General features: G+C 42.3%; 14 protein-coding genes and 1 long non-coding RNA gene across 59 annotated transcripts; 10 read left to right on the top strand and 5 right to left on the bottom strand.

The window, feature by feature from the left end:
- The first annotated feature begins 1,819 nt into the window (after nucleotides 1–1,819).
- Nucleotides 1,820–8,657, top strand: LOC135329958 (uncharacterized). Its single transcript, XR_010391665.1, has 2 exons — nucleotides 1,820–1,982; nucleotides 4,314–8,657. It is a non-coding gene; the product is annotated as an uncharacterized LOC135329958 (long non-coding RNA).
- Nucleotides 8,658–46,022: 37,365 nt separating this feature from the next.
- BOC (BOC cell adhesion associated, oncogene regulated) lies at nucleotides 46,023–105,745 on the top strand. 5 transcript variants are annotated; one of them, XM_064520510.1, is made up of 20 exons: nucleotides 46,177–46,461; nucleotides 68,549–68,700; nucleotides 79,512–79,685; nucleotides 80,318–80,596; nucleotides 89,459–89,605; nucleotides 90,229–90,372; nucleotides 90,704–90,997; nucleotides 91,839–92,111; nucleotides 92,848–93,146; nucleotides 96,140–96,299; nucleotides 97,262–97,372; nucleotides 98,557–98,763; nucleotides 99,583–99,764; nucleotides 100,938–101,043; nucleotides 101,241–101,363; nucleotides 102,058–102,279; nucleotides 102,663–102,889; nucleotides 103,494–103,573; nucleotides 104,237–104,430; nucleotides 105,037–105,745. In XM_064520510.1, the coding sequence occupies exons 3-20, from the start codon at nucleotides 79,589–79,591 to the stop codon at nucleotides 105,219–105,221; spliced, it is 3,330 nt and encodes a 1,109-aa protein (XP_064376580.1). In that variant the 5' UTR covers nucleotides 46,177–46,461; nucleotides 68,549–68,700; nucleotides 79,512–79,588; the 3' UTR covers nucleotides 105,222–105,745. The 5 variants fall into 5 exon arrangements, with proteins under 5 accessions (XP_025949786.2, XP_064376580.1, XP_064376573.1 ...); XM_026094001.2 differs by lacking the exon at nucleotides 68,549–68,700 and having other exon boundaries at nucleotides 46,023–46,461; XM_064520503.1 differs by lacking the exons at nucleotides 46,177–46,461; nucleotides 68,549–68,700 and adding an exon at nucleotides 65,923–66,116.
- A 1,366-nt stretch (nucleotides 105,746–107,111) lies between these two features.
- CFAP44 (cilia and flagella associated protein 44) lies at nucleotides 107,112–151,805 on the bottom strand. Of its 7 annotated transcripts, none has more exons than XM_064520446.1 (35): nucleotides 151,667–151,805; nucleotides 146,786–146,875; nucleotides 145,903–145,995; nucleotides 144,771–144,948; nucleotides 143,670–143,832; nucleotides 142,768–142,870; nucleotides 142,216–142,432; nucleotides 140,552–140,666; nucleotides 139,868–140,032; nucleotides 138,457–138,612; nucleotides 138,018–138,065; nucleotides 136,831–136,930; nucleotides 135,473–135,567; nucleotides 134,046–134,255; nucleotides 132,993–133,103; nucleotides 131,396–131,548; nucleotides 129,313–129,534; nucleotides 128,679–128,824; nucleotides 127,437–127,707; nucleotides 125,290–125,345; nucleotides 124,657–124,819; nucleotides 124,200–124,330; nucleotides 123,021–123,232; nucleotides 122,515–122,686; nucleotides 121,355–121,532; nucleotides 117,725–118,228; nucleotides 116,127–116,330; nucleotides 115,636–115,828; nucleotides 114,528–114,638; nucleotides 112,867–112,997; nucleotides 111,641–111,757; nucleotides 110,506–110,707; nucleotides 109,613–109,773; nucleotides 108,104–108,238; nucleotides 107,112–107,544 (listed from the first exon to the last, which is right to left on the bottom strand). In XM_064520446.1, the coding sequence occupies exons 1-35, from the start codon at nucleotides 151,680–151,682 to the stop codon at nucleotides 107,266–107,268; spliced, it is 5,601 nt and encodes a 1,866-aa protein (XP_064376516.1). In that variant the 5' UTR covers nucleotides 151,683–151,805; the 3' UTR covers nucleotides 107,112–107,265. The 7 variants fall into 7 exon arrangements, with proteins under 7 accessions (XP_064376516.1, XP_064376527.1, XP_025949779.2 ...); XM_064520457.1 differs by having other exon boundaries at nucleotides 115,636–115,804; XM_026093994.2 differs by having other exon boundaries at nucleotides 115,636–115,831; nucleotides 151,667–151,804.
- An 865-nt stretch (nucleotides 151,806–152,670) lies between these two features.
- On the top strand, nucleotides 152,671–171,871 carry ILDR1 (immunoglobulin like domain containing receptor 1). 2 transcript variants are annotated; one of them, XM_026093992.2, is made up of 8 exons: nucleotides 152,671–152,770; nucleotides 155,881–156,051; nucleotides 157,609–157,758; nucleotides 158,846–158,965; nucleotides 159,109–159,255; nucleotides 163,753–163,884; nucleotides 165,687–166,510; nucleotides 167,591–171,871. In XM_026093992.2, the coding sequence occupies exons 1-8, from the start codon at nucleotides 152,716–152,718 to the stop codon at nucleotides 167,630–167,632; spliced, it is 1,641 nt and encodes a 546-aa protein (XP_025949777.1). In that variant the 5' UTR covers nucleotides 152,671–152,715; the 3' UTR covers nucleotides 167,633–171,871. The 2 variants fall into 2 exon arrangements, with proteins under 2 accessions (XP_025949777.1, XP_064376498.1); XM_064520428.1 differs by lacking the exon at nucleotides 158,846–158,965.
- Nucleotides 171,872–174,726: 2,855 nt separating this feature from the next.
- Nucleotides 174,727–176,436, top strand: LOC112979641 (apovitellenin-1). Its single transcript, XM_026093993.2, has 3 exons — nucleotides 174,727–174,787; nucleotides 175,188–175,350; nucleotides 176,050–176,436. Exons 1-3 carry the CDS (start codon nucleotides 174,727–174,729, stop codon nucleotides 176,150–176,152), a joined length of 327 nt encoding a protein of 108 aa, XP_025949778.1. The 3' UTR covers nucleotides 176,153–176,436.
- Nucleotides 176,437–191,095: 14,659 nt separating this feature from the next.
- Nucleotides 191,096–193,875, bottom strand: GPR15 (G protein-coupled receptor 15). The gene has a single exon (XM_026093988.2). The coding sequence runs from the start codon at nucleotides 193,834–193,836 to the stop codon at nucleotides 192,733–192,735; it is 1,104 nt and encodes a 367-aa protein (XP_025949773.1). The 5' UTR covers nucleotides 193,837–193,875; the 3' UTR covers nucleotides 191,096–192,732.
- A 7,189-nt stretch (nucleotides 193,876–201,064) lies between these two features.
- On the top strand, nucleotides 201,065–209,976 carry CLDND1 (claudin domain containing 1). Of its 6 annotated transcripts, none has more exons than XM_064520394.1 (7): nucleotides 201,065–201,145; nucleotides 201,958–202,139; nucleotides 202,245–202,455; nucleotides 206,279–206,577; nucleotides 207,800–207,907; nucleotides 208,250–208,387; nucleotides 208,486–209,976. In XM_064520394.1, the coding sequence occupies exons 3-7, from the start codon at nucleotides 202,421–202,423 to the stop codon at nucleotides 208,704–208,706; spliced, it is 801 nt and encodes a 266-aa protein (XP_064376464.1). In that variant the 5' UTR covers nucleotides 201,065–201,145; nucleotides 201,958–202,139; nucleotides 202,245–202,420; the 3' UTR covers nucleotides 208,707–209,976. The 6 variants fall into 6 exon arrangements, with proteins under 6 accessions (XP_064376464.1, XP_025949751.1, XP_025949754.1 ...); XM_026093966.2 differs by having other exon boundaries at nucleotides 206,276–206,577; XM_064520389.1 differs by having other exon boundaries at nucleotides 201,094–201,159; nucleotides 206,276–206,577.
- Nucleotides 209,977–210,113: 137 nt separating this feature from the next.
- On the top strand, nucleotides 210,114–245,553 carry LOC112979629 (phospholipase A2-like). 3 transcript variants are annotated; one of them, XM_064520412.1, is made up of 8 exons: nucleotides 210,114–217,778; nucleotides 217,904–217,997; nucleotides 228,594–228,708; nucleotides 229,996–230,063; nucleotides 232,020–232,148; nucleotides 235,486–235,651; nucleotides 241,873–241,979; nucleotides 245,317–245,553. In XM_064520412.1, the coding sequence occupies exons 5-8, from the start codon at nucleotides 232,103–232,105 to the stop codon at nucleotides 245,478–245,480; spliced, it is 483 nt and encodes a 160-aa protein (XP_064376482.1). In that variant the 5' UTR covers nucleotides 210,114–217,778; nucleotides 217,904–217,997; nucleotides 228,594–228,708; nucleotides 229,996–230,063; nucleotides 232,020–232,102; the 3' UTR covers nucleotides 245,481–245,553. The 3 variants fall into 3 exon arrangements, with proteins under 3 accessions (XP_064376482.1, XP_064376487.1, XP_064376479.1); XM_064520417.1 differs by lacking the exon at nucleotides 229,996–230,063; XM_064520409.1 differs by having other exon boundaries at nucleotides 229,996–232,148.
- A 15,529-nt stretch (nucleotides 245,554–261,082) lies between these two features.
- GRAMD1C (GRAM domain containing 1C) lies at nucleotides 261,083–318,972 on the top strand. Of its 6 annotated transcripts, none has more exons than XM_026093962.2 (18): nucleotides 261,085–261,205; nucleotides 262,932–263,060; nucleotides 282,891–282,975; nucleotides 287,108–287,211; nucleotides 289,122–289,217; nucleotides 290,504–290,584; nucleotides 296,748–296,866; nucleotides 297,974–298,094; nucleotides 302,030–302,192; nucleotides 308,977–309,120; nucleotides 309,952–310,070; nucleotides 310,675–310,817; nucleotides 312,542–312,645; nucleotides 313,429–313,608; nucleotides 315,142–315,199; nucleotides 315,734–315,844; nucleotides 316,679–316,784; nucleotides 318,358–318,972. In XM_026093962.2, exons 1-18 carry the CDS (start codon nucleotides 261,203–261,205, stop codon nucleotides 318,433–318,435), a joined length of 1,944 nt encoding a protein of 647 aa, XP_025949747.1. In that variant the 5' UTR covers nucleotides 261,085–261,202; the 3' UTR covers nucleotides 318,436–318,972. The 6 variants fall into 6 exon arrangements, with proteins under 6 accessions (XP_025949748.1, XP_025949747.1, XP_064376421.1 ...); XM_064520351.1 differs by having other exon boundaries at nucleotides 308,974–309,120; XM_064520365.1 differs by lacking the exon at nucleotides 261,085–261,205 and adding an exon at nucleotides 261,261–261,386 and having other exon boundaries at nucleotides 308,974–309,120.
- A 937-nt stretch (nucleotides 318,973–319,909) lies between these two features.
- Nucleotides 319,910–365,097, top strand: ZDHHC23 (zinc finger DHHC-type palmitoyltransferase 23). Of its 2 annotated transcripts, XM_064520341.1 has the most exons (10): nucleotides 319,911–320,290; nucleotides 321,047–321,754; nucleotides 322,417–322,584; nucleotides 353,231–353,286; nucleotides 354,007–354,083; nucleotides 356,882–357,091; nucleotides 358,026–358,225; nucleotides 360,920–361,071; nucleotides 362,641–362,758; nucleotides 363,704–365,097. In XM_064520341.1, the coding sequence occupies exons 1-10, from the start codon at nucleotides 320,184–320,186 to the stop codon at nucleotides 363,963–363,965; spliced, it is 2,058 nt and encodes a 685-aa protein (XP_064376411.1). In that variant the 5' UTR covers nucleotides 319,911–320,183; the 3' UTR covers nucleotides 363,966–365,097. The 2 variants fall into 2 exon arrangements, with proteins under 2 accessions (XP_064376414.1, XP_064376411.1); XM_064520344.1 differs by lacking the exon at nucleotides 356,882–357,091 and having other exon boundaries at nucleotides 319,910–320,290.
- Nucleotides 329,959–352,419, bottom strand: CCDC191 (coiled-coil domain containing 191). 2 transcript variants are annotated; one of them, XM_026093974.2, is made up of 17 exons: nucleotides 352,239–352,419; nucleotides 351,775–351,813; nucleotides 350,838–350,979; nucleotides 348,490–348,621; nucleotides 347,772–347,950; nucleotides 347,042–347,265; nucleotides 346,050–346,206; nucleotides 343,618–343,808; nucleotides 342,595–342,844; nucleotides 341,190–341,665; nucleotides 340,567–340,661; nucleotides 338,892–338,974; nucleotides 337,370–337,471; nucleotides 336,023–336,166; nucleotides 334,644–334,796; nucleotides 334,120–334,274; nucleotides 329,959–332,595 (listed from the first exon to the last, which is right to left on the bottom strand). In XM_026093974.2, the coding sequence occupies exons 1-17, from the start codon at nucleotides 352,305–352,307 to the stop codon at nucleotides 332,463–332,465; spliced, it is 2,724 nt and encodes a 907-aa protein (XP_025949759.2). In that variant the 5' UTR covers nucleotides 352,308–352,419; the 3' UTR covers nucleotides 329,959–332,462. The 2 variants fall into 2 exon arrangements, with proteins under 2 accessions (XP_025949759.2, XP_064376403.1); XM_064520333.1 differs by lacking the exon at nucleotides 351,775–351,813.
- Nucleotides 365,098–373,461: 8,364 nt separating the features above from the next.
- DRD3 (dopamine receptor D3) lies at nucleotides 373,462–390,456 on the bottom strand. Its single transcript, XM_026093991.2, has 7 exons — nucleotides 390,350–390,456; nucleotides 387,705–387,996; nucleotides 380,577–380,689; nucleotides 379,147–379,289; nucleotides 377,858–378,054; nucleotides 376,603–376,948; nucleotides 373,462–375,725 (listed from the first exon to the last, which is right to left on the bottom strand). Exons 2-7 carry the CDS (start codon nucleotides 387,984–387,986, stop codon nucleotides 375,529–375,531), a joined length of 1,278 nt encoding a protein of 425 aa, XP_025949776.1. The 5' UTR covers nucleotides 387,987–387,996; nucleotides 390,350–390,456; the 3' UTR covers nucleotides 373,462–375,528.
- An 18,302-nt stretch (nucleotides 390,457–408,758) lies between these two features.
- TIGIT (T cell immunoreceptor with Ig and ITIM domains) lies at nucleotides 408,759–414,953 on the top strand. 2 transcript variants are annotated; one of them, XM_026093983.2, is made up of 4 exons: nucleotides 408,759–409,351; nucleotides 410,951–411,265; nucleotides 412,658–412,764; nucleotides 413,966–414,953. In XM_026093983.2, exons 1-4 carry the CDS (start codon nucleotides 409,282–409,284, stop codon nucleotides 414,200–414,202), a joined length of 729 nt encoding a protein of 242 aa, XP_025949768.1. In that variant the 5' UTR covers nucleotides 408,759–409,281; the 3' UTR covers nucleotides 414,203–414,953. The 2 variants fall into 2 exon arrangements, with proteins under 2 accessions (XP_025949768.1, XP_025949767.1); XM_026093982.2 differs by having other exon boundaries at nucleotides 412,655–412,764.
- Nucleotides 414,937–933,395, bottom strand: ZBTB20 (zinc finger and BTB domain containing 20). Of its 19 annotated transcripts, none has more exons than XM_064520252.1 (13): nucleotides 933,317–933,395; nucleotides 841,868–841,927; nucleotides 841,683–841,779; nucleotides 812,450–812,570; nucleotides 807,409–807,530; nucleotides 761,116–761,191; nucleotides 607,283–607,381; nucleotides 559,401–559,455; nucleotides 525,135–525,276; nucleotides 476,158–476,254; nucleotides 468,315–468,502; nucleotides 447,715–449,322; nucleotides 414,937–442,961 (listed from the first exon to the last, which is right to left on the bottom strand). In XM_064520252.1, the coding sequence occupies exons 12-13, from the start codon at nucleotides 449,300–449,302 to the stop codon at nucleotides 442,543–442,545; spliced, it is 2,007 nt and encodes a 668-aa protein (XP_064376322.1). In that variant the 5' UTR covers nucleotides 449,303–449,322; nucleotides 468,315–468,502; nucleotides 476,158–476,254; nucleotides 525,135–525,276; nucleotides 559,401–559,455; nucleotides 607,283–607,381; nucleotides 761,116–761,191; nucleotides 807,409–807,530; nucleotides 812,450–812,570; nucleotides 841,683–841,779; nucleotides 841,868–841,927; nucleotides 933,317–933,395; the 3' UTR covers nucleotides 414,937–442,542. The 19 variants fall into 19 exon arrangements, 16 of the variants coding, with proteins under 16 accessions (XP_064376322.1, XP_064376304.1, XP_064376350.1 ...); XM_064520234.1 differs by lacking the exon at nucleotides 933,317–933,395 and adding an exon at nucleotides 903,235–903,587; XM_064520280.1 differs by lacking the exon at nucleotides 933,317–933,395 and adding an exon at nucleotides 873,476–873,742.
- A 139,145-nt stretch (nucleotides 933,396–1,072,540) lies between these two features.
- Nucleotides 1,072,541–1,129,325, top strand: GAP43 (growth associated protein 43). The gene is made up of 3 exons (XM_026093990.2): nucleotides 1,072,541–1,072,884; nucleotides 1,105,243–1,105,864; nucleotides 1,128,573–1,129,325. Exons 1-3 carry the CDS (start codon nucleotides 1,072,855–1,072,857, stop codon nucleotides 1,128,659–1,128,661), a joined length of 741 nt encoding a protein of 246 aa, XP_025949775.1. The 5' UTR covers nucleotides 1,072,541–1,072,854; the 3' UTR covers nucleotides 1,128,662–1,129,325.
- Nucleotides 1,129,326–1,153,433: the final 24,108 nt, after the last annotated feature.

Below are 1,153,433 nucleotides of genomic sequence, written 5' to 3'. Positions count from 1 at the left end.
CAAGTAAACCTTGACCATCGCCAGTCACTTGCTCAGGCTGCAGAGCATTTTACTATTAAGAAGAACTAAACCTACCTTTCCCATAGCATAAAGTTTACTCACCAGTGCTGTTCTGTGAAGACATGGTGGCTGTATTACCCCTTTTCACAAGACCTACAATCACTTACTGAGAGATGAGGCCCAGAGGAATCTTTCCTAACCAGACATCAGTCAGGCCTTAACTATATGATCTTACGGCTCAAGGACAGCAGTTTTACTAGCACATCCAAAATAAACCTCTCCTTTGTCCAGATGCAGAAATGCACTAGGGCTGTTTCATGAAGGAGCCATTCTTTGGCCAACTTATTCCTTTGGTGGCCTGGGAAGGCTGTCAGCCTCTCTTGAGAACTATTTGCCACCTCTGTCCTTTAATAATACCTAGTCTAATACCTAGACTTTTTGCTACCTTGTTTGCTCCTCAGTACCAACAGCATGAAAATACATCCAATTTAAGCTCTGCACAACTCCCCCAGCATTCTCTGTTCATCATAAATAAGCCACTTGGGCCTGGCCAAATGTTCACGGATGTTCATGGATTTTTGCATTCTGAATGAAGCAGGGATGCTTTAAGGTTTCTCATTCTCACTGTAATGTCCCTGGGGCCTGTTGTCTAAATCTGATTTTCAATTAGGCAGAGGTTCATAGTTCCATATTGATGCCAAGTTGTGGGTGGGAGCAGAGAGAAGGATTTTTTTCTAGGGACTTGAAATCTCTTACTCTGTTTCTGAAAGATTTCATCTCTCCAGGAAGCAGAAGTCTCTTGAGATGAGCTGTTTGTGCAAGATCCTGCCATGTGGGCTTTAGCTGAGAACTTCAAATGTGGCCAAACCAAAAGATCGCTCTTTTCTGAGTTTGGTCCAGTCAGTATCCAAATTTCAGGGAAGTATTTCAGTCCAAGAAATTGAATCTGAGCGGCTCTTATCTTTAAGTGGGAAGTGTTTCAGATGAAAGAATAGTTTTAGTCCACAAAGGCATGCAAAACGCAGTCACCCTGACTTAGTTTTGCCTTCAGGCTGAAGACAAAGCAATTGGCCAGTAAGTAAGCTGCTCGTGGCTCGAGTGGGAGGTTGATGGAGTGACTCGACAAAGGACACACAAACAGTCAATAGCAGAGACAAGAAAAAAAATCTTAATACTGTTTTGTTATCCCTCTTTGATCCACAGAGACCAGTCTGGGTGGGCCAAATCCACAGCTGGTGTAAAAGCCTCAATGCTATCCAAATGAAAAACCAATTTGAACGATATGAAGATAGAGATCAGGTTAGGAGCGAGCAAGCCTGGTATCTAAATGGCATTACGACAGGTTGCGAAGCTGGGGTTCATGTGAAATGCATCCCTTTTGAGATCACCAGTGACGACACCTGGGGTGGATGTTCTTCTGCACCCTGTATTAGGGCTGAGAGCGTGGGAACGCTTTGTCTTGAAATATATCTTATTTCCATGGTCTGGCTGAAGAAGTCTCTCACTCCCAAACGATTACAGCCTTTGTTTCTTTCCTAAATTTCATAGCACAGATGTTTGCCATGAAATTACTGGATCAGCTTCCCCCTCCTTGTTTATTCCCCACCTCATCCATAAGCTTGTGTGTTACAGTACTTCAGGTGGGTATGTAGAGAGATGAGTTGCACTCTGCTAACACCGAGCAGCAGCAGTGGATAAAATGTTGCTATGTGAAAGCCACACTTGTTGCAGAATCACGTTTTAATCTTGCCCCATGCCTCTCCTTCTGCAAAACAAGTGTGGGTGGGAAAGGCGGGGAGGAATAAGATGTTACACGCATCCCAGGGAGCTGGGAGACAGGGATTTGTAACCAGAGCCTGGGGCCGAGGGCAGAGCAAGAAGGTGCTGACAGAAGCTCGCTGGGATATTGATGACCCCCTATCTCCACGGATCACCTTTTCCTGGCACCGCTTTTGCAGTGCGTTCTCATCCCTCAGCACAATGTACGTGTACGTGTGTGCGTGTGTGTGCATGCGCGGGCGAGCAGGGCAGCTGGGGGCTGGGGAGCCCTCCGAAAAAAGCCTTGCTGAGAAAGGTATTTCTTGCGGGGAAGAAGGGGGGAAAAAACGAGGGCAGGCCCCTCGCTCCCCACTGAGCCCATTTCTCCTGCTTTGCCGGAGCTGTCAGCCTTGAATCCCAGTGGCGTCCCGTAACTAATTGACAGCAATGGGGGCCTTTGGGAGCTGAAGAATACGGGGCCTTGCCCAGCAAGCGCTGGAGCAGGGGCTGCGCGGGCAGCTGCGGGCGAATAAAGGGGCCCTTTGAAATCCTTTGTGCATGCGTGCGTGTGTGCGAGCGCATGTGTGTGTGCCGGTTTTGTTACGGGGGCGAGGGGATGCCGCGCGGGCGGGGGGGCGGCGAGCCAGAGCGAGAAGCGGCCGCAGAGCAAGACGTTTCGCCTCGAGGGAAGAGGAGAAGAGAAAAAAGCCGTAAATGGAGCCTCGCGCTTGTCTGCTCCCCCAGGTCCCCGCGCTCGGCCGTGGCCGGCTCGACTAGGAGGGAGCCGGCTGGAATTTCTCTTTAAAGATGGGGAAAGCTAGAAACCAGCTCTCTGTTTTTCATCCTGTCCTGGCCCCGGCTGTAAAATACGACCTGCTGGCACTGCCGCTGAGTTGCAGTTCCTAGAAACAAACCCCTGCTGTGTTTTCGGGGCTTCAGAAACCCGCAGAGAAAATCTCCCCTTCCAGGTGTAACCTGGGATCTTTGTCCCTATATTGGTGGGGGGTTTTGTTTCCCTCCTTCCTGGCAACATTCAGATACTTACTTGAAGAAGGTCTGGATCTTTTCTCCTTTGTTATAAAGGCAGTTGCACAAAGATATACCAAAATGTTGTCCGGGAGACATTTTTATGCTTTGGTTTGACTCATGTAAAAATGCTGCATTGTCTGTGACATTTGCAGAGACAATCTGTTGATAAAAGTGCTCGCACAGTTACAGCTGGGAAGAAATAAAAACCTATTGCATTTCCCAAGGGTCTGTCACTGTGGAATTTAATAACAGAAACAACCAGACATGGACAAGTGTAGGAAAAAAAAAAGCTCCTCAGGCAGTTGGGCCACAGTGTAGCTATCAAACATGCAGCAGCACAATGGGACTGGAGCTGCAGGACACTGATATTTTATACCTAATCTGCACCCCAGCTTTCGAAAGAGAAAATGAGTGCTTGAAAGATGGGGAATCAGTTCACAGATCTGAAGGCCAAAAGAGATCATTAGACCATCTAGTCTGATCCTTTGTGTTATAAAGACCCTAGAATGACACCCAATTACCCTTATATTGAGCTAAATGACTTGTATCTGACCAACAGCCACTTTGTCACAGTCTTTTGTCTCTATATTTCAAGTAGACTCTACGCAAAAAAGGATGGGCTTAGCCAGTCCCGGGGCCCTAGGCATTTGGAGAAATAAATGTATTATTCTGTATTTGCCTCACCTAAGCAGATGCTGTATTTATGCCACCTCCTATGTGTGACAATACGTGCCTGAAGTCCAGATCCTGAAAGGTTTGCTTGCCGAGCAAGGCTAATGGCTGGCTGGAGAAATGTGGTGTGGGGAGGAGGTGTGTTAATCCCCACTCCAACTAAGCTGGGTTTGTGATGGAGATGGTGCCCACTGAGGTGGGATAGGCAGAGCACTGGTTGCAACTTCAGCTTTCTTGCATGGTGAGAGCAGCCTAGGGGCTGCTGTAAATTACACAAGCTAATTGTGGCCCTTAAGATTTGGCCCGCTTTTTCCATGGCTAGTGCCAGCACATACCCCCTGGGTTCAGGTGAAGCCCATGCCCTCCTAGCAGGCCTGCCACTGATGCCCCACCACCCCTCCTCAGGTGCTTAACTGAATGCAGTGGGCGAACAGTTAGTGCAGAGGTTCCCTGCAAAGGAGGGAGATCTCTCTGCAAATAGCAGATTTTTGTCTGGCATTGTTTGGTTGCTGCAATCCCTAAGCCGTGGATTAACTATGAAGGTTTCTTTAAGAATCCAGAATGGGAATGTGCAGAGATTAGTGCCTGGGTGTACTGTTGGACAGAGCTGCTAGCCCCTCTTGTACTGACCCGGTAGGTAACTAGTGCCTCTGCTCGTGTGATTTAATGGTATTAGAAGGCAGCTGATGAATTTGTACTGTAAAAGAAGGAGAATGCATTATCTAACAGGCCCTCTGAAAAGCAGTTCTTAATAGAAGGATTTTTTAAAAAGAAGCAGTGAGAGAGGAAGTAAAAATGTATACTCATTTATTAATATTTTTTTGAAACTTTTCTGTTCTGTTTTTTTCTTTTAGTTACACAGATTGTCGTGTTGCCTTCTCCATGCCTGGAAGACCCAGCTGCTAATTCAGCTCACTCCATCTTCAAAAGATGAGGTTTGGTCCATCTCACAGTCACCAGGGTTTGGCCTGAGTTCCCAGTGAACTCAGGAAAAAGATTGACTCAGCTTCAAAGGAACATGACCTTAGTCTGTACTCTGAACAACAGTTCAAAAATGCCTGCATGGCCGCAGGCTGTACTGACCTGCTGTTGCCTGTAATAGTTGCGTTGTGAGTTCGTTGGAGCATGGGCCATCGTTAAATCCTGTGTTTGTACAGTGCCTCGTGCAATGCAATATTAATTTGTGACTGGTGCTCCTACATGTTACCACATCACATACCCCCCTTCTGTGAGGGTATGTGTGGGGATGGCACTGCTTTTATTTTTTGTGCTGTGTAATTTCAGTGAGCTGCCATTTTGTTCACAGAAGGGTCACTGGTTGGTGTGGGAAGAAAGACACACTGTGATTCCTGGTGGAAACATCTGCTCCAGCCTTGTAGTTGCTCCCTCTCAACTGGCAGAAAAAATAATTCAATTTCAGATAATACTGTGCTGTTCTTTCCATGTGGAAAGGCATGCAAAACTATTCCTCTTTTGCCTGCTAATTGCCTTGATTTCTGCTTCTACACTCCCAGCTGCCTTTCCTCCTCAGGTTGCCCTTTCTGACTCCTCGATTAACGTCTTTGTCCACCCATTTAGCACTCAGGACGTGGTGACCTTTGGATGCAAATCTGGGCCAACATCCCTCCCGCTCACACACTTTCTGGGGGGGCTGCCACCTGCAATGCTCCTTGCAGCAGAGGCAGGAGGCAGCTGGGCAGAAGCGGGTGCCAGGCAGTGCCCTCCTCCGCCAAGGCTGCGGGCCCCCTCCACCTTCGGCATTGCCTGCTCAAAGCTCAGCGGCTCGCTCTGCCACGAAAGCCCAACAGCAGGTAGCCCAGGCAGCCAGAGGTGACCGTCTTCGGCTACTAGGTGACATGTCAGTGTAGATGTACCTATGCCCTCTGGTTTATGCTGGCTCGCTAGCTGCCTTTGGACTGCCTGTTGTCACCACCTCAAGCTTTGGACAGTGTTTCTTCATTAGATTAACTTGGACAGGTGTTAACAGGCTGTGCTGGCCTCTCTTGGTGACACTTTGGATAATTAGGGGCCAAACTTTCACAAATTAACTTTGGAGCTAAACTGTACTTTTGAGACAGCACCTGGGGAGTCACTTCTAGGGTGGAAACAAGCGATCCTGACAGGGCATGGGACTTGTTTGGAACTGTCATGTTATACTGGTGTTGGCTCTCAGGGGGAGCAGAAGCTTCCACATGTGCCAGCCCACATCAGGATGCTTCAATGGATGCCGGAGCCACTGCTGCATGAAATCGGAGGCACGTTCATCTTAGCAGGCAGGTAGAGGGGTCTGATGAACCCCTCTAGAGCCAGCACAATGCATCTGCTCCTAATGTCACCTCAAGGTGAAACAGGTTCTGTCTGCGCAGGAAATGTTTGACAAGACTCACAACTGAGAAGGGGACTAGAGGCTATCACAGAGCCTGATTTTGCATCTCAGACCAGATCTAATAGGTGAGGTGGCCACAGGTCTATAGTACCATCTTCCAAGAGCAGGGCCTCTAAACTTCTGAAGGTGATATGCAGCTCTTTCCCAAGCGAGGTCCCAGGCTAAAACAGAAAATCATTATTTGCCCAGAGATGGGCTTTATTCTGCATAGAGTCCGACTCTTGTAATGTGGAGCTCTGCCTTCCCAGTCACAAGGATTTTCGAAGTATTTCTCAAATTCTTTTCTGCAGGCCTCAGCATACACCCAGCCTCCACCAGGGATCTGAGCCACCTGTTCACTTCTTGCTTCCTAACACCCACGTAAGACCTTTGGCTTTAATTACACACACAGAGTCCCCCTGCCCCAGCCTTCCTTTGTCCCCAACACAATGGGTTTAGACACCTGGAAAACTAAGGTTTAGCTGAGGACAAAGGCTGAGGTGGGGAGAACATGGCTGGAAGGCAAGTGGCTGCTGAAGGGGAGGCCCAGCCGGGTCCCTGCCCAGGGCTATCTCTGTGGCTATCCCTGCCCCTTGCGCCTCTCTTCCATTTAATGCCCCGTTCACAGGCATCAGGGCAGCAAGACTTTGACTAAAGCCATTCCTTGTGGTCCTCGTAAGGCCTATTGGCAGCAAGCAAAGTAGTTTCCCCTTGAACCCTGTGGCTAGTGCCACTTCTGCCAGGCGAATGTCCCTGCATGTGCTCCTTGCTGAAAGCCTCTGTAAACAGTTGAGGAAAGTGGCCTCATTTGATGTTTATTCATTGAGCTCTGTTCCTCTGCTCAGCATTGTCCAAACTGAGCAAAAGAAATTTACGGAGGTTGAAATAAATGAGGTCTCCTCATTGGACCCATAGACACTAATGATGGGCAACTAAAAATCCCAGCTTTGATTCACTTGGATCATGGCCTTTCTTGTTGCATTAGAGGGGCACTCAGATGACGTTGCCATTCTGTATCTGGCTGCTCAAAACATTTGTTTTGATTATTTTCCTGTACCTTAGTTTCCCTTAACACAAAAGGAACCCTTAACACTGCAACTACATAAAGTGAGTGATATGATGTTGGAGCTACATGCTCAAGGGCTCCCTGAGCTTTATGGAGCACTGTAGGCAAATGGTTTTTAATGAAATCATACATGATTTGAGTTTAATCATGGTTTTTATTTGCTTCTTTCCACTGAAGTGAAAACAAAATGAAAGGATGTATTTTTTCTTTTTTAAATGATTTTGAAGTATTTAGAAAGAGGCAGAGAGAAAAGAGAGCAAGACTAGTAATCAGGTGAGCTACGTTCTGCCTGCAGTTCAGCTGTGGATTAGTTGTATGGTTTTGGTCTGTTCCCACCACTGCTCTGCTCCTCTGTGTTCCCACATGCAGAATGGGAAGAAATATGGTAAGTAGATAAGAAAGTTAGGATAACAGATAGGGATGAGTAGGTGGATGATGAGGGGAAAAAAATTAAAAGGGTCATCAATTCTTATGCATCAGGGTTCAGCTCAATATTTAAATATTAAGTTTCAGGAGGAAATCTGGGAAGCTGTATCATATAAGTGCTTCCAGCAAGATTTCTTGTGCTTACTTTTGACATTGGGCAAGTGAATCTCGGGTCTGATCTAATCAAGCTTTCCTTGTATTCCTAACAATACCCACTAGCACAAAGCACTTCTCTGGGGATAGGTAAAAAGCACTGTGTGAGTGTTATTCTTATTAGAGATGATGGGATGGAAGGGCAAAGCGAAGTCTCCACCCTGTAATGGTCTGCAATGGGGCAATTGCAAGGCACAAAGTTAAGCATAAGCTTCTGTCACTTTGGGTTGAGGACTTACAGTTTAGGCTCTCCTTTAAGAGGGGTCTATTCTACCCTGGGAATAAGAGTGTCAAGTTTGAGATCTTCTTGCTCGCCCTCGTGTTGTGGGAATGCTGTTGGTATGCTGCGGGGGTATCGTACCTCCCATCATCTCTCCCTAGGTACAACCCACTCTGCTGCCTCTTGGGCTGAGAGGTGGTGGTTAGGGGCAGGGATAAAGGTGGGGGGAAAGCTGATGAAGAGGGGAAAGGAAGCAACTTTTTAAATAAAAAAATAAGTGATGAATAGATCGGCTAATCCCGGGAAACCTTGAGAATATAGAGCAGTGTCTGTGGGGCCTCCCTTTTTTCTTTTCTTTTTTTAATTTTCTTTTCTTTAATTTCGCTGCAGCACGTATAATCAATTATGGCTTGAATCGGGGATAAGGGGAGGGAAAGTACTTCAATTCATAAATCAATTTTATACGGTCATCAGTCAGGTTGTGAATGCAAATACCTCTGTCGGTTTAGGTTATTCAGAATTAATTGACTCCCACCGGGCTGGGCTGCAGATGGAGAGAAGCTTTCTCACAAAGTCTACTCGGGCTCAGCATGGGGGCAGGCAGGCGGGCCAGCTTCCTCCTCCTCCTCTTCCTCTGCTTTGCTCTCCTGGAGGATTATACTATTGGTGTTGGGGAGAGTTTTGTGTGCATGTGCGTGTGTGTCTGTGTGTCTGTCTGTGAGAGGGAGAGATGCTTGAAGAAAGAAAGGGATATGCAAAGATTAAAGTCACAAGCCCCCTCTTCAGCCCCGGCCTGCGCAGACACTTTTATGTGATTAGGAATGCTTTGCTTTCAAGGGTTTGCTTTTAAGCCTTGAGCTTCTCTTGAACTTCTCCAATAAGAAAACAAACAGCAGTGTCAAAGCCTCCCCCTGTGCCTGGAATTTGAGCTAGAATCATGTCATTAAAAAGCCACTTTGCTACTGGGACTTTGGCATCTGAGTCACTGTTTCAAAAGCAGTCTGGGGGCAGGAGAGATCGAAAGTCATTAAACATCTAGTGGTTGTTTTGGTGGCCTATTGAAAATGCGTTTTGGAGGGCTTTGGGCCACCAGGAGGACTCTGAACTAACGCTGCTGCCACCTGAATTGCCCGTGTCCCGCATCTTCTCTCTCTGGCAGATTGTGCATGCTGCAGAGGGCAAATTATCTGGCCTGGGGGAGCATTTACAAAGAGCCCGAGAGCTGGATATGCTGCAGGAATGAAGAAGGGTGTAGCTTGTAGCCCCTCTATTCCTCTTCCATTAGCTCTGCCCAGCTCAGCCTGTGTCCTGGGCTAAACAGTGGGGCAGCTCCATAGGTCAGACTCCCTCGGACCCCCCTACATCCACCACTTCCAGTCCCAAGGCCACCAGTCCCATGTGGCACCCCCAAGGCAGTCACCCTGTGTGGCACCCCAAGGCCAGCAGGTTGGGGAGCTAGCTGTGTCCTGTCCGAGCTGGCCCGGGGCGCCGGGTGAAGAAAGACCCCCCATCCCTGTAAGCATCGGTCTGCCCCTTGGGCCTCACTGTCTCCTCCAAGGGCATTCTGGCAGGCACGGCCGGGGGTCTGCCTTCGGCATTTCCTTCTGCATCTCCTGCCGTGGCCCTGTGACCCCTCCACTCATCCGTGAGGGCTCCCTTTGTCTCATGGGATTAGCTGATGCTCTGGTCTCTGCTGCGGGTGCCCCCACCCGAGGGACGGTCACTCGGGCGTAGGGCAGGGCCTCACCAGCCAGCCCAGGCTGCAGGCTGGTTGGCATGTCCCCCATGCCACCAACCCTGCAGTGGAGGTTTGCACATGGCATGCCCCTTCCCAGACATTACACCGACAGCACCCATGGCAGGCAGCACGGGGTAGGCAGGGGACAAGTTTCTCTTAGGAGGGGGGAGATACTAGAGGGAATTCCTGTTGTACTTGGAAAACCCATGGGAGAGGGGACATACTTGCCCCTGGCTTTCTCACTCACAGAGGACAAGAATTGTTGTTAATACTCAAGTACAGATCTCTCCCTCTTTGGCCCAGATTGTCACACCCAGGACTTTTCAGACCTGGACATCTCAACTTCAAACTCCAGTGGGTCATCTAGAGAAGGAGGCTATCAAATATGCATCTGTAAAATAGCTAACCCTTTTCATCAGCAAGTATGAAAACATTTACCAAAGGCAGTCAGAGCATTTAACCTTGTTTTACAAATGGGGAAACTGAGGCATGGAGTAGAACGTGGCTAGGTACAAAACATCACCCTTTGAAAAGTATTGTAACTGGGAATAAAGTGTAAATCCTGTTATTTGCACTCCGTTATTGTATCCACCAGGACATGGACAGTCGATGACCGGAGTGCCAGCTGAAGAGTTCTACCTATTGCAGAGTAAAATATGGGACACCTTCAAGCCCACTTCTATACAGATTGAGTGCATCAGGTTTCGGCAGGGTGGGAGGAGCTGGTGTGTCGAGGGGGTGCTGCAGCTGAGGCAATGGAGCTGATCTGCAGGATCCTGTGGAAACAATAGGTCAGCAATGCTGACCGCTCTGAAGACACTGTGGAGGTAACAATAACTGAAGAGGAAGCTTGGCTACACTTAAAGCACCCCAGGAGGAGAAGACTGCAAGGGAAGATGAAAGGAGCAGTCTGTAGCTGTTTTCAGTTAAGTGGGGAGGTGGAAAACTGCTTTGCAGTTCTTCAGCAGAAAGAGTGCAGAGCAGATCTTGGCAAGGGGAAGCAAAAGGGAGATGCAGAACAAAAGAGCCATGCAACTAAATTCTTTTCCCCATTTTGAGCAAATTTGCTATTCTAATGATAACCAAAGAGCCAGGTGCTCTGGACAGCCTTCTGCAAGGCTCTGCCAGCTTCACAGCACTCCTTACCTACAAAATTCTCTGCTATTTTTCACACAGGCACTTTTGTCAAAGCCCCTTGCCATTCCCCACATTCCCACTCCCTCCATTGCAATGCTGGGCACCCCTACGCACACTGTCCTGTCAGACCGATAACAAAGTCTCTTCTTTTTTTTTTGCCTTGGTGGTTCCCATTTATGCTGAACAGCAGCAGCGTGGTGTACAGTCACTGATGAGAATACAAATACAGCAAATTTGTCTTCCCTGGTCTTATGAAATGAATTTGTGCCATGGTGTAGAGAAGCAAAAGATCGGTTCTTTAGCTCCAGCACTGACTAAAAACTCCAGTGAATTTACTGTCCCTGCTGTATGCAAAAGTACAACCTATTAGAAAGAGCAGGCCTGGTATTTGCAGGTTGGCCAAGTCTTTCAGACTGAAAATGAAAATCAAACAGACACTTCAGGCTCCCTTCTGCTGGAGTTGTTGCATCTTGCTGTATTTTCTCTTACCAGCTTGGTTTCTCTGCTGCTCCTTGTCCTTAGAGCAGCCCCAGCTGGCTACACAGCTCTGCTTCTCGGTGGTCGTCAGTGGTTGGCATTGCTGGGCCCTATGCAGAGTCTCCTGCCTTTCGGTGCACTGGTGCTCGGGCACAGCTGGTCCCTGGGTGCAGCTCAGGCTGCCCGGCTGCATCTAGCCCACATCTGCCCCATGGGGTCAGAGAGTGGCAAGCAGGCTGTGATACAAGATGTGACATACAAATCCCTCTGCTGAGGCAGGAGCCAGTGGCATGTTTTGTGCTTGACGTGCAGAGTGCCATATGGCTCTTCATGTGGAAGCTGTGTGTGCCCCCTCTCCATGCCAAGTGCCAGAAAATTTATGCAAAAAACTATTATGGCCTGTTTTACTCTAACACCCTGCTCTGCATGCACATCTGAGTCCCATCTACCCACTGGACTGAAAATAAACAGGTTTGACTCCTGCTAACTACACAGATCCACAGCGCCAAGATCTGGAAGCTGGGCCGTCTCTACCAAGCCCTTCAAAACCCCCTGCTGAATGTCCCTGAGAAGATCTACTTGCAATTTGTCAAGTTGGAAATTAGCTAAAAATCTTAAAGATCTTTATGCAAATCCATAATATGTGAGAATTAACCTATTTTAATGCACTGCCTGCTTTGCCCCCACTCCCGTGCTGGCCCGAGGCTCGCTCGTCTTTCAGAGCCGAACAATGCTTCGTGTGTTTCTGTTTGCTCAACAGTTAGAGGGGAGGCCTCCCGCTCTTCAGAGCTTTCTTAGCATTTTTAATCATGTTTATAAAGTCAAATACCTAAGTGACCAAGATCTGCGAGAACTGCTTCTCTGCTCCACAGGGTACTGAAATCTCTTCTTGAAGTCAATAGGGAGAACGATGCTCCGCTGAAATACTGATCAGAGCCGGAGCAGGAGCAAAGGGGAGGAGTGAGCGCCTTGTTTTACTACATAGCCCCTTTCACAGAGGCCCAGGAAAGGAGGGGGAAAGCTTTACACCCATGGTGGGACTTCTGAAGAATTTACAGTCATCTTTCCTAGCGACACTAAAGATTTTATAGCCTTGGTACCAGTGGTTACAATGCCCTATGGAGCACAGAGCTGAGCGTATGCCAGGGACCCCTTCATCTCGCTGGAGGCTGGCCGGCAGCCAGGCGCTTCACATTGGGAAGTTTATTTCAGAGAGAGAAGGGAGTGAGGAAACGAGAGAGAGAAGTGGGGCGAGAGGCCGAGCAGAGGGGGAGAGAGAAGGGAAGGCAGAAGAATGTGGCACTGGAGAGCTATGGGAAGGGACACGACGGAGAGCCGCGGTGGGGGAGTGGAGGGAGGTAGAAAGGAGAGGACGCGAGGGTGGGAGGAATGAGAGGGGAGGCATGGAGGGAATAAACAGAAGTGAGGAATGAAAGGGAGGCAGAGCAGATTTTAAAAAGAGGCAGAGGGAGGAAATGTGAGAAGAAGGAATAACAAAAAATGAGCCAGCGAGAGGGAAAGGAAGAAATAGCAAATAAGAGCAGAAGAAAGTTATAAAGCAAAACAGGGTCTGAATGCAGGCACAACAGGGAGGCTTAGAAACTGCTTACAGCCCAGTCCCCACAGAAAAACTCAACAGCAAAAATGAGGCTTTTCAATGATCCTCTCCCTTCTATTGCCAAGTCTTTCATCTTACAGAGGAGCTAGGGAGCACTTCTGCATACCCAAGTCTATATAAACCTGCAAAGCCAAGCTCCTCTCAGACAAATATTTGCCAAAATGTATATGTTTCTATATGTGTGTGTGCGTACACACCCCTTGCACAGACACCTGCAAACATATCATACTTATAAGCATCTGTGACATCCATGCTTTCCCTCTCTTCACACTTCTGTGCACCTGCTGTGCATATGCAGCCTCCCACGTGTACCTTCACCTGCCTCCCTAGCCACCCACACATGCCGCTCTAGCTCCACTCTCTCCCAGGCTGGCTGCAAAACAAGGCTTACACTTTGTGAAAAATGCTGAGGTTGGGCCATTTGGGTTCATTCCATGCTTGGGAGAAAATGATCCTTTAAGATTTTTTTCCTTGGGGGAAACAATCCAGTAGAAAAATATAGCCAGCAAAGCGCTCTACCCCAGAAAATGAAACATGGACACAAGTTTAAGATATGGTTTCTATGACAGGGTGGTCTCTGAATGTGAGGCCCAAATTTAGTGATGCCAGTGGTCTGTTAGAGCCCCATGAGGCTATGGAGATGGCCACTAGACTAGGATTTACAGCACTGCCAAGTGTGAAAGACTCAGCTTTATGTTCTGGTTCTTGAATCAGGTGCACTGAGCCTGGTGGCATTTCTCTGGATGTTACAGGGTAATTTCTGACTATTGCATCTGCTTGGTTTGCAAAGAATGGGGAACACTTGCTGGGGGTCCCACATGGTGGTACACCTCCTGCCAAGGCAGCCATGGCAAACCTGTGGCTCTCATGCCAGGACTGACATACAGAACTACTGCCAACGACATATGCCCAAGCTGTTACGTTTTTAAAGCACGATATGCCGACTTACTTTCAGGGACAGTCAGCCACAATCATAAAGTTTCCTTAAAGAGAACAGTACACTCAGCACACTTCTCTCTAGCTATAATGGACAGAAACTGGCTTGTAATAGAGACTTTCTAGACTTTTATAGGCATTGCCAAAGCCCAGGAAGGGTAGGGAAGCAAAGAGAGAGTCCTGGCAAGTGTACTGGGATGAAGAAGCAACAGTGGTTTAATTTTCTGTTAAAATCCCTCCCCACAAGCTGCGTAAATGTTCTCCTGTTAAGCAAACACTTTACAAAGGCCTGGGGTACTACATTGTTAATGGGCCTCTCCATACAGATGATAAGCACAGGTCTGTACGAGAGGTCTCAGCAGGCAGCCGGAGGAGGTAGATTTGTGCATACACCTTCGCAGGAGCATGTCCGGATGTCTGAGCATCATGGTAGAGTCAAGGGGGTCCCAGGAGAGGATCCTGAGTGTCATGTTAATGTCAGGACCCCTGTGGGACAACAAAATGTTTTTGGAAGCCCAGGGCCCCACTGCCTCCCACCATAATTTGACCCTAGTGGAGCCTCTGACTTTAGGGTGGAGACACGTGAGACTTAGAGACCCAGATTCTCTGGCTTCAAGGGCACAAATGGGGCAAAATCTAGCCATATACAGCCAGGAACTGCTTTTGGGGAAGGAAGTGCCCCTTTCCAGCTACTCCCTGCAGCCGCGAGCTGGCAGAGGGAAGGCGATGAGCCGTGGGGAGGGCTGGGCACCTTTGGGCCCTGCTCTCGGACTGCCCTGGGAGCGCATCCTCCAGCACTTGCACCAGTGGCCAGATGCCCACCAAGAGCTGCAGAAATTGGGAGTTACTGCCAGGTTCATGAGAGTCTGCCACCAGCCCCTTGCCTGGTGTTTGTGCTGGCACCAGTTGCAGTCTGTAATCGCAATCTGTATTCCAAAGCTGGAAGCCACATCTCCTCCTTGCCCCAGACCCCCAGGTAAACGACTGTTGGGGAATAGCTTAAGAGGTTGATGCCATTATTTCAAGGCCTGCCAGGTACACATTTCCTTCAGCTTATAATTCAGCCTTTCACCTGTTTGGAAATGCTTTACACCACTGGCTTTTACAGCCTTATTTTGAAACACCATCACTTCAAAAATGCTCTTGTCCCCTTTTTCCCCCCATTTTCTTTTAATTTTTTGCTTCCCCATGGAATAACCAGGAAATGCATAGGGTGGAGTACATGTGTCAAGGGGCAATTAATATAAAACCAATGCAAAACAACAGGAACACACGCTGGGCCCTCTCTCTAGAACGAGCAACACAAGCAGTGAAGATTAAATTGAAACTGTTTTTACTATTTAAGCCTGTGCTTGTTTGGTCATCATAGGTGGCAGTAAAGTCAAGGCCATCGACTCTGAACAAATGTGGTCATTTTTGCTAGGACAGAACCTAAGGATTCTGCAGGTTACGGTAGGAAGAGGGAACTGGCTCTTCTGTCAAGACTTGCTTGTTAGTCCAAGAAATTCACCCTCAAAAAAATGCTAATGAATTCAAACTATAGTCCAGTGGGGTCCTGGAGACCTGAAGCCATAAACAGAGAAGAGAAATGGATCTGATAAAAAGCAGCATTTCTTGTAGGCTGAGAGGAAAGTTCAGTGCTTAGTACAGGGGAGTGGGAATCAGGATTTATGAGTACAGATCTTTACTCTGGGGCTGACACACGGCAGATTGTGTGAATCTTTTACTCCCTCTGGTGAATAATTAGCCGCAAGAACTGACTGGTCCCAGCAGAGCCAGTGGGACTATCCCATTAGTGACTTCTCTCCAGGCAGAGTAAGCAGTTCCTGGTCTGGTCCCACCTGGCCTTAGGCGAAGATACATGGTCCAAAAGCTTCAGGTCTGGGTGCTGGTAGACGGGCACCTGGGTGCAGATTTAGTGACCTGTGCAAGTGACCTGATTCCTGCAGGTCCTGAGAGCACTCGGCTCCCACCGCCTCCCATCAGAAGCGCAAGAGCGGAGCACCTTGGGAGGTGTGGCCCACGGCCTTCATTCCTGATGTTATTTTGTTCCCCAATTTTGAAGAGTGTAGTGGAAACAATTAGGTGTCTTAATTTCTCTGAGACAAGATCCAAATACAGAAAAGAATACAACTCCCAGGCAGGGAGAAGCAGGGAATTAACTGCCTTTTCTTGGATGAGATCAGAGAAAGCTGAATTATGAAGCAAAGAGAAAGCAAAGTGCTTTTATGGGTAAAATGTTCCCTGCTTATTTCCTTTCTGTCAGACTACGTACCTCCCACGCTTCTGGCTGCAAGTTTGCTCCTTGGAAACCTATTTAAGCATTTCAGCATGTGCTGATTTAACTGGGCACGGATTCTGACAGATCGTTGCAAATAACATCGCAGGAGTTGCTGGAGGTGACTGCCTAATACTGACCTTGGGCACATGCAGGAGGACAAGGCTGGTGAGCAGAAATGCAGTCTGTCAGCCTCATGCACTTGTAGCCTTTCCCAGGGCACCACTAGGCATCGGACTCTCAGCAGACATTCGCTGTTGTCTGCTGCGACGGGGTGCACCTCGCAACCTGCTTTTTCCACTCTCCCTCCCATTAGGAGTGAGAGAGGAGCCCAGCCTATGGAGACAGATGCCAAGGGCTGAAGTCTTATAGAGAGCCGGGGCATTGGGTTACAGCTCAGCTGCAGTGGCCCCAGCAAACGAAATCAGAACAGGCGAGAAATTCAGGCGGGTGGGTGTAGAATGAGAAATTTTGTGCAATTGATTTTCCACACATGAGGCTTTCAGCTTGTGCCAATGTACGTACAGGACTAGATGAACTCAGGGGAACTCAGAGAGGCTTATGTGTACCAAGGGAGACTGCAGCAAGCATCTAATACTGAGTTACAGGATACCAGAACTAAGTCTCAAACATTAATGGTCTTGGTGTGCTGTTGGCTCACTGCAATGTGGTTCCAAATGGCAGAGTTGTCTGTTAACAGCAGACATGGGCCCTCGCAGACTTACCTGTAAAGATGCTTCTGCTGCATCTGTGCATCCCATCCATTCAAGTCTAATCCAGTTTTCAATCAGATGGGTGCAGGCATCAATATTGGTTAGACCACCCAGATAAAACACAAATGGCACAGTGTTGGCGATTTGCGGAGCATAAATATGGAGCAGTTTAATGCATGGGTACAGCGTGTTTTGCACACACGCCAGGCCTTTCTGCAGGTGTGACAAACAGTTTTGGTAGGACTGGCTGTTCCTCCCCTGCTTAGGCACCACTGCGTTGATGAGCTCTCGCCCAAAAAGGACTCCTGAGTACCCACAAGGACGCTGTGAGGTACAGGAACAGGAACAGGAACTGTCTAATACTTGACCTACCTTCACAGAATAAAACTAGCAAAGGAGCTGAAACAAAGTTATCCCCTCTGAAGTCAGATAGTACAGTGAACAGAATATATTGTAATAATAATATCAATAATAATAATAATGAGAAGACCCTATCGTCAGACCCCAAACTGCGGTAGGTTTGCAGGGAGGAGGGGTGGACTGGGAACTGGGGTAAGGAAGAGAAAGCTGTACAAATTGACCTCTCTCCCCTGCTGCCCCCTCCTCTTTCTTTAAAACCCCACCTAGTCAGGAGTGCTCATTAAGGATGGCTTTCGTTTCCCTAATTAGGCTGCCCCCTTCTCTTCGCAGGGCTCCAGACCTCTGCCATTCAGCAATAACAAGAATAACAAGAAACTCGTTATTTTACAACCTGGGCCGGGGAGGCAGCGGGTGAGAGGGAGAAGATGGCTTTGTAATGGGCTGCCGGGAAGAAAACAAGTTCAGAAGAACCTGGCAGCTAGGGAGAGGGACAGAGGGAGGGGTTGTCTCTGTTAGTAAGACCTTGTCTGCTCTTAAAATGCTTTGCTGTCTGAATTTTGTATCCTGAATGTCCCTAACTAATGAGCCCCTCTCGCTCAACATCCTGGCAAACTTATGTAGTGGTAGATGTTATTCTCACAGAAATGTGGGGAAAAAACCCATTATTTCCACTTTAGAGACATACAGGGTAAGTGAAATTGGGGTTCCCTGACAGACTCTTTTGAGTCCCTGCTAAAGGATCTTGCAGCAACCTTTCCTCTGGCTGATGTGCTTCCTCTGAATACCACGCATATACCATGTATAGCATCCTGCCCCTGAAGTAGGCATGCTAAGCCAGCAAGGCCAAGCATGCGTTTAAGTGTTTTTCTGGACAAGGAAAAAAAATGCTCACCACCTTGCAAAATCAGACTCTCCCTGGCCATTTGGAATGAATTTTGTCTAAAGCAGCTTATCATCTCCATAAATTGCCACAGATCTACTCTGTTTTGTGGAGTTAAACATTTCAACATTTTATCCCCATTAGCAGTTAAGCCATCTTTGCTCAATTTATGCCTCATTTAAATAACTTATTACATCAGATATAGCTTTTTTATAGTTTGGTTTTAAGTCTCTTTCTCATACTCTCTTTAAGACTTGTCTAAGTCTTTCAAGATGTTCTTTAAAGCCCTCAGACCAAATTAAAACATCATTCACTGGAGCTTCAGCACTTAGCAGTTTCTCACAGATCTGGCAGTTACTTTGAAATACCTCAGGAGCAGAACAAATGTCAAATTGTGTTTGCCTCAACTTATACATTAACATTTTCAAACATGAGTGTCCAAAGTTATGCCTCAAAAATAAGGCATGAAAGCAAGTGGCCCCAATTTTTTTTTCGAGGTGACAAATGTCCTGCAATGATCTGAAGGATTTATGATATCAATTATTTGGATTTTGCCTCCCAGCCTTTCTTACAGTGATGGGTCATATTGTTTTCTGAATTCAAGTTCATGCCTTAACTCAGTTAAATCTGTTAATGGGTTCAGATTTTCCAGATTGTAAATAGACGAATAAATAAGTATCTTCGGGGACTGAGATTCACTGTGCCAAACCCTCTTTACCCCTCTTCCTCCCACAAAAAAGAGAAAAAAAGGGAAAAAAAAAGACAGATTTAAAGCAATGCAAATTGTTTTAACTGAAACATGGTTTTCTCAGGGTAGTTTTTTTGTGCCAAACCCCACAGATTTGGGTCACCTGAAATGTTTAGCAAATTCACATCAGTTTTGCTGAATTGTCTTGCCTGAAAGAAAAAAAAAAGCCTTCTCCACAGGGGTGAGAAACACTCAAGCCCTCAGTACACCAGGGCCATCTTTGTGCAAGGCTTCCCAGCAGATCCATCAGACTTAGCAAAGATTGTTATTTTGCCTTTGGTTGTCAACAGTTTTCTCACCCCAAGAGCTGTTTCGCGAGGCCTCAGGTTGGAGTGAAGGCATGTTACACTTCATGGACAGCCGGAGCCGGCAGAGCCTGTTCCAGCCCATGGAAATGTTCAGCGTGTTTGGGACTTTGTGTTTTGTTGCTTGTAAAACAGAGCTTTGCCTTTCCAGCTACCCTCACCCTCCAGCCAAGAGAAGGTCTGGGACGTTTTGTCTGGGCTGACCCTCCACCTGGGACTGGGAGATGTCTTGGCCACAGCGGGAGGGAAGAGACTGCCCCAAATCACACATCTGGTTTTACATCTCCTCTCACTTCTCTGTTTCAAGCAGAAACACATGGCAGGTATCTTTATAAATACAGTATATCTGCATTACACCACGTGTATCTGCTTTACATTTGGAAGGGAGCCCAGAAGTTGCTTTCAAAGCCAGACTTCTTGTCTGGGCTGATGGTGGACAAGGCAAGGTGGTCGCAGGGAGCCTGTGGCCAGGAGCCAGCATGACCCAGCAAACCTACTGCCGTAAAGGCACCCGTGTGCCTGGGCAGCAAATGGACTCGCAAGCACAGTGTTTGCATCTATGCCAGGTGGCTCTGCTGAAGCAGGCAGCGTAGCTAGCAAGAGGCATTCCCTCACGGTCACTCCTGTGCTAGTCACACACTGCATTTGCTCATTAGTTCGTTCATTAATTACGTGTTGCAGGCACAACTGGGCAACTTGGTCAGGACCACAGTCCTCTCCGCACTGCCTGAGCAGTGGCAGTCCCTGCCCTGAGGAGCTCATGTCTCGAGGAGGTGGAGTTAGGGGGAGATCTTGGCTGCAAGCAATTACACGACTTGCCCGGGCCCCCCACGGAAACATGTTTGGCCAAGTGGAAACGTGCATCTGGGTCTCCCAAATCTTCCTGCACTGTCCTTGCAGCATGGCTCCTCTAAATGGCCATGTAGACCCAGGTGCATGCCCTTGCGCCGCTGCCCCACTCACGTGGGCACGCTCGCCAGGGTTATGCATGTCCCCCATCCGTCCCCAAGCCCACACGCTGTGACCTTTGCTGCGTTTCCTCTCCCACACGCGAACACAACAGGCGCAGACTGGCCGACAAGGAATAAGGCAATCCCTGCTAGGAAAAGGCCATTTGCAGCTATTTGGAGTCTTACTGGTTGGATCCCATTTATTAAAATAAACAGAGAGAGATGTATGTGGTAGCTATTAACTAGCACTTCTGGGAGAACATAGGCTTTTTTATTTGTTTAAAGGGAGATGGAGAAAAAAGACTGGAGATTTTTCACCACCCTGTTTGTCCCTGCTGTCCCGGGTGCACTGCCCCACTTTGTCCCTGGAGAAGCACGTGTGTCCGGTAGTGCAACAGTTATTTTTAGGCCAGCTTGGCCAGCTTCCACCATGGTGGTGGCTTTGGTGAGTCTGGAGAAGCCGACTTTTCTCTCTTTCCCTTTCAATGTTTGGAAACATGAAGGCTGCCAAGGGAGCCTGTCTCCTGCTCTGCACTTCCAGCCTCTGGAAAGTGAGAGTAAGCCCTGCGAAGCCTGGCAGACCAGTTGCGGGAGCGTGCCAGCAAGCAGGTGATGTGGTGCCAACACCGACGGCCTTGCTCTGTGACCGGCCAGCGAGAGACGGGGAGAGAATGGGAAACAGAGATGGAGCGAGAGCCTGGAAAATTACATCAGCCTCCTCAGGGAGAGCCTTTTCATTTCCTGCGCCTGCCTCGCTGTGTGCTGCATGAAGGCAACCAGGGCTGGGGCAGTTTTGCATAAATCAGCCAGCGCAGGCACTGGGGAGGTGGGGAAGCAAGCAGTATGGAGTGGATTACATATGGGGTTTCTCAGAAATTGCTGTGGGACGTGGCTGATTTTACGGAGGGGAGGAAAGTGGAGAGAGGAATTGCGATCATCTGCCAGGCTCAGGGACCTCAGTACAAGGGCCAGTTGCTGGCCTGAGCAACTTGCAAGTCTCCCTTTAGCCTTGCAACCCCAGTTTGGCCATCCCTAGTGAGAAGTGACCAAGGCATCCGTATGCAGGTCAGAAATGAAGAGCTAAAGGGCTGACATACCAAGGGGTCCTGCAGACTGGGAGTAAGGGCACTGGTGGCCCTGGGAGTGGGAAACCTAGGACCTGAATAACAGTTACATCTGTCGGGCTGGGATATCTTTGATGGAGCAAGGGGCAAATTTAATGCAGCCCTCAGCCTGCTCAGCCAGTTGACACTGGGCTATTGCTATTGCTATTTTTGCCCCAGACATTCAAATCTCACTTTTGAACAAAAGCAATTAAAAAAAAAAAAAAGGAGCAGGAGGTAGATCTGTCTACCAAAAGTGTTACAGACACCCCATGCCAGGCTAAGGAAGCACTCAGACCATCACAGAGGGAGCAGTGGCAGATGGGACCGAGGGACAAATCTTTCCAAATTCCTGGCATCTGTGTCACTGCATGGACTCTGTTCGCAAGCCTGAGCCAAGGGGAGGATGGGCTGGCAGTCTCTCCTCTCTCCTCGCTGCATGCCAGGACAGAGGGCCAGGGGCATCGGGATGGAGCCCCCTTCTCCTCTCAAAGCTGCATCATCGCCAGGCCAGCTCTGCACCATGCTACTGCTGAAAAGGCAAAGGGCTCCAGCATACAAAGGGGAGGAGGGAGGAAGAGGAGGACCAAGAGGAGGTGTGAGCGTGCATGTGTGTGCCAGGGGGAGGTGGGCATGCTGAGGGGAAGAACAGACCAGCTCTCAGAGCTTGGCTAAAGCCCTCTCCAGCCTCTTGCTCAGTGTACTCAGGGTCCCATGATCTGAGTAGCCGCTCCTCTCATGCCATTGTGTGCCTGACCTGCTTCAATAAACGGTGTTATTTTAAGCAAGGGCAGTCGAGCATTTGCTGAAGATCCTTCTCTTTTTCACTCCCTCTCGCTCTCCTCTCTTCCTCCTGCCCCCCCCCCCCTTTCCCGGGGCTCCCATTTCCCCTCCCAGCCCACTTTCCTTTACACAGCGGGATTAATCCATCAAACTGAACGGGGGGGGGGGGGGGGGGAGGAGGAGGAGGGGCGATGAGCCCGCACTCCACTGAGCACTGAAGAGGCCCCCATTCATGGGTCAACAAAACCAGGGAGGACTCTTGGACTTAATCAGCCAAGGAGCGCTCCAGTGCTTGGGACAATTAACATCAAAGAAGTGCAGGAGAAAGAGGAGACGGGACAGAGAGAAAGGGAGAGCCTGGAAACCCATGTCCAAAGGCTGATTAAAAGAAGAGGGAGGTTAAGAAGGAAGTGGCAAGGAGGAGGATGCCCCTATGGCGTGCAAGAGGAGTCTATCCGTGCCTGGCTTCAGAGCATGGGAAACTGAAGTGTGAGGACCTGGAACAGCTTGCCCCAGGCCACTGTATGGGGCAGCGGTGTGGCCTGACTGGGGACAGAGTTCGAGGCTCCTGACTTCTGTGCAAAATGTCTTGCTGATGATTAGACCCTAAAGTTGGATTCTGCACTGTCAGAGGCTGCAACATGTATCCCATACACTGACTGAAGTCTTATTAATGGCAATGGGATTGGGATTAAGAGCAAGCATGTGGATAGGTGTAGCTAGCTTCCCCCACTTAATCTGAGAAAGCTAATTCCAAATGATCTTGTCATAGTATGGCCATGATCTGCATAATTGCAAAAAATTATTAATACTTTATTATTACTTTTGGCAACTTCATCAAAGGCTGGGTATGCCTAAAAAATGATAATCCTATTTCACCTTCTTGATAGATGGACACTTTACTGATGATGTAAGCTAGTAGCAGCCCTATTCAGTTTTAGGAAGGCAGCAGGGGCTCTGCAGCAAGGACCTGGAGTTTTGGCTGAACTGCCACTGGGGAGGAAAAGCCAGGGCTTGAAAGATCTCTTGCACTGGAGCTTGCTTTTTCCTTGCAGTTTCTTTTGGAAATAAAAGTGATAGAGGTAAATGGAGAGCAACTCCTGCCTTCATAGTTTTGGGCCAACTATGCATGAACTTGTTGAATTGAAAAGAAGGGGATGACACTCTTGTAAGGGGAAGGGTATGGTGAAGAAGGGTGCAGGGCAATTTTCTGAAACATTTGCTGCATGCTTTCCCCCTTCATGGGCCTCACTCTGCAGAGATCTTTCCACACCTCATGAGCACCACAAGGAAATGTTAGACTGCTAGTGAGCTGTTTCAGTTGTAATTTACCGTCTTCTGAGTTACTCTGTGGGTATGAAAGGAAAATCAGATCCATACCATGGCTTGCCAGTGTATTCCCTCCTCTCAGCCTCAGACTGTTTAGACTTCCCTCTGCAGAGCTTTGGGGCAGGTATTCCTGTCACTATCCTGTAGATGTAGCTAGGTGTTGCGCTAAGGTGTTACGGTCCACATAAAAGCTTTGTCTATAGCAAGGTTTGCATAACCTCCCCTGCTATTGCATTGGCACTGACGAAGCATCGCTGTGGACAGCGAGCAGTCAGTACCTTCCTGGAGAGGACCTGTGGCTCGTGTCCGCAGTTGGGGTTGGGCGAGTTGGGTCTCCTGGCCTTCTCCAGTAAATACTTGCACCTCAAGTGCTCAGTAAGCAGAAAACACTATATACACAGAGATGGAGGCTCTGCTCCTAATGACTTCTGATCTTCATTTCTCTGTGACTGTTTTTCATTTCTGCTCTTCTTTGTTTGAAAGAGTAAGACCTCCAGGACTGGGACTTTCTCCTGCAGTGGGAAAACATAAACCCATGGAGCTCAAATGCTGGAACCATAATCCCACTTGTCTAAAGTGTGTGTGTGTGTGTGTGTGTGTGTGTGTGTCAATGACTGGTAGACTTAATTCCTGATTTGGGGGAAATCTGGCTAATGGCTTTTGATGAAAATGTTTGGAGATACTAGTCCATTAATGACTGTGAACAGAAACGAGGGAAAATGGAGTATAAAGAGTATAGAGTTGGCTGAAGACACTGTGATCATGAGCTGCCATCTATAGCTGAAAGATGAATTTTGTGTAAGGAAAAAATGGAAACAGAAAATTTTGCTGAATGGCTAGCTAGCCTAATGAAGGGCTATGTTTTCATACCAGTATCTAGCACAGACTATGTGACCTGATGCAGAATAACTTTTGGAGCATTCTAAAAAGCTGTTATTATTTTTTTTCAATGAGAAAATGATAGCTACATTCCATCCTTCTGCACGCTTCAAGGACTGATCAGTAGTCTCACTGCTCAGGTGCAGGTGGTTCACAAGATTTATTTCCTCTGAGTGTCTTGATTTTGAGCTCCAAAGCTGTGAACTGAGAGTGGATAAATGGGACAGGGAGAGGACTGTGCATATCTCTAGAAAAGAGGGATCCTGAGCCCATCACTCAAGGTCACGGCCATCCTCGCAGCCTGCCCAGTCGGGTGCAGGACTGAGCAGTGCACCTGGTCCCGTGGGGTAAGGGCTCCTCACAGAGGAGTTGGGGCTGCAAAGGCAGCAGGTATCAGATGGGTCCAACTGCCTCGTGAACACATGGGTCATGGTGTGGGCAGGCCCGTGAAGCCTGGCAATACCCAATGGAGAAAGAAGGAATTGAAAGCGCTGGGCTCCACTGAAACTTCCCTTCCCAGGGATTGCTTTAGCTAGGTCTGGTAGTCGTGGCACAGCTCTGAATGGGTGGGTTCGTGCCTGGGCAGCCACTGTAGTGCCCTGGAGCTAGGCAGTTACCATAACTGTGGGCACATCAGGGTGGGCTGACGGCAAAGGAAGAAGTAAGGGCACGCCAGGTCAAGGGAGCAGCTCTCAGTATATCAGTTACATCTTAATTGCAGCTGTCTGGACTCAGGGAAGGACAGGAAGGGGAGCACAGGGCAAGCTTTGGCTTTTGTTTCATGTGCTGAACTTTTGGGCTCCTCTTTCTTTTCTTCCACCCACCCACTTTTGCTCAGATAGAGCCACCCACACAGTCACACCATGTTTACTCTCACTTTCTCATTTTGTCCCCTCGTGGCTCTTCTCCAAGAGCTGTTTCTTGAAAGTGGGAAGGGGGGAGCCAGGGTAGCGCTGAGGTGAAACACTGTGTAACGCATTCCTTCACCTTCCCGCCTCCTCCTCTGTGCTGTCTCCTGAGCATCCCTCCCTCTTCCTCAGCAGGTACCTGTGAAAAGTGACCCTGTCAACAAAACCCCAGCAGGACCAGCCTTTGGTCTTGCTCTGGCCGCTGGTTTCTATTAAATGTTCTCAATCACGGAGAATTCTTTCTCTCTCATCTAAAATATTTTATTACTGCTTTTTCTTTCTTTCAGTTTCCTAAGGAGGAGTGTGTGTGTTTGTGTGTGTGATGAACTAGAGAAAGAGAACTTAGAGCTTGATCTTATCATTCCTGTATGGAAGTCCTATGAGTTAGCCAGCAGCTATGACATTAATTCCCTCTCTTATGTCCCCATTGAATTATTCCTCAGCTCTTCATTCCTCCCTTGCCTCAGGTAAAGAGTTTACCAAGGATGAGAAATGCCACTGTTTCTCTGAGCACGTTTCTCCATCTGTCTAACTGCAGCTAAATGAGCTCAAGATCTAAAACAAGTTGGATTACTCATGACAAAGGCTGAAAGGACTAAATATGAGCAACTGGGTGATGTGGCACTCTGGCTTTTCCCAGGTGCATGTAGCCCTCCTGAATCATGCTGGCCTGCCTCTAAACTCATGAAATGTGTATAAGCCACGTGCTCACTTGGACATGCAAGCTCTAGGGAAGCCCAGCAAAGCTGTTAGGTGAAACATCCAAAGTATAAGAGAAGACACATGGCTTTGCCTGGCCACCCCCGTGAGTGTGTGCCTCAGGATCTGGGTGCCTTTCTTTACACCTGAGCCCCTGAGCTGGGGTGGACCTGGCAAGATTGCCAAACATTGCCAAAGACCATTGGGTTTGTTTGCATTAGAAGATATTGAAATGAACAGTAGGCACTAACAAAGAGGCAAATGTTTTTGACTCGCTAGTATTGGGTGGGAGTGCTCCTCCTGAAGAAGAGAAGGAGGTATGTGACTGGGTAAAACCACCATGTCATCACGACTCACTCCTGGGTTCAATGGCATAGGTGATCCTAGGGCTTGTTGCAGAGCTGCCATCACCCAAAATGACAAAAATGGATATGTGCATTTTCACAGGTAATCTTTCAACCTCTATTACTTTTGAAAAGACAAAGCAAGTCTCTATTGAGCCAATGCCTGCACTTGGCTTTATCCTCTGGAATTTCAGCTGTTTGTCATTGCTGTTCATTTCTACTCTGGTGACTGACTGTGGCCTAATGTGATGCCTGCAGTCTCTCTCCTGGGACAAGACACACATTTCTTCTCACAGCTCATTAGTAGGAACTGTCATATTATCTTCAGCCATGTGAGAAAGGGTCCCCTCATCTCCTTGCTTGCAACTGGCTTGTGAACAGCTTCCCCGTAGGGCTGGATGGCAAAGGACCTTGCAACTCTCCTGTCTTAACATGGATACATGAGAAAGAAATCAATCCGGAGTGGTTCACAGTAGGGATGTAGTGCTGGAAGGGATCTCCTGTTCTACCAAGTCTCATCCATTGCTATTGTCAGTAGTCACATAATGCAATCTTTTTCACAAATGTGAAGCTCCAAACAATTCTAATGAGTATTAGGATTCTCCCACTACCCCAATTAGTAGGCTATTCCAGAACTTGACAGCTCTGAGGCTTAAACCATTCTTATTTTCAGTCTCAGTTTATTCCTGGCTAGAACATGCCCACTTGTTCTTGTGCCAACATTGTTCTAAGGCTTAAATAGCTCTTTTCCCTCCCTGGTGCTTATCCCTCTCATGTGTTTACCAAGAACAATCATAGACATTCTCAGTCTGCATTTTGCTGGGGTAAATAAATCAAGTCTCCCATCCTGTAATAGGCACTCTCTTCCCCTGATCATCCAGCAAGCCTTTTTCTGCATCTGCTCTATTCTGAATTCTTCTCTCCTCAATGGGGATGGCAAGAATGGTAGCCTGTTCTCTCTTAATGTGTCCCTTGTGCAGTGTCCTGAGTAGCACTCAATTTTTGCTAGCGCCCCAGTGGTCAGAAGGTCTGAGTGCAGGGCTTTTTATAGGAACAGACTGTTTTTCCAAGTGGATTCTGTTTTCAATCCTCTAGTTCTTTGTGGAACTCAACCCTATCTCGGGTGGTTTCTAGAGGCTGCTTAGGAGTAGTTAGCAACCCCGTTCTGCTCTGAAGCTGTTGTTGCTCTGGTTCCGGTAACGCATGCAATACCTGTTTGCAGAACTGTAGGTATAAAGTTACTCTTGAGGTTTTGGCTCATTTGGTGGCATTGGCTGTTAAAGCTGGGTCTCAGATTTCCCAGTGTAGTGAGGCACAGTGAGTTTTATCACTGAAGGTTCTGTTTATCTGGTGGTTTTCTGACAGAGCAAAAAGTCTACGTAAATTTTTCCTGTGATGTTCTCCTGGACAGTCTGAATTCCTGTCAATGGAGTATTGAGAGACCCAGATGAATTTAAGTAAGTGTACATGTGCTTTTTATATAATTTAGCATGTATCTGACTCTCTACCTCTACTGTAACACTTCATTTTTATCTTATGAAAGATGTGCAATTTTGGTGAGCAGATTGCAGATGACAGACTTCAGGCTAGGATACCCTGGACTTGCGTGAGATGTTGATTGCAGCAGGAAGAAACAAATGGATCTGACTTTTCAATCACACCAAGCTTGGGCTTCAAGGAAAAAAACAAACCAATTTCCGCTCCTCAAAGTGTGGGTAATCAACCTCTCTCCTATTTTTTTTTCCACTCTGTGACTTACTCCCCATATACAAGGTGTTCTGTTGGTATCATACGCTTTAGATTTGAGAAAGGCAAACTGCTCTGGAAGTATATTGCAATATTATTTTAAGAACTGGAGTTAGAAAAAGTCACTTGCTGAAAGGGAGAGAAGCACATTCTGCAGTCCTTGGGGCAGAGTCTTCCTCTGGATGCCTCTCACCACTTCGTAAGTTAATCTTACACTCTCACATTATTATCCGTGTTGTTATGAGGCTGTCATACAGAAATCATGTTTTTTGCCTTACATATCCTCTTTGCGCTTGCTATGGACTGTTCCGGATAGATGACCACACAACTACTAATTTATGCAGATGTATCAGCATGCTCTTGGAGGTTCAGAAATAAGGGGGTGTGACACAGGGAGAGGGGTGCTAAAAGGCAGCAATAACCTTTCTTTCTGCAACCTTTCTGCCACTTGAGAAGCTGTGGGTTACAGAAGTTTGTCCTTACTGCTAACTATCCGCCACATTCATTCACTTCTATTTTGTAAATCTGTAAAACTGCTGCTTGTGTCTTGTCAAACCTATAGTCTGATTTTTCTGGGACCCAAGATCTCAGCAAACACTGCGCTATATAAAAGCAGCACAGAGCACAGAGATCTGTCTCTTGATGGATTGACTCCATGCTCAAAAAATTGGGACTCTCTAACTGTGCACCTGCAGCCCACACTAGTTTGAATCTTCTCTGGTGCTAGAAGAAGTCCTGGTTTTGCACCATGGCGTGCTTTCTGCCTGTGCAGCAAGGCTGAGGCGTAACAGGAAACACCTCCTCAAAAACCTAAAAGGCTTCCTTTTTTGTCTTAAGGTCTTGCGTTCCTGAAACCAAAGCACCAAGTCAAGGGGTCCTGCCTTAAATGATTTTGAAGTGCTCTTGGAAAAAAAAAAAAAACTACCCCCAAAACAACTAACTCTCTAAGTCCCCAAAAGGAGGAGGAGGAGGACAAGATGGGACCTCTGAGAGGATTCATAAATCACATTGCGATGGACCTGGTACAGATGTTCCTGCCTTCAGCCCACCACACAAAGCAGAGCCCCATAATGGGACTGAGCGGCCACATGTGAAAGCAGACAGAGTACAGCTGACTTGGACGAGATATGCTCCCTCTGGCACATGTAGCACACGCTCAGTCCCTGCCCTGGCCTCCCTCTGTCCCTCCTGCCAAAAAATAAACAAGCCAGATCAAACCTGTCATGGTCTGGAAGTCTTCAGCTATCTCTTTATTTTAACATGGTGTGCTTGGTCTGGTTTCCCAGTGCTTAATGCTTTGGCATAGCACTGAAAAAACTGTCAATTCTCCAGTTTTTGGATTCTGGCTTCCCACCTGGCTGCCCCGGGAGTGCCGTGGCCCTAGGCACCGAAAACAGGAAAGAGAGGAAGGAAAGGGCTGGGCATTTCTCCACAGCCAGACCTTACACAAATTATAGGAGGGAAGCCCAGGAAGTCCTAGCCCTGTGCTGCCTGCTCTGTTCCTGACACCGCTGCAGAGGGCCTGGGCACCCCAGAGCAGACCTGGTCCCACACAGCTCCAGGTGCAGGTCAGGCTGTGCACCCTTCTCCTCAGGCAGGGGCTGCCTCAAGCTGCTGTTGTGCTGCCTGCAAACCATCCATGTATGTAAGAGCACCCTGAATCCCAAAGTGGCCTCCTCCACATGAAGGGGTTTTGCAGCTCCTTCCCTAGTTCTCCAAGCAACCAGAGGATCACAGGTGATGGAAAAAGAAAGCCTGCACATCACCCAGAAGCCATGCACTGAGTGTGGGAACAAGCGGAGTAGGTGGCAGATGAAGTTTAAGGGCAGGTTCTTCTGCGGGTTGCCTCACCGCAAAAGGCCAAGGTCGGGCACTCTCAAATGTGGCAGTTCTTGGAAATGGCCTCAGGAAGGTTGCTAGGGTTTCCCTCAGTGTCCTCTGGTGGGTACCCACAGCAACAACATTGGAAAGAAAATGAATCTAAGTCTTACTTGTGTTGCAATTAGCTGTGAAGGGATTATGCTTTTCTTTTCTGTGTACCAGGCCATCCCATGTGCCAATATCCCAGGGCTCTGATGTATGCATAGACAAGCAGCTACCTTGCCTTTGGCCTTTGAGAGGCACAGAAGCAGAAAAATGTCATGTGATTTGCACATACCAGTTTGGGATATGTTATTTTTCTTCTTTTTTTCCTTTGATTTGTCTTCATTTCAAGAAGAAGGAATCATTCTCATTGGGAATATTTTGTTCTTTGAGTGGGGGGAGGAAAAGACACATCAGGAATTCTGATAGGCTTTGGCATACCCAACACCTGGGTGGCGTATTGTATTTAAAATGGTCTCCAAAAATAACCAGGACCACAAAAGGGGAAAAATTAATAAAGATAATTAACTAGTTTCCATCTCCAAATGCTTTGGAGACATGAGCTAATCAGTCTGTAGACACATACAAGCACACACAATGTCTGTAATTAGTTTGCTCTCCTACTTCCTTACTTCTTCCTCCAGCAGATTGCCCACAGAGATCACTATCAGGCAGAACAGGTCTGTTTTTGCCCCTTCTGCAGAGGCCTGACAGTCTTGTCTCTGCTCGAAGTGCACTGTGTCTCTTTCAGTCTGTCTGTCTCACTACTTCCCTCCCCTGCTGGCCAAGATCAAATTTCACTAAATGAATCACAGTCTAGTGGAAACTCCCTCTGATCTTTGCCAAGAATTGCAAAGTTGATGAAAATGGGACTTGCAGCCAAAGGGAATTTAGCACAGTTCCTCACTGGCTGAGACCGACTGGGTTCCATTGCAGTTGGTTGCTTCCAGTTGTCCTAGTGCTGCTTTCAGCCTGGCACTTCTCCTCCACTTGGAGCATCTTTCTCAGCATTATAATGTTCACTACTAGGTGGCACACCACACCTCTGGGGCCCTCCCTGGTAGCCACAGATCATTTGATTGTTTCCTTCCACCTAGGTGTTTCCTGTTTGCTTTTTTTTTTGCAATGAAATGAATTCATTGAGACCAAGTGTCCATCCATCCAGATCACCAGTGTGGATTTAAACATCCTCTGTTCCCATTTGGGAATTTTTTATCTGATATAGTTCTGCCATTGGACCTTAGTTCCCTCTCTGATGACTTGATGGGTCTGCTGATTTCAGTGCGTGATCTAGCTGGTGAGGTAACTTCTGATGGAGAACTTTGAATCCTATCCCAGGTGGGCCTGACTCACTATGTGACCCTAGGAAGTGTTATTTTCACCCTCATTTTCTCCGCCTGTAAAATGAGTGTAATAAACTCCCTTTCGTAAAATGCTTTGGGAAAGACACTGGATTTAGAGTTCAAGGGGTATCTTGTGATGGAGAGAAACCACTGTGTGGCCTGCTGGGGTTCTCCAGCACACAGAAAGGAGGTTGCTTCATGCTACCCTCAAGCTAAACCCCAAAGAAATAGTACAAATCTTTTCCTCAGCTCTAGGCTGAGATGTTGAAGAGGAGGTGCTGTGGATCGTACAATGCTACAGAGTTACTGAAAGAGAAAAGCTCCGGTGCTGTTAGCCTTTAAGCTCCCTCTAAGTGATCGCTAGGATGTTGCCGTGGAGTGCCATCTATGGCCCTGCAGGTGAGGATCAACCTTACTCCTGCCTGCTTGTGCACTTTGCTCAAGGCTCCTTGTGTCTGTGTTGTTCACGTGTCCAGAAACAGACCTGCACCTCTAGAAGTTCAGGGCAAACCATTAAAGAGAAGCCCCTAAAGTCTGTGGGGTCAATAGGAAGCTCTTCACCCCCGAGTCTCTGCATGGTCTCCCAGGTAGGACAGCCTGCACAGTCCCCCTTGGACTCTTCTGGAAGCACTCTCTCTGCAAGAAACAGAGAAGCATGGGGCTGCAGCTTCCCTTTCCATTAGGCTGCTGATGTAGCTCCCCAGGCAGCACCACGGGCAGTGTGCACTCAACAGGGGCAAGATGAAAGCACTGCACCCCCATCTCCTTATTCTTCCACCTTCACCTCTCCATCTTGCCTTTCCCCTTCTGCCCCTTCCTTCATCCCCTTAAAGTACCTCCTATTCTCTCTCTCTCTCCTCTCAGATCCTGTTCCTTTACTTATCCTGCCTGCTTTCACTCCCTCATTCCCTCACCTCCCATCCCCCTTCCCTCCTATTTTCTCTCCTCTTTGCTCCACCTCCAATCCATGTCTCGTCAGCCTATCTGGCTCCTCTTCTCCTGGAGGCTGTTGGTGAAGTGTGATGAATGCCCCCGATTGAGAGGGAGAAACAGCTCGGGTCCTGCTTCCCAGCTTTCCTCAGCCAGGCCTCTTCCAGCTCCACGTCAGGAAAACTGGCTCCAGCAGCTCCAGCCAGCGGAGGCCCTGCATGGGCCGAGAGCTCATAAAGCCCAGGTGTGTTACAGCTCTGCCTCACCGCCAGCCTGAGAACATGAGCCTCCCCAGGAGCAGAGCGCTCCCTGCCCCAGGAGCGGAAAGCAACGGTGAGGGCCAGCCGGGCCAGGGGTCAGGTTTCTGCTGGGAGAAGGCGATGAGCCTCTGCTGCCTGACATCCCACACGCATAATTTTGCCAGGGAGAACTGCAAACCCTTATCAGGATTCAGCCTCTTGCTGTTAGGAAGAGTGATCATTTTCCTTTCTTGATCTCCCTGCTCTCCCTCTAACACTCTGCTCTTTCTTTCTCTCTCATCTATTTCCTTTGACACTGGTCCCAGGCCCACTGCCAAGTCTCAGATCCATTAGTGAGGTGCCTTGCTGACTGAAGCACAAATCAGGACGGATCCGGGTGCAATTAGCAGCTTCTAGCACCTCATCTGGAAGGCATTAACTTAGCTTTTGGGGGAGGGGGCTATGGGTTGGGAGGAGAAGAGAGAAATAAGAGGACTGGATATAGATGCCAAACAGAATAAATGAGCTATTTCTACCATTCTTAGGAACCACCACCCAGCATCTGACAGCAACATACAAACAGATGTGTAATAGCGATTTGCAGGGACCATCATTCGTGTACCATGTCAATGCGCCCCACAGATCTCTCCCCAGAGAAGGTGGTTAGTGGCCCAGGTAGGTACCAAGATGGCATGAAGGTATGCAGTAAGCCACAGCCTGCAAAATGATGTCCCCCTTGGGTTTCCCTCACAAACCAAGGCTAGTGGTTATGGTATCTGTAACTGCACTTTGGTCTACCTTGCCCTCCCTTTCCTATGGTGCTTTACTCCATCTGGCTCTCAGTGGGCTAAAATGCCTAAGAGCATGATGCTGTGGCACCTCCCTTACAACTGAAGAGCCAAGACAGACTAGCATATATAGGTTATGATGGCCCATATGCATGTTGTAGACTACGAAGCCCCAGATAGTATAGCTCTCATCAAGCCAGGACTCTCAATAAGATATATTGGCCTTAGTTTTCTTTACTTGGCTATGTATATACTTCTAAGAAAAATCTGGTATTGCTGTCAGTGGCCTCTACTCCATTTGTTAGCTCAGCTCATAGCCACCTATGAATCACGTTTGTGCCGTGACCTAGATGATCTCCAGAGGTCCCTTCCAACCTCAACCGTTCTGTGATTCTGTGTGATACCTGACTCAAGGCAGTTGTATCTGCGCTGTCTTTGGAGGCAAGGGTGAAGTTCAGGTCAGCGCATGTCTCATCCCTTCTCCCGCAACATCCACCCTCCAGGCCCAGGTTTCCCTGCTCCCTGGCTAGCATGCTCCAGTCTGAAGCCAGGGGCCATAGATGTACAGGCGGCTGGGGCTCTAGGCAACTTTCAGTCTTGAGTCAATGGGACAGAGCAAATATGCTCATAGTATGACCTTCGTGTTCACAGAAGGAGCCCGCTGTTTTTTGGGCACAAAGATGATAGCATCCTTGTGAGCATGAGAGCATGTCTCTAAGGGATGAAAAAATTGCTGACTGGTAGAAAAGGTGACTATCAGAGTGAGTTTGACAGCATCCTTGTGCTCCAGACTAAGTGTTGGCAACCCATGTACATGTTCTTTGTCACCTCAGCAGAAAAATAGGCTGTGCATTTTCCTTTAACTTGTCCTTTCCCTTCCTTATAAAAGAAGCTTGAACCAGCCTGTTCATTGCCCCTGCTTTTCCTTTCCGTCAGATCTCAGCCTTGGGGGGAAGGCAGTGTGGGAATGGGGAAACGTGGGGCTGCCCTGGGCCCCGCTGTGGTGATGGAGCAGTCTGCTGGGAACCAGGATGCTGAGCGCCATCAGGAGCCATCGGCAGCAGGTGGCTGGCATGTATCAGAAATGGTGCGTGTCGAGCAGGGAGTGTTCAGGGGAAAACTAAACACAAACTGCAGTCTCCTCATGTGGGAGAGCCCACTAGCCAGCAAAGCAAGGGGGTCCTGCTTTCGTTTATTCATCTGGGTACATTCTCAGTACCCAGATGCCAGTGCCTTGGTGCTCCCAGATCCCCCTGGCTGTAGCACACACAGGCTGTTCCACCTCCCAGGGCCACCTGCTGATGGGCCCAGAGGCTGGGGAAGCCAAGACTTCCTCTGAGCCAGTGATCTCATATTATTCCTACATAGGCAGAGGCTGGAAGTAGCTGGAAACATCTCTAAGAGTAATTTTTCCTACACTAGCTGTTGCCAAATGATGGTCTGTGAAGCACTGCTGATTAGTGAGCTTATGGCAAGTGAGCTGCACCTGGGCTGAGAGGCCATCTCACTTTCCTGGTGCTTCCAGCTGCAACAGTGGTGATGCACGTGCATGGGTGCCTAAGCAAAATGTTGAGGGCTGTTAATATTTGATCGTTCAAAGAGTTTAGGATGTGTTGTTATGTACTGTGTTCCCTGTTGTTTTCCTGCCCGTAGATATGTGTATGGCAAGGCAAAGGTGGTGATGGTTTGTCCTGCCAAGAGAAATAGGTCTGGCACTGGTTTGTGTTGGGATAGCTGAGCAGAACAGTGAAATGGCTGGAGGGATGTTGTATGACTGCCCACTGTGCTTTTGCTACAAGGGGGCAGAAATGTAAGGCACGAGAGAAAACCTGCACTTCCTCCAGCCCTGTCAATGCCTGCTAGCAAGCCGTGGCAGGAGAAGCTGTGAATTCCCCAGAGCCACGGCCACTGAAACACTTTCTGTGAGGGCGGAAAGCAGGACGTTCATCTTTTCTGTATCCTTGTTCCCTGGCCCAGTATCACAAGAAGGCTCCCCTGTCGTACGCTGCTTTTCCAAGCATTTGACATTCAGATAGGCAATTCCTGGAGAACAATGGCACAAAATAGCATCCGAGAGCCTCCTCCGGCTAGGGAGTGCCCAGCAGATGGGAGAGGGGCAGAAAGTGGGGAGCGGTCTGCAATGACTGGCACTAGCACAGTGCTAGTGGGAAGTGCACCCGGGGCCTGTGTACCACCATGCAGGCTGTAGTGAGGTGAGGAGTAGGTGACAAGGAAGGATGCATAGCCCCAGGAGGCTGCGGGAGTGAGCATCTAACCTTCCCCCTGGCTGTGAGCAGTTCAGCCTTGCCTACATATTTCACGACCGAGGGGAACACACGCACACGCTCTGTCGGCGGCTGCCTGCACGTACTCCCTTGTTTTCCAGGCTGGGATAGAGGGAGAAGGCCTGGTTTCGGTTAAGCCCTCAGTCACACGAAGATGCCTTTCCTATTACTCTTTTGTTTTTCCTTCTAAGTAACATTCCCAATTAACTCTTCCAACTCTCTCCCGTAGTGCAGCCTGCCCTGCCTGAGGGCTGCCCAGGCCAGAGCCAATTAGGGAACAACAGGGAGTTGTTCAAATCAAGGGCTGGAAACCCCCCAGCCATGCACACTGGACCTCAGCATGCTGGAAGGATGACACCACTGAGAAGAGCTGCAAGACCAGGATGAAGACACTCCAGTACTACAATGCTGAGCATGGTAGAAATACCTAAGGAGTCAGTCGTGGCATTATCATGACTGAATCTGGCTCCAAACTTCAGATCTGCAAAGGAGGAGGGAAGGCGGAAAGAAAACATGCAAAGGCCTTTTCAAAACCAAAGACCACAAGAAAAAACTTCCTATAAACAAATCAAATGGAAATATTTTTTTTAGTTCTATAAACATTCCCCCTTGAAGCATTCAACCCAAATATTGCATCACTGTGCTAAGACATAAACAAACCTTACAGTGAAAGAGATGCAAACCAACAATCGACTAGCCTGTTTGCCTTGTCCAGGCTGTGAGAAGTGCAAAAAATAAACAAACAGGGCAAAGAGTGACAAGCAGAAGAGAGATGGTTGAGGAATTCTGGTTTGAATATTCAAAGGAAGGGAGGAACTCCCCAAATGAGGGTCAGTAAGGAAACTGAACTCCTTCAAGGAAAATCATGGCTCTGGCAGGTCATAGGACACCGACCAGATTTGTCTTTCAGCATGCAAAGTAGTTTCTTCCCGCCACCCCCCCAAAAATATTAACCCTTTGTAATATCATTTAAAAAATGCATTTGACATGAATATCTCTTGTATTTATTTCTGTGGTGCTTGTAATGGGGGTAGCACGGAGAAAACTGGCCAAACCCTGCTGCATTTCATATTTGTATCGTGCTTTCCCTACGGGGAGTTCAATCATTTGCCCACGAGAATGGTGTTGCCCTCTGAGCTGCAGTTACTGGGCTTTCAGCAGGAGGCAGGGGTTTGGGTTCTGTGCTTTGGTTTGTAAAAATCTTTAGAGGCACTCCAGAAGGATGAATCTGGCACCAGATTAGAAAATGTGAAGAACCTCACACACCCAAGAAACAGCAGCATAAGGTGATGCTGGGGGCTTCAGGGTCCTCTTTTTTCTTGCTCTGTTTTTCTGGAGTTCCCTTAACTGGCACTACCCAGTTTCTCACATTTTTGGGGCATACTATGATCCTGCACACAGAGTAACTCTGTCCTGGGAAATGACAAGACCTGCCTCCAGGCCCTCGTCCTCATGAGGGTGAGGAAGGCTCTATAGGCATGGCCTTGTACGTTTTCAAGCTCAGTGGCTCTGGCCAAGCTATCTGCAGCACTGTACATAACAGCAAAACTTCTAAGATCATTTGATCTCCCTAGACTCACTACAAAAGCTTCTCAATGCATGCTTTGGTCTTGCGAAAACAACTTCAGGTGCTGCTAGAGGACCTGATTTATGAGGGGAGACTAAAAGAATAAGGGGCCTCACACCCTTCTCAGGTCACACTGCATCTACATTGGTGTGAATTCAGGGGAGTTTACAGCAGGGTAACTGAGGGATAATCGGGCCAAAACCGAGTATATCTGTCTGACCAGCAGACAGGATCAAAGGCCTGTAAATACTAAGCAGGGGTGGTCCAAAACAGTAGAATCAAAAGTAATGAGATGAACTAAAGCAGAGTAAAATCTAAGTTGTACAGAAAAGATTGCAGCCTTCACCCACTCCCTAAGCCATTTTTCTGCTTTTCTACAGGAAGCTTCTAGGTTTGGCCTACATCAGTCAGGAAAGTGGCTTAAATGGGTCTTGGATCTAGTACAATCTAGCACGCAAGGAACAGACTAGATCATGAGTATTTTGAGCACTGATGCCTTGCAAGACTTCAGAAGGTGGTCCACAAGGGGGTTACAACATCATTCTCCAAATTCCCCCAGTACACTCACACCTCATGCAATATTCTCACACATGCAATCAAACGAAATGGAGGAGAATAAAAACAGCTAGTAGAAATTAAAGATGTAAAACTTCAAAGCTTAGCCTGACTTTTATTTGGCTGTAACTGCAGGCTGCTGTGTGGTATCACTCCACGAAAGAATCTGTGGATTTTCTTTTTTTTGCCTCCCCCAAAAGGTTAGTTTGCTGTTTGGATTAAAAAAGGATCAGAAAAGCTAAGCTACACAACCTTTTAAGGTTGTTCTCAGAGACGGTAAACTCCTGAGTACCATGGCCTTGGTATCAGCTGTGATTCTGTTTTCTAAAAGAGGACCTGGTTTCTAAAGTTACAAATAAATGAGTGGTAGATTCTTTGAGATCCTGATCTTTAAAATGCAGTGGAACTGTGCGTGTGCCCAGCCTAATGAGAAGAGAAAAGAGGGCACATTCAGAGAGGCACAGAGCTGTAAAAGGAGCTCTTTTTCTGCCTTTTACACAGTCTCCAGATTGCAGAGGGGTGATGGCATTCAGTGGATATGCCACATAAAAGTAGCGTTTCAGAGAGGACAGTACTAAAAGGATACTGTGGATAGGCAATGCATAGCCAGACTAAGCCAAAGGAGAGGGACTTAAAACAGTTTGGAAGTCAGTGCCTGCAAGTCTTAACACCAGAGAAATGGAGATACTGCTCAGGACAATATTAAAGCATCACACAGTGTGGGTTTAGGGGCTCCCAGCCTATGGCCACTGGAGCTGGAGGGGTGGCTAGCTAGGTTTGGGGGAGAGCCAGCAGCCAGCGAGAGAGGCCCTTGCGAGCCTCATCCGAGAGCAGGCAGTGACAGGCATGAGAAGGGACGCTCAAGGAGCATCACCGTTTGCTACTGTTGTTTGCCACTGCGGTGTTTCGGGCCGCAGGGTGCAGGGGTCCCTCCGAGATAGACAAGAGCACACCAAAGAGTAGCCTGGCTTTCAGGCAGTCTCCCAAGGAAGCTCTCCTGGAGGGTCCCCCAGGCTGGCCAGCTGCACAGGCATAAATGGAAAAGGTAAGTTTATGGAGGGTGACACCTCTGACATTGCTTTGGGAGGCCAGGAATGGCCTCTGACCAGCTGGCCCTTCTGGACAGAGAGAGGTTACCCCTGGGATACCACCACCAGAGCCAGTGGCTTGCGCCAGCCCTGACTTCAGCCCCATGAGCTCAGAGTGGATCCCAGTACTCCCAGGAAGCCCCAGCTGCTGGGAGCTCATGTCTGGGGCCAGGGGCTCTTCCACGGGCTAAGCCCAGAGTGGGACCTGCCAGCGATGCAAGTGCTTCCCCCCACTCCCCCCGCCCCCCCCCCCCCCCGGTGCCTCGCTGTCTCGAGGCCCCAGACATCGGGGCTGAGATGTGGGTTAGCAGATTTTTTCCACACTGTTTCTCTGGGATCCCTGACAGAGCCCATCAGAGCTGCCTTTTATCAGCTCTGCACGCCTTAGTGAGCCCGTCATGACTCACACACACAATGTGCTCCGCGCTGGATTAACCCGGCCGGCTTTTATGCTCAGGATGTGGGCGATGGGCAGGGCGGGGGGGGCACGGACGCGAATGCAGGGTGAACGGGGGCCGGAGGGACTGGATCCCAAACCCTTTCACTTCTTGAAGATCAGGACTTGTTTGAGGGCTATTCAAGGGGGCAAGGTGAGAACAAGCCATAGGCAATGAAAAAGAAAGAAGTAAAGGCAACAGGTGTGTGGGAAAGTGGTGGAGGACAAGGAGACATTATAGATTAATAATAGGTGAATAAACAGACTACAATAAAGACAGGAGATGTAAATGGAAATCTGCATGCCTTAAAATGTAAGGTCCTTTGCTGATAAACATGACAGCTGGCTACTTAACATAGATGTAATTACTCAGGGACTAAAACCAACTAAAGGGATCTTTTCACTCTTCAGCATTAACCTGGATCACCTTTGTGCCTCCCCAGCTTGACTGTTGATGTATGTAAACCCCTCAAGATTCACTTCATATTAAGGGAATCAGTAAAAAGCATGAAATCCTAAAGCCAGTGATGGGAATAAGACTCTCATAGACTAGTGTAGGTTTTCATGCAAAGTCTGGTCTGCAGAGGAGAGAAGTGGTTCATCTAATATGAGAAGAAATGACCTGCTCTTTCTGACAAACTTCTACAAACGTAAAAATGGACAGCAGGGGAAACAGTACAGTAAGAGTCACCTAACCTGATACTGCATAGATACCTCACCTTCCCTGCCATGATTCCTAGCTGAAGGTGTGCACACAACAGAAAAACCCTGATTTTCCATGAGCTGGTCATGTTGTGTGTGTGTGCATGCATATGTGTGTATACACATATTTCTGTGTGCATATATATATGTATATATATGTATATACACGCACACTCAAATTTGAGATTCACAAAGTTCTTTTGATATTACCCATTCTACTTATTGAATATGACCCATGAAAGCCTTGTTTTCAGCAGGTATGGCCTAAGTTCCCATCTCCACTTAGAAGAGTGAACTACTAAATAGCATCTTGTCCTGTGTATCCACTGCACCTACATCCTAAAGTTTCCAAATCTTTTTCCATTCAAGGACCTGAATAACCTTGCCTACTACTGAAATTTCACCTTCTCTGGGGTAAAACATGACCCTTGTTTAATAACGCATAGCAATACTGTCACAGCACAAGAGGAAGTGCATGGTCTTGTTCTTATGTCTTGTCCATCAAGGCAGCATCTCCTATCGTTACTCTGAGATGGATTTTGGCACTGATTCCAAACGCAGGAGAACATTTGCTGAATAATCAGCACTACCTCTTTTGGTGCACAGCAGGTTCATGATGCTCTTGTATCCAGTCTCAGGACTTCCCACATCCAGTGTGACAGCACTGGCAATGAGGTGTGTGGTCGTAATCACAAATGTGATTGCATTCGCTTTCACTGCATGAGAAGTTTTAAACTGTAGAAGTGTTGTTGCTAAGTTCTGAGGAAGGAAAGCAGGATCCTAGAAAAAAAGACCATTTATTTCAGGGCATTGATCTGAGCTCCTTACTCAAGCAAAACAAAAGGTTTTGCCCACTGGGTTTGATAATTTCCAATTAACAAAACCTTTTCTTGAAGACCTTGTCCTTAGCCTGAAATGTTGAGTGACATTCCGGCATTTGGAAAGTTGAGTGAACTGGGTCATCTCATAGACTCAGGAGCCCATTGATTGTCCAAATATTTTTTATCAATGAACAGACTACAAACAGAGCGGTAGTTCTTTAGGACAGCCAGCATATATACAGTACAAGACCTAGAGTATAGGCACAGCTATACCTGTATATAAGACATTTTATACCAATATAGCTACCACTGCACAAAAAGAGAACAATGGCTATGTGAGGGTATGTCTATTTTATATTGGTTTGAAAAGGGGGTTGTACCAGTAAAAGTATACTTTGTTAAACATGTCAGAGCTAGCCCTGGCGAGCCCAGGCCCAGGGCTGAGTGGTCTGAGATGGGTACAAGATGGACCACAAAAAAGGAATTTCATCTCTAAAGTAGGACTTAAGTTTTCCCTTCTTGGCAAGATCTGAATGGGTATAAAGTGTAGGTTATTTTCAACAGCATTAATAGGACTCTCTCCCCTTGCCCTCCCCTTCTCCTTCCCCTTCATTTTTATGGGGAGCTGACACAGGGTCCTGGCTTCCTCATGGTGGACTGAATACCTAAAAGCGAGATGTTGCAATGTTCCCCATTTCAGTGCCTAAGGGACTTTGACACAACCACAGCAAGTTCATTTCCTCCTCCACTTTCTCCTAGTTTAATTTACACCTTGTCACAGTGTTTACTAGTTTCTCAGCATAAAAGTTTCACCCATTGGCTTTAGGGTTGGGTTTACACTTGAGGTTACAAACACACACAAGGGGTAATGTATTCTGAAACAAAATCTCAGTGAGCGTAAAACATTTCTGTTTGACCTCAAGGTAAACTTGTCATAATGAAGTCTATGTCCCTGACTTGGGTCCTAGTGGTGAAACTAAGCTGACATCAAGTTGGTTTAGTTTAAACCAGCAGAGATTTCCTAATATAGACAGGCCCTACCTTCTTGTCCCTCCCGTCCCCTTCCCAATTTAGCTTTCTGAGTTTTGATGACTGAATCACTTCCTTCTTTGTTTCTCTGATTTCTTTCCTAATCTTCTACCCCTGAAAGATGCTTAGTTCCCGAATCCCTGTACAAATACACTTTCTTCTCTAAGCTTCTCACCAGCCAAACAAGGTTTTATTTGTTTATTTAATTTGACATGCCGAGAAAGAAATGATCCCATTTCCTATGGATTATCGAAGTAACAAATAGCTTTACAAGAGGGTAAACAAAGTAAAACTCAAGCTGAAATTCCTTTGAACCAGGGGCTGCCCATTCACTTCACTTCCTAATGTGACTCTTTTTGCCTCTCCACCCGACTGCACTCAGGATGACTTGCTGGCCACTTCGAATCAAAGTTGCACCCCTCAGATCAGCCTGTTTCTGGGGATGAGCTAATCCTGGCCTCTTTGTATTTCCCTTCATCAAACTGACCATAAATTCCCAACAATACGGCCGGACAGCTTTGTTCTTGCTTGGAGAAGGAGGGTTTTCTCCATCTTGTCTTTGACTCCGTAGCCCAATGCCTCCATTCCTTCTTCCTTCCATATGCCATTTTCGCTAAAAGTAAGAGCGAGAAAAAGCAGGGGGGCAAATCCTGGAGTCCTGATGGAGGCACAAATGCTGTATTAATTTTGCTGGGAGTTTTGCATTGACACCTGAAAGTGTCACTCTGTGCACGCACCTCCTGCAATGTATACTTCTGAAAAGAAACGGGACTGAGTCTGGGCTAAAATTTAAAGGACTCGGAGCCAGAGACCCTGTTGAGCTCCCCGCAGGATGACAGACCCCAGCAGCGAGCAGGTCACAAGCAGTGCTGAAGTTTTTGGGGTGCTTGGACCTGGGGGCTGGGCCCTGCTCTGCTCCCATGCCCCCCCAGCATCCCCTTCCGTTTATTAGTCCTGCTGTAATTGGAAGGCATGTGGGGATGAATTAAACATAGCGGGATGGATGAGAAAACTCTCCTTCTTAGCTGGCTGAATGAGCAAATTTAACTGAGCCTGTTACCCACTGAGTATCTTGCCGAAATGCCAGGGTCCGGTTTCCTTTGAGCTCGCCCTTTCATCTGGAGTCCCTCGATGCCCCCTGCCTTGCTCCACACAATATCACACAGCTGGAGCTTCAGCAGCCCAAAGGAGGAGGCTATGCATTGAAAGGGAGCAGCAGTGACAATTTTGCCCAGGACTGGAGAAGGCCAGGCTCGCTCCAGCAAGCCGGTAACAGGGGGTGCAGCGGGGCTTGGGCACCTACTGAGGGTGACAGGTCACCTTGCTGCACCTTATGCCTGGTCAGCCACCCACGGAAAAAACTTCCTTATGGCAGAGGGGTGCTGCGTTGTCCCAAAGGTGTTTCAATGGAGGCTGTTGGGCAGAGCGGTGCATGAGGAGCACTGCTGCACCCACATTCTTCCTCCCAGGGATAAACAGGGAACACAATCCTGCAGGGTTACAAATCTGGCCGCTTTTTCCCTAGTGTTAAACAAACCCTGGGGCAGGTCTTTGCACAAGGTAGCTCTAGTTCTCCCTCCCCTCTTTCTTCCCACCTCTCCAGCCCTAAAACTAGTCAGGGCTAATTCAATTCCTGTTTTAATTTAGGATGGTTTACGACTGCTCTAAATTAGCCACTGTTTTTCTGACCAGACAGGTGCTAGAGGTCTCAGCACTTGTAAAAATTAGGCCACTTAGTGAGGTGTCTACACATGGATTTAGCACCTAAGAACTGTGTTACTGAGCAATGAAAAGAAAATATTGGAATTTGGGAAAGTTCTTTAAATGATAATTAGACAGTGAAACTAACATTGTGGAGGAAGGAAGCTTGTGTTTAACTTGATAAGCCTACTTGCTCGAATGTAAGTTTAAGGGCCATCAATACGTATTTCCTAGGAACTCAAGAAACACTTCAGAAAAATCAATTTTGACATTTTCAGTACACCTATCATAAAACAAGGAAACAAGAAACCCAAAACCAAGCATAAAAATCCAAATCCTTGAAACCATCTTTGTACATGAGAAATGGGTAAGCCGAAAGCACAGGTTCCTCTTATAGTGCAAGTCAGTAGGAATAACTCTGAAACCTAATGATGAGACAAGGATAAACTGTAACTGTTTCACCACCTTTTTTGACCGAGGGACTGCAGATTCAGAAACTGTAAACCTTGCTTATCATCTATGCTCCATGCATGGTAAAGGTGTGAGAAACCTATCCATGTTTCCTTTAACAATTCCCTTCTGATCTTTTCTTTCAGGGATGGCAGATTATTTTAAGGTAGTCCTGATAGACAGGCCTCAAAGGATAGATGATCCCCTTACAACTCTGGGTAAATTTACTAGCCTGTATGTTGTTGGCCATGTATTCATCTTTGGGGTAAGGGGAGGCAATAAGGAGGAGTTGGGTTGGTTTAATTCCAGACTGGTGTCTTCACTTTTTTTGAAAAGTTGAGCCTGAAACATTTTCCCTGTGCGCAGTCACCTGCCGGGGGGTGGTTGTGAGGAAAAAGGAACCAAACAGTGCCAGGAGCACATGGTGGTAGATCTGGAGAAGATGGGAAATCTAGCACGGGGTAGAGACATATGGAGAGATGCTCTGTGAACACCATGGAGAGGGAGTACTCCTGCTCTGCAGCGGTGACATCATTTCATGAGAGAGGAGTCTTCGTTCCTTCCTTCCTGCCGTGATTTACTGACCACACGACACCCTCTTGTCCCTGAGTCTTCCACATTTGCCAAAGACTCCTTGCATCCTGATCCTTTACTCCTACAAGAAGGAGTGGCTGGCAATGGCAAGCTTTGGGGAAAGAGTATTTCTGAAGCCTATTTCCATGACCCAGAGAAAGGGCAATTTCACGTGGGAATGGAGAGCTCGTGTGAAGCTCCTAGGAGGGTCTCCCTCACTCAGAGGGAGGGAGGACTGTCTCATGACCTGCTCAGCAATGCCTCAGCCCCCTTTCCCAAATGGGACAGAGGATGGGCCTTAGCCCCAGGCCAGGCATGGGACCAGGCACAGCCCACCTCTGTCTCCCCTGCTGCACGGCTTTGTGCTCGGGCCGTTCTCCCTGGGAGGCTCCATGCACATGCTCTTCTTGCAGAAATGAGGGCTGCAGTGGCTGAGTCCCCTGCTAAGCACAGTCTCTTCCTTCTTGTCTCGCTTTTCCCCATGTCACCTTCAGAGAAGCTGTACTTCTCACGGGTTAGGTGGGAGAGTCGGGCACCCTCCTTGAAACCAGCTGGCTGAAATCCTACGTACAAAAACTCCTCCACTTCCCCTGGAAGGTATTGTCTTCATTTAGCAAAATATTAGCTCCAGCACTTCAGGGGAAAAACTGTTTACTGAAGTAAACAGTTGGGCTCATCTTATTTCATGTGGGTCTGTGCAAAGCATTGCCTCTTACATAGTCATTTCTCTTCCTTCCCTGCCTACCTTTTTCTTTCACACTTCTTGGCATGCTGCTCCAGATGGCCTGTCTTGGGTCCCTTAACAGCACAAGTGGGATGGGGATTGTGTCCTGGAGGGAGGGAGTCTGCAGATGATGCCAGCCAGATAAAGTATCTCAGATACCTTCACAAACATTGATTATGTCTGCGAGGCAGCTAAGCAGATGTTTGCACTTCAGTGTTACAACTGGGGAAACTGAGGCACGTAGCGATGACAGTCTAACTGCACCCAGCATGCCATCACCACAGCCCGGACGTGGGACCTAATTTTCCTGCAGATCCCAACGCAATACACAGCAGTGAATGGACTGAAAAGGCCCTGCAAGGCGCTTGCTTGTTTGGTGAGTTTGGCAGAAAGACCAGGGATGGCTGGAGAGGCCACCCTGTTTGTGAAGCTCCAGGTCAGGGTATGTAATGACCTATTGGTGATGTATACCCTTATTAATAACCTTCTGGAGTTCATTAGAAAATGTTCCCTCCTCCTAAAGTCATCAAATGCTCCGGCAGGGTTTGATAATGATTTCTGCTCACAGAGCCGTCGGCTCAGGCAGGTCCAAAGCTGCAGATGGCCGGGAAGCAGGATGGATCGCTATAAGCGACACCTGTTTTTATGCCCTTTCCCTAAGCGACGGCTACCCGCCAGCACAGGAGGCAGGATCCTGGGCCAGGCAGACCCATGGTGGGGCTCGCGTAGGACTGTCCCCATGGCGCGTACTGAGACCTCCTGCTGAAACCTGGGGGCTCCCGTGGCACAGGGGCAGCCGCGAAGGCCAAGCCGGGAAGCGGGCGGCCGCCCCCGCTGCCCCTCGCCTGCCGCTTGCCAGCCCTGGGGGGAGCCAGCAGGGCGCCACAGGCCTGGCCAGACACAGGGCGGCCCCAGGCCCCACCGGGGCGGCCTTTGGGGGCAGCAAGGCCTGGCGGTGGCGGCAGGGGCCCTACCCGGGCATGCCCCCACAGCCCCATGGGGCATGAGCGGCCCAGGCCGCACCCCGGCCCCGCTGCAGGCCGCCCCCCGGCCGGGGCCATGTCCCAGCGCCCGGGACAAACTTTTCGGCCCAACTTTGCCGCTTCCGCTCTGCCAGGGCATCGCGGTGGGAGGGAGGGAAGGCGGCCAGGCCCGGGCCCCGCGGGGGTCACTGGCACCCGCCAACTGCTGTTGTTATTGGGGGGTGGCATAGGGGTGTGGGGGGAGAGGAGTGCTGCTGCCTCCCTTTTGGGGGGTTATTTTGTGTTTTCTCCCTGCCGTGGCTCCTCCTCCTCAGGGGAGGGGAGGAGGCAGAGGCTGTGGGGCAGGAGCCGCAAAAGACGGGAATTGTTTGGGAGTTCAGTCATCCAAAAACCGTCTCCCATATGGAGGGTCGGGCTTCCCGCATCCCTACGCCGCTTTCCTCCTCCTCCTGCTGCCGCTTTCCCCTCCGCTCCTGAGCTCTGCAGATCGCATTATACCCCTACAAACAGCTCACGGAGAAGTACCACCAGCCCCCAAATCAAGGGCCCCCTCCTTCCCCCTCCCCCCAAAACAGACTTTTCCCTTTCTTTCTTTCTCTCTCTCTTTTTTTTTTTCTTTTTTTTTTTCTCTCTGTGTGTGTGTGTGCTGAATTCCCTGCAGATCCGGCCTGGAAGTTCCCAGCTCCCGGAGTTAAGCCTCTTTGTTGCTTCCCTGCGTTTTGTGCATCTTTGTGTTGCTCCGTCCTGCTCCATCAGAGACCCGGGTGAGTGGCACAGCTGGGGAGAGGGGACGGCGCGGGGGGAAAGCCGGCCGGAGAGGGGGCCGCAGAGGGGAGCTGTGGCCGGTGTTGGGGTTAAGGACTCTCCTCCCCTCCGCCGGCTCCTGCCTGCAGCAGCAAATCTTTGTGCCAGAGTTTGGGAAGTTGCTTTCTGGATGCTGGCAAGTGGCTCTGCCTGCAAGTCTGTGTGCTGGATGCAAGAAAAATGACAAGAGCGGTGTAAACTCCCGCTGAGCCCCTCCAGGCTGTGATTTGTTTTGCAGCGGGCAGGTGGGATTTGGGGGACTCTGCCATTTCTTTCCGGCTCTTCCTCCAGGGTTAGGCAGCGTTAATGGAGGGCCCTGTGTATGCACACACCGCCGGGCTCTGGCGCTTGCTGAAATCTTCCCCAAAGGTTTGGTTGGCAAAGTGTCCCCATCCTGCTCGCCGCCGGCTGGATGAGGAGGGACCGTGCGGTGGAGAGAGGGAGAGGGAAAAGCAGCATAAGAAACACTCATTTTCTGTTGCCCCAACTCTTGTCAAAAACTGATGGGAGTTTGCAGACAGGACTTGGCTCCCGCAAATGCAGAGGCATTTCAGTCGGTGCTGTGTTTGAAGGGGCTGGTGCTGCTGCAAAGAAAGCGTGGGTGGGTAATCTGTGAGTAAAATTTTTGTCCTCTTCTTGTGCAGTTGGAGATTTTTAGCCCCGGTGCAAGGGCCATGAGTGATTTGGGTTAGGGGGAGTAATTTTCCGCTCTGCAGTGGGATGCCGTAGGATCTGTGCATGTGCGCCTCGCTCTTTGGGCTCTAACTTTGGCAGGTCCTCTTGGTGCTGCCTGTAAATAGAAAATGTGCTGGAGGACAAAGTGGGATGTGGAATGTGTAGCTGTGTCCAAATGAAGCTTTTTGAGATGCTCTGAAGATGTTGATAATTGCACTGAAAAATAATACTAGATTTTTACTGTTATCCACATCTGGCAAAAGTTGCCTAATACAAATCCTGTATTTTTGAGTGCTGCCTCAACGAATTCTAATTCCCCAAGTATCTATTTCACTGACATTGTGGAAAAGGCAGCTCAGGTCTATTTTTTTTTTTTTTGCTCTTGTTTGTTTTCAAGAAACTCTCTTGACCTCTCTGCAGCATTATGTGAGTGGGATAACAGGATTCCACACGCACAGTGTGTGCGTGCGCATAATTCCAGGCATCTCTTAAATTGGTTGCTTTTCTTGGTGTCCAATGCTCTTAATTTTTACATTGCTACCACAGTGTCTTTTTGATATGTTCATTCACAATCAGCCATTGAAGTTTCTTTTCCCATGGGCTCAAAAACTGTCATGGAAAATATTATAGAATGTGGGCGTTTGTGAGTAGGATTTTGTCTTAGCTTTCTTTTCTTTTGGAACTGCCTTAATGTGTCTGGGTGTAGACGAGGGTTCTTATATATATATATCTGCATATATATAATATACATACGTACGTACACATCCACACACCTTTTTTTCTAATGGGTTGGATATTGAGGTTTATGGCTCTTGGAAGGATTTCAGCAAAAGCATTTCAAAGGCTTGCAGTGAAGATTTTTTCTATTTAAGTGACCTAGAGAAATGAAGGTGAAATAACTTTCCTTGTTAGTAGGAATCATCCTGGAACAGGAAAATTAAGAGAGTTGTGAGCTCCCTGCTGGGTGGAGGATACTCTCTGACGAGAAATAAATAGAGTTTCATTCTGTGTACTTTTTTAACCCTCCCCTTTATACACAATTAAAGGGATTAATCGTATGTGTAAAACACAGACAACATCCCAGTAAGTGTTTGCTGTTAGAGCTGAAGTCAGATATGGAGTGGTCCTCCCTGCTGATACAGTCCCAGCTGGGGAGAATGAGGCAGGTTCATCTGAAGGACGCACAAGAGTCCCATACAGATTTGAAAAGCAGGTTCAGTTTTCTCTCCCTTTCTCTCTCATACACATACACACCTGTGAGATCTTTCTTTGAGAGATCTCCCAGTGCAAGTAGCTGAATCCACACACATTTCTTCTCTGCTTGGAGCAAAGAAGAAATTTTACAGGTGACTGTACGTGCTGCACACTGAAATACAAGTCTTACAGATGGTCTATTTCCCTATGGTCTGCAAAACACAGCTTTTCCGTATCTAGTACTGGTATGATATCCCCAGTGAGCACAGAGCGAGAGCTCTGACAAACATTGCAAAGTGAAACTCGGTGCTTGGTATTTGCAGAGGTCTTCCTAGCCCTTTGGGTGTGAGACTCTTGGCTTTCACTTTGGAGTTTTGCTCTTTCCAAGGACAGATGAATTATTGCCTAGTCCCCTTCACTTCTTGAAATTCTGTGCTGTCCTCCAAACTGACAGCAGACTGATCCATCCAAGCCCTTTGATACTGAACTTCCATCTTTGCTGTGTTTTCAAGCTGCTGATACAGCTCCTTCCACCTGACCAGGAGCAGCAGAGTTGGGCCCCCAATTGTGGCCTTCTGCCACGCAAGGAGCATTGCAGCTGCGGTTGTGAAGCGAGCAGCCTGCTTTGTGCCCATCCTCCCAAGTGATGCAGAGAGGAAATTTCTTTTTCTGAATTAAGAAATCTAATCATTTTAGAGCAGACCTGAGTTTTTGTAGTTTCTGTGTTACTGAATGATCACACCTGACTAAAGTACCAACAAATCTAACTGCCAGTGCTTCATGGCCTTTTCCTGAGTCACATGCCCTCAGGACTACAGAAACCTGACAGTATGATACCACGCAGAGCAAAAAAGCCTATTACTTCTACGCTGGCTCTAGGAGAGAAGATCAGTGATGGGGAAGAAAGACATTCTTAAGGTTGAACCACAAGTTTGAATGTCAAAATGTCTGTACTATAGTCTTGGCTGACACACATGCCCTGTGTGAGCCTAAGCAATTTCCCGCACAACCTGGTGCCTCAGTTTCCCCATGTAGAGAACCAGGCTAATACTCAGCACAGATGGGGTAGAAATTGTGGAGTGGCAAATTTGCTGTCCACATTGACTCTTCCAAGGTGACAGGCACAGACCCTTGTTTCTCTCAGATCAGAGCTTAGGCATGAAAGGGAGGACCTGCTGGACTCTGCTGAGCCTCTGTTGTGCTGTTAGAGGGCTGGGGAGGCATCTTTCTGCCCTTAAAAACAAGCCCTTTTCCTACGGTTGCTACAGCTTAGGGAGAGAGGTGGGTTTCAATGACACCGATGGCACTGCAGGAGTGGGTTTGCGTCCGTGGCTCCACCAGAGGCTGCCAGAACCCGAGCCTCACCGAGCTGTTCATGGCACGTCATGGTGCAATGCCAGGTGAGCTGAGGGGGGCAAGGCTGGGTTTTGCTGCAGTTTTTACTCCAGCCATAATTACAGCTCAGGAACTGTGCATGTGATGGGAGCATTGTCCCAGGAAGGCAGGGTGGAAAGAAGTCACTTGACACAGACTTTGCTGTCGTCTTCTGTGGCCCTGGCCCTTTGGAGTGGCGGCCAGTGGAGGCGACAGCAATGCTAGTGGCCTGCGACCTACACCAGAGGTTGGCATTTTTGGTCCTGGTGCAGGTGTGATGTGGCGCTGTGGAAGTATCTTGCATTTCCAGTGCTTAGTGCCATATCTAGTGTGGTAAAGTTAAGGTTGGGCAGGCATGCGTTACGGCAGGCTTCAGATTAATTCTGTCCTCCTGGGTTTTCAGGCTTTAGTCTCAGTTAGTCTCAGTTTAGTCACTCAACCCACAAGAAATTAACGCAGGAGTAGGCCATGGTAACTCCAAGTTAACAAAAGTTTCTTTGGTAGGAAATAATGGTAGATTTGTCATATTCATGCCTGACACTGAGTGCCTCAGAGGAGGCAAAATTCCCTCGACTTCTTTAATGTGCAAAGAAGATTTGATGTATTCCTGCTAGCATATTATGGATCAGGACTGCAAATCTCTTGGTTTAAACCATTACCACCCAGGCTAAAAACTTTGCGCTGTGAGGAGTACTGTTGGGATGGGATATCCCACAAGGAAAAAAGCTCTCTTGCAAAATCTTTGGAGACTTCCTGTTTCTGGTTAGACTAAAAACATCCTGAGGGAAAAACCTGCTGTTGTGTATTTTGGTGTTCCTGTGGTCAGTCTCAGTTTAAAGGGTTGTTACATATTCCAATTCCTAGGCCACGAGAATAATTTAAAGAGAATAATATATTCAGTGAATTTCAGGTCCTTAGGTAGAATGCTGGTGAGTATCGCCTTCCATTTTCTACATGGATTTTGGGTAATTATTCAACAAAATGTATCACAAACATCTTTTTCATTTCCTGGTATTTGCTTTAGTTCTTCTTGGCCCACACATTTGGTTTAGTTCTTCTTGGCCATACAGCATTGTTTCTGTTGCATCGTTGGCTGAACATAATGCTTGAAGCTGGTTTTCTGGAGGGAAGGCTTGCAGGATGGGAAGCTTTTAGAATTTGCTTTGTATGCATACTTGCACATAAGAGTTTTTAAAATCTACTTTTCATAGAAATTGTGTTTCTGCAACCCAGCTGTATGAATGTTCGTGGAAAGCTAACACAAAAGGAGTGTGAATGCAATGGAAGCAAATCGGCTGAAAAGCTCAGAAAGCTATTTGTTGCAAGGGAAAAACGTTCAATGCTTGTGCAGTTCTGAAGTTGCCGCAGGCAGTGCGGCGTTTTATACATAAATAGGGAACAACAGATCCCTGCCCTGAGGATCTTGCATGCTCCTTTTATTAAAATGGTCTCTTTTTTTCCCTGCGAAAGGACAAATGGGATCAGAGGCTCAATGTGCCTGATGGAGTTGTTAGCACAGCACCTGGCACAATGGAGCCACAGTTGCTGAGAGAGGCTCTCAGGGCTGTTGTTGTGTGTTATAGGAGTGCTTGAGTTAGAGGCAGTGCCAATTTATTTTGGCTCTGGTGGGATCGATGGAGGAAAATGTGCTTCAGGGAGCGTGTGGGACGTGCTCGAGCTTCTTCGCCTTTTTTGTAGGCAGCGTGCCAGCACAGAGGTGAGAGCCAAACTTTACCCTTGCTTTCTGCTCAGCTACTTCGGGGAGGCTGCTGCCCTGTAGCTGAAATCCATCCCCGAGCTCCCACCAGATGCGAGGATTGTGACTGCACCCTGTGATGATGCAGTGGGACAGGGGCCTGTCAGGCTAAGTCCAAATCGCACAACAGTGTTTTGCCCCTATGAAAATACACTGTTGTCAAGATCACACAGGATCTGGGCTGCAGTGTCTCTGTGCATGTGTCTGTAAAACCGGATCGTGGCTTGGAAACCAGTCTCCTTTCCTCCTGAACTTCTGTGCCCAGCATAGGCAGTAAGTTACTCCAAACCCCGGGTGGCAATTCCATTTTGGCACTTCAAGGTCTGGTCTGGCACAGAGATTAGCCAGCAAGTCATACTCCTATGCAGAGCCAGGGTCTCGGGGTCCTGCCAAATGCTAGGCTGTGTTCACTGGCTGCAAGGTCAGCGAGCCTAAACAAGCTTGTGCATCTAAAGACTGTGTATCAGGCCCTTCTGTTATTTTAATCATGAGAGTGGAGAGGGAAAGGGCGTGAATGTCTCTGTCAGAAATGTGCTGCCAGCTTTCAAATATCAGGCCAAGGTTCCTTTTTATTTTTTTCCCTAACATTAACAGAAGAACAGGTTAGGCAGAGCCCTGTGAATCAATATGTTGTGCTTAGTATGGCTGAGAAAACTTGTGCTGGTATAAAGTTACTGAGATGGTCTCTGAGAAAAAAACCTCAAATGTGGATACACTGGCCTAGGATATAACATTTATGTGCAAAATGCAGCTTCCTCAGATAATGTCACTGTAATATATTCTGGTACTTCTTTTTTTAAGGCAGAGCAACTACCTCACTTAGTGATTGCCAGAGTTTTAGGGTGCCAGCTTGGGATGTGAAGAGAGCAAGGTCTGAGTCACCTCTACGCTGCAGATTTCCCTCCAAGTTAAGGCAAGTTGCTCTTTTGCCTCAGCTCTCCACCTGCACAACCTATTGGTGGCACTTCCCTGCCTCCTTGTGGTGCTGAGGATAGGTCTATTGGAGATAGCGAGAGACTGTGGGTTTGCCAGCCGCCAAGAAAACCTCCCGGATAAGGACCACTGCTCATTTCAGTGGAGAGCCTCTTGGGGCATTGGCAGCCTGATGGGAGATGCCCGTGGTTCCCTTTGGGGGTATCCACCCATGCGTGCTAGGTGGATGTGGGCTCTGTAAGGGCTGTGTGATGTTTTTGATTTAGAGGATAAGCTGGGTGTCCAGCTGTAGAGGAGCCGCTCTCTGAGCATGACCCTTAGGGAGTCTAGCATAGGTAGTAGCACTACAGCTGCAACAGATTTACGGCTCCAGCCAGCGATGGTACAGAGAGGCCATTGTAATCTTATGTACTGTACACTGTATATCTCAACAAGCAAAGTGGCTCCTGGGCTTTTTTTCCCTTCTTTCCATCACTTCATGTCTAGCTTTATGAAGTTCCTCCCCTTAAATTGCAAATTTGGCCTTATCATCAAAGAAGCGCTTTGGTGCCAAGCTTTTAAAGGTAGGTAGGAGGCAAGAGCAAAAACATCAAATCCATTAACAGCCCAGCTGCCAGAGAAAATGTTTTTTAAAACAAAATGTGAAACCTTAGTGTTTGAGATCCAAAGGCGAGATTGAATACAAGTATGGGCCTTGTCCCCCAAGAGTCACAGCACTGGGAATATGCTGGCAGGGACCATGGAACGAGGATTCTTGTGCGTGCATGCACACAAATAGACAATTATTTGGAAGCCAATAATATTCTGGATGCCGAATAATAATTTACTTCATCTAGTGCCTTCTGCCCCAAATTGCTCCCTGAGCTGCAGCTGACGTGTATGGTGTTCTCGTCACTCCAGCCCTCCACTGGATGGCAGTCCCCTCTGGGGCAGGAAGGTAGTGCTTAGTTGCACGTTGCTCAGCTGTGGGTGGTAAAAAGGACTGGTTGGCCCAACTTCTTTTAAGCCTGCTGCTGTCAATGAGTGATTCCACTGGGCCCCCTGAGTCTAAGGTGATGGGAATGTGATTTTTCTTTTATTTTAAGAAAGCTGCTTGTTCAACAAACTCGAGCCACACAAGATTGAAGGGGTGGGTTTGAGTCCTAACGTCAAGAGATGCCTTCAAAAATGTGCTTGGTGGGATTTTTCAAAAGCACTTGGGGTGACTTTTTGATGACATCGTTGAGAGTCAATGAGACCTCTGCATTGAAGTCTCTCAGGTGTTCTGGACGGACCAGCCTGCTCTCCCCTTCTTTTAAGTACGAGGTCACTCTTGGTAGATCTGTGGGACTGTCCCACTGTCACCAGTGTAGTAACTGCCAAAACTAGTCCCAACCACCATTTCTGCATGTCAGTAGCTGCTTCTGAAATAAAGAGTCCATCAGGCATGTCTTGGCCTTGCAAGGAGTTGAAGTGTAGCTCCCAAGCCAGAGCTATCTGATAGAAGGAGAGCACGATGGCCCAAATCCCCAGATGTAGGGGGAAATGAATCCAGCAAGGAGCACTTTGTGGCCATCTCTGTCTGGATCCCAGCAGTGGGACTCTTGCGAGAGGAGGATTTGATAACTACCAGCCTTTGAGTCACTGTGGGAACTTCCCTACCCCTCAGCTGTCCGAGCAGGTCATCCAGCTTGGAGCTGTCAGCCATCTGTGGAGTTTGTAGGGTGAGACAGGGCTATGAGAAACTGGAGCATGGAGCGCAGCTCAGAGAGGAGTGGTGACTGCTTAGGACACTAGCGACTGCTCAGGATGTCTGCCATTTCATCACTCTGGTGTTGGTCTTCAGGTGGCTGAGGCTGGCCTGAAGGGACAAGGTCCTTTGCTTCCCAGCAGGTGAGGAGTAGAGGTCCTTGTTGTGTATGGACTCGTGCCTGAGCTCCTTCGTAACTTTGAAGAGAAAGCGTGCAAAGCAGCTCAAGGGCTACTTGCTTTTAAGGACCTTGCATTTCTGGCAACCTGAGCTCTGGTGAATGTTGCGAGGATAGTTTAAGATTCTGGTATGCCCAGCTCCAGGCCCTATCAGAAATCACTGCCCTGCCAGTAGAGAAGGAGAAGGTCTCAGGATCACAGTCAGCTATGCTAGGTGACCATACAGCCCATTAACTCAGAGAGGGCTGCTGAGGAAGAGGGGTCAGTACCAACATGTGGAGCTGGAGCCTAGCTGTGTGTTTGGTGACCCTATTTCCTCTTGGCAGAGAGGCAAGTAGCCATTTTGGGGAAATGTTAGGGAAGAGCAGCATGGTTTACATTGCTATGGCTATTCACAAGCTGAAGACAAGCCAGCCCTGTATCTTTTAGCATTGGCACTAGTCTATTAGAGTAAGCTGTATTTGCCTGGTATGCAAATATGCAGTTACAAATCTGCTGATTGTGTTATGAAGTCTGATGTCTTTTCTGGGAGCAAGTGTCAACTATTAACATAATAAGTTAGGCAGGAACATACTCACTAGATGTGCAGTTGTCAGGTTCTCATCACAGTTTCCTGGATTGCTGATTTGGGGAGGAGGGAAAATTGGAGCACAAATAGAACAACATCTAGAGCAAAGTATTAAGTTGTGTTTATCATTGACATCTCACCACCTAACATGTGCTCTGCCCTAAAATCTGTATCCCCTGGGATGACTTTGGACATCCCTAACCACTGAGCCACTTCAAAGAACCACCTTTAAAATTTTTTCCCAAACTAGTGACCAAGCAAACAAGCAAAAATTTTAGCAGTCACAAAAATGTGAGCATAACCCACTTTTTGCAGAGCTGAAGCATTTAACAAACCTCTACTTATCTTGACGTTGACTCCCCAGATGAAGGCCTTGCGAAAGACCTGCCACCCCATCTCCGTCCATCACCATACTCCAAAACCTAAGTTATTATTTGTATTACAGTAGTGTCCAGAAGTTTTAACCAAGACTAGGAGCCTGCTATGTTAGACACTATGCTAATCTGCAATGGAAAACAGTTCCTATATCCCCATTCAAAATAGTAAGACAAACAGAGTATAGGAGATAAAAACAAAGCATGAAGAAGGATGCATGTGCCCTGGGGTCACTCAGCAGGTCAGGGTTAGTGCCTAGTGCAGACTCCATGTTGTCTGATAGGCAGCCCCATGCTTTATCCTCCATCTGGGCCTGCTCTTCAAAAGAGGAGGTCAAAACCAAGCATTGCTTGGATTTTACCTAGAGCTGCTCTGCCTTGAAGCTCTCTCTTTAGCTTAGAGTCATCCACAGCAAGGTCTCATCTTCATTAAGCCCTCAGCTCACATCAGTCAGTAAAAAGTGGTATCTCCAAAGGTCCAATAAGTAGTTGCCTGAATGGGGGCACTTGGCTCTGCAGACATTGTTCGTAGTGTCTTGCTGCTGTGGCATGGCTTGCAACTGGGACAGACTGCTTGTCTCGTAGGATTGAAACTCATGTCTGTCTTCAGAAGGCAAATGAACAGGAGGTCTGCTGGGGTTCTGGGGGATGGCAGGTGGAGAGCAAGAGCGCATGGCTGATGGGGAAGGAAAGGAGCCAGTAACGCCTTTAATTTTCTCCTGTCAGCTAGTTTTCAAGTTGCGGCATCATGCTTTGAAAGATAGCTGGGAGAGCAGAGAGCCAGTGTAATAAATGTGCATGCTGCAAGCAAAACGTTCTCATTATATAAATATTGTGTACCTCCTTTCTCGGGCAATCTGGGACTGTGCTCTTCCTGCCCTGGAGGCTTTTACTACATAGGCCAAGGATGAACTCTAACAGATGCTGCTAAGAGTAGGTACAAGGCTCTCACGGTGGCCCAGGCACAAGAGGACAGGATTGCTCACCTCTGCACGGTCAGTGCAGAAGTACCTTAGGCTGTGAAGAGGAGGGATGAGGAGCTGTAGAAATACAAAGAGCTGCTCTTCCCGAGAGCTTGAGACCACGTTGAACATACCGCTGAGGACACACAGGGGTATGCAAATGCTAACCCAACCCTGCATATAGCCCAAGAGAGCTGCTGACACCAACGGCAGGACATGAGCACAGCTGGCCTGAGAGGCCTGCTTGATGGGATAACTGGGAACCGTCTCTTGGGGGCATAGGGTTGCTTTACCAACATCTGGGTGAGTTCCCACTCCTCTCCTTTCTACCCTTTGACTTAACAGCGCTGCTTTGGGAAGCAGGCGGAGATGGGGCCTGCACAGTCTTCCTCCTCTGGAACCTGCTTGTCTGCTGCGAGTTGCAGGCAAGCTCTCCTGTGGGACTGCTCGTGGCTGTGTCCTGCTGCTGGATGAGTAACAGCCTGAACTGCAGTCAGAGGGTTTTTTGCATAGAGGAATGCTTTGAAACACATTGTTTTAATGGCATTTTGTTGCCAAGGGCTCTTTGTGGTTGGATGAAGGGATGACTCCTTTCCCTGCTCTGTAGGGAGAGGAGCACATTTGAAGCAGGACTCCTCAGTTTTGTGAGTGGGTTTGATCTGCCCTCTGCAAGCTGAAGAATTTAATTACAGAGGAGATGTTAAATGAGGTGTTTGGGCCCTTCCGGCTTCTCCCGGGCTGAGTAAGTGCCTTTGGAGTGGAAGAGCAGTGGAAGACACCAGCCAGCTGCAACAGTTACGGCTTTTTCTTCTCTGCTGTCTGGTCCCAGCTTTCTCCCCATGCCTGAAAGACTGCTGGATCACACCAACTTAGCTGTTGCCTTCACTTTTGTCCAGCTGAATTGGGTTGTGGGATGAGAAAGGTGTCAAAAAATTGGGTTGTGCATCCCCCTGCCCTATACGTAGTGAAAATAATCTCTCCCTCCCGCTCAACATGCACATCGCTCTCCCTTTGCCAGCTGAGCATTTTCGTGAGTCTCCACAAAGGAGAGGGAGACCTGCATTATAGTTGAGTCTGCGAATGTGCACCCATTCCCCAAGTGCGTGCTGCCTCCCAAAGGATGTGGGGACTGCCGCTGGGGGCTCGCGCCTCCCCTCTTCCCAATTTTCTGGCTTGAATTTACTCTCTCTGCCTGCCGTCCCTGTGCTGCAACAGCAGTTGCTGGGGCTGGGAAAGGCTTGTTGGGCCTGTGCCGAATGCCTCTGTCCTTACTTGTTCTGGGGAGGGCTGATAAGGAACAACTGGAAGTGCCTCTCCAGGCGCCAGCCCGCTGCCGGAGAGGTGCTCCCAGCCCTCACTGACTCGGGGGCGAGCGCACGGCACAGGCATGTTGGAGCAGGTTCGGGGAGCCCTCGCCTGGGCAGGATTACTGCCTGCCATTGCAGGCAGGGTTGCAGCCTCCCCAGAGGTTGCCTTGGAGAAATACAGGCCTACCCCAGCAGGAAAACCATGGCTCTCCTTTACTTGTTCCCCCCCATCTAGCAGATTGAGGCTCTGGGGTTTGAATGCAACATTTTCAAATCTCTGCCAATGTTTCCGATCTCCCAGCATTTTGCAGTCTCAGAAGTTTTAGTGTTGACCTGTGTCCCCACAGGCACCCAGAGAAATGCCTCAGTGGGGGAGGGTGGACGCGGTCATGGCATGTGCTGGGGTGTCCGTGTGTGCAAGGGGCAACTAGGCAACAGGCCAAAAACCCACAGCAGGCTGTTAAAGAGAGCCACAGCAAGGTAGATTTACCTAGGAGCTCCAAGCTTTGCACTTCCACAGTTTTCTGCTAAGCAAACACATAAATAAAAGTTGGTAATGGGTAAGGTAGAGCTGGGGAAGAGGAACCCAAAATAAAGACCCTTAAATAGGCATGTCTGGGGTGGACCTCAAAAAATTGCCTCCTCTAGAAGCTCCCCACATCCTGTTTCCAAAGGTTGTCTTTATGTGAGGGCTGCAAAACAAAACTCATTTTCCATGTAACACCTGTGCAGTCAATAGATATGACTGGCAGAGGTTTCTCTGTGGCTTTTAGTGGCCAGCAGCAGAGACTCTCCAGAGGCTTTATTGGGGGTACAAAGGCCGAGAGGCTGCCCTGGATTTGTCCCCCTCTTGTACAAAGAAGGATGCTCCTAGCAGTTGTTTGTTATCAGCAAAGCAAATGGGGGGAAAACAGACAAACTTCAGCTGGCAAGAGATGCAGAGGGAAATTATCATTGTTTCCCTGTTAGGCTTGCAGAGGGAATTCTGCAAGCTGCTTTTTGTTCCATTGTTACGGTTTCTGTTTATATAGCTTATCTCTTTAATGAGAGACTATTAAATCCCAAAGCACGTTGTAGATGTTATTCTATCAGAACAGTTTGCTTTACCCACTGCATGGCAGAGTGTGGCAGCTGTGGAGCTGGATTTAAAATCATGGAACAGCATTTCCTCAAAACTGACCAGTTTTTTCTTTTTTTAATCCTAAAAGAGTTCATGATATTTTCCATGCTAAGAAATGGTCAATAACTTCCCTATGGATAACTCTGAGATTGGATTTCCTCTATATAGCTTACTGGTTCCCATTGCTACAGGGGAAAAAAAAGTGCTTGTTTCCTTCCACTTCTAATACTGCATGTGTGGTCTGTAGCAAGTGACAGTATTTAACATAATCTATAGAACAGGATGGTGTTCAGGTAGGCACTGACTGAGCTGGTCTACAGGTCACTTTCACTGAATAGTGAAAGTGTCTTCTGGGGGCCTTTGGTGCTATGGGACTGTCACAGACTTCTCTTCTGAAAAAAAGCATTGACAACCTCTGCAAGCAATTAGAGACAAATTCCTTGAGACAGAGGAGGTCTTCCTATTGTACTTCTGTAAAGTACCTAATACTAAGGTCTTAAAGAAGTCTCTGTAAAAAGTAAGAGAATAAAATATTCCTTATTTTCCTTTACTGGACAGGTAATGTAAGGGCAAGCTTTTTTGGGAAAAAAAGAAAACCAAGCTTTAATTTTTCTTTCCCTAGTAGACAACTGAGTTCATACCAGAGGCTTTCTGTGTTCTCCCAAGCTTCTGAAGCCTGTGAGTCTTCAGAGAGGATGATCTGATCTTTTCTGTGAAACACTTGCTAGCACCTCTCAAGCATAGGCATCTTTTGCATTAAAAAGGTGTTCTGGTTTTATAAAGCAATTCACAGCACAAAAGCATCTTAGTCCATTGTGAGAGAGAAGAACTTTTTGGCTAAGATCATTGCTAGGATTTTTAAGGATTTCTTGCGCTGAACAATATACCCTAATAAATGAATGGTTGATTCCATTCTGTTCTGCTTCTCCTGTTATCAGTCCTCCAAGGCCAAACGCTTGGTGAGTGATTTTGGTGTGTCACTGTGTCTTCCTGGACCCTTCGCTGGATACAATTTTCTCCAAAAGTGACTAAGCATTTAAGTCAAGGGTTGGATTTTATTCTTTTTTTCCTTCTCCTAATCTAGTACAGACACTGACCACAGTCATGTATTTGTTTTGCTCCCTTACTTCCAAATGCAGTCACATAACAATAGCCTGGAAAAAATAGTGGAAGCAATTTGGTCATGAATTTGTTTCCTTTTTTGGGCTGGAAGGAGTGGGTTAGCATTTGGGTGAAGAGGGTGGGAGCTCCAAGCCATCCCTTCCAAGGCTGAAGGGGGTTTAAATGGGCCCCATCTGGGGTAAATGAGAAATACTGTAGAAAGGCATCCTTTGGGGCAAGCAATTCCATTGCTCTGTGGGCTGAGCTTCATGTTTGGGGCCCTCTTTCTCAGCTGGCCCAAGACATTATTTGTTATTTATATAATACTAAAGTCTTGTACAGACAGTGCTAAACAAACTTTGTCTGCCGCTGGCAGACAGAGAGGGCTAGAAGAGAAGTGTTGCCTCCTGTACCAAACTTATTCAGCAGTAGGTGACTGTTTTCTTTTCTTCACAGAGCGCTAATAGAAGGTGGTGGCTGTTGTTGTAATAATTATTTTATGCAGGATGCCATGACAGATGGCGATATTTGGAATACTGTCCACAGCTGTAGAAATTGATTACTTCCTAAAGCAAGTTGACTATGATGGAGGAATGAGAGATGATGAGACATGGCATGATCTGTAAAAGAAGAAAAAAAATCAGAGTACCAGTTGGCTGTGTTGTTTTCTCTCTCCTGAGGAGCAGGAAAAGAAGTATTCTGCAGACAAGTTTGGGAGATAAGTTTTCAATGTCTGGATCTTTTGGTCTTGGGAAGAGGAATTGCCTCTTAAGAGAAAAATGAAAGGTTGGTGAGCAGGACCAGAATGTTACCACACTGGTCAAGAGGGGTCTTTGGTGTTAAAATCTAAGACAACACAGGCAATGAAATCTTGAAAAACTATCCATGGTTCGATGGATTTTGTCCTTATAGGAGAGAAAGCGAAAGCAAGTGGAGCTTATGCATACCAAAGAGAGAACACCGTTTGATAAAGGCTAGACCAGTAGGTGAAGTTTCCAGATCACAGGAAATTTCCTTTAAGTATTTATTTACTTATGGCTTTGCGGAGAAACTTTCAACCAGCTGTGTTTAAAAATATAACAGTAGTGAGATACTTAAAAAAGGAGTTAATCTCTCCCTCTCTCTGACATGCCACAGAGTGCCAGCTGTAGTGTAAGCAAACCCTGGGGAAGCAAAATGACATGGCCCTGCTGCCTGCAAGCCGAAGTTGTGTCTGGGAAAGCCAAACCATGGAGAGACCCGCCGGCATACGGCAAGAAGCTGAGGTGCCACAGGGGTGACCCTTCTGCCACCTTCCCAGAGCAGCAAGCTCGGCCTGCCCACCTCCTCAGGGCTTCCCAAATCTCCCTGGTTCCCAAGGGGAGAGCAGTCACCTCGGCTGGCTGCCCACCCTCAGGGCAGCAATGCTCAGTTTTGCCGGTGCTATTGCGAAGCCTTGAACTGTCTGTGACACCACCAATGGAGAAATGCTGGAATGAGGAGGAGGGAAACCAAGGGCTTTTGTACTGAGGGAATACTGAGGGAACAAAAAACATCCTCTGCATGTCCATGGGTTCAGTGCTGACAGGCTCTCAGATTGGACTGGTTACTGTTTTGCTTTCAAATGCTTCTTTAGCCAATATAATTTTTTTTTCTTTTTCTTTTTTTTTCTTTTTTGGGTGGTGAGGTCTCTTCTGGGAGAGCGAGCCAGTCTGGGCATCTTCATTTGGCCCACCTAGCCTACTCATAGACCATGTACAAACAGCCCCTGCAGGCTGAATTTCCTCTAGGATTTCCTGCAGTTTTACCATGGCCAAGCATTCCTGTTCAGTAGCGGAGGCAGCAATGCTGGCATGGGCAGGCCAGCTGTGCTGTGTCCTCCAGCCCTCTGTGGGCAGGGGCTCAGAGAGTGGTTTGGTGCTGAGGCAAGAAGAGGTGCTGCATTGTGAGGGAAGTGTTGCCTCCCATCCCAGAACACTAAAAGTGCAGCCCTCAGCATAGCAGAAGTAAGAAAGAGCATTTGGTCTTCTCTAGCCCTGGGAGGACACTGGCAGGGAGGGATAACACTAGGAACGTGGGTGACGAGGAAGGGTGCGTGCGTGGTTGTGGCCGCTCCAGCGACAGAGCAGCATCTGCATTGAACAAATCTGAAAAAAGGCCACTCTAGCTGGCGGGCCAGTGACTACAGGCCTGCCTGGGGCACCTATGCAATGCCAAATGTTGCTTTTCCTTGCACTAACAGAATGAGCTGGGGGAGGGGAGTTGGAAGGGATATTGGGCTGCTTCTGAATGCCTTCAGCTTGTCCTTGGTCTGTGGGGAAGCGCATTCTTGCTTTTTTTCTAACTTCAGGAATGATCAGCAGAGGTAGCTGTGCCCATTCCTGGCTCAGTGGGTTGGGGGATCAGTGTGGGGTGGGGGAGCACTGCTTTTCTGCCAGCTAGGAGAGCTGCAGCTATGAGAGTGATAAAAAATGTGTGTAGGATTGATAGGAAAATGTTTTGAGGAAGGTGGTGTCTCTTCTGATGATGATGGGGTGGCACGTCATGGACCGGAAGGGTAAAGCAAGTTAGTTTTGGCCCTGGATGGAGGATTGTGTGGAGACTGACTTGTCTCCTCTGGCCCCTTGGTTTCAGATTCAACATGACATGAAATATCACAAGAGAAAAATTTCCTCTCCCCACTGTTTCCTTTCTCCACCACTGGTAGCTAATCAAGATTCAGTTTTAATGACTTCCCTCTACTCTCTCTCTGCTTCCTCTCCCCCTGCCCCACACATGCCTGTTTTTATATTATTTTTTTATGCATTTCTTTTTGGCAGGAGTTAAAACGCAACAAGCATTTGGACCAAGATGAAACCAGTTGAGGAACATGTTGGGCAGTGCAATGCTTTGTTCTAAGCTCGGGGGGAGAAGAGGGGGAAGTGAGGGGAGGGAGGGATATCATTTCCCAGATGGGGACCCTGCCAAAGATAGTCTCGCTTCAGAAAGCAAAGAACATTTTGAGGCTATCCCAAGTTTAACCCTTTGTCATCCCCCTTTTGTCATGCAGGGAAAATCTTCGTCCTAAAATGTGGATATGTTGTGTTTTGTGGCCCAAGTGACCTGAATGGTACCAAGCAAAAGCCTGCTGTTCTGACTAAACACTGACAACTGTCTGAGGTTCTTGTTGCTGGAGACCATAATGAATGGATAAGAAATCTGCATTCGTGTATCTGTGAGGATCCAGAATTGGTGTGGTTGCTGCTTAAAATAAGTCAGCATTTTCCTCGCAGGGAGTCGGGCCTGCTGTGCTCTGTTTCCTGCCCTGCCAGAAGCACCTGGTGTGATTTGGGATGGGGCTCAGCTTTGCTTTGGCCGTCCCCCATCAGGGGACAGAGAAGACTTTTGCCTCCTGATGTGTCAAACACTTGGGAAGCACCTTGTCCTTCTGTACCTCCTGCCAAGGGAGCCTTGTGAAAGGGGCCACTGCTGGGACCTGGGCAGCAGCGAGCCCCAGTCCCCAGTGATTTGGGGCATGGGTTGCTGTGGACTGGCTGCCCAACAGCTTGGCTAGCTGGTGGGAGTACTGGGAGGTCACACTGCTGTCTCCTCCACTCTGTTTCCAGCCAAGTTCTTGTGCTACAAAATTGTGTTGTTGGGGGGGCTGGAGGAGAGGACCCTCCATAGGCATGTTCTGCTGTACTGGTGACTGCCTTGGGCCATAAATACTGCACGGTGTGTAGGCTGCTGATTTAACTGCCCCGGGGCTACTGTACGGTAGCAAACTGAGGGTGAGGATACAACAGGGGAACGGAGAAGGGAAAATTAATGCAACAGGATCTCTTTATTAAGTTGTTTTCCAGGTTGTAAATACTTGGAGCACTTATGTCAGGACTCCAGAGGAGCTCATGCCCTTCCCAATTAAAAAACCCAAGAGCTTCATCCCTGGCACTGGGCTGTTTGCTGGTATGGAGATCCAGCCTCCTTGACCTGGATGGGAATCTCCTGGGAAGGCCACCCCGCCTCCCTCAGAGCCCAGATGTTAGGGGGAACCAGTGCTTCATACAAAAATGCATAAAGTCCCTTTGCATAAAACCAGGCAGGGTCACTATTCACTGCCACTAAACCTGGGAAGCCCTCTCTTCATGGGGACCAGCAGCCTTTCTGGCCCTCCAAATTCTCACAATCCCTTTTGTTCAGTTAGAGGGAAAACAGCTTTCTTAATGCCCCCACAAACCCCCTGAACGTAAACACAACCTTCAGCTCCAAAGAAGGTGTCAGTGACCTCAGGCTGCAGACAGTAAACTCCTTCCTCTCCCCAGCAGCTCCTGCTGCAGCATGTGAAGTTTTAGCCTCTTGCACTAAGTGCCGTTGGCCCCAGACATGCCAAGGGCTGGCTGCCACAGCACTACTGCAGGTGCATGGGGTGGCTAGTGACTAAAAGAGGAGCGTTGCATCCGATGCTCGCCTTGAAACATGCCTTGTGTCTTGCACACTTCTGTCTAGTCAGACAAGAGGGATCTGATATGTGGAGGCTGAAAATAACCACTTCAGTATCACTTGTCAGGATGAAGTGGGGGAGAATAGGGGCACATGGACAAAAGATGCATGTTTGTGATCCCATGCAATGGATTTCAGCTTTATTTTTTGACAATGTGCATTCTTAAATACTTTCCCATGGACCTCAGTAGACCTTGTTGGAAATTTCATGTGCACACCTCACTGTACCGCATATCTGAACTTGGGGCTTGGGGTATTTTTGGTCACTTTTTATAGACCCCTTAAGTCATCCACGCACCCTTTCAGCAGTCTGATAGACCGTAGATGGAAAGTGCTGGCCAATGGATAGGTACCTGGGTGGGAACTGGAAGACCAGTTTCCCTCCCTTGCTTCAATGCTGGGGACTGTTGACTTAAGAGAAAGTTCCTTTGCTTTTTAAGGTTCCCTTTCCTTCTGCTCTTTGGCTCTTGCCAACTTAAATAAAAAGCAGCTAGAGTGGCCATGGCCTTTGTGCAGCCCTGCAGCACCTAGTGCACCATTCCCCATAGCTGGTAAATCCACGTGGCCCAGCATGGTGTTAACTTGCCAGCTTGGGCCAGGAAGCACCATAGCTGTCGGGTACAGCTCAGAGTAAACTGCAGCAGCACTGCCTCCAGATCCATGTGGCTTGTGTCCAGTCAGTTTGGGTGCCACCAAGCACTCCTGGTTTCATGGCTGTGATCAGTGGACATGCCCTTAAATCTGTGGTGTGTTTGGCCTGGGTCTCTGGCTCCTTGTAAGCACAGTAACTACCATCACAGAGCTTTTAGGTGCAACTGGACTGAAAAATAAATATGTGATACATATAATTGGGTATCAGTCACTATCATGGAGGACTCCCTTAAGCCTGGAGTTCAGCTCTATTTCACTTGCTGAAATTGGTCAGTTTAGTATGAATATGCTGCAGGAGAATCCCCGTTGTACATGCATATACACAGATCTTGTGTTGGATGAAGGTATTTTGAAGGCATGAATTGCTGCTTTTTCAGCTAAGCTTCTGCTGGGTCTTCCTAATATAGCTCAGACCCCTGGCTTCGTTAATGCCTGTGGACAGGCGTAGCTCGGCTCTGACAGCTGACCATGAGACATTTGCAAATGGTGCCACATTGACTCTGTTGCTGCTTCTCCTCCATTTACTTAGTTCTTGGCAGCTGGGCATTTCAATGTTTGCTTGACAAACACTTTCCCTGGAGTCTGTGATTAAGGAGAGTTTAGTCTGACAAACCCCGCTGAACTGTCCTGTTCTCTGTTGTCAATAATCTCTTGGTTGCTGTCTCCTTTAACCACAATATTTTGTGTGTGGTGCAAATTCTGTTCCCCACCACCACCTCCTTCTTGTAGTCAGCCTGCCCCTCCCTGCTTGATTCAGTTACTGAAGCTGTAAGCCCAGGATGCTGACATCTGTATTTTACTAATCCAGAAATCCTGGGGCTACCAGGAAGCAGTATAAGTAGTAAGACTGCATACCTGTCTAGCACTTTTCATCTGAGAGTCTGAAATTGTCTGACTCATGTTCATCTGGTTACTGCTTGTACAGAGTGGGGGTTTGGTTTTCCTGTTTTTGCAACCTGGGAAGCTGAGATACAGCCAGGGGTATGCTTTGTCCAACAGATGAAGAAGTGATTCCAGACATGTGGAGTCATAATCTTCATGATTATGAGTCTGGGCCTCTTCCTTTTTTTGTGATAAACATAGTTTGCCACCAAAAGTAAGGACACCAGAGCTGGTTGGTTGGCTGGTTTAAAGCGACACCTTATTTCGGGTGATCCATGGCTTTTTGGGCACCCCAGTGAATTCCATCCGGGGCGGGTGAGGAGGGAAGAGGAAGCTGCAAGGTTCCTCCAAGGTAAGGTACATTCCTTGGCTGCAGTCAAGTGTCCATAATATGGTTCATAGGAAGGATGATATCTAAATATTATCTCTTGTCAGTTTTGTTGTGGTTTAGAGTGATGCTAAGGCACAAGTGTTCATGGTGGGTCTGAAGAAGGGAAAGCTCTTGCTGTGTTTCATGGATGGTAAAGAAGGTGAAAATGTGTCTTCAGGTGTGTGAGTGGTCTGCCTGGACTGTTAATCTGTCCAGCTGCTGGCCTGTTTTGGACAAAGCCAAAGGCCATGTAGGACACTGCTGGTTTTGGTACCACCTCCAAACACAGCTGAGGAACCTTGCAAGATAGCCTGGGCTGGCTTATGGTTTTGGGTGGAAACCATATATAAATGACAGAAATCGCTGCATTCTGTCCCCAACTGGGCAGAGTGCATGGGCTTCTGTTTACTTTCACGTGGAGATGACTGGGAGGAGAGAGATGGAGAAAAAACCTGCATGGATCCAGTGTTGATGTAAGGCCATAGAAATTCTGCTCTCAAAGCCTGCGGATGCCATTCCCATGGCTAGATTGTACCAGTGAGAGCAGAGCGATACCTGAACTGACATCCTCTGCGTGCTTGGGTGCAAGAGGAGGAATATTTTGCCTGCTATCCTTTCATACAGGGCCAGTTGAGAGGGAGGAGGGAAGAATAGAGGATTTGGGCAACTACATGCCCTCAACATATGTATTCTCAGCTGAGGGGATAGGGAAGCTGGGTAAATGTTTCCTGCACTGTGGGGCATACCCGCCCCCCCCCCCCCCCCCCCCCCGGGAGCATAGGGAAGGAGATAGTAGAAAGCTTCAGAATGAGATGGGAGAGTTGCAGGCACAAGAAGGTAAAAGTGTATTTATTTTCCACGTGTTGCATCAGAACATGCTAATTTTGCATGGGAGGGGAGGCAAGAGTGTGCAAAAACAGCTCAGCTGCCTAGGAAAGAGGTGGGGGAGCATGATGCCAAATAGCTCAAGAAATGTTGCTTTAGGTCTGTCTCATCCCTCTGCATCCATGCAGAGCACAAGATCTGTATCCGTATGTACTGCCCCTCACATGTGTGTGCTGGGGTTCTTTAATATACTCACGTTCCTCCCTAGAGGCAGCAGCACCCCCAGCTCCCTCCATTCTGCTCCCTTCTTCCATGCGCCTTTATGCCTTTTGCAAAGAGCGTATGCCAAATCCAACTTCACAGCTGGCTCAGCTCCACATGTTTGTTTTCTGTGCGTGCGTGGCGCTTGCCGGCTCCGATTGCGCTGTTGCGCTGTGGTGGAGGCGGGGGGAGAGCGGGAGCGGTGGGGAGAGAAACAGGAGCAGGCCGCTGCTTTCCAAACCCTTATTTGTTTAAAGCTTAAGCCTGTTTGAGAGAGCCTTTTTGGAGTGAGGGGTAAGTGGCAGGGGCGGGATGCAGGGGAATGGAGAAAGTAAACTGTGTGTCAAGGAAAGCAAACTCTGCAGCTGGAGCTGCTGCTGGTGCTTATTGTGTGAAGAGCCCGGGGAGGTGCCTCTGGCGCCGCGTCCACGCCCTCCCTCGCTCTCAAAACAGACGCAAGTGTAAAAGGGCAAGGAGGAGAGCACGGAGACGGTGACTAGCCTGTGCAGAGCCGTAGCATTGTCGGCTGCAATCTGCTTGTGCCTGCGACCGGGTCTGTCTGTGTGCACATGCTCCCGCCCGGCCAGCGCTGTCAGCTTGGTCGTGGCAATGGCAAATAGGAGAATAGCCACTGTCCATGGCTTTTGCAAGCAACTGCGTTTCATAGCTGTTGGCTTGGGTGAGAGCAGGTGAATCACGCTTCCCAGACTCAGGAGTAACACCAGCGTGTCATTACAGTGTGTTTACCATCTTTGTTACCATGGAGCATGATGCTCTCTCAGCTTCCCTGAGATGCTGCCGAAGGTGACATCTCATGGTGTTTCACCTCCGGATGGTTCCCCATGGGTTTTCTGAGCAGTGCAGTGCAGGGCAGAGCATCAGCTGCTGACTGCGACACCAAGCGAGGCCTATAGCTCAGCCCAACCAGATGCTGGTGCAGTGCTGGCCGCAGAGCTGCTGCTGCTTCAAGCCTGGGTGGCTCTGAGCTGTGGTCCAAACTCAGCCCCGAGCCTGGGAGGGTTGCCCCCGCACTGCACCTCGGCATTTGGCACTGCCCAGAGCATCTTCTGCAAGCAGTCATTTCTGTCTCTTCATTTAGCTGGTCTTCAGCTTCATTCTCCCCCCTCACCCCCCCCCCTTTTTTTTCCCTGTAGTGACGTATTCCAGGGGAAACTTGTCCCAGTAGAAAGTCCTAGAGGCTTTTGACCTGCTCCCATAACAAAAGTGATTATTGTTAGTGAAAAGCATTTAAGTGACAGCTATGGAGAGTAAAAACTCCCATTTATTCCAAACTTAAAAACCAAATCTTTTAAATATGATCTTCAAAGGAAAAGAAAAACGGGCTTGTGCTCATTTGCATCCCAGCAACAAGTCATTGCTGAAAGGAGTTCAAACTGGAAGGCAGTTTTTCTTTATGGTGGTGATGGGGATGTCTCTAAAGCCAGCCATCTGGGGATTAAACTTTGTATTGATGTTACTGGTGAGTACTTTGTCCTGTCTCTTTTGTATGCTCTTCTGGATTTTGATTTTTAACTATGTTAAACTGGTCTTGCACTTGTTAATGCAATTTCTGAGCCTGCTCCCATTCAAGTCATGGCAAAGATCACGTTGATTTTAGAGGCAGCAAGATCAAGCCCTCTGTTATGAGCTTCTAGATGCCTTATTTCTTGGAGATAATCTGCTGTGGGACTGACTTATAATAAATTTGGTTATTTTCTATTAACTCTGCAGTTGTTGTAGGTGCTTCTGCTCCCCAAATAAACACTGCAAGAGTTGAAAGAGGCCTCAAAAGCTTTTTTTCTTTTTAAGAAAGAAAAAAAGGTCTCTCCGCTCCACAAGGAAAATTTCTCCATTGAGACAAGACTTGATAGCTTGTCATTGGCAGAATCTCTAGGCTTTTCTGGTTTCGTGTGAGTTTTTTTGTTTGTTTGTTTGTTATTTTCCTCCTTCAGACTTCTGTCTCACTCCATTACTGTTCCTAGTTTGGCATGATCAAACCTTTTCTGTTGTTCCTAGACAAAGATTTTTGAAAATTGGATCTCAAAGGAAGGTTCCCTAGCCCATGTTTTAGCATATGAAGAAGTGGACTGATTTCAGGAAGCCTCAGTAGGGGCTGTGCCTTTGCTTTGTGGTCTGCTCTGAGGTCAGGAGCTTAGGTAACTGGCTCAGAGCTGGCAGTAGCAATGGGTACCCAGTGCTCCCTTCTCATCTAGGTGATCCTGCAGTGTTTTCTGCATTTGTTAACCAGGGGTATTCAGCTGGTACACCACTCTTCTGTGGTCTGCTTAATATTACATGAATTTTGCTCTCAGAGAGGAGTATTATTACCCATATTATTATTACCCATAGGTACTAGGATGAATAGATACTGTGATATTTATTATCTGTCCCATTGTAAGCTTGAGCTCTGTCACGTGACAGAGGCAATAAAATGGGGATCAGTCTCTTCGGGACAGCACCTCATCACACCTTTATCATGACTTGTAGTCCTCCTTCCCGGAGACACCTACAGCCTAGGGCCGATTGCTCAACGTGGCTAAGCTACCAAGAGGCTGCAGGGTGATATTAGATGATGTAGGCTATGGGATTTATAGCGTTGTGGCCACATCGGTGGCAAAACACTTGTCCTGGTCAGCGTGACGGAGCACTGCGGTGAGGCAGTGCAACACCTCCTCACGCGCAAGGGTGAGGGCCAGGTAGCTGCGCATGCCACCCTTCTCCCCAGGGAAAAATACTATTTCACTGGAAACGGAGCATGTTATGGAAGTTCAGCTGTCGATTAAGCTTTCACTGTAGACCAGGATGGAGTTTCTGGTGAGAACAGGGGCAGTTTTCCTTGTCTGATGAATATCCAACATTTAGACAAGGTGGAGCAGTGCTGGATGGAGAGAGTGAGATTTGCTTGGGATGTGGCAATCCCAGGTCACGGTCCTGCTTTGGGAAAGGCAGAGCAAGGACTGGAGCGTGGGCTCCCGCACTGCAGGTGAGCCCTGTTGTCACTCAGCTACAGCGAGAGATTTGCCCCGCAGCAGTCAAGGACAAATGCAGTATAAGGACATCATCCGAATTCCCGGCTCCCCCATTTCTCCCACCCCTCTGACCCCTTCATCTCTATCTAATTTTCCTGGCTTTTCCTTTCTGCCACTTTTATTTCCCATTTTCCTTTGGTACCTCACAGAGCTTTTGCCCTGTATTATTTTCCCCACTTCTGTCGAGCTTGCCTCCTCTCTGACCTCTCCCTAACCCAGCAGGCAATTAAAGCCTCAACCTCAGACTTCAAGTTTTGTTTTTTTGTTTGGAAAGCACGAGAATGGAAAAACAAAAGCAGTGCCCTGACTGATGTAAACTGGCCACAGGCACATCTGTGTGGCTGCGGTGATGGCTCCTGGTGGGAGCTGCCCATCCCAGCCGGGCTCTCCTCTGCTGCAGCTGGTGACAGGGAGGGGAACAACCTGACACCCGGTGTGGGTTGGTGGGGGTTGAGCGGCAACGGCACTCAGCCCCACGCCAGCAGCGTTGCAGGGCTCTCTTTGCCCGTCCTGCAAGTCCCAGTGCATCAAACCCTGCCAAGCCCAGTAACCCAAACTGGACGAATGGGCGTTGCTCAGGTGCATACCCTACTTTATTCCAGTCTTCTTGACCTGAGGTTACACTGATTTTTTTTGCCTCCCTTTTTTTAAAGGGCTTGTTTCTTTCTCACTAATTCTTCTTTTCTAAGGCCAAGAGGGGCATGAACAAAAGGGAGGTTTAATGTTACCCTTACACCTTCCTGGCTTGAGGTTAGTGGTTAGTGTCTGGGAGTGGCAGAGGGAATTGCCTCTGGTGTTACCTATGCAGTCCTTAAGTTGTCTCAACATCTCAACTGTCTTGTCTAGGGCTACCCAGAGTCTCTACAAAATGCAGGCCTGTCTCTTACACTGCCTCTGAGTGAATTTAGGGAATGCAAAAACAGAGGGCCATGAGCAGGCAAGAACTGCTTTCTTTGCCCCATCTGTCCAAACAGAAAAAGATGTAGACAGGTAAATTTTGTTACCCCTTGTATCAAGCGTCTTCAACGGAGGGTGATCTTCCTAGCCTGTTGTGCAAACTGTCTAGGGCATGGGCTGGTTTTTGCTCTGTGTTTAGTACAGCACCTGTCACCATACAGCTCTGACCGCATTGACAGTGATCTCTGGGTTTAATTGCAATGTGAATGATAAAGTGGGTAGTGGCAAGAGTATGGCAAAAGATGGGATGCTTGAGCTGATAGGCAAGTAATGCAATGCAGGAAATCACCTGCATCTAAGATTGAAAGTGTGTTTTACACATCATATTTGTGTTGATGAGTGACCCCTTTCATGCTTCCTCCTCTGCGGTGTTTCTCATCACAAAGGTGCAATGTTGTCTTGTTGCAAAGTCCAGATATGTCAGACCTTCTTGCTGTACCATGAGCATGAGGCAAATTGAAAACTCTTCAGAGTAGGTAACTGATTACAAGCATGTGGCTACCTCATGGTTTTACAAGGTGATGCTGACCTGTTCTCTCAAAGCCAGCTTTGGCGTGCAGGGTAGGTTGAGCTATAAACCTGCGTGCTCTTGCTTGGGATCCCACAGTGTCTCAAAACTAGGAATTCAGCAAGGTTTGCTGATTCCCTGACACTTGCTTCTGTAAATGCTGGAGATGTTCACTCTTTGGGGGAGTTTCCAGCTTTTTAAATTAGGATGTTCGCTAAAAGGCTGAAGAGTTTTCAAATGGGTCAAGGAAGAAAAGGAGAGGGAATGCAGAGGAAAAGTTAATCTATGACAGCTCTCCCAGGTGGGGATTGAAGTTGGCTTGAATCTTGGATAAGGGTCTTGACCACTGAAACGTCCTGCCCTGGCCCCAGGGGGCCGATCCAGTGACTGCTACGGGACTGCCTCCCCCCACCCCCCGCCCCCCGTCGTGCAGTTTGGGGAAGGCACCAGAGAGAAGCCAGGAGCTCCGTCCGGGCTTGTTGCAGCAACAACATCTGTTTCCGAGGTGCACTTTGCTTCTGAAGAGGCTGCGCAGCACGCTCCATCTGCGCCCTTTTTGTCCCTTGTGCCGCGTTTAGCAGACGAGGACAGAGGCACTCGGGGGAGGCAAGCGCGTCCCTGGAAGGAGCCCGCGGCGGCCACGGTGCCAGCGCTGGCTGGCGCTCTGCACCCCACGCAGCGTTGCGAGTATCTTGACAGCTGGCCTGCTGCATGCTTATTAGTGGCTGCTTTCCTCTTGCCCTCCACCTCTCCTTCGCCTCCCTAACCGCCTCGCCTTTTCCCTGCCCCCTTCCCGCTCCTACCCCCATGTCCCTTCCCGGAGCCCCCAGCCTCTCCAGATTAGAGCTCTCCAGGGACTTCGTCCTTTTGAAAGGAAGAAAGACAAAAAAAAAGAAGGGGGGGGAGGGAAGGAGGGAGGGGAAAAAAGAGAAAAGAAAGAGGGGGAACAGAAGAATGAAAACAGACCCAAGGGGCAATAGTCCCTCGAGCCATTTCACTGCATTACAATGAATATGGACTCTATTAAGCTCCGTTCTGCCTGTTAGTGTTTCCCAGGGCAACACAGCTCCCATATGGCAAGCATGCAGCAGATTAGGGTAGGCCTCCGGGCCGCATTGAGGGCCCGGGGCTTGACTGGCAGTCGCACCCCATCCCCCCTTCTCCTCACACTTGACACTGCCTGTGTTTATCTAAAGCAAAAAGGGCCGGGGGTGGGAGACGGGGGCATTTGGGGGGTTATTGTCCCGGGCAATGGGAGAGGGCAGGGAGGAGGATGGAGGCCGGGGGGGGGGGGGGGGGGGAGAGGGAAGGGATGGGGAGGGAGCAGAGGATGGAGGGAGGGAGATGGGACGGGGAGGGGGGAGGAGGGTTGGAGGGGGGTGCAGCCCTCATCCATATTCAGGAGGGGTCTTGAATGGGCAGAGGAGAAATAAAGCAGATGGAATTCGTGTTAAAGAACAGCCACAATCGCCCTCCAAAAACAAGAAAAGAAAAGCCAGCGGCCCTAAAGGAGCGCAGGGAGCAGCGTTTATCCAATTAGCAGGGTTGTCAAATTGAATTTACTCAGAATGGTGGGGGGGAATGGGGGAAGGAGGGAAATTAAGTGTCTAGGGCATGGGGGAAGCACTATATTGAAGAAAGGACGTGGGTTTCCTTTCTTTCCCCCTACACTTTAGCCAAGGAGTTTTATCTTTTCAAGGGCTGGCGCTGTTTTCAGGGCGCGCTGAGGGGCAGAGAAACCCAGCAAATTCAGCTGTAGCGCGCGGCCCCTCTCCGGTCGCCCTGGAAGAAGGGAGGGGGGTCCCCAGAGGCGCAGAGCCGCACGGTGGCGGGGTAACGCCACCCTCGCAGGTGCGGCAGGGATGTTTTGGGGCCCCGGGGACAAGGCGCACTCCCGCCCCACAGGCAGCAGACGCGGGCGGTGGGTCTGCAGGAATGCGAGCGAAAGGCAGGCAGGCGAGGGGAAGGCTTTGCAGCCTGTTGCGGAATCGAAGCTCACACAGCCAGTCCCTGCCCATGAGGCCATGGGCTGGTGTAATGCCCAGGGCAATAGCTTCACGTTAAGGGAAGCCAGAAGAGAGGCACGGAGGTGGCCGTGTGTTTTGTTTTAGTCATTGCCGGTCTGGTTTGCATGGGTAGTTCTGTCAAGCAATGAGAGGTGTTTTGCTTGCAAGCTTACTTTGTTTTTTAGAAAGGTATTTATTACCGCACAAATGCTCAGGATCCACTTTGAGATAATCTCTCGTTCTTTTTTAGGGTTACCAGTGCCCAAGCGTGATTTGTAGTTTACAGGGCAAACTCACTCTTTGGTACAGTGGCGATGCCCTGCCAAGTTTTGCTCCGGACGTTTTATTCCTCCCAACCTTAAGCATGAATTTACCCTGAGATTTCTCTGTTGTGGCTTCTCTGTGGGGTCGCTGAGCTCATGAGTGGCCAAGACTCATAATGCCCCTCTGCCTGGACCTCTTCGGCTTATTCTTAAACAAGCTTTATTTGGCCTAATCGCTTAAAAAAAAAAAAAAGTTGGAAGGAAACTCCTCACACCATGTTAATCAAGGGCCATGTTCACTGAGCTAAAGCACTCCCTAGTCACGAGCTGTCAGTGTTAAGGAGGAAACCAGGCAAGCTTTTATCCTTGTTTGCATGTACAATGTTATACGTCCTTGACTTTAAATACAGCAGTGCAGTGTTGGATGCTGCCCCTCTCTGCCCCCTCCCGACACGGACCTGTTTCTGCTCAGGCTCCTGGCTCTCCCAGGGCAGTGAGGCCATCCCCCTCCCCATGCTTTCATGGGGGAGAGGGAGCATCTGTCCTGCTCCAAACCCCTCATTTGCCAGACCCTGTCAGAAAGAGTGAATGTAACTAATGGTGTGAAATTCTGAAATAAAAATTTTGGATGGTGGTGGGTTGAGGTTAACTTTAGCCTCTCATATGTTACTGTTTGATGTGTTTTTGGAGTAGCAGTTTCCTTCTGCGGTTCCCAGATGCCGTCCATGCCTTTAAGGTCAGCTCAGCCCTGCAGTCTGCGATCCACCTTGAGCACAGCTGAAGTGCTCTTTTGTGAGTCAGTTTGAGTACCCAAAAGCCAAGAAATGCTGGGGTATAAAATGGAAGAGGTGCCTCTCACCTGCAGGCTCTGCTGGACCGGGGTTGTCCTGGCACCTGGGCCCGTTGCAGAGCAGGGCGAGCGTGCAGGCGTCCCTCTGCTCGTCCCAGTGCGTGGCAATGCTTGGTGCTGCCCTTGCACTTTCCCCTCAAACTTAGGGGATCTCCGGGCTTTCCCCTCCCGGCCTGCCTTTGCTTTTCCCTGCTCCTGCCCTGCGCCCTGCCTCCGTCCCTGCAGCGCTGGGCTGTGCCGCTGCCCTGGAGCGGGGGTAGAGGCTGGTTTCTGTTTGGGAGCCCTGTAAATCACGAACGATGTGGCAGTAACAAGGGCTGAATGGCCAGGCCTTGTTAAGCAGGAGGGGGCTTGGGGCTGTGCGCAGCATTTCCTCAGTAAAACCTTCAGTTTCTAATCAGCAAACACCTCTCATGCTGCCTGTGTTTAATTCAGGCCACTTTTTGCTTTCCAGCTTTATCTCCCCCCCCATAAACACACACACTCCTTTCTACCCTTTTCATACCTTCACCCCCTTTTTTAAATTTTTTTTTCTTGCTCCTCTCCCTTTGCAGTCCTCTCCATCTCTGCATCTGGGTGTACATGTGGACTTAGGTGTGTGGCGGGAAACCGAACTGACAAATTTTACACCCACCATATCTGATGAAGCTCTCGTTAATTTTATTCCCCTAATGGCCTCTCCTTTGATTTACTGAGCTGTCTGAAAAGGACTTAGAGCCTTCACTCCACTGACAGGAAATTGTTATTTTAACCTGACAGGAAAGAATTAAAAAAAACCAAATAAATAATTTTTTTCTTCCCCTGCTGAAGCTCTTCAGATGATCTTAACTCTTTCTTTTCCAGAATAGCACTTAAGTGTGAGCTGTTGAGACTCATGGTCTCAGTGGCAGGAGGAAAAAGGACTGTCAGCAACCAGGCGTATTGCTTCGAGGACCTGCCTTGAGGAGAAAAGGTAGCAGAGCAGGCTCCTGGTGCAGGGCAGCCGGGAGGCTCCCGGCACAGCTCACTGCCCAGCAGCACTCGCTGTGGGAGCGCGGTTGGAGCGCCTGGGGCGCCCTCTGCTCTGCACCTCTGCCGCCTTTCCCACTGCCGTCAGCTCTGGGGCTGCTTACAGGGACGCTGGGCAGATCAAAATCTGCTTGATTAATAAAGTTCCTTGCTTTGCACTATTTGCAGACTGCTTAAGGGCAACATTTTCAAAAGAGGTCAGTTCCCATTTACGCATCGAAATAAGTTGGTTGCCTATTCAGAAGAGCTCAGCATGTCAAGAACTGAATGCTTTTGAAAATCTGGCTTCAATTGTGGAAGCTGAGAATTTCGAAATCTGGCCCTGGATCCTAATAGTTCTTTTGGAATTGATGTTTTCATTCATTTTCCTCATTATTTTTATGCTAGCCATTTACTTTTTGTACTTCACTCAGCTGTGAAAGAAATGGCCACATGTCCCTATTTAGAACTAATTCTGCCTGGAGTTTTGGGGAGGTACCATACACTTGTTGCAACACACCTTCTCTCCTCAGTCTGTGTTCAATACTGTTTAATCTGCCTAGTGCATTGGCCAAATTTTTTGATCTCTTTTTTTTCCCACCTATTGCCCTTCATCTTTTTACAGAGCTGGGGACAGCCAGTTTAGTCATTGCGTCGATGTGCCTGGGTGGTCCTAGTTCATGAAGGGTCCGTTACACATTTTTGCTCCTTTGCCCTCCTGGCCAGAGGTTCTGCACCACGGAGAACTGCAGGGAGGTCTGGTTGGGAACTTTTTCGCCTACCCCCTCCCCCAGCATGGGCTCCAAGAAACAGCTCTCTTCTCTGTCCAACATTTTTCCATCCCTCTGCCAAACCCATCCAGATAGGGCAAATGAGTCAGCTTTACTCTGTAGCCTTCCAGCACTGGGAAGCAACACTCAAATCCTACCCCAAAAAGATTCTTCTTCTAGTTTGGTGGAAGACTTTTTATCTCCAGGATATCTTATGGTGTAAGGTGCAAACAAGGCTCAGATTTTAAGCCTAAATTAACTCAAAGTCTTTTCTAGATTAATGTAATTAGTGGTGCATCAGTGGTGTTGATAGTACATGTTCTGGCATGAATAGAGATCAGGCACTTTTGCTGCTGTGGTTGGTGGTGGTTTGCCAGAGACGGCTACAGTGTAAAGTGGGCTGCTTTGTTAGTTGTCTTATATAGGAAAATGAACTTCAGTAACACAGATGCTCTCCAGGCTAATAGCTAAAGGATCTAGTCCTACTGTGTGTGTTGGTTGGTGGAGAAAACTCTTCAAAGGCAAATTGTTGAGACTTTCTTCCATCATCTGGGGAGGAGAGTGGTACAGGGAATGATGAGGAGCATGGGAGGGAAATCACTTACTATTGCTTTGGTGCTAGTGGTTACCAACGGAGGACTTCCACATGTAACAGGGCTGTGGGCTGCAGTACATAGAATCTAAGTTTACGTAATCTTTCTGGGTGTCTTCATGATACGCATCAACCTGATGCCTGAAGGAAGGGAGCTCTGTCCATGTTCCTGGCCATGTCGAGCATGACCAAATTTACCCTACCTCTCAGCAAGGCTTATTAGCTTGGGCTCACAGCCACACTAACTATGGCTACGTGACTTCTGGGAAAGAGCTGGCTTGCATCTAGCCCACTGGAAAGGTAGGCAGAGTGAGTGCACATCAGCCTTCAAAACACCATGTAAAGATGTTCTTTGTGGCATTTGCAAAGCTCCAGCTGCAGGTCAGTTTATTTGGCATCTCTTCCTTTTGAAATTCCAACTCAAAGGTGGCTTTTCTTTTTCCCACCTCCTCTCAACTTGAAATGAATGTCTCCTCCATGAGTTGTCTCCCAAGCAGTGCTCTGGACACAGAGGGGCAAGGGGCCAGCTTGTGGCACTGTCAAATGGACCGCACAGCTTGCAGAGATGTACTCAAACTGGCTTTCTCAGTTTCCCTTGTAGCCATGTGGAGCTCAGCACAGCCAGCCACAGACATTGCTCTGGGTGCTGTGCTCTTGCACCTTTGCTGTCACCAGTGCTCAGGTGAAGTCATTTGAGCGTAGCCAGTTAGATCTCCATGAGTGCTGTCATTCCTTGCTAGTAGTAGATCAGCCTTACCTTGAACAACTCGCCAAGTATCTCACAGGAAGTCTGTGGCAGTCCCTACTTCAGGACTCCCTCTTTTAGCTGTTATGTCTGAAGAGATTTGTCTCCCCTTTCTGACTGAGATGGATATGGAAAGGACATGCTCAGACCAGTGATGGCTAGAGCAGTGACCATAGCGAACGTAGGTAATACTGCTCTGCAGGATCCAGATATTCCTGAGGATGGTGATTGCTATTAATGAGCTGACTCTGTATCTGCAGGGGGAGCAGGAAAAGCAACTGCTGTTTGAATTGGCTGCTGTGATAGGTTTGGTTTTCGGGCTCTTCCAGTGCCAATGTGGACATGCCATAGGAGCAATTCTAAAACACCTTTAGACTTGCAGGTCATCTTCTTAGGGCTGCTCCTGGAGGGAGCTGAGAATACTGTAGCTGTATTACAATTTCCATAGGGCGATACCTCTTCTTGCTCTCAGCCCTTCACCCTTGGTTGAAGGTGAATCCCATCTGACATCAAAGGCATATTGGTGTCTTCTGGCTGTAGTCACTTAGATTTTTAATTCCCCCCTACCTGGCTTGTCTGGTTTAGGGTTTGTTCATGACAGGCTCTCCAAAATAGCTGCTGGGGTGTGGAGCTCTTCACAGCAATCTGGGTTGTGACAGGTTGTTGGACTTTTTATCTCCAGGATATCTTGGACTTCGAGATTTTTGAAGATTATTGGTGCTTTCAAATGTGAATCTAGTGGTTTGTCTAGACAGGGAACTTCAATTCAAAACAGATTGTGCATTTCAGGCAGAATAGTTAATTTGAATTCTTTCATACATTGGATCTCTATATCTAGAATAAAGGTAAGGTATGTTAAGCCAAATTAGCTTAATCCACCTTTAGCCCAGGGCATTAAATTTAAACAAATTTGGAATTGGTCATTTCTTTTCTCCCAAAAGATGTGTTCTCTACTTCAGAATAATTCCTTGTAGAGAAACGTTTAGATCACATAAGGAGTCCTGTCTGAACTGGAATGTGGGTATGCTGAATAGTGACATGGTCAAAGTCTCGAGAACACACTGTGAAAGTGTGGGATCAACTTTGTTTTCAAGACTAGGGCTGTACTTGCATCTCCCCTTTTTTTTCCTCTGTTTTTCTTTCTTTTTTTTTTTTTTTTTTTTTTTTTTTTTTGCAATTAACCTAGAGTATTTTCTGCAGACACAACCAAGAAGTGGCAGCAACACTTAGTGAATATCTTAAGTAGCATTTTGTTGGAAATGTTTGTGTTTTGCTCCTGAAAATTGCATGATATAGATTGCTGGCACATTACAGGCACTCACGTTGCTGAATCTGAAATGGTGAAAGGGAGTATATATGTGTGTGTGTGTTTGCATGCACGAACATGTAAATTTATACTGAGCGCTGAGGATATGATGTCTTGGGAGACTAACGACCATGCTCAGGGAGAGGCCAGCATCTTAAGCCTGCTCAGGCTACAGACTTGATGAATCCCTGGGAGTTTGAGGGATATTGTTAAAGAAGCCAGGAGAAAGCAGAGGGAGTCTGAGAGTGTCATGCCATCATCTCTCTTGTCATCCACAGGAAGCTGCTGCCACACCTCTGCTGCATCCTCTGAGGCAGCTTATGGGATCCTTCCCTGGGCACCTCTGCTCCAGGACATGCTGCATGGGATGGCAATGACACGCGGAAGGAAGAGACCAATGTCCCCCATCCCTTGCCTGATCTTCGCAGCCGCTAGCTGCTTTGCCAAACTGAGTGAGTTTCCTTTCTTACTCATCTATTCCCTCTTGTTTTATGTTTTGCCTTAAGGCAAATAAAGGCTATTAAACTCCAGACAAGAGATCCCCCTTCTCTCTCAAAAGGTTTGGCTTCTCCCATCTGCCTAAGGAACATCCTGCCATGTCCAATCCCATTCCGGAGATGGTACAGTAAATCCTGCTGCCTCATTTCCCCTAGGGGAAGGGGGAAATCCCCACTAGCAAAATCCCTGCTTGGGCAGGCAGTGCTCCTCCCTGGCTCCACTCACGCAGCGTCCTCACCCTGCTGCTCCCTTTGGGCTGGTTAGCATGGCCGTGCCTCAAGCACAGGTTGATTTCTCTCTCCGTTCCTTCCTCAATAGCCTTGACTGAAGGTCTGGTTTCAAACACTTCCCAAGAGGAGAAGGGGTTGCAGTTGGAGTTGCACATCTCAGCATGGTAGTGCCAAGGAGAAATGGGGCTGATGTGCATCTCCAAGCAGTAGGGTGGGTATGGGGGGCAAAGGGGACTGTGCAGCACAAGTATAGGCAATGGGGAATGCAAAGCATACCAGCACTAGAGTTTTTCCCATCTTTTGTTTTGCTGAGACTCAGGGGGCTTTCTTATTTCCTTTTCTTTCCCTCTGTGCAGGTGAATCTCTGCAGGTCACTGTCCAGCCTGCCTCCATTGTCCAAAAGCTGGGGGGCTCAGTCAGCTTAGGGTGTGTGGTGGACCCCGTCAGGGTGAACCTTACCTGGCGACTGAATGGGAAAGAGCTGGCTGGATCAGATGACGTGATGGGTATCCACATCGAGCGAGGGAAACTCGTCATCACAGCTCTCAACAACCACACCGTGGGGCGATACCAGTGCATTGCTCGTGTGCCTGAAGGAGTCATTGCCAGTGTTCCTGCAGTGGTAACGTTAGCTAGTGAGTAGTTTCAGTCTTCTGCTGTCCCCCTCATTGCTCGGGCCTCCACCTATGCATGTTGGGAGATTCATCCAAGCTCACTTGTTCCCACTGGCACCAAGGAAGTGCTCCCTTGGCCTGGGCCATTTTATAGCATTTTCAACTGTAGACTGATTGTTGTGTTACAGTCTGGCCATGACCTAAGAAGTTCTTCTGCATGGCAGGCTACAGACCTGTCCTGCAGTGAGTTTACACAAGCCCACAAAGAGCAGGAACAATGTCAGCTATGAATTTTGTGTGTGTGCATGTGGTTCCCTGACTTTATGCTGCCTCATCCAGTTGCTGAGTTCTTATCTGAGATTGCCAAAAAGTACCTGCTGGTGCTGATCACCAAACCACTGCCTGGGCTGTGGGGCTGTTGCCAGGCAGGGGACAGTGTCTGCAATCTCTTACTGCCTGCCTGTCCCACAGGAAGTGTGAGTCTCTTGCCCCACTCATGCTGTGGTGGGACCTGCCATTCCTGTGCTGCCCTGAATTCATATTAGGGTTGTTCCTTGCTGGGGAGAGGGAGAGCTGAGGGACGTGATGTCTTGACTCTTAAGGAGGGCCTTGAATGCGTGGGGCCAATGAAGGCAGAGGCCTGCATGCTTCTGGTTTGATAAGGCAAGAGCAGAAGTTGGCAGGACCCAGATACAGAGCAGCACGGTATCTAGAAGCACTTGTAATGTGATTTTTATCTTTAAGGGACAGGACACTGTATTTGTTACAACCACTGGGACCCTGGTGGGGCAGGCTCTCCTTTCCTAGAGGTTTGTCTTCTTCATATTAGGTTGCAATGGCATGGTAGCAAGGAGCCACCTTGCTTCTGAGCCACAGCTTTGAGCATGGGACTTTGCTGCTATCTCTGAGCTTACATCCTCCTCACTGCTGCTCTCTCATGTTGGCAACAGACCAAGAAGATGTGTGTGCATAGTGGGGAGTGTCTTAGCATGGGGAACTTCTCTTACAGGGGTCTGGTTTTGGCCAGATGTTATGCTCAAATTGGAGAAAGTGCTGTATTTGGATGCATCTGAGAAAGGGCAACCCACGCCTGCTGGGAGAAGGGGAGGCAGTGTATGAATCACCCTTCTTTGGCGGCAGAGAGTCTGATCCTCTCTGAGACCTGTGCAGTTTCTGACAGAGCAAGTTCACGCAAAGGAGACAGCTACCCCCCAGCACTGACAGCGCTGTCTCCCGGCCCCCTCCTCTGGCTTGGGGGGGCCTCCATCTTCCTGGAAAGGGGGAGTTTGGGGCTAAGCCTTAAGAAAGTGAAGGAGTGAAGATGTTTGTGCAAAGTGGGGGCTGGCTTTGCTTTAAAGCCAAGAGCTATTGGCTTGTCACTGATACATTAATCAGAAGTGAAATGTTTAGGCCGGGGTGGGTAGGAAGAGGAGAGGGAAAGCGAGGGAGAGTTCCTGAGCTCCAATGCAGGGTGGGAGGGGGGTGTCACCCGGCTGAATCCGTCGGGGAATTTGGCCTGAGCTCTGCACTGAGATTAAGTTTCGGAGAACACATTCCAGAGCAGAAAGGGGGCTGTGTGCGCTGGTGGCCTGATAGAGGAAAGGAGAGGAGGGGAGAGGTGGATGGGATTACCAAGGGCATGGTTTGCATTTAGGAGAGCAGGGTGTGCTCCTCAGCCTGATCATTTCATTCTTAGACTGAAATTTCCCCTCACACACGCATACTCCTCCCTGCCCCCCAGTTTTTTCTCCTAGGACCAAGCACTACTGTTTCGCCTATCTATCTTCTCTGGTCTAGAGTCAGTGGCAGAGGGGAGACAGGTCCCTAGAGCAGGAGGTCCTACCATGTCCATCAGGACAGATCCAAGCTATAACCAAGTCCAGCACTGACCTGGAGCACAGCACTTTGTTGATTTAAGTCTGTTCTTTCTTCCAGCCCACACGGGCCTGGGGAACATGAGATGAACAGTGGTGCTGAACTGGTCCGATTAGAACTGACCTGCCCTGTGATTATTTGCACCTTTACAGACTTCAGCCCTCTCCAGGAACCAAGTGTCTTCAGCCACTGAATTGCAACTGGGGCCGGGGGTGTAAATGAGGGGGACTTGCCCCTTGGTGCAGCATCTGCCATGGCAAAGGCACTACTGGTAAGGGGAAGCCACAAGCACCCTTCAGAGGAGTTCACAAAACTGAGGCTAGAGGTTGGCTGAATGAGCAACTAATCCATCACGGAGCCTCCCCTGCTGCCCTGTGTGGTTTCCCTGTCTTTGTACAGGAGCTGGGGAGGGTAGTGGCTGGGTCCCACACAGATTTTGGCAGTCTTGGGCAATAGAGAGCCCTGGGTGGGGGGAGGCTTGGCAGCTGATGAGTGGAGTGAGAGGCAAGCCCTGGAAAGATGGGGGACTGAAGGTGTAGGAGGGAAATCTCTCTTCATGCGGCCAGAGGGAGGGGATCAAAGAACAGGTTCATGTTAGTGAGCTGGAAGCTGCTTTCTGAAATGGCTTTGCATAAGTCTAAAATAACAGAGTAGACACTGATTTGTAGTGGGACTGAGTTTGAAAGCAGTGGTAGCAAATGCACCATGGGCTGTCATTCCAGCTCTAGACCCTGTCTGCAGGGCCTTGCTCAGAGCTCGTTTGGTGAGACCGTCCTCTCAGGAGGAAGAGGGAAGCCCCTGGCAGATAGGCATAGCAGTTGATCTTCCAGGTCACCTTTGGGGCTGAAAGGGAGGAAAAAAGCCCTCTGAAAGTTTTAGCCCCATCCAAAAATGTCTTAGGTGGAGGGAGGGAAGTGACACTCGAGTGTGATTGAGACAAACAGGAGAGACAAAGTGTTTACGAGGTGTGTTTTAGAAGAGGGCCAGGGTCACCAGAAAAGTTGCCTTGCTAGGTTTGGAGGGAGTAGTTAACATCTTGTGGCCAAATTTTAGGCTATTTCCACTCTTTTTTCTCCTCCTCCTTTGGGGGAAACACCCTAGAGCATCCCAGACTGTGTGTGCACCATTTCTCATGGCCTCCTCATGCTTTATTGACAACCAGCAAGCAGATAATCATCTTTATCATGCTGACAGCTGTGACCTTGGGACGGATACCTACTTCTCACATCTGTGGTACAGCGATGCCTGTTGGCATTCCTGAGTCCATCTCTGCTCTCCTTGCCTTGGAGGGCTAGTCGAAACTAGCAGTTCATTCCTCGAGCAGAGATGAAATAGCTATTGTAGAGCCGAAGGGTCAAGAGAGCAGGGATTTGCAGAAGGGGGAAGTTTTCTTAAAGGAACAGCACTTCGGCCATTACTTGAGCAATTTTGAGTCCAAGTAGAGGTAGCTGGGTGCCCTGCGATGCCAAAACCCAACACTGGCAGCCTGTGGCACATCAGTGTGGATGTCACTGCTGGTCACTGCTGGCCATGCTGTGTGGGGTAGGTGCTGCATTGCTCAGAGGCAGTCCTTTGGCCCCGCAGTGATGGGCCGGAGGCTAGGGCAGCTTGAATATACTGAGCAGGGGTGGCTGGTAGTCCTGATTTTTCTCAGCCTTCATATGGTTGGGAGGCACAAGGAAGAGAGAGGCTTTTTCTCTGTCCACTTCCGGGTGGCAGATTTGCCATCACATGAGAAGCTCTGCTCCAGCCCCGTTCCTGAGTTGTGCGTTGAACTTGAGTGCATTTCGCACAACAGCAAGCCTGACCTGGATAGATGTGACATTAATTCAGACAAGGAGGGAAGTAAAGGGCATCAGCTGCTTCGGCGCATCCCTGTGCTATCCCCTGCCGTCCTGGGGCCAAACAGCTCGGTCACGAGCTAGAGCTGTTCCCAGTGACTTTGGGTTAGACCTACGCAGGCCAAGGCAACACTTGATGCCAATCGAAGGATCAGCTGCAACGCCCAGCGAGGAGTTTCCACACTGAGTTTTCTGGTGGCAGCCAGTGGGGCAAAGCCAGGCATTCCCACACGGTGCCAGCGAGCAGTGAACCCATGCTGGGCCGCGCTTGGGATCCCGCAGGAATTTGCAGCTGCTTTCAGCAGACAGCCCCCTCCATTTTCCTCCTGCCGGGGCCTCTCTCCTGATAACTCCCCCAACGCATGCACCAGCGGCAGGGCGGGAGGGAGGATTTCAGCTGCACGTTGGAAAAGCATTTGCTCACCCGGCAAGCTTCCCAAGGGCCCCGGCTCTGGGGGCAGAGGTGAAGCGAGGAGGGGAGCGAGGAAAAACACAGGTGGTGTTTCCTGAGCTGGCCTGTGGAGGAGAGAGCCTGTGGAGACGTGGCAGCAGGGTTGCGAGGTAGCCTGGGGCCAGGGAAGTGAAATGGGAGTGAGGGGGAGATCCTGCCATGGGGACCTGGCGAGACAGGTCTGCCGACTGTTTCCCAGACGGAGGAAACAGAGCAGCGGTCGCGGTGCAGCTTAGCACAAGCAAGAGCTGTAACCCCAGGCTGCTTCGACAGCCAAACAGGGGATTAGCAGGGAAAGCTGCCCCCCTTGCCATTTGGGCTGGAGGACCCTCTGTCCTGGCCATTTCCTGCTCTCCAGGGCTCTGCCTTCCCTCTCTGACCTTTCCCTGTCCTTGAAGTGAAGGCAAGAAGGAAGACTTTCACCTTGAGGGCCTGCTTTTATTTACTATTATGTTTTTTGTAGAAGTTATTTATGGTCTCCCATTCATTTAATCTGATCTGTCTAGTCCGTCTCGTTCCTTGGCCCCGGGCCCTGGCGTTCAGCTGGTTTTGCTCCCCGATGACAGCGGCTCGGCTGGCCGCAGGCCTGACCCTCCTCGCGCTCCCGCTCACAGGATCACGCCTGTGAGCCCGGCGCAGATGGACGCAGGCAATGGCCTTTGGTTGCACTCTCTTAAAAAAAAAAAAAAAGAAAAAGAAAGAAAAAAATTCCTGTTATCCCAGCGTGGCTGGGATTTGCCATGCTCCGTCTGTCCGCGGCACGTCCTGGCTGGTGGATGAGGACTCGCAGCCTCCCTGTGATCAAGTATGTCTTTTAAGGACAAGGGCGTGTGTGTGTGTGTGTGTGTGTGTGTGTGTGTGTGTGTGTGTGTGTGTGTGTGTGTGTGTGTTAACCTCCAGTATGGGCTGGCGCGCTAAAGCACGGCTATCGTATGAGGAAGGAAGCCCAGCCAGTGGATCGAGGAAGTGGTTTCTCCCAGCGGAGGCAGAAGTTAGGCCAGTGGTGTAAACTGTGTGATAGAAACTGGGTAACACTGCTCCAGGCTGGGCAGCCGGAGGGGGCGAATGCTGGACCCTCGCGCTGGAGGTGTGCTTCATTTGCCCGTGTCCACCCCATACTGCGCTTGCACATGCCAGCAAGGAGAGGGGCAATGGGCAGTTTCCTGGGCCAACCCCCCTGGCAAGCACAGCAGCGTTGTTCGCTGCGGGGGCAGCAAGAATTCATTGGAAAAATTTGGCAGGAAGTTTTTTACGCTTGCTCATTGGGAACAGTTTATCCCTGTGCCCACCTGATTTTTCCCCTCTCCCTTGCACCTGGGTTTGCCTCTCCGCTGCCATCCTCACTCTGCTGCTCCTGCTCTTGTGCTCCCACAGCTGCTCCCGGCTCTCTCCAGTTCCTCCAGCCCTTCCTCCTCCAAGCGCAGCCTTGCCATTCATTCCCCCGGAGACCAGGCTGGCTGGCGGGGCGGCGAAGGCAGGAGGAGTGAGGGGGTGCCTGTCTTCCCCGGTGGGGCCGGAGGAGCTGCAGCTGTGAAACCAGTTGGCTGAGGGTTTTGCACGAGGGACCCCCCATGTCTGCCCCCAGGCATCGTCCCCATCCCTGGGGTCCCCGCAGCACGGGGACGCAGCGCTGCTCTCCGAGAGGCGAGTTCGGGGGGAGCCGACTCGTGGCAGCTCTCATGGACGGCACGGGCCCAGTCCCTCATCTGCGAGTTTAATCTTAGGGGCATCCTTCCCTGCTCTGCACCCAGCGCAGAGCCGGAGCTGCCATCTCTTACACAAGCGGGTCTTTTCGACTGTCGAAATCTCGCAGTTATTTTCCATCCCGGGGAGGCTGGTGTTGCCTGGTGGGCGCCGCTGCAGCGGAGCCCTTGGTCTGTTCTTTCTCCTGCCTCTCTGGCTCCTGGGCCCCTTTACCCTCTTCTGGGGCTGTGTGTGTGTATGTGCAGCTCCCTGCCAGCATTGCTGGAGCCTGTGCCTTGGCTCCAAAGTCTTAATTTGGATGTGATGAATTCAGACCACCAAGGCGCACATTAATTTTCCTGATGCTCGTTTATATTTTGTTGCTCGGAGAAATATGTGTGATGTGGGCAGGCAGACACTGGGTTCTCGCCCTTTCTCCACCTCTTTCCATTTCTGTGGCTCTTACTATTTTATTCCTTGATCTAATAGAAAAAGCAAAGAAGAGAAAATAACCAGCACACTCCCCCTCCCTAGCAGTAACTTTCGTTGGTGGAGGAGCAAAACATGCTGCCAGCTTCTCACAAGTTACGAGTTAACCTTCATCTGGCTTTAATACCCCATGGAAACATGGCTCCCCTCCTCAGCTTGTCTTAAAGGATTAATCACATTTCTGAAGTTCACTCTTATTCCTTCTTTTTATTATTATTTTTTAATTGAATGATGCCAAGAAATTCCAGAAGTATTAAGCATGTTCTCTGCAAATCATTTTTATGACATTGCAAAACCTCCCCTTCTCTTCTCAACCTCCTCCCTGTTCCTCAAATCTGGGCACTGGAACACTCGCTCTCCCGATGGCCCGGCAGCCTCTCCAGTCGGCGTTTGGGGAGGCTTTTGCGCTGCCTTGCCAAGAGAGCTGGGTTTTATTTAAACTTTATAAAGGATCTTGCTTTAATCAGAAAGTCTGTTTGAGAAATTTCATGTCACTTTTCCATGACTGTGGGTGGGAGAAGCTTGGAGCCAGAGCTGCCTTTTGCTCTTGGAGAGCTGCTACATTTCCCAGAGAACAAAAACACATTTTTCTGCTCGCTGGGGCTGCCAAGGGAGGGCTGTGTGTAGTCCGCTCTCCACAAACCCTTCTGTTTTCCCCCCGCTCTCCAAACTGCCCAAGGTCACGGGCACCACATATTTGGATTGGTTTTGAGGGGCAACAGAGCTGTTGACAGTGCCTGGCCTTGCCATATCATGGCAATGGATGTAATGTGTTGCCTTAGCATGGAGTTTCAAAAACGAAATGTGGTCTCATCCTGATTTAGTGGCGCTACTCAGAAGATGTGTGCTAATGCTCCGTCCTGTGCAGTTGGGCTTTGTCGAGCCTTGACGCAATAACATAACTTATTGCTGCAAGGCGCAGAGTTGTCACTGGTGGTCAAGTGGGCTGGTGCATGGCATTATAAAAATGCGTAAGTGGGACTTTTTTCCAAGTAGGATGGAAAAATTCCAGGAAAGGATGCACAGTTTTTCCATTTCAACTGCCAGTTGTCACTCCCCAAAACTCAGTGCCCTTTCCCTTGTTGATGGCAGGGCCCTGGCACAAATCCCCCTCCCTCCCTGCACAAACTGACTCAGACAAACTTTGGGCTTGTGGGCCCTAGGAAAGATTTGCCAGTGTATCCAAGAGCAGTTGGCTGGACTGCTGTGAAAAAGCGATTTGGGGGCTAAACACACACTTTAGGCCACTGAGGACACCTCTGCTCGGCTTGCAAACTGAGCACCCCCAGGCTGAAATGCTCCCTGGCCTGGCAAATCCACGGGGCTTCACCACAGCCTTCTGCTCTTGCTTAAAAAAAAAAAGAGAAAAGAAAACAAAAAATTGGGCAGACCTCCCCCAGCCTGCACTGCCATTCCTGCTTCCTAAATTGGCCCCACGAAGAAAACAATCCCCTTAAAGCTGGTGCAACCAGGTACAGCCATGTGCAGAGGCAAGTGCAGGGACAGCAGGTGTGCAAGGCCACTTGCAGCTGGTTTTGGGAGGGGATGGCTGTGCGCCACAGGGCAGACGTGGGCACAAAGTCAGTCTGCCCCTAGGGCTGCAGATGGGAGCCCTCAAAGCATTTCGGTGTCGGCCTCCTGCTCTTCTGGCCAGCTGGCTAAAGCGTGCAGCTGGGAGAAAAGGGGGAGTGAAGGGGAAGGGGCTGAGCTTCAGGGACCTTAAGCCTGGGAAAACATCCCCCCTCTTTGATGGACTTCCCAAATGGACCAGCCAGCAGGTGCCTGGTCAGATGCCTCTCATGCCCAAACCCCATCCGTTCCTCCTGGTCTGCTATTCTCATTTATCGCTTTTTTTCTTTTATTAAAAAGCCCCCTTGACTGGCAGTCTCGCCCCAGGAATGCAGTTCAAAAGCAGGGGACCCACTAGCCATCAAACAAAGTGTGCCAAAGTAGCTCCTGTATGCTCAGGGATGGCCTCCTGCCCCTTGCCTCCTGTTACCTTGAAAAACCTTTTTAGCTTCTGTGAGCAAACCTGCTGAAGGAGACTGCTCACTGCCCCCTGGTTTCACTCGCAATCCTCTCGCTCTTTGAACTGGGGTGCAGGCACTGTTCAGACATACTAAAACTCTAGTGGTTAACCAGTCTTTGGCTGTAAAATATTTGGCCAAAGCAAGAATTCCGTGTACGGAGATGTCAATTGTTCAGGCAGTGGGAGAGCTGGAAGCCGAGCTTGAGGTCTGCAAAACACGTGCTGAGAACGCCGCCTTTCCTGCTTTGCGTTCCTTCTCCTGCACTTGCCTTTCAGAACAGGTATTTCCCATTTGCTAGTCAAAATAAGTCATTTGGGGGTCTTTTGCTTCTAAATTTTGTTGCCTGATCCTCCCAAATTTTGTTTGTCTTCACTGTCGTCTGCCTTTTGATGCTAGCTTTATAATTTGGTTTCTCTGGAAGGTTTCTGAGGCAGTTTTCTGAGACGGTCTCTCTGGAGCCAAAGCCGAGGTGCTGAGTCAGCCTGTGAGATACTGTGCTTTGCTCTCTTTACAGATCTCAAAGATTTCAAGTTTGATGGCCAGCATGTGATCGAGGTGGATGAGGGGAACACAGCTGTGATTGCTTGCGATCTGCCCGAAAGCCACCCTAAGGCTCAGGTCCGCTACAGCGTGAAGCATGAGTGGCTGGAGGCATCCCGAGGTGAGCCACCAGCAGGGACAAGCACCAGGAGGGCTTTTCCCTCCTGTCCTCTTCCCACAGCCCTTAGTTTTACCCTTCCCTAGCAGCAATAACTTTCTCTGTCTGCTGCCTCCTTTTTTCTGTTCCTTTTGCACTGGCCTGAGCACAGGTTATTTTAGAGCCTCTGCCAGGTCTCAGTGATGTCCCCCACTAGCTATGCCCGGGGAGCCACATTTAAAACCAAGTCATGAAAGGGGAGAGGAGGCAAAATTAGCTAATACACCATGTTGCTCTTCACTGGGCTTCTTCATTTGTTCATGAAGTATTCCTCTAGTCCAGTCCCTCAATAAAGATGACTCTGACTCTGAATTTGGAGGAATTTTTTAAATTTGGATCTGAATTTTGCAGCATCACTCCATTTGTTGCATGTCAGTTTGCTTCATGTGAGGCTCCATTCCTTCCCCTGTTGCTTCGTTGCCCCCCTCCCCCCAGTGCTGGAACCAGAAGGGATCATTTCACTGCTGTCAGTGTTATCCTGTTCTTTTCTCCCTTCCCATTTGCCTATGTTTTCCTTCAGGGCACTGTGTTGTTTTTGGAGGGGTATTCCTTATGACCACACATGCTCTCCTCTTCTCTCCCTATAGACAACTACCTTATCATGCCATCTGGGAACCTTCAAATTGTCAATGCCAGCCAAGAGGATGAGGGAACTTATAAATGTGCTGCCTACAACCCTGTGACTCAGGAGGTGAAAACCTCGGTCTCCAGTGAGAGGCTCCGTGTAAGACGTAAGCCGTTCTCCTTTCACTGCACATCCTCCTTAGTGCTTCGAGCCCTGGGAATGCATACCAGCATTATTCCAGCTGGTTTTCTGTGTGAACTGACATTATCAGCTGCTGGGAAAACTCTGTTCCAGCAGCAGAAGGCCGTGAGGTCTGCTCTCCAGGGTGTGTTTGTGCAGCCCCTGTGATTACTGTACCTCCTCAGGGGTTGCACATACATACCAGTGCAAGGGAACTGCATTAACCCTACCATTTCCCCTACCTGTACTCTGTACAGGGCACTTTCCCACTGGCCACCTTCCTTCCCACTCACATCCCTTCCTCCTCTCCTCGCCAGGCTCCACAGCGGAGGCAGCTCGGATAATCTATCCACCTGAAGCTCAGACCATCATCGTCACCAAAGGGCAAAGCCTCATCTTGGAGTGCGTGGCCAGTGGGATCCCACCTCCACGGGTCACCTGGGCCAAAGATGGTTCCAGCGTCTCCGCATACAATAAGACACGGTTCCTGCTCAGCAACCTCCTGATTGACACCACAAGTGAGGAGGACTCTGGGACCTACAGCTGCATGGCTGACAACGGGGTTGGTGAGGCCGGAGCTGCATTTATCTTCTACAACGTGCAGGTGTTTGGTGAGTGCTGCAGTAGCCCTCGCTCGCCTTGTTCCGGGAAGGGCTTGGACTTTCTCTGCTATGTTCAGGGGAAAATACTAGTGCTGCTCTACTATTTCTCTCCCTGGCCAAATCATAATGCAAGGAAAACCCCTACTTGAGATTTCAGTTTCTAGGATATAAGATGAATTCTTCCTTGAAGGTGCTGGTTCCTCCATCCTGGCATCCCACTGTGAATGGGAGACGATGGATTCCCCCCTTTCCTCTGGGCAATCCCTTCTCTTATCATTTATATCACTGGGTTTTCACTTAACATTTGCTGGTGCAGGACTTAGCTGCTTCTTAGACATATTTGACATTGCCATAGGGAGCATGTCAGGGAGTGTCTTGCTCTCTGCTCTGCTCTGTAGGGAAGCTCTCTGTGGGGTGGGAAATGTAAGGGACAGTATACCTTAGATATTTCCACCACACATTTTTCCCCTTCTGACAAGCATTAGGGAAGATATGCGTATGTTTTGTTGGAGTGCATTTTGTCCAGGTGCTGATCTGTTGTTGGCACAAGCACAACTTTTGCAGGGTGTTATTTCAGCTAAGAAAAATGGAATTTTTATCTGCCTGCTGTCACCATGGGACTGAGAGGAGCAGGTGGCCTTGGACCACCTCTTCTTGTGGCTCATGTGGATGCTAAAGGGGAGGAGTAACAAAGCAGACCCCTGTGGGTCCCTGTGAAGGGAGTAGGACTGGGAGGGCCGAAGATCCGTGCCTTTGCCCTCATCCCCGCCAGAGAGGATAGTCCAAAGTCATAACTGTGCTGTGCTGCTTGCAAAGTCATGCTCAGCAGCTATATTTTTTCCCCACACAGAACCCCCAGAGGTCACTATGGAGCTGTCTCAGGAAATCATTCCCTGGGGCCAGAGTGCAAAGTTCACCTGTGAGGTGCGAGGGAACCCCCAGCCCTCCGTCATGTGGTTGCGCAACGCCGTACCCCTCTCCTCCAGCCACCGACTCCGGCTGTCCCGCAGGGCACTGCGGCTGGTCAGTGTGGGGCCTGAGGATGATGGCATATATCAGTGCATGGCGGAGAACGAGGTCGGCAGTGCGCAAGCCATGGTGCAACTGAGGACAGCCCGACCAGGTAAGTCTGTACCCAGTCCCTTTCTCCAAGCTTGTGACTATTCAATCACAGAGCCTAATGCACAGGGAAGGACAAGAGGGGAGCAGGAGAAGAAAGTCTGTGTGTAACTCTCATGCTTGTGTTGGAGCTGCCATGTTCTTCCCTTCCTTTCACCATACAGTCCTAGGGTTTCTCTGACTGGGATCTCCATATCTCCCTGTAGGAACGGATGATAGCAATGCCACATGTGTGTACCTGAGCTAGCTCTACATGAGAGGCAAAAGACATCTTGGTGTAGTGCCTTACCGAGGCTTGGATTACCTTGGTTTATTCAGCTCTCTGTATCTGAGTTTGCACTGAGCAAGAGCATAAACACAGATGTGGGTGGACACATCTGGGGTAAAAGAAGTGCCATCTGTTTACTTGGTCCGTGCTGAGCCTATCCAGGGTGAGAACAGCTTCAGAGGGGTAGGAAGCACCATGTAGCCATGGGCTGTTCTGAAAGATGCCTCAGAGAGGCATGTTACATTTGTACTGGGAGAAGGAGAGCCCGTTTCCAACACCTTTTCAAGTGGCACAGCAGCCAGCACTGCCTGGGACCCCATACCTCTAAGATACCTGTGCCACAATGGGTGGGCACCTTCGGGCTTCTGAGAGAATTAATTTAAGGGGCTTCTCACTGCTCTGCCTTCACTGCAGACTTGAACTGGCATTTGCTCTGCCTGCCTCGCTCATTCACTCTGGGCATCTTTTTTAGGAACTACCCTGAACCTTGGGCGAGATGCCCGGCTGGGCTCAGCTCAGCGTCCGACACCACCTTCCAGGGACAACGCTCTAAAGCTGCCCCTGGATAAAGCTGGACTGCCAAAGCCTGGGACGACCCCTCTGGCAGCATCTCCACAGTGCACAGCCAACAGAGAATCCATGTCTCCAGCTGAGGCCCCCATTATCCTCAGTTCTCCCCGGACATCCAAGACAGACAGCTACGATCTGGTGTGGAGACCTCGTCCTGACAGCAGAGCCCCCATCCTCTATTACGTGGTGAAGCATCGCAAGGTATCGCTGTTTTGCCCTGCTCCCGTCTTTCCTCAGCACCCATTCCATTGGCAGCCTGGCGGCCTTGTTGCACGTTTGCCCACCCCATGGGCAAACATGGGGCACGGGCACCCATTGCTCACTGGCGGTGCTGATTGGTGTGACAGCCTCAGCTGCAGCCTCAGTCCACTGAGGTATGAGGAGGGCAGGCTGCGAAAGGTTTGCTGAGCTCTCCCAGAGCAGTGCCCAGAGCATCACGTGTGTCTGCATGAGCGTGTGGAAGGTGTATGCACACCCATGTGTATTTCCAGCTTAAAAGGCTTCCACTTCCAGTTCCCAGCTGTGGGCTTGCACAACCGGGAAGTCCTGAGGGCAGGCTGTGCCGTGACTTGTTCTGTAACGCTCTTGTCTTGGCTGACTCTCACAGTGGTGCGAGCCACCAGGGGTGGGGGGGACGCGTCTCCCTCGAAAGGCTCAGGCTGCAGGACGCAGAGCAGCAGCCTCTCCCAGCCGCACATGCCTGCCTTGCCAAATGAAGGGCGCTGCTCAGCAGCGCTGAAGCCCCCATGCTCGGTGACGATGAGGAGCAGGCAGAGAGCTGTTATAGCAATGCTAAATCTTCAGGGAGGTCCTGAGCCACCTGTTTCTCAGGGTTTTATTCTAGAAGATGAAAGACAGTGTGCTGTCAAGCATGTCTCTTGGGTGACGGCGCAGAGCAAGCCCCTGGTGTGCCGATGAACAGCCCTGCCGGGCCCTGGGGTTCCTGCCCTTTGCCTGCGCTTCTCAGCATGGCGGGCAGGCTTCACAGAGGGCTGCAACCCAGCGGTTGCTCTAATATATCAAAGCACCGTTGAGGTAAAAATTCTGCTTGCAAGGTGTAGAGCATCTCTTCTCATTTTTCTGGGGATTCGGGGGGAAGAAAGAGCTTGGATTTATCTGTTTGCTTCTTGTATTTCTTTTGGGTATGCAGGGAGTTGCAGTTGAGTGGTAAGTTTTGTTCTGGAGTTCAAGTACATTCCAGATCTGGTATGTTTTGGATTCCCAGCCACTGCAAGGCACCATTTTCAATTATGTGTATCTATTTTCCTGGAATTTTTTGACTTCATGAAAATATTTGTTATAATAGGAGGCTTTTATAACCCCTGCACACATCCTTGATTTCTTTCTAAACAAAACTTAAACTGAGGGTTTCAGCTAACCATCTCTTTAAAGAGCCCTTTGAAACAAAGACATGAGATGCCAAGACAAGAACACAACAGGCAACTTTAAATAAAAAAACAAAATATGCCAAAAGCCACACCAGACTTTTGGGTCTATTTGTCTGCCAGGAAGAGATGTGTCCCCCAATGGCATATCATGTAACAACTAATTCTGCACGTGATCTTAACTCGCAGACTGGAGTTTGACCATATTTTATTTGTTTTTCAGCGCTTTACCTGGAAGGGGCTGTAGGGCAGTGGAGGTCACCATGGGTCACTGCAGCTTGCAGTAATATGTTTTCAGTGTAGTCCAAATTCTCAGCTGGAGACTCTTTCTTGGGAGGCTTAAGGATTGTATGGGAAGGGCTTAGTCCCAATAACCCTTAAACTTGTTTAGAAAGAGTGACTTTCCATCAGAGATGCTTAGAATCAAGTTATATAATGATCTGGGTTTAACACCTCTGACTGGAACTGCATGTATATAGAGAGGGAAGGAATCAATTCAGCCACAAAAGAAAAGGCTCTCTGTGTGAAAGATGGCTAAGGAAAGCAGACTACTGACAGGAGACTTAAATCTGTACTGTGCATGGGTCTGTCTCTCTTCTGGAAAATATCTCGGGATGTTTCTTTTGCCTATTCCTACACTGCCCCTAAAATCTCAGCAGCCTGTGAGCAGTCAGATGCTACACAGCCGTTATCTTTGTTTCTTAAGAATTTCTCTTTCTTTTTCTGGATATTAGCAGCCTTCAGAGCTCCCCTCCTTGGCCTCACAGCTCTACAGGCTCAGGAATAAAAATAAAACCGGGCAGGCATTAATCAGTCAGTGTCAAACGCTTGAAGATAAATGATACAGCAGAGTCTTGGCATTTCCGTTTTGTTGCATTGCCTGCATTGCTAATGCTCCTTTCGGCACTGGGTCACTTCGGTGTCCTGCATGTTTGCCTGCAAAAATATTATCCTTGCAGATGGGGAGAAAGAGGAAGGTCCCACCTTCCCTCCCCCTCTGTCCGGGGCATCAGGACATCACTGAAAAATGAACCATTTCCAAGCCTTTCCGGGGACCACAAACATACACGATCTATTCCCTACTTAAACATTAGGGTTCCTCAGTTAAGCTAGGAAATCCTGGAGGGGAGGCTTCATAGACTTAACTCTGCCCCCCTCCAAGTGTCCTGGGCTAGGGTGCAGCTTCCCCAAATCCCACAGGATAATTTGAAGTAGCACAGCCTAAGAAGGGGTTGAACTCTCCCTCCCTCCCCCCTGGCAAAGAAATGAGAGCAACGAGGGGATGGTCAGCCTCCCCCTCCAGTAAAGCTAGCCAATTAACAGAATAGGCACTATATAACTGAATAAAAAGCCATTATTCAAGTTATTTAGGTCCAGATCATCAAAGTGGTTTCCAGGCACCTCAGTCCACAGAAATGGGCAGCTCAGGGTTTGGGCAGTAGAAGAGATTTGGCTCCTAAACCAACTAGATCCTTTAGCTAACTCTGCCTTTTGTGAGCGTAAATACTCCAGAGCTATATGCACTGCTGCGTGTATTGAGGAGCAGTGATAGCAGAGGGGAGCAGCAGATAAAGCAGGGGTGAGTGAACCTCTGAGACAGCTTGGTGACTTGTCCAGTTTATACCTGAATCCCTCACCTTTGTAAAAGCAGGCTGGAAAAATCTCCCTGCTTTGCAGAAGGGGAACGGGCATCAAGACAAGGAAGTTAGCCTAGTTGCTACAACCTGTAACACAAGTTTCAGAGCTTGGTGCAGGCAAGAAGCCAAGCTCGCCCACAGCTTTGCAACATGCACATTGGTCTTTCGGCAGGTCACTAATGCCTCGGACAGCTGGGCAGTGAGGGATGTTCCAGCTTCGCAGCACCGCCTGACCCTGACCAGGCTGGACCCCGGGAGTCTCTATGAGGTGGAGATGGCCGCTCACAACTGTGCTGGCGAGGGACAGACAGCCATGGTGACCTTCAGGACTGGTAAAGGTCAAACCTTTCCCTGGGCGTTTTGCTTTGAGTCGCTAGGAAGGACCCTTGGAAACATCGTCCTCCAGCCTTGAAGCGCAGGCAGCTGCCCAGCCCTGGCCCCACTCTTACAGCCTGCCATGGCCTTTGAGACAAAGGGGTTGTTTCTTCTCTGGAAATGCATCTGCCCTTGAGCTTAGACCACCTTGTCAAAAGAGAGAGTGGAAGGGAAGAACGGCATGCCTGAAACAGGGGAAGCAAAAATAAAGTCTTCACTTCTCCTTGGGGTGGAGTAAGTCACTTCCTGTCTGGGTGACTCAGTTGGACACCTGCAGAAACATAGGAAGTAGGTCTGGAGCGAATGTCAAGAGGTCACTTCATCTATCTTCTGCCCAAAGACAGGATCAGCTGTGCAGGGGTCATTCCCGACAGGTGTTTATCTAATCTGTTTTTAAGCGCCTGTCCTTCACTAACGGAAACTCCAAGCCTTCCTACAGTCTCCTCAGTATCAAGCTATCTTTACCATTAAAAAGATGTTCCAAAAGTCTAAGCTAAGGCCCCCTGCCCCCTTGCTGCCTTTCCTATCCCCAGTGAGCATGAGGAATGGCATTCACTTTGTAGCAACCTTCCGCATAGGGGTGGACTTGCCCCCGTCTGCCCTCAGGCCTCTCTCTTGTGCTAGTTACCACCTTCTCAGGCAGAAATCTAACAACAACTTTTTCAGAAAACCAATTCAGTTTTAGAAAATAAAATGTTAGTGGGAGGAAAAAGCTATTAATAGTTTGACAAACCTGCACTTTAGTGCAGCTTTTAGTTCCTGTCTGCAAGCAGAGTGCTTCGAACCTCTAGGGCTGCTTTGATCCAAAGAGGACTTATCCCAGCAACCTTGCATGGGAATATTTTTTTGCCCATCACAGCAAAGATTAACTTTCTCATGCATCTCCTTCTCACTGATGCTGCCTCTCCCTTTTGCATAGGCCGGCGCCCAAAGCCAGAGATTGTCGCCAGCAAAGAGCAGCAAATCCAGAAGGATGACCCAGGCACAAGCACTCAGAGCAGTAACCAGTCTGACAACAGCCGTCTGTCCCGTAAGGCCCTGCCTGAACTGGGCAAGAAGGAAGGGGGAAGGGTGCTGGGTCTGTTCTGGGTAACAGTGGTCAGGCTGTGCTGGGGTTAAAGTCTCCACTGGGTAAAGCAAGTCTGTGCAAGTCTGAATGGGTGATGTCTAGCTCCTGACAAGGACCGGTTCTTCTCAGACACCCCTGCTATCGCTCTGGTAGGCAGTCTTAGGAGAGCAGGTTGATGCCCGTGGGCAAGGAACCTCTCAGAAGCTCTGTCTCTTGCTGAGTTTCACATGAAGGGTTCAGAAAGCCCCACCACAAAGTCTGCAAATGTGCTGCACCCAGGAGGAACAAGCTCTCCTGCACCACCACAGGCTGGAGAACAGAAGAGAATCCAGTCCCTGCAGGTCCTGGAGTCCTCGTCTCTTAGTCAAGCCCTACAAAGGGCCCACTCTAGGGATGGAGCTTGCTCCACTCAGCCATTTTGTTGTACTGGAGAAACATCAGTTCCTGCCTGGTTAATCCAATTCATTGTATTCCACCTTGTGTCTGCCATTAGTATTAGTCACTGCTGCCATAATGCTTTATGCAAATTTCTCTGTAGTCCTCCTTCTATCTCCCATTCATTTCTGTGTTCCCTTTTTTTCTTCTCCTCCATAGCTCAGTCAGTCTCTTTCCCTCCCACTTTTCAATTGTCTTCCTATCTAGCTGTATTTCTACAGTTCAGAACTTTTCCTTATTTCCTCCTCATCTGTTTCCTCTTAGTCTTTCCTCTGTTCTCATCTCCTTCACCCATCTGTTCCCGTTCTTTCCCTACTGTCATTCTCCCCCTACTCACTGCTTCCACATTAGTCAAGCCTTCTGCTCTGTCATCAACCCTTCATCCACACCTCTCACTGCTGCCTCTCACATGACATATGTATACACACCACAAACCTTGTCGCTCCCTACTTGATTTGGGAGAGGAAAAGGAGCGAGTTGCAAGTAGGAATAAAAGGAGGTTGGAGAGCACAAACTAAAAGAAAAGGAGTGAGGGTTTGGGGTGCTGGGTCTAATGAAGAGACAAAAGAAGAGAGTACTCATGATTTAAAAAACACATGTGGGTGCAATGCAAGTAGTCCTTCACCTACATACATCTGAGCTACAGGATTCTCCAGACATGGAGAGATGAATGTGTATCATGTCTTGACGTCCTTCTCTGCCCCGTGCAGCTCCAGAGGCACCAGACCGTCCGACCATCTCCATGGCATCAGAGACATCTGTGTATGTGACCTGGATCCCCCGTGGGAATGGCGGGTTCCCCATCCAGTCTTTCCGTGTGGAATATAAGAAACTGAAGAAGTTGGGAGACTGGGTGCTGGCCACCAGTGACATTCCTCCCTCTCGTCTGTCTGTGGAAATCCCAGGCCTAGAGAAAGGTAAGCAGGTGTTCTCCTTCTCACTTTCCAGAAAAGCTGTGCAGTCCCTGTAGAATGGTTCGCCATCTGTCACATCATGCTTAACACTGGGATGTGTGAGCAGAACAAAGCCTTCTCAGCTCCAGCCTTAAATGCAAGGGGAAACTCCAATTTCTCCAGCTGCATGGACCAGCATAGATTTGACCTCCCTCAGGGAGGCTTGCACATGCTTTTCTGTATTACAGGATATAGTTAATAATAGCATAGGAGTGTCTTGGTTTTGCCCCTTACTAGACAGTACAGATCCTTTCTCTTCCTAGCCAGAGGCAAGGCATATTGACAAACAATTCCCATTGCACTTCGCATGAGGAAAGAAGGCATCACTGAGCTGGCCAGCTTAAAAGGGGAAAATATCTAGTTAAATTTAAAGAACAAAAAATTGATGTTGAGTAATTTAGACTCAGAGCTTTTAACTCAGATTTATGTACCTAATTTCCATGTAATAAAAGAAGGAAGCCTTTCCAGACCTGCTTTGGCATCATGATGTTTTTTCATGCATCTCTGAATCCACTCACACACCTTTCAGTACAGAATTTTGCTAGCTGACCTGTAGACCTTCCAAATAGGAACGGGGAGGAGGGAAATAACAGCAGGTTCAGTCTAGAACATGGCTGAAATCTGGCCATTCAGTATTTGTACTTCCATCAAAGTCTCTCTGAAGGCTCTCTCTGCCTTCTGGAGGAGATGTAGCTCCTCTCCAAAAGCCTGTGCTGACAGTGGAAGTCACTGAAGTCCGCAATATTGTCTTGGTGCAACTCTTATTTCCAATTTCTCCCCTAGGCACTTCCTATAAGTTCCGTGTCCGTGCGCTGAACATCCTGGGAGAGAGCGAGCCCAGTGCTGCATCTCGGCCATATGTAGTGTCTGGGTACAGCAATCGTGTTTATGAGCGCCCTGTGGCTGGGCCATACATTACCTTCACAGATGCCATCAATGAGACCACCATCATGCTGAAGTGGATGGTATGGCTTGGGGCTGGAGGGGGGGTGTAAAGGGAAGACCTCTGAATGTGCAGGTATGTGGGTGCTACTTTCCCAGTTCACAAATCTCCCAGGTTACCATATTGGAGCCTATCACCAGTGCAAAGGGATCTGTGATCCAATAGCTCTCTCCAGCAAAGGAGGCCTGGGCTTGATCCAAGAAGGAGCAAGGAAAGTCTGAGAACCTAGGAAACCCCTTTTTGTCTGAACCCAGCGTTGTGTGCAGGAGGCATTTCACTGCATAACCTCAGGGTCTTGACCATTTTGTTCAACAAGCATTGCTGCATGGGGTGGCTGCTTGCTGTCCTGGCCAAATTCTTGGAATTCATTAGCACCTCGGACTGTCCCAGAGATTTCCGGTAGATATGTCCTTCACTTTCACTTGCTGGGTAGTGGTAATCATTTACAGCAGTCCACCCCAGAGGATTTTTAGTAGGGGGTAGCATCTCTTGGATCACAAGCCCAGATTCAAGCATTTCCAGCAGCTCAGAGCTAATTCAGAGGGATGCATCACCCTCTTCTCTGCCACCTTCTTGCCAGAAATTGCTACATGGGAGGATGGGCACTGCTGTTCCTTTAAACACAAACAATAGCTAATAAGCTTTGATAAGGAGGAGTGCTCACTTGCCAACCTCTGTGGTAAAATACTGGGTGAAAGACAGCAGGAACAGCTAGGCCTGGGACAGGACAGCCCCAGGTGGGACAGGAGCAGATCTGTCTACAGAGACATGAGTCTTCTGTGCTCACTGGCTCATGGCAAGAAGTAGCTTGTCTGGAAGCCCTGAGCCTGATGGAGTGAAGGTGAAAGAGCACTTGCCTTTGACCAGCTGAGTCACTGCGGCTGAGGAATTTTTTTCTCTGAAGCATTGGCTGTGGGTCTTGGGAAAGAGCAGGATCCTGGATGCTTGGGCTGACAGGCCCAAATTCATGGGTCTTCTGTTACTGGAGAGAAGCAGGGTGTGAGGGTATAAAATAGCTCTTAGCCCTTGGAAGGAATCCCTTGCTGTGCAATCCAGTGGCAACACTGGGATAGTCTCTTTGCTGGATCTTCCTCCTGTCCCATCCCATTTCTACTCCTGCTCCCCATCCAGCACAATATGGATCTGACAGTATGCCATCTCTGCTAATTTCTGCTCTCCCTCCCATTCTCTGCAGTATATTCCAGCCAGCAACAACAACACTCCCATCCATGGCTTTTACATCTATTACCGCCCCACTGACAGTGACAATGACAGTGACTACAAGAAGGATGTGGTGGAAGGTAGGCAATGTTGGGAGACTGGTCCCAGCTGCTGGTTCCTCCTAGGAGAATCACACAGCCAGAAGGAGGCATGTGCACAAAAGGCAGGAGACTGTCGCAGCTGGGTAGTCCTGCTTTACCTAGCACTGTTGCAGAGCTGGACCAGCTGCATGTTCCCAGAGGAAGCTAGTGACACAGTTTGTGTGTTGCCTCCTCAGGAGATCGGTACTGGCACTCCATCAGCCACCTGCAGCCAGAGACCTCGTATGACATTAAGATGCAATGCTTCAACGAGGGTGGTGAAAGCGAGTTCAGCAACGTGATGATCTGTGAAACCAAAGGTAATGAGCTCTGCAGGGTGCCTCTGGGAGTGCAACCCTGCACCTTCCCTGCCTGCAGATGCCCAGAGCACAGCAAGGCAGGTACACGTCCCTGCCTGATGTACTTCATCTTGGTTCAGGAAAGGAGACGGAGGCAGCTTTGGGGCTGGGAGAAGAAAGGAGTGGGTTTGTTGATGCTGTTGCTCAATATGTGTATATACCCATACCAGTACTCGCAGCGCCTTTGTGCAGGGTCCTGCAAGTCCATTACGATTTCCCTCAGAGTGGTAGTTACCTTTTGTCTCCCTTAGTGTTGGGTAGATGGTGATTGCAACCAGGAGGGCTAACTTTCCCTTCCTGTTCTGAACTGCTATATTTGGCTTTAAGCAGTCTTTGAAGCAGCTGTTCTGTCATGGTAGGAACAGCATTAAGTCCAAGTGGGTGTTTTGGAGGAGCCTTTTCCTTTTTTCTTTTGCTTTAGCAGTCTAAGGGACTAGCAGATCTGTAAGCCATGCACAGAGGACCTGTCTATACTGCAATTGGCAGTATCCTAGGAAATCCTCTGGCATCCAGGAGCCCTCCTTTAAAGACACTGTAGAAGTCTGTCCATTCCACAGCAGTGTAGACATCCCTGGAGTGTCCTGCTCTTCCTCCTGCTGTCTGTCATCGTAAGGTGACATGCCTATGTCTAAGTCGCTGTCCTTTTCCTTCACAGCTCGGAAGTCTCTTGGTCTGCCGGGTCGTCTTCCACCCTCGACGGTGCCCCCCCAGCAGCATCCCCCACTTGGTGGTGGGCACAGTGGCCTGGGGACAGGGGCCATGGTGGCCCGTTCCAGCGACTTGCCATACTTGATTGTAGGGGTTGTGCTGGGCTCCATCGTACTCCTCATTGTGGCCTTCATCCCCTTTTGCCTTTGGAGAGCTTGGTCCAAGCAGAGTAAGGATCCTTTCCTGAGGGCCAGTATACAAGATGTGCTCTGCCCTCTGGGTTAGATCTGACCCTGAGTGTAAATGGGTCAAACACCCAGAAACACAAGGGCCACACATTCTGGGAAGCAGGGAGGGAGTGGGCAGAGAACAAGTCCCACATGTGTTGTGGTATTCCATCACAACAAAGGCCACCATTTGCCCCTTGTCCTGATTACCTTGTTGAGAAGGAACCCTGGGACTAGCTGAAGAGAAAAAGGGCACCCCCTTCTCCTCTGCGCAGAGGACCTTCCCATCATCTGTCTCCAAGGATGCTCTGGGTGGCCAAAATGGCTGCCTGGTAGGCTTCACCTCTGCTCCTGGCCTTAGACTTCCTTTTTCTTCCCATTGCAGAGCAAACCATTGACATGGGCTTCCCAGGAGCTGGGCTGCTGGTATCATCCTGCCAGTACACCATGGTGCCCCTGAGGGGCATCTCTGCTCCACGTGCCAACGGACATCCCTATGTTAATGGGCAGCGCTATGCCAATGGGGCACATCTGAATGGCATCTGCCCCTCTGCAGGAGTGGGCTATGCAAGCACCAAGCCCCGAGATGACAGCCCAGATGACATGCAGCAGGTATGTCCACACCCGGGGTTAACGATTGGTCTGACGTGATCTGGAGGCTGTGGTTGCAGTGGGAGAGTTCTGCCAGCATGCCTCGCACCCTTTGCCATGTGCAGAAGTAGGAAGACTGGCTTCTTCTTAAGAGAGATTTCCCCTTTGCAGTGGAGTCTGAGACATGGGATGAGCAGGAAGGTCTCCATAATGCTGGTGAAGAGTTGATTTCTTGGGGCAGCGGCTCTAGGTATAGAGAAGGCAGAGATCAAAGGGATCTCTTCATGCTAACAGCTCCTGGTTTTGCTGAGCAAATCTCACGGGGACTGACAGTGTTGAGGACTCTGTGTCTGTAAATAGGAACACAAGACAAGGGAGTGGCATAACTAAGACCATGAATTGATTATCATCCCTTAGTGATTAAGCTGTAGGTGAGAAGCAAGATTTTCAGTGCTCAGTCCCACTCTGTCCTCTGTAGCAGAAGAAACCATTTCAACTTCTGTCTTCTTTCATAAGAGCTTCCCCATTCTGCCCCACAGCTCTGGTTATATATACCAGATCAGCACCCACCTCTTAATGCTGCCCTGTGGCATTGCTCTGCTAAGATCCTCCTCTCATTTTCCAGCCGCATGAGGAGACCAACACCTTGCTGCAGGCGAGAGTGCTGCAAAATGGGAATGCCCAGCAAGACTACCAGTCCTCCAGGTTAGTCCTGGCTTACAGTGGGGGAGGATGGGATGATCCAGTGGGGCCCACAAGCATACGTGCTCATAAACACTAGCCCTCAGTGTTCTCGATTTTCTGTCTCAATTCACTTGGGAAACAAATCCATGCCTGAGCACTAGGCCTTCTTGGTCTACACTTTTTTAATAGAGCTCATTCCTCTTAAGGTTTGAGGGAAGGATAATTTCATTTTTAGAGATGGTCAAGACCTACTTTTATTTTTTTATTTATTTTTTTTCCTTTTTCTCCCTCTGCTCCTAAGTAGGATACTAAACAGGAGGACGAGAGAACTGATGTCTATAGCTGGATGCTGATAAACAGCTGCCCCAGAATCTGGTGACAGTTCAGTTGCAGGTGCATGTGTCTTGCTGTTCAGATCTTGAGTCATTACTCCTGTGCTCCAAGGGAAATACTAGTCCTCCCAGCTCCTGTGACACACACCAGGTTTTGAATCATGATCAATGATTCATGACCTATCACCTCACTCCCATCCTATAAGTACATCCCAATTTCCTGTCTCTCTGCATTTAGGAATGTTCTATGTCATTGCATTAATGCAGTTGGCTATTAGATAGGTTGTATCTCTCAAGGAAGATCATCTGTGAATAGTGCTGAACAACCTTGTCTGTTTGTCTGCCTCCCCAGATTGTCCAATTCAAGACCAGAAGACAGCTCTTTCCTCTACAGTCTCCCAGATGACTCCACTCACCAGCTTCTCCAGCCACAAGATGATTGCTCTCACCTTCAAGAGCACTTTGTTGGCCTGCATCATCCAGTGATGGGCAGCAAAATGGGAGGCCCCAGCCTGGATGCTCGACGGGATCCCATGTTCCACCGAGGTCAGTGGTCTGGAAAGCTCAGAGCTTGCTTCATCTCATTGTTTTAGGCTGATCTTGAAGGGAAATCTCATTGTAGAGCCTTTCTGAAGGCTATGCTAATGCTCAGTAGTGTGGTGCAAGGGGAGTTCCTTAATACTGCACAGAACAGCAGCATGAGAAGACCTCACTAGCGGTTGGAGACTGTTAACTGCCTGGGTCAGTTTTAGAGGATGGATTCTCATTTCTCCAAAAGCTTGAACTATATGCAGCTAGAAGGCACATACCCACCTCCAGTTGCAGGGACACTGTTCCTTCTTAATCTTCCAAGACTGCCAGTCAAACACAAAGACCAATGAACAATTACTTGAATCCAGTCCCTGAGGACTTGATCCAGGCTTCCTGTAGCATGAATCATGTAGCATTTTTTTTATGTATGTACATTTAAGATTGTAGCATCATGTGAAAGCATGGGAGCAAACTCCCATATAGGCAGGACTTTTAGAACATGTTTCTTTGTCTTTGGTCAGTGTACCTATCTTCATAAAGTAGGCCGTTGACTAGAAAGCTGCCACAGCATCTCCCATTTCTATATGCATTGTAATTGTCTCTTGCGCCTCTGTTTTTCAGGAAGCCCTTGCTGCCTTGGCCTGGTGCCAGTTGAAGAGGTAGAAAGGTTAGATTGCTGCCAGTCCAGAGGAGACATCCATCCCCAGAATTCATTGATCACATCTTTGAGTCAGGACCTACCAAGACATCTGAACAGCAGCCCGCCACTACTGAGGCCCTTAGAGACTCATTCTCCTACCAGTTAGGGACCAAGCTGCCTTTTACAAAAGACTTATTCTAAAGAGAGAAAGAGAATAGGTATTTATTTTTGTATAACACCTCTATTTATATATTTATGCACTTGTATATAGATGTATCTGTGCCTTTTATAATGCTATGGAGACAGAAGGCATCCTCAGCAAAGCAACAGGAGGGGCCAAGAAACAGGGCAGCAGCCATCTATGGCACTAAGCAGTTCGTAAGAACAGAAGACTGAAACAGAGCAGCACAAGAAACACTGTGGGACATGGGCCCAAGCAGAGCTGCTATCAACATCTAGCACCCTCTTTGCAGAGGGCTCCATGAAAGATGATGCTATGGAAAAGGTTTTTTTCCTTCTCCCCCACAGGAAGGCATCTCCCAGGAATGCACTCATATGAATGGACTGGAGTTATGCACTCTGCCTAATCAACTTTAACAACCTTTCACATACACGCCATCTGCAGCCGCATATCTGTAAAGACAAACCCACGCTTTAACATCTAAAATAAAGGCTTTAGTCTTTTCTGTGGCTAGCTGTATGCTAAATCCTCCCATAGAATGAGCCTACTCTTTTTCCCTTGCGGAAACATAGCAAGCAGGACACCTGGGGGAAAGGTGATGTTTTTCTGCAGTTATAGTCTACTAGGCCATCCAATGCTTAGCTCAACAGAAGAGGGAAGGCCCCTGTGCCAGTTAAGTGACATAAAACCTCTAGTGAGGGGTACAGGTGGAGAAATTCTCATTTGTCTCTCAGCACAGCTACATGGTTTTGAGTGGGAAAAACCCAAACCTCTGCAAATTCTTGTCTCCTTACCCCCACCACCCTGTATTTTTCTCACTTCAAAGGCTTTCAGCATCGAAGTCTTTTTTTATTTTCTTCTTTTCTCCTCTCTTAAGGAAACAGGGGGTGCTCAGTGCCTTCAGAGGGACCCACTGAAGAAGCAGGCAGCAAAAGCACCATTCATTTTATTATGCTGGGGCCAGCAGGAACAGTTCTTGTGCCTGTCTGGGCTATGGGTGGATCCCAGCTGAGCAAATACCAGAGAGAAGAGGAAAAAACAGCGGCAAAAGGCAGGGAGTGGAGAGGAGAAGACAGAGTAGGTGCAGGTTGCACATTTTGTTTAATTAAAAATAACAACAAAACCGAAACCTCTCTATGCTCAGCAGCTTTGCACTGAAAGAACACTGCAATAAAACTCATCCACCTTGGGGTTGAAGGAGCTTTTCACAGAAAGACAGGGTAAGTGCTGCTACAGATGATCATTTACTGTCAACATCCTAGATGCCAGAGGAAAGAAAGACTAAAACCTGAAAACATATAGAGCCTGGCTCTGCTCTCACTGTGATCAGTACAGGCAGGTGCCAGTCAGTGGAATTATAGTCCAACTTCTCATTTACTATAGCTTCCTAATGCGAGGTAAACACCGTGTTCTGCACTCCAGCCTCAGACCTTCACTTTAGTGCTGTTTCCCACTTCTATAAAGCAGAAGCAAGTGGGAAACTCTTTGACTGGGCCTATACCCTTCTTAACACTGTAGGCCCTGAAGAGGAAGGGCCCTTTGCTTTTCCAAACAAATAGCACTTCCCTTCTCTTTTCACAAGGACTTTAACTAGGTCAGTGAGCAGAGAAATGCTCTTACGGATAAGAAAAGTGACTCTCAGCTGCCATTGCTGCTGGGATGGTCAAAGAATAACAAAATTCAGCTTTAAGGCATACCCCTTTTACTATTTTTGAAAACACCAGTGCCAAAACTAGATTTGCTATATGAAATTGTTTCTCATATCCAATTTTCAAAAGCCATTCTCTTGACCAAGAGCTAAGAACACACACCCACACACACACCCCATCTGTCCAGGGCAAATCTCTGCAATGGATTGATAACAGTATTTACTGGTTGTATTTGTTCTTTTTATTCCCTATTTGTCACTACAATCATATTTTGCAAAGGGAAACAAATATAAACCTTTACCACTAAACCCCTGCATAGCCAAAGCAGTTCCTTTCACACTCACGGGGAATATTACCTCCACGGTTAACTATCTCCATGTTTAAGGGGCACTCTGACCACTAGATATCCTTTCAGGTGTAGAAATAGGGAATGTTTCAGTTGGTGTCTCAGAGTCCTGTGAAGGTGAAGGCTGGAGAAAGAGGTACCCATTTTTTCTGCTAAGGAGAGCGAGTTCTTCTCTTAGACGTACATCTTTTCTGCTTAGGAGAGTGATTTCTTCTTCTAGGAGTGCTGTCTCATAAGCCATGCAGTTGAACACTGACTGCAACCTGTCTTTCTCCATGGTGTCAGTACTTCGGGGGCCCTGAAATTCTGCTCCCTGTGAGGAGAGAAAAGATAGCTCCTATAAACTATGAGAGAAGGGATGGTGGGAATTTATTTCAAGTGGGAAAGGGAGGCTTTCTCAGAGGCAGATCAGCTTCATTACTGCTCTGCTCCTCAGTCAGAACTACTCAGAAATCACTGAGTGAAGGACCATTAATTCAGGCTTGGATAGGTGGCTGGCTCATTCCCTAGTATAGAGCAAAGAAAACATCCTAATTCATTTGGCTGTCTCCATACAACAAGGGAATAGCTGCAAGACTCTTTCTAATTATAAGTAGGTAGGAAGGAAGATGGGTTTGTTTCAATATTAGAAAACAGCTAAGAAAGAAATTAATAGAGAAGCTAAGGTATGGCCTGCTTCAGGATCAGACCATCCATCTGCCTTTCTGTAAGAACTGGAGCAGCCATTCAGGCTGTACCACTAGGCAGTATTAGACTGAACTGCTGACTGCAAAGCAAGATCTTAGGCCAGAGAACCAGCAGGACCAGATAAATGCTTATCCATCTCTGAACAGTCCCAAACCCTAATGTGGTACAACAGCTAAAAAGCTTACCAGATCATTCTTTAGTGAATCCAGCTTAGTTTCAAGTTGCTGCTTTTCAAGGCAGAACTGGTTCAGCTGCTGCAGCTTGCTGGTGTTTTCTTTTGTCAGCATCATTAGCTGCTGCTGCAGGTCTAAGATTTTTTCCTAGAAAGATATAAACAGGTAAGCCGAGATGAGAAATAATAAAAAGTGCGAAATAGGGAAGAAGTGCCAGGCAGGAATATAAGTGTCACAGAAGATAGGTAGACACTTGGACAGACTCTGATCCTGAACGCACCACATGAGCCTGTAATACCGTTAGTACAAAGGTTTTCCTTTTTTATTATTATTATTTTTTATTATTGCAAATGACTCAGCAGTTAGGCAAAGGGTGGGAAAGAGAAAACAGATACATTGTACCTCAGTATGCTGTTAGATATCAAGATGGTTCCTATGCCTGTTGCAAGCCAGCATAGTGGAGGAACAGAGAAGGCTGAAGATATGAGTTTCTGCTCTGAAACAGGAATTCTCTGTAGAGCTATGAACACAGATGACCAGAAGAGCAAGGAGTGGCAAATGTGCCTGGGCACCCCACTTTCCCAAAAACAAACTGTTAGTGTCATGCTGCACAAACCTGCAAAGAGCAGGTGCTTCACTACAAACCTGCTTGTGTCCTCACCAAAGTCAATTATAAAAGTTTTGAGCCAGACCTAGATGTATCCTCTGTTGAAGGACACTGTACCCAGTGAGGCTGAGCCCAGAATGTGTTGCCAACTAACACAAACAGGAAAAAGTAGAAATCAGGAAACATATCAGATATATGTATAAAGGTGATGGTGTTTTACCACATGGAAAAAAATTCTTAATCCGCTTAAAACAAGAAGGTATGATACTTGCTCATAGATTTGCTGGATCTTTTGTGATCTGCCCCAGGCTGTTTTCTAATTTCCTCTCTCCATATGTATACAGTGACAGACAACAGCAGTGCTTTGTGAGGACAGTGTAAGACTGCTGCCTGCTCACACCATTGTAGCAAAGCCTTAGGCCCTCCAGATAGTAATGCACTTTTCATACTGCCAGTTAACTGGAGTGTTGCACAGTCTAACATCCCAGGCATGAGGCAGCACTGCTCTGCATTCAGAGGGGTTATCACCAGATACAGTGGGAGGAGGCAGTAGATGCTGAATACCAGCTGAAAGCCAAAGAAAGCACTCTAGTAGAACCTGACATAGGGACTGAAGAAGAAGGATGTATTCGAGGAAAGTAAAAACAAACAAAAACAAACAAACAAAAAAAACCCCAAACAGGTCAACTATCTCTGTGAAAAAATAGGCTGTGTTGCAGCAACTGGAAGAAAGATATGAAGGATGATGGGAAATAAGAGTTGAACGTTATGGTCTGTTGATGACAGGTGAGAAAAAACCCAAACACGAACACGTTAACCAAAGATTTTAGTGTGGCTATTCAGCCCCAGGCAAATGAAGCCTTAATAGAACAGCATTGTGATGCATATCCCCTCCTCCTGTCCTTGTTCCTTACCTCCCATTCTTTGAGTTCCTGGGAGTGCACATACTCTTTCTCCATCATTTGCACCTTCAACTCTTCCAAGCGTGTGTTAACTGAGTGTGCTTGGAGTGCTTCTAAATCAACCAGCCGGCCAAACTTTGTCATCATCAGCTGATTACACTTCTCTTCCAGTCCTAACAGAAAGGGCATGGCACACATTGAAGAACTCACTTTTGCTCGTTAGTAAGGATTTGTGGCTTATTCATAGCTCTTTTGTCTGAGCTCTTTGGTACTTGCTCTCTAATAAATAGTTCATACAAAGCCATACAAAGCTTACAACCGAATATTGCCATTTGTCCCTGCCCCTGACCAAGCCTATGCTGCCACCAGGCCACACGCCTGGCCAGTCCTGGTCAGTCACTCCTATGCTGAAGGCTATATAAAGCCTTGGCAGTTCCACAGAGGTGGGTTTGGCAGTACCAGATACCTGAACATCTTTGGGTTTGGTCATTCAGGAATTGCTTTGAATAGGGCTTGTCTTGTTCTTCAAAGGAAGAAAGAGGAAGAAATTGCTAAAAAAGCTTATGTGGCTTTAGAGAAAGTACTTTTTCCTAGCAGTTCTGACTTAGAGCCAGAAATAGCAACTGTGTGTCCTGATTTCCAGTGTCTCATCTCAGTCAGCTGTCCTTTTACTAAGTTCTCAAATTATTTAACACAGCCAAATGACCCTGGAATGCTGGAGCACTACCAATATTTCATCAAAACAGTCCACTCAATCTGTTCTTTCTGTTTTATTTTCTGCAATAACCAGCTGGGACATCTGTATGAGCGTAAAGATGACAGACAGCTGGTGAGTTACCCAAACCCAGGGAGGGACACAGAAAGAGCACTCGCAAACTGTGTTGTTTAGAGTCTCTGTTACTCACGTTGAATCTTTGTCTCCATCTCCTTTTTGTCCTGGACAAGCTGCTTATGTTGCTGTCGGGCCTTCTTAAAGATCTCTCTCTGCATTATATTTTCATTCTGTAGGTCCACAATTCTCTTCTGCAGATACTCCAAGGACTGGTTGGTAAATACCAAAGCTTGGGAGAAGTCACTGGGTATCCCCCCGTTAACCAAGTACTCCACCTGCCAGAAACAGCCATAAGCAAGGCTGACTTTTACTTTTTAAGGGTGCTGATGATCTCTCTAGATAACAAATGTGCGAGTGTTAGAGAACTATCAAGTGAGGCAACACTGAACATAGGCACAAGTCACATTTTGGGCCAAATAATCACTACCACGCAGCAAAGCTCAAAAGCTACTTAGAGCCGCATGTTGATTCTCTCCATATAAAGTTGTCTACTCTTCCTCATACAGCATCTGGAACTGAGGGGGAGATAGGAACTCCCTACCAAATGTCTGTGCTTTTGGATGATCTGGGAGCTGCAGAATTGCGCAGCCAAGCATGAGACTCTTCTGTCTTTCTTACCAATGTTTTAATGAAAGGAGATAAAGCAAATGGAGAGGGCTGAGCTTGCCTCAGAAGTATTTGAGCCAGAACAGGCAGAGGCAGATGAGGCCTATCTTCTTTCTCTGAGGAAAACATTCAACCCTGAAGAAATAAGAACATTATCTTGAGTTTTCCTCTTCATTTTCTACTCATCATCCATGGAATAACAGCTGTGTGGATGAATGCGTTACATCCAATTCAGCATTCTTGAACTAGGCAAAACTCCAACTAGTTTCAATGGGGATTTTTTTTTCCAGGAGACTATCAATAGGCATAGACCTGAAGAAAAATCCCACACCAGACCTGTAAAATGTTTGAAGGCTACAGACATTTCAGCAATGGGCCAACCTGCCTGTATGTATCCCTTTTCTGTCAGTATAGAAGTAGAGAAGGAAAAGTCTAGCATAATAACAACATGAAGCTCAATTCATAGCACTGTCACTCCAAGGACAATGCAGCGAATCCAGAACTAAGGGCCCCCCAAACCAGCAACACTATTGTCTAAAGGTACACAGGCTATTTTGCATCTGCCAGAAGTAGAAGCGATAAATGCAGAACGTGTGAATTACCTGATGAAGTTTCAATGGCACAACTACATGCAACTCATTCAGTCTCTGCTGCTTTTCCCGTTGAAAGGCCTCCAGTTCCCCCTCTGCTGTGTCCAGGCTGGCTTCCACTGCTTTTGCCTGCAGAAGGATAAATTGTGGGCAAACACAAGGGAAGGAAGCATGGAAAAACAATGCTTTTTTTTTTTAAAAAAAAAAAAAACATGCTATGATGGATGAGTTTCGCTAACATGAGATTCAGCTACCTATTCAAGCAAGACTATGCTGAATACTTCTGCGCACATGTACACACATAAATGCCTCTTTACTGGAGAAGCCCTGTATGTATCAAGAAACAGCTGCTTTGTTTAGTATCTAAAACACTTCTAGATCTACAGAGCCTGCAAGATATATTTTATTGTGTTATGCCTGGAAATGCTTATTGATTCTGCATGAGAAAGAAACAATTCGGACGCAAATGTCAGACCCCAGGGCGAATATGTGGCAGCTGGCACTTAGGAAAGCCTTTAAAAACAAAACAAAAAAAGCTGTAAATTAAGCATATTTGATGGGACATTTTTGAGACACAATAAAAGGGAGCCTTGCATAATGTTATTTTGGCAGAACTCTCTCTCAATCCCAGATAACCTTTTAAATTGAGATATTTTTGAATTGATACAAATCAAATACCTCAATGAATGTAGAAGCTGAGAAAAAGCTAAAAGAAAAACTTACACGTGAGTTTATTTTATGATTACTGTGACAAAGAGCAGAAGAAAATAACTAGAAGCAAAAGAAATAGATGGAAGAGCTGCATTTTTTATTCTCCACTTATTTAAGCACACATTTGTGTTAGGACAAGGATGCTCTATATGTTCCATCCCCATAAACATGCACACAGGATAGACCAGGCTACACCAGGTGTTGCATCTGAGCCAGGGAGTCCAAATGCTGCTGCTACATAAGGATTAGACAGTTGGAAAGGAGCTGGACCTAAAACCTGGATCCAGCCCCAAAGCAGCTGGGGTTGGACCACCTTGATTTACCCATTTCAAGGTGACCCATGTTGAACCTTCTGCTGGGGCTGTGAGGCTGCACCCTGCCTCCACGCTAGCACGGCTATCTCTCCCTGAATAGAGGCCCTTCGAAAGGTTAGTATTTTGGTTTTAAATCTCAGCCAAATTCAGTATCATGGTGTTCTCACTCTGCTGGAAGCAGCTGATGCTTGCTGAGAAGAGGACACACAGTACCTTTTTGGCCAAGGCATCATATTCCTTTCTGAGGTTATCAGCAACTTTCTTCTGCTCTGTTAAAGCATCCTCAATGTCTAATCGCTTTTCACGGAGCTGGACGGTGTTTTGGAAGAGTGCCTCATCACAGCCTGAGAAGGAAAGGGCCATAGGACAGCTTAGTTTCATTATAACTGTACTGTAATTACAGGTTTAAGCTAGTTGCTTCTCCTACTGTGAAGGTTGCCCGTTGCCCATAATAATACCATGCTCTTGGTTCCTTAGAGCTTTGTCAAACTTCAACCATTTGGGCTGAGTATTTCCAAGATGGTGACTGAACATCTTGGATGGATCTTTTTTTCTTGACATTCAGTCCAAACAGTTTGTTTCCAGAACTAAACATGCACCAAAGGCAATATTAAATCCAAATGCTCAAAAGTTAGGTTATGTAACTAATTCAGTCCCAGAAATTAATGTGTGTTATAGTACAATCTTTAGGTATGTGAACATGTAGTTATTTATCCATAGCACCTTTCAGTATAAACGATGGACTTGCTATAGGGATCATTTATAGCTCTACTTGCAAAGGCAGCTGGGGTTCATAGGACCTGTTTCATTTGTTTCATACTAAGATCTGTGAATTTCTGTCTGACGCAGTGACTTCAGTAATACTTTTCAATACAGCGTTATCAACCCAAATCAGTTGGCATAATAAAAAGAAGTCCAATAAAGGACAAGACAAACGACACTTAAAGACACAAATATGAAGGTGTAAATGTAGCTTATTATTTCATCACTAAATTAGTAATTTGGACTGTTTCAATAAAAAGTACAAATCTTTTCTATTTCTTCCTAACATTTCATGAAAAAAAAAAGAGGTAGACAAGGAGTTAATCAAAAATCCAATTTGTGAAAATGAGGGGGAGTTTTTTAATCCAATTTTAAAACAATATGATAAGGCAATTTGATGGTAAATTCTAACTGAAAATAGAGCAATGTTGTTAAGTGGTCATTGATATATCACTCAAAGATTAAAAAAGAACCCTAAAGTAGGGTTTAGGGGATTAGTTTAAAATAGTTTAAACACTATTTAAGTCATACCAAAAAAAAAAGTTGCTTGCCTTTGTTAAACAAATGAATGAATAGGATTTTGCAAAATACAGCTCCTAACCATTCTGTTACCCACCAGAGACAAGCCTAGCAACAGGCAATTGCCACAGAAATCCACGAGGTGGTAACAAAGAGCTTAATTTAACACTACTGAAGAGTTTCCCCAGAACTCCCCTGTGCAGACATCCAGCACAGGGAGGCAGCAGGTTTCTGGAGAGCATCTGCAGCCTTGCTGCAGCTCTGCTCCCAGGAGGAGCATCTTCTCTACAGAAAACAGCCATGAAAGGTGAATGGTCCTTTACACATAGTAATTAATTGTTAGCATTCAGCTAAGTTTTACTTCTTCCAAACATTTTAATTAAGGTATTCTATACCACCAGTGGTTTCATTATCTTCACTGAGATTTTCTAAGGAGACAGGTCCCACTCAGGAGAAGTGAACACATTCTGACCCTTACTAATGGTGTTAATGTGAAACAAATAATGAGAAAATCTGTGTCTTCATTTTAAATGCAAAATATTGCACATAAAGCTAAACAGATAATCAGTCCAGGGAAATGATGGCTTAGGTACTCTTCGGGCAGACGGAGTCATCAAAGACTTCATCTTCAGATCCTGAATCTTCTTCATCACTCTCCAAGCTGGACTCTTCATCACTCTCCTCTTCACTCTCATCTTCTTTGTCTGGAAGAAAAGGATAGTACTGCTGGCTTGCAGAAGACCAACAGATCCACTAGCTGTGCACTATGCTGATGTACAGTGAACACATCCCCAGTAATCCAAGAAAGATCACCCTAGTAATATGTGGAGCCAGGCACCTTTTGCCAGCCCATTGATTTGATGATTTTACAGAAAAAAGCAAAGGAGAGAGAACACCCAGTAGCACCATATGCACAAGTAAACACAGGCACATTTTGGGGGACTTTCTTCAAGGATTTTTCTTCTCTTTATATGTGCTAGGTATTTGGAATTTAAACCTTGTGGGTTTACTTTTCTATTACAGAGGTTAAGCAGCCAAGTAAAATGCACAGAAGAACAAAAACTGTCACAAAAGCATCACTGTTGTCTGTACTTTTGCACATCATGTCACCCTTGAAATCAAAAATAAAGTCAGAGACAGTGAACATATATTTTAGCTCGATAACACTGCCTAGCCTTAATAGTTTAAAACCTAGTCAGTAAGATGAATGAAATCGTTTCATAATATGTTTAGTCCAGTGACTAATGGATGATTGTAGATTGGGTTTATAATCTCTCATTAGTCAATGGACAGATTAAAGGAAAATGTCATGAACATGGCAGATAAATCACTTATCCATAGCTCTTATTGGTAGCACACAGGAAGTAGCTATTAAAAGCTTGGCCTCTTCTTCCTACCAATTATCGATGTATCCTCAATACCGACATACAGGAAGTAAGTTTTAAGGGCTGTCACCAGACCAAATGTAATCATGCCAGAGACTGAATTGCATCACTTTTTATAATTGAAAATGGCTGCCACAAAATGTGAGTTTGCATATAAGCAAAAGCTGGGTAGGTCTGATCTATTTGGTTTTTTGAATGAAGCTGAATGTTGCATGTATCTAGGACTCCAGGTAGGTTGAGAGATGTTTACTTGATAGCAAGGAAGTATGTATAACAAATCCATAAACCAGGAAAAAAAAAAAAAAGTGTCTCCAACCTGCTTCTCTTTTTACTTCTTTCTTTTTAGTGCGCTTGATTTTTTTCTTCAGAACTTTGGTCAGGAAACGGGCAAACTTGTTATTTTCTCCAAGGGATGCTTGGAAGGTGGCATAAAGAGATTCCTCACAGTCCTGAAGCTTTGCAATCTCATACTTTCTATCCTTCATCTGTGCAAGGTAGCTATTTAATTTCTGCTATATATATATGTATATAAAAAAAAAAGCTCTTAATTTAAAGTATATGATTTGTCACTAATTCCACATCACTAAGTACCCATTAAAATACAATTATTAACATTTAGAAAAGTTTAACTATTTAAAGTTACAAGTGACCATTATTGAAAGCTTCTTATTTCTCAAAATTAGCATTGGACATTGGATCACTGCTAAAGGGAAGCAAACAGATGCCATCATTTATTTTATGGCTTGCTTTTGTTTCAAGCCACTCATTAGCAATATTATTAAATCCAGACACATGTGAACTACTTACTTGCATGGCCTTCTGCTCACTGAGGAGAGTGTTAACACGCCCCTGCAGAAGGTCCTCATGTTTTTCAAAGTTCTTCAGGAGAAGCAGCTCTTCAAACCACGTGATGTGGCACAGGTCAGCACATTTCATCTGCACATCCAGCTTCAGTTTCATGTGTCGCAGGAAGCGTAGTTCGGCATCAAAGTTTATCACCAGCGCATTGATCTGGAGCATATGAGAAAGGCAAACCAGGGCTAGGGAAAGTATTAGGAGTAGAGCTAAACATGTAAAGTTAGAGAAAGGAGCAGAAGGCAAAAATCCTCTTTGCCAAGTCAAAAATTTGTCCATGTTATTTACTATGAACTACTGAAGTGTTTAGAAAGACAAACCCAAACATGTCTCTGTTCTCGGCATAACAACACAGAAATCACTAGAACTTCAGAGAAATGTTTCAGTGCCTTCCACCATGCTCAAGAAAATATTTTACTCATCACACACAGTGTTCTGCAACAGCCTGACGCAGTTCATTGAGCAATCCTAGATATAGCAATAAACACATTACCATCTTCTGCCTTGACACGCTTCTCTCAGAATATTATTTACCAGATTATTCCACAGGCATTTACAGCTAAATTTGTACTAGCAGCTGCTATGTATATGATGGTCAGAGCAGCATTTGGATGTTCTCTCAAAACCTTCATACATAGAAACACAAAGGTGTCTGTGAGGGGTTAGACCACAGACTCAATGACCAAGAGAAGATGATTGAGGAAAGAAGATAAGAAGCAGAGCAAACCACCGAACAGTGACACACCTTCAGCATGCTTCCCTCTATACCCTCCTAAACTCTGACTTTAGAGACATCCTCAGCCTAAAGTGGTATGGTTGCCTTCAACAGCTTTGAATGGATTTTTTTTCCCCCTGAGTTTACCAAACTGTAGCTTTCCCCCATCCCAAAGTTAAAAGTGCCAAAGTTCAATTATTGTTGGATAGGAAAACTACTCCCATTTGCATGTTTTAAGCCTTCTACCTGACCATTTAATTTGATATCTCTCCTCTTTTAAGAGGTGATTCTCACTCTCCTTTTTTGGCAGTTCATGATTTTGTCATCTGTGTCACATCCCCTCCAGTTGCCTCATTTCCTAGCCAAAGATGCCCAGGACATGCCTTTTAAAGAAGCTTTTCCATGACTTCAAGCATTCTTGTTACTCTCTTCTGTACCTTTTCTAATTCTACAAAATTAGTTTCGAGATCAAAGGGCCAGGACTACATCGTATGTCTATGAAGGTACACTTTGGTGATACTTCATTTTTTCCCCTTCATCACTTTCCAAATAATTTCTAATATTCTATTTGTCTTTTTTGACCACTGAGCTCATGCTTTCACAGAACAATCAATAACAACTCTAAGATCTGTTTTTCAACTAACAGTAGTCAGTACAGTAATCACAGTTAGGGATTTATATAGATTTACACTGTAAATGTACTCTAGATAACATTCTCCTGAAATTCACAAAGGCAAGAGTAGCTGCAGCACTGAGTCAGAAGGAAGAGTTTTTGATTTAATTTCTGATAGAGTGGGATTGTTCAATCTGAAAAAATTAACTTTTGGTTTCCTACCCTTTTAATCAAGGTCTCCTGTAAGTATATGTTTCTTATCTTCTCTCTCTTTAAAATTTCCAGTTCCGTTTCTGTTGGTTCTGCCTTCTCAATCTCAAAAACCTTCGGCTGCTCTGTGACCACAGATGATACTATTTTCATCGAGCGCACACTTGCGGCCCGTGTCACAGGCTCAGTCTCTCTGAGGGAAGGACCATGAAGAAACCTTTCCCTGAAAACACCAAATGATGGAGACCCTTCCAACTGTTCCTGGAGCTTTGCCTTGGCCTCCTGCTCATGTTTGAACTTCAGGAGGATGTCACTGTCAAACTGGAATTTTTTTTCTGGAACTTCATCTGGGTGTAACTGAGGGATTGGGGGAAGAGGGAGCTGTTCAGATAAATCCAAGGCTGCCTGTATGGATTTCAGTTCTTGCACTAAACACTTGATTTCATCAATAATAGAAACCTTGAGATCCCGCAAAGACATGATCTGCTTGTTCATATTCGCTTTCTTCTCATGGATCTGCAAAGAAAAAGCAATTTTAGGAGGATTCCCCAGGGACACTTACATAGTACGCGATCTCCCTGAACACAAGTAATGGATAAGTGGCTTGTCATACTAACTTATTTTCTTTCCATATTAGCTTTCTTTTCTGTATCTTCTCTGCATATTAGCATTTCTTAGACAGCTGTCCCTCAATCAGTAGTATTAGATTCTTTGGGGCCCCCTCCCTTCTTCTCCTTCACAGAGGATGGCAAAGGTGTAAGAGGGAAAACAAGGCTCCCCCCATCCCTCAGTTCTTGACTTGATTGAGAGTTTATTGACATGAGATGCTGAAGCAGTGCAGAAAATGACTGAAAGTTAGCTGTGGTGTTTTATAAGATCCGTCATTTGGGCTGTCTCTCATTAAAAACAAACAGTATCTCTGGCTTTGATATGTGGCCCTCTATTCAGGCAGAAAGTAATAGTCTAACAAAGAGAAAATGAGATATCTACAGTGTTTTGTAAAGCAACCTTTATCATTGTGGAGAACAGACAAGGCACTGTTTACTCCAAAGGCCTGCTGAAGAGGGGAAGGTATCACTGTTCACAGATGGGGAGTGGGACCGGGCGTAGGCCGGGTAGTCTCTCCCTGCCCATGGACACACGCCCCAGCTTGTGCAGGATATGATAACAATGCCTTTGTCACCACCTCCGCTATTATCTGCTACCAACCACTTGCGGCCTAAACTAATGTCAAGAGCCTGACCCACACCAAAGCTGCCTCATAAATCAAGTGAAAAGGGGAATTAATATCTACAACTACATGCTGATCAGGCATGAGAACCCATGATGGGGGGCCTCCACTATTTAGTTCTCTAAATCTGAAGGGTGGAAACCTTTGTCACAAGTTTTGATTAATTTCTTTTCCCTTCCCTTTTGAAAACCCAGTCAGCAGGTTGAGCCCAGAGGAGTGTGTCAGAGTGACATAGGTTCTGGCTACTGATAAGGACGTCAAGAAACCTAATCACAATAGACATGCGCCTTAGAAGCATATAGAATGTGATAATAACAGCAGCTCTTTGGAGGTCCCTCTCAGCTGGTCTGGGACCCCCCCCCCCCCCCTTACTGCGTCCTGCACACTTGAGACCCTCGCCCGACGTGGAACAGGTCGTATTACCCCTGCTTGCTCTGTGTGTAGTGTACTGTGTTATTTTTACCCTGTTAAATACGGAACTTGCTATATTGTTTAAACTCTCTTGCTTAAGGATACTGGTGTACTTAATAAATATCTGAAACCTGATAACCGCCTGGCTGTTTGGTCAGTGAAGCATTAAAAGAAAAAAATACAAGTCACCCCGCTGGCCACGAGTGGTGTTTGTGACAATCATAACCACTACCAAATGCACAGTTGTACAACAATTCAAACTTCTTCGACACAGTCTTTGAAACAAAGCAGTTATCTCATATAACCTTGAAGATACGAGCAGTCCTCCATAAATGTAGGTCTGGAAGATGAGATCAGATTGTCTTTTATCTGTGAAGCTGAAAACACAACTACTGTAGGCCATTAGAAGTGGAACAAGTGTCTGAATTTTCAAAGTGTAGTAGATAGCAATATTAAATGCAAGAAAGTTGCATTCTGCAACCTTTTGCAATCGGATAAAAAACACTAGATGTCCAAAACAAATTCTCTCTAGGCCTTCCAACAATCCAGGGTCCCAAAGTCAACTGAGAAAACTTTGGGGTCAGCTGAACATTTTCCTCCAACTTGAAGATAAATATCCACTAATCTGAAGTGTAAGAGGCAAGAACTAAACAGCTGAGTGCAACAAAACCTATTAGTAACACCTTGTTTGCATCTTGACTGACCTGTAGACAGATCTCAGTAATAAAGGAGCACTGTATTCATTTACTCTCTTCACATGAATTAACAATAGAATGTGACCTAACATATTAATACATTTGTGAGAAACTTCTCTTATCTTGATAAAAGAAAGCAACCCTATACACTAGCCATCTGAAGTAACTGTAATTCTGCATCTGTATAAACCTGGGATTTACAACAAGAACTATTCCCTTTGTTTGCATTGGCTTATCCTACCTAATTAGGCTAACCACTGGGTACCCTGTAGCATCAGCACACAGTGAAGTACTGAAGCCTGGGCATTAAACTGATACAACAAATCCCCTGAGATTATAGCATTGCCTCTGTAATTCTGCGACCTCACTATCAAAGCAACTCAGACTAGAAGGAGCCTGAGATTAGGCAAGAAGTTCGCAAGGATAGGACTGGGGAAGATTCAAGACTTTTTTTTTTTTTTTTTTTTGAGGAATAGAGACACTTAGAGTACAATTTTCACATTGCGATACTTAGACAAACTATGCTGAGAAGAGGCTCCTTTGTCAGTAAGCATGGCAAGAAATAAGTCTCCATACCAAAAAGGAACTAGACAACACCAAGTCCAATGGGCATACTTCTTCATTGTTCTTTTAGCTAAAGAAATTTGTCCTCACTCTTCTGCACACTAGCTAAATAAAATGAAAAACCTATGAGAAGAAGGAAAATAAAAAAGTCACAAGGAAACAAACAAAGGTACTGCACAACATTTGAGCTTATTATGTCTTAGTGGTTAAAAGGCACGTAGTAACTGTGGGGGTACTGTCACAGGGAGGTAGCTCCAAAACATCTGGTTTCCCAGGAAGATTCCACTGCTCAGCACCCAGGAGCAGTGATCCCTCAAGTGCAAATATGAAGAGGCTACTCTAAAAGGACCCATCTTTGCTCACATCCCTGTTTTCATATAGGCATTTCATAACAGGGATTATTTAGCTCAGTATTTTACAGAAAGCATATCAATGAGTAGATGATAGGATTTGTCTGAAAAATTTGAAAGACTGATGTTCCCGCTGAAGTGCTGGAAAAGGTAAGTTCTCCACCAGCTGAGAGTTACTCTGGATTGATCTGAGCTTGAGTTTCATGAAGCACTAACAGTTCGCAAGAGAAAAGTTGATTTGTAACTAAAAACTGACTTGACACAGCCTATCCTTCAAGGCTTCCCACATCCAGTTCGATCTCCTTTCAAAAAATGTCATCAAGGACTAATACGCTATCCTCCCTCTTCCAAAAAGGGGGGCATTTTCACACCAGTGAATCAGTTTACATACCAACACTTCCAGGGATGCAAGCTGCATCATCTTCTTCTCAGCGTTCATACGCTTGTGTTCAGGGACCCTGTAGTCAGCAGCAGTCTTCAGCTTATAATCTCCCATATTTTCCTGTGCTTCTTCAATGTCCTGAGCATCTTTGGGATTCTCATAGTCATCAGTAGGTTTGTTCTTGTATCTGGTAGGTACAAAACAAAGCAGAGCTTTAAGACGGTAAGCATATAGATGAAGAAACAGGGTCATTCGATACCTTCTGACTTGTGCAGCAAGGCTTGGGAGGTGAGTTAGGGATCAAGAGGGAATCGCACACCTCTTTCATAAACCAACGGTTACTTTGAGAAAAATAGCCTTGCATATTTGAAGGAAAACCTCAGGTAGATTATTTTTCTACCCAAGAACTCTTGTAACATAGACCCGCCATGGGACAGCTTAAACCCTGGCACTTGGACTGAGTTCTAGGTTTAGAGAGTACATGCTGATCCTGTTCTCATGGACCCATGTTTCAACACTCTGCCAAGCTGCAGCACAAAATACCTGATACTACTCTCTTTATTGTTAAATTATTAATAGCTTCAGAACAGCTTGTGCACTGACACTGCATTGGTTCCATTTCTTGTGGTTCATCTCCTAATGAAGAGCTTCTGTACTTCCATGAAGATTCAAAGATTTCTTGTCCCCTTTTCTTGTCTCCCAAGATGGGAGCCAGCATGGAGTGCAAGGGCATGTCACAAACCCACTCTCAAGTAAGGGTCATGATTTCAGTGCAACTGATTTATCCCAGCTGTTGCAGCATCTGCTGTGTGTGGCACTGGTAAGATTAACTGAGGGTTGACTGTAATGGTCTATTGGGTCCATAAGGCATCATCAGTTTAGACACCCTCTCTTACTTCCTATCTGAAGATACAGCTATCTAGCTGAACCCGTGATCACTTCAAATTGTTTAATGCTTTAAGAAGACGAACCATGGTAGTTAACTGAAAGATTTTAATCCTCACTTGAGACTCAGAGGCACATAAAAGCTCATCAATTTTAATTATATCCATTACAAGAATAAGAAACTAGGCAGCGATAGGATAGCCCTGTATGACAGCTAAATAGAATTATTTGACCTCAGACAAGAAGCAGAACTAAAAGGGCACAGATTCTGATTCAAGACTCACAGTTCTTCCCACTCCTCCTTCCTCTTCATGATCTTAGCTCTGACCTTGTCAGATTTCTCAACAATTCTTTTGATTTGCTCACGCTGGTTTGCTATAAGACGTGTGGTCACCGTTCGTACCTCTGACTTTTTCAGCTTTTCCGCCTCTGATTCCCCCTCGACAACTCTAGCAGCTGGACCAAAAAATAACCACATGAACATGTGAGTACTGTGCAACACAGTGCAGTCCCAACTACTGGAAACCCCTGGGATAACTCCTATAGAGCTGGCATAGATCAGGATGCTCCACCACAGTGAATGTTCTGAATGCATTCAGGTTGTTTGAGTTCACTCTTAGTCACATTCTACCCACAGAGTTGACAGACTATTGCTGACATTGACTCAAATGTGGAAAACTATGTATGTATGTCACTATGTAACATACTATAATTTCTTTAGCTTGGATTCAGGAAAATAAACTGAGATGAAGGACAGAAATCATATTAATGATAAGCTTTAAATGATCACCAGTAGTCCTTTGCATATGCTCTGTCTTGCTCAAAATCTTCCTTTGTTCTGTCTCTTTCCATTCTTGTTTAAGTACAGTCTTCTTCCATGTGCTACGTTGCTTATCTTGGTAGCATTTCTCAGAGATTGCTAGGAGTCTATAGGTAGAAATCTTATGATTGCTTTGAATAGCATGAACAATGACAGCGTCAAATTCCAGTGAGTCCCGAAACCTGAAGAACCAAATTAGACAGAACTGTCTCCTGTCAGCAGGAGCAACTACCATTTTTCCCTCTATGACCAAAAGGACATGGGTAATGCAATATACTAATTACACACACAATCATTACAGGTAAATACACAACTCAGTAACTAATAGTGCAATGACATCTGATACTGTCTATAAATTTTCATCCAATCTAGGAATGGAGATGCTCAAGAATGAACACATGAACTGTTCTCTCTGCATCGAAACTTGCACCTGGTTCTTCAAAGGAGTATCTTTCATTCTCAATTAAGGAGTGATTAAAACAGGTTCATTGAAATGTCCTCGTCAGTGGAAGACCCAGTGTTACATGCTCTATGTCACTAAGGTATTTTTGTTAGCATCTATGATTTTTATTTTTATTGTGGATTTATTTTTATAAATTCATATTTTGCAATAATGCTTACATTTAAGAAAACAAACCAAAAGGTACATCCTGCACTTAAACTTGTGTTCTTGGGAAAGTTCATTTCACATTTTTAAATTGTATAGAGTACATCATGTTTTCAATGACACTAAAATATCTGACAGACATGCACCATGCCAGAAGAAGAAGGGTTCATTTCATAGATTATTCTTCAAAGTTTGAATAAGAGTTTTTGGATCTTACTGAACTCACTGGCAAAACACAGACAAATTTATTCTCTGAAAAAAAAGTTTTATTTGTATAGAACTGAATCAGAATTAAGTTACTTTCTTGATCTGCATATCCGAATTCTGACCAAGAATTCAAAAGAAGTAAGCGCGCCCAGATATCAATGCATATTCTAGTGTATGTCCCAAACCAAATAAGAATAGAATCGTAACAGAAAAGGAGAAATATTGATTATAAAAGAAAAAACATTGCATTCTTCTTCCTTCTGGCACATACAACTTAGTAGACAATAAGCCTCATGCAAGGTCAGCAGGAGAGGTAGAACAGAAGTGGTACTTACCGATTCTGTAATTTTTGCAATCCAGTCAAGTGTTTCTCCTGCTCCCAAGCCATCTCCTTTTGCATCAACTGGATTCTCTGTGCTATCTGCCTATCCAGCTCCTCAAATATCCTATGGTCCATCTCATACTGCTGCAGAAAGACAGAAAACCCAGCATCACAGTACCTCGGCTACAAGGTTTTGGTATGAAATGTTTTTGCCCAGATACCAGAGTTCCACACGTAACAGTCATCTACTTCAGAAGCTATTCTGTCTTCATGGAGAACTAAGTTTTTTCCATATGATTCTTAAATGGCATAAATTACAAGCTGTGATTTAGAACTCCTGGCAAATTATATATTCATAGGACTAGCTTGATTCACAAGGTTGGACATCTTTGGCTCTAACACACTGGGTAGCAACATTTTGGAACAAGGAGCCTCTAAAGGTAAATGAACCTTATGAAAACCATATGTACCTCTCTGTGCAGCTGCATATGCTTTGGCAACTCCTGATTCTTTTGAAGCAAAGAAAGAAACTCATGTCTCAGTGCACTTAACTCTTCTCTTTTCTTGCTTTTTTTGTCTTCAGCTTTCTTCATTATCTGTTCATACTCCTTTTTCTGCTTGGCTTTCTCAATGCTGAAAATTCATGAAAAAGGATATGGCATTATCTCAGTGGAAGAGAATGAAGATCACAGTTTGTGTAATGTTTTAGCTTTCCTTGATAACCTTAAACTCCCAGTGAACTGAATAGTTCTGAAGGTAACTTAGAATGCAGCACTAGCCTCTAAGCCTTCCAGGGAGATGCCAATAATCTTACTATGTATTTGTACAGCCCTAACATCCTGGGGCTCTGACCTTGGCCATGCGTTGTCTCTGTAGTCTGAAGTTAAATAAGTCTCAGAATATCATACTTGAATTACTTCCACAGAACAAGGACATGAAATGGAAGGAAAAGCTGAAAAGACCTTGTGTATACTGAGGGAATAACCCAAATTCAGGGTGAACCACTCCCCACCCCTCTTAGGAGGCAAGAGGAGATATGTGGTTGGAAGACAGAGCTACCAGTGCTTGGAAATCTCTTTCTTCATTAACCAAGCACTTCTTACCTGTAGGCATTGGGATCCTCAATGTCTTCAGCAGCCTTCTCCTTCTCAAGGCCACTCTGGAATAAAAACATTGTCTTGCCTTTAAACAAGCAATAATAGTTTTAACAGATAAGACTGTTACAAACATTGAGAGAGAACTCCCATTGTTTCTCACAAGTCAGACGATGCTTGGAAAACCAAAAGAAACCTTCACAATCCAGGTTGCTATACAGGTCTTAAAAATTAGGTTTTAATGTTTCAAGAAAAAAAGAAAACCAAGTTGTTCTACATATAAAAGAACTAATGAAGCCTAGTTCTTATGGGCAGAAAACACAAATCCTGTATCCTCCCCATATACATTTACCCCAATGTGACTGCATGTCCCAACTTCATTCTGTCCCCTGAGATCTTTGGTTCTCTGCTCCCCCAAATCCAATACTCTACTCTTCCATCACTGCCAGGTTGACAAGAGACAACACATCCTGGGCTAAATCCAAATTACATGTGTAATTCATCTGGTTTGCTTCTGCTGAATCCAAAATGGATTCCCAGTTATTAGCTGTGAAGAATGAGATGGATGGACATTGCAATTGCACAAGGCTCATTTCCTTAGGAAATCATGCTCTAAAAAAAAGAGGTGGGGGGCTATCATCCTACAGTGAATACAGCGGTACTAAATTGATCTGTAATATAACTCAATTAGTTTCAGATGATTTGTATTTGATTCTCTAAGAATCTCATTAAGTTTAATGATGATGGAATTTTAAAATTCTTCCACATGACTTCCAGCTAGAATAGATACTTAATGAAGATTTACTTTGATAAGGAAAAACTCTGTTAGGATGGTCATTAAGCAATGTTGCTAGCCTGAACAATAGAAATTGCAGCATAAAGATCTTAATATAGAGCTACTTACATATTAAAAATGATAAAATTACATATATATAGCTTTATAATTGTATATTAATCACTAGTTGTGATACTGGAGCTAGCAAGGAGCTGATACCATGGTTTTCAATCATTCATTTAGTTAAGAAAATCATTGTTGAGTCTATTCTCAGTGTTACATATTCCTGATATTGGTAAAAATTCCAATTAGTCATAAGCAGTTCTAACTAAATGACTAAAATCACAGCTGTCCTTACATACACAATTTCATCTCTGCCTCGCTTGCTAAGCATCTTTCCAAAAGTACTTTCCAACTAATGCTGAAAATATTTAAAAGTTGAAATTCATTATCTTGACACTTTAAAGAGTTTTAAACTACATTGAATGTAGATCATCTCCAAAATTCATTGTGCATTATAGCACTTCCTTACTCAACAGCTCTTACTGCTTCTTTTGAGTTAGATTTACTTAATCCAGTGATTCAAGGAATTTTTAAAATGTGTGTAATTTTGAGATGATTCAGTAAAGTTAGAATATTTTAGAGTGGATAAGAAAAGTCTTGCTCTTCTTATGTTTTATCAGAAGGACTGTTATCAAGCTGCAGTGTCATCTGTTCAAACCTGCTATACATAATGAGCTGCACAGTGATTACAGAACACATGTAGAATCATTACTCCTGATGCCATACAAGACTGGAAGAGCAATAGGATCAGCATCATGCTGTGCTATTTTGTAAATTTTAAAAATCCAGCTTGTCAATTGTATATTTATTGTACCAAAACCATTGAGGAACTATATATTTGGCATTCTCCAACACTGTGTCTAGATCCCCCACCCAGAGCAGAATTGTATTTTACAGAAATTAAATTGAAGACAGATATTAAATATGCAAAATCTTTGTGGTACTTTCATCCTAGGAACATGCATGATTATACCTTTGAGTGGGAAAAGGATAGTAGAATATTACACACGAACAAGACAGACTTTGCATATTTGGAGGGAAGCATAAAGCATACAGAAGGAGCAATTCAGACATAGGGCCTATATATTAGGAAATGTTTTGTATGAGCTCTTTTTTCAAGTTGCTTTGGAAACAAGATCTGCAATCCAAAATAGTTGAACTGGGTTTTGCCCATCTGCATCAGTTTCATAGTAAATTGGCCTTATTAAGTGAAAAAAGGTAGCTAGGAATGTATATATTTAGAGTTGTTCTGGAATCAGAGCTGCAGGTCTTCAAACCTTCCAAAAAGAGTTTGGGGAATCTTCATTTAGTGACTTACCCTTGGAGAGGGGATTTTGGCTTTTAGCTCTTTGTGAACATCCTCTGGAGACAAGATGTTGAAGGCAAAAATGTTTCCATCTCCACCACAGGTAATCAAAAACCTGTCATCATAACTAGAACAGATCCCCTGGATCTGGCCATAATCATTGTCATGTACACTGAAGGACCAGTATTCCTTCAGGGTATTTGCTGAGAGGTCTTTTTCTCGGAGAGGATAAACACGCAGTGCACCATTCTGCATCCCACAGAACATCAACAGTTTGCTGGTACTGTAAAATAATTAACCAGAAACAGTAATAGAAGGTGACCTGTGACAAGCAAGGTCACAGCTCAAAACATGCTGCTTCTAAAGAACAGCTCATCTAGCTGAATAAATGAAACTTTCCAAAGTTTGTAAAGTGGGAGGAAAGTATTTGGACCATTTAAAGTAGGCATGATGCTACTACAAACTTCTGGCAAGCTAACTGGCTGCCCAGGAATACTCCAACACCTGCTGGGCATCATGGAACTTGTCTCAGCCCTGAATTGTGCAGGGTAACAGAGAGTAAGGTCAGAGATGGAAAAAAAAAACCCAAACAATTTCCCCTCCCAGTTCTCCATCTAGTAGGATTAGTGGAGAATTAGGTTGTGGATAAAAGTTCTTCTGATCTCAACCTACCTCCTTAAATGCAGATCACACCTGGCCTTATAGGGAATATAATAACTCTCAGAGTTTGCAAATAGTTCTCCTTTTCATTTGTACAGTTCACAGTATATCCTGACAGACCTGTATTCTCTCCACAAGAGGGATGAACTGCTCCCTCCATGTTCTCCTGGAGGGCTAACTGTGTCTTCTCTTTGCTGAATAGTGAAGAGAACTGGTGCTCTGGGGATCATAGTTTGCAATCAAATAAAAAGGGTAGCAAGACTTCTAATGGTTCTCCTTGAGACTGACAATGTAAGATGTTTGTGGCCTAATTAGTACTTAATTATCAAAAAATCAGACATTCACATCTTGGAGGGTTTTTGAATGTATTCTGTTAGCTATAGTGTGCAACTGTGTCCATTAGGAATTCTAAGTAAAACTCACTCCCAGGAAATTAAGGAGAGCTCCTGCATACTGGGAGTATTGGTCCACAGTTAAAAAAATAATAATAATAAAAAAAAAGAAGACAAAGCAGTGTACCATCCTCTGTCCCAAGTTCAGTTTCACTAGGATCTATCATAAAGTGATCTGTTACACTTTTTTTTTTTTTTTTACCAGAAGGAGATCTGGTGGATGGGATTGTCATCAGTGTCCTCCATATGAATCACTTCAAAGGGTTCATCTTGCCTGTTTTCAAAGTTGTCGTGGTACTCATCTGAGGAGAACACACAATGATAGAGGAACCCAGAGTCATACCCGCCCTGAAAAAGAGAAGGACCAGAAAGAAATGGTGAGAACACTGAAGCAGCTGACCAGGTAAAAGCAATTTTATGAATAATTTTTCCTTTCCTAAATGTCATTTTAAAAAAATGGGTCTACTATAGGTGAAAAATCGTTACTTCCAGACACCTAGACATTCTATTTAGCCACAGAGAAAATCAATCATTGGCATTACATGCCATCCTACCACTAAGTTAAGATTCTACCTTCTGCTAGTGAGGGAACAGGTTAGTCTTTGTGCCCATTTAGGCCTCACTGAGAAGACTGCCAATTGGAAATTTATGGACAATCTGAATGGAGTACACTACTGATTTACTTCAGACAGACTACTGAAACCATCCAATCAGAAGTCCAGTCCTATGCCCTAGAGATGGCAGGTTTCAGTTATCTGTTTTCTAAGATATCCAGATGTGAAGGGAAGGTTGCCACAATATGCAATCCCATAAACATGAAAAAATAACTGATTTACCAAGGAAAGCCAAAATTTCCCTGGTGTTGAATAAAACCCACAGAGGATGGGACTGGGCTCCTCTGGTATGTAGAGAGGCGGCAATGGCTCCTCTTCTTCAGGTTCCTCTTCAGGCTCTTCTTCTACCTGCTTTCCCATCTCCTGTTGCTGCTTTATCCATTCAAGCTTTGCTTTCTCCTTCTCCTGCTTTTTTTTCTCTCTACGTGCAATCTCCTCTTCCAGCTATTACAGCAAGCAGTGAAAGATGAAATCAACACTTCCCACACATTACTGACTGAAGGGGTCTCATAAATAAAACATCAGGTCCTAAACTTATTTACAGAGAGTATCTAGAGAAATCTCTTTTCCTTCAGTTCAGCAGACAAACAGAGCTTACGTGAGTCTCCAGTGGAAATGCCCCTGTGTTTCCCTCCTCCCAAGTACTTTGACTCATGGTCCTTTGAAACAGAAAACATTCTGCATGAGAAGCAGACTTCAGCATTTCTTCAGACAAATTATTCCCAATACTAACCACTATTAACATATTACCTCTGCAGAGCTCCCACACTCTATGCTCTGCTGGCTGAAGAGAAAGACTTTAAGCTGGAAAGCTGAACTCAGATTCTCAAGTTCAAATGTATCATTGATGCAGAGTGAAACAGAGAAGTTGTAAAGGATTTTCCTTCTGAACACCAAATGGAAGATTACTGACATTGGCAAATTTACACAACCTTTAAAACCTTCTTTCCATTCAAGCCTACCTTAGCATAAACAAATGTCAAACATTCTCTAAAACAGACTTTTCCCAAGAAGATATTAGATAGAAAAGCATAGAAAAAGGTCTAAAAAGGCTCTCAAGGGGTCATTCTTTGGCCTCAAGCAGGATCACCTACACCTTAAATATTCCTGGCAGATGTTTGTCTGACCTATCCTTTAAAAAAAATCTGTGATGGAGACTCTATAGCTTAAGTAACCTATTTTAGTGCTTTACCACCCTTACTGTTAGAAAGTTTCCTTATCTAAAACATCCATGTTGCAGCTTATTAATTACTGATCTATTCCTAGAGGAAAAAGAAAACAATTAATCATCTTTCTCTTTGCAGAAACCTTCTCTGTTTTTAAAGACTTGCAGTGTCTTGCAACAGTATTCTTCCGATTAAAAAAAAAAAAAAAAAAAGTCAAGAAAACGCCCATATTCTTTCAATCTTTCCTTACACATCATGTGTACTAGCCTTGTGATCACTCTTGTGGTTCTTCCTGCCTTCCTGTGAGGAAACTACGAAGAACTCTTTCTCCTGAATACTGACCTCCTCCTAGTTATAATGAGAAATGAGGCTTTGCCTGACATTCATTAAGGTGCCACTCAGAACACAGGAGCAGTTGATAGAGAAAGCAGTGAAATCATAGGTTAAGAATGAAACCAGAGAGGCTGCTGTGATCTGGTGGGTTGAAGACGGTGAATGAGACTGGAGCTCTCCTCCTGAGCCTAACACCACGTTGCTCTCCAACTTTATGAAATTAACCATTGCTGAAAGCTGGCATAACTCTTCCTTTGGCCCTGTATTTCTTCAAAAAAGCTAGTTCTCATTCAGAAATGCATAAATTTCAATACTGAAGGTTATTCTTTCACACAAAAATTGCCATTTTTAAGGTGTTAAAGCATGCAAAAAAATCAGGAATATTTAACTGCTGAAAAAGAATGATTTTTCTTGTTTACCTCAAGGTAACCAAATGGGTGTTTTATGACTCTGTGCAAACGAATTTCCTACAGGGCCAAGGTCAACCCCAAGGAACATACTTTTTTTTTGAAAATTACCAAAATGAAAATATTTTAAGAGCTAATGTCCTGTGCTGTCCTTCACTATCACTAATGTTATCTTCTAATATTGATTAAAACGCACATCATGCTTTCAGTGTGATGTGCTTGCTATTTCAGTGAAAAAACAACAACTTGCAATTTGAAATGTTGAAACACAGCCACAAATGGACTGTACTTGGCCTTTCCCTCTGAAAAGCTTACCAAAAATACCATGCTGCAATACAGAGACTAGAAGCCCTCTGGTACATGGAGAACATGAAATTCTTCCACAGAAGAATTCTTTACCTTGATTCGGGATTTAATGCTGTAAAAATGGAAGTACTGTGTGGGCAAGTTTTTGATTTGATAGGTGGACATGGGACCCTCTTCCTCAGGGTGAGGAGCAGGAACCTGGAGAACAAAGCCATTCTCACAGAGGACAAGCAGAGTACTCTTCACCTGCAGAAAAGCACATAAAAAACAAGCATGGGAAAGATGTATAAATAGAATTGAGAGAAAGGATAAAGAGTTAGTCAGAAGATGCACATGCACAAAATCAAACTCCAGCTAGGAGGCATTAACTCTAATTGTATTCTTATCTAAATGGACACATCTAAATGGACACCAGAAACCAGGGAGCTTCTGCCATACTGTGTATCCTAGGCAAAGTTAATGAAGTGAAGACATCCTTGCCATATACAAAACAGCTATCATTCTGACACTGTTTAGATTGGAAACAGCATGATGATATTTTAGGAGTTTGGTTACTTTAAATGATGGACCTGACCCAGAAGTTAGGGGATGAGGTTTTGTTTTGACCAGTGCATGAAAGTTCAGATGTTTCTAAACTATCTAAATCCTTTATATCTTCAAGACTGGGCTGGGAATCTTGCCAAAAGCTATTTTACCTTGGGTTTTTGTTTGTTTGTTTGTTTAATTGCTGTACCTGCCAGGTCCCTTAAAATGCAAACTTAGGAAAAACAATTGAGGTAAGGGGAATAATTGGTGTTTTGAGATTTTAAAAGGCAAGCCTGTATTTAGTTTCAATTTTCAGAAGCTACCTAGAGAAGAGACATAAGCTTATTTTATCTGACCCCTGATTAACAAAGTACAAAGGTGGCATACTATGGGAACCTTAACTAGGAATAATATTATTCTTGTTTCTCTAAAACCTCAGTCTTAAAACTTAATTAATTAATTTAATGTGTAGTCTTTAAAATAAACACCTCGATCATTAAAGAGAAAAAAAAAGCAGTATAAAACACTCAGATGCTTGAAGTATGTTTAGTAAGTGCTCACATCTAGCACTGGAGACCTGACACTGGTAGACAGTCATATGACTGTCTGACATATCAAAGACATAACTGGTGCTTTTCTAATAAATAGGAATACCTAGCAAGAATCTATTTGAGTAAGTGACTGACTACCTTCAGACACAGAGTGTGAGTTCAGAGAAGCACCCAAAAGTTTTCTTTATATGCTTTGAACACTTTGCGTACAATTGCAAGCGCATGTTTCAACGTTGGCAAGAGGCACATGCAATAATGCTCAAGTAACCCTTACCAATAAAATTTAGACATTTAAAAAGCTACAGCACAAACTTGTTCCTTCTTTGAAGAAACTCAAGATGGTGACCAGAATTTTGTGGCTTACATATGATTCTGGTCTTGATTATCCAAGGTCCGAAACATGCCCAGAGTGACTAAATTGGAGATACAGCTAAACAAAATCTGTCATTCTGAAGCAGCCTGAAGAACACAGTAGCAAAGAGTCTTCTACACTGTACAGGGAACATGGCTAAGGTGATGCATCTTTATCTATTTTGATCAGAAGTTCTTTTCAAAATGACATTCTATTACCCTGGGGGAGGAAACAAACAAACAAACAAACATTCAGTACTCACATGGGAAGGTGGAGACCACTGTAATGCCTGCACAGGCCCAGGGACACAGATGAATCCAATTGGCTCATATTTGTCTTCAACAGCAAAAAAGAAAACTGTTTTGTCTTTACTCTGAGAAGAAAAACAAAGATGACTGAATCAAAGCTTATCAAAAAAGTCTGACAGATTGTAGATACTCCACGAAATGCACATACTTCAAACCATTTGTGGCTAGACAGGGGAGTCCTCCACATGCCTTGGGCACTTAGAATTGCACTTCCATGATGATGCGGAAAAATCCTACTCACCTTGCTCCAGGGCCTTGAGTGCACCCAAAGGCCTTAACTGCCCTGATGGGCCTCAGTTGAGAATTCCATCCATGCATGTTCTGCCCACTGCCCCAGAAGCTTCTTTTAAGCTTAGGCCCAGGCTCAGGCCTGACCTGAGTTATGTCATACGTGCACCTGATTCCAGTCCTGTGTCCAGCTGTTCCTGAATTGTAGTTTGGATTTCCTGGATTGACCTCAGATGTGACTTGTTACCTTGCCTTTGTCTAATGATCACTGGACTGCTGGTGGAACTGGTGGCTGTCAGCTCTGCTTGGCCAGCTCAGGCCCTGTGGGACTGTGCCTTGTCCATGGGAACACTGCCCTTACCTGTGTTGGTGTCAATGTCACGGAGCAGCCCCACTGTTGCTGCTCCCTGGCAGTCCTCATACTAAGGTTGGATCTCTGAAGTACAAATGGACTTGCTCCTACTAATTTCAAGCTACTACTAAACTAATTCCAAAATGAAACAAATCCATCTTCAAAGGGGATTACAAAATTCACACTAAACTCTTCAGTAGTTCACAAAATGAATTGTATCAGTTGCATGGTTGCTTTCCTTCAGAAAACAAAGGTGAGAGCAAACAGATCCTTTTCTTCCCCCAGGACTACAGAGAACTATAACAAGCAATCAAAAGAAATACTGGAATTATGATGTGTTGTCAGCCAATAAAGTTCACCTTATCTATATAAAAATAATCTCTACAGTTGTGGCTTGATAAAAATAACTGACAGAAGTGTCACATACCCCTGTAGCAAGCACATCTCCATTTCGCTCATATGCCAAGGCTGTAACTGCAGTAGTGTGAGGTTTAAAAGCTTGTTTCAGATTCATCTCTGCCTTCCCTGTATTTGTCCGTCCTGCCACAATAGCCAGTCCTTTGGGATCATAAACTTCAATAATACGCACAACACCATCTTCAAACCCCACAGCAATTAGACCTCCTTTGGGATTTACCTTTAAGTGGAAGAAGGAAGAAAAAGAAATTGCAGTGCATGTCAGAGGGCTTAGACTAAAAATCCGTATGGCACGTACTCTGCTGTTAATCTGTAATCCATTTTATATCCCATGCTACATAGAAGTGGTGATAATTCACAAAGAATGTTCCATACATGGGGAATGTTGTTTTAATTCATTCTATAAAACGGAGGGAGAGGATTGGGGATTATTTTTTGTGGGTTTTTTTTTTTTTTTTTTTTCTGAGGGAAGGAGGGCCATTAGACATGCCATGTCATAGGGACTGGAAGTGTTAGTGAGGATGTGGCTACAGCTCGTGGGGAACAAGTGGTTCATACCTATACATATCAGCAGCTTCTTACAGAGAAGAGCTGGAACTCTGGAAGGAATTATTATACTACTCTCAATGCAATACTGGGCATCCGCTGTGGGTATGATTTTTGAAGAGGTCAAGGCATAGACTTAGGTCTATATGTAAAGTACAGGTGTCAACAGGGACAGCAACTTGAGCTGGAAATAGGAGGCTATGGAGTCAATGGCATTTATCATGACAATCAGCTTTCCTCATGAATGTATACCTCATCACCTCCAGCGTCGCTGCAAGTCTGCGTGGCCAGAATTATAGTTCTAAGTGCACTGTCCCAGTGTTACCCTCTGCCTTGGAAATTCAAGTAAAGCACTTTCCTCCATGAATTTTTGTATAATGAACCCACCAGGCCTGTTATGTTTCCTCGAAAACATAACTAGGCACTATTTTAACTACAATTGGCAAATATGTCTAAAAGAGATAGACTCAACACTCCACAAATGATCAGTTCTGGCCACAAGTTCTTATGATTTATCTCCAAATGTTTGTGGATTGTCTGGGCTGTCATTTCAAAATGTGTTAAGTAACTCATGTTAATTGACAATAACTCTGCTTGGCTTAAATAGGAGCTGTTAGTTTATAAAATAAGATTCCTGAGACTGTCCACCAAGGTCTGTTTTTAATATCTCAGCAAGACACAAAGTAGGAAACCTGACAATCCATGGTAAAGTCAAACTGTACACATACCTTTTCTATACATATTAGTATACAAACTGTACATATGCATACTACAATAAATTCCAGTATGGCCTAAACAGTGACTTCTCTAAGATTTTGTATTGTGAGCATCTTTCTTGATTTTCTCATAGACCCTTTGTGAATTCTTATTAACACACTAGCAAAAACTTACTACACGAGGTGCCCATGTCAGTGCTGTTCCTCCTTGTTTAAACTTAATTTCACTCAGTTGACTTTTGCTGATGAAATCATAGATACGCACTGATCCTGTGTGGAAAGGAGACCGTAGGAACTTATTTTTTGCTGTGTCACTTACTATTGAAGATTTATGGAGAAATTGCTATTTATTTTAATGAAAAGCTGGACAGAAAGTTATTAATTTTTCTCTTTAAATATCAAACACCCATCTAGTCAGCTGATGGTTACACAGCACCACAGCTAGCATGGTGCCCATGAACACACAAAACACATGAAACATAAAACACATGAAAACATAAGCTTTCTTCACTCTTTAACTTAAACACTCCCAGAGTTGTAAGGGCTGAAGGTTGTCATAAGAAGTCCCATACCTACCACCATGTGAAATTCTCAAGTAATCACAGAACAGTGGCATACTCTAAGGGAAATCTGTACTGACAACATAGGAAAAAATGATATGCTCTCGCTTGGAATTGCCTAGGGAAGAAAATATTTAAATGGATGAAAATGGGAGAGCGTCCAAAGAAAAGCCATCCTCACCAGAGGTGAAATTAACAGATTAGTAGACACACATATTGGTCTGCATAAAAATCCATTCCAGCTGGCATATATCCTAAATGTCATTTGCTCAACTGGTAGGAGTTTATCTTCAGGCCAGAAGTGCATGTACATTGTGTAACACAGACAAATGACAAGACACTGCTGACAAGCAATTCTGTTAAAGACTTTGTAGCATTTTCTCAGCAGCATAAATGATGTTGTTAACGTTCTGGCCTGTGGCTCTCCGAAAACACGGTAAAACTAAATGTGAGAGGCTTAAATAGCAGTATTTATATATGTTACATAAACGTCTGTAAGTGCATGTTAGCTTTTGAGAGCATTATAGCTATTGCATTTGCTAAGAAAGCCACAAATTTTAATATTCACAATGACTTATATAATGCTAGAAATATGTCATTTCTAACAAAACAAAAAACACAACACTTACCAGTCTGGAGCCTTGAATACAAATGTTGTTATTCAAACCAAATGTCTCATCTTTCCAGTCATTCCTTCAGAATGAATAGAATTTACAAAGCTTCCCATAAAAATTTCTCCCATCAAAACCCAAGGCTTTCAAGATGAAGCAATCCTAACACATTATTTCACAACATTAACGATTTGTCTTAACTATTAAAGAATAGATCCGAGGAATAACACTTGTCTGGGAAGCAACTTTACAAGAGCAAATATGCATCTTCAGTTCAAAACAGAGTAGTCCCAGAACAAGAGTACATGTTACTTTTCAAAAACTGTAATTAAAGGGCAGAGAGAAGGGAATAGCGTACTTACGGTCAAGAGCAGTGGTGGCCATAAGATACGTGACAGGAGAGACGCTCACGGCCTCAATCTTTCCAGAGTGAAAGGTATACAGGCACTCTGGATCACGTGTCTGCAGTGCAAAACAGAACAAAAATTCTGCTATATTCTGGAACAGCTCTTAAAAGGTATTATTAGCCATACCCACAGTGAACCTGAAAAATCTAGACAGGAGCTGGTTGCATGAACAAAATTTGGGGTGCGTTAGGTACCCATATGCAATTATATTTTATTTTTTCCATGTAAATATCCATTACGAGATCATGAGTGAGTTAATGTAGGAACATTAAGCTTATTTTAAAATCCAGCATTTTCTATGAAAAAAATAAAGGACAGTGCTTTTCACTAAGTGATTTCAAGCCTGGAGTTAACATTTTTAAGAAAAAGCTATTGCTTTTGCAATGAAAGCTGTTGTATTGGCAAAGAAAATGCTCTTGCACTTAGGGCTTATACTGCAAGGGAAATCTTTTCATCATATAGTTATAGATTTTTCCTATATATTTCTGCTATTAGTTTTTATAGCATGCTTCACACATCTCTCTTTGCCATAAAATTCCTGGAACATCATTTATCTGTTACCACAGAACATTATTCCAATCAAAGGGTGTGTTCCCACTTACTTCAATACGTTCTAGAGCAAAAATTAAATGCACCCATTTTACCTTTGTCATCTGATTCTTTATCTAAAATGTCTGCAGCAGTATTACTAGTAGTCAGTTTGATAAAACATAAAAGGTGCATTTCATTATCTTGTTTTCCTAGTTCTTTATGTCATTTAGAAATAACAGTAATGACTGTTTCAAATACAACCTCTCTAGATAGGTTATGTCAATACTCTTTGAACTCATATCCTCCATTTAGGCACCTTGTATTTCCAATTTATGAGACTAAAACTCCTTTAGAGTATCTTAAATTTTTCAGCCAAAACTTCAGAAATCAAAAATCGATAATTACTTCTGATAATCCTGTGCAATCATTATAATCAATAAGGTTATGAAAACAAATTTTTAAGAAAAAAGTATCTGTTTCAATGCTAACATTTTCAAACTGCCCAACTCTGTAAAAAACAAACTGCATTGCAGAGGCATCCAGTATATTTAAACGAAGTTATTGCAAGGGAGTTGAAGAAATCAGGAGAAAGAAAAAGAAAATAAGCTTACAATATTTGAAAAAGTCAAATCCAGCTTCCATAGTGCTCCATTGGCATCCTAAGGAAGAAAAAACAAAACATGTAACCTGAATGTTTTCAAACTCAATTTAAAAATAAAACCACCCTCTGTGATTCCTTAAAAATTCCTTAAAGATTATCCTTGTGAAATTCAAATGACTGAATGTGGTCATGTTGGTCCTATCAGTCCTACTCATTATTCCAGGATAAAAGAATTCAGATAATACATTTTGACATTCTCCAACTCCTATGTAGTTCTGACTGTGAAAGCTAGAGTAACACGTTATTGTACTCTAAAAATAGATCCAGAATACGACTGAATTCTACAGAAAAAACCATATTGACTGGTAACAGACTCCTGCTGTTACATAACATCATCTTCCTCATTCTGTGTTTCTCCACAGAGCTGTATGTACTTGAGTGCATCTTACCTGAGCATACCAAATGGGCTGTCCATGATCATGAACTTTTGCCATGAAACTCAGACTGACATTCTTGCCAACCAGAAGTTCATTCATAGGCTCCATCTCCAGTAAACCTGTTTCATCCACAGTATCAGCAGCATCTACTGTCTCGATGTCCCACACCTTCATGGAGTTGCAAACAAAAGAGAAAATGAGTATTCATTAGGCCAACATGTCCAAATCATGTTTTCATATATAATTAATATAGAAATTCAAAATTATAAGAAACCAGGGAAGGGTAGACCTTCTAAGCAGAGCATGAAACCTGTCACATCTGCTTCACTGGTTTGAATATAACCTAGAACAACCAGCTACTACCATCTGATACAATGGGGTGTAAAGCAAAATACATTGCAAAATATCTCAATCCAATTCTGAGACAACAATGCCATAAGTCTAGTCCCGGCACTGGAAAATTATACATGGCTGTCTCAGAAGTATAGAGAGTTAATGATACCTGCCTGCACTGCACATTGTGCATATTGAAGCATCATGGAAGAAAGAATAAGAAATAATTTACATTCATGTTCTGCTGTGTGGGATGAGGACAAGACATCAGCTGGCACCCTTATACCCTGGGTGAACTTTCCTAATAGGATTACATCAATTTATAAAACACAACCAAAAAAAAGCCAGAGTGTTTGAAACGCTCTGTTGTCTATAACAGTAAGATTCAGCTTCCTGCTGGTTATCTGGGTCTTTCACATGTCAGTAGAAGGCACAATTTGTCTTCTTTTAAAGAGCAGGTGAATGAAATTGCAAAATCCTTGATAATTAGCAGATGAGATCAGAGATGGGCATGATTAAGGTAACTACTTTGACCTTAATTTATAGAATTATATGTTAACTTCAGGATGCCCATTGCTTTTTCTTTTAATTGTTACTCTATTTCAGTGCATGTATCTCTGAGATATTCATTAATATCTATGCGATTTTAACATAAATAATCTGAGCATTCACATAATCTGAAAATTAATTTCAAATATTGCCATGTTTACCTTTTGAAATAAAAATAAATGTAATAATAGATCTGAAAATTATAAAGATTAACCAAAACTACACATGCAAAGAGACCTATTAGAATGCAGGCAAGAATAAAACTTTTAGAGAATCACTGAAATTTGTTTTGATTTATTAAAGTAAATGGTGATTAATTTACTACTATCAAACAAAAAGGGTTATGTAAACGCTGCTTGATTCAAACACCTACACTGTGGAGAAGTGCTCTTACTAAGTTTGTTCTAAAAGTTCATTCTCAGAAGGCAACTGCATTGCAAATTTGCCTTCACAAATAAACTCTGAGAAAGAAAATATGTAACATTTACCTGTTGATTACAAACTTGCACACCTAAACGCAGAACACTGAAGAAAAACTCACCCGAACGAAGCCATCTTTTCCAACAGTCACAAGCTCTCCTTCATCCAGAATTAACTGGCTGACTGGGCCACTGTGACAAGGCTTGTGTCCAGCTCGACAGAGCTCTACTTTGATGAGGCCTCCTTCCCAAAGCAGCAAGTTGCCCCACTCAGCCCCTGAGATAACCTTCAACGCAAACAAAAAGAAGCACGTAAGTACCTCCACTGAACCATGCAGAAATACTGGCAAGAATCTGGTAATTACTTGTGGCTTCTTTCTATGAAAGCATTAAATTCATAGCAATGTACAGATATTTGCAAGAGAAGGAAGGCATAAATGGTGAGGAAATTCAACTTTTTAGGAATGTAGCTTATCATTTACATGCATTGAAATGGTGAAGGATGAGGGATAATATTCTTTGATTTCTTTACTCTTAATGTTTTCACTACTCCATTATAGGAGCCTCAGGTCTAAGCTAACACCATTCTTTCATCTGGGAATTACAATACTAACTGTACTTTTCAATTATTACAAAGCAAGCCAGTTTTTTGACAAATTAATGTCAACATTATCTTATCACAGCAGTGCAATGAAGATCTAATTCATCTCATTTTGAAGCAAATAGTAACTCTCCAACTCACTCAGTAGACTTCATATCAAACCCTGAAAGGGAACAGTAAATCAATCAAACTTTTTCTGACTTACCTTCCCATCAGGCAGCTCCACATACCCTATAACGTCAGTCACTGCCGTTTTTCCAAACCTGCCCAAGGCTCCTTGTAACTTAAGCCCAGTGAATGTGAGAGCCATCTTCCAGAACCTGAGTATAGAAAACATGCCCCTCTCCAATACAAGATTTCCTAAACACACTCTTCATTTTCAGACATTGAAATAATCTTACCAGGGATACCTCTGAGGTGAAAGCTGTTAATTTATTATTCTTTTTCACAGGAGAACCTGGGTTTCTCTCTCTAAAATGAGATAAAGCTTTGTAACTACAGTTACAAAACTACAGTTTTTCTCTATCCTAACCCTATGAAAAGAAAACTAGAAAAAGGATCTGGCAGGGGCAGAATGAAGATTAAACTACTATTTCAAATAAGTAAGTATAAAATACATAGCTATATTCTTCCTGCTATAACCGTTACATGTACTTGTACATGTACCTATTTTACCCTTGCTATCTCCAGTGTCTGATACACAACTTTGTAAGTGCAAGGGACTGTGTCCTCCACTGAATTTCATCCAAATACCTCCAAGGACTCAGACAACACTGTACAAATCTCAGTGAGTGAAAAGTTTTATCCTAGATCTTCACAGCTATTTCTAGTTGATCATTATATTTATAGCAGTATAAAACATAACTTTAAACTACAGTATTGCAAAAAAATTAACTTCTATTGCAATCAGGGATCCTCTGTGTGCAGGAGGCATATCACATTGAAGACAGGTGTTGGAAATCAGAATTTGAGACTAAATTTAGGCTAAGGCTCATGTGTATCTGTTACAAAAGCTTGTATTCATAGTATTGTAGCTCAAAAGAAAGACTATAAATGAGCTTTTTTTGTGTGATTTCCATAACTAATATTTTCCAAGCCACATTTGTTCTGGGTCTAAATAAGCCATTTCTTATTTCAGACCCACCCTGAAACCAAACTATAGAGATCTGGAGATTTTGATCCGATTCCTGTGTAAAATCCAAAAGTCTTTAGATGTGTTATCATTTTAAAGGTATAATTTCTATTATGATAGCATCTAAGTCATATTTCAACTCCCTGGTGTGTTAAGGTTGAACACTGGACACAAAGCCAATCCCTGTCCCAAAGAGCTTAGAGCTGTGATTCATTTTTCATTACAAAAGGTTCCATGAACTTACAAGAGAAGAGAGCATATGGAAGCATATTTTTTGTAAGGGTTTCTTGCAGGTTTCTGACGGTATGATAGGTGTCCTGAGCCATGTCTCGGCAATCAGTTCTAGTGGCTGCCCAAGCAGCAGCTGAGCTTAACAGACCAAAAAGATCTCTTGAAAGTCCCAAAGGCAGAGGAGGCATGCATGCTATGCTAGAAGAAATGTATATATAAAAATTTTTGATTAATTCTCCACAATGCCTGTTGGAATTACAAGAATGGAGCCAGTGGTACAGGCATTCAACAGCAAGCATCATCCCTTTTGGACAGCAAAGGTGTTAAAAGAATTGGCTGACTAGCTGAAGAAATTAAAGAGCTTTCTCCTCTTTGTAATTGTTACAGCCAGGTAAAATAGCATTCCTCATTGGTCCATGTTTTGCTAATCGTACTTTTCTGTTAGTCACCTTCTAGATATTGTGACTTTACAGCTCATGCACGTTAATCGTAATCAGTAAACCTACTTGATGTGTCCTGTTCCGGATGTAGTTAGCTGCTCTTCATTATCAGGAGAAAACGTGACCTTGTAAACATCCTGGGAAAAAGCTTTTGACCTCAGCACAATCTTTTCCTGTTTCCAGTCCCAGATCGTCAACATGTAGTCAGGATTGCTACCAACGCTGGCCAGCAAAGTGCCAGAATGGTTGAAATCAGCAGAAACGTAGGCTTCCTCTGTTCCACCTGAAGAGACATAAAAGCCCCAACCCACGTGCACACACGCATACACACAAACACACAGAAAAGAGGAAGAAACAACAGGAAAAACTGCTTAAAAAGGAGCTCAAGTTTCACTGCATTTTTTTTCACCAGCCAAAACTCTCAGTTGATTATTTCTACTAAATAAAAGCTTTTTACCAACAGGGAATTTAAAAGCTTTTAATCTGTGCCTTCTGTTCTGCTGTTAAGTACCAAAAGGTTGTATGTTCTTCTAAACTTAAAATGAACCGTTACTCCATCTGCTGGGATCTATAAACGCCGGTCCATTTGAGTAAAATAAATAGTACTTTTTACACTACCTCGTAGTATTCTGTAGGGCCTCAGTGAAGGATACTCGTAGATGATGAGGTTTGGCTTCTTTCCTTTTTCTCCTACTGCAAAGTACTGCTTAGTAGGGTGTGCCTTGAAAAAGCAAAAATTCTTTTACATGCTGTAACAACACCTTTGTTGTATTCAGCTAATTATTGAGTTATTGTATTTACTTGTTCATTAGTCAGAAGATACTGTGGTTGACAGACTGCACTATTCTATATGTTTATTCTCAGCAACTGCCAATCTATCGCTCACTACTGGAGATAGACCATTATGCATACAAAAACAGTATATTGCACATATACTGCAGAACCATGGCAAACTGTGGAACCATATAACAATTTGCTTCATCATGCATTATTTTACTGTCTCTGCCTGACTCAACCCATTAGCTGATCTTTTCCTGAACAGCACTTGGGTCAACAGCCATCTACTTTTTCAGAGGGTAACGTAAAAAGAACAGCCCTTCTGAATGCCACTGCTGTGAAAACACAAGGATGTAATATGATTTTCCACAAAAGGCTGCTTACAGTGGAGTAGAACAGCATGAGGCTGGGATTCTGAAAGCCTTGCTCATGTGAAATATTACTGAGAGCTGGTAGAGCCATTCACATGATAAGGGGCTACAAAAGCAGAGAAAGCATTTCAGAACCCAGGCTCTTGGTAGGAGATTACTAGAATTAAACCAGATACTTTCGTCTTCATTTATCTAGGCACTTGATTTTCTAAATTTTAACTACAGACAGAACACTAAACTAATATCAGTTGTGACTAGGAGAGATGAAGTGTTGAACATAGGCAACTGTAGAAATCTCCCATCAAGCAACCAAGTGACCATTCCACTTGTAGAAAGGGACTGACGTCCTAAAGCAAAAAACATAATCCGTACTGTGATAACCCCAATTCCACCACCACTGCTGCTCCGGAGGTAACTCTGAGATTTAGTTTTCAGGTCCAGGAGCACCACGTGGTTGCCTGCAATATAGAGCAGTGTTTGGCTATCCATCATCAGCAGGTTTACAGTTCTCATGCAGTCATATCCAAAAGAATGTCTGAGAAAATTTAATAAGGAAAAGATTTGATACTGAGTTTCTAGAAAACTTTACTAGGTGGAAAGAAACAATCAGTACTTAAACCAAAACTGAGATGGGAATATTGGATTCTTATAAATTTTGGGTTTCATCCTTCCAGCTCTATTACAGGGCACACTTCATGCCTCTGCTAGATCCTTTGAGGCTGCAAGGATTTATATTCTATCAATTCAGTGTTCTCTTTTCAAATAAAATGTGAGATGTGCCTCAGATTATTAGGAACTGTGCTACAAACAAGCGATCAAACCAAAGCAATGCTCAGGTTCACTTCTTTAATGTTTATATACAGATATCGATAAGGGAAAATCCAGTCTTCAGTAGCAACTTGACCATGTCTGCAGAGAAAACCACAAACACTTCTGAAAGCCATGTCTCCTGTCCTAGTCAACCATACCTATCAAAGGTCATCACTTACTGGTCATCACTTTTTTCATTGTACCAGTTTATGTCTTCTGAGCACAAAAGCTAAGAATCTACCTAATTTCTTCCCCACTTCTCCCTAAGCAGTTCTGTAAAAAAATATGAGGTACACAGCTGCTCTTCTGCCCATGCCCTCCCATGAGCTCCTTCAGGAATGCCAATATAGTTACACAGAAAAGGAGATTTACTTGCAGGGAATATTCTTACCCTAGTCCTCTGCCTGATCACACTAATTTGGTCATAATGTATTTATGACAGTAAGCATTAAGTCTAATAAGAAATTCTTATGAGGTCAAGATCATGTTTAAGATAAATTCACCCAGGACCATAACTGGCCAGGATTCTTATCTGTGTCTCACCCAGAGGTATCCCACTAATGCCACATAGGGTACTCCAAATTAGACAACTACCATTTTAAGAACATACCTTAAGAAGAAATCCCTAGCTCTAAATTTGCACAGCCTCAACAGAAAGGATACTCGAGAGTAAGAAGGTTAATTGGTATCCCAGAGTCTTCGGTGACAAATGGCCGTGAGTATAAATCTTCATACTTATAGTAGAAAGTTTCTGAGATTTTCTTTTCTACCTTCTCAGGCCTTTTTTCTGGCTCTGAGCGTACTTCAGGATCATGCTGCTCTTCCACATCTTCTTCTGCATCTCCAAAGTGGGAATATTAAGGAAAGTTATAATTGCTGTAAATCTTAGGGTTCTTGCTGATACTTGCACAGATTCCTTGCTTCCTTAACACACTAATAGGCACTCCATAGCAGAAAACAGGTGTACTACATCTTTGTAACAACTTGTCCTGGAGCAGTCTATAACAAGCCCTCCCTCAGGTTTTTAAAAACCTTGCTGTGAACACTCAACATTGAAGAAATTAAAGCAAAAACATTTGAGTGTGTTTTAAAGACATTGATTTTAAAACTCAAGACCTGAAGATACTGAAAGTAGGTTCAGTTCAGCTTTGCTTGGTGCTTAGGTCTTAGCTTTGGAAACCAAATAAAGTTTAAAGTGTCTCTTTTGAGTAGCTATTGAATATACATCATTATACAAAAGAATAAGTAGGAGCACATACTCTTCGCTCTTTCCCTTACAGCGGACTACGATAAGATGCCATTGTCCCAGATAAGACATACTGCTAATGTGTGACTCAGCAAAGTTCTTCACTGGACTGCAATGCAAAATACTGTCAACTTGAATTCCAATTAGTTATAAGCACTTGTTAAAAGTACTTTCAAGCTTGATTCCTCAGACTGAATCTCCATTAACTATTTTGTAAGTTTATCACCTTATGTTAAATTTTTTTGTCTCCTAGAGGTTATATGAAAAATACAACAAAGATACTGTTGTATCAATAACAAAAAATACAATACAGCCTCCCAACACAGGGGTCAGAGACCAGCCCTGGGAAAGAATGAAACAAAACACACAAGGTAAGCCAGCTGAAAGGAAGAAGAGAAACTCAGTAGCTGTAACTTGGTAGCACTGGTCTGAGATAACGTTCATAACAGTAACAGGCAAAAAAAAAAAAAAAAAAAAAAAAAGGAAACTGGAGAGCAGGGGGATTTTTAAGTACATGCCAATATGTCCTCAGCGGAAAGCAGTACTCACGAATTTGATCAACGTCTGATTCCACTTGCTCCAATTCTTCCTCTTCTTCCTCTGCAATTAGCGATTCCTTTGGAAGGCTAGTTTTGCTTTCTTCTGCAAAGGATAATTGGGATCACTTTAAGTAGGAATACATTTGACCACTTTGCTCATACATGCTAAATTTAAATAAATATATAGTTCCAGAGTAGTAAAAAAAACAAAATCCCTTCTATCCATCTATGAATTTCCTGTTGTCTACAGAAAAGTCTGCCTTCAAATAACCACATTTTAGAACTTAGCGGAAGGAAAGAAACACATCCTATAACAGAAAAAAATGTATTATAGGAAGATCAAAAAAATGATAAAAATAATGTGTCAGCATAAGCCTTGCAAATTCTGCAAAGGAGTCACTAGTGGATTCTGTTATCTATGCTATTTAAATCTAATATGTTAAATGACATGCTGAATCTCCGAAAGAGACACTGTACTCAAAAGACCTAGACAGGCATCTCAAGATGAAAGCAGTGTTAAAGAAGACATACAGGCCCTTGTGACTGAAAGAGACTGACTGAGTTTACATTCAGTAACCCAGAGCACCAAGAAAGATGAATTACTACTGAATTAATTGCAGTACTGGCTATGGAGACATTTCCAAGAAGCAAGAATTGTCAGGGAAGAGACTTTGTGGGCTGAAGGACAGCTGGAACTGCGGACACAATGGTCAGCCCAGAAATTCTCTGTAGGTAGGTAATCTTTGACTAGGGTCAAAATTAAATTTGACAGCATTAAGAGTAGAAACTGAAGATTCACACTTACTAGTAAGGAATGGGTAAGCTGTAGGAGAAGCCAGAAGATATGGTAGGCTCAGTATTGAAATCACTGTATGACAGCAGGAAATACTCACGGACACCACTGTGATCTGCCTGGGCACCTTCTGCTGGCTTCTCATCTGCTCCCTCCTGTTCCCCTGGAGATGATGGCACGTCCTCTTTACCTGGTGGTGATGGAGAGACACTCTTGGTATTCTTGCCTTCTTCTGCTATTTAGACTATTTTCATTTCCTCTCAAATGCTCTGAGATTCCCAAACATAATATTTGTGTCTTGTCTGTAGACTACAAGTACAGAAAACCCAGGGATATGTCCAATTCATGGGGTGAATTCATTGGCTCAGTTTTCGGGAACCCAGGGCTCTGTGTACTTTTTCAGTCTATTACAAAGACTTTCATCTAAATATTGTGTGACAGTGGAAGCTGAAAAGAGATTGTATGTTTTGGGTTTCTCTGGCATATTTAGGAGAGATTTACTTTTGAGTAAAAAAAGCTATTCCTCCATCTTTCTGATGGACTTCAAAAAATCTCAGGGAACTGTATGAGGTCATCTGACATCTTCAATGGAGAAACAAGAGATGAATCTTTAAGAAAAAAGAACTTTCTTCAAAACATTCAGTATTCCTTGCAAGTAAATTAATAAAATGAATGAAATTAAAGAACTTTAAACAGCTTAATCCCCCCCCAACAATTTTTCAGCTTTCAGAGTGCTATTATTTCACGAGTTACCACTGTGCCCTGGAGTGGAAGAGATTTGAATTTTTCAAACAAAAATGAACACATTGATCTTTTATATAAACTTTTTTGCTTTTTTGTAAAAGAAGGAGAAAGGGCAAATATTGGTCTTATTCTAAATTTGCTCTGCCTTTTGATTTCATATATGGTCTCCATTTCCAAAGAAAACACTTTAAAATGAACACTGGAGCAATTTTCTACAAATACCACAGCTATAAAAAATAAAAAATCCAACTTAAAAATATTCAGAAATTGAATGCAAAGAAATCTAAATATTCAGAAGAACAAATATTGCCAGAATTAAAATGAATTTCCTTCTGTGTGTAAGCTGGACCTTGATACCAAGAAAGTCCCTAAAAATACATTTTTTGTTCTTGGCATTGGGTCAGAATCCATTTGGGAAAAGAACTTTTGATGCATTTCAGAACAGGGAAAATGTCCAAACATATCTATGTATTAATGCTGTCTATCAGAAAAACTGAGGGCAAATGGACATTGTACATTGGCCATTATACAGTCAACCTGTCCTACTTATCTTCCTCTGATGGTTCTGAGGCTTTGCCAGAGTCTGACTTTCCCACATAGTTTCATTTAAGAATTAAAATGAGTTTTTACCCCTCAGGAGTTCTAGGAAAATTTGAAAGTAGACATTCAGAAATTTTTAAATTCAGAAAACAAATCAACAGAAAACAATTCCAATATATCTCTACATAGTTAAATAAAATTCATGAATTTTTAGTGGGATAACAGATCTGATATCACTGAAGTTGAAGAGATAGTTATAGACTAGCTGCATAAACATATGCTGGAGCATTCAGAGACCTGAATTCTCATTCTAGACCTAGAGATGACATGTACAATTTGTATAAGCCATTTCAGCTCTGGCTGTCTCAGTTATCTCTTGTGAAAAATGTGATAATAATACTTACCCATCTTAGCAAAGTGTTTTGATATCCATAGAGAAAAGTGCTATAAAATTTCAAAGTATTGTAACTAATTAGCAATCATTTATCTTCCAAAAATTAAGACTATTAAGACTAGTTTTCATTATAAATTAATTCAACTTTGGAAAATGCTTTAGGCTGAAAGATGGTATGAAAATTTCAGACTGCGTCAATATGTGGGTTCTAGTGATAGAAGGTTATCGCAATGTTCATTGTTCTTATTACACTGATGGTGTTCAAGCACTGTGCCAAAAATTTTGTATTTATAGACTCTGAGGAGGTTCAAAGGGGGATGTCTAGTGTGGTTGCAGATACTGGGTTTCACAGGTCCAGAAAACTTTAGCACAGGTTCACTGTAGCAGAGGCATGCATCTGTGTGAACACTGATTTTCTCTCTCTGTATATATTTTAGAAGACAGTTTTCCTGAAAAGATTAGAATGAAAGCTTTTGATATTGAAAATTGAGTGCAAAGTAAAACTAGTGTGACAATTCTCATGGGAAAAAAGCAAGTTGGTTATCAGAAAATTTTGTCAATTCCAATTTATACAGTTTGCCTGACCAGGGCATTAATGTTCTTTTTTTTTTCCTCTAGTCCTAGTAGTTCATGATATTGACTTTAAACACTGTACCAAATTCACATCAGTCCCTCTATTTAGCTTTCTAAGAACTCACCCAGGAGTGATTTCATGTTTTCTTGTTTCAGTGACCCAGGCTATAACCTGTGAACTTCAAGGAAACCATTTTCTCTCAAACTGCCTTTCCCTTAGCTATGTCCTCAAAAGCCACAGCTTAACCCAGAATGGATAAATATGTTCATTCAGGTATGTTGTCTCAGTCTTTTCAAAAATAGGATGTTTGTTAGCAATTTTGCTGCCATGCAGAATTGTTATGTATAGGGGCTTCTCACAGATTCTCAGCAAATTTGGACATTAAGAGATCTCTCATGTGAACAAAGCGACTCATTTATTCAAAATACATGAAAGTTGAATCACATGGCTGTCTATTTGATAATGCATAAACAATTCACTAAGAGGATCCTCTTTCTTTATACTATGCTCCTACGCTTTTCCTCTTTCCAAAAAAAGGGTGCTTAAATGTGTAAAACTTCATAAACACAGTGCCTGATTCCATAAATCCCATGACTGACACTCCAACTGCATAGAAAGCGTCAAATTAAAGAATGATCATAATATAGCCTACAGTTATACTTCAGAAACTGAAAAAATCTAGTAGTTACTATGAAAACTGTTTCTGCCTCACAACTGTGTGACCGTGCTTAAAAGGCATGGCCTTTTTCACCTCAGCTTTTACATCTACGGAAGGAGGACAACATCAGTTTTGTCCAGTACTTCAGAATGTGTAGAAATAGGGACTATTACTGCAAAACATAACTACAGCACTTTTACTACTAGTAATAAGCAAGAGGTTAAAAATTTCATCTCTATGCTGTGTTACTTCTTTAGGATTTAATTTTTTGGTTCACACAAAACTGTTACACAATGGTGTTATCATTCACACAACTGTTTAATTTTTTGGTTCACACAAAAAGTCTGCAAATTTTTGTAGAAAAGCTTTGGGCATCAGTAGGTTGAACGAAACTCAAAATGTACTTTCACCTACATGTTCCTTCCTCAGGAGAGACTGTCTTGTATGCAGTCCCTTTACTCGGCTTTATTCCACACAAGGTTATTCAGTTTATCCCAGGACTTCCCTTTGCTTTATTGTTTCCAACCTGGCCTGTTTCTAGCACAGTAACTATAAGCCTGACATGCTATTCACTGGTATCTTTCTGGCCTCAAGGTAACACTGGCCTTGAAAAGTGACTGAAACAGTTTTCATGAGGACAGTCTACCATGAGGAGTTACATACCAATCATCTGTTCCAGGCGGAAGCACCTTCTTCAAATCTAGTTCTGTTTTGGAAGGCTCAGATTTTTCCCCTATCTGCCAAGTCCTGATGGTTTAACTTTTCTTCAGGTACAGTTCCCTCAGCAGTTTTTTCTCCGAGTCTTTTCTTTAAGAATGAGGGCACGCCACCGAACAACTGTTTAAGCATCCCTTTTATCCTGCAGACCACATCACAGTATTTTGGGCTGCTGCTGGGCACAGCATGTGTGAGCAATGAAGTTTTGAAAAAATTATTTTCCTTCAAAAAATTTAATAGCTTTTAGCGCTCATATATACAAAGAGAAATATCTAAGTGTAAATCAATGTGCAGCTGTGTGTACCATTGCTAGTCTGTGCCATCTGTGTATCATTATTAGTCAGCATCACAATGAAATTAGTATTAAATATCAGTTTTAGGCATATAACCCAAGAAAATATCTTTTGCAACAGACAACATATCTTTCTCTCTTACAATGGCTAGAAGACTCAAGAAAGAGAAGAACAAAAAATACCAGTTGTTGCTGCAATTAAGGATAAATATATAAAACATCTGCTAGTCAGTCTGAGACAGCAAGGATAAAGCTACAAAGTAGGATCCAGACACAGCATCTTTATCACAACCCCATAACTCTTTTTGCCTCAAGAGAGAGAAAAAAGGTGGACAAGAGTGCCCATTAGAGTGCTTAGAACCCGACTATTGCTTGATCTGTTGCACACATTCAAAATATTTTCCTATAAAATTAGGAGAAATAAAACCTGACTCTGATTTCCAACCTCACATCTAAAATGTATGATCTAGATGTCCTAGTCCTGCCCCATGCAAGCAAAAGCTTTAAGCCCACTAAAGTCTGCATCATGAACAAAGGTGAGTTACCAGGTTTTTTATTAAGTGGAAACACTGAACTGGTCACATCACCGTAGTTACTTATTAACTTTAGGTATAAAGGAAAACCATAAAATTGAACTTCAGAGAGCAGTGACGTATGCCACAGATGCAGCAGGCAATGAAATTAGCCGCCTCACACGTGGTAACGCAAAACGAGCAAGTCCCACACCGTGGGCTGCTGTGGGGCACAACCCGGGGGCCGGAAGGAGACAGCCGTCCCGGGGGGTCAGAGCGATGTGGAGGGGCTCGGCGGCGGCGGCGCCACAGAGGGGCCCTGCGGAGCGGCCGGGAGGGAGGGGCGGTTGGAGACCTCCAGTAACGGCCAGGAGGAGGGTGCCGGGGAGGGGGCGGCTGCCAGGGGCAGATCCGCCGGGCACGGGGAAACCCGGGGGCGTGCGGGCTCCCCCTGGGGCGACGGGGCAGGTGTCCCTTTCCCCCCCCCCCGCCCCGGGGTCCGTGTGGGGCAGGAGCGACCCGTCCCCGGGGGCGCCCGCCCGCTCCTTACCTGGGGCCGCCTCCATCGCTGCTTCGCCCCGTCTCCAGGCAACCGCTCCCGCGGCGCGCAGAGCGGCTTGGGAACCGTAGTGCGGCGGCCATCCGCGCGCATGCGCCGTGGAAGTGCGGCGCCGGCGCGCGGTGTTGCGGGGGAAGGTCTGCCAGGCAACGGCGGGCGGGGGTCGCGCGCCGGCGGCCGTTACCCGGTGTGTGGGCCGGTAGTGTCGCTTTTACGATAGATTAAGGAGGCCGGTGGGGTTTTTTGAAAAATAAAATCCGTTTTGACCACCCTTGCGATCTTCAGGTCCACCCCTAGAGTTAAGAGGGACGATGCTCCCCATTGTGAAGGGAAGTGTCTATACAGAGCATTTTGTTCGCGTGTAATACAAAGGCACCTGGCGCTGCACAGTGCTGGGATGTATGAGGACATTCAACGAATAACTGATCTGGTCCTTAGCAGGTCTATCAAGGCGCCAGTCAGTAAAGGCCCCGCAATCATAACAATGGTTCAGTCAGAAATTATAATGGCCAAGATTATGAAAATTCTCTCTTGTACCTTGCTGTTTCCATGAAGGGCTGAAACTTTTCAAAACTTACATGTGAAATTTTCTACGTTTTCTTTCCCCCCGCCACGCAGAAAAATTTAGCAAACTCTCACCAGTCAGTCACCCTTTGCGTTCTGCATGCCTGAAAAAGCATACCTGCGAAAGCACGCTTTCCCCCCGCCGACTCTCGGACAGGGCTTTGACCCGGGGAGGTGCCCCAACGCCCGGTGTTTGCGAGGGGAAACGCGGTGTTTTAGGGGCCCCGGGGGGGGGCTGCCCTGTCCCGGCCCGGCCCGGCCAGGAGGGGGGAGGGAGCAGGGGGCTCCCCCGCGGGCGGGCGGGGAGGCAGGCGTACCTGCAGGGGGTGACGAGCACAGGTGCGGGGGCAGTGGGAGGGCGCGGACGGCCGCGGGAGGCGCCCGGGGCTGGGACAGGTGCCACCACGGGAAGGGGAGGGCCTGTGGGCGCGGCGGGGTGGCCCGGCGCGACGTGCCCGGGCGGAGGAGGCCGCGCCATGGCCCCGCGCGGGCGCTGGCGGCGGGCGTTGCTGCTGGCCTGGCTGCCGGCGGGTGAGTGGGGCCCCGGTGCCCCCCGGTGCCGCCCGCCCCGGAACACCTGCGCGGCGCCCGGGGCCCGGGCCCGGGAGGCGCTCTGGGGCTCTGCCCGGGGCTAACGCGGTGCAGCGGAGGGAGCGGCGGCCCTGCGGCCCGCGGAAGGGGTGGCCGGGCCTCGGCGAGCCTCTGCGGCGCCCCGTGTTGTTCCCCCCGGCCGGGGGCAGGTTTGGGGGGGGGGGGTGGTCCCTTCTCCGTAGCCCCCAACCGCCTCCTGGCCCTGGGCGGAAGAGCTGGACTCTCCTGAGCGTGGCACCAAAGCCATGCCAGGAGGGCCACTCTTACAGGCGGAGGAGTATAATCACCTGCAAAGGTGCTGCTCACTCCTCTCCTAGGTGGAGGGGAAAAGAGTTCCTGCTTCCCCGCAGCCTCCTGTATTGCTTGTGTGTGCACCCAGGCTCGTTTGGGCCTGAGTACCAGGAAGAAGCACAAGGACTCCTCAATGGCTCAGTCACAAGTGCTCACCTCAGCTTTTGCTACTGGCTCCGCACCCCCAGCTGCTTTTGAGATCTGGCATAGTTGCATTGCCTTGGTACTTGGTAGCTACATGCCTGTATGGAAATAGGAGCTCCCCTTGATATCCACAGGCGGCCTTCAGCAAGCAGTCATTTCTTTTCCTCCAGCTTCTCATCTCCTCCAGGGAATGATCATTTTGGTCTTGGATATCTGGGTCCTTGCTGATGATTTAGCTTTAGATGCCAAAGTTCAGTTTCTTGCAGAGAACCAATAAAGGAAGGAAAAAAATAGGGAGGCATGCGTCTTGGTTATCTTGCTTGGCAGCCACATTCCCGCATGATGTTCTCGCAAGCTAAAAATTGGCTTCACCTGGTCTGAAAGTCAGTGTCTTTTTCAATACAAAGTCACAGATCTGAAGTAGCAGTAACTTATTAGATTGGTAGTGCCCAAATTCATCCTTTCCAAGCACAAAAAAAGGGCAGCAGAATTCAGTAGAGGAATGCAGATCAAGTTTAGGAACCTTCCTTATTTTCACAGCTTTTCAGTTGTCTTGCATGATCTTGGTTGAGGAGGTTATTATGAAACATCAGAAATGCTAAGACATCTGGTTGCCATCCAGTGGGACCACTAGGTTTTTAACCTCTTCAAAAAAGAGGGAACTTGTCTTTCAGCTCTCACTCTTTTGTATAACAGAGGTAATGACAATGAATACCTTTCATAAAGAGCTTTGGTTCCTGTAAGTGAGAAGCACATGGTGATTTTTGAGTATTTTATTCTTGTCTGAGAGATGCTGCTGTAAGAAACCCATGGAAAATCTCTTCTGTTTTTATGCGTCTAGGCAGTTTAGAATTCATATGAGAAAGACCTCTTTGCTTGCCAATGAGATCAAGGTTTTGTCAGTCTTCTGAGGGTTTGCATTTTGGGTTCGTTTCTTGTGTTTCCCTTCAGTAAGATACTGAATAGATAATGAAAGCCTCAGGTGAAACAAGATGTGTTGAAGTGCAATGTAGTTAAATAAGAACCACTGTAACCAGCTGTCACCAGTCTTGACCTTGCCTTGCTACAGCACTGTAAAAACTAGAGAGCCATGCTTTTGATAGAATTTTGCATGGCCATTGATATTTCTGTGTTTACGTGTGTGTCTATATGTTATTTTTTTCAGAAAAGCCTTAGATTCAGAGTTTACCCAGGTCTTCTCTTTGTTTGTGTGTGTGGCATTTTTCAGGCAAATGAGTTTGCTCTGCCTGTGCTTTGAGTTGGTGTGCCAAGAGAGTTTCAAACCAGAAACTGAGCGGTACTGCGTTGCTATATCCTACTGCAGAAATATCTGTTGAGGCAGTCTTGCACCTCTGCAGCTATATAGTTTCCACCCCGCACAGACTGTGGACGGGTGGAGCTCATATTTGCCTGGAGACACACTACTATGGAGACACAACCTAAAAGGACATTGAAAGAATGGTGCTTGCAGATGTGATTCAGATATTACTGCAGTGTCCCCGGTTCCCTTGCTGTCATCCTGAAAACATGGAATGAAGGGAAGATTTTAAAGATGCAATAGAAATAAGTGTTAGTTTGTGATGACCCTTTCTACTGGCACTTTCCAAACCTCCCTCCTTCCTTTCCTCCTTTCCCACTGTCATGCACCCCAGTTAAGGGCCGTTCTACCATGGCACTGCAAACCCTGTCCTGTTCTCTGGGGTATACTCCAGACAGTGTGTCCTACACTTGCTTTGCACTGTTTGCATTGCCTTATCGAAGGGGAACCAGTGATAACTTTGCTATTGTTAATGACAAGCACAACTTATTGTGTTATCAAAGTTTAAACAAGATAGAGGTGCCACTGGAGTGTGGCTAAACTAATGTATAGCTTCTCAGAGGCTTTGTAAAATCTTGCTCAGTGGATGCGGCTGCCTGGATAGAAAATGCTGTGGAGGCTGTTATGGATGAGGTCAGAAAGTAAAAAAACAAGAGCTTTATGTAAAGGAAAAAAAAAGGGGGGAAATTGATGTGTGTTGTTCTAATGAGATAAACGGATTAAGTAGAACTATAATGCTAAAGCCCAAAAGTAGTATTGTCTTCATCCTAGTCACCACTAGGTAACATTCTGAGGGCTATCCTAGCAAGATCTTGACAAAATTCGTTAGATGTTTGTATGAACAGATGGCACTGCAAAACTGATCTGGTTAGGATGACAAAGCAAAGCAATCCCATCCTGTGCACTTTTGGGCCCAAAGAATTATATTCCACAGCCTGGAGGGACAATTCTACCATGCAGAAGTAGAGTATGAGTGATGTGCTACATAATGGCTAGTAACAGTTGCTTCAGAGGAAGGAATTCAGTATATAAGACAGGTGGATGGCTCAAGCTGTACTCTGGCAGGGAGAGACAGGACTCGCACCCTAACTAGGATTCATATCTCTGCACAGCTTCACCAGAGGAGTTGTGAGACATCCCTTCACACACTGTTTGTGAAGCACTGTGAGGTCCCTGGGTACAAGTTCTATATGAGGCCAAGGGAGATGTACTTCAGTTGTTGGTCTGGTCCGGGTTGAAAGTTGCGATGTGATGTCTGTTCCTGCCAGCCAACTGTCTTCTGTGTTCTTGTTTGCAGGTTGCCTGTCCCTGCTGGTAACAGTTCAGGATGCTGAGCGTTATACCACCTTGTTTGCCAATGTGGTCCTCAAGTGTGACTACAGCACCTCAGCGCAGCTGCAGGATGTGGTGGTGACCTGGCGCTTCAAATCCTTCTGCAAGGATCCCATCTTTGACTACTACTCAGTCTGTGAGTGTCAGGCTTGTTCTCCAAGGAATTCCTCTTTAAATGGAAGTATGGGGAAGGTAGACTTACTGGGGAATATAGGCTTTTGACCTCTTTCTGCTCACAAACCAGGTCAGGTGGTGGTACTTCCCTGGGCTCTAAGAAAAAGAGGGCATGGCTGTCATTTCTTTTGCAGTGTCAAGGCTTTATGACACGATATCGGAGAAATCCCAGCCAAAGCAGCCCATCTGTCCTCTTTGTCATCAACTCGGAAGGCAGGGAGCTCTGCCATATTTGGCACCTGTCAAACTTGGCTGCCCTACATTCTGCCAAAACAGAAGGCAAGGGCCCTGCAACAAATGGATTTTATGATTTCATGGGGCGCCCGTGGTTGGACCTAGTGGCCAGTGACTGGGTGTTACTGATTTTGGGAAATAAAAGAAACACCTGCATTTTGGAGGGCAAAAAGACCTGTAAGTGATAGCACTTTGTGTGCAGACATTCTAGTGTGTGCGGCCTTGTTTCAGGAGTGTTTAAAATGGTTGTTCAGGTATATTTAGGCTGCCCTACCTTAGCTTAACTGTACACTTAAGACAGAGCTCTAAGTGGGGAGCCTGGGCTTGTTTGGTGCCATAGTATCCAAGCTCTCTATCATGCAGTCTAGAGGGCTCGGGGCAGGCATGTTACCAAGTCCATGAGCAGGTCGATCCCTGGCTCTGCTGTTTCCAGCACAGAGTGAGTGCTTTGAGCTCAGGCTACACTTGAGCTAATAGCCACAACAGGGATAGAAAGCACGAAGGTCAGAATCTCAGCCTAGCTAGGTCTGCTGTTCACGATACATTGTAGATACAGCTGCACATAGGCCTTTAACAAGCTTTGTCCTCTCCTCTCTTCACTGCAAGTGCTTTAAAGACAATGCTGAGCTTTTGTATGAATTGTCTCTCCAAATTTCAGCTCCCAAATCCCTGGTGATTCAATGTTAGATTTTACTGCAAGTCTCTCATAGCAGTAATGGACAATAATTGCCTCTAATCCTCCATTAATTCTGTTGAGTCTCTACACATAATCATGAGGTGGAATCAGACGATGTGTTCTTTTCTGTCTTTATGAACAACACAATGGGTAATGGGGCACAGGAGGGAAAGGTAGACAGTTCCTACACCAGTTCATATGTGTCTAGAGATTTGGTTTTGAAATAAATACACTTTTGGTATTGCTCCAGTAGTCCTAATGAGTTGTGTGACTTTTTTCCTTGCTGTTCATCTTCATACTGGGAGCTGCCCTCCTACCTACCATCATCAGCTTCTTTCCACTGTCATTCTTTCAGTTGTGAGTGCAGGAGCCATCTCCTCTGCAGCTTCTGCATTCTCAGAATCTCTTGTCATTTCTGTGGCTCAACCTCTGTTTGCTTTTAAGTACTCCAGAGTTGCTCTTGCTGTTTTGAAGCCTTGGTTTTTATTACTAAACCAAAACAGATGCACGTGTGGGTTTAAGAGTTTCTCTGCTGTTTACAAGGGGATAGAAACTGGGCCTTTGAAAAAACTTTTGTCCTGCCTCTGATTTGATGATGTGTGTTTGTAGCATACCAGGCCAGTTTAGCTCTTGGCCAGGATCCATCTAATGACTGCAGTGACAGCCAGCGAAAGGTGCGCATTGTCATCCAGAAATATGGACAGAACGAGCCTGTACTGGGCGTCGATTACCGGCAACGGAAGATCACCATTCAGAACCGTAAGTGACATAACTTCTCAGGCAGGCAGTGAACCTAGTAACTATCTAATACCTGGGCCTACTGAGTGAAGAGAAACATGAACCTGGCTAATATCATCTGTAGCTTACATATTCTGTGAGGTGACAGTGGAGCAAGAGTCGTGAGGGGCCAAATCCCCTTTCCCTGGCCTGAGGGTGTTGAAGGCTCTGCCAGCTAAGGCAGAGTTGAGAATGCCTGAGCATTTTGCTGAAGAGTGCAGAGGTGAGCTGAAGAGCCCAGAGGCTAGAAAACAATTCTTTCCTTTAAGAAATACTGAATACTTGCCCAGGTGCAATATGTGCTCTCTGCTGTCTCTGGAGAAATAGCTATTGGTACTGCCCAAAAAGAGTTATTAAACTGGCTGGCTTAGTGCAGTACAGTGACCCATATTCAGTGTGCCGTGGCCTGACCTGAAACAGCTTTAAGGTGTGAGGCTGTGTTACATCCTAAGAGTGGTAAACATCCTAGGCATGTTTCTTCTATTGTATAATTGTTCTATTCTATTTCTCTTTTATTTGATGTGGTTCCCTGAAACCCTTCTGCTCCAGCCCCTTCCCATGCTAAAACAACAAGATGATTTCTTGATAAGAGGAGAGGAAGGAGGGAAAGATTATGAAATGTGAGCTCAGAAAGAGGTGCATACATTGTAGTGGTTTCCTGGTCTTTCATGGAGTTAATGAGGCGCCCTGCTTGCCAGTGGGGTTGACAGTGCTCTGAAACCAATGTTAGTAGTTGGCAGCAGCAGATTTCTGTTAAAATCTATCACCCAGCAATGCTCTGGTATTTCATTCCACACAGAATTAGCCCTGCTTGTAAGTAATGTTGCTTTCCAGACAAAAAGGGGATCACACAAAGAGAAAAGGGATTGGCAGTTAATGCCACTTAACAGGAGTTCTCCATAGACTAAAACAGGAGTGTGTTGTTTTCATTTGAAGGGGATGGCTGCTCATTGGAAAAGGGGAGGTGCAGTACAACATGTCACCTGCAAGCACAGGGCATCTTAGAGTGAGGCCTGAAAGCAGTGCTAGTCTTAAAGAGCCCACTGACCTTTGTGTCCCTCTCCCACAGGGGCAGACCTCGCTATCAGCGAGGTCATGTGGTGGGACCATGGCGTGTATTATTGCACTGTGGAAGCACCAGGAGATACATCAGGTGACCCAGACAAGGAAGTTAAGCTAATTGTTCTCCGTAAGTGCCTGTGGTCTGTCCTCTGGGTGTCCCCTGTCCTCCTCCTCCCCACCCCAAGATGTCCTCTGGAGTGGAGAGGTGCTCAGTAACTTACTAGTTACTGGTACATCAGGATCCTCTATCTTTCTCTGTATCTCCCATAGATTGGCTCACGGTGCTCCTTATCATCTTTGGTGGGCTCCTCCTTCTCCTGCTGATTGGAGTGTGCTGGTGCCAGTGCTGTCCCCAGTATTGCTGCTGCCACATCCCATGCGTCTGCTGCCCAAAGCGGTGCTGCTGTAACGAGGAAGGTGAGGTGTGAAAAAAATGTATGTCCAACCATGGCTTCTGTCAAGACAAAAGTCTGACATACAGCTTGCTGTGCTCCAATTTCTCCCTGTGCTTCAGTGTCATGATTGAGACATTTCTCTGGCCAATGTAACCTTCATGTAACCTGATAGAGAAGAGGAGCTAAGATATGTGGATCCCACCCTGCTCCTATGAAGCTCTGTGTCCTAGTTTCAGAAGTTGCTCCCCACTCACAGCTTACTGCCAGCTTCCCTCACATTATCCAGTGCATGGTCACTTCCCTTATGTGAATAGCTCTGGACTGTTTTCTTTCCAGTCCTACTGTGGTTCTTCTGCCTGTGCATCTGAGGGAAGCAAGTGAATGCTTTGTCCTTGGTATCATGGTGCTGCTCTCCAAACTGGCCTAGCCTTGAAATGTGCAGCTCTGAGAGGTACCTGTGTAAAAACTGGGACTTTCCATCTTCTGGGTATTTCAGACCTGCTCCTTCTACAAGCAAAGGGTTTTTGTTTGTTCCCTTTTTGTTGGTGAGAGGACTGAGGAGAAAGAAAGGAGGAAGATGGTCTGTTTTGATGGTCAACCCTGCAAATGCTTTCTGAGTTTTTGAGGGTCAAGACAGACTTTGTTATGCATCGTTTTCAGCAGTAATAGAGATTCTGAAGTCAGTGCTTGCCCTGTTAATAGGGCCAGCCAGGCATAGCGTTTGAATTCTGTCTGCTGGGGCTGTTTAGCCTCTGTGTTCTTGTACCTGAAACTGCAGTTCTGCAGTGACACAAGCTGGAATAGCTCTCTGTATCTTACATGCTCTGACAGGAACAAAAGGCAACAAACACATTTACTTGTCACTGAAATCACCCAGTTCTTACTAGATGCTGCAAGGAGAGGATTTGTGAACAAGGAGCTGTGGTTTTGGTGTCCCTTTGCCTACAAAGAGTTTTGCGGTATACCTTGGTGTTAGCAAGCTCTGTAAGAGCTGAAAGAACCTACTGTGAGAGTTTTAGATTTAAGATTAATTTGCTTAGCCATTGCAAAGGGTGAACAGAGTATCCCTCTCATTTGCTAAAACCAAAACCAAACAAAACACTTTCTGGGGACTTTCTGCTCTCTCAAGTGAAATGCTTGGTGGTGAGGAGGCTCTGGAGACTTGGCAGAAAAGTCAGTTTCCTTGAGGGAGAGAGAGGTGACGGAGGTAGAAGACTCATATGCCCAGGCTTCCTGATTCTCAGCAAAGGAGCATTCAGAATATGCATGAGCTCTTCTTTGTTTTTCTATGCTGTAGGAGATAGCAGCACACTCCAGACTGTTGTTGTCTTTCCTGCCTCCTACCAAGGATAGGTAGGATGGATTCTTGTGGGATTCCCAAAACCTCTCCCTTCTCATGCGAGAAGTTACAGGCCAGTCCAGCCTCATTGACTGGCTGCTGGATTCTCTGGCTGTAATTTTCCTCCCAGCTACTGCCCTCTCTATCCACTTTGCAAGGATCTGTGTGACTGTTCCCTTACTCTAGTGCACCTTCTTCATTTCTGCCTGCCTCTAACTTGTTTTTTGGCCTCCAGGAAAGGAATAGGAGACCTTAAAAAGCAGAAGAAGATTGAGACAGGAGGTATCTTAAAAAACAATCGTGAGGAATAACCATTCTATGCAACTAAACAGAAAGTGGAAATCCTCTATTAAATGTTAGAATTAGAGTGCAAGCTGAATGTGTCTGATTTCTTCCCAGTTATTGGCCACTAGAGGGTAGCCTAGATCTACTGAACGGGCAAAGATGCCACTGGGGCGAGGTAACACTGGGTGTTTTACAAGTCAGGTCATTAACTAACGTGGTTTTGAATCTAGTAATAAAAGGAGTGAATTGTTTGCATAATTTAGAGTTGGTGTTACAGAAATATTAAGTATGCCCCAGGGCAAGCCAATTACGTTCCCCATGGAAAGCTCTGAGAAAAGTCCACTGGTACAAATACCAGGCTAAATATATATATGACCTCCTTCTGTTCTTGTTAGCTAGTTCCTTCCTGTGGACTTCTCCCATGAATGAATTGGTGCAAAATACTTGCACCTGAGTCTGACTGGGTTGGAAAATAATTTTTTTTATAATTGGATTTGGCCCAGCAACTGTAAAATCTGACAAAGGTGAAGAACAAACTTTCTCATTGGGGAATGGGTGGAGCAACAATGAGGCATCCTCCCAAACTTTTATAACAGTTGTGAATTTTGGAACTGGGAGGAATCTGACATTCTTCAAATCAGTATATTTTCAAGAATTTCAAAAAAAGATCTGTAATGTTACCTTCGTTTTGCAGATGAGGAACCAGAGTACTGAGCTCAGTGCTCTGTGTATCAGGTTCAAACTGGGAGGCAAGCTATCTGGAGAAGGAAGGGAGGATGAGGGAGTGTAGGAAGTCCAAGGATAATTATGCATTTGTTCAGCTGTAAGGAGAGACCAGAGAATCCCACAGACGTGAAGATTTAGGTCCCAGCGACTGCTTTCATACCCTGAGGAGGGAAACCTGTAGGTATGCCCACCATTACTGGGCCTTTTGCTCTTCGGAGATGACTGCAGTCAAAACCTAGAGATGTGCATTCAGCAGGTAGAACCTGCAGGTAGGACATTCTCAAGGTGATAATGGGAGGAGAAGAAGAATTGATAAGGCCTTTCCCTTCTTTTTATCTCTCTTCATTTTCTTCCTCCTCTCTTTCTTCCAAGCGTCAAACCTGAACTCAAGGAAAACCCCTTAAAAAAAAAAAAAATTTTGACATAAAATGCTTGAAAGATGATACCTCTGGCCACAGTGCTTTGAAGAAAAGTCACAGTATTAGGATTAAAACCCTGAAGTTTCCAGCTCTGTTTTTCAGTCTGTTTGGAGCCAGGTTGGAGAGGGGAGGGGAGTTTGGAATGGAGAACAAACAGGAGCTGGCTGAACTGTGGATAAAGCAAAGAATGTGGTGGGATGCAGGGGCAGTCCCTCTTCTGCTGCAAGTCTTGGTCTATGTAAATTCAGTGAAGTAGCTGAAGGACGACATGGATATAATCTGCTTAACAGCAGGGGTGCTACATGAAATGAAGGGGATGGCTCAGTCCCAAAGAGCATACAGTCTAAATACTGCCTGTTGCAGAGGAACCCAGGGGACAGAATTAATTGGAGCTTAGCTGTAGCCTGGTTTCTTAAAGAAGCAAGGTTTATGCAGTCAACCCGTCTGTCTGTCCCCTGTCTCTTCCAATCCAGGAGCTTTTAATTCTATCAGCCAAATTCAGCCAGATTTATCAGAGGGGTAAAGGTGTCAAAGGCAATGACGTTACTATCTGTCTCCTGAAATGTATCGCCACGAATGTTCTGTTAGTGCCTGACATGAGAAAACACAGCAGTAAAAGCCTGCCTCTTTTCAGACTCCAGAGAAGCCATATAAAAGAAACTTTGCAAAGGCCTGAGCTGCAGAAGAGCTTCACACAGCAATGACAGACATGCACAGTCAGATTTTGTAAGGTCTGGGGCTTTCAGAATTTACTTGTTTGTAAACTTGAGTTTTGATTGTCTGTGGTAGAAGGAGTAAGTTTCTGTAAGGTGATGCTTTTAGGTATTCCCAAAACAGAAGCAGCAATGAGGGATAATTTTGCAGACAGAGATGGTGATGTTGTCTTTGTAGAGGAGGTGAGATAGGAGAGCTGAAAAAAGGGAAGTGGGCTTTGAGCCTGACCCCGTCAGTAGGGGTCTGGAGTTAGCAGTGGAAGAAGCCAGTAAGAGAGAGGAATTTCCATTGGGTTTGCTCCCTCGGTACACAGGACATTGCTGTTGAGAACAGGAGATTTAGTTTGCTCACCCGTTTGGTCATGCTGTCATAAGGGATTTAATTTTAGCACTCACACTGAGATAAATTAGAAAGAGACAACAAGAGTGATTGAAAGACTAGCAAGGGAGAAGCTGGACAGTGCATCTCTGAGTGCTTTATTTGTGGAAAAGAGAGGAAAAGATGGAGGCTTTTAACTACGATGTGGAAGGCATGATCTGGACAAAGCCTACATGAAAGGCACAAGAAAAGGTCTTGTTTAGCTACAAATCAAAGTCAAAGGGGGAAAGGACCGATGGCGAGTTGAAAGAGTTTTAAGAGGGAGAAAGCAATGCAGTATATCTTGCTGTATGAGATGTTATCTCCCACCTTTCCTCAGCTGTACTCATAATGATAGGGCAGGTGGGCAGTTACAAGTCTTCCATTTGGTTATATGCTAAGTACTTAATCATAGTGCCAGTCGATCCCAGTTGCTGGAACTGTACCCTGAATGTCTGGTATTAAACCTTTTCTTCTGTTTTAGATATCTATTTGAAGCTGTGCAACTTTCCCTTGCTCTATTGTATGTTTGTCATGGGATGGAGAGCTTTTCATTCTGTTGTTTTCCAATAACGGATCACATCCAAAAGATACAATGTATCAAGCAAAATGATACTGTATGTGTTCTGCTGGCTGTGCTGTAGGGATAGCTGCTGTAAGCTTGCTGCTTCTTTTCCAGCACTGGAACAGCATCGGTTCATGAAGCAGGCTCGTGCACTTGCACCTTGGATGTCACCCAACATGTTCTACAGAGGTGGTGATAGGAATTCCCAACTTTCTTCTTACCAGCTGAACCCTCTGCTGCAACGAGGTGAGACCATGGGCATCGTTTCAGAGGGAAATCAGGATGAGAACTGGTAACTTCTCGCAGAGGTTCGGCAGAGAGTCTTTAGCCTCTCTACCACAAAAGCAAAAAGGTATTTCTCCAGAACACCAAAGAACTGTTGGCTCTGTTGTATCTGCAGTATGCTTTAGACTCACCTGAGTGGATAAATACTATATATCCATCTGAAGTGTCTTCCTAGTCTCAGTGCTGGGTAAAGTAGTTTAATGCTAAGTGAGGTGTATCTGTGCTACACCACAGTGACTGCAGGGTAAATATACCCACCTTATCTCGCTTCCTGTGGTAGAGGAGGATACTGTCTCTTTGTTCTGCTGTGCTGGTCACGGTCAACTCCATATAGCCAAAATTGATATGACAAGTGAAATTTGTTTGACTTCTTATCAAATGTCTAGCCTTCATATTTTTGAGGGCAAATGGCCTTCTGTGCAATAGCTCTGTGCTGCATGCAGCAAAGAATGAAGGTCTCATTACTGAACCGGGAAGGATTTTCCAGACATTTCCCCTCCAAATCACTTATATTAGTGGTATTTATTTGTGACTTTAATGGAGGAGGGAAGATGGAGTGTCTAAAGTTCTAGAGAAAGAAGTATTATCAAACTAAAAAAAAAAAAGCTTATTGCCAGTAATATTTTTAATTGTCCAAGGAAAACAGGGGAATTCAGCATAATGACTTCCCAAAAAATTTTAACAAATTTCCATCTGAAATGAGCTTTTCATCACTATCCAGCAGTCATAGATTTATACTGTGTCTGGTTAGTCTTAGCTGTTGTTTGAAGCAATAGTTTGCAAACATGTTGAATGCTGGATTCAAGGTGTTTGAGCATACACTTTTTTAGCCTGCTGGTTAATTCTACAGTTAACATTTTTTTCTATCCAGGACACCAGTTCTCTTTTGGAAGATCTGGTGACTGAGCCACCATGATTTAAGATACTGGGGTTTCTTAAAGACATGTGTGCACACTAGCAGAAAACAATAGGCAAAGTTCTTCAGGCAGTCTTTTTAGCTTGTGTTTTCATAGTCATCAAATCTTTTGTGCTTAAGTTTCCATTAAATTTATATAAGGTCAGCTTTGAAGCTGTAGAAATGTTGGGTAGAAGGGACCTCTAAGGTCATCTAGTCTAAGCTCTTGCTCAAAGCAGGACTATCACCAACCTAGATCATGCCAGCCATTGCTTTGTCTAAAAAGTTTTGGAAATCTCCAAGGACAGAGATTCCGTGACCTCTTCGGGTACCTTTTCAAGTGCTACACCAGCTTCCTAGTGAAGAAATTTCCTCATTTGCTGCTTAATCTGTACGTACGTGTGTGTATGCATTTATATATACAAAATTTTCTTCTTTTGTAGTATTGACTGATATTGCTTCCATTTCAACAAGATATACAGGAAAGCAGAACCCTATGAAATTTCTGATTTTTTTTTTAATTGAAATTTGGTATCAGTGCTGTAGGAAAAAAAAATCCTCTCTCTGAGTATATCAGCTAGATTTCCTGATGTGCTGGGTGACTGATTTCTTACTACTGTGCTGCCCAAAACACAGATAATGCTGCAGCTTACCAGTAGCTATGCTTTGCCCCTTACCTTGTGCACTGCCAATGTGCTGCCTGTGGTGCTTGAGACTTGCACAGCTCTTGCAGAGGCCTATTTGCTCTGAGGAAGAGGAGGGGAAGAGATGCTTAAAAGGTTTTCAGCCAAGATTATCTATGGAGAGGGGGCCATCTCTTCATTGTTTTGCCTCGACTTGCTGCATTGTCCTGTGCTCTCATCCTCAGATGTGTCTCTGCAGAGCAGTATTCCACTGGTGCAGCCACAAGGTCAGCTTTCTTCTAACAAGGGTGTCTTGGACTACCTGGAGTCTGAAATCCAAAACCTTAACCTGTCCCAGCCCCTGCCACCCTCCCACCAGCAGCAGGCTGTGCCGCACCCCAGCATGCTCTCCTCCCTGGGCTCCGAGATTGTGGAACGCAGGGTAATACGTCTGCCTCCTCTCATCAACTCTGTCCCGTCCTTCCACGGGAGCAGCAACTCCACACGCCCCCAGAGAAATGCTCACACGCCCCAACCCTGGGATTTCCCAGCAGAGAACAAGAGGGAAAACCGGCAGTGGCCCCGGCCTCCCAGTAGGGATTCTCACTCCACCTACAGTCGGGAGCCCTGGGACAGGCAGCAAGAGGAGCATCCTCCAAGGCAGAGGACAGGCAGCTACAATGGTAGGCCTTGGCGCTCCAGACAAGATGTCTCACCCACGCGCCATGCTGAGAGGGGCAAGAGCAGCAGCAGCAGTTTCTACCCAGAAGAGGCCAAGGAGCACTCTAGCCACCATCGTGACTCAAGACAGCAGCCCACAGAGAGGCGAGACTACCAGCACCACACCAGGAGGAGCAACAGCTCAGGTCAGCGGCGGCACAGCTACTCTCCCCCTTCTCGGCGAGGGTCATGGAGCTCCTCCGAAGAGCATGTCCGTCTCCCAGTGGCAAACCGCAAGCGTCACCGCCGGTCTCGGGACCGGCCAGAAGATAAACCCCCCAGTTATCGCTCACTAGAAGTCATCCCAGATCGGGACAGCAAGCGTAGAGACAGTGTAGGGCCACGCTCGGTAAGTTAGCTGCTTTTGCTGCTTCCCCATGCAAGGGAAGAGGTGGGTTCTTGGGGGGTGAGGGTGGATGGTTGTTACTTTCTGCAACCTGTTGTCTTTCCAAAGGAAGGTAAGGAGTGCTGGATGCCCTGTGCAGCTTAGTTATCAAGAGGCTGTTGAGTTCCCTCCCTTCAGACACATGTTGCATTGCTATAGTGTGTTCAGGGACAAAGTGAGCAGTCAAATAAAGTTTGTGGGTTTTTTTTTTTGTTTCCAAAACAGTAAGGGGGTTACCCTTACCACACCCCACACCCTCCAGTCCCTACTTAGAGCCTCTATGCACTGGTGTCAGAAAAGCTGTTCTCCTAGCATTGCTTGGGGATGAGCACATCCAGAGTAGGCAGCACTACTGAGAACCCCTCTACAGCCCTCTCTGGCTTTGGTTTACTTCTGATTTCTTTTGTTTAATATGTGCATAATTCTCCTATTATCAGTCTCTGCCATTTAATGTTTATAATGTCTTGGTGGTATTTCTGAGATGGTTTATATGGAAAAGCTTCCAGGTAAGATGCTTAAAGCTACATGAAATGGGCTTTAAGATTGTGGGCGGCCATAGTGGTGAAAAATGTGATCCTCCAGGCCAGGGTGGAAGAGGATGATTTACTTGTTGGGACTGCTGAGCACTGAACATGCATTATACAGCAATGAACAACCATTGTTCTCAGCTCATCTTATTTCAGTTTACACTGGGGCTAGATATGAAGTAGCAACCTAAGTGTGAAAAGCTTCATATCCAATAGCTCGTTGTCAAGTTATAGCCAGTATATTCCCCCTTACCATTCTTTTGTTTTTAAAAAGATCAGGTTTTTTTAAGTGTCTGCATATCACATACATGCAGAATTTTACCAGGTGAGACTCTTCTCAAAGAGCTGTATTTTGCAGATTACCATTTTCCTCTTTGAGTTTTGGAAGGAAATGCAGTTCTAGTCCCAGATGGAATGTGTGTATGAATGGTTTTGCTATGATTCTCAGAGCAGGCAGGAAGACATACAGTTTCTATGCATCCTTCCATGTTCCTGAATCTCTTATTTTCTCTTGCAGGATAGAGGAAGTTCCCGCAGTGGAAGAAGCATAGTCATTTAATGCCAGTGCTGAAAGAACTGAGATTCCCACCAAACTCCTTTTTGCTGTCCCACCATGTAGGCTGGGATGGCTGCTTTTGATTGGACAGGCAACAAGCAAAAAAACAGATAAAGCTGCTTCCCGTGAGACTTGTGACTCTAAAGAATCTATGTCTAGTGCCCATGAAAGCAGTACCTAATGCCTTCATACTCCTGCTTTGACCTGGAAACTTAGGTTTGCAATGGGCTGTAATCTGTTGAAAACATTCTGTTGGAAATGGTGTACTTTTTAGTGGCATTGAACAAACAGTATATTCCCAACTTTTAAAGAAAGATACCAGTTGTCCTTGTTAGGTGCTCTGGCACGGCAAGGAGCCCAGTCTGTAGAACACTGGTCTTTTGCACACTGCTCACTGGTGAATGGCTCAAGTAATCAGAGTTGTAGAATCACAGAACAGTAGAATAATTCAGGTTGGAAGAGACCTCCGGAGTTCATCTGGTCTGGCCCCCTGGGAGTGAGGTGTAGTGAGGCACAGCTTCCTAGGGTCCTATGTTGTGCTTGAGAATGTGTAAGATTTGCTTCTTCTGCCTTGCTGTTTGGCATAGTTAAGGGACAGTCGCTTCCTTTCACCCCAGTAAGCCTGTCTCCCAAACAGAAGAATCAGAATGTTGGAAGGATGTTTGACTGCCTTAACAAGGGCTCACTAGCACATCTGAAAATTGCCAATTCATCTACCTGTCACTGACCGAACCACCCTGCCCTGCTTTAACCAGTTGTGGTTAAAGGTACTTGTGCTAGCCTTTAACCAGCCTTGCTTTTATTTGTAAATTTAAAGGGCTAAATTTAACAAGGTCTGGCTGTCCTCACAGGGCCTGAGCAAGGTATGACTACTGCTCCTGGTACTGTGGACCAGAATTTCCTTCAACTCTAGGAAGCATGACTTTGGTGGATATATCTTTCCTGAGACATGTACTCTTTTGCATGCATTTTATGTTCTTCCTTTGCTCTCTGTGCCATCTGTTGTGTACATGGGGTAGGGTAAAGGGCTCTGTGAGAAGTCTTACGGTCACCACTTTTACTACTGCCCTAACAATACTACCGTCTCCAAATGTGTTGTGCATCTGAGCCGTAGCTAGATTGCCAGGTTTTCCTAACTGTTACCTTGCAACTAAAACAGAATTTATCTGTGCTCTAAGAACAGTTGCTGAGGAGAACAACTTGCCATTTCCCCTTGATACGATTCATCTACTGTTTTCATTAGAATGTGCTGAAAAAGCAGAGATATTCCCTGTGTCCTTCTAGTTGGATGCTGGCTGCCTCTATAGGAAACTGGCTTTCCAAAGATACTTCTTGGATTCATAAGACTCAATTGTTTGTGAGGAACTTCTGGGGCATCTTGTGAGTTATTTTGTAACCCAGAGGCACTAGTGATTGGCCAGGATCAATCATTATACTGCCTAGGTTATTTCCCAACCACTACCAGATGGGACACCTTCTACTATTTGTTCTTTAATGTCCCAGGTGGTGATGTGCTTACAGTTTCCCTTGGAAGACTGACTTGGAGATGCTTTCATTTTCTCCACCTCCCTTATTCTTTTCTTTGGACAACAATGGGAAAATTCCTGCTGGGGGGGGGGGGGGGAATACTTCTAGCTGGATACCCGAAGCAGTTGCTGGTTGACCAAAGGCTATTATGGGGAACACTCACTTTCCTGCAGTTCTTTGGTTGATAGTGCTGATTTCTGCCTACAGAGAGAGAGCAGGAGGACTTTACTAGTCGCCCGGTAGACTTTGTTTCAGAAGTGGAGACCTACTTTCTGGAGGCAGAGGGGCTGTTGGACAGTAGTTGATGGCTAGCACAAAAAGGAATGAAAGAGCTGAAAGAGCAACTCCAAAGTTGGAATTCAAGAAGGGGAAGCTGTAATAAGCTCAGTCCTTGACTGCATTAGACCCAAACTGTGAACGTGAACTGACTCATGAGTTACACTTGAAGTATGGGGTATTAAGTGTGTTTGCAGAACTTGCAGAGCTGCTGAGCTCACTGGCTGTGGATCATTTTTATTCTTATTTAATGACATGCTGGTGATGGGACTTAATGTTCTGAGGGTTTTATGTATCCCTTGTTTTATGGCTGGAATTTTTTTTAATTTCGGAGGAGTTTATGGTGACTGCAGTGATAGAAAATATGGGGCTCCTTCTTCCAAAACTGTCATCTTGTTTTGACTTTAGCATTGCCCTTTGCCAACTAGTAGTAGATCCAGGATCTGGAAGATTTTTCCCTGGGAAGCTGAATTAGTGGCTTGGAATTTGACTTTCTCCTTTGCTTCCCATAGATCTATGCAGAAAAACCTCTTTTTCCTGTCATCTCAGCCTAACCCAAATGTCCAGGTTTCAGGGAAGGACTGCCCCTCTCTCCATCAAGAGCAGAGTCTACTGACACCAGCTGAGATCCCAAGATGGCAGCATGGGAAAGAGTTTACTCTCTTTCACATACAAATGTGTATAACCCAATATTTGTCTAGCAATTTTTTCCAAGATCAAGGACCCCCTGTCACAGCAAGAAACCCAAAGATGACTTTGTGTAACAGCAGCAGCTATTGAAGCTTGCCACTGTAGTATGAGCATACTAACTGCAGGTCCAAACTTTTTGATCTAAATCCTGTGAAGGAGCTGTCCATCTTTATTCTTTTCTCTGGTCCCCATAATTGAGCTAGGGTAGCTAATTGTAGATTGTGTAAATTTGCACAATATATGCTGTGTGAAGTCTGAAGAGTTTTATCGTTACCATGCTTGAGCATCTCTTCAGTCACTTTGTTCATATTTATGGAAACATCAAACAAAACTCTTCATGGAAAATTGACTGTATCTCAGACTTAATTCTGTGACTTCTTAAACTGCAGACAGAAGTAGATTAGGTTATCCAGCAGGGAAGCAAAAATGGTACAAGGTTTACTAAAATCTGGTCCACAGACCACTATGGTTCATAAAATACCAGTTGGTGGGCTGTGAAATAATTAAAAGGGAAATTTATACATGCATGCTTCACAACTGCAAGCAGACAGAAAAGTGAGAAGAAAATAGGCTATACTTTGAATGCTTATTTCTATTTTTAATTGGCTGCAAATGAAAGCCATTGTGACTGCACTGCACAATACTAAATGGACTCTTTTCCTCCAGTAAGATTACAGGGTCTTTTGACTTTCAAAAAAGAGAGAGAGAGTGAATCAGGCAGCTCAGATACTACACAGTGAAAAGAAATAACAGTAGGAAGTAGCATAGCCTAGTTCTTTCTATGCTGTAATATAATCATGTTTGATTTTCAGCCACTGCAAAGAGCTGATGTTCACATGTCAGCCCATGTGTGGTGAAAGAAGCTGAATATGTGTTGCATTTGGCAGTTATTGCCATTCCAGACTTTTGTTGTTCCTGTCAGGCAACTGAAGGAACATAACATACCTTACCCTCGAGAATGAATTTTTCTATACCACTGAAGATAAAGTGCCTTGATAGTAACTGGGACTACCCTAATTAAAATAATAGTGTAATGAGTAAGGGACCATGCCATGTGGGGCAGATAAGGACGTCTATGTTGCTCCTGGCAGCTGCTTTCCACCAGAGATTTGTAAGAGAGATAAAAATCATGTAATTTTTCTTTGATTAAGAAAGGACTTGCATTATCTGGCTTTCTTGCTTATTTGCAGAGCACCCTGCCATTCCAGAATGCCATTCCAGGAATGGAGGACAAGGGCTGTTTCTTGTGTAATCATTGATCTGGTCTTGGCAATTGTCTGTTTGGCAGTAGAAAGTGCTGAAAAGCCCAGTTGCTATCTCTGGGATTGTATTCATGATACACTAACTTTAGCACTAGCTAAAGTTAGGCTAACTTGGGGGTGGGGGGGAAGTTACCTTGTGATAGCAACCACAGTGCAAATCTCCTCAGCAGTACGTATTATTGCGTAGGGTAGCTAAGTCCCCTCTGTGTTACTACCTCCAGCAGCACATCAGTTTAAAACACCACTTAATATGGTTAGAGACTTTAGTTTGTGGACCTGACGTAGGAGAGAGATGACACTTGAGATTATATTAAATTAACACCCGCAAGTAAAGACTGCTCCTTGCTATTTCTGTAAAGTTTAATGCCTATAATGTGACTTGTACTGGTCTTCCAAATGTTATTCCAGCTGTAAAAGTAGATGGCAAATGTGTAGATTTTCTTCAATGATTGTCAAATGTGTAATTAAAATATATGAGAACTTTCAACCAATTGTTCTTGTGTGTTCTTCCTAGACCATAAATTGCTTTTTAGTGTTTGCACCAGAAGTGGAATTGAATATTCTGTGCTTACTTTTGGAATGAACCTTGTTAGAGATTAGTAGGAATTTTTTGTTATTTTTTGGACAAAAATGCAAAATGGTTTGTTTGTATGGGTTTGGAGGGGGATATTTTTCATGTTATGGAGGGCTTTTTCTTTGTTTTTTAAGAAAACAGATAATAAATTGTTCAATGAGAGAGTGGGAAAATGGCTGGGAAACCACTGGCAGCCCTCCTTAATGACCTGACCTCAGTTTTGTCACTGAAGCAATCATTGACCTGGCTTCCATGTCTGTAAAATGAGACTGGTCACTGTTTAGTTTTATACTACTTTGAGCTCTATGAGAGTAAAAGTCTAGAAAATTTTGGATAAATGAAGACACTGGTTGAGCTCTTCACGAGGCAGTAGCCTAATAAATGAGTCACTGTCATGAATATAAGAACAGAGGTCTGTTGAGTCTCGTGTAATAGGCTTAATTTATGCCTCAGGTCTTCCCCTTTTCCCTTAGCTAATGCTATTTGTAATACAGTGTTGCATCCTTTCTGTCTCTCCCTCTCCTGCTCAATGGTTTTATGTGCCAAACACAGATGGCTGGCCTGACTGAAGACCCAGTGGGCACCTGAAGCTCAAACTATGGGAAGCATGTGCCCTTCAGCGGCACTGCAGCCACTTTCTGGTTAGGTCCAGTTCTCCGGGGAGCCTGGTGAGAAGTTATGTTTCCCCTGTGCAAGTTTTGACAGCTGGCTCAGGTATGTGCCCATCTTGTGAGCCTGTATAGAAATGGTCGGACATGGGAAAGGAAGAAATCTGAGAGGGGTTTGTGCATGTGCACTTACCCACATACACCATTTTGTTAACGTGTTTGCTGGAAACCAAGAGCAAAATATAAATAAGCATAACAGCCACAAGTAAGTCCAACCGTCAGAGTTGTGAGGTTACAGAACAGGCCTTCCCACAGGAACAGCAGGAGCAAAACTAGACCCAGCTACTGCTCATGTGGAATTTGGTCGGCTTATGAAAGGGGCCTCTATGACATGGTTGCCAGCAAAAGCAGGGGACTCAGTGACCCAGAAGCTGCCTTCCATGTCTCTTAGGCTCAGGTCAGGCTGACCCTCCATTACCAAATCCCAATAACAGGTTCAGAGTCCTACATAACTTCTTGCCCATCCTGCTGAGCTGGATCTACTTGCCAAAGAGCAAATGGGGAAACAAAATAAGACCTTTGACCCCTTGCTATCTCTATATTAGCTTTGCATAAATGACGGTGTCTCAGATCAGCATCTAGCTCAGCTTCTGCCTGTGAGACAGAGAGAAAGCAAGACAGGTAAGAGCTGAACTCTCCATTCTTGGTGGTGTGGACTTTGTGACTGGTATATCTAGACCATACGGAAGTAAGTGGAGGTGGTCTCCTATTTTGCCCCACCTTTTCTTGCAAGGCAAAGTGTGAACCCTTCTCAGGCTCCCTAGCCAGGAATACTGCTGAAATGGAGTAGGGTGGGAGCACTTGAGTAACCTGGACTGAAGTCAAGTGATGGATGCTCTATAGGACACTTATAGGAGGGTCAAGCCCATGATAGGTTTTGCAGAGTTTCAGTGGTGGAAGATACATAACTTCTTCCAAGCTGCTCCAGTTTGGGGACTGCAGGCTTTAAACCAGGTAAGATCCCTTCTTTATGTTCTTTGGGAGCAAATTTATACCTTGCATCTACAGAAGGAGAAACTGGCTCTGGGTTTAAAAAGCAAGGAGGGATGGCAACTGAGCAACTGCTGCTGGTCAGCAAAAGTCTAGTTAACATGAAGTGGTAGCTTTTGGAGGTAATCTGTGTATAGTAGGAAGTTAATATGGATGGAAACTGCCTTACTGTGGAATAATAAGGAGCATTAACTAGCAGCTACCTGGCACAGAATTTAGCAAAGCAGTCATGTGTAACAGGCTTGCAGCCTTTCTTTCCATGCAATTCCTAGCACTGTGATGTTTTGTTCATGTTGCCCCAAGTGATGCAGCCCTTTACTCAGAGCATAAATCAAGTTTAAGTTCTAAACACCTTTTTAAATGCACCATGTTTGAAAAGCTTATTTAGATACAATGTCATGCTTTTCAGCTACCGGTGCTGACTCTTCAAGAGATCTCTAATTTTGGCTTTTTAAATAGACAAAGGTTAGGTGAGGGTAAAGTTTGCATTTATTCCCTTTTGAGAACTTGTTCTGCATGGGTTACTACCTGCTAATCATAATGCAAAAAAAAGAAGAGAGAACTTCATTGGCTGGGTCTTTTCTCAACTATAGGAAGACAAAACACTCAGATCATGGGGTCATTAAGATGAGCATCTTATATGCTACACTGATCAGAACAAGATTCTTCAAACCAATTAACAAAAAAATCAAACAAAAAAATCCCACAATGTGACTTCTTCAGTTGTACCTGTGTGTGGAGGAAACCTCTTCCAACCTATGCCAGTTTTAGTGGTTTGCTCATACACTGAAAAAGGGGGGTTAGATCTTATATAAAAGAAGTAACTTTAACTGTAACATATTTTGTGGAGCTCTAAAAGCTATCATCCATTGTGGATATTTACAATTATACAGATCAAAGGATGCTTTCATTTTTGAACTATCTTTTCGTCACTTCTGAAGAGGAAATGCACCGTGATCTTTCCTGTTTTCTTTTTCTTGTATTGGTTTGATTTGTTGCACAAGTTTGGTGTTTAACAGACATGCTTTATTTTTCTAATAATAAATGAACCATTATACAGTGATTCCAGCTGGTCTCTTGGTGTACAGGGCTGAACTGGTACTGCAAGCCATGCTGCAATCCAGGGCTTTGGTGCTAGCTCTCATTTTACTCCTTAGCACCACTTTCCCAGGTAAGTCTGAAAAGCCTTTCTGTCTGCCTGAGACAAGGCTCTGCTTTACAAGTTCTCACTTACCTCAAGGTAGTCTATCCCAACCGTAAACCAGGACTGAAGCCCAGTAACACAGCCTAAGACCATGAATTTACAGTACGAGTGAGTGTGAATCCAATTGGTAGGAGACTTGCATGAAAATCTTCCATAGCTAGCACAAATACTCTGCCATTTAAACCCTACAACCTTAATGCCTGAATATGAGAGATGAGGTGCTGCTGGATGCAGGGGAAATATGGGAGGGAGGGAGAGGCTTTCAATCTGTGAAGAATTTCTAGTTTCCTCCCACTGCACCTCTGGGCAGACTTCAGAGAGATGAGCGATTAGGAAAACCTCATAGTTTTTGCTTCCTCCTTCTCAGAAGTGCACTCAAAGTCCATCTTTGAGAGAGATAACCGCCGTGACTGGTTGGTCATCCCCGATGCAGTTGCCGCTTATGTCTATGAAACTGTGAACAAGATGTTCCCTAAAGTCGGTCAGTTCTTGGCGGATGCTGCCCAGATTCCAGTAATTGTTGGTACCAGGTATGGAAAGGTTTTCTGTCCTAGTGTTGTGATGGCCACAGATGGGGAAGGTGAGGGAGAAGTGGGAGGAAGTACAGATTAATCCAGTTTCTACATGAGGAGATGCAGGGAGCAATGAAAAAGCGAATGAAGTCTGATTTGAATGCAATGGGAAGGGGCTGTTGTGGGGGCAAGATGATTTCACATGAAAGTGCAACGCCTTCCAGGGGTGCATATTGAACAAGGTGATGCTAGGGTGATAGTGGATATCTCTTTATACATGAGTAGTGAGGGAGGCAGACACTGGCTGGCGGGGAATCAGCTGCCCTCGAAGTGTCTGTGCAGATGCTGTGGCACCGTTTGTGAGGGGCTGAGTACTGAAGGTGCCAGGAAACACTGGTGTCACTGAGCCCACATCACAGAACTGGCTCTGGCTGTAAATTTATATTCCTTAAAGAAGAGGGAAAAGAGTTGCTCTCCTCCCAAAAGGAAAAGCATGATGACCCAAGAGACGCAGTTTCATATAATTCATGGCAAATACAGATTGCCTATTCCTGCTTTCTGAGGAAAGCCCCTCTAGGACTGCTGAGAAGCTTTGTAGTGACAGGCAGTGTGAAAGAAGGGTAGCTTGATAACTACTGCAAACAGAGATTACTCTTTCTCTTATTTGTGTATCTCACATATTGTGTATCTTACCACACACGTTGTTGTCCCCTGCAGGAACTTCCTCATTAGAGAGACATCTAAACTCAGTATACTGGCTGAACAGATGATGGAAAAAGTAAAGACCCTGTGGAATACAAAAGTCTTAGGCTACTACTAGTCAGAGGAAGACAAATCAGTGTTTCCTGATGTGAGTTGGTAGCATCCTGCAGTGTCCTCTTTCCCCCTGCCCCTACTACGGACCAAGATCAGTCAATAACACAGAATCAAAGCTCCTGTTAATGCCACTAGAAGGAACCCAGCTTCAGAGACCAAAGCATGGAAGACATCTGCTTAAGTCTCCCCAAAATGAAACACTGCTGGGTATGAGGAAGGCAATGAGATTGCAGAGCTCTTCTGTAGCCAAATCCTGAAAATTAATTCCTCCTGAATGGCTTGGTCATTGCCCCTCTAATAAAAAAATGTTGGTTGTTACACTTCCTTAAGTTTCCTACCTGTTATTGAGTGTTATAAAATCCCATTCACTTTGGCCTCCCATCCTGCTGAGAATGAAGCTGTGATTCACAAGAAGCTGTTACAGGCTATGAAAATATATCCTGACTGCTCAGGCACATTTAGCAAAGCTCAGGTTCTGCTCTCTGTGGGATTACTTGAGCATCTTTTGGGGCGGCCACAACATGGCAAGCACAGCAGCGATTGTCTCAGATCAGGAAAGACCATGAGAATTTGTAATGCTGAGTCCTACTGACTGTGCTCCCTGGCTGGGTCGGAAGCAAGCAGGTGCACCTGTACAAGTGTCTGAAGACTTCAGACCATTTAGGAAAATAAGTGCCAGTAAACCAAACTGTGCATTAATTTGAGCAGGACCTTGAAAGTATATTTCTAATCATTAGACCAGTGAGGTCACTGAACAGACTTTTCAGAGGAGAAAGGAGGGGAGTATTTCTCACTAGTTTCAAGATGGAGGTTGACCTATGCCCAGGACTATCTATGAAGGCCTGGAAGGTCCTTGCCAGTCCTGTGTAACTGTGCCTCATTTCAGATGTTCACACTGGACACAGAAATCCATCTACTTCATCATTAAATAAGCAGAAACAAGCAGAAAATTTGTCTGAAATCATACTGGGACACTGCAGTAGAGGCTCAAACAAAACACTGCTAGCCTGAGTTCTAGGAGTCATCATCTCTTCAAACACACAGGGGCAGGGCTACTGCTTAGGAGAGAGAGCATTACTACAACTGACAAAAGGAGATTTTCCTTTTGAGTGCAAAGAAACACTATTGAAGCACATCTCTACTTACTTTCCCTTTATTGAGGTTTTAAATCTAAAACTTTGTTTTGCTTCAACTTTAGCATTAACTGTCTCTCAGGGCTGGAGGGCATCAGTTGGCCATAATGGCTCTGACCAGCATCACCTGGGACCCCCACCCACACACTCTGCCCATTGGCCCAGGAGTCCCATTTAAGATTATTGGTTTTTCCTAGGTGGATGCTAGACCCATGTTGTAGGCAGCCTTGTCTCCAGTCCCTCCTTTGGCTCTGCCTTCAGGATGAACCTTGGACCTATGCTATAGCCTTGCCTCTAGCTCTGTCTCCTGCTGTCCTGGTTGGGCTCCCTGGATGACCCCTGGAGTGAGCTTGTTACCTCATCTTCTCTGGGGCTGTTGAAGGACCCTGTCACTGTTACTACCTTGCCTCTGTTTGGGTACTGTGGAGCTGCCTCCTGGGGGGGAGGAGGGGTCACTACCTGTGCTGGGGTCAGCCTGGATTCCTGGCCTGCCCTCCCTCCTGGAGCAGTCCTGCTCTTGCTGCTCCCTGACACTATTTCTAGATTCTTAAGTGGCAATTGGGTAGGGGAGAAGCAGGAGAAAGGGGGAAGCACAAGGAGGAAATGGGAGCCATTAGTGTTTGGCCCTTCCCTTGGATGGATGCGTGGACAAAGAGGAAGAAGAGAGATGGCAGGTGACAAGGAGGAGGGAGAAGCAGTAGACTGAAAGAAGAATGTTAAAGAATAGTGAATTGAAACTGTCTAGAAATGGCTGCTTAGCACAACTTATATAAAACTTGCTTAGCATAAGTGGCTAGATTTGCTGAAGCCTTAGGCCAAGCGTGGGAAAAGTAACGAATCTTTACTTAGTTTAATAAAAAATAGTGCCTCAGAGCTTGTTCAGGCTGGGAAGATAAGGGAGCCACACGCAGTCTGCGCACCTGTGCCACCGACTCTGAGAGGGAAGACGCCAAAACAATGGGGAAAAATAAGACCTTGGGAGACAACTGCCAGACCCAACAAAAACAGAGGTACAACCGTCATCAGAGACTGCAAAAAACAAGAATAAGGAGGAAAAACAGCTTGCCTCAGAATGATGATGAGACCCAATGAGGAGCAGGAGACCCCAGACCAAAAAATTATTATTGGTCTAACTATCACATGAGGGGTGGGAAATGTAAGTCGAAAAGACTATAATTACCCAGGATTTGTTTATGTTAGGGTCCCTCTTCGGAGGCACCCAGCTCGAGCTGTAATTACAGCACGCGCATGATTAAAATTATCTGATTTGTTTTGATTTGACTCTGAACTTTTCTGCGGGAACCTAGGGTCGAGCCCTGTTATGGTGGCCGACAGGCCTAATTTCCATAACACCTGATTCTCCAAAGCTTCCTTCTTGCCTCAGTCTGAATAACCTCTCCTAAGGTCTCTGTTCCTGAGAAGAGCCTGCTTTATCACAAACCTGAATGTGTTCTAGCTGCTGTCCTCTTGGAGCAATCTGGTAGGCTATGAATAGTGCAGGATAGTGTTCTTCTGAAGAAATGAGACTCCTAGGTCTTATTCTTTTGATAATTACAAAAAAAATTATCAGTTATCAAAATAAGCTTTCACTTAACCATTTGTCTGGAATAATAAAGCTCATTCCACATTTTCTATATCTCAGCAGGTACTTGGTACCATGAACAACTGAAATGAAGTCAGCATCCCTATGCATGGCAGTAAGTGTTCTTCTGTCTCTAGTTATTTCACCACCTCTGCAGACCTCTTTTGCAGGTTTTTTGTTTTGTTTTGTTTTCTTTTGGGGGGGGGGCTGTTGTTGCCATTACTGCCTGTTTTGATTAGACTATCTACAGTGCTTCCCTGGTCATACATGAATATGCACACACATAAACTGGTACTTAAAAGAAGGTTTAGAAAAGTGCAGTTTGGGCTCATAAGCATGTTTACCACATGAAAAGGCCAGAAACTTCAGCTCTTTCTGCTACAGAAATGATTTCCTACCTGCTTGTTTTGCATGTGTCTACTCAGTCTTTCTTCCCTTATGTAACCTTTGTAGGAAAAGCACTTCAGTCTAAATTCATTCTTGCCCTACCAAAGCAGTTGATGTTCTGAGTTTTCTCAGGATAGCGTTAATCCTCATTTGTCCAGCATTTCAGAAGTATTTCTCTCTTTAAGAGTGATAAATTCATGAGCTGTACAAAGGAGCCTGAACCTGTCCTTAGAGTTTGGTGTCCTCTGAGTCATTGCTTCAAAATTCGGAGTCTTTCCATAGGTACTGCCAAAAGGGTAGGGAAAAGCATGGAAAGTATAGGGGATTCCTGCTGCACTTCAAGTTCATTACGTGACTTCATTTATGCAGCATGGTAGTATTTCTCTATTGTACCACATGCTTGTTTGCTTCAGTTATGCAGTGATATGAATACCATGCTAATATTTATGAAGTTTTAGTATTTTTTTAATGCACTTAGTTACAGCCCTTTAATTCCTCTACAGTGTAACCTCCAGTGAATCCTAGCCAGCCATATGCTGACTAGCTATGTGTGATGTTTGACTGATTTCAGTTTATGGGCAAATCTGATTCAGCTGGTAGACCTCTGTATTTGGTCCTACTGAATCCCAAGATGGTGAAGTTATTTGTGCCTTTGTATGCTTTAAAAGAAATAATTTGAAAACTTCCCAACTCCACAAACCTGCTGGCTAATTTGTTGTATGATCTGCAGCATAGAGCAATCTATAAAAAGCACTACAGGAAACTTCCCACAGCCACTTTTGACCCTCACATTATTGGCATCATCCTTTGCTAATTTCCTTAAAGGCAGAAACTACCAGGTGAGCAACTCAGACAGCATTCAGGCAGAGGCAAAGTAGGGGGGAAAAAAAAACAAACAACATTTTATTCCAAAAAGGATCCTGGGGCATATTCATAAGACTCAGGATGGGGGGGGGAGGGGGAGGAGGAGTGGTCTTCTGTGTTACACTTGGAATTAGAATATGTCACTCACACTTACTCCCACTTTTCAGTAGGAAACAGCTTAATCCTTGCATTTTTTTTTTGTTTTTTTTTTGTCTGTAAAACAGGGATGGAAATTGCATCCCAAGTCATGGCTGTGAAAGTTCATTAAGTGGTTCAAGATTCTTGGAGAGACTTAATTAGTGAAATGCTCACTTCGCTGATATTCATTTTACAGAAGCTTTCTTTGTGAGTAATCATCTCTCGTTTACCAGCTTTGAGAAAGCTTGTGGTGTAACAGGTTCAACTGAGTCCATTGACATGAAATTTCCAGAAGTGTCAGTTTTCTGTTGTTTCTGAGATGGATGAATAACATCTGATGTGCTCGTGATTTCTGCAAAAACACCCTTTATTGAAAACTACCCACTATGCCGAGTGTGCTGCAAAATCCTCAGTGTTTTATACTGCTGACGTTACTCCTCAGCTCCCCTTACCCGTGCGGGGTGGCTGTAACACTTGGGAAAACGACGCCCCGCTGCCTACTCCCCCCCCCGCCGCGGCGGTTGGCGGCCGTTGGCGCCGCGCGGCAGGGCGGCCGTTGGAGGGGGCGGCGGGCCGCGAGGCGCTCCCAAAATGCCCGCCGGGACGAGAGGAGGCGCGGGCGGCCCCCGCCGCGCTTTGCGCGCCGTCGCTTTCCCGTGGGGGTTGTCTCTATAATCCCATCCTTTCGGCTTGGCGCGGTGCTGCACCTGCCTCCACCGGCCATCCCCGTCTCCCCGGGGGCAGGAGGCAGCGCTTGCCCCCGGCGCCCCGGGAGGCTCCCGCTGGCGTGACAGGAAAGCCTTGCGTGCCAGGCCTCCCTCCCGGTGGGCGACAGAGATCAGTCAGCGTCTGTCTCTCTTTTGCTCAAAGCCCACAGCTCTCGCCGCGGCGGCGAGCACTGACTCAGAGCGCGCCCGCCGGGCTGTCCCGCTTCGCACGCGATGCCGGCGATGCCGCCGCCGCCGCCGCCCCCCGGCCGGGCGCGGCGCGGCGCGGCGCAGCCCGGTGCCTCCCGCACTCCTGCCCCTCCGCGGGGCACGGGCGGCGGCGGCGGCGGCAGCGGCAGCGGCAGCCTGGGCGCGCAGGTAGGCTCGGGAAGCGAGAGCGCTGGGGGGAGTGGGGAAAGGCGGGCTTAGCCTGAAAGCACCTCCTCCGCTTCAGATAGCCTTGTTATACATTTATACGCACACACGCGCGCGCGCGTATGTATAATGCACAATTTATTTATTTATTTATTTGGGGGAGGGAAGGCGGGGGTCTTCATGTTTTGAGGTGCCTGAAAGGCTTCGGTGCCACAGCCCTTCCGCAGGCTGCAGTGCGCCTGCTGCTGCCTGTGGAGCAAGGCCTGCACCTGGCGGTCTCCAGCTTTTGCGCCCCGTGGGCCTGCGCTGCCCCTCGTCAGCCCAAGCAAGGCCTAAGCAGCACGTGGGGGCTTTCCTGCCTACCCCCAAGGCAGCCGAGTATCACCCCAGCTCGGAAAGGTCAGGTGAGGTTTCCCAGCCTGGGAAAGCTAATGGGGTCCCTGGACCTTTGCAACCTGGAGGCTATGCTGGCTTTGAAGGGGCTGCTCTGGACTTAAGGAGATGGGGGGCAGAGATGCCTCAGGCTGGTGCTCCGGGGAGAACTTGGACTGGCAGAAGGGGTAGCTTTATATCGATAAAGCCACGTTTTAGGAAAGGTTGCCCCTGCCCCTGTGCGATGCTTGTAGGGTGTGCTGCAACTGGGATGGGTAAATCACTCCCCACTCGGGCTAGCAAGGGTCTGCCCTTGCAGAGGTGCATGTGTGCAGAGATGAAGGGGAAGAGTTGTTTTGGCATGGGCTGAGTTAGAAAGGTTTGAGAAGCTGTAGCTGAGACAGTGTTGGGTGGGGAGGGTTAGAATGTTATTTCCGCAATATGTAGAAAGACTGTTTTTCGGATATGTTTGCCCACTTACCTGCATACTTATTAGCGAGATAGGCGTCCCTTTAATTTTGATGTATAACGAGTACTCTGTGCTTTACAGACCCTAAACTTTGGGGGTAGGAAGGGAATGCCAAACCTTATTATATTACAGAATTCTTCTTTCTGCTTGCTTCTTGCTGAGGGAAGTGGGCTAGGTAACTTCCCTCCTCAAAAAATGATTTAAAAAACATTTCTGTTGTCCGTTTTCAAAACCTAGAAAACTGCAGCATCTGTGATTGCAAGTGTAAGCTAACCATTTTGGTAGTAGCTGTGGTAAAACTGGCTTTATGTGTCCCTGCATCATAAGCACTACAGTTTCTAGTGTGCGCCACAGCATCAGGTACCATCCAGATCTTGTAGAACGCACTAAACTTCTCATTACCAGGCCGGGAGAGTCTCTCAAAATGGTTTATAAGAAAAGTTCCCATCTACCCAGAGTTCTACTGATTACTAAAGACCTTAATGGCAGAATAAATATTTACAAATATAGCTGTGAAATATGTCAGTGAAGTGTGCAGATCTTCTATTTTCAAAGGTGCTTATCTTCAGTTACAATAGGATCCCTCTTAAACTAGGTCAGATTGTTTTTGAGGGTGCTTTATTCACAGAATCCACTTAAGAGACTAGAACTGCAAGATTAAGGGAAAATGTATAATAACTTGATGTTTGAAAACAAGCTGATTAGATTTGCAGATGAGAACAATCACTTCAAGGTTATTTGTTTAATAGTAACACTTTCTCTTCTCTCAAAAGGCTGGCTGGTCCCTTGCCATTCTGCAGGGTAATAATGCTGAAGTCCTACTAGGGGTGAATTTCTCCCCATGGAGCAGGGTATGGACCCTGCCAAGTAACCCTCACCACAGAGACATGTTCAAAATGTCGTTAGGTTTGCTTTGCTACTTGAAGAACACAATACTGTAAAGCAGCCAGTCTGGTTGCATGATCCACAGCACTGTTTTTAATTCTGTGGTCAGTAAAATGCGAAGGAGTTCTTGTCTCCAAAAAAAAAAAAAATCTTTTTAATAGTAACAAGTCAAACTCATACTTTTTGTTTAATGCTGTCTTTTGTCAGTTAAACTGTCGCTGTGTTTGTTAGCTAATTCAGCATTTTACGTTTCCCATGATTCTAGCCTCTGAGAATCTTTACTTAGTACGAAAGTGGGAAGTCTCTTATTGTTCTCCTTTTTGAATATCAAAAATTGTTAGTTGTATACAAACACAGTTATGTTAGCAAATTATACGCATTAAATTTTTTTGGCAGGTGAAAGCTGACAGTGGTTTTATATTTAAAAGGAGTTTTCAGTATTCTAATAACAAGATCGACTCAATAGAAGTCATATTTTGTAAAAATAACTTTGGTAGATATTTCTAAAGGGAGAGATTGCTAATTTTATTTTGTTCTGAGTTACATAGTTTCCCAAATACTTACTTGATACCTCAAAAAAGTAAAGATCTACTATATAAAATCAATACACACATACATAGTATTTAATACATCAATATTTAGAAGCAGTGCTTCATCTAAAAATAGTCATGCACCTGCTTCCAGTAATTTTGCTAAATGACAGCATCACGTGGAGAGTATATTCTTGTTTTGTCCCTAGTGTTTGAGCTGGTATTTATCTCTTAAGGTGTACTGGGTAGCTGATGGAGTGGGGAAAGAAATATTTCTCTATTGAGTTTACTCAGTATAGGTCAGTAATTTTTGCCAGCTCATGTGCAATGTTAGAAATATGCTTCAGGCGATTGCCATCTGTCAACCTGGAGAAAAATGCCTGTGGCAAAAAGCAAAATACAAGAATGCCAGCCACTGTTACAAGTCTTTCGGGCAATTCATTGGCTGTCAGCCACGATAGAGGGTTGACAGGTAGTACAGGCATTGCTAACTCATGTTATTTCTTAACACATGAAATCAAAATACTGAGCATGAACGTGCAAAGTACTTCAGTACTCAAGAAATACTTGTTCCCACAGAGTACCAGTGTTTATGGTTTACTCCTGTAACTGCTTAAATCACAGCCATTCGTATACTGAAAAACAGTTTCTGAAGTGCCTGAACTGGCATGCAGGAGTGTGTCCCTTGTCAGAGTGAACTGACAATCCGCTGATGCTAACAACAGGTTATGTCCTCAAAGCCCTGACAGCTTTCTTTTTAAATGAAAGTTCATTTTCCCTCCTGTTTGCAAAGAAAGGGAGTGTTGTTAAAGGGTAAACCTGCAAGTTCAAAAGCAAGTAAAACAATCCTTGGAGTAGATTTGTATAGGCTGTCACAATTTTATGTGAATTTTATGAATTTGAGGAGAAATGATGGTCTACCCTCATGTATTTTGGCAGATGTATGTCAAGAATAGTTTACCTATATTTGTTCTTTGTGAACTAAATGACTGCCTGAGGTCTTCTCCAGCTGTGCTGCCCTGGTGATTACCTCTTGTGTTAAAGCATGAGTCAGAAAAGAAAGCTTCCTTTCTTGAAATAAAAAGTAAGAAGGTTACATGTCACTATTTGGCTTTTCTGTCAATATGAGATATTCTCCAGGCCAATAACCAGTAGTGTTATTAACAGCTGTTAGCAGACACCTCAGCCTCTCTGTTTTTACACTGCAGTTTTTCACCTTCACTGTGCATTTCACACGCTAATCAAATCATGCCCATCTTGGGGCAAAATCCTTGGCTTATTTTTCTGGCCCATAACCATGTGGACACTTCCTTGCAACGGCTGAATTCAGCGAAAGGACAGATCGATGGCTGTTTTCTTTGTTGTTATTTTGATTTAATTACAAGACTTAAAATGTATACCTTGGTCCTTGTTCACTATGTGCAGTGTTTTGGAAATCCTGTTTTCATTGTGATCTTCCTTTTTCACTTCCTCTGGACCTTTTCACGAGACTTGATTTAGAGCAGATGCTTTCCTATCTGATCTTATGCCAAATGTAGATATTGGGGGGATCTGGAGGGGTGGGGGATGAAATTGGCCTTGCTTTCTACCTCTGGCTTTGAGTGTGGGTGAAGCTGGCGTTGTCTAGGGCTGTGGACTAGGGGAGTGTCCCAGGAAGGGAACAGCACGCTAGCTGTAGTCCTGTTGCCCACTCTGCCTGGCAGATGTCTGGAGAGCTGGGCTGGTGGCTGGCTGCTCCAGAGGGCTGGGTGCACGAAGGAGCTGCTGCCAGGAGAGGACGGCGTTCAGGCCAGCGGAGCACGCCACTCACTTCCTTGGGGCTTGCTCCCTGCTTCACCCTCCTCACTTCGCCCCTATCTGTGGCAGAAACTTAGTGACCTGTCCTGAACCCCACACTGGAGAGTGACAGACTCAGTTCTGCCTGACCTTTTGGAGGATGCCCATCGTGGGCATTCCCCACTGATGATTTCTGGCTGGCTGCTCGGTCCTAGGGGAAGACGCTGGCCTTGTCTCTTGCAGAACAGAGGAGGGAATCGGCCTTCAAACACATGAACCACTGGTGGTAGTTTTTAGTCTAATACACTGGCCTACAGTTCAGGCAGAGCTATGACAGCCACGTGGGCTAGGATACCTGAGCTGCTTTCATTTGACTAGTTCAGGTGACTGGTGTAGATGAAAAGGTGCCACATGCACTTCAGTGTCAACTAGCAACCCAGACATAGTCCTGGTCCCCAAGGCTTGTTCACCCAGTGCTGCCGTTCCCATCACTGTATCTTTGCTGCCCTTCTCTGTCACAGCTGCATTCAGCTGAGTGGGGTTACAGCTTCCGGTGTTGCAGTTGCCAGTGTAAGATGTGGTGCAAATGAAGTGTAAACCAGGCACAAGACTGCAGAGCGTAGCTATGCTGTTTGCCCTGTGGAAATCTCATGCCTGGCATTGCTTTCTGGCAGTGCTAGCTCACCTTCTTATGAGCAAATGAGAAGGGCATACACACCTTGGGGGAAAATGCAGGTGCCTAAGTGGGCGTAGTCCTGGCCTCCACTTTATCCAAGTTGCTGCAAGGCAATTTGAGGGAGGTGCAGCTAACAGTATCAGGGAACACAGTCCAATAGCAGAGCTGGGAACATCCATTCAGGCGGCCTGTCTCTATATGGATCAATGGGGACATACAGGAATTTCATGGGTCTTCAGACCTTTTGGAGATTAATTATCAGCATGAACTCTGAAAGGAGGCACACAGATCCCGCTGTGTTCACTACTGGTATGCAGTCTGTGGCTAGGCTTCCAGTTTTTTCTTATTCAGCCAAACCCCAACTCTCTTGAAACGAACCATATAAAACTCCAAGTGATTTCAGGGAAAGTATAAATTTCCCCAACCTTCCATTGGTATTTCTTTGGGTGGCAGTGGAGGTAAAGACCTATCAGCATCATTAATCTGGTTGCTCAAGCTTTTTAAAAAATTAGTATAGTGGGAGGGTTACGTGTCTTCAATGGTTCAGCAAGGATCTCGGGCATTTTTATTAGCGTCAGGATGGTTGCAGCTTCTAAAGCAGCTAGGCATATTAAATGGGCTGCGGCACCATCAACTCATGCTACCAAACCTCCAGCCTTAGAAGCTCTTGGGTTATGAGGGTTGCTCAAGATTTATCCTCTGCTCTTCTGAGGCTAGATCTATTCTCTTTTTTGTGCAGGGTCTCTGCACTAAAATGTTCTCTCTTTTCAAGTGCCAGCTTAATTTCTCATGGGTGCCTTGCTTTAGCATATTTCATTCACATCTGCCTTGTACTCTTTGTTCTACCCTTGCGCAAAAAGTGGGTCCTCTCCAAGTCTCTCAGTGTCTTTATTCTCTTGATTTTTTCACTGCACCTTTCTTCCCCTCTCCTAGTGGGATGTCCAGAGGGGTTTTTCAATTACTACACTGTTCTAAGTGGTCTGAAATACGATGTTCTTAGAATAGAGATCAGAATGTCCGGGGTCCGTTCATCTTGTCTACAACTGAGCTGCTATCAGATCTTGGGCATGCCATTGCACTTCTCAGGGCTTTTTTCTGCCCTTCTTTGCTTCTTAGTATGCCTCCGTCCATAATGTCCTGATTGGTTATGAGGGGAGAGCAAGTTTATATACATGTATTTAGTGTTTCTTGAGAGCTGTCAAGCTGCTACTCTTACCTACAACATTTCCTTAGGTGATTCAGAGCTGTACCAAACTGAATGTGCATCTCTCTCTCTCTTTTTGTTTTCTCTTCTTTCTGTAATGGTTTGAATGTTTTGCTCTGTGTGAGGTGTGGGTAGATGTTTCTGTGGTTCCCTGAGGAGGGAGGGTGAGGAGTGGGTGACAGGGGAAACGGGTGGTGACGGCTGCATGTGTGTGGTCATGCAGGTGTTTAGGCAATGCACAGAGGGAAGTCACATGAGTGGTCAAGGCAGGTGCATATTACTATGTAGGGCAAACATTTGCTGCATATGTATTTATACATGGTGTTCCACAGTGGAAAAACTACTCTTTGCATTTGAAGTCTGACTTTCTGGTTGTTTTGTGTGCCAGTTTTAATGCTAGACTGAAAATTGGAATTAAGTTTAAAACCACTGATCAAGTTTCATTCTCTAGCTGAGCAGAATGCCACACAGTTTCACAGTCTGGTTTTCTTTGCCTCAAGTTGAGGGTAGAAGAAAGGGCATCCTTTGAGTAACAGCTGTTCTTTTATGGTTCATATTAACTAGCATTATCAGCGTAGAAAAAAAGAACATCAGGCTCTGAGAACTCAGTTGCATGGTAAAAGACCGTGAGTTTTTTCCAAATTGACTGGTGACTTTTGGAAGCAGCCAGTTATTTCCAGTTATTTCCTGATATTATCTAATTCAGCTCTTTTTGAAGGGCCTGCTGTTTAGAGAGTGAACACTCAGCCCTGTCTGGAAATCAGTACTTTGTAAAGCATCTGAAGATAGGTATTTACACAGGAAAACCTCTTAAGTCAGTAGTCACTTCGTGGCAAGCATTTTCTTTGAACAGATACTCTTACCTTACCTTACCTCCCCTGTGCCCCACCCCAGTCCCCCCAAACAGCAAAATGCAATTCAAATTTCAAGAGAAACATCAGGTCTTTTCTTTTTCTGAGATCTCTGGTTGGAATGCTTCTTGTATAACCCCACGTGCTCTAGAAAATGTGAAAAGTAAACAGTAGAGGAAGTGTATTCACTAACTAGACTCAGTGGGAGCTTCTGACTAAGAATATGCTGTCTTATTAATAAGGAAACCATTTAGAAGTTTAAAAAGATGTATTTTGTTACAGTGCATTATTTAGATAATTAGTACCGAAAATATTGCCTGCTCTCAAAACATGCAAACATTTCCAAACCTCATGTTTACAAAAACATAGAGGGATGAGTGGGGAAAATAAAACCTACAGTTCATATTTTTTTTAAAAAACATTTGGCCTTTGCTAGGGCTTTTCTAGTGTTGCTATGTTGACCTTGTGAAAGGATGCCTTCCTTCTTGAAGGTCGCTGGCTTCCCACCCACTTTGCTTTCTCATATCCCGTATTTCTTGTTGTTTTACTTTATAATACATTCTTATCCTATGTGTTTGGGGCTAAAATCTGTCTGGCTTTTACTGAGAGAAAAGTACCAAGTTCCTTTAGTGTGCTTTCCAAAATCTCCCATCTCTTGCAGTAGGACACCAGCAGACTGCCAAAGACCCATGTCTGGAAACTGCGCAGGTGCTTGGGTTGTTACTGAAAGCTACAGCACACTAATTGCAGGCTTTGTGGTGTACTATTATAATGTTACATGAGAGGATATGGACTACTACTGATTCTCTAGGGCTAACCCCACCACCTCTGTGTGTGACATTAGGTAGCATAGTAATTGCCGTTGAATCCGCGTAATGCACTGTCAGTACATGGTTCCATTGGTTATGAATTTAGTTAGCTCTTTCTTTTTTTTATTATGAACCAATATCAGTTTCTTTGATTACATGCAGAATTCTGATATAATAAATTTCCCGTTGCAGGGTTGTCTTTAAGGCATTTGTGCTAGCTAACTTCTTGCATACTGTTATGTACTGGTAGAAGTAGAGGGATGGTAAGAGACAATTCAGAAGAGATTATTGAGACATCATGCTCCTGGAGTTTTTGACGGTAACTATCAAACGGTAATGGTAAATATCAAAATTTGAACTGATGCTCTTATAATTTTCAAACATTGGAATGTCTGAAAATGCAGTTGGAAATGTTCTTTATGCATCTGTGAACCTGAAAAAAGAATTTGGCGGTTAGGTGTGGGAAGAGAGATGTCTTATGTAGAGGAGAAAAAAAGAAAATCATTTAGAAGAGGTAGTAGGGAATAAAGTATGCATGCAAAAAAGTTAAATCTCATTTCTGTGCCACTCCCTTTGTGACCCATGCATGTATACCAGTATCTCACTGCATGCCAGAGAGCCTTTAGTGTTACCCACAGTTGCTGAAAGACACTTTTGCCTCTGCTAACACCTATAGTGCCAGCTCTCCACCTGGCTGATAGAAGCTCAAATGAGGACCCACTCTGTTAGACTTTGGGTACAGCAGAGCATGGGCTGGGGTGTTGAGTAAGAGGTTTCTTGCCTTGGTATATAGGTTTGCAGTGCCCTTTGAGATATGTCTTGATTTCTGTACTTAAACACCACTACAGCAAGGTTCCAGGAAAAAATGCAAATACCAGCATTTATTCATAACATCCAAAATAGTCAACACTATTACAGATATCTATTTTGCACAGAAGTGTAAAAAAAGAAAAGAAAAGAAAAGCTATAGTGAATATACTTACACTGCAGTTAAATCTGAGACAGATCTCTTCCAGTGTTCGGTTTACCTTTTCTTCTTTGTTTGTTTGTTTGTTTTTCCCACTTCTGACCAGGACCTGGGCTTTCCCCATGCCTCTCTGTTTTTGGTGAAATATGCTAGCTGATATAGCTGTCTTCTCTTTGAAACCTTAGAGCAGGTCTAGGTGTGTGACTGTTCACCCTGAAACTCACTGTGTCATCTCCTCAGGTAGGAAATAGTCAATCTTTTTAGTTAGACCACTCTAATTAGAATAAAATTTACTTACTTTCCATCGATATGTAAAGTGTCTTACTGCTTCTAGGAATAATCTCAATGTATTTAATTGCCTAGAAACCAACCCTTAGCTTCAGTGAAATGTAGAAGTATCTCCCCTCTCTGGTGGCTGCTTGGCACTCTTCAGAGGGAAATGTCTTTCACTGAACCTAATGTACCATACTGATCTGTACATTAGAGCATGCTTGATACAAAGATCTAAACTGGCTGTACTGGTATGTACCACCGATGACTGGCTATTGGATGAAACCAGACACAGCGGTATCCAACCGGGTAGGGGTGATAGCGGGAATTTAGGGTATCAGATTCCCAGTTTCTTCTTAAACTTCCTTTTAGATGTAATGGTAGATCACTGAGCCTTTTAAAGTGGTCTAGGAACTATTGCTGCAGATCGTTTGCTTGTGAAAGACTTTTGTCTGAATTCTTCTGGACAGCTACAGTATTGATTTGGTTGCTAGCTTATTTCCTCCATAGCAAAGTTGGGAGAAGGGAACACAGAACCAAACTCTTAAAATTTAGCTTTAAACACTGCTGCCCAGTAAAACGATAAGAGATTTGCTATATAAAAGATTGCATGGAAGTTGTTACCAACTTTTTTATTTTAAGAAACCCTAAGATGTATATTTGCTGACTGTTGTTTTCATTGGCAGAATTGACTTTGCTTTATCTTACAGGGTTATCATTATCATGAAAGATCTTTTACTTATATGGAAACAAATCTTGAATTGCAATATGTTGTTCTATCACTTAGTGATAACATGACTCCTGCTGCTAAAGTCAACACCACTGTGGGTTTCATGATAGCTAGTTCAAAATCTAAAAAGGCTAAGTGCAAGAAAGAAGAGAGATAGAAATCTTAAAAAAATAAATAAATAAAAATAAAAAAATCAGGAAATAGGAAAGTTTCCAACAGTCTTCTAACTCATTCACATTACACATCCTGGATGTTTTAATATAGATTTATTGTATCTATGACAAACAGTAATGTATTAAGCTAAGCATTTAACAGGAGAGACAACAGAATATGGGACGTTACAATATGACAAAGGTGTCAGTGCTGTTGGAAGTTTAACTCTTACTTTAACTGTGCACTTTAAAACACTGTACTTGGTTTCTTTGTTTTAAGCAAACATTTCTATCAGTGGGATTTAGAAGGAGATGGAAGATTAAAAAAAATGCATGTAGTCAGCTTTATGGAAGTCCAGTAACAGTTTTCAGTTGAGCTTCTTAACTCCTTGTTCCATATATGTTCAGCTTGTGAATCTATATTGTCCTACAGCTGTTCAGAATGTGGAGCTTTCTCTGTTTCCTCATTCTATTTGCTGTCAGACATGACACCAGTTAGGCAAGCAGTATCTTCCCCACAGCAGATGAAAAGCAAGACCTACGTTTCCCAAAGACTGCTGGACAGGAATAAGTCACCATGGAAGATTAGAGACGGTGCTTTGTAAATTCCAGAAATCTTTTGAAGACATATTCGACTCCATAAATGATCTAATATGGTGGTCTTTTTGAATTCCTTTTCTGTGAACATTCCTGCACCCAAGATTTCTCAGCATGCATACTCAGAGAATCATTCACATGTTTGTGAAAGTCATGCTAATTTTGCTTTTCAGGCACATTTGCATTCAATTTTTGACTCCAACTGGAGAAAATAGCCCTACTGTATGCATCTTTACATAAACCCATTGCAGCTAAATAAAGCAGACCTGGACTTTGAATGGCACACAATGTCACACCATCAACCCAAGCAGCCAGAAATTGTGTCAGATCCCCCCAAATTATGTCTTTAAAAGCATGAATGAGTTTTTTTGTGTTTTGGTTTCTTTTTTTAGAAAAGGGTTAAATGCAGGGTTTCTTTTGCTTGTCTTCTGGTTTCTCTGCCTTCAGGTTATCTTTCTTCTGAAATCACAAGGGCTAGAAAGTTATATTAATTGTTATAATTAAAACTGAGATTTAATCCCGTAATCAGGTAGCTGAGACTTCAAGAAAAATGCACAAGGCAAATTATCAGAACTGGTAGCCTACAAATTCATTATTATGTTGAATTTTTAAATTCAGAAGATCTCCAATAAACATAACTGATCAGGTTGTTTTGAGGGCATTGTGTTCTTGTTGTGGGTAACTAAAGAGAAGAAACACTTCTTGTGTTGTGTTTTTCTTCCTCTGGGCTGAATAAAAACCTATGCATTTCAGGTCAAAGCTTGCCTTAGAGAGGCTTTGACTGTGAATCGGATGAGTTTTTCTTTAGTTTGTAGTCAATTTTACTGGGGTTCCAGTGTAAGCATTTGTGGATATTTCTTGGTATGAGGGTTTCAAATTTACACTGTGCAGTGATACAGTGATCTTTGTGAACTGTCGTTCTGTGGTTAAGGTTTACTATTCTGCATGAGATATCTATATTTAAAGTGAAACAGTGTTCCTCTGACCTGAAGTGCTGACTGTATTACACTTGCCCCTCTGTTGCTTATTTCTTTTTTCCCTTTTCTTGCTTTATTCTTTTCCTGCCATCTCTTCAGTGAGAAATCCTTCCTCCACAGCCCCAGCTCCCAATCAGAGGGACACAGAACGCTTCCTCTTCCTAGTGGCATACTCCCCCGCAACAAAATTGGATAAGGAATGGCTCAGGCGAGTGTCCAAAGTATCAGAATTGTTGCTGCTATTGCTTATTTTCACCCATGGACACAGGCACCTGAGCATGGCTCTGCGAATGTAGTTGTCAAAGCAGTAGTAAATGAAAGGGTTGGCACAACTGTTGGCAAAGGCAAAAGGGCTGCTCACCTTCATGCCCAGCTGGGCAACCAGGTCAGGAAAACAGTCAGGTGGCTTCAGGAGGCCCAAAAGGACGGCTATAAGCTTGAAAAGATTGAAGGGGACCCAGGAGATAACAAAAGCAGCCACTACAATGAAGACGATCTTGATGGACTTCCTCAGCTTCTTATCATGTTTCCCAGACTTTTGATAATGCATACACAGTTTCCTGGTGATGGAGCAGTAAAAGGTTAAGATGCTTAACAGTGGGAGGAAGAAGGCCAGGATTAAAATCATCAGTGATGCAATCTGCTTCGGCTCTGTCATCTCTTTGTCAGTGCAGTACATCTTTCCATAATGCTCCTTTAGTTCTCTGGACAGTAGGGTTGGCATCCCCAAGCAGCACGATAATAACCAGACGCAGATGCAGAGCCCACTGGCGTAGGATCTTGTTCGGACCCTTCTAGCTGTAGAGGGATACATGATAGCAAGGTACCGGTCTGCACTCATACAAGTGAGGAGGAGGATGCTGCAGTACATGTTGACTGAGATGATATAGGAACTAGCTTTACAGAGGAAAGAGCCGACCCTCCAGCTCCCGTCTGACGCCTCCTTGTCCACCCAGAATGGCAGTGTGATGAGGAAGATGAAGTCAGAGGCAGCGAGGTTGATGATAAAGACGTCAATCAGCCTCTGGATTCGTCGCTTGAAGACCAAGGCTACTATTAAGATGGAGTTGCCGATGATGCCCACCAGGAACACAGCAGTATACAGAACAGGGAGGAAAGTAGACATATGTTGCAGATGGTGATACTGGCAGTTGTCCTCATAGTAGTCATAGTTGAAAGTGACTGCAGTCACAGGCGAAAGCTGAGTGAGTTCCATTTCTGGCCAAGCTGTCCTCATCCCTGCTGCGATGAAGGCTCTGAGCTCCCTCCACCCTTCCCCTCAAGATCGTCTTTAAAAACATGTTAGCAAGCAAGGCAGGGGAAGGAGGAGAAAAGTGGTTTTGGGGGATAACGTATATACTCGTAGCCAATCGCATAGGACACAGACAAGTGACGAGAGTTTCTGATTAGTCGAAACCCTGTCTTCAGAATAAGCAGTTGGATTTTTAAAATCAGATTTAGTTTTAGTGATTTCTGTCTTCATTTTGCATTTGACCATATAAGCAAACCAGGTTTAGGTTTTGGGTTTATTTGGGGGGGAGGGAAGGTAGTTTTCAAGATTCTGATCGGTTTTAGGACGGGATATTACTGATGCAAAGGTTTGAGATTGTGTGAGCTCGGAAGTCAGAGAATGGTGAATTCAGGTGTCGTGTTCTTTATCTTTGCTCAAAATTTTTGTGTAAGTTGCTGTAAGAGGCACGTTCAGCTTTTCTGAGGCTTGCAGGTTTATGCTCATGCTTTCTTTGTTCATTTATGACTACTGTTTTCTGTTGAGAGCTAATTCTCTCATACAAACATATTTAGGGAAGAACATTTAAAACATCTTCTATACAAACATACTTTGGGAAAAATTTCTCCATTCTGTTCTTAACTTAATTCTTCTCTATCAATCCCAGGCTCCCCACAGCTCTGCCAGTGCCCCCCTCCTGCTCTCCAGCCCAGGGTTCCTCAACCTGGCTTTACTAATGTATTTGAAACTTAGAGGACAGCTTACCAGTGTGCCATTTTTTTCTTTTGCAGTTTGAAACCTAACTTCCTAACCTAACCATCTTCCTTATCTGCCACGCTCTTGGTCTCCAGAACGGTGGTTTGTTCCTCCTCCTTTTGGCTGCACAGCCTGCATGGCTCTAAGTCAGTGTTATGTACCATTCTCACTTATCTTAAGAGCTTTGATTTCCTTCATCTCTTATTAGCAGTATCCCCCAGTGTTCTAGCTGTGACTTAGCCTACAGATAGCCCTTTCAGTATTGCATAAATCAAATGAAAAATCTCTGTTTTTTAAACCACTGAATTTATTGCAGCTTTGTCAGTGCATGCTAATTTGAAACTACTTCTACTACCGGTCTTTATCATCCTTCCTCTCTTCTGCAGATAAATTCATCTTTTCCTACCCCTCCCTCCCATCTGCATGTTTACAGATCAGATGTGTCTTCAGGATTCTCAAAGCTTTGAGCAAATTGGTTATTGATGTGTTCCCTAGCCCCAAACAGATAGATCACATCCATGTATGTCTCCACAGGCAAAGAGCAACTCCAGATTGCATGTACAGCAAATTAATCCCATCCATTGCACTGTGGAGTCACTCTGCTTATGCCACTTACCTGCTCCTGCACAGTAGGTGCTTGGTAGATTTCTTGGCACCTGGAAGAACAGCCAGCTACTAGGAGACTAGTGGCTGCTGGATCAAGGGACTTTGAGAAGGGTGTGGATTTGCTGATGTCTAATAGGGAACAAGTTTTGTATTACAGCCTTCCTTTCTGTAGGGCATTAGTGGTCTCTAGCTGACTGTTTTTCATGAAACTTTTAAGGCTATAATTATCTCTGTGTTATCCACCCATCAAAAATCTCTTTGAAAAAGATCAAGGTGTATAAAAACGTACTGCTCTAGATTTACCCATTTGTATTCCACAGATGTATGTATGAACCTATAAGGAAGCACAGGCTAGAAATCATCTTCTAGCTATCTTTGCTGAGCATCTAGAGATTATGGTTACACCTGTTTTTCAACTAAGTGTTGTATAAAAATGTTCAACTATCTAACAGTTTAAATAAATAGTTTTTAATGGATTAAGTGCTAAGGTGAGTTTGGTGTCATCTTTGCTTATTTCTACTTCCGGGAATGTATTTCAGATTTTTTCTTCCCACTTGGAAACCATATCATGGAGACATTCTCTTTCCATCAGTACTGGATTAGAAGATAAGCTGAACCCTACAATCTTCAGTCTAAAAGTTTGAGCTCTCCTGCAAACATGGGCATACATGTTATTCTGCTCTTAGACCCTAACTTCTTATATGCAATCACAAACTTTATAAATCAGGCACAAATTTCTCTCCCTCAATCTGTCAGTAGATAATCCTCAAAATTCATTCCCTCCCTCTCCCCATCACAGTATCAACAAAAAATGATTTAGTAACTTTTAAAAAAGCTTGATGGAGCCATAAACATAAGCACATGCCCACCTATTCTTATGTTTGCTGTTTCTCACTTTATTGCCTTACTGTAGTTTAATATCCTTGCTTGACAAAATAAAAAATTGGATAGACAACCTTTTCCAGCATGGATCACATCTGTTTGTTCTCCTCAGTATGCTCTGTATTTCCCGAGTGTTCTAGAGTTGTGGATGTTCCTGTGAGTTGCCGTATTACAGATATGACATTTCCTCATCTGGGCAAGTTATGATATAGGAGATTTGCAAAGCTACCATGAAGTGTTGTCACAAATAATGAAGTGGTCTGCAATTGTCTGAGTGAAGTGGCAGCAGACATTTTCGTTGGTGGTCTGAATGCCTTGGGTTTTTTTTGTTTGGTATTGATTCACTTAGGGCTTACCTTCATCTAGGGTCCGATTCTTCCAGAGTTCAGTTCCCTGAACGAGAGACAGGTTCTCAAAAATACTCAGCACACAGAAATTCCCTTCAGACACTTCTACACAGATATTCCAGAAAGCTCAGAACGTGATGTGCTAAGATCCAAGAAATGTGAGATGTTTTGTCACCAGGAGGATACCCTCCATCCTCTCTTCACTCCCCTCCTAGATTTCTACAACACTTTCTTCCTCCTCCCAGCCCTTGCTAGACAGCTGTAGACCCTTTCCCTCGACAAAATGCTCTGCTGAAGCCTCTGGCTTGGCTCCAGTGTATTTTCGTCCTTTTAGGATACCTATCTTGTCCAACCCTTGCCACAGCTTTGCTGAGGCAATCTGGAAATAGGAACGGCCTGTGGGTGCTGAGTAGTTTTGAACCTGACTATGACCCTAAAGATTTTCTTAACCACACACTCGTAACAGGTATTGGGCTATGCGTTCAGCCAGTTCTGCTTTAGAAGTGCATGTTTCTCAGATGGTTGTGCTTTCAGAAGTGCACTTCTGAAGTGTGCTACTTCAGTATTTGTACCATTCCTTAAGGCTTCCTAACAGGAAATACTGAGGAGTTGTACCCAAGGCAACTGTTAGGTATCACAGACATAAATTAAACTATAATCATACTTTCCAAAAGCCTCAGCTGCTTTTCAGATAGCAGCCATGGAAAATATTTCATATCATTGCTCCCAGTTCTGTAAAGCTTGTGTGTGATACATCTATGATGACAGTCTTCTAATTTTGTGACAAAATCAGTAAAAGAGATCTGCTCAGGAAGTTTGCAGGGTTGTTGGTTTAATTTGTTAAGTCCTCCTTCCCCTTCCTCCCTTCCCTCCCCCCCAATACACACAGATTTCTGCAGTTGAACAATTCTGGTAGCAAGTTAGCTTTTTTGTTCTAATTGTTTGATATTCTCCATTTTACTGTTGAGTTAAATGTGGTTTTATTCCAATGTGTACATGTGCTTCTATGTAAGTACAGGCAGTTATATAAAAATGAAATATGTATCGGTGAGTTATTGATGATGATAAATGCTGAGAAGGAACGGAGGTTCATTTGGGCTGTAAAAGAAAGTGTAGTAGTTTCTAAATGATTGTGCTTCAAAAACTTTCAGTAAGGAATAGAGATTTGCAGAGCTAATGAAGAGAAATCAAATTGCCTGAAACTCTGCCTCTCTGTGTTACAACCTTGGTGAAAGCAAGGTCAGAGGCAACCAGATGAATGCTAAACAACAGAAGTTTCATCCTGGAGTAAAGAGGGAAGAGGTAACCAATTCGAGTAAGATTTTGGGCACTGAGATAGTGCATGGTGATGGGTTGGAGTAGTTTCATACCTAGAGGATGAGTGGGTGTCATTAAAGTGAATCTGTGCTAGTCATCATGCTAGTTGTCACGGATTTGGAAAAAGGACTTCCAGAAGGCCTTCTCTCCATAAAAATTATAACTAATGGGTAGGATGTCCTTTGTGTAGTGTGTTCTGTGCCACAGGTATAAAAACACAGAAGGCAGAAATAAAACCAGGCAGACTGTATAAAAGGTTTGAAGAGAATCCGTTGGATTTTCTGCTGCATTCTGACTATGAAATGCTCATAGATTGTGCCTAAAACTCAAAAACTAAAACTGCCCTTTTTTATTATTACAGAGAGAATGTTTGTGGGGAGAGGTATCTTTTAGTAAATTAGCTGGAAGAAATGGGCAGACTTTTGAGTGGCTTTTGAGGTCAGAAGCAGTAATTCAAGAAGGGAATGTGATACTTGAAGAAGGCTTCTTCATTTCTCCCCCTCTGTCAACTTAGTTTGATAATGCTTCATCCTACAGCCTTTGTTTTACTTATTTCCTTAGAGTGTCTGAGCTAAAACAACACATTTTATATAAAGATTTTCTGTTAAAAATATTTTGTTTGTTTGCAAAACAGTTGCTAAACTCTTTATCAGTGCCTGAGAACTTCTATTAGCAATATTAGCTCATCTTATACATGATCCAGGTCTGCTATCTAATAAACTTCAGTTCTGCAAAATGCAGGAATAATTTTAAGCTATAGATATCAGCATTATTCACTTTATGCTTTCATGTGCAAACTACCACAGTTTCTAAAACAAACTTTTACTTTGAAAACCTGAAATAATCCTGTTGTGTAGCTAAACTGATCAGCAAGATGTTCTGTTGAAGCAAATTGAGAGAGGGTGAGAACAGAAGAGAAAATCAGAAAAGAATTACTCTGTTTGCACATCTGTTTATAACATATTAATTGGGTTACCTTTATTATAATGGAGAGATTTTTTCTAAAAAGAGAAAAATTCTAGGTGAAATCTGCTGAGGGTATTTTAAAATTAAATAAATAAAATGAAAATGCATCTGTCTTCCCCTGTGGCTATTTTTGAGCATCTATACACATCATATTGATCAGGGCAGATGATGAATAAGAAGAAGCCACTATAGTCTCATTCAGTAGTCTAAGTAGCAATGGCTGTAAAATTTTCCAAAATTGATTCTCACTTCCATTAGATGAGAACTTTTAGAGAAAAGCCTTACAGACTTGCCAGTGGTAGATAATTAACTACTATTTATAATTAATGGTTCCAGTTCTCATTGTCCTCATGGTTTAAAATATAGCTGGGGGGGTGGGGTTCCCCTTTTAGTATTTTTTAACTTCAACACAGATAGTTTTGCCACGTATACTGAAGAAACCATTACTGAGGTTTTGCTCCCTTTTGTCATTACTTACATGATATAGTCCTGTAACTCCTTAGCTCTCCCTTCAATAAAATAAATAGACTGGCCTTCTGTGATATTTCATTGAAAATCATTTTCTGGTTGTTCAGTGATTTTCATGTCCCTTTTCAGACTTCTCTCTACTTTATCAACATGTCAAAACTAGACACTGTAGTTCAGCAACAAGTGACAATTCAAGAATTGAAATAACTTCTTTCCTCCTTGATTTCTCTGTTTATACAGCTGAGATTCCAGGAGGACTTTTTGGTCACAGCACCATATTGGCAGCTGGTTATCCACCATGATTCATTTGTCCTTTGCATTTTGTGCTTCCCAGGATAAAGTCCTCCATCGTGTAAGTATAGCCTCCACGCATTGCTCCTAAATGAATGACCTCATAAATGACCGTATTGAAATGCATGTTTATTTGCCCCCACCTTACAAATGATCAGGTCACCCTGTACCAGTGCCCTGTCCATTTAATTATTTACCCTTCCCTCAGGCCTTGTGTCATCTGTGGAGTTTATCAGTGATGATGCTATGCTTTCTTCCAGGCCATCAATAAAAATGTTTAATATTTTAATGTTTAGTATTTTAAGAGTCCAACATAAATTGCAGTCAGAATATTTCCTTGCTTACAGTTACAAGTTGAGATTTTAGTTAGCCAACTGTCATAAGGTGTGGCATAGCGGGAGGGCTTTTTAATTAAAAATAGCCTGTTGCGCCACGTCAGAGACATTGCAGAAGTCTATTTTTATCACTACTGTCACCTTTACCATCCCAACTTGTTATCTCATTGAAAAAAGGCTTCCTGGCTGCTCTGGAAGAGCAGTTGGATGAGATCACTCCACAGAAGTTCTCAGAGACATGAAAACCTAGGATGTGATTCTATTTTCAGAATATTTGTTTGTTAGTTTGGAGGTTGGTAAAATCAAAACTGGGTGTGGTGGTCTCTGAGCAGAAGAGTTGTTAACTGCTTTTAGAAGTCCTCCTTTAATCTGTATGGGTATGTGTACCAGGGAAGGGGGAAATGTCCAGTTTGGGGCACAGGGTTCAATGTTACCAATTTTTGCAATTTTATAGAAAATCTTTTTTTATTTGGTGTTTTCTAAAATCACTGAGCGAGGATATCACATCACCATTTTTACAAGCAATCGAACAAAAATTAAAAAAATTATGAGCCTTCACGGCTGCAGAAGGAAACCGAATAATTGAAATTGCAGAAACAAGCAGGCAACTGTTCACAGTTCAGAGTTGTGTACATTTGTTTAAAATCTTGTGGCTTTTAAATCAGTTACAGGCTGTTGGGATCAGGACTCCTGATTTCTAAGTGCCAAAGTCTGCCAATACCTAAATCTCACAGTTCTACGGCTTTGGTATTACTGAGCATGAAGTTGCAAGGTTTCCAGGTGCATGCAGAGTGTGGCCTCGGTGGCTCGAGGCGCAGCTGCGGGCTGCGTGTGGCAGCGCTGGTGCACACAGGGCCAGAGCTGTGGGTGAGCGGCAGGGCTGGGGCGCACTGGGGGGTGAAGGGGCCCTGCTATGGGGGCAGAAAAGGGGTGCTGAGAAAGAAGCACCTCGTGCAACAGGGCATTGCTCTGAATGTGTCTGTGGCTGAGGGGATGCAGCGAGGTGGAGGACGTGGCGGGGCGTGCGCAATAGGCAGTGGGGTTCCCAGCGAGCGTCGAAACTGGGGGATTGGCACGCACCCGCGGGAGGCGGCCCCGAGGGCCGGGAGACTACAACTCCCAGCAAGCGTCGCGGCGGCGGCGTGTTGAGCGTGGAGGGGGCGCGTGGGGAACTACAATTACCGGTGCGCCGCGCGGCTGGCCGTGCGAGCGTTGTGCCGGAAGGGGGAAAAGAACTACATCCCCCAGGGTGCCACGCGGCGGGGAGGGGTGGGTCGCTGCCCTGGCCCCGGGCTCTGCGGGGGGGTGGGGCGGAAGCGGGGCTTGTGGGGCTGCAGGCGGCCATGGGCGGTGGGTGCTGCGCGGTGCGGGCTGTGGGCGGGGGCGCCGGTAACCGTTGGGGGCACGTGACTGAGGGAGGGAGGGAGGCGCGGCGGCAGGCGGCGCGGGGGGGCCATTGAGTGCGGCCGCCCCGCGAGAGGGGGGCTGCCGGGCTGGGCCGTTGTGGCGATACTGTCCTCGGGTTTGGTGGCTGTCGGCGACCCCCTTCCCCTGGGGCGGCGGCTTTGCGCGGGACCCGGCAGCCCCGTCGCGCACGGCCCCGCGGGGGCCTTAAGGCGGCGGGGCGGTGGCTGCTCGTCACTGGGCTCTGCCTTGCGTCCCCGGCTGCCTGCGGAACCGCTGTGGGGTCGGGCCTCGAGCAAGGCGGCCCGGCTCGCGTCTGCTTGTGTCTCGTGGGGTTGGGTCCCATCGGCCCGGCCGGTGTCTTGCTCTGGTAGCAGGGAGGGGGTTACGCTGTTGTCGCCAGCATGTCAGCACGGCTTAGGCAGCTGCGGCTCATACACGTGCTGCTGGTCCAGGGCAAATGGCAAAACTAAACCCGAGCAGCTAACCCCTTGTGGGACTCTGCGTTTGCACGGGACAAGATCCATTCGTATGGTTCCTTGTCCAGTCTACTGGTGACTGTAGCTTCTTCATGTGTTTTGAATTGATGATAGTGATGCCAGCACTGTGGGATGGATGTTGGCATTGTCCTGAGAGCTCTTGTTGTTATTTTTTAAAATTATTTTTCTTTTTTTTTTAATAATTAACATTGGGTTATTTCTTTAAGATAATTTCAAAGTAAAATGGTAGTTTCTATTTGACTTGTTTTCTGCCTCTAGATCACTTTTTATGGACTGATGATATTGAAGAGGAAAATGAATGAATGGAACAGTTAGGGCAGATAGGATGTTTGCACTTCATGCTCTTGGCCTACTACAGAAAACAAATAACAGTCTATCTCTGAAGTGACTGAAATCATTGGAGCCGTATGTGCTGAGGAACAGCTCCTCCTTCTTTGAAGGTAAGAAGTGTTTGATGTTCTCCACTAATCCTCTATTATCTGAGAGTATTAGAAGTAGGATCTTGTTTGGTAGTGTTCTCACTATATGTTTACATCTTCTTGCAGGCCTCTTGCACTCTCTGCTTTCCCAGAGAGCATTCAGATTTGCAAGCGTGTTTCTGAGAACATGCCAACATTCATCAGACTGGGTGCTCTTTTGTGATGTAATGTAAAATGAGTCTCTTAAACGTGATGGCCTGCTGCTGGCCAAATGGAGTTGGCATTGTAGCAGAATAAAGAGTATGCCTGTTTTTACATGTTTTACCTTTTTGCTAAGGTACAGTTACTACTTAAAATGCTTTCTAAATGTCTGATTTTTACCCATTTTCCAGGTATTATTGTGTGTTTGCTAGAACGCTTGCTTTTGTGCAGCTATAATTGTGTTTGTTATTTTTCAGCTCTGCTGTCTTACCCTCTTTTCCCTTTCTGTGAAATACATGCATCTCTTTCTTTCTTTGAATATTGCTGCTAGTTTGGCCTTTGCCTCCTCTTTTATGAACTGACACTTTGCAATTTTTTGTTCTGAGCTCCTTCATCCTCTCCAGGTGCATGGCTTTCTTTTGTTTTGAAGTTTATAATTAATGAACATCAACGTGCCTCACTTCTTTCAAAAGCAAGTATAGTTACAATATTCTGTGAAGCACTTCTGCTTGAATGCCTATGTGCTATTGCCTTGTGTTGTTTTATGTTCACTGTACATCTTAGGGTCAGCCATAACTTGTCTGAAACAGCTTGTGTTGTTAAAGCTAAGTGTGCTGGTACTGTTGTATGAACATACCTTTTGTAAAACGATTAAGGTCCTTACTGACAGGCTGTAAAGACAGAAGATATTTCTATGTTGTATCAATCTTTATGTCTTTATAACTGCTTTCATCTTCCATACTAGTTATGTTATTTTTGTAGTTGATCTTATTTTAAAGCACGTCCTACGTATTTTTGTGCATAACTAATACTATGAAACCTTCTGCAAAGTTTGGCATCGTCTTCTAAACTTGCAGTGTCTTTCTTCTTGGTCTCTCTCTGGTAACTATTTTTCACTGACTCTGCTTACTAGTCCTGTTGAGTTTTTGCCTGGGGCTGGAAGCGTGGTTATATCTTTAAAATAGCAAAGGTCACCTGGTTTAAGTGTGCGTATGTGCATCTGAAGATGCATTGAGCGTACATTGTAAGTGGGCAAGGTAGTCAAGTCTACTACAGTGCCTGTGGCAGGAAAAACTTCTAATTCAAAAATTGCCTAAAATGTTTGTGGAGTTCTTCATCCCTTTGGTAAGTAGCTGAGATGTTAGGCAGAAGCACGGAGTGGATCCGCATTACAAGTGGTTGGGTATGTGCTCTTGCCCTGACACACACTTATCCATACTGAAAATCGCAGTGTGTTCTTCCACAGACAAATGCAGTACATGCCATGTGCTAGGGTTTGGCTGCTCCCTGCTTATCTCTGGAGCTGTGCATTACAAGGATTGAATATCATTGGATGGCCATGTCTTTTTTGCCTTGTAGGTACTGAACACTGATCACTGCCTTAACTTCATGTTTGATGTTTAACCCTTCATTTTTGCCTGTGAACTGCTCTCAGTTGCTGACATTGACCCTGCCAAGCCTATGGTGTTTTCCCATGCATAGCAAGCTGGTCAGAAGTGCGTGGTTGCATTTTAATGATAGTCTGGAAAGAATATTCTGAGCACCAGTGTTTTAGACTTGGCAGCAGGGGTATTGTACCTGAAAGTACAATTTTCTAAGCCAGCTGTTTTCTTTCAGTATATTAAGTACCAAGTTGATACGATTTTGTCATTGTAAGCATGTGTATCAAAAGGCAATGGCTGCAAACAAAGGGCCCATTCACGTCCCAGTCACATTCCACTGGCACAAGGTACTACTCTGAGGATGGAGCTTGCAGCTTCTTCTGATTCCTCCTTCCAGAGAGAGCCCTTTTTAGAAAGAAGAGTCTATTGTGGAGGGTGGTTCTTGCAGTGAATATGACTGCAATATAGTGGCAAATCCAGACTAGCCTGTTCTGCTGCATATCCTCAGAGAGAATTCCCAGGGGACCTGTTCAGGTGTGTGCCCAGCTGGGCAGGAGCAGGGCAACACAGCTTTGGGCCTGTAGATGCTGCTTGCCCTGTTTGCCTTGTGAAAAGTTTGTAAAGGGGAAAGGGTCCTTGAATGAACTCAATTAGGAAAAACTTTCAGCTCTTATTCAGCAACTTGCTCTTTCCCTGTTCTGCTCATCCATTGCCCTGTGTACCTCAGGTTCAATGTTAGGGTGTCAAGGGAGAATATAAATACATATCCAAGGATTAAACACTGCCTGGTATTTGCTTTTTACTAATTCTGGACTTACTTCATTCTATGTCTTTTAGATATAGTTAAGTACATGCATATACACTGTTTTCTCCCTCTTAATTTGTTGTCCCAGTTTATAAAAGTTAAGTTTGTGGATTATTTTTTGACTAGAGTTGTGGTGTTCAAACTTCACAGTACTTTAAGGAGGTAGTTTGTCAATCCACCACAAATTAGTTCTGTCCTTGCACATTTTAGAGTATTGCCTCATTCAACATCCCGACTTGAATATGAAAATGAGGCATAGGGGATGATATGACTGGACATCATCTCTCATCTCCATCCCTGTTAGACAGTTCAAGTCAAATAGAGGAGGAGATGGGAAGGGAAAGAAATGGGAAGGTCATTGTTAGCAGCAAATATTGGTGCTTTTGAAACTCTCTGCTTTAATTTGCACCTTGTTTCATAATGCATATTTTCTTTTTCATTAGGTCTGACTTGAGTGCTCATGTATTTTTCCTTACAAATGTTGTTTTTAGGCATTTGCTGTTTCCAGTTGCAGTCCATTCAGCTGCAAAGAAGCTAGAGCAAATTATTTTGATCAAAATATGTGAGAGAAGCCAGGTAAAACAACCAGTTGATAAGAGCTGATTAAATACAGCCTCCTGTCACCAGACTAGCTCTAGCTGGGTTAACTTAAATTGATATTCTGTTTGGCAAATACATCAAGCCTGATTCAACACAATCCGTAAATTTTATCAAGCATAGAAAAAGCATGAGCACAGTAGGCACTTGAAAGTCCTCTGACATAATTACACTGAGTTCTACTGTATTTCACTGTCTGCAAAACATTACATGTATTATCAATCAGTTACTCATTAGAGTGACAGTATTGTCATAAATGTCAGCATGCTTGACATCTCTATTTTTACGTGCCTTCTTTGACCCTTGAACTTGCACTGTTTATGAATACAGCCCTGCAAAGGCATGCATTAGTGACCCATGTTCTAGGGAGCCAGAGCAAGGTCCTCATGCCAGTCCACGAGCACCTTTCAATTTTAGAAACTCTTGTTGTCTAATGTATAAGAGTTTCTAAAAGTGGCATGGCACTCCCACTGCATTGTTCTAGTTCTCTGGAACCACTGCTGTGTGCATTGTGGTATTACTGCAGTGTTTGTCACAATCTCCAAATCTGTCTTTGGTGCTTCCTTTGTGTTCTTTGTCTCTAGTGCCTAGATACATTTCTCTGCTTTCCAAAAGGCATTCCAGCATCTCGGCATGGCTGCCCTTCGAACGATCAGGAAAAGCTTTTTTGACCCCCTTCTGGTCTTTATCTTTCCTATAAACACAAGCTGTGAAAGCCGTTGGGGATGGCAGGCTAAAAATAACTTCTGCCCTCAGTAATCTCTTAAGGAAAGATAAGTCTTCTGACTGGGCACTCTAGATGGATTCTCTGTGATTCCCTACCATCAGGATCACAAATGCCTGTGAGCTGTGCCATCTGCTTTGGAGTCAGAATCGCTGTTGCTTTGACAGTTGCTGTCTCTTAGAGCATCTAGCTCTGGAGACAGTGAGAGTGGGAGAAGGGAAACTTCCTTGCCTTGAGCTCGCAGATCCAGTCAATGCTAACTAGTACTGTAGACTTACTTGATGCTCCTTTGCTTCCAGCTTGTTGGAAAAGGAGGAGATGCATATCCGGAGGGGGAATAGGGTTAGAGGAATGGTGTTAAGAGTTTCACACTGCTGGGATAACTTTGTCCTTTGTGTCAGAGGAGTTATTCACTTCATCCTTTTTCTCATTCTCTCTTTCTTTACAGCAGCCAGGGCACAATGATGGATAACCGTTTTGCTACAGCATTAGTAATTGCCTGTGTTCTCAGCCTAATCTCCACCATCTATATGGCAGCTTCCATCGGCACTGATTTTTGGTACGAATACCACACTCTGTCCCCAGCTGAAAATGTTAGTGAAACTGGCAAAAGCATCTGGGAAGAATTTGTCAGCGAAGAGGCAGATGAGAAGACCTATACAGATGCACTCTTCCGGTGCAATGGGACAGTTGGATTGTGGCGGAGGTGTATCACTGTACCAAAAAACTCTCACTGGTACAGCCCACCAGGTATTTCCAGAGCAATTAGCACTTTTGCTGCTTGTCTCGGATGGCACATGCTAAGTATCTCACAAAAACATCCAAGCTACTTTGTTCTTCCAGAAGAGCTATTTCTAGCTTCTGTGGTTTTTGAATATAGACAATCTAAACTTTTAAAGAAGCGAGGGGAAGAGTGTTCTGTGTCTGTCAGTGCCACAAAATCTGAATTTGACACGTTATACTTGATTTAAATTTAGGATGTAACTTGTTTTTATCTCCCATCTGCTTTCCCACTGGGAATACAGTTACTCTTGCTCTGCCAGTCACTGTCTTTTTAAGAGAGGTTGGAGCATCCAGTAATGGAAGAAATATACTATTTTGTCAAAGGGATATTCACACCTCTTAGCTAGTCATTCATTTTGCTCGCATGTCACAACTGTCCCATTGTGGCATCACCCCAGTTTTTAGTCCTTGTACCATAGTGTTGGATTTCTTTGCAAGAGTGCAGATTTAGAATGAAATGCTTTGTATTCTGTTTTCACGCTGACTGGGGATGGGGGCTAAAAGGAAGTGTGATGAATGCTTGTTTTAATCACTTCAAAATAAGTTTTGAATACATCAATACTATGTATGTGTGTGCGAAGCCCTTCATTTTAACCCCTCTTTTGAAAAAAAAAATTACTTTCAAACACTTTTTCTGAAGAAAAAGCTTTATGTGAAATACTTTTATTTTTTTAAATGAAAACACCTTTTTGGGAAGAAACTTAAATCAGCTCTGCTCAATAACGTTCTCCGTAAATGGGGGAGTATAAAAAAGCAAATATTTCTCTTTTTGTAAATGATCCTATTCTCTCTCTTTTTTAAAAAAAATGTGTTTAATAAGGTGTTACATTATCTACATGGAGATAAGCACAGCTCCATTATGGAACTCTGAGTGCAAGGATATGTAACAACATAGACAAGTATCATGTGCTGTATTTTTTTCCTCCAATCTGTCAAATATGGTACAGACCTCTAGATTATCCATGTGAACTCAAAAAGTCTGCATGTTTGAATGCTGTGCCTCACTGTAGTAAATGTGCAGTATATTTACTGTCTGATAAGGCATCCTACAAATCTGTTTTGAGAGCTTTTTTCTTCTCCAAAATTTAAGTCAGAGGAGCTTCTTAACTGAAAAGGTTGAGAGAAGAGGAGTTGAATGGAGAGAGGGGGAAACAATCTGACAGTAATTGTTGGGGTTTTCTTATTCCAGAACCTGATATGACCACAAATTGCATCAGTTTTTCCCTCTCTGATCAGTTCATGGAAAAATACATAGAGCCTGGAAACCACAATAGTGGCACAGATCTGAATCGGACTTGTAAGTATCTTTTGCTTCTGGCAGGGATTAAAAAAAATACACATCTCCCAAATGCGGTGACTAATGAGGGAGGCATCTGTATCTTTCTCTGCACTTTTTTTACAGTAGCACTGGCAATAGGTTAAAGTATAAAAGGAAAAGTAGGTCCTGTGTGGAAGGTTTTGCTTGTGAATGTAGTGGGAATTTGGGAGTTAACAGATGAAGTGCTACTTTAGCTGAGCCTTCAGTCCTTTGTGGCTAAGCCAGTGAAGGTGTGTGTAGGAGGGAATATAAGAAAATGGGAGAAGGTCATTTTCTAGCACATCTTGCACAAACCTGTGACTCTTTTTCTTTCATGTGCAGATCTCTGGAGGTTGCAGTTCCTCCTGCCATTTGTCAGCCTTGGCCTCATGTGCTTTGGGGCTCTGATTGGGCTCTGTGCTTGTGCCTGTCGCAGCCTTTACCCTGCCATTGCCACTGGAGTCCTCCATTTCCTTGCAGGTAGGTCCACTTCCACCTACCACTTGCCCTCCCTCCTGAAGAAGCCGATAGTGTCAACCATGAGTGAGCTCATTGCACTTTATTGCTTCCTTCCCTAGGGCTCTGTACACTGGGCCTGGTTGGCTGCTATGTAGCTGGGATTGAGCTGCTCCACAAGAAGCTGCCCCTGCCTGATGATGTGAGGGGTGAATTTGGTTGGTCCTTCTGCCTAGCCTGTGTCTCGGCACCTTTGCAATTTATGGCAGCTGCTCTTTTCATCTGGGCAGCTCGCACCAACAGGAAAGAATTCACTCTCTTGAAAGCGTACCGTGTAGCATAAGTGCTACTACCTAAGCATTAGGTTTCCATGTTATAGCCTCTTCTTTTCCCAGCCCTTACCACTTTTGTTCTTCTTTTACTCAGAATTTTGCCTTGTTACTGCATGCTTCTTGACAGTTGAGACAGTATAGCCTGCAGGCCCTGAAGACAAAAACTTCTGGGCTAAATGAGCAAACTGTGCTGGAAGTCTGCAGAATTGAATAGGTTTTTTTACATTTTGAAGACAATCCTCTTTTTTCACATTTTTGTTTTGAACTTAATTTGGTTATTGAATAGCCCCCTTTTTAGGTGTTCATGGCCCTTCCTAATTTTATTATCTTTTCAGCCTGGAGGAAATAGAAGAGGCATTGTGGAGTGAAAGAGGGATAGGAGAAGAAAAGGTGTGGGTAGGTAAGAATAGGCACTGCAGTGCACAAATAATAAGTAATCGGGCATTGTCTGCTATGTGACCCCACAGGCAGTACCTACAAAGAGCACCCAAGAGATGTGGGTGAACATAGAAACCTCTGCGATGGAAATGTTGTAGCTACATCAGTGCTGTAGCTTAGCTTTGAGTCTCTTACTCTCACTTGTTTGCCACTTTTTGTGGCTTCTGCCAAGACTGAAATAAGCAGAACAGCTTACTGTGGGAGCATCTGCACAGCACACATCCCAAACACAGATTCTGTGCTTGCTTTTGCCAAGGAACAGAGTAAGTTGGCCTATGTGGAGCTTTGCGCTGCTATAGCTACACTGCTTCCAGGACCCAGGCTAGTTTGGTATCTACAATGCAAGTGAGTGTGCACTGTGATCTGAACTTGTGCTTTTGCTTGCTGTGAAATAAGACTTTCCTCTCTCTTGTTCTGTTGGAAACAGTCCCTCACAACTTTTCATTTTTAATTTGGCTTAGCGTATGTGTGTATATGTATATAAATTAACTTTTTTTAAAGCTCACCTGTTTATCTTATGTAGCATACAACAGGGTTGTGGGTTTTTCTTCTTTTGTAAAACGGTGCTGCTTTCTTCCCACCTTGCCCAAGAACTATTGTTTAAATGAAATAAAAACAGAGTAAAAGCTCAAAAATTTTATGAGTTGCATGCATTTGGGAGGGTTAGGGAATGATCTGAAATGGATTTTACTTGGGGAAAGAAAAGCCAGTGTCCATACTAATTTTACTTGGGAGAAGAAAAGCCAGTGTTTGTACAAAATATCTTTTTCTATCTTTAGGGAAATGTCATGAGAAACAAGATGTTTGGTTAGATTTCTTATTAAACCGTTCAGCTCCTGCTAACTGTACGTTTTCCTCTCATCATTGTTGGGGGTGGGGGGACAACACCCTGTAATTCCTAATTATCTCACAACCTCTGCATATGTCTCTTCTATACCACTGCAGATCTGCCCAGGCTGGCATGTCTTATTAAGAAAACAGTGTTACAAAACTAAACTGTGTAATTTTGAGACCTTAAACTCCCTCATTTCCTTGCTGCCTGTTTAATATAAGAAATATATTTTAGAAGAAATGAATCCTGTCAAAGTGACTGACTGTGGTGGCAGGAATTCTATGAGAGGCTATCGATGAGACTGACACAAATAAGCATTTTCTCTCTGTTATTTTTTTCTTTGAATAAGTGTTTTTATCCAGGCTGCATTTGCTGGGTCAGCAAACCACCCTAGTCAGTATTTCACTGAAGATGAGGAATCTCTGTTAGTATTGTTTCTTCAGGTTTATCTTTATCTTTGAAAGGAATCAACCTACTTCTCCTTTTATTATCACTGTTGGGATCTTTACAGAATGAAACAAGTTAGACATGTCTATGATGCTAAGAAGCCAAGCTCACCAAAAAAGCTGCAGTATGCACTGTTCATTCAAGCTAACCCTCTTTGCCCTGGTGTTTAGTAATTTTTCACATTTTTTCCTAAGATGTCTTTCTTCCTTCTCTAAAATATCTGAGCCAATTCTAAGGCTAAGAGGGAGGAGATATGCTGCTTTTGTGCAGTATCTGAGAATAATCAGAAATCCTTGCTGCTGATAGGTCCTGATGTAGTGCTTTTTCAGGCTCATTAGGTATCTTATCTTTGACTTATGTAGATAGAGACAAGCTGAGCAGCTGGGCCTTCATTTGTCAGAAATGCTAGGACATGCAAGCCTCAGCTTGGGTCAAAAGGGATGGGAGGTGCTATTCTGCGCTTTGAGAGACAAGAAGAAATCCTATCAGTTATTTTATCTAGTACAGTGATCATTTGTCTTTTGGGTGTTATTTTTAAGCAGCTGGCAGGATAATCTTGTCCTGTTATTGTAATCTCAGCAGTGAGAGCCCTGCTTGCTGTCACTTGGTTGCTCTCTTCCCCCTCTATGTTGTATCAGAAACCTATTTTTCTGAAGTGTAGATCTGAATTCTTGAATGTTAACATTCTTGCTTACAAAAGAAGGATTGTCATGGATAGAAAGGGGAATGTTAGAGGTGCTGTCAGTCCTGGTGTTGTCCGTCCTTTCTTGATCATTTAAATATTAGCAAAACTAGGATTCCCAGCGTTTCTCTCTCTCTCAGGTAAATGCTTGTGGTTTTTCTGAAGTGAAGAAAACAGGCTTTAACTGATAGTTGATTTGAAGCATTTACTTAAAATAATGGCCATTTTTAAGGTTTTCTTCCCCTCCTGTGAAAAGATTTCTTTATCAGAAGGGATTTCAGTAAGAGGGAAAAGCAGATTTCTACAGAAAGAAGGCTAGCTCTTTCTGGAGTCTGGGATGGTGGATCTGCATGTAGCTGTCTTACTTAGTAACTGTGTGCCACGCTCAAGGTAAGTGAGTATAAAGAGTTCTTGGACTGCCAGGTCAGGTGGTCTTAATGGCGTTGGAGGACTGCAGAACAGAGTAGGCACTGGCAATGGAGTAGCTCTGTGCAAGAGAGATGATTAAGCACACTGTGAGATGGATCTTGACCCAGGGTTTGCAGTACAGGCCCTTAATCCTGTGATATAACACACTGGCAGATTCTCTCATCTTACCCAGAGCTTGTCTGCATTCAGAGAAGCCTCTATTCATGATAACACACATATACATGAGTGCAGGCACCCTCACTCAAAAGAGTGAAGAGCACTCCAACTCTGGAAGAAAGTGGTGGTGAGATCAAAGACAGATTTGTGTCCCTCGGCATCTTGTGGTCTGACCATGGGAGATGTTTACTGATATTGGTTCAGTGTTCGAGGGATAAAGCAGACATGTATAGTGAGATGGAGAGACATTTAAAAAGAAAAAGTATGTATGTATGTGCATGTGGGGGAAATGGCTCCCATCTCTAACACTGTTGTATTGTCCCCCATACCTGAGGTGAGCAAGTTGCATTTGTCCTTCAGACATGTCCCATGACCTTACTGCTAGGGATTTAGAAAATGATGGGGTTTTTTGTTTTTTCTAAGACTGTTTGTCTTCCTGTCAACACTGAAGAGCCACTAGGAAAACAGCTCTAGCAGAAAGCTGCACAAAGCAGTGAAGTGATTAGTCTAGATAGTAGCCTCTTACTTATTTTTCCCTGAAGTGATGTTCTCCCTCCACCTCATTAAAATAGCTCAGAGGAGAGGCTGGCTGGCGAGACTGTAAAGATGGTATTTATTATTGTGGCTGTGAAGACAGTGCCCACTGGTATTGAAGAGAGACTGCTAAAAATAGGAGAAGTAGTCAATTCCATTCACATTTTAAATAATGATTAAAAAAAAGCTATAGAGAGCAGACCCAAAAGACTGTTGTTTGAAGAGGAGAGTTCCCTTATGAAACGAATATGTTGCAGGTACTAATGATAGCAGAGCCTTGTGGTGAAGGACCCAAGAGGCCCTTCTAATCTGATGTCATGTCAGGAGTGATGCCCGAGAGTCTAATTTCCCTTTGGATTGTGTGCTGGTTAGGTGGTCCTTTCCTCATGGAAGGTCTGTTGCAAGTTTTCTTGCTACAGTGATAGTGGATGTCCCTTCTACCCTCACCAGAAGAGTTCTTAACTGTGAGGGTCTGAGATTATTTTTTAACTTTTTTTTCTGTTCTTTGTCAGCTATGGTTGGCACCAAGTTGTGTATCACCTTGTAGCCTCTCTCTTACTGTGTTCTGTCAATTCTGTGATTCAAGGTGATGATTTCTGAAAAGCTATTTCCCGTTCATTAGCATTGTGTGCACTCAGCTAGCACCTGCTATTTCAAGAGAAAATCTGAAATGTCAGCACCTTGTCATCATTTTATCTCAGGCTGATTGCCCGTCTCTCTTTGTGTACGTTTCCTGCTTGATTTGATTGTCTGTCTCAACAGATAGAGGATAACGTATTCTTTTGAATCACCTTTTTCATTTCCTCTGGGATAGTCAAAGTTTTGTCTTATAGACCTCTTTATATAGCATGAAATCATCAAAGTTTGTGTTAACTGCAGACTCTGTTCTTGTGACACTATTCCTGCCCTATATTTCAAAACTACAACTTTCACACCTGTAAAGTGAAACCTTTGTTCTAGTTAGTTAGATGTATTGCAGTTGAGGAATACTTATGGCCTGAATGGATATTCTGTAGCTAGAAGTCCATATAGGTATGTGGATGTGACAGTAATAGCATATGCAAAATTACAGTTAACAAGCACCTCTCTGCCTGATACTAAACCTGTACAGAAACCAGTGGCTACTGAAAAAAAAATCTGACGGAGATACTGTGTTTGATTTCTCTCTCCCCTCCCCACCATGTAAAATTGCAACTTTTAAAAATTAGCCAAAAATTAATCATAGGGACAATGTTTTATTTATTGATCAGATTAAAGCAATTGGTTTCAGCCATCTCTCTGTGTTCCCTGCTTTCTGTGCACAGGCAAAGCAGGGTAAAGTGGCTGGTAATTGATTTTTTGCAAAGGATCCAAGCATCTGACTGGCATCAGTTTTCTGAGGTGAAGACTGAAATTTTTGAAGAAAGCTAGAATCTTTTGTTTAATCAAAGTTAATTATTGTTTAATCAAAACCTGCCTTGAAAAAAAAAGTTGGTGAGATTTTTTTAGTAGCCTTCTTTCTTTTCTTTTTCCAGCTTCTCAATCTTTATCTGTCTCATTTTAAGTGTCTGTTATATTGAATGGTTGTAGAATATGATCTCTTTTTAGCTTGATGTTTGCAAAAAAGATAACCTCATGGTGTATTTTGTATCATTGTACATGGGAAGAGGAAACCCTTACATATTTAACTTTCTAATGGACCTACCCTTTGTCGTCTGTAATTTGGGCTAGTTCTCAACATCGGGCATATAGTTGTTGGTTTTTTTTTAAAAAATATTTGGAATATCCATTAAAATAAAATTGATTCAAACAAGCTTAATAGCCTTTCAAAAAAGTCTCTGAGGGAGCATTTCCAGAGGATCGACTTAGCAAGGATCCCTTCTGTCCTGTGGTGCAATCTGCATGCATCTGGAACTTTACTCTTAGTTCTCTTTCCATTTAGCTTCCACAGCTGAATACATGTGAATATATTTTGCTGTGCGACAACAGAACATTAACATGAGCCCCAGATGGGAAACATTCCTATGTTGTGTGTCACCTTTATTGTCCTGATTATTAAAGGGTTAAAAGACAGTGCCCTGCTTCTTAGAAAGGTGGGGGAAAAAAACAGAAAAAAAACATGTAAGGAAGCAGCATGTGTTCTCTTTGTGGAAGGACCATGCTCTGCACAACTGTATGCCTGGAGGAACCACGGGCAGATCCTTTTCGGTGGTGGGAGAGTCCCCCCTCATGTTCCCTTACCTGTAAGTGCAGTGGTGAAGACTCATGTTAGCTGTAACTGTCCAGGTAATATAAGGTGCCCTTTGCACTGTGTAAGCTGACTGTGGTTAAAGCCTTTCCCAGCAGTGTCCAGTGCGATGTGCCATGAGTAAATTCTTGGGCTAAGCTACTGAATTGATACTGCATTGAACACTTTCTTTTCTTTTCTTTTTTCCTTCCTGTGAGGCCAAGTGCAGCTTGTACCTTTAGCTAATTTGGCTCTTTGAGAGATTTATCTGCAAGGTCTGGTCACTAGCACTGTTGGCTAAGTGACCACAGTGGTAGCTTTTTAAACCAAAATGGTTTCTATGTGAATTCACTGAGAAACCTCCCTCATTACCAGACAATTTGCCTGTGACAAACACTTGCAGGAAGGGCTTCAAAGGCATCGGCTGATATATTTATACTGACATTGATTTAGTCATTGATTGACTCTACCACTTAATCACCAAACTGACATAGTGTGTTTCAGAGCACTGGCTGGATGAGACCATGAGATCTGCTGAATGTGCAGGGGAGAACGGATGATAATTTTCTGTGATGCCCCAGCTCTGCCAGCGCGTTTCTGCCTGTGGGCGGTGTTGCTACCAGATGCTGGAGAACTGGTTCCACAGCCTCTTGAAATGGTTCCTTCCACCTTCCTGGGGCTGAGTTCTGCCCTGTAGCCTACTCCCTTAACCCTTCTGATTCCCTGATTTAAAGTACTTGTGTGGGTGATGTTAGGATCCCTGTGACTTTAATGGGGGTTGGCTAAATGGCTGAAGTGAATTGCTTTGTTTGAGAAGAGAGTGGGGTTCATTTTCACCAGAAGTGAAGTTTTCTGAATGCTTTCTGGGGTTGTTGCAGTAGTGTCTCTTGCAAGCAAGTCTTTTTTTGCTTTATGCTCAGGTGACCCTTTTAACTAGCTAGTTCTGATTTGTATTTTGATGTTTACTTCCACACCAGCAAAACAACAGCAGCAGCAATGACAACAGAAAACCACAGCATCCATCTAGTACTAGAACTGCCTGGGTTCTGTAAAGGTTTTCAGATTCTGGAAAGTGGTTACCTCATCTGCAAATGATGAGGACATCACAAAAGGTGTCAGTAGCAGGATGCCCTGGAGAAGTTGCCCCTAACTGCAGAATGCTGAGCTGGGAGGTGAGGGAGGAGCTGGTGAGTAGGGCACAGGCTGAAACGGGAACATAAGTAGTCCCTGCGAGCAGATTGCAGGTTCTGCTACAGCTCTTAACCATTCTCCTTGAGCAAATGCAGAGCTATGTCCTGGAGCAGCACTCGGAGAATTGCATCAACAGCATGAGAAACAGCATGTAAAAATATAGTGATTTCACCTTACTGGCTAACGGGTGCTACACAGGCAAGCGTGGGACTCTGGATGGTGCAGCCTGTAGAGGGGTTTGCTCTGGGGTGCTCCGCAAGAGTAAACAAACCCGGGTGCACCGCGGCCGGCGCGCCACCACACTGTGGGGTTGCTGTAGCCTGGGGGCACGCCTTCTAATGACCCCATGACTGACAAGTCCAGACAAAGGCGAAATCACACTGCAGACCCACACCATAGACATCTTGATGCTGTGGAGCTATTCCCCACAGAACCACCCCCTAATGAGCGTGTTGTTATCTGCTGGGCAGTGCTGTGGGCTGAGCACGAGGTCCACTGCTGATGTACATGCTGTTACTGACTAGAGCTGTGTCGCCTTGGTATGGCTGTGGGCTGGCATTGTTCTGACTGGGTATAAAAAGGCAGTAAGCCACATATGCTTGTGTGGACTCGGACCCATGGTGAGCTGGCCTGCGGACTCGAGGACCCACCCATCAGAAGGGATGCCCCTGATGTCAACAGCGTGGTGAGGAGGAACTGGGGAAAACTATACTGGAGGGGTGGCCCATAAGGGGCGAGAGTGGTTGCTATACTGTGCACCCATTGCTTGAGAATCCAGGGAAAACTATACCAGAAGAGTGGCCCTGGAGGAAAGGGCGAGAGAGGTTGTTGTACTGTGCACCCATGATTGAACTGTAGAGCTCTGATATGTATATATTTTCAGTACTGTCATATTTCTAGCTTTGCTATACTGTTAGCTTTGTTATAACCTCTTAGCTCTAATAAATTCTCACACTTGACAAATTATGATCTCTTGAGTTCAGTACAACTAACCTTGGGATCCGAAAGAATCCCAGACACCCCTCTAGTGGCGTGTCACACTGGAACGAGGGTGAAGAGAAGGCGGTAGCAGCCAGAGCTGTTCCCTGCAAGGAGCAGAAAGAAATAAGTAGTGTTATGGGAAGAGGAAGTCAAACCTGTTTTGGAGGAGAAGAGGTGTTTTATCTCCAGCTACCTTTGTGAGCTGACAGCAGTGTCATCTTCCAGGCAACAGAATTTTTATTCCCCTTTTCTGTCTCCTTGCTTCCTCCTCCCAGCTTCTTCATTGATCCTCCTTCTCTATTCTCTCTCTCTTTCATAGCCTTTTTAACCACAGTAAGTAAACAAGCTACTCATTTCAGAAGTATGTTGGGCCCTACTCAGAGGCCCAAAGTCCATCCACATCCCTGTTAGGCACTCAGTTAGGTGCTTCTGGAGGCCTAACACCAACAAATTGAAAATGCTAGGCACAGGAAAGTTTGTTAGGCCCTGTAGCTATGGCCCTCAATTCCTTTGAAGTACTGGAGCCCTTTTCAGATGGTCTGGATCCCATTGACTCTGCTCTATCAGATGCTCAGCTTATAATTAAATTCTCTGCATCCAGTGGTTACAGAATGAGAAATAACCAGATTAATTTGCAGCAGAAGATTTAGGTACTATATTCTGGGCTAGAGGAGCTCTCATTCCTTCCAGCCCTCTATTTCTATTACACTCCCTACCTTGGGCCACCTTCACCACAGGAGAAGCAAGTATGAAGTTGAAGGCTGCTTCATGTTTGGGCATTGTCAGTGTTCAACACCCTGGCAGGGATGCAGGGCTCAACTGACTGAGGAGCAAAAACCCTCTATAGTGAGATAATGCACAAGAATGCAAAGGTCAACTGGTGATGACAATTTGTGTGTGTGTGGGGGGGGGTTCCCCCCTCATTTTTCAGGAGCTGTATGTTATATTAAGCTCAAGTTATCCTTTATTTCCAGTACTTTTTAGATTAACTTCTAGAGTTCCTAGAAATTATGCCCGTCTGCTTTGCCTTCTGATGGGAAGGGAAGATTCTCAACAAAAATATTGCTGATTCCTTACTCCCCTGGCTCAACAGAAGATTCTTAAGTGTTACTTGCAGCCATGAGAAGTAAGTGGAACCGAAAGAGTCACCGATAATGAAAGTTTAAGAAGATGAATTTCAAGCAAAGGTAATGTTCCCTGTCAGTTTAGTATTTTTGGGTGCAGTAACATAGGAGATGCATAAAAGATAAAAGAAGTAATTGTTCACTTGCCCCTGTTCAGTCTTGGTTGGTGTTGTGTGTCCTTGTTGCAGGTGGAGAATAATGAGAAAGCTGTAGACAGTTGGGGAGATTCTGAGAAGAGTGAACAGCTTGACCAACGAGATAAGGAGGACCTGGAACCATTAGGTAGGAGGAGGGAATACGATAATATTTTACAAAAAGCAAATGATTAAGACAATGGCCAGTTGTTCTTCACATCCACTGGTGACAAGCCAGGAAGTTTGTAGTGAAGTTTCAAAGTGTATATAGCTTCATTTGTAGTGAAGGAGAAATAAGCTCATGAATGGAAAAATCTTGGTCTAGGCACTCTTGTTCCTGAGCTAGATGATTATTCATCCCTTCCAGCCCTACCCTCCTGTTATATTCCTTGCCCAAGCCATTTCCAGGAAAAATTCCACCTACTTAAAGGCTCACCTGGTCAGTGTCACTAGAGTTACAGTTTCTCATGGACTACTTTGACTAATTCTCTCTTGGAATTTATGAAATGCAAGTGCCAAAAAGATAATTAAGAATGGGCCCTCAAATAAGTTGTAAAATTCAGTGAAGCTCCCACTATTTGCTTTACCTGAGATGTTGGCTCAAGGTTTGTTCCAAAAAGTCACGTATGTAGACTTCCTAATATTTGTGGTTTATTTTATCTCACAAGCTTGGGCTATATTTAATCTAGTTTCTGAGACAAGCCTTAGGAAATCATGATGTCTGCATATTTATGACCTATCCTTCCTTCCCCTCAATAACTTTAGAACTTACTGGCAAGTTCAAACTGCAGCTGCTGAAACACCAGTTCTTACAAATATCACATAAATAGGCCTCGCGGAGGACTGGAATGTTGTTAACATCTTCCCTGAAGGAAACATTGCCATCCGAGTGCTTACTAAACAAAATTGTCCTTTGGCTGGATTACAATTCATGATCATCTTACCCTCAGTTTTACCACTGCTACCACTGCTATAAAAGAAATGAGAGGTATAATGTCAGTCACTTACTGATCCCCTCTTCATAAAACTTCTCACATTATATTCCTGTCCTATTTATAAAATTTGCTGCAGGGTCAAAATGAGTTGGCACCTACCTATAGTTTGTGGTTCAGAATTGCTCCCTTTTATTCACTGATGAATTAATTCATAGAGTGACATTAGAAATTGTCATAAACAGGTGAATAAAAGTAGAAGTCTGATATGTGGTGAAACTTCTTGACATTCCTTATGCTGAGTCAGGCTAAAAAGAAAAAGATCAAAGGAGACCATCAGATGTGAGAGAGAAGACAGGACTTTCCAAAAGCAAGATTCAGAAAATGTCTGAACTGCAAATAATAGTTGATATCCCTGATAGCCTTGCATTAAAAAAAAGAAAGAAAAAAAACCCCAGTTTCATATTAGTGATGCAATAATAATATCTGTTCTGAGATAGTGTTGTTCTTGAGCTTGTTCATGCAGTAATACTTGTCAGCTGGTTCTCCAAGGACTTTTTTGAAATTTAGTTTCTGGAAATTAGGTTAATTAAGTAAGATTTCTTCCTTATGACTGATTTCTAAGACAGAATTAATCATCTTTCAAATAGCAGATATTTGTTTCTGGTCATGCTTCTAGCAATAGATTGTCATATCTGAATTCGTTACATTTTATCAGTGTTGCTTCATTCTTCAGCTACTCTTTGTTTTGTGTGTCTTTATTTTTCTAAAGTAAAGTTCTTTCTAATCTACTCCTGGCTTCTCTCAGATGAGTTCTTTGAACTCGCTCCAGCTCATGACATTGAACACACACAAATCGTCTCACGGTGACAAAACATAGCAAACGAAAAAGACTAATGAAGAGCTAAGTACATTCAAATCATGAGCAGTTAAGCCCGGAGAGAGGAGAGAAGGGTCCAAATAGAAATAATTAATTTTCAAGTGAGATCGTAATATCTTGCTACTATGGTAGTGGACACTTCACATGCTTTGTGGGTATATGAAGCTGAGGAGATAATGTAAGTAGCTCTTATATTCAGAAGTTACAGGGAATTGCCCTGAGTTCAACTTTGGTATGACTGGGTCCACACATTTAACATCTTTAAATATAAATTTAAAGATTTTATCATTAGGTGTACATTTTGTTTCAAAATCTTGCCCCAAGTCGTGTAGAAAAGTAAGGAGAAACTCAGGGCTTTCTTGCCTACCTAGAGCCAGTGGTATGGGGAATTTGTTTTGAAACTAGGTTGTGGTTTTCAGTTTATGGGGTTTGTTTTGTCTTGGGTTTAATGTTTGTTTTTGAAGCAAAGAAAATCTTAACACATATTTCTAAGAAAAAAGCCTCCCCAGAGATCACTGCAGCAACACGTTTAAGATTTCATCGCATAGGACGTTGTCATAGTACATTGAGGTTGACAAGTTATCTTGTTTGAGGCTTCATCCTGCAAAGACTTGTAAAGATTTTGGTGAAGGGAAAGAGTCACTCAGTTGGACATTTCAATACTTTCTTTTTCACAATGCATCCTGCCATTATCCTGTTCATATCAAACTACTTCTTAAATCTCTGCATGATGGTACAGAGATACTTCAGCATGCAGCACAAGGGAACCATGAATATACAAGGAAAATAAATGAACATTACAAAACCATGGCAGCAGGCAAAAACTCAGAGTTGACTCCCTCTCCCCAATCCTATACATGCCAAGTAAGAAATGTAAATTAGGAAATAGGTGAAGTACAGTAATTAAAGCTAGAAAAAGTAGGCAGAAAAGAAAATGAAAGAAAAAATATCTTTTTCGAAGAAAGTAAGCACTGACTCAGAAAGCAAGATTTTGTGCATACCAGGCATTAATATAGTGCGGATCAGCAAAAATAAATACTGTAGCTGTCTCAGAAAAAAAAAACCCACACACAAACAGGAAACAAAGCACCAAACATGCTATTTGGCATTGGTTGAATGTGTGAAGCTTTGCTCAGATTCTGCAAGAGAGGATAGCAAACTTGTGGTGAAACAAAGCCAGATTTAAACTAGACAATGGCCTAACTGTCCTTTTTGCAGAGAAAGGCAAACTACAATACCAAGTAAAAGTTAAAGGCTAAAATACAAGGAAATATGGACATTGCTGAAAATATGTTTTGACTGAGATTGTATTTATTGACAATTAAACAAGGGACAAATAGAAACTTACTAAACCAGTGACAAATGATGCACTTAGTAGATCTACAAACAAAAGAAGTGCTAGTGGAAGAGCAAGCAAGAGGATTTTGGCTTTCCTGTAGCAAAGATGCAAAAAAAATATGGTGATGTTTTTGAAAAAATGGTGACATCTTCTGGGTAGATTACCCCAAAGACTAGACTCTGTTTTACTCACTCCAGCAAAGCTTTGTAGAGTACTTACTGAAGCACAAAATATATTTGTTAAAAAAAGGGGTTGGGTGGATTAAGCAGATAGAATCCTTATCCTAAAGTACGTAAATCCAGGTAATCAGTTCTCATGGCTCTACAAAAGTCACCCAAGATGCTTGTTTGCCTAGGCCCAAACAATTTAAACAAAACTCCCTAAGGAGCTGACTTGCCAGATGCATGCAACTGAAGAAGTATGATTTGACTGGTGAAGAGCCACTAGGCTTACAATCTGGTGACAAAATGAGTATAAGCAATTGTGACTAGAGCATTCCCTTTACATGTTAAGAGCACAAGTAACCAGAGAGAAGGGTTGAGGATGCCTCTAGGGTCCTAATTTAGGGTGACTGGACAGCATTTGTTAGTGATTATTTTCATGGTAGATGACATTCTAATGTACAATTGTAGGGACGACAAGTTGGACACCTCTTGTGTCTCCTAGAAGGAGCTAACAAAGCAAATCTAAAATGTTCCAGAAATGAGCTGAAAGGAGGATGCTAACTGTAGCATCATGCAAGGGAGACTTGCTTATCTCCAGGTTCTATGACCCAAGCCTGGAAAAGCGACCACAAAAAGCCTACATGTCTGTAGCTCTTGTGCGATAATCTCACAAAATTACTTACAACCTCTGAGATGTGGATGAATTCAGGAAGTGACTTTGCAGAGATGCCATCCATGAGCTCTCTGGAACAGACCAAAAGTTCATCCAGCCTGGTAACCTGTCTCCAGCAGTAGCTGTAAGCAAACACCCAGGGAAGAAGAGTAATACATCTGTTAGCTGGGAGTACTGAGAGCTACTAGTGCCTACTAGCATCTCTTGCTGGCCCTTAGGTCTTGTTCTGGAAGAAAAGGTAAACAGTTGATCTTCATCTCTACGACATTCATGATTTTGTAAAACTCTCTTATATCCCTCCTAAATTGTCTGTTTTCCAGGCTAGAGGGCCCTAGCCTACTCTATTGTTCCTTAGACAGAAGCCACTCCACACAGTGGTCATCCTTGCTGCCTGTCTCTGGCTATTTCCTATTTCTGCTGCATCCTTTTTGGAGCTGTGGGCCAGGTCCGCATGCTGTACTGCAGGTGCAAGCCAGTCTGTTTCCTATTCTCTGTTTTAGTCTCTCTTCTTTTGCTAGTAATTTCTAACGTTTGATTTGGGTTTTCTTTTTTTTTTTTACTGCTGGTGAGCACTGGAACTGTCTCTTCTGACACTAAGGTCTCAATCCCATGTGACAAAGGCCAGCTCAGAGCTCATTTTGTATGTGAGACGAGGATTGTTCTTCCCCATGTGCGTCACTACACTTCTATCTATGTTGAATTAGATCAATTTTTCATTGCTCAGTTGCTTGGTGTGAGGGCTCTGAGGGTAAAAATAGGCTGTAATTGCCCCCACCAGCCTCAGCTGGGCCTTCTGCTCACCCTGTGCCTGTTGGTCTGGGAGCTCCACGTGAGCTCAGGTCTGGGCCTTCAGTCCTGGTCTGAGCTGCGTCATAGGTGTGCCTATCTCTGGCCCTGTCTCCTGGATGGACCTCAGACCTATACTGTAGTCCAGTCTCTGGCCTCGTCTCCTGTTGCTCCTGACTGGACCTGCATGGATCCTGGGGCTGATTCATTTCTGTGCCACGGCTGGGACTGTCAATGGGATGGTCCCCCATATTATCAGCCCCCTGCTCTATCCACCCTACTTGGATACTGTGGGACTGTGCCCTGGTTGGTGAGGACACTGCCCCTGCCTGTACTGGGGTCACTCTTGATACCATCAGCTCATTCTCCACTGCAAAGCAGCCCTGCTCTTGCTGCTGCCTGACACTCAGTCTTGTATGTGCTCAGTTCATCCTCTTCAGTTCTTTACAGTTATCTCTTAACTTTGTACTATCAGCAAATTTCTTCACTGTATTGCTCACTGCTCTCCAGATCTTTTAGAAATGTGTTGAACAGCACAGGTCCCAGCACAGATACCTATGGAACATCACTGGTGATCCCTGTTCACTGACCATTTGCTCCTACCCTGTATGGAAGCATCTCATGCTTCCTATCTGTTAACTAATTGTTTATTCATGCAAGGATGTTTTTTTCTTAAACTTTGGCTGCTTAACTTCTTTAAGCTTTTGGTAAGGGACTTTTGAAAAGCCTTTTAGAAATCCAGGTAGACTGTATGAACTAGATTATCCTTTTCCACATGTTCATTGATTCTGTCAAAGAACTCCAAGAGGTTTGTAAAGCGGGACTCCTGTTTAATAGAGAGAGACATGATTATAGGATGCAGCAATTACCTATACAGAGGATCTAGTGGCTACCTATTTGTGCTGAAATCTTTCAATAGGAGAGGAGCCATATAGTATGTTACTAATGAAATGGGGCTTGGATTATCTCTTTTAGAAATAACACAGCTTTTAGCATACAGCTGAAGATTAGCAATTGCTAACAGAAGAAAGGAATGTCTTGTAGCAGTATTTGCAGATGACTTGGGACCAGTATGCCCAAAGGTAGGAAGCCATTTGAGTAGAAAGTAATCATATGCCCTTGGAGATCCCTTTAAAGAAAGCCACTGCTGGGAATTCCTAAAAGCTTTTAAATGCACTGCACTGCAATTGCAATGCCACTGCTTAGATGTATCCTTCCATAAAACCAGCAAGATGAGTAACTAGCTTTCTGCCCACCATGAGAATTTGATAACTGAATGGTCCTCAGTCTGTTAGAAATAGGAGTAAACATCAATTAATGCACATGTGAGCTAATTTCCAGACAGAAGCCAGAAAGAAACTAGGAATGGCTGGTGAAGTGGCGTAAGTTTTACTAATGCTCATACTTGTTCTTCTGAGAGGAAAAAAGGGAAGCCCCTTCTTCTCATGCATCCCAAAATATCAGTATGAATTGAGTGCCCAATATGACATCATATATAAAGATACTCAAATCTTCAATACATCTTATGTCAGGGTGTTCAGGAGCTTATTGCAGAATGCATCAGAGGTGTTGAGACACAAAAGAATGTCTTTAGGCAGAGACAGATGTTGCTTACCACACAAATACAATTGTAATAGATAGGAGGGACTTTATGTCCAGCAGGATACGTATATGGGGATGAGGAGCAAAAAGAGACGACGAAGATATAAAACTTCCAAATGGAGAGTGAAGCAAGCTAGGAACGGATTACTGGCATAATTGTGGGTAAATGCACTTAAGTTAAAATTAAAGTAGTTAAAATTACAGGTACACAATGTGTCTTTCAGTGGGATCTTAAGTACAAGGGCTGGTATGATAAACGGGCAAGAGGGACAGGCAAAGTTTGAAAGCTTCCTGTACAAGCAAGCTAAAGACCTATGAAATCATAACCAAGACACCCTGTTAAGGTTAAGTTTTGCTCAGCATAAAAGATCCCATTTTACTGGGAGTTGAGCTGATGTCTACAGGCCTGGAGCTTTCCCTATTAGCACTGCCTCGCTGTGGCATGATTGCTGTTGGTCACACAATGCATTAGGCTGTACCACATTCATACCACAGGGCATCTAGCCTTCATCTAATCTGTCCTTGGGATCAAAGCTACAGGCTTTGATCAGATAAATCCTTGTCGTGTAAAGGAGAAAGGGACAGGCATTGGGGCGGCAAATGTGCTCAGTCACCCACTATAAGCACACAGCTTGAACATGAAATGTAACACCCAGCATGCCCTCAACTGAGCTCTGGTCAGCAGAGGAGCACAGTACACTAGGTGACCACTGTGACCAGCTTAGAACAGTGCCTCCCCAGCTGAACAAATCACAAAGCTGCCTCTTGTTTTCCTCCTGAAAGGTGGAGCTCTTTTGACTGTCCTGATATTTTCTCCTTTACCTTTTTTCCAAACCTTTGTATATACCAAGGTAGGGAACCCAGAAGAGAATAATTTCCAGAGGAGTCATGAAATAAAGCAAGGTAGTGGTGGTAGAAATGAGTGTTGGTGCAGGGATGTGTGCATATATAAGAAGGGAGAGGTTTTGAAGGGCCAATGAAAGGATATTAATTGTGTAAGCAGAGCACAGTATTTGAACTTGGGTTTGCTAATTCAGATTGTGGTTGGAAAAGTAGTAAAGAAGAGTTTCTCAGCAGGGTACTTTACAGCATAATGTGTGTGTGTGTGTGGGGGGGGGGGTGAACACTATCCTGGTCTGACTAAAAGCAGAGGGATCCAAGAATGCTTAAAAGTTGCCATATCCAACACCAGTTGATGTCAAGACAGGAGAGCAGATAAATCCTGGTTCTGCAGTGTCCCTCCTAATAAATCTGCACAAGTAACTTTGAGATCATGGCCAACTTTCCAAAGTGCTACAGGAAGGCAGATCATGATTATCATAGTAGCACCTTCAGGGAATGGTTAATTTCACATTTCCTCTAGGAGTAGGAATAACACCTAAAAATCATGAAAGACCTGAGTGTGCACAGGGGATACAACCTTATAAAGCAAGCTGGATAATGGAGGGGAAGTAGTATAACATATATCTCCTTTTCTTCATACGCTCTCTAATTGCCTTCCTCTTAAGAGTGGAAGATTCAGAGCTCACAAGTGCTGTAGAAAGGACTGACTAGTGCTACAAATGGAAGCTTTCAATAAACAGAAAGGTACTCTCTGTGTCTGTTGGCATCTGAGACTTGAAACTGTCCTAGTGTTAGTCTTGAAGCTATTCATGATGTAGGTGAAAGTGGTAGGTTGAACAAAAAGTAGGAGAGAGGAGCAGGATGGCATATGTAGAAGCAAGGAAACTGCTAGCAATTGGAAAAAGGAAACTGAAGCTTGAGCTATGGGAAAAGGAGAAGCTAAAACAGACAGCATTTGGTGGAGAGGACTCAGTGCACAGCAGGACTACAGAGGCAACCAGCACTGGAGAAACAGATTCTTGGGGTCAGGTCTGAAGCATCCTGGCAGAGCTGAGAGAGGATGGCAATCTGGAGTAGTAAAGATTGAAACGCAAAGGTGGAGGAACTTTATGTGCTCCCAATCTTAGTTATGTCTTCCCCATCCAGACCATCCCCTCCATCTCCCACTTTAATTTCAGAGGAATAGCTGTGAACACACCTCTGTTTACATTCTTTTACAACTAGAAAAGAAAAATGTAGTTTTGCTCTGTTGAGGACTGTTCATGAGTTTAAATAACAGTCTTCCAAACACTGACACACCAAAGCAAATCTTTTGATGGGTTTCAAAGTTTAAACGAGTATCAAGAGTCTTGATGTCATTGATATCAATTGGTATCATGAGTCTTCCAGCTTTGTCTCTGACATGGGTTCCTGTTAAATGGACGCAGGCATTTGTTTTACACGTGCCTTTTCTGGAAACTCAGCTGGATTTCAGGAACTCATCTTGGATTTCAGTGTGTACAGTCATCTGGTGTCTGCATTCCCTAAGCCCTCGATCAGATCAAGCAGGCTTGCATCGTGGTGGATCTCATATAAACTAAGCAGCCTGAGGTGGTGTCGATATTTAAATAAGGAGCCTTTATTCAGCCTGTTCTGGTTTCAGAGGTATTGCCTTTGTAGTAATATTTCCTCTCTTTTAAGTGGGAAATGTCATGGGAGCTTTATAATGAGAGCCAGCTGTCTAGATGTGCCTAGTTTATAAAGTATGCTTGTTTTCAGCTACCCTTGCATTGCTCCAGGCAGTGATCAAGGTGGCTCCTAAGAGATGGTCTTCTCCCTCCTTTGTACTAACTGTAATGCCCCCAGGTAGTGATGTTAGGATGTGCCACATTGCTGGGAAATAATGCATTTTTTGATGGAAGAAGTCCTGGCTACTTGTGGCTAAGAGACATTTCAGTCGTGGAAACCTTTCAGGATCATGGCCCCATTGCCCTGACAAACACAAAGTTACATGATGTCCACTGAAGCCCAACAGTTTCTGGAGGACATGAGGGTCTCTCTGTTTCTGAGCTAGCCTGTCCTGCAACCCTTGTTTGTTCTGCCCACATGGCAGAGTGACTGCTTGCTCTGAAACAGAAAAGGAATCACAAGCAGAGCAAACCAGAAATTGTAGATCCCTGATGATCTGAGTATAAAAGATGGTGTCACTAATGATTGGGATAATAAGACAGTTAAAGTCAGAAAAGTCTTGACTTTTCCAGCGATGAGAGAATGAGGCAGCTGGGTAAAAGGCCAGAGAACAGCAGCTGGGCCAGTCACTGTGTCCCCGTATCCCAGGAAGGTATATGTGAAGGGATGCAGCTCTAGGTCTCATGCTATGAACAGAGCTTGAGTGGTAACAGATCTTTACAAGGGCTGGAAGCAGCCATGACGAGGGAAAGGGAGGCTGCTGGGTACAGCTATTCCCCCGTCATGTAGCCCATGATGTTTACATTGCATCCAGCAATGCTAAAAAAGAGGTAGCTGCTGCTCCCTCGGCATCCACCACTATCTACCTGCATGAAGTACTTCCATGGTTTCCTTTACCCCAAGCACAGGACATGCATGCTCATGTCAGCGCATCCTGCCTGTTTCTGCAGCTGGTAGGAGACCATGAGTAAGGTCCTGCATGGGAGGAATGCAAGCAAGTGTGCAGAAGGGGCACATTTCATGTGGGAATGACTTGTGAGGGGAAGATTCCCCTCAGGTGACAACACCGTCCGAGACCACAAATTTAACATCATGCTGGGAGAAAGCTTGGACAATGACAATGAAAGCCTGAGAAATGTCTCTTCTTGTTCGTCACCTGAGGTATATGTAAGTGTGTGTGTGTGCGTGTGTGTAACTGTAGAAAAAAGCAGCCACTGACTTTGAGAGGGTGCAGCAGGTTGGGACTATCCGGCTTCATTGTTCAGAAATGCCACCATCAAGCTGTCACCAAGGTGTGACCCAGTGGCTCAGCAGTAGTGAAACTTGAGGCAGATACATACTGGACACTCCCAAACTAGTAGCCACTTTTAAAGCTTTTCTCTTGTGTCTGCATTATAAACTGGAGATAATAATAATGTTGTCTTTTCCCATGAAAATGTGACTAGGCTGTATCATCACTACAGCATGGACAGACATTCCATACAAGATATTAAACAAGACTGTTTGCTTATTATGTTGCTATATTAATTCTATTGCTTATACTACTGGTTACATCACTAAATCATAGTGGTAGTCTTAGACATGGGTCGTTGCTCTTTCTTGTAACAGGTAATGTGGAATTCGTTTCCTTCTAGAATTGATTTTCTCTTCTAACCCAAACTGTCATTCTGTGTTCTCGAGTCTCTTTATTCTTCCTTCTATAACCAAATAATCTTTTGGAGATGCAGTTCCTTTAAGGAACTAACATCCATAGTATTGCAAGCAAACTTCCTCTCCCCCTTCTGGGAAAAGCTCTTGGCCTGGGCAGTAGAAGTGTCATTGAATCTGCTGGTGCTGAGCACAGACCTCTTCTTGCAGGTGGTGGTGACATTCACAGAGATGGCTGGGTATTTCACTTGAAGAATAACAACCTCTATGGGATGAAGGACAGCCAGGCTTTTATGAGAATATCTGACACCTTGAACGTCATCAGGTAAGCATTATTAAAAGCTTGTAAAGTCCTTGTAAATTCTACTACCATTCTGCCAGGAGTTTTCCCTAGTAGCTCCTTTCAACAAGAAGCCCAAAACCATGAAGGATTATCATCTCTGCACCCAGGGGGAAACTGAGGGCCAGCTGCTTTGGTGGTGCAAATGAAGGGAATGCTGTTTTCAATGGAGCTAGCTCATCCAAAGCACTCGCCCTCAAATAGTATAGTTTATCCCAAGCGAGTGACCTGAAGATCAAAATAAGTTTATTGCTGTGAAGTTATGAAGAGCTACTAATCTGACTGTATAGCTCAGTTTATTGAGACCATATCCCATACCTACACGTGGTGCCTTTTGCTAGTAGTGAGAAGTGAAGCTCAAGTAGATAACATGTAAATACACGTGAAGGAGCAAGATCAGAGAATTTATTTTATTTATTTCCCTAAATGGTAATAACATGCCCTCATGATCCCAGTGCATTTACCATAACATAGTAAGGCCACAATTAGCACTTAATACTCTTTAATAAATATGCTAATTAATCTAGGCAACAGCAATCAGTAATTGCACAGATAAAAAACAAACTCAACCAGTCACCAGTATGAAACAATAACAATGAAACAATACATCAATTCTGCTTTTCCATTTTAAGATTGAATTTGGTCATCATTCCCTAATATCCTAGAGAACTCGTCTTCAAACATTGCACATACGTTTGGCTATCAAAGGAGTCTGTATTTCTTTATTTTATATTTATTGCTGAACTGGGAAAAAAAGTCTTATTTTGGGAAGAGAGGGCTGTGAGAAAGTGAAAAATAGAATTAAATTATGGTCTGAAAATTTATAGTATCTTTTTTGGTCAGGTTTGTAATTCAGGAAGGCTTTGAAATAAACACATTAGATATAGGTATTCAAACCCGAATGACTCAGATAAGTCAAAGCCATAGAGGAGACAGTTTGGGCACTCAGTGACTGGCTTTGAAGGTTGGTTACAGCCATGGATAGGCTGTCAAAGTTAAGCAGCAGGTTACTGCCCCTACATGGCAGCTCATTTTCCTCCCAGAGGTTCAGTTTCTCCATGGGGTGTACATTCCTATTTTTGCATCTGAATTTTACCTTACTCCTTGCTCTAGGCTCTGATTTCCTTGCTTAGAGAGTTAGCTAATGTACTGCAGACTAGAATCACAGTGCAAGCCAAGTGATAGACTATGTAGACAAGGAGACCTAAGCTTGAGCCCCAAGCTAGTAGGACTAAATATAAATTTTAAGCTATCTTCCTCTCCGTCCTTTAGGCACTGTGCAGTTACCAGTTTGCCCTCTGGCTTGAGGACTCCAAGAATCCAGTAAAACATCCGCAAAGGTTCCTCACACCTTCACCTTGATCCCCACTTGAGAACAGGGCCTGGCAAATATCTGTCAGTGATAGTGCTTGCTCTAACAATAGTGTCTTGGTCAGACAGGCCCCATGCTATTCTTTAAAGCCTGCCTTCTTCACGCTTCCCATTTTGACAATCCGCAATCACACAGCCCTAGTGTAAAGCACACCTGCCCTCAAACAAGCACAACACAGTTGTGTTCTTAGGGGTTAAATATTAACCAGCAACAGCTCAAATAGGATTTGGAATTATTATTTCAGTAAATGTATAAATACTAAAGGGAATTTCCAGGGGAGGAGGTATAGTCGTACAGCTTTTCTTTGGCCCCTCCTAAATTGCAGAGAAGCTGCAGCACAACAACAGGCAGGAGCACATGCGCCTGTGCACTTACGTGGTGTGCTGACCTTGCCTTCCTCCTCTGCCTTTCTCAAGCACATGGCCCATCACAGGGACAGTGCTGGGTAAGGGATCTCAAGCTATGATTAGCCTGATTGATAACAATATGGTATATGGTTATCATAAAGATTGTACTCATCCTTCTGAGCTCTCAGGAGTGGAAAACACCCGAGCCGTGTGGCTGTTGTAGTTCTAGCTTGACACCTCTGTGATGGAAACGCTTTAACCAGCTCTGTGGTCTAGTTTGCCCTATATCGTTAGAGGTGCCTAATATATACTGTTTCTTGAAAACGTGTGTGATAAAGAATGCCTGCTGCTGCAGTCAGACTCTTCTCAGCAGAAGGCAGCCCTATAATGACTTGTTGCTGACCTTTGATTCGAATAGCAATATTTAGCAAGCAAATATTTAAGAACATGTCATTAAACAGGGAGGCACGGCTTTACCGTGGGGAACTCTAGCAAGGAGTGCTGCTGAGATAGGCCCACACTATGCAAAGGAAGGGACAAACAGCCTTCTTCCCCTCCTCTCCCTCTCCGGCAGAGCAGCCAGCCGTGACCATGTACCCATGCGCTGTTGTCTCAGCCTCCCCTGGAAGGGGGAGACGGTTAGACTCCAGCAAGGCAAATGCTGCTCTGCCAAGCAAGGCCCCTCACCAGCATGGCAGAGGTTTTAAAACCGTGGAGGGCTGGCTGTAGCTGTTTCACTGCCACAGGCAAAATAACTGTGGCCATCCCCCCACGTTCATATTGCCTGCTGCTCCGATAAGGCAAAGGGTGTGTGACAGGGAGGCTGCCTTTCCAACCTGGCTGCCCACAGCGACTGCCCAGTGTGACTAGAGCACAGGCTGGCTCTGGGGAACTCTCCCTAACCATTAGTGGCTGGGAGCTACATGCTGACGAGTCTTCAAGAAATTAATTAGTCTGGGTCAGGTGCAGCCATAGGTCAAGAGGATATTTTCCCCTCTAGAGTGGCCCAGAATTAGCTCAGCTGGTCAGTTTATAATTAGATACGTGCATCTAACAGTGTATTTTCTGTTGGATTTTTATAGTTTTGTCTCTTATTTTTTAAAAGTGGAAAATAATCAGTCTTAAAATAAAAAAAAAAAACTGAAAGGAATTATCTATAAAAAGAGAAAATCTTTGCCAGGTCGTCACCACAGCAGAAAACCTAAGCCACAGAAAGCACAGGGCAGGCTTCCCTTTTCCGAAGCTACTCAGAGGTTAACCAGGGTCTGTAAGCAAACAGCTTAGAGAAGGAGCCCAGCTTAGTGCCTGGGTGTCTAAGGCTGTCCCAGGGACTGCCAGCCTAATGCCCTTCCAGCAGCCCCTCCCAAAGGCAATGATATGCAAATAGAGGCAGCCCTCCACCTCTCAGGCACAGACAGGAGCCCATTGGGAGGAAGGACTGGGCCTTGACTCGGTCTCAGAGAGATCACAGAGGAGGGTGTTTCACATTTATGCACACACTCACACGTATATATAAACCCTGGAGCAACAGTGCAGGAAGATTGTTAAGTACACCCACACGTTGGTTCACTTGGCAGTGTGGCTCAGTGAAGCACTGGTGGGAGACCTGGCTGCTAAAACACAGCGTGCGGGAGAGCGTGTGTACGGGAGAGATCTTCGCATGGACTCACGCCCGCTGCTGCTGCTGCTGCTGCTGCTGCAGGCAGGTGAGCACTACTTCTGTACCACTGTGGGGTGCTGGGCCTCAGGGAGGACCTTCAGCTCTGTCCCTTTCCTTCCACCCACCAAAAGTAGAATAGCTTCTTCTGTGTCTTGGTGGGACAGGTACTCTGTAAGCTTTGCTTAATTCACAACAGACACATCTGTATAATTTGGCCAAGTGAGAAAAAGCATTGCTCATTTTTTTCAGCTTGATAGTGAAGGGCTGTTTAAGCAAGCTGCGTGCCTGCTTCATTTCCATGGTGGTTTATGTAGCTGTTGCTGTATAAACACAGGTCATTTTCTTTTTGGATAGTTTGCTGCTGCAAAGTTGTTGGTGCTTGTTTTCCTTTACAGAAGTGCCCCCTTTTTATACCGGTGACTTTGGAGTAAGCGGTTTTCAATTCATATAAAGTTCAAACAAAGAAAAAAAGACTTTAAAAAAAACATAGCTGTCTGCTACCATAAAGCCCCTACACATAGAGGCGACGCTATGCTAAACTGTCAGGTTTGAGATTATCCCTGCAGTACAATTTAAAGTTAGAAGGGAATGTTACATTAATCTAAAGCAAAGGCTGCCTGTTTAACAGGAAGTGGAAAGTTTAAGTTGTCAGATCCATCTCCACTCACATCTCTGCAGGTATGTTCTCTGCTACGATGCCCCACTAGTAGTATAACTAATGATTAGAAATACTCTTAATGGGAGATGTGGCTACATTCAGGCTGCTGTAGAGAGTCAGACTCTTTCAAGGATTTCACAGCTGTTTTGGGTTGGCTGCCCACCATAGAAAAAGCAATTTCAGTTCTTGGTCAAGTTATTAGCTGTGCACCTGAATATTGAAGCATACTTGCTAGGGCTGACCTTACAACTGTAGCAACGCAGTCAACTAAAAACCCAGCCAGCTTTCAAAGAATGAAACAAAAACATCAGACACTGCCTGGATGCCTGAATTCTTTTAAACTCATAGAGAATGCACAGCCTTAAGAACTTTGTTTGCACTCAGTTCCCCTTGAATCTTTTTCTCTCTTCTCAGGAATAGCTCTGCGTTATAGTTACAGTTCCCTGATGTTCAGGGACACCTTCAAAAGAGAAACACTCTTTTTTCTTCTGGGTGAGGTACAGTTATCTTACACTAGCCTCAACCGTGTTCAGCCAGTGGCCCACAGAGACCACTTGAAGTCCAGCCATTCTCAGAGGTCTGTGAAAGATAGCTAAGAAATGCAGATTTCTTGTCAGGAGGTTTAAATGTCTACAAAGAAGTTTTTGTTTCCATTGAAACATTTTCAAGGTCTGCAAACTGAAACAGATTGAAAAAGCATGTTTCTACCTGAAATCCAGAGTAGTTCACCAATTCCAATGGATTACCCCTGGGATTGCTGAAAGCTGAGCCTGCCTCTAGCTCTAAAGTGCCCACTATTTACACAAGGGAAATAGGTCTTCTCTTTATTTTCTAGTAACACAGGTGTCATGTGTTTTTAGCACAAAATCAGAACATTCAAGCACTGTTTAGAGGAGGGAAGCTGTTACTTTTTCAGGAATGTGCATTTAATCCCCAAGGAATGTCCTGAGAACTATAAGGAGGCTATGTGAAACACGAAGACAGAAGCACAAGGCTCTGCTCCCTTCAGAGTTTGCTGCTGCCAGTTGCCAGTCTGAAAATGATACAGGAAAGTGCTCATTTCTGCTTTGGGCTTGGGCTGCGGTTCCACATTTAGCGGAGACGAAACACTCCTGGCTTGTCATTAATTGGGATAGACCCTCATTTCTTCAGTGGGTTTTTGGAGCAGGCTCAGAAAGCAAGCCAGAGCACAAGATGAGGGGAGAGGCTCAAGCAAAGGGATTAGAAGGCTAGGTTTTGAAAGGAAAGCAACTGCTTTAATAATAGTATTGAGTCCTCGGGTGGTTTAGGGATTAATTAGTCCATGTTTGCACAGCACTTTGAGGAGGCCAAGTGTGCTGAATTAGCAGGGGGCAGGTGGCAAGACAACTTCACTGAAGGATTCCTAGCTCTGAAACATGATCTCCCTCTTGATCCAAGCGTGCTGAAAAGTCCATCTGTTTACTCAGACTTTTCTTTTGGCATGGGAGGATGGAGTGAATGCAAATTGATGGAGATGGATGGAAAGAATGGATCAGTTAGGCAGTCAGTCTTGGGGTTTTAATACTGCTGGTGAGTAGCTCGTTTTTAATGAGGACTGTTTGTGATGCATGTTAGAGCAATGGAAAGTGCACTTGTTACCTCACAATAAAGCCAAGCAATAAATGCTATCTGTTGCTATCATTATCATGATAAGCATCAAAGTTTGTAGCTGAGCTTCAAAGTGGTTTGATGATTAGGGTCAGGGTATTCCTCGTTTCTGTAACAGTTACTGCAACTTAGAGTCTGTGGTTTATAAAAAAGTTGCAAGTTAAGGTTTGAAATCACAATGTTGTTTGAAAGACTTGTAACTCAAAGATCTCCAAATCAGTTTAAGTGGCTGTCTGCACACTTCAGCTGACACAATACTTTTTTCAAATTAATGCAGCCAAGCTAATGTTATGACTTCAGTGGAGAGTAATAATGGAAGCAGATGTAAATGTTCCCAGCACTTCAGAGTACTCAAGAGGATTCCAATATGCATATATCTTAGCTAACTCAGGCACTCTATTCTTCACCAAGATATACCTTACAGCCTTGGGGACTTGTAGCTATTCCTATAACCAAATTGATAGTCTGGTCAGCTTTTTACTGTCCAGAGAAGGGGTTAAAATATCCTGAATAGTAGGCAAAACTCGGAAAATATCAGAAGTCTTGGGAAACATAGACACCTGATTTGCTCTGTTGAGTCCCTGTTAGATCATGTTGTGTGCTGATCCTTTGCTGCTTCTGCTCCACTTGGGACTGCAGTTTAGCTAACAAGTCTTCAGAGCTTTGGGAGCTCTGGGATGCAGTGAACCCCAGCTGGATCTGCATGGAGCTGGCTTAGGCCCCAGCAAAGCTTACCAGCTCAGACTCTGTGATGTGCAAAACTAGCCACACTATTTTCAGATGCAAGGTAGCCCCAGATGCAATATAGCTTCAATCACACACTAGTGCACCAGGGCTAGTAAGCCTTGCTTGAATTGAGCTGCCTGTGCATGGAGCCTGCTTGAGTATTTCTGCATCTGCTTCCTTGTTAGCCCAGCTCTCAGATAAGTCTGAGACCTTTGCAGGGTGTCTGTAATGGTTCATTAGATTGTCAAGGCTGCACCAAAACAACCAGTCAAGGCCAATATCTCCCTTTAAGGAATTCAAGAAAATCAGCATGAGGCATTCTTTAAACTGCTGTTTAATCTTTGTGTCATGCTATGTCCTGTCTTTGCAGTTTGGAATGGTGCTCTGGGAAAATCCCATTCATTGCACACCCGAGCAATCATTGAATTGGTGGAAGTCATATCATGTGGCACGGGACGGTCTCCTTTAGCATATGTTGCCTATGGATGCTACTGTGGCCTGGGAGGACAAGGCTGGCCTAAAGATAAAACAGACTGGTAAGAGGAACCTCAGCTCTGTGCCCCAAAACAGCTCAGCTCTCTCCATTCTTCCCTGTTTGTGCTCCTGTGACTCCATTGCCTTGTCATTGCCCAGGGAAGAGGGAACTTAGTCTATATAAACAGCACTGAGCAATTGTGAGTGAGGACCCATGTCTCACTTGAGCTTTGAAAGAGTATTTAGCCACCTTCTGGATGAGAGCAGAGTTCTTTGGGACTTGGCACTATGAAGGGTGGAGGGCAAAGGAAGAGCCAGGATACGACTTCATGAAACAGCAGCATCTTTATGCATTAGAGAGCTAGCCCTGCCTGAAAAGAGAGAACTGACCAAGATTTTTGCAGGGTCATTTCACCCTGGTCCTGAAAATGGCAGTGATGGAAATATTCTTTATCCTCTAGAAGAAATCCAAATCATTGCCAAGAGTAATCAAATCTATTGCCTTTATTGCCTGTTAGTTCACATTAAACCAAGCAAGAACAACAGGGTAGAGCATGGTGTTATTTCCCTTTTTCTCTATTAGTAGGGAAGATTGTGCTTTTTATTTCGAAGACTAAAAGCAATGAGTCTATGAGCTGTTCATTGCAAGGTTTCTCTCTTGTACTTTGTGATTAGCATACATGTGAATTATAGCATTATGGACTCTTGTGCACTCAGCCCTTTGCTTGCAATCTTGTCTGGTTTTAAACCTCAGAGACAGAGCACACAAGCCTCTCTGTTTATCTACAATCAATAGGCAAAGTGTCATTGACAAATAAATAAGTACTGCTTTTGCCAGGAGTGAAGGCAGCATGTAGTTCCCTGGCAAGGAACCTGGCTGAACTTTTCTAGAATATCCAGCTGTTGGAGACATTTCATATTTCTACAGAATCAGACTTTGACTGCAGAATTGGCAGGACAAAATGTGAAAAAAGGAAGAGAAGATGCTAAGGTTAGAGGCCAGCTCCTCTGTGGCTATAAAAGAGCAAATGTCCCTTAAAGCTGGTGGAGCTGTCTTCATTAATGCAGTGAGAAGTTTCTCTCCCAAAGGCTTCTCTTAATGTCCATGGTTTATATGAGCATTTCATCAATAAAACAGTCAATATAGGACTTACAGATAATGAGTAAATGACTACAAAGTGTCATAGATTTCTGGTCCAGGAATTTTTTTTAATTTTCAGTAATATCTCCTGATCTGCTCTTAGCCATCTACAACTGTGTCTGTAAATGTGTTTATAATTTTTGTTAGCCATTTACTAACTCTTACAATCAGACTTTTAAAGTAGAACATGATTTCACTAATTTGGAGTGCGTCTTTTACTGAAGGCCTGAGTTGAGTCACCTAGAAGCTGTTTTTTGGAGATGTTGAGTGACCCTAAGTTGAGGTGCCTCTGGAAGATGACAGTGCTTAGCACTCTTAAAAAACAGAGAGAGTAAAATGTTCACTTGTTCGCCAGTGGGTGTTTTTGCTGCTGTTTGATTTCAGTGGGGTGTGGATTTTATCTTAATGGCAGAAAGTAAGGACTCTACAACTGGAAATGCCTCAAAATGCCAGTTTGTAAAAAGGAAGCTTGATCCTTTAAGTGCATTCACTATTGTTCCTTAGCTGCAGTGCTTGGTACAGGAAAAAAAAAATTAGTTTGATTCTTAGCTAGGAAGAATCAGCAATGCCCCACTAGATCTAGTCCTAAAAATTACCATTTTATGTTTGCTAGAGGAATATTCTGATATCTTTTACTGAGAACTACTGCAAAAATCAGTGCGGTTGAGTATTGCACACCAATTACAATGGCCACATTACTTTCCATATTTTTCATTCTAAAAAAGAAAGAAGTGGAGTGGTAAAACTACTGGCCTTGTGTAACAAACACTGTTCAAAATGACTCACCACCTTGGCACTTCTACATTTGTTACTGAGCCCCTTACAAAAGGAGTAATTTTCTTGTGAGTAATTCAGTCAATCTGTCTGGACAGGGCTGGAGTGCTTCTAAGCACTTCTTTTCTGATGGAAAAAAAAAGCCATCCAGTGGGTAATCCTTTTATAAGGTTTATTCCACATACTGGCTTTGATGTGGCATCTTTAGTAATTACCTTTTCCTTTTTGTTCCACTCTCACAGTCCCTTCACTTCAAGACATAATGACATCTCTTCCACATAAAGTCAATAGATTTGTTTCTCTTTCCTTGTTCTGTTCCCTTGGATTGCTGCAGCACTGTTAAGATTGCTATAATGCCTTCCTTTCCCTGGACTCTATTCCTTTTTTCCTCCTGGAAATGTTGTCCAGCCAGAACAAAAGAAATTTGGCCACGTCTGAGATTTTGAGGCATTTGGCAGCTCAGCCAGAGAAGTAACAGTTCCTCTGAACAGGACACTGGATATCTGCAAATCCCCAACAAACTCTAGCTCTTCTGGCCATGTGTGGCCAATTAATTCAACCTGGCTGTGCCATACTGGACTCAATGTACAGCACAGGAAATGCCTCCACGCCTCTGCCTGGGATTTTCCAAAAGGAAGTATGAGAACCCTCATTAATGTGAAGCAAAACTTTTGAAGGCTCGAATAGAAATTCTTAAGTAGGACCCAGTACTGGACCAGGCTGACTGCACAGAGCATCCATGTTGTAAAACAGGACCTGAAGGTGCTCAGCATCTCCCTGGAAATACTGAATGCCCTGAAAAGCAGGGTGGCATATATGGCTCATCTAAGTCATGGCAAACACGTAGGGAAGAGTAAGGTTTTCCTCACTTGCTGAGTTAAAGCAAAACAAAAGGACACACAGTGGTGACAGTGCTGTTAACATGACAAACAGAACATGACCAGTTCTTGCCTCAATGGCATTTACTCATTGCAGTGTTCTGGGTAAGCTGATCTCTGCTGGCCAGCCAGAGCTGTCTGTAGCCATAAGAGCTGTCTTGTAGCACAGATGTGATTAATAGGTTGTTTATTAACTAGATGACACAGTTGTATTTGTTTTTTCATACTTGTTGACCAGTGCTCAGCCAGACTGTTGGCTGATACTGTTTGAATTGGTCTAACTAAACATTACCAGGTTATTAAAAGCTTAACACTACATTCTGCCTTAGGTGCACGAAAGGGCATTTCCAGACAGGACGTGACCATCTGAGCATGGCAAAGGACAACAATAGGTTTCTTCACTCTTCAGGCCAAGGCAACTCTTTAAGAGCATCTAAAAGAGATGTTTGCAAAATGTGGACCAAAGTCTTTTTGCTTTATGTTGGTGTAAGCTAGGTGCGATTCTGCTGCAGTTGGGGGAATCGTCAGGAGGAAATGGTGTAAGTGGCAGCAGAATTGTTCCCCAAAGCCTGCAGTCCTCCAGAATTTATGCAATCCCCCTGATTTTGCAAAGCCAGCAAAGCAGCAGCTAGTTCTCACAGCTAGCTAGCACACCTCTTTAGTCCTCACTTAGTTGTCTTTGCCTGATTCACAGCCCATCTTTTGTCTCCTCCAGGATCTCTCCTCACTACTTCTTCTACCTCTTTTTCTGTTCCTTTGCTCTGTCTCTCCATGCAGAGCAACTCTATTCCCTTGGCCCATCGGCTTTTAAGTCCTCCCTTTGTCTGTCTACTTTTGTATCATTCCTCCTCCCCACACTGCTTCCTCACTGACACCAGCTTCATTCATTTGACTACTGATTCACTCCTCAGACCTAACAAATCCAATGGTTTCTGCACCTGACACTCTCCCTCAGCTCAGCCTGATTTGTGGCACCCACCTTGGCCTCTTATGCTCTGTCTCACATGCTAGACACAAATGATTGGCCTGCTCTGTGATCTACCACCCTGATGATGGTTGGGGCTGTGCTGCAGCTGCAGATATTAGCCAGGGCACCCTGGGCTACAGCAGACACATCTGCCAGCTGTACTTTAGTGCTGCTGTCCATCCCGGTCGTATCATTGACACATTGCATAGGGATTCCTACATTAGAGAAAGCCGAGACTTTCAGACTTCTCACAAGGCTGCAAATTCTCCTCTCCTTTGGCCTTTCAGTTCGAACCTCTTCAGGACAAGTCACAGGAGAGAGGTGTTACCAGACCAATGAAGATCTAACCCACAGCCTGTTACCACCATCATGAGTCCAAGAGAACCTGTTCCATGGGCTGAGTGAGCTCTTCTACTCAGCCATTAGCAATTGCTGTAACTCCTTGCAGGAAAACTTCTGAATACATATATCCCTTAGGGCTTATTCCCATTCTAAAGTCCTTTGAAGAGGTGGCAAGGAAGCAGATGTTAGTCTGCTACTGTTAAATTACATTTCTAGATTTCAGAATGCAGTGAATAGTGTGGTCATAATCACACTTGTTTCATCTTTGCAAGATGAGAAAAAAATGGCATATATTTTGAAGATTAATCTGAGGGATGAAATTGCTAATTAAACTACTAAATTAGGAGTTCAGTCAGTAGGAAAAGCATACTAGGCTAAATTCAGCATGTCTGTAATCGCAGGGGATACATGAAGGCTGAATTTGATCTGACTGGCCTGACTCTCTTATCTCTTTTGCATGATTTACCTGATCTAGTTCCAGTGATTTTATTAGGGTTCACATCAGTGGGTAGAATTTCTTTTTTCCTCTTCAAAAATCAATTTTTTCTGTGCTTTATAACCTCAGATGGCACACCAGCCCTCATATCCATGAACCAGTTTCTAAAAGGGCAAAATGTTCTTGCAGCTCAAGGTGATTAGGTTTATGATGTTCCTGAACTCTCAGGTAAGTTAATGATAGCTTTCAGCTGGTGCCTGGAGAAGCCCTAGTTCCTGCACAAGGGATCTTTATCCTTCTTGCAAGATTGTTCCATTTTCCAGAGGAATATAATTGGGATCTCAGAGTGCATCCCAGATGCTTTCATTGGCTTTTCAGATACACTGGCCCCAGCCTTGAAGATAACCAAGAGCTTCAACTTGACTTGCTAATCTGTGGGAAGCTAGTTCGGCTATGCTGCCTTATGGCCAGTTCAGCAGCTTCTTGGGGAGATTCATATCTAGGATTCAAGAACTTCTCTAAAAGCTGTCTGCTCTTTATTCCCCCTAGTGTCAGCCTGTCTAAACTCCATAAAATTAGTAGAATGGTTCCTCTGTATTGTCCGTGTGATCCTGCAGAGACAGCTTCTGGAAAAGCAAGAGATCATTCTTCTCTGGCTCCAGCCTTTGAAGAAGAAATGGAAAAAATCCAAATTTTTTGGAAGAAATCCAAATCACTGCCAGGAGTAATCAAACCTGTTGCCTTCATTGCCTGTTAGTTCACATTAAACCGAGCAAGAACAACAGGGTAGAGCATGGTGTTATTTCCCCTTTTCTTTATTAGTAGGGAAGATGCTGTTGTCCTTGTTGAAACAACCTTTGTTATCCAAAAGAAAACTTCTGTAAAGTCTGAATTTTTTCTCAGTGTATTTTAATTCACTAAACTACTAGAATAAAATATGAGTGGGGTCAAGTCATCCTATAAATTCTGAAGTAAACAATAGCAGGAATTATCTCACTGAGTAGTCTGTAATACAGATATCAACAGCTGAGCTAGTCACCTGCAGCAGCCCCCTCTTTTGTCAACGGAAAGCAATCAGTACTTTTGAATGCAATATGTTTTGCTTGTTTTAGACCTCTACATTATGACGATATGAACTGTGCACCAGACATGCTTAATGGCAGTCTAAATCAATACCTTAGGTGTAAGTATCTAAAGTTAATTGATATGAATCCCACCTTTGAGGCTTAAGAGTTTGTAGCCAGTCCCCAGAACCCAGCTAGGCCAAAGAGCCTTGAATTGCATCTGACAGATATAGCTGAGCAGAAGAACTAAGCCTGCTTCTTACTGTAGAGGAAGGCAAAAACCATCCTGGCCCCAAATTTTGAGATGGGTTTAAGCCTAAGCCAGTGAGCCATGATCACATAGCTCATAGTAATGCTTTTACTCTCTTTCAGTAAGTGGGATTACCATGTTCTGTGGTAGACCTGTGCAATGGCCATGTGGCATTTCTGAGGGCAAAATCTTGGGGGAAGCAACATGGTTGTCATGTGAGCAAATATGGTGTTAATAAGTTCTTAAATGTTGTGAGCTTTTGCAGTGATGCCAGGACACTCAATTCATTAATAGACCATTTACTGACAGGCCAGGGCAAACAGATGCCAGTAGCTGTGTGTGAACAGAGCATTCCTAGAGTTTGTGGAAACACCCTCAAGAAAAGCATGCAGAATGTCTGAGCCCAAATTCTACCTTTTTGTCTCTCAAAGGTGCTGTCACAGGCATGACTGCTGCTACGACAAGGCAGAGAGGGAAGGCTGCAACCCCAAGGCGCAGCCCTACCAGTGGGCATGTGAGCAGAATACTGTGCAGTGCGGTAAGGAAATGACTCTGCTTGCATTGAGTTCATTTCATTCCCTCCTCCACAGTTTCACAGGCTGGCATAAGAGCTTTGTGTGCCACAGAGGTAAATCTGTGCACGCTGAGCTGGTTTTAAAATTGCTTTGGGCAACCTCCATTCTCCCCTGAGCTCTCTTTTGATTGCTTCCCTGTATCGCTAGACTTGCTGGCCCTAAGAGTCCCCAGCTGGAGCTGGGAGGAAGGCTGGAGCCCCAGCACTGTCGGTTCCAGGTAATCTGCATCCTCCTCAAACTGAATAGCATAGGTAAGGCCTTGGAGGCCACAAGCTGTCTTAGTCTGGCAGGGATGCAAATGCCTCTCTGGAGGATCTCCTCCTGCATTGACCATGCCTGTTCCTCATTGATGCCTTTCTATAACTGTGAAATAGTCTGTGACAATTTCTACAGGGGTGGTGTTCCTGTGACAATTTTAGCCCTCCCTCCGGATGGACTGTTCACTTTTCCACTTACCATTATATACTCCTAGAAAAGAATCATGCTGTTTTGCACATCTTTAATAAGACACGTTAAACAGGGCTCTAGCCTGCAGCTCTGCCTCATGTGGAACTCCAGCCTAAACCTCTGAAGTTCCAGTGGGGATTTTGAAGCTTGCAGAATTGAATGCTCTAGAGTGCCACAGCCATGCAGCAAGTGTAGGCTGTGCTTAGCTCTACAGCTGGTACCCAGGCAAGAAGGTGTTCAGTTGCACAGTCACAGCCCATCGGTGGCATACACCAGTTTGTTTTGACATACACCAGATGACTCGAATCCTAGAATTTGTCACTTCGATTTCTAAGTCTTCCAGAAGTCTCTGATGATAAAATCCATTGTAGAACAATTTGAAAGCTCGACAAGATCATATGAGACAAAAACTTGTTCCGTCCCATCATAACTACTTACCTGAATGTTACGAGGTTATTTCTACTGTGTTAGAAGATCGTATTCTACTGGTGCAATCCTCTACCTCTCCAGCAGCTGAAAGTCTACTAGCAGATATGAGACATGGCTCAACACAGAGGCAGTTTCTTCTTTCTGAGTGCTGGCGCAGCCTATACTGCTCTGTATAGCCTATAAAATAAAGAGTGCTGGCTAAGAAATATATTACTTCAGTTCATAACTGCACTTACTCTAGCTCTTACCCGTATTTCCACAGCTGACTAATATATTCTGTTAGCTATTTTGATATTTTAAAAAATCCTATTTCTTTTTGCTATGAAGGAACAATCCTAGCTGTAGATGTCAGATATATGAGGTGCATGAGACACATGCAGCATATGTCCTATAAGAATGCACTGAGCTGCAGTTGTTCCAACCTGGCTAACAAGCATTAGTTAAACAAAATGTCATTAATTGCTTAACTGATGTCCAGGCAAGGCCTGAGGAGAATTCATCAACTGTTCTCCGGCAAGTACTCAGCAGGCTTTGTTTCCTCTCACATCCACCATGGAGAGAAACAACAGAAACATACTCTGAAGGCAAATCTATCCTAGGCCAGAGCACAGCAGGTTTACTGAGTCATGAAGGTATAATGTCTGATTCCATTCAAACAAAAATGAAGAAGAATTTAATTCCAAGACACGTTTGCTGGGTCTGGAGGAATGATGTCCAGAAAAATTAGAAGCAGAACTGTTTGCACTGTCCATTCCATGTAAGATGAAAAAAATGCCTGTCACCTGGCACTGAATAAACACAGATATTTTCAGGGAAATGAAATAGAAACTTGTTTTACTCCAGACTTCTCCCCATCTTCTGTTACTATTATGTGGTTTTGTTTGTGGAATGAAAAAAATTGGCAACACCATATTTTTCAGTTGAGATATGCCATCCACATGTAGGCCAATTCCCTCCAATAAATATCTGGAATATAGAAAAAGCTGTAAGTTGTGGGACGTCATCAAAGAAATCTTTCTGCTCTAACAGAAAAGACTGGCAAGCCAGGCTCTTGTATTCACATTAGACTGACACTGGCTGGCATGGCACAAGGAGAACTTAAGGAGCAGACAGGAAAGAGGAAGTCAGGCAGGACTGGCAGCTAAGAAAAACTGGACTTAGTGTTGACTCCTCATCAGTGGAATCCAGGTTGGCCTCTTGAAACACCGTTTACTAGTTTACTTTTCAGAAAAGCTTAAGAAATATGGATTCTTCTTACTTACCAGATGCAAGGCTGATCCAGCAGAGTCCAGTGAAATCTGGAAAGATTCTTACTCAGTGCAGTTGGCTTTGGAGCAAAGCCTATGTGCACTGGCATGAAGTCACACTTTAAACTATGCCTAGTGCAGGGTTTGGAAGATGTTAGATAATCTATAGTAGCAGCCTCAAATAAGGCGCTGTGCCTTTAAAGATTATAAATATACCATTTATGTATAAATACAGATAGGTATATAAATAAATATAAATAAATACAAATATATTAAAGTATATAATGATATATTAATACAGCCGAATGGCTGTATTTAGGCCATCTATAGGTGAGATGGGATTTGTTAATCCAAGATCAGATATTTGTAATGTAGCCATCTGAGCTAGTCTCTTTGATGTTCTTTATGGTTCTTACATAGTCATGTAGTTATATAGTTAGCTATATATGACATATATAGTTATTTATATATTATTTTGATCAGCTGCTGTAGTTTTGCTGGCTCATAAAAATCAGGTATCTGACCCTACTGAGGAGTTCCTTGGCTCCTCTGCCTTGAAGAAAGAGGTATAAGCACTTCTGAGAGCAATTTGTAGAGCATGAATGAAGGATGCCCGCTGGTGCTTCTATGCCCTCAGATTTCCAGATGTCACATCCTCTCCTGAGAATGGTCCTTGTGAGATACTCTTCCTTTCAAAGCAGCATTCTTCTTTTGAAATTGGTCTGATTTGCAGAGGTAGGGGGGAAAAAAAAAAGTTGGCTGACTTCAGGAAAGCTCCAGCTAAGCTAAAATAGTTTTCTTTTTTAGGTTTAGTCACTGAACCCCTGGCTCACACAGCTCTAGAAGCAGGCAGTGCTGTATACTGAGCAGATTTTATAAGCACTGCTGATTTACGGTTAGCTGCTACTTTCTGATGCTCTTGGTAATAGTTAAGACTAGACCCATGGACAGAGAGAGGACAGGGAGGATTGGATCTATGCACAAAATTATGTGTTGGTCCTTTTCTCTGCCTGTTCACACAGTGTGTGATTTTCTGCTGTCATTTACTCTTGCCTCCTTTACCTCCTCCCAGAGCCTGCATTCCCTAATAATTGCTTTATTTGTTCACTCTTAAAACTGTCTCTGCCTTTAGTCCAGTATAGAATCTCTCATCCTCTGTTCACATTTTCTTTTACAGATAACCTGACAGACCGATGTGAAAAAATGGTGTGTCTGTGTGACCAAGAAGCAGCCAAGTGCTGGAGAGCAGCCCCTTACAACCCACTCTTCACCTTCTGGCCAGACTTTTTATGTGGACGGACTCATCCTACCTGTCATTTTGGATATGGAGGACCAGAATAGTCTTTTTAGGACCTTTTTTTCTAACACTTTTAATTAGAAGACTTTGGAATAAAATTATTCCTCCTTTACCAGAGCTAACGGTGGTGTGAGAGAATTATTAGCCCAGGGTTTATGGGGAGGAGAGATGGGGTAAAATATATGCCTTCTTCATCTACTGAAGGATAACGTCCTACTCTGATTGTTGCCTTTGCAGAAGGTAAGGACTTCTGTGGCACACCACAGTAGATCTATGGTGCAACTGAGGGTTCGATCTGGAGTGTAGTGAACACTGGGAACACTTTCGAGGAGTGTTCGAAGGTGGGCAGAGAGTTACACTGGGCTATTTCCATTGTAAGGCCAGCAGGAGTTTCTGACTTAGCAATAGGCACACAAAAACTATGAGACGCAAAAGAACGTACTCACCTGCCACATGCTTCAGGCCCTGATCTACTGCTCTCCAGTACAAATACTGTCATGTTCCCTTTCACTGCCTGCCTGGGAATCAGTTATTATCACGTCAGGAAACTAGGGCCGTGGAGGGCATTATTCATGTCAAAAATCTGTCATCCCCCCTTTTTTTTAAGATTATTTGAGGCTTATATTAAAACACTATATTTTCATCTGAAAGATTAAAATAAAATCCCATTCTGTCAGCCAGGAGTAGCGTTCAAATGGGCCTTCTCTGCTGTTCTGTTAGAAAACGATAGGCTGGAACAAGTCACCATGACAAGAGCCTCTGTACTGAGAAGTGCAGACAGATAAGAATGATGGCTGCACCCATGGAAGCAAAGCATTTTAGGTGAATAGCATGAGATTTTCTAGGATGGGTCTTAGAAACTGGGCAGCCTGGATAGGTCACACAACCATACTTCTGTCGCTTTTGAAGGGTAGCTGACAAACTTGGAGTACCACCTTTTGAAATAAGAAGTAAAGGAAAAGACCCAAGATACCTCATCAGAGTCTAGATTCTGAGACCAGACTAAGTGGGGCTTCAGTGGATGATAATGCAAACTCCTTTACAAAAGGCTGTTCTGCTCCTTACTGTAGGAGGATGTTGAATATGTCACTGTGGTTGTTGGAGCTGCAGGAAAAAGAAACATGCTTTAAAAAAAATCCCAAAGACAATGTGTACTGAGGTGAAGGCTTTTATTACATCTAGAGATCCCTCTTGGCTTTTGAAGTGTGACAGGTTGTTCCAATTAATATACTGTTTAGTCTTTGCATCTTCTAGTGATTCCTGTAATACTGCAGATTGAGCTATGCTGAGCAAGAAGGAAAGGAGAGAATGAGTGATACAGAGTTAGCACAACACAGCAATAAACCCTTCCAAAGCTATCTGGCAATTAAAGATGTTTGTTAGTGAACTCTGTTCATTCAGAGGCTTTGTATAAAGGGATGTTGTGTGGGAAAAATCAGCCTGCACATGTGTGTGCTTCACTCAGCAAAGGTGAGAAGGAACAGAGCCACCTTGCCATGCCGATGTCCCCAACCAAGCTGGCCATTGGGTGGTGGCAGCGCTCTAGTGAATACGAAGTGCAGCTCCTAATCAGGAGCTTCAAGGATGGGATTTTTTTCAGGCGGTTGAGTAAGATTTTGAGTGCCACAAGGAGAGGTCCAAACAGCATGGCTCCCCTTTTTAAAATCGAAGTGAACTTTTCAAAAAAGCTCCATTTAAGAAATCTTGCAGTCAGCTGACATCCTTCCGAAATGCAGACCACATCCTGGGCTGCACAAAATGGGAACTAAGCTCATTTCAAAATCTGGCCTTTGGTGTCAGTGTACTGTTATTAGATCAGCTGATAAAGCTGGAAAAAACAAGCAAGCTTTCAGGCAATCAGCTTCTCCTCAGGTCATTACTTTGGCTCATGTGTGATGAAAACATACCTATTTTTCCCAACCAGACCAATTGATCTAATAAAAGAAATTACTGGGCTTTACAAACCACATCTCATATGTATGCTTAGGCCGTCATAGCTTTTTTGCATGCAAGCATTGCAAGAATACTGATATAAGTATTCCATTGTTGTGAGGAAGAATGGTCCTTCAGAAGAAATCTAAAAGAACCCAACATGACCCAAGACATTAAAAGAAGAGTGTCTCATTGAACCACTCTCTGCTGAAGGTGGCAGCTAAAGAAGATCCTATTATTTTATTTATAGGTGACTCTTTAGGTCTGTATATCAAACTATACGCAACATAAGCAAAGAGAAATGGAATATAAAGCCAGCCCTGTTAAAGTTTCATGCACATTGCTTATCTCCTGAATCACATCCCTTAGGTGACCAGAGGTAAGTAAATGGCTGATTTCTACTTCAGTTAAAAAGATATATTTGGGAATAGGTTATTGGGTTTATCTTTCTAGCAAGTAACTTCGGATTTCGTTGTGTGCTCCCTACCTTGACGAGAGCCTTGTTTCACACAGAGAATACACTTCCTTAACTGAGGGGTTAAAATGATAATCAGAGCCACCAGGCCCCCGATACCAGCAGCCACAACCCCAATGATGGTTCCAATTGATTCTTCTATACCAAACAAGCCTGGGGGAGGAGGAAAGGCAGAGACAGTAACATATGATATCTTCCAGAGAAGTACACGCAATGCAGCTGGCACATAGTTTTCTGCAGTGTCTGAAGAGGAAGCTACTTATTACGATATTGATTATACTGGTGTCTTGTTTGACATGAAATCATGGGCTTGTACAGGGGAGAGAGTATATTACATGACAGTTACTGATTTATTGCATTCCTATGTAGGAAGCTGCTATACTTTATCGGGATTTAAGGATAGGACAGCCCCTTTTCTGTAGCAATCTCCAATAACAGCTTGGAGCTATGGAATGGCAAAAGATGTTGCTGCCTGAATTAAAGGGACTTATACCTGTGTGCTCTATTTTTAAATGGAAAAAAAAATACCTGGACACATTTTGAGAGAGTTATGTCTCCCTGTCTATCTCCAAAGGAGAGAGCACTGAAACGGGGCAGAGCTCTCAGAAGTTCTTTGTTTGATTTGTTGCTAGTTGGGACTGTTGCATGGTAGAGATGGGATGATCCCTTTTTTCTTTCAGATAAGAGTATGTGAGCATCCTTCTGACTGAAGGATGCCTCAGGAAAAGCCCTGGGTTGGATGAGCACAGTAGGATGGAGCCAGCCCCTGTCCCTAACTGCGCCCCATCCTGACTCCACGTGTGCTTCAGAGGGCCCTCAACAGACCTGGGATGACAACTGGGGAGCAGAGCATGCTTTCTCCACAGCTGGATGCAGCTGGGATGCATACCCTGTGACCTGGATTATGGGAATTTTAACTAGTTTCATCAGTCCTTAGCCCAGGACACCTATCCTCAAATTCCATAGGCATGACTAAGTAAAGGAAAAAAGGACCTGTACAGAACATGGCCTTAACACAGTTTTAATCTAATTGTTCACTCTCTTTTTACAATTACAGACAATTACACTGGCCAGGGAGCAGACTTTGCAAATGTACTATGAGCTACTGAGACTATGAGACCAAGCCAATGGGAGGTCTCATAACAGACAGTTTAACTCAAGTATTCAACACAGCCTCACCAATACTTGCAGCTCCATGACCAGTCGTTGTTCCTAATCAGAAGTCAAACCTATTGCACAGGGGCTAAAAAATTCATACATATAGCAACTATTTGTCTCAGATTTCCGAACATCTGGCCATCCATTCACAGGAGTAGCTACTCTGTGCTGCTTAGTTGAACTGATGAACATCTAGCAGCTCACCAGTAAGAGAGCTGCATGTAGCTCCTCCTCAGTAGAAGGAGCACTGAAAGGCACATTCTGCGGAATACCAACTCTCTGCTTCCTGAGCCTACAAGTGGTAAAGGCAAGTTATCTGAGCTTTTGCTACATTAAAGGCTTTCATAGTGAACCTGCCTTATCACTTTTTGCTACCATGTAAAAAAGAGACAGAAGGAGCACAGAGTCCTGGAAGGATTTGTTTGAAGGGACAACCAGAAGGAGTATTGCCTGACTCAATGGGAGACACATAGGAGACAACACATAGGACAGCTTCAAAAAAAAGAAAAATGTCTTCACAAGGAGATCTCTTATAGTATATATCTCCCACAAAGGAGGAATAAAGCTGTGGCTTTTCAAACAAGAATGGGCAAAGCCGAACCAACCCCATCCTCCCACATACAGGGAGGTAGCCTGTAGCTGAAACCTATTTGTGGGGCTGCTCATTCCATCCAAAAAGTGAGGGCAATGTAGGTGCTGTAGAACAGTTACTTACCTTACTTCAAAATATATGTCATTTGCTTCATATAATGGACCAGTTAATGGAGTCATCTAATTTCTCCTATTAATTTAGATATGTTTTAGGACAGTCTGGATTTGTGACATAAAACCATTCTTTATATTTCTTATATTCTCTTGTCTGTTAATTCAAGCATAATGCAGAAATGATATATTCCACCTTCTCAGGAACACAGAAAGGCAATTACACTGGCCAGGGCGCAGACTTAGCAAAAGTGCTATGAGCTACTGATACTATGAGACCAAGTCAATGAGAGGTCTCATAACATACATGATTAAGCCATTGCAGGGGCATGATTTGATTGCCTCTATAGAGCTATGGTTTAAATTGAGTAGTCCTATAAAAACTAGTAAAAGAGGAACTTGGGCTCAAAAGGACAAAGGCCTAGTGAATCTTAGTGAGCTAGAAGCTTTGATAATGAACAAGGGGGAAATGGCACAGGCATGATTTACTATTGACACAGAAGGCACTGTTTATTGTTAATTAAATAAGAAGATAACAAACCTTCTGATGTGTTATTTGTTGGGACTGGAATATGTTCAGCCTAAATGAAAAGGAGAGCTGCTTTGACACTTCCAACTGATAAAGGCAAAGCAAGTTACCTCATTACTTAACAGGTCACTGTCTATGTGCAAGGCTAAGAAAAAAATAGTGTGGCACATTTCATGATATTTTGATCTTAGTGTGAATGAAGTTAAGTAGAATCAATACAATGTGATCCTCATGTTTATTGTGGGATTACTTATGTCATCTACAGTTAAGGAATGAATATATAAACTATTCGTCTGGAGAGAAATAATGTCAAAAAGGGGAGTTTGGAGCTGTTTCCTGGCATGATATGAATGACACCTGTCATTCATGTGGGTTCTGCCAAACAGAGCTGTGAATACAAGAAAACTTGCCTGACTGTTTAATTCTTGGCACTGACTTTGATTTTTGTGATAAAATTATTCCTTCTCTTTTTGGTTATAGATGCCCCTCCTTATAATAACACCTATGTGATTGCTTATAGGGACAAGCAAATTGAAAATAGCCAGCCAGACAAAAGGCATGAGAAATAGCACTGAGGAATTACACTCCATGAAAGTGTCCTCAGAGTTTTGCCAGACCATATCTGCTGGACGTCAAACAGGCCAACTTCCCTCTTTCTGCAAGCGTGTATACCAGCTTTGGAGAAGGAAGAGGGAGAAAAGAATAGAAAGTAACATCAAATATTACCCAGAGCCCTCCTGATCCTGAGCTTTGTACCATCTCCTGTCACCACCTTCCCATCTGGAAGTGTAATCGCACAGAAATAAATACCATGGTCACTGGTCGTCACATTGAGGATCACCAGGGAGGCATCCCCCTGGGACAAGTCTCCACTCATGAAAACCCTGTTGTTATTTGGCAAGACGGTCACATTGTTCTCTAGCAGGTCCATCTGCCCTTTTTCATCTTCTTTGTACCACTTCACCACCAACTCAGGCAGGGAAGGGCATTGTGGACTGTTAAAGTGGCAATTTAAGACCACAGTTTCACCCTCTTTGGCTTTTTCCTTGGCTGGTGTTTGAGTCACAGAAAGGTGCCATGGCTCTGGTCTCGTTGCTAATGGAGGCTGTGCTGTTATATGGGTCACAGCTGCATTCTCCTTGCTTGTGCTTCTGCCACTGACACCAACATCTGTACCAGAAAAGAGGAAGAAGAAAAGGGTTGAGGCTGATAGGATAATAAACTGTCCAGCTGTTCCTGATCTGTAACCATGGCAAAGAATGGCACCTGGAATTAGGACTTGGTGGTAGTCACTGTTATTATGATACGGACTTTTTCTTAATTCCTGCTTAGATTATGTTCATGTGTACAAATGGGCCGTTCCTTGAACCTATTGCCTTACTAGAGGCAGATTATTGTCATTGTCCAATGGATTTGGGTGAAATACAGAGAGTACATTCAGCACCATTTCCACCAAGAACTCTGACCTGCTCCTCTTTCTTCCCACCTGAACAAGCCTCTGAGCCCAGTGTTCCTATCTCAGCTGTTTTCAAGGCAAAACAAAAAATGCATGAACCCCTACACACGGGCGGCTCTGTTCTGACAAGTACAGTGAATATGTGTGCATCCTAATGCAACTGCCTGCATCCAAAAAAAATATCGTGAACTTCTTGGGAGTGTTGGCATGTGGCTTCCAGTTCAAGGATAGAAAATCTTGAAACTGTGGAAACAAATCTCTTTCCACGGGCTAAACACCCAGCAGATGCTATCAGCAGGCTAGGGAAGGCACCTTAGTGCTCTGCGAGTATTGGTACTGAGAATATTGGTGCAAATGAGTTTCTCTAGTTATAACGCTCTCTGCTGATGAAGGCTAAAAAAGATTTTATAACACAGGGAATCCTAAAGACCATGTTTAATCACGTTAAAGAGAGTATCTGATTTTCAAAGAGGCTGAAATTGATGAGAGTTACTAGGTTCTCAACACATTTGAAAATAAAGTCATTGCTGACATGTCTGTAGGAGAGATGCCAGAGAGGGAAAAAGGGAGGAGAAGATATGGCTAGCAGAGCCAAGGGGAGATAGTGGTGAGAGGCACTGACTGAAATACATTATGCATCTGCTTTACAGATAAAGCTGGAAAGTGCAAAGATGTGACTTGATTTTCTGTTTGACTAGCAGAAAGGTAGTTAAGTTGTTCTGCCTGGGCAGCCCACTTTCTGAAACTGTTTTTCAACAGCTCAGACTTTGAAAACTTGTAGCATATGAAGTAGCCAACTCCATTTTGACAACTATCACCCTGCAAGACATAGAAGATGCACCTGAAGACACTGCCTGACTATCATATTTTAATTAAGAGGACTCCAAACAGTACACTGGGTGACGTCTATTTTCTGTGAAGGAACCATGTTATCCTGCTACTCTTGGTTACAAAAATACAGACAACATGCTTGTATAGAGATTTAAAGCTGCCTTCTCCCATGTAACTGCTAATCATAGTATCAAACAGCCTCAAGCTAAGGGTAGTATGAGTTTATCTCATTTCTGGAAACAAGCCTGGGCTCAGAAGATGAGAGGATTACTTGCTTTCTCAAATCCCCAGCTGGAACAATAAGAGGTGAAAACAAACTCTTAAAAATAAACCAACAGCAGTCACCAAGAAAGAGTTTAAAACAATTCTTGGTAAAGTTTCTTCTGTTGTTTCATCTTCTTTGAGTAAAGGAGCCTCCCTTCATACCAGCTGGTGCCTTCTCAAGGATTCCAGGCCATTCCACAGTGAGGGTCTTGATTTTCCATTGAGCCTTTTATGGCCTTTCAAAGGGTTTGAAATGCTACTGTTTGTGTCTGGTACTGCTTTACAATCACAATAGCCTCTGTATGCTCATGGGTAAATGTCCCAAGGCAGTGGAAAATCAAAACCCTTGATGATCTGTTTGCAAGTTGCTTGAATGGCTCCTCCAGCCATGCTTCTGTACAATGCTTCTGTACAAAATCACAGTTGTATTCATAGTTATTATTATTTATGACTTGTATGGGAGTAGCACTGATAATTTCTGACAGACAGCAGGGCCCCAGCTGTTCTAGATGCCTTATAAAAAGATAGTCTCTGGTTTACAGAGCTTACAGTTGAAATATCAGACAAGAGAGAACTCATGGATGCAAAAATTTAGGAAGCAGAAGCTGGCCATGAAACCAGGCAACAACATAGCACATAATGTGCCTGCTGTCCCAAAATGGCTCACAAGAGGTGCCCACAGAAGTCACATGCAGCACCACCAAAACCCAAACCTGGCAATTTTCAGCAAAAAGCTTTTTTCATCAGAAACCCTCTGGTTTGCCAGAACAGAACTATTTGATGGTCACAGTTTGCACCACCCTTTTGTCAGGAATGACTTTCCAGTGCCAGGCGGGGATGTTGGTCACAGTGTGAGTGTGAGAGAGAATAGAAGGAGGAGAGCTGGTTACCCAATGCTTCTCCCCATGCTCCCACGAGAGGATACAGCAGAAGCCAGTCCCTGCATGCAGTTGACAGAGACTTGTGGGAGGGATCCGTGTCAGCCAGCAATCTAAAAACACAACAAGAAAGAAGGTCTGGGAAGTGCTACACAATGAGAAATTTCTAGTTTTCTTCTCTGGACTGTAAACTGCCCCATCTCAGCCCAGACACCTGAATGTGAGCTCCTGAATGGCAAAACTGAGAGGCAACAGATGCTCTTCAACCAGCTCAGAAGCAGTTTCAGGAAGCACTGCCCCATCAAATCCCTGAGTGGTTGAAAAGGCAAGAAACAGTCACACAAAGTCTCCTATCTTATATACCTCATGCAAAATCCAAATTTAGTCATATTCTCTGGGCTCAGGGGAGCATAGGAACTTCCCAAATTCATTCTAAACAGACGAGGGGAAAAGGAATGGCACCAGCTGACTGCCTCAGAGTCAGTATTTTGGCTTAGTAACAGGAACCCTGATCCATGGGTACTGGATGCCTGAGAATTAGGGACCCAAATACTATTGTAGTTCTGGATGCAGTCCCCTAAGATGAGTAGTCCTAATTAAAGACACCAGAAGAAATATTGTCAAGCTCACACATAATCTTACTGATGAGCCCACTGGAGCTACTCGGGGGAAACTGAGGTTGAGATTTTGCCTTTCCAGTTAAATTACAGTATAATGACGCAGTAGTCATAAAAGTTGAAGTAATTTGACAAGGTACTTGGACAAATTACAAAGAATAGTTGAAGTATTTCACAGAGTTGAAGGTAGTTTGACAACTAACAAACTTTGTGCATCAAATATTCTGATATGATATATTTGGTGACTTGTTAGCATGTATTTGTGAAGGTTTTGTAAGGAATACTCTTTTAAAATCCCTTTTCATCAACCATTGTCTTCACTGGATACTGCTGCTTTAGCCAGAGCAGTAAGTACACTACTAGCTTGTTTTGAAGGAAAGACAAAAAAATTTCTATTTAATTGTCATTTTTTTTTACTTCTTCTCCACTATAAGTGTTATAATATAATACAGCCTTATAATACACACCCTCAGAAATAAGATTATGTTTTTTATTCCTTTTAAAGATGTAAAAGGTATCATTTTACCCAGTCACTTATTGGCATAGAGAACATAACAGTGCAGAAACAATGTGCTCTCATGTTGTCTCTGTTCACCATGAGTTTTATTTGCACCTCCTATGATAGGATAACTGGCCTTGTCATCTGTGTTATCTCACATCTTGGATTCAATACATACCATGTAACTTACAGCTAATTAGGAAAATCAAAGTGCAAAGTTTTAGTGCCAGCTCTATTTGGAGGTTTCACTGAGAAGGTCACAGCACAACCTCTATTTTTCTTTTTTTGTTCTTTTTTTTTTTGTTAAGGTTGCAAAACTGGAACATACTACTTCACTGATATTTAAATACACAATGCCCTTATCATATTGGCATCTGGGAGTATAGTATGCCAAATGCCTTGTTGACTCTGCTTCAAAGCCTTTTTAATGTCGATTGCTTCATCAGTAGAGCGATGTGCAGGTCCCTTGTTATGTGGGTAGTAAGGCTTAATTCCCCAATGGGGAGGAAGACGAGTTTTTTTGGTGAAAGCACTTAAAGTTTGGCTAGAAAGAAAACTGAGAAATACAGCAGGGATGAGCTTGTCTTGACCTGAAAAAAACAATTAGATGATCTAATAGGTCATTGTCATATAAAGTCGGTAGTTCAGGCCAGTTCTCAGCCATGAGGGGGAAAAGCCCTCTGGGGCTCCCTGTAATGTAACAATGTGCTCTGGACTTGACAGTATTAATCAGGCATTTGCTAACCCATAAGCCAATACTTTAAATAATCCTGTATGAAGCCATATCGTTGGCTGTGACTTGAGAAATACACAAGGCAGGCTAGCAGAGGTGGAGATGACAAAAATGAAAGAATAAAATATATGTGTGCTCTCTCCCAGTCCTGGAAGCTCTAATTTACTCTTTGGTCCCTGGAGTAAACAAGCACAGCCCGCAAACTTCTTTTGCCAGCTGCCAACAGCATCGGGGAAGCAAAATGGTTGCTGGAGGTCAGTGCAAAGTTTGATCTTTCTAGTTATGTCTCCTCTCCTTTGTTCACACTTGGTAGATGGAAGAGAGGTTAACGGTAAATAGGACTCAATTTCCAACTCACAAAAAATCCTGTCATGCTGGAATGACCACCTTTTGGATGGCTTTAGAGCTCAACTTCACACTCAACTTGTGCCCTGAGGGTGATTTACAAGCTCTAACCAGCTCCCAACTGTCTATGATTGAGTGATCAATGACTCCACATAATTCATCTTTATTTATATGACTTTTGCCCTGAGCTGAGATTGGCTTCCACAAATGGATATGAATAACTACTTTGTGAGGGTAACTGGTTGCTAATACATCAGAAAACCAAAATAGAAACAAAGCTTCTCCTAATGACGGTACATAGCCTTTCTTCTTGAAAATATACTCTTTCTGGAAAGATAAATTCCACCTGGGGGATCCAATTCAAACAAACATTTATATTAGCTATACAGGAATGTATCTACAAACAAAACAGTGTTTTAATGCAGTGTACAGCACTGGATATAGTTTTCCTGCATCCTGAGGAAGCTCTCAGGGGAAAGTGGCTATTTGAAAAACAGAAAAGAACCCCTCAATCCAAGCTCTAGAAATAAGTTACATTTCTTAAAATTAAGGAAGGCTTTTTTGGTACTCACCCAGCAGTAAGAAGAAGAGGAGTGAAGACACTGCAGCCCTACAGAGCTTTCCAATGTGCTGGTTCATGGTGCTGAAGTATATGGTCTCACTGTCTTTCCCTCTCTCTTCAGTAGTATGGGCAAAAAGTATGTGTGTTGTTGCAACAGGAGCTCACATTCTGCTCAGTGAATGTCACACTTACTAAAGTTACCACAGCTTCAAGTTCAGTGCTCTGCTTGCTGCCTGGATGACAGTCACATTTTAACTTACAACAATGGCTTCCAAGGGGCTGTTCTGATCTCTTGCAGAGAAGATGCTGAAAATGCTCTAAGAGCAGAAAGAAAATAATCTGTTCTTTTTTGCTTTGGCCTTGTATAAACCAGAGTACAGAATAATAACCAGCTGAGTACAGAATATTCAGGTATTCAGGAGAAGACCTCTCTCCTGCTAACCCCTCCCTAGAAAAAGTGAGAAGAGAGCGAGCCTTGGCTTCATTTTCTGAGCAGCTGGGCTCCTATTATTCTTACTGACTGTAAAGGAAGCTATGGGAATTTAGACTCTTTGTGACTATATTCACCCTGTGTATATACCTAAAATATATTCCCAAAGTTTTGGGATTTTTTTTCCCAGAAAAGAAGAAATCCTGATTAACCAAAAATTGATTACTTAAACTCTATTATAAGTAAAGGTTGTCTATGCCACCCAGGTGAAGGGCAAAACAGCTAAAACAGACGGCCTCACTGCAAAACTAGCTTGTGTGTTCTGGAGATGAAAGTGAGGGTTCACACAAAGGTACAGGCACAACGCTCCTTGGTGGGAACAGCTCCAGCAGCCAAATTCCTCTGCTGTAACATCCAGTCCTGCCAGCAGTGTTATAGCTGTACTGAGCATGGCCCTTTCCAGCTAGCTGGCTGACATCTCTTCCCTCAGATATGGGATTAGAGATTATGGTAGACCTTTCTAGAAGCCAGCTGGCTTTACCTAATGATTTTGCTTATCTTACAGGACCCTTCAGGTAAATCAAATTGTACTTTAATATCCAAAGACACCATTCCACTTCTGTTGAAACACAAACACAATACATTTCTGTTAGGAGAAGCAGGCATGTTACTACTTTTCTTGTATTTAGAAGTAAAAAGGACCAAAAAAATCCCAAACCCCCACCATGAGGGAAACTGTCATAATGCCAATGTTGTATGGCTTTCTTGAATACTCTGTTCATTCATTCAGTGATTTACATCTTGGTGTGTGGATGCTCCATAATAACTATGTATTTCAGGAAATCCCACTTCTGGCTTCCAAAAATCTGCTGACCAGGTGACATTGAGAGGCACAACACATTCTCTGGGTGGCCATCTGTTGTTCTGGCTTTGACATGGTGACACCTGTATCAGAGAGAGTAGGGTAGGCCAGAGGGGAGGACGGCTAAAGAACCTGAGAGGCAAGGCAAATATTTCTTCCCTGTTTTAAATGAATTGAAAGAGTGGGAGTATCCAGGATTACCAGGAAGGGATCACTCAGAAATAAAGTATGTGTGAAGAAGGGAATTGGGATGAAGAGCAGAGGAACACAGCACTTCAGCACAAAGTTGAAAGGTGGATCATGAGGCTCTTCTGAAGGAAATACTGAAGAGATCTATGAAAGAAATAAGTTAGCAGAGTCAAGAACAAGCAAGATTTTGAAAATTCTGAATAATTAATGAAGTCAAAGGCACTTGGCAGATCAACCGAAATGAGGGTGATTTAGTCACTGGCTATGACTGCATATCAGAGAAGTCAACATGGGAAGATGGCATTGGATCAAAGGAATTGCAAACAGCATTTGGTTTAAACACCAACTGTTCGATGCAGTCCTAACAAATCCTTAAATGTGTCCTGATGGACATACTGCAGTTACTCCTGCAATTGTTGGCTATATTCATTTCATCCTGTAATAATAATTCTTTCATGAATCTTCCATTAAAAAGGACATGTCTGCAAAATTGTCAGTCCAGCCAACTTCTAACCCAGGCAATATGAAGGCATTTTTTTGTGTTGCTAGCAGTCATCATCTGAATGTGAAGCTTCTCACACTTAGATAACACAGTGTGGTTAAGAAAGAATCTCAACTTTGGGATAAAAAGAAAATTAATCTCATCCCCGGAGTGTTGTCGAGAAAAGCTTGCAAAAAAATTTGAATTTCAGGGGTCCAAATCAAGAGAGCAAACAACAACATAAAGAAATAAAATGTGCATTCTTTTTAGCACTTTTTTGTAAAACGCAAAGACTTACAGTTGGCAGCGTCACAACGGTCCTGTCTGGGCCCATGGCTGCGGGGGACCTCAGTCACGGGGACTTCTGTCACCTTCACCAACGTAGCGGTGGGCTGCAAGGCCCAGTGCTTCCCGTTGAGGAAGGGGGAAGGGTCTCGGCCTGCTTTCTGGGGCAGTGGTGAGAGAAACCCACTGCTCATCCTAAGACAGCCTCCATGCTTGGCAGGGAAAGCAGTGCTGCCGTGAGGCCTGGAGGGGGGCTGCACTCAGGAGCCCGACACGAGGGGATGGGCAGGGGGGCGGCGGGACCTGGGGTGATGTGGGAGGCTGGGCAGCAGGAGGGGAGCGGCATAAAATGGTGGGTGAGACCAGGAGGGCCAAGTCGCCTCTGTGGGCAGCTAACAGCCACCTGGGGGGTGGGTGCAGGGAGGGCGTTTGCGGGCCTGACACAAGGGGATGGGTGAGAGGTGCAGGGGGAACTGGGGCGATGCGGGAAGCTGGGCAGCAGGAGGAGAGCGGCACAAAATGGTGGCTGGTGCTGGGAGGGCCGAGGCGCCCATGGGGGCGTCTAACAGACCCCTGGCGCCCCAGCCATCTGAAGCAGCCCTGACCCAGCGCACCAGCCCTCAGCTGCTCCTCCCGGCTGGTAGCACTGCACTTCCTCAGCTCTCTGTAGCCCCACATTCAGCTCTGGGCACCATATTTACCATGTTAAAAGAAGCGATGCTCTGGGTGAGCCACTAAGTTCTCTGCCCTGCCTTACCTGCAGTGCCACCAAGGCCTGCTGCATCCCTCCCTGCTGTACCCTCCCTCCACAGCCCTGTTATCCCTGCCCTTTGCCTATTAACCAGCCAGTGAGCAAGACAGGAATTTTATTTTCATATCACAGTGCTTTTATTTCCTGTGATATGACTCAAGAGCACAAAGGTGCAGGTCATCATAGCTTCAGTTGGGTCTGCTAATTTGAAGGACACTATTTGGTTGAGGAAAACTTGAAGCCCAGCATTCAAAATCTGGAGCGCTCACACCTTTGACAGAAAGTACTTGGAGCTGCTCAGCTGCTTTACAAATGCGAGCTTGAGTTTCTTGAGACAAGTTCCCTGAAGTGGAGATGGCTGAAATCTTGTCTTCCCTTTCTAAGCAGGCTAACTGCCTGAGATATATATAGATGTGTTAATACAGAATTCAGTGGAATGGCATTTTAGAAATCATTCACTCTCTTCTTACTGTGTGTTTCCTTTATTTTATTCCCTTCCTTGCTTGCATCTGAAGACACCCTGGACTGCAGGGCAGGTCCCAGCCTGCTCCCTGCTGTCTCCTTTCTGAGTTGGTGATGATTTCCCTGTGTTTGTTCACTCTCTGGCACAGACCTGGTTGCTTCATATCCTCTGGGCAATGCCAGGCGCACTGGAGACACGTAGAGCAATTCATGAGGGGCTGAGCAGAAAAACCCGAGCTCCCGGCCCTGTTGCACATGCCTAGGAAATGCACGCACATGATGGGGATGGAAATAAGGCGTTTGACCTTCAGGAGGTCCTCGGAAAGCAGCTTTCCTCAGCAAGGGGGTAGTTTGAAAATGTTCAGGTTTGGCACACCTTACACACTTACACTTGCAGGCGGGTTTTCCCTTGTTTGTCCTCTAGGTGGCCCTCTGGAGTAGCGTTTAAAATGTGTTTTCCACTTAATCCCAAACCTCATTGTCAGATTGATGGATTACATAATATCTTGACATTAAAAAGGAATCTGGTATCTCTCCCCCCCCATATTTGCTGAGGACTTTTTTCTCCAAAGAACTGGCTGCTTAAGAGACTTGTTAAAAAAAGCCTGGGATCAATTCCTTTTGCGTCACCGAACCACCACAAATAGCACGACTGAAGCTGCGTTTTAATTATTTTTATTGATGTTCCTTTATTTAAATAGGATTATGGGAAAGAAGAGTGAAAGATGAAAGAGTGCGGCAGGTTGTGAGGGCCGATTTGGGAAACCTCTCACTCTGTTCCCGTAAGAGCAGTCCTGGGTGGTGGGGATCAGAAATACCAGTGCGGATTTTCTTGTGGACTTTTCCACGGATCCTGCTGTGGGGAGGGAGAGTGGTCGCAAGGTTCCCTCTAGCTTCCCTGCAGGCAGGAGTTTTTCTGCTACACTTTTCAGGGTTTCCATCAACTCTGAGACTTTTTACTCTTCCCCAGCAGCTCTGCGACCTTTTTTTGAGCCCTTTTGGAAAGCCTCAGAGGCATCTCCCAGGCTGAGGGTGCCGCAGAGACGCGCCCCGCCCGGAGGTCATCCCTCTGCCCACGCCAGCGCCCTGCAGGCTTCCCCTGGGGGCCGGCGAGCCCGTGCCCCCTCCCGGCGTCCCCCGGCCCCGACCCGCGGCACGCGGTCCCTCTCCTCCGCCCTGCCGGCAGCCGGCCGCAGCCTCGCCTCGGGCCGGCGCCCCACGCCCCTGCGCCCCGGCCGGCGCCTGCCCCTTTAACTGGCGGCCGCGGCCCCGCCGCGCGCCCTGCTGAGGCAGTTAGCGGCCGCGCGCCGCCCTCGCCCCCCTCCATGGTAAGTGCTGCCGCCTGCCCGCTCCGGGCTTTGCGCTCCCGCGGCTTTCGGCCCTCCTCCCGCCCTTCGCGGCTCGCCTCAAGCCCTGCCGGGGCGGCTCCATGCCCCAGCCGCTGGCCCGCTGCGGCCCGCCGCCGCGCTGCCCCTCGGGCGAGCCGGCCGGCGGCGGCGGGCTGCGCAGGTAGGTGGCGCGAGGGGCAGCGGGCAGCCCCGCTCCTTCCTGTGCGCGCCCCGCGGCGGGGGCAGCCGGGCCGGGAGGGGGGGCGAGGCCGCAGCCTGGCCCGCGGAGGGCAGCGCTCGGGAGCGGGCGCACCGCGGCTTCCCCCGGCGGCGCAGCGCCTCGTGTCTGGAAGCTTCTGCGGCCGCGGGGGGTGCGGCTCACCGCAGCCCCCGGGGCGCTGGCGCTTGGCCTGGCCTGGGCGCTGGTGGCCGTGGGAGGGGGACGCTCAGGGCGAGCCGCGGCTAGCGTGGGGTGCTTGGGAGCCGGGGGCCTTACCCGGCCGGGCTGCCCTGCCCAGAGCCGGGTTTGGGCCTCCTGGTGCCGGCGGCTGTGCCAGCGAAGAGCTGGCAACTCCCAACTGTAACCGCGTAGAGGGTTGGGAGGGCCGCACTTGCACTGACAAGTTGGTGCACTGTGTGGGGAATGGTGGTGAATAAAGGTAAATAATAGCTGTTTAAAACTGTAGTGAGTCTGTATATCTATGTAAGGAAAACATCCAGAAACTGGCGTTTCTTTCCCACCCCACAGCCTGAAGCATCCCTTCAGAGAGGTGAAAGCAGCTCTGCTTTCTGCCTCACCTGGTGGGCAGGGTTGTATCCTGTCACGCTCTGACCCGCAGATGTGTCTGAGCTGCCTTGTCAGAGCATCCCCCGGTCTGGGCTGTTTCCCTGGCTTTGGCTTTAGAAGAGCCCTGGAGATGTGTTCTGCACCCCTCTCTGGCCTTTGGCACAAGCGTGTCGACCTCAACTCAGTTTTTCGAGCTGTTCTGAACTGGAAACACAATTTTGCATTTCTTACTGACACATTCGGTAGTATGGGCAGTGTTAGTTATTGGTCAGGACCCTGGAATGGTTTTGCCTCAGTTTCCTGGGTGATTTGGGGCAAATGTCTTTCCCTTTCCATGGCTCGGTTTCCCTTAGTAAAGCAAGACTGATCTGCCGTATGAAGAAAATTTTTGTGTGTCAACAGAAAGTGCTACAGAAGAGGTTTTTATAACAAGTAATGTTAACAGAACTGTTTGCCTCTGGTGTCTGTTTTCATATTTTTTCATAAAATATAATTTATAGTATTTAGCATAACTTATTTAATATATCTCTATATAATACCATATGTCAGTCTTCAGGCAGGTGTTAGATGTACATGACTTTGCTCAATTTTTGAGAGGTCCCTTTGATTCTGGAGCTGTCATGCATGTTATAAACTGATGTCTTGTGTTTACACTACTCTAGTTTTAAACGTCTATGCAGTTTCTATGTGCAAGTTGATGTGCTACTGTGGAAATAATATACTCTGCAAATGTGAATAATAAATATAATATACTCTGTAAAAAGTGTAAAATTGGTGAAAAGGCTGTCAGTGGGAACTGTTTCCGTGGCATTCACCTCTGTGAATCTAGCACTTAAAGTTTTCATCTAACATATAGTTGGTAAATGGATTAACTGTCTTTTTATTTCAGCACCTTTCTTCTCTGTTGTCAGATTACATACCTTGCTTGTCTGTTCACAGGAAGTTCATGAAGTGGATCATGGTCTTGTTAGCCAGCTACTTGCAGATTCAGAGGAGACTCTTGGTTTGTGCACAGAGAAAATGCAGGTTCCTGCTCAGTATAGTTGGAGTGCTGACTGGAGCTTTTGGGTAACGTGTCTTATCTTTCTTCTAATTTGTTGTTGTGGTGGTGGAGGGGAGGGAGGGGAGTTGTACATGTGTATGTGCTAGCTTTACATCCATAGCTCTCAAATTGCTTTGTAATAATTAATAAAGCCTTCCCTGCCCACGTTGTGTGGTAGATAATTTATCATTATCGCTTTACTGAAATGTAAGCTGAGACTGAGAGGGGGGAAGTTCTGTACCTGATGTCATGTATCAAATTAGTGGCTTAGGTACCTAGTCCTGTCTCCCAGTTCCTTGTGTAGTTTGTTAGCCTATCCAATATGTCTTTATGCCTTTAGGAAGTCACTGTCGGTGCTTTTTCTCAGTTAGAGCTGAATTTTGATTCTTACTGTTGGGTAGCTCTTCTGGTGTGCTTTCCTAGTGTCTGCTTTTTGTCAAGCAATCATACGCATTTTCCTCAAAAGTAAATAAACTTCACATGTCCTATGTAAAGAACAGGATTTGAGACTAGAAAGAGCAGAAGGAGGGGTCTCAGTTTGCTCCTCTTTGGGATGTTGTCCCACTCAAAGTGGAGGGTATAATAGTAAGCACTGTCTCAAATATTCTCCCAGTGCTTTTTGATGTGTTTTTTGCTTTGCCATGAGAGAAGGTATGAGTGTAGACCTAGGGTGTGTGTTTTGCTGTTAGCTTAGTGGATGGGTTGCTGCTGTTAAATAGGAGTTGGGAACACTTGTGCGTACATAGACAGGATAACACCTGATCTTGCAAGAGGTTTGGGTTCTGCTCATCAGAGTTTTGACAAAATGACTCATGTTCTGCATCATGTGGCATGCTTCAGTCTGTGCATAGGAATGTCATCTGGACTACCCTGTCCTCATCCTTGTGAGCTTACCAGAGTGTGTTCATTGTGCTTAGCAGGTAAAAGATTGTCATATATTAAGTAACTTGGCAAAGGCCGTAGGGAATCAGTGGCAGATCTGAGAACAGAACTATGGAATCAGATATCCCAACTCCATATTTATAAACCTAGCTTCTATGTCTTTGTTTATCTATCCTGTTCAAGCTAAATGTATAGCTTAACGATCAGAATGTTGACTTTGCATCTCAGGTCCTCGCATAAATTTCCCCCAGAACGCATGTATGCTTTTAAACTAAACAATAGTAACCTGAAGTTAATAAAGGGAAAGGTGGAATGTATCTTAGTAGTAGATCTTAGAATTAGGTTGCTAGGGAGTATTTAGATCATTCAGTGTTTCTCCAGTGTTCCTGCAGTAACAAAGACTCTACGTATGGCTGTTCTGCCTGTGCCCAACTGCATCTGCGTACCTGAATCGATGGCAAATCAGGTTGGACAGACGTAGTAACTGTCAGCTATGCTCTTGTTAGAGGCCAAATTAGATTGTGTAAACTGGCTTCCCCTCAAAGGTACATCTACATCCATTAATGCAGATTGTAGTTCATGTGAGAAAGAAACCTGCTAAGATCTTGGGGTCAATTTGTTGGACTGGCAGTCTGCCAAACTTACCAAGGAAAGGCTGGGTTTTGCTACCTGAAATAAAGTTAGTGAAGTGTAATATATGCAGGATGTAGCTGTGCTATTGACTTCTTAATTTTAGGATTGAGATGCATGCCTAAGGTTAAAATTTTCTTTGAATAGAATTTTATATGCATATGCAGTGCAGCATATTGTGTGTCTTTATGGTGCTGTTTTCTGCTTCCAGTAATGATGCATGCCTGTAACTTCTAGAGGGACGAGATTCTTCAGTGCAGTGAAAGTTACTGTGAAAACGTAAGGTGTTATCTAGTGTGATTAAAAGGTTGCCTTCTGCCTATGACTTGTACCTCAACAACCTCAGTATTTGTTTGTAGTTCATGTTTATCTAGTTCTGTAAATACGACCTTGTACTTAAAACAAAGGAACTGTGTAAACACTTGCCTTTTGTGAGATACTGCTGTGGCTTGTAAGGTACTAACTGTACCGCTTATATCATTGATTAGTCTTAAAAACCTCTATTAATCTATTTCTGTGCTTTTATTTATAGGGAGCTGTGGTATTGAGGCATTCACTTCCTTAATCTTAAGGGGACTGAATGCAGCAGTGGCAAGAGGCAGAATGTCACAGATTAGAGGCAAAAATATTTGAATCTTCTAATTAAAATCTTATGTCACTGGTGCTTTTCTCTACTCTTCTAGATAGAAAATGTGTTTTAATAACTTACATGGTTGATGAGCAGCTGCTGAGTATATAAACAAATCATTAGAATTCCCTAAATACTGAGTCATAATAAATGTATAGGTGGTAACACACAAGGCAGCTTGTTCTAATACACAAAGCATGTGTCATTAACATTTTACCAAGGATGATCTTAGTGTCCCATGGCAGGTACGGATTTGTTGTGCTCATTCCCGCTCTTAAGTTAGTATAACTGAGGAATTGCTACAGCAGTAACACTAGCCTGTGATCTTGTCTGGATGTTGGTTTTGATTCCTGGGCTGTTAGCTTTGAGAGGCTGTGTGTGTCTGAATATTCTTGGCTTGCTCTAAGAACCCATTTCTTCTAAGTAAGTACTCTGAAGTACTAAGTAAGTTTCTCTGATGCTGGAAAACAAGTGTGGATGTTAGAGCCTGACTGGTTTGACTTCAATTTTTCAGATTTGAGTGGGAGTAGGCAGTTCTGCCATGCCTCTGAAAGTCAGGCCAGGTATCATGAATGCTCAATACGTGCTGTGAGCGCATATGATTAGCCACAGACTTGGACTGGGAGCCTCTGGGATATAAACTCTTTACTGACTATGGTGAGTGCAGAGAAGGGAAGCACAGAAAAAAGGAACAGGGAAGGAAGAAAGAATTGCTTCATCCTACTATGACTGATTTTTTTCCTATCTCTGAAATGATAATACTTTTGAGAGCTTTATTAAAGCATTTTGAGAATGAATGAATGTTCTTGTGTAAATGACTCTTAAATTGGTAGCACTAATTGTCCTTACAAGATTTACAGGGTTTGGTAGTGCTTGCAGTGTTTCTTTGAAATGTCCTTTTCATAGGTGTCCTGTAAGATGTTGATTTGGGGATATTTTTAAGTTTTATTTGGAAGCCTTTTCACTAGAGGTGGGCAAAATTAGACATCTAACTTCAGTGGAAGGGGGAAAAAATCTGGCCTGCAAACCTACTCTCAGAGCTTTTGCCTTTTTAGTGGAACTGGCAGAGCTTCCATCTACCTTTGATTAAATGGTTCTGGTTTTGGCATCCACAAATAGAAATGAAGAAAATCAAAGGTGTGTTCAACTTAACAGTTAAATCTTGAAATATAGTTTCTAGAAGTTCAATTCATTTTTTATCCTTCTTACAGTCTTCATACTGTAATATAATTAATATCCGTGGAAGAAGAAACCTATGAAAACCTTAGGTGACACCTACTATGGTGAATAAGGTAAGGTGTTTGAGGAAGCTAGTGAAAAGGATTCTTGCATCAAAAGTGAGGACACTGGAGTCTGGAGGCTGACTTTTTCTTTTAATTAATAAATAGATGAAGAAGGTTCTCATATGCCTACAGTAGAAACCATGTCTCTTGGCAAGCAAGAAGGAATTTTTAAAAAGTCCTTCCCTTGTTGTGAAGTGGTATGTGGAAAGAGTTCTTGAAATCAAATGGCTATCTCAGAAAATAGAAAGTTGCTAATAAAACTCAGGAAGCTGTGTTCAAGAATTTGGAAAGATAATAAAAGTGCTTTAAAAAAAAAACCCACCAGGAAATGTGAATGGGATGGCAGTTTAAAGAATTGGTTAGTGTGAAGGAATACAATAGATCCAAACAAATGATGCAGGGAAAAGTAAAATGGGAGGCCTTTATTCTTTTCCATAGTACAAGAACAAGTAAGGTTGTACAAGACTTGGAAAAGGACTTTGAAAGATGACAAAAACGTGGATCTAATTTAAACAAGAAAGGGCTAATCTGTTGGAGCATGTGAGAATATGTATGCTAGGAATATGATAGATAACTCAAACCTGCAGATTATATATACATTACAATGTAGAATATAATGCAGCACAGACAAGTTGACATATTCTGGCGCAGAGGAGTGAGCATTAGATAAGATATTAATTTCATCTAGAGGTGTTTGAATGCTCCTTACATCTTCCTCTGAGGACTCATATTTACTCTGGGAATATGAGTTATTAAGCTTGCTAATTTATGTTTTGGCAGACTAGTGTTTAAGGTCCTCTGTCAGTTGCTTTATCTTGTATATTGTGCACTTGGTATCTTCTTAAGAAAGTCCCCCGCGCATACCTCCAAAAGCTTGGCTTGTGAAGGAGACCGACATCATGGCTTGTTTGTTGCATCAAAGGAGAATTTTTAGCCATTTTTTTCTACTTGCTAGCATGAAACGGTCTAATAAGGAGGATAGGAATTGGATGAATGCTATGGGTCTGCAAAGAGAATAAAATCTTCTGTACACTTAAGCTCTTTTTTTCCCTCTAAGTATTATAACTTTGATATAAATAGCTATTGCTGTTCTTGCAGCACTGGTATGTTTTGGTTATTGGTTACCTAGCTGGAATCTCTGGAGCAAGTGCTTTTTAGCCCTGTGGTAATACTAGTTACATAGAAGCAGCATTTTAAAAGGGTGAGAAAAGACAAATTGTGTGTGTAATTCAGAATAGCCCTTGAACACGGCTTACTAGGTGAATTTTTTTTCTCACTTTATTTTTCGCACTGTGAATCTCTCCTTATTGCTGTTGATGCATTTCCAAACTGAGCACTGGCATAGATGTGACTGCCATCAACTTTCAGCTTCTTGCAAAGGGGGAGTGGGGGAAGACAGATCAACAGAACTGTAGTGGATGTATTTGTTCAATGGTATAATTTCATGAAATAATTAACAGTAAGTGGGGGTAGAGAATTCTTCAGGAGCTTTTTTTTTTTAAAAAAAAATCTTTCATGCAGGTCTAGAAGACTTGAGACATATGCTTGCCTTTCAGAAAAATATAAGAGCTTTCTAGACAAGGATATATGGCTTTTTTATGCTAATGGCTACTCTGGAACTTATATGTCGTCTCATTCTGTGTAGCAGATGGCTATGCACTAATTAAGTTATGTCAAGATTTCTTAGCGATATCAGCAGTATTTTAGAAATTACATTGCATAAGTAGCCTTTTTTTAGGTAGTGATTTTCTGTTGAAGTTGCTTGTAGAACCAATACAGTCTAAGCTTGCCATATTCATCTAAGAGCTTTAACTTTGCTAATGCTCTCAGATCATGTATTTGTCCTCGCAAATCTCCTCCCCGCCGCCCCCCCTCCCAAAAAAAAAAAAAAAAAAAGAAAAGCTTAGGGAATGACCGGTTAAGTCATTCAGGACTTCAGCTCAGCTTCTCCTTTTGTTTTCTGCTGTTCATACCTACTAGGACTCAAGGTATTGTCCCTTGTTTAGAGTGAGTGAAGATACAGGATTATAAACTGTGGTGTGTATGTGGCTTTGTATTGCTAAAAATGTCTCCCAGAAGTTGTGCCTTTGCATTACATTTTTACATAAAATTGAAGAAAAGTTATGTGTATGTTATCTGAGAATGGTTCCTTCAAATCTAGTGGCAGTTTTTAATATAGAAATGACTGGGTAAAATCTGGATTTGGTTTCTAAGGTAGAAAAGGAAGAGATCAAATGAGATATTTGGAAAGAAAACTAATTTGGGGGTAATTGCGTGGTAAGTCTTATTTTCTGTGTAACTTCAAACACAGTAGGGCTCCTCATAGCCTTAATGAGAGAACCAGTGTATCTTATACCAGTACGGTTCATGTAGTCAGCTACAGTCACTATTGAATTAACTGCTGAACTACTGATACAGTTTGTCTAATACACTTCTACAAGTGTTTTTCAACATACATTGTCTATCACTCTCACTGCCAATAGTGTTTTTGTTTCCCTCACAACCTTTTTCTGATCAATATGTAAGGACTGTTACTAAACTTAAATAGGGATCAGAGATGCCAGAGACCAGTTCTGGCAAAGTAAGGAGGGACTATGCAACTGAGGTATGTTGGGTTTTTTTTGTTTGTGTATTTGGCTATTTTTGTACTAAGTAAACTTGTTCAGAATTTGTTGCAGGTGAGTAAAGCCAGGAGTTCAGAAATACGTCTTATAGTTACTTTGTCGTGCTAGCTTTTTCCCTGAAAAGCGTCTGGAACTTTTTCCTATTTATAAAATGGATCAAGTAAATCTAAGGACAAGCAATTTGAATTTTTTTTTTTTTGTTACTTATGCAGCCTGAACTGAAAGATCAGGTGAAGGAACAGATGTCCTTAACAAATAACATTGCCTAATTGTTTCACACTTATGGTGTAGGAAGAAATGAGTCATGAAGCTGCTGTTCAGAAAGGAATGTCTCTTTTTAATCTAAAGGAAATCATCTTGACTGAGCTTTTAATTGTTCTTACATCATATTAGTTAGTACACTTACAGTTGTTGAAACCTGGACAATGTAATTAGAGGATTTAGAGTTAAATTGTAGAGCAGACAAACAGTCTGAGCTAAAGGAAACTATGGAAAGTTTTGTGCTGGGAGGGTGAAAGGCTCTTTCCAACTGCTTTGCAAAATTACACAACTTTAAAATAGTAACTTCAGAGCTTATACAAATGCGCTTGGTTTATTCATATTATTTTAGAACTTGATATGTCATGACTCTTTACACTTTTGTGCAACAGATTCCTTCCCCCCCCCCCCCAAAGGATTAATTGAATGCTGAATCTTTGAAATTGGGGGGGTAGGTTCAGATCCAGAAATTCTCTCTAAAATCAAAAGTGCTTAATACCCTCATGAATCTGACTTGTACTAATGTCTTGGAGAGACAGTATGAAACATGGACTCTGGCAGAGGCACTGTAGGCATAATTTTTCCACCAGATTCACAGAATTTTATTGCCACCTGTGGATGGATGGTATTGATGAAGATGTTGGGTAAATCTGAGATGGTCCCATCACACCGACTGGAAACTAAAAGCACCTTAGTTTCCAATTCAGAGCTAGGGAGGGCATTTTTTCCTTGGAAGCTTCAAAACTACTTGAACTTTTTGTTTGACCTGCTTATTTAAAACTTCAGTGCTGGTGCTTTACTCAAACTCAAGGATGCCTTATCGCAGTTTTAATAATAGTTATATTTGAAACTGAAATCTTTAGCCTTACTGCTAATAAGTGGTTCAAACTTCCAGACTCAAGTGTTTAATCAGCTGAAGATAATTATTATCTTATAAACTGAAAATGCCATCAAATCACTCTGTCCTCATGGCACTTCTGATGCTTATCTGAGTCACAGTGGTACTCAGGCTTTGGTAGGTGTGTTTTTCAGATCACTTTGGATCCTCTAGTCTTTCTGATGGAAGGAAGTTGCCAACAAATATTTTTCTATGTAGATTTGTCTCCCAATATCCTAGTGTCCCTTTTAGCGCACTGAGATTTGCTGTGATGTATCCCAGCTTTGCTTTAGGAAGGTGGAAGAGTTGTCTTGTTCTTCTGGTGCAACCAGTTCCTGTTATTTACGTATGTAGCTGATCTTGACAAAAGAAATGTGGGCCATCTAAAGTGCCACCACCCAGGCAGGTGCACGTAGATGTCTTCTTAATAGTAGTGAGCAATTGTGACTGGCAAAATAACTGTAAATATGGCATCTTGCATTCTAGTATCCTCTCCTTTCAGATATTCAGACTTGAATCTGGTGACATAAGTGATGAAAATGCTTTGAAATGTTTTTTCTTATCCTTTCTTAGCACCGCCCTACTGAGGAAGCTAGGAGAGGGATTTCTCTTCTCTACTGTCTAATGAGTCATTAGCTGTATCTTCAGCCAAGTGCCCGAGGGGATCTGATGTTGTGTAGGAGGCTGGGCCTTGAGTGAGCAAAGTGGATGTAGTGTAGAGACACCTGCCTCTTCTGTTTCTTTGAAACCTTACTGTGTATTTTGTGGTAGCTTCTAGCTACCACAAGTCCTGCAGCTGGGGTTGCATGGGTGGTGCTGTGCAGGGAAGGGGGGGCTCCACAGTCTCTCCCCACCAGAGAGAGTGGCCTGTAGTCTGTGCTGGGTGATGTTCATGTGCAGCCTGCTGTTTCCTTGATAGTTTTCCTTGCTTCCAGAATGTCCCCCACCATGCAAATGGAGGTCAGAGCTTGGGCTTCACTTAATTATCCACATAAATACAGGAGAGGGCCCCTGGATAGGACAGACAAAGGGACAGAACAAGGTAAACAGAGTAGACCTGTTCCCTGTTGCCCTCTCAGTGCAGGCCAAGAGATCTGACAGGGGTGTGTGGAGCCCTGCATCTCTTGCCTCAGTGTCTGCTCTGTATCTAGGAAGAACTGAGCCCTGGGTAGCTGCTGAAGGGGTAGACAGTAGTGTGCTCCTCTTGGGATCCTGGGCCTGCGTGGACTGTGCTCTGATCCCTGCTTCTCTAGCCACCTCAGCCTGAGGTGGTCCTGTAGCGAGGGCTGGAAGCCTTACAAAGCAGATGGTGGCCAAATTTTGCCTGAGAGTAGCTTTGGGCCTGCACTGAGTTAACTGGGGTAGATATGCTCTATCTTGGAGACTTGTGTGCAGTAGCTGCTGGGGCTGCAGCCTTCAGAGACTTCAGTGATGCAGAGAGGAGGAGCACTGGGGCTTGTGTTCCTTTCAGAGCTGGTGTTTCCCTGGTGATGTTAGTTTCCTTTGCTGTCCCTTTGGGGACTTTGATGAACTTGAAGTGACCTATGCTAGTTCAGTCTGCCTCCCAAAAATCAGTTTAGATGAGAGTTGTTCTAGGTTGGAGCTAGGCAACTCCACACCTCTACTTTTTGTGCTTTTTTTCTACTTTGACCACTCACTGCAGTGTTTGTGTGCTTGTTTTGCATGGCTAGTGTTTTTTCTGCCTATTTTCCAAGTTGGCATGCACACAGAGTCTGGCAGAATGCTAGCAAGCTCTGCTGGATTGCATCCAGCACCAGCTCTAAACAAGTGGGTGAGAGAGAGGGAGCTGTGGAGACTGCCGAAATGTTGGCTGGGGATTTGCATGGATTGAAACAGACTGTAGCCAGCTAGGAGAGGTACGTGTGTAGGGTATATGTCTTCTATCTTTACATTAGTTTCATGCCTCAATCAATTTTATTTCTGAAATAGAGCATATGCTTTGCTCCTCACTGTACATGTCAAACTTGAGACTTTATATCCAAGTAAGTGTTGTTATGAAAGTACATTGGCTTCACCATTTATAAATGGTTTAGAATACTTATTTGTGAAAAGAAAATACTAGTATTACAAAGCAGTTGCTTCAGCATAAGCAGGGGATATTTTCAAGCTGTAATTTTTTTTATTTCAAGGAGGAAGTCTATAATGCTCCTAATGACAAGAGGCTTGAAAGAAGGCATTCTCAGCTATAACACATTGCCAGCAGGCTTAGTTTTTGTATGCTTAAAGTATTTTTTCTCCCGTGTTCACAAGATGCATTATTGAATAGGCTCTATTCCCTCTGGGTAGAGGGTACTCATGATAACTGTATCCTGAGCTGTCATCTGGTAATGTGTATAGTTAAACTTCACCTCTGTTGAGTGGAGAATAGAGCCCCATGAGGTTAAATATAGACCTGTCTGGAACAGCTTCAGATGAATCCTATTTCACTGAAATGTGGTGGCTTGTGAAATTGAGCCAATTCCAGTGGGTTTTTGAAGAAACTTGGGAGAGGTCCTCACATGTTCTAAACTGAAACATTTTGAAACAAAATTCTTCCCACTCTTCTCTAAGTTTTTTTTCCCCTGTTTTCCCTAAGGAATATATCTATCTATCTATCTATCTATCTATCTATCTATATAAAATCTTAAATTTCAAAGTAGTTGTGTGATTTAATGTTCAAAAGGTGAAAGATGTGACAATATTTCTTTGGAGAACTTTAAAAATTTTTTTTGAGCTTCCCTCCTGCTTAGGAAGGAAGCCTATTTTAAAAATGCTTCACAAAAATGTAAGTTTTGTTCTATGTCTAATTATATAACCTAGTGTCAGCAACCTAATTTTTAATATATCATATGATGCTAAATTTTCTTGTCTGTCACTGTCCTAATTGTTATGACTTTGGTTGTGGACTTCATAGACTGTTTTCCAAACCATGCGCCAACATGATTTTTTTTTTTTTTTTTTTTTTTTTTTTTTAAGTTATAGGCAAAGCTCAAGTATGAAACCTTCTCTCCTGATCTCAGAAAGAGAAGGTGGTTGGTGAGGTGCAGGAGACGATCTGACTTTTGAGCGGAATTCTAGTCTAGCTGAGTTGATGTCCCCCCACATGATAAACAGCTGTGATACAGGCCCTTCTATTCAGCAGTCCAACAGAAATGCTTTTCAGAAAAGCAGTGTTGTTGCATGTCAGGCCAATAATGGCTTTATTAGGCTGAGGTCTGGAATGGAGCTGGGCAGGGCCGGGCTATGGAGGTGCTGTGTGTGGGACAGAAGTATATGAACAGATGAGGCTGGGGTGATGTGATGCAGTCCTTCTGATGTACTAGACCCAGCCTTTAAATGAACAGTAGCAGTCTCCCCTTCATAAATACCTAATTCAGTCAGTTTCATAGCATTGGCTGTTTTTCATATACTTCATAAGTGGATGTCTGACGTTTCAGAAGCTCTCTCAGGACAAATATTTTGTTGTGAAGATGTTTTACTCACTGTGTGGATTTTTTGGAAGCTACCTGTGTCAGATAGTGATAATTAACTGTCTGTCTTTCATTTTTCACTGTGCTTATCCATGCATCTGTGGGAACTATTTAACACTAGCTCTCATCTTGGGGTGCTAGGGTCTCTGTTTTCCATGAGATCTCTTATACATGACTAAGGACAAACAAACAAAAAATAGAAACCCTGGAAAATATAGTAGCTTGAGTATTTGTTCAGTGTGCTGTGTTTTAATAGCCTGCCCTTGAGGATTTTATATGCCATGTTTCTAATGGATGAAAGGCATAGCTGCACTAAAATTCTTACTGGATGCTACTCTGCTGGTACACAGATCCCTCTGATGGAGAGAACTGCCAGTGGTCTGTTCTCTGCTTAGTCACTAAGAAGTGTTAAAATCTGTTTCTCCTTCAGCCTCTGCAAATAAGAGGGGGGCTGGGCCACAGAAGGGGACGTAATGACTCTAATGCACAGCCCTGTGCTGGCCAGTGGCCCACTGGAAGAGTGCCCTGTGCTTATGAGACTCCCCTCTCCAGAGAAGTTCAGGGTGAATGAAGAAGAGCAGAAAATGATTGTAAGTAAAATAGTCCTGGGTCCTTAAACTCTTTCCCATCCCACTATGGCAATGAGCTTGTTTCTCCTTCCTTGAGAGTATGAGAATTTTCCGTAAACAGGTGGCTATGGAATACAGTGGCTGAGCTGTTCCTGACAGCAGTTACTTGTTTTTTATTGGTTGTCATGCTTCATATGACCTACTAACTCGACACAACCGCATGGATAATCAGGTGTGTTCAAATGGCACCTTTTAAAAAAAAGGAAAAAGGGGATGCTTTGTACACATCTGGCCCTGAAGGATTTTTAAGTGTACTGTATGTGCCATAGTAACTAGTAACATAGTAACTCACCTTAAGTAGGTATTGCTGTTGAGGTCCTATGAGTGGTTCTTCTGCTATGCAAGTTAAATGGTTTTGTTAATCAAGAGAAAGAGTAAATTACTGCTAGTAAAGCTTAAGAGGACTCATAGAATTTCAGCATAGTTGAGGTTGGAGCAGACCTCTGGACATCATCTGATCCAACCCCCCTGCTCAAAAAGAATCAGCTAGAGCAGGTTGCCCAGGACTGTCTCTATTCAGGTTTTAACTGTCTCCAAGGATAGAGAATCCACAACCTCTGTGGGCAACCTGTGCCAGTGTTTGACCACCCTCACAGTGAGAAAGTTTTTTTTCTGTTGTTCAGATGGAGTTTCCTGTGTTTTTAATTTGTGCCTCTTTCCTCTTGTCCTCTTTCTGGGCACCACTGAGAAGAGTCTGGCCCCATCCTCTTTATACCCTCCCATTAGATATTTCTAAACATTGCTAAGATCCCCCTGAGCCTTCTGTTCTCCAGGCTATACAGTCCTAGCTCTCTCAGCCTCTCATCATGAGAGATGCTCCAGTCCCCTAATCATCTTTGTGGCTCTTCACTGGTCTTCCTCCACTAAGCCTGTGTCTGTCTTGTAATGGGGAGCCCAGAGCTTGACACAGCACTCCAGACAGGGCATCACCAGCACTGAACAGAGGGAAAGGATCACTTCCCTTGACCTATTGACAGTGTTATTCCTAATACAGCCCAGGATGCTGTTGCTCCTCTTTGCCACAAGAGTACATTGCTGGCTTATATTCACCTCGTTGTCCGGCAGGACTCCCATGTCCTTTTCTGCAAAGCTACTTTCCAACTGGTTTGCCCCCAGCCTGCCCTGCTGCAAGGGGTTATTCCTCATCTGGTGCAAGACTTTGCATTTCTCTTTGTTAAACTCCGTGAGGTGGATGTCTGCCCATTTCTCCAGCCTGTTGAGGTCTCTCTGAGCAGCAGCACAAACATCTGGTGTATCAGCTACTCCTCCCAGTTTTGTATCATCTGCAAACTTGCTGAGGGTTTGCTCTGTCCCATCATCCAGGTCATTAATGAAGATGCTAAACAGTATTGACCATGTGGGATACCACTAGTGACTGGCCTCTAATTGGACTTCATGTCGCTGTTCAAAACCCTCTGAGCCCAGCAATCAGCCAGTTTTCAGTCCACTCTGCATATCTAGCCTGTGCTGCATTGATTTGTCTGAGGATGTTACAGGAGACTGCATCAAAAGCCTTACTGAAGTAGAGATAAACAACATCCACTGCCTACCCCTCATCCACCATTCTTCACAGAGGCTGTCCTGTTTGTTAACCATGATTTTGCTCTAGTGAATCCATGCTGACTACTCCTGATGACCTTACTGTCCTTCACATGTCTGCGAATAGTATTCAGGATTAGTTTCTCCATCACCTTCCCCGGGATCAAGGTGAGGCTGACTGGCCTGTAGTTCCCCAGATTCTCCTTCTTGCCACTCTTGAAGATAGAAGTGACATTTGCTCTCTTCTAGTCTTCTGGAACCTTTCCTGATGGCCATGATCTTTCAAAGGTAATTGAGAATGGCCTTTTGATGACATCTGCCAGCTCGCTCAGCACTCACACAAGTCCATGTGCCCTGACAGGATGCACCTGCATGTCCAGTTTGTTTAAATGTTCCCTAACCTGATCCCCCTTTACCAAGGGTAGGCCTTCCTTGCTTCAGACTTCCTCTCTGGTCTCAGAGGCCTGGGATGCCTGAAGGCTGGTCTTAGCAGCAAAGACTGAGGTGAAGAAGACAGTACCTCTGCTTTTTCTATGTCCTATGTCACTAGGGCCCTTACCCCCTTTAGCAGGCCTGTATTTTCCTTAGCCTTCCATTTACCGCTTATATACTTAGAGGCCTTTTTTGTTGCCCTTCATCCCTCACCAGATTCAAATCCAGATGGTCTTTTGCTCTCCTAACCTCATCCCTGCATGCTTAGGCAGTGGCTCTATATTCCTTCTGTGTCACCTGTCCCTGCTTCTACTTCTACCTCTTTTACATCTTATGTCTGAGTTTAGTCAGGAGCATCTCATTCATCCATGTTGGCTTCCTGCTGCCTTCGCTCAATTTTTCTGCTTGTTAGGATGGATCATTCTTTAGCTTGGAGGATGTGAGCCTTGAATATAAAGCAGCTCTCCTGGACCCCCTCTTTCCTCCAAGGCTCTGTCCCATGGGATTCTTCCAAGCAGATACCCAAAAAGGCTGAAGTTGTCTCTTCTGTAGCTCAGGGTTTTGATCCTGCTTTTTTCCTTGCTTCCTCTTTGCAGGATCCTGACCTCTACTTGCTCAAGGTCACTGCAGCCAAGCCTGCCCCTGACTTTTATTTCCCTGACCAGTTCTTTGCAGTTTGTAAGTATGAGGTCCAGCAGTGTGCGTCTCCTTGTCCGTTCCTCAATCACCTGTGTTAGGAAGTTGTCATTGGTGCACTCCAGGAACCTCCTGGATTGCTTGTACTCTGCTTTGTTGTCTCTCCAGCAGGTATCAGGGTGGTTAAGTTCCCTGTGAGGACTAAGGCCAGTGAATTTGAGGCAGCTTCCAGTTCTCTGAAAGTCTCATCTATTTCTTCCTGACCAGGCAGGCAGTCTATAGCAGACATCCACTACAATGCCACCCATGCTGGTCTGTCCCCTTATCCTGACCTATAAGCTCTCAGTTGGCTCATCATCCACCCGTAGGCAGAACTCCATGCATTCTAGCTTCTCTCTCACATAAAGGGCATCTCCCCCTCCTTGCCTTCCTGTGGCCTATCCTTCCAAAAGAGCTTGAATCCATCCATTGCAGCATCCCAGTCTGACCACATCTCTGAATTTGTAGCCCTGTAACTGCATGCTGTCAGTAGTGCAGTTCTTCCTATTTGTTCCCCACGCTGCATACATTAGTGTGCAGGCACTTCAGAGAGGCATTGTAGTGTGCTGATTTTTCCAGGCTCTGTGACTGGAAGTCATTTCCAACCTAAATTTCTCTGATTCTGTTAAGGAATGGTTAGTAAAAGTAGATCACCGTAACAGAGGTTCAGGATTGCTTTTTTGCTTGTGACAGGTTTACCGAAGAGCAAGGTTGACATTTTCAAATTATAGCCTCACGCATGTTTTTAAAGGAAATAGAAAACTGTCCTAGAACTATGAAAAGGTACAGGAGACTGTTGTGGTTGCCTGAACATGAGCTTCCACTGTGTGTAGTGTTCCTCTCCTCCTCCTCCTCCTCGCCCCCCCCATGGCAAATTAGTCTTGGATTTATAGAAAGGAATGATTAGGAGCAGAGCTCTGTATATGTTTGCAGCAACTTAGGCAATGCCATGTCTAGTTCTGGAGCTCTCAGCTCAAGAAGCACATTGAAAAATAGGAGGAGATTCAAATAGCCATAAGAATCAGTCTGAAAAAATGTTTTTGCGAGTAAACTTGAGGAGCTTGATCCCTTCTTAGAGAAGGTATGGGGTAGCTTGCTCACAATCTGAAAATAGTTCACATAGTGAAAAAACTTTAATAAAAAGACTACATTATTGACTAGATTGGTCATAATCAGCTTCTCTAGGCTGAAGAAACAACTACAGGTGTGACCAATTTTTCTCTGATGAAAAGGGTTGTCAGACTTGGGTTGTTTTACAGGTACTCTCAGCAGAGAGATCACCATCTCAGTGTGAGTTGCTTGGAAGTTGCCGTTATTTATAGATAAGTCTGTTTTGAAGCATGTGAAATCTTAAGTCTGCTTGCTTTATATTATTAAATGAGACTTGGATTCAAGACTGTTAATCTAGCTTGCTTTGTAGGCTTTAGACTCAGTAAAAGGGGGTTGTTGGTTTGTTTTTCGTATCTTCCTCCCCAGATAAGTTCCAAGAATACTTAAGGTGTAGAGCAGCCTTTTTGCATGAGATCAAACTCCTCTCTGACTCTGTTTGTCGTGGAGGCTACCATTCTTTTTCTCCTGATGCCAAGCAGAATTTTAGAGGAATCTGAAGGGGGACTGGGGGGAGGGAAATAATTCTTCATTAGAAATGCAACAGTCTTTCCAAGGTATTGTAATGTGCTGCTACAGGATTCAAAAGTACTTTGATCCTAACCTTGAAAAGATATCTCTGATTTTGTTTTAGACAATGTCCAGGAACTTCACAGGAGAAGTTGACCTGTACTTTCCTGTTTTAGGGGAATGACACAACAGGATGTCTTTGTCATTAAATTAATTGTTGGGTTATAGGGGTAGAGTAGCACAGATCTTCTTGCTTATAGACAGGAGCAAAGCCATGAATGTCACTGGCCATATTTTTATGGTTAAATGAGGCTTCTGAGCATAAAGGAGGAATAGGTGAGGTTGCTTACCTTATGGCCTTGTCTGAATTTGAGACCCCAAGCACTTAGCAGTAATTGATAATGAGACTGAAGCCCAGTGTGAGGCTCGTGTGGGTCTCTTAAAATCAGGTGACAGCTGAGTTATATTACTCTTGATGAGATCATCTTGCTTATTCTCAGTTGTTTGTATTTATACCTGTATGTCAAAAATACAGAATGCAAATTGTCATGTAGTGTGTGGTTTTGTGGTGTCTCAAAACAAGAGAGAAACACTAACAAAGGAAATGCGATATTATTACTGTGATTAGCAAATTTAAAATGTGCACACTGTTCTGCTGAGGTTGCTTGACTATTTGCGTGCTTAGTTATATGTGCAATCAAATAATTTTCTAATGACTAGCATTTTTCTGCTGTACTCTTGGGAGAAGATGTAGTGTAATTTTTCTCCACACTTCACTAAACAGCTCAAATTATCTGTGGCATCCTTGGTTTGAATTGCTTTGGAGATATAAATGTGAAAGGCAGCAAGGAGGCGCTTTTTTTTTTTTTTTCTTCATACAGGCTTTCATTGTATAAATAACTCTGCTTAATGCTGTTTAAGTTAGCTTGTTTTCTTCTGGAACCTTGACTCCATCTAGTTGGAATTTGATGCATTTCTAAGCAAGACAGGACAACCAGTAGGTTCAGGTCTCGCAGTGGTGTATCAGATTCTTACATAATTGTCTTATCTAAAACTTTCTGGATGATGCTGAAGGGATCTTCTGCTGATGCTGTTTTGTTTGTAGGCTGTTGGTGTATTTTATGGCCTCAGATGAAGAATGCTAATATGCTGTTGATTGGACTTAGTCTTCTTTGATTAAATATAGCATATCCATAAATGGCTGAGACTATCCTCAGGCAAAGCATTTGCATGATGATGTATAATTAAACTTGGAAGTGTGTGTGTGTTCAAAATGAATTGCTGTTTTCATCTCTTGAACTCCACGCAGTACAGCCTAATTTATGCCTTTCTTTCAATATTTGGTGGTAAGTTTTTGTAACCCAAAGGTGGCAACCTGTCTGAAATGCTGCCAGCTTGAGTATGATAATGGTGATGTGAGAGATACTGTATTCATAGAAATGGAAATGTCATCTTATCTTCTTCATTTTAAGGGAATTGATAGTGTCACTAGTTTTGAAATTGTCCCCGTTGTTTCCCAAGTCCGTTGACTGATCTCTTAATCATTAAGCCACATAGTGCATAAAAGTCTGATCTAAGTAAGCTAGTTTTCCTACAAAATAAGGAAAAGATAAGCTTAAGCTTCAATATGCTCTCTTTTTTTCCTGCTGATTAGGTAAGGATTCAGAGCAGGCTTTTCGGAAATGTCCTAAGAGGTCAGTGGACAATCTACAGTTGGCAGAAGGATTTCTTATTGTCTATTTTTCACTCATTCAACAAAGAACTCTCTTATATGCCAACAAGGGATTCTCAGACAAGTTATAGAGAGATAACAGGTTTTATGCTCTAGAGAAATTCCAGTTCTAAGTAGAATTTAAGATCTCTTGAGTTTTGATGCTTGGAGCTGTTGAACTGGCTGAGTCAGGCATTAATATAAATGTGTCTGTGATAATGTAGTGTTCCTATTCTCCCCTTCCCAATCCCTTTTGTCATATAACAACAAAAATACTTAACTTCTGTATAGCTCTTATCCTTTGTCAAAACAGGCTGTATACAAGAGATATGTTTCTCCTTAAAAGTGTAGCTTCTTAAATCAGACCTGAAGATAGCAAAAGAAAGTTCACATTGTCTATTTGGCACTTAAAGCAGGCTGCTTGCTGTCCCCCCCCCCCCCTTTTTTTTTTTTGGTGTGTGTGTCATCACAAGCTCAAACTTCAATCATCTAAGCTATGGCTGTGTAGACATGTAGACTGTAGAGTCTCTGGAACCACAGGCAGAAACTTTAGATCTCAACTAGTTTTTCATTCTTCTTCTTTTTTTTTTTTTAGCATAATTGCAAAGAACTCAATTTCTTTAAAGTGACACAGTCCTCGGATGTCTGTTTCAGATGATCAGTGGAATGCATGCATTTCATGGTAGAATGAGACAAGACTGAGAAATGGTAGTCCATCTGCTTTAATAGAGCACAGGCTCTCCAAGAATGTAATTTTCATAATTTCAGAAATGGCTGAAATATAACTGTGGAAGCCCATGGCTAGTAGGGCGTGTCTAACAGGTTGCCCTGTTGGTTGCACCTAAAACATTTATGCTTACTTCCCTCAGAGGGGGAGGGAAGGATCTATTTTTGCCCATCTCCTTCCCCCCTGCCTCTTGCATTTTGACCCTTAAAATAGTGGTAGACAACAAGCAGGTAATCCCCAGCAGTCAGACATGGAGACTTTGTTATTGGGGGTAAAAGAAGGTAACATTTAGGAACTTGTCTTCTGTTTAAAGCTGAGCTGAGTCAGGGAGACTTTGTCCTCACACATATTATATTAATTTAAATACCTGATCTTGAAGTAATGCTACTTTGTTCTTGTAGCTAAAGAGCTTGAGTCTTAAATGCAGGTAGACCACAGACCATCACAGGTAGCATGTGTGGGGAGGAGAGTGTTCAGGGAAGTCTTAAACTATGGGAAGTAGGAATATCTGTTGTGGAAAATGGCAAAATCAAGGTTCCCACAACTAAGATGAGGGAGTGGCACTACCAGGACTAGTTCATTAAAAGAAAATCAAGCTGCAGGTAAATCTGGCATTGTTCTGGGATTGTTTTGAAAACAAACACAAGTCCTTCCTACAGGGTAGGGACCCACTTGTGTACCGTAGGAATCAGCTAAAGCTGGATTCTTTTAGTAAAGATGCTGCAAGGCCATGTGTTTAAAAGTGGTTCTTTTGCCCCCTTCCTTATCTTTCTTCTTACACCCCAAACTAAATAGCCAGTGGTTTTTATGCTACAAAGGTGTGTGTGTGTGATGAGTATCAAGTTTTGGAACAATAAAGGTGCTCAAGGAGAGAAGCAGGCATGTACTGCTGAGATCTTTAGAAAGACTGTTAAAAACCCAGCAAAATCCAGACTAATGGAATTTTTTATACCTTGTTTTTGGGAGTGCTTGAGGGTGACTTCTTCCTGTTTTAGCTGTGGCCTGGTTGAATCATTGACTTGTACAGCATTTAGTTAGGAAGGCCACTAAACTAAGTAGCTGACACTTTTTAGAGGGGAAAACATGACCTTGTTATTACTACATAATGAAAATAAGGTTTTTATAGCAGAATAGTTTCTGGAGAAAATGCTCAAGTTCTTCACTTGAATGGGAGCAGGGGCATTTATTTATAAGAATAAGCAGCTAAGGTCCATCAAGATTTAACTTCTCTGCTGTGAGCTTACCACACAATTTTAATCTTAAGTGAGCCCTAGAAAGTGTTTTCTTTAGATATGGAGTGAAACAGAACAGGTCAAAAAATCAAGAGGTGATGGTGGTGCTGCTTTGTTCACAAGAAGAGACTTTGGCCTTTATTTCTCCTGGTCTAATTATAGCAAGTGGAAAAAAATCCACTGCATACTACAATTCCTGAAATGTTACTCCAGTTAGAAACTGGTGTGCTAGGTTGTGTCGGGCTGGTGGCTGTGTAATGGCTTGGTCTGCTCTGTCACCTCCTGTGCTGTGGGGTTGCTGCCTTTTCATTGAGTCTGTGCTAGAAGAGAAACTTAGCCCTGCAAGGGGCTATCCTGTCCCTGTGAGTGGAACAGGTTGCCATCATAAGCCTATAATGCCTTGTAACAGGTATCTGGCCCACTACAGGGAAGAGTTTGGACCATCCTATCCTAAATACTGGAAGCATACTGTTACATAAGGAAGCATAAAGTTATAGTCACAAACACGTTTATATACCACCTGTTCTTTTCCACTCTTCTGATATTTTTGTTGATCAAAATAAATTTACAGGTCTAGTATAAAGACAGTTGATGGCTGAAAATAAAACTTTTAGCTCAGCCTTTTACCATTCTTTGTTGCAGCTCTCAAGTTCCACTTACAAATACAGGAGTGAAGAATTCAAGCGACAGTTTTCTCATCTGCCAGATTCAGAGAGACTCGTAGTAGGTAAGATATAATCACACCAAATTGCTGATAACTCCAAATTACAACAGTAGTGAGTGTGGTGTGGCTTTTTCATGTGTAGAGTTTTGGGGTTTTTTGTTTTTAATTACTTTAATGGCAAATTCTAGCCATACCTGAGACCTTCTTACTCTCTTTCTGTCTCTGAACAAGCATCAGTGAAAGCCAAGTCTGGACTCCTCTCTTGTATTGCCTGCTTTGTGTCTCCCAATTGTTTGGGGGGCTGAGAAGCGAAGGAGAGGATACAGAATCTTCCAGTTCAGCTGGATGGGGAAGGGAGGTCAGGTCTGTTAAGATAACAAGGTGTCTTCCTTGTGCATTTAGTGGGTGACAAAACCCCTCCTGACAGTGGTGGATGTGACAACTAACAGCTGTCAGACAGTCACAAGCTGGAAAGAAAGGCCACCTTGCAGGGGCTCAGTCTGGAGTGCACGCTGAGCACAAGCTCAGCATAGTTTGTGTTGACAGGATTCTGCTGAGTAATAAGAGTAGAGATAGAGTTAAATCCACGAGTACTGGATTTGTATTATGCTCTTTTAATCATGGGCAACAATTTTGGTGCATCTTACAGCATTGTTGCTTCCCATTCATTTTATGTCCTATGAGTGTATAAAGAATCCTCCCTCTTACCTCAAAGAGGCAACTAGTTATGGCTGAGTCAGTTGCCATAGGAGAAGTTGCAGGAGGAGGGAATGATTCCCAGCCATAATGGCATAATGATTTGGTACTCGGACAGAAAGGTATGGGATGTTGCTTCAGTGGTCCTGTTAAATAGGTAGATCATGCTTAGCAGGAGCTGTGCCTTGCTCCCTGGAGATACAGTGTTCATACTAAGAGCATAAGCTTGGTTGATGTGGCTTCTGAGATTGAAGGTGAAACAGTGGGTGCTTGTAACTTTTAAAAGAATCTCTTCAGAGACAAATGCCATTTATGTGGTATGAGGACACAAAACTCAGTGCTTAAGTGGAAGCTATTAAACACCCCTCTTATCATGGGAGATCACTAGAAAACACAAGCTAATCTTCATCTTGTCTGGATGTCTAATGCTGTTGGTTGGCAGGACGTACATGATGGATTTGTCAACATGGTGTGCTGAGGACAGATACAAACCTGTTCTGCCCCACATTAGTTTATGGAGCTGTGGTTACTACCCAAGCTAGTACATCATGCTGAGATGAAGTACGTTACCTGGTGCTGTGCCATACAAATGCTGCCAGTTTTAGATTGGGTTAGGACATGAGGAGAGCTTTTTCTCACAGCCCAGTACGCCAGGTTAGTTTATCCATACGCGGATGACAGGATGCCAGTGAGGCTGCAGGGACAGAAGTACAGCTCAGTGAGCAGAGCATGTGAGGGGGGAGGGGAGCAAGTGGCAGAGACTATCAGATGCTGGTGCATAACTTCTTGGAACTAAAATGCTCCTTTTGAGCTCTGACTCCCTGTTTTCCTCTGTTGCAAAATTCAAAACCAGGAAGTGTCTAACCCTACCCTCTCTGCGTACAATGGTGCAACTTACTCCCTTTTTTAATTACCTGCTTTGCAAGTAAAACCTGGCTGCACTGCCTGCATATTGCATAACAAATATACTGCCCAAGAGATGGGCATTGGTGTGCTTTATACAAAAGTGGCATTGTGACTGTCTCTTTAATCTCTCGTCATCTTATGCAATGTTTAAGGCAAATGTTGAGAGGTCGTCAGTATATGCTTGCAGCACACTGAGTTCCTTCTGGGTTAATGTGAGAAATTGGAGCTTTCTCTTGCACAGGAGCAGTAAAATCCCTATATCCTTCTCTAGCCTCAGAGGGAAGCAGTTATTTTATCCTCTGAAATGCCTTCTGCATTTGAAAAATACTTGCATTCAGTGCAGAATTAAAATAGAAGAAAAGGATATTACTTCAAAGCTTCACTTTCATGTTTCTCCTTGCATAGGGTTGATTTAGAAAGCAATGGAACATTCTCTGAAGCGTAGTTCCAATGAGCAGACTGCCTAGGATTTTTCGAAAGACTTACTGATGGGTTAATCCCAACAATGTAGCACCTGCTCTGTCAGGAGCAAAGTCATTACTTTATATAATTACTTTTTAACCTCATAAAAAGCAGTATTCCTTTGGAAGGACCTTTGCATGCGCCAAGCAAAGAGCTATTTCTTTGCTTGATGCAGAGAAACTTATCACAGGCTTTACAATGCTCAAAGAAGCAATTACTTGCTACTGTTTATCAACAGATTTGTAACTTCTCCTGTTTTTAACTTAGCTATTAAAAAAAAAAGTCTGCAACTGTCTGTCACAGTAATGAGCACTGTAGACAAAGATTATATGAAGTATAATTCCTTTGTTATAATAAAAGAAATAACCTAGACTTTCAAAATGTGAGTTTAAAGGAGCACCACTAACTTTAATTTATCTGAAAATGTTGTTTACAAGCAGCATCTTAGGTTGTTGGAACTGAAAACTTGGAAGGAGAAATGTTGTTCTCTTCCTTTGTGTTTTGACACATACATGTGTGCGTGTGTAGGTAAGGTGCTGGTGTTGCTCATCACTTGCCCTACCCTCCAAGGAAATCCTTATGTTCTAGTTCTGCAAGAAAGGAGCATGGTTGTTTTCTCTTTTAGTGCTGTTACTTCTGGTAGAGGTATTTGGCTAGTATGTGCAAGAGGAAAAAGGAGTAAGATAGTCAATAAATATTAGGCAATGATTTTAGGCCTGTGTAAAAAAACCTAAACACTGGCATCAAATATAAGCTTTAGAGGTATTGCTCTCTTAAAGTCCTTAACCTCAAACTCCCTTCATATTCCCCCTCCTGCTCCTAGCTGTTTTGTTCTCTGACTTTTCTTAACTTTTTACAGTATAGGCTATTGTTTATTGGTTTAGGTTTCTTTCAGCTTATGCAATTCTATTTGCAGCTGCATCTTCAAGGGCTTATATACATACCTCATGCTTGTTGCAAGAAACTTGATTTCCACTTGAGTATTTCAGGGGAAATCCAAGAGAATTCTTAATCATATAAAACCTTCTGCACATGCAGATTTCCCATAAAGTAAGGAGGATTGGGGACTTCTGTACCTCTTGCAACTCAGAAAAGGGCTGTATTCATCTTAGTGTGTATGAAATCAACATTCTGGCTCAGATAACAGAGAAAAAAGGTTTTCAAAAGTAACAAATGCACTCACCGATTTTTGCTTTAGATGCATCTATTCATTTAGGATGTTCATGATACACTCTGCGTATTTTATGTATATAAGGTAACCTCCTTTATACTGGGGCTTCTAAATGGGGCCTATTGTCTTAACTTTGCAGTATGGCTAAGGGGAGCTTTGACTTTTTTTTAATAGGCTCAGTTCAGTGCTGAGTACTTCTGAAAACTCCTTTCATTTCAGTCTCCATGCCCTTGAATTATGCAAGTTCTCTCAAAGAGTTTTTAAAAAGTGCAGCCAACTCCTCTGCTCTTGTCTTAATTAGCAGGTATCTGATAATGGGTAATTGCATTTTAGATGAAATTGTTTCCTAGTAGAAATATTTCAGCCAGAGGCAATATCATAACAAAAATTACAGAGCCAGCTTCTGAAAATATCCCCTGCCTGAAGAACTGGATTGTTTCAAGTTGCCTTTTGTGTCTTACTTTGGAGATAGCTTTAGCTAATGATAGGATCTATTTAGTGGAAAATGATCACTAACTGCAATGTATGAGCTGCTGTTATGTAGAAGTTGATGGTATAATCTGATATAGTATAAAATGTTGTTTATGTATTCTGTTTTGTTTAGGCTCTTTGAAGTTTGACTTGTGAATACTTTTCATATGTACTCCTGATCTTGCCTGATACATCTTTGAAAGTGTAGGATAATGCACAGGGGTTGGGATGTGGAATACTGTCTTCCTGCCTATGCTTCTGTTGACTCTGGCATTAGGGTGTTCTGAGAACAGTGATCTGGATGCAAGCCAATACAATTGTGCTTTCACAGACTTCTGAAGAACGAAGGCAATGCATGTTTTTTGATTTTTGGGTTTTGTCTGTTTTTAACACTCTTAATACCCTTATCTCATTCTAAATTAACATGTTTGGGTCTACTGAGCTGAACTGCAATAAGTGAATAAACTTGTTCTTGCTCTCTCTACGTAGATTATGCCTGTGCGCTCCAGAAGGATATCTTGCTGCAAGGACGCTTGTATCTCTCGGAAAACTGGCTCTGTTTCCACAGCAACATTTTTCGATGGGAGACCACAGTAAGATTTTTTTTTCAGTTCTCACTTGAATCCCATGTCTCCTTCCTCCTAGAATATTAGGCTTTAAGATTTGGTTGAGGAGCTTTTATCCTGTCAATCTCGTGCTGGTAACTCTGAGCTGAAAAGAAGAAAGAGCCTGTTACCCCTAAGTAGAAGTGCAAATCTCTTGCCTCATAAAACGAGTAATCTTGGAGGCATCTGTGTGCTACAGCAAGCCTGCTCAGTTACTCAGCCTAGGAAGGAGTTTAGGAATTATGCTTTCTCCTCCTATGCTAAAGTTGATCTTTTACCTTCTTGTGTAACAATTTGTCTCTTAACTCCATACTAAGAAAGGTTTCTCTATAAAGGGGCTCAACATGTGATGTCCTTCTGTAAGGCCAGGAGTGTGATACACTATATAGTGCTGCCCTGCTTGAGAACTTCAATGTTGAACCTTAGTTTAGTTCTTGTACTGTCTGTCGCCTGTAGCCTCTGGTCAGTATGTGTAAAACTAGATGTTTGTGACATGGTGGTGGTCCTCTATTCCTGTCAAATTGGACTAATGAGTTAAAATTTTTTTTCAAGCAGTTGTTGCATTTGCAGCAGAAATAGCACAAGTCAGTGAATAACAAAGGCAAGGTGGCCTAGAATTGATGGAGATGTGGCAAAATGTTCTGCAGCTGTCAGAACACTCATATCTTACGTTAATCTCTTAAATTCTGCTCTGTGTGCTCTGAAGTACACAGGACAGACAACGAGTAGCCCATGTGTACTCAGGACAGTGGAGGTGTGGAAATACTTAACTGAAAAACAAGCTTAGTTTTATCAAAGATGGATTTGATGGTTGAAAGGTGTGGGGTTTTTTGAGGGTTTTTTTTGTGTTGTTTTTTTTTTAAACTCTAGGCTTAAGATATGGAAGGGAGGGAGAGGGAAAAGAAATCTCCTTTTTTAGTCACAGCCTTGCATGTTTAAGCTCTTGAAAGACTGATTACTTTTTAACCCAGAATGGCATACATTCTGGTAACTTGCTCCTGCTTGCTTGACAGAGTAGCGTAGTGATATATTCAGGCAATCTGAGCTCATGAGCTACAATGGCAGATCGAGGTTTTGGGACCTCCTTTGGCAGGCTGTGTTAATGTGGATAGAGAAATTAAGTGGAGGCCCTTCTGCATGCATAGGAGAACAGCAAGATCCATCCTGATGTTCTTTTCTCTATGTTGAAGAGCAGCACAGCATTCAGCATTCAAGCTTGTGGGAATGCATTTATAAGATGACTGACTGTTGTGATGCTACATGTTGCTCAAACAGTCATTCTTACATCTTCAAGGGAAGGGTGCTAGGCTAAACCAACCTGGCATGTTGCTGCCAGTCAGACCACACTCTTTTTTTAACAACCATTTCAATTACTAATATGCAAGGCAAACGCATCCAAATTGCAAGATTTTCTTGCAGTGTCTGGACTACAGATAAACTTGCATGAAAATGGGCTAGACTGCAAACTTGTGTGAGCAATAACATAGACAAGATAGTCTGTGTTCTCATCTGTTTCTTGTCTGTCTAGTGTAACCGTAGGGGACGGCTTTCAGGTTTGTGTGGCTTGTGTGTGGTTGGGATCATGCCCTCTATCCTTGTGTCATGCTTTAGCAGTGGAAGGAAATAAATGGAAGAACTACTTGCTTTCCTAATCCTACTATGAAAAAGAGGAAATAACTCTCAAGTTGTGTTAATATGTGTGTAACTTGCTCCTACTTTTGTACACTTGTCTCCAGCTGCTAACCTTAACAACAGCAGTTGCCCTTGTGATCTCAGCTTTATTTTATCCCAGTGCTTTGTGTTAGTTTTGAGGTTTTTCTTGCATGTTCTATGGTTTTGTAGATTTTCAGACTTGGCAATTATTTCTAACATGTCTTATTAAATCTGTTCTTGCTTAGATTTCTATTGCCTTGAAGGATATCACTTTCATGACAAAGGAGAAGACTGCTCGGCTCATTCCAAATGCTATACAAATAGCAACGAAAGGAGAGAAGGTGAAAAAACTGTATTTAAATATTTTTCTTTTAAAAGGTAATTTCCAGGGCAGAGCACTCATTGTGGTTTTTAATTTGTGTAAGTAATGGTTTCCATGTCAAGTCTGTCAGTGTGGTTAGGATTGGAAGAAAGACTTGGTCCCTGTACATTTCAGCCTCATAGTTCAGGCATGGCTTCATTACAGAATCCTTTACCAGGGGCCAGAAAATAGGGGTGTCTGTCCCACTGATTCTGGATTTGTGCCCTGAAATTTTTATGTATGTGTGTGGAGTGTGTGTTTCTGTCTTTTGGGGGAGGGTTGTGTGTGTTTTCAGTGGCTTTCCTTTCAAAATGTGCTTTCTTGAATTTATTTTTGTGATATCACTAGATTTAAAGTCCTCTTGGAAGAAAGAATTGCTGAGGACAAAAGAATCATGATACTGTGGGTTTCAAATCATGGAGAAATCTACTCATAAAACACAACTTTATTTGTTAGGAACTGTAGATTTTTGGGGGGGGTGTATTTGGGGAAAAAAAACAGAAAAGTATGAAGCAGAATGTTCGTATGGACAACCTATTTCGTGATGCCTCTTCTGTCAACACCTTTAAAATAATTATTGTGGTGAGATAAAAAGGACAGTTGCTAGGATGAAACTGTCTGTAGCTGTTCTGTGTGAATTTCTGATGCTTCAGAATTGGCTGTTTCTTTTCATATTTATTCTAAAGTACTAACTTTCATCAAGGAAGATAAGCCTCTCTTTCTCTGCTTTAAACTTTGGAGTAAGAGAGATTTTTAATACTGTACTGCAAATGATGCATCTAATTTGTTACCCTCTTTTAATGATTAGTTGTTTTCTCATGTGAAAAGATTGGCAAAAGGAACATGGGGAGGAAGGATGGAAAGGGCTCTGGCCTGTAAGAAATAGGCACATGCATCTCTTCAATTTGTTCCACCTCCCACTTGGAAGTAGGAGAAAGATTAAACTGGTCATTTAGTTGAAGGGGAAGTCTTTCCTTATGCTAAAGGTACAAACGATTGCAGTTTGCCCAAAAGAGCAAATGTGTCTATATAGATAGTATATACACTGTGTGGATACTGGGGAGCTAGCTCTTGTAAGCTTCAAACAATTATGAAAAGTGGTGTGTCATGCTTTTGAGAGTATGAGAAATATGAGCCCAGGTTTAAGTGAGAGGAACAAGCCAGTGCTGATAAAAACCGTAGGGTATTTGGAGTATGAGGAAACATTCTGGTTTTCTTCAGCAAATTCCTGCAAGTAAGCTTTCTGTGTCTTATTTTTTCCTGCAGTTTTTCTTCACATCATTCAGTGCAAGAGACAGAAGCTACCTCAGCATCTTCCGCTTATGGCAGAATGTGTTGCTGGATAAGGTAAGCTTGCAAGTGCTGGTACCCCTGGTTAGTTAAACAGCAAAAGGATCTCTTTTCTAGCATACACAGATGTAGCTTTGGAGGATAAGAGACTTTGCTTAAGAAATAAACTTTTCCTTTCTTACACCAAATTCTAACCTGATGTTCTCTTTCAGCTCCTTGTACTTGAAATCCCAGATAAACTATTCCCACCTTTCCCTTTTCATACTGCCATCTGCAGTGTTGCTGTTGATGGAGCATTTAACCTTTGAAGATGACTGAGCAGTTTGCATGCTTCCCTTAGCTACCAACTTAGGCATATATTACTATATTGGCGTGCATTTGCTTCGTATTTTTTATGGCTAATTTGTGACCAAATAGGCAAAAGGCACCTTCTTGAGTAAGTTAGCTGAACCTTTGCCAACCCACTCATTACAACTCCCCTGGCCTTGAATAAACACAACAAAGGCAGGCTCAACAATATGGAAGTATATTTTGGCAAATTCTGCTAGTTAGCTTGATTTATATTGCAATTTGTGGCACTTAAGCTAATCTTCTTTCCAAAAACATAATGATACTTTTGTTGCAAAGCATCACTGTAAATAATGTGATTTTTGTAAACAAATTCCTTCCTGTTTATGGTTCTTGTTTTAATTTTTCAACACAGTTGCAACTAAACACTGAAATAATCCATATATAACTCTGTGCTACAATAGTCCCCAAAGGCTTAAAGCTGTTGCAGTACTCTGTATATAGTTCCCACACACATTTTTGGTTAGATGAATTTTAAGGCAGCCTACAGGCACTTTTTGTAAAAACAAAAGCTGAAAATTGAGGAAAGTGCCAATTAAGGCAAAATTAACATCCGTTTCCTTTGAAACTCTTATCCCTCAAATCAAATACTGCTTAACTGTAACATCATAACTATCTCTTCACATAGTGACTTGTCACCTCTTGACTTGAATGGGTAACTGGCACTAACCTTGTCTTGGCAAAGTTGGGAATGGTAGTTATCTTATTGATTAGTTTGATGCAGTGTTGGGGGGGTGAATATATGAGTATTCAGGTGTACAAACCTACCCATAGGTCTAGAACAGAGGCAGAGAAGTTCTGTGCTGTTTAGGGTTAGCATTTTCACTGCATTTCTACTCTTTGCAACTCAAAGGAATGTCAAATTAGCAACAACTTTTCGCTTTAGAGCAGTGGCTAAGGGATAGATTTGGAGGGGATGGAGAACTGTGAAAGTAGAAGGAATGAACTGCATGTAAAATAAGTTGAATTCATGTAAAATAAGTTGAATTAAACCAACAGGTTTTAGGAATCAGTGGTCAGTTTAGTGCATCTGGGTAGCTTGGGAACTGTTTCTATCTAATCTTTCCATTAGTTTTCTTGCATCTTTTCACACCTTTCAGAGAGGAGGTGAGTCTCTTGTGTGGATTCCTACTTGGGATTTTCAGGTGTAAAATGGAGAACTGGGTGTTAAATCCCTCCTTTCCCCCCACCCCCCACCCCCCAAAGTTATATTGGAAGCTACTTCCTGAAACAGGATTTCTATTAGGGTGAGCTCCTGCTTCTGCAATACAGTAGTGAGATCTGATTCTCTGACAAACTGAATTTGAATCCCTCTCAGCCCACTTAATGGTTCTTAACTACTAATCTGAACTAGATCAAGCTATAGGGGAGGACTGAGGGGGTAAGAGTAGAAACTGAAGTTGCCAGAGCTGGGTCCCTTGGCTCCACTGCAGTGACAGCTGTCCACTGAGCAGTTCTTGAAAGGAAGCTGTTGATGCATCCAATCAGTCTTGCACTTTTTTTTTTTCCTCCTCTTCATGGTGGGGGCAATGCACATGTGAAAGATACTTCATCCCTCTGGGGTTCTGACAGGGTACAAAACAACCCTGTCTGTGTGAAGCCTGGGATTCCTGAGGCCCAGCAGCCAAAGGGAGCCCATCAGAACTTGGGGGCTCATGACAAAATACCAAATCATGCTCTGGAACCAGTTCTACAAGGAGCAGATTTTAATGTTTTCTCTGTAAGCAGTTAAATATTTTAAAGCCTATGGATAACTTACTTATTCTCTGGAGTACTTCTACCAATTCTGGAGATGACATCCAACTGCAAAATTATGAAATAAAGTCATTCTGGTCTTATCAGAAGTAGAAATCTGAGTGCAGCTGTAACAGTGCTGATTTACACCCCCTGTAAATAATCCCCAAGTTGCAGGATTTGGATCCAGGGGTTTGGGACTGGATGTACTTCAAACTGACATTTGTCCTGGGGTCATTTTCAATCACTGGCTCTGGCATCTTCAACACGCTTCCTGGGCATAGATTCTGTGTTATGTGGTCTTGCCTCTGAAAAGTGGTCTACCTGCTTTGATGTTAAGCTTTCACCCCTATAAGCTTTCACCAAAGACCCCCTTCAGGTCTTTGGTAGGGTCAACACGCCCTTTCCCAGATCTCCATCTTGTGGCCATTCTGCCTTGTACTTTAAGTATCATGTGTCCCAGACAGTTGAACAAATAGCTATCTGTAAGGTCAGCCTGTCTTTAAAAAGTGATTTGCTGTTTACCTTACACTGCAAGAGAAACAAAAAATAGCTACATGCTACTCTGTGCCTCCAGGAGTTATCTATCCCTCTCCAACAAGTTTGTGTTACTGTTCTGGTAGGACTCCTGGTCCCCTCAGCTGAGTTGCAATTCTCTAGCTCTTAGCTTCTTCAAATCCTGCTCAGAGGGCAACATTCTGCATTTGATGCCCCTCACCTTTGGTGCCTCTGGGAATCCATGGGTACCTTCCTCTTAAGACAGTCCTTCTTAGGTTTTCCTTTTTAAATGCCCATTCAAAGGCATGTTTCTTTTGAGGAAAATTCTACTTTTATTTGTTTCTGTGGCAAAATGTGCTCAAATGGAGCCTTCTAGGCTTTTTCTTACAACTGTTCTTAAATGCTCCTGTTCAAAAGGGAAGCATCATGGAAAATGAGGAGTCATTAACATAGGTCCTGAAGAGATTTGACACCAGCCCTGATAAAACAGATAGCTGCTTCCACATCCACTCAGGCTTTCAATAATATAGTAGTTCATCAACCAAAAGTTGTGTTTTGCAACAGACTCTCCAAATTGGTAAAGCAACTTTACTAATGGCCATTATGGAAAATAAAGCAGTGGCGTAAATGTCACTGTTTTTCTTCCCTAAAGTCTGCAGGTGTCAAATATCCCTCCGGTTTGAGGGGAAGGAGTAAATTAAAATCTAATTAGGCAGGTCATTCAAATCCCAAACAAATAGTGTTCCTTATTTCTAATGGAACAAGATCTTAACTTAATCAGTTTCAATTCCCATGAGTCTTCTTCCTTAGAGCGGGATTTATGTTCTTGTTTTGTGCTTTGGTGGGTAGAGATTTGCACCTGTCCCCACAGACGCTGCAGCAGGTAAGTGTAGAGGTGCGAGAGGGGGCCAGAAATTGGGATGAGCTGGGGTTCTTGAAGCGAATGTACTGAAGCAGCAGCTCTGCCATCGCTGCCAGCTTCTGTGGAAAGGTGGTGAAAAAGGGGCACTTCTTCGCATGTTTATGTGCAACAAGGATGGTTTTAGAGATCAAAGGGGGCTTGGGGATTGATTCTGACGTGCATGTTTGGCATGTTAGAGGGAAAGTTTCCTCTGCTATTCTGTGAACAAGCGATTAGCCAAAATGATCCACTAGAGTTGCCTGGGTGGTGGCAGGGCAGCCAGTGGTCTCTGGAGTAAACCTGTATGGAGTGTCTTGTCCTTATTTCTGTGTCTGGCCTGAAGAGGTAAAAAGCAGGAAGTGTGTGTATGTCAATGGTATTCTGTAGTGTTGCTTATTCTGCGCCACCACTTTGACTGGCATGAAACAAAAATATTGGTGTCCCAGCTCCTAGCTGAAAAGACAAGGACGTGTCTCAGCTGCTTCTCTACGAAGAGAGCTGGGGGGAAAAAATCCAGCATATGCTGTCACCTTGAGTGAGCAAAGTAATTCATGTTTAGAGTTAGCTCTTTAAACTTCAGGACTTCTCAAACCAGTCTCTGCTCAGAAACAGAAATCTGACCCAGGAAATATCTGTGAGCTTCTTTGCCTGCAGAGCTCATCTTCTCTGGTACAGCAGAGCAAGACTGATGTGATGTTGGACTGTGACCTTTAACAACTTGTTGTATCTAGCTAAGCTGGGAATAACTGAGCACTTTGTTTCACTCTCAGAGCGCAAGAATCCTGTTTCTAGAAGCTGCAGTTGGTAACACTGGCTTTAGAATAATGCTGTATGCAGCTTTATAGATCCTAAAAATGCACAGCTTAAAACTCCTCTGCTTTCCTCAAACTACTCAACTCCTTGCACAAGGGCTGTCTGATTAGCCAACAAATTGGTGCAGAACATATTAGTGACTTTAATTAGTGGCCTTTGCCATCTGCCAGTTATTGTCTTAGGACTCAAAACAGAGGTAGTGGCAATGTTGGGCAGTCCATGGCAGTGGAAGTGGCTTTGTTTCAGTTAATTCCTAGTTGAAAGGTGTACTCCCTAAAGGCATACTTTCAAACCGTGTGATGCCTACCTCCTGTTTTTAGCCATTTCCTGAAAACAGTTTATAGTTGGTTGCAGTTATTAGAGGCTACTGTTCCAAACCACAACACGCGTGGAGAAAGCAAGGTGGCAGTACGCTGCCGTGTGTTTTTAGCGCCACGTTGCCCCCGCGGCAGTCAGCGAGGCCGGTGTAGCATGTGTATGCTTGGTGCTTTTTACGCGCACGTCGCTCCCAGCGCCGTCAGGCGCTGCGCGGCCTTCGCTGGTCGGCGGCGCGGGGAGCCGCCCGCGGCCGCGCCCCGGCTCCGCCCTGCCGGGCCGCAGCGGGCCGGGCCCGCCCCGCCCCGCCCCGGGGAGCCGCCGGGGGCGTTGCCGGGCCGCGCCGCGCCGCGCCGCGCCGCCGAGCAGGAAGTGGGAGCGGGGCCGGGGCGCCGCGGTGCCAGGCGGCCTCCGCGGTTGCCGGCGGGGGGCGGCGCTGGAGCGCGGCGGGGGCGTGCATGAGTGCCCGCGGCCCCCGGCGTGCGTAGGTGAGCGTTTGCATTCGCGCTTGCGGATTATCTCTGTTCGCAGGTTTGTCTAAAATTGCAGGTAGTGTGACACGCCGCAGGTGGAGCAAGGAGGAGGGTAGGATCGTTTAAGAGGCCTTTAAATAATGCATGGCTATTTAACGTGATCATTTCATGCAAATAGTAAGCAGTACTTGTGTTACTGCTTCATTAGCAAAGTTCTGTTCCCTTGATCAATATGGATTGTGGCTGAGGCACATTTTCCAGTGCGGTGTGTTTCTTTAAAGATTACTAGTATTGTTCTCTGAGCTCTGTTAAATCCTATTCTTTGAGCCCTTGACAGCCTGGAGAAGTGGACTTTGAAACCAGTTGCTTACTTTGCAGATACGAGTTTGTCATACTTTCACTTTCTTAACTTTTCCCAACGCTCTGAGAGAACACATAAATATATCTCAGTAGCTGTGGGAATTTGTAGAGTGGTGCAGAGGGAGAGCAGAGCAGAAGAGTTGCTGGCTGAGAGTCAGGTTAGCACTGTTACTGAGCTAAGGCAGTCCTCTCAGGTAAAGGGAAGTCTGGCATTTTTCCAAATCTAGTACCTCCCATCCCACCTCAGCAAGATGAACAGTTGACTGTCCCTAGATGCTGCTGTCTCTGGCGACTGAAACGCTAGTCTGTCGCACTTGTGAAGTGCTTTAAACATCATGAGGAAACAGAGGTGTACATCTATTAAGCAGTTTGTCCAAGATGGAAGAGGGAGTCCCTGCTGTCTGCTAGCTACTGGTCTTGTTTTGTGCCATATTCCAATGGAATTTGAGAGGGAGCTATTTTGAAGGTAACTGTGAAAATGTTGGTGATGAATTAAGAAGTTAGTGGTGGCTAGAAGTGTATTTTTTTTTTTCTTTAAAATATCTTTTTTTTAATATTTGCCTTTAATGGTTGAACAGTGATGGGTTGAGCATGGAGTAGATGGGAGTCCAGTTCCCCAAAATGCTGAAATCCAATCTTGAAATGCGATAGCTAAATGCTTCTGGTCCTTGTCAGAAGTGAGGTTAAAGGCTGTGGCATAATTTAAACAACTTAGTGTTTTAGCTGCTGTGCCTTACTGTCCCATGCTGCAGTCCTTGACTAGCTTGCTTTCTTTCAGAGACTGACCAGGCAGGAATTCTGGCAGCTGGTACACCAGAGCTATGGCTCCGAACTGGGCCTGAATACCGAGGAGATGGAGAGCTTTCACTCATCATCTGAGGACAATGGGCAGTCTCGGTAAGAGGAGGTTATAAAACTAACGGAAATACTCATGGAGAAGCAGTGTCCTTTTTCTTAGAGATTCTTTTTCCAAAGTGCTGCTGTAGCCTTACCAGAAAGGTCAAACCTATAATAAAAGGATGCAAAGAAAACTGAACATGCATAAAAACTTAATTGTGTTTATTCTCTAAAGTATTAGGAGCACAGCTGAGGCCACTTAAGGGAGGGAGATAGGAAGAACTTGCCCTCCCTGGATCTGCTTGTGGGGAGGGCAGGATATCTTAAATATCAGCCTTTTCTTGTGATAATATCTAGCCAGGATCTGTATGCCATTCAGCAATATGGAAGGGTGGTATAGGGTGGGGCTCTGTATAATACTCGAACACTTCCTTTCCTCCTCTCTTCCATGGAGACTGAAACTCTTTGCTTTGTTTTCTTAAAGTCTATTTGGTTTGGGGTTTTTTGTTTGTTTTAGATAGCTTATTTTTGTATTGTGCTCAGTTTGATTTAGGAAGTTAGAAGAATCTAATTGTGTATTTTTTTTTTAAAAAAAGCTTCCCTGGTTTCTTGTGACAAACACTTTGTTCTAATAGTGAGGCTTTAATTTTGCATATATCTGTAAATAAGTGTTCAGCTTTCTGCAGCTAATGTAGTTTGTCTCTCTTTTACTCTTGTATTACGTGAGTGTGTGTTAGAAAAAAATCCTCCAAGCTCACTGCAGGCTTCAGGAGATGTTCCACTGAATATTTCCTAGTCATTTTCTATAAAAAATACACTACTATGCAACTCTTAAGGGATGCAGGAAAAATTTTTTGTCTTAAACTTTCTTAAAACATTTTCTTCCCAACTTTGGCCTAGGCTACCTATATTTAGTATTTTCCCACAGCACTCACTTTCTCTCCGATTCATCAGTGTTTGGGTTTATTAACCTTATAGGCAGAATGGGTGAGGAACATGGTTTGATGGGGTAATAAGTTGGATGTGGGAAGAATGAGTCGGTAGTCTTAACATTGACTGAAAAAGCTATGGTTTGAGTTATTTACAAAAAAAAAAAAAAAAAAAAAAAGACTTGGACCTATCAAAACTGAGAAGTCAAAAAGATATCTTCCTTTTTGCATTGGACAGATCCAGTGTTTGTGATGATTCTGGAGAAAAGGATGAAAAACTACCTAAAACAACTGGTTCAGCTCAGGAACCCACTCTTCAAACAGAAGGAGAGTCGCTCAATGGGCACACATTGCCAGGAGTAAGTGGCAACGCAGCCTTTCTTGCTGCTTGTAGTTGATAAGCATGTATAATTTGTACAAAAGGATAAGGTGCAAGGGGCTGACGCCCTCTAAAATAGTCTGTGAAAAATCGTGATAGTCTAGAAGGCTTTCACATCAGAAATTGAACATGAATGTCTTTAGACTTTAGGAATATCTTTTAGACTTTTGGAGATTAAGAAAGCTGCACTTTTGAATTTAAGAAATGAACAAACGTCAATGTCATATCACTAATTCACTGCATAAGCTGGCTAGAACGCCATGAGGCTTATGCCTTGGTCTTCTTGGATGTAGAACAAAAACCATGTTTTAGCCACCTTGCTAGGGACCCCATGCATTTTTAAGTGAGTACTTTATGAAATTAATGCTTTTGTTCACTTCCAGTACTGTATCGCTTGCTCCGAGACATTTGTCTTTAAAGAATATCTCCTCGTATCCTTCTTCTGTCTCTCCTATAGATGAGGTTTATTAGAGGGTAGTTTATGCTTTGCATCCTTGCTTTTGGAGACTCTAGTCTGTTTTGAATCTACAAATTTTTGTTTTAATTGAACTTTCATAAATGTTTCAAAAAGGATGAAGGGAAAAAAAAAACCCTGTTGGTATAATAAAGATGGGTTTTTCCCCATTAAAATCCGCCCCCCCCAACCTCCCTTGCAGATTAAAGTTGAATGACCATGGTGTTGCTTTCACAATGTGTGAATTTGTGTATTTGATGAGCTGGTTGGAAGAGGAAGTGTCTTAGTTAGTAGTATCTGAGGTGTTCTATCTGAGGTGTTCAGTGTCTGGCACAGTCATTGGGGCTCCTGTGTACAGTTGTACTACAAAAAGGTTACAGACGTTTTCTCTTGGTTAGTAGATATCCCAAGAGGAAGTACTCTTGGGAGGGGGAGGGGGAAATGGAGCATTAAGGCATCTCTTAAACTTAATTGGGGTTTGGGTACCTAATTGCTCTCTCTGTTCTTGAAAATTTGGGGAGGGAGGAAAGGAGAGGCTTATAATAGTCCTTGACTATCATATAATTCTTCTGGCTCTTTTTACTTGCTAAAACTGATTTTGGGGTTAAGGAGGCTTTAAAGGATTTTGCAGAAGCCGAAGTTGATGGCTACAGATTGATACCCAGCAAACAATATCGGTGTTAGGGTTTGTCAGAAGTCAGATGTTAAAAGCTTAGCAGGATGATGGGTAACCTTGATGGAAATCCTAGCAGAATAAAACATGTTTTTTGGCGAGTTTGAGCAGAGGCTTGGGAAGACTGTGAATGCTGCTGGGATTTGGGCTGTTTAGGATAACTAAAACCTAGCCAGGTAGCTTTGTCTGGGATATTTTTACAGTCTTCTCTGCACAAGGACAAGCCATTTTAAAATACCTGCTCTGCCTGGAAAAGATGCATTTTGTGTTTACCTACTGGGTGCTGCTCCCAGAGATCTCTCTTCTAGGTGCCAAATTTAATTGGGTATGTTGGTAAACAGAAATGTCTAGGGATTTGATCTGAAAGTGGGCGAAAAACTCTGAGATTCTGCCCTGAATAAAGTGTAATACTGCCGTCTTGATAAACAGGTAACTAAACTGTTTAGTTTACTGTTTCAGGTACTAAATTACATGGCTTGGTTCAGCTATAGGTGGTGTTTTGTATTTCTCAGGAATGTCAACACTCTCTCTAGAGTCCAGGATTATAGTATGTTTCCAGAAGTACCAGGTCAATGGGAGGAGATGGTAGTGCTTAGAATATTTTTATCAAAAGGCCTTGCGCTGATGGCACAAAACCCGATTAATGATCCTTCAAAGATTCAAGGGAAACAGGTTTACCTCTCCCTTGCTGCTCTGATAGGCAAAGGAAATTGGGAGCCCTTTTTAAAAGGAGATCTTAATGGAGGGATTGGCTGATATTACTGGAACTGCCTTGGAACAAATAGTGTCCTCAATAGCTGTCTGACTAAAAAATGTCTTCGTGTAACACTGGTCATGGCATGTGTGCTTCTCTAAGCGTAGTTCATCTAAATGCAGGCAACACCATTTACTGCTTGTTTTTTCAGCCACCTTCTTCCACCTCTCTTATGGCAGGAGACCTTACGGAGTTCCACTCCTGGAGCCTGCTGTTAATAGCTGAAAATAGAAAAACATTGACACAGAGCTTAGCAGTATTAGACTAGCTCAGGAGGAAAATGTACATAAGGAAGAAATAATACATCCTTAATTCCAGTTGATGACTCTTTAAATCATTAGACTCTTCAGTGTTCCCTTCACAAAAAAAGGGGGGGAGGAGAGAAAAGGAGGAATAGAAACAAGAAAACTATATTTAAGAGTTGCAGCACCGATGTTTCAAAAACCTCAGCAGAAATTCCCTTTTCCATGAAATCTTGAAGGGATTTTTTTGTAGGAGCTATTTCCCCAGTCTTCTGACTTGAACCTGACTTTTCTTTTCTGTGACTGGCAGAGTGGGGCTGCTCTTATAGTGCTGGTCTGAGCTCCACCTATTCATCAGATCCGTAATCTTTATCAAAATACTGTGGCCAGGATCTGTGTGCCACCTTTCAGGCAAAATGTTTTGCCAAAATTGGCTACTCTCTCACTTCCATCTTCACTGGCATGGCATTTTGACATAGAAATGTTGGTTTCTGTCCTAGTTCCTGTTGTGGAACTGAGAATGACTTCAGCCATGGTAGTTCCTTTCAATGGGAACATTTGTTAATTGATCTGCTTTTCTGATGCAGTCTTCTTTTTCTCTTTTGACCTTGAGGGAATATCTTTGCCTGCTTGTACTACAGTCAGATGTACGTCTGTCTCTGTTTTCCAGCATCCACCTTCTGTTAATGGTCCCTCAGCTGCACAAAAAAAGTAGATGGTCTTTATTTTGAAGGAAGTCCCAGAAGTACAGGAAGCTGTCACGATTGTTTAAGTAGCTAATGCGCTTGCGTTTTTGAGTCAGTGCTGAATAATCTTTTGGGAAGACAGTATTGCAGATGAATCAGAACTACTTAGTTGGGAAGGCCTGATCTCATTAATTATGATCCATGTAACCCAGTATTTGGAGGCCCGCGCTACTTATCTCCAGCTGTTGTTCCTCTGAAGGCAATGGGAGCTCTGAGGATAAGTTTAAAATAATGACCATGGCTCTTAGCTAGTAGCCAAGGTTTTAGTGTGATACTTAAGATACACAGATGGTGTATGTGAAGTTTCACTAGCAAACACTCCTTGGAGTATATAATGGTGTGCTTTGGTAAGCTTAGCCCATGTCTATTAAAATTCTGGGTTCAAAGTTGCATCTTTGATTCAGTGATGTTTTGGAGGATGTCCTGCTTCTGTGTTTTGAGATTGTGTGGTTTTAAAATGTCTACAGCCATCATACTTTTACCTTTTGTGTGGCTGAAGGCTAGTGGAGCCAAATAAAACAAGAGCATTTTTCAAATACATAATTCGTCTTATTTAATCCTGCTGAAAGGGGAGATCCTGCTTACCTTTATTGTGCTTTCTCTCAGGATTGTTGGACCTTTTGCTGAAATGGCAGAAAACTTACCCTACCATTAAAAAGTGAATAATCTGTGTCAGGTTAATGGGCCAATAAATGCTAGCACTCATGCAGGAAGGGGGACCAAACTTTCTGGTGGGTGCAAGGGGTCTGGGTGGGGAGTAAATGGTCTCCACCCCCCCCTCCCCCTTTATAGCAGCTCTTGGTATGACAGTGCAGATGAGCAAGCCTGCCTTGTTACCAGGGTGAAGTGGAAGAGTCTGAAATAAAGAGCAGGGGAGGTTAGCTGTGGTAGGGGAGCAAGGGAGGGATTAGTACTTGACTGTGTGATAAACGAGCAGATGGAACTTGCAGCTTCCTTTATATGGCTTTCTCCTTTGAAAGTAACTTTCTAATCTTTTTTTTTTGTGGCCAGTAGTTATTGATGCCTCTTTCTCTTGGGTATCTCAGGTGGAGGAGTCCCCAAGTGAGAAGCAAATAAAGAAGAGCCCTCTTCCATCTTCAGAAAGAAAACCTGTTAATCTAGTCAGGAGCAGGTCCTCAGAAAAGTCCTTGGATCTGAATGAGAATGAAAACCTCCCAGAAAAGAGCAGTGCCTCAGACAGTGAAGAAGGTAAATTTATTAACAGTTGGGAAGTGATACGACAAAGTGACTCCCATGACCGTCCTCTCTTGTGGTGCAAGTTAGAAAGCTTTTTGTCATTTCTAGCAAACAAGTTTCACTTGTTTCATAGAACTGCAACAAGAACTCTTTGTATCTTCTTCCATTTCTAAATTCAACACTGCTTGTGTGGGTTTTTTTTGTTTTGTTTTGTTTTTTTTTTTTACAACTAAAACAAGTTGTAGTTTTGTTTCTTTCCCATTTGACTGGTGAAGAGTTGCTGATAATTTCACTTTTTTGAAGTTTAAGTTATTTCTTAAAGATTTTTGTTGTTTCTTCACTTTGCATCTGTCACCAGAATTTCAAATATCTTCCTTTCCTTTGTTTTCACTTGGGAACTGAGGGGAAGCATTTCAGGCTGCTCTGAAACTTCTGTAAGATCCTATTTTTTCTTTTGCGCTTCTGCTTTCTTAAGGCATATAGATTTCAATGTTATCGATGGAATGAATTGAGGATGTCCAGGCAAGACAGCTTCCAGCTGTCAGGAATGTATTGTGCATGTTCTGAATCCTGCTCTGAAGATGAAAAACCTTAAAATATTAAAGATATCTTAGAGCAGATTACATTTTTGCATGCCAACGGATTTAGTATGTCAATGGATCCTATTCTAATATCCTCATATTTCATCGCCCAGTGGAAGACCAGAAGGAGCTTGGATGCTGTAGTAATGTAGTGAATATAATTTGGCTGTGTTACGTGCTTCCTTTATAGTTCTTACAGCTACACTTTTCTGTTCTAGGGTATGTCTCATAGTGTTTTTTGTACAGGGTTTCATACTATATTCTGGAGGAAGAGTAAGGCTGGAGTGTGCCTGGCCTTGATTGTCATCCTTAACTGGATGACAAAGAGGTTTGTGCTGAATTCTGTGGGTATTTGTTCTGTGGTCCCAAAAAAGCCCCTGACAGGTCCAGCTCTCTTAAGGGTGAGCATTCTCCTTACTGCGGGGAACTTTCTTGTGCCAAAGGGCCATATCTGTTTGAAGTGCTGATGTATGTGGTGATTAAGCTGTGGTGGAGGTTCTGTTAAATATCCCAAGAATGGACTCTGTAAATGCCTTTAGTACGAGGCACATGCAACTTGAGCTGATTCCAAAGCCATATGTGAAGGTGACGACCAAAGTGAAGGACAGGAAAGCTCAGCAGTAGTGTGCTCAGATGTAGCCGAGTATTTCTCTCATACAGAGGTACAACTTACTCTCATCACATGTTGGCAGGAGTAGAACAGTTTAGTCAGTTGAGGCCAGTTCTTAATCTAGCCAAGAAACTCTGCACCTCATCCCTTCAGTCAGTTGGCAATTGAAGGTCCTTGTGGAAGTTATTAACTTAGAAGCCTTCCTGGCCATCCCAGTGCTGCCAAGTTATGGACTGAATTGGCCACCTGCAGGTTATGATCTTTGCCTGAGGATAATTTATAATTAGCTAGCTTTCCTTTTGTTCACCAACATTGCCTCTGTTTTCAGTTGAGTTTGAATTCCACTTGTAATGCATGTTCAAGCTGTATAACTTTTGTGAGTCTGCATACTCACATATTGCTGTATATGCCATACACCTACACACTTAAGCTTCACAAGTTGTTTCCTCCATCGCAAGTATATCTCCTAGAGCAGCAGTAAGCTTCAGCCTTCTGATGTTTCAGATATTTTGTGGTTTTCCTATCCTCCTAGTATGAGAACTCTTCCTCCTTTGGCTTTTTTATGACAAAGGTCTCCAGTGTAACTGAAAATAGTCTTTTTTGCTGCTATTTACCTGAATAATAGTAGCAAAGACTAGCTGTCATCCCTGTGTTGATGTTGAGCAAATAGAATATACTAAACTGGAAATGTCTCTTTAAAAGAGAACTGGATTCATGCTGCTTTTCTTATTTCCTCTCCCTCCGCCAAGATGAGTGTGTTTTGTATTCAGAGCAGGATTTTCTAGTCCTACAACATATTAATCTTTTCTGATTCCCCTCTTCATGCTTAGAGTTTTTTTCTTCTGTTTCTCTGTCTGTTTTCTATTGCAGTTGTCCCCATACTCTTACAAGGTGAATTCCTTCATGCAAATGAAACTAGCTTTCCCACATGGCAAAGGTTTACCCATGCCGATTAATCTCTTGTGTCCTCTGGCTCATACTCAGGCTGCCCACGGAGGCCTTCTGGCAAATAAGGTGAGGGGCAAACTCAAGACTGACATTCTCCAACTCCAAGGTCCACCTGACACCAAAAGCCAGAACATCAGAGCCTTGGCAACATGAGTGCCCTTGTTCTAGGAAATTTTCACGCTCCTTATGGGGAGGGCGGGGTCTCTGTGCACCATTGGCTTCATGGAATGCATTTTGGTGCTTTTGTTTGGTTTCTTAGGGCCTGAGTATAAATCTTGGGGCATGCCAAAAGCTTTTTGGTCAAGCTAAAAAAACAGCATCCACAGCTTAAATCTAAATTTCAAAAAACAAATTTTAGCTCAAGCATAGAATATATATTCCCAAAATAGAACCAGCAGATTCTTAATTTTTTTCAAGGGACTATGTTTGTACGTACATTTGTATGTATGTATATATGTACATGCAACTGTGATGTGTGGCAGCATAAAACACTTCAAAGAAAAGGGGAAAGCTTGAAAATGGAAAACACTTTTTTTTGCTTGTTTTCTGTTAGAAAGCTTTATGATGTTTGGGGACATCATGAAATTTCTGAACACTTTGCCTAAACGTTACACACTTAGTATACTGTTTGTATTAATATCCACCCTAAACGTGTGATCCGCTGGAAAGCGTAACTGCTTGTGCGGCAGTACTGTGAGTTGGACATAGCGATGGTTTGCCTTTTCTTGCAGACAGGGATATATATGAGCTGAAATGGAAATATGGAGTGGTTGAAATGAGTTCAGCCCTATTTATTTCAAGATGTGAAATTCTGGATATACAGTGTATGTAAGGAAGAGTAGTCCTGTTTGCTTGTTGACACTAAGCAAACTACTGAAAGTACATGTTCGATATATAACTATCAAGTATTTGTTGCTTTGGAGTTGAGAAGAAATCCAAGTTCTGTAAAGACAAAAGGCCTAAATCTTACTTTGTAAACTGAGAAAAGCTGTTACTCTCACAGAACTAACTTAGTGCCTCTTCCCAGTGAATTTTACACTAAATTTTTAGAAGTATAGGAGAGTTCCTTGATAATGGTTAGTTGTGCTGGTATAGTCTTTAAATAGGTTGTATGTAGAACATGGTCATTCTAGGAAGAGATTTTATTGACTGGATTTTTGGGTGTTTCTGGTTGTTAAAGTCTCCAGTTAGCATGTTCTTCATGCCAATTTCTATGTATATACATTTTTTTTTCTCTCCTTCTCTGCCCCAACTCTGTGGATTGGAGAAATCAACCCTCCTACTGATTTGTTTGACAGTCTCTGCTGTTGGTTCCATATGCTGCTTTTTTTGTTGTTGTTTTAATTTGCTTGTGGTTTGCTTTTAGCTTTGTAAGCTGTTGGCAGTTAATGGGAGTTTGAAGAGGAGAAATAACTTTTTTCCTCCCCCCAACTTTGTCTATCTTGTCTAGCACTGCAGATGTTTTCAAACCTCTGCAATCACTGGCACATTATGGTATTGTATTCAAACAGTATGTCACAGCTTGCCTTGCAGTGATGGAAATGACCTTATGAAGTGCAAGGCAGTAGCGGGGGAGGGAACAGACTTGCTGTCTTTATGCTGAACTAGGATGCTCTGGGTGATTCACTTGCTTCTAGACCTTGGTCCCTTGGGAGCCTAGCTTAGTTAGAATAATCTGATGTTTTCTTATGATCAGATGGTATCTCTGATTCCTCTATAAATATACTTGGGCTGAGAGAGCTAGCGGTTGATTATCACATACTGCTGAGGGGCTAGAATAACATTAAAAGTTAAGGGGCTAGACTAGTGTCTGCAGAAGTAGATACCTTTTGTTCATAAACACTTTCTGAGTCAGTCTTAGGTAATCTGTAAAATGTTTGATGTTGCTCTAGTGTTTTGATAGATTAAAAAGTAGGTAGGTTTACCTGTGTGACTTAAACAAAAGTTAACAGACAAATGTGCATGTTACTTGAAGCAGAGACAAGTGGTTAAAGCATTTTTTTCTGCCCAAATTGCAAGTGGGTAAGCTTTACATTTATTCTTAGTCATGCCACTGCTTCTGCCCACTGACTCATCTGGGCCTTCTGCAGAGGAACTCAGAGGCCCAGATGGAAGTGATTTGAAGCTTGTTGAGCTTTTCCTGTGTGTGGTGAACAGCAGCTTTCCCAGATGTGGAATTCATAGCACGAACACATGCACATTCCAGACCTATTGTCTGAAAGATTTTCAGGCTTTCTGAAAAGCAACTGTTTGAATCCTAGCATCCAAAGTGGCTGATGAGCCTGGTGTATCAACCTAAATTTCAGCTTGGGTTTTCTGAAAATACTGTTTTGTGTGATAACACCATGCATTTTTCAAGAGCTGACAGACTGTATGTAAAAACATCTTTCTCAATGGATACTTTTTAGCAGTTGGCAGCTTGCTGCCTGTCTAGTCATATTTCTAGGAAATAGTCAATACATAGGCAAATCAGGTAACAGGAACTTTTGTGTCTACAGAGTAAAAGATGTTATAGACCATGAATGCTCTCACTTTAAGAGCAAAGTGATCAGAGTTCACTATAGCTTAAGGCTTAGTGCAAGGAGGAGAGACTTCTATGCTTGAAGAGAAAAGTATCCCAGTAGCAAAGTCTGGACCTTAAAATAATAATGCATGGGCTTTCAGCATATAAGAATCTGCTGTGGCTTATAAAATTACAACAGATGAACACAAAAACTATCTGTCCTCAGGTGTTGTGGGTAAATGTAAGAGTCATCCAGCTAAGCCTCATGGGGCAAAAGTAGTCTGTATTATCTTGCATTTGCTAGCACATAAACAAATAGCTGTCAAAGCTCATCTGATGCATGGTAACTTGGTAGTGTCTGGGCCTTTGTATCACTTAAGTGGTAGTGATGATTCCTTGGGCATGTCAAAGGCCAGCTGAGTAAATCTCAACCAGAGTAACTAGCTGATGTGGGGTGGTCAGAGGGCGTGTCAACACCAGAATGTCTGAAGTTTCTTGTGTCTTAGTAGGAGGTTGGAAGGGGGGAGTGCACTCCAAAATGGTAGAGGTCTATAATGTTGAGGACTTACTAGCTGAGGTCAAACTTACAGCTCTTCTAGAGACTGAATTTTGGTGGAACTAGGTGGAACTCTCAGAGGAAGTACAGTGAATGTAGGCTGAAAACCAAAGGCTGAATTTCTTGTTCCCTGCAGTACATTTCTATGCAGTAGAAGCTGTATGCTAGCAAATACTGACTACACAGTGATTGGTTAATAGACCTCTTAAAATACATACTCACTTTCTGTTCTACCCTGCAATTGAATAGACATTTCATAAGCAGAGCAGCACAGGCAGGAAGTCCACCTCTTGTGCAAGCATAAAAATAGGGCACTTAAGCTTCACTTCCGGGGTCCTACATTGAAGCCTGATTAGGTCAAAGATTACTTTTCTTTTGAGACAGATGTTTGAATATTGCAGAGCCTTCTAAAAGGCTAGAAGAAGTACTAGAATACTAGTCTGCTGGGAGCCAGAATTGAGTTTCATTGGGGAATTTTGTATGGTGTTTAGTTGCTACATTTGCATTTATCAAAACTGACTGCTACAAAGTAGTAATGTTTTAAGTGCTGTAGCCTTAGCCTATAGGCATCTTGTGAACTATAGTATGATATTCAAGCTACCTTTGTGTTGGTGACTGGTGTTGACCTTTGCTAGCCCTGAGCATTCATTTCTATCAGTTGAAAAGTTAGCTGTCCTGACTTCTGTCTCGCTTCCCTAAGATTTGCTTTCAGTAATGTTTTCTGGGTTTTGTGGTGTGAGGGTTTTTTGTTTTGCTTGGGCTTTTTGGTGATAACCTAGGATAGACTTATTTCTAAAACATGCAAGTTGCATTGGGGCTGGCACCACTTTCCCTTCAGGATTATAATTCTATCCTTTATCTTTTGCAAGAGTGGCTGAGAAAACCACAAAGCTGAGTCATAAGAGCAACCATCATGAGGCAGAAAAAGCTAAACTCAGTGTTGCAGGCACAGTAAACCATTGGGGTCCTTGTTAGTGGCTTGAAATAGGGGAGGATGAGAAAGTATCTTGGTGTACTTTTCAGTACTGTAAACTGGAGCAGGGCACCTCTTGCATTCTGCTTGTGCTAGACACAAAGGGAGAAGCAGTTTGGGAAAGGGTGTGTTTTTGTGAGTCTATAGCTGGTCTCCTGGAACATGGATACTACAGATATAAGTTGAAAGCAATACTCTAAAACAAGCCGCAAGTAAAAATGAGAACATGCTCTCACTGTCCTGCTTGCTTTGCCCTGTGTCCTTTGTGCAATAGACACGCATATTAAATGAAGAACTTTCATCTTCCCAAATGTTTCTTATAGGATTAGTAGAACACTGAAGGGAGAACTTAAGTGACAGGACCATGTGATGTTGACTTATCAATGTATGTTTGTAAAGGGAGATAACTGGGGAAGGCTAGAAAATCAGCCCTGGGCTTTGCTTTTATACACAATCTGCTGAACTGCGACAGCAGCTCATCGTTTGTTAGGTTTTTGAGAGTGAGAGGCAATTGCTGATGCAAGCTTGGGAAGGGCTTGAGCGGTAATAAAAGCTTAGAGTATTAGGAAGTTTTTACACAGTTTTGCTCTTTTCTTAACATGATCTCTCTGCCTTTCCTTAGCAGTGCAGGAGACTGTCTCTGAGAATGATCTCTATGGGAGACTTTTTATAAACAGAGTTTTCCACATCACTGCAGACAAGATGTTTGAAATCCTTTTCACCAATTCCCACTTCATGCAGAGGTTTCTCAGTTCCAGGAGTATAGTAGGTAATATATGCTTCTCCCTTCTATCTATGTTATAAAATATCCTGGAATTTTCAACCTCTGAGAAATGTTAAATAGGGTTGAGTTGAACTTTAGTTTCTCCTTGCTTTAAAAGTGAATTTTGCAATTCTAATGTTATACTATGAAAGAGAATATTTAAAGCTGGCCTGTTGTTTGTGTAGATCAGTCATATTTCAGCGTAGAACCTCATTTCACAGCATACCACAACATTGCAACCATAATGCCTGAGCTTTGGGTAGGATATTAAGTTGCATTGTGTGGGGTATTTCTGTTCACGTTGTGTCACAGAAATAGTGGAATCCGTACAGCTGGTACAGAAGAAATTGTTGCATCCTCCTAAATGATGCTCACAGGCTTTAATTTTCTGGATGAGTAAATTTTATTCATTGAAATCATAAGAACAGAAAATTAAGTCCAAAAGGGTAATATTTATTCAGTGTCAGCTTTGAAGGCAAAGTGGCAAAAGCTTTTGGAAATGCGAAGTGAATCTATTCAACTTCTTAAGCAGATGGGAAATGGCATATTTTCATTTACTTGCTTACTCTCTGCACCTCCTCCCCAAGTTTGTCTCTTTCAGTAGCATCAGGTTCAGCTACCGTATTTCCTGTCTCGTTCATTCAGTGAACTACAAATTTTCCTTTTCCTGCAAGACTGCAACCATTTAGAGTCAGTTTACCATGCTGCTATCCCTGCTGCTGTTCTTAAACTGGTTGCAGTTGACTTTGATGTGAAAGGATAGAAATAATGCCTTTAGGTAATTTAGCACATGATGCACTTTTGCATGTGATTTAGCATGCATAATTTGTCATCTAGATGCTGTATCAACTCCTTGGAATAGAGATACCAGTGGTAATCAGTTGAGGACTTTGACCTACACTATAACAATTAACAATCCACTCTGTGGGAAGTTCACAACTGCGACTGAAAAGCAGGTACTGTGTGTGTCTGTTCAATGTCCCCTAAAGTAAGGGAGAGATCAGCTCTCTAATTTGTCAGATCTCACTGGAGCAGAATGTGGCTTTGGAGTTTAGATATAGCATCTCCAAGGGTGGTTTACTGTCCACCTCACCCTTAATGAGCAAATGCTAATGGAGTCAGAGAGGCAGGCTTTCTGCCTTTACAGATGACTGTAAACTTCTCCCACAAACTATGCGAAGAAATATTAGCCTCTTATTGTATGAATTGAGGGGGAAAGCAGGGGCGTGGGATGGAATGAAGTGTTTTGGGAAAGGTCTGCAGCTCAAGCTCGAAGCAGAATTGTGGTCATGAGGCAGTGGCTTGTCTTGTATCTTGCACTTGAAATGGTAATGGGGAAGGAGGTTAGTACCATTGCTGCCTATATTGGCTCTAGCTGGAGGCATCTTCTCTTTCCCCACCCAACCTGTGCTTGCCATTCTTTACCATTTTTATGATGCTTGTTCAGGCTTTTTACCTACTCCAGCTCACTTGGAGATGGTTGTTCTAGTCTAAGGAATTCAGGCTGAAAAGAGAAATTGGACACCATTAATATAACTTTCCATTTTATTTTATGGGTAGGTCCTGCATAAACAGAGCCAGAAAGGTGAGTCTTATCAAGTGGATGCAGAGGTGCTGACCCACGATGTCCCTTACCATGACTATTTCTACACTGTGAACCGATACTATATCAGCCGCACATCCAGTCACAAGTGTCGATTACGGTGAGCCAGTGGTACACAGTGGGAGGGGAGAAGCCAAGGCATGCAAGTTATAGGTCACTGAAATGAAAAGATCTGCTTATGAAAAGATCTGCCTATGATGTAGGGTAGGTCGATTCCTTTTGAAGTTGGAGATCTCTTCTGAAAAATAGTGTTGCCTGTTATATATTTGCTGTCCTTGGATCTGATCACTTCAATGAGAAACAAGCTCTTGCATTGACTGTACAAGGTACAGAACTCATCTCCAAGATTGTGGTCTGGGTTCTAAACAGCCTTGTGGTTTTTAGAGTGCAGTTGTCTAAGTAGAATAAATTAGAGCCAGGTAAGATATTTTGATACATGGTTTCTGAGATACCATTGCTAAGAGCCTAAAGAGGATAATGGTTTCCACAGGGAGCTGAGAGGGGAAATGGAACATCCCTATCTTCTCAGTGAGGGTACTTGAGAAACCAGTCTTCATCATTACATTCCTGGTAGATGAGGGAGCCTTAAAGGATACTTCCCTTTCCTTTCCCATTTGTCAAAACCAAAATGCCAGATATGATCAAGTTCCATGTTCACTATATTTGTCAGACTTTCTGATCGTGTAATTTTTAGTAGCTTTTTGTGGGTTGTATTTAGTAAGACCTCTTATCTTATGTGTCTTGATGAACCAGAAAGGTAGGCAAGCCTGGATTTCATTCTGGCTCATCTCAAGCTATGACAGTGCTGAAGACTAGTGCTGTACATGGAAGGTAGAGGGTGAAGGGGAAAAATAGGGCCTTGGGCAACCCTTCTGAATGACTCCTAGCGAGTTATTCTTCCTCTTTGAGGGCTATATTTGTCTTCTGAGACATGACAACCATAGAGTAAGAATGCAGTATACAAAGCATGTACAGAACAGAAGGTACAGCCTGTTGTTAAAGCTGTCTTTATGTACCGTGTTCAAAATGGGTCTAAAATTTTATTTGAAACATACTGTTCTATTAGACTAGAAACTCAGTGGGTATAGGTGGATTTGGATGAATATTTAAAGTAGCTTAAAAGTGTGTTCCATAAGGTCTTTTTAATATTATTTTTATTTAAATAAATCAGAATCACTTACCCTTTTGTCCTTTATGAAGTGCTTTGAGGTTCATTCAGTTGTTAGGACCAACACTCTGAAGGATTCATACTCCAATTCCTTTCTATTCTGGAAGCATTATTGATCAGCTTAACCTGGGGAACACAAGGCAGGAATACGACTTCCCCTCTATCTTCCCGGGAGCATGACAGTTTAATTTCCATCTACTCTGGGTAGGAACTTGATCCCTTTTAGCATTTGGTGTATGAGTGGTAATACTGAATTTCACCTGCTGCTGTTGCTGTGCCCATGTAAAACTTCATATATACACATGTAGAATAAAAAGCAAGACTCTCTGATCTGAAGCCTATTACATGTTTTGCATCAGTCAGAACACTTTGCAGGGACAAATTTTCTCTGCTGCTCCGAGTCTGAAAGGAAAACAAACTTCAAAATGTTTTCCGTAATTCTAATCTCCTGAGGCTTTAGCTAGGTATGTTATCTTTGCTAGTGTCTGTTTCTCTCTCTGCTTCAGTGCAAGTGCTGCTCAGATGGAAAGCCAGGGCAGTTCCAGTTGGTATTTCAGATTATGGACATAGGCTAGAGGCCTGCTTCTGATGAGGGATCTGTTATCACTTTGCCATCTAGCAGAGCACTCTTTTCACTATTCCATTCTGTTTATTAGGGTTTCTGCAGAAGTAAAGTACAAAAAACAGCCTTGGGGCCTTGTCAAATCTGTAATTGAGAAGAACACCTGGGGAGGCATACAGGAGAACTTCAAACAACTTGGTGAGGCTTTTCCTCTTTGTGATGGAATAAGGAGGCTGTCTTCCCTGTGTATGTTTTTGTGTCTGTCAAACTTTATTCCATGAGGAATGGTGTGAAAAGAAGGTAACACCAAAGGAATCTCAAGTCAGAAGTTCCTTTCCTCAGTATATCTGCAAAGAGAAGCCTTGTGGCTTAATGCTAACCAAGGGCTCCTGTATACCTTGTCAATTATTGCTTTCTGAAGGAAGCAGGAGGAGCAGGAGAAAAGCTGTTACTCTGAACTGCGTGTGTCTGTCTGTCTAATCCAATTATTTCCTTGATTGTGGGTGAGAAGAGAAGCAGTGGCATTTGGCAGACTCCCTGGATACATCTGCATCACTTCTAAAGTCTTGGTGATCTTTGTCTTCCCACCTCCCTGTTAAGCCAGCCACCTGTTAACAGCCTGTCCAGCCGTAGCTACAGGCTTTACAGTCCAACACAATTCCTAGTCTCAGTCTAACAGCCTCTTGGAAGGTGCTCTTCCAGCTGCAGCCTAGCATATCAACTAAACGTCCTGCATAAGATAAATATGTACATTGGATCTGAGAAGTATGTTAAGTGCAGTATAGCAAAGAGGTTGGATAATACAGGTTAAAGTGTAACTTACGTCAGGTACCTGCTCTAAGTTCACTTACCAGAAGATGCACCTATTTTTCTCTCACTGTCACCAGCTCTTTCTCACTTATAACTTAAGTCTTCAGCGCTAGGCTTTTTCCAGATTTCACTTTCAAATGGAAAGTTAAGGAGCTGTATTTTCCACTGCAGAATCAGATCTGCTAATGGAGGAATATGCAATCAATCAATCCATAGAAGATTCTGGAAAATTAGTTGCCCTAAGACGAAGACGACGCACTTTACACCGGAGTCTGGCAGAATCACTTCCCAAACGCTCTTCCCAGCACTCCTCTGGTGACATGGGACTAGAGTCGCAGGGCAGCATAGTAGGTAGGAATTTTTATATCAGATGTTGTCCAAAAAGTGTGTTCAAGAAAGTTTTATTTTTTAAATTAAAATGGTACAAGAGAAACACTTGTGTATGTATTATTCTCACTGTCTTCATCTAATTGGTGTGATAGCAAATGCTTTAGCATGTTCAGGCTTGCATAAAATAGATTTGGAGCAGGCATTGTCACTTTATGATAAGTATCTCATGCAATCAAACCTCATCCAACCCCCTTTTTCCCCCCCCTCAAAAAAAAAAAAAAGCTCTTAATGCTGCACTAGAGCTGCCTAGAATTGAAAAGGAGATGGCATCAGAAATAAACCTAATTTTTGAGAAGTTGCTGAAAAATGTATTGTTTTATTTCTTCAAATAACTAGATGCCTGAGTCATGAGATGCTTAAGCTTCATCACCTCTTGGCCCTAGCATCTCATACTCTGTTTCTTTTTCATATTAAATAATCCATTTTCTGTTTGCTCTGTAATTTCTGGGTCATTGAAGCAATTCTTGCAGTTCCAGTGCCACCAAGCACAACAGATTGACTTGGATTCATGCATGGTGCACTCCTACAGAGATGAGGAACATATGTGCACTAACGTGTGCCAGAGAATGCTGAATTTCATGACACAGGTCGAATTGTGAACACTGAAGTAGGAGCAAATGCCCATTTTGAAAGAAGGGAGACAACACTGAGTGTAGCATCAGAGAGCATTTGGATCAACAGCATGTGCAATGGATTCTTTTTCCCTGGGATTACTTCTAAAATGCTTAGCTTTGCCACTGCTGCTCCACCTTTGCAGGTGAGCGTGTCCTTGGTGCACGCTGCAGCCTTGATGTACTCCTCTTCTCCAGGGCAGGAAATAAAAGTATTGGACTGTTTTAGGAAATCAGGTAACTCAATTTAAAGATAAGCTGGTCCACAGTGGTGGATGACTTCTCCTCTGTTTGGAGAGTACACGTACACTTCCACCTGTCCTCCACTAGTGTCAGGTCCTATTGTCTGACTAGCAAATGCTCTTTACTCCATTGTAATGCTGTCCTCAGGCTGATGCCTAAGCTAAGTTGGTAGTTGCGGGACAACTTAAAGAAGAATTTGACATGGTCATTCATTGATAGCAAGACCAATATGTCCAGAAGAGCAAATGGAAGAGAGCTACACTGCAGGCTGGTATCTCTGCTAGTGTGACTGGCAGCATATGTGCTGAATGAGTGTTTAGTAATGGGATGGACTGTTGCATTCTCAGGATATCTGGGCTTACAGTGAACATGGCCCAGAGCTGTGCTCTCTGTACCATATCACTGAGGGGAAAAATGCCCCTCATGATGGAGGGGTCTGACTGTCCAGCTGACTTGTCTGAGCTGGCTGCAGAAACGATGTTCAGTGCATCAAGTGAATGTTGGGGAGTATCTTGTGCACCAGTGTGATCTGTATATCTGGATATCAGATCACTGTGTGATCTGCAGATATGTATCTGCAGGTATCCTTTAGGAATGTTCTTGAGCATTTTTTAACCTCCTTCTCCTCCGTGCCCTCTAGGAAGAAAAAGAGATGCTCTAAGTAGGACCACCACCATCATTGTAGTAATGAGTATCTTGTGAGTACTTTTTTGCATTAAAATGTGGCTTGACTTGAGCTCACCTTGGTCTTCATCTGTATCTGACTATATACTTCGCTTGCATGTTAACGTTGCATGTAGTACAATAGGATCCTTGCTCATTTGCAATGCAGGAATGGGTGCACTCAGGTATAGGAGAGGAATGGATTGACTTAGGAAGTGACATGCAGAGAATGAAAATAGTGAATTGCCAAACCAGTCTGCCTTGCTGGTTGGCATATGTCTGATCCTACAAAAAACTTTCTAGAATTCACTTAGTTTAAAAAGCTCCAAGAGGAGGCACTGCTGTTGTTTAAGCCGTGTAATAGCAACCTATGACAAAGCTACTTGCTAAGAATTGTTGGCACTGTCCCATGTGTCCCCAGAAATGGCACTGTCCTGTGTCCCTTTGTGCTCAGAAGGGATTCTCTTTTCTTCCTAGTTCTCTGTAGCCCAGATCTTCTTTCTGCAGCATTGTAAGAGGAATGATTTAAGCCTGGTCTGACTTAGTTTTGTTCTCTCGTCTCTGTGTAGTTTGCTGCTCTTGGTTTTGCTGAATATAACGCTGTTTCTCAAACTGTCAAAGATAGAACATGCAGCTCAGTCCCTCTATCATGTCCAGCTTCAGGAAGAAAGCACTTTGAAGTAAGTTGAGTTTGGTCTTTGCTTTCTTTCTTCCTCAGCTTATGTCAGAGTCTGATCTAAAGAAATAGATCTGGAACAATGAAACTTGGCAATAAGTTTTCAAAAGCTGCTGAGGCTTGTTGCTCCTCTGGGGTCTGTGCTGATAGCCGGTGACATATCTGACTGCATCCTGCAGCACTGAACTTCTTTGACAAGTTGTTTCTTGGGGAGAGTTAACCTCAGCTTGCAATTATCACCCTGCTGTGACTCATATTCTGTGAATATCACAGTGCTGATCACAGAGCCAAACTGTTCACTTCATGCTGGTTCACACAGAATAATCTCAAATGTAATCTTAAGCACTCATTTAGCTTCTCTTACCCTTCAGTTTTGTGAGTCTCTTACTAAATTCCTCCCTCCCCCTCAAACTTCCATGTTAGGTGCCTCTTGTATTTGGACTTAAAGATGCTCAGATTGCTACCTCTCATGGATGTGGTATTGGCAAACAAGCTTAAAAAAACATAACCTGGTCATGAATATGGAGGTTGTGCAGTGACTGTCCCAGGGTGATCTCCAGAACTCGTTAAAGTAACTTCCTTCAGAAGAAAGATCTTGTCCTTTTAAGTGTGCCTGCGATTTTGTTCTCTCACAATGCATGCACTTTCCTTGGTGGCCATTGCCTACATAGGTCTGAGGCTGTATCTCTAAGGCAACTTGGTTTGAAGTTCAATTGCAGACCCCTTCTCTGTGGCTTTTGGGAAAGGATGTTTTTTTGAAATGGTGGAGAAATTGCTTGTAGATAGGCATGGAGGTCCACTTGTTCTGTGCTTCTGGTGTAATCTCAATTTCTTTCAGCATATCTCCAGAAATGGTATCAAAAGAAGAGATCCCTCAATATGATAAGGAACAAGTTAAGCATGTGAAGGGAGTGCTGAGAGACTCAATTGAAATGCTTGAGCAGGTAGGTCACCCACTTTTTCCTGGTGATACTCTTGTTTCTAACTCTTCTCCCTTGTCTGATCATAGCTTTTGCGTGGTGTTTTGTGATGCTAATTAAATGTTTTGTGGCTACTTTCACCTCAGTTTGGTCCTAGGCTTGAATTTGGTACAGAGGCAATGTTCATCTTTCTGATGGATTTTCCCCCCCGCGCCCCACTAAGATTTAATGTTTCACGTTGGTTCTCTTAAAGCTGTCAAGTAAAATTTATTGATGAAATGCATTGATGCAGTTCTGAATCATGACAAAGCGAAGATTGAAGTAATTCAAAAATGATCCTCCTCTTTTCTAAGAAGAGTCAAAGCATAACACTAAGTATTTACTTGTCTCATGAGATTTCTTCATACAGGTTTATCCTGTCCTTTACTCTCCATGATCTTCCTAGATGTACATACAGACTGTATGTTTGGGGGGAAGGGGGAAGGGTGCCATAGCTATGGAATTATCCCTCCTTCTCCCCAGTGATTTATGCTGTGGTTTCCAGGCTCTTTCATACTGTGAACAGTATATAAAACTGATGTTGTGGGATGCTGTTGTTTATCTCTGATCCTGACGTTCAGGACTGTTAAACTCCTAGGTTGAATTTGCAGTTCAGCAAGTGAAGGACAGGAAATTCAGACTTTGATTTTATTTATAACCTATAGATGCACTGATTTTTAAGTTCTTGTATTAAATCTTAAAATGTGACAGAGGAAACTATCAGATTAGGGAAGCTGCGGGGGAGTTCACATGTACCTCTCCATCAGCAATTAGCTCTGTTCTCCCACGCACTAAAGGAGGATAGAAAAAGAAGCCATTTTTGATATTTCATGTTCAGAGGTGTCTTTTCACACAAAATTGCTATTAATCTATTAATAACCACTCTGATCACAACTTGAAAAAGCTTTGAGTGTTGGAAATTTCACTGTAGAAATGAATTTCCTGATTTCCTTGACCTTTGTTTCTTTCTCTCCTTACCACCCAAACAGTTCCTAATTTGAAGTGTTAAAATGCCTGTTGAAAGCATGCTGAGTGAAACATGTAAAAGAATGGAGTGAGAATTCAACCACCTTTTTCATCTCATCACACTTTTCTCTCTCTTCTTTTTTTTTTTTTTTTGTCTAGAAGTCATGGTGCATTTTAGTGTCCTGTTTATCTTGTTTTCTGAGGGTTAGCAGTAATCTAATTACACTTTGTGCCCCAAAATGCACTGGGAGGACCATGGATTAAAACAGTTCATGCCTGGCTGCCATGTTCCATAAAGTACTTGCCATGAGCATTAACTATGACTAAAATAAGCCACTCCACTCTTTTGGGACTATTGTCTAGCAGGGTATTAAGACTTTGCTGTTGGTAATTATAAATTATACAGAGTATAATTGTTAGGATAGCACAATAAGGTCATTTAAGATGGGCAACTGTTCATAGGAAGAGAGAGGATGAAATTGCACTGAAGGAAATCACACAATCTTAAAAAGGAGGGAGCCATTTTGATTCTCTGGATACCTCTTATCCTTGCAGCAGAGTTATGGGAGGAATAATGGTTTTATCTTCACAGCTAAAGAGCTCCCTTTCTATGCTCCAAAGAAGCTTTGATCACTTGAACAAGACCCAGACCAGCAGGACTGAGAATTAATACCTGCATCAGCCTTCAATTCAAGATGTCTGAAGAAAGATGAGTGACTGAGGACTTGGGGGTAGGGGTTGTCACTGTCATTTTGGACTTTTTACTGTTTTGGCTCAAGCTGCACAGAATAAAGGTTTCTGGAGGAAGTAAGGTGGGTTCTGCATTCCTACAGCTCTGTGATCTGCTCCCATGGCTGGCCCTGTGTGCTAGGGTGGTTTTTTTCTTGTGAACAGTACAGAGCTCTGAAGTCCTAGGGTGAATGAGTGAAGGCAGTTGTACTGCATGTTGACTGATCTGCAAATTACAGAGGAGGAGTAAACACCCTCAGCAGAGAGCTGCGTCTGTGTTTAATGGAATCTCAGCTTTTATGTTGACTTGAAAAATGACCATCAATCAAAAATGTTCTGGAGAAAAATAACAGGTGGTGGTTTGAAACCTACAGGATATTTATATGCTTTTCAGACAGGTGGACCCTGTAAAACAAGTCACCATCTTTAAGGATTTTTTTTTTTAAGATTGTTTAAATAAACAGGAAAGTGTCTGGTACCTCTTTGATAAGTATCTCTTTGCTACTGAGAGGATTTGGTGGACTTCCTTCCACCATATGTTCTTTTAGCTCTTACAAAGAAATTTCAGTCCCCACTATTTTCCTTCTGCGAAGGGCCATTCATTTCTCTGGCATGGTGCCCACTGAAGGGGAAACACTTTCTCTCAGTTTCAAGCTTTGAGTAAGTTGACAGAGTGATATTAAATCAAAAAGTCAGGAGTTGACCTGGTCAGGGAAACAGCAACTTTCTGGAGGGGTGAAATTGCTACAGACCGGGTTATATGGAGGTGTTGGCAGGCATCTTTGTCTTTTGATAGTGCAAACAGCTGGACTTCTCTGTTTGCCACTGGAATATATTAGGGAGATGCCCTCATATTAGTGTGTGTGTGTGGGGGGGTGCACTTTTAACCCCAAAATGCTGCTCCCTGGGGCAAAATATTAAATGGAGGTAGGTAAAAGGCAGGCTGTGTGGGGAAGCTGTTTACTCAGCCAGTGTACGTCCAACCTCTGTGCAGTAAAGCTGCTTGCAGGCTTGTCTGTAATATTCACTTATGGTCTGTTTTGAGAGATTTTTATCCTTTACAGCTTGAGTCGTGGTCGTTCTCCATGTACAGCGGGCCCCAGGCTGCCGTGCCGCCGGGACGCACCCGCTGGCGTTCCTCCCGGTGCAGAGGGACGCGTGCTCCGTAACCGTCGTAACGGCCGCGTGGTCCTGCCTGCCCCAGCACTGCCCTCCCACCGCCGCCACCTGTTGCGCTGCCCCTTTAAACAAGGTGTCGCGACGTCACGGGTGGCCCCGCCCCTCCCTGGCGGGTATTGGGCTGTTCCGCTGTCAGGTGGATCGGGCCGGGGGGGGCGGCTCGCCCCCTCGCTCCCCCCGCACACCTCCGCGTTCGGGAGAAGCCCGGCGCGCGGGGGGGAGGGGAGGGGAGGTGGCCAATAGCGGCTGGGCTCCGCCGAGGGGGCGGGGCCGCCGGGGGGGCGCGAGGCTCCTGCGGCGGCGGTCTGAGGCGCAGCCCTCGGCTCTGACCGGCGCCGGCCCGCGGCAGCCCGCGCCGGGGTCAGCGTTGGGCATGGGGCACAGCGAGAGCCGGCTGCCGCGGCGGCGGGGCCGTGGGGCCGGCGTCCCAGGCCGCCAGGGCTCTCGCACCGTCCCGGCGACGGGAGCCTGAGGGAAGGGCGCGAGGAAAGGGGGCGCCGGGGGGCGGCGATGGAGGAGCCGCTGTGCTGCTGCGAGTACGTTGACCGGAAGGGGGAGAGGAACCACCTGGTGGCATGTTTCTGCGACTGCGAGGACCTGGACGAGGGCTGCGAGAGGTAACGGCTCCGCGACCCTTTTCTCAACCGCCTCTGCCGGGGCTGCCCCCGGCCCGGCGGTTGCGGGCGGTGCCGCGGCCGCTTGCGCGCCGCGGAAACCATTGGGCGCGGCGGTTATCAACGCACCAGCGCCCGACGGCTCCGGCGCTGCCCCGTACCGCCACGGGAAAGTCCGTCTACCCTTGGTCTTTCCTTTTTTCCTGGGTTTGCAGTACCTGATGAATCCCAATGAAGCCCGCTTCCTTTAGTAGCCTGAGAGTGCCTGTGCCTGGCTGTTGCTTCAGGTGTAAAATCCTCCCAAAACTAAAGGAGAGGCCAAAAGAGAGCCTGGGTGTGTTTCGACACAGAGCTGACTCTGTCATTGCTTGTGTCGCCAAGAGCCCCGTGCAGGAGCTGTAGCAGCTAGGTAACTTTTTTGTGAAGATGCTATAATACTGTAGCTAGGCTTCTGCACTAAGATGGGGCTTTGTTGAAATCATGGGTGGAATTACAAAAGCTAAAGGTAGAAAAGGCTTCATATTCATGGAGTAAGGACTTCATCCTAGTCTTCAGCAGTTCTTCTTGGGAAACTTTCCAGCTGCATTAGACATAAAAGAAGGAAGAGGGAAATGAGTGAGAGTTCCTGTGAGTCAGCAGGGAAGTGGTTGAATTTCATTCTTTATGACAGATTTTTAAGAGTAGAGTGAGGTATGACAGGAGAAAAAATCCTAGGCACATGGTTGTCTATTAGCAAGAATCTGTGCTTTTCCCTAACAGGTGGTTGACATGCAAATCCCTGCCCCCAGGAACACTAGAAAGAATTGCTGATGCTATTGCAGACCGAGTCCGTGTCCCTTGGTTTACAGGGGCTGTAAAGATCAACATCAGCCTTGTTCCACCTCTTCTTATGTTACCTGTCTTCCTCCATGTTGCGGCCCTGCACTTCCTGTTGGCACTTGTCATCTTGACATCTCTTCCTATGGTGGTGCTGTGGTACTACTACCTCACACACAGGAGGAAGGAGCGGACTCTCTTCTTTTTAAGCCTGGGACTGTTCTCCCTGGGCTACATGTACTGTGTGTTCCTCCAGGAGGTGGTTCCCCGAGGCCATGTGGGGTATTCCCAAGTGGTTGTTCTCACCTGTGGGTTAATTCTTATGCTCGCAGCCCTATCTCGAGCCAAGAAAGACCCTGGCTACCTTTCCAGCCCAACAAGCAATGACAAGTCATCATGCCGGGTCATGGATTTGCCAAGCAAGAAAGTTACAGGGAGCTGTAACGGGCTCCATGGAGTTACTACATCGGGAGCTACCGGTGGCCGTACTGTGAATGGGGAGACCAAAGGCTATTCCAGACTGTCAGCTGAGGAGCCAGAAGGGATAAAAAAGGACTGGTGCACTAAATGTCAGTTGGTCAGACCAGCCCGAGCAGGGCACTGCCGGCTCTGTGGCAGGTGTGTAAGAAGACTGGACCATCACTGTGTCTGGTAGGTTTTGCACTTCTGAGGTTATATATTTTCTGTCTCTCTTTTTTAAGCTTCTTTTTTTCCAGTCCCCATCAAACAGGGCTGCTTTTGTGTCTTGGTGATGCTCTTTTAAAAGGTAAGGTTGCTGTTCATTGCAAGTGGGATGACCTGATACCTGATAAACTTGTAAGGCATATTTCAGAATTGCCTCTGGCTATCTACTGTTTTTTTCAGTTGGGTGGGGTTTTTTTGTTTGTTTTTGGGCTTTTTTTGCTTTTTTGGGGTGCTCGACATGAAAGAAGGAATAGGAGAATGGGAGTGTTTGAGGAGTGTTTATTTTTTACTTGGTCTGAGCAGCAGTATTAATCTTGCAGTTAACTCGCATGGGTGCTCTCCTGGGGAAAGGGAACCCAAAGCTGCCTGTGTGCACATAGCCATGGAACCAAGGAGGAGTGGGATATGGGTATCTCAGCTAAGGACATCACACTTAAGGGGGCAAAAAGCCCACTACCACCATGTTACTGGTCTACTGTCTTGTGCCTTTATAGCTTTGTTTGAATATTAGCCTGCGTCATATAGAGAAGCCTTAGAATCAGGTTTTCTGACAATTTGGGGAGGGGAGGAGGAAAGAGAAGCCATATTTTTTCCTTTTAAGCAAAGTAATCTCTTCTTTCCTTTTGGAGGATTAACAGCTGCGTAGGGGAGCAGAACCACCAAGCATTCATCCTTGCCCTCTCCCTCTTCATGCTCACCTCGTTGTATGGGATTTTGTTGACCCTGGACACAGTCTGTAGGGGCCGAACTCCATTCGTGGCACTGTTCTACTGCCCCGGAGCCTATTCTGATTACAGGTGAGACATCTATCTGGGAGAAAGCTGGGGTGGGAACCTAGGCCTGAACAGGCAGCTTAGCTCCTTAATTTTGTCTCATTCTGTGCTCTAGGCCAGTGCTGTTGCCTGTCTAATCTGATCGAAAAGTGTCCCTTAAAGGTCTGGAAAGGCAGAGGTGCATCACTTCTTTTGCTAAAGTGGCAAGCCTGAGACCCAGAGAGATTGCACTGTATTTATCTGCAGAAAGTTGTTGGAGGAGCTGGGATTTGAAGTCTTTTATTTACTGTGTCCTAGATAGATCCACTCCTTAGATGTTTGCCCTGTCAGTTTATCTGCTCAGAACAGACAGTTACTGTACCTGTCTGGCTGGAAGAGCGGTGAGAAGCATGGGAGACTTGAGCTCAGAGCTTGGCTCTGCCACTGTTATACAGTGTACCTTTTTGCAAGTCACTCCACTTTCCTCTTTACCTCTTTTCCCTGTCCGTGAAGTGTGAACAATGTTTCCTTTGTAAAGCACTGGGTTCTAACCTACAATAAGAGAAAAGAGCTAGTTAGTGTGAGAGGACAGTGCAGGAGGGGCTGTGGAAGTGCTAAGAGCTGTTATTAAGCAAGCCATGAGGCTTTAATTTTGAGAAAAGTCTTTAGGATTATCTGATGAAAGAAGCAAAGTGTGATCACTAGCAGATGTGGACAGGGATTTGAAAGGATAGTGATTACTGGGGAAGTAACTGTAAAGCAGCTGCTCCTAAACTAAATGGCTTCCTTCCCATCTTTTTCCCTGCTGCCAGCTCTGCTCTGTCGTTCACCTGTGTGTGGTACTGTGCCATTGTAACAGCTGGCATGGGATACATCCTCCTTATCCAGCTGTTGAACATCAGCTACAACGTGACTGAGAGGGAAGCTCGTCTGGCTCTGCGTGACAACACTGGACGCAGGCTCCTGGGTGGGTTAGTGATAGACACTGGCCAGTATAACCGGGGCTTCCTATGCAACTGGGGCCATTTCTTGAGCCTGGGGTCACCCCCTCCACAGCACTCTGCTGAAGACATAGTGTGACAGCCTTTTTTCTGGAAATCATATTGATGACTTCCTTTAGCAGGGGAATGGCTCTTTCCACTAGGACTCCCTCCTCCACCTTTCCATCCCAGGTCAGTGTATGGGTGGCCCATCCTGTCACTGGCAATGTCAGAAGCTTTCCTGGGCAGAATGGTTCTTCACATGCTGTCAGTCAGCAATAGGATGCAGAAAGCAGTAAGCCATATGCACAAACCTGGAGAGAAGGAGCTGCCTGCTTGTTTCCACCATGGGAAATTCTGTGCAGCGCAGCTCAGCAGGACAAAGAAGGGCACAAGGTTTTGAGAACTGGGTTTTTGTTATGCATGAACTCTGGCATCAAGAGGAATCTGCTGCTGGACTTCAGAATATCATGCTTCAGAGTGTGGGTTTCTGCAGAAGAACCTGTGGCTTGTACCTACGTGCAATATTGCAGAGATATCAGGAGGATGATGTGAACTTTAATACAGATGACAGACAAACTATTGTGGAAGCACTGTCCAGACAGCCAGTGAGCAGCTCTCTCCTCTCTAGTGCATTTCTCTTTACTATCTTCTGTTCCATCCAGCTGTTTACATGCTAGTGCTTGTATTAAGTGCCTTTGTGAGCAACATTTCTGTAGGGCTTTGCAAGATTCTCTCCCCCATCTTTACCCCTAAAGCTGTTGTTCCATCCCTGTCTCTCTGACTGGGTAGGAAGATGCTGCCATCTTCCATCTCTTAGTTCTTTTCCGCAAGGTGAGTCTGTGCTGGTTTGAAGGCTTGGCTTATCTCCCTCAAAATATTTCTACTCTGATTATGGATTGTGACATGAGACAGTATGGTAAATATGCCAAGTCAAAAGGAGGTGTATTTTGAAGTAATGTGAAACAATGGCTCTGAGGGGAAAATGGACTTCTGTCTGATGTTACTGTTACCTTACAGAAACCACCTTTCTCCTTCAAGGAGAAGAGAGTCTGTGGGAACTACCTTCTGCTACAGGCATTTTTGATAGGTGGCTCCTTGATCAGCTGGGGTTCCATAACATAGTGATCTAATTTCCTTTCACCTAGTCATTGTGAAGTTGCCTTGATCTCACATGGTTTCTCAAGTTGGAAAGCCTAGGAACAGTTCAATATCTGCAGTAGAGTAATGGAGAGGAATTATTGGACTGGCTGCTTTTTGAGGTGACTGTCCTCTTGCCTGGATTCGAGCTTCAGCTGAAATCACAAGGTTTTGGTGGTTTTTTATTTATTTATTTATTTATTTTTCTCTTAACCTTCTTTGTGTACTTTGGCCCAACAGTAATATCATAGGCCTGGCTGGAAAAGCTTAGAACTGTGGCACAAGAGTTGTGGGTTAGGCCTAAGATGCAGAAGCAGTGGGAAGAGCCTTGTCCTAGTTGCTGATCTTCTTTAGATGCATGTGCCTTGTGCACACATCCTACTTACCCCCAACTCCCCTCAGGTGGCGGGCAGCTGGGGCAGGTTGGCTGAGTGATGCAAATTCCCTGTGAGCTGCTGCACGTTTATCCCTGAAGAGTGGATGGATGGTGCATGGTGCCATGGGGCTGTCCCTTGAGATCCCTGGAGATCTGCCGTAGTTGGTACGTATGCTCCTTATTATATGTTCCAGTTTAAGGTAAAAACCTTGTCCCACTTTGCAGTGGTTGGTTTTCTCAGGTGGCACCTGTGCTTTCTATAACCCAGCAGATAGTTGAGGAGCAGCTGCACTTGGAATGCAGCTATGCAGAAACAGCTATTGATTTATTCAGTGCCCTTTCTTTCCTCTTCCCTCTTTTTGCCCAGTTAGCAGTTCTGTGGGGGGAAGAAAAGGGGACAACTTGCTTCTTGTCTCCAAACGAACACAATCAGGAGACTTTTGACTGCTTCCCTGGCCCTGGTGTGAAGTAAAAGGCACTCAGCTGGAGTGTGCTCACCATTCCTCTTGCAGCAAAGCATGACTTTCTGACTGTTTGGAGCTGGAGCCTGACCCTAGTAAAGTAACTTCACACAAAGACCATGCCTCCACATGTATTGTCTGCAAATATTTCCATTGCACATATGTACCTTGTGGTACCTGCTGAGATGAACTGAGAACTTGGCAACCCTGGAGGCAGGGATGCTGTGGGTTGGCAGGTTTGTGATCTTCCCAGGCCTCTGTCCTGCTGGCACTTGGGAGGGTGAAGATAGTGACCTTCTGGGCTAAACAAACCCCTGCAGTGGCAGTAGCCAACCCTTCTGTCCCTGTCAGTTACATGCACAAAAATTAGTCGTTTGCCTATGAGCTGAGCAAGCTTTGGAAGTGTTTCACTTGTTGGAGATGCCTATGAAGCCTGTATGTCAGTAAAGCCTCATCCCTTGCCTTCTAGTGCGCTCTGGCATGGGAGATTTCATTTGAACTGCTCACAGCAAGACTCTCACAGTGGCATTCTCATAGGCAGCATGGACTTTGAGTGCAAATTAGGAACCAAGGAACTTGGACTAATCTAACCGTCTTATACCTTGGTCAAGCCCTCTCTAATATAACAGGAGTAAAGTGCTCCGGTACACTTCATTTTTATACTCTGTCTAGGGGGAACTGGAGCCAGTCAGGTCATAAAAATGGTTGCAAGGCTGGGTTTTTGTAGGAGGAGAATCCAGTGCTGATTCTGCAGTAAATGGGGAGTTCACATGCCTATAACCTGCATAGCAGTGTAGACTTTTTCTTTAAGGCCACTACTTTTGTTTAGCATCCTGGCTTCTTCCTGAGAGGATTTACCTTGTGAATGCCATGGGAGATGGAAAGCACAATGTAATGGGATATGTTGCTATTTAAAAGGGCAGAAGAGTTCCAAGCTTCAGAGTCACACTTCAGAGCTCTCCTTTTAATAGTCCTGAGAATTAGCCCTTCAGTGCCTCTGAAGGGTAGCACTTCTGTTTTTCATTTATATCAAGGGTGGGCTATTCTTGTGATTTCTTGTGCTCCAAAGGGCAATTTCTTCTCTGAACATTTTCTCACTGGTCTTGATATTGGCCCCACAGGTAGAAAAATGTTAAAATCTAGTGCAGTGTGGCTAGGGCAAACAGGGTCAGTTCTCAGGCCCTTTCTCTGGTGGTGCTGCATTAGTAGCTGCCTAGATTCATGCTGCCTGGTAGGTTGGAGCAATGGGGGAGGCAAAGTGCACAAGGAGCAGGCTGCTTTTGACAGATGACCTGCAGATTAGGTGTGTGGCCTTGAAGCAAGGACTAGTGTCTTACACTAGTAACACCATGCACATATATGACAATGAAAAAAATGGTATAATTCTGGCCCTTCAAAAGTTCTCCCTGTATGAGAAAAGAGGACCCAGAGCTAGTCAGAAGCAGGGGAGGACTTCAGTAATAGCTAGCCTTGGTGTTTCTCCACACAGCCTTGGAAATTAGTTCACCTTGTTTTAACTGTGACCTTTTAAAAGGAATTTGCTGTTTACTACAAATATGGACTTGTGTAGAGCAAGGCAACTCCTAAAGGACCAGGGTTCTGATGTCGCTGTTACTGTAGGGTTAACTGCTCTGTGTATAAATACCAGCATCCTCTTGTTTGGTGACAATACTAAGAACTGTGCACCATTAGATGCACCCTGTGAATGGTAGCTTGGCACTCTGTCTTAACTGTGTCGTCTTAAATGCATTTCTGTAGGCAAGTCATAGTCCTCATGTAAACTGTTTCTCCACTCGTTCTCAAATAACAGAAGTCACTGATGAGTCTGAGTTGGTGCTGACTCCTAATTACATTTCAGCATTCATGCTATGATGGTGCTTTTTTCTTCAAAGTAGATTGCTTTCAAGTGTCTTAAACCATTTGCTGTAAAATTTCTTCTAGAGATAAAAATGGGTACTGCCTCAGTGCCTAGTGTCTTAACCATATGCTTGATGACTTTCTTCTATATGAATGTTCATTGCCTCGTTAAGGCAGGAAGTGCGTGTTATTATGGATGTGTTTTCCTATATTGCTTTTGGTGAAGAACTCTTTAATTTTTTCTAAAACTTTCTTCTACTACCAGGATGTTTGTACAGTGAAAATCTTGCCTGGGGACAAAAAGGTTCTTTCTGAAATGTGGGAATTCAGCCTCTCAAGATCGAGTCTTTATGAAAATCTTTTTAACGATAAGAATGACAGGCTCTGGAAGAACTGTTTACCTTGGAGGGGTATAGGGTGCTTTGGGGGGGGGAGGGGGAGTGTTCCACACTAAGCTTTAGGAAGAAAATTGGTATGAAATATATTTGTGAGCTTTGAAAGGACTGCTGGGTGGGTGTGTCCATTTTGCATCATATCCAGTGTTTCCAGATGAATACAATTATCAAAATAAATTATTAGAAATAATCTGTGGAGTGGCCTGTTGATTTATGCCAGCACACTCAGCCAGGTCAAGTGACCAAAAGCTGCCATCATCTCATGGTTATTTAGCTGTGAAGTGGACTTGGGAATAAGGGAGCAACAGACTAAGGGGAAGGTAGAAAACAAGAGTTCTTGCTGTTCTGCAAAGCTGACATTTGGGTTTGTGTTGGGATAAAACTGAGACCTGTTCACAGTTCTCACTGCCCTAGAAAGTGGGGTTATTCTGTGCTAGTAGAGATTTGAACCTGGGTCTTGCATCCCAAGAGCAATTTGCTATCAGATTTTGCATGTCCATGTCTGATCAGGCTCATAGACTGTTTGGCCACTGTTGAATCTTGTTCTCCCTCATACACCTGCCCATGCAATACATCCAGAATCCCAAAAAGGAACAACCTCTCTCCCCTCTTTAAACTCTATTCTAAGTTACGTTTGGGAATGACATGGATAATCTCTGTGCAGATAGTGGGAAGACACACACCCCTTGCTGTTGGTATCTCGGACATCTGTTGAAAGGCAAGATGACTTTTAATGAGGAGGATGGCAGGTACCTCTGACTGACTGTTCCAGAGGTCTGCTTTGATTCACTTAGGTGGCACTTCTTTTGCCTGTTCAGCTATTTCACTTTGAAGATTGCTTTGTTTGCACTTGTTGACAAGGACCTTGCATGAGTAGTAAGCCATATTTGTAGTTGGGTGAGTGGTGTGTGCAGAATGGTGCCAGACTTCTGACGCTCCAGCTGCCACCAGCTTCGTTAACCCTGGTGCTGGTGAGGGGGACATTTGAGACTACTGTCTCTCCCCAACTTTTATTCCCTTTCCGTTGTGGCTTGCTGTGTTGTCCCCACACAGCAGGGGCATGTCTGGAGTGGCAGCTCATGTGCTGGGGAAGGCCAGGGTGCTTGCTGTACTGCTGTTGGAGTCTGTGACATACATCAGGCCTGTGAACATGTGACCTGTGGACCAGACTGCAGTGATTCATGTACTATTGACACAAAGGTACACAGGGCCCAGGCTAACTACTAGTGTCCCTAACTACAGTCTTGTTTGCTGTAAGCAGGTTGAGCCTGGGATAAGCAAGAGGGAATAGTTTAATATGTTGGGTACTGTTTCAAACCCAGTTTGAGCAGGGCCTGGGAGATTTTAAAGGAAGAGACTAGTGTGCCAAGGCAGGGGGGAAACATTCCAGGGGTCAAGGTTTATTAGGGAGGCACGTGGGTAAGACCTCTGCAGGACAGGTGCTGGCAGAGTATGGGGATGGAGAGTAAGGGAGTTTGCAATCATTTCACAGTGCTTAATTTGCTGTCACACCAAAGTAAAAAGTCCACCTTTCCCTGCTACTGCAGGAGGTATGTCTGGCTAGGCAGCCACCTCCCTCTTGTGCCAAGATAAAGCAAGCAGCTGGCAGGCAGAAGTGAGCCTGAGCTGGGAAAGAGCTGATGGCCAGCATTAATGCATTGACATCTGCATCTAACCAGGTGCTGAAGCAGGAGGGAAGCTCTGCCACAGTTGTAAGCTGAAGCTGTTTCCTCAGTCTGACACTTGTGCATCACTCCTGCTGGGAACTGTTTGCTGGAGCTTTAATTTGCAGAACGCTAACATCATGCCAGGGATTTTAGGGGTGTCCTGTACAGTCTGCGAATGGCATCACTGGCCAAGGAGGTACAAGTTGTTTCAGCCAGGTATGAATTAATGGGAAGAGCTAAGGGGCTTCTCAACTCTCTGTTGATCCTTACCGGGTGCAGCATGAATGTGCCTGATCACTGAATAATATCCCCATCCCACAGCTGAATCCAGGCAGGGCTTTAGTTCCATGTTAGCATGGGATTAGCAGTAGGCAGGCACAAATAAGTGTCAAAGTACAGCTCTTCCTGGATCATCTTTTGGTATCTTGCTGCTGGGACCATCTAGCAGAAGAGCAATTCCAAGATGGTAGGAGAACCTTTATCTAAGCTACTATGAATGGAGGAACACCCTGGAATTCAAGGGTATCAAGAGACAAAGGCCAGTTTTCAGAAGCAAATGTTGACTTTAATTCATGTTTGGGGTGGGGAGTTGTTTCACATGAGGCATCATTTTCATGGATGGTGAGCAGATATTGAAGTTAGTGGGAGGTCTGGGCCTAGAGGACAAAATGTGCAATTGTGGCTTTTTTTTGTAAAGAGTCTGTAGTTTAGTAACCTGGATGCACCCCTGAATAGACAGTGGTGTGGGGCACTCTTAGCAGGTGGGGAGGTAGATTCAATCCCACTTTAGCCTTGTGCCACAGTCAAGATGAGGCTGCACGTGGGCTGATCCATTCTACTGCTCTGTATGCTCCCGCTACTCCCCTTAAAGCTTGCAGTGTGTCCTGTCTCCAGCTGCCTATAATGCTACCTTCTCTCTAGCTGAGAAAGCCCTTATATCCTTGCCTTTCATCCTCTGTGTCCTATCTTTTACCTATGCCATGAATTCAGATTTAGGGTTGGGTGGAGACTTGCAGGGGTTTGACAAGGAATATAGCAGGGTAAGGAGAAAGTCAAATAGCCTTTCTATGTGAAGACCATCAGTAACCCAAGAGCGGAAGGCTTGGTTCAGACATGTAGTGCATAACTAGTGCCTGGAATGTGGGAGAATTTGAGAGATTTCCTAGGGGAGAGAACATACTAAGGCGATTGCTGCTATTAGCACCAAGCAAGTCTGCAAACTGCACTGGGGAATTAGTTTAGTAGTTTACTGTCCAACTCTGTTCCTTTCTGCCTCGCTGGCTCAATCCTCTCTGGAAGATACTACCCTTCTGCAGTGCCCATTCTTCCCTGTAAGCCAAGTTACTCAGCCCCCTCTCAGCTTGTAGCTTCCTCTCACAATCTGCCTTTAGTGTGGCCAGATGGTCTCCTTCTGTACTCGCCTACACTCCACAGAGGTACCTTCAGCTCCCTGCACTTGGATAATGTGCTCATCTGACTTGCTGGTGGTCAGGTCTGTAGTCAGCCTTTGAGAGACAGTGAATGTTAATGGAAGGGAGGGAGGTTGTGGGAGGCAACCTGAGAGTGACAGTCTTAGTTCTTTAGTACTGTGCTAGGAGTCTGCTTGACAGCTCAGCTTGTGTGGGAGGGGAAGCTCTCTGACCAGATTGCTGTGAGCTCTCTGCAGGACCAACTCCTGAAGCTAAAGCTCTGCAGCCTGCTGCTGGGGCCTGAGCATCTGAACTATTCTGAACCACTTCATTAGCAGTGCTTAATGCCAGTCTAGGGGCCTTGGCCTTGGCCTTCTGTCTAGTGCCATTCAGTCAGCTTCTAATACACTTTTACTGACAGCTCAGTTGTGCTCATTTCAGGTTTGGGTTTACTGGGAACTTCCAATGCACACACAGTGCGTTAGATAACAGTAAACTGTCTTCATTCTTGCATTACCTAAGTGCTCCCTGTGCAGCCAAATGCTTTTGGAGAGAACTTTTCCCCATCACAACAAGGAGGGTAATAATGCCAGATTCTTCCCTTATGCTATTAAGAACACAACGTACTGTACCTTAGCTGCATTACAGTACCTGCACCATGCTGCAAGTTAAGGTTAAACAGTGATGAGAAGCCTTCATTTTAATCATGCCAGCTTTAAGTTGTGTAAAAATACAATCTGCCTTTTCCTTGGATTTTTTTTTTTTTTTTTGGAGGTGTTAGATCAAGCAAAAAGGCCAAATCTGACTTACACAATACATTCTTAAATCCTACAGGCAGCATGTCTGGAAAAAGTTTAAGTGACAGGACGATAGAGGATCTTAAGTTTGGAACTACACTTTGTCACCAAAAGTAGAGAAGCACTATGCTTGTGAGCTGGCCAGCACTGCAAGTGACTCTCCCTCAAAAAAGCATCCAGGTTTTAGATTGTCCATGTATGGATGCTGTGACCTGGACCATTAGCAAATATTATTTGGATAAACAGCTCTTCCCTCTCCTCCTCCCAACCAAACTTCCTGGCACAGTTGGCTATAACCTGTTCACTGTGTGGCCAAGTTCACTGTAGGGTTTAGCAGGGGTCAGCTGACAAGGAAGTCTGTTCACTCTCTGATCAAGCCTTCACCTACTGAGGACTGGTAACAGAAAAACACCAGGTTACTGCTTAAGAAAAAATAGGTGTGTTTCAGTTCTGTGCTTCCTATGAAAAAGGCAGATTGGTGTCAGTGCCACAGCCCCATGTGTGGAAGCGCACTTGGCCTGAAACACACCCCACACTGGGCTTTGGTTACCTAGGCCCCAGCACTGCTCACTACCATGAGCCAAGGCATTCCTAGGGAGACTTTGCACTGGGAGGCCTCCCTGGAGACCAAGTGCAGAGTGAAACCAACAGGCAAGTTTCCATATATCGTCAGTTTAGTCTGACCAAGTTTGACAACTGCAGAGGTCACAGAGAACTTCCCTCAGGTGTAGAGCTACCCTTAGCATCAGACAGGGCTTCCCCTTGGGTTTGTTTCAGTCAGTAGGAAGGTAGCACTGAACAGTGTATCCTTTTGTCTCTTCCCAGTGCTCACAGTCTTCTGTCATGTTTGGAAGTCTGGGAGAATTTCAGCTACTCTCCTCCGTAGCTGATTCTTCCTCTCCTCTTTCTCTCTTTCCTTTTTCATCAGTAATGGGTACTGCCTCCAAGCCTTGAATGTGCTCAGCATGAGTCTCCTTAAAGCAATTGGGGACATAAAGAACAAAGTGGTAAGATGAAGTGCTCAACATGCCAGGTAATTAAAAGAGTTCTTCCATTTGGGGGGTGAAGAGGATGACCTCCCCTAAAATACTTGTGGGATTTGTCCTTTCTGCTGCTAATCAGAGCTGTGACATGTTAAACATCTGTGTGCATACTATTTCATTAATACATCAATCATCTTAGAGAAAAATAACAGTTTGCCTTTTTTTTTATCGCTCTCCCCTGAGGATTTTGCTTCTCCCTCTGGGAGGATTCATTAGCTTTTGTTTGTTTGGGACTCTGAAGATGAAAGATGTTTCTTAGAGGCTAAATGGAGTCTCCAAAAGCAGCTTCTTTAGGAGAAGCACAAATGGAAAGAGCAGGCTTCTTCAGACCAATCACTCAGGAGTATAGACAGCTGGGTTCCAATTGTTACCTGATTTTAGGCTCCCTACCAGAGATGCCTTGCCCTTGGTTCCTATATAGGGGAACAGACCCTTCTAAAGAGCAGTTTACCATGTCAAGGTCTGAGCTGCCTTTCAGTAGCACCAGTCAATGGAGGAAGTGATAACGAGGAACAATAAGTGATTATGCTCCTAATGTGAAGTCCTATGTAGAATAAATCCAGTCTCTTCCTTGTCTGAATTCTCCTCAACTCCTACATTATGCTGGTGGTTTGTTGGGCGAAATCATGTACTGTTCTGATCTTACTGATTCAGCAAGCTAGAGCAAGTTCACTACACCACATAAGAGGTGAATTTCTTTTAGTTCTCCTCTGAGGTGCTGTGGATCCTGTCTGGGCTATGCACCCATAAAGCCAATACATGACTGCATGCAGCTGACATGCATTCATTAAGTCAGGTAGGTGGATGGGATTCTGTTTTCTGCTGAACTTTGGATAATTGTTTTTCCTCTTGTTAAAATGCACAGCTAATGCAGTTATGGGACAATGAGTGAACTGGCTGCATTCAGCTCCAGTCATGATCAATAGAGCTATGTGCTGTACTTCTCACTGCAAAATCAGGCTGATCATGACAGAAACAGGAAGTTTCCCCAAGACAGTTTCTAGTTGGTCAGCTCTGGATTTGTAAACTGAGTCATCCACTGTGGACAAAACCATGCAGTGTAATTCCTGCACAATCATTTGGCTTCTTATAATTACACTTAAAGATTTTCCTAAGGCAGCTCTTAGCAGAAGCCGCATGGCCAGATCTGCTGATCAGCTCAGAAAGTTTCAGCCACTTATCCCCTTTCACTGTATTCTCTTTCAGCAAATGTAAAAGTCCTATGAAAGGTAAGGACTAAACTCCCTTTTGCAGGCTGCATGGAAATTCTTACCATAAACATCTGCTGATGGTTTCTGTGCCTCTCACAGAAGCAAAATACCAGTAGTAGAGGACAGTGTTTCACATGCTTGTGGGGAGCAGATCATTGCTCTGTCAAAATCAAAATCTCCGAAATATTTTACAGGGTACATTAAACCCAAGTAAAAAGAATCACTGGCAAGGGATGATACTTACTTGTTACTATGTTCAGTAGCAATCTTCAGCTCCTCCCATAATGTGCTTTTTTCCTCCATGATCAGATCAAACCATGCCCAGAAGTACTTCTTCTTCAGGTAGGCTGTATGGAGGGTACTCACTCTCTCCTCCAGTGTGGAAAGATACTCTTTGTACTAGGGAACAAGGACAGAGAAAGAGGTGAGAACAGCTTCCTTCTCCCAGGCTCCAGCTCAATAAGCCCATACAGAGCAATGTCAAGAAAACGGCAGTGAAGGATAATGGGACAAGAGTGGAAGAAAACCAGCAGGAAGCAGAGTGAGGAAGAGAAAAGGTGGAGGTGGGGAGCAGCAGGTAGGACAGGGCTCTGGGTGGAAGAGAATGATGGAGAGATGAAAGAAGGTCTCTGAAGAACAGAAGGGTGGGGCTGGAAGCAGGGCAGTGTAGCTCAGGCTGCCAGCATATGAAGTGGGGCTGTGGTGAGGGGGCAGTATGGCAGCAGCTGGCTGATTTCGTATCATTTCTACCATTTGGCGCAGGCAAACCTTTAGCCAGTTCCTGAAGCCCATTCTGAGCAATGTGAGGGAATAGAAGTCCTCAGCCCGAGACACCTTCTCCATGAGGCTGTTCTGGGTGTGCTGGAGCCAAGCCATCAGGCACTTCTTCTGCAGGTCCAAGCAATGGTGCCTTTGTGCAACCTGGGCAAAGGGGGGAGATAAGGCAGCTGGAGTTACTCTGTAAGCCCCAGTTACAGAAAACTGGATACATGGGAAAATTATCTCAATTTTGGGGCCCCTAAAACATAGACATCTGACAGCTGGAGTAACTTTTGGGTAGGTTCCCACAAAGAGAGCGCAGCATAAAGAACAAGACTAATCTCCCTATCATGCCTCTACATATCCCCAGCAGTGACGCTGGTCACTTCTAGAGAATAACCTTTGGAAATAGGCAGTCTAACCTGTTGTGAAAGGAGCAGCAGCTCCTAACAGGAGCGAACAGTCCAGCCTGGTCCATAGGATGGACTGGCAGGACATGGATTGAACAGCAGGATGGACTTATGGAGCAGCTGCTATCCCTCCACTTCTTCCCAGCCGGAGGCATTGTGTATTTGGCTGAATACTTTAAGTAGCTTCAGTTCTAGTGACTTAAATGGAAGCTTGCCAGCTCAACTCTGGGCTTTGGCTAAATCTTCAGGATATGGTTGAGTGTTACTATTCCACCTCTAATAAGGCATGCCAACTCAGTCATGTAGGGAAACATTTCATTAGCAATATGTATGCGTTAAGTTCTCAGAAGCTACTGCTTGCTCTTCTGCACTGAAAGCATGGCCACATTAGAACAGACCACTGGATTATTGTCTTTGGTATCCTGCTTCTAGCAGTGGCCATCACTGCTCCAGCGGTGACTTCGGGGAGAGGGAAAGCCCTTGTGATGGGCCAGGGCTAACTGTACTATAACTCCAGTGGCTTAGCAGTACCTTACTGATTACTTTTGCTGTGGTGCCAGAGAACAGACTCACATCATGTAACTTCAAAGATTCTTTTTTGGATGCATTATACTAAACTAAATCCCACTGTGTTACCACTATCAAATCATTTGGCAGTTGGTACTGTGAACCAATGGAGGCTAACAAATGACAATTTCTTCTCATTAGCTTGAAATCATTCCCTTATCTGTCCTTTTGCTTTTTCTTTAAGCAGCTATAAATGGGGATGCCACCATTGTGGTTTTTTGACTTTTCATGATTATTGTCAGATGGACTGGTTTAAAGAACTAATATAGGACAGGGTGCGCAGGGTGAATTTTTGCTTTTTCCCTCTCTACTTGGCTTTAGAAGCTATTAACTTTTCTTCTAACTATTGCCATCTATTCCTTTTCCCTTCCTCCTATGGCACCAGTCCTTTCCTTTGTCCTCAGCACTTACCATCAGATTTTTCTTGGCTTCTTCCCTCAGTCTCTTCCATGGCAGCAATCCCAACTTTCTCAGCAGCACCTTCTCATAGTGATCGCTTGCCTTTTTCTGGAGCTGCTGCTCTTTCTCCAGCCTTCTCTGCTTTTCCAGTTCTTTCTGTAATACAATGAGTGGTAGTTTTAATTCACTCTGGGTAAAGTAGATGTTAAGCAGTGTTAACCACAAGTAGGTTGTCATATTGGAGCTGGAGGTCCTAGGCTGACAGAAAATAGCAATCTGCATCATCTTTAGCAATGCAGACCAGACTCGACCCAATGTACTAGAACAAGTCAGCTGTGTGCTAGAAAGCAGAGCAAGCTGTCTTGCTCTGGGCTCAGAATCCTCAGGGAAGATGACGGCATTTCTAGACATTTCCCTGGACTCTGCATGAACACGTGGCCTTTCCTCAGTGCTGCAGTTTGGTGTTACTGTAGCAGAACATCCACATCATCTGTGCCTACCAACAGCACTGACATAGCAATACCTCCTCTTGTTGGACCTTCATCAGCTGGGGAGGAGGGGATGTTTCTGTGAGCTGCAGGAGGGCAGATTTCTGTTTTTTTAAACTGAATTGAAAATCTATACAAAAAATGATTGTGTTTAAGCATGGACCCTACCGCTTACTCCAGCCTAAACAGTAGAGAGAGATATGAGTATTATGTAACTGTACAATATTACTTTTGACTGCGACTCAGCGATGAAGGTCAAACATCCTAAAACTCTCCATTTAAGTTGAACAGTACTTGTAGGTCAAATCCCTGTAGAATTTCAAGTGCAGTGCTATTTAGGTTATCAGGACAGCTCATTTCCAAGTAAGAAGAATGAAGTGGGGCTATTCCTAGGTTGTTGGATACTGCTGGTTCCAAGGAAAGGATACCATATTCTTCAAGTGGAAAGTTGCCTTTTGATGCATCTTTGTCAGGCTTGTTTACTTTTAAGCCATGTGTTTCTGACTGGTATAGCTGTGTATGCTGGAGGGAGACATATGTGGAAGGAGTAACCTGAAAGAAGCAGGCCAGACATGCTGCCACTGCAGGGGCTTATGAATATACCTCAGCAGTGAACAGCCACCAGCTGGGATCTGGTTACGAGACAGAGACAGTACATACTTCACGGCATATTCAGTTCACAGCCTTTCTACTAAGATGGCCAAAAAGGGGGAAGGTGGTAGGTCGATACAGCTGTGCTGTGGTATGAAACGCTGCTCTAGTATCCAAGACCTTCAGCTCACATCACGCGAGCTGCTGACTGAGTGCTAGCAGGTAGTGGCTCTTCCTCCCTAATCCTGCTAATGCAGGGGAGACAGAAATGTTTGGTCACCAGCTTCTGCTGCCTCCTTTCCTCTTGTCTTTTCTCCTGCTGCACTTTCTTTTCCTCAGCCTCCTTCCTCTGATGTGCTTCCTCTTTAGCCTTCAGCTGGGCCTTAAAAAAGAAAATGGGTTAAAATAAAACTGAATGCAGTACACATGACCTTTTGAGGAACACGGGCCTCTTAAGCTATCCCAGGCAAGTGGTATTCCTCCAGTACTGACCAGTGTCTAAAACTTCAGAAGGAAGCAGACTTTGTCATATGCTAGATATGATCTGTATTGGACAATTAACTATGGAAGGGAGAGAAAGGACTGTTCCTTCTACTGTCTACACATCCCCATCTTTCTTTGCCCTAAGTTATAATATTTGCCCACTTTTAGGGCACCATTTAAATTTTTCAGGAGAAGTTATTTATTGATAACCTGATTGCTGAAGCCCGTACTGACCCCCTGGAATATTTCTGTGCTGTGAAGTTTTACTTCTACAAGAAAAGCAGCATTACAGGTGCTCAAACATTATATTTTCCCCCAAACACTGAAGATCAAAGAAGTTGTTTTACTTTACCAATGCTTGTACTTGGTACAATATCTTTTTCTGAATGTTTACCTACTCCCACTTTCATTTTGCAAAGCTCTAGCTCTTAAGTGCATGCATCAAAGGCCTGAAAAAACACATTGCAATGCATGATTTCTATGACCATGTTTCCTAATCTCTCTGACTGCGGCAACTGCAGCCAAAGAAATCTAGCTTCCTGCTTGCATGCCCACCCTATGGTTAAAATGTTCTCTAAAGCTTGTTTCAGCCTCCTACATAGACATATGCATCCTTCTTGCTTAGAGGAGGAGGGAATATTGGTTGTTCTAGGACCCCAGTTCTGAGCTTTCTAATCTTAATGCAACTTTGTATCAATATCTCAGGAATAGATTAATGCACTGAAGCTTCGAAGGTTCCTCTGTGGGATGTATATCACAGAATTAAGTATATTAACTACACAAACATTGTCAGTATCTTTCAGCTTCAGCAGAGATTTGTTATAAACCAATATGTAGGATTTTCTACTAGGTCAGACTGTATGTCCTCAAGCTGCATATCCTGATGTGACTGAACAGGAAAGATAGGGGATTGGACTTGGCAAATGGTGGGTTTTCCTATCAAGTGGATCTTTGCCTGCTCTTTCACTCTTCCCATCCTTGGCAAAGACAGCCATGGTCATGAGGTAGGTGCGAAAGAGGTAGTGGATGTGGTTGATGGTAAGGGAGGCTACTTTTAGAGTTGCAATGGGAAGGAAATGAACAGCAAGTATCTGCCTGTGATATGGCAAGGCTAGTGGGGTCACTGTATACAAATGCAGGAATAACTTCAGGGCTTGTTTTACTGTGTGCTGGACATTTGCTTTCTCACAAGCCATAAAAATCCTCTTTTTTATAAAGGGCCTTTTCCCAGCCCCTGACTCTATGGGGTTTAAACAGCATTTTTTCCAATTGAAATGGTGTAAAAGAGATTGTTTCATTTTCTACTTTCCTTTCCTTACCAGTTTTTCCTCTTCTCTCTGTTGTTTGGCCTCTTCCAGTTTTCTCCTCCGTTCCGCCCGCTGAATTGCTCTCTCCTCCATAGCTAGAAAAATGGAAAGAAGAGAATGTAAGGCTTAGTGGAAACGCGCTACAGGATAACAGCAGAAGTTTGGTGGACAGGAAGGATGACAGCTTTTCTCTCTTGGCATGCCCTCTGTTGGCTGGGAGAGACCAGCGCTAAAGGGCTCGGTTTCTGCCAGCTTTTATGGCTGGCAGTGCCATTAACAAGAAATACTCATAAGGATCCAGGACTACCCCACTTAGATTCACTCCCCTCTCCCTCATTGAGAGTCACAGCCATGAGGCTAGATTATGAAAGGAGCTGTTTCCAGAGCTTTTTATCCCTGCCTTCCCTGTCCGAATGATGAGGCTCACACCATCTGATTTAGCACCAACTGCAGTGAGGTCTCCAAGACCTCCAGTAAGCTTCCATTGCTTATTTACAGAGGCATGTCATGATAGAAAACATCCCTGCTGCAGTGACACACAAGCATTTGGTCTCATTAGCGAGAAACTACTGCTTCTTAACACTTCTTTTGGGAGATAAGCTGCAATGCAGCAATCTTGCTGGCTGTCAGCAAAGGTGTTACGGTGCTGACATGACCTCACAGAACATGCAGTGGAGCTGAGAACCTGTCCTCACTTGCCCTGAGGTTCCAAATGAGGCACAGGCTGGTGCAAGAGATAATCAGGGGGCATTTCAGTCTTTTGACCACAGTAAGTTTCTTCAGGTTCTTTTCCCACCTCTCCCAGGATCCTCTGCCAAGGGAAAGTCATCCAGTGATAACTTATTCACTGGGATATCCAAACAAAAGCACTTTAGAGCTCTGAAAAACTGCTTACTGTCCTCAAGCTATATTGAGTCCAGACAAGTCAAAGTGATGGATGGCTTGGATTAGGCAGTGTGGGAGCTGAACACTTTCAGTTAATGAAAGGCAGCTATTAGCCCCCGGCCATCATGGCCAAAAAGCTTTGGTGATCCCAAGACTGTTAAAACATTACCATGATCACATTCCAGACTGCATTTCAAGCAGACTACAACCACCCCTAGGTTGATATGGAAGAACATGACTTGGGGATGTAGCAGAACCTGATCCCACTTTACTATGTGAGAAAAAAAAGCAGCATTGCATGTTTAATATGTGTATGCTGCTCCAGGATGACCAGAGAAGGGGGGATATCTCACAGAAGGAAGGGACCTCCTTCCCCAGCCTAGCTACTGTTGTCTCACAAAACCTGGGGTAGGTGCTTAATTCCCTTTGAAATCTCAAATTTGGGTGACTGGCTGGTCCAGTTACTTGGACATGCAATGAAGGGAATAAGACTGACAATAAAAAGCCCTATACAGCTTCTCTCTGTTTCTGGTGTGACAAGACTATCACAAGTATTGGGAATAACCACTGCCACAGCATACTGATCATGGACTTGGGGGGGCTTGCAGTGCTCTAGGTTTTATAAGGGCTTTGCTTGTGCATGAAAACAGCTCACACTTCCAGCTCTGGTCAAGCTGTGAAAAGAGTGAAGGGTTTTACTTGCATACTGTTATCATCCTGGAAGGCTGAAGCCAAGAAAGAGTTTTCAGAAAAGCTATTGAGAAGAGTTGTCTGAAATGGTCTTTGCTACCTAGAACGATACCTTTCAGTATGGGATGAGCTGAGGTCAACCGGCTGGAGGGCCTCCTGCTTTGGGTCCCTGCCCCTGTGTTTTCTGGCCCATGAGAAACAGGTAGGCTGTGAAACAAAAGAGTAAAGAAACTTATCAATGAATGCAGTCAAATGATATCTCACACCTACTCAATATAATTAAGAAACAAGCTTTGTAGTTTCCATTCTCCACCGTGCGGCAGTTTCATTATCAGGTCCCAATACACCTTTCCTCTGTCTGAAATGGGATTGATGATGTGTCCTCTAGAGGGAGGATCTAGGTCTTTTGTATTTTCTGAAGTACTGAGGATGACGATCTCTCTCTCTTTCCCTAACTATATAAATCTCTGCTGCTCCTATGTGTAACACTCCAGTGTTGCTATTTCTAAGTGGATCCTTCATGCTTCACATGGTACCAAGCCATTGCAGAAAAAGAGAAGGATGGAGAACTGTGGCCAGGCTGATATTACCCTTGAGACTAGGCCACAGGCAAGAGCAACAGCTGGTACCACTAATATGACTGAGGTGTTCCTGGGAGCTTCCCCCACAAATTCTGGCTCAACTTGAATAGGAATGAGACATTATGACTGAGTCTGCTTTATCAAGGGTTTGTACCTCAAAGGGCTTGTATTCTTGCAGTCAGACTGTTTTCTCCTCTTCAGGTTTTCCTCCCTGTTTTGTGAGACAGGGTTGTTAAATGCTAGGGTGACAGCTGTGGCTTGTACTACCTCTTCTTTAGCTCTGCTCAGTCTCTGATTTTCCTGCAGTTCAAGGATCAGCTCTTGCTGTTCCTGAAGCTGCCGCCTCTGCTCCTCAATCAGTTGTTGCTGGAAGGCATGACGGTGCTCAAAACAACTACCATAAGCAGGGGCACTCTTTGTCCTAGGTGCCTGAAACTGCTGCGGGAGACCGGCTATTTGATTCCTGCACGCAGCCAGGTCCTGGGCACTCAGGGTTGCATGTTTTAAGGTAATCTGCCAGGCAAACTTGTTTTTTCTGTGGGAAAGAGGATGAGCTGTGTAAGAAGCATCCCAACAAGAGCAGTCTCTAGCATGGTCCAGGTCTCCCTGTATGAGGCAGGTTTCAGTTGACTGGAAAAAAAAAGAAAAGAAAAGAGAGAGACTTGGTAGCGATTAAAACCAAGCTCTTTTCTACCTTTGCTACACAAGAAGTTTTTCTTTAATGAAACTTTAGTGAGATGCCTGAAAAGTAGGACAATCTCGGCTATGCACTCTTCATCCAGTCACTAGGCAGGGCAGGGGGGGCACAGTTATGCACAGCAAGGGAGGATGTGGGAAAGAACTGTTAAGGAGCTGTGTGCCATCTCAGGATTTCCTTGGGAGGAGGGAATCCTGATCAGGCAAGAGCTCTGGCAGGAATATGTCCTGGCTATTTTGTTAGGGAGAGCAGTTCAGGAGAGCTTATTTCTCAGGGGTTAGCACACACCACTTTGGACTGGGTTGTCCCTACTAAGCACTTGACCTAAAATTAAAGAAAAAAATAGTTGTTAAAAATGAAAAATGCCAGTTTAAGGAAGCAACCTCTGATTCTCCTACTTCCTTGTGATGTGCGTTACCATGAAACATCTAGGAACAGCTCTTTTCCCCACACTTAAAAGCCAGAGGGCTGCACTAGCATGACAGAATCTCTTGTCATGCAGTCAAGTTTTATTCTTTCTCAGTCTAGGCAGGCATCAAAGATTTAACTGTAATCTCTCAGCAAAAGTGATCTGGGGGTGGGAACTTCATTGTGGCTCACAGTACATGAAGGGTTTTCTTTGGAAGCAGTAGAGTTTATTTTAGAACTCATCTACCGTCCTTCATGTTCACCTCTGATCTTTAAAGGCTTCCCTCATAAACAGTTGCAGGTGGGCATTTGGGGCTCACCCTGTGCAAAAAGTCTCTCTCTGAGGCAATGCTCTCTTTATTTGAGTGCACCAAAGCACTTCATTGGGACAGCGCTGATCTAGCCAGTGAGAACAGGGATCCCAATAGAGAAAACTACAGGGAAAAAGATTTACCTTATCTTGCTGCAAATGTTGATTCTGACTCATTTTTGCTGTCCTAGTCTTGCTAACCTCTGGTGGCCCATCCTGGCCACCCTTTCCCAGTGACACTGCCTCCAGCAGCTGTGCCATCTTTCTCTTTGTCTCCCCTCTCTTGATCTGCAGCTCTCGCTTTTCTGCCTCTCCTTGGCTCCAGTGCTGCCCTGCCAGAAAGCAGGAGTGCAAAAGCCGTCGCTGGTTATGCTCCGCAGACAGTTGTTTTTTCCTCAAAGAGAAAGCACTTGTGTTATGATAGGAGTGAGGCTCCTGCCCAGGCCTGCCTGAAACAATCACACTTAGTACAGCAGTCTAGGCCATGCCGCAAGGCCCCACAACTTCCTGAACCTTTTTGCTGCTTGACTCTGGAGACCCTCCAAAGCTGTACGGTGTTTCTGCAAGAAGGAATGGGAGGGCAGAGAGGATGCCCATTACTTTGAAATAAGCTTCTCTACTTCACATTTTGTATTTTCCTGTGTCATCCTTGGGCTGCAGGATAGGTGTCAAAGGGGTATTGTTCCCTTGCCAGCTGCATGGGGGGAAGGGATAGTGCCTCCCCACACAGCCTCCCACACAACTGCAAGAACAGAATTTTTCCCTATTGTTGGAGAATTCATCCAGCACACTCCCTGATGAAGGGCACTGGTCAAAATGATCTCTACTATATTGCTACTGAAATAGGCAATAACGATACTCATTAAGTATGGATCCTTATATTCCCTGGGTGCAGAGCAAGCCATGATAAGATGTTCCAGGAAAGATACCTAGGGAGAGAGAGTGCAATGCAGGTTTGTGGAAGGTACTCAAAATCTTGTTTATCTCTATCCTTTGATCTGTACCATAAAATGTCTCTGGCAGACCGCAAGCAATGTAGCAATGTTCTCAAAAAGCTACAGTTTTCCTCCTGCTGGTTAGCTGACAAGCCCCTTTTGCATCCCTCTGAGGATTGCACTGTCCGAGGACAGCTGTGGGAGGAAGCATTCCACAGTGTAGGGTCACTACCTGTTTTGATCTTGGAGATGAACTTCTAATTGCTGTGTTTCCCGCTCCACTTTCTGGGCCCAGTTATAGTTTCTCCAGGCTCGCAGGGCCTTCAGTTGGCGTTTCCAGTCAGCAAAGGCTCTGGCTTTTCCCATTTTAATTCTGTGTTCCAGAATGAGTTTGAACCAAGCAGAGAAATGTCGTTGCAGGCACTGCATGGGAGAGTTTGATAAAACCAATAAGAAAGTTATAATCCATCACACAAATGCTGATCCTCTCCATCCATCCCCTTAACTGGCTTTCCTTTATGAGATTCTTTTTAGCATCCGTGCTTTCCATAAGTATCCTTGAGAGTAAAGAAATAATGCAGCTGGTACAGGACTTCTATGAAAAGCAAAAAGAGACTAGAAAGACAACATCATAGGATTCTGCTTTTGAGTGAAACACACTCAGTTAACCAAGTGTAAAGAAATAAAATGGGTGAGGGATATGGGAACAGCATTTCTAGAAACAGGGGAAATGCCTCAAAATCTAGAAAATGTCTAAGATTCTACAGATAAGGATGCTTCTGTGGAGAACATTTTTCAAATATCTCCGTGGACCACTCGCTGGTTTTTTGCAACTTGACAAAAAAAATCAAGACTCTTTCTAGCGCTAAGTTATGACTTGACCTAAGCTCACCCTTGTTTCAGCAGGAAGCTAAAGCATTCCCCCATCATGTAATTAGACCCACTGCCTCTGCGAGTGATTTATATTGTACAGAACAGCAATTTGCTATCTAATCTTCCCCATAATTCTAGCCCTGTCACTGCAGACACTGTTCATTTTGATCTTCCAAGTGGGTCAACTCACAGGACTCAGCTGTTCCCCTTTTGTCATAATGCCTTGTATTAATTGCATTTCTCTCAGTCACGGAAATCTCCAAATGGAGACTTATGAAAAGGACGAAATGTCAATGTATTAGCTACTTCTTTCTGCTTTAAGAAAATAATCAAAGCGTCATTATCGCTTAGCTCAGCTAAGCTGTGGTTTCTCACATTATGCCAGCCATAAATTGCTCTGTGGTTTCTTTTAGGCTTATCTCCTTAGCTTAGATTGTGCTGGAGAGAGAGACTGTGTACTGCTAAACAGTAGCCAAGTTCAAATCCAGTACATAGGTAGATGAATTGAGACCTGGGGAGAACCAGCATAGAAGCCATGGGATTCTTCTGCATAAAACATTCTAGATGTAGATAAGTAGGCATTAATGATGGTAAGTGCTCTATTAATTAAAAACATTATGTAGTGGCATTCATATCTGCACAATGGAAAATGTATTCCCTTCGCTGAGCCTGCTCATGTAAGATTATTCAGTACAAAAAGATCTTTCTTTAATTGCAGGTATTTGATACAACTAGGAGTTTAACCCAGAGTTGGTCTTGGTATCAGAAAGAGAGCAGGATAGTCTTTCTTCCTTTTGTAAACTCTCATGATGATGATATTGAAAAATATAAAGGAAAACATGGAAAATCCCTACATTTAGGTATCTATCTTGGTAAAAGGGAAAGTGTAGTTGATTTCAGACAGAAAGCACCCCCTTTAACTTACCAACCAAGGAAGCCACTTGCTATAGATTTTTTTCACCAAACCAGGTCCTCCAAATGTAATCTCTCAATAACAAATGAGCAGGTAGGCTCGGGATGCCAGGAGACCTTGTGTTTTTATGTCCCTTCAAAGCACCATTCCTGTGCTGTTTTTCAGAACTAGTGGAGTAAGAGCTCTGGGCCAGTAATCAGGGCGAAAGTAACAGCTTCCTAGCTTTCTATTAGGAATTATTAAAATTTGCATGTTTGCCTCAGAAGAGCTGTTGCAGTATCTCTGTCTCCCTGCACCCTGTGGGAGGGGATCTTCCAGGAACTGTGGATAAGATAGCAGGCTGCCACTCTTGGAGACCCAGCACAAAACTCAGCCCAGACCTCACCACTTCTTTTCCTCTTTCCTCTCCCTGCTCCTGCGCCGGGGCCTGCAAGACAATCTTTAAAATGTCTTTTACAAGACCTGCAGGAAGAAAATCTTCCCATGGACAGAATAGGGGCTTTGTAGGCCCTTTTGTGCTATTTTACCCCTTCTACTTCTTTCCTCAAGGGAAAGCAAATGGTTCCAAGGCTTCCTCTGTTCATCTGCTTATTTACCTATCACAGAAGCCTTTGTGCTCACAACTGTTCTAGGAGCCATATCTTCTCCCCAGTTCTTAGTGAAACCTCCCACTGGGAACACTGAGTCACAGACATGCTGGGGACGGAGGCTCAAGATTTCTTGCTCCCAGTCTCACAACATACTTCCTTCCCTGCTCCTCTACTTTCCTGATATCAGGAGAAGAGTTTGGAAGATGTAAAAAATCCTGATAACCAGGACTGCAAACAGTAGCTGAGAGAGGTAGCTCAGAGCCTCAGATAAAAGAGGGTAATGCTCACTTTCTGGTTATCGGTGTGAATTCTACTCAGCAGCTCCTGAACCTTTCTCTGTTTTTCCTTTCCTTGCTCTTCTTTCTTCAAGTCCAGGGGCAGTGGCAAAGTAATAGATACCTCCTGCATTGACAGCTTCTGACTTTTCTCTTGTCTTTTCCCTTCCCTGGAAGGTGGAGAATGTCAAAATCTAACACAGACAATGAGGAAAACACCACAGTACAGATCTCACCCCCTTTTTGGCCAATTCTAAGATAATGACCTGCACAGCTTAGAAAGATGCTAATTATTAAACTCAACCTTTTCAGAGAAGAGCCCCCATCATGATTCGGGGTTCCAGTCATTACATTCAGTCTGGAGGCATTTCCAAAATATAGCAGCAGGATGAAAATAGTGAGATTTCAGAAAAACCCTTGTACAAGAAGATTCAGGATCTCAGGGCTGCCCAAGTAAATAAATGGCATCCCTACAGGTCACGTCTCTGGGGCAATCTAAGCTTAGCAGAAGCAGAAATCCTGTCTCTGCAGAATTCTCAGCCAAGGATTCTCTTTTTTTCTCTCTTAAAAGAAGAAGCCTATTTTAAGTGCTAGACTTTCAACACAGACCATTCCAGGCAAGCCAGCATTTCATTTATTTATTTTTTAAGTCTACTGGCTTTTGTACCATTTTAGACACTGACAAGGTTGAATATGGCCAGAGTTGATGGGGAGAGCGAGCAGCAGTGAAGACACTGCTTTTTGATTCAGTGTGTATACTGGTCATGGCTGAGAGGAAGCTAACAGCAATTTTAACCCATCATCCTGCTAATGATAAACTCTGCCATTAAAGTTGGTAAAAAAGGAATGAAAGATTTCAGGAGTGTTTGGAGACACAAGAACAGAAAATGTTTCCTTTGGGACCACCACTCCCTCTTCCATTTAGCCAGAGAAACTGATAAGAGAAGTTTTTCATATGTGATGAAGCAATGCAGAATGGGTCCCATGCTCCCCTCTCCCTCTTACATTCTCCATGCTTCTGCCATGACATGTCTCTTCTCAGCCATTTCCTTTCGCAGCTTCACCATCTCCCTCTGGATCGCATCTTCCTCCTTCTTGGCCTTCAGGGCCTTCCTTCTGTCTTCCTCCTGTGCTCTCTGCTTGGCCTCAAACAGAACTGATTTTTTAAGGGCCTTTTCTTGTCTCTGAAGCTCTAATGCCTTCTGATACTTCACTCGATTTTCTTTCACCTGGGAAGGAAGAAATCAGCAAAAGTCAAAGCAGCCACCAAAAGCTGAGGTATTTCAGGTTCATTGTAAGCTGTCAGGGTGGGTCACAATCCACCTTTCACATGCAGCAAGCAACCCTATCTATAGGTGGCATTGACTGGATTGATTCTGCTCTCAGACTAGCAGAGAACTCCATTCAAGAGAGTGGGATTAAACCAGCGTTAGTCAATAGAAGCAAACTCAGAACTGAGGGCTGCAGTGGCTTTTCCTGTCCGTCTCCAGAAAGGGGGGAAATCTGAACAGATGTAATGAAAATTGACAGTGCAAGCTGTTGCAAATGGCTTATACGCATGTGGAAACAAGTAACATTTCTGCTAAATCTCCAAGGAGTATCCTTGCTTATTTGCCTCTGAGTCAGGGATCACTGCAGGCTGGGAGAGAATACTGAGGACCTATCACTGAGTACTTCCTCTAATCATATAGATCTCCATCTTACTCCTTTTAATTGTGCTGCCTTGCCTGCACACCTGCTTGTGTCTGAGCTCCATGGTTATTCGTGGATCTGCAGGTTTTTCTTTTTCCTTGATGTCTTCAGTTCTCAGGTCTTCCACTATCCCACAGTCTACCACTTTACTCTGCAAAAGATGCTGTAGGTATTCTTGGACAGAAGAACTTGCCAGTTCGTGTTCCAGATAGCTGCACAAGTCTGAAATGACAAAAGCAGATCATCTCAAGCTAGTCTGAAATGAATAAACCCCTCTCCCTTTAATTATGGTAGGCTTTGTGATCTGCGGGATCACTTTTCAAGACTGTGCATGCATTTCTGATGAAAGCAGATATACTGACTGCATTCCATTTATCCCCAAAGACTCTTTATCAGTCTCCCATTAAACATGCTGGAGCAATAACAACATTTTGCCCTTTTTATTGCCTTGCTTCTGAGCATCTCAAACTGCTGCATAAATTTAACAGGCCTCACAAATCCTCAAGAGCAAAGGAAGTAAAATCTCTTTTACATAGGGAGACATCAAATGTTTATGAGGTGCATTTATGCAGTCCTACAGCAAGCTGTGCTAAGAGCTGTGAAGAAAAAAAATCTTCGCCTCTAATCTTGATCCTACTGAGCCCACTGTCCTGGCCACAGAGTGACTCATACCACTCAGTCTGACCAGCCATGAGGCCAGGCTCCCTCCCCCAGCACATCCTCAGAAAGTGAGTCACAGAGTTGCTTTGTTGTGCTCTCACCATCAAACCGCTGGTACTTAAGAAAGGCTGCGGAAGGCTGTTCCAGGAGGACAGAGCCAGCTTCCTCTTCGCCATCACTCATCAACTCCAGTTGCAGTTTGGACTTTATCCAGTTACTGAGCAGTTCTTGAGCTACATGAGGAAAGAGACTGATGACTTTACTTGCTTTAAAAATATATGCGTAAGTTTAAACTAGCAAGACTCTGTCTCTGGGATAGCTAGATGACATGCTGAGAAGACTGTCTAAAATGACTGAAAGCTGATCTGCAACAGAAAAATGAATAGGACTAATAATTCTGTTTTCATCTTCTTGGTCTATAAAAAAAACAGGAAGAGAAGGTGGCAAACTTCTTCCCTGTCACATAGGAAAAATGAAGTCTTCTCCACACCATTTTTCCTACAACATTCTCTGGACATTTAGATCACTTGTGTGATTATAATAACATTTATCAAGGAGACAAAATACACATGAGGTAATTCATAAGTCAGATAGCTTTCAAATCTTTGACCTTTGCACTAGCAGACACTCAGATGTTTCCCACATGTATGACCAAGGTTGCCACATGTTAAATACAAGAAGAATCACTGTTTGGACAAATGGCTGCTTCATGTGTACAGTTTAACCTTTGCAAGAACAACTGCTCCAATAGCAACCAACAAGTCTAAAGTAAAGTTAGTCAAGTGGCAAGCTTAAGTAGGGACTAAATTAAGACTAAGTACAGGAATGCACCCATGGTACATTTGCTACTCCCAGTGAACTCAAATGCCTGACAAACAAGCTGGGTATAAATTCCTTCTGTGGATAAATGTAAAAATTCATTTTTCAGAGGTGCTACTGAAGAGCAAGGACAACTGACATGGTTGCTGCCCCAACTCACCACCCGGCCTCTTTGCATGGTGGCCAAGCTGTTCCTGAAGCAGAGCACAGGGCTTTAAACTGCAAGGCATCAGGAGCTATCCCTCAAGAAGCTGGGCCGACCATGAGACAAGGTTGGGCAGTGAGCAGAGAACAGGGAGTTTGTCAGTCACTGCAGTGCAAGTCATCCCTGTAAAGGCATAGAGCCTTTAGACAGGAGCATCTGCTCCAGATCTCTAATACTATCACAAAATGAAGATATTCAGAAAGTGTTCTGATATTCCTAAGGCAATAAAAGCAAAATGAACAATGGGGCTTTTTAAAGCCCCTTAAAAAGGGGTGGGTTTTTTTGAAAAAACATAAAACCAATGTTTAGTGTACTTCAAATCACTTTTGTTCTCTTTTATAATCTCTCAGGCCAGTTCAGGAACAAGGAAGTATATTTGATAAGATAAAGAAGAAAGAAAAATAGCTTATCACATGGTGGATGGGGTTAATTTTTTGACTAGGGAATGTGAGCTCCTCATAACTGGAGTACGTGAGTCCTAGTACTTCTCATATTGGTACCTTTCTTGGCCAAAACAATCCTGAGGGACTGGTAGCTGTAAAGGGGGAAATACTAGCACAGAAGGGCAAAAAAAAAAAAAAATAAAGAAACACAAGGAAAACAAGCAACTTTTCTGGCAGTGATAGAAAGCTGACTCCTTTTGAGCCACACTGTAAAATGCATTGAGATATTGCAGTGTAAGCAGGTGGGTGTACTCTGGGCTGTTAGGTGAACCTTGGATGATTACAAGTGAAAAAGCTGACTGCCTCTATTTGAATGGTTGTTCTTGAGAGACTTCATCTCTTCTGTAAGGCTCACTTTTGAGTCTTAAAAGAACAGTTAATTCATAGTTTTTAAAATCCTCTCTCTTATCAGTTTCTTACACTGCAGATGTACTTCTTGCATTAATGGGAGATCATACCTCCTTTATTTATATACCACAGTTTTATTTTCAGATTGCAGCAAAGCACTTGTGGCTGCAGACATTACAAAGGGCATATTTACTTAATTAGGAAAATTTTGTGGGTGAATCAAAGCAAAAACACACACTTATTCATAGATGTGAAAGTTACACAGGGCTGTTCTATTTTCACATTCTGACCTGATGTCAAAAATATATCACATGATTTCATCCAGTTTACTGTAGCCTAGTAACTTGTATTTGACCTTACAGTTTATCCTCAAATGTAGTTTTTATCCTTGTCTTGACCTGAAATCTCCAGGAGAGAGAGTTCATCCTTCTCTTTGGTAATCTAAAATCTACCCTGAACTCCAGCACTTGATTCTTCTTATGCCTGTTTCTGTTAGATGAAAGGTTCTAATCTACCTTACTATAAAGTTTCTTTTGATCTCAAGCTTTGTAGTAGCCTGTTCAGAGCAGAACAATAAAGCTGGATCAAGAAGTGTTCCTTCAAGCACCTTGTGGTAAGCAACATTTATGCTCACCTTCCTCATAGGCCTCATCATGATCTTGCAGCTGCTCCATGCTTTCCAGATTCATCACAGGACCACAAAGCCCTTGTAGATAACTTGGCTTTTGAATGGAAAAAGCTTCAGAGACTGCATATTCAGAGGCTTGCTCCACTCTCTTTAAATTAAAAAAGGAAAACATTTCTAGGGAGTGATGTATAATCATTTCAAACTTCCTATATCCAGGTTTCTCCTTTAGAGAGACCAAACATCAAAAGGAATACAACCCAAAACAATATCATTCTTTGGAAACACATTTCTGCTATTGCTCTTGATTGACTGGAGAAATTTTACTTACAAATGTTTAAGTAATGAGCATTCATTTGGCAATCAGTGCCAGTCATAGTGACTGGAGAACATTTTGGGAGACTGCAAACAGCCAGCCCCTGTGGGCTGAATGGAGACTTGCTGAGTTAGTCCCCAGCAGCCACCAACTGTGACAGCTGGTATCAACCAGCTTTGTTACAACCATCTGGCCAGTATGCAAAGTCTGAACAATTTTCTGTCCTATATTCATCTCTCTGTGAGGTAAATGGTCCTGACTTGTCATTGTATTTTCACATATAACACCCATACGTCAGAGAGACCACACTTGTGCAGAACTTCTTCCCTTGGCAATAGGGAGAACCAGAGCAAGCTGCTGCCAGAGAGGTCTAGGAGGCTGGGTGAGGAGGCATGCACACTCCTACCTGCCATAGGACCCAGGCTAAGGATGGGAGGATGAAGATACCCAAAGAAGCAATACGAAGGGAAGTTCACAACTGATTTCTTTCTCCTTGGTTTTAGAGAAAGTGCTTTGGGGTAAGTGTCTCACTTACACATAACCTGCAGCGCTGCTCAACAGCAAGTTTTACCTTCTACCCATAAGTTACATGCATGACGTCAGGGTAAATCACTGTGAAAATTACATCACCTTGATCCAGCGCTCCACATTGTCAGAGTCAAACTTTGGCTAGAAATAAGACCAGAAAAAAGAGAAAGAAGCGCTTCAAGCACCTGACTAACTCCTTCCTGAACCAGAGTTTAACAGCACCAAGCTCGGAGCCACCTGCATTTCCTCCCCCAGCCCAGCGGCGCCCGATGCAGCCGCTGCGCAGCACGGGCGCCGCGCGCCCCGGCCCGCCCCACCCCACGGCTGACGCACGCGGCCACGGCAGAGGCCCCAGGCGCAGGCGCAACTCGCCCGGCCGCCCCGCCCCCCCCTGGCGCGGGCGCGCCCTCATTGGACAGCGCCGGGCGGGGCGCCCCTGCGTCACCCCCAGCGGCCGGGCCCGATTGGGCGGCGGCGGCGGAGGGCCCCTAGCGGAGCGATGGCCGCTCCCCCCCCCCCCCCCACCTTGCCCTGCAGCGCCAGCGGCCGCGCGGGGCCCCCGTTACCGTCGCTCCAGCTTCGGCCGTGAGGCGCCGCCAGTGGAACAGCTGCGGCCGGTGCCCCGGGAAGGCCATGGCCGCGCTTGGCACCGCCGAGAGCCGCCTCAGCGCGGCGCCGCCGGGCCCACAGTGCACCGCGCCGCGGGCAGCTTCACCATGGCGACGTCGCCGTCGCACACCGATGATGTAGTGTGAGCTGATTGGGGCGGCCGTGGCACGCGCGGCCGCCGGTACGGGCCGCGGGAAGGGCCGCGCGGCGGTGGCGGGCCGGGACCGTGCTCCCGGCGGGGCGGCCGGCGGCTATGAGGGTGGAACTGAGCGCTGCGGGCGGGGGGCGGCTGGGCGCGCTGGCGGGCCTGGGCCGGGGCGGTGCCGCGGCGCTGGCGCTGCCCGGCTGCCTGCTCTACACGCGCACCGGCTCGGCGCCCCACCTCACCCGCGACACGCTGCGGGCCGTGCGCGGTGTGCCGGCCGTGGCGCAGCTCACCCTGCCCGGCCTGTGAGTACCACGGCAACGCTGCGGTTTAGACAGGATCGGGTGCGGGGCCCAGGGGGCCGCGTGATCGCTGAGCGCGTTTGGGCCGAGGCCCTCTGAACAGCCTCATAACCCTCTTTCCTCCCGAATAATCGGCTCTATAGAAGCTTAACCTCCCTAAAATTGGCGACGTGGGAACTGAAAGGAAGAGTTAGGGTTTGTTTGTTTGTTAGGTGTGCCCCCCTTCCTGCTTTCCCCCTTCCCTGCCTCGCGTGTATCTGCGTGTTAGTAACGTCCTCCAGAAGGTCCTGCCAAGAAGGCATGTTAGGGCCTGAGGTTCCCCAGCAGGACTCTGCCTGGTCAGGGTCGGTAGCCTGGTAGCTAGATGATAACTCTTGGCACCTGACCCATTCCCCAAATTCAGGGAACATGTAAGTAAAGGAAGGGAAGCCATGGTTATGCAGGCACCTATTTTTCTTGATAATTGTTTGCTTAGTTAATGTGTTTCTATGTCTGGATGCAGGGCAGAACTTCATGAGGTCCTGGAAGAATATAAAGAAGGAGCTGCAAAATTTATAGGTAATGTGTGTGTGTGTGTGTTTATGTGTGTTTGCAGGGAGATACACAGGACGCTCAACTTTCAAGAAGCTTTGACTGGATTGGGACAGTTTTTGTTCAAAGTGATTTGAAAATCACTTTTACCTGGGACTTCTCAGAGGCTTTAGCAATTGCAGTGACTATTTGTGAAGGGAAAACTGCATGGCTTTGAGACATACTGTATGACATCTGAAACCTCTAATCTAGTGAGGATGATACATTTCTCATTTTTGTGGCTGATATGTTCTCTCACTGTATGATGTCTTTCATTTAAAATCTTAGCCTTGAAACTTTTCCTCAGTTTAGAGCGTCAAATGTCAGATTTCCCCAATGTATCAGTTGAGTGTTCAAGTGAATCAGCTATTGTGTCTGGCAAATTATACTAGGAGGAGCATTAATCAAGAAGAAACATAAATAAAATCTCAAAGGACCTATGTAGCTTGTAGAACCAAAGGGTATTATTTTATGGTTTGTGTCACTGCTGCCCTCTCCTCCTTGCAGTCAATAAAGCTGGGGCAAAAGTCTGTCTTTGTTGCTGAGAGCTCAAATGAGCAATATCTTCCTTTGTCAATCCTGCAGAAGAATGCATGTGCTTATTTGTGGGATACCCTATTTCCTTTCATGTATTTACAAACCATGTCTTTGCATTAGCTATGTTTTTGTTCACAAAACTCTACTCTGCCTCTTTCTCTTTGTTCCTAGGTATGCCGGACACAGTGTTGTACTGCTCCCTCCAAGACCCAGTTGCTCCTTGTCCCTCTGGCTACAACACTAACAAGGTATAGTCATTGTAAAGACTTGAAGGAGTCCACTTTAAGTTCCCATAAGAAAACTGCCAGTCTGTCTCACTCATCTGTGCGGATGTGCTGAGACTGCCACAGGATGATATTCATATATAGAGAAAAATAACTCTCTGCACAAAGCAAAATGTCATTTACATGCTCATACCTCCAACTTGATGAAGCTGGACATTTTCTTACTTGGCAGTCTGTTCTCTGGGTTCCTGAACAGCTAAGTGGCAATTCGGATAGGAATGACAGGTCTAGGCTTTCATGTTGTGTTAATATATGGTAGTAAAAGGAAATGTGTATGTCTTGGCTTGTATGTTGAACAAGCTTACAGTGATTGCACTGATAAGCAATAAACTTGAAATCCTACATGTATGTGTTTATAATCCGCCAGAGGCTCACAAAGGGGAAGAATGTAACACTTCTGCACGAAAATGGCTCAGCGGCTCAGAGGTGGGTAGTTTCACAGGCCTTTGCCGGTTCCATCCTGCAGGCATGTGTGTTCCCTGTGCAGTCTGTCACATGCTGCCTGCCATGGCTGTGGCCTGGAGGGGCTGTTCCTGGTGCTGGCTTGGATGTGGTCAATCCGGAGGCCTGTTTGGGTGTGGTTGCATCTGGTGAAGGGGCACAGAGTGACAGAGGGGTAACTACCACCAGGCTGGGTTTTGGCAGTGTATATTCTTTGCTTCTGGGAACCAGACTGAATCCTGTCCCTTAGCAAGAAAGGAATTACCTGCAGCTTGTTTCACCACTGTGCAGCTATGGGATACTAATGGTGATCTAAGCCTGGATGTTGCAGGCTTGATTCTGCTTTTCTTGAAGCCGATGAGGACTTTTGTTGCCAAGTTGCAAGGCCAGTAAGTTGTCCTTCTGCAACTGGATCTCTTCTGACATTACTTACAAAAGTTTGAAAGCAATGGGACAGAAAGCTCTGCTCTGTATGACACAGGCTGGATTTAAATAATCATGGTATAGAGCTCTTTAGTTCTCTAAGCTATGTAGAGCTTTAGTGGCATGACTATTTTACTTATTGAGAGCAAATTTTTCCTCTGGAGAGCAGAATGTAGGTAATCAGACTTCATTAGGCTTTGTGTCATGGCTCTAATAGCTCTGACTTTTTCTCTTCCTACCTTCTCCAGCTGCTCTTAGACACCCTCATCATGTCAGAGGCAGCAGATACTGAGCAGCATGCTACTGCAGAACAGTGTGTAGCTGTTGCATTTTTGGGAGTCTCTCTCCTTTGGAGTTGCTACTTTTTGTGGGAAGCTTATGGAAATGTAATTACTTTAAAGACTTTTGTCTGTCTTTCTGTCTGTCTGTCTCTGTCCTACTCCAATTTAGCTGAAATTAGCTGGTGAGGGCCAAAAGTAATCAGGAGAGATGGATGGACAGAGACACAGTGTAATTGCACAATCCTTTTGTTTTCACTGGAGACTAGACGAAATATAATTGCTCCATTCATATTTTTGCACCAGCTGATCAGATTTGCTCTGTGAATTGCATGCATGAGAACTGTACTGTTTAATCTGGTCTCTGGTGTATGCCAGGAGAATTCATTTAAACTCTCACCTTACTAAAAAGTCCTCACAACACTTGTATTTATGATGGTTGAAAACCTTTCTCAATTTAAAAAATTACTAATGGAGTTGCAAACAAAAAGAACTAACTTCTGAATGACTCAAGCCCAGACTCGAACCTGCTTGAATGCCCGTTTAAAAGTTCAGAGCCACAGTGTCACAAGACTAACAATAATGCAACAGAAGGAACTGCCAAGCTACACATACAAGGTAAATGGAGATTCCACAGAATAGGATGAAGCACGGTAGCTTCTTGCATAGTCGCAGGGAATTCACTACACTTGAATGTAAATGAATTCCAATAAGTGAATTGAATAGTGATACTTGCTAGTCCAGCTGTGTCCATATAACTTAACCATTCTGCACAGTTGCTTTTGTCTTGCTCTAAAATCTTCTGTGGGAGTAATGATGGAAGATGGGACCTGTGTATGAACACAACATGAAAAACCTATGAGGAGATCTAATTCTATTACAGTCCTAAAGAACACCTGCCATTTCTTAGCTTGCTGGATTTCGAGGCTGTGTATTTCTTCTCCATGCGGTATTTCAATCCTTTCCTGGGTGATTGGATTTGAGATCTAAAGTAACACTGGGCACTAAGATTAAATTGTGTAACATGTTTCTGTGTTTTTCCTAGTGTGTCTGGGTGCTCTAAATATACATACTTATATATTCATGTGGATTGTGAGAATTCACTGCTCAGAAGAGGAACTAGTTCATTCCTTCTGGCATTTCTGTAGTGTAGTGTTTCTGTAGACAGAATATCAGTGAACTATATTTCCTGTTGCAACCTTTGCAGCCATTCATGGAGTGACAATACAGGTTTGAGAGGAATGAAGTCTGTTATTTATTTATTTATTTATTACTTCTGATGCTAATTTGGGTGATGATAGGCCAGCTGCTCTCTCTCAGACTCCCTAACACCCTTAAGTAGTCATTGTGTGTGAAAGAGGAGATGCCCAAAGGAAAAAAGGGAGAAGCAGATGTGCATGATGGTTTCATGAAAGAACATCCCAGAAATCCCGACTCAGCCACTAATGTCCTTTCCTTCCTTGTGTCAAGGGCACCTGATGATCTGAGCTGTGCTCCTGGAGAGCTTATCTACAGAGTGTCATTCCAGTGTCTGGTATTTTACTAGACTCCTCCTCTCCTTTGACCCTCAAGGTCTGTTAACCTTTGCCACAAAGGTTTATCGCTGTTCTTCCTTGACAGACAGTGTCCCTGTGGGGGAATTCAGGGCGCATGGAAGTGACAGCTTCCAAGTTCATGGACATACAACGTGCCATCAAGCCAGACTGGTTTCAGTGCATCTCTGATGGAGACACCATTTCTGGGGAAGTCGGTAGGAAAAGGGCCAAGAAATCTGTGGATAGGTCTCTTTCCTTCCTGGATGTATGCCTTCAGCTGCTGGAGAAATCACCGGTAAGGTCCCCAGAATATCTGCGGGAGCTGCAAGGCAGCTGCTTTTCAGTCTGTGTTGCACCCTAGGCCAGTCCAAGGATGTGATTTAGTCACACGTTATCAGGGAATGCCCAGCTGGCAGTCTTGGAGGCATGATCGGCACAGTGGGGGTGTTTTTTCTGCCACTGTCATCTAACTTGTCTCCTGCTCCAGGGCACCTTTCTCTACCAGTTGCAGGGAACTGTTTTTTATTTTATTCTGCTTTTGGACTCAAGTGGATGTTTTTCACTTACCTTCATGCCATATACCTGGCCAAAGCAGGATCTTCTCATTCAGACTGAGACAACTCATATTCTAACCCTTTAGAGCTTTGATTTGCCCTTAAGTCCACCCAGTACCAGGTGAGGGAGGACTTGCCAGGATTTGCCAGCGCTATTCCTTCTCTCCTTCAGCAGGTCTGAGACGTCCCTCCCTTGATGAAAGGGGACATATCTGGGTCTGTAGTGGCAAGGAGAGTGTGTGACAGGAGCTGATATTTGTATCCCTTCAAAAGCAATCCAGTGTGAGCTCTGGTGTCTGGCAGCCAGGGTAATAGAACCTGCTTTGCATTCTGCTCAGACACCTTGCATTCCTGTAGTGCTGAGGGGTGTCCACAAAAAGCAGCATACAAAGATGATCTGTAGTTACTGCCTCTAGTAGGGAGGTGGAAAGAACCATGCACAATTCTCAGCGATTTAGTGTCAGTCAGGAGCACAATCTGGTCTCTCTTAATCCCAACCCTGTATTACACCTGGACTTCACTGTGTTGTGTGGGAGCTCATCCCACTTGGGGTGAAACACTGTAGCTCTGAAAGGTTCCTTGGAAAGTGGGGTTTAAGTAGCAGAGCTATGAGGGGATGCTTTGGATGTCTTTGGCAGAGCATTCTCTAATGTTTGTAGCTTTCTCCTGAACCAGGAACTACAAGGAAGTGTAATGATTGGGGCAATTGAAGGTGGAGATATCTTGGAGGAGAGGCTCAGATCAGCCAGGGAGACTGCCAAGCGACCTGTGGGTGGCTTTCTGCTAGATGGCTTCCAGGGATGTGCCATGGCCAAGGAGACCAAGTTGAAGCTGATAGCTTCTGTCACAGCAGAGCTGCCGGAGGATAAACCAAGGTAAGTTGTGTGGGTGATATCCCAAAAAGTCCATCCATCCTATTATGAGGAGAGTCTGCAGGCTGTTGTGCAGTATCACTGTAGGAAATAGTCATTCTCTTGCATACATCACATGAGTGCCAGGCTGCGTATCCTCTGCCACTTCAGGCTGCAGACTTCAACCCTTATTTCAATTTTTAGCTGACTGGCACTGAGCTGTGCTCACAGTGTAGATGTGAGTATTCCCCATGTTTGGGGAATAATCAAGATTTGAGTTCAAATCTTTATTTTGTTTAGGTAGAATTACAGGCAGGATATGTCTGGACTGTTCACATTAGACCTCTGAGGCCATGGTTTACTTGAAGTTCAGCTTAAAAAGAAATTACTATCACCCCATTCTACAGGGAACCTATTATTTCTATAGAAAATCCGTGATCATTCCAGCCCTCTCCAGTCTGGACTGAAGGAGTGCAGAGTGTGGTGCTGACAGAATCAGCGAATACTTCAATGGTCACATGGCAGCCAGCTCTGATCTAGTGCCTGAGGCACTGAGCCTGTGAATTTCCAGAGTTAGTACATCCTCGCCCAAAATAACTATTCTCTTGTTAGATTGGCATAATATGGGGTTTGTAGTATATTCGGAGTGGTGGTTTGTGCCCGTCTAATCCATACCAGAGCCTGGACAGTAGGAACAGCATATTTGACTCTGACTGACAGTAACTGAAGACTTCCAAAAAATGTGCGCTAACGCTTGCTGGTGGTTCAGAGGTGGAGGAGTTGGTAGCATTGGGTTGAGCTTCTTGGCATTTTTGTATTCTGGATTGCTCTCACTGCTTCTGTTACTGGCTGCTCTTGGACAGGTGCTTTTCTTTTCATTTCCTGAAGGGAATGAGTCAGGCTCGGTTGTCTTTCTGTAGCTGTGCTGCCCTCTGCTAGCTGAGCACTGCTCTGACTTAATGGTGTTCAAAAGGAAATTAAATTCCAAAGCATGTGTCTGATGTTGCGGTTTGTTCATCCTTACCAGTGCCTGGGGTTTGAATTTTCCTGGCAATTAGGAAGTTTGCTGTGTTGTTGCATCCTGTCTGGCTGAGCTACTTTAAAAAGGTCCCCTGGGAGCATTAGAGTCCAATCTGCTCAGCTAACCTTAGTGGCTACCAGTGCATCTGCCTCATCTATCAAATAGTTTGCTTGTCTGGTTAAGACAAGTGTTCCTGACCTCTCTGTAAGAAAAAAGCTGGTTAGCCTTAGGGGGTCTTGTACATACCTTATACGAATTTCAGACAATCCTGCTTTCATAAATCACCCTTGCAGTTTTGGCTGGAGGAGCTCTTTTGCAGCTGTGTTCTACCCCAATATGGAAATCTTTAGAAGACAAACTTAATGTATTTCATCCAAGAAATGACTGCTTTTTGCATGATGGTGAAATGATCTTATAAAAGTAATCCTTAGGGTCCTTTCAGATATCTAAAGATGTTGAAGTCTTGTAGTAAAAATTATTTTTCTTTTCAATAGCAGCAAAACATTTGCAAGAACGAATCTTTGTCCTTACCTATACAAAGGTAAGTTTTATTCAGGGTTTTGATCACATATGTAAAGCTACTCTTTTAACTATTGAGTATTATTTTGTTCTTGTTGTGGGAGCATGAAATATGAGAAACTCATGCCATAAATCTTCTCCCATCCATATTCTGTGCTCATCAATTTAATTGGAGTACTTAGAAAAGTGACTAAAAATGGCACCTTGTGACTTCATTTATCAGCCCCTGTGTATTTTGCTAATTATCTGTTTAGATCATTGCCCTACATTAGCTTTTATTGCTTTCAGCACAGCCATGCACCTGTGGGAGAGCGGGTGCTGCTGTATTCTTCTGCTTCACCCACCCTCAGGGAAGCTGCCAGCTAAATTTGGCTAACAGCAGGATCTCTGTTAAGAGACATTTGACTGATAGCAATCCAGCTGGGCTCTTCCTGGCTCTTAATGCCATGTTCCAGAAGATGTTACAGCCCAGGCAATTGGGTAAATCGTTTCTTTTGGAAAATTGGAGATGTTATTTGGAGAATAAAGGGCATCAATGAGGGTGAAAAGGTGCATTTAAGTAGGTAGAATGGAGAGAGGAAGGAAGAAACAAAGCAAGGAAACTTTTCCTTTTTCAAAGGCGTTTCTCATTAATGCATCCTCCTCCAGGCAGTCCTCCAAGTGCTGTACAATATTGTTGTCACCTGAAGCACTTGTGTCTTTGACCAGCCATCTACTGCTGCTCCTGATCAAGTCTTTTAGACTGTCTCCTAACAGCTACCAAGCAAAGGAGTCCCTATATCTAGGAACTGGTAGTTACCACAGGCACAAACATAACTGAGGAAAGTATCTGTTTTAAGGTGTAAGTGTTAGGTGGATCTTGAACTTAAATACGATTATGTAGGTGTAAAAAAACTAAATCACTTCAAACATAATGAACACAATGAGGTTTTCCTTGGCAAATGAGGGATTAGTGCTGTCTTCCAAATAGGAGAAAGGGAAAAGCCAGTGGCCATGTACTGGGTAAACTGATGGTGTGGAAATGGAAGTGCACAGGACTGAATGATGACTGTTGTATCCAACTGCCTTCTGTTTAGCAGCTGCTGGGTTAAACTACGTATGCTGGACATGTATCTTTTCCTTGAGATACCTGCTTGCTTCTACTCAGAATATTCTGTCTTTTTGTGCTTCTCTTACAGAATCATCCATGGTATAGGCAAACCAGATGAGGTGCTCGAGTGCATTGAAAGAGGAGTGGACGTTTTTGAGAGCTTCTTTCCCTTCCAAGTGACAGAGAGAGGCTGTGCCTTATCTTTCAGCTATGACTACCATCCCAATTCTGATGCAGCAAGTAAGCTTCTTGGTGGTCTTTTCAGTAGTCATTACAGTCCTGGCTGTATCAGTCAGTATTGTGCTAAGCATAGTTTATGCTTTAGAAGAATCTCCTGTAGTTGAGTTCCATCCCTGAAGTTCAGTAACAACTGGGAAAAAATGGAATGCCTCTGTCAAGTGGTGTTTTTGAAGGCTGCATATTTTGGGGGGAAATCTGCTGAAGAGAACTTGAGGCCTCAGTCTGGGATCTGAATTTCTGGTTAGCCAAAATATGCTTAAGTATTTCTCAAACACTTATTGGACAGAGGTCTTTACAGGCTTAACTGTATTTATGAACTCTCAGTAGAACTGTTTGTTTGACACCATTGGTAAATTTTCTGTTACCCTTTGCAGTGGAAGTGGGACATATTTAAGTGGGAAATCTGTGATACTTGGTCTCTGGAACTGTTTGAATCTGTGTTTGTTTGTTTTAATAACATATTTCTTAAAATACCTTCTCCTTTCTAGCTCACCAAAGTTAGGGATCCTATTTCTTTGGACAGCTTTCCTCTTGTCCTGGTGTTTATCAGTTAATATCAGAACAAAGATAAGGTGTTTATAAGTCGTTATGATATAAAATAGATGCTTAAATGGGTTTTGTCAAATGTGTTTCAAGCAGTCATCTCTTTGTGGACTTAACAAATGTTTTTAATACAGAAAAGCATTTTGTGTTTTTCCTCCTGGCTAGAACCTAGTGGCTTTTCACGCTTGGATGACTCAAAGCCAGCGGAACAGAATGGAACATCCTGTTTCTTTGTGCCTTTAAAAACAAACAAACAGACAAACAATAACTTGTTGTTGTTGTTCTTTACCTTGTCTCACCTTATTCTTAAAACTGTAGGTTTCTGGGGTTGGGACAATCTTTGTTCTGTGTCTGTATAATGCTCAGTAGACATGGATTGTGCAAACAGTAATAATATTGATGTTTCCAGAGGTATCTCCTCCTTAAGAACAAGCCTAAAAGAAATGCAAACCTGTGAAATTATGGGATGATTTTTTTAATTTAAGGTAGATGGCTGAAAAGGCAGATGTGGAATCTATATCTTCTGCATCAGTGCTACCAGCCTCTTGATTCCAGCTGTTCAAAAAAATTCCAAATCTCAGCCTGATGACAGCCTAGGAAGTAGAATGATTGAATACAGATGAGTTGCCTGTCTGTTCTAACAAAATCTCAAGAAAATCAATTTGTTCAGGTGATTGCATTCCGTTCAGCATGAAGTTCAGGTTGGAAATATTTTTGATATTTTATTAAGAATTCAGCTCAGCAGAGCAGCAAAAAGTTGTTCTGCTGTTTCAGTTCTAACTTCATTAGATTTAGTAGATCAGTTTCCCCTTGTCTCTTTCCATTTTGATAGTCTAAAACTGTGTTTGTCTCAACTAACCTATGATAATTAAATGAAAACAGTTAGTTTGTATGAGAAGGAGATGGAAACTTGAGACAAGACTTTTTATCTGGCAAGAGAGTAGCAGAAATATCTCGTGTCAGGTTTCTAACCTTTCTCTTCCCTTGCTACCTGTTGATAAAAGTTTTTTTTTTATTTTTAAACAGTTTTAAAACAAAACAGGGCCCAGGACCCAGAGAAAAACAATGCTGAAAAAGACCAGGATGAAATCTTCAGAGCTGACTCAGCAATAACACCATTTGAGATATTTCTGAAGGACAAAAGGTATGTGAGTTTGAGAGAAGGACATCTGCAGCTGCATCACTAAATATGAGGGTTTTGTCCTCTGTTCCATTGCATGTGGTAGCTGGATGGGGAGACTCACAAAACATAAAAGCGTTGAAGAAGCTACTTCTGGACATTGAATAGAACACTTGCCCAGCACTTTCCAGCTTGATAACAAGCAATGGTGTATGAATGAAAGCACCATCATTTGCCTGACCTAAAGCCATGGATTTTCTGAACACTTCAGCAGCAGAAGTACTATGGCCATAGCTATGTTCCAGCTGAAAGACAGAAGTCTAGCAAAGGCTGTCTGAGGATCATTTTGTTCTTCCGCATCTAACCTGAGTCATCATGAGACACTAGATCTTTTTAAACAATTGTAGAGGATGCTTTGTGACTCAGTTTTGGCACGTTCAGAGCAAGGTACCTTCGGTTTCTAGATAGCTGACAAAAGCCTTGGCCTGCTTTACCACTTGTCCTTCCCCCTCTCCCTGTTCTGTGAGAACTGTGTGGCTCATGGTAGAGGGGAATACTGCATACAGAAACAAGTTGTTCTGTGAGTAGTGGAATCAGTAAATCCTTGTTTCTGATGGCTTCTTCCATAGACTGTGTGATATCTAGTAAGGTGAGTCTCATGCTGCAGCTTTCCTGTCAGGGAGGGCACAGATAAGGCTTCTCTCCTCTATTAGCTGTGTTGTGGTCAAAGCTATCCCCTGACTTGTGTGTGGCCTCTTGTCTCCATAGTGAGATCCTGCATGCTATTGGAGTCCTTCAGGTCTTTGGTGCTGGGCCTGGATATCAATACATCTTACAGCAATGGGACTCAAGCCCTCAGGGCTTTGGGGCTCAGGTCCCTGCAGAGACTACATAGTAACTGTGGATGTTCTTTATTGCTTGAACATGTCTTCTTACCTTTGATGTTATCCAATGCTACTTCCTTTTTAGATACCAGGATGATTTTGGTCCCTTGCTGGAAGGATGCTCCTGTTACTGTTGTCAGAGACATACTCGAGCCTATGTCCATCACCTCCTTGTGACCAACGAGCTGTTAGCTGGTGTCCTGCTCATGATGCACAACTTTCAGCACTACTTCAGCTTTTTCAGTGCTATCCGAGATGCCCTAAGAGACAATAAACTGGATCAGCTGAAAAAGCTGATCTTCAGGCAGGCACTCCAAGGCTCAGCAAATGCAAAGCCAGGCCAGTGAGTTCAGAGAAGATGGTGAGAAGGAGAGCCTGCCACGGGGGGAAGGTTGCAGGTTTCATCCTTATGCAGTGGGACTGTGTAAACTGGACTGCCATCAGGGTCACCCAGGCCTGCTAGGCAGTTAAAGGCCTCCCACCCTGGAGGGAAAGGAAATCTTATTCAAGCGTCCCTTTCAATTAATTGGCTTGGTGCATTCTGGGGATGTGGAGGAGCTGAACAGCTCACAAGACCAGTATAGATAGCTTTATTTTCAGTTACTCACTGGTGGGTTTTTGGGTGGAAGAACAGAATTACCGAATGTGGGACTGAGGAAGGAAGAAGCAGGGCATATATTTGAAATGAATCCAGCTACCTGACAGGAAGCTCAGCAGCTGTTTGGGATGCTCATTCCAGCTTCAAAGGATATTACGGGTTTGTTTGTTTTTGTTTGTTTGTTTGTTTTTGTTTTTTTTCCCCAGAAAATCCCAGTGGTGTGGCTCTCTCCATCATGCCACTCCTTAATGAGAGATTCTGCCTCAGTCTAACACACTTATCCTTGTGGCCATTGCCAGCATCGGTGTCGCTGAAGAGAACTGAATGCAAGTGCTGTTTTATTCAGAGACACGTAGGACTGTATGAGTACTTCTCTCTCATGCCGCATGCAGTGCAGAATGTTCTCTGGGACAGGCAGAGGCCCTCCAGCTCGGCCTGGCCTTGCCTTAGGAAGTCCTAGCCTGTGACATTAGAGCCAGAAAGGAGAGAAAGTTTTTGATCCATACTCTGCTCTAGGGTTGTGGGGTTTTTTTGTTTTGTTGTTGGTTTTTGTTTTGTTTTTTGACTCTGTACCCTTCCACCTTTATGGACTATGATTTCACTCCCACACTAGTGTGTGGTTGATAACCAATATACTGTTCTTTCCACCTGCCCTAGCACTGGTTTATTGTAGCAGACCATGCAAATGTTTGTGAGATGGAGCTGTGGAAATCATAGGAAAAGGCATTTAGAAAAAAATTCTTGTGCCTCCCTATTTTAAAATATTGCTTAGTTATGTCACATTCCTTTTATCCAGTTGTTTTATGTCCCTTTCATTGGAATCATGGATTTATTTATCTTATGTTACAAAGCAACAATAAAAATTTTTCTTATTCATTAAATTGGTTCCTCAAGGTGTGACAGAGATGGTGTACTGAAGAGTTTGAGTGCAGCGCTCAAGATGATGTCTCCTGGGAACTTGATCTAGCAGCAGCCTGATGGAGGACAATGACCCATGTAGGGGTAGGATCCCATCATTGGGAAGGAGTCCATATCAGTCACTTCAGAAGCCGTAATAGAAATGGAAACTTTAAAAAGACTCACTCCCCTCTCCCCGCAAAAGAATGTGAATTAAGCTTAGAAAAATACCACAGTTAAAGTTATTGGCCTTAAATCAATTAAGGATTGATCTGCAATTCCCTTTTCCCATCACTTTAATGCTGCTGTCTTAAAATTTTAAGGTCTCACATCAGGTTGGCTGTACCAGAGTCTGAAGAGTCTATAGTTTGCCTGTGAGCATTGCCTGTGCATCCCTGTTTCCTCTGGCAGAGATAAAAGTGGTGTTGGTTTCTTCTACCTTTTTAGCTTTATCCAATCTGTTGCACTGTGTTTCCGTTCCTCAGGATCCTAAAGAAATGATGCAACGGCTGCTTGAGTGTTGTCTTAAAATGGAGATTAGAGGGGATAATTCAACCACAGAAACTGCATAAATTATTGGACTATCTTCTTTCTCTCCAAAAAGAACATTATGATTGTTAATGATTACAGGGATTGACACATTGTTGTACACGGTGTTTGTAGGATGGGAAATACCATGGTGCAGAAGGTTTGACTTTGACAGGATCCACCTATCTTAAAGGGCGGGGAATTCTAACGTAACAAACAGATTTCATGCCTCTTTAAAGAGGAATGCCACAAACCGTGGTAGAGTAGTGTTGGAATGTTGCAATGTTTCTGCAGTGTTTGTTTCTACAATGTTGCAAAGCCTAGTGCAAAACCTTACAGGAAGGGACATTGACTGTCTTAAAACAGAACCATCTCATTCACTGACTCTCATACCCACATAATCACAATCACCAAGATACCGCAAGTCTGCACAGCATTCAGGCACTGAGATGCTTGTACCCAGAAGGTCTGTTGAGGATTCCCTGTGAGGACTAAGGTAATCTAAGTGCCAATCTAAGTGCCATCAACACATGTCGTTCTTAATAACCCTTCTACTCTTCCTTCTGATCCTTCTATTCTTTCCATACCGTTGTGTTCCCATTCATTCTCCAGTCATACCAATCAGTGTTTTTGTTATGGTTCTCTACATAGTGTTTGTGTGTGTGCTGCCCAAATTTTTATTGGGTAAAATCTCATTTGGTCAACTACAAGCTTCATCTATTCAGTGTCTTTAACAAACACAGAAATGAGCTGCAGTAAGTGGGTTTTTTTCCCCTGCAGTTACCTATCTCTGAAACAACACTGATGTGTTATATTTTACACAAGTTTTCAATCTCCCTGTCAGTCTTCCTAGCTCACATTGTAAAAGTAAAGCAAATTCATTCACGATACTCTAGAAAGTTTTCAGTTCTTTTTTCCAAGGAGATATCTAATTTCTTTCAAAAATAATATTCTTGCCCTAACATGTAAAGAAAACTGTTTTCTTCCCCACCTTTCATGGAGAAGCAAAAATTGAAATGACTAAGGAGTGGAAAGTTTTCTGTGCTAAATTACCTTTACTTAGCACAGGAAACTCTTCAGAAACATCCTTGACTGCCTTCCATCCTCAAAGGAGATGAATACAAAGGAGCAGGGACAAGATGGTGTGATACAAAAACATTAGGTTCTGGAACACCTTCCTGTTACTGACTTCTAGTGTAACCTTCCCCTTGATGAACAAAAATCTTTGGTGTTCTTGTTTGTGGTGAGAATAATTGGCAGGGCCATGTGTTAAATGTGAAGTGCTGTGCATTCCTGACCACTTTATCAGTATTCTGCTCGATAAGTTACTTTCAGAGTTATTTTAATATTACAGTCTCTTCATCAATTTCAAAGGTATGCTTTAAAATGCATTAAGGGAAAAAATTCAAATTGCTTGTCACAAAAATGTTTATCCTTTCTTTCAGGTATGTCACCACCTCCCCCACACATGCACCTTCTCCATCTGTCCTCTTCCTATGGCCCACTGTCCATGACAGATTGTGTCAAGCCTTGTTTGACAGTTTGTAGGTCTGTTGTTCTGTGGCTGTACAGGATTGCAGGAGCTGTTGAAGACTGAAAATATTCCAGCGGAGTATTCAATTTATTTCTAAACCCATTTGGTCCAGAGGGCTTTCAGATCATGGTGCTTTTATACATAGAAAAATCAGTTCTAGGTATGTTTCAGGGGTGCTTTTAAGCATTGGATTGCTGGGTTTTTTTCTCTCTGAACCCTGTTGATTTTTGATTCATGACCTGTCTTGGCAGGCAAAGGGCTGTTTCATAAAAATAGCTCCAATAAAATGTTTAAACCTTCCTCTCAGTAATTTCAGAGAGACTTCCTCTGTGATATGGGAGATGTACGCAAAATAGATGATGGTGCAGGCCAGTTTAATGGTTTTATTTGTAGTACTCTGGGGTGACCTACATAATTCACTAAGACCTTCAACTCTTTTCTGGTAGTGAAGCCCTTACTTGTCCAGGTTATTAGAGATGTTCAAGCATATGCTACCATCCTGCCTTCAGCATGTTCTGTAGTCATGATGGAACTTTTCAAACAAAAAGAGAATGAAGTTAAATCCCTTTGAGAAGTTGGTGCTGGCACAATAACAGTTAACATCTTCATGCAGCAAAATGTTCTGTTGTTCCTGTGTTGGTGTTGCAGGGTGAATGGCATCTGTCAGAGCATGCATTTTCCATGTATTGGCTTGGGAAGGCAATACCTTCCCTGCTACACAGTGAGATGCAGATAAACTGCCTGGTTATTTCTACATCTGTCTGAATTTAATTAAACTATTAAGGAACAAAGATTGAAGATGTGATGCAATGCGATGTCCTTGTCACAATTCTGATGTACCTTCTCCAGCTCCCAGCTTTGCTCCCTTTCCATCATAAACTTCAGAGAAAGCCTGCTCTCTCCTGCAGCTGTTTGTGTCTAAGCATCTTGCAGAGCTCTCTGGGGAGCAAGTTTGGATGAGAAGGGCTTATCTGGTTAACCAGGCTTATTTCAAACTTGAGCCTGAAAATGTACAAAGCTATGTAGCAGGGATAAGGCAATATACAAAGAAATGTTAAGTGGAGGCACCTGAGTCCATTAAGCAACTCAGGATTAGCCAGCTTTCTGTTTTTTCTTCTCCCCTGGCTACTGTGAAAGCTTTTCAAGGCCAAGGAGGTGGCTGGTGAGGTGGGAAAGGGAACTCTGGTCCATGCCTGTGGCTCTGCAGAACAAGGGTGCATCTCACCCATTCATACTTCCAGAGTGGGTTGATTTGCAGCTTGTTGGTCAAGAAAAGATCTTAAACATCAGTCCTGCTTCTGATGCTTAGATGTGACGGTCCAATGAAGATTTTCACAGGAGAAAGGAGTTCTTTCAAGGTTCTTGGCCAGAGTTTCTTGATCCGTTATGGTGCTGTGTATCTGATACCTTCCACTTTTGATTTGGCTGCCTTTCTGAGGTACCGGGCATATTTTGCAAACCATGGAATTAAAGTGGCTTTCTAACAATGCTTTGTGCTTGTCGCTCCCTGCTTCCTCAGGAGAAAGGCCAGTTTGCCTTCTGATGAGGTAATCGGAGGAGATATTCAAAGCCATCCTGTAGGAAAGCCAGACGATAGGCAAACTGAGAGGGAACAGGACACAGGAGACTGGCAAGTAGCCGACGTCTTGGAAGAGACATAATCTTCAAGGAAGGGATCAGGAGATGGAGCATCTGGGAGGAAGGAGCAGAGGCAAACAAGATGATTAGGATCTGGCAAAGCCAGTGAAAAAAGGATTGGGAGCTGTGCAGTATGTCCATAACTAGCATTGCCAATACTGAATTGCAGAAGACACTGGCAAATGCCTTTTTACATCCCTGTTTCGTGCGTGTCTTGAGGAGGAACGAGCATTTTGTTGTGGTTCAAAAAGTTTAGCAATGGCTGCTGTAGTGCTCACAAAGGCAAAAGGCTAAAGAGTAATGCTGGTGGCCTTTAGGTCTGTGGCTTAGTGGAGACTGAGTGCTGGACTCGCCCCTGGGACTTGGCCGCCATGCTCCCCTCAGCCAGTGCCAAACCCTCCTGAACATCTTTCCCAGCTGTTTCCTTTGCAGCCAGGCAGAAATGGTGCTGCCTCTCAGCTGAGACATGTCAAGGTGAGCGATTCACTTGCATCTCACATCCCATCTCCTCCTCAGCTGTGGCGCAGGGTGACAGAGAGAGACATAAGGTCCTACAGCAAGTGTGCTTCTGCCCAGTGAAAAGTAGGCTTTATTGTACTGTTCAATTAGCATTGCTCACAGCTGCAGGGTAAAACTTATTAAAACTGACAACAGTCCCCAAGGTAGGGAACCCGAAAGGTCTTCCCTATGTTGCCAAACATACAGCAGCCTGGTGCCTGTTGTGCTGGGATGCTTAAATCATTATACTGAAATTAATTTTTAATTATGTTCGTTTTATTCTCTGGCTCTAGGGGCTTTTTTTTTCTTTACCTCACATTTCCACAGGCATTCAGGGAAGAGATGTGACTGGTGTCTGGCAAGCAGAGATTCATTGATGTGTGGCCACAAGCACAAAGGAGGCTCAGGAGGATTCCTTGCCTGGGTCCAGGAGAAAGAGCATCCCTGTTGGAGGAAGGTGTGGGTGACGTCAGAGCTGGCAGGCTCCCATTCTGGCAGTTAAGGCAATATGAAATCAAGGAAGGGTGGTAGGAATGATGCCATGAAAGCAGAAAGAGGAAGGCCACTACTCTGTGGCCTGAGATTAATCTTGAGCTGAGATTAACCCGCTTGAAAATAATGGAGCACAACTGGATCAGTTGCATTTGAGATTGAAAGGGAAGATTGGTCAGGGATGCATCTTAGAGCTCCTGTTCAATGTCATTGAGCAAAATATATGTAGCAGTTGATGCTGACTTTGAAGAAGTACCATTGGTGAGGATGACCCCTTCGCACCTCCAGTTGCCTGCAGCTTTATAAGCCTTCCTTTGATCTTAAAGCAGCAGATTAGATGGTAAGATACCAGGAAATGACAATTATGTTAATCCATTGTTACAATTAGATAAGGAGAAGTTCAGTTAAATTGTTCAGTCAAAGGTTATTTCAGATTTGGGGTACTCATGCAAGTGTAAGATAGACCTGACATGCCCTTTCTCCCTGGGAGATTAAACTCCTCGCTGTCAGGAGTGTTTGCAGGCTGAAGGCTGCTAGAGCCTGTCATCACTTGATGAGCAAATCATCACACACTTGGCTGAAACTAATCAGGTACCAGAGTCCTCTGGGTGTCCACAATTTCCATTTCTAGTTTTCTGAGCATCACCAGATCTGCTGACTGCAGCTCTTTGATCCTTCCTAAAAATGCTGGCATTGGTTAGAAGCATTATTCAAAAACCATCATGTCAGTAACAGTCACTGCAACAGGTTTTGTGTTGCAATAAGCTTAAATCAAGTTATGTGTAGTGTTGGGCTGCCCCCTTCAGATGAGCTGCTAACCTGAGCAGGTTGTGCTGGTCCCAGCTGCAAAGAGAGGACAAACCCCTGGAAGCAGGAATGCAGTTGTCACTCTGCTCCCACTTGGAGAGGCTGCAATACAGCAGATCCTAGGGGTGCCTCCCCCAAGCGGGAGTTTGCCCATAGCCCCACAGCAGGGTCCAGTGAGCTCAGCTGAGTGGCTTGTCTGCCTGAAAGCAGCTTTCACCAGCTGCTGAAAGGTGCAGTGGTGTGTGCCAGCTGAGCAGCATCACCTGCCAAGCTGCAGGGCCTGTGTCGCTGGCGAAACCCACCTACATCATTTCTTTGCTTTGCAGCAGGCTCCTTTCCTTCATGGATGGCTGTCTGACCTTCTCCGCAGTAAGCCTCTGTGCCGTCCTGCCTGAAGACTACTGCATGACCCAGTGGCTGTCAAGTCTGCTACTGCCTCTGATGAGGGAGTAGGTTTTATGGTTTCTTTTCTGGGCTGGTTTTATAGGTGTCTGTTGTTGCAGCTCCAAGTAAGAACTGCTGTGGAGTGCACATGGGGCTCTTATTTGTGGCAGAGATCTCTTTTTGTGCTTACAACCAAGTGAATAGCAGTAATAGTTACAACAACTACCACTACCATATAGCAGTCTAAATGAAAATTATTTCCTGTGGTCTATGAGGGGTGGAAATGAGATATGGAGGTGCTCTCCACTTGCTTCTGCTGTTGTGCTGCAGGAGTGAGTGACCGAGAGTTGCTCGGAGTGGGTTGTCTTGTCTTTTTTGGTTTTTGGCAGATAGGTGCCCACCTCAAATGCCCTCTACCATCATGATGGCTACTGCGTGGCAGCCTGAGGAGAGGTTAGAGATTAGGAGGGACCCCCGAGGGTAGGCTGCCTGACAGGTCATCAGGTGGGCAGGGTCCAGAGGTGCTCCCCGAGAGAAGCAGTGTGCAGGAGCAACAAACTTCACACATCTGAGGTGCAGCACACCTATTGCTGACGTACCCCACAGGTGCAGCAGGGCTGAGGTGCCCCAAGTACGTGTGGAGGAGGCTGGGGCCCTCTGGCTTTGTCAGAGTTGGTGTGCAGGCACTGTGCAAGACCTGCTAACCCAGTGTTTTTCAATCTGCTTTTCAGGGGTCTGTGTTTCTGCAGTAATTGTCTCTATACAGGGAGTATCTGGATGGCCTCCTCTTACCTTGTCGTGGAGGCTGCTGTTCTTCCTGATGGGTTTTGCCGGCTCTCCTTAGTCTCCAAAGGCTCTTCTCCTCAGCTATGGTAGCAATACTTCCTGGTTATTCTGTCTACTGGTCTGTTTATAAATGGTATCCAGCATGGGGGAGCTTAGCTAACCTGGTTCTGCTGTCTGGGGGAGCCTAGTGAAGGTGAGCACAGACCACATGGCCCCTTGCTTGTGCCACCAAGCTGCACGGTCAGGGCAGGACTCCTGGCACTGGGAGTTATTTACAGTCCATGGCAGTCTCTGAGCTCCCTCTTTCTATCTGAGTTTTTTGTGTTCTGTAGCTCTTCTCATGTGAATATCAGTATCAAAATAAAAACCTGTAAAATGTGCATGGTTCTTCAGTGGAGAAGGCTCCTGTGCAGAGCACAAGGTCACTGCTCACTTCTCCTCTTCCAGCTGGTGTTGGAGTCAGGATTAAAAAACAACGAAGATGAAAATGTTGTAGAAAATGAAGGTTAGGAGGAGATATTGCAGTTACCAAATGAGGGAGTGTAGAATATTTTACTCCAAATAATGGGAACGGAGTCTTGTGAAACACAAGGCCCTGGGGGGCTTCTCAGCTGTCCCTCTGACTCACCAGGGAAGGGAGGGCACTGTCAACTCACTGTACTTTTGATTGTTTTTGCTGCATATCCTTTCCTGCGAGGCCTTTCCTGCATGGCCTTTCCTGCGAGTAAAACCATGGCATGGAGCTCACGCAGTACCTGAGGGAGGAAGAGAGAGAGATTGTCTTGTTTTGGAGTTAATTTTTGCAATTGTGTATAGATTTGGGGGTTTTTTGGTTTTTTTTTTGTTTTTTTTTTCTCCTTGGTTCATAGCAGGATGTAGTCTAAGAAGTTGTCGGTTTTGTGATCTGGTAGTTCAAATCTTGATAGTTCAATTCTGGATTATTAAACAAGAAGTCTTATTTTTGCATGTAGAACTTCCCTCACCCCTCATAGCTGTGTGGTTATTTACTATCTGGTCTTCTGTCATGCGTCGCATTCCTCATCTCTATCTTGAATCATTCTGGGAATCGCTGCTTGAAGAACGGGTTCAAATTCAAGTAAGTTCAGACTGAACATGACACCTGAGAGATGCTAGGCCAGAGCTTGAAACAGACCTAGTCACCCTTTAAAAAAAATAGTTCCTTGTTTCTGCCTTTCTGACAACTGTGTGTAAAGCAGCTGAAGGTGGTGTACAGTGAACTGTATTATGATAGCATCTTAATGAAAATTACTAAAGCACTAATCTGTCCCCAGGTTGGTGCAATGGCACTCATATCCCCAATATCCTGTGTGCTGAGTACGTCCTGTGCTGTCCAGCACTGTTGAGCAGATGGAAAAACGCTACCAAATGCCTGTTTAAGCATAGCGGACAAGCTAATTGACCATATTTTCAGAATTTATCTGTGGGAGGTGTTTACAGCAGACATTGATTTCTTTCCCAGCTGTGCTACTGCTTCACTGCATGTGACTTGGAAAACCACTTCCCTTCTTTCTTCTTCACTAGTAAAATGGAATTAATAATAATGACCTCTTGCGGGTATCTGGGAGAATGATCATTTTGCATGGGGAAAGTGTTAAGAGAGATACAGGTGAGAAAAGGCTTATGGAAATGCTAGCAGTGTTTGCTGCCAAGGTACCAAAACTTCCAATTACAAATATATTTTATTAGATTAACATAGTTACAATGCAGTACTGAGGGCATGTCTCCAGGTAAACAACACATGCTGCTCACCAGCACATCCCCCCCAAAACCCAAACAAATTAAAAAAGAAGCTAGAACTCTGCTATGTGCTTCAGAGCAGGAGGACAGTGCTTTGGCCTTGTATTAAGAGGGAAGAAACACGTATCAGATGGAGGAGCTATGGCATAGACAAAGGCAGAAACGGAATATGCACTTATGTCCGAAGCTGTCAAACAAGTGCAGCTAACAGCACAGCGAAGCCTAATCTTGGAAGTGAGACCTGGAGCCTCTGACAAGTCAGTCTAGACCCTGTACAGTGAGGGGGGGGTGGGAAATGAGATGTGTCAAGACTGTACCAGAGCAGTTTTTTCTACACAAGGCGAAGAGTTTCAGACTGCCCTGAGATGGGCCCATGCAGCACAGCACAGATGAGATCAGCTTACATGTTATGGCTGGACGAGTCTGGTGTTTTCATCCAGGAACTGCTGGAGATAGCTTGGAGAAAAAGAGCATGGATGGACTGTATTTGTCCAGCTGCTCTAAGCTAGGACTTATGGGTGCCCTGTGTGCTGGGGGCGGCAACAGGTATGTCGGCAAGGGGAGCCAGGGAGAGTCATGGGTCTATCTGCATGCAGGAGTCACCCCGAAGGAAACACTGTACTGTCTTTACAGCTGAGGCACATTGAAACAGCTCCCCTTCAACAGTGTGCTGTAATGACAGGTATCATGCTGGTAAGACAGGACAAATCCTTTCCTAGCAGCGCTCTTGACAAGGAGAAGAGCAGAGATGGAGATCGATTCCAGAGACCAGATAGAGTACATGCAAATTCCCACCTGCTCCAGCAGAAAAAAGAGGCTTGAACCTATTATAGGCACAGTTGGGGCTATCCTAAGTCTTGTTCATTATTTAGTGGTTGCAACAGACAACTATACATATGGTAGTTAAGTAGTGGCCAATGTATTGCCGATCCTTGAGTTAAAAGAGGAGACACTGCCCCTATGACAGAGTGCTGCGCTTCTCATGCAATCTGACCTACGAGTACAACGTACCAAAGGGATGGTTGCCACCTCTCTACCTGCAAGGAACAATAAAATACAAGCTGGCAGCAAAGGGGAGTGTCTCACTTGCATTTGGGGAAGCTTCCTCAAGTGCTGAAACTGTCCCAGTTGCATGGACAAACTTTTACAGGGAGACAAGAGGGATATTGTAGTTTCTCCACCGGTGCTCCTTTTCTAAGTTTCGGTGCTAAATTTGTTTCCTTAGCTCCTGCTCCCATCTTATCAAAGAGGTCATGTTTTGCCCTCTGATTAAGGCTGCTGCACATGTGCTGGGCACCTTCTGCGGGCTGAGACTCTGGCAATGGGAGGGTAAATGAGTTCTCAGAACAGATGAGAAATGCTGTCTATTTGGGTCCTCTGAGAGCCTGCCAAGGGCCTGGCATTTCCCAGGAATGGTGCACTGTGGTAACTGATCCTCCACTGCACACCTAGGTTTGTATTGCAGAGCCACTGGTGTGTGCTGCTGAGCTTGCTGCTTTGCCTCTGTCTTCTTTCCTGCTCTCCCCAGAAGACTGAAGTACTTGTACTCTTAAGCTGGAGCTTTGGGACTCAGTGGGTGAAGACAGTCATGCAGGCAGGGTGAGTTCTTGCTCTTCACTCTGGTGGGAGTGCCTGACTGTCTGAAGTGACTGTGTCATGTTAACCTCCACTGCTCACAGTGGAGGGGAGCTCTCCGCTAACAGCGGCTATTCTTCAGCTGCGCTGCACAGGAGCTGCAGAGCAGACTGTTGCTGCTTTCTTCTCCTGCACAGCTGAGCGTGTCTAGTCATGTCACTGCAGAGAGGAAACAAACCGGGCTGTTGTCCACACTCATGGCTGTGGGATGGGAGTGCATTAGGTAACAAGTCCCACAGTGTGTAGGGCAGAAGGAGGAAAGGGCCCACGCTTCATTCAAAGTCCGAGCGTCCACTGTGAACTGTAGCCTGGTGGAGACAGGGAGACCGAGCGCAACTTGGTGCCAGCCCCACAATCAGCAGCAGAGGATCTTGAGGAAGGCTTTGCGGAAGTCGGTGTTGAAGGTTGTGTAGATGATGGGGTTGAGGGCGCTGTTCATGTAACCAAGCCAGGTGCTGGCACTATAGAGCGCTGGGGGCACGTGGCAGGAAGGGCAGTGGGTGTTCAGGATGTGAAGCAAGAAGAATGGCAGCCAGCAGACTATGAATGCCCCTGAGTTTAAAGAGGAGAGAAAACAACCCATGATTTTAGAGAACTTACCACTTGGAAAAAGGCCCGCACCTATGCCCTCTTCCTCCATCCTCTTGCCACTTCTATGCAGCCTATTGTGCACTCATCTGCGCTTGGTAAACACTGTAGATGAAGTTTGTTCCTGATGCAGAGGGACTTTGCAAGAGCACAGGCCTCCTTAGGATCAGTTATGTGAATTAATGGAGCTTCAGGGAGGACTGAAATGTGACTTGGTGATAGACAGCAGCAAGTGGCCGCAGCTTAGAAGGAAAAACTACTGCTTTTTTAGCCTTTTAGTAAGTTATGATAAGGGCATTAGCTCCCTGCTACTACTGAGTTAATTACGGGAAGCAGTGTGTCTGGTGACCGTGACAGGTGACTAGGGCTCCAGGCTCCCGGGTTCTCCATCCAGCTCTACAACTTAGTTCCTCTGCTGCTCTGTGCCTCAGTTTCCCCTTCTGTAACTGGAGTTAAGAGCTGGTGCATGTACATGTGTGGAAACCTAAGATAGTTCCAGCCTCATAATAATACATAGCTCACTAAAATATTAGAGAAAAAGAGAAACAAAAGGTGTTGGCTGTTGCTACCTCAGAGGGCTTGTTGGCCACAGATTTAAAACAAGAGAGTAATAAACTGTAGCAGAGTAAAGCACTGATGAACTTGGCTCTCAGCATTTGTGAGTGTTACCCTAGATTCCTAAATGTTCCATCCTTGTTCCTTGTGAGTTTGTGGAGCAGTGACAGCTGAAGTCTGGGTCTGGCTTTTCTTTTATCTCCATATTGCATTAGGAGATTCCTGTACTTGCAAGTCCCAAAGCATCACCCCTTGCACCCCATTAGACAGAGTGGTTCTCACTCACCCAGGACAATAGTGAGCATCTGTGTGGCCCTTCTCTCCCGAAGCTGGATCAACCGGGGCGGCTGGTGCACTGGCCTCAAAGAGCTGATTGTTTTGCCATTGCTGAGTGTTCGTACCTCCAGCCCTGACTTCCTGCTCTTTCTCCTCTCTTTCAGCCTGTTGTGTCCCTGGTGTCCGGGTGTCCGGGTGAGGGATGCCTCTTGACAGAAGCTGCAGTACTGCTGTAGGCTGATGAGAGCCAGCAACTTCCTTTTGGTAGATGTCTCCTGGCTGGGGCATTTGAATGAGAGACGAGGTGAAAAGGTGCCTTGGCATCTGTTGGGCAAAGTTTTTCTTTTGATGTGTTCCTGCAAAAAAGGATGCCACAGAGTAACTGGGAACCGTCTAAGCCATTTGCTTGGGCAAAGTATGAATAGGAGGGTTTTAGGAGTTATCCTTTGCCCCACTCATTTCTTAGGTGCTAACACTACCCTCTCGAGGTGCTGCAAAATCCAGGGACTGGGGCTGACTTTGGTTTATTAGCAAGGTGAATCAGAACCTGAAAAAACTCTGCCTTCATTTCTCTGAGGAGAAGCATCAGGACAACAGGAGTTGAAACTCTCACTCCACTAACCCTTCACTTCTGTTTTGTGTTGGCCACAAAGGTGGTCCCTGTTCTCCTCAACATCATCACTCTTTTTTAATGCAGCTTCATTGTGGAAAAAATAGGTTAAACAAGTGCTGTTACAGATACGTGTGACCAAGGGATCCCTTGGTCATTTCCTTGTGCCCATTTCCCAGGGTCACAGAAATTTCATCTGGAAAAGTCAGTGGAACAAATGCTCCCATGCATCATAAGCATTTTGACCTCTAAAGTCAGTGAGATTAAGAGATTCTTATTAATAACCTAGGATCTGTGAAATTCTGAGAATGAAGCTTCATATAGTGAAAAATCAATAAATGAAGAAATTGGCCAAACTTCTGCGTGGCTGAGAAAGCACAGCTCTGAAGAAACATTGATATAGTGTGTGCCCTTTTTCTAGTGGCCTGCTTCTAGAGGGCAGAGGCACACATGGGATATCTTCTTTCTAGAGGACTGGAAGAGGGTTTAACTGGAGCTTCTGCACTCAAATATCATGGTGGATGGGACGATAAGGTGCTATGCTCCCCCCCTCCCCTCCCCCAGTTTCCATTCTGTGCTTTGACCCTCTGAGCAGAGGGGGTAAGGCATGCCCTGTCCTTTCTGACAGATCCTACTGTGCTCATGTGGATCTTACTTTGTCTGTATACGACAGTTTGGTGCTGGCGCTGTGGCTGCCCTGCCGAGTGAGGATTCGCTTCTTTTGTCTTTGTCTTAGCACGAGGTAAATCCGGACATAGAGCAGCAGGGTCACCATGAAGGGAAGGTAGAAGGACACCAAAGAGGAGTAGATGATGAAAATAGGGTTGGATATGGAACAGACACTGGGATCCCCTGGGGAGGAGAAGAGAGAGATAGGAGCAACTGAGCTGCTTCAGGGTGTTCAAGGAGGCTCCGGCATGTGGGTAAAGCAAGCCAAAAGGTGGCTGGGGGACAAAGGCAGTCCAAGGAGTACAAGCATCTCCTATCTCAGCTGTCGCAAATCATACTGTGGCCTGCCCACTGATCTAACTGATGCTTAAAATGGACTTTACCTAAGGTCATCTAGCATAACCCAACATCTGCCTGCTCCTCTGGCCAACAGCACTGTCCTCTCACTTCTATTCCCATCTTTTCTCAGAGAGCCACCCTATTCCTCTGACAGTTTCTGGGCTGCCTAGATGCTGATGTGTGCCTACAGCACAGTGCAGGTGGCAGTGGCAGGGAGCAGCACTTGCCCTTGCTCCTCCTAAAATTGAACACTGCACAGAGGATGGATGGGGAGCAGAGGACCTGTGCCTCGGGCTCAGTGGAAGAAAGGCTTGCTGGCCCCTATCTCCGGGGAGGATGGGCTGCCCTAGCAGGGGAGAAGGAGAAAGACCTGCCTACTTCCAAGGAGGAAGCTAAATTGATGCTCTCCTCAAGGGATTATGTGAGGAAGCATATAGCAAATTAGATGGGGAGCAGATTTCTTGCAAGCAGCACCAAAAATATGCAACCCTCACTATTTAGAAATGTGGCTTGCTTGGTGCATTACCCATCAGACTTTAAATTTTGTGTCTAGACCTGCCATTATTGGCAAGATTAACTGCAGTAATTCTGGTGTGTGTGTGTGTTGGAAGTGCTGCATGTTTGGAGATTTCTGTGTGTGCAGAGTGATCATTTGGGGGGATTTCTAGACCAAGATACTTCAAAGGGCAGTGACTTGCTAGTAAAGCAGGCAGGTCTGTCCCCACGGCAACAGTCAGTGCCTGTCTGAACAAATGGCAAGTTTATAGAAGAGTACATCTTCAGCACTGGGGATTTCCTTCTCCCTTCACAGGATATTTTTCAGTTCCCTGGAATTTTCTGTAGCTTGAAAAGTCAGCAGGACCTATGTTAAATAACCTGACCATGCATAAGGCACCTCCATTTCCAACCCCTCTTTGTTCTGGATGTCACTGTTACCTGTAGTATTGAAGCCAAAGAGGAGAGGGCATGACACTGCGAACGCCAACATCCAGACTATCACGATCATGAGAGAGACCCTCTTGCAGGAGCTCTGCCCAGTGTTGTACTGGTACTGAACTGGTCTCACCACTGCAGTGTATCTGTGGATCGAACCAGCTCCAGAGAAAGGAGAGGTGAGAATGGAGGGGAAGAAGAAGAAGAAGAAGAAGAAAAGGACCAGTTTTTGAAAAGGAGGAGCAACAGCCATGTAATGAACATGATGGTGGAAGTGAAGAGATGGAAAAGGAAAGAAGAAAAGGAGATCAAATGATGAGATCAGCAATTCATAAAAATGGTAAATGGGGAGTGGGGGGGAAGGAGCAGAGAAAATCAAGAGTTAATTAGCAGCACTGGGAAAAACACTTTGCAGAACTGCTAGTATTGTGAAGATACAAGATTTAGGATATCAGATGGATCTAGAAACCCCACAAAACTGTACCTCAAGTCCCTAAGGTTATAGCTGCACTGCTGGGAAAAAGCAGTCTCTGGAGCAAACATTACCCACTGCTCTCTTTGCCTCAGTTGCCCTCCCTGGTGTTGGCTGCACTGATGGCCAGAGGATTGATTGCCTGCGGGCATGTTTCCGGTGTCCTCACCAGCTGGGATGCCCCAGAGGGTGCAGCTCAGAAAGCCCCCGATTAGAAAGGCGCAGGAGGTCTAGTCTTGAGGACAGCTCAGGGGCTGCTCCCCACAGACAGGGCCTAACTAAAATGGGGAAAAGACTCCCCTGGAGAAACACTGGACCAGGCCATTGCCAGAAGTTGCTTTGTACAGTTACCCTTGAACTGTGTATTAAAAAGGTGCAACATGCAGTGTTCTTTCCTTCTCCCACTCCCCCTGCTAGCAGGAAGTTGAGGTCCTAAAAGTGCCACATGTGCCAAGGTCTTGTTTTGATAGCCCCTCTCCTTACCCTCCAGCCCTTAGTGTCAGCCAACATCTGCTCAATTTTATGATATAGAAAAACAAAGCAAGGCTGAAGAGTATGCCTCAATAATCTTTACTACTCCCTCTGTAAACATCCAAACCCTACTAAAACTTCGTGAAAGAGGTCTTTGGGAGGTGAAACACTCTTTGAGAGTCAACGGGAATTAGATCACCATCTCCGGTTTCCACCATCAAAAAACATGTGGATGTGGTTGACTACCTATTGGTGATCTTTGCTCACTTATGTCTCTCTACCCCTTTTCTAAGTGCAAATACCTTCTCGCACATGGTGGGCAGAGCCATGGTAACAGCAGTAGTGGTAGCAATAGACTTGCAGGAATATTTATGTTCTTAAAGGCACTAAAAGGTTGCCTGTGTGCACCCCACTTTCTTGTCCTTTCAGTGCTTGGGTGCAGGGCCTACCCCCACTCCAGACTATTCCTGTTTTTGCTGCCAGCTCTCACCTGTCAATGCTGATAGCACAGAGGTTTAAAATGCTGGCTGTGCACATCATTACGTCCATGGTGACGAAGATATCGCAGCAGATACGGCTGAAAGTCCAGACTCCTCCAGTCACCTGCACCAGCAATCACAAAACTGTAAGCGTTGTTCTGCATGGAGTACTAATATGCTTTATGTAAGGAGGTGCTCTCCAAGCATCTCAGTAGCTAGACAAATGTTTACAGTGTATTCAAATTCACTGTGATGTGCCTAGGGAAACAAAGGAACCTATGTTGTGCTCAGTATCACACAGAAGCAGGTCACAGAAAATCTTATTTACTCTTAAAAAGGGAGGAAAGGTGAAGAAATAGGTAGCATCTCTCCCTTTAAGACCTAGCACGATAAATTGAATTAAATATGATATCGCTGTATATATTGTTTAAGGATTATCTCAGAAAAATCTAAGGGCTAAAAGCGTTTCTCAACTTAGCTGCTGGAGTTCTGCAGCCAGTGAGCTGGAAAAGTGCTGCAAATTTTAGGCATATATGAATGAAATACAGAACCGAGACCCAAGACTTCTCCAGAACCTTATTTGGATTCTTATCTTGGTTACAGATTTTGATGATTAGATCTGAATGAGAACTCACAAGCTATTCAGATGAAGGGTTTTGGTTTGCTACCATCTCTAGCCTTTGTTCTGGTCGTTTTGAATTTTTAGTCTTAAAATGTGTGATTATGAAATCTCAGCTGTGGCCAGTATTTGTGATGGAGAAATACATTTTTGGCCCAGCTATCAAGTTCTTGACAATGACCTTTTCAGCAGAAAACAATAAGCTCCAAGCACTGTGTGGCATTGCTACAGCTGTGTCAGCCCTCCTAGAGGCTGGGATGATAGCCTGACCCTGAGTAAGGTGGTCTGCCTGAGCACCTGCTCCGTACAGGAGATGAACAAGGAGGCAGCCTCGCCTCCAGCAGATTAACCTCTTGGATGAGTACAGCAAACGAATCAAACACTGTGCTGGTTGGAAAAGGGGGGGCCAGGGAAGAGTGGGGGGGAAATCCTCGCTTTCAGAGTGGTTTTGCCTACCTTGTGTGAGAGGCCTAGATTTTAGCCTCCAAACTCTGCAGATCTTGCACGTTCAGCTGGATCCTGGGAATCTCTCAGAAACCGATGCTAGTTTGCAGTCTCTCCACTAACATTTAAACTACATCTTGAGTACAGCACCCAGTTTTGGACCATCCAGCACAGGAAAGACATCAATAAACTGGAGTGAGTCCAGCGGACGGCCACTGAGACAGCCCCGGGGGCTGGACACTTGCGCTGTGAGGAGAGGCTGAGGGACAGGGCTTGTGCAGCCTGGAGAAGAGGCAGCTTCAGGGTCACCTAACAGCAGCCCCCCAGGACCTATGCAGAGGTTATCAAGAATATGGGGCCAGGCTCTTCACAGCAGTGCGTGGTGGGAGGACAAGAGACAACAGGCATAAGGTGAAACCAGAGGTTCAGACTGGATATAAAGAAAAACTTTCTGACCATGAGGACAGTGAGGTGGTGGAGCCAGTTGCTCAGCAAGGCTGTGCCGCGTCCATCCTTGGAGATTTTCCAGAGCCAACTGGAAAAAGCCTTGAGCAGCCTGGTCTGACCTCAGCTGACCCTGCTTCAAGCAGGGGGTTGGACTAGCAACCTCCCGAGGTCCCTTCCTGCTTGAGTTATCCTGTGAACATGTTCCAGCTCCCTACCAGGCTGGCCTCTGGGGCCCCTCAGGACAGTGAAAAGCTGGTAAGGCATCAGAGGTGAAACAGCTTCTTATAAACTGTTTTCCCTAGAGTGGGTAGGTGATAGCGTGCTCTTCCTCCATTTCCCCCCCCCGCCCAAGCTATGTTACCGACCTGGTCCCTTAGCTTAGGTCACTTACCTTTCCTAACACAAGGGCTAGATACTCAAAGACCCATACCAGGTCAGGCTGGAGATGGGGCCACGATTGAGCCTTGCTTCTAAGGTCAACCATGTGACAAGTGTCGGTGCCTAGAAAGGATGCAGCACCCTGCAGAGAGATGCAGCTCCCATGCACTTGGGTAAGTGAAAAAATCACTCTCTGCACAGATTCCTTTCAGGGTTCTTTAATGAATAATCCTGAGGAATTTAAATGTTTTTGATTGTTTCTGTGCCAGGATTCCCACACGTGGGCAAAGAAACTTGTTGAGGTGAGCTGTGTCTTTAGGAGGTTTCCCTGTCGGACCCCGCTGCTATGGAAAAGCTTGTTAGAAGTCAGGTACTGAATGAAGCGGGCTTCCATGAGACCCCTTGACACCGAGTGACTGCAGAACAGTGTATGGGACAGCAACGGGAATGGGCCTGCAAAACGCAGTATGGAACTGTGCTTTCATCTTGAGTGCTCTGAAACTTCTGGGGCTTTTTTTTTTAAAGAAAACAAAAGATTCCTGAGAGCTTTTTTGCACAATTAGGTGGCCTAGAAAGTGTGCAAATTGAAGGCTGCCTCTGCCAAAATCAGGGACCTTAATAGCTAGCTTCTATTTAGTGTTTAAAGAAATCCCATACCATTTTTGTTTTAGTTGCAGATTTTGAGGCCTGCTTGCCATCTGAAAGTAGCCCAAAATTATAAGTGCTGAAAACCTTTGAAACGTGATGCAGTAAGGGGTGGTTTTACAGTTTGCGGCAGAATTCAATGCAGTGTGAGTTTGTGTGAGTTGTGGAGTCTGAAGAGTATTTCACTAGGAGCTGGTGCCAGGTGTTTGCATGAGGCAGCTGCTGCTGACCCAGCAGATGTGAAAGTAGTTAAGTGGGGGAGTTTCCAAAGTCCTCAGTGCAGTCAAACACTAAACCCAAAGAGACGTTCTGGGAATAGGAACCATTAAAGCCAAAGAAGGTGTTGGTGGGGATGGCTCTGAAGTGAACCCTCTCAGGATGATGCATTCAGATCACATCATCTGCATAGTAAGCCATAGCTTGTATTAAGAGGATGCTTGACAGATCAAAACATTGGGTTTAAAACCCATCCTCATTTCCACCAGCCAGAACTTCTAAAATGGGGAGTAGCTCTGCTGAAGTCAGTGAAGTAGTTAATATTTGCCTGTGGGGTATGAGAATTCAGAATTTGTTCCAGAAGGCTTGAAGGCTTTTTTTAAAATATAGGTCATGTTCATATTTTATATTCTATTCCTGCTCCTTCTTTTCTTGCTCTGTGCTGCTCATCTTTGTTACAGAAGCTAGAACTTGCCAGTGTGCATTCCTGATTTTCATATGCTGGCAGGATATCTATTCTTTATCCCTCTGCTGCCTTTTATTCAGCAATCTCAAAGCACATTGCAAGTATTAATTGAATGAATCCTCACAACTGCCTGGGTGAGGTGGATGGTCAAACATTATTCTCCTCTTACAGCTGATAAGACCAAAGCACAGACAGATGAGTTGATACAGTCTCTCATTACCACACATTGCGCATGCCGCAGAACTGGGAATAGAGTCCAGGATGAAATCCTGTTTCTATCAAAGACAATGGTAAAGCTCCCTATAGACTATTCAGATCATCCTTCTTGATGACCAGTCTGCTTTATCCACAAGATTGCAGTATTGTTATATTTAGCTTTCCAACACTTTAGGAAGTCTTCCAATTTAAAAAAAAAAGTGCATTCATACACTTACATAAATTGATTACTCCCCTGAACCCTTAAAAATAAACAGAATAATCTCTGTAAATCTTATTTCTATAATGATGCCACATTTAGGTGTCCATGAGTAAGAGTGAATAAAATATGAACAGAAGGTTGCATCAGATGATGGCAGGCATCTAAGTAGCTGTGCATCTAAGCATGTTCACTTGACATTTTGTGTTTAAGAAAACCTTCTTTTTTGGGTGTGCTGTTAGCTTCCTGCAGCTGTGAAATCCCTGCTTACACTTCAGCATGGCAAGAGTAACTAAGAGCGTGCATGCTGTCAGACCAGCTGACAACTAGTAGACTGCTGAGCAGCATAACTCAGTTGTTTGTGCTCACTTTGACGGTACTCTAATGAGCTTTTTGAACTCAAAGAGGAGTTGCAGGTCTCACTGATCCATCCTGAGAACCACAGAAGAGGAGAGAGCATTACTCACAAGTGCTCTGAACAGAGCTGCAGACTGGACACCAGTGACAATTATCTTCTGAAGCTTTTTTCCCCCTGTGGAAGTTGAACTGGATGTTGTGAGAAGACTGAGAAGGATGTTACAGGTCATGTTGCTCCATGTTCTCCTCCATTTACCATGTGTTGACTATAAGGAATGATGGTATTTAATGCCATCAAACTCCAGTGGGCAGGATGCCTATTATTACTCTCTTAGAAACTTCTGTGGGCTTCAGTAGTTGTGCCAGCCATAGCATCAGAGGTCAGTGAATAACTGAAGAAGCAGTACTAGTAAAGCAGACAATACCCATTGACCCAAAAAGAGGGCTAGGCACTGTGCTGATAGCATTTTGTGCCAGAAACTCCATTAGTTGCAGATCAGGATTTTGAGATTGTAAAGCATTCCTGTGATTGACCTATCACAGCCTTCCCAAAAGACCTCTCAGAAAGAGACAGTCCTAGCCTGCATGACTAATAACAAGAAAATGTTCATGGAGAAGGTCCAAGCCATAGATGACTCTAAGATCTAAGTGTAAAGCACATAAAGTTCACATATGACATTTAAATCGTAAGGCATCCATGCACCTTTAGCTTCTCCATAAATAATGACCAGGTTTTAGCTGTCTGAATTAGCAAGCATTCAGCAGAGAAATAGGTACTGTACAAGATTTTGGAGACTGAATGATTTCTTGGGAATTTCTATGCCCATATCGTACCAAAGCATGATACCATTTCCTCTTCATCTGTAGCATCATCGATTCCATAAACATCAGCAAACACCAAATCACTTTGGGAACTTTTTGTTTGTTTGCTTTTTAAATCTTAATATTGCTGCAGCCCTAAAGTCTAGGGCTGGGAGTGGTAGATTGCATTTGAGAGGTGTAGTTCTCCCTCTTGTTTTAGTGAATCTGCTATCTCTTCAGCCACTTTGATTCTCTTTCCTCCAGAAATGGAAATGAATCTTGGATGTTTCTCCAAATGTGACTAGGGAGCAGACCTACTATCGTGGTTGCAAACTGTGTCCATGATACCGTGTGGAGGCAGAGCCTGCTCTGCAGATGTGCCTCAATTACACTGCCTCCACGGTGGTAAGTTTTCCAATGCAAAGCATCTTGTTATTTTATTAATGTCTGGAAGACACTTGAGGTGATGGAATATTCTTGTATGTCTGAAATAAAATTTGACTTTATATCTGTTAGTTGCTGTCAAAATCCCTAGCCTAATTCTGTATTTGGGGGGGGTCCCCCTTTTATACCTTGCTTTTTATCGTTCTTTCCTTCTTTGTTGCCTTCTTTTCATCTTCCTCCTTCCATTCCCCTGAGATAACACAAGTGAGCTGTATACAGCTGTACTCCTGACCAGTTCCAGGACTCTTCTACACAGATTAGTCTAAATGTTGCTATTGTCTTTATTAGGAACATGATCATAGATGCAGTATCATGGTGCTCTCTTCATTCTTTCACTCCACAGTGTCTACAGACATAATTAACCATCAGTGCCCTTACTAATAATGCTTGCAGACAGGGCAGATCCCTAACTTCTCTTAATTGCAGTCTCACTGACAGTCTGCAATGGACACAGTTAAGGAGAGCGACTTGGATTAACATAAGGGAAATGCCTGTGCTCAGTGCCAAAGCTTAGAATTGCGTTGGCTCTTCAACATAGTGTGCTGGCAGAGGAGGGCTGTCGGCCAGTGTCTGTGCCCTGCTACCTGATCAGATCTCTTTGCATGTGCATAACAGGTCTGGCATTTACTGGTATCATCCTATATTGTTCTACTGCCTATTGATACGCTGCACATTCCATATGCACATGGCAAAATCCCTCTCTGCTCCTGCTTTGCTTTGCAGGAAAGAGGTCAGCCAAAGGTGGGCAGCTGTCAACAGAATATTTAACCTACTCTTCAGCCTGATCCCAGTTTGCCCCTTATAGAAGGAGCATGAACCTTCAAAGAGGTCATGGTTCAGAGGCTTCTTCTGTCTCTGTTAGCATGAGAATGGGGAATTAGGGCTCAGCTGCAAGCTTAAGGCTGATAGACATTCACTCTAATTTTTCTAGATCTACCAATTTACTTGAATTAGTGTAAAGATGGTGATGATAAAAGATAAAAATGCCAGCTGCAGCAAACTTTCGTGGATTTACTTTAGTAAAAATGCTTTTTCTCCAGGAGTGGCTTCAGTAATTCAGGATTTTGCTGCAGTGCTCGGGGCATTTGGATTCCATCTTTGCTGCCCTGTATCTGATGGTGTTGTTCATACAGTGCATAGTCATTCCAGTACATTTTTACACCAGCCCAATGTTCAAAAATCAGGGAAATGAAGAATAAGGCCCTGAGGGCGTGATAAATCCTTTGAAGTTATTGTGAAAATGCTCATATGACTTCAAGAGATTTTGGAGCAAAGCGCTTCACGTCTATGTCAGCCTGCCTGGGGAATGTTGCCTGGAGCTGACCTAACATGGACATGAAGGCTCTTAAACTTCACAGAAGATGAGGATTTGACTGTTCTCGCCTGCTTTCTGGCCAGCAGGAGCAGCGGTTGATCTGGACTCTAAGATACATTCCTGTAAGACATTTCTACCCCCTTGCCTCCCTCGTCACTCCTGATGCATCATGGTGCTCACAAGCAACCCTCCTGGCAGATGGAGTCAGCTTCAAAGATGCTCAGATGAAAGTGGGTATTAGCACATCAGGACCCACAGTCTATATTACTGGCTATCGCCCAGCTGTCACTTAAGCTCTAAGAGTCTGTGCTATGCCAGGAAGAGCTAGGCTCAGGGTATCTGCTGATGGGCTGGATCATGGTGTGTTTGTCCTGCATGTATCTGGTCTACAAGGGCCACCTGTGTGACAGTGTGGGCTGCCACCATCTCCACAAATGCTCTAGAGCTAGCTGGGTGGTGAAAATGTGACTGGCTTTTATCTGGTACTTGGCGTAGTCTCAGTCCAGAGTTGGCCTATCCAGAGAGCATGCACTAATGCCAGTGAACCCATACCACAGGTCAGCTCTGCTAATCTTTCCTGAGACGTACTCACCTCCAGGTATACCACCCACGGCATCACCAAAGTGGCCACCAGCAAGTCCGCCACCGCCAGGCTCACCACGAGGTAGTTTGTTGTGGTTTGCAAGGTGCGTTCCCTTAGAACTGCCAAGCAGACCAGCACATTCCCAAAGATGATGGCCAAAATCAGGATGCAGTAGCAAAGGGCATAGTAGGCATGTGAGTGTGGCAGGTTGTGCTCTGTAGTATTATCTGCCTCACAGGGGATGGAGTTGGTGGTGTTAAGATGACTGCTGGCTCTTGTGAAGAGCGCCATGGGGATGCTGCTGCAAAAAGAAAGGGAGGACTGAAAATCAGCTACACAATAATTCTGGAGAACAGCACCTCTTGTACTTGGCATGTGCCTTTCATATTTCATTCACGACACTGCTACAAGCCAAATCTAGGGGTCTTTATTCTGCCCATATGTCGACAGAGCTTTTGTTTAAAGTCTTGTTTGGCCTCTTTTGTTTTTCACCAAATCTAAGCCAAGAGAAGGCAAGATTTCACCTCCTACTTGTGTCTCAAAGGTGCATCCCACCAACCAATGCAGCTGCAAAGAAAGCAGCAGTGGTTTTAACCTGCACCAACGTCACACCGCAGTGCAGGTCTGCTGGTGAAAAGTGCAGACAACAGTTCATAGCATTTAGGAAGATCCAGCGCTGAACCAGTGCTTGGCCAGATGCTTGGAGCCAGTACCTTTTCTTCTGGGGAGTACCCTCCCTTCTCCCTCACCAGAAATCTCTTTAATAACTCCATCCGATCGAGTGCTCAGCAGCCTGGCAGAGAGACTGCACCTGCAATTCTCAAGTAGCCTCTCGAACCCTGGCTGCCTTACAGTAAGCACCACCTACTGAATTACTGTTTTCCTGCAATGTGTTTCTGTCCCAGGCCTTCTGTTCAAATAATGCTTAGTTTCAGCCCTGTCTAGCTTGCCAAAGCTTGACTATCAGCGCAGCCCCCATGTTATCCATATTGTGCTCTGTGTTTTCCACGCCTGGCCAGAAGATACACTTCCTGTGATGAAGAGCAAATCAACTTGTCATTTGGGATGAAATAATGGAAGGAGCTACATGCAGGGTACTCTACATCTCCTTCTCTTACAATTGACCTGTGATAATCCTCAGGAACCTGTCCTCTTTCCCTTTAGAGGGAGGATGGCTTTTTCCAGGCACATGAAGGCTGCTGTCCCAGGATTGTTCTGTGACATTTAATCCCATTTATCTGATCTTCCTGCTCTGCTCATGCTCCCATCACCGAGCTCATTGTCGATGTGACAGGCATTAAAGGCAAGTGCAGAATGCTGCAATGCTGACAGCATAAATGTTAATCCTTTTTCCATCTTATCCCTTGAAGAGCAGCATCTGTGATGCATGCACTCCTGATGGAGCAGCTGTGCAACAGGTATAAATTGCACCAGCGCCCTGGCATATATGCCTCATTAAAACTGGCATCACATGCCCCCGCTGGCTTGTAGTTCTGATGCAAGAGGCCAAGGGCTGAATGAGCAGGAAACTGAACTTTCCTCTGTCCCGTGAACACAGATCCCTCTGGACAGGGATGAGACAATCTCCTGTGGCATGTGTTTCATTTAAAGTGTTTGTGCTTGCTTGTCTGCCTCCTTCTCTCTCTTTCTTCTGCCTGTCCCCCACAAAAAAGTTAAGCCTTCCACGGGCACTGAAGACCTTCCCATAGTGTGAGCATTACGGACAGGTATAGGGCTGTTCTTTCCTAAAACAGTTCAGCAGCAGCCACATAAAGATGCAACCCATTTTGCAGTGACCCTTGCACCAGCACACTCCCACTCTGGGAAATCTGTATTCTCTGGGGCCATGAAAGGCTAGTTCAGTAGCATCAGAAAAAAAATTACATTAAGCTGCTGCCTGTCTGATAAGCAAAGCCACGACAGCAAATGAACAAAGGAGCATGCACAATATAACCGAAAGGCTTAAGGCATTGCACGGCACAGTTTGTTTGTGGTTTTCCCTCATCTCCTGCCCCTCACACCCAAAAGTGTTATTTTTGATTCTCAGTGGGATATCTCCCCCACCTTGATACCTCCTGGCTCCCCATGCTCAGCCCTGCCAGGTCCCCCTGCCCCAGCTTTCCTCCCCCTCCTGGCTTCATGCTCTGCCGGGGGACGGGGTGCAGTGGCGTAGCACAGCTGGACTGGGGGGGTACCAGGGTGTGGGGTATCTGCGTACTGGGATAGCAGAGTACCAGGGTACTGGGAAACTGGTGCACTGGGATATCAGGAAAGCAAGGCAGTGGGGCTGCGGCAGGGTCAGGAGACCCCGGGGAGGAGAGAACCGCTCCTCCCGCTAGTCTCAGCTGCGGAGAGCTGGAGGTGCGGGTGCACACGCGGGGTGCAGGTGTGGGTCCGGCTGCGGGTCCAGGTGCAGGGTCCAGGTGGGGGCTGCGGGCCCGGGTGTGCAGCGTGCAGGTACAGATGCGGGTCTGAGTGCAGCACGCAGGGTGCAAGCGTGGGGTCCAGGAGCAGGGGCGGGGTGCAGGTCGCGGGGTGCGAGTCGGGCTGCGGATGCCCCCGCCCGGTCGCTGGGAGCGGGGCTGCCGCCGGCGGGGCCGAGGCAGCCCGGGACCCCCCGGGGGGTGCAGGAGGGGGCAGCGGTGAGGACTTACCCGCCCCGCCGAGCCGTGGAGCCGCCGCCGCCGCGCAGGGCTGGGTGTCGCGGCTGCCGCTGCCGCCGTCGCCGCCGCCCGGCCCGGCCCGGCCCGGCCCGGCCGCTGCCTCCCGGCTCGGCGGGGCGGCCCCGGCGGCTCCTCCTCCCCGCCGCCCGCCCCCAGCCCCGCCCGCCCCAGCCCCGGGCCACAGCGCGGTGCCGCCGGCCGGGCCGCCGCCAGGGCCGGGGCACCTCTGGAAGAGGCACCGGGCAGAAATCCCTGCGGGACCGCGGGAAGCAGCCAGGCTTTGCTTCTCCGGGGAGAAAAAAAAAAAAAAAAAAAAAGCTGTTTGGGAGCCGGGAGCGAGAGCTGGAGCTGCGGTCTGGGCTGCCCGCCTGCACTCTCCGTCGCACAGCAAGGCCGGGGGCGCCCGGGCCGGTCCCGCGCCGCGGGCAGCTGCCGGCAGCCTGCGTTGGGAGGCTCTGCGAGCAGGTCGTTTGGGAGCAGAAGATCACCCGTAACGCCTGAAGTGAAGAAACTTGTTAGTTCAAAATATGATCAAAGGAGAGAGGTTTTCAAAAAAGGGAGAGTGGTAAAAAAAATTCCTTGAGTAAACTTCTTGAAACCTGAGATGCAAGAAGGCTGATAACCCTGGAGAAGAGCAGGAAGGAGGGTGATCTTGGGGATGTGTCTCCCCCCCCCGCCACGGCGATGGCATTTGCCGTGTCAATGCTCCCAGGGCATGAGTAAAAGCAGTACCATGAGTCGTGGCTCCTCCCCGAGATCTGAAATCAGATCTCTGAGAGCTGATTCCCCTTGGAGCCTGGTCCCTGGGGGTGCTGGCGTCCCGTGAGGGCCCTGCAGGGCGCGAGCAGTCTCAAGGGCCCACCACTGCCCAGGTGGTGGCCATCACTGCAGGTCGTCACCACAGTGTGGGATGCTCAGCTGTGGGGCTCACCTGGTGCGTGGGCAAGGAGAGGAATTATCCCAGCAGGACTTCCCCCCCTCCCCCCTCTTAAGAAATGAGTTACCATCACAAATATACCTTGGGTCTGGCTGCCTAGATCCTCCCTTCTGGCTGGAGGTACCCAAGATACCCTTTTTGTAGGTCAGGGTGGTAGGAGGGAGGGCTGCTAGGACTCATATCCATTAGATGTGAGCAATGTGAGAAAACCAGCTTTAGACCGGCTGGGGGAGGTAGAAAGATGAAGTCCCCATATAGGATTTGATGCCATGAGAAAGGACTAATAAGCACCAACGCCTTTAACTGAAAATCTGGCCAAGGCTGTGACTTCCTTGAGGCGGTGCAGTGGCTGGTATTGGATACATGAGATGAGTCAGTGCCTAGTCCCTACAGGTGACATGCTCCCCGACGTCCCTGGTGAAGGATTTAGCTGTCAGGCTGCAGAATGAATGACCCTGGAAGGGCTCTACAGTCCCCTTCTCACCTTGGAAACACCTTCTCTGCGTGACAGAGATTAAAGTTGCTGTGCTTGTACTGTATGTGTTCAACTCAACTTCAGCTGTCATCAGTCCTGTACTGCTCACCTACAGGAAAACGCATTTTGTAACTGGACATGGAGTAGTTAAGGAAGGGGGGAAACCCACCCCTCCAGCAGAGGCTCTTCAGCTATGAGCTTGGGAAGAGTTCATTGCACTCACACCAGTGCACTTAACGCTGGAGGGAAAAGCACCCACCGTGATACTCGTTCTGTCTAGCGAGGGCTTGGGAGTTGTGGGCTGGGTGAAAATGGTCAGGGAACACAGCTCCCAGCTGTGGGTTGGATGGCTGCAAAGCACTGGGGACATTTTAGCTTAATTTTAGCATTTTTAAAAGCAGTTTGTTTGTATGTAATTCTTTAAGGATTGTGGCCAGCAAGGTGTTCATATTGGCCCTAGGATACTGGGACCACAAGGTGCTATCTCAATATCCTTTACGAACATCTACTCCATGTACTGGGTAAGCAAGAACCAATATAAAGACACGATCTTTACTTGGCAGAGACTTCAGAATTTCAGCCTTCCCTGTTGCCTTTGCCTGTGGGCCAGCTGAGCCCCTGGTGCTCCCGGTCCACCTCCGTGGGAGCGTCCTCACCCCTTAATCTGTGTCACCCCTTGCACCAGAGGCAGCAACTCTAGATGCACCAGCCCTTTACCCACCTCTATTTCTGCCTCTACAGAGAGGTCCACAGCAACCTGCCGTCAGCAACCTGATCATATTAACTCAGCAGATGGACAGTAGGAGCTTGTGAAGCTTGTTTCTTGCTCTGATTATTTTTATCCCTTTTATTAATATTAATCTGACTTCAGAAAAAAATAATCTAGTTGTAAATGCAGTTGCCATATTTAGGCTCATACCCACTGGTGTTCCCTGCCCACTTCCTTCTAAGGGTCGCTCTGCTCCCAGCCCCTTGTCTGGTTTTCCTGAGACTGGGAGCACATTGGAGTAGGAACTTAACGACTCTCCTGTGTTTGCTGTAAGGCAGAGGTCTTGTGGAGAAAGATAATAATCCATGTGATCATTTAATTTAGATTAAATTGTACCACATGCAGAGGCAAGGCTGAATTAAAATTACATAGGCAATCTTGATTGTGATATTTTTCAACTTAACAACTTTTTTGATAGAGTGTTTAGTGCAATGCATCTCTGACTAACTCGTCTCCTTCTCCCTGGCCCAAACTCAAGTACATGGCACCTACTAGCACCTGTAAAGTATTAGTATGGTTTTGTCCCTTGGCTGTGACATAAAAGTGCATAAAAGACAGATCAATAGTAAGTCATGGGAACCTCAGAACAACAGGATATGTGTGGTGCCAGCAGGTTTCACAGGTATGTGCTAGCAACAAAGGACTGGTCATACTTCTGGATCTGGCTTCATCACAGGCTTTCTGCCTCTGCGTGCGGAAAGGTGAGAGAGGCCATCATTCCCAAGCCTGAGCCACTGCCTCTGGGTCCCTCCAGTCTGTTTCTATGTGCCCATCTCCAACACCATCTCCCCTAATTCTTCTTTTCAGCCCTATTTGCCCCCAAAGCTCGCTGGTAAAGATTTTTGGATAAATCTCAGTTCTTCCTCCTAATTTTCCCCATCTCCTTGCCCATCTGTCCACATGTTCCTCTGTGCTAAATTTGTCTGATAAGCTTGTGCACTCTCATTCCCTTATGTCTCTCTCCCCAGCCCGTGTTGGAGTTTCTTCCTTCAGTTTCTAGCCACAGTCTCAGTGTCCTACTCAGTTCCTGCATCTCAGATGCCTTGACCCAGCCCATTCCTCCTTCCCCACCAGTGCTCCCCAGCTTCGTACCCTCCCCCTTGCAGTCTATTGCTGGGTCACTAGCCCCCTGCCCTGCAGCTTAAATGTGTCATTTGCAATGCTATTTGTTTTGGATTCGTGCAACATTATCTGGCCCTGCAGACTGTGCGTTAGGTACAGCTTCCTACATGTGCCACTTGGGCAGAGTAGACCTTTCCTCACCCATTCTGTGAGCCAATGCACTCCCCTGACCATGACTATTGTTGAAAGACTCTGCATTCCTGAAGGGTTGCAAGACCTGATCAAATCAAGCCCTGAGCAACCTGGTCTAAACTCATGGCTGACCCTGCCTTGGACTAGAGACCTTCTGAGGTCTCTTCCCCACTGAATGATTTTATGATCCCATGAAAATATAGCCTTACCCAATGGAGGTAAAGTAAACAGAGTTTTTCTGATCAGCACAATGAGACAAAACCTGCAAACTCCTGATGATCTTTAAGTCAGTATCCATACCAGCTACTCACTGTTCATCACTTAAAATTTGTTTAAAAAGTTCCTTGTTTTTGCAGTGGCAATGAAAAAGCAACTCAGACTATTTTACAATAACATATGCACATCAGCTTGTAGAAATAGCGCAGGCTTCTTGGAGGCATGGCAGAAACCATAACAGCTCACACCAAAATAGATTCACAAAGATTCACATCCTGCCGATATTCATTATATTCCCATCCATTTTCCCTTTTTCCCTATTCTAGCAGTCTGGAAAGAGATGGTACATCCTGAAATACGCATAGCATGGAGCAATGTGAGTTTATCCGGTAGGGAATGTTTTTCATGTAAATTGCCTCTGCAACTGATTTTATACAGCAAAATAATATTACTATGAAGGTAGGTGGCAATACAATAACTTTCTCTCTTCCTCAACTGGTGGTTGAGTATTAGGCTGAGAGTCTTAAGTCCAAGTCCTTCTTCCACCTCACTTTGAGGATAATCTGGGGTGGAAGAACTCTCCTGTTGTGCCCCAGCACACAAGCCTGGACAGCTCAGATGGGCAGAGCAGGGCAATGCTGCTGCAAAGAAGAGCATCAAGGGCACTGGGAAGGCAAAGGTTAAGGCGATGGGACACGTGGTGGGGAGGAGGTTGTCTAGACATGGGAGGAAAAACACTCAAGACCAACTGTACATGCAAGAGAAAAGTACAGCAGTGCTCAAGAATACTGTTCTGATCTTAAGGGAAAGCTGTTCACATATTCATGCTGCAGAAGTCTGTGGACCTGCAAGGCTGTCTTTGCCTTGGTCTCTGCCTCCCTCCCTCCTCAAAAGATGAATGTCTCTGATCAGTGATGGATTATGCTGCTGGGATGCTGTTGTGGAGATACAGTCTTTTAATAGCTAGGGCTGTTAAGTCATTTAAGCAAAGCATCTCTAAATCTCATAACAACTGGTTGTTTCTAGACAATCCATGTCATTTGGGAGGATGCAGAGAGATACCTTGTCTCCTGTGATGACCTGGATTTTTGTAGTCACCTCTAGCAAAGCTACCTGGGTGCCACATACCACCCACCACGTACTCAGAACTGCATCTCACACACGAGTGTTGCCCCTGCCAAATTTTAACTTTCTCATTCCCAGCCAGGTTGACCCGTGAGTCGAGAGAGGAAGCTCCATGAGACGTAGTTTTTGTCCTAACAAAGAGAAGAGGAGATCCCATTTTCTCTTTGGCACTCGGTCATTCTGGGAACCGTGGGATGGGTAGGTGGGTGCTCTCCTACGGTTGTGAGACCTCTGTGTCTCTCCTGGCTGCTCCTCCTACCCCAGCTGAGCAGGATGCTTGTCCTGAGCTCACAACCTGGTGCACCAGAGAGACCAGAGAAAGCAGCAGAGCATGGTCTGCTGCCTTCCTCCTCCTTCATGCTGCTGCTTTGCATGGGCCTTGTAGGGGGTGTCACCAGCTTCAGGTTTGCTACCCCTTTGGTCAGACTTGGTTGAAATGGGTAACCGGGCTCATGAGTTTTTCCTAAGGGCAAGACAGATGGCATGACTGCATGAGCTGCATTTCCTTCGAAGACCAATGAGGCTAAAAGCATCTGAACTGTTTTTTACTTAAAAGCACCAGGAACAGTGAGCTGAGGCCAGGCCTATAAAATTGGAGCCCAAAAAATGAAACAAGAAGAAATTAAACTGTTCTGGTATTCTTCATTATAGCTTTTGCAGGTACTTCTACTACTAAGGATAGACACATAATGTAATAATCTCAGGTGAAAATTGCTGTAGGGAGGCAGCATTTGTGCATTTCACTGGCTGTGAACTGAAATCTCTCTCTGTGCTTCCCTTCTGCTTCAAAGTCACATATTCTCACAAACCTCCCCTTTCTGTCCTGAATCCCACCCCCGTGAATGCCAGCCTGCATCCTCCTCATCTAATTACCTCCATGAAATCTGCTGTGCTTGTGCTCTCCATCATGTGAACTTATCAACACAAACCGTGAGAGACAATGCTAAGACTTATTGCTGCCTCTCTGCTTTTCTACTTTGTATCCCTGAAGTGCGCTGGAAGAGAGGAGCAGTTTAACATGTCATTACTTACTGCATCTTCCTTTTTCATGGCCATTTACATGCTGCTCAGGTTTTGAAATCTTGCATTAAGTGCTTATTCCTGAAGGAGCAAATAGCAGCTTAATCAGAATCATCTGCAAAGCACTTGCATTTGCACATTGCAACCACAGGCTAATTTATTTATTTCTATTAAGCCAAATCTCTGCAAAAGAACAGATGAGAAATTGCGAGCATTGGCATGCACTTGTGATAGACTTCAAGGGTGGTTTCTCCTTGGCCTCAGCTGCTGGGTGAGAACAGTAGACACGGGTCTGTGAATGGGGCCGAAGTAGTGCCACTGCGACTCTGGGGAGCACCAGAGGTGGAAGTGCTCAAAATCGCTGTGACTGGTGGCTAATGACAAGGAATGAAGTGGTTTTGGGGGAGATGTCTCATCATGGAAAATGCCTGCTGATTCCAGAGGGCCAAATGCAGGTGTTCAAAAATCAGGAGATAAGACCCTGAAAGCACCACATGATATGTTTAAATATCTTGTAATTAAGGTAAATGAAGGTATGCTTTGTGTTATCAATTTTTCTCCAGGTTTGAGTTTGGTAGAGTATGGATTTTTATAACTTTGCAGCACTCAAGTGTGTCGGAAAGCCTGTGAAATCTGAACTTCCCATAAGCTGAAGAGACCCCTGGGGCAGGGGTCATGGGGACTAGCTATAATGTCCTGGGAGCTGGCACCACCAAGCTGACTCCTTAGCCCCTTTCGACTTTCCCTCTGACTCCCTTTTCTGAATTCAAATGCTACAAGAGGAAAAGCTGCAGCTTTGGCTGTCTCTAGAGATACAAACATCAGGCAAATTTTCCAAGGGGCTAAGGACCGATCTTGCTTTTTCCAAGGCAGACGTAGCTGGCAAGCTGTATCAGTGCTTCGTTTGCCCTTCTGGAAGGTGGAGCCCATCTCTGGGGCATGCATGTGTGTGTGTGTGTGTGTGTGTGTGCGCGCGCGCGTGCGGGTTTGCTGCTGGCTGCTCAGCAGCCCGGAGACTGCCAATCCCAGTTCCCCAGAGAGCAGGAGCAGGGCAGGCAGCCCACGTGCACAGCGTGATCAACTCCGCGGCTGGATGACAGGTGTCCAGCTCGGGCAGTCGTTCAGCCTTTCCCTCCTTTGGTGCTGAAGAAAGTCCCTGGGCAATATCTGAGGGGAGAGTGCTCGGTTGCTAGGAAATTAAGAAGAGACATCACAGGCCACCAAACAGTAATAAGTGACAGCTTTAAATCACTCTTGATTTTTCTGAAGGGGAATTATTGATCTGCTATCTGCTAGAGACTCCCCAAATGCATCTCTGGAGCTATCCAGACCCTGGCTCAAGGTCTCAGGCTGGTTTTGTGCAGACACCACTCTGCTGGGACAAAGACGTTCCTTACCTATTGTCCCAATCCAATATCGGGAGGGTTTCGTTATGATCCCAAGGACAAGATTAAGACGCTAAAACCGGTCAAATATTGTACAACCTTTTAACTTTATTTTCCACGAAGTGGGGAGAAAAGGTGTGTGTGGGGGGGGAGGGGGAAGGCAAAGGGGAGGCGAAGGGAAAAAGGGAAAAAGGGAACAAGGGTAAGGGGAAAAGATAGAGAAAAGCTGGAAAAGAAGAGAGGAAGCTAGCTACCACCACTCCGAGGCCGATGATGTTCCGCTGACTCCATTCGAATCACAGCTCAAGCTGGGTGCCTCCGACGAGGGACCAGGGACGAGAGAGAGAGCGAGAGAGGGCCAAACAAAGAAATCCCTCGGCAATTATAGCTTTTTCAAATTAAGTTTTCCCACCCCTCACGTGGTAGTTCAGACCAATAGTAATATTTGGGTCTGGGGTCTCCTGCTCCTTATTGGGTCTCATCACTGTCCCTAGGTAGGCCGTTTACTGTTGCCGTTTCTGCTGACAGGTGTGTCTCCATTCTTGGGTCCAGCCATTAGCTCTCAAGGTCCTGACAAAGAAGGTGATAACTCCAGCAATTAGCACTGTTTCAGCAGTGCACAGGAGTGCAAATTGCTGGTAACGCCCTTATCATTCCCGCCTGCAGCAGCTCTGGGCCCTTTCTCACTGTACTAGGGAGTGCGGCCTAAGGCTTCAGCAAATTTAGCCACTCATGCCAAGCAGGTTTTATAGAAGTTGTGCTAAAAACGGACAATAATTTACAGTCCAGATCCCAAAGTCTCTGCCTGATTGTGGTCTCGTTCAGTGCAGGCTCGGTGCGTCCTGGGTGGTCGCAGGGAGACCATCTCGGGGGTCACAGCAGCCCAGTCCTGTTTCCTCCAGGGGCAGTTGGCTTGTTCAGGGTTGTGGCCTGCCTGCACCCCATGCACCAAGAAATGTTTAAGGCAAAAAAATCATTCATCTGTCCGCCACACCTGTCTGCTGGTAAATTGGTGCAAAACATGCTGCTTCAGTGGCACATGGCACAACACGTGGGAAACACATAATGTGGGTGCTTGAGCAATCTATTTTCTTAGGTTTTCTTGGGCTTTTCCCTCAGCGCTCAGTCCTGAGGATAGGATGGCACAGTTATATCAGAGGAAGCCAGATGACTAACAGATGAATTGATGGCTGATTTGTTATAGAAAGGTGAGAGACACTTATTCCCAAGGAAGTCACAATGCAGCTTCTGAGGAGCTCTCTAGGTATTTAAAGAATTGTACAGCTCAGTATTCAGTGAATTGTGGAATATGCTGGTGTTCTGCAGGCAGGAATGTAGGATTTGGCTTGCCAGACCTGATGGACAGCTGTTCTGACATCTGAAAGCCTGTAATACTTTATTGTACTAGTGCAACTGTTAATTTGTCCAGCACTACCTGTTACATGGCCTTCTTTTTTGCTTCTTACAACTGTCAAAGGTTAACAACTTTCCATGCCAGTGGCCTGATTAAGGATGAATTTTTCTGAAAGTATCAGGCTAGAATCAGAACACAGGGGAAAAAACACTATTTTGCCTTTGTTGAACTCCTAGCACTTAAAATTGAAATCTCCCACAGTTAAGAGCACAGGCCCAAAATCTGACGGGGAACTGCTGCAGGGCTATGGGGGAGATCTTTCCTGCCTGGGTAAGAATTTGCGTGATATGTCCAAATGAGGAGCTGATTTTGCACATACGGGAAATCACTACTGAACAAGTTTGGGGGCTGAAGTCTCTGATGAGCATATCTGTCCTGAGCATGCGCTGGCTCTGCTAAGCTCCTGCACAGTAACAGGACTAATTACTTTTATTGCTACAGCATCTCAGAGGCCCCAGCTGAGATAAAGCTCACTTTGTGCTCAGCACTTGGCGTACATATAGTGAAAAAACACTATTCCCCTGTAAGCAGACAAGACCTGCAGGTGGGAAACTGCTTTACGCCAGTGCATTGGACAATTAGGTGATTGTTTAAGGCTTCTTGTAAAGTCTGAGTCTGAAATGGATACATATCCTCCCAAGCCCTTGGCACATAACCACAAAGCTGCGTTTGCTCTGAGAAGTAGGTACTTTAGAGAAAGCAGAAAAACATCTCTGTGATTGTGCATTGACATTCAACAACACGCTGCTGTGTGACATTTCCTCCTAATGTAGCCCAAGCGGTTTTATCACTTGTTCTGAGTTTAGCTTGAGTTGGAGGCTTCAAAGAGAGGTACTTACGGTTCAGCACCTCCACCTTGCTTCAAATTATGCCCCAGCACAGGGCCTGGTGAATAGTTTGCAGCAGTGTTGTGTGTGGAAATTGCATGTTTGCAAAACTAAGCTTCCCGGAGCAGACTTTTGCCTTTCTTTCTGCTTTTTTGCCCATGGTGCTGTTGCCATAGGGCTGAACGATAGCAAGGAACTCTTTGCAGCCCTCAACCAGAAGGGCAAAGCTGTGAGGCTCATGTGTCTCATAGGTACAGCACCTGGTGATCCCGGCTGGATGTGTCCTGCAGCAGCGCGTGGCACCCGGGCCATGTCTCCCCATTTTTCTGCCTCCACCTGGAGAGTGTCACCTCCCGGCTGCCACCTCTGTGCAGTCCCATTGGGACACCCGGTGGCCATGAGCAAAACTGCAAATCATGAACATAACCTGGGCCCCTTGCTCAGGAGCGGCACACAGCGCACTGACACGAGCTGGTGCAGGGCCCCGTGCCACACGTGTCACCTCCAGGCCACCAAGCTGGGCACGCAGTACATGCAAAAGCACACCTGCACTGCAAAGGCCTTCACAGACATTGCGGGAGTGGTGGGTGCTGGGTGTCGAGGTGACCATGGGCGCAGACAGCACACGGAGGGTGCCAGCGCTTGGTTCCCTCTGGATGCAGAGGGGCTCCCTGTGGGCACACACCTGGGGAGGTCCTGGGTGGTACTGCATGCAGTGCTTCCTTTGGGATGAACTCCTGAAAGGAGACTCGGGTGCTTCATGCTGTTGGAGGCATCAAAGCAAGCTGGCAGCAAGTAGTGAAAACTCATGGTGGAGCAGTGAGGTGAGGAGATTTTTTTCACCCACCGGTGGAGGGCAACACCAGCCCAGGTGGAGGAAGAAAACTAACACCCTTTCCTAAGCCTCCTCATCCTCACCTGTGAGGGACACATCTCCTGAGTCACCAGCTCATCCCCCTGGGCCAGTCTTTGGGGCCATGGTCAAGCCAGTCAGCACCTCCACAAGGCTGTGAGGTTGCTACAAAAGCCTCATCCTCAACACAAGCTAAAGGCCAGCAGTCTCCCATGGGTATGGTTTGCTGCTCTGGTGACACACAAGCAGAAATTGCCATGATCAGGAAGGGCTGGAAACTTTTTTCTCTGAAGCCACCGCTTAGAGTCTGCAGTGTTTGTTACAGGAAACTAGAGGGCTGCTTTTGCGGTTAGGTGATGACACTCATCTGGAAAGTTTACAAGAAAATGATCAGAGAGAAAGTATGAGGATGAAAGACTTCCCCCTCTGTGCAAGCATCCAGCTGCTATGGTGCTTGCTGCATCTTTTCTGACTCCTCAGAGGCCTCCAGCATCTCCAGAGACAGAAAGAGGTTATGGCGTGGTTTGGCTGGGAGAGAATCCTGGCAGTACTGAACTCAGAGACAGTTGTTTGCAGCTGATGGTTTGGACTGCTTCAGATAGACTGAAACACCACTTGACTTCTGATGGCCTTTGGATAGGAACATAGAAAGTGCTGCAGGCAAGGTCATGCTGGTGGTTTATCTGGGATAGTAATGTGCCACTTGCATGTAAAACATTCAGCGGCACATTTATGGAAACCGATATCCTCCTAAAATGAAACACAGAGCTACAGAAGCAAATCTCCTACTGCAAGGAGAGAACAAGTCACATGTGCAGGTTATAGTCATGTCACAACGTACCCCCTCAAGGCCACCAGCTCCTAGAGTGGGAGCCCCAAGGTGACCCCAGGGAATGGACTAGAGTAGAGCAGGTAGGAAAGGCTGTCCATTACATGGGAGAAAGGTGTAAGAATACTCAAAAATGCAGAACTGCAGAATAACCTTGGAATTCTGCAGTGGACTGATGTCCTGAAGAAAAAGGGTTTCCTGCATAGGTTTTCCTGTCTAACACAGCTGCCTGCAGTCTCCTGACTCATATAAACACCATATTTTAAAAAAATCTAACAGACCTCTTGATAGCAATGATATGGTGTGGCAGTGAGTCACACAGGATAATTATGGTGTTTAAAAAACAATCTTTTTCAGTCCTGAATGTTTTCTCTTTTAATTTCATCAAATATCTTCTTACGAGGGAAGACAAATAATGATGCCTAATTTCCTTACACAGATTCTCTCTTAGGAATGGGCTCTGTAAGAGCATCTCTTAAGGGACATCATCACTGGATTAAAGAACGAGGGGTCTTCACCCTGATAATGCATATTCCTGTGCTGTTTTGCATACTTAGAAAGCTTCATTTGTTCGTTGTGCTTATGGCCTGCTGTTCGCTACTTTAGCGTTTTTTGTCATGAGGTGCGACGGCAGCCAGGAGGCGAGAGGTGAAGGTCCAGAGAAGACGGGTGGCCAGCTCCACCGACTCGGGTGATGGTGTTGCCTCTCGCAGCCGTGCTGGGGATGGTCCATACAGCAGCGCCTTTCCTGGGGGCTGCTGGGAGGTCGTGGCACAGGGGGAGGTGCCCATTTGCCTCTGCCGGCTTGAAGAAGCCCTGGAGCCAGGCCCAAGTCCAATTTCACTTCCTTCTCCAAAACAGGCTGATTAGGGGCTCAACTCCAAAAGGCAGAAATGAGGAATAAAATGCTAATGTGTTCTTACCTTCAGAGCAGGAGAAGCACAGGCGGATATTAAGCCACGTGGTGTTTGTTAAGCTGGTAGGGAAAAGCCAGTTATTGGCTAACCACTCTGACTGGCGTAAGAGAGCAGCGGTGCAATTATTTATAGCTTTTTCACCAAACTGGCTGTGGTTCTGGACCCTAGTTATATTCTGTCATTGGGTCACAAGACAGTGCTATCCAAAGGAAAAAGTTGCTGTTGTGAGACTCATCTTCCACCTGTGTCCAGGGGCATTTAAAATGAACACCTGAAGGAGATTATAATAACGGTCCCTTTTGGATCCTAGAAAGAAGTCCACAAATGAAGTGCATTTTGCTAGTTGTTACAAAGTTCATAATTTCTGGAGCACACTGAAATACTGAAACTTTAGCCTTCGGTTCCCCTACGAAAGCTTTTGGTTGTATAGAAATGTCCAAGACATGGTAGGTATAGACAAGGTGTAGAGGTGTCCCAGGGGAGGTGTCTGCACCGTAATTCTGTAGTAATCTCTGGTTTAAATAATCCCCACCAGTATAAGCCCCACAAAGTCATAGCACGTGGCCCTGTGGGCTCGCCAGCTCCCCACAATGCCTCTCAGGCTGTCGCCTTGCAAACAGCACGGTCCTTGTGGACCCTCTTTATCCAAGGCTACCTCTGATCAGCTGAGCCACCTGTCTTGGGGTTTCCTCTGCCAATGTAAAGTTTGGTGGTTTTAATTTGATTGCAATAACTGGGAAGACTATTTTTCCAATCTCCAACTGTAGAAAAATTTGACATCCCATTCTTTCTCCAGTTTAATGTGAGGATGTAACAGTGCTGATACCAAAGGCAGAAGACAATCATGTTGCTGCTATTAATGTCTCTGAGGTAAACTCCAGGCCATCAGTAACTCAGTTTACTACATTCCTCCTGCTGATCATGTGTGATCAGTGCCTGCTTTAGGGGCAAGCATTCCTGCTGTATATTTTGTTGTTCCACATAAGATAGGAAACAGCTATAATACATTTATTTTGGGGAACTTCACATTTAAGTGCTGACCCCATTAATCAAAGGAAGGAAACTTTCAGATAAGGACAGATGAACTTTTGTAATGTTGCCAGGAAAGTAAAACAAGGCACCAAGTGCCGAGAGGAAGGAAAAACTAGTTGGTATTTTTTCACCTTTTCTTTTTCAATGCATAACATTAATCATTTTAATCACTTGGTAGGGGTGGGTGTAGTTGTTCCAGTGTCCTTTCTGGGAAGGGGTCAGAGTCACTTCACTGTGTGTCACACATGCAGGCAAACACAGGTGACTCATTGGTCATAGCAGGGCTCTGAGCCTGTGCTAGCGAAGCAGGAGACCGGGGGTGAAGCTGGGCTGTGAGGCTGTCCTGCCTCCCAGGCTGTCATTGTCTCATCCAGAGCTAAAGCAAGTGTCCCCACACAGCACCAGAGTAAGCAAGGTGTCTGAATCCTCCACGCTTTATTTCTTGGGTTTTTTTTTCATTTTTCATATTTTAAAAAATTTTCTATTTTTTTCAAAGAAAACTGCCTGTGAGCAGTTCCTTCAGTGGAACAAAGAGCCACGTGCCTTTGAAGAGCCAGGGACTATCACAGCATTATTCTGTGCAAGACTTTCTCATGTCCTAGGAGGGAACCGAGAGCACCAAACCGCTGTTACTTGCCTCGCTTGCCCACTGTGGCTGCTCTGCCAGCTCCATCAGTCTGCACTTGTCAGCATGGGCAAACCTGGATATAATATCTGGGTAATTAATTCCTTGTCTGAGCCTTCCTGAGGGTACTGACTATTTCCATAAAAGTTCTTGCTGTCTGTGAGCTTTTCTCTGGGTTCTGAAAGTGTTTCAACATAGTGGAAGGAAAGCCAAATCATTTCAAGCTCTTGCAAAAATAAGGACACTTGCAATCAAGCAAATACATGCTTTGCTTCACAGGGCTGAAGAACTGTCTCAAATCACATGCTGGAGCAGGTTTTTAATGACAGGAAAGGGGCAACACTCCTTCACAGATTTTACCAAGAAATTTCAGAAACCAGAGGAGTTATATTTGAGAGGAATTCAGTGACTAATCCATTTTAATTATTTTCTCTTCTTTTAAATAACAGATATCAGGTGAGGTGTGCTAGTAGTCTGCCTTTTCTGGATGGGCTTGTGGATTTGTATTTTCTTTTTAGTTAAGGGCTTCAAAACTGAATGGTATTCAAGCAGTTTTTAGAAAATAATCTTTTAACATCTTGTCATCCTACATAAACTACTGTTACTTAATAATGGGACATAAATGGGGGGAAAAAAGCCTTTCATTTAAGTGTCTAAATAAAAATCTAAATGATAAGATGATAAAAATGTAGGAGATCAATATAAGAAAATTCATAGAAAGGGAAGTGACTTTTAAATAAAATCCTTAGCAGGTTGATTTTACACGCTCACACACTCATGAGCTAACAAGTCCCAAGATGCATGTGTTCAGGTGGTCTGGCCAGGATCACTTGTGTGCAACAGGGAGTGCACGGGCCACCAGCTCTGAAGTCCTCACCATGTCTCCTGAATTCCTCTCAACTGGCAACAGCAAACTAAATTTTGGACAGATGCTGACAGGCCTCCCTTAGGCTCCAACAGCTGTTACAGACTTGTCCTTTGCTGCGAATCTGGCTGTCTGCATCCTCCCCGCCCCATAGGCCAGGTTGCTCCCAGTCATCTGCTTTTCCTTGCTTGCACTGTATATTTGAACTCTGTGTCCACAGTCTGTTTTTCTGTTGGGCCAACAGGAAAAGGGCTGATAGATGTGACATGCCACAACCTTGTTGCCATCCTCCTGGTGTTCAAATGCTGGGCCTTTTGTTAATGAGTGACCTGTGGGGGTCATATCAACGTGCCGGCCTTTGGTCTTGACGTGAACCACGGAGGCAATGTCCTTCATTGTCAGTTCAGGCCATTCCTTCAACCCTCATCCTGAGGTTACTTCAGGGGCTTACAAACCTTTCCATTCATACTTCTTTCGTACCAAATTTATGTTGCAATGGTGCTTTCCTGTTGTTATGTAGCTCTATGGGAGATGGAAAAGGCTTCTCTAGAGTCCTTCCCCAGACTCTGACAGGATTAAGTAAGGTTATCTCATGGAGGCTGTCTTTGCTTGCCAAGGTTTCCATCTTTCTGTGAATTGTGAGGTTGGGGTGATGCTGATTTCAGTCCAGGCCTACTAACGCCCTTGAGCAAAAGTGTGCCTGCATCTCCTTTGGGATGACTCACCTGCTTGAAGTTAAATGGGTGCGCAAGGATTTTGCTGGAAGGGACCTTGTTTCCTGCTTCAGCGTGAGCTGTTGTGGACCCTGGCCATGATCTGCTGAAGCCCATGTGGATCTTCCCTTCAAAACCAGTGCTAAGCTGCCTCTTGACAGGGTCTTTAATCGTGGTTTTGAAAATGTATAGATAGAGGAGAAGATAGAAAATATTTCACAGATGATTTTGACTAAGCTCTTGGAACGTGAATGCTCAGCAACCCTTCAGGTTTTACTGACAATTTAACACACTATTCCCTCAACTAAATTGTACAAGCATGGCTGGAGACCTTGACATTCCCTCACTGTTCTACTTCTTTTCCAAAACGAGGGTCGGGCAAAGGGCCAGGACATGATAAGGAGCTGAGAGGAAGAGGGAGGGGAAAGTGGCATGGAAGGAGAGATGAAAAAAGTGTGGTTTGGATGCTGACATAGACTGTGCGCCTGCCTCTTTAGAGACATCAGTCAAGCCTGGCAAGTGGAAAAGGAGCAAGCAGGCAGACACATGAAGCTGACAAGGCAAAGCATCCTGAAGTGCCCCTGGGGAAGTGGTGGTGACCAGGAGGGAGGCAGCAAGGGGTTGGGAGACGTGGCCAGAGGAGCAGAGCTGTGGAGGATGAGGAGAAGACAGGGGACCTCCAACAGGGAGAACAAGACACAAACGGCAAGAGGTAGAGAAAGTTTATCTTTTGAAAAGAGATGACCAAAAGGCAAGAGACCAGCCTTGGGTCCCTGCACACATCCGAACTCCTGGGCAATCGGGAAAAAAAAGGTGCAGAGGACACCAAGGTTGAGGCTGCGCTGCAGTTCCCGCATAGCTGCTGGGAACTTACCAGGATGCAGCACCTGAATTTTTACATTTTTTTACAAATGTTTTCACCCAAAACTGATGCAGGATGGTTGGATAAAATTTTTTCCTTCTCATATAGTTGCAGACTAATGGCCTTAATAAAATACCTGGTTTTATAATCTGTTTTTCTCCTAGGCAGCCGTTTATACACTCTTTTTTAATAATGACTAATTAAGTCCTTGGATAAAGCCCTTTGGAGGCTATCCAAAGACATAAACTCAAATAAGCCTGGGTACTATGATGAAGCAGTCACTAAAATATCTTCCAAAATACAGCTAAGCAGATTGGAAATGGACCAAAGAAGAGTCTGATGAAAACAGGTGGGTGGAAGAGATACAGATTCAGGTAAGCGTATTCTAAAATCTAGAGGAAGAGGGGGAAGGAAATAGGATTAAAATGCCTTGAAATTACTTTTGGCCATGAGGTCTTAAAACCAACAACTTGTATTGATAGTCTCTGCCTGGGCCAGGGGTGGCAGTGGTGGAGAAGAGGAGTGGAGCTGGAGAGGAGCTGGCTGGGGATGGAGCAGCCATGGGGCGCTCACCGCCGCTCCTGGGAGGATGAGAAGAGATGCACCCGCTTGCACCCTCTTGCAATACTTGTATGACAAGGTTGGGGTATGACCACCATGTTGCAGTGTGGTCTGGGGCCTGCATGGGTCCTGGAAACCAAGACTAATCCAGACGAACCAATGGCCCAACAGCAGCCCACAGGCTTAGCCCCATGGTAAAACTAAACTGTAAGAGGTGCTCGGCTGTGTACATCAGTCACCTTGCGTGCTCATGAATGTGGAGGAAACATTTCTAATGTGGTCAGTGGTACTTTTCCTGTCTGGTTGTCTGAAGCATGAACAACAGTCTGCTTTTGGTATTTATGTCTAGGGGTTGCACAAAAAATATGTAAATCACTGTGAAGTTTCCTCTGAATTGATCCCTTGAAGAAATTTTTTTTAATAAGCCCTTCTGTACCATCACAGATGAGAAATGGCCCTGCTTACCTCATGGGGAGGTATCCCCTGCCCTTTTTTATGATTTTGGTGAGAACTATTTTAGTGCCAGTGGAGGCTCAGCAGTAGGAAGGTGGAAAATTTTGCAAAGGAAACCCAGCAGATTTTACAGTTTCTGTCTACATCTCACAGTTTCCAGTACTGAAGAAAATTGCTCCTGCCATGCCCTCTGAAAGTCGGGGAGAAAGGGCAGATCTATAACTGTCTGATCTCACTTGCCTTCTCTTTTTCTCTGTGACAGTAAATATTAAGTGCTGAAGGTCCTGTCTGCTCTTTCTGTACTACAGCTGAGGTCCCTGTACACATCGTGTAAGCATCTTGGGATGGAGCATGCAGGTCTTAAATTTGAGAGAATGAGGATGTATGGGGCTGACAAACTTTCCTTCTAATGAGCTCTCCCACCAGTAAAAAAGTGAATTGCAGCTGTATCTCCCCTTTTCCCTCACCTCCAAAGTAGCTGAGGGGTCTCCTTCTGGCTTATTGCCTAACATGTGGGATGTGAGAGTTGTTTTCCACCCTGTAGCTGCTCCATGAGGAACTAAAAACAGATCTGCAAATCTCTCCAGCCAACTGCAGGTCAGCAGCACACTCATTCACAGTTCTTTCAGAGTACATAAGCGAGACTGCTGTTTCCAATTAGCTTTTAAAATAATCTCCTCAATTCTCTCTGCAAAACTCTCTGTAATACCAGTGCCCACTGCAGTGGGAACTGCAAATGCTGTTGCTTGTCAGTAAACCTTGAGTTGAGTGATGACAGAGGCCTCAGGGCTATATGCAACGTACAGCCGACTGATCACTGAAGGAATGCAGCTTTGAGAGGAACCTGGTTTTGGCCATAGCAAAAGCAATGACCTATGACAAGGAGGTGTGCATGGCTTAATTGTGCCAATGAACCCATTACTCGTGCTGTCAGAAAGTTTTATCCTGAGGAGTGCTGGAGAAAACAGGAACCTCCTGTTGGAGGAAACTGTATATCTTAAAGGAAAAACATTGATGTTCTGCTGGGAAGTGAACCAACCATTGTGTGAGGGTTACATAACTTGACCACGTGTAGACTTCTGCAGCAGCCTATGGAAACTTCCCTTGATTGATAGTATAGGCAGTGCTGTGAATATAAATATGCAACAAATCCCACTAGTTACACAGGCGCCTTGCTTCGGAATTGGGCATGCGGAATTAATCACCTTAGTCTCCTGAATCGCTACCCATGTAAGTACTATTTTGTTATTATTAGAGGGGGGAAACCACCAATGCTTGTGGAGGGGTCTAGTATTATGCCCTTGTGGCTCAGCTATAGGTTGGATAAGACAACCGGTTAGCCCAGAGGGTTGGGCGGGATTGATGCTTGCTGCTGCTTTCGCTTATCCTCCTGGCTGCTCCTCTGTGTTTCAGGTCCAGTCCCCAAGGCTGGCTCTCTTCCCCACAAGTTGTTGGCATTGCTGACATATCAGTCACAGTCATATCTTTTACATATATATATATATATATATAATATAAGTGAGGAAACCCAGCAGCAGTTAACACTGGGAGGGAATCAGGGCTTGCAGAGTGGTTTGAATACAGCCACCACTTGCAGGTTGCTGGAAAGTTTCTCAGTTGCTTCCCACAGCCTCTGTGGTTGGGTTACGTCACAACTCTCCTCCCTAACTCTTTATTTTCTCTTTTTTTCTCTTCCCCTCCCTCCATCTGAGTTTTCTACAAAGCTGCCTTTCAGCAGCCCTGCCTGTTTCTGAAGCAAGCAGCCTGGGTCTTTCATGGCTGGGTGGCAGCATGGACCGGCTGCTCCTGCTGAGTGGGCTGCTCTGGTGCGCAACCAGCATCCTCGTGCTCTCTGGTCCAGGTACTATCCTAAGAGGCTGCTGGTTTATGATGGCTTTCCTGGGGTTCAGGCAGGGAATGAGAAATCTTGGGGTTTGTCTAAAATGTTGATGTTCATTTGTGGTGCGGGCAAGCTGCTTTTATCGCTCAGCTTCCCCGGATGCTGGTGGCATCCAAAATCATGAAGGAAAAACAGGGAGAGTTGTATTGTTGTCTGGGGGAGTTGGGCACCCGTTGTTTGTTTGTTTGTTTGTTTGTTTTTCTGCTTTCCTTTCATTGCTTTGTTTCCAGTCTCTTCCAGGCAGCTGGTTCTGTCCCATTCATCAGTCTAATTGATGATGGTTAGTGTGGCCTTGTGGAAAATAGAACTTGTCTGAATAGCTAGATTCATTTTCGTTTGTGTATTTTAATGGGATGAAATAGGATTACGGTCAGTAATAGCCACAGTGCTGTTATCATGCTCTTCTTTTCACTTGGGCCAACACACCATGCCAGTATGGTAGGAAATCCATGTAGCAAACAGCATGTGAATTTAAAACCAGCTAAATGCTTGGTCATCATATCAGTGTAAGATGTCTTAGTGTTGTGCTACAAGGATGGCCCTCCATGCCACTAAATGTGAGAGATGCACTAAATCATTACTGATTAAAATCTGCTGATGGCACAGACTAGTACTAGGGACTCACTGAAGGGGAACACTAGCTGAATACTTTTCTCCACCTAGGTTTGATTTTGAAGCCCTTTAATGAGATTAGTGTGGGCAAGGAGACTGTCATGTGCTGTTTCATAGGCAGAGACCTTTGGCCTGCACAAAGTGGTATTTCCACAGCATTTAATTCCTTGCATTAATGATATTTATGCCTTCCTCCCCTTTAATAAAATAACTTAGTCTGTAAGATGTATTGCACAGTGTCTGTACAAGTGTTATAGAGTTGTTATTAATGATGAGTATCGAAGAAAGGTCCTGTGCCATGGCTTCAAAGCACCTCTGTCACACTCCGCAACCCCTCAGTGAGGTGGCATGGTTGGTTCTGTTTAAAAAAATGAGGGCGACTGAAGTGCCTAAAGGTGAGGCGAGGTCTAAGGCCACAAAAAGCAGCAATAACAGGGAAAGTTTTCCCCTGCTGACAGCAAGTGCCTAATGATTATAATTTCTTCTAGTTGCCAGACCAAAGTTGCCAGAAAATACCTATCCACTATTGGAAAAGTACATGTACATTGGGGGCAACTTTGGCCACATCTGTCTAGCCCATATCTGTACAGCTATGTGAGGGCATCCTCCTCCACCCTAAACCTGGTGGAAATCACACTTTTTCCCTTAGGTGGAAAGATATGTTGGACTCCTACTGCAGTTCTGACCTGGGCTTCAGTGTACAGATCCACCAACGCATATCAGCTCTGGTATTGTGTGACCCACTTCTCTGAGTGTATAGGAAAAACTGATTTTTCTCCATGTCTGTATTGTTTTCCTGCTTAGTTTTTGATCGTGTCCAAGGATTGCAAGGTCTGCAACAGGTTGGGAGTTTGAGTCAAAGCAATTCTCCTCCTGCCTTAGCAGGAGCCCTAAGTTGTAACACCCATTTAATTGCACTTCTGCTTTCCTCTTCTCTGGGACACACAGCTGAAGAGGTGCTAACTCCTGGGAACATTTCTGCTGCCAGAGACAGCAATGTCACCTTGCACTGCTGCCTGGCACTGTCTGCTGCTGTCATCTCCTTGGTGAGCTGGAACCGGTGCAGCGGGGCTGATCTGGTGGTTTACCTGAACAAAGGCACGGCCAACATCTGCCCAGCATTCAGGGAAAAGATCTCTCTGGCAGCAGAGTATGGGATAACGCTCCACTTACTGGGACTCAATGACACTGGGGATTACTGCTGTAAATTCCACACCTTCCCTTTTGGGATATATGAAGGCAGGATGTTCCTGGAAGTGACAGGTAAGGCAAGAAAAACTGCGGGAACACAGATTCTTGGCAAGCGAGTTAAAGTTTCAAAACCTCTTTTTTTTGTGGGGGGAACATGAATGAAGACTGAAAAGCTGTGTAGATGTGTAGCTTCCTTTGAAATTGAGAGGCACTATAGACATGGAATGGCCTCTGTGGACTTGGGCTTGAAGTGTTTTATAAATCTGACCAGGTCTTCTAAATCACTGAGATACTTCTGACAGCAGTGTCCTGCAGCTCACAGATATCCACTGGGACTATTAGGAAAGTAGCCCTTCTGAAAAAAACAGACATTTTAAAAATGACCTTTAACTACAATTTAAATTTTTATCAGCAAGTATCAAAATTCACAGTTTTGATGAAAATTACATGAACATTGTACATTATTGTTGAAAATAGGGGTCATTCATCTCGGTTTTGGCACAGGCAGACATTTTTAATTCTGTCAGAAAGTGGCCTCAGAAATCTTTTTTTGAGGTTACTTTTTTTAAAATTATGTTCCCTTTTCCATACTCTAAAATACACAAATGTAAATCTGTCCATTGACACTTGTAGTGAATGGTCTTTTTCAAAAAAATAATAAAAGCTTGTCTTGACAGAGCCGCAGCTGTGTCTGCCAGCCGACAATGAAGCTTAACCTCCCTGCTGGTGGGCTAGAAAGGGCTGCTGGCTGTTTATGGTGACACTTGGAGACTTGATGTTGTGGCCCCTGCCTCATCATATGATTAGAAGTACACCCCTCATGTAATCCACATGCTCAGCCATATATCCATTCTATTATATGCCTGAGCTTATAGGCTTTGATGGAGATACCTGCAGTTGGCTCATGCAACCAAGAAATTGCAGGTCCCAGATGGAGAAGGGGCTGTGAGTGTTCAGGACAGAGGCTACCAGGCAATTGAGCTGGTGATGGGCTGCAAACATCATCCCATTCACTGCCCTGTTTCTTGGCTGGATGGAGCCTGAGGGTTGGAAGAAGGGACTGCAAGGAGCAGTCCTGGACCATATTCAGCCCATGAACCAGACTGCACACCCTTTGCCAGTCCTGCAGTCCAGAGGTGGGACTGCATTGCTTTTAGGTTGCTACTTCAACCTGGCATGTAAGGGAGAGCACTTGTTGTGGCCAAGTCCATCTGGGATTATCATAAGCATGAAATAACACTTACTTGTCAGCTGTGTCTGACCAGGGCTGGACACCCATGTCCTGAATGGGGTGAAAGGACTAGGCAGCCACATGGCTGTTACTATGGTGGGGTCACTGGTGCACATGCAGCACCCTGTGCCAGGATCCAGATGGTAGCCTCAGGTCCCTTCCATGTGTACTCGGCAGGGGAAGATGCCTTCAAAATTTGCAGCAACAACTTCTTGCTTCACTAATTTCAGCAGAATCAGCGCAGCCTGCCCTTGGCACCATCCATCCCTCTGTAATCACCTGCCTGACAGGAGGAGCGCTCTGTGCTGCGTGTCTTGTCTTCTGGCTCACCAGGGCCAAGGTAACTGGACTAGACTGGCTAAACATGCCCAAGTCCTGGCTGCTTTCCCTGGGGGTGGGACCTTTTCAGCCCAGCTCTTGGCTAGTAGTTGGAAGATCTCCCTGATTAGCAGAATTTTTGATTGGGTGACATTAGTTTTGGCTTTAAAATTTCCTCACACTCAGAGCCCTGGAAATGCAGTACCTGTCTGAGAGGCTAGGCATTGCTAGACCCTTGCATTCCACTTCTCATCCACCAGCAGTTGTCCTCAGGCAGAACCACAGGCACTAGTTGTCTTCACCCCACAGACTCACTGCAAGAAAAATACCCATGTAGTCCATTTCCTGAGCAAATGTGAAGGAGGGCCTTGAATCCATCCAATTTTGTGCTTAGCTGCACTTTCTGCTCCCTTCTGGGCCCTGAGGTCCAAGTGACTCAGAGTCCCCAGGAAGGATGAGCTGGAGCCATGACTCAGGGTCCCCACCTGGGACTGAAGGTGAAGAAACCTCTCAGATCCGTGTGAAGGTAGGAATGAATGTCTGCCTGTGCCTGCCTGTGGGGGTGTTTACGTGTCATGTCTTCATTTCTTTCCAGGTGCCTATGGAGAATATGCTTTGGCTTCCCAGAAGCCTATCTCTGGGGCAATTTCCCAATTTCTCTGCTCTCTGCTACTATGTGTGCATCTCCGAGGTGACGGTCATGTTTAGGAGCCTCATTTTAGTCTTGTTTTGCTTTTCTGTGCAAACAGACACATATGTGACCACATATATCAGAGCTGTGCCCCAATCCCCGCAATGTCAAAGCCACAGGGGACCCTCCTCTCCATCACAGGCCAAAGGGGAAGGCACGTCTTGAACGGTTTTACTTTCTCCCTGACTGAGGAGAGGTTTCCTCCTTGTTGGCTGAGCACATGCTCCCTCTTAGGAGCACTCCAGCCCCTATCAGCCTGGTATTAGGCCACATCCCAGATCATCTTTTTTCCCTGGCTCCTCCTCACTTTTCCACCAAGCTCCCACTCGAAGTCTCCTCAGGAGGCAGGAACACAGTCCAACCCTCAGTTGGCAGCAGAAGCATTTGCCCAAAGCCTAGTACCAGTCCTGCCTGAAGCCTGGGGAAACTTGGACCATTTCAGTGGTCCTTGGAGCAGGGGGAAGGGAGGGTCTTCTCCAATGCGGAGCAGTTTGATTTGAGAGGAACCCTAACAGCTTTGTTTTCTTTGTAGAAAAAAATGAGGACGATCCATGTGCCGTCACCTATACCATGGAGGGTGCTTTCAAGGGATGCCCGGGGACCAAGCCTTGTCCATGGTGCCACAGCAGAGAAGGGGGCAGTGGCAGCCCTGAGTACGAGTGAGCAGAAGGGGGCTGATAATAAGCACAAGTATTTCAACGTCTTGCACTACAAAAGCCACGCTGGTAGCGTGAGCACAGCAGTAAAAATGGCTGATTTGGCAAAGTAGGAGGCAGGAGAGGCTGAGAGGGGGGAGTGAGTGAGCATGAGGTCAACCCTGTTGAACCTGCCATCCTTGCTGCATCTTGGGCACCCCACTTCTCCCAGGCCTCCCAGGTAAAAGCCAGTCAAGAGGTTGGGAGAGGGGTTGTGGTAGAAGCACAAGAAGGAGACGTTTGGTGGAAATGAATAGGACAGTGAAACTATTGTGGTACTGGCTGAAAGGTGAACAGCCCTTTATCTGGCAGGACATTTTGCAAGCGATGGCAAATCTAGCCCATGTCCAAGGGATGCACAGCTGAACCTAGCATTGCTGTGGATCAGGGCGTCGTGAAGAGATGCATAGGCAGCGAAATGCTGACAGTAAAACCACACCACTCCTCTGCTTTGCTTCTCCTGAGGTTGCTCCTCATTACTTTTGCACCTCTTTTTGGGGTCTTGCAAAGGTTCCTGAAAGGCCTTATCAAAAAAGCCCAGACAGACTGGCAGTGAGCAGCCTTGGGAGGGTGCTCCTTGCTGCCAGGAGGGCGGCAAGACAAGGGACCGCCACAAACGGCGGAGGAGCAAGGCCTCCTAGCTGGGAGGTCAGGCAGGACTGAGCCCAGTGGCTCGACTTCCCACCCCACTGCAGCACGGCCACCGTGCAGTAGAGCTACCAGGGGTCTGCGGGACCAGTGGCAGTCTTGTATGTGACACCCACCTTCCATCTTCTCCAGAGAAAAATAAATGCACAAAGACACCTGCCACATTCTTTTGTCTTTTTTTTTTTTAATTATTCCTTCATATTCAAACTTCACAAACAGTGTGAACTTGTACAATACCTCAGAAAGTGAAACTTACAAAAAAAGTGCTGGTAACATTAAAAAAAAAAACAAAAAACAAACATCATTCTTAGCAACATCAATTACTCTTCCACACAAAACAGAAACCTTGTAAAATTTATTTCCGTATTTTTTTAAGGCGTAATACTTCCGTATAAAGTATATGCAAGAGATAAAACTTCACAGTATTCCAAAATGTCACAATAATAATAATAATAATAATATAGTATAATGAAGCGCTACAGTTAATTTTCTTTTTTTTCTTTTTTTTTCCTGTTTTAAATAACAAATACAAGTCACAGGTAAATATACGTGAGAAAAATACGAGGCTAATATTAAATGGCAGGTAAGGATACTCTCACTGTAAGAAAAACTGGCAGGATGTGTGTATTTATTCTATATTTTAAAGCACTTGATAGAAAAGGCGTATGCAAGGTATTTTTTTAACAATTTTCTATTTGCTTGTTTTGATAACTGACATACCATTTACAGAGTATAATGAGAGAAAAAAAAGGAACTTAACCCCTCAAAACTTTTGACCTGCTCTTCACATCGTCACAAACCATGTTTCTAGAGAGATGTCTGTATAGAGGTGTGTATGTGTGCATGCATCAGTGTGTGTTTGAGTGTGTGGATGGGTGGGTGTACAGAAACACATACAACCACAGCAAGACACATTGGTACAGGCAAAGAACTGTCTCCTGTAGAAGATCTCTGCCATTCTGGGGCCAAATCCTGAAGTCTCTATTCTGGCAAAATTGCCACTGACTGCAGCAGAAGGGGGCAGAAGCTGCGAGTGGAGATGCCCATATAAAGACTCCAGGATTTTGGCCTGGATGCGGTTTCCCATTCACTCAGCTTTGTATGACTGCTGGGAATTTCTTTGTCCCCAGGAAGAAAATGTCCCATTTTTTTTAACATGTACACACGAGTGTGCGCTCTTCCCTCAACCCTTTAGCTTTTTCTTTTTAATTTTTTGAAGTGCCTTCTCCCCTTCTCCCCCATCTCCTTCCACTAAACAGAGCAAAGACTGATGAAGAAATTTCTGTCTGGGTTCACACCAACGCGGTGAGGAATGGGAACATGGATGGACACCCACCGGGGGGGGGGGGGGGGGTGCACGTTCACGTGTGCGTGTGTAGCATTTTGTTGAGAGGCCCGTGTGTCTGTGGGATGCACTCGGCACGCACATAGCCATACCCTTGCCCCTGCACGCGTGCATGTGCATGTTAACAGCCAGCCACTCAGCCAACGGGTAACAAAAAGACAGCAGATAGCATTAACACATCAGTAAGGTGCTCAAAGAAAAAAAGGTGGCTCCCACTCCTGGAATGGGATGGCCACGTAAGGTGCTTCGAAAAGGTTTTTTTTTTTCTTTTCTTTTCTTTTTTTTTCAGTTTCAGACATTTTAAAAAAAGGACTGATTGAGCATGTGGTACGTGAGAGCAAGGCCGAGAGTTTTGAGACTTCTGATGTCCTCCATAAACAAGAGCTTCCTCAGGGCAGGATGCATTTTGTTTTGTTTGCTTTTTTTTTTGTGGGTGGATCATTTTAAATGCAATTTTTTCATAGAAAACAAACAAAAAAACCCATAACAAACCAACCCAATGTGAGAATTAGCATAAAAGTTGAACTGCCTTATTGGGCTGAGTTTTTTCTTTTTTTTTTTTTCCCATTCACTCAGTTAGCACCGTTCCTTTTTATTCTGCTTACAATCCAATTCCTTCTGTAATTACTGAACATACAGAAAGGACCAAGTAGTTGTTTTTATTTTTTGTGATGTTTCAAGAGCCCAACCGTAATTTCTCTGCTGCTGCTGTGTTTGCGTAGCATCTGGTTTCATGAGCTTAAGGAGAAAGGTTAGTCTGTTGCTATTTAAGGTTGACATGTGTGTTTGTATGCATACACATTGTTCTATACATACACACTGCATGGAGTATTTTTTAACTGGAGATAAAGTGAACTGGGTTCAAACACATATGCACTATCTTCCCCTATGTATTTGAAACAGTCTGGAGCTTTGATTTGATTTTTTTTTAAAGTGCATTTAAAGCAAAATAACTGGCATTCACATACCCCATGGAAAACACTATAGAAGTAGAAAGCTTGATTATGCTAAACTCCTTGGACTTGACAACGCCAAAAGCAAATGGGGCAGTGACAGGCCTCAGCATAGGCAGCTATTCTTGGGCAGCACCATTGGCAAGGAGGGAAGGCAGGAGGTGGTGGAAGGGAAATTGCTTTAGAGTTTGAATACTTGACTGTTTTCAATTCTGACATAGCTGTGTCATTCCCAATACAGCTTCCATTTTGGTGATTAATGACCTCAGTCTTACAAATGTATGTCTGACTCTCCCTAGTTCTGTGTTTAATCAATACTTTGTGTGTGTGTCCCAAGTGCCAGCATCTATTAGGAATAAGGCACTGTTGAAATTACAGTTTTACAAAAGACGCAAAATAATCCAACCCTAACAATCCTAACTGCCCACACTGCTCTCCCCTCTCTCTCCATTTTTTCTCTTTTGTTTTTTAAATATTGCATGTGATACGGTTTATTCTTATGTTCTCCAAATGTGTCAGATGTAGGCCTTGGACAAATGTCCATCAGCACCAAAGACTGGTAGGAGTATACCCTTTGCCTGTACATGCACACATGCAGATCATTAATTGAGAGGGGGGAATAACTACACTATTCCCCTGCTGCTCCTCCGTGGCTCTAAAGCCTAACCTAAAGAAGAAATGTCCAGTTCCCTGTCCACAATATTTTCATTTATTGGATCATTTAATGGAAGTGATCAAGGAGGAATTTTTCATTCCCATCACCCAGGTATATACAGGTTTTGCAGATGGATTTTTCAAAGGGTAAATTTCTGAAAAAAATGTGTGTCACTTCCTGCTTTGTAGAATAACAGCATGGGTAGGTGTTCACACCTGTAATTGGTTTGGATTCCTTTCCCTCCTCATGAAACTTAGTGCCCATCTGGCAGGCAAGTGAGCTTGCAGCTGGAACACATCTGGGGGCTGCTTTGCACTAGTTCTTAAAATCAGAAAAGCCTCTATGGTGCAACTGGCCTCCTCCATGAAGCCAAGGGCACTCATTTGTGCAATGGCCAAGTCTGCAGAGGAGACAGGATGCATGTGGGTCTGTATCCTTTTAACCAGACTCCTCTTGCACAAGAGCAGCTGTATATTGCAAGCCACTTTTCCGTTATGCCATAGCACTCACTATTTTCTCTTTATGGTTTTGACCTGGGGATAGGCCCTGTTCCAGTAACTGAGTGGGGTTTAATGGCCCTAAAAATACTGCAGGAAGCCCATCATAATATGCATTTGCTGGGGCAGCTGGTATATCCTTCTACTGCTAAAACAATCCATGAAAATGATCCATCAACTACCTTCCATGAGCCAAGATCCCACTGGCTCCTCTTGCCTTTTAACAAGCACTAGACCTGCCTCATAAAGCCAAGAATATAGTGGCAAGTAAGAAAAGCAAACAGACAGTAGCAATTACAGCAAGGAAAGCGTGAGACCAGACAGTCTAGCATTTAAGCTCTAGGCTGGTCAGTTTAGCCACCATTCTTAAAATGGACTTAGATTAAAGAAATCTAAACTGCTATGGACTCAGTTTTTAGAAGTGACACAAACCTTGGGCAGGAACTGAGCTGCCTTTTTTTCTTTTAGTGGTTTTAAAGTCATCTTGATAAGGCCACAAACTGCATTTGTCTTGTCAACGTAACTGCTTGCAAATGGCATGAATTCAGATAGAGTGAGTGTTTCACTCGGCCAGAATAGGAATGGGAGACAAAAGCCATCTCATGCCCATAAGACTGATCTGTGGGTGAGATGACCATATGAGGAGCTGGTGGTGGAGGGTGTCTCCTCAGGAAGACCTGCTACGTGTGGAAAGGGAAAGGAGTTAATAATATCTCCCCACTCCCCCTCCTCTCCCCACCACCTTCCTGCTTTGCTGGACACCCATAGACAAGTAGCACTTCTAAACAGCCTCCTCCATCTCTCGCACATTTAAGTTAGGGAAGGGGAGAAGGTTGGTATAATTATAAAATGGGAAAAAGAAGGCACGTGATTTTACTCAGTCCTGACTGAACCCACATTTTGAAAGTGAGGGCAGTTTAGGTGGAGGGCAGAAAGGTGCTCAGTGGAGCAGATGCTCACTGAGAAGAATTCTCAGGGCAAAGGAAGAGGGAGAATAAAAAGGAAAGGCAGGAGAAATGAAGGCCACATTCAGCTTTCTGTCTGCTTGACAGTCTCAAGATTTGGCTGCATTATTGTCCAGGAAGGAAAAAGAGAGTGGTTGGTCTAGAAAGTAGCCCAGTTACATATCTCCAGTTTTTGTTATGGCTGTTGGTGTCTTCCTCTTTCCCTTTTCTCTGGTCCCATGAGTGCCTGGAGCAGTACTTTAGTGTTTTTAAGCCTATTCTTCAAAACTGTGCACATGGCACACCTCTTTGGTAACCTTCAGTTTCTACTTCTCCTCAAATCAAGAACCAGTGACCAAACTGAGCAGTGCTCCCTGCTGTTTGCTCCCACTGAAGGGGGGCCAAAAAAGCTGGGCTGGCAACTGAAAATGCAAACCATCCTCAAGGTTTCGTTTGGGTTGGGAAGTTTGTCACAAAAGCCACTGGCCTGATGATGGGCAAGCTAGGGGAGCCGTTGACTGAGAAACTGGGATGTCATTTACAGAGGCCATTATGAGCATCACTGCTCTCAGTCACGTAACCCCTTGCCACATCTGGATACCACAAATTTTCTTTTTCCACCAGTGACGGTAAGCCTGTCTCACTCCTGTGGTACAAAGGAGAAGGAGAAGAGCTGATGGCCCACATTTAGGTTTCCAAATTTTTTAGTTTCTACTTCACCTCTTTCCCTCCCACTATCCCCCCAAAATTTGCTCAGGAAATCGTAAGACAGAGTAATGAGAAGCAGGATCACCAACAGCTCTATGAAGACACAGGGTGGTAAAACGCTTCCACACAAACTCACAGTCCAGTGTTTGTGACATTTCATAAATAACTTTTTTTTTTTTAAAAAAAAGAATAACACAAGAACAATCCCTTTACTTACTCATCTGAAACAAAATAAACAGCAGTGGCTACAAACTTCTTTTTGTAACAATTACAAAAAAACTCCCAACAATACAATCCCCCAACTTTTAACACGCGCCTTGAATGGTTTTTTATTTATTTTAAACCTCAAAACTGCAGCATATCCTTAAGGGCAAACTTTTCAATTAGTTTTTTCGTTCTTTTCTTTTTTTTTAAATAATGTGTTCACCAAAAAAAAAAAAAAAAATCCACAAAACAGTCTTGTACCAAGAAAATGCATTCAAAAATAGAAAATACTACACAACAAAAATATGTACCCTTCCTTTCCAAAAGAGTCTTCACAAAAATGTAGAAAAATGCCAAACATTTTTTTCCTTTCCTGAACACTTAACTTTCAGTCTAGGGCACAATTATTTATTGACTTATAATGTCTGTTTTTGCATAAAATATGGAAGATACAAACCAACTATCAGGACTGTGAAGTTATAAACAACAACTCCATATCCTCCCCACCCCACATTCCCTCCTTAGAAAACAAAACAGAGAAAGCCAATGGTTTAACAACTGATTGAAAGCCAGCAGGCTAGGAGAAGTCATCAGTTGATATGGGGATTTCAAAGATGCTGGCATAACAGGAAAATCATCTGCCTTTTAAAATGTATGATCTGCATTTCTTTCAACAAGAACATTTGTCCCGCTGTACTCAAGCGAGCAGGCACTATGGAGACAGGACACTGCAGAGCATGTAAAGGTCTGGGAAGATTCAGGGTGATGAGCCCACAGACCGTGTGTGTGTGTGTGTTTGTGTGCACGCGCACATGTGTGCATGCCCGCATGCGCAGTGTTTTACTGACAATAGAGCTGGTTTTGCTCGTTTTGCTCACTTGCTGCATTTTGAAAGACAGAGAGGATGTTTCCATATGCCTTAAAAGTGCAAGGGCCATTTCTGGATCATAGTAGTTAAATACGCAAAAGTTTTACTATGCTTAATAATGAAGTCCATTTTCTGGCAAAGGCAAGCTCTTCAACCAGTGTTAGATCATATCAGTTCACTGCTGGGAGTGGGTAACAGCTGAAAGTAGGTAGGCAAAAAGTGTCACACAAAGGTGCATCCAGAACTGATGTATTCAGTGGGGAAAATGTTTTGCCTACCTTGAACAACGTTAAATAGATATTATGCGATTAACACAGCCAAAAGACCAACCATTTCAACATCAATAAAATCTGGCAGCGGGGACTTAGGTACTACAGGGAAGGGAGCTGTAGCTTGCATGCATGTGGCTAAATCCATCCTTTGTGTAGCTCCTTTGACTTCACTGCAATTACATCTGCTTGCACCAGGGCTGAATTTGCCCCACGTGGCTCTGGATTTTATGACTGTTGCCCATTTAGGAGCCCAACCCTGCAAAACAATGTGTTAAATACTCCAGATTGCAGAGCTGGGATCAAAGAGGCTTCTCTCTTGTTTGTTTGTTTTCTTTCTAGCATATCTTTTAGAGGATGCTTCCATAATAAGGAAAAAGAGGGGAGCTTTTTCTTAGCCTTTTCCACTGCGTGGCTGTGTGTTTTCCTTTTTTTTTTTCAAATGGCAAAATGTGTTTGTGTTTACTTCCAGTGCATTTTTTCCTCAAAAATTCAAAACAAATAGGAAACATTATTTTTCCCATCCTTCAAAAGGAAAATGAAACAGTCTGATAAAGTACAATACAATAAAAATCAGGCATTATAAAAGACAACATGATGTGCAACAGCAATACAAAGAAACAAAAATTATATATATGTATATATATATACACACATATACATATAGATATATATAAAAGAATACAAGTACAAATGAGCCAAGAAAGCTATCTAACCCCACTACCAGATGATTGGTAAGCATTGGTTAAGAAAAAGGTAAGGCTATTCTGAGATTTCTAACTTAACACAGTTAACCACTGCTTCTCTCACACCTTTCCTTCCTAAATTTTTCACCTTTCACTGGTCTTTTATGTCTTGAAACTGATTTTTTTTCCTTTTCATATTTTTTGGTCTACAGTAGAATTACATATTAATAATAACAGCAAAACAAAACCCAAGCTTGTTGTGAGAGTAAGTTGGTGCCACATCCATGATGCAGAAGAGAGAAGACAGACAACAAAACAACTGCATTCACACATAAAGCATATTTGAGGGCAACAGCATAGTTGATCAAAACAAAGTTTAGAGGGGCAAGCAGCAGAAGCTGTTGGTTTATAACTACTCCAGCAACCAGAGCCTGGTCTCTTGCCTTTAGAGGTGTCCTCAAGGACAAGAGTAGCTCAGTCGTAATTGGCTTTGCCATTCTTGTCATCCGGAGCAACAGCTCATCTGCCATCTACTCACCACTAATTGCGTTCCTGGTCTGATGGAAAACCAAAAGGAAAAGGAAAGGTACAAAACTCCCAGCTGGGGCCAAGGCTATGTCTTGGTCATCTTGGCTGATCTGACAAACCACCAGCCAGTGCGAAACTAGGATCAGGACAGCTGGCTGGCAGGCATTTGGGAGTAGTCTAGAAGCAAATTTAGACTGCATAAGGTGATGTGATAATTTGTTTAGCTTTCTCCATTACGGAAAAAGTGATGAATACTGACAGGTTAGTCTGGGGTCATTGTGTTAGCATAAATTCTCTTAGTTCAGCAGAGATGAGAAAGCTAAGTTCTCTATTGCTTTGAAATTGTCTTTGTAAATGTCAGTATCACCAGCCACCAGAAAAGTATTCCCTACAAACTTAGCTATAGCACTGTGTCTGAAGCTCCACCACAATTCCTGGCATTTTCTTTTTCACTGGAACTTCTGAAAAATAACATTTTCCTCACCCTTACTCAGGGGTAAGCTACAAAATTACCATAAAATTGAAAGTATCACTGACATTGTATTGAACCGTAACTACACCATGTAGTCCCAGACAAAAAGTGAAGCTGATCCTCAGTAGTGCTTGTCAGTGTCTAGGAAAGGAAAATACAGAAACGAGATGATCAGATAGTATAGGGAAGGTCTGTTTTGGATCTAGCCCACTGGACAATGTGATATTCATTCATGAAAAAAAGTGCGACAACGAAGCAGGATGACAAATGGAGGAGAATTATGGAAGTTAGTGTTTCTCCTTCTGGAGAAAAAAATAGGGCATTAAGTTATGCGGCATCTCTAATCAGCAACATATGTTTTGGCTTCTTAAAATAAACCTCAAGTTATCCTTGGTTTCTTAGTCAAGCACTGTCTACATGGAGCTTTAGCACCATGCTAAAAAAAAATGAGTTTGTGCTATATTTAAATGCAGTTCCAGTTAAACTAGTTTCAAACTGACCATGTAAAAAGGAACAACCTATTTAAAAGCCATTAAAACTACACCATCACAATTACGTCCAGGGACTGCTCTGGTTGAGTACTATAACTCAGTGGGAACATAGGCTGGAATGTGGCTTTTAAAAATGGTTTGCTTCTTGTTTACATGAACCAGACAAGTTTTTGTTGAAACTGAGTTAGCTGGAATCAGGTTTAAACTGAATTCAAACCCAGTTTTGGAGCATGGCTCAAAGCCCATTTCTTCAGGTTGCAGTACTTTTTAAAAACTAGTGCAAATGGCATCTTATCACAGCATTGCAAGCATGCAGTGTTCCTCTCCTTGCCCAAATATGGTTGACTTCAGGTCAGACCACACGGGAGGAATATGCAGCAATCAGTCAGCCAGAACAGCTCAAACTACAGAAGTTCTTTATTTCACCACAGCAGGAAAGGCACTCTGGACACAGCAGGCTCAGTAAACCCTAAGCTTCACTTTTTTCCTGGAGTAGTCCACTACTCCTCCTTGACCATGCAAACCCACTCTGACAATAGCAATATATGCAGCTGCCTTAAAAAAGAAAACCAAACAAAAACTCACCTAAACGAGAGAGGGGAGTATTAGCTCATAACCTGAATTACCTTCAGTAGACAGGCTTGATTTCCTCTATATCATGACTCTGTAGTTGTCTTCACTCTTATAGAAGAGAATACCACTTCACAAATTAAATGTGCTCTGCTGCCACTGTATTATGCTGGCTCTCAAATGAACTGTGCTTTGTTGGGCATCCATTAACTCATTACTGGAAGATGACCCTGCAATGGTTTTCTCTTGTAGGATTCCTGCAGATGACTCAGAAAGAGACTGCATGTTCCATTATCTTGCCCACTTCCAAGGGAAGAGACATTCAGTAAATCATTTAACACTACATCCAAGGATATCTCTAGATCTTCTCTTCCAGTCCTTTCAAACCAAGATGGATGAAATCTAAGAGCAGGAATCTCAGAGTTTCCCAGAAAAACACACCCTTAAACCTAAAGTCTTTTTTGGTTCCAGATAGACTCACTTCTTCCCAGGCTCTTTTCCCTTCTCACCCATGACCTGCCTCTGGTATGTTACTCCTCCTCTAGTTCTTTATACTTTTCTCAAATGAGACAGCTCAAGAAGACTGACCAGCAGCAATCAGCTCTGCAGTATGTGGCCCTGTGTAAGGTCTGTACTACCCATTCCTTGGTACTGATAAAGCCAAAAGGTCTTAGCTTCAAGCATAAGGAGAAATTCAGGGCATGAATAGACTTTCGAACATCCAATTACATTAAACTTTCCTCAAGAGCTGGGTGCCTACCTTCCTCTTTTTTTTGTCCATGAAACCTCTGTGTACACTAGACAGCAGGTTCCTACACTGCAGGACCAAAGCCGATGTGCTCATGCTTTACATTCTTCTCCCAGTTGCCATATAGTGCATTTTTGATCATCTTCTTCTACCTTCCAGTGGAGGTTATAATTATAATCTTATTGAAGAGATTCAAGACAATCTTTTGAGAGTTTATAAACCACAAAGAGCTACAGTAGAGATGGAATTTGTTGCACATTACTATTGTTTTCTTTTTTCTCATATTCTGTTTGTTACAAAACTAATGACCAAGGTATAGGCCAACATGCATCATGACTGTAAAAATACTTTCCAGCTTAGGATTCCACTTGGTTCCTGCCAAAAGCCTTCATAATGCTTCACTATCTATCTGAGGAGAGAAATCAGACTGAAGATCTTAATATGCCAGAGGGCCTCTTTTGCCCAAGTAGGAGTATTCCTTATGGGACTGAAATCCAAACCACTCTTTCTTGTCCTGCTCCTCCTGCTCCCCTTACCTCCAAAAGTTTGACCAGAACATCTTTAATCGAGCGTTCAGAACAAATTTTATTGCACTGTTCCCATAACAGCCTCTGAAAGAAGTGCTTTTTTTCAGTGACCTTCCCCTTTGGTAAGCCTGCTTTGTGGCTTCACTTCTTGAGCTGAGAGATCATGCTTATACTGAAAGGATACTAATCAGTCAAGCCTCTCTCCAGAGGGCCTATCTGACAGCAGTCCTGCAAGTTTTGGCATCTGAACTAGGAACTGGTATCTTCATGTTGAAGCCTTATGTTGGTTTTCATGCTGAGCAGCTTTCCTAACTCTCTCATAGCCCCAAAGAATGTTCTCTTAGAAGGGGGGGGGGGGGGGGGGGGAAGATCTACAGCACTTTGAAACCTGTGATGCCTCTTCAGTTTCTGTTATAGTGCTTTTCATTACTTTCTTTTAATAAAAGACAGAAGCTATCCAACACAGCTACCTCAGTGTCTGACTAGCTGCTTAAAGCAGAGATAATCCCAGTTCTCTCTCAACCTGGTCAGGTTTATGGCATATGCTCTTTTCTGTGCCTATCCCTTTCTCTTCTCCCTTCCTGCTTAGTTGGCCCCTTCCAAACCCACCACATGTAAATACATTTCAGTAGTGCAATGCAGTGCAGTGCAGTCATACTTAGTGCAAAAATAAAAAGCCTTATCCAGACCAAAAAAGCACAAACTCCCTCCCCACCCCACCCAACCCCCAAGAAATCAGCTCTCAGTAAAAGTATATGAATGCCCCAAAACAAAGGCGGATTTGCAGTCTCCCAGCCACACTTTCACATGCCTCATTTTCTCTCCTCCCACTTGAAGTAGAGTTCTCATTAGTAGATAGGACATTTATTGAAAAAATAATAAGACAAATGACTGAAAATGGAAAGGAGGCAAGTCATTGCTGAGGGACTACAGAAAGAAGAGAGAACTAAATGGATACAGCAAAAAAAGTCAGTAGTGGTTTTAGACAAAGTTGTCAGATGCAAACTCTGCAAGGTACACCTAGCAAAGGGCATGTGTAAGTGTGGATAAAAAACCTACAAAGTGTTCCCGTTCCCAATATACAGTCCTTATTCTAACAGTGCCCAGGCTAAGGTTCTGTAGTGCAATCAACTCTTCAAAGTGGCAGCTCTTTGTGGCCACCCTCAAACAAATGGACAAATCAACACTAATTTGAGTTCTCCCCCTCTCACGCAGACATGCACATGCATGGACAACTCCTTCCTCCACCCTGCAAGTATAAACTAGTGTGTATATAGGATTTTTTTCATGGTCCTTTCAGGGCAATGGTGGGAAAAGCAGGAATTTTAATTACAGGCATGTACGCTCTTAAGTACCTAAAAATGAAAACACTTAAGAAAATCAAAATAAAGCTCACTAATAACAAAGGCAAGCAGGTTATTGAGTCCCAGTCGGCCTATACCTCCCCTAGTCTATCTCTTTTAACAAAACAAAACATCTGCCAGGGCTCGCCACTCATTAACATATCAGTTGGGAAAACACAACACTTTGGGATACTCACTGATTTGGAGATTAATTCCAGTCTGGACAGCCACAAAAGCCTCCATCTAACCCTCATAACAACTAGAAAGGAGTGTGGGGAATCACTAGAGCAGTGTAAGGGGCCACAAAAGGGAAGGAGGAACTAGAACAGGAAATGTATGGAAAGAGGAAACAATTTTGCTGCTGCTTCACTAATCTCACTGTAATTACTCGGTATATGGAGGAATATTGCATGATGCGGGTTCTAGGCTCAGGCACATGCTTCCTCATCTCTTCTCCCTCTTCTCCCATTCCCAGTCCCTTACTGAAGACTGCAGCCTGCCCCAACATGTAAACAAAAGCAAATACCACCACCAAAAAAAAAAAAAGCAATCAATAACTGAGAAACAGGTTCCTCCTTTTCTCTCTCTTGCAAAGATAGGAAAGCCTTGCCCTCCCCTCCAGACACACAGATACACTCTGTTTCTTTCCAGCGCAGAAATGATTAACAGGGTTTCAAATGAACAGGAACAAGAAAAGGAGTCTACGAGAAGAAAGCTACATAGGGGTGCAGTGATCCTGAAAATTCATCTCCAAAGTAGAAAAATACCAGGCCGTAAGAATTTTTGCTGTTTATCGTTAGCAATGATCCTTTCATGAAAGATTAAGAGAGCACACTGGAATCATTGCACAGGCCCAGTGTCTAACCCCACTCTCTCTGGGTGCAGAGTTACGGTGGTATGCCCATGTTAGAGAATATATGAAACACGAAAATGTTAACACTTGTTAGCTCTTCTGTAAAGTCTATAAACATCAACTTAGCCAATACAATCCTCAGCAACACATTTTCTCGCTTTTCAGCTGGCTGTACTTTGAGGGTGTCCTACATGTTTGCTGAAAGGCTAAGCTCACACCAGACTGCATGGGTTCACGTCCATTCTCCTGCATACACAGTGCAGTAGCACATATATTAAAAAAAAAAACACTACAGAAAAGCTTTCTGCAGTGCTATACAATTCCACATTTCACTGGATGGATATTCTGAATTTGGGGTTATAAAATCAGATATTACAAAGAAACAGCTTTCTTTCACCTACTCGATTTTATGTAATCACCTTCACAGAAAAGGTATGGCCAGGCGCCTTCTGGCTAAAGTAGTTAGAAAGCTAAAACCAATTAACTCTAAATACTACTGCTGCAATGTCACTGGGTCATAGCTCTCTTTTATGCCACAAATGCTTTACATTGTTTTGTCAACAGAAAAGTGACATAGTACGGGTGTAAATTATGGAAAACATGACTGCTGTGTAAAATGTATCTACGCTAGCTGCTGTGGCTTACTATTTAGTTATTTAAGTATTTTATTGAAAATAAACATAAGCTACCATGGATCAAACCAAATTTTTAAGCCTCCTAGCAAGAAGGAAAGCATATTTAATCACCAAGCTCTTAGTACAAGCAAAATGTGCCTGGTGGAGTGAAATCAAATCTTTTATGAAGGACAGAAACATACTAAATTATGGGGAACAGTCCTGTGACACCTTAAAGGGTGTATATGAAAATGTTTTTTGTTGTAGCTTTCTGTAGGATTGTTTGCTTTATCTGCCAGAAAAGATGCACACTGAAACCAACAAAAGAGCACATGTGAGTCAGACTTGCAGAAACTGGCCCATAGAGAACTGGTCCAACCAATCTGCAGCATTAAATATAGACCTCACTGATGCTGAAGGGAGAGGTTATGCAGCACACCCTGCCTGAACTGAGCAGCCCATATATCTTATGTTTGGCGACAAAAGTGGATTATGGGTGGAATTCATGGGAAACCACCAGTTTACCGCCTCATTTCAAAGGAAGAATTTCTCTGAATCTGAACTTTGGAGTAAGGATCCCGAGTACTGAATGCTCAGCACATACGAATATAGTGGGAATAAGTGAAGGATCTGAAGGATCCCTATGAGTTTTTCACCAGGCCGATCTACATCCTGGCATTAGGACAAAGGACATGGGGCACACCGAAAGGCAATGAAACTTGTTGAGGATACTTCTGAACAAGTTTACCTCTGATTATAGTGACTGAAAAAGTGACACCTCTTCCACCAATAAACAAGAACTACACATTTTAAAAGACATTCATATTGGAAAAAAAAAAAAAAAAAGAGCAGCAGCATGTGCTGGAGCTTCAATCTTTTCCTCTAGGCAGCATGGGTGAAGAGCAAGTCCCTTGTACAAAGTTCAAGCACTCCTCTCTCCTGGGAGGCCCCCCAGTCTTTGGTGCAAGCACCACCAAGGGGGGAACTCTCCTTCTGTTATTATTCAACCTTGCAGCGAAGAGCTTTAAAATCCCTTTCTGTCCCTGCACAGTTGCACAGAGCAATGTTCTGCTTGTACAAGGTTCTCCCTCTTGCCATGGCAGTGTTACCTACTTAAACTGTTGTGTTCCTCAAAAACTGTATAACACAGAAAAGAAGTGCAAAAGGGAGCTAAATATAAATGCTATTGACCACAGAAACATGAGACCATGGCTTGCATTAGCCCTGAAGGTCTACTTGGTCAATAAAGAGATGGAAACCAAAAGTAATAATGAAAACCATATACTAGAATAAAGCTAATATTTGGATACAGACTTCCCTTAATGTTTGTATCAGTCAAGAAAAGTCTCCAATGCAAGAATCTATAAATCTGTAGAGCCAATATCACCTTCTGTTTTCTCTCTCCTTAGAAAAGCAAAAAATATGCACATATCAAATGAGTTTCTTAGACTATCACAATTCTCAAGGTTAATATTTCTTCAGAGAATGAAAAAGAAAGGATACATTCAAAAAAGCAAGATTTCTGGATTCACAAATGACTGACTGTCCTTTATGTTAAAGATATGTATAAAATAGTGTTCACCAGCCGATTATTTTGTTAGTTTCACTTTCCCTTAGGCAATTGTATCTGTACACACTGCATTCTAAAAGTACAACCTCTAGTGTGGATAATCTACCTGTTTGGTACCATCCTGTCTGTAAAACCACTTCTTAGCCTAAAAATATAAACTGTAAACTGTATAAGATGCAAAATGAACTGAGGTGCTTAAAAAAGCATTGGGAAAAATAAAAGGCAACAAAGAAGTTAAATCAAGAAACATATTAACTAGTAATTATCCTAAATGAATTACCGAACCTTACGAAGGATTAGCAGGGAAAGCATGGAATGGGTATGCAGCCATTTAAATGATCAGGCATTCTCAGTGAAGGGAGATCACTCTCTAAGAAAATGTGTATGATTTAGAAATCAGGCAAAGGAAAAGGCAAAGTCCATGATAACAAAATTGTGGACCACCAAATCAGCATTCTGTTGCAGCAGCTAACTGGAATTAATTTGGGAAATGGCACCTGTTTGGATTAATGGAATAAAAATCCTCCTTTTCATAATTTAGTTTTGTAACCTGTGTAATTAATATTGAGAGGATAGTCTCTTTCTTCCCTCACAAATGGATATACACAGAATAAAGAAAAGCCAGACTTAGAAATCACTGCTGGAAGACCAGGACTTTTAAACTGCAAGTAGAAAGAAACAAGATGTGGTAGTGGCCTCCATGTAAGTGCAAATGGCAGATGACAGGACTATGTAAGGAAAGCCAGTACTTGCTGATTCCTGCACCTGAAGTTCCCTTCCTATTATTATATGGATGTGGCTCTTTCCCTCTCTTCCGACTCCAAAACCAGTTTTAAGTTTACTGATCTGCAGTGATGCAGATTTTCTCGTTATCAATGAGAGCACAGATTGTAATGGATGTGACCATCTCTCATTTCTCCTAACTTTTACAGTTAAGAGAAATGAGGTACAATGAATACCTCTTCTGCAGCCTCCATCCACTTGATTTTGCACATTTTCATTTAGGAGTGGCACATTATCATCCAAAGAAATAAAAGTCAGCTGAGATGCACCTGAACTAAAAAAGCAAATGTAAATTCCCAAGCTCTTTTAAGTTTGGACTCTTAAGAAGTTTGGATCCAGACTTCCTGCTTGGGCCATCTGTTGCAAGCTGAGAACACAGAAAGGATACCCTGAGCCATGAAGCTTGGGTGTCCATCAGCTTTCTCTGGACTATTTGGATCTGGATGCTGACATAATCCTTGTCACATTTTTTTCAGCAGCTCTGTGGTGACAATGAAAATCCACTGGGACTGACGCAAACTTCAAAATCAACAGGAACATTGTGCAAAGACAAAAAAGAGGCAACACTTTCCAACAAAAGTTGGAAACTTTTTGAATTGAAACTCAAACCTGCTAGAGGTTGTTGTCATTTGAAAATGGGGAAGATCAAGTGGACAAGTAAAGATGCAGCTGGAATATATTAACAGGAAGGGGTGCAGGTAATTTGTATCCTATTCCTGTCAAAATCCACTGGCCACATTCAGAATAACTGCACGGACAATACTGTTCTTCTACCCCCACATTACTGTGGTGGAGATTTTAGGAAATCTTAAAACTCTTAAGAAACAGAATATGGAAAGAGTGAAAGATCACTTACGGCATCTTTCTCCAAGGCCAGTAATAGAAGTCTGACATATACTTTCACAAATGAAACAATGGGACATCGCCAAAGAGAGCTAATAGATAATCTTAATTGTTTCGATTAATTGTTCTTCTGATATGAAAGGGATGGCAGGGAATAATCTCTAACTTTTTGTAGAGCCTAATACTGTTTTACCTTTTCTTAAAAAAAAGTTATTTTCCTACGTCTTGCTACATAGAGATTAAAAAAGCCTGAAAAAATCTTTTAAAGACAAGTAAAGAAGCCAATAATATGAAAAGCACACTAGAGCTGTAATAATGATTGCTAAATGCTTCAAATAGCTGCAGCAGTTGATTGGATTGTGAATGATACCTGTGAAAAATAATTTTTCTATGATCATAGGCAGATGCAAAAGTTAAATGATTATACTATGTATATATATTGATATAGAATTGCTATATATATTGTGTACTGTATGTTCTAGCTTTCAGAAATACTGTATTGTAGTGTACTGTACTTAACTAAGCAGATCTAAATAGCAACTTGTCATTTTCCACAAAGTCACTAGTACTGTTAACAAAAACCAAAAAAGTCTATTTTTTCCAGTAAAAGAAATACATACTGTTACAGTCACAGACATTTTGACTATAGAGAGACAATGTACATTTAACCAAAAACATCCCCAAACCAAAAAAACTCACCCAAAACCAACCAGCCAAAACTGTTGCATTTATCATCTTACTCAAAAGGGGAAGGGAAATGCCACCAATACACAAAGAGGAATAAGATTTACTCAACTTTGCATGAGTGAAAATGAAAGAAACAAAACCAAAAAATCCCCAATAACTCTTTCTGTGAAAAGGACAATCCCCCAATGTGACAAAGAATTCTGGAGTGAAAAGACTAACATTATTTTAGGGCCACATGCTCCCAAAATCGGCAGCTGTAGCTAAACGTATTTATTCAGCCCACTAACTAAATGAGAACAAAATGAGTTCTAGAAACCCTGCAGTTTGCACAGATTAGATGCTCAGTACTCTCACTGACCAATTCCTTCTTCTTCTGACTATCTACCAGTCTTCTAGACACACTAAACACATATATTCCTGAAAAGATTTTGGCAAAGGCCACACGGATTTCAAGAGAGAAACTTAATTGTTAGTCACTGCACATTCTGACCAGATTGTTTGGATCACTTGCAAAGCTATTCAATAGCCAATGTGCTGTAGAGTCCATGAGGTGGGGAAAGAGCTGTTTTACACAAGGCTTTGGAAATAAGACTTGAGACTCTATACCTTGATTATTTTAAGTGCTTGTCCTATCAATACACTGTGTTGCTGCTTAATGACTTGATTTTTTTTTACTGTTATTTTAATGGAGCCGAGAGGCAAGTTCAGATTATATGGCTTGCTTTTTAGTCCTCTGTCACATGAACATGATGCAATTCAATGGAAATGAGTGACTGAACTCAACAGTGTAGTTCTAGAGCTGTCAGCCCTCATAGATATCTGTTTCTGTTAGTGAAGCTCGCTGAGCTGGACTATTTTATTTATTTTGTGGCTGAAAGGCCACATGAGGCTCTGAGAGGCACACTTTGACCTTCCCTGCAGAGTGGGTACACGTACTCACAAAAATAAACTGGACTGAATCTTGGAGTCATTACTCATGCTTTAAACGATGTCTTATTTGGGCAAACATCCAGTTAAGAGAACTTCACCTACAGAATGTGTTTTATGAATATATGTGTGCATACATACTGTACAAGTAATGAACTACAGACTCATGCTAAGAGCTTCACAGTTAATGTTGCAACCATGTTCCGTTTAAACTTTTTCCTGATCCATGTGTGTCCTCACACCCAATTAGCAACCCAATTAGTAAGGCGAGAAAGAGACAGCTAGCTACCCCATACATACACACACACGCACGCACACTCCCACACACATTTGCATGCATACACACACACACACACACACACACACACACACAGGCATATAATTCAGCTTTATTCAAGGACCTCACAGATACCCACAGAATATGGGATAAATGAAAACTGCCTAAAGGACTTCATGGGAAGAATGAGAATACAAAAGCTGTGATGCCTTACAGGGTACTAAACAGTTGTGTGAATTTAATCACACCTACTGAACGTCATGTTTGTTTTCAGTTGAACAGCATATATTCAACATGTGGGGGCTGTTAGGAGACTCTATAAGCATCAACAAAGAACATGGCAATATCCAGATGTCAAAATCAAAAGGAACAAAATGAAGTAGACAAGGTGCCTAATCAAATATATGGATCTCAGAAAGATACCTGTCTGTTTTGTAGGAACAGGAAACTGCAGAAAAGGACAGATGACCACAACCAGTAAGTATCTAATCACACTCTGCATGTTCCTCAGGTGTGATATGACTGCTGAACTTGGCAAAAATCAGTAAGTCAACTGTATGAAGTGTGCACACTGCAGAAGAGTACAGTTCTATTTGGAACACAGCTAAAGCAGGAAATGCTTTGCTACACTGGTACCAATGCCTCCAGCAGGATAAGCCCCACTGGGACCTTCTGAAAGGTAATAAAGTAATACTTAAGCGAAACTTGATTTAGAACATTTACTAGAGACACTTGGGCTGTGGCTGCATGACTGGGTGTGAAACTTTGCACCACAAAGAGGGCTTAAGGGCTAATAAAGATTGCATGAGGAGTGGAAACAAAAATGGACCTGACGGGCTTAACTGGATAGAAGTTCTCACACATGATGGGATAGCCATGCTTCATTTATTTGTATAATGATATTACTGCAGCAAAAGGATATTGTTAGAATGTTTTTTCTTAAAAAAAAATCACAACTGAAACAATAGAACGGCTTACATATTTCTCCAGTGACATGCATGAAATCCGAAAAGGGCAATACAGGTTGCACTGACAGAAATTAAAAACTGATAGAAATTAAAAACTGAATTTGTCACAGGGAAGCAGCTTTTCACTGGATTTCTCTGTTATGAATTCACTGGCAGGGATGGGCCTGGAGTCAGTAGTCAAATCACAAAGCCTTATCTTCACATTATTAAATTCAAGTGAAAGCTTGGCCTAGGAACATGATTTATCCTCCCATGTTTTACAGGGAGCTGATGCCAACCCCCTGAAAAGGAGGTGACCATTTTGGAAGAGGACCAAACCTGATGCCATAACTGAAGGCAAGAAACAGCTGAGAAGCGCCATGCAATATAAAAAGTCCACGATGCATCACTAATACTTCTTGACTTATTCCCTACCTCCTAAAAAAGGAAAACATGATATAATGCATTTCATACGAAGGGAATGTTTAAGATGAAACCTTGCTACAGAAAAAACATAACTACATTCCAAACTGCTCAGATGCACTTCTTTTTTAAGGCAGCAATTGTGTATGAGGCTGCAGTGTATTTGTTTCCTAAAGAAATATCTTACGGTGTTCTGGTTTTTGAAAAATACTTGTAGGGACAGAATTCACATTAGTTGCTCAGGACAAAAGTGTAAATTGTGTGTGTGTGTGTGTGTGGGGGGGGTGTTAAAACCCAAGTTGACAGAGTGCTTGGAATACCTTCCTGGTCTGCTTACCTCCATGTTACCCCAAAATGTTGCACTCCTTTCTTTCTCCCTATTCCTCTTTACTTGCTGTATATATTGCAGAACCCTGTTCAAGATAAAGGGAAACATTAAGAGCCTTCCTTGGGCATAGGTGGTTGTGCACTAAATCTCTGTTCACTGAGTGCTGGGGAGGGAAGTGAGATTGTAAAGTAGGTTTAGTTCTGGCAGTAGAAACTGTAATCATGTGATGCTATCAGAAGAAGCATACTAGCAGAGTTCTGCCTCTCTTAAATTTGTTATTATTTTAAATGCTTTCACTCAATAATTCTGGGGGGAATTAGCATGTTAAAAACCATGACTAATTCTTCTGCTGATGTGGCTTCATCAGAGTTATGGTTAGGTTGAGTCTGACTCATTTTATTTTGTAATAAACCCACAAACATCTTTACTTGAGATACCAATTGCAACTTAAGTAGTGACTTAAAGCACATTCCTGGTCTGATTTACTTTTTTTTTACCTTATTCATAGTAGATCAATCAACTCTGCTTCTCCTACGCTTGGACTCTCTTCTAGCACCTGGGATCAAGCACTGATGTAGAGGCTTAAATGAGACAAGAAGTCAGTACCACTGCTAAATTTATCATGAAAAAAATCTATTAATATTTAACTTTTTATTTTTTTCAGTAGAAACATAAATTTTGGATGAAAATTACCTAACACTATCCTAGTGATTATAAACATTAATTTAGAGTGGTTGCATGTCCAGATACAGACAGACATACACAATGAACCAATCCTTCTTTCCTTCTCCCACAAATCATGGACTTGTGTAACTCCACTGCCTTCATAAGAGTTATTCCTGCTCTATACTGCAGGGACATCAAAAATAGAAATATTGAATGCATAATACTTTTTCTGTTCCAAGAGGCACATACCTAGTTGATTAGGTATCAACACTGGGAATAATTAGATGGATATACACTATTACCTAACACATGCTTTCTCTCATTTACATTCTTTCTTAGAAAAACAAAACAAATACTCCTCCTTGATTTTTGCAAAAATAGGTCTAATAGAGTGAAGCATTCTTACTTTAGACAGGTCCTCCCTCTCTCAGTGTCATATCTGTGGACCACATCTGTCTGTTCTACAGTGAAGAAAACATAAGCTGCCCCTTGGTTTTGTTTGAATTAATTTGAACAATATGCACATACTCTATTTTTATATATATATATATATATATATATATATATAAACAATATACACATACAACTATTCCACCTAAAACTCTCTTTCCCACTTCAGTCATCTGTCTAAATCTGGGGACTCCTTTGCTCCTGCTGAAGTCAACTGGATCACTCAGTGACTTTGGAGGAAGCTGACTCAGACCTCAAGTATTACTTCTAGCAGGACAAATAACAAAGTTAACAGAAAGCAGCAGTAACACTGACTTAGCATGGGCAGAACATACCCCTAACAGACAGGAATCTAGCATTAGGCCACTTTCATACACTTGGCTGTTGGAGCATGCTGCAGAAACATGTCATTTCCAGTATCTGCCCCTCTGCAAGGATTTTCCTCTTGATTTTGGTTTTTGTCAAGGAGACACTCAAGGGTTGGGAAGGGTTTTCACTATATTTACAAACTCAAGACTCCAGACTTAGCATACTGTCAACAGTTTCTCTCATATGCCTTCCTTCAGGAGAGTTGTGATCATTTAGGGGCCAAATCCTACTTAGTGACAAGTCTCTTGGGAGCTGAAGAGGCTCAGAACCTCTGAGGGCCATGTCTTAGTTCTCATCACATTTTATCTCTTTTAGGAATTTTCATAGCAAGTGTAAAAACAAATTGGGGAATATGAAAAGCAGCTATTACACTTCAGCTGATCACATGCTGCTTCAGTTAGGTACCTGCTGATTCATTTCTATCTGATTTATTTCAATAGCTCACAGGAGCTGGATGCCAGAGCGAAAGGCATGGATTATCAAGGTCTAGTTTCCCTTGACAGAACAGCCACCAGATATTAAATTAATACTGTATGTCTTTTTGAGCAGCAGTCATCTTCAGCAGTGAGAATTGGAGAATACCTTAGCATAAGACTGTCAGATGGGTCACAGATCTGTAGTACCAGGCATACAGGGGATCTGGTTATGTTTGAAATGACTTGGGTGCTTCTGATCTTGGGCTGGATTCAACTATCCTGCAAAGAGTATCTTTTGTGCCTTCTCCCTACGGGATTTTGGTTTCACTGCTAAGAGAGGCAGGGCATGCTAGCGTCATACTTGCTAAAGGCAGGAGATTTCTATCTCCACCAGGTAAATGATCCAGGATTAATCAAGTACCTCAAGGTCGACTGAAATCAATCAGTTTCGGGTTAGGTAAGAAGTAAGGGGCTGATGGTGTACTGGTTATTAGTCATCTCTCCTTTGGATGAAAAATCAAATTAACTAAGAAAAATGGATGTCACTTGCCCTCTTTGATCTTAGGGCAAAGGGAAATCTCATTCTCTTAGGGAGTCAATGTTATCATTAAATGCTACATTTCCCTTTTAGCTTACTGTGAATTTGGGCTGGTTTTGAAAATAGCTAATAGCATGGGCCAGAAGCAAGCCTAGGGGAAGCTGAAAAATCGTCCCCAGAGCTGCTCCTGCAAAATGTCTGCATCTATTCCCCTTATAAGAGACTATTAATAGTGTTAGGAGTTTTGTGAGAGAAGGTACCAGCTTGAAATGATCATACTAAAATTTCTAAAAAGTGATGTATTCTCTTGCTTTGTTCTCATTATTTATGACTTGCACCTGCTACGCCTATGCAAGAGATTATTGTAGTCGAACCTCACTAATTCACACACCCCAGACACGCACACACAAAAGCTATCCTCTGCTTACTGATCAGCAGAGACTGATGTTGTGGTCCTGCATTCCTTGCGGATTCGGATTTCCCAGAGAGAGGCAGACTTCAGCGGAATGGGCAAGAGAAGACAGATTTTGGTCCTTCGATTTATACTTTCATATAATACATAAACAGGGGCAGTTTCAATGAACAGCAACAAACTGAACCTGAAAAGGAAACACTTTTTTTCTACAAGGCAGTAATTAACCTGCGGAGCTCACTTCCACAGGATACCACTAGGGCCGCCTAGCAATTAATAGGCTAGATCTCTACAGGATAGTGAGATCATCTGCCACAATATACTTCTATATGGCATAAAAAGTTAAGGCCATAAATTATCATGTCTTTAGGCTAAAAGCAGATATATAACTAATGAGGCTGATAATTTTTCTCCCTTAGGTGTATTACTTCACAATTATCCAACACGGTCTTTTCATTTTCCTCCAAATCATGTGTAACCAGCCACAGCCAGAGACAGAATACTGGGCCAGATGGACCATAGGGCACATTTGGTCTGGCCGTTCTTACATTTTGGATTGACTTCACCAGCCTCAGCAGCAGTAAGAGAAGGCACTTTCTCTCATTTACCCTAAGGCTTCTTTTATTGCACTTTTGCCTTGTAGAGAGGCCTTGATTCATATGCTTGTATTTGTGCCCTATTAATGCCCTTTTCCATTGCCAAAGCAATACAAAGGGAGCTTTAGGGACATTGAGAATCAGGCTCAAGGAATGCAGGATATTTCATGCTCCATCAGAGGGATGTGATACAGTCTGCTCTTTTTCATCCACATCATTTTATCAGGTATTTTGAAGCAAGCCTTTCAAGCATGCTGAGACAGATGCACTCAGTGTCACTAGCAGTTTGTAGATCATTGTGATTACTAGCATATTACAGGTATTCTTTCTGCTAAGGAACATAGTAGCAATACATGAAGCTTAGAAATACCAGTAATGTTGGGATATTGTAGTTGTTTCTACAGACAGCAGGAAGCATTATTAACAAGAACTGAACATTTTAAAAGGTAAAGGGGTTGAGGTCTGACCTCCTAAGTCCATAAAGGGGCACTTAAAAAATAAGTGACCTGATGAGCAATTTCAGCTGCATTTGTAGTCAAGCTGCCAGATCCTCCTTCTCTTTACAAAATCAAGTCACTTATTTTTAAGCCTGGAAGTTCAATAAAATCAGTTAATATCTCAGGCAGCCATTTGTGAAAACCTTGGCCTAAACTCTTTGACAAGTGATTTAAAATTCAGTCTCAGATGCCTTAGCTTTACTTTAAGAAGTTTGTTTACTTTTTAATTGGCACCTTTCATTCAGTCACAACTGATCTTTAATTCACTTAAATACTGAAGATGCTGTGTTACAAATCTGCATTTCAAAGATGATGCTTCTTTGATTTAGGGAAGGTTGAAAAATGGAAGAATCAAATTTGCACAGGATTTTTCTTTCTGAACACTGTAATATTTGGATTTTGGTGGATGTAAACCCCAATTCTTATTTCATGTGTACTGGCATATCTCTTCTGAAATGAGAGCCATATTTCAGAATATGTTACATCTTGACTTTAGCTCACAAGACTTATCAACAGCTAATTAAACAGCTTTTCCCCAGACCTCACATGGCAAATGAGCGGCTATAGTTTTGAAGCTGGCTAAAATTTTTCATGGAACTACATGGGAGAACACAAAACTTTTTCATACCAAAGATCTCGGGAAAAAAGAAAACAACCAACTTTCCTCAAGGAAACACCTTCAAATCCTTTTGTATATCTTCACCTCCCATTCTCCCCTCCCCCCACCTTGTCTCTAGAACATTAATTTTTTGTACAGATTTCTGTACAGAATGTCTTTACAGAGCAGACATTAATTTGCCCTTTCTATGTCTTAGGTTTTGCCTTTCATTTCTTGCATTGATTTTATCAGTGCAGCTATGAGAATAATATTTGTTAACTAACTTGTGCTCCTTCTCTAGCCCAGCCAAACTAATGGAGATATTTTTTTAAATCATTAAACTACCCAAAAGAAATTGGTGACAAAAAAAAGTGCTACCAAGTGAGAGGCTCATTTGCCCTTGCCTCAAGGTCTCTTTACACTGTCTAGTGCAATTGAGAATCAGGCCTTCAACATTTAGGATCCGCTGAACAATACCTCGCAGGTTACAAAAAAATTCAGAGACTGAATCATCTGTCAGTTTTTTTCCCATAATAAATCAGTAATGGAACAGGTCTAGAACACAGCAACAAGGTTACCTGTGCTGAATCACAGACATCTGATACAAAAGCTGCAGGTGTAAAGAACACTCAAGATTTTATGTGGAAATCTATTGATTCATTGTTTAGAAAGTTGTCCAGCATAAAAGAATGCCTCATGTGAAATATTCAGTGTTTACAAGCAACATTTTGTAAACTTAAGAAAGCTTAATTTAAATATAGACACATGTAAAAGCTAAACTAGCAACTTTTCTTTTTTTTCTTTTTGCATATTTTTATTAGGTGCTTCTTCTCTGCCTAAAATATAAAGTCCAGAGTGCAGCTGGTGCAAATCCTAAGATTTCAAGCAAGACAAAGATAGTGTCAGACACCGATCCAACTGAACTAAGGACCCATGTACTTTGGGAGTTGGCTTTGGGGGGAAAAATTCTCACAGAGATACACAGAAGACTAGGGAGAACACCAGCCGAAACACAATAAAACATAATACAAAACACCAACATATATAGGCAGATCAGGAATCAATCTTTCACACTGATCCTACATTCCTTGCATAGGTGGGTATGCAGAGAATGTGGGATGTGGCCCTTAAGTTAGACATTTTTGCAAATGAAGAAGGGAAGATTATTTGCAATGGTAAAATATTAAGTTATTTTGGCATCAGCACAAATTACAGGGGCAGGATTGGATTCCCACACAAATATGGAAGCTCTCTAGCGAGCAAGGCAGGGATGAGAGAACAATACAGCAGATTAATTCTTCTCCAGTGATGAAAAAGAAGGGAAATCATAGTTATTACACATTTCCAAAACTTTCATTATTTTTTCAAATAAGAAAAAAGGAGGAAAAGAAAAAGACTATAACATCGCTAGAAAATCTCTTTCTCAAAAGGAACCTCCCTTGAACAGAAATCTGAGCTGGAGCCAAAAAAAGAAATAACGGAACCTCAGTAAGAGCCAAAAGAGAACCACATAACTCAAAAACAAAGTAGCAGTTCAAATGATACTGCAGGATGCACAAACTCTAGCAGATAATCTCACAGATGACTTCACAGAGCCTCTCATCGACCCAGGTAATTCTTGATTCCATTAGAAAAAAAAAGAGAGGGGGAGAGAGAGAGAGAAAGAGCGAGAGAGAGAGAAAATAATACTAGAAAAGAAAATTAAGAAACATTCTTCCTCTTTTTTAAAATAAAAATCAAGATCATCTCCCCTCCCCCCCTCTATCTGGAAGCAGGTTAGCTAACCTTAACAGTCTCAATTTAAAATAAAATATATATTTTTATATATTCATATATATAATAAAAGAGAAGATATTAGTGGCAGTGTATGCAAAACAAAAAAGAAAACAAAGAAAAATTACTTTTAACAATCTCACTTTTTTTGTTTTTTTACACAAATACTGTTGTAAATATATTAAAAAAATCAGCATTCTATCTGGTAAACGTCACTTTTGCCCCTCTATAAAATTTTGAATTAAAAAAGTCCCAAGAACTCTTTTTTTAAATTATTACTCCCCTCCCCACCCACCCTCTATTCCTCCTTCTTCCGCAAGAATAAATCCTGATTTAACTTTTTTTTTTTTTTTTGCAAAGATTGTGGGAACTAACCCTTCTCTTGTACCTAGATCCATAGGTTGCAACCTCTGTTATCTTTGATTTTCCTCTGTGTTTCTCTTTGCCTTCTGTGAAAGTCCCTCTTGATTGTGCTGAGGCCCTGGGCTCAGCGAAGACACTGAATAAATTACAAAAAGCCATCGTTGCTCGTTGTCTGACTCTTCTTGGTTTCTGCTGTAAGGTGGTGGTGGTGGTATGGGAAAAGCAGTGGGGAGGGTGAGCCAGACAGCGTGGGATGGAGCAGAATCCAGGTGAGGAACCTCTGATTCTCCTTCCTCATCCTGCAGGGACTCCCCACTGTCCAAGCCACACTGCCTTGCACTCCCCTCAGCCCTTTTGTGTGTGTTTGCGGATGCAGGTGTGTGTGAGAAAGCAGACACGTGGTGGAAACCAGCAGGGCCTTGTTTCCTCTGGTTGCTGTTCAACCAGAAGCAAAATATTCCACAGTTCTAACTGGATACTGTGAAGTCCAAAAGCGGTCAGAATTGTGAATTATGTCCATTGAAACACTGCGAGCGGTGTACTTATAACGACAGTAGGCCTTGTAGATTTTGTAATATATTTTGTTTTGTTTTTTTTGTAGTGCTCTTCACAAGTGAGAAAAAAAGAAATTGTTTTTTTGTTTTTATTTTTTCTGTCTGTTTTTTTTTGTTTTTTTGTGTTTTTTTTGTGTTTTTTGTTTGTTTTTGTAGTAAAGAAGGGTTGTATTTAGAGGCCAGTAGCTAGAGATCCAACCAGTGGAGCTCATGAAGCACTACCTGGCCTTAAGGCCACCATCCGAGGGAGGTTGGGAAAATTATTATTCACCCAGCCTCCGGAAATGTAATGTACCAGCAGGCAAAAAACAGTTCTTCATGTAGTACAAAAACAACAAAACGAAACGAACCCAAAAAAAAGGAGGAAAATAAAGGTAAAAATGAAACAAAAATCATTTCTTAAATTCTAGTGCCATAGCTTTTTTTGTTGTTTCTATTTTTTGTTCATAACAAAGAGAGAGAGAGAGATTCTACTTATCCGTCTGACACATGCATCCTCATGTGGTCGTTGAAATGCTCGATTTGGTCAAACTTAGCTGGACAGACAGAGCAGACATACGTGGTCCCCTCCGTGCAGGCCACCACCCCAGCAGGGACGGCCCTCGTGCCAGTGCCCGTGGCTCCAGGTGTGCCGTTGGTGGCGCTGTGCAGAGCCACATGCCTCTCCAGCAGGGTCTTGTGGGAAAACTTTTTCTTGCAGATATAGCACTCATAGGATTTCTCCCCGCGGTGGAGGCGCATGTGCACGTTAAGGGAGCTCTTCTGGGTGAAACGCTTGTTGCAGATACTGCACTGGTATGCCCTCACGCCAGTGTGCGTCACCATGTGTTTGATTAGGTAATCCTTTAAAGAGAAGGAGCGCCAACAGATGCTGCATTGGTGGGGCTTCTCACCTGCCCATTACCAAAGACAGAAAGAGAGAGAAAGAGAGAGAGAGAGAGAGAGAGAGAGAGAGAGAGAGAAACAGACAAAAAAAAAGATAATAAAATTAAACCACCTCTGTATGACTCTCTGCAATAAACTAATGGTTAAGACTGACTGGGATCTCTGGAGGGATGCTCTGGCTAAGAAAGAATAATTGCGTTAATAACTGTGCTTTCAATAGAAAAAATATTTTGCGACTAGAGGTTTCACAATGCTTTTCAAAGGAGGCTGTAGGTATTCCCTATTTACAAACCGTAAAAAGCGGCTCAGATGATTTGTTCAAGTTCACATGGTAAGCAGTGGCAAAGACAGGACTAGAATTAGAAGGTCCTGACTTCTGCCCCATGCTTCAACAACACGGCCTCTGCTGTCCCAGAGGCTGAGGGAGAAGCCTGGTGTCCCTTTCTTGTCCTCATTTCTAGAAGGTCTTACTTAAGTCATTTTACCTTTAAATGCCTCCATCTCTCTACTTGTACGCAATAAAAATATGGACAAAGCTAGTGATCTACCTGCCTTTCACAGATAGCTGATCCTTAATGCACTCTTTTTTGTCACATTGCTTTAAATTTCTCAGAAGAGAAATGCTAGAGGAATGCAAAGGAATTCTGCTCCTTATAAAAGGTTTACGCTTGTTGACCCTTTTTCTGGTCAAATCTGGTAGCTGAACCATGTATAGTAATATATATAGTATTATATTATAATTTATATTATATTATAATAAAGTAAGTACAGTATATAATAGTAGTATAGTTTAGTATAGTATAGTAAGTATAGTAAATATAGTATATAATATATATTATTTTATATATATATATATAATAATAGTAATTAAAAGGGTGCTTCAACACATAAAACGTCTTAGGCCAGCCAGCACAATGGAAATGGCAACCCAACAGATATACTTCCAGTATAACTGACATGGAACTTAAATGCTGTGACTGCCCATTAAATAAAATACCTAATCAGTTAAATCAGAGAGAAAAAATACTTACATCATCTACCACATTGCCTTTCCTACCCAGGGCCATTGTAACACAGCAGCAACTTGCATAAGTGAACTCTGACCCCATCCAGACAAACCAATGACTATGAGGACGCAATGAAGAAAATATTTAGCCCATTACATATGACTGGTTTGTCCAGACTTCTCTTAATTGTTCCTCATGCTGAGATTTCTTTTGTGAGACAATGCCATAGCCTCATATTTCACAGGATGAAGAAACATTTTCATGATACGTAGCCATATCAATAACATAGCCAAGTCCCTGAATGCCCCATCAAAATCTGCCTTTTGTTTCCTACATTACTTGTGGTATATTTCAGGTGTGGCAATTCATCATCACCAAACTTGTCATGGAGAGAGATGGTACCTTAGCTCTGAATCAATCAGAAGAATTCTCTATTTCACTGACTGAAAAATGGCTTTCCTTTGGTCATTCTGCAATTTCCTGTCTAGCGGAGATTCTTCACTTCCACAGACGTCCTGCTTGCTTCTTTTCACAATCTATTTGGGACTATTTTAAGCCCTAAAGAGTCAATCTTCAGGAACCATCACTTACCTATGACAATATATCATTTACTCTTTGTAGAGCAAGATTACAATATGCTACTTATATTCAATTTTAAGAGAAGATAATTAATATGGATTGGATGGGAAGGACCTACATTTTTATCTCCTCTGAGTCTTTGTTTCTCTCTCTGACTATTTCACAGTTTGCAGACATGATGGTAACATCTGTGAATGAAATTCACAGGCTGTTCCTCCTTGCACCAATGACAAATTTGTCCCTACTTGGTGAAAGACACTTGGTTGGTCCAAAAAAAACAAGAACCAAAACAAAACAAAACACAAACCCTTACTTTCTCTGCTGTGCCAACAACAGTAGTGTGCTGAGTGCAGACAGGCCAATACACTGGACATGTGCATATTATGTGGAAAATAATATTGTGTTAGCTCTAGTCATGCCAGATTAATGTATGAGAGACTGATTATATTTACCTTGTTCCTTTTTGCCTTAGGCAATATATCTCTGAGTCTGTAATAAGACCTCTGCTCTAGACCCTGTTAAGACTATGCTATAAAAGCACTCTAATTTTTGTCTATGCGTATTTCAAATATACGGTGGGTTCTGGCATTCTAGCCTTAACTTCAAAACCTTACTAGGAATTCTTCTCTCTTAAGAATCTCACAACATTTTAGGTTTTCTTTTTTGAATGCCAATTTATTATGCTTCTTAAGTGAACACTGTGTTGCCTTTTCCCACTGTGGATTCTTTATTCTCCTGATTCTTCATCCTGAAGTCAGAGAAAGCATTGCTCAGTGAATTAGGTGTGTACATTCCTCCTTCTGGTTCTGTATTTCATACTTGGCTCTTTTTAGACAACAATATGGAACAGCTATTGCATATTAATCATAGTATGATATGAGGGCAATGATGAAGAAGGCAATGATGACCTACAAGGTGCAGAGACACTGCATGTGTTCTAAAGCCAGTCTGGAGGAAACAGCAAAATATCCACCTCTACTATGTTTGTATCTATGTGAGAGAATAAGGGGTGGTAGATATGTGCCTACATTGCACTGCTTTTCTTGCATAAAAAGCTAGATCAAAGTTTTTGAAAGCATGAAAAACAGGCAGAGATTTGGAGGCCTTTAGGTTGTTGGATCCTACTTGAAGTTTTAGACTCTTCTGCGGCTTTTCTTGTGAGCCATTCCAGGCAACAAGACTAATTCAAACACTTTTATCTCTCGAATCTTCCACTTTTTCCGTGGATCCTTTCCAGAGTCATTTTGCCTGGCTTCTTCTCACAGGGCTGAGCAAAGACATTTCACTAGCCACCCTGACAGTGGGCACAGCTGTCTCCTCTCACAGGTCTCCCCAATGACCCTGCCCAGCACTGGACAAGGTAGTAGATACGCTTCTGCTGAGGCTGTACATTTAAAGGCTGTTTTCAGGAGGGTTTTTTGGAGCCCTGTCCTCTGTTGGCTAAAGTGCTATTATTTTCCAGGACATTCTAGGAGCCAATTAGTTCATAAATGAAATCATAAGTCATTTATCTATCCAATTGTCTCCTTCCCATTAGAAGCTCATTATTTTTGGCATTCTCAGACCCACACAAAATATTAATTCATGATTACAGACATCTATCAATTGCCTCGGTTGAATGTACGATTAGTAGCTAGGAATATTTTAGGACAGGTCTTTCAGTATTATTCTTCATCTGACTTCAAATTCCAAACATAGTGCACAACTGGGGAGAGAAGGGGGAGAAGCACCTAATCTCAGTGAAGTTATATGTAAAAACGCCTTTCCAGCTTTATGAATAAGGACGAAGGCAAATATATTTGACTGTGATTTTATAGGGATATTTTTCTGAATGACACAGCACAATCTACATATTATTTTAGTTACTCATCCACAACAGAAAGATGGAGAACTTACACAAACAGTAATCTTGGGATTCAGGATCCTTGATTATTGCAATTATATATTTTGTATCAGTCCTGAGAACTGGACTTTTTATATACGCATATGTACATGTATGTGTCTGTCTTAGATATTTCTAGAGAAATTTGTCATTTAAGTGATACTTATACATAAATAGAAGTTAAAAGTTTATATACACACACGAAAGTGAAATCTATTTGATACAATAGGGAGGCATGCATGACTTACATTTCTCCCATACCTTAGGCAATTTCTCCAGGTTCTACTCCATATATCACAAATGCAAAATTTATTTCAAGATTTGATGTTAACAAAGCCACTGCTTGATGAGATAAATATTTATTCTATCTTTTTCCAAACTAGAATTTCTTTCTAAAGTTCAGAATAAGCTGAGGTCTAGGGCAAGCAAAATCTAGTTCTGATCCCAGCACAGCACCTCCATGTAAGATAAATCCTTGCTTTAAAGCGTCATAACTTGACACTTTAAAAGCTAGAACAGGCAGTTTCGACTCAGTAGTAAATACAGTTTCCTACATTGTCTTAAAAGACCACATAGTAAAGCAGTTGCATTTTTAAACAAAAATGGTGCTGTTGTAGGTGTTCTACATTTATTATTTTGAATTTTTCTCTCACTGAGGCCTAAGTTTCTGTACTCACAGCTAGTGAAACACCTGGCTTACCAAGAGACAGGAGATTACAGTAATCAGCATCAGTGAAGTACAGAAAATCTTCCTGAAAAAACTCCAAATTTACTTTCCTATGGAAGTACATGATATGTAGAAAACGTGACAGTGCATGTAACACCCAGGCTTGGACCTACCGCTACAACTCCATCAGTAGTCAGCTTGCCCTAAACTCACGCCAACCATCATCACATGAGCCTAAATCTCCATAACTAAAACCTAGAGCAAGAAGGCCTTCTCTCAGTAGATACATTCTTTCTCTAATGACTTCATTAGACTTTTGTCATGCTGCTTCTGCTGAATGCTTACCACTGCCTGTATGGATGCAGGACACATTTCACTCCAAGTAAAAAGAGCTTGCTTCCGCATCATGCACAGTTAGATCCCTACATGGGACCTACATATATACACTGGGGCTCAACTTCCACGCAATAAGCTTAGGAAGTGTTCAGCGATACTAACACCCAGGATAACGTCACTATCGCTGCTGTTTGTGCTGGGGGCTAGCAGGTTGGGATACAGAATAGAGGCCCGTGTTTGTAAAGGGCTTTCCCCAGCTTCGCATATAAGTCAAAGGGACACGCTCTTACCTGTGTGTACAAACATGTGCTTCACGTAGTTCTGCTTGGCGGTGAAAGTCTTGTTACAGAGAGTGCACTCGTAAGGCTTTTTTTCGCCCTGCCCACCTGCTGTGCTGTGGCCTGCAGATGGGGCCAGGGGCTGTGGGGCTGGCAGCTGGGCAGTAAAGGTTGACAGGCCAGGCTGGGACACTGTGACAAACTGTGTCTGTTGGCCAGCTAAGGGCTGGGGCAGGCTGAAGAGAAAAGGCTTAGGGCCACTGCCAGCAGACTGTGTGGTGAAAAGGGCAGGCAGGTAGGTGTTGCCAGCTGTGCCAATGACCTGAGTGTTGCTGGTCAGAGTCAGTGGCATCCTCAGATTGCTGGTGAGGGTTTCTGTCTGGCGTAAGTAGATCTGTGTGGTTGGCAATGGTTGGGCAACAGTTGTATTGACAGAAGGCTGCAAAGCCCCCTTTTCAGTGCTGTTATTGACTGCGAGCACTTTGCTGTCCATTTCAACGTCATTGCTTCTCTCTGGCGAGGAAGAGTTGGCATCTACATGCTGCTGCTGCTGCTGAGGCTGAGTGCCGTCAGCAGGGATGTCGGTTTGATCTGCTTGGGAAGGTTCTTGCTGCCCATCTCGGCCCAGGCCAGCCATAAACTGCTGCTCCATGGAATCGGGCTCAGTGCCAATGGAGGAACTGACTCCCGAGTCAAAACTCTCCCCTTTGGGCTCACTCTCAGTGCCTTCTGCTTGGTCAGTGTCCTCAGTGCACTCCTCAGACTCATTGCGCTCAAGGATCTGCACCCTCTGTTGGCCATAGTAGTCATAGTCATCCTCCATCTCCTGCTTAATATGGATGTTGCCCACCAGGGTTTGAATTCGGACAGGGCGTGGTTGCTTACGGCAGTGTGTGGTCTCTGGAGTGGTCGTAAGGTACCGCTCCATCTGCTGTGATCTCTCATGGATCCGGGTAATCCAGCTGGGGTCTTCCATATGATGGTCCCTGGGGAGCCCCAGGGCTGTTTCATGGTGGCTGACCACAGCCCCGCTGTAGAAGGAGCGCTCCCCACTGCCATTTTGCATGGAACAGGCATAGAGGGCTGAGTAGATCCTGTCCACACTGTGCTGCGAGTGGCTCTGCAGGTAGCCAGATTCTGTGTCAGTGCTCTGCCCCGAGGTGCCTGATTCAGGTGTTCCCCTGGGTGTCTCCTGGCCAGAATCCTGAATCACCGGGTAGACCTCCCCCACATTTTGCGAGACAATCCTTGTGCACTCATCAATCACAGTCTTGATCTGCAGGATGCTGGCAGCTGTGAGGATTTGGAGGGCCTCTGACTGCGAGACCCGCAGCACCCCGCTGTACATGAAGTCAATGAGCTTTTGCACGGATTGGACTGACACCACTGAGGGGATCTCGATGTCACTGTAGCCCAGCAGCAGCTTGTCCTGGAAGAAGGGGCTGCCAGCCGCCAGCACACAACGGTGGGCGCGTAGCATGCTCCCGTGGATGCGGACCGTCACGTCACAGAAGTGGCCACGGTTGCGCTGCTCGTTGAGGGTCTCGAGCACAGAATTGCTGAAGTTGTGAAGGTTGATGCTATGAATGCGCTCTGTCATCCCCTTGCAACTGATGTTACCTGTAGCAAAGCAGGAGACAAAGCAGAACAACAGATTGGGTCTGGTCCTCTGCAGGGCCACAGTCAAGACATTGGCTAAGGTGACTGTCCACTGGATAAACAAAACAGAATATTGTAAAAATCACACACAAAGACACTGAAAAGATGACCTCACCTTTGTTAAAGACAGAAGTAAATTTCTGTCACTCATTAGCAGTTCATATCAAGAATTTTTGGACAAAAGGAGACAAAGACAGGTGGAGCTGGCCTGAATTCCAATTGCATTCCTGGGCCTAGGGTTTCCTATCAGCTTATACGGCTTAGTGAGCCTAGAGCAAGCCAACTGTAAACACTGAGCACGTGGATTAAAGCTGGATTTTAGGCTGTCTGAATGTGGACCCAAACGAGGAAAGATCAGATTCTTACTTTAATGACACTTTACACCAAGTTGTTAGCACAAAGAGTGTATATGAAAATCTGGCCTCTATCCAGATCATGATTTTAAGGAATTTGGTTCGTGGGTTTTATGGTTCAGCCACTTGTATCAAAAAGCTGGCAGTGACTTTGTAAAATCAAAATCTGATTCAGTATTTGTGATTTTTGTCTGAAGTTGTGGTTTAGAACATTTGTTACCCAATAGTGACAAACAGTCCTCTATAGGAAACCAAAGCAAAAAGTTAACATGAGCTATCCCCTTCATTTTTAACATATCCCAGGTTCTGACTGGCACCAGAATGCCATCATATCAAAACAAATGTTCTCCTGCTGTTATTTACTTGACAGAAACTGGAAAATTACAGAAATTTTCATTAAGGAAAACTTTGTCTTCCTTTGCTGAATAATCTAAGGAACAGTTTAGAAAAGCACTAAACTGGTTTGGGTACAGACCCAACAAGTTCTTCAAAATAACTTTTACAAGTGACTGAAAAGTAACTTTTTAATTTGTCAATCCCATGTTCTCTATGTCCATCTTGCTTACTTTGGTTTTAACACTTTTTGGTTTCTCTTCCTGTTTGTTACTCATTTTTCACCTATTTAGATTTTGATGGCAGAAACTACATTTTCATCTTTAACTGTGAAAAACCTCCTGTCCTCTGAGGGCTAAATAAATAAAAACATTATTAATAATTTCTATCTCTCAGCATTTATAGTAAATGCATCACCTTGGTTCCCAAAGTGTACACACAGAAAAGTAATGCAAAAGTCACCACTGGTATTATAAGTATTTTGTTGAAAACATTCCTACCAAAGCTACAACTCCTCTTGCTGCAATTACTTGTTAATGTGTGAGAATTGAAAAGTGAAACTTGGTAGAGAAGCATGAGAAAGTTACACCAGCTTACTGTCACCATCTGTTCTAAGAGAAACATACAGAGCAAATAAACGGCATTGAAAGTGGTTTTCATACATGCCTTTTAACCTGACAGTGTCCCTTTGACTCTAGTGTAAAGGGTGCTTTACATCTCAGACATAGGCAGCAGCATGCTATACTCACTGCAATTTTCAGTAAACTGTGGAGTCCTCCCTCTCCCACCTGTTCTTTCTCATTTATCCACTCCTGTCATCTCAAGCACCCTCTATTCTGGTGCTTCAAGGAAACCACCTTGGACACAGGCGGTTATTTTAATTCTCTGAAGCATGTGATGATAAAAGGGAAGCATAAAGGTTAGGAACTGGAAACCCTGATGGGGCCAAGCTGTCTGGAGAAGTCTGATGCTAACATATGTAAAGCAGTCAGTTTCAGAAGGGTACTAACCTCTACGTGAAATCAGAGCACTGAGGGGATGCTCACATAGCAATAACAAGGGGCAAACCGCTAACAGTATCATGGAGGTTGTGAATTACATCTGTCTTGTTCATAAGCTTTGCCAGGAAACCTGAGCTTCTTTCTCTGATGAGACTGATTATAGGACTGGAAAAACATTGTCCTAGAACCTGGGAGGTATCTCACAAGGCCTTTCCTTCACAGGCATTACAGCTGTTATCACCTAAAATAATGTACAGAAGGGCATATCCCCTCCTCTTCCCCAGAGTCATTTTCCAGAGGCCTCTAGGGTGTTGCAGATGCTTCTCTTCCCAACATGTCAGATCATAGAGAATTCAAAATTAATTTAAATAAAATGTGGGAGGTCTTGTTTTGAAAGGAAGAGAACTTGGGAAAAGTTTTATGCTGCTAAGGAAATAGAAGAGTGGAAGGTTAATGATGAATAAATAACACCTTTTAAAAAACCCACTGTAGGCCATGGAAACTGGTTGTATAGCTCCCCATTTCTCTGCATTTCCCTCTGAGTGATGGTCTATCAGTATGTTAGATATACTGCTGTCAGTAAGTGCTGATCACTACCTGGTTTGCTCCTAAGAATTGCTTTACATGCAAACAGGTGTTTTAACAAGTGCTCCTGAAACAGGAAATGGCTTCTAACTTACATTCTGTTTTATCAAATGAGCTATTTGATCATAGAAAGAGATATGCAACCACCTAAACCACCTAACTCAATAAACCAAATCCCCTGCCCTGCATACTTTTTTTTTTTTTTTGGGGGGGGGGCGGGGGGCGTGGAATATTCCACATGTAGCAGAAGAATGCTATAGACAGGACTTTTGACTTGAGTAGGTGCAGAGAATCCTACCACATCCCCATGCACCTTGGTAAATAAAATTAACTGCATGAGAGGAACTCTGAAAAGTGCATCCTCAGGACCAAATCCATCTCAAAGAGATCTGATATGCATCAAGAGATGTTGATGTCCCTGGTAAAGTGAATTCTATCATTCCATTTATCCATAGATCATGAAAAGCATTATCTACAGAAAAGAGGCAGGAAAAGGTTCATCCGTAAGTTTCGGCAGCCCTTCTCAGGCCCTGCCTGTGGGGAAGAGAGAGTTACAAAGCCACAATGCGTTCAGTCACCAGCTTACTGCACACAGTCAGCTGGGGTTAATCACAGCTAATGAAAAGATTTTTTTGCGCATTCATGAGAGAGTGATATGGATAGTTCTCCTGTAGGAACTGATCTTAAATGTTGAACTCCTTGAGGTGTAGGAACTGCACTGCAAGTCACTAGATCACTTCATATAAAGCAAAGAGTAAATTCTGGTTGCTTTTGCTAAAACAAAGCTTTCCATTCAAAAAAACCTCATTTCTTTATTTCTTCAAGTGAAAGAGGAACACCTACCACTTCTTGAACTAAAAAATGACAGAACTTTACTTCTTAGGGACAAAAGAAGAGGGGTGGATGTAAGAGACATACAGCAAATGGTAAAAAAGAAGCTAAAGCAGATTTTGAGGGTATTTTCTCTAGGTCACCTTCCTTGACTTTTAACACTGAAAGCCATACCTATCCATAGTACAGACAACCAAATCTTTTGCAAGACTGTCAGAGATGCTAACACACAAAACACAGGAGTATAAAAGAACAGTAATTCTCTTTAACAAATTCCAGAGATTGGCCTAGAGCAAAATCCGCTGTCCCACGAAGCTCCTCTTTTCTCTCTGCAGAAAACCATGTCCAGATCCAAGTTTTGTGGCTGTCTCTTACTTGCATATTGCTCTAACCCAAAAGGGCCAAGGCGATGCACCCCATAGAAGGCGGGCTTATCAATGCAGGTTTGATCCTAAAGTAAATGCCACGTTCTGATAGAGAATACTAGAGCCTTGGACAAGCCAGGGAGTGTAACAGCTCTTCACAAGACACAGCTACCCACACACACACACTCACTCACTCACCCACCTACTTGGCACTGGCTCAAGAAAAAGCCTGCTGTCTTGGTCTCTTCTCAAGCCTGCCCTTCTGTTAAACTCAAGACAGTGGGAACCTTTCTGTGGAATTCAAGCAGTCTTTGTTAAGTGTGTCCCCCTCCCCGCCTTTTTTTTGTCCAGTAAACATGATGTAGAGATCCCAATGGATTCATTCTGAGAAACTCCTGTAAAATGGTTTTGTCCCCTTTCTGTGAAGCAAGTTCTGATTGGAGGGGTATTCACAAACCATATAGGAAAGAATGGGTGTGAAAATGCAAAGGCCATTCTTACCCAGATGGGCAATGAATAGGCATTTGGCCAGTTCAAAAAAAAAAAAAAAAAAAAAAGGCAGAAGAAAGAAAAGAAAAAACTCTCAGACAACTGCACAGATTATGCACATTTGCAATCCTCCTGGGATGCAATTTGAAGCTGGCATGGCCTAAAGGTGAACCATATTACTGTGCAAGTTTGAAAAAAGCTCCGTTTCCCCATATGCAAATGTACTGATTAAACTGTCAGCCTATTCACAGAAACATGCATGGAATTCATCCTAGACTAGTAAGAAGGAGCACAACATGGATGGGAAAGCGAAAAACTTTTGTTGTGTAATACATGACTGAGTGCTTAGTTTAGCATTTTCCTGAATCTCATCTACCACTCCCGCTGACTTTTATGCTATGGGTATTCAAAAGAAGGCGGATTTTACCATAAGAATGACAGTGACAGCCTCTCCATGTACAGTACCAAAGGGGAAGACAATGGCAGAAGGAAACAGCAGGCAGTGGCCTCCTGGAACATACTATAGGAAATGTGGAAGTGCTGCAGTGAGGCACAGAAGTGTGGAACAGTGTTAAAGGTGGCTTTCTATTTCCCAGAACTACCATACATGGACCTATACAAAACCAGAAAGGTATGCCCTGCAAAAGTGATTTTTTGTTTGCCAGAAACATAGAAAATGATCCTAGCAAACATGTGATGTAGTAGAGCTACAAAGATGTATGGAATACTAAAGACTGAAGATCATATGCAGATATGTTTAGGTTCTACATTTTAAAATATATTTAGTAATTTTTTTTTCTTATAGCCACTAGATGTCCCTTTCTGCAAAGCAAATGATTGCTGCTTTAATGCTTATAATTGAGAGATATCACAGAATTTGATTTTCTCTAGTGTCCTTTAAAATTACAGTACCTCAAAGCTCATCGCACTATTGCTAGAAACACAGTGACTAGCCAGCCATCACAGCTACTGTACTTCAGCAGCTCAGTGCATAGCCTTCACCTGAATCAAACTGCCTAAAGCACTGGAATCCACACTCTTTTTTGAAACTACTGAGGTCTTTCACAGGAATATCTAACAGAGTGAATCCAAAAGCTCTGTTCTGCCTTCGCACTTGAGAAGCAAAAAAATAACCATCTTACATCCTTGAGAGTTGGTAGGGTTGTGGAGACTGACATGGATTGAGTTTTTATCTGAATTTTCTGCCGAAGCAATCAGCAAATTGTTTCGCAACCCACCTCACTGATATTTAGATATATGCTAACTACAACTAGTTTGACATTACTATTCAGTTTGTCTTCCTGACAAGCTTCTCAGGCTTTGCATTGAGAAAAATACACATTCTGAGAAACAGTAGTCTTCACAATTTTACCACAAAAATGACAAATGCTTCCCTAGGTGGGAGGATATCCTGCACTAAGACAAAGATCTGTGAGTTAGAGTTGGTAGGCTCTCTTCCTACTTCTAGGGCTGTTTCTCTGTGCATCTGTAACCCAGCTGCCAGGTCCTGGGAGTCCCACAAACTGAAGTAACTTGCTGCTGCTGTAACACCACTAGAGACCAGCATCATCACCTGCTCCTTATCCGCTTTGTCTGCTGTGGAGTAGTTTTGGAAATCTCTAATCCTTGGTCTCCAAACCGTATGTTGGAGCACCACAGCCTCCTGGTTGTACCAAACAGATGCACCAGGTTCTTCAGCCAGTCATCTTGCCTATGACTCTTCTTTGTGGTGGGAACAATTTACTCAGACCACCTCTTCAGAAATTGGTTTAGTATGTTTGCAAAAAAACCAGTAATGTGGGGGATTTCATCTCCCTCCCCAGACTGTCTGTTCTCTCTCTCTCCCCTAACTCTACAGCATGAAAGTTTTCCTAGCATTTAACTCAGAAATCAGTTAATCATCCTCTCCTCCAACAAACATAGAGAACTATTGACCATCTTCCTCTTATATATTGGAAGGTGCCTCATATTTCCTCTTCAGACTTCTGTTTTCTAGAAAAAAAAATCATTTCTTCCAGTCACCCTTATTGCATATATGTTCTGAAGCCCTTCTCATTCTTATCCTCTTCTAACTTTTCTCCAGTTTGTCCCTCTTTCATTTACAGTGCAGCACCCTTCTGTAGAAAAAGTACTGTAGCTGAGTGAGCTGAATGAAATGGTTGCCTGAGATGACTGATATATAATACTTTTTAAGTACCTTATAGAATAAATAAAACAAGCAAACAAAGCCCTGTCATCAAAATAAAACCCTACAGATTTTCCTTAAAAAAGGCATTTCTCAGTAAAGAATACTTACTTTGGAATGAAAATCTCAACTCTTGTATAAATATGAGAGTTCAGTGGAAATACAGAATTTCCATCACAACGTATGAAAGATCTTGTGGCCCCACAGTTTTCACAGGAAGCTTTCTCATTTCCATGTATCTGTGTCTCCTGTTCCAAACTTAGCAGTATAACCAGGAGTACTTTCTGATTGATCCCTGATTGACCCCTCCTGATCCAGCTTTATTTTCTGCTGTTTTTGAATTAGTTACTCTAAAATAAAACTGCAAAAACTTGTATCTATTATTTCCATACACATAATCAGTCCTTCCTCAGGTTCCTACTTTCTGAGAGCAGGAATTCTCCTACTCTTAGTATATTCCAATGATGCCAGTAAGGCAGGTCTAGCCAACCCTGCTCAAACCGATTCTCCTGAATATTTGGCCTCATTTTTAAAAGGGAACTTCAAGAGGAAAAGCTTGTATGGAGCTTCAGGGACACAGAAGAACATTTGTATCCTCAGCAGGAGATCTGACCAGGAGCAGCCCTTGCTTTCTGTTGCTTTAAAGGTTTGCTGGAGTTTTCACCCAATCATCTGCTTGAACATCTTGAAAATCACTATCTCCTTCTATAATATCTATCCAAAACAAACACCAGATGACACTAAACGAATTGCCCTAACCCCACCAGATTGTTATTAGAATCAAAATATGTAGCAGTCTACATTTAACAGGAAGTACTGTATTTTTACCAGCACAACATCAATTAATGTGTCAGTAATATACTCTGTGGAAGAAAGAATCACTGCATGTTCAAAGCTGTCAAACTTCTCTAGATTCCATAGTCTAATAACTACATTTATTTGAAAGACAGAAATGCATGCACACACAAACACAACCTTATTCTCCAAGGAGCAAACTTATCAAGTAGGTGGCTAATAGGAAAGAGTTTGTTTAAACTTTGTTGAGAAGACAGGTCTTTTTGCAGACTGAGGGATGCTAAGCAAATTTCCTATGGACAATTTATTCAGTAAATAGTCCTGCCCTTTTTTAGCGTCTATCTAATGAGAAGATATCCATTTTACATATAATTGAAGACTGAACCATAGGTGTGCTGTACATAAAATTGCCCCTATATCCAGTGCACATAAAACCCCCAAAACAAGGATAAAACCCTACATTTCAACCTACATGCTTATGGAGGAGCCAATGGATCATTTTCCTACGCTTTGCCTGAAAGACTGCAGTCCATCAACACTAATCCTGTTCACTCTCAAATTTGCAGAGTGGCAACATGTGTGCTTCAGTCTGCTTCATACGTAGAACATGGAGAGCCTCACTCACCCAATTCTGCAGAAGAAATATCTGCCTTAATTAATCTTTACAAATTGTTCAGCATTACTTGGATAAAAAGCACTATAGAAATACCAAGAAACAACTCCATAGGTCTTTTCAGATTGTTTTCTCCAGGCTTACAAAAATTAAGTATTCCTCCTGCACTACTTCAGTGCCTTGATTCCTCCAACTCCTTATGGTACTCCTTATCCTACTTATAACTGTGATATACCAGGTAACAATTAGCTCCAATTCATAGTATTTTGGTGACCAAGTGTTACAGCATGTTCAATTATTTTTAAGCTAAAGAAGTACGAAGTACTCTACTTCCAGACAGGGAATTTACCTTTCATGTTCTCTTTCCAGTCTATATTCTTGCTATTTTAGGAACTTCAAAGATACTTCAGAAAAAGAGGGCACACTCTCAAAAGCCACTTTTATTCCCAGGCACATATTTGGGGTTCAGACCAATAAACCTGCACTATAAATACAGACACATATATACACATAGCCTGCTTCTCTGAATTCTCTGCTCCTCTCTCAACCCTTGTATACAGACCCTCGGTTGCTATAGCCATGCCAGGGTATCTCCCTAATGTAGACACAGATTATCTTGATGGAGGAAGTTTTTCCTGTAAGTAGCTAAGCACCTCCAAGCAACAAATACTAAACTAACAGAAGAACCACCAGAACTGCTATTACAACTGCACTAACAAGAATTTCATTGGCCTTTACAAGGGTGTTTATTCCTGTGCCCTAGACAGCTGTAACCAATTTACATTAGCAAAAAATGGTATGACCAAACACTATTCAAAAACATAAAGGGAGAAAACTGTACAACAGTCCTCTCGGAATTGGAAACAGAAAAAACCAAGTGGCCACATGATGGCACCATTTCCTAGGAAGAGAAACCAGGTGCTGCTCATCCCTCCCATCATTATGGAACATTTTAATATTCCAAATGAAAAGTGTTTTGACTGTGTTCGTTTGTTTCCAGAGAGTTCAGGCATGCTTATGCCAAGCCCTGGCAAGGCCAACTGTTTTAACTGGCTGTAAGTTTAAGGCAAATTGGCTCTTTAAAAATCTAGGTGCTTCTTTTGCTAGTTTTCATTCCCAGTGCCAGGTGCCACTACTTAGAGGGCATGCTGCACTAGGGGGTTTGTAGTAAACCTGCCCCAGAACAGGTAAGAGGTAAGACAGGCCCACGACATCCATGAAGTTACTGTATAAATGCTTTCCATTTAAAGAAAGAAGAGAGGGACACTTATTGGGAAAAAGAATAAATAAACTTTTGGGAAGATGCAGACTACCATGGTTTATTTTGCTGCTCCATAGCCCTGATCAAAAGCTTACTGTAGTCATCAAGAGCACTTCCATCTGCTTTAAGGGGCTTTTGTTAAAAGCCTAGTAGTGTATTTGGGACTGAAGACCTGTAAGGAAAGTGAACAGGGATTCCTTCTGATCATCTCACTGGGGTGGATTGCATAAATTTATGTCCTCTCTGAGAAGCATGATTTCGGGAGGAGAAAGGGCTCAAGTTGGGGGGTGGGAGCTGAGTGTGGAAGAGGAATGAATTAGAAGGATAAAAGGTTCAAATATATTAAAAAGTGTCTCCAAAACAGACAACTGCTATTCTATGAAGTCTTTCAGATTTGTCCTGTATTGTTAGGTTTTTCCCCAGGCAGAAAGACAAGGAGGAAAGCTTATCAGTTTGAGTGTAGTTAAATACAGTAAGCCTGAAAGCCTGTGGGCTTTGGGTAAAAGGAAAATACAGATTAAAACCTCTTAAGATAATTACCTGTTTAGAAGGTTTCTATTCAAGCTAGAATCCTCTACAGGGAGTGTTTGTAGCAGCCTGTTAGGAAAAGGGTGCAGTCAGAAACAGTTGGCTTTGGTGAGAGAGCTGCAGTCTACCAAAGAGCACTGTTATACCCTACATGTTTCCTGAGAAACACCTTTAAATGTGGCAGACTTTGTTGTAGTTGGAGAAATAGAAGTTGATGGGAGAAACAAGGAATAGACACAAAGTTGTAAATGCCAGTCCCTAGGACTGGGAAAAGAATTCTTTTCTCTCTTTCAGTAACCGTGTCTCAGCTCCAGTTAGAGGGAAGCTATCACATGAAAATGCTAGATTTTATTTGGTTATTTTTTCCATTTATCCTTTTTATCTGTTAGTGAAAGGGTAATTGTTAACTACTACAACTGGGTGCTTTGGTGAGTATTTCAACTTAGAAATATTGTGAGACAGATATTCATACTGTGTTAGACTGTGGCTTCTTTATCTTGAGTTTAGGGTGAGAGTGTTCAGGCCTGCTTATAATTCAGATTCAAATATCAGTGGGAAACAGAACATGCTCATGTCATGGATATCGAAGGCCACAGGGAAAATTTCTGTCCTCAGTTAGACCTCTGCAATCTCTGGGACAAACACAGATTTCCAAAATCACCTGCTTAGTTTTTGTGGGAAGAGAAATGTATGGCAGAATGCTTTAATATTACTAAATAAAGGCAATAAAAAAGAGCACAGCATTCATGGATGGCTTGACACTATCAGACCAATCTCTATCATTAAAGGTATGTTGTCAGTTCTAATACTTTTTTTCCCCCGTGAAAAAGCCTTGGAATTACATGTATACACATTGATACAGATGCTAACAGGTGATACTAATACAAGTGCATAACAATTATTTCTTGGGTTTGCCCTCAAGCGCATTCTGCCCTTTACTCAGCCAAAAACATTAGAGATAGCATCTGGGTGTTTTACTTTTGAATACAGAGTGGGCTATGCCCTGTTTTGAAACACTACATAGGATCAAAGCACAAGCTATTTCTATTAAAGTTGACATGGTTGCACACAAAGGCATGAAGCTGTGGGGAGAAGTCCCTTGCTCTGTTTTTATTTCCTCTATCATACCCCTTTTCACACAAAAATTGCTACTTTGTGTTTTTTTCTCTATCTGTGTAACATCAATAAATTACACGTTATCACTCCTATCATCTACTTATAAAGAGTCTTTCAAGATTTTTAATAGATGCACAATATCGCTACACTTATATTTTCACTGGTTAAGAACTCAAAAATAGCTGTTGTGAGATTACTCTTAATTTATACTACTTCTCTCTTGTGGGCTTTCAAGAAGAAGCATTTCACCACATGTCACAGATTGATACAGAGTATATATTGTGCATCCCAGCCAGGCAGCGATCCTTTCAGTATTTAACAAAACAAAGCTGGGATGAGTAGGGGTTCTAACATTTGTTTATCCATTTTTCCTAGGTGTTGTTAATTCCTCAAGGAGCTATTTGTGCTGACAGATTAACTAGAGATCTTGACTTCTCTTTGTCCTGCAGCTCCTGAGTGTTGCATACATGATAAGACTGGATCTCATGTTATTTTAGCCTTGTAAATGATTCTGCAAGACAATGAAAATAGGCATAGGAATATAAATAAAATGATGGCACAATGGCATTTTCCCTTTCAATAATAATATTTAGAGCACTGTGGAACCCAAATGCACAGCGCTAGCAAGAACATGCAGTTGTGCTCCACTGTTATAAACCAGGCTGTGAGGACAAATACTCTGACTAAAATGAAGGGGTTTAGTGGCACTGTGGTGGCTTACAACTGATTTTCACCTATGGAGTAGATTGAACATCACATTTCTTGTGGAAATACAATGATCTCTTCTCACATCCCATCACATGCTTTATAAACATTAGCAGGCTGTATAAATCAGTATCTTGGTTTTATGTTTCAGGTTCTCTCCCAGCACCACGTTAAGACTTCACTTCAAAACTGTTTTGAATGAAAGCGCTCTCTTTGTGCAGCCAAGAACAACAAAAGAGTTGTTTTATTTTTCTCTCCTTCAAATACTGTTCTGGCCTTACCTTGTTCTAAAGTTATTGAGTGCGATCACAGCGCAAAGATTATATGGCTACTTTACCATGGACAAGCAAGAAAAATGCAGAGAAAGTGACCATGGAAGCTCAGATGAAAAGAGCAAAAAGCTCCAATGCTACATAGATCAGTAATGAAAGAGAACATAAAGTGACCAAGTCTATTTTTACATCAGTAACTCTAAGTGTAGTTGCAACAAACGGGAACGCGCCAGCCAGTGTTTCACAAAGTGTGGGAGGTGTCTCCTTATAGCATGCACAGAACTAACCAAGAGAAGTGAGCACTGAGTTAGGCAGGGCTTTAACAACACATAGGATAAAAAGAGATGTGGATGCAGCTGCTTTTGTTTCCTTCAAGGAAGAGTCACCTCTCAAATGTTAAAAAATCTTTTCTGTTTGACTCTGCTACATGAAGTGTTCCATTGTAGATCGTATTATGGAAATGCTGCATTTAGTTTAGTCTTTGTATCCAAGTAGGACTGAGAAGATGACAGTAGTATGCATGGTTAAGACATGAAATAACAATGACCAGCACATGATAAAATCTGACACCCTTCAAGCAGATCATATGAAAAGGTAGTTCTGTCACATGCAACTTCACGATGGAGGATTATTAAAAGAAAAAAAAAGAAGAAAAGGAAGTTGGTCAGAAAGAACCTGAAAGGAAAAGATAAGGAATTAAAATCCATAGGATCAGCAGGAAGGTGGCCTGAATAATACTTTATTAGAATCAACATGCATATCCAAGGACAACAAAAACAAAAAGAAAGTAGAAAAACGCTACAATGGTTAAATAACAAGGTAAAAGAGTTCATTAAGGCTGAAAATGTATCCTTCCAAACACGGAAATCATGCCCAACTGACACTAATAGAATAGGGCATAAGCTGCAGCAGGCTAGATGTAAAACAAAGATTAGGCAGAGCAAAGAGGAAATTTAAAGAAAAACAGCTAAAGGTATAAAGACAAACACTGTAATGAAACACTCTTTAAATACATCAGAAAGAGGAAGCTTACAGGGCAATGACTGGTACCTAAGAAGAGCCTCAGATTATATAGATGGATAGATTAAATAGACAAGTAGCAGACTCGGTGGGTTAGCCAGACCACTGATGTATGAAAGCAGTAAAGTAATCAAAGAGGTTATAGAAATTGTGCAGCGGAAGTGATATTTTTGCTTAAACTTTCAGATGGAGGATGATGGGAGAAGGTAAGCTACCTCAAGGGGGAGAAGAGGAAAGCACTGTCCTGGAGAGTATTATTTAAAAAAAAAAAAAAAGTAATAGAACATCCTAATAAATTAAACAATAATAAATACTTAGAGTTGCATAGTATTCATCAAGGAATTATGAGTGAAACAGTTGAGACACTAATGCAATATATAAAGGAAGGATTTATAGGAGGACTCACAACTTTAAGCATGGCAATAAAAATCTGTGGGGGGATTCTGAAAATATGAACAGATAAACTCAGAAACACACTGCAGATGTCTTATTGGACAGTTAAAATATGTCTTGGTGGCAGAAATACCACAACAGTATCAACCCAATCACCTCAAAATTTTAAGAATGGCTTAAACCTATGAAATTTTAGAATAATAGACTTTTATCCTCTTTCCTGGTACATAGAAGGAATAGATACACTGGGGACATATCTTCAAGCTTTACCCTGAAATCATGAAAGCCAGAAACTTGAATGACTGTTTTAAATTGAATCTGAAATTATGAATGTTATCACTTCGGTCTACGAGCGAGGACAGGAAGAAAACATTAAACACCACAAGGACTGACAACCCAGCATCAAGCCAATATTATGGTCATCAATTAAGGGAATCAACATTTAAGATAATTAGACAAGATTTTCAAAAGTGTCTATGTGATTTATAAACGTGATTTATGCATCAGTGAAACTTAGGCTCCAAAGTCACAGTTGCTTTTGAAAACATACTCATTGACTTCGTAACCGAAGTACCATATGCTATTAGTCATTTCTCCTGAGAAGAAAAGCCCGAGAGACCAACCTGACAAAACTCACTTAGTGTACTGATTAGGAATATACAGACCAGTTCTAAGCAGCAGTATAATATTCTGCATCACCAGTCCTTTGGTGTATTGTGATGGCTTTTTCAACAGAGGCAGAGTGAGCTCAGCTTATAGTTTTACATACCTGTACTTGCACTCACTTCTTTGTGCCACAGGGCTCTGTACAATTCAAACAATGTATATCTGCTTCTATGAAACCACAAATCATTCCTGGCTGATATTTTTTTGATAATCTTAGATCTAAACCAACAGGTTATAGAAACCATCCATGGTTGTTAAAAAGAGAAGTATTCACTATACAGAATTTCAAATGTTCTTCAAGACAAACAGACACTAAGTCTCTTGACATCAGTATTTGAGAACTACGGATGGCCTTGTTTTAAAATTAGCTTGTTACAGAAAAGGCCTATATCTTTATTAGTATACGGACTAAAATAGATATCTAAACATACATCATTTCTTAGGTCACCAAAAGCAATCTAAAAATATTCAGCATTAGCTAACACATACCACACATAGATTAGCAAAAATACAGATGAAATTACTATTAACACATTGTCTGACTCTGAAACCAAGGAAGCTAGTAGAATCAGTACTTCTCCTCTGAGAAATAATCATAGCCACACATTTCCAGAGGTGAAAAGGGAAGGCCATAGACCATAAGTTATCCTCCTGCCACAGAAGCACAAAGAGAACATAGGAAATGTTAAAAACAAAGATGAGGCCAAACCGCCTTCAGACTCATCTAGCCTCTAAACTAGCCCCAGGCAAAGCAAACCTGTTAATTCATAAAAAGTGGATATAGGACCCCCCTAGCTGCTCAAGAAAATGAAAAGCCAGAGTTTCCATCCTTACTCTTAATGATCTGTGGAGTTTAGAAAATTGCAAGGTACAGAATTCCCTCTCTGCCTTTCCCCATTATTCTGTAAGGCTATCATGCTAGGAAAATTAGACTTTAGGAGGAGAGAAAAAAAAAGAAAAAGGACTGGCTCAAAGTTCTCATCCTGTGAAAGTTAAAAAATGTTGGATTCAGACCAAGTCAGCCACATCACTTGAGCATGTATGGACAAAGGGTTCAGATCTGGTCCATCACCATAAGTGTTTATAAAGTGCATTCTATTTAACACATAAAAGCTCCCTGTCCCCTCATGAAAAAATAGTTTTAAAAAGTCCTCCCTCTTCTCAACTTCTTGCCAGTGATTGTTTCATGTTTTTTTTTTTTTTTAATTGTCCATGCCTCACTTTCCTTCTCGACTTTCACTCCCTATCAGAGTCTCGGACCTCTTTTAAGGATTCTGTATTCTCTAAAAATCATAAAAATCACTTCAGCATTTTTCCCAATGATTGTCCAACCTGCCTCTCAGTCCTATGAAAACTCTGCTAAGATGCTGCTTTTCCCTTGCCTGGAACAAATTCCTTCACAGATGGACCATCCAATGTCTAAGAATAACTCTTTCAACTATCAACAGAGACAAAGAGATTCAGTTGCACTGTTCCCATGGGATTCCTTTGAGTTTGGACACATCTGTTAAAATGCATATATCACAGCCTGAATGAAGTTTTTGCCTGATTGTATCTCTGAGCACTTGTGGAAGTTTCTGTCAAAATGATCTTATCTCTTGGCACTCCCAAAACGTAAGTCTATATAGTTATGGATGACTTCTGAAGAGCTCCTGCATTAGGTGGCCTATAAAGACCAAATCAATTTAGACAGAGGCAGTCCTGACGACTTCCTTCCCTCTCAGCAAAATTTTTGGAAGCTTTACCTGAGCAAGTTCACCCTTCAAGCCTAAGACACTACCAATATTACATGTCATCTATCTGTAAGCAAGAAAACATGTGGGAAGTTGCAAACAGCACTGCCTATACCTCACCTTTGCTTCTTTGAAACCTTTCCAGAACCTGTGCCTCCATATTTGTCTTTGTAGCTTCTTGCACAAATTCCTTTCTATTGGGTAAGCAGCTACATCTGTTTGTGACAGCTGACTAGCTAGAGATATAACTCATATGGAGCTCTATCAGCTCCCTCTATGATATAATTGCAAATCAATTTGAAGTGGTGCTTATTATCTGCCAAGCCCTACACGAAACCAGTTACCTCAGGAAGCACTTCTTCCTCTAACCTGCATCTCCAATTGCATTGTGTGAGCTAGGATCCCCCAAAACTGAAAAGGATGGCAATTGGACACAATACATCCTAGGTTCTGGACTTTGCTTCGAGGATTCATTCGCGCTGGAAATACATCATAATATTCAGATGCAAAAATCTAAGTCCTACAAGAGTCAGAAGGAATGCAATTTCATTGCATTGGGAATAAATGGCAGCAGAAACAGCATGCAGAATACACTACATTGCAGGATTAAGTCCTAAAAAGAGCTGTGTGTGACACATGAATTTACTCAGACTTTTTTGCTAACTACTCATTTCACTAAGACTAGCATTCAGACTACTGCCTAGACTTTCTTCACCTCTGCCTTTTACAGCTGAGGAGCAGGTAGCTATTCTAGAGTTTTTATTTCCTATGCTTGGAAAAAGTATTTTTATCTGAATCATTCCAAAAGCATCCTGATTTTTTAAAATAGATTGCTTATGAATATTTCTCATAATAAATATGTGGTGTTGCTTTCTGCCAAGCACCAGTGATTGCGCATGCAAAATGGTCAGTGAAGATTTCAAATGGATTTGAATAGGTGGTCCATAAAATCCAAGTCTTTCTTCCAGATACATGAATAAGAGCTCATGGAACCATCTTGCACATCAGTACATTTTGCCAAGAATTTAAATAACTTACAGGCTGACTTGTGCTGGGTGTTTCTGATACTCAGCATCAAACTATTCTGCTCAAACTTCTTGTGTAATACTAGTTTCTAAGTATCTTTAGATTATTTACTGTCCTCTAGAAAGCACTTCATTGGAATGAAACATCTCCTTTCGAAAATGAAATATGATCTGCCCGGCCAGAGAGGTAGAGGCAGTATTGTGGTCTGGGCAAGGGAGGAGAAGCAGTATTGCAGTGTCTGGAAGGCAGAAGGATAGGAAGTGCTGCTGGTCCAAAGTAAAGCACCATCACAGGTCCAAAAGGTGAGGGGAAAAAGATGTGGCAATGCAGCTCTGAGAGGAGGGGAGGGGAGGGGCAAAGGTAGGGATTTTCAGGTGCAAGGAAAGAACCAGTCCGAATGGCAAGAAAGGCAGAAGGTAAGGAGAAGTTGGTAATGGCAAGAAAGTCCACTTTAAAACATTGGGAGGCACAGATATTAATCTCTCAGGTCAACTAATGTGATCTAGCACTAGGGACTGAGGCAATTAAAAAAAAACCATACATGAAACAATAGATAGCTATAGTAAATATGCAGACATAAACTTATCATACCTCATTTTTATTTCATGTGAAAAACTGGTAGTGCTATTTTGCATGTATGTGCCAAGCACTGATTATATGAATACTGCTCTAAACAAATACAGCCTGATAAAGATTATAACCTACTATAAATAATAGGAGTTTTTTCCATTGGTTTCAAAGCATATAGAATCAGCTGACAGAGATCAACCCCACAACAGGCTTTAACATTTTTTTAATTTTTGTATCACTCTAACTGTATTTTGGGAATTAATTTTTAACACTTACTGAAAAATAAGTGTTCATTTGTCTTGAAAATGTTATTAAACTTCTTTTCTAAAAAACTAACTTCAGTGTGAAAGGAGTATCTGATATGGGTTTGCAATTTTTTATTCACATTTGTATTATAGGTTTAGTAATGGAAGTTGATTTGTGGACATTAAAATCTTTGGAGTCTAAAAGACTCTGCTTGTCCACAGAACAGATAGAGCATGAAAAGCGGCAGGCTCCACTTCCCAAACCACCTTCTGCCAATATTCCTCACCCTTTATCTTGGCCACCTCAAAAAGCAAAAGCAGGAGTTCATTCTCTGAGTTCCCTACAATCCTGCTGGCCTCTGTCCTAAGGTTGCTTTCATGACTTTCCATTTGTCCTGTCAAAAAACATCAGTGTGAGGTTTCAAATCCCATTTGCTAATGAACTCTTTCATCTTTATGAATGGGATAAAGAGATTCTTTGTTTGAAAATAAGGATTATTTTTTCCTGTTGTTCTGCTCATTTTTGCATCTTTTCACAAGCTTCATGTTTTCAGAAAACATTGCAAGACAAAACTGTACCCTGGTTTGAACAAAGAGTCTGAAATCTCAAATTTGAAGGGAATTCTTGTATAGACTAAACTGCATGGTGCCTGCTGCTCTATCGTTTCACATCCCTTTCTCCTCTCCCCCAATCACCAGGTGAGATTTAGGAAATTTTCCCCAATGTTTTTATCAGTTCTATAAAAATCAAGATCTCTAGAAGAAGCTCATAATGAATAAAGTCAGAAGCCAGCAGGAATGAATTGCAGCTAAAGTGATTTTGATAGTGATGATCCTTATAACCCGGCTGCTTCCAAGCTTGGCCCTGAGGCAGGATTTTTAAATTAAAAAAAGAAAAGGATATACATAATTTTTAATCTGATTTTTTATTGTCATGCCCTGATTTTTTTATAGGCCTCTGCAAAGTCTAGTTGGCTTCTGAGCTCTTGAAACCTGGCATCATCATCTTTCTTTCTCCTTTTCCCCCTTGTAGGTTTTACAGAATCCTGAAACCAGCTCAAAGCAGGTAAACTATATACTCTAAAACCAGTAAATGATAAGGCTGACATCACCCTCTGTGTCCCTGCCCAAGAGACTTCCAGGTAGGGAACACTGTGAAATGATAATGTTTTGAAGAGCTGACAGGGTAAATTCTGACTTTCCAAAATCCAGTTTTAATCATTTCCTTCCTTGTTTTTGTTTTTTTGGGGCAAAATAGAAAAGAACCTTTTTTTAAAAGGCCAATTAACTGTGCTGAGTAATCTTAAAAAGTGAATGCACTGAAAGCAAGGGCCCTAAGCTGGTATGGCCACATGGGCCTCCAGAAATCTTCCAGATCTCCTGTAGGTTAAATCTCATCCGCTCTCCAGGAGCGCTCCCCTTTTTCTTGGTGGAAATCCTTTCTAACCCTGGCTGTCAGGGCCAGACACTTGCTTTCTCCCACTTCAATAAGACATGGATTGAAAATCCTAGTCAGTGGATATGCTTGGGTAATGAGAAGCATGACTACCTGTACAAGAGTAACTACAGTGCTAGCTGGAAAAATATATGTTTGAGGGCTCTTATATTATTTCTTAAGAAGTAGGAGCAGCCAGCAACCTGACCCAAGGGCACACTCGCTGGTTCCTCTGGCTGACTGCATTATCGTGACCTCAACAGAAAACACTATTTCAGAGGTAATTCCCATAGAAGGGAAAAGGTAAATCCTGGGGAAGTCTTGCTTGTGTCACTGTGCAAAGAACATGCAACTAGCTCGAAAACCTTGTCTGCTATCAGGAACGTATTTTTAAGAAGCCCAGAGCAACTCAGCACTGTGTTGGTGTACTCACAATCAGATGACCCTGTGTGTGCGTGCAGGTTTGTTGGTGAATGTGGTGAGTGGACGAGGGCCGGGCTCAGAGACGCAACAGCTTCAAGGTTCAGGCAGGGAAGGCCCGGCTTGGCGCTGCATGCACCCGTCTGAGTAATCTCATTCTCCTCAGACGCCTTCTGGTTTTCAGCTGTCTTGAGTTTCTTCCTGAAAACAAACAAAGAGACCTTTGAAGGGACTGACTGCGTATTTGGGAAAAGGCATTTTTAGAATCTGTTAAAGATAACTTTCTCTCCCCTCCTCCTCCTTTTCCCTTACAGGGAGGGAGGCAGAGAAGACTCTCCTCCATGCCTCTTGTTTGGAAACAAGCTGCTCCTTGTTTTGACTCTGATGCAATGGCCCCAAGACTGTATTACAGCAAATAGGCCAAGCACGAAGATCCTCATTCTGCCCCTACCGATGACATATAAAATGAAACTCGTCCCAGTGGTTTAGACAGTCGGAGCTCCATTTGACAAATATTAACAAAGGCTGTAGCATTCTGAATAGAAAGAGTTATACAGAAATGTAATAGATTTGTCTGAAAAACAAACAAATATGGAAGTTTCCAGTTCAACACAAATCACAGCAAAGACTCGTTTTGTAGAGGAAAGCACTGAAGTAATTTTGAGGTGCAGAGGTCATCAAAGTAAAGAATTAAGATTTGGAGCCTGAAACAAGTGATTATGAGCACGACGCACACTAGCTATCCATGCCTTTCTATCTCCCGAACCTTAGAGCATTTTGTAAACACAAAGAATTAAGCCTCCGAAGAGTAATAAGCAGGTAGTGATCACCGCCTCCATTTCACAGATGCAGAAACTGAGGCAAAACAGAGGGAAACGACGGGCTTCCAGTCACAGAGCAAACCTCTGCATGGAAAAGGCAAGAGCAGACATCTCCTCATTGCTTCTCCTCTGTTTAAAACTCCCCCAAAATGCTCTGTGCGTTGCTCTCCCAAGCAGGTAGCTGCTGAGCTTAAGCCACAGCCTCTCGCCTCAGGCACTGCTGCCCAGCCGCTGCGCTCTGCTAAGTTCCTGGCAGCTCCTCTCACGTGCCAGGGGCCAGGGCAACGCTGGTGAAAACGCACAGGAGCCAAGGAGGCTTGAGTGGCACAAATAAAATCCAGTTATCTCCTGCTGGCCCCTGCCATTAGCAGTGATGGGTGATTTGGGGGGAGCAGGGAGCCTTCCTCAAGGTGGCTCCTCGTGTGACATGCAGTTTGGGGGACGCATTTGGCTGCAGCAAGGCCCACGCTGCAGCACAGGCACCGCTAAAGGCAGCGCCCAGCCAAGGGGGGCGACCCCCGCTGGCTTGACCCAGGATCCCCTCGTCCTGCAAAGCCCCTCTCGAAGCACATTAATTTGCCTCTGGAAAGGGCCGAACTGGCCGCCCCGGGGGCCCCTGCCGCCACACCGCGGCCCCAAGCAGTGGGGCAGAGCCCCACGCCTCCTGCAGCCCCCGCTTCCCCAAATCCCACCGCCAGCCGCTTGCGAAAGCGCAGCCACCAACACCAGCAAAACACAACTTATTTGAGGACCGGTCCAGCCTTTGACTTAATTTTTAAACAACACGATCTTAAAGAATGAAAGAAAACCCCGTGGAGCAGGTCGAGGAGGGGAGGAAGCCGGACGGCCACCCGGGTAGGGGTGCAGCGCCCCCGGCCCGGCCCGGCGCCGGCACCCTCGGCCGTTACATAAGGGGGTTACGTAAGGGCGGCCGGGCCGTGCCGGGCCCCGCCGCCATTTCCCGGCGGCCGCCGGCGGGGGGCAGCAGCCGTCCGAGGGGCCGGGCCCGGCGCGGCCCGGCCCGGCGGGGCGCGGGGAAATGGTCGTCCGCGGCGGAGGTGTCGGCGGTAGCGCCTCGGTGAATTGTCTCCTCGGCCGGAAAATGAAAGCTCCGGAGGAAAAGAAAAGGAAAGAAAAGAAAAAAAGTAGTTAAACGGGCCAAAAAGAATCCCACCCCCGAAACCTAGCTCCTCCAGCTAACTACCCACAGCCCAGACAAGACTGAAAAAGCGAAGAAAAAGGGGGGAGCTGGGGGGAGGGGAAGGCAAGCACCGTGTGAAGAAACCCGCACGCGCACGGCGAGGCCAGGCGAAGTCTGGGAGCTGGCACCAGCTGGGGGCCCGGTCCCACTCGAGGTTGCGGGGCTGCTGGCACCTGCCTTGGACTGGGCCCTGCGAACCCCCTGAACTCCCCAAAACACACAAAACCGCTTTTTTTATTACTTCCCACTGCCCTGTTTCTTCTTCTGAACAGGCTGCTCAGGGGTGTTGCAGGGGAGTTTCTCGGTGACTCGGAGCTGATTTAGGCTCATGTTGTTCAGCTCCAGAGTGCTGGCAGCTCTGACGCATATTGGATTATTGGGGCTGCAAGTCCCCAAAGCAGACCTGTAATGGGAGAGAGGGTACTGTCTCCTGCATTTTCCACATAGATAATCAATGTGCTCAAAATATACTGGGCCAAAATCTGATCTCATTTAAATCAAAAGAAATATGGGATGACTGAATTAGTCTTACTTAAAGTTGTACAGATATAGCTAAGGGCTAAACTGATCTACTCAATTTTAAATTGAAGAAAAATCAAACAACTTAAAAGCATGTATTTTTTCTGAAAAGTAAATACAGCATCTCAAGACTGCAAGCTCTGGCACCGTTTAGTCTGTTCCCCATCCTGTCATTTGGATCCCTCTCTTGCTATGTCGGTGAGGATGCATGAGATGCACAGTTCATACCTGCGGATGTATTTGTTAAAGCATACAGATTGCATATGGTTTACTCACAAGCGTCTGTGTAGATCTTCAGAGTACTAACCCTGGTCACTTCCACTATACACCTTCGCACATCCCCTTTCCAGACCTTATGACTTTTACATATGCACCCAAACTACACTGGATCCTGTGGGGAGTATGTGTCCAAAGCAGTGCTTTGAAGTGCTCTAAAAAGCTCTGCTACCCGAGAAGCTTTCAGGTGGCACCACTCCTTGTCCAGGCAGCAAAGGACATGGAGGGTTAGACACTGGATGCGTGCAGTAATAAAGAACTTCCTTGTCTCTGGAAACTGAACTGCCATATCTAATGTCTGTTTTTAGCTCCGAGTTAACTCAAGTTATATCCTGCCTTTGACTCAAGCCCTGTCCACACACAAAACTGCTTCCTTGAGGCAGGACAGTGTTTCCATTTGCGGGGGCTCAAGTCTGCATGGACACAACTTGTCAGCTGTTATCACAGCCCCAGCATGTTGTTAGACCAAGCACTGGCCTGAGCTTTATTTCACAGTGTGGCTGATCCTGCTTGCGCATCCCAGGCCTTCAGATCTCATTAGAGGCACAGGTTGAAAATATTTTAACTACAGGTAGTGACACCAGCGGGGCTGTGCACAGCACCCTCTGCCTCTTCCTATGCAAACCTATGTATTTGCTGTTAAGGCTGACACTGTGCTATCAAGATACTCTTCCATCTTGGCTTTCCCACATCAGTCCTGCAGCTTGGTGGAGGGAAGAGAAGCAATGGTGCTGACTAGCGCTAAAGGAAGTACCTTTTCACAGCAGTCCTCCTTTCCTCTTACACTGTTTAGAGACCCTGCTCTGCATCTCAGTATTACATGAAAGAAATGCAGCCTTCCAAGAAAGAAGTCTGAGTAAGGGAAATGGCCAAGTCAGCTCAGGAACTAAAGAAAACTTTTCAGAAAATAAAAATCCTGGGGACACTGTGGTCAAAACTGCCTATGAAGCAACCCAAACAAAGATCTTCTTTCTTCTTTTCCGGTCTGCAAATCCAGACTGCTATTGTCAGCTAAAGGCAATAGGCAAAGCCAGTAACCTTGCTACTACTGCTTTACTTATATTGCTATCCTTTTATTTTATCTTATTGCTCATATAAAAAAAAGTCCTACTGCTATGTTCTTCACTTATATATTGTAATTGTATATTCTTATATTCATTAACATATTCTACATGTATTGCTATCTTACTGCTATATTCTTCACAGGAAGAATTGTAAAGCACAGGATCAGGCTGACAAGGCATGTTGTGGCATCTCCATCCTTGAAGATTTTCAAAACTTAATTGAACAAGGTCCAGAGAAATCTGATCTGGCTTGGAAGTCAGCTCTGCTCTGATCAGGGAATTGGATTAGAGACCTCCAGAGGACCCTTCCAACCTAATTTTTTCTCTGATTCTACACTCCTTCCATGAACACTTCCATCAGAGAATTCTCTAAAATATCTCTGTGTTCCAGAAGGTAAAATGGGACACTAACTTAGAAGAATATGACTCGTCTTAGCTACGTCAAAAGAACCAAAAGCCCAGAGGTAGGAGGGAGAATGAAACAAGCAATAAATATTGATTGTGGAACCTCCCCAAATCCTAATTATTTATGAATCTTCTCTGGACTGCATTGATTAACAGTTTTGTAAGACAATTTCAATTGTGAAGGTCAGTCTACCTTGCTACTTTACTGCATGTGATTATGTTCTCTACAGATTAATCCAGCTGTCTATTTATTTGCTGCTAAAAGCAATGCAAGTTGCAACTTACTTGCAAAAGACATTGGAATTGGCCCTTGGAGCACAGGATTGGCCCTTGGAGCATAGGATTCCTGTCTGATCTGCAGCTGATTTGCAGCTGATTTGCAGCATCCGCACACAGCTGTGATGCATTACAAGTTCTTTCAAATACTGCAAACATCAGAGGGCCATCTTTGCTTCTTGTGAAGGACAGCAGAAGGCTGAGATAGCAGAGAGGAGGCTTCTGTATATGGGCCTGATGGATGGAATACCAGAAGTTGGGGACAGAAAGACACTGACTGTTCTCAGTTAATCTAAGTCTCAAGGGTCACTACAGAATTGATATTTTGTACTGATTTATGAGAGATTTATTCACTCTAGTTCTAAACATCCTGCCTACTCCATCTCTTTAGATTACATAACCTATATCCAGATACTTCTCTTTCCTTGGTATTCACTTTCAACGTTCCTTTAAATGTATTGTGTAACTTCTTATTATATTCATTTACACTACTTAGAATATATCCTCTTCTTTCTTGATCGTATGCTCTCCAGTAACTAATGTCAGGCTGACTACATCCAAGGTCATTCCTGAACTGAACTGTTCATATCAGTGCTTTCCGACTTGTGTGTTAAACAGGGCCTACAACCACTGCCATCTTTTTATATTTGTTTTCTGAAACTCCTCTCTCACTGTCTTCATGGCAGTGAGGCATTCCCTTTTTTCCACGTACCTTAATGCTACAGTGTCATACAATAATGGCTCAGATGGTGCACAGCTCACAATAGTACAGCTGCTGCAGTGATCTGGACACTGTCTGCAAAGTAGAAGAGACTCCCTTCTGTTTAATTTGAAGGCAGAATAGATAATATTTTGGATGTCCTAACCTCAGAGCTATCTAGAAAGAGATTGCTACCTCTGAGCTTTGGAATGCCTTTAAAACCCCTTCTCCTTCTTGCTGCCATTCATACATACAGCCTTCTCTCTCTCCCACTTGCTCTCCACTCATCATTTCTTTGCATGTATCTGCCTTACAAAAATTATTTGAGTTTGGAATGAATTTTCCCTCAATGAGTTTGCATATTCTCATAGTTGGGCCACCAAATCAGGTCTCTAGCAGGCGATGTATTTTGTTGAGCTGCTAGTACTTTTCACATGCTAACTGTAACTTCAGTGAATGCTTGAGCCTTCCCTTGTATCTGGAACAATGCTACGTCCTGCAGAGACACCAGGTTAGCAATGAACAAATTAGTGCAGGTATTGGAACCAGTGTAGCTGCACAGAACCCATAGTCGTACCCTGGCTCTCAGGGAAAGCTATGATAATGTAACTGTATGAGAATAATTCTACATAATGAACAATAATGAGGCAGTTTTCAGTCTCCGAATACAGAGAGGGCTGGGTCGCTATCCAGACCTTTGTTCACTGCATACTAAATAGCACTGAGGGAAAACGCCATGAGGTTGCTGATATTGTTATAAGTGCTGCTCCTGACTAAGTCTGCCCATCCATGTTCCAGGCAGTATTTCTCTTCCTAACAGAGATACAACATCACCTTCTAGCAACTGCCCTCACGTCAGAGATGCCTGTATTACCTGTGCACTGTACTTGCTCATTGATGTACAGTTTGTCTGTAACCTTAGTAATGCTCAGAGACTGTATATAATTACAAAAAGTCTGGCTTTTCAGATCCTAAAAATATAAAAGAGTGAAAACAGTTCACATTTGATTTTAAGCAGTATTTTTCCCAAGCATTCTGCTGCACATTCTTCTTCTGCCTGCATGCAACTAGCACAGCTCCTGATATCAATGCTTATCACTGCCAGTGTTGTGTCTCTCCCAGACATGACATTGACAATACATATTTAGAAACTGACAAAGTGAAAGAGAGAGAGAGAGATAGGAGTACAATCATTAAATTTAAAAAAGGCCCAAAAGAACAGTGAGAAGCACTAGAATCTGACCAGAGACATAACCACAAAATTCAGGGTACACTAAACACCAGAAGGGAGGCTGAAGCTTCATGGGACAAGCTAGCTTTAAACTACCTGAGCCATCCAGCCTTCCTGCCGGAAGTGTTGCTTCAGTAGTAAGAAGTCCTGCACAGGCTGACTGCCTGGATATTCACACAGTTTGATGGTTTTGCAGCAATACTGATCTTCATGCTGTTACAGCTACATGACTGGCAATTTGTTTAAAATCTCTGCAAGTTCACATACAATGGAAAACACAAACACCTGAAAACACCATCATAAAACATATTATGAAAGAGGAATCCCAACAGGACACTCCAGAACAAGAATGTGCCGCATGCAGAACTGACAAGAGAGGCCCAATGTTCTAGTGCAATAAAAGCCTGCAAAATTTCATCAAAACGGAAAAGTAAAATAGTCTCCAAAATCCTTTACAGGAGACTGATTAACATGATTAAGTTAAACTAAGAGATTAAGTTAAACCTAGCTTGAAATTTGCTGGGTCTGTTTCAGACCTGAAGTAGGGCTTACATGCCCCCAAATTTGTCTATTTTTTCCATCTAAACCACAAGTCTCATAAAAGTTATTCCCTGCCTACAAAGCTTGCCTCACTTAAAACCTCAGAGCATCTTGGCTACAGCAACACTGCCACAATACTGGCAGGCACTGAGATTTGATCATAACAAATCAAAACTATGAGATTTACAGGAAAAAAAAGTCCAAATAACATAAAACCAATCATTTCAGAACATAATAAAATCACAACACAAAGTCAAAATTCTCTTAGAATCTCAACTTTACCAATGCAATCCAGCCAAATTTACCAAACTGTAATGGCTTACAGAAACTCTAGCCCAAATCATAAATGAATCAAGGCCTGGAAAGAACAGCTTAAACCTTTAAGGAGTTGCACTACATTCAATCTGTATTGCATGAAACACCAATGAGAGGAAATCTGGAGGTTTCCAAATCTACAGAAGTCAAAGGTGTCTCATAAAAAGTAGTAAGAATAAAAACCAAGACAAACAGTCCGAAAGAGAAAAAGGGATGAACCAGCTAGAACAGCATAAATTAGAGCAATAAGCAGGGAGAACCCGACAAACTAAAAGATAAAGTACATCAAACCAGCCACTGCTGAACTATGCTGTGAGGCTACGACTTAAATATTTAACAGTTTTTTACTGACATATTTTTGCCCACATATTTCCTTCTAAATTTGAAAAGCAAAACTTAGCATACACTCACCAGAAATGCTCACAGGTGCTGTAGTTTGTTTTTGTTTTTTAAATATGTCTTTTTTGCTGAAACAAGAAGTCTTTTATAAGAGATAAAATATACTTACAGTGGTTTCCAATTGGTATCACTCTTCAGGTAAATTACTCCAAGCCTTGGACTTAGTGCAGACGTTCATCGGGGCAGGGAACAGAGAGAGGCTGTGTCTGTACCGGAAAGAACCAAAAGGAAAGGTCAGGGGGGAAATTATTTATTGAGAGTAAGAAAACTTGCTGCAATGCTAACTGGCATTCTCCACTGTAAGTACAGCTGGCTGAAGCCTTGTAGGGCCGAATTCTTCCTGGTTCAGTCTCTCCAGCCCCAGCTGTAAATGACAACAACATCAGCCTCTGGTTACCGCAGGCTACCCATGCAACCTATTGTGGCAAAGTTAGGATGACAGGGAGGATTAGCTAGCAAAATGCTATCAGTAAAACTCATTCTGAGAAGTTGCTCACTGTAATGGCATGAGCATGGAGAAATGATGGAGAGCTAGCATAAGCTTGGCACTAAAATGCATCCCGTCAGAACAACAAGGCTAGCCCTGTTCAGAGCAGCAACAAACACTTCCTCAGAACTAAAAGACAGGAAAAGGAAGGAAAAATTCCCCTCCACTTGTTCTGCTATCTTTACATAACAAAAATGATGGCTCATACCAAGGCAGAAACTCCATTTACCTGCCTTCAGCCACCAGGTTTACTGCAGTGAGATCGGTGAAATTACTGTCAGCCTTTCTGTAGAGATTCAGTTCAACAGCAGTTTTATGTCTGAAATGTCTTGAACTAAAGAAGGAGTTGGGCTCAATGGACTAATACAGAAATGAATCCAAAGAAAAACCTCAGCTCCAATATTTGTTAGAGGGTAATTTCACCACCCAGACCTAAGTTTTTGGGAGTATTTACATTTTTGGAGAACTTAAATCCTGCTCTAGACTAACAGAACTCCTCCTTTGCTAACTTCTTATGATCTTTGGGTGGCTCGTTGTGGATGTTGGAAGTATGTCTGAAGTTAACATCCAGGGACTGAATTAAATCCTGCTCATTTCACTTACGCAAAGAACTCCCAGGACATCAGCGTATTCAGTCCTGCCCACAGAGAAGTCAATGTGCTATTTCCATGAATAAATGATTTTGCCTACTCTGATCAGACAAGAAAAGCAAATATTTGCTTCATCAAAGAAATCAAGAAGGTGAACAAAAAATGATAAGAGATGTAATTGTTATTTCACAGGTAGTTAACATCACTGTGCAAGTCTGAATTTATGTTTGTAAATGCAATACAATAAAAAAACCCCACTGTTAAGTACAGCAGGAACACTGGAATGAGTGCCAGCAGACACAATGAAGGATTTTAGATGACATCGTAATAATCTACTTCACAAAATATACATTCAGTTTTATGTTCAATTTACACATTTTGTAATAATGAAGTTTATTGGTGACTGGGATATATGTTACATACTCCTTTTAACAAGCAACACAAAACTTGGCAGCTATACTTCACAGGGGCTCAAGCAAACATTTTCTTTGATTCCAGTTTTTGTGGGTTCTCTCCTCTTGAAGTCTGCCTTGAATTTCAGATTGGATTAATTCAAACACAACCCCCTCCCTCCCCCCAGCCCCCTCAAATCAGCCTGACCGTCTGAGTTTCACCAGCATTTGAAGTGGAACCAGCATCAGGTTAGCTCCAAAGAATTCCATAAAACACTGACACCTTTGACCAATATCAAGGTTTGAATTTCAAAGGTGCAATAATGCCCAAGAATTCTGTAATATTAGTCCTTGCTAACACTTAGCTTGGCTTACATTTGAACTCTCCTTCCCACTTCCATGTATGCCCCACCTATCCTCCTGTTAATTCTGACCTTGCTTCTTATATCCACTTTGAACACAGTAATCTGTCTTTTATTTGGCCATTCCTCACCTTTTTAAGACGTGAATCCTGCATACCTTAAAGAGTGCCCAGTACTTCAGTTCACATGCATTTTTAGCTCATATTCGAAGCAGAAAAATCACAAGATCAGGACCTCAGTCTTTACTTGGGCAAAATTCCTGCTGACTTCACTTCTAATTTCACACAAGAGAAGCCTAAGAACTGAATGTACTAATCCTGCATATTTTGTCACATCTTTCTTTTTGCGTTATTTGTTGCTCTTCCAATCTCTGGGATCCCAGTCCAAATGGTTCTCTGTTGTGGCACTGCCTAGCACTCAATCTGGCTTCACATCAAGGGTCAGGGAGACAAGTTGTTAGAGATAGGCTGTTCAAAGTCTTCTACAAAAACTGGGGACTAAAATCCCTGTGAAAGTCAGCACTTAAAATATCTTCATTTTTCTCCAGCATTTCTGCTATGGCCTGGAGAGATACAAGTCTTTTCCTCTAGTCTGATGTACATAAAGCACTGAGAGCATCAGTAGTTGATATATACACTTTGAGTGCATAAAATCAGCAAAGCCAATGGTGTTTTAGAAGATACAGGGAGCACAGTGGAGAAAGAAACACCCCAATATTTTCTGAAAGTCTTAAGATAGCCAGGGAAAAACAAGAGGAAAAGGATTTTTGAACTTGAAAACATTGGGCAAAATGGCAGACAAACAGGACAGCAGAGGAATAGGATGTGTGACAGTGGGTCAAAGCACTTTGCCCTTCTTTACCTGGGTTTCTCTATCCCGAAAAGGAAAACATTAAGATCTGCTCCATCAGGGTATTGTGTGCTCAATTAAGATTTTGGAGGATAAGTTTTCTGGATGAATGCATTGCAGACATGCAGGCTATTATTAGTTAAAATATTTCTACTAATGATACTAACTTGGGCATTTCATGTATGTTCATATTTATTCCACCTCGCTCTTCCCAAGCTTTATTTGATAATTTAGAGGGAGTGAGAAACATTAATCATATTACTGTTTTTATTAAGGAAGGTCCATTTTATGATAGCCGTGCTGTACTACAGATTGTGATTTAAGATGTACAATTTTGGTCAATTTTTGCACTGGCTTCAGTGGAATTGCAGTGGGCATAAAGTCAGCTCAAAATTTGGTACTTTATATAATAACACTCATGATTAATGGGCTACCAAACCATAACACCGTATTTGATACACTCATGTCCCCTTCCTCCCTCCTGAAATTTGTATCTTGACCCTTTCTTTACTTGTTTGCTACCTTTCCAGAGCTGTTCATTAATCAGCACCATTGATCTGATGTGGTCTGTCATATCATATTACTTAAAATGCATGTAAACAAGCATTGGCCTGACTCTGCTCTTTACTCCATACACCATCACAATACTTCTTTTACAGATCACTCAAACATTATAAACAACAATTTCCTGCCGGTGCCCAGTCCTGAAATTTGCTTTTTCTAATATTGTTCCGTGTGGGACATTTCTGTCTGTGCCCCTAACTCTACTTCTTTCTGCTCAAAGACACCATCAAACTCTTTCACTACTCCCTGTTTGCTAGGGGCATTCACCTGTTCTACCTGAAAGAGAGAGTCAGCAAAATAGCTTGTCCACTTTGTGCAAAGGCTTGATATCCAATACCACAATCTTCTGTTACTTTCTCTTTGTGACTCCTAATCAAGGGAGCTCAACTTTTTAGTTCATTGCTATTTATTTTATCCCTGCGATACTCTTTTCCCTGATACCTTCAGAATTCTGCTTCTTTCTGCTTTTTGTGTGAGCCCTACTAACAAAAAATATAAAAGATGAGATTCTTGTGAGCTTATTTCTTATGTTTTCCATTTGCTATGCTGGTATGGCACTGTCTATATCATGAGGGAATTGGAGATAAGAACTTCCTAGTGCCACTGAAGTTGGCACATCTGATCTCAATCCACATATTGTACAGGTCTATTGAGTAAGGTGGGGTCAGTTTTAATTGACACTTTCACAGTCATGGATATATTTTCAGACCAGGTTGTCTAGGCTAAATGCATTTTTTTTGTCACTTTTTCTCTCAGGAAGTAGCATTTTGGATGAAATTCTTAAAATGGCAACAAGAACTAGAAGATTAAAACAGCACCATCAACAAACGTGGTTGAAGAGTCAACTTGTTGCATAAAGTGGGTGATTCCGGATGCATTTTACTGATTCCTTTTCAAAAGAAGGCACATCCTCTGACCAAGACAGACTGCAGCATTTACTTTAGGTGAATAAAGTAGGAGTCAGGCCCTTGGCTACGTGTAGGCAAATATCTAACCATGTTGTCTTACACAGAGATCAAGGTGCACTACCCCACACAAAACACCTTTACAACAGAGGCCAGAACTTGCCTCACAGAAAACAGAAAATGTTAGCAGCACAGGACACGCTATCAGAAGGCCATAGCATGGTCTTTTCAAAACAGGTCATGGCTTCATCTATGAGAGCAAACTGGTCATTTCTGTGCTCTACTGGGAGCACTGTCCATGTGCTGTAATTGGGCCTGAAATTAAGAAATTAATTTGTTAATGGATTAGACATTTGCAGAAAGTTTGTTTAAATGGAATGGACTACTCTAACCTAGTAAAGGCCAATTTCCCATAAAGACATTACTCAAAAGTACTGGAGAGAAAATCTCTCCCTCAAGTCCCAGGGGTTCTTACTGAAATCTGGAATAGCAATTCATGTTTATAATAAAGTCTACATCATGTACCCAGTGTTTGTCTCACATAGCTTGCATTTTCTGTATCTATTTCTTTCTTCCCGTCTCTCACTTCCTTTTATCTGACACTATACAATTTCGCTTCCCTCAAACTGCAATTTTTTTCCTAAGTTAGGATTTGGCACTTAGAATAGGAATTTTCTATGTCTCATTTTCATCTATTGATTCTCCTGATACTTCTTTTTATTTTGCAGGTGGTGTTCTCAAAGCAACAGCTAACTACATCCAAGAGCTAAGGTCCAAAGGATAACTCTTCTACTGCCCTTCCAACCCACTCCCAGTGCTGGGTGGCCCCTCCTGCTCTAGGCAGTGGTACAAAGTATCAACACTCAACTTCTGGAAATGTTCTCTTTCCTTTAAGGTATAATTTGAGGTGTTGCCTATTTTCCATTAATAAAGATCTCATCATGCTTAGTGTGTTGGGTGAGTAAACCCCACATCAGCAGAGAAATATGTTAGATGGAGCCTAATCACGGTTTAGTTAACTTTCTTAGCTGCACCTCACTGTGGGCAGAGAATGGAGTCAGTGGGCACACCTTCACATACGTTGGAAAGGGGGCTGGGAAGGGACCCAAGATAGCAAGAAGCTCAGCTGTGTTACCCTTTGGTGTTGATCTTGGGAAAGACCAAGGGAGGGAGTAGTGTCTTGAGAGAAAAATGAGAAAGTTGGAGATATATCAAGGAGACACTGGAAATTCAAGCCCAGAGCAGGCATTTTTTATGTAGTGTTCCTGCTTGGAAATTTCTGGAGTGGGCCTCCTGGTAAAACCCTGTGGCCCTGAAAGGAGAAAAGGACCAAAGAAAGCCAAGATGTCAAGATGTGCTACTTAGAAAGCCATGTTAGACATCTGTTGGGACCTTGCACGTCTGATTTGAAATGTTGAAGACAACCGGTACCTGGAAGAGGTGCAACTAAATGTGAGTAGGCAAGGGAAGCAGCAGATCAGTGAAAGGCCTGATGTAGCATTCAGCAAGACATTCAGATGTAAGCAGAAATCTCTGATACCAAACCAAACCATGAGGGTGTGTCAGACCGTGAGTTACCTTTTCACAAATGGTAAAGAGAAGAAACTTTACCATATGTATAATGTACCTGTGGTTACCATATGTACACACCATATATAAATGACTATATAGCTGTATACACAATTATTTTTAAAATTATCTTATTCTGGAAATATATTCCTATGTGTAATAACATAGGATTCTCTATATTCCTACAATGGAGCCATTATAAAGGTATCTGAATGTTGAACAAAATGACATACCTTTCAAAGCGATTCATAGAAGTAGGGTGTGACTGAGGCCAGTACTTAAGACTATGATTTTATTTACGTTCATGGAAAATACAGGGTAAATCTTCCGTGCTCAGTGGAATTGGACCTACATAAGCCTTCCAGGGAAGAGATCAATCTGTGGACAATGCTTGTATAATGCTGGAGCCATTGAGTTTAAGTAAGTGCTGTGTTTCTACAGACATTTACTATTAATAGAAGCAGTTTGAGATCAGAAACAGCCCCATGCATTCATGTGTTGAATGCGCTGACACTGTAGGCTACAATGGATCAGCATTATGGTATGGAAGGTGGGAGGAGAACAAGGTAAGAGGTTAAGATTTTGAAGCCATGAACACTGCAGATGGCCAGCAAAATTGGAGTATTGCCTTGTTACCAAGAAAAAGGCACTCAGACAACATGACACAGCCTTGCTACATTAAGCAAGGTTCTCAAAAAACAAACGTATAGCCATGCCGCAATTATCACCAATGTTTCTGCTACTGAAATATGAGTTGCCATCACTGCAATCACCAGAGACCAAGAAAAAGTGTAGAAATTAAATTGTTACAGTAATATATCCGTCTAAGCTACTGCTTTGGCTAGATGAGCCAGATTAGCTCATGACAGATGAGCTTCATGAACATTTCATTGCCAAGGAACCCTGTCAAAATATTGGTGATTTCTTCGAATCTGTTCAACATCATGGAGATGTCAAACGAAATCTGAAAGGACATTATTTTTCAGGAAGAACAAAAACAATGAAAGCGTATGAAGAGAATGAGCTGAGTTTTTTTCCTCCTCCCTTACAGATTGCTTTGGTTTGATTGACTGCTGTCCTTGCAAATACTTTAGCATATCCCTGAAACTCTTAGTCCCATAGATGTTGGTGAATTGAATAAAGTACGGGATGTCCTCAAAGAACGGATCTCCATGTCTCAGCAACCAGGTCTGCAAACTAATTATGTATTTTTACCTATGTGAAGGGACTGCACGATCTCATCAAATAATCCAATTTAATGAAGATTTATGTATTTATTGGCAAGGGCTCTGCCATAGCCCCCCTCATGGCCACAGTACAATAGTTGATGTACCAGTGTCTAGCCACAGAATTTTTAGTTCTCATGTTGAAAGCTGATCTCCACTGTAAGCCTGAACTACACTGTCATGACTATGGAAGAAAATACTAAATGATAACTGATAAAACTCATGAGATTCAGTTTCTTCTTGGCTTGTTGCTTGCAGAAACTGAGATGCTGGTTACATTCATTTATGGTATAATTCTATGTTGGCAAGTGGAATACTACTAGATACAAATTTCAGTGATACAATTTCAAAAATCCTTTTGTCACAGAAGGAAGAACAAGGTAAAGTAGCAAGTGAATCCTTCACCTGTACATCTGGTTTTCTAAAGCACCAAGAGCCAGGTTATCAAGCAGATAAACAGAATAATTGAAAACAAACTCCCCAAACTTCTCATCATCTTGGTGGAATTCTCCTCCTCCCTCAGTGAGCTTTTATTATGTGAGTTGTTTTAGAGGGAGAGGAAGAAACTTGCTAGCTAATATAATGATGCCTTTACTAGAGGAAGATTTATATTAAAAAGCTTGTGTGCATGCGTTCTGAGGGGCAAGAGCTGAGACAAAGAATTTTATATCTAGGTTTCAAAATCCATACCACCACTGCCCAAATGCTAAGCTACACAATGACATTACTGACTGTCAGGGAAAATACTCAAATGATTTTCAGTTTTTTTTTTTGTTTTGGATGAGTGTCTCATGTCTCTGAAGATTTCCCTTGCAAGTCAATCATTAAAGAGTTGGTAACCAATGCAGTGAAAAGGCTAGGCAAAAAGAACTACGAACATGTTTTCCCAAATATGCATACCATTCTTCTTGTGTGCTTGCTGCCTCTGGCCTCAAACTGTACAAACGAAAGCTTGTTTGATTTATGTCAAAAACTATATATAAAATATCACACAGGATCCATGGAGAAACAGAGTCACTCTGGGCTTTGGTTTCATTATCCATTGAGGAATAACTGACTACAGCCTTGGAGTATGTAGATCTGATCAAAGTGTTTGCTTCCTCACAAGCAAAGAGAAATCCACTGTAGATTTCCTGTGTCATGCTTCAGTGCCAAAACACAATGAAAAAAGGTTCTAGATGAACATGTGAATTATTCTAAAGCATTGTTCAATCAAATCTGATGGCTATGCACATTTGTGAAGCTCAGCATTTGAAATGTCAAGTCACTGACAGCAATGTGTCCTCAGGTGTGATGTGTATTTGTGATAATTATTTGCTTTTTAAAGTTACGTATCATCTGCATCAAAATAGTTTTTCTTAAGTATGTCTGAAATGTAGAGAGGTCATTATTATGGTTGCAATATTCAGATTTAGATTTAAAATACCCACAACCAGGAAAGGTCAAAGTCAGGATAGGACTACAAGCCCATTTTTAGTGCACTTTGAGTTATTTTTCACTTTTCTCATAAAACCATTTGCTGTGCGGCTGATGCGGAATGATTACTAACTTTAACAGTAGCTGTAGCAATTCCTACTCTGTACAGTATATATAGCATAATGCATTAAGGAAAATAACATAGCGATAAGCATTGTTACTCTTACTCCAGTGTTAGCAAATGATAATCTCTAGGGATTTATTGGAATTCAGTGTTCAGCTCTCTTCTGTGTTGTTAGAGGCTATTTCTCTGGCCATTTCAAAAACTTTCTTGAATGAAACTGAAGGCAGTTGGCTCTGTTGTTGGATAAGCACTGCTAACGTAGGAGTGCTGTCTCCTGAGTGCTAAAAAGACCACTTCCAAATCTTCAGCATCTTCTTCCTTGACAGCAGAAGTTACTATGCAGAATGGTTTAGATGTTGCTAAACTGAGATTTTTACAGGAGATGTAGAGTCTTCCAAGAAGAAGCGCTATAAGGAATGGCAGTGGAACACTGAATTGAGGGGACCTGATGGCAACTTCAACACCGTTTATTTCTGGGAGGTGACACTCGGTAAATAACTACACCACTGCTGTTTGTCTTGGTGTTCTGAATGTAACCCTTTCTCCTATCAGGGAGGAGATTCTGTAAGGAAGGGATTGGAGCTTTGGCCATAGAGGAGCTGGCAGTTACCTTACTCCTACATCTCCCAACAGAAATTGTTACAAGAAAATGATTCAGAAGAACAGAATTAAGAAGCTTGCAGATATTCTGATCTCTGCCACGGCCAGCAAGAAGTACTTTAGGAGCTGGATCAGGAATCTTAGCTGTAGGGGAGCTCAGAGCTATTCTAGTTCAATCAGATTTCACAATTTGCACTAATGAAGAGTGCTGGCAGAAGTTCAAAGCTACTCCAGGTCTTAACTCTCCCTCCACATTACTATAAAAATGACTGTAGAAGTGTTAACTGCAGAGGAGCCAAAAGTTGTTTTGGTTCCAGCCTTTCCCAGCAGGAGTAACTGAGAAAATAGAGTAGGAGTGTTAGTTCTGCTCACAGCTACTTCAGCCTTGTGCAGAATAGCAGAGCCACTGTTGGGAATGCTGTACGAGTGCCGTCCACCGCTGCAGCTCCCGCAGGCTCAGCCTCCCCATGCAAAAGCCACAGATACAGATGCATCAACGTCATGGCTCTAGGAGACTTCAGAATGAGCAATAACCTCTGCTGCTGATAACCCGACAGCTTTGTGTGACAGGCAGAAGGTATCGGGAGAATGGCTGTGTTCAGCCAGCATTGATTTCTTCAGCCTTTTGTCTGTGTCTGCTTTCTGTCTGGTTTGGAGGTGGTTACTGTTACTACAAGTAGCATGAATCATGCTTCTGTTAAAAAACAGAGCTTCAATTGTCTTACATAACCCCTGGTAACTGAGTGTCTAATAATAGCAAGCCATTTCCAGGTAGGGAATCTGTCCACATCTCAGACCCAGACACATACACACACACATGCATTCATATTACTCCTTACACCTCACTTCCGGGAAAGAGTGAGTTTTTAACATGCAATACGACAGTTCTGAGCTGCAGGACCTGGCAACTATTATTTTAAAACGGCATTTTTGCATTAACTGCCTTGAGAAGCCAGTCCAGTACATGCAATTTGCTTCACAGCCCAAGCAGCAAGAGGCAGTGACAAGAAAACCCAACAAAACAGTTTGTTTTTGAGAGGGCTTTGAATGGCAAAGTCCATGGTTGGTTCCTGACCTGAAAGCTCTATCCCTTCTAGGTGTGAACTGTCCTTCTGTCTCTCGGAGAAGGCCTACATTTTGACAAAGTTGTTTCTCTTCATGGTTCTGACAAGCCCTTATTTTTTTCATCCCTCACTTCCCCCTTGGTAAAATGAAGGAATATATGCAACACCGTCATTATTGTCAGGCTAATAAATAAAGCTGCAAAACCCCAAAGAAGTCTTCAAATGAAAGTTCTTTAAAAATTCAAAATATTGTATGCATCATAATCCACAAGTGGTCCTCAGAAGGGAGGAGTTTCTAAAGATGAATATGGTCTTACAGAAATGCTGAACTTTCAGAAGGAGATCAAGGAAGATATTCTCCCCAGTAACGTTGCTGTTGTAGTGTGAGACATTGAACTGTCTGTTCTTTTGCCAAATGGGACAAAACTCTGCTGAAGTGAAACAACACGCCATCAGGTCCATCGATTTCAGTATCCGGATTCTGGTTAATAACAAACTTATGACTCTTCAAAGAAGAGAAAAATGTAAACAGAATGGATCTAGACTGTTTCATTAGGTTTTCCAAAGAAACCAGTTCCTTCTGACCGCTGGCTATGAACGAGCACACTGGCATGTAAGCTTGGATTATATGGTATTACCAAAATCAAACGCAGACCTCAGCCATTCCAAGCTGTTATATTCTTTCATTTTAAGAGATGGATCAAAGCTGGGGATTTGGAAAGTTGATTTGCCTTCTGGATTTTCAGCTTTGAGAGTTTAACTCAGGTTCATCTCCTTTTACATTGTGGGAATGTAATAAATAGTTAAAAACTTAATTGATGACATAATGAAAAAAGTTTTCCCTCAGCTCTTATTTCTAAACCTGTTCTCTTTCTCAGTTCAGATGATCTTTCTTGAAAATTTGTTGGAAGTGAAAACAATAAGGCTTAATGGCCCAGATGTTAGACTCTGGTTCTATGCTTACTTCTGACCAGGATGTAGTTTATAACCAGGTACTATTGAAGGAATTGTTACTTGCCTGTTACAGGATTTATGGACTATAACTGACAATTTGGTATTTTTATTATGAGAGTCCCTGGATCCACAAATCACCTGATAGTAAAGACAAAACCGAACTAAACCTCAGTTGTGTTTCAGCTCACAGTTGTTGTACAAGGGTAATGGATTGGTCTGGTCAACAGTTACAGACTGACTTTCATGGATATCCTCCAACTAAGTTTGTCTGTAATACTCATATGATCTCACAGACAGATTTCTGTGGGTGCAGCTGGGGAAAAAACTGGGCTAGTACTTTTATTCGTAATCAAATAAAAGCCTATGGTTCAGCAGCAATAAGCCTACTGTGAAAAGTCCAAAGACCCAAGCACGTGAAAAAAAATCAAACAAGAAACCTGCTGAGTTGTAAACTGTAGTTTATCAGTATCACGCAGTCATGATGAGCTGACTGTGTTACTGCCCTAGGGTAAGAAGTTCTTACCTTTTCTGTAGGAAGTCAAATTAATTTGCCTTCACTATCTAGTAAACCCCATGTCAAACAGCAAAAAATTCAGATATTGGCTGCTCCGTGTTATGGTGTACTATTTAGAAAGTTGAAGGAAAGAAAGAAATGAATGGAAACCATAGATCATACATGAGTTGCTGACTTGCAACACTCCTACTAAAGAACAGGATTACTATTTTAATTGCTATCATAGCACGATGCACTAGATGCCAACTAAGCAACTGGGAACACAACATATCTTCTGCATTTAGGTAGTTTTTATTAAAATTTCTGCAGGAACATTTCTGTAGTGGCCCAGTAAAGGGTTAAACAAAAGTTGGACTCAAGTTTACAAAGCCATCTGAACTGGCTTCAAGTAGATGTGAGACATCTATGCATCTGGAAAATGGAGCTTGCAAGTGACTGTTCTTTACCATCTGCTCTCAAGAACATTTTCTCCTTGGGAGTTGCATAAGCAATGAAAAAAATCACACAAACAACTTCTTGTACCATGTTTTTGGTCACTTGTAATGACGCATTACAAAGTAAACCAGCTAAATATGCACAACTGTGCCTCACTCCAGATGACAACATGTATTATATAAGAGCAATCCCTGACAGAGAGACATTTACTTTAAGATATCACGACACAAAGAACACCCAAGGGTAAATATTCACTATATGTGAGAGTTGGGGGCAAGTGAAATGGACAATTTTGCCTGTGTCTTAAATGTCCAAATCCAGTTCAGAAGGTATGAGAGTAAAAAAGAGGACTTTTTTTGATTACAAGTGGAAATCACACAACTTGTTGCACCTCATTCTGTAAAGGGGAGTTTAACTTGTAATGACTGTCAGCTTTATGTTGTTATTTAATGTCACTTTAACACAATTTTAGATTCAAAATTATTCCTATCCCAAAAGCTTTTTAAAAATATCATTTGTTTAGACTGGCTTTGTCTGCCTATTGGGAAGCCATGGCCTGATTTAATCCCTTATTGTGACATAAATAAAACAATATCTACAGGAATTAGAATAACTTAACCAGTATAAAAATATCTACCTCTCCAAATGGGTTCTGAACCTTTAAACTGTGTAAGTATGTATGTGTTTGCCTGCTTCTCTTTCAAGTGATTCAACTAATGGAAGCGAATGGAAAAGTATGGGGAAGGCCCATAATCAGTAAAAGCGCAGGGAAGCCCTGAAGGAGAAGGGCTGCTGAAGCCTAGTGTGAGACAGAGTATGCTATTAAAGCAATGCAGTTTGTCTCTACTTTGGTGGATTTCTGATCATAAAGTTGAGATGAGTTCCCCCACTAAAGAGCAGGCTCAGGCTAGGAGCCCACAACCATTAACGCTGGATCACTCAGCAGTATAGATCTGCCCCGGTTTGGTCATGGGCACATGATCACATTACTATCAAATTAGCAAGAGTTGATGTTGCTGCAAGAGAACAGACGATATATAATCTAGCCTGAAGTCAGAGTGGCGCAGACAGGTGATATCTGATCTGGCATAAAGCCTGCCATATAAAGTTAATCCATTTGTTCTGAAAACATTTGAACCGGCATGTGAATTTATCCTAGATCAACACTTTGTGTTATATGGCTACAGTGTTTTTGATAGGGTATGACAATCCAGATCCACTGTGCCACCAAACCACAGCTTCACAGTCTGTTTATCCCAGAGATTCTGCACTGACGGAACTAATTCCATAAACTGACAGTGTAAATCTGGGGGTACAAACTGCTCCAGGAGAGACACACTCCAACACACCTGGGAGAGAGACTACCCTTCTAAAGAATACAGGTGCTTACTTCCAAATCAGCAGCTATTATCACCAACAGTCCAAACAGCCTTGGACCACTGGATTTTCTTACTACCTTCAAAATATGGTCGCCTTGCTTGTTAACACAGGTTTTTCCTAGATAATGGACCCTGAGGTCTAGAGTCTGTAGGACTACATCGTTTTCTCAGGAAACCAGTCCATTTACAAGAAAATATCTCAGCCTGTGGCAACAAAGTCTCAGGTTAATGCAAACTGTTTTGTGGTTTCGTCTGAATTAAGCAGGTGCACAGTTGACACAGGTCACCCCTGCACAGGAAGGAACATCAATATATTTTTCTCTACCTACAATTCATTAATAACAAAACCTGGTTCATATTTTCTTTGCTACGGCAATCATTCCTCTGTGTCCCTTTTCAACCCAGCCCTCTTTCTGACTCTAACACCTTACCCCAGCCGACCAAAGGACACCATATGAAATTTTGTTCATAATTATACTGGCACATCTCAGGTTCTCATGGAAATTACATCCTCATAAATGAGAGCAGAATTTGGCCCTCTGTCTTTTCCAAAGGAAGACTAATGATCAAATAATTTTCTCACATCTCTGTTTGCACTTTCACAGTCTGGTTACATTGATTTGTGTCTCATAAGTAGACGTTTCCTTTGTTGGTTACAAATCAATGTTATAGACCTAGGCTGCCTGCATATTTTTTCCTTCCTTCTTGCTGCGTGAAAAACAAAGTGCAGTTTCTTCTTGCTTTATAAATGTGAACTTTTCTTGATGAAGCATAAGAGAGAAAAGCAGATAAAGTTCCAGCTCTCCCTCAAAAAACAGGAAACGCCTGTGCTTATATTTCTAATTACTGAGATGCTTTATGGTATGATAAACACCTTTATCATTTCAGTCCTGCCATGGTTTTGTTAACCTAGTTATAATCCTCTCCTTCAGCTATCACAAGATTTCCCATAGCAGCCCACTGTGATATCACAGACAGCTATGACTTCACGGCGTGAGTAAGGAAAAAGGCAAAGGTTTTAGTCTGCAGCAGGACTGAGCTGCCACACAAATCTCCCGAAAAGGGTGGAAAAGAAAAGGATTTGCAATTGGTTACTGAGAGGCAATGAGCTTTTTGACTGCAGTGTGAAAATACAACAGCGAAGATAGCTGGATATTTTACTACAAATGGATACGCGTGACAATAGAAAAGGAGCAGTATGAAAAAGAGCCATCAATCAGAATATACCAAGTGAAAGAAGCTACAGGTATAGATGTGGAACATCCCAATTTGATTTGCCTTTATTAAAGAGAAAAAAAAAAAAAAAAAGAAGTAAAAGCAGCTTCAAGTCAATCTCATCAATTTTGATTTAAATACTACAAAGTAGCTTAGGAAGCGACAGTTCCACCAATTTGATGGAAAACTCATGGCTGCCAAAATAAAAATAGAAATAGATTAGAGCTGGCATCAATAAAAATAATAAGGTTTAAAGTTTGTGAGATCAAAAAGGAAAAGAAAAAGTTTTACAAATATGAAACAAGGCTTGCTATGCTGTCGTCACCATCATCAAAGAGCATCTTCAGAAGTCAAAAGGGAATTTTATTTATTTTAAAGAACAGCACTAGGAATCAAGAAATCTGGGTCCTATTTACACCTCTTCTGGGGAATCTATGACTGACTTTGAGAAAGATATTTCAGTGCTTCATGCTTCAGCTACTCTGTAAGACCAGTCAAGATAATAACAGATCAACTTCACAGGCATCTTAAAAAGCTTAATTCATGAGTGTGGAAAACACACTTTCAGCTCTTTATGTAGACACTATTATAAGGGAGGAGAGACACAAGGGAATGAGAAGATGTGGAAACAGGTAAAAATAAGATGCCACAACTCAACCCTATCCTGGAAACCACAGGAAAAAATCAGTTCACTTCCTTTTTGTTTTTGTTTTTGCTTTTTTTTCCAGAGGAATCTTAGAGTTTCTCAGCCAAATACACAAAATTCTCAGCAGATTCCCCCAGCATGATCACTTGCCCCCATCCCCAAATAGTTCAAGAATCAGAGAGGAAAAGACAGCAGGGAACCCTGGCTTTGCTGCGTGCTTGCTCAGCCTCACTCTCTGCCGGATGGCAGTGTTGGGACACTGTAGGTGTGCAGCCACTCCCAGCAAGGTAATACAGTGCTGCTGGCCTCCAGGGAAGAGAGATGAGGAGATGCTATGACCAACCACATCTCCCTTTCCCTCCCCTTGCACCAGCAGCAGGCCAGGCAAGAAGCCAAATCTATTGCCAGAAGACTTTGAGCACCTGCTATTCAATCTCTCTGTTACTATTTCTAGTCCCATTGGTCCACAACCGTAGGCAACTATCTTCTTTGCTTGTGTTTAAAATGGGCCTGACTTTCTAAAGCTCTTGAGCATTGTAATAATAAATGTGGTAGAATAGCCCTTGATGGATTAAATCCATAAACTAGGTTAGAGAGAAATAAACAGAGATACAGAATGAGAACAGTAAAATGAAGAGAGACAGAAGAACAAAACAAAATTATTCTGATTTGACACGACTTTTCCAACCCATTCTACTTAGATGCACATGACGTATGGAAGATGCCAGGCTGCCAGAACTAAGACCTGTAGGATCAAATCTATCCATCAATACTGTTTCGGTAGCATGCATCATTGTAGCAACTGTTTCTCTAATAAGAGTTAATCCTAAAGAAAAAATCAACAGAGAGAGCTGCACGAGCTTGGGTTAGTTTACTAACTAAGAATATAATCTACCAAAAAACCCAAGGAGTGATATATTACCAAGTCAAATAGACTACTGCAGCCACTTCAGCTGTAGAATGGAGAAAGCCCAACATTCATTTCACCACAACATATATTTATAGCTGCTTGTTTACAGCAAATGGTGCCTTCCACTCTATTCTGCACATCTTTTCTTATCTTGCACTATCAAAGTTAGTAGACGGTGGAGATGTACGTTTCTTTTTCTTATCTTATCCTGAACAGGCTTCACTAACAAGAACATAAATTCTGTCTTTTCAATACCGAGCTGCAATTAGCACAGAGGTCCTGAAACTGCAGTTAGTACAAAGGTCACACTAGTACAAGTACCTGTGGATATCCACACTGGAGCTAAGCAGGAGCCCAAAGCACCCTGGGCATACAGACATGCGTAAGCCTTTTATGTCTGCATATATGCATACCAGGTGTACGTACTTAAGGAACATATAACATATGCTAACATGAGAATGAGAAAAACAACGGTTATAAGCATAACAATGGTCAAAATATCTAATTGCCAAATGGACAAAATAGATCTACCTGGTGGTGAGCACTGTGGAGAAAAAGTTTTGCCTTTCACATGTCCTGTATTTTAAGAAGCTGCTCAGATTGTTTATTTCAAGCTGATGTAAGTCTGTTGACAGTCAATGTAGAGCAATATTGGTATCAGAATACAAACACCTTCAAAAATTCACAGGCATGTGGATATGTGGTTTCTTTTTGGTCCTCTGTGTCTGTGTATGCGTGTGCGTGTGTGTGTGTGTGTATGCCTATAGAGCAAAAGGTCAAACATGTGTTCAAGTCATCCAAAGAGTGGGGAGAAGTGCCCAGATCCAGCATTTTGCAGCAGGTTCATGTTGCTTTAGAACCTAATCTTCTGAAGCCTCATTACTGGGCAATATGATTCACTTACCCTGACATTTTCAGACAAGTGTACTTCATTGGCTTGGATGGAGATAGACAGCTAAGGTGATTACCAGTGTTTGCTACACGTTGGGGCGAGTAGTCTCAAAATGCCAGCCCACAGTACCGGCTCTGAAAGCAGGTGTAGCTGAACTGTTAAACTGCAGTAACTGAAATACAGGTAACACAAGAGGATTATACTGTGAGGTCTGTGACAACTAAACTTTGAAGGAAAAAAGGGGCAGCAAGAGGGCTGAAGGAGCCTGAAGGGAAAATTAATAAATTCAGATCCATGGAACCAGCCTGGAGGCTGCTAAAAAGTCTCTTTTAAGAGCCACAGATGATGGCCACAGTCTAGACCAAACACACAGAGAAAAGTCAAGACAAATCAGCACCATTAAAAGCTAAGTAATCACATCACATAACAGTGAGATACAGCAATAGTCTCTCTGTCTACGCTCTGAGGTGAAATCACCTGGAATGTGACATTTGTTTCAGGGCGCTTCCTCACCAGAGGGATCGGAGTGAGTTCAGAGGAGAGCCACCTAAATGACCAGGGTGGTGGAAACACTGAGCTGTTAGGAAAAAAATGAAGAGAATCCGTATAGTCCAGCTACATGCCAATGACTAGTAGATGAAGGAAAAGGCATGAAAACAAGCTGCATAGAATTAAAAGGTGCAAATGCCCACCCCTCCAAAAAAAAGAAAAAAAGAAGAAGAGAGGGTAGCTAATAATAAAGAGGCATATAGCTAAAATTGAGAACGGCAACATAAAGCTGAAATTCCAGGGAGCAAATAGTGTAAGTCTGAAGAGCAGTGTCCCCGGGGAAGGAACTGAAGGTTGCTTGTGTATTTAAAACTGCCCTAGCCAAAACACTAGACATGTGATGCAGACACAATTCTTCACTGGCTCTGGGGAGATGGGCTGAGCAGGTCTTGATTGTTTTTCCAGTTTGATGACTCCAAGGTACACTGTGTTTTTCTGGCCTAAAAACCATCCTTAAAAATATGGAAACCCACGAAACACACTTTGGCAGGTTAGATGATGATTAACCAGAAGGAAACTAAATTCATGTTCAGTGGATAATCCCATGAATTAGACAGAGTGGTATAAGGAGAAAGGAGTAAATCGTCAAGGAGCAAATCCTAGAGGGTTGAGGAAATGGTTCTTTTAGCATCAGATGGTGCAGTGAGGAGAAGCCAAACAGCAGAGTGGATAATCCATTGCATGAAGAAAGCTGCACCTATGGATCAAGCAACAGATATGACAATGAAGTGGAGAAAATCACTTAAAAGAGTATATGAGCTCCTGAACCATGAGCTGATCAGCCAGTATTGGGAAAGTTTAGATGACTGCATCATAAATCTGGAAACCTGACCATACAAAAAGGGAGCTAGATCTCTCTCTATAAAACATCCTAGGAAAATCAATGACAGAAAGATCAGGACACAAGAAGAGTGTTGCACTCTTCCATGCTATTGAACAGTGGATTTAAGCTTGTAAAAGAAAGAAAGACACAAACAAAAATGTCCCTCCTCTTACCTGAGTACTGAAACACTGCAAAAAGCTGCACACACAGACAAAAAGTATCAGAGAGCCATGCAGAGCCTGGGAGTGGAGGGAGGGCAGGCATCTGGAATTGATGAGATGGAAGGCTACTGTCACTTCCCATCCATAACCCTCCCAGCAGCAAGGACAGCAGACAGGAAAACCACCAGCTAAACCTGAGACATAAAAGCTATTACATAAAGCAAACCAGATCCTGCCTGAAATCAGCCTGCGCTGGAAATAATTCTTAGCTTTTTTAACTGGAAAGTAAAGAGCTAACAGGTGAGAAGCAGGGGGAAGGTAGAGGCAGGGGAATAAACTTGATTTTGCTGGCAGTTTCAGCAAGAAAAATAAACTTGGAATTTACAACAGTGGTCTTATCAAAGGGAAAAATAAGGTTAGTGGTATATTCCTTTGAGTGTTACTCTTTTTAGAACCAAGGGGAAGAAGGAAGCCCTCCCTGGACCAAAGACACCAGATGACTTAACTCCCCTTTGGCTTTACACATGAGGAGCTACTTCAGGTCTGGTGCCACTCTGTAGCCCCACCAATGCAGCACCTTCCTGACACTGCTATCTCAGTCCAAGGTCTTATGAGTACAGCTCTGCTGACTCTGGGATCCTTTTATGATGTGAAAGAAAAATCTCAAGAAGTTTCAGCTGACATTATAGAAAGTCCAACTTAATTGTGAGTTATTCTTCTGCTAACTTTCCTTGCTAGCTCAAATATGATCTCTGGAGGACTCTTACCCTTTGGCTCTACCTTCATGAGCATGACTTTGAGTTCAGCATTAAAACACATCTTTGGAGAAATGGAGGTGTTTGTATCAGCAATGGTACTCCCTGCCCCTAACAGTAAACGTGAATGCAGTACTGATTCCTCTGCAGATCCTGTCCTGAGGCTGAAAGTCCAACGAAATGGTGATTTCAGAAGCACTATTGAAGGTATTCACCTTATTCCTTAGCCCACTGTAATCCCTGCAACAATCCATGATTTAAAGAAAAATTGTTTTTTTTTGTCCATAGCCCAGCTCCACAAACTGCTGTGCTGGCACAAGTGAGGGAGTTGTGAACTGTAATGTGCTGGCAAGCCTGAGGAAACCTATTTAACTGGTTTGGCCCCCGAAGCCCATGTATTGTCAAGTCACAGCCTGGGTGACTGACTAGCTTTCTGCAGTCCCTTGCTAAGTAACTGTATGTACCTGTCCATCTACAGAGCCAAATACAGCTCCTCTTAAAAGAACAGCAAAGAATCCCTGCTGAGCCTGCGAAAATGTAAGACAAACCCACCATGAGTCTGCCTGGTACTGTGGAGCCCTGTGACTAAGACTTGAAGCTGTGTGTTTATTTTCCAACTGGAACACATTGATAACTTGTCCTCTATACTTACAAGGTATGTGCAATATTTCATTGTTTACTTCAGCTTCTACAGACCCTGTATCCTAAAATCTCACGTATGGCATAAAGGACCTTCCAAGCAGCTGCTAGACAAAATACTTCTGACAACCATTCTGGCTGGGATAATACTTAAATAGTAGGAGGAAATACAATGTTGCTCACTCCCCCAAGTGCAAACTAATTTTAAAGTTAATATCATAAGTCCATATACATAGGATGTTTTCATTACCTCCAGCCTGTCCAAACCAGTACTCCTAACCCTATGGGCATGGCTGATGTGACTGACAGCTGATAGCTTTTCTGAACACCAAGTGGAGCACAACAGTCACTAGTGATGGAAACTGCTTAAAATGGTGTGATTTTTATCACTTTGATAATAGTTATGACAACTCTCTTAATGCATAAAGGGTTTTTTTTTTAATTTGCAAAGAATTATAAAATGAGCCTACCTAAAATTTGATGTGTGTATGTAAATTGATCTTTAAAAACACATACAAAGAACAGTCTGACTTTGCCTTATATCACTATTTTAGAAAAGTCTTTCAACTCCCAGAAACAAGCTTGGCCTCCCTCCCTCAGTTTACACAGCCTCCCACTCAGTTCACTCTTCCACAAAAAGCCTGGGAAAATAGATAGGTCTCTCCCCCCCAAATATAACAATCTTCATCTTCCTCCAAGGAAGGGGGAAACATAAATGTGATTACTGAGCCTCACTAGTGAGATAAGGAGTGTGAGAGAATGAATGGCTGAGCTGATCAAGCTAATTCATTTATTAAGAAAGAGACCAAAACCCATAAAGCCCCTGAAAAGGTCAAAAATCATCTCCTAGATTACACCTGGAAGTCTGTGTCGTCAACAGAGTATTAATATATCATATCCCATGACAGCAAAAATACTGTGCAAGCAAGAAGTTGCTCTGTATATGAGCTTAAGTTTCTAAACTGTCCCCCCACAGAGATAATCATGGCAAGATCCACCACTAGAAAGATCTTGTTACAATTCCCCATCCCAGTAATATAAACAACTCAATGCTTCCATATTCTGAAAGCACCTCTGACAAGTCTTCTAAGATTTCTAAGATGAGAACAACAAAAGCCAGTCAAAGCAACGGAGCTCTTAATTTTCAGGTACCTTCATTCAACATCCAAAGGGGGCTTTAGGATTCTTTCTGGCCTATAAAGTAGATATGAGTCTGCCTAATCCCTCATTTACATCTGGCTCAGCTCCTGCTAAAATGAAAGATGCTGGAGGATCCAAATATGAGGTCAGGACATTTCAAAAGACCCTTATGTTATTATCAGATCTGGCTGGCTATGACACATAAAGATGCATTTTCAGGCAGCAGCAGTGACCACGGTGCCACCCCACACAAACTGTGGTCCTCCTAGAAAGAGGCTCGTCAGCAGAGACCTGCAGACCTCCCCCAGGTATCTCACCTTCTGCGCACCATCAGCGTAGGTGCATCTACTGCTGGTGACAACAGATGTTAAAGCAGGAAAATCTGACTCCCAGAGCAGAACGATTAATGGGGCATTAATATTAGGTCCCCAGTTGTGGCCTTTTAAATGCTAACAGACTTAAGTAAGTTATCCAAAACACAAGCTTGCAGTGTGAGCCACTAGAACTTAATTATCGAACATTTGGGGCCAAATTTTGCCCATGAAGTTGTCCTCATGATGCTAATGGAAACCCATGTGCTATAAATCAGAATAACTACTGGTTCTAAAAAGGGCTATTTTAAAGCAGAATGTAACAGGTTAGTTTTTACTGAACAATCCTTTTACCATTTACATTTACAAAAATTAATCATGTCACAGATGCCTGGATTCATCAGCTGAGCTCTGACTTACACTCTTCACTAATATTCCTGCAACATCAGCTAAAGAAAATTTTGTTTTTAGAGCCTGGCATGTTGAATTAATGTTCTTTTAAATCTGGCAGATTTTGTCCACGGTTTTGTATTGACCCTTGTTGTAATTCTCCTTTTGACACTCTCCTGATGCATCTTTTCCCATTCAAAGTGTTTTTTACCTTTTCACCTCCCAGAGCAGTATTCTGGGGCTGATCAAGAGGTAAGCCATTAAACCTAAAGCATGCACAGGGCTCCTCTTGCATTGCTGCTAACGGATCTGTTAGATTTCAGATCTGCTGGGCAGAAGCAGGTAAACACAGCTTTTGTTTCAGCAGCTCAGTTACAGCTAAGTGAGCATCTGCCCTGGCTGTACACAATAAACTTTCTATTTCAGAGGAGTGCAATTGTCATCACATTTTTGTTGTCCTTTGAAACTTGGCAAAAGAGGCTTCAGCCTGAGGGTCCGCTGCAGTTTTTAGAATATTAAAAGAAACCATCCTTCACTGCTTGCTACCTTATGCAATTATTTACATCTGTGTAAAATAAGGGGAATATCTCACTACCTAAAGCCCCAAATGATCCATTTTGTATGGGATTCATTGACTACAAAAGAGACAAAGCAGTAGAAAATCAGTATTGTTACATGTTTTGGTACTTGCTAGATGCAATATACTGAGAAAGACTCTGCTGTCACTTTAATCATTTTCCTGCTGCTGACAGGTTACGGGGCTCTAGAGGAGTGTGTTTTTCAGTTCTGATGAATCTTTTTGCAAAGCTGGAGCTGAGTTGGCTCCATTTGCTGCTTTTCTTTTGAGAATTTCCCCTGTGGAAGTCATAGGCCTGTGTCTCCCCTCATTCGCATCCAGTCCCCCATTTCCCCCAAAAGACTTTTCTACCACTGTTTTCTCAAGGAATACCTTAATACTTCTGTTTTATGTCTCCACGAATGGCAAAGATGCAACTTTGGAAGCAAATCTGTGGTGAAATCCAAGACAGGAAAAGATCCCTAACTTTGTAAGGGACTGCCCTGTAGCCCATCAGCTTCCCATTTAAAACCTATATGCAATCTGTGGCTTGAATTCATTCATTAGCCTTCAGAACATCCCTCTGAGAAAAGACAGTACAGTTATCTGTTTTACAGGAAAACAAGGAGAAATTTAAATAATAAATATCCACTAATTTCAGGCACCTAATCTGACATACCTGTACCCTGATTTTAGAGGTCTTTACACCACAGCATGTATGTGTTCTGAACAGAGCTTTCTGGGTAAAGGCTTCAGCAACTGAACCAAAATCTTTGAATGGGAAATTTCAGGCAACTTCATCTAGGCGAAGTTCTCTACACTCTGTAGGGCACACATGCATATGTACACACATACACATACACACATACACATTTTTGAGGAAAAGAAAATCCAGCCTCCTGGGACACATTCACATTGAACAGTATATGCATTAGTGTTTAATGAAGTGTTGGGGTGGTCTATGCTAACTCTGATTTGTAGGGCTTAAAGTCATGCAGCTCCTACTAGTGTTACTATATGCTGCTAGGAATAGAGAGAAGAATTTTTAAAACCAGCTCAGTGTGTTACAATCACAAGTACCATTTTATTGCAACAAAAATTATGTGTTTAATCCCTTTTGAAGGTTTCAAAGGTCCTAACCACCTCTTCTGAGTAGGTAGTCTCATGAAAGAATGTATTGTAAATCGTACCTGCCTGGTCCATCACATTCCTCCCTTTTCCATTCTTTTCCTTCTGTCTGTCCTTTTATCTCTCTCTGCTTTGTCCCTCTTCATTCTTTTCTATTCTTTCTCTTAACCTTCCATTTGTTTTCCATTCTCATATACATACTTTATAATACCCTCTAATATACTTTTTCTTCTGTTTCTACTTATCTCTCTTGGCACTATCACTGTCACTTGCCACCACAGTATCTGGCCTGCAATTTGTGTGTTTACTTTTACCTTGCATTTGTTATGATAAACTCTCTCAGTCTCACACCCTCACCTTTAGTTAACTCTGATTGCCTATCCTCTCAGTTCATACCACTCCAGAAAAGGCAGGAAGGGGAATTAAGTGCTGGTGGAGGCAGTGCTGGCTGTTGGAGATTGATTGACAGTATGCACAGTGCCTGTGAGTGCTGAGATGCCACAGTTTGTGGAGTGAAGTGAGACCTCGGTGCCCGATATGCCCACCTTGATTGGACAGCTGCTTTGAGTGTGCCTGCCGATCATTGCTAGCCCAGTGACTCCCTGTGTTCTCCTCACTTCCTTCTCCCAAGCTGTCAGACTGGCAAGGCTCAGGAGAAATCACAGGTTTTCTAATTGCATTTGTGCTCGCACAGAGAAAAAGCTTAAATACAGGCTGGTCAGATGCGAACTGATGATGGAGAATGTTTCTTTGCTAGAGTGGGCTCTTAGATTTGTGCCTTCCTATATGTAACTTTCTGGCAGCTTCCTTGTTTCTGAGGACACAAAGATAAACTGTGGCCTTGCACGGGTGGAGAAGATGACAAGAGGAAAGGAGAGAATAGGAAATTCATTAAATTTATCAGTGCAAACATACTTTTTTTCAAATAATTCCTGCAATTTCATGTACCACGTCCCCTCCATGGGTGCATCCACTCTGGATGGCCGTATCTTGGATTTGCAGAAAAAGTCTCTTGTATCTACACAGTTGGGCTAGAGCCCTTTCTTGATACTGACCAGTCTGTTCAGGTTCTTCTGACTGCTCCTTGCTCAGGGGCTAGCCAACATGCACCATTTTCAATGATATTTCCTCAATTAATAACTTCTCTGCTTCTCCCTCCTCTGGTTAAAGAGAGAGGCTGTAAAGGAGGCTTTGTCAGTTTAGCAGGGAATAGGCTTTTGGCAGCTAGGTAGTCCAGCCAAAACACATAGCAGTAGCAGCAGGTCTATACTGTAAATCTGACTCAACAGTGGTTAAATTTTCCTCTGAAGACTTAGGATAGACTGTTCTTTTACCAGGTCATTTTCTAGTTAAACCAAACACAAAAGATGTCTAAATCAAGATGGCACAGAAGCTCTTGGGAATTCCAGTGTGTTCAATGATCTGAGAGAAAGCAGAAGCCATGGACAGTGGATCTCCTGGGTTATGGGTGGCTTTAGGGGTAGCTTTAGTTTACATAGCTCAGTGGCTCATGTTACCGAAATAACAAGTTGCTTTCTTCTTTTTTATTGCAAAGTCTCATGGGAAACTTATTTTGCATACAGTGACTCAGAATGCCGCCTGCTAAACTGCACGTACTGTATGTCTGTCTGGAACAAGTCACAGTCATTTGTCCTCTTGTTTACAACAGCCTATTTATAATGGTACAGAGTTGACCCAAGGATACACGAGATCTTCCCTTTAAATGCCCAGAAAGGGGCTTTTCACACTCATCACAAAGCAAGGAAAATGATAGCTCCCTCAACTCCTGCTTCCCGTGAAGATGGTCTCCAAGGGCAACAGGGATCAGAGTAGGTTAGAGCAGGCTTTGATGAAAAAGATCAGCAATAGTCTTTGTTGTGTCAGGATCCCAGCAAGAATCCATCTGCCTCTGGATGATATCAGGCCCAAAAGATGGAGAACAAGTGTCCTTGAATAGCCACATATTATGGTATCCACTGTTACTATTTCCCCCGGAAATAAGTTGTTTCCAAAGGTAATGCCCTGATAGATGCAAACAGGTGAGTTGCATCTCTCAGGATTTTTTCTTAACTGCTTTCCAAAGCTCAAACCTGCTAGGATGAAATTTATAAAGCCACAACCTTTCTCGGTCGGCCAGTTTCATCTCTTAATAATATCTGTTTCAGGAAGCACCATATGTCGTATATGTGAAAAGGACAGGCACGTAATAAATCATACATGTGTATTCAAATTAATTTTTCACAGAAGTAATTTTAAGTGTCCTACATTAGCATCTCCTGCTGACTAACCTTTCCCCCCAAGAATTAGATTAACATTCTTCAGTCCATGCACCTTCAAACAACTGCTTCTTCCCAGATAGTGAAACGCTTTTTTTCTCTCTGTTACAGATACATTATTCCTCCTTAAAACTGCGGAATCCCAAGGTCCAGTCTTTATCATAAATTTTGTCTTTAAATTCACATGCAATTTCTATTTTGCATTAGGAGAAGAGGAACTTTACTGCTTTGGAAAAGAGAGCAGGTTTCTTAATGGGACATGCAAAGCTCATTTATGAGCCTGTTACTAGAAAAAATCTGTGACTATATGAATACATTTCACATATTTTATACATATCTATCTATCTATCTATCTACATGCACTCCAACAATGTTATACATACTCATGCAGGCATACATATAAACAACTATTTAGTCTTATTTTTACACATACATATTTAAAGGCGTGTTTGTATATGCATTTACACATACATACATACACTCACACACATAACTTGTAAGCATTTTATAACACTTAAGTTAAATTCTTTTTTCCTAAGCTTTGTCCTATCTCTTTTGTGATACGTCAAGTATCTGGCTGAAGATGAAGGGATAAGACCAATCACCTCTGTAATTACAGAAAAGACATCCAATATGTCTAAAGCTTTCCTAAAATATTTTTCTGTAATATAGCTACCATTCAAACAACATAGAATGACATGGCTGGGTGAAGTTTCTCCTTGCATCCTCTTTTATTTGGCTGAGCAGCACCATCTGGAAATGGAGACTACAAATGTACCAAGCTCATGTCAGTAAAACTATCTGTATCACATCATCATCTGCCATAGCACTCTCCACAAGAGAAGCTGCAGCAGATACTGACTCTTCTGCCTTGCTCACGAGCCTCTCCTCCACAGTGTTATTTCTAGTATCTCAAACTTCTTAACGGTTACAAAGAAAACACCCTCTTCCCCTGCCTCCAATTTCAGATTCTTTCTTTCTTTCTCCTTTTAAATCTTAACGGTAACATGGATTCTTTTGTTTTCCTAAATGTGGAATATCTGACCATAAATTAAAGTGGCCGGAAGTTCCGGAATGGCAATTCAGATTCCTGGAACAATGACAAATGCAAGGTGTGAATTTTGCAATACATGATGACTAGAAATAAGAGAATTACGGATCTAAGCAAGCTAATTCCTTCCATTTCCAAAGAGGATATATAGAACAGGGTTAGATACTTGGAATGTCCTCAGAGGTCAGACTATAATATAGCCACACTACATACAGAAAAGCCACACACGTAACTTTCAGATGATTCTAAAATATGTTTACAGCTATTCCCTACTCTGAACTTGGTCCTGAAGCACTGGTAGAGTTGACTGAACAAGTAATTCACAATGGAAAAAATGAACCCCTTTCTATTTTTGGGATGGACGTGTCAACTTTTGCAAATGATAGTTATTCATTTCCATGTGCTAAAGAACCTGGATAAATGGTTTACATCAATTTGGTGATATATGAAGGATTCATTTTTTTACCATTTGTTATTTACACCATATGTTTGGTCATCTAAGTCATATGCTTCCTGTTTTTGACTGAATGACAAACTTTTCAAACAGGAGGATATAGTCCAAGTGATGCAGAGGCACTCATAATCATGAAAGTCTTCACTTGAACTGTTGCGAAATATTCCTTAGGAGAGGGGTATACATGGTAGAATAAAACAGAATATGAACAAATATGCACAGCCACCATTTTGTGATGTGCACCATTTTTGTGCCAGGACTGAGATTAAAGATTTTTTTTTTTAAGATGGAGGAAGAGTAAAAGTAGTTGAAATATGGAACTCTAACATTTTTGTAAACAGTTTTATTATACTAAGAATTGCATGTCATGAATTAGAGAGTGATACAGAATGGGATAAAGGCTTTATGGCATTTATATGGGAAGCTTTATGTTACTAGCTTATCACAGACTTTTGCACCTTCAAGGAAAGTGACCCTTTCAAACTTGTGCCTTTAAGGATGTTATGCCAGGTGTCAAACATTCTCTAGCCACATTACACCAGTAAGAGCAGCAACCTCTATATTAACTACTTGATTTAGTCCATAGTTGCATTTTGTTGTTTCCTGGGAATCCCACTTCAGGTCCTTGGGCCTTTTGCATCCAGAGGGAGTGGGAGAGAAGTGGAGGTAACAAATCTGGTTACTGGTAGAGAGCAACACTCAGCTTTTTCTTCCCAGAGAAAAGATTTCTACAGTAGCATGTGATGGTAGTGGCAGCAGGGAAGTACATCTTGGAGTGCAGGGAGTTTAAATGATTGTTCCTAGGCCTTATAAGAAAAAGCCTTGGAGCTCATTTGTGCTATGATCTGTCACCCTGAACAAGGCTGGCAACCAGCTGCTTCCCCAAAAGCTACGTTTTCCCCTTAGCAGAATTTACCATGACACAACCCAGCAGCTCAGTAGGGTAACAGGCTGCAGGGACATTGCAAAGGAAGGGTGAATAACGGCGACTTGTTCAACAGGACCACGGACAGAGCAGTCAGGAAAGGGTTTCAGTGGGGGAGAGCACAACCAGCATCCGTGATACACGGGAATGTATTTCTTCTTAGTCATGTATAGTGATCAGATTAATTTTTTTGCTCCCACCAGCCTGTGGACTGGCATTCTCAGCAATGGCTATATTAGCTCCTGTAGCTTGGAGGAAAAATAAAAGAGAAAAATGTGGAAGAAACTCCAGATGCTGTCAACAATGATTTCTTCTGATCATGAGGAGTGCTGAGATCATATATCATTGACATCAATCAAAGTTTGTAGGTAGCTCAGTATCCATCAGATTCCAGCACTTAGTTGTGATTAATTCATTCTGGTATGAGTCACAAAACTACCTCCTTTGCACAATGCTTTGAAAATTAGACTTAAGACCAGGAGGAGAGCTGGACCTTACCCTACCTCTTATCACAATCCTTTTATGGGGGAAGTGCATTTTGTACAACCAAGCCCAACACCGCACTGCTCTCAAATTAGATCTCACTCCATAGACCTGTATTCCCACCATTTCTTTCTTTCCTAGACATAAATGTGAACCATACAGCCATAACACCTGCTCATCTGACAACCTTTAACATATTTTGCCTCACAAAATCCTTATAGATAATGAAAGTGCTCACACTCAGAGGGTTGAAAATTAAGGCCTGGAGAGGTTAAGTTACTTGCCTAAGGGTCACGTAACAAGTCTTTAATAGGCACAGATCTGAGAACTGGACTCTGGAATTCCAAGTTGTCCATTTTAGGACTAAAGACTCTCAGTCTGTGACAGGTCTCTCTTCCTCCTGTTCTCCCATGTGTTATTAAACTGGATCATGCAGCTCTGCCATTTCTCATGAGATTTTGTGCTTCTGCTCTCCGAATGTTTTTTGTTTTGAATACTTTTTCCCCCTTCCTGCCACTTCCACCATTCCTGTTTCTTCCCACTTTTTCCATTTCTCGTACACACCTCTCTTTTTCTTTCCTAGTTCTTAGCCTCCACCCAGATGCTCAGATTCACCCTTCTCCCTCTTCCTAGGCTCTTTTCATCTTTGTTTTCATTTTCCCCTTTTTCTTCTCTAACATCCCCTGCTACAATTCTCAGAAGGATTGATGATGCTCAGAGAAGCAATTTTTGATGCTCAGGTGCTCTCTGAAAGCAAGAACAAGCATACTAACTGCTCAGCTGCTAGAACTGAAAAAGGAGAGTGAACAAAATAATGTTTCAGGTACACTTCCCACTGTATCCTGGAATACACATCTGTTTTGGGGTGAAATTCATGATAGAGAGCACATGGCTTTGGAACTCAGCTACTTGAGCCTGCTTTCCCTGCTGTGTCCAGTTGTTGCAGCTGAGATCATTAGAGGCTGCTGCGCTGAAAAACCCAAGAGTCAAGAAACACCCACACTGGATTTTTAACTTTTGACTCTACCTTCTCTATTTGCTTACTTAATTTGTTTAAAATTCTATGCATTTTGCAAAGTTTGAATCTGGGTTACTCTGTGGGCAGCATAAACTATAATTTGGTACACCACCATATTCTGGTGTTATCAAGGTGCATTGCACACTTCTTCACTTTACATTGTGTATTTCTGATTTTTGTTCTGGATGCTCAGAGCACACTGGACATCTTTTTGAGTCTTTCCTCTATGTACCAATGAGATCTCATTGGTACATAGAGATCCACTTTCACAGAGCAGTTAGGAACATGGCTGTTCCCCAGCCCCTTATCTTCTTTCCTCCTTTCTCTGCCAGCATATTCAACTGCTCCATTCAATCTCCAAGGTGGGCAGTCTGTCTCCAGGTGGTGTTTTCCCCTCAAACCTACTGCCTTGTGCTCAGTGGCAAAGGCAGTCACATGCAGCTGAGATCACTTAAACCCCATCTTTGAGAGATCCTGTACACCAGTAGAGATGCAACAGTAGGCTGAAAACTTTGCAATCAGGTGTCACGAAAAGTAAAGAACGTCTGTCGGCCATAAACTTTATTAAATACCAAGCAAAGGCCTTATACAAAACAGTGCTCCTTTGTCTTTTCATATTCAGGTATAGTCCTGGAGCCAGATGGATAACAAATGAGAAGGAGGTTGAAGGGTTTTTCCTGAGGGAAACAAATGGTGAATACTAGCTACTTTTAATACCACGCTTACTGTGCTTTAGTAATAGGAGACATCCTGAAGCATGGATTTCTTGGTTTCCATTGTTTGTATGTTCTGCCCCAATGCTATTGCAGTGTACTTTTTAATGAGTGAATTTATTATATAGCTCACTGCACAAAAAAATCAGTTGTGTTATAAAAAAACTCCCTAGTACCAATTTTTGGATCAGATATTTGCTGCATGTATTTTCAATTCACTGTTGGTTATTGAGTAGCTTTTCTCCATTTGTGTTCTTGGTCCTGTCTGGGAACAAAGCTTAATGTGGGTCTGCCCTCAGTACTACTATCTTTTTTTCATCCCCTATATCCCAGACTACAGCACAGTCCTCTCTTAAACCCAGTGAGACAAGATAAGCTTTTTCTGCCTGGCGGCATTTCAGAGACATTAAGTGTAAGAGAGAAGGTAAGTAATTCACCATGCCTCCCCATTTCTGTAATGGGGGAGGACATCTTGATACATTTACAATATTCCTCTGGGGATATTTCATCAGTTATACCTAACTCTAATGGACAATAATTGATTTGAACTTTCTACTTAGCACAGAGCTGTAAACAGCTTCACTCCAGGTTGCAGAAATGAACTGGTGTTTTGTAAAATGGAGAGAAATTTGGAAAACTTCTGCATTGGTCTATTAAGTAAGCTAACAACTGAATGATCCAGGGATAAACTAACTTGTCCTCTCAATTTTAATAAGAGAGATAGCAGCTATTAACCAGATTATACATTTTTTCAACTCTCATCCCCTTTTGTCAGGCATTGGCAATTCAGCTATTTCATTTACTTTCAGTTGAGATTTGTCAAATTAGGATGCAGTCTGAGATGGTATTTCATTGACATATTTAACGTCACTTTTTTTTTTTTTTTAGTTCTCAGGGCAAAAAGTCTAGAGAACTCTTTGTTCTGCTGTAGCTACCAGATAATATTTGCTAATGTCTAAAGTCTATCAGAAATAGCATCCAAGGCTGCTGGGGTGTCGTCCCCCCCCCCCCCCCCAATCAAACTTTCTTTTGGTTGGTACCTTGGGTTGTTTTATTCCTGGGCATGACAGCAAAATTCCATCATTTTCAAAAATTTGGCATATACAGTATTACATCTTTGCCAAGATTTGCAAAGTGAAAATACAGAGTTCCTCTTAGCTCTGCTAGGGAGTAACTAAGCAGCCCCTGTTATCACATGCTGTGTATTTTAATGCCTGTTGCATTAGAGATTATCACAAAGGTTGCAACTGGGGCAAATGATCACATTTCCCTATTTCCAACATATGGATCACTATGGCTTTGAAAACCCTTTTGTAAGGGGTTAACAACTCTTTAAAGATAATACCAAACCTCACAGTAAAAGATAAGCAGTCCAGCTATGCTTTATGTTAATAATGCTAAGGTTCAAATTCAAGCAAGCACAAGCAAGAAAAGCCAAAGTGATCACCTTCCCAGTTCAGCCTTTTGTTCCTCTGAATAGCAGATGTCATTCTGCAAGACTGTGTTTATGCACTGTTTTGTTATGTTGTGGACAGAGGGAATTGTCTCTTTTTTTTCTTTTTGATCATAATCTAGGACTGGTGCTGGAACAATTTACTAGCCTTGAAAGCTTTGCTGTGGGGCCACAGAAGTGTCTCTAACACAGGCAGGTCAGGAGATGTCAGATTTCAAAACCACGCAGTCGTAGCTGCTGCTACTGTCTGACTGTTTGAAAGGGATCCCAACCTATTTTCAGCTGCTATGAACACTGAGAGCCTAACCCTCACAGGCCTTTCTCATTTTCGTACTTTCACTGACATCAGTGGCATTGGCCCTCTGAGCAAGATCAGGTCTTTGGTTTCCAATTCTCCTGGTTCTCAACAGACATGCAGAGCCAGAATAGCAAAAGGCAAGATGGTCACCACAGTAGTGTGACTTTGATAATGGGAACAATCAGGATCAATAATGAAAAACAGTCTAGGTGCCTTCAGAAAGTTGAAAACCACGGTTTTCAGGTGCTGTTTGGTATGCAGATTCTATAGCTCTGGTATTTTAAGAGATATAAGCTGTTAAGTTCGTGCTGGTCCCTTGTTCAAGCAGCTATTTTGGCATTCATCCAGCACCAACTTAGGGTGTTAGTAGCAAATACTAGGCACAAGTGTCAGTTTTACTCTCTGGATTGTGTTCTGGTGCTACAAACATGGCAAACTGGACTACCGCTGTTATTAGGCTGTGCTTCCTTCTGGCATTTGTGAATAACTGATTAAACTGCGTATTTGCATATTATGAGGGTCAGGTGAACCAATGTTGAATGCCAATATGTCTTCGCTTATTCCTTTGGTGCTTTTGTTTTCTTATAATTTTTTTTTATAGTTCAGTGTAATTTGATTTTATAATAAGATGCACAGCTGTATTTTAAGTGTTCTTTAACAAATTACTTTAAGGGACACGCTTCTTGACCCAATACCTCAATTTAGCTTTTTTTCTGAGACAAATTTGCAATTTGAGAATGGCAGAAGATGAAGAAAGAGAGGTGCTGGCATGAAGGATTTCATCTGAGCACTTCACATTCCAGCACATTTCAGGGAGAAACTGCTAAAAGAACTGGCTCCACTAATAGAGTCCTTATGATGATACCACAAAGATGGACTGGACTGAATTATTAACTTCTTTAGTGATAACATTTCCCCCCATCTCTCCTGTCCTCATGGATATCTGAGGAAATGGATTCTGCAATGCACAATCCTAGCTGCCAAATAATGCTTCATGTAACAGAATATAGCTGATGGTAGGAAGTGGCAAATAACCTGGTGTTTAGTGCTTGCAAAGACACCCTTCTGTGGAGAGGATACCTGGGAACAGGGGAACCTCCTGCTCAGGGCACAAGGCATTAGGCATTTTAGCACTTGGGCACTGCCAGAGCCTTCAGAGAAAGTGGAAACATGCAGTGAAGACTAATCCACCCACAAAAATTGTTTATGTTTTTACCTATATATAGTATTAGGCAACTTAAAATGACTGAAGCAAGGTTTCATAAATTAGTGCGTAAGATCACGTCTTGGTCTTTTAAATATTAGTGTAACCTTTGAAACTCCTTGTTTTTCCAACTATTTTTAAGAGCAGGCTACATTTTTTGGCTAGTAGCACCAAGACCTTCTTCTTAGTTACCCGAATGCTCTAAGATTCATACGCAACAGGATCCCAGATGATGTGTCACTATTTATGTTCTTTCCATACACCCTCTCTGAAAGTGGTCTAGAAAGGGTCTTGATCAGCTAAAAGGCATAAAGATCTCCTCTGATATATACAATGATGGAAAATGAAGAAAAGAAGTTCTTTACCAGCATTGCAGTAATCCTCTCCTTTTTAATAATAGCCCTGTTTATTCTCCTTCAGACTCTCAAGCTTAAGCACAGGACCTCTGTCTTTCTTTGGGTTTGCTCTTTGCTTTTCTGATTACTGTTTCATCCTGCTTTTCCTGTAACTTTTATCTGAGATTTATAAACCTTTCTTATGGCTCTATTTGGCTTGGATTTCTGCTTAGTGAAAGGTACTTGTTTGGCTTGAACAACCTCTTACACCTTTGCCCATTTAGGCACACTCACCTTCCTGCTTCCCTTACACTTTGCAATGTGTGTTTCCATGATTTTTGTGGTGTGGTTAAGAAGCCTATGTGAGTTTTTTAATCTCTTTACCCAAGTTTTACAGTCTTCTTTGAATTACTTTTGGGTTTTTTTAAGCCAAAATAAAATAGGCTACCATTATGTGTGATGCCACTTCTGTTCTGGCACTTAGCAGTATCAGAACTATTTCTGAAGCAATTCCTCAATATTACAGCATGGACTTGGACCAAAGACTGATTCTTTAAAGAGATGTTTTAAATGAAAACATTCTCTGCAATAGATGCTATTTGCAACATACCAGGACTGCTTGACTTATTCCTTCTAGCCATTCAGCAATCAAAATATTAGTACCTTTAGCTTACCAAAATGAACAAACAAAGGTGCAGCTTCTAGTTTCTGGCAATATTATCATTCTTACTAAATTATATTAATGGAATGAACTGAAACACAGAGTGATGAATTTATTTTCATGAAACAGAAAGAGAGAGATTGGATCCAGTAAGACAAGATGCCAAGATCCTTATGGACAACGTCGTTTAAAACCTACCTCTTCCCACTTTATGTAAATAAATTCTGCATTGAAATGGCTTAAACCAAGGGGCTGTAATCTTTGGGACTCAAGACAGATAATTAAATTTTCAAATGAGTCTTAGATACAAAACAATCTAACATATGATTTCTACTCATGGACTCCAATATAGTATTGCTAAAAGAAGGTATAATTTTTATTGCTCATCTCTCCAAAACTTTTCCCAAATGGCAGCCCACACATCTGATCTCCTGATATTTTTCACTTGTGATTCTGGATACATGCAACAATTGTCTGGGAAATATTGCAGGGTCCCTTTACACCGGGTGAATTGGGTAAAGACTCAACGTAAGTGGTGCCAATCCTTTATCCATCTGGTTTACGACTGTTCCAGATGGAAGGAAGCTATTAGAACACCATTCTTAACTCCCAGCAAAGGCAGAATATAGTCTCCAAATTAATGATTTACCATATGAGCGACCCAAGCTTAGTCAGAAGGCCAAGAAAGTACTTGGCCCACTCTGTAATGTTCAGATCAGTCTCAAAATGGAAAAGACCAGATTAACAGTTCCTGAAGTCTAGTAGCAAAAGGAGCTAGGATAGCTTGCCAATCCCTGATAAAAGCAAGACAAAGGTCAGTCCCTCCGCTCTTACGCAAGCTAGAAAATACAGTTCTTCTATCCATTACAAATTTTAGGACAACTGTGCTCTCCTGTAGCGGACCTTCAAATCCAGTAATCCAGACCCAGCCCTTGCCATCCAGCGTCCCTTCAAAGAAAAAAAGCTCCCCAAATTTCTAACTTTCATTTCTACGACGAAACGTGCTATTGAAACTGTAGGAACCACGTTAATAAAACCGCTGTGCTAGTAACAGACAACATTCAACTAGTGAGGACAACTGAGCTAATGAAGACCGGGCCAAGGCAGTAGATGGGGGGTGCCCAGTGCAGCTGAATGACAGGGCAGGGCACAGCCAGCGCACAAAGGGCCTGAGGAACAGGAGGAACCCAAAGCTTCTAGTGACACCTAAAGGCAACCAGGATAATAGAGACCTTTAAAGAGGTCTTTGAAACAGGAATGTGGAACGGGGAGAGTGGGGGGACACGAAAGGCATAACTGAGGATTTTTCTGTTCGTTAAAGAAAGTAAAATACAGCCCTTGCTCACTGTGGAGGCAGACAGCCTAGCCAAGCTGATACATCTCATCAGCCTATTAATAAAGCTGCGCTCGAATCTAGTTTCACAAGGCAACCCATCGGAGTCTCTGCTTCCAACGCATTGTTCAGACACAGGGCTATGGAAAATCTCACCCTCCAGAGAGACCTGAGTGAGGCAGTCTTTTTCATTAATACCAAGTCTGCACAATGAATCAACAACAGATTCAATAAGCCCAGGAAGAGCAAAAATAGAGCTTCTGACCAAATAAAAGACATGTAATGAGATCAGAGTGAATTTAATGGGAACCTCTATTCCACTGAATAGGCAAGGTCTCAGACATCCTCCTTCCTGGGTCTCAGGAGTTAAGCCAATAGACTTCAAGTTGCATCATTAAGTTCAAAATCAGATGAACTGTAATTGAAATAAAAGTCTTATTTTTGGCTTGTTGATCAAAATGGAGATCAGGTGTGCCTGAGGGCATGATTTTCATCAGGACCTCAATGAGATCTTTGATTTCCAAAGCACTGCACCTGCAATGAATCAGGGGCTCAACTAGTAGCATATTAATACCCAGTTACCTGGTGTGCAGGTGCAAATAGAAAATGCAACATTTAAATGCTTTAAAAGCACCTGCCATTTATTATGAACACAATTCTTTGCAGGCACCAAATTGCTTCCTCACACATATATGCCATTATTGAAAATCATGCCCCATGATTTTTAAACACTACTTTTGCATTTGTGCCTACCTCCTGACAGCCTTTCATTTCCCCTCCCTCCAATAATTAGTCTAAAAGATCCTCTTCCTCACTAAGGAAGTTAGCAAAATATCTCCATATTGTGACCTTTATTGCATCCAATAACAAGGGTCCACCTAGAACTGTCTCTCACTTCAGAGGAAATTTGTCAAAAAAGCAGAATGAGCAAGTAGATCCATTAAACTTCTGAGAGAGCATCACAAAGCAGACAGCAACTGTTAGCCGAGCAGTGATTCTACACTGTAACCTGTAGTCAAAGATCACTAGTTAAAGCCACTAAAAGAAGTATGTGGTCCCTTCTTTAATATGTAATACAGCAAGCGATGGAGAATTGAGAGAAATGAGAAATCTTGTTCTCATGGGTGAAGGGACAGCTAGTCATCTGTCCAAGCTTCCCCACACATGAGCAGGTAATAAATACAAATTAGCATCCATTGTCCTAATGTCTTGAAGCTTGGCCTCTAACTTAGCGTTGCACACACACATTCAGCAAATCCTGTGGGATATTCTGGTACCTAGGTAGAAGAGCAGATAATTTGGGGTTTGGTGATTTGGGGCAGACAAATGAAAGAAATAAACTGCTTCTTCATTTCATTTGTTTCCTGCAGAAGAAAGCATCTGCATCAAAATGAGTTTAAACATAAGGGAATACATTTTCAATGTGTTGCACAGGGATTTAGCCACATGATTCCCATTGATGTTTATGGGAAATGAGTGGCTAAATCCCCATATAATAGGTTGAAATTTTAGCCCAAGGAGACTGACTGCGGAGGAACTCGTCAAGCTCATTGCTCACAAAAATTGTGAGCTACCAACCATTCCCAAACACCATCTCTCTTTACTGGTATATAGTCAAGTGGACCTCTTGTAAGGGACCAGTGAAATTACCTCTATTAAAAGGTTACTGAAAACCTTTAAATTGCTGCAGCAGGGAATGCATGAACATGATCTATGGGTGAAAGAGCATGCCAAAGGCTGACTTTGTGTTGATCGTGCCACTTTTACAAGCTGGTGTTCTCTTGGAACACAAAAATAAGGGGTTATTGAATGGTTTAATGCTTCAGACTCCAGGAGTATGGACATCCTGCTATAAAATGCATCAAGAAGAGCTTGCAACCATAGTTAGTCTCAGTAGGTTGCAAGCAAAGGAGGAAGATGCTAAATCCCTTGGCTCTTCTGCTGCCTTAAGGAGGATGGAGATAAGCGTCAGATTAAAGTGAGAGAATCCCTTCTGTTTTCCAATTACACAGATACAGGCCTACCGCAAGCCTGAAAAATTTCAGTAGCCAAAATTTACTACCAAATCTGCTATATGAATATCAGATTAGAGGTTTAACTAAGAAACACAAGTCTAATTCTCTCCTCAATCATATGACAGTTACTTCTCAGTGTAAACTAGCAGAGGACTAGGCCTTTTTCTGACTAAATTATACGGTCAGAGTAATAATATTTTTCAGATAATGTCAACTCCACAAAACTTTTGCACTGATGCCAATGGAATTCTGTAGCCGTTTCCCCTCCCTTCCCCTCCCCTTCTCTCCTCTCCTTCCCCAACAAAAGGATTGTTAAGGAGCTAGTATGGCCAAAAATGAAATGTTTTAACATAGCAGGTCATTAGACTATATTCTATCATCCTAGCACAGGTTTAAAAGAAGCCTAGTTCAAGCAGAGTAATTTTAAAATGCAGGATCTTTATAGATGTGCAGCCAGCAAAAAGATTGTTATGCTTCTGCATTTTTTTGTATATAGCTGTTGATATAAAATCTTGCTGTAGAGGTAAGTATTCGTGATTATTATATAGACTCGAGAAACTCCTGAAGGCTATGATTACAGCAGAAAATTTTTTTTGACAATTATAAACCATCAATCAGTGGCATTCCATGGAGTCAGAGCAATGCATAGCTATTTTTCTTTAGCCTTCACACTACAATTTCAAAAGATAAACTGCACTCCTCCGTGCGTTTCAACTCTGAAATACTGTATACGTGAAAATTAATCTGGCAGGCTCTTGAAATTGCAGACTTCTGGGATGAGCAAATGGGTACAGTTTTCTTCTAACTGTTTTTTGAACCCCATGTGTTGAGAGAAAACAACAGAATGGAAATTGCTCATCAAAATGTTAACTTGTGGCACGGCACAGCCACCAAGCAGGTGTGTGGCATGCCGTTCCCTTTGCCGACATGCCTACCACATGCCACTCAGTTCTGCCACCTCCATCACTTTCTTTTGGACTATATCCTCTGGCAAACAGCAAAATGTGGCTTGACAGGGAGTCTAGCACAAAAGTGACATGACCTTTTAGACAGCAGGCATTTGGGGAAAACATTCATTTAGGATAATCCATCACAGAATAATCCTTTGGATTATCTGTTGCCACCATGGTCTTCTGGCCCAAACATAAATGTGTTTCAGCTAATGCTTTTGCTATTAGGAGCATATCTAGTCAGAAAAAACAATACAATCTTGCTAATTCATGCTAACAACTAGGAGGCTGACCTATCACAAATAAGGGAATTTTTCAAATTAGCAAACACTTGAACAGACAATACAAAATATAAATAAATAAAGGATAATGCATCATAGAACATGCTTTGTTCATTTATTTTGACAACTGCTTAGGTTTAATTTATGAAAATACTTTACAGTGTACGAGTGTAAATGTGCTGTGGTGAACTTTCTAAAAATAATGAAGAAGTCTTCATTATCTTTGAATGAATGTCTATCTCTGTGTTTCTACTGCTCGTAGTGGGAACTGGAAGCTAGTAACAGAGAAGGTACCGTATAGGGGTAATAGTCTTTCAGAGAAGATATGGGAGAAGAAAAGTCTTTTTTTCACTGCTCTTTCTTGTTCACAGTTTTCTGTCTATGGACATCATAGATTGCAAGAAGGCAAAAACTGTTCTATGTCTGCTGGACTTTTTAGCATTCTGCTAAACCTCTGTTAATGATCACTCAGATTTCCCCAAAAAGTCTAATGACAAAGATGATATTGCACCCTCATTTCCAGTACCCACCTCCATCTGCCTTGTATGGGGCCTTATAGACCAAATGTTCATAAGGGTCTCAATCCGATAGGCTAAATTTCAGGTATCTTCTCACAACCAGGTTTCAGATAAAGAGATGGATTTGAAACAAAACTGCCCCCAGGCCCAGAATATTGTTTTACTTACTCAAAAATCCCATGTTTCTAAAAATACTACCAGGAATTTTAGAAGTTGAAATATGAGCTTAAGGGTATAAAATGTTTATTTCCACAGCCTTTATTTTTCCTTTTAGGATTCGTGCAAATATTTTGTCTTTTCTGAGGCATGAAGGCAAATGTTGCTCCACACACAACAGAACAATACTCTCTTCTGAGCCATATCTTTGTCTTTTTCTTACACAAAATACAATGAAAGCATAGGATACCTTATTAATGTTATCTGAAGACAAGCCATCAAGCCAGTACTATGTGGGTATTTGTCTCAGGGATTAATCTATCGCTCCCTTCTCTCACAAAGACCCACTCCAACAGTTCACCAGTTTTGTTACTCCATTTGTTCAGTATGGCCCTGAAGTGTCACAGAGATCGCTCTGCTGCTCTTTTACTGAGGAGCATGTGGCATTCCTGATGCACTTTTGTTATAGGATTCAAGGCCATCATCCTCACTCAGGGAATGCATTTTCCCTTTGCTTTTCCTTTGATGCAGCAGCATTTCCACTTGGGTTTACAATCACATGAAATGGGGAACTTTTGAAGTTGCAAAGTAGAATGAAATCTCCCTATGCAAAGCTAATGGCACAAAGGAAGTTAGAAAATCCTGATAATGCCAAGCGAGTTATCAGGCTGCAGGCAAGGTACTTACTTGGAGTTTCTGTGATTTCTCACTGTCTGTCTCTTAGTCTAGGTGTCAGAACTATTTAGGTTAGTGGAGAGGCCGCATGGTACTGGTCTGTGGGCTACAGCAGACCTTCTTTGGTGGCCCAGGTAGATTTGCTGAATTAAAGTTTTCTTTTAAAAATGGCAATATGAAAACCTCGTACTATTTCTGGTGGCTAAGAACAGTTTCCATTTCTGAGCATGCACATGTGGCATGTGACAGATACTTTCTGTATCTTCAGGAAAACAAAAAAATATTAGAGCAAAATTCCTCACAGAGACCTAAACTATTCACCTTAAAGAAATGTGAACTCAGCCATTTTGGCCATTGGGTTTCAGTTTTGTCATTCCTCGCGGCTGCTGTTCGTTCTCTTCACCCACAAAGTGAAAGAGCAAAAGGCTGAGGACAGTGTGCTGTGAGTGAGTTGGCACGAGTCAAAGAATTATACTGAACAGACTAGAAATGAGGAGGAAAGTTGGTTGCACACGTTATGCTGATGGCACATTTGCTTGCCACAATATGGGCCTGACTGAACAGACAACAGGCAGGGGAACCATTCACTGACTGGACTGGACTGGGCAACAGCTGAGGGCTTGACCAAAATGGTTGCATGAGGCTTTCCTAGTAAAACATAATGCAGCAGTAACCACCATTACCGTATTTATTAAAGAGTTACTGTGTAGTTTACTGCGTAGGTGTCACATAGGGTTTCGGAGTTAAATAGGGGCAGCTCTTGCCTATGTGGCCAGTCCTGATGGCATTTTTAGACTTGTCATTTTCCTGTGGCCAAAGAGGTAAATAGCTAAGAGACGTAGTTTCACATCAGCCACAGGATGGCAAAGGGAGAACCAAGTCATAGCTCCACAGACACTCAGTTGCTCCATTGGCAGCCTCTGTCTTTCCTTTCTTCTCAGGATGGAATTTATTATCCTAGCTCTTAGCTCTGACTTCATTCTTAGTGGCTGAATTTGTGTCCAAATTTCTCTTTGCTAGCTGCATAGACGAGGTGGGGGGTATTGCCCTGGAGGATCATGCTGTTTGAGGACAATAAAAAGCTCCAAAAATTCATAATTTCCCTATATCCTCTAACTCCTCATTACCGTTTTTCCACTCTAAATATGAAGTGCAGATAAGCAATGAAAACAGAAGACATGAAGTACCCATGATGAGAGACAGAAGCATTAGAAGTAAAGGAAAGCTTCCTGTCTTCTTTACTTGGAGCTGAAGTTAGCTGACACACTAGAAATCATATAGCTGAAAAGCAAAAACATTTTCAGCAAAAAGTGATCTGATCCTTCCTCAAGATTATTCAGAGCCTGCATTGTGCCGGAGAACCCGAGCACCTCGGAGTTGCTGGGGCACATGCTGCCTAGCTTCTGAGATGTGCCCCAACTGTGTGCGCCAACCTCCTACTCTCAGCTGAGCTGCATTAGGAACCACCTGAGGCCCTGCTGTCTCACACCATGAGCTTGGGGTTCTCAACACAGGCCAGTCCCACCTCTGAGTTTGGTGGGCAGGGCATCTGCCGCATTATCCAGGCAGGGCTCAAGAATCTTTCCTTCCCTATGACTGTTTTAACAGAGAGCTGTGTCTTAAAAGGGAATGCCAGGCAGAATGAAGGCTGAGTGTCATTCAGTATTTTCCTGAACCTTTCTGGTGCTACTCTTATTCAGTATTAAGCTCTACTTTATTTTATTGTACCAGCAAACAAGCAAGAAAATCCAGCCCCAAACCACTAAGTCTAAATCCACTGGCATTTTATTGTACTACTGTTTAAGTGGGAACAGACCTCAAATACTACTTCTCCTTTTCTAAAAGCAGAAGACCTTAGCACTTGAGCTCAGAAGCTTGACCATTAATTGTTTGTATTGCAGAGCCTACGACATACTTAAGTAGCTGAGCATAACAATAAACACAATAGCCAGTTCATTAAATCATTCTTTGTTAAGACGTTCCAAAGCTTTGGGCTTAAGCCTCTTAACATTGAAATCATTATGCTATTTTTTTAAACAAATGAGCAAGCATAACTCACACAAAAAGGGGAAAGCACAACAGACTCTTTGATGTATGCATCATCACTGTGATGCCTCACTGAGATTAAACTACATGTCTAACAGCACTAAGAGGTTTCAGCAGCTCTTTCCAAGGAGAAACTGAAATCAGGAACAGCTATGAAGTGCTGCTGTTGCTGTCACCTCTCCTACAACAGCTTTCCTTGGCCTGTCACATCATGAAAGAGGCTATCAATAAACTTTGTAGAGTGGCGTTTGCAGTCCCTCTTGTTGTGTCTGCAAGATCCTGTCAAAAGCTTGACTTGTTGACACATCTTGTCAAGTTTTGAGGAGGACTGGAGATGACAAAAGGTGGTAGTGGGAATGGAGGTTTGCTGCAGTTTGCTTTTTTAACTCAGATGTGATAAATACCTCAGCTTGGAAGAATGGGGTCTAACTGTCTTTCTATGTACCTGTGAAGTAAGTTCACTAACTATTCACAATCTTGGAGTTAGCCAGATGCTAAAATACCTTAATAAAAAGCAACTTCAATGTGCGCACCAAAATCCACCCATCTCTGGCTTGACTACAGCTTGTTTCTCCTCCACACACCAGCTTTGCAGCTGCACTTGTAAGAACTCTGTTTCTCTTTCTCCGAAAAACAACACTGCACCTTCTCTCAGACCATATGTCACAGGTAGAATCTGCACCATTCATTTCCTGTGAATGTTAGTGTGTGGTAATGTTAATATTCCCACACTGTTGGTATGTGAATTCACATACTATTAGTATGTGAATGCATTTGAAGGAAAGAAGAAATGATATTCAAGGCTGAATAAAAGACTTAACGGAAGAAACTGTCACTGTAGCCACTATCTTCCTCTTCCCTCGCCTCAGATGCTTTGGTTATGACTTTCTGTGTTATGGTACATCTCACTGAGTGCCAGTTTCTAATGGGTGCTGAGCACGCTCTATTCCTGATAGGGTTAATGTAAACTGCCGGTGCTCAGTTTCCCCTGAGCCGTCGCCTAGACTATAAGCAAGTTAGGGCTAGGAAGTATTGCTTTTAGGTGCTTGTAAAGTGACATGTTCCTCTGCGGGAATAACAAATACGAACAAAAACTGACATGTTCAACATCTTAATCTGTCAGATCAATAAATTTCCTTCTTACAGTTTTTACTCTGCCACCACAATGATTTTTTCTGACCAGCCTCCCATTGATATGAAAGTTACAGAACCATGGCCTGGTAGCAGATTCCTGCTCTATCGTATACTGGCTTCCAAGACAGTGCTTCTTGAGAAGGGTGAAAAAAAGGTGGAGGGATGAGGCAAAGCTGTTTCCTTTTTCCCACATAAGTTACCTCAGCCTGAGCAGAGGACTTGCAAGCTACCTGCCTAGGGCAGTTGTGGCCTCGGATGTAAGGCTAAGCTTGCCTTTCTGTGCAGACACAAAGCATATACAGCTTTAAAGAAAATGAATAAATGAATAGAGAGTTAAAAACTACTAGAGAATACTCCCTGGGATTATCTGTACTATCAAGACAGGAAAACTTTGCAGATGCTACTGTCTCTCTAGAGGAATAAATGCTTGCATTTTAATATTCTCAGCAGCTGGTTCCTGTTGAATGCCATCAGGATGATTCAGCCACCCACCAGGAACACCACTAGCAAGTGCACACACACAAAAATCTGCAAAACTTTCTGCTCTCAATGCCAACACCGTTACTTCAGCAGAGCCTGATCTTTATTAACTGTTCTTCATTACTACTAGCAGCAGGTTTAACCTTACCATGGGATGGTGAAAGGGAAAAGATTGTCCCCAGTGTCCCCCATAATCAATCCACCCATCTGCCTCTTATCAGCAATGTTTCCCACAATTCACATCCTTAGCTGCTTACTCCGTGGTTACCTCATTCACCTTCAGCCTGGCCACAAGCCACATCTCCCTCCTATGAGCTTGTCTCATCAAACTGATTGTTCTTCAGACAGTCTAACATCCTTCACCCTACAGTGGCCAACAACCACTGGTTCCGATGAAAGGCACAACACCCTGTAACCTACTCAGTGTCTACATGAGACTCGAATGGGACAGACAACTTCTTCACCCTAGCTGATGAACAGTTTATGCCTTGAAATATCTGGGCTGCTCTCTCTCCCTGTTTTTTTTTAATCAACCTCACTGCTGTTCAGTGTGTGTTCTGCAGACCACTTCCACATGCTTTATGGAGGTGCATCTGTCTACCAGCAATAAAGAAGCATTCACTCTTCCTCAGGCAGCAATGCTTCTTGATATTCGCTGACCAAGTCAGGTCACTCAGGGTTTCCTCTAACCTCACTGGGACAAATTTCTGCCTCTCTTTGATCTGGCATTTCTTGGAAGCAATCACCTGTGATCCCAATCTGCAGAGCTTTACCTGGAGAGGACAGGACCTATAGAAGACAGAACTAAACTGCAAAGTTACCCAGGGAGATCAGGGCATCAGTCGCTAGAGACCTTATAATAGCGGAAGAGCCTTTAAAGAGTCTTCCAAGCCAAATTGACAGCCAGAGAGTGAAAAAACACAGCTGAAAGACAAAACGGTGAGAACGTAACAAAGCAGCTGCATCCATCTGGTCTATAATGTCCATTTAGGTTTCCTCCTTAATGCTATTGCCACTTCATTCAGCTCAATACTAAAGGTGCTACAGGTGGACAGAAAAGCAATATAAGCATCCATTCTAAAATGATGGTTTTTAATTTCATCATCTTTGAACATTCTGATTTTGCTGCTGTTCTTTAATGCTTAGAAAAAAAAAGCATGCCTTCAACATGGAAATAACTGTTAGTTCAAACCAAGTGAGCAGCATTGGTCTTTCAACAGGAATGACCCCCAAATATTGGTGCCATACATATACATAGCTCCTGATGTAATCTCTCAAACTAAGGAATGAAATTTATGTTTATTACCTGTGCCAGGATGTCCTAACACAGAAAACAAGCCATAATAGAGAAGTCAAAGATCATGCATTGAGCAAGTGGCAGGAACATTATGAACACAAGTGTTCTAATGTCAGATCCATGATGTACCCAAATAGCCTGTGACACCTACTGCTGACTCCTGATTAGAAGTGATGCTATCATATTCCTTACTTGCTTCGCAAAGAATATCTTCAGGAGCAGTGTCAGTTCCAGAATCCAGAGTGGTCCTACCATGATCTCACCATAAATCAACAAAGTTATGGAGTCACCACTTGCCCATATTAATGAGTCAATTGGTTAGGTATGCAGGGTAAACTGCCATCCAAAAGAGTCAGCCAAGAGTCTGCATGTGAATATGGAAAAGAGAGGCAGAGGGGCAGCAGAAAGGGAAGGAACAATCTTTTATACCAAATTAAAAATACAAAATTTTAATGAAAATTTTAAGCAGTCTCACAGTTTTCTTCTGTTTCATCACACAAAAAAGCAGAATTGCAAATCACTGAAAAACAGAGAGTTATTTTTAATTAAACAAAAACAATCTTTTTTTCTGCAATGAAAAAAGAATGGGAAGAAGGAAAAGAACACTTTAATTTCCTTTACTTTTCCTTTTTGGCAATCAGTAATGAGAGGTTTTGACCAGTTCTTCCAGCAAGCTATCTCATTGGATGCTATGTGGCAACAAGAATCTGTTACCCATTGTGGTTTCAAAGCTGACAACGGATTAGAGAGTCTTTTCTGTTATTTTAGCCCCGAAGTATATTTTAAATAGCCTTAAAGAAAATGAAAATTCTTCCCATACCAGTGACAGGCAGAAATGGGTTTAGAAACAATTTTCATGTTTCCAACAGTTTTGGTTTTTGCTCCTTCTGAGTCTTTTTTTTTTTTTTTTTTTTTTTTGCTCGAGCACATGCAAGGGGATAGCCTTGTTTGAAAGATGTCGGAATACAACACTCAGTGATCCATCAATCAACAAGAAAACCCAGATATGTGTTTCTAGCAAGCAATAAGTGTTGTGGAGTTTGCTTCCATGCATTTAATTCAAATTGGAGACAAGTCAGCCATACAAAGACAGTTTGAAGGGTTGCTTTCTTTCCTCTTTAAGTGTACTACAAAAGCACATAACTTCTTAAAAGCTAGTCTGATTGGTCCAGATTGGCAGCATTTCAGTGTTTGGCCTCCAATGGCAACTTCAGAGTTATCTTTTGTCTCACTCTTTTTTATTTTCCTAGATTGGTTAGGACATAAGCATGTGTTTTCAAAAGAAAATCCAAGTCCTTTAAAAATATATTATTTTTTTCTTAACAGAAGCCAACCGCATTTTACCTTGGCCAAAGGATTTTATCAAGATTTAAAAAGAGAGCAGTAATACCTTCAATGTGTGGAGAATATATTACACTCACACATAGCGCTCTTGTAACACCAGTGGCAAGCATTATCAAAATTATTTCACCGGGTAAAGGAAGACAAGAGAGAAATGACCCAAAATTTGAAATAAAGATGCAGTAATTCTTTATACTGAACTGCGTGAAAACTGAAGATAAACAGAAGTTTGCTACCTGTACCTAAGGATTTCACAGTATTTTACAGGCCATATTGATCTCATCTTCTCAGCTGCCCCAGAGGTAGGAAACCACCGGCTAGTTTGAGGAGGTGTTTGGCGTAATTGGAAGCAAGGGAGTGAAGTGCCTTGTCCAAGGTTGTGCCGTGAGTGGGCAGCAGAATAAGGAACAGATCCAAATCGCTATGGTCCAGCCACTAGAGCAAAGCAAGATGCCACTGCAGAGAAGGCTATTTAGAACAGAAAGAGCTTGAAAAACCAAAAGTACAGTTACCCTAAGAAAGTTTTACCCTGGTCTTTGTTCCTTTGTCATTAGCCAAAAAACCCACGTATGTAAGAAGAGCTTTCTCTCGCCTAATTAGGCCTCCCTTTCGTTATGCCGTGAACACTGGAGTTTTAATCCTGAACAGAGAGGGGCCTTGGGCAGAAAATTTGGCCAGTCTTTTTCACAAAGTCTGAGTGTGTTCAGACCTTTTAAAACTGTACCAGTCCCCCATTAACCTAAAGATTAAGGAGTACATTTTCAAAGCCACAATGAGCTAAGCCTCTTGGCCTCTTGTGAGATAGGAAACTACCCACTGATTGCGAAGCCTTAGCCCACGCTACCCAAGGTGAATTACTGTTACTCTTTTTGTTACATTCTTAACATAATCTGATATTTCCCCATCCATCCTGACCTTATTGACCATTACAGACTACATTTGTTTCTCCTTCCTTTAAAGCTTTAAATGCTTCGCTTTTCACACATTTTCTGTGTCTGTTTTCAAGTCCTTTTCTCTTATATTCCTTTCTTTCTTTCTTTATAACTGGATGGCTAAAAACCTTTACCCACAGATTTTTTTTTTTCTTTTCTGCCTCATGTAGTCTGGAAGAAAAATAAAATCACTTTCTCTGCCTGCTGCTTCTCCTCTCTATTTCACCCGTTACTTCTGCGACTAATAATTCTTCATATCTCATTTCAAATTCTACTAATCACCTTCCCATACCTTCAAATTGTACTCTAGGTGTCAAAAATTCACCATCAATCAGCCACAGAAACAAAGTTTATGAATAGCAGGCATGGGGAGAAGATTTCTAACAGCAGAGGGCTCCTTAATACATCAGACGAAGAAATAGCTGAAATTAGAGAAATTCAGATTCAAAAAAGTGAAATGGACATTAAACCCTTTAGAACAATCAACTTAAATATGTGTGTATTCCCTTAAAGTCTTTACACCAAGATTATCTAACTTTCTGAAAGGTATGTCCTAGCTCACGAGAAGACAGGAGCTTTAGGCAAGAAAATTTGTAGGCTTTATCATGTGGAGGAAGTGAGATCAGACTATAACCTTGGTCCTTTTTTACCAGACAAAGAGACACTAGTGTTCAGGCTGTCTCTGACTTTGCTTGGCAGTCTCACCTTTTGTCCCCACCTGCTAGTAGATGTTGGATAGTTTTGAACTCCTTCCCTCTTCAGCTACAAGGATACTTCTCCTCTTTTGGGAGGGGTTACTCTCCCCCATGCCAGGGCTTCATGGCTGCCTTAAAAATCATGAGAGTGAGAATCTAGTCAAATGCATTCCCCTACCATCTATCCATACGAAGAACAGAACAGCTTTCACTTTTCAAGGGTCTTTTCTCATTATATAGCACCAGTCCCTGCCCCAGCTCCTGCTAAGGGCTTTTCCCAACTGCTTCCAATAGAATTGACCTAGTTCTCCTTGGTTCATTGAGGTCCCCAGAAGCATCAGCAAGAGCTCAAGATTAATACATTTTTTCTACTACATATTAGAAAGATTTTAGCCACCACAGGGCTGCTAGGCCCAAGACTTATAAAGTTATCAATGACTCAATTTATATTCAGTTACCACATGGAAATTTATCTTCGTAATCATAACCGTGAGCATATACAGTCATATTTTAACTATGGTACAGCTGACAGATATGATACCAACCAATGTCAAAAAAGTGGGCTTTTCAAGGTCTGTTTAAATTAATTCTAAATTGTGGGTTTATAGCATTGCAAAAGTTTACTAAAAACACATGAATTAATATTTGTCCAGTGCTATCAGAGGAGAAACGCTGCTGCTGTTGTCAAAGTCTACTGTAGACTTAAATGCAAAACCACTTAAAATGTGAATAGCTTTAGTAACTAATAGCAAGCACGCAATATAACAGATGGCAACTCACACGAAAGATAAACCACATCTTAATAACAACAACTTACATTCAGAGGGGGAGTGTTTCCTAGTAGTTAGAGCACGGGACTGGGATCCAGGATTCCCAGGTTATCTTCCTGGCTCTGCCACTTTACTTGCTGTGTGAACTTAGAAAAGTCACCCAAAAGCTCTGTGCCTCAGTTTCCTCATCTGCAAAATGGAGATAATTCTTACAAATATCACCAGACAGTGGAGGGGAGAGGTTCAAATCATTAGCTTTTATAGTAAACATTTTGGGACAAATGAAGGTACAGAAGAGCAGCATTTGATAAAGATATTCTGTAGCTACAGATCAAATTCCAAAGGGGTTACTTCTCTCAAAACTCAAACACAGCCATCCCTGGAGTGAGAAGTGGCAGCTGCTTAACAATGCTCCATACCCTTATGCTATGGTTCAGGCCAGGAAGTGAATATTACCGTGCCCCACTGACACTTCAAAGGGAATTCAAGGAGGCCAAATATAATTACATTAATTGAAATTTAGCCAGGACATTATGCAATCTTGAACAGCGGTCTGAATCTCTATTTTATATCTCCTACAAAAGGGCGCACCTACAGCTCTCCAGGTTTCTGTCATCATTAGTTGGCACATTGCTTGGTTTTGATCAGAAACAAGAGTGCTTCTCGCTCTCTGACTCTGCTTTGTGCAGCATGACAGAGTTTCACAAAGGTCCTCCAAAGCAAGCACCAGAATAGTCTTATGCTATCTGACAAGAGCATAATACAAAATGAAAAGGCTGCAGAATGTTCCCCTCTGCTTTCCGCTATATAACAACTTTTTTTTTTTCTATGAGTGATAGATTGAATTTTTAACTGTATCAGTAGTAGAGACTGTACTGGGAGAAGATCCATTTTTGCCATGCTTTCCAAAACGAAATTTTGCTCGGACATTGGTGGGAATTCCATGAAAACAGAAGTTGGAGGATTGGACCAGGAGGGAAAAAATGACTGATTGGAGAGAGGAAGATTTGTTGTAGCGTACACCCTGGTGCTCCTGCAATATGCAGGCAATGGCACAAACTAAAGCTCAAAACTAACTTGCTGGCTCAACTTGTCAGTGGGGAAGACTGCCTCAGATCAGCTCTGTTTTGCTCTCTCCAGCTGTATAGGGTTATTGTGGCACTGACAATTTTCTGTGGCTTCTGCAGATTATGGGGATATGCTTCAACAAGCCAAAAAAAAAAGTCACAAGCAAAATACATATATATAAAAAGAACAGCTGATCTCACTGAAGAAGACTCTGGCATCTTCCTACACAGAGTTTTCATTGGTATTTCCTGGTTCTCCAGCCAAAAAAATCATCAGAGAACCCTTTTTTTTCTAAGGGAAGGGAACACATTATTTCTCACGCTAGCTCTTCGGGCTTTATGGGATATGTAGTTGAGATTAACAGGTCAAAAAGTTTTATGATGAATGCTATTCAAAGGACTACATAAAGAATATTCTCTATAACTAACTTACTGCTCTCCAGATGGTCAAAATTGAAAAGGCCATCTGAGCAAAAATCAAGTTTTGGAAAGTGCCATGAGAAATTTTACCCAGAGGATGTGGATTCTGCTTCTGCTGGCTTCAGTGGAAATAGAATCACTCTGATTTATTAATTTTCTTTTAAATCTAAGTTCATACAAAGAAATGTCTGGATATTCCATGTTATTATTTTCAAAAGAGATGAGCTCAAATCACAAAATCTGGATCTGGATGCCTAAGAGTGCCAGTAGTTCAGGACAGTTTGGACCAGCAAGGCTGGCTCAGGCAAGTGTTGAGTGTTTTCCCAGGATTTTTTGAAGGCCAAAACAAGGGTTTCAAAGAGGAGAGAGGCATGTGCAACATGGCAGAGTTACAAAAAAACATCGCGTGGAATTTCCTGGGTTTTGCGAGATTAAAATTGTAAGTCTAATTAGTTTAAGGAAATTAGCTCTTTATAATTTTCATTTTGTATTGAAGAAACACTAAAAATTAAAAATAGAATGAGTGGAAAAATTAATGGGTTTCAGTAATTAGTTAATCAGAAAATGCTCCTGTCTTAGTGTGACTGTCCAACACACATGAAAAAAAAAGAAAGAAAAAAAGAAAAAGTGACTATGACTTCCTTCATATTTTCCAAAATAATATGAGCTTCACCTCTGAGTTTGGAACAAGTACCTGATATTTCAACTCAGCTAGTTTTTTAGTGTTAAACCACTGAAATTGGTGTTTAGGTTGAAATATCTCACCATAACAGACATAGAATAAACACATGCATCCTGGCAAAAATAAACCAGAATATGTTCCTCTTACTGGCCACGTCAGATTTACATGAGTTTTATGCACTAATGAAATGTTAAATGAAAGAATAACCTCTTTTGAGAGCAGACCTTTTCACCAAGAGCTGAGCTGGGGATCTCTGACATCTGCAAGCAGCAGCACAACTTATTACGCTGTAGGAAAACGTATTTCTCTTGACAGTAGTGATCCAGGCTGAGGTCTACAAACCCCACACTGGTGCACTACAAAGACATGTGTTAGACAAGCTGTTTTGTCCCTTGGCTATCACCCTCCCAAGTGCTGAATAGATCCGGATTGGGCTGGCTTTTTAGAAAAATCAGATGAAAGCGGCAAAACTAAGCCAAGCCAAAACACAACTTTGGTGTAACTCCATCGATTCCAAGTTCTGCTAACAAAACTTCGGTAGCGATGAATCACAGAGCCACACTTTCAAATATCAGCTGCAGCACTTCGATTTTGATTTTCTGCAGCTCTTTACTGTATTCGTTTCATGAGGCATCTAAATATATATTTTAGCATCATTTGAGTTTATAACAACTTTCAAATAGAATAATCTACTCTGCAGAGATGAAGTCGAGGAAGTTTGAGAAGAACAAGTATTTTTTTCTAATAAAGATTCTGAGCAACAATCTCTGCTGAAACGGCCCAAACCTTGAAAGAAGCCTTCTACACCATACTGTTAAAGGTCTCAAACTTCGGTCTTATCGCTCAGCTGTTTACTGATTGTCAAGTCAACTAAATTCATGGGTGGCTATGAAAATGATCTCACAAATAAATATCTGCAGCTATGACTGTTCAGAACACCGGAGTGTGCGCAGAGTAACAGGGAACATAATGTGCTGTGCATGAACAGCACACAGTTTTTAAATGTTCATAACACTTATTTCAAAACCAAATTTTCTTCCAGCAAAGCCCGTAATTCCTTACTCAGGACCATGTACGTGCCTCAGCACGAAATGTTAAAACAAAGCTGGTTTCAAGTTGCTAGAGTAAGAGAGAAAAGGAAAGAAGCCTCACAGTATTTTCTGTGGTTAAAGATTCTCTTAATTCCCATTTAGATTACTGTCAAAAACTAAACAAAAAGAAAGGGTCTGCCATTCAGAGTGGATCTGAGATATTTCATCCCACTGGTCATTTTCTGACAGACCTAGAAGCATATAAAAATAAAGTTTTAGACTGTGGGACTCCTCTCAACTTAGCTCTACCATCTCTACCGCAGTGAGTGTGCGCTACATGTTACATAGATACACGGTGCTGCGCAAGACCACGTATTTCTGTGCCTGCTTTCCAACACTTACTCAAAGGGATCACCCTAAAGTCTGATGTTCTAGCTCTGTTTTTAATTAACCCTTTCTCAGGCAAGCCTCCTTCCCCGGCTTCTGTGGCAAGGTCTCGGGGTTAGATAAGAAAGGAAAAAGAAACACCACCACCTAGCAGGGAGACCTAGATGTGCTTCAACACACCTACAGTGTGACCAAAATATGGTTGTTTCTGGATTGCTAACAAAAGATCCGTGGTCTATATCTGCCTCACGCACAAGACTGCTTTTGTAAGCTGGCCTAAGTATACGCCAGAGAGGAAATGCTAAAGTTGCTGTATCTTCAGCTATGCTAACAGGCTTTATCAGTACGAAATACTATATATAAATCATATATACAAAATATGCGTGTACTTCCCACTTGCAGGTGGCAATCGGCCCATAGGGAGCCAGCAGGAGAACGGTGCAAGTGGGCAGTGCGAGTGGCCAGCGAGAGCACTGAACTCCTGCAGAAAGTGCCAGTAACTCCTTTGTGTCTCTACAGAGCAGTCGGGACTTCGGCTTTTATAATCTCACCAAATTCAGATGAAAAAAACCCACTGAGTTTCAGAGAAATGCAACAATAATTACAGTGTGAGCAAAGTTGTGTGAAAAGCTCATTTTCGGGCTTGCTTGCCAAAGTATATTACAATTCAGGTTGCCCAAAAACAAAACAAACAAAAGATCAAAAACTCGAAGCTCCTCCCAACCTATCTACACTACCCCCTCAAAACCCTCTCATTTTGGCATGCGTTTAAGGATTTTTCCCCCCTTTTCCTTTAAAAATCAATTTTGACATTTATCCAACTAAAACCTTAGTTCAAAAACAGAAATGAAAACATTGCATAGGAAAGTATCAAAACAAAACAGCACCTCTATTTTGGAAAGACAGGCCTTTTTTTCTTGCAACGATTTAATACATTTTATAGCAATCCATTTTTTTCTGTTGAATTGAGTTTGCGTTTTCAGGCAAAAAGTTTTGCATGAGTGTTTATCTAAATAATTTATTGCTAAAACCAGCACAAGTAGGAAAAAAAAGTCATCTCACTTAACGAAAATGTGAGTCAGTATCATAAATATTGCTGCCATAAGGCTTGTCTACTTGGCCATACTCCTCTGATTCCTAGCTCCTGCCTGACTCTCTCTAGCCTATTATTAGCGACCAGTGTTCTGGTACAGCAAACTTTTACGGATGGCATACAAAAACCAGGTCTAATTTATACCTCGTACATTATCCTGTATTCCTGGAGCACAGTATTTAATGTTCTTGCAGCCTTAACTTCCCTGTTGGTCATCCAAATACAGAAAAACCCAGCATACACATCATTAGCCACAAGGCTCTCAAACTCAGTAACCAGAAGGTGCCCAAACTAAATAAATAAATGGATAAAAGTTTCCGAAAGTGAAAAAAATGGCGTAGGAGCTGCAATAGGCAGCTTTCTTAGACTGATACAGGTGTATCGCAACTTCCCCAACTAAGGCAGAAAAGGCAGAGGGAGGCATGTAAATGCGTGTGGACACACCACCGAGTGACAGCAAGAGAGGACGAAGATGTAAAAGGGAGAAATAAAATTAAAAGGTGCTATTTATTTTTTCAGCTCTACCATGAACTTCAATTTTGGCAGGGGATTAAAACCAGCCCTCGGATATAATTAAGTTTTTTCTTTTCGATAAAGCTTGAGGACAAAACCAGAGATTAGAAAGGGACTACGCTCACACAGGCACACGTAAAATGGGGGGAAACTGGGGAGAAGGAAATGAAAGGAAAAGAAAACAAACAGAGCCCTAGCAGGCCCATACTGCTAACGGGAGTCCAAATAAAGAGTCATATGATATCTGATAGTGCAGGACATGTCGCCAGGAGCTGGAGCGGATTGCCTGCAGGAAGAAAGAGCCAGTGTGTTACTGCTCAAAGAGCTTTTCTTCCCCCTTCTTATTTTTTTGCCCTCTCTCTCTTTTCTCCTGTACTGCGAATGTGTTACTCTCAGGTCAGGTCCATGAAGAGTCCCCGAAAGACAGCTATCGTCTTTCTCTGCACTTCTGGAAGCAGAGGCGGCCGCTGGACGATGCCTTCTCGTTGAGACTGAGTGGGGCTAAATCTAGGTTTCGGCTCTGCGGGCCCTCCCCCTTCTGCCACCATCTCCACGGCTGCAGACACAAAATGCGCACAAAGCGTGGTTATATTAAAAAAAGCGCGGGGTGGGGGGGGGGATTCAGGGAGAAAAAAAATGAGACTGCTTATCCTATGGAAAACTTCAAAGGCCAAGTCCCATTTCACTGCTCTTTTGTTTACTTTTTCTGTGATTTTTTTTCTTTTGGGAGAGCGAGAGATGAGAGAGAGAAGTCACAGAAAACATTCAAACCATGAGGAACAAGGAAAGTGAGGTTTTAAAATAAAAGAAAGGAATTCTTACTTGCCAAAAATTCATCCATTTCTTATGTTTGTCAGCAGAATAATGAACTCTTTTGGGGGGTCCATCTCTCCCTGTCAAGTGTTTTACATTCAACTGTAGAGCCCACAAAGTGCTTTCAACCAGATACTGCTATTGCTGATATCCATGGAAAGCCAGGGTGCCTCGGTGACCTGCGAGGAAGGCACCCTGGACTTGAAGCGCTGGACTTAAGGCTGTAACTACACCCGTAACTTCTGCTGACAAAGCCGTGTCCACCACAGGCTCGAAGAGGAAGGGCCCCGGCTAGCAGAGCTCGAGGGGCAAAAGCCCCTTGTGTAGATACTGCTACAAAACCAAAACTATGTTCTAACTGGCGTAGCTCATTTCACTTCTCACGGATTGTTTTACTGCACTTTTGCAATGGATAGGCTGTGCCCACCAGGACTTTTTGCCATTACAGTATACTGGCATTCCTAAAGCAGTGCAGCCGGAGCCAAAGGATAGATTTTCCCCCCTTTATCATGTAAGAATATGCACTTGTACTAATTCTCAATATACACTTACACAGTACCTGGATGTTGCTTAAAAACACTGCCATAGATCCATATGCTATACCTATGTAGCTGTAAGACTACCTCTTCTGAGGGAAGCCTGCAGCATGAATGCAAAAATCAAGGTATTGTAGCAATAACGCTTTGCATCCAGAAACAATCGTTATAACTCTGTGACAATTTGATCTAGTTCTTTATATTGTATGCTTATGATTTCTGGGGGGTGGATATAATATACAGCTGCCTCTCTTGTTTTCTGTACAACTGATATATGATGCAGTTTTTAGACTGGTAATTTGTCAAAAGCCAGGAAAATATAAATCAATAAAGGAAGGAAGGCAGAATTTGGATAAATAAAGCACTTCCTTAGCTAGTGAATTCGCAAAGGTCTATATTCTCAAACATCCTAACCATTGTACAGGAGACATTATGGAGAAGATATCATGTATGTTATATACTACATGAAATAAAATTCCAATCTAAACATCGCCTTAAATACGATGCCTTGTTTCTCGATATATTACGTGTGAAAAGGTCTATGCCTTTTACACCTACAAACGCACAAAGAATGTGTATACAAGAAACACATAGAGAAGAACAAAAAATCTATAATACATGGAGGTCCACTCTGAAATTCTCAAACTGGGGCTCTGTTAGAGAACTAAACTCAGAAGGCGAAATGCAGCCATTTGAGAGGGGGTCCCATCTAACAGGAGCAACAAACAAACAAACAAACAAAAAAATCCCTGAGCTCCAACTAATCATTTGAGCTGCCAATGAGAGGTGACTTTTAGACAGATGGTCAGCGAAAAGCTGGGTCCGTGGACACAGACGTTACTGCCCCATCTGTATTTTAGGATCCTAGCTTCAACAAGCCATTACCAACTTTTTTTCTAAGTGACAGAAAGTGAAAGATTTCTGTTCCCACTAATTTATTTATTTTGCATTGAAACTACCCCATTTCGTTCCTTTTTTCCCCATTAAGAATTTGTTGTTTGATTTTTTTAAGTAAACAGAAACTGCTCACAGTATAACTTTTATGCCAAAAAGGAAGAAAAAAAAAGCTAGGTAAGTTGGCAAAACAGCAATTGGATTTAAAGAGAGAGTAAAAAAAGGGAGAAAAGAACAACATATCAAACTCACTTGGTCTCGTCCCCCTTCCATTCCTGTTCTTATTAATTCCAAATTATAATTTAGAGGTAAGGGAACTGAATTTCCTTTCAATCTATTTTGTTGCTGCCACACATTCTGTGCTTTGCTTCTGTCTCTTTCTTTTTAGGAGGGGAAAAAAATCCCTAATAAAAATAGAAAAACATATCTCAGGCGTTAAGCTCGCTCTCCCCCTTCCTTTGTAAAGAACTCTTTGTTCTCTAGTGAAAATGCTGAAAAAATCCCCGGGCTCCCTGAAACAAGTGCAAAACACTTAGAGGCTTTTGGGCTGGCTGGGAGCCAGAAACCCTCCCGCTGTCTGGTTAGGAAGAGAGGAAAGAGAGAGAGAGAGAGGAGAGAGAGAGAGAGAGAGAGAGAGGGAAAAAATTGGAGCTTCCTTTAATAGACATAGGAAGCAGGTCTTTTTTTTTTTTTTTTTTTTTTTTTTTTCAAAACTGGCGGTCAAGCGTTAAGTAACTCCCTGTCTACATCCACCTGCTAGAAATGAACTTGGGCAACCCCCTCGGGGGTGCCCAAAGCGGAGACCCAGTAACCCACTCCAGGCTCCTCTCCCGCCGCCCTCTCCCCGCTGCCCTGCTTCCATTCTTCCTGCTCCCATCGCACGAATGCCCACGGCTCCTCTCCCCCTGCAACCGGCAACAAACGCACCAAAATAAAGGCTTGCTCCGTCCTCCTTAAAGAGGAGGGGGGGGGGAAAGGAAAAAAGAAAAAAAGGGGGGGAAAGCTTTTTCAATCTCGGTTGCGACAGTGATAAGGGGTAGGGAACATCTCATACCTGGTGTGAATGCTAATCAGCCAGGAGTTCTCCTTTTTTCCCAAGACAGGGAACTGTTTCCTTCCAAATTTATTAGAACCTCCTCCACTGCCTCTTTGAAAAACCTTCTTTGTCACCCTCTTCCCAAGTCCTGATACTTCTTTAAAAAAAAAAAAATGGCTTCGGAGCTCCTTCTATTCTTGATATTGATTCTCTCTCTCTCTCTCTCTCTCTTTCTCTCTCTCTCTCTTTCTCTCTTCCCCCCCACCCCCCCCCACCCCTCCTCCTTTCTCCTGTCTCTGTCTCTTCTGAGTGGTCTATTGATAAGTCCCTAGAGGCACTGGGTCAGCCTGCCCGTAGGAAACCAGACACAATGCACAAATCTCCGAGTGCCATTCTGCCATCAGCAAGCAGACCACGTTTAGGAGAGAGGAAAAAAAAAAAACAGTAGAGCAAAAGACAGAGAGAGAGAGAGAGAGAGTGAGTGTGAGAAAAAGACTGATTGGAACAGGAGGGAGGGAGGGAGAGAGAGAGAGCGAGCAAGTGAGAGAGCGGGAGAGAGAGAGCGACACTGCCAGTCAGGTTAATCATCCCTACTTTAATTAGCTGTTCGGCTTAGACATAAAACAATTGAATTTGAATGATCTGTCAGTGGGCTCGGCTGAACCAAAGGGGAAATGCGAATATTACAAAAAAGACTGTTGGTGTATTCAGATAAGCTAGCCTGGAAAATCCTCAAAGGATAACTATTAAAACTTAGCACCAAACAAAAAGTACAAATTCAAATGGCATTATACAGAGGCCCTCTCCAAAAAGCAGGGAGATTGCTTCCCCCTCTTTTTTACACAGTGCAGAAGGCTGCACCAAAATAAACACAAATACATTCCTGGAGCCATCAAATTCTACCTGTCCTGCACGATGGCAAAGGGAGTTAAGGTTTTGTTACTACTTTTGTTCGTTTAAAGCAAGAATGCGATGCCATTCAGCTGAATTTCCCTGATGGATCAGTGGGATTTTATGACTCTGGACCTGGGCAAGCTCGAGAGTGTATCTTTGGTATGGATGTCTACATATGACACAGACAAACCAAGTATCTGCTGGATACATACGGAGAGGCTGTAGAAAGGCAATGTCAGGTATTGGGATAGACAAGTCCCAGGCACCAGGGGAAAAAAAAAAAGTTATAACTAAAAATAGGTGGCAAAGCAATCTATTCGTTCTACCCTGGGTTGCAATTTGAAGTGCAGTTCAAATGGATTAATCCAGGCAATAAACAGCGCAGTGCAAGCGCTGTATGGCAGGCAAGGGAGATATTTATGACACTTCTGAAAAGTCTGCTTCGGAAAAGGCGTGGAAGAGGCACCCTCTCCCCTTAGGAAAAAGGAAACAGGTAACAGACCTGCGGTTAGGGAGAAGCTGCACGGCACACCTGACCCTCAGGACACGGTCCGTGCAGAGCTTTCCCTGGTCAAACGGTGGGGATGGGCTTTTGGCCTCGGGACACATGTGGCCCCCTGGTCCCCTCCCTAGCGAAGGGGCAGCAAGGGGTGGGGGCGAATGGGCTGATCGTGGGAGGCATGGTGTATGCTCTGTATTTCAAATACATTCTCTGTATTTTAAATAGGGTTAGGGCTAGAGCTAAATCCATCAATACCTGATCAGCTCTGTGAACATCTGCTATATATGATCTTTAAATGAGTATTGCTAACCTACGAGGGTTTAAAGTGTGAGAAAAAAGTAGAGAAGGAATTTAAAACTCAGCTGACTGTCGGTCTTCAAGAGCAAACTCTGGGATTCCCCTCTCGCTTTGCACTTTGGGCACAAACGCTTAAAAAAAGAAGAAACAAAACCAAACAGAAGTGGTAGCAACCTCTCTACATTAATTTCATTATCTTTTCTATGTACATTGCCAGGCAAAGCTAGCATCAGTCTTTACATGTTTCACTGTTAATGGAGAGCTGACAGGAGGTATCGATATTACAAATTCTGTCTATCACCCTCTGCTATGGGAAAAGGTGGGTTCTTGCCATTTTCCACATTTTAAAATGCAATATCCTGGGTGACTCGATCCCATCTGCCTACCAGCCAGTTGGTGCCCATTTACACAGCACAGATTACAGAAGGAACTAACCAGGTTCAACAGGAGAGGGATGCATTACAGATGCAAATGGGACGCTAGATTCAATGAGGTCTGTTAAAAGCTATTTGTGAGCTCTCTCCCCAGCCTCCCCAAAATATGAATTGCTCCCCTCTAGAAAATATGCAGTCCTCTAGCTGTGTTATGGGAAGGAAGTCACTACGAAGGAAATGAAAAAGGAAATTTCAGAGAAATACAGTGCAGTCAAAGGCCTCAACTTCTTTTCTGATGAGATTTTGTAGATCACTGTGACACAGACAAGTAGTTTTCTCTTCTCCGGGTCAGCACCAAACTAATAATCCAGCCGGGTGCAAAATAGCTCTGGGCTGTGTTTCGAATGAAATATACAGAGGCCCTGACCACTTGATGCCGGGGTTCAGTGGGAGAAATAGTGTGCAGCCATATAATTACAGGCTGCGATAACACTACAAGGGGCCCTCAGTGAGGTTGCACAGGCAACATTAACGGTGGCATTTCCTAACTTTTAAGTGCTTGACGTAGTAACATTAACATTACTGTAATGCACTTCCAGTATCATTTCTTAGGGTATTTTTTAAGCAAACTAAAACATCGAATGCTGTTATATGGAACTACTGAGGCTGAAGAGGGTTGGAACCTTGAGAGCTATCACACAGAATAATATAATACTGAACTTTACTGCGTCAGCGGATGGTGTCATTGGTAGCAGCGGTAAGATGGTGCTCACAAAATGGGCAACCACTGGAAGAGTGTGAGGAAGATACTTCCTTCACGGTTGTGACAGTATTTTCCTGATAGTGGAAATGCTGAGACACAGGAAGCCCAGACTGAGTTCCAGGGACCAGAGGAAAGTGTTCAGCCATGGGAAGGGACCCTATGGTCCCCAGACCAAGAATCTTCATCTCTTTTGTCACTGTCCTTTTTGCTTCCATCCCCTCCATTCCATCTAATCCATGGACTTTGGTTACTCCTGTTTTCTAGCCTGCTCTCTCTCATACCATTTCTTCTTCCCTACGCTACTCCTTGTCCCAGCCTGTTCCTCATCCCATTGCATCTGAACGAGCAGCCCTTCGAATGGCTCACCTCTCTTCCACCTCCAGGCATGGACATGGAGAGCACAGGAAAGAAAGTCTATGCACACCACGAAAAGCTGCTCGGCATAATAAATTAGGCCACACGGTGTTCCATGCTGCCTTAACCAAACTATTTCTCGCAAGACTGTTTAAAACTAACTCGAGTATTAAAATTTGCAGTCTACAGTGTAGACATATCAAAATGTCCTTGTTCTCATTTCCAGTGCTTGCTGCCATAGCAACCCCTGGTCAAAAGGAAATTTCCATTGATATCAGAAGGAGCAGCATTTCACCCAGGTGAGTTTTTACTATGTGGCACATATTTTACTAGCATGTGCTCCTTATATGGTGATCCCAAAATCCCCTATAGTGCTTCATGTAGAAAGTAGTACTGTTAAGTCCTGCTCTCAACAGGTCCCTTTCTACTAGAAGCTACACAAGTCAATGATCTCCTGATTTCTATCAAAACATCAACCAAGGGCAGACCTGGAGTCGAAACACAAAAGGCCAAGAGCAGATCCGTCCAGAACTGTATGATACTGTCCCCTCCTGAGATTTTATCACAGCTTTTAATTTAGATACGTGATGATGATCTCCTTCTTTGTATCACACCCTCATGCTCTTTCTTCTTTCATATATATCATTGTTGAGTATCAGGGAGGTTTAGCCAAAGGAGTGAGAAGTGAAAGCTCAGTCTGATCAGTTGAGTAAAGTTTGCTCTTTCTTATGGAAAAGGCAATCTGTGTTGCTGCAAGCTTTCAAGCTCTCACGCATGATACTCACTTTGCAGGAACATGGCTATAGAATTGGAATAGATGTTTAAATATGAGAACTGTAAATGGATTTGCCACTGGCCAATGGCAGGATTTATGAAAGGAAAAGCCACCAAAACAGCTCCTCACTTTCTGACTTCTACATGTATTACATAACATCAGCCAAAAGGAGGACACAAAACAACAGCAGACTGGGAAAGACCTGGAAATGACACAGTGCTTGTTCCTTTCATGTATATGAAGTATTCTGCAGCGCAACTTGTAACATTCAGCACTGCTGACATGAGCTGACATTAATGGGAAATCAACAGATCTGGTGGCACAGGGAAGAATTTGGTTCTAAAGAGAATGGAGTGCTTTGCAGTGAAGGAGAGTTAAGAGCTCTGTCTACCTGAAAAAAAAGGCATAACTATGTAATCTCAGGATAAGTTGTATAAATATATTCCTTCAGATTTATTGGCTGTTCTTCATATACAGCTGTGAGTCTGTGATTTCTATTCAGAGATGTAAACCAGCACAGCATGTTGGAGAGAGTGTATATATGGATATGATTCTAAACACAAGAAATTGGAAAAAGAGACCTGAAAGTCCACATATTACATAAATCTACTCCTTGCTTATGAGAAGGTTTTTTGGACACGCAGTCATTTCTAACTTTTACCACTATGTTCAGTAGATGCCTTTGTATGTCAAGGCGAAAAAGCTACCATGCTTTGCACCTAACCTAATTCCTTCCTGTCCTACATGCAATTTGATTTTCTTGGGAAAAACAAAAAAATTTGTTCCTCTTGCACTGATTATCAGAACTAGCAGCCATGTATATTAAAACTATACCTAATATCCAGGACTGCTTCCTAGAACACCTAGTACTGACACTGTGCAGCTCCCAAAGCATTTCCTTTCAGTGATTTCCTGACAATAGGAAAATGTAAATAGGAATATCACAGAGGCTCCATATTTTTTCTCTCTTAGACAATCCAAACCAATGTCTGATTTTTCTGCAGAAGAGCCTCTCTTTTTTCCAAGCGAAAACACTGCAACCTGGGCTGAGAGAGATGTTTTTGTTCTTTTTTTGCACACTATCACCAGCAGTAAGATGCTGAAAAGTGAGCTGTGCTCTCACAGACACCAGTGTAATCCCCCTGCCTTCACTGGAAAAGCAACAGTGCAACCTAGGGGAACTCTGTGAAACGTCTGGTTGAGAAGACACACGGAGGACAAGATTCCTACCTCTCTTCTTCATCAGCTGCATTGGGTCAAAAAGTGACACACACATTTTCATAATGGAAGTAAGGAAATCTGATCAATGCACACAGGTTAAAAAGCAGACAAATAAGGAGGTGACTTCTGCAGGCAGACACACATTTTCTATACATTTATATGGATGCTCTTGCGAATGCCCCAGAAGACTTTTAAGCAATGAAACATGAACTTTCCACCTCATTCTCTCCTTTCCATCATGATCCATACTGTTGTTACCAGCACAACAGATTGCATTTCTGGTGCAAAATTAAAATGGCTTAAATAGTGCCAGTTACGTTACGTTCCATTCCATTCCATTCCATTCTATTCTATGATTCTTAAGAGAAGTGCAAGTAACTCAGGGTGTCAGAAGGCTTAGTTTTCTCCCATATTTGCATGGGGAGACAATTAGAATTTTGATCTACAGAACTTTAAAGCAGACGCCAGCCCCGCTTTTGTTCTGAGTGCCCACATGAAACATGCTCTGTGTCCCTCTTGCAAACTTTAGTTCCCTCTCACATTCACAAATCTTACTTCCTGCAGGTGGTATGCATTGTGCCTCCGCCTCCACAGTCTGTCTTATATAAAGATACCTTATTTCTGTAGACTCTTTCATAAGTTCTTTGCTGAGTACAAAGTTTTATTATTTTAGTATACCTTATTCAGGACCAAACCTTCATAAGAAGAACAGTATTTTTAGTTTTGGGGGCTGTACAGCCTCAGTAATGCCAAAACTGTGAGATTCACACCAAAATCATGAGACTCTTCTAAAATTCCATTGGTCCAGCTTACTTTTTAACTTTCCTTGCTCTTCCCCAGTATGAGAGTATGAAATTCACATTGCCAACAACCCCATCTTTAGTAGAGTGAATACTGTCCCCTGCTGAGAAGCTCTGGCTTCTCTGTCCAGCAATTAGTTTTGTCTAAAACGAGCCAGCACTTCCTCTCTATTGGTTTTGCCCAGCCCTCTCACTCCTGCCTGTTCTGTCCTTGCAGGACTTCCCCCACACTCCTCTTCCCAAGATTTCCTCTGCTCTTCTGCAATTTTGGCAGCCTATTCCCAGCCACAAGGGACGACTGCATGCCCTCCCCCCCCCCCCCCCCAAAAAAAACCCTTTCTTTCTTTCTTAGACTTGTCTTGGAGGTGAATAGAGTGAGAAATCAAAGAGTCAGAGAAGGGCATAGAGTTTTGTCTGCCTTCTGTAGTAGATATGATTGTCCATCATAGCATTCGGCTGGGCAAAGCAGTGAGGCAAGATGACATGGATAGGGTTGATTTCCACCTCCACTCTCTCCTCTTCCCTTCCGCAGATACAACTGTACCTTGCAAGGCAAGGAACTTCTGAAGTCATGACAAGGCTGGCTCAGGGAATCAGGAGCACAGCATCACTGCCTTTTTCCTACCTGCTTGCTCTGAATTATCTTGCAATAACACAGAAAGACAGAAGATCATTCTAGTCTCAACATATAATGCCTTCTTTTATGACAACTTGCTGTTTGTTCTTGGGCAAGTCTCTTAATCTCTTTCTCTCTTCCTCAACCTCGCTGCCTCCGATTTTGCTTTTTTGGGGGGTCAGTTCTCTGATAATGTACTCTGATAAACGGAAAAGAAGGGGGAGCAGAAGTAGCTTTCACTTTCTTTTGATGAGATCATGGTCACGCTGAAAGAAGTGCCAAAAAAACTCAGTAATTTCATTATGGCCAATGTAACACCTTTTTCGGGCTTGAGCTATGCAAACTCCTCTGTAACCCTTAGTACAAATCAAACACAGACTCTTTTATACTCTTCTTCCAATATTGCTCTCTGACCTTAGAGAAACAGAGAATTGCTATGGGGCAATGAACTCTCATTTTGCCTTTGCCATTTTTGCAATCCATCTCCCTGAGTAGGGAGACCCTTTCACAGGTCTGGAACCTTGCCAGCATAAGGAAGAATTAGTGTAATTAAGAATTAGACACAGGTTCTCTAAAATGGGAATCATAACAATGAGTAACGTCACAAGAGTGTTTTCAGACTTAATTCATGTAAGTAAAGCATTTTGATGATAAAAATGTAGGAGCCACCGCACCAGATTAGACAACTGCTCCATCTACTTCAACGACCAGTCTCTAAGAGAGCGCAGCAGTATGTGCAGGGTAGCAGAATTAAGGGGGCCCTCCTGTGCAGGAACAGGCTTCTATCTAAGTGCAGTCAATTTAAGGCTTAGTTATAGTATTATTTTACTACTTAGGGAACATATTTAAGCCCCGACAACCCACCATCACAAAGGATAGTGGTCCTGAAATTGAAGGAATGAACCACATACAGTGTGAGTAAGAGCCTGGTTCTGCAGATACGAATTTCTAAAGCAGCTGCCTTCACTCCTGCTTGGGATAGCTGCTGATCAAGAATTGCTGCTTACAAATGACAGAATCTAGAATTATTCTAAAAATCTAAACTCCAGAAACACAGCTATTAAAAACATATACAGTAGGACATAAATACTTATAAGATGGCTATGTTTCGTACACACAAACAAGCTGGTTGAAAAAGCAGCCTGATACTCACTGGCCCTGCTTCGAGCCAGGGAGTTGGACTCAGTCAACTTAGAGGTCCCTTCCAATTTTTATTATTCTAGAATTCTATGATTCCACAATTTTCCATTGCAACGTTCTGTCATCAAACCTGAAACAGTTTGTGGTAAACATCATTTTCAATGAAAATATTATTAGGGAAGTTTCTTGGGTCCGGGATAGAATTTCTAGTTCAAAGCAGGAACAAGAGATTGACTCTTGAGCCTGATGACTGAGGTTGTGATGTGGGAGACCTGGAAGGGAACAGGCTTCTCTGCTCCCTCACCCATGCAAGCAGTCCTGGCTGTGGAGCCATTAATTCTACTGAGATGGGTCTTTTGAAAACTCATTTCTTTAGGAAAAGTTTCTCATCAAAACAAAAACGTACTCCAAAATTTCAAGAGTTTTCACCATGGGGAAATGTTGCTTTTCTGGCCAGCTCTACTATGTGCTTATGCATTCTGGAAATAACTGCAAACCTTACACGACCACTACCATCATAGCTCATAAAGCTAATGACAACCTTTCTGTGAGATTTCATTATTTCTGATAGTTTAACATCTTTAATTCTTATAAGTTTTTCATCTTAATGAAACAGCTTTATCTGAAAAGAAATTGGATGGGTTTATCTTTATTTAGGAGTGGATTTTAAAATTTATTTTTACTTTTCTATTAATATGGCACATTTAATAGCAACAATGCAAAATCCTGTTAGAAGACAGAGTCACAAGATATTTTTGGGTATGATTGTACTCTATTCTGTATTCTACTTTTAGACAGAATAATGAAAAAAAACACAAATTAAAAGATAACCTATGAAAAAACAAATCTCCTATAACTGACCAAACCATAAATGAGTCTTATACATCATTGGGATGGGATAAAGTATCATCAGTGCCGGATTATTACATAGGAACATGTTACTAATGTAGCAGGAGTCTAGTCTTTTAAGATGTGAAAGAGCGTTACCTAACCTCTTCGCAAAGTTCGGGGAGAAGAGCCATATGTCCAAATAATCATTTTCTTGCTGGTGTTTAACATGTCATTTTTTTCAAGGGGCCTATTTCAAGTTAAAAAAAAAGTGTGAAATGCATTTCGATTTTTTTTGGCAAAAGCAGCTCATTTTCAAGCTTGCAAGGAAACAAGAAAAACAAAATCAAATGTCAAGTAGATTTGCTCTTTGTTGTAATTAATACGCAAGCATTCACTTGTAGATGGTCCTGAGCCTGAAAACAAGTAGCATCAGTTGCGGTTCTATTAAAAATGAGTCGTTCTCCGCGAATCAAAGGGCGAAGTGTTCAGCCAGGGAAAATCTCTGTTCAATTCAATGGCCGTAGGCCAGTTTACATCAGCGAAGGATCTGACCACAAAGGAAGGATGGCAGGAAGCACAATGCCTGAGGACATGTCTTTACAGGATTGGGCCCTACATGCCAAAAGCAATGGAAAAGCAAAGAAAAGTAGGACAGACTTCTTCAGGGAGGGAGGTGGGAAGTGATTAACCAAAAATAAGGAAATTGTGAAGCCTACATTGCAGACTACATGCACGCTCAAATTCTGGTCAAGGAGGTTATACAAGGTTTCTCTTTGAGTCAGAGCAATGTAGTGGATAAAAAGGACCTGTCTAGCCAGGGGCATTTCCTGAGGCCATTGCAGACCAGCTCAACACGCTGTTGAGAGGCTCGTTTTCATGCAAGTTTTTGTTGCATTTGTAACACTTGCTCCAGGTCCCCTAGAGCTTTAAGTGCCACATCAGAGTGCTGCAAGCGCAGTGCTGAACACTTGGCACAGGACCAGGCATCTTCCCTTTCTTCTCTTGATTTCCCCAAGTCAGCAGGTGGGGCTGCAGGGCTCCATCTTTTCTTTGATTTGCAGAGGAATTTTTTTTCTCCAAAAACAAAGAAAAATTTCCTCTTGAATACTTCCTTCTCTCCTCCTTTCCCCCATGTTGTTTTGTAGAAGCGTACAGAGAGGCAGAAAAAAGGACTTTTTTTCTTTTTTTCAAAGGGATTCACTATTTTTTCCTGAAATGGGATGCTGGAAACACTTCATCACTGAGGTCTACTGGCCTGAGATCTGCTCTTATTTGCATCAAGGTGAATCAGGAGCGATTCCACTGAGGTCACTGGCAGTACTCTGGCATACAGTTTGCTTCTCTGAGTGCAGGATGAGGCCTATGGAGCCAAATTCTTCAGTGAGATCAGTAATGATTCAAGCTCTACACCAGGTCACAGAATGGGTGTAAATGGATGCACGGCAAAGGAAATGCAAACCTCTACCAACTTAACCCTTTGAGATGTTCATAAAACTACCGGAACCCGAATGTTGACAGGTGGAAGCAAGGGGAAAAGCCAGCAGAGCAAAAAGTGCTACCAACAAAAGCGTATGATAACGTCTGGGATAAAAGAGAACCAGGGCAACTTCTATTATTTTGTCACTTATTTTCCCACACACTTGTGTCCAACAAGTAACTCTCTTATCATTTAGGTCACTGCTGGATTTAGCCCTATGGGCTTGAACAATTAATTATTTCCAGTGATAGAACTATTTCATTTTCAAAACTGGTTTGAACGGTAGATTAGTTCTAGATTAAATAATTTAACTGCAGATCAGTAGTAGGTGTTTGCTCTATATTAAGTTGGCATATAATGGAGCAGCTATTACTTTTTAACATTTTAATATATTTAATAGTTAATAACATTACATTGTAAACTAGCTGAGTAACCATCACCTTGGAACACTACAGCCAGCACCTCCAAATTTAATCTATTCTCCAAAGATTCTTGTTCAATCTTTTAAATCATCAACTACAGGGAAAGAAGAAGGAACAGAACCACAAAAGACTAGGAAAAGAAGGATATTTAATTCTGTGGGCATCAGAACTGATTGTATGATGCTAGGCAAATGCTGTGCCTCAATTTCCCCATCTCTGCATATGAATGTTACCTAATTGACTGATTGGTTTAAAAATCACATAGTTCTTTTTTCTTCATTAAGATGCATTTCGAGTAGCAGACTACTTGAGGTAGACATTTCAAACCATTTCAACTCAGCAAATCTCTTAAGATGATCCTTAAATTAAAAGAAAAATGTGCTTAGGTGCTCTATTGAATCAAGAACTCACTCATTTTCCTCAGCATCAGTGCCTCAGTTTCCTCAGCAGTTAAACAGTGAAAATTTGACTTTCCTCCTATACAGAAATCCTGGGAGAGTTAACTCATTAACAGCTATATGGTACTTAGCACTCAGGTAGGAAGCCTTGGAGAGTGCAAATTAACATTAGGTAATACTGACAACTGAGGCTGAGGCAGAAAAGGCCCAGAGCTCACATCTTAAGAAGTTTTCAGGTTCATCATAACCCTATGAAGAAAACTAAGAGGACCTAAACTTGCTTTTGTGCTTACAGCAGAGACTGGGAACACGGAGGGCATGTTGTGCTCAGCTCCTGGAGGAGAGAGAAGGCCTTCCAACTGTTCTCTCTACTGTCATTTCTTATTCACAGTGAGGGCTACCGACCACTTCTATGCTGTTGAAAAGAGGGCACTACACAGATATCTGCTTTCTAAAAGCAAAGATAAGAGCGAGGAAAAAAGGGACATCTAGAAGGCATGAAGGCAAGCATATTTTCAGAGGAGGGAAAACCACAAAACATTTAGAAGTGACAAAATCGCTTTACAGAAAATAAGAATACTGAAGATATGTGAAGTAAATGGGCTGCTTAAATGTCATATTTAAGTTCAGCTGATGATCTTAGGGGACAGGAATGATCAGCTGGGGTTACAGAAGTGCACAGCTGGCCAGCTGCATTAAATAAGGCCTTTACTTTCCTTTAAAGCACAGTGCTAGCTAGAGCGGACAGACCAAAATCAAGGAACCAGAGGTCTCTTCTTATATAGAGCAGCAAATCTTGTCTTCTTATGTATTCTTATTAGGAGGTCTGAAATGATGCAGACAGGGGACTGAGCAGCAGAGAAGAGATAGTGTACATCATGCATATAAACTGGAAGCATAGTTAAAGGTTAATAAGTCTTTTTCCCTCCAGCTGCCATTGAAATGAATGATGCCCAGTCGTGCACTGGCAAAGGGAAAGAATAGATGAGTTCATGTCACTTTTCCTTCTCTAAATTCTCAGATTTGATGACTAACAGGCTACAATATTTCACTAAAAAAGGCCTGTTTTTTACTTAAAAGCACAAAAAGTATACAGAGAAAGTCATTTTCAAGGTCAGAAGGTTGTTTTGACATTTAAGAAATACTAAAACAGATTTTGGCTTTTAAATTTGTAAAGCAGAATTATTTCCTGACCTGAGAGAAAATTTCTAGCTGACCACAGACTTTTCAGGCTAAGTTAGAATTGTCAGATAAATAAAGTTGTCTAGGTGCATACCTTCATATTTTTAAAATGAGAAGTTGATCAACCTTAAAAATACGTGGTTTCTGAGACCATTTGTACAAGTAATGTGCCCCTTCTCACAGCGACTAAAGAGGCAATCCTCTCCTTTATAACCATTTCGGTACAATACTTTGCTAACTCCTGGAGAACCCAATAGCTTAATATACTGATGAAAAGAAAAAAAGAGAGAAATAAATAGAAATATTTTAGTGCACTGAAGCCACGTAACCCCTTTTATTTTATACCAAGACTTTGATCCTCCCACTGATCCTGTGACAATACTAATCGATTTCATTTAACACTGTATCTGACAAGCCAGAGTTCGCTGGGAAATCGCAAAACTCAGCTAAATCCTAGTGCAAACTGTAAATGGGCTGACAGAAAGGCTCATAAATGGCATGTACAGCCGAGCGGGCTATGTATACGTAGGTAGCACAATCTTGCCTTGCAAGCTCAAGAGAAGTTTGTGCGAAGAAGCTTCAAAGTGTCATGCTGTTGTTAAACACGTGCGACAGATTGCCTTGCTTCTCATTGTGGCCCATTCCCCTTTTAAAGCATCCTTCCTGCATCCATGGTTCATGTTGTTCAAAGCAGGTTGTAAAACAGTTGCTTTGTTCAAAATGGAGAGGCCGTACATTTCTGCCTTCTCACTCACTCCAAAACACCAAAAAACAATGTTGCTGTTTCAATTAGGAAAGAAAAACGGATTTTTCATTGTTTCCTCGATATCTTTTTTTTTTCCGATCACTTATGACAAAGCCTGCAAAATTTCAGTCAAAAAGGTGACAACTCAAGATGTAATCCTGCTAAGGCAGGTACACTAAAGAGTAAAGGCCTGCTGGAGCAGAGCTGCAGCAAAGAGGATGCTGCAAAGTTTCTGTAGCTTCTAAAGTGCTTCCCCTATTCACCTGTGCTATTTAAATGATGCCAATTCTTGTATAGTATGGAACAACAGACCACCATGGGAAATACTTCTTTTCTAAGATTGACTCTGCTTACTGGGTGTTGGCTTGTTTTTCCTACTTGGGGCAGAGTTGAGATGCAATTGTATTTAAAGACCTCCTGTGTTTTTTGTAAGTTCTGTCCATAGTAGTTAGCAGGAAAACAGAGAGTTCGCCAGCCTGCAACTCAAACTATTCTGGCCCTACAGGATGTAACTCTTTCTCCAAGGAAGGATTTATCTCCATCAGATTAGCAAACTCAGTGATTTCTGCCTTCTATTATCCCTTCTCCTCTTTTCTCTATCCGGTCATCTCAACATATTAGCCTCTGGTCAAATACTTAAAAATCGTACAATCTAAAAGATGACTCAGGAAAGCAAGAACTAATGAGTTTTGATAAAAATATCCATGAACCTGGCATTTTTAAGTGTACGGGAGAGATGCGTAACAATACTGCCCAGCATTTGAATCGCTTTTAGTCTGAGGATCAGGAAACATTTAAATGCTACAGTAGAGAAGCTTTGGATCAGAAAAGTATTTGTAAAGCAGAGGAAGTGATGCTTCTAGCAAAATGCACAGAGCACCATTTCCTTCTAATGCCCAGTTAAAGACCAGCTCAAGCTGTGGTTTTGTCTTTGGTTAGAGTAGAAGGACAGCTTCTGGTGAGAATCGCTGGCAACACTACCCACCTCCGAAGGGGAAAAGAAGAAGTGAAAAAACAACTGAGGCCCTTCATGAGCAAGACAGTCAATATCAAGCCTACGGTTTTAAAAAGCAGGAAAGATCCCTACTGCCATAGCGTGCCCAGGTGATTTGAGGAGGCAGATGTTCCTAGCCTATAAGATGCAGTTTTTTCTTCCTATGGATCCACGGGTTAGGTGGCCAGATTAGGCACGACTAAATCTGGGGCTACTGCACATGTGCCTGTGAAAATGGCAAGCTGAAGTTTTTTTTCGTGATTACTACCTCCCAAGGACCTCAGATCAGCTGGGATTAGAAAATGAAATTATATTTATGTGCCACTGCCCACCCTTCACGCGGGTGCTGCAGAGCTGAACGAGGGACCGGCAGCGAGCCCAACGCAGCGGGGAAGCCAGCCAGTGCGACTCTGCACGTTGACAAGGAGTGGGCTTGGAAGGTTAGGAGAGCATTTCTATAAAACCTCTGACAATGACTGAACTTCAAGATGCACAGTATTCAGGTGAGCTGGGTCATGAGTACCACTCATCCACAGAAGGAGAAACTGAGGTGCAACTACAGGAGATCAAGGGTTTGGCTCAGCATCGTAGAGAGTTTTACTCTTAGGGTTAAAGTGAAAATTCATGTCTCAGTCCCATCAGCAAACCACAAGCTCATATTGCTTTTACTACAAACAGATTTCCCTTCACCATAGTGTATTTTTCTTCTTGCTGACTATTCAGTATGATCATCCAAAAATACTCCTATTTGTGTTATTTTTCACACACACCACCCTGAAACAAAATTCAATATGAAAGAAGGGCAGTTTCCTCCAGTACAGCTCCCCATCCAAACTAAGCAACAGTGGAAGCATATTTATGCACTGACTGAGGTCTCAAACAGTAAAATGATTGTTACCGAGTTACCGATTTGACCATGCCCTGAATAAGACCCCAGAATATGCTTCCCACAACAGCTCTTCTACCTGAGCAGCCCTCCAGTGTGCAGCGGCAGAAGGAGGAGGAGCGGATGCATGTTTGTAACTGGAGGTAATATTTGAATACAGTCAAGTTGCACGATTACAGTAGGCACCGTTTGGCAGAATTTGCCTTTGGAAATGAAGAGGGAGACAGACAGAAGCGAGCTGGGTATCCAAGTCCAGTGTGTGAGCGCATAAGGCTTTTAACCTGTCAGCTGAGCAGGCTGGAAATGGAAACCTGTGAGCGATGAGTGTGGAGCTCCCCGATGCCAAGAGCGGCTGAGGGCAGATCTGCACTTTCAAAGCTCAGGAATCGTAGATTTGGGTGCTAAGCACGGTCCTCTTCTCTTTCTGTGTGAGCTTTGGCAAGCCCTGTACTTTTCTCTTTGCCTTTGTTTCCCCATTTGAATGTGTGATATTCAAATGAAATATTAATATTTGATTAACTCACATACAGCTACAAAGCTTACTTCTTTAAATTCTAGTACAGATCTTTGAAATCTGTGGAAAGCTATATAAATATGAAATCTTTTATTTTTATAGCGTAACATTAACAACTGTGCAGTGCAAGTTGAGGAATTAAATAATCTCTGCCTTTATTTGCTTATATCTTTCTAAAACTGTTACCTTTTGAGCAGATATTTCTCATGCCTTGTCTCAATCCAGAAATGACATTTTTGGGAAAGCTTTGCAAAAACCCATTCAGCTGTTTTTGAGTCATCCAAGTATGTAAAAAACAGTTTCCAGCTGTTAAGTTTTCCATAAGCCTTTTTTTCTTAAACACGCTTGTATAATTATATCACAGCTTTGTTTTAAAACATCAAACTTGACACGTACATAGTCCTGAAAGAGAAGTAGCAGCATTGCCATGTTTGAAACCATTTGGTTTTGAAATAACAAGGTTATTACCATATTGAAATATCTTTCTCTTCTTAAAGAGTCTCCTGGACTTTGAGCTACAGTTTTCTAATTGTGGATACCACTGAAACTTCTCAATTGTGTAAATGACAAAAAAAAAAAAAAAGAAAAGAAAAGACGACACTATTCTTGCGATCTAACACAGAGGACTACAACTGCAATGTAACACAGAGGGCTTACGGGTACTGTTCACACTGAGAGCAGGCTCAGACCTATCCTGACAGACCCAGACGTGCCTGCCATACACTCTGTATACACATATGCACTCCCAAAGAGAACTGCTAAAGCTTTAGCATGGCGTTTTGGCAAGAATCACCTCCGCTTCACGCAGGCTGGGCAGCCTGGCCATGGCTGGAGCTAAGCATGCGTCAGCCCTGGCACTGGCGGGTGGCTCAAGGCTGGCCTCTAGAAGCCCAGTCTAGTTACTATGAGTGCTAACAGCTGGCAGGCTAACAGCTGGCAGTGAGGTCAGAATGTGTGCGGGTGACGAGGTCTGCTTTCAAGCTCATGATTGAACTGGTAGTATTGACATAAGATTATGTGGTCTCTAAAAAACCTGGAACTGCCACTTAAAGTGACACGGGGACAACAGTATCCTTCCCCCTTGTCCACGAGTTCTGGTGCTCCACTGTGATGGCAATAGCTTTCCAGAAAGATTTTGAATCCAGTTTACCATTTCCTGCTTTTACAGTTTTAATCATTGTATCTTTGCATTTTGGTATAGAGTGGCATCAGATCAGACTGGAGATGATTTTGCATTTAGTTACTGTGTAGATATAAATGCAATGACATGATACCAAGCAGATAAGAATCAGCCATTTACTTAATTTGAGGATTTCATTTAATCCATAATATTTCAGCTTTTGATGTCTTACCCTGTGAAGTAAACACTGGTTCTGGAAATATTAATGGTGGCTGAAGCAGGAGCCATGGGCTGATAAGTTACTAGATTACATGAATTTCACTCTCAAACCTATTTTCACATTTGATGACATAAAGGCAATTGTGGATTTTATGCCTTGCAGAAACTAATGACCTCATCAAGACTTCTCTTAGGTTGCAGAACTCTTTGAAAGACATAACATTTTTGCAAGAGGAATGTCACTGCATTTGAAGATTTCTGTATGGGGCTAAGCTCTGCCGATTTGTACAGACAAGAAGTGACTCCCTAGTAGCTTTTCATTCACTTCAAAGTAAATAGCAGTCCCTCCTACTCCTTGCCTTCCCTGGGGCATATTATCCTACTGTGCAGGTATGAGTCCAGAGAAACCACCAGTGTCAGTGACATGATGGTGAATCTGAGAAGACAGTCTGACTCATTGGAAACCAGCAGATACAACTCTGATGGGCTTTCACACAGAGAAATGTGTGCGTGCCTGCATGTGTATGTATGCACATACACACACATCCTTCCTCACCTGATGCTCCCTGGCTTTTATCAGCAGATCTGTAACTTGTCCTTATGCCCATTTCTTTGTGAGGCTTTCTGAATGCGTTTCAAACCACATGAAACATATAGGCAGTGCTTCTACAAACAAGAAGTTGCTGTAATGCAATCACAGGAAAAAAACTCAGCCATTCCCACCCATCACACTATCTTCTCTATGTCCTATATTGCCTTGGCAAGCCCACAGCTTGGGATTATATAGTAAAAGAACCCATTGTAAGAAAGGGGCAGAGGTAAGGTTGCTGTGGGAAGCTTAACTCTAAATTTCCTGAGTTTAGTGAGATTAAAATCTCAGTCTTCGCATTACATTAGCATACTTTGTGTGTGTACAGAACATGGCATAGACAAGCTTATTGTTTCTAAAGGAAAAGATACATCTTTGGGTAAATATGTGTCTGCTCACATTTTGGCAACTGTAAGCTACATAATTCAGTTCTAGTCAATGGTACTGGATTTTGAAACCCACCAATATATAATAATGAAGTGGAAAAAGCAGTTAAAAAAAAAGAAACAAGCTGTAAGTATACTGCATGCTCTACTTCTATGAGCGTCAGTATCGAGACAAAAGGAGAGTAAGACTTTGCCATTTGCTAGTTGTTAATAATTAAGAGAAGATCTGCCAGACATGTCCTTCAAGGGCTCTGTCTGTCTAGACCAGGTAGATGCTGCAATACACAAAGGACTTCACAGACAGAGAAAGAAAGAGTGTTCATGGACAATGATGCAGCTTTCTTAATTAAGATTTTCATTACTGATACATACATTAAGGTTTTGCTAATGCAAGTGCCCGAGCACTCTCATGTGGAGGTAGATGTCTCTGATTCTATCTCCAGACACACTTTCACAAATCATCAGGAACATTCACCAGCCAAGGCTCAAAATCGGCTCACCTGCCCTTTGCTGTAATGACAATGGAAAATAACAAATGATATTTTATTTGTCTGCCAGATGAGAAGTTAACACTTTGTAGGTGCGCAAATAAATGGGATTTTGCAGGGCTGCACTCCAGTGTACTGAAACTGATTCTGATCTCACTTACGCCAGTTTGATGTCGATGCAACATCAGGAGCTTCAATAGCATGCCAGGCAGTGTAGCAAACGATGAAGGAAAAAATAATGAAAGACAGGTAGGTAAATGAAAAATAGGATAAAACACAACATGAATTTGCCAAAGGTAGTTTGCAGTAGACTAATCTGATAACTTTCCTTGATAAGATAACTGATTATCTAGACAAAGGAAACGCAGTAAATTTAATCTATCAGCAAAGCATTTGATATGGTATCACAAGGGAAATTATGAGTTAAGATGAAGATTAGTAGAAGGATTGTAAAGTGAGCAAAGGCCTGCCTTAAGGGGAGATGGGGCAGTGTTGAAAAAAGAATTTGGGGGCAAGATAAAGGCTGTATTTCCACAATTTTTCAGTTAAACAAAACTGCATTTCCTAACTAATAAAATCTGTGGGGAGGGGGAAGTTATTCTTTATGAGGTCCCTCAAAGGCAGGGGATGTAAAGTAGGAGAAACTGGGAGCATGCTTGACAGCCCTAAAAGGATTAATCAGTTTTAATAAATTGCTCATTAATACTATTTAGGACTCATTCACCTGCTAAGAGAGTAATTTTTGTGTAGTGTTTCCATGTTACTTCTATGCTTTTGTCCTTTGGGAAGTTTTGAGATGCTACAACTCACTCAGTAGTTTACATATATAGTTGAATTAAATATCTAGTTCACTTTTGTGCTTTTAACTCCCACAACAGGAAGCACATTCACCTACAAATCTGCTAGCTTCGATCTCTCACTTGAATCCTGGACCCTGCCCTCCAACAAAATGTTGCTGGCGTAAGATGCAGAGGAGGAATACTCGGTGAAGAGGGGAAGGATTTAACAAAAACTAAAGCAGTGCTTCTCCCTGAACATGTTACATGCTTTTGTTGATGTATTTAGGCTACAACATTTTGGGCGTTTCTTCAATAGGACAAACTGGGCTGATGAATAACAAAGCTATGATGTTGCACTGGCATACTGTGTGTACCATGGTGCCATGCATCAGAACATGCCCATGCCAGGATGTAAGGTGAAACCAATGCCTCAAAAGTCATAGTAGGTGGTATCAATGTGAGAGTAATTTGCAGGCTACAAAAGAAATTATCTGTCAGCATACGTTCAACAAGTTTAGAAAAAACCAGCATTTTTGACAATCTTCCTTGAGGCATGTCTCAGTCGACGGGTAAATCAATGACTAAAATTGTTAACTTTCCATTAAACTACACTGGAAGAAAAGCCCTTTTTTTCCCAGTCTTCTATGGCAGAATTTAATTCTTTAGTGTCATAATTAGACCATGCTAAGCATGCATGGACATTTGCAGCAAGAAATTTGCACTCAAAACCAAAATTTGAAGGATTAGTCAAGTGCAAGAAATGAAAAACACTCTCTGAAACACATTCTTTCAGGTTGGTTATATGCTGATCACACAGTAGGTTTCCTTCACAACCTTCAGTACATATTTGCAGAGCATCCAGAAAATAACACATCAATTTTTGTCTTTTATCTAAAAGTGGGTTCACAGTAAAAAGTGAAAATTAATTCCAAGTTTTAGAGGTAACCAGCGTAAATGAACAGAGATGCATATGAAATTTAATCACATATCCAGATCCAAATGTTGCAACTGGTCCTTACTTTTGTGATTGGTTGAAACATAAACACCTTTAGATTGTACGCTGTTTGAAGTTGGGATTCCAATTCTGTCTTGGAAAAATCAAGCTGTTTAGTGTATGCTTACAAGGTTAAAACACTAGAAAACAGCATTCAGAAAACTGATGCAGCTATTCTAACAAACTTAAAACTCAAGCTGATGGAATAGGAGAGAGTGAAGATCTATCCAAGTCCAAAAAACTTTTGCTTCTGGTGGTGTTCAAAAATCTAATACTGTTTAGTGAGCACACAAACTTATGAAATGAAAATATTACCTGGGGGACTGAATTTGTGAGCTATATTCAGCATGAAATTATCCAAAATGATGGAAGGAAGAAGTAGTGAACGGGATTTCAGAGGAAGAAAATGTTATTTCTTAATAGGCTGTGGATCTTTTATACCTAAGAGTTCTCATTCCCACCAGGAGGTAAAACAGCCTTTATGAAGCAAGGCCTGAAGCCTGATCAGTGGTCACAAAAGAATCGACTTGCACATCTGTGTAATGGCACATAGGTAACCACATGGCAGATGGCTTGTTTTTCTTTTTTTTTAAGTGGAAGAGACAGAGAGAAAAAAGAAATGGATGAGATACTCTTACAAACTCATTTTTAAACATGATGCTCTCTCTATTGCACATTCCGCATGAATATGGAGACTTAGTCCTGCATTTAGACCCCTGCAAGTATTTGCATTTCAGTGCCAGCTTGACCACTCAAATCTATGATCTATTGATCAAGAGCTGGCTTTTGGGAAACCACCTGTTTCTGGAAATCAAGTTTGAACAGTAACCACTCTTCCAGTGCTACTTGCTCTTAGTACCTGTTTTGCCTTCTCTCTGGTGTGTACATTTTAAGGAGACAGGTACACAACATGAAGTCAAAACAGGCTGCACCAAACAGGGTTTTTGGATAAGCAGAAGGACTGAAAATACATCTCTGGAAAAGAGAGATGGTTGGTGATGTAACTTTAGAACAGCAACATGCTTGCCAAAGCTGGAAAATAATTTACCATAGCTGCAAAGGGAAAATCCCCTCAAATTCACTACGTTCTGTAGCTGTGCCATTTTGTGCAGTGACTTCAGACCTAACAAACTGTGATGTCCTAATATTTTGATGCTTGCTGTTAAGACTGCTATAAAAAAATGCTGCTACTGATTCAGCAAGATGGTCTTTTCCATCAAAATATACTAAATAATCCCAGTCTGGGCTAAAAGTGTACTGGACAGTTACATTTCCTTTCTATCTCCTTTTTTTTTCTAGCTAAGTCTAAAAGAACTTTTTATTTAAGGCCCAAATTTTTCTGCTGTAACCTGTTACATTTCAAAAAAAGCTAACACTCAATACCTTGTATTATACTAATTAGATGAAAAATAACCCAGAGCAAAAAGTTCACTGGTGAGCATAATGGCAGAAGGCCCTGACATTTTCAGCTGTCATCCTGACCAATCTTAAATTCAACCTCATTCAACTTCAGTGGATATCTTGTAGTTACTGTAATTAAAAATAGGTTGCATACATGCGCCTCTGTCATAATTCAGACATCAACCTCACAGCTATGGGTGGCCATTATTATTTGTTAAACAATTTGAACATTGATACTTAAACTAATGCTTGACACAAAGCCTGAAACCATATTTTGCTCCCCCTCCCAGTCATCTGCAGTGCGTTACTTTTAGAGTTCTCTGGATATTAGGTCTATTTTTACCAAAGATGTGTTAGAACGAAATCATGAGCTTCATCAGAACACAGTTTTTCCATGTAACTCTGTTGCTTAAGTGTATTTGATGGTTATGTCTTCTGATAAAGAATCATATTTAAAATTATGGCTCTTGCTCAAGGCCATTCATCCCAGGGTGTATTCTCTGTTACAAATCTGATTTCTATACACACACCAGAACAGAATTTCTACTCCACTTCTATTTCTAGCTTGCTTCACCATTTCTTCCACTTGCAAATGCAAGTAAAGGGCCTCTGCCCATGTTGTTCTCTTTTTGGAACACTCCTTTCCTTCAGGAGATATACAATAGCTGGAAAAATACTATTCATTTCCTGTCCCAAAATGCTGTGTAAAAGACCAGTCCCTTTGAACAACTTCTTATTTTCAGAAGTGGATAAACTGATTCTTCTGGATAATTTCCATGCCAGTTTATTATGTTAATTATGATAATTCTTGAAAAATGCTAACTCTTGAAAGCTGTTGTAAACATAAGGCTTATTACGTCTAGACTTTTTTGGCATTTTGCAAATGTTCTTTTTTGATTCATGAATAAGCTTGACCTGGAGGTTATTATCCTCCTCAGAAGTAACGGAGAGCTTCTTAAGAAACCTCACAACAGAAGAGATGCCTCCTCCCTGTTCCTGATGTAGCACTCACTGTTGCTGTTCTCAGCTTCCCATCTGCAAAACAGTACTAAGTGCACTAACCAAGCAAAGAAATTCAAACAGCGCTAATTAGTTGATATTTCACTGTGATGGTTCAGAGTCCTCACAGATGATATAGTTCATTGGTGGACAAGTACCAACAACAGGGACACATATACAGATACCAAAGACTATTCAAGCATCATCATGTCTGATAAAATGAATGCGTATACTCAGAAACTGGCAGCTGGCAGGCTGGAACACTGCCAGGTGTCTTTTGACATACAAATCACTGACCGTATGACTGATGAGACTGATAACTATGATGAGATCAGTAAGATGCTGCTCAACTTACTTAGGTCATCACCACTTGACCGAATACATCTTCATGAAACTGAGGAATAAATGACACTTTTTTTTTAATGGAATGTCAAGGAACAAGGATCAGAATCAGCACAGATTCTAATAGGAATTATTTTGGAGTTCAATACAACTCGGTTACATTAGAATCCTATTTCAAAGAAATGAACAAATGTTCATGGAAATTAGGTAATATGACAGGCAACTTTTTTACATCTGGACCACTATCTTATCAGTCTGATTTGCACTCACCAAAGTTAACACTGGATAACTCTTCAATGTTGTATGGGTTCCATCTGAATAGCTAGTGCTCTGGAAGTAAAAAGAGCTTCCTACTGTAGCTATTTATCCTACTCTAGCTATCTATCTCACTATAAAGCACGTTAGTATTGTTGATACTGTTATACTGAGGTGTACACTATTAAGAGAAGATATGATAGAAAGGCTAGAGAGTGGTAAGAAGTCTCTTGTTCCATGAAAATGTCAATTTTGGACAGAGAATCCACCTACTTCTCTCAAACTCTTGAAGACATTCAAGTGGAGCAGAGACTAATCATATTCTTCCTCAGTGGAGATACCACCTGGTGAAGAGATCCATGAATTCTTTCCACCTCCAAAAACTAGATAACACATAGACAGACAGACACATAAAACCTGGGGGAAGAGGAGGAAGAAGACTCAGACTCATCAGCAAGTTGTGAATAGGAGTATGAGAAGAGAGCCCAACCCTCAACACTGTTGCAGAGTGCAGAACAAACCAATTATCTGTAGATCAGGACAGGCTTGACAAGCACCATCGGCAGCTTCCAATGTAAACATGCCCCAACTCTACTTTGTATTTTACTAAAAAGAATTTAAAGTATCAGTGACTTTAAGGACCAATCTTTCAGAGAGAAAGGAGAAAACCACTACAAATGGTATGAGCTTTATACACATGCCTGAAATAAAGTGAGGGTCCTATGGAGCATGTCAAGGTGGGAATGGAGGAGCACAAAGCAAACCCTGGCTGTGGAGTAAACCTGATTTAAAGACACAAGAAAGTGTGTGACTCTAGTTTTATGGGTCAGGAAGCAGAGGCAGACAGATGGGAAATGACTTCTTCATGGACACACAGCAAAGCACTGTCAGGAAGGGACTTCAACCCCTGCCTGGTTTCCCCATGCCTAGCATGGAGCTAGCTTGTCACTTCAGACTGAACTGCCTCACACACAGCTATTTCATACTGCAAAGGTAGAACAATGATAAACTGGTGTGTTTGTACAAATGTCGAAGGCACACAGCCCCTACCACAAACCTAAACGACTCTGCTGCTGCTGCAGGAAGTGTTAACATAAGCGGTGTGTATCTCAAGTCCCTGAGTATCATTAACACTTTTTATCGATACTATGAAGTTCCGCAACAAAAATAATAGGATTTGTCAGGGGCCGTTATGAACCGCCCCTGGATAAATACATAATACATGATGGCAAAGGTCTGGTGGGACTTTAATCAATTGCCTTTCTGAGTCAAATAAATGTCACATTAGACGTAAGCCATGTTGCATTCTGCGGGGGCTTCTGCTCCCCTCCTTGCACAGGCCTGACACTGCCACAGGGAGCTATGCATGCGCATAGACTTCTACTTATTTGTGGCAAATATATCAGAGCAAAACTGGAAGAGCACATTGTAAATTACAGATTTGGGACACTTATAATGAAAGGAAAAGGAGAAAGGAAAGAAATATGGGGACATCACAGGCATGATAGGTCAGCTCAAATACATCTCCTCGGGAGCTGGCATTGTCACACCACCTTTTGCAGTCACTGCATCAGATCTCACATTTCTGCCCACAAGAGAGGGAGAAGGAGTGTGCCATTTTTTTCATCATGGTGAAAATAGAGTCAACTTTAAATGTTAAATTCACATATTTTATGCCAGGTATCAATAAAAGAAAGCTCTTTGATTGTTTCCACACCCATCTGAAAAAAAGTGTATGCCCACTTGCACTTTAGCAAAGCGTTACCTCCAAAGTTACCTCCAAAAAAATTCCAGCAATCAAAAACCAACTTGAACATATATTTGCAGGTTAAATTCTTCCCCCAGTTAAGAAAGAGCTATTTTTCTTACTGTGTTGTGCTTTGGGTTTTTTTCCCTCTCCAAGAAGCACTTTAACAGCCATCTACTTTCTTCTCTCAGATAGTAGACATGAATTTAAATTGCAAAATGGAGATCTAAAGTAAAACAAATCTAGGTGTATTTGGACATGGAGTTTTAAGCCTAAGTTTTAAAGCCTTCATTATTTTTTGCAGTCAGATCTAAGTAGTTCCAACCTGGACACCCCAAAACAGTGGCCCAAAATGCTGGTGGAACTTTGGAAAATTTTTGTCTGTCTTAACTACAGAAATTATTATGAAGTGGTAGTCCTGTATTGTCCTTTATATCACAACAAGAAGCTTCAGTGTTTTAGAGTCACTAGATTTCACAGTCAATGTGTATCAAGGACCACTAGGAGAATGTAATCTTTTGTTTTAAATGCACAAAACCATCCTGTATTAGTAGTTGGCAGAATTATAAACCAAATCAAAACAAACAACCCCTCTAAAGTCCCAGCCCCTATTCCCCCCACAAAAGAAAACCAAAACTCAAGCCATGAAAATTTTAATTCTTGCTGCTCTAGGTCTTAAAAATACAATTCCCTGGATTAGTGTAGTATATTCTTCAATGAAAAAATTCATTGAGTTGTCAGCTTACACAGTAGCAGCCAAACTCAAGTGAATGAGAACAGGCAAGAACCCTATATAATGTTTCCAGAGGAATTACTGACAGATTTTTAATTCCAGCATTGTTAGATGTCAAAGTGAATGCAGCATATTTAATCTACCCAGATATGCAGAGCAGGTCTGTACTAGGTAGGAAAGTACACAGGAAACAAAAAGGGTTCCATACCACAAAAACAGGTTGAAATGCTATTTTCTATCCTTGTTTTATGCTTGCACAATGTGGAATTCAAGATGCTTTAGTCTGAATCAGAGCTCAAACAGCATAATACCCATCACAACATGTATATGCCCAGAAATCTTCCATCCTCTTAAGCAGAAATGCACATACTGACTCCAGATCAATCACACAATGTCACTGAATTAAACCAGAGTCGTATAAGCTGACATTGCATTAACATTTTGGACTGCTGCATGAGAATAAGAATAAAATCAATACTGGGTCTTGTGGCCACAGAGAACAACAAAAAAGTTCAGAAGGGCTCTAGATTGGCTTGAACGGAACCGGAACAAAATGCATGACTCATATCATTGAAAATATAAAATGTTTGGTATAAATACTTACACAAGAGACAGGAAAGGTTCCTTCAGGGGAAGGCCACAAACTGATCGTCAGTGATCTGGAAAGAAAAAGAAGACAAAAAAAAGGAAATTATGAAATTAAGCAACAATAAACACAATAAATGATACCAAGATAAAAAAGGGACTAAGGACACTCATAGGTAGTAGTAGTTTCCATGGGGGGAGGGAGGCGGAAGCCTTTTAAATTCACAAACTGCACAAAACTCGGAAGTTTTGAAGTTACCTGACCCCAAAGCTATATAGCTGAGAGAACTGATAATGGCTGGGAAGCATTTCTGTCCTGGGATAATTCCAAGCCAGCAGAGACTAAATATTCTCTGGTGACTGTTCAACAGCCTGTGTGAAATAGGCTTGTGGCTCCTATGGACAAAAGCTCTTATCACAAAAACCCTGCCAGATTCGAAAGGCATCCTTCTTAGCCATCATGCCAGATGATACAGGTCTCTAAAACAGAACTCTGCTTCTTGATCTTGACCTTCACAGAAGAGGAGTTAGGCATATTATTTGGGCTAAGGATGCTTACATTACAGCTGAGAGCTGCACAGAAAAATTGTGTTGTCTTAGTTCCTTCTGTCAGCACAGTATCTTTTGGCCTTGAAAGATTTGTTGCCCTGAGATCCTTGAGGATAAAAATGGCCGCATCAAAGTGGAAGGTCTAAAGTTGTGCAAACTTTTGGAAGCCTAAGGGCCTAGTTTCCAAAGTATATTTTGGAATATCTAAGCTGTATTGCCAACACATTGTCCAGAACACAGTAACCTAGAACGAAACAATGATCAGAATGAGTCATAGCCTGATGCTCTGAATTGTAACGAGAAGATACATTCACATCTGACACAGAAAACTACGGCAGATATCTTCCCCCCCCCCAAAATGTTCAAAGAGGTCATACGATCTCATTCTATTAAATGGAGATGGTTTACAGAGCAGAAAATTCAGGTGAACTTTAAATTGAAACTAATAGTGAGAAGGAAAAGAAGAGGAAAGGTACTGGAAGGACACTCTTTTGCTACCAGAAAATGAGGAGAAATTAATCTTATTTAGCTCCCAACAACTAGTACTCCACTGTACCAGCAGGTATTGGCCACTTCAGATAAGTGGAAGCTGGGAGTGTATGTATGCGAGGTCTTGGGTCCACAGTATGTATGGAAGGAAAGGGGGAAAGCAGGTAGAAAAATTTGTTCATTCTGGGCTTGGTAGAGGAGAGCAACAGAGAAAGCATGTTTGTGTATCTAGTGTTTGGTCATCCAGCAAGGGAGAGGGAAGAAATACAGCAAATCTTGGAGCAGAGCGAATCATAAAAACCGCAGGGTGGCAAACAAGATGCCGATAGCTTCTGTTGGATAGGCCACCCAGAGAGGCCCTATTTAACAGCAAATTTATCCTCTTTAAAGCAGAGGAAACTGATTGCTCCCACATATTAGGAAGACTTGCACGAGACAGATGGCAGGACGCATTTTGTCCAGTCTGAAAGGCTGCAATGTCATGGGATGAAAGGAAGGACAAGATCAGGCTAGTGGAGGGCATGTCACTACTTATTTTCAAGAATCCGTATGTCACGTGAACTTTAACAAGGAAGTTCTTCTGGTGGGAAAAAAACGCCTTTGCTAAGTCTGTATCCCTTATTTTCCTTTTACATTGTTTTTGAAGACTTAAACATGAAACCCATAGGTGCAACTGTGGTAGACTGTACGTCAATGACTGGTAGTGGCTGGTAGTTTGGAAATATTTCTTTCAGGGTTTTGGGCAGCTAGGACAATGATCTGCACGCCATGGAAGAACCAGCATGGCAAACAAACCCAGAATGGAAAATTTTAGCCCAAGTGGTTAGAGTTTGATTATGTTATAAGCAGTATAAAACAAGTTATCTTAGGGGAAAGTGTCAAGCAACTTTGATGGCATAGATGCCAGAGAATTCTACAAATTATGGCCTGAGACTCTGGAGGTGCTGACTAATGACTTATACCAACGTTACCATATGATTTGGTATAAGAAGTGAACAAGCCCACTGTACCTAATTAAAACTATAGAGTAAGTTTAGGCAGCTACAATATACTAGGAGCTACAAGCAAGACTCTGGCAAAACACCAGAAGTAAAATACCATAATTTTTTAAATGATCACAAGTGGTCTGGACACTTGATTACAAGTTTTGTTCAAAAGAAAAAGCATAAAAACAAAACTTTCCCTGTAAAGTATTTGAAAAACAAGATGTTTCTGAGGAAAACTATGATTCATTCCAGGTTAGATAACTGTGGAACACGTATGCTGGCAAGAAGTGGGCCAAATTCTGTTCTCACAGCCCTGTGCAATCTTGCTTACTTAATTGAAACCATGAACAGAACTTGAACCATTAAAATGCTGGGGTGAAACGTTTTATCATATGGCACTGTTTGTCACTAGAGACATACTTAACCTAATTACATTATATTAACACAGCAGATTTTTTCAAGATATACTATTATATAATACATAAAAAATAAAGTTTATGAAGGTTGACCGTTTTTCCCAGTTCTTCATGTTATAAGCAGAATAATTACCTGTTTCTTTTTATGTCATTTGTTTTCAATCCCATATTGCCCTATTTGGTGGGGTGAACCGATTGCTGAATCCACCAACCTTTTTCATATTCAATGCTCAGTCTTAATTAATCATTATTACTTGGAAGCTCTTTTGGCCATTGGACAAAATGGCCAGGGGCTAATCTTAAGTCTGCCCTTGATTCAGTGTGGCCAGATTCAGACTAAAATCACAGGGACTAACAAAAAGCTAAGGCCCAAATGTTAAGGATATTTAGGAACCTATCTCCCTTTGATTTTAAGGAGAATTAGGTTCCTAAGAATTCCTCAAAAATTTCTACTTATGGGCAGTTAAAATGGTGAAATCCAGCCATGTGAGCTACATTATGTAAGCAGGCAATTGATTTATGAGACTGAATATAATTTTCAAAAGTGACTAAGGCATTTAAGGTCAAGTCTACTGGAAGTCAGTGAAATTTTGGCTCTAAATCACTTGGGGACTTTAGAATATTTTACTTTTGTTAGCTTAACTACCACTGACTTTCAACAAAATTAACACCTGAAATGCCAAAGTCACTTCTGCAATTGGAATTTAGTTGCTTCTAACAACCGACTAAGTGGCTCGACTTAACCTGCTTCCAGTGCCTTTTTCTTAGCAGTAAATTGGGTTGATTCTGCTCCATTTTTGCAAAGTGATTTAGCATCTATCTGCTGTAATGCACTATCAGATGCGAAATACTATCCTTTCAATCCTCAGACCAGCAAAAAGCAGGCAAATTCTGAACTGCTTAAACAGAGAGGATTGGAGTCGGATTCAGATAATCATGGACTGCTCTTACCTCAAAACATTTCCACTCTTTACCACTATGGGACCAGCAAAGGGCACAGCTTTACATTATGTAATCTACTCAACATATTGGATCTAAGATGCAGAGTCCTGCGGCCCTTCTCCTTTGGGTTGCATTATACCTACACTGTATCTAAACTAGAATTTAATCGCAGTGGAAGATGAAGAAAATAATTTACTGGAAAATTCCTCAGTTCAAAGGGGGCCCAAACTGACACAGTGTCATGCTGGGAAAAAATGGTAAAACAGGAGACTCTTCCAGCTGAAATCCAGTGGAGCCCTGTAAATGAGGGGGTAGAGAGGCTACACTGCATCTTTGACACAGCAGAGACAGATTACAGCAAAATTAAATTGAGGATTTTAGTGGATATAATTGTTGTTTTTATATATTAATGAACAACAATAATACGTGATTCTAAACCGAATACCAGGTTTGACATTTAATCTGAGCTCTCATGATATCCATAAATGTTCATAAACGTCACAAGACCCCTACCCTTTCACTGAATTACAATCTAGCATGCAATTTAGGAAATATGGATTAATCTACATAGATTTATATTTCTGCAGGTTACATTGTTATTTGTTGATTTATACCCTTTTTCCCTAAGTGTCTTTTTCATCGAGAATCCAGGAAAACACACGCAAATCTTTAATATGAGAGCAAACGAGAGCAGCTCAAAAGCCAGTGACTAGCAGCAGATGGAAATCTGCTTCAGTGAAACCTATACTAATTACCATTTGCTTTTTGAAGTCACCCCTGTTAATGGCCAGCAAAATCTTGTGCCTGTGATACCTCCTATTACCTCCACATTAACTCTTAGTACAGCCAGCAATCACCTAACATATTTCTGGCAATGCTGTGCAATTAAACCACCTTTCAATCAGCTTGCTGAGGAATCCAAAATGGAAGCTACTTTAATATTAGGAGTTAATTACAAGAATGTAACGGGAGGCAGTCGAATGTTCTCTTAGCAGACCAGGTACGTGTGAATGCCTTAGCCAGAGGTGTCGCATGAGAGGTAGGGAACCATACCAGGAAAAGTGACACGGCAACATGCAGAGGAAACTGATCTTAAATTCTCCTTTTCTTTTTTGTGGTCCTGCTATTTGACGTGACCACCTCCCTCTAATGGCCAAAATATTTGGAATCTGTCATCTATTATTAACAGTCTTCACTGCACAACAGCATCTGCTTGGGGACTGATAATGACACCTGCTCCATGTGTTAAAGCATAGAAACAGTCCGAAAGGCCAATCAAACAGGAGTGCTTCCGCAACTCCTCATCCCTTCGCAGGTCCAGTCCTGCTCCCTCGGAAATCAGCAAAATTTTCTCAAAGGATTGATCCATCAGGTTCCCATTCCTGCTCTGCCTCACCTTACTTCTACGTGCCTGCTAGGAGAGAGCCAGCTCCACAGTCTAACCCTTGCAGTTGTGACTCCATTCATTCATTCATACAAGTATTAAGAGAAGGACTGGCTGCTCTAACTAATAAGAAAGGAAATAAACATCATTCTGTTGAGTTAGTGCTAGAAAAGTGATGATTCAGGGAGATCTGAGGAGATGCTTTTACAATTGACGGCTTATTCCAGCAAGGGAGAAAGCATGAAAGGAAGAGGATACTGCAAATCAGGCTTGTGGGCCAGTCATATGGTCATGTGTCCAGTCTCACACTGACTATACCAGAGAATTCAAATAAAATGATCTTAAAAATACGGCAAGCAGTTTTTGTACATATTTTAGAATTGAGGTATGTTGATATACATTGGAATGCACTTATACATGTATTTTGACTATGTTATCATTAAAAAATCTACTCAACTATAGGTATGCATGTTCTTTTTAATGAAATACGTAACCAACTAGTGTTTCTGTAGAGAATGCAACAGTGACTTGAGAACAATTTTGAATCAAAATTTATTGACAGTACTTCTATCGCTCATTTTCTATAGACAGATCTGGTTTAGAAGCTACACTCCATATAAGATAACCGAAAAGGTAACTAACTTTTTAGTTTTCTCTCTAAAGTAAAGACAAAACCATTATCGTTTACCTTATCGCATATCGCAAAGCATTTATCATATAACTACAGGTTGTATTTTCCTTTATTGTATAATGTAACTGTTTAATAAAATTGTTGAATTTGGACCAGGGAATAAATAAATAAATAAAAGTGGACTTTTTTTCTTTTCTGTAAAGAAGAATAACTAAAACATTAACCTTGTCTTTTTAGAACTAAGAAATATGTAAAGGGTAAAGGATATTTTAAATGTGTGCTATGCACACACATAGTTGCGTGTATAACATAGAATGCTTTTATACACAAAGGGCTTGATGCACCCTTACCTGGAAGACAAAATAGAAAATTCTTGACGGATAGATTTTTCAGCACACAATGCTTGCCGGGAAGGCTGGTTAATACAATATTTTGATAAGACAAAAGAAATTAGTCAAATAACAGTTTGGACATTCAGGTATATTTATGCTAGTTCTAAAGGACATCTATGGAAGGAGCTGACACATTCCTAGGTAACCCAAACCAAAATAAGTCCTACCAGCTGCTCTCAGAGAAAACAATGAGAGAGATGCAGTAAGAAAAAGGATCTCTCACATCTGCAAACTAAACTTTAATTAACATCCATTGGAGGTCTCCAGCTCCCTAAAAAGAACTTCAGTTAAGAAAAGTCTCTGTAAAAAGCACCTCTGAGGAAAATGTCTTCAAAAAAAGAGCAGGAGATGTCTCTGGAAGCATCATCACCTTACAGCTTCAGTGGCAGTTGCTCTAAGACACCCTGGGTGAGAGCAAAATTGGCAAAAAACCCCAACACCAAGGTTGAATCTCTTTTTGTTTCATATCTTAAATTAGCATTTTGAGCATGTATTTTGAAACTGTATTACTTTTAACATGCAATAAGTCTAGCTACTGACTGCCTCTTTGAGGAATTTGTGAAAGTAAAAAAGATGTTAGGATGTTTTGTTGGCATGTCCTTCACAAGAGCAGCCACGCAGCTCAGCCTACTGGCAAAAGGGAGCTGCCCACCATGATGCTGCCAGGGCCACAGCACCACACCTTCCCTGCTTGGGCAGCCGCAAGGACGTATGCATGGACAAGGCGGCCAGTGATGCCCACAGACTAATTCTGAGAAACAAGAACATCTGGGAAGGGGCTGCCCAAAGGGTCCACGCTGTGGGCCCCATTCGCTCTTCTGGTGGCAGCTGCAGCCTGTTCCTGCCTGTCCTCTTTCCCAGGACCCTGTCACCCTTCCCTCACTACATGGCTGTACCTGCTCCCATCATGTGATAGGGGAGGGGCCAAGATGGACCTGGAAAAGATGGTAGCTGGGAAGTGATTGCTGTGGTTCCCACCCAGCTCACAGCCTGTTCCCTGCTCATTCTTGGAAAAGAGGGAAAAAAGAAGTCAACTGCGGACTGGATGAGTGGTCTCTGTGGGCCATAAACAGTTTGGGCATTTCCGTCTTATAAAATATTTTATGTCAGCTATTTCTGGCACTTGAACTCAGCTTTGAGACCTTAAATTGAAGAAAATAAACAAGTATACATCCTAAAGGTTCTTGGTGACTTCCAGGATTATATCTTAAAAAACAAGTATTAGCTCTGTTCATGTCCGTAACTGAAGTTTCTGTTATGAGGAAGTGTGGTTGAACTGGCAGCTCACAGGTCAGCTCTGTTGCCTTAGGCTAGAGCTACATCAAGCTCTTCTGGCCTTACTGCAAGCTGGATAAGCAGAGAAGCCTATCTGCTGCCTCCCTGCTTGGAGGTTTGCAGCTCCAGGGCACAGGAGTTGGGGCATCGCTTTCACCCTCTTAAGTACCTGTCCTGAATTCAGCAGTGCCAAAAAGTTGGACCACACAGAACGAGAAAGTGCAACCAAATAATACTGAACTATTTAAGCAGACTGAACTTGAGTAACTGAAATGTTAAGTTGAAAAAGTATGGTACGAGGAATCAAATACATCTGTATTAATAAAAGCAATTATTGAAGTTTGACTTGTTGTCTACTATTAATAATGACATAATTGGTATAAAATCTTGTGATTCATATAAATAGGTTACTGATGTGAGGAAGTGAACCTGGAAAATGAGTTTAAGTTATTGGTTGGGAGCTTTCTATTGCTGATTATTATTTTCATTCTGGGTATTAATGTTCCTCCAGGATGATCTGATAAATCTAGCAGTGTTGTGATGACTTCTCTAAATGGTTTCTTTGGATCATATGTGGTCCCAAGAGCCATGACACTCCAGTGTACTTTATGTAATTTATTTCCAAAGTGAGACGTGCTGACTCACCATAATATTTATTTCATTTTAACATCTGACTAACATTCAATTTGGGACATAAGTACTCTGATATATCATTTTCCCTTGTAGGCACTGCAGATCAGAATGAAAGGGCACTGATGGAGTCTGTGAGTGCCACAACGCTGGAATAAAGGGTGTGCTGGAGTGGGGGGCTCCACAAACCCTGCATGAGGAGTTGCAGTAGCAGTGGGTGCTGCAAGGGGGACTGGAGGGCTCTGCAGGGATGCGCAGGAGGCCAGGCGTGCCACAGGCGCAGGTGCTGCCGGGTGAGAGGGAGGGCTACGGGCAGAGCTCTGAAGCCCCAAACTGTGGTTACATTGGACATCACAGATCTGGTTTGCCCTCTTTGGAGAGAGCTGTGTACTCTGCAGGGTATTTCAGGACTTGAACATCAGAGTGTCTGTTAAACTAGAAACAAAGTGGCAGCAGAACCATCATGGAAAAGTTTGTTAAACGCAAATCTACTAAATGACTTAATCACAGACATTTAAGGAAAACATGAGCATGTTTCCCTAACTGCCTATCCAGTAAAGAAATTGCAACATGAATACATGAAGACCTATAGGAAAATGCTAACCTGACAGATATCGCACACAAGAACAGCAAATCCTTAAAAGGTAAGTACCATATGGTTTGTACTCCGGTTTTCATGATCTGTACTGCCTGAAACATGACCCGTGTTCTTGTGACAGTAAGAAATACTTGGAACTAGACAAAAAGCATTACAGAAAATATTCCGCTCTCCTTTAAACCCCCGCAGACCCATTGAAGTCACCAGGGTTATGCAGCTGCACCAGTGCATTCAGCATTAAGCCCTCGGCATCTATAAAGACAGGTTAAATATGTGCCCTTTCTGAGTTTTCCAGAAGAAGGACCAACTTCTTTTTGCTAAAAGGCCATAATCAATACTTTGGGATTTATTTTTCACCTGTTTCTTTTCATTTTATACCTACTAAAATAAATCAAAACTACCTTGTAAAGATCCACTAAAACAGCTTCTGGGAACAATACTCTCCATTTTTTATTCAGTATGAGAACAGTGTACTCTACAGCATGGAGTTAGTTTTGTGACACATGCCCTGAAAACTGAATTTCATTTGGGGACTCTGTATTCCTGTGCTCTTTGAGGTAGGGCTGGGTGGCTGAAGAGGCAGCAATATAGCCTCTTATCACTGAATCTGATGCCATTTTATAGGATCCTGTCCCTAAATTAAATTTTATTACTAATTCTTTTAAACGACCTCTCTCCCTTGATTCCTTATTTTATGAGCTTAATTTTGACATCCCGCCCCCTCGACTGTTGACATCAGTTTGGTGCTACAGGAAGGAGGTTTAAGCAGTGTGACAGCAGGGTAGCTTAGACAGTCATTTCCCACCAAACTTTTAACGTTAACAGGAGTGTCCACCTGATAACATTGATAGAGGACAACACAAGCTATTCAAGTGAATCAAATTATTTTGAATGGGCCAAAGAAAGTGAGTGGACTTGCCACAGTCGGACAGAATGTGAAAGAAACCATAGTGTGAGTCTCTAGCACCTCTTCTAGCAGGTCTCATGTGCTGAAGCCATGCTCTCTATGCCAGCCCTGAACTTCCTCTCCTGAAATGCCAAATCTTTCTGAGGTTTCTCAGCCCTGCAGTTGCATTTACTGGCCCAGTCAACCAGTGGAAATAATATTTATAAATGAAAGGTGCAAAGGGCCTGATGACTGTCTGAATAATCCCTCAGGGCTTTCCTAGTTTTTCAGTTTTTCCATTTTCCCCAAATCAATACAGTTCATCCAGATCATCACAGTTCATCCAAAGGAAATCTAACGGGCCTTCAAGCTATGGAGTTGCATCTGCATAGTCTCAAAAGCTGTATTTCATAAAAAGCAACACCACTGAGCTGAACGTTACCTTTTGCTTTATTTGATGAATTCTCTTATCCTCATCTTATAGATGAAAAAGAAGAAAGAACAGAAAGCTAAACTGATCTTGAAGTTGATCAATATTAAAGCAGAACTGAGAAATAAATTCACATCTTTCGATGCCCAGTTCAGAGCTTGAACCACATCAAGTGACAATAAAAATCCTTACAGTAACCTGAAAAGCCATCTGCACACTGCTTTCACTGAAGAAAAGCTGATCCCTTTGATTGCTGAAGCCAAACCAAACAGCAGACACAGAGATTTTACAAAGTCTGTCAGTGACGAGCCATAGCTTACGTTATTTATCAGCTTTCCTACAAAGCGTAAGTGTCCATTTCACAAAGACAAAACCCAAAGCAAACAATTCCAAGAACTTATCCAAACCCAGTTTACATAGTTCATTGCATCCATTTGCTGAAGAAAAGTAAACTTTTCTTTATGGGTTAGATTTGAATAAAATCATTATACCATTTTCCCAGCTCATCTAAAAATGCAACAAGTTACAGCAATCAAAAGGAGGTTCATAGGTGAGCCAGCTTAAGACACAGCACAACAAACTCATATTATCTTATAAAAACAGGTCACTTCTATAGATAGACTCTGTCTAGTAAAGCTATTGCAGAGTTACATTCGATGTTAGTTTGGGAGACAAGTGGGTGGGGGAGGAAAGAATCAGATCCAAGGGATACCATATAGCACAAGAGCAATGCTGGCTTTATTTTGCAACCCATTATTTTCAGAAGAACATGAATCAAAGAGATAAACTATGCCAATTTCTTCATAGCTGACTTGTTATAGGATATTGTTTGAGTCTTCACTAATGACTCCTTGAGCTTGGTTATTACTGTGATTAGGAGTTGGGAGGATAGAGGTCTGAGACCTTTCAAAGGAAACATTTTGTTCAGAACTGTTACAGAAAATAAAGTCAGCATTACAGTAACTTTAACAACCCACCCAGGGTAATGGTCTGTGCATGCAGACAGTGCTCTTGCTATTTTAAATGAGGGGGATAAACTCTACATAAGATGGGAAGCTGAGATAACCATCTATTCCATCTTGGGGATCAAAAAGCTGTTAGCTTTAGAAATACAAGAATGTGTGGAAACACTCTGCAAAAAGAAAGGACAGTGAAGTTACTAGGAGGTGGCAAAAAAGCTTTAAAACTTGCTTTTGGCTTCTGGCGAGGATGAATACATTAAGGAATCTGAGATGCTTGGATACCTTTGCCAGGCTACTGAGATAGACAGATTTCCTTTTGTCTTTTCATGCAGAAGCTGTGTGTGTTTGCAAGGCTACTCTGCTCTGATGGTTATCCCAAAAAGACCAGTGGTCATGTCCATCACCGAGGTCAGTACGAAAACTTCCACTGGCTTCATTAAGGATGAAGCAAAGAGGTAGGCCTACATTATGTTCGTTTGTATCAATGGCAGATAAAAAGTATTTATTGAAAAGAAAGGCAGTTTTTGCAGGATCTAGTTCCCCCCAGACTCCTTATCTGTTTTACTTACAAAACCTTAGTTTCTTCATGCCATAAAGCTAAGATTAAAATAACTCACTTCCTCAGAAGATATGTTGTAAGGGGAAATATTTAAAAATTAAGAATCTTCATTCCTTTTCCTTCATTATTAGGTCTATCATTTATCAGCACTAGCTTTTGTCATCAGCATCTAGCACTTTTCAGCATGGCAGAATCAGAGCCAACAGTGTTTGCCCAGACTCACTTAGTACCTTAGATAGCAGAAGGTACCTGACAAAGACACTGCCACACTGTGTTGAAACTTCACTGGAGGATTTTGAATCAATCGCGTATTTGAGAACAACCAGAAGGTTTTCGTTTGTCAAAGCACTCAACAATTTCCGTTTCATTGCAGGTGAGCCAATGAAAAATACCAGAGAGAGAAATGTCCAGAGCCCCTTCATACAGAGACATTAACCAGCCAGCCCACACGCTTTATGAGCTGAGCTCGCGTCTACATCCTAAATGAACCTCCAGAAAAAGTTATAGACCAGGCTAGGGAACAGACACTATTTACTAAGACACCTATACTGAAAATACTTGTGTTCCCTCAAAATACGTTTTCCTGGGGAAAGGACCTTGGTAAGATGTGCCACGTACCCTCACAGATGATCACTGTTTTCTAACTTCAAAGAAGGGGAAGTCATGCAAGCAAACAATCTTCCCCCACCTGGCACCATATGAATGTGATCGCTGCGAATGATTTAATGGAATCAGCCTGTCAAAATGATGAAGCTGAAAAAGCTTTTACAGAATATGTCTGTGACAAAAACTTTAGCATAACGTATATAGTGCAGAGTGGTTTTTGTCATGGCAAAAAGGAAGGAATATCATTAATTAGACACTAAGTGTACGGTTCTGCTGAAAATCTCCATGGGATAAATCACAGAAATGCAGCCTTGACCAGACAAATGGAGCCAGGCAAGTCCCAGTTCTTGTTAGAAGTTATCGAAAGTGCCATTGAGTTTTTAAAGTCTGTCATCTCTGGTAGATGATAAGTAAAGGGCTGGGCTGTTTTCTTCAGATCTACAAGCATCTGGCCACAGTCTTGCTGAGGCATACACATGATTGGAATTGAAAATGAGCTCTTTTAAAACTGCTTCTTAAAGGGACCCTATTCACACACAGTACTTTCTCCCCAAATCTTTTATGGGAAAGCAGCTCATTACGGTCACACAGACAAATGCTGTATAATCTTTCACCCTGTCCACTAGCAATGCGTTCAATCCAATTTGCAGCACTTCCCGCTAGTCTAGCTCGGGACTCCCCACACAGCTCTCCTAAATGCATCCCCGTCCTGACCCACTGCTCCCCACCTGCTGTTCTTTCAATCGCAGGCTTCTCTGGAGCACTGGCTGCCATTCATGCCTAATAGCAAGGTGGAGCAATGTGATTATACAACTCTGAAAAGTAAAATTTCTGTGCCTTCTGCGCCAAAACGCCATAATTAAGATACATATCATTGCACGCTGGAACACTCTAAGAGGGGGACGAGAGTGGCCTTCACATCAGGAAGTGACATTTTGTACCCAATGACAATTTATATTCATTTAAAAAACAAAAGTTTCCAACTGTAGCTTCTTTAAACTCCCTCCCCAGACAGCTGACAGATCTATCCCTGCTCTTTTTATCCACCTCCACAGCAGCACTAAGGGAAGTAGTGGCTGGTAATAAGCAGAGAGAAATTGTCAAGGACTTATTTACTTAGCTAATTCACGTCTTTCATTGCTTGTGGACTGTCCGCCAGGTTGCAAATTTTTTCAACACTGCCTATTTTTTCATTTACTTTGGGCAGTGCTGTTCACTAAGCATATACAGTCAGCTTCAAGTATTTGCCACTCGGAACAGGGCTGGTTAGGTGGGATCAAGCAATGCAATAGAGCACGTCATATGATAGACGTGCAGTATTGTTTTTGCCTTCTGACTGGATTAACACTAAACCCCTGAGCCCTGAAACCATGCACTCTAGCCTGTGCTTAACTTTAAATGTGTGAATGCAATGGGACTCAAGCATGTAATTAAAATTTAACCTTTACTTTAGGTTTTATTTAACAGAAATGGACTTATGCATGTGATTAAAATGACTTGGTTTGTAGAGACAATTTACTGAGCTGAACTAAGAATCAGGAAGAAAAGATGAGGACATCACTGGGGTTTTGATTCATTCAGGATTAGAGAGGAACTAAATATTACTACAGAATTATAAAAGAAAGTGACCTCTTTTGGAAGACAAAAAACATTTCCGAAGCCATACTTCCAAGTTTACTGGCACTGTGTAACTTCCTGCTTAGGGACACAGTTTAATTTGCTCTTGTTGTTTTTACGTAAGCTAGCTGTACATGTATGTCCATTGCCATTTGCAGAAGGTCAGGACAACACCTGGGCTGATGCCTCTGACTCAGAAAGGAGGGGAGAAACCTGTGCAAAGCCATGTCTCAAAGCACTTACCACTTACCGAGTGAATACATACATGAGCTGATAGTTCACTATCTAAAAGAATACAAGCATGTGACTTTAAAGTGGGCCTTCTGCCTTCACTACAGTAAAGCCTGCTGGCTTGAATGTTTGCGCAAAGCAAAGACATGAAGGGTGTGACTGCAGCCAGACCAAACTCATTTGTAAAAGTAAGCGAATACTCATGGACAACTTTTTTTTTTTTTCCTGTGTGTGTGTTCATGTCCACACAGTTGTTCTTTTACTAGGTATAAATGGCCTTTCTGGCTGACACTGAGAAACAGTGCATCACTGCTCCTGCCAAGGAAATATTCACATCTGCCAGCCACCCTGATCCGTCCATATGCCCCACGCATAGGTTGGGAGTAGGGGTGAGTGAGAAAGACTGGGCAGGACTGACAGTGCAACCTGGTATCAAAGGTAGTATTGCACTGCCTCTGCGAAACGCAGACATTTTACAAGCCTTTCTCCCTTAAGGAATCAGCCTTAGACTTCAAAGCTGCAGAACAAAATAGAGTCACGTAGCCACACTATTATTGGACTAAGTCCATGGACAATGATACCAAGGGGTTTAATGTTCATGAGATCTTTTCAGGCTATTGTAGTATCATCCCCTCCATTCTCAGAACACTCTTCCTTCCCTGGGAATGCTTCCAACTGCTCGGGCGGTGTATGTTGTATTACCTGGCGTGGCATCGCCATGCATCCCCTGCCTCACAGGTCGTAGCGGATTCCCACTAGAATGATTTGGCACACATTCTTCATCTTTCTTAATAAAGGAAAGGATTACAAGGTACTCAGAGTATCAGGCGCAACCCCAGTAGTCCTTCTTTCACCCCAATTCCCCTCTCCCAAGCTACTTATTACATCAACTCTAAATTAATTTATCTTAGGTAAACAGCACAGAAATATTATAAACAGAATCAACCCCTCTTCAACTTGCTACACTTTTTTTTTCGTTCACATTCTTTACAAATAGAAGTGGAAAAAAATAATATATGTACATAACAGCAAATGCTCTCTCACTATTTTTCTTTTTTCTGCTTTTTAAAACTGTTTTTATCTTATATAAACAGTGGTGATGGAATTATAAACATCATTATTCCACCTCCATGTTAATACTCTTATTATCTTGCATAAACAGAAGTGAACGAAAATGTACATGACACCAATCAATCCTAAAAAAAAAAGGGGGGGAGAGAGAGAAGTTTTTATCTTTTATAAACAGCGGAGGAAGAACTTAATGAATTTAAAATGTAGTTTTCCTGTTTATATTATTATGATATGAAAGTAGAAACCAAATGGACGTATATTCAACATCGCGCAAGCTGTCAGTTATGAAATACTTTCTTACTGCATACTTTAAAAGTAAATTCAGCACTAGTGAAATCTGCTGGTCTGAGAGATCTGAAAACTGATGGCCTGAGTTTAACCACAGAAAAGGCAGGCAAGGGGCAGCGCTGTCTTCTCCTGTTAGACTTCTGCCAAAGTTCTTCAGCTTTTTCCTTGAAGGGCTATCCAAAAGAAAACAGGATAGCTCCATCTCTGTGGTGAACAGTTAGTACTTGGTCCTTCTGCTGAGGCTGCCAGATAAAGGGGGCCAATTAATACAGATGGATTTTGTGTAATGTGGACACCTGCCACTAGAAACTGGGCTCAGACCCCTAAGTCATTTCACAGAGGCCACCCAACAGCTGTTAGACAGAAATGACTTTGGGGCATGAGTGACCTAGGTCAGATATAAATGTGTGACTTCAAGCTGATAGGCTCCATATGCCAGTACTAATCCCCATATCCACCCACGCCTTCTGCTTTCTTATTTTTGTGTGTGTTTGCTTCTGGCTAATCTTCTACAGCCCATCACAGAGCCAGAAGATTTTTCCCTCTACCTTATATGTCTGCCTTAACTGGGATGAAGTGCTGTTTCAATGTGTTCCCCTCTACTGTATTTTCCTAGGGTAGATCTTCTCTTCCTTCATTTTAATTGAGTAGAGTCCACCTCTTTCTCATCCTGAATTAAATTGGTCAGGGCAACCAGTCTTCTAATGAAGGAGAAGGAGAGGAGATTTTTCTTCTCAGAGCCCGCCACTTTTCAAAGGGGTTGCTCTTCAGGTTGATGACGCTCATCTCTGCTGCTCTCCTTTTCAGAAGGAAAATGCACTCAGCCTCAGCTAGTCTGGATATTTTTAAACCCATGCTAGGGTATCTAGTTGGGTGAAACTGTCAGGTCAAGAGATCAGGCTTGCATTTCTTTTAACAGTATTTGTATTCTTTATTCTGAGGTGCCAGCCTGAAGACAGCTGCCTTAGGCATGGAGGTTTTAATTCATGTCCTGCTTGCCCTTTGCCTTCAAAGTTGGGACCTCTGGATATGAAGAGAAGATCCCACAAAAAAATAGGACCCGATTTCACTGTATGGATTTTAACAGGATGCACAGCTTGAACTACCTGGTAAAGGTGAAAAATCTCTTCCATGAGTTATTCTATATGCTAAGAAGATTATGAAGGAAAATCTTGGCAAGAAAATTTAGGCGGATCAGGACAAATCAGAGAGTCCAGAGTCCTGTGCGATCTGTTTAGGGACTAGAAAAAAGAGATTTGCTTGGCAGCAATTTGCTTTGCTGCATCTCAGCATGTGAAAAAACATCCTTAAAATAATAACTGCTCAGATAATTGGGAAGCACTGAACATGAATACAGAAATGGTATTGTCTCCCCTTGTTTCCTCCCTTTCTCCTTGTATTCTATCTATTTTCTGTATTTGCACATACTCTGAGTCCCAGCTAGTGACCTTGCTGCTTATCATCAGAGATGAGCCCTGAGATGCGAAGTCCTGGTTAGCAGGATCTATGTCTGAATTTTCCCACTTCACAGGGATGTTTAAGTCTGAATTTTGCAGCATAAGGCCCCTCTATTTAAAAAGGTTTCTTAAAACATCAAATTAAACACACAAGGGAGAAGTAAGGCCTTTCAGAGGAGGGTAGCCAAAAATAGAAGGAAAAAAACATATTTCACCATTTGTTTTGAAAACACCAAAAATGATTAAAACATATTATAAACGAAACTAAACTAAAAAAAAAATCTTACCATATGAACAAATTCCCTGCCAAGTTCCATTTTTAAATCAAAGCCATTTTAGGCTCATATGTTGAAAAAGAGTGTCTTAAACTAACAAACTTATGTAATGGATTTAAAAAAACTGCACAGACGTGCTCAACTGAAATTGCCAAATCTGTTAGGACTACATAAGGAGGGAGGAGGAGGAAAGGGAAGGACTTACAAAGGTTTGGGATTCATCTGTGCAACTGCCCCCAAATTCAGACTCTCTTTGAAGTTCATTCCAGCTTTCAGGAAGCCAGGAAAGATGACTCACTCTAATCTAGTTTATACCCCTGCCCCCTTTCAGTAGACCTCAAAATTTGAGACAAATACAACTGAGTTTCCTTACTGATAGGAAAATTTATGAACTTGTATGTAGGAAAGTGGACGCAGAAGGGGAAGGGAAGGGAAAGCAAAGGGTGAGGGTAAAGACAGAGAGAAATACATCCACAGAAACTCTCAAACAAGAAACATCAAGAGTTAAGGAGCTTCTGGGGTTAGTAGAAAAATATACACTGTAAACTAGGACAAAGAGATGAATTGAGTGTTAAGCAAAAACAGTGTTAAATAACATCAATACAGAAAAATGTGAAAGAATTAAATATTCGTGTACCTGCCCAGCTTTCGGATAGTTCTTTTCCCTCTAATAAGTATCAGTTTTTGCTTTAGCTAGGGGAATATCATTACATTTCAATTGAGCATAAGAAATTTTCAATTATAAGAGAAAGCATCAAACACTCAACAAGCTTTGCTGCAACTGAAGAGTCAAAAATGAAGTTCTCAGACTTCCAAACTGCTTTCCTGGTGAGAATCCCCTGGACCTCTTTGAACACAATGTGTTTTCTTCCCCTCTGAAAAGCCTCCTGATACTCCAGCCCCAGGAGGTTACAGCCCCACTACTTTATATAACCTGCCTTCCGTGAAGATTCGGGCCTTGCTACCTACCCTCCTCGTACCTGTCCATTCGAAATTCTCCAAAGGCAAAATGGAATATCCTCTGATGTATTCAGGTGCACCTGCTCCTCTCTTCATGCCAGATTTTGGGTGGTCAGGAAGGCCAGCTCTCCCGCTCTCAAATTGCCCAAATAATTTTCCAAGCTTTCTTAAGAGTCAAGAGCATTCCCTCACTTGACATCTGTTGAGGTCAACTAACAGCCCCCTCCCCCTTTTTTTTTAATCCTTTCCCAGGCTCCCCAATGAAGTTTTGTTCCTTTAGGATTTCAGCTTTAGCAGTAACAACAGAATTATTTCTGCATCTGGTGACTGTATGGCCTTGCTCTCCTGGAAGGTTTCTGTGTTAACTTCCTGGTGTTCAGATGAGATTGTGTCTGAATTCAGATTTAAACAGCCTTTAAAGTAAAATAGTAGGTTGGGTGATTCAGAGCCGGAGTTCTGATTTAAGCCTACCTCTGTACTAATCTGACAAGAATGCTGTGAGGACCAAAGGGTAAAGACTTATAATTACTTAGTATCATAATTATAGGCGGGCAAAGGGTTTTTTGTTGCTTTTTTTAAATTAAAAATGTGTGCAAGTTCAACAACACATCTTTGTCAAATTTACACCGAAAAATAATCTCAGTTCACAATGATGAACAGTGACTTAACTGGAAAAATAAATCATGGCCTGAAGGCAAGTCCCAGGACTATGTAGTCAGCGGAAGATAAAAAATCCCTCATGATATGAGAAAAGTTACAGTAAGGCCACAATAAACTATCTGCATTTGAAGGCCTAAATTTTTCCTCCTGCGCAATCCAGACATCTTTAGATGTTTCTCCCAGTCACACTTCTATAGCCTTGTGGCCTAGAAAGCATGCCATTGATGATTCTTGCTCTATTCCACTGCCTTCAGTGAAGCAGCATGGATGTAACTTAGAAAGAATTTGCCCATCTGGGATGAGAGAGTTTAGAAATCCCTTCTGGTATGCCTCATTACAATGGGATTGGTAGGATATTTATACATGCACACACAGCACCATTCTTGACACTCCTTTTTTAGGTTAAGGTTCCTGAATTTGAGGATCCAAAGCTTTGGGTTCCGAAGAGCTGCCTCCTGCAACAGCACTGAAATCACTGCCTTGCACTGCCAGTAGTTTGCAAATGGCTTGAAGCTTTTAGTCTCATTTTCCTGCAAGCAAAGATTGCATTAAGAGTTTGCTGGAAGGCCTCAATTTTAAGTAGCCTGCAATTCAGGCTTAGGAGGGCCCCATTTAAACGTAACTATCCCTTTGTACTCATAGCTTTAATCTAGGAATTACTAAGTGATATGTCACCATCATACCCAGAGTGAGCAGTTTATCAGGACTGCAAAAATAGTACTTGCATCTGATTCTGGCCACTGATTCTAGCTGAATCTTTAAAATGGAATGAGAATTCCTAGGGAAAGCAGCAATGTAACAACTCCACCAGTACTAAAATAACCCCTTCTCAAGGTTTTCCCCCAGCAGGAAACACATGCTACGATAAATCACTATCTACTGAAGTCATTTGTAACCTTCTATAAACACTGTGCATCAGATCAAGTATCCATGTGATTTGATATCAAAAGAGAACTGGGACATTAAAAGCTACAGTATATGACTAGTTACAGCAATATGAGCAAGACAAGAGGCTGGAATGTGCCTTCATTTACATTTACAATTGTATAAACCCTATGTTTTGTGTAGCTTTAGACAGAACTTGGTTGGAAAGGTCTTAATTCACTAATTCTAGAAGATTCTAAAGTTCTTGGTTTCTATCAGCTTCCAAGGGACTTGTGGGTACCTAGCACCTTATCATAATGACATGGGAAGAGCCACCATGTGGTCTGAGCTTCTAGATTTTAAATTTCAGAAATTACCCTCCCCAGTAAAAATAGAATGAAAGCCACACTTGTTTAAAAAACAATACCATAGTAATAAAACAACAGTATTTGATTTATTTATAGTAATAAACCATCTCCTAGCTTCAGTTCACCTTTTATGCATGTGCAGAAGTGTCTTTCTGTGTGGAAGAGCAGGACTGTGCTTGGAAAATGACTAATTGCCAGCTGGAGCAACACACAAAGAAAAAAACGTAACCTGATCAAGGGAGTGATACCTCACCAGTTATTCCAGCCTCACATTGGTATTTGCTGCCAGAAATGGAAAGTTGTGACTCAAATCTGTAAATGCTTGTGAAAACATGATGATTTGCAATAGAATGCCCAGGCACTTTAGTTACAGCTATCTCTCTAAAGGAATTGTGGTCAAGGGGCCAGTGAGGCTTTGCAAAATTATCATGAAATTCTACCAGTGCTAAGGTGAATAGTTACACTGGAGCAGTTATCCTGCTATGGTTATCTAGCAGCACTTGTTTGCCTGACAGTTCAGGGATGAGCAACGGTGAACAGAGAGAAGATATTTTAAACCCTTCATCAAAAAAATTCCGCCACAATCCCAAGCCCCTGCCCCCCACAGAAAACTGAGATTTTGCATGGCTTATTTAGAAGACACTGCTAAGAAGCAAGAACTCCTGAGCACGAATCCCTTTTTTTCGCATGGACTCACAGTGAGCCCTAGGGTAAGTAAGTTTTAGGTGAGCACTTCCCAGCAGTTGGAGGAGAACTTGATTTTCACAGGGCTCATAAGGCATGAAAAAGTACAGTACGAGACTATTAACATGCATCGCCACACTACAGCAACACTGTGTGCTTTTAATGGGCCCATTCCTTTAACAGATGTTTGAGCAGTGGGCTGCAACGTACTGTGGCTGAAACTCACAAAAATGCACACACACATTGTTCAGTTTTTGGTAAGTACTCTATGGTCTTTTAAAGCTGGGGTGTAAATGTAAGCCCTACCTGATCTCAACTCCCTGAAATAATTAAGGGCCAGTGCAAACATTTATTCCAAGTGTGATTTACAGTATAAATATAACTGTCCTTTTATGTCACAGGGAAGGGTGAGCTGCCTTAGAAAAAAATGCACACCAATCTGATCTTCTAATGAGAACACAGCACAGTAACTAACCTTTCAACCATTCCAGTTTGGGAACGAACAACAGTACCAGGGATTTTGCCTTGGGAGTTGTTGCATATTTGGAACTTGAACTTTTTTAGAAGTTTAAAAATGTTGATGGAATTAGTGGACTCGTTATTACTAGATACATATAATGCATTTTTGAAAAAACATTGTTTTGATATAAAATACATGTTGCTAGGCCTACAACTTTAAGTGCCAAAATACTATATCCAAGACAGTCCTTAAGTAACTTCTAGCCCAGTTTTTCATTCAAACATTCAAAGGCATTCCTACCATACTGTATATGTAGTAAAACTGATCCTCCTAGTCCTTCAGCTGAAAGTACTTGGAGGAAAGTTAAATGGACAGAAAACAGATGAAGAGTCTGGAGCTATCCAGGAAAGTCTGGTCCCATCAAAGTCAGCTTTGCCTTTGATTTCAAGAAGCCAGCATTCAATCCAGGATCCCTTTCTCTGGGTTGATGCTCACGCCCTTGTATGAGCTAGTCATTTCCTGCCTCAGTTTCCTCCCTCCCACCAGGGAATACCTTCAGTTGTGAAAAGAACTGTTATTTTTAAATGACAATATGGCATGGGCAAAAAAAAAAATAAATAAATAAAAAAAGCTGCATCCCTATGACACAGTTCAAGGAGGGGGGAAAACTGAAGTACCATCAGCCTTGAGACAGTCAATATCTCAGCATGATAGTGCTGTAGTGAAGTTTCTTACGTCTTCTGTTCATATTTCTGAGAACCAGGAATCCTTTGGAAAAGCAAAACCGGATCGATACAGAAAAAAGGCTCTGAAGGGAATTTAAAGAAGTCTTGCTTGCTGCCATTCCCCTGTTGTCCATAGAAGCATAAAGTTTAAACATTTCCAGTGTAAAGCCTGTAAGAAGGCATACACATTGCGGTTCTCCTTAGAGCCTTCATCTTTTTTTAATCTAACAGCAAGGTAGATACACTGCAATAGGTACATCAGACATCCTCTTGCTGTGATCAGCCTTCCTGCTGAGCAGATGGAGCACAGATGAAGATGGCACCTGACCTCAAAGCTAGAGAAAAGCAATCTGTAGGACCCAGAATCAGTCCTAGATATTGGGATGCCTAATGCTGCTACCACCCCATCTCTCCATCCCACCACTGCCACAATGATGGCTGAAACACCCATGAAGTAGATTCCGAAACGCTACTGCTTGCAGTCCAAGGCTATAAAGCAAATCAGAATTGGTGATGGTTTTCTTTAAAATGTTGGGTAATAAACTGTGACGGTTCAGGAGATGCTTCACAACAAGCTCAGAGGTTTGCAGATTTGGGATGGGGAGATAACTGTTTACCAGTGTATGCTGTCTCCATTCATGAGTCAAAACTCTTGAGTTTTCTGCTCACCTGTAGTGAATAGCTTGCCCTTAAGCTTGAGTACCATAACAGAACTTGTATAGACAGAGAAACCTGGGCTGGTTTGGTTCACTTTCCCCCAAGATTCAGGGCTTATTCTCTTTTTGGGGACTTGTACGGTCCACACTGAGCACTTGGCCATTTTTGCCACAGTCATCTCTAAAGCACCCTTTATAAATCAGAAAGATGTATGCACTGGTGGGAAATGGTGGCACAGAAAAACTAAGGCTGAGGTCTAAAACGGTCATTTGACTCCCATCTCCTAGTAACTACTACGGAGGTTCAGCATCAAAACAGGAGTTAGGATCCAAAAAGAAACCTTTATTCCTACTGATTTAAAGCAGGAGAAAGATGACAGAACAGTTAATTGAACTCAGCTCTCAACTAAGACCTAAATCAAAACTTGTAGTACCGGAGGGGGAAGGGACTGTGGCATTTCACACAGACCTTGCAGAAGTGTCTTGCGCACACTGACCATTGACCCTTTTTCTCCTCAGATTCTCTGCTAAGTTAAACTGTGTCAACCTGTTCTACTCAAACCAACTATATCATCCACTGCATCTGCTAAGAACAGCGTAACCTCAATTACCAAAATATCATGCAAAACACTAACAAATAATTGGCCAGCCAAGAGTGCAGATAATCTAGGAATTTTTCATTGGAACAAACAGGCTCCAAAGGACACAACCCAATTGGAGACAACTCTCACTTGAGGAATATTATTCTACGTTATAAACTATGAATTGCTTAAGTTAAAGTTAAAAGTCATGACTGGACTCAAAACTGGTTATTTTGAAGGGCAAGCACAGGCCTCACTATCATTTCTGCTATCATCTTCTTATTTTCCCCTTTTTGTACTAAATACCCTACGATAGAACATATCATGAAATTGCATATCATCTGGGTGCATACGACTAGGACTACTTGAGAATTTTCCAGTAGGACATATGGCCATTGGAAGATGCTGATTTATCAAAAGTGAAACATTGAAAATACAACAATTTCAATGAAATTTTGTTTAGGAAAAAATGGAATGAACTGCTATAATAAAGTCAATATTACATCTCAATATTGCATCTTTTAGAGGTTTTTTTTAATTCAGATTAAATTGCACAATTGAAAATAAAAATAAAAATAGAAGTCAGAACAAGTGTAGTAAGGTTTTAATGAACTATCAATTAATTTTTTGGAGCTAAACCATGGACACTTATGCCAGAAAGGGGGAAAAAAAGAGAACCAACACAATCCCACAATTGTGAAAACATGAAAAATCTCATTCTCACTTAGTTCTGCATACATCCTATAAGCAATAAAAAGCAGTTCAGTTTTGTTATGCAGAGGAGTATACACGGAGATGGCTTTGCACTTCCTGCTCGTCGCAGAGATATACTGTTTCGAGACCACGTGGGGAGTTGGCAAGAAGAGGAAATGCCAGGGCAGAAGTAGCATGACTTAGTGAGCTGTGTATACAAGATGTCCTGGCTAAATCCTACACATACAGGCTGAAGCAATAGCAATGGACTCTACTGGAGTCCTAGGGCCACAACAATTTCTGCGGTGGCATCAGTCAGTCTGCGGACTGGCAACGGCGAGTTTCCTTGCTGAAGGGAATAGATGGGCTGGGGAGTAGTGAATATAAAGGGAATTACTGCAGCTGCCGGATACAGTAAAATAGTTACCCTGACTTTTTGCCTGACACTGCAACACCGGATCAGCAAAAATGCCTTGCCTGGACTACACAAGCAAAGAAGAGAATGTCCTTCCTGACCCGGATTTCACCACGGCCAGGGCTCCTAAGCGCTCCTGCAGATCAGGGCCTGATGGCTCCAAGCAGCGCTACTACGGAGCACGTGCCTATTCCTGCAGTGCTGGCACAAGGATCAAACTAAGTATTTCAAAACATGGAGGCATGGCAAATACCATAGAGAAACACAACCGGAGGTTAAAATCCAGAATGCTAACCCACAAATCTCCTTCTTGATAACATGCTAAGCCTCAAACCCTGCATTTGTCTAAGCAGTACGGCTACTGGTGAAGAAACATTACATTTTGCTCTGACTCCATAGGGAGAATAGCCATCATTCCCATAGCAATCAGAAAATGAAAGACATATGAGGATATAGTTCAGCCATGAGAAAACCTTACCCTAATTGCTGATTACTAAAGTACCATAATGTGTTAGAGAAGAAAGGATTCCTGAGAACATCAGGACAGGACATTAGCAGATTAATATCAATCTCTAGAGTTCCAGATTCATTTCCTGTCCACGCTCATGTCCTCTTGATTACTACAGAAAACAATCACACAAAAAAGTTCAATTACAAACAGCAGAAGAGACTTAAAATATTAACATTTTTTAGAGCTTTTAACCAAATATGTATAATTAAATGAAAAGCTAGGTTAATGCTATGTTAAAAGTTGAGATTTTAATTGTGTAAAGGTCACCAAGTTCAAAACCAAAGTTCATACAGTACATTTAATCCTGTCATATTGGGGCAGATTCTGCTCTCAGTTACTGGCATACACTTAAAGCATCTTTATTTTATTAAATAGAGTTAATTTAGCATTATGTGAGCATAAGAAAGGCAGAAGCAGACTCCACATGGGTGTGCATAGATGCTAGAACTTCATCATGATGTATAGAATACACAAGGTATACAATACAAAACACTACATGTGTGTTCAAGAGAACATTTTAGACATGAGAGAAAGCACAGTTCAGTTTAATTATACGGTCTAGGTGGAAGTTCAACGCAAACAAAAAAAGAATTGCGCTGCCTTTCAAACTGCACTAGACATCATCATTTGTCAGATTGTTACATGTTGTCCAGGACAGTGCCGTGAAAAATTGTATCATATACTTGCAAGGGAGTAGAAGTATATTTATTGAACTTTTGGACAAGTAATATCTGAATCTTCACATTTAATTAACATCGTTGCACAACTAAGGATTTACATTCCAAAGATGACCCCATTTTGTCTATCAAACCTTGCATTGCAGAATCACACTTGCACACGCACTCTGCCAACAGTCCACTGTAACCACATGGGATTGAGGTGCTGTTTTCCTGCAGAGAACAAGATACTGCACAACAAGAGCTTTTGCACCCATAAACAGTCCTGGTTTTGAGCTAAGGGTAGCAAACAAGTGTGCCTGTCTGCGCCAAGATGCATGGGAACAAACCTCAGTTGAAGCCCATCTGAAAATCCAGTATAAAATGTCCTCGTTTTTTTTAAAAGACAATATAATTTAAAGCAGGAGAAAACAGAATAACAATGTACTTTATTGGAATAAGTAGGTCATCAAAAAATAAATGCGCCTATGTTTATTGGAACGTCTAGTCCTCATAAATGGCTTAATGGATTTTTTTTTTCAGACTTACTGAAACATTATTCACCTCTGAGCTTAGAACGAGCTTGAGAAATTTCAGCCAAAAAGGTAATTGTTTCAGAAAGTTATAAACCACCAAAGATATGGGGCTTACAATAAAAGTGCCGTCTCAACCATAACTACAACAAATACAGCTAATGAATAAATGCAGTCTGGCAAGAACAAATAAAATTTGAAAAGTCTGATGTGGCCTGCACAAAATGCAGAAAAGTAATCAAGTGAGTAAATGTCAAATGAAGTTTTGTCCTTTTTTCTGAGGAATCCATTTCATCACTAAATTCAGTGAAGGACCTCAGGATCCCAAAGCAGGATGGCCACATTTTAAACTGAGGGAAAACTTCTCCTTCTTTATCAGCAGCAGTCTTATCCAATGCCTGCAAGCAATAATGATGCACCAAAGATACACATATTACTACTATTACCTGCCCTGGTAATCTCCTATTGAAATGATGATGAGACTCAGACTCTACCTTCTTTCTCTACTAAAACCTCTGATGCTCAAACAAGACCAATCTACACATTCAAGCACCCAGCTTTTGCCTTCCCAGTGACGACTCCTTGTGCTGCAACCCTATAACTCAACTGCTGTCTTAGTCATTGTGGGATATATTTACATATCTGCAGTATCTGTAGTATCTGTAGACATCATATACTTGAGCCTGGAACTGTACAGCCAACAGAATGCACATTCGATAGGTGGCAAACAGAAAGATCGGGAAGGTTGTAATTACCTGGCTTCAGCATGAAAGAAGGCAGCTTTTGGAGGGTACATGTTTGCTGTAAGACACTCGGAAATATTCCTGGATGATGAAGGCTGCCCAGCTATCCCTACTAGATTCAGAGAGGTGCTACTTTCAAATAACTTAACTCTGTTATTTCATATTTAAACTTTATCATCTAGGACGCAGTCACAAGTCCCTGTTTGTATCCAGGCAGATGCAGTCTCAAAAGCCTTTTACAGAAAGGGTAGAATCATTTTAAATTGGATACAGATTTCCACTGTAAACAACCAGAAGGTGCCTGTTCTCTAGTGCCATCAAGACACTGCTAACATTTTCCTCCAACAACTGTTCTTGAAAAATATAGTATGATGCAGAAATCTTAGGAGAAGAACTAATCTTACTTCACTTCAGTTCAAGATAGGAAGGTAGAAATATGACAAGAAAAGCTTCAAAACTACTGCTGATTCTGCCTTGAAATCTAACCACTTCCATACCTTAGCATGACCCTTTTGGTTCAGGTGTAAAGTGCAATACTTTAACTGAAATATAGCTCTCCATGTCCTAAGGAGATGATTGAGGAGGCTTTGGCAAGTGACAAACATGTTGATTCTTCTTCAACTGCCTGGATTTTACAAACTTTTCCACCAAAATAAACAAAGGAAATCAAACAAATTCCCAGTTCTAAGGAACTAGAACCAGTTGTTTAAATTGTGAAATTGTAGGTGAAAAGAAATCAGAGCTCAGTTTCACAGTTCATATTTATGATACATAGCTAGTGAAGTCAAGGGGAGATTTGAATGAGGAACAGACAGGAAGATCACATCACCAGATCCTTGTCCCATCTCAGTCTTAAAAACAAAGATGCTATTAAGGACATTGGACCATCATTTCTTTACACATTCTGCCAAATTCAGTACATTACACAACAGGAAAGGAAGTAAATAAAAAAATAATCCACAATTGCCTTAATGAGTGTTGCAATTACAAACAGTGCCACAGTTATTTAAACACTGAACCAATAAAGCTTTAGTTCAGTCAAGGTCCTCCTCAAATCCTACATCCAAGCAGTCTTTTGCAGGTGTTTTGTCAACATCTCACAAACTTCTCATATAATTCATTCCACCATACACTACTACAGAATATCACCCTCATTTTTTTTCTGGAAAATATTTATTCGGAGCTGCAAGAGGACTGGACTAACTCTGTGAACCAAAGTCTAGGAAGAATCATAATTCAATCCTTGTGCTGTGACCACACTTTTCCAGTTAAAAGGTTTCCAAAACCTTTTTTTATTATTATTATTTATAGGGGTGCTGAATTACTCATAATCTGACTCAAGGCACACTGAACTCCTTGGGAGTTTCTCTACTAACTCCAATGGGTTTTCATCTCGTCCTTTTAGAAAATATCTTAAATAAAAAGATACCTATTAAACTATGCTACATTCGTTACTGCAACTTCTATGTACTTCTTACAGCATGCCATCTAAAGCACTTCCAAAACACGTCCCCAATTATAAAATTTCCCAAATTCTTATAAAATGTCAAGTGTGTTGAACTCCTCCATTTGCAACTTCAATAGTTCTATTGCTATTTGGCACAGCTGCTTTGCTAGAGAAACTCTGTACTTTTTGGTTGATTCACTAGAGTAAGGATATCTGAGGCTTTGCAATTTGTAGATTCAGTTTTGTCTCAGGTTTTTCTTTCCTTCAGATGTTTCATGATTCAAAACCCCCAAAGAATGAGACCTGTAACTAGCAGTGACATTTCTTTTGAATTGACTTTAAGCTCTTATCACAAACAATGGGCTGGATATTTTGCTCATATAATTTAACATGGTTCAACTAAGATCAGAATAATCATTCTGATTTACAACACCTAAAAATGTGACCAGCCATCCTTTCTGCTTAGTCAATATGTTGTTTCAGCAGCTTGATATTTTATCATTTCCTTCATGTTTGATACTTAGAGCCATCTTTGCTCTCTCAATGCTACTAAATGTACTATCTAGAAGCACATAGCAGTCAAAACATAATATAAAGGAGAGCAGCAGTCACTAGCTTTTCTCTATGCCTGAACTGGTGATGTAGGTATCTCCTTCCAAGAGGCTGTTTATCAAGCCAAGCTATGCTTACCATTGCATGGTTGAAGTACACACTGCAGCTGATTTGTCTGTTCAGTATTTCAGTGTAAATGTGATGTCCAACAAGCCTGCCATTCTTCAACTCCATTTCCTCCCTGCCTAGTAAGCGCAGCGTAAAGACAGCGTGTGTGGAGTTGTGACTTTTAGTGCAATGCTCTGTCTACAAGCTTTTCTCTGTCCTTTAAGAAAGCAGTTGAAATTTCCTATTTTTCTAGTTCCCTCTTATTTACTTTCTCTTCTCAATACTTGTATTCTACCTTCTTCCTTGGCAGTTTCTAGAGTAAGTTATTCAATGTGCCAGGCTCCTTCAGCACCTTCATGGTGACCTGGGAAATCTCTCTCTCTTATTACAGCTTAATTCCTTCTTCCTGCTCAGACCAAAGCTGCTGAAAGGGCTATTTACTTTCATTTCAAAGCAGCAGACTGGGGTTATATCACACCTCCCTCTTCACACAGAGGAAGACTACAGAGTACATAAAGCTCCTCTGGTGGGTTAGCTGTCAAGTTTAGGAGGTGGTAACAAAAATCTTTAGAGGAACTGCTATAATCAAATATAACAGTTATCAGCAACTGGAATTTTAAAAACCATTCATTTTCAATGGAACCTAAGTGCCCTAACCTGTTAAGGAGCTTTTGAAAATACCTTCAGGCAATCAGTGACATCTTTAAACACCTTAATGCTTTTGATAATTTGGCATCCAACAACTAGATCTCTCCATTGTAGAGTCTCTGGAAGCGGAAAAAGAAAAGGGACAACAGCATACACTTCTAGCCAAATGCAGCATAAAAAGCATTACCATATGGCTGACATTCGCATCTCATCCTGAATATCGAGGTAAGATCTAGCGAGGCTGTCCTGTCTAACACGCAGCAATCCCCTATGTGGTTCTAAGTAGCTGATAATATCTGCATGCTACAACTTCTCCTCAAGAAGTTACTGCAATCTATTCTGTTTCTGTAGAAAGCCAGGAAGCCTGTGAAACTCCAGACAAATTACTTGCCCTGGGCAAAAATCTGCATTCACTTCAAGGTTTCAGAGGGTATGTTCATTTACTTTTAAAGCATTTGTTCCAGTTTCAAAATATAGCAAATCTGAGAATTACGAAACGTCCCTAGTCATTCAGATGTCTGTGTATCACCAACAATCACGACGGCAGGCTGTTCTGAAGCCCTGTTTTATGAAAAATCAGTCTGCAGAAAATCTTTAACAAACAATGTTTAGGAGCTCAAAGGATACAATAGTTTCCTGTGACAAACATAATACAGGACAAACATAAGAATAAAGATCACATCAGATAAGCAAATGGTTAAAAACATAGCTTGAAGACAGTGTTGCTCTCCACCTTAATTTGATTTCCCTCTCCAAAGCACCAGCATAAAGCTCTTCTCTTACAGGCGGCTAGATACTAGCTATTCCTGAAGCATTATTAGTGTGAAGAAAGGGTGCGGGGAAGCTTTCTCCTCCAAACCTCAGTGATTTATCTGACTGGGATCAGGTATAACACTGTCATTAGCACTTGCTCAGCTCCAAAGGCCTGGAGAGATTGTGCCCACCAGCACTTCATGACCCCCGAGAGGGACGGCTGTCTGTTTAACGGCAATGGAAGCCTCTTCCTCTTCCCTCCCTCCCCATTCCTGCTGGCACCCTGAGGCAAGCATCTGGGAGCCCCTTCCCAAAGCAGGTGCAAGGACGGGGAGTGAGTGTGGTCTCTCCCTATGCGCCTGCGGCAGGCAGGCAGAAAAGAGACTTCGCCAAGTGCACTTAAGACCTAAATTGTGGCAAAAAGGAGACGCATACACTTGTTAAAATCCGTCTGTGACACTCCTGCCCATCCTCCCTTTACTGTGGACTGATCTGGATTTCTAAAGAGTATAATTATGTCTTGCACAATGATTATGAGCTTTGGGAGCTCTCAGAGAAAATTTCCTCACTGCACATGTGGCCATTGGCTGACATACCAAACACATATCACTCCATTTTTTATTTATTTTTTTAACACTGCATTTTGCTGGGAGAGAGGCCAAAGAGAGAGGACAGACATCCAAACGCAGGGCCAGGCTCTGCGCTGTGCTCATGGGTTCTGAAGGCCAAAGGGAAAAGCTGTAGCAATGAGCGTTGTCTGCTCATGCTCTCAGCCCTCTCCCTTCCTTCCTACCAACATCAGCAGGACATCTAATCTGCCTGTCCATCACCAACAGACCCTTTTCCATACTTTTGACACATTTTTGATTTGCCCCTCCTGTTACACATCTTTTAATAAAAGGCATACAAAACAGATTCTGTCTGCCCTAAAGCGGATACCCGGATTCGTTGTATGCCCATGCAGTGACGTTAAGGTTCATAATCACCATCAAGCTACCTGGAGACCTTAAAAAAACACTGCTGGCAACATGTTAAGAGCAAAAATTGCTCCAATGTACTATCGTCCTTTCTAAATGGATCATGATGGGCTGGATATCAACTTCATCAATGGGAGATGCCTTGTACTGTGTACAAGTAATATTTTTGTAAAAATATCTTTCCTGGATGAGACAACACATTGTCCATTCATGTGAAAATGGCACCACTATATAACACAAATGGTACAGCCAGTAGAGAATAGAAAGAATTATTTTACCTGCCTGCTGTGAAAATTTCAAGGCACCTGCACTTGGTAAAATGGGAAAGTATGTAAGAGTAGCGTCAGTCAGCTTGTATGCCTGAGGGTAATGGACATCATCCTTTTTCCCATCCAAGTCACCATCTTTTCCACTACCAAAGGGCCTCCAAAGATGAAAATGAACTTGACAATCATTCTGCAAGGCAAACTGATCCTGATTCTTCTAGTCACTTTGTAATTCATTGCAGATGGTGAGAGTGAGATGTTTACTGGCTGGCAGGTAATGAGCCTCGTTGTAGATAATAGTGATGGACGGGCAATCTCGCCTGCTGACAAGGAGGCAACTCAACATGGGCACACAGCATTCATCCATGACTCCATGTAAAAGGATAGCTGTGACAACGTACACAGGTTATAAACTGCCCTCCTCTGTTAATGTCAGCGTGCAGCTACACTTAAGTCTTTTGAGTTCACATTTAAGTAGAGTAGAATTGATCCTGATTGCCCATGAAAGTAGAACAGTCTGATTTGTGACCTAATGTTTACTGTTCTATAAGAAGAAACTTGATCTGTTTAAACATCTAGATATTCCCTCTTCCCAGGTAATGCCATTCATCACAGCTGTCAGTGCTTCTCTAAAAGAGAAATGACCCTCAGGCATAGCATAAAACTCTGTAGAGGAACCATGTATACCATTGCCAAAAGAAGAAATAGCTTCTTTTTTTCACTGAGCTTGTATACCCATTGTGAAAGGCTTACACACACTGAATTATAAGTCAGTATTTCCATTCCCATCCCCACCCCCATACAAAGGAACTCGTATTAGAGAACTACACACTGTACTGATTTTATTTATCTCAGACATAAGGGTAGCGGATTTGAACAAGCCCAGCCATTTGATGAGATATACTTAAGCAGCTGGTTCTGAGGAAAAATCAGAGTAATTCAGAAATGCAAGAGACGATAACAGAAAAGCCCTAACTCCATTTCTTCTCTCCTCATAACTTTACGAAATGAAAATACAAAAATCACATGCTCAACAAAATGCCATGAATATCTTTTGTTTTGTCAGGATATATGCCTCTTGAGGAAAGAGTGCATGGCTAACGATCCTACAATATGCATTAAAAAATATATATTAATTCGGGCATAAGTGTGTGCGTGTATGTAGGTATACCTCTCTATATGTACACATTAACACACTTGTAGGCAACACGGATATTCTTTGTGTACACTTACCACATTCCACAGCCAGAAAACAATTGGCTTCAGTTTTTCTATTTTGAAACGAATATCCTTTCCCTTCTTACCTAGTGAAATCTGATCATTTGTAGTGCACCCAGGCTTCAAAACTTGATAAACGATCCCAGTGCTATGAAAGTTTCATCCAAAACCTGTCTCTTCATAGATTCACTCCAGATATCCTTTCTACTTTAAAGACTCATGTGATCATCGCTTTGATCCTTTCTCCCTCAGCTCTATTAGGGGCACCATCTCTTCAGGGCTTGCAGCTTACAAAAAGACCACCATATTTTTGATATGCCTTTGATGTTATCTTCCAAAGTATCTTTGATTTTTAAGTTCTGTTCAACTCTTTCACCATTAATCTTGATTTCACTTAGGAATTAATAGATCTATAGTTTTCTTGGAAGGCTAATTTAGAAATTCTGCTTTCTCCGGCACTGTTTCTGCCTTCTTAGTTGGAAAGATAGGTGAAACAGTACAAAAAGTTGACCAGTGTTTGAAAAAATGAAACTATAGATAAACTAATACCTTTCTTCAGTTTTCAAGCTTATTGCACAACTCTCTTACTGAATCGTTAAACTGCCAGCAAATGAAATGGTTCTGCATGATGATAATGAACCACACAGACTTTTCACTAGGTCACTAGTGACTGGAAGTGGTTCCTAATGGTGACTCCTCAGCAGGACTGTTGTCTCAGGCCTGTGCTCAAAGATAAATCTCCCCCACATAAGACAGAGAGCTGCATTTCCCCTCTTTTGACACTCAGCAAAGAGGCTGCAGCTGAAAAGGTCAAAGAAACAACACTGTTTGAATATAAACTAAACACAGAGCAGCAAAAAACTTGTTCAAGAGGAGAAACTGGCACTGTCTTTCAAGCCTCTTCAGGACGTATTTTCAATTTCTAGCTTATGATATTTCAGATTTATTCCCTCTCCTTAGGCACCACTAAGTGTGACTGAAGATTCATTTTCACCGATATAAAGAGATAGATGAAGGCTAAAAACAGGTCAGCCACACACCACACACACACACCACAGGATCTATTTATACACCTTAACTATGTGCAGGTGACATTCAGATACATTTCAGGTTCTTGGAGGAAGAAAAAGAAAAAGCTCCATCTATGGAAGTTACATCACAGTATGCCTTTCCTTAAATTTAAAACTATCCTGCTTTCCTCCCACTGTACTCTTTTTATTTCCTGTCTTTCAGAGGAAGAATTTAGCAGACCATATCTGCCTCCTCACTTAAATGAAACTCCTATGAATGGAGAAGATGACACTTGTGAAGTCCCTGCAGCGACTGGCACGTGCACACCCATCCTTCTCAGCACCTGCATGGGGTCATGACTTCAGCCTGCCTCCTTGGCTAAGGCATCACCAGCACAATTTAAGGATTCCTTCTCAAGAGCATTTGTAATACTTCCGCCTTTATCATTCCAACTTAACACTCTTAACACCTCATCCTTGGGACACCCGGAGCTTCTGATGAGACACCACAATGAGAGAATCCAAATTCGGACCATCAGAGATGTGCCCTTTCCAGTGGACATTCCCAACACTCATCACACTCTGTATCTATAACATCTCTGGGAGAAAACCACAGGCTGGGATGAACTGTTTACAGCACTTCTCACCCTCCACCATTTAAATAAATGGTTTAACATCCCAGCTTCACAGTCTCATCTGCGGCCCTCTGCATAGCCTTATGGCCAGCACGATTCCCACTGCATCATGCCTTTCCCAGAATCTTAGCTCTGCTGGAAAGCATTCAGCATCGAGAGGACCCGTCTTTATGCTGATAACACTAAAATATAAAATAATGCCAACAGCTGGTGCTACAAATGGCTTTTAAAAACGATGTTCATTCACTAAAATTCCTCTTGCTACTTTTGACATGAAACACGCAGTCTCTAATTATTCTGATCAAGACGGTGAAATACAAAAACAAACTTTAATTGTGTTTAACAGATATTTAATCAGGACTCACTGAACTACAGATTAAAGCTGAAATTCATAAACCATAATTACCCAATTGTCGCAAGCTTTTTGGTCCACATTCTGCTTCCGTCTGGGCGTCTGGCACTTTGCCCCGAATTTCTTTTAGTGTCTTCTCAGTTTCATTGCCGTTCATGTTTTCCAGCAGAGACTTAGCACAGATTATAAAATATCTGTTCTTGGCAACTTTATTAGTTGTTTTTTCTTACAAAAATTATATCCCACCTATCCCCATCCTGGGGCTGAAGGAACAGGCATACACTGTGGCTTATTTCTTGATACAAGCTACCATTTCCTCCTGCCAGAATGCATGGTATTCACCTACTCTACCCAGGTTCAAATTCCCTGACCACTGTTGTAGTACCAGAGCACCATCCAAATGCTACTTTAAGTATTCCCTCTACATATCTGCCTGGAATTGTTTCTTCCCCTCTCTTTTCTCCAGAGGTAGAAGCCAGTGCTGTATGGTTTCTTGTTTTGGTAAGGCTTTTTCATGTGCTTGATACCCTGTATTTATATTTAAGATTTGACGGAAGAAATACACTTCTCATGGGAAACAGATAGTGGTGGGGTATGTGCTAGCCATCAGTTCCTGAGGGAACTGGCTGCACAGGCTCAGATTGCCTCCTTAGAAAATATCACCTTCTCCATAGATTCTCCTTTAATGAGGGGAGCCTGATTGTGCCAGAAAAGCATGGTTGTTGACAGCATTTTTTACAGACCTCCATGTGTGCTAGATGCTGTTCATGTGGGTACTCTGAACGCAACGATTTAACATACGTGGGAAAGGGACTGAGATATCCAGTGTTTCTTCAGTGATCTGTGCTCCTGAGCACATACAATTCAGTGTTCTCTACTAGACAAAGTTTTCTGAGTCCTTAAGTTTTCATGCCTAGCTACACTGTATTGTTGTACTCCAGCAGAAAAGGCATGAACCTCTAAGGTGAAATCATTGCCCATTAGGATGAGATAGATATGCTTAGCCTACTTGAAAGGTTAGGAGACAATATTCAACGATGCTTTGTGAAAGCTTATTTTCCCCTCTACAAAGACATGTAAACTATGGATCAAGCTCCTTTGCTGCAACATTCCTTTTTATTTTCATTGGAAGCTTCCAGGATTTGGGAATGAGTAAGTGGAAGAGTTGCTATTCATAAATTTCAATGTGAACAGGCAGTCAGCAGATAAAACTAGGAATTATAGAAGCCTTCATTTGCCGCTGTTCTACAGCATCAGAGGTGGGTTCTGCACAAAGACAATGCTGCATTTGCTGGAAACCAATGGAGTTTAGCTGCATCTTGCTTATTTGCATAAATTATCTTCTTTCCACAAGGCTGTTCACACTGCCTCAAAGATCCATGATTCTTCAACTCCTCTTGTTAGAAGAAGAGTCCCTGAAAAAAAATCCTTCAAAATCTCCACTGCATAGCTTCCCTCATCAAGAATCTTTCTTAGCATTTTGCAAGAGAAGGTTATGATGTGGCTTTAAGAGACAGGAAAAGTAGCAAACTACAAGTCAAGCTGGCGAACATCAAAGATACTTTACCCTGCCAGAACACTGAAGCAGGTTCCCATGCGGGCACCTAGCCGGCACAACCAGCCCATTTGGCTGTGGGGAAATATAAAACTCCTGTTGACAGGTTCAGTTTTAATTCCTCTTAAAACTTGGGGGTGAGGGGGGAGATTGTGGAAGCAGGAGATCTCAACCCTCTGTTGAAGAGTTCAGCTGAAGATTCTTCCGTGGGATACAAAAGAAAGAGAGTGCTTGATAAAAAATGGGATAGCCTTCCATGCATATTTGCCATTCCTTTTTCTCTTAAGAGTTGGAGTGTTCTTGAAGAACTGCAAGTCTGGGTGAAGAGATACGGAACCACCTACTCAAGTTATGTCAGAGATATTTGTCCCTCACGGTCATTCATAAAGTTCAATCATTTCACTTTATTACCCTGATAAGACCTACAAGAACACAAGTGAAACCTCCACCCATTTTCTCTGGATCTGTTCTCAATCAACATTCAAAACATACATGGATTTTTTCTACATCTTTCAGACATTTTTCATGATCAAAACTAGTCTTTTATACATTTATTTCTATCACCATCATTTTGTCCAAGCTCCACATTCACTTCTTCTGAAGAGCTAAGCAGTTTTACTCCCACTGAACCAGTCATATATCTTTCTCATAAGCTCCTTTAGAGCAAGCCTTAAACGAACAACAGTGTACCACCTTAGCAGTCACTGACACCTGTATATCAAACTGCTTATTCTTTTTTTCTTTTTGAAACCTTCTTCAGAGCCTTCATGACTTGACTGACTTGTATGCTTCTGCAATAACCTGTATCTCACATTTCACAGCAGTCAGATACCAGATGGAGAAGATAAAGATACAAGGGTAAATTTGCTATTTCTTCTTTTTTTCTTGTTTCTTTTCCTACATAACAGAGATCTGTTTCTTTTTGTCAGCCACACAGTCTGAAGTCCAGTCACCGTTAGGTCATTGTACCTCATGGAGAAGTGTGATGAGAACACCATGTTATAGCATGGCTGATGGCTTGTGATACACGGCAAGCCTGATTTTTCACCAACAAATTGTTTTCTAGTTTGGCACCACTGTTTGCCCAAGGGTTTCAACCTCCATATTTAAACAGTGATAAAGAAATTGCTGTACAGTGTTAGTAACATTCTTCATTCAGACTGTTCCTCTGAAAACAACCAACAGCCTTTGAGATGCAAAATGTATTGTTTTAATGTAGTCAAGGTCCCCGCTCACTACATTGCTAAATCTATTTAGCAGATTCTTCTTGGTATAATCTGTCCCTAGACTGGAGGAAGCTCAGTGATTTTAAGTGTTTTAAGCTAATGATAATGGTTAGTGCGGAGAACAGATGTACCTGGCTGTGGTGTGATCTATTCTATTAGCCTGTTATGAGCCATGTATTCATATTGACTTAGCACTTTATGTCTATTTTCAAGGTGTGATGGCTGCATGGGGTGTAGTCTGTTTTTCCCCCTGACATGTTATGTATCATCATGTGTGTATTTTTTTGATACATGGTGACTGCACAGAGAGAGAGAGAGAGAGAGGGAGAATGAGAACATCTGCATGTTTGCTGTCACATGCCTGCCTAAGATTTCATGTGTCCATTCCTGCTATCCGCTGGCAAGATTAAGGGAAGCAGAGGTATATTCCCATACACACACTAGAACATAACCCGGGCACAGATGAGCTGTGCATGCAGAGTTTGATGATTATGCTAGGTACTGTTAAAGTTTGCTTTCCCTGGTGTGAAAGCTGCTTGGGACATTGCACATGAGTGAATTCCCTGTAATTGGTGCCTGCTCTGGTAACATGCTCAGTGAAAGCTGTTTTACTATTCTTCTCTAGCTGTAACACAACAGAATAAAACTCTTCAGTCATATCAATAAACGGTGCTTCACTTGCCTTCAGCACAATGAAGTGAAATTTCCACTGAGAATTATTTTCCTGATCATACTGCAGACTAGGTGCTGCCATTCACCAACATCTGCTACTGCCAACCCCTAGGGAGAACAGACCATTCGGGCTACACTGCAGAGGAGGTCTTGTATCTTAAGGCCTCAGTCCTGCAACACATAAGTACTTCCTTCTCATGCGGAATATCCCACAGACCGCCTGCAGCAGCAGTTACAGAACTGAGCTCTTGCAGAACAAATGCAGCCTTCTGCATGTCCACGTTATCATAGGTGATATGCTTACTGCAAACAAACACTGACTCCTTAAACAACTCCCATGGGTGCAACTGTTTCCCAGCGAAAATTCTGACAGCAGACGCAAACGAAAAACCATGCAGGGCCCTACCAGAGCCACCACGTCCATCCTGACTAAATGCACAGAACTTATACAAGGAAGATCCAACAAGGTTAAAATCCAAGAGCAATTCAACAACTAAAATATGGACAAGCTAGAAGATATGCAAACACAAGAGATGACAGCAGATCTCAACAGAGACATGTAAATTACTATCCTGATCTGGAAAGATCAACTGAAGGCCTCAGCGCAGCTCAGATCACACCACTCTGGGTCACCATATTATCAATTCAATTTCTAAACCATATTTTGAGCTTACAACTCAGTTCTGATGTTACAGGGCAGTGCAATGATGTGCTGCAGTGCTAGAAACCATACCATAAAAGGTTAAATCCAGGAAACTCTTTTTCATCTGTGGTTTGGCTATTTTGACTAAAGCAGGGCCCAACTAAATGAAGGGCACCATAGGCACCATAGGCGTAAGTCCCAGCTCCTTTAATCAAAGAATGGCATCAGTATCAGAAAAAAAAATTTCCTTTAAATACAAAGGATTTTGGTCTTATAGCTGTAAAGAAAAAAACGGAAAATACAATGCAAATGTAACTGGTAAACAGTCTCTTCACACCTTAAACCACATTCTGAAGCTGGAATTTCCCTGTTTCTGTAGTTGATACAGCCATTTCTCTCCTACATTTTACATTCTATCTAATAAGGCTCATTTTTTTAGCTAGGGAGGAAACCATGCTTGTTAGAAATCATGCTTGGTGGAATCAGGTATTGCTAAAAAAAAAGCAGTTTAAGTGGCAGTAATCTGGAATCTTAAACATCATTAAGTCTTAAGGGACATGCAATTGTATCAACTATACTTGGGTCACACTTTTAAGGTTTATTTCTCAGCTATGATGCTGAGAAATTTCCTTGGTTTTGGTTTTAAACGAAAACTGATGAGTTCATGAGGCAAAACACAGTGTGAGAAAATACAAAAATGCTTTCTTATCTTACATCACTCTAGTGATCTTACTCATCTCCCATATGTTATCTGAATACATTCATGTTATCTGTATGTACTGGACTGTGGCTCTTTGCTACAGGCAGCCTAGACTGTTTTGTGTGTGCAGAGCACCATGCGCTGCTGGTACTCTTTAAACAGCAAGTAATAACTGTAGCAAGAAGTATAATCTGAAAATTGTGAAATTCATGACCATAACACACTGGGCTAGGAGAAGAGCTGGATTCCAAAATGATTTAGGTATTTATGCATATATTGAGAATATTATCAGTTACACAATGCCCTTCAAAAGAAAAAAAAAGTAAACTCCTTTCCAGTTCCCAATATAAATGAACCACTTGGGTCATTCTGGCATTGATCACTGCTGAGCTTCTTGGTCTTCTCTCTGAAGCATGTATCAGAAACCACTGTGAAAGACAGGGTGTAAGGCTAGGCAAGGTGCACAGAGCTGATAATTAGCAGTAGCAATACTATTCAGTATTTCTGTTACTGTCCTGGCTGAGGCCCCCTGCTCAGTCCAGGACCTCACCACACTACATGTCATATAAGCACACATGGGAGTATAGTTCCTTCATTTCTAATAAGATCTGCAAGGAGACATATGAAAAGTAGGAGTAGCAAGTCAAAGGACTAACTCAAATATATATATTTATGCATTTGCAATTCCTCCTCTTTTTATTCTTATACTTAGCTAAAATAAGTGCCAGTTCTTTCCAGCTGTTTCCCAACCCAGCTGCTCCTAATAGGTTGGGGTTCCTTTGTGCTGTGTTTCCTTAGACAGCAAAGCCAGTCTGGAAGCAGGCTGTAGCGCAGAGAAAGCCGATCCCCAAGGGGAGGCCCGGGCCTGAGCATGAGCAGCAGCACGAGCACAGCGCCGCTCTCCTGGCTGCACCCACTGAGCCAGCCTGGCCAGCACTAGGGTGTCCTCCGCCTCTGCTGCTCCGGGGCCCTGAGGCAGCTCCAGCCCGCATGGGCAGGGGAGGCCCACTCCTGCACCACAGGCGGCCGGAGGTGTTTCAGGGACAACAGTGGCAAAGGGGACACCTGGAAGCAGCGGGGTACGAGCGAGGCAAGGAGGCCAAGGGGCTGTGCTGGCAGGAGCAGAATTACAAAAGGTTTCAGGAGAAAAGCCCAAGGTGCGCAAAGGTCCCTGCTGCACCTCCATGTGGGGAATTGCCGAGAGAGCTGAGTTTTCACCGGTGCACAAATGCAGAGAACTAAGGCTCTTTTACCACACCAGGACCCACAGTCTGCTGGGGAAGGGTGGCAAGCACAAAGCCCAATGAGGGTGACAGGGGAGATATGAGACAGGTGACTTCTGCTCCAAAATCCCTAATGCGAGGGAGTGCAGGGCAAATATTTCCTTCAGTTAAAAAAATATATATATTAGAAATGATTTCTCATCAGAAGGTAATGAGGCAAAAATTGCTGTCACCATGAGAGATGGGGAAAACAGCAAAACTGGCATCACAGCAGGGTCAGCTGCCCCCTGAGTCAGGATCAGGTCACAAATGACAAAAAAGCACTGCATGGCAGATACGGTGTGCCACGGCTTGCAAGATACCTCAAAGTCTGACTTTCCCCCCCCCCTTTTGTAAGTGCCATCTACTGTATCAGTGGCAACTCATGGAACAGAAGTCAACCACGGAGAACAGGAGCCCGGGAAGGGCAGCTGGCGATCAAACATGATGGTGCTACACCCAGGGTGTAGGGCAGGGAGGACAGTGTTATTCCACTAAACAAACAGTAATTGCTTCTGTAACCAGAAAGGAAACTGGAAGATAGCAAAACACAATTTTGACATGACGCAGAGAGGAAAGTATTAATTATATTCAAGTAACAATCCTTCTTCTTGTAGCAATCTTTATAAACTGACCAAAGATATTGTCATTTGCTCGTCAAATATACAATACTATACTTCTGAAGCACCTTCTCTTGGGGCAGAGGAAAAACCTTAACTATTATAAACAGCCTCGGCCCATGCCTTCAGCTTTTGATGTGAATCTGGTACCCACAAGAGAAACCTTTCAACTGAAGGCAGCAAGGACTTCTCATGGTAAAGCTACAGGATCAGGCCACATGTTCCCAGTAAGAGCCAGCCTGTTTTCCCCTCCCCCCAATCTTATTATTCCCAAAAGAGACAATGAAAATACAAGATTGTTGGGATTTCTATAAGAAGATTTGGCAGGTTTTTCATATTTATTTAGACTGTAAGATATAATTTGAATTTGGGGCTTGCCTCTCTCCCTCTTTCACTAAGAAGAAGAATGAGTTATTTGTTCTCTGAATAAGTATTTGTTATTAGTGGATCAGACATGGATAAGGTATATTATTACAACCATGTTTGTTAGGTATGATTTACATTGTTTGCTTGCATATCATCTTAGGCTGTCTTTAATTTTGTTATACTTTAGGGGTTTTTTGTTTGGTTTTATGCATTTAGTCACAGTTGGTTGTGTTTTGAACTTTGAAAAAAATTAATACAAAGGAAATTAAAAAAAGAAAAAGAAAATATTTTCAAAATGATGTGGAAATCAAATCTATCCCTCAGTAATTTGATTTGTAGGAAATGGAGAGCAAAGCATTACAAAGCATTACAAACAGAATGCCTTGAAGTGCATCATAATTACTTACATGTGCAAATACATTGTCTAGGTTTAGACATTCAGTTAATAATAACAGTAATAATAATTCTGTGCCCTTACCCAGGGTCTTTCATGCAAGATTCCCAAGGTTTTTGTAAGCAATCAGTAAGTAATGCTGGGGTACCTGGGAGTCCTCTGCTGCTCGCAAAGACAGAGCAAAAGCTCTCCAAGGCTAAGGACACATTCGGATTTGCTATCAAGGCGGTGAGAGGATGGCAGAACGACGCGTCCTGACTCCAGACGGATCAGAGCTGTAGAAGTTTGGAGCTGATCCTGAGTTTCAACAATTCGACGGCCTCATAAGAACGAACCAGTGCAACAAATATGCAGGTTGCCCATTCTGTTCCACAAACTTTAAAGACTGAGAGAGGACATAAACCAGATCCATAGCTAACCTTGGTAGAACTCTAGTATATATGAAAATACACCAATATTTTGTATCAAAGCGCAAAGACTGACTGATTTGCCTAGTTTGGAACTCTTAATGTGAACAATTCTCAGCTGAGGCTCCAAAAATGGTTTTCAGACTATGGAAATCTGGGTTGAACATTGACAGAATCTGGAAAAATAGTACCCTCTTAAAATCAGTTATTTCACAAAGTCAAAAAGGCCAATTTCATGCTTTTAGATTACTTTCACTTTGATCTCTTAAGCTTTAAGAACCTGAAAAATAACAAACATAACAAAACTCACAGAATGTCCACGTTACCCAAAAGGTTTTCCGTAAGTCCTACTAGGGAAAAAATGCTAGGTTTTATAACCTTCCACTGTTTTCTTCCATGCCACTTTCTAACTTCACAACTGTGTTCCCTTGTCTCCCAGGGCCGAGAGAAGAGCCTGTGTTGTATTCCAGATCCTTTGCTCCTTGCTAGCCAAAATCCCACCCCTAATTTACTAGAATATATATCTGCATGCTTCACTAGATTAACAAAACCCAAGACTGTCGAATTGTTTTTGCTGTTTCATTTAGCCAAGCAATAATGCTAATGCTTAAAGTACTACCTGCTGAAACAGTAGTAAGTGCTGCAGCTGCTGACCCCGGTAGCTATACAACTGCTAGTTCTAAGGATTTGATGCAAACACATGCCATTTTTGTTTAGCCTACATTTTTGTGCTCCATGTCGCTGAGACAAGAAAACATTTCTCCATACATTCCCATTACCTGTCCTGCTTTACCCTAATGAAAACACTGGTTATTATTTATTTGTCTGGCTGACTGACAAAGCTAGGCATCCAGGCATCATTGTGGTGTCACATACTTCAACACTCTAATCTTCCAGAGCTTGTAAAGCAATCTCATACGGTGCTTTGCGGGCTGCGAGATCACCCTGACAAACTGTGATAATGTTGGCAATCTCCGAATGGGTGTTCATTTGCAATCTTACTACGGAGGAATTGCTACATTTCCAAATCTGAGGGCGTGACATAATCTGTCTTCACAAAGCTATTGGGGTTCGTCATAAGACTGTCTGCAACCCAGAGATTTTACGGGGTTAGTATCTATCCCCAGTTCAACTTCACTGTAAGCAGTGGAATTATCTAGAGTATGACTTCACCTGTCTATGTGATCTCATTCTCTTTATTTAAAATGCTCTTTATTTTTATTTTTTAAAAGTGCAGACAACACTTGGTAATAACATCTGAGACAGGTAGGTGGGACTGTCCCTTAAATCATGACCACTTTCTTACAGTTCACACTAAACTCTCTGCTCTACTCATTGCACTTAGCAACTGCGAAACAATATAAATGTGAGGTCAAGCTACAAAGCTATTGCCATCATCTCTTCCTTTCTGTATGCTTCCAGTACTGGCAGTCTCTGGGCTGCAGTCCACAGGATATCCAGAATTATGGCCCAGATTGAGGGAGGGGTAGAAAAACGATGGTACTCTGCCAAGAATGTTAGAACCTGAACTTGATCCATTTTAAAATTAAAGCTGAGGACTGTGGGACAGCAGCACATTCTCTAAAATCCATCTAAAGAAAAGAAAATAACTTATCACCCCAAAAGAAGTCAGGGCTAGTGCAGACCTAACATAAATAACTATTTTATACTTTGCCTCTGAACCTTATCTTTAACTAAAAGAATATTCTATCTTGAGGTAGAAGGAAGATTTTTTAAACTGCCATTAAGACTGCTTAAGTACCACAAGAAAAAGTGAGACAGAGAGAGTGTCAGCCTTTATCATATTTACGAGGGCCACAAAACTGCTAGTGAAGTCATTTAATTTTGAAGTTACTTAGGAGTCATTTGTAAAAGGCAGGGAACACAGAATGGAAATAGAAAACTATAAAAAGTGCATCCAGCATTTCAAAATACATTCCATGCACAATAGCCTTTCCCTGCTATCATCCCCTTAGGCAAATTCTACCAGTGTTAAGGAAAGATCCTCCTCCACTGCTGCTCAGGATGTCAGGCAGCCCACGGTGGCTGGCGGAGAGCTGGCCCAAGAGCCCACGACACAGCACGGCCGCTCCACACCAGCGCAGCGTTTCAGCACAAGCTTAACTTTAAGCACCAGTTTAAATATTCCACCGAACTCACGCAAGTAACTTTCATTATGCTTAGCACATTTTTATAAAATAAGTTCTCTTCCTTGGTTTAGTCTATAAAATAAAAATGAAAAAGGTTACAGACTCACTGTAATTTGTTTTAGTCCCACTTAAGCTATTTTCTGCGTTTCATTCACTATGGAAAAGGAAACTCAGTGTCACTCTCTAACATCAGGCATAAGCACCCAGCTGCAATGCTACTGGAAAATGCTCGAATCCAAATAAATTCCAAACCCATATTTTTGGCCCTAAATCACAGTGAACTTGATCCTGCTCTCACTGTTAGTAAAATGCCTACTGCTTTCACCAGGAGTAGTAACATTCCTCATGTCTCTTTAATCCTTCAGAAGAGCATGGGCCAACTTAGCAGCACCAGGTAAATGTTTTAATGTGTGTATTATCTTTCTGAAGCCATTAGGACACATAGATGTAGAAGAAGGGTGCCTGAAACGGTACCATAAAAATCCATGGGCTTCAAATGGTTAAACAGCATTACTAATACAAGCTTTGCAGATGGGATAGTCCTGAATACAACAAAGAAAATACTGTGTGCTTTTCCGTCATAAAACTCACTTCCTCGGGGTTAATGTTTTTATTTTAGAACAAGCTGAGAGTTGGTGTGTAGACTTGTGTATTAGTAATTATTTGACTCTTTTCTATCTAAATCTATTTTAAAAAAGGATAAGCCAAAGGAAAGAACCCTGCCTCTCAGCTAGTGCTACTTCAGAAGCTTTTTGCTAACCACAGCTGAATTATTATAATGTTTCCCTTTTTTCATTTCTGTTTTTTAGTTCTTTTAATCCTGACAATAAAGTCACTACACACCCAAAGTTATTTGAAAAATAAAGAAAACAAATTATCTCTAGTAGATCACTATTTATAGAGGGAAAGAATGCAGAAACACATTAGATTTACCATAAACTAGGGGTTTCTTACCATGACAGCCACTTTTAATGTAATTCATTTGTCATACAAATTATGTCCATGAGGAGGTCCCATAAAATTAATTAGGTCAGAGAGAGAAGGAAAACAAATCAAAAACTTCTGAAAACTCCAGCAAATAATAGGTTTTGAACACAGCAGTAACAACCATTATCATTCTAAAGTTCTTCCCTCCTCCTCCTCCTCCTCTTCCTCCTCCTCCTCCTCTGCGTCCTGCTCCTTCTCCTCTCTTGTTTCCAGCAGACCAACATCATCAAACTGACAATCATTTTGGCCCATCAAGATAAAGGAAATCCTGTAACTTGAAGTACACAATATTTCTGAAATTGAAAATTTTGCAAGCAGCCCTGTCTTTCTCAACTACAAACTCCCTGGAAGAATTCTGAAATATAATTTGTTAAAGACATTCATTGTGTCAATGCAGCTTTTAAGCACAAAGCTACAATTGCAAAATCGGGGCAAGTTGCATTCATCACACAACACAGAAGAGCAAAGGGGAGGGCGGCAGAAGAAAACAATAAGAATTTCAGACAAATACTGGCCAAACTCATCCCTTGTAAAATCTCCTAAAATCAGAACTCATAAGCTTTGCCTGTCCTTTAGCTTCTCTAGAGTTCATGCAAAAAGGAGTTTGCCTCTGTACTTTTCCTGTACTATAGTGGCTTCATTTACCGAAAAAAACCAAGACTTAGCTTTTTTCACTCTTCTCAACACAGCTCACTGAATCGGAAGTGTTGATACGCATGTACAAAATGCAACACATTTTCTGATTCCCCTCCAAACATGGGACCAAATTTTGCTCTCACTGATGCCTGTGCAACCTTCCGCTATAGACCAGAGTAATAAGGGTGGAATAGGAAGACAACAAAATGCAGGGGAGTAACTGACTCCACGGTGCTTGATCATTAACAGCATTAACAGCCTGTGCACTAACGGATAACTCCACAGTACAAATTTCATCTGGGTCATGTGAGGGCATGAGATCACATTTCTGCCAGCAATTGCATGTGTTAATGTCAGCAGTGGGGAACAGAAGATACTGGATAAGGTATAAAGTTTGCTGGTACAGAATTAACACATCAAACTAATTTTAAAAAACTGAATCAGAAGAAAGAATTTATAATGGATCTGTGCTTTGTGTTTTGAGGTGAGAGAGTTCTCGATCTGTTAGTAAGTTCCTAAAGTCGGATTTACTATATTGTCAAAACACATCCTGAGGGGACAATCTGACTTACAGGATCTTTACAACTGGTGATCAAAGAACCCTGCTTGGCTTTTTGATCCCAAGTTAGGCTCAAGATAGGGCAGGAGAGAACAGAATATCTTTTATTTTATGCTGGGAGTTGAGAGCGTTCCTTCTCGGAACAGAATTAGGTTTTACTATATGAAAATCTCATGCACAGGTCACCAATGGTTAGAATTCACACCACTGGATTTTGGGAATATACTTCACATCCTTCATTGTTACTCTACTAAAGATATGGATTGCAGTCATGGATTTCATGTCATTGTAGCATCTGTAATGGAAATCTTTAGAAAATTAAAAAAAAATGTGTATCTTACCAGGCCTCAGCATGTCTTACTCAGCCTTGGAAAGACTTCAGAGTGCAGTAACCACATTACTTGGACAGTGTATGGACAGCCAAGGGTACCTCAGTTACTATGCAGCTTTTACTGTTCCTTGTCATGTTGTTTCAAAACTCATTTCATGTTTTAACCAGTCATATATATATATGAAAGCATTGCACAACACTGGACAATGTTGCAGATCCACAGGAGATAACTGTGTCACAAACATGAAGCAGTCTGCACAAATATAAATAGCATGTCCCAAATCTGTTCTAAATTATGCTTATGCAAATCCATGGAAGTCAACTAGTACTAGTAACAGAGCAGAACAGATAAGAGCATTTAAGCACATAAAATACGATTCTATTTAACTACTGTTTATGGTCCAAAGCCTGCCAGCTTGCCATCACTTATCTTCTCCTACCTTCCCAGCATGGCTTTACAGGAAATAAGAAAGGGAAGAGTATCTGGGATTTCTAGTTTTATTTGTGTGCTGGAAGACACATGTCCATGAACATATGGACTTAAATGTGTCAGCATGCTACATCACTCTTACTTCAAGAATGTCATTAATTTTTGTGTGTGGAGTCCAAAATTGTAATGCCACATTAATACACAGTGGCTGTTTCTGTAATACATATGCCACAAGAAGCACACGTGTAGCATCCAAGGATAGGATTTTAACTTGATTTTGAATGAATTTCTGAATTGTAATACTCTCAGAAAATGAAGTGTTGATGCTACTAGTTGGAACAGGGCATTTCACAAATCTTTTTTTCACAGTTTCATCCATACACCTCTGACCTCCATGCTATTACACTACTGCAGATCTGGACTCTTCATACACAGCTGTTCCAACAAATCTCAGTTTGCTCTATAAAACATAGCATGTGCTATTTTTGAGGGACATCACATAAACTGGACAAAAATATATGACTGACATGCACTACTCTAGTCAAAAAGCAATACAAAGGGGAGAAAATTCTTTGCTGTGCTAACCTAACCTAAATTTCAATCTAAATCTCCTCAGGTGAATTAGCCTCTTTACCAAAAGTGCGGGTACAGACAGATACTGTGGGTATCAGCCATTCAACTGTTCCAGCTGGATAGAGTGAAAAATGTACTGCCAAGGGCTTTTCTGCTGTGAATCAACAGGTGGTTTGGCACCATGACTTCTACCTGCTTGTGGTTTTCATTTTTGGTTTCAAGACAGAAAAGGAGTTGATACCTTTCAATGCTGCATCTCAAGCGGACTGTACGGAGAGCAAGGTTTCATTCCAACCAATTCTCTCTGTCTTGCAAAGTTGAGGAAAACTGCCAACCACTGCTGCTCTTGCCATCAAGATGCAATGTAGGTATTAGAAAAAGGCAAAGGAAAGGGAGAGAAAAAAAGAAAAGAAAAACTTAAGTTTTACATAAACAGCAAACAGTACATAATGACTACATCTGAAGAAAATAAAATAAAAAGTAGTGGCTTTAGTGTAAGGAAGCAAATAAATGAAGTTTTGGAATGGCTTAATCTATAGGGTTTTTTAAAATAAAAATGACAATAACAGGGATAAATTCAAAATACACAAGCAGGTACAGCAAAATCAAAAGCAGCATCCAGATTTATTTACCTACATATGGAGAATATTTGTTTAAATGCAATTCCAAGAGATACAAGATTTTGAGAAACAGAACACAAGCTTAAAGGGACACCATTAAAGAAACAAATCTATCATAGCATCAAAATGAACTACACTATTACTCACAGAGCAGGCTACGCTCCTTCAACAAACACCCGGGAAAGGAGGATAAGCGCTTACAACATATGTTCTTGCCTGCAAATAGCCCAGGGTGTTTTTCTGTTTTTAAAGCCTTCTTCATGGGTCTAACTCTGCCTTTGCTGAAGGTGCCCATGCACACTGAATGCAGTGGGAACCAAATGGGGATAACTGTGTACTTTTAAAAATCACACTCTCTCTGTTTATCTGGTGTCCTCATTCTCGGAGGACAAGCGTGGGCTATGGAATAGTGCAAGTAATACAAAGCACTAGTCTAAAGTAAGCTTTTCAGAACAAAGGAAACTTATTTCAGTTCAGGGATACTTTTTAACAGATACTTGGGCATGTGCATCTTCAAAATAGTAGTCAAGAGCAGGTAAAGACTGCCTAGAGATCCTTACTGTGATAGAAGTTTCAATGCCCTTTCATATAATAAGAGTTCTTCAGTGCTACTCTCAACAACCATTAAGAGAACAGCCAGTGAAACTATGCTTTCCAGATTAAAGAAATGAAAGTCACTGCCTCTCCACTAACAGTAGAAGTAATGAGAAAGCATCAACACATGTGCTGGTAATCAAAACGGGCCCACGTTCACCGATGCACAGAAAGGTGGAACCCTAACGATCAACGACAAACTTTGCTTTGTCCCAGTAAGCGTGAAACCACTTTAGGGAGCTCTGTGTACTAGGTAACCTGCACAACATGAGAACTGCATGATTAGACTGTAGTAAATCATCTATACTAACAGAGACTGAGGAGCAGAGCTGAAAGAAAAGGGAACTATCTTACTGTGAAGACATAATGACTTACCGGGGTGGTGGGGGGCAATGATCTATCCCTGAGCTGAAAAGAGAAATCAGAGAAGTGGGTCTTTTTTCCTGTAAGAAGGTGTTTCCGGAAAAATTCACTTCTGAGATAACCAAAATGGAAATTTTAAGTCAACTGGCTAGAAAAAGAGAAAAGAGCCTTCCAGACCAGGAGTTGGGAAATATTTGCTTTGACTTTTCTTGTGGAAAACTGTCATTCCCACGGAAAATTTTTATTTTAAGAAGAAGAATTTCCACTGAAAAATCATTCCAACGGAAAATGCCTGGCCACGGCTACGGAGGAAAAGGCCACTGGCCTAAGCCAGGGAAAGGAGACCACTGAGGTCAGTGGACTGGGTAAGAGGAGTGCAAGGCTGTTTCAGGTTCTGCCACAGGCCTTCTGCATGATCTTGGGCAAATTACTTCCACTCGCTGTGGTACTATTTCTCCTCCATCCTTGGCTATGTAGACTGTGCACTTTTCAGGGCAGGAACTGTCTCTCACTATATGTTGTATGCTGCCTAACACAACATGCATGTTTAATGACTTGAGCACTGCAGTAACAACAGTATTTTCCCTCCTACGGCAGCTAGTTTGAGAGACAGAGAAAAAGAGCAAAATGCAATCTATGCATGCAACACACTGCTAATCAAACAGTAGACAGTATACCATGGGGATGTGTGTGTGTGGGGGGTATCTTTTCATCGTAGAACTAATCAGATTTTATACGCACAAAATCAGACAACTATATAGCCCAGTCTTGTGATCTGTGTTCCACGCTGCCAGAAATAAGGCAAGAAAGGAGGGGGGCAATCTCCTGTGTTCCTAATGAAAGAAGAGATACGACTGGACTATGAGCTGATGAGGTTACAAGGCAACAGCGATGCCATGAGTTGTTTGGGCTTAAAGCCAGATGCCTTGTATTTCCTTTGATTGTTTCTAAATAATTAATGGTATTAATTTAATCATGTGACCCCCTTTTAGTATTTGGCTCTGTGTACTAACACTAAACATAAAGGAGAAAAACGGGACTGTCTATAGCATACTGAATATTGATGCTATGTGTTTGGACTGCATCAACAGCTGATACTCATATCCATAAGACTATGTATCTACAGCACATACACAGCGCTTGCACGGAGTAGATCAAGGAGTAGCCTTCATACTCCATCCATAAACCAGCTCTTCCACAGCATATGGACACTACATGTTTGAAGTAGTAAAATAGAGGGTACAGTTCTCTCCCCGCCCACACTAAGATGAACCTGCCACTACTATTTCACGTAACGTTTTCTGGCAAGCTCCCAGTTTTCAGTCATGCTGGTTTGCTTGAAAGAAACACTCAGAGGAGGCTCTGCTTGTCTTGCTTTTCGAACAAACAAAATAATCACATGTCTTGAGCTAATGGTCCAAAGCTTAATGAAGACCACAAAAAGAGGCTGCCCGTGATGTGAACAGTCCCTTCTGACTTACCCACATAAGCTGCTGCTGCTGGCAAAAGGAAATGGATTATGAGGATAATAAGTAACCCTGAGTTCTGGTCTAGACAAACCTTTGGTTGGTTCAGCTGCAGTGAATGCACAAAGAAAATGGCAACCACCACCAGCAAAAGTTTCACTCACTTCTCCCAAATTGTCCATACTACGGCACCAGCAGCAACAGTGGTTAAACCCTGTATTCCTGCACCTCTCTTGTTGAAGCTGTAAGTCTCAGAGGCACCAAATAATCTTAGGGGTATATTCGGAGCATTAGAGCTGAGTAGTAGGACCGCCAAAATATGACAGCAGAAGTCCCAAACAAATGAAGACTAAGAAAGGGAGTCTTCCTCCTCCCTACTCACATATACTTGGTAGAAAATGTTTCCCCATCCTGCAGCATACACTCACCTTCACACACCTCACTTACCCTTTTTTCCTATCACATTTCCCCTTCTTTCCAATCTCACAGCCGCTACCATCACATACAGATGTATATGGGCTAGCTGTGAGGTGACTGAAGGGAGAGAGAAATCTGACAGCTGAGAGTAGATTCCTGCTTTGCCCAGCAATGTCCAACATTTCTGGAGGTAAGGACATGGCAGTAAGAGGCTTTCACAGATGTCAAAACAAATTTCCAAAAATGTGCGCTAAGCTAAGCTCATCAGAAAACAGATGTGGTGAGTCAGAGAGGCCTTGGTCAAGTCTTGTTTCTTACGTTTTATCCAGTGCTCCCTCTTCGGCAGTCATTCTGTTTCTAGACTACTGCATCGAGTACTGGCATTAGGGCTCTCTACAATTACAATTCTTCAATCAAGAATGAAACAAGTGAATGCTGAGGAGTTCTGCATTTGAAAGTCTGCTCCTAATCTTCAAGGACTTTGCAGTTAAGGCCTAACAATCCTACAGGCAACTATCTCCACTGAAAACTCACCAAGACAGCTGGGTTCACAGGAAGAAATTCATGTCATTACAGAAAGCTCGCCAGGACCATACACATACCACCCAAGCTGTGCAACGCGGACTGCAGCAGAGCCAAAGCCTGCACAGGCCCTACACACTGGAGAGAATTTCACCTAAAGGGAGCCCAATGCCAGGCTGCAGCACTTCAGAGCGAGTAGCAGAGCACTCTGGGTATCCGAGTTTAGACTGTGGGGCACTTCTGCAAAAAGGGAGCAGAGCGAATATGCGACTGACCACACTAAGCAGCAAACACTTCAACCCATCTTATAAATCGTTAACAAGGTAAGAAGGTTTGGTAAGATCATGGTTTTATTTCTCATGGGCATATGTTAATGCAGAAAACACTAAATAACATTGGTGGAAACAGGAAGAGGAGTAGTAACTTGTACAGAAACTTAAAGTGACAACTTCATTTCCAACCAGGTACCTACGCAGAGTGGCAACACATAAGTAACAAGGATATCAGAAGCACCTGAGACAGCTAAAGGGGAGTTAGAGAGCTCCCCAAAAAAGTAATGAACAGATAAATGGGCACTGTGGTTTTGAAATGGAATGAGAAGAACTTGTTTCAAGATAGGAATGATCAAGTAGAAATGACTAAATTGTTTGTAAGGTAGAAACATTGGAAATAGCCAACAACAGAGTTGAACACAGTTTGAGTCTCAGCACTTTAGGAACAGCCTCTGTATTTATTTGCTTGTCTTTCTATATTTTGGGAGTGGGGGTGTTGTAGAGCAAGAAGACATTCTTCCTGTAGCAGCAAGGATCTCTAAAAGTGTCTACCTATCAAACCTTGCTGAGAATGTATCTTTTGTTCTTTCTTCTGCGTTATTTCCCTTTAATGATAGCTTTGCAGTGAATCCCACTTGTGAGTAGCTCAAATAAATGCAAATTTTATCTTGTAAGCAATACCCTCCAAATACTACTACAATTGAAAATGAAAATGTAAGAGCTAAAAGGCACTGGTCTTCCCCAGTGCCCTCATCTCCCCAGGGTACTGGACTGCTTGCTATTATTATATATGGAGTACCACGCAGGGTACTTGGCATTATAAATATGTACTGTATTGAAATATATAGCGCAAGTCTCCAGGGCCCTAAATTCTAATTAGAATTAGAGTTCTGCAAATAACTGATTTATTTGGGTAAGCTGACCAAACTGAGAACATTGAAAGAAAAAAAAAAAAAAACTGTGAATTTAACAAAATGGGGTAGTTGGTTGTTTGTGTTTGATACATTTTAATTAAAATACTTTTGTTTCAAAAACAAAAAAGTAGAAATCTTGTTTAGAAAATATCAAAACAAAACCTTTTGACTTTCCAAAATATATTTTTTACAGTTTTTCTCAGTTAATTTATTTTCATAGTTTTGGATAGCCCATGTCTGAGGCAAGCAATTTTCAGCAAACAAAACATTAGACCTAACAATTTTACCCAGACCTAAACCTAAGGGCTAAACTGTGAGTCTACCAGCTGGTGACTTTCTTAGGGAGGTACCAAATCAGTCCAAACATAGAACATCAGGACTGGTCGCTGAAGGCAATCTCTCTGTGATCCTTAATGCCTTAAGAGAGTAAGGAGAAGGCTCGTATACAGAAGATGGATGAGGTTACAGCCATGCTCCTATGCATCCAATATCAACCTCTCTGGGGACTGGTTCCAACTCTTTGTAGCTAGTAACTGCAAGCACTAGAATTCAAATAGCAACTTTTTCAGTTTATTAGAGGAAACCATTACCAGCCGTAGCCTTCTGTAGTCTCTCTTACTCTGCTCAGGAAGAGACAAAACATGACTGAGAGAGACACTACTGTGAATAACCCACTAGGTCAATGCAAAAGGTCTTGATCAGAGAGGCAGGACATTTGGGTGCTGTTCTTGGTTTTGCTGCTGTCGTGGTCTCTGAGGTGAGTTATTTCATTTCTTTACACTTCTCTCTCTGTCCACTCTTTGCCTGTGCTGTCTCCATGCTCTTCAGGGTTAGATCCACCTCCTAAAGTGTGTGTGTGCAGTGCCTAACACAACGGATTGCTTACGTCATCTGGGGCCTGAACGATTTATTGTAAAATAAATAACTGCTTGACTGCAGTCAAATCGCTTTTTAATGCCCGTAGTTTTACTTGCATATATTTAGTGGCCCATCATGGGAACACCAGTTTCTTTTTTAATTAATTACTGATTAATAGAGGTAAAACATGTACGGAAGATGAGTCTAGATTTTTCACGTTTCCTCAATTTCGGCTTTAAAAGAAAGCATCTCATTTACAACTACCAGCAACCAACAGGGACACCTCCTGAATGAAGTGTGAATCCACCAAATCCCCTCAGCACTTTCATATCCGCATTTTGGGGGGACAAACCCATTCATTCTTCCAGGGAGGGAAAGGCAGCTGGATAGAAAGAGCTTCTCAGTGGAACGCTACAGCTCTACCCCAAATTCTCTGCACAGGGTTTAGCCACAAAACTGTCACTAGTACAAATGGGAAATGCCAGTTACTAAAACAATCCTATGGAACATCTGTGAAAAGGTATAAAGAGTCTGCGAGACTGAAAGAAAGAGGTCTCGCTGCCTCTGTTTTGGAGGCCTCTCACATCCTCTGAGGCCTACCTGTTTAAGTAACAGAAGTCTTTAGAACTTGTTAGAAAATAAACACTATAGAAATAGAAACTGATGCCACGATACAAACTCCTCAACTTCGACATGTAGCACTCAGGGCTGGGGGTGGGGAGATTTTGCAGAGCACACATGGCTGTCACTGACAATAAAGTCAGTCACGTTTTTAAAACACTGGGGACAGAGCTGCAAATGTGCCCCATTATGTCTTGAGATGTACTCCCTGGGTACCAAAGGTGCGTGGGTTATTGTAAGCTCGTGTTACTTTGCCGAGACCATAAAAGGCAGAACAAAGTACAGCCTGAGAAAGATCAACTGCAGAACATACGTGGTGATTATTTCTGCTGTATGGGCCTGCTTGTGTGCCTTGGGTCTCCAGGAGTCCCGCTGTCGCGTTAGCCCCACACTGCTTGTTCTCCAGCCTTCTGACTTCTGCCCTTTAAATGGCAACACCATATTGCTGCTGTTCAGCTCAAGGAGACACCACTCCCGTTTTGGAGCCTCTGTGCCCTTGAGGCTGAGCCTAACCCACAGCCTCATGCTGGCGGTTGTTGCAGGCTTACAGACCACGCGGATAGCTGCCAAAGCGAGCATGCTCTGTCCAAGGGCATCATTTGCAGTCAGCAATCCCCCTCCACATGAGCGCCCCTACTTCGCCTGCCATGCCATGCTGCAGGAGCAATTACTATAATTAAAAATAAATCCTGCTCCCTGTTGATTGTCCGTACTTATTGGCCATTGCTGCCATCTAGCCAGAAGCATCACCAATACTCACAGAAGCCTTGAGACTGTTTATTTTCCCTTTGCTGCTGGCCTGAAGTGGGGATAAACGCAGCCCCTGCTACTTGTTACCTCTGTGGAGGCATTTGCAAACTTCCTATGGGGTTCCTTTTTTTTAACAAGTGACAACGTACTCTGTAAGTGCAAGTGTTCTGGGGACACAAACAGGAAAATGGAGATCAGATGTAGCTGTAGCTGGAGAAAGGGAAAACTCAAGATAAAGGCAGGAGATTAGAGAGTGATAAAAAGAACAAAGAAATGCTTGGGAAGGGGTAGTTAGCTACTCCTGCTGCTGACTTACTCTGGCAAGGTAGTTGCAGCAGAAAAATTTTGTCAAATTTGCCAAATTTGAAAAATTTGGGCAGGTGTTACTGGAGGAATGCTGGAAATCTGTTGGAAAAAGTTTCTGGATGTTATTCGAAAGGTGTTCAGAAGTTGTTTACTCTAGCCAGCACTGAAGGATGTGCTGCAGGTCACAGCTGAGGAGCACTGGCTGGTGTTACTAGAGCTGGCGAAGTAGGAATGATAAGAAGTGCTTTCAGAGGGTTTCCAAATTCAGACAGGTCCTTCTAAGGCTTTGCTGCCAAAATCCTGTCGTGAAAATGTTCTAGATGGAGGACTCACCCTGCAGCCGTCCCTTCATCTCTCCTTGGCATAGGCGGCATGAGAGAGGATGAAAACCGAGTTTTCTAAGGCGGAGATTCAGAAATGGAAACATTCAGATGGGGTTTCATGAACTGCTTTTTGCCTACCATTCAGCTCAGAGAAACCAGCCTAAGCTTCCAGACACTGTGGCCATTCACTTCTCTGAACAATATGGCTTCAGAGCCACAGCTTGTTCTTCCAGCACTATAATAAGCAGAAGGTGAAGCATAACTGGTAAAGAGAAAATAAACATGACAGCATCATGCAAGAAAAAAAGAAGGAAGGAGGAAAGGGCAATACATGTTTGTGAATCAGAATTTTTGTTACTGTACTTCCTATTTCACAAGGGAAGAAAAAAAGAAAAAGTCGTATTTTGCTTCCCTGAATTTTTTCCACTAAATAGGGAGGTTTCATGGGTAACCAAGAGTAATATTCAGCTCTGAATCCAATTTATGCAGTGAGATGGGATTAAAAAAGGAACATAAGGCCTGGATTCTGAACCTGCTCTACCAGTTTTGATTTGAATACGACCCAAGTCTTGAAATGGCTTGTTTTCCACTTCTGGTTTGGAGCTGGTTGAAATATTGCCACAGTAGCACTTCCTGTAAAATTTTTGTCCAAGATTCTCATTATTTGGAACTAAGCTCGAAAGATTTTGGCACCGTGAAATCCAAACAAAACTCTGTTCCTGACTCAACTGGCCCAGGAGTCAACCCAAGCTTAATCTGGTTCTGGGTCCAAATCCAGCTTCAGCCCATTTCCGTTGTTACACAGATTATGCCATACTACCACCTCTAGCCTCAGGATTTATAATGCCTCTTTGCAGGATGCATATTTGTGTGTAAATACATAAATCACATCAGATAAACAACAAAGACATGCCAGAAAACAGGAGGGGAGGGGAGAGAAAAGATACCTACCAAGCAGTTTGTCTCTAAAGCATTGCCAGTTGTGAAAGGACTTGACGTGCTAATATCCGTTCATTCAGACTCTTACAGACACGCTAAGAGCGTGACGGCTGGCAGGCAGTGCATTTAAGTGCTGTTACTGAGGCCCCCAAATATTGACAGAGTGCCAGACTCTGAGAAACTATTGATGTATGCAGCCGGCCGCTGCTCCAGACACCTCTCAGACAGAGTCTTTAAATGTCACAGATTAATGAATTTTCATGAAACAGAGAATGAGAGAAAGAATTAAAAAAAAAAAATCCCACAGCACCAACATTAAAGCATCTTTTATCCCTATGCAAAATTCTGCCCTAAAGCCTCAAGATTTCTAATAGATAATAACAGATCATAAGTCAGCAGTAGATACGGGGTTGAGGAGGTTAGACCTGCTAGATCATGCAGTACATCCTCACACAAAGCCAAGATGTGAGAAGATGTTCACTCTGAGAAAGAATTGGATGTCAAGGGCCACTCAGATCTCAGCCTCATTTGATCCAAACCCACAAGTCACAAAGTTTAAGGCGTAGATTTAGTTAATAATGGTGCTCGTGTTGGGTAAAAATGGGCCCAAACTGCAAAGTTCTGATGTTGATTTTGAACAACTCTAAGTTTAGGGCCTTTCAAATAGACAGCTTTACTTGGACCCTTCCTTAGTACTGAATATTCTGCTTGATCTTACCCTAGAAATTGCCGAAGTTATCATATAACATTTTTATGTCATCAGATAAACCAAGTATGCTGATTATTTCTTTTTCTCATTTATATCAGTGAACTCAAATATGTATGAAAGAACTTCAAATACCATTAAAATGTAATAATGCAAAATGCAGTCGGAACATAAATGACAACCCTATGCACAAGACATCACTTAAAGAGGAAGGAAGTGAAGGGATAATGTATGCAAGGATAAAAATGGGCCATTTATACCCAACTGCATTAAAAATACAGCTTCAGCGAGCCCCTCTGCATACAGCCACTTGGAAGCAAGGCTCCAAGTGCCATTTGCTCCACTGTTCCCAGAGTCACAGGTGCCAATTCCCATCAGGCTGAACCGCCCTCCCGGCCCCTCGGGGCTGTCCCGCAGGGTTTCTGTTGAATGCAAGGGCACTGAGTGGGATGAGCAATACTGTGCCCGGCTACTGGCTGGCTGCATCCTTCCCCCTCGAATGCACAGCCATTTGACAGCACCGGACAAGAAAGGGAAGCTGCCACCGCCATGACCACGAGGCCTGTCGCAGGGGTCCTGTGAAGCTGAGAACACATTGCACAAGCAAATGGAGTGCCGCAGGAAAAGCCCTCCTCTGAAGGGCAGTGTGCTCTGATGTTAGAGCAGGGGATCAGGAGAAAGGATTGTACGCAACGCATCCTGGATATGCAGGGCCGGCTCAGGGAAGCAGGCAGCACGTGTGAGGCAATGTATCCCTAAGCTTCAGCAGCACAGCAAGACCTTGGGGTTCTCCACTTAAATTTTGACTGCAGAAAAGTCAACACTCTTCACTAAATGAAGTTCACCTAAGTATCCTCTGTCTCTGGCCACACGAGGCTTTGCTCATCACAGCAGCTATAAAAGCTTACTGTAAGAACAGGGACTAGCACAAGTAATGTTCAAGAAAAAAGCTTGTTTTCACATCGTCTTGTCAGTCAGCTTATTTGTTACTGCCTTTGCCAAAGCAAAAAATTTTATTTTCAAAACATGAAGCTACTTTTCTGACCGTTAAGCCAACTGGAAACAAGTTTACGGACTCTGACGCTAAGCTCCAGCTCCTCTGACATAGACCTCTTTGGTTTTGGAAAGCCAATGTGCTTCAGAACGGCATTTGTTCGTAGTCCCACTAAGCTCAGCTCTGAACCCTGCTTTCCTGCACCTCCCATGCCCACAATCTGAGTGCTCCTCTGTAGGGCTGCACATGTGGCCATCAACTGTATTATGACCTAAGATGACCAGCCATTTGTGCCATTCGCTCTGGTCACTACCCAAAGCACTGCGCTTACATCATGTAGTGCCAGCTAGGGTTTCAAGGGTGGTGATGCTGAAAACTGAGCTTTCTTGGCTGTACGTCTTAGCTTTACAAAAGTACTTGCACAGATACAGGCTAGTGTAACTTCTCCCCAGCCCACTTCCCTGCCACCACACAGCCCATAGCTGCCAGCGCTGCAGTAGGGTGTCCAACACCAGTCCCCAGAGCTCAACAGTGACCTGAAGCAGTAGCGAGCGCCCATCCTCTGTGGATTGGCCACAGAGAAGAGAGAGCACACACACAAGAGTGGATGACACAAACGGCTGATTGAGTGCATGAGAAGGCAATGCGTGAGAGCCTTTTTATTTTAAGACCAATTTATAAAAAAAAAAATCAATATAGATCTTCACACAGGGAACTATTTTACACATCATTTAAAAAACAGTACTTTTTCTTTAGGACTCTAAAGAGCTTGTTTGAACATTATTGTGCCTTCTGGCTGCCTTCTATATCTTCTATTCCTCCTCATGCACTCCTTTTCCCTTCTCCTTTCTTCCTCTTCCTGTTTTTTTTTTTTTTTAATAGTAACTGTCACAAAGAACTGAACTAGTGATTCATTCAGTCCAGTAACTCATCTCCAACAATGGCCAACACCAGTTTTATTGAAGGAAGAGGTAACCCCCCCCCCCATAGGCAGATAATCTTCTCTCCTATCAAAGTCTTCTCCTACACCTCAGTAGAGACTGGCTTCAATCTTCGCACAGCAGCTTTAATTAATATCCCAAAATGCATTAATGTTCACTGCAGTAATCCTGGATATGCCTACCTGCCTCACAAACACGCGGTGCCTTGCTGAATCGACTGACCCTGCCTGCGTATGCCCACGCTGGGCAGTGCAGCAGAGGCAGGTGCAGGGGGGCACTGGGCGAGATGATCCCTGAAGCAGCACAGAGGCATGGAGATGCCCTAGCTAAAAAGTCGCCCCTCGCGAGGGCCAACCAGGCCTCTCTGACATGGCCATATGCCTTGCAGGTCCAAAGCGAGCTCAGCAGACATCTGGCTGGATGCACTCACCACCAGTGGTACGACCATGGCGTGCTGCGACATGTTTTCCAAGGAGCTGAAGCAGGGAGAAGGTGAAGCGGGAGCCCTTCGCGGGTGCAGCACCCTGGGAGCACATTAGCGCTACCACTGACTGCCTGCCAGACGGCGTGGCGTGCTTCCTTGCCTGAGCTGGCATTGCAGAGCCACAGGCACGTCGCGGAGCAACTCCGACATGATCGCTGCCATCATAAGCGCAGAGCGTCTCCCCGGGCAAGGCAAACACGGTCGCCTCAAAGACGGAGCTGTTACAGGTTTGGGGCTTTACACCAAGCAGCCTGTAAGAAACTTTCTAGGGAGATTTTTCCAGAGGAATAGGAAAAGGAAGCTAAAAATTTTACAAAGTAGCAGAACTCTAAGTGAGCAGGTTGGAAAGAGAGCAAGCCGGGCGATTTGCTAACTTGCTGCAGGGCTAGGCCACATGTTTTTCAATGAGCTCTTGGCATTTTAACTAAACGAAGGGACTGAGTTAGTAGACACAACAAAGTCTTATGACTTGTCCGAAGTTATGCAATATGCTTCTCTCCCTGTCTATTTTTTGCACATGCTAGAATAGCTAAATCTTGTTTCTGTTTTCTTTGTATGCCAATGTTAAAACCACCCATAAATTGTGCACTAATTCCAAGCCTGGGATAACAGAGGTGGTTATTATGTTGTTGTCAGACCTACACAGGGCAAAGATTTGGAAGAACTGGAGATAGTAACGGTCCCAATACACATGCAAAATAGTAATTGCAAGGGCATGAATAGGAAGAAAAGTGTTACAAAATCAAAATTATTAAGTCTGAAAGGGACTTTGGAAGTTCCCAAGTTCCACCTCCTTCATCTAGTTTAGGATGATATCGAAGGCCATGTCCTTTGTATCATCTCATCCCTTTGATTGTCTCTATATACATTCCATCAATTAATTCATTCCTTGTAATCATTTCTGATTACTGTTGCCTAACTTCCATCTTTTTCCTTCGTGTGTGTGTGTGTACACATGACAAACAGATCACAACTGTCTTGCATACACCCCTGCTTGTTACGAGTCACACCTCTTCTGCTGACTTACTGCTCTCTTAATCAAAAGGGCAGGTGGAAGCAGTCGGGATTCATTCTTCTTCCTCTCTCTTTCTCTCTCTCTCTGCCTTTTTTTCAAATGGCACAAGTGTCAACTTCCTAAAAGGATGTTTGGCATAGCCGAGTTCAGTCATGTAACGTACAAAGTCGGCATGATCAAAAGGTTGCAGAGCTGCCCACTGCTAAAGAAGAGGAAAAAAAGGAAACTGGGATCTCTTCTGAAGTGCAAAAGAATGCAGGAGCCAACCATTGCCGATAGAAACACCAGGTCTATTAGCAGCAGCAGTGGGTCTAAAACAAGTCAATTAGGTCCAGATTCCAACTTCTGCTAAATTCAGAGTTATTCTGATTTTCCTGCCTCTAGAGAAACAGGGATGTACATGGCTACAGAGCTGCAGACTTTTATTCTCTGTGCTTTACATCATTTATTTAAACTGACTATGCCTATGTGAAAAAATAGCAGTTGTTTTTATTGTCCAAGTTGCTGAAAATAGTCAGCCAGAATATGGATTCACACATCAAAAACACATATGCTATCTGGTGTTTTTATATTGCTGCCTCTCACTACAGTATTTTATTCTTGTTCTATCCATTGCTGAGAAGGAGAAAGGATATTCCTCCCTTTTACACAACTAAGATTGTTATGGTTTCATGTGGAAACTGGCTTGCAATTGTAGGGTGCTTCACAACTGCTTATCTGCATGCTCGCGTATTCCTCTACATATCTGATGCAATGCTTCTGCTTTTATTCAGCCACCCTATTTGCACTACTTTACTGCATTCTTGTGAAAATGTTCACATCGTCTTACCAGATGTCACCATTAGGGAATACTCCAGCTGCGCCATGGGCTTCTGCCAAACGCCCGAACTCACAGTGGCCTACCAATTGGTGATCAGAATATTCTGCACTAATAACCACTCCATGAACAGAGATTGAGTTTACAGGCCAAAAGACAACCCCAAAAATGTAGACAGAGAAGTTCGTTGTCGATATCCATTTAACACAAAAATCTTAATTATAAATAGCTTTCAGTCCCAGAACAATAGCCAGGAACTTGAGATTAATTCCCCCTATGACACAGAATGTGAAGAATAACCAGAATTTGTAATCAACACCCAGAGGACAGAGCATCCAAATTGTAACAGGGATTTGGGATTCATTCCCAGAGGACATAATATATGATTTGGAACAGGTAGACTGGGATTAATTTTTGATTATGAAATATTTGAACAGCAATTTTCAACTTTTAATGAAGAGAGGATGTGGACACCACAATTAATATAATTTCAAAGTCTCTCCATCATGTTTCAAGACACAGATGACAGAGCACAAATAGCTCTGGTCGTACACAAGATAATGTGGGAGTGCCACCTAAAGGAAAGTGCACTAGAATGGGACTCTGGAGAGAAGTGGGCAAAGATAGGAGTTGCAGTTGCCTCATTTCTATTAAAACTTGCTTTTTGAAAATTCTGTCTTAGAAGTAATTATTCTGTGTTTGCTGACTTTACATGGATAAGTCAGAAAACATCAGTATGAAAACACAGGGTTTTTTTCTTATACAAAGAAATAATTAAAGGTGTTCAACTGAGAAATGATTCTTGTTCTGAAGAGAATTTCAAAATGGGAATGTGCAAGACAAAATACATAGAACCTCAGCATATCCAGTGGGGTAGGGGGAATACAATCCAAGTTTCTAAAAACCGTTAGAATATAATAAAATAGCTAATTATTCACCTAGAACAAAGGTAACAAGTGAGCTGTGAATGTTATCCTTTTCTGTGAGTTTCTATAAAATAATCTTATGTTTTGCTCAGAGGCCAATGAGTAATTTTAATGATTATGAGATGCATCTGTAGCCATGTAAGACAAGACAAATTTAATCTAGCCACACATTTAGCCATTTATCAGTTAATTTAACAAATTGATGCTTCAGAATACAAGTTGATCACCGAAGGGGTCAGAGGAATCTAGCCTCCATGTCTAATGTTCAGTATTGCTCAGCTAGCTAGATGCAGTGTCCAGAAGGAAAATGCCTTTCCCTCGAAGAACTGCTACTGGTTGCTTCAGAAGCAGGACACTAGATAAGACGAGCGAAAAACCTATCTCAGTTCACCACATATGGATTCCTAATTTGTCTTTCATTCTTGCAATACAAATTCTGAAATGCTTTAAATTTCTAAAATCAAAGATTTAACTCTTTCACTTCACTCCTGCTGCACAAAACTTTTGGAACTTCCACTAAAACCAGATAAGCCAGCTGAGGCTGCCTGCAGGGCCACCACTTTCTTCCAAACCTTCAGATCCACATCTAATCAGGGATCATTTCCTAATCCTCCAAAATTATATATAAGTATGCTGTTTCTGCCAGACCCTATTAATCATAAATTTCTTCTCATTTCATTTTAGTATTAAACTCATCTTGTTCAAATCTCTAATTTTCCACACTGACAGAGGAGTTCTCTATACATCATTCAGCTCTATTTCCTAAATACGTTCAGAATTATAAAATTCATTTAATCCCATCCAATCTCTCCTCACTAAACCTTATGCCTTCCACTGACTGGCAGAGAAGAATTTGCCTTTCTCCTGTCAAATATATGTCTTTTCCCCACAAAAGTATGTGAAAATACATACAAATAGAGCCAATGATTCAGCTTGCCCTTGTACTTTTCTTTGCTCTACACAACAGTCAATTTTATGGAGCAGCAAGCCCCCTGATATGATATCAAACGGACTACTAGTATTTCTAAAGTAAAAACAGCTGTAGCATTCCCTACACCACAGAGCATCACACGTTGAAAGCACTAATACGGATGAAGGGGAACTGTTTGCACCACTTGTTGTAGAATGAGGAAGTCTCACAATGAAGTCATGCTCTGGGGTGACGCTGCTGAGCCTGATACATCCAGGGTCATTTTCAGTCATTAAAAAGTAAAAATTGCCCATCACAATTATCCTCAGTGACCCTATCTCACCTTAAACCCAGATGCAGATTTCAGGGTTGGGAAGAACAAGCGTGTCAGATTTCTCTGTTCTTTCCTCGGTGCAGCAAAGTCATCGATCTCATTTCTAACACGGTGCCACAGCTTCTCTCCAGTTGTACAAAGAAACGGCAGCACTGTGACAGCAAAGCAAATGATAGTAGTGCTGCAGCAGGCAAACAAGCGAAGGGGCCAAAAGAGCAGCAAAGCCTCCCCACTGTTTTTTGGTGAGCCAGGGATTCAGCAGCAACAGCGACGCTATCCCCAAGAGACATGGGCTGGAAGAAGTTTGGTGCTCCACAGCCAGGAGCAGTCCTTTTTCTCACCAAGGGCCAGGTGGTGTGGCTCTAAGAGGCTTAGGCTCCAAAGAAGCATGCTTCATCCCCGTGACATGACCCAGAGCCTTGCAGAGCCCTCCATTCCCATAGTCACATACAGGGTAGCCCTTCTCTCCTAGTGAGTTAATGAAAGCTGCTACAGCAGGGGGCTTAGAGTCAGACAGATTCCATCAGGGCATAATGTTACATTAGTCACTTCACCAATTTCTGCCGTAGCATCCTCAAGTGTGAATTAGTTTTTGGCACCTACAAGTTAAGAGGTTGGTAGCTTCAGAAACACTGTATATTAGACAGACAGATCAATATTTCGTTTTTAAAAACACTCTCTATTCTATTATACTTTTGCTGATTTGAAAGAAAACAGACTCTGTTGCATTGCTTCTCGACTAAAAACCTGTAGAAGAAATTAAGTTACAATCTTTTACAACCAGAATCTGGAAGGGTGTCCCATTGTAATATTTTCAGAGAAGTTGTGCATGCAGTATGTATGTGCATATGGTGTTTATAAATTGTTTTTTAACTTTAGATATTTTATTCATTTTTCCACATGGTACAAGTGGAACACACATCTTTGTTGGACAGCCACCAATACAGTAACATAGCTTTAGATTTCAGGCACTCAGATTCAGTGGGACAAAAGGCTACCCTATCTTCATGCCAGAACATCACGTCCTGAAATTAGGACACATGCCATCAGGCAGTCAATACCTCACTGAAGATATTCAGCCCCCAATACATTCAGTTATACTAAATGAAGAGAACTGTAACCACTTTCAGTTATTTCATTCAGAGACAAAGACCATGAGAACTCTAAGTCTTGGCATACAATATCCTATTTTGATTTCACTGTATTGCAGGATCTGCTGTTATCCACAGTTTGTGGACTTCATTTTTTTCTCACTTGCACTATGTACACAGCCAGCACAATAACACCAGTCATAATAAGGTTCAGAAGTCAACAAAGTGAAGGGAGGAAAGTGGGTAAGGAATGGCACAGAAAGATCTGGCTAATTCCTGTTAGAACAAAAGCAGAAAGCAGCGATGGCAGCATCTGATCCATCGTCCCCATCGGCAGCAGTAGGGTGTTCAGAATTCACTTCTCCCATTCACACTGTGTGCATGTGTGTAAGCCCACGCTCACAGATTCATGAAGAATATTTAATGCATACCTGTAGGACATCTTTCTATCCAAACTAAGCAGTGTAGTCCATTGCTCATAGTCAGAGGAAATGCAAGCATGAACAGTTTAACTTCAAATGAGAAGTCTGAGCTGCTACTGCAGACTGCCATGTCTAATAACTATACAAACCTTGGTTATTTAATTTCAACACTGCTGTATCATTTAAACGGTACCATTGTCTCAGGAATCACAGGATGGTGGCATTTAAGAAGATGAGGCAATGATTTAATTGATTTTCTGGGAAAAAGCTAGCTCCAAAAACAAAATAAAGTTTTCTTTATAAAGAATAGAAATACTAATAAAATAACTGAGTGCTTTTTGTATGCAGTTTAGCATGGGGAACCACCATTCTATCAGATGAAAAGTAAGAATGGACAAACTGGTTCAGATGAAATAAATAAATATTAATTCTCTTCCCACCAGCAGTTTAACACCTATCTTGCACCCACAGGTCTCAGAAATGCTTACAAAAAGTGCTTCCATCCCCATAACTGAAAAAATGAAGGTAAGAGAAACAAAGAGTAAATTCACATGAATTCGAGATACTCGAGTTTCTAGAGACTCCTACTAAAATTCGTAAGTTGGGTATCTAAATATTAAGGCACACAAAAACAATCATTCTTGCCCATAATCATACTTAAAGTCTCTTCCTGTATCTGGATTAAAAGCCAGGTTTATTGACAAGCTCTGAAGAATGGTTAACCTCACCTTCCTGATAAAAAGCAACTGCTCTCAGACTTCACTCTTTTCTTGAAACAAACCCAAGTGGATGAAATATCTGAATTTCTGTCAACACGATCGTTGCTCTGGGCATTATTTTCAGATTAGGAAAAAAAAAAGAGTGCCATTCTTTTTGCTCAGGGGCATCAGGCCACGTTGCTGTGTTACAGGGTGGATGAGAACGTCGTGTGGACTTCACACTGCGCTGAGTCCTCTCCTCACACCCTCCTCCTCCCCATTGCCTCTCACGCTCTCCCAGCAGCACGTCAGCCCCGTGGCTCCTGGGAGCGACTTTAGCAAGGCATGGTATGAATAGGAGATGTGCTGCAGCCTTGTGGATCACAGGTGGCACCGTACATTTATCTTTACATGTACCAGCGTGGATATCTGCAACTTCCAAGCAGGAAAGGTCAGACATGTCAGCTATGATGGCAACAAACAGCCTCACTAGTGAGCATGGGCGCGTTCACCTTTCGCCACTTGCAGCATGCATAGGCCTCCTGAGCCACAGCAGTTCAACAGCTCCCAAGCACTTAATGTATCTGGGCATGAAGCCTCCTCACCTGATCTGGAGAGCCTCGCTCCTTCTCCTGCCTCTCTGGAAGATATTCCCTGTGCTGGTACGGACCGCAAGGGTGGCAGCCAGCTACAATATTTTGGAACAGCTCTCTTCAGAAGCCACCGAGGAGATTTATTATTTATAGGCACATGGATGAAAACATCAAGTACGCACATACGGGCCTGCATGCCCGCGGGGGGAGGGGCAATTACTGCCAGGCAGTAATTTCAGTCTGAAGTTCCTATGACTTAAATAGCCACTTGAGCTCTGCTCTTGCAGTTTACAATGTCAATAGAACCCCTAAATGAAATTACAGCCTTCTGATACGCAGCAGGGTAGCTTTTCTTCACCATGTAATATACGCAGCCGGGAGAAATTGCACTATATATGGAGTTTCACTAAAGCAGAGTTTATCATAAGAATGTTCCCACTAAAATATGATTAGGCTTCTTGTTTGCCGGATAACACAGCTAATGAATCAGGGTGTGCGTGATAGCCGTGTTTTGTGAACTCAGACATATACCCTGAGGTGAACTGGGCACTCCACTGCCTCAAAGCACTAGCTATTTCATTCCCACCATAATTTGCACCTGCTTTGTTTTGCCAGCAGCAGAAACGCATGCTAGCTCTGGAACTCGCGCCTATTCTGAGAACCTGAGACATGCGCAGAGGGAAAAACAGTGCAGCAACAGGGGCATCTTGGGGCTGCATTCACAGGCTTCTCTTAAAGCGCCGATCACAGCCATGCCTGAGCCTTGCTGCATGGGAAGAGGCTTTTCCTCCCTGTAGCCGGTGAGGTCAGAAAAAAAGTTATTTACATTTTACGGATGGGGAAGCAAGACATGGAGAGGAGTTAAGTGACTATGTAAAGGTCACACGGTGATGGATTTGGGATAAAGATTCACATCTCCTCAAGGCTATTCCACTTTCCTCCATTCCCGTTACACTATTCATCCACCCCCTCCCCTCTCACAGCCCAGGACAGTAAGAACAGCCTTTGCTTTATAGTTCATGCACCTGGATATTTCTTTATTCTTAAGCTGAAATCATGAGCTGAATGCTCATATGTTCCCCATCACGATACAACTCTGCAGGTGACGATTAGGGCTGCTTTACGTGGCTAACTTGCAAATCCCTTTTAAGACACCTCAGGAGAGACACCCACAATTTCTCATCATTTCTGAAAGTCCTAGCCTAAATGCCCAGAGGAATAAGAAAGTACTTAGTGAGGAGAAATTCAGGTGTTGTGTTGGATGTTCCCAGTTGCAGATCTCAACGCAGAATTAAGGCTACCTCCTTACCAATCTTTCAAGATGTGGAGAAGGAGTATCCCTGTTGCTTGCTGTAGTCAGACAGGAGAGGACCTCCATTACCTACACACTAAAGATAGGCCTATCATAAAAAATGGGTCAACAGTAGGTTGGAATTTGAACTATTTTTGATGTGATAATAACTTTTTCAGAAACAGATGCAGGGCAATGCCTTTTATCCTGATATTTAATGCATTATTTGATGAAAATATGACTGTGTCACATAAATACAGATTATAAAAGTAACACTAAATTAAATTTACAAATTTTGTGTGCTATTCTCCATCATCTCTTTCATTTAGCTTTAATAATACTGTTACACTCATTAGCTTTAAAGCAGTTTTACTTTCATAACTTTCCCTGGTATATGACTTGAATCAAATCAAGTTTCACTTTCTTTTCTCACTTACAGAAAGGGAAATCAGTGCTGTTTCAATTCTGTGACCCTGCAAAATAAACTACTGTTCTACTTCCAGAAAAAATAGGCTTAGAATGCAGAAGATGAATAAAGATTTAGAATACCTTAAAACTGGCAAGGTGCTCAAAATGAGGCAGTTGTTCTTACATTTTTTTTTTGCAAAAAATGATCCAGGATATAGCTTAAGTTCTTGTACTTCTGAGATGTTCCAGTACCTATGAATCTGTGTATCATTATCATTAAATCCTTTTCTATGCTTTGTTCCTGTCTGATGCAGCTAACAGCCACAGAACAACAAACATCTCACATCAAACAAAATTCTCGTGCAGAAAACAGTGGTTTTGATTCTACCACACATACATAATTCCCTCCCCAAAACTATAAACTGGTGGTTTGAACATAACAGAAAGACTACCATAGTCTCTTTGCTTGTATCAGGCAAGTGATTATACCTTTCTCTATTCATGGGTAAAACAGGGAGGTTTAATTCATCAGCACTTGTAAAGCACTTTGAGATTACTAGTTGGAAAGGATGATGTAACTAAAATGACTACTACTAGAAGCCAACAGTGCATTTATGAAAAAAACTATTTATTTTAATTCCATCTGACTTTTTAAAGCAACTGTGATAAACTGTGACACAGTAGACAAAGAAGTTACTAGTAATGAGACAGTTTTTCATCTCACTATCCCAAAGTGTCTAAATGGGCAGTTAAAATATGATTTGAAATTGCAGATTTTAACCCCAATGATTTTAGACCATAGGCAATCCATTATAAGCTTGGGCTGCTGTCAATAGGCAGCTCACACCGTAATAACGAAGGCTGCTGATTTTCTCCACATTGTTGTACATAAACACCAATGGAGACAAGTTCCCTTACAACCGCTGAGACTTGCAAAATAAATACATTAATTAAATAATTTAAACGTCAGGAGGTTTAGAACAACACAGAGATCCCTAAAAAAGAAATTAAAACATTGTTTTGCCTTCTCGATGAAAGTTGTCAGAGTGACAGCCCTTGACTTTGCATACTTCAGTACATCCAGAGAACAAGTGGTATAGGCAGAAGTTTGAAGTTTCAGACATTTAGCACGGTGCTTTGAGAACTTTCCATTTCAGAAGTACTTATGTCTTTCAGACTTACACTGCCTGGAGGGAGAAAGTAAATCAGAGATAAGCTTCAAAGATCAGACCCAAAAGTGTATGTGGGTGTTCAGCATAGCCCATTTAGAGAAAAGAAAAAATCCATTATGTTTCTATCTGTGATGTGAACTGCCGGAAAGTTTGGGATGTTCTGATCTGTCAGCCGCTTTGAGTACACTGTCGAAAGGTGAGGCAACAGCCAAGTTCGGATCCTAATAACAATTTAGTCAAAAGCTGGTACCATTTGGATTGGGGCTTTGATGTACGTGAAGGTTATTCTATGTGTATGCAAGACTCTCTACTGAGGGGATCAGCCAACCTAATTGTGGGTTTTGTGAAGAGCTAGTTATTTGGTTTCAGTTCAAAGAAAGGTTCCACAATGCTAGCGACCTAAGAGAAAGGGCTAATCCTTGCTGCTCGTTGCTGAAAAAAGTCTACAGTCAACTTAGGGTTTTGTATATGAAAAAAGAGGAGTTCACAGTTCTTCATGGTTCTAACGTAAAACCAGATGAAACTCAGAGGTTTGTCTATGCTCCATTTGAAGTTTTCAGGTTCACTCGGACTTAAAGCTGAAACTGAAACAGTGGGAGTGGTTGAGAACCCCGCGTGGATCAAACCCAAAGAAAATATTTGCAAAAATTGCCATGCAGTAAAACCACCAAGTCTTGCATGACTTTACTTATTGGTTATAAGAAATAGCAAGTACTTTAATTTAGGGTTGGATTTGATTTCATATTGAGCTCAGCTCTGAAGTCAATGGCAAAACCTCTGATAATTCCAGTGGGAGATCACCCAAAGCCAATCTTTGCATATACTCCTCACAGTTTATACAGCGCATGAAACCAGAAAAAGGGTGACGTGACTTCCTCTATATGTACTCACAGATGAACAGCAGTGTTTGGAGAAGTGGTACCTCCTTGGGGCTCAGAGAAGTATGTGTGTTGATATACCTGCTGAGTGAATCAAACTCAAAAGCAAGGCAAGAGGGAGGAGAATGCTTCATAATTAATATCCCATGTGAGATACATTGGTGCCATTAAACATTCTGTTCTTTTGCCAGGGACAACATGTTTCAAAGAACAGAATAGTACCTCAAAATACAAATATTTTGACTGCTACCCTGTGTTTCTTCTCCTATGCCTACTTTATTAACAGTAGAAAATGTTAGTCAAGAAATGATTCATTTCTTCAAGTCAGATAATATGGGAGATGATAAAGGATGAACGGACCAACCCACGCACTGGCCTGGCCTCCCTCAGCACTACAGCAGAAAGGGATTAACAGAAGTGCTACATTTGGCAGGGCGGGACAGGGCAAAAGGAGACCCTGAGCAAGCTGGGCCTGGAACGAGAGGCGCATGTCCTAGGCTTTCTTCCTTCACTGGCTTTCCCATGTGGCCTTGAGCAAATGACTTCAACTTTCTCTGCCTCAGCTTCCCTATCTGCTAGCCAGAAATAACTCTATGCAAGTACCTTAACGCTGGTCAACATACTTAATTCTTTGGCATCTAAGATTTTGTACACTAAGTAGCCCAAAGTACAGGTTTTTTTCTGATTGCCAGTTCCCCATATAGACACAAAAAGAAAAGAAGGGAAGTGAGAGAGTTAAAAAAAAAAAAATGCACCCCTTTCCTCCCCCTCAAATGGACCAGCAGTCTGTAAACCAACTAGTTTTTCCTGTTCCCAGAGGTAGCTGCCACAGAAGCATTTTCTTTTACTATGCATCCACTGTAGAGTTTCTTTTCTGCTTGGCTGGGCAATCAGGTATTCAGACCATAATGTAAATGCTCAGCACACAGAGGCATGAAAAGTTGCCAGACAGAAACTCCGAGGGAAGGATTAACATTTTTTCCTCTCCCCCATGCCCTCCCCTGCCCGACTCAGCCAGCCCCCGTGTCCCGTCCCCCCCTCCCCAAGCACCTTGCAGCGGCTGCCGAGCCTGACACCCACTGGCGGCCGCCGGGACGCCCGGCAACCCAGACCCCGCCGCTGCGGGCACGACCCACTGCTCCCTCCCTGCCCAGGCAACGCAAAGCTCCCTTTCCTCAGCTCGGCAACGGCCGCTCGGAGTTCCATATTCCGCTGCGATTGTTGCTGATTTTTGTTTAAAAGAAAAAAAAAGAAAACACAACAAAAAAAACCTTTATTTCCTGCTTCGCCTCAGCGGCACCAAGAATAGAAGCCTTGACACATCAAATTCTGGGAGCTCACCACTCACCAGGGCTGTGGTTCCTGGTCCAAGCAGTGACGAAGGAGAATCACCTCACAGTCTCTGGAGAATGGCAAGGCTTGGCTGCTAAGCTCGCCCCGCGCCGATGGGCTTTGGGAGTTCACTGTGTTCCAGAGTGAGTGCCGAGGCAGAGAAATTAGGGAGGGGAGAGGTGGGAAGGAAAATCACTGGAGCCTCTTACGATCAAACTTCCACTAAGCAAGAGGAAATGTCTTATAAATAAACAACAGCAAGAGAAACAAAAAAATCTATCCCGTCCTGCCAGAGGAATGTACATTATTGTCTCTCGACGGAAAACTTTACACCACACCAGAAAGCAAGCAAGCAGCCATGTCTCCTGCAGCTACCCTCCCTTAAAAAATAAAGGGGGGGGGGGGAGGGCACCACAAACTTAAAAAAAATGTTGGGAAGTTCATGCATATCCCAGTAGACAGACAAAACAGTCCAAATTCAACAGATGTCACTGTTCCAAGATTTCATGCAGTGCTAAATTTCTTTAGAACTGATCATCACTCCGCCATTAGGACACATTCAGGGAGGAAGTTCAAGGCAAGGGGAAGGAGGAGAAGGTCATAGAGTATATATAGATATGTGGGTATTTATATATATGTGTGTATATATATACACACACATATGAATATATGTATGTGTATCTAAAATATATATTTATGATATATATTTATGAAAGTATTTTATGTATGTTATTAAAAAAAGAGGCACTGATGGGCCAGACTTCTCTTCTCCCATACCTCCCTCCCTAGAATTTTTGAGATTTATGGACTGGAGATCGAATGCCTTCATTCTCATCTCACACGACTGGAACTGGTATCTACTGAAAGCTAACATTTTATTGCACCAAAGGTCACAAGTGACATGAGTTTGGTGACTTTAGTACAGCCTTTAGCTTCTTGTCTCAAGCAAAAACTATGGCATGATTTGGCACAACACATGGCAAGTAACAGTTCCTTGAGGAGAAACTACAGGCAGCAGTAGAAAAAATAATTCAAGTCCTTTATTGAGCATATTTGGAAACCTTGAAGAGGGGATGGGCTGAATCTCTGAGAAACTAGTATGCTACAAGTCATTATTAGGGAGCTTTTTAAACCTGCCTGGCCCGTGAAGGATTAGAAGATTGTGGATCACTGATGAAAACTGAGATGCCTGGCAAGGCTGTGTTTTGGGTCCTGACAAGAAAAGGAGAGCACAGCAGGTGAGGACTTACCTCAGAGGAGAAGTGGGACAAAGGACTAAAAGAGCATGAGATGCCAAAGATGTCTCAGCACTCTCAATATGGACTTCATTTCTATGGGACTTTTCCATCTGAGACAAAGTTGCAATGCCAAGTTTGTATAGTTCTCACCCCTACTGGTCTCACATCTCAAAGTCCCAAATTTCAAAAATTGCCCAGTCTGTTGATTTCCTGAGGGCTACTGTTTTCACAAGACACAAATGAAAATGTGTTTTTTAAATTAGTTTCACGCCTGTGTATTCTCGCCAGCAAAGCAATGCTATTGTTGACTCTTATTAGCACCAGTCAGTCTACGAATGCAGGTGGATAAGGCAGAGATATGCTTAGGAGTGAAGTGTGGTTGAAAACAAAAGCCGAGTGTGTTCAGCGCAAAATTTAAGGTAAATCACAGCTCTTTTGGACTCAGATCTTCTGGGGAAGTTATTGTTAAAGCATTTCTAGGTCTAAAACACCAAAGTGATCTTAATAAAAACAAAACAGGAAAGAATTTCAAAGCAACTTGTCCATTAAGATAGAACGACTGACTCCATCTTACAAAAAGGGAGAGGTCCTAAGAGGCTGTAGGCCTGAAAAGACTCCAGGCAACAGAGCAGGACCCATTTGCTCTTCTAATCACACTATAACCGCTCTGCTCATCAGTCACCTCTCACTACTAGTACCTTTACTAGCATTTTCAGAAATACGTCTTTCAAGAACACTGAGACAAATTCTAGCTCTTTCAAGTGAAACCTTATTACTGAGAGATGCCCAGAGAACGAGGTGCTCAAAGAGCTGGCGGGTGCACAGAGGATAATAGAACAGAATTTGAAAAAATAATTCCTGGCCATGCCTAGTAAAACCTTCAACATTTCTAAGCAGGAAATGTGATTAGCAGGCTGATCATCTGACCTTGGGTTCCCAATGACTTTAAAGGATTCACATAGATGAAACTGAGGGCACTATATGGCCCTCTGTGTTTAATAAGTCATTTGCTAAACAGTCCAGAGATCAATAGCAGACATTAAATTAAGCACTCTGGCATTCTGATTATTTAGTATCATTAAGCATTAGGGATGCCTATAGTGTAAAAACAAGGAGCAGAAGACCAAACGAAATATTCTATTAAAATAACAAAAAAAGCCTATGAGGTTTCTGAAAATTAAACTAAACAAAAAAAACCATGCAGCAAACAGATCATGCAATCGTGATCAAAGTATCGGCAAATTCCAACTGTCTGCCTGTCAGTGCAGAATATTTCCATTACAGATTTCAGCAGAGACTATGAATTGTGTCATTCTTGTTTCACTACTGTTAACAGTGGCCACAGCCTCAGAACTGCAAAATAATAAGAGTCAGGAGGACAATCATTTTCCTCCGATTTTTTATTTTGACATTTCCCATTTGTGCCCTTTTTCAAAGTTTTAATTTGGCACAGGCACTTTTCAGCATGTCTTTTAACATGTCACTAATAACTTGGGATGCGAGATCTCATATTTCATTTTTTGCTGCTGCCACGGCTAAATATTTCATTTACCTTGAGTACATGAGACCACTCTAGAAGATTTTATGTATTTATTTTTTCTTTCCCATTGTTTTACATTAGGCTAGTTTGATCCTACCTACTTAAGTAAAAGTAATCAACTGCCTACAGAAATATTTTCATTGCTTTTGTAGCTTAGTGAGATGACTGTTCTAAGAATCCTTCTTCGGACCTCTATTCAGGTATTTGGGAGTCTCAGGGTAGTACCTAATAAAAACACATACTTTATATAATGTTTTGTAATATTTGTAATATATATATATAAAATCAATAATTTGATTTCTACGTGCTGACTTGGCTGTTAGCTCTTGAACGAGAACTCGAAATGTCTACGTGCTGACTTGGCTGTTAGCTCTTGAACGAGAACTCGAAATGTATTTGGCTGCAGTTTTACACAGGCACACAAAATACAGAGCTACACAGTATTATTTGACAGAATTCTTTTAAAAACAATAGCACAACCTAAGGGTTTCTCTGGCTGCCTTACACAAGCCTTGAGAGGCTGATGCTCTCCCACACCTTTGCAAGGTAACTGAGAAACAGCCCACCAGACGTGGGAGTGCGCTTGAATACACGGATGACTTCTCCCGCCCGTCTCCCCATGCAGCTAGAGCTCGGTGGTTACAGAAAGGCCATGGTGGGACTAGACCTCGGGAGCAGCTGCAGATGTCCACACAGAGGTTAGTTCTGCTCTTTGCTCCATTAACCTCTGCTCCACCTGTGCAAGTTCCTCGAGGGGGAAGAAAAGCAAGACGATACCTGTGACAGAGCCAGGCGCCTGTAGAAGGCCGGGCAGCGCACTACAAGGGTACCCATGCCACGTTATGGCCGTCACCGGCTTCCTCTGCTTCTGAGGATCTGGTGACTGATTTCCTTAGCTCCTGCCAACTCTGTCCTCAGAACTGAGTGTTTCTGCTATGTTTGCAAGGTAAGCCTCAGGGACCTTCTTAGGAGCTTTGCCCTCTGCTGTACATTCCTCTACATAGAAGGGGACACACAGCCTCTGGCGGTAGGTGCCCAGAGACAGATCAAATGAGGTGAACACAAGACTGCTGGAAACCAGTCTTCTCCAGATGCAGCATCCACATCTATAAATAGATATTCTACTCGTGTCCTCCAGATGCAAACACAGAGTTGAGATTTGTTTTTGGTTTTCTTGTTTTGTATAAAGCAATTAAAATGTAACAACCTCTCAAAATATTCCTTTATTAAAAAATAGGTCATGGACGCAGAAGCAGCCAGTCAGGGTTTGGAGTGGGCAAGCAAACAATTTTCATGTGATTGTGCCCTTGTTTTTGTGACTAGCTTTTCTGCTGTGACCCACTATACTTACCCTGTCTGCTGCGCTAAGCAGCAACATGCCTTTTTAATCTGCCTTCCTAGGGTCTGCCTTTGATTACAGCATTCATGTTCTATTTAGATTCTTTTGAATCATGCCCTGTGGTGCTAGCACGAAAGGTGTTATTTATAAAATGAAATTCTGTTGTATTGCAACTTGGATTCAAAGAGGACAAGTAATATTAAATACTTACTTTATTTAATAATATCTTGGATTTATTAACTCAATTTCATTACAAGATTAGAGACGGTAACCTGGAGGGGGTTATTAACCAATAAACGGGCTTAAGGCAACCTCCCCCCAAATAAAATAAAATAAATAAAAATACATATATATGCATTTAAATTACTTCTATTTTGAGGGCCCAGATACACACCTCGTGCTCCAAAGAATGGCTTTCTTGATAAATGGCATTGCACAGAGCTATTGGCTGGGACTCACTAAGCTTACGGTGTCTTTATTATGACTGGCATCTGTACACAACAGCTTTCCCAAGTGACTTACCCCATTTGGTTGCTAGCACCATGTGGGATGAGGTCTACTGCTCGGCTTTGACAGAACTGATACAGGCTACCGTTGTTTCAAGCCACTGTGGGCAGCACATCAGAAACACTGAAACTGTGCCAATCCATCTGACCCTCCTTGACTTGTCCAGCAACGCAGGGCTCACATTTGTAAGCTATTCCACAGCTCCCACTCTCCTGGCACTAGTCCTGTGCATTGCAGGATACATACTACAGGGGATTCACCTCAAGCATTTGGAGAAAACTTTACGCAATGAGTTAGTTGTTTCAAAAACAGGCTCCTGAACTACTGAAGAGCTTCTGTTTCCACAGTTCCTGTGCCCCATAGCCCATCCCTTAATCCCTACTATCTACCCAGCCTTGCTCACAAATCACCTTCTCACACACTGTTCCCATCTCCCATTTCCTGAGTTCTTTTCACCCTGCACTCCTATTCCTCACCAACAGCCAGTGCTCCATCTCCCGCAAGCAGGACTTGCCTCAGAGGTCCCCAAGAGGAGAGGCAAATGTCTCCAAGATCCACTCACCTAAATCCACATATATAATATCAGCAGATGCCTATGAAGCAGTCAATCTTCACTGAACTCTAAGGAGTGTTAGAAGGAGACAGCACAGAAAGTTTATATATAGTAGGGTACAACACTATATTCTGATACTTAGCTCTTCAAGGTAACATACTTTCCATTGGAAACCAGTACATTTTCTATTCAATAGGATATAGTACAACTAGCAGCTGAATTTAACCAGAATATTTTCACTCAGCAAAAAGCCGCAGCACATTTGCTAGCATCCCAGTCTAGAAATAGGCCCATATTAGAAAACTCAGAGAAGCTCCCCAGAATACAGCAATATTGAGATATAGCTTTTTGACCAATTCCTACATAAAAGCTAATAAACACTAATACACTTAAATCCTTCTTCTCTAAAAGAACAGACACAGGTGATGTAACTTTGAACCTGTCAGGTCCACGATAAAGCCTGAGTCTGACATGGGAAAATAGAGCAGTATCAATGTCACAGATACTACAGGCAGGGAATTCCCACTTGGAAGTGAATGGCTGCTAAAAGCTTTCACCCCAAATCTGTTGCACAGTTATCTGTGCGTCACCTGCAGTCAGCTTCATTAGACCCAAGGTGTCACTCAAAGAAGACAAGCTACTGCTAGAACAAGAGAAATCAGATTTTTAAGTGTCTGATAGATTAAAAGGAAAGTGTCACGATATGTTAAATGGATATTCAAATACTTTAGGTTTCATTTTTCAGCTACTTAAAGATTATATGCCTTTGCTTAAAGCTGGAGTCTTTGCTTAAAGCTGGATGGTAGGCAGAGACCAAAAATAAGAAGTGAATGATTTTTTTCACTCATGTGATGTTGATCATAACAATGACTCAGTAAAATACAAAATCCAATGCATGAAGATTATGAAAAACTAGAAATGCTTAATGAATTAAATCTGTTCAGAAAAGGTTTGAATTCAAGAGTGATCTCTAGAAATTAGGAGAGAACACCTACAGCAGGGTTGTGCACAGATATTCTCAAGAGAAAAACAGTTAAGTAACAGGACTGTATGGAGAAGAGGCTAATTTGGGTCAAAAATGAAGGGAGATTGAGAAACAAATTTATGGGGAAACTCTCAAAGGCAGAAGCAATAATTGCACCCACAAAAGGCATGTGCATCATTCCTACAAACAAAAACATATGCTTGGACTCTCTACAGGCAATCTGGCTTCTGTGTCCCATTCCCTCCCTCCTCCTGACCTGAAGACCTCTTTCTCTGGAACTTTATTCCATGAATATTCCATAATGCTCCACTCTCCTCCTGTTTTCATGAAAAGTTGGTGAAAATGCATTAGCTAATAAATGGAAGTTCAAAGAATTACTGTCAATCAGTGGCTGGTTTCCATGAGAATGGAAAGAGATCTCAATTGAGAAAAACAGTGAGGTACAGGCACAAGAGATATTCAGTCTACATATATTATGTACATGTGCTGCTTCGAAACTACTGAACTAACTTTTTTGGCATTTGATTTATAACTGGGCTGTCAAGGGTACCTACAAAATAAGCCAAGTTTAAACAATATTCATTTGGGTAATTTTGAAATAAGGCAGGAACAAAATATATTATTGGAATATGTTAGAAATAGTGTAATTTATTCTCATTCTTTATTTATATGCAAAAAAACCCTGAAGCATTTGTTTTTTTAACTTCATAGGTAAATTCACCCCAGGTCTCAAACAAAATATAAAAATTTCAACCCTAAAATAATTAGTGAAAGAAAATTGTAGCTGAAAATCTGGATTAAAAAAGGAAACAATCTCAGTATTATTGGCACAGTATATTAGTATGCCTGAATTAATACTGTAACATATTTGAAACTGAACTAATAGTAAACATACTATAGTGTGTTACTATGCCTAAATTAATGCAGTCTGTTGACAATGACTAGAGTAAGAGAGTACACTCCATGACACAAGGGCCCAAGGTATGAGCAGGGTATAGCTTTACAGTTTATTGCTTTCCAAAGGCACCTTGCTCTACCACTAATTTTACCCATTCATTGAATTTTCTCATATTTTCTCTTCTAGAACTAAATGAAGTAAATAGTACAAGAAAAAAAAAGCCAGTAATTTCCACGTTTTTAGAAGATACCAAGCCCAAATACCAAACCCAAATACTGCAAAACATGGATCCATTTCTAAATTTCAAACATCTTTAGAATTTAATACAATTGGATCAATAACTTTATGGGCAAGTTTTATTAAAAGGAGGCAATTAATGTAACTTTAGTATAGTGAAGGATTCAATTTTAAAATATACCTTAATTTGAGAGTATTTGGATAAGAGTTCTTGTTTTACTTTTGATTAAATGAAAATGAATGAGGTGGGAGGGGAGGGTGAGGGAGAGAGAGAGAGCAAGAAGTAAAAAAGAAGAAGGGAAAAAAAAGGCCCACCACCAAAAATGGCTGACAGATACAATTAAAAAGCCTAATCAAAAAAAAAAAAAAAAAAAAAGTCAATAGTTAACTGTACAATCAATGGTCTTAAATGGCCCTGATCTTCAGACGAACAAAGTAGTTCTGAGGGACCAAATGGTTTAAACAGTGGATGGAAAAATGGGAAGAGAACTGCCCAGGGAGAGAACATCACTGGACATAGTCTGCATGAGCTAACATCAGTTGGCCGCTCAAAGACCCACCAAGACATAATAAGCACAACGAATAGTAACTCTTCTTTTCTTTTCCTCGGTGAAAGTTTAAAAAGTTTCTGATAGTTCAAGAGTAAACAAGAATGACACTGCAGCAGACTGCACAGCGGGAGACTTTTATCCCTCTTGGAATGCACTTTCTGTACCTGTAAGTAAGGTCAACCTCTGAAGCCCATTGACGTAGCTCAGTAATATGTTGCAAGAGCTCTTTAATTAACCAGTCACTAATATAAAACTGATTCTTTCTTTCCATAGTGAAATTCAGGTGTACTCAGCAGGAAGCTGAAGGACCCAGTTACAGTACAGTTACTGTTTAGCAGTATACAGTGGAACCACAATTTAAAAATTTTGTTAAAACATATTTTTGTTCAGCTGTGGAAAGACTGAGGCCCATTACAACTACGCTATATGTTAGTACAAAACAGCCTGACTTCAGGCAAATATTTTATCCTCTCTGTTTCTCAGTTTCTCCATATGTCAAGGCTGGAAGAATCATTCCTTTTCACTTAATAGGGATAGTCTGGGTAATACCTACTCAATATCCAGACAAAAAAGGGTTCAGAATGGCAAACTACTGCAGTGCTACGTGGGCAGGTTTGCTGCAGTAACATGGCTGTTGACAGTAGGCAGTAGGTAGCACAGATCTCATGAAAGATTGCGTATGTCAATTTTAAGTTATATTCACTTTTGTGCCTGTTCTGTAGGCCCTTGGAGATTAAATACAGCTGAGTGCTATTAAAGTTAGCTTCAGTGCATGAAAAATACACTCTTTTAGCAGTTTTATTCCTTTATCAATTACTACTTTAAGAGACTTGCACTGTATTATTTTATATTGGCCAGTTATAAAAATAATTTATTCCCTGAACAGCTTTATTCCTTTAACATTTCAAATTTTTGTTCTATGTTTACCATGTGACCATTTGTGACAGGCACTGAGAGGAATACTTTACTAAAGGAGATAATAGAGTGATAGACCTTTTCCTATATTTTGACCATGTTTTAAATGAGAGACATGGAGAAGATTTCTAGTAACACTGCAAGTCTAGCAAGGTCTTTTTGTTTGCATGTTTGCTAGCATGACTGCATTTTCACCATGATGCAAAAGAGAGGTCTGGTCCAGACTTGTGATAAAGCCCCAGGCCTACCTATGGAGGAACAAAAAACCTTTCCTTCCTTCGTTTAGGTGCATCTTCTTTTCTTAAGCTTCTTCCTACTGAGGGTTGTATATAGCACTCCCGGAACAAAAATGAGCTCCCTACAAACCTGAAACTCTGGATAAGTGCCAGGGGGACTAAAATGTGTTAAGTGACTAAAGAGCCACCACCTGGCTAAATGGAAAGCATGCTCAAGGATTTTTCAGTGATTCTGAGTCTGCCAGGTAGCTCTGTGGTTTAGTTCTCTCTATTGGTACTTCAAACCACAATGAAAACCAGATGTCGTGATGAGAAGGATGTCCCATTGGCTTGGGAGAGCAACTGTATGTTAGCATTTGAGAACATGGTATCATGGATGCAGGATCCCAAATCAAGTTCAATACAGGCCGATGAAGTCACAGAGCAGGGTGACATCATTACGCACATCTCAGGAGAGGCCACACACAGCTCCGAAACAATTATGGATGAAGCCAAGCTATTCCTATCTAGGGATGAACAGAGGACTAGCTAGGGCGTGCAGCAGAGCAGAGGCGGTATTTGAGCACTGTAAAAAGAGAAATAAGCTTTTGTGAAGGTAGTGCTATGCAGAATGACAAAACCTTTACAGCTTAACAGAAGATCTTGATTTCATTGCCAATTCATAATTCAGAGCAGATGATGAAGGATTTGCTGAGGTTCATGAACCCTTTTAATGAAGGTGGGCCCAGCTCTGAATGACCCTGGGGCCATTAAAATGAGAACATGTGGTATTCGAGGTTTTGTACAACTTCAGCATAAACCCCAGAAACCCTGACTCACCTGAGTTTTGACTTAGACTAGTGAACTCAAACAAACTTTAGGAGAAATTACCAGCAAAACACAGCTCCTAGCTAGGACCATTCATAAGTAGTTCTCAAAGTAGTTTACAATGGGATCTCCTAGTTTACGGAAAGCAAAACTGGTACGGCAAGGAGAAATGCCTTGTTTGAGATTGCTTAGCATACCACTGGCAGAGCAGGCGCAGAATTAAGGTTACTTGTGGTCTAGTCCACCATATTTCCCACCAAACGCAATGCCTGGAGAAAATGCTTCCACTAGATACTGCAAATTAGCACCGCAATTTTGTACGGCTCTGTTCTGCAGCCATAGACAAACCATTCCCCCCAAACGCCTCCTTCTGCTCAGTCATGTTAAGTTTATTCGCTGGATCTGGATGAAAAGAAGTGCTTTACTGACTGGAATGACTTGTGTCAATCTTTATCCCTTCAAAACACTGACTAATTTTAGATCTTCTGTGGTTAAATACATTTGTAAACTATTAAAACTGTCTCCCTGGTACATGGAAAACATATGGTTTGAACAATGTTATTCCTTCATGAAGGCCTGTTTCTTCAAAGTTTCCTTTAGTTGTATACTAGGCTTGTTTGCTGTTCAGAATGTTTATTTTTATAACTATTTCTCCTTCTTTCCACAGTTATTTACCTAAATGATATATATGTGCATCTGTGTATATACACATTAAAAACACATATTTATTGACTGAAGCTGTAACTATACAATGCTAGTCAGAAGACAGTACATAAAAACTGCCTATCCCCAGGACTGCATGCCTGTCACAGCTGGTGGACTGCAAATTTGAAGAGAGCAAATACTGCTTGTTGTGCGGTTTTTATTTCTTACACACCCCGTTAATACATTAAACAACGAGGACTGAGCAAGCCTGCCCAGTGTGTGACTGATCTATAAATCCAGAAAGAATTCCTACATTCTTTTGAGCCAACACTCCACTAATGGAGAATATCCACTGGTTCCCCAGGACCCCAGGACATTAAGCTATAGCTGTTCTGAGTTTTGACTACTTTTTTACTGAGAACATCTTCTGTGCCAGAAAGGATTCACTGCAATCACCATTTTCTGCCAGCTCTAAACCACTTCGTATCTCTGTATCAGGTCAGTTTGTGAACAGGAAGGAAGGGTGCTTATCTCAGGTATCTTGCTCGGCAATGCAGTCTGCTGTCGGATTAGCAGTTAATCTTAACCTTGTTTTACTCTGGATGGTCAAAATGGGAGGAGTAGAGCATAGAAGACCAGGCTAGTGGTAACTCAGTAACTGGGGAATATTCATTCTTGATGAATATTTGCAGAGCAGGATGCAAAAACAGGAATGACACAAATTCTATCAGGTTTTGGAGAAAAATTAAGCAGGAGGCAATTTTTTTCAGCAGAAAGTAGGCTACAATAAACATAGCTCGCTCCATTCTGAAGAGGGACAGGTCTGGCCTAATTCCAGGCCTGGAATACATGAAAAGTGAACAAAGAGAATATTGCTTATACCAGCGCAGAAAGGTTGCTTTAAAGAAATTCAGAACTGTATCTCTAGGAAACATACTGGAGCTATATTCACTAAATTAGGGAAAACAGCTGAGAGAAGCACGTTAACAGGAGAGATTGGAAGTAACTGATAGCCTAGAAGCAGAATTGGAAAAGACACAATGACTTTGAAAAAAACGCAGGGAAAACCTTAAAAGTTGGATACCATATGAGGCTGGAAGAGGAAAAGCAAAAGCCAAAGAAGACCTTATATTCACGACAAACATTAGCTGCATTGCTTAATGAAGTTCTGGGACATGCTTAAATACTATGACTATACAATGACAGTCTGTAACATAGGATTGAATAGAATATTCTTCTTTTTCAGGCAGGCATTTTTTTTCTTGTGTTTTACTGTTTTTGAAGATTGAAAAAAAATTTTGTGTATGAATTTATACTACCAAGCTTGGGACTGACTGATGTGTATGCACCCTGTTTGTACAAAGAAATCTAATATATTGCCCATGCAAAAGCATGGATGCAACTACAGATGTTAGAAAGAAACATTTATCCATGGAATCAAAAAGAATTAATTAATAGATTTTTGGCTCCAATAGTACGCCTAAGTATCATGGCTTTATGTTCTCAGTAATGTAAGCCATGAAATTTCACTTGGTTATGTCTGCATTAAATCCATAAGGTAAGAGACATCTTAGAATTGTGAGAACAGAAGAAGAAAAGGAGAAAAGAAAGAGACCAAGGAAATGAGAGCTAGAGCTGGTATGGGAGAAAAACTATGAGTTAAGTAGATGCAATGAAGGGAAAGGACCAGGGAATAGCTGTCTGTATGTTGAGTGGAGGTACTTGCAGAAGGCCTGATAAATCTGTAATGCAGATATAGAGAAGAGAGCACTGGAACAGTAAAGAAGGAAGAAAAGATGAAGATGAATTCCCTTTATACCTAAAAATGATCAAGGCTATAGTAACTGTGATACATACTTGTTAGGTGAGATCATCTGAACTGTGATGCTTGAATTTTGACCTCTTGCTCAATATGAAATTAACTTGCAAAAAGAGAGTAGGGAAAAAAAGGCTTGGCTTCCAGATGGGATTCTGAATGAAATGCTGCTTGCTTTATTTGTCCATACAGTTTTTTGTCACTCTTGCTGGAACAGTGAGAGAGACATTCACTTAAAATGCAATAAAATGAGTGCCCAAATGTGAACAGTTCCAAACACAAGATGCATCATGCCTCAACAAACTGTAACTCCAGCACTCTCCACCATCATTGTTCTGTCCGGAAACTGCCCTCAAATATTCGAAACATTCCTGGAATTAACAACTATGTGCTGATTTGGCCTAGCTGGTTGCTTCCTGGTATCTCTGCCTGGCACTGATTTACAATGAATGGTATTGTTATGCTGCAGGAATTCTTTTGCTTTTCTTCTTAAATTTCCCAGCACTGGCTAGAGGAAGACTGACTCAAAAGTCACTTTCGTCAAAATGAATCAAAGATATGACTACATTTTAGGAAGCTTTTGTTGTATGTTTAGTCTACCAAATCATGCATAGTTTAGATAACTTGGTTTCTAAAGATGATTTAATCAGATAGATGCAACCATTTCTGTTGAGCTCAGGTATCCTTCAATTTTCTATTGAAAAGCTGGACATACACAAAAAACTATAGCGGAGCCTCTTCTAAACTCTGGAGCCAAGGCCTTCTGTGCATTCTGGAAAGAGGGAATCCAAGACCTGCACACTACAGTAGGTTTAACTTCTTTGAAAAGGACAAAAAAAAAATAAAAATGACAACAAATATTTGTCAGTTTCCAAGCCAGTGAAGCTGCCATGTTCAGCATTTCCTTTATGCAATATAGATAAACTTCAGGGCACAATGCACACAGAAACTGGAAAAGAAAAATAGAATACTTTCTCCTGTTGTGCTTTGGTCCCACAAAGGAGCCCATAATAAATCATTTTGCTTGAGGCTGCCCACTGGACTAAGCAGAATAATTTATTTCAACCATCTCTTTAATGGATAAAACTCAAGTAATACTATAGATACCTTCTTTGCTTTTTAAAGCTCCCAGATGTGGAGCTAAGCTTCAGGTGAACTTCATCAGAATGTCTATGGAAAACATCAGTCTAGGATAGCTCTGTTTGTTTTTTCATCCATGCATTTTCACAACTAGCTTTCATTTGCAAAAATCCTTCCAAGTATTATCCGCCAACGCTCACAATAGCTCTTTGAGATAAGGAAACAGTGGTAAAGGGGTGCTGTGATCTGCTCAAGTCCACAAAAGGGAATCATTGTCAGAGACAGGACTATAAGAAACTAGGATTACCAGAACTGTCTTGTGTCTAAACCACACTTTCATTATCATAAAAATAACTGCTCAGATCACCCACACTTCTTTAAGACAAGTAGAGTCCTGATCCTATTATACAAAAGTGTCTGGAAAGAACAAATTTGTAAGAAGGGTATGTAACATGTATAGTCCTTTTACAAAGCAGAAAGAAGGAGTCTATGGATATTCAAATTACATACAAGTCTTAGCTCCCAGGTCAACAGAACTGAAGTTGCTAAATTCAGTGCTTCTCTTGGATGCACGTAGGTATACTTGTATACTTCTATATATATTGATATATAAATTCTATATACAATCCATATATATATGTGTGTGTATGTGTGTGTGTCTGAACATCCACATATGAAGTGACTAAGGTAGAACTGTGTGGCATGATAGCAGCACTACATTCCTGGGACTTGTTCCTGGAGTGGGCTCAGCTCACTCTCTACAACACTTAGCAAAGAACAACTGTAAAGCATGAAAGTGGCCCTCCTGCCACCTGGGCAGGAAGACTAGCAGCTATGTAACCTCCTCCCACATTAATCTCTAAACAGTCCCATACTGCAGTCTAAAAGGGTTTCTCTGAGACAACTATCCTTTTCCATGTCCTAACCAGACAGTTCAAGCTGACACTGTGATGAACATGGAGGAGTTCAAGCAGGGCGGGGGTGTGTGTAGGTAAGATGCAGAACTAAGAAGCATGAGACTGGGTTCTGGACTAGGATCTCTCTGTGGCTGCGACGTGAATGTACCCACATCATATGACAATTCTGTGTTTCAACTTACCCATTTGTTAGAAAGGGCATGAAAACAGTTACACACTGCATCTGGGAGACTGAAAGGCTTGATGCACGTGTGTATTTATGTATATATATAAAGTCTCCCAAATAACACATGGTACTGTGTTGAGGCAGACACCCCATTTAGCCCAATACTCTGCCTCCAGTGGAGGCCAACAGCACACATCTAGGGACAGGAGTAAGAACAAGGCAAGGTTGTTGTCATACTTCCCCAGAATACTCTCCTTCCCTTCAGTGATTTAGCTCATGGGCTTGCATGTATGCTTATTAAACCTGGAGGTGAGGTTATGCTCCAACTTGTAATAACCATTTGGTTCTCTGCACTTGCTGAACTTTGCAGGGTATACTTGGAGCCCAGTTTTCTAATCTCCCCAGACTAACATCTACAATAATAGTATCAGATTGGCAATACCAACAGCAACATGCATCTGCATTACTGCAGCCTGGTATCTTTTGTTTAAATGCTTTCTGCGATACTGAGACTTTTGGGAACAAAGGGTGACATAAATAAAAAATTACAACATTTCAGAAAGATGGAGGCTTTCCTTGTATTCAAAGCTGTGCCTGTTTGGAGTCTGGTTATCTGTGAGCCAGATCACTGTCTGATTAAAGCTCATGGAAAACTCAACAGAGAAGATTAAATTAGAAATAAGACAAATCTACTATCATTTTTTCTGAACATATCAAACTGTGGCAATGTTAGAGCAGAATTCATCTCACTTACTTTAGCTACTTATAAATTCTGCTTTTAGCCAAAGCCAGGTGCCCTTGCTAGTCAGTGGAGAGAGACAGGCACCTCTAAAGAAAAATTTGTCCCATCACAAGAGGTCTATCCAAAGAGGAGAGTAAGTCACCCTCCAGAAAGGCCTATTTCTCTTCACTTATTATAGAAAAAAAACTAGGATTGCGACTTTCAGATTTCCGAAGTTAAGGAGGAGGGATTTTACCCTTAGTGTTGTTTCTTCAAAAGTTGCTGAGGTGACTCTGTCATCTCACAAAGCAGCAACAGGCCAGACCAAAATGCTGGATTCTGGCATTTCAAAGCTTTAAGAAAGTTTTAATCCCAGAAAACAACAAACTTTACAGACTTCTCCTGAAAGCATGTGCTTCTATTTTTCTGCAGGGAGGGGAAATTCCTCTAATAATTTTCTGTTGTAAACTGGTATTTTCTCTTTCTCAACTAATGGTATTGCCAATATACAGATGGGAAGAATAAAACGTGGTATCCCTTCCTCTGTATCTACAAAAGGGACTTATGCATGAATCCTATTAATATTAGCAGGATTGTTATGAAGAAATCTGCACTAAGAAGAGAATATGACCTTGAGTTTAAACAAATTCAAAGCCCAAACATCTGGGGACTCCTGTCATGAAGAAAAACAAAGAAGTAAGGAATGTAGCACAGCTCAGTTTCCCAACAATAGGACAACTATTCTGATGAACTCGAGTTGTCTCAATCCAGAAGCAGAAACAATTTCAAATTAAACTCTAAGGAGGCTTATCAGTTGTTTGGATATTCAAAGAACAAACCCAGAATAACTGATAGATTCTCATAGAGAAGGGAAAGCAACTCAATTCTATCCATTGTTCCAAACACAGCAGAAAGTATCTTCATTCCCATTATCAGGCACTGGTCATGATGCTACTCTTCAGCCACTACTTTTCAGTCACTTCAATCTCCGTTGTACACAGAAGGAAGATACAGAGTGGATCTCCAACCATACTTTCTTATTTTTCTCATTCCACTTTGAGAAGCTGTCAGAGCGTGTGCCTATGTTGTTTCCAGTGCATCCAAAAGGCACAGTGTCTGTGGGGTTCTGCAGTGAATCGCCTGCTTACAGGGAAACCCTGGGAAGGGCTGGTAGCAGACTCCTGAATGAACGATTAAATAGTTCCTCAGAGGACAGTTGGGAGGAGAAGAAAGCAGAATTTTTTCTGTATCCAGCACCTGTTCTAGCCTCATATAACTAGATAGTTACAGCATTTGTCGTCTTACGTCATTTTTGAAAAGGGACCAAGTTCAAACTATACAAACCTCAAAACCTAATTTAATCAAATAAAATACCACTCAACCCTGTCAAATGCTTTATATGCATTAATAAATAAATGAGGTAAGTTCTTCTTGAATGAGCTATCATATTTCCTTTGACTTTAGACATAACTGAAATCTTGCAACTCCTTGTGAATGGGAAAAGAAAGAAAGAAAAAAAAATTATGAGTGCACTTTCCATATTCCAAACTGGGTAAATACAATTTTCTCATTATAGTCTATTTTGCATTTTCAACAGTCTAAGATTCCTCCCTTTCTGCCTTAAGTCAGTGAGTAGTGTTCTTGTTTCTCATATACCAAATGTGGTCCTGGTTTTTGAGCAGAAAGTAAGATGCCAGTGCAGTTTGTACAAAAATTTAAAGCCCTAATTATATAAACATGTACACATAGACTTAAATTACATCTGGTTAGCTATTACCCTGAATTTTTAGTCTAAGAGTATTATTCACATGCTTAAAATTAAGCAGTGGTCAGTATTCACATGAGCAAGACCTGAGTTTGTAAGTTGCTTTAGAGTCTTTTGAGGTGAAGAAACCTATAAAAATCAAAATAGTGATACCAGTATTTATATTACCGTCAGTGCTCTGAAAATATAACATATATATCACATTATAAAATGCACATGTAATGCAAACATTGCAATATTTACAAGTGCAGCTCCCAGTAAAACCTAGAGGTCCCCAAATCAGTGGTTAAAGATCTTTGGTGCGAGCTTATTGGGAAAGTTCCTGCAAGTGTAAGAATAACTGCACTGAAGGCAATGGAAGTGCTGGGTGTGCCAGCAAGTGAGAAAGGAATAGGTCCACACAGGCTTGTATAAATTAGAAATACTCTAAGCAGACTGCAAATCTCTTGCTGATCCCTTAATCTGGATTTCTAAATCAATAATTTCTTCTGTTGCTTTTCCCATAAAAGCATCTTCATTTTGCCATACCTCTTAGTCAGAAATCTGGTCACCTACTGGGATGGGACCAGGTATGTAAAAATCCAGTGCTGAATCGCGTCGCACTATTCACTACTTACTTGAGCAAAACTCCCACTGAAATCAGTGAAAGAGCATGGGCTAAAGAAGCAGCTTGGGATTTATCTAACTAGAATGACAGATGACACATGATGACATGTCCTGTGACATTCTGCCCAAACTGGGAGAAACGACACATGCAATAGGATTTTTTCCATGAACTATCAAATGACATCTGAACTCTTGTTAAGGACTTCCTTAGGGCTTTTGCTGAAATTCAAGACAGTTGTGAAGTCCTTGGCCAAAACTGCAGATACCTTACAGTGCTTCACTTGTAAATCTCTCCTCAGAAAGATACCCATCTACCTAAATTGCTCTCTTCACTATGGTACATGCCCTGTCCTGTAAAATAATAAAAAGGAATGATCTCATGATAAGAATGTCACAACATTTTGTTGACCTGTACATCTGTGGTCTTTATGAGACACTACAGAGACAGTACAGTCTGAAAAACATTTGTGCAGATGGTTTCACTGTTCTCCCAATACCTGTTAATAGACCAGTAAAACCAAATGCATGATCAAAAGAAGATCATATTTATAAAAAATAACTCATGCTGGGTATATAGAATTAACTTCAAAGGTGTTTAGTTAGCTTTTACTGTGTGAGTGAACTAATATATATTGAAAAGTCAGATGGCATAGACTTCATACTATAACGGAATTTGTGCAAATTGGTACTGATCTATATATATAGGAAATTAAAAGGACATTTAGATCAGTATCAGTTCTAAGCAAACTTCAGAATGTCCAACTTAATACACCCTCCTCACTAAGCGATATGAAGAGCTGCCATCAAGGAAAGCCTGTTGAAAGATACTTGTCTCCTGTTGCCCAAAGCGCAGCTTTGAAGATCAGAGGGATGATTTGTCTAATCTGTAAAGGGAACGGGCTATTCCTCTTTTACACAGGCAGAAATGGTCTTGCAGGATGGTCCCAAGTACCTCCTTCCTTCGTATCTTATAAATAACAAAATAATAGGGACCTTAAGAATGTTCCCCAGCAAATGAAAAGAAGAATCAGTGACAAGATCCCAGCTATTCTGGTTCCTAGTACAGTGCTTTTATCCTGTAAAACACTTTTCTTATCACATGTACTCTAAAAATACTATCTTAACTTCTGGATAAATACAGGATCGATATTATGATGATGTCAGTGGAGGGGAATTTACTAATACTGACTTTGCAGGTCCTTAACACAATATTTAGAGTAAAATTATCATAACAGCCTCCTTTTGTGTATTTTCCACTTTAGCATACGATCCCTTGAGTGCTTATGGAGTGCATCATCTGCGCTCCCAAGAGACTACAACGAAAACCCAGCCAACACTCAGAAGCTCCCTGTGCCCAGACAAAACCTACAATTTGGAAAGGTAGGCCTTACTGCACCTTGCACGTAGTACAGAATCTTTCTTTCCTTTTGAGGAAGCCCTTCACCTCCATTTTAAGCAAAAAACTGCACACAAATGCCTATTCTGTCTCCTGCAACATGGAGCATGTGACAGAGTATTTGCTTCTCTCTCCACCGAGTAAACACGGAAGTTTACACGTGCCTATACAGTAACAGAGCAGCTGAGTGCTTAAGACTCATTTTAGTGGTGACCCATAGAAGATTTGAGTTTGATTATGCAGCGTGTCACCCCCTTGGTCTGATTAAAGTCTCCACACCTCCCCTCCCTCCCCTTTCCTTTAATCTCCGCACGCTGCTGTGCAGAAGGTGCCAACTTTAGAACAGACAGTTCTGAAAAGAAGGCGATTAAAAAAAAAAAGCACAGTACTTTAGAAATTTAAACAACAAGCCCTGTGATCAAAATAATTCATAAAGGGAAGGATTTTATGAAGTCATTTCACGAGCACACAATGCTTTATTTTTGCTTTGTTTTTTAAATAAATCCGTCAGTACACATGCCAAGGCAACACATCTGAATACAGTATCAGCAGACACACCCTGAATCCCTGCGCCTGTGCTCTCCCAAGCTACAGCAAACGCTAAAAGCTGGAAGTTTTGCCTACTTTTTAACAATTATTAATTTATTTCTTTTAGCTTGGGCATATTAGTTAAAACCTTTCTTCTTCCCTCCTTCTTTCTCTCCTCCTTTACAAGAGCTGCTTTTCTCCTCCCTTCACAAAAAACATTATCTGAAAAATGGATTTTTCTCTTACTGATGGTAAGTGTGTCTGTTTAAAAAAAACCATAAAGAGATCTCTAACTTATAATGAGTCCCTCTGGCATAAGGAAGCCTGTTCTAATCTCTCTTTATCGGGCTTGAGTGATAGTTTTGCTCAACGAGTATTGACAGGGCCGTCCTGTTTCTCAGGCTTTCATTTTCCCCGAGTTGGAAAACGGATACAGTGCATTTTCACATTCTCCAAGTCTGCAGTTGTTTTTATATAAGAAGCAATTTGCTTGGGTCACCTCAGGTCAAATGGGAAGCCTGCCCAGCTCTTGGTTTTAAAGGAAAAACATACAGAAAGACACAAAAACACAGCAGTTTCCTTCATTAAATTCCACTCTACCTGCCATGGGCTTGCAGCCACAATGGAATTTCCCACCCTGGCTGGCCATAGCTAAACTTTTATTTTTAGGGTTTTTTTTTTCCCCCCTTTAAAAAAAAGTCGTATTAGCTTTCTTTCAAGTGAACTTTGAGGTGAGGGTTATTAAAGTCAATGTGATTGTCCATTTTTAAAACAAAAAAAAAAAAATTAATAAAAGGGCTACGCAGAAGCGGGGCCAAATGTTGGAGTCCTTCTTCAAGCCCAGATTCTGATCTTTGTTACAAGGCTGTAAGTCAAAAGTAACTCTTCTAAAGTTGCTGGAGTTGTGCCTGGGTAAAAGATCAGAATCTTGCCTCAGTTTTTAACTCATTTCTCACTTAGGGAAAACCTCGGCTGCCTTTGGGGAGGGAGCTTGCCTGAGCTAAGCTTGCCTACGAAGCACAGCGTGAAGCCTCTCTCTGCAACGTGTTAAGCATTTTGCCAAGCTCTTTCAAACTCACAGTGCCTTCAACGCTTGAAAAGAACGATACCCAAATAACTGCCTTTCTTACTATTTAGTAATTGCAAAGGTTACCAGGACTAGGCAAGCTTGCTAACAAGCAAAAGGGAAGTGTCCGCAATCTCCACAGCCTCCCAAACCCTCGTGGGGGGTGGGGGGAAGCCGAGGTGAATCTCTGCCCTGGGCTGCGGGAGGAAGATGCGGAGCGAGTGACTCAGCATGTACGTTCTTAAGAACAATAGATCACGAAGATGCCTCATTGATTTCAATAGAGCCCGAAGGAGAACCGAACACAGTTGTTTGCTTTGCTTTGACTACAATTTCATTGTACACACAGCAGAGGGGGGGAAAAAACAAGAAAAGCATACATCCTGAATGAGAGGAGAGACGGTGTTTCTAGTAAGACACATGACAGAAGGGGTTTAATTTGAATTCTGATCCATCTAAGCAGCAAAGCGTTTGTACTTGGCCTCTCACTGCCAAATGCCCAGTTAATCCAACAGCTTTGCTACCATTAGGTCGCAACTGCTATAACGAAGTTTACCGAACGCTTCTCATTCACACTGTTTGCCCATAACTTTCTGCAAAGTTCTCCTTGCAGGCTGAAAGACTGGTCACAGCCGCATGATGCAAAGTGCAAGGCAAACCAGGGGCCGGTGGAAAGAGAGTAGGGGAGAATCTGCTCAACTTCGAATTACAAGCAGGTGGCCCTCTCCCCTTCTCACAATTTCCTCCACCCCAAAAAATCTTTCAGCTTTTTCTAACAATAAAGCCCTCCCTCTCCCAAAAGAACAGTTGGCTCAATGCCCCTACACCCTCTCTTTTCCAGACACTCATGTATGAGACATTGGCAGTTTTGCCTGAATCAAGGCTAAAGACTGCTGGAGTTGGCCTTTGAACAATTTTTTTGGACTTACTTTTGTGACTTGCATCCAGCAATCACAAAGTACGTTGCATTATTTACCACACTGGACAGACCTTTGAAGCCGTTTAAACTGTATGACCTAAGAGTCAGTTCTTTCCTTGCAGTGTCTTTTCCCCACTAGTCTAAAAAATGAATGAATTTTTAACAATTTCATATAACCCATTCAGTCTCCTAGGCTGGCTAGTAGCAAACTGCTAAGTTCTCTTCATTTTATTTTCCTATGGTCAAATGGTTCTTTTCTTGTACTCTCCCTGCTCTCTCTGGTGTCTGTTTTTCTAGTTGATTCCTCTATTATCCCTCTTTATATAATCAAATTTCTCTTCTCAGTGTGTCATTGTGCTCAGGCCTTATTGTACTCTGTCACCTCCAACTTCTTCCCTTCAGAAACTCCACACCCCAATTCCTCTTTAAAGTTGCTTGCTGAAGCATTTGTTCTTTCAGCATTGCAATACATTTATAAACTGGAGATTAGTTCACTTTGTCTGGCTTCCAAAGCCATTTGCTGCTTGAGACCATTTCATGAGTTTGTCTATTCATGTGGATAAACAAAAAACCTCAACTATAATGTGCACTAGGAAGAGGAAACATCAGTTGCATGGAGCAAATACCAGTGAGTATGAAATTAGTAACAGTCAGTTTTTATTGGTGCCATCCCTGCCTGAACTATTTTATACATACTCACCTTTAGGAAGGAGAATTTTGCAAGTAAAAAGGGTGATATTTCTTTTCAGTAGAACTGAGCAACCCACTACAACATTTTCCTAGTGATTTCAACATTTCTATACTAAACAGTCCTTAGACTCACCAACTTCTGTCTAGATGATTAATCTGAATATTCTGTAGTTCCCCAGAGCAGTCTATTATTTCCCACAAAGCTTTTAAAAGTTTCTACCAAATTCAGGATTTTGAAGTTATGTCTGGCTAACAGATGTGCTTATTCCAGAACTTTAAGATATCCTCCCTCAAAACAAGAGCCCTTCATAATTTAAATTCAAGTCAATGGAAAATTCCTATTGACTGAAAAGGATATGCTGAACTCTTGAAATAGGGAACTAGGCATGTGAAAACATATCGGACACTTTAGACATAACATCGGGACACAGAATGAAATTCCAATCTCTGGATGTATTCAGGTGACCAGAGTCATCTGACTATCCCTTACTTCTTGTAGACTTCATGCTAGTATATTGAGTAGTAAAGCATGACAATTTTAAGTAGGTGAAACTTGAGTTTCCTTCATCCAAAAAAAGTGATCAGATACATATTCATGTAACTGACTTGCAGATATCCACTTCCTAAGAAGACAGCATCAGCCATTGCTATTCATTGTGGAGTCAGGGAGTAAAATACTAGCTATGACAACCATTTGGATAACTACAGAAGAATGAAAAGGTTATAAATATGACTGACCCACTTTGCTATCTCTTGTCAAGACTGTCCAAAGGAAACACTGTGGTCTTGGAAACCAGTGGTAGATTTTTAGATTGTGTTGATTATTTGCAGCTTAAAAACATGGTAGGAGATAGGCAAAGCAGTTTTCCACTGGTTTACAGGAGACACGATGCCTGAAGTTAGACATAGCACTATTAACTGAATTCAGCAGCAGAAGGCCTGCAAGATGGCCTGCTTTCCCTTTAGGTCATTTAGGATGTATAATTTATGGTAGAAGTTTGTCAGAGTACATCTTGGAATCAGAGCACTTCCACTCCTCGGGAAGGTCTCTAAAACTCTCCCTACAAGGGGCACTTCACAAAACATCATGCCCCATTTCTCTGCTTTAGCTGCTTGGGGCAAGCATTGCCTCTCTCAGAAGATTATAGTGCTGAAAGACTTCAGGCTTCCAGCCAGTTAGTCTAGATTCACATCCGCAAAATTCAGAGGAAAATCAAAGTGCTCTGTGCAATAATAAATAGTACAAAGTGGCTAGAGGTGAATACCAAAACTTTTTGCAAATCCGATGAAAAATTCTCCACGCAGTAAATGGTTCATCACAGATGAATGGTAGACTCAGAGAACTACAAAACCAGGTGTGCCAATGACTTCTTAAAAAAATATTTGTGAGCAGAACTTTGATTCTGGTCAGGGAAATTTAGCTGCCTTAAACGCCACAATTGAAGAAAATACCTTTCTTATAATTTTATAAATGATGATAGCAGAAATGACTCTAATTATGTTAATTAGCAGGTAAAAATGTCTCTAAAGGACTGGATTGGGGGAGGCTTTATAAGGCAAAACAGGAAACAGGCTCACTGAGCACATCAGCAGGACATGACTAATCAAAGCCCAAGCCTTTCGAACATTCATTTTCCATGTCAAGCATGATCATTATAAGACGTGATTATACTCTATCAGTTTTAGGGTTTATTGCTTGAACCACTATAGAAAACTGGCTTAAAATTATAATCATATTAAGATATTAAATGTATTTTCTACAAGATGTTGTTAGCAATTCCATCTTTTGAGTGCTTCAGCAGTATTCCAGAATCAAGCCTTTAAAATGAGTTACTTCATTATTTGTGTTGCTTAGTTTTCTGAAGGCAGAAAAAAGTTTCAAGCATGTTACAAGTACTCCTCTGTAACCTGCTTGTGCTCCATACGTTTTGATTGAATTTCCCTGTAATTTATGGTTTTTATAACCCTCAAGAGAGTGGTAAATACTGGAAAGAAAAAGTAAAAACAATACTAACCAGCCCGACCCCAATGACTTAGACATTTAGGATGAAATCCTCTCCCCAGGAAAAACATTTACCATTGATTTCAATGTAACTGGGACTGGAGCTTTCTTATTTGCTAAAACTGGAAGCAGTTAAATTTATTAATTTCCTAATTATTAAAAGAAGTGGGCAGAGGAAAAAGTTCACTAATGATAAGCTAACCACCAACAAAACAAATATTTACTCTTTTAATTCTCTTATATCAGGAGCACCTAGCCTTCCAGACCACAAAGCCATGCATCGTAGATCTCTATATGGCTGAAAGCCACAGGGCACATACCACAGGCATGGACAGATTAGAGGAATGGGACCTCCAAGAGCAGTTCCCAGGTTGGACATCCCAGTCTCTCCCAAGGATCCCACTGTTTTGCTGTGCAGCTGGGCTGAGGTGAACTTGCAGCTGGGCTCCAGGGCAACTTGCGGCTGTTGGTCTTAGTGGTCCCTGCCGACTGCTTCCCTCCACAGCGAAGGGCCAAAATGATGCAGCAGTGCCCTGTGCCAGCACAGCCCTGCTGCTCTTCATGCATCATCCCTCCTCAGCTCTGCAACAGAGCTGAACTTGAAGTGCGCACAGGTCCGTGTGCAGCTAGAAAACATGATCTTTGCTGTGACTACTAAGGAGACGTGTAGATTAAAAGGCTGCAGGTCTATACTGCTGGCTGTGCTGCACAGCAGACATACTTGGGCCAGCTTAGGGCAAGCAGAACTCAACCTCATAGTGGTCCTTAATAGGGGAGCCCAATTATCTGCCTAACAAGAATATTTGAAGGTTTTATGAAAAACTAAAAATCAGCATGAGGCTGACTTTGCAAGGTAGGTGAGGATAGCCAGAATTCTAATTTAAATTTCATGACAGTCACCACACTCAAAATAACTCTATTTTTGTTCGTATTCCAGAACCTGCCAAGGAGAGCATTATCTTTTAGTAATTTATTATTATTATCATAATTTTTGCAACACATGCAATTCCTGCATCAAAAGGAGCTAGGTGGGTACTATATTTGAGATACCAAGACAATATGAAATCTCCAGAAATATTCACCATTCACTTACTCAGAATGGCAAGTTTCAATGAGATTTTCCTTGCTTTAATCGGTTTGAGCTAGCTCTTTGGCATTCTCTTATAAATAATAGAAGCTACATACTGCACTTTTATAATATCATTCATCTAAGGATCTCATAACTTAATTAAGTGAGACATTGTCAGGTTAAAAATCATATATTTTTTATTAAGTAATTTCCTTATCTATGTTACTAATAACATTTTAGGCTATTAAGCTGAAACAAATTCTTCAAATCTAATTTAACATCTACTACTAGTGTGTATATATTATATATACACAGCTGGTTTACTTTTTGAGATATTAAAACAGATGTGTTAGCTTCACTTTTGTCTCAAATTGGCTTCGTTTTTCATGAGTGAACAATGCTCTTTCTTCAGAGTGGTAAAAAGACTATAGGAGAACATTCAAATGCAAACAAAATCCTATACTAACATGTAAGAAAATAAAAATATATGTTTTTGTTAATGAGAGTTGCAAGGATTCAGCAACACTGAAACTTCAGTTTTGGGGGAAACTCTCTACCATTGTATTTTGGTTATTTTCACTTCCTCGCAGGGGAAGGTGAGAAGTCTTGCTCCTGGATTGTTTAATTGCAAGAGTGCACAAATTGGTTTGCTGTGAGGGAAAGCCTCATTAATAAACTCATTCAGCTGTATTTGAGCCTTCTCAGATATCCCAAAATGTGCAGTTCCTTTGCAGAGTTCAGATAAGCTCACAACAGCTGTTTGGTTTGACCGGGGATGCGCTGCAGGCAAAGTTAGCCTAAGTTAGCATAGTACCAGTCCCAGCTGAGTTAAAAGGGAAGCTGTTGAAGCATATACTGCAGTTGCATGATGGGCAGACAGTAACTGAAACACTGCAGCACCTCTTGGAATCTGCATAAATAAAATCAAATGTCAGAAGCTATGTTATATAGCTTTCCGACCTCCAGTTAATACAGGGGAAAACTGGGACACAGAGAGGTTGAATGATCAGTCACACAGCGAGCCAAGCGAAAAAACAAAATACACTCCATAGATACTCCTCCACTCCCTCCTCACTGAACTACTTAGTATCTTCCTGCCATTTCAGTGTATTTAATATCAAGAACAATAAAAAAGCTACTTTTCACTTGTCTCCCCACCAGCTAATATAGCAAGGGAGAGGGGTTTTAGATTTCCAGTAGGTCTTTCTGTTTAAGAAGAGATTGCTTCTCTTTCCTCAGTTCTCTAGGTTTGACAATCAGTAAAGCAGGGATTTGCCTGCAACTCCAGAGCTCCTGCCACACAAGCCAAAGGGAGTTTTATCTTTCATTTTGCTTTTTACTGGTCCATTGCTCAGACATCAGTCTCAGGAGATACACTGCCAACTGCTAAACTTTTTAAGCAGGTGGAGGTTGAAATAGGAAGCGGGTCATGGAGTCAACAGCAGTGAGGCAGCTCTGTCTGCTGTTTAAAAAGAAAACTGTAATAAGATTGAACATAATAAATACAAATAATAAAACACACAGCCAGAAGGACTCTCAGGAGCCCGCGAGGAGGAAGACAAGTGTACTGAAGGCAACTTTGAAGAAAGTTGATGCAGCCTGATACTCAAACCAGAATACACCACAGTTGTGCAGAAGAATCCCTTAGATGAGAAACACTAGTTTTCTTCAGCTTTCAAATGATTTTCTCTTGGTACTCAGCTGCAAATACCACATGTGGAAGACTAATCAGTTTGGTAACCCAGAGACAACATGAAATTAGGCTAAGGACCACCTTCCTATGACAGGAGGAATTAAACAAACACAACATTATTCCGCCTGAATATGTGTTTTACTTAATAAATAAATGTGCATGTTTTCAGAGCCGGCTTTTGCTGGCTGACTGGACTAGTGGGACTTGAATGCATATTTTTTTGGCCATTGCTAGTTTATTACAAAATCGCTGGAATTAATCTGATAATCTGAAATAAATCCTTCATTATTTCACCTTAACATTACCACATGTCAGTGTCAAATACACCTGCTTCAAAGAGCTGTAATTTTCATAAAAGACAGTGAAAGTATATCCAAGATGCTAGGAAACATGAAGCCCTACATCAGGACTCAAAATTTGACAATTACAGACTTTCCATGTTGAACCTATCCAGGATCCAGGACATACAGCTGTGAACTTAAGGCCCGGGTCCAAATGTCTGCACTCCTATGTCAGCTGCCAAGCAGACAGAAGGTTGCTCTATGGACTTGGTTAAGTCTTTCAAATCACTGATGCTTCGTTTTCTCAATTTTTAATATATAAGACAGGTCTAGAGAGAGACTGCTTTAGTACTATGATGCCCAACTATCATTATGTACATCTCAGTCAAACCAGCCAGAGACAACTACAGATAGGTTAATGCTTTTCAGAAATATATTTGTATCTTTTAGTTGGTGGCTTAAAGTATGCGATCTGATTACTCTGATACTAATGAGTATAATTGTTTCATTAATCATCACACAGACCCTTTTTAGCTGCCTGCATGTTTCAGCAGTGAATAAATGAATTGTAGCAGTGATGGTACTTTTCAAGTAATACAATTTTTAAATGTCACACATATATCTAACTAAGCCTGAAGATATCTGCCTTCCTCCCAGGCCACCTTAAGAGCAGAATACTGAATTCAAAGGGTAACTTGTCTTAACACAGCAAAGTCAATCCTGAGACTCTCATACAGCTACAGCTATCCCTGCCCACTTAGTCCACTTTAAGGAGCTATGTTAATGTCCAGAGAGCACATCTAGACCTGCACTTCTATGCCTAGAAGTTCTTTCTTAGAATTTAAAAACAAATCCCTGGTTCACAGATTTAAAAATACTGCTCAAGCCAAAGTAAAAAAAGAAAAACAACTTTTTGAGCTGATATAACTTACAGTACATTTTTACCATAATTCCTGAGGAAAAATAATAGAAAACTAGCTGTACCTCTTTACAAAAGAATTTAACATACACTGTGGGGGGTCTGATATCTTTATCTCATGGACAGTCTGAGTACACAAGAAAGATGCTCATGATACAGTACTCCGTATTGCTAGCAAGATTAGCCAAAGCACATTTTTTTCCCAATGGCCTCACCCCTTTCCACAAAAAGGCTAAAAATTTCAAGTTAACCATTATCCTCAAGTAATTCTGCTGGGCACAGGTGACATTTATTATGTGTGTCCAGTTCAAAGGTGTTGCAAAATACAGGCAGACAACTAGATTTTGCAGAGTTGAGCATTAACAACATTCAAGAGGGAAAATGCTCAGTTTCACAGTGCTGCGTACTGTGAAACACAGGAAACAAAATGACTTTCTATGTTCTAGCTGCTGAAAGCAAACGTATGTTTGTATTCCACGTCTTTCCCTGCTTTGCCCATTATTTCTTAGGCTCACGCGTTCACTAATTCACATCCCCCCCACACACACACACACTTATTTTTCTCCCTCATTCCCATTCACTCTAGCATTCACTCAGTCTCTCTCTCTGTAACCAGGTACCTACCCACTTCTTACAATGCGTTCACGTTCTCCCCTCTCTCTTTCATTGATACATTCATGAGTTTCCAGCAGGGCTTTCGCCCCCAAGAGCTATCTTTCCATCACATTGCGAGAAGCCTCAGCCATGCATTAGCTGCTGCAGGAGTTGCCTCCAGACCCTGGGCCCCTGTAGCGCACATCCAAAGGACTAAAACACAGCGTTTTCTACTCTATTCTGTCTGAGATGCTGGTCAGGCAACACGGCCGCTGATTACAACTTTGCCTAGTCCCTCACCTCTCTGTGAACCAGTTTCCTCCCTGCCCTACGAGGAGAGCTAGTAGCAGCAAACTATATCCTTGGGGTATGTAAGGAAGGCCTCCTTCATTAAATGCTATGAAGTGTTTTGATTTCCTCAGAAGCTTGGTGTTATTTAAGTGCTAATCATTCTAGTCTTCAGTACGTCCAAAATGATTTCACTTGTTACCAAAAAGCTCCGTTGTCACACATTACATTGCCATTGTACTGAAAAATAATTAACAGCCTATATTTTGGGGTCCATTATTTGAGCTGTTTGACTGACTAGGGAATTATCCAGAATTCCCAAGTTTTCAACAGAGAAATTAGAAAACATTAAAAAGGTAGGCTAGGGAACAGCTCTATGAAACAACTTGTACAAAGAATGAGAAAGGAGACCATACCTTCCAAGCGCTAGGACAAAGCAGTGGGTAAAAGTCAAAGTAATCTGATGTAACATGCAATATATATGATAATTTAAGAAGGTAATCTAAAAGGACTCTCCAAAATTATCATAACCAAGTATTTAGTGAACCATTCTTAAAGAACTAGCAAACTGAAAACTTACCAAGAACAGTACATACAGCTCAAAACAGAAGGTGTAACATATGTCTATACCATTTTATATTTCAAACCACACAAAAAGTCTAATGCATACAAAAGAAACAGCCTATAGTAGCTGGAGCACTAGCACCTCAGGAATTCACCATCTCCACTACTGCTTGTTCAAAATCACTTCATCTCTTTGTCTCTGTCGATGAAACCAACTCTATCAGCTTAAAGTCTAACTAATTCAACCACGGTTATACATATAGAAAAGTCTGAGCTGGCATCAAAATGGTTGGCTGACTCCAAGTAAAACAGGTGGGACTGCAACTCTGCATCCAAACAACCCTCAGGTTTGAATGCCCACCAGGGCATGACCTGGCTCACCTCCTCCTCCTTCAGAGCGCCCAGGTTCAGTTAGCTAACATCAGGGAAGCATTCTGATTACAAAAAAGACTATATGACCAATTGTATGGGAAAAAAACCCCTCCAAAGGTGTCAACAGATAAATAAGTCACAAAATTGCATAAGGCCAAATCCTTAGCTGGAGGTAAAGAGGCATATGCCTAGCAAAGGCAATCCAAGTCTGTTAAGAACCTGAACTTCAAGATGCAACTCAAAGTCTCTGAGGAGCAGCAGTCTGAGAAGGGGCATCTTTCAAAGTATCTTTGCTTACACAACCAGACCAGTCTTTTCTTACAGTCTCAAAGCTGCAGAAAGTCATCTCCCTTTCCTTTCCAGCTTCTCTTCCTGACTTTCAGCACCGAAGGCCAGGCCTGCACCCAACACACGCAGCTTCTAGCCACTGTGGAATTTCTCACCGTGGCACCACATGCCCAGCTGTGCTCATAAAAGTGGAAAATCTGACAGCATTGTCTGAAAGACACAGCTTGGGATAATTGTTCATGTAGTTCTCCTCTCAGTGAATATTATCAGATTTCTTTCACAGAAAAGCTACTCCATCTTTCACATTTCTGTGCTCCCAGCTGCAGAAATACGCTCTTAACTTTAAAGTGGCGCTTCAAATATGTTACCATGTGAGAACAGTTTTTAAATCCTGCCCAGGTTAGGGCTAAAAGCTCCACAAATGTAGCTGCTTTAATAATTTCTTTGTATAGCATAAACATGGGAAAAAGAAAATGAAATCAAAAAGTACCGATGGTTATTTATAAGCTTATATAACATGGAATGCCTGTTCTTCATGACTAAATCCTCCTTATTTCCCAAATAAAATATATGGATTACAGATGTTATAATGCGGCAAAGAAAATCAGTATCACACGATAAACACTTCAGCTGTGGAAATTTTAGATAGAAACACAGAAAGAAAAGTGGTGCAGCAGCTCACAGTCCGACACATACCTGGCACATACACAACAGATCCTACTATGCGGAAGTATTTTCTAGCACTGACCCCTGATTTCTACCTTCAGTTCAACTGATCTAATTCATCATATCAAATCTAAACTACTTGGATGGCTACTGTTACCATGCTGCCTGAGGTCCTCTTAACTCCAATGTCTTCATCCCCCCAGGCTTCCTGTGAAGTAGAAAATGCTGTTATCCCCACTGGGCAGGGCCCTGTCATACTCACTTCCCCAGAGCCTCTGGGATAGCTGTGGAAAAGCAAGGAAAAGAGCCCAGAGCTGATGTGTTTCAAGTCAGTACCCTATCAACTTGACCGCCCCGTTTTTCTCTCAAATAACTGCTCAAGTTTTTCTTAGGGATGTACAACTGAAACAAAGATCCTGTGGAAAATCCTACTGATTCCAGTGGGACAAGGACTGCGCTTTCTAACATTCTCCATTGACCTTCATCTCCTTTCCACTTTCACCGGCTCCAGCCAGCAATTTTATATCTGACTACTTGGAATTCGTTGTCTTTTTTCAGAATGCTAGTCGAAGCTTAATTGTTAATTTTGCTGAAGGTTGTCAACCCCAAAGTCATGACTGGAAGGACATTCTACCTGCTTCTTCTTTCCTTTTCTTTTGCTATGGGTAAAGGCACTATTGTTATTCAGACAAGAATAAACAACATTCCTACATTACCTAGAGAACTTGAATGACAGTTTCTCCGAGCAATTTTCCACCCTCACGTTTGTGCACACTGCTGTAATGGCAAGTCTTGTGCTGATGTCATCTTAACACTTTCAGGTGGAAGCTTATGTTAACAGAACAAACTAAGCTATGGATTTTCATGTCACCTTGGGCTGGTTCCATGCTGACCTGATCTCCTATCTTTAGCTGAAATGGAGATTAGTCAAAATCAGAATCATTCAATCAAACCAATGAAAAGCCACTCTAGAAATGTAAATAAATAGCTGATGCCCAGGTGGAAGAAGCAATGCTCCTGGTAATACAGTAAACAATATTCTTTCTTTTGACTAAACAGAACAATACCTATAGTCTCTATCTCTTTCAGTAGTGCAAAGAATTCTCCCCTCCACTTGTTTCTATACTGTATACAGAAGGAGGTGTAGGCTAGCTATTCACATATCAATATGCTTCTTCCAAAAATTAGTCATGATTTGAGGTGACTAAAAGATACTTGAAAGACTGTAATAGTGCACTTAAAAATAGAGGTGCACAAAATCACTAGGCATTTTATGAAATGTAGGCTGAAATAGATATAAAATATATGCATACATAATACATGCATTTAGTGCAATGGATGCCTTTTTCTATATATTTTGTATGTTACGAATTGAAAGAAATAAAAACATGAAGCAAATACAAATACATGCACACACAGAGAGAAAATTATGTGGCCCTTTCTAGCATGAAAAGGAAATTATTAAAAGTTGGATAAACAACAACTGAGTATATGACAGGGGCAGCTGGAGAACCACACTGGGGGACAGAACTTCTAAGTGAATCCACACAAAAAAATGTCTCCCCTGACAATCCGTTGTTCTTCAAAGAGAATAATGATTCTAGAGATGACTTTGCATTTGTCTTTGGATGTCACAATAAATGCTAAGAAAGCAACTGAATGAGAGTTATTATTTCCTCTGAGCAAAGAAGGATTTGGATAGACTGTCAGAATGCTAGCACCAGCAATCTGAGGGCAGACACAAAGCAACAGCAAGTTAGCAGGAACCTCAGAATATATCCAGGGCCTTGGGAAAGGAAGATTAAAGAGGCCATGGGGCAAACTGGAGATCTAAGAAAGGTAGATATAAGAACCACAACTGCAAGACAGCTGTTAAATCATGAGAGAAGTAGGAGGATTGTTTGAGAAAGTGATCACAGGAGGCATTATGTTTTCCAAGACCAACAGATCATTAATGTATGTGAATTCAGTGCAGGATGTGCTCCGCTGAGGTCTATGCTACATCAGTGGAATAACTCAGCTGGTCTGGGGGTACTAGGGCTGTATCCAAGTCCTTACCCCTATCCACATACTCACCACCCTGGGAGACTGAGCACAGCAGGAAGTACTAGTAACCCCTCTGTGCTCAAGAGTATCAACGACTACATTACAGGCTGTGTAATCCTCCCTCTCTAAATGAGCATGCTGGGCAGAACATAAATCCAGCCCTACCTCTGAGAGACAAGATGCTTTTCCAACTGGCCTGATTGAGTACTTGGCCTGATGATGACTCTCACAGTCAGATGTGCAATTTGCCCTCTGGCTTCTTGTTGGTTTGGACTCATTGCCTATATTCTCATACTCAAGATTGCAAGAGACAGAGAGAGATTTGTTTCAAATTTTAATGTGCCTAGCCTCACTGTTTGACTTTATAAGACAATGTGTTGCAGAGAACAGGTTAGCTATGTCCTTGCACCTGCCATATCCAGAACAGGCCATTTGCACTGTGCAGAAAAGGGCACACCTTACAGTGCTCCTATATGGAAGAAGACAACTGTAAATGACACGAGAAGTAACCTTCAAAGCTGCACAGCAGCTGGATACAAATCACAAGCTGACTCAAGAAAGTAGCGTGTATCCTATCCCAACTGGATCAGCTGCTTTGGAATATTAGCGTCACAGTTCTGTGGTACCTGTTTCATTATTTGCTAACTTCTATGCCCCAGCTGCATGTCTTTGTTTGACAGAACTAAGCCAGAACTAAGTCTAAAACAGACAGTGGGTTACATGATGAAAGCATAAAAATATTTTTTAAATCTATCCCCTAACCTCCCACCCCCCCATGCCAGTCTATCAAAATATACACAGGTAATTGCTTACCAGGTATAATCTTCTCAGTCAGGCTTAGTTTGTTGTATTTATTTTAAATACAATGTCTCAGGAAAACATACATACAAAAATCTAAGAATGCAGGTGGGGACCGCACAGACCTGAGCTGCAAATTTTATATGTGATCGTTGTTACGTTCTTTCTTATATGTTGACTTTGGTCTTTTACAGTGGGAAGAGACAGAATATGAAATTTAGACTGAAGTAGAATTAAGGGGGGAATCACTGGAGTGCTACTTTTTCTGTATCTGAAGGTGCTCACAGTTAAGGGGAATTCAGAATCACAGTTTAATTTGGCATTTTCAAAACTGGGATTTCTTCATTTCGAAGCCTGAGCTAAGTCTGCAAATTTCAAAGTATCTAGCACACTAGAAAAACAAAAAAATGGAGCAATCACCAGAAGAGAAAGTCAAGTCCTTAAACTAGGACAAAGTAATAACTGACATGGAAGCAGGACTTTCGCCCTGTTTTCACTCCCACAATCCTGCGGTATACCATTTCACTTGGTCTTCAGTTTAATTTAGAGAAAAATTGTTGAAAACGCTCATGCTCAGAATGAGTATATGTTAATCATTTGTTCTGAGTAATAAGGTGCAAAGAAATGTAGTCCTGGCAGGATACTAATTTTTGATGTTGTCAATTAAAAAACTTCTGCTGGTGTTTTGAATGGAAAAATCTCTCAGAAAGTGTTTTTATCGAAACATCTAGTTCCAAGTCCTGGATTATTTGGTTAAGCTCTGTCAGCAGAGAGACCAATATAAATGCTTTTCATACCATCTGCCTTGATGCCTTGACAAAAAAATAAAGAAGTAGAGAAAACATGTAGGTCCAAAACTCTCTGATTTTAACCTGTTTCCCCTTAATATTAAGATGGGAATTTAGGTCCTAAAATATAAAATAAAAAACATGATTACTTTCTTTTCTTTTTATCTTTCCTCAAAACCTTACAGAACAACCAAAATCACCCCATGTTCCCAAGATCTGATTTCTTTTTATATTTTAAAATTAGAAAAACAGCTTTAAATAAGCCTAGCCACTGGCAAATTATTTCCCCCAGTCCCTTTTGCTGTTCTGAAAAGTGCTTGTTACAGTATGTGCATTTTCACCCGATGTTTATGATGCTCTATATAATTACCAAGGTTCTGATTTTTTTGTTTAAAAATAAATTAGGGTGTTATACAGGGACTTCGAATATTAGGAGGCAACTCCAACAGCTAATGATGGAGGACAGTGCCTCACTGAAGGCATTAGTGATCCGTCTGGCCAATTAAGGAGTAGCTTAGCTAGAGCCCAGTACTATTTCTCAATTATGGTGGCTGTGACATTGAGAGTTGAGGAGCAGTGAGACTCAGTGTGAAACAAAAAAGTGAATCCCTACAGAGAAGAGCAGGGAAAAGCTGTTGTAGCCCCACAGCAGAGAGGAAAGGGAAAACACTATTGCGCAGAGATGTACCTTGACTTATACACAAGAAAAAGGATAGGGCTTTAAACTAAACAAACAGCTCAAACATGAAACAAATACTAATAAAATCTGGCTTCCTACAGATTTGTGATCCGAGCCTGCAAGGCCCATACAATACCAGTACAATTATCATGGGTCTCCTCTGCCACAACAAAGCTTAAAGTCTCAGTGAGCAAGAGACAACATGTGCTGTGGTGGTTCTGGAGAAAAGCATGTGCTGGCCAGCCAGCTCTCCTCCACCTAACATGCTCCACTGGTAAGCTCTGCTTGTCTTTCCCTCAGCAGGGGCACCGATTTGAGTTTTTTCCCTCTCCTTAGATACCCATTTTGTGGAAAACAAATTATCTTTCAAGTTTCTGCCCTTCTTTCAGGCTTGGCTGAAACTGATCAGCAAGCTCAAAAATTACGCATGGGCCTGACAGACAGGCACAAGGACAGACAGACAGTCCCCAAAATCTTATCTCCTTTAAAATCTAGATGAGATAACTAGACAACAAAATACTCTAGAAATTTGGGGCATTTAGAAGACGGAAGTGGACCTAAACTTCAGTTTAAGCCCCTGCCTAGTAAAGAGAGACCAAAGCCTTGTCCTCTGCTTGCTGCCTTCCCATTCTGATGTGCATGAGCTCTGACTATGTGCGTTTTCTCTAGTGGCCATGACTGCAGATGCAGGCCGGCAGGATGTGCCATCGCAGAATTCAGATGTGGACACCTCAGAGGACTTCCTAATACATTTAATAGCATACAGTATTCTAAAAGAATATTTTGAGGGTTTTTTTTTTGCTTGCCTTGCAACTTTAAAAGCATCTAATTTCAACTTAGGTCAAAAATAACCTTTCTTCCCAGCCTTTCCCACCTGAGAGAGACTTTTTCTTTCCCCATCTCTATGGAGTTAACATGTCCCTTCCTTCCCACAACCAGCCCCCTTTCCCCACTTCTATTCCTTTCTCCCTTCTGCCAGCAATGCAGGAGAAAGAGTTAAATGACATAAATGCTTTCTGGATGGTACCTGCTCACGTATGTCACCCTGTCCCACACACTGGTTACACTGCTCTCCCTCTGGATACTTCCACATATCTGTCCTCTAAAAAGTTAAAGAGATGGGAATGATTTTCCTCCACATGAAATGCTTTATAAAGAGTGTGGGTGGGAAAAATGCAGTGTAATGGAACTGAAACCCCATAAGGGAAATCAACACAGGCAGCTGCTGATACACTATTTACTTGGATAAATCATCCATTTTCCTCCTGGGCAAGATGACTTGAGGTATCACCTACCCAGGATGGCAAGTGCAAATATAAATAATAAATAAATCTATCTGAGGAGGAATTCTAGCTGTAATGAGTTTTGTAGAGAACTAAGTTTCAGTTAAACTTAATCCTTGCTGTCTTCAGTGTCTCCAGCAGCAGAAACATCTGGTCGGTTTTAGATTCCCCTTGGATTCCCAACTTCAAAGGGAGTTATAAAGAATAACAAATACATGTACTGGCACTGAAAAAAAATTAGAGCAGCAGGAGAGAATGGTAAAATTGTCCTTATTTGACTGCTAGTGACAGGCGCCACAGGCAGAACTGTGAGAAAAAATCTTAACGGCTAAGGCAAATAAGCATTTTTTTTTATGACTGGCTCTCTCTACTAATGACGCAGACAATCTATGCGATCTGCCCCATAATGGCAAGAAGCACATGTGCCAAAGAATACGCACGCAAGGGTATGTAGAAAACAGATTTCAGATCAGATATGTATTAAATAAGAGGCAGGAAACCAGGAACTAAGTTTTGTTCCCAGCCCTTGAACTGAGTAGCTATGTATGTCCTTGACTACTAAGGGCCAAATTTTGGCACTTTAAAGACCATAGCACATTGTAAAGAATGGTCAAAACCAATGGAAACTCGGCTCTGCTACACAACTGCCATATGTGCTTTTGAGAACGCACTCCCAAGCTCTCAGGGACAGGGGTAGGTAAGTAAACTCAGTAACAAATGTCTACAGTGCTCTGTCTTTCTTACACTAGCTGATGGTTGGGAAACAAGTAAGTGGCCATGCTCGCCTCAAGAATTTGGCACTACCAGGAACAACTTCTGACGCGGCTCTACCCTTGTATGCCATGAATGCAAGCATCCAGCTTCATGCTGACCTTCTCAATCAATGGGCTCATGGAATAGTCCCCATGTCCTGTTTCCTCCTTCACTCATGCAGCATCAGGAAACTCCTTCATCCTTTCTGTTCCTCTTATTTCACCATTTTAGCCACAGGGATTTTTAGGGTGACTAAAAAAAGAATGAAGGATGTATGAAGATTCATGAACATGTGTAAAATCTCCTCGATGCCAAACATTAACTGTTCTGTGAACATAAAAATTGTTCGCCTCTTTCATCAAAACTATAGACTCTGAAATGCTTGGCTTCATGTAATCCAAGTTTACAAGATGGATGCCAGAAGGGAAAATTACAAAATAGGCTTTTGCAAATAGCTCTAAAACCACAGCCATCCCTCTTCCACCTCCATTCACAGAGAGTCCATAGAATATAAAAGTTGAAGGTAGTCATCAAATAAATTCCAGCGATTCCTGAATCAAGGAGGCTGATCAGCTTTTGGATATTTGATGGGACAAGAAAGGCTATATTTGGCAAATAAATTATTTGTTTCAAATTACTCATTCAGCTCCATTGCTGGAGTTGCAGCCATGACTCTTTTCACAACCTTATTTCACCTTTTTATGTCATGAGGTAAGCAGCCACCCATTGTTTCAGCTTTAAAGATATTTCAGGAACTCTTACATGTCTTACATAACAGCAAGACCAAATCAAGATTTTCCCATAAAACAGCAATCTCATATTTGTATCAGAACTTTCAACTAGAAGAATCCTAAGTCCATGCACAATATAATGACGAAAAGACTTCTACAATAGGCTCCATACTGAAGGATCCTAATCCCAAATTGCTTTCTCACTGAATACTAGAAGACTGTGTAAGCGGAGATGCCTTAAATTAATATACAAACTCCTATCCAAGTAGGATGCTTGAAAGTAGGATACTTGACAGTAGGAAACTGTGAAACTTGTCATCCCTGAGGCAGAAATCAGAAATTTTTGAAGCTCACACAGCAGCATTACTGACCAGTTCACTCTGAAAAGGGGACTCCAAAATCAATCTGAATGCATAGTAGAGCTAGGATGAGCCAATTCTATGTCTGGTGTAGTACTAATGGTTTTGTGGGGGCCACAGTAGGATAAACTTATCCCTCTTGCTCAGGGAACTATAGCTGAAAGCAATGCTATGTGTAGTAGGCTCTCTAGTGACCCCAGATTGTCAGGACCTGTGAGAGAGAATATTTTTGGAAGCACTACAACCTATGACATACTGATGCAAAACTAACTTGTGGGAAAATCTTGAACAGACCTTTGCCTCTTGAAAAGGGGCCTGCCTCCTGAGTAAGGCTCTGTTGCCTGTGTTGGCAGTATCCTCCTATTAGACACCATTCCGGATTAATGCTTACAATCCCAATTGTCCAGCAGAATAGCCCACTTACCTCTGAGGAGGGTAAGAAAAGGTACATAAGCAGATCAGGAAATTTCATGGCTCCCAAAACTCACACTCCAGGGGAGGATTTCTTCAAGTAACACCTAATACTGAGGTTAAGATCGGAAGTTTTATATTTTCTTTATTTGCAGTGTGAGGTGTACTGGCAGTGATGATTCTGGGTTGAGGACAGCACAGGCTGCAACAGCTTGAAAGACTAACATAGGTTCTGACCGTGTCCAGCAGATCAAATGGAGAATTTCCAACACGGCCTTGATTCCAAGCCTGCTAAAGCTTGGGATCGGAGAATTCAGATCAGGTTTGATACATGTTACAGGCTAACTTCACCATTCTTCTACCACAAGAGATACTGTATACAGGAAACCACAGTTCATTAGAAAGCCATACAGTTACACTTCCTGCCTCTACCCCCCAAACACTCACTTCCATACACAGCTTTCACTTTCTGAAGACAGATGGACAACTGAGGATCAGGCCAGAAGTTCGAGGCTTAGAGAGATGTGACAGCTTCCATCCATTACAAATAGCGAGGGAAAAAAAGGGTACTGAAATGGAAGGGGAGGCAGAATAGCTCTCTCTTTACATCTGTTACAAGTTTTTAAAGGTACAAATCTTTCTAGTTCAATTGTATCTCTGAGTTTGATGTGTTTATTTATTAAAGACAGCAGCATAACAAGATGGACATAGACTATCAATCCTGGGACAACAACTAACAAACCTTCAGTTATCTCCCAGGATTCATCCAAGCACCTTATATAAATTTTTCTTTACATCCTGTTTATAGCACATGACTTTCTCCTGTGACTAGAACTGGTAGACCAGATCCTGCATGGTCTAACGGTTTCGTCAGTACCTTTCCTGCCCTCTTAAATGCCTATAGGCATTCAGGCACAATGTAGCAATTGAATATCAGCATTATAATGACAGTTCAACTTCTGGTCAACCCTCAGCATGCACATATACATCTACAAAGCATTAATAGTATAGTAATCTAAAAAGAACCATCTCAATAATACTAGCCAGCAAGACAAAATCTACAGATGCTTTCTGTTTGCTTGGGATATTTTATTGCTTATATTATTACCTTTTTTATGTGTGCTGCTCTACTAGCATACAGAAAATATTGTGAGCGTATCCACAACGTAAACGATTTTATTTATTTATTTATTGAGATTTGAAGTGGGAGAGCTTTTAATTTTTTGAGGGCTAAACACACCAGTATTCCAGCTCTCCATCTCCAAGACCAGTGCAAAATACGTTCTCCAGATTAAATCAACCTTCTTAAGAATAAATTCAATGTATACTGGTAGAGCAGGTTACATCCTTAGTCACAAAAAAAAAAAAAAAGATTCTGATGGATACAGGAGACACCTGTTGGACAAAGCACATATTCTGTCTTGCCATAGGCCTGTAGCTGAGAAGTACTGAACCAACTACACTACCATCCCTAGAAATTTATTTAAAAGAAGCTTTTTTTTGTATGACAAAATAGCCCTTACAAGGTTCGCAAAACAGAAACAAAAGATTAAGTTGGATAATGAACAGAAAAGCTTTTCATTTCATATTATGCTGTTCTCCATGTTTTCCGCAGACCTGAGTGCAAACTCCAACGTAAAGCCGCAAGACACATTTCCTCTGAATGGGTGATCAGACGTCGACCATTCTACCCATAACTTACATAAGTCTCAGTGTTGATACCTTATTCTTAAGGCACAGGACATTGTCGTATCTAGCCAAATTTAAGGAAGCCGGATCTGAATTACCACGATATTATGTGAACAGGTTAGTATCGCGGTCCTCACTCAAAAAGTAACTGTAATCATGTTGTTGAAACAAGGTCAGGTGTTTTATATTTCATGTAACATAGTACTTTCAGCAACAGAGATACCCTTAATTAGGTACTTTGCTTTTAATCTTCATTCTTAATCGTACATGTCAAAGATACTTCTCTTTTTTCTTTTTTTTTTTTTTTGGTAGAGAGCTCGACTGGGCTGCAATCAGGCCAATCCTGTAAAATTTGAGATTAACCAGAATCATAATCTAAAGTAGTGTGCCTCCCAGGCACACCATATTGGGGCCCTGGGGAAGACTGATGCTGGAAGGACTCTACTATTCAAGTATACTGATGCTACAGGAGAAAGTGGAATGGAAAGGAAAAAACACTCAATACATAAAGAAGAAAGAGAGAGACTATTTTGTCTCTTCTGTAGTACAAGGAAAAGCTGACAGCAATACCCAGGAAGTGCTCTACTACAGGACGGTTCCTTTTAAATCAAATCTAAGAAGTGACAAACTGAAGTGAATGCACTAATATTAACTATATAGGCTTATGCTCAAACTATCATTACATTCAACTGTTTCCCGACTTTGCAAGTGGTTACATCAAGATACGCACCCAGCATTTGAAAAACTTGGTCCAAGACTACTCCACAGAAAAGCCAGAAGAGCTGATATGGTATTAAAGGTCCCCCAACTTGCTGAGCAGAAACACAGAATATATTTCCAGGGGAGATCTACATGCAGTTGCAGAGACAAATTCTGATTTAACTGTTACAGAGATAGAAAGTTATAATATAAAATCTTGAATAATCCAAAGAATCATTTTCATTGTTTTATTAACATACATAGAAAATCAAATCAACAATAGAAAACTTGGACAAACATGGGTGTATTTGAAGACCATCACTGTGAATGACATCAACACAACATGAGCTCAATATAGTCTATGGATCCTCACACATCTTAAAATCTTTGTTGATTTCTATCAGCTCTGATGAAGTAATACCCTTAATGTCATCCAGAAGAGCCCAAATGGAACACCACACTTCTGCTTTACAGGAAATTACTCACTTTGAAATTTGGTTTAGTTTCACAGTTGAATTAAACACTGAATTGCAAAGTTGCCCATGAAACAAAAATACAAAAATCATTTCAATCAATTGACTGTTTTGTTTTGACAAAATAATTTTGTTTTGATTGTTACTTTCATTTTTGATTTAAGTTCTGTATTAGAATATAGAATACATTTTGCAAAGAAAAGTTTGAAACAAAAGCATTTCTGTACCACAAATTCCAAAAAGCGTTATCTGGAAACGCTGATAATCAAAACAAATGGGGTCCCAAAAGTACTTGTTTAACTTTTTTTTATGACCCAGTATTTCCACCACAAAAATATTCCATTGGATATTTTTTTTTATTGACTCTAGTCCTGACCTTCAGTACCCTTTAGTGAGCCACAGAAGCTTTGAATACCTCTGTAATTGTATCAGCAACAATCTAAATATTATTACTAATCCAGCTGGTGTGTTGTTCCTGCTACTCCTTAGACTGGTCAAACTTACCCATTTATGAAAGGGAAGAGGCTTTTTCAGATAGCCATGTATGCAACAAGCAACAAGTCTTGTTGGGTCAAGTACCCTTAATTACAATTGTCTTTTTGGGAAGTATCAAACCCAGTTCTGAACAGGATACAGAAGCAGACTGAAAACCACAGAGAGTCCTACAAAAGAGTCTGGAGGGAAGAGAAGTGAGAAGAGAGGTAGTTGTTTTGGGTCTTTTCCTGTAACCTAAAAGGAAAACTTCACCTTGTAGAGAAATATAAGATTCAATGAGATTAATGGGATGTTTAATAGCTATGAATTCCTTTTTAACAATTGGCTGCAACCACTAAGAAGGCTCTTGATCTCTGCTTATACATTTCCTAATGAATAAAATGCAAGATACCACAAACCCCTGTGAAGCTTGACTGAAGCTGTCAATGAATCCTGGTCTAAAATGGGAAGAATTCAGAGATTTCATCTAAATCAGGTAGCAGCAAGAGCTCCAGCACAGGAAAGCATTCACTTGGGAAGACCAGCATGAGGGCTGAGGTACCGCCAGGCCTGTAACCATGACAGCACATCATTCCAAGTGATTGGCATCCCCTGGCTATTGCGGTGTTGAGATGCTTACGAGAAGTGGTTGCCTCCTGTGCCATTCTGTGAAGAGTTTTTGTAACATGGGCAGAATCTCATTAAAAACCAAATAATCTTTGTTTGTTATCAAGGTGAATTTGTGAATGCAATCCTTGGAACAAAGGCTGAAGAATTCAAACAACTGTACTGCTTAGTCCCCCCTGAGAGCACTTTCTAGCTTGTACTTGAACCGACTGGAACAGGGGATGCTGCTCTCTGCATAGCAGAGACAGGGACAATCTCAGGGAGAACTGCTGGAATTACCTCTCTTGTGTTTATTTAAAGTGTTGGATTTGGGGAAAGGTATGTTGGAAGAGAGGGGGGGACCAAAGAAAAAGAGTTTGGATTGCATATCTTTACAAACAGGTCATTACCATATGAGAGAAATACAAAAGCTTGTTCAGAAGCCTGAACAGCAATTACCTCTGTCACTACCCGAGCAGAGTTCTCCCTGCTGCACATCAACCAGGCTATTCAATTTGGGTTTTGCATACCGGGCCCATGTGCTGACAGCTTCCATGGTCTGAAAAGAATTAAACACTCTCTCCTTCATCTTGCATATTCAGACAGCATAGGCTGTTTCCCCTTCCTAGTAATACGATTGCAGAGCCTAACTGCCCTGGGAAGATGACTGACTTTCCCATATGCACAGCTCTCCCCAGCACACTCTTACCAAGCTCCATCTTGCGAATATTTGGGACTTCCAGCCCATCGCCCCAGTGACATGGGGTAATGGAAAAAAACACATACAGACCCTCTGCAAGCAGCTTCAGAACCACTCACTCTTCACCTTCACAAAATAAAAATACAGATTGAGAGATCAGAGGAAACAGAAAATACCCAAATATACTTCCATGCCTCAGCTTCTTCAGCACTAGCAGTGAGTGTTCCTTAGGCTCAGACTGACATTATCTGAAAAATCTCCCCTTCCTATATGCAGTGCCTGCTCCAATTGAGGGACTCTCATTCCTCTACTACCAGCTTCCTTCTCCCTCAGCTGGTCTCAAAGTTATTAAAAAACAAATAAACAAACCAAAAACCCTCTGCTAAGCATATCCCCCCTCTGCTCTCTCAACTTTCTTTGACTCTCTCTCCAAGCCTCTCAGGATTTGTTGTTTTAAGACCTTGCATTAATACCTGATCTCTTTGTTCTTTTCTTCTGCTTTCTTAGAACTCCAGCTCCCAAAAGACAATTTGGAGAAAACTGGCTCTCTCTAGTTACCCCATTGTTCTTCTCAGGCAAGATCTATTTCAGACGTTAAAAATATTTAATGACAGACCTATTCATACAAAGATATGCCAACACCACTCCCCGTCTCTTTAGCATGATGTAGAGCACAGAAAAAGATTGTCAGAAGATAAAAAGATTCAGTTAGTCAATAAAATAAAATTCAGACTTTTAAACAGTACAGTACATAGCAGATTCCATACATCATCACGCCTTCCACAACCAGAAGTCTGATAAATAGCAGTTTCAAGGCAGACCTCAACAGGAAAACACATCTACTTAACACTACCACAGTGGACCTTGACTAGCGTCATTTACAATGAGATCTGGAGAGAAGCCAAACAGTGTATTAAGCCACAGAGAGTTAATTTCTTACCTCTTGGGGTCTTGTCTTCACCGCAGTATCTTTGAAAGTATAACGCTAATGTTGCCCCTAGTGTGACTCCCACCCACAAACAGAAGTCTCTTGCTCAAATGAAGTGCTATTTGAACTTGATGCTTTGGCCTAAAAAAAGATTGCAATTGGCAACTCAGGTGCTGTAGTTATTAGCCTAAGTAATGCAGAGGGAACTCTTCAATTCTCTAGACATGGGTTTGAATGGTTGGTCTAAGGCCCTCTCTTCGAATTGGGATCTAGAATAATAATTCCACCCCCAATCCTTACATCTGCTTATCTACATTAAAATCATCCAGCTAGTAGGTGACTGTCTCATATTAACAATCTGCTTCTCCTCTCCTCAGTCCTTGCAGTACACTGCTGACAAATAAATACTCCTGATTTGCAGAAGAGACCAAATGTGAACTAAGCAATATGAAACAGAGAACCATCACAAACATCAGTCTGTAACGTTGTTGCAATAAACTGATTCAACAAAAGTAAAACTATGCTGCTTTTAAGCATCTTCACTCACTACTTTTGCCTTTCACTCACTACTTTTGCCTATCCAGGCACTAACTGGCAAGGAGAGGGTTTTCTGCAGGTAGCTTACCGTCACTGCCTGTGAAACACAGCACAGCTGCACCTATAGCCAACTTTCACATAAACACTGCATGATCAGATTTGAGCTCTATGTGGACTGCAGACCTTATATATGTGGAAAAATAACTTTAAGGCACATTTTGGCATGTGAGAGCAGGTTAAAGGGTCCATATAGAGACTGCCCATGTGGCAAATCCAATCTCTTTGCATCTTGACTATTACCTACATAAAACATCTCTTCTCTCCCATAAGATGGCTTGAGATGAACAAACTTGAATATAACTAATACAAACCCTATAAAAGTTGCCACACCATCATCTCAACATCTAGTTGACCTAGCTCTAATTTTTTATTTACATCCTCCAGGGCTGTAAAGCGAATTAGTAGTTTTAATTAGTAGTGAACGCACTCAAAACAACAAATTGGAGTTTCTTCTCCTTGGACAGAGGCACTACCTTCCACAGATGACTGTGGAATATGAAGAGGCAAATTTGGGGGACACGAGACAGGCAGTTTTTTCCTATCATATATCTAAAAAATTACTATGGCTTTCTGGTTGACAAAAGGATCTGGCAGCAAGTTAGACTGTTTTGACTGCTATCCACAGGACACTTTCCCCAGTGCCACAGTAGTAAGATATAGGCATCATAAGAGCTTATAACAAAGCATAAAGTAGTGCAATTCAGAAGTGAATATGAAATTGTGCACTCCAACACCAGCTGCAGGGGCTGTACATTGCCTGTGGGGTTTAAGCCAAGGCATGGGATAACACAGCAATCATCATCAGACAGCAGAGATACCAACTCTTTCACTGTTATCAGACATGGGTGGCTTTGCCCATTCTGCAGCCATTAGCAAATACCTTACCATAAAACTGCAAGTGTAGCAGAGTATTAATGGCCTTTTCCCTCTAGCTGCTCTGGGATTTTTCCTTTCTTGGCTGTAACCAGTTGCAACCAGTTGTGAATAAGTCGTTATCCCTCTGTGCAACTCACAGCAACTAAAAGAAACCAGTGTCATTATGCAAGTTTCCCCCCAAAAAAGTTTTGTTTTATGGTTAATTATCCATGGTCTATTTACAAAATAAATCAACCCATTGTGCACCACCAGGATTGTGGCCTCATTTGAACTTTGCTTTTCATTAATCACTTTAAAAATAAAAGCTAACTAGATTTTTTTTTCCGTTTTGGTTTATTACTTGCATCTGGGTATAAATTGTAAAAATGGCTAGAGAACAAAGTATGGATTATTCACCCTTAGTTTCATGACTTACAAGATCCCAGTCTTGTCTTTCTCCATTTGCCTAAACAGATGCACAGTGCAAAATTCCAGCATTCTGTAAGAAATGCAATCACAAGGAGACTGAAATATTTTTAAACTTAAACTTTGACTTATTCCAAAAAGAGAAATTTTGAAAAGGTTCTCTTAAAAAAAAAAAGTGAGCAAACATTTACCAACATTTTAAACTTATATACAAGGAAAACAAGATTACTGATGTAGGTACCTAAATAACGCACAAATGTTTGTGAGCTCTGAATGCAAGGCTATTTTGCTCAGACAAAACCTACTTACAGGTTGTCTCAAGAAGGGAAAAATATTTTTTAGCACTTAATTTTTTTTACTATTTTTTACTATTGCAATAAATGTTTACTATATTTTATTATAATTTACTGTGTATTTTACTGTAACCTTTTAGTATTGTACTATTTTTATAGTATTTAAAATTTATAAAACATACCAGAAACATTTTTTCTGAAAATTTGTTAAATATATGAGACATTTGGATCTTGTGCGCATTTGAAGACAGAGAACTTGTTTCAAGTCTGAAAACTAACCAATGGAGAGGGGAAGGCAAAAACTTTTATTAACACTTATCTCACTCTAATAGGTAAAAAATACATATTTTTTACCAAAAAACTGAGATTTCCTTCCTAAGCTTCAAAGCTCGACCTATATATTTGTTTCGACCGTGGACTCTTGAGCAAAACCAAGAAACAAAAGGCTGATGAACAAGTACAACAGCGAAACCATACTCAGCACCAGGATGCCAAAATGCCTCCCCTTCCCCCCTTTTTTTTCATTCATCAGTCACCCTTTAAGAATTCCTTCTTCTTCCTACAAGGAACAGAAAGTCACAGTCTCCATGTAAACCCTAGCGAAATGCTATGGCAAAAAATGTACTGTGAATAGGTCAAAAATGTGGTTCCACGGCACTAAAAAATCAGGTTTGAACTACCACTTCTCACTCCCGAGCTCCTGAGTTGGATTCAACTATAAAGAAGGGTGAATACAGCCAATAGATATTTCTTATAAACTGAGATGAAGAGGTGAATTTAAGGCATTAGGTCATTAATACTACACATGATTACTAATAGAAGTGAAAGAAGGTAATTTTTGCTTGCACGTTGGTGTGAAACAGAACAGGCATCTGAAAAGTTAAAGAAATTCGCTGCCTGCTTCCCCCCTTTGCGGAGGGCTGAGCTGCTTTAACTTTCACTTCCAAAAGTAAATTAGCCCCTGCTTAAGCGAAAGTAAAAATGTAAAGCTGCCTCCACCTGACTTTTCCTCACCTGCCCTTGCAGCAGCAAGCTGCGGCCCTCCAGCCGCTTCCCATTATAAATGCTAAATTGGGAAATGTTTAACATTCTTTGTTTAATCTTTGCAGTATAAAGAAAAAGCAGCTGGTTCTCAGAAACAGCGAGCCCGAGCGACCCATATGGACCCTCCCTTCCTCGGAACAGATGCGGCCATTGCCAGCCTCCAGTGCATGCCTGACGGACGCTCTTTAATCAGAAATGTATATTTAGATGTATCCCCAAAGACGAGATTGAAACTTCATGACTTTTTTTAGTCATGGAAGGGGTATAAGGCAACCAGGATGTTTAACAAAAACTGTCAGCAGAAAAATAGTCTAAGAAATACTCGTAGTGAAAGCTACAGCCTAGGGTGTTTTCAGCTGTTTTCTGCACTGTTTTCTATCAACATCTTTGTACAAAGTCCTCACGCTGAAAAGCATTATTATTTGTTTTGATTCCAAGAAGTATCAGTTGAGCGTCTTTGACTCTTGTTCACAATGCAGCCTTAAGACGGTGAGTCCATCCAGCATGCTGCAGCCTTCACAAGCAGCAATGAATGAGTGAGAGCTCCATAGGGAGCACTCCTCTCGCCTGCTGCCCCAGACCAGCTCTTGCTGTATCCTGCTTCTGCAAGGACTTGCCTGCAGCGGGAAGGTTCACCCTACAAGCCACTTATGTCAGAAGTTTCTGCGGTCAAAATCACGAAATAATCCCCCCAGTGGAGGGTGTCCCCACAGCAACTGCACTGTTCACAGTTCGCTTTCTTACAGGACTTTCAGCCTGAAGCAGACCTTCTGGATTCTCCCTGCTCTTTTTTACTAGAAAGGTCACCTCCCAAAGACTTGCTTTCAGTCTCCTAATCAATAGAGGTCAGGTGGAGGCAGCTGATCCACTTTTCCCACTACCGCCAACGGCATCCAATAGTTGCCAAGAAGGAAAGCAGATGGCCAGGAAGTAAACCTAAAACCAAACCTGGATACGCCCCTTCTCTAAAAATAGAGGGGGTATGATGCTCGACATATTATGTGGGAACTCCTCTCACCTTGCTCTCACTGATACAGACGTTCAGTCCCAATCTAAACAGTGCTATCGACAGAACACACTGCGCTTAATCACAACAGGAAAGTTTTAACAATTGTCCAGAAGAAAGAGCTAGGAATATCCAGATGTCTACCCCTCACAATAGTATCTGCTGAGCAAGGGGCCTGTCCTGAGAACATCTCGGTATTTCTGGGTTTCAGCAATTTCCCCCACAGGTGTCATGACCCAGCTGCATAAATCAGGTTTAACAGCAAGGAGAAGAATATACAGATTCTTTCATGGGAGAAAAGAACCTTCTGCTTTGTTTCTTGTGAAAGCATAAGATGATAGTTTTTAAAAAGGAGGAATGCAAGAACGCCCAATGCATTTAGGCCTAATTCTTTTCTTACAACCACTCTAAACACATTTCTTGTTGCTTCATCTGTTAGGGACTTCCACAAGCCGGAAGAACCTGCAAAACCGATGCAGGCATTACCTGTGAATTACTTTGCTGATAGTCATGGACAAAAAATTGTAATGAAGCTAAACCAAAGTGCCAGAGTTGCAAAAAAAACTATTTTGAGGAGACGGGGGGAAACTTTGCAGCATAATTACTGAATAAAAAAAGCAACTGTTGCAGTTAATTCAGCCATCCTGGCTAAAGCAAAATTGTACTAGTTAGTTATTTTTCCAATATAAGCAATCCCATGCATGTACCAGAGCAGAAAAGTAATGAAATTTTAAAACTCAAATTAATGTAGAGCTCTTCTTATTTTTGTTGTTTTTTAAGCCTTTAGGGCTTGTATATTTAACCTTTTCTCTAAAATAACAAATTTGAATTAAAGAAAACTAAGGCATAAATCTTCATAGTGACAGAACTCACACAGCTTATGTTTAAAAATAAACTAATAGAGTTCTCTAAGTTGCGAAATGAACTCTTATTCACTAAAATTGAACATTAACAACCCATTTTAGGAACTATTCGAACCACCATGTTTTTGCCTATTTTGCCTACGAATTTAGAAAGACAGAATTTTCAGAGGTTGCATTTCTAAGATCTGGTTGAATCAAATCCCCCTCTCCTCCTTAGTTAAAATTGGATTTTATATTCTGCAGAAAACATGAATTTCCATCATTCTGGTGGCCATTCAATTGCATATATAGAACCAAACGTACAGCAGCAGGTATTTCCAAAGATTTTTCTTTTTGTTTAACTAGTAAGTACACAGAAAATAATTAAATATGTGTTTGACAGGGAACAGTGGTTAGTGCCTTGTTACAGCTCCACATAGCTGTACAAAGCAAAGCTTGGGACTGCAGACGCAGGAAGCTGGAGGTAAGTGACATACAAAGAAATTCCTCCGTGGCTGAAAAGCATGAAAATGCCTTTGAGATGGAAATCTGCTTGTCTGCTGTTAAATGTTATCAGGTTTTGTATACCTATTCCAGATAAGTCTTCCATTGCAGTTAGTGCAGACTAGAAACTTGCAGACCAAAACTTGGAGAAGAAGAGAGGCAGAAAGTAATGTTCATTCAAAGGCACGCGGCTGTTCTTTTGGTTCAGCTTGCATTTCACTGTAATCATATTCATCATGTTCTTTGTGAAGCTGCATCATCATTGCATCTTCCAAGCATTTTATAAAGCCTTGACAGCGATTAAGGACACTAAGATCATAACAGATCTTAGAGGTTGGGGAGGTTAGTCTCTTCCACTGCATGCAATTATGTCATGAAATGCTATTCATACTGATTCAACTCCATCTTAAAACTAGATAGGTTTCCAGGTCCAGTACTCCTATAGGAAGTTCTTCCAGAAATTCAGACTTCTAATGCTTAGGGCCTTCTTCCGATTTCCAGTTAATATTAATTTACAGCAGTGACTACAATTTTATCTTTGTGGCAACACTATCCTGAAGTTTAAATGTTTTTTAACTTCTCCAAATTATTTCAACACCTTCTATCTGTGCATTTAAATGCACTTTATAAACATTAATGGATCATAATGCCTTTAGAATATTTCTGTGGGGCACAATAAACCAAGTATCTACTATAATCCCCAATATACTGAGGGAGAAATGGAGGCAGAGGAAGCTGTAGTGGCCCAGAGCTAAAGCAGGAGCTGGTGTCGCAATCAGGCATAGAAAGCAGGTATCCTAGCATGCTTTTGAATACATACGTACTCCCCCAGCAATATTGTGAAATATACAGCTTACAGTATACTTATGTAGCTTACAATATTAAACTTCCTGTTTTCACAAAATCTTTCATTCAAAGACGTCAATTTTAACTTTTCCATTATTCATGTGAAAATCTCTATATCATCTTTTGAATTTAAGTCTCATTTTCACTAAAATCTTTTACATTGCTCTTTCAGCATTAGAGAAACGGGCATAATTTACATTAACACTCATTTTATGGCCTTTTACATTGCCAGATCAACATTTTAATATAACTGAGAATCAAGCCCTGTAACTTTATAATTGACCTAATACACTCCTGACGTAATATCAACAAAATTAGCAGCATTACACTAGGGAAGAATCTGTCCAAGAATGTGCATACAGACAAGAACTATTTGCAAAGGACAGAAGAAAACAGACCCCGACACAATGCTTGAAACCACAAACAGGTCACATCCTCCAAGGAAACAACAGGGAATAAATTGGTTTCAGTCAGTTAGGAATACTTTCCTCCTAAAATGCGTTCAAAGAGTATGAAATTTTCTTACTGCATGGACCCTCTTCTTCCTTTTTTGAAACCCCCAAATCCCTCATCTTCAACTCTCTTAGCAGTGATATATTATTTTCACTGATATTTGACAGGGAGAAATCAATTAAAAATATCCCGATCAATCCTAATCCAAAGAATTTCTGGATCTGCATGGACATTGGGTACTTAAAAAAAATAAAAACAAATAACTAAATGTTTGGTACAACACAAAACTCTGCTGCGCTTCTGCGCTTGCTATCATCACAGGCAAAGTGACCTGACACTCACAGGAAGGGCAGGAGAGGAGCGGCAAAAAGCTTTCATTGTATACATCCAAAGTTTGGGGAAAATAAATAAATAAAGGGAAAGAGAAGGAGAGAGAGAAACACTGGGCAGAAGTCGTGGATGTTCCAGAGAACACTGTGACAGGAAAATACTCAATAGGAATTCCAGCAGCCAAAAAAAGATCTTAAATAGATCCATTGCATTCCTGGCTGAAGCCTTCAGAAAGGCTAGAAATTAAAGTCTGGACTGTGGGCACCCAGTCGTTCTTTCCTTTCATCAGGATTTGCAGGTTTTAATGTAATCTGTCATGAGGAAAAACAGTAGAGCTATACAGTCCAGAGAGGTAACAAAACCGAAAGGCAGAGAAGAGTTACATAACTGGCTTTTTACATAAATATTACATTGAGAGAGATTTTGCTTTCAGAAAGGAAAAAAGAAAAAAAAACACAGAGAATTCAATCCAGCCTCCCTTATTGCTTGTCCCCTTTTCGCTCTATAATACGTATCAAGTAGTTTAAATGAGGTTTTTCTTTTCCTTTTTCTATTAAGAATAAACAAATAGCCAATTCAGCCTTAAACACTTCATAATAGTTTTTCTTGTATTACCTGAAAAGTGCACCACATCATGGAAAATGGAAGAAAGTTTTATTTTAAAGCACTAGCAAGTATGGCTTGCTTATCTGCAGCACAGGGCAATTAGAAATGACCATGGATGTTAAACTAACTCCCCTCTGTACAGTCTGAGAAAAGGGAAAAAAACTGTAAGTCTGCCCATCTGTTATTTCCCCCCCCTTTTTTTTTTTGGCTGTAGAAAAGCAAAATTATGCAAGAGCTTTTGAATGTAAAGGCTGTGTGTGCTTTTTCCCTTTTTGTCTCTGTGTACATGGTATGTGATATTGTGTAACTGAGTACAGAGTGGGCGGTTAGCATTTACTATTGATTTACACTATTCCATATAACGAATTCAGAGCACTAAATGAGGCACACACGTGAAGAAACACAGAGGGCAAGATGGGGATTTAAGGTATGTGGGAGGAGAGGCGCCATGGAAAGAGGGGAACGCAACATTCAGAAACAGAATTACGTCCTTCTGAATACAACGTGCTTTTCCCAACATTTTCATTTTGGTGCCCTTTGTTTAGGCCGCTGGAAGAATGGATGCTTAACAAAACCCACTAATGTTTCTGCCCCGAAGTTGGGTTTCCCTCCCATACCGACAGACCAACTCTTATTAGAAACTACAGAAAAATATGTATTTATGCTGCAGTGGCACTTCTCATGCAAAGGAAACATGCAAACATAACATATAACAAATACCTGAACATGCAAAGGAAGTTCATATTCAGCCATAAGGGTTATTAAAGATTACTAAAAGAGAAATTTTCCTTTAGTAACACTATACTTCAACTTTGCACCTATTCTTTCACGAGCTGCAGGCTTGTAAGAGGACTGAAGTCATAGGCATTCTGCACAGTATGTAATATAAAGCCCTGAAGTTTTTGCGATGATAGGGTAACATGGGAATATGGGAATAAGAGAATGGAAACAAGGAGCACTTGACTTGTTTTGCTCACTTCTTAGGCCTGCTGAGATATCCCCTTCATTCTCTCTTCCTCACAAGCACACACCTGGAGTCCTGAATTTCCATGCCCATAGCTCTATAATGAAAATTATCTTGAGTCAATTAGATGAAACTTTCTCATTCCCACAGGTGGATGCCTGTCACGTTGCTGAATCCTTCACCCCCCCTGATCAGACACAAGTTTTCCAAATTCAGTCTGGGCCCACTTGACATTAGGTCCTACAAAACAAGGGGACTAATGAAGCATTATCAAGCTGGCACAAAGCTGGTCTGCTAAGCAACAATTTATTTGTTCATATTGGGCTGGGGACTTTGCTATTAATGTCAATGTGATTCTAAAGTATATTAACATAGTTTCTAAAGCACACAGAAAGACTGGAAGACCAAAAGGAGCAGAAGTTTATTATAAGTCAAAGCAGATATCTAGCCTAATTGGTATCAGAAATGAAACTCAGTACAGTGATTACAAAGAAAATCAACTCTCAATGCCCTTAAAGCCTCCTTTGCAGTATCTATGCTGAAAGACGTACATTGCTATTGTTGGCGCTATCTTCAAACTTACTAAGTCATGGGCAACATGCTTTTCCCTACAGATCTGGCAGCAGGCATTTTTACAGGTGCTAAATTAGCAAAGCAAACAAAAGCCCCATGTTATCATTGAAAAGATAGACCTTATTTTAAGGAAATTCCACAGATATCCAATGTTTCTGACTCTTTTGTTGATTTTTTTTTTAAGGTACACATCTACTAACATTAACTATGGTACTACCAGCCAGTATGCATGAAGGATCTCTGTCCGGATTTTAGATTAGAGGGAAAGCGACAATAGTAATTCACTGTCTCACACATACTCCTTTGCTTGGTCTGCACTGAAATTACCCCAGAAGAGCTTTACACAAAAAGTCATGTGCTGCCTAACTAGTCTGATTTGCCTTTAAATGAAAGTGATCCTTAAAGGAATACACAGCAAGGTATTCATAAAGACGCAAATAGGTACGCGATCTGAATTAAGCGCACATGAATGCAGCCTGCACTAATACTAAGTGTGTTCTCTTGCTTGTCCAGAAGAGTGCTGAATGAAAGAAATAAGCTGCAGAAGACACATCTCCCTCATTGTCACTGGGTCACTCAAATCAGCCTTAACAACAAAGCAGCGAGTGATGCTATCCAAGGCGACCGTCTCAGGAAGACTGAACCACAGCACAAACTCAGCAAACAATGAAAATCTTTGCTCTTCTGAAAAGACTTTGAGTGTGAATAGCAGAACATTTGCCAGCACAGTCTCTACATTTCAAGTTAGTCTAGAAGCTTAGTATGTCCTCATCTTACAGGATGTAGCGTAGAAGCCTCAAATGTGTTAGTCTTACGGCACATGACATAAAACAGACAGGGAGGGTAAGTAAAGACACTGACTAGGCCAAATCAAGCTCTGGAGTCAGGGAGCGCAGTTCCAGCAGGGCTCTGCTTGCTTTAGCGCTGCCCAGAGTACACACACATATAAAAACGTGTCTGCATGTTAGATCACAAGCAACTGGACCTGGCTTGTAACTAACAGGTTCAGATAGAGAACTGAATCCCCTAAAAATACGGGGACACAGGTTATGTTCTGGAGTTCAGTGATAATGTATTTTGTACCTGAAGAACTATTAGTGGAGCCTGACAAAAGTTCCTATTATAATCGACTTCCCTTCAATCATTCAGACCTTTTGGAAACTTTGGTGTGTAAATCTTCTATTCTTGGTGTTTATCTAACATGAAATTTTCATGACATTGTGAAAAAACAAAAGTTCATCTGTTTTGAATATAGGGAATGTGAAGAAAAGGATATCCAGGGATTAAGAAACAGAAAAGCAAAAGACAGATAAAACTATCTATAGTAAAAAGAAGCAAAAAAGTAAAACTATGGATGGAGTCACAGCTTATAAAGTCAATACTGGCTGGATTCATGTTTCAAGAACAGAAAGTTTTTCGTCATGATGGATGTTTTTAAAAGTCCACATAGCTATGAAATCCGACCAGATATCTCACAAAGAGCAGCATGGATACATACTTAGGTCAGAAAATCCTAAATTTAAGTTTGCATGTGTAAACAAACTGCCCTTTGTGCATAAAGGTATGCTGTAGTCTTTAACTTCTCTGATAAACATTTACCCTACAACACACATACCTGTAAAGTAGCATTATTCTTCACTACATTAGGTGTTTGTTTTGATTAAGGAAACGCATTAATAATAGGTGCCATTTGCATGCATCAAAGATTGTATAGCACTATATTTGCTGAAAAACCATGTGTGACTTCTCAGTAAACACTGCATTGTAAGGGAGAGACTTAGGTTATAAACAAGTTTACTCCAGAATTTCCTAATTTGGCATGTAAGTTTAATGTTTCTCAATACAGTTTCTGTCTTTTTAATGGTTGTAGAAGGAAATAAGCACAGTGCTAGGTTGCCATGGGCTTTTAATGACAAAATGAGTGATTAAAAAAAGTTAAAATGAGACAGACAAAAAATAAATACATTAGAGATGCCTGCTGACTCTTCTTGCTAGTTGAAGAATCAGCTGAACCTTTTGCAGACCTCTTGCAACATGACTTTCCTTGCAATGAAAGCAGTGGACAACAAATAGGCTTTTCTTGGCAATTGACCTTTCTTCTTCTCCTATAGGCTTCTGTTTCCTCAGAACCTCTTGTGCGCCACCATTTTGGCAATGACCATGACTCAGCAGAAATTGCTAAATTGCCCCCACCAACCAACCACACGTGTAACACTGTATTTCCTAATGGTTGCTACAGTCCAACACATTTCCAAGATGGTTTTAGTCAAAATGAATGGCAGTGAAGTTGGCAGAGGCTCAGAAAGCAAGGTCCAAGCTGACTAGCAAAGAACTCAGAGTCAGAAAAGAGGTCTCTGGATATTATTGACATGTCTGCCGGAACCAAAAGAACTGAGGTTATGTCAGTGTTTCCATAATAAACCTCATTCTTTATAACTCAGCTGTAGTGATCTGATCCAGACTGAAACCAACACATGCAAGGTCTTAGATCAAGAGCAAATCTGTTGGTTTTTTTTTTAATATTTCCTCTATTGTGAATACAATTCAATGTTTTAATATAATCTAGTGAGGAATTATTAATTTAATGTATCAGAATTAGGAAGAGAAAGTAGAAGGGAAACAGAAAACAAAATTCAGAAATCACGGTGAATGCTTTCTGGGACAGCGTAACTTTCCCACCAGATATTCCCCAAGAGATTCAGGAGGCACCATATTTTTATAGTAACTGGAGGCTAAATGCAATCCCTGTCCAACAAACCTTAACATTTGTTTTTTTCCCTAAAAGCAAAGTTTCATTTTGAAGCTAGCATGACTGTTAGGTAGTATATACCAGACTAGGAGAGGCCAGGAGGAACTTACAAGAATTTACTGGGTAGGCAATAATGTGACAATTTTTTTAAATGCTGTAATTTATCAGATTCATTCACCTTCTCTCTCTCACTCTTAAACTATGCAATAAAAACAGGTTTGATACTATTAGAGTCCCAGTAACTTGGGGACATTCAGACAAAAGGTGGACTGCACACCTGAAGGGTCCCCAAACTGCAGACTGCAAGCTACTTACTTCTCTGAGGCATGTGAAAGCAGTTTGAAAGCACAGAGGTGAGAGCTGCTGCTCCTGCCACAGTCCCAACTAGAAGCAGCACCTGAACAGTTTGCAAGTCCCTGCTTTACAATACTTTCTACTGGCTCAAGGAAATGCAATAGTGCCAGTGCCTCCTGTATCAGTTCCAGATTTCTCGATAGATTCTGATTGTTCATATTCATGTTACTTCAGACTCTTCTCTGTGTTTAATGCAGGCATCCCAATAGATATCAGAAAAAATAAGCCCCTTCAGAGGGTACTTCATGCGACTCAAAGACCAAAGTTTTTAAAAGCACCCAGATGACTTGGGAACACTGGAAGCTGGGGTCTAACCTGGATATCTAACTGTCAAAATACACATGCAAGCACTTCTTTTCAGGCACTTAAATAAGACAGTTGAGTAAAAAATGGCTTGTGCCAAACCATGTAATGAATTCAAGATAAAAACCCAGATGTTCTGAGCTGTCTTTCTTTCTTGTCTGCAGAAGAAAATTAGCTTAGACTAGACACTTTAAGAAAACTAGCATTACGTGAGATGAATACCACAGCAAATCTTCCACCACTTGACATTTGAATTTTCTGTCTTTGGCTACGTTTTGCCATACTGAGTGTTGCTGGACTGAGGGTGTGTATGTAGGTATTGGTGTTACCTCCCTTCTGCTTTGGAGTTTGTTCTTCAGAATACAGAAACTTGACAATACTCATCAGCTAATGAGATATTTTGAAAACAGTTAAATAAACTGAAAGTAAGTGAATGACTGGTAACACAATACAGAAAAACAGCAACAGTATTTTTTACTGCTATATCTTTTTTTCCTCAAGACTGTCAGAGCACTTTGTAAAAAGAGATATACTCTTTTATTAAACACCTTGCTCCACGGGTAGTTCCCATGAAATCAAGATACTTATTAGTAAAATAATATATTACTCACCTATTAGTAAAATAATATATTACTCAATTATCCAACTCTGTGACATAATTGTCATCGATTCTACTCACAAATGGAGAAATAAGTACAGAGAGTTTAAACTATTTGTGTAAGATCCCACTCAAAATGAGTGGCAGAGCTGGAAGTGGAATGCCAAAATCTTTGCTGCCATCCACCTGCTGTAAACACCTCAACGGTACCTGTGCTATACAACGGAAAGTAATACACAGTGTATTGACAACTTTCTAGCATTTTCCAGGGACTTCTACTCATTTGAACTTCCTCATCAAAATGTTAAAGAAGAAAAAAAAAAGACTTTTTGGAGCAGCCTGAATAGCTGCAACATGTTCTTTATATTTAGGAAGATTAAGACCTTCTTGATTGTACCTACCTACATTACAGCCAAACCTAAGTTACTGGAACAGAAAGCTGGTAGTAAAAACAGGCATCAGAGATGTGCAAACAAGAGACTAAGATGTATGTACATGCACATACACTCACAACATTATTTCTGTAAGTTAATTTTATTGTGAACTTAAATGTTTTTCCCAATTCTCTGCCATCCAAGTTTGTTACGAAAGACTGCAGGAAGGCAAAGAAGATCGGCACAGCAGAAACAGAAAGTTGACAAACACAGTGCGTGGGGCTTACTGTAAAAATAGAAATTAAATGTTGCCCTTCCTCAGAATTTCTGTCAAGATTTTTATTTTATTTACTTGTTTTAAGGTAAAATTACAAATGTTATGTTTTGTTTCCACTCCCTACCTTCAACCCTCTTTCCCCCAAATTATGTGAGAACTTGTATCAAGCAAATAATTAAAGACAGTAATTGTAAAAGAGTAATCTTTACTCTTAATTGCGGCTCACACTGGAAAGAAAAGTTTTCTTACCTTTTTACTACATTTGCCGAAATCTGACAGTGTCATCCCCTCAGTCATTGCAAAGTCAGCTACTCTTTTATTGTACAGAATGCAAGTAATAATGAAACTGTGCTGATCTGCTTGCCTTCACTCTATATAGTGTCTATATTTATATGCTTATGCTTCTATTTGATTCTATATTTATCTGCTTTATCTGCCTACAGTGCATCTGTTTCTCATATACACAGACATATATACACACACTCACGCACGCGTGTACACACAAATATACAGACATATATAAACACACATATGGGTATACATACCCAAGAATATACATACTTACAATAGGCTTCTGTTCAACAGCAAGATTTGTATAAATATAAACATGTGCAATATGCACTATATAAATGAAGACATACACAAAGAAGAACATAAACAATTATGTGAATATGCCTTGCTGGCTTTAGGAAGGTTTATTATTCAGTGGGCTACCTAGTAAAGAGGATTGCATACAATTGTTTCCTTTCCATTACTGTGTTGCTGTAGCTTTGCAAGCAAGAACAATGCTGGGAGCATTTGGGCGCAGTAAGCACTTTCAGCCACCTGTATTTTTACTGTGATTTTGCCTGGAGTTTTTTCTGTGCAAGCTTACTTGGCACAGCTGTGAAACTGCTGCCATCCTGTCTGTAGATTGATTCCCTGTTGGCACCACTAGCAGTTTCCCTCAGGCTATTCATTAAAAAGGCCAGAGTTAAGCGACTCTGTGCCAGTTGAGGGGACCATGCCCTAGAAGAAGAGAACAAGACATGATTCCAGATCCAGGTCAATCTTGTAATTTCAAGACAAAATGTTAGTAGTGTATTTCCCTAGGCCTTAACAATAAACAGCATTTTCCCAAATAAGAAATTACCAGAGATAAACAGGATTATTATCTACCACATTAGTTAAAACTAGCATGCCACACATCCTCTGACACAGTTCTAGGTATGCTGTCCCATCACTCCCGTCGGAGTTAGGTCTGTCCCAATCTTTTTTTTGCTAGCTAAGCTTCTCTTAAGTCTAGCAAAACTGCAAAAGGAGATGACTTAAGTCTGAGAAACTAAGATCATCTATGATGCTGAAATGTGATAAAGCCTCTGTTAGGTCAGTTATGCAAACAGATTATAGCAAGTCTCCACTGGAAGATCTTTATGTCTTAATCCAGTACTTTATTCATTCATACAGTACCATCTCAAAGGGATATTGGAGGGGGAGATTCCACAAGATAACAGAAAAGCTAAACAACAAAGTCACTGGTCAATTCTTTCTATGTCCCTCACTGCAGGAGCTACATTTTGGCTTCCCAATAGCTCATAAGACAGTGAAAATGAACTGTCAGTTCAATACACAACCTCTGGGCCTTTCCAAAGGAGCAGGAATCCCTGAGCCAGAAACTCTCTTTTCTTTGAATAGATCCAAAAGCTATTGGAAATATAGGCTAAAGGCAGTAAGATACAAATAGAAAGAACCCATTGTGTATCAAGTGCAGCTGTAAAAGATAGCCTTACCCATAACCTGTACTTGTAAGCCTGCATAACTTCGAAATTGGCCATGCAACATATCTTGTCTTTTTACAGGAGTAAAAAATTATATGCAGTCTAAAAAAATCCACTCTAAAATCTAGGTAATATGTATATTTACTGGTAACTTATTTGACAAGCAAATGATTAGGGTATATTTAAGAAAGCTGAAGAAGTTGTGAAACATAACTCAAAATCAAAAAAAGCCCTCTTACAAATGCTTTTGATGTCAAGTTTGTGTTGGATAACTAAAACAGAAATACTACTTCTTAAGTCAAAGACTTTTAGATAATTATTTTTTCACTCACTCAGTCATACTGGAGAACTGTTCCTGTAGTAATTTTATGCTTACCTAGTATTAGATGGTCCATCTGAAAGGGTTTTCTACAGACAAAATGGCATTTAAATATATCGCGTATATACTTTCCATGTAGAAAGATTTTCTACATACCTCCATTTCATTTCTTTTTGGTCTTAATACTCCCATTTCTTGATTGTTATACTCAATTGCAGCTATTGAAAAAAACTCCATTTATACATTACTCACTGTTAAAGTTACCCTGACCTACTGATGACCAACACAACCATTTTAAAATTTTGAAAGTATCATTCTAACCTTTTAACTTTTTTTTTATTGTTCAATACAACCTACATAGTAACACGAGATTCATAGTACTTGAAAAGTTTCACCACCTAGAAATAAAATATGAATTTGAAAGAGAGGAGAGAAAAGATTTTCTGTTAACTTCTGTATTACCTTAGCATCATTAATCTGGTAGGAACTAGTATGAAAGTACTACCATACGGCTAAAAATAACAGGTTTTTGATAATGTAATGACTGTACATTTATGCTATCTTTAGCAGTGACCATTTAACAACCAGTCCATTCATTTTGTTCTCAGCAGGGTATTTTTATAGCTGTAGTGTATTTAAGAATATTTCTAAATTGAGAAATGTTATTTAATTATTCAGTTGGCAACAGGCTGATTACTGAATACAGTTTCTCTTTGAAGGTGCCCTACAATGCACCTTTATACATATAAGAAACTATTTAAGTAAGTATTTCTTGGATACACAAAAGTGCAAACTCCTACCTCATTTGTTCTGCATTCTTTGGAATTCTGTATGTAGAATATAAAGGAGATCTATTTAATGCAAACTCTCTCCTTTCTTATGAAAAAGGTGGTGAATATTACCAAAGTTTAGGAAACGCATCTACTTTTCTCTGTATACAATGCACTGAAAAAATATTGGCTGCAACAAACATCTAATACATCTTACATTGCTTGAAGAGGAAGAGCTATGTTAATAGATAAATACCTCTCAATTCTTGGCACGTTGTCTGGAAATATATCTTAATATGTGACAAACATCTATCTCTCCTTAGGAATTCTTCGATTAGATTTACTAACTGATACCTATGCTCTTAAAACATAATACATTATTTCTTGGAGAAGACTTAATGCTATCAGATTACATAAAGCAACTCTCTACTTCCAAATAAATTAAAATCTAAAAACTCAAGTCCTATCCTTGTTTGAACAAAAGAGGCATGCCATTTTATGCTGATGCAAGTGTATGAGTTTTTAAACTCAATCTTATATTAGTATAACTATATCCATGCATGAAGTTGATCTAGTATAATTATTTCAGTAAAAACATCAATCCTTTTAATCAGAACAATTATATTAGTATAAAATCTATGTACCTACTAGGCCTTAGTAGATGTCCAAGACCTGCTAAGACCTGCTAATTGTAAAGACCAGCTGTCCATTCTAATAGCTGTAATTCCTGATTAATTTCAACAAGGCTGAAACAGTCCAAAATATATCATACTTATGGTAAGCAAAACATCCAGGCCATGCACTAATGTGTAGAGAGATTTCAGAGACCAACAATGCTCATTTAAAGATTAAAAAAAAAGAAAATATTTTTACAATTTATCCATGGACAAACAGTTGAAAAATGATAAAAGGGGATTCTTTTGTCAGGTTTAGGGGAAGGATTTCAAAGAATGACATGCACATTGTAAATGAATAAAGTTTCTTTAGCAGCTTTTCTTAGAAAAGAGACTGAAGTCTCATCAATAACAACTGATCGATGGTGCTTCCGAAGAAACAAAAACTTAAGCTGTAGATATGCATGTACGACTTGGCACCACTATCGTATCTCTAGGCAATAGAAGCTCTCTTACATGTCCAACAACAATTTTTTAAAAACCTGGAATCAGAGTAAGCTCTACGCTTTCTGAAATATGCCATTCCACAAATGCCCCACCATCGCACCCATAACTATAACAGAAGAAAAAAAGTGTGAGTTAGAAAAGTCACTATCAGAAAAAAATAAAGCTGTAGCAAAAATAAAGACTGCTGCAGGAATGTCTTGCTTAGCACAATGCATAGAGTTTTTTTCTTTTTTTTCCTTTTTTTAAAGAAAAAAGTACTGTAGATAACTTAAGAACAAAATGCACTATTGAAACTGAGATATCAACAGATGAATTTCAAAACATTATAAAGGACCTTCCAAATGGCAATGCGCCAGGGCTTTAGCACTGAGTTGGATACATCTTTTCAGGAGCTCCCACTTCTTTATAACCCTCAATTGTTCCATCATTCTCCGAATAAAGAAAAGAGCCTTATTCCTGTTTGGAAGCCAGCAGAAACAGATTTTAAACAAAAGAAAAAAGAAGTTTAACTTTGTAGATCATCTTGACTGAAATAATTACCTCAAAAAACAAAATGCTGGCAAAAAGCTTAGGAAACTGACTTAGTCCTGTCATTATTAACTTCAACCGACCAACCCAGCTTTACCTGAGAAATGTTATAAATCACTTGCCTCCTTATACAATGAAAGAAAAGTATCCTCCTCCTTAAAGTAACCATTGAAAAAATACTGAGTAGGGTTTTTGTGAATCATTATCCTGGGAAATTATCTTGAATGCTGTGTGGGATCTTATCAATGTATACACATTGTGTGGAGAAGTAAAGAAGACAGAGCCAGACTCTTCTCAGTGTGACAGGACAAGAGGCAATGGACACAAATTGAAATACAGGAAATTCCATTTAAACATAAGAAAAATTTTTTGAGTGTGAGGGTGGTCGAACATTGGAACAGGTTGCCCAAAGAGGTTGTGGAGTCTCCATCTCTGCAGATATTCAAAACCCGACTGGACACAATCCTGAGCAACTTGCTCCACTTGACGCTGCTTTGAGCAGGAGGATTGGACTAACTGAGCTCCACAGGCCCTGAGCAACCTCAATGATTCTGTGAAATTTTATTGTCAGACATTAATTTGGAAGCTACGTCGAGCTACACTGAAATATTTCCTTGTGCATAGCTTTATTTGACTTGGTTCTGCTCAGAAACTCCAGGTCCTATAAGATTAATGGAAAAACCCACAGAAGTATCAGTATGCTTTTATAAGGCCTTCAGGAGCAGCAGAAGACACATCCTTTGTCATGTACTTTGTTTATGATAGCTGCTGGAGACTGATAGACACTCAGGTCACCATAATCCATACACTATCAGATCTCCCTATCTCGACACGACACCTTGCTTCAAATCTTCATTCTGTATTTTAATAAAGCCTAAAGAAACCTTCACCTATCTTTTTGTAAATACATTCAAGAAAGAAAGATTCAACCAGATATATTTTTCTAGGCTAACCGAGTCTTTAGAAATTCCAATACGTGAATGAACAGATCCCACCCAACTGATTTACATCATTAATACTAATCTGCAAGGCCTCTTACCTACCATAAATTACATTTCCAAGATGCAAGATTATTTACAAGTCAATATAAAGCAGTGAAAAAAATCCTGAAAGTCTTTCCATTATTTATATCTATTTGGCACATTTAAGAACTAGAAAGAGTCACAGCACAGAAACAGATGAAGCAATCTGCTGAGTCTTCAAAACCAGAAAAAAGGAAGCAGCGAACTACCCCAGCTAGAAAACCAAAAACTGGGCAGCCACAATTGGATGCATATAGAACTACCTATATTCAGAATTAAAATCAGTCATTCATGGCAAAGCATTGAAGAGGAATACAGCAAAGGCTAGTTTCCTCTCTCACTCATGACCTCAGGCCCTCTGACCTCCTCAGAAGTATGGGGAAAAGCACTAATAGGTAAATATAACAACAGAATCAGAATCCTTAGGCTTTTCACCATCTAAGAGATGTTAATTTTAAAAGATGGCATACTCAGGCATATCAATATTTGGAAGCTTTTACTAGGACACAGTGCTACTGAACTGTAACAGTTCAGAATTAAAATTAATTTACCTTGGGATTTCTGTATGTATCTACAAGTGAGAATCTTTTCCAATGTGATTACTAATATATACGCTCTACAACAACTGATTAGAAGAAATGCTTGGACAGCACTGGAACTTAAACAGCTTTTCATCTTTACTGTCCAGATTCTATTTTAAGAAGAATTTGCATTTGGACATTCTGTCTTCTATCCTGGATGCAGAACCTTTAAATTCCTTACATGGCCTGGTGATCATACTTTACTAAGACCACTTTTGAAGGTTTAGAAAGTGATCAATAAAGGTTTTAATAAATGGCTTATTAACTGTTATAGATGATTGAATTGAACAAGTCAATTGGTTGTTTATAATAATCTATAGTTTAATCTGTGATGTGCTTGCAAAATGTCTAATACATACTACTCATATCAAAAATGTACTTATAATATTGATTGTGTATTAATTTTTACAAACTGTTTATAAATGTGTCATCAACATAAGTGTAGCTGGATAAACAATGCAAGAAAAACTTGAAAGGAAGCTTCCATTTACAGCACCTAGAAACAAATATAACACTTAACGGTGCAGAGACACGAGTAATATTCTTCTGTTTTCAGAAGGATGAATCCTTCAGACGGTGGTCCAAATCTTATCTCCCTTTCCTGCATAGTACCTGCAAAAATCTCGAAACATGCAGGAAAACTAAGCAGATTGCAGCCATGGTGATGTATGGACCATCAGCTCCCACAGTATCAGTAGGGAGCTCGTATGGCTTCAGATTTTTAACAACTTGCAACAAACTCCATCCCTAAGGAACACCAGGGAGTATGTATGTAGGGGGAATTTGTGAATCTCCTTAGGGAACTTAATACTAATAAACCAATGAACGGATTACAATTATTAATGCTTGCTAGTTTTACCTATGTGACAATTCTATTATTGACTACATTTCTCACCTATGAGTAGCTTTACCCTGGGGCAGTCATAAATTATGGATTCTTCTGTTAAATCAGTACAAATCCCTTAACTTCAGTCAAATGACCTCACATTTCATTGAAAGCAGAATCTGGCCCTGAATGTCATGTCAGTGAGAACATAACATGAAATGGAAATCTCTTGTGAGAAGGCACTGCAGAACTTCACGACACATCAATGAACCTTTTCTGTTTGTGGTAAGGCTTTTACTTCACTGACGTACACTAAATAGCACAGACAGCTACCAGTCCTTACTGTCTTCTTTTCAAAAGGAGTTTCCTGGTGACAACAAATTGCCACCCAAGAAGTTAACTGCTGTCAGGAAGTTAACTGGAGGAAAAGAAACACATTACATATTACCTGTATTAAAATACAAAGAATGAGGCTTATACCTCCGTGTGATGTTAATAACTTTGAAACCAGAATGTAACATCGATAACTCAATTCCTTGTTTATGTTTCTGCATAAATCATAGTTCTGCTGTAATCAGTAGAAAGCATCAAGATTATCATGTTCCAACATGGAGTCTGTGTTTATAGGTCTGTTACGAGAACAAGATTGTCCATCTTTATTATTTAGTAGCCCCTAATTGTATCGTTGTAGGCAGCCAAGTGAACTACGCTATATCAAATCTGAGCACAATTTTCTATCCAATGACTGAATCAATGGGCTGCAATTCCACAGATTCTCCCAGAAGCACAACTACCAAGCATGATTTTGCAGCGTGATGGTTATGCACAAGAAAATACAGATAACACATCTGGGCTGGGAAACATTGTTAGGTGAATACATTGCCCCATGTCAGCTGTGACCACGTCAGAGAAGTACATCAGAAACACATTATGGTTCTGGTGGGAGGATAAGTGAAAACAGAAACATATTACACTGAGTGCAGGAAAAATCTAAGGGCATCGTAGAGAAGCTAGAGAGAGTGATTATATAGGCTCAGGGGGATACCAGCAATTATGAAAAGGACATTGCCAGCCACAACTGAAAAGCAAAGAACAAAGCCAACAATATGGTATTAATCACATGCCCTGTCTGCGTCTGATGCCAAACTATTCAAAGCACAGAATGTTCTTTATTCACCTCACTTTATATTGCTGAATGAATGTAGCATTTATGAAAATGAGAGATTAAAAACATTGATATTAACCAACCTTTGGGCCAAATCCTACTTATCTTATTGATGCAAGTAGTTCCAGTGATTTTAATAGATGTAATTACTATTGACTTCAATAGAGCTACTCACAAAGTTAGAAGGGCAGGATGTGGCTCATTGCATAAGCAAGCTTCCCTTACCACCATGAATGGTGCCAACTCATCATTTCTGATGCAACCTTCCCTGCTTTTACAGTAACAGATCCCTTGAGCAAAGACTGCTGTACACACCAAATTCTGCGATACTTATGAGAAAAGTACGGTAAGAAGTTGAATGAAATAATCACATTTATTTTTACTCACCGCTTCAGAAGCAATAGACAGAACCTTTGGACACGCAGAATTTTACAGCACAGTTTTATTGTTCAATTCTCCCATTCCTTAGGAATGAAACATCTAGTAGGGGCTGGAATTAAGCTCCTGCAAAGACTGCCCATCTTCAGATGATTACCATGCATTTGAAAAGGATGGTATGACTAAACTGATTTAAAGTAAGTCTCCTGGGTACAGGAGCAACAGGTTTCTAGCAATGGATAGCCTTGCTGAATGAGATTAGACTCATCCCATTCTCTCTACTTTCAGATTTAAATGCAGGGTCTCATTTACGACCAGACCTATTTTCTTGTGCAGCATCCCTTAGGACCATGCCAAAATGGAGGAGATTTGAATGAGGAAAACATAGAATGCAACAAACAACATGAGGGAGAAAAGAGAAGGAAATCACATTGTATTTTGACATCTTGAAAGAGATGCAAGGACATTGCCTTTTAGGGACTCAATCTTCAGCCATAGTGCTTCAATGCCACAGAGGCACATGCTCTTAAACATGTAAGACAGCAAGGCACACAGGCAAATCAGAGGAAGGCAAAAGTCTGGAACTGTTTTTTTAATGACTTCTAATTGAAGAGGCAGCAAACCAGTGCTTTATGGCAGTAAAGCCCAGTGGAATATACTTCAAACCAAGAACGTCTTTCTGCAATTCTGGTCTTCCACATTCTACTTGCTACAACATATTCTGAAGGGCTGTTTGTAACAGGGCCCAATTCCAATCTCTTCCTTATTTCATTGTAAAATTTAAGATAACTGCATGAATCTCAAATTCCTTTGTGGATGGCTGAGATAAGAACCAGTTTCAAGATGTTCTGCTGCACTGGTTTGTTCTTCTCTCAGTGAAAGGGTTATTCACTGCCCTATGAAATCTCACACTGGTACCTGAATGAGTTACAGATTCAAACCTAACACAGATCCATATATTTAAAGACACAGATTCCAGACACTTAAAAAAATAAAACCAATAACAAATCCCACAGCTTTCCTTATAGAGCATATTTTTGCATGTATGACATTACGAAATTCTTACTCATTTTGTAGAAATAATGTGACTGGGCTTAGATCCTGTTACGTGCACATTTTAAAAATAATGATTATCTCAAGCACACAGAATCATCGTTAATATTTCAGATTTTAAAATACAGTGGAGCCTTAATTATCCAAATTTAGTGAACCCAGACAAGGTTTTGCCCCTTGTCATTTATTAATTAAATGGTAAATTGCTTCTATTACTAATTATTTCCACAGATTCATGGGCATGCAGGGCATTTTGGTTACTGGTAAACGCGATTATCAAGCTGGATTCAGTGTTCTTCCCATGTTCTTCAGATAATTGAGATTCTGATGTACTCTGAAAACCATTTAAAACATTTGTTTTAAATGTATTACTGGGAGAGCTTCCAGGTCTTGTAGGTCCTCTGGGGTAGAGGCATCCCCAAGACTGTGGAAAGCAGCACTCTTGACAAGCCAAAAGACAGGAAAGTATGTCAGCCAATACGTAAAAAAAAAAAAGAAAAAAAAAAGCAAAACTATTTCCTGAGCGCAATCTGACAATTTCTAATCCCAGCAGTATATTAGTTTGAACAAGTGACTGATTGTCTGAATAGGATGCTAGCAAGTCAGATATTACATTAAACTCACTCTTTTTCGAGGCTTGCCTCTATTCAGAGGAATAGAAGTCTAGCTTTACAAGGGTCTGAAAAATTCCTTAGAATAGAGGTATCCTATAAAGGAGAACTTGCCCCAGCTAGAACAAAATGGACCAGACTTCAAAAGGCTTTGGGAGAGCTTTTAAGACTGGAGAAACGCAACAGGTAGAGACCCATATGCAAGTCAGAATGAGGCACCTTCTATGGCTGAAGCCATGAGAACTCTGTATCTTTGTAAAAAAGAATAGGACATAAGTTGATAAAATTCAGGTATCAAATAGCAAAGAACTGTCTCAATAGACAAAGCCCAGTTTAAGCACAGTATCTGTTTATATACAATCAGGCTAAACATAAGCACTTCATTACAAAATCTAAAGTCTAAGGAGTAAGATAAGAGAACTGAAATGCGTATTTTTCAAAGATGACACTTATAAGACACAACTTCAACAGCTGGAGAGGATAATCAGGGCTATATTGCTAAGGTACATTTCATAAAAATGACAATGTGGAATGCACAGGTGAGGGACTGATGCTGTGAATTAAAAAAAATGCGTATTTAAATAAAATGACTGTTAGGTGCATTAAGAAGTGCCATATAATCTCCCTGGATTTTAACTCCAGCCTGAAAAGAAAGCAATGGGCATTAGACTTATACTATTCAGTATCCTACCAAAATGCTGACATTGTGTACATGAAATGTGATCATGAAATGCTAAAGGAAGATTTGAGAGGCAGCAAGAGCAGAAAACACAATAGGAGATGAGAGGCAGGTAGACTAGGTAGATGTCCTAGTAGTGCAAGACAGTCACCATAAATGACTGCTTCTTGGCGTAACTAGTCAGAAGGCCTATGAAAGAAGGAGCAACTTTGATTCAGTGTTAAAAAGGACAATAAATCTGCTTTAACATGTGTGAATGAGCCACTTTGTAATAATGATGATAATGCACATAAATTCAGTTCTTTATAGGACTGAAAAAATAACACCACCACTACAAATAACAAATCCCCTACAGTAATATGTAACTTCAGAAAAAAAACTGTTTAAAATAAAGAACCTAGTAAAAAGGAAATTAAAAAGGAGAAGGCAAGGGTAAAATGGTTTTACGTGTTACTGTTAGGAGATATGTTATCAGAGATGCAGGTCTCTGACAAGTAACAGGAGAGCCTTACCTTAGCATATCTGTAATAATCCTGACCCCTAGTTGTCTGCCTCAATCATTTTGAGGAATATCTCAGCAATTTTCTAGCAGGCATAGCAAATTACAGCCTGAGGTAGTAAGGAAACCAGAAACAGTTCTGATTTACCTGAATATGCTTGGTTGTAAACTGTCATAATTCAGTTGTCACTTCAGATGAATATTCCTTGAAAGGGGGCAAAAGTCTCCAGGAGAGAAGCATGATAGACCTTTAGATGCAGGAACCTTTACAGTTGTCTTAAGGCAATTCATTTCTGCTCATCACATGGAATTCACAAAATAAATATATAACCACTTGTGAAAAAAAAAGAAAAACTCTAATAGAATTAAAAAAATGTGAACCAAGTGAAGTGTTTTACTAAACATAAAAGGCATCATCCAAAAAAAAGGAGTCATATCTAAATGCAGAAAGTAGAAAAGGATGTATGTTTGAATAAATTTTTAAAGAAACTAAATGTAAAATACAGCAGGCCAATGACACTTGAGGAACAACATTTGAAAACCATAAAGAAATTTTCTGAATGTATTGGGAATAACATCTTACACAGAACCTACAAGACCAACTGATGAGGTGCAAAAAGAGTGTTCACAGAAGAAAAACCCCAAATTAATTCTTTGTACATGTGTTTAGAGAAGTTTAGAAAGTTTTGCAAGTGAAAGCCTTTCCCTGAGAGGACGAGCCTGAGAAAACATCTCAAACTGAAATGTAATAGAATAGAAAATAAATCAATAAAATGTGTAATGAAAAGAATAAATGGTGCTCATCTAGCAGTTATAAAGGAACTCAGATATGAAAGAGCTTAACTAATAGCTCTTGCACATAATCAGGATAGGTAACTAAAGAACGAAAAGTGACAATACTGAAAAAGGGCTTTGGGAAGACCCAGGTAGATCAGTAGCTCTATATTCTATGCCATAAAAACTGGTAGAAAATATAATAAACAATAATAGACATGTGGGTAGATATAAGAGGGAAGATTGAACCTGACTTTTTCGCAGAGGCAAGTCTTGCTTCACAAATCTATTAGAGTTCTCTGAAGGAGACAAGGTTATATAGTATGTGTATGACAGTGATTCAACTAGTTCTACTTTCTAAGAAAAAGGAAAAAGTGAAAAACCCTCACTAAAGACTCACAAAGAAAGTAAGACATCATGACATAAGGGAAAAAGTCCACTCAGATTAATAACTGGCTCAAAGATGTGCAACAGATGGGAGGAACACTTAGCTTTTATAATGGAAGAGGATTATTACTGGAATCCCACAGAAATTTGCGTTGAAATCCATACTGTTCAACGTGTTCATAAATGATTGGGGAAAGAAGGGGATTAATGATGCAACACATATGGTACCAAGCACATAGTACCAAGTAACCTAGTGTAATAAAAAATAAAACCAAAATGTTGTAAAAAGCTCCAATAACACTGAGTGACTACACAATAAAATGAAAAATGAAATTTAATGTTGATGATGCACAGTAATGCTCATGGGGAAAATGACCCTAAATATCCATACAACATGACAGGGATCTAAATTAGCTATTACCACACAGGAAAGAAGGCATGGAATCCTTGTGGATATACCTCTGCAGGCATCAGCTCGATACTCAGCTTTGATCAAAAAGAAAAGTTTGGAATTATTAAGAAAGAAAAAGAAAACAAAGCAAAAAGCATAATTATGCCCCTCTAATAAATCCATAGTAAAGTCAAATACTGAATGCTATATGCAGGTCTGAGCTCTCAATACCAAACAGGATATAGAAAGCCTAAAAATATGCAGAAAGGAGCAAAAAGGATGTTCAAAGTACAGGATAAATTCTGTACAAGGAGAGATTAAAAAAGAGTAGGGTGCTTTGGCCTGGAAAAAAAATGATTCAGGGGAATTTGAAGGAGTTCTATAAAATCATAACATAACAGACAAAAATGAGGTGAACTGTTAATAATTGTTTCCTATTTCTCATTACATATTTCTAGGAAGCATCCAAAGAAATTATCAAGCATCAGATTTAAAGCAAACAAAAGGAAGTATTTTTTCACACAATGTGTAATTAAATTGTGGAATTCACTGGCACAGGATGTTTTTAATGCCAAAAGTATAAATGGCTTCAAAAAGCAATTGGGCAAATTCATAAAAGAAAGGTCTACCAGGAGCTATTAAACACAATGATCCAGAAGCAGAAAACATTACCCCACACTAAGAAATAGGCAAACTCATCTGCACATTTCCGAATAGCACAATGAACCAGTCTGACATGTGCATCAAAGCTAAGCTTCAACATAGCCAGCACATAGATCACAGAGACTCTGGCTTTAAAATGAATTTACGGCGCACATGGATTATAGCTGCAACTGATGATTCAATATTGCACTGTCAACATACTGGATATTGATTAATATTCTAATCAGCTAGGATTCCAACAGGTGGTGTTCATTCCTGAGATGAAAATCATCTACCTTATTTTGTTACCAGTGACACCTCCTTTGGTTCCAATGGGTGCCGAACACTTATACCATGGAGTGATTTCAGTGGGAGCTGCATTTAGTCTACTATGCACGTTACACCCAAAAACGCCTTTTTAAAAACTAAGTAAAAACATTAAGGTCACAAAGCAAAGCACTCAAAAGTATGAAAATATCAAAATGAAGTCTGTCACAACAGCTGTAGTGTTACAATACAATCTTCCATGTTATGATTGTATATTATGTGCTCTCTGCAATGGATAGCATCCAGGGAATGAGACTAATTCAAATATTCTTTTTTTATCCTCTCTGTTCAGTGTGTGGCCCCAAGCCTTGTTTACTGAGTGGCATCCAAGTCTTGCATGAAGTAAGATTTTTTTTGTTTCTGGCTTTTCTGTGGTACTCATCACTATAGCGTCTGAGTATCTCAAAAATCTTGGTGAATTAATCCCCACAAAGTACCCTCAGATGTCTGGAATGATTTTAATCCCTCATTGAACAAAATTGTGAGAGAAATTATGTGACCTTCTCCTGGCCATACAGGAAGTCTATATCAAAGACAGGAAGAACACATAGATCTTCTCATTTTAATGGGTGCTGAGCATCTCCTGACCTCATTCTATAGCATGAATCATCACACTCCTCCTCCTCTTCCAGCAGGCGCACAGTTCATCCACAGCATAAAAATTTTCCAAACAGGGAGGGATACCATGGACAGGGACCTCATTCCCACCACATCTTATATCTAATATTGTGAACTGGGAAAAGCTGCTCTAAGGATTAATCACTGATCAATCATTTTTCTAAGAAGTCTCAAGCAGGGGCAGTGGTATAGGTGTAAGAAATCAATGACTGACATGGGCTGCTTCCGTAATATTAAAGATTACAATTTATAGTTGTGATGTCATTCATAACTATGAACTGCAACTTTATGGAACACTTTTTATACACAGCACTTGTGCTCTAAGGACATAAAGACACATAAAAAGTAATCCTAACTCACCGCCACCTTAAGGGTCTGTCTCACACCTACCAAAGCCAAGAAACTGAGAGTAAAGCTCAGTCTCTGTTCTTCTACTGTCTTTCCTGTTGTGCTTACATATTGCAGCATTTGTGTTCTGTAAGATCACCCACTGTCGGAACGATTTTCAGTTCTCTGTGACAATAGGGTGAGCCAAGGACAGACTGGCAATCTTTGGAAATGAATTTCCTGCCCTCTGTGGGTTTCAGTCAGACTCTTAGCATTATTTAAACTTTTGTGGTTTAATTGTCTTTGTTATTGTTTTAATTCTAATGGTGGAAACCAGAAGAAGAGACAGCATCCCTCTGGAGGCACTGAATCTCAGTATCTGGACAGTAAATGGCCATGGTTTTTCTTTCTGGCATTTTAAGATACACCAGCGAACAAAGGGAGGACCTGGCAGTTATGTATAATAGTAAAGCGATGTAGAGCTTCTTATTTCTTGGTGAATATACCAGAAGCCTTTAGTATCTGTTTTTGTTTTGTGGCTTTCTCAACTAATTTCTTCCCATTAGCATTCGACCCTGTTAGAGGCTCAGAAACTGCTCCCTGACATCCTCCTATTAAGCACTGAAAAAGAAATAGGGTAGAAGGATAGCTATCACTGCAGTAGCAGTATCAACTGCACAAGACACATATGAAAGAAAGTTTCTTTCCAGTCTGAGGCCCAAATATTTGTTTCACTTGACTATTAGGATTTATAGTGACTTTGCCCATGTTCTTCAGAGAAAAAGAGCTCTTAATTACTTAGGAAGCAATGGAAGTCCTTGGAAAAGGTACTGGAAGAAATCCGGTCCCAGGGTCTGAATTTATAGAATTACAGTAGACTGCCCTTCTCTCTCTCCATTTGCAGTATCTCTGAGCCAAATCCACTACCTTTAAGATTAAAAAAAAATTAAAAAGATGTCTTTTGCAACATGCAACACTACCTGTGCAAGGGTATTTTTTCCCAGTCTCTGGTGGCTTGAATCAAGTGACCGTCTCAAATAGAGATGAACTTTAGATGCAAAGATGAGATCAAGAACCTACACTTTTAGTAACTTAATTCTCAACAGGAGTCAGATCTGTTTATTATGTTCTCCCTTCAGATATGCAAAGGATATTATAAAATAATATTGGTATGTATATACAGGAATTTTCCTTTGCATATTTCAAAAGAAATCATAAAATAACTCCCATGTAAAAAAAAAAAAAAAAAGCCACTAAAACAAATAACAAATAACTTGTCCAAGGGGGAAAAGTACCAGCCGTGGGATTAGAGTCACTAACAATTGTCATGAGTTTTCTCAAAATCCAGGGATCATCAGCCTGAGAGAGTTTTACTTCAGGTCCATCTTGACAAACACATGCAGAAAGGAACATTTATGATTCTTCATTCCCTCATTCTCCTGGGTGTCACAGCTTCCTATCTTTTACTTCCGTTTATAGTTGTCTCTCACCATGTATTTCGGGAAAAAAACCTCTAAATAAAGATCACAGACTGTTCCATTATGTGCCCTTCCTCTTCTTCTTCTCCTCCTTTTTTGCATTTGTGCAGTGTTGTGGCACCTATTAACTACCAGTGTTTTCAGAATGACATTATACAAGGTGCAGGATGTACCACTGTGCCCTAAAAATATCAACAACTGCATTAGTCTCACAATAATTAATGGCAGGCATTATGCAAATGACAACTTTTTCACTGCAAAATAATGACATTTCTTCATTTTAAGCAGAGTTATGCAAAACAATGAATTGGGGATGATAAATCACACAGGAGAATTAAGAAAGCCATAACGTTCCTGCCCAGGCAGGCAGAAAGACAGACAGACCAACAATTTAGAACACATTGTTTGTTCTCAAACCGCTATTAAGAAATAAATAAAAGCATAGCCAGTCGGTCATTAGAACGTATGTGTAATTTAGTTTCCCCCCTTTAGGCAACTATACATAAGGGGACGTTAAATTCTAGCAATTGGATTATTACCAGTCACAAGCAATTTTTTTTTATTAACCTTAATAAGTCATTCACTCAGTGACTATAGTCATCAGGCAAATAAAATGTATCACATATCATTCTCCTACACATTAACTAATTTCTTATGCAAACATCACAATGTATAGCAATTACTGCTGCTCAAAAAAGCCCAAAGTCAGTTTCGATTTATTTTATTGCTTTTGTGCTGGGCCATTTCCTGTAGCACTTTATTGCCTATCCCCGCATCTTTAGGTGCAAAGGAAAAGAAATACAAGAAATGAGGAGCTACTTCTCTGGTCCATGGCAGCACCTTTTTTTCCTTACAGTGACTCCTGTTGGAGAAGGAAGCAGGCGAGATTGTCTTGTAAGCCTAAAGAAGCTTCTCCAAGGTAAAAGCTAATGTCAGTCAGCTGTGAACACCCTCCCTTCCCCATCCCTTTCTTCAGTACATACTTTCCAAATCCTGAAAGAGCAATCCTGCTCAGCCCTCACAGCACCTCCTGCAGTGAGCACCTGGCACATCTGTGAGCTCCCCAGAGTCACCCTTCCCGCACTGCTCCGTAAAGCGCTGGCTTCTCAGAGAGACAGGGACTGGAGGGAAGCTTTGAACTCCCCTACATACAACACTCCTCCACCATTCCCCACAGTGTGTCCTGCTGGAACTGAAGTATCTATCAGCTTTTTAATAGATAGCACTCCTGGATCTTTCTTTCTAGTGATTCCTGCTGGGTGAGTCTGATGTATCAAAGAATTACAGCGAATAAAGTTGGAAAGACCTATGGTATTAAATCATTTACTCCATCCTCTCATCTGAGCTGGGGTATTCCTTACAATATTTTTTCTGATGTTCTATTTAGTCTTACTTTAAAGAGTGCAAAGTAACTGGGCTTTCACCTCTTCCCTGGTGAGGTTATTCCACAGTCTGATATGTCATAAGACTGTGGAAGTTTCCTAAGATATTCAGTGTAATTTAGTTTTTTAAACTTGGCTTTATTAACAGGCATGAGCTTTCACACTCCTGATAATGCCATACCGTTTCTTCTACCTGTTAGTAGAGACTGGAACTGCACCAGTTGTTTCCCCTATATCCATACCTCCAGCATTATACTTAACAATATCTTCTACTAAAAAAGCTGGATCTGCAGCATCTATGAGACTATCTACAGACAACATTTTTATCCTTTGCAGCGACTTCTGAGGAGAACTGGTATGAACAGGAAACAAGCCAGGACCTTTAAAACAGTTAGTGTATCATCTGCCTTCCAGCCACATCAACCATTCCCCTCAAAAAGCACTGGTGGCATTTCCAAACACATATAATGCACATCATCAGCAAGGAGTACCTGTTCGCTGTGATGTCTGGTGATTAGCTGCATGGCTCCTACGAAGCACAGTGACGAGGTCTGGAAAACTAACAAATCATGCATCACAGTGAAAAGTCAACTCCAACTGTCTCTGAATCAATGGGAATAGCAACCACCACATTTTCTTTTCCCCAAATGCTAAATATCTTTGCCTTCACCCGAAGACAACTCATTACATCACTGATGTAATGATACGCAGGGCCCAGGAAAGGTAACAGCTGTGCTGGAACCAGTGTCTTTGTAAACAAAGTAGCAGCAGTCAACCCCCCCCCCCCCTCCCCCGCCATGTCCCTCCTCATACCATTCATTTCAGGACTTTTAAGATTCAGTGCAATTCTCCGCCACTGAAATACTGCAAAAAATTCTCCACCTCCAGCCTCTCATCCGGAAGTTAATAACATTTTGCAGTTCTCCTTAAATAAAATCCAGCCCATCCTGGATCAATAAGACTGATGCCTATTTCCCTAATGGCAGCCGATTGCCATTTGCTATTCAAATCAGACTAGATAAATTACAGTACATGCCAAGGAACAGGCCAGTGAATTAAGACAGGCCTCCTGAGGACCAGCGATATTATTAATCTTTTAAGACACTATCATATTTCTTCTTGACAGTGTGCGTAGACTCTCAGACATGCTGCACCCAGATTGAAATATCAGCTGCTGCAAAAAATCAATAGTGTTAGAAACACAATAATTTTCTGTCTGCAGGGCCCCCAGTAAGCAACACTAGTGTTTCTCTTTCTTTCCACATCTCTGCTCCAAATGCATTTGTTTTAAAACCCAGATTTCAAATCTGAATAATAACTGCAGTGGGGAAAGTTGCTTTTGTTGTCATCCTTTGCCACAGAAGCCACAACTATGATTCTTGATAAGGTTGTGGTTCTCAGAGACAGGGTAAGGTACTCAAGGGTCAGATGCTCACCTAGTATATTTTACTCTTCTCCCCCCACCCTCATGCTCAGTTTCTTGCTCTTTCGCTGCAGGCATTATAAAGACAGATATTGCTAGAGCTCCTGCTCTCCCTAAGAAAAATGAAAACAGGGACCTTGGACCTGAACTGACAAAGGGAGACTGTACATGACAAGAAAGCCAAAAGCTTAAGGGATTTCTCTTCACACAGGCAACAGAGAGGGTCAATTCAAACAATCTTGATCTCTTTAGACCTGTGGATGAATTCAATAGGTGTTCTGACAGCCAAGTAAGCTGCCCCCCAGTTTCTCAACTACTCTTTATAGTAAAGGGGAGAGAGATTCCACAACTCACAACAATCCCAGAAAGGGTATTTTATGATTTACTAGAGCAGTGGACTTAGGGGATTGGCAACAAGATGTTAAGACCCTCTTTCTCCTCAGTCTTGACATGGTGAAGTTTAACTTCGTAACAAACAAGTATAAAACACAACAAAATCAGAAGCTTCCATGCAATTACAAGCATGAGAGTATTCTGCATATAACAGTGTAGGAAAAACCTCTACAGCAGTGGACCAGAGTGGATATATCAACTCCATGCTGGCTATGTTGCTACCCTAGGTTGCCAGATTGCTGGCATCCCAGGTCAGGAGTGACGAGGAAGAGTTGATGAATGTCCCAGTGGGGTGAGAGGAGTAAGATGATGAAATCATTCAAGTTACATCACAATTAGCAGTTGCTTTCTGCCCTTAAAATATTGTTAGAAACATCAGAAGGACCAGAGACCAAAAAAGGCATAGAAATATTAACTCCTTTCGCCCTTGCAGAATCGTGGGGTCTTAAACTGAACCTCCACTTAGAAAGCAGGGCAAGCACAGCCATCAGCTATACAAACATACATCATATTTGCTTTCTAGTGAATCCCAGGCTGACCTGGCCGATGGCCTTTTCATATTAGTTGGGTGCTCATTAGCAAATGCATGAGGAGCCAGCCTGCCCTTTTTTGGCTATGGTCTACCTTCTGTGTGTTTAACAGAGGACTTGGCTCCTCTCCTTCCTCGGGACTCTCAGAAGAGTACCTCTCCCTGGTGCACAAGGGGATGTGCTTTAATAAAAAGGCCAGTGGACTGTCATAAGGCTTGTGGGTAGGGAGGGGGTAACTTTAATTAGAGCTGGCCAGTGGATGAGAATTTTCTTTTCTCCACTGAGACAGAAACAACAGGCTTCTAACATACTAAAAAATAATAAGCTGTCAAAATGGCTGCCTTCAGACCTGAAACCTGAGATTTTCTATCTCTGTCACCAGAAGTGATCAGAAAGTTCTCTTCATCAAAGTCTTCTTGCTAAATCTCTGTGAGAAATTTCAGCCCTGAAAGAGAGTATTTTGATGAAATGACACCTTGTCAACAGTGTTCTGACCAGCTCTAATATTAATACAATAGAACAGTGATGCAATTTTCAATTAGAAAATGAGGTTTTTTTCCAGTAACTTGCACATCCCAGGAGTAGACTTGAGATTCAGCTCTTGCACCTGATTCTCCATGAGTCAGATTTGGTCCACTGGTTTCAATGTAATTGCTCCCAGTATATACAAATGTCACCCTACTTCTGACAAATTTTATTTATGCCATGTAGGGCCTAAGAATATATTGATAAACACTTTAAAGCTGCTCCCAAATTTGTGAAAGATGTCTCAGTAGCTGGACATTAGTTTTGGAAACTGAAACCAAAGACGAGCTGGAAAAATGTGCTCATAAATATGACCTTACAGGCCATTTGTATTTGTAGTTCATTCTAAACTGTGGGGCTTACAGGAGGCATGGGTACAAGACTGTGAGAGAGCAAGCAGTATGGGGGCAAAAAAAAAAATGCTGAAGGACCAGCACAGACAGCATCACTGGCTATGAAGGATGGGATTTGAGCCCACTACTTTTCCTCTCCTATCCCCAATCACTCCTCTGCTTGCATCTCCTGGTTTTCCTATAGTCTCCCATCTGTGCTACTTCCTCTAACTACAGATCATTGCTGTCCTGCTTTGATTTTCTACAGCAAAAATCATTAGCTCACACAGTACTAAAGCTAACAGCAGCACGGTTTCTTAGAAGATGCCATGTTATCTATTCAAAGACAACTAGGATTTAGAGATATCATATATAGATATATAGGTACACACACACATATACGCATACACACACATATATATACACACATATATATAAGGAAAAACACGCTTTCCAGACTACATAATAGTCTAAAACAATGTATACAGCAATGAACTCTGAGTCAGGTCTTCTGACAAGTGCCTATGGCAATCCCAATAATGTGATGGTAGTCTTAAATTACTCTCATAACCTGTGCCACACCGACGAAGAAAGCCCCAAGGCTGTCACTGGGCTGCTATATTGCCTCATGGACACAAAACGTCACACATCAGAGTATGTGGCAGGCAATACACGAAATATAAGAATTCCCTGTCTTCACATTTGTAATCACAGGGATCACTTGAACAGGGATTGAGGTCTTTTGAAAGGCAGGACCTTGAAGGCAGTGGATAATGTAAGTAGGCTTTCCCAGACTCTATCTACAGGTATCCTCTTCCTGTTGTAAGGAAACACAACCTATGCTGATCGATATACACTAATTTCTTTCTCCTTCCTTCCTTCCTTCATTCATTCATTCTACACTACCCTGTGCCCTCCATTATCCTCTCATTTGGAAGAGAAATCATTTCTGAATAACAGGCCATCCAACTATTGTTCAGGTTCCCCTGATATTTTTCCCCTGGGAAGCAAGATCATCAGTGTAGCAGACTTGTATTAGTAAGGCCATGTAACTAGACAGACTTCTTCATGCTGAAAAATACCCTCTTAGGATTTAAAAGAAGCTGTGCACATCTTCCTTCTGACATTTCTGCTTCTAAAGTAAAGGATTAGACTGAGGGCAAAAGTACTGTGCAAATGAAGTGTTAGGGCCATTGCTGCTGGTCAAAGCTGGTTCAGAGAAGATTCTCTAGGCAGCCCCCTCTGGAAAGATCCTGCTGGAACTGAGTTCGCACACTGTAATGTTTAAATACCATTCAGAAGTTAAAAAACTAGTGACAAACCCAGCTAGGTTTAAAGCCAGATTTCCATTGCAAAACACCCTGCATGCCATCCCTGCTGACAGGCAATGCTAGGCACCGCTGTCAGCTACAGGGTACAAAAGGATGAGGAAGAAAGTAAATGTATTGCAAGTTTAAGACACAGACACATACTGCTAACAATTGCCATCTGATATTCTTCCTCATCCCCAGTCTCTGCCCTAAGACATTGCTGTGATTTTGCAATACAGAGAAGAATTGGTCTTTGCACAGAAATCTGCCCACAGGCTATGATGCCAGGATACCTACAGAGTACTCATCTTACCCTATGCTTGCTCTCTGATTTAGTCATAGGTGCTGAACAAGCCAATCCTTTGATGAGGAAGCACCATGGGGAGCATAATAAAACTGTGGGCTGTGATTCACTATGATAGCCTACCAGTGCACTTTATAAAAACAAAGGATAAAGATGGAAATTGCAAGTGTGTTTAGGGGAGAGAAGCTGGGAGAAGAGTGAAAGTACAAGATCTTCACGCTAGAAGAGTGAAACAGGGAGTCAGAAGTGCAGATTGAATGGTATGGGTTGTACAGAATGCACCATGGCAGAAAAGGAAGATCTGGAGAGACAACAGTCACAAAATAAAGCATCAAGAAAGACATAAAAGAAGCAAAGAGGAAAGCAGAGAGCATGGGATGATGAGAAAATAAGATCAGACAAAACAGGATTGAGTGGGGGAAGAAAGCCTAAGCATTCAAAAGATGTCAGCAAGGAGATCAGCCAGACTTCACCTAACCAGCACAGGATGGTTTGCTCTCCCTAAGAGCTGGGTAAGAGCTGTGTTTCATTCTCTGGACATCAGCATCTATGTCTAGCAATGACTTGAGAGCAAATCATTTTTGAGGGCTTTGTCAGTTATTCTTCATTCCTTACCAATACCACAACCTCCCTGGCATAGTCAGAAGAATATCCAAACAAAGTACATGCTACAAAATTTAGATCTTTTCACCTTTTGTTAATGACCCCCTTCAGCTGAGGTTAGAGGTAACAGGAGGTTACTGCTACCCAACTGGTATACTGTGAGCTATAGAAAATGAACCTGGAAAAGGTAATGCTCTTCTCAAGAATAAAACTCTCCCTGGCGCACTGAAACAAAATTGCTACTGATGCTCCCTGGCTGCACTCTTAATAAAGGAGGTCAGGGAGAAAGAAGGCTGCAATGTGAGAGGTGAGGAACACCTTAAATCCTGCTTTTGCTTTCACTGGGATTCATATACAAATAGCTGTGGGAACTGAGCTGTGAGCCTATGCAAGACACAATAACTAATTCATATCAGTAAGCCATGACCTCCTCTTTCGTCTAAAGAAATATTCCCTCCAAATCATGGTTGATATCTATTAATGGGTGAGGGAGGGGACATCTCACACTGAGGCAGCCCTGCTGTATCTCTCATATGGGTAAAAATATGATTTTTCACGCTCACACAATTCTATCCCCTAACTGGAACCTCTGCTGAAGATACTCCCAGATCAGTTACAGGTTTTAATTATGAGATGACAGTGCTGATGGCTGGCTTTGCTTGAACCTGCATGTGTCACTGAAGCCAATGGGAAATATATGAGAGAGAGACCCAGTTTAATTAGCCTGAATATTTTACAATGATTATTTTCTACAAGCAAACCCTCCCACATCTTATTTGTCACCTATCAGGTTGCTGTTCTTCTTATCCACCACAATCTCTCCTTGCCTCTTAGTGTCATAAGAAACCAGTGGTGAAAATGACAGACAGATGCAAACAAGATTTTGGTAATTACAGCACTGTGGCTGGTGGTTGTTTGAACATCGTTTTATTTCTTCCAATCAAACAAGTCCTTGGACTTCACAGCCCTAGAGCTTCAGACAGGGGCGAAGCTGATTATATTATGACATTACAGAGCAGACTGGCAGATCAGACAAAGTGGATTTCACTCAGTAATTAAACTGCAGGATCTTTCGTCTAAAGTCCACGGCAGGATTAATCAAAAGGTAGCTCTTTATCATTGTGATTAGTGCTGGGATTTGAAGAGTGATTCCACAGATTTCTGATTTGATAGCTAGTCCTGGCCAACAGCTTATCGGTGGCTGCACATCTGTCTGACTTGTAAAAATAGCATAAGGTCAAGATGTATTTGCCAAGTTGCACCATTTCCTTTGTTTTATTTTTAGCTGAAGGAAATTCAGATTGATTTAAATATTACAGCTTTGGTTGTCTTTCTGTGGCAGTACAAAGATTCCCAGTTAAAACCTGTTAATATGTAATGCTGCCCTCATCCTAAACTGTAATGTAGCTATAGGACAGATTCATAATTTTCTCTGTAATTTTACCTTTATTCTTCAGGTTCTGAAAAATCTACCTGATCTTGGCAAATAAAACGCTTTCCTGAGTGAGTGCTATCAGTTTCTATACAATACAGATTTAAAAGACGAGATGCTTATAGCAGTCTGAAGTGGTCTAGCAACTCCATTTTCGAGCTTTCAAGGAGCTCCTGAGATTTACAAGACAAAAACACAGTCTTCAGATTTTGCTTTTGTGACAGTATCGTATAAAATCCCTAAGTTCTCCATGATACAGTTTTTCTAAGTTTCCAAGAAGTTCTCAATGCCCCTGCTTCTCCTCACGGCTTTAAGAAACACAGGGAAAACTTTGCAATGCGTCTGGACGGTTTCCTTATGCTGCTGGCTAGGCAAACAGCTCTGCTGGCACGTGCCCTGTACTTATGCCCTGCAGAAGGATGTCTGCAAGTGGAAGCAAGGCAAGGAGAAGCAGTGGCTACCACTTTTACTTTCCCCTGCAGTAGTCACTATGTTTGGGAAACCAAATAATCAAGGGAAGAGAAACAAAACTGCTGCTTATCCCTCCCATCAGTGAAACAGTTAGGATCTGACTTTAAACGCAGGAGATATTCTCTACACACAACTTGTTGTGCAAAAGGCCATTTCTGGTTAGATTCTAGAGGGAATTCCCCAATCAGAATCCCAAAAGCTTCCAAAAAAGTGTGGAGGATGACTTGGTGTTTGCCTTTAGAAATTTGTATAAATTTGTGAAAGCCTCAGTAAAAATTTGATGCACAGCTGTGCAGGATTTTTGCCTGAAGAGTGATTTTACCGAAAATGTTAAGAATTTTTGTGGAAAAAGGCAAAACTTTCAGCTGAAAATCAAAAGTATTTTTGTCTGGAAATAAAGGAATTTTCAATGGAGTTTTTCAAAATTTTTAGCCCCCTCCAAGTCACAATTTACTCTGTTTTGTTTCATCTACTGAACTGGTTCCAAATAAAAGTTCTCTGCCTACCATATGGTGAATGATTCAGATCTGAACTGGAATAGCTTGGCCCATCTCTACAATGGGATAACCTCCAAAACATGCTTTGACATTCTGTCTACAGCAATGTCTCCTCTCATTTGTGTGAACCCCTTGTATAGATTACAAAGTCTTCAAGCAGGGGCAATCTCTTAATTTCTACTCAAACACTTACTACAAACAGGCCCTAATTCTGTTTGGGGATTGGAGCAGTGCTACAATCCAAATAACAAACAAAACAATTCTTTAGGCAAACAAAATATTTTATTTGCAAGGTTTTATTATTATTGTTGATTTTGTAATGGAATTCACAGGGAAAAACCCAAATGATTCATAACTATTCATTTTTAAAGTCTTGAAAGCTATTTCATAGCTCTCAAAGACATAGAAGACCCTCAGTGTCATGCAGTCTGAACTTCCTATTCCACAGAACATACAATTTCACCCGTGAATACAATTTCACCATTAATCACCCTACAGTGATCCCTAAGACTACTGTCTGAAGGGGTACATATTTTTTACTAAAGCATACAGTCTTGATTTAAAGAGTTAAAATAGCAGAATATCCACAAAATACCTTGGAAATGTGTTTTATTAAGCACCTTCATTGCCTAAAAGCTTTAAAGTGGGGAGAGAAGAGGAAATCTAGCCAAGCAAACAGTGACACAGAAATGTCATACAGATGAATGATTAATAGTGCATTTCTTCGTCAACTAATAAAATCACAGATAAGTAATACATATCTGTGCATATTTATGTGACTGGACATAGGCACAGACAGAACATAATTTCAGTAATTTTTTTTAATAGCTAACAAAATATGTAATGAAGTCCCACTGCTGCACTTGTCCTCCGTAGCGGTGCGAAGGTGTGAGTTTTATTCCCAGTCCTGTTGCTGATACTGCACATACGCATTCAGCTTGCACAGGGATTTCAAAGCTAGTATTCAGACCACTAAACCTCTCCTCAGACCAAACTGGAAACTAAATGCAAATAAACTACTGCCAACCCTGAGCTCAGTATGAGTTTCCCTGATCTTTCACCATTTTTCCTTATTTTTTTGTCTGAAAATTCCAAGAATATAAACTAATCTAAGTACTAGACTCTATTTTTTTCCCAGTTCTGAATCGCTGTTATGTTTTGATCAGATATTCAGTATTGTCCCTCCAATCACAAACTCATTTTACAAACAAAACCAGAAGTTCTTCACATTATCTGTTTAGTGCAAGAGTAGAATCTTTATGAAAAATATCAGATATTGTGACACTTTCAGGAAAATTGTCAGCAAAGCAGAACATGAATCTAGGTGTGCACAACCCTCTGGTTTTCACAACATGCATAAATGCCGAAATTCCACAAGAAGAGCCTTGTAGTTGTGAGCTGCCTTGGAGAAAAGCTAAACACTGTACCCTACTTGGGATTTCACAAAGAGTGCTCAACCAAAAGTGCTTCCGGCTGTATAGGAATGAACCCTGAAATGCTGAATCCTGGCCTTGGGGATACTGTGGCACATATCATATTAACATGAACTAGAGCAAGATTTGTTACAGTGTAAATACAACCAGAATTAATCTTATGTTTTACAGAGTTCCTAAAAAGCTACAACTTTCCTCTACCAACCACCTGGAAAACAAAAAAAATACATGTCCCTCAGAACGATGTTGCTTTTTGAAATTTAAATCACAGCTGAAAGTGTGGATAAGCCCATCTAAGGGAGGAAGAGAAATTCCCAGACATCAATGCCAAAAGTAACTGCATATGTTCCACAAACTCGGAAGAAGATGTCAGCATCTAGTTCTCAGGCCATATGTTAGTCAGATGAACTAAATCAATCCATAAGCCTAACCAGGAAGATATGATGATGGCTGTAACTGTGATGCACTGATTAAGAATCTGTTTTTCTCAATTAAAGACATCACCATAATTACTTTCAGTTGAGTCACTCACACTCTCTTAATGTACCCATCCTCAAAAGATATTTAACATAGTACACTAAATATGTCAAGTATAAGTTACATTAATAACACTTTGCACTTTTAGTCTGCTTTTTATCCCAGGAGCCCAAAACACCTTGTGATCATAAACTGATCAATGCCACTAGCACCTCTGCATTGGAAATAGTGGACCAGAGCCCAGACAACAACCCTGGGTGATAGGTAGGGATGTGATCCCCAGTCATCTTATCCCCTATCCCGAGTTTTAACCAGAAGATAAATCACCCAGTCATAAAAATGAGTGACAGTGGCTTCCCCAAATTCACTGACTACTAAGTACAATCAACAGAAGTTTGTCAGAGTAAGTAAAGACAATAAACTTTGCCTTTACCAAGGCAGAGCATATGAAAACCAGAAATCTTAAAAATAACAAAAAAGTGCATAACTTATGTTTTCCTAAATTAACACAAACTTTACCAGGGTAACTTACTATCTCATTCCACTTCTTCAACATTAGGGAGATTTACAGTCTCTCTGTCCCATACTGTGCTTACAGGCAACGATATGACTGTCCAGCATGGAAGATTAACAAATTAGAGAATAATACGAACAGTTTGACTGATCCCAAGAATTTCTATTTTGTCAAGCTTGGTTCTAGGCAAATTTTCATGAAACGAAACCCTTCAGTCTTGATCACTAACAAAATAAATGTTTCTACTGAAGACATCTATAAATTGCTTTCTGGAAAAGGTTAAAACAGGATTGCAATATTCATAAGCTTTTCAGATTTCACCACTGAAGAAATCTATGCTTTCATCTCTCTCTAAACAGAACACACAGAATCCTGAAGCACTTCACTAAGTTTTTATTTGGTCTCTACTTAGGTAAAATACTTAAAGGAATCCATGGGAGCTTTGCTGGAATATGGGTTGAGAAGTGAGTTTATTTCTTCTTCTTTTCATGATAGAAAAGAGTTGCAGAAGAGTATCAGTGCATGAAATGGAAGAAAAAGCTTCATACATTCACAGTTGCCTCTAACCAGAATTACATCTCCAAAAAAAGGGCTCAGGAGACCAAACTGCCCATGTCAGGTTAACTGATAACTGACAAGATGTGAAGCCTTATATTATCAATTTAAAAGAAATAATGTCATTAATGACACCTGTCAAAAAGGAAAAGCTCAACACACATTATATGCAACCTATAATTATAATCCAAATGTATAAAACATACAGTATACTCCTTTGAGTTACTTCAGATAACACACATTTTCCCTTTATATTTCAGAAATTAATAAACTACTGAGATTTAATAAACCACAGAGATTTCCTTTTCTTATCCTGCACATTCAGTAACACAGACATGAATTCTGTTTTTTATTTTTGCTTGATATGTATTGCAATAAATATAAAAATCACAACACCACAACTTAGCCTTTAGTAAATGTCTGTGATCAGCAGGCATAAATGCAAGGCATTCTGGGAACACAAGCCATGTTCACACCACTCAGCCCAAGTGAAGAGTTAGCTTTTATACTGTGTCAGGTATGGGAATAGTTAAAATGTATGCTAACTATTTTTAACTGCCCATCACTCTAACTGTATATGGTGCAATTAGAATGAACATTTATCAGTAAAAGTCCCAGCCTATGGGCTCATCTAAACTGACAGACCATCACTGAAATAACCAATCCAGCATTAATGAAATCAGCTGGTCTAGCTCTGGCATCTCTGCTTTGTATGGTAGACCATTTTACTAGAGAGTGAGAAAACACCTCTAATAACTGCTAGCAAAAGGATTTCTCCTAAACTATCAGATGGCCAGGACCATATGCCAGATGTGGTAATAAGCATGTAAAGCTTGAGTTTCAGGGCTCAAGTCATTTGCCTAAACATAGCTCTGAAATGCCAGCTGAAAAGCCCTAGGGCATTCAACACCTCTGGACAAGGCTAGCAGATCTGACTCATTTCTTCTGGGACACCTGTGTCTTTTGGGAACTGCAGTTGGAGGCCAGGAGGTGTATCCTACAGCATCTCAAATGGCACCAAATGCCTATGATTAAGCTATTGAATCGAGCCCTTATTGTACAGACAATACACAGTGCATGTATTTTAAGCTGTACCTATCCATCCAGCCACTGCTTTCAGACTTTTTCATTCTCAATACATGGAAATCAAATTCCTCCTGTTTTTGGCCAAATAAAAACACAAAATAGGATATTAATGAAAAACTCTGTTCACAAAACTCCACTTTATGCCCTTCAACTCTCGGCTGAGGAAACTCATACCCTATCTCTGCATATTAAACTGGCTGTAGTGCACAAAATTTCTACCGAGTCTGGAAGAATCTGGAAGAATTTTAAGAAAGAATATCAGCTTTACATTTTCCAAATACACTGAGCTCAATCTTGACAGCTATTCACAAACAAAACTCCCGACTGAACAAATCATGTTGGACCGAATTTCCCCTGACTTTTAATTTTTCCTTTCAAGATTGCATTTCCTGGACTAGATCCTGAGTCTGTGCAAGTCTTTTACACCAGCCAACACACTTGACTGGCTGACTTCAAATGTTTGCACAGTTTGTGCAAAATGGCATTACTTGCACTTGTTCTCACCTTTCTTCTTCAGGTACTGAAGAAAGCTACTAGGAAAACCAGCTGACATGAAGAGACTTCTCTCCAAAACAGAAATGCCTCTCTGCAAAGCTCCCTCGGCATGTCCTCACATTTCAAAATATGAATTTAAAAACACAGAGATTTTATCCATATTTATTCAAGAGCTCACAGAGATGGCAAATATTACTAGACTGGGCTTTTCATATAAATAATATCATCTGCTATCTGACTGTCACCACTCTAAAAAAAGAAGCCCAAGACTGGTAGAAGCATTCAAGCTCTATAGATTTTCTTTTTATTTCACCCATACTTGCTTTTTTCACCAGCAGTGGTGGCGCTTTTACATGACTTTATTTTTCCCAATATGTACATTAAAAACAAGACTTTTGGTTTAGAGCCCTGAAACATTTGGTAGTGCAATGTGCACCCACAAAGGAGATATAGGTTTGGATTGAAAACAACCTCAGGGACCTGGGTCAGCAGAGTACAGACATCTTATAACCACACATTTAGTGAAAAGGGAGTTTCCTTATGCAGTGTGTTACTGTTGTATTCTTGAGTGTTTTTCTTTGAGAGGCAGTATACTGTCTTTGAATTCAACAAGAAATCAAATTAGGACTCCTGGGCTCTATTTCTAGCCCTGCCACTTACCCATGATAAGATATTGGGCAAATCATTTAACATAAATATGCTCCAGTTTACAGAGCTGAAATACTGCACATGGGTGTAGTAAGACTGATGAAAAGTACTATAACAGTATTATTAAAGTGCTTTCTCCCAGATTTTTAAAATTCCTTATCAAAGGTTCTCTGAACCTCTCTTGCTGAATTAAAGCTGACTCTCTTTCTTAAGAATCTCCTTTTCAGAGGACAAAACTCTTCTAATGGCTCAAGGTTTCCTTGTACATTTGCACAAGATTTTAGAATAAGGCTAAATATGGTGCCAATAGACTAAAATAATTTATGATCTGATTGTCTTCAAGTCCCAACAGATAGTGGCATAATATGCCAGTATCTCTCTACATGTCTTAATCTGACTTTAGCTTATAGTTCTGGATATGTCTGAGGAAGGGCACCTATTTCCTTCTTCATCATCTCAATCCTGTCTGCTTTCTTCCGGGGTTAGACACAGAAGCCATTCCTTTTCCTTCAGCTTGGGCTCTGTTAAGCCACTGTTGGTTTGTGTAACAGTATCAAACCGGTGAAATTATCTTCAATTCAGTCTTTTAATGCACGAATTAACATTAATCAAAACCCTGAGGATCAGGTGCAGCAGATTAGAAGTACTAAAGGGAGTTCAGCTACATCAATTAATATTTAAGAAAGACCAATAATTTCATATGCAGCCAAATTTACCAACGGTGTAAGATATCTGTGCTGAAACCAACACACACATCCACTTATTTCAGGGCTAATCTTTACTCATAGTATACGTAAAACTAGGAAGACCTCATAAAATGTAAATGCAAACCATTTAGGAGCTAATAAAAACTCTCATCGTTATAATTAAATATCAAATAAGAGAAGCCCATCTTCTCAAGACCCACAAAGAAGCTTAGCATTCCCATTTTACACAGAGAAATAGAAAACCTAAGACTAACATTTCTAAGACAGCTCCCTAATTTTGGTTGTTCGACTTGAGGCACCATGCATAGATGAATCTCACTCAATTTTTTAACTGCTTACACTCTTCACTCAGACTACCTTTGTAGTCTATGAACAGAAGTGGGCACTTACATGAGGGTTTAGTTCAGATGCCTTTCTTTGTAATGGGGCAAATCACCTCCTATGTGCCTACTATTCTCCAATGACTGCAATGACAGAGATAATCAGATGGAGGTATCTGACTAGATACCTCGCTGGTCAGCAAGAAGATCCTTTGAGCCTCATTTTCAGCAGCTCTGCGCATCTCTGGCACCTAATGAAATCCCTAAGAGCTAGAACTGCCCGACCCTTACATAAATTGGAAGATGCTTAAAATGGAGCTTTCCAGAATTAAGGCACAATAATTGGGAAAGCATGTTGTAAATGCATTAACAGCAGCATCATGAGAAGAGAGCAGGAGCTTTACCACTCCTGTGATCATTTTTTTTAGATGATGTCATCTCTCCAGCTACCAGTGATACAACATCCAGACTGGCCATGAGGAAGTCTAATATATCATGCTTCACTAGACACCATCATTTCAAGCACAATAGGACCTTTGGTGCAACCCTAACAGGCAAACTATCTAATAAGTTCTTCTGTTGCAATAGCATACAACTCTTCTGGTTTAGAACAAGAGCGTTCTTCAGCAAGCATGACCGTCAGTAAGTGGGATTCGACGGCTTTCCACAGTTGCCCCTCTCACTCCTTGCAAGTATTCTTCTTCTAGTTTCCTCTTCAGTTACAAAAGAAACCTGATCTTCCCAGATGGCAAATTAAGTATTGCCAGGATGGTCAATATACCCAACAGCCATTCAAACTGGTCTGATAAATAAAAGCATTTAAATAGTTGCAACCAAAATAAGCAACAGAAGGTAGGAAAAGAAATGCATAATTATTCCAGCTAGTAAGGTACGGTTTATGTTATGTCAAGTGGAGCACCGCAGAATACACAGAACACAAACTACTACTATCAGTAACAATATTTTTGCATGCATTAATTAATATCTGCATACTGAATCACAGTTATGTGTGGTAAACTAAATTAGAAAGGGTATAAATCAGCCTAGTTTCTCCCATAATGTGTCAGTGTCGTCAACTGGTCTTCCAAACCCCAGTGGCAGCATGATCACTCAAAAATATAAATGGTCAATCCCAATAATCAGAGCACGATGCGGTGTGATCGCTTTAAATTTACTCCATTCCCATGCGATGCCTGCATGGTTGCAGGCAGCGCATGTTAGAAATACCAGAGATTAGGTAAACAAGATTAGATAAATTAACAAAATCACCCTTCTTCACACTGTCATCTTGACCTTCACAGGCCCAAGCAGTGAAGAAATGGCCAAAAAGTAGAAGTAAGGGGGAAGTCTTTTTAGCTATCTTTTCTTTCCCCTTCACTAAGTGACTTTTTAGGGACTTTCCTGCATGTTAAGCATCTTTTTTACATTGCTTAATATTGTTATTAATAATTCATATTTTTGTCTTTCTCCTCTCACTCTGACAACTTTTATTTTTAATCAATGGGCATGTGTCAAATTGCTTTGTTATTTATTTATAATGTAAGCTGACAAAAGGATGGGATATGTGGTATAAAGCTGAGAGGGTGTTTCTTCCTACGGCTGACATTCTGCATAATAACTATATGTCTTGTTCTAATTGGTAGGGTCCAAAAACTAATTTTGCCACAAATAATGGAGGACATATTAAGTTGGTTTATATAACTGGATGTCTTTCCTCCGTCTCCATGTTCATGTACTGAAATAAAAGTTGGAAATGTAGGTTTATTTGCATGCATGCACATTTTCATTGGGAAGGAAAAGAAGAAGAGCTCACAAAGGAAAAAGGTGTTAATAAGAACGTATCAAATACTGATGCACTTATTTGGGCAAACTTACTACTCAGATCAATGTGTTTTGGTCCCATAATACAGCAACAATTTTCACAAGCTATCTATGGCAGAAATCAGTCCTGCTGGTTTTGGCTAATAAAAAACAAGTAGAATCAGACTTGCCCAAGATAGAGAGGAAGTGAGCCGCAAAAAGCATGGTTCAACTGACAGCTCACCTTGCCTTGTAATGCACAAAGCTGCAAAAACATTGCTTCACAGAACATGTGAAAAGTAAGCTGCTGTTCACAATTGGCTTCCATGTTACATACTTGAGATTTGTCTCTTATGCCCCTTTTTATGCTCACATATTTTGCCTTGACTGCTATTTGAGAACTCATCGAGCTACTCTCTGGAATTCTTTTTTTCAAACAGTAAAAGCATCTCGCAGTTCCAGCCGAATGAAATTCAATGTTATGACTGCCTTGGTGTGTCCCGAGGCAGCAGACAGCCCTGTCTCGACTGTGGGAATGGTTTGATGGAGCTGAGGATTGTATTCGGTAGCAATGTTTGCATGCTGGACAGGATGTTGTCATACGGGGTGTAGCCATTGTAAAATAAAATGAAGTGCAAAGCTAAGGAAAAAAGGATTAGACACACTCTTTTTGGATGAAAAGGATATTGTGCCATGCAACTGCTAATTCAAAGGAGGGTATAGACTGAGGTTGTCTACTTAGACTCCTTCCGCCTGAAAAGCTCCTACTTCCCATTTTCCTATGGTTACCACCACTATGCTTGTTGAGCGCTCAGTGGGGACCCTGTTTGAACTTTTTATTTCAAAGCATAGCAAGAGGGTTGGTGCAATAAAGTAACATCCCTTCATATCCTGTGCCAAGCACAACGCAGTATCAGCAGACACTAGGTCCAGCCGAGTTATCTGTTACAGCTCTGAAAGCCAAGCAAGGGACAGAGAACAGCAAAAATCTCAAAGTGACCATATGGGCTGGCCAGTGATTTTGAGAAGGTATATCAAAAAAAGCAAGGTAGAGGCTTATCTAGTTAGGGCTGGGGTTTGCGGGAGAGGAGAATTTATTTTGATTCTTAGAATAAACTGCCATAGTCTACATATGCACATTGCTTTTATTTTCAAGCTAGCTGGCATTTCATTCTGTTTTAATTAATCTGCCATGGAAGGGAGAATAAAAATTGAAGCATTTTCTTTGATGTTATCCTAGCCTTAATGCTTTCTTTCAAGGCCTTCTTCACCACACACACCATGCTGAGAATAAGCATGGCGTTCAGAATGACGATTCTCCCTCATGATTTACAACTTGGGGATCCAAAGAATGCAAATGCCTATTTCTAAAGAGTAAAGATCGGTTGGTAGCCAGATCTTCTCTGTCTTAAGCCTGCTTCTGCTACATAGCTTTTCCTAAATCCAGCCTCCAGCATGACCACAATGGAAGTGGACAGTCCACATACTTCTGCTACTAACATTGCTAGCAAGCGAGTTCCCCATCTTCTTCAAAATAAAGGACCATTCAGATTTTGAGTGGCAGAGAAAACTGCAGCCATTTTACACACTATGAACCACAGAACCACTATGAACCATTTTACACACTATGAAGGATAGCTCTTACGTGTAACAACTAACACTACTGCATTATCAGGGATCAGCTATATACGCTATCTAGGTACTTCTGAACTGAAGAGCATTGCCCAGGGAGAGGGACTGAGCAGTCTAAAACTCATGACACAGCTGGGGAATTAATCCCAGAGACCAGTCTGTCATTCCTGAGCTCAGACTACTAGGCAGTGCTCCCCTCACCCACTTTCCTCTCCTGGAGAAACCTCACAGAATTAGCTTTCAATTTCTATTTGTGTTGCAAGTTAGGAATGGCATGGGCAAGTGGAAAGAGAAAAGGGTCCTTGTCTAATATACTTGATAACTTCACGGATCTAAAAAGGCCAGAGGCAAAACCCTTTGGGTGCACAGATGAGCTGGGCTGCAGGACGATTAAGGAAACAGCTATTTAGAAATAAGAACAGCGTGCTGGAAAGCACCAGCTCTCCTTGGATATGAAGTAACGGCCATTTCCTTTCATGGTCTTCCCTCATCTGTTTCAAAACCGCGAAAGCAGAGATGGCTATGGGCTATTCAGTTTTTTTTTAACTTTCATATGAACCTGTTTTTATTTAGGGGTGAGATTTTCACAATATTCAGTATTAGCTTCCTCCAACTGAAGCGTAAAGTTTCCATTTACTTCAGTGGGTATAAAATATAGTCACTGCTGAGCACTTTTGAAAAGCTTACCCTAACCCCCCAAAAAATCTAAGCTAATCATTCAGTGTCAGTGTGTACCTGATGCTTATGGGTGGTCCTGTCTTTTCTCACCATAAATTTTTCAACTATCAGCTGAAGCTTCTCTTTCGTTCTTCTTTTTTAATACGCTTGACTTACTTACAGATGCAGTTACACACTGAACGGATGGTGTAGAAGTCTAATGGAGGAAAGTGACTGCCACAGATATTATAGTTAACTATTCAGTGTATACTGCTACATACATATTTACATAATTATAATTTGCCAGTAGCATAATGTAAATGCAGTTTAAAATGTTACTTGCTATGTGTTCAGTCTAAAATCTACCATAGCAGGAAAAAGGCAGGTTTGTCCTAGCAGAGAAGTGACTCTACCTATGATTTGAAGACCTCAGTCTTGGGATGGTGAAAGGGTCAAAACAACTGGGTCCTCTGAAGTAACACATTCTGCAAGAACCGAAACCAGCTTGAATTGTAAGGACATCTGCGTGCTTCCAAGGACTAAGGATCTGCTGATTTAAACAGAGAGGAAAAGGTCAGGGCATCTGGCTTTTCTTCCTCAATTGCCACTTTATTTGCTGTGTGGCCTGCTTCATTTCTCTGGGTCTCTATTTCCAAATAACTAAATAGGAAATGCTAATTATATACAATACAAACACACTGAAATGGTTCAGTATATTTTGATCAAGTTCTTTTGAGATCTACTGAAGAGGCGTGCTATCTAGGGATTAGGTATTGTTTACAAAAAACTTTGAGGTCTTCATGTAAAAAGTGATGGTATTCTTGCTGATGTGAAACCAGAGGAAGTTTATCTTTCTATGCAGTCACTGTACAAAGTATTTACTTCTATTATACAAGACTGCCTTATGCAGTATGTGTACTTTGAAATTATGTATACTAAGAGGTTCTGATTATATATACACCATGAGCCAAATTTAATTCTGACTTATACACTGGGTAGACACTTTGACCTTCAAGAGGTGCCAATCAAGATAGAATTTATTCCAGTACCTTTCTCTGCCAAAGTGTTCCACAATCTTGCTCATGTGTTTTACAGTAATACTTTCTTTTTCCCTGTTCATTAACTATTAAAATAAAATATTCACATGACAGATTTTTGCCTCAGTTTTCCCACAGCAATCATATTTCCTCACCCAAGAGGCTGTCAGGAAGCTTCATTAATTGTTTCTGAAACATTTACAATTTTTCATGGAAATAGGTAAAACATCCATCTCCTAAAAGAGAAAAACGATTTTGAAACGGATGAAGTATCTCAGCTCCCCTCTGAAGCAAATATATATTTTTATTATTCCCTCAGACATAAAGCATTTGAGACACAGAAGTTATAATCAGTTTCCTGAGTTCACACATAGTGTCGGAAGAACAGAACTTGCGTCTTTTTCCTTCCAGTTCTAGTCTTTAACCTCAAAGCAATGCTTCATTTTTAAAATATCTCTGGGTGTAGTGATAGACAAGAGGCTATCTGCATTAAAGGGGTCATCCTGCAAGTATCAGAAGCAGCAGGCTTGGCTTCCTTTGGATTTGGCTTCTCCCCCTCTGCAACAACCCTGCCACGCTATCACCGGGTTTCCAGGTCACGCTGCTGCCCTCCCCCACTGCACTTCTTCCTCCCACCGGCTTTTTTAGCTACCTCTGGCCAACACTGCCAGCACCTCCAGCTCCCACCCCCTCCCTAGTGGCGGGGCACCGAGGAGCGCTCAGGAGCCAGGGAGAGGACACGTGCATGCTGCCTGGCCCAGCTGGCCTTGCGCATCTCTGGAGCACACACCGCAGCCTCTCCTGCAGCCCAGCAGTAATTTCTGCCTCTCCCCTATTTCTGGTTTTCATAAAACCTGTAGGAATGTAGCTGCCTTGCAGTCTCTATCCTTCAGTCAAACTTGCCTAAAACCGGAGGGTTTAAAGTTAACGTGGGAGGAGGAGAGTGGCCTCTTAAAAATGAAGCATCTTCCCATATCTGTAATCCACCAATGTGAACTCCCCTGTCACCTTCACTCATGTTTTTCTGGAATCAGGGGATTGTTACCAGAGTTGCTGCAGTCCACAGTGGTTAGTCCATGCGAAACACAAAGCCCATTTGCAGCAGAAAGAAATCACCCGCTGGCTGCAGCTCACTTGAGTTAATCTTACATGATGGTTGCTTTCACTTTGAAAAAAAAAATCTTTTAAAAGCTTAATTGGAGAATAAAAATTGCAAAAACCTGAAAGATTTCTAAACTGAAAAAAAAAATCAGTAGTTGATGCAAATAGATAAACATGCTAAAAAAAAAAAAAGCTGAACTTTAAAAACATACCATCAAGGATACTACCAGGGATGACTACCATTAATTTAAGGATTGCATTTTTCTCTTCTAGACTGTCCATTTAGTTTCTTTCTACATATCAGTAACGGAGCGCTATTTTAAAGCTAGGTTAAACTATTAATATCTAAAAGAGAAGGTAGTACTGAGCTCCACAGGTACGCACTGAAAAAGTTTTCTGTTGCAAACCGAAAAATGGGCATAGAAGCTCCAAAGAGATCAAGGATACCTTGGGAGCAGAGAACGAACAAACACACCAGAAAGCTGGGTCGTGAGGACAGGAAGCCATGGGGAGTTTGGGGAAGGATATTGAGCTGTTGTTCACGGAGAGCTTGAATTAACACAGTAACGCTCTGTAACGATCAACTCCAGTGAACATTCCCAGATGGAGATCCTCTAAAGGAATGATTAGCCCTGAAAAAGTTACAGTTTTGAAAGCCAGAAGGGATCATATGATTACTGTTCTGTCTTCATGCATAATACAGGCCCTCAAGCCCTGCCTCCTACATACCGACCAAATGAGCCCTATGGAAAATAAAGATCTAGCAGGTTTCACATGTTCAGGCTGAGATTCCCTCATCTGATTCCAGCCTTGTGGCCACCCATCCTGGTGCCTAAATCCGCTCCTGCCCTGTGCAGCAGAGCGCTTCAGCTTCTCCCCCATCCCATGGTCCTGTGCTCAAGGCATGGCTTGACCGCTTGTCCTCCAGCATGCCAGGCATATTGCAGAGCTTCCCCAGAGCGGAGGAGAAGCTGGAGCCCTGCACTGCCATTAAGATTGCACTATTTAAATATCTCTACATTCGAAGTCCCTGCAGAAGTAACATACATCTCACCAGCAAAAGCCAGGGTCTCCTCGACCACTATGGGGCTGGTCACAAGCTGCATCCTTGGCTATCCTAGCACATGCCCTCATAACGCATATTCTAACCCCTCTATAATGTGATCCCAATGCATAGCCCGCATGCACTGGGCCTGAAAACAAACTGTACATTTGGGGTGCCTTGGATTTATTTCAAAATAGATGAAGTACTGTTCCAAAAGAAACAGGAACATAAAAGCCTTTGTAATTGAAACAGTGAGAGATGGGTTTCAGACTGATCAAGCTGAAGCAGTCTTCAAGGCGATCTTTTGTTACAAATGAGCAATATTTTCACTTCCCACCCCCCAGCAGACCCCTCTGATATATTTTATTTCCTTTGCAACTGGCATCAACTCATTTTCCCAAGTCAAATACATCTACCTTCCTTGCTTCTCTCTCTTGGGACACTTTGAAAGAGAAAGAAAACATCAAGACTAGACTGTGTTGTGGGATTTAACATGTCAGGAGAGAAACAACAAAGAACACAATTATAGGAATGATACATACCACAAAATAAACTGGGAAAATGGTGAGGAAAAAAAAAAAAGCACAGCCCAATCATCTGAGCTATAGCTGCAGAGAGCATAAATCCAGCTATAATTTGGCCAATCACAATCTATCGGTTTAGGATTCTGCTGTATTCCGTTTCACCACTGCCTATCATTCATTCACACACATAAAACTAGCACTGCTTTGAGCTATACTGTTTGATCATTAAGTCTTCCTTCCCCCAAACTTGTCCTCTTGCCAGCACAAAAATCCCAGGTAAACCTGCCACATAGTACCACCTCTTCAGAGCGCTTACAGCCCCTGTACTTGACTGCCTTTTATCCATCTCATTTCAAGTGTTGTTTTGTGAGGACTGACTCACACCACCGTGCTCTTTACTTCCATCAGCACTGGGCAATCAGTCCCTTGCAGCAGTGCCCATTTTGCCTATCTGATTCCCATTCCTGTTGGAATCCCAGGACTTCACATCAATTCTGTGTCACAGGAGAATAGGTGAACAAGTATGAGAGAAAAAAACATCACAGCAAGAACAAATGCCTTCATAAAAGGCCACCGTCACAGCCTTACAGTTATTTACATTTCAGATGTCACCCCACAAGGCTGTCAAAACTCAAGCAGCTTTGGACAGTAGCTCTTCTGTCACTGACATCTCTCTATTAGGAAGTGATCATGGCATTTTCCTGGCTTTTTTGCGTCATTTATGTAATATCCTGAGTATAATCCTAAATGTATCCATTCTTTTGCTCTCCCTCAAAGCTCCTGCCACCATACACTGTACACTGAAACTTCTGTGGCTCACCATCTTTCCCATCCAAGGCTAAAGAAGCTCTCGGGAACTTCTGTTAGTGCGAATTTTCTGTTGCTGGAGAGTGAAGGGATCTTGTAGTAACCTGGGCAATGCTTTAAATATGCAGAAAAGAAGTAACACCTTCATAATGAAAAGGTGAGCTTTCCAGTGAGAGAGGTCACTTTCTCACAGCTACGTGCAAAGAAATGCTAAAGCCTCATTACTACTTACTGCTAAGGGAGATCTCCTTCACTTCACTTGATAATTGTGTGGAACTGACGGACCAGGACCACTAAGCCAATTTGCCTGAAAATAGGAACAGGAGAGCAATCTTTTCTCTAACAGTATCATATATTCGCAGTTGGCTATAGTATTCTCCCACCTTAACTTTCCATCAAGACTCCATCTTTTAAACAAAAGCAGAAAAAAATCTCCCCATCTGTTACTTCCTGCTTCTTTCAACAGCTCACCAAGTTTTCCATTCTATTCTTCTTTTAACTTTTCAAAATGTTTTATAGCTCTATGACTTGTTTTTCCAACTTTTATAAACTTTGTTCCAATCTGATGACTAATGGAAATTTCTTTTTATGGAGAAGTTATGTATACAACACACCAGACTCCATGACTTTGTCCTAGAAAAATGTTTGCATAAAATTATTGATCTGTAATACCCTCTCATTCCTGCACTCATTGCTTTTTATTATGTGACTACAATTATTATGAGTTTGTTTTCTAATGGGATTAAATAAGCACTTTTCTTGCAAACCAGAATTTAAAGGCTTTGATATTTAATATGTGGGCAGTGAGGACCATGTTCGTCATTTGTCCATTCCTCTGTTCTCACTACCAGCTAAAACTCTGGTTAGCTGTACTTTTGGTTTTCTTCACCTTTATTTTGCCCTAAATTAGACATCCTGTGCTCTAGTACTCAGATGGGAAGATTAGTTAGGGTCTCTGCTTGCTTGCTTGCTTATTTGTTTGTTTTTACCTCAAGCCATTAAGAGAGTCATTTTGTGGCCTTGTATAAATTACTTTGCTTCTGCAAGGATAACCGTTCTCATCTCCAGAAAAAGGAGATACCACTTCGAAGTCCTCTGCTATCCTCAGCTCACATGTGTTTAAGAGGTCCCCTGGCACCTATGACAATGAAGAGCTCTCAGCCCTGCACTATGGCCCTGATTCATTAAGCACATGCCAGGGATTTCAATGGGACAACTCAAGCTTAAAAACACAAAATTAGGGTCTAATGACTTCATTAATAATGAAACATTTATATTCTCTGGCCATTTTCATTCTGAGTTGGGATTTATGGTAGTGTGAACAAAAATTTGAATAAATTGCACCCCAAATTATCAATAGCTCACAGAAGCCAAGCACTATCAAAATGTGAAGAACTGAAGAAGTACAGATGTAAGTCTTTAACCACTGGAATGTCGTCAATCAATTCTGACAGCCCCATATTAAACCTGTAAGATGGGACTCGAAAGATGTAATGGTAGTGGTGTGATTTTTCCTTCTTTACCAAGGACTTACATGTGTTGTTTTGCTTGAGGATCTCTTCAGATATTAAACAGTTTATTCTACACATTTCGGAAATGTGTTTTGCATTGCCTTAGTATTTAGTTTTGCTGGTAATACACTTTTTCTTCTGTTTTTTTCCCTGTCTTTTCCTATGCAAGGTTCACAATGATCTGGAGAAGCATACATTAGTTATTTCTCAGCTAGTGTTCTGCTTTTTTGGGGGGTGGGTGGGGAGAGGAGGAATAATAACAGACATAAAGAGAGTTGTGCAAATTACACTAGTCAATGACCGCACCAGAATTCAACGCAAGTCTCTAACCTTCAACACTCTGCTTTAGCCATGAAGCTAACCTTGTTCTTAGCAGTGGCTGGCTACTTTCAGTGTATGAATGCACTTCCTGCATTATCTACCATAAATGCAATTTTAAAATATACGTATTTGGACTCTTTAAGTCCATCTTTTCACTGTTTTTCCTTTTTTCTGATCTGTCTGGGAAATAACGATTTCTTTGCATTATGGCATCTGAAGAGAGAGCTGCACCTGTTAGCTCTGTGATACCTCTGGGCTCTCCATTCAGCCATCTGCTTTTCAAAACCTATTTGTTATTTCTTGGGCAAGTGAGAAGGCAGTAAAGTATGTTTTATCACCTTAATACTGAAAGTGATCATTTACACTGTAGTAAAATATACTGGGCCAGTCAGATTTTTTACTAAGGAAGAAAGGAAGAAAATTCCGTGTGTAGGGAAGGGAGGGGCAAAAGGAGGAGGAAAAGAAGGGAAAAAAGGGGTCAAGTGACAGAAAAGGAATGGGAATAAAACTCACTTGCTTCCAGCAAAAGTCAACTCGATATGCTTGACTTTGGACCCAGAGACTCGTTATTACATATTTTTATAACATGCACCTATATATCTGCAGAAATAAAAAGATAAAATTTGACAATCTAAATTGAAAAAAAAGGCTGTTTCAGACATTTTAATGTGACTGCTGGTCTTGAATTAGTGCCTGAAATTCGTATCTTTCAAATGAATGAAGTATCATAGTGCCACACGAGGAACAGCCCCAGACTTTGCCTGTTTTTTCCAGTAAGGGTAGACCAATGACTGATTCATACTTCCATTATATCACTTTTGTGTGTTTGCCTGGCATCCTCTCATCTCTTGCAAGTCACTTGCAGATGGTCTAGAAGCCACACAACAAGCTGTACTTCCTTCTGATTTCAGCCATCACTGTCTTATGGAAACCTTCCAGTTAATGGCATGCAAGGTACAATGGTTCTTCTCCACACATTTCTCCCTTGACTTTGAAAACCCTTCCAAAGCATTCTGTAGTCAGCCTTTCCTATTATCATAAATAAAGAAATAATTTGCACTGCTTTCATCTACCAAGGCACGATAAGTTGACGGCACCCAACTCAAGAAAAAGAAACAGCGATTTTGTGGATTGTTCCATGCCTCATACAGCCAGCTGGACCAAAGGAAATACTTTTGAGAATACCATAATGCTGTTACATAACGTGGTGTTACACCACCACTTTGGATTTTGAAGTCAACCCTGATCACCCTGTCTCAAACAGGATATAGAAGAAACAAAAAGGGTTCAGAGAGTACAAAGACTCATTAAAGTCCTCAAGAGCTCTCCATATGCGAAAAGTTTAGAGAGCTTCAAATTGACAGGGAAAATGAGTAAGACTGAATGTAGTAGAAGTGATATAAATGTAACTGCACAGAGAAAATAAAATAAATCTGACTTCCCAAGAAAAGAGGGGACAGTCATTAAAACTAAAAGGCAGAACATTAAAATCAATAAAAGGATTACTATTTTTCATTCACATACTATATAATTAACTTGCAGTACTCTGTACCCAAGACATCAGAAGGGCCAAGAGTTTAGGAGAGTTTAAAAAGGACTAATTATTGCCGTAATAATAATAATAATAATAATAATCATCATCATCATCATCATTATAATAATGATTAAATATATTATAGTTATAGAAATAGCATACTACTGAATAAACACAATATCCACAGTTATAGTACAATACAGTATGAGGACTGAAAACTGCCCAAGCTTCCAGGCACAAGCCAACTTCAATTTGATACCTATTCAGGAGAAACTTCCCCTGCAGGAAAGGTTAAATCATCGTTATGCTTTACTGGGACTGTAGCATCTTTTCTGAAGGACCTGATACCATGTCCTGTGATGCTTACTCTGTGGCTTTCTAGAGTGGTCCTGAACAGCATGTAAGTTCATCAAATTAATGTTCAGCTTGGACACCCCATGTTGGTGTTACAACCGAAATAAAATCCCTGTAAAATCAAAGGGGCATTTCTGCTCTTCAGAGATACATGCTGTTCTTGTTTACTTGTGAAAAGGGGTATTGTTCTGGCCATTCCTTTTCATGCACCTGATGAAGAGGGGCCAGAGAGCAAGAAGAATATTTTGTAGGTTTGACAAAAAATGCTAATGCTATCCTTTTAAACACAAAGTCTTGATATACCATACATATTGAAGTATACATTCTATCCACTTTGAAGCAGATCTTTGCAACATCTACAGGCACCACTAGCCTTCTCTACTTACCTCATTCAATGATTAAGATACGAATAGGAATCACATTTTAAGGCACAGTCCTCTTAACTACCCATCGATCTCCAAGACCTAACATGCTTTTTTACTATTACAAAATAAATTTACATGTGGAATAAACAAAAAACAAATTCTCAGTGAATTTGAGCCAATTCACAGGCAGTGAATGGAGCCTGCTTTCTCATGGATTTCTGCCCATGTGGGGGTCCCTGGTGTATAATTTTGGGTGAAATCGTGAGGCTGCCTCTCCCTTAGTGGGGTCATTAAAAGATTTTCTCCTTTAATCAGCTGCCTATTTACACAGAACTTGTGGATGTCTAGGTATCTTAGAGACTTTTATCCATCAAACTTGGTTGAAAGTGGCCAAATTCAAAAATTAAAGGAATAGGAAACAGGTATGCAAATTGCATACAGGAGCAAACAGAGTGGGTTCCCAGAAATCTCATTTCCTTGGGGAGTCAGGCTATAGAAGAACTACAGATGCAGGCAAAAAGTTACTCGGAAAAAGCTCCGTCCCTGCAGAATCTGACAAACTTTCCTCTAGTGAAATTAGACTATCTTGAAATGCAAGTATATAGAGGCAGATGTTTCTGCCTCACATTAAGCTACCATGTAGCTTTTTAATTATAGGTACTTCATAAAATTGTGCCATATACTTTCTCCGAAAAGCTCACTTTGTTTTCTTGTACATGGACATTTCTGTGCCGATACAAAAGCATATGCTACAATCTAGAAGAGTATCTACACGTCACCAACTTTTAGACCAAATATAACTGTGAGACCAAAATATCAGTTTTCTCCTGGAAACAGAAAAAAGCAGCATTCCTATAAACAACGGAACAATCTAAAGCTTCAGAAGAAAAATATGCAGGAATACACACGTTCTTACCTGCACAAGTCTGTAACATCAGCCTTTGAGGGTTTTTTACATCTAATTTGTAAGGAGGCTCTTTTTTTTTTTTTTTTTTTTTTTTTTTTTAATGTTTTGAGTGCTCAGGAATGCCAAGAATTTAGGAAGACTGCCATAGTTTAAGAGAGCAATTATTTGCCAGTAAATATTCAATTTGCTTGTCCTGTGATTTTTCTCCTCCTAACTCGCCCTCTCCATAATCCGCCTCTTGCTGCCTCATGAGCACAAGAAGTCTTTTCTTCATAACATAGCGTTTTCACCAATCACTTTCCAACTCTGCCAACCTTCAGTTAGCTATTTCGTTAGCATTAATTAAGAATTCCCTCTACTGGCCATTTTCTATACTCTTACAAATAGCACCTTGAGCCCAGGACATTAGAAGGCAGTGAGTCAGTCTGTGGGATTCAGCCACGGTTTATAAACACCTCCAACCACATTCACCGGGTTTACAATATTCAGGACATCTTAGCTGAATTACTGCTTTGTGTCCAGTTTGTATTCAGATGGGGGCCATATGTTCCTCCATGTATTAGAGCAGAGCTCATTAGCACTGTTGCAGTCAAGATACAGCAAGCATTTTTTCTATCTTGCCTCCATTTTAACCTGGTTGAAAACATTTTCTCCGGGGTAGATTTCTGGAAGAGAACTGCTCAGATCAAAAGTATTGCTAAAATAGATATGTGTAAATTTAAAACTACTTTTGAAATCAGTAGTTGCTTTTTCTGCAAAAGAACTCAGTTGTTATTTAAGATTAAATTACTTATTAAAAGCACCTTCTAAAAACATGGAAATACCTTCACAAAAACTCTGAGTAACCACAAGGCCTAAATACTCAGGGAGCATGCAGACCTCAAAAAATTCAGTATTCAAGTTCTCTCTCAAGGATTTAGGCACATAACCTATTTTTAAAGAGGCTATGCATCTGTGCAGGCAGCATCATACAACTAGATTAACACCTTGCAATAATGGGGAGAGTGGGTGTAGTTAGAAATCTGGATGTGCAAATTGTATTTCCTAAGAAATTTTGTGTAGGCAAGCTCCATTCCGCTCAATCAACAGTAGGCAGAGAAATACTATATTTGGCAAAAATTAATAAAATACAGCAGAATTGACTTGAATCACCCACATTAATTGCTAAATCAAAATCTAGGTTTTGAAATACAAAACAGGAATGCCCCTTATAGTGAGTAGAAGAAAAAATGACCCACCTGGGATTGAATGGTACAGTAAAGAATTTGTTTTAGATCAGTCATTACCATCTTAGGATAGAAATAGATCAGCTGTCAAAATCATGTTGGGTATGGCTACTCCTTACATGGGTAAGAGCAACTCGTGTGCCAAAATAGTGAAGATTAACGTCACGTCATGGACATCCTACTGTACTGAGAAGTGCTGCATACACTTCGTATGACGGGGTGATATTGTAGAAACCATAGAATTTCCACAAATTCAAGTCACAGGATGATAAAATGCAACAATAATTCCTCACATATGATTATGCATTTTAAAATATCACATTCTGATTGTGAACAGCACCAGAGGTATCAAACATCTCTAATAAAATGCATTTATTTTATGTATATCCCACATATCAGCTGCTAAAAAGCAGACAAGTTAAAAACATGTTCTTAAACAATCCAGACATCTTTGGGATTCTTGTACACATTTATCTTTTGCCATATGCCCAAGCTGACTGTTATTTCATGTTAGAAATTATTTAACTTTCCTCCCCAAACCCAGCTGCCAAAAAGTACCATAGCAGAGCGAGATCTGTGAACTTTGTAAGGGTACTGACCACCTTCTACAATTAAGAGATCATTCTACGGAAGTGATACAGAAGAAGGATGAGGAAACAAATGCCCTGTGATAGGTAAAAAGAATAACTAGGATTATACTGACGTTTCCTTCCCTAAAACTGATGAGTGTGAAAACTCTGAAAACATGGCACACAAAAGTACGTCTGGTGGGTGACAGACCTAGCTATAAAAGTGCCTTCAAAACAAGATAGAATTTTCAGGGCCTAGCCAAGGCCCCTCATGCATCCTTTGACATTAACAACACAGTTTTCATTGGTTTCAGTAAGAAAGCAGTGGGCCTTCAGTCCAAGGCCCATTTGTGAGGGGAGGTCTTTGAAAATAGAGTCAATTTGGGCTGAACAGAATTACATACTAATTACACGTAAAATAAACTAACTGTTTTCCCTTAGGCTTTGACTTAATCTGACATAAACAAAGCAATTCACAATCAAATCTGACTATTGTCTAGTATATGCTATCTATAATTTAAGGAGAGGGCAGAGAAGACTCGATCAGTCTTAGGAGGTACTTTCAGGTCAAATTTTCTTCAATATTTATATGAGAATCTGAAAATGAAACTTTAAATCAACCTTAAACAAAATGAAACTACATTAAATAAAATGAAACTGACAAGCATAATTCTGTTGTTAATGCTTAGAAGTGAAAAATAAACAGTATGAGAAAAATAAATTTGATTTTTACAAACAACTGTAAGCAATCACAATTCTTTGTAACAATCTGTAAAAAATAATTCTTGCTGAAAAAAATGGATAAGGGCTTCCTAATTTTTGTTGTCTTAAATTACGTGTTTTCACATTAATATACTAATTTGTCTTTGCATAGCAGAGCTTTTGAAAGAAGAGCTGACACACTTAATATGGACAACTGGGTTAAATGGGAATTTACTGGATCAAGTCAGAACATAACAAATTCTTACTTATCCAGTGTAATTAATGTAAAATTATACTCTTCTCAACAGGGACTGCATGGTAAAAGGGATATCTGGTTTGCTTAGGAGGTGCCCCCATTAACCGGATTTTTTTTTTTTAATGCTCTAAGCGATCAGCTAGTAGAGCCAGACATTGTCCTCAGGTAACCTCATGCAGCTGCCTTTAGTGCAAAATGCTGTCACTTCTCAGACTTCAGACACTCTGATCTGCTGCCGTCTCTCCCATTCGTCCCCTGAGGGCTGACAGTAAAGTGCAGCCGTCAGCCCCCCCCCACACACATGGCCTGGGGAGCAAGTGGTGCTGTGGCACGATGGTTTATCAGCTGTGCTGAGCGTGGCCCTGTGTTTCAATGCCCATGTTTTGGTAAGAATCCCTTCCAAATTCAACTGACAGAAAATGGGTACATGGTTACTGTAACTTTTTTAACCCCGGATTTCTGTTGCGGGGTGGGGGTGGGGGTTGTCTCTCTGTTAGCATCTCCTACCATGCAAATTTTGTTTTCCGTTTCAAAGGTACTTTTATTTTCAGAAGCTGGACAAACATTCTGTTTTCTGGTAAGAAAAATCTCTCTCAAAGTGTCTCGGTGCTTTTTTTGTACCACAAAGGCTTGCGGTTCTACCATCTCCATCGCATCTCCCCACTGAATTGACTCTCAGCATCTATCTACATAATGCACATCACCATGATTATCACTACGGCATCCGAGCTACATCTGAGCATTTTTAACTACTACAGAGGAGGAAAGCAGAACTCAGAACAGTAAACTAAGAAAATGTTAATTTTGAGGAAAACAGAAAAATATCCAACAAATTAAGCCCATGTTTAAGTACACTAAGCAGGCTATATACACGATTCAGTTGATTCAGACAGTTAAAATTCAGCTGCTAAATGTTCTGTCTTTCTCCAGGTAAATTCCAACTGAAAGCAACATACCAGCTTTTGATCAGTAGCACTGACACAAGCCTAAGCTACCTCTACTAAAATCAATACTATTAACACTGAATGTGTAAAGGTATGACTGTGACCCAAATCTGACCCAAGGCAGTGATGCCTTAAGGAAGACTGAATATTTTATTAATAAGAGATGGCTTGATATGGAAAGCTTTACATTAAAATTCCTGAGGGCAAGATCGGGCCCCAGCTCTTATAACTATTCCTAGAAGCCAGGCAGGCTCCTCGCAGACGCACAGGTCCACAGCAGCAAGGCACATCTCGGGATAAGGGCCTTGGAGGAGATGAACGCTGTCACTGCTTCCAATTAGCAGACATTAAAATCCAATTCCATCACTGAGCTTTTCAAAATGGGTATCTGATTGATCTCAAGTGCTCAGTCTGAAAATCAACTGCAAACAGTAAAGCAGAAAGCAAATGCTACCAAAAGTCCAGATGATGACTGGGGGATATGGGGAAACGCTGTGTTTAGAGCAGTGATTGCATCTGAATAAGTGTCAGGAAGCTATAAAATTATGTAGTGACATATCACTCAGTCCTAGCATGGCATATGGACTTTTTTTTTTTATTCTTCTCTCTACAACAAAGTGAATTTTTCTCTACGTAAACCTTATTGTCCATATTCTGTACACATTCAACAATGGATTATTCCACAATGTGACAATGTGATATGATTCAAGTCAGGTGTGGAGGCATAGCTTGCATAGGCTATTACTAAACGACAAAGGAATTTAGGGTATTAGTGAAGAGGCTGCACTCATTAATTGTTCATTTCCGCACAGTGGTGAGATAAGGGGTTTGAGTTTGCTTGACTTTTTATTGGGGTTTGTTTTCCTTCTCTGTTGGAATCTGCTGGAGAAGAGCTGACTAGGAATTTTTGTTGAGGAACCATTCTGAAGGGATTTTAACAAACTTTCCAGGTGCTAAGTTGATTTTACTGATGCACAGTTCGAGCTTCCGATATTTCTCAAGAGAATTTTTAGTTTTGTACATCTCCAGTTGCTGTTTGTGCAGCACACTTATTTTCAGGTCAGGTTTAAAAGTCCACCAGGATAGTGAAAAAAAACCCCAACACCTTATCCTATCAGATGAATAACGTACAATTTACATGCCACATAAATCGGAATTACTTTCTGCCAATGAATGGTGAATATAACTGTTCTAGACTGCAGCAGATGGGTGCAACTGGAACCCTGCTTGTCCTGTTTTCTTATCTGGGGTGCGCATGATCAGCCCAGGTGAATAAGGCTTCAGCAAAACATTTAAAAAAGAAGTGCATCAGGATCACTTCCAGATAACAAATTACAGAAAAGTTGGAACAGTATAGCTTTAAAGCAACCACTCACCCCCTGTAAAAGGGATCAAAACCTCCAAACTAGTCGGGCTGGGCAAGCTGACCCATGGCAGCCTTCAAGCGTGAGCAGTAGCATGTGGAAGTCTCTTACCTCTCACCATCCCTATTCAATGGTGGAGGGACAGAGGGATATTTACTGAGGCAGCTGCTGACAAGGTGCGCTCAGGACCCAGCACAGGGGCCCTGTGCGATTGCCCTGAAGTATGGAAGATTTCCGGATAGATCTCTGGGACCATGCCCTGGGAGAAAAATATCCCTCCCAAATATTGTCTGGTGCTCATTATCAGTTTCAGAGAGCAAGTTTATCTTCAAAGGACCTATGCAGTAGGGAAAGAGTATCCCCTTCCTTCTACAGATGGGAATGTTGGCACAAATATATTGGCACAAATATATTGATTTATCCAAGGTTACAAGCCAGAGATGAGAGAAAACCCACAGATTTCTCTTGGTCTGCTGATCAGAGCCTTAAAAACACCAAACAATCCTCCCTCCAGCTTCAAGGCCAGGAAGTTTTCTGTTTAGTAATCTTGCAGAGGGCATAATCTGGGCATAAGTGATGATGTGTAAGGCAGGAAAAGCCCTCCTGTTTGATCTCTATAGGAAACCTTAGCCCTGAAGTAACCTTGAGGTAACAAGAATAATGACAAACATGATTTTTACGTGCAAGTTTAACACACAAGGTTTTAAGGTCATCAAAGTGTTTTTGCCTCTGAACTGAGAACTGGTGGTTTTACACTACACTTTCAGCAGAGTGGTTTTAAAATATCCCTGTAAAGATAGATACAAGTAGCTTGTTTATTAGGTTAGGATTTAAGGGGAAAAAAAAAACAGATTTAAAACTCTCCTTGGCTTAATTACTCTTAACATTTTATTCACTTAATCAGAGGAAAGAAAAAAATCAGCTTGACTTTTTTGACAGCAAAATCAAACCAACTGGAAAATTCAACTCCTACAAGAAATGTTGAAAGGGAAAACTCTGGATAGCAACGTTAGTGAAATGCTTTCAAATGCAGACACAGCTCTATTGTAATGAAATCTTATATTTTCTTTGACCTGCTACCTCTCCATTCTGTTTCTTCCCCCCAAAAGACAGGAGAACCTTCGGATTTAAATATTGTTTTGCATCAACTCCTTTCCCATAGGTAAGGGCTCTGCATGGGATGCAGACATATACAATCAGGTTCCTGTGAATTTACTCTGCAGACTTGTGCATACACAGAAACATGAAAGATGGTTAGAGGTTAATGTTAGAGGGTGTGACTATTTCTTCAGCATTATTTTTTCCTTCCCTAGTACATGTTTCAAAGACAGATAAGTACTCTTACATTCCTTTCACAAACAGGGATTACTGGGGCTCACTAATAGTTTTCTTCCAGAATTATATAACAGCCGGTAGCAACGCTGAGAATGGATCGGGGCTGCTAGGCCCTCATTCCTCGTCTCCCTGGGTCTTCTCCGGGGTCCCACTGATCTCATGTAACTACTGTGAAATATTGATTTTTATATCTATTCATTAGATGTAGAGATCAAAGGGGCAGATTCTATTCTCTGAGGATATGAAGTCTTAAGCTAAAACTAAATACCAGGTTGTTCATTGAAGGGAACTTGGAAAAGAACCTTCTTTGTTTTGCACCACTTATAGGGCCCTGGAATCAAAAAATATTAAGAGAATGCAGAAAGATATATGCATAAGTTTAGGTTTGAGGTGACTGTTCCAGGCTTCATCCTAACACAGTGTTTTGCAGGCAAATAGGAAAATGGATATAGATGATCTTTCACAACAAGTTTCCAGTTTTATTTGGTTCTATTTAATCATGCATTTTGCTGTGGCCAGCTGCATTCTCTCTGGTCACTTAGACAGTGGGTTTCATGCATTCTTGCATATATTTGAACTTTTGATCATTTTCCAGAAATTCACTGCTAGTATCCTAGGCAGGCATCACTGAGTAGTGATATGGGTCATTCTAGTTCAGAATAAATAGGAGATGAGTGTGACTGATCCTTTTTCTCAAGGCCAAATCTCATAACAAATCATCTGGAGAACTGCCAATGACTTCAATGAGACCAGAAATTGTCCCTCATTGCCCCTCCCCTAAAAAACTTCATCTGCCTTGCGAGAAAATCAGGGTGCAAATTCTCTAGCCAGACTAAATTTATTCTCCTACAGACGAGAAGAAGAATCAGATTAAAGAGCAGGGGGACAGCAGTCTTTACTGATGTCTATATGTTATGGCTGGTTTAATTCCAAAAGAGATAGACAGAAAGGAGGGGAAATGAGAGCAGTGTTGCATCAGTTCTTCCTGAGCAAAAGCGGAAATCCCGCTTTTTTTTTATTAAGCATATAATACAGGACTGTTCCTGTTTGAATCCTTTAGGCATTGCTCCTAGCAAAGCATGAATGGAGGAAAATAAAGCTGGAATATAAGCTACTTATGAAGTAGCTTACTGCTAGAAAATGAAAGGACAAAAGGAGAAAAACTCATACGTTTGTCCCCCCCCCCCTTTTTTTTAATTCAGTGTTTTGGAAAAACTTCAGTATATCTATATATGTGTGTGCACATATGTATGTCGGATTTATTGCCACAGCGAGAAAGAAAATGAGCTGATTTCAAAAGAAGCCAAGAATCTGCGACTTGAATGCTCTGACTTAATAGTGTTGCAAGGACTTGGACTGCATCAGAGACTGGCATATTGTGCCTTGCTGTGAACGGGAGCATGACTCTGACGCTTTACAGCGTCTCTGTTCCTAAATAGCAAAATGCACAACCCAGGAGGCACAGCTAAAGACGTGGGATTTGACTAGCTATACTTGACCTCTCCCTTTCCAGTGTGCGGTGTTACCTTGTCAAATGCCTGACCCGTTATTGACCTTTTATTTCACGACAGGCTCATGTTGACAAATCACCTGGAAATGAGATCAACGCAGATACGTAACTCATGCTATGATACAAACAGGACTTTTCAAAAGCTGGAGAGCACAGGAGATAAACAGCAGTCATTGTACATAATGGAGCTATATGTTCAACCAATCGCATATTGGGCTCTCACCTTAAAGTATTGCAGTGTATTCCTAAAGCACCTTTTCTTTCTCTTGGAAGCCTGTCAAGTGTTTTGTCTCTGAACTAGTCCTCTGCTTTCACTCAGCTGCACTGGGCAGCCCCCTCCGAGGTGACAGACAAAGGCAGGTATATGAGTAGGATACAGAAGTGAACAACTAGGGGACAGAGGGATTTGGGGTTATTACAACCACTACTGATCTTCCAAATCACCACAAATTCTCTAACAAGGACATGTAGGAACTCAGTTTCAGAGTAAATTACATGACCATTGATTTCTCTCTCAGAGGTACAAAAAGACGGAAGGTGGCAGGACTTGGAGAGGAGTACCCATAACTGAAGAGTTTCAGTTGAGCCTTATAACCCCTAAGCAACCCTTTCAGCAAAGTAACCTTGTTTCATTTTCTTGATGTTAATGGGTAAATACTTAAGCTGATAATTTAACTGTGGAATGTTTGTACTAATAATGGGCCTCCTGCTCTCTAGTTTCTACAATTTACAACAAAGAGTTTATTAAACACAACTCTTTCTGTCTGACATTCAAATCCATCTCTGCAACACACTCTCCTCTGGATTTGCGCCACAGAATGAAACGTTATGGAAAAACAAAATAAACCAAAACCCTGCTGTGGAAACAGGACAAATCTAGCTTCACATCCCCTGCAGAGAGAGAAACAAGACGGAAGTAAAAAGCACCAAATGGAGCTCATAAAGCTTCAGTCTGATCTCAGCCTCCACATTCTGGCAGAAACCACCACCTAAGAGATGTGCTCTGCTTCAAGCGAGAACAGCCTCTGATTACAGTATGAGCACAAAAACATATCGTCTGCGAACAATTATCCTGAGCAAACTCTGAACAAGGGAAATCTGACTACAGGGTAAGGGGAGATGTGGGGGGAGGTGGGCTAATCGCCCCCCTCCCTTGCCAAAGCCTCACCTCATGTAGGTACGAGCCATGTGTAGTAGCTATGTCTGTTCCTATAGCTTGTGGACACCACCAAAGCTGCTCTCTCCAGCCTGCTGGCCTCTCGCCTCGTGGGGAGGGGGGGATTATTTCACCCATCAGAAAGTCTCCACCACGGGAGGGAAAGAATTCTAGTTCTGTAACAAAACCAGTTTCTCTCCTTGGGTCCATTCTCCCTTTCTCTTCCAGCATCATTTTTGTCCATTTTATCACAGTATGTACTTACATTCCTTGTGACATTCCATACAACAGTGCATCAGCAGGAAACCACCCATCCTGACTAGCAGATGCCATGGGGAACTTATGGGGCTAGTGATCAAATTCATTCTCTCTCTATATATATATTTATATATGTATATAAAACTAAAAATAGCTTATTTATTAGGAAACCACTACCCAAAATAAGGGCAGATCCTATTTGGTCCTAACAGAAGATTCACGGAAAGAGAAAGATGCACACCTGAGCACTTGACAGTCTTTCTCTACTCCAGGATCTTGGATATCTCCTCTTTAATTACATCTTTAAAGGACAATCAACAGCTTAGAGAGAAAACATCCTTGTGTAGTTAGGCACATCTATATATGGACACTAAAGGAAGGAAAAATCAAACAACTAGATTGATTATAAGGAGTTCATCAGTTCTCATCCTGCTGGAAATATCAGGGTGGGAAACAGCTCTTCTGCAAGGGAGCACAGCAGAATCCTTTGCCCCATACATGGGGGATTTTGCAACATAATGTATTGCTGAAATCTTTCTTGTGGCACACGTCCCCTTCTGAAACTTTGAACTTGGTTTATCAGTGTACCTAGCATTCGGTATGTATTCCTGGTTGGGCTTTTTCAGAGAGCACAGCTCAGAATCCCATCTCATAGGATCCTCTCTGTTTTAGACTTCAGTCCTTCATTCCACTAGAAAGACAATGTTCTGCTGTGATTTTTGTTGTTGTTAATTAATTCATTTGAGACTATTCCTTAAATTTTCATTTTAATGCATTTTTGTGTGTGGGTATATTAATCACTTTTAAAGTTGCTTACAACCATCACTGATTAAAAGCTTTTGTTTAAATATATATGTTTATATATACATATGTATGTGTGCATGTGTGTATGTATGTATATATTAAAAACAAAAAAACCCAAAAAACAACAAAAAACACCCTTCCAACTGTGTCTTCCCCCCTCCTCCCTTCTCCATTCTGAGCAGGTTCCTGCTATCAACTGCTGGAGTGTGCTCACTCTACACCTAGAGCTATAATTATTTTGCTTTAATTTTACAAAACCTTTTGTTCCATTCCCACGAGCCCACCTGATCCTTATATTACACTTGCTCTATTAAAACACTCATGCAGAACAAAGCACAGTTGTACTGATTCATAAGTAACTCGCCCCCCCCGCCCTCTTCTCTTTTTCTTTCTACTAGGCTCATACCTCTGATTGGAGTTTCCTGACACTGTCCCTGATGCCAGTCCCTGGTCCCATTTCCACTTTTTTTTTTAAAAAAAAACCATTATTTTCATGTGCTTAGCATCCGATTACACTATTGTGTGCTGTTGTTTTGAATTGCTGTTGTTCTCAGTCATTTGATGTTATGCTCTTTGGCATGACAACAGATATAGTGCTAAGGGTGTTATGGAATTCATTTATTGTAATCAGACCCTAGGTTTTTTTATTATTATTATTCATAGTGTATAAGCAACAAGGCGAGCCCTACCTTTTCCTGAGGCAAGCAGAAGATGGTTTTTAGACCAACACTGACATCAGCACACCCTATCTGCAGTAGAAGGGCATGGCAGTAGCTTAGATCAAGGTGATTGCTATTACTTGGGCATGACCTGCATGATCCACTAGGTTTCACAGAAGACCAAACACACTGACAACACTTACAACTGGATCTTTACAAAGGCACTGGACATTTCAGATTTTAAAAATATGCTCTCTTAAATTATCACTGAAAAACAAAAACACAGAGTACAGCTCATCAATAAAGATGGGAACAATGGAAGGGCTTTTTCATCTGTTTGCCCTGTACAACAACGTCCTTGAGCTGAGACTGCCTTAATTTTCTGGCTTATAAAGCACCAAGCATGTTGTTGGGACTAAGTAACAGATAAATAACAGCCAGCCAGAGCAGTGAGGAGTGGGTACATATGGAGAAAGCACTCGCAAAGAGGAAATTAAACTGAGTTCTCAGGAGCCATCTTTACATGATGGGAAGCAGGACATTTTGCAGGATCCTACTGAACACCACAGTTGATAGGTAAATGTTGGAAAACAGACACAAAGGTGTGAGAGATGGCAAGAAGGGGAAGGAAATGGTTCATGTGTGTGTGACAGTGGCAAATACTAATGATTTATAGCAATGAAAGAGAACAACGAGTTAAAAGGAGATTGTGGCAAGGCACAGAACAAACACGGGTATAAGGGGGTACAAACGAAAGTTGCAATTTAACAAAGAATAACTGTTCTTCACATTTTATGTAGCATGTCAAATCTATCAGATTTTCTCTTATTAAATCATCATTCTACAGCAACAATCATTCTCTCAATCAATCCCCCGTGTTGTTAACTTTTAGTAATGACTAACTTGGCAGGAACTGATGTTTACATATATTTTAAAGTCCTGAGCACTGTTCTGTATTTTTTGGATGGTAAATTTCCTTTACGTTTTGTCTTTTATTTTTTAACCTGTTTTTAAAGGATAGATTCATCCAATTGGAAAATAAAGTTTTATAATGCACGCACTCGGACTCTGTTAGTTCAGGAAATTGGCAGTGGATAAGAACAAAACCATTCACCTCCTGATTGCTGATTCAAATCTAGCCCAAGTGAGATAGTCACAGAAGGTATAAAACTCCCATGGTGGCTTTGTGATTTGAGTTTTGTTTTTTTTTTTTAATGAATCTCAACCCACTTCAGGCCAAGAACTAGAATCACAAATCCACTGCCTCAATGAGCATTAATTGGCATCACTGCACACAGTAACAGAGGATATGCCAAGAAGCAAACTGGTTCTGGAGACACAGTTCCCACCTTATCCTGGTAACCAATCATTGAAAAAACAAGGCTGGTGCATGCAAACGTGGAACAGGCAGGGAAAAAAGCATATGTCTATCTGCCAAACAGAAACAAAACAAACCACCTGTATTCACACCAGCTAGGCGTTGCAACATTTACCTGAAATGTGAAGTGGTTCTTCAAGAGTGCAGCAGTCCCAACCTTCCCCCAAACCAGAAGACGCCTTATAGTGTGCCCCTGTATCACTTCAGAGCTGAGAGATAGGAAGGGCAGGAGAAGAGGAGAATAAACCAAAGGTTTTCCATCAGAATTACCGAGGAAGAGGAAGCAAGCCAAAGCACTCGTTACTCCTTAAAATCAACAGAGTACCCTGCAGACTTTGATCACTTTGGTACATTTTCCCTGCCTAGATGAGATGAACAAATGAGGCATTTCATTTTGCAGAACACTAAACTCAAGGAGGACTACGTTGCACTTTTCATTTTATTAGGGATAAGAGTGATTAACTGATGATTAGCAAAACGACTGCACTAAACAAACATCCCATAGCATCCAAGAACATAGGGACGTCTAGGCATATTTCCCATGACTCCTCCTTTTTAGGAGTATGAAGGGAGTATGAATCATTAGAATCATTTGGGAATTAGTACTCCAGTCTCCTCCCTTAGACACGTTTGCTAACCTAAAGCGGGGGGTAAAGGTCTCAGGACCCAAGAGTAGATTTAAGTTTTTCCGCCATCTGTGCTGAAGTGCAGCCAATGCAAATTCCACCTTCAGATCTGCACTCCTGTGCCTCCCTGTTATGTTTCATTTCACACTTGTGATCTCTATTCCTTAGAAACAAGAAAAATGCACAGCTGATGAGCCATGTTCCACATGCAACTTGAAATTGTTCCTTCAGTGGCTGTTGTTTGGACATGTACTTAACGATTCAAAGCAAAGTGAGATGGAAAATATAACTGCATTTTAGTGGACACGCATTCCTTATTTTACATAGGAATTTTTGGAAGCAAGTCACTCTCTTTGAAGTTTTCCGACACATAGAAAGTGCTCACGTATACACTGAGAAAAAAGATGGTGAGGAGGTCAGTCATTTTCCTCCTCCTTTGCTTTTCATTCATTCCTTTTTCTTTTCCCTTTTTGCCAACAGAAAGAATAGAAAATGAATGAATAAAACTAGTGAAGGAAAAATGAATAAATAGGGGTTTGATGGTCTTTGTCAAAAATCACAAAATTAAAAAAGTGGTAGTCTTACAAGTTTTAAAGGATACCTATGAACGTGTATACACACACACACACACCACTTGTTTTTGCTTCTATCACAGCAAGTGCTCGGAGTTCTGCTAAAACGTGTAAGAATTTCTAAATGTAGCTAAGAAAATCAGGAAAGTTAATTTCAATTGGTAAACTGGAAGAAACAGAGGCACAATGACCACTAAGGCTCCTGAGAAAATGGAGAAAAGCACATCCCTTATGTAAGTTAAACTTAGGATCTCACACAGAGAATGATGATTTAATGTAGAAAACATAAGCTCAATAATGCTGATCCACTGGCAGAGAATCCAAACACGCACTACATCTTTCTAAACCCACAGCCTTGTTTTAGGGAGGCTCCAGAATGAGCCAACTTGTCAAGGGAAGCTATATCTTTGTGGAAGCCAGTGTTCAGTATAGGACTCAAAATCAAAAATTTCAAGATGGTTTAATCCATCAGAACCACTACTTCAATGCAAGAGATACGGTTTCACTGAAAATAAAAAGAAAACATTTTCAGAATGCCCAGGAGGCAATTTTAGTTCTCATTTAACCTGAAGTTTTATAGGCACTGACTATACTTCAAAAAACCACCTGTGAACTTGCTCAATTTTGAGTGTGTGTGTGTGGGGAAATCTGATTAAACCAGGAGTCAAAGAGAACTCAAAACCTAAGCATGCTTGAAACTGTCATGCCACTTGGAAGGAAAAAAGTAGCAGTAGCCAAGTTTAGAAACCGGAGCTCAACACAGGAGCACACTAATGTGCTGTTTGTGGGGCCACTGGAACAGCAAATCTGGACTCTCATGGGTCTTAATTTCTGGGTAGAAGTTCCTAACTTGGAGGTGGTATAACCTACTTGATAACTAACCTGTCGGGCTTGCAAGCATTGGCATTTACCATCATCTTCAGTGCCCACACATACCTTGGAATCTAATCATCATTTTGTGGGCTGAGTGACCCATAAACTGAGAGTTTTTGCAAGGAATGAGCTCTTTACCATGACATTCCCAAGAAAAGGTGTTTACCCATAAACACAGTAACACAACAGTGAAAAAAACCTGCTCAGCCATTTCCGATGGAAGGTCTCAGATGAAGAAAGACTACCCAAAGTGAAGAAAGAGCACTCAAAGTGAAGAGGCATCGCCTATGCTGTATCAAGTCCAGATCTGGGATGTATCTTAACCTAGAGCAGGATTTGAATTTTACAGTTAGCTGCACACATCCTAATTAGTTCCTCAAGCTGCACAGAAAGCAGAGGAAGTTCACTTTAGACATGTAAAAGCAGACAATAGCAAACTTTTGAAAAAACATTATAGGGAACAATTGTGCTCTGGAGGATTTATTTATTTACTAATGTAAACAGTACATACTGAGATAATACCTGGCAATGTTTATTACAATGAAAAACAATCAATACTTCTGTCTACTCCAATATCTGTCCATAAACCAGTCATTCTTCCTGGCACCCATTACAAATACTCATCTATTACAGCAGCTTTTGTCAGTAAAAAGGGAGGTGGTCACCTTAATTCTTACACTTGAGACCCAAAAGAAGACAGAGAATTAGATGTACCTAGACACAAGAATGATGGTTGCAAGTTAAAGACAGAGATGCAGCACACAGTATTGTAAAAAGCAACAATTCATCCACATCGAATTTCAAAAAAACAACAGATCTCATATCTATCTTCTTCTGCCTCAAGGTGTTTCAACTTAGGGCAATCCATTACTTTTGCTGGTGACCTAATAGGCATTTGTTGCATTTTAGAGATACATGTAAAGTCAGAAAATTCAATTTTTCATTTCCTTCCTGTTTTTAAGTAAGAATTTAAAAAGTAGTAATATTGAACTTTCCCACAGAATGGAAAAAATAAAAATGAATTTGTTCTGCAAATTCTAGGTATTAGAATTTCTAAGTCCCTCCATTATTTTCTCTGATTTTATTTGCATTATTGCATAATGTCATTATACAAAAACTAGCAGTTTTGCATCATTAAAAAAAAAATCCCTAGGCATTGGCTTAGTACTTGCTACAACTTCATCTTTCCTAAATCTAAGTCCCTCTTACTTGCAGTGTAACAAATAGATTAACATGTGATAAAACATGCATTACTATCTCTTACATATCACTAACTCAAGCAAAAAATAACAAAACCAGACAATACAAATGGAATCAATATTGCCATTTTCCTCTTCACCTATAATTCATATAATTTTACTCTTGTTAAAACAGCCCTTTCCAAAGAAAAATGATAAACCCGATTAATGTAACTATGCATAAAATAAATATATCTTTCCCCCCCATCTAATTTCAGATTTTGCTGGCTCACTATTCAAGGTACTTCTATTTTCACAGGGCCTAAAGATAAAATAAGACCTTTTGTGCCCCGTGAAATCCTGAGGCAAGAGCTATGTTCAAAAGTTATTGTAGTTATATGTTACCTTTTTCTCATAAAAACTTCTCTTTGACAAGATAATTGGGCTTGTAGTTATGAAGTGGGAAGAGCAGGGGGGAGAGAGGGACACAATTTGTTTTCCTTCGTACTAGTCTAGATCTGCAGGGCAGAGAAGAGCACATTTTAGTTTGGACTAGTAAATTCAGCAAACATAACACAGGAGCCACAGAGGAAGCTATTATATGCAACACCAATTTCTGTCATTTTGGTAAGAAAGATACAGGTTAGAATTTTCTGTTTAGCTTCTCACCTGTTTCTTGTCCTCCACCGAAAATCATTCTATTATCTAAAGGTTGCTAATAAAGCAGCCATTAGGAATGAATTGTGGAAGAAGTTTAATGTTAGAGATACAATAGCAAAGTGGTGTAAAAAACCAAGAATTAACCTTCCAAACATGTAAACTGGCAAAAATTCCACTAAGCAAATAGAGGGCAATCTCATCCATCTTTCATACCTGTCTATTATTGTCAAGTTAGCCACGTAAATCAGTGACAGACTTTCAAATACACAGAGTTAGCTTTAAGTGAGAAGACTGGGATTTCAAATTTCCAGCAGGAGTTCCATTAATTTTTCTAAAAATAAACAAATAAAGACCAAAGATAGACTCAGTTCTGAAAACTCTCAACACTGAGAATGACCAGTGCAGGGATCTCCATTTGTACACCATTGCTACAAAGGAACAGAAAAGCCAAAATGAGATGGAGACTGGGAATTTTACGACTGGTTTCAATGCAAGCAAGAGCACCACCCCAGAGCCTCGCAGACGACCAGCATGTTTCAGCTTCATAAGGAATTTACCAGTTCTCTATCAGTTCCACAGAAGACAAGACTGTTTTGTTAGCAAATATTTAAACTGGGCTAGATGAGGTAGGAGAAGAGAATTATCTCTACCCAATGTAGTCCTAGGAACTTTCAAAAAGAACTCCTAAAATTAGGAGACTAAAAACAAAATAAATCTTCATTCAATCACTGCTGGGCAAAAACACGCATGCAACAAGCTACATGTCACTTTACAACTGAGAAAGGGTAAATCTACTTGAGTCAAAAAATCCCTTTGAAATCTCTAAAAAGAACATCCCGTATTTATTTTTTCCACTGTAGATTCTTTTTCTCTACATCAGCTAAGGCACCACTTACATGCCTCCTTTACCTTGAGGCTGCCACCACAGCAGACAGGGCAGTTAGCCCCTCATCAAAGGTGGTGCTCCTGCTGAGACGGGAACGGACGCACAGGTGCGAGCAAATGCATCAGGCATGCTGTAACCTGCCCTCCAAAGTCTACGTGGTGGGGCAGCTCAAGCACATACATCTGCAATGTGCCCCAGTTTCTCTGAAAGGAATGGGGAAAAATCCCCACTGGTGTTATCGGGCCTTGTAAAACAAAATGCTCAGAAAATGGCTGCACCCAGTAAAGAAGTGGTGCACAGAGTGATCCCCTTGGCAGGGACTGCAGGTGATACCATGTTTGCAAACCTCCCTGGGCATGACAAGGAAAACTTGCTGTGTCCCACTACTTACTTGCGGCCCTGAATTTCACTCTCCTGTTGCTAGCTCCAGAAAGGAGTAGGGGGAGTTACAGGCACAGTCCTACGCCATTCAGACAGTGGCGTGAAGTAGTGGCAGGAGCCCCAGTGAGACTCCGTGCTTCACAATACAGATCCTGGTGCTTTCTATCATCTTATCCAGGAAAAAGCAGGAGGAGAAGTGTGTTACCCCTTCTCGACTTCCCCCCCATGCATCCATGAGTAATCACAATGCTGCTCTAAGAATTTGTTCAACGTTAAATACGGAACATCTATTTTGCTATACAGTATATTTTCTCTACAGATTTTTCTAGGTCTAAGAAGCCTTAAAGAATAACTGCTGTATGGTATAGATATACTCTAAACATTATGACAGAGAGTGTAAAAGATTTAAAAATTGCTTTTAAATATAATTAAATCACAATAATGATAATCACATGGAAAGCTCTGCCCTTGACAGTCTGACAACGCAGGGACACAGGAAATGTTTCCATCATCAGAAGGCATGGGGAAGCTAAGCCTACCTCATGTTGCCAAGAGGTTAGTTCTACAGGGGAATATAAAATGTGTTTTAACAGCTGACAATTTCATAAAAAGTAAAATGTACCTGACACATTTGGAATTCTCTGGGACACTGATGACTGCAGTGAAGGAAAGATCCTTTCTGTGTCTCAGTATAATTACTGGTAGCAAATCCCATCCAGGGAAGAATCACTAAAACATTAGCCTCTAATGCTTCCTTCGGCTACTTTTAGGTAGCACTCCACTGAACAAGATTCTGCAGTTTGCCCTTAATACTTCCTAAGTACTGGATAAAGACCCTAACTCTAGAGTTTGAATTGCACTCAGAGCCAAGCACTTAAATGTTATTGCATCTAGCTCTAAGGTGTCTAGAAGAGATCTGGACGTGGAAGTGAAGTATCCTTTTGTCATCATTTTTCATATTTCTGCAGTAGTCTAAAACTTTACATATGAAAACACAATAAAATTTTGAGTATCCGAAAAGTTAGGGACTATCTGAATGCAAAGCTTTGGCTCAGTACAACTCCAAAAACATATGCATTAATGTAAAAGTTTTTGTATTTGTTATAGCTTATAATGATACGTACTAGTTGTGGTCACCTTCCTGCATAAAGAGTTACCCTGAATTTTTGCCAGAGGAAAATTCCCTGGACAGGACAGGAAAACATTTGGCGGGACCATAACTGGTATCCTGAGGAAATGAAACATTTGCTAGATATCTAGGGTAGTACTAGTATCCGAAGTTTTCCTTCAGTGCAGTCCTGGAGCCAAGTGTGTCAGCACATATACTTGAGAAGACCACGGCCTAACAAAGACAGTTGTAAAGTGAACAGGAGTTTGCCACAGCAAACAAATGTCTTATGGAACGGCAAGTGTAAAGGGATTAAGGGCAAATGTAGCTGTAAAGAACTGAATTTTCTAAGCCACAAAAATGGCCAAGAATTAGTAGTATGTCAATCTGTAGCACAGGAAGAAACAGCAAACTAACATCTCTGGGGTCAATTTCACATAGCCAAGGGGCACCAAAATGAATTCAATAGCACTGAATCCCTGACAACAATAAAAAGCATAATCCTTTCCTTCCTGCAGTATTGAAACAATTATGAGGAATCAAAACCCTTACATTTAGGTGCCACCCATGAACACAAATCAATACCTATAACAACCCTGCCTATTGCCTCAGGGATTTCTCATTTCTATTCATGCTACATTTTCAGTCAGGATGATGCACTAATATAATTCTGAATCCTCTCGGTCATCTGCTTTCTGGATCCCCCAGCATACTCTCACTACATTCCTCATGCTTGTGTGATGTCCAGACTGCTGGAAATTCCCACTAGTTGGTAACTGTATCCAGGCCAAAGTCACCATTTACACACTAAGTCTGGCCAAAAGGGAGACCATTTTAGAATTGTTTCCTTCAGGAATCCAGAATCACTTGTTCTGGAGAAGTGACAGACACTCAAGCATAAGAGGGTTAGCTGAATATTAAAACAGGGTAAGGGAGGTGACAAAACAGATCACCTTCCCTATTAGAATCCTTAATGAATGGAAAAGGAAACCAGGAATAGATGAGAACTCAGCTACCTCTGGCCCAGACTTTGCAAATGATCTTGGGGAGAAATTTCCATTGATGGCCTGATCTTCCATCCTATATTCATGGGAACTGTGCTACTGTATCCCATCTAAATGAACTGGGACACAGGATCATAACCATGGTTCAGACTCGGAGAGGACATGCAGTGATCTGGCACACAACTCCCATCACTGCTGCTGGGAAACACATACCTAGTTCCTTGAAAATGTTCTGCTGCTAAGTGTCACGGGACTCTTCATTACTTATTGCCAGTCTCAAAAGAGATTAGATAAGCTTCTTCTATCTTACAAAAGATTTTCATTATTCAAAATTTACATGAGAACAATACATGAACTGAAATGAAATTCCTAAGAAAACATTATGAAGAAAACTCTACCAGGGAAACTAGTGGAATCAAAAAGATCTTTTAATGCACTTTTTGACTGAAGGATGCCATGAGTATTACTGACACTGCAACATCTTGCAAAGTCAGATAGTGTTCCAATGGCCTTTAACAAGGTAGATATGCCAAGCGCTCCCTATTTCTGATCCAACTATCTTGCTGCCATCTTCTGAAAGCTGCTAAAGGCGAGATCTATAAGAGAAAGAGTCAAGGATGGAGAACCAGGTCCTTTTAAATTACAGAATTATAAAAATGCCAGAGGATAATGACACATGCAGCACAAAAGATACTGGAAAAAGAACTCTCTTGTCATGAGGAAACACAGCACTACAAGAAGATATAATATGCAGGAAGACCCTGCAGTGTGCACATTGGCACTAAAGCATCTAGCAGGTCAGCAGCTGAATTTTGTAGATGATTTGTTTTAAATAAATAAAATTAATATTCTCATCTCTCTTGCACCAGTGGAAATTGCTGAAAACAACAGATCAATTTTGACACAGCTGAGATTAAAATCTATTCTAATTATTATCTAGATGCAGGGGGCAATAATGGAAGAGACAGCAATAAGAGCCAGATCTCCTGTAGTAAAACTCAGAGCTAGACCACTCACACTAACGAAGAATCTAGACCAGAAAGTCTGTGTAACTTAGATTCGTCAGACTGCTCCACATCAGACACTGGAATTTGAAATGATTCAGTGAGAGCCTCCTCAGGGACACTGATGTAAATATAGAATAACCACAATGCCTTTCTGTGGAGTCCCGCCCATTATACACTGGCTTAGTTGAAGAATTTAATTTTGAATAGAACAAAATAAAACTGTACCCAGGACTGGAAAAGGCCAGAAGGTCCGTGTTGCCTTTTTACCTTTTGTAGCTTATCTAATGACATCTCTGGTCTAAGATCAACTTTCCTTGCTCAATAATCTTTAGACTTTCATTTGGCTTGAAGTTAGATTGGCAACTGCTTTGCTAAATTGAGTGAAAGACTCTGTATTTTCACCATAACATCTTCAGGTGCTGAAACACTGAAGTGTTTTACAACTGACTACAGCAGTGCTACTCAAGGAATCAATGCTGATGGCCCTACACTTCTTAATATGAGTGAATCACAGCCCATACTCCTATATATACTAAAGCAACCATACACCAGAGAGTCATTTTCTTATCGTCATCTACTGTGGCCAGTATTCTGCAAAAAACAGAGCTGCAAGCTATGATAAAATTAGGTTTCTACCCTTTTGTATACTACAGCTGATGTCCTTACCATGTAGACCTGGAAAAAAACCCTTAAACATTTATACAAAAACAAACAAAAAAAGCATAAGAGACTTAACCAACAATCATCCCCAACTGTTTTTGTGCTTAGCTGTGAATGGGATTGATTAAAACCAGTGTGAGAACTAACAAAATCATCAGGCTGGCCAACTGCATTTTGAGGTATGCATAGTTTCATAAAGTGGAAGTCTCTTTCAAGGATGCTTACAAGGAAATTCAGACAACAAAGAGACAATCAAAAAGTTCACAATCTTCTGAGAAATCTACTTTTTGTAGAAGGCTTTATCCTAACCCCATCACATCTTTGCTGTGATCATCAACTATATTTGCACCTTGTAACCATCTGCACGATCTGTGTCACAGGCCCTTTTATCAGGCAATACCTGGAATGTCTCCATTCATCCAAATTTTAAAAACTAGTAATAGAAGCAAATCAGTATTAGTCCACTGACTGGAAAGAAACCATGCAGACTCATGGCAACTGAAGATCTGTCCTTTGGTATCTACATGAATCCTTCCCCTGTCTTTCTCTAACAAAACGAAGAGTCAAAGCAAAATGCTGGCAGCCCACTGAAAGTGTTGAAGAGACAGTATGGTTTCAGTTATGAGAGGATGGAAAAATGAGAACCCTAGGGATCTTGTGGGAACATTAAGCTTATTAATCAGGAATGTATTAGCCACATACTAACATTCCCAAACAGTATTTTTAAAGGATGCTGAATCAGAGAAATGCAAGGGAACAAAAGAACTCATATAGCCCAGTCTTCTGCCTTATGGCAAGTTCTAGCACATCACAGAGACCATTTTCTAACCTGTTCTTTGAAAAAAGAAGTGTCCCCCTGATGAAGAATCCACAGCATCTGCATGCTGTGTGTCCCAGCGATTTACTACCTATATAGTTAGAACATGTTTCTTAATACGTATCTTGAGTAATTTTTGCTGCTCATTGAACTGATTTCTTTAGGTCTTTCTCCCAGTGGATGTGAAGAACAATTAATCACTGTGCTCTTGATTATAACTTTTCACTCGCTAGAATACTTTGTCATACTCTCCTCAACACATACAACAAAAGCAACATTTTCAGAAACACATAATGCCATGTAGGGCTCCTAAGTATCCTCATGCCCCTAGGCCACATAGCAATCAACTAGTTTCTGCTTTCTCAACAATTTTAACACTGGGATAATGATTGCCTTGACAAACATCCATGACCTCTCCACATTTCCACTGGGGTTCCACAGGTAGAAATCAGGGCAGAATTTATTCCCCTGAGTTTCTGAATTAATGCCTTGCTATAGGAGGGAGAAAAGGCAAAATTAATTCTCTCTGTTAGTGCTAACACAATTCCTCAATGACAGTTTGCTCCGAGACATTGATCTTCGTTCAAAGGAAGCAAACTTCCAAACAGTCTCATTTCATATTTGTATATGTCTTCTCAGCAGAGCTTCTATAAACCAGTACTTCTGCATCAAAAAAGGGCTTATCAAGCTATGGAGTGTTTACATTTAGTCAGAGGAATGGATACTGGGAATTTGCAGGGCTAAACAAACCAAAACTTTAAACAAAAAATTCTAGTTAAAACATCAAGTTTGAGGAAGGACGGACAGATCCCATATCCATCGGGAACCACGAGGATTCTGGCGCTGTAAAGGATGTAGTACAGTGGTTTGTTTGTTGCTTCAAAATTCTTCCTTCATTTAAAAGCACTACTATAATGGAAGAAGCCCTTCTTAGCCCTGACATGCTGACGCTACACATGCAGCTTGCACTCTGGGATGCCCGCTTACCATGTCACATTGGCTTGGGTTCTGCCTGTTCCTTTCCTTATGCCTGCAAGCTCAATTGAACTTAAGAAAATTCAAACTGTCTTCTGTCTGTTTCATACATCATCAGCAAATAATCAGTAGACAAAATGAATTTGCTCTCTGTAATTTGGAGGCTACACAAATGTGTCTGCTGTATAATACAGAAAAGGCGAACAAAGTTTGGTATGCAAGGTTAATTCAGCATGGAGGAAAGTAGCAGAGAAACAGATGGAGAGAAAACATGAACGATAAAATACTCAACAGTGGGGAGAGTGACATGAGAAATAGTTCTGTAAATTAGAGTTGGCCTTGATACCTTTGAGTGATGGAACTAAACAAAGGCACAAGTGAGTTTTGAAAGATCACTCCCATGAGTGGCTGTATCTCCATCCCTTGTGTTTTGTCTACACAATATACTTATTAGTAATAACAATAGTTAGTATTTCTCCTCTAAGAGCTTTGCAAATACAAACTCAATAATGTTCACAGAGCTGTATCAGTATTAACCAGATTTAAAAAATGATCGGCTGAACAAGGTGCAGAGAGGTTAAATGACTTGTCCAATGCCACTAAATGAGCCAGCATCCATCAAGATTAGAACACAGGATCTCTTGGTTACTAATCAGATCACAAGGCTACATTTGAGACTGAAACCTTGAAAAATTCTCTTCTTAATAAAAATACTGAGTACTCCTTATTGGTCTTAGCCAATGGCACCATAACTAAAAGCATAGGTTTTTGCTTTGAAAGCACATCCTATGCGTCTTTTGTGCAAGTTTTCAGGTTGTTTATGCAGAATTTTCTTTTTCCACATCTTTTATACTTTTATTACTGTCTCGTTCTAAAATCAAATGGACACTGAATGTGAGTGGAGATAACTACTCATACTAGATTTAATCCTATTTGAGGTTTGCTGCAAACAGCAAAGTAGTTAAGCATGTGCTTAATGTTAAGTATGTGATCAGTCCCCTGGACTTCAATGGAGCTATATCTATATAATACACATACTTTAGTAGGTGGCTAAATTGGGCCAGAGCACCCAGCGTAAAAAGAATCAAGCCCACAGACCTTACCCATTAAGAGCATGACTGTACTACAATTAGAAAGCCCTGTTTTCATGCAACTGCCTGTGAGAAGTGTCATGAATCAGTACATACAACATTAGGAGAAAACAAAGTCAAGCATATTTTCATATCAGCTGAAAATCTGGCCCATCTTACATCAGTCAGTTGATTTGGGGACATCCCTACCCTAAAGAAAGGTTTCCAGCTTTCAATTAAAAAACATAAAAAAGACAATTCAAAAAACCAGAAAACTACAGGAGCAGAGCTTCTCTTTTCTTGTTGTTGTTTTCAGTTAATACAAGAAAGCCATACTTGGAAGTTCACTTCATTACAGGTCTAAGCATTAGAGACATCTGATTACAATGAACATACATAAGAAACGAAAGGAAATCCTTAAGGCATATTTTCTTCCATAGCGAAGGTGCACCCGCTGTTATTGTGCCAAGTTGCTCGATATGTAGACACAAGAGGTATAGGAATAATCACAGTTTTATTTTACAGTGTACATGTGTATACATAAAAGTTCCTCCACCTTGCTCTTCTATATTCCACAAACAGGCTGTATGCCAAGGCTACAGAATTTAGGAGTAGCTAGGAGTTTACAGGCGGAGTAGTTTTGGAAAAACAAATCACACTAGAAACCAAAAATTAGATAGGTATTTGGACGTGTATTTTATAGTGCATACTAGATTACTGAACTGAAAGAAGAAGAACTGGGCTGAACAGAAGAGACTTGGAGTCATGGTCCTGTGTTCCACTCTCAGCTTGACTTCTGATTTACTCTGTGATCTTGAGCAAGCTGCTCAACATTTCTGCCTTGATTTCCTCAAGACCCTTGGTAAAAAAGATGATAGAGTTTTATTTCTATACATGAGTTCTATACTTGTACATTTATTCTCACCAACTGAAAAAGCCCATTCCAGCCAGCACCATTCATTAGGTGCATATATTACTACCTGGTATTTTGCCTTACTGCTATTCATGCAGGACTTAGTGACCATCTGGCTCCTAAGGATCCAAAGAACATGCCTTAATTCACTCTTCACTCTGCTGTTGCATTTTGGAAAGAGAATTGCTACTCCTTTCCAACAAAAATTCTCCTGGTTGTTCACAGAAAAATTGCAAGACGACTTTGTAATTCAGTACTCTCAGATTCACAAGTGTTCCCCCACTTTCCCTCCACTGCAGCAGCTCCCTTTAAATTGCTGCTGGAGCCATCAAATCCACGAGCGTTTTTAAGCTGGGTCACCAGTGTAATTGCAAGGTTAACCTCTGGTGGCCAGGGAAGCTGCTCACGGTAGAAATTCAAGAATGACAAGCAGAAAATGTTAAATACAATTCACTGGCCACAGCCTGCCGTTAATGCACAATATTTAAGCAACACAATGGCACGGCTCTTGCCAGTAATGTAAAAACCCAGTGGAGTCGAGCCAGAATAGCACAATCTGCCTGCCTGAGTCATGCCTGGCGTTCCACGCTGGAAGGGGCAGGCAGTAGCTGCCCACAGTGTACTGTACCCTGCGGCTAGTTTAAAACAAATCATTAAAATACAATTTTAAAAGTGGGGAGGGGAGGAGGGAGAAGGAAGGCAGAATACCATGTAATAGTTAAAATATTTTAACACTGAGGTACAAAAGTATCACTTCGGAAGAAGGTTCTGGATTTCATTACAGAGTGTATGTTTTCATCTTAAACGAGAAAACAAACGGACTTTGTTTTGTAGTATTTCACAGCCTCATACTCTCCAACTAAAATCAATTTTTGCCTACTGTCTATAAGCTCCTGGATTTTTTTTCATAAATTATTTGATTAAATTCAGAATATCTCAATCAACTACATTTTCCCATCCTCTTTGCTTGCTTATTGTTCTGCCACTGAAGTTCCAAATATTAATTATTTTCCCAAATATATTCAATAAACAGATTCTAAATGAGGGTAGATCAGACTGATGCACGATCTGACACGCATTTATGAAATAACAATGCTCTTAGAAAGAGACTCTTCTCCTGCTGAAAGACATAAGATGTGTTATTTTGGCTGTTTTGTTTTATCACAGGAGAGATGAATTAGGCATTTCTGCCTTCATCTATGTTCTAAAGCAGCTGAAGCTTTCTGTGATGTCATCAGAAAGTTGTGCCACTTTTTTCTTATATAAAGGACAAAAATTTGTTATGACATCACAAAAGAGAATAAACTATCTTTTATGCTATAAGGAATCCTCTGCTACTTTCTATTATCTCTACACCGAAGTGCACGAATCCTCACTGACAAAGCGACAGGAACTGTATGTCAACATAGTCACAGACACACACCATTCCTAATAATATTCAGAACAAAGCAAAAAAGGATGATTTATTTGGGAGGCTGAAATTAAAGATCTGCAAGATTTAAAGTTTTAATTTTTAAATAAAACATCCTTTGAACTTCTAAATCCCATTCAAGGGGACTCTGACCTTTATCCAAGACCAGTTACTGTGCTAATACTTTGGATGCATATTGAGGAAAAATACTGACAAAAGGTACCGGAAAAGCTTTTACTTACAGGAATACAGTGCAGCTTAATCTTTTTGTTTTTAAGGTGCAGTGATTTCAGCATCTACAATGTAACTTCAGGCAGTCTGAAAAGAAACAGGTTAAAATCTCTTTCAGTTATAATTGGTATTTCAGATTTAATTAAAAATTAAACTTTCATAATGTTTCACCATCCAAAGCAATGCATTATCAGTCAAGCGTAGCTTTTTTTTTTTTTTTTTTTTTTTGGTTAAAAGAAGCTCTTCTCAGAGTAGTTTGCAATGAAAAAAAGAAGGGGAAAAGGCAATTCAGAATAACAAAATATATTTCTAGAGCAAAAGATCTCTGAATAACTTGGAAAGAAGCCTTCTACTACTTAATTTTAACAATCAGCCTTATACTAATTAAAAAAAAAAGGAATCACAATTAAAGAAGACAGAAAAACATCATCACATACCAACAACTGTGGGGGGGAAAATGTTAATTTCAGCAAAACAAGGACATTGCTAGGACCAGAATGTATGAACCAAAAGGGAAAATATGGTTTTAAATAATGCCAGCCAACATTTTTTAAAATCAGTTCTACAGCATGTAGCACTTTCAGACTGGTGCATGGAGGAGCAGAGAAAGAAAGACAAGTTCAAAAAGAGAAAAATCTGTTTTGAAAAGTGCACAGGGCAAAAGGCCCCCCGTACCCTTTGTTAAGAGTGGAATAGCTACTCTACAAAACTGTTAACATTTCTTATCATGTAAAATAAATGCCGTTTTACTGTGCAAAACAGATGATTAAGAAGTGGTAACTGTAGACATAGCATTTGAACAGATGCAAAAAAAAAAAATTTTTTTCAAAGTACAGTTGGAATGACAATAAAACTCCAGGGGGTTGCACTATAAATATGAGCTTAAATGTTAGACTGCAGTTTAAAACCTATGGTTTTAATTTTATCTAATTATAAAGGCTCCAAAACCGGGAGGAATGAGAAAAACAAAAATATTAATAATAAATTAAAACAATTTTGCAATAACTTCTCAGGATATGGCCTCATAACAACAAACCATACAGATATATACACTGACACATACCATGTAGCAATGATTCAATAAAGAAACAAATCATGACTTGATTAAATTCTATTTTAAAAACATGACAGTAGAACTTTCCTAATTTACCCCATTCATAGTCAAAGCTATCCTCTTCACTAGCAGCATACAGAGACTTGCAAATAAATTTCAGATCCAAATCTAATCCAGATTTTGAATGTCCCACAGTCTGGGGGCAACCTGTAACTGGAATTTTATCTTTTTTCTCCCATGAGTAAAAAAAATATTTCTTCACACTTCAATGTTATATAATCCTTCCCAATCCTTCCCTACAGATGTTTAAAAAGAAATGCATGCTGTCATATCATATACGCTGCCATACATACATAGTCATATGCACATACATACTACAAACAGGAACGAGCTTAAGAACTTATTTTAGGGTTTAAATTTTTGACTCCGTGAAGATCAGAGGTATTAAAAAGCAGGAGCCAAACAGAGAGCACAGAAGTGGACAACACAGAAAGAATTATCAAAATCTAAGCAGGTCTCTTCAAACAAAAAGAACAAGAATCCACACACTGAGGTACTACGACAATACTTTCATAGGATAACCTTTATAGACTTGGACTACATTTTTCTAGTGATACAAAAATTGAAACATTAGAAGTCAAAGTAGCTTGGCAAAAAAGAATCATTTGAGAAACACGTTCCCCGTTCTTTGTCCAGTCTTTAGATCAAGTAACGATCCTTCGTTCTCCTGATTGGCACCTAGGAAGATATACAGAGAAACAGTGGAGAAATCCCGGGGGGGGGGGGGGGGGGTAGGGGGTAGGGAATCTTAAGTCCATCAGAAATAGGCAACGGCACAACTGTCAGAGCAGTAAAAACAGTTTCAGTCTCTGAACTTCCATTTTGTTCTTTTCCTTCCCCTTCTGAATTTACTCCTTTTCTAATATCTTGAAGACTGTAATGCTGGCTTTCTGGCAGGGAAGGAGAGGGGCAGTGGTATTTGCAATCCAAAGCTATTTCTTTTAATGAATGCAATGAAAAACTGACCTCAACTGAGAAAACAAAGAGCATTCACTGAGGGTGAAATGTATCCCTGTATAGAGAGCCAGCATACAGACAGCACCACTGAAGCCCTATTCTGATGACCTAAATAGGAATAAATTGGTGCATGGACTTCATCACAGTGAATTTTGTCCAAAAAACCATTTTCTTGTAGAGAAGGAGGAAGTGTTTTCCCCTCTCCTATCACAGCACAAAGATGCACCACCCCCTTCCCAGGCTCCATACCATCCTGGTAACTGCCCTTTGATTTTGACAGTATTTTTCTAGCAGTTCTAACCTAAAGTCTTTCCTGCTCTGTGCTCATTCTTCTAACTGCAAAGAAAAAAAAGGAAATGCAAGAGCTAGTGTTACTCTGCAAGTTAAGCAGCCTGGCCTAGAGCTGTCGGTGGAGCAAATGCCCTCTCCGCAAGGCAGGGGAACTGGCTTCGTGTTTCTCAAATAACTGTTTTTGCCACTTACTGCTGAGGGGCAAGAGTGTTGTCTTAAAGGAGTGGTGTCCCACTGCCCTTGGGAAAAGCAAGGAAGGTGGCCTCAGAACAGCTGGTAGCCCAAGAGCAGGAATTGCAAGCATGCTGAGTATGGCAGGTCAGGAATGAGGTACATGAGTAGGGCATAACAGAAGAGCAAGGGTTAGCTCTCAGTAAAGGTTTTAAAAACAAATCTCAAATGGTAAATGTGTTTCACTTTTCTTTTTTGTGATCCTTCCTTGCCATAAAATTTAGGCAGAGCCTGAAAACGCAGAGAGCAAAGGTACGGACCAACGACTGAAGGTCATTTAGCAATAACCCATGACCTGTACAACACCTGACTCTACTGTGCCTGACTCACATTCATGTTCTAGTCCCCCACTACCATGAGAATCATATTCATTCCATCTAAAAATTAAATAGAAGAAAAAAGGTCACTCGTTATCAGAAACATTTCAGCAATAAGGCTGTCTATTAGCAAGAAGGAAGTTCCCTATCTGAAAGGGTTTGATTTTCCTTGAATACCTGAAGTCAGCTGGAGCAGTTTAATGAGAATCATATGCAGCTGATTAGTTATGGGGGGAGGGAAGGGTATGAGAGAATAAAGCACAACACTTATTGGTAGCTTTTGAATTTTCTGCATAGAATTTACAACATCAGTCAACTGATCATTTCCAAAGTATTTGCTCGTATCATTGCTCTCACTTCTAGAACTGCAAATCAACGATGAAGCAACAGCCACAAATAACTACTCACAAAAAGCAAAATACTGACATCCTAACTCAGGCAAAACCTCACTGATTATATAAAGAAAGCCCTCTTGAAGACCCAGGGCAGGGGTCATTGGGTCAAATGGGCAAGCCCATTAATTTCAAGAGAATTTGCAAACAGGCCCAGGGGCCAGCCAAGAGACCTCACTCCAACTTTAGAATCCAAATTAGGATTAGAATTTAGGATACGGCATGCCATATACTTTCTAGTGTTCTAGGTATGGAAACATAAGCAGGGCTATGGACTAGCTGTGTCACATAAATCCGAGAGGCAGGTCTGTACTGTGCAGATTTCCTCAGCTAACAACAAACAAGCAAACTTTCAATCGGAACCCGTACAGGCACGTCAGCACAATGCTCTGTATAGGCTCATTAGTCATGCAAAGGAACAAATCTTATTAACATAGATATAGCATTACACTAACACAGCTAGCCTGCTTCTGCTCTTCAAGTTGAATATACTTCAGCTGATATTAGTGCAAGGGTCTCTGCTCTACAGATGTGTTTACTTTGTGTTGCCATCCATTTGTCTTGAGGAGATAGAATAATAATACTACTAATAAAGCAGTGCATGTGCTTAGAAGCCTCCTAAACAGGGGTGTTTTCCTGAATCGGAGCCTTCAGTATGCTTTAGAAAGTAGACAGGAGTTTTACTCATTTTCCGTTGTCTTTCAAATCATGACCATTCATATGGTATTGCTGCTAGATGCAGCCCTGCTATCAGTGTGGGAGCTGAACTGAGCTTCTTCCTAACCCCAGGACTGTGGCCCAACCCTAGGTTGCAGAACTGGACACGCCTGTATTTTGTGGTTCAGTAGAATAGGAACAGAGGAGAACCTGTGGCACTGTGCTAGGATGAGAGTGTTTCCACCACTGCAGTACGGGGGGGAACTAATGGGCAACGGGAGGCTGAGGCTGCCTTTGTCAAAATGGTAAATCTCCATCTGTTATCAGTTCATTACAAAGCTGGGTGCCTACAGAGATTGCACCTTGCTTATGGCATTCACCTTTTGAATTGAAGTTTCTCAGTGAGGACTGTCTCCATTACAGATTTTAACTTCCAAGCCATGGCTGTTTTAGGTAGAAAAGTATTTTCATCAGGAAAAAGGTATATTTCTGCCTACCTCTCACCAAGAAAAAGTGTTTGAACTATTTTGAGTACAGAAAATACTGCCTTTGGGCACAGACTAACACAGAAACTTCTTGAAATTCAGGTTTCAGAAGGTTATGAGACACTGAAATGAATAAAAGCCGTAACGCATAAACAACCCTAATGGCCACTAACAAATAGGTACTGTGTGTAGTTTGACCCCAAGGGACCCATACCTGTTCAACATGTTGGATCCCTTACAGCACAGTCCACTCCTCTCATTTACTCCTCCTGCTAACAAAGTAAGCAAGAAGCACTTAAGAAGCCCAGCTGTGAAAGCACATTAGTAGCTGAATTCCTCAACCCAGCAAAGAGTTAGTCTCTTTACAACTGCACTTAAGGCCTGACCTGGAATCCTGCAGTGCAGTTTAACGGGTAGCTGTGCTATAGTCAGGTGGGGCTGCATTCTTCTAAATACCTCTTGAAGCTTTCCTCCTACGCGGGGGTGATGATGGTAATCAAGTTGGCTGCTGAAAACCATGATATTCCCTATTCCAACTGTTTTCTTGCACAAGCTGTCCCTAGATCCTGTTTATGTTCCCAAGGAACAGGAACAGTGACAGCATGCAGCTTTCATGAGGCCTTGCCCAAACAATTCTTTCTCTAAAGATACAATTTTTTTTGCGAAACAGCTCTGAAGCTGATATTCTCTGAACATCTCTTGGAATACAGCTCGAGGACTTCGCTTATACCCTTTACAAGTCACTGTAGCATATAAGCTTCTCCCAGCTCTTTTCAAGGTTCATAATGCTTTGATCTTCACAGCCTCACTGCTCCTGTTGAATGGTATCATCTCCCATGGCTCAAATTATCTTTAGTGCATAAAACGATAATACCTGTTAAGAAGCAGGCTCTATCATATAATCACAGCAGAACCTTCACATTTGTTCTGGTTTAACACAGAAACTTACATCAATAAATGTTTCATTGTGATGGGTGTTTCAGTGCAGTGACAAACTGGGCGGATAAAGGAAATGTGGCGGATATAATTTGTTTGGATTTTAGCAAGGCCTTTGACACGGTACCACACAGGAAGCTCTTAGAGAGACTGGAGAATTATGGTCTGGATAATAATACAATAAGGTGGATAAAAACTGTCTGACAGATAGGAAGCAATGAGTTATTAATCAATAGTATTAGATAAGAATAGAAAGAGGAACCTACTCAGATGCCTAGCAATAGGTGCTAGTATTATTATTATTAAACGGATTCATTAAATATCAGAAAAAGAATGTAAATGTTGACAGCATCTTAAATTGATGATTCAGAAATAAAAATATATCAAATGTGAAAGGGTATTAAGGATCAAAATTGTAAGATCCAAATAACAGAGATGTGCATAAGCAGAACAATGAGGTATTTAATATATATTAAAATGCACAACTGTTATTAAATACCAATATGGAATTTGATTTTGAACTCAGAAATACAGAGTTTTCACCATGTGAATATATGACTATGCCATATTACTCTGCACTAATATGGTCTAGTTGTGAAACTTGCTTCCTTTCAAAGCAAACCAAAACCAAGATCTCAACCACTGTGGTCACGCAAGAGCATCCAAGTTCTTCTCTTAGAGTAAGAATATTGGTTCTAATGTCATAGCCAAGTTTAAAGTAGTTACATATGACCTCCTTAAATTGTTCTTTGGAAACAGGGTCCTTCTTGAGTTCCTATACTGACTTCCCCCCTTGCATGGTTAAAGCCTTTTTGTTGCTGTTTCAAGGTAAAGCAGACAATACTGAGGTGTCCCCACAGAGACACTGTGTACACATAATAACTCGCGGTTGAACAGGTACTTCCCCTCTCCCTTCTCTGCCTCCACAGATCTGCCCTGAACAGGTTCAGTCTGACTCTTATCTATAAAAGAGTAAGATCTTGCATGAAAAGCAATTTACTGTGGTGAAATGAAAGACCACATGGCAATGCACATACATTTCATAGGACATATGGCAAACAAGATCAAAGTGATAAATCTTTATTCTGAATTCCAAATGTCCTAAGTCTTGTACAATTAAATGTGACAGTTGAATATTTTCGGGATAAACTCAGCAGTATCAGCAGGGCATGAAATTCATTACATCCTACTACCTTCCCCCTTACTAATGAAGGAATGTTCCTTTCCTAGTACAGAGAACAAGCCCTCAGGCACCACAGCCCAAACTTACTTGGGCCATTCCAAGAACAAAGACAAACTAACTTTTATTGTCGTCATCCTAGGGGGCAGCAAAAGCAAACTGACCCAATTGGAAAGTTGTGGTGGCTCTCACTCTGACTGCTCAGTAATGGTCCATTACCTTGCCATCTGACTTCAGGAGACTGTACCCTGCAACTCAGGCCCTTTTTGACACCCCATAACCTACATTTTGGGGGCCTTTGTTCTTCTCCCAGGATTTGCAGTGCTGCTTCTTTCCTCATACAATAGCCAGACCCCATGTCCTTGACAAGCACCTCCTTTCCTTCCCCTGGCCTGCACTGCAAGAGTCTGCCTTCTCTTGTTCATCTGCAGAGCTTCCATTACCCTTCCTGTGCTGTCTAGAGAGAAGGAATTAGGATAAAGGTGTGACACTCCTATCATGGGAAAAAAAGTCAAGAAGGGAACTGGTATCAACACAAAGAGCTGATTTACAGTTCTTGCTGATGCTGGAGAAATGAAAAGAATGAGGGATGACAATACGCCCTGAAGCTCTCCAGACCAGCAACAACCAGCATCCTCCTGGGGCTCTGAAAGATATGGAGCGAACAGGAAGTCCCTCTCATTTTGCAACCCTAAACAACCGCCTGCTTTGCCTATACATAAAGTCAGCATTGGGTCTCCCACCCATAGTAGCTTTCTAAAAGGGCCTTCTACCCACCTCTTTTGCAACTTATCTCTAAAGACCTGGCAAGGGCCTTGGGAGGAACTCGGGATTTTGGTGTGTAAGAAGGGACATGCTATCTTTTAATAGGAGTGTTTTCTAAGTCAGGATGATAGGCTGAGTTTGGACTTCACTTAAGCAGGTGCACCTCAAGCAGTATCGGTAAGACTATTCCAGATTATGCATGAACTGAGTTTATCCTACAATGTGCAGAAACGCAAATCAGATGCACTTTTACTTAAGCACATTATGTATTCTCTTGTCAGTAGGCCATTAACCTGAAGTCCAAAACAAGCTTTAATCTTGCACAACGTCTTGCACAAAACAATGCCCAGAGGTTTCACATTATTTCAGTTTATGTAACTGCCATATTAAGCTCAAGGCCCAAGGAAGATAATGAACAATATCTTATTGTACAGGCTATTGAGATTCAATATTACAGGGACAATGCTACCAAAATCCCCCAATTTCATTCATCTCAGAAATCTTTGGACATTTAATACCAAAGGACTTAGAGACCTTTGGACTGTATTGTAAATCTGCTGCTTCAACTTTAACACAACACCAGTACGAGCTCTCAAATATTTTCCAGTGAAGTCCATATACATAATTCTTGTTAAATTAAAGACTGTCCTACAAGAAGTGAAATTAAGACCAAGCTGAAACTATACACAAGTCCAGGGAAGTTCAGCTCCTGCATTATGAGTTTGGCAAAGATCTATTGTAATTTTTCTCCTGGAAACAATATAGAAAAGAACATATCAGCAATGATTCAAACCAATTACTGTGTCAGAACAGGAAATAATATTTGAAGAAAGGGAAAAAAGAAAACAAAGTTTTTGTATTGCCAGCCACATCCTACAAAATTTAGCTAGTGAAGCAGCAGCATCGCTATTAGGTATGCTTCAAATGGATTTGTGAAAAGACGGGCTACTTTTGTCGGAGGCCAAGAAGCAGGGATGTTTAAATATATTGCAGAGCTGGATTCAGAGAGCTCAGCATTCTACAGGGCTGGTCCAGTACAAATTATGTTTGTAGTTATTCCACAGACCTTGAGCCTGGCTCTCTGCTATGCTCTGTATTCACATCTGTGCAATACTTATCTTCACTTCAAATAGGTATGATAAAGAATATATGCTATATATGAGTTCAGGCAAGTGGGGCTTCTGTAATGGATGAACTGTTCAAAGTGGCAAGACTGAAATTCACTTTGGCTCCACTTTCACTACAAAATGCAAAATGCCCTTAACAGATATTAAAAGATTATTATTAGAAAATTAAGGTCGTGTATTCAACCTGTTTTATAATCTATGCTGAAACAAAACACACAGGATCAAAATTTACCCTCGTGTAGTCAACCAAACTACAAAAACGAATTGTTGAAAAAAAATTGAAATTGTCAGAATTGTTTCAGGTAGGGAAGAAGAAATATTCAGATACACAATTAGTAACTAGATTTCTAATAAAATAAAAATTCAATCATTTTCAAGCCTTTTCCAAAATAGCAGAAGTGATTAGAACACATTATGGACCAGTCACTTGCCAAGTTTCATGTTTGAAATCAAAGCTGTTTTTAAATTTCCTGAACAACAAAAAAGCATTTTAAAACTGGTAACATTCAGTCATGGTGATATAAGCAAATACCAGCCAATCTGAATCTTGGAACATTCTTGATCTAAAGCCTTTGTGTTGCCACTAAGCCCAGAAAAATATTTCAAGCCCAATTGCTAAGACAGTGAAAATAATGTTCACAAATAAAAAGGATCGTTTACATATTATATAACTAAACTCTTTAATTCCATCAAGGTACACTTAAGAATTAAAACCAGCAGAGATCCTTCAAGGCTTTTTTGTCATCACAGCTCTGAGATGCAACTTCACTTTTGCTATGCATTGCAGCATGTTTCTCTAAAGACACACGCTTACCAGAGACTGCCTGCAGTTTGCATGGAAGGTCAGAGAGGCTTCCTCCCTCTGCATCTCCTCCTCAAAGAGCTGAACACTCTTAAAGTATGTTCTCTACAAATAATATACAAATGAAGCGGGTCTAGCATGGAGGAGCTCTTTAGTTTCTTTCCATATGCTGAAGAACTCTTTCTGAAATGATGCAGGTCAGCACTATCTTGATCTTTGTCCCCATCAATACTGGGCAATGCAAAAGGAAGAAAATTCGGACCTGTATCTTCCACACTGAAGGCACTTCCAAAATATGTTAGGCCTGATAGGAAACAAAACACCTAATGCTGTTCCGCTCTGTGACTATCTCTTTAAAGATTGTTGCATGGTTACTCTAACATACGCAAGTGGAAAAAAGAAATGAGATAGGAAGCCAATACTTTGAGCAATAGTTTACAAGAAAAAGTACAAGAGTCCAGGAGTTATATACACCTATAAATTCTCACCATGCATCTGTGTTTACTAGTAAAGACCATTAGATAAAATACTGTATTATCTAATGTCAATTGAATGAAGCTTTGCTTTCATTTACGTGTAGTCAAATCCCCCTAAAATCAACTGGTAAAGTAACAAATCCCCAAATGTATTCAGCCTTTCCTCCTTGAATATCAAAATGATTTAGCAACACCTCTCCTTTTCCATAAACAGGCACAACAATGCAGATAACATTATTCCCCAGCACATCTACTAGAGACGCTGGAGCAGAACTCAGAAGCCCAGCTGCCAGGTCTTCTGCTCTAACTATGTGACACAAGACTCTCCCTGGTGCATTTCTTTCTTTTAATCTAAGCTTTTATTCTTTAACAATGGCTACAACATTAATAGCTTTGCATTTCCTAACTGTGACTGAAACTCATGCTTGGGCAAAAGAGGAACTTTCCGTCTCCTGAGCCATAACTTGAACCAGTCCCGAGCTGCAGTTGGCTAAGTCTCCTTTCTGTCCTCATTGTGTGGAAGCCTGTACAGTGCCTAGTACAGTAGAGCCCTGGCTTTCACACAGACAAATAAAGCTGTCTCTAAATATTGTAATTAGAAATGTTTCTTTCACTGGTGAATTACAGGAGTATAGTTGTTTTTCTTTGTTCTAAGCCACATAAAGCCCAAAAGGAGGAAGTCCTACACAGTAAATTTGTACAGAACTATTTCCTACTTCTGCATGCTGCAGAAAATCCCACTGTGTTAAGTAAGATTCTACCAAGGCCACTTACATGTATTATCCTTTTAAATTGTGCATTTCCTTATTGTTCTTAAAACAATAATGAAATGTTCCAGGCCAGTGTTTATTTGTAGTACTTCTGGAGAATAGTGCACTAAAACCATTTTTCTTAATGCAGCAAACCTAAATGATGGTCCATGTACCCCTGGTGAGGCTCCTGCTGATGGCCTGCAGAGAACTGGTTAGTCACATTGCTCCAGCTCACCTTATTCCCAGTTGCTAAACGGCATTAAAAAAAAAAAAAAACTGTTATAAATACATGCAACACTTAACTTTGCACTGGGAGCAACTGCTGTTAGTTCTCAAATACAGCAACAGTTCCAGCCTGGAGGGGAGGGAAATCTCGCAGTTATGAATAAGAGAAAGACCGTCTCTGATTTCCTGAGATGCCTCCCACATTAAGGTGTGGTCCATATCAGGAGAAAATTTAAGAACCCTACCTTCAAGTTCCCACAAATACAGTTCCCATTAGGAGGGGTTCTGAGCTTTGAGCTATCCCTGTGCTAAAAATAGAGATGTTCAGGAAACACATTACCCTCAAAAGTGATTTCACATACGATCTGTAAACATGTTGCCCTTTTAGGTAAAATGGCAATAGTTTGAAAGCTGGGAGACAGAAATATTAAAGTGAAAGAGATCTTTAAAGATATTTTGCAACCCCAAAATTGAGATTTGTGCCCTTTTTTTCCTACAATGTACTGTAAAAAGAGTCTGAAAGAACTAAATATGGCAGGGATAGGGGAGGAAGGAGAGTGAAAAGAAACTTCTGCTTTGAAAGGTATTCTTTTTATATAAGAAATCCAGATGTTACTTTCTTTTCAAAACCTCATATGCATCTCTGAGGGACATGACTTGTACCAATTCCAAATTTGGGGGGGTTTCATGCAAATTTCACATTTTCCTATTAGTGGGAATGGCTTACATCAGAAAATTTAAAAACCATGTAGTTGAGGCTATAGATACAATGCTGTAGCATTTAGTTTCCTTTAATTAAGAGCATCTTTTGGGATCCCTTATTTTTCCACTTCTGTTGCACCTTCCCTTGGCCCTTTGAATCATATGATACTACTTTCTTGAAAGGCAGAGTAGAGAACTTCCGGGTTGGTGGGAGCAGGACATCTCTCATTATATTTTATACTAAAGTTGAAAGCATTAAGCAGGAAAGTGTTGTGTATTCTTTTGGGTGCTGCAAATATTGTTTATTAATTACTTTAATGCAAGTACTTAAGCAGTACTTGGAAAAAATACATATCTTTCTAAGAGAATCAACACAACCGTTAATATGGAATTGGAACAGTGTGAAATCTCATCTAAGAATTTCAAGAACACCTCTAGTTAAATAAAGAAAAATCAGTTCTGTCATTGTCATTACTTGAAGGAAAGAGAGATAGACAGACAAGCCAGACTGGACAAGGAGAATTGTGAGGAGAACAACAAACAGTTCCTTTTTTCTGGTCAGACTGAACACTCTCCAAAGGAAATTAAAGTGCAAAGATCTCAAACAGAGCTCCTATTTATCCAAGAAGAATTAAAATAGTGCTACTGTCAGTGAAGTTCCTACAGATAACTCTGTTACTATCACTCACCCTAGAATATCAATATCATTAATGGAAGATTAAATGCTAAAACAATATACTTCAGGTTTAGAGTCAAGGGTGAAGGAAAGCAATAAAATGACAAAGTGAATTATCATTGCAGATCTCTTCTTGCAACCAAGTAACTTGGTTCTTCGTAATGCCATGTCATGCCATGCCAACAGGGTCATACACTGAGAACCAAAACAGCAGTCCTTTTTGCGTGACTTAAACAAAATGACTATGAGAAGAGATCAGATAGCGTCTAGGATCCTCCTCCCCAAACTAAAACTTCTGTAGCTTTTAACGAGCTCTTGTAGTTGGTACTGCATGCTGTATTTAGCAAAGGCATCATGCTATGCTGATGCTGTGTAAGCATTGCCATAGGAACCACAGCAGTGAACTCATCTGTCGTACCCCGCCTTTCCAAAGAGATGCCCAGAAGTGGCTTTGAGCTTTTACTCCACTGAAGATAAGAGCTATGCAACTCAAGACTTAACATCTCGTTTGCTCCCATACAGAGACACCCCAACGGGGTCTTTGCTGAACTCCAGTTTCTTAGCATCTTTTGACAACTGGGACAAGTTGGTCCTCTGTAAATAACTGTTGGTAAAAATAAAGCAAGGTCCCGAGTCAGAAAAACTGGATTAATTTGGCATAGTTAAATGTAACTTCTGACTGATCACTCCAGAGATTTCTTACATTATGCCTGCTGGCTGATACTCACTGAAGATCCCCACAGAACAGAAGAAAGATTCAGAGACAAGAGAGTACAGAAAACCATATGTGACAGTAGTAAGTATCAAAAATTTGGTGGCTTTAGAGACCCCTGTAGAGGAAGCAGCTTCATCTCAACTTTCCATACCACAGAACAAAAGAGCCCAACCCCAAATACCCTCTTCCTATAATGAAGTACTATAACAAATTCTGAAAGCATGAATCCTTTCACTACAGAATGAAGGAACATGAATTTATGACATATCAAATAGTCAGCTGCATGCCAGATGAACAGCTCTCTCTGTGCAAAGCAATCAAAGTTCAAAAAGCATGGGGACAATGAACTCAATTAACCAAAATCCTTATGGATTCTGGGAGGTCACACAATGGCCAGCTAAAACCCATCTCTACACAGAACTGTACCTGTTATTCTCAGTATCCTGCCAACCTAAGGAGCATCAGAGAAGAAGATTCCTATCCCACCAGAGAGGAAGGAAACAAATTCTGTGAAAGAGCTTGACTCAAGCAGCAAGTTCCTCCTTTTGGAAAAGCAGTGGCATAACCAAAGCAGAGGCTGTTGCACACCTGATGTAGAAGTACACTAGGCAGGATGCAATTAATATTTGCTTGCCTGGAACGCAAAGTAAGCACGCTGAAATCTGTAACTGACAGCAGTGGTAAGTATTTTGTAACAGTGTAACACTAATAGCATAACCAGCCACAAGGCACAACCATTTCAAAACACAGCTGTGTACAAGTATATAAATAAGGTGTAACCACAAAGGGGATACCTGTGTTATGGCTGCACAAATGTGGTACAAGAAAACATGTAAGAAGTAGCAAAATCTGCAAGATAGGGATGCAGAACAGGCAGGAAAGATGTCTGGTGAAAATGGAGAAAGTCCTTGTCCTAAAAATAAGATAAACAATGTTGGGAGCAGATGAGATTCCTCCCTTTTTTGGAGAGGGGAGGAGGAGATGAGAAGCATAAAAACACAATGCAGAGCAAGGGGAAACAGGGAAGAAGAGACTTCCCTCACTGAACAGCTCTTGAGTCCAATCACCTCAACCTTGGTGACTAAGACCATCGAGGCCTGTAGCCTAAATGCGTTAACCATACACCGTCAACTCTGTAGTATTGCATACTCATAGCTAATGTAGGATAAGATCGTTAAAACCAACTGTTTGAATATGCAGTGCTAATAATAATGATTAAGAACTAACCATTGGCTATGTGCCCTGTTATTGAATGTCAGTCTAGTAAAGATTTGTTTTGATGCCTGAAACTGCCGTGACTGACCAATCTTTGAAACACTCCCAAGACAGTGACCTCTCGTTCCCTAACGTGCACATACTCAGTTGCAACAGTGGGGAGGTAGCGCAGGTACCAGAAGTCCTCTGAAAAGTACCATCTAGGAAACTGTAAGGCAAGCTGTGTAGTGGACTGATTTTAATCAGCAAATTTACAAGCTACTAAATTCTCTAAACCAGCAATAAACTGGAAACAATAGGCTGGGTGCTAAAAAGCCAAGGAATGTTCCAGTCTTTTGTAACTGATGCTGATACTCAGTGTCCCACTGCACTGGTCATGGTGCCTCACATTATCAAAAAAGCAAACAACTCAAAAAGAGAAAAAAGGAAGAATTTGCTCTAGCATACGTTACAGACAAGAAATAAGAAAGAGGCCTTGATGATTTAAATTGTCACTTAGGTGCCAGTGTATAACAATTTAGAAAAAAAGGAAAAAGTACCCAAGCAAGTAAATTTATGAAGTCTGTTTCTCTTACAGCAATTTTCAATCGACACTAATAATAATAAAAAAAAATTTAAATCCAATTGACACCACATAGATAGCACATGAAAACTTAAAAAACCTCTCCTTATTCCTGAGAGATCCTTTTATTAACGAGAAGTTAAAGTTCAGGTAAACCTCTCCAAAGCCATAACTGCTCTTCAGTCTCTTTCCTTCAGACTGCTCAGCCCATGCCCCAAACTCTCCTCTTCAGGGGAACATTTCCACCGGCATTATTGAATCAGCAGAACCTGTTCAAACCTTTCAGCATGAATCACTATCAAGAGATATGTCAGCATGTCTTAAGAAAATACTGACAGCCTGTTTACAATTCCCTGCTACTTTCTCAGTATTTGGTAATAAGGAACCCGAAGATCCTCAATAAAGAATCTCAAAATGGTCTTCCTCCCATGAGAAGATGGATGCAATCAGTCAATATTTTCTTACTGCATAAGGACACAAATGGTTTGCCAAAGGTCATAAAGCAAATCATTGGTTAAACCTGGAACAATGAAGGGTATTTATCTCTGGATACCAAGTTTTTCACCTGTTTTCTTTATGGATAAAATTGTGCTGTCAGGGTTTGTGTTCTCCCTAATATCCTTTAAATACATTGAGCAATTTCAACCAAATTTGCCAGAGGGGTATAACCCTCAAAAATCAGTAAATTCCTACAAGTTTCATAAGAATAAGCAGGTAGAGAGAAACACCATAAATGTCCCTAGACAGGAACAGCAGTACCAGGTATTCACATCTTCTTAAGCATCACTGAATCTGATATATAAACATCTCAGACACAGAAAATATTTCAGTTAGAGCTCACACCTTCTTAGAAACAAAGTCAATAAACCAGAGCCTTAATCTCTACAAAATCTAGATTCATGATTTCCAACGGTCACTGAACTAGTAGCTTCCTGACAACTACTGAAAGTGCATTCTTCTCATCTCCTACCTTACGCAGTCCTGATAATAAGTGTGAGAAAGATTATATAACACCAAGTAGCACCACACTTAGAGGAAAGGAAAGTAGCTTTCTGTTTTTAAACCACAGCTAAAGAGGCCAAAAGTCTAGAACCTCATTCTAAATCTATTAAACAGTTAATACTTGATTTTGGCTAAGATGAACAGTCTGTATACCTTACAGAGATGATGTAAGATTTAATAAACCTTGCTAAAGAAAATGAGGATCTCAAATGAAATTCTAAAATATATTAGGGGAATCTGCTAATATTTTAAATATCTAGTATCTTTATCTGCTAGTGTCTTAAGATATTCTGCATATTCTTCTGGATGTGGAATAGTGGGAAAAGTTGATTTCTACTCTATTTCAGTTCTGTAACTTCCCAGTGGTCAGCTTCTGGCTTCAGAACAAAAAAGAATAACAAGGTGTTAATTGCGCAAAGTCCATTCAAACAGGACCATCACACGGGAAAGGTTACACAAAAGACCTCAAGATTACATAAGCCATCTACAGTTGTTAACTAGTTGTTCATTAGCACATCTTTCAATTGCTTGAGGTGGGAGAAACAGGCATAACCTGAAACTGCTAACAAAATGGTTAGCAACGTGCTGCATGTGGACAACCAAATATTTCCATCTGCTCATCAACTTTTTTCAAGAAGAATGGAGCAGAGAACTGCAATCCTCCTGCAACCACCACAGACTTTCACAGAAAGCTAGGATATGGCTGCGGCAGTGAAGAGTTATTGCTGCTGAGAAGTGGCACCAGGATGAAGCAGTCACTGTAAGAGAACAAATAAGATAGGGCGCGTCCTGGCCTGCAACACAGAGCACGGGCCCAAGATTGAGGCGCAGCCCTGAGAGTTGACATGCTGAGATTCCCAAAAGGAGCCCAACAGAGGGAACAAAGTCTAGAAGAGTACACTGGGAACTAGTCTGCAATGCCTTTTTCACATGTTAAGAGACTTTTGCTTCTTTCTGTTTGGAAAACACGCTATATAAAGTAACTGTTGGATTTTATGTTGTCCCTTTTAGACATCATGAGCCATATCAGGGTGTTGTCACAGAACACAAGTTGAAAAATACTTTTTTCTTCTTTGATGAGTACTGTGATTGCTCTATTAGCCAACACCATCACTTTTCCAGAAGCTGTCAGTAAAATGACAACTGATACCTATATAGGAAATAACTGCAATGCACAAATGTTGACTACGGTATACACTGAACTTTATTTTTCCACTTGCATCATTTTAACAATCATGTGACTTCAACGATTTTAGTGTAGTAACCCCCAACTTGACCCTCATTTATACCTTAAATCAGACCTGTAGCATGTGTGAAAAGCTGTTTATAAGAGCTGGACTAAAGAAATAACCAGATATTTTCAGGGCTTCTGCCTTTTCCACCTGTACTCTGGAAGAGTACTGTGCAGACATTGCTTATGTTTTAAGTACCTGCATATAGTTTTCCTCTCTGCTTACTTTACTAGTGAGACCAAAAATTTGGCACATAGCCATATAGCTCTAGTTTATAACTAACGCCACAGCAGAGCTTAAGTACTATATGAAGGAGTATATTGGTGGCCCTCCTATGCATCCTTCAAGTGTGGAAATGGTACCTAGGCTCTATCTACAGTAAGTGTAGAAAAAGCAATGTATTCCTGCTGCACTGAAGGACACACACTGCTCTACAGAAGGCTCTTGACTAGCTGGCTAGTTATTCTGCCCTTTCTGAGTTAGAATATGACCACAGTCTTTGCATTAACTCCTGACAACGTCTTCCTGCTCTAGGAGGCAGAATCTCCAGAAGTGTCTTGCTGGGCTAAAAATCTTAACAAGCTTACCACACAGCTGGTCAAGACACTTCTTCTTACTATGATTTTTGTGTTTCCCATATTATATTCTAGAATAATAAGTTAGGTTGCAGTGGTCAGGGAATGAAGAAAAATAATATACTGCCTCCAGCACTGGCAGGATAACACAGTCTAAGGCTGAACACAAATGGAAAAACCCTGCATCTGAATGTCTCCAAACAGTGCAAAAGTTTGGAAAATTATCTCAGCCTGAAGTTGGTGGCCCCAGTCCTTCTGTTTTCATTCTCCTGTGTTCCATTTTATATCCCAACTCTGAATGTATTCAGCAGTACACACTAGTGATTTCCAAACCATCAGCTCATATTTAGTCCCTATTTTCAACTGCACACTAGAGACCTGCACCTATTCCACAAATAGAAAGAATCCAAATGCTTTCCCCTAGGCTCCTGCTTAGGATTTCATTATTAATTATATTTGAAGGTTATACAGTTAAAATACTAACTTTTTTATTTGAACATTTATATTAAGCTGCTGAGATTTCCAGCAGCTTAGTAGCATTATTTCTGTGTAAGAGAATAAGCCTCTTAAATTCTGCACGCAGGCCTCTTGTCTAAAATGAAAGATTTTAGAAAGGCACTGAAAGGTAACACTGAGTTAATGATGCTTTTTAAACTGAGACCTCACAGACTGATCATAAAAACACTCGATCAGTTATGCACCCCCTTGACCTCAAGCCCTTTCACATGCTCTGCCAACAGTGCCTGAACAAGAACAAAGTTTAGGAAAAGGTTAGTTCCAGAAGATGCACCTCAGACTCACTGCTAGTTACAACTCATTACTTGCAGTTTCTATTTCCATTGTAATAAGACATTTAAATATTTGGTAGCAAAAACCAGAAGACTGTATTTAACTTTTTTCCCCAGAGATAATCAAGGTTAGTTATGAGAATCATCCATCAAAGACAGTGGATTGTAAGATAATGAGATTTTTTGCAGGCAAGGATGTTGGCTGACAGACCTGGTGACCTCAGTGAAGGGAGGTCTGTTCCAACCCAACTGCTATCTCACAACACAAAATGAAACTCTCACACTCTGGACAGTTAGCCAAATTTTTATTTTAGATACATGCCAGTGCAAGTCCAGAACACTGACACTTCTACAAAAACGCAGAGTTATTTCTGTTTCATTGGGCCAATTTCATCTTTAATCAACTGATTTAAGCCAAGAATTAGACCCCTGATGGGTCAAGTGCGGAAAGAAAACAAAAAAACACAAAAGAAACTGCAGGTGCTATTTTTTTAAGATCAAATGTGCATTATATATCTATTCAAAAAAACAAAAGAGGACCACCATCTTTTCATACATGTTAGAGCCTGACTTCTTAACCCATTAAATTTTTAATCCTTTGCCTCTTAATGAACCTCAAATAAACCTTCTCTCTTGTAATCTTTTATCCATCCTTTTGATTCTGATGCACAGAAAGGTTCATTTCCCCAAGTCTACCTCAGATTCCATAGCTGGACCTCTCTACTGTAAATCTGTATAAGCATATGATTCATTATCAGCTTGCTTTCTTTAAAGCATTGTTGCCAATCTGTAGCAGCAAATGTATCTCCTGTCCACCATGACCAGCTACAACATCAAAAATAACTTAATGGTGTTATTTTTGAGATGGTAACCCCATAAAAGCATTCGATCAGTTTGGAAACTGAACGTCCCTTCAAAAATTATGTTGATCCACATACCTGGATTAACTAGAGCATGCAAATACACCAAACGCTGCTCTTCACAAGATTACAGCAAGCCTTGTACCAGATTGCCTTGGGTAGAGCAAAGGTCGCATAATTATAACTACCTACTGGTTACAGCTGTATCATGGCCTTGAAAATCCACCTCTTGGAAAATAATACTGGAGTTACTATATAAGAATATAATCAGGCCATGTTATATCTCTCTAGCTCTGTACAAACATTAACTAATTAATGGGGGCAAGTTAAACAGAAACATTAAATGGAATTTAAACGTAATGAAACAACAGTGCATTTAATTCCATTCAAATAAATGCATACAAAGGGCTTGATTTCGACATCTCCCCTGTAGAGAAAATGGGAAAGGTGTTTTTTTTTTCTTTTGTTCTCACCCCAATAAGGACGAGAACAGATGAGTTCCATAAATTTTATATAGAAGTCCTTCCAGATTTAAGATGTGTAAGGATACTGAGAGGAACCTGGGTAGTCATTCTAAGGAAGCCAGAAACCAAGCACAGAGCCATTTTTACTCAGAAGTGCAAAATGCTGGGTCCTTGTTCTTGCTCTCTCTTGTCTTTTGGAAGGAACACCATGCACGCACGCACACACATGCACACATGCGCGCGCGCACACACACACACACACACACACACACACACACACACACACACACACACACACACACACACACACACACACACACACACACACACACACACACATATATTGCAGGAGGATATCCTAAGTCTCCGAATAACTTGCTGTGACCATGGGCCAAGTTTCAGCCTGGAGTGAATTTTTAACAGCCAAGTTATAAACCTGTGAAAACAGGGGCTTGCAGCTGAACTGCTGACAAACCCTCAACTCTAGCGGTGCACACGGCGCCAGTAACAGTCAAAACTGCCCCATTTTATAGCACCCGGCAAGGCTGGAATTCAGCTGTTATCAGGGATAATAATAAACTTCTGCTGGTGACTCAGGCTCTCAGCCTCGGATTTACATTCCCTCTGTCACTAAGAGTTTTTAAGTTAAACAATTTTATATGAAAATGCAATAAACAACATTTATATTACCAATGGCATTTGTTCCCGCTGCTTTTGCGCTAAGCCATTGCCCAGCTTTGCTCCTGCTCTGCCCCCCTGCGTCCCCCCCTCCCCAGGCCACGGGAGCTGCAAAGTGACACGGCACCCCTGGACTCTCCCACAGCCCAGATTAAACCTGGCCCACCCCAGCCGCCACGCTGCGCTGCGGCAGGAGGAAAGGCTTTAATGCTTCACCCTGCAGGTCGCCGCTCCCCCTGCCCAGCGGCATGAGCTGCAGGGCAGTGCTATTTGTCCCCCTCCGGAAGACTTTTCACAGCCCTCGTCAAGCCACCTGAAGGAAGAAAAAAAACGCTGTTGCTCAACTTTGTATCGCGGTTCTTCAGCATTTCCTCCCACTTAAGAGCTGAGGTCAGATGTGGAAAAACGAGACAAAAAAGGAGGCTTGCTTCTTACGTAACACACTTGAAAAAACAGCTGGGCCGGAGGATGCAAAAGGTCTCACTGGGTTGTTACCTGAATTCTCCCCGATCGCTGGCACACAGCGCGTCGGGACACTTCTTATGCACAGCTCACCCTTCCTCTGAAGTTTCCTTCCCTCCACAAAACTATCCTTCACTCCCTTAAGAATCACAATTACATCAGTGACCAATGCATTTAAATTTATCTATCTGCCCAATTTATATATTTTATTTTTTTAATCCATCTCTCAGGAACAGCTTTTAACGCATTTGGACTTTTCTTCTGTCATAAAATATTCTATTTATTTCCCAGCAGCTGGTGTCAAAAAAGTTGTTGTTTTCTTTAAATATTACTCTTCAATAAATAAAATCTGTTTTCATATCATGCAAAATTAGTTTTGCCTGCTGTGAGTTTGTGGCATTATGAAGTGATCATTTTTTTCCATGAATTATTCAAAATGAGAATTAAAAAAAAGGAAAAGAAAAAGATGATGGACAATAGCATGCCATTCAATTTGTATATATGCAGCATTTGTACTAATAGCTTACTATGTGCAGCACAGATGAAACACTGTCTTTTTGTTAAAGGTAGCCATTAAGTTTAATTTATTATTTCAGAGAGAGGTAGAGAAAGAGATTTCTTTCCGCTGTGTCCTCTTCTGACCTATCTAGTAGGACAGACAATAGACAAGTACTTTTTTGCTAGCAAGATATCAGTAAATTAAGCAAGTTTTTCATTGCTTATATTCACTGATACGGCTCAACTGGCCTTTGATGGCCTTTAAGTCTTTTTTACTTACTCTTTGTTTAAATCTCTGGTTTGACAGTGTCTCTCTTTTACCAAAAAAAAAAAAAAAAAAAAAACCCAAAAAACTACTAGTATTGTTAACATTTCCTCTGGAGTCTTCATATTACCCTGTCTTTCAGAACTGCCTTAGCTGCATAGGTATAATTATTCTCACTTTGAATTCTGACTGTGTATTTGGAAGGGGATGAAGGGTGGGGATTTTAACAACTCAGCCAGGTTCCCCGAGGCACAAGGTATCACAACAAATCTACTATGAACTTTTAAGGTAGAGGGTCTTATGGACTGATTTTATAGATAAACTGCTAAGACATAACAAATCATTCTTACCAAGAAGAATGAGAGAATGATGACAAATTAGAATATGAAAAAACATAAGTTAAAAATGCTTTTGCAACTGGTTCATCATTATGTACTTTCCTGTAAAGGAAGCTTCTCTTGAAAATATAATGTTTTAATTATATTCCAGAATACGGCTACTAAGTAAAAGAACAAAAACAAAACCCCCCAAACAGTGTAGTGCTAAAAAAATGGGTCTGATGCCCATAATTTTTCTCTCTCATAACAACGCTAAAAATCACTTAACTTCTCTGTTTTAACTTCCCCAATCCATACTTTATTGTAATTAAAATGTTTGAATCACAACAATGCTCAAAGGGTATCAGAAACAACAATCCTTCGTACTACGCAGAAAGAAAGGGTCTTTACCTCGAATATTTTCAACAGGTATAACATTAATATGCAACACTATTCATTGGGAATACTTCCTTTGAAAGGCAAGAAGCCTCTCTAAGTGTTTATTGTACTGATGGTTTAGAAAAAAAGGAGGGTTTTTGAGGGGGAGGTGGAGGGGGCTTTTTCTTTTTTCTTTCTTTTATTCTTTTTTTAATATTGGACTGAATTTCCCTCAGAATCAGTACAAATGGATCCAAATGAAAATCCTAGAGCCGGGCAAAGCAATCATGAACTACTTGCTCTGAACAGCATCATAAAAAAGATGAGTGGTTCACGCAGCAAAGGTATGTTGTTCACAAGGTCCTTCCATAATAAAGCACAAACATGTCTGTTGTCAATTAAAAGCAAGATTAGGATGAAGTGTAGTCACCAGTGTCCCAAATTCCATTATCCCATAGCTATGAGCCATTAGTCTTTTTTTCCAATTTAATTTTTTTTAAGTAGGTCATTCTTGTATACTCTAATTCATTTTTTTTTCTTTTCTTTCTTTTCTTTTTTCTTTTTTTGCCATCCTTTCCAGCCCAATTTTGGCTAAGTCCCATTGCCCTAGAGACAAAAGAAAGTGCATGCATTTATTTTATATCAGTTTAAAAATACATATATATGTATGCATATACCCCTCACATCCATATCTTGCAAATTTCTATAGACTAGGCATAGTCAAATACAACAGTCCATGCATCTTGCTTGCAGAGCTTTTCAATATTTTTCATTATAAGACTCATGTAAATGGTAGATATTTCAGGCTTATTAGACAAAATATGGAGTTTAAAGTGCAAAACAGCTCAAGACCTGATAGGAAAAATCACCTCTCAAGCTATCTGAAAGGAACACTGAGATGTTTACAGGAGTAATCAACTGCCCTCCTCCACAGCAGGGCAGCTGCTTCTGAGTCATCTCAGCAGCACCTACAACTCTGCAGTACCCCAAGGATTTCCCTCCTAGATTCCCTAAGGGAACTTTAGAAAATGAAAGAAGAGACCAGCTGAGGAGAATCAAGCTTTACTTTGAGCTTTAGCACAAACAGGACAAGATTGTGGGAGTACTGTGTCCATGCCCGCTGAGCAAATGCATATGCTTCATGTAAGATAAAAGGAGAATTCAGATCCAACATTAACTCTTGTAAGAAATCCCACGTGCATTTTGAGGGATTAAAGTTCCATTTAGAGACCTTCCTCACTTTGCACTCTGCCTGTAGTCACTGGGCTTACCAGTGCATTCCATTCATGCAAAAAGAAAGAGAAGAAGTTATAGACTGGCTCTCCAAATATTAATTAAAATACTCTTGCTCATACTGCTGTACTCTTAGCATTAATTTTTGCTTCAATTCCATTTTTTTAAAATGGCACAAGCTCCTTAAAAAATACTGTAATCAAGCAAAATGTTAAGTACAATGATGTAAGATTTTACTGACATCTATAAAGTTGCACCCACTTATGCCAAGAATGCATTTATTGATGAAGAACTAAAGGATAGGAATATAATTAATGCCAGTCATCATAGTTTTATGGAAAATAGGTCTTGTCAAACAAACCTGATTTCATTCTGTAATAAGTATACAAATTTGATTGATAAAGGTAAGGATATACATGTAATACAGTTTTTTAAGCGCTTGACTTAGCACTGCACAGAATTCCTATTCTGTCAATGAAAGAACATTTTCAATGGCTTAAGAACTAAGTAATGGAAAACCCTCAGAAAGATATTATTTGGGGATCTTCAGCAAACGCAGAGGTTTTCAGTAAGATTCAGCTAAAATTAGTAATAAGTCCAACGGTATCCAGCATTTTGAGAAATGATTCCAAAGTTACAAAATCACTGTTGGTAATAATTTCCAGATGATGAAAAGACAGGTAGGTTGACAATCGGGAGAACAGAGTATCCATGGGTGAGGAGAATCAATCATTTGCATAAACTTCAGTTCTTTCAAATATAACACTTTTTAGCATGGTCAAAAACAAATGTATATCTTCAAGAAAAGGAACACACGCTGTAAGCACAGGACAGTGGAGGGCGGTGGGGGGTTACATCCTGGGAAACAGTGACTCTGAAAATGATTTAGAGGTCACAGCAGATAACCCAACATGAACACCCTGTGCAACGTGGCAAAGATGGCAAATGCAGTCCCTGGAGGCGTACACAGGAGGGCAGTGAGCAGGTTTGGGAAGGCTATTTTGCTTTTCTGTGTTCATTGTTTTCTAAAGCGTTCTTCAACTGGGTGAAGAAAGGTATAATGAGAATCAAAGTCTGGAACTTGAAGACAAGACAGACAGACAGTCACAAGAAACCAGAAATGAAGTCCACATTATTAAACAGTGAGGGAATTAACCACTGAAACAAAACTATCGATGGAAGAGAGGAGCTTTACCTGATGCTTTCAAGATGAAGCATGCTTTCTATGAGTAACTGCAGTCAAAACCAGGGATGACCAAGGCGGGGGGGAGGGGGGGGGAAGGGCGGGGCGGGGGGGGGGGAAGGCTTGTGACTCACAAAAGGTCAAACTAAATGATCTAATGGTCCTTTCTGACCTCAATCCACATGGAAGTTCTAATGCTGTATCTTATGTGACCTGAAATATTAAATAGAACAATGTTCTCTCCGAGTGACCGTAACAAATAGCTCTCGCACAAGACACACAAACACCCAGCACAAGGGAACAGGTTTTGCTGCTGCTGAACATCCCTAAGAAAAGGAATTCTGAAGTCTGGAGACAGCTTGAGAAGATACCATTCATGTCTTCCGAAAACCCTGTTGCTCTCTTAGTTCTGTGATATATTTCACTGGAGTATACCTCAGCAGAGAGCCACCACTGTGAGCTCGTATTCAAGCAAATCCCAACTTGGGAACACTTGCAGTTCTGCCTGGGTCTACTTCTAGATTCATTTTTGCCTTATTTCTGAAGCCAAATTTGGTGCTACCTGAAAAAATGCTATCCACACCAACGAGAAATCGGCCAGTTCCTTGCCACAGGGGGTTGTTAGGCCTAACCCTTTCTTTCTCCAGTTATGACTCCCAGAACTCACAGATCCTGAATATTACCTTAAGTTTCAGGTTCAAGGATCTATGAAATGACTGTGAAACCATTAGGTTTTATCCTCTTCTCTATTTCCCTCTCCCTGTGCTCCCAAAAGTTCAAATATGTATCTAAGAATACAGCTACGGCTGACAAAAAGCATTAATGAGATTTTTATGGCCACAAATAGGTGGATTTTCAGGTCCTATCTGAAAGGTAGAGCTGTAGAAATATACACCCCCTAAATATCTTGCTGGGCACAGCTTCAGAACTGGCTTCAAGGGAATAGCACCACCTACTGAATTGCTTCTACAGCTCCCCGCAGCTTGCATTTCTTCGTGGCTATTCTCTTGCTCAAGTACTGACCCGACAACTCTCCTTGCTAAATAAATCACAGGCCAAGATGGCACAGCTGCAGGCATGAAAAGAGAAAAGAAATGTTCCATTGCTAACTTTAGTTCTGAATTTTCCTTCTGCTCCTGTAAATGGTTCAGATTATAAATGCAATATTTTTTTTGATGTCACTAAAACTATGTTTTAGTTACAGTTACAAGCAAATGTCACTCATCTACACACACTACCTACTGCCTGAAAACAATATGATTTAAGGAGTATGTCAGCAGTAAGAAAAGACTCTTCCCACTGGATTAAAATGTGCATTTTAAGAAAGGAAACACTTTAAGAAGGAAGGAGAGGGAGTCTTCTGTTTCTGTAGTTTATTTTTCTGCTTAATGAAACAAGGTTTTCAGCTTCTACAATAGCAGCTGCAAAGGCACTTCATTAATCTCCTGAGTGCACTGCCTCTCCCTGCATACCTGTAGCTGCCCTGTTTTAGCCTCCTGAAAAATTATCTGTTGGCACTACTTCAACATCCTTGTGAAATAAAAAAAAAGAAAAAAGAAAAAAAAGAAAAAAACTTATTAAGCTATGTAAATTCTACAGCTTTCAGAGGGACCACATCTTAACCAAAAAGTTCACTGTCTGATACTTCCCCTGTGTTTTGAAGACTTTCAGAAGCACCAGGCTCCAATTTGTTCCCACGTAGAATAAATCAAAGGACCATCCAGAGAGATGTACTCAGGTAAACAACAAACACAGGAAGATGTCACTGCTGCAGTCTTAGCATAGACCACACCAATTGCCAGATGCTTGCTCAGGCCAAAGCCTTCAGGGATGATGGGAAAAAAAGAGAGGAGGGTGGGCAAGAGAATTTTCAGAAGTGCTCACATCTGCCATAAGAATGTCAGGAGTGCTGTTCTCCTAACGTCATCTGGGCATTTTGAAAAAGTCATCAAGATTTGGCCCAAGGATTTAGACAAATCTTGATTTTTTCCCACCTTATTCTGGAGTATTTAACTTGACTCATCAGTTGAGAGTGGAGATATATATGTATTTTACATGATCTGTTTTAAGAGAAAAACAGCACTGGTGAACCTCAGACCTCACAGTCTCATGTTTCTTAGTTTTAACACTAAACACTAATAATGCAAGGGCTTTAAAGGGTTCTCAGACCTGCAATGTCAAAGCTGGATAAAGGAACTATTGCTAGGAATAACTAGTGACAGGGCAATGCTCCCAGGTCTGATCACTAATTACATTTGCTTCCTTATATTTGCCACATGCCATAATTACGATGAAAGGGTGGGGTTTCAAGTAGAGTTAATAGGAAATTTTATGATGGAAATTCCCCCATGCCATTAGAAAAGGCTAGCCTTTTTATAGTGCAGTATTTCTCAGAAACAGGAAGATTTTTCTCAGCATCAGTGACATGGTTAACCCACAGCTCAGAAAATTCCTTCACAGATAAATGACAATTGACTATACTGTGCAAAGTGGAAAAAAGAGTTTCAGTTGACTCCAAATACCACTTTAATTGTATGGAATGAAAAAAATATTTTGCTGAAGATCCGTTTAACATACATATTTAAAAAAAAAATCGTTATCCCACACAGTGAAAATTTTGGCTTGTGTTCCACAGAAGTTTTTAGGGAATGAAGGAGAAATTAATGTGTACTCTTCAGCCTATTCATAGTTACATTTTAACTCTGCCACATAATCTCTTCCTCTTCACAATACCACAATATTTTTCCTAACTTATCTCCAAGCTCTTGAACTTCACTTCTGCATAAAACAGGACATACTGTTTTCCACATGTGTGAATTGTGTACACAGCAGTAAGGAAAGCAAATGAAAACTACACAAGTGACCAAAATGGAGATAAGAATGGGGGGTTATTTGCTGTGGTATTTTCCCCCCTGCAGTAAGGGAGTGACTTTTGTAATGGAGTCCTTTCGTTCACTATAAACTTGCTCTTCGTCCCAATGTCCGCTCCAACCATAACCTACAGGAAAAAAGGTTTGCTGACACTTCTTAATGCAATAAAACAATAAATACTATTCTGCCACCAGGAGAGCAAGCCAGCTAAACCCCCTATTTCATTTTTAATTCAGAGGAAAAAGCAGAGCTGATTAAAGAGCAACTATCCCCCTCCAACAGCCCCAACACCTCCAAAAAAAAAAAAAAAAAAAAAAAAAAGAAAAAAAGAAAAGAAAAAGAAAAAAAGAAAAGAAAAAAAGAAAAGAAAACCCTGAAGAATGGGCAGATGAACAGAGGAAAAAAATTAACCCAAGCATTAGGCAAAAGTCTGTAATATTATCTAGAACAACAGCCCAGCCATTGTTAGGGCTGCCAAAGCCCTGTATGTTTGCTATATCACCCGAGGTCCTAAGAGAATAATAAACTAAGCAGATTAGACTTAGACAGATGTCTCCATGCTACTTCTCCCTGCACCAACCGTGCCCGCTGCTCTGTGTTGCAAGACACAGACAGCCAGGTAAACCCACAAAACGGGGACTCCACGTTGGTGGGGGGGCTGGCGAGAAGCTGCCAACAACCAGGGCCTGTTTATTATTTAACAGTTGGTATTGCTAGAGGCCTGGCACTGCAATAGAGCAATCTCTGTCTCAGCGCAAGTAAGCCTGATCACGAGAGCACGAGAGCCAAATTGTGTTTACTATAGTCTGCGAGAACCTCAGTGCCCCCAACAGACATGGAAATTCTTATAATAGCTCCCATCCAAAAGGAAAGAAGTCGTCCCGAGGCAGAAGCAAAGAGTGAGTTGTGATCCCTGCACAAGACAGGGAAGGAAGGCTGCAGTTGGGACATTCCTTAAAGCTGCAGTGTATCATCCATACTGTCACTGACCCATCCATCCCCTCCTCTTCACTTTCACGAGCTGATATATAGGACTCAATTCACCACCTCAAGCATCTAAAGTCACCCAGTGCTGAAAATCAATTTCCAGCTTTTTGTTGTTGTTAGGCAAAAACACTGTCAGGCATATTGTCTACTTTCTCCCCAGCGAGGACACCATGCCATAGAGAAAGCACTTCCGCAGCTAACTCCTCTCATCAACAGAAGGATACCACTGACAAAGAACCTGGCATAAAAGGTTTTCTTAGCCTCTGCTGAAAATCCTCTCTTTGCACAAGAAAAATCTGGAACCTCTCCCCCCTCCCCCAACTAATCTATTTTTTAAATTCATTTACGTGAATGCTCACCAAGATGCGGTAACCCTCTAAAACAGAAGTTGGGAAGTATGGAATCTATTGAGTTAATCGAATATCAAGTACCTTGAACCAACACCACCAGGTCAACCCTCAATAGGCTATTGCTATAAAAACATAATAAAGGAAGATCAGACCGTCAAGGTGATTTATAAGAGCATATGAAGCCCTCAGTTCTACCTTGTTAATTTAAATCCTGGCTTATACTGGTAACCACAAGAAGCTAATCACATCTGATAGCTCCTTCTGAGTCTACATAAAACCAGCCCAATGAATTACCTTGTATTTCCAACAAATGGGATTTGTTATCTTTGGCTTCTCTCCTATTCTTGGGAGGTTCAGTTCAAGGATGCCTGTAGTCTACTCAGTTCATCATCACTGCCCTGCTATGTGACTTTGAGAGCTATTGGAAAATGGCTTTTCCCATGTCCCTTCTTAAAAAGATTAACTAAAAGCAATGCATGTAAAAACTAACAACTGATTCTTTAATCCTGATGAGAGCTTAGCAGTATTGATGTGGTAAGTGCTCTCAGAAATACAAAGTTTTCACAGAATCACAGAATAGCTGGGGTTGGAAGGGACCTCTGGAGATCATCTGGTCCAAACCCCTGCTCAAGCAGGGTCAGCTAGAGCAGGTTGCCCAGGATCATGTCCAGTCAGGTTTTGAATTTCTCCAAGGACAGACAGTTTTATTATGTTCTAAAACAGGCACATAAAACTCCATCACTACAATGGACACTAACTGGCCTCATCAGTAGGGGCACGGCAGATGGAAAAGCCTGTGGAAACTAAAGTTTAATTGCAAGCTGAAGTCTCTCCTTAGGACAGGAAGGAGCACAATAAAGCAGGACCCTTGAATGTACTGACAATGTTCTCACTGTGGGGAGGGCCCAGAAGATGAGGAGGGATCCCACACACAGGGAAAACTAGAGTCTGCCATAGCTTCTGGGCAGCGCAGGAAAGCCATTACTCAGACAGGTGGCCAGAAGCACCAACAGCCACCTGCTCCTGGATCTCTGCTCACTGTTTTCCCCAGCTGATGCTGGCCCTAGCTGCTTTCAGCTGGCCAACGGCAGCTGCCCAGCACTGCTGCGAGCAAGCTGGCTGCGGGCTGCTCGCAGGCAGGGAGGGTGAGCAGCTGCGCACACCCTCCCCGCGAGCAGAGCACACGGCCCTCATCTCCTGGCCACTTACCCTGAAAGAGGGGAGAGAACTGACTTGGGCTTCTATTTAAATATCCCTAGTGCAACCAAAAATCTCTCGGCTGTAGCTCAGCTTGCCCACGGGAAGAGAGGGCACAGCAGGCAGTGGCCACAGCAGTCTTGCCTACGCTGGCAAAAGCAAGAGCCTAATGATTCCTCAAGAATGGCAGGAGTGGTGTCTGGGCACAGGCATCCTGGGTGCAGGCGAGGGTGGCAGAGCATCCTCAGCTGCTGCACTGATGCTATGGATATATACAGCAGCCTTCAGGCCCCAGAGCTGCCAATTTGTCACTAACATGTAATTTGTACTAAATAATGTTTCATGAATTCAACACAAATAATGTAATAATAGCAATTAGACCCTTTACCAAGTGTAGCTGTATCAGAGACACAGTCCGGTCATTTCCCAGAAGGTAAAAAGCACTTGACTAAGGAATCTGCACCTTGACAGGCACTAGAGGTGTGCAGGTATATATAATAATTGCATTCCTTGTGTATTAATGTTTGCACATAAGAAATGCATGCTGAGCTAGCATTACACCTCCTTCCTCAAATAATAACTAAGTTTCATACTGTGCCTGAAGTGCTCTTTATATAGTACACAGAAAATGGGTTATGTAAAGATTAGAGCTGCAAGAGTTGTTCAGAACGTAACCTAAAATCTAGTAACAAAACCCAGTTCTAGCCAAGTTTTTCCCAGCTTAAAACTCGAGCTGGCTTTACAGAAAAGTCTGTGAATTTTTAATTCTTTCTGACACTGAAATCGTATCAATTTCGTACCCAGAAAGGGAAAGGAGAATAGAAGGAGAAAAAGAAAAGAACAAAATGGCATAGGAAGAGTCTGGAAAAGAAAAAGTAAAAAAAGCAAGAGCAGGAAGATCACTTTCCTTCTTCCTATGCTACTGCTGTTCTTCCATGGAGGAAAGGGAAAGAAATGGCCCCCATCCTTTAGAGGATGTATCCTGTTACTCTGGAGCCACAATATGATATTTGCACTTAAGGGTGCTCAGATTCTTTTGTGTGTATGGGCATCATTATTAGGAGATGACTAGACTCAATACTGGGATGTTATTCCACCATTGTGTGGTGTGTTCCCATCTGATGTTGCCTTTTCCCCAGTTAAAAAAAAAACTAATAAAAAAGAAAATTAAAAAAAGATACAATAATTGTTACTGCACACTCTAATGAATTATTGTGTTCAAGGTTCCTACAAAAAAGTAATATTATACTCGGCTTATGTTTTAATTGATTTATTAATATTTTATCACAGGAATGTAATTTAAGCTCCTCATGATTTAGATCTCATAAACCTTTAGCATTTTGCAAATTCAAATTCCAATTTAAAGCCAGGGCGAGCAATTAACTTTTCTATCATCTTGTCAGGGGAGAAGGTTCGTGTTTAATTTGAGACAAAGTGACAGAAATATATATACACTGTATGTATTACTCCAATTTAATTTATGAGTCAGCACCATCCACCTTCCAAATGTAGATTTAATGGAAGGGGAGGGGGGAGCAGGGGGAAGACCCTGCCACTGTGGCCCTTGCTGTGATATCAGCCCCAAATTTGCTATGAAAAAGTGTCCTTGGTTTACTGAGATACCAAGCTAGATTGATTACAGCTCTATTTTCAATCCTTTTGTTTTAATTTCCATTCACTCATTGCTTGCTCATGTACTGCACATTCTCTGAAATGTCAACTTGCAGATCCCTGCCAGTGATGGACAGTTGATGCCAGTGTAGGTTCTCTAATTGCCTGTCCTACCTCTCACCTTCCTGCCCCCATCCGTCCCCCTAAGAGGGGGACATCAGGCAAAGAAAGCTCCCTCTAGGACTAATAAGAGGTAGTACCTGTTGGGACAAATCCTGATGTTCTCACTGATGCAGAAGTCTCAAGGAAGTCTGAGCAATATTGGCTTGATGATTAAAGAGAAAAAATAAAAAAAAAGAGATGGCACTACTTAGCTATTATTTTTTCCGTTTAAAAGAACACCCCAACCTCCTCTTTGTGTGTAATGAAGGAACCCTGTGGTCTCAATTTGCATGGGCAAAAATTTGCATGAACAAAATAAACGGTTGGATAGCATTTGCATGTGCTGTTTTAAGAAAGGCAGAAAAGGGCTAGTTCACAGCTACAAGCCAGAGATCATACAGATCTGCAGTACCCGCAGTACGCTGCATAGCTAAGCATTGCATAGGAGTTAGCAAATGGACTTAAATGAAGGCCACTGAGTTCTCGTCCCACATATTACCTATTGGTCTTTACTGTGTTGTTAAATAATTACACAAAGCAAGCTCTCCTTCAGCTTTCTAGAGAAGGAGAGCATGTTTGCATGTGTGAATATTACCAGGAATGTAGATACTTCTGATAGTTCTAACCTATTAGAGTGGATTGTTTCTGAAGGTGATCAGAAACAGCTTAGCTCCAACAATTTTCTACACAGGAAAGGTGGATCTCAACACTCCCAAATTACTGACGCTGCAGACCTAAACCTAGATGTACCACGACTGCAGAATATTCAAATCTCATTCTCACCATTGAGCTAGGACTCACACCACAGACTCTGAACCAACTCTACATCCAAACCTAGCTAAGTATGATTACAACTTAGTGTTCAACAGTGGTGTCAATTGGAGCCAGGCAGGAAGCATTTTTCCTCCTCAAAAATTTGAAGTTCTGAAGATCCTCCATCTTCACAAAAGTTGAAAAAAAAAATCAAAGTTTCTTGCAAAAAGAAAATAAAAATCTTTCTGTTTAAATTAAATTATTTTGTTTCAGTAATTTCAGGCCATTTCATCAGAATTCTACAGAGCCTTACTGTAATTTCCTTTCCTCTGAAATAAAAAAGGAACAATTTTGTATTGAAAATCTTGAATCCCTTAAACAAATAATAAAAAAATCTACAGATGAAAAGTTCATCCAAACCTTTCTCCAACACTCCCTGTACAGCTTCATATTAGCTTACAGTTAAAACTTATGTGGTAGAAATCAGATTTGAGGCACTGTCATGATACAAAATCCAAGCAGCAGTGCATCTCAGATATTCAGCCCTACTTCAGTCTCAATGCACATTGGACTTACAGCCAAACTTGAAAGTCTTCTTTCATGCCCTATTCATCTATGAAACTTCACTCTAATTCAGAGCCTTATCACTTTCTAAACTCAGGTAAAAAAAAGCTTTACTGTCATGCATATTTTTAGACAAATTACAGCAGACTGTCTTGCAATTTCCATTACTTTGTGGTGTCTGCACTGCTGATAGACACCAGCCCACACTGGCATCACTGCCAAGGTGTCCTAATACTTGTCTGAAAAATACTATTAACTGCACATCACAGGCATTTGAAGTGCATAAGAAAACCATAAACTTAATTACACTGGAGGACTAGTGTGATCTCACATGAAATTTGAGCTACTGTTATTAAAAATAGAGAGACTGCATTTACTTAATGCTTCTTACAGTAAACCAGTCAATTTTAAACTTTCAAGATTGTATAATGAGACAAACAATATTGGGGGGAAAAGAAGCTGTCTGTGGAATTTACTAGTACCAGCATTTCACATGTCAAGCAGCAAAAAAATTGTTTATTCTGCTAAAAAGAATATTCCTAAGATTGTTATTGTGTTTGAAATGAGATAGTTATTCAGACTGCACAGAGTAAAGATTTAGGCTAAAATAACTTGTAGGAAAGACTGGTTGCTACACAGTGTTCTTCCTCGCCCCACTACAAAGACCTCCCCAACCCTTTTTGGATTTCAACAGGCTTTTAAACTCTCAGATCTATCCCTAATGCTGTGCAGCCATTACATCTTCTCATCATACCTGTAGCAGCAGCTGCCTTTTCCATAGGGTACCTACTCCAAAAGGAGGAAGCAAAATTTTAGTTTTCTTCACTTTCATCTGGTAGCTAAGATTTTCTTGTCTAAGTCTAAGGAATTTCTGTTAAAATAAAGAAAGGAATCCTTCCGCTTCCAAAACTGCAACTAGGGAAAAAAATGAACAAACAGCATGAATCTATGACACTTAAAAACATCAGATTTTAGGCACTGAACTCAAGACACAATCCTTCTTGGAACTGGTCACATCCAGAAGTACTTCCCTATAGATACCATCACAGTTGCCTTCTTCATTAAGAAGGAAAGGTGTTTTTTTCTCTTGCCAGTAATAGAGAAATTACCCTGCCTCTGCCTTGCTGCGAGAGTGGCAGAAGAGCTGTGTTCCACAGTGCCGCTAAGCCATCCTTTTGCTTGGAAAAAGCAAAGCCAACCCCTCTTGCTTTTTCTTCCTAGTCCCACGGACCCTACTCCAGCCTCTTCAGTCTTGGGGACTTTGGTAAGGGACTAAATGTACAAAGCAACTTGCTTGTCAAGTAGATGCTTGCCAAGTGTGCCTATCTCATGAAATTACAAAAGTTAAACAGCTTTACCAAGAGAACAGTGCTTAGTCTTAAATCTGCTCATGACATGAACCTGCCTTGGGATCACACCAGCTAGACTCCGAGGCCAGGTTGTTGAATTTTATTTCTGAACACAACTACTCACTTATTTAATAACAGATTGGAAAAAGGTTAAATCTTTAAAATGTTTTATCATCAAAGATACCTCCTAGAGTAGTAGCTGCTACAGAGGACTCAAATCTTATAATCTGTGCTGTCAGAGATTTTATGCAGAAATGTTTGCTGTTCATCGTGCATTATTTCAGACCTCCACAACTGACTCAGGAGGGAAAACAAATCCAAAAACAAGCAAAAACACCCTCCCCACATTTTGAAAATTATCCATGCCTAAGATGGCATAATAATAAGCAAAAAACTTAATTAAATTGACTCACATATGATTAACTAGCTCCTCCCTTCAGCAAGTGATGTGCAGCTACACCACTTGGATAAGGACACTTTTCATTGCCTCCTGGCTTTAGCTAAACATGCTATATAAAATCATAAGCAAGTCAATAACAAATAAATTTTTAAAAGTGGAGAGCTGGAAGCTACTTTTCAACTAGTCTGTAGTCCCTAGAACCTCATTTTTATGTAGTCTAGTGTGAAAAGTAAAACTAACAGTTGTGATTCCTTTTCTGCAAAGCACTGAGTTATGTTGGTAGGCATGAACAAAAGATATGGATTTCTTCATGTTTGTATGAACTGTAGCACTGAAGTCTAGAACTAGACTGGAGTATTAAATAACTTGTCCTTACCAATCTGGATAGGCTCAAGACATAGTAATATTGTAGTTATCATCAGAGTTATCAAAGTACCAGTAGCATGGCTCATAATCCCTGTTCAAAGTTATCACAGAGACTATCTTAAAATCATGGTAGCAACAGACATACTAGCTGTGTTGGTATGGTTTCAAGCATGCTCAGAAAAGGATCAAGATTGCAAAACATACAGTTGGCAGACCTCGTGAAAAATGAGGAGACAGAGGTTCAGCAAAACAGGACTGCTGGAGGGCTCCTGGTCAACGGAGAGCTCTTCTGAATCAAGGAGCTACAACTCAATAACCAAGTGCTTCACTGTGAGCAAGCCCAAACGTGCCAGATTCTGTGTGCAAGGAATTCACCTTCAAAGAAGGGTTGAAGTGTCTTCAGAAGAGAATTTCCACCTTTCTGCACTAAAAAGTCAGAAGTTTTACCTTCCCTACAGACAAAATAGGCTTTTAACACATTTGACAGAGAACCAGCAGGAATCTCCTGTTTGGATATTGGTTTTCCAATTATTTCCTCCCCAAAGGAAGATAAGCAGCTCCCAAAACAGAACTCTCCAGAACATTCTCTCCAGAAATACTATTTCTACCACTTTTTACATAGAAGGTACAATTTATCTACTGATGAGTGCATTGCTGTAGTAGCATCTTGCCTAAGACCAAGTTCCTCAAAGTTCTGTCCTAGCCTGTGTTATTTTCAAAAGCAAGATGAACCTTTAGGGTGGGCAAAAAGGGGAAGCGATAATCTCCTTCCAGTCTTCCTGAAAGTTTGCATGAAAAAAAATGACGTTGCCACAAATCCTGCAAAATGCACACCGGAAAAATCAGTGTGGATTTGGCTCATTAAAAAAAAAAAAAAAAAAAAGAGAGAGAGAGAGAGAGAGAAAAGAAGAACAAAAAAACACTCCTCTCGAATTGGTAACTTCAGTGGACATTAAAATACATTAAAAACATAGAAGCAGTAGAGCAATCCTAGAAGCATGGCCACTGATTCTGAATGGTTACTCTTCAAAAAGTAGTTTCAGAAGTGCACCTACAAAATTCATACACTGCTTTCTTTAACATTCCTTTTCACATTTGCCTGGGTTCACGTCAAGGGTACAGCAACCCACAGCATTTCTACTGCAAACTTTCATGGCCACTGCAATTTTCCCTTTCAAATTCAATACAGTAAAATGAAATGAAGTAAAATGAAACATTCTTTATATACCAGTTCAGCTAGCATTCCCTAGCCCTCATTGTGCTGCATCTCTCATCAGCTCTCATTTACTCAGACAAGACAGAAAAGATTTGCAGATCCTATTACATTTTCCCACCCTATTTCCCATTCTGTGTGTAATTTTTTTTCCTTCAAATAATACTGATTGTGTCAACTGGAGGGAAAAAAAAAGAGAGAGAGAGAGAGAGAGAAAGAAACAAGCACTCTTTGTATTCTCTTCATAGTAATAAAATATGAAGAGGAGAATTCACAAGAAAACAGCTGAACTTCCAGGGCTGAGAAAATGGACCTGGCTGGAGACAGACAAATTCTACTTAGAGCAGTATCTCCAACTAAACTGTCAAAATGTCATTAAGAGTTGTGTGCACTTTTCTCAGTGAAGAATGTGGAACACAGTGCCCTTCCTACCAACTGAAAGTCAAAATCCTAGGAGCTGCTATTTTATGGGGGGTGGGGGGGGAGGGGGGGAAGAGTGTTTTGTATACCTGCAAAATGATGAGAAAGAAGAGAAAGGAGGGGTGGGCTGTTATTACAGGTACTGAAATTTTTAGAAAAATGAACAGAATGTTTTAAAAAGGATAAAAATAGAGAACTAAAAGAAGCAAGTGAATTGGTAAGAGAGGGCAGAAATATCAGCTTTCTTTGTAACTCACCTATAGGTGTTTGATTTTTAAGCAACTCAATTCAAGTGCAGATTGTGCTTTAAGCACGTGTGCTGTCACCAAAATCTTAAGAATAAGAGCATCATTTCTCTTTCAGCTATCTCCTGCCTCATTTCTTAAACATCTTCCAGTGACTGCAATAAATGAGGCAATTGGTCTTATAGAAAAACAGCTTCTTACTAAGGAACCTCTATTCAACCTCAGACCAGGCCCATTAGGTGTACTAAAACCCCTGCAGAAAACAGAATGTGATCATATAATTAAAAACTGCAGAAAGCACAGGGAAGTTGAATTAAAGCTGCTCAGTCAACTTTAATTCTAGCATTCCCAGATTTGACTTTATGGAAGTGAAACACTCTTTCATATAGCTCAGTGTATTTAATTCCCTAGATTTTTAAATAGCCAACTGAAAAGGAAAATCTGCAACATGGCAACATATCACTGCATTGTGGTCCATCAAAGGAGTGGCAACCTTCAGGCCCACCCCACAAACCTCTGCCTATTGAGTTAAAGAAGAAGCTTAAAATGGTTGTAGGTCCTCCTTCTTTCATGAAACAGCTATTATCAGGGTGGCGAGATAGGCCATTGACAGGAAAAAAAAAGATAAAAGGGGGAAAAAAAAAAAAACCCTCCGTGCCACAAAAGTCGTTCATTCACTGGCTCTATTTCAAGGCCTTATTCCGAACCATGAAGGCATAAGAGCTCTGTTGTCAGAATATTCACCAAATATTTTCCAATAGCCTTAGATCTGGAAACAGCAGACCAAGAGTAGAAAAATCTCCCCTGAAAAATACATCTAAATCTAATAAAATTCACTACTCATGGCTAAAATACAGCAAAACCTACAAGCAAATGAGAAAGGTTGCCAGGATGAAAACTGCTGGGCAGTCAAACCCGCCCCTAATAGATGGGGAAAAAGTACATAAGACAAAGCAAAAAAGAAAACATTAAACAGGCTTTAAACAGTTTGGGACATCAGAAACACAGAACTTTAACCTGCCCAAGGACAACAGGTTTAAGAAAAGTTGTGCCTAACTGGAGAGGTGGCACTGCTTAAGCTATATTCTTCCTACATGTTACATTACGTCCAGAAAGTTACACCCACCCACTCTGGTGGGCAAAGTGCCTGCATCTGTTCCCAAAATCCTCTACACCCCTATCCCTAGCGATTGAGGTGCTGACCACAGGAGTAGGCAGAAAAAAGGGAGGTTTTGTTTTAAGACGAGGGAGAGACCTGTGAAACAAAAACAACAGAGCGGCAGAAGGGCCTCTGCCATCCTGAATTTTGTCAAGTGTGACGACTTCAGTCACTTCACCCCAAGAGAAACGATGCATCATCCTCACCATCACTGAACTGTTTCTTAATTAGATGAAAAGCTAAACTAACTTGATTCCTACCAGACAGATTCTACATGGCTTTTCCTGCCCATCTACCTGCAATAATTTGAGCAGGGAACATCCTGCCTAACTAAGGCTCCTGCTACAGCAGCCCGCTGTTTCCCTGTGAGCACATAGGCTAATTCACTACCCTGCAAGGAAAAAAAACCCCACCCACTATTCATGTAGTTGTGTTCAGAAAAAGCACTACCCTGCCCATACTCCCCAACTGCACCACCCCCACAAATGTATACATTACAAACATACAGGCCTGGAATTTACAGTAAACAAACAGCAACACAACCAACCACCAGAGAATGTATAAACACTCTGAGGAGCAAAAATGCTCAGCCTGCCTGCGCCACACACAGCGTTTATTTATCTCCGTTGTATACGATCAATGGGAGAAGACATTCAAAACGATTTTTTAAACAAAGTGTCACTTTGTGTTAGTTTATGTTAGCGGGGCTTTTTCCAAGTACTTGTGTCACAATAAGGTATGTATGTGTGCAGAGAGTTTTCTTCTTCCTTTAATTCTGTCACGGCAGCTGGGCACAAGTGAACAGAGAGGAGAAGGGCTGCCAGTCCGATCGAGTTACTGATTTAACAGTTAGAATCTTTGCAGTCAACAGAAAATTGCTGTGTGTTCATAACCTGAATGCAAGTCAGTAACTTCAAAACATCAGGCCGAACGTTTAACATCTTGCTGTTATTAATTCCCCACCAGCTCCCAGTTCTGTGAGCACCGATGAGCAGACTTAGCTTCTGCAGAGGTTAGCGTGCACCTGAGAAGACCAGGTCCTCAAGTAGAAGCAAAAAAACATTCTGCAGTAATGACATGCTGCCATACAAGCAAATGAATTCTCAGTTCACTTAAGACCCTGCTTCTCAAACCACAGGACGCAGACAGTTCCTTACGGGGATTTCTTTGTCTGTTTGTAACCCATCACCCTAATGCCAACGCAACCGAATTTCCCCCCTCCATTTATTTCACTTTTTAGGAATTCACGTAAACTATTTTTGTGTTATCTTGCACTAATTTACACAAGATCACAAGATTTGCTGATGCTCCTTAATAACACAGATAACTCCCCGCAATACACTGCACTCCTATAACCCCTTTAATCCAGAGATATCAAAGCACTTTGCAAACAATGCATTCACCTTAGAGGCTCCCCCTTCTCTGCACCAGTTAGGTCCATATCGTTATCCACATTTTGCTGTCAAGGAAAACTAAAGCAAAATAAGGAAATGTAATTTTCCAGGGTTGCAGTGAGAGCTCTAAAAATGCATGCAAGTTTTTGGACCTTCTAGCTCCCTGATGTATCAGAAGCCCAGTCAGCTGAAAGAGAGAGCTGCAGCAGAGGTTATGATTATGCTGCAGGTAGATTTATGTTTGTAACATATAAATGCTACAGTGTGTCATTAATGCTATTGGCCTCACAAAGTTCCTCCAACTATTCAACAGGTTTTAAACTGGTGGGGGAGAGGATAGTAGGAAAAATATACTAACATAAAAAATTCTGGGTTTTCTTTCCAAAGGAAAGTCCAGTTTGAAAAGATTTAGATGATAACAAAGAATATACCTAAAGCATCACAGTGACATTCAGACTAATTCCCTTCTCATATAATAGGCCTGGCCCCCAAAAGGTAAAGAAATAAGCCAGCACATCTCCAACTGCTACTTTTCTTGTAGACAGCAACCAAGTAAGCCTCCGTCTCCTGTGAGACGGCTGTGTGATGCCAACGGCTTCTCATGAGAAAGTCGGTGTTTTTCCCCTACTGTGGTTGACTATACACACTCTCCTATTGTGTCTCATCAAAGAACTGATGAGGGAGGAGTGGAGTGGATAGAATCGCCAACGCTTGTGAAAATCCAGCTGTGTATATCTAAGGAAAGTTTAAACCTTTAAGACGTACAAAATGTGGGATTTCAGAGACAGCAGAAAACTGAAACTGCTGCTCTTGACCAGCCTGACTCCTTGAAGAGCCTTCAGTTCTTCATATCTCTATCTTTGTCAGAGAATATGGTATTAGAATGAGAAAAAAGTTCATTCCAAAAACTAACATTTCTCTTCTTAACTATCATTCAGGATTGGGAAAGAGGAGAAAAAATGTAGTTGTTGACTCCATCCTTTAAGGAAGGTCTGAAAATAAAATTTAATGGCTCCTATTTTACAGGCCAAGCATCTCCAATTAATCTTTCCTAACGACATGCTAATTCTTTATCTAACTTCCATATGAAGCTGGCTGGTTCATCTCACACAAACTGTGTATACAATGCCACAAATGTCATTACCAGTATTTATGCTTGATAGCCATAACATTGCTGTTCTCTCTATGTCAATATAGTTAACATTAAATAATCCCAGAAGAAACTGTATCTCTGAAATACAGTTATATAACTATAATCAGAAATAAATTCTTCACTTTTGAACCTGCTGTAATTGCTCACTTAAAACAGACCACGTAAAATTACCTGAAGGAAGAGACCAAGTAGGAACCCAAAACCAGAGATGTGGAAACTCTGGTATGAACAGGTTTGAACACAAAATTTCATACCCTTCTCTGAAAAATTTTGTCTTCTGCACTGGCTCCTGAGAGTCCCCCTCCATAACCCTGGACAATGGCTAGGCTTCCTGGGGCAACAATTACTCCCTCACCAGCTCAAGTAATGATGCACCTGCAAGATACTGATGAGTTCAGAGGGCTCATTTCACACCCACCAAATACAGGTAAGTTAAGTAGGATGGCAGTACACATTCCTGGCTACTAGCACCCTCTTACCAGTGCTCAGAGTTAAAGGAATACAAAACACAGAAACGTTTCATGGAAGAACATAAAGCAGGATTCAAAACTGCACAGAAAGAGCAAGCGGGCACCAAGGCCACAGGCAACACATGAAAGAAAAATAGGAAGTCTATGGAAATAGTCAGTCTGTGGCACAGATTACTTTAAAATCAAAATACCAATTCAGACCTGAGGCAAAAAGACGGAATTCTTCTGGAGTACCCCTTCGAGGTGGCAGTGACGTGGCTTCCAGAACCACCCAATTCAGTGTCACTTTATGGGAGCCTTTGCATTAACTTCAGAGAACTCTGATCAGACACAAAAGCATTCAAACCTTAAGTCTCAGGACACTGGTGTCTGGTAGCTCTTCCTTTCACTTACCATATTGACATCATCCTCTGCAGCATATACTCCCCTCCTCAGGCTCTAAAACTCTAGATTTGATGGTGGACCATTGGTATATGTTTAGGTTTCTAAAAATAGCATGAATTTATGAGACCAGATGAATATTTGTGCCCACACATCTGATAGTAAAGTAAACTTGCTTTGAGGGTCAGTGTCTTGCGGAATACTCACAATGCCAAGGAGGCAATACTGTTAGTTTTCAGGCCCTGTTAAGCCACAAACTACTGATGCTGCACTTCCTACCTTAAATATATTTGAAAATTTGCCATGACTTCCCATAAGTAACCATCTTCAATAATTTCTCAATAATAACTTCTCTTGCATTGCTGCCGCAGCAACCTCTAGTACTAGAGGTGTTATACAGGAGTAGTCTTTTGTTTTAATGACTTCAAAATCTCTTAAGATCCTTTCCTCCAGACTTTTACGGAAAAGTGATCTCTGCTTTGGGGATGTCACCTCCAATACTAACAGTAAAAAGTAATGCGTAAGGATCCCACACCAAACTGAAACATAATCAAATAAAGAATGCTGGTTATATATTAACCACTGGGCAAAATAACACAGACACACTGAATCTTCAGTAATTGTCAAAAGAATGTAGCTTATTGAAAACAGATCCTGGTTTACACGAAATTCCTAATTTATAATTTACCATGAAAGTGGAGGAGGAAATGCAGCCTAAAGTAAGTTCCACTGACAAGGCACCCTACATTCTTACAGCTTGCAAAGGTATTACACTGATTGAAATATATTTGAATTCTTGTGCAACACCTTCAACCGTATGAGCAAATGATCAACTGTCAGTCAAGTTACATTGTCAATATTCTTAGCACTGCCTAAAAGACGACTGTATGTTAGATTGAGTGAATTCCCTTAATTTGTGATTTTCTGATTACACATCCCAAATTAACAAGTAGGGGCAACTTGGACCCCCTCCATTACAAGACATTTTTCCAATATATTTGCCTAAGTCAGTGCATTTGCAGTCCAACAGAAACAATCCAACAGCAAGAGGTGGCTTGCAAAAAAAGTCTGCCTTGCTGTGAGAGAAGACATTACCCTACCAGAACTACCACCCTCATGGTTTTCTTTTTTTTTCTTAATTTTTTAATGGAAGTAAAACCCCCTGTCATCTCACCTACTCCTCTCTTAATAAGGAATGACTGCCGTGACTACCCCCATCTAGAACCACCATTCACTGCCAGCACCTCTGCTCTCCTCGTGTGCTTAGAGAACAACTGATTAGCACTTTGCATAATTAACCTGATTAGCACTGTGCATAATCAAACTGATTAGCACTTTGCATAATTAAAAAGAAATAATAATAATAACAATAATAAGCAGTAGGTAATAGCAAAAGCTGCTAGTCCCAATGCCTGTTCGTTAGCTCTAGGATTAGTTTAGTGCAGCATATTTTATTTCTTAGAACTATTTTTTTAAAGATTCACAAACTCTTCAGAAATACAAGTTATAATATTCTCATTTATTTTCAGTTCACTAACAAAAATATTGCTTGTTCCACTATTAAAGCTTAAGATTTCTTCTGCTTCCTTCTGTTGACAGCTGAAGACATTTAACAGGAAGATACCTGACTGGGTGGACCATTGGTCCGATTCAGTATGTTACTTCCAACATTGTCTAAAGTATTGATTTTGGATTCATCATCATAGAATGCAGACACCTCACATCCTTTAACGTATATATCCTTGCAATATACTTCTGAAGTAGCAAAGCAGTATTATTCTCATGGTCGAGGTGGGGAAAAATATTAACACACAGTTCCTCAAAAGTATTTAGGCACTGAATTCTCTGTGTGTTCTGAGCAAACACCCCAGGACACAGAAAGTCTGGTGAGCAACAAGGAATTAATCAGACTCCTGCTCCTAAGCCTGAATCATTCTTCCCCTATTTGAACATCATTCTCATCATTCTTGTCGGTATGTGTATTTTGCATCCTACTCAAAAATACATACTTTTCAGAGACAAAGTTATTTCCCTGGCTGCTAGCATGTTCTAGTTCCACTGCAAATCCCCCAGTTAGGAGTTTGGGATTAAACAAACACCTCCTGGAATCTGAAGAACCTGTGAAGTTATGCCTAGCCAGGTTGCAAACTGTGTGAAAATATCAACTTCGATGTTTAAATCACTAGAGGCTCAACTCTCCTACGGCATTCAATGACAGACAGCCTAGAAGAGCAGTACCCTGGCTAAGCAGGTAAACCATTACAATTTTCTGTTTACTAATGTTTCCTCATCCCTCCCACTCACCACAATACTCTGACATTGCCTGCATTTCTCCTCACCTTATTAACCTTCATCTCTCTCTCTAGCATCCTCATATTATACCTCAGGCTCTCTGTGTATTCTCCACACACCCTGCAGAGCAAGCCTCACCTTACATTTGTTAAATCACCTACAATAGCCTCAAAAATACCTGCAACATCCACTGCCAACCCTCCAGCACCTCCTTACAATGACCTTGCCTACCTTTCCCATCAGGTAGCACGCACAGGTTACGGCTTTTCTGCTGCCTGCTCAGCCAGTACAGTCGGGACATGGGGTGAGCAGGACACCAGCTTGCTCTGAGTGTCCTGTCTGCCCTGCAGCTGGCTAAAGAGAAACGGCTGCCTCTGGACTGCTTGCAGCCCAGATACAGCCTGTTGCATGGTCCTGCCCTAGAATGAGGACAAAAATATCCCCACTGTGCTAGAGTTTCTCTCATAAACGTTCTCTCATAAAATAAACCAACGAGAAGCTCTGGGGGGAGACAGCAATAAAAGAGAATCTTCGCCCAATCAACTGGAAAAATATTACCCAGGCAAAGAGCCTCTCCATCACCACAAGCCAAAGAACCCACATGAACAGCAAAGGGTGCAGAGCTAGTCACTCATTTCACAAGTTGTTTAGTTTCAGAAGAGAAGTGTTGCTGTAGAGATTATTCAAGTCCAAATGTTCCTGGGGAAGGTAGTTCCAGTAATTCTGGGAAGGAAGCCAATCCTTTGGCTTTATATGTAAATATTTAAACAACATTATTTTTATATACATATCTTTTATACACATATACATACATGTCTTCAGAGTTCCAGGCTCACAAAACTGCCATGAAAAAAATATGCCAAAGTACAACTATCAAGACACCTGCCTCAACCATGATAATTGACCAACAGAAACCAAATATAATAGTGACTTCTTAACAATTGAGCCAGGTCATCTATGTATATTAAATCACCCAAACAGAAGAGTTGCAAGACCGGGGCTGCAGATTCTAGGGCACAGAGATTAGAAAGAAGATTGAAATAAGGTCTTAATTTTAATTCCTGATCTTAAAAGCGGCAAGAACATAAGATTCATCAATTTTAAATCTTTCAGAGTGTAGATACATGCCAAGTGTTCCACTCACAACTTTGGATTCTCCAGGTTTTGATGGCATAAAGCTTCACATTCCTAGCATTTTAGTACTCTGATATCTAGTAGTAAAGCTTCTTTATGCTTAGAAAGGTCACTGCTGTTTTAGGATTGGATTAGGTCCATACCTCAAAAAGGGATTACTTGGTAGAAAATTCCAGAAAAAAAATGGCATTCTGCCACTGAGATTTCATGAATAAATAAAATGAAAAAAATGCTTTATGATTGTTGGGGAGGAGCTGATAAAACAAATAGAGGGAGATGATTTAGTGAGCAGAATGTATCCCGTCAGAGTGTATGATGAATAAACTACTCCATGAAAATAACATTTACCACATGGATTACACCTTTATATACACAGTAAGCAAAAACACATCCTAATATGAAGTACATGTGTGTGAATTCATAACTGTATGCATAAAGAAATCATAAATAGTATTTATGAATACAATATTTACATGCCTGTTCAAGTAGGTATATATAAAACAGCCAATGTGAGTTTTAAAAAAGATCACACAAGTGTACATACATATACATACACAAAGACACAAAAGGAAGGACCAAGACTAGGGCAAGTCTTTTAGAAAATATTTAATGGCTTTATAAAAAACCCTCACCCAAAGTTTGAAGGATTTTTGCAATCTTACATTTTCTATTGCAAAATACACCTGCTTTCTTTTCTTTCTTTTTTTTCCTCCTAAACTAAATATTTCTTCCATCTAATGACTCTCTTTATTAGGCAGCATCTAATTTGCATACATTTACATACAATTTAACTGCTAGCTTGTGAGAACAAAGAAATGGCTCTGTATTATACTGAAGGACAATACTTAGAAAAGGAAGGTATAAAAACCAGCTAGCTCGGTGGCTGTGTATTCTCTTTGTTTCAGAAATACCAGGATTTTTAAATACACCACTTAAAGTGTGAAAAAGATTATTTCATCAAACAATGAAAAAAGATACAGTGCAGTTCCCTTTTAACACATTCTCTCTCTGGCCTGGTTAATGGGATTTAAGAGTCCAAGATTTCTTTGCTTTCTTCTGTTTCCTTTATTAGAACTGATGGATTTAATTCTGTCACATATTTTACTTCATATTTTATTCCTATAACAATCTATGCTGCAGTTCAGCTCCAATGCTAATTCAATGCTATCTTCCTTTCCTTACTGTCAGCCTGGAATATGACTGAATGATCTTTGACGGACATGAACTACTCTGCCCTCAATGCCCAGTGCTAATGGATTTTAGAGACAGTCTGCCAGAATTCTACCTTGTGGCAACAAGTATAGAGATAATGAAAACTTACCATGTAGCTGACTGGGAATCAACAGGAAGGGAAGCAGGGCTGAGCTCCACTTGTGAGAACAGGGAGGGACTGTGGTCAGAGTAAATGCAGGATGTAAAGGATGTGTCAAGCCCTCTGGTTCCCTAAAAGAGGAGGAGAAAAGGATCTTTAACACCTCATATGAAGCAAAACCTTTTGAAACAGTTGGCAGAGACTCCAATACAGGCCCTACCAAAAGCATGATACATCAGCAAAGGGTTTTTATCCAAAGGCTTCATAGTGCGAGTACCAATTGCAGAGAATGGCTGTAATTCTAATCCATGTGGAAGTGAAATAGAAATCTTGCTTGGGAAAAAAAAAAAAAGTGTGATTTCAGGTTGCATATTGCATGTCCTCTCAAATGTGCCCACATCCATGGGAAACCCATGTGGTCTGGTCTGCCACTTGTTAATGCCCATATAGTTGCGCTACTAGCCTCATTTCCTGTAACTCCCCTTCCCAGCATCATACTCAATGTCTTGCTCTCAGTGGGGCAAATGAAGGGAAAAATACTTTTGAAAAAGTATCAATACGGCAGTGCAGGGATGGGGGAAAGAAGAACCAATCATTCATAACTACATGGGCCTTTTCTACAGAAACTTATCAGCAAGCATAGCTTTTTCTAGTGTAAGCAAGGCTATTGAAATCTAATGGAACATGATTATTCGTGGTAAAAAGCATTAGGCCAAGTAGCTTGTTTACAAAGCAGCCGTAATATTCAAAATTTTCCAATCATCTGCTCTGCTTAGCTTCTCCCAGCCACGTATTATGTGCCACGTTGGCTTTACATGATCAGCAGAAGGCCAAGGGTTAACTTGTTGGCCATTCTCAGACTGGTGTATGTGACAGAGTAACACTGTGGCAGAAGACAGAGGATTCACATCGCAAGCTGCCCATCAAGGAAACCAGTAGTGGTACTTCCCTGATGTGCCTCACTGGAACTCCAAATACATTATTTTCAAACAAAACTTTCAGTTTAAAGCTGGCTGGAATTTTAATGAAGTTTTAGGTCTTGTTTAAAGGGAAGAATTCCTTCCTGCTTATGAAAATGTTTTCTCCTCTTCTCCCCTCCCCTCCCCCCCGAGCCTGTTCTGCTTCTTATAGCATGTATCAGTCGAACCTCATAAAAGAAATGAACTGACCCTTCATATCCTTTACCCTTCTCTGGGATAAAAAGCATGAGGTGTGGGATCCTCAGAGTTTCTGAAACTAACCAAAACCCTAGTTTTAGCAGACAACGAAGAAAGTAAATTCCAAAGCCACACTCCCTTTAACTATCACATCCTATGCTCACAGCTGTATCTTGCCACCGGGTTATTATTTCCAGAACCTTATGAGTGTGGTTTCACTGCAGTGTAAGCCAATTCAAATTGAAGCTGCCACAACCCCACCCTTGCCACCCCCTTTACTCTTCTGGCCACATGTTCCTGAGCCTCTGCTTGTATCAGAACTGGACAACCGTCTGATTCAAGGAGCTTTCAGCTAAAAGCAAGTTTCTTTTCCATGTGTTTTCAGCCAGAGCAATGCCCAGTAGCAGCTCACAATCCAGTCATGAAACCTGGGGATTAGAGCTGAGGAGGCGGCAGGAGTGTATGAGTGAAGGGATGTCCACAGAGCAGCCTCAATTCCAAGCCCTTTAGGCTGCTAAGGAACTACACCTTGAGATGTCTCAGCTGGCCTTGGTATGACATGGGAGAAAGCCTCCTATCACATGGCTGGAAACCAAACCAATCATGGCTTTATGGATAAAAAAGCTACCACCTCACACATTAACCAAAACTAAACTGATGGGCCATGCAGATCAAGCAGAACAGACACAGTCTGCTTTTGATGAAAAAGAGCTTGAGTTAATGGTGCACTGCCACAGCCTGCACCAGGGGCAGTTTCCAAGTGGCAGGCCGAATTAGCCTCAAGTGATATGCATTACGGTAATGCTTCCCAGAGGCAGTGAGGCAAAGTCCCACATTCAAAAGGAAAGAACTGAGCTTTCTTGCCAAAGGCAAACAATAAAGTGCATGATTACCAAACGCTGTTACCAGGACATCCATAAGCACCCCAAAATCCTTGAAGAACTTCAGAAAATACATTTGGAAATAAAGAACAGGAAGTTTTCTTTCACACCTTTACAGTTAAACTATTATTTCATTTGCGAAATTCCCATAGCACATGAGCATTACTTTCTGCCTGACTCGAGCCTAATTTTTCTAACTATCATCACTTCTAAAGTTACTCTGCCCTAACAGTTTTACAGGAAGTGGTGGGATGTAACACCGGAGTTCAGCTGAATACTGAAGACACTGCAGTTCAAGTCTCTTCATTTAGCCTGCTTGCTCCAGGGGTAGCAAAAATGGAACATTTAAAATCCTGCATGAGAGGAATCCCATGGCAGTAAATAATCACCCAACACTATTATCTGCAATTTCTTCAGGAGAAAGGAGTCATTTGTGAACAACTTCCACTAGCCAGTTAGCATCCATAGATGATTCATTATCTCTGGAAATTACAGTAACTGACAGAACTAAAAGAATCAGTGTGGACACCTGATCTTCATCCATTTTCATCAGATCAACAGTCAATACCAGTCATTTCAGTACTGCAGTCAGAACTTTTCTATACAAGTTACAACCAGGCCCCAAGGGCAGAATACCAGATCAGATATAAGCATTGGTGGCTTTTTTCCGTTAATAGCAATGAAATAATACCTACATATGTAGCATTACATGATAGCATATGTGATGCTGAAGCAATGGCACCCAACACAGCTAATTGTTTTCACTGCAGTCTTATATACTCTCTGAAGATGACTGCAGTTATTCTATCAATCATGGGCAGCAGCACAGGTTGTTACATAATTCTATACATGTTCAACTTATGTGACCCCTATACAATTGTTCAGCTGGTTTCTCAACAGGAGGTTCCCGTTTTTCTTCCACTGTCTTTAAGATGCCTTCTTGATAATACAGCACAACCCACTCATGCATATATTCTTGCTCTAGGGCACTGAATACTTCTCCCAATAAAATAATGGTCCACTAGAAGACATACATACATATATATACACAAACACATGCATATATGTACACACACAAAATGATTTGGCAAACACCTTTTCTTAATATCTAATTATGACCTACCATTGGAACACCATCAATATTGTTTAATTAAATTTGTTAGATTCTCTGCAGGTTACAACAATACCTAAATCAGTTTTCATGGTCATTAAAAAGATGAGGAGAATCTAAGAATTTTAAATGATGCCAATACTTGAATACTTTCTATTCCAGTGTTCTTGATTGGTTTAAAAGCACATTACCACAACATCAGCCTCAAATTTTATCTTTGCTTTAACAGTCCTTTTTGGAGCTAAAAGTAGGCTAAGCAAATTGCAAATCATTCATTGGATTTTTTCCTTTCCTTTTTTCAGTTGTTACATACTCCACTGAAGTTGAGTTATGAAAGTGTAAAGTTGGTGTAAGCAGAAGAAGAATTCAGTGAAAAGTAGCCCCTCTTGTATCTAATTAAGTTCTGGCATTTATGAACTTCCACTTTTTCGTACATAGTGTTCTCATTACATTTTATATTAGACATGGGTGGGATTGTCAAAAGGAATAGCGATGTGATCCTCTTTCCACTGAAATCAGAGTGAGGTAGTTCTAGCTGAATCCAACAGCAGTCCATTCAGGCCAACTTCAAATGGTTTTGAAAATAGTCCCTCTTCCAGCCTGCCTAGAAAGTGGGGAGAAATAGAGGTACAGGGAGAATAAAATTCCACCACCTTGTGTCCGCGTAGCAACATCTACAGGCTGCCACTTGAACAGTTCTGCTGAGTTAAAGACATTGAGAATTCCTGTTCAAACACAAACAATATTTCTGACGCTGGTAAAGTCTTTCAAGCATTCCCCGATTTGAGAAATTGTGTTAAACGCAATTTGCCTCAGCAGCATTTTAAAGCCTGCTAGCTAGAGCACAAATAGGTCATTTTTACAAGCCCTGGTAAAATCTCCCCAGTTGTGTACACAGAGTAGATTATGTATGCAGGCCCACACTCTCCGAGATAACAAAGTTAGTCAGCGTGCATGCCAAGCCAGTCAGAAACTGTGTAGCTGCACAGTCGCAAAGGCAAGCTCGAGCCACTCAGTCCTGCTAAGCAGCTATCTCAGTTGCTTGTTAGTTCACCACACTAATCATACCCAAAGGCTTCGGACTGGCCTACAGCATGCACAGAACAACATTGTGTTTGCTTTCAAAATCCTGCAAAGATGCAACCATGAAGGAGTACTACTGAAGGGGCAGGAGGTAGGGGAGAAATCTATTTCAAATTTCTTCACAACATGCTTTCTTCGAAGCACTGAAAAGGAATCGAGGAGGCGGTCTTTAATCTTGAATACTGCGCAATAACAGAATCATGCTGTTTGGTGGCAGAATGCTAAGTTTCATTTTCAGCAGAAAAAGTATAACAGATTTTCCAGATTTAAATGGCTTTTAGGTCAAATTTAGCTACATATAACTAGATACTTTTTTTTTTTTTTTTCAAATTACAGGGCAATTTTAATTAGGACACCCCATTAGACAAACCATTGTTCTATTTAATGGACTTTCTCAATTAAGAAAAGAAATGCACCTCCCCCTACCTCCCAAATTAAAGTTAAGGTAGAGATTATGCTGAATAAATATACAAAGATAATTATTCATGCTGCATTAGATTTTTTTTTCTGTTAATCTTTATTTGGCAACTTCTATATTAAAAGGGCAGAGTTTAGATTTCCATTAAACACCTGTTTAAAAACCACTTCAAGGACTGGCACTGGCCAGCTGCATCCCAATTAAGCAGAAATGTTGGCACTGCTGTCCCGATTGAGCAACACCCATTGCCATTCCCTCTCATTAGGTTAAACAGGTTGCTCGGGACAGCCGAATTCTTGATTATGTGCATCCCCAATAGATGAAGAATACTTGAACAATAAAATTTAATTCGATGGAGCCTTCTGTCTAATTGTCGAGCATGGAATTTGGGGAGAAGCACCTGGAGTTGCAGGAAGTGCCCAGAACCAACGTCACCAACACCACAGTTGATCGCTCGCTCAAGGAAGGGCTTGGCTGGCAGAACTGAAAGAACTAGGCTGGGATTTCTTCTTGAAAAGACTCTGCAAGATTAAAGAACAGATTCCCTTTTTCACAGCACTTCTGCCTCTGTATTTTGCATCAGTTTGTCCTACACAGTTTGATTTGTCAGTTATAAGCATGATAAGGTATCTTTTATATTTGCTATAGCATTAAATTGTTCACTGATCGTTTGACTTTGTACATGTATGGATTCAGCAATGGAACAGCCTGCCCAGAAAACAAAATCATTGTTCATAGATCAGACACAGTACTGCAAGTTTTCCAAATATCTTTTGTCAACATATTTTAAGGCACTTCCAGAGGGACCAACTGCATGGCTGACAGAAAAATCTTGTCTCTATCATCCATCTAACCTCTAGGCCTCTGTCAAGGATGCAGACATGTTTGCCAATAAGTGACAAGTCAAGCGGTCTTTTTCCAAACATCCAACAAGTCCTTTCGGATGGTGCTACTAGGAAGCCACTAGACAGAAATAGAGCAGAGTGGCAGCGATTAAAAAGTATGTCTGAAATGGTTCTAATATCCATGCTCAATGCTATAATCCCGCCTCATTATCAATTTATTAACTTTCTTTTTTGTCCTTTCTGCCATCTGCCTCCTGTGCTAGTCACTAACAGACCTTACTTTCAAAAGTGCTCTACTCCACGTGGACAAAAAGCTAGCAGATTTCATGTAAAATTGATCAGTTAACTATCCAAGTTAAGAACGTACACAGAGTCTCTCAACTGGTATCTTAAAATTAAGTGCATTAAAAAGGATGGTTCAACACTGTAAACAGAATATAACTCACAACTCATACAGCCAGGATGTTAGCAGACTTAAAAAACAACAACCACAAAAACAAAAAAACAAATACCCACCCATATATTTTTCTCTTCACTTATGCCAAAAAGACTTCATAAGAACATAAATCCTGTTGGTTTCTAGTACGTTTTGCAGTGTAGAATTCATAATTATTTAACTTTTATATTTCTGAAGTAAACTTTAGTACAAGAAAAAAGCATTCTGGAATGTAAGATGTCAGTTAGCAGTAATTATTGACCTAAAACTATAGTTATTTCCAAGACAACCGTAATACTGGCAGATGTTTTCTTGCTCTGACTGGCTACAAATGGCACCAAGAAATCCAAAGATAGACACCTGCATACTTGATCTTTGCTTGTTTTTCCATTAAAATATTTTTGCATACAAACAACACTTTCTGATTTGCTACTGCCCTTTATTTAGATGTTCATGTGTGCTATATTCACTGCAGTGTCAAGAACAGTCCATTTACCTTCCATGTTCCTACTGACGTCAACAAGAATTCTGGGTACCCATCTGCAAAGATGAGCATCTCAAAGAGAAAAATATTGCATATTTCATTCTCCATTGTTGTCTTCACAACAAATGTAGCTGCTCATAGCTAAAATGTTTTACAATAACATCCCTAAAAATTGAGAACCATTGTCCTTAGTCATTCCTTAATTTAAGCCTTACTAACTTCCCCTCTTAGAATTGGTGGCTGACATTTTACTCTGTAGCTAGTATCTGTAGTTGCAGCACTTCCAGGTTAAAAAGAGCTAAAAGAGCTATCATCACTAACTGTATATTTTTACTGGTAAGGATTTTGTGAGACTGTGACCAGAAAGTGCAGTGAAATACGAAAGTGGGAGCCCTGGTGAGAAAAAAGAAAAGAACAACAAAAAAGAACAACAAAACTAAATCACAGTAACAAGATGAGAAAAATCAAGTGGCACCATCACCTTGCTCGATTTGTGAAAAGGATTCTGGAGTAAACAGAACTCCATTTTTCATCTTTCTCTGTATTGCCATTTGACAACTATCAAAAAATGTTCAACTGTATCACTTTTACATACATCCTGCTAAACTACCTTTTATTCTTTGTTTCTAAGCACACTTAATGCAACTTCAAGGCAAGTCCCCCTACATCTAAAAATCAGTGGTCTTCTGCTCTGTAAGGGGGAAAAAAACAATCCTGGGGAGCATCTGCTCTATACTACACTCCTTGAAATAGTGGAAACAACTCATGCAATACATTTCACTGGGCATTTCACTTCCTTTGAAAAAAAATTGCTACTAAACCCTTCAAATGCCTCAGCTCAACCAAATGAAGAGGACTGCAGATCAACACATTAGCTGGAGAAGATGTGGAATATTCCAAGGGAAGGAAGATTTTGCCTACATTGCAGACATCTACAGGCAAACCACATAATCTTTCTTGATATAAAGTAGAGAAAGAAACAGCTTTAGGATTCTCTGGAACACTTTATAGGATTGACTTTTAATTGCATACAACAGCAGCAATTAATGCTTTTCAAGGAGGCATGTCAATGTACACCAGCTGAGGACAGGGACCTCTACACCCTAGAAATAAGTAGTAACACCCAACAGACTAGAAGAGTCACTGGAACAGTCTGTTACAGGAATTTTGGCCATAGAGAAGCCTACCCAAATATTTACAGCCCAAGAAACAAAATAAGAGATTGTAATTACACTTGTGTTAGAAAATATACCCTTTCTCACTGTCTGCATCCTGCAATGGGATGGCACCTTTTAAGACAGTGGAAAATTCTGCTCTGTGAAACATAAACTAAAGTAGCCAAAGAAAAGAGCAGGAGGAAGAGAGGTGTGGAAAGAACAAAGGAAGGAGAAAACAGCTGAAATTAAGAATCCAGATATAGTCTCTGTCTCTAGGGCAGAGCTGTAGGGAGACCTTAAAAAAAAGGAGAGAGAGGCACTTAAACTTCATGTACAAAGTAAGAGAAAGTCAGTGGAGGGATATATTAAAAAAAATTAATGTTTCAATATGCCATCTTACAATATTACATTGAAAACCACACCATTGTGCATTGTTACCATATTTGACCAAGTGCACCATTGTGTTTAATTTGAACTTCGATTATGATAGATCACACAATACAAAAGGCAACCAAGTGACTCACACACTCTTTTGAAATCTTGCTCCACTAAAACTTAGATTGTAGCAGCAACACAGGAACTGAAATTGATGTACTCTACACCAGAGGAAGAGAACAGAACTATTGAACAGAACAGCCCAGGACCATTGGGTCATTTGTTAGACACTAACAGTAACCTCACTGGGTCAGCAAGACTGTTAGAGCAGTAGATAAATTCAGTGTACGCATCTGATACAGCAAACCATGGGCTGCCCAATTTTCTAAGGAGGGCACAGCCACTCTGAGCACCTGAGCACGATTAAGGCTCACTGCTTATGAAGAAAATAGTCTGCATTGGCAGTGCATTCACTTGAAGGGGAGGGAGGCAGTAGGAGGAGAAGCATAAACCTGTTCTGCTCACTACCAGCCTAGCCACATCATTACTGGTGCCTGTGATAACGTTGTTGGAAGAGGAATGGGAAATAGATCTGGAGTGCTTTATCCGCTCCAAGACCGATGCTGGTTTTGGCACTATTTTCACTCTAGTGTGTTACCAAAAAAAAAAAAAAAAAAAAAAAAGAGAGAGAGAAAGAGAGAGAGAGAAAGGAAAAAAAAAGGAAAAAAGCACTAAGCAGGTGCTAGCAATCTGAGAGACCACATGCCAGCTACAGCTGCTTCAAACTGATTCAATTACATCTGCCTGAATAGTCCCAGGACATTGAATCCACTGAAGAGACCCACAGGTTGAAGGGAGACCCAGTACTTTGGGATTTTAGCACTCTATTAAATAAAGGTGAAAATCTCCCCAGAGAATTCAGGGGGAGGATATTCAAGCATGATCTGAAGCATATGATCACATTCAATCTAGGATAAGACAGGAGCCGGGAGACAGCATATGCTTAACACTGGAATCCACAGCAAAAGCCCTTTGGAAATAATGCCTTAAAATTTTCCTGAAACAGCCTGACAGCACTGCCTTGTTTCCCAAAACACTGGGTGCAGTACATTTGCTTGAACATGCTCTTGGGATTGGGACTTCACTCCAAACCTTGTTTGTACAAAAAGGGGCCAAGCAGCTGGGAAATTCTGGAGTGTAGTGTGTCCTCATTAGCTCCCATCTGCCATCAGAACTCAGCTCATGGCAAGTTTGGCTAAGTCCTGGTGTTCTCAGGTCCAAATCTGGGTCAGTTTTAATTACACTATACAGAATTCAGTGTGCAGTTTTTAAATCCTTATTATACAGTGCAGAAGAACGGGCAGCTCTCCAACTAATCAATTTTTTAAAAGTACATATATAAAAATTTTAAACCAGGCTAGACAGACAGTGGGTGGAAGAGGAAAAAAAAAAAAGTATGAGTGAGTACAGTGGTTAGTTAAGAGAACTGTTAGCAAAAGTGGGTCACCAGCAAATTCTGCTTTAAAACTTCAAAGGAGGGAGAAAAAGAAAAAAAATCCTCTTCATTTATAAGACAGCAAAACTGATGTGCAAGACATATACAATTCACACTGCTTTTAGCGTCAGCATGGGTTACCCACAACAATGCCACAGCTAGGCTGCTATGAAGGGGAAGAACCATTCTCTTGCGGTTACAGGGCCATACCAGGTACCAGCTGACCTATTCCTGTCTCTTGTAACAGTCCACTTGACTTGGGAAAAATCTCTTTCCCTACCGAGAAAGATGGAGATTACAGCCTTAACTCCCAGAGTTACAGAAAAGGTGTGGTAGTTAGAAGCAGAGTACAGTACCATGGGAGTCTTGAAGGTGCTAGTGAACTGTGGTATGTTACTCTAAATCCTTACACAATTTATGTTTTTGGACTAGTGTAACTGCTATTTATTTTCCCTTTTCTATGCCCTCAAATAGCCATCAGCCAGGTCAGAACTTGAAAAGTTTTGCTTGCCAGGTTGCTGGCAAACAAAATAACAGGAGGAGCAGAGTACTGCATGTTTTTCACTGAGCAGACACTTGGGACAGGATAGTGCGCCAAATCTTATCTATGTAAATTGGGCCAAAACCTACTCTCCAAGTCAACAACCAGAATCTACCCTGTTCAGAATCTTTGTCAGATGAAGGGAGCAAGCGCAAGTCTTCCCTGAAAGCTGCTGCCAAAAAGGTAGATCAGGAATGGGAAAACATGATCAATGAGCAGTATAAACACTGATGAAATGATACATGCTTGCTGGAAATGTGTAATATTCTGCCACTCTCTACACAAAAACCAAACCCTCAAAGATTTCCACATTTGCATTAAACCATTTCCATGAACAAATTCCTGTTAAAAAGGTTTTTTTTCTACATACCTTGTTAGTCTCATTATAGCCATCACCTTAGAGCTACAACATAGCAGAAGCATGACACAATCCTATGTTCTCCCTTCCTTGTTGGTGGTTATTCCACCCAGCTGTTAGGTGAACCTAGTGTATCCTGACACAGTAAGAAATATACTGCTGGCTACATCAATATCAACAAAAGCTACAAAGCTGGAGTAACCAAACAATGCTTTTCCTTTGAAAGGACGCTTTTTCTCCAATGCAACCCCTTCCCCCCATCTCATCTAATACATGAAAATCCATACTTCAAGCATACATTACACATCAAGCAGAAATCAAAGAAATACAACCACACCACAAGTATATTATAGTCACCAGCAGCTTCTCCATATGGTGGTAAATTTCAAACTCACTGGTCTGAAGCTCTAACTATCCCCCCCTGGGCTCACTTGTATTAATTTGGACAACTAGCCTCACCAGGCCTGGCATATTTGTTCGTTTAGTTGAGCTAACACCAAAAAGCCTTTGAATAAAAAAGGCTGAATACACAAGCAAACAGGGAAAGGTAGTCTCCAGTGCTGTATATGTCTTGAATTGATTTTTACAAATATATACAGTCTCTTTCTGCAAGTTACAGATTATCTTGACACATAGTCTACTGCCATGTTCTCTCCGTTATCTCAGAAAAGTACTGAGAGAGGGTGATCTACTGCCAGGATACCTCAGAAATTGCATTGCAATTAAAACATATCTGTTGGGTCCACCAACTCAGATTTCTGAGCATTCTTCACATGTTTGATAAGCAGGAATGCAAACTCAATTGAATTTCAGTGACTACATGTAGAAAAGCAAGTATTACCTGTATCCGTCCAACTTCAAAAAAGAACAGCATGAAACAATCTACAGAATGATACAAAAAAACCTAGTCACAGCTCTCCTCATTTTATCCCAGTAAAAGGCAATTATTCAACAAGATAATTACCATACATAACTGTTTTCTAAGGGCCTGTTTTCTTAGAAGAACCTTCCACCATAAAGTTTCTGTGCAGAACGATAACAGGACAACAACATGCAGGAGAACAATAATGCAGCAAATGCTAATAAATTTAGCCCGGATATTATCATTATGCAGCAACTTCTTGTAATAGAAGAGAAATTTCAGTGCCCAGGTGTGCGTTTGGACCATGTTCTGTTTCAAAGCAGTGGTAGTGCATGTAGGGGTATTTATGGACTTTGAAAGTTATGATCCACAAGTGACTAGGCAGCACAGACACTATATAACTACTGGCAAGCAGAAGTAGAGTAATAAAGCTACAGAGTGCTCAGTGTGCTTTGGAACACCGACAAGGAAGTTCAGTGGGAAAAAAAGGCTGGCTACCTGGGAACCTGGGAAGGGAGGACTGTGCCCTTCTTAAGGAAAGTTCAGCTTCTGGTCGACTTCATAGTTTTGTATCATCTGTTAATGGAGTTTTTATTAAACTATTTTACAAACCCCTTTCTTTGGCCCCTCTGCTTTTCCTCTACTTCTGTTTCATATGTATTAACAAACCACTCCAAAAGGTAACAGTCAAAGATGGCTTGCATTATATCCACATGCTAAAGCAGATTTTCACTAGGCTCTGACTAATCTTAAGAACCAGAGGTATGACAAAAGGTATCACTCTCCACCCGCTCCAGTGGCTGAACTATAGAGCAGAACGAACACCAGCCTCTGAAGAGTCTTCACATTCCTTTGTCTAGACATGGGGAAGCTGCAACCCGGAAAACAATGCCAAAGAAAAGACGGCAGACTCCAGAATGAAAGGATGGGCTCTGCCCTTGCTCACAGCCCTAGAGACAAGAGGGTTTTTTTTTTTTTTTTTTTTTTTTTTAAGTGTTCAGAAGGTACCCAAGTTAAAGTCATTAAAACTCTTCAGGTTCTTCAGCTGATACCTGCAGACACTTCACAGTTGTCTACTATCACACTAACTTGTTTGAGGCATATCTGGCAGCTCTTAATTCTGATCAGAGATCCTCCAGGAAAGGGGACTTGCTGATATTTCTGAATAATCCATGCTGTTCTTGCATAACAAAGCTCCCAAACAAGCACATCTTCCTTCCACAACTCCACTCACAGCGGAATGGTGAAAGATTTGGCGTGGCTGAAGAATGCAGATATACTCTACAGTAAAAAAGCAAGTATGCCATTCTGAGACAGGGGACTTTCTATTTCCCAGGCTGTCAAAAGCTGAGGATGTTAAAGAGGTGAGAGGAATTTACAAAATGCATTAAACCATGGGGATCCCAAGAAAGAAATTAAAGAGAGAGTCTTGTCAAACACATCTCCACTGAAATTCAGTGCTACTATATTCAACTACATTATTATGCCTACACATATAGCAGCTCACATAATCCTCTTAATGGGATCTGCCTTCACCACTACATGAGCTGGAATACCTGAGACAACAGTATGATTTACGAACAGAATGAGTCTCTCAACTTTATTGTCCTTGGTTGTGAGAGCTTAAGTCATACCCTTAACATTTTAATGCCATTTTTCTATTGCACTTTATTTGTGAGTGGGTGCTTTTGGTGTTATATGGTCTACCAAAATGAATCAGTACAAAAAAAATTCAACAACTATTATCATGTGTTTTGTAAACATCCAGCCCATAACTTCTGTGTACCGTGCAGCACAGTTATTACCACCAGCTTACAACATGTTCTAGTTCTAAACTAACAGTCCTACAGATCTCATTTTTGTGAATTTTAAAAACAGTGGAGCAAGATTAAAAGGAATTTGTCAAATTTCTGTGTTCCCTATACCTGCAGATGAGGAGGAAACATGGAATTCTCTCACTGCAAGGAGGGCATGATATCAAGGTGGAAACTAAACAAGGCCAATCAAAGGGATCACAAATACTCTCCTAAAGAATAACACCAAATGTATACTGTTCTCGAATTAAAACTCAGGGTCCTGACCAAAGCGATGTCAATCTGCAATTTGCTATCAACTTTAGTGTGGTCCAGTTTACAGCCTGCACGACAAGAAGACAGCAAAACCACACAGACCTAAATATATGTATATATCATGTTATTGCCTTCTATCATTTGATAGCCAAACTGATATTAGATAATAAATTCTGAAGGCCCTCCATGGTGAGACAGTATAACCCAATTTTAAGACAGAAAAGGAAGTGACAGCAATTAAGGACACAATGACACTGAAAAGAAAGTTTACAATATACTGATATTATACAGCAATATAGGATCAAAATCTTGTTATGCAGAATTAAAACTCACAATCCTTGTCTTCAGAGGAGACAAGCATCAATTATCCTCATTTGCTAGGTGAGGAAACAAAGAGCCCTGGTCTAGACCACAAAATGAATCATGGAATTGATAGACTGAATGTACAGGATTATGTCCTACTTTGGTTTCCACTCATTTTATCACATTTACACTCACTGCGTAACACCTAGTGTTTTCTTATATTCAGCTGAAAAAAACAGTGACAACACTTAGGCTCCAGAGCATCTACAGGCAGCTTGGTCATACTGAGAATCTACCACATCTACACGACTGCCCATTCCGGACCATCAGAACAGCTGCACCAGCTCAGTGTCGTGTCCCTGACGCTAGCCAGGGCAGCTACTTACGGAAAGAACTGAAGAACTGAAAGGACTCTGGGCAAATCCAGAGTCCTGCTGCCTTCCCTTCAACTTTTCCAGTCACTGGCAGTCTGCTGGTTAGGAGTTTCCTGAGCAAGTCACCATACACACATCTTAGAGTTTAAAAGCCCTTGATGAACTTTTCCTTCATGAGTATGTGCAATTTGCTTAGTAGGCGGATTTCCTGCTGTTTTCTCATGAATCTAGGTTAATGACTTCTACTGCCAATATCTGCCCTGGGTGTCTAAAGGAGATTTTCTTGAAGCTGCAGAAAAGAGGTCTCTGACACAAGGGTAAGGAAGAGACTGGCCTACATATCACTTCTCCTAGGCTAAAGCAGTGTAAAGTAGAGAGATCTCAAGGTAATGGCAGATCTGTTCCTGTCTCATGCTGAACCTTTTGACAGGTCATAACAATGGTGCAGCTTTGCAGTTTGTTTAAATAGACTTGTAACACACTAACTCCCTTTTAGCAGGGCAACGTGATGCTTAATGGTAAGCCAAGGAGCACAAGCTGAGCAGATAATGAAGATGAAATGGTCTGAATTTGCCAGTCAGGCATGCAGTGTGACTGCATCTGCTGCTTAGATGCTGTCTACGTAGGCCAAGATCAAGGTAGCACGATTTGATTCTGATCGCTCAAAGTAAATGACAAGACCCCCAAACCAAAACTCATAGTAACATTTAAAATTATCCTATAAAATCATCTTTTATTTCCAAATCGCAATGCACATGTGTAGTATGCATGGGCACACGTGCATACACACACATACACACACTCACACTCAAATCCATGTTAGTCCCTGCATTTATATGCAGCATCATTGCAAATATACTCTGAAAGGAAATAATAGGTAAAGGAAAACAGCACCCATAGGTGCAGAGAACCTATGCTGCTCTTCCTATTTTCTAATCAGAAAACATTGATTCCCACCTACTTCCCTCACCTCCCTGCCCCTTATCAATGACAAACTCACCTTATATCTCTATACTGCTTTCCTTGGCCAAGTCCACAACAGCAGGCAACCCAGTCCTGACTGTAGGCAGCAAATGCAGAAAGGCCAGCTAAGACTTTGCCATGCTCGTGCATGTCACAGAACACAAGCAACCGGCTAACGAGCTGCTGTGTGCTCTCGCAAAGTCACAGCTGCCAGCCACAATTGAGCAAGTGCAGCCTCGCTTTTCAGGATTCCTGCCTGTTGCCCAGGAACCACTCAAAGCACTGGAGATTTCAACCAGGTGCGAACAGTGCTTTGTGCCCATGCCTTGTCCTCCAGTGCTGCAGACCGCGCAGTGTCCGCAGTGGCTACACAAGATGAACCAGAAAGCAGCAAATGAAGTTTTAAAATGGGATCAGAGTTCCTACTGATAAAGTCACACTTTTAGGACGTGAGCAAAACATGTACGTGTTCGTACATAGTACTGTGCACAGGCTAAGGTAGGAAGGGGTAATTGGGCTTGCTTTTTGTGAAGGCATGCTTTTTCAGGAATGTACAACTGGATCATATTTCTGGCTTATACATTTTTCTAAATTTGTCAATATTTCTCACCTGAAAAGGATTTTTAAAGGTAAAAGGTAATGTTTCCAAATACTTAATAAGACCCCAAATTATATGAAAATGGGGCATTTTAAAGCTTACTTTTAAAAATAGGATAGGATTTTTTATTGCTCAAAACTGTATTTTTGTTTCAGAAAGTTAAGTAAGCATCTTTTCAGATATAACATAAATAACACAATTATTTAATTTTGTGTATGTATAGAAATTATAAATGTACCGTATGTTTACTGCCAATTATTTAACATTCTAATCTTATAAATACACAGTTCGATGCATAGGTGGTATCTTAGGTGGGCAGAAAAAATGTTTTCTGAATTGAAAATCTGTGAGACAATACTCATTTAATGGGCTTGTTAGAAAAGACTGTGATAACTCCAGAACGGTTTGTTTTGTCAATATTGCCTACACTGTGTTAAGGTCATCTGTATGAGTTTGTTATTAGCCACATTCCCACATTGGTAATCAGGCAAATTCCTGCTAATTTCAGGCAGAATCTCACCTAAATTGGGAGAGCAGGAACTCTTACTTACCAGCCTGCTCCCAGAAGCAAGCACAGGTCAAGCCTAGAGCAAGGCTCTCTCAACGTTTGTTCAAAAATGTCACAATACTGACACGTATGCTAAGGGCTTCTATTTAAAACAAAACTCCTCGGATAGGTTTTGCCTCCCTTTTTGAATTCAGCTTGCCATTTGAATGGGAGGCTGAAATGGCTAAAGGGTTCCCTTGTACAGACGCCAACAAAAACAAAGGTAAACTTAGAATTTTCATTAACTGTAAATTACAAGAGCAAACAGAAATAAGGATTGATGTGAGCAACAGGGAATGCTAAAGCTTCACCAAATGTAATGTGTAATGCCTCAACCCAAACATATTTTGGGATGACTGCCAAGAAGATGGGTATAAATGTGGGAGGCTTAGTAGAGTACAGTTTGAGCTAAAATGTGTAAAGTTTTCACTTGTGCTAAGGAAACATTCGTAACTAGGTAAAAACAAGGCCTTATGAAAATTCCAATTTTGCATCTAATCTAAATTTCCCTGGGCAAAGCAACTGCTCTCTTCCTAAATCGATCCTCAAGATAGCTGTTGGTAGCATCTACTTATTGTGGATAGCACTGCCATGGGTCACGTACTGGCTGAATACTGTAATGCACTTGCCTAGAGGAGTCTTATCCAGGGCTAAGCAGTTTGATGTTCTAATCATGCTCACCTACACCTGAACCAGAATTAGTCATTACAAGGCTTCAGTCATTGAGTGGTCCAGTGACAACTGTACACCTACTGAGCAGAAACATCCACTCTGTTTGACAAGATTTTATGTACTATTTGACCTCACACTGTTACCTGTTAGACAACAGCACTGTTGAACCAGAAACTCTTAGTAGTGAAGGATACAGCATCACAAACTGCCAGAGCTTCACCAATGGAGGATAACTACAGTATCCTTAACATTGCAGGGACTGTGATGAAAAGGGCATTAAATAACCCAAATAATCTCTCTTGGCTGCTAAAATTCCCTCAGTGGACAAAAGCCAACATGGTTGTGTTGTGGTTTATCTATTGTCAGAGCTCTACCTCAGTACCTGTTGTAAGAGTGCTTGACTAGAAGAACAGTTCATTAACTGGGACTTAACTTTATTTTCCACCAGGTAAACAATGGAGAACCCTGGTAGAGGCAAGAAGCTGGGCAGTATAAGGCTATCCGCTCTACAGAAATGTTCAACACTGGCTCATTCTATGAGTGCTTTTAAGCTAACTTCCTTCTCAAATTGATAATCCACTCCTTTCAGCAAGAAACGTCAATCACAGTAAAACTTCTAAACTATTTTGTCTGCATAGGCTTCAAAAGCCATACACAGTAATAAAGTCCCAGGAAGCCATTTTACTAGTGACTACTTCAGCTTTATTCATGTGACTGGTTCCAAGATCTTGAGACAGTAACACAAGTTAGGATACAGCTTTGTAGCTGACAAATAGAGATGACCTTTTGATTCTCCTTAATGTACCTCCAGTTCTTAAAACTTGGAAGTATGAAGCACCTACTAACAAAATGCTACAGGAATCACACTGAAAATACCCAGTGCATTCCATTACTTGGCAAATAAACGTGACATGATCTCTCTAGTAAAGAGATGGTGACAATAGCAATATCTCCCCTCTAAAAAAGAATGAAAACCTGAAAAGACACTGCCTATTCGTTTCATTGTTCAACATTTAGATCCGTTCTGCTAGGAAAGACCAAAGCTGACAAGTAAGCCTGGAAATACATACACATAGTGTTACTTTCACCCACCAGAAGTAATAATACAGTCTCTGCTGCTAGGACAGATTGTGTCTTCGTTTTCCCTGGAGAATGTCTACCTTAAGGCTAACATTGACAAGAGAACAGTAAAAGCATTTAGGAAGGACTATAAGGTAAATGCAGCTCAGATTTGTCTCCAGGGTTGCCAGTGACTAAATGGCAGACAAAGACATTTCTTAGTTTGTCCGAGAACAGAGAGTACACAGCGTGCGACAGAGTTTAATGGCAACAGGGATTCGAAAGGCTCTCTCTCAACTCTCAGGATCTAAGGATCACAGAAATTGTGGAGCAAGCCAGCCAGGAGTCAGTATTTTGGCAACAATCTTAGGATGAAGTTACCTTCCCTGTAAATTGAGAGTCTCTTTTCAAATTACATCAAAGCTTTGCACCTCACCATAGCTTGGAGGAGTCTAAAAGACGAAGGTATCCTTTTCTGCAGTGGCTTCTCTAAATAAAAACTGGATTAACCATAGCCCTCACTGGTGCCAGCCAGAACACAAAGTAGACCATCAACACTCCACTCTAAGGTAAAAGCTACTGTAATTTTAAAAGAGTATCAATTATACATTCAGCCCCAGAAGAGCTATAACCTGACTTCAGATTTCTTACAAACTATGTCTTCTAACACCAATTATGATTATTTAAGAAATAAGTCCAGAATGAGAAACATCAGAATATTTTCTAAAAGATATTTACAAAACTCTAGGATATTCTAAGCAGATATAAGCAAACATTATTATTCTGAATAGCACTGCAAGCTGCCCTCCATCCACAGCACCATGCAGGCTGTCATTTTTGTAGTTAGAATGCATTTTGCAGCAAGACCCAACTGTTCTTTCAAGTGCACTGTACTGCTAGTTGCTGTCACAATTATTTATAACTAGGGACATCCATCTCCTACTAACCTTCTGTTCTGGTCCAATATACAGGAAACATGATTTGGAAGGTTGAAGTACATTAATAAGAATTTCAGCTCAATATTTTGAGCCAGATTCTTCCCTCTGTTTTTTACTGAAATCCCAGGCAAGTCAAGGATGGTAGTCAGTCTTCCTCTCTTTTGCATGTGTATGTGTTTAAAATCTCAATTTTTACAAAAAGTCAGGATAGCAAATGAATGTCAGCCAAAGAGTTCCCCCCTCCCCAAGACTTGTGAACATTAAGACAAGCAGTTTGGTTTCATTTTTAAATTGTATTATAAAAGTACTGCAGCATTCTTTAACACAGAGAAGCAGTGGAATAGCGCACAGAACACCTAATGCCAAGAAATAATCTATCTTCAGTTTAGCAAAGAATTATCCTACAACCCTGAGAAAGTTACTTAACTGTTCTGTGTTCCAGTTTCCTCACTTATCAAATGCGGATAATGATACTTCGTACAATTACTCTAAGGTTCTTTAAAAAAAATTATCGTTTGGAAACTTAAGAAGTGCACTCGAATTCTTAAAAATGCTGAGAATACAGGAATAAATATTGCTTTAAAAGTTTGTTACAATATTTTAATAGAATTCATAACTTTCTTATAAGTATTCTGCAATACTGTTAAGTGTTTGTTCTGCAATACTGTAAAGTGTTTATGTGTACTGTTCAAGTGAATAAACGACAATCATCATAGCTATATTATACAGGATTTGAAGATACTATACACTTTTAATTTAAACTTCCAACTGGCAGTGGAAACAGGCTCCTTTTCACTGACCTCAGTAATAGATAGACTAGGCCCTGGATTTTCTGTAATATAGGCAACTGTTCTTCAGTAGAAGTACTACTGCATTTTTTGAAACAAACAATAATTAGGAAACTAAAAGAAAAATAGATGAACATTGTGTCCTGCCTCCCCAACATTCTTTTCACCATCTACATGATACAGAGCCCTCAGAAGACTCATTGTTACTTTGAAGTGCAGGAAAATATAGCATGATAAAGACCGAATGTCATTCAAAGCATCCTCTGGAACGTCTTAAAAATTGCAGCTGAGCTTTATATCTTGAGATATTTTAATGAATAGTTTATTTATCTGTACTTTTAGAGCACAGAAGAGCAAATTCATTAGAAGCTTAAAACGCACATACTTTGCAGGCTTTAGATATTGAAATACTTCTACTTCTGAAAGTTTATCCCTCTTAAATATGTACTTTCAGGGTGTAATCCAAAATTGGCAAGACATACACACTGTAGGTCAAATTCCAAGTCATCAGTCAGTTAGTTATATTATTTAAGGCAGATATTTTACAGCAGAAGAGAGAGGGTTTTTTTCAACTTCATATTACAAGAATGGGTCACAGAGAGTTTCTCAAATAGTCAACATTACAGATGGGACCAAGTGGGGAAACTGTCAGGCCCGAAAGATTGTTTTATCTGAAATTTATTAACAACAAGAGATCAGGACTCAGGATGGCTCACAAGCTTAGAGACAGCACTCATTATAAACCAAATGCTAAAATAATTTTATTACTGGAGGAAAAAAAAATTGGGGAGATTCTACAGCCATATCATCTTCAGTAAGCATGTAATTCACTAACTTTGTAATACAGAGAACAGAATTTGCATCCATCAAGTTATTCAATCATATTTATAGTGGATAAAAATGTACAAGCATTAAGTTAGCTACAGACACCTTATCTCCAAGTAAAAAATTACCTATATACTTGAATATAAAGGCAGCAAACTGGATTTCCTCATTTTTATCAAGATTAATATAACATTTGAATGCAAATAAGACAGCTGGTTAAGACATATTTCAACAGCAACATGCAAAATTCCCCCCAGTTTTAGCTATGATTCATCTCAGAAAGAGGCCCTTAAGAAAGCAACACAAGAAATATAAGCAAAAGGCAAATCAATAAGGTCATTCAAATGAAAATTATGTAGAAAACAATAATAAAAAAGAGTATAGTCCTGAATCTCTGGTAGACATGATAAGAGAGAGCCAACTAGAGACATTGAGTCAGGTGGGATGCCTCCAGATGTTTTACAGCACAGATGACTGCGCAGGACTTGGAATGTGCCTGTACAGGTAATGCTACAGCTACAGACATCGCCAACTCAAGTGACTAATGTGAATGTGCAGGGAGACAACCACTTCAAGCAGAACTTTTTACTGCTTAAGTCACTACCATAAATCTCAATATGTTTCCTGCCATATTGGCAGCCTGTCCCTTTTTTACTTTTAACTGTGGGCCAGATCCTCAGCTGGTATAACTTGGCATAGCATTTGTTGCCTTCAGTGGAGCTAAGCCAATTGATGCCATCTGAGCATCTGATATTATATTTCTGTAGCAGTTAAAAAATAATACAGTGTCTTTAATTAATACATGGTCATGTCTCATAACCTCATGGGCAGGGTAGCAGGACTTCTCATTTACAGTCACTGGTCAATATACAAAGTGGAAGGGTCCACTGGAATTCCCAGCTCAGTTTGATGGCCATAAAGCTTTTAGTATCTACTTTTATTCTATTCCATGTGTCAGTGATAGTCATTCCAGACACAGGAGATACCATTTCTCATTTGCTTCCTATTTGCTTTAAATACCTAAAACTTATTAACCCGAAAGCATGTAATTGCTATGCTATGATGTTCTTTAAACACCACAAACTTTCGCATCATAAACCATTATGCAGTCTAACATGCGGAAGAACAGGCATACTGGGGCAGACAAAAATCCATTTAACCCCGGATCCTGAGTCCCATTGCCAACAGTGGATGCTAAGGGAAAGAGGGTAAGTACACATTCATTTGTAATCATTCTGTTACAGACTAACACAACATGCTAGAGCTGCAAACTGAATAATCCTTGGGATTATAGCAAGTCAAAATGTGCCTAAATTTATATTCATAAATCCTAGGAAGAACTTTACAGTGATAGCTATGAAGTATCATTCTCCACTTCACTATACAAACAAATCAAAAAGAGGAAAGTAGTCATCTTTCCAAGCTCCAGAGTGACAGTAGTCATAGAACATTATCTTAGTCTCTCTGTATTCAGGTGTTTGTTTTCTGTTTAGGTTTTGTTGTTGTTTTATTTTCTGCTAGGCCACACCACCCTGCCAAGCTAACTAGCTACATTTCAATAGCCAGCGTGACCAGAGGCATTGGATTTCTGACACCACACTAAGAACCTCACCTCAGAGGCAGATACTCTCCACCCTGTGATCTTCTAACATAGGGTGGTCATTTTTTAGTTCAGCAAAGGGTGAAATAGGGTGCAGGAATCACTATGGAAAACTGCACATTAGTTTGGACTGCTCTCTTACAATGGTCTCACAGTCATAGCTTATACTCTTCGTGTAAAAAGCCCACATATTCCATTTCATTGCAGAAAGAAACAACCCTAACAGGAAAATTGTAACACCCAAGCATAAGCCCCATTGCCAATGAAATAATGTTTCCTGTTTTCTACCAAACACAAGAGAGTGTAGGTTGGTGCTCTAAAGAACGGCTCAGCCACTCAGCCATCCAGTAGAACTAATGATCACTTGCATCGACATTTTAGATGCAGAAAATTAGCTCAAATGGGTTATTGAGGGTTACTATCTGTGTGTTTGAGGGAGGGGTAAATGGGGAATTATAGAGGTGTACTTTGTGGCACTGAATCTACCTTAGCCCATCTTCATTTGTATTCCCTGCCCTCCCCAATATTCCCTCTCATATATAATTATCTCCTCAGCTCCTAAGTTATTTTGTTTTAAGCACTTCATACCCCTTGGACTCTCAACACTGAAATCTTACTGAACATTAAACAAGCGGATTCACATCTTTGTCTTTAAATGGGTAAAATAAAAGTCCTAACTGATCAGACAAAAAAATACTTATCTCCACCTACTCATTAAAATTTGCCTGTTATAGCAGCATGCACACTCTTAACAAGCTTCCAAATGGAGGATTGGAGGGAAGCAGATACATTCTGGAAGTAAATGTAAAATAAATGGCCTTATGTTGGCTGAAATCTGCGTCCCAAAATGGAGGTAGATTGCTATGGATATAATTTAACTACCTGGATATATGGTATTATGGATATAATTTAACGGCCAAAACATAGGAAGAGAAACTGGCTTGGCTGACTTCAGTAGGAGTTTTGCTTGTGTAAGGACGGAATAAGGATTTCAGAGATTGAGCTGCAGAAGAGCAGAGCTACTGAGAAGCAGGAAAGGAAGGAATAAAAACAGTAAGAGAAGGAAACATTAGAGAAGCAACATAAGGGGGAAGAATAAGAGTAAACAGGAAAACGTAGAAGGATGAACAGGAAACAGAAGCAGCAGTGGACACATATTGATTTTCTAAGGTTTTTAAAGCACTGACTGCAAGTTTCTCTGTTCAATACATGTGAGTCTTTAACATGCCATAACATAAGTAACTGAATCTACTTACATTAACAATGAAAAACTGTCCTGTTTGGGGAGAGTTTCTGTAAGTGCTTATCTTCATCCTTGCCAAAATGGTAGTCTCCAATTTTTTCCTACACTCTTCCTTCACCTGTATTCATAGCTTGACTCTCCCTACAGCTCTCACTACAACAGTTCACTGAGGAGAAAGAACCATGTTTTTTCCTTGCTAGTAATGGAAAAAGCAGCAGCCACCACCTCTCTCTCTCTCTCTCTCTCTCTCTCTCTCTCTCTCTCTCTCTCTCTCTCTCAGGCCTCAGTTCAGGAAGGAATTTTAAGAACATGCCAATCTGTAGTTACACAAGCTGTTTCCACTGAAGCCAGGGAAAATATCCGCATGCTTCAAGACAGGCACATATTAATATGCCCTTCTATCTCCAAAGGCTGCTGCGTCGACCTACCGGCTACCAAAATTTGCAACAGAGAAGTAAGGAGTCACATGGCTGCTGAAATTCCCTGAAGCTATCTGTTTACACACCAGGAAGATGCCAGGATACTGGGGAAGTATGCTCAGTGCCTTTTTAAAAAATCTCCCTGTGATGAGAACGCTGTTACAGCCTAGCACATCCCCTGTTAGTTAGGTTCAGATATTACGTATGAAGGAAAATGATAGAAACTCTATTACTATCATCATTCTAGAAAGCATTCCATAGGGAACAACTCTGGAAGAAGAGTAGAAATTATGGACTTTCTAACAAAGCAGCGCATATCTTAATGCGGCAGATATGATCCACAGTACAAGAAGGTTTGAAAATCCATTACATAACCAGTAAAAAATCTAGAATTTCAGAGACATTCTGCCTAACTCATATAAAATTAAACCAGTTGATTAAGAATATGTCTTAAATTCACATAAAGAGTATCATGCATCTTTAAAAGTTTGGCCTCCAATTTTTGTATATTATCCTATACACAGACATGTCTATATTCAGTCATTTCGTCTTAAGTCAGTCTCAGGATCCAGCTGTTCTGATATTGTTGCAAGTGGAAATTTAGAGCCTCAAACACTTCATTTAGCTACCATTTAAGAAATCTTATCACTTAAATAAGATGCATCCTTTACGAAAAATGCTTCTAAAAATATCTGCCTTATTTATTCTTATGGATTATCTGTATCCAAATTTTAGAACAATCCACAAATGTGTATAGTCATTCCAACCACAGGGGAAAATATAAGTAGGGAATTTCTGTCTGACAGAAATCCTACAAGTGGCAAAGCCTCTAATTCAACTTCTGTGGAAATTTTCTCTGAGTATGGATTCAAAAGATTTGGCCTATGCTTTGCAGATGACCAGGATTCAAACATATGATTACTTAGATAACTGTTTTGCTAGAATCATCAAGTGCACTCTGGAGGACTGGTGGAAATGAACTGGACAAGTGATCAAACTTCTACACAAAACAAACACAAATTCAAAATAAAATCCATTTTGTTTCCGACTCCTGATCTTGTCTGTGGGATACAAGGTCTCTCCCTTGAGAATAAATATACCAAGTAAAAGCCCCCCCCCAACATTTTATTGTATTTCTGTAATTGTTTAAATATACCAGATCAAATGCATTTGAAAATACAGCTATTAAATCATAACTAAACCATCTCTGGAGCCTTTGTTTGTCAATTGTATCAAACAACAATTCTTCTTCAGACAAGAAATCAGACTGTATTTTTACAATAATTGCAAGTCATTTCTGGGAGAAAGAGGTAGCAGCAATACCCAAGGAAATCAAATAACACACTTTTCTGCTTTCCCATCAAACCCGATAGTGGTATGGGTTTAAATCAGTCAGAGGCAGCTACGCATGAGAGATTGCACTCTGCAGGCTTTATCAGTCAGAAGTCAAGGATACACGTCCATGATTTATCATACTTTTCATGGTAATTAGCTAGAGTGCCATTTTGCTTCCAGTAGCATCACTCAACTTTCTTTTTTTAATTTGGTCTTTTTTTCTGCAAATGAATTTACATATTTCTCAGTCTCTCATCCCCTACTATGTTTTATTTATGAATATAGGCCTTCCTGATGGTAACTTTAATGTGAAGAAGGTAGTAATTAGTTTACCTGTCTGCTAAGTTAATCCCTTTTCCACAATGTCTGCAGAGAAGTTTAAGGTAAGTAACAGTTTACAGTCAATATTAGGTTTAATTATGCTTAATGAGAGTAACTGCCTCTGTTTACTAACTGCACCTAGGTGTGTAGCTTCTATATGAGTTTTTCTCCCAACCTCATTCTGCACTGTTAATAGTGCCACTGTGCCTGGTATGTGTGGTGCTTTAATCCATAAAACTACTCCAGGAGAGCCAAGGAAGTGAGGCACCAGTTTCAACACAGATTCAGTGGGAGCAGAACTGCCTTAAAACAATGGCAGCTTTGTGCAAAGAGAAAGTTTCACTGTCTAATAGTTTAGTGCATTAGAGGAAAAAAAAAGAGGAATAGACCTTCCCCAAGCCTCTCCTCTTAAAAAAGTTAAAAAATAAAATAAAACATTTGGTCCTGGTTCACAGTTATTATCCCCAAGAATGTTTCCTATTACTACCTGCTTTTAGTTCACCTAAAGCTGTGTTAACAATCAATACCCTTGAAGAAGTTAAAAAAAAAGAAGGCTTACTGTCTTTCTCATTTTTCATGAGTAAGTATCTTCTATAACTAAAAAGATTCTAGAGGCAACTGAAGACTACACCAACGTCTTCTTACAACTCTCTCCTTAGAGCAGAAAAAGGCCAAGAGCAAAGCTCCAGATCCAAAACCACTTAAACCTCAGATACTCTGTTTTTAGTCTTTGTGTTATGTTGTGACTTAAACCTGCATCTTCCCAAAAGGAAGATCTAGCTTATTTCATTACATTTTGCCATAACATTTTCCTTCATGATTTCATGTATTATCCCCTTGAGAAATTCATGTGGCATGGATTCTTTATATATATTTATAATAGCCTATCAAAATGTAGCTTCCTAAACCTTTGATTCCTTAGGATGCATGGATTTTTTTTGTGAAGGATTAAGTGTACAGAAGTGCCTGAAAACAAAGCAGTTTGATTTGTGAGAGATGGAACCAGAAGACACACAGAAATTGTTCTGTAAATGGAGAGGCTAGTTCATTTGGTTTTTCCAAAGCTGTAAGAAGGGAATTCTGCATCATGTTCATATCAAAGATATGTGAAGTTTGCTTAGGCATAGCTTAGGGGTCTTATTTGGGGGTTTTCTTTTTTGGCCTAGTGAGCATTCTGCATGGGTCCACATGTTGCCTCCTTATTTTTGTCATTGGCAAGACTTCAAGAAAAGTCTTTTGTTAGGAAATTATGTTAAAAAAGGGAAAACACTTTCAGCTAAATCATACTTCTTGTTTAAAAAAAAATCACTCAGTTATTTGATTGTCAAAGTACTAGTTACTAAAGTAAGATTTTATCTAAAGGCTAAACTTTGTAACTCTGCAATATATCCAGACCAACATGCTTTGACTGCACAAGATTCAAAACCTAAGCCCAAGTCTCTTTGTTAAGGCTTACACGTATTCCTACGTGCCAAACTGTAACCCTAACACCCATACTACTGGATGTTAGGGAGGAGCACCCTAAATGGGAAGTGTGATTTTGTAACTGCAGTCTTTCTCAATTCTGCATTCCAGAAGAATGTGATCTAAACATATAACTACAAGTTTGACCATGGTGTGAAACTCCTAACAACTACATAATGAAAAAGTAAATATACCTTTTTCAAAATGCCAGTATCTTCTTCTCATTACCCTTTAAGACATCAATATTCAGACGGATATGGACTCCATTACGAGATGAAGATTATTTACAGGCGTATGTTTTTTTCAGAGAATTGGGAAGGTTTTATATCCAAGCAGAGAGCAGATGTAGGGAGGGTCCCTTTACTGTCTGAATACAAAATCGAGCAGCTAGCTTAATTTAATGACTTGCAATACTACGGAATGACTCTGAGGATCTGGAAAACTTAAACAACTCATGATTTCAAGGAGACACTATGAACACTCTAACTGGAGAATGAAAACAGCACTTAATCCAACTTCCCTATACCAAAAAAGGGCAAGGGCAAGTTACTGAACAGTGACCTGTTTTACTAAAGCTAAGCTCTAGAGTGAGAGACAACAGGATTACCTTTAAACCACTGACGGTCAGTGCACGCACACACCTAACTGTCCCTTCAAAAATCCACAGGCAGATCTCTACACCATAGGAAGCAGATCTCCCGGAGACCAAGTTGGATGTGTTTGTTACTATGAAAATCTGTGCAGCTCCCCTCCCCAGATACCTGGCTGGAAAAACACATTTTGGAAAAGCCTGGGAGGAAGGAGGTTTACTTCTTTGGATCATTCTAGAAACTATCTAGGGTTTTTGCTTTACAGGGCTGCTTCTGCACACCTCTCTGCTCAGATTCACCGATCATAATGAAGAACCTTGAGAGGATAAAGATTTTAAAAATTAATTGCAAAACAACCAAAGAAAAGCTATTTTTCAAACTTCCAGAGCTTGCTTCAGTAAAAATCTATTTTTTTTCCAGGATCAAGGAGAGTTCAGTCACCTCAAAATGAACTGAAGACTCTCTGCTGCAGTATACTGTCTCAGCAAAGAGGAAGACACTCCCTTGGTGACCTCTGAAGTGGAAAGTCTCCAGTCTTGGTTGAGGAGATTACCAGGGAGCCAAACAGTTTGGTGGTCTCCAGAATCTCAAGGAGGCTTAAAGCATATATTGAGACACCTTGTTTTATGTTTATATACCAGCCAAGCACTTGGGGCTGAAATACTGTGTTTTAATCACGTAACAATCAAACTTAAGAACATAACTTGGAGGAGAACTCTTGGAAACAGGTACCAAGATCTTGGTGTAGCCTCAACTCATAAAGAACATTTAAATGTGCCTATAAAGACTATTGTAAAGATATTTTAATCCAGAGGAAGGAACAAGTTTCTGATCATTGAAGTTCTGCAAATGACCATAGTTCAGGTTATTCAAAAAGTAAAAGAGAATTCCTTATGTAATTAAAATTCTCAAAGAGTGATCGAGTAGCAAGTAGTCTTGCTACTTTATTGTTTTCCTCAATATTGGTTTCTTGCTGGAAAAAACACATGCTTTCAGCTGCCTGTCTCTCAGCAGAGCCTCTGCCTACTTTCTAGAGTTCCCTCTGCCCGCCTTACAACGTGCCTTCTGAAGGCAAAGGGACGTACATAATCCCCACAGTCCCATTAATATCAATAAGAATGATACAGGTCTGATTCAAAGCAACAAGATGCAACGGTTCAAAGCTGGTTTTCAGAGTCAGAATGATCTATGTCATCTTTGTAGCACTAAAATGTGCTGCTGCCATGTAAAAGGCCCAGCTGCCGGACCCTCACTGTCTTTCATTTTGCTGTCTGTTGTTTTATTTGCTGGCACAGGAGGAGAAGGGGGTTGTTTTTTTGGATGACCCATGTTGTTGATAACACTGAGTTATGTAGTAATGCTGTTCTGCTGATCACACTATTGCATAACTTAGGTTGGTCTTGACAGGAAAAGTTACAAAATTAACCAGGCACATGAAGGTGTTCAGTGGCATCATCACAATATCACCATACAGACATTTGAATCAGCTCTTAGAGGAAAACAGATGTCCATCTGTAGAAAGAAAGGGAGGAGAACGAGAGAGAGAGCGAGAATGAGAGAGCAAGAAGGTGCACGAGTGAAAAGGAAAAGAGGGAAGAAAGGAAAGAGGGAAGGAGTGGGATAAAGGAAGGAAGGAGTGGGAGAAGAAGAATTTCAGAGTACTCAGTGAAAGAGACATCTACTGAACTTCACGGGACACGATAATGTTTTGAAAAGAAAATCTTGTAGCATGGGATGGAGGATTTGCCCCTCCCGTTTACAACTACTCCCTTGTCGACCCAAGTTCTTCTAGCACAGCAAGCTGCAGTACCCAACTGTCAGCTGCATTTAAGAGACAACAGCATAGAAATCTGCCCAGGAGCAGCAAAAAAGTCACTGCCCTGAGCTAAGCAATTTATCCATTGAAGAAATTTAACTTTCCCCAGACAAACACTAAAGATAACTACAGACCACTATTTTAATCTGCTCAGGCACCTGAATACTGACATCTGGACAGCATTATTACTATTCATTCTTTCCACTGAAGGTAAACTAACTCACTGCCACAGAAGAGAGGATTTAATATCAAACTTTGTCCTGTCTGGCAAAACCAAGTGTCATCTGCAGCACATCCTCCAGATGTTACAGGACGATCTGCACTGAAGAAGAAGAAAATCATGAGTTAAAGGAAAGTTCCTTCTTGGCTTCCACCCTGGCAGTCAATACAGCTACATATATACGAGCAAGAACCATCGTCGTTAAATACCTTCTTCTGAATCTCAAAGATTCCACCAGCAGTCTATTCCTTGCCCCCAGTTTTGCTCAGTCCCAGTGGACAGGAATGTTCCCCTTTTCATAATGAAGGTGCCAGATCATGGACTCTGGCAAATCAACACGAATCACTGGCCACATGATTTAAAGATATGCTCTGACAGACAACATTTCAACATCCTGCAACTCCACTCTTAAAACTCCAGCTGAATGAGGAAACCTGTTGTGCCAGAATGTTGACTGAGGAGACCAATACTTTCACATTCAATTTCAAAAATGGTAAGGGACGAGGATAGAACGTTCCCTCTCCCACTTTTATTTTTTATAAAGAAAAAGAGAGAGACTGGCCTTGCACTGCTAGTTTTAGTGGAAAATTTGCTGAAAAACATAGTGTATATGCATGCAGGTAAACACAAAACCACACACACACAATTCTGAACTTTGTGTTGGCAGCTGGGCTGCTGTAACCCATGTCCCCTGAGCAGCAATCAGCTACGAAGGACCAGGAAAAAGTTTCAATGTAATGATTAACTAGCCCAGTGGGCTATTATTCGTGGCAGGTAGAGCGGCAGCAGTGCAGGCTGCAATGCTGGTCACCTCTCCCTCTAGAACACTGCTGGATGCCTGCAGTCAAACTCAGAGAGAAAGAAAAACCAGCAAACCTAAAGCTAGCATCAGCAAGAAGCAGCATTTTCCCTTCCCTGACTTTGCATGTAAGGAAGGTATTTGCAGGAGCAGAAATTTTCTGTTTAGCTTGATGTTGAAAGAATGTGACAAATTCCAATATCACCATTTATCAAATGTATATGCATAGTTAGTGGTAAGATTAATAAAGTTATTGATATCAGCTACAGACAACTACTCTCCATACAGCAGCAAGTAAACAACTTTAATGGCAACTGGCAAGTGTCAATGTTGATTGGTGCAGCCATAGTATTAGTACTGGAGCAGATGGTTAAAGTGCATCCCTTTAGTTTAAAAACTAAACCATGAATATCCCTATGGCCAATCAGGGAAAAATCAAATTTATCATGGCTGTTCCCCCTCCTCTGGTGGTCTTACCCTGCAGTCTCCAGCAAGTGCTGGAACAAAAGGCAAACTAACAAAGGAAACAGAGTAAAGTATTTCTTAACTGTTACTGCAGTCTCCTCAAAGGGCACTTGCAAATTCTTTTAAAGCAATGCATCAAAGGCGAACATACCATAACACCCAGTGTGTTACTCTCGGTGCTACCTCAGTCAACACTGTGCAGGGAGGCAAAATGCTACTGCCCGGACTTCAGCTTTGGGAAACCATATGCACTTCTTTCTTCTCTAGCTTTTAATGATTTAACTTCATCAGCCACAGGAGAAAAGAATCAAAGTTGCAGCTTTATTTTTTATTTTCCAACAAAAGCATTTGCTGCTTATTTAAGAAGACCTTGAAAGAAACTATTTACCAAAAAAGCAAATTCTTTCTTTCAATAAACTCGCTTTCCTTCTGAAAGGCTTTGCTCTGTGTATGGATTATTCATTTACTTTAATTATTTTGAAGTGCCTCTGTTTGTGTGGGTAGGAGTTAAGTATCCACAATACCAAAGTAGGTCCTAGAACTAGCTGTTATAAACAGAATGTTCTGCAGTGTCCTAAACCTGCACAAGCAGTAAACCTTGAGGGTTTCAGAAGCCTTTTTTCACAAGGACTACTTCTGGAGCTCTTGAAAGCTATGGGACCCAGTTCCAAGAGCACATATTGTTGGACTAATCTTTTACGGACAGGTCATTTCATTTTAATCATGAACACAGATATAAATCCTTTTTCCCCATCTTGTGGGAAGACAAAAATGTTGCTCTTGCTTCAGTGCAGAAAGCAAAGTTCCACTTGTACGAGGCTGCTACCAATTAGGGCAACTGAGCAGAATTTTGAATCTACCACACATAACAATTGATTAGGATACGATGGCCAAGTGATATAGAAGAATGCAGAAAGCCAGAACAGCACACACAGCTAGGCATGTAAGCAAAAGCAAACAGCAATCCTTCATAATCTAACTACCTCGTGCTCTCACACATGCACATGCCCTCCTCTTCCACATATATACTCATGCACAAATACAGGAATACTTACATTGTTGCCCTTTGTTAAATGTTTTCAGCCCAGACATCTTTCTGGTTAATAGGTACATACACCAGAAACAACAGGAAGAAAACAAGCCAAAAGAACCCCAAGAAAACTCTAGATGGAAGAATCTGGACAGAGTTATATACAGTCATTCACAAAGGGAGGAAGAGGAACCAAGCCTGGAGGAAATGCACAGGATTGAATTATTACCTCATGTTACATGCAGTAGATTCCAAAGAAGATTCCCAAAACAAACAACTAATATTTAATTCCCAAGCTGTATTTCAGAGCTACCCTTTCTCCCACGACTGTATATACACTCAAAACAAAACTCCAACAGCTAAGTATCCTCACCTTTGAGGAATTTTAGTTCTCAGTCTCATGAGAAAAGCTGACTTCCAAACATTCCACTCTATTCATCAAGGCTTCTGTAATTGCATTCCAAATTAAAAACAAAAATTCAATAAACTTCCTTAAAAAGCGAGGGAGAAACCTTTTCAAATGAAGAGTTTCCACCACCCATTCCTCCAAAAATATGGAAGGTGTGATGTAGGCATCTGGAAAATCTGAAGACAACTTCTTGGGAAATCTCATTTCGTAAGTCTCCCCACTTTTGATTTGCATTCCTGTTCTTTGTGCATGCTGCCATATAGATTTATAGCTCTTTTGCACTGTTGCCCATAGTTACACCCAATAGTTACAGGTAAGCCTACAACTCTGTAGAAATAAAAGAGAAGGGAGGGAAAATAATAGCATGGAAGAAAGTAGGAGAACAATTCTGCAGTTATTCATATGTAGTTCATGGTTATGTTATATCTTAGGAATAGTTGCTTGAAAACACAAGTTGTTGTTGAGGTGTGATTTAAAAATCTGTCAGTTTTGACATTCAGGTGAAAGTACTGCTGCTGGCTCCAGAACAATTTGCATATCTTATCACTAAATAAAATGTCTGAAGTGAGCACCAATCTGATGAAATTCTAAACAAGAGTCCACACAAGCACACGTTTTTCTGTTAGATTTTTGTCCCGTTCACTCCTCTATAATAAATTATATGATCATCTCGTTGTAGCCATGGGTTTAACTGTGCATGTAAAAAGGAAAATGCTAACAGCCAATTCTTTTTCACGCTTTACAGTTAAGAATCTGACAAATTGCGGATTTTGTGAATAACAAAGAAAGGCTTATTTTGTTACCATCTCCCTCCTCTTTAATTGCCACAGAACTGGTAGAAAAGGCTATGTATATATGTATTTTTTTAAATGGTTTCCCATGCTCAATACAAATAAATAAATAAAACTACACCTCTTATACTGCAAAGACTAATATACATGCTTAAGAGTAATTAATTTCATCTACTTCAACAGGACCACTCAAATTGCTGACAGGGAAACACACATATAAGCCCTTGCAGAAGCATGGCCTGAATTGCCAACAGCATTATTTGGAACAATTAAATGCCTAGGCCTAGAATGGCAAAGTATTGCTGAGTGTTGCCTTACCTTGGGGAATTTACCTGTCACCAAATCCTTCCAGTAACATATCATCTTCACTTCCTTCCTCTACCAGTTAGCACCTTTATTTACCACTCCTTTCTCACTCATCAAATACAATTCTCCCTTTCCACACATCCTCCCGCAGTTGCTATGTGTATAAGGAGACAGGAGATGCATTCTACTCTTTTTTATGCCTCTGTGCAGTGAAGTGGGATGAGAACACAGCCCAGCTCTTACACTAACTAGTGTAGCAATAAACAGTTCATATGTGGATTCACATTTCTTGGTGCATAGCTTAACAATTTCACCAACTTCGTTTCCTAATCTGAATTGTTCTGAATTGTTCACACTCCAGTCTCTCAGGTCCCCCACTGAATATTATTTGCCTGGTAAATTCTATGGACAATCTTTAATCTGTATTTTGTTTACTGGAGTTCACAACAATCAACTGCTAATCAAAAGGTACAAAGACTGGATACCTAAATTACCTAGTTCTGTCTCCCGATGAGTAGCTTAGCATTTGCTTTCTTCTGTAAATACCCATGAATGCCATATGAAAAATTACTCTCTGTACATTCTTTAATTTTTGACTAAATTCCATGGCTTCCACAGACAGTTCTGCCTGTAAATTAACTCTGTCAAAAAAAAATTAACTAACGTACCAGAAAAACAAAGTCAATCCCTTAAAAGTTCAAATGACTATTTGTCACAAACATTTCACCTCTACTAATGAACTGCAAAAATGAATGATAGAAAATGCAAAATTGTATTATGTTTAGCAGTTAACATTTTAATAAGGAGGAGATTAGCAATTTTTAATACCTCCAGTGCTTTGTTATATACAGTAGCACAATAACAGAATATTTTAATTGCTAATTATTTAGACCTCATTCAGTTCTCAGTCAGGCAAAACTCCCATTGAGGGACTCTTGCCTGAGAAAAAAGCTACAGGATTTGTCTTACTGTGATTTGAAAAAACTTTATATATCATAAAAACGATCAAGTTATAGAGACAAAAATCATTAAATCCTTAGCAATATCGAACCCTACTGAAAGTCCCACTGACTCTTAACACCAACATATTTATATTAAGTAAAATAGATTATTGCAGTTTACAAATTGTAACTTACCTGTATAATACACACCTTGATGTGCTGGTGCTCTTAAAGAGGTCTAGCAATGTTTTCAGCCGTCTAGTCCTATCCCTGCTTTTCTACTGTGGGAAATCTTGGTTCATATGTCAAAAGGAAAGAGCATTTCCAAACAATTAGGATATCAATAGCTTTAAAAATCCCCAAACAGTATTTGATTTTACCTTTTGACTTCGGACTCCGAAAGGGTTAAGAGCAGCTCCTAACACTTCTTTTTTATGCTGCTGTAAAGAAAAGAAATGCTTATGTTTAGGGATCTGCACACACAACATCTCAGGTTTTCATAACAGTCAAATAACTAGGCATTCAGTGGGGAAAGTGGGTGGAATACTGTATATATATAAACATTTATCTATCTAAAGGAAGACAAAACAAAGTCCTACACATTCACATTTAGTACACAGGTGACGAGCAAATAAACAAAATGCACTAGTACCCAAAATGTCACCTTATATGCATACTTTAGAGAGAAAAGTTATACAGCTGAACACCAATTTAGTTGGGAGTCATTCGTATTGACTCCAGGCTTAAAAGAACCCCTCATTTTTTCCATTAAAGGGAAGTTTCATTCCTATTAGGGACAAAAACAAATAGCTGTCACAACCAAATTTTCACTACTTATGTTTGCATTCAGATGCATTTATGGGAAAAGGTATAGGTACCCTCTTAACAGTCAAGAGTATAGAGAGTCTTTTTTTTTTTGAATGAAAAATTGTATATAATTTCTTCTCATCTCTTAGCTATAAAGGACTTTAATGTCTAAAATGTTGGGAAAAAACCTCTCTCCAGGCTGCTTTTTGAAAAAAGAATGAAAAGTAGACTTAGTACCATATAACACTAATTACCAAAATGTTCAGAACTGGTTGCTGAAGACCTGAAGGAAAGAAGTATTTTGAAGTCATAAATTAGAGTTGGGCACTCTACTTGCATCAGTTCAGAATACAGATTAGGGACCCAAGCTCCATCATTATCCCTTCCTGCTATGAGAGGTTCACTTCGGTCACAATCCCCACATCCATTCCAGCCAGGTGTCTTGCCTCCTCACAGGTGCAGCTAGAGCCTTTCCTTCCCCCTCAAGTGCCAAGCTTTCCACCTGGGGACCTATGTCCCAATCTAACAGGCAGCTCAAGTACGGCAGGAATGGGCTAACTAAGCCTACTGGTATTCTTTAATCCTTCACTGCGGAGGGATGTTCACAGCCAGCAACACAGGCATTTTAATCATTGATATTTTGACCCCTTTGCTATATGGCAGAACTGACTTGATCGCATTTATTCACTACAGAACTCTTTCCCCATAGCTCAGGTGCTTTGTTATCTGTTCATCTGTTAACAGATCGATGATCTGGCATCTGTTAAAAGTAATCTGTTAACAGGAAAGAACTGTTCTTTGCAGCAACCCTGCTTATTTAGAAGGAAAGGACACACAGCATAGCTTTCTTAAATAAAGAGGATATAACAACAGCAGACTTCTGGCTCATCATTTCCAAGGCTGACTTCCCACCAGTTCCTGCACATGACAGAGATGCTTCTGTTTCCTTCTCAGCACCACACTCACTATTTCTTTGCATGTCTGCAGCCTTCCTCTTGTTTTCTGGGTGCTTTCTACCTCTGATAATCACAAGCCAGCAGTGCCCCAAGATCAGCATTTGTAGAAATTTCCCTACGGAAATCTCTCAGCCTACGTGGGTCAGTTCTGAACACGCACAGTGTAGCGTGTTAGATGGTGGCTTCCATCGTTGTTTCCACAGAAGAAGATTTATTTTGCCTGAACTAAGGTTGGGTAGCATGTGCTTTAGCTTTCATAAGGTCTGCAGTTGCCTAAATAGATGCACTGGATGGCAGCTGTTAGCATTTTCCAACATTACACAACCATGATCTGGAATAGTCTGTCAGCTCTGTGCAGACAATGAATAAAGCAAAACAGAATGCTTAGAGTATTGAGTAATGAGGATAGGATTTTGACCTTTAAATGCTGTTAGATGTATTGCATGAAGATATGTTTGACTTAGGTGATACTATTAGATACAAAATCGTGCTGTTTGCCTAATGTCTAACTCATCTAACAACTAAAACACACTGTATTTGCTGGCAAACTGTATATTGCAGTACGAGTTGACTTGAATAGCCCTACACTTGATTGGTCGAGGAGGGGAGCGTGAAACTGGGAGAAGATAAAAAGGGAGGGAAGCACAGGAAACTTATCCCCATGTGAATGAAAATCTTTTCTATCTCAAACTGTCACTGATCAGTCAGACCCAGTGAGGTGGTTTGATATTATCTCCTCAAAATCTGCAAAGTACTAAATCTAAGCCCAAACTCCCAGTTTCTCTTCTCTGGTCTATGGATATCTGAAATCTTGTACAACTACATGATGTACATAGCTATCTTTTTGTCAGTTATGGTTATTGCCAGAAAGTGCTATACAAAAGTCTGTATAACTATTACAGTTATTTTTCTTTTTTCTTCATGCTTTTGAATGTCTGTATTTAATTAATGGTAACATTTCTGCCACATACTTTTTAAATTTTATGACTTAAATTAATGAGGCCTTATCCTTGGGATATGAACTATATGAGATGGTCATTTGTTGGACCAAGTCACATACTAGAAGCACCAAATCCAAAATTACAGGCCATCCTTTTGGTTTTCAATTCCAACCTCCACTTTTACACTTAGTTGTTCCAACTGGGTCAACAGCTTATCTGGTGATTCAAATTATACCATGCAAGTCCCTCAAAATCTGATACATCCAGGAGACATTAAATGAAGTGAAAACCATGCATGCAACTCAGGAAGGTCACTTCTGGTCCACTTTTGAGCAAAGCAAAAGCAAATATTTTACAACATTGGTTAACAATAGGCTTACTGAACTCAAAGTCATAAAATATATCACAATCCTCACTCAGGCATGAGAGAGACTGTGGCAGTTTCCTAGAAAAATATGTTTTCAAGGATGAACCAGATGAGTTAAAATTATTAACTCTATTTTATAAAATATCGAACCAGAGTAAGATCTACCACAAAAATAAGAAGCGTATAGCAATCCAAAATTTGAACAGTGCTAGGTTAAAAATGTCTTTTCTGCTTTGTGACCTGCTAGTAGACTAACAGCATACTGTACTGCTGTTCAAAAGCAAACAGGAAAGAACTATACATACTTGTTCATTTCTTTATGTTAATGCCTTCTAAGCTGCAAGGCCTTTTGACTTTTGCTACTAATGAAAAAAATCATATTCAGTGAACTACCATCAGATCAAGTGAAACTGAGATAAACACATTCAGCTCAAGAATGTGCATGTTATTTACATTTTCTCTCAAGTTTATGGAGCTTTTACCATGAATAAAATGGAAAGAGGGGGGAGGAAATACTATAGAGTGGTAACTGTGAGGATCTTCTCTTTTTAAGACTCTATATTTGAAGAACAAAATTCAAAGAATAAGATATATTATATGAGCATCACTCCAGTTCACTTCCTCCCAAACAGAGTCATCATACATGCAAACTAAACTCTGTGGTAGCAAGTGGATGAAAGGAATCACTGTTGATTAATGCTAAGAATATAGGAGCCAAAAGGATTTTAGACAATGATTCACTGTGAGACTACCGGTAAATCTCTTGGTCTTTTCAGCTTCAATCAACCTGGCATGAATGTTGGGTAAAGTATGTGCTTAGCAAAATGGACAAAGCGTCACAGCAATGCTCTTTTTTGAAAAAAGATTTGTGCGTGAATTTAATGCTTATGAAAAAGGCTAATCTGGCAAGCTTTGAGTTTGAAATCCTCTCATTTCCGGCCAGTACTTCTAGCAGCAGAACAAATTTACTCACACAGGCTCACCACTATGCCACAGCCTTGAACTGAAGGACCTGGCCGAGTGGTTGCAGCATAGCGTAGTTCAGGTTCTGTGGTTGGTTCAGCCTCTTTCACTGGACTTAGAACCACAGACCAATTACTACTGACTGCAGTGATATTTTTTGCGATCTGGACATCTGTCTATGAGATCTAGACTTGAGATCTCTTCAACTGATTGGTTCAAGAGTCAAGCTCATCTGTCTAGAGAGAAAAAAGAAAAAAAATCAAATGACTAGTGTTAAACTACCATGATAAAGATAAAGTCTGGAGAATTTTTACAAGAAGAATGCCAAAGACAGACCATCGACCTGTCTGTGAGGATAAGATGATGAACTACTGGATGTGAATTGGTTTGTTTGCAGAAAAGAAAGCTTCATATGTTTACAGAAAAATTTTAAAGAAACAACACTCAGTGTTACAAGTCCATTCTTAGCATGTGAAGACATCTGTGATAGAATTTAAGCTCCCCAGGCACTTCTACATTCTATTTGAAAAGGGCTATTTGGCTGTATTTATCTACATGAGAGACTTGTGTTAGCTGTCTAGACCAAAAACAAAAGGACTTTTGAAGGCAACAGTCACACAATGGAGACAGGGAAGTCAGGAATCAAACATCTGCAAAACTATCTACCAGGTTTACCTCCTGTTAACTTTATGTACGATAACTTTAATTAAACAGACAACATTGCCTGGAACATGAGAGGAAAAAGGCATTTTTAATATTAGAGGTACTAGCAACTAGCATGTATATTTCTTCCAAAGGAAATACCAGTACAGAGAGTGAATTAAAACATGCCATGGTAACAGATGAAGACTTCAACTGCCAACAAATCAGGCTATTAATTCTCACGTAAACAGTCTTTTTAAATCTTTGATTTTTAATATACAGTCCAAAGATCACTCTCACATTTCAGCAGCTTTTGTCTTTTAATGCTGATCATTTCAACTGACTGTTCTCACTAGCCTGTGCTCTCTCTCACCTTTGGGAAAGGTGAGCAAAAATATCAAATGATATCTTACTCTGCCAAGACCAAAGGAACAGTTCAAACATTCAAAAAATTAGGCAATGGCTTTTCCTCAAGCCAAGGAGGGAACGTGATTAACAGTGAGGTGGATCTATGCCTGGTGGGAAGGGGAACTTGAACCCAAATCTCTTTCTCACTTTCTCATTCAGCCTACATTTAGGCCTAGCCTATGTAAATAGCAATTGAAAATTACTGGATGGACAACATAAAATTATTTTGCTGCTAATCACAGTCTTTCTCAAGAAACATATATTCAGATTCAGTGGGAAATTGGGACTATTGGCCTGTTTACGACCGTTGAAAGCAAAGATGCCCTGACTGATTCACCTGGACCAAACCACCACCTCTCACAGGATGCCATCTTGCAGCAAACAGTTCTCAACTTATTTGTGTGAGAAATTCAGCCTGCCGTTGGTCTCTCTGCACCTGTGCAAATGACAATGATTTCCGACTTTAGAGCTGTCAGCTTTGAACCTTTCACCAGAATGTAGTTCACGTTACAAGAAAACAGGGATACAATGTGCCTGTTACCTTCTTTTTTCCCCTTCGAATTTCCATCCTATTTCTGAAATAGAACATGGCTAAAACTTTTCTTTTGACTGAGATCAACCAAATGTCACTCTGTAACAAACAGTCTCCACTATCACTAGTCACTGGCATCACAAAGTAACAAAGGTGCTGCTCTTGTCCTGAAAATCATTATCACCTTTAAAAACTAATTCCCTCAAAGCGCTATGGAGACTAGTGTGGGGGAATGTGGAGGTGAAGAGAGAGATGACAATTCTCCTTCCTCTCCAGAGACCACGTTCCCCTACAGCTCTTGGGTACTGTGCAACATTTAACTCCTTGAAGCCTTTTCTCTTATTCACTCTCCCTTGGCAGCAGCTTCTTCAAACTTGAAAATCAGGACATGAGCCAAGTAAATAAAAATAAATAAATAAAGCTCAATGTCTATAAAAAGTACACAGACTAACCTGCTTAATTATTAACAGGTAAACACAACAAATTCTGAATTATTTACTTAAACTTTTTCAGCTACAAACCTCAGACTTTTAGAGCATGAAATACATGCTTTATTTTAGGACACAAAACAGATTTTTTTTTTACAGGTTGTGCGGCTTTTTTTTTTTTTTTTTTTTTGGAGGTGAGGTTGTTTTGAGGAGTACACACTTCTTATTAACCCCAAAATACCATCCTGTAATTGAACCCTGCTAGAATTTTAAATAGAGAAATAAAACCTTTAGTATAAAGATCCTGTATTCGAGAATTCACTAGTGAATGAGCTGGCTGTTTCTGACTTATAACTGAGTGAAAATGAGATTCCTGTGAGGCAGATGCATCCTCCCCTGTTTCTGTGAACGTGCTCGAAAGGAGCTCGATTAAGAGGAAGCTGGTGAAGGTTCCAGCAAGAAGTTCGACAACGAAGGATAAAAGTCTCAGGTACGATCCTATTTTCTTTCTTGAATAAAGCCATCCTGCTAAAGTAAACCCTACCTGTGCCTCAAACAAAAAGAGTCACTGCCACATGCCCCTGATGATCTTACAACATACAGATCGAGGCCTGACCTCCAGCCGAGTCCACCTGTACATTTTTCCTTTTTCCTATACACCATTTTGCCTAGCTCACTGTGGATCCGGTACAATCTTTTCTACAGATATGTTCAAAATAAGTATGGAAAATGAGGGAAAATCCAAGTTCCTTCCTAAAGATGTGATAAAACAGTGACAGTCCTGTCCTTGATGAATTCAGCGTATATACCCTTTGAGGTCTTCAGCATTCAGTAGCATAAAGCAACACGGTCTCCTTCCCAGGAACCTCAGGCCACCACACAGTCATTACCATCTAGAAAAACGCTAAATCATGATGACTGAAGAAACGTGGTTGCCTCAGATGACCTTTCTTAGCCAGCCTTTCTTTGGGGTGATTCTACGGTACTGCCTTTGAAGCCCCAGATCAGTAAACATACCTGCATTACACTGAAGCTGCTCAGTGAGACATGCCACTGAAAGTCTATTCTAAAGCTTTCGCATACAATCAGAAATTTTCATAAGAGCATTTCAGTAATATTTAACAAGGGGGTCATATGCTACTACTCCCTCATCAATGCTATAAACCTGTAGAAATACAGCAGGTGACATCTTATAATTCATTATTCACCTACTCTCAATTGTTACAATGGTCCAACATCATTTGTTTTTTCCTGTCTTTAGATTTTAATCATTTTATCAATATTTATGTACAATACCTTTCTGCCTACCAAAGCCTTCCAAAGGTGCAATTCAGGAGATGAGACAGTTAATCACAGAGCTGGCTTAGCCTCTAATTTAGGTGGCCTACTTATGTTAGCAACATTTTATTAGCACGTTATGCTGTATGTTTAATATTTAGTATATTGTGTGAAAATGGTTTACTGTGTAGTGCTCACATAAATGACTTACAAATTCTGTTTGACACATAGAGAACAGCGTATAAGTAATGCATGTATTTCTAAGTATACCTAAGGCTATAAAAAATAATGATAAACAGAAGACAGCTGAAGAAAAAACAAAACAAAACAAAAGTATCTGATGATGGAATTAAGGGCTAGCTTATAATGCCTAGACCAAAGCAGCAGATTAGGAATACACAGGCAACTCCCATCCCTCCTGTAACTTTCGATTTCAAATCTTCCTCTGTAAGCCTTAGAAGCTGTCCAGCTGGAGGAGAAAAGGAATTTTTTAATTGCTGAAATCTCACAGCATACAGTAACTCTAACAAAGCATGCAGCAAATCTCCCCCAAACCTTTTCTATTTTATCAGACTGAGAAAGAGAATGTAGGATCTGAGTTTGAGTTTACGAGCACTTTCAGGACATTTTTTACTTGGCAGTTAAGTTAGCTCTGTCTTCATGAATTATGCAGCCTTTCTAGGGTGTTCTCAAACAATGTTAGTTGAAAACCCCCATGCAAGATTCCCTGCGCATAGGCAGCAGGTCATTCCAAAGGGATCATAACTCAGCTGACGCAGAGGCAGATTTTTGCAGAATAGTCAGAAAGCAATTCTGGGTAAGGATTCCAATTATTTTGGATGTACCGATGCTCAGAAATTATCACTGGAAAGGAATTTTTGTTTGTCTTTACCCCTTAATTATGAGGAAAGTACACTGTTTTTCACTCTCCTCCAACTTAACAAGTGAATCAAAGATACACCAACAGGCATTTCTAAGGACCATGTAAGGGAAAATTCTTCAGTCTCATCTGAATTAGGCCTAAGCAAAAAGAGCCAAATGCAGCCCTGATGCAACTCTTATGCCCTTGGAATTACATGAGGAATGGATTTAGCCCAATGTCTTCAGCTAGATCCTTCAAATAACTTTCAAGTTATTTGAGCCACGTTGGACACAGGCAGCTTTCTTTGCTACATACCCTTGTACAAATATGAATAGGAACCTTTCCTGTGGGGGAAAAAGAGGCCTTTACCTTAATCTGAACTCTAGCCCTTGATCTCTAACAACTGAATCATTCGCCTTCATCAGAAACGTGTTTCTGAGATCCTCTGATGGCAGGTGAATATATCAATGTGAAGGAAGGAAGGAAAACACTCAAGGGTAAGTTGTCTCCAGGTGAAGCCCACAAAACCCCAGTGAAAAAGGAAAACTCTATCAAGAGTCAAGGAATCTTGTTAGCAATCAATATGCTTTATCTTTTTGTATTTCTAACACTGTAATTTGTCAATTTATTTATAAATCCTTTTACAATGATGTAGCTAAGGCTTTAGCAAATACCAGACTTGTTTTCTGCAAAATTATATAATCACAGTGAAAGCAGTTTTTTCACTGGTGAAGTATTTCCAGTATTTTTACAAAGGACCCTTACTGTTTATCACGATTCCTGACAAAATATCAGTCCCAAAGCTTTTCTGAGTTAGTTCATTGGATGTTTTGTCAAGTGACATTCAAAACCATTTTTATTTTGGAAAACAAAAACAAAATAAAACTGAGCCTATTTCACATTCTTTTTATTCTCCAAGTACTTTATTGAATTTTTCAAAATTATTCCAATGCATGTACAACACTTACATGGCATATCCTAAAACAACTCACAATAGAGAACTTCAATTCACATTTCCTCTAGGAAAAAAATACCAAAAACAAAAACAATCTACAAAACCTCTTTGAAAATGTATCTTTTCCCAGTCATATTCAGTGGGGGACATTAAAAATTCAATATTTGCCACATTGCAGTGACTTCTGGACACAAAACAGTTCCTTCATGCTGCAATAGGTTTCTCTAGTCTAAATATAAGGGGAACTATAAGTAATGTAAACACTCAAAATAGTACTGAATATGACACAGTTCAGACTGTGCCATGAATTATTCCTTTATTTTTTCCCATTATTTCTATCATTCATTATAGCCACAGTATTTATTTTTTAAAATGATTAATATGTAAAAATCAGTACATAGAAACCAAGTAACATGAATGGGTCTAATTAAAAATTAATATTCTTACAAAAATAACTATTGTATTAATCAATATGAAGACGTAGATATTCAGATCAGTAGGACATTTTTAGTTCTAACATTTATCCTGCTTTAAGGACATGAAGACAATTGATTCAGTAAAATCTTAGCTGAGATACATCCATACACAGTATTCAGACTAAAAGCATGTTGGGAGCTTTATTGCAAGCTAGTATGCAAGTCCATCACCAGAATGCCTCATATTTTGTTAAGCAAATATGAAGTTTGTATAGAACTAATATCTGAAGGAAACAATCCAAAAGCGACTCTACATTTTCAGCCGAAAATTTGCCAGCAAAAAGTGAATGGATAATTTTTGAATCAAACTAATCTTTGGTGTAATCTTACCAAAATCAATGAGATTCAAGGATGAATTCAGCACATTAATGTTATGCACTAGAGCTTCTTAATTAAGAACACTTTACTGCAAATACTGTTTCCTGTTACCCTTGAAGCATGTGATCCATTGGTTATTTTTCTACTAATGTTTATTATATATTTGTATGTATTGACCTACCCTTGTAACTTTCACCTACATTTTCCTCTAACTCGTGCAAAATGACCTTCACTTCTTTCCCGTAATACAGGTTAACAGATTATGCAGATTTTTGTCCACGTTAAATGAAGCCAAATAAAGTTTCTGAAATATGTGCAAAACTATGTTTTCAGATAATAAATAATTCATATTATAGCACAGTTTAGAGTTTCCAGTGACATCAATATATTAGGCACTGCTATGGCACGGACTGAGAGATAGCCATCACCTCAAAGAACTTTCCAGACAAGGCAGGCAAAGAGTGCAGAGAAGCCGACACACAGGTTGGAGCTACTTGTCCGAGGTTACTCAGGAAGACTGTGATGGTACGGTGCTAACCTTTATCTCAAGCTACACTCCGCTGCTTTAACAACAAAGCCTTCCCTCCTCTCTATTAATTAATATAAAGGCCACTCCAAAAATCCAAGTATTGTATCTGCCCCATTAACTTAGCAATTCCAAACATCATACTACTTTGCATTTGTGTATATCTAGCATCACAAATCTCAAAGCACTGTATACTGTGAATGAAGCAAAAACAAAAAGAAATAGATTATCCTCATTTTGCAAGCGACAAAATAAAAAACATGAAGGCATTAAGGGTGAATTAATTTCATCTGACTTTGGCCATCAGAAAGGCACTCTTGTCCAGGCATCTTCTATCACTGCTGGGCAGAGGCAGGCACACCCAGGGGGTGATTCCTTCTGTCAGCAGAGAAGTAACCAAGTCACTCACCAGAGAAGCCTCTCCCTTTCCTTAGTCTATAGAGGCAGATGCTTAGACGAAATGCCTAATGTTTAGATGACTGTAACGAGTGAGATGAATCCCACTGTAACAGAAGAAGAGCCATCACTGGCAGGACTTTCCTGGTCTATTACCATTTGACTGTGCTCCACTAGACATACTGTTCTCCTTCATCTCCTTCATAAACATTTCCAGTGGTGCCTGTTCAGAAAGGCTTTATTTCTGCTTGTTTTTTTGGTGCATACATTACATTTGTAGCCAAATGTTTGGGCTTGCTCCAAGCAACAGTAGTTAAGACCTTTGCCACAGCTAGCCTATCTCTAGGTAATCACTCTGATCCTCACAAACTCTTCCTCCTCTCAGTGTTCACACATTTGTTCTGTTGGCACCTCATGCTTTATTTTTAACCTACCACTTCTTTGGGAATATAATCCACAGGTCCCCAGCTTGAACAAGATGTCACATCACTGAAATTTCTTATGGAACAAAATGCAACCACTCTCACTCATCCCAATCATAAACCCTTCAGCTGCCTCAGAACACATCCCTTCCATAGTGCACTTATTTCTCCTTCCTACCCCCAACAATATTCCTCCCTCTTCCCATATCTCCTATATATACCTCTATCTTACCACAGCGTAAATCTCTTAAGTGTTTCCTTGATATCTTTTCTAAGAGGCAAAATGGTGATTTGCTGAGGTCTGTATGTGCCGATTAGTTACAACAGCACCCACAAGCTAAAAGTTCAGTGCGTGCAGCTTGATCAACTAGTCTGCTGACAAACTGGACAAATAGAACTCACAGTTTCTTAAGTCTAAGTGCTGGCCACCATTGCTTGAGCTACAGACAGGCCAAACAAATGGCAGTAAGTTGTAAGGTGTGGCTAAGATTTGTGCAGCAGTTAGCACACAGTGCAATCCCAGCAGGAATACTCTAGATGCTGTCACCGTACAAATAATGGCTATAAAATCAACTCACATAAAAATGAGAATTTTCAAAGAAAAGTGATGAAAGTCTGCTATCAAACATTGATCACAAGTTCTACTACTCAGAAAAGGAAGTATCTATGAATCTCAGTAAAAATGAATCTCACTGTAGCTGAAATAACTTTTAAAATACAGAAATGCTTGTATCATTGTCTCTGGAAACACATCAGATGTGTGGGGGGGGCCAAAAATGCTCGACTTTTCTGTGCAAACTTGCACATCAGAAAAATCTTATACTTCACTGCATGATATGGTCTTGAAGCTCTGAACTAACTGAAGTAATATTTCAAACAGCCCTTCTAATATGAAAACCAGTTAACACAAAATTAAAATAATTCTCTTGCAATACTAAAATGGACAGCAGAAAGGAGATATGTAGTACCTCCAACAAACAAATGACTTAGGCTAACAGCTTCCATGACACGCATACAAAGCTAAGCAACACATTCCGGTGCTTTAACAAATGAAATACAGGAAAGGATTCCCTTAAAAAAAAAGAAAAAACAAGAAAGAAAACAACAAAATAACAGCACTTTCACTCAATCACTTTCTGAGTCTGAAAGGGGATGAGAAAACTACAGTACTTCAAGAGGCAGATTTTGCAAGTGCAAACTTCTTTTCTTTCAGTTCCTGGCAAAAAGCATCAGTTACCTACGTGTAAAAGCACTCAGGTCCTGCTTTGCAACAGAGCAAGGCTGTGTCGTGAACTAGCCTGAATCTTACATACTTACCACTAGCCCAGCAATTACCATTGAGCCAGCTGCAAGAAACACCATTATCAGGCTCATGCTTCTCAGTTTTAGCAAGTTGCTTTGTTTAAAATGAAAGCTATATGCTAATAGTTCCCAAACCGCTATTTGTATCACTGTTGTAAATGGTTATCTGTTATCAGCAGAGAGGAATCAATACCTCATGCAGTAGCTAAAGACCACCTCTTGCTGTTTCATGGCTGAGGGAAGAGAACAGACAGAGATGTTAAGGAGCAGGACTCCAACCCCATTCTCCTGCCACCAGGAACCACTGCAGCGAGGAACAGCCGACGGGCTCGTATATTAAAGGGCAGAGAGGCCTCCCAGGGCCAAAGTAGTGGAACGGACTCTCCTGGGAATAAAGTTGCACTGCAAATCTTACCACCTTCTTTACTTCTTTGATCTGCCTTTTCCAGAGAGAGCTATGCTCAACAAATACCTAAACAACACCCAGTTGCCTCCACTCCTTCTCCTGGGGAGAGGGGGAGAGTACGAATGGAAAAGCTCTCACCTAACGTGGCGATGAGTACTTTACAAGAACCCAGATAAAATGACTGCAGGATGCTCCACAAACTCACACATGGCCTGTTAAAATCAGTCCAAGATCTTGGTGACAATAAACGTATGCTATATGCTTACCTAAAAAGGTGTCTTTCTTACCAATGGACCTGCTAATAATTCCCAGTTCAGGAACAAAGTTGCCAATGAACCTTTTCTACAATTTTTTTGAATAGCATGAAAGCAATCTTAATACTTTGCCAGAGTAACATCTTCATCTCTGTTTATGACCATAAGTGAACTATCCAAATCAGACCAACCTACATCACTTATACAAATTAGACTGATTTGTTAATGTTTATTTTTAAGGGGAAGAAAAAAACCTTAACTCTGAACTTTCTGCTTTTGTTAATGATTGAAAAGTTATTTAAATATTAACTTTATTAAATTAATAATTTATATTACACTCCTAAAAATTACTTACAACGCATATTAGCCCAATCTGTTTGTTGTTCTGGGGACAGGTAGAGTGAGTGGGTGAAATATTCAAACAAAACAAAACAGTTTTCAAAGAAGCATACAGACCATGTCATATTTATCTGAGAATAACATCTATTATTTAGTCTGGAGCAAATGTGCTCAGAGGCTAAATGGTCTCTTTCAAATGGCAGAAGTTTTTTTTTTCTTTCTCTTTTTGTTTAGTATAGCATGCCCCAATATACCCAAATAACTCTATTTAAAAGGGAATCTTTATTAGGTAATTTTTAAAATGGGAATTACAGTATGTACCAGCAAGAAATTGCTTGACTGTTTACTTATCACTTATTTAGAGGCCAATTATTTTACCAATGGGCAAGATGAAATATGTTACAAAAAATGAGACTTTTTATATTAAATCCCATTTTAGCACAGAGTAATTTTGTTTCCAGGCCTGGTCACCTTAAAAAAAAAAAAGGAAAGAAAAAACGACGATAAATTGAAGACTGCATCTTACTTCAACAATAATAACTGGTGCCCCCAACACTTTCCATCACAAATCTCACTGGCGTGATTCCTACTTTACAAGTGAGAAAAATTAATCTCAAAAATGACTCAGGGGTGAGATAAAGAACAGAAGAGGAAAAGGCTTCCTAAATCCCTGTCTTGTGCTTAGATGATTACATTACTGTTTCTGAATTAGTGATATTACATCATCTTCTTTTTTAAATGAAAAAATCCTGTATTTTTAAAGTCTCTCTTGCACATTCAGCTGTGTAGCTATATTTGCATAAGCCACTATCATTACTAAAATCATACATCGAACAGGTGTGACAACCATTCAAACTTCAAGGTGATCAGAAGAATTCAGTCCTTACAACACTGAGTTTCTCTGTATAACCCCCCTATGACATTAGATATTTCTGTGTAGCAGACTCCGTGCAATACCTATGCTTACATAACCCTCAGTGTGCTATCACAGGCAGCACTTTCCAGTTACATGGCACTCCACCAAGAAAAAAAGTTGGGAGTTAACAGCAGGATGCTGAGAAAAAAAGCTTAACTCATGAACTTCAGATTGCCAATACCCAATAATCTCAGTAAAGTTCCAGGTATGTTAGAAGGTCCAGCCTTTTTTTTGAGTAGTAGTAAGGGTGGTGGTGTGGGAAGGATGAAGGCAAGTGGCCAAAATTATTATTGAATTGAATAGGATTATTTTAATTATTATTGGACTATTAACCCTCTGCATGATCCTGTTTAGCCAGTTCTATTGTGTTTATGAGTAATATGATTTATAACCATTGTATTTGAAATTACTGTTGATCACCTAGCATTTGGGAATAAAAATAGATATGATTATATGTGCAAAGCTCATTTGAATGCAGTTTGAATGCAGACTGGGTTTCTATCTACTAAAAAATAGCCCTTAATAATAAGATATCAAGGAAAAAGCAGTGAGAAATGATATTTTATATATAATTTGTGATCTGTGTATGCTAGATACACCTCATAATGAACGTGACCAAATACTGAACACGAAGTGAAGAACAAACCTTTTGTGCTGATGCAAAATTTGAGTGGCAGGAAAAAAACATAACAGAAGATAAGGGTTTTCATTCACAATGCAACGTAAATTAAAAAACCATGGATACAAAAGAGTAGAAACAAGAAAGGTAATATAACAAACTTGCATTTCACCCTTCATCATTACAAGGATCAAAACAGGGGCATACATCTTCATTCTAGTCAGATGGCCACTATAAGAATAAATTATAGTAGCTCATACAAGAAATAAAAATATCAAGGACTTAGTATACATCAAATTGAAGAAAAGCAAGACATAACAAAAAAGAAACAAACACACCATAAAGTTTGGGATTTTTTTTCAAATGAGTGGCACAGTATAGATGGAAGTAAGATATAACCCTATTTATGTGAGCACTTTGCCTTTAACTTCACTGGGAACAGCATGAAGCCGAGAGATTTCCCTTAGCAAGCCTATTTTCTATTTAAATAGGTCTTGACTGTGCTGTAGTTGCAGAGCCAAAAAAAATGAGGCCACAATTTTATGTGGTCACGCTAGCGTGGTGGAAAAGCTTTTGTGAGGATTTGATGTTGTAACTGCATTTGTACATCTGGGCCCTCACAGACCCTCAAAGACTTAGACATCTACAGATACTTAAACGGATTATTAAATGCCTGTTAGTAGGAGAGGTGGATTCAGGACACTGCCACATCTGAACTCTGTATATGCAACTGGACTGACATTTCATTTGGATACTTAAAGCATTAATGTTATTGTATCCTGTAGACCTATACTAACAAGTTTGATGGAACAGATGGGAGCTTTTTCAAAAAAATGTAAACAGCTGATCTGAGAGCCAGCACTTTCTATAGACAGACATTACAGTGAAATATAGCACTCTACTGTTTATTCCAAACACACGATAACAGCTTTATAAGGAGACCACTTTATATAATGAAGAAATACAGTAAACTTAAAAGGAATACACCTCAAGAATTTCTTCCTCCACCCTTTCACTTTTAAATAGAACATTCTCCCTCTAATTAGCTGCTTCTGATCTCTCTATCCAAAAAATCCAAGAAAAATATTGCCCTCTATAAGCTGGGGCAGATAATTTGAACCAAATCTCACCAAGTCTTCTCGCAGGGCTTCTGACTGGGCATTCTCAACTTCACCACAGTTCTGATTTTTTCTAATTTAAATATTATGCCCATTTTTGTATTAATATATTACAGAAGACCTTACTGATTGTCTGTAATGTGAATATTTCCATCATCCATACCTACAAACATGTTCCTTCATAAAAACAGATAAAGCAACAAATTCATACATATGAGAAGCATAAGAAAGCAGAGCTGTTTTAAGAAATGAGGCTTAACCTTTCTTGCCGGATTGCCTTCTTCAGCTTCTGTCTTGCACAGCCAGAGTTGCATGCTTGTACATATATTTTAAGGGCATGTTAATGATGTCAGTGGTTACAAATACATGACTGTCTAGCTTCTGTATTTTTCACATTGTATATTTGCCTTAATAAAGCTGAAATTAATAATAGCCACCTCTGACTGTGGTTGTTTCTCACATGATTTCTGTGATGCTGTAATAAAAGACACTGAATGTGCAGTGCTCTGGAACGATAGCTCTAATTATTATAATGTTTACTACAGGAAATTACCTACTGGACAACACTGCCCAGAATCCTTACCAGGAAATGGGATGTATTTGTTTGCAGAGTGAAACAGAAAGCCTGGTGCAGTGTTAGCACCTCTTCTTGAAGACTGTCCTCCTTTATGGAGGGTGAAAGATGGAAAACTGCAGATCTCACATGAATTCAATATGCAACAGATTCCCAGAACTGTATTTGAACTTTTCTCCCCCACCGAAGAAAGAAAATCAAACTGCTTTAGAGCAGTGCTCCCAAGTAGCTGATAGCATGATCTCAGAAATTCACCTAACTAAGAAAACAACAGAAAGAGATCCCAGTTCACAGTAGACAGTGAAAGTGGAGGAGACCCACAGGATGGGAATTGCCTAAAGCTAGCACTGAATCGCCGTGGTCAGAGTTCAACTCACATACCGTTTTATTAGGATGCTCCTCTCCTTCTATGAGTCCAGTACCTGCCTTGGTAATATAGTTAGTATGTATCAGAGAAGAAATATTCACATTTGTTAGGCTTATGACAATATAAAAATCATTAAAAGTGGTTCTGGTATGACAACCCTTATTTTGCACTTCTCTGTTTCTAACGTCCTTCATCATTTCTCACTCTCATCCACTTAGCACTTCCATTTATTGTCTCAGGGCCAGATTTTCAGTGCTTACTGTTCATCTCCAGCTCTCTCCACAGCTTTATATGACAACCAAACTGACTTCCCTGCTGTCATTTGGGATACTTTAACATTAACTGGGCAAAGTCCACATTCTGTTACTTTAAATATTTCTTGGGTATCTATCCACTCTGTGCTTTTGAGATCTCCAGACTTTAATTTACATTCTTTAAGATATCGTTTTTGCCTGAGTCCAGTATTTTTGTAATGTAACCTTTACATAAAACAAATGTTCCAGGACATGCAGAAGATTAAAGGAATGAAGGAGGTACTCAGTTGTCCTTTAATTTTACATGTGTTTAATGTTATCTTGGAGAAGTGTACCCATTTTCATCTTGAATCTAATATACAAACTATTTTGGATGATTGTGCAAAGAACCAACATGCTAGCTGTTTGAGGAAATGAAACACAGCTAGGAGCGAGCACTGGATGTTCAGTGGCAGAACTCACTGGATAATGGATAATGTTTGCTTACTCTCCAATATTCTATATCCTTCACTTATTTATCATCAATCCAGGGGCAGCTAGGCTGACAGTTCTTGTTTGGCCTCGTATAGACAGAAACCAGCTAGATATTTCTGATCTGGGTTCAGCTACCAAACTCTTCTTCTAATTGTGGGAGTGGAGATGAAAGCAGGATGTTTCAATTAGGCTCGCTACAGAGATGATCTGGAGCTGTGAATTAATTGATTCAAAGACCAAGAGGGACAGCTCCTGCACAATAGAGGCCATGGAATCTTGCTCTGTAATTACAGTTAAGTTCAGCTCAAAATCCAATAGAAATCAAAGGTGACCATATCAGGCCCATCTCTAATCAAAACTGGTTCTTTCCTTCACTACTAAATGCAAAATACTCCAGGTTTCTTTCTATTTCAAAAAGCCTTTGGGGTTTTAAATGAACCCGTGTGAATAATCTTTATTCCATCATGGATGACCTCAAATTTTCCACTGCTGTATGAAAAGACTAGAACAAGGAAAGCATTGGAAGGGGAAGTAGTAGGGGGGGGAGGAAAACTTTTTGGCAGGACTCACAGAACATTAGGGTAGGTGGAGTCCTGCTGGGTTTAACCAACTGCTCAGATCCCCTGTAACATTTTACTGGCCCCCAGCTTTGCACTATACAACTCAGAACACGGTGAAAAAGCTCATCTATACATATATTTTAAAAGACACAGGTCTCTTGAGCACACATCCAAAGCAGATCAATTGCCTTTGCAGTACTCTCAGAACAAAATGTTCCACCAGCAGATCTGATAAGAAGAGCCAAAAAATGGAAAACACTTGCTACCAATTTATTGCAGTCACCCATAAACTATTACTAGAACATTATGTATTGGGGTTCAAGCCAGAAAGCTATTAAAGCGGACGGCACTAGTGTCTTTCCACTATGCTACTGAAGCATTAATAAGTCCTTAGAGAATTGTGTTTATGTTGAAAGAATCATCGTATAATCAAATTTTCACACACACAAAAAATGCAGCTCTTTACAGAGTTGCTGTACGCCTTTGCTCTCTCGCCCACATTGGCTAGCATCTCCACAAATACCATCATCTTTCTATGTTTCTGTCTGGCCCAAACCCTGACATACATACTTTGTGTTCCAAGCTGGATAAATTTCAAGATAAATGGTGCTAATTGATAGTGTTAATGGGCGCAGGATGTACCACATCCTTTCCTCTGTTGTCTCTGCCTAAGTGTCTTTCTCACTCCTCCCAGTCATGCTTCGTGCAAGGAGAAAAAGAGTTAAAAGATAATGCGAAAAGGGTATCCTTTTTTTTTTTACACTTAAATAAATAAATAATAAACATCCAGTGGTGTTCTATGGGATTATGTCTTTAATCCATGCTACAGGAAAACCTCTAATAAATCAAAAAGCTCCTTTCTCATTTAGAAGATAACAGTGATACTCAGCAAGATAATGATTAACCTAATGATTTAATGTTTTTACCACAACAATTATAATTTTCCTTTGAAAAGGTGCATGCTCCTTTCAGTCTTTTTCCTCTGATAGCACACAGCTGTGAAGCATACAAAAAAAGCAGGCCAAATGGGATGAGGGCAGTTCCTCTATCACTGGAAGCCCGTTAAAACAAGAAGTCCTGAAGAGTTAAAATGAACTAGGCCTTCACTCCAGAACGATGTCAGATTCCATCTGAATGAAGTTACGCATAAAAAGACCTCAAATTCCAAGAGGCAAACCGAGTCCTTTACAGGCATTTATTCACATGAACATAAACAACTGATTTAGTTAACAGTTGTAATTTGTTACATCATTATTAGTAGCATTACATAACCTTTTCACCTACATCTCCCCCCTCAAAGTCCTAGAGATCGTGGGCGGGGGGGAACAGTAGGGAATTCTGCAAAGGCCAAGTTTAGGATAACACAACACCTTTCCTGATTTGTCTCTCCAATCCCCCGAATACCCTTATGGTTTGAGAGGTCACTGGGAAAGCAGTCCTGGCTGCAGACTGACCCGTTGACTGCTCTCACTGGGTAGAACAAATTAAACTTAACTTGCTAACAAGGAGAACCTTCAGCACTAAAATACCATCATAGTGGCTGTAACTACCAATTTTGCTATTCTGGGAATTTGTTGGACAAATGTCATTACACTTGATCAGACGGTGCTGACACACTTCAAAGAGCCTGATCTGCAGAAATGTTAAGCACTTGCAGTTCTCCCAAAGTCAATGGAAATTGCAGAAACTTAGTATCTCCTCGACTTAGGCCTTTAGTATACACAGAGAAAAAAGAAGATAGCAGGTCAAATGTATCCCTCAAGTAACTTCATTTGATCCCACTGTGTTTTTAAATCTCTTGATCAATGACTGTAGGATATATTGCTTCCTCAAACAGCACATTTATGTGTGGAGTCTTTCTGCTTGCTTGTGTAATTAGTTACATTCCAATCAATCAAACTTACAAAAAAATAATAAGCAATCATTTCTACCTGCACTGGTGCACAGGATGCCAGAGAGTGATTTTGCAGTAGATAAACAGACCAAATCTATAACTAAATCTCTCTCTACAGTCTGCCTCTTCATAGCAGAATTCAGGCTTTGCTGTCATCATGAGAGTCAATGAAATTTTCAGCTCAAAAGCTCCTTTCTGATTCTTCAAAGAACACAGAAAGACGTGCCGGCATAATGACATATCAGTGAGAGACCCCTAGCACAACGACGAAAGTCTCACTACGCCAAGGAAGTAGAATGAAAATACCAAAGCAGAAGAATGTACACCCTCAAAGGAGGAGATTTCATCTAGAACCGTAGCAACTGAATTATTCCACCTTCTCCTTCAGCTCCATCTGTCCCTACACTTGCAAAAAGTTGTCCACAGCTTCACTGAAAGGTTTACATTAAGATAGAAGTTTTCTGCCCAAGAGAAATGTCCTAGATGTTTTCTACGCTTAAAAGGCAAGATGTGCCTAATACGATTTTTCTGTAAAGGGCAACTGAAGTATGGTATTAATAAAAAATAAACTCTGTTAACTTATGTTAAATCTTTCTCTCTTCTCCAAAAATACACAACTGAAAAAACCCTACCCCGTCAGTATTAACACACAAGCAAGTCCTCTCCATCTGCCAAATATGTAGGTCATTTCAATGAGTGACAGAGACAAAGAGGCCTGATTTTAATTCATGAAATATTCCCGCTAATAGCAAAGTTATTGAGACATCTGTTAAAAGACTGACCTGTTATAATGGGGAGAAATCTACAATGACTGGAATTTCTATTTAAATTAATGCTACACTATTTTACTGGGCATTTTAAAGAGGTACTGCTATTAACAAAAGCATTATATAAATTAAAAACAGGCAAGCAATAATCCCCCAGATGAAATCTAGTGCTGTCTTCTAATGCTGTGGTATGAGCTTTTATTTGCATGTGCACTGTGTGTATATATTACAATATAGCAGATACTTAAAAAAATCTTAGAGACATAGCAGCCCATTTTAAAGTTTGGCAGGGAACAGTTGGCAGACCATAAGAAAAAAAAAAAAGAAGTAAATATGTTTCATGGCCTGTATGTAATTGAACATTCTTCAAATTCCTCAAATGGAAATGTCAATACCATGGAAATCCTTGAAACATGGACGCAGACAGGTAAATGTGACTGACTGAAGCCAAACACCTCCACCCAGCATGAACAACAGGCCTTCAGACAAAAAAAATCTACATGATAATAAACTACCCAGTCAATAATACTAACAAAAAACATTCCAGCTTTTGCATTTGGGGTTACAGTGAGGTAAACAGAGGGAGCTGAAAGATATCTGGAGAAAGCTGGCACGCGGACTGCACTGCAGATACAAGGTATGGACAGGACCTCCCTTCTAGCAGCACCGAAGCAAAAGGAGCTGGACACCAGGAAGGATCCCTGAAGCTGTGTGCAAGCACGGGGCCCTGACTCATAACAAAGCTGATGCCTGTTTCTGCTGCTGTCTTCAACACAACAGGACCAACGACCAGGTTTCTTCTTTTCACATTAGATGAAAGAAAAGGAGAAGCAACTGAAGACCTGTCTTGCAGGGGCTGAATTCCTCCTTCTGGAAGGCAGGTTGCTGCTTTAGGAGCTCCTTGCTGAGCACTGTCCTTCATGCTGGCTCATTCCCAAGAGCCAGAGTCAGGACGAAAATACCAGGCTTCCCTGGGCCACAGAGGTGTGAGCTGCAGTGAGAGGCACAGGCTGTAAGTCTTGAGTACAATTTCCAAGAAAACACTCAACACAACCTCTCAATTCCATATCAAAGTGAAATTTGAATATGCATCAGCCTTTCTTCTCTTTGTCCTCCACATCCTGGTTTCCTTCCTGGTTTCCTCCCAATGAGACACTACACTACATGCTCACACAAATGTAAACTATAGGACCTTCAGTAGCACTGCTACACCTCTAGATGTCTTGTGGACTGGTAAGATACTGAAGTGCATAGCAGCAAGTGCATAAACAGCCAGGTATAATTGAGTAACAGTTCCTCAAAAAGCTGTCAAGCGCTTTTGAACCACATGCTACAGGATAAAATACAGCTCTGAAAGTTTATTATTAGAACACTTTATTGTATTTTATATTTTTATATACTTATATATCTAATACATAAATTATACATATTATTTATTATATATTAAATTATATATTATGTATTTATATATCTTTTATATTCATATTTTTTATCCTTTTCTGAACCTAAAATATGCTGGGTAGCAGATCAATATATTTTCATCAAAAATGCACTTTTGTTTCTAAGAGAGAAAACTCAAAGACAAATCATTATTTAAAAAGTCTATGTCAGCCAAAACAAACTCAATATTTATGACAAAAATATTAGCATAAGCAGAAAATATAAGGTCTAATATATGCTCCTGCTCCAGCATCCCCCAACATCCATTCAAGATATATATAAAAAAAAAACCCACTTGATGTACTACCAATGTGAAGTCAAGTCAATTTTTATAAAATTAGCGGGGCAAAGATCTGGGTATTACTATTTTTCCTGAGATATTCTATGAATGTTCAGAGTTTTACAAGCATGTCTTTATTCCCCCCCATCTTTATTTTACCTCTTTTCTTACTGCTTTTTCCTTTTTCTATTCCTGTATGAGACATCGACATACAGCAATGCAAAATGCATATACCAGCAAGACAAACTGTCTCTACTGAAAGTCTGTACAAAACTGTACAAAATATACCTATTTTTTTCTTCAGCTAAGTAAGTGCAATATATGGCTAACAACAAGTGAGAGAGAAAAGTGATGATTTTAAGATGCCAGTCTCTCTTTGGAAATGCAATGTTCAGCCTTGACTTCTGCAGTCCCCAAATTTTGAATGTTTCTCTGTGCAACTCCTTTAGTCTCTTAATGGTATTTTTGAATGGATTATATGCACACCTTAGCAAAGCAAAAAGGCAGCAAACAGCACCTAGATGGGTTATCTTTTACTTTGGTAAGATTAAGGGGTATTTTTGTATTATTTCATTCCTCTTTGCAAATTCATTTTCTTTTGGTGCAGAGAATGGTTTCAAGGAAAATTCTTCAAATCCCTATTTAACTAGCATCCAATAAATGTCACCCGAGAAGCATAACTGTACCTATACTTGCAGTCATTACAAAATGGACATTATGAAAAGAAAACGGCATACGAGCCAGATCTGTGCTAAAGTATGTAAATGTATCATCACTAATTTCAAAACTGCAATATAAATTCTCATCAACTAAGGATCTGGCCTAGGAAATTTTCTAGATGTTTCTAATGTGAATATAATTTTTCTAACAGTGTTGATGCGGACATGCATAAGGTGTGAATTAACACTCTACGCTCTACAAGTAGTTACACTTTTTGTTCCTATGCATTGAATATTTCTCACTCTTTCTGCTGGCAGGAGGGTCAGACTAAGCAACTGAGTAGCTGTATTCTCTCCTAATGGCAGTGTAAACAGAAGGGTTCTCAAAGGGAGCCGGACTTCATGGACTAATGCCCCATCTCAACATACTATGTAGGAGAACAGGCAGTGAATTGTGCTTGGGCCTGGCCCAGGATCACATGCTATGCCTGCTTCAGCACTAGCACTAAATCCACATTCCCAGCTCCAGTTGCTGTCTTTTAAATATAAAACCCAGCGTGGTTTAGAGAACACCGCACAATCTAAATTTTACACCCTCTGTTATAGAGTGAAACCAGTTACCCTGGCAAAATTACTGAGTAATAATTTCCTCTGTTTACACCTCATTCAGGATCGTACTTTGTGGATCTTCCTCGCAAAGCACCATTGCAAAGAAACAAAAAGCACCATCCTACCATGTTCTTTTGGGCAGAGGGGAAAGGCAGTGGATTGCAGCTTTGGAAAGTGAACTTGTAGGTGCCATGCCCTTTCGGAGGACTGCACCGCCACCTCTGCAGACCGCAGAATGCTAACAAGCTGAGCAATACTTAAGCAGCAGATTATTAACATGAATGAAAACCTCTTATAAAGAGATGTCTTCCACTTGAAAAAAAAATTGCATTTGTCTGCAGATTTTTGTACTTAATATAGTTGAAAGTGACAGAATTGAAAGATATTAGTGGGGAAAACTCTACCAGTTTTCAGTGTATGCACGTGACACTTTTGTATAACGAACAGATTCAGTGCTCCCCGTGAAGTCAGGGGGTCCCAATCTTGCAAAGAGATCTGTGTCTTCAGACTTCGCACTCATACACATCTCAACTGAAATCAGTAGAGCTCTATATAAAGACCCCCTCTTAAGAAATTTTTGTAAGCTTGAGGGCTTAGTTATTTTCTCTCTTATGTAGTAGGTCCTTGTAACTGTTAATATGGGAGGAAACAAAAGTCTTTATTTACAATGATTTTGATTTAAAAAGAATTCCGGGTATGCTCCTCATGAGCACTGTAGTAGAAGTTAGAAGTCTCTCTTTTTTTTATATCTAGTTTATATAGGACTTTTTTTTTTTTTTGCTTTAATATACAAGTCTGATAGCATTGCTTCAGCATCTTCTCCAACAGAAAAGAATTTTTTTCCTGTTCCATGAAACATTGCAATTTCATTTTTTTCCCATTCTGCCTCAGAACAGAACCGAGTTCTCTCGAGGTTTTCACGGGGGGGGGGGGGGGGGGGGGATCAGAAATATAAAACGGATACATACACGCTTTCACCTGAGATAGGTGAGGCCCATCTGCTATAAAACCTGATAAATCATTAATAAAATTGGTAAAACCCTTTAAAAAAACATTCTGAAACCAAATGCAATCTCCACTAATGTCATATTACTGTATATAATTACATATCATTTTCACTGATAAATTTGCATACATCTGTTTGTAAGTCTCTTTGCTGGCTACTAGGCTTCACTGAAAAATTTAAAAAATTTCAGAAGTAGTATATGGAGCCACTTAACACAATGTTTAGTTTTCTTTTAACGGAAAATAGATTCTACGTGGAAGTCAGAAATGCAAACACAATTTCTAACAGCACAGTAACCCTCCCCCACTGCTTCCATGTTTCTCAAGCATCTTTGGAAATACATGGAGATGTAAGTAAAGCAGACATGAACAGCACAGATGCAAAGTACCAGCTGCACTAATGTATTCTTTAAAGGTACAAAAAACACCTATGAAGTTCAAAACTTCGTAAAGATTAGAACTTTACAGTGCAAAGAGCATGTTCAACCATACAAACGGGTTGTATTTTAATGTATAACCACACATCAGTACAGATGAGACTTAGGATGTTAAGATCAGTTTCTTTTTTTCTGAGGTTGAGAGGAGAATATAACAAACTTCCTAACTGCCTGTGACAGATCTGTCCACAATAGCTTGGCACATGTACTATGTACTAATAGTTTGCCATAAAAGAAGCATCATCAATACTCTAGAACACAGTGCAGGCTGTGGAAAGGTAGGTTTGCTCACAGACTGCACATACTTCCTCTGTTACTTTTGGCAAGTGGCAATCTCTCCATGCTCCAATTCCTCATCTAAGAAATGAAAACAATAGCACTGCCTTTACCTCAGTGTTGTATGCCTAACCAAGTTAAAATTCAGTAAATGTGAAGGAAACAAGAAACATTTCCCGTTACTTGAAATCGAACTGTTATCTTTCAGCTCAGCTGGTGGGGCTTTTGGTGCTGAAGGCAGCCATCCCAGCTCCACTGTTTTATTTACCTCTATCTGGTTTATTCCAACGTAGCTGCTTTATTTGCATCTTAAAGCCATAGTTTTCATTAAAAAGAGAAGAATTTATACTTTTATCCGTGGAATGGAATCCATGGTGGCATAGAGCAACTTTTTGTTTAAAAGGTACCCTCACTGCAAACCCCATTTTCAGGCAACTTGGTGGTGATGGGGTGATGGTAGAGGAAATAGAAGTGGTACTTTAAATTATGCTGGAATGAAATCTTCATATGAGCTGTTAATCCTGGTGAACATTTTAAATGCTTTTCATGTTAAAAAAAAAAAGTGTAGTTTTGCACAAAATTTACGGTGTATTGAACAAAAGCTACAGGATACATGCACAGAAGCTACTTTTCTCACATCTATCTCTCTCCCAGTCTTTTGGGGGTAGAAATGCTGGGTATACCATCAGTTTCAGTGTGACATGTGCCCCTGAAGTTGGAGAACTTTGAATATTATACTAGTCATAAAATAAACATTTCAACAATTTCTTAAACTAGAAAAGGCTTTTAGGGATGGAATGCAAAGAGAAAAAACAGGATGCTGAAAGGCAGCAGGGAGAAAACCAGACTGAAAAGATTTAACCTGAAATATTTCTAAATTTATTTTCTCATTTGCATTTATGAGCCCTAATCTTCAGAGCTAAATCTTCCAGCAATTTCAAATAGTACTGTAAGGTCTCTGGAATACAGTCTACCAGTCCAAATCCAAGGCTTCTGTCCTTTTCATTTTTTTCTCCTTCCAACACCACTACTACCACACAAGTAATAACTAAAAAAAACCCCATCTAATCTATCAAGCTGTGTTTGATTTACACAGAAAAAGCACTTATATATTTCTCTGGGTATCAGACACTAATATTTCCAAACTGTAGACCAAAAACAGGAAGTTAGACCTTTATGTGGGCTAGGAGCTACTGGCTGGTTTGGTCAAAAGCAACTAAAACGAAATCACAGAAATAAGAAAAAGTTACATGATAGAAACCACTGGGGGTTGGATTGTGATGAATTTTTATTAATGTTTATTAAACATTTCCAAAGAAAGAGAACATTTTTTCCACTGAACTTCTTCCAAAGGAACCCATTAAAGAACATTGAACCTAGTCTAAGAAACATGGCAATGGAAACATTCCCCTTCATAGGCTGGGCAAACAACTGCCCAAATGCACACAGACAGAAGTGACGTGCGAGGGCCAGCATAGAAACCTCAGACTTTGATTCAGCCTTACCCGGCAAATTCTCAGCAAGCACAGATCATCCCAGACAATGCAGCCAGGCTGACAAAGAGCATCTGATTATTGGGCCATCTATTTTGTCCAGACTGATGTTGGAATCGGAGAGTCCACGGAGGAAGCTAGAGCTTCGTTTGCCCACAGCTCATTAGCACAGCACACCTTTAATAGCAATCAGAAAAGTCTTCAAGGGCAAGCACTTAACTTCAGTGGAGAATCCCCAAAAGGTAGCAGATTGCCACAGTAATACCAAAGTGAATGTGCCCACAGACTTCTTTCATGTCAACACGATCTGCTGTTGTTAGGTCTTCTTGAGGAAAAGAACACACCTACAAACAGTGCATGAAAGAACCAATTCCTCATTTACGTTTGGCATGGAAGAGAACTAATTACTATCTTTGCTTCAGTAGGATCTTCAGTGTCACCAACCCAGCCTATCCCATTCTGAACTGAAACTCCTGATGATCTTGGGACCCTAAATCTCGCCAAATTCTATTTACCATACCCATCACTGGAACTTCACCTGGCAATTCCAGCCAGTCCTGTAAGACAAAGAGGTGCACTGTACCTCTTCCAGATAACACAGGTAACCACTGCTTGCACAAAAACACTACCCAGTTTGGAGAACAGACATTAACTTTCTCAGTGACTTTCACGTCAAGACAGCTGGTTCCTAGTCACACAGGCTATGTCTTATACGGCTACATAAGAGAGCTGTAGACCAAAAGAACCTGAGCCCAGTCCTGGTTCTAAGCCTATGTGGCACAGAGTAGCTCATGTCCACACTGTTCAGAGCTAGCCATCTCTACAGCAGCTTTGTCTTGGACAGTTGAAAAAGAACAAAGCAGAGCCACAGGCAGAGCTAAGAAATAAGCTGTATGGATGGTCAGGAGTCAGGTCTTTAAACTCACCTCTTGGTCCTCTTCCACTTAGGAGAAAAAAATCAGCCACAATATATAATTTCCAAACTGTGCATGCAGTTAGGCATCTACAACTCATTTTCAAAAGTTACTTTGGGTATTTCAGATCCTAAGTCAAATCAAGCCTCACAGAAATTCAGAGGGCATGATCCACTATTGAAAATGGATTATAAGAACTTCTGGCATGTTTGAATCTACTACTGAAATACTAGGCTGACAGCTGGAAATGAAAAATCGTATGTGTACAAATGGAGAACAATTCTAGAGTCAGGCTTTTGTGAGAGAAAATTTAAGGAAGATCTAAGTATTTTTCATACAAGTTAGTTAGATACGTAATTGAGAAAAACATTTCAAACACAAACATATACCAACTGGCATATCATTTGTTCCCCTGGGATTAATGACAAAACCTCCACTTACTGAAAGTGATACCACTACCCAGCTTTTCATCTCACCTGCCCAGTATCATGCTATCCTCAATCCATTTGTCACAGAGAAATCAGTTTCCACTAAAGATGATCAGGAACTTCTACAAAAATACTCTGCTGAGTAGTTTGATTGTAAAATTCTAATGGCGCCAGCAAATTAGTAAAGATTGACAATGCTGTGTCCCCACTGATCATCACTAGCAAAGCAAGTTGTGAGCCAAAGGTCAGGTTGTGTCCCAAATATAACTGCTGGGAAAAAACAAAATTCCCTAACCTCAAAGAGAAGTTTCAAGAGTGTTTTGACCTGGAATCGTCATTTTTTATTCAATTCTGGTTTAAATGATGCCTTCTTCCCTCCACACACCAACTTCCAATTTTTGTTCTTTCTAGAAAGTGTAGTTTAAATATGGTCATCTGTTACTCTTGCCCACCAATACCATTTCCACCTAAAGACTAGGGAGGTACCCTGGACAGATTAGACACTAAAAAGCTTTCAAAAGTACCGAGAAATAAAGTGCAACGTACAGTTCTGTTGACTGGTCTGGATTAACTCCCAAAATTGGCTGATAGAAAGACGTGAGAATCTTTCCAAGAAGTTAAAACCTGCAGCTAATAAAAGAAGCTGCATTATGAAAAATTGGGCTCTTCTCCCTTTAAATCACAACCCATAGAGGCACTGCAGTAAATCCCTTAATCTCTTTTTAAGTAGCTATTTTATCCCAACTTCCTCTGTGGTTTATACCCTCAAAGCATCTACACCACAATTCAAGAACAGCCTAAGTGAGGAGCTTCAAATTCCTTTTCTTCAAAATATATCTATAATAAAAAATAAACAAACAAGAGACCCACTATCCTGAGTTTGGCTTTTCCGATCTTTTAACCCTTTTTCCAAGACTGTGCATCAAAACTAAACATTCACCACTTTTAAAACCACCATCACATATTCGTTTAGGCAAGCCAAGGATTAAACATTGAATGTTTCCATATTTTAGGAGCACATATCAGATCTTGCATCTGATTTCATCTCTGTACCCCTTTACAGATCAGAGAAGTTAAATGGAGATTTTAAGGCCTCAATTCTGTATTCACAGACAAGTTTTCTGTATTCTTTGCCACATTCTTTAGTAGGGCACTGGGCAGATCCAAGGGGATCTGTCAAGACTGAGTACACAGGAGCCCAGCTGACTTGCTCCAGGATTTCTAGCAAGTCAAAGGTGAACTGAGATTCAGACCCATAAATCTAAATCTCTTAGTCATTTGCTCAAACTGAACAGCCGAAGAAAAAAATGATAAAGAAAACAAACTTTCAAGAGAAAGGTTCAGTAAGAACGTTTAAATGATGATGATGTTTCTTGGGGAAAACCAGAAAGGTGTATTTAAGATGTTGGACCATGCCTTCTTCAAGCAAAGCCAATTCCACAATGTCATAAATGTATGCCTGACTTATTGAACAGGAACATAAAAGGTGCTGGATTATGAAGGTGAAAGTGTTCACTTACACAGTCTTCAATTTAATGAGAATATCAAAAAAAATTTTTTTTTAACCACACTTTGCTTTTTCGCAGAACTTTACAAACATTAACTAATCTTCGTAATCTTCACCAGGGAGGAAAGAACCTTTATCTGCTTGTTACAGAAGGCGACATTCCAGGCAGAACAGTTGGGTAATCCATCTAAGACCACAGAGCAAGTCGTATCAGTGCCAAGGAGTACATCTTTGCCCCCAGATCGATATTCACCTCATGCCTCTCCAGTAACAGAGTAGACTAGACTCTTCTTTTGATAATAAAAGTCTGTCCTATCTTTTAGTTTCTGTGAAGAACAATTTGCAGTAAGTTTTCCATTTCAGGATCAGCATATGTTGACAGCATTTACCTTGTGATCTAGACCATCCCACTAACTGAGCAGAGGAAACACCAATGTAATGTTGAAGGTTATGAACTGAAATGAGATCACCAGAATTTAAGGAATGTTCCAGAAAGGCAGATGGTTCTATAGTAATGAAAAGAGAGCATTATAAACTAATACCACATTCTACAATCTCTCCTTCTTTGTTTAGACATGTGCACTGTGACTATTTACTAAACCCACCTCACATCTTTACATTTCATCATCTACATCAGCTCTGAAATTTTGTGTTTGTTTTTGCTTAAATAAACAGAAATCTTCACACCTGGTGCTCACATTTAAAGTCACAACACAGATAAAGAACCACTCATGAACTGGCAAAGGGACACCTGGTAGCTGAATTATGGGTTCCCATAGCATTTCATTCGTTTAGTTAATGCATTGCTTTGAACTTTTCTGTCCTAAGTGCATGGGATATATGGGCGTATCAACACTTTCATGACAGTCCAAATCACCCGCTCTCCACAGCAGTAGACTGACATGTCACAGAGAGTGTGATTAGGAGGTCATCAGAGTACACAAAGCACCAGATTAAAGCTCAAAACTGAGACGTATTTGTTCCTGTGGTTATTAAAAAACGATCAGCACAGGAAAAAAAGCCCTGTTGTAATCAAAAAATAAGAGACAATATAGTGTTGAAAATATTTCTGTGCAAGGCTGTTTGGACTTTTTAAGCTAATATATTTTAATTTTAATTAATAAATATTTTATGTTTTGATAGCAAAGATACATGTTTTTGCTATGTCAATGCATAGTTTGATAGTGGAATGACTTTTATTATAATATAGCCTCTACTTAGGTTGGTATCAGGTTGGCAGGCCTGCAGCATTTGTTGCTGCACCAAAACCCTTAAAAAAAACAAATCAGCAAAAGGATAAATATGTGTTTCTAACTCTGGCAACTTCTTAGATTTTCTCTATAGATGACCAAAACTTTGCTGACTATGTTACCAAAAGAGCTGATAATTCTTTGGCTCTCCAAATCCCTCTCAACTACAGCCCACTACGACCCATGTTCTGTTTTTTTTAAATACAGGAACCTGGGTCTGCCAGTTTGCTCATCCTTTCTGACAAAATCCATCGGAAAGAAGGGAAGCAAGCAAGCTATCACGAAATACCACTGATGTCCAGGAAATGCCAGCCTAGCAGCTGTCACAACAAAAAAACTTCAAAGTCACAGCAAGAAAACTAACAACGGCCCTTACTAACACTGTATCATAAATGAAAAACTTTATGAGAATCATAATCAACTTAAGAAGGAGAAGGAAGAAGTAAAAATAAAGGGTAGGCAGAGAAGGATTTTCTTTTCCTTTTTTAAGGAGAGATCCAGACCCCCACAATCTCCAAATCGTCCTTGATTAAATCTTGAAGAAAGTTATCATTCATACCACCTCTAACCTTATGTCTTCTTGCTGAAAGTTTTCAAGGAAAAATCCTTCCATCGTGTCCTTGGTGTAAGCACTCAAGGATGTGCCTTTCTCATGAGCTCTGGAAATCTTAAAACCCCTTGTCTCCTTGAAGGAAGTAAACGGATGTCTGCTAAACACTTAGGTTTACGTAACATTTCTTCCCTCTTTTTTATTGAAAAAAAATCTTTTTTAAAAAAGCACTTCATATTTTGAGAACACTGAATGCTTTCTTTTCTTTTTTTTAGTATTTTTGGCAAAGTATGTTTTTGATTATTTAAAGATAATCTCTATTCTAAACTGCATCTGACTCACATAACCTCCATACTTTAGAAACCACAATAAAAGTGCCATATATTAGCTATAAATGAATAGGCAGTGAGTCAGTGAATAGTTAAGGACATTCCATGGAAATGCATGAGCTGCGTGCAAAGTTTTTAGAAAAATATTCTATTTCATTTTTAGAATTAACAGTATAGGTTACTGGAAACAAAGAAAATACTTTTTTTTTTTTTAATTCCCAGATGCAATGTGTTTTGTTTTCCTTATGGGGACTTTGCCTATTGTACAAAGACACCTTCAGTGAAGCGACAGAAACATTGGTGTTCTCAGAGAAAGAATAGTCACTACTTCTACATATTAAAGGGTTTCTTTAATTAAGAATTTTTAACTTTTTCACTGGGAATACCTCATTCTTTGGCCTTTGCAGAGCCATCTGACAGTATCGGCTTACAGAAATGACTTTAGGGAAATCACACTTTTTTTTCCTGCTACTGAGTTCAAGTGTGCTGAAGTTCAGTACTTTAAGCAGTAAAAAAATCAGTTGATGTTTCTATTTTCCAAGGCTTATATTCTCAGCAATGTCCTCATACTGAATATATGAAGAATTCATTAAATACTAACTGAAGTTTTCCATGCATCATCATGTTTGCAGATCCACACTGGGGAGTCATGCCCCTTACTGCATGCATCCCAGATCCAGTAAGTATGGTATAAATAACGACATAGTAGTAGGGGACATGAGACAAACAGAATTCTTGCAGCACAGGATTATGGCTATAAAAAGAGTCATAATAGCTCCCATTCTATCAAATCCATAGCTACTGTCTGAAAAACAACGAGAACAAGTTCTGTTTTCAAGAACAAAATCTGACAGAACTAAAACATTTACCACAGATGAACCTAAGAAAAAGGTTCACCATTCCCAGAGGAACAAGGGCCCAATTTCAAGCCAGAAAAGCTGACTGGACCATTACCCAAGCATAAACTTAAACATGATGTGGGAGAATATCTGGGATAGGGCTTTAGCGTTCCTGGCAGCCATAATTCATTTCCAGAAAAGCCATTAACCACATAGGTGCTGAGCACCCTGGAGGATCCCAGCACAAAGCCAGGGATAAAATAGATAGGAAAGGAATTCTCCAAGGTGTACTAAAACCAAAGGCATGTAATACACTTTGCCCCCGCCTCTCATGACTTGGGCTGCGCTAGGCGTTTGAATGGAGAACACCAAGCAGGTCAGGCTCCAACACAATCATCCAGCCAGCACTCAGTTATTTCCTGGGGAGTGGGGTGAGGCAGTCAAGCACCCCCCAAAATTACAAACAGCAGCATCAATTAATTATTAATCTCACATTCAACAGTGGGCACTGAAGAGCACAGAATCTTGTAGCCAGTAGTTTCTAGACACAAATCCAGCTCACGCACGGCACTTGGGCAGACAAGTGCTGACCCAAAGGCCTGTGGTTGTGGATTCTTATCTTTTTGCCGCCCCCACTCATCTGTCAGAACCACTCAGGGAAAGTTCAGGGATCCAAAAAGAGTCCACCCACTTATACCCTATATTGTTGGCTCACAGCAATACTAAGCAACCCTCTATGTTAAATGACAGCTTGGGACAGTAGCCCTTTTAGCTGAGTATCTAAATAAAGAACCCCGGGGCAGAACACTGGTAACCAATCTTAAATCAACAGATGCTTTCTATATATGATAAAATAAAGGTATCCTCAAATGAAGCAGGCGTGGGAGATCCTAAACACCTTCCCACTTAATCCCCATAGCAAAGGGGGGAAAAAAAAAAAAAGCCCCCCCCCCCCCCCCACACACACACAACCAATGCAAACCTTTTTACCTCTTCTCAGATGGAGATGTACACTCCCCTAATATCTCTGCCAGTAAAACCAGAAGGAGGAGCAAAACTTAATGAGATATAAAAATATAACTGGATTCCTTTTTGCATCATTTGCTGTTTTTATTTTTGGACTGTTTACCCACTGAGGTGACATGATATGTAGTAACACAGCACAGCCCTAAAACCTTGTATCCCTCTCCGCAACACTTGCACTAATGTGTGCAGGCTGCCTACTGAAACTAAGAATGGCTGATGTTACAGAAGAGGGTCACCTAAACTCAAAACAAAATGCAACATGCAAAAGGATAAAAGAATTCTTCTTTAGGGTTTAGCCTGTAGCGGACCACACATGCCAGAGGGGCATTCCTGAAAGGATGGGAAAGACGCTTCCCCAGAGCCTGACTGGGGCAGACAGCCCAACCTTTTCAACTGGGAAGAGACCTGTACTGTTGAGTCAGAGTGAAACAGCTACCTGCCTTCTGTCATGTAACTTTAAGAGAATATTTTCAAGAGCACAAGAAATTATTAGGTCAAGGCCAAACTTCAGATGCTGTCAGCAAAAACTTTTGTGGATCTTCTCTTCTATAATCAAAAGTGGCCCACCTCTTCAGTCTTCCCACTGACAGCTTTCCTCTGTGGCCTCTACCCGACCAAATGGTCTCTGGTTTTGCCCAGCCAGGTATTTTCACGAGGCAGACCAGGTGCTTTAATCAAATCAAAAGTTCCAGACTAGCAAACTAAATGACATTTCAAAACACATCTGGCTCATCTGGGTGCAGTTTCCCCTTCCAGGTCCAGTGGTTTCCAGAGAATGTGAGATTACCAAAGTTGGGAATGCTCCCAGCTTTGTATCTGGAGTATTACAAAGAATGGCATTTGCTTTTCCTTCTCCCGTACATGCCAGTGAAGTACAACCTGCTTAAACTGAGCCACTCCCGAACTGAAACATTCCAGTACCCAATATTATACGAGCTTAAAGGCCTATCCCCAGATGTGCGCGCAGAGTTGCCCAGTGAACTCAAAGCCACAAATATAAAACCCTTATATACATGGAACACCCTCTAATACAGCTATTGCTTCCTAGTGAGCCGCAGAAGGCATGCAACACTTGGTAGTGCTCTAAAGTTGGAAGCAAGCACTATTTATACTGCAACAGAGAGCAAGTTCGGTCCTAACAGGAGGGATGCCAGCATCACAAGCTGGCAAGCATGATGATTTTGGACACAGGACACTGAAAAGGAGGAAGAGGGCAGAAGAGGAACTACAGTTCTCACTCTTTCTGGCTGTATCTGAGCTATTAAGCATGCAAAACTGGCTGTAAACAGTAAAGATGCCCCTATTAAGCAAAATTGCCATCCCTACTGAACAGCAGTCAGGACAGTTAAATATTCTTAGGCTTAAATTAGTCCACTATGATTCACTAGGATGATAAAGGACCTCTTAATTAAACTAAATATACAATGTAAATCTGCTGCCTTTACCAGAATGAACAAATGAGGGCTCGAAGTTGTGGGGAAAAAGTCTATCTAAAAACACTTTTTTATTGCACCAACTCACAGAAATGCAAGGTGAGGTGGGGAAGAAAACGCCTACTACAGACATCTTTGTCATACCAGTCCTCTTCCAGGATACTGTAAAATGCTATTCTTTCCTTGAGTCTTCTGCCTATTCAAGTCTCGTTTCTCAGGAACTGCTCTGTTTAGCAGTGCTAAGTATCCTTCCTGAATGGGCCATTTGTCTTCTTCCAATATCAGAAGATGGCTGCAAGACCTTCTGACCACCACATTTACTACAGGCATACATATATATCATCTGCACAACCATACTGACCTCCCCACAGCCTGTCCCAGGTAAGGAGAGTGTCTGGGAAAGACAGCTGCCAAGAGCAAACTGTCACCAACACACTGATTCCTGTGGTATCCTTTCCAACACCCTCTTGCCTGGCTACTTCTCACATCCCGGCAGGGAGCAAGCTACGAATTGGATGAATTATTCTGTTGATGATAGCTTGAATCCGGCTGTGCTCATCAGCTGGATGGGTACATGTACTGCCATACGACAGAAAAGGGCTGCTCCACAGAAACGGCAGCTGAAGGCAGGCTGCTGCCACCAGAACCAACGCTCTGGCCTGCAGATCATTCTTCAGGAGCCCTCAGAAAAGCAAGATTTGTGAAGCAGGCCAGCCTGGTGGACCAGTCAGGCTGCACGTAGCCCTCAGACCTCAGCTGAGGCAACACTGTTCTAAGCAGTTGCTCAGAAAGTGATGGTGTCACCAGAGCACGTGTGCACGTCTGTGCATGTGCGTGCGTGTGTGATCCCAGCGCTCTCTGAAATTGTAGGCTTCTCACCACCTTCTTTTGGAATCCATTCCACGAATCTAGCCCATGTGATTCTCAGAAAGTTTTTGTGATTCACACTGAAATTTTTCCTTGCTGAGTTTTACCCCTTTGAGCATCTTAAAATAATTCCTTTTTTGTCTTAATGTTTTACACCCTTCAAATACTTGTAGATTGTTATCATATGTCTTAGTCATCATTTAGTCCAAACTGTACACATTAAATTCTTGTAATCTTTGCTCATATTTCAATCTCTTCAGCCTCTTAACTTCTGTTGCTCTTCTCTGAATTCTCCACTAATTTCTTGACAACTTTTTGGCAACAGAGTGGCCAGAATAATACAGTGTCATGGACACCTTACGGCTGTATAGATATAGAGAGGGAAGCTTGTGCAACACAAAAATGACATTAGCTCTTCCCAAAAAACCAACAAATATGTCTAATTTGTTGTCCAGGGTCATTTATTTTTAGTGGCTGCATGATGAACTGCTCCAAAACACATGTAAAAACATTCATATAAATACTGATAACTTATAGAGAGAATTAAATATATTTGCAACTGTGTGCAAATGTTAACTAATTAATCTTCATGGCGCCTGTGAGGAAGGTGACATGGAATAGTATTTATCGGCAATGCTTGAGATCAAATAGCTCAAGAGAGGTCCCAAAAGAAAAGACCCATCAAAAAGAGGCCAGAAACCAAGTCCAAACTCTGGGAAGTTTTAATACATAAAACCTCTACAAAATAAGATAAAGCATGGAAAAACATGTAGCTTTCTATATTGCACATACGAGTAATGGAAACATTCTTCAGATAAGTCTGATCAGGCATTGGACTGGAATGCACATAACGTAACTATTAACTTCCTAAAAGTTAGTATCTAGCTGAAGCTACCATAATCATCTCCAGGGAGCCATTCATCCCCTCTAAAACCTTAATCTATTTAGGATGAATGGCCATCTAGAGGTATTTCTCCTCCTCTTCACTGACAATGGAGGGAGACTGAATAGCTGTCTTATACTGCATCTTATTTTCAGACGATTTAATGTGAAGTGACCTGTACCCACCCACTGTTTTCAAATGCCAGTCTCTGAATGAATTAAAGAAAGAAATTAGATCATACAGACACTTTAAATATGACCTTCTCCAGAATTTTCCAAGGATTTGTTATTAAAAACAACACACACACACACACACACACACACACAAAACAAACAAAAAGAAAACCCTACAGATTCACTTTCAAAAGCCATCGTATCTTTCTAAGTGCTAAACCAAGGACTACTGAATATTCGCTTGTGTGGAAGATTTCCTCCCAGACAAGTCTGCAAAAATTGGTGGCAACACGACATTCTCAGAAGGACTGAAATCTGCTATTGCCCTAAGATGTAGAGTTCAAACGCTCTAAAATGGCTATTAACTAAGTAATGTGCTGTTGGGGAAAGAGCATTCAACCTTCACCTCGTGCACAATAAGCTGAAACAGCAAATGAGCATGAACAAAGTTGATCGATAGAGCAGACCCACACAAAGCTGGGCCAGAAACAGGACAGAGTTTAACTTCAGAGGACTTTTATGGGGACAAAATGGCACTGATCTGCAAAACTTCCAAAATGCTACCAAGATAAGAACATGATGTATTAGGAGAACTGAGAGAAGAAATGCAGATCTATTAAGACACAGCTGACATAGAAGAGAACACAATCCTTGCCCCAAGTAACTTAAGAAGAAAAAATTAAAAAAAGAAGAAAAGAAAGAAGAAAAAATAGAAAACAAAGGTGTAGGAAAAGAAAAACAATATAGAAGCCTTACCTACTGTTACAGTTGGTAAAAATCCCATGGGGAGTCTAATAGAAAAAAGAAATTAAGGAGACAGAACAGTTCTTCAAAAAAAATTATAATAAAATCATAAGCACACAACAAAAGGAAAGAAGAGGAAAAATATTAAGGTTATAACATCACTAAATCATGAGATCTTTACTGACATCTGTAGAGAAAAAAGCCTGAAGGAAGCAGAAGGATATCAGAATATATGAGGATAAGTGTAAAAAATAGCACAAACATGAAGGGGCAAAATCATAATGGTCAAAGCACAAAATTAACAAGAGACATCAAGAGTAAGAAGAAACCATTCTATTAGTACATTAGGAGGATGAAGGAAATTGTGGATCTGTTAATCAATGAAGATTGAAATCACCTGACAGATGATGTGAGCAGGCTGAAACGCTTAACACCTTTTTGTATCACTTTTCATTATAAAAATTTCAAGTAGAGAGAAATGGATAATTCACTTAATACTCATGAAGAGGGGTAAGACTTCACTCTAGAAGCAAGAACGAACAGATTAGAGAGTATTTAGCTAAGTTAGATAGTTTTCAAGTCATGTGGGCCTGATGAATTTCATCCCAGCATCTGCAAACAACTGCCTGAAACAATCTTTGAGACTTTGTGAAGGATATGAAAAAAACTGGAAGAATAAATACAGTATCTACCTTGAAAAGAGAGAGAGAGAGAGAGAAGAGAAAGAAGAGAAAAAAAAAGGAGAATTCTAGACAAGTCAACTTAACTTTAATTCCCAGAAAAACTCTTGAACAATGATTCAAACTGGTTTGCAAGCACCTAAATCTAAAAGATAAGTGGCAATCAACACTGATTTAAGAACAAATCATGTCAAAATAACATAATTTCCTTCTACAACAGGGTAAGAAACCTTGTAGAAAGCAGCAAATGTCCTATATCTTGACTTTATATTGGCCTTCGACAATCTTACTGAACATTCATATAAGCAAGCTAAGAATGAAACAAGCACAGTCATGGTATTCCACAGATGTGTGACTACTTGGTAAGGGAATCCACACAGTAATTATCACAATAAAAAACTACATCAACTGGATTTCTGCCTTAAGTTTTGTTCTTTTTGACTTATTTGTTAATAACTTGGATGATGGAATAGAAAACATTTTCATTAAACTTGCAGACAACATGAACCTGGGAGGACACTTAAATAAGTGGGATGACTGAATAAAATTTTAAAATAACCCTGACAAACAAAAGAAATGGTCTAAAGACACTGGGTGATATTCAACAGGAATACAGGTAACATACCGTATCTAGGCAGAAATAATCACACAAATACAACTGAGCAGGTAGCAGTTTTGGGGGAAAGGATCTAGGGTTATGGTGAATCACAAGCTTGATATAAGACAGCAGTATCTTGGTGAAGCAAAGAGTCAATAATCGTTTGGGGTTTTAAAAGAACAGACATGCAGCCCTGAAGACACAGGGAGTAATCTTTCAGCTCTGTTTAATTTTGGGAAGTTTCAAGAGGCAAACTGTCCAATTATGGGCAATGTTTTTCAAGATGTGAAACAGCTGAAGAATACCCAGAAAAGAAGAACATGAACAATCACAAATCCAGAAGCCATAAACAGCATGGAAAAACTGCCAAAAAATGACACGTTGCCCAGCCTTCCAGTACATAAAAGACTGTTGCAATGGGAATGGGAATAATTCCCAAAGCAGTAATGGAATTAAACTGTAGCAAGAAAGATTCAGGTTAGGCAACAGGAAAATCTTTCTAATGGTAATAATGAGGTAATGGAAGAGATCGCTTGAGGTGGGACTTACAATTTAGCAGTCTGGACAATTACCTGTCAGGAGTAACAAAAATACAGTTGATTCTGCATTGGGCAGAAAAGAAGACCACAAGAGTTCCTTGAGGTCTTCCTGAGGTGTTTTTTTTTTTGTTGTTGTTGTTGTTTTTGCTTTTTCTTTTTCTTTTTTTTTTTTTGAAGGTTTGAGGATGACTAAAATCAATGGCAAAGCATTAAAAGAAAATCCCACAAAAGAAAAAGTCAGATATATAGAAAGGGCAAGAGTTATGAAGCATAGCAAAATGCTCTCATAAATTCTCATGAATACAAAATTTTAGGCTGAAAACAGATCTTCATGCTTGGATTTCAGTAGGGTATGTGTTCACACAAATAATCTAGGCCAGAGATAAGCAACAGAGTCCCTTACGACCCTTCAAGATAGTCTCATCACTCCAGGACTGCCAGTCCAGTAGGTTTCAGTACGTACTAGATGTTTTCAAGTAAATCCGTCATATTCAGAGACTGACAGAGAGTCTTTGGGATATAAGCCAGTATCTGCTGAGCCTTTCCAGCCCTCTGTTTCCAGCAACAAGTCACAGCAAAGCAAAAGCAGTAAATTTAACAATGTATTGTCACCTGCTCACTAGTGGGGAAAGAGAAAGGAGTGAAAGGTAGGAAATACCATCAAAGAAGCAGCAAAGGTGGAGTGCTGGAAATCAATCCTACCGGGGCACAGTATTCAAGCAAGGTTCACCAAGACTGGACTACTGTATTAAGAATGAAGAGCAGAAAATCTGTTAAGTAGTGGGTCTTAGCTAGATCTGACTCACTAACATTTATGAGGTGTTCCAAAAATACAGAAGTTTCTTAAGGTACCAACACTAACAGGCCTGAGGCATTGGCAACGTCTCCCAGTCCTGTGAGAAACCCCAAATGTGCACAGGAGGAGGCATGTCTGTATTGTTTCTTCCTTGCCTTCAAAACAGATTTCTCTCCATTCCCGCACCCTCACATCCTTCTAATGCATATTCCACTTAAGCCACCTGTTTACACAGTTCACCTTCCACACCCTTCTACCATGGCCCTCATCATAGTACTGGTCCCTGCTTCATCCCCTGCTTGCTTTCCTCACCTCCACAAAGCCAGGGTCCAACTCCATCCTCTCACACCCCTATCCCACTCGCTGCTCACCTTCCCCATGCTCCCTGCCCTATGATGCCTTAGGCGTCCTTCCCCATCTTGAAAGGAAAGTGCAGATTCTGACCCTGACTGCGTTTCTGCAGCAGCTGCTGGGAGCAGAGCAGGCTAGGTTGCCACTGCAGGCAGTAACACGTTACCTTCTGCCACAGGACTGGCCGTAACTGCTGCTGATCAGATATCGGGCAACTATATGAGGAAAGATGTTCAACATGTTGTCAGATGAGAATCTCTATGCAGGAAGAGCTGGGAGCTACTGCTTCAAGGTATGCAAGTGGCTCGAGTACCTCAGTGGCTTAGTCCAATCTGTAGCAAGTATTGCAGAAGAAGACTATACTGAAATTATTTCCCAAATCAGAGTTTCATAGCATTTTGCCTCTCTAAAAGACAGACATTTCAACTTTTACTGGCCGCCTGCATAAGACTTTACACAGCAGTTCACATGACAAAGAAAGGGCTGTGACCAGAGGCTACAACTCTGGCGAATATGCCTGATAACTGAGCTCCTTGGAGCCTCCCTTGGAGGCATACAACCCTGCAGATACCACACAGCACCACAATTCCCGGCATCACACACAGAAGACACACGGCTGGCCAGCAGAGCAGTCAGCTGTATCTAGAACAGGGAGCCCCACAGCAGAACAGAAGCTGTAGTGCTGCAGTTGCCAACCTGTGAATCACAAGAGCATGGCTGAGAAGCATAATGCAGAAACCAAATGAGTGAGCCCCAAACATAACACACCATGCTTTGCAAATCTGAAAGACCTTCTCATTAAGGAGCTCAAAGCCTCTTCCCATCAGTTAAATTCTAATCTCTTGATAGGGAGTTATCTATCTTAAAGAGAGGTAAATGGAGGCAAGAGATAGATAGCAGCTTGCTTCAGGAAACACAGAAGTCTGCTATTTTTATTTATTCACTAGTGAAGGTATAGGTAAAAAGGCCTAATCCTATTAATGTCCATGGCAAAAATGTTGGGGGAGTGAGAACAGGACTAAGTTTTAACATTTTCTGGTCAAATTTAACCATTACCAACCCCACTACTCAAACGCTTCTAACATATCCTGAATCCTTTTCCAAATGCAGTACTTGTAAATGTAGTCAGAAGTGCAGAAGCTAGAACATTCATAACCTATTTTGTATATGTAGCATATATTTCTATGATGACTGCAGCCAAGCCTGAAACCACTGGAATTCTGCTAATGACAAGACACACATGTCCACCAGCTAACAAAACTGCGATACCAGGAAATAAATTTATACCATAGTGATTCATGTATCTGAGTCCCCTTAAGTACTCAGTTCTGTCTGCTTCTATACTACTTTTAACCTCACATATATCCATACCTCTTCCCCAATATCCACACAAAAAAACTTCAGAAAAATTAAGCCATTTCCTATCATGTGAGAATCAATCTGCAGATCACATAACAGCTACAAAGTAACACTGAAACCAAGAGCCTATTAAAAAACAAAAAAAGAATAATATATGGCTGGTAAGAATATCCTTTGCTACATCAAACAGAATTCTAGTTGAGTGCAAAACAGTATCTACATTGTTCAAAGACTTAGCCAATTATCCCATGACAGAGTAAGGAAGAAACTTCCTCCATGGCCAAGTTTTTCCACACTAGTTCATCAGAAGGCCTTCTTTATCTGTCTCAGAAACATATGACACTTTCAGAAGCAGAGTTTACTGAACTAAGTGGACAACTTATTTGATCTCTGCAACAGTTCCTATCTTCCTACAGATATGCATATTTTTACTTTCATGTAAATGCTATACAGTAATTATACAACTTTTTAAAATAATCTTTTTGGCAGAAATGCAATACCAGTGATCTGGAATTTCTAAGGTGATCTTGACCAAACAGCCTTCTGGCCAACATTTTCAAAACTGGTATCTAAAATTGCTCTTATAAATCCATATGCTACTAAAAGTTCTATGCATCCAGCAGCTTCAGCAGGGGCTCTGAGCATTAAGCACTTTTGAAAAAGTGACTGCTTATTTAGAAGCCTAAACATGGACTTAAGATAAGTAACTTGAAATAATCAGTTCTTTTAAAACTTAAATCTCCACAGGTTTTGGATATATGTTTTCTCTCCATATCGTATGAGGGGAAAAAAAAAAAAAAAAAAAAAAAAAAAGAGATCAGCTAGTATACTAGAACAAACACCCCCAGATCCTAAATCCCTTTGAGGCCAGTAGATGACTATCTCCAGTAAAGCCTTCAAGTTACTTGCTTGCTTGCTTTTTCCGCTGAACTGTGAGGGCTAAAAGTACAGATACTGTCAAAATCCATCTGTAAGCAGAGAGTTTTCACTGAGAAAGTGACTTGGACAAATCTTGGACTAATCTATCTAAAAGAGGTTCTAGCAACTAACTCACAATCAGTTTGTCAATTATAAACTTTATTTAATTAAAAGGATTTTCACTTATATGTGCACTTAGGAATAAAGACAAATTAAACGAATGTAATACAAGTAAGGCTGGCAAAAGCAAAAGCAACACACACTAAAACATTCTTCAGGGCACAATCTGAACATACAATTATGAGCTCCTATTTTCACACTGTGCATAGGTCTCTTTCAGAGAAAATGAGTTTCTCCCAGGGTGGCTTGTCATTATTCTGCTCCTGCCATATTCTGTTCTGCCATCATAACAAGAAACAAAACCAATAAAAAAAACCCTTCTTCTCATCTTTGAGCTAACCGTATACCACAGCAGCCACATGTAGGATTAAGGCAGCTAGTTGTCAGACTCAGAATTTTTGAAGATACCTATTTTTCTTTTAATAGTTCTAGAACTCACCTCCTGCCTTTGGTATGCTTCATCCCAAATATCAGAGCCTGTGTACACACACAGTGACTATTAACAGAAAGCCATCTTTAGTATTTGGTGGACACTGACCGGTGCACAGGGTGACAATGGTGTCCAAGGAAAGGTATGGCAACCTGTACTCTATCACGAGCAGTGCCATAGTTGGCATTTTAGTATTTTCTCCAGAGCAAAGAGGCTACTGTTCTGGATCGCCAGTATGGAATGAACCACATGGGACAGCTCATCTGTCTCTTAAACCAAGTCTGCATGGAGACATTGGGGAACTCAAGCCAAACCAGCTGAAGCTCTGACATGATTATGCACACATTTTACCAACTCGATTCTGTGAACAGATATTTTAAATCAAGAGGAAAGCTCTCCCTGTCTCCTTATTCAGGTAAGCTACATTAGTCTACAGCTAATTTACTCCTGGATTAAAGCGTTCTCCCAAAGTTTCAGCACAACTTATTGTGGCATACTGACTTCATGTCTTTAGCCAGTTTGCCTTGGCTCTTCTGACTTCCCCAGGCCCTACAGAGTTTTCAACCAATATTTCAAGGGAGATTGGCTACTTCAACTCCAAGCTTTAGAACATGAAACTCAGTGCTTTCTTCAATGTTTTCCATCTGGAACACCGGAAAACTGAAGAGAAAGTCTTCACATAGCCACTACTCACACCAAGGTTAAAATTTGGTGGTAGTGGAGCTCACCATTACCTTGTTCCTACTCTCACGCTTTGACATTGTGGAAGCCATGTTAATAGACAGAAAATAAGCATAAACACGCAAAGAAAAAAAATGCAAGAGGAAACAAGCCGGGATTAGTATTTTTCAAAAGAGTCTAAAAAGATCACCTATAGATAAGAGCTATGATTTTAAAAGAAATGAGTTGTTTCTTTACAATACAGCTTAGAAGGCCATTTTATTTAAGTCAATATTTATAGTACTTCTCAAACTATATGCACTTAAGAGAAGTAAAGGTCTCCTTGTTCTACTCAGGGTCATTAAAATTCACCAGGACACCTGCAGCAGTTGGGCAACACTTTATTATGGCCTTACTGCAAGGATGTTCAGGTTTTCAGTGCTTTAAGTGCACTTGCAAAGACACACTTAAGCACACACATAGGCAGATGACATACCACAGTATCCTAGAAAATTAAAGTTTCCGTATTAATTTCATTGACTGAGTTATCTGAACAATAAACTAGAGGTAGAGGCCCCACTAGATAGCAGCTGGCTGGAAGGACTGTTAGAGGAACAAACAAACATACAAAATGCCTGATGTTTCCTTTCCCCCAAATAAATTCATTCATTATGAATAAAGGCACTGTCAGATCACCTTCTTCAGAGACTTCAAGTCTCGTCAAAGCTTTATTTACTGATGCTCTTTTTTGTTCATCAGGTTTTGGAAATTGCAATGTTCTGTCATTTCTCATTGCACCCACTGTTGTGGTACCTCAGTGCTTTCTGAAGATGTATCATATTCCATAAATTCAAACCTAGATCTCATATTCTACACCACCAATCAAGCTAGGCATCACCATAACAAGGTAGTGTGTAGTATGCAACAAGGAATGCACTGGAGGATGGACTTTTTAAACTTGCTTTTTAAATTCTAGATAATGTTCTTAAAACAGAATTTTTAATCTCTTAGTGTCAATAAAAATAATAAATTTTTCCCAACTCCAGAGTGATTTCTGTAGCACTATTAGGTAAGAACTTTTTAATATTTTCATATCTTTTATTACTCAAAATAATAACAACAATAAGTATGCAAATGAAAGTCAAGCCCCCTGGACAATATTTTCACTGATTTGCTGGAGAGAAGGACCCCTAGTGTCTGTCTGGATTTTAGCCAGCCTGGGGGCTGGTGACTACACAGCATTTGAGTCCATGATGAAAGAGCATCTTAGCTTGTAAAACATTTCCTGTATACACTTTCCAATCGCTCTTATTTGAACACCCACTGATTAAAAGAAAAAATAAATATATATATTTCTGCTTTCTTCAATGAAAACTAATTATTTCAAAATATTATCAAGGTATCATGTGATCATCTGGACTCTGAGGATTCATCATTACTGATGAACAGGAATGTGCCTTGGCACAATAGTTTCAGTTGTTGATTATGCATTGCAGAAACCTATAGATAAATATCTCTATTTGTAAAAAAATGAGCACTATCTCTAGGAGCAGTTTCTGATGAGGCTTTAAAGGCAGCATCAGAAAAATGTAATGCTAGAAGGACAGGGGTGCCCAGCCTTGTCATATACTAGCACCGCTTTCTCAGAGAAAAAAAAAAATCTGCACCATTCCTTATGATCAGGGTTTTATCCATTTATTTGGCTAATCATTCAAATGGCTAAACAGACCTCTAATTTGAAAATAAAAACCGATTGATGCAATCACAAACAAGTTCTGAAATTGTGATTTATAAAAAAGAGGGGAAATCTTGTTCTAAGCCAAAACACACACACAGTTACCTTTTTCTAATCAGAGCATTCATTTCTCCTCATTATGATCTCACAAGCACATTAAAATCTTATTAACATTAATTACTTCTGAGCGTCTATGCATGAGCAGCGACAGGCTTGCGTGTGTGCGTGTGTGTGTGTGTGTGTGTGTGTGTGTGCGCGCGCGCGTGCGTGTGTGTGTCTCTGGATCATATCTACATTTATATACCTTGCTGCACTTTGCTTATAAAACATGTGAAAATATTGCTGCTAACACCAATTAGCTAATTTCACACACACAGATAGTAAGCTGCTGTCTCGCTGCACAGCTTATTATAGACCAGCAGACAGATGGACAGACAAACAGACGCAAAAAGCATCACGGCTCCTCCTAAATGCAAGAGCTGAAATGCCTGGCACCCCCAGGAGTGCGAGTTTTATCCTCATAAGTCTGAGGGAACAAAATGACACAAATAAAAAAAAATAAAAAAAATACAAGACAGCCAAATATCCCATTTTCTACACAGATGGGTTCAATGATGAAGTGATAGAGACAAAGAAAAAACTGGCAGGCAGACAAGCAGCAGGCGCACACAGAGATAGACGGAGACAGACAAACAAAGCAACGGAGAAGGAGATGAAAGCGCATTAATATTTGTGAATATGGGCTAAGCAATATAAACTTTACCCCACCAGCAAGGTAAGGAAAGAAATGGCAGAGCCAAGAGTCACAATAGGCTCAACTTCACATGCAAAATAAAATCCTGACTCTACAAAACTATTTATGGATTCTATTTATACTGCAAACATTACACACAGCAGTGCTACCGATGCCATTCAGCTCCAAACTCAAGAATAAACACAGGCACCTAGACTGCTCTTGCTGTAGAACTGTACCTTCCTCTTCTTTTGCACCCTTCACTTTTATCTAATTTAGATTTACCTCTGTCTTGCTTCTAAATCCCTTCCTCCCCGACATTTCTCTCTGTCAGGAGTTACAATACAACACATCAGCATCCCCATCATGTTAAAGCCATGTTTCTCCATTCTCCGGCATTATCCTCTAAACTACAACTCTTCCAGCCGTTCAGGGAACGCCAGTGGACACTCACCTGTTGTTCCCACCATTTTCCTCTCTACCTTAATACCAGACCCTGCTCATCCTTTGTTACTTGTAGAACTAATTGCAATCCTCAGTCGGAATTAAAACTTCCACCGACACCAGTGAAATGGCCAAGTCAAAATTTGTCCTTTAGTAATTCTATCCTTTGCTTCACTCTTGTGCTTCTCCACTGATGACGTGATCAGGCAAAGCACTGTGTAGGAGGGAAAGGATTAAAGCTTCAGAATACAGTTTTGTGGAGAAATTTCCAGATGGCATGAAAGGCTACCTTGTTGGGAAAATTGTTCAAATGAACACTTTTCGTTTCTCACTGTAACACAAGTGTTCAGATTTTCTGCTTATTCCCCTCAGATCAAGAGGAGACAAATGTGACAATAATTGCTGTTTTATCTCCAGCCTTTTTCACCTAAAGATTTCCGGGCACTTCACAAAATGTTCATTAAGCTTCAAGGCATGCAAAAGTTATTCTCTTCACTCCATTTTACAGCTCGGGAACTGAGGAGCAGAGAGGTAAAGTGAAAATTCCCAGATCAATAAGAAAGTTTGGAGCAGACCCCAAAAGGGGTCTTTTATTTACATTCCTCGCACATTCTCTTCTTACAGATGCCCTCAGTTCATTATAAATAGTACCGGAATCAAAAAATTTCAGTGTTTGAGCATTGTATTTAGGAAGCTCAACTTTTGTTCATGGACAATTCATCCCACTCATGACCTATTCCTGGTGATGCTCACCTGGGAGGACCTACTCCCTCCCAGGCACAGACAGGCAGCTGAAGAACTGCTGGGGATGCAGTCCCGCAACTTTGGGACGTGCTGGATGCACCTCTAACATCCAAATTAGTGATGGCACATTCACAGTAAATCCCGTGATTCCAGGAAGCCTTGGAACTCCCAGGCACGAAAAGTACAGTTGTTATCACATACGAGCAGTAAACTCTGTCTGCTCAACGTGGCAAAGAAACCATGGCTGGCCCCTCCTGCCACAAGGAGGAGGGTACATGACCTGCTCAGGCAGAAAATAAGCAATCAGATTGAACATCCCTCCATTTGCTTAGCTTACTATGCTTCTTTTGTTAAGGTTAAATACACAAGTGTTAAGAATAAAGATACAGAAAAGTAAAAGCTTTATAAAATAATCAAAGAGCAAAAAAACAGCTTGAACCTTTACAGTTTTATGTGTATGGCAAAGTGGGCTCGTGCCTGCATATTTCCTAAAAAATAGAGCCTAGGCCTTTAAAGTCTCTCCTGAAAAATACAGAATTACTTCTTTCTTGGCTTTTCCCCACAGAAAAACTCTGAGAGGAAGCAAGATTCTTTCTGACCAGGCAAGGAGTCTCACCCATTCTGGTTAATAGAGGCTCAGCAAGAAATTCAGCTTCCCAGAAGCTGAATTCCCAGGCTTCCCGGAAAGCCATGAGAAAACCCCTGTCAGTCATTCTGCAAGATGCCAAGCTTCCCACTCTGCTCCCATCTCAGGGACCTCTAGGCATATTTGAAACTTATGAAAACAGAAGGGCTGTGGAGAATTTCCCCCTAAAAGCATCAGTGATTTCCGAGAATTTCCCCCTAAAAGCATCAGTGATTTCCATCATAACAAAAGGAAGGGCCACATAAAGATGAATTTAATAAAACGGCTAAGAAATAAGCATCCACTACGTTTGCTGGCTTAATGCTTACATAGCTGCTAATTCTACAATCCATCTTTCTCCCAAACCCATGTAGATCTGTATGATTCACTGCTCTCAAAAGGAGAAATGGAGTGTCATATAAAGCACTCCTTTAGAGTTCTGAAGGTTCCCTGTGCTCTAACTATGTATAGAAAAAGTAGTACCTCAATTTAAAAAAGTGCAAAAAAAAAAAAAAAAAAAAAACAGAAACTTGTTTCTTTAAGTAAATGCATAACAATCAAGTTGAGATGATTAATGAGAGGAGAAAAACTTGCCAGTTTTTATTACTACAATGACACATACAGGCAACTGTGTAGTAGGGAACCTCTGTAGAAGTCCCTTACCTCTATGAGTTTATCATCTAAATTGGACACCAGTGTCCTAAAAAGTAGCAGGATTCAAATACAATTGTCTAGAGGAAAAACTCTCATAAGATCAATGCTTAACAGCAGAGGCAAAGGAATCTCAGAGACAATTCAATCTATGGAACAGGTCATTATGCATAAATAACAGAAAAAAACAGGGAAAAATCTCTATAGAGAGAAAAACAAGCAAAAGAGGTTTTATTGTACAAAGACTTATTTTGCCTTTCTCACATGGGAATTCTCCAAGTAAACCTAGTTTCTTAATTTACTGTATGAACCTTTTAATATTGTGCCTTCCAGAAGTTACAGCAAATCAGAGGACAAGAACAGCACGCTGAGACAATATGAGAGTACTTAAGAGGTACACTTGGCATTCAGATCAGCCTTGAGATCCCAAGCTCTTTGTGTCCTTTTGGAGGCTAATAAGATGAGGTTTTACTGACTCCATCCTGGCTTTTATGAGCTTCTTGGGGATTACTGAAATTGGAGTGCATATATGAAAAAGCCGGTTGATCCATTTCCTAGAAGGGACATGCATCCACTTTGCCCTCCAATACTTGAAATGTGAGACATGCCTGAGGAGTGTTCCTTGTTATAGTGTCTCACAAATATACCCAGCAATGGTGAGTCCCATATGTCTCTGATAAAGGGAAGACCTTATTGTGCATTCCAGCCTTTTCTTTTATAAACATACTACAGTAGATGAATTTGTCTCTCAAAGAAGAAAGTATTAATTGTGCTGGCTAATAAAACCTTCTGTTGTTGTCCTTCCAATCTGGTCTTCTTCTAAGCATCAACAGACCTTAAAGCTGGCTTTTGGGAAGTGGGAAGATACTAGAGAGTAGTACAAAACCAAAACTTGTCTGCTTTTATTCCAAGAACTGAGATTCAAATCTCATTCTTAAATAACAAAAAGTTAAATGCAGCTTTTCACTGTACAGTTTCAGAACACTGGAAAGACTTCCAGTTTTCAGGTTGAACATACAAACAATTCCATTCCTCCTAATATTTATTCTCAGCGACAGATATGTCATCTGTGCTCTGCCTAAATCCAGTACTTTCAAGCTTCCATTATTATTTGCATGTGCTTTGTCTCCACTGATCATTTAAACAGACAAGTAATAACCCTTTTTAAATATGTCTGCCCAAAGAACTGTTGGGGGCTATTTTCTCCTTACATATGCACAACTCCCATAGAGGTTAACAGCTGCTATATATACATAGTAGGTCCAGAACAACCTAACTGTTTGATGGTACTTTTGTCCTAAATCATGATAGAGAGCTTTAGACTTCATTTGATGACTATTTCATGAAGCAAGAAATATCCCCTATTCATTTCAGCTAGGCATAATCTTCCCCTATGGTTACTACTGTACAAGCAAGGGGTGGCAGATCAGTTCAGGTTTCGAGCATATTCTTTTTGGGCAGAACTGATTCAAAGCTAACACTGGAGCTCACTGGGACATATCCAGCTGTGTGAAAGCCAACTGGAAAAAAAAATTTGTTGTTTACAAGTCTTTTAAGTTATATTAACTGAGCTTAGAGAGCAATTATAAATAATAATAAAATAAGCAAACAAAACACCACCACCAATCTTGATTTTTTTTATTCTGCTATTAAAAATAAGACTTTGCTGACATATTGGCACATTAGACATGTTTGGCCTCGATTTTCAGTTACAGTTGGGACTTTTTATCTTACTCTGAAAGTAGAAAGGGGACTTTAATGGCAAATAAGTAGCGTACGTGTTCAGCAGCATAGTAGTGCAAAGCAAGCTTTAACAGTCTTTAATGTAGTTGAGATTGATTTGAGCTTTCTTTGTCCATGCAACATAGTCTTTACTTTTCCAAGCCCCATCTGCTTGTACAATACATTGAGGAAGGAAGGAAGAAAGGCACCACTTCCTCTTTCTCTCTGTGCCTCGATTGTTCCAGATTTAAAAAATTGAAACAATTATGTTGATTCAGCTACTAGAGTTAAGCAAAACTAAATTAACTACTTTCATTAAACACTATGAGATACTTGAACAAGTTTCTTCAGAAACGCAAAGTGCTATTTATTCATGTCAGCAGCTATCTCTGGCTAAACTGTCCTGGAATCTTTTTTTGCAAGTGTTCCCTTCTCTAGCTGAACTCAGCTGATAACTGCTCTCTGTTTTTGAAGTACTTGTGTTGCTTTTTTATCTATAAAGCCTAGTAAAGACTTGCACAGAACTGGCACTTTTTTTGGTAATGAAAACAAACCAAAACAAAAGAAATCACACAAGATCTCAGGATTTAAACCTTTACAGATGATCACCAAAAAAGGAAAAAAACAAAAAAAGGCATTCTTTTAGATGTTAAAGTCTTTGCAAGCTTTGCCTGGTATTAAGAGAAGGCACACCAACGCCTTCTGAAAGCAAGCTTCTTCATCAACCCCCATAACCTCAGATTTCAAGGAGAGATCTGATGAGAATATTGTTATCACACCTATGTATGCTGCCACAGGGGAAGCCATATCTAATATAGCAAAAATGAAGTCAAATTCAGCAGCACTATCCTAAAGGAAACTGTCTGCTGATCACAAATCACTTGTGGAGTATCATGCCTCCTTTACTGCCTCAGATGTATGCCAGCTGCAGCCAGCAGCACAGAAATGCACAGCTAAATTCAGCTCTCAGTTCAGTGATGATTCCTCTAAATTGCATGGAATTAGTCCACTTTTACACAAATACAACTCATGGCAAAATATGACCCATAAACTTTTCAGCAGAAACACGGACATTCAGAAATTTCATGTGGAGCTCTTATCCCAAGAGCACAGGCCTCTGAAGATGATTATAGTACAATTATTCCAGCTCACTGCTCATGAGTGAAAAGGAAAGGGTTGCAGCCTCATCCCCTTCACTCTTGTCCTATCCATACAATATCCTGCTGCTAAAATTTTCTCCCTCTCCTGCCACTGTGACGAAGTTAGCCCCTCTTTTTGCATGAAGTTCAGACTTCTTGTCCTCAGTTTCTTTGAACAGCTCTGCCCCCTGCCTGTGTCTCAGCTTTTATTTCTCCTTGCTGCTCACATTCTTCCCAAACCTCCCTTCTAAATGCCCCATTTGTATCCTTCTCCCACATTGAAGCCAATGTTCCAAAGTAACATTACTCAACCAGATTTTAATAACTCTTTCAAACAACTTTCAGTCAACTAAACTATGTTGCTGAACAACTGGTCTTAACCAAGAAACTCCAGAAAAGTTTATTTTATCTCCCTCCCTCTTTGTTTTTCAGATTGCGTCTTTTACAGGGCTAAAGAAAATTAAAGTGACTTTGCTAGCAGAAGTAATTTGCACAGGGCTGGCTCCAGCTGTGATCTAGACAAGAGGGCTTTCACCCTACCATGCACACAGCTTTAACTGAGCTAGCTTAGTTATTAAAAGCAGTTTGGCCATGGCAGCCTAGGACTGAATGTAGTGACAATATGCAGCTCAAAACAGACACAAAACTCACCTAGGATCCAACATAACACAACCTGCATGGTCATGGCCAAACAGCTACTGCCATCTAAACTAGTTAAATAAATGTTAGCTCTTATCTCCATGAGGTAAAAACTTTCCCCAAGCAAACCAAACAAGATCTCAGGTGTCAGTTCTACTCCAACATGACAGAGAAAAACTGTAAGCATTCAAAAACTTGATTGGGAGGCTAAAGCCTCCCAATTAGCAAAGCAAACCCATTAGAGTAAAGAAAGAGGTTGCAATGCACTTTTGAGGTTGTAACGAGGCACAAATTTGAGAGGGAAAGGTTCTTACAACAATAATCAAATTATAGCTAATGCTGCTTCTCCCACTGCTCTCAAAGACTGATGGACATCATTATCCCTATCTTGAAGATGAGTAACTGAGACACAGAGAAATGAAGTGACTTGCTCAAAATTACATGGGAAATTAGAGACAAACCAGGAATAGAATATGTCTCCAGCTTTCCTAAGCAGCAGGTCATCCTTACTGGAACCTACGTACCTGTATTCAGCACTGTAGCTATTGCACTGCAAACTCATCACGACTTCTGAAACTGTGCTGTGGCCTTGTACTGACAATTTTTTTCTAAATCTTTGTACACAGGTTAAAAGTTGTCTAAAACATATTAAGAAAGGCTTTGAATGGGATCCTGCCTCTTGTGAAGGGGAGTCAGAGATTAACAGAAAAGATGTTAATTCCAGAATTCAGAAATGGCCTGCCACAGGGAAGAAGACTGAGTTTTCTCTTGTCCAGCACAAAGTGTAGCATAGCTGAATGTACCGCAAAAGCGCTACTGCCTTTTAACCTCATTCCAGAGCAGCTGCTTTCACAGCAGTGAAATGTCTCAGGCTGAGCTTGACTGGCTTGGTGGATAAATGATTTGAAGTTGGTACAGCTCAGAAAGAACCAACTCTTTTAGGCAATGTCAGTATCGTTTAAAAACATACTTTTTCTGTCCAATTGGAGCAAGTTTTGAAGCTTTCAAAACTTGGCAGTGGTTTGGAGAAAGAAAAAGCAATACTTTTATGAAATGCTGGAAATTACAAAACACTGCTTGGACTTCAAACAGCTCACCCATGAGTCAGCACAGGCTGGGCCATCACAGTAGACTTCTATTGGTTCTAATGATTTTTATTAGTTTAGCATTAGCAAAAGGTGCCAGATTGGCAGCCTCAGCCACCGAATTCTCTATTTATCCCCAAAGCAGGTACCGCAGGAGGGCAAGTTATCGCCATACCAGCCCCTGCTAGGATTCCACATGTCAAGGGACTTGGTGACAGGAAGGTGATCTGGTCTCAGGGCTGTACAAGCTTCCCCAAGTCTCTGCCATGACTGCCCATGCAGGGGCCAATTCCCCACATTTTGCTTCAGAAGGACAGGTTCCTAAGCTGAAGGGCCTATGAAGGGGAAATAACAGAGAAGCATCCTGCAAGCATCCTAAAAGACACTTAGAGAAAGAAGAATCAGGGATTATTTACTTTGTATGATATTCTAGCCTTCTCAAAATGAATGAATACTAGAGAGAGTGACAAGGCCAGAGAGAATGTACTGAATACAAGGGAGATGTATACGTTGGTTGGGTCACTCCAGCCACGTAGATACTCACCAGGCTGTTTGGCTTTTTGTGCCTATTGGATAAGGACTTAACCAGCCACCGAGAATGGACGCCTGAGGCTTGCAGAAGGAAATGGTTTCACTACTCTACATGGACAACTTGAGCCCAGTCCTAAAACCAGCTCTGCTCAGCTGATTGCCACTGATATCTCAGAAATCTTCCATACATTCCAAATTTTCTAAGGGAACTAACAAAACTTTCCTGAGTTTTTTCTCCAAGAGTCAGTCTTATCCAGAACACAGAAATGTTTTGTAATATGAAAGTGGGAAATGCCAGATTTTAAAAACATACCTCCTGGGGAAATGCACTGCATAGGGAACATATTTAATACGCCGATCTATGTTTGGAAAGAAAGACCAGATGCATTAAAAAAAAGGAGGAGGTTTGAGAGGATCCCCCTGAAAAAACAGTCATTGATCAAGCCAAGGGACAGAATGAAGTGGGCATAACAGTACAAAGCTGAGAAGCAGATTTAACTGACAATGATAGAAAAAATTGGAAGCTATCAAAGTCTGATCTACACCAGGGTTTCTTCAAACACTTTATGCAGTACAACTGAAACTAAAAGGACCAATGAGAACTTTTATTTTATTTTATTTTATTTTTAACTCCTTCAGATAAGAAAAATCCTAGGAGCAGCACCAGCAAAAGGGTAAATTCAAACGTCAGGAAATGATAGAGAAATATCTTTCAAATATAAGTGAGACTAAAAACTAAGCAAAAAACGCAGAACTACAGGATAGGACATTTCATGACTTTGCTCAGCAGTCATGCCTGGTATATAAAGCTTTAACAAACTTCATAAGAAGATTTAGATTTCTTTTCCTGTTGCTACTGCCCACTGCAGGAGAGCTCAACGGCATTATTTTAAATACAATTTTTATAAAGCACTGTCCCAGAAGGTGTGGCCTGGTCTCCAGGGAATAGCATTTGTTAGTTTTAGAGAACCAGCAGAGGGAGCACACTAGCAATTAAATATAGTTTTGCTTGTGTTTGTGCTTAAACAATAGGATTCTTTTTATTATTTTATTTTTATTCTCAGCATTCATCTCTGTCACTAATGTCTATGACTCACTTAGCTATCAAATTGCTAGGAGTTTAGGAGCCAATGCAACAGAGAATAACAAGCTCTGGGTATCCCCCCACATAAAAACTTAGTGGACATAAAATATTACCGAGGTGTCTTTTCCTCAGTCTCCCCCCAGCTCAACCTCTGTACCTGTTCTTGACAACCCACCCATAAAATCTTGCATTGCCACTGAGATTTCCACACAACCATTCCTCTCAAGTTCCTGCCCTGTGACCACCAACCCTCTAGGCAGAAAGACAGGCATAAGGCTCTGTAGTGAGGGAGGAGAAATCAATAACTAACTTTCAGACAGCTGAAAGGACAACTCTGAAGTCTGTTAAGACAACATCCCCTGTCCTACTTCTGTGTCCTCGTGGGGTTGATCACACTTCCAGCTATTGATGATTTTAGAAACAAGATATTAACAAGCTTGGTTTTTAGTTGGAAAACAAAAAAAAGTCAGTAAAATGGAGGTCATTTCCATGATGTATTTACCTCAGAATCAAATGGCACACTATACTTGCCTGCATTTTTAGCTGTACCACAATCCCAAGATGAATTTACTATGGAAACATAACATTAAGAGGTCATCTACAGATGTAACTGTGACAATATTTCTTCCTACAAAAGATTTCCTGCAGGTGCTCTGCAAAGAGTTGCAAGCAGGGACATGCATCACTACCCATTTAGGCTTCTTTTCCTCATCACTGCAGTTATCGACAATTTTCAATACAAACTTCTATAATCACTGATTTGATACTAACAGGAACATTCAGGAACAACCTACTGGATTTCATTCACTTGTGCTGTCATTTATACTTATGCAAACTGGACATAAAATGTTACCTAGTTGTCTGATTTCACTCACTTCACAAAACCCTAAGGAAAGGCACACAATACAAGGCGCTGGAGAATCAAGTCCTAGATCTGCTGCCAGTGTTCGAATTCAGCAGGACTGTTTTCTTTTAAAATATATATTTTTTAATAAAAGATGTTAAGGTTTAATACCTGATAACAACCAAACACACACAGCACAGGCTGCAACGCTGAACTCTGCCTTCCGCAAGGCTGGCGGGGTAGGCTACCTCCGATAGGAAAAGACCACTTCTTGGCATGTGAAGATTTCAGCCTTTGCGCCTGTGTCGGCTTTGGCCTTTCTTTCCACAGTGCCACCTAGTGCCAACTGTGTTAGCGGCTTGCTCTTCATAAGGTGAACATTTGCCCCATAGGAAATGCAGTGGGGACCCACACTCTCATTTTGCTGAAGCCAAACCCCAGATGTCATAGAGTAGAAGTATTTTTTTTAATATTGCCTTACCTGATTTGCCCAAATTTTCACTCCGGTATTTTAACTACTTCAGGTCATACAGTCCTCTCTGTACGTGATAAAAGCTGAACATTTTTTTCTTGCAAACCTTTGCGACATGCAACAAATTGCCTCCACAGTACTCACAGCCCTGGCTGGTCCAAAAGCTATGGAAGAAGAATGAGCTTCATTTCCCCACTAGCTATATACATGTCTCAAATGATCATTTTATGAGTCCAGTTCACAAACAGAACTTCCACCAAAGTCAGTCAGTCCAAATGCCTTACATGAGGAAACTGAAGGGGTAAGCACAAGAATGTATGAAAACATAACATACATAGGCAGTAATCATTAGGAAATGCCCATTTCCTATCAAAAGTGAATTTGATTGGTACTGTTAGAACTAAACGTTAACTTCTAAAATAAATAACAACCAGGAATACAGGCAATGCTATTAAAGAAAAATCATCCTGGACAAAAGCTTTGCCTTTATTTGCTCCTTACTGAAATTGTTATAAATCTGTGAAAATCTGCTCAAGTTAAATCTGAACAGATACTGCAAAACTACCTCAAAATTTGGTGAACAGTTAAACAATACTCTTTACCAACAGAAAGTTGGATTATTGGAATTGATAGAATATTAAAAATCCAATTTATTTTTCACGGCTGAGGCTGTTTGTTTACTTTCTGAATTTTCTTGGGCCAAACAAACAAAATCAATGAAGTCAGTTTCACTTTGATTTACCATCATTTTCTCTCCGCAGCAGGGTTTGAACTGCCGGCTCTACAGACGGAACAAGTTATTGTTTAAAAAGAACAATTTCCAGTGCATTGTTTCATTAGAAAATAAAAAAAAACACTTGAAAACATTTATAAAGGGTTTGGATTTTCTAAAAGTTTGGTTAAAAAAAATCTAAGTAACTTGAAGTTAAATTTGAGTTTTTAATTTCCCATTAACATCTATAAAGAGCTTTCAATAGGAGCTCCTAACCATACAGATCACAGTGTAAAAAGTCCTGTAAAATGAGACAGAGGTGCATCCAATGGAAATCTATAAAGCCATAGCATGCCATCAGTTTCTAAGCAGAACTCCTATTCAAATCATTCTGCTTAAAACCCTCACATGGCCTACAAAAATGAACAAGGTTTTCTTGAAATGATTTTAATAACAATTTATCTAAGAATGTAATCTCTCTTGTATGGGATTTGTAAGCCATCTCACAGAATTCTCTAGCAGGGGACACTTCCCTATTTACATCAAACTTTTATATAAACAATAATACATTTTTTTTTATTTTCTGCAGCTGCTTTCCCTTATAAGTAAGCTGTGCCCATGAAGAAAATGTGAAAATGGGAAAACTATGAGTAATATTTATAATAACGATATATCCAACTCAGGAAATTACTACAACTGTCTTTATCAAAATAAACAAGATTGATATTTTTTCCTCCTTTAAGACAAAAACAAAATCCTCTACTATTAAAATTAATTTGACTTCATATTTGTTTGGTATTTGAACGTGACTGTCTTATATCCCATTTTTGGTCTCATTAAAAAAAAACAAGGAAACAAACCAAAAAAACACAGCTACATTGCTTTTCGTCTCACAGGAGTTAAAGAGGCATATACACACTCCATTCAGTCCAAAATTACTCTAGCTACAGGGCATGGCAAAGCATGAAATAACTGCTCCAGAGCACTTCCTCATGTGGGTGTGTTAGATAACTGTCTGCTCCAACACCAAAATAAAGTGTACTGTGACCCAATCACCGCGGCAGAGTTCTGCTCTGTACAGCTGAAAGGGCTGCTAGCATTAAAACACAGAGCCGCGTATCACCAGGGAGCTTGCTAATGCCCTTCCTTCCAACTCGGCTGTACCCTCATGCCAACAGACTTTTCGCTTTCTGAGTTCCAGCTACAGCATCACATACTGGATTTAAGTTTACTTAGGCACACTTCACCCTTTGCTGTTGTATCCAGACTGCAAATGGACTTTGTGCTATCGGAAGAGCGAAGCCTTTTTCTTTTTTTTTTTTTCTTTGCTAGACTATACTTTGGTTTCAAAGGAAATTAAATCCTTCTAATGAAAAAGTCTTTTTTTTTTTAAGATTAAGAAAGGTCTTACTGTGTAATGAAAAATGTTTCTTCTACTCCAACTCTCTTTCTGTGCCCAAATTCTTCTTGCCCAGGGTTTTCATAAAATGAAAAGATACGCTGCAGTCATTTTTAAAGTTTTGCAAGAAAGTTAATGTGAGGCCGGGCTTCTGCTAAATGTACATTTAAGAATCCCAAGCCCAGGTTCACACATCTTCCCACGGAAAAGCTGGGCTGCTGAGGAGCATATACCTGTAGCAGTGGGGGAGCAAGTGACAGGTGCCTGAAAACACACGCACCACACGAAGGGGACGGCTGCTAGCACTCCAGCTGCGTCACTCCAGGCTGACCCCCAGCCGCATGTGTCAGCTGCTCCACCTTTCAGACCCCTACATTTTTGGCATTACTTCACCATCCTCTATAGCCCAAACCTGAGTTTCAAAGCTTGAGACTGGAGCTTGAATAGGGGAGGAAACACCTTGCTACAGTAACAAGTCATTTGAAGCAATAAATACATTTAAAGACCATCTACCAAATAATAATCTGGAAGCCTGAGTAAAAAGGAGAGAAAGAAAACGTAAAGCAATGAATGTCATTCCCCCACTAAGAGACAAGCCAGCCTTTCTTGGCATACTGATGTGTAAAACCCTTGAAAAGTTTCACTCAGGTTCTGGAAATCGAGCTTCTAATAAAATGGAGCAAGTAGCTTCTGTAGTTGTAGTGCTGGTGGATAGACCTGCTGCTTTGGATTTCAATTAACTTAGTTTGTTCAGCGAGGAGGCACTTCTGTTGAAACTGGAGAGTTGCAAGTGAAAGGACATATTAAAAAAAAAATCAAAGAACCTGTTGGCAGCAAAAGTTCTCTTTGACTGTAAAATAATGGATTTTTAAGAAACATTTCAAAAGATCTGAAGGTCTAGGAGAATCTCCTAGGCAGTCCCAGGTGGGTGAGGAATATTGCATTATGGACTTCTTTGTGCTATAAGGAAGGCCTAATGCATTTTTTTAAAAGTCCACCTCTTGCTATTAAATAAATAATTTTCTATTAAAAAAGGTGATTGTTATTGTTGAGAGATCTCCACTGATCAGCGTCCATTTTATATAATTACTGAGGGATTCTCCAGAACATTTTATGTAACTCACTTCCACTCACTATCTTTTTTTTCTTTTCTTTTCTTTTCTTTTCTTTTCTTTTCTTTTCTTTTTTCTTTTCTTTTCTTTTCTTTTCTTTTGTTACCAGCAGAGTAGCAGTTTTACTCTCCAACAGAAATGACAGGAGCTCGGATAAAAAGACCATTTCAAATGGATCAATTTAAGCAGTCTTTAGAACCCATGATAAATCTAGGCTCCAAAAACTCGACAATGCTAAATGGGTTGTGAAACGCATCACAAATCCCTCCCCAGAAAAATAATAAAAATAATTAATTCAGAGACAAGCTTCAATGTTTGAAATCACAAATAAGCAGCATATTTGTGGAATGAAAAATGGTAAATAAATAGTTACTATTTCTGAACAAAATGGCTCGACAGATTTCATAATTTGCCACCACTGTAAAAAATATCTATTCCCTTCCCCCCTCCCTTCCCCGCCAATACACACGGAAACACAAGCATAACCATGCATAAAGTGGGAGGGTGGGGGGCAGCCAAGGATACAAACTCCCTCTTCGAAAGTTTGAATTCTTATTAACCCAGTGATGCCTCCATAATGTTACATTAAATCAGCAACATAAAAGTTGTTATATGTGTTTCCTTTCTTCCTAGTAAAGGAAACTGGAAAAATACTAATAATGAAAAATACATGTTAAAAATATCCATGAGGAAAAAGTACATGTACAATAACCAAAATTAACCCCCTCCGCCCTCACACCAAAACACACAAACAAAAAAATCTCTGAATAAAAATCCTGCCAGGAGTGGAACCTGCTTTCTCTTTTTTGTTTTTATTTAATGTATGGTAAACATGGACTTTAAACTTATAGTATATATTTAAAACAAAGAACAAGAGTCACCGTTAACCCTACTCCCTGGCATTACAGTTAAAAGTCATTGGCAAATACTAATAAAAACCCATTTAGCAGTAAATAAGGAGAACATGATATATGGACGGACAGATGGAATTGCATAAACAGAAAGAAAAAGCAGAGAGACCCACAAACATACGGAGAGGGCTGTTTTAAAAGAGTGAAAGATATTGATTTACTTGTAACTAGTGTTCGAAAACAAACGTATTTGTTTCCTTCGTGATTAAAAAAAAAGTAATTAAAGTGAATCATAAGGGGGCACACCCTTAAATAAGTGTAAGGGGGAAAAACATTTGTAGAGGGTAAGGCCTTCTATAGATGTTCCAAATTTTATGCTAGCAAATAGGTCTGACAAACTTACATCTCTAAATTAAAAATCGGGGGGGGGGGGAGAATAAAGAAGTGCTGGTGGTTTAAGGAAAGTACAGGCTGTATTTTTTTTATTTTTTATAAAAGTTGACTGGCCTACCTTGTTCCCCAGTCCTCAGTTTGTCTCCTCATAGTCGCTGTCTCCCTGGAAGTACAGTGTGAGTGGTAATGACTGCCTGCCTCCCTAATGAGTCCATTTTCCTGCTCTTGATGTTGTGTATATACACACACTGCAACCTACCTTACAAACCACAGAGACGGGAAAGGGAGAGAGAGAGCGAGAGAGAGAGCGAGAGCGAGCAAGCGAGAGTGCGAGAGACAGAGAGAGAGAGAGAGAAAGAGGGAGAGAGAGAGAAAGGCACACACAGACAAAGCCCTCCTACCAGACAGCAGACAACCCTCCTTCCCCTATCTAGCAAAATACAACTCGGCTAATGCAGCAACAGGTTCAATACTGCCAGACTGAGACAGCGTAGAAAAGGTATATGGGGCTGATCAGGATTGTTGGCAAATAAACAGTTTAGTGCCAGCTGGCTCCACCTTTCTTATTTATGTTACAGGATGTTGGAATGCATTGTTTCAGACAGTCCATATAATTATCATAAATACATTTTTTGTGCATATTAGCATGAAGCACGGAAACGTATCAGCCATTCTGCTCCGTAACCTTATAGCTTTAACACATGCAGGGAAGGTGTAAACATATCTCTTTTGACAGGCAGACTGCACAAAGCCCACTGATGATTTTAAAGTCATGAGATCTTTCAAGAAAAGACGCTCCTGAAGATAGGTTTCCCCAGACAATAGGGGAGCAGGGAAAAATGATCCCGACAAGGAGGGAGTCTTCGTAAGAGATTGTTCAGTAAACAACTGCAAAGAGAGGGCTATTCGCCCCAACATTCCCTCCCTTCAAAAATATATATTGGGAAGCTTCTACCCCTACAGCTATAATAATGTACTGTGCTTATGTCTGAACAGGTGCAATGCATACAGTACATGGTGTTACAAGGACAGAAATAAATCTCTCAAGTAAAAAAAACATTTTCCCAGTTGCAAACAGGCCAAGGTTATTTAAAATATGGGTCTAGTTTGAAGAATGTTCTCCCTATATTTTTCTGCTGGGGGTGGGGGTGGGGGGTTGACGGAAGGTCTCAAGGGGAAAGAAAGATGGGAAAAATCAATATACATAACCAGTTACTAGATTTCCTTTTTTTTTTAATATTCTGTCATATCTGAAGATACATGCTGCTTCTACGATAATGCTCACTCAGCCCTGCCTCTCATCACACAAACTTAATTCTGCTAATTTTAATGACAACTACAGACATGTGAAGGTAGCAATACCAGGAAAACAACATGATTTTGCATCTGTATTTCATCTTTCAACCAAGGATCTCCAAGAACTTTATTACTGGGTATTATTATGTTAGATGGGGAAACTCAGTCCAAGAAAAATGTTAAGGGATATACCCAAGGCTACTACTATATGTCAGTGGGAAAACAGATGAGAACCCAAATCTCTGGACCTTAACACAGAATTTATCTTGACTAACTTGTAGCCGTCTAAAAGTTAAGCGTCTTGTTTAAGCCAGTTGTGTAGGCTCCCTCTGTTGTCAGTGGAGAGACAGGCACCTTCAAAAAGCAATTCATCCCTGCTTCTCCCTCTCTCTCTCTCTCTGTCCATTGAGGAGGGAGCCTGCACAGCTAGATTCAGCTAGGCAGCTAGCTGTTGGCTCAAATTAGTTAAAACGAATCTCACCTTTGATCTAAAGGTCTATTACAACATCTGGCTTCCCAAAATACATTTTTATTACTGCATTTATTATTAGGCAGCATATGCCTAAATCTTAGCAAGCTGAAAGGGCTAACCTGCTGACTAAAGGAGACAGGTAAATTCCCTAGATCCACAGATCTGTACCCACAGGCTGACTGGATCTTCATGATTCACACTCAGCCTGTATAATATTAACCACCCTAGTGACTGGTGAACTTTTGTTCACTGGTAGCGCCTACATACCTTTGCATTTAGATTATAAACATTCAATTTTCATCCAGATGTACAGTAAATACAGAAGGATTATGTAATTTTTTTTCAAAAGGTTAATTATCATTAGTGCCTTCATCAAAACCCACTTTTCTTAACTTAGGGGAAAATATAAAGAGTAAAAAGCTCTATTAGGTGACTTAGGTCAACTCCTTCAATAATATTTAGCTGAATATGCATCTGGCACATGTAGAGGCAGCATTACAAGTGAAGTTCAAATGTACCCTGCAAAATTTAACACTATTATATATTTACTCCTCTGGACTTTATGACCATATTCACCTTACTGAAGGGTACATAAGGTTAGGAAAGCAGAAAGAGCATTAGGAGACTTTGTATCTAATTGTGGTTCTCAATAGAACTTGATCTGGCTGTATATCTGTCAATTGACTTCTTACTGCCCCAGTTTTTCTGTGTGTAAAATGGACTTAACTGTAATTCCACAGACAGCTGGGACCATAAATACGTAAAGTGCTTTGTCTTCCCTCAGCCTGGCATCTCACAAAGTTTTATTATGGGGAACATTATGGGAGCCACATATAAAGACCTTATGGAGGGTGATCTGTATCAAAGCCAGCTGATGCAATTAGCAAGACTATAGATACTTCTGTTTAGTTCATATAATATGAATAGCCCTTGAATCTCAAATTTAAAAATTAGATATACATCAAAATGAGGATATCAGATATAAGATATTCTTAGTATTCTGGCACACCTGACCAATAGCTGATGTTCAATCTTACGTACCTTATAGGTTCAAATATGAAAATAGATCCAAAACTTACCAGGTCTGGATAAAATATAGGTTTGAACCCTTCGAATTTAACAGAGGTTCAGGTTGAAATCCAAGTACTAAGCCTGAACCACTTAAGTTTGAAGAATGTTCAGATTTGCCTCTGACCTGGTCAAAAATCTTGAAGTTGGGAGACATCTAGATCTCTACTTCCTGTAACTTCCTAGAAATCTAACATATGTTTCTAAACCAGGATCACAGGTCAGATGTCCTCATAATCTGAGGAATTCTGAATCTCAATAAGGACTCTAGAACTAAGCCAGATTCCATCCAGTTACGGAAATAGTTAGAAACAAATCTGTACAGGAACCCAAAGCAACCCCTTCTCAAGTTATGAGGTTCAGGTATATGCAGAACTGTAGAACCAAAACCAAACACTTTTGAATTCTGAGGTTATTGGAAGGCAAGTATGAAGTAGATTCCAACCTTGTTAAGGTAGTATTTGGCCCTCGATCAGAACTGGATCCAGTTAGCTTTAACCTTTAAAAAATACAAATACTTATCCGACCTGAATGACAAACCCCTCAAGGTGTGATGTGAACAACAAGTTCCTAGCCTCTCACTCCTTTTAGAGGGAACCAAACCCATCCCACTTCTTATCTTCACAACTCTAAAGAATCACTGGGGAAAGTTCAGACCATAGATGAATGGCCCAGGTTAGCGACCTGAAGAGACAGCAATAAAGTGGCATCAGAGCTACAGTCTGGTATTACCATGTAGCCTCCTAAAGTCTGCCCAAACCCTAAGTCCTAACAAGCAACAAGTTTTGATTTCCTAGTGAGACTGCAATTCTTCTGCATCTGAGGAAAAATGGCACTTTCTTTGTGATCCTCTATAAGGATCTAAGCCCAACCAGGAGAGGACTTACACGTCAGTCTAAGGGGGCTAAGTTAGTATGCCACTTGCTGCATGTAAGACAACACAGTTAACTTCATCCACTTTTTGAGCCTCAAGGGCCTGATTCTGTTGTCTTTTAAGTCATTCAGACTATTTAAACCATACAGAAAAAAGTGTAAAGCATCATGAGTGGAGCAAGTGAATGGAAAATCCTATTTTAATAATGTTTTGCAAACACATAAATGATGGCAAAAGAGGAAAGGTAGTGAGGACTCCAAACCCATGATCTACATCGTTGTACAAGGAAAATGCCATAAGTTGATGACCACAACACCTATCTGCCCTTTTAGTTGGGCCTCAGACTTCAGATAACTTAGCCTTATGACCAAGAGCTAGAGAACCTTTCTTCCCACCTTAGCAAGGATACAGTTGGATTCCTCTCAGTTGTTATGACATATGGTTAATGGAAGTTGAAACCAATACTAAGAGATTGCAGTGTCTGTATGAATGTATGTCTGTTCCTATCTAGCAGTAGGCTAAATTTCAGAAGTGGTGAGAAACAACAGTTCTACCAGAAGACAAAAAAAATGCTGAGCACTTCTGAAAATGAGGCCACTAATGTGAAGCTTAAACTTAAGTCTTCAGAGACTGAGCTAAGCTACTTAATCAGCAACTAGCAAACTGAAAAGAGAATTCCCAAGCTAATGCTTTATACTGGGGATGGCCAAACTCTAGCCCATTTACTTGACTCAGGATGTCAGATGAGGGCATGCTCACCCTCACCCCCTGTTCCCATGGGCCTGCAGTCTCTTCTCTCCATTCTGTGAGCAGGTTGATGGCAATGTGCTTGGCTCACTTGCAGGAATACAAAAGAGTACAAGTAACTGGTGACTGTTCTTAGTTCTCTCACAGGCTTGGACCTACACCTATCACATGACATGAAAGCCAGCATTTCAGTCACACGGCTAGCATATGTTTGGCCACACAAGCCAACATGCAAGCAAACTCCTATCATGTGCCCAGAAGTGCAACTATCACACAATAGAGATGTCAGAATTTTGGTTATGCCATGACATACATCATGTCACACCATAAGAAAGAGGCTGAAACAGAGGGTTGCCAGCAGGCATAGCAAAAGGCTCTATCACCCATCCTGCAAGAATAGGGAGCACTGGTTTACCCAGTAGATAATACTCTTGCTGTTCTTTTTCCATCAATTTGCCTTCTCAGTTCAAAGTTAATCACTGGCAACTGTCATTAGGGAGGTGAAGGAGCATAACCCTTCCAGAAAAGCCTTGAAAAGAACAAAATAATGGCTGCCTCCTTAAGGTGAGTGGAAAATTCTGGTGTTTGACACACCAGGGGCCCCATCTACAGTTCTTCCAGGGAGCTGCACAGCCCTGAGAACACACTGATCTCCAAGAGTATGTGGGAGATGAGAAAAATCGAACAGTCCACCAGAACTGATATTGCTGTGAAAGTGTCTTTGTCGTAAATGACAAGATTCAGGATGACAGACTGCGAGGGGAGAAACATGCTTCAGTGCCAAATAACATATTCTACATGGATCTGTTCTCTCCTCTTCTTTTTGTTCCCAGGCTCACCAGCATGGTGAGTTTACGCATACCCTGTAGGCAGCCACAACCAGAACAGGAGACACAGCATCCTATGATCACGTTTAAGGCAATGACCCACTTCCTTTGAAAAAACTTGGCCTTTTAGCAATTATTTAAGGACTGATTTTCTAGTTCTAAAGAAATTTAAGCAGGACTGACTCTATGAACTCATTGGATATCCTGCCCATCCTTGAGTTAACACACCATTTTAGACGTACTCCACATGCCTGCCCTATTACAATTCTATGGATGCATGCAGGGACTCTGCTTTACTAGAATCCCAGGATTTGTTCTTAGAAACCAGACTCGTTCCTTCCAGCTGAATCAGAAACACTCTCAGTAGCTCAGGACCTCATTTTGATCCTTCTAGATCAGTGATTCAGCTGATCCTAAGCGTAAGATCTTTTCCCAGGCTTTGCAACCAACATGACTTTAAGGCTTAGCATAAGGTTGTCATACTGGTGTTAAAAATTCCAAGCAAATTTTTGCAGCAATTCTCTTTCAGAGAGTATAGGCAGGACCTGGAAACACTCACAGCAACCTGTTTGAACCTGATTACTTCCACTTAGTTCCCTTCATGATATAGTCAGATCTCCTACCCTCCCCTGGTATATCACACCATCATGTTGCCAGCCTGATGGGACTGGTGATTCAGTTGTCCCTATTGATGTCCTGCAGTGTCTGTGCAAGTTTGTTGAAACATAATGAGAAAGATGCCAATTAAAAAAGCACAAGAGCCCTGCAGCTTGGCAGGCTGATTCAAATGAGGTACCTGTATGAAGTGATTAAAAAGAGGTTTTCTAAACCTGAAGATAACAGGAGGACAGTGTGTTTGATTTACATCAGCAGGGGTCAACAAAAATGTAAAAGAAACACACAAATGCTCTTTATCCATGCATATTTGCTGGTGAAGATGTTAAGGATGGAAGGAGAGAAGTAGAACATGCTTCCGGTGTCCTGCAATATGCAAAGACTCTTGATTGTTCTCTTGTCAATACTTTCCTTTAATACAGTAGCTTTGCTCTACAGTTCTATTGCACATATTAACAAATAAAACCTCACAACTTCCTTTGCCAGAAACCTACTGCCATTCTCATTTTATAGATAGCAAAAAAAAAAAAAAAAAAAAAAAAAAAAAAAAAAACAATGGAAAAAGTTAAGTAGTCTGTCAAGAATGGAAGTGGGATTGATAGGTCAGGCTTTCATGCTTGGAAGTTCAGGCTACGCTGCCTCCATGGATCAGGCTCTCAGACAGCCCAATTGACTGGCAAAACTGGGGCACACTTGCTGAACCAGAACTGGCTTCTGTAATGTTTTTTTAATCCAGGAATGTCCTGAATAATAGAGCAGATGCAAAGCTGGTATGTCTCCAATAGTTTCAATGGATTTGTGAAAATCTGCCTCCAAGTCATATGTAGCATGACTGCACAAATGCCCACTTTCTTTTATGATGACACTACTGGCACTTTGGAAAGGAATATTTTGCACAGTGACTGTTCCCTTGCAACACTTAAGCCACTTTGCACAGAGTCTGCAAAACAATGTTTCCCCTGCATGACAATCCGGTGTCAGATACGATAGTGCTATATTACTATAGCACTGTTAGGTAAATATTGCTGCTACAGCAGTGAGTTGTGACAATGAGCATTAGACAATTTAAAAAATTTTGTCTCAACATAGCTATACCAGTGCCAATCCATGCTTTTTATACAGGTGTGACTTATCAATACTGGTGTGTATCGATCACCGTCTCCAGGGACTGAGAGTCCTAATAAAACCAATCCCAAAAGAGTGATATCACAGTGCAACACCATTTTGCAATTCAAAAAACAAAAACACATAAAGAGTTCTCAAATTCCCACATGCTCTATCCTCATCTCTCTTTTATTTTAGCTTTACCTCTTGAATCTGTAGATTGTCTTACACTTACTTCACACATAAGGACTTGTAGTTACGTATGTGGCCTCTGCTATGTATGTGTTCATCCTGTCCATTTACATATCGCTGGGATATTACCATTATTTGCATCAGTAGGCAATCTGTGAACAATTTAGCAGTTGAGCTAATGCGTTAAGGCCCTCATCCAAGCCATGGTGTTACAATGGAATAGGATCTTGCTACATAGCAGAGGGTGTATTGTAAACTGCACTCTTTACTACATACTCCATGGTTCCCAAAGGTTACTTATAAAATTCAATTATAAAGACTCATATGGCAGCTCAGTCAACGTTTAAAGGACTACAATATTTGAGTAGTCCTTTTACCATCTATAATAAGATGATGCAGTTACAGAAATCCTTTAGAAACAGAAATGGCACAAGTTGTAAAAAGTAGTTTTACAAGCTGAAAGGAGCTATTGTAACAAACAAGTCAGCATGCACATCCATCACTGTCTTCTACCAGACAACTAGGATGACTATCAAGGATTTCTATTTTTGTCCCAGTAAATTAGGGAACATGCAGGAGGATTTGATTTCTGTCATAATAATTGCAGATGAACATGACATCAACCACAGTGAAAACGCTGTAGTCCTAGGTGGCCCTCAGTTCAATTTTAACCTCTTTAAATAATAAAACAAAATACTTCGGCAACTCCAGTGTTTGTGGCACCAGTAGAGATAAACTAAGTTTACTGTAGATGAAGATCTGATCTAGATGGGAAAAAAGGGAAGGCATCACTAGCAACATTTTGGAAGCTGTTATTTGATCCTCCGGGTGTGATTGAATTGGTATTGGCAGTGAGTGAATTGGCATCTTTTCACAAGTTTATCTGCACAAGTTTATGAGCATGAATCCTTTCTACCTGAAAAATGTTTATGCTAGCATTCTCAAAGGCAGTACTGTGTGCTTTAACTTTTTATTTGATTGACTATACATAAAGTGGACAAAGAACACATCTACAAAAAAGAGAGACAGTATTGCAGCTTCAATCATTCAAAAGTCTTCAGTAGGCCTTGAGTTTTATGCAACTGTCTGAAAAACATAAGATTATTTTTAAACTCTAATGTGTTCTTAAGTGTGTTTAAGCTTTTCTACACTGTTTTAAAAACTGAAAACTTAGGTTTCACTATTTATTTTCTTTAAGCTAAGACTACATGAGTAACGCAAATATCCCAACATGTACAATACTGTTGTGAGAGTTGATAGGAGCAATACTAAGTGCCATTATTCATCCAGTACTTCACCATGAAAGCCCTTCAGCTAACGTAGGATTAATTTCTTCAAATATAGGTACCATATATAAGTTTCTCTGTAAGATCCCTCTCCATGAATTCTAAGTAAGAGTTAAAAATGTGTTTACCAGGCAGACTGGAACTGGAAGTTACTGAAGAGACTAGACTCTCTTCCAAAGCTGCATGGTTTAAATCACACTTTTAAGCAGCTCAGCACAAAATTTCACCCTAGGACCCAGATTCAAATGGCCTAAATTCCTGCTAAGTCCCCTTGCTTAGTGTTTCTGGATATATGCCCCTAAAGTCCCAGTGCCAGCCAATAGGAAATATCAAAGGACTTGGGGGTATTTAGGCCATCTGAGTGACCTGGGCTGTATAAAGAAATGCCTGAAGCTGTTTCTGTTCTCCCTGGGGGGAATAAACGTTACAAAGACCACAGAGCATAAAAAAAAAAATGAAACTGAGGTTCCTTTTCCGTATCTTTTGGTTATTTTTGTTTAAAAAAAAAAAAAAGTTTATCCTTGCTAGTCAGAGGAACCCATTCCAAGAAAAGATTTGTATCAAAAACTCTGTATCAAAAGCATTGGAAACACCAGTAAGGATGTCACCATTTTACTAGTACTAATAGCACCAAAATTAAGTATAGAAGTTTCACTTCCACAAATCTTAGTTATCCATAGAGCACCTCAAGAGAGATGAGATTGCTTGTGCATGTAGGTGGGCAGGATTTAGTATTCATAGTCTTTGAAACTTTTAGTCACAAAAAGATGCTTCTGAAGAAGAAAAAAACCTAAACCTAGATGTAATAAAGAAAAGAAATCTCCTGGTCTGAATATTATTTTCTATAAGCTAAGATCTCATAGAAAAACTAGGCAAGACTGGTTCCAATTAGTCCTTTAGTTTTAGCCTAGAGGAGAATATTTTTGAATAGTCTAAACAAAGTTTGCTCAGCTGTTTTAAAGGATGCATTTAGAGGTGCATTTTTTTAATATTAATTGAAATTCATTTTGTAAGGAAGAGAGGAAAGAGTCTATTATTTAAAACCAAAGAAATTAAAAGCAAAAAGCTGCATTAATTGAAAATTAAGCCTCAAGTTTTATTTACACAAGGACAGAGATAAGGGTCTTTCTTTCAAATCACATCTATCAAAAATTGGAAGATCTGGTGAGTTTAGTAGAGGTATATGCCTGTAAACTTGACAGAAATCAAACTGGGTATCCTATCGACAAACAATTCTTACTTTACCATTATTTGAAGAAAAGGGTCTTTCATTACAGGACCAGAGAACACAGGACAAGGGGACATAATATTGTCAAAATGATACAATGGAAAAGAACTGCACCATCTTCAGTGCTGCTCTTTCAGTCAGATTTTGTGAACTGCCTTAGTTAGATACCATTTTATAGCCAAAGGGCTCCTTTTCTATAACTTTCTTTGCTCTTTATAGCAAGAACTATAATATTTGGTATTGCTACATAGGTGGTCTCTGATTATGTAACGAGAGATCTCCATTGCAATATCTGTGCAATTAGGCATAATTAAGTTTGCCAGGGGAACTTTAATTTCCTGATTTTTAAGTAAATAAAGAATCAATTTTAATGTTGCACTAATCACTACTAACTAACTTTTAATTGGTTTTGTTTCAAAATTAGAGGTCACATTATGAAACCATTTGATAGAATGGGAGGAGTAAAACCAACAAAATAAACAGAAGTTACAATTAAGATAACTTTATATTAACTGGTATGTTGCTGCCCTACTGTTCCATTTGTTGATTTGTCCTGAAGCCAATAAAATAGCATTAAGACTCAGGGTACAGATATGACTTTAAATACTCTCTGTTGTGGCCTGGGAAGGAATTGGCATTTATTTTTACCATACCATGATAATATCACAGATGTTAAAATCATAAATGTCAGTATACCTTAAAGCTTTCTGTTTTAGAAACAAAGGTGCAACCACTTCAGCTAAACGAAAGTCTCCATTAGTTTCAGTGGACCATCTGTGGGCCAAACACCAAGCAAAAGAGAAAAATAAGTCTGCTTTTTTTTTCCTTGTTTAACAGAAATCCCTCACATCCATCAAGCTATACACAATACATTCACCTGACTGGGCGAAGCTCAGTTCCAACCTGGAACTCCTATGAATTCATATAATAAAGCTGTAACACACGATAAAAATTCACTAGAGATGATCAGATATGGGTGCACAGGGAGAAAGTTGGGAGCACCCTGTTACAGCTACCTGGTGCAACATATATACTCTCAGTCATGAGATTCAGGAACAGCTGTTCAGCCACCGCATCCAACTAATCTAAATTTGATAGCATCAGCAGGAAATTTTCACGATAATCATTCACAATTTAAAAGCAGATATGAGAAAGATAGTTATGGGGTTATAATGAATAGAATTTATGGGGCATTACTATCTCAAACTGCTCTTTCAATCTAAAGACTGCTTAGTGCTCAGGGTATCAAAATGCGACAACAATGGTCAAGGTCTTCGTAACAGGATTATCTCTTTTCTTTCCTTCTTTATTTCTTGAAAAGCAGTGAAATAATAAATAGTTTTGACGTTTAAATCATTGTCAATAGTCTTCAGAGTCAACACGCTGCTTCAAATATCCAAGACCTCTTGTATTAGGAGGCTGTCTGCAAATAACCAAGTGTCAGTTCACATCCAGTGCAATCTTTAATTACAACCTTCACCGTTAAGCAGGCCAGAAGCTTTTTCTCTCTTAAATTAAAGCTTTAATTTTGGAGCACAAGAAGTCAGCCAACAGGGTAAAAAGCACCAGTTTACCATACTGCCGAAAGTCAGCTCAGTGTGAACCCTGTCTTAAAATATGAATGACACAAATTACATCATTTTCTGGAGAAGCCATAACATAACAATTTCTGAGAGTTTTTGATGCTAGGTACTTAATGATATTGAAAGTTCTTTGAGATTACTTTACAGGCTACTCCTCTGAGACAAGAAAAGTTATGTGCAAGACAAATGAAACAGAAAAGCTGACTTACAGGCTCTCAGCACTATTTGCAGGTCTCAAAGCACAAGATGATCCATCCCCATCTACAGCAAGAGTTTCCTTTCAGAGGAACAGGAATATTTTGCTTCACAATAGCTCAAAGGTGTGCAAATCCCTACAAGATACTAACACTACATTCCATTCATTTTAATGGAAAGTAGATGTCCAAATTCCCAAAGACAGCCCTTTTACCATTGGGCCTAAAGAAACAGATTACATGAAAATATCTTTCTATCACAAGAGAAGACAAAAAAAAATTCCAATTAAAACTGATGGAATTGATCGAAGAGTGAAAGCCATCAAGGAACAGACAGGCAAAATGGGGAATAAAATAAGGGAAAAGTGCATAAAGTTATCTCATTCCCCTCAAGGAGTACTAAAAAAACTCTCTACAAGAATAAAAGAAGATATTTGAAATTTGTTTTCTAACTAAAAGCTAACAGAAATATAGATTGAAGAGCAGGAAGCACGCTGAAAACTGTAGCAAATGCAGATTCTAAAACTTGGAAGTAAAAGATTGTAATTTGAATTACCCCATTATCACAATTAAATGACCATGAAGCACTCCAGTGTTTTAGGAGTAGCCATAAGCACCTCTAACTTCATGGTTATGAGTTTGAACTAAAGTTCCTTTGACTCCAAAAACATTCTCAGCCAATACTGCTTGGGCTAAAAGAAAATTGCTATAACTGTAGTCTTCAGGCTTAGAATAGATATCTGCTGTATGTCTGGGAAGAGTTGATAATTTTGGCATGTAATCACAACAACTACAGTAAAAAACATTTTTGCTTTGTAGACTTAACCCCTCTCCTCCTAGCATAATACCTTCATACTCCTAACACACAAGTACACCCTCTCATTAGTCACACACTCTCCTGCTAAGTCAGCCTTTCAGACCTCAGCTGTCTCACTCGCACTCAAGACCAGACCATGTGCTGGGCTTTTCTGAGCAGAGCTGTGGACCTAAGGCCATGCTCGTGGGGACAAGTAGTCAGTGGATCAACAGCAAATGATCCCACACACTTACATTCTCCCACTGCGGCCAGGCTCTCAACCCCCAGGAAGCATGCTTGGACCTCTCCACATTACTTGATAAACCCTTCTCACCCTTAAATTGGCAAGTGTACCCCCACCTTTGAGAAGATGTCGATAAGCAATTTAAAGGAAGTGTTATTTGTGAAACTGATAGCTAGATTTTCACTTAACAGCACATCTAAGATCACACAGAAAGGGCAATACTGGCATATAGATACATACCACTTTGTAGATACTAGAGAAAGTTAAAAAAAAGAAAAAAGAAAAAGCAGTAAGGTGTGGAAGACCATTAAGTGCACGAATGACAGATATGAGCAAAACCAGCACCAATAATATAGCACTGGTAAACAAACATATTTCTCTTTTTTTCCAACAAATGAAAGCCTCTGAGGAACAAAGGCTTCTAGAGAGGTACTTCTCAGACCCTCCAACACCAAACACCTTAGCACCTCCAACACTTCCAAACCTCACACAGATGAGATTGATGAAATGGAGCCATGACAGACAAATCCACAGATGGCTTCAAAGGCAGAAATATATTTGATACAAGATATCAGGCCTGCATCTAATTTGCCAGAGGACAAACTGGAAAGGAGAATGAGAAGACAGGCAACACAAGTTGTGGTAGAGCACTCCTCAGCCACCACACAATGGTCCTAGGGGAGATGTTAGTACATTTTGCTGCTGTTATTTATATCCAGTTTGGCCAGGAATCTATGAGTCATGATACCTATATTTACATTGTCAGATACAGAAACAATTCAGTGGCATTTTTCTGTTAGTGCTCACTTTTTAGTATCTGCCACTTAGAAACATTTACATGAAAATAACACATAATAGAAACGTGATGCATGAAACATGAGGCTCTAATTTCAATCTGCAAATGAAAAATCGAAACATTCTAAAAGTTAATAGGGAAGTGACGAGAGTACAAGGATTTCTGATCCTTGTACAAAACAGCAAAAAACAGACTTTTGTCTACCTACTTACATAGGAAGTAAGCAATGCTATCAGGGGCTGGTGAGAGAGATGCTGCTAGCCCATGGAATCGTTTGTCATCAGATGCTAAAAAGAAAGTAATAAATGGGTCGGACTTTGAACATGATCTTACAATATTTTCAGGATCTAAGAACTGCTATTAAGTAAGAGTATTCTATGACAAGGTTCCAAGGAAAGCTAGCTATCTCACATAGTTTTTCAATCCTAACTGTTAAATCCAGACAGCAGGTTTCTCATTCTACTGTTAATATTAAAGATACCAGTTTTACAAATGGGAGCTTAATGGTTAACAAACATCAGAAAATTCATCTATTTGACTTCTCTTAAAGATGAAGAAAGTAACAGGAAACAAGCATGTAAGTGTACCAAAGTAATACAAAACCCAAGATAATTCTTTAACACTAGAGTTTGGGCATTGTCAAAAATTATTAAGGAGCAAGTCAGGATGGATTCACATCTATCTCAGACAGTGCAGACAATTCATTTCTGCAGTCATTTCCAGATGAGATGTGCCTTTAAGTGAAACTACTGAAGCAGAACTCTGAAGAGTCTGATGATCCTGAAAGTGAGATGTTTTAAGTACTATCATCATCATTATTAAACTTAGCTGCACTGACAATTTAAATCTGTGTTCCAAACCTCCTAGATGCTCTTCAACATTAGACACCTTTGTGTCTTGAAGACCCAAAAATAAGCTTACCAGTTATTATGCTGTAAAGAAAACCTCTACTTAACAAGATAGATGCAACCTTCTTTTATCTTAATGATATTGCCTTCAATGTAATACAAAAGAAGCAATTGACAGCATGATTGAAACATTTCTTTTAGAGACATAAAAACTCAGTGGTCCACTACCAGAATCTCCAAGTGAAGAAAGAGGGGAAAAAAAGAAAAGAAAAAGTAACAGCATTGAACAGTGATATTAGTGCAGGATGTCTAGCTGAACATGACAGATGGCCTCCTAATGGCCATAAGCATCCACACAAGAAAATGTGTGTCCTTTCATGCTGCTGTTAATTCTGTATTGAAATGAAAAACACAAACATTGGGACAAAGTTACTGAATATACCATCCAAGAACAAAGAAAAAAAACAAGACAAGGAGGTCTTTACTATTTGGTTAGGGAAAAAAAAAAAAAAAAGTTTAATGAGAGACATTTAAGCAATTGGGAACATTTAAAACAATTTTTCTTCTTTCTGCTATATGGCTGCGCCGTGCTATCTTCCATCCACGTTCGATAAAAAGTAGCAACCAGCTTTCCTGAAACTGTACTCTAGAATGAAAAAAAAACCCACCACCAACAAAAACAACACTCTGAATCACCTAGTCTGGCCAACTTGAGTGAAAAAGGAAGGCTGATGTCCCTGGATCCCAGTGACACTTAGTGTCACTCTCAGGAACATGTGCCTCTGCATTTGCATCAACAAGTATGTTGAAATTTGCACTGAGAACAAGGAGGACTTTGATCAAAAAATAGCACACATTTTACTCTGCAAGGAACTTTACAGAGAGGTACTAAATTTACAAAAGCAGTTGAAGGAGGTTTCAGAGGGACTTGACAGATTACAGGCTGATGACACTACTGTTACAGCTTCAGTGGAAATGTGGTTTGATCTAATTAACAACAAAGAACTAGAACCACTGAAGAACAAAATTAAAATTATTCAAAGACGCTTGGAAGCTTTCCATTTTGTAGCCACCAGGACCGATTCCAAACACAAATGGATGGGATTAAACCCAGAATAGGATGTAGAGATTGGGACAGGAATGGGACATATTCCAGATATCTCAAATCTCTTCTAAGATTAAAAACTGTAGATCCATTTTTTCCCTAAATTTGGCATTACAAAATGGATTTGATTGATCACAATTAATTTGATCATGCTGCTGGAAAATACAGATGTTAAGTTAGAGCGGACAAGATGACTGAATTCAGAAATTATAGTTTTTAGAACAGATGTATTGCTGTCCAGCCAGCTCAGCATCACCTTTTACACATTTTTAGTTTATTCATATTGCTTTGACTGAAACTCTGTAACAGCATAGGTGCTAAAAATCAAAGAATCTGGTGAAAGTGTACTGATATGGAGAGTTAGATATAAAAGCTTCATAGACCTAACTTTTCACAGACTATGGAGTCCATGTGCATGTTCTTATGTTTTAATTACAGAATCACATGCTTTACATTTTAGACAACATGTGCCTTTCTGTGCTTAAGGAATAAATATGCCCAAAAAGTAAGTTGCATTGTATGTATGTAATGTTTCAGTGAATAAAATATTGCATTTGAGTGTTTTCTCCAAAATGCTTTTGCAGAAATTACCAAAAAGTCACGCTGGGGGGAAAAATTCACTCTGATATGTTGGCTGCTGTTTCCACATACAAATTTTCTCTCCACACCCAACGGGGAACACATACCTCAGCTGAACAATTGTAAGCATATGTTAGCTATGCCAATATCCTGTGGAAAGTAACAAAAGGCTTTAACTTATTTTTAACTGAGAGAAGGGCATAACTAAGAAAATTTGTACTTTATAATTTCAGGTCAGATTTGGGGTTGCTGTATTTCCCTCTTTGGGAAGTTGTAAGATTACTAATCTTATAATTAAAAAAGTAAAAGTTAATGAGGAAACGTGTTAATGTCAGATGATTTATATGCCTATTAATATTATAAGTGTATTGGGGGGAAAAAAAAGAGGGAAAAGGAAAAAACCCATTGTGTAATCCAGTTCTGATGAAATGCCGGACAACTTTGAGACTGATAAAATGAGTCACTGCCAACTGACTCAGCATGACAACAGGAGTTCATTGTTGTATTTTGACTGAAGGAAGCAAACAGCCAGTTGGTTTAAACTGGATTCTTTTTTTCACTAAAATGTGATATTTCCACCATCATCTTGTTCCCCTTTCACATCTTCCATCAGACCCGCTAGTGTCTCCAGTACCTACTGCATTTATTAAGTCCAGCACTATTCAGCTAGCATTAGATACAACACACATTAAGCCCTGGGATGTACAATGTTATAAAATTAACTTAAAAGGCTGGAATGCAGCTCCATTTTTAAGTCCCAGCATATTTATATTTCACATATGGTTTCTGCTAGGATATTCACAAGGGGCACTATAAAGTATCTCAACATGTGAGGTACTCTTGTAAATTCTGCTATGTCCTTAGTTGCACTTACTGTCCTCAGGCATGGGGGATGTTGTACTGCAAGTACTAATAACGATATAGATGCTGCATGCTACATCCACATCTCCTCCTCCCTCCTTGCAGATTTGGCAATATCACGATGACTGAATTCAGCTCAAAAACTGGAATTCTTGCTTGTCTCCAAGGCCTCCTAAAGACTGCAAGACACTGCAACTTCCCTCAGCATGCTCAGAAGTTAACAAAACAAGCACCTCTCACGGGGCTCAGGACCCTGTAGAATTAGGGCAACAGAACTAAACCAACTATGCTGTCCCCATCTTTGGGATCTCTGAGCACTGGAGTTACAGGAGGGTTTTGTTTGTATACTATATCAGGCTGTATTTTTATTGGTCATACACAGGTCTACCAAGAAGGTTCACCTGCTGCACAACGTTGTATAAAGAGTGCAGTGCATGTTACAAAATCTGATTTGTGGCTCTTTTCCTTCCATACCCTCAGCTCTCACAGTCTCAGTGTGCATTAGTTTCTGCTTTTTTCCCTAAAGCTGTTTCTCCTGAATTCTGCCAGAAAGGTGAGAATCTTTTTCTTTCCAAAAGAGATTATTAGAATCTTAAAAGCTGACCGATACTAACTTCAACTTATGAAAGAATCCCAGAGATAAAATTAAACTACTTTTGTAAAGGAACAAGCAACAAGAAAGGTCCATACTTGTTCAGGCAGCTAAAATATCCCCAGATATTATAACCTTTAAAAAACCCTATTTTGCCAAAAGCAACTATGCCACATCAAAAATTATTGCATAAGGAGAAAAAGTCTTCACAACTGAAAGACAAGACTGAGAATCAAGAAATCGGTGTTAAGTCCATGACAGTTTGCCAGGTGACTTTGACTAAGTCAGTCAACATCTCTAAATCTTAGTTTATCCATCAGTACAAGAAAGTACTAACACTTCCCTATTTCAAGAGGGTGTCTTAAGGCTTAATTAATTGATGTTCATAAAGAACTCAGATTCTCAGATGAGAGGCATCAGAGAACACCAAAGTATTATTAATCTCAGGTGCCAAAAAATCATCCCTGCTCTTGCACGAAACAGCTCTGAAATATTTGCAATTTCTATGGTAGCAATATCCCCCATTCAGTTTGCAAATGATGAGAGTTATCCAAACAAAATAAATGCCTGTTCATCAGAGTAAACAAAGACATGATTTTACAAGTCCAATCTAAATTGTAGAGATAATCAATATGAGAATAGCAGTGCCCACAATGAAACCTGTATTAATTATGAAGAGAGTTTATGAAAGAAATTAATCATTATTATGGAGTTCGCTGTAGGAATTTAATAGCGTGAGCCATTTCTACATGACTCTTATGATGCTTGAGGTCAAATATGCTGAGTTTGAAATAAACTTTAATCTACTCTGAACTAACTTTGTATAAAAAAAGAAAGCTTCTCATAAGTTCCACAGTACTGCCCAAAACAACAAATCTACTCTACCCCAATAAGTGCGTGTGGTCTGATATGCCATTCTGAAAATAGATTTTAATGTCTCCCCTTTTATTTATTTATTTAAAAACAGTGTTATAGAAAAATTATATACACTGCTTAAAAGAGAAAAGTAGATATGGTAGATAACCAATATATTTTTAAGCTTACTTTGTACTTTTTTTTTTTTAAAGTAACCACCCTTCCAAAACAAACATAGCAATGTTTATGGAAATAAAGAAACAAGTTATAACAATTTTAGGTAGCATACCGCAGTCAAATAAATACCATTTTCTAATAAAACAAACTGGGAGAAATCCTAATAGAACTTAACCCATAGCAACCAAAACAAAACCTATAGAGACTTTCTATTCCAAAAAATCAGAGTTGTTCTTCTTTAAAGCTAGAAATAATCTCCACGGGTCAACTTCAGTATTAATCAATTAATCCTTTCAGTTAGATTATAAATTCTCTGGGGAGAAGCTATGATTGGAATTTTTGAACACGCTCAATGTTGGCTTAATTCCATCTCCAGTCAAGTCAAGTCCCTGTTGTCTTCAAAGAGAGAAGAGTTAGACTGATGCTGAGAGCTTTTGAAAAGCCTGTCCTTTGTATTTACTTGCTCTTGCGAAGTACTTCATAAAACAAATAAAAGCAGAAAGACATAAGCAATGACCCCGCCATATCTCTGAGGTCCACATCTGGCAAGAACTCTATGGGTCAGAAGCTGACAGACATCTGGGATTTTTTGTTTTGGGTATTTTGGTGTGTGTTTTTATGCTGGGGGAAAAGGCAGGTCTGTGTGATGCAGCCAGACGAGAAAGGTTTGCTACCCCTACAAGTGCACAGAGAGACGCAGTAGAAACAATACCTCGTTCTTGCTTTTGCAAGATATGAGACTACTCATTTTGGAGACTATTAATAATGAACACGAAGCTTACAATACTTTTGGTAACAACTGGGTGTGCAAAGGAAGATTGACCCCTTAAACTTTTACAAGAACAAAAAGTCCAATTAAAATGGTCAAAAAGAGCTCAGTGGGAATATTTCTCTTAGCCTGCTTTGTTGATGCTGTATGATTTCTTTGCAGTTCTACAATTCTGCTTGCTAAAATTCTCTTGGCAGCTATAGACTTCCTTACTTCTGATCTCATCACACACAGATGGCTCATGCTTGTAAAATAGTATTAGGGGACATGTTGCAGTGGCCTGAACATGGGTCACTCCAGCAGGGTAATCCGACTCTAAAAATTTCTCCGGACTTGGATAACCTTGAGCCCTGCCATTGTTTCCCAAACTGTAAAATGAGAAGACCGTCTACCTCCTCATGAAGTTATGAGAATGTATTAGTTAACACATGTGCAAGTCTTTAGAACAGGAAAACTCTTTAAAAAAGGAAAAGGGTTATTACTATTTGGGGAGAGTAAGATATGATCATGTGGGCTTCAGTTTTATTCTCTTCTCTGAAACAAACACCAACACAGATATAAATAGTGCCTGCAGAAATGCAAGGGGTGAACTTGCTGCTTGTTTTTTTAAAAAACAATTGTAGCTTTTGCATGCAAACTCTGTTTAGAGAACATTTGAATGGTTTAATATCTTTTTTAATTTCTTTAGTTCTGCAAAGTATTAACATTTACCAAAGTCAATTTTTTTCAGTGGTGTAATAAATTCACAATATTTACCCACCAGTTCTGGTTTTCATAACAAGACTGTGGTTTTTATTTTGATCACTGGTTAATTTATTGCTGCAGCACATCATTTTGCTTTTCTTTCAGAGGTTCTGAGGAAAAGCAATTCTTTGCAGACACTGTTCAGATGGTATTTTTCAATTAAAAACACTTAAAGCAGAAAGGAAGGGTTGTGTGGTGGGGGACTGAAGATCAGAGTTCAATGCTTGGCTCTACAATAGACTCCCTGGGGAAATTTTCAAAGGCACAAATGGCAGGTTGGCACATCACTCCCATGTTTTCTTTAGTGGGAGTTAGTTGCCTCTGAAAACCTCTCTTTCCTTTCCCTGGATTATCCTGATCAAGTCACGAAATCTTTCTTTGTCTTAGTTTGCAGTCACTATAGTGAGAAGAATAATATTTTGTTTCCCTCACCTTACGCTTGGCTTGCCTATTTAACTGTAAGCTTCCTGAGACAGTGATTCTTAGTATGTACATACAGCACCAGCGGATGGGGCACTGATCTCATCTGGGACTCCTAGTTTCTATTAGAATATATACATACAAATAATGTTAATGATATCCAGATTTCCAGATTAGTATTGATTTAAATTGTTTTCTCAAAGCCCAGGTTACAGTGCCTTCCAGGCACAGTACTGCGCTGGTAAAAACTGCTAGATTAGCAGCCCAAGATAATGACATCCACAGAACAGGCCCAGGACAAGCACACCAGGGGAAATGTCCCTCTCGTGGTACCCAGAACATGACCCATACATTGAAAAGTGTGATTGCTAACCCCCTTCATCTCAATCCCTGATTTCCAAGTGACTTCTGGGTAGCCCAATCCGGACCATTCCAACCTGCATTCTTTGACCGAGACATTACCTTTTACTGCAACAAACGTTCATGGAAAGTGAAGGCTCAACAAATGTGCACGAGGCCTACCAGAAAACAAACTGTGAATTCGAGCCTGTATTTGCACCACAAGAGTACACGTAGCCAGCCACTGTGGCAACAGAAACTGTTCCATGTTACTGATCTGGCCAGCCAAGATTAGGCAGCACAATTTGATTTTCAAACTGCAAATGTAGAATTCTCCAAACTGTAACATGTGCAACCATTTAAAGGGCAAAAATGAGAATATAGTGAATACATGTGCATGACAAATACATTCAAGGAAATCATCTGTATTTGTTTATTCAGAAAGTGGAGGGCCCCACAGAATTATTAAAAAAGAGAATTATTTTTTTCTACTCTACTGAACTTAAATCCAACGTGACTACAAGTAAAAATAAAAAACAATTCATATTCCACACCCACTCATTAATTACCCACTACCCTAACAAGAGTTATTATTGCCAACTGTGATGAAGAATATAGGGCTCAGTATGTTCTACAATATCACCACTGAGCGACGGCATCTTTCAGTTACTCACTGCTAGTTAAACTAGACTTTCCTCTTTCGGCCTATTGTATAAGTAATTCCATGAGCAATTCACCTTTGTCAACAATCTCTTTGTAGTTATAACCAACATCCTCAGTTTTGCAGGGCATTTTTTTTCCCTCAACTCCACTAAAGCCAGAAGCATTACATAGAAATTATTTTGATACAGTATATACATAAGGCTAATTTGTATCTTTAGGTATTAGGCACATGCTCTGTTTCTCTTTCCATCATCCAGTTTGTATTGTCTGTGCAATCAGCCCAGTATGCAATACAAGACAGAATTCCAACAGTAGCTATAAATAATTCAAGAAAGTTCTCAACTCCTCAGGCAGACTTACTCACAGATCACCTGTTCATAGAGCTTAACAAGATGTCAAAAAGGTTCCAGCATTGTTATAGGCCAATGATGGATATATTAACAAAATATTAGCATTATTTCTGCATAGAACTGGAACCCATTTTGATTTTGGATAAATTAACAAACTTCAAATGGATTGGTTCAAATTCGCTAGCGGAGGAATGCTGTTTGCTTGCATCATGTACAGGGATGCTGCTGCAGTTGGATCCAGAAAGAATGACGCACCACAGTCTGACATGGCTTTGATAATAGATAACTAAACTGTAAGATTGCCAAATCCAAGCGGTCCAAAAAAAAAAAAAAAACCAACAAAAAAAACACACACAAAACCACCACACACCAACAGAAGAACTCACAACAAAAAAACTCTAACAAAAAAAAAAGAGCGCTGATAAAGCAAATAATTACACCAACAGAATTTGCAGTACATTATGAACAAAAGAAACCCAAACAAATCCCATTCCTCTTGCTGATGGGATGCCCCTGTGTCCTACATGGCTTCATCGCAAATGGGCTCTAAACAGAGCAAGAAAGACACATGGATAAAGACGAGCAGTAAGAGCAGCCTCTGCAGAATATCACTCTTTGTCAGCTAAGAAGCCTCGGTTTGTTGGCCATGTGCCTCCATTCCTATTCTACCGATCTGCTTCAACTAAATTAGCAGCATCTTAAGATAGGTTTACAATCACACGTGACAAAACCCCAACTTTGGGACAATCTTTATATTTTCCTTTCAAAGGCAAGATATAGTAAGGACATTCTTTATATGTCCAGAGGCCAACAGACCGTCACTTTCTTTACTCAGTGCACCATATATATCTAGGACACAGAAAGGGTTATTTAAGACTGTAAAGGAGACATTTATACCCAGTACATTTCCAAAGTGAGGACTGCAAGTTGTTGAAATCACTTATTTAAAACTTTTTCTCAAGTACAGAGCAATAGAAATAGAGTAAAATCATCTAGAAGGGGTTGGAAACCCATTCTCATGAAGCCTTAAACATCACTTCCAGTGACATTAACTTGAGCTACATGTCCCATTGGAGAGCAAGTGTCAGCAAAGTAAATGCATTAGTTAAAGCTTAACAGTAGTTTGGTGTTCAATATCCTGAAATATTTAATGTTTTTTTTCCCAAAGTAAACTGTTATTCAGTTTTAATGAAGACATTAACCTGCTTGATTTGTAAGCTCCTGTGGGAAGTCAGTCTAAAATACTGTCACAAGAGGTAGGCAGAAGTAACAAGAGCTATGACAGGAAATCAAGCACATTTAAAATGTTAAAAAAGCAGCCAGAAAATGAGCCTCAATATGCTCTTGTTTTCTTTTAGTTTTGTTTATTTTTTGGTAATGTGATTTGTGCCCTTTAAAAGATGCCAATTAAGGCTGGTTATAACGTACTCTGCACGTAACTGTGGGTATTGAAATCTTTGTGAGTTTTCACCAACTATTTTGTAAGCAAGAAGTGGTAGAGTACAGATTCAAAAAAAGAGTTTGGGTCAGAATCAGAACTTTGGGACTCTTTTCAGTCTCCAGCACTGGTAGGATGACAGCCTTAAACCGGAATCCACTTGCACTTTTAGTCAGTTCTGATTTTCCAGATTTTATGACTTTAGATACAGTCTGCATTTCAGGGCAACAGCCAGTTTTGTGAGTTTTCATCTAGAAATGATAGAGGGATAACAAGACTAGCAAAGATGGTGAGACCCTAAGCAATTAAGCTGGGTGTGTACTCTTCCCGAAATGCATATTGGTGGTTTGACAAGGCAGACAAGCTGGCTGCTTTATTTCACAGTGGCTGCATTTAGTTCATGCTGTCAAGCATGGATTCTGACACTTAACAGTATTAATATTACTATTGCTATTGATATAATTAGCACTTCTATAAATAATAGCTAAAGCTGCCATAGCTAAGTATATTCCAGCAATCAGCACCATCAGGGCCTTCTTCCTTACTTTTACACACACACACACACACACACACACACACACACACACACACACACACACCGGAAACGCAAGCTAATGGATCTGAACAGGAAGACAGCACCTGAGCACTGCTGTTGATTCTAATGGCCCAGTTAAGAGGGGCTACCGCTCCGTATAAGACTCTTCTAAACAACCAGTTTTATGTGCAAGACTAAAGTTTCTCACCAGTCTCGCACTTGCCAATGTTTGAATGCTATAAATAGCGGCTCTTCTTTCCAGCCACATGATGCAAAAACCTTGCATTGAGTTCAGTGGATGTTATGCATACGGTACAACAGGGGAGAGGGCCTAGGCATGTTTTGGAGAGAAACTAGACCCAACCTTTAAATTCCAATTAAAAAAATAATACCAGAGATTTTTTTAAACAGATGTAGAACAGGAAATTGCTTAACAAAACAGCTATTACTTTTGCTACAGAAGAATAGCGGCACCTGCTATTTCAGTCCCTCATTTCAGTTTATTACCCTTAAAAATACTTAAGGACAACTCTTCTGGAGCCTAAATGCCAGACTCTAGGTGATCCCAATCTATTTCAAAGAACTTCACCAGTGTTTCACGATGATTAAAAGCCATAACTTGTACATTAGTTTTGGGGGTGCTCTGGATCTAACTTGAGGTAGTTTGAACAATTTTCAAGGATGCTTACTAATCACAACTTTAACTGGTATCAGTGGGAGAGGTAAATGTACAGAATCAGTGGGGGTGGAAATCAAGGGTCTCAATAGGTGCCTGCAAAAATACAAAACAGTTGAAGTTACCACCAATTTTTGAAACAGTGGGTATTTTCTGCCTTCTTTTTGTGGGTAAATACCACACAAAGGTTCTATGAAGGTCAGTATTTACAGTGTCTGTAAATATAAAGTGCTATGTATAAGAAAAGCGGTCTAGATTTCTGGATTTTTTCCCCTACAGTTCTGACTGGGGTTTGCCACACATACTTCAAGTGTTTGAAGTTTTTAAGCTATAGTCTAATGGATGAGTGAAAGATCGTATGGGGGATTAAGTAATTTGTATAATTAGTATTAGGTGTGAGACCTGCATATTTTCAAATCCTGTAAATTCTTCAAGGAACACTCACTTCCTAGCTGCAAACTTAAAACAGTAAAGGGGATACTAAATTCGAAAACTTTGAACTACTGTACTACTAATACAGCTCACTTTGTATGAGGCCAAAGCACTTGCACAGCACTGTCTTGCAGCAATATCAATGCCAAAATCATTCCTGTATAATTCCACTGATGTCACTTCAGTTATTTCAAAGAGGAAATTCATGTCTAAGCCACATTCTGTTTTCTGATGCAAACCCAGAAAAACTATACCAAAGTTGATGAAGTTACTAACATTGCTATTTACTGTCACACCAAAGAAACAATAGAATAACTGGCTCCTGCTATTTGAAATTATTACCTGAGCCATTGTATATAACCATAACAACAGCACTTAAGAACTCTCCACATACATATCTTTGCAAAATATTTGTGATGAGAGCACATGATATTATCCCCGTTATACAGATGGGAAACAAAGACTCAGTAATTTTCCCAAAGCAAAATACAGTGTTTGTGGCAGAGCAGAGACCTTACGGAGTCCCAAGTCAGCCAGGAACCAAAAAGAATAAACAAGTACTCAGTCTTCAGTACACTTTAATGAAAAATCTAAGAAGCAATAAATGGGGTGGACCTCCTTATTTGATGATAAAAATAAAGAAAACTGAAAGAATGAGTTTTTCTTTACATAAAAGAAATAGAGTTGGCAGTTTCCCTGTTTTTACAAGAAATTTTGATTGCAAAGGACTGTATTTTGGTATTTCTTGAGGCAACTTTCATGAATAGCTGGGAAAAAGCAGAGTAGAATCTGAGATTTACTAATATTGGTAAAAGCAAAATAATGTACATCCTGAATTCTCTTTTTTATTCTGCTCACTCTGCTCAGACCACAAAAATGCAGGACTCGACAAAGCACTACAGAGGCTCCAAAAAATCACCTCTGGTTGTGAAAACCTTGGTGGCCACTATTTTCTTTTGTTTCAGAAACACCCCATGATTCATCTCATTATATACTGCTCATGAAAATTAAGGAACTGAATTTTGTTTTGTTTGTGTTGCTCTGATACCCAAGATCAAGGGTCAGCATGGCTATGGAAGGGTAAACAAAGTTTACTAAAAACTGCCAATTTCAGACACTATAGGATTTCTTTAAAATATATATATATATGAGAGAGAGAGAGAGAGAGAGAGAGTGAGAGAGAAGTGATTTCTGCCCTCTTTCCACAACAGCTAGCCTCCTCAGAACTTAAACTGGTAAAATTACTCAAGCTACTATGTATACAGTTACAGCTGAATTTTGCTTACTTAATTTGGCACTCTGAACAAATTAAAAATAATTATTTTCCCCATAGCATCTTCTATATTAATATTTGCAGTCACTCTGGAATCTTAATGAGCTAAACATTGTAAGTTCCGTCCACACTTGGCTAGAGGACAGCCTTTTCCTTCATCATGAACATGTGATCATTTAGGAACAGTTTGCAAATCTGAAATCTCACCTCACTTAAAGAGATTTACAGCCACACATGGCAAACTATATTAAACAATACTGAGGTCCTATGAAAAATAAACAAACAAAAAGAACATTTTTCTAATAATGAGATGGAAATTGCAAGTCTTGAGGTCCACCTGGAATTTCACCAAAGTTACACAGCAAGGATCAAATCCTACTTGCCCTAGTCAAGCAGTCCTGCTGAAGTCAAGTAAGTCTACAGCAAAGACCAGCATGCTAGGGCTATGGTTTAACCTCTGAGGCATGCTGTAAGCTCCTACCATCAAATAGGTGCTATGGATCAATTTCTAATCCCAAATTATAACTCCTCATTGAAAAACTGAAACCACAATTCCCCTCAAAGTTTTAAATAACAAGGATAACACCACGCTGAGGTTTTTTAAGGCTTTACTTCTAAAATATTCAAAGTATTTTCCAGAATGTTAAATTAATACAGTGACAATTAAACCACATTGTTTGAAATAACTGAACACGGCACACAGTATGACACAGCATCTTTGATTTTCTTTTCAAATCTGCCTGTGTATGTACTCACTAATTTACCCAATAAATTAATTCCACAAGTGGCTCTCCGAGTCATCAGTTTGAATTATCAAGTCTCTGCTGTATTTCCAAAACAATAACAGGCATGCATGTGCGTAGGAGGGATGGGATGATAAAGCCAAAGGTGCAGCTGTGGCCTGGGAGGCAGAGGGTCTGTTCAAACTGTCACTGACTGCTCTTTGACATTGAGAAGTCATTTCAGTACTGTTTAGTTCAGGTTCTTTCCAGCATATAACATTTTAGCAACGAAGCCCCCCCCCCGCCCTCCCCCCCCCAAAAAATGGAAGGCACTGAGGAGCCTTCATGAACTTTAAAGAAATCTTTTCCCATTTTTCACAGTAATGTGGCAGGGGTGGGAGGTCCTGTTTCAAATTGTTGCCTTTATTCCTTCTCCATGTGTAAAGGAAGTAATATCAACCTTTACAAAGCAGCTTTATGCAAGTGCAGGTGAAAGGCATACTCTACGATCCGAATACTGAATGAGCTAGCTGGTATCGTGTACAATATTCATCTCTACTGCATGGGATCTGAACTGCTAAGCATTGCATCAACAGGCTATTTAACTCTTAAAAATTGGAGGGTGAGGGGGTGTTGTCTGAATGTTGGGACCCTGATTTTAAAGCAGGAGGCTTTGGATTCTGTTCCCAGTACTACAGTATAGTAAAAGCAACCACAAAATCCTTGGCTACAAAGATTTTTATTTTGTGCTAACACAAACAACAGCTCAAATTTATTTTCAGAATATAAATCATTTTTTAAAGATACAAGACATCTACATCTTCAACAACAGACTCATCACAGATTCTACATGCTATCAGAAAGTTTTCTTCTCCAAAAAATGAGGATTTTTTTTTTACACCTACAGATTAAATGATTAGATTTAAAATAATGCTAAAATCTTCTGTAATGTTCTTCCTGCATTACAAATGGACTATTAAATCAGTGAAGTGCCAATCAAATGCTTTTGTACTTTGAAAGAAAGGTTTAAATAACAAAAGCAGTTTTTCAGGCCTTTCGCTCACTCACTAGTCAGTGTCACCTATGCACTAATTACAACATATTTACTCTCTTTTCTAGTAAGACCACAATTGAATAGATTTTTTGGAACATGATTTTTAAGAAAAGTTGCAATCAGAGAGTTTCATGGATTCTGGCTTTTATTAATCCAGCTCGTCTAAGAAAAATATAATGTTCTGCAGTAAACTTCAAGATACGTAAGATATATCTTGAATATATTTATACAGAGATAGGTAGATATATTCAAGATAAGTAGAAGACAGGACAGAATAATAACAGCCATGGATTCGGTTCCCAGCTCTAAAATCAACTTACTGCATGACCTTGGGTGAACCATTTATTAGCCAGGGCCAAATGGTCTGTGGACTAAACACAATGGAGCTAGCCAGTTTGTACAAGCCAAAGATCCAGCCCCAAGTTTTTAGAAGTTTTAAATAGGGCTGGCCAAATACTGGAATTTTCATCCTATGAAAAAAAAATGTGCGGGTGCATTTCAGAATAAAAAGTATAGCCCTCACACCCTTCGCAGGACAAAAATTCTGAGCAATTCTTAAAAGAAAATGGCATCTCTCTCAGGGGAAGATTTTGTTAACTGCACTTTCTCCCTGTGATCAGAAAGTAGAATTGACAGAAGTCCTCAAAACAGGTAGCCATAAACCATCACTTTAATTTTCTGGTCAGAAAAATCTAAGCTTTTTTTCCAGTAAAACTGGAACTTCCCTGCAGAAAACTGCATTTTCCACCCGGGTGAGCTGTGAAGGATCTTTCCGATCAACTCTAATGCTATGTATTGCTAGCATCTACTGAAGACAGCTGAGCTGCTAACAAGCTCTTGCTTCCACATTTTTAATCTTTCTGTAAGAGATGGATAACCACTACTTCCCGACCATACAGACTTATTTTTGTCTTAAGTTACTCTTTCTTGCAAAGCACCTTAAGATTCACAGATACTAAATGAGATTGCACTTCTACAACATTATCCTCTTAATTTCAAAGGCACAATTTCTACATAAGAGTACATCCCAGCTATTCAGAGAGACCCAAGAAAACATACAGATTTCAGGACTGTAAACAATCATATTTTATATAAAGATACTTTTTCTTCCTATAATAATTGCTTTGATCTGAGAACCTAGCTTCATGTTTTGTACATTGCTTCATTTTACTAGATTGTGACTCTTACTTTCTTACAATGTCTTGCTTGCTGTTCAACAAAGAGGACTACATAACTGACAAGAGGGGCTTAAACTGAGAAATAAAGACTTACTCAGCTACAAAGGGAAGCAGAGGCTAGATAACATGACTGGCAGTAAGATGTTTTACAGTTCTCTCTCTGCAACGACTACTAAATTCCTTTTATCTCTGTGTCCTCATTTACAAACGGGAGTACACTCCCTATTGACAGGGCTAAAGAAACCTGGGTATGAAACCCTGCCATCTTGGCACAAACAGATATCTGGCACTGGAAATACAAGCGACCGACTGTTTCTAAAGCCACTTTCGGAGCTGCAATATCAAGTATCCCGACGGCTCACTCAGGTGGAAATGCGCTGCCACCCTAACTGAGGAGGAACGGGCAAATTTTCTCCGTGACTCCGAAGGGAAGGAATAAAACAGCAACGGAGCTGACGGGTGCCGGCGGATGATCAGCTGCTCCCCAGCCCAAGCCTGCCTCGCAGCCGAACCACCTGCCACCGCCGGCCCGCGCGGTACCGAGGGGCGGGACGCGACAAGCACCTTCCGCCCGCGGCCAGGCGGCATCGCCGCTCACCACACACGCCGCCCCCCGTCCGGTCCCCCCGTCTCGGGGCTGCCCCCTCCCCGGTCCCGGCCTCCGCCTTGCCGTCGCGCCAGTCACGAAAGGCACTGGCAACTTTTCCAAGCGGCCCTGGCCGTAGGGGTGGAGGTGCCAACTCTCCCGCGGAGCGCACGCACCCTCAAGGGAGCGCCGCCGCGGCTCCGCGGTTCGCGCCGTCGGGTAGCAGTAGGGCGGCCCCTCCGCCTCGGAAACTTTTTCGGGAGGAAAAAGTGCTCCGCGAAGCCCGGAGGGGGCGGGAAGGGAGCCGGTGGCGAGGGCTCTCCCGCGCCGCCCGCCCCAGGGAGACCCGGCGGAGTCCGCGGGGAGAGGAGGGGCCGCTGCCGGCCCGGCGGGACCCGGCAGCCGGTGCGGGGCAGCCCGCGCGCGCTCCCAGCGCCTCAGGACAGCGTTTGGACTGTTGGAACCCAACGCCTTACCGCGCGCGCCGGGCCAGCCGCTGCGCCCAGCCCCCGCCGCGCCCGCACCCCCGGGCACCCCAAAAAGCCTGGCCCGCTCCTCCCCCTTCGACCCCCCCCGCCCCGCCGCCGGCTCCCGGCACGGACCAGCCGGCCCACCCCTTCGTAGGCGGTGCCCACCGGCGGCACCGCCCCCTAACCCCTCGCTGACCCCGGAAACGCGGTACCTCTCTCATCTTCTCTCTCCCCCAGCACACCAGCTCGACACTTTCACAGGCAGCAGCCACCGCCTCGCCGGCCCCCCCCCCCGTCCCGCCGCCCCTGCCCCATTGGCTCAGAACCCCGCCACTCCCGGCTGGGACACGCCCACAAGGACCGCTCCCCACCCCCTCCGCTGCCTGTGGCACCCCCCCCCCTTCGCTACTCTTTACTTATTTTCTATAGGCGAAGCAGCGCTCTCAGGTCCGCTATGCGGCCTTCCTATTGGGTCAGACAAGTGCTGGTCAAACACGTGTTGCCTCTAATTGGCTGGTATTAGAACTATAACGGCTACCTTCTCTATACTAGAGCTCTGATTGGTTTTCTCTAGTTGTCACTCTCTCCGGTAACTGGGTATTGATTGGCTGCTCGAACTGGCTCCGCCCTCAGGCAGCAGGTTAGGTTGCGCGCCCTCCCCCCCCTCCTCTACGCATTTCTATTTCCCGCTTTATTTATTTATTTTCTTCATAAACTTAAATGACCCCGGAGGAGGTGGGGGGAAGGCGGGGCCTGGCTGGTCCAGACGACCAATGGGAAAGAAGGAGGGGCGGAGCTGTCAGATGCCTCGGCCAACAGGAGCCCAGCAGACGGACCGCGCTTGGCTCGCTGCCGGCCAATCAAGGCGTGCCCTCCACCCCCGCCTGGTACCGGCGGTAGATCGGTGCCTGTGCCAGGCTGGGGGTCGCCAGCGCGCGGGGCCAGCGGTCGCGGCGGGGGGGGAGGCACCCCCGCGATGGAGGGGCGGGGAGGAGCGTAACCGCTCTCGTGGGCGTGGGGGCTGCCTGAGAAGGGAGCACGGAGAGCGGGCCGCGCCTCGGGAGCAGCTGCCCGGTGCGGGCACCCGGGGGCCGGAGGGGGAGCGCCCGCCCGCCGATAACGGCTGCCCGGCGAGGCGGGGTGGGGGCGAGCGGGCAGGCAGGGTGCTGCTCGCCATCCTCACGCCGCGGCGCCGGCCGGCCAGTTCCCGGCCCGGGTGTGGGAGGAAGGGACACATAATTGTTTCCTTCCTCAAGACGAGGCGAGTGACACGCAGGAACTGAGAGGTTGAACTCATCCGTTGTATATGATATTTTCTCTTGCGTGTTTTTTTTCCCCAGCCTTCACGTCTGAGGGGAGTTTTCCATGCACAGAAGTGGGTTTTCTCGGCTTGCCTTCACTTTGTAGTGTAAACAGTACTGCTTGCGTACTCTTTAAGACTTACACTACCACATGCATCAGGAAGCATTATCTCTGCTGTTCAGCCAGGGAAGTGTGGTGAAGTAATTTTCCCAAGAGCATTCTAGCCTCTACACTGCCCAGAAACTTCTCGCTTCAGTACTGGGCTCTACTGACCTTTCTCTGTCTTCAGGACTTGGGCTGAGAAAGTCCCCCATCACAGAAAAGTGATTGCTATTTTTACAGTGAAGCAATCATTTATACCTGTTGGTTTTGCAACCTGGTCCAAAACCACCTTACAAAAAGTACTGTTGCCATAAGCACCACAAGGATTCTCTTTCTGAGAGTCCCAAAGAGGACTTGCATTGTTGGCTCCTTCAGACAGGAGCTGAGTGCAGTGGACTAGTTTGGGGAAAAGTGGTGCAAGAAAAGGTATTAAAATGCTTCAGCTGTACTGGAATCATCTGTCAGTTTTCTTCCCATCAAATAAAAGGCCAAGACTTTGCTTAGTTTTCTTACCACGAAGGTATTTATAAAATCTTACCATTCTTAACACCTTTTCCACTTCCCCCCCCCCCTTTTTTTGTTTGTGGCACTGTTTCTGAGTGTAATCCTACATGCTTGTGCTGTTCTTTTATGATTCTGTTAATCTGACCTTTCTGAGTGCTTCCTTTTTTGTTTGAGGTCAATGAAAAAAGCTCATGCTTTAGCCAAATTGGTCTCTTACTATATTTCCTTTTCCTTCCTGTGCACAAGGTTAGTTTAGATTTGGTTATTATCATTCTTTTGAAGAATCCTGAGCTTCCTACCTCCTTTTTTTCTTACAGACTCCTCCTATGTGATCCGAAATAACAGAATTCTCCAATTTCTGCATCCTTGTAGTCAATAGTTGTTTGCTGTTCTCTGCCCTTCCCATTTTATGGGTCACAGAATCTACAGTTACCAGATCACCCTCACTCAGGTTGCCTCCCACATTCATATCATTAAGTAGTTCATGTCTTTCTGCTGGAGTCACGTGTGGAAGAGCCTCTGTTCCAGCTGCTTTCTTCATCTTCCATGTCAAAAGTTGTCACCACTGTTTCCAAGAAGTGACCTCTGTTGTGATCCTTCCTGGACAGCTAAGTCGTCCATTGCCATCACCCTGAGTGATTCTGCTCGCTGTTTACAGAAAGGCTCATCTGTCTCATGTTTCTGGTTTAGTAGCTTGTAGCAGATCCCTGTCAGGAGTGTACCCAGATTCTTCTCCCCTTTCGTCATTATTCAGGGACTTTTAGCAGCTCTCACTTTGCACTTTGGATTTCAGAGCTGGTATATGATAAACAAGGCCACATCTCTTTTTCCTGCCTATTAATGCTCCTTGAACAAGTGATTACGTTTTTATTAGTATTCTAGTCATAGGATTTACCCCACCAAATCTCTGTTATCTCAGCTAGGGCACACCCTTTATTTTTCGGTCCATATATCCTTTTTTGTTGCTTTGGCTTTTTTTTATGCAGTGAGTAGTAAACAAATTATAGCTGGTATTAAAAGAAGATAAAGATCCCCCAGACTCAGCTCAGTACTGTACTGAAGTACTTGGATTTTAAGTACAAACATAATCTAGATGCATAGCTCCTTAAAGGTAAATGAATGCTGAAGCTCTTCACCAAATGAAAGCCTTAATTTTCTTTTCATTTTTGTTTGACCTGTTCTGCATTTTTAAGCTGATCCAGAGCATGGAATAAAACACTTAGAAAAAATAATTTCCCTGGGGCATGCTCTGTTTGATAGTGTCATACCTGGAACTTCATCTGGGCTGTCAAAACAGAGGCACATGACAGTAAAACTGAACACACTGCATATACGTATTTTTTTTCAGTTTGTGACTAAGTATCTAGAACAAGCTTAAAAGCTCCTGTAGCTGAGTTATTTCACTGAATGAGAAATTATGTGACCATTCAAGAGCTAATACATCCCAGCTAGTAACCCTGGATAAAAATAGGCAGAGGTGGTAATGAACATATGGACATAGGATTAAAGGGCATACTGCAGAAGGATAGGGAATTTTAAAGAGATGGAGAGGAAGAAGTTACTCTCTTTGAACACCATTTGTTCTCACCTCCGATCATGAGTCTATGATTATGGTAGGAAGGACAGCTGTGTCAGAGATGCACAGCAAGGCATTGGTGATTTGCTGACGCAACAAGGGAGGGTATTTCCAGTGGTGATGTGGGTCCAGTTCTATTTAATATTTTCAGGCATGATTGTGGGATGGAGAGTGAACTTTTAAAATATGTGGTTAGAAATCATGCTCAAAAAGGCTGCAGAACTCTCAGAGGACATGATTAGAATGTGAACTAATTGTTTTGAAATGAAGATGTGATTCAAACAACAGTCCGAAATTTAATAAAATTGCTAAGTACGGTATAGAAATAGAAATCAACTATAGAAATACTGAAAGAGGAATAACTAAGGAGGCATGTGCACTACAGAAAAGAATCCAACAGGTCAGGCTAGATCATAAATGGAATACAAAGAAAAGGTAAAAAGGGCAAATCTCATTCTAGGGTGTACAAACAGGAGATTCATACTTAATTTAAGCACAGGAAGAAATAGTTCTTCTATACTCAGTGCCAGGGAGGCCTCCACTGGAATACTTTGTTCAGCTTTGGACATTGCATTTAGAAAAGATTCTGAAGATCAGAGACAAAAAGGTTTGAAATGGCTACGGTAAGAGGTTTGGAAAACATGATCCATGAAAAAAGGGCAAAGGAATTTGATATGTTTAGTCTAGAAAAGGAAGGACAGAGAGGGACATTAAAAAGTTCTTGCAGTAAGTAAAATTACTGCAGAAGAAGATAATAAATTGTTCTCCAAATCCACTGGGTCAAGATAGAAAATAACAGCTTTAATTTGCAGCAGCATTTTACTTTAGATATTGGGAAAAGCTTTTTAGGGTTGAGCACTGTAACAGTGCCCTTGGAGGACATAGGGTCCCCAATCCTGAATGTTTTAAAGATTACCCCCGATCAGGGGCCAACCACCTTCTGGCCAGTTGCCAAAGATGGCAAAGCAGGAAGCTCTTGAATAGCACACTACCTTGCTGGGACAGGCTGGAAGCTGCCACACTGGGAAGGAAGCATTTGTGCAAAACCACCCCAAAACTCCTTGTGTCTTTCAGCAAGAGCCAGCAGCTCCTGCTTTACACTGAGGCAGGATACCACCAATCAGCTGATTGACAGCGTGTTGCCTCTTTAAGAAGCAACAAGTCCCAGCTTCTGCTTAATTTTAGCAGGCTTGGTGTCTAACTGGGGATACCAAATACAGTCAGGACATCACTGTTGGGAGGCTACCAGGCCCTGGTTGCCAAGACTGTGAAGTTTTGTCTACGTTTGTCCCTGAAAGATGATCTTTCAGGTTTCTTCTAGCCTTAAATTTCCAAGCAGGAGTTCAGTCAGACAAGTGATCTAATGAAAGGCCACTTTGTAGCTCTGCAGCTCTGTTCTGCCTGGGCTCAAGCCCCATAGAGTCCAATTCCTTTCAAGCCAATGGAGTTACAAGCAAATGCCTGTATTTATGGAGTCATTTAAAACAGATTTTAAAAATAAGCTGTCTGGTCACAAAGTAGGCAAATTTGCAAGCTTGGAATCTTGTAAACAGACAGCAATATTAAAATGGCTTGCATTCTTGTGGTAACCACGCATGTGAGTATCAAATACTATATACTTATTTACTGAGTTCAAGTTTTGGGGCCTAAATTTCCTACCTTAATTGACAGCAAAGAAGAAGTAATCCCTTATCATGCAGAACTCCTACTAAAAGCATAAAAAGTCTAATTTATTGCATTCTTTCCATATGACTTCATTTTTGAATATTTTGTGACAATCTGACCTGATATTGCTCTGGTTCAGACAATAGAGCTGCTCTATTGTACTTTAATGACTGGAAATGTAATTTGCTTGCTGTTTAATATTTAAGCCAGCAATAATACCAAAAAGGCTTATTGCTCCTATGAAAAGATGAAAGGGGCATAACTCTTAAGGTTTTTGTGTTCAAAATTTGACCTACTTTAAAAACACTAGAAACTCATGGGAATGGTCCTCAGAATTAAAAATACCAATATAAGATTGTTGCCTGGGAATTTTAAGATACATCACTTCCAGCTCATTGAGAAGCAGAATTTCCCTCCCAAGGGAAATCCAGATAATTCAGAATTAATTTTTGTCCTGAAATACTGAATTAGCAGAGTTTTTCCACAGAACGGGAAGTTTTAAAAGAAAAAAGATATTCTGAACTTTGAAACATTTAATTTGGGCTTCACGACTGGCCTGAAATTTTGCAGTCTGGCTCAGTTTAAGATCAATCTGTGCCTACATCAGCTGCCACTAGTAACCCTCACATCCCCAGTGCTTTTGGGGCTTGCTCCATTATTCTGCTTGGGGGGCAAGAAGGGGGGGGGGGGGAAAGATGGGGGGAACAAGCTCCATAGCTAGCACACATTGCCCATAAAGCTCTTTGATGGTGAGCAAAGATGACAGATTTTTGTGTAATGCATGAAGACAACTCATGCCATATTCACAGCTCTGCCAAGTGTCTCTCCCTGCCACTTGTGTGCTCCATCAGACTTCTCACCTTGAGGACTACACTGCTCCTTGTCAGCCTTGCCTTAGGGCTGTCCCTCACTTGCAGGGATCTTCCCACAGATTGGGGAAATCTGAGACGTCTGAGACTTCATGAAGTTTCTTGGGAGGGAGCCATTTCTGGTATCTCACATATTATGGTAAACAGTACCAAAATTCAAAGGCAGATAGATGTACCCTATTAAAGTGCTGTGATACTCTACCCAAGAGCTGGATGTGCTGGTTTTCGAATAAACGTTTCATACCATCCATCGGGGATGAACCTTGGAAAATATTTTTAAAAAAAAAGCTATAACAAGTAATTCTTTGCAAATATCTGTATTTTGTCAGGCCCTGTTAAAGCACTATTAACAAGAGAATTCACTCCTCTAGAAGCACACACAAAAATGCCAGGTATCACTGGAAGGGAGAAGGAGAGAAGACGTACTTTTGAATGTTTTATTTCAGTTGGTTTTATAAATAAGAGGGTGGCATCTCTTTTTAAACCATGACATTTTGACAAACAATGATGCTTTGTGTTACCCTTTGGTGAGAACAAATGTGAACACAGTAGTTCCAGGCAATCTGAAAAGCTGCTTGGGAAGGAAGACTGCTGTGTACTATTCCCAGATCAGTCATTTACTTGCTCCATATATTTGGATAAGATACTTAGTCCTTATCTATATGCCAAGGTTGTACTATTTTAACTGTACCAATTCAGTAAAGCTGTACAAACTCTCTCGTATTAACACAACTATATTGATATTAAAGCACTTTTATCAGAATAATATATTCATGTTGGGCAAAGGGAATAGTCTATTCCAGTATAATGTACCTTTGTACCAGTATAACTGCTGGCACAGTAGGGAGTGTACTGGTATAACAACATCCATTATGAAAAGCTCTCGGCCTTCACCAAAATACTTATACCTAGTACTAAAACTGTGCTCCATTTCCTCATCTACAAGAGCCTTCTGGTTCTTATCTTGTGGAGCTGTTGAAACTTAACTAATCTTTGTAAGAGTGCTTTGCAAAGTCTGCATGAAAGGTGCCAAGGCTTATTTTTAGCTAGTCGGAGCTCTTTTGAATTTCCAGAGTATTTGCAAGAGGCAGTTGTGTCCCAAAACATGACACAGCAGAGGCGCAGCTGGGCTTACTTCCTTCCTTCCTCTGTGACTACTAGACTCGGACTTTTCTGACAGCTATTTCATGACACACTGACTGTGAAGTTGTCCCTGCTATTTTGTGTGTTATATTTTCACTGATGTGAAATCCACTCCTATTTCTCTGGGCTTGGGGGATTGGCCTCTTTCTCCCACCACCATTAGTCTGACAAGCGAAGGTCAAATCAAGGGGGACAAAAATCCTTCTTGTTCAAGACAAAAATATCCTGGAGGTGTTATCCATGCTGCCCTTTACCTAAAATCCGAGGAGACAAAAAAAAAGAAAGAAAAGAAAAAAGAGTCAAGAGGCTGCCACCTGTTGGGAGAAACGAGGAAGAACATGCGAGCCTCAAGGCCTGGCAGCACCTGAGCAAGTTGAGCAATGTTTGGCTAATTGTTGGTGTAAATGACATCAGCAGTTGGCTTCCGATCAGTAGCTTCTCCCCGAATAATTTAGTAAGTACAAATATTAAAAATACTTCTGGTTAGACATTAACCAGATGAAATGTTTAGACAGCAACAGTAAAACGCATTTGATCAAACTTTATGGACTGAAACTCAAACAGTTTTATTTAGTAATAATAATGGGGATGTTGATGCAATTCTTAGTTAATCAAAAGGGAAAATTCAGAAGCAGCATACAAGTCTTTTGAAATTTAAGAAATATCATTTCAAATTAGACTTTGAATTTGTTCAGAATGGACTTATGGATTAAGAAATCTTTTGTGATGGCTCCTCTCCCACAGACATTCATTTTGAGTGCTAAGGCAACTAAGATTTTCTCCAGATTCACTATTCATTATGAATCCATCGAGTGGGATACTTTGCAGCAGGCTTTCTATTGTATCTTTTGCAAGCCACACAGGAGTTTCAGCTGCTCAGCCCTGCATTAATTTGGTTGTCCGCTGCAGTGAATGTGAGACTCAGATCCAGTGGCAGCAGGAGAAGTCTGGGAGCTAGAAAGGCCTCAGAAGACATATCCACAGAATAGGACGGGGATCCTGTAGACTGTCAGGCTCTGAAGGTTTAGACACTTTGTTCTCCAAACATCCAAGAGGAACATAACATAATCTGTATCATGGACAGAAAAGTTACCTACCTTTTTTCCAAAAGGTACAGTGTTTAAACAAAGTTCAAGGATATTGGAACAGCCAGTCTCCATTTTGTGTGACAGCTGGGATCCGGGAAATATGTTAAGTTGGAAGAAAAGTGGAATCTTAGAAGGGCCCACCAGATTAAGAGTTGGAGCCTTCCCATTAGGCCTGCTTTCCCAATCTCCTTAAACAGCACAGACCTCCAGTCTGAAGCTGCTTGCTGGTGTCTAGGGACTGGGTCACATCTGTGTTGAATTTAGCATTTGCTATTTGTTACCATGCTAAAGACTGTTTAATTTATGTGTAGCATGTGTGTGTGTATGTGTGTGTGCGTGTGTATGAAGTAAGAAACAGCTGGTCCTATGCAGGCAAGGTTGACTGTTATCCCTGAGGCAAGAGGCCCATGGAAAGCAGAGTGACCAGTGTTGCATTATTACCCTTTACTGTTCTTTGACCTCCACTTGATATATTTTTCCATAACCCTAGGCAGTGAGCTCTCTGTGGGTGGGAACTATCTGCATGTTATTGTCTGCTAAATGAGGCCCTTGTTGTGGAATACCGCTTCTGAACATCACCACTAGACTATTCCAACAGGCAAGGCGGTCAGCATCTGTCTTAGTTGGGCCACCACAGGCAAGGCTGATACTGGCTGATCCAGAGGGAGCTGGCCTGCAATGGGAACAGAAAGCTGTTCCCTTAGAAGTGTTCTGACACTAGCAAAACATGAAAGCCACGAGTCCCCAAAGTATGAAAGACACACACATCACAAGAAGCAATAACTGGGATAGCAGCACACATCAAAGGTGACCTGTGGACTTTTTGAGAAGGATGATTAGGAGCCAACAGCAAGTATAGTCTAATGTAGCAGATGAAGCTGCTTCAAGGCATAGCAGGGCCACATAGCACGATCATGAGCCCTTTCCACTTCTGTGTTTACTGCTGAAACCTGAATGAAACCAGCACATCAAGGAGATATCCGGGGAACTAGTACCTACAGCTCTGACCCTCTAACATTTCTCTTGTACTGCAGGGATGGAGTTTTGGTGTTTTTTTTTTTTTTTCTCCTCTAATGCAGAAACTGTGCTTTTCCAGTGGAATTCACATTGTGGGGCAGGAAATAACTGCAAAAGAAGGGGGATTTAGCATTGTCCACATATTAATGTGACAAGGCTCTCAGAGTATTTATATTCAGGTGCCACTGTTGTTCAGATGAGTGACAGTGAGAGTGACTGCAGTGTGCACCATAGAGGGCATGTAAAACTCAAAGCTGCACTAGAATAGAGTTAAGAGAGATTCTAAGCTCACAGCAAATATGACATGAAGAGTCCAGTGTAATTCCTAAATCTCTGGGAATAGCATTCATCTTTTGCCATGAAACCATGCTTCAGAATGCAAGTCCTTAGGGTTACTAAGAAAGCCCTGAAAGCATTAGTTGAATGTACCTGGTGCAGTATTGCCTGACTGCTTCTATGGCCTCTCTGAGGCTTTAGCTTGGGGGAATTATGAATGTTCAGTTTCTCTCCTGGGGACATTAACTCTAGAACATAATGTCAGGCATTAAATTACAAAGCATATAATCATTTCGCTGCTAATAGACTCATGCTTGTACTAGAATCCTTACCTATTCCTTACACCTCCCCAGATTTCATAAGCCCCTGTTGCTTTCTATTCAGCTGTCCAGTTTGGATTGACAGTATGTGAACCCTGTCTACATGGTGCCAGGACAAAGACATGTTTGGCATTCTGAAAATTGGAAGTGAAATGATTAAACAAAACTGAATATAAAAATGTTTAATATTACCTTAGGCACACTAGAACCTTTATTTATTTTCACATTTAATTTCACTTAAAACATACCTTTAAAATTAAAGTCAAGACGATCAATACCTCATCTGCTGCAGCGTCAAGCTAAAAATCCCAGAGGTTTTCTAAAGGGACTGTGTCTAGTTTTCTATGAAGTTCATGGTAGTGAAGGGTCCTGATAATGCAGAATATTGCTAAAGAGGCTGGGAATCAGGTCATGTAGGTACTGCCTAGTTGCACTATCAGCCTGCTGTGAGTTCTTGGTCAGTTCTTTTCTTCCCCTTCATAGAGAAAGTAGCAGTGATAATACTTACACCTTCTACCTGTGAAATTAAAAGCACAAAGGAAGATGAATAGAGGTACTGTATGCTATTGGCTACCATTATGGGGCAAACAGTGAGAACTGCAAATAGGGGCATAGTGAACATTACTGTTCTAGCGATAATGATGGAGTAAGATTGTACAAGTATCAAGGTTAGAGATCTGTAAAAATGTTAACTTTCTCCTCTTCCTCAAGTAAGCTTGTCTCCCCTTCCTGTGGACAGCAAACAGCACATGCTGCATACAGTGACAATGCAGAAATGACAGCTCTCAGCCTCTGCTTGCTCCCTCACTTACATTCACATTAGGATATGACCTAAAGGGTTGCTGGGGCACCATGATGCCTGGTTGCTGGATGATGTCAGCCACAATCCTCCACGTATTATGTCTTTTGGGCACTGAATCATTTCCTTTTTTGTGTGCCCTTTCTGATGAAGAGGATCTGGAACTAAGCACTTTTGCCTCTCGTAGCCCCTGGCTAGCAGTATCTGGCATGGGAACCCCTCATATTGAGCAGGCTATACTGGAACTTCATATTTTAACCATAAGCATTTAGAAATTATGGTGCTGCCATCCCATCTAGTGGAGGGATCAGATTAATTCATCAGCTTATTGCTAAGTAAGCCCTGTTCCTATGGTCACAAGAGGAGTATGTGCTACCAGCCTTGACAGAAAGTAAGAAATGTGCAAAATACACTCACAGGTTGTTGACTGGTGTAGCGCAGAATGAATTGGCTGCGTTTCTTGACATGGAAAGCAAGCTTGAAAGCTTACATTGATGTTAGATAGCAGTAGCTGTATCAGAAGACCAAGTCAGAAGGACAATCAAATCATCAGTTCAGGAGACCTAGATGTCTCACCCCCCCCCCCCCCCCAACACAGCTGTTTTGAGCTTATCTGCCTTCCTGTCAGCCCACCCACTGGGGCAACACCCTTTTCCATGGCCATAACTACTGGCTGAAAACATTTGCAGTAGGCAAGGAGCAGCCAGCTACCTCTAACTGCAGGCAACAGCTTTGCTGCTCCAGGGCAGGAACAGGAGAACCAGCTGTAATTTCTGAGCTGCTGCCAACAATTAAAACTAATTGGCTATTTGAAGGCTAGTATAAACACTTTGCAATTCCCTTTGAATCCTCCTATGACCCCCACGGGGGTCATGACCCCCATGGGAAAAACTTCTGTCTACTTCACAAACAGGATGAAGTGGAAAAGACCACTTCTTCTCACAGGGAAGAGGTTGGAAAACAGAAAGCTGTTAGGTTGTTCCTTCCTGGAAAAAAAGAATTGTTCACTAATAAGGCAAATGAGCACAGCACATCACAAAAATTCTAGCACCATATGAAATAACCATCCCTGTATCTACATGGATTATTTTGCTCTGCAGAGAAGGAGGAAAATGGAGGGTGAGGGGTTAGAAATGAGATCTGGCAAGGCCACCAGAATAAACCTATGTATCCTTATTGAGGACTGTTGTTTCTGCCCTGGATACCATTCCCCCCTTATTGACCCACAACAGGTATGGAGTGCAGAGTATGGCTGCCATTGGGCAGCTCTCTGCTATATGGTGCCATGGGAAGGCATCTCCCACCCTGTGCCTCAGCATGGGGAAGGCTTCCATGCTAGGACAAAAGGAAGCTGAATCCCTGAGGAGAGGGCTACAGATACTCTGCTCTATGGTACTGGTTTGAATAGAGCCCATCAGGCTGTCTTTTTAAAAGCACGTGGTCCATCCCATTTTCCATGGATAAGCATTTTCCTTACAACCATCTAGTTGTGGCACACATAGGGTCTGTGGGCACAGGACAGTCTAGATGTGAGTGAGCACACAAAATAGGTAAGGGTGCACCCAGCCTCTGACAGGTTATTCACTGCAGATAAGGAAGGAGACATTGCAAGGGCAGCGTGTAGGACAAGCTTGCATTTGCAGAGCTTGAGGAAACCTGTTCTTTAGATCAGAGTACTCCAGCTAGAGGAGTGCTAATGCAAAATAAAAGTGTTAGAACTTGCATCTCACGCTCTGTTGTTCCTCCTCTCAATACTTAAAGATCACTGGCAAGTTAAATTAGTGTTTCTCTACACAACATAAAAATACAATGCCTTCTCCAATGCCTTCAGCCTCTGCAGGGACGGCCCCAAGTAATTTTTTCCCCCCTCTGAAGAAGTATCAAAACACTCTGTTCAAGTGCACTAGATGGCAGTGTTCCTTTTGAATCATTGCTGAGCCACTGCTCCACCATGATGATTAGGCTGAGTCAGAAAGCAAGGCCCAAACACTTGTGGACATTGTTGATTCCAGAGCACATTTCCAAATTGAGAGTTTTGAACATTCCTAGCATTCTGAGGTGGAAAACTGCATCAGTCCTTTCCACAGTTACCTCTGGGAAAGTCTTCCTCACACTCAGTTGTTCACTATTGCTTCTTGCTGAAGAGCTCTCAGAGCTAGCGCTAAGCCCAAAGTCAGTCGTGTTTCTGCAGCACAGGGAATATGGTTCATATGTTGCTTAATCTGAGACAGATCTTAATAGGAGAACTTACAGCAACTCCACTGGTACCACCTCTGATTTGTGGTTTGTATTACTCTTCAGGGTTCTTTGGAACAGAAGATGCTACCTTGATATATTAATGTATTTGGGGCTTTAGTAACACATTTGGCTTTCAAGCATGGAGCCAAGGATATTTTTATTTATGAGATTCTGGGGATGCTCAGAATCATCACACCTCATCAAGGTGAAACCACCTTCCTCTCCCAACCCACAATTCTGAGGCAAAATCATTTTGGTAGTGTTGTCTCTTGTTTGAACTTCTGTCCACTCACAGTGAGTGCCTGACAGATTTATTAGCTTTGCTCACTTCTAGTGAGAAAGTTAATTTCAGCCAGCTGCTTCAACTGTGCAGATCTGCCCCCTTTTGTCCCCAAAGCTAGGCTTCCACCCATTCAGCAGCTGTGCTCTTAGGAGAAGCAATTCAAAAGGGAACTGGCCTTTTTTTTTTTTTTTTTTTTTTTTTTTTTTGTCTGTTATTGTAGCAGTGGTGAGGGTTGGAAGCAGCTCAGAGGAAGAAACAAAGTGGTGAGGAGCAAAACATTGCTGAAACTGCCTTGATGGACTTGTCCTCCTCATGAGACGGGGAAGCTGTAGAAGGCAATCATTTAGGAGGGAGATTGGGTGGTAGTGTTAAACACATTCCAAGTGCCCAAATGACAGAAGAAGTCCTGTCACTTCCCACTTTTCCAGCAGAGGGAAGAACTGCTTCCCTGGTAAGAAATGCCTGAGAAGCCCCAACACTGCACTTGCATGCATGGCAGAGTAATATCTGCTGTTCAGAGTCAGTGGTGACATGTGGACTCAGCCTATTCTTGCAAACATGGGAGAAAGCCATAGGAAATAAACCCAGTCATCAAGAAAAGAAAAATCTATGTCTATCTGCAAGTTTGACTTAATTTTCCTGAATGTTCACTGATAATGAGAAACAAAATTCAGGTTTGCACAGGAACTCAGCAGAAACATGAGAGACACTCAGCATCAACAGCAGCCTGGACTCAAGAACAACGCAAGAAAAATCATGATTCTGCAGATCTATGCAGTGCTGGTCAGATTCAGAAGCCCTCTCACTGAACATGCTGTCTGTAAAGACAGCACAAGCGTTTCCAGCAGACCTGAGCCAAGTCCAAGCCCCAGTGCCCACCTATGGGAAGAACACTGCGCTGGTGTTAGCCTTCACCCTGGCTCTGGGCTCAGATTTCAGCCTAAGAATTTCTGGAGAATTAGAGGACATGGAAACATTTTATTTTTTCCAGAATCCTAACCACAGAGTTTCTGTTTAAATCCTTGTCCACCGACCACTTTGGATCCAAATGCCCTGCAGTTTGCTAGGCATCATACCCTTCCAGCAGCCCTAGGCAACAAACCGGATGAACCACCTAGACGATACCACTTTAGATCTTGAACTCTACATGCTGATGCTACACCTTAGGCTTCCTGCAAACCACCATCTCCTGGGGCCTGATGTTACAGCGTCATTTTGGTGGCAGGAAATACTAGTCCCTGTGGAGCAGTTTCTGGTGGCAAACATAGCTTTGTCTCCATAGCCAAGAGAGGGCAGCATTCTCCCTCAGCTGGGAAGGAGGAGAGGGAGCCGCCTGGTCACACATCTTTCTAGGAAAAGGCGTGTTTTATCAGATGGCATTTTAGAATATTCATTTTAAGCCCCTTTTTTTATTGTGTCTGTTTATAGTGATATCAGCTGATTTACACCGTGGAGTTTCTGGGGACAATTTATCACACACCTATAAATAAAACCCAAGCCAATTCTTGGTGTGCCACGCCCAGCTGCCCATGCCCGCCTTTGTCCCTGCACAAAGGTGTGGCAGTCTCTTGGTAACAGCATCCCTCCCCAGGTGCTGGCATAGAGGAAAAAGGCAACTGCATCTCCTTTTCAGAGTGGGAACCAATACATTTAAGTTTACTACAAGATGGTGGTGGAGGACAGGCAGAGGAAAAGTGGTGCATGGCCACTCTACATTTTTGTTATTGTTTTAGCAAATAATGCCAAAACTGGACTTCAGAAAAAGCAATCAGTAAAGGGAAATAGAAGACAAAACTGCAGTATATGGCAGTGGCTTGCATACCAAATGGGGGGTCTCCATTTCCACAGCTGCATCTCCTTCAAACAGCTATCTGCATAATCCACTAAGATGGATGCCCCTGGAAGCCCACAGTGGTGGTCATACTGTCTGCACTTCTGGCATAATCTTCAGAGAGGCTGAGTTTCTGATGAGCTCAGTGGAAGTGCAGTACAGCTGAAAAAATCCAGCTGTTTGGGCTGTGCTGCAGCAAGAACCCCCTCCACACACACACATGCATGCCTTTCCCCTGCTGGAGTTCCTCATGCAACAGGTCAGCAGGCAAGGGAAAATGCCAATAGCTGCTGCACCACTCGAAGTAGAGCAGGGGACTGATCACAGAAGGGTTTCCCATCCAGGGAACTAGCACTCACCTGTAGAATTGGGAAAAAAGAGAACAAGCCTGTGCTGGCAGACATGCCACCAGCATTTCATTTCAGAGCTGCTGTGGTATACTTCTGACTAGCCTCATTAATGAGCTTGAAAGACTAGGAGTCACAAGGTTCATATGTAAAACAGATGGTAGACAGGACATCAATAAAGCTCTTTCAGATTATGGGTGTTTTGGGGGGGGGGAAGGGGAAAGCAAGCTTCTGCTTGAAATAATATCAGAATGGCACTTGATTTACTGTCCTATAGCACATTATTGATGCTGTTGCAGATCTTTAAAATGAAAATTTCTCACTGAAGTTGGACACAACTGCTGCAGTAAATGAGGGTGGGTTGAATCCAGGGCCTAGAATATGGCAATACTGTGCAAAATAAGTTTCATTGCCAGCTCAGCTCTTGGCCTGAGCCAAGCCATTTCACAACCATCTTTCTGCTGGCCTTATTTAAAAATGGGAATACTTCATTTGTATAATGCTTTGAGATCCTTTTAAAACTACACATCCTAGCAGACAGGGGAAGATGGAGGCTTTTGTTAGAGGATCATGTCCTTCAAGTTCTGAGCACTGTCGTAGTTAAGTTTGCAAGTGTTTTCACAAACTTCATTAGAACAACTTTAAGGGAAAGAAGTCAAGCCAAGGCACTCTACTGGTACACTCCAAACCTACCAAAAGTTTAAAACACTGCACAGTCAATCAAGTCATCTCTCTGACTCAGCCTGTCCTTCCAGAATGAACTTACCTCCTGAAAATTAACAGTGAAAGCCAATAAATTTGGCCTTTATGGGACTGTAGCTGACCATTCCCTGTGTCTAAACACACTTGAGGAAAGCATCTAGTTTATGAATTGAAGATGCACAGAACTTACCCCAGCATACCCATGGGAGTCAAACCTAGATGTCCAGATGCATCCAGAGAGCAGTGAAAATACATTATTATGGATTAGAAAACATCCTTGGCACTAGACAGTGTGCCCAAAGGCCAGCCACCAATTTGTACTCTGGCTGCTAGCTCATACTGTCACATCTCCACTGCAACCAGACACTCACACTTCCAACAGTAAGCTAGGACTAGCATGGGAGCATGTGCTACACTGCCACTTTTGCTTCATATCACAGACTTTACCCTCAGCTTGATTGCCACTGTGACATTGGCTGTTGGTTTAGAGCATGAAAAGAAGATCTGGTCTCCAGGACAGAGGCCTTTAGCAACTACAGTCACTGTATAACAGACCCAACACTGAACTGGGAACCATGAAGTGGGGGGTTAGCAAAAGCCTGATTTGATCCATTGACCAGATGTATTGAAGAAGCAACTGCTGAATGAAGAGCAGCCAGGAGCATTCAGAGTTTGCCTTCTCACAAGAAGCCAGGTTTGAGCAGAAGGGTAAAATACATTTTGTGCAGCCCGTGCCCACTAGGGCCACCAAGGATGCTAAAGGTGCTCTGTATCCCCAGGGTGAAAAGGCCCCTCTGAGCTATTTATTTTTAGGTGAAGCCCTGATCCTGGCTGATCTTAGCAGAAAGATGGAAGAAATGCACCACACCGAATAATTAACTTTTGTACTCATTGTGGCAAGGGTCAGAGCAGAGGTCATCTGATTTCTCTCAAATGCTTGTCTCTTGTGAAGCAATGTGGGGATTAGCAGCTCTCAAACTTATTTCAGTGGGAAGCAAAGATGGTTGGTGTGCTGAAAGCAAATGAGATCAGTGGTTTTCCTGTATTTCTTAAAAGCGCAAAAGGGACCTGGTTCATTCCAGCCACAGGAAGCCACATTAATATCCAATAAGCTTTTGGCAGAATGCAGAAAACAGCACTGAAACATTTGCCAGAAGGTTTACAATGCAGAGACTTGGGACTAGTAGATCCAGTAAGAGGCTGGAGCACTCACAACAGAAATTAGAAGTGTCTAGGTCTAAAATGCCGCTCAGTGCTCCCACTCTCCTTTTTCACATTTCACCCCTGCTGCTGTAATCATGGAGACAGCCAACTCACTGTGGGTCTCTTCACTTCCCTCCAGAAATCCATAGGTGCCTTTAGCCCCACTTTCCAAACTTGGGATATTCATAGCACTTGTACAAAGTCAGAGGGTTTTTTTGTTTTTTGTTTTTTTTTTGTTTTTGTTTTTTTAAAGACATCTACCTCACTGCCTTTTTCACAGAAGCAGCAAGCAATGAGAAAAAACACACAACTCCAAACTTACAGAGGTGGCCCTTGAATCAGTATGTCATGGATTCCTAGGCTTAGTTTTGCTTTTGTATGCTGAGAAGAGCAGTTCTGCACCTGGCTCCTGCCTCACTGACTGGAGTTTAGGTAATAGGTTTTCTTTGTAAGTACCCTTACTGCCTGGGTCCTCCATGTCATGCACGACTGCTGAGGCCACAGCCCCCTCTGTGTACATTAAAGAAGAACAATTCCTTGCTCACTTCATTGAGAAAGACAGCAACACACACCTACTTCCAGCAGGTTATCTGACAGCAGTGCATGTGTAGAATGGTTCCTGCCTCATAGCACAACATATTGCTTCCTCAGTGATGCCAGAGGGACCATCTGTGGGGCCCATGCTGGGCACCAGAGGAGGGAGCTCTTTGCATTTCTTTTAGAGACCTTCACTGTCCCCACCCCAGTGGTTTTTATTATTTTTTTTTTTCTTATTATTTGTCTCTTGATCTGAGATCGACCAGCCTGACCATTAAGGCAACACACCTGCAAGAGCCACACACTCAGTGTAGAGGCAAGAATGAGCTGCCCAAGGAGGGGCCTCCACAGCACAGTACCACTGCTGATAGCGCAATATAGTCAAGCCTCACCCTCAGAGCACTGAGTCCTAAATAAGCAGATGGGCCTCTATCTCAAGCAGCTATGAGGGCAGGAGCCAGGACTTGCTCACTCCAGCGCTTCCCAGTTGCCTAGGTTTTGGTCATTGCCTGCTAATCACATTCTCATGAGAGCTAAATCTCATTTTATGCTATTTATCCCTCCTCAGACACTGCACAGGGATCCTAAACCTAACACAGGTGTCTGGAGTCTAATCTTAAGGGCCATGCCAGCAAAGCACTGCAGCACCCAAATCCCTGGCTGGATCTTACTCCACACAGCTGTCAGCCACCAGTCTGGTGGCTAGAGTGCCAACTGAGGTATTGGTTTCTACTCCCAACTCCAATCTCAACATCTTGTGTTATTAGCAAACACTTGCTGACAAACAGGATATTGATGGTTTGCTGTTTAAGCACACTTAGCACTTACAAAACAAAGTTATTCTCTGAATGAGTGCTTCTGGCATCTAATAATTCAGTCCTATGAAGTTCCCTATTGAGTAACAGTTTGCTTACATATTATTTTCACTCTGACTCGCCTCTCTGTAATTACATAAATTTGCATAAAAATAGGATCTCTGTTTTTATGGAGGTTCATCGGTTGTACATGATAATGCCCCTGCTATTCTTCTGAAGGTATTTGTAGTAAATAAGTACTGTGTATTTATATGGTGTCATTTTTCCCTTAAAATTCTCCATAAACTTCTGTAGGAATCCATTTGCTCACCTTACAGCAAAAAGGCTTCTCATCTAAAATACAGTTATTTAACAGGGCTCAATACTGTAAAACAACTTCAGACAGAAATCGAAAGATAACTTCATATCTAGTTTAAGTGGCACAGAAAATGTAGCTAGACATTGCATTTTATAGTGCCAGTGCTTTATAAAAATGCTATAGGAATCACAATGACTATAAATGGTCAGAAACTCCATTTTAGTTTTCATGCAAGAGATGGCACTGTTAGCACCATCAATTAATTTAGAACCATGAGGGGGTGGACGTGGGAGGGCATGGATGTATTTTTAAAGGTAGATTATAAGCATTAATATTAGAAGAAGTATTTTTGTTTCTGCTTTGAGGAACAGAAGGTTCTTAATTTTTAATGAAAAAAACCCTTTTTCATCCATTTCTTTGCAAGTGGATTGATATTTCACTAGAACAGAGGCACCAGAAAACAGAACCAGCTAGGGAAAGAAAGGAAATCCAGAAATCCAATGACAACTAAGCTAAGTGTGTTGCCTGTTTAATCCAGAATAGATATTTTTCTGTTGGGAAGGAAAAAAAAAAGGAAACACACTGTGCATGCATACATATCTGCACTAGCATTATGAGTGGGAAAAGGTAAAAAATTGAGGTCTTCCCAGACAGATATCACATGAACCTTCTCCTGCTAGGTGCCACAGGTAGTAGCCAAACATTTGTTAGCTTTAAAACCCTAAGGTAGAGGCAAGAATCTCAACATAACAAGTAATATTCATAAAGTGGACTTTCCATACCTAAATCCACTATTTAAAGTCCCATAAATTTTTCTTGCTGACCTTACTTACCTCAGTTTCTTAAGTAAACAGTAAGGTCACACTAGCACCCACCCCCTCCTGCTCAGTACCTGAGCTCAAATGTACTGAGCTGCTCACTGCCCCTTTCAAACCTTGGCCCTTGACTGGAATTACAAATGAGTGGCATCTGTGGTAGTTTTTGTGTATAGAGAGTTCCCTTTTCCTGGGAAGAACAATGCCGATGATGCACTAGCTGCTCTGCCACAGACTAGCCTGGCAACCCTTATTTATGCCATTTAGAAGTGATAAGGTGAGCTTGTCCTTAGGAAGTACTGCCACAGCTGTCCTGGAAGGAATCATCTTTCTGAGTGTCAGATGGTTGGGAATCTGTTCAGATTTTGCTGGGTAGAGCTCTGTGCTCAACCTGTGGATGCAGAAGCTAAGCTCTGCTAAGTTGGCTGAAAAAAGAAAAAGCTGTAGGAAGATTGTATGCTGCATCCCCACCATAGAAGTGCAATTAAATAAGATAATCAAAAATGTTATATATAAATCTGTTGGCTCAGTGGGCTAATGAAATTAAGATATGCTAGTTTCTGCAGTCATTACGCCAAGAGACAGGGGTGTCCAGTGTTACATCTGGCTGCTTTTTAAAATTCAGTCAAATTTACTGTTGAGTCACATGGAGGAGGCACTACTCTGGAGAAAGGCTCAAACAGTGGCATCTGGAGCAAGAAACTGAAATGATTGTCACCACACCTCCAAGGGGGCAACCATCACCAGTAGCAGTTGAGCAAAGAAACTTTCTGCTGTCTGGTAGGTTTTCCTGTCCGCAGCTTAATGGAGTACACCAATGCCGTTCACAGCACAATCTGTAGGGATGTGCCAGACTCCTCTCATGCCATCTCCTTTCAAGGTTCTTGGAGTTAGGAAGTCACTGGGATCCAGGTAGAGGTTGTTGTGTGGGGCCTCCAGAGAAGTTGAGGGAGACTTGTGGATCAGTATGTTGAATCTCAAGTATTTTCCACCAGTGTACAACCTCTTGCTTTACTAAAGAATAGAGATGGATTTTCCACACCCATATGCTCCAGTCAGCTGTGGAGAATAACAATGCCCTTTCCTTTCCAAGTTGAGGCAATATCCTATACTTTGTTTCTTCACCAGAGCATTTCCCCAAAGTGGAGAAGAACTAGAAAGCTACCAGGGCTTGCTGCTGTGGCTTAAAAAAAAAGTTGGCTGGAAAATGTTCCTTTCTGAAAAACTCCATCATTTCCTGCTTCCCCAGCGCAGGACCCAGATGGGACCAAGACAACAATCTTTCTGCATTGCTTCTGCTACATGTCATTAATTTAACACATGGGATGTTGTTGAAAGACACCAGTTTTTCAGTCTTCCCATGTCATTAGCAATATGAAATCTGCCGCAGAGCCTGCTACAATGCGTTGTTTGCAGCAGTTCTGCTGTACGAAGAGAGAAGTCCAGCTACCACAGTAATAGACACATATGAAACATTCATTCTTTAGCATGGCTCCTAATGCACAGCTTGCATTCACATGTGCCTAAGCTTTCATAGTAAAAATATATCTAAATTATGAAGCAATGCTGGCTCAGCACAAAGGATTTTGTACAGCAGAGAAACTTCTGTTCTTTCATGTTGTCTGCATTGTTGGTGATCCCTCCTGCTTTTGAGGAGCTGAATATGGCTAGGACAACAATGTATTTTAAATGCATAACTTAGCCACCCTCAAGGTGGTAAAAGAAAAAAGCCAGGACCTTTTTCTTGCAGGGCTGATTTGAGCCAGTTGACTGAAAAATGTAAAGATCATGTCACTAGTTCTCCATCTTTGGATGTAGAAGCAGATGCCAAATGTTACATGACAGAAAGTTTGTTTCACTAGTGGATAATGGGCCTCCTCAGGTCTCCAAGATTAAAACTCCAGTACCTATACCTTCCCCTGACATATTGGTGTCACATGTCCTGCATGGCAGACAGCAGTCTCACAAGCCTCACTCTGTGGTCTGCCTTGTGACACTCGACCCCATGCATGGGCTTTTGGCAGCCGCGTAACTGGGTCCGTAGGTCAGACGCCACTGCTGACTGCCTCCTGTTTGCTTCCCAGAGTGATATAAATGGCTTGCTATCATTCAGTGCGGATGACCACTCTGCTAATGTTTGTTTCATGCATGCTAATGAGAAGACCAGTAAGAACAGATTTATGTTTGGCTCAGCCCAGAGGTAACATGCATGAAAACGCTGACACAAATGCTGAATAAAAGGGATTTGAAAATCAACATCCCCTACTGTTACCAGCTACAGTGTAATCCTTTTCTAGGCCTGTTGTGAAATGTCCTCCGGGAAGCTTTGACATCAGCCCAGCTGCTTCTCTCTCTAGCATTTGGGCTTTCTTTCTTTCTTTCTTTCTTTCTTTTTTTTTTTTTTTTGACTAAAGCAAAAAGAAATTGCAGGAATGAGCATGTGTGAGAGAGATGATTTTATTTTTTAAAACTTATTTTTGGAGATAACATTGTTTATATTTCTGGTCATTAAATGGGCAACAAAGGAGGATGAGGTAGTCTGGATGGAAGTAGATAACTCCTAGGAAGTGTTCTTGCCTTTTTAAATGTTTAATACCTCACAACTGAACCTTTTGTTCTCCACAGCTCACAACTCTGCTTTCTTTCAGTCAAGGAAAGGACAATGTGCAGAAATGCAGCCAGGAAGATGTTACGATATGATGACTTCTAGTTCTCACGTTGTCTGCTTTGAATCCCCTAAGGTATCTAGATGCTGGACCTAGCAGAAGATAGTGGCCCTAATTGTACACCATGAGCAAAGAGTATGTATCTGAAATTGTCAACACTGGCCTTCAGCTGAGGAAATAAGTTACCTCTCATTTAACTAAGATTTAACCTCTCATTTAACCTCTCATTTGCACTAAGACACCAAATGGCAACCCACGGGATTAGATGAGAATGAACAAAAGCATTTAAAAATATAAAGAAGATTGGAAGAATCTGCAAAAGCACAAGTCCAGGGCTGCAGTCCTTAGTCTAGACTAATACAGTTTGCGCTTCGAGCAGGGTGAAGCAGGGAGGGCTGGGATCTTCAGTATATGTGGATAAATGTCATCCTAGTGTCCCATCACTACCCTGGAGATTTTTGGAGGCCCTTTGTCCTGTAGTCCTTTTGCATTTGCTTTTCTCAAAGAATATCACTTAGAGTGGTCTATAAATGGGCAAATCTTACCTAACTTCAGTCACCTAAAAAGCTAAGGGTAAAGTAAATGATTTGTCTAGGCTTCCCCTAGGATCATCAGAAAGAGATAGGAGAGCCCCCATAGATAATTCACTCCATTTCTCCTAGGATGGGCTGAATTACTCTTAAGAGATCCTTTTTCCATCTCTGTTGACTACAGAGGGGACCTAGGGGATAGCTTAGCTCTGTCTTGTTTTCAGATTGCCTCCCTTCCAGATGTGAGAGGTATGTGTGTAGTAAGTAAGCACTGTTAGAGAAATGGCCACCGGGAGCCTTGACACTCAGAACTGAGCCCACCTAGAGGGCAGTTTCATTCCCTTGCCTCACTGAAAATCTCACTAACTGTATACATGCAGTAAATATGTTTTGGACACTGAAAAGCAAGTGTTAGGTAATAACTCTTAGCAGATTACTTAAAATTTATAAGTGGTTATAGATAATGAATGGATACACTTCCATTTTTAAGGCTAGCTATGTAGTCTGAAATTTAAAGCTTCCATTCACCGAGAGTGTTTATTTAGTTTCAGAGAAGTGCACTCATTTATTTTTGGCTTAACAGATAACCTATTAAAAATTGAATGAATATTTTAGGAGCTGTAACGGTCCTACATTAAATAGAAACCTGACTCTATAACACTGCACCCAATTGTTTTTGGTTGTCTGTCACTCTCTGTGACATTGCAGATTGATCCTGCCTCACTGGCCAGTGGGAAGATAAGAAGGTATTTGTGTCCATAGAGATGGCCTCTCCTGGCCATCCAATCACATGTGATTCAGATGACCTTGGAAGAGTGACCTGAAAAAGCAAATAAATTACTCTGTGCATGTCACAGTGGATCTAGAGTCCCAATCTATAAGGCAGCTCTGGAGATGCTGACTACCAGCATTTCAATGAGAACTGAGGGTACTCAGAATTAGTTAATACTTTATGGAATTGACCTTTTGGGTCTTGACTGAAAGCCTGTTAAAGGCAATGGAAAGACTGACCATCTTCAATGGGCTCTGGATCAGTATGCAAGAAAGGAACCCACAGATACATGACAAAACAACCACACTGAAGAAAGGTCCTCAGCACAGCTCTGACACTGTGCGCATCCTGTAACGAGTGTGATTTCACTACGTGCAAATGTGAAAAAAGACCTGAAAAGGAGCTATCATGACCATTTATCTTGCCTGCATGACCTTTTGCTGCAGATATTTAGGTTTTGCACTTCATAATAGAATACATTTGTACTTAACGCTTCTGCACCACTCACCAGCATGTGGGGATTTGATATGATTCAGTACTGAATTCTGGTGCAAGCTGAGCCTGTATTATCTCTTCCTGGGATCAACAAGAGTTAAGTACTATCCAGGTTGTGCTTAGTGAGCCATAGCCGGAAATCAACGCCCACGCAGATTGAGAAAGAATGAGGATGTGTTTGTATATATTGTTAGCATGTTTTGAAATAAATATTGATTCATTCTACTAAGTTGATAATTAAGGATTGGTTTCTTTTCTGGTGCAGCTTTTTTTCCTATTTTTAAGGAACTTTCAATGTTTTCAGATTTGTAAAAGAATTACTGAAGTCAAAATGAATGAATTAAGGTATCCCTAACTAGCTCTAATATTTACTTCAAGTCTCGCTTATTTTGCACAATAATGGGTATGTGGAAGTTGGAAAGAATTTTGCCAGACCTGTAAATAATGCTATTACATAATTCTCTCCTTCTCTCAGTCTCCGTCTGTGTCCTTGAATAAAGGAATCTGCACCACTTACATAATTCACTCCCATTTTCTTCCTGTTTTCCTCTCACTTCTGCCTCCTGACTCTCCTGTGCATCTCACTGGAGTCTCAGGACAGATCCTGCTGTTCTTTCTGCTTTATATTTGGAGCAAACTTCTTTCTTGTCTGTCTCATCTAGCAGTCATCAAGGCCAATGAGCAACCTCTTCTACACTCAGACTCCCACCTGGAAAGGGGCTTTCTCCCATACACAGTCATTCTCTGTGCTTGTGTCACTCTTGTTTTAGGCTGTCAGGACTGGGACTAAGCCTCTTTAATCTGTTCCTCTGTATTTCTGACCTAAATATATAAGGGGGCCAGAGGCCTGGTGCCACTGACTGTTTTAGCAGGTTAAGAAAGTGCTATTATTGGCAGTTCTGGAAATGAAAACCCTGCGTAACAAGAACACAGACCTCCCTTATTAGTATTTATTGGGTTTTATTCTTGGAAGGTCGTTGAATACATCCTCCATTTTGGTTCAGTCCTTGGCCTTTCTGCAAAGATTGCCAAAAAGTCACATTTACAACAACGTGCCTCTGTGTATGTTGTTTCTGCGTATGTGTCATGTGGACACCTCTCTGCTTGGGGCTTGGCAGAGCCCTAACAAACTCATTTTAGGTGCTGAGCACCCATATGTAGTGCAGAAGGGCTCTGGGTCAAGCTTGTTGGGCACCTGTTGGGCACCAGGGAAGGTGCAGTCATGGGCAGCTGCCACTTCCCAAACCAGGGCGCTCCTATGGAAATACCACTTTTTTGGCGGGGGCTCTCCTTCGATTCTCCTTTTAATTTCGCACTTACCAGTTAAAAAAGAAAAAAACCCAAGAAAAATGACAAAAGAACACTGATCAGAGTCTCCAAGCAGCCCCTGAGAAGGGGCTCAGGGTGACGGGGACAGAGGCTGTGGTGTGGTGCAATGGCAACCACCTCAGCCCTGCTGGGACGTACCACAACTACAGCCCTGTGGGCCCTGAGTTTCATGATTGTGAGGTTAAAGTCATTTTGTCTGACAACAGTATCATTAGCGAACTGAATTCAGAAGGGATGCTGTGGTCTTGAGGCTGTCATTGAAATCCATAAAAAAATGGTGGCTTTGAGTTGCTGTGTTGCATTTATGAATTGTAGATTTCAAATGCTGAAAGATGAGCAAGAAGACCTCTCCCCTCCCTGCCCCAGCAACTTCATCCCACCACAGCCTACATGGCCCAGCTCAAAGGGGGAGGATAAGGGCCACCTGGGAAGCTGAGAGTCTGGGGCATCTTGTGTTGACTATTCATCCTCAGAGCAGTGTCCCATGCTGCCATTCCCTTCCAGATCTTATTTGACATTATGTTGTTCTGTTCTGCTTTGTTCTGCTAAGAAAGAGAGCAAAGGCAGGAGACACCTTCACTGGAGGATTTCCATTAACAACTTGGGTGAACCTTGTTGTATATCCTAACTCAATGCACAGGGGCTCATGGCTGCCAGGTGGACTTTGCAGCTGCTCTGATCCTGCCCACCAGGACCCATGGAGTACGCACGAAGCTCCACTTTGCACTGCCCCACTCAGCCCTGGGCTCAGGGTTGAGTCAGGAATGGGTCCTCCATGGTCTGGGTTTTTTCTTCTTTCACTGCTCCAAAACAGAAGTCAAAAGTCTAGAGGAAATATGTCCACAGGATATTATAAGCCATTCACTCAGATTCTGATACAAGCAGGATTTGTAGGAAACTGATTTTTTATGGTCTCAAAGGTATTAAAAAAATCCATCAGTGAGAGTATTTTGACAAATACCTCGTTAAAAAAAACAGAATCTCACACTGCATCACTTTATGTAAATGCCAAGGACAAAGGAATATTTAACTTTTCACATACCATAAATAAACCTGTTAAAATAATACATTTGCAAGGAATAATAAAATAGGCAAATACATTAGTTCTGCTCCACTTTTATGTGAGAGGTGCTTTCCCCTGCCTGCTAGACAGGCATTTCTTTCTGGAGGGGAAAAAATGGGGAAATCGATATTGATGAAAGGTTGTAGCCTGTTTGAATCTCAGGAAGCAAAGTAATGGCCTTCAGTTGAAGGAGAGGCCAAAGCACACAGAAGACACAGGAAATAATGGAAAAAATCAAAGGGGAAGGAGTGGAGTGGAGTGGCTGAAAGGGAACATGAGGTAGATGCCAAGCACAGCTCCTGAAATGAGATCTGTGGTTCTTTAAAAGAATCTGCAATGTCAGTGTACACTGCCTGAGTTGTCAACAAATGGGTGAGAGGAATTAGACTTCACAGTTTTAAAAGGATCTCTCTTTTTTCCATTGCCGGTTATAGCCATCTTAGTCAACGCACAAACAAGGTTTTGAGATTTGTGGCACAGATGAGAGAATGTAGGAATACAGAACATTTTGATGTTGACCTGCTGTACGTAGATAAGAGAGGACGGGAACTGGATGACCTAGTTCAGAAGGCTTTACAGAACATCTCTACCACTCACCACAATGATAATATAACTCCCAATACCCTTGCAACACACTTATGACCTATAGTAAGACCCAAAGACTACTAGAATGGGCTATGGAAGAGGACAGGGAAGACTGAGGTCACTGTTAACATCCTAGGTCTCTGGTATAGTAAGACATTTGTTAAATAACACCCCTGGACCATATAAGGAAGGAAACCACACCTTACACTAAACTACATGGTCAAAAAACCAAAAACCCCATACCTAGTTGTTCTGGGCAGTCTGACTAGTGGAAAAAATATCTTATTGCTGAATCCAGGGATCAGTTTAACCTGAGTGCACGTACCTGAGTGTACACCAGCAAGGTAGCTGAGAAAATTTAGTGCCCATAGGAATGCCTGTGTCAAGTCACTAGCTGTAGGTAGCATTAATGCCTCTCCCATCCTAAAGACAAATCGAAGTGTGGGGAAAATTCCTATACTTAGCCCAGACAGGCCACCAGAGGAAGATAGATGCATGAAATTAATACAATGCAAATATGATGCAAACACTATTGATCCAGTCTCCTATCACTTCCTGCTTGGAAGTAGCAAGACACGGGACACCAAGGGCTTTATCACAAACTGGCTTTCCTAGCTCCAGGGATTCCTCTGTCTAGCTGTAGATTTCTTTCCATATACTTCCAGGTCTTGGTTTCACCCATGGAGCTGCAACTAAAGTTGTTCCAAATAAAGGCATGTGCTTTTCTGTGATATGGATGCTTATCTTCTTCCTTTCCAGCAAAGCGGAGCTTTTTTTTTTTAAGGAAGGCTTATGCAGGTGGAATGTCCCTACATATCTCTGCAGGGGATTGCTCTGTGATGCTCAGTTATGTTGCTTCCTGTAGGCGAGCAGTATTTCGTAGTGATACTTTTGCTTTCCCCTCACAGCCTTACATTGTTCCATGTGTCTATTCCCTTCTGCTTTTAAGTCTCTGTGAATGTAAATGTGATGTGTGGTCCTAATTGCCTTTCTCAGTTTTAATGTAACCTCATTAAATTACACTTCTGAAAATGGTGCTTTTATCTCTGTCAGGTTATTTCTCACATGTTGCCAGATTCAGGGAAAATGGGGGTGGTGGGGTGGGGAGGATGGCAGCTGCTGGTCTCCATTTATTAGGCTCATATATAACATAAGAATACGAAAGTAACAGTACTGGGTCAGGGCAATGTTTTAACTGGCCCAGTACACAGTCTCTGTTATTAGCCAGAAGTGAATGCCTAGAGCAGTGTATAAAAATAGAGAAAGTATGTATGATACTTCCTCTGGGTATACTTCCAGCTGTGTTTCCAGCTGAGGGACATTCTGAATGAGAAGTAGTAACCTTCAATTAATTTTTTATCCATCAGTTTGTCCAGCCTCCCTTTGAGTCTACCTAAGCTCTTGGCATATCTTTTGGCAATGAGTTCCACAGTTTAACTGTGTTTTGTGAGAAAAGCTATCTCCTTTGTTTGTTTCGAAACAACCAGCTACTAGCTTCATTTGATGCTTGAAGTTCTTGCCTTGGAAAAGACAGTTAACCCTTAAGGTCTGTCCACCATCTGCAGGACACTCAGCACTTTATAATCCTATTAGATGTCTCTTTTCTAGGCAGAAGAGTCATAGATGATTTAGTTGTCCCTTATATGGAAGCTTTTCCATACATCTGATCGTCCTTGCTGTCTTTCTCTGAACCTCTCCCAGAGATACTTTCTCTGCTCCTTGGAAAGGATATTTTCCCAAATGGGGAGGCCAGAACTCAGACAATTTTCAAGATGTGGTCCAACTATGAATTTCTACAATACCCTGAGGATAGTCCATATTTTCTTCTTGGTTCATTTCCTAGTAAGTCCTAATATTTTCAGCCATTTCTAGCTGCCAGACTCAGGACTAAAACTTCTAGAAGAAATGTATCCATCATGAAAGGTAAAAGGGCTATGTGTACATGTCTGACACAATGCATGCACATGCTTTTGTTACATGAATCCTACTGGAAGAATCATTTGAATGCAGCTGCTAGCTGACATCTGTAGCAGCCTGCAAATAGAGATAAAGTGGTGATCTAGAAAGGTTAACAGGTACAAAAGAAGATACCAAAATTTTATGGATTTGCCAAAGGAAATCTCAGGCACAGATGGCCAGAAAGCACTGGGTCTTCAGGCAACAGTACCCACATCCCATGAACTAGGCATATTTTGAAGGCTCGGAGTGCTCCTCTCTGTTAGCCCCATACTTAAACTTTCAGTCAGGAACATTTTTTTCTATGCTCCTTAGAATCCTCATTTTCTAGCTATCTGGAAATATGTTCTTTCCCTCTTCATACCTCACAAATCTAAGAGCACTAAACTTTTCTCTCTGTCCACTCTGAACATGTTCTTTTTCCCCAGTTTCCCAGAAGAGGCTAGCTTCTCAGTTCTTCTCTTGGGTTCAAAAGAGGATAGCAGGTGGAGTCCTGCTATCCACCTGAGCCACAGGGGTGCTATCCAAAGGTGTTAATCCAAAGAATACTTGGTACAGCATGAGAAATCACCTGTCAAAGGCCAGGCTCCATCTTCAGCAAGCTAGAGCATTAGGTTTCTTGGAAACATTGATTAGCATAACTGCAGGTTAATAGAGGCTTTTTTGTTGGCATTTAAATGTTAATGACATTTTATTAGAAGTTTAGAGGGACTGAAAATGTGTGTGTGTGTGTTTCTGTGTGTCTGAGAATGGGTAAATGTTTGCATCTATGGAACTTCTGTGGCCTGAGATATCTCTAACAGGTGAACAGTATGATCTGACAACATCAGAGCAGAGAGCCCATCTTGCTACTGGACAATGGAGCATGAGTGCCACAGCAAAGCAAAATGGTGTCTTACAGACTTAGAGGCAACAGGACCCCGCAGGATATCCAGGAAACAATGTCCAGTTGAACTCTGTAGTTGTGTGGCCTCAGGGCTGAGCGAAGGAAGGCCTATTGGTACTCCACACCTGCAGGAGATGCCTTGGCCTGGCTATAGCTGGGTGGTAGCAGAAGAGTAAGAGCTGGTGGGGGGATATACAGGTTGTGCCCTCTGCTTTAAAGCACAATGTAGCACACAGTGAATGGACCGCAACAATGCATGCTTGCCCTGGTAGCCTCCATCTATCCCAGGGACTGTGGATGACATCAAGTGATTAACATCAAAACAGATTGGGATGCTTCTCAGCAGGCCCCAGCTCTCATGTGCTGCAAGGGCAGGTGCAATTTGTGGACAGCCCTGGTGCATGCTGCTTAAGAGCAAACTTTGAATGCGAGGTCCCAGGCTGTGTGGGAGGGCTTTGGGGAGCCCCTCAGAGTCTCACAAGATCAGCTAAGGGTGGATGTGGCCGGTATTTTTTCACCCAGTGCTGGGCTGGTAATGCCTGAAACGGTTCTTTATCCTTTTGTATCTCTTCAACAACAAGCTGTATAGCCCAGGAGCACGACAAAAGCTGATCCAGATCTAAAGTGGCGTGAAGAGGATTGGAAACCAGGACTACAAAGGGCTATTTTCCTGGCGGTCTTATCCTCTCTATACAATCACAAGCAAACTCCTTACTGAGATCTGGTGCCTGACTGCTTCTGCGCAGAGCATGGAAGAGACGATAGCTGGGTAAATGGAGCTGTAAGACTGACTGCTAATTGTGATCAGTATCAAACTGGAAGGACCAGGCAGATTTTGTAGTTCCCAAATGCCTCTGCCCATCAATGCTAAAGTGAAAGCTAAAGCAGAAACCCAAGAATTAAAGCAACATTGTAGCAGGCAGGAAGCTGTGGAAACAGGTAGATGACAGCTCTAACAAACTGATAGGCAGAAGAAGGTAGCCATCTAGGAGAGGCAGACAAGGATGCAGAACATAAATCAAGGCGCTCAGTGAAGTGACGAATTGGCGAATTGCAGAAAAACTCTGGATTATAGAGAATATAGGCCTTTTATTGGGACTTCAGTGACATCTGGAACAATAAATGGCTGAACCAAACAGAGATTAAAAAAATCTCCACAAAGAAGAGTGTGTATCCTTCTCTCTATACATTTAAAAGCCCTATTGGAAAACTGTGATGAACTCATTTTGTTGTTCTATCCATTCTATAATGGAACAGGGAAATTATCACTGGGAAAGGCCAAGGCACTATTTCAGTATCATATTTCCCAAAGAAAATGAGAGTGAAATGTAACTGTGGACATAATGTTACTGCCTTACGCAAGCAGATAGACATACACTCATGATTATTTTAACTGTAAAAGGCTGGCTGCTTCTCTTATGTTAAGGAGAAAGGAAATTCCTTTTTCTCCTGATTGTTTGCAAGTCTGAGTTCATGTTAGCAAAGATCTGAGCATTTTGGTTATGTTCTTCCTGTAGTGGTGGACATCTTATGAAAGGTGTCTACAGCACTTCTAACAGTTAGGTCATATGTGCTGTGATGGGCAGCTGGTTTGCCCATCCCTTTCCCTAATAGCTGGTGTGACGAATGACTGAAGAGGACACTCACATCCCCAGGAAGTCTCTTTCAGGGCCTGCAGCTGTCACCAGGAAAGGCTCATACCTGTAGATTTGGCTTCTCCTGAAGATCAGCCTTAAGCCTGCAACTTTCAGAACATGGTACAGGGATCATCTCTGAAGGAAAACATATTCCTAAGCAGGGAAAGCTGTCACACCTTGTCATATTCTTCAAGATAGGACATCCAAGCTGTCTGCTGTAGAGGTATGTGTTGGATAAGCACAGTTTCTATGCACTCAGATAGCTTGCTTCTGATGGCTCATAGTCAAAGCATGTTGCTTGTCTTTGATAATAACTGTAAGGAGCACTGGATACTACAGTGGTGGGCACTTTAGGAACACCCATCAAAGAGGAAGAATAAATGATAGGAGAGTAAGGGCAAGCACTATCTTCTTAGTGACTTTCAGAACAACATGCAGCTTGTCCTGTGCAATGTTTCAGTGGACAGTGGGCCCCAGAACTCTCAGAAATTTCCTGAGTTTTGATCCAGTTCATGAAGAGGGTCAAACTCAGTTATTATATTCAGACTCACTTGAACCTGAAACTCCCACAGAAACTCTGAAATGCAAGTCTTTGCAGAACTGAACTGGCACAAAATGCCTGCACATCCTATTGACAGAAATGAAGAACAGTCTTGGGTCTCAAATGCAGAACTGGGAGTCATGTTGCCCCATTCTTTTCCAATTTTCTGTCTCTGCCTTCCTATATAGCCTTGGGGAAAGATGCTGAACATGTCTGTGCCTTTAGTTTCCTAAAATTTAAATTAAAATAATAGTTACCAGCATTGTGATGGATTCCTGGCTCTTCATTCATTAATATTTTCAAAGTACTTTGGGACCCTGAGTGGAAAGTGTTAGAGACTGCCACTGTAATCGTTTATAGCAGGTGAGAAAGTATGTTTTAACTAAGCCACAAGGTGTAGGTGGAATAAGGTCAGTTGCAGATGAAGTGACTCAGACCTTTGGAAGTGAAAAGTCATTAGTCTAGCTTAGGATCTTATGTTAACTGATGGTGAACATTTTTCCTAGGGTTCTTGTAAAGAACCAGTTCTCTGATGAAGAGAAGATTCAACAACCCACTTTGAAAGGGAGTTCCCAATAGGCTGAAACACTCAGAAGCCCAGGATGCCATCTAGGCATCAGCATGTCATAGATGGGTGGCTGGATTTCAGGAATCTGCATTTAGTTACGGGTATGCTCTCCATCCCAGCATTTGTCTATGCATGTGAATCCAGCACACCAAAGAGCAGATGTAAGCGATGCAGGGATCTAACACAGAACAGCTTGGGTGACATCAGAGTGACTGTGTACTTCTGATGGGAAGTGGTAGTACCAGGGCAGAGCAGGTGTGAGTCATCTCCCAGGAGAGAAAGGCAGAAAAAAAGGAGATGGAGAGGGGAGGAGGGAAGCAAGAGACAGATTAGCTCATACAGATCTATTCCCCTTGCCCTGCTTTCCTTCCCCTTGTGCATTCCCCTCTCTTTTCATAATACGCATACATAAGCATGGAAATTTGACTGTTAAGGCTTGATTCCAAAGCTATGTCAGACAGATCATTTGCTGCTTTATTTTTTCCCTTGCCCATCTCTGTCCCAAATTCAAGATCATTTAATATGTGGCTAGATAGAAGTCGAGCAGTTCTTCAATATGCATTTACTTTTTGCTGTGCATTAGTCCAGTTCAATACTTCTCATGGCAGGGACTCAAATAAAAGTGCAATGGGGTTCTTGACAGAGTTGGCTGCAGAAGGATTGTTGTATTTTTTTTTATGGTCAGCTTCCACTGTATCCCCAGTGTGTTCCAAGAGCCTTGCTGTAACGATTTAAATACAAAGGGGCATCATCAGGGCAGGAGGTGTTTTGAGTTTGTTAGTTGCATAAGACAGATGAGCAGTATATGAGGTCACTGGTGGGAGGAAGAATCTGCCTATTAGCAGCAAATAGAAAAGGACATTCAACTTCTGGTGGCAACCTGGCCAGTGCTGCAAATGTTCCTACCACCACTAAGCCAACAAAGACCTAGATGTGCTCTCTTTATCAGGAGATGAGAGACTTCGAAATGTAAGCACAATCCCACTTCCCCATCCTAAAAATCATTCTGAGTCTATAACATCAGTATTTAGGACAATGGAGCAAATAATTTCTTGAGAAATGGAATGGTAATCAAAATATTTATTAGATAAAAAGCTAAAACAGCAGTAGAGTTCCTGAGAGGAACAGATTAATAACAAACAAAACAGCCACAGATCCCCACAGAGAGTCCTCGCTTTAGCAGATGACCTCACCCCAGTGTAGTGTGCCAAATTCTGCCAGCTTGTTACCAAATACAGAATCAGTGATCTTAAACTGTGTTTACAGATGATGACTGTGCACCTAGAGCTACAATGGAGAAAAAGAAGTAGGGTGACACTTTTTCATTCAAGTCCCAAAAGACAAGAGAGGTGACATGACTGTTTCTTTAATGATGAGAAGAGACATGAGATGTTCTGTTAAAATACAATAATGGAAAAGTGCCTAAAAGGAAAGAAAGGGGCACTACAGATTAACTAGTAGCAGAGAGTATTAATTAATAGACATAAGGGATCAAACCCTAAACAAATTGGAAACCTTTAGCCAGGCAGGATGCTTAGCTATCGTATATATGTATAACAAAGGCCAAAGGTTTTTTCCCTGCTGTATCTTGTTGTTTTTCTCCTTTGTAACGCTAATAGAGGATTTTATATTTGAGTGTGGATTTGTGTGTGTGTATGTATGTCAGGGAGTAAGAATTAATGTCAGATGAGAATGCCTGGTGAAATCTGACCATTGCCTCTGGTCCTGAGAGAACCCCCTGTTCTGCAAGCATTGAATGCATTTGGTTCACATAGTCAGAAATGATGGGGTGAAGTAATTAAGACAAAAATAGAGGATCGAAGCACCAGGAAACTCTTGAAACACCAAAGGTTTAGTGTTCAATAACAGACTGAGATGACTCATATCTGTAAGCACTCTAAAATCCTTCTGCATGTTGACACAACCCTATTGTCCTGCTGTTCAGTGTCTTGTGTTCCAGTTGTCACAGAAAATGAAAGGACAATAGCTATTGTTATGTTGCAGCTGTATATTGTGACTGATTCACAGTTTCCCTATTGGGGAGGAACACAGGCTGCTCATACATGTTCTCATGCATTTGCAACACACGTGTAATTCTCACATTTCTGAAGACAGTGAATATCAGAACCTGCTTGCTGCTAATAAACCTTCATAAATGAAAGCTGTTGTAAGCTGTTGTAGAAATGGTATGAAGATTTCAAGGTGCAAGTGAGGCAGGATTTTTAGGGTGAAAAATCTTTCTTATTAGACCAGCTGACACAGCTTGGGAGAAAAAAAATGCCACAGAAAAGCCTTTGGGAATTTCTTCAGGCTGAATGCCTTCCAGCAGAACCTCAAAACCCGACTTCGTCGCCAAATGGAAATTCTGTTTTTATAACAAGTTTGCATTTGTTGTTTAAACCCTCCCTCCCCAAATACAGCTTTTGTGGTTTTCATTTAACTGAAGCCCCAATGCTTCAAAACAAACATGACATCTGTCTGTCTCTCTTTCATCTTCCATATTTTTGTGGGGGAAAACCCCTTTCTAAATGATCTGCAGTTTGGCATAACATTGGAGAACATGGCCTCTCTTTCTCGTTTACATAAATACATCTTTTATTAATTGTCAGTACAGCAACAATTTGTCATGTATGACATAAGCAGATAATAAGCAAACAAGCTGGATCCTTCCCTGGCATAAGTCAGAAGAGCTCTGAGTTCAGTGAGTCTCCATCAGTTTACATCATCTTGAGGTCTAATCCAGAGACACAGGTAGGGACACAGGCCAAATCCTGAATTATTCTTCTTGTTTTCCTCAGCTGTTGCTTAAGCTAGTTTGAATGACGCACAGCAGAAAATAAGGGGGAGTGAGCCCATAAACAGGTACAGTGCATGTGAGACTAAGTATGTAGATAACCTTTTTCACTGAGCCATTAGTTGACTTGGACACAAATGAAAGGCAGGTGCTGTGCAGTGAAACATGTATGGTCATAGGCATTTCTCCTCTAACTTCCTCTTTTACTGTTCATTTCTTTTTGCTAGTGTGGCAGCCACATGGTTGCCTTTTAATAATTTAGGATCCAGTTTGCATGCATGGCCAATCCTGCTTGTCACATTTTCTCACCTGATCACAACTTCATCTATCTGTAAAGGAGGCAAGGCTTGTAAGGAGTTGCACTATCTTTTATTAGACTAGCTAACATAGTAGGGAGAGGTGGGGAAAGGACAAGAAGTGCTTGTGCGCCTGAAAGCTTTCTTATTTTTTCCATCCATATCAACTGGTCTAACAAAAGATATTACTTCTCCCTACAACTTGTCTTGCTGTTTTCCTTACACTGGGATGACTATCTTTTCTGTTATTGCAGCAACCCTATATTAAGTTTGAGTGGACCAACTACTTGCTGCATTACTACGAAGTGCACATATCCACTGACATCTACGGGCTATTTTTTTAACCTCCCATGAATAGTTCTACCACAGTTGATAAGGTTATGGGAATAAACAAGATTTGTTAATGTTTGAGTAAGATGCTTTAGCATAGCTTGTCACTTCAGGATTAGAACCACTGATTTTCCCATGTATATGTGAAGATGTTAGCACCAGAGCTGTTAAAAAGTATATATCAGTAATAAAAATTGAACTCAACAATAAAATATCAGTCTGAGTCTCAAGCATTTCTTCTTAGGTAATATGGAATACCCTGTTAAGAGACACTATTCTTGCATTCTGAAATGGGAGACCTTGCATTAGTAGGATCAATAGCTGCATCATTTTTAGTCCATTCCAAGATGTTTTTACTTAAATATCATGCTTTACTGCTTCTTATGGTGCTCTATAAATGAAAGTTTCAAAGATTTTGCCATCAGCAAAGTCAAGGTATTATTTTTGATCAAGTTGCTATAGAATTGGTATGGTATTGAATATAATGTGCGCTTCTGAGAGCTTCTGAGGAGTGTAGCAATGTGCAATGTTACAGACACATATAGGTATATATATAGGTACAAGCTATTATGGACCTTTTTCGGGATATTATCTTACTTAGGGGTTGTAGGGTGCTGTGTAGAAGCAACAAGAAATATAGAAAAGAGCCACAGCAAAGATGTTGCACAATCATCTGTGTTTAACATGACAGATGTCTCTTTCCTATGTCTGTCACCTCCATCTTCTCCTTTATAACTGGTCAAGGTGCCATGTGGAAAAAATCTTTCCTTTCTCTTCCTCTCAGCAGCTCTTTCTCAAACCCAAGCATTCACAAAACAGGAGACTGTTCCCACAAAGATCCGTCCTCAGAGTTTTGAGCCAATCACGTATTTTGAAATGACAAGGTTTGAGTTTATTTCACTTGCCTTTAGAGTACAATTGCTTTCTGTTTTCCGAGTTTTTCTCTACAACCATAATGGCCAAAGACTTGTTTTTTAAGGAAAGCTGAGATTCTCCTTTAATTGCTTAGCTTAAGTAGTGTGAGATTTGAGAAACAAACTGAGTATCAATAAAATGATAATTAAAATGGCAATATTTTATACACCTGGCTGTCCTCAGATTTCTCTGAAATCCTTTTCTTTCACCAGGAATCTAGGAAAGTGCCTTCTAAAACCAACAGCAACACAATGTCAGCTTAAGCCAGCAGAGACAACTCTGATTTTTGGATTCTTGGCTCCCCTTCCTTGCTTTAGCCACCATGCTAATGTTGAACAGAAGTTAAGACACCAGTAACAATTTCTGTATCTGTTCTATTCTGCTCTAAGAAATCTCTTGGATTATCCTTTATGTTTGCTATAGTTTATTCTTTTGTTCCAATTGCATTGTGTACAAGCATTTATACATACATTTAGTCTGTTTTGCTCCCCTGTCTTGCCTTGGGTTATATTTTTCATGTTGTGCTTTCCATTTTGATTGAGGTGGCAAGTAGATGGCCCTCATCTTGGTTCAAAGAACAATTCATTATTCGTTTGTGTCTGGGGAATGACTGACTGGTTTTGTATGATGTCTTGGGAGATGGAGGGATAAATATTCCTCCTGGCTGATTGATAGTCTTATTAAAGGTTGCAGTAGGTGAAAAATTCCCCCATAGCTTCATAAGGGTAAGATCCCTTTCTCTTTTCCCCTCAGATTGACTTTAGGGCATGCTTGGCTTTTCCTCTGTCCAATCTTGTAGCATTACTTAATTAGCTTTTATTGAAAGCCATTAGCACTGATAACTGCTGGACACATTTTTGTTGGGGTAGATGGCCAAACGGAACAGTTTATCCACCATAAAATGCAAGTTCAGTCAGTGCAAAACTGTTGGCAAGTTCAAGGAGAGGTTGGTAGTTTGTTGCTATTCTTGTTATTATTGCTATTATGTTATTGGTTTAATTGATATGCAAATGTTTTGAGCTCTTAGTTGTCATCTATAAGATGGAGGAGGAGGAATAAACAGCAGTGATATCTTGATTCCTCAGATGTACAATTTCTTCTGCGAGTTCTGCATTGTCTTTCCATACTGAACTGTTTGCCCTACTCTTAAAGGGCTTCTTACCATTTCGTTCCACCTGATGATCCATCACTAGTTGCATCCTGGACACTGTGAGTGCATTCAGCCTCATCCTTTTCCTCCTGCTTTGTTACCTTTGCCCCCTGTACCCTGCCTGCTGCAGACAACCTTCTGGACTCTGTCCGCCTCGTTCCATAAATCCCTCCTTGTTCATTTTTTTCCAGGCAGCTTTCAGAGACATTTATCATCCAGTCCCCTCCCTGACTGAATTTCCTTTCTAAATTAATAATTAGAGAGCAAACAAAATGTGTACATAGCCAGCAATGTGTTTCACTGTTGTGGCTTGCTGATCCAAAGGATGTGAAAGTCAGCATGGACCCCTCCCTTTTCGATCAGGGTTTGTTGCTACACTCCTGATCCTTCCTATAAACATCAACTTTCAGGTTTTCTGCTTGTAAAGCACTACTGAAATTCATATAATGAATTAGATTATAATCCCCTTATGGGCAAGGACATGTCTTTTTGATATGCCTCTGCATTGCTGATCACATAGCACATACTACGTGATCATTCTCACCTCCTGCCTCTAACACACCAGGATATAAGAATGAAATGAGAACAGAGGTGGACAGTATTTTTCTAATTACTAGCATGCAGCTAAGCCCCTCTAATTAAATAAATGATATACCTTAAAAATAGGAATTTTCCCTGTTAGACTGCAGTGTTGTAATGGCTTTGTGTTTGTGCAATTAGGACCAAAACTTCAAGCCACTGAAGCCAATGGTGGCCCTTAATGGGATTAATTCTTCATTTGTGGGGTGATGGACTGGATGATCTAAGAGGCCTTTTGTGTCTTGTGCTTCTCCAGTCTCTCTCAGGGTAAATGACACCTAATGGAAAAGACAGCTGTTTTTGAATAAACTGCATTAAGTGTCTACATATATTTCCTAATGCAGGTTAAAAAAAAAAAAAAAACTCTCTCTCTGCTGCATGCATGCCCCTCTTACAGAGCAGGTCTCTTCTGTACAGCAGATACTGTATGAACTTGTCAAATACCCAGCAGGTTTCTGGGGGGAGTGTGGAGCTGTATTTCCTGAGATCCTCTGGGAAAACTCTGCAGCTAGCTCTAATCAAATTGAGCTGCTGTCAAGACTTCCTGTGAAGCTTCGAGGAAACATTTCTGTATATTAGAGGTACAGGAGAGGAGTGCAAGGGGTGGGGGAGGGAGGCAGGGCAGTTTTAGAGCTTAAGTGGATTACATAGCTCTATAACCCAGTTATGGGTCCATGGACTCGAGTGAGCTGTTTTTTCCCCTCCTCTGGCTGTCTGCCTGTCAGATAGTTCCCCTGACAGGCAGGCTTTATTAGCCTCCCCCAGCTGGCTCTCTCAGCATTTCTTATTTTCCAGTGCTCACATCCCCTAGCTGCTTGTCTCAGCCCTTCTGGTATCCCTGAGTTCCCCAGGGTCCTTCTTTTAGCTGCAAGGACCGTCTGCACCATTTGCAATCTCCATACTGCCCCAGTCTACCAATATTTACCGAGCCTGGGGGCAGGTGTCTGTTCTCTGCCTGTGCAAGTCTCTGGTCGAGAGCAAAGGGTGCATGGTTCAGCCCAGATAATGGTACCTATGTTTAAAAGGTTACCCACTGACTCTTCTGTTTTAAATAGCTAAGAAAAGCTGGTTTAAAAATACGATGTGCACCTGAGCTCCACTACCCATTGGTATGAGGGAGCAGCCACTACTCAGCACATCCAAATGCATTAGTCTTTCCACACTTTGCAGAAAAGTTTTGGGTGAGCGTGAGTTAATCATGAGCCTGGAAGTTCAGTCTGAGCCCTGAAATTTCCCCTCAAGACTGAGGTGCCAGCCTGACATCTGCTGGGGACTGCACCACTACAGAAAAAACGAGGCCATCCTTCCTAAAGTATTTCTGTCTTCAGGAAGGGTAGTGGCATGGGGGAGCTCCTAGGGGAAGAGCCCAGCAGGCCCTGTGCTGCTGCCTGAGTAAGGCTGCAGGGGTAGAAGCAGCCTGCTGGGAGGAAGTGTGGCTGTGGGACAGAGTGGCCAAACTGCTCCCACCTGGCAGAGCCAACGACAGCCCCATGGGATATAAGGACGGCAATCCCAAATTACTCTAGAGGGATTCAGTCCTTCAGAAGCAGGCCAGATGCAGGAGAGCAGCCAGCCAGCACATGAATCTGGGCTTTCTGGTGTTCATATGCATGTCCAGAGCTGTGTGAGGCAGTGCTCTGTGCCTGCGTGGAAGCACTTGTCGCAGAAAGCTGAAATATGGCTTTTCCCTTCCCTTTTGATGTATCCACCACCATCACCAGATTTTGGCTTTACTGATACAGCTGGTTACTTTACACTTGCCTGGGTCTCATTTAGTGCTCTGGGTTTCCAGCCAGAAATGCTGCAGGTAGACTTGCCTGTGCAGGGAGGAGACACGGTTGCCACTCAGTGCCTGCTGTCGGCATGTCTTTCTCTGCCTCCCTTTTGGGCTCATTCGTGGCCTCTTTTCCCCCTTCCCTCTCCATCGCTGCAGTATCTCTGGATGGGACTTTTGTTGGGTCTTACAGGAAAAGACAATTTCCAAGGCTGACTGTAAATGGGACAATCACACAGAGTGGCTCTGGGACGTGGTGGTGGAGAGTAGAAGCAAGTGCCCTTTGGTTTGATTAAATAATGACCTGATGCCTTAGTACTAGGGGGTGCTAGGGGGTGCTGCGCTGCTTTATCGGCTTCTGCTAGGAATGCTATAATGAGAGTGCTTGGCCATTTGCGGCTAGGCAGCGTTCCCTGGGCATGTCTTTGTTAGTGTAAAGGTATTGGTTTTCCAGCTCTGACCAGCTGCAGGCAGCTGATCACAGTCTGCTGGCCGACATTTCCTGGATCCTTGCTTCCTTCCAGCCTCAGGTCCTGGCCAGAGCTGCTCGGCCACACTGTGTGTTGTGTTGCTTCGCCTCGCCGCAGAGACGGCTGCCCTTCAGCACTGGGGGTAGCAGTTCCTGCACAGGCTGCTGCTTGTGCTCGGAAAACCTTTGTCACTGCTGTGGATGGCCGGCCCCCACCCAAAAGCAACATTATTCTCATTAATCATCCTTTGAATACTGCTAGATACACACAGCGCAGCCTCTGCCCTGCAATGCGGAGTGGTCGCCTGGCGCGATGCAGCTGAGTGTCAGCGATCTCGGGGCTGGGGCGGAGGGACTGGCACATCCATGCAGCACAAGGCAGGCAGCCGCACTGGCATGCTTGTTTGGGCCCCAAAATGTGACGGCTGCAGTTGTTAGGGGGTGGGCTGCTTCTGGGTCTGGGGACAGCTCATTCAGAATTAGTGTAGGGACCTTTGGGCCCTGATCTCTTGGATATATTATAAAGCCTGAGCCTAAGCAATGTGCAGGCAATATGGTAGCTGAGAAGTTTGATAGCAGGGTTATCAATAACAACGTCTTTGGGCTTTGTGCCACAGCCTAAATAACTCAAAGTGTCACTTTCTCCTAAAACTAAACTTGGCCTTTGTGCTGCTTCATCACCAATTGTATTTGTTCTGGCAGAAGTGAGCAGATGAAACATATATTTGAAGCCTTTGAGAAGAAGAAAGAAGTTGGCATTTCTCATGGTTTCAGCAGAGATCTCATGATGGTACTTTTTTCTTTTACTATAAAGCGTCAGATCCTAGAGATATGTGACTACTTGAGGATCTCAGGAATTTTATTAATATTTTTAGAGGGAGTTTTTAGAGCTTTTGGCACAGAAGAACACTAAGAACTTGATGCCAGTTTAGCCTAATGATTCAGAAACCATAAAGCAAATAATAATAAGCCAACATATCTATTTTTAAACTCATGACTTATGTCACTGTCATGATTTTGATGGGGCCTGACATGTGATTTTCCAGCATTTGGGACTGGTAATAATGCTTTTGTGTACTGATTTGAATGGAAAATCCTTTTAAAATCCTCCAGCTTGCTTGGCTTAGTCAATACTTAATAAGAACTCAGCCACAGCAGCAAAAAATATCCAACAGTCAGGACATTCTCCTTGCCTCTGTCTTTCTCTTCCCACACAGAAAAAAAATGACAGAGAAGGGTCATGATTCATCGCTGTCCTAGGGCCCAGTTAGCTAAATGGATACACGGGAATCCTTAAGCTGCCAGGAGCCTCCCAGGGAGCTCAAACACAAGACAGCAGCATCCCTCTAAAGAAGGCGTTTTTTGCGGGGCTGAGCATGGACTGAAGAGAGAAGGGGCAGAGCTGGGTCGGGGTCACACAGCCAGCTTGGATGTGGGCCACGCTATCCCGTGTCCTTGCAGAGTTGTCCTGGGGCTGCAGCAGGCGCTCATGTTAAGGTGAGTTTGTAGAGAAGGCCAAGTCATGCTGTAGAGCCCCTGTACAGTCTCCTTCTGCCCCTGTGTGAGCACACAGATTTGCTTTTCAAATGACTGTGTCCATCGAAGAGTGGGAGAAAGTCAGCTGGTTCCCATGGTCTTTCATCTCTTGTCAGGAGCGGAGCTAGGCAAACATTTATGGGAAGAAACATCTGAAAGCAGGAAAGCTAAACTACAGATCCTACTGCCCTCAGGCTGTTCTTCCCTTACAGCCTGGATCCAGATATGAATCCTGGTGTGCAACAACCTCTCTTTTTACTGCTAGGCACAACCCAGCTTTTCCAGTTTGTCAAAAGGTTCTGGGGTCAACTGAAGGAGCAGCAGAGATCTGAGCAAGTCAGACCCATCTCAGTGCTACTGCGAGACATTTTAACTTGCTGGCCAATGGCTATGTTGTTATTCCTCTAATATTAAAAGATAAACCTAAGAGGAATAATTTTTAAAAAACAGGTGACTCATAAGTGAGAATAGCCTCATTCTCTCATTAGTGGAGGATAATTTGCCACATGTTTGTATCCGTATTACACACGTCTGCACAAAGCATCATTGCACTGTCACACACAGCGGTTGAGTCTTATTCACACGCTTTGGGCTGTGCCTGCAGTCCCAGCTGCCTGCAACAGCCTGGGGAGTCCTCTGTGAATCACTGCTTGGCCCTGATTTCTCCTTTCTCTCTGAAGAATGGAAGAGGGAGGAGAATCCTGCTGGTTGGCCCTAAATCTCCTGTCAGGAAGTGATTTGAGACTTCAGGTGGAGCTTAACTTTTTCTTCCTCTTATTAAAAAGAAAGAAGATGATTTTTTTTTATACATCAGTTATGGCAGCATGTATGTGCTATCTTTAAAGAATGGTATGAATAGTCTTTTGGGCTACTGCTGGACATAGCACTGTTTAAGTCACCAGAAATATTACCTGAAAAGAAATCTCAGAGAAAGAGTGAATTCTGAATGGCCTTGACTTATTATAATAGGTGTGTTCACTCTGAGGACTAATGATAACACAGATAACTGTTTAATGTAAAAAGTATTCTTTATCCAAAAAATATCCCCCCTCAAAGGAGGGGTGGCTTATGAAGAAGTAAATTTTTTCCGAAGTGACTTAGGAGCCTCAGATCAATTTTCCAAATCTATTTAAGTATTTACTTAGAAAACTATCATTCTAAGGCTTTTTTTTCTTACGCTTTTGAGGCAGAGATTTTGGTATGGACCAGTTTAAATCAGAACTAAACCCAGGTGCCTGTACATATCTGAAAAGTACCAGCTCTGCTGCTGGTGGCATGCACACCATCTAGTAATGACAAAATGAATGAATGAATGTGAAGAAGGAGGACAGAGAAGGACTGCAAACTCCTAGAGCAGGCCTAGAGCAGGCCCCTCTCAGCATGACTACAGAAACTAAAGGAGTAGCACGAGTCCCTGAGCACTCTCTGGCAGTGGGATGGTACTGCTGCTGGGGGCAAGACCAAGACACTTCTCTTTTTATTGGGAGTCTTTCTTCCTTCTCCCCTTTTCATAAAAGAAAAAGAAACATCTTTTGGCACAAAAAAAGTGTTTATGGAAAATCAGAAAATATGAACAGCCAGAGGCTGAATATTTTTTCAGAGACAGGAGAGTAGGGCAAGATTTACCTCAGCAAGTATTTTTTAGAAGAACTTTCCCATTATTTCTGGCAAAGATGGTTGGCAGTTTCCACTCAGCTTCATTTTGCCCATGGTACTGAGGAAACATGCAGAGAAATGGTGTGGAAGATGGAACCCCCCAGCCCTTCCTTTAATTGTCCTAGCTCAGGACACTGTTTGCTACAGTGGCAATCCTGTGGGCAGCTTTAGCTCCCAAAGACTCACGCTCATGCACTGGCCTGTGTGGCATCACTAGGAGCTGATACATCACCTGCCAGTTGCTCCCCATCCCTCTCTGTCCCTGCTTTTCCTGTTACTCTCATGGCCTGAGGCTGAAGGGGCCGGACAGGAGCAGACCTGGAGCAGACATTGAGGTGCAGCTCTTCTAGCCCGTGGGTCCAGGGACAAGCTGCCTTGCCACTGCCTGCCCTTGAGGAGTTTACATCAGGGCAGGTGTCTGGGGGCATAAACAACCTGGTGTTTTGTCTTCCTAGCTGGTTAGTTTTGCAAATACTAAAATATGAAGTCAGGCCCTGGGACCTGCCTTGCAAAGGTGCTGAGTTCCTGTGACTCCCATCAGCTTGCACATGCTCTGAACACCAGGACTGCTGTTACCTCTCCTGAGCCCTGGTGCTCTGTTTGCAAACTGGGTAAAGCCCTCAACAGTGGATAGTGTTCGTGCAAGTGGCATTGCCAGGCAGGGTTCAGAAAAGTCCTACCTATCACTGCCACACTGCTTTCCCTAAAGCTTGTCTTGAGGCAAACAAGCTGCAATTTTTCAAGGACCCTAAAGACTGACTTCATATCCATTTTAGGTAGAAACTGAGTGCAACTGCTTTCTGCTCATCCATTTTCAAAGTCCCAGGTAGAAAAGGAGTCTTCCTGCTTGCAGGTGAGTGCTTGCTACTGGTCTTTCCAATCAGAGCTCTGATCCACAGCAGATATGGCAGTGTCATTGCCCTGTTAATTTAGTTACCACAGCATAAAAATATCTCAAAAGACTAGCTCGCTCAAATTGCAATAGCTCCAGGCAAGAGGACTACCAGCAGGGAGCCACATTACAACTCTGCTTGAAAGAGCACAAAGGTAAAGGCGGTAAAGGCACGTTCAGTAGTGATAAACAGGAAGCAAAAAGCACCTCATGCTGCTTTGTGATTCCTGAAACCAAACATTTTCACAGAAAAAAAGAGCCTTTCTAGTGGAGCACTTGTGTCTGGGCCTGTCAGGGTCCAATGGTGTGGTCTAGTCACTGGCAGAGCTGCCCAACAGGTAGTGCACTGAAACTTAGGGAGGTAGGGAGATAGGAGGAGTAGGGGGGATAGTATCACTGCTTTTCTGGTAACAGAAAAGAGAGATCATTCACTCACTGTGCCAGAGTTGTGTGACTCATGGAAAAAAAGTGACAGCAGAGATGCCAGGATCACAAAACCTTGTCCTGTAAAAAGCAGCATGCCTTCTGCTAGTCGGAGTGGCACATCCTGGGCTGTGCTTGGCTCACTGGCTTAGGACAAAGTGAGAGATGACCTGGCATAGTCCTAGTCCTTAAAGACTCACCAACCTCTGGCTCTGACATAACCAGATCAGAAGGTTTCTCCTTTCCAGGGAGGTGGCAGTGGTTGAAGGACGCGGGCTGTCCTTCGGTGGGCTTTGCCAATAAGTGCCTGCCCTGGCCATGGTCTGAGGGGCTGTGGGGACACACAGACACTCTTACTGGCCTAAAAAGCTAGTGTGTGACTCCATACACCTGGTAGGCCTTGTCAGGCAAAACTATGCCTTCTCTGCCCCATATGTGATCTACACAAAGCTGTATCAGCACGTTTTCCAAAAAAAACCCCACTCCCTGGTGTTAAGCCTGATGGTGAGAGTCACTTTGGACATATTGGGGAAGAGAATTGCAACAAGGGCATCTTAGGAATGCTTTCTTTCCCTCCCCTGCAGGCCAGATGCTGTGTTCCCTGACCTGAACTTCCCACAGGGTGAAATAGTGGTGCTAAAAGGTCTACATGCATTTCCAGAGCCCTCTATACATTGCCTGTACAAGCCTGAACTGCCAGTCTACGTGCAACAGTGACACCCACCTTGCAGAGCCACTGTGTAAAATGCAGAGCCACTGTCTGCAGGTACACGTGTGCCTGGCTTCATCGGGCACACGTGGGCTGGTGTGCCAGGCAATAAGCCTGCTAGGCGTGGTCTCACAGGTCCTTTTAAAGGCATGACCCAGGGCCCTGACTTAAGTCAGTGCTGACATCTTGACCACAAAGACAGCTCCTGGTCACTCCCCATAGAGAAAGGGAGAGCAAGAAATGATTTCAGGCTCTGCAGTGAGCGTGTCTGTTGCACATGTTGGTAATAGCACATGCTGGGGTCTCGGCATGATCTTCCTGTTGCTCATTTGCTGGCGAGTGTGAAATGCAAATCCCTCAGGGCTTCTGTCTCTGCTCAATATTCACAGGAGCATGAAGACTCCTGCGCGTGGAGGGGAGGGTCAGAGCCAGCAGACAGCAAGGAGCTTTGTCTCCTCCTTTGTCTGGAGTTTACGGGTTAAAAATTTTGCCTGTTCTAGAGCCTTCACATGAAAAGCCGGCTCACTGCAACGGTGCTTATCCCTGCTTCCGCCTAATCTTGAGAGCTGGAGTGTGGTATGACACACCACATGTTTGTGTTGGAGTTCAAAGGCCATTTCATCAATGCTGCAACTCCATCAAAGCTGGCAGGTGCTTGTGCGGGAGGAACTGGGTCTGCAATCCTCGAAGGAGTTACCCTGGAGGGAGTTTGGCCCAGAGCTCGCCACGCGACTGCCCCAGGCCTGGACCCGGCGGGGCAGTGGTTCCCCCTGCAGCACAACCCTGCCCCTTTGCATGTAGTGCGATGGTTCCAGTCCAAACACTGCCAGTTTTCTGGAAATGGCAAGTGAGACACTTGTTGCCATGGTGATCCTTAATAGTTCTGACTCAGATGTAGCATTGCCATGGCAACTGCATCTGAAGCCCTTGGGAGGCAGTGCAGGCACTATTTTTCTCTAGTAGCAGAAAAGGGCTCCGAAGCCCCATTTTACTCACTCCTTGCTGCAGTGCGGTGACGAAGCTTTCAGGCTGTTTTATTATTCTCCTAATGAAAGACAATCCAGATCCTTCACTAAAGAATCTGTTACTCTGCAGCATAAAATTGTTTCTGAATCTCTTCACCACAGGCATGCTATCTGCACCCTAAGGCATTCTCAGCCTCTGCCTTTATGGCTCGTCAGGAAAAAAAAAGTGTATTTTTTTTTTAAAGGAACAATAACGTTTCTTCTGAGGTAGGAACCAAATACTTTCCTCTTGGGAGCCCAAGACCAGTTCCAGCTGGTGTGTGTGTGTGGTTTTGAGCTGAAGAGTTTTTGTGGCTATGAAAGAAGAGAGAGACAAAGGGAGAGAGTGTATGAGGGAGTGGGTGTGCCTGCGAGAAAGAGAGAGGATCTGTGTGCAAAAAGTGCATCTATGGGCATGGCTGTGAATGTGCATGGCAGAAGAGCTGAGAGGGGGCCGTGAAGGAGAGCGTGGGTGTGTCAGGTGTAAAATGCAAGCGGGTGTGCGTAAAGGCTGCTGTGTGCTTTTGTGTGCAAGAAAGCACATGCACAGGAATAACGAGAACAGGTTCAAATCATATAGACGTAGGTGTATATGCTCTCACTCACATTCAGTCCACTTTTCTGTCATCATAGACTAGTAAAAAGAGTGCCACTGATACAAGTAATGCCTGAAAAGCACCTGAGTCCCAGGGGACCTGATAAGCTTGGGGCAGGGAGCGCATGCCAAATTTGTTGTTGCCAACCTAGCAGTGAATACTTCATCCACCCTAAATAATACAGCCAAAATCATTTCATGATATCCTCCTAGGACAGAGGATGGTGGGAAGGAGGAGGCATATGAATTCCTCATGTGGGCACCCACGGCTCCACGTCTTGGCCAAAACCCCTGTCTTAAGAGACCTGGGCATGGTGCCCACAGGATCTGGTCAGTGCTTTTCCTGAGTCATAAGTCTGGCTGCTCAGGCAGGCAGGAAGAGTCACTGGAGAGAGGCACAAAACTGCCTTGACCTCCCAGGGCTTCTTAAACTTCCTCTGTGTTTCTTCCAGCTTGGCAGAGAATCAGATCAGCCTCTCTCCTTTTGATTCTTCCAGCCACCATCTTGCACTGATAGAGCACACTGGGATGCCCTGGAGCAAACCTTTAGACAAACTGGAAGGATGAACAAAATGAGAAAGTCATTGTCTAGGTGGGAGATAATTTTACTGCTGGTACCTTGCTGGTGTGGCTGGTGGAAAGCAAGTAAAAGTGGCAGAGGCAAAGCATAAAGGATGATGCTAAAGAAATTGGCCATGTTCTGGAAGGAGAGAGAGCTGAGGGTGCCTGCCTTGTGTGTATCAGGCTCAGACGATGTGAGGTCAGAAACCTTATCAGCAACGGTAAATAACACAAATAGTGGAGAAGATCTGGGCTGGAGCCTGATAAATAGGAGCGAACCTTAAGGAGGTGTTGGGGGACAAAGACATGGGAGTGATGGTCATGGAGAGGTCCAGGATGGAGAAGGATATTTTGGAGATCTTGGAATGGGGCTACATGTGTACATGAAGGTCCCCTACAGCTTAAGTTAAAAGGGGAGGAAAAAAGCAAAATTGAGGTCTGAGCCCTGAGGACTCCAGCACAGAGAGGCTATCATCAAGGGGATGAACAGCAGTGCCTCGGATAGGTCTCAGGGAGAGGAAGCTTGCGACTGCAGAAATATTCAGTGTAGGGTTTCTGGATGAACAGTTCCTGAGGATGGAAAGTGATGAAAACCAGATGGAGGGGCTCCAGGAATGACTCTAGGGCTCTTAGGAGGTTAATACTGCCTGCTCAAGGAGTTCAGGGAGGCAAGGAAATGGGAAGGTAATTGAAGAGACTCAGCCAAAGGAAAGTTTTAAACACGTAGGGTACAATGACATGCTTTGTATGCAGAGAGAAATCCATCCCTAGTGTAAGCCTAATGGAACCAGTAGCTTTGGCTTTAGCTCTATCTGTTAATGCCACACGACAGAGGAAAAAATGAAGGGAATTGTTACTTTTTCACAAAGCGATAGTATCAGAAGTCTCTGAGTTCTCTATTACCCATAAAAATGATAAACCAAAATATTAAAGTGGTATGTTATTCTCTTTCCTCCCCCTCTGCCTGCTTCCATAGAGGAAACCTCTCCCATCCTCAGTTTGGTGCTTGTGACACGTTACACTGCTCTAGCATGGGACTTGTGTTGTCACATACCGACCCTTATTGCATATGATAAGCATAGTAATACCCGCATGGTATCGTATAGCCTGTAGAGCTGGGGCTGTGTGAGGCAAGGTAGTTTCATCTTGCAACCACCATCAAGGTACAAACAGGGGCTGGACTTGGGTTCTTCAACCCTATGTGAAATTGCAGCTCTCTGCTTCCCCTGTGCAATCTGTACTGGTTCCTAAATGATCGTGTGTAGGAGACTTTGACCCTGACATCTGCTGGCATCAAAGTGACAGAGGCAAGCAGAACCATACAGCAAAGGCTACTGGAAGAATCCCTTGGATCTAAAGCTAAATGAAGCCTAGGACTAAATATTGCAACATTTTCATCTCTCTTTTGGCTTGATCAATTAGTCTTCACTGGATCTGATTTCTTGCCTGAGACCTGGCATAAAATAGAAAAGTAGGGCTGAATTATTGCTTCTTTGGATGCAAAATAAGAGGAGTTGGAGAGCAGAGCACAATGAATTTATATTTGTCCTGACAGGATCTAACCTGCTACCCTTTGCTTTCCTTGCTCACATCTAAACAAAGTGAAGAAACCTCTGTAAGGACATTGGTAGCAAGAAACATTTTGCTTCCTTGTTTGTCTTTGGGACAGCTCATTCTCTCTCACAGAGCAGCATTTTTAATCAAACAACGGTTATTGTAAAGTAGCTGCAAAGAAAGAAAGATATAATTTTTGTTGTACCATTACACTCAGGAACTCCAGCAACTACCAGGTGCATCAAGATTGTTTCAAAGAGAAGATCATACATTTGGAGGGAGAGGGCTTGGGGGCTGGCTGGGAAAGAGGGAAGAAGCCAAAATACTGCAGCTGCCTTGCTTGTGGTTTCTCACCTGTAAAAGAAAGAAGTTGTATTGCTGTGCAGGTTCAGCTGAGCAGCACACCTTCTAGTAGGGTTTGAAATCATCAGCCAGGAAAAATGGCCAAGGGTGGTGGGGAGGGTGTGTATGTGCCGGGGTGATGGAAGGGGAGAGGAAGGTTATGGGGCAGGAAGCAAAGGAGTGAGGGCTGTGAAGAGGAAGACAGAAAGATGGTCTTGTGGCTGGAATGCTAAACAGGGTCATGGGACAATATCTGCTTGTTCTTGTTGAAGGTTTTTTTTTTTTTTTTTTTTTTTTTTTAACAGAAACTCTTTTATTCACAATAAATCTCCCCTTAGAGCACAGGAAAAGAAAAGCGCAACCAGCCAGTCAGAAAACTTGATACCGCCTGTTTCATGTACACTTGTGTTTTCTCCCTTTGAGGAATCACACTGTAGGGAGAGGTCAAAGCACAACAGCCATGAAGGTTTTGTTATTTTTTTCTTCCTGTGCTTCTTAGGCAGCGGTGCCCATGAGATTAGTGTTTACCTTGATTTAATGTCTCATCAGAAGCATGACATCCCCAGCAGCCCTGCTGTGGTGCTACTAAATGAAGCATGCCCTGTTTCCTCAGCTGGGACTTAAACCTCTGCCCTTAGAGACCTGAGGGGTGGGGAAGAAGGATGGGGAGAGAGTGATAGATATTGACCCACCTAGCATGCATGCTAAATTAAATAACCAGGCTTTATTTTTTAACCTATTTAAAACAGTTACCATTCCCTGCACAATTGATGTTTGCGTTTGCAGAGGTTACTGAGGTGGCAGCTGCCGCAGCATGAGCTTCCCCTGTTCTATACCTTTCCCCTGACTAACATGCTGCAAGTGACCTTCATGTGTAAGGACAGCCACTGTCTTAAGGAAAGAGAGGGAGTGAGAGAGAGAGAGAAAGAGAAAGCATTTTCTGTGCCAGATAATTGAATCCAGACCTTCCCTTCAAGTTGTGCTGGAAAAGCTTTATTTTCCTGTAGTGGTGGGGAAACAGTTAGTCACTGGGGATCTGAGCAGATGAAACCCTCCAAAGTCCCTTTGCTAAAGATGTCAAACTAGATTTGAATTGTATGTAGTCTTAAATCAGAACTGACCGTGGTCTCTGGGAGAGCTCTACCGATTTCAGTGTTGCTTTATACCAAGCCGGAATAAGGGTCAGTGACAAATTGCTTTATGAGAAATTCTTCAATGTATCCTACAATTTCCTCTTCCTTGCTCTCCTCAGCCTATCTGCCACATACCGAGTCCCTAAAAAATATCATTCATTATAAAAATCCTCCTTTGAGAGCCCGTTGTGACAGCCCTTTGAACTTCTAGGCTGGGAGAGCACAATGCACAGAATTACAGGCAGTTACATTGCCTCATCAGGAGAATATTATCAGGTCCTGTTTGGGCTCTTCCTTTCAAGCATTTCTGAATACTTTTTTCCGAGGCAGTTTTATGTTACAGGATATCCTGCCATTTCTCCTTTTCCTTTACTCTCTCCTCTTTGCGTCTGTCTCCTTGCTAGGGCTGGATCCAGCTGTTATGTGGAGAGGGCACAACGGCATAGCCATTCCCTTGCCACAGAATACCCGAGAAGGGTGATCTGGGGAGGATGCAGTGAGTCAACCATCCTTTACTGCTGGTATATTCATCTTCCTACATTGGAGCATCTGGTATGTGCACATCCCAGAAAACATCTTCATCCTTGCAGCTGAAAGTGCTTTTTTTTAATCTCACAATGATGTGTCTCCAAAAGTATTTAGTTTGGTTTAGCGCTGCTTTTCCAGCTAGGCATCATAGGATCTCCATAATTCCATTACTTTGTCCTTTGCTACAGGGATTTACTCCACTGAGCTTTCTGCCAGGCTGTACCTTTCCTGTGCTGACTATTGCACGTATCTGTTTTATGGAGTTCCAGCTATTCAGACTTCCTTGACACAGAGTGCTAATGCTTTACTCATACTCTGACAACTTCTCACTTCCTAATCATCTTTGGTTGTGGTTCAGCATTGCCCCTGCAGTTTCAAGAGTCTTTGGCATTATAATCAGCTCTTTTTCTGACTCTGGCCTCTTTCTCAGCCCCTACACATGGCTTTCTGCAGCTCTCAGTGCCATAGAACTGCTGCTGCTCCATCCGTTGGTATGTCCTTTGCCATCACCTTTGTGATGGTTTGCCTTTAAGTCTCCTTGACTTGTAGGAAAGCAGCTTACCCCAGACCAGGAATCTGTGTGTGCTTATGTATTCCTGAATGCTTCCTAATTAGGAAGACCTTCTTTTAAAACCTCCCATGTTCCCTGCAGTGATCCCTGCAGAACTGCTTATGAGCACCCCACCAAGGCCAGGATCTATGCCGGCTTGCCCACTTTGAGGGAGCCACCAGCTGTGCCTGTGTTCCAGCAAAGGCTCCTCACTGGCTGGTGTTGGGGGTGGGAGATGGTGGGTGTTTTACCACATGAGGTAACAGGGGGGGTTTCATTTCCCCATAGTGTGTATTTCTCACAGCACACTGAAATTGCAGTGCCTGGGTTTGGATCTGCTGCTTCCCTCCACGGGAAGAACCATGCTCGACCCCCAGTCAGTTTGAAAATCATGGTTTTGTGCTGTGTGCTCAAATACACACACTAACCTATGGTTAGGATAAGAATCAGATCCTCAGCCAGAGAAAATTTTTTCAGCTTCAGTGAAGTCAGTAAAGCTAATCCATTTTCTTCCAGCTGAGATTCGGGGAGTATGGATTAACTGTACTGTCTGGAGTCAGCCTTGATTACAAATCCAGGCATAATATAGGATGTGGCTTCACTGACCCTGTTGTTCTGCAGTGTCTTGAGCTTCTCATTTGTTCAACAGGGCTTGGTGGCTGGTATCTCCTGCTTTCCTGCCATGCATAGCAGAGCAACCCGGCTGCTCATTCACAAAGGGGACAAGTGATGTGAGGGGAAAGAACTTTCTGTTCCAGGGCTGAAACACAAGGCAAGGCAGTCTGTGTCCACGGAGACTCGCTGATTGATTTGACAGGGAGGGAATGACAAGCCTGCTGATGTGCTAACAGCATTTTACTCCAGAAGATCTTGCCAAAAAAATAAAACACCTGTGACAAAAACTAGACCAGCTCACTCACTCAGGGCATAAATGTCCAGGACCTAAGTGTCGTCACCTGATGTGAGTTATGAAGCCCTGTCTTTCTCTGGGAAGATGAGCATGATATCTCTTGACAGGTCAGGTTCAGTGTGCTTTGTGCTCTGGTTTAATGCAGTGTTGGCTTGGCTTGTCTCTGAAGGGCTGCCACCATGTGATTTGTAATTCAGCCTTAACTGCAGGCTGGGAGATGAAGGGTATGCTTGTGAGTCTGCATATATATAAATACTTGTGTGATTTCTTTTATACAGCATGAAGCAGTGGAGATTGGGGTTTTCCTCAGGAAATGTTAATTTTCCTTGTCAGTCTCATCAAAAAGGTTATTTACTTAGAGTGGGGATTGCACTGCCTTTTGGTGGCAGGCTGCAAAAGCTGGAGGAAAGCTGGGCCATTTAACCAGCTGTGGGAGGAGTTTAAAGTGCTTGATACCTAATTCCTGTGACATACAATGCCCTTAGCCAACACCAACTCATACCATCAGGGCACCTGGTATGAGGGGACAAGGCCCTCTCATTCCACACCTAGCTGCTGGGCCGTACAGTCTTCTGTCATCATCTTCCCCCGGTCCCTCTGACTTTTCCTTACCATTCTCATTGTTAAACATTTTTTTCTGAGTTATTGGACAGTGATACCTTTTCGGCCATCTGCTGTGGAGTCTTATCTTTCCTTTCTGGCACCTTCTTCCCCTTACCAGGTCTGTGTTGTCTATAGTGTCTTCCTTCCCCCACTTCTTCATACAGTTAATCCCCTTCTTAGCCTCCTGTTTCTATCAGCTGCTGTGGTCTCCATAGTCTTGTCCAAGTTCCTTTTATCTTATCCACTCTTCTCCATCCCTGATAACTAGCACAGAGCCCCAGAGCATTACCTTCTTCCCTTCCCCTCTTGCCAAGCACCAACTCATCTTTTCCCTAGTTAGCTACCATCTCTTGTTCTTCACCATTGCTCCTACAAGGCAACAGACAGAGTGGGGGTGTGTGTGTGTGTGCGCTATTTGGCTTGAAATGGAAGTCAGCATTTCCATGGACCTGTAAAATTAGCAAGGAGGTCCACAGCAGGGGCTGTTTCTATGGTATTTATACAGGCTTAGACTGTGATCTGTCTTCTGCCTAATTCAGGACAAGGTCTCTCATCTCTCAGCTGAGTGACATAACCATAAGGCCATAGAGTTGGACTGCTGTCTTGTGAGATGGAGTCTTCAGTGAAAATAGCAAATGTTCTGCCACTGCCTTCTTACACTGGAGGCCATGCTTTCCCTCATTACTGGTTATGATGGCACAGGGCTCTGAGCAGCTGCATTATGAAGTATATCAAAGAATCTGTCTGGCTTAAAAGCAAAGTTTACAGTCTGCCAGATTGTTTTTAAGCCAAATTGGTTCCCTGACTTGTTTCACAATGTGGTGGTGCAAAGGCAAGAGCAAGTCTTGGAAAAGCAAAAATGCGTAATGTTCTCATTGCTGCTGAAGATTTTGTCACATGAGGTCAAAGCTTTGCTCTCCTTCACAGTGTGTCAGTGTGAAGTGGGACAACTGCAACTGGAAAGGCGTACAGCAGCCTAGTTCACAGAATTTCAGTCTGGTGACTAAGCTGTTCTCTTTGGGAGTGGGAAAGATGGGAATTCAAACTCCTTTTGCGTCAGTGACTGAACCTATTTCTGTACTGAATATATGCTCTATCTGCTGGGTAAAGAGAGTGGCTAGCTACTACTTCTTTGACAGTTCTGTGAATCCAGACTTCCATTCTCATTTTGTTTATGAGATAAGCTTAAAAATAAAAACTGGAAATGTCCCATTCATCTTTATTGACATTTCCTTTTTCCTTTCCATATTCTCATTTCACGCGAAATTATTTAGCTAGTTCAAGTTGAATTCACTGATCATTTTGGCTGCCCAGAAACTGCAACTCACAGCAAATAAATGATTCAGCAAAAACAGAAAAAAAATCACCTGTCTCATTGCTTTCACATTTGCTTTACTCAGCTCCTGATGTATCAGTAGCAAATCCTTCCTTGTCCGTGACAAGTTTAGACATAAAACCAAAGCTGCCATCTGCCTTAGGAATCCCGAGATAATTTTCTTATGGTTTTCCCTAATTCCACCCAAGTCAGAAGGGGGATTCTCACTGATCTCACTAGGCTACAGATTACTCTCCTTGCTTATGAAGATACTCCAAAATTCTCTTGCATCAGTTAAAATTCTTTTTCCATCAGTTAGGCTGAAGATCTGATATGGCAATCTTTGCCCTGGAAGATAAATAATCTAAACATTTTCTTCTTTGAAAATAGGAATGATAGGCCCTAGAGAAAATTACCCATTCCTTATCGCTCAGCTGGCCTTTCCCTTGCTGTCCACTGACTATTTGCTTTGTCCATTCCGGCTTCAAATGCTACAAGCTGTGGGTCTTCCATCACGTTTTGTGAAAACTATTCCACTGCCTGATAGATCCTCTGCCAGGATCTCTGCCAGGTTACCCTGAAATGGTGTTTTCATTAAGTTCATGTCAATACATTTACTTATAACCATCTGTTTCTTGTCCTTTAACACTCTCAACTATTGCATTGCTTGTGTTTCCATCTCTGAGGCTTGTTCAAGCCCATAATCCCCTCATGAAATTCTCTCTTGACTCAACTACAGAAAATGAGTTTTTTTACTTTTCTCTCTCTTACTTCTTGATCATTTTTGTTGTCCTCCTATGAATTTCTCTTTTATGCTGTCAATCTCTCTCTGGCTCCTGTATCCAGAATATAATGCAATGAAATGCTTTAGCTGTGCCAGAAAATTATACAGAGAAATGATCATTTCTGCTGACCAAGACATGAGTCCTCAAGCTCTGCCTTTTGTCCTACTTGGTCTCTTCACCTTTTCACCTCTCGCTCTTAAAGTATGAGCTATTTGTCTCATGTATCGAGACTATAAGGTCCCTGTGCATATTCTATGAATACCATACAGTAACAAAAAAGAGTAGACATCATGTCGGGCTATAAAAAAAAGGCATATACCTGGGAGGCCATGTTCTGATTAGTGGTGGTAAAGCCTTTGCTGAAGCACTGTAACCAGCTTGACATGCTGCATATAAAGAAAGATGCAGGCTACTTGGTGAGGACATCAGAGAAGAGGAATAAAAGTGATCTAGGTCTGGAAAACACAACCTGGGAAGGAAGATTGAATGATTTGTGGTTGTCTGGGCTAAACAAGAAAAGACTGGGGACAGAGGTAAGGAGTAGAACCTAAGTCTTCAAATATATAGGAAATTGCTACAAAGAAGAATAGAATAAACTATTCTTCTTTTCCACTAAGGCTATGACGAGGAGTATTGAGCTTAAATTGCAGTAAAGGAGATTTAGGCTAAACACTAGAAGAAGTTTTTAGGCTGAAGAAAATATGCATAAGGTCAGGAATAGATTGCCTAAGGAGACTGGGACTTGCCAGCACTGGAGATTTTTCAGAACAGGTAAGACAAACATCTGTTAGGGAAAGTTTATACAAATGCTAATACTGCCTTGGGGCAACAGGTGGGCTGGATGAACTGTATTTTATGTGGTTCTAAGAGCAGAAAATGAGTACAGATTACTGACCTTTTCACACTGGCCCCTTCTTTTAAGTAGAGTGTGTGTGTGTGAGGGGTGTGTGTGTGTGTGAGAGAGAGAAAGAGAGTGTGGATGATGCTAGTGTTTATGTGACAGAAGCTGACAGCTAACACTGAGAGAATGTTGTTTTCTTCCCTTTCTAATACACATTTGCTTTATTTACTGACTTTTTTTTAACCTTAGGTTGGCAGGGGAGAAGTGATAAGAGTGAATAAGCTGAGCTCCACAGGCTAAGGTTTGTATTGTTTGTTCAGCACATCTTCCTACCCTGCTCCTGAAATAAGGTTTAGGATTATTCCAGAACAGCATCCTACAGGACACCTGTGGGGCTGATCCATGAACAGAGATGGAGAGAGATGCTCGCTGCTTAGCCTCCAGGTCAGCCAACCCAGCTTTGGAGCTAACTGAAGCATTTGCACCATCCTTCCTGTTATTTACTGCTATGGCGAGGGTCCTCCTCTCCCTGCCTCTTCCAGTCTAGCCACATGCCTCACTGCAAATGAAGAACATGTGGGAGCTGAAAGGAGACATGGGGCAAAGACAGATCTTTTGGGCCTTTGCCTTTGAGGGAGGTGATGGAGAAAAAGGTGTTTTTGATTTGTGACCTCAAAGTGCTCCACAGAGGGTGTCTGGCACCAGGATCCCTGGGCATAACGGGCATGTGCTGCGGGCCCTGAGACCTCAGGTCCCTGCAGGGGCCAGGTAGGCTGCCAACGTGAGTTAGAGAAGCAGGTGGCAATCCACAAGGATTGTCAAGAATTGCAATGGGCTAATCCAGCAGCCAGGGCCTAGATAGCCTATCATAATGTCCACCTCTCTTGGACCTGGATTTGATCTAGGGCCTGAGCAACCTTCTGGGTTTAGAATGAGTGTGGCAGCAATTGTTTTAGGAGCTTAGGAGTTTAAGGCCTTTCTGCACCTCCTGGGAGAGTGTGCCCAGTGGTGAGCCAAGGCCCTTTCTGTTTTCTTGTGAATGGCATGGAGAATGGTTGTTCTCCGGTGTGAGATCCAGAGGGCACCAAATGATACTAGCAGCTGAAACACTTACAGCCATTGAAAGGATGAGGTTCTTCAAACAACACATGGTTAGTTGTGGAAATCTTTGTTGCAGATGTTGCAGATTCTATATGCTTGTATATATGGGATTCAGAGGAGTCTGGACTAGCTCAGGGAAAGGGAACCTACTAAGGGTAATAAAGATACCATCACCAGCTTGGGAAATCCCAGCTGCAGATTGCTGGAGTTGGCAGGGTATTCTGGATGTTGCAGATACGCACTTTATGTTTGGTGTCTTAAGAACAAGCACTCTCCACGTAGTGTCTTCCATTCACTATTGGACACAGGCTCCTGGCTAGATGGACTTTTGATGTAGCCCAGGTTACCTGTTCTTAAGTTTTTATGTAATTAGTGCTTTGGGTGAAGGTTGCCACTGCTGACTTTAGCTGGGTGAAGATTTCAACCAGGATTTCTATACAGGGCATGAAAAAGTCTGCTCCCAATACAAATGTGTTAAAATTCTCAGCCAGAAATCAGCTAGTCTTTGGCAATGTTCATCTTTTCAGTTATTACACGTGACAGTTTATAAAAGGGGTCTTCATATTACATTACAAATCCCATATTAGGCTACTAGAAGTGCAGAGAAAGATGCATTAATTCATTGTAGTAAATTCTGGATCACACAGCAAACACATGCCTCCTTCTCAAGCAGGAGAGAGCATGTCAGTTGTACACATGGCTGCAAATGACTCGCTGTGAACCATTTTTCACTGTGCATTGTTTCCTCCCTTGGCTGATGGTGTCGTTAAAGACCTTTGCACTTGATAGTGACAGCGAGGTACTAACAGAACTGAAAGAGCACTTGCATTATACCTGACTGTCTTCTGAAGTGTGATTCTGAGGTGAATTAGGCAAAATCCAGCCAAAATATACTGTTGTCCATGTCCTCAGGGCAGTTTAATCTGCTCTTGAACACCAAAAGGTGCCTTCAAGCACTATATAAAAATCTCTAGCTCTTGTAGAATTTGACACTTGAACACTGACTCTCTGTTAACATAAGGCCAGTGCTTGAGACCAGCATCTTGATGCTCCACATAAAGTCATGTGGCTGTAGAAAGCAGGCAGAACTGGAGTTCTTAGGAGGAGTGTCTTTACATTTGAGGGATTCCAAGACACAGCCCCTTGGGGCTCTTCTTTTTTGCAGTTCTGCTTCTAGAAGGTGAGCAGTTCTGACACTAGGAGGACCTGTTCCAAGTGGAAACTGGGGAAGGAAGTGAATACTGTTACATGGCTCTTGCTTACTTGCCTTGTATAGCTATATTAACAGACTCCAGACTGTCTAGGAGGAAGGATAAGCAATGATGGTGGTGAGATGAATTGACACGTCTGTTGCTACCTGCTTATGAAAAAATGACATCTGTTAAGTGATTGTGCCAATGTAGGAAAAAATACTGGTGACTGCTAGTACATGCTGTAGGGCACAACCACTGCTGTGCGCTAAGCCAAAATGTTGATATACCTCTCGAAGTACAAATTTAATGAGGAGAGCCTATGCCCCGAATGCCCTTGGCCCGTTGAATGCAGAACAAGTTATCCCAAGTTAAAGTTATCCCAGGTTTACAGTATGACAGCACAGTACCTGCCCATGGGCATACTCTTATCCTGCAGCAAAGTGAGGTAGTTTATTTGACAAAGAAAGTGGGAAAAGTGACTTCACGTGCAACACAGAGGAAGAACACACACAATGGGCCATTACTCTAGACTTGTTGATGCTTTCTGCAAGTTCCCACCTTGGTTTATTCTGGGCTAACTTGTCTGTATGCTGGTATTCACAGATTCCTGGGGTAGGATTGCTCACTTAGGGTGATTAGAAGCATGTGGAAAAGCTACAGAAGTGGAGAAAAAAATAATGACCTTACAAACCGTAAAGCCAGCTCTAAAGACAGGGACCAGGGAGTTATATGGGCACAGCACGGACTGAAGCCACTGTTGTCTTGGAAACTCAGTAAGAAAAATTAGCATACAGAAGGATTTAGTTTTCAGAGGCAATCTATACACACTCTCTCACTCTCTCTCTCTCTCTCTCTCACACACACACAATGTACATATATATATATATATAAATATACACACACAGAGTATAAATATTCATGTCCCACTGCTTCTTTACTGATGACTTCCTTGCCCAAAGCCAATGAATATAAGAACTGAGTGTGTCTCATATTAAAAGGGAGAACAGGAATGAGAAACTTCGTGTTCAGTATAATGAAAATTGGTCTTCTGTTAGCAATTCAGAGAAACAGCTATTACATACATGGATGAATTAAAGATGGAGGTAACTTAATAGCTCAGCTTTCTGTTTTTCCCCAGAGAATAAAAGGAAGGAGACCTATCTTAGATTATGAAGATGGAGAGCTGTGGGCATAACTTTAAGGCTTCCTCATACATCACACTGAAGTTTGAAAAAACCCAGGGAGATTCACTTCCCTCAGGTAGCTGCAGTCACAGGGATGATGGAAATTAGTGATGGAGAAAGCCTGTGACCTTAGCTGTCTCTACAGAGTGCTTCCTGGCCAGTGAAGCAATTTTCCCTCTGCAGGAGGCTGAATGATGGGACTGGGAGAGCATTCTGGAGTCATCTTCATCCCTTGGGAGTATGGCCCTTGCCAGCAGGGACAAACTTGTCACTGTTTGAGGCCAGGGGTGTTGACAGTTCCACCTGCAAAGTGGGGGATGCCATTCATCTTCTTGGGCTGAAGGCAGCTCAAGCTCAGACACCTCCTGTCCTCCTGTTGGACATCTGAAATGAGGTGGTATCAAGCAGAAGCAGTGGCTGGATCTGGCCACTGGACTCAGGTTCATGAAGCTCAGAGACAGCATGCCAGAGACAGGCACTGGCACTGGGCAGAGGAAGAGATATTGTCCAGGGGAGAAGACTGCTATCCTTTTTGATTCTGTGACTCATTCAAGGGGTAGAAAAAGCCATGCTGGCTTCTCCCTTGTGAGAAAAAATGGAAGTCCTACAAACCACTTTCTCTCCCCTTGCCAGAATCTCAGGGAAACAGATTTGCAGCTCCCCTTTTGCCTCGTTGTGTTCATGTTTGGGAAGGCAGCCAGCAGCATAGATTCAGGCTCTGGCGTTTGCATGCACTCTAGCATGGGCAATGAACTCCTTTCAGAGAGATATATTCTGTTGTTTCCTATGCCACGTCTCTTTGCCCACAGCGATACATTATCACAGCACCTATAACAACATGTAACCAGCTCCTTTAATCACTAGCCTGTATTTACTAGCCCTATTCCTAATGGCCTGGAATTCACACCCCCATCCTTCATGTTCCTGCCTCCCCCAAGTATCAGCAAGGAGCCACATTGTAGCTCTAAGTCTGAATTCTGTGGTCTTTGTGTACTTTTGGTGCAGTCTTTTTGGCTTTGCCCTCTGTGGGGGTCTGTGTATTTACCTTGGCCCACACCACACCAGTCTGTTAGGATCTGAAAACTCATGCTATACAGTGATGGTCCACTGTGGCTCCAGTGCTTGACATGCCACTCAGCTGTGACAGCCTGTATGTATCCGTAGGAACCTCCTGTTGTCTTTTTAGAGATGCAGCTACTCTCAAACTGCAGTCCTTTCCAGGCTAGCTGGTTGAAGCAACCTGCAGCATTACGTTCTTTTACACTCTTCCTGCTCTAGGCTACAATATGTTTTCCCCTGAGTAGTCTGGGCCTGGCAGACTCTGCAGACATGGGCAGAGGGAGATCGGATAGTCTGTTATTGGAAGGGAATATGCAGCCCACTTGGAGTGTAACAGTACCTTCAGAAAATAACTCGCTGGAGATGATACAATTGATTGTAAGGAGGACATACACTGCTGTCATGAATAATACAGTCCTTATGGCTGAGCCTCCTCTAGTGCCTCCCACCAAGAGACGTGAAAGGAGGCTGTCCCAGTATTAATTTAGAACAGCAGTTGCCAGCTTTCCCTAAGCCACTGCTATCTTTCTGAGAGTCTCCTTATCGTGGGAGGAAGGCACTGATAATAGCTGCATTAAAGCAGTCTGCCATCAAACAGAACTATCTTGCCACTGTAAGTCAATGCCACTGATTTACTTGTGATCATTTATGAAGCAGCAGCAGCTGCCAGAGGCATGACCTCAATAAAGGAACATCTGTAATAACACCTGGGTCATGGCTAGTCCCTGTCAGCAGAGGATCCTTATACATGCCTTCTGAGTCCCACACAGAGGAAACTGAGGCACAGAGAGGTGGTATTGCCTTAAGGCATCCCATCAGTTAGGTAGCAGGTTAGGTTCACTCCACAAACCACTGTTCCTTTACTCTAGATGCTCCCTCTTGAACAGAAGCAGCCCTCCAATGTGACTGCAGAGTTGTGTATGCTTATATTAAGCAACAAATTTCATTGCATACCTAACACTACATTTGGGCCACACTCTCCTCTGGTGTAAAACTGGGGTAGAGCCATTAGCCCTGTGGTGCTAAGTTGGCTTATGCAGTTAAGTGTCTGGTCTGCGGTGCCTGGTGCCTGACTCATGTTAGCAAGTGGCTCTTGGTGGCTCTACCTGGGGAAGAGGGAGCTATAGAGCAAGAGCAGAGGAGACCCCCGAGGAGAAGCCCAGAGCAGAGCTGAGCTGGGAAAGAGCTGCAGCTTGATGTGTGGGCTGAAATTTCTGTTGTTTGATGGGGTTATTTAGATTCCAATGGTGTCCTCCCTCAGGGTTGCTGGGGACTCGCAGTGAGGTGAGTCAGAGTATTATTTCATATCCTTGTGTTTTACAGTGGCAAAGAGCTCAGTGCAGGTGCGGTTGTGTATGGCAGAACCATTTCTTCCATGACCTCCCTTCCGGGTGCACGAGGGGAAGGAGGCAGGGTCTCACATTGGCTAAAACAAATCCCAGCTCTACTCAACTGCACAAAGCACCACTGGGGACGGCAGCTGGTCAGTGTTCCTGGAAACCGGGTTTGCATCCATCTTTGCATGTGATGGTTAAATTCTATGTTCCAGATGTGACCTTTGTGTAGGTGATAAAAGAACATCTCCTTTGTAAATCTAATGGCATCCATTATCCAGCCTGCTTATTTCCAGAGTTCAGAGATGGATCTTTAGGCATCGAGAAACAAAGAGCTATGCTTTCTTCTATATATGCTTTTTTCTTTTTTTGTACCTCTTCATGCCTTACTATTTTATATCAAGGGCTATTCATCATAAAGACTATAAAATGAATCCTCACAGGAGATGGGGGAATGTCTTGGCATCAACAGTTCAGTAATGGGTTAGACAGCCTTTTTACGTGGAGTTTGCCAGTATGAATCCAGCCCACATCAGCAGGGACTGCAAATTTCTATCATGTGCTGACTGGCTGTCAGCCGATAGGAAATGAACTTAGTCCCAGTTCAGTTCCTACTCGATCAGTGAATGTCATAAATACCATCACTTCTGGAAACAGTCTCCTCTTTCACTGGCAAGCCTGGCAGAGAGGCTAGAAACTGAACAAGCTGTAAGCTACTCTCTCATCTCTGGGGATAGTATTTGAGACATATTAGCATCAGGAGCTGTAAGAAAAAAGCTTACTCAAGCATTGCTAGTATTGAACCTGCTCTGTGTAGAGGCTTCTGTTGCTGTTAGTTTGATACCTTTCACTAGCCTCATATTTAACACTAGCACAAAGAAATCCTTAGGAAGAAAGAGAAAAATTGCTTGTGGTGTTTCAGTTGGAAAGGCACTAAAATGAGTAGTCTAGGCAGAGTTTTAACACATGAATGTGCTTTCACACAAGAGCTTGAAGATGTCCCAAATGCAACAGTTCTGCAGTCTGAAGCTGTGCCAAGGAAAGGCAGGCACTTGCTTCAGAGCTGCTCAGATGTCAAAGCCAGACCAGCCTGGGAATTTTTCAGCTGCATTTATTTTATCAAAAAAATGCCAGCTTGCTAAAAAACAAAACTTTCCCGTAGTTTTAATTAAACTTCAGTTAGGAAGGATTTTTCCAAATTAATGACTGAATTTCTATATAATGTGATATTCTGTCTTGCCCTAAGTGGATGCCACTAGCCAAACACCTCCTAGTGCTAGACACAACTTCACATCAAAGGCATGCACTCAAGGAACGGCAGCGAAAAAGGAGAAAACGGGCATATTAGAGTGACACTATGTCACCCCATTGGCACAAAGACAGTTTGGTTCTCTCTTCACACCTGCACTGTTGCAGTGGCCCTAAGAAACAGGCTCATATTTCATCTCATTTTCTGACCACATCCCAGCCTCTAGGAACAGGTGAGGAAGGTCTCTCCAAACTTCCTTTCAGATTTGCTTTAACTTTTAATTTAGGAGCTTTTTGGAACAAGAAGGAACAAAACTTAAGTCTCCATATAAGCACAAAGCATCACGCATGCATGAGCATGCATGGCTGTGCAAATGTGCATGTGTATATCCACCAAGAGTCTGCTCTAAATGCTACAAGCAGAGGAAGCTTTCAGCTGTATTTTGGTACCTGCGCACCGTTTCTATTTCCAAAGATCTTTCATTGGCTTCATTGCTTTGACAACTGGAAATGACAAGAAAGGTGATAGCTGGATTCATTTGCCACCAATTTCAGATTGCATTTGTTTAGCATAGTGCTTCACAGTCAGCAGAGGAATTCAGAGCAGCAGTAAGCATTGCTGCTTGCATCCTATGGCTGGGCGAGCTGAGACACAAACTCTTGTCCACAATCATCAGAGATAGTAGCAGAACCAAGACTGCAATTCGCACCTCCTGATACCTCGCCCCTGCTCTAACCACTCCCAATGCTGCTTACTCACAATGCTAACAGCCACATATCCTGCTTTCCTTGCTGCTTTCACATTCTTGTTGATCTGAGCTCTCCCTTTAGCTACGCCTTTCAAGTCTTAGAAGCTTTAATGAATATGTATCAACATTTCAAAGTCATAGATGCTGTGGTGGGGAAACAAAAGCGGGATGGGAGAGACAGACACACATACAGTCTAATTCATTTTTAAATGTCTATAATTCATCCAAGAGCATTACCAATAATTACTAGAAGAAAGCAATAACTCACATCATGAAAAATCAGTGCTTTGGCAAGAAGCCGGCAGCAGGCTTTACAGATATCATGCACATGCAAAACCTTTCTCCAGCATCCTAATCAGCAGGGGTGTGGGGGGTTGGGGGTGGAGAAGGAAGGCCTTGCTCTCTCACAGCTGTCCACACAGCTCCAGTGGCCTGGCCAGGGGACCCTGTTCTCTCAGTGCTGAGCCTGCATCTGGCACTTTGTAGCTTCATGCAGATAAACTAGGGGGATGTGTGCTAGGTCTTGTACCTGACAGGAGGTATGGGTTTTCAGAAGAGCTTTATGGGAGCTGGATGAATTACTTTCTTAAGCCTCCCTTGAAAGGTCAAGCCTGGATGCTCACTGAATATCCTGCTTTCATGGTCTCACCACTGTCTCCTCTCTGCTGCCATCAGAGCTCTCTGATGAGCTGTGTTAGGTCATGCTTAAGATCCTTTCTCTTTAAAGCTCCATGAGGAGGTTAAAGCTCCCTGTCTAGGGCAGAAGAGGTGGCCTGGGACTTAGCAGTAGAAGTTGGTCCAGGATGCCTCAAGCTTACCCCAATTTGTAAGCCCCAGCAGCTCCCTCCCACCTGCAGGCATGCACCCACTATAGGCAAAGACAGGGAAGGGGTGACCAATGAGGCAAAAGGAGAGGGGCACACAGTGGAGGGTGGGGGGAGCTTGCTTGTGTTAAAACTTGAGTATTGTGTTCCCCTGAAGCCACTTGTGTCTGCCCTGTTTCTGAATACGAGGCTGGTGGAGCTGTGGTATTCAGATCCCTTTCTGTCTGTCCCATCAGTGCTTCTCTCAGTCCCATTTTCATGGGGTGCCCCAACCAGCTTCAAACACTGAGTCCTGGCAGAACTGGGGATGGGGGTGTGGGGATGCTATGCCATTTTGTAGGCCTCTGCTTTAGTCTGTGGAGGATGAATGATCCTCCTGCTCCTCCTTCCCCCCCAGCAATACTGTAACGTGTGACGTACCCCTGACTGGGGGGCAGGGACTGCTCCAGGAATGTGAGCCAGTGCTGGCACAACACACTGCCCATCAGGCAGCTTTCCCTAAGCTGAGCTGCAGTGCTGGATGCCAAACCACATGGCTGATGCAGCTGGTGGTGTTGCAGCCCCTAACCTCCCTTCGTCCTGGGCCCACCAGTGCCACAAAGGGGCACTGGAAAGGCACATGGGCTTGTGCTTTACCCTCTTCAGATCATAGCTCAACATGTTGGCCACAGTGGACGGGCAGAGACACGGGCACAAATCGTGCTGGGCACCCGTGCTGTAGTGTCAGACCTTCGTCAGAAAGACAGCTGGGGCAGCAATGTCCTACACCTAATGGTTAGAGCTGCTGGGGCTCATCAGTCTGAGACTTCAGCCTCTTCCACAGCTAAAGCTAGCCACAGTTTCACTGCTGCACAGTGAGTCACAGCATTTTAGCCACCTGTGGTACAGTTCTTTGTGCTGGGCCACAAGTAAAGGACATTTGGCAGTTTCAGGTAATATAATGAATGGCAGCTGCTGACTCTGTGGCGTGTGTCTCAGGGAAATGCCAAACACCTGTACTCACCAGGTGGCATCCAGTTAATTAACAGATAAAATTCAAGAGATTGGCTTCATCAGTAATGATGTATATCTTTTAAGTCTTGCGCTTTATGTCTGTCTGGCACTTTTAATGGGGAAGAAAACTTAGGAGTTGGAAGTCTCTGGGCTGCAGGTATGGCAGAAGTTCCTCTGGTCTGGAGCTGCTTGTCCCAGGGGTCTGACAGGGCAAGGATGGTCCATGGATGGACAAACAGCTTTCAAAGGATGCTCAGAAAAGCTGCGATTATGTTTCCAGATGCTGCTGCTGAAGTCTTTATTTGAACTCTGCCAGTGTGTTAGTAGATGTATATTTATTTATCATATTATATCCTATATAGTTGACATGACACCATATTTTTACAAGTACTTCAGTGGCTTGATAAACAGATTTTATTTAATCATATAAATCAAATGCTTTGTAGTGGCCTTTGCTGTTTCTCATGCAAAGTCTGCTGCTCTGTGTCACACATGAGCCATTTTGCCCTAGCCTATAACTCAGAAGTTCATATCCAATACAGCCGCTCTGTGTGTTAAGCTTCAGGGGATCAGTTCCCTTTTGAAGCAAGAGCATTTTCTCATTGACAAAGTGACTTTAAAGTACACTCGCATAGTTCAGACAAAAACATTCTTCAGCCAGAAAATGGGAGTTTACTACAGTGAGGATTTTCAGCAGAAAAAGACTATTTCTTCTCGAAAAAAGCAATAAAGGCTGGTGAATTCCACCTCCTACCCCCTAAAACTTTCACCTTCTCATCACTGTTCCATGTGTCCACCTGAGCAGGAGCTGTGTCTCATGGGAAACCCACATTTTCATCTTCCTCTTACTCCTCCCCCCACCCCATTTGTATGTTGTGTGCTGTGGTCTTTTGTTGTACAGCAGGAGATGAAAACCCCTGCTGAAATATCCAGGTTTGAAAACCTGGATGTATTCTGGGCCTTTTTTTTTTTTTTTTTTTTTTTTTTTAATGAATCAGGGCTAGTTTAGCAGCTAAGCCCTTGATCAGCTCATGCCACAGCCGGATGTTCGCTGATGAGAACGCTGAGTACTGTGACATCATCAGTGCAGGGGGTAACAGCAGTGACATCATAATGGGGGCAAGTCTATCTCCATGGACAGATAGCTGAAAGCAGCAAATGCTTTGCAGAGCTGGAGCTGCTTGGACGGACTGGAGCTGAAACTTTCCACTGATGCGCTGCGCAGGAAAATGGAAACCCTGTGCAGGTTTGCTATTTCAGCCCTAAAGTTATGGCTCAGATACCACAACAGAGGCAGTAAAAATTCTGAGTGGAAATTGGTTAGATTTAGTACTCTTTAACTTTGTTATTACTGCATAGTCAGAAACCCGAGCCAGAGCTGTGCTTTGTGAGCATAGTGAGTAATGATCTGATCTATAGATTAGCCAGTAAATGAATACTCATCTGGTATATCATGATAACGTCATTCCTGTATCCATTCCACACAGTAGTATATGTAATGTTAAAATATTGGCTGCATAATCAGTGAGTGTTGTTGCTATTTTTCTCCCTTAAGCATGTGATGGACAAACATGTTCTGCACTGTACATTTAAACCACTTCCATCATTTCTAGTCATCTATCTGGGACAAATTATATAGGGAAAAATGTGTAGGTGATGAAATTGCCCTCCATTTTTATCTGTTGTTTTTTTTTTTAACTGACGAAGGGACAACAGATGAGGTGTGTGTTGACACAGAGGTGGGTGGAAAACATAAATAACTTGTGCCTCCAGAAGTAAACCCTAAAAGCCAGCGTGACTCCTTTTGGGAATAGGGCCAGGGGCGGTCTGCGAGATAGGATGTTGGTGTTCTTGTCTTCTTAAAGCTTTCTATCTATCCTTTCAATCTCTCAGCTATTATTTGTGGGTTTCTTAAAAACAAAAACAAATGAAGATCCCATTTCACAGGGATTAGAGTTTCCATGGAGAGCTGCAGCCTTTGGCGCCTGTGGTAGGTTGCGGCGTGGCTGTAATAATAGCCCTAGTATGGTCCTGTCAGTCCTGAGACATTAGTGTACACACAAACACGCACATGGAGGGACACACACATGCACACACATACACTTCATCTTTAATGGAGTTTTAAACAGTAATTTGATGCATGTGCGAAGTGCCAGATTAACGACACTGGAGGCAGAAGTTGATTGATCACAGACAAGGTATATTATAGGTGGCAGGAATAAGGCCGTTAGTGCCCTTGCCAGTCTGTTGGTGACATCTGAGTCTCCACAGCTTGGTTAGTCCTTGGCCTTTTCAGAAAAATGACCATCAAGAAGGCCTTTGAGGACCAGCAGCGCCAGTGGTTTTTCTGATGTGGATGTTGACCACTGAAACTAGAAAAACACCCTCATCAAACTTCCTGATGTTTCTTTCTCCGGCCATTCTGCGTCCCACTTTCCAAGGCCTCTGGCCAAAATGAGCCCAGAGTGGAACGAACAGCAACTAAATGAAAAATTAGGAGGCTCTGAGAGAGACTGCAACTGACTGGGCAAAGGCCCTGGCACAAAGGAGGAGTGGGGCACATGCAATGGAGACTGACAAGGACCTCAGAGGGAGAAAGGAGCTGGGCAGAAGCAAGGGGGAGGAGCAGAAGGAGAGGCTGAGATGGAGACTGAGGTGGGGAAGGATGGGGGCTAAGGCAAGAACTGGAAGTGAGCAGCAGAGCTGCCAGAAAGAAACCACAGCAGGGGATCTGCTACTTGCTTTTATAAAACCCTGCTTTCACACACAGAGGAATCAAAAGGAGCAAAGGTTTCAGAGAGAAGCACTTGGAAATTACATATTACCTGGGCAACCTTCATTAGGCTTTGTAGCACATGCAATCTATACCAGGCTCAATTATGTGCTCATCTCTGATTTCGTGTGTGTTGTATTATGACAAGGTGGGCTCTGTCTTGCAGCAGTCCAGGGATACCTTGTTGCCCTGTGCTCCAGATAGCGGCCCTCTTGCAAAAAGGTGTTCAGGCGTAAGAAGAGCCAGCTCGCCATGCGGGTCAGCAGCTGGCTTCAACCCACCATGCCAGAGGCCTGTTCTGCTGCAATGATGGTCCCTGCTCACACGAGAAAGGCACTCAAGTGAGGGGAAGGCCTCAATGTGTTACTTTGCCAGCTCTGTAGCTCTAGAGTGCTTTAACAAGCAGAAAAGTGGTACTTGTTATTGCAGTCTGGGCCATGAGAAGTGGGCAAACGTTTTTCACCCTCACTGACTGCACTGCTTGCAGGGACTCCTGAGAGGGCACACATAAGCAGCTGGGGGCTCAGGAGCTCTCACAGACTGGTTCGGAGGTTGAAGTGACTGGGCTGCAGCCTTTCTCATATCAGTTGGGTTGTCCAAATAGTGAACGTAGACACGTGCTCTGGGGATGGAAGAAAAAGATGATTAGACTTTACTCAGTCCAAGCTGATTTGGAAATTTGTGGGACCAGGTGTCTGAACTCATAAATACCAGTACCAGTGTACCAGTGTACCAGTGACAATACTGGGTGTACTCAGCTGTTCTGTTCTGTTCTGCTCTATTCTATTCTATTGATTCCTTCTCTAGCCTACATAGGATTTTTAAAACTGCACCATTGCTTAATTTATTCATTATAAAAGATACATATATTATCCCCATAGCACCTGTAGACTGTTGCTCTTCTGCTGTATTAGCTCTAAGCTTACTGGGGTACCTAGTTTCTGTTAGGAGGCAACGGGGACTTAGACAGTCAGAAAGGACTGAAGCCAACTTGAGCTCATTTTGTTGCACTTGGTGCATATGGGCAGACATTATTTACAGCACAACAGTAGCGTGTAACTCCTGCATTGCAGGCTAGAAACATGTGCTTGGCATCTGGAGCAGCAGGAAAATTAAGACTTGATCTGTTTCTGTTTAAGGCAATGGGATTTTAGTCACTGACTTCAGATGGAGCAGGATTGGGACCCAAGAGCACAGTCAGTCTGGCAGTTTGTTGTTTGCCTACTGATCTCACACCAATATTGCCTGTGCTAGTGCAGGGGAGTGCAGAAGCCTGGTCAGAGACAGGGGGGGAATAATTAGCAGTGCTTATTAAAAGCTATAGTGATTATTCGTTGCAGCTGCTGTTGGCCACCCTGTTTCAACGGCATGTGCTCTAAAGTAGCAGGTAGGGGGAGGGGGAAAGAGAAGTAAATGGAGGCCTTCTTCACTCTAGTGTTCCAGTCTCTTTTCCAGAAGACGGATGTTGCGCTCTGAGTACCTCTCCAGAGAGCTAATGGCCGACATGGCATTATTAGCAGGCTGCGATGAGCTCCATTTTTTTTTTTATGATAGTAATTTGTTACACTGGTTTGCCACACGCCCGCTGCTTCCTTGTTAATCCAATAATCTATATGAGAAAAGCAATTTGACATTCCTCCTTCCCATCTGCCACCCATCACCCAATCTATATCTTAACTATCAGTGATTTATTAATGGTGTCTGCATTAAGCACATCTCCGCTTCATTGGTGCCCTTGTTCCCTCCCTCCTAGACACACTCTCTGGATACATTTAGAGAACAGAGTCAGCATGGAGATGAAAAGCAACAATAAAAGCAACCAAGCCAGTGGAGTTCTGGCGTTTTGGTCAAATAATCCATGTTCTCCCAGGTGAGGGAGTCCAACAGCCTGAAACCACCCAACTGAGACTGAGACTCAAGTATGTGCTCAGCTCCACTTCTCCTCCCAAAACATGATGCACTAGGAAATGCAGGGCTCTACCAAGTTTATACCTATAATCCCTTTGCCAGCATCGGTTCACATCTAGCATTGCTCTGTGGTGAGCGGCATTAGAAGGATCACTTGTTTCTGATGGGGCTGATGCCAGTGTTTCTTGGGCAATGCTTCAGCCAAGTAAAACAACTAGATCCATGAACTGCACAAATAATGAAATACAGTATCTAGCATCCTGGATTTCTTAAAGTCTGAAAAGAGTACACTCATTAGCCTTTCTATCAGTGGTGGAATGAACAGCACATCCTTTATGTGGTCACCTCTTTTTCTGACACTAGTAAGAATACGGCATCTTCAAGACCTCGATCCTTCAGTAAAATTGGTTTGGAACTGGCCAATGAGCTCAAAGGCTATTGGAGGTGAAGGGCATCAGAGAGGGTAACATACACATATATGGACACCCGCACTCCTGTGTGATCACAAAGGTCTTGTTTCCTTAGAAACCAAGCTAAAAATCTACTGGCAATATTTCAGCCTGCTTGCCAGTACTAGTAAGGCGCTCAGGGACTACTTGAGTCCTGCAAAATGAAATTCTCGTTTCCTTTCTGAGGGATGCTCTGCTTGAAATTAGATTTGGGAAGTGCTGGTTCTTGCACAGCTTGAAGCTCGTGCCATTCCAACTGTGTGGGTCACAGAACTGGCATTCCCAGTCATTTCAGTCAGTGTCCTTGCATATGTTGGCTAGGCATTGCAAACAGGTTTCATTGATTAAATTACTCACTATACAGCCATTATATGGACACTTATAATACAGCTGAGCATCTTGCTCTATTTCCTTGTATGCAAAACCCATGACTTTTAATTTGACTCATAAGGGTAAAACAAAAAAGAACATTCGCGTTAATATCAAAGCTCACAGTGCACATCTTTTCTGTCACAATCCTAGAGATTTAAAGAAAGCAGATCTTGAGAATTATGTAATTTAACATGACCAGATTTTGTTAAATCTCTGTTATATAGAAAGTTCATACTGCAGATTGGATACCACACATTTAGAAAGCACATGGTGCAGGCAACATGGCAGATGATCTTTTTTATTTCATTTTTGCCAACAGCTCTTTTTAAGGGGATTTCAATTATTCAGAATAGGCTAGCAGGCCTTTTCTGTGATTATTATTATTTTTAAATTCCAGAAAAAAGTCATTAAAAAACAGTGCTGTAAGGAGAGCCAGAATCCCAGGGAACACTGACAATGTAGAACAAAACAGTTATAAGCAAAACTGCAATGGATTTTGTTGCTTTCTGGAGCTCGAGTGAAGTTGATGCAAAGGATGAGCAAATGACATCTACATGATGTTGAGAGGCAGCGTATGATCTCTGCTGTGGGAGGAGGGATGGCACTGCTGGCGCTGCCAAGTCACTTTCCAAAATAGCTGGCACTACCTGCATGGTTTGCACCCAGCTTATCCCCTGGCACAGGGATTGTAAATGAGGAAGATTTAGATTCCCCTGGGTCTGTGGTGACCGAATGGAAGGCAGTTGCGATGTGGTTCCCAGGGAGCCTTGCATGTTGCTAAATTGAGCAGTGTTTAGTTTACTTTTTTACTTTTTTTTTGTTTTTTTTTTTTACTTTTTGCTTCATGGTGCTAGTGAATTGTGGTTGAGATGCTCCTCCTACTCATGGCTTGGTTCCTCAGCCATTTTTGGTGCTTCGGAATGCCAGCCTTGATATTGTTGAAGACTCCCAAGGTAAAAATTTCTGCTGTTACCTTTCTCTAAGGCTGAGATTTTCACTGGAGCTTTAGAAAATGAGTTAACCCACAGTTATCAAATGCCAGTATCATCTGGATTAGTAACTCCTTTAGGCTATGTGAAAAATCTTGGGATAAACAGACTGGGAAGAGTTCAGGTATGACCTCATCTTTAAGAACTGGGTGATCTGATCTTTTTTTGGGGTGGAGTGGGGTGTTTGTTTTGTTTTTAACTTTTCCACTGTAAGATGTGTCACTTTGGTGTCAAGGGGCACTGATCAAGTTTTGGGTTTTACTGCACCATTGTGCAACCACTGTAGGTCAAAAGCTCAGTCCCTGATTCAAAAAGATTAGCATGTAATCCAGGATGAGGATAAATCAAATGTTTTTGGCAAATAAACCATTTCCTCATAATTTTTAAATCAGTCATGGTCAAACAATAATTACAACTAAATCTGCTGAACAGCGAAAAAGGCTAGGTTTTTTTGTTTTTTGTTTTTAAAGGGAGGGAGTAAGAAGCTAAATTCCTGAATTACAGGATGAGGAGAAAGGGCTTCTGTTAACACCACCATTTGCTCCAGACATTCACATACACTGGCAGAGACACATATTTTACCCCTGCCCCTCCCTGATCAATTCGAAACTATATTTCTACCCCAGATTTTCTGGGGTAAATATCTTTTATTCCCTCCTGCTGGAGCTGTTCCACTTCCTGTGAAGTATTTAAATCCTTTTTGTACTAGAGTCCTAAAGAGGATGGCTACATGCATTGTGTGTGCAGTATAAAGCAGAATAATATGGAGATTGGCCTTAAATTATATAAGAATCTCCTATAGCAGAGGCGGTAGACCTAAAATGGGGAAACATAAGTAGAGTCAGAAGGAGAAAGCCAGGCCCTCTCTGTTTTGTGTGTTTTAACACTGCAGTACTGAATAGTGTTTGCCCCTAGCCTTTTATTTCCATAGTTTGTTTCTGTTAAATTCACTGAAAATGGAAAGGACACATTTCTTTCTGAATTGAATGAAATGTTTTCTTTGAGCCAAAATAAGGAAAAAAATTGAGTTAGTTAGTTAGTTAGTTTGTTTGTTTATTGATTTGGCAAGGAAAGTCCCCTAAACATTTGAATTTTGGCTCTGATCTGTACTACTACAATGTTTTGTCTTTTTTTTTTCCCTTCATGTTCATCTGTCAAACAGCAACAATAGTTCTCTGCACAGACCTGCTGTAAATGAGAAGCAATGGCTCAGGCTACCAAATAACTGGGTAAGGGAGGATGAGACCGCACAACATGACAACTGTGGTTATTCAGACTTGGTGTGTGCATGGCACAATGAGGTCACTTTGGCTAGAAAGAATAAGGGTGAGCTGTGTGGAAAAAAGGGCATGAGCGAATCCACCCCTCTCCACCATCTTCCTGCTTGTAGTCCCTGCTACACTCCCTTCTGGAAACACAAATATTTTGAGAACTCCATGATGCCGGCTTCTCCAGCCAGCTACACCAGCATTAGAGGAGAGAAAAAAAAAAAAATGACAGAAATAATAATCCTGGCAACCACTTTCATAAAGGGCCCTATAGGGAAAGATGGGAAGCACATCTTTGGTGTAGGATTCGGCAAAATTGCAAAAAGAATCTGTATATTTGGTCTGGGCTTTCCCTTAGGCTGTTGTGTCTTAATGGCATAATCTTGAAGAAAGCTAATGTTAGAAAAAAGAGTAGAGAATATGGAAGGGAGGGAGGAAGCTCAGGCTGAGGCTAGATCCTGATTTCAAGTATCCCCTCCTGGTCTAGAGGATACCAGTAACTCTTGTGAACTGGGGCATTCGATAAACCAGAGTCACAGGCCCTTGAGTTACCTGGGATTTTCCCTCCCCCAGAATAGCTCTTTAGCAAATGTTCCAAAGATATGATTTTAATATTTATATCATTATCTATATCTACAGCCTGATGGTGGGAAAAATTGAAAAGTCAGCATTTTATATTGTAAAGATAAATACAATTTTATACTGTAAATAGGATTGCAGGGTATTTGGTGAGTTGCAGAGGGGCCAGGTGATGGATTATTTGACCTTGCTACTGTGTGTAAAAGAGCTCATTTGGCAGTACCGTAGGCAGGAGGATTTCATCAATGGTGCTGTAGAAAACATGAGCGAACGCTGAGAATTATCTGTGAACTAGATGTGTGTGTCTGCGAGAATGGAAGGAAGGAGTTCGATGTCATGATATTATTTGTACCGCCATAAATCTCTGCAATTATGTTTTTCTCCTTGTAATCTGTGTGTTTTTTTCCCAAGGAATATTAAGTTTGTATGTAAAATTCTTACTCAAAGCAAGTGTGAAATAGTATCTTGGAAAGATAATGGCTTGACAACAGTCAAGCTGCCCCAGGCTGACATCATCTTGCATGTTACCATATGAGGTGTCTAAAACTTTTTTCAGTGGACAATTGGGTTATTATTTATTATTAATCTTTTACTTTTTACTTTCTTAAAAATTAAAAGAAATAGAAAAATCTCAGAAAGGTATTTTCCCTTTTATACTGAAAATATTTTTGTGCTTGATGAAAGCTCTTTATTTACAGCGAGCCTTTAGAAAAAAAACCTAACAATTTACATTTTTGTAGAAATGTTTCCAGGGGGAAAAAAAATAATGGTTTCTGACTAGCTTTAGTTAACATGTATTTTTTTATTAAAATCTCCCTTTCTTAGCATTCCTGCTGCTTATTTGACAGCCTGTGCTTGTCTTTCCTGTTCTTGCTCGTCATCATTTCAGAATCTCTCTTTGTACTCTACACATCCTTTTTTTAATTGGAATTTTCTTCTTTCCAGTTCCTTCACCCTTCCTTTATTACAGCCCTTAGGTGGTTGATGATCCTAATAATATGAGTTGGAGTTGAACTTTAGACCCATGGCATATCTGAGTCGTTTTGAGATAGCTAAAAATTATTAGGACAAGGTAGATTTTTTTTACCTGTATTGTATAAGCAGAAAGGAGATGCAACAGCTTCAGCTAAAAATGAGTTTAGATTTCCCTTCTCTTGCAGATAATAAGGACTGATGTTTGTTTTATGGGAGAATATATCTATAATATATATATGAATATTTATATATTTGTTTCCTTATAATGAACACTTCACATTCCACTTCTTCTCTTGCCCAAAAGTGTGTCAGTCAAACAACTCAGAAGATGAGAGAAGCAAAGAATAAAGTAGGTGGGAAGGGACTTCTGGAGGCCTTTAGTCCAATTGCCTGCTCAAGGCAGGGCCAATCAGACTAGGCTGCTCAGAGCCTCGGCCAGGCAAGCTGCAAATATCTCCAAGGATGGAGATTACATGGCTCCCCCTTTGTGCACCTGCTCTGGTCCGTGGGAAAAGGCAGGAGACAGCCTGGTTTGCAAACGTGGTCTGGGCAGGAGGCCTGGAGGTGCCCTGGGCCTTGGCCTCCTGTCTTCTTGCTGTGCCCATGCCTCTCTCCATCCCTCAGCTTCAGGCAAATCAGAGGAGCAGTCAGGCAAATCAGAGGACTGTGGCCTCCCTTCACTGCATAAGTGACGTCCAGCCCTCAGTGAAGCACAGGCAGCCTGCTCAAGTGACCCCACACAGCAGCCTGCGGGAAGAGAGGAGAAAAATAAATTCTCTTGTTGAAACTGTCAGAGGGAGTTTAGGAAGCTGGACCCTAATGGACAATGAGACTTAGCACTCTGCCTTTCTACTACAAAATGGCATAAGGCAAAGGAGGAATAGTGTGGGAAAGCCCTGCTTTTTATGCACACAAGTAGGCCAGGAAGAAGGGTGGCCCCTGGGAAAGGTTGATGGCAGGGATGCGGCTGGCTCCTCGCCTTGTGAGTGCAAGCCTTTGCGCTGTGCTTCCTCTTGGGTGGCCATGTAAAACTAAGGCCAGGGTCTTATACTGTGCACAGAGACTGGTATAGAGACTTTGCAGCTCCCAGGCTCCCCGGGGCAGGACACCCTGCTGCCTGGGAGGCAGTGTGTTTTGCTGTGTGGGGCAGAAGTCTGTGAGGCCAGAGGACTCCAGAAGACAGCACTTGTGGGGGCCTATGGTGACCTCTGTCAGGCCAAGGGCCCTCTGTGGGGGGGAGCTTTCAGGATCAAGGCCTAGCTGAGACACTTTTACCACACGGATGTCTGTGACCTCTAGTGTATGTGCAGGTGAAGTAACCTCAGCATATTATGGAAAAATTCAGTAACTGGGGAGAGATTTAACAGTCTGGCCATCTTCTCTTGTAATATGATTTATATCCACTCTTTAAATCAGAGCTAATAACCAAACTATATATGTGTAAAATTGTGAGGTCTAGAAATGCATGCAACATTTGAAATGAAACCTGAGACTGAAATTTGACTGGTTTCAGCTGTCGATACAAGTTCAAAACTCAGGTAGGGCTCATTAGGAAGTTCATCTGACCTTTCTGACTGAACCCAAGGCTGATTTTATGTCTGATCCATACAGAACATCTTTTTTTTTTCATTTTTTCCCTTTTTTCTTTCTTTATCCCTAGATGAAATCTCACTGATTATGACTGAAAGCTCCTAAGTTTGTTCAAACCTAAAGTTCAAAGCGAGTTCAAAGTACAGGGAACACATATCCGTGAAAATGGAAATAGTTGAGTTTTGAAACCATGAGATTACAGCAGCCAGAATTTGCAGTTTGCTGAAGCTGTCTGAGACAGAGTGCCCTGAAAAGATGAGAGTTAAATCCTGATGGATGGAGAAGAAGGGAGGAGGCCCTGGCTTTGGGCTTGATCCCAGGCAAAGATAGCTGGCTTTCTTAAATGGTTTTGCAATACAGGTGAATCCTATCAACTAAATATTTGAGTAGAGGCTCCTGTGAAATGCACTGGAAATGGGTAAATGAGTGCCTAGGAGAGAGAAGAGAAATAACATCTCATCTGCTTGACTGTTAAGTGGAAGTAGGGTAGTGCCAGGAGAGGTCTAACTCCACAGAGTGACTAGTTTAGTCAGAACTTGCTATCTTAAAAGAAGTGTTAGTAGTGCTGTTTGTAATCTGCTAAATGAAGGTTCTAGGCTCACACTATAGAATGGTGAAGAAATTGCCTTGCTAAGCTGAAGATAAATGCATAAAACATTCACTATTCTTGGGAGTGGGTAAAAGTGTTTGGGTGCAAGAAAGCTGCCTTTTGGGGGAAGTGTAAAACCAAGCAGCTGGAGAAGTACAAGTCTTCTGTTTCCATTTTTCCTTTTCTCTCAAGGCTTGATGAGTTTATACCTGTTCTAGCATGAAGTATTTGCCATAGAAGCTTCAGTGCTGTGTTCTGCAGCTCCCTCTTTTATGCTGAAGTTCAGGGTGAACCCCCACCTTCTAATAGTATTTTCCTGGAAGGGGTCAGTACTGGAAATGGGAGCTGGGATGTAATAGCATTGATATCTCTGCTTCTTGTCACAATCAGTTTGTCCTGGGAAAGATTCACAGGAAAGTGGTGCATGCAATCCTGACTGAAGGCACGCAGTACAAAGATATTGGACAGTGGCAGATCCTGTCAGGAAATAAGATGATAGGGGGATAAAGAGTGATAAAGAAATGGACTTATAGAAGATTCCATTCTGAAGGCTGGAAAGCTCCATTCACATCACCTTGCCTGATGTCTCTCCTAACATCAGGCAAGGAACCACATCCAGCAACGCCCCCATTGACCCAGAGATATGAAGTTGACCAAAAGCATATAAAGTCCTCATTATCCAGTCTAGCACAGGCTCAATCCTGACATTCCCTAGCTTTGGCTCTGTCATCATTGATATGGGGTAGGACTGTACTGCAAGCTAATGTGAAACACTGATTGTACTAGATAATTGTGACTTCTTGGGAGCAGCATAGTCTGAACTGCAGCAAGAAAAAGAAATTGAAGCTTCAGAAAGAGAACTTGCTGACTCGTAATTTTGTACATTCTGGTGGTTAAATTAGGGGATTTTCTCCACGACCTTTTCAGGGTCCCTTCTCCTGTCTGCTTCCTAGATTGCTTTCATCATCACAGTCTTATAATTTGTACTAGCCACTTGGGTCTTAGGCAGTGCTGTCTACAACAGTACCTTATCATTTTGAGAGACTAGAACAAATAGAAGCAAAGAGGTAAGTCACAGTGGTGTGCTAGCACACTTCAGTATATATTTATGGCCTAGTTTCTGTAACCCTTTGTACCTGATACAAAAACTCAGGAAACTCAGAACAGGAATGTGGACACAAGTGAGGAAAGGTTGTTTTCAGTACCCCAGGCAAAGGTTTTCTGATCGTAAGCTGCTAATTCACCATGGTTTGAGTCACATGCACATCTGCCAAATGGTATGGGTGTCAGGCATCCAGTGCTTGCTCATTCTTTTGGCCCTGTTGATAATTGAATCAGAGAGCTGCTCTTTCTCCTGCCCCTCGGGCAGAGCATTCACTCTGGCATGAAGAATAACATTGGCTCTTCTTCTTGTACCCTGCCTCCATTGCCCTCCTGCTGCTTCTAAACCTTCCAACCCTTTCAAAGGCTGCTGAGCTGCTCCATCTTTTATTGAATTGCATTGCAAATCTGGGGAGGCTGCAGTGGGAGCAAGCCATCCATTTCAATTCCATGTCCCTGTTGTCCTTCCCATGGGACCAGTGCAGACTTTGAGGAAATACAGTCGGTCTTTGTCGGCAGAGGCCTCTGATGAGATTAACTTCTCATTTAATAAGAACTCCGTCGGATGGTCCTAGCTGTGTTTGGTACCATTCAGACAAGGCTCAGTCATAAAACAGAACAAAATTTCTGAAGCTCTCCATACCCTGAGTGACTCACGGGCAATGTCTCACCCTTTCAGCAGTGTTACTGCAATAGCAGACTTGCAAAGCTTGACTTGCCATCTCTGCCACCCATTAGGTAAAATGATGAAATAGCTGTCTGATTAGATGGCTTAGGCAAGACAACCCACCTACCTACAGTAAGACAAGAACACTTCTGACATGGGCACTCTTCAGCAAATTGCCCTTCTGCTGAGGAACCATGGAAGATGGATGACCAACGGGAGAAACATCACGACCTACAGCACACGCTGCAAGGAATTAGAGTGCCCTGATCCTAAGGCAACCAGCATGGATGAGAGCCCTAGGGTCTGTGTCCTTACTCAGAGTGACTAATTCTTCACCCGACTGCCAGAGGTGAGGGGTCAGAGGGAGAGGTCAGAGTGGGTCACAGATCAGTGGAGAGAATATAAATCAAAGGGAAACCCTTGGCCTTTCAGTTTGGTTTGTATTAACAGTTGTATCTGTCTTTTTTTTAGCTCCAGCCTTGCTTGCCCTTTGGAGCAAGCTCCTTTCCTCTGAACACATGCAGAACAGCAGTTCAGAAGGTGGCAGCCATGCTCACAAGGTTTATGGTTGATGTCTCTCTGTGGTAACCCCATGGCAACAGGATTTCACTGCCATGTCTCCCTGGAGCTGTTCCTGCTCCCATTGACTTCAGTGACAAAGCTCCCAGGCTTTTTCAGCTGTGCAAGACTTGCAATAAATTGCAACATGTCATTACAGCTGGTAGCTCAGACAAAACTTTCCTCTGTGGTGTGCTGGGTAGCACATCAGCCCTTGTGTGGTCTGCTTGGTGCCCTGTACTTGTCTTGTACAAGCCATCAATGCCCCCTTCAGCACACTGTGTTTATAGTGTTACTTGGGACTGTTCCCTTTCTCCATTACTCCTGTCTCAAGGGTGCTTATTACCAGGTCTTGTGGACTAGGCATCTCGTGGACTCTCTGTGCATCTCACCCTTTGTGTGTGTGTGTGTCTTTCAGTGGTAACAGCAAATGAGCTTGCAATCCTGTTTCAAAATTTGGAGCGTGTGTTTGTCTGTTTTCTTTAATGTTTGGAAGGCCTTTCTATCTCTAAAGCAGAACCCTATCAATCTTGGGTACTTCTGTGCCACCCCTGCAGCCCTGATTATGGCTGTCTTGAAAACAATAGTTAATTTTTCAGAAGATTTGGAGTCTTTAAAATTAGTTTTGATTCCAAAATAGAGAACCAAAAGGAGTCTTCTGGCTATTTCTTGAGAGAAGGAGTGCTTATGTCTCCAGCTGGTCAGTAGCCAGTAGGACTGGCATGTCCTAATGGCATGGGTGTGCCAGCTAATGTGGAGTCAGACCCTGAACCCACTCCTCCATATCAGTGGATGCTCCCTTGCCACTGCTCTCATGACATTCTTTTTCTGGAAGCTGCAAGAAGAGAGTGTGCTGCCTCACTTTGTTTTTTTTGTTAGTGTTTCTTTTTAAGGAAATGGTAGCTCTTTCTCTCCTTCCCTCTCTCCAGGTTTGTTTAATTTAGTGGGTTTTATAGGTGCTGTTTGGGGGTTTTCCTATCCTTTGGGCTAGGATAGCTGGCTCTGGGGGACAAAATTGTTGATGTGGTGCACATTCGGAGGCTTTGACAGGGAGCAGGAGTTGCAGGTTTTGCCTTAGCAGGGGAACATGTTCTAGCTGTAGAGAGGAGAATTGGTTGTTAAAAACATATGGCATGTCTCTGTGTGGGCAAGGCAGTTGTTATGTTGACAAACTCAGCCTTATTGACGAAATGGCTATGGAGTGGATTATTGTATGAGGTGTTTTTTATCCTGTTGTGCCTCTCCCAGTACCTCCAATTAGAGTTATTATCTTTAATGTCATTTTTTAAAAAATGTTGAGAGACTGGACACAGGTCTGGTGAGAAATAGTAAGGTCAGTAGTCCTACCTCAATGTCTCCTCAGGCCTACTCTTTTGTGTCTTCATAACTCTTAATAAATATCTGAAAGTTTTATTGAAACACAAGATAGAGGAATCTGTTTATAGACTGTATATTGTTACTTGGAATATGGCCTGCTTTTGTTGAGAGAATGGGACACTTCCAGCTGGGCTGGAAAAAAACCCAGACTGTCCCAGGAAAAGGTGGCCTTGTGCCACACCTTGGTTTCCATGTCTATAGCTCAGGGTGGGCTGTCAAGGGCCAGATCAGGTCCCAGCAAGCTCCAAAGGTGTCTGGGGCACGGATGTCCATTACAGTCTGTCAGTACCAGTACCTAGTTTCTAAGTCTGTTTGCTTAGCAGTGAAATAGAAGCTGACTCTTCAGCTTGTTTTGTCTTTTTTTTTTTTCCTGGCTAAGCATAAAGAAAGAGCACTTGAGGTGGAAAGGGCTTTGCATTCAAAAGGTACTGCAACATTGATTTGGTCAATGTTGTTGGAATAAACAACGGTGAAAGTAGTGCTGAGGGTGGTCCTTTCATTGGGAGAGCTGTTCCCTGAGTCATGGCAGCTCCCCTTTGTCCTGTCTTTGGAGGCCGATCATGAATCTCAGCATGGGAGTGCAGGAAAAGGAGTTTGGGTATTATTTGGTCCCCTATGCTTTGATATAGGGATTGGAAATGTAATCCCCATACTGCTTGTAGGCTTTTGCATGCAACTAGAGGGAAACTTGAGATAGCAGCATTGGATTGGGAATGTCAGTCTGTTTTCACTAGCTACATAGACATGTCTCTGCCTTGGGCATTGGCAGATAGAAGTAGCTCCAATAATGTGTAGCCAGCAACAAATTGTGTGTGGTTTTTCTGAGGAGAGCAATAACACTAGGGATTGCTTATTTGGAGAGATTTTAGCATGTCTGATGAAGTCCATGTTCTTTTCCACTTTAGGTTGTTGAGTGAATCTCTGCATGGGAAGAAAAGTATTTTTTTTGAAAATTGTTTTTTGTTCGACAGCTTATCCAGGAACTAAGTGGATATTTCTTTTCTGCACAGCTTCAAACAGAGAAGTTAACAAGACTGCTTCAGTCTCTGGCAGGAAAAGAGAGGTCTTTCTTACTCATGACTTTAATGAAAACATGAGGTTTGCAATCCCCTTCTTAGACAGCCTGCTTTGGTTATTGCCCAGAAAGTTACTCCAAAGAATTTATTAGCAGCTTGGGCTACTTTTGAACAACATCTCTTTTCAATTAACATTTATGCGCCTAAAAATCTCCATGTCATTTCTCCCCCCAAACTGGATTTCTTTTATTAGCTCCCTTTTGAACAAATTATGTTTTGGTTTTGGGGGAGATTAGAGCTGTTCCTTGATGAGAGTTGAGATAAGAATTGGGAACATCACTGCATTGCTTACCAGCAGTTGGCTGCATTTGGCTAAGCTTTTGCTGGATGACATTTTCCCTTCAGTAGAAGACAGCCCCTGTGGTTGAGTGCTGGCCTCCTGTGGTGTGGTAGGACATAACCTAAAAACTGACACCTTAGCATTGAGCAGTAAGACTGTCTTGTTCATTTTTCTGTTTTCAGCAGTAGCCAGTTGTAAATGCTGAGGGAAGACTACAAGGAAGACAGCAAGTACTGAACAATGCTTTCTAAGCATGCCTTCCTAATTTCCAGCCATTAGCGGGTAAGGAAATTCAAAAGTTGCAGATGGACTATAATGTTGCACAATCACCAGTAGTGAAATTGTCTGTTCCTTTTCTGAATCCTTTTCTATTTCTGGCCTGCGCAACTTATTATAACAAGAAAATATGATTTTATTTAAACACTGTGTGAAAGAACTACTTCTAATTAAACCTGACAATTCTGATGATTCTTTATTGGGTAAAACAACAACTAATTGTTTTTTAAGTACCTTTGGCTTGTAAGATTTGTTGATAGTCTTCTTGGTTTATTTTTAATTACCCTATCCCTAAGCTATTGTTTAGGCTTTTGGTTAAAACTATTGTTTTCATAGACTTTTTGATTGGCCCCAGTTCAGCAGGGTCAGTATTTGGTTGCAAACTCACCCATCAGCATAGCAAGCACTGCAAAAGCCTCCAGCTGTAAAGATCTTAACTGGAGGAATCTTCACATGACTGTTGCTATGAATGTATCTCTGCACCTGTCTTTTCTATTTGCTTTGCTTTTTGTGAGGAAACAGGAGGCTGCCTCATTCCCCTTAGGGGCCAAGCACCCCTGGCAGGATTCATTGCACATGATGCACTGCAGCACACAGCTGCAACAATGCTGGAATCTCCCTTACTGATTGAGATCAGTGCGTCTCACGGGAGACACAATCCGCTTGAAGACCCCAGCATGTAAAGTAAAATAGGAACATGAGACATTTGTACTGTGGTTCTTATAAGCACCACAGTGGCACTTCAAATTCAAAATTTCTTTATTTTCAACCAGCCTCTTTTGGTTCTGGATGAAATAGTTTTGTTTGCAATATGTGATATGGAAAACTCAACTTGTTTCATTAAAAATTTTGATTAAATTATTTTTCTGCTATTTCACTGAGCTAGGTTGAACCTCTAAGCAGGTGCTTCTGCCTTTCCATAGCAATTTCCTATATATTAAATCCAAACTTTTGGACAACTTCAGTTTCCTCACTTGTCTATGACAGCTGAAAGAAAAATACAGGTTAACAATTTCCAAAGCAGCCAAGGCCCCTGAGCCTAAGCTTTATTAAAGGCCAGTGTGATCAGTGCCAGCTTTAAGCGCAGATAAAGTCAGCAGTTGCCCAGGGCAGCAGACTGTTGGTGGCAGTAAAACAGTCACTGTTCCACTGCCCACTTCTCTGTGTCACAGTCATGGAGAAGAAGGCTGACCACTATAACTAAGCACATGGGCCAAGGTCTGCGAGCCAGTGGCTATTCTTGGGTGTGGATTGTCTCCACAGGAGCAGTAATCACTGTCTGTCCTTCTCCCTGGCATGGTTGGGCACCTTCAAGGATGGCAGTTCTCCAAGCTCCAGTTCTGCCCTCCCACTCCCCCTCCCCATGCAGCAAGCTCCCATTCTTGGCTCCTGCCAAAATGGAACTTTGTCTACACTGACGAAAGGCTTTGAATGAGATTTAGCCATGTAAGGCCTGCCTTACTTTTACAAATACAACTTATGTTTTTCTGTCACTCCTTTTCATTAGAAAATGTTACTGTACACGCAGTATTTCTACCACTGAATTTTCTAAAACTACACATAGATAGTCCGAATGGTTGTGAGGCATGATTTGGTTTTCACCAACTGACCTTGGAACCTTGGCAAGAGAACTTCACTTGTCTGTGCACTTTTTTTCCCACTTGGATCCATGTATGCATTTGTGGGTGTGTGGATGATGGGAGGAACATGTTTCACGTGTGCATTTGTGTGTGACCATGATTTTGATCAAGTCTGTGATTTTTGATCAAATCTGCTTATCTATTCACGTTTGTTTGATAAGGGGTTACATGGAGGGTTCAAAATGTATCTGATGGATATATTTTCCCAAACGTATTTGGGAAATGCCCCCCTGTGACTCAATTTTGCTTAGGTTAGAGAACTAGGGTGCAATGGGGGCTTGACTGTGGCTCCTGCATTCTGTATTGCCTGGTCTCAGTGAACAGAGGAGTGGCTCTAATTCCCAACAATGGCTGTAAAGCATCATACACCAGCTGAAGAGATGCCCAGTGTGGTTATATTTTGCAGTGCCCCGGTGCATTTCTGAGGCTGGATATAATACAGAGGATGCTGGTAAATGAGGCAGCTACACAGTCTTTTCTAGCCATATATGAGCAGAGTCCCCTTCTTCCAAAAGACATCTGAGGTGGACATTTCTAGGCAGAATATCATTACTTGTACCACCTGTGTAGTGGGCAGTGGCCACCGTAAACTGGAAAATCCAGCCGTTTTGTGTGCCTAATGTCTCCAACATGTGCCTATATGTGTGTATGTATAGTGTGATAGTTACACAATATAGGTTCTGTTTGGTGTGGTGCATGTGAATGACAAGTCATGCCGCAGTTCAGTGGAAGTGTTTCAGTGTAGCAAAACTGGCACCCTCATCCTTCTGCGCCATGCTGGTGGGCAGCCATGAACGTGTGTGTGGTGGGCAGCACATGCATTGGGAGAGGCGTGGACCAGCCTTTTGTCTGTGCTGTTTTGTGGGGTGGGCCATACCTTGAGTGCATGCTGACAGTGTGAGCATAGGCACAGCATCTGTAATGCACTAATCTGGGCAGTAAGAGGATTACATGCTTGGTGTCATTCGGGTGGCATGTGCCGTGAAGCACATTGGGCCTCAGCAAACAAGTCAGATGGAAATGCTGTTGCTGTGAACACAGCACAGAATAGAGAGGCATCTTTGCTTCAGTCCTTGGCACTTTCCCCGATGGCTCTTTCCCTTTCTGTTTTCTCTGGGGGGGATCTTCACTTCATCTGCTGAGTGACCTCCCCATCCTCTGCCTGTGCCCCTGACTGCAGCATCAGAGAGAAATTAGCACAGATGAGAAAACAAAGACGAAACCTGCTGGAGTCAACATGAGAAAGTCTGTGGCAGGAGGAGTGAGCGGCAAGGTGTCTGAGTATGGCTGGCTTGTCTCTAGGGGACACAGACACGGGATGGTTTCAGGCCCTGGCGCCACTGCTTCGGTGGGGAATTGCAAGCACTTTAATTAGGAGCTAGCTTTAGCATTTCCCTGGAGCAGCGGGAGAGGGAGGGCATGAGAAGAATTGCTGGGGAGGAGGGGGAAGCTGGAAATCAGGAGCAAAGAGCGCAAACTGGCATAGATTCACTGCAGGAAATATCCCTGTTACATCCATGGATACCCTGCATGAGTAATATATTCTGGAAGAGCGTCAAGAAAAAGAGGAGCAGTTGTGATTAATGAAAAGTAAAACTGGTTGGGGAAGATTTTCTTGTTCCAAATATCGAGTTTTCCCAGGTCCGTGGATCAGAGCATGCTTGAAGCATGGTTGCCTCGAGGCTATGAGGTCTACTGTGGGTTACGTGCTGATTACCTCACTAAGCATCTTCATTTGCAGTGCAGTGGCTGAGAATTTGTTGTAGGGCCACCGGAGTTAGTTACAGACTGAGGGGGAGGAAAATAGGGTTGGGGAGTTGCAGGGGCTGGCACAATATCAGTGAGAGAAGTGGGGTGAAGACTAGGACCGCAGTTTCTGAGGAATGAACTGGTTCCAGGCTTGAAGGATACATCAGGAGGTGTGGGCAAGAGAAACTGAACTTTGTTAGGTGAGCAGGGGAAGAGCAATTTCTGGCAGAATGGACAGGATATGACTAGCCTTCTCCCTGCAGCCAGATCTTATCTTTCTATTTCTGGGCATAACTTGCATATAAATGGTCATTCCCTCGGCCTTAGCCAGTATGTTAAGGGTTAATGCACCATTTAGTGGCAATAAATTTAACCCAGGTTGCTTGTGTGACAGATGAGTGGGCCGGAAATGTTTATTGAGGAGAAGCTGCTGTCAGCATTGCATCTTTTATTAGTCTGGACCTTCCTTCCTTCCCTCTAATGAAATGCCCATTGACATTTATAGTCTTGTCACCTGGTGAGAAATCCATTGTCACCTCCACATTGCCATTTCTCCCATTGCAGCAGGTCTGATTCTAGCGCTCAAAAGTCATCATCATATTCTTTTTAAATGGACAAACCTTTCCTAGACAGATTTTCTTGCCCTTTGAGTAGGCAAAAATCACTGCACAAAGCTTGAGACAGTAGTAGAACAGGCCTCTACTGCACTGTTTTCTGTGAACTGCAACTGTATACTTCTAGGGACACCTGAGGAGTCTGTGTTCATGGACAGCGGCTATGTTATTCCCTGAAGTGCTGTAGCCTGTCATACAGGATCCACATACTCCCTGCTCTCTAGCATCTTACTTTTACTCTCTCTCACCACTGTCTTTTACCTGCTTTTTCTTCCAAACAACTCTTGGACCCTTTTTTCCTTTTTTTTTTTTTTATTTTGACAAAGGAGCGCAGGTCTGAAAGACAAGCTTTGTACACTGACCTGGCAGATGAGAGACACCATCTCAGTGTTTAAACAAGGAAGGGATGGCAAGGTGAGCTTAACTCTCATTAGACATTAGAAACTCTATGCTGGAGAGAGCCATTACAGGCATCTCAGATGCAGAAATTTTCATTCATTATAAGATGCAGATGGGTAGCAAACTGTGCTTCAATAGTTATGGTGTTGAGGGAACTACTTGCTTTATTTTAAAGTAATGATTATTTTATATTGAAGGTATATGGCTGCCCTTTGAGTATTGACAAACAGCTGCACACTCATTTGTAATGTGTCTTGGTGAGACATCCACTCATGGCTCTTTTTAAAATAAAAACAACCCATACTTCCCATCGATGAAGAGCTAAATAACCAAAGTTTAGTCTTTGCTCAGTTGTCTTTGGTGTCCTCCATTTTCCTTTGTTTTTTTTTCAGGGGGAGTGGGGGGGGGGGTAGGAGATGGCTTTTTCTTTCAGGATTTCTTTGAAATAGTTAATCCCCTTAAAATAATTGGGGACCTATTTCCACAGCTGCAAGGGCAGCATCCCAGAAACCCTTCCACGGTCTCTCAGTTGAGCTCCCAGGTTTCTGGTAGGCATCTGCGCGGAGGGGAAACAGCCTGGTGCCAGTGCTGTCCCCTCTGGGGTGTGAGGGTAGGGAATGCAGCTCTAACCATCAAGTTTTTCACAAACATGGAGGAAGGTGTTGGGTTGTTAGGTCCAAGCATGCTGCCCAGGCAGCTGTTCCCACCTCCGCCAAGGAGATGTGGTGGGCTGCAAGGAAGGCTGGTTCTGACTTGCAGGCTGCCAGTTAGACCTCTCTGTTATCATGGTTACATCTGGAAAAAGTATAACCCTTACTTGTTCTCTTCTGATGATTTATTTCTGAGTATGAAAACTGACAAAGAACAACTCTAAGTCCAGGGGTGTGCAGATCTCCCTACTTCACACAGGAACTGAAAAAAATGACCTTTACTCCTTCACATCACCCCTTGCAGTAAAGGCAAGAAGTTTTCTATGAATTTAAGGCATGATATGCAGGAGACAGAGCTGTTTCATCTTCTTTCAGTTAATAACATGCATATACCACACATCTGCAAACACAGCCTTTTATTGATTTAATCTTCTGACAGATCAGTATTTACATTGTGGCTAAAACTGTCTGCCAGAAAGGACTGTTCCTCAACTTTATCCTGAAATTTGGCTTCCATAGTAACACTTTCACTTGTGTCTTCCTCAGGCCAATAAAGAACAGAATTATTTCATCATTTTCTTTCCAGTAATTCAGGGCCTTTCTCCTCTCTGAACCTTTGTTTTATAATAGCTGAACCATGGGTTGTCATTATTTTTCTTTTAGTCTTTGCTCGGTATGACACTAGCTCTATAGCCTTTGACAACACTTTATTGTCCTCCTCTTTCTCTGTTCTGTTATTCCACAACTAACTTTCTGGTCTAGACATAAAATCCAGAGAGATCTATTGTGGTTTATTTACTCTGAAGAATTTTTTCTTCTAATTCATTTGATAAAACCTGAGTAAGTAAATCAAACTTAATCTGTAAAATGGTGGTTTAAAAATAATGCAAGGAGAGTTTTCTGCAGGGTCAACAGCAGCATGAACTTGTAAGACAGTACATGTAAAACGTGTAAAACAGCATACTGCGAGACCCTCCTCGAATGTTTGTTCTGGCTCTTTTGAAGGATTTGCACAAAATTTGCTGCTGGTCCATATGATGCTAGGTGACAAGCAGGTGCTGGGCTGCTGAATTTCTTTCAAGAATAGTTTGAAGTTTCACAGAAGCTAATGGACAATTGCTGGCAGAGGCAACATTTTAAATTTAACTCCAAGTTGAAGGCATAATTCCCATTGAATTCCTTTTGGCAAAGATTCTACCCAGCGTATACAGGCAGGCCATAGACAAAAAGAAAAAAATACTCCCAACAATATGTCTTCACAGAAAGCTGGGTTTCTTGGATACACTTTTATAGTCAAACAATAAAGACAGTGTTTTACGCCTATAGGAATGAGTGGTTTCTTCTTTCACAAACTTAGAGTTTTAGGGCCAGAAGGGACTATTACACTATCATTTAATCTGACCTCCTCTATTCCTCTATCACACATGCCAGAGACATTTACCCAGCTCTTTCAGTAATGAGTCCAATAACTTGTGTGTAGTTAAATTGTATCTTCCAGTAAGGCATCTGATTTTGATTTGAGAACTTCAAAAACATGCCAAAGCCAGCATGTTTTTTTGTACATCCTTTTTGTATTTTGTCAAATATTTGGGCCGTTTCCACTGTTTTTTTTTTTTTAAAGAAAAGAAAAAAAAACAAGCATGGCTCATTTCTTTCTTGAATTTGTCTGTGTCTAGCTTCCGTTAATAGTTCTTTGCCTGTCTTCCTCTGCCATACTGATGACCCTGCAAGCACTGGGCACTTCTCCTCTTGAGGTGTTTACAAATGGTAAGTCATCCACCTCTTGGTCTTCTCTTGGATAGGGTGAAGAGACTGAGCTTTTCATATGTTTCTCCCCCTGCCCTTAAGACGTGTGAGCTGCCTCATATCATGTTCTCTTCTTAGCCTAGTTTTTATACCATGACTGTGTACAGGAACAACTGAGCAGCACACAGCCCCTGTGCTTTGCTGATACCATTTTCCTTGTCTGTGCCTTTTCCATCTTGGATCGGGCCTCCCCTCCTATCCATAAAATGTGCTCTGTATAGTTGTTGAATTTTGGCTTGTATTCACAGCTTTGCTGGGGGGATTCCTTCATATAACTGAGTTCAGCAGTCTCTGTATGTTTGCATTTCTTTACATGCACAATCTGCAACTTTTTCTGAGAGGATTCTCCATAGCAGCAGGTTCTGGAAAAGTATTTTTCCCAACTAGAAATTTGAAGATATTTTATCTTTCTCTGAATAAAAACTTTGAAAACAGCTGTTGTCTCCATTTGAAAGTGAAGAGCATGGATAAGCCATCTTTGAAAATGCATAAGCATGGAAAGTTGAAATAATGTTTCCAGACATTAAGAAACAAATTAGACATCTGGACTGAGCTTGGGGTGAAGTTCTGTGAGGGATGAGGAGGTCCTTGTTCTGTTCAAACCTATTAATCAGGCCCTAAGTACTGCCCATGGCTTATCAATATAAGAGGACATTCCCCCAGTAGCCTTCCTCTGTACTCAAAATTAAGGCCGCTTGCAGGCTGATCTCGCCTCCTGGTCCACTCAGAGGACCTTTACATATCTTCATTTGTCCAAGTATTGGAAACATCCTCTAAGACATCTCCTCTTTGCAAGTCCTATTGCGCAATCATCTTCCTTACCCTGTGAGTTTCATTATAGGAACTCCTTAACAAGCACGACTTCATTTTTACCCATAAGCAATGCTTTTTTGTGATCTCCTGTGCAGCTGTGAAGCTCAGGGCAAGCACACGCTAGAGCAACACAGGCATCCCTGGAGCAAAGGACATTAGGAAGACCAAGCAAATCAAATGTGATACTATGGTTACTACAGGGGTGTAGGGAAAGCCCTCTTTTCTTTACCTATCCCAATTTTCTTTTTCATTAGCCTCCTGATGCTAACGTCTGAATAACTTCTAAAGTAAACAGCCCATAAATATTGCACGAGTCTCCAATACTAAAAGCTGATAAAGTTTATAGCACTTATAAAATAAATAGAAGGAAATGCTTTTCAGTTTCCCATTTATAGGTCTCAGGAGGGATCTCAGGTATGATTTATCACTTCAATTTTAATTGTGTTAGTCTCCCCCCATCATGTACACACAAGTCTTTTCCTTGGTCATTCCTTTTTTTCTCACACACAGCTGCTTCCTCTTTCCCCTCTAGACATGCTCACATCCACACAGCCATTTGCCCTCCACATCCTTTGCTAACAGGCAGGAGTATGTACTATTTTACTAAGTGTTGAGTACCATCAGTTTTCACCAGAGTCAGCAGGTGTTGAGGGTTCTCAGCATTTAGCAAGGGGCTCTCAAAAACATGTAATGCAAAGGAAAAGTTACTCTTCAAGTAAAAGTGGCATGAAGCCAAAGAAAGATTAAAAAAGAGGGAGGCAACATTCTGGACGTGGGTGGATCATTAAAGCACAGCGAGTATAGTTAACATAGGGTATGTTTCTTTTTAGGGCATTCCTATGTGCTTTCCAAATGAGAATGTTTCTAAATACACAGTATTCATCCTCAATTGCTAGCACATTGCACCTGAGCAGATAAATGGACTGTGGCTAATAATACCCTTTTTCTTGGGGCAAATAGACACCATCATTTCTTCTCTTTCACAGAAGGGGAGGCACACTTAGGGCCATATATCATGTGTCTAAATTAGCATTTTATTTTGTCTCAGAGGTGCACTGGAATCTCGAGTGAATCTCCTGGTTGTCCCTGTTTAGTTTATTTTGGATGAACCTAGTGGGCAGTTGTGCTTCAGAAATCTACCTGTTAATGGGTGTTCAGGCCATTGGACCAGGCTACAGCTAGACCAACTTAAAACCCCTCAAAAGTGTACAGTGTGGACATCAGATCCTTAGTACCATCTGTTTTGCTTTAGAACTCCACTCTTATTACACTGCAGTATTTTCTGCTGGAGCAAGCCACACTCACCATCGCAGCTTTTGACACTGCTGCATCCTAATCGCGTTTCCCTGCGCTGGTTCTGTGTTAAAAAAACAAACAAACAAACATACCCTAAGAGGTGCCTTTGATACTGGAACATGAAGAGAGGTGATAAAGAGAGAGCCAAAACCAGGAGCCCACAGAGCTGGAGTCATATTTGCTCCAAGGAAACAGGGGTTTTAAAATTGCTCCTTCTGGGAGTGCTTATGTTAAGCAGCTCACCTCCTCATCATGGGAGGGAAACTACAGTTTAGGTGACATAAACCCTCTTGCTAGAAGGGACCCAGCTGGCTGGGGTAGGTCAAGGGGGATGGATTGCAGAAGAAAGGTTCAACAATTGAGGAAAAGAAAATGACAACTGCAAACCTCTGGTTGTGAGGAAAAGGGAATTCTATCAAGAGAAACACACAGAGAAAACCTGTTTGGTGCGGAGTGAAGAGGATTGCAGAGTTTCTCTTCCCATGCATCAAGAAGGGGCCTTTCTGTTTGGAATTTGTAAAGCCCTTCTTACAGCTTCTCCATATATCCTCTCATATCAGTCTCTTTGCACATGGAAAGCAACTAAGACAACTTCACTCTCAGTGAATCATGCTCCATCATTTTGTTTTCAGCGCTGAAGCTCTACCTCGCTGATTCTCCCTACTATGAAATACTGCCTTGTCAGCTCTGCTGTTCTCCAGGGCTGTCCCCTTCCCTCCCCAGTCTCCATTGCTCTGGCTAGGATCACACTGTTCTTGATGCATGAGATCTCCCCTCTATCACATTTGATCAAACCATGACTCTTTTGTTATTCAGGCTATTAGGTAGCATGAATATACCTTTCTTCATTTACTGTTTTATACCCTGTTAACCATATTATTGTCTCTTATCAGTAGCAACTACAGCTGCACATCTCTATCTACTCAGGCCAAAGGCAACTGGTCAGTTAATATTAACATGATTCCTTTCCAGTTCAGAACTTACTCAGACTTCATGGTCCCAGAGAACCTGGGTTCTCTGGCCACAAAATGAAAAATTCTGTTTTTACTCATCTTTTATCTTATTCGATAAATTTGACCTGCTGGAGAATACTGAGGAATATTCATAACTTTCAGGAAATACTGAAGCTATAAGAAGGCAACTAAATCTTCAGATGACTCACATCTCCACCATTTAAATCACCCTGTTGTTGTCTTGAGACCGCTAAGCATAGGGTTTGTTTCAGCTGAGTTTAGCTATCTAAAAATGGATTTCTGGTTTAAGCATGAATTCAGGCTCCCTCTGTAATCCATAGGGAGCCACAAGCCACTACAAATGATGTTCTTTCCATCTGTTAGAGACACCTCTTGTGACTGGGTGAATGTTGCCTATGTTACGAAGCTTGTCTTGCCTATACAGTTAATGGAAAGGGAGGGCGCCTTCAGGGGCGTGATTCAGAGCCATACTTGGGATGCAGGAAGAGATTGGAGGATGCGCCAGTAAAGCCAGTCTGTAGGCAGAGGCCTGGCATGCCTGTCTTCCTAAAAGATCCCGTTGAGCATCAGAAGGATAGTCTTTCTGGTTGTAGTCCAGCATGTGTTGCATGAGTTATTGATGATTTTCATGGCAAGAAGGGAATCGCTGAGCTCCTTACGTAGTAGATGGTTGGTGGTTCTTCCCTCCCCACTTTGCTGACCATGGCTCGCTCACTATCTTTGCAAGGCCCTTCTACAGTGCATTTCCCCTACAGCAGCAAAGAGGTTAATGAAAAAGCCACCTGATACAGTCTGCCTTGGATAACAACAGATTCAGATGTTGAACTGCCTGGCAGATACAGCAAGGCCAAGTGGCAAATAAATATAGCTGCAAAATAGAAGATGTGCCTGCTAGCTGAGGGAAATGAGCAGGGCCTGGAGATGGTTGGGAGAAGTAGCCTGACAGGCAGCCATCAAAAGCCAGGTGGATTTATTAGCCTGCCAAGAAGTGACGGGGGAAGGAGATGTGGTGAAAGCAATATGCTAAATGTAAATGTCAGTCAGTAACATGAGCTATGGAGCACTGTGAATAGCCTCTAAAGACCAAGCCTGATGTGCCCAAAAGCCTTCATTTCCAGAGGTCAGTCCTCTTCCCTGTCAGTGAGCAGGGAGGATGGAGGGAGCTTTCCAAGTCCAGAAAAAGACATGGATCCTATCCAGCCGTTTTATTCTGTGCATCCTATTACTGTATCTCTCACTGAGAAGAAAGGCACCCATTGCAGAACAGCCAGCCAACATGAGGTCTCCTTCGGTCCTGCAGAGCAGATCACTAAAGATCAGAACAAACAGGATTTCCCTTCCCAAAGCCTGACAAGTTGGGAACAAGAGACCAGGTACAAATCTGGGGCTTGCATGCTCCCTGATTTCTCTCCTGGAAGAATCGGCTTCTGTAAACTCAGTAATCTTCCTTTATCCTGCCCTGTCCAGAAGTTGAAAGATACTCTTTTGCTCTGGCCTCAGAATAGATAGGAAGAGCAGGCCACTCAGCCCCATACTTTTCTTATTGTGCTTCAGCACAGGACTGGTGGAGTTTCTCTGGAGGCAGAAATATCAGTTCAGTCTCCGTGTTCCATTCAGCCTGGAGCCCCTCCGCTGAGATTGGTAATGAGAGCAAGTGCAGCTAGCTCCAAAAGAGCTGTGGTTTTAGTGGTATGGGTACCTGTCCACTAGGAAGTGCACTGAAACCTCTGGTGCATTTCATATGTTCTGCCAAAGAGGCATCAGACACTAATAACATTCAATCACTGCTAACCAAGGCTGATTTTGGACCAGATGCTTGGAAGTGAAATACTGCCTATCCCAATACCAGCCCCTGCTATAAGTCAATAATACATTATAGTATTTGAAACCAGTAAAACAGTGCTTTTTATTATATGCCATGGCTTTCTTTGGAAGGTATTGCAGCCACAGTTGAGTTTGGAAACTTCACATGTAGCTTGTTTTATTCTCTTTAATGATTATATATAAAATATATACCTATATCTGTATCTTGTTACTAACTCTTTTAGCCACATGATGTTATTTTTTAAATTGTAAAGAATATTCTGTTTCCTCCTATTTCTGTTCAGCAATTAACTATACAATCTTCTTCTTTATTTAGATGTATTCGTTCACTGTTCAGACAGTATTAATACTGCCCACAATTAGAATAAACCCTAATTCAGACTCCACCTCTTGCCACACTCCAGCCTACACAATAGGCAGTGCGGTGGCAGAATCATTACACCATCTTTTATGAAAACTTGATATCTGAGTTTGTGCCCTGTTCTAACCCTGTGCAGACAGCTGCATCAACTCTAATGGTGTATGGTCACTTTGGTGGACAGTCAAATGTGACTAGATGCAAATGATGGTCACGTCACTCACATAGGAGCTACAGGCTAACAGTGATTTGTAGTGATCTAACAGTGGGAGGCCTAATACAAAGTCAATTTTGTGTGAGGACAATCTGCCACTGAGTTCAGTTGGCTTTGAAAAAGTCTCCTAGGTGAACAAAACAGATCTTGACTGGAGCTTAGGTAGCTCTGGGTGGTGAATAATTGTATAATCCCAATGTTTCCCAGACAAGTATCATCTGTGAGCATCCCACTAACTCCAGGAAGAAGGAAATTCCATTTGGAGCACTAAGGGAATACAAAAAGGTTGTTTTGGTTTCATCCAAATTTGTAAAACAGGTGTATCCAATAAAATTTCAGTGCTAGACTGGAGCAGAATAATGGTCACTAAGAGGGAGGGAGAGGCTAAAATAAGAGTTGTATTTTTTCTTACAAAGAGGGAGGGGTGATAAGTACAAGGTGGCATATGAAAACACACTAAATGAAAAGACAGGGATTCCACTTTCCCCCTAGCCATGTAAAAAAAAGTTCAGGGTTTTAAGAAAACCCAAGCCTGAAAGAAACAGTGAACTGTTGCTCTGTGGCAAGACGAGAAACTGTTCTCACGCTACGCTCTTCTGTCCTTCTTTTCTTCCAAACCTCATGTCTTCATCCCCTCTTTCCCCCCTTCACCTTCCCATTTGCCAGCCTCCAGTCTGCCATCCTTCAGCTACTGCTCTCCTCTCATCCTTTGCTGTCTTTTTGACTTAAAGCAGTTCCCTAGCAACAGCTGTTTTCAGCTGAGGTAAAGAGGAAAGGACATTTTGCAGTCACAGTGAGGGAGTGGGCAGGCCTTGGCCAGTGGCTGGTGGGTGATGGTTCACCCAGGACAGGGTGCGACACAGCAGAGCTCCAAGGCAGCAGTTTCTGCACCAATCCCTGGTCATAATCTGAGACAGGAGAGCTGCACCTAACTCTTATGTTTCCCCTGTTCTTTCTTTCATTAGTTAACAAAATCTTGCTCATACTGCTTCACTGGGAACACTTGTTTCCCCTGACCAAACGCTGGGCTTCACCCAACAGAAAAGCCTCTTTGACACCATCAACATGACAATCCTACGGGAGGCACATATTGATTCAGACATAACACAAAGGTCTCCATTCTTCTGGTTAGAGATAAGAGCTCTGATTTATATGGCTCTGACAGTATATTACTGTCCCTGCCGCCCAGCCCACCTTGCTGTTGGAGGCTGTTATCCCCAGAGCAGACACGAGAAATGTGCGCTCTCATCTCAGCCTCATCTGACAGTGGTCTTTGTTAGCCTGCGCCTGGCATGGGCTGCATGCGGGGAGGCTGAGGACCCAGGCATGTATCCGCTTCCGCCCACTCTGCTTCTGAGGCAGCGGCGCCTTGGCAGAGGGGCAGGGAGGCAGCTGAGGGCAGTAGCATCACTGTGGTTAGATTCACCTGAGCTCATCTGTCAGAGCACTAACGTATTACTATTGGTGTTATTTTTATCATTATTCTATCCCACTTCTAACTCACCCTGAAGAAACCAAATCAAACATGCCCTGGGTTACACTATATACAGAAGCCATTCCCTCCCCACTCACAGACTTCTCTGCAGTCCACGACTTTTCCTCAGTCTTAACTTAGACTGAAATGCCCCTAAAATATAAAAGAAACCTTTCTGAAGCACAGAGAGTGAGTTAGGAGCCCAAGAGAAATGAACTTTTCCTAAAATGAGATCTCATCAGTGCTGAAGTTACTCTGGAAAATACGATGCAAGCTTTTAAGCCATTTGGTGGCGCTTCTGAAAATTGGACCTGAATCACCACTCTGCAATATCTAGTTGCTTTAAAATTGACAGGTACACTAGTTAAAATTGTAGTGGGCACATACTTACATAAACCTATAATCCCAAGTGATCAAAGCACCTGACAAGACCCCAGAATATAGTCATTCCAGTTTAAAGTGATGTGTAGCAATTCATTAAGAGAAAAAGAAACAAGATATGGTTTCATAAAAAGATTCTTCAGATCTATTAGCACATCGCCCTACGAAAAACCTTTCAAGATGTAAATAAATATACCTAGGGACTACATTCCTTTTGAAATCTTTATTGCACGTCCAATAAATAATAGATCAAATTTATGGGATACCTCCAGCAGCATCCTCCATTATCAAACAAAGCAAGTGGACAAAGTTTTTTATTGAGTACCCACTGATGTTTGGTTTCTGTGATAGTGACTTAATTGTAGGGTTTTTTCATCCTATTAATTTCCAAGCTTTTCAGCTATGATGTTACATAGAAGTGCAGAGCTGTTTTGCTTGGTGGAAATTATGTGTCTGCATGTGTTGTGAATCTGACCTCATCTACACATCTCAGCCTTGTCTCTGCTCTGTGGTGTGTTTTGTCTGTGCTTTGCTCAGCCCAGTATGGACTGGGGCATGGCAGCCCTGCCAGCTGGTATATCTTATGCAAGAAACACATCAGTTACCCACTGTTTTACCCCACCTCCCACCACCTGGCACAATGTCTGCATCTCCTACTCTGCCTGTTCAGCACTCCTAACACGCTCCCCCTCTGGCACCCTGCGTGTCTGCCAGCCGGCTGTGTCCAGGGTCAGGAATCCCAGAGCAGGAGAGAGGTTGCAGCCCTGCACAGCTGCTAGCGAGTATGCATCTTCTAATGGGATCTTGCCTCACATGTGCCCCATGGTAGCATGCTTTTTGTAGGAGTGGACTTTCTTCTGCCAGTCACCATGCAACTTGACATATTAATGATTTAAGACTGCTGTAAGAAAGAGTACTAGGATGAAGCCTAAGGTCCAGCTTTGGAGCAGATAACTACATGCCTGGGCTCTGCTAGCCTGAAGAGGCCTTGTCTGCACAGCCTTTGCTGTCCTCTACATCAACAGCAATCATCTGCACTTGCATCTCTCTCACCTGCCTCCACCTGACACAAGCATTTCCCCTTTCCTAGCTCTTCCCTATGCCTCCACCCCTGCAACAGCAGTCTCTGCTGCCTGGAGGAACCTTTGTGCACAGTGGGATGGGATGTGAATGGATGATGGATGGGATGGAGGATGTATGTGTGATCAGAAGGCTGCTCAGGTACAGAGAAGGGTTTGTGGTTTTGGGGAGCTGGAAATGAAGCACATGTGCCCCAGGGCCTGAGGAAGGAATAGAGGACACCAGGGGAGATGTGGCGAGTGAACTGGAGGAGGCGAGACAGATTCCATCTCCTATCTGTGGAGATCTATCCTCTCATAGACCTCAAAATTCCACTGTCATCCTCTTGCCCGCATTCCTCCCAAAAACGTATTGCCCTTTCTGTCACTCTGATGCTACCCCAAGCACCACTGATTTTTCCCCTGGTCTCCCCCTTTTAACCTTTGAAACCTCCTTCCTAGCCCTTTTGCACTGCCGCAGAATTCAGTTTTCCCTCCCCAAATGCGCTGGAGGCAGGAAAAAATTCTCTGAGGCTGAAAACCCTTGAGCTGCTGGTGCTGCGACTCAATTGCTTAGAGTTTTCCTCCTGACCCCAGCCTGGTGCCTGCTGTCAGGCTGGCCTGACCCCAGCTGTGCCTGTTCCCACACCTAGCTCTTTGATCCAACCCCCCGCAAAAGCTGAGAGGCCTCTACTGGTGTGAAAACATGCCTGCTTCTTATGGCCACACATTTTTACCCTTTGTGTCTTCTCCAAACCTCTGTTTTTTCTGGTCTCTGCTCTTCTGTGTGCCTCTGCTCCTTTCATTCCTTACGCATTGCCTTCTTTAGACAACATTCAGTTTTCACTTTATCTCCAGTCCTAAGCCTGTCTCTTTGTCAATCACTGAGGCTTAGCAGCAAAGGAGTTAATTCAGACTAAGTGCCCTCATTAGACTTAAAATGAGATTAATGGTGGGGTACAGGAGTTCACATATCTCAGGCACTGTTTTAAGCTATCCATTGTCTCAGGCAGAGATCATTGCTTTAGTTATACCAGCTCATACTTGATAGATTCTCTTCCAAATCAGAGGCAAGACTTCTTTTGTTTTTAAAGGAATTCTTATATACTGCAAAACTAGAAAATGCCATTTGGGCCACATAAACGTATGTTGGCCAGATGTTTAATACCTCTGTTTCAAAGTGTTTTGCTGACAATAAATGAATAATGAATGTTCCTACAGGACAGTTTGATGTAGATTAGGATACAATGGACACATTTTCACATTCAAGTGTGTTTAGCACAGCAGAGACAAACAAAATGAACGAAACATAAATTCTGTTCTTTTTTTCCTCTGTGAACTTGATATTAGGTCTGAATCCTTAGGTCGGAATATGACATACGTTATGAATTGACCAGCAACATACTGTAAAAAGAAAACAAAAACCCTCCAAACCCAGTCACAATGAAAGTCACATAAATCATCCCAAAAGATGGGTCTTTGGAATTTGCCCTTCTTGGGAACGCTCAGGAGGTATTGGTTGCATTCCAGCAAGAGTAAACTTGGCCAAGTAAGTAATAAGCTGGAGTGTTTGTATGTTCTACCCGTAGATGTGATGAGCATTAAAAATTAGTGACACTACAAGAGATCACATTCTGCTGTAATTTATATCTCTTATAATACCACAGGAGTTACTGGGTGTGTGTTGGTGTAACTGAAAGCAGCATTAGGCCTAAGATTTATGGAAGCAGTTTAGTACAGCAATAAGCCTGAAAGAGATTCGCACACACACACGCACACACACAATCTCTGCATTTTGTAAGCTGCTATTAATCCCCAGTACTGCCACTAGAGAAGATAGTATCTTATTGTCTACAATAAAATATATTCTTTCTAAATTTGGTACCAGAAATGTTTATTCCTCGCTTAGCTCCACCATATGAATAAAGAACTGAGAATGACTAGATCAATTTCAATACAAATCTGTTGGTATGGAGCATATTTTATGTCATATGGAGTACTTCAAGTTAAATGCTCAAATATGACATTAGCCAGCATATTGGGAACCTGGAATATGAAATCCTGGTTCTACTAAAATCAGGGTCTAGTTGTGCCACTGCTTCCAATTCTTTGTCCCTGGGCAGCCTCACCTGTATTGGTGCTTGACTCCTTCCACATCACAGATGAAACTGGTAGGTTGATATTAGTGTGCTTGAAATGTATTTTGCAGCTAGCATTGGTCCTTAATGGTGTATTATCTTCTAACTATTTAGCTCCTTGGTCCCTCATGATGTTGCAAAAGGGTAGAAGATGGACACAGTGATATAGAGCTGCAACCACCCCCAAAAGCAGATATGCTGTCCATTACATAAGAGCAATGCTTTTCACTAGAGGAAGGGACACTCATCCATGAAATCAGGAAGCACTAAAGAAAAGAACAGAAAACAGTGTTGAAGCAGGACTTAAAATGAGCCTAGAAGAGGACTAGGCAACACTACATATGGAGTTTGTGGAGTTTGGATTGGCAGTTAAGAAACCTGAACTGTTTTTCTACTGACCAACTTCTCCCCAGCATGTTTTCCCTCTCTGTTCTGTTGCTTCTGTTCCTCTCCTTATCTGTCTTTTTCTGGCATGTAGCTCTTCTGAGGAAAGACTTCTCTCTCTTCTTACATGGTATGGCAGTGCACATGCTAATGAAGACCTTATCTCTGTAAGGACACTGAGATCCTATGGCAAATGAAAAAAAGAGTAAACAGGGATGAAAATGGAAGTGTCATCTCTTCAATGATATTTAGAGATCTGATGCCAGCCAGCTGATGTCATTAAAAGTTTCTTTTTAGAAAAAGCCTCCATTTCCCAAAGGTGGGATTTCCCTGCCGGGTGCGTAAACCCAGAAGCTATCCTACCTCTGGCTGAGGCCAGTACTGGTGCCCTGGGAAGAGTATAGCCATTGTATAGCAACCCTTATCCTGTGTACTCTCAGCCTCCAGCAAGTTTTGGCTGAACAACTCCGCATGACAGAGCAGCATTGCTACATCAGATAGCTTCAGATGTTTGTTTCTTCCAGAACTGTATCCAATTGCTTTTGGGACTCCTGTGAACTTCCAGGAACCACAAAATCCTGAGAGAAGGTACTGCAAAGCTTGCCTATGCATTGTGTAGAGAAGCTGTTTCTTCACTCTGTTTTGAACCTGCCCCCTGCCAGCCTTGAGCATGTGCTGTGCTGTGATTCCAGCACAGTATTTCTGGCCTTTCCTCCAAGCTGAGGTGTCAGAAATCATGTTTGCAGACTCAGAAGCATTATATAGCATACATCAGTGTGGGAGAGATGCACAAGAGGTAGTGTTATTTTCATATCACTCCTCTTGGGCTTACAAGAACTGACAGGCTTCTGATCTTCTGGCCCATCTTACAGACTGGGTCTGCCTTTTTGCTCTTTAGATCGATGGACAGAATGCCATGTATTCCTGGCATTAGGAATGGCCTGATAACAAAAAAGGAATTTGCAGAGAGTCTGCTATGATTTTCTTCCTTCCTCTGATTCACAGTTGTGTTTCATTTCACCAGCTAAAAGCCCTCAAGTGACACAGGAGGTTATTCAGGGCCATTCCTTGGCTGTGCAGCTGAGTGAAAGCTATGGTTTCCCACCTTATTAGCAGCTGTGCACACTAAAGGCACAACTCTCTTGCCAACATGAAGAAGTCATGTGGCTCCATGACTTTTTCACTGTAAAGAGGATGGAATAGACCTCCCAAGCTGCCCACAAAACTGCACAGCACAGCCCCCTTCTCCCAGTGCATCATTCTTCAATGGATGTAAATGTCACATATTAAACACAGGCTCTTGGTACACGAAAGAAAAAGCCCTTACCTGCCTTCTCAGGCCTGAGTCACGGAGGTTCAGTACTGTTTACTGCACAACAAGTGCAAATAGAAGCTCAGGTCTGCTGACACTGCTGCAGGGGTAACGAGAAGGAGCATGCCAGGATGGAGGTTGTGCTCTCCAACGTCTGCGCACGCTGCCTGTCTCAGTATAGGCAGACCTCTGCAGTGACCACAATGAAACATATAGCAGAAACAGTAGTAACAACAGTGCATCTAATTAGCATTAAATTCTACTGGTTTTTGTTTGCCATCCCCCACAGCCCTCTGTTCCTCACAGAGAAATTATGTCTCTCCCCCTCTGTACCCAGAATACCCTCTGCTCCACACACTGGAGTTGTTGCTGAAGGCTTCCCCTCTCCCCTCTGCCTCTTAAGACTGCCATTATCCTAGAGTAGGAAGGGTTGTCCTTGTGCCTCACCCCTGGTGTCCCCTGTCCTCCCCCTCCCTTCTGGGACTGGGCTCTTTCTTCTTCTCTCCCTCTGGTGACTCCCTCACATCTCTACTGCCTGCGAACCACTGTCCCGATCCAATATCGGGGGGGGGGGGGGGTTCGTTACGATCCCAAGGACAAGATTAAGACGCTAAAACCGGTCAAATATCGTACAACCTTTTAACTTTATTTTCCACGGAGTGGGGAGAAAAGGTGGGGGGAGAAGGCGAAGGGGAGGAGAGAGAGAAAGAGAGAGAGAGAAAAGGGGGAGAGAGAAAGAGATATCACCACCCGTGGATCCAGCAGCGTCCCGTTGGTCCTCTTCACCCTGGGTGTAAATTTTAGCAATACGCGTGCAGTAATTACAACTCGAGCAGGGTCCGACCCTAGGTTCCCGCTGAAAAGTTTGGAATGACACACGTGCAGTAGTTACAGCTCGAGTTGGGTGCCTCCGAAGAGGGACCCTGAACAAAGAAATCCCTGGGCAATTATAGCTTTTTTCAAATTAAGTTTCCCTCCCCTCATGCGGCAGTTCAGACCAATAGTAATCTTTGGGTCTGGGGTCTCCTGCTCCCTTATTGGGTCTCATCATTGTTATCTTTACTCTGCCCTTCTTTCTCAGGGCCTTGACAAACAGGTGTTGTTCCAGCAATTAACACTTACAGTGTTATCTTCCAAGGTCCTGATGAAGAGGATACAATCCAGACCCCCCTAATTAACACTGTTTCAGCAGTGAGGGGAGGCTTTGTTTCTCAGGGTCCTGGCGCCCAAGCAGGCCTTATTTCAAAGCCTTGACATCCTCCCTCCCGGAGTGTGACGCATAGGAATGCAAACTGCTGGTAACTCCCTTATCTTTCCAGTCTGCACCAGCTCTGGGGCCCTTTCTCACTGAACTAGGGAGTGCGGCCTAAGGCTTCAGCAAATTTAGCTACTCATGCTAAGCAACTTTTATAAAAGTTGTGCTAAGCGGCAGTAATTTGCAGTCCAGGTCCCAAAGTCTCTGCCCGATCGTGGTCCAGTTCAGCGCAGGCTCGGTGTGTCCCGAATGGTCGCAGGGAGACCATTTCAGGGGTCACAGCAGCTCAGTCCTGTTTCCGCTGGGAACAGATGGCTTGTTTGGGGTTTTGGTTTGCTTGCACCTTATGTACCAAGAAATGTTTAAGGCAAAAGTTCACTCATCTGTCCGCCACAGCCACTGAAGCAGCACATGCGCAGCACTACTTGGATTTAATGTCTGCTGCACTGTCTGCTGCTAGCACAAGTTGGATGCAGCAGGTGAAAGGCTTGTCTCTGGCTTATGGGCGAGGTTACAAGAGCAATGTGACAGTGTTAACTGTTTCTTTCCTGAACACTTTGTCTGTGCCATGAGAGAAACTGTCTCAAGCTCCTTCAGCAAGCTTAGATAAAAAATCAGCTCTTGTCTGCATCAGATATGGAGCAATTTCTGCATCTTCCATTGTGTTAGTCTAGACTGGCTATGAAAACAGGTCCTTAACAGAAACATGGTTCTAAGTATATTTGCATCTTACCCATACCTCATATAGATGGCTGTCAGTGTGCAAAGGTAAAAGATGTTTTTCCTAGGAGTTTTGGTCAGAGTGGCTTTTCCTCTGGCTGTAGCCCAGAGGATGCATTTAGGCGTCAGCTGGATCTGGCCACTGGCTTTTCAGAGACGCAGAATCAGTCATCTCTGTACACAGCAACATAAAGAAGGAGAGTCACCAAAGTGGGGAAGGATGTGTGGTGGAAAAAGCGTTGTTAAAGGATACTTTAGGTTCCCTCAGTTCTGGAATACTTGGGAAAATATGTGATTGTGGAACTAATAAAGATGTTCTACAGGTTTCAAATATAAAACACAGGATTGCTGCACAGAGAGTGAGCAAGCGAAAGAGGGTTCTTATATTGGATGCTGAAATACTGCCAGTCTCTCTCCCCCGCCTCCAAATATGTTCATGACGCCTAGACATAAAGTTCAGTGTTTCATTCCATCTCAATAGGGATTTTATGACTAAAGTGCTGAGGATAAGAAAAGACCAATTTGTAGTTTTATTGATCAGGCTAAAGGTCAGGGGCAGACGGGTAGGTCACAGTGCTTCCTCTGAATAGACATGGGACCAAGAGCCTACCTTCTGAAAACTGAAAGATGAAGCGGGGAAGGGGGAACTTACACTGATAAAATGTGACAGCTGAATTGTCAATCATGACCAAATTGGACAGGCTCCGAGACAGGAGGCCTCACAACAACCATAATTTTGCCCCCATGCCTGCACACGCTGGCAGAGGAGCTTGTACTGTCTAGTTACTCAGGCTGTGATGTGGCATATGGGTAAATGCCAGGACAAAATTTAATATAATAAAAACATAATTCATGCTGGCTAAGTTTATGAGATCAAGTTTCCCAGTCCTAGCTGAACCACATAAAGCATATACTGTCACTATGGGCTCTTTGGCTGAATTGGTAGGGGCTTCTGCTGCATGGAGATAGCCTGGAAGGTAGTCGGCATCACGGCCCACTCTGGGCTGGCTGCAATAATAGAATAACACAAAATTACATCCATTCATTGTCAGGAATTTACAGTTTAAACTTCAAACGTCATGAAGTGAAATAGTTTCCACAGCAATGTCAACTTGTCTCCCCTACATATATTAATTTTGTCCTCATTTGCCCCTCTGAATCACCACTGAAAGTGAGATTTGCTCTCTGTAGTATATTCTGTTTCTGGTCTCTTTGTGTTACACTTGCAGTGGTTTATGGCTGAGGCTGTGCTTGCTGTTAAAGAGAGAGGATTGAACACAGCTTCAGTTTAAGATGGCTTTAAGCTAACATTTGTCCTCCTTGATTCTGAACTGGGCCAAGAAGCTCCGGGCGTAATGCTGACAGACCCACCTTCTGTCCTTAGTTTGTTCTGCCTCCTCTTGGGGGCTGACTCATGTGTCCCAAAGTCCTGAGGCCAGCTTGTTCTTCATGCTTCTTGCAGACTCCCTTCCTGTGAGAATGTCCTAACTAGGCAACTCGTGGCCTTCCCACTGTTCTGATCCCCTTCCTTAGCCCATGGAGCCTAGCAATGGAAGTTGGCTTTCATCCTGATCCACTACTTTCCCACCATTTAGGGAATAGGCAGGCTACGAAAACATTGTCATAGGTGGCTTAATTTCGGAGTTGCATTTCCTGACCTTACTTCTTCAGATGTAGTCTGTACAAGGCAAAAACAAAGTTTTGTTTTATGGTAATTTTTGAATCTTCAGGTGCAAAGGAAGAAGGATTCCTAATTCACAGCTGACAGCTTAACACAGATAAGCTCTTTGAAGGCAATCTGGAGAGCTAAACTTTCCCCTTAAAGTCCCTTCCCTACATTAAGCTGAGTCAGACTAAGCCTGAAAACAAGCAGGGTTTGAAGTCCCTGGAGAAAAAGTTTCATTATGTACACAAAGTACCTCTGAAGTATTTGTCCCATCACTGAGACAGTCAGATGGCTTGATTAATACTTCTCATTCCACTAAACTGATGATGAAGTCAATATTGGCATTTCTTGGTAGCTGATCCTGGCTTGGGGTGGGGAAGACTGACCAGGTGTATCGGTATCTCTTCCAGCTCCGTTTTCTCTGATTTTGGAGTTAATGGAGAGCCAGTTAAAGGCCCTGGGAAGTACATGTTCAGAAACAGTGTATGTTACCTATCAGACCTATCAGGAACTGAGATGGTCTAGCATACACACTAGGGTGTGCTTTTAAAAACTGCAAGCTAACATGGAGAACAGGACTACCTTCATTTACACTTTTCTATTCTCTCATGATTTTTCTCTGCCTGTGTTGCCCTTATCCTGATAGTTCCTGAGCTCCAAGCAAAAACTGATTTTATCAGAAAGACTCACCAAATCTATTTCTTCCACTTTCTTTTCACGCTGTATTTCTTTCTTCTATTTCTTGATCAGCTAAGCAATGAAATTTAGCGTAGGTTCTGGTGATGATGAGATTTGAGGCCTAATCTTTTGAAGCGGAGTGTTCTACATAGCTCGTTGTCAAATGGTTCTCTTCTACACAAGAGGCTTGATGACTTCTAGATGCCTGCTGTACTATGAATCAATCGTAGCTTCCTCTGACCAAAGCAATTTCATGACTGTGACTAGCTGTGACAGTCATAAAAACATGGATGTCTTGTCTAGGACCTAATTCTAAAGAAAAAAAAATGCAGTCTTATGATTAGACAAGAAAAAATAACAGTTATGCATACCTCAGTAGTAATCCTCATGCCCAACAGTCTTGAATAGTCCAGTGTAACTCTTAGCAATCACCTCCATTTGTTCTCTACCTTTTTGCTGGATCACAGGACTAAAAAACTGGCCTAATGTCACGTAACAGGTATTGAATAGCCTATACTCTGTGTGTATTTAAATTACAGTCTTAATGCTCCATTAGTGTGCATTTCTAGTGCCTTCACTACTTATATATTTGAATGTCTGGTAAATAGGTTGTTCTAAGAGGGAAGAAGGGAGGGTCATGTTTGTTTAGTGTAATAAGAAAATATAAGAGAAGCAGAAAATAGAGAGCTGCCAGCTTCTATACCTAGCATTTTGCAGCTGAGCATGTTTGTGTCTAATAGCTATGTCTATTAGACCACATCGGATCATATAATTAACTAACAGCAGTGGGTGAGAGACATTCCCCGGATGAAGCCAAACAGCAGCTGCAATGTCTCTGCCGTATCATTTTCGGTAGTAACCCGTCACTGTGAGGGCTTGAGAGGACAATATCAAAGAAGGAGATCCTCAGCTGCAAATAGTTCAGACTGTGGAGGAGATGGGTTAGAAAGAGCGATTACTACAGGGAAAATGCAGGGAAGGAAAGCTGGTGGCCATTAGACAGCCATCATCAGTTTGATATAGAAGAGCTGAAACAATAGGGTTGCCTCTAATACACAGGCAAAAACTTAGTCTCAGAAGAAGTTCATGGGTATAGAGAAACACTCCTTTTGATCTCTGAGATATGTATATATACACTCTGCTAAGGGGCATAGTGAAATATTACAAAGAAACTGGGCAGAAAGAAATTTCTTCAGTCATATAACTAGGGGCATGGATGAGAACAGAGTGAGATCTGGAAAAGTTAAGATTAGGGCAGAAGACAGGTTTGGACTGGAACAAAATAGGATTATGGATAAGGGCAAAATTGGGGCCTTACTTTGGCCTTTGTATGGGATAGATGTAATGAGCCTCTCAGAGACTAAACTAGAGATGAAGTTTTGCTAGCCAGAAAGGTGAAGAGGGGGTAATGGTTGTGAAAAATATGTAATTCACTGTGGATAGGCATACAGCAAAGCTGAATTTCCTGTTTTTGCTTCAACCTCCTTTAAGGACATCATTTGGCATAAGTTTCCACCACCAGGCTAGTTCTCCAGATTGGCACACAAGTAAGTGCCAAGCCTGACCTGTTCCCACAGGATCTGCTGTCACCTGTGCATTTTGCTGGGGCTTCTGGAGCCATTTCCCATTCGTGCTTCATAGTGCAACTCTTTCCGAGTGAGCTGCGAGCATATTTGGCTGTGTGGGCACACATAGGAACTGTGTGAAAGGAGTGGAGGTCTGAAGTCACACAAGTGGGCTAGTGCAAACTTTTACCACAAAGAGGACATGTTGCAAGCCCAAGTGGAAGCAATGACTATGTGTTACTCTGTATCTTGGGTTAGGTTAATTCCACCAGATTGAAAATAGAAATGAATGTGTGTGAGAGGGATTTTTTTGTTTGTTTGTTTTTCTGTGGATGGGATGGAGCACAGAAGTGACACCTAAGGAAAAGCCTGGTTTAACTCCACAGTGAAGGGAAGCCTTCAATAGACTAGCAAGCTCCACAGCAAAGAGGAAAGTGGGAGCTAGGGGGGTTGGAGATTACTGTCATATATTCCTCTCAGGGGCTACTGAAGTTAATGTGTCATGCTTCAGGGGAGCTTTGCCACTGGAAAGTCATAAGGCTTCCTCTTGGAGCACAGCAGGGGGCAGAATGAAGCCCTAAATTGAGCTCCACATCTTACTTCAGGGCCAGAAAAAGCCCAGTCTACCTCATGAGTGGTGCCTCATCCAAAGCTTTTATCTTCATGGCTTGAACTGGGGCAAGAGCACAACAGTGGGAAATGACCAGATGTATGCCTCTCCCAGCCTCTCTGAGGCACAGGTGACTCCATTGCTAGCTAATGAGGAAGGACCCGGAGCTAGGCCCATTTGGCAGCTCAGCAGAAAACCCCCCAGGCAATAGTGGACCCCAGCCAGCCCTTCCTCCCCCCCTTCCCCAGGACAGGCAGCCCTGAGGGAAGGCCCGGCCACCCGGCGCCCCTCGCCACGCGCGGGGGAGAAAATGGCCTCCCCGCGGGCAGGTCGCGCAGCCGTTGGCTGCCGTTGGAGCCAGCCTGCCACCGCCTTTGCCGGCGACGCGGCGGCTGCCGGTGCGCAGCCGGCAGCTGCTCGGGGCTGGTTTCCATGGTGACTGCGGCAGGAGGAGGGAGGGGAGAGGTCTGCGGAGCCGGCAGGAGCGTGGGGGTGGGGAGCGGTGGAGGGAGTGCGAGGGGGGGATGGTGGGCGCCGAGCGGCGGCGGGGTTAACCCTTCCCTTGGACGGAGCGACCTCCCCGCAGGCTTGGGGGCTGCGGGGACCTCGGGAGGGGCGCCCGTTTCTTGCCCACGGAGACCCGCCTTGTTCTGGGGGGGTGGCGGGTCGTCGTCGGCCCCCCGCCGGCCTGCTCCCCTCGGGCGGTGTTTGTGCCCCCCCCCCCCCGCCTGAAGGGAGGGAGGCGCTGAGGGGCAGCCAGCTGGCTGCCCTCGCCTGCCCACCGCGCACCCACCCTTCTTCCTTCACGCAGGGGGAGATGGAGGGGAGACAGTGACTGGGTGTGCAGGTGAGGAAGGGGAGGATGGAGAGGGCGCAGGGGTCCCTCCGCAGCAGGCTGTCGACAGCGCTGGCTTTCATGAAGGTCTGGCCTGGTGACTGTTTAACGTGGCTCTGCAGCTGCATCCTCCAAGGAGCTGCGTTGCAGCAGGCTAGGTAGAGGCACCAGCCATTCTCTCTGTAAAATATTTAGCGGGTGAGCCCAGCCGCGTCCTCCGGTGGCAGCCCTGATGGGACTTGGGGGAACACTAGATCATCTCAGAAAAGGTCAAGTGTTAGATTACAGGATGCAGGAAGGTGCTTGGTGAAGAGCAAGGCTCAGATCCCTGGCAAAGCCACAACTGGGCTTCACAGGCAGAACAAGCTGCATGTGTAAATAAACGGACTTGGTCTTCACACAGGAGTAAGTTCCAGAGTTCAGAATGGTTGTTACGATATAGAAAAGTGCTCATCTCCATGGTGACTGAGCAATGCTGTGCCTTCCTGGGAATGGAAAGTGTCAGTCCCAGGGCTCTGCTGCATATGACCCAGCGGGTTAAATGCAGCTCTCTTTCCCTTTTGAAGCCTGGGATTACAATTTGTGTCACAGCTGAATATATGCCTACGAATTGAACTGGTTGGAGTCAGTCTGGTCTCCGCCTGATAGCTGTATACATGTAAGAAGGACACCACAAGTGCACGCTGGTGAACATTGTAGGCAGTGTCACCAAAGAGAATCTTGCAAGAAATAAAAGAGCAGCAGGGAGTGCTGCAGGGCAGGAAAGGGGCAGTGGCAGAGCTATCAGACTATCCAGTACTTTAAATTAGACTAAATTGTGTCTTAAGTAGAAGATGTGTTGGTGTCATCGGACAGGGTTTGGGACTCACCATGCTGTAGTTGAGGGGCTTGATGCCTACCAAGTGTTTAAATTTACACTTAGGTAGGTATAAATATAACACATGTTAAATGTCAAACCTGAAATGATCTCGTGAAACATTTTTTATTTTTGTTTTGTTTGTTCATGAGGCATTTGGATAAAATTCCTTGCTTTTTATTGCCAAGCGAACCAAGAACTTTCCTGTTTTTTTCCCAGCAGCATTGCTTAATCTGATAGAAGATATTACTGCTTCCTACAAACTTTGGTCCTCTTCATGAAGTCCAAAGTATTCACTCCAGAACCCTAAAAAACCTGTCTCTAAAAATCCTAATCATAGCTGGCTCCCAAGAAGGATAGCAGAAAACCTGAGCCATAGGCAGGTTGCTCTGTTATAGTCTGCCTAGCTAAGGAGAAGATGCCTCTAGACACAGCATGGAGACTCTTCGTTCACTAGTTCTGATACTCAGGGACTCAAAAGCTATGAACCAGGAAAAATAACTCAGTGGATTCTCTCTTATCCAGGTCTCCTCAGAGTCACTAGAAGTTTGGCTGATTTTCATGGAAGTAGTGGCAGATTCCTGAAGCATTTTGAGAAGATTTTGCTGAAGATGAAAGGGGCTGGAGCCTTTGAATGCAAGAACTGTTTGCACGGCAAAAGGCAGTGCCCACGAGGGAGATGAAAATAACGCTCATGAATGAGCTACTCAAGGTAGGTTCAGATGGGCAAGGCAACGCTATACTGTGAGTATTTGAGCATGCATCAAATGAGCTGGTATATCTCTACAGTGCTGTCCATGCAGAGACATGAGGTAGGGCCCTGGAAGCAAGTTGGCCACATTAACATAGTGTGACATTGAAGTTAATCTACCCCATTCCTGAGCAGAATTTTTTAGGGCTGGAAGCTGTGCACATGTGGCTATATCGTTTTCAGCTCTGGAGTTTTGTCGGGGGAGCAGAACTACCTATGACCAACTCTAGCCACAGGCAAACTATGCAGTAGGTGCAAGAGGCGTTGAAATACCGCCGGCCCGCTGTCAACTTTGCAAGAGCCATGGAAAGCCAGGCCAGCAGCATCCCTGTAGAAGTGCTGAGGTGTGTGAAACAGCATTTATGGCTGAGGATACTGACTTCTCAGTAACACCCCTGATACCCCTGTTCTCTTTCTCCTGGAGTTCTGAGGGATCCCCATTCAAGTTCTTTCTTCCTTGACCTCTTTCCCTTCCCAGTCCTTTTACTTTCTCTTTCCTCTTCCTGTGTAGGAATAGTCCAGATCGGATCCCCACATCAAAACTGAATTTTGCCCACACTCCTTAGAATCTGCCAGCCAGCTCTGACATTGCCTTGAGGATCTCTGCTTGGTGTAGCCATATTCTTTGAGACCCCTCGCTCAGGTGTGTTAGCCATAGGTAACCCTGCAGATACTTCCCTCCCTTTACTCCCAAGATGATGTGGGAACGGCTGCAGCAGCAGAATAACCTGGCTGTTTTTCAGAAGAACATGTCCCAAAGCAAAGGCAGTGGCCTTAACTACTCAGTGTAATTAAACACAAGCATCATATTTGTGTAGTCTGTGCCGTGGCAACCGGGGCAGTTATTCTCATTCAGCTGGAAGGTTTGGAAGGCAGACCCGTGGTATTTCACAAAAGATCCTCCTTAAAGGCTGTGCCCTAAACTATTTCACTGAATGAAATACACTCATGGAGTGGAAGAGGGGGAGGGCAAAAGGGGGAAGGCAGGGGAGGGATATAACGAAGAAAAAGACACAGGATAGAACCACACCATTTCTGGCAGTCATTCAATAGCAGCTCTTGGGGCAGTACCTGATATACTGTTAGGGTGAATTCCACACAGTGCTTGGCACCCAGATAGCATCTCTTTTTTTTCTCCTTGAGTTCCCCAGAGAGGTAATGTATTGTCTTCCCTCTAGTTAAAGGGAGAGGGGGCTATTTGCATAGACAGGTCACTGTTTTTGTTGAAGGTGAAAGGAAAGGGCTAGCTAATTCATGCACACAGACAAGAGGATATAGTACTATACTGGCAGCCATTACAGGAATCAGCAGTGAGAAAAGGAATACAGTGAGGCAGCTCTGCACAGTGAAAATAGCATTTGCCAGAGCAAACCTTTGGATCAAAGTAGCAAAAAGAGTAGTACTGAGGAAGAAAAGCGAGACAGAAAGAAAGGGAGAAGCAGAATAAAAGACAAGGGGTCAGATTTTTTTGGCTGATGTATATGACCCTACACTCTGCTAGAGCTATGGTGGGCAGAGAAAGGATGTGGCCACAGTACTTTTGTGGGGGAGCTATTCTGGACTCTAATACACCCAACATACAGCCAGGTGGTGACATTGCCAAGGGTAGAAAAGCAAGCACACTCTGGGAAATGCCAAAGGGACTGCAAGCTCCCTTGCCACTTCCTGATGGTCTCTATGTATTATGCAACAGGTCCTGAGATGGAAAGCCCAGAACCTGGGCCGTGATCTGCTGACGGGAACAGCAATGTTTCTATCTAGGCCAGCATCACAGAGCGTAAAATTGGAGATCCTGCTGTTTGGGCTTGGACCTCTTTGCAGCTTAAGCATTCGATACTGCTGCCAATGCATGCAGAGATTTAGCAATAGTCTTCAGCTAGTGCAGGAGAATGATATCATCCCAGTCTTACACAGTGCTTTTCATCAAGAGGTCTCGTGTCTGTGTCACTAATTCTAGGTTTTTATAGCTTAGGAAACAGTGACATGGAGAAGGCGAGGGGACTTGCCCAAGATTGCCCAATAAACAGGTGGTAAAACAAAAAGGAAACCTGCTGCCTCACACTGCCAAACTGAATTCACTCATCACACACAGGGGAAAGAAACATAATGCTTCTGTCTTCCTCTCAGTCCTTTTGAGATAAAGCAGAAAGCTCTCTCTGAGGTTGTGGATACTGAGGTCTCCTGTGCCAGGATAGCAGATGCCTGCGCTGTGTGGGTCCCATGCCCTATGAGGATCATTGTCCAGACAGCATGTCTCACTCTGCAACTGATCTGCAGTGTTTGTTCCTCATGTGAGATAGCAAATGTGAGGGAGATAACTAGATTGATCTCCCTTGTAGGCCTGTGCCTGGGACTTGGTACACAAGTTCCAGATGGTACAAAGCCCCTGCTGCTTGGATCTGCACAAAAAATTGCATCTTCCTCAACCTATTTCACAACAGATTTGGCTTTCACTCAGTTGGTTGCTATTTGTACGAATTAAGCTGAGCTGCCAGGAACGTTTGCAAACAGTGAAAAGCAAAGTGGGATGCGCGGGGCAAGTCAAAATAGGTCTCCAATCTGGCAAAATGCCTGCAGGTGCTTACAACATTTGACTTATTCTAGCCTGTATATTATACACACGCACACTCATTCATCAAACTTTCTCTTGCCCTCCACCCACACATGCTAACCCTTCACAAGTTCATTCACCTTCTCTTCTCCCTCCCTAATTTCTCTTCCAAACAGTTATTCCCACACACAAATCCACCTCTGTCACTCTTTGTTCCCCATGCACAAACATATACCCATTAATGAGTGCTGGAGTGCAATATCTATAGGTGGTATATATATACATTCATACAGCAGTCTAGGCCATAAGTGTATATCTGTGGGGTAGAAAAGCCCTTGGGATTAGTGAGCGGAGAGCTCTGATTGCTCTTTCACATAAAATAAGACTGATTCAGTTCGTGGAGCTGGCTGTTTCTGTCCTTCCCTGCCTCAGCCTGAACTCTCTGTCCCCATTCTCCACAGACCCTCCCTTTCTGTTCATCTTTGCCTTGCTCCCCTTGAATCTTTTCTGCCCTCAGCTTTCATTTCCCACATTATCTCCAAAGACTACAGGGTTTCAGAGAGCTTGGTCCTTCCTGTTTCTCGCCATGACCTAATGCTGGCCCTGATTATATCTCTCAAAGTGTGAGAACTAGGATGAGCAATGGGCCTGCCATGCGATGGCAGGGCATGGGGTAGGAAATCCTGCAAGGTGTGGTGAGCTCAGAGCTCAGAGGCAGAGATGGTAAGCAGTGGGGCAAACTGTGCTGTCATGTGAGTAGTGCTCAATCCGCCTGGCATTGAGCCTGCCTCTAATGGAATGTGACCCACTGCTGGGAATGAGCTCATCTGTAATCCACTTAATTGAGTTTTATGAGCAGGGCTCTCGCATCGGGCAGCCAGCCTGCCTTTTTCCTAGCACTCGCCCTTCTTTACTTGCTGCCTGGGGAAGGAAAGGGGAACTGGGGGCACGTGCAGGGTGAGTGCTCCACTGTGCTGTTGATCAGCTGGTCTTTGACTTTCTCCCTGCCCTGGGAGAGCTGGACAGCCATGCTCTGTCTTGTGGTCTAATACTGTTTGCTTGTGCTGCAGATAGTGACTCTCAAATTTCTATCTAAATACAGGTGATGCTGTCAGGACTGTAGAGCTTTAAGTGTTCCCGGCTTTTTGGTCTCTCTGCCAGAGCTAGGGATTCAGGGCGAGGGGTTCAGTGTTTCCTACAGATCTCACGTACACTTGAAGTGTCTCACTCAGGAGCCCAGGTGGAGTGGGGACAGAGGCATTTTGTTTTCAATCCTGCCTATGGTGTGCAGTGGTCTAAGTGATGCAGCTGTCAGGATCAAGAGCCTTTTTTTATTCCCTAATGTCTTGCCTTCTTTAACATTTGCATCATCATTTGCCTTTACTATGTGAGTTTGTCACATAAGGGCCAGCAAACAGAGAGGTCTGTTTCCTGTCTGTCAAGTGATTTGAAGGCCTGAATCTGGTGCTTGGTGAAAGATGCAGCCCTACCTCTTGCTGAAGCAGAAATGGGGGGAGAAAGAGAGAGAGCTTCTTTCTCAAAGGAGCATTGCTCTCCTTGGGAAGGGCCAGGAGAGACCCTCTGGTATGTGTCATTGGGAAGTATTCCCTCCAGTATCTGGCATAAAGGCCTATATATGGTGGGAACATACTGGGAGCCTGAGATATATGCTGGGAGCAGCTCCTGCTGCTTTTCCATCCCTTCTGGTCTACCTTGTAGGGAGGAATCTTTAACATCAATTCAGGTCTTGTGTTACACCACAGAGCAGTAGCTCAACAGATCCAGAAATCCACAGCTTTAAGGAAAGGACATGACATATGGAAGGGGAAGTGTGTGAATGCATTAACACAAAGACCACAACAGGCCTCTACTGGTGTCACCACTCTGCACTGAGTGATACTTCAGGTGTTTCTTAAAATCCCCAGCCACTGGAATCATGGGAACACATGGTAATAAAAGATTTCATTTTTGTAAATGTGTGTTTCTAGTCTTCACAGTTAGAGAACACTGAAAAATTGAACCAGATGAAATCTGAAGATGCAGATCCCAGAGAGGAAATGAAAATAACCTGGAAAGTATGTTTTTTTTCAATGGCATGATTTTTAAGCCAATGTCACGTGGAGATACAGTAACTTTCCATTGCCATCCTAATGGTAAATCAATGGAATGATTTGGGGGGTTTATTGCAGCAGTGCAACAGCTAAAGTAGCTGAAGTGCATGTTTTCCTTCCTTCTGCTTTCTGAAGTTCAGGACTCCACAAGTCAGCCGTTGCTTTTGGAGTAGTCTTCTTGTTTTGTGGGTGCCTAGAATGTTCCTCCAGGTGACTCTGCAATTGTCCTTCTTCTTTTTCCTTTGTTTCAGATTCTTGCAAAATGAGCATTGCAGGACTCATGGTTCTTTCAGCACCAAGCACCTCCCCTTCACTTCTTCCCCTTTGTCCCAGTTCCCACATCCCTATGTGTTTGAGGGAGGCCTTTGGAACAATGACTATTACTAGCAACCTAACGGTCAAATCTTTCAGAAGACAACACTGAAATACTGATATTCAGTTTGACAAACTTAGGTAGAGACTGCCTTAGGGTCAACAAAGATACCTTTTCTTCATACACTTCAAGATCTGAAAGCAGACATCGCAGCATTATATGAAGTCCCCAAATGACCATGCAGTCTGGATAGAGGGAACATTCTTCCAGCGAATCCAACGCTGGAAATTTCTTCTCCCAACTTAAACCCATTCTCTTGCTCTGTCCCTTCACTGGGAAACTCCTGACATCACATTTGGTACCAATTTGTCCCTTGAGTAGTAGATAGCTTCAAAAATGGCAGGAGACCCTCAGTCTTGCCTCTGGCTCTCTCTGTTTATGAGATCTGCACACAACATATGGTACACGGAGAAAGGAAGAGCTGTTAAAAGGATGAAAGCTGTTCCAGTACATGTGGAGTATCTGTCACTGATCAGAGCAAAATATTTTCAGATATTTGTACTTTATGGCACAAATGTTTTTTAGAGAAGTTTGGTAAAAATGATTTTTTGGAGAAGTAAACTGTCCAGGAAATTGCTTCTGTTGTATCTCAGAGCACTGAAAATGTCAAAGTTTCTGCAAAGATCTACAGGCTGTCTCATTCCACTGCTGTTTCAAACCCAAAGAGAAGCTTTTGTGCTTCAAATCTCTCTTCCTTCTCACTTACAGAAGTTGGTCTAGTAAAAGATATTGCCTCTCTCTCTACAGCACTTGCCTCTTGTTTAGATGTTCAGGCAGTAGTGAGGGCTATCTTGTTTATCCAAGGCAGGCAACCTTGAAGTATCCAAGTCAGAAATAATCACTGCTATTGCCTCTTCCTTCCCCAACTACATGTCTTCCATGGCAATTGCCCAGATTTCCTTGTGGGGCTGATTGTGGGACTTAAGATCAGGAGACAGATTACTGACAGGGGCTATGCTAGGCTATGGAGGTCCATACCGCATTAGCTATGGAAGGTCATGCATCTCCCCACTCTCAGTAATAAATAAGCAGCTTGGCTCTTCAGCCTCGCGCTCCCCCACTGAACTCTTCACATACATCTATGAAACACCCACTCACATGTATGCATATAAACAAACAAATGACGCCAAATTACGCCACCTAAAAACCTAATTGAACAATTCCTCCTAAAGTCTGGGAAGGAAAAGAGAAAGGAGGCTGTTGGTTGTTTCTATTTTTAAAATATTGAAGAGCTAGTTAGCCACTACTGTAACAGAAAGATATATAACTGGGTTGATTAGACAGGAAGAAAAGGAAGAACTGGGAAGTGTGGAAGAGAGAGAAAGGAAGAAGCTTTGTCACGTGGCTCTGTCAGCATGGTAAGTAGCTTTCTCATGAATACTCAATGGAGTGGCCTGTTTGGGTAAACCTCATTAGAGATAAAAATGGAAGAGCTGAAGGAGTCCACACTGAGCTCCTGGAAAGTTTTGACAGCAGGGCCTGCGCTTAGGCCCAGGAAGGCCTGAGCTCGGAAGAACAGCAAGGTCAGGAAACAGCTGAGAGGGAGATGGCAGTGACGATGGCACTGTTGCCCAAGTGGCCTGTGGAGAACTGTTTGTGGAGCTGGACACAAAAGCAGGATTTGTTCCTCATGACACACCAGTGGCCTAGACACCACCACAGGGCGATGCTGAGCAGGCAACTTGCAAAGTGAACTGACTAGCCCACAGGTGATATTTCCCTATAGGTCCTCAGAGACTTGCTGAAGTGTGTTGAAGGTGATTCTAAGACATAAATGTCTCTTTCCCACAACCAGCAAATAGGGTTTTAAGGTCAGCAGCCCTTAGAGGAACCGGTGAGGCCTACCAGAATTCCTCAAGCAGGAATGACATCTAGATACCATTCAGAATGCTCAGGATCCTTAATACCAGGACACTGGATGTTATCAGGGAGAAGAAAAGAAGTTTGGAGCTACCGAGGGCAGCTAGCTGGTCTCCCAATCTGTTTTTAAGGAATGTCTTCTATTCAGCAGGTATCCAGACAGCTATCAGATATCTCAGAACAGGGGACATAGCCACATAGGCCACAGTGTCAGGGAGTCAATGTGCCATACCAGGCTTGTGGTTGCTATACCCAACTGCACTGAGTTTCTCACTCTGTAGAAAGGGGCTTAGTGATGTTTTCCTGCCTCATGGGTAGAGTGAGATTGGGTTTTGTGAAATGCTCTGGTCTCCTCAAATGCAATGCATCATGCTGATGCTGTAAACAGCCTTACAGACAGGACTGCAGATACTCGGCATCTCTTTCAGAGGGCAATGGGGGGAAAGGTACGCGGGGGAATGTGGTGTGTGGGGGAAGTTTGCACTGCATCTACTCCTGCTCTATCAATTTTGTGGATAGAAAGAGGCTGACATTAACACACACTGTATGGATTTTGCAAGGTCTGTGGTGATATGCTCTTCCTGCAATAGATTAGAGTCAATTTCTGTCTTGTCAAAAGTGGTTAGGAGGAGTGTAGATTTTTAATGTGCTTGGGTTTAGGTATTTGTGTAGTATCTAAAGGCTGGGCTGTCATTGCCGGGGAAGCCACTGCTTCAGACTTGCAGCAGGATTATAGCCTAACAACGGCCAGGACACTGCTGGGCCCGAGACTTTCCTGTCACCTGTTCAGTGCTGCTGACAATGTACCCATGCTATCTAGAAGTGTCATAGCCAGGGGCTGGGGATACTGCATGTCCACTCTGGCACCTCTGAGTGTAGCTCTTCAAGCTCCAGGCTTTCACCCTCCTAAGATGGGATCCCAAGCATCTCCATTCTTAGCCCTCATTCGTTCACTCTGATTACCTGTGATCCCAGTCAGTCCTGGCTCAGCAGTCTTCCTGTTGGGATACGTGTGGCTGTGCACTGATACAGGCAGTGTTCTGAAAGCAAGGTATTATTAATCCAAACAATATGACAGGGCATGAAAGAAAAACTTTAACTCCTTCTGGTAGTAGGACAGATGATTTTGCTTCTCTAGTGTCTCAATAGAGCCTATCTTGTGTGGGTTTGGGCTTCACAGAGATATTCTCTTTCCCATTATCTCCAAGGCAGTGCTTTTAAAGCCATTTTGTTCCTCTGACCCAAACCCTTAGCAAAATCACCTTGTAACTTGCAAGTAACGTTTTCCAGGGGCTATAGCAACTGCTACTGCCTCTTTGTGACCCTAGTACTTTTAGCCAAAGGTGCTTATTTAAAGCCAAAATAAAAACTTTGAAGCTGGTTTCCTGAGAAACTTCTTTTAAAATTAAGTTTTCCTCTGCTGTTTTCCTTAAAAACCTAGTTACATGCGGGTGGTAAAAATTCCAGCAGCCCAATATGGCCCTACAAAAACTCCCCCTTTAGCCAGTCTCTAACATTACTGAGGACTCCAGGTCCTTCACTGCATTCTTATTTTAATATTTTTTTTCTGTTATGAGGTAATTTTGAGACCAGAAATCAGAATTAGGACATGAAACTCACTTTTGCAGAGGTCCCCCCCACCAAACTACTGGCTAACTGCCGTGGCTCCAAATCAATGATCAGTCATGCAAGAGAAGTGCTCTGTTGTTGCATCCTCTGATTTTTACTTTTACCACTCTTCATTGCGTAAAGAAGTTCCCAAAAGCAGACATTCATCTAATATTCCCATTAGAGCAATTCTGCTAATACGACTGATTTAAGCGTAGACTTTTGTTGTAGAAATAATAGCTTAAGTGGAGGCGGAACCTCCTCTATACATCTTTCCTTTTTTCTTTTGAAATCTCAGGGTCTACAGCATATAATATGTCACAGGAAATATTGGTGTAACTGCATATTGTAATTTGCTTGCAGCGCATGTCGTGGAACATATCAATGAAGTGTTTGACAGTGATAACAATACAGCCAATGATCTGTTTGTATGATCTAGCAGACGCTTTTTTATCAAGCTGTTCGAGTCTTTTATTATTTGTCGGTGGTGTAATATCATAACAGGAAATGCTATATAACCAATACTGCACCCAAAGTAAAGTGTTACTTGTAATGAATTCTCCATAGTAAAACAAAGCCTTGCCAAGAATGGCCTCCTTACCTGGAGACCTGAACACACAGGGATTTGTATGATCAAGGACTTCCCTCCCCATCCTCACTTCTCTGCAAGCATTTGTGTAGTTGTGAGTGATGGAGTCTACAAATGAAGATGTCAGGCAGAAAGTGTTTATGCAATTTTGAAATTAATGTAGATACTGTAGTTGAATCTGAGAGAGATAAGATTATACTGTGTGTGTCTGTTTGTGTGTCTGTGTATATGAGAGTGAGTGAGAGGGAGATTACATTGTGTTAGAAAGAGAAATGACAGTATGTATTATACAGAGATAAAATTGTGTTTTCAGGGCCCCAGTTTGTTAGAAAGATTTCACTGTACAGGTGTGTGTGTTATCTGTTCTTATGTTAGGGAGAAGATTAGTTTGTGTGTGTTTAGAAGGTGAGATTACACTGTGTATTTATGCATTTTAGGGATGCAATGTGTGAGAGTATATATATGTGTGTATGTATGTATATGGAAGAGAGAGCTGACATTCTATGTATGAAAGAGAGGATAGTCATATTATGTGTCCTAGGAGAAAGATACTGTTGCAGTATACGTCTGTTTCTCAGAAGGAAAATGTAAGTATGAAATAGCATAGTATGTATGTTTATATGTATGCATGAGTTTGTGTGTATTTTAGGTAATTAAGCTCTGTTTCAATTTTATTTATAAAATAAACTATTGTCAGTATTTTAGAAACAACTTTTCCAAAATTCTGGAATTTCCTGGAGCCTTTTGTACTTTATCACTCAAAACATTTGAGCTCTTAAAAATTGCTATTAAAAATATTTGTTGAAGATGCAAAACTCTATCCAGTGAAATATGACTTAACCCCCCCCAAAAGAAAAAGTCTGTTGGAATAAGTGTTCAGTTCACTGATGAGCAGTAGTTGGAATAAACAGAAAAATCAATGACTGACAGAACTTAATTTTGCCCAAAGCAAATTTTAATGACACTTGTTTGGTATTTCATGATAAATTCTTTCAAAACCAGAAGTTCTGGTAAGTTACCAGAAAAACAGCCTTCCCTCCAGGAAACAAGAATGTGTCACTGGTGATTCAGAAACTAGAAGTTGTGATACAAACACTTTTTTTTTAAAGAATACATCATATCCTTTTTCAAAAGTAGTTTGTGAATCTGAACTGCTTACTAGAAACACTCTGTTTTTATTTAGAAAATAATCACCTGAATAGTATTTTTGTGTGTTGAGATAACATTTTGGATATGTAAGAGAAAAGGCATGACTGAGGCAAATGATGGAGAACTGAGATACTCCTTTTTATGTGTTGGAAAGAGAGAAAAAAGCCTACTCTTTTCTCCCTGACTCAGACGTCCCCTGCATCATAACAGCAGTGCCTCTGGTTCCCTCTCTCTTATCCATATTTAGCTCTCAGCAGCAGGCACCCCATGTCTTTACAGTTCTACTGGGCTGAGATGGCTTTTTCAGATGTGCCCACACTGCATTCTGCATGTGCGGGTGAGGGTTGAGTCTGCAGGGCAGCATTATCCTGGGGTGCAGAAAGCAGAAGACTCTGGAAGAAGGAGGCACTGCAGTAGCTGCTTTCTGTGGCCTTCAGTTTACTCCCTCTGGCTATCATCACCTTAGGCAGTAACAAAGTTGAAGTATAATAGCAGGACCACTTGTGCCTGCTTAAAATACTTTAATTTGACCTTGGCTTCATCATTTAGGCTGCTTGTGTTCCTGTGGCTTCATATTGCTATATACACATGAGACATGGTCCCCCTGCCCTCTTCTGCTCGCAGTCCCTGAGGTGACTGGCTACTCTGCCTTACTTTGTGCAGTGAGTAAAGGAGAACTGCATGATCAGGACTTGCCTCTGCTAATCTGCATGCAGCATCTGCATGTAGGCTGGTGTTCTCCACAACAGTGATTCATGTGCCCATCATTTCCATGTCATGGCAACCTTGGGAAAAACTGTCAGACTGCCAGCACTATCACTACACAGGTTGGGAGAGACACGTTTGGCATCATCCCTCACATCTGCTTCTAGCAAGGGAAAGACAATCTGCTTGGAAGTGGATATGGGCTTCTGAGTTTTCCAAAGCCATATGCAAGGGGCAGGGAGAAAAAGGTGGGGAGGACATGAACGGATATTTTAATTTGGACAACACTGGTTCTTCTGTACCTGGGATGGAGTCCAAATCTTACTGCTAGAAGCCTTTTACTATCAACATCCATAAATCATTAATTCAGTGGCTATTCAGCCTGGATGAACTCCTTTGGTATTAATAGGGATTCCTTAGTGTCATTCTGTAAGGTGCTCAGTGCAATTCAGCAGTAATTAACTTCTGTCTGTAAGTTCTGTCTTTCTGGCCTGCTGCCATCTCACTTTATGTGGCTGCAAATTTCATGGCAGGTGTGAGGCCTGAAGGAGGGTGAGATTCTGTGTATACTGGGGTACAGAAGAGAAGAACGTGAAGACAAAGCTCTCTCTTTTTCAGCACTAACCCAAATTCAAGCTGTACTGCCAGCAATGCAGGTTAGCCATTAAACATCTCTGCCACTTTGTGCTACCACATGATGAAACCATCACTGTCTCCCATGCTCATGTAGGGTGGTAGGCAGACATTTGCTCATAATCTTCTCTATGCTTATGCCCAGACATAGTGTGTCGAAATCTAGACCACTTTGGTTTCAGTGCTGCTGGAATCAGGCTCTGCTACACTTAGACATCTCTACAGCTTGTCTAGGTGACAGGGCCTCACTGCACAGAAACACCCAACAAATTCTCCCCTTTGTACGCGCTCATGCTCTTTGTAACATGTGCGTCTGTTAATCCTCCTGTGTTCTCTTATGTTTACATGCATTTACAATGTTGCTAACTCTCAGTGTCGTACTGTGATTCTTACTATATTTGCTACCTTTCCCTAAAGCCTGAGCTGCTGAAGTCAGGGGTTGCATGATACTGTTGGTTGTCATTTAAATAAGCATACAAATTCTTAGCTCTTCTTGTTGTGGAGAAAGCCTGTAAATGTGGTCCTATAAGGGATCAAAAATCAGGAAATATAAATTTTTGATTGATTGAATTCTAAGTCAACTTAATGATTTTTTGGGTGCACAACTCAGATTTTGAACATCCAATGTGGACTAAGATAACCTTTGTATACCTCTTACACACATACACCTTTCCAGCTTCATGTACAGAAATACACATGTATTTGCATGTAGATGCATGTGTACACGCCCACCTACCAGCTGCACACATCATCTTCTCACAGAAATCTTTACTCCCACACTGCCATGCTTCCACACATTTCTCTTTCTGCAACTTCTGTCCACCACCTTTCTTAAGCTATGGAATTTCCACTGTTGCTTGTACCGAGTAACCTTCACCCCCCTCTCCCTCCCTTCTCTCCTCCTTCACTCCAGGAAAGCTCTTTCTGATTCTCTTTTCACTGATGTCTGGCATTCGTGCCTCGGTAGACAGAGAATAGCAGGAAGACAGTGACGTGAGCAGACAGAATAACCGGGGAATAAAGAGGCGTTGGTTGAGAATCTGTAATTAGAAGCCCAATTTCCATTTCCTTCTCAGGCACTTTTAAAATCCCTTTCAGGGGTTTCTTGACTGTCTCAAAATTGAATGTCATTGAGATTTTTTTCTTCTTTTTTTTGCATCCTTCTGTTTCCTTGGCAACAAGTTGGTGATGCAGGAGCTAGAAATGTGCTGTGTCTCCGTGGAGATGTTGGCGTGGGTGTGCCATGGTGACATCCACGATGGACGCACAGCTCTACCAATCCTACCTCACTCCTTGCAATAAGCACAATGGGCCCAACCTCAGAGGTGACGCTCTTATTTTTAGCTTGATAGGTGTTGATCTGGCCTCTTTTCATTGCATATATGCCATGATGATGGGCCGTGAGATCCAGGAGCCTCATTAGTTACATCAGCACAAATTAACTGATTTGAGGAAGGCTTTTAGGGCCAAATCTTCAGGTTTGAATTCAGGAATTTCATAACTTGGAAGAAAGTACAGCTCTCTGTTGGAGGGGTACTAATTACGATGATATAAGTCTTTTCCCTTCTGTTATAGAAGAAATACCAGTCATTATTGAGTAGGACTGTGAATCAGAGCTCCTGTGTTTCATTTTATCCTAAATGAAATTGTTTCTCCCTTTCATACCTCAAGGGCTACTCATTTAGAAAGTAAAGAAGCTGCTATTGCTCTTGTCCTGGAGAACAGGAGATTAAATTTTATTGACATGATTAGCTGGGAGGTTCCAGGCATCTTAGCTGTATACTCCCATAAGACAGAACTGTCTCCTCCGAAAAGTCTCTGTTGCTTAGATTGCTTATCCCTTGTTTGGCTCTGCCCAACAGCGAGCAGGGAGCCTGTGGAAATGTTCATAAAGCCAGAGTAAGTTGGGAAGACCTCTGAGACTAGACCTCCCCAAACACCTCAGTACAATGCTCTCTCTCCCTCTTTTCCCACACGCTCAATACGTTTACAATATTTGTGCATGGACCATAAAACCTGTTCAGCCTCGTTGTTCTATATTCTGCATTCATCAGCAATTTGGCTGAGAGCTAAGACCCTAACTCTGCTTTGACACAGCTCTTGACACATACAGGAGCAGAGTGAGGGCTAGCTACAGCATTGTCAAATAACCAGAGGTCTGCTGCTTTTTCGTTCTGTAGGAGGCTTTATGACATCACACAGAAACTGTGATGTCAGCAAGGAACCCTCCAGGTAGGTTTTTGAAAGGTTACTGAGAATCTTCTTACTGCCAAATGAGTGGAACCTCATCCCAGTGGGATTTGCAGTAGGGCTCATCCATGCAGCAATAAAGCCAAGCACTGAATTTTTCTTGCCAAAAAGGCCAATTAAAGGATTAAATGGGAAAAGCTGAAACCCATAACATCCATGGTGACAGGGTTTTCTTTTCTTTTTTAGACTGTAATCATCTTTGTAGCATATTGTTCTGGGATCAGCACCCTTGGGGATACATTAGTACAGTGACTGACAGAAAGAAGCTGGAGAGGGAAACCAAAGTGAACCCAGCCAAGTCAAGATAATCTTCTCTTCTAGCCATTCTGGCAGGTTTGTTTTGCCTTCTTTCCTGTACTCCTTCAGTGATTCAGGCACAGACTGATTTTATTCAGCTTCCAAGATGGCAAGGTACTTGTTCAAAAGGTGTTTTGTTGTATGAAGCCAGAGGAAACGTGAGGAACAATCAGACACCAGAGGCACATTAAGAAGATGTGTCATTGGCACATTATGTCAATAAGAAGGAGTGAATCCAGGTTCTGTTTTTAGGGACATTATGTTCTCAGGCACGCACATAAATCTGACTCAAATGCTTTGCTTGTTGGATCTGAATCTGGAGTTTATTCCAGACTGCCACTGAAATCCAGGTCAGATTTTTCTGTTTGTTTGTGCTTGTATTAACAAATGAAAGGAGCTGACACATCTGTCTAGCTCCAGCGGTATACTCAGCATTGTACCTAATGTTGTCTTAAAGAGCTCTCCTTCCTGAAGGAACTAACAGCCCATAGGCCTGATTTGATAAGATGCAGAACACCATTCAAGAGACACTTCTACTAACTTTGATAGGGAAAAAGGCTGCATGCTTATTGGGAGGGGAAGTGACACAGCAGTGCCCCCAGTTGAAAAAGCAGTATGTGATGGGTAACCTGGAATTAACAGTAAAGGTAGGAGAAGTTACTGTGGGAAAACTTGGTAGAAGGAATGTGTCTAAAATCATGACAACTAAATGGAGAGGTCATGTTCAAAAACTTAGGCAAAACTATTATGGGGAGTGAGGGGCTAGATGCACTTGACAGAAAGTGTCTGCTCTCTCCAGAAACACTGAATCAAAAAATTGCAGTGTTTTTGTTTCCCCACCCCAAAATTTTTATTGGTTTTGTAGGAGGAATCAAAATTTTCCCTAAAGAAAAAAACTCTTCCTCCTCCTCTTCTGCCCCATTTCCTATCTCAGGAGAATGAGGAACACTGCAAGGATGATACTGCCAGCTCAGCTTCCTTTATTTGAGACAGTCACAGCGAAATTCCAGATCAGATTTCCTCTTACCCAACAGCAATACTTTTTCCTATGTAATTTGGAACGCTGGTACAAAATGAAATAAAATTTAGTCCAGATTTTTCTGGCACATTCTGATGCTGCTTTCTACTTCTTGCATTTGTTAGCACCCGTTTGTGCTAGGTGCTGCACACACAGAATACATGCACATGGAGGGAGCACAAATGCACAGTACAGCTCAAGACACTACTTTTTTATAGTCCTGCTACAGGGACACAGGGATTCTCCTGCTGCCAGGAGATTAAAGTAGCATGCACTGAGTATGTGATTGCTTTTGATTCCTCCTTCCTTCCCCTCCTTCCCCCTGACTGAGATTCAGCAGCTTCTGCAGTATGACAAGTTCCCATCAGCTGTCAGGGCACTAAAATAAACCTTTATCTTGTCTCCACAGCCCTGAATGATGGGGCAGGCAAGAGGTGCACTGCAGTCAGGCAGCCATTTCTGTCATATGCTCTTTTAACCTCACTGCATGCTAACACAGTAATCTGTAGCCTGGCAAACTTGCTGTTTTTCCTTGCAATACCTACGAAAAGGGGCAGCACTGGTTCCTGTATCTCCCTATTGAAGGGTCTTGTTATGCTGGCTTATAGCGTTATTTCTCTTGCCTACTTCTTCCAGTGGTGGGTGAGGGTGAGAGCCAAGACACCAGTCCAATGCTACAGGATGAAAATCTTGCTAATTCTGATAAATTAGAATTGGCTGCAGAAATGGCCTAGGGGCACACATTGTAAATTAAGTTGAAACCATGCACCATGCAACTGAAGGGAAAAAAAAACCCTACCTTCCTTTAGGGAGAGAAGGCATTACATATTCACACTTCAAGCATGCACACCACTGCCAGCTAATCCTTCTTGTTCCACAAGGCTAATTTCAAACTGGCATTTATATGGCATTGTTTGCTGGGGAGGGCACTGATGAATCAGTTAGCTGCCCTTTATAATAAGCCCTGCACAATTGCTTCTTAGGCTGCGCTTTTCTACTGCCTTGCCTTCCAGTCATCTCTCTGCCACATGCTTCTCGTTCAAAGGGCACCTGTTAGATAGACCATGCAGAAAAGTTACTGAGCAGGGGCAATAAATAAAGGGGAGCACAAATGCACAGTACAGCTCAAGACACTACTTTTTTATAGTCCTGCTACAGGGACACAGGGATTCTCCTGAATGGCCATGCTGATGTTTGAATGAGGAATGATAAGCCTGTAATTTACTTGCATGGCTGTGCAACTGCTTCCTGCTGAGTGGGAAAGCCTAGAAGACTGTTGTTGGCCCTAGCACTGCTGCAGCTCAAAGCAATTCTTTGGCACCAGAGGCATCTCAGGCTCTACTGGTGTCCTGCTTTGTGACCAGGGCAGAACAACATTTGATTAAACATTACTGCACAATAGCAATTGGGAAGTCTGGAAATTGCAGAAGAAATATAAGACCCTTTCCAAGTTTCCAGGCAGCTACTCTAGCAGTAGCTTTGGGTGGCTCAGAAATACTGTATTCACTGATTCTGAAATCTACCAGTGTGGTACATTATATTAACAGTGCACTATAGTAGCAGGAAAACCTACCCAATATGCTGATTGTTCCACTGGGGCACCATGTGGATCTGCCCCTATCATGAGAACTTATCAACTCATCGTCTAATTCCAACCATGTTCCACAGAAAGATGGAAGTCACAAAGATAGTTCAATTTCCAGAAGTTTCAAGGACCTTATCTCTGGGTAGAGAACAGAGAGTGATTCAAGTTGGTGAGGGAAAAGCAGGGAAACTCAGACATTACCCAGTCTGTTGGCCAGCTTGAGAATGACCATTCTTGGGTAGACCAAAAGTCTGTTAAGTCTAGTATCTTTATTCAGGGGCTAAAAAGAGGGGTGGAGAGTAGCAGTAGAAGAAATTGCAATGGTGCTTCCTGCAAATACTCTTCTGGCCTCCAGAAGACTGCAGCTCTGATACTTTCTGAGGCAGAAATAGTGTCTGCATACTTAGCCAACTGCCTGATGAACAGACACTTAGCTCTGAGAGAGCCATGGGAAGTTCTGTTTCTTCCATTAATGCATAGATGTGAAAAAATAAGTAGGAACTATGGGACAATTAGTGGACAATGAAGGTTCAAGGAGATGGATGTGACAGGGGAAAGGTTACATAAGATATAATAAAGAAGAAAGTTAAGAACATGAGGTAGATTTGGGGATATTGGGTTGCAAAGTGTCGTAGATATGTAGTGATGAGCTGGGTTTATTTTGGTAGAGAAGATGGAAGAGGAAAGGCCATAAATCCATGGGAAAATGGGCTGCGTTGGGTCTGCTGCTTACAGGGAAACTTGTTCTGTATTCAAAGCGTTCAGTAACTGCTGATTTCTAGCACTTTGTAGATAGGATATATGTGATCCTGAATAAGAAAAAGAGTTTTGCCTCATGTGCCTTCAAGAGGATCAGATTTTAGGTATTTCAGAAAACATCCTCATTGCATAGAGTAATATTAATTACCTTAACCATGGATATGTTCAGCAGTGTCTAGTAATAAAGCTGAACTATGATGTATCTCAAAGGGACTTAAAGAAGGATGGGTGAGGATTTTTACTCTCATTTTTGGTGTGGTAATTGGGGAGCTGAAGTAAATTTATCAAGATCCCAAAGCATGTTAGGAGCAGTAGATATCTCATTACAGTGAAAAACAGAAATGGAAGTATTTGGATTTGCAAAAGAAAGGAGTGAGTGCTGACTAAAAAGACTGACCAGAAAATGTATATAGCTTTTAAATGATATGAATTCTAGGTTGAGCCTTAGAAGAATAGATAATGCTATTGGCAGTGCAACAGTGTATATGCATTTATAGAGGGTCCTTTGTTGCTTGGCTTTATCAATCTTCCCATTAAAGAATTGCTTCCTGAAGTCTATGAAAACATGCATTTGTTTCAGGAGGTGGTGTTGCTTTACTGTAAGCTTTACTCAAGTTCATTAGGTCATTAGCTTTCAAAGAACTGACAGGTTGGTGAAACAACCAAAGTCTGAAGAAATGGAAGGAGGGCAGAACAAAGCAACAGATACTGTTAAGCCCCTGAGTAGGTGAGGGAGGAGAGAAAGAAATGTCAAAGAAATCTCAAAGTCAAGGATGGCATAAGTGGATCTGGTCCAATAGGACATTGCAAAGAAATTCCAGCAAATGAGAAGAAGTGGCTCTGTATCAAAGTTTAAAAAAGGCAAACAAACTAATTTTTATCAAGATGTCTTTCTTGCAGTCTTAAGAATCCTATTTTGGATCCTTTTATGTAGATTTAACCTCCAGAAAGAAAAAATAGGCATCTTAGACAGAATTCATGGTAGATAAATAATTTACCAGTGATTCCAAAAAGGACATGAGATTATGATTAGAGTGCTTGGATAGATATTACAAAAATGCATGATTGCATTGGATATAATGGAAGAATTTTAAATCCTCAATAAAGCTATTAAGCTAGGGCAATTCTGTATTTGTGGTTCAAAAAAGCAGAGTATAACTACAGAGTAGAATCTCTGTTCCACTTAATATCATTGCAGGTTTACCATATCCTATGCTTTTTAATAATGTCTGCGTAAAAACTGGTGTGAAATTCTTAGGATTAGGTGAAAAGACATGTCTTGTACAAATTTTTTTGATATGTAGATGACCTTGCTGCTACAACAGAGATAGGAAGTCTTGTGCATTAGGAAGTTGAAGGAAGTGACAGGAAAGATAGGATTTAAGATCAGTTTTAAGATCAATGAAGATAAAACAAATACTTATTCCTGAACTTTTTCTGTGCAGATCTCTAGTCTGAATGTTGAGCATGACTAAACTTCCAAAGTACAAAACCATCCTCTGATTTTCCTCTCATGTGAGACCCGGGTGCTTACACAGAAAGGCCCCATATATATCGTGGGAGATAATGAGACAAATTTTGGGCCAGTGAGGTTGAACTGTGTGTGAAAAAGATCTAATAAAGGACTGCAGGATTTTGATGAGATGGTAAAAAAGTAGATGTAGCAAAGTCCCAACATTTTCAGTGGGCACAGTTTGATCAAGATTAAGTCAGACACAGCAGCTAAACATCCCTTGGGAGACCATTTGACTTCTTGGATGACTGAACTTACAAAGGAGGGAGTATGCACCAAAATCTAGGAATTAATAAACTTCACTGGCTTTCAGGCAACAATACTAAATGAGCAATATGTTTCAGCAACTTTGCCCTCCCTGTCAGGCTCAGTTTTAGCCTATTAATTCCCAGTGGTTGCAGGAAATGTTGGAAGATCTTGAGGGCATCACAGTGCCTCAAGCCATGGCTTGGTGACTCTTGAGCTTAAAGAAAGAATGGAAATGACCATGCTGCTCTCTGTTCACCATTAGTGGCTAACAGCTAAGCAGGGAGGCCTGGAGCATGTCATGTGTAATATGGAGATTACCTAACACTGTAGGGTTGTTATGTCTTTGTGTTTGGCATTTCCTGAGAACTCAGTGTTTTGTTTTCTCCAATCTTGTTTTTTTTTTTTTTTTTTTTTTTAGCTTTCATTCTCAAGAAGGAAATTGACATCATTTAAAGTTTTTAAGCTGTACTCAGGACTGTTCTTGAACAGAAGGGCCGTGCCAGTCTTGTCTTTGTGCTGTGACTAACCTTCACAAAACTGGACAGATGAAATTTGCTTTTCTAACATTACAAAGATTTTTTTCAATCTTAAAAAGGTACCCAAGGAAATAGTATGCAAAAAGTGGGCTGAAAAAACATAGATCCCTAACTTGAAAAGAACTCTAAAATGAGGAAACTCAGAATTACAGTTCCTAAAGCAGATGAAATTGTAGTATCTATTCGTAACAATAGAATCTTTCAATATATGATCATATGATACAGATAAGATTGTCAAACTCTCCATCATTTACTGTGGAACATTGTTCATACTTGAGCTTAGCTTTCATAACAAACAGAAAATGAACTTCTTTTTCCTCCTCTCTAGATGAATAAATTAGGGTAGCAAGGCAGAATTTTTATATTTTGTAGCAGACAATATTCTCCTTAAAATAAATATTAACTTGACCTCACTGAGATGAACAGACATGAGAAGATCAGCAAGATCAGCATACTTGTCTTCTCTGATGTAGGCGGTAAACAAATGCCTTTTTCCTCCTTTCTCTCTCAAGCTGAAGGAGACCTTTCCACCTCTATTGAGCACTACATTCCCCACCATTACTTGAGTGGGCATAAAGTTCACTGTTCCCTTGGCTGCAGGTCCCTATCACTGCCCTTGCTGCTTCATGCTGCCTTCTTCAGGCTAATGTTTCCCCTATCTCTGGCCTCTGCTTATTTCAGGATATACCTCATCTACTGGATGGAGGAGACTGGCAGTAGTGGCTGGTAATGAACCAGGAGGATGGGAAAAACTGGGTGAATTGTGAATACAGGTTGCAGGACAGAGAAAGAGGTCAAACAGGAGTAAAATATGACTGGCTTCTCCAGCATGTTGCAATGGTAGGTGCACATGGTATATGACACTTATATTGTATAATACAGTTTGTGTCAAGTAGTGAGGCTGTGTAACAGACTGGATGGATTAGGCTTCCCCTCTCCAGAAAGCTTCCTCTTTTTCCTCACCACAAGAATCATTTGGGAAAGGAGCTAATCCCCCAGATTTATACAGTAAGAAAATTCACCGTTATTCCTGGAACTGTTTCTAAACCTCCGGAAAAACGTGCTTCAGACACACAGCTCAGAATCCTGTGGAGCTGAGCTCAGACAGGGCCTTCTTCTGCGAGGCAGTTTCCATGCATGGGGCAGCAGGTTTGGACTCTTGCCTGCACAGCCCTGGAATCTTGAAATTCCATCTGTGTTTCCTGCCCTCTGGGGTGAATTCCTTTGGCTAGCAGTGGGGTCTTGGAAAACAAATAACAAATGCTATACTAGGTCATTATTATGAAGGCTGGGCATGGTGTTGCTCTGTTGATATAGGAGAATTCTTTTTTAATGCACACTAGCTCTGATGCTTCTGGAGTGAAGTGATGATAATCAGAGCTATGGGAATCTTGTGAATTTCCATTTTCCAGTACTGATGATTTTATGGACTGAATTGAGCACTTTTTATCCTGTAATAGCATTACAGTCTTTACCTGCAGTCCACGCAGTTCTGATCCTGGACTGCCGCAAAATCACAATGGGTACATCTCCCATGTCTAGCAGGATTTTACTAAAATAAAGGGGAACCCTAACAGGATTCTGGCCATGGTGAGACCAAACTACAAATGAGTTGTCTACCCAAGCTCTGTGGTCTGCATTTTGGACTGAGGAGCCCATTCACTTTTATTGATGCACTGAGATTCATATTGTGGGTCCCACTGCAAGAGAACAGCCCTCAGCATATGCCATGCCTGCCTGACAAACTGAAGGATATGGGGTTTCCTCATTCTGCTTGGTGTATGTCTTGTGCCATGAAACCAAGGGGTGGGCAGCTGCTTTTCGGAGCCCTAAAACAGCTGTTAAAAAAACTTCAGCTTATGTTTCCAAAATAGCTGCAGAGATTTTTACTCATGTGGATGTTTACAATTTTCCTGGCCATTTAATTTGTGCTAGATCTTTGCTGTTCTAATTCCTTCACTTACAGCTCTGGACAAGACAAGGGGTCCTGCCAGTTCGCTGCGTCGCCTCACACTTACTCAATGCAAACACCTCCCCTGTGTCCTTTAACCTTCTCTGTGGTTTGTGGAGCCTGCTGCTGTGATACTGGTCAATGTGTGGCATAGTCACCATATGGCTGTGAGTGAAGCACTGCCATAATTAGAAATTCTTAATGACATTTCCTTAAGGCTGAAGGCAAGAGCAGATCTGATCCACTGGGAGCTCTATCCCCAGAAACTCCAGCCCGTAGTGGACAGTGCAGTGCCAAATAAGTCATAGGAAGGCCTTCTCCAGCTCTATCTTTTCTTCTATTTATTTTTCTTCTATTCTCTCATCCCTTTCCTGGCAGGGACCAGGAGACCTCATGTACCTTTCCCCATGCAGACTTTTTTGACTCAACACAGCTATTTTGCTGGAGAGAAGGAAGAGTCTGGTTAGCTGAGGGGACAGGAAGGAGGGAGGCTGCCCTGCCTCAGCTCACCCACCTCCCCAGTGCCGGAGCAGCAGGTCATCATTCCTAGTCTGGCTTGAAGGAGGGGGATTGTAGGCAGGTCCAGAGCAGCTCCAAATGGTCCAAAGAGGGCTCAGGAAATTGTGAATCACACCATAATACTGGCACGTCATCATGCTGGTATCACTGGGCAGCTACCACATTCAGCCCTGCAATGTTAGGGTGATGGCAATATATCAGTGAAGAAGCCATAAGGTGAATGAAACAGTCCTGGGACGGAGTTTTCTCCTCCACACATGTCCTGAAGTTAGTGTGCAGGACTCACACCTCAACATTTGTCTCTGTTCCAGTTCCATCACTCCCTGCAGCATGGAGCAGTGTAGACATCCCCCATGCAGGGCTGTAGGGCGGCCAGCTTGGCTACTTATAGCAACTTAGCCATGGCAGCACAGGACTTGGAGTAAATGGTGGAGCCAGCCTGAGAAGCGGGGTAAATTGGCCCATGCAAAGCTTCTGGTTGCCACTGATTCTCAATGAATGCTTGCTTTGCTGAGTTTGTGCTACAGGGGAAGGAACTGCTGCATAGACCTAACAGCATAGATCACAGGATCCCTAGGGAAAAAGGAAGGGGCTTCCTGAGTCATTCCGTCTCATATTTGGTTTGGGTTGTAAAGTATCACATTCCTCCATGGCAGAGTATAACTACACCAAGAATAATAGCCGAGAGGCTGGCTGCTTTCTGTGATGACATTTTTCTTCTTGACAGACAAGCAGATGAGATTTCATTTTATTGAGGAGTTACGGTTTTCAGCACTAGGCTGTGCTGGGATTTAACTGTTGCTTGTGTTTGCGTTTTTGATGATTCTGAGCTTAACAATAATTAACACTGACCTGGGGGTTGAAAAGACCGTTATGCTGTGCATGTTAAAATCTTTCTACCCTTGCTTCCACCCAATTTGCGTATGCCACTCAAGTTGTAGAAAACACATGTTTTCCAAGAATGATAAAACACAGGGAAACTATTGAGGCCATTTCTTACTATGTTTCCTATTGTAAAGTCAGGTGTCTTCAGTGCTGTGAGCCCAGCTGTGCAGGCATGAGAAGAAAAGAGGAAATCACAGGGAATAAATGTAGAGCACCTGTGAAAGTCTCTGACTAGCATGATGGCAACAGGTGCTAATGCCATGTGTGTTCAGTGTTGCGGAGAATGAGCAATCAAGCAGTCATTAAAGGCACTGAATGAATTAAGGCATTCCTGGACTAGCATTTTCTGAAGCCCTCTCTGCAAGAGTAAGTGGCACTGTGGTTTTTGAAAATCATGTTTTTCAAGCCACTTATTTCAACCTGTTGTGTATAGACAGTCTTACATTAAAATAAAGGAGGCTTTCTTTTTCTTTCTCTATTTCAAATAATTTGGGATTAACTTAAATCCAAGGTAAATTGAAATAAGTCATCCTCATACTGAAATATGGGCAATCCTCCAGGGAGGTTCATGAATATATCTAAATCAGTTAAAAAACCCATGAGTTTGGTCCCATTGCAGCATTGCACTATTTTGTGTCAATAAGGCATACATGAATGAAAGTGCGGCCGTATGAGACCAGATTTGCAAAGCTATTTAGGTGCATAAAAATGCAACTGAGACTGTAGTGGGATTTTCAGGAATGCCTCTTCAAATGAGGATCCTTAAAGATCTTTATAAAATTGGCTTTTTTCCCTTTAGCATGAAAATTGGCTAACAAAAGGCAAGGCTACCACTGTATATGGAACATATGAATAAGGAGAAAACCCAGCCTATCTCCCAATGAAAGCAAGTCGCTCAATTCAGTACTGTTTTTACTGAGGCTTTAAATATCCCTAGTAAAGGGATTTACACAGTACTTCTCTTGAAGAAATGCCTCTTCAGCTTAGCATGCTTACCACTGGGACAGCTCTTCTAGGCAAACTAACTTTGTCTTTCTTGTTTTCATTTAATTTATTCTGACCAGGGAATCAGCCTCATTACAGTCCTAGAAGCTGGTTCAAACTTTTTGGTTCTCCAAACCAGAACTGAATCTGAGCTTTTACTATTGAACTTGAAACAGCAGCTGAACTGAAAACACCTTTTTCCTTGAACCAGAAAGATGCTGAACCGCTAGGGTAACTTCAGGCACTGCTGAACCTTGCAGCAGAACCAAACAGGGAAAAAGGGCTGGTTTGGGTCCCTCAGTCCACACAGTGTATTTTGTAGCAATCACTAATACGTATCATTAGTTTGTAATGATCTGGACCCTTTGAAAATGAAAACATGGCTTTGAATTAAAGGAGTAATCTTAATAATTACTTCACACAAACCATACCCTCCTTCACAGAGAAGAAACATGCAGCATACAGCAAGCAGCGGGTTATATATGACTTCAGATAATTCTTCTCCCTTCTTGAGGCTTATGGCTTTCAAAAATACCACACTTCTTCACCTCCTTAGCTGTCATTTAGTCAAGTCTCACAGATGAAGCTTTTAAAATCTATGTTCATTGTTCACCCCCTCCTGCCAGCCCTTCCCCAGCTCCTCCATTCATGTTGTTCTTTGGAACTGTTCTTCCTTTTATTTGTGTAGATTCAAAAGCCAAGGTCAAAAGGGCTTTTCAGGGCATGTCTACACTGCATGATGCAGTGTTATCCAGAAACTGTGAAGGAGAGCTGAATGAGCCAGCACAGGCAGCGCAGTGGAGAAACAAAAGTGTAATTTGGATAAAAGCATCCCATCTTGACTTGGTGAAATCAAGAAATGGAGATTCACCACTTCTCCTTCCCTTGTGTTTTGCTTCTGAGGTTCATTAATATCTTTGCTGAAGTTTATGTCTCTGGTTTCTCACTCAGATTTCTAATTGCCTTCGGCCCTTCCACTGCGGGATTCTTCCTTCTGTCCTTCTATATTGTTACCAGGTAATTTCCCTACAGGTTGAAGTGATGACATAGCCAAAATGGCAGAGCAAGGGACTTTGGTGTTTGATTTTCAAAAGTATTTAACTGGCCTAAGAATTTAAAACCCACCTTTTAAAACTACTTAAAGGTTCTGATTTGAAGGAAAAGGGTCTTACGACCTGAAGTATGCTTAAAATTTGGGTCTCAGCATGTGGCAGTCATATGTGAGAAGTAATTCAGAAGAAACTCAGAGGTGACTTTGTGGTGGACTGACCCCTCACCGCTAACTCCACATGCACTGAGAACCTGCCAAGGGCTTGTCTGTGTGACAAAAGTGATTTGCAATATACTGGAACAGAGTGCCCATGGCACCGGGCATCAAGAGAGGTAATAGTCTGGATCTGACTAAAGGTGATGAGCAACCACCCCAGGTGTGCACAGGAAGTTGGCTTGACCGTAGCTGGCTGCACCAACGCAGTTGTTCTGCTGCCAGGTGGGCATCTGGGAAAGATGGGGGCCGGGCAGGCTTTCCTTGCCAGGGCTCCCTTACAGCACAGAGAATCGCTAAAAAGGCTTTGTCAGTGGGAAGAAAACAAGCTTCTAAAACACTTCTGAAGTATGATTCATCTGACCTAGTTTAGGCTCCTGCTTTAGGACAATCTGAATCACATCCTAGAAGTTCCCATTTCTGTTCATTGACATCAAAGGGAGTCTGTGGTAATGCTCTCAGATAGACACGTGCATTTGGCCAGATGAGTGCCACCTCCCAAGGCTACGCAGAGCGGTCGTATAGGTTAGCAAGTACACACAAGCTCATGACATACTATCTTTCTCATGGAGATGAGTCCCCAGCCACTGCAACTGGGGCAGAGGCTCCTAAGTCCCATAGGCATATTCCAAAATAGCATTGCACTGCTGCTCTGGTCCTCAGCACCTTGGCATGGTGTTGCCAGTAGCAGTGTATGCCACATAAACATCTCCCTCTAACTTGATGTCCATTGCTTTCTGCTGCTCCATTTCTTAGCTATCTTCTTTTATGATTGCATAGTTTACCTTCTTTTTCTCTGCATGCATTTTCAAAATCTAATTTTGTTATTTAATCCTTTCGTCTCTATATATTACTTCTGTGTCAGCTGATGTTTGCAAGTCTTCCCAGTTTAGTTTCTTTTCTGAATCTCATTATCATGCCATTATTTCCCTTTTCTAGACTGTATAACCAGAACTAACACTGATACCTGTTCTACCCTACAAGACACTTCCCTTAAACTACACATAGATGTAGATAGCTAGATAGATTTTGTTTGAAATGCTGTTTACTTTCCTTTTAAAAAAAACAGGGTACTGGGAACTGCAATGAGGTCATAGCAATTGAATATGATTATGTAGAGTCTGCGCTGAGGGGTATTCCACTAACTATATCTATATATGCATGTGTTTATTTGTATAAATGTGTGCGTGTGTGAATATTCATGTTTAATAATGTATTTAAATACATTTGAAGAGCAAAGGCCTTAATAATAATCTAAGACAAAATTCTCTTTCTTGGGCTATTTTACATTAAAAATAAATGAGAGGTAACTTCGTAGTGTAGCAGAGAAGATGATGTCTTGATATTAGCACTATAACAGAGAACAGAATCTGATTCTTTCAAAATAAGATAAGCTAAATTTGAATTTTGGTAGAGGAAATCCTGAGAATCCAGAAATCTTTTTATATTTTTAACATGCTTAATGTTGTCATACTGTAGTTTAAATGTTGTCTGGAATATTTTTTCACAGTGACAGATATAGCTATCCTGCTTATATGTATTCTGAGAAAACACAGTGTTATAACTTTAAAGACGTGTGCTGGGGGGGGGGGGATGCATTAATGTTCACTCACACTCCTGCGTTGCCATGATTTTCTGTGCATGCAAACCTGTATTTTTTTCCCACATGTGCATGGGGGTGGTTCTGTGTGTGAACATGCACATCTTCCTTATAATAGTTTACAGAAATTTGAAGACATAAGATGAATAGACCTAGAAATTACTTAGGCATAGAAATTACTTTAGAAATATGTAGAAAGAAAAGGGATGATTTCTATTGATTGTTTTTAAGCAGAATATTTTAAAAAACTCTTGTTACAGAAGCATCATTTTCTCTGTCTACAGGAAGTCTACTGAATGGACTTGGGGAATAACATAGGAAGTTGCCCGTTCTGGTCTGTTCTGCAGGACATTGCCATGCGGGGTATGTGTGTGCATACGTGAAGGAAGCAGCGTGTGCATATATGTTTGCTGGTATGATCATGAGGGGAAGGGGGATTTTTAACAGCCATTTTAACATATTTTCCAATTTCCCTTCAGCTCACAGCTCCCACCTACAGTACGTCACCTGTACATGAAACATACTGCATGCCATGGCAGTAACCCCGCTCCTTCTTCTCCCTTCCATCACCACCCCACCCCACGCTTTCCTAACGTATAAATCCCACTTCTGGCAGTGGCTGAGTGGGTGCTTGCAGCTTCGGCTGCTCCAGTGGGCATGGGGTTGGGGGCTCCCTACCAGATGTACGTGCTTGCCGGGCCCCGTCTAGCCCTGACACACCTCAGCCCGTCCCCCGCCGCAGTCTGCAGTGTCCCCTTCCCCATGTAGTCTCTGTACAGTGGGAAAGTCGTTGGGTAATTGGGTCCAGATTGGAGATTTTAATTATTCATGAGGCTGGCAAGGGACTTGGGGGGGGGGGCTGCTGGGACTGCAGTGGGGGTGGGGTGGGGAGGTGTCTAGTGAGGGAGAGCTGGTGAACAATTCGGGGAAGAAGAGGGAGAGAGGGAGGGAGGGAGAGAGAGACAGCGTGTGCATGTGTGATGAGCAATAGCTGTGGACCTTACAGTTGCTGCTAACTGCCCTGGTGTTTGTGTGTGGGGGTGTGTGTGTGTGCGCGCGCGCGTGTGTGTGTGTGTGTATGTGTGTGTGAGAGAGAGAGAGAGAGAGGGAGAGAGAGAGAGAGGGAGGGAGGGAGTGGAGAGGGTGGGGGGGAGAGATAAGAGAGAGAAGAGGAAAAGGAGAGAGGAGAAGGAAGGAAGAAGAAGGAAGAAAGGGGACAATACGATCATGCTGTGCTGTATGAGAAGAACAAAACAGGTAGAGATGAAGATTTTTATATTTCTTTTGGTTGAGAAATCTCCCAGGCTGTTGGGTATCTGTGGGGTGTGTGTCTGCCTGAGTGTGTGAGGAGTAGGGGTAGGGGAAGGGGTGAGGGTAGGGGTAGGGGTAACGGGGAGGAAATTTCAACTGCTTTCAGCAGATGTCTCTTTTGCAATTCTTTAGCATCTTAGGCTGAACGCTCTTTTCACACCCTTCAACATGACTGTTTTGCCTTTCTGGGGTTGATGATGTGGGGAGGGGGGGTGGCCTACGTCCACATTTGGGGAGCTACCAGGATCTCCCCTCTATTATTATATTTCTTAACTGTGGGCAGATGTATTGCCTAGGATTTTCTGTCTGTGTTTCTGAGGGTGTGGATGTAGAAGGGGGGCTGGGAGGAAACGTGATGAGAAGTGGCTCTACCTTGAAGATAAAGGAAACAATTCTTCATCTTATGCCAAAAAAGAGAGGATACCCAGTGAGCCTTGATCCCTGGTCAGAATGCTCTCTATTGCTTCTGGCTCCGATGAATGAGAGATGCTTTATGTGCATGTGCTATGAGGTGGCTCAGAGGACAGGTGCATTCATTTTTTGTGTTGTAGCAATCTGAGCAGGAATTAACCTGAAGCTTTTTTCCCCCCAATTTATGCATAATGAAAAGTGCAATTAATTAATAACAAAAGCATTAGCCAGGGGAGGGGGAGAGTAACCCTCTTTGCAATACCCTTCATATTACGAGGAGTTAGACAACTGTGCACCAGCTGGTAAAGAGACAGAGGACCACGCCTCTGCTAGCTCCGAACTCGAGGGGATAAGAGAAGCTCACAGTGTGAACCTGTTGGAAACCAGTTCATTCTCTTTACTAGTATTGCATGGCTTTTCTTGATGGGGAATTGGGATGATGAAAAGATTTGGGTGGTGGCTAGTTTTCAGTGACAAAAATTGTATGTCCAAAACGATAATGATATTGAAAAAAGCTACTCAGATCATACTCCCCTCACCCTTCCCCTTTTTATTTCATGTGAAAACCCAGACCTGCTCTTGGTTAAGAGAGCCTAATTTGGCTGAACTCCTCGGACTTCCTTAGGAGGATCTTGGATTTACACAATTGGAACTTTGAGGCAGGAGCTGGCCCTGGGTATCTTTGTAAGAAATTTTGGAAACTTCCCCTAATTAAGCATCTGTAGGTAATGACAAAGAGCTTTGGTCCTTGCTTTGAGTGCAAAACTCAACTCAGTCTTAAGTATAGAACCATAATGGTTACTTTCTTTATGTGTTTGCATACATACATTTGTATATCTCTTACTATATAGCACTGCAGTACTCTGGAGTGATAGCCTAACACAGCGATGTGAAGAAGTCATGTTACTGTGGAACAGTACGGTGTTTAAAGAAAATCCAGGTTAAGGTGTGTTTCTGAATGGAGATATGTGTGTTATCAAATGAAGAGGCAATTTTGTAGAATAATGGGGAGGGGCAGGTGAATGAGATAGAAAAGGACTGTGCGTCATTCTGTATTTTTCCCTATGCAGGTTTCAAATGCTCTGCAATTAAAGATATGTTCACTAAAATCTGGAGGGAGGTGGTGATGGGTGGGGGGGAACACGTTGCAGCCAGCCAGCAGAGCACATTCATCTGGCAAATATGGGGTGAAAAGAGGAGGAGAAGGAAGGCAGACAGAGAGGCAGAGTGACAGAGTAGTGGGCGGAGGTGCACAGCAAATTTTAAAATAAAGTAGGTAGCTCTGGGATTCTCTGGAGTCAGAAGAGAGCTATTGGGGGAGAGGGATAATTTTGCCCATACCATCACAGGTTGGTCATTAAAGCTCCTGATTAATATTCTGATGTATCTTTCTTTACATCTGTAGAGATTCTCTCCTGTCATTTTTTATTCCTAACGTATTTTGAAATGCCTGGTATGCAGGTATTTTGATTGCACATAGTCCTCTCTCCCTAGTCCGTATATTAATCCACTGCATGGTACACACCCCTTTGTGCGTGCATGTGCTGCTCACATCCCCACTCTCCAGTCCGCTGCATCTGTACCACATGTATGCACACACATGCGCTCATTCACATATGCTTTCTGATCCTTATGCAGCCATACGTCCTGAATGTGACTGACCATGCATATTCTGTGGCTGTTCCTGTGCTCAGAGCCCAACTCCTACTCCTATACCTGAATACACACGCTTCCACACACCAAAATTGCCAGACTGGTTATACGGCTGTTGGGACAGCAAAGCTAGTGATATACCAAAGGAAGCTTTAATCTGGAGAAGAAAAAGACCTTGGTTTTCAGCATATGCTCTTCCTCTGTCCCCGCCCAGACGTTTCATAGAGAGAAAAAGATGGATGGGAATCACAGGCAGGAGTTTCGATCCCAAAATAAAGACAACTATCCTCAAATTATTTTTCTGGGGAAGCCCCCGGTGTCCCGCCTTTCTGGCAGCAAAAGAGCAAAATGTTGAAATTACAGGCTTGTGTGTGGAAGAAATCTCTTCACATTCATGTCTAGGTGTGCTTGTATGTGTCTATCCTCCCACCCCTCAAAGACAAATATGTTCACACACTTGTACCTTGCAGATTATCCTTTCTTGTGGGTGCAATGTCAATGTGAAGAGTGAAGTGTCTGACTGACTGTGCCCGCCCATGAGAGATGTAGATAGCTTAGTGTTGTCATTTATGCCCACACTTGATTGCACCTCTGAATCTTTGCCCACAAAATATTGAGCTAAAAGGAGGCATAACTGAAAGGCTGGGTCAAGGAATTTCTGAAAAATTGAACTTACCCTTTATTGCTAGCAAGAGGTGCAATCGGTAATACATGGAGATGGGTAGTTAGATAGGTGGCTAGAAAGGCAAGTGTTGCATGTGCCGCATATTAGAACAGATGGACATTATGGGGGTATGTGCTCAGTATTGGATTGCATGAGTGATTAAACAATAACCCGCTAGCAGGTTTCCCACTTGTGGGTGAGATGATTCTCATTCATCAGCAGCCATATCCGACGGCTTCCTTCCCGTTCTGTCCTCTGCTCTTCACCCCAGTGCCAGAGAGCCAGCGGCTGCAAAGGTTTAAACCTGCCACACCCATCAAATCAAAGGAGGGAGGGGGAAGAGGCAGTCTGCATTTCTTTCCCCTTCCACACGAGCAGCATGAATAAACAGGACTGTATCTCTAAAGATGCAGTTTAATGCAATTAAAGAAGGAGAAAGCATTAGGGAACTCTTTTAGCAATTACAGCCAGCCAGTGAGGTATCTTGTCATTCCTGGAACTGCAGAGATGTACAGGATGGAAGACAAGGAGAAAAAGAGAGAGAGGAAGATGCATGCAGAGTTAAGATTTTGTTGCCTCAGGTTATTAAAATGTCTTGGACATCATTTAGAGAAACTTAATTATACCACACAATGCAGATGCTTCAAAACTTGCAAGGCATGGTCTTACCTTTAAACACCAACATAGAGAGAGAAAAAGGAGTATTTTAAAAGGCAGGTGACCACCTATGCCCCTCCTCCCTCTACTTGCCAGCATGGTGTAAATCACCACAGACCATTGACTTCAAGGCAGTGGCACTTCATCTGCACCTGTGGAGAATCTAGCCTCTGCCTTTCTGAGGGACACTGCATGGGTTCTGCACTTCTCTCAGTAAACAATTGCTGCATGGAAGTTTAATTACTTCAGGTCCTTACTATTTCTCTTCCTGAAGCAATACCCATGGGATTTCTCCTGGAAAGCATGTCTCCAGAGAAACACCCCTCCCACCACCCTGTCCTCCTCCACTGCCTTTGCTGACTATTAGAGACATTGATTTCTCCTAGATCGCATAATGTAACTGTTCTTAATGGCACAGACAAGCCCCCTCCTAGGAAACTAATTGCAGGCAGAGTTTCCAGGGGGAGAAGGATAGCCGTAATGCTTAGTAGGAAAGAAACATTTCCTATCGTCATGTGTTCCTAAAGAGGAGTCCCAATAAAGAGCAGTCAGGCAGCACCCACCACTGCATAGAGGTGTCTCTGCTGAGCAGGTTGTATTGAAATTTATATCTACCTATGCCAGGCTGTGTGCATGTGTGCAACCCAAGGGACCGACATGTATTGTCTGTGGGCTTGTCCTGCCCAATGCTGACAATGTCTGAATTATCTCAGAGCGGCTCCTGCCTCAGGATAAGAAAGTGTGCAGTAACTCCTAACTCTGCCCATGCCATGCTGAGAGGGTGGATATCACTTGAGGGCTCCCATGTCTTATGATGAGAAGATCAATACCTGCCTTGCATCAGCAAGTTATATGAAGTCTGGGCACTACCCCAAACTCAGGCTGAGACTGACTGTGTAGCCTCTGCTTGTCTTATGGCATGTGAAGCATCTTCTGTCAAAGGGCCACTCTGCCAGGGAGCCTTCCTTCTCTCTTGTGGCTCTGACTGACTTGAGGTGCAAGAGGTTCTGCCTCAGATCTGCTCTCATTTCAGGTCCGCTGTCTCAGACTCTGTGATGCCATCACAGGATCTAGGAGCTAATCTGCACAGACATTACATTTCCCCCTCCCCATCTCCCAGGCAGACAGTGTGCAGGGGGAATTTCCTGCTGGTGACAGCTGCCAAGTTTCACGGTCTTTTTGTGCTAGTGGGAAGGTGAACTGGCCCATGTGTGTCTTGCTGACTGGGTTTTGCCTCCTGCAAGATAATAGTGGGTGGATAGTCTTGTGTGATGTTCATTGAGGATGTGTATAACTGATAGGGTTCACTGGCCTTATGCTGAGACACATGTTCTCTGCTCAGTGACTCCCATCTTCTCCACGTGCAGAGGACATGGGGCATACACAGACTCGGCCTGGTCTATACTGTGCAGGCATGTCTATGCTGAGTGTATATTCCTAGTGTATAACCAGGAAAAACAGCAGGCATAGCCTGAGGTCTGTCTCTGCTTTGGCTGAAATAGCATGAAGCAAAAGTGCATGCTTGCTTTTACATCAAGTGCATATAAACCTGAGATCTCTGCATACTCCTAGTAGGCTGGAGGTGCATTACTGTCTACCGTTTGCTCAGTCCATGCTTTGCTGGTCCTTGTATCCTTCTCTCTGCATAACTCTCCTGTTGTCCCCTCCTCCTGCACGTAAATGACTCTTTCTTCTCTTCTGTTGCTTTGGGCTTCCTCCCTACTCAGGGAGGATTTTATCTGGATTTGAGAATAAATGATGGTTCCAATGACCGACTGAGGCTATAGCAGCCTCCGATTGGGAAACCTTTTGATGGCAGCACTCTCTGCTGATTCGCTTTACAGGTCACTGCTTGATTCCAGGATTTGCTGAGACTGACAAGTCTCAGGAATAGGTTTGGTAGCAGTCCACACGTGGCCACCTCTGAGCTATGAAGTTCCAAAGTGTAAGACAAGAATCATAGCCCAGTAGTTCTGCACAGGGGTTCATGAGACTGACAAGAGAAGGTCTGTCATCCAGACAGGTTCTGCAGGAGATGCATGTCCCTTGCTGGTAGAAATACAGAGCAGGTATCTTGGTGAGATACCTTTCAACAGTAGAAGTCCAAAGTCAAACTCTAAAACCCATCCACATTAATTTCATCTATAATTCCAACCTAACCCCCCCCCCCAAGCATACTGGGAGATGACATGTAACCTCAAAGCTCTGATGGCCTCATGTGGAGAAGGTGTTTATATATCCCTAGGGCGCTCTCTATTACCTGCTGAGTGTGTGTGTAAAACTCCTTGGATTTTCATGGTTGCAAGCAGCACAGAGCAGTAGTTAGTATACAGGAATGAGTTTCAGGAGAGCTGTTTTCTATTCCTAGCAGTGCTATTAACCTGCTTTCTGACTTGATCTAAGTTCAGTTTCTCTGCCTGTCATGGCCCTCCCTGCAAGGTGCTTTTTTAATTCAGAAACTAAATAACTAGTGTGTGAAAAAAAAAAAAAAAAGATTCTGAGGCCCTCAGGTGAAGGCTGCTTTAGACAGGCAAAGCTTTACTATATCCATCCTCAGTCACTTCTGTAGTGCTAGGATGTTATCAGCCACTTGGCTTCCTCTGACACAAGCCATTGATTTTCTTCCTAGAACCAAGCTTTATTACGGTGGGCCACAGCCTGAGAGAATGGGCTACAACTTAGCTTTCTCCCTGCCATTCACCAGTGTGCTAACTCCTCTCCTTCTGTCAAAATGCACCATCCTGTAGTGATGTACAGTATGTGCGTGGGGTGGAGAACTAGTGTCATGAAAATACTGATTTGCTTTTCATATAACAAAAAGAATTTGTCCTTTTGGAGTTACACTAATCCTGCTATCTCTGTCTGTTATTCTTTTTGTCTCCTCTGCCCACCTGTTCTGCTCCTTGCTTTCTTCCTGCTCCCTTGACCATGCAATCCTCCTGCTGCTTCTCCTCTCCTCCAGCTGGGTACCAGCCCTCCATTACATTCTGCTTCTTTCAGGCTCCTGCTGGCATCATCAGCACTACCTCCAGGGTCTTTTTCCTTTCGCCTCTTCTGGCACTGGTATCAGCAAGGAAGCTGATAGGAGCTCTAACTACATGGGTTCTTCCTTTGTGCTTCTGGTTGCTTTTGCAGCTTCCCCAGTTCTCCTCCAGTTGGGCAGCTGCAGGAGCTACTGGAAATGACCAGAAACAGCCAGTGGTGCATCCTCACCTGTTGCATTTCTGTCAGCACAGGTGAAAATTTCCCCAGTCCCACCAAGCAACTGGTGAGTGATACAGCTGCCATGAGGGCAACACATGCAATGCAAGCTAATATCGCTGTTCCTGCTTTCTTCAGCATTCATGCTTCCTCCAGTCTTGTCCCTCTGCTAGTAATGCCACTGCTGGGTGGCAGGCTGTGCTCCAACTGTCTTGCTGGCCCAAGAGAAGATGTCCTGAACCTGCCTTCCCAGCAGGGTTCACTGACCTTGATTCCTCAAAAGGAAAGCCAGGATATACTTACCGTCTTTAAATTATAACCAATAAATGTCAGTCCAATTCATTACTCATCTTACTTCTGAATTTTCTTGAACTAATTCCAGCCATAATCACAGTATATCTCTATTTATAGAAAGGTGGCAATCTCACAATATTTAACCATTCTCTCTGTAGGAACCACCTTTCTCCAAAGGCTGGTAATTAATAAAGTTAATAGGGTCTGAAGAAATCCTACTCACTTGGTTTGAATTCCCCTAAAATTTAGGGGTTCAGGGATGTGTGTTTGGATTTGGACACAACTCTGCAGTTAGTTTTATTCCACTCCTTCCGTAATAGCCTAGGAGTGAAACTGTGGTCTCAGAACTTCTGATTTTTGTGGATTGGGCTGATTTCTAATAATCGGTAATATCCAGAATAATTTACAGTTTTGATTACTTACATAATTAGCAAGACTATTATCAATTAGCATCCGATTCAACAGACTATTGAATGGAGTCTAACCCATTTTTTTTATCAGTAGTATCCAATGACCTTATAAATCTGAAATGTTAAGTATGCAAGGATGGGGGGTTGGGGCAGGAAGGTGCCATGCTTTGCTCTTTTGCACAAGATGCCAGTCATTTATATTAGTTCAAATCAAAACCAGCAGAATTTAAACCACAATACTTTTGATCTGACCATTGCTTTCATTCCATCCTTACCTCTTCTATCTACCCTCAGCTTTAGGAGTAAGTTATTCAATGGTGGACTTAAGTAATTTTCCTTAAACTATTAATAAATTTGGAAAGGTATACCTAAAGAGGCAAGTATGACATGTTGCTTTTTTGACAGCGAAAACTTGCAACAACTCTAGTTTTGTCAGGAGTGAGGCCCACTCTCACAAATCATGTGCTGAGAAAACACCAGGAGGGCATTGCCTGCTCCACTGGAGCATGGTCTAGCTGGGAGGCTGTACTGGAGAAATGGGTAACTGAGGCAAAGTAGCTTTTAGATGCTGAACCAAAACACTGAAGTTTGCTCAAAGGCAGAGACACTTCGCTGCAGATTGAAGAATTACACTGAAATGGCACTTGTGTATCTCAGAACCAGGGGCAGCTTCCTCAGGATCAGTAGTTTCATTCTTAGCTTATTATGTTGGAGTAGTTGGGCTGGCAGCTCACAAAGGCCCGTATTGCACTAGCTGAGTTAGAATTTGTCAGAATGGAGACGTTTCCTGATCAAAGATGAAAGACAGTGTTTTTAACCCCTCCTGCTGTTTGCATTTCCAGTGGAAGACCCTGAGGAACTTCAAGCCCTACATAGAGTTTTGAGGACAGACATCCACAAGAGAAAATTCATGTTTAATGTTGAGAGGACCTTTAGAAATGCAGTAAAAAGCATGAAAAGGATGAAACCAAGCCCACCTGCAGCATAGGATCTGGTAAAAAGCCTTTCCTTTGTACCCAAAGGCCAGTCAGAATACCAGCTAGAAGAGATCCAATCGTAAGGAAAGGAAGACTGGAGCAAGGAAAAAAGATCTCCCCCCAGAAATAATGGAAGAAGTGAAACTGACCAAAAGCTCCATGAAGTAAACAGAATTTGGATCACTTCTAGAGGATAGTTAGCAAGGTTAAGATGTGTATCAATCTTATACGGTAGTAAAACTAGATATGCAGCAAAAAATATTTCCCATTATGATGCCAGTTGTACAAGACTGTAAATGACAAAAAAAAGAGCATCTATGAAAAATGAGCCTTAATGACTTAAAGGAACTTTTATAGAATCTTCTTTTAAAGCTCAGTTAATTCTGTTCTGTGTTCTTTGTTTTTTTCCTTTGAGTCATATGATTCCACAATACTGTAATAGATAACAAAAGACAATGCTTCATCTTGTAGAATTACTTTGCTTTCTCATTAGGGCCTAGTTGAAAAGAGGAATCTGAAATATGTGACAATATTTTCCCATTTTTCTGGACCCAGAAATAAGAATTTATTCTACTACAAGTTGAACTACCTTCTTAGAGGTATCATCTGTCATACGCTGTAGGACTTTAGAGCTTCCTTCCTTTCTAACTGTAGAGATATTGTAGGTATCATAAGATATCACACTTATAAAGTCCCCTAAACATTTGAAGATTACTTCTTGGCATGCTAGATGATCCTTAGTTTTATCAGCAATAGTAAGCTCAATTCCTACTTAACATCTAAGCCACAGTGGGATCTACAAAGCAAGTATTCTTCCAGTTGCTTTCCCTGCACAGCCAAAATGGGTAAGTGTGTCAGAGCACATAGATCAGGCATCCACAGAGAATGTATCCAAGAGGAAGGGAATGTACTTTTATCCAGAAAAATCTTGTATCCTTTTATCCAGAAATTCTTTGATTAAAGTATTCACCCAGAGATGTGGTGAATGTACCACTTCTATCTGAGTACATCTGAACCACATGTCCTAGGAGAATGTCCTGACTATTAGGCTATAGAATATTCTGGGGCAGGTTTCTCTGATTGTTTCATGGATCAGCTGATCTATTTTGCACAGAAGGATCAAATATTATTTGGGCCAGAGCAAGAGAGTGAAACAATGGCATCTTTGCTCCTTAGCTTAGTGTCTGTGGTACTTGTAGAGGGGAGGGAAGATCTACATTCCAAACCTTTGCCTAAAACTGTATATCATACATTGTCAATAAAGCCAGTGTTTCATGCCCATTGCGCATGTCCAATAAGATGGTTAGCTGCAACTCTATAGCAGCTGCAAAGGGAGAAGATCAGGATCTAGAAAAGGGGAAGAACAAGTCAGGATGTACTGATGAAGGAGAGTTGTTTCAAATCATCCAGGACTGATGAGCATCATCCTAGATTATCTGCAAAGATGATGGAAGCAATCTCTGATCATGAGCTTTGAATACTTTGAAGACTTGTGAGGGCTGGGTGAGGTATCAGAAGGCTGAAAAATAGCAAGGAGGAGATAAGAAATTACAGACTACTCAGTTGAACTTCATTCTTTAAAAAACAAATGGTGGAAATAATCAAATAAAGGAGATGATTAGGAGCCAGCACAGATCTGTCAAGAATAGATCATGTCAAACCAATTTAGCTTTCTTCTGTAACAAGCCTTGTGGATACAGGGGAAGTAGTTGTTATATCTTGTCATTATCTCACAGGCTTTTATCATGAGTTAAGCAAAGAAACATAGTCCAAATGAAAGCATTATAGCATGGATGCAGAACTGGTGTAGATAGCCCTGCTCAATGAGCAAATCTCTGATTTGCTGTTGAAGTAGAAGACATTATTGAGTGGGTTTCCACAAGGTTGAACTGTGGCCTGTTAATGCTTAATGTTTTCATTAAGTACATTGTCCTTCATATTTTGATTTCAACCTAGATGACCTGCTAGAGATTGTGCTTGTTAAATCTGGAGATGGCATGAGCTAGGTGTAAGCTGGTAGAAATTCCTGGAATTTAGGACAATCTTGGCAAACCAAGTACCTGGTTTGAAAAGCATCAGAGTAAATGCAAGATGCTCTGCATGGGCAGGATTAATAAATTACAACCAGCTGTCCATGGGGGGCAACAGGCCAGCTAGCCATCCTTCAAGAGAGGAGACAGCGTCTGTGGAGGACCACAAGTTCAATGTTAGTCTAGAACGTCATCCTGTTGCCAAAAAGGCAAACATTATCTTACCAGGATGTGCAAATGGGAGTACAGGCTATAAGACATGTTTAATAAGCCTTCAGCTCTGTTCAGCTCTGTTAAGTCTCAGCTGAAATGCCATGCCTAATTCTTGCTCACTAAGCATGGTCCAGTGGGAGAGAGTGCAGACTGGGGTAGTGAGATTTCTCTGAGGCCAAGGAAAATGTAATCTGTGAGGAAAGATTAAAGTAATTAGGGTTGTTTTACCGAAAGGGGTAAGACTGAGAGGGGTCAGGATGCCAGTCTTTAAGTACATAAAATGCAAGAGTAAGAAAGTGGTAATAATGTTTTCTTCATGTCCAGGGTTGGATAAAACAAGGAGTAATGGGCGTTTAATGGCCATCAGAGTGAATCAGAGTAGACTTTAGGAAGAGTTTTCTCACTGAAAAGATAGTGATTCACTGGTATAGCTTGCCTGAGGAAGCTATGGCAGCTCCAATCACTGAAGGGCTGTAGGAAGTTCCTCTGGACCAGAGGATGAACTAATCTCTTGTGATCTCCCAGCAACTATTTTCTATGATTAGTATCAAATATTCTCTGAATCAGGAGTCTGCAATCTCTCCTCTTGCAGATGAGAGCTTAACGACGAGGCTATAAAGACATATTTTCTTCTGTGCTCTATCTCTGGCTTCATGCTTATTTAATTCTTCCATGAAAAAAGCCTAACAGCTTAAACAGAAGAAGCTAAAAGCATTGTACTCTAAACTGCTTGCAAAGGAGGAAGATATGACTTGAGATCCTTGCAGGTGCAGTAGAGAATTGAACCAGCAACTCTCATAGTTTAGGTAAGCCAGTCTAACCACTGACGTATGGAATAAACACCTATCTACTGCATGTTGTGAGAGAGGGGTATAGCTGTTGGCCATTTCCGGGTAAGAGTTCAGGACTTTGAATCCAAAACAGAAAATGTCTTCCTGCCAGAGCAAGATACCTAAATCCAAGCAGTTTAGATATCACTATGTCTTCAACATTTGCTATGGACAGGTTCAAAAGGCATGCTTGGCATATTGTGATACTGAGGTGTCTAATTCTCCCCATATTTTCTAGTAGGCTCTTAAGAACCTGACTTAAGGCAATGGTTTCTGCAAGGCATCTAATCTTCTTCCTAGACCTAGATCCAAGATCTGTCTTCTGAATACAGACATCTGCTGGAACTCCACACTGAGATTTCTTTTTCATCATCCTCAAGCGATGGATTATTACAAGGGATTTATCAGTTGGTGGCTGCTTCTACCTGCCTGACATGAATCGTCTCAGAGTATTTATGTGGCAGTCACTCAGAAATTCCCAACTGGAGCAGTGTACCCCTACTGGCATGCACCTTCATTGCTTAATCCCCTCTGCTCCCATTATGATATGTCCCAGTGGTTCCTGGGAATACTCAATAAAACATGCTGAGATATAATGTTAAAGACACTGCACCTTCACTGGACATCTTCTCATGCAGCAGCAGAACTGCACAAAGCTGACCCGAAGTATCTTCTGTTTTCATGTTCTGAGTCCATATAGCCCCCAGGAAGATATCCTTTCCCAGGTTCTTTTAAGGCCTTTACACGATACAAGAGAGAGAACAGGACACTCTGCCTAAGTCAAGATTACCTAACTTTTTTTGGATGAGATAAATTGTATTACTCAAAGACACTCTTTCAACTACATCTTATTTTTTTGCTGTGCTTCACCTGTTTGGATAAAAAGTTTCTTGTTAGGGATCTTCTTACACTGTGTTTTGTTTTTTATTATTTGGCTGTATCTGAGTTTGAGATTATAGGAATAAAGCTTTGGATGTGTAAAGAGTATTACAACCATTTAATAAGCAGCTTTTGTGCCTTTATACTATAACCAAATAGAGTGCCATTATGATTTCAAATAATAAAATTTCTTTCTCTCTGCCTTTTTGGTTTGCCTTTTTTAAATAGGAAACTAAATCCTTTTCTTTTGAGCATACATTAAGTTTTCAAGGTCAAACACTTAGAATGTAGAGAATTACCTAATTAAAAGGGTTGCCAATCCATCTTTAGTTTGTCCTCCCTCACTTATAGGCATAATGATGTGGTCCTTAATTATATGGTCAAATACTGGTATATATTATATATATATTTTTCGATAGGATTCCTGCCTGATTCAGTGCACAGAATGGGATATATAGGGACTGAATGAGTTTTGCCATAAATGAGGGTGTTATCTGTAGATCTCCTGTTTCACTTATTGCCAGTGTTAAAGGTTGTGTATTGAATTGGGCAGCAGGCTGTTCAAAAGCAGAAGAATGGTCTCATGTTAGGGCAATTCAATACTGCCCTTAAGAATTAGGCACTTTCTTGCCTCTTGCCATGAGTTCCTATGTGATACTGAACAAGCCATATTAATGAGGCTTTCCATGGGTGGCTACTAATTGGTGCATTCTCATTTTCTGGATTCTCAGTCAGAGACACCTGGGGTCTGACTTGCAAAAGTGCAGATCTGGCATTGTACGGAGTTCTGCTCTCAACATGCACAGAGCTGTGGAAATGCTAAGCACTTTGATAATGCAAATCCAAGGCGTCTCAATTTGGGGATTTAAAATTAGTGGGTGCTCTGAACACCTTTGATCTTAACCTCTTTGTGTCCTGTTTCACTCACTGTAAAATGGAGATAACAACTCTACCTACCTCCCTGGGAAAACATCCATTAATGCCTGTGAAGCACCGAGATACTATGGCAAAATAGTGCCATAGAAAAGGACATGAAGAAATTAGTAATTCTGTATTCAATGCTGGTTTTGAATGATACGTGGCAAATAAGGCACTTTGCCATGCCTAAAATTAGGATAAAGAGAAAGTACTGAAGAGCTACCCACTCAGTGAGCCCTATCTATCCTTCGTACTAGCTGGGATGCGGTGAGGGAGACCTGCAGGAAAAAATGATACGAGATCATGTAGTTAAAGACTCACATAAGGCATATGCACCAGTGAGTCAAAGCATGGTTTCAGAGGCAGTCTCCATTTTACGTTTTCTCTTATCGACCTTTACCATGTGCCTGTAAAGATGATTATAGAACAGGTTTTTTATGTAACACATAGGAGTCATGATACTTTGTACTTGTACCTATGAACGATGGGTCTCAAAATAATTTGACAAAAATGGGCCAAATCTGTTATCATTGAAACTAGTACTATACTCTTCACTGGTGTCAGAAGTCAGCTTGGACTCTTAACAAATTAAGCCTAGAACACTCTTGTTATTACTCCCTTTATAAGCGAGCAAACTGAGGCACAGAAGAAAGTGGAATTACCTGCCAAAGTGATTCTGCCTATTTTCCTCTCTCTATCCATCACCAATGGCTTTTAGACTATTACTCATATGCTTGCATGAATTAAGCTAGAAATGACAGGAAAAGTGTGGGGTTTTTTTCCTCTCTTCTTCTCCTCCCTTGCTTCTGGAAGAAATAGCCTGATTAATGTAAATTGTTTGTTTGCTTTATTTGCTGGTCTCTTTATAAGTGTGTCTGTGGGAGTGGGGTGTGTGTCTGTGTGCAACACTCTCTGGGAGGATCTCCTGAGGGAGGGTTAAGCTGGAGAAGCAAGAGGGCATGCAGGTCTATGGTATCATAGGTCCCAAGGCTGGACCTTGATGCTGTGCTCATGAAGCTCAGGCTCTTGGCTGGCTGCTTCGTTGTTGCCTCGAAGAATGGCCATGCAAAGAGGTTGTGCTCACGCTGAAAGGAGCAGCCCTTCTGGAACATAAGGTCCAGTCCAGAACCAGCTTTATGAAACACGTCTTCAAACTGCGCAGCCTTCAAACTGCACTTAACAGGGAGCCAGAGAAGAGGCAAGAGCCTTGATGATATATGGTTATATATTTTTACTAATGAGAGCCTGCCTAGACTTTCTTCCTAGACTGAATAGACTGTCATAATTGTGGAGACTGTGAATGTCTGTACTGCGTTCCTCAGATCTGTGGCTCATAGGGTGGACACGGTTTCCTGGCCAGGCACAGGTGGGAATTTTTTCCACTCTGGCTCTATGTATTGGCTGCCGATTAACTGAGACTGCCTACTCTGTAGATGTATTGCCTCTTAAGCCTCTGTGTCTATGGATTATCTACAGAAGAGAGCTTACTTCTCCTATGGGGGCACATTACAGCCTAACATGTTCAGGAGGAAGTTTTATCTTAGCAGAGGCTGAAATGGAAATATAGAAATCCTAGTACAGAAATTCAGAAGTCTTGGAATGAAAGCAATTCACCTGAACTCCGTAAGACTTGTACCTATGTCTGTTGTCCTGAGGTGTGCCAGTATGGCATGACTATAAACCAGCCAAACCTAACCACTAGTTGTGACTTGAAGTATATGCCTTATTAGGGCTCCCTGTCTCCTATTTTGAGGACCTTCTGCTGAGATTACCCTCTATGACAGCTTAAGAAACCCTGCTCCTCCAGAGTTAAACCTCTGGCTCTCGGGACTGATGCAGGCTTGATGGTCAAGGCTGAGTGATCTGGAGAGACACTTCATGGAGGCAGTGTTGGTGGATGAAAGAGAAGGCCCTTATGCCAGCTATGGAGAGAAGGACTCTGTCCCTCTGCCAGCTCAGAGTGGAAATGGAGCGGCTGACATTGTAGGGAAGGAAGGGGCCTAGCTGCAAAGTGAATCTGCAGTTGTCTCTCTGAACCAAACCAGATACATGTTTGCCAAGAAGATAACGGAACTATAGCTCTTCTGTTAGCATTTGGTAGGTGGTGGGAATTTTATAGTCCTCACTGTTCCCACATCAGACAGGATTTCAGCCTACTCCTGGGGCAAACCCTGCTCTTGTGTTTGTCATGTGAGGACTGTACAGTGCCACAGCACAGACATGAGAAGCAGAGGTGGAGAAGGGACCTGGACTAGGTCAGGCAATGATTTTGTTGGAAGTATCTGCAATCATATGGCTCTGCTGGCTTGTTCTCCCCATAGAGGAAGCACTGACCACAGCTACTACTGCAACTTGCAAGCACCCACTCCAGAACTGAGTGGGCCTTCCCGACCCAAGGTCGGCTTTCCCGTCTCATAAAATACAGTAAGTAGCCCCACTAGTAGGGTTTGCTTTCTTCTATTTCTCTTCTTTGGTTGTAACCTGTCCCTGCAGAGGGGAAAATGTGTTCCTCATTGCCCTTCCCTGCCTCCTCATTTCTGTCCTCATTCAGTTCCATCTCTCACATGTGATTTGTGGCATCTCAGTTTCACACAGTGTGATAGCATGGATGTTGATATCTCCAACCTGTACTTTTTCAGCTCCTCTTATGTGTACTTGCCTCTGAGCTCTTCCTGCTGTCAGGCATAGCAGAAGACAAGAGTATGCTGAGTATGCCTCTTAGGGGTGTGGCACAGAGAGATTCTGCTATTTGGAAATTAGTTTGCGAAATATTTGAGTAGTGCAGATATGCTTGGAAAAAGTAACCAGAATTGGAGATGGGCACAGTTTTTAAAAACACAAGTTGCAAGTACTGTGGTGTAAAACAGGAGGTCAGTTTGCTGCCAGTGGCAGTGAAATAGCACTCACTCAGTTATATAAAGCACAGGAAAATGCTGAACAGGGTTTCTGTCATTGCTTTCCTCCACTTTCATCAAGGCCCTGAGCTCCTGCCCTGCAGCACCCCTGGTATTCCAGCTCTGATACTGTAGGATAGCCATTGAGCTGCTGAAAATTACGCAAGGATATAACTGATCCTTTGAACAAAATAATTCTCTGTTCAGTTGCTTTTTGTAAACCTTAAATGATGAAATCTTCAGGGGGCTTTTCCCTGCTGCACTAATTGTATACTCATTATATTGCCAGATAAGACTTACTTTCTATTAATTTACTCTTTGCTAAGAAAAATGTTTCATTTTCCACTGATAATCTGGCCTCACCTAATTCAAGGATGGCCAACCTGGGGCTTTTAAGCCAAAGGCAGATATCGAGCAATTTAAGTTTTAATTCCCACAACGGAAATAGGTCATATTATTGACAGTATGCTGTGCTGATATTAGGACTACTCTTCTATCAGTACTCCCACGCAGAAGGAGGCTCTCAGCAGCTGCTGCGGCCATCACCTTGCAGAAGCTCTGGGACTCAGCAGGGCATCCGGCCTAACCCCATCCTATGCTGGGTGCTGGGACTCTGGGGAGCAATTACTGTTTTCTGCCTGGGAGTTACTTGATGAAAATTCTTCACCTTACCTGAGGTACATGGTAGGGCTTTGAACACCTCTTGGACATTGGAGGATGTTTTTCTATGAGGCTTATAAGGCCAAGAGGTTTGAACTTCCATGACTTAGTTCATTCCATTTTAGAAAGTGAAATCTGTTTAGGAGTTGAATTACGCTTCATTACTAGGAGTGGACATAGATTGGACTTCAGCTGCAACTAACATGAGACAGTATGTGTCTGTAAAAGATCAAAATGAAACCATTTTAAAATAAAATTATTAAGGCTGCTAAAACAAGTGCTCAAAAGTTAGCCAATATTGGAAATGCAGTTGCCCATGCAACCTCAGCATGATCTCCTCTTCTATACGTATTTCAGTACACTTTTAATAACAGGAACACATCCTATTTTTCTTTCCAGGGATTCCTACCACACTGAGGTCACAGAATGGATCAGGCTGACTTAATGAACAGCTAGTCAATGTTTTGTTCTCTCATAATTAATGTGTGACCCCACAGCCTTATTCAATGAACACTATGAAAACTCTGCTCTGAAATCAGAAATACTCATTTTCTCCTGGGCTGCCTCGTGATTCTGAGCATTTCCCAAATATTACTTAGTTTATTTTTGCAACCCCCATGTGAGCTAAATATTATTACTCCATTTTTGCAGATGGAGAACTGAGGCACAAAGAGAGAGTTTGATCAGCAGGATTCCCTCATTTTTTGTGCCCAGTCTGAGAAGCAAAGGACCTGACTTTTATCATTAGTTTTTGTTTTCTAGCATTGCACATATTCAAAAACGTTCAGCACTGCTGCAAATCAGACTCAAAGTGTCTGAAGCCAGCTACTCAAAGTTGTGGAGCATATACCTAGCAACTGCCCTGTGAAAAGTATAGGCAAGGAAAACTGAGAAATTCTGTGGGAAAGGTAGGGCAGCAGTATAGGACAGCTGCCTGTTGGCTGCCCTAACCCTGAGAGCCTCTGTTCTTCTTTGGAAAGCCTCTGCCTCCTTCATGTTAACCTTCCAACTTCTGCAAAAAATGGGACCAAAAGTTTACTGTAATCCCTTATTCCCCCAAGTTCCCCCAAGTTCCCCCAAGTTTCCTAAGCTTCAACTATCCAGAATTCCTAGTATACCTTTAAGTGCTCTTTAAGTTCCTTTGTTTTACTTCACAATCTTTCAGCAAATATTTACAAGGCTAGTTTCAAACAGTGACAGGGTAGTATCATGTAATTTACAGAACCATCCTAACAAAAAAGATTTATAAAGGCAGAAGCCTAGCAGGATTTTCAAAGAGCCTTTGTGTCCAATTCTCACTAGTTTCAACAGAATTAAAGCAAGTATGTGTTTATGAAGAACCCACCCTTAGCTCCTTAAAATTATCCCTTTAAATTCTTCTTTCAGTCAAGTTCATGCTGACCCACTACAGCTGAAGCATAGAAATGTATATTAAAATGTCAATAATTCATGAATGTTTGTAAAGTGCTGTGATAGTATAGTCTGGAAAGCAGGCATCTTGGGGGTGTGTTCTATTTTCTGGAGACTTCAAACTAATTGTTTCTGCAACCAAAGCAAAATATAGGTGGAAACATTTTTTTCTCCATATTATACTGAGATCAAAATACTAGTTACCTGAAAACCTTTATAAGTGTTCCAAATCTAAACCAAGTACTCTCAGATGTTGCTAATGATCAGTCAAATCCCAAAACCCTATGACTGGTTTGAAACAGTACAAAAAATGTGTGGGCATTTGTAACTCACTCTTACTGGAAGGGATCAAATGACTCTTGTTGAATTTAACACCTGTTTGAAAATACTGTATCTATGCTTCATTTCTGATTTCAATTCTGCAGGATTTAGTGAATAGGTTATGTAACCTGACTTCAGACTATGGATTATTTGCCAATTATTCACATACTCCACTATGCTTTTATATACATACCTACATATATATAAGTATGTATATACACAACGTATGTGTATGTTTGTGGCATGCAGTTCATGATACTTGTGTGATAATGTTTCCTCTTACTGATGGGGTTGGAGAAGGAGAATAAAGAGTTTGAAAAAAAAGGTCACACTCCAAGACTAAAATATCAGATAAATAATCATTCATTATAATGGAACTTATGAGAATTGTGACTCTTTTCATGGCTAAAGCAGTAGTTCATCTGAAAAGTGGAGTATAACTAATGACATAACCTGGCCACGTAACATAGACATTTGCCTACAATAATCTTTGCTTCATTTGAGCAGACCGACAGTTTGTGTAACTTGAATGATGTGTCATATGAGGGACTAAGTATTGTTATTTTTAATAAGCCAACAAAACTGGGCTGGCAAGAACCGGTCTTGTCCTGTGACTTCCTGAAGAAGCAGGAATCATGTCTTTCTGCCAAGAAATGGCCCCATATTTTAGATGGTGCAAGGAGAAAGCAAGCTGGTTGCTACAGTATGTGTAATTTTTTTTCCTCTGTGAAATAGTGTCCTGCCAGTGCTGTTTCTTGTGTTCAGCACATTCCCATTGTCTTGACTCCTGTTGCTTGTTTCATTGCTTCCTTCCCCAGCACCACAAGGGAGATATATCCCAGAGATGTAGAAGTAATAATGGCTGTCATGATCATAAATCCTCATGCATTTGGCTCTTCTCACAGTCTGTGGGCACTTCGCCTTTCATCTGGGGACTCACCATTAGGACAACAGGATCCCGGATGGAAACTCTCTGAGAATCCCTGAGAAGTGGTTGGCTTCCTTCCATTTGATCTTATTTCTCCTAGCCTGTTTCAGCTACCCAACCTTTTGACATCCTCAGAAAACTCCTAAATGTGCTGAATAGCATTTGGAGGAGGCTGACAGGAAACAGAGCAGTCAGACTCAGGACTGTGTGAAACAATCTGCATGGATTGCTATCCATCTGTAGGACACTCAGCCATTTATAAGTTCCTCTAAGCTTTTTTTTCTTCCCCCGCCTAAGTACTTAGCTTTTTTCATCACCATCTATGTTCATGGCTGCAGCTCTTCCTTTGCCTTTGGGAGTCTGATCCACACATCATTCATTGATTTATTTTTAGCTACATTGCTAATTATTATTTTTGTGAATATAGTGTTTCATTATTTATTAAATATGGGGAGACATTTTAGTCATTTCTCAGTAGAACGAATGTGAATTCAATAACCAAAAGGAGATCTCTGCATATGGGTTAAGAGAGCTAGGAAGAATGGTCTGGCAAAGACGTATGGTCTGACAGGTGAGAGCTATTGTTGTACAAAGGAATGTTACTAAGAAAGCACTAACAAGCTGTTCTCAACGTGAATAAGCAGCAGAGGGCTGAGCGAAACTCTGTGAGGAACTCTGTAGTTCTCCAGTGGAATAACAGCCAGAGAAGCCCAAAGAATCATCTTTTGTGAAAATGTACAAAGACTGACATGATACACTGCTTTTGCAGGGTGGGTAAAAGATGAAGAAAACCAGTCTTCCTGCAGTGGAAAGCATGGGCCTAGAGGACCCTCCAGTCCACCCTGCAGTGGATCCAGCTGGCCCTCAGGGATTCTGAATGATCCTCTCCTCACTACAAAGCTATGCAACATGATCTGGTCCTTATTAACAGGAGATGAAACACTGCACAGTTTTCTTATGTTATTCTCTTTGTGCATACTTCCCAGTGCTTTCTGTCTGGCTTTGCACTGGGTCCTGAGGGAAGAAGCCCCTATTCCAAAAACAGATTCTGCTCAGGATGAAAACTTGCTTTCCAGAACATTTCTTTAGCAGAACAGAAAGAAATGGAAAGGGCTTTTTGCACTGTGCCTGCCCAGCCATCCTCTCATGCTCACCAGAGGTCCCTTCTCCCTTGAGTCCTCTGCCAGTGCAGCCCATGGCTGCTGAGTAAAGCCCTCCACAGAGAGGACTCCAAGGGTGCCAAGGTAGTTCAGTTTGGCTATGCTAAAGATACACCAGAGAGAGAGCAATCTAAACTGTTTGCCTGGGGAGAACATATTACAATGCATGCTGCCTTGAGGCTACTGCTGTGCTTCCCAGCTCAAGCATGGAAAAAAGCTAAAAGACTTCAGGACTAAGATGTTTAAAGCCAATTGAAGCCCTTTTTTAATAACAACTTAAAGATGGGAGGCCCAGGAAGTTAAAAAAAAATGGAAAGAAAAAACAGCTGCCCTACAGCAAGGAGTTAGTGGAAGCTCTGGGTGACTGCTTGTGGATGGGCTGTGATATACCAGCCCTTGTGAGCAGTGAATCCAAACACTTAAGGCTTTTTTCCCTAGCACGTCTATTCAACATGTCCCTGTTGGCTGGAGGTCTTTGTAGCACTAGCTTAACAGTGTTCACAAAGGGCCTATTACAGCATGAACTGCAGGCCTGCCTCCCCCTGCCCCCTTTTTCAGTAGGGTTATGTTCAGGAGAGGAGCAAAGTAGGATGCAAAAATGGCTTGAAGCCACATGTGCATTTCCCATATTCCAGTGCCAGTCTCTAGAAAAAGCGATTAAGCCTTGAGGCTGCTCAGACTTATGTTCAGCTGCCTGTGACCCCAAAGGATTGTTCCAATCAAAGCCACGTCTGTGCTCTGGTGACAACCCCTACCTGAAGGATGGGAGAGGGGTATGGCAAAACATGATGCCTTTGGCTCTGTGCCACTCAGGAATGACGTCTGAAATCAGGGGCTTAATTCATCAGTTTTGTAGACCTTGAAAAGCACTGAAGTAACACAAACTGTGCATGGTCTCAGACAGTCAAGCCCAGGTTCTTGGGTGAAAGAAGTTGTGTTATACAGGTACCCTCTGAAGGCCATTTCAGTTTCTGACAGACACTCATGCTTCCTTTCAGAATGTTCTTATCCTGCGCTGAGAGAAGGGAGCAAAGAAGAGCATCTTAGATACCGCACAATGCTTTGCCCTGCTACAACACCATGTATTTGAGACTTGCAATAGTGCAAATACTAGCTTCAGAGTCCCTCTGAACATAACAGTGTCTCTCTCCCAAGCTGTTTGGAGCAGCAGACCACAGGGGTCTTGTAAAAATCATCCCTGCTAAAAATCATATTGAAATCAGCGGAATCACAGCCACTTTCACCATCTAGCATTGCATTTGGCCTTGAACATCTGGTACACCATCTCAGTACAACTGTTTCTTAATAAGCTGTATAGACTTTGGGATAGGAGGAATAGGGAGATATGGTCTAGGTCTTCTCCCACTTTTCTGTAAGTCAGCTGTATCCAGGAGCTCATAGTGGGACCAGGAATCTGTCTCCTGTATTTGATGTCTTATAGAGTAAGTTTAAGTCTTCTCACTCTCACCTGCACTAGTGACCAAGGAGGGAAGAGATACAGGATTTCTTTCTTTCTCTGCTTGTTCTTTAAACACGTAAAAGGAATGAAGAAAATTGTAGGCTAAGAGTAATTTCGCAGGAAGTTTTCTATGAGGTATTTGGCATCCAAGGCATGGTGCTCTTATGAAGAATTCAGATCTATAAGAGGGGTTCACGTGCTACATACTGCTTTTGGCGACTCTGTACACATGTTGTCATAAGTGAGAGCCCTATCTGCTGCCCTGCAGAAGATCTGTAGGGCACTGATGACACTGTTGAAGTGAGGGTGGGTGGAGGGAATGGCCAAGTCAAGTCAGAAGCAAATGTGCATGTGTACACATGAAGGAGATCTCTGGGTCAGGCTGGGCATGAAAAGTCATAACACAAATCAATAAAGTGAGCTGCTGTGAAGATCAGAGTCAGCACCCTCAAGTCTCGTTCAACACTGGTATTTTCTGCCTCTAACAGCAAGGTTGACTTTTGTCCTAGTGGAGCCAGGGCTGATATTAGACAACCCCCAAGAGCAAGAAGCTAAGAGCAAGAAGCTCCTGGCTGGTAAGGAGTGGTTCTGTGCCACCAAGACCCACTGAACCCTTCAGAATCAGAGGCTGCTAAAAAGCCAGCTGACCCTGTAAGGAGATGTAGCCTGTATCAGTAGGTAGCAGCCTTTCCTGTGAATTCCTGCTGTTTGGGGATACAAAGGTACATGCACAGTTCAGTTCTGCAGTGAAGATGTGGGATCGGACTATTGCGAACAAAAGCTGAAGAGGTTATGAGAGGGATTTCTTAGACTGAGTTAGTTTAGAGCCAGTTTGTCAATTTGTGTAAGAGACCTGCAAGTCTGGTACTTGGGTTTTGCTGGATGCAGTGCTGGTGATTTGAAAGATTGTACTGTGCTCACTGGGGAACAGTGAAGCTGTTAGCTGAACTTGATGCTGTGGGTTAGGTTCTCTTTCAGGAGATTAGAAAAACAGAAGACAAAGGCCTGATCAGGAGGATAATTAATGGTAAAAGAGGCAGTACTAACTTTACTGACCTTGTCAGATCCTGATCAAGGATCCTGGTTACTACCTTCTTCAGGTCATTGTGCGATTTCAGGAGGATTTAGCACTGCTGTCCCCACCCTGAGTTAACTTGCTGTGTGTGGCACCGGTAGCTGCTACAGGGTTTTACCCCAGCAGTAGCTGCAGTACAGAAGAAGAGAGACATTTTCTTCTGTGTGCAGGTGCTAGGTGTAAAGCAGTGGAGGCTAAAAGGGCTTGTAGAAACACCACTGTCCGAATGCTCTGTGGAGTGGGAGAAGCTCATTGCAGAGCAGTGTGGGAAGAGACAGGGGGCTGGTGCACAGCCAAAGTATTTTCCTCGTTGAAGGAGCATAGCACAAGTGTAGCAGTGGATGCTCTGTGATGAATGGAGAGGATATTTGTGAGAGCAGCTTGCCTCTCCAGTACCACAGTGAAACCTCAGATTTCAAGTGCAGAGTAAGTGTTGCCCTTTCCATTTCACAAGTAGGGTGACACAGAACTGTGAGTGAAGGACTTGGGACTCGAACCCCCTTTGCTCTTGACTTGGGTTTCCTCTCCTGTATCTCTGCACTGCCTTAGAGGAGCTACTCTGTGTCCCAGGACAGAGCTGAGTCAGGGCAGGACACTTCGCACCTCTATTATCTGGGATGAGGAAGGGGCTGGGGAAGCTCTGCCTGGACCTGTCACACATCATCAGAACAAGATCCAAATCAGTGTGCTTCCTGACAGGGCCAGCTCCGCAGCAGGGTAGTGCCACCAGCAGTGCTCGCAGGGATAGCCTGGCTAATCTGGGAGAGAGGCTGACACAGGGGTCCTGGGGACCACTACTATCCCTGTGCTCATGCAGATGGAAGCCAGGGTTGTGCAGCGAGGTGGCACAGGTCAGAGAGAGTGCTGCCAACACTTCTTTCAGCTGTGGCACAGACAGTCATGCAGGTCTGCTCCAGGAGACCCTGCTTGGCTATTTAGCTGCCCTATTTTTCTTGACATTTCTCGTTATCACACCCTTCACACATGGATCAATGATTTTTTCTCTCTCGCTCTCTCTCGCCTCACTCTCCCTTGTGCTGTATCTCATCTCTCTCAGTGTACCTCTTATTTCTTTGTCTCTTTTCCATTCAGTGGCTTGGCTTTGGCCAGGTTTTACCTCTCTCCCTGTCTTTCCTTTTCTCTCCTTCATTTGATTCCTTTGTTCTTCCCTGTTCTCTACTCTCATTTCTTTCCTTCTCTCCCTTCATCTCTGTCTTCTCCTCCCCCAGCCTTCCCACCTTGCAGACCAGCTTCATGCAATGTCTTATCTACCCTCCCTGGGTTTTAGCCCCACACCTCCCCTTTGCTGCTTTCCCCCTTGCCGTGGCATGGCCTGGGGCTGTGTTGGAGGACCAACCTTCCTGGGACTGCGCTGGTGGACAGCCTCCAGAGGAGAAGCCAGCCACCATGCAGAGCACTCAACCAGCTGCACTGGCAAAGCCCACCTTCCAAGCGGTTTCCCAAGCCACTGGGAATTAATCTGTGCCTTGCTTTCCCTAATTGCTGGGGATGTTTGTTTGATTTTAACAACCTGTAAATGCTTTCTCAGAAGATAATTGCCCCCATTTCCAGTGGCATTAATAATAATAATAATAATAATAATAATAATAATAATAATAATAATAATAGAACAAATACAGCCCTGCACTTACAGCCAAGCAGGAAGGAAGCTACTTGATGCTCAGCTGTCTTTCATCACTAGGTTGAGTAATTTCATGGCATTGGCAGTCATGGCCTGCAGGAGGTATCCGAAGTTCAAGGTTAACAGGCAGGTTAAAAAGAGAGTGGAGGGACTGGATGGCCTTGGGGCTTGAGCCTTTCACTGCTATTCTGCTGGCTGCAAAAATCCTGGGCAAGCATAAATGGGTGCTGAGTTAGTGGTATCTTTGAATGTGAAATGAGCATGTGGGACCCCAGCCTTGTTGCTCATGGATGAATGGTCCCAGCATAGAATTCCTCATAACAAGTAGGTACAACTCAGGAAGTGTCCAGGTAACCTCGGAGTTTACTCAGGCTGAGGAGAAATAGAGAGACTTTCCATAATGAGAGCTGGGCGTGCAACGCTGCCTTCTCGCAAAGGGAATGGGTAAGAGCTGTAGGACACAAGCTGCTGCTGCTGCTTGTGGAAAGTGCTCTAGAGACATTGCCTAGCCCTGGGCTCTGGGGAGGCTCAGTGACTGCCTGCAACAGACCGCAAGGAAGGAAGTCTGAGTTGTAAATTAACCTCTGGCCCTTGACTGTGGTTAAAGCGGAAGCAAGCGTGTCCAGCTCTCTTGGGGCAGGTGCTCTGAGCCACTGGATATTAAAAACTTCTTCCTGAAAATTTCTGTCGATTCCAAAATTAAGCAAGAAGAAAAGAAAGAGAGAGAGAGAAAAGGGATGGGAGAAGGAGAGTTTGCCCGTTCAGGGTTTCATTACTTGGCCATGATCAGCAGAGCAAGCAGGGATTTAGAGCGTGAAGTTGTTACTTTAAGTCATACAGCAGCAACTGTCCTTGCTTGAGAAGCCAGGAAAAGGTCCACCCAAGCCACAGGGTTTGGGTCAGGATAAAATTCTTCAGCAGTCTCATGACATTCAAGTCTGTGTCTTTGTCTAAGCAGTTGAAATATTCTTGCATTCTTTGAATTTTTTTTTTCTAACCAAAGCATAGTTTAAGGGAAATTTTTCACCTGGCCTTTTTGATGAATCTCTTCAGCAAGGTCTATTTTGAGAAAGCATTTACACTGTCAGCTTGGATAGCTTCCTGTTTCATTACCAGACTCTGGTCCCTTGATCTGAACACCTGCTGGTTGGCTCCTTCTGGAGCAACACAAGTATTTCCCTCCAAAAGAGAGACTAGGCACAGCTCCCAGTACAGTATGCACCAGGATCCAGCTTGAAGAAAGAACATAGATGTGGATTTTGCCAAACACCCAAGGCCTTCAACATGGTACTTCCAAGCCTTGTGCCTTTGAGTGCCTTCACACGCTTAGGCTGTGCCTCAGGATAAACAAACACAAGCCCTTGACATCATTACCCCATGACCACAGGAGTACTACACAGATCCCAGACAAGACCGAAGGCAAGCGCTGTTTCTCACAGACATCTATGAGCCACTCTGCTCCAATAAACATCCCTGCATATGAGCCACTTTGCACCAGCTTCAGGGGTGAGGCTCTTCCTTCTCGGATAGAGCCCGCAAAGGCAACATGGTCATTACTGAGCACCCTTCTCCATTTAACCAGGGGAGCTATAGGGGCTTCAAGATGGCAAATGACACAACAGTTGACCACCATATTAGCAGAAACAGAGTGACAGACAGAAGGGAGAGTCACAAAAAAAGTTGAAGCGGGTATAACAGATTTATTGAGAAGGCACAGTTAAAAGTTAAATATGTCGAGTTTAGCTAAATGGTTACTTTATACCACACTGCTCAGTCACCCTACACATATATGAACAACATTCTTCCATCTGCCTGATCATCATTAGCCTGTTCCATTTCAGGCACCAGAAGATAGAAGGGAAATTTCCTAAGTGTGAGAAGATCTTATAGAGAAAATGATGGAAACTCCATTGTTAGAGGAACTGGAAACTGGAGGGCTGATACCCTGCTAGTTATGCATGAGGGAACCATCCTCAATAAGCCTTGGGAGAGATGAAGTAACCTTTTCTCTCTCAAGGGTGTTTTTCCCACCATCACCACAGCCAGCCTGGAAAAAGGAGCTCTGTTTGTTTCCTCGCCTTGCAGACAGGTCGAGCTGAGAGGTGCCATCCTCTAGCCAGGTGTCTTCACACCATTTAACTGGGTTAAAAATAAGCTGTTCTCTGTGCTAAATTGCTTCCTCACTTCACAAGGCGTGAAAGTCTTTTCTCTCTCTCATGTGTCCATGCTTTGCTCCTTCTGGGGAGACAGCTGGTCTTTTCTTTAAAGCATTCTGCTCTGTATAAATGCTGTCTCTGAGACAAATCAGGTCATATAGAGCCAGGCCCACTAAAACATTGAGGGGACTCAATCCTGTGAAATCAGTGGGAGTCAGGTGCCTAAATTTCATTGTGAGTCTGGGCCCAAGTAACCTTGAATGATGCCAGTACAAACTTACACTGTGCTCTCATCAAGATTATAGCACTGGGAGGCGTGCCTTAACCTCACAAATATCACAGGCAAGTAGTTTACCCAGGACTACTTGACCTAGTTAACTGCAGGGAAGATCTCCATGCATACCTTAGTGCAGGTGTCAACAGCTTGGGGTCCTATATATCTCTGCATAGAGAAAAAGGAGATTTTATTGAGAGTATGGTAACATAGGGGACATTTCCCCTTGGGCTGTGGAATGGATTACTGATAACTGTCACTTCTCCTACAGGTGGGCAGCCTTTGGCCAGTATTGATATATTCTCTGGTGAAAGCTTTGTAAACCCTAAATCTGGACTCCTGGCACACAGATTTCAGAATGCCAGGAGATGGCTGGGTGAATCCAAGGGCTTGGCTGGGGTTTGGTGTTACGTTAAAGAAGAGTTCTTATCTAAGGACAGAAAGGAGTGGGAACCAGGGGTATGTTTCAGTGTATAGCAGCCTGATCCTAAGATGAATGTTAAAGGAGGCTGACATGTTGTAAATTATTGGGCAGAGGAACACCAGGAAAGAGAGGTACAGACAGGTCCTCTGGTATGAAGCAGAAGAGACCGTATAAGATTAAAAGATGTTTTAAAGGAACAACAAGTTCTTTCTTGATCTCTCCAAGCTAGTGTCCAAGACAAGAAAGCTATGTGATTATTTTTCTCTCCTTCTTCTCTGGTTCTTGTTCATTGCTTTGCCTGTTTTTCTTAAAGGCAAGTTAGCCTCTCCAAAGCTAAGAAAGGGAGGTGCTGGGATCAGGAGCTGTGATTCAGCACCACAAGACAGAAATGGGCAAACAACAAGCAAGAATGGAGGCACTCCTCCTGTCTCGCTCTTTGCCTATGTGTGGCTGGAAAAAAACATGGAACAGCTGTGAAACATCTGGTCTCTCCATCTCACCTTTCCTGCCGTAAGGGGATTTGGGACATTCAGATAGGCCTGGAGGTTATAGCAATGCTTTCTTCATTCTCAGCCCTATGTTGTCCCTTCTGAAGGCTTTGGTTTTGGAGATGGAAGGTGGAAAGGAGGCCAGGGATTAGAAAGCTAGCTGAGTCAATCATGAGTCAATGCAATTTCCATGTTCCTGGTACCTGAGAACTAACTTGTGCCCTACCTGTGTCCTGGATATGTAGATAGGAACATAAAAGCTTAACCATGCATTTCATGAGGGCAAATCCCTTTTAAGCCTACTTTTGTGGGTATGTGGAGATGGCCCAAAGAAAAAATACGTGTTTGACTATGTATGTCCTTTCATACATCCTTATAATTATGCATCAATCTGTCTCAGTGATTTCAAGTACTCCTGGCCTTGAGGGATTGATTTGCTTCACACTAAATGAAACAGAGTATATCTCTGTGTAAAATGAGGATGACGGTATGCTGCACGTACACTTATGATATCATGACATTTCAATATTAAGTTTCAGTATGAATTTATACATGAATGTGTAACTGAGGTGTGTGTGTGACTGAATAATAATATATGAAACCTATCCTTAACAGACCTGATTCTTGGCTGGGGACTCTGAATTCTGTACAGGTGCTAACAATAATAATTCACTTTTATTCCACAAGCCACAGTACTACAACCAAGATGTCATACATGCATAGCAGATAGATAAGACAGATAGATTTCTTGTTTTCCACTGAGATGACTTTGAATACACCCTGGCAAGGCTGACTCACCCTTTTAGCTTTCCAAGGAAGATAAATTGCTTTCCAGGAGCTTCACTGTGTACAGGTTATTTTTGAGCAGCTCCCTTAATTAAGGTTTATCTGCTGCATGTGTAATCCACAGATGAAGAGCCCTTGTCTCTCTTGATGAGAACAGAAATTTCCCTCTGAACAATCTGTTTCTCACCCAACCCATTGTTATACAACATGACATACATACTGGCTGAATACTGTGTTTTAGCCCAGAAGTAGCTGTAGGCCAGCAGTCTGAAAATAAGTCATTTTAGATGTCCGGGATGCTTCAAGGGGGAAAGGTTGAATAGAACTGGAATTCCTGAATGGCACTAAAAGCAATCTGAGTTGGCACAGACTAACTATTAGTACCTTTCTTTCAGCCTTGACCTTAACCCCCACCTCACATTTCTTATCTTTTATATGTGAAATGATGCTGAAAGCACCCTGTCAGAAATACAGTTTGCAATTTTGAACCGTGTGAGCTGGCAAGGACTCAAACTGATGTCATCCTAACTGGAATAAGAGGACAATGATGTCATCACTGTAGCAAAGGAGCCCCTTAGCTTTGTAAATGCAGTAGGTGTAGGTGAGAGATTTCAGTCCGGCATCCCTGGAGGAAAAAGAGAGACAGGTGGGCCCTGCAGTGCACTGCAGTCGCAGCTCTCCAGGAATTCATCTGTCAGAATACCAGGAGAACTGATTCTGGGACTTGCCATGCCCTGGACCTCCTGCTAGCAGCAGGAAGGAGATCAGCCTTTGCAGGGCTGCTGGTGAACCCCAACTCCGCTGGGGAAAAAGTCAGAGAGGCAAGATCACGCTTCATAATAGCTGTCCTAATTAGGGGAGGAGGGTACCTGGGATGTCAGAGGAGTAAGGCCAGTGGTGAGAGAGCTCCCCCCTCTACCCCGCGAGTTTCCTCTTTGCCCAGGGATTAACAGTTTTGTCACGTTTTCTAGTGGTTTTGCAGGAATCAGAATACAGAACTGGACCTTAAGGGTCTTGTGGCTATATCTAACTTTTCTCTCCAGTCTCCCAATCCTGCAGCTATTTGAAACTGGCCACAGACCTTAGATACCTTGGCTCTGCCTCTCTCTCAGTGTTATACAGTGCTAGAAAGGGATAGTTTGCATACGTCCATGTTGCTGTGGCTTCAGTGTACCACAGACATGCTCAAGCTCTCTTTAAGACAGCTAGTCCAGGTATTAGCAGTAATGTTGCCACAGCAACGTAGGACTTGGCACAAACTGCAAAACCTGCCTAAGGAACAAGATAAATGAACCTGTGCAGAGCCCATATTACCCTGTCTGGCTCACAACTGTTCCTTGGCTAGTTTAAAGCTACTGCTGATTCGCTTCCATCTCCATATAGACCTGTGCTGAAATGATGCTGAAGAGCTTATCCTAGACACTGAATAATACAGGTTCAGAGTTAGCCGTGCAGGCAGAAGAGCAGGTTATAAGAAACACATAAATGGTTACAACATGCTACTGTGTTCATCACCTTTACACATAACTGTCACTTGCTGCCTGACAAGCTGACATTTACATGAAAATCCACTTTTCATACCACATCACTTAAAGCACTTGGGGAAGAGTAGATGTAAGTGCTCAGCTCTGCCCTTATGATAGGTACAATAACCATTTTCTCCCTGTGCATAGGCAGAAGCATGAAAACTCATTGTGCTAAATCTTATGTTAATATCAGTTAATATTCATTCACAAGCTTTTTTCACTCTCCCCTACATAAGCATGGTGGTGCCTGGTCTCACCCCCAGACTTGTATCCTGGTATGTTCAGACCTGTCCTGCACAACTATGTGGAGAGGCTGTCTTCTTTGGTGATGTGGGGCTGGTCGTTCCTTGGCCACCAGGCCCCCTTGAGCTCACTCCTGTTTAATGGCAGAAGACAGGAGGAGGAGCCACTGTTACTCAGCCTGCCCTTTGTCATATCTTGCAAGTGCTGGCATGATCCTGCTTGTGCACAAGTGCTGGGGTGGGGAATCCTGTGCTTTTTGAGAGCCTGGAGGAATGTGGTGGGTACAAGCTCTGGCAAGTGTTGGGTTCACTTGTACTGCTTTGCTCACACATGTGTCTCATGCCTGTGCTCATGCTCTGCAACAGCAACAATCACTTCCAGTCTGTTTCCCACTGATAGCTGCTGGTGGCCAGTCTTCTCTCCCCCACTTTGCAAGCGTGGTGTTTCCAGTCCTATGTGTGTATACTGCAGTGGCTTCTTCTCTGTTATTACTGCTGGACTCTTTTTGAGTGCATTTATCAACTGTGTCCTCTGCCTGCTGTTCTGGTCCTGGGCCTTTCCCCAGATGGCATCTCTCAGTAGCAATGGCCTAAGAAGTGGTTTCCTCTTCGCACCCATGAATAGATGCTTGCTATCTTTTTCAGCCAGCTCATTTTCTTTCTTTAGTGACCTGAGCCAGTGCTGGAAGCCAGGTGCAGACAGCAAAGAGGCCAGTGCTTCTGAGTAGCTCTTTTGAATGATTCCCATTGGGAATATTAATAGAACAGTGTCCTTTCATCAGTATGCAGCTGAGCTGTTACTGGCTCATGAGCTGGTAAATTATTGGGGTGAAGCATGGTGGATTCAGTGGGGGTTTACAAGCCAAGGATTATCCCTCTGTAGCAGACCAGCAGAAAGCACAGGTTCTGTTATGGTCCTTTTTAAGACTTTAATACATGGCTTAAGGGGCACAAGCATGGGGAATGCCAGTTCTTTGTTACAAGGCTGAATTCCACCCAGTACTCAGAGAAATAATAATAATCTGCTAAAATTGGAAAGACCGATATCAATCTGCCTATTATTCCTTCACTTCAAGGTATGAGTGGAGGAGCAGAGGCAGTGCTTGAAGTGCTTGCAGGCAGGGCATTTGAGAGGTGTACATCATGTGAATATCTGTGTGTGTCTGACAGTGTGCGTCTGTGGTGGAGCGGGTAGCAGTACTATTCTATATTGGCAATCCTGAGCCAAAAAGCTCTAAAGGACAAAATGCTCAGTGCTGTTAGAGTCACACACCTGTGAAACATTGTGTCATTAAAAAGAAACAAAGAATTGAAGGCATAGGTGAATTGGGAAGACTGAAAATAACCCAAGGGACTGTGTTTTGAAAATGACAAGGGGAGAAAATTGGTACATTTCAGAATGGATGGGAAAATAAATAATTGGAATAAATAGAGACAACCCAGCTGGTCCAAGTCTTTCCAGGCTGCCGGCGTGCTCTCAGCATTGCTGACTGAGATGATGAGGTGCTTTAAATTCCTTTTACGAAACCCCTCTATCTGTCCAGCCCTTTTACATAATTATGGCCACCTGGTTTCAAACTCATACCAATTGGAAAGGCTATTTCAAAATTTGCTACCTGTTAGCAGGAGGGGAAGGTGGGATATTCTCAATGAAACCAGAGCCTGGCTGTACCTGACTTACCTCTTTGTTTTCTCCGCTGTCTTCCCTGTTTTTCTTCAAAGGTTGAAAAAAATGAGGATGGAGACCAAAAGATTGAGCAAGATGGCATCAAACCAGAAGATAAAGCTCATAAGGCAGCCACCAAAATCCAGGCCAGCTTCCGTGGACACATAACAAGGAAAAAGCTCAAGGGGGAGAAGAAGGGAGATGCCCCGGCCTCTGAGACTGAGACCGCTGACAAGAAGGAGGAAGGCCCTGCTGGCGGAGCTGGGGAGAACAAAGAGAGTGATGCACCTGCTGCCACAGAAGCTGCAGCCGCTGACAGTGCCCAGGTGGAGGAGGGCAGCAAAGACAGCAGCGTGCCAGCAGAGGAGAAAAAAGGGGATGGAGTCGCTGACACAGGCTCAGAGCAGCCAGCCCCACAGGCTGCCACTCCTGCTGCCTCCTCGGAGGAAAAGCCTGCTGCTGCTGCTGAAACAGAAAGTGCCACTAAAGCTTCCACTGATAACTCGCCGTCCTTGAAGGCTGATGAAGCCCAAGACAAAGAGGAGCCTAAACAAGCCGACGTGCCTGCTGCTGACACCACTGCCACCTCCACCCCTGCTGCAGAGGATGCTACTGCCAAGGCAACAGCGCAACCCCAAATGGAGACAGTGGAGAGCAGCCAAACCGAAGAGAAGACAGGTGAGTGAATGCTAGGGAGTGGGCCTCTCTAGAAATGGATGCTTCCCTTCATCTTCTGGGGGTGTATCTGAGGTTGATCTGCAAGGGCCAGTGCAGGGATCAGAATGAGGATTAACAAGGTAATCCCCTTGTTGGGTTTTAGAGAGGGGAGATGCATGTTGTTGCTTAACATGCTCTCCTCTGCTTCCCAGAAGCTTTTGGAAACACTGCACCTCCTCTGGAGGTTCATGTTCCTCTAGGTGGATGTGTCATCCAGCCCATTCTGCTTGGTGGCAGGAGAATGTCAGGCAGCTGTGAGGTTTGGAGGAGTCTGGGAGAGCTCCCCAACCACTGCATACACTAAGAGGAAGATGAAGCTTCTCAGGTACACTAACACAGGCAGCTTCAGGGGAACAATAAAGCAGCCTGAGCTGATACCAGCTCACCAGAGGCTGCCAACTTGAACTGGAAATTTCATGAGGGAAAAACCCTTTCATGCTGAAGGAGGTCATTTAGCCTTGCCGGTGGGATGGTCAAGAAGGAGCCAAAAAGGCCTTTTTTCCCATCTGCCTGTGAATGGATGAGATTGCTGTTACAACCATATCCTAGTAAGGAACATCTTGTTATCAGCATCACTTGTAGTTTCATCCACTCTTGTACTCTAGCCCTTGTTCTTGAAATAGCCAGTGACAGCCATATGTATCACTTGCATGAAGCTTTTAGACATGTGTCAGCTGGGTCAGACTTGCATGATAAGAAGATCAGGTAGGGAGAGGAAAGATTAAAGACCCTGACAGCTCTATGAATGAGGACAGAAGAGAAGATTGAATGCAAACAATCACTTCAGGAGGTGTTTTCAATTCTCCTTTGTTCTTGACTGAGCTGCGGCTCTGCTTAGCTAGTTCTCCTGGGAAGAGGTGAAAAGTTTTGAGAGGCAAAAGTGATCCTTTTTGACAGTGACAGTATTGGCAAACTATAGAGAAGAGCTGTTACTGAATTGCGATGCTGGTCTGGGTAGAAAAAGCATGAAAGACCTGAAGGCACTCTTGCTCTTGCTCTTTCCCTTCTTTACATTATCAAAGACATATAATGTTAAAAAAAAAAGGAGAGGAGGAAAAAAAAAGATACCATCAGAGGTGGGCACCACATAAAACTTGATCGAGCAGCGGTGCCACATGTAACTTTGGCCTCCATGTGCATGAGACTGTCAGTAGCACAGGACATTCTGCATTCATTAGCTTGTTGGGGCAAAAATTTGGAGTATCACCTTGATATTCCAAGGTGAGCCAAACATCCTGATGTGAAGGTTAGTCCCTGCACGTAGTCTTGCACTTGTTGATGTTTCTCCTTCGCACCATTTGGTCTACTACTTCTCTTCCCCAGATGAGAATTCCCACTCTCTTCATTAGACTTCCAAGCTTCATAGCTAGCACAGGGCTTCTGTTCCCACTTACACTGTTTTAGCAAGAACAGCTAAGAACTGGGAGAGGTGCTCATGCAGAACATTATGATGTAAGGTGTGGACCAAGGGTTGAAGAGTTTGAATCTAAACTGAAAGCACATACAAAGGGATGCTTGTGTTACCTCCTTTCATTTAAACGTGTCTAGAAATAGTGTTTCAGCTCACCTCCTCTATATTGCCTTTTTGTGGTCCAGATCTCCATCCTTTTGTTCTTATTTCATATGATGAGTTGAGTGCCAAAGCAAATGTTAAGCTATGTGGGAGTGATTTGAGAAATCTAATTTGATATGTTGCATGCTGTACCTGTTTTTTTTATATATATGGGCAAAGGTATTTACCAGTGGTAAATATAGAACATAAGGAATGAGTGTTTTGGGGCCCTGTGAACACAGGAAAGATTTTTTGAATAACGAGTGCTAATAAATTCTTATTTAAGATTTGGAATGCCTTATTCCTAAACAGGAATGGTGATTCTGCTTTGAATTAACGCCCCATTTTTATCAAGATTAATCTGTTGTAATGGATAGAGATAGGAAATTCATAGGAATGGCTATTTCATTTGCTTCATTTTACCTTTTTTTTTCAGTCACCAGTCATCAAAGAATAATTTCTATTCAGTATTCTCAATTATTTGCAAATATCTTCTGCTTGCTTTTGTTGGCCTACACGTCATTTGTAGTGGGAACATTACAATTTAATATGCATTTGCATATGATACTGTAATTTATGTAAATATCTAGCCAACAGAGTAAGTTGCAAAATCTACAATCAAATATATATTTAAAATGAGCTTTCAGTGATTGTTTGAGTGTTCAAAGCCAGCACGTGCTTCTATTCATGCTCATTCAATATTCTTCTAGTAATACTCAAGCTTCCAAATGTTCACAGAAAGCAAACATGGAAGATTTGTGGCCACAGTCAAACTGGTATTGTCTTTACAATGTTAATGAATATAGATTTTTTTTCCTCCCTAAATTGCTATCCCAATATGGTATCAGCTTTCTAATCACAAACTTGAATGGCTGGGTAAGTGACCCTGAGCCATCCAAGGCAGAAATGGAAAAAAGCCCTCTTGTCAATCTCTCTGAGGATGTTGAGTTGTGTTCTGCTATATACTCTATGGTACAATGTCCATAATAATAATAAAATGCTTCCTCTTCAAAGAATCTTCCAGAAAAGAGCATCATCCTCATATAAAAGGTCTCACAGCCAGGAGATTATTTCCTGATATAAAGCCTATGATGTTCTCTTTTTCCTAATCATTTTCCTATGACTTCCTCTCATCTCTTTAAAACTCTCTGTTCCTTTCTTGGTACTTACTCCCTCTACAGACTTAAAGATATTTGCCATACCTTGCCTTTCTCCCAGTCACCACCACCCCTCCCCCCATCCCCTGAAAGCACAACACTGGTGGTTGCTGACACAGCTGTGGTGGTTTGGTCATCCACGAAAGAGGGAGGCCTACCGAACATCTGCCACTTCAGTACTTCTCCAGCCTGGGGACAGATCTGCTTTCAGCTTCATCAGTCCCCTTCTCCCAGAAGTCATCCCCTTGGCTTTCAAAGGTCATCTCTTATCATTTCTGTGATCGAAGACTGGCACAGTAGTGTGCAGTGTCAGGCTGCCAAAAATAAATCATATTGGCTCCTAGCCAGTGTCATCAGTTGGCTGATTGCCATGGCATGCTTGGCTGCTGCTACTGTGAGGCGTGCCATCCATGCTACATTTGTGTGGTGATGTTCATCTACCTTGCATTTTACTATGATGGCTGCATTATTTTATCTAGGTATATCTTCCTTGGTGTGAACAGAAGCAAAGGGTAAGGGCATTTCGTTTACATCCTGGGGAGATTTATTGCCATCATCTAAGGGCAGGAAAAAGATGGAAAGAGAGAAAAGGACTGAGTGACCAGATAGAGAATTGCATGATTTTTAATGCTTAATATTTAACGTTTCTGGAGTAGGGGAGAGGCTGGGCTATTCCTCATGCCAGTACCTATTTCCTCCGCCAGCCCTCAGCCCCCCTTGTTACTCAGTTCCACATGCTCTACCTGTCCATGGATAATAGCTTAGGAAATGGCTTCATTTATCCAGTATTACTTGATTTGCTATCCCAGGCATTCCCAGTTCTGTGGCAGGGCAGTTTCTAAACAATCCTCATGGTATCATGTCAGGGCAAAGTGGATGGATTCCAATCAGGGTAAACTATGAAATGAGTTAGAAATGGAGGACCAGTGTAAGAAGGACAATCTCTTTGTTCTCTTCATGCCTTTTGGGGTGACTTGCATGCCAGGGAGGCATTCTCTTATCTGAGCATCTTCACCAAAACTTATGTTTATTGGCTTTCTTGTTATGATCCAACTTTTGCCTTTTTGGAGTTGGAATTATGCTTACAGAGGCTCTCTTAGATGCCAAGCTACCCATCAGGAGAAAATTCAGAAGTAGTAGGAGGGAATTTATGTATTACCTATGGATGACGTGAGCCATATTCCAATCTAGGTTGCATTGGCTTAAAACTATACAGTCTCCATCAAAGTCACTGGAAAGAGTCTACATTAACACAGCTTTAAAGTGAGATCAGCAACCAGCATAGCAGACTATAGGAGAAAATGGGATACTGTGTGCCTTATAGGGAGGAGAGGAGGTGAATGTCACACAATGTTAGATTCTCTTTGTACTTTCCCAGGTTTTTGAGGCTCATCTCCAAATCTGGCTAGCTCTCACATCAAAAGCATTCTCAGATTGTCAGGTAAGAATACAACAAAGCCCAGAAATGTGAAAGAGTAAATTGTGCCTAAGGAAACAAATTGATCTTCTTTTGTTGAGAAATGAAGAATGCTTTCTCCTGCTTGATGAAATAGCTTTACAATGGAACAGTTTCACAGCTGAAATGAAAAATCAGCCAGCCAACAATTGCTTTACATGTAAGCAGCCCTGCAGTTCCCCCAGGGCCCTGTATCCAGCAAGAGGAACACTGGGAGGCACCTTCTTCTGTTTACTTCCTCAGAGGAAGCAAGTCCCTACAGATGCTTTTTCATGGTTTAGAGTTGAATCAGTTCTTTGTTTTCAGTTCAATCAGCATATTGATGGAAGGACAATACTTACAGCAGCTAGGGAGCACTGGCTATATAAAGATTTGGAAAGGGAGATTGTCTATTGTCATGTACCAGCTAGAGGGTACAGTCTGCACTACATGAGAGGATTGAAGCTGTGTAACTGGAATTTTAGTCTTGGCCCATGGGTAGCTGGCATGATTCAGAACACACTCACTACCATTCCTGCTTCACTGGAGCTTATCTCTTCTGCTACACCTGGCAGCTGAGGAAAGCAATGCAAGCACACTCATCTTCCCATAACTGCCCCAGAGGGAACAGCTCTAAGGAAGCTTGCCAGTGTTTTCTTGACTGTAGTACTACCAAGGAACAAAGTAAGAGTATAGATGTGACCTGTAACATGCTAAAAGATGACAAAGTATGCACCCAGTCCTCAGTTGCTCTGAACTTTTTAATCTTTGCATCATGTCTGGATGGGTATAAAACATGACCAAATGCATTGCATAGTATTTCACACCTCCTTTGCACTGGTGCGCATAGCCATGTGAGGGGCAGGGTGAGGAAAGTGGGCTGCTACATCCTTTGAAAAATCATGTTTGGACATAGATGTTTGATGTACAAGGAAGGCCTATATAGTTACACATTATGTCACACCTCCCAAAGTACATGAATCCTACACACCACCTGCTACAGGCACTGGTACAGGTTTCCTGCTTTGCTGCAGAATGAAATGCTGTCTCTGCTCCCATGTGTGCCTTAGTTCTGCTATTGTCAAATGCGATGTAGCCTGCCCAGTACAGGTGGGAGCTGTGCTAGTGGTGAAGAAGGACCTGACCTCTTTTAATGAAATCCTAGATAGTACTACATGTATTTATTGATGACAAGAGAGGGGAGGCTTACTCTGGAAAAGACCTCCAGAGAACAGTCTAATTGCACTCAGACCATCTTCAGGAAATGCTCCAAAATCCCCACATGGGAGGAGGCCTTTCTGCTGTAAATGATAACCAAGTTTTCAGCTGAGAAAGACTCAAATAGAAAGGTGAGTGACAGGATAGACAGACAATGAAATTGTAAGTAGCTGCTGCTTGCTGTAGCTTCTGGCAGAGCTCTGTATGACCACCAGTGTAATCTCTTCACACTAGGATCAAGTAGGTTGAACTTTTCAGATAGACACAAGCCCGTAAAGTATCAGCTGGGATTTATGGTTCCAGGGAGCAGTCCTTTGAAGGTAACACGACTGATTGCACAGTGCAGATGACTACTATGCACAGAGGGATTGGATAGTGAAAGTTCACCAGGTCAGCATGATCAAGTTATTCAGGCATTCCTCGAGTGCTGCATAATCGGTGCATTAATCTGGGATAATCAGTGGCAGTCCAACGATCACTTCAAATCTGTGCAGCAGCTCCGTGGGCCTAACAAGGCAAAATTGTGCTCCCAAGGGGTTGTGGCTCTGTGCAAATAACTGCATAGGAACATAGGATCTGCCAAGCCAAATCAGACCCAACATCCATTTACTGTACTTCTCCAGCAGTGGTTAGCACTACTACAGGCTGATTTGGGATAAACTGCCTCTTTACTAGGACTCATCCCTAATCTCTACCATCTAGGATTTGGTTTAACAGTTGGAGCATGATGTATTATCTCTTCTGATACTAATTAAAACTGTGGATATGTTGACATCTGTATAAATGCCCCATCTCTGACTGAGTGTCAACAGCTCCCCTGACAACTCCAACCAAATGTACAATGGCTGGAAGGTTCACCAATGAACTTGTTACCATTGCCTTAAATATATTCCTGTACTTGTATTATATCACAGAAAGAACCAAAGCTTCTGATAGCCCTACTTTATGCCATTCCTTGTAGTATATAGCATCATATAGTATGTGCATATGCACAGATGGCATAGTACCCTTGCCCCTGCTGTTCATCCTTTAAATTGGGTGACAAACACTGTAGACATTAGTTCCAGAAGAGTCTGTACTCATATATGTATATTTCCAGAAAGGCATTTCTCTTTGGTATTGTTCCTCATCCCACTCTGCGCACACACCAACATCTTTGCTTTCTGAACACAGCTGCCTGTTGAGTACTGATGACACCAATGACATCCAGGTCCATTGCTGACTTGGGAGTTCTCCTGTTTGTAAAGATACCACACAAATATTTTATTCAGCCACATAGTTATCTGTGAGATTTGGCAATGTCCTAGAGAACCAAAGAAACTGTGGGCAGCGGCAGGAGGCTTAGATGTCAGTTGTTGCCATTCAGAGATCTGCTGGCATCAGCTCTGTGGGATAGATGCTGTCTCCAGTTATGGACCTCCAATGGACCTCTGAAAATCCAGCTTAACCTAGCTGAATTTTAATAGGTCTCCAGTCACAGTTTATTTCTCAAGACTGCATTCATGCTCCAAGCTGGACTCAAAGAAGGGCTTCCTCATTCCCTAGCTTTTCTCTCTTTGATGCTGTTGAATATCTTTCAGACAGAAAATACAGAAAGCACTTAACGATAAGGTATGGGGGAAAATGAGGGACAGGGAGTGCCACAGCTGTGTGTTTAGCTGTTCTCTGAAGGGGAGGCTGGTCTGTTTTTGCAGGTTACTGGAATTACACCTTTCTTTCTAGGTTCTATATTCTCTGCTAAAGGTTCCCTTCGTGTATCATTTAGCTCTAATGTCCTGTACCATATAAAGGGCCTTCATGTTATCCTCTCCAAGTGTGAATATGAGGTCTGTGGAAATGTTTTGTTTTCCTTTCTGTTCCCTTAGCTACATTACTGTCAGCACAGGACACTGGAATAGAGCTGAGAATCTCAGCTGAGGTCCTGGCAGCCAGGAGACTGTGCTGGACATCTGCCCTTTGCAGGGCTGCAGAGCAGACTGGAAAAGAAATATGGAAACCTGGACAGGGCCCAGAGATGCAAAGGAAAATGCTGTTCTCCTAATTACAGGAGAAGTGAGACTCAAGGCTTCATGTAAATAAGTCTTAGAGAGAGGTCACAGGATCCCAATTATCCAGTGTTCAAAGGACCACACTCTTTTCAGCCATCCCTTAAGGAAATAGTGTATGAGTCCTGTCTTCGTCACTAAAGCAAACAAAAGGTAGAAGACACTGTTCAGCCTTTCCATCTTTCCTCAGCAAGACACAGTAATTGGGAATGCTACTAATGATAACTGGACATCACCTGTGACCTACAGGGCTTAATGAAGAAGAAAATCTCTCTAACATTTGGAAAAGCATCTAAATCCCTATGCTGAAGCAGTGCAGTGCTGCAGAGCCGTAACTGACAATGTACTGAATATACTAGGAAAGGAATGGGAGGGTAGGAGTGAAAGCTGTGACCAGTCTACAGTAGCGTTCCCTAGTGCTGCTAACTTTGAAACATTTTTCATGGCTGCTAAGACAGCCTCAGTTCTGCCATAGACCTGACTGGATAACCACGTGAAGAAATGGAAGAAGGAATCAAGTAGAGGTAACTTAAAGTTGGGGTGGTTGCAAGTGCTTTAAAACCCCTTTGCTGTTCTTAAGGGCTTTGGGCAACCACGGATGTGGAAATGTCACAAGCATGCAAGAGAGAGAAGGAAGGTTTGAATGCAAGCTCAAGTGGACTAACTCCATAACTGCCTAGTCTTTGGTTGAGTATCGAACTCCGTCCCCTCACTGGGTCTGGCTCTGAAATAACAGATTATGTATTTCAGTCTAAGGACCTTGTGTTTCCTATCCTGTAATTTTTTGCCAAGCTCCCCTTCGTCCTCTCCCTTCTTACTTCCATCTTTTACAGCCTGTTCAGAGGCAACACTCATCAGCCATAGCTGCAACTACAGGGCTGAAATCTAAAGTTTCACTAACTTATGTAAGGCCAGGATTTCACCTGTGATTTCAGCATCAATATCATAAGTGATTCTCCAGTCATTGATGTTGAAACAAGGGACAAGCCACTGGAGACCCAGCCCTGAGTTGGAGTCTACCAAGCTGCACTTCAGAAAGGCATGCAAGTTGAAGGAGTCTGTGGACTTAATCTTAGATCTGCTCACAAAAGGAAATTCTGGCTAGCCCTTTGTCTACATGTACAGTCAATTACTCAGTTGCCATATTAGGAGTCCAACTGATCAGAGCACAATGAAAGGAAGTAAATTCTTTATTGCCAAACAATGAGTGGCCGTGACTGTCACCCAGATCACCTAAGCCTGTACCATATGTGCTCAGTCCTGAACCCTTTGCCCTGTAGAGCTCCCACTGTTTGGCATAGACATTCAGGGTGCTGCAGTTTTGCAAGTCAGTGGGACTGATGGGTATTTGAGAGACCCTTCGGCATTTTAAACAGTTTTGGCACAGGCATTTAAGCTTATCTTTGGGGATGAGGGTACACTGAAGCCCACAGCTGCCTGCTCTACCTTTTCCTTGTGTTCTAGCCAGCATGCCATTAGGCGATGAGATAGAGGTAGGGTGAAGTGTAAAAGTGGGAGTGATGGAGAGTTGAGATGAAGGCTGACTTTAAGCTGTTCACCCTTAAAATATAAATAGTTTATACAGAATGGATGTAAGGGTTCTTAGTTTAGCTCTTTGCACAAACGCATCCCAGCAATACTGTCAGGACTTTGTTGGGAACCTATTGGTGTGGCCTAACACAGTGTCAGGCATGGGGACTGAACTTGTCCTCTAGCACATGACACAACCTCTCCTGAACACACCTGAGACCCAACAGGTGGAGGGTAGAGAAATACAGAGCATTGCTGCTGAAAAGCACCAGTTCTGTGGAAAAACAGAAGACTTCAGTTTCAAGAGATACTAGCCCAGTATCTTTTCACTTCACTCAATAAATGGAAACAAAACAAGAATGAAAATGTTTCTCTGTGCCTCAAGCTAGAAGCCTTCTTCATGGCTGAAGCCGAATGACTGTGAGAAAGATGGATGGAGTCACTCATTTTTACCTCAGGGACTGAAGAGAAAATTCCAGCATACTGATACAACTACTTATTGTCCTTCTTTCTAGCAAAATACCCCTGTGTACATGAGTTTGGCAGAGACACATAGAGGGGTTGAACCTAGTTGCAGTTCAAACCACTTCCATGCAGGACTTCTGAGTCCTGCCATGCGGGAATTTTTCAGTAAATGCTTTTTCAATAAAGAACCTTTTGATTTGTCAAAAAACCCATAACCTACCAGTTTCAGGAAGGGTGGGATTTTTAGATGACAGGAGTAAGAAAAACCCATGCCTGCTTTTAGACTAGCTAGCACTTGAGAGTCAGGTTCTCCCTGAGGGGAACAGGAAACATGGGCCCAGGCCTTACACTGCCTCAGACCAGAGAGCTGAAATAAAATGAGTTAGCAAGCATGCAAGCCATTGGGCTGTTGGCTGTGCTGGACAAGGCTTCCCCTGATCCCCCCTGCTGGAGCTGTTCCACTTTGTATAAATTATTAATTATTCGTTGGGGTGGAGATGTGGAGCTCGGTCTCCCCCATCCCAGATGATTGCTCTAACCATTGTACTAGAGAGTCAATCTTTTCCTCTGGCCCAATGAATATTTAATGATTTATACAAATGGAAAAACTCCAGCAGGAGAAAAAGAGTGAGAGAGACATGTTCATTCACATGGATATTCCACAACATCTCCCTGTGACCAACATGCAGGACCCATGCCAGGGACCTTCACAGTGAGTAAAATCAGCCAGAGGACCAGGGGAGACTACACAAGCATGAAACAGTGGGGTACACACTGCCTCTGCCTCAGGGCAATTTCTGAGCAGCTTAGACCCAGGCCAGTTCATACTTCAGTGAAGCCCCTGTTCTGTGAGGGCCATGATGCTAGAGCCAAGAGTACGGGCTGCTTCACCTTGACTGAGAGCCCCAAGGCTCTGCAAGTGGGAGATGCAATCACTCACAGCTGCCGTCGATCTGTGCAGGGCTGGGCTTCAGCAGACTTCAGCTACATGTGAAATGGTGGATGTGTGGCATGTGAGCAGCTGCAGCCTTGCCCCACAGCCAAGGCAGGACCACCTCAGGTTGGCAGCACCAGCTAGGGGACAGTCATGGAACTGCTGAAATTTTCTTTGACTAGGGAAAGAAGCATCATTTTAGGCTAGTTCAACAAAGAGCTATCTTAGCACTCTGTATGGGGTTTTTTTTCCTCCACAGAAACATTACAGAGGAGCTTAAGCTTTGCCAATAACAATCCAGATGAACCTGCCTCTCTAGGGTTTTAGGTGACATAACCCAGCATGCCACGCCCTAGGTTAGGGCTTCTGTAATCAAAATAAGCAGTTGAGGGCATGCCACTCAGCATGCTTAAGTACTGCTGTTTCTTCCTATAGAGAGAATCAGGTTTTTATTTGTTTTTAGCAGGACCCCATCCATTCTGACATCACACCAAAAGGCCCCAGGCATCCTTCTTGCCCTCAAAATAAGCTGCCATTCAGCACAGGTCTTGCACCTCACACCAGCCTTGTGCTGCCCTGGCACTGCCTGCCGACAGGCCTGAGGAAATGGCTACATCCGCGAGCTGGCCACAGTGTATCACCATCCTGGGTGGCAGCGCAGTGCATCCCGACAAGGTGTCCCCTGCCTGGGGGACACCAGGCAGCTCAGGGCACTGTGCTCAGGCCTGTGCTCATGACATGAGGGGTGGCTGGGCACCGCGGTGGGCAGCAGCATGGTGGCAGTGCCCTCTGCCGTGCTTGGCTCTGCACTGCGTGGTGGGGAAGGCCAGCTCTGGCAGCTGGCTGGGCCCACAGTTGTGGCACCAGGCCCTTGGGTTCAGCGAGAGATGTTTGCAGCTGGCTTGCTGGGGTGCCCTTGCATTGAGGCCGAATTCATTACCCACATAATTGAATTCTTATTGTGACAAGCCTGTCAGGCAATTAAACTAAGATGGCTATTTGCAAGGCAGCTGCCTCGATTTGCTTAGTGTGGCATTCAAAAAGTTCAGAGGCTGGAAAGTCCCTCCTGTGGGAGGCAAACTGGGAGAGGGTTTTTCCTTCCCCTGCTTCAAAAAAGAAAAGGAAGAAAGAGACCGTATTTGAATTAAAATCAGAATTACTGATGCTAGCCGCTGCCACCTTCACAGGGAAGACTGCTGCTGGCAATGTGAACCCTCATGAAAGGCTTTCCAGCCAGCCTCCTCCTTCCTTCCTGCTGTGCAGCTTTTCCACCACTCTTCTCAAAAATGCCCAGAGCCAGCTGCATGGCTGCCTGATGCCTTCCTTTCTACTAGGGCACAGCACTTACTGGGTGAGCATCAGCTGTGCCCCTTAATGCTGAGATTTCTTAGGGCAGGAGATGTGATTATTCAGTCTGACCTCCTGCATTAAGACAGGCTGTGGCATTGCACTGTCCAACCCTTATGCTTTGTCTCTGGCCCCTAAGGGATGAGGTGATAGACAAGGGAGGATTAGGCCTTGGCAATGTAAGCTGGGGAAGGGGTCCAGTTTCCCACCTGGTTTTCCAGGGTGGGCTGCGACTCCTGGTCTTTTCACCCCTGGAGGGCTGTGATTTAGCCATCCCAGACAGGGGCTTCCAGGTGAAGAGGAGGCTGTTCTGCATCAGCAATGCCATGCCACGTTGTTTCCAAGTGGAGATTTGCCGTCAGGCACTCCTAGCTGACAACCTGTTCCTGTTGAAATGAACAGCAAAGGCTCACCAGTTGTGTATATTGGAAATATTAATATCTGATGCAAAGAGCCGATGTTGTTGATCTTGCAACTGCTGGGGACATTTATCAACAAGATGGCTGTGGAAGGCCTGATAACAGCTGTTTAATTCATTTTAGCATCAAATTTGCAGAGCCTTGGTGTATGAAGGTGGACTAAAACAAACTAATGATCTCTAAATGAAATTTCTCTTTAATTTAAACACAAAGCGGGAAGATGGCAAAGGGAAGAAAAACAGACATTTTATCTCCTCTCCTTGCTTGTAATTCCCTGCCTTCAGCTAGATCAATATCATTTCATGCTGGAGATGGAGGCCGCCTCTGGTTTCCATGGCAATCTGGGTTGTTGGAGGCTTGCAGGCTCCATGAATCCCCGATTTAGCCTTAGCCTTAGCCTTCTAAGGTTTAATAATGGAGACCAGCATTCAGGCAGCTTATGAATGGCACATGTCTTTTGGACTGGGGGGAGGAAGGCAGGAGTGCAGTTTGTAGTAAGGGTTGGAGCAATTTGTTTTCCTGTCACTGACAGCTGAAAGGGGAGGAGTACGGGAGGAGGAGCAGTGCATTAATTCTGGAAGCACTGAAGGAATTTCTAGACCCTTTTGCAGCAAATATGGAAGACTTCCTCTGGCCTCTTTTTCCTGGCCAGCTTTGCTGGGGCAGGGACAAAGAGCAACTTCACAGCCTATCCGGTATGACCAAGTGGGAGCTGTGAGACTCCAAAGGCCCTGACACTCTGTGTGGTTCTGCTTCTTCTTAACCTTCTTTGCTTCAGGACCAGCAGTGTGTGAATACCAGCATTCTGCCATCGTTTTTAGTTTACTTTTCTCTCCCTACCCATCTGACCACAGTTGCCAGTCTGATCAGCAGAGCCATAGATGGGCAGACCTCTGAGGGACTGATCTGGCTACCAAAGTTCCGCCACTCAATATGCTACTGTAGCATCTCCTACTCCAACCCCAAATCTCCATCCTGAGATTGTTGTAACCTTCACTCCCTGAATTAATTACCTTCTTAGGAATGTTCTGGTTGTATAGGAATTGCTATCAGTCACTTAATTTAAGTGCTTCTTTTGCTCACTTAGCCATGATCTGCTCTGGGCATTTGCATTCCCTTTTGTATCCTCCTTCCTCTGCTTTCTCCCCTATGTTCACATAAGGCAGCCACAATAGAGAGGCTAAAGAATAAATGGATACATCTTGTCAAGACCCCAGTACTCTTCTTTTACCCCTTGTATTTCCAAACCATCCTCCAGAACTTAACCCTGAAAAGAGGAAAAGAGGTGACACAGAAGAGGACTATTATATGAGATGGAACATCTTTTTTTCCAAATACATATGCCAACAGCAGCTGTCAAATGTTATATTCCATAGCTGGAAGCAAATAAAAACCTGTTCGTTCAAGCTGTTCAAATCACAAGGTATTTAAGGAATTCAAAAGAGTAGGCTTTCTGGTCTGTAGGATCTATGTAAAATCTGCAGGGAGGAGTAAAGGATAAGTCCTGGGTTATTTCTTCTCAGGTTCTCCCATTTCAGGGAAGCTGAAGTCACAAATGCCTTTCTTCTACCTGTCTTCTTGTGATGGTTGGGGGTGAGGGAAGATATTATCAGGCTTGCTGTACCTCCAGTTTTGGCCTGAGACTGGACTTTATGGAATTTCTGAGGCTGTTGGCTCCTTCAGAAATTGCAGGCCTTTTTGCTGAGCACCAAGACCAATGCACTACACCTGTGAAAGTGCCATGGCATCCATAGTGGTTGATGCAGAGCCTGGAAGGAAGAACAGAGGTGACTCATCTTCCTGGGTACAGCACAGGCTCTTGTTTGACTGCAGCCCTGTTCTTCACACCTTACTTACTTTAAAGTGCAGATAAAAGCATTTGCTTTCCTCAGTGGGACACCACAAGGATAAAATACTTCCATGGCCGTGACCTGGGACATTGTTATAGTGATGATGACCAGATAAATACTTATGTTGTTGGTTGCCTTGAGCAATTTGGGAAGGTCACAATGGTGGCAGGTCCTGACCTGCACAAAGGTCTGGGTTCATCATAGATAAAGTGTCTCTATGATCTGGATATTATATCTAAAAAGACCAGTACATTACCTCACTGGAAAGTCAAGCAGTGGAAAATGAAGAACTATGCTCTAAGCATCTCCAAAGAGGCACCTTTGACTCTGGCACATGTTCTTTTTGGGGGTGGATGTAGAGTCTGCTAGCTTGGAAGCTCAGTTGAGGGGAGTCTTTCTGCTCCAGCAGGGTGCTCTGAAAACCAGGTTACTGAGCTACTGATTGGGGATCAGATCAGCTCTAATCCCAGCTCTGCCACTGACAGCTTGGAAGACCCCAAGGAAGTCACCTCCCTTTCTGCCTTCTGCATTTCAGGCTCCCAGGCTGTAAAGACTGTGGAGCCTTGCTAGGAGTCTGCCAAAGACAGCAGTTTGTGGCTATTTGAGGGGAGACCACTTGATATCAATGCACATCTGCCTCCAGGGCACCTTTATACTAAAAAGACTTCTTCACCACCCTTTCAGCCACTGTGCTGCGTAGGCTACAACTTGCTGACCACTTTCCAGTGCAACAGAGCACCTCAAAATAAGCACTGTGACAGATCACACTGCTACCAGGTTGGAGCACCTGTCTTCCCCGGAGCTGCACTTGCTTGCAGTGGTGATGGTGACTGAGAGCAAGGCACTGTCCGCAAGGGAGATCTCACTGTCTGAAAAACCTGACCACTCTGATAGGATCCCGGCAGTCCTAACTGGACTGCAATGGCCTAGTTATAGGTACTGTACACAAAGTTTTGGTTTGCTGTAGGCAAACCAGAAGTGCTGGTAGCTTGGAAGCTCAGTTGAGGGGGGTCTTTCTGCTGGTAGCAGGCAGGAATAAAGCGCCAAACAGCAGGAGGTGTATCATTTGCCTCAGCCTTCAGGCTTGGCTCTGGCCATGTGTGTGGGAAGGCAATGGCAGTGGAAGAAAGAAAGAGAGGCACTTCTTTCCCATTCTCCAGGAAGCAAAAACATTTGCAACCGTAGCTGTAACAGGGTTAACACCTCACATTCACAAGGAGCATCCTTCCTTTTCTCTCCACCCTCTCCCTCCTCCACCACTCCCATTTCTCTGGAGACCTTACTGCTCCCGCCCTTCAGCCAGAGTTGGAGTTTCCATGGCAACCAGGCAGCTGGTGTCTAGACACTGTGAAAGATGCTTTGCAATTGAGCTGCAAGCCCAGCTCCTCTCCATGTCCCCCTCCCCGACCTCCCCTCCCCACTGCTCTCCCCAGTTCCATTTGCTGCACACATGAATGCCGACGCAGGATGGGATTTCCATGGTGCTGGGGGAAGACAGGCACGGGGCGGGAGGGGAAATCCCTAAGCCACTGTCGCATCAGCCTGACAAAGCGCAAAGGCAGCTGGGGTGACAGAACTGGGGCTGACTCTCCTCAGAGGATTTAGCAGGATCAGAAAAAGAGACAGCCATCCAAGCTTGGACCAAAATCATCAACCATGGGACTGGCAGACATTGTTTTTCTTCTCCCTGATAAAGCAACTGAGGTTGGCATGCATGGGTCTGAAACAGAGCTGAGGCAGTGCAGGAATGAGAGGTCCAAAATGCCCCATATTGTGGACATCTTCACCTTTTCATTTTAACCTTAACAGGCCCTGCTTTAACCCCCTCTCTTCCAATATGCCATGGGCACACTTTACCTGCAAAATCTATGAGAGCAGCACATGCTACTCTAATTTCCTACTTCTGAGGCTGCTTCTTTCCAGTAATTACTGGGCAACCTCTCTAGCCCTCCTGCCTGCTACTTGCTGTGGGGCCATCCCTCCCCACCACCTTCTTGTCAGGTTTGCCAAGGGGATGCAGACCTCCCAGGCACTCCATGCCCATCAGGACCCCCAGAGGTCACAGGAACCTGGAGCTACCTTGGGCCTGTCTGTAGCAAGGGAGGGATTCAGTGGGGGCTTGGGAGCAACCCTGCAACACAGTCCCCTGGATGAGGGAGAGCCGTTCGTCTGAAATCCCTAGTTCTCCACCTCTGTGTTTTGCTGGGCCAGTGTATATCTGTCAGTTTTCAGAAGCAGTGAGTAGGGAGGGTGTAGGATTTTAGCACTGTGGATGATGCATAATAGGGCTGACTGCAACGGGCTAACTTGGATCAGGAAGAGAACAGTATAAGCAACAGCCCTGAACCTGAACTGCATCTCATTTCAGCAGTCTCAGACCTACCATAGTCTGCCTGGAACTGGCTTCTGGCTGGCTAGAAAGACAGATGGATCAGGACAGATGAATCAAGCTGTGAAACCTGGATTCAAATCTGGAGCCACACATCATTAAAACTAGGAGTGGCTCAGGTCAGGGATTTTAAATGGGGCTTTCTGTAATCCAGCACCACTTACCCTCCAAAAAATGTCTCTAAGCAGAGCCATCTCTGGGGCAGACCCAGGGAGGACACTGCTTATAACAGGGTAGTAAAACCTGGATTAATATTTGAGAGCAAGGAGGAAACTTAACAAGGCACAGGTTTTCCAGTCCCTTCTCTGGCCAAGCTGTAGCTGGCAGAGGACAGAGGGGGAAAGGAGTGAGCATGGCAAGCGGTGGCTTTGGATCCATATCATGCCCAATGCTAGAGAAAGTGCAGAGGTTGAGGAGAATGGGCAATACTTTAACACAAAGGCATGGGAGCATTCTATCTGCGTGATCAATATTAGCAATAATTATGAAAACAGTGGGAAAGCAGCAAAAGCAAAATCCCTACATCTGTTGTAGAATCCCAGAGTGTTTGCACAATTTCTTTTCTCTTGGCATCAGCCATGGTAATTTAAAGATCTGCAATGGAACAGAGAGGAAAAGGAGAAAAAACCCAAGCCACCAGCCACAAAAGAAATGATCAGCAGAGAGGTTACTGCTACTATGGTCATAAGGTGATGTCTGCTCTGATTTAATTAATCTTGGCAAGTCAGACAGGAGCTGGGTAGGTCCCAAGAGACAGTGTTTTACCCGGAAATCCACTCAACCTAATTTCACTAATATAGGGCAGTAGAGAGACTTGGAGTAGAGCCTGCATGCTCAGCCATTAAAGCACAGCATAGGCAAAGGCAGCTGGAAGTGCCACCATCCAGGAAAACTGCTGCTTGCCTGCCTGCTTCAGCTTTACAGCAACCAGACCTGCATATGTTTGAGGTGTTTGCTCACCAGCAGGGCTCACAGACGTGATTCTCACCCATTCCAGGAAACAAATGGAGTGCTGAGGGGCAGGAGCTCTCTAAGACCTGATTTCAGCAAGGATCTGCAGTTCATTTCCATATCATTTCTCTTCTCTGAACAAGGCACTTACAATTCCCTGGCAGATGCCTACAGGAGCTGTAGGTATGGAGCACCTCTCAGTCCCTGGCCCTTAAACTGGGAAGCAAACACACTTCAGCCTCTCGCACCAAACAGCTTTGTCACTTGAGCGATTGTGCAATCACAGCTTAAGGTTTGTGTGAGGGCTCTGAGGCTGCCCAAAAGGTTTCTCAACTAGGCTGCCCCCTCCAGAGTCCTAGATTAAAGTGAGATTGGTGGCAGCTCAGCTCATAGATGCTTGTCTCCACTGGAAAATTATCCCACATGATAGAATGATTTGGACAGAGGAAATCACATTAGATTTAGAAAGACCAAAATAGAGTGCAAAGCTGCAAAACAAACTAAAATCTCAAAGCAGTGTCTGGGGGCCCCAAGGCTGGAATAACCAGGAACAGTGTAAGTGATGACTGAAGTGCATTAAAAGAACTGTGAGGGTGATGATCGCAAGCACAGACTAGCACTTTTTTTCTTCTTTTTTTTTAAAGCTTTTTGACCTAGCCATTCCTGCTTTATCCTTCAGGACAGATTTTCTTTTCCCCAAGCTTCTTCTGCTTCATAGTACATCTCAGCCTCCTCACCCCTTCTGTTCTGTCTCTTTGACACATGCACAGCTTGTGTTCTCCTTTTGTGAGTTTGGGGCCTTCTTTTGCTTTGTCTCTGTGCCTGGAGTGCACTAGAACAAATGTGGATGTCTCCATCCATGCTGGTCATCCTAGCTTGCTAGGGAAAGATGTAGGTGCTCCCAGGCTGCAATTCCTCTTGTCCTAAAGTAGACGTCTAAATAGGTCAGGTTAACAGAATCCTAGAAATACTGGGTTTACTTCCAGTAACTTGAAACAGAGCATAGGATGAGAAGATCAGCTGGAGATGTCTGTGTGTAGACATCTAAAATTAGTTGAGATGTCCACCATCTCCCACTTTAAGTTTCCCACTCATGATCTCTCCAGATACATCTGTGCTGCCCCAGTGAGGGCAGTGAGGGTCCATCTAACAAAATAATTCAATGCCTCCTGCTTGTTCTCTGCCTTGCAAGTGGACATAGAAGATTCATCTTGTGTGAGGAGATCTCACAGTGCTGGTATGTTCAGAAGGGGAGGAAGCTTTAAGTGGGTGGAAATACAGTCACTCAGAATGACATGTTTTTGTTCCTAAAGCAGGAGATGGAACATTTTGCCTAAGTGGCCTGAAGTCTCTCCTGCATTTTTCCACATTTTATGCCTATTCCAACAAAGTGCAAAGTGCATATACAATGCCAACACTGGACAGTTGTGGATGTATAACTGTATCTGTCCACTACAAACTAACACATATGACAGTTCAAGGAAGTGGAAAATCAAAACTAGTACTGGGTAAAAAGCAACATAACAGATATTCCCTCTGATCTGTGAATCTACTATGATCTGTGAATCTAGTAATCTCCCCAGGGAGAGGAGAGAGCAGCACCTAGCAGTCCTCTGCTAGGACACTGAAAACTAGATTGGAGAAAACCCCAGAGAACATACTGCAGAAATAGCCTACATCAAACAAACTGGTGAAGGGTGAGTCAGATAAATCATCTGACCTCTCCTCATGAATCAGAAAGTGCTATTAACTGGCCCTGATGTCAGCAGGATTATACTGCGTTGCTCCCATTCCACAGAGAGAATTCTCTCCTTTTCACCACAATGATTTAGCAATGCCACAGCTTGAACTTTATTTTTCATCCTGATTTGTATATTCCTTATGATATCACTTCTTGCTGAAGTTCATTACTGAATGACACCAGGTTTCTTCTTGTCCTAAAGATCAATGAAACAATGCTAAAGCTGGTGAGAAATAAGACACAGCTTAGTGGCAACAGGATGCAACGGTACATAGGGTATTTCACCTCATTGCTCTAGAGGAATACAAGAAAGAGGGGGGAAAGTGGGTAGCTGAGTTCTTGACGGTTCTCATTGGGAAGGAAGATCTCTTCTTTATATTTAAGCCATCCACACTAGTGGAAATTTGCTTGTTTGCCGTGTGTCCAATGTTTTCTTTCTCTCATTCATCTCTGTTCTGCACAAGACTTGAGTATGTGGTGAAGTGACTTTAAATCCTTTCTGCTACTCCTTGACCTCAAAATCAGTCTAGGTGGTTTCAGCCATGGTGGAAAACCAAGCAATCCCTGGGCTGCTTCAACAGAGAGGCATCTGTGCACTAACTGCTCCCCAGAGAGAAGCAACGGGGGTAGCAAGGACCTCTACACAAGTTCTCTGCCACCCAAGGATCTCCGGATGCCACCAGCACTCCCTGGAAATTAGATTTGCCTCTGTAGTGCTGTAACAGGGAATATAACATGGTAGAAAATTGTGTTTTAACCTGTCTGTTTATCCTAAGAGTAAGAACAGCATAAGAAACATTGTGAGCTACCCTGTGTGACTCTGAGATTGCCATCTGCCCCACTTCAAATACAACCGGTTTTCCTGCCTGTGTTGCTAGGACAATTGTGAAGATCCTACTATTGTAGGAGCAGGAACACAGTTTCAACTGCTGGTGTAATGGGAGAATCAGTGTTACTTAACAGTTTGTGTGAATTGGCCAGGGCACTCAATATCAGAGCAGGTATTCAGGACCTCTCAGTGTCTGCTCCTGTACTTGCAATGTTATGTGTCCTTCTGTTGTGCTATCTTGAAGAGACTGTGGGGATCTGCGCACATTTTCAGTGAGAAGCCACAAAAATTTTTAAACATAATGAAACACTAGTGGGTGGTGATTGTGTTCCTTAAGCTTCATTGTCTATCCTTTGTTGTATGGATGTATGCCCTTTCATAAATCTTGCATTGACCTGTGAGAAAAGAGAAACTTTGCCTCACAAGGGTCTGTCAGAGCCTTACAGAGTTTGCTTTGCTGCTGGCTGACAATAGTCTTCAGGCTCAGACTTTGGCTTAGATGGTCATGCACTGGGATTCTACTGTCAGCTCTGTAATTCAGTGTGTCTCCTGTTATAAATGCATTGGAGAAGAGCAGGACTGAAAGCACTGCCCTCCCTCCCCAGTAGTGTGTGATCAAGTCATTCAGAAAAATTGATAAAACTTGGGGCAACTTGACCTGCTTTGCCTTCCAATCATACCTGAATCCTATTTTAATCAATAGCGTAGTTTGCCTTTGAATCCAATTTTTATCAATAGCCTATTTTGCCTTTAGCTCATGGTTGTATCAGTGCTCTATATAGAAGGAGTCCTTAAGTAGCACTCAGTTTTGTTGCACAGTGTCAAGGTAAAGTGAGTTCACAGATACTTTTGCTGGCAAGAAGTTTGCAGCTGCAGGGGCTGAAGCCACAGTACTGGGCCATATTGCCATAGACATTTTCTTTTTGGAAAAAACAGCATCTTACAAGTGATCCATATGGAAGCGGTGCGTAGGGAGGTATTTAAAAGAGAGGCTAAAAAGCTGAGGGGGAGAGGGAAGTAAGAATGCACCTATTGCCAGTATTGGAAGCAAACACAAGTCTGCCATCTGATGGCATTGAAGGGACCAGGCCAAAAAGCATAAATAGTCTCAGTAAGCAGAGGTTCACATCCCAATTAGCATTCTCACTAAAGTTGAACATAAGCGTGAGGATGGTAATCCTCACAAACTTAGCATTGGCATGTGAACATCCATGGTGTTGAGCTCACAGCATGGAGCATGGCATGGTTTTTGAACATGCGAACTAGCTTTGCCCCAGGCAAAATCTAGTTCTGATGCTCTGTCCAAGACAGCCACCCTGTTCTGCAGAGTAAGAGAGGTTAGCCGTATGGACATGAGCTGTGTGGTGCCAGCTGGTCTCAGGGCCAGAGAGCAGTCCCTGGCCTATTTTATTTGCTAGTATAGGTATAATCTGATAGCCCTTCAGAAAATCCAAGAACTGTCTGGTTCAAAGGGATCCTACAGTCCTCTGTGGAATGACCACTGGAGATACACTGATGCCACAGAGGTATCTCGAGTTCCAGCATCACTGAGGTATGGACATACCAATCTTGTGCACCATCCTGCACTACCCAGACTTTTGGTGCACCTGCTTCTTTTCCCTGTTCTTTACCCAAATCTGAAATGATACTGCTTGCTTGGCCTCTCCATTGCATGTATGTGGGAAGTCAGGGGGAGATGGGGATGGATCAAACCAACCAGTCCAGTGCATTAAGACCCTTGTGCATTATTGTACCTTACAGCCCTGCAGATCTGGATGAACCCTCACCTTCACCAGTAAATAGCCATCCACATGGGCGCACACCTTAGTGGTTGTTCTGAAACAGGCTCAGGAACATGTTAGTGTACCTTTATGTCCTTGGAGAAGTTGGTCAGCACTAACTTGGAGACAATTAAATCAGGCCTGCTGCAACAGGGGGAATCTCAGACTGGACGAAGCCAGCAGCAAGATCGTTCCAGCTTGAATGACACTCTGGTTTACCTTGTCCCTCCTGGTTCCTCTTTCTTCCCCTCAAGTCTGACACCTTGTTCAATTCATTGTTATGGGATTGCTATTAGTGTTTGTTTTGATTTTTCATGCGAGTAGTATGCCAGTACAAGATGTCTGATTGACAGACAGACTCAGCCTCAAGTTACACTCATTGCTTCCCACCAGACAGCTCTGCCTTCGAAAGGAGATCCCAGAGAACTGGAGAGACAGTGACAACCTCTCTGCTGAAGGATCTTGTTCTTGAAGGTTTAGAGACATTTCTCTAGAACTCTATTCAGTATAGGAGAAAATTGAATTACATGTTCTAAGCCTTTTCCCTATGGATCTTGCAAGCTGCAAGTGTGAGTACAGAGTTTTCTCTTTACGACCTCTTTAAGACTAGGCTGGGAGTAGCAGTAATTAAGGGGGAACAATTCAACACTGGTTGGCACGGTTGGTGGGCTCAGTAAGACAGTAATGTACATGTCTGATCTAGCTCGTTCTGCCCTGCAAGCCAAGAGCCTAATCAGTGCACCTAATGAAATGAATGATGGCTGCCTGCCATGTTAGCAGGGAGCTGGGCTCAGGAACCTAGGCACTTCCTTCAAGATGTGTGTGCTTTCTGGCAGGGCTAAAAGTGTTTTGTGTGAGCTAGGCACTTGTCTGCTATACTGAAACCCAGCAAATTCTTTGAGACCTGGGTCGCTTTGGGAAGAGAGAAGCTGGAAGCCATGAAATCCATCATGCAATGACTGTGTGCACGTGCAGGATGCTCTAGATCATGGCTGACTAACCCTGGACCATCTCTTTCCCCACTAGATGCTGTAGAAGAAACCAAACCTACTGAAAGTGCCCAGCAGGAAGAGGTGAAAGAAGAAGAGAGCAAGGCGGACCAAGAAAATGCCTGAACATTAAGAAATGACTCCCCGTTGCCCCTCCCTCCCTCCCCCTATCCTCTATCCTTCCTTCCCACCCCAATCTTGATCTCCCCCTTTCCTGCTCACACCTGTGAGCCTGTCCATCCCTCTCCCATTCCCACTTAAACCCTTTTTCTCTCTGTGTGGCAAACATTTAAAGAAAAAAAAAAGCAGGAAAAATCCCAGTCAAACAGTGTGGCTTAAACATTTCTTTGTTTCTTGGTGTTGTTATGGCGAGTTTTTTGGTAATGATGATCCAATCATTTTGGGAAAATTCTTGCACTGTATCAGAGTTCTTTGATCTGGCGCGTGCGTGTGTCTGTCTGCCCACCGCGAGCGCGCTCTCTCTCTCTCTCTCCCCCCTCTCTCTACCAAGTGTGTGTGTGTGCAATGTTCTGTTCATCCGAGGAGTCCAAACTTATCGAGTGAGTTAAAACAAAAACAAAACAGAAAAAAAAAATCCTTTTCTTCCTTTTTCAATGTGATGGAATGAACTAAAGAAAAACCCAACAAACAAATGAACAGAAAATAATACTAAACCCCAGTTTGTTTTCAGAGCTAAAACAAAAAATGTGCCAATTAGCATAATGCGTGGCTCCAGGCTCCTTTTTCAAACTGAACAATAATTATAATAAATGAGAATAATGATCATTAATACCACCGTGTCGCATTTCTATGCTGCCTTACATCCCACTGGCCTGCGTACACAGACCAGTCTTTGGTGGGCCATTGGTTGAGTGGATCCCTCTTTGCTTCTCAGCCACTGCTTTGCCATGGGTCAGTGACTGACTGCTCTCCCTGGCACTGCTAAGGGTTTTTTTTAAGGAAAGCAGGCTTGAATTTGGGGTTAGGCATTAGCACTGACTAACATAACAAAAATAGCAAAATCAGTTTTAGGAAAGAACAAAATAAGCAGCTCTCCAGTAGGCCCTGATTCAGAGAACTGTAGCTACCTTGGAAGGATAAGCTCGGGGTGCCCTGTGGGTCCCAGCAGAGGGACCAACTTCAGTCTAAGCTGAGGTTCTGATCGCCATCAAGGGCTGAGTGGGGACAGGGGCTCTGGGGCTTGCACTCCCCCCAGCAGCGGGGTCACCACTCGCCCCGCTAGGCTGGAGTTCGAGAATCATTCAGTAACGTGGTGCAGCTCTCCAGAATGTCCTTTTTGGCAAAGCAAATTGGCCCAACGCATTAAGTAAATCGAAGACATGGGGTCAGGTCAAGGTCCAGTGATGTAAGAGCCAGCTCATGGCACTTTTGAGAAATATCTCACTACTGCTTCCTGGAAAGCATGTGGTGAAGCCCAGGTTACTCACTCAGTTCTAATTAGGGCCTAGGTTTTATCTCGCACTTACAGTCTTTCTCAGCAGCCAGCTAAACACTTAGCTTAGGCTTGGTGCAATGGGCCAAGCACCACCTGATGAATCTCCACTACCACTTTCCATGGGGTGCAGGATTTTCCTTGGTGCATGCCAACTGAATATCCACCTTTCTCAGTGGATGAGACCTGACAGACTCCCAGGCCTGAGGGAGAATGGTTGTCAGGATCTGCTGTTCTGTTTATTAGCTGTGAGAGTGAACAGCTTAAATGTATTACGGGAAAAAAATCCTTCTAAAGCCCTTTCATAAAAGCCCTGTTAAGACTGTAATAAATACTCTGAGTGCTGCTCTTCCATTGCCCTGATTATTATCATGTGCTTTCCCACCAGCTTTTGCATGGTTTCCTGGCTGCATTGGAAATGACAACTAGTGTACCCTGCGGTATTGCAGTACAATACTGCTGTTGGCAGGACCAGGATTAATTGGCCTCACAGCCGTAACACCAAAAAGATGAGTCTGCTGACAACCCCAAAGCACCTCACTGGCTGATGCTTGGAGTGCCAGTCCCAATGCCTTCAGAGGGCTGGTTTGTCCGCCCTTCCCCACTCCTTTGTTCTCCTCCATCTCTTTGTTGGAAACAGGGAGAAAAGATGAACGGTGTCTCCTCAGAGATGATCATTTTGAACTTAGACTGCTCACTGGAAATGCCCTCAAAATGCATCAGCATTCATTTCCATGTGCTTCCTGACATTGTATAGAAATAAGAGAGAGAGAGAGAGTGAGGGATAAAAAAAGGGAGGGAAAGAGAGAGTGGGAGAGAGATGGGACAGAGATTTTTAAAAACAGGGATTAGAGAGAGGAGGAAAAAAAGATTTTAGAGTGGATAGATGGATGATAGGGAGAGAGAGGGGAGTGTAGTTAGCGTAAGAAAGATTAGAGTGAAAAAGATGAGAGAGAGACAGGAAGAAATTAGATATTATGGAGCAATAGAAGATTGATAGAGGTAGTGAAATGTAGCTAGCTAAAGTAGATTAGACAGATTAAATAGGTAGAAAGATGGGCTGACTGACAGATAGGTATTGTGTCATACTTCATAAACAATATATATGCTAATATTCCCATGTCATGATGGGTAGTAAACCCTGAGACACCTTCCAGCCTGACCTCAATTCAGCAAATGTAGCGCGGACATCAGGCATTGCTTGGACCGTATGTCAGGTCTCGCAAGCCTGCCTGTTTCCACCATGGAAGCAGCAGGTGGGCGGGTGGTGTATGGGGAGGGAGAGTGCTCTGACGGACACAGCGGGCCGAGGCCCTTTCTGGAGAGGCATGGTATGTTTGCTGTTCATAGCACACAAGATGCCCAGCCCGGCTCGGATGTTGTAAACGCCCTGTGTGTCTAGTACTGAATCAAGAGAACTGAGGTTCAGCTCTCAGGATTTGTGGGAGAGGTGTTTGGGAGGAGGCAGGAAGGAGAAAGCACAGCTTTTATGTAGCCTCATCTCCTGTCATGACCATTTAAAAGGGTTTTCTTAAGGATTGTCTTGCTCATACCTGCAAGGACCATGTGGTCTCCCTACTCTTCTGACTTTAGATCCCAAACTTTTCATCTTGCCTACACTTTACTATTACTATTTTTTACTTTATAAGGAAAGGAAGTCTGCCCCTCATGTCTTCCTGGAATAGGCCATCCTCCCTCCTCAATAAACAGAAATCTTTTTCTCTCCCTGGGGGATGTTTTATCTTTGCATTTTGCATATTGCCTCCCCTTGGTTGATGGTTTGGACATCATGTGTGTTTTGCCATCATTTGTAAGAACATGCTTTGCCTTGTTGCTTAGAGAACAAAGGGTTGGGGCTGTTATGTTTTGTTTTTTCCCCACAAAAGGAAAGGCGTTACCAACTGCAATCCTAAATAACTTTAATACTAGTTCCTCTCCTTTGGTTCCAGTTTAAAACTGCTAGCTGTAACCAAGCACCCCTTATCTTTCTTATTGTACAGTGTCCTGACCCTGCCAGAGAGTCAGGGCAAAGAGAGAGAGAGAGTGCACAAACCAACCCTGCCTTGAGCAGGCAGTGGTTTATGTGTAATGCACAAGATCTGTGCAGGAAGCTGGACTGTCTTCAGGCTATGGGAAGAGAGCAGAGAAAAGCATTTGGATTTCCTTAAGTTGCCTCTTCAGCCAGAGTTAAAAAGGCTGAAAGGGAACAGTAGAAAGGATATAGCATGGGATGGAAACTGGAAGGGCCTCAGAGAACAGGGGCTTTTAAAAAACAATTTTCTAGCATGATATCAAATGAACTAAGAACAGCACAAGAGACAGAAGGTCTCAGAATCAAAGTGGTGGAGCGGAGTATCCAGCAGAGTAGCTGGAGCTTTTCTAGCATTCCTCATGCAACAGCTGACATGAATTCCCCAGGGAGTATATATCTATTCCTCTTTCCTCTTTCCCTGAAGGATGCATAGCTTGCCTGGAGGTGCCTGTGGTTGTTACTTTATGTATGGAGAGGGAAGGGGCTGTCAAAATGATTCATACTGGGAAGACAATGTCTGACCTCATGTACCATGCCAGAGAAATTTGGAATCTAAGAGGGGCTTTTTTCATGCCTCTGTAGTAAGATATGCTAGTGATCTGCATCTATACTGAATGCTCGTACCAGCTGTAGGCCAGCCAGCTCTTGACGTTTCATCGCATAAAAATTAAGTCTTGGAGAAGTATAAAAAAATCCAAACCTAACACCCCTGTCAGTGCAGCACATCATTTGCTTGAATGTGTCTGCTTTGCAATGCATGTGGCATCCACAGACTGTCTGCACTGATAGTGTATAAAAACACAACTCTTGCAACTGTTGCATCAGCCAGGAAAACTCCACCATGAGCCACATTCCAAAGGGAGGGGAAGTGCACCCTGCTGAGATCCCTTCAGACCCGGTGTTTTCCAACCTCAAACCCTAATGCTGCCCCATGAGAGGCTTTAGCTATAAGGAACTTGGCTATGGTGACACTATAAGCACCATCATTTGGGGAATGTGTTACTTTAAAGGAAAGAAATGGCCATGACTGGAGAAGGGTTTAGAAAGAAAGGAAAGAAGAAAAAAAGAAAAGAGGGAGTTCATACTAAACTCCCCACCAAGCTACTGGTGACAGGTTGTTTTTTTTTTTTTCCCCTACACTCTCCTTATGGTACACCATAGCATGTGAGGCTTTTTGTACTGAAGGTCTGATGTTTGTCATAGGTGTCTTAGGAGAGAGATGGAGTGGTTGTAGTATGCAGAGGTGAAGGAAAGAGTCAGAATGAATGTTCCCGTGGCCCCTTTTGGCCAAGAAGTCTATTCGGTGATCATCTGCAGCTCAGTGATGTGGGGTGGTGGTGGTGGGGTCCTCTTCCAGGCCTATGCTCAGAATCCCTGCCTTTCTGCATTGCTACATCAGCACTTTCACTGGATATTTAGAGCACCTCAGGACTGGTTCTCCTCTCACTCACACTGGGGTAACTCAGGAGTCGCTCCACTGGAACCAGTGGTGTTAATCTGGTGTGAAAATAATGTGAGAGGAGGATTCAACTCCTCGGGGGGGGGGGGGGGGGGGAGATTTTCCAGGTCCCCGAGGGGGAAAAAAATCAATGGGAGTTACATGTCTAACTGCCACTTGTGCCTGTGAAAGTCTGCCCCTTATCTACCTCTATGTATATAGGGTACAATTTTCGGAATAGTCTAAATGACACAGACACTTAAGAGCACATAGTCCACTGGCTTTCAGAGAAACTTAATCTCCTAAGGCTCAGACCCTAGAGGATGCTCAGCCTCTTAACTGCCGCAAGTTTTAGGGCTCTGGCCTGAAATTCTCCAGTGATTTTTGAAAATGGAACTTAAGATCTTGAGTCATTTAGGTGGTTCTGAAAATGCTACCCTTTATCCATTTTCAGGGTGTTGATCTCAGGTCGCGTGCGAGCCTGCATTCTTATCTACAATGCTTTATTACTACTTTTCTCTGTTGAGCAATACTTGGAAGAAGAGGTGAAGGCCAAGATTTGCAGAACAGACTAGTGACTGAGTGGCTCAATTCTGGAGTGCCCAGCTTGAGACACCTTATGGGGGCCCAATTTGCAGATCCCCTGTACACTCTGAACATCAAGATTCATGTATTACACATCCAGAACCACTGGTCACTTCCAAAAATCCCAGCCTGAGACCTAGACTACTCTTGCAAAAGAAAATCCTAGGATAACCGTTCATCCAATAGATTGGTTTTTCTGCTCATGCCTGTTCCCAATGAACAAAACACATCCCTATGCATCACCTAAGCCCTATTTTGAGGAGTTACACTGGCATACAGCTGAAGTAACACAGTAGTAAATCAGGGCCTGCAGAAGAAGGCTACAGCATACAGAGTGTAAAGAACTATGAGATGTTTGGAAGCTAATAAGAGCAGATTTGATGATTAGAGTGGCCCATTTCCGATGCTCTTGTGTGAGGATCTGGAAAGAGTCTCTCACTCATTGTACTTGTGTATTATGAATGTGTCCATCTGCAGAGATCTAATGTACACATATGTCCTGAATATTGTCCTAAGGTTGCAAGCTTCAAAACTGAGCAGAAAACATTCCCAAGAAGTGAGAATAATACAGATGTCTGTATTTGAAAAATTGGTTCAAATAAAGTCTCTCACTTATAGATATATGTAGTTGTGTGCAATTATTTGTTCCTTGAATAGAAGTTTCTCCTTGCTGAGATTTTCAATGCTTTTGTGAAAAATCATATTTCATTCTCCTTCCCTACAGCCTGTGACCTTACCAGTCAAGGCCTGATACTGTGGAAATACTTTCTACTTATTCTTTCTGGGTAAAAAGCTATGTCAAAATGAAAGGGTGAAGTAAAAAGCCTGGTATGTTTTTACTGTTGTTAAATGTCTGTTGAGGTAGAAGATACAGGCCTGACTCACTCAAAATGTGGTCTTGATGTGCAAAAATACTAGATATTTATATAATAAGAAACAGACATTACCACAGAAGCTCTTGACCCAGGAAAGGCTAGTGTATGGCTGTCTAGACACTCCCTGAAACTAAGCTGAACCAAGGAAAGCTGTGCTTTCAGCACCACATCTGCAAAATGTTCACAGCAAAATGCTAGGGCTGAGATGCTCTAAGTAAAGGAATTTGCTTGGGTCTAGAAAGCCCTGATGTTAGTCACCACTAAGGGATGCAACCAGCGTGTTTAAGGAAAAGTGAGTACAAAATGGAATAAATTTGTTTAGGCAATTAGGCAATCTGGAAAGCTCTTTCTCCCTTGAGCAAGAGTATCTAAAGGTATCAAATTCCTCAATGAATTTAAAGATTCAGTAATTCACTGGGAAACTCCAGTTTTTCAGACAGGAATATATATTTCAACACCTACGAAGTCCCACCAAGCTCTTTCCTTCAGTATCAACTTTGTGCCAAGTGCAATGAAATACGAACAGAGCAGAGCCTGCTGCCCAAGCTGTGCTAGGCTGCTGACTTCAATGCTGTGCTGTATCCATCAGCAACTCAAGAGCAGAGCTGAAATCAAACATTTTTATCACATCCATTCATACCAGGAAGCTTTGCAACCACTATTTAGAAATCACTTGCAACTCATCTCTGAAATACAGCAGCTGGCTTTGCAAGAGCCCAGGAAAATTCCTGATGGGGCTCTAAGGAGCTGCTTGGGAAACAGACCAGACCTCAGCACCTCGCATGGGTTCTGGACAAAGTGCCAATTTACAAATGAAAATGACACAATTAGATGTCTGTATTCTTGCATGTAATCATCAGTTGCCCTGTGGCTTCTCCAAAAAAGGCGTGGACTCCAGCTTGTGTGCAAACAAATATTTAGCATTCAAAATCAAGTGGTTTCAATTAGTCACGTAGCTAGATTGCAGGGCTCAACTCTGGCTGTTCTGCTTCGCTTCAATGGGGAAAAATATCTGTAAAGGTTTAGCCAAGGACTTCCCTTCAAGTAAATGGCTATCTTGGGGGTGGCAGGGCTGCCTTGCGCTCTTATTTCTTCTACATAGTGGAGAGACAGGCAGGAGCCTGAACAGCTAACCCATGGCACATGTGTCATCTGAGACACTCAGCCTAACTTAAATCTCTGCCAGAGTGTTTCTGACCAGATACACAGAGCTCTTCACATATGATTTCCAGTGTCACTCTCTTGCCATTGTGAACTGGAAATAAATTTCGTGCATGAGTTGTACAAAATGACCTGTGATTCACTTCGTGTGTTAGCATCCCATTGCCTTCCTGCCCAGGTGAATCCCCTCCTCCAGGAAGGTTTTTTTTGCAGATTGCTGTGTATATACATGGACTGCTGCCGATAGTCTTTCTGCAACTTCTGCAAGACATGAGTGGGTGGTTGTGTTTCCGAGTCCAGTGGTGGTCCCACAGCTTAGCCTGCACTGGGTTGGGGAACACCTTCTCTCCTTGGGGAAAGTACAGCTGGATCTTCAGGAAATGTGGCAGAGATGCAGCCCTAGCAAAGGAAAGTCCATGCTTCCAGGAGCACAATATCTTGTAACACCATGTTTTACTCTTCCTAAACATTGCCATGCTCCCTGCCTGCAGCCTTCTGAGTTTCTTCTGACTACTTCCTAGCGAGAGAAATGGTGATGTCTGATCCCCATTTAACCGAGGGAAAAATGTATGGCTCCAGCATCAGCACCACAAGATAACTGCCTGGAAGCTGAAGGCATTTAAGCCCTTTGTAGCCTCCTCAGCACTTTCCTGCATCACACTTTGGCAATTTCATATGATTTTTGGCAATACCAAGAGCTTGACAGCAGACTTACCACCTTTGCTGCTCTACTGAGGTCACTGGCAAAACACCAGTGATTCCCATATTGTTACTCAGGTTTCTAAGCCTGCTGTCCTTTACACAGCAGGTGGTATGAAGCACCCTCTAACAGACTTTTAGAGTCTCCTAGCCTGTTATTCTTTGCCCTGTTTTACCACTGAATGCCAACAAATGAATGGAGGTGACATCCAGGGCTTGCTGCACTCTGAAGATGAGCAGGAAAAGACAGACAAAGGAAATTACGCACTCCTTTACCTAAGATGACTTTATTAATAATGAAACTATTTTCCTCCATCTAGGACCACTTTTGTTTGTTAAAGAGGAAATCATTTTCATTTAGCTTGGCATGGAATGGTGAACATGAATAATAAGAGAAGCAAGGAAGTAAAAGCCTAATTTCCTCAGGAGGGCACAGCTGACTCTACAGCTGAGAAGCTGGATTTGCAGGGAGAGGTGGTTGATTGCATAGATTACAAAAGCTGGAGAAACAGACAGTCTTTGGGGTACTTCAGTCTGTGTAACTGGACAAGCAGCCTTCTGGTCTGCAACAACAGCCCCAAACTACAAGCTGGGTACAGGTAGAGAATGACTGCTTTGAACTTAATTGAATTATGTTAATTGATTAAGCAAGTGCTGAGTAAAATGTAATTAGCACTTAGGGAGCAATGGGTGGATACTAAGCTAGGAGAGAGAAAGAGAAAATTCACTATCTGCGGTGGGACATAAGAAGGGTGGCACAGGTCATCACCAGCTTGATAACAAGGAGAAGTTAATTGGGGTGAAGACTGTTGGTGAGGTAACATTTCCACTGAGCCTATGATTTTTGGTATCTTGAGATAGTCATCTTTTGAAGGATTTTGTGACCATCTTTAAGACCCTGACCCAGAGAGGGAAAACCAGTTTCTCTCACTGGAGGAGAGGTCTAATGGAGAAAGTTCAATTTCCCCCTGGATACTGGGAAAGGATGTCTCCATCCTTCATCATTTATCTACATAAGTTGATTCAAATTGTGGTTTAGGCTCTGGTGATCCTCACTGAACTCTTGTCCATGCAACAGCTCACCTTTAAATGCCAGGGCGATTTCACTGCAGACACAGTGAGGCAGAGCCCTTCTCCTTGTGTTTGCCTAGTTCCTGATGCTTTCTTCTTGGGTGTCTTCTCCTTGTTGGGTGGAACTGAGCATTTGAGGAACGACATAACTGAAGCTAATAAACTGCTGGACAACGGTGGCCTAAGGGGGCGTTGATGTCTAATGGGGCACACCCTTAGGTTAGAATGGTGTTTTCAGGTGTGGAGGACTGATGCTCTTGGAAGCCATGGGGAAAAAACTGATGAGGAATAACCTTTTGACTGTTAAAGAGTCACCTTCTCTAGAAACCACTTTAAGATTTCAAGGTCTTTTCCACAAAAGACAATTCCCAGTTGAATTCCAGCACCCAGCAAATGGATGACCAGTTTCTGTGCACTGGGAATTCAGCTGTCTTGCTACAACAGCCTAGCCCAGGGCTTCCTGACCCCATTGTGCATCTCCTGTTTCTTAGCAGCAAAGAGGAAGGAGACCTACAGCTGTGAGTTGCTACCCCTGAGAAGAAAGGACGAAAATTGCCTCCTATTAATGACAGCAAAGCAGGGTGCCAAACACCCCACAGAGCATCTTTGGGGCCTGACGGCTGCAAGAGCAAAGCATGCTGCAGGCAGGAGTATGGGGCACTGACAAAAGTCATGCAAGGGAAGCAGAATCACTCCACTGCATTCAAACCCTTCTGAGGTTCTCACCATCATAAGAAAAGATCTCCATGAAAATGCCTATAATACTTACTCTGGAGACCAACTGGTACTTACAGATCTGCTTGATCACCCAGGGAAGCTCACCGCTTAGTGCCAGCTCAGTGCTAGATGGCAAAAAGTAGACTTAAAAGATCATATATCCTAACTAGTCCCTAGGAAAAAACCAAAGACCTCAGGGGTATTGCTGCTGCATTTCATGTCTGAGAGGAAGGAAGAAAGCAGTGATAGCGGAGCCTAGATCCAGAGAAGAGATGGGAGGGAAGATTGCTTCTTGCTGTATACCATCAGTATACGTGTTATCACGGAAGGGCTGAGGGAGGTTTACAGCTGGGGAGGGCTGGTTTTTCCCCACAGTCACTCGACAGCAGCACTGCTGGGCTGTTACGCACTCCCTGCCTCAGAGGCCCTCACTGGTGGAGAGCCCATTAATAAGGCTTTCCAGCTTGTCACTTCCATCCCGAATCCTTTGAAAGCCGCGCTCCTCTGGGCCCATTAGAGGGAGGAACTGTCTCCACAGAAACATATGGGGCTGTCAGGCTCTGTCTGTCTGTTGCTCTGAAAGCTGCCGCAGCTCTAGCCGTTTGCTGACGATGGGGGAAAGTGTCTTGAAGCGGCTGTGGCGGGAATGGTGGTTTAGTAAGGGGACCAGGGGAAGATGACAGGTTAGCCAGGAGGGCTGCTGGGAAGCAGGGCACTGGCAGGTGATGGGCTGTTAGAGAAGAAGGACATTGGGTTACAAGCCACCAAAAGGACTGCTGGACTGTGAAGTCTGACATGCTATGAGTGCAGTAGTGGGGAGAGATTTACTGAATTTGAGGCTGACTGGGTTAAACTGGGGCACGAACGTTGAGCAGGTACGTAGGGACAGACTGTAACAGAGGAGGCGCTGATGACAGCAGAGTTATTTGGGCTTATGTCAGGAAGGAGAGGATGCTGGCAGTGTTGGGTGGCTCTAGGAGCATGACAGTTGGGATGCTTTTGAAAGGGGGTGCTGGAACAGAGGGGAATCTTGTGCGGTCAAACCACTGCGAAAATTTCTAGGTGCGTTCCTGAAATTGCCTGAATGCCGCTGGAGTTTCTCATTAACCAGCACCCCTGCCCCCCAGCTCCATTTGCAGAGACTGAAGAGGATTTAATGGAGTCCCTTGACTTTTTCTTCTGAAATATTCATGGGTTTTAGCAGTGCATTTCATGCTCACCTCCTCCTCCATTAGAGAACATTTAAGATGAACTGGGTGGAAAGCATGCTGGTGTGGGGCCAGGGAGGCAGATTAAGGGACAGGGGCTCTGACTAGAGACTGCTGGGAAGTGATCTCCTCATGGGCTGCTCCACGACCCTCTTGCCAGGCCAGCAAAATGATTTCAAATGAGCCCACGGCAGCATGCACAGGGAGGTGATAAATACAGTGGGAAAAGAAGGGAACTAATTAAGCAGAATGAGCTATCTGGAGCTGCTGTCCCCCACCCTCTTCACACATATACATCCCATGTCTGTCTCCCTGTCCGTCTTCATCATCTGCAAGGGCAGGACCCCCACAGGAATCATACAAGCCGACGAAAAATGCCTAGGGGCAGCTAGTTTTCTCCTTGCCTCATCCTACTTGGATGTTTTTTCCCACTCGGCTGATATCTCATGCCGGGATTCTGGGAAAGGTACCAACAAAGTCTCCTCTATATCCCACTAAATATTTGGGAAAGAGACTATATGTTGTCAACAAGGGGCAGCAGGGTCACTCATCAAGCCTTCAAGGAGGTGGTGAGAGATGAAGCAGAGACAAGATGCTATGCAGAGGTTCAGGGCCCCAGTAGCAGCTCTGAAACCTGCCTGAAGCAGAGACACTGACAATAGGAAGACTTTCAGCAGCTACTGTATTGTGCTAGGATCCAGGGAAAGTCCAGAGCTTCAGTGAGACAATGGAGAAGCATGTTGCATGTTGGATGCTCTGTTTACAGTACCTGACACAGCAAAGAGCCTGCTGGAGATCTGGAGAAAAACTATAATAAATAGCACCATTGCACTCAGCTGTAGAAACTGTCCTAGAAGAGCAGAGCCAGGCAGACCTCACAGGGTCATCTACATCCTCCTCCTTTGCACAAAGCAAGAGCAATTAGACTTCTGTTGCATTCCACCTTGATATAAAATAGATCTTTCAAGTGTACTGCTTTCCTTTTTCTGGTGTTCTTGATCTCCAGTTTAACACTTTCTAGACCTGCTCAGTACTAAGCCAAAGTTCAAACAGTCTGATTGATATGTCCCCATCAGAGTCCCAGAACCAAATATCTGATTTGGAGGGGGGGGGGGGGGGGAGGTGTGACTCTCTGCTCCAGATTCAAACTTTTTTTTTGCAGCAGACACACTCCAAAAGTTCACAGTTAAAAATCCTAAGCAAGTCTTTATCAAAGACTGCAGATTTCAGTAGGAGCTGGATTGTGCCCTAGGAAAACAGATTCTTTGCTACACCAACAATACTCCACGCTGCCTGAACAAAATGTACAAGAGGTGTGCAACAAGGGGTCCCATGTCCACTTGGCTTCTCTCTGCAGGAATATTTGGATGGGCCAAAAGAGCAAAATCTTCCTGCTAGTGGGCTGCTTACTCTGGCTGACAGTGACAGGAAGTGGGATTACAAACCTATAAATTCCAGTGGTTTCTTCCTGCTGGATTAAAAACCAGAACAAAGCAACAGATGCAACAGCACCTATTTATTCTTACTCTCGAAACACTTGTCAAGCTGCTTCCCCTTCTCTCCACATATGCACACATGCGCGCACACACACACACACACACACAAGCATATGTGCCCTGGCAATCAGATGTTTTATAAGTGTTTGCAGGATGTTCCATGTCTCCCTGAAATGATAATCAATGTGCCCAGAATCAGCTTAATTACTACGTATTCATCACACACCCACAGACTCCTGCAAGACAGCTCCACACAGCATCACTATGAATGAGTCTGCATGTTTTCACCCTGCTGCTAACCACTGTTCATGATCAAGAGCTCAAATCTTTATGCTCTGAAATGTTGGATTGTCTGAATATTTATCTATTTCCAGGCGGGGAGAGAGAAGTTTGTAGAGCACAGGCAGGGCACGCGCAGACACTCTTAGTGCTAGACATAGCTAACTACGTTTTTGCAGAGGTCTTGTCCTTTTATAGCAAAGGCTCTCTCTCGCCTCAGAATAAAGACATCAATGATCCCAGTTTTAAACAAGCCAGATCAGAGGTTCAAAACAGTTTCAGGGTCTGGCAATTAACAATCTCTGCAGAAAAGGCGTGAACCAGGAATTGAAGTACGAGTAAGCATGAAACTATAAAGCCTTGCTTCCCATGTGTCACACCTTAACATCTATAGGCGCTCTGCAGATAGGCTTTTGCTAAAGAACTGAAGAACTGCTTATTTTAGCTGAGGCAGTTAGAAAGTAATGTGAGCTGGGTGCTTCATAAGTTCCCTATAGGTAATGGCTCTTTTGCTGCTCAAATTTGAGTTTCTTTTCTGCTAGCTCTGCCTCTTCTCCGCTGTGCCATGGTCTCCCAAACCCACAGCCTTTCTACCTGGCAAGACCCCATGCTCCTTTGGGCTTGGTGTATGTGATTTTGCGGCATCTTGGCTGAGGCAGCCACAGCTACAGCCGCATTCACTTGAGGGTGCGCAGTCATGTAGGAGGAGGGTACTTATCCTGCATGACTGCGATGAAGTTGTTGCAGTACTTGATCTTCTCTCCCAGAGCAATCAGATATATGCCAACACATACCTACTCAATTCAGTTCACTTGAGGTCCTCCCAGAAGAAGAAACACTATTTACACCACAATAAAACAAGTAATTGCTTGTACTTATCACACTTAGAGATGCACTGTAAATTCATTCAAAATACCATGACCACACACCCAGCACAATTTTTCACAATACTGGGTGCTCTTTGGGGTAGAAAAATGCATCTCCTATAACAAAGTACCATTGCCTGCTCCTCTGAACTTTTCTGAAGGCTATTCTGGCCTGAGGTTGTGGGTATCTGCAAAGATCATGGTCGTGCATTTGATTTCTGTCAGCACGTGGGGCAGCCCCACGGAAAACAATCCCTCACACACCTTCACAGGCTATTTCACAGAGATGCTAAGAACAGACGAAAGAAGGACTCAGGCTACCCCTTGTCCCATTGTAGTCACCGTCTGCCTTGGTTAGCCTGACAAGATTTGAAAGCTTTGCACAACTGCAGCCTCCCTGTGGCATTGCACTAGCAAAACCCACATGAAAATCCTTTCACATTATTACATGGATTAGAAGCCTTTAAGGATATTTAAGGTCATGCTTCTCTATTTATTTGCTTCTTTGTGGAGCTTGGAGACTACAGATCCCAGGACCAGGGAACCCCTTTCTCGCTCTACTGTGCTTGCCATCACAAGCAAAGAAAACCCCTTCATTTAAAACACGTATCATGGTATCAGAGATATCCTGCAATAGAGATATGATCAAACCAGCATTTTGAAATAAAGCAAGGAGGAGGCTCACAAGCAAAAACTCACTTTTCAACCCAGACACATTTATACACAGGGGATGGAGAATGTGTCTTTTCCTCTGTGTTCATACAGGAAGGTTTTAAAATGGCCAGAAACCATCTTGCCAGATCTTCCAGGCTCCAATTTATGAGCTATTTAAGACCCTTCCTATGAGCAGGCTGTTGTTCACATAAGCACTTAATAGCAGATTGGTTAGAGCCACAAATAAATAAGATGCTACGGGAACATCTGGGTGCCTGAAGGGCAAGCCAGATCTAGAAGTTCAAATTTGTTGTTAATAATGGCCGGGCTGAAGTTCTGTCTCACATCTCTAGTGATGCTTTCGGACCTCAGAAATCTGCCATCCTTAGCATCACTTTATCTCTATCAGACTGTACCCCGGATCTGTCAGTACTGTAACAGCGTTGGCCCCACGACTCCTGGCGCACCAGGGAAGCATGATTATTGCAGCAGAGGGCTGTGAAGTCTTAGTCCCTCAAGATATTTTTTGGTACCTAGCTCCCTGCTATGAGGCAGGACTCTGCCGCTCGCTCAAGGGCGCAGAACGAGTCTGCAGCAAAGCACAGAGCTGAGCCCATCTCTCGGGATTTCGAGGAGATCAGATCAATACAACTCTGTTCCCAAGTATTTATTTTGGGGGGAAGAGGATGGGAATAAAGTATACCTTTAAGCCTTGTTAAAAATACATGCCATGAAGATAGCTGTCTTCTAAGGGTAAAAGTGTCTCCAGGGAACATCTCTAGGGAATTCCTCTATAAACAAAACACTCAGTAGGGAAAAAGCTTCTAGGGAACATCTCTGTAGGTGAAAGCTCTGCTAAGTGAAATGCCCCGGGAGAGCACATATCGGCACAGCATGCTGCCTAGCTCTGTCTTTCCTGAATAGCACCTCCCGTACTTGCATCTATGAGTAAGCCTGTTATAATCACAGACAGAGTCTGCCGCTTATGTAAACTAAGGCTTCCTTTTAGTTCATTGTTATTAAATCCATAAGATCAGTTTTTAAACTAGAAACAGTGGCTTAGCTCACTCAGCTCCTCTGGCTCATCAGTGACTGCTCTGTGCCAGCTGACCTGCGCATTGAGCCCCTTGCACGCTAGGTGGGTATGGGCCTTCATTTGCAAACAAGCATGGTTACTCACCAGTTACTCTTTTATCAATAGCCTGGTTTAAAAGCCATTATCATTCAATCTGCAGTATTGCAACAGCCACTTGAACTGTGCAACTACTGTCATGTGGTGGTGCCATAGCTGGCAAAATGATGAAAGAGAAGAGTCTTTTATGAGGCCTTGATATGAGGAGGACAGAGCACTATTAAAAGAGTGGCTCTGGGAATGCCCCCTGCACCAAACAGGAGAAGAGGGTGTTCAGAGGTGGCAGCACGGTGGTGGCACTGCAGGAGGCTTTTGGAGGCACGGGTGCCAGAGAGGCACACAGGCTGCTCAGCAGCCACCACGAAGGATCCCTGGGTTGTTCAAAGCAGATCAACTCTGTCTTTTTGCTGCTGTCAGGACTGCTGGCGGGGAAAATTAGATGTGCCTTTTGCTCAACAAGCCTCACAGAAAGCCTCAGCCCAGTGGCTGGTCAAAAAGAAGAACCCACTTATGGCTATTGGGTATCTGTTTAGTCAGGAGACAGCCTGAGAGTTGTGCTTTCTCCTTTCCCAGCAGGCTCTGACAGCTCACAGTTGGGGATGGAGGCGCCGTGCCTCAGCCACAGAGATGTCCGCCTCCTTCAGCATGTATCTGTGCTGCCCCCCTTGCATCAGAGGTCCATGCTGTTAAAGGATGGCAGAGATGCCTGAGATCAGTCCTCTGATAAACCACAATCAAGACCCATTGTGCATACATGTGCTTCCTTGGCTGACTATGGGTACGTCCCAGATATGCCCTGCCCTTGACCCATTTTCATCCCACCAGAGACTGCCATGGCACATCATGACAGCATGCAACTAAAATAGGGGAGGGACTGCCCTCCTCCTTTCCTTATGTTAATCTTTCTGTATTCTGTCAGGTTGCCATAAAAGTAGCTACCTGTAACATTTTCTGTCTGAAAGCACTGATCTGGGAGCAGCTTTTAAATATTCTTCATAAGGTATTTTTTCCATAAACCGTTTTTTCATAAGCCATGGGACAGACTGGATTCTGACAGGTTCAGCTCTCACTGGATGAAGGGAAGAGTAGAAATGACAAGAGATTTTTGGGAGAACTATATTAAACTCTGTGTAGGATTCCAGTTTAGTGGTAATACTAAAGTGAAATTTGAGCTGATATTCCATTATCCTGTTCTGCACTACACTCTAGTACCGTTTCCATTCATAAAACAGTTCTGTTCCTGTCCTTTAGCTCTGATCTATTTGGTTTGTTTTAGAGCAGTTTTCAACTTGTAATGGATTTGTCTTCTTGCATGCTTGTGTGTATAGTAAACAGATAACACCTTCCAGGCTGCTAGCTTTCTATTTATGTGTTGGGCCCTGTGAATGTATCCTCTCATCTGTGCATTATTGCACATGGGTAGCTTGCTACGAAGCTCTTTCTGAACACATATATGGCTGTATTTCTTTTCGCATCTCCTCGACTATTAGAAGGCAATGCAAGCAGATAAGCCGCAAAGACAGGAAATACAAAAGGAGGGTTGGGCTACGAATGGGTGGGGGCTGCAGAGGGAAACGTTTTCTATTTCCACCTGAGCAGGTACCAGTGACCCATTACATATGCGTGACTTGCTGGTTTTGCAGAAATCACAGTGTGCAATCTCACCGGAGAGCTGCAATGCCTCTCCCACTAAGCCTGACTTGAACTAGGAATCCTTTGTTCTCGTTGGCTCAGCCTTTGCTTGCAGCATCAGGCTGTACAGCCAGCAGCCCAGGCAACTGCAAAGCATCTGCCTCTGCAAGGCCTGGGATGAGCTCCCAGCCCCTCAGATGCAGAGGTGCAGCGTTCCCTTTGCACCGTTCTGAAAATTTGGTCCCGTCCTCCCTCCTCTTGTTAAAAGTTATACTTGTGGGCCTCACTTGTCACTGATATTCTCTTAGCACTTCTGCAAGGTGAATGCAAAGTACTATCAAATCCCATGGGTAAAATTTTACCACACTTTCCAGTGGCATAATAGAAAAACTGCCCTTTACTCAGCCTGATACTTCTCCCTTCCCATCAGATACTGCAACACCTCGGCCTCCTTCTCTGTCCCCTCTCTTGCAGGACTTGCAGCTTCTTCTGGAGGGCATCTTTCTATGCCACTCTCAAGCTACTGCAAGATAAAAGGTTCTCACCTTCATAAATAATCAATGTGGGCCAAATGGCTCATGCTTGCTCAACAGTATCATGCATGAGAAGCAGAAATGGAAGAGAGAAATGCCAGCCCTACAAGGGTCCTATAGAGATGAACTACCTAATGCCTATAAAAGGTGGGAGGAGATTCAAGGAGAAAAAGAACAGAGAACAAGGGAGCTCAGTGCTCATCAAACGTTTTCCTATCTAACCACACCTCTTTTATCTGTTCACAAAGTGTCTGCAAGCAGGCTTTGATTTCAGTTAATTTGCTCAATACAGAAAACTACTAGAGCAAGCTAGTACCTGTCAGCAGGCTCTGGCCTCAGGATGACCCACTGCCCATGCTGGGCTGCTGTCCTGCTCCACTACTTGGGGTCCTGCTTCGCGGTGCCTCTGATGGGCTTGCCTGCAGGGGAGGGATGTGGGTGTATAACCAAGTGAGCCCTGCATCAAGGGTCACACTGAGGGCACCAGGTGTGCACAGAGCAATCACAGCCCAGGTAGTGCTTCTGAAGTGCCACCTCTTTTATAGGAAGGTCAAGTCAGCTTTAAAGGCTCTCAGCTCAGTTTGATTTCTAGGGCAAGAATGCCCTATGGGCAGCATGACTTCAAGGCTTCAGAGCCATGTGCCTCCAGAGTCACGATACCTGTCTTTTGCCACTGAGGTATTTAACAAGTGCTGAGTCCCATCACTATATTAACTGTATGTGGCTACATCCCTTATTATTATTATTGCACCTCACATTTGATGGCATCCACGTATAATAACCCCATCGTACTAGAGCTCACCAGCCAGCAGAGCAGATTCATCGATGTCTGTTTATCAGTGCTGATTAATGCATCCTGGGTAGCTGACCCTTAAAGGAGGTGCCTGTGCTTGGAACCAAAATTGTACAATAATCATAGCTGTAACGGGAGCATATCTGGGAGTCTGAAAACACTCTTGTCAGATGACATAACCATTTGGTAAACACAAGCGGTGCCATCATGTTTTTTTCTTTGGGGTTATTCACAAGCGCTGGTAATGAGCATATATTTTTAAAAAACATCTCAGGCCTGGTTTGCCATTGAGTAAACTCTTATATCAAACTGACTCAAACTCAATGACTCTTTTGAAATGAGACTAAAAGCGATGTTAAACCACAATGTCACAGCTATGAGTCAGGTCTGGCACATTTAGCCCAGCAGGCGTTAGTAAGGACTTTAGTCATGTACCGTTACAGGAATCTGTACTCCTCAGAAACATCAGAGTAACAGGTACTATAGCAAGAGTCCCGGTGGAGTCCAGTCCTGTGGGTCGTTCTCACTCCCTAAATTCCTGTATTGCTTTGCCTGGCTGAGTGCACACACTTGGGCCAGCCTGCTTCCTCAGTCACGGGCACCCCTGGCATAGGCACCAAGCAGAGGAAGATGTGCAGCGTGGGTACACAGGCTCCTTCCCCCTGACATGCAACTCTTCCCACCCTTGACAGACTTATATCCTTTAGGGCAAGAGGGCACAAGGCTGAAAAACAACAACAGGGAGAGAGCAGGAGAATTCAGTGGTGGTGCCAGTATTTTGGAGACTGACAGTGACAGGAGTTCATCAAATCATTAAGTGAAATTGCCCAACCATCCGAGGAAGTGAACTGTTCTCTCTGCTATAGAGACAAAATCATCTTACACAGCCCCATCCTTGTGCACCAGGGCAAAACTTTCCCTGACCCTAAACATGATGAGCACGTGCCCATTTTCCTAGAGAGGCACATGAAGCGGAGCACAAGGTCGGATTCTGGCCATGGAAGTAAGTGGTGATTTCCCACTCCTGTTTGCATTCATTGCAGACAGAAGCTGTTTGGGCAGATATGAATTTAAAAAGGAGGGAGGGAGGGATTGCATCAAAGCAAATTCAAACTTCTGCTCTGAATAAATGTTTTCTCAGCCCTGGTAGTTATATAAGAGAGAGAGATCACCAGATGACAGAGAGAAAGAGCTCTGAGGATACCGACAGTGACCAGGGGAGTGTACAGGAGTGTTGGATTCCTTGGGAGATAAAGTTTCATTGCTATGGAGTTAATCTCCTGAGCTTTTCATCACAATTTTGTCTCATTCAGTGCCTCTTGAAATGAGTTTCCATTTGTCTGTCTGGTGCTAATTTTCCCTCATCTGCCTCATCCCAGCCATCATTAGAGGCAAAGTGCCTCCATTGTCCTTTTTTTTTTTTCTTTTGCTCTGCTTCAGACAATCTCCTCAGGGCATCCCGGTTTGTTAACTCTGCTATCACTCAGTTGCAATCAGCTCCTGTTAGCCTGACCTGGCTGCCTCGGGATGCCCCATCCCTCCACTGCCCGAGGACACAAAGATTCCCAGAAACACTTGGCCTCTATGTTAACCCTCTGTCCTTATTTCAATTTCAGCTATCTAACAGGGGTACAAGAACAGAGAAGAAAGGCTTCAGACAGCATTGCAAATGTCCTGTGAGCCTGTGGTCCTTATGCACATGCTGATTCAGGGTTTGCTTAGAGCCTGGAGCTGGCTCTCAGCTGACTTCTCCTTACAGCAGAGCACCCCCAGGAGACAGTTCCTTCTTTAAAGCCAGCAGCCAGCAGCACAAATTCCCATGTCTTTTTCTGCAGACCCAGAGGAAACCCTCCCCAGCCCCAGGCCCCCTGGGCACACGGCAAGGTGCAGCTCTCTGGAGAGCTGCCCATGTGGATTGTCCTCCAAGGAGACAGAGCCGCATGAGGCCATGCTTAAACTCTTTGCTCCAGGAGCTACATGCTTCCAGATTGCTTGGCAGTAAGAAGCCTGACTGGGCTTAGGCATATGATCACATTTCTGTCCCGCTAACCAGAGCATACAGTGTGACTTATGCTGATGGGTACTGGGGCCATGTCAGCTGGTATCACATACTGTAATGTGGGAGGCTTGCCCTGGTGTCTGTCACCAGCTCTCTTCTGCCAACCACCTCCCCAGAAAACCTTGCAGAAGAGCAGTACAACACTACCAGCAAGAGCAAATTGCTTCAAGAGCATGCCATGCCATGCTCACCTCTCCATGTGCCATGATCAGAAATAGCAGCAGTGCTTCCTGCCCAGTGTAGGCCACAGTGAGAGAGGCCGCATGTGATGCTGTGAGTACCAGAGGTGCAGCTGGTGTCATCACTAGCTGCTGTCTTCGGTGATAAACCTCTGGACATTTTGGTTTCTGCTCCACAGAAAAGAACTTTCATGGGTGGCAGAAGGCTATGCTGAAGATGTGCAAGGCTCTGCATTGGAAGGAAGACCTCAGGCTAGGCAAGGTAACACTCATGGAAAGATAGGGTGAGTTCACCTCTTCCTTCACAGCGAAGATAACCAACACACAAGCGCTAGTGTCAAGAATAGAGTTGTTTTGGCCCTACTAAGCAAACTGGCAAAGTCAGCAGCAGTGAGATGATTTGGGAGAGGATCTCTACCACTGGAGAAGTTCTCAGGCTGCTCTACAAATGGAAGGCACAGTAGGTTTTATTTGAGCAGGCGCCCCTAACTGCATCACAGAGAGAATGCACCTCCAGCTCTCCCTCAGCTGATGGGGGCCCTGGCTGTATGCACAGTGCCTGTGTTTTCCATGACTTGTGCTGACTGAAGCCGTGCCAAGTGGGCAGTATGTCCCCAAGGCAGAGCTCCACCAGATAATGGTGGTTTTGCCACCCTTGTGTCCAGAGAGCCAGCTGCCTCCCTATATAGCTCATCCTACCACTCTCTGCAAGCTCAGGCACTGCTAGGACCTCTTCATGTGCTGCCTGCTGGATGACAATGGAAGGATGTTGGCTGCCAGATAGCCAGGTGGAGGAAGGGCTCCTGCCATCAGGCCTGAGGAAGACCTACTGCTTCTCTGGCAGGATCCCTGGTGCTTGCTCTGCCCCTGCACAACATTGCGAGATTGAGGGTTTGGAGATGACATATGGCTGGGTGGGAGGCGATGAGGGAAGCCCAGTTGGAATCAGACTCGCTGCTGATGTCTGTTTCAGCTTGCTCACTTGCCACTTGTTCACTTACCCAACAGAACTGTGAGGGCCGTGTTGGAAGGAATACCCCTGCAGACCTTTTGGTGCAAGATCATTGCTTTCTCTATTCACAAATCCTTCAGCTCGAAAGCAAAATAGCTTCCTTCATAACTGCGTGCATCCCTTGGTCCTGACTCTGCCACTTGCCTGCAGTCCCTGATGATCAAAGCCTTTATTCCCCATGAAAATGCTGATGATAAACAAAGTACATCATAGCTTCACTGGTGAGAGGGGAATCCAACAGAACAACCAGGCAAAAAAATAATGTCAGTTTGGATATCTACAAGAAACAAGCCTGCAAGACTATTACAGCTACATGTAATCACATGGGTCTGCATACAGGACCGGGACGGAAAGCTAAGTTCAGTGAGAGGGTTTGAATCTCTGCTGGGGTCCTGCACTCACGTCAAGTGCCTCGTGCAGTCCCCCTTTCACCGCTGTCTGGGAAGACTCCCAAGGCTCTAAGGGCCTGGACTGCTTTCTCTAGCTGGGAGGACTGGGGTGGAAAATGGGTTGCAAGGTAAAGAAACTGCATCTTGGACACTGCTTCAGGAGAGGGAAAACACAGTTCTACATTCTCAGCTGATGGAGGAAGGTGGGACTGTCCACTTTTACCAATCACCTGCACTAACCTTCCTATTACCAGTACTACAGCCTGTCTCCCTGACTGCTGCAGAAGTCAGGAGGCTGCTACCCTCAAGTTCCAGGCACAGAGCTGGAAAAAAAAAAAAAAAAAAAAAAAAAACACTCAGGGAAGGGTCAGCCGCAGATCAACGTAGAGATGTGATTTTTTGAACCATGCCAAAAGGGTCCCTTGCTGTTGTCCAGCCCCCTGGTAGTTTTGGAACAGCTCTGATCTGGCAGCATAGCATTATTCCTGCTCAGTGTTTTGCATTTTGGTTGCGGTATTTTAAAAGGCCTAAAACCAGATTTATCACCAAGGTTATTGGAACATACAACAGCTTGATTGTGCACTTCAATTAGCATCTTCCTTGCGATGAAAAACGGTCCAAATAGTCATTCTTGTAACTTCCTGATCATTACAACATTCTCAAGCTTAACTGGGCGAGGCAGCACTTTTGAAGAGAGAGTCGTAAATATTCTATGAACCATATCTCTGAATGTATTAATCACCACAAAGTGTCGTGAAAAGCTCATAGTCTCCAGCGTGTGCCCAAGTTTCTACAGACACCACATCCGGCATGTTTGGACACAGATAGTTACACAGGCAGGAGACCAGTAACAAGGTGTTAGGTACAGATCTTGCTCTGAAAGTAAGTTGTTGAAATTCCTGGTTTTGAGTGGTATTTCATGTCGTATTCACTCAAAAATTCCCCCATGTCTCTGGGATGCCTTGGTCTGGATTTTGTGATAAACTGCGAAGTTTGCATCCTGATTTATAACCAGCAGGCTAGGGGTTATAAATCAGGATTCAAACACATTTGCCACATTTGGGGGTGCATAGCTCAGCCTCCAGTGAAAAATTTTGGGTCACTGTGGGCTTTCCAAAGAATGCTGAAGGCACAGCGAGCCAGTTAACCAAACTGCCATTCCAAGGGGAAGGAAAAAAAACAAAACAAAACAAAATAGTGTTTTCAGAATGTTTTTAAAGGCTAAACTGAGACAAAAAGTCGGAGACAAAAAAATTCCACAGGAAAATAATCTCTAAATATTTTGTGTCACAGGTATCAAATATGGTGTCTCTAAAACACACACTGCCTTGGGATTCCAGTAGCTGGTGGGCACAAGTGATATGTCCTCAGTCATTATATTGCCAACCAGGGCACAGTTGTGGCAAATCCGATCAGGTGTTTTATCCATTGCAGTTTGTCTCCCCCCATGTGGCTCAGCCAGTGCATCACCCTCTTGTCTGACTGTTCGCCCATTCTGACAAGGGCCCTCTTGGACAGCAAGTCCCAGTCTTGGCTGAATTGCAAGATATTTTTATGGACACACATTTTCTTGTGGTTTTTGATCACCATAACCCCTAAACTCATTTCCAGTTGCAATTTAGCCATGTTTAAACATACTTCTCCAGTGAGGAAAGATGAAGAATGCAGTCCCTAGGATATCTCGTCACTTCCCTTACTTCTTCGGAAGTTTTGAATTATGGTAAGTACCAATAATTTAGATCCTCATTTTCTGGTATGTCTGCATCACTGGCAATAATTTCCTATGTACCTTTTTCAATGAGAATGGGGTACATCTATTAAGTGCTGTTATAGATACAGGAAGCTCTTTGTGGTAGTAAATGCAGCAATTAATGCTAATGAGTCTGCTGTTAGCAAGTAATACTATTGGTGTTATGCTCATGCCTCACCGAATGCAAAGCTTCAGTTTGTTAAACAGATGCCAGTATTAACAGCCAAATTCTCTTCCCATGGATAAATTAGTGTTAGTTAAATGTACCACTAAAAATAACCATTTAAAATGTTAACGAAAACAAAGATTGCGCTTGCCAGGGTTTTGCTCGTCTTCTGCTTATTCTCAGCCTTAAAGTGGTGGAGGTGAAAAGGCATCGCTTTGGAGGATGTGTCTGTAACACATGTGGAAGCGGAGAAGTAGTAGCATGAGAGACATCCAGGCATGGCACCAGAAGCATGGCTTTTTTCCACCTCAGAGACCTGCCAATAAAGCTCAATACTGACATTCATATCCGTATAGCATGTGTTATCCCAGCCCAGGGATCCCCCACACCAGCTCTGCCAGTGTCCCCCTCCTGCCCTGCAGCCCCCGGCTCTCGCGGCTCCAGGGAAATGAATGACGGCATTGGAGAAGGCTCCATAATCCATCATTTCTTCTCAACCTCAAATAACAAAGGTGTGGCAAGAGCTATTCACCTTCATGTTCACAGTCCTATTTGTGTCTAGTACTTACTGAAGTATCTTTGCTTAGCGTGTTTTTGTGCTGAGATTGTGGTGGTAGGCTTTATTTAATTTCACACAGTTTAAGAAACAAGCCCATACACTACTGAATATCAGTATTTCATTTTTCTGTTCTCTATAATGCAGAAACAAACAAACCGAA

Source organism: Dromaius novaehollandiae, chromosome 1 (genome assembly GCF_036370855.1).
Source record: "Dromaius novaehollandiae isolate bDroNov1 chromosome 1, bDroNov1.hap1, whole genome shotgun sequence".
In the NCBI taxonomy this organism is placed as follows: Eukaryota; Metazoa; Chordata; class Aves; order Casuariiformes; family Dromaiidae; genus Dromaius; species Dromaius novaehollandiae.
Note: the sequence above shows the minus strand (reverse complement) of the source record. Positions and strands in the feature narration are given on the sequence as shown.

Coding starts and splice junctions, on each gene's coding strand:
- BOC (XM_026094001.2), top strand. CDS start 79,589: ATGCTGCATGGGATGGCAATGACACGCGGAAGGAAGAGACCAATGTCC. Junction 92,112..92,847: donor ACTGAGGACAGCCCGACCAG/GTAAGTCTGTAC, acceptor CATCTTTTTTAG/GAACTACCCTGAACCTTGGG. Junction 98,764..99,582: donor AATCCCAGGCCTAGAGAAAG/GTAAGCAGGTGT, acceptor TTTCTCCCCTAG/GCACTTCCTATAAGTTCCGT.
- CFAP44 (XM_026093994.2), bottom strand. Junction 124,331..124,656: donor ATATGCAGCTGCACAGAGAG/GTACATATGGTT, acceptor GTCTTTCTGCAG/CAGTATGAGATGGACCATAG. Junction 115,832..116,126: donor GTGAGCAGAAGGCCATGCAA/GTAAGTAGTTCA, acceptor ATATATATATAG/CAGAAATTAAATAGCTACCT.
- ILDR1 (XM_026093992.2), top strand. CDS start 152,716: ATGGCCCCGCGCGGGCGCTGGCGGCGGGCGTTGCTGCTGGCCTGGCTG. Junction 158,966..159,108: donor AGTTAAGCTAATTGTTCTCC/GTAAGTGCCTGT, acceptor TATCTCCCATAG/ATTGGCTCACGGTGCTCCTT. Junction 166,511..167,590: donor ACAGTGTAGGGCCACGCTCG/GTAAGTTAGCTG, acceptor TTTCTCTTGCAG/GATAGAGGAAGTTCCCGCAG.
- LOC112979641 (XM_026093993.2), top strand. CDS start 174,727: ATGCTGCAATCCAGGGCTTTGGTGCTAGCTCTCATTTTACTCCTTAGC. Junction 174,788..175,187: donor CCTTAGCACCACTTTCCCAG/GTAAGTCTGAAA, acceptor CCTCCTTCTCAG/AAGTGCACTCAAAGTCCATC. Junction 175,351..176,049: donor CCAGTAATTGTTGGTACCAG/GTATGGAAAGGT, acceptor TGTCCCCTGCAG/GAACTTCCTCATTAGAGAGA.
- GPR15 (XM_026093988.2), bottom strand. CDS start 193,836: ATGAGGACAGCTTGGCCAGAAATGGAACTCACTCAGCTTTCGCCTGTG.
- CLDND1 (XM_026093966.2), top strand. CDS start 202,421: ATGCCTGTTTTTACATGTTTTACCTTTTTGCTAAG. Junction 202,456..206,275: donor TGTTTTACCTTTTTGCTAAG/GTACAGTTACTA, acceptor CTTTCTTTACAG/CAGCCAGGGCACAATGATGG. Junction 208,388..208,485: donor AGTCCTCCATTTCCTTGCAG/GTAGGTCCACTT, acceptor TTCCTTCCCTAG/GGCTCTGTACACTGGGCCTG.
- LOC112979629 (XM_064520417.1), top strand. CDS start 232,103: ATGGACTCACGCCCGCTGCTGCTGCTGCTGCTGCTGCTGCAGGCAG. Junction 232,149..235,485: donor GCTGCTGCTGCTGCAGGCAG/GTGAGCACTACT, acceptor CTGTCTTTGCAG/TTTGGAATGGTGCTCTGGGA. Junction 235,652..241,872: donor CCTAAAGATAAAACAGACTG/GTAAGAGGAACC, acceptor TGTCTCTCAAAG/GTGCTGTCACAGGCATGACT.
- GRAMD1C (XM_064520351.1), top strand. Junction 287,212..289,121: donor TTTTTCGATGGGAGACCACA/GTAAGATTTTTT, acceptor GTTCTTGCTTAG/ATTTCTATTGCCTTGAAGGA. Junction 312,646..313,428: donor GGAGAACTTCAAACAACTTG/GTGAGGCTTTTC, acceptor TTTCCACTGCAG/AATCAGATCTGCTAATGGAG.
- ZDHHC23 (XM_064520341.1), top strand. CDS start 320,184: ATGGAGGAGCCGCTGTGCTGCTGCGAGTACGTTGACCGGAAGGGGGAG. Junction 320,291..321,046: donor CTGGACGAGGGCTGCGAGAG/GTAACGGCTCCG, acceptor TTTCCCTAACAG/GTGGTTGACATGCAAATCCC. Junction 357,092..358,025: donor AGCTGCTGGAGAAATCACCG/GTAAGGTCCCCA, acceptor CTCCTGAACCAG/GAACTACAAGGAAGTGTAAT.
- CCDC191 (XM_026093974.2), bottom strand. CDS start 352,307: ATGGCCTTCCCGGGGCACCGGCCGCAGCTGTTCCACTGGCGGCGCCTC. Junction 336,167..337,369: donor AAAGGAGGCAGCAGAAGCTG/GTGACCAAACAT, acceptor ATTGTATTACAG/AAAGAACTGGAAAAGCAGAG. Junction 332,596..334,119: donor GCTACTGAACATAGTAACAA/GTAAGTATCATC, acceptor AATTGCTTTAAG/GAGACTCATGCTGAGCACAT.
- DRD3 (XM_026093991.2), bottom strand. CDS start 387,986: ATGGCGCTCTTCACAAGAGCCAGCAGTCATCTTAACACCACCAACTCC. Junction 380,690..387,704: donor CGTGGGTGGTATACCTGGAG/GTGAGTACGTCT, acceptor TTGCTGGTGCAG/GTGACTGGAGGAGTCTGGAC. Junction 378,055..379,146: donor CTTTGGCTTCAATACTACAG/GTAACAGTGACA, acceptor TCTCCTCCCCAG/GGGATCCCAGTGTCTGTTCC.
- TIGIT (XM_026093982.2), top strand. CDS start 409,282: ATGGACCGGCTGCTCCTGCTGAGTGGGCTGCTCTGGTGCGCAACCAGC. Junction 409,352..410,950: donor CCTCGTGCTCTCTGGTCCAG/GTACTATCCTAA, acceptor TGGGACACACAG/CTGAAGAGGTGCTAACTCCT. Junction 412,765..413,965: donor TCTGGCTCACCAGGGCCAAG/GTAACTGGACTA, acceptor TTTTCTTTGTAG/AAAAAAATGAGGACGATCCA.
- ZBTB20 (XM_064520252.1), bottom strand. CDS start 449,302: ATGACAGAGCGCATTCATAGCATCAACCTTCACAACTTCAGCAATTCT. Junction 442,962..447,714: donor GCACATGTTTGTACACACAG/GTAAGAGCGTGT, acceptor GGTAATGGGCAG/GTGAGAAGCCCCACCAATGC.
- GAP43 (XM_026093990.2), top strand. CDS start 1,072,855: ATGCTGTGCTGTATGAGAAGAACAAAACAG. Junction 1,072,885..1,105,242: donor GTATGAGAAGAACAAAACAG/GTAGAGATGAAG, acceptor TTTTCTTCAAAG/GTTGAAAAAAATGAGGATGG. Junction 1,105,865..1,128,572: donor CCAAACCGAAGAGAAGACAG/GTGAGTGAATGC, acceptor TTTCCCCACTAG/ATGCTGTAGAAGAAACCAAA.